The 1,051,591-nt window shown below is 45.3% G+C and overlaps 5 protein-coding genes and 1 long non-coding RNA gene across 13 annotated transcripts in view; 5 read left to right on the top strand and 1 right to left on the bottom strand.

The window, feature by feature from the left end:
• Positions 1-52,262, top strand: part of SHISA6 (shisa family member 6) — a 280,044-nt gene extending 227,782 nt beyond the window's left edge. For both annotated transcript variants that reach the window (XM_060647256.3, XM_060647255.3), the window contains 3 exons: positions 44,621-44,677; positions 48,203-48,355; positions 50,074-52,262. In XM_060647256.3, coding sequence (XP_060503239.2) covers positions 44,621-44,677; positions 48,203-48,355; positions 50,074-50,621 — 758 coding nt within the window. In that variant the 3' untranslated portion in view covers positions 50,622-52,262. The remainder of the gene's footprint in view (positions 1-44,620; positions 44,678-48,202; positions 48,356-50,073) is intronic.
• A 22,154-nt stretch (positions 52,263-74,416) lies between these two features.
• Positions 74,417-403,688, top strand: DNAH9 (dynein axonemal heavy chain 9). The gene is made up of 69 exons (XM_078437738.2): positions 74,417-74,826; positions 83,082-83,278; positions 85,232-85,390; positions 86,440-86,570; positions 91,224-91,435; positions 93,255-93,488; positions 100,933-101,100; positions 102,541-102,657; positions 104,255-104,405; positions 107,837-107,951; positions 113,159-113,227; positions 114,545-114,671; positions 118,091-118,346; positions 119,776-120,017; positions 126,079-126,214; positions 129,942-130,138; positions 130,230-130,654; positions 148,858-149,080; positions 149,730-149,896; positions 158,673-159,543; positions 162,727-162,857; positions 163,224-163,350; positions 168,057-168,209; positions 169,211-169,336; positions 171,539-171,778; positions 172,100-172,260; positions 185,132-185,288; positions 190,883-190,987; positions 200,957-201,114; positions 205,032-205,170; positions 206,896-207,183; positions 217,448-217,658; positions 222,284-222,411; positions 223,952-224,060; positions 225,128-225,275; positions 227,393-227,567; positions 233,758-233,931; positions 234,402-234,609; positions 247,666-247,831; positions 249,475-249,577; positions 250,056-250,295; positions 259,388-259,549; positions 264,135-264,331; positions 273,066-273,228; positions 275,045-275,168; positions 287,521-287,663; positions 288,047-288,208; positions 288,416-288,649; positions 297,914-298,174; positions 307,687-308,112; positions 315,900-316,019; positions 318,724-318,912; positions 322,061-322,296; positions 327,302-327,424; positions 328,401-328,605; positions 329,565-329,729; positions 334,678-334,818; positions 339,091-339,261; positions 341,401-341,523; positions 348,824-349,017; positions 351,028-351,176; positions 364,647-364,774; positions 367,229-367,456; positions 371,136-371,327; positions 372,331-372,522; positions 375,111-375,281; positions 380,576-380,758; positions 396,924-397,313; positions 403,180-403,688. The coding sequence occupies exons 1-69, from the start codon at positions 74,434-74,436 to the stop codon at positions 403,405-403,407; spliced, it is 13,437 nt and encodes a 4,478-aa protein (XP_078293864.2). The 5' UTR covers positions 74,417-74,433; the 3' UTR covers positions 403,408-403,688.
• Positions 403,689-405,460: 1,772 nt separating this feature from the next.
• On the bottom strand, positions 405,461-434,369 carry ZNF18 (zinc finger protein 18). Of its 3 annotated transcripts, none has more exons than XM_060647253.3 (7): positions 434,288-434,369; positions 422,294-422,806; positions 420,328-420,517; positions 419,873-419,952; positions 412,838-412,922; positions 412,137-412,244; positions 405,461-406,750 (listed from the first exon to the last, which is right to left on the bottom strand). In XM_060647253.3, exons 2-7 carry the CDS (start codon positions 422,681-422,683, stop codon positions 405,972-405,974), a joined length of 1,632 nt encoding a protein of 543 aa, XP_060503236.3. In that variant the 5' UTR covers positions 422,684-422,806; positions 434,288-434,369; the 3' UTR covers positions 405,461-405,971. The 3 variants fall into 3 exon arrangements, with proteins under 3 accessions (XP_060503236.3, XP_060503235.3, XP_060503234.3); XM_060647252.3 differs by lacking the exon at positions 434,288-434,369 and adding an exon at positions 422,902-423,890; XM_060647251.3 differs by lacking the exon at positions 434,288-434,369 and having other exon boundaries at positions 422,294-423,890.
• A 23,355-nt stretch (positions 434,370-457,724) lies between these two features.
• MAP2K4 (mitogen-activated protein kinase kinase 4) lies at positions 457,725-588,016 on the top strand. Of its 3 annotated transcripts, XM_060647248.3 has the most exons (12): positions 457,725-457,912; positions 471,332-471,364; positions 496,105-496,207; positions 526,264-526,438; positions 541,341-541,460; positions 549,018-549,137; positions 551,464-551,515; positions 555,204-555,331; positions 572,846-572,923; positions 574,648-574,796; positions 583,631-583,676; positions 585,392-588,016. In XM_060647248.3, exons 1-12 carry the CDS (start codon positions 457,795-457,797, stop codon positions 585,503-585,505), a joined length of 1,236 nt encoding a protein of 411 aa, XP_060503231.1. In that variant the 5' UTR covers positions 457,725-457,794; the 3' UTR covers positions 585,506-588,016. The 3 variants fall into 3 exon arrangements, with proteins under 3 accessions (XP_060503231.1, XP_060503232.1, XP_060503233.1); XM_060647249.3 differs by lacking the exon at positions 471,332-471,364; XM_060647250.2 differs by lacking the exons at positions 457,725-457,912; positions 471,332-471,364 and adding an exon at positions 510,982-511,073.
• Positions 588,017-703,559: 115,543 nt separating this feature from the next.
• On the top strand, positions 703,560-705,823 carry LOC144614245 (uncharacterized). Its single transcript, XR_013551865.1, has 2 exons — positions 703,560-703,724; positions 705,630-705,823. It is a non-coding gene; the product is annotated as an uncharacterized LOC144614245 (long non-coding RNA).
• Positions 705,824-1,025,500: 319,677 nt separating this feature from the next.
• MYOCD (myocardin) overlaps positions 1,025,501-1,051,591 on the top strand; it is a 118,438-nt gene continuing 92,347 nt past the window's right edge. For 2 of the 3 annotated variants that reach the window (XM_060647240.3, XM_060647241.3), the window contains exon 1: positions 1,025,501-1,025,974. In XM_060647240.3, coding sequence (XP_060503223.1) covers positions 1,025,920-1,025,974 — 55 coding nt within the window. In that variant the 5' untranslated portion in view covers positions 1,025,501-1,025,919. The remainder of the gene's footprint in view (positions 1,025,975-1,051,591) is intronic. The other variant, XM_060647243.3, reaches the window with a different exon arrangement.

The following is a 1,051,591-nucleotide window of genomic DNA, read 5'->3' on the forward strand; positions in this document are numbered from 1 at the left end:
TCACACCTTATCAAATATTTGTCCAAAGTCTTTCGCTTGACTCTGAACCTAGCCACAAATTGTCACCAGCCACATTCCCCACAATCTTGAGCCCTCCACCTCATCAAACTTCTCTCCTCTCACAAGATCTTCCCTACAGCCTCTTAATTTTGTATTTCCTTCTTTTCCTGGGGCCTTCCTCCTCACCTTCTTCCCACTTCTGTTCCTCACTACGAACTTCAGACACCTCCTCCCCCCCAGGCCCACGTAGCACTACCTTTGAGCGTTGTTAAAGCCCATTTATCCATTGGGCACACCTGCTCCCAGAATGGATTTCGAGAAACAGGTGTTGGTCTTTATTTCCTTATATGTTAATCCCCAGCTCCCAGGAAATGCTTAATAAACACAATACTTGCAGAAGGAAGGCAAGAAAGGAATGTGGATGACAGGTGGGGTACTCTCACTGATTCTAGCCTAAGAGTTCACTGCTCTCCTCTTCCTGTTTCTCTCCTGCACGGGTAGAATCCACCGGTGGGACGTACCGGGGACACTGGAGCTCTCACACTAAATAGAGCATTGTGTTCTGTGATTAAAGCCCAGCCCAAGGGGTGAGCCTTCCCTGAGCTGGTCCCCCATGTCCTGTCCCCCAACACACCCACACCCCGTTTTTTCTCACCCTCAATTACAGTTAGGGAAGGAGCAGTGTGATAAAGGAAACAAAAAGTAAAAAAGAGGAAAGGGGGAGGGGAGAGGGAACGAGAGGGGACTGGACTGTGGGGCCGGACAGACCTGGGTGGCCTTGGAGGAACTATTTTACCTCTCTGTGCCTGAATCCTCATATTTATGAAAGATCTTTATAGAAAAGATCGTCAGCAAGGTGATGGATCCCAAGTGCTCAGCACAGAGCCCGGCGTAGTCACTCAGGACATGATTGCGGTGTTTTCTCCAATGTCATGATTGTTCTCAAGGGGAGGGGAGGACGGAGGACACAGATGCTGCAGCCACACTGTCCCTCTGTCACGGCCTGTCCTGTGGGGTTCTGTGAGCAGTGGCACATGGGCTGGCTTCCCTGAGGATGCATAATTAGCATGCATCCAATGGAGGCTTCTCTTCTGGAAAGGGCAAGGGTGCAAACCTGGGGTCCAGCCCGGAGTAAGATGTTCATAATACCTAGAATTCATTGCATCCGTGAAGTGGGAGAGACAGTGTAGGACACTGAGAGGAGGCGATGCTGCCTCCATCCTTATGCAGGACTAACAATGCCAGCCCCAGGGAGTGGGCTATGGGGCACCTGTGTCCCCCTTTCAGCACCATGTACCCCCCCCAACACACACACATACACACACACACACCCAAACTTCTGCTTCTCTCCTCCACCAGTTCATACCTGGCTCTACCTTCTCTAGGCAATGACAGACTCTGCTTGGCAAAACAGCTCTCAGCTAGTTAGCACTTTAGAATGGGCTAATTTGTGCTAGAGTGTTAATGTCTACTAGGATGGCATGCAGACTGACTCAGCGCTTTAATAAGGAGCAATGCCTTAAATTAGTCCCTATTAAATAGTGGCTAGGAACATTTGCAGTAAGTGTGTGGGGTCTGAGACCAAGGCGGAGAAGTGGACAGGTTCGCCCAGGCAGCACCGGCTGAGGGAATCTGACCTCTCATGCCGTAGCCGTGCACAGATCATATTCTCAAGTGCAGAAGCCCCTCCCAACTTGCAGATGGTATCAGAAGAGGCAGTTTGGGAAATCAGCCTTGTCAAACCCCAGAATATGGGCTGGTGGCAAGACTGTAAGACTGGACGACTCCAAGGGTCGCCCTCCATGTTGTAGTCTCTGTTGCTTGTCTGCACAACCCTGTATACAGCAGCCTTGGCTGGAAGGGATCTTAGATCAACTACCTGGCTTTATAGGTGAGGGAACTGAGGCACAGAGGTGAACTGACCTGCCCGAGGTTCCATGATGGAGTCAGGTGGAGACCCCCAGCCCTGGACCCATTTTATGCCACACTTTCCCCGGTTGTGGTTTGCTCAAAAGGCCAGCTCCCTTCTCATGCACAGCAGAGATGCATCCATAGGTAGCCACTGGTCCAGATGTGTCCGTATATATTTATGTCCATATATCCAGTGGGTATGTTCAATATGGTAGCTACCAGGCACATGGGACAATTTAAACTGATTTAAATGAAATAAAATTAAAATGTCATTTCCTGAGTGTTGCCAGCTGCATTGTGAGTATTTGGTAGCTACATGTGGCTAGTGGCTACCATATTGGAATTTCCACCCTCTCAGAAAGTTCTACTGGGTGGACACAACTGGACTTATAGATCGTACTCAACACAGTTACACAACTGGCCGTGATCATGTAGCTTGAAAGTGGTGAGCCAAGACTCCACTGGAGTCTGTTTGACTTCTGAGGCCAGGTACTTAATTACTAATCTCTACTGCTTCCAATGAGTGGATGGAAAGGGTATATAGACTAGAGGGCTGCAATAGAGCCAGCCAAACAGAGGCTATTTTCAAGATGGCAGGGACAATTAAAGGGCTCAGAACCAGTGACAGGAATTAATGAGGCTTGTTGGGTACTAGAACAGAAGACCAAGAAGACCAAGGGGTGATTTAATCCTGTCTCTGGGAGCAAGAGAGCCATGCAGGCAATGGCCGCCAAAGGCCAGGGGAGGGTAAAGGCACAGGGCAGAGAGAATGCAGGTGGTCACAGGTGGTGCTTCCTGAGCACTGAGCAATGGAGAAGACACGCATCGAGGGGACAACCTCCATCTAGAGATAGTCCAAGAACAACAGCCCCATGTTACATACCCTTTATAGCCCCAGTGGTGCCCTGCAGACAGGGGACAAGAATGAAAGGGATCGTCTTCCCTCTCCTCGTGGTGGAAAGGGAAGGCAGAGGGAGTCTTCTTGGGATGGGTTTGGGCACAAAGCCAAGTCTCATGGTGTTTAATTCCTGGGTTTCAAGCTCTGGTCTTTGGGAGTGATGGTGGGGTAGGGGTAGATGGGTGTCTGGGAAGCTGGACCACCTTTGTTCAACCAGCTCCTTTTTTGTTTTGCTTCTGCTTCAGAGAAAGGCGTGCTCTTAAAACACACCTGAGTTTCCCTCCATAAGAGCTGCAAGGGGTCTAGAGGTCTCTAGCCAGCACCCTCATATTACACATGAAGAAACTGAGCCCCAGAGAGGTTAGGTGACTTGTCCAAGAGCGCTCAGCTAGTTGATTGCAGGGCCAGGGCTAGAACCTGGGTTGACAGCATGGAGGCTTTTATGGTAGTTCTCAGCACACAGAGGGGACGTCCTTTGCGTAGTACCCAGCGCCAGGAACTTAGTCACCAAACGTCACTTAAACAAAGCAAAAGCAGGCTCCTATATGTTTATTTTCAATCCCTGGATGTTTCCAGTAGAGCTGGAGAGTGGAGGTGGGGCTGGGGCTGAGAGTCTGGACAGAGAAGAGCCTTTGATCTTGATGTCACTGAGATTCTTGACAAATGTGACCCCATTGCCCCCCCCCACCATCTCCCCATTCTTCCCACTTGTCAGCCTGACAGTCAAGTCTCCTGGCCTCATTATCTTTGTGGCCACTGCCTGCTTCTGTCCTCCCCTCAGAGCCCGGCCTCTGAGACCATTCTACAAAACCCTCCAAGGTTCCCTAGACCCTTTCTGCCCTTGGAGATGTAATAAGGCTTTGTATATTGTTGTCGTTGTCAAAAATGTGACACACATGGCTGGATTTTAATTGATGATGTTTATTAACTGACACTTGCTCTCTGTACCCCCTTGCTCTGTTCTGTGTAGGACTCTACACCGATGTAGCCCACCTTTATCTGCCTTCCTGTGTATCTGTGTGCTCGTTAGTCTCTCTGTACCCCTTCTGTATGTACAAGTAGGTTCATGTGTACACTCTATGCAGTCTTCTTTTCTCTGTCTCTCTGTGCATTTAACCTTGTACCAATGCTCACGATGTAATAAAAACAGAACCAAACAAACTCAACGCCTTCTGGCGATTTTTAAACCTAGGGGGAAATGCTCACTTACCTGGGATGGACGCGTGAGTTATTATTACCGAAAGGGAGTGGGTCAGAGAAAATTTCTCAGTGACCTTGGAAGATCCGTGGGCCCCTTGGCCTTTTGCCCAAGGTCGGCAGGTAAGACGGGGAGTGGAGGTGCGTTCCGCGCGAAATCTCAAAGCCTAGAGCAGAAACAAGGTGGCTGTCGGCACGTTGAGTCTCCTGGGAACGGTGGGGGCTCCGTGGCCCCCAGTCTTTGGTAGAACTTTTAAAACATTCTGTAAAATTGCACCTTGAGAAATGCTCTTCCATCGTGAAGAAGAGGCTAGCCATCGCTCCTGTCCTGCCCTCCCTTCCCTGATCATAGAAGCCCGAGGAACTTCGTTCATTTAAGAGAGACTTCTTGTCCCGAGGTTTGGACATGCTCCTGCTGTTGAGTGAAGCCAGCCCCCCCGGCCTTGGTCGACCGGTGGTTGAGGCAGCCCCTACGGGCATCCCTATGTCTACCCTGCCACTCCTCCCCGATCATGTCCCCCGTTAAGCGGAACTCATATGTAGGTGCTACGTGTAAGGTGACAGAAACACTGTCTCTCTTCCTGGCTCTGCATTCTTCTGGCTTCCTTTTTATTCACCCAACAAATACTTACTGAGTTACCTGGTAGGTACCAGGCACTCTTAGCTGTGGTGATACGAGCGGGAACAAGACAAATACGGTCCCTTCCCTCAAGGGGCGTATCCTCCAGTGGGAGGGAGAGCCAATGACGGAGCCCATAAAATACCACAGACGCAAGTTGTGATAAGGTGCCCAAGGCAACAGGATACAAATGGGTGATATGGTGCACACTCTACATAGGGGGTCAGAGAAACCCACCCGCGGAAGGAAACTGTGTGCCTGGAGCTAGATGGAGGGGAACAGTCAGACTTGAGGAAGCCAGGCAGAGGAACGCCATGGACACATGCTTTCTGGTGGGAATGAGAGGAAGGAAGCAGTGGGGTTCAGAGAAGAAGACGAGGCCCAAGGAGACTGGGTGTTGTAAACCAAACTAAAGACTGTGGGTGTTATTCTGAGCACAAGCAGGAGCCATAGGAGAATGCTGGCCCTCCAGAAATGGGCCATTTACACCAACAGCCTATACTTTGAGAAACCGGATGGGAGGTGGGGTAGGAGGAGGAGAAGAATCTAGAATGACTCCCAGGTTTGGGCCAAAACAACTGGATGAAAAATGGAAACCCTTGAGCCCATCCATCCTAATGGATGGGAGAACTGATGTTCTCCCCAGTTCAGAACATCCCCAACATACGCCCCCATGTCTGCTCCATCCATCCCATGGTCCTTACCATCCTCTCCCTGCCCACACCATCCCCCCCACCCCCACCCCCTCCCACCAAGCGTGTGTGGGAGCCTACAGCCCTTCCCCTGCTTCTCCTGCAGCCCCCCGGCTCCTTGCCTCTCTGAGAGAATTTCCTTTCCAGGTGATCAGATCACAGTAAGTCTCCGAGAGGCCCTCATTTGCCAGAGTATCATTGAAAGAGTCCTGAACCCATCGTTCTCATTTGTAGGAGTAATGAGCCCTGGGGGACACGACTTCATACCTGGAGGGGACAATGGTGCCATCTTAAAATCCTTCCCAGGAAGGTCTGACTGCGTAAAGCATTGACTGACCCTCATAAGGCTGGGCGGGCGGGGGTCGGGGGTGGCATTCAGACTCCATGCCTACCCGAGCTCAGACTCTCAGGTCATCCAGATCAAAGTTGTGTGTGGAAAGCCCAGTTCTGTAGCTGGAAGTGTATACAATCCCCGGGCATGGACAGGAGTTGCTTAACAGCTGGATTTTACTCCCCCACCCCCACCCCACCCACACCAAGCCCATTAGCCACCCTGCGTGGGAAACCCAGTCTGAGCAAATTCACTCAAAAGGCGGACCCCCGTCGTCGACTACAGCATCACACGCGGCCACGTACCTGCGCAGGGTTTCGCCGTCTGCAAAGTATTTCGGCCTCTGCCATCTGGTTGGAGGCTCCCCATAACTATGCCGGGGGACAGGGAGGTTCGGAGAGCTTTGGAAGTGCCTGAGGCCACTTCTCAGGGGTGTAAGGAGAACACGTGACCTTCCACATCTGAGGGGCGCCGCTCACTGGCTCCGCAGAGATGTCCTCCCTCCCACCTTGGGGCAGCTGCTGTCTGGCCTGCAAACCCCACCCCTTTAGATCATCCAAGCTGCCCTAAGAGAGACCAGAGCTTGTGCATTGACGCCTGGCCATCCACAGTGAGAAGCTCCAGGCTAGACTTTCCCCCGCAGGAACGGGGTGTGTTGGATGGGGGTGTGCCACTCGGGGGGAGAGGGAGAGGAAGCCAGTGTGGCAGGAGGAGGGTGCACGGACAGCTTCGAAGGATGCTTTGTGTGCGCGTTGCTCCGGGTGGAGGAAAGGGTTGATCACTCACCTCTTGGGGAAGAAAAGGTTTGAAAGCTGGGCTCCGTGAAGGAAGCGGCAGACGTGGGGTAGGACGTGGGAGAGGAGAGGAGGGCAACATATGGGGACACAAAAGCACATAAAGGGGAAACTGATGCTTCCTGTCTGCAGCTTGCACAGAGCAGGAAGCCTTCCCCCCACCCCCACCTCCCCAGGTCCCCAAGGAGGACACTGTAGCGTCACCTGTCCACCCACTAAAGTGAGTGCCTGAGTGGTCAGTGAGCCCTGGGTGGGGTGGGAGGTGGAGAAGAGCATCAGCTTCTACTCTTGATTCGGTTGAAGGCTTTCCTGGATTGGACAAGAAAGCCAGAAACATCCACCCGATCTACCTTGCCAAGCGATGGGTTTGGCCCACAGCCCGTGAGCGTGTAGGTAATTCTTAAGCCACAAATTCTGGGATCCACCGGAGAGGTGAGTACAAATCCTCACTCAGCCAGCCTGGTTGCCGCGCAGAGGTTCAGAATGTGTCCAACGTTGGGCAAGGAGGGGGCTCTGGTTTCCTGTACAGGGCAGGGTAGAAACAGCACAGGCATTTGGAGAGACGTGGATTTCAGTCCAACGTGCCACCGCTGACCAGCTCTCTTGGATTGGGGTGACTAACTTACATCTGTCCCCCAATCAAATGCAGACAGCGGGATCTCACCGGCATGCTAGGATTCACCGAGCGCAGGGCCTGGCCCACGAAAACTGGCTTCCCCACATGGCAGGCATTATCATTCTTGCTATTGCGGGGAGTGGGCACCGGGGAGGTAGCTAAGCATCGGGCTCTAGAACATCCTGCCTCTGTTTGTGCCCCCGCTCTGCCATCTTCTAAACGTGTCACCTCAGACAAGTTAATTTCCTGCTTTGTGCCTCAGTGTTCTCATCTGTTAAGTGGAGGGAGAAAGAGTCTCCTCCCCCCATCTCCTAGGGCCGCGACTTTGAAAGGAGATGCACAGTGCTTAGAAATGAACCTGGTACTGGGGCGCCTGGGGGGGCTCAGTCGGTTGAGTATCCGACTTGGGCTCGGGCCACGATCTCAACCGTTTGTGGGTTCGAGCTCCGCATCGGGCTCTGCGCTGACAGCTCAGAGCCTGGACCCTGCTTCGGATCCTGTGTCTCCCTCTCTCCGTCCCTCCCCCACTTGTGCTCTGTCTCTGTCTCTCTCTCAAAAACTAAGTAAACGTTTAAAAAATTAAAAAAAAAAAAAAAGAAGAAATGAACCTGGAGCTTAGCCAGGGTTTCATAAATGATCAGTTAGTGCTGTCATAATTGTTATCATTAACCCTTAATATTACCTACACTTTCAAAGCTATGTAAAATTATACAAAAATTATAAAACTTATTTAAAAATATAAAAAAGTTATCCAACGGGAAAACCATCTTAATTTACAGTCCTGTGCCTGATCCCCTCAGCGACTGTAAATCCGTAAGCCCGCCTCAAGCGTCTTCTGCGTGCAAAGGGCTATGCAGGTGATACGGGGGACAGACGAGACTCCTGACTTCCAGACCCTGATCTGGACAGCCAGTCCAGTCCTGAATGCACAGATAAGCCAGAGGCACGAGGGATGGAGACTTTGGGGTGTGGTTAAAAAGACCACGACGCCAGGAATCAAGAGACACGAATTCTAGCCCCATTTCTCTGACTCACCGAGCGAATACCCTCACCGCTCTGACCCTTGGTTTCTTCATCTGGAAATGATTGATCCCTGAGATTGTTTCTGTCCGATTTGAACGCTCGGTGATTTCAGAGGACAATTTAGTGTCACACCCTCTGTTTTTACAGAAAGTTCTATTGAAAACGCCTCTCCTTGAGCAAGATTGTGACAATCTGTGTGATAAGGAATAACTACCTGCGTGATCTATCTAGTGGCCTCAGGACCTATATATCCTGTGTCATTTTCATGCCTGGGGGAACGTGGCCCTCAGATCAGTTTGCCTTCCTTCTCAGGCAAATAAAAACAGTCTTGCTGTTCCGGTACTTGCCTGTGCTCCCAGGACGCTCACAGATAAACGCAGCACCCCTTGACAATAACCACACGCTACCCGCCTGCAACAGCTCATTCCTTCAGGCCTTGGACCAATTCTTTCCCAGTCTTACCTGTTGAACTTTGTAGCTGTGCGTCCATGCCTCAAACTTCCAATCAAGTCCCTTTAGAAACTGGCAAAATTTAAGTTCCCTTAATGGTTTAAATATAAATAACTGTTTGCTGTTGAAACAATATAAGTAGATTGACTTAGTCGGGGGGGGGGGGGGGCACCGGGGTGGTCCAGTTGGTTGAGCATCTGACTGTTGATTTCAGCTCAGGTCATGATCCCAGGGTCATGGGATCGAGCCCCACTCGGTGTGGAGCCTGCTTGGGATTCTCTCTCTCCCTACTTCTGCTCATGCTCTCTCTGTCTAAACTAAAAATAAGAAAAGAAACCATGCCTTAGTCAAAAAAGAAAAAAAATGCTAATAATCCTATCAGTCAAAGGTAACCTTTTATTATATATCCTTCGGGACTGTTCTCTACATGCAAATTATTCATATAATTAAAAGAGAGAATCATAGTTTATTATATTGTTTCCAATCTGCTTTTTTGTTTCACTTAACATATAGAAGTTTGTTAATTATCTATATTATGAGTCGTAAAGGCCACATGGCATTTCTTTGCTTAGAGTTCTCTATCTTATTCAACTGATCTGTTCTTCTTGGACATTAAGGTTGTTTCCAAGTTTTTGCTATTACCAACAATTTTGCAGTGAGTTGGCTTGACTATTTTCTTAGTCTCCGTTCCTATTAAGGAAATGGCTGGGCAAAAGGGTCTATATATCTTTTTTAGATTTTTAAGGCATATTACTGGGTTTATTTCCAGGAGTTTTGTAGTAATTATAAAAGTACCTGTTTCCTTTCCTTTCCCAAGAAATATGTGCTATTTTATTCATGCTCTATGTGTTCTCTTACCTTTTTTAATCTAAGAGTACCTGGAAAAGTCAATCTCATTGATGTTTTCAGAGATATTTCTCTGATCACTGAGGCTGGGTATTTTTTGTTCATACATTCATTGGCCAATTATATTTTGTTTATTCAACAAGTATTTATCAATCACCTTTAATGGGCCAAACATGTTTCTAGTATTTCTTCCGTGAGGTCCCTGTTAATGTAAAAACATCTAACTTTTAAGTGAGCTATTGCTTATTAAATTCTTCATTTTCAGGGTGCCTGGGTGGCTGTTGAGCGTCTGACTCGTGATTTCGGCTCAGGTCACGATCTCACGGTTTGTGGGATCGAGCCCCGTGCTGGGTTCTGTGCTGACAGTCCGGGGCCTGCTTGGGGTTCTCTCTCTCCCTCTCTCTCTGCCCCTCCCTGCTTGCAATTTCTCTCTCTCTCTCAAAATAAATAAATACACATTTTAAAAAAATTCCTCATTTTAACCAAGACCACATGTCTGGGTAACAGATCCTGTAAGCTGTCTTACGTAAATTCTCTTGCATCTTCCATGGAGGCAATATGCCTGCTCCCTCAGCCTGCTCTTCTCCTGCCCTTCCCCAGATAAGTACAGAAATTTGGAGGCAGGTCCCTATGAGGATGCCTTCAGCTGACTCCCAGGGCTCTCCCGGATGCTGGTAAATTCACTCCTGTCTGGAGTCAAGAATCCATTTTCCACATCCAGAAGCTCTGTCCCATGAATGCCCCAGAGCTGATCCCCAACGAGCTCACCTAACAGTAACCAAACTCACAAGAGACCTGGGCGTATTCGCCCGAGAGCCAGCTTCTCTACGTGCGACGAGAAATATAACTGTCAGGCAAAGCAGACAACTGCGGGACTCTCCAGCACGGTTTCTCCCTCAGGCCAGCTAGAGAAGTAGCTGGAGCTCTCAGAAGCAGAGCCTGAACAAGGAAGGACAGTAGGTGACAGGATGTGAAAATCTGCTGGCTTCCAACTCCGATGCACCTGTCTCCCCTCCCCCTCCCCCACCCCCCGGCTGGCGCCCGGGTGGGTGCAGCCCGTTTGGACTTCATGCTGGTGGCTAACGTGACCCTGACTTCTTCACGGTCACCTCTGTCCATGTCCAGCCATGTCCAGCACAGCTTGCTGTCCTGTCCGCCGTTCATCTTGTTGAAGCGATCTGACCCGTGCCTCACGCCCTGGTGGAAAGTTTCACATGTTGGTTTGTGTTATTGCCCCCGTGTCCAGTACATGCATATTGACAAATTACCCCGTTTCAGGCATCAGACGCAAAAATGTGGGCTTCTGCCGGTGTCTGAGAGAACACAGTAGTGAGGCAAGGGCAAGTGAGTCACCAGGTCTAATGATGTCCTCCTTTTTGGAATTTTTTAAGAAGCTTTGAAATGAGGAGGTGGGTGCCCGGGGCAGACCTCTCTGCTACCTTGGCTGCTCTCGCCTTTTCAGCCTCAGCTCAGGGGACGGTTCCACTTGACCTTGGACTCCCTTACAAGGACAGCATCCATTGTATACACATCTTCGGGCTTTACTTAAGTCCTTAGCTGATGTGGCAGAAGCCCAGAAACACAAAAGAGTTAACATGCCCGGGGTTAACTGTCAGCCAGCGAGGGTGGGAGCCGGCACATGAGCCCTCCCCCCCACTGGGTGGTGCCAGGAGGCACCCACACATCTCTCGGGAGCCCCCTGCATGGAGCACGCGTCCTACAGCACAGAGCAGCAGCCTCGGTCACACATCCTTAAATACAAGGCTTGTTTTCTTTCCTTGGCTCAATTCCAGAGGCCGTCCCCCGAAATGAACAGTGTGCACCCACATCCTTGCCTCTCCCTGTGCTTTTGAATGGGCGATGTAGAGGCCAAGGAGGGCCAGTCCCTTGGGTAGTTCAGGGAGCTGCAAAGATGCCACACGGAGCTCTGTGGACCTCCTTTAGAGACCACAGCAGGGGCTGACGTCCCTGCCAGGGACTGGGAAGTCTCAGTAGAAAGATCCAGAATTCCCCTAAATCCTTCTACAGGCGCGTCAAGGGGAAGCGAGAGCGGTATTGCCAGGAAAACCCTTAGAAGACGCCCCAAATAGCCACCATGACTTTGTGTGTTTCTTGGATGCCACAATAGAAGAATTTCCCACCTAAGGTTGGGTCCCTTAGAAGCTGGGGCTGGGGCGGCGGAGTTCTTGGGCAAGAGCCGTATCGAGAGGCTTTTCTCAGGAAACGGAAGTGAAGGAAGGAGGGCGGAGCGGGGGAAGGAAGCCAGGCAATGATGTGGGCCCGGCTGGAGATGGGCTTCTGCCCCATGGAGAACCCTGGAGCACAAAGTGCAGAGTGTTGATCACACCTTGAGACCAAAGGACTGGCCTCGCGCACCCCCCTGTCAGTCAGACATTGGCTGAAGGCTGCCCCCACCTTGGCACTTCCTAACACGGGGGCCTGGATCCTCACCAGGAAAATCATCCCAGGAAAATCATCCCGGGGGGGGGGTGGCGGGGATCGATGCCCCAGCTCGGCAAAGGGGTCCCAGGTGATGGGACACCTGCAACATGCATTGCATCTCCCTTAGTCCGGACCTCCCGATCCTCAAGGAAGACCATTTTTCCCTTCAACTTCTTCATGGTGCAGAGACTTCTGCTCTGGCCGTGTGCTTTGAAACTCCCCTTATCCAGAGCTGTCTGTTAATCTTTAATCTCTCCAACTGAGAGAGCTCAGGGGAGTGCCAGGGATTCTCTCCAAAGACCGATCGTTAAATGTTATGACATCATCCTAGACATTAGCATGAAAATGCTTGTAAGTCCCCATCATTCCCTCCAGGGTTGCACGCTGATAATTAGGAATCTTTTTATAAGCTGAACACCAGAGCGTTTTCCTCAAGCATCACGTTGCCTCAGAAGTGAAGCCCCAACCTTCACCGTAAGGATCTCTGACAGAAAATTCTGGAGGTACCTGCCCTGCCAGCCCAGGCATCGGCGGCAGATGCCTGCCAGGACGCCTCGTGGAGTACCTCAGGGTCTAACTCCACACCATCTTCAGTTTAAGATGCTAGGTTCCAATTCTGGTCCTGCTACTCACCAGCCAAATGACCTTGACAATACAGTTAACCTCCTGGGAGCTCATTCAGGGGGACGGAATAAGGATTAGGTTCCAAATGGATGTTAACAGCGCCTTATCACAACCAGGCATTCGGTAACGTGCTGGGAAACCAGCCCGGGGTGAGGGGCAACTTGGAGAGGGAACCCTGATTTACGTTTGCTGATTTCCATGGTGTAGACCTTCCCATTATGACTAATTTGGAACTGCCCATGGGTTAACTAACAGCCAGCTTGCAAAATTGCTGAATGTTTGAAAATCTGTTCAAGGGAGCCGGTGGGAGTCTATCTTACCGCTAAGCCCATCAAAATGGTGGCTACCTGTACTTGTCCATGCTTGTTGGATAAATGGCTTAGGAAAGGCACCACTGGGATTATTCCCAGCCAAGGGATTGGCTCTGCAAGGATGTCTCACAGGATCTTGGTCGGATGCTCATTCTAAACCTTCATACTGTTGATAAAAATCTCCCATTCCCTACTCCCGCTACAGCCAAGACCAGCCCAAACTCAATACCTTCTGGTGAAGACATTGTGCTCAAAGGGAGTGCAGAGATTTGCCCGGTCTTTGGGGCTGGGAATCTGCTCCCGCTAACAGGAACCTAGAAGCCAGAAAGAGAAAGTGGCATGGAGGTTTGGGGAGGTAATTCTGCATTTAACGAGCCTACCTGTGCAAGTAGCCATGAGGCCATTGACAACGTAGCCTGCGCCCCAGGGATCAAACCCAAACAAAACTGCCTTTCCCTGTGGCCTGCGCCCCGCTCCTTGAGTCTTGGCATGGACCACAGCCCCCGGTCACGTTCCCCTGAAATAATCCACTAACACCAGTGGCATGAGTGGCAGGGGGCGTCATATTGGGTGGGAGCGTGCAGAGTAAGGTTGCAAAGTCCGTCTCAGACACACTTATGTGCCGACTCACCCTACTGGTCACCCACCTGGTCCAGCAGCACCCCAGTCCGCCCTCCATTGATGGCCACTCCCATGAGCCCTGTGGGATCTCCTCCTCGCCAGAGCGTTCCTCCAAGTATTTCTTCCGACCCCGTGACATGTCTCCCCACAACGGCACTCTCGTTGATTCTGTTTTTCTCTGTTTCGTGCCCTGGGAAGGGTGCGGCTGGAGGTGCCTCGTTTAGGATTTGCACCCAGTGGTGCCGTCCAGGCACCAATTCCAAGCCTAGATTTTCCTGGTCTCATTTCCCACCATGGTCGCACAGTCACCTGTGTGAATACCGGCCGCCCGATTTTACCTCTGCGCCTCATTCACTTCTTCGTAAAACAGAGATGTTGATGTTGCGAGGACCAGAGGGATTAGTAGACGTTAAGATGCTTAGAACAGCGTTTGGCACATGTTGGCTTTAGCTCGTACTGTCATTGGTAGAGTCGACGATGAGGAATAGACGGGCTCTTTAAGGAGTACTTTTCAAAGGGAAAAAGGCTCAAGACAGAGGTTTGCAGGGCTTTAATATGTGGAGCTAGGAAACATACACACACATCGTAATCTGTACAGGCTCATTTCCACTTGAAATTTATGAGCACGCATCGCAAACCGGGGTCCGACGGCCCCAGCGATCCTATTATCTTTCTCTAACAAGCTGGCTTTGCCAGTCTGAGACTGCCATTCTCCCCTCCCCGGGTGGCACATTAGAATCATCTGGGGAGTTTAAACTATAACTAACTGCAAGGTTAGTTATACTCACCGTAAAGTAAACCGTAGTGGAAAACAATGTCGTTTTCAAGCTAAACTCCAGTTAAAGCTGCAGACTCTCAGGACCCACCTGAGACCAGTGACCTCGCAGCCCCCGTGCAGGGGAGGGAGCAGGGCATGGAGAAATGTTCCTTTAAGGGGATCATTTCCTAGCTCCTCTCCCTCCCCTCAACTTCCCACACCGTCCCTTCTTCTCGGCTCTCAGCTGACAAATTTGCTTCAGACTTCAGGGAGAACACTGAAGCCGTTTGAAGGAGGCTGCCTTAGCTCTCCCCTGTCAACGCGGCTAAAGGGGTTGCACCTGAGGTCAAGCCTCGTGCCTTCTTTCTCTCCAACAGAGGAAGGTCCAGCCACGTCCTCCTTCTCCCACCTGCTCTTGCAACGTCCTTTCTGCACAGCATTGCCTCTGCTTCCCCCCAGAATCACCCCGGTAGCATGCAGACACGCTCTGGTTTCTCTCAGCTTGGAGAACAACAACAACGACCACAGCAAAAGCAAGCCGTCTCTTGCCTGCATGACCCCTCCCCCGGTCCCCAACTCCCAGCCCCATTGACCCACTCAAGAGGTGTCTGTCCGCACCATGCGCACGGAACGCGATTCGCAGCAGCCAAGAGTGGACGGAACCCAAGTGTTCATCCGTAGAAAACCACAAAGTGTGGTCTATACGTTCGGTGTGTCGGAAGGCATTTGACAGGTGCTTCCACACGGGTGAGCCTCGAGGACGTGATGCCGAGTGCACTTAGCCAGAACTTAGCCAAAACTCACCCGAGGACTGATACCGTGGGATCCGCCCCCCCCCCCCCCCCCCCGCTTCTAAAATTCATAGGGACAGAAAGTAGAAAGATGGTTGCCTGGGTCCGGGGCAGAGGAAGGAATGGAAGGTTATTTGCTTGGTACAGAATTCCAGTTTGGGAAAATGTAAAGAGCCCCGGGAGTGGATGGGGGTGACGGTCGCACAACACAGCGAATGTGCGTGATGTCGCAGAACTGTGCGCTTCAGAGTGGTTATGATGGTCAATCATATTGTCAAGCGCATTTAGCACAGTTTAAAACAGTAATAGTGATAGCTGTATACACCTGCTGTCTCCACCGCAACCCGCCGTGTGTGTGCCTCAACTCACAACCACCCTGGGTCTGCTTCCTTGGTTCCACCAAACCTGTTCCAGCCAAGGTCACCTTGACATGCACGATGACACATCCAGTTCTCAGGGAGCGAGCGAAGCGCTCCTGTGAGGCTAAGCTCGCTCCCGGACGTGCCCTGCCTCCCTGGTTTTCCATGACACCACACTCTCCTGTGTCCTCCTCCTGATGGCCCGTCGCACTGTCGGGCTCCGGGGTTCAGGGTGAAGGGTAAGGCTTCCCGGTTCTCTCCTGGACCTTCTGTCTCCCCACTGTGTATGCACACCTTTCTCCAGGGACACTCGCCTCCTCTGTTCTATGTGCCGTCCACGTGTGCACGATCTCAGAATCCCCATCCATCGCCAGCCCCAGATTCTCCTCTCAACTCCAGACTTGTCAACCCCAGTGCCTGCTTGGCCTCGCCATTGCAGTGTTTCGCGGGCACCTCGCACTCACTGAGCTCGGAGTGCAGCTTTCCTCTGTGCGTCCACCATTCATTCCCATCTCAGCAAAGGTTGAGCTGCTCCCCTTTGAGGGGTATATCTACCTTCTCTCACTTCCTCTTCCCCCCTGTCTAATGCATTAGCAGATCCTAATCCCCCCCCTTCAGACTTGCATCTTGGATCTGTCCACTTCTCTCCACGCCCACTATCCCTGGAGTACCAGTCACTGTCTTTTCTCAGCCAGGCTGTTGCAGAAGCCTTCTTACTGCTCCGAAGTCCCGACTGATTCTTCTCAACCCTCATCTCAGGTCTCTCCGCCCCTTGCCCTCAGCCTCTGTATTCTGGCCACCACCAGTCATTTTAGCTTCTCATCTGTGTTTGTGCTCGGTTTAGCTTAACTCTTTCCTACCCCAGGGCCTTTGCACATGCGGGCACACACACATGCTTCCTTCTGCTTTCCTCCTCCTCACTGCATGTCCCTGTCCGTGGCTGGCCCTTCTCATCCGTAAGATCTCTGCATAAACGTCATCCCTTCACAGTGGCACACCTTCCTTGATCATCCAAACTAAATAAGCACTGCTTTCTGTTGTCATCTATCCCTTATGTCTCGTGGTTATCTTCTTAGACTCTGTCACCACTAGCAATTATTCCCGTTTGTTAACTCATTCTCGTCTGTCTCTGTCAATAGATCCCAAACCCCATGAGTACAGACTGTGTCTACTTGATTCGCCACCGTATTCCCAAGACCCTCTGGTAGCATTCCCCTGGGACACGCGTGATACACTTGATAAATCCTTGGATGACAGATTGGGGCGCAGGGTCCTCATGGGACACGATGCTTTGGCTGTACAGCTTGGGTTTAGATGAAGATTTTTCTGGTCTCCCTCTGGAAGTTTGCAGTCCCGAATTCTCCTCCATTTTTATTTACTCACAAAATTGAATTCTTTATTAACACTGGTCTGCTGAGCTCAGACAACATAAACCGGTGGGCTATGTGACCCTTCAAAGCAAGTTTTTGAGGGTCATGATTAAGTATACATTTTGCACTTAAAGGAAGCTTCCGATAACATCGAGTATTTATTTGGTTATCTCCGTTTTACAAATCCCTAACATCACCGTATCCTCATTCTTAGTTTAGGCAAAATCTCGTTGGGATTTGAGGCTTAAATCAGCCTGACTTCAAAAGTATTTGCAGCTGATATTTCAGAGTTGCTGGCTACAAACTTTTAGAGATTCTTTCTTGTAATGGCTGCTTTTGAAAAAGTAATTGCGGGGGCACCTGGGGGGGCTCAGCCGGTTAAGCATCTGACTTTGGCTCAGGTCATGATCTCATGGTTCCTGGGTTCGAGCCCCACATCGGGCTCTGTGCTGACAGCTCGGAGCCTGGAGCCTGCTTTGGATTCTGTGTCTCCCTCTCTGTCTGCCCCTTGCCTGCTTGCGCTCTGTCTCTCAAAAAAATAAACATTACAAAAAAATTTTAATAATAAAAATGAATAAATAAAAAGTAGTTACAAAGAAAGCAAGCAGACTTTACCTCTTCTCTCCTTGGCTATCTTTTGTCTCTTTGAAAAGACAGCAGAGGAGGAATGAAGAGGGAGAGAGACAGATGTAGTTTTTACACTGAGTAAGTTTTTTTAAAAGCCCAGGATCAGAACTGGCATCTGTCTCATTAGTAGATGGCATATTTCATATTATTCAGACTGTGCTTTTGTTCTTTCATCCCTGTGAAGTGTTTTCAGCGAGAACATCTTTATACTGAGTTGCATGCCACAATACTTTGCACAGAGGCTTCCAGAAGCTTCTTTGCCTTATCAAGTTCCCAGGCATGACTTGAGATCACAGATTGCCTCACGTTCCCTGTTTTCAGAGCCATTTTCCAAAACAAGTTGTATCCTTTGCTTGAATAGAATTTCTTTTCTTTTTTTTTTTTTTTTTTGTAAAGAATATTCCTACCAACGTTTAAACACAGTCTCTCAGCAGATGTTTAAACTGGTTTCATCCCGGATACTGACGCCGAAGGCTCTCTGAGCCTCTAAAAAACTTGGGTGGTAAGTTTTCTGGGCACCACCGACCCGGCCTGAGCAAGCCCAGACGATGTAGACGGGCACGTTCTAGAGCTGAGTAGGGAAGTTTTGAGAGATGAAAGAGAAAAAGAAGAGAGAGAGAAAAGGGAGGAAAGCATTCTGTTTGCTCTGGTTGGATTTGCTGTCTTTGCACTAGGGTTCTGCTGCTTTGCTGCGTTCGTTTCTGGCAATATATTCCTCCCGTCGCCTGTGAGAGGATTAGAGTCTGCAAGGGGAGTCTGACAAAACACCCGAAAGCATAGCTGAATAAAAATGCCTAAAGATCACTGCAGAAGCAGGCGGAGGCCTCTCTTTGCAAGCCAGGCAGGTGGATGTGCCTTAGTGACGGGAGGCCAGCGTTTGCTAAGACCTTGAGCAAGACGTCAACATTGTAGCCACCAGCTAAGCGTCCTTTGAAAGCGGGATGCTTCGAGGTATAAACTGTTCGTGCTTATCTGCTTGTTCTCCATACAGTTGTTTACTGGGTGGGGTTACAAGGAAACAGCCCCACAGTCTTGAGCCCTTGGAAAACAACGTGCGGACCTTCTAGCTTGAGCCACATGATGGGGCCAGACTTGTGCCGTGTGGCTCACAGGGCCCCAAAACTCCTGAGAACGAGACTGGCCCCTGTCTCTTCAATTATAAAATGGCAACACCTAAAATCATCAGACAGGGGCGCCTGGGTGGCGCAGTCGGTTAAGCGTCCGACTTCAGCCAGGTCACGATCTCGCGGTCCGTGAGTTCGAGCCCCGCGTCAGGCTCTGGGCTGATGACTCGGAGCCTGGAGCCTGTTTCCGATTCTGTGTCTCCCTCTCTCTCTGCCCCTCCCCCGTTCATGCTCTGTCTCTCTCTGCCCCAAAAATAAATAAAAAAAAAAAAAGTTGAAAAAAAAAAAAAAATTTAAAATCATCAGACAGTAGCTTCTGGCAAAGTGGGCGGAACAAGAAGTTTCTAGAAAGATGAGTTGCTGGGTTGGGTTTGGTTTTTTTTTTCCTTCTATAGACTGATACGGTCCAGAATTAGAAAAGAAAGTGTCCTGAAAGAGGCAGGCAGATATGGATAACAGACGACTGACATGTTGTAAGAAGCAAGATAATTCTCTGAGGAGTGGGCTTCTACCTAGTTTTTTTTAAAATTATTATTATGTTTTACTTGTTCTTGTGTAATTGTTGAATGTTTTGCAATATTACTTCTATGATGTGAATTTTTTTTAATGTCCCTTTTTATTTATTTATTTTTTTTAATTTTTTTAACGTTTATTTTATTTTTGAGACAGAGAGAGACAGAGCATGAACGAGGGAGGGTCAGAGAGAGAGGGAGACACAGAATCTGAAACAGGCTCCAGGCTCTGAGCAGTCAGCACAGAGCCCGATGCGGGGCTCGAACTCACGGACCGCGAGATTGTGACCTGAGCCGAAGTCGGACGCTTAACCGACTGAGCCACTCAGGTACCCCAATCTCCCTTTTTAAAATAAAAGAGGTTATGGGGCTCCCGGGTGGCTCAGTCGGTTAAGCATCTGACTTCGGCTCAGGTCATGATCTTGCAGTCTGTGAGTTCAAGCCCCGCATCGGGCTCTGTGCTGACAGCTCGGAGCCTGGAGCCTGCTTCGGATTCTGTGTCTTCCTCTCTCTCTCTCTCTCTCTGCCCCTCCCCTGCTCATGCTCTGCCTCCCTCTGTCTCTCAAAAATAAATAAACGTTAAAAAAAAAAAGCGTTTAAAAGAAAAGAAGTTAGAGATGGTTTAGCTCTCATTGCTTTTCGATCACCTTGTTGCAAAGGAACTCCTTACACGTTCCAAAGCCCTGGAACGAGGTGTGGAAGGTTCTCTCGCGTCTAACACGTGGAAACCGAGCAGGCTTGTGTCGTCGCTGTCCCCTTCATTTTTGTGGTTCACCTATTTTTCCCCTTGTCTCAGAAGGAATCAGGAGTTTTGCAAAAGCAGAAAAGGACTCGAAGGTCAGAGGCAGTAAGACACGAGCAAGGGACAAGAGGCAGGAATGAAGCAAAACCATACAGCTCCTTTGTTTACTCACCTGCTGGTTTGATCTGGCCACTCCAGCAGCCAGCCAGAGAGGCAGAATCTTCTGGGGTACACAATTTATGATGTCCCTAAGAAGGAGTTATGTCCCTCAGCCAAGAGAGGTATGCTTCTTGGTGTCAAGATTGAGCTCCTTTCTCCCCGCGGTTTCCTCGAAGGGGCTATTGCCATGTAATGAATGAGGTTATCTTAAATGATGAGCTTCACGGGGTTGATCCACAGAACAACCTTCTGTAGACGGAGGGCATCAGAGCCAGGGTCGGTCGCCCTAAGTCAGGTGCTGTCAGCTCCCCGCTCTCTGCTGATTCGGTTGGCCCAGGTGTGGTTTCGAATACCGAGATGAGTCGATGGCTTGTATATTTTACCTACAGCCTCATGTTTACAACAGACCTGAGTCCAAGATGTGCCCACAGACTGTCCCCGTAGACACCGTTGGTTTCCACCTGCTTCACATGGGTACGGGCGGGCGGCCAGTGTCATGCCTGTGTCCCACATAGCAGGGACAAAACCATTTTAGCCTGCAGGGTTTTTGAAACATGTTTGGCCATGTCCCCACCCCAGCAAAAGTAAAACTCTCAACACAGACTTTCTGGTTTGAACACCGCCCTGTCCTGCTTCCTTTTCGGGAATCAAGCAATTTGCAAAATGAATAAACTAACTTGCATGAGGTTTTAGGTAAACCGGGTAAGAATTAGGGACTACCTACGAAAAATTATGACTTGAGAAGGTGACTTATGTCAGGGGTTAGCAAACGTTTTTTTTTGAAGGGCCAAAGAGGTAATATTTCGGTTTTGCAGGCTTATGTACGGTGTCTCACGCAATTTTTCAAGCTTATCATTCCAGTATGAAAGAGTGCTACACGATACGTAAATGATAATGTAGCTTATTCCAATAAAACTTCATTTCTGAAAGAGGCACACTTCAGATTTGGCCCCCAGGCCATCATTCGCCAGCTCTGGGTCCAAGTCATTCTTTCTGGCAATAATTACCTATGAAAGACCAATTTTCCCATCAGGCAATTCCTAATTTAATAATCTAATAAAGTAAGCAATATAAAAAAATGCATTCAGTTATAGAGAGAAGGATCACTCCTCTCCTCTCTGTATGAGTGAAAATGCAGGTAGACAAGTTATCCAGTTGTGGACGCAGAGCAGTAACAAACAAGACAACATTTAAACCAACTCGTTCAGCTGGAAGTTTTTACGAAGTCCGATAGAAATAGTGCATTATGGTTTTTGTATTTCCATCCGCACCAAGAATACATGTGAAACGCCAAAGCCTGATCCTTAACTGATTAACTGTCCATAAATCCCCATGTAGTCTATTAGTTTTCTTCATGGATTTCCTCACAGAACAAAAAGATGTACTCCAGACGTCGAGATGGACTGGCCATGAGTAGTATCCCCATCCTTCGTATGAACTGTTGGTCTAGGGAAACCCAAATCTACAGTTGATCAAGTGAGAAGCCGGCTTATCCTTTGGGTAAAGCGTCCAGGAAAGGAGTAGGTATATAACATGGGGCGGGTAAAGACCTGCTCTTTTAGGAAGGTGGGATTCACTTTCTGCCTGGTCCAGGCAGGTGGGATCTCATCTGGAGGTCAAGCAGCTAGTGAGGGGCGGGAGTCCATGCGGCAGAATGGTCCTTACACAGCCCTGGAAGCAGACACCTAGGTTTGTTTGTTAACTGTGTGTTTGCTGGTTATCATCATTGCTTTGTTCTTAAGGTGAAGAACTTTAAAATTAACTTTAGGGGTGCCTGGCTGGCTCAGTCGGTAGAATGGGTGACTTTTGATCTCAGGAGTCATGCATTCGAGCCCCACGTTGGGTGTGGAGATTACTTAAAAATAAAATCTTGGGGCGCCTGGGTGGCTCAGTCGGTTGAGCATCTGACTTCGGCTCAGGTCATGATCTCGTGGTTTGTGAGTTCGAGCCCCACATCGGGCTCTGTGCTGACAGCTCAGAGCCTGGAGCCTGCTTCGGATCTGTGTCTCCCTCTCTCTGGGCCCCTCCCCCTGATCTGTCTCTCCCTCTTTCAAAAATAAATAAACATTAAAAATAAATAAAAATAAATAAATAAAATCTAAAGGGGCACCAGGGTGGCTCAGTCGGTTGAGCGTTTGACTCGTGGTTTTGGCTCAGGTCACGATATCATGGTTTGTGAGTTCGAGCTCCGCCTTTGGCTCTGTGCTGAGAGTGCAGAGTCTGTTTGGAATTCTCTCCCTCTCTCTTTGCTCCTCCCCCACTCGCTCTCTCTGGCTCTCTCTCCAAATACACAAATAAGCTTAAAAAGTTTTTTAAAAATCTGCAAGAAGCAAAACAAAACTTTAAACATCGTAAAGTCCCAAGGAATTACTTCCACGTTTTTGGGGGGTAAGTTATAACACTCCCTAAATTATTTTCAGCTACTTGATAGTATTTACCAAACCAGGCACTTACATCCACTGTAAAAGAAAAAAAAAGAAATCATTGTAAATAAATGTTATTATACAAAAATGCACAAGATCTAAGAAAGACAACAAATATTTAGTAAGGCATGTAATAAAGGATTTAAATAAATGGGACATATAGACCGTGTCCCTGAATGGGAAGATTTTCAATTACCCCCCCAAATTAACCTATAAGTATAATAATGTAATTCTAAGCCAAAATCTAAATTTGTTCATCTCACACAACAGTAGCAAAAAGCCTCTGGAACCATAAATGTGTGAAACTTAATGTGCACATGCACACGTGTGTGAAAATACACATGGGCGTTTGCACTATTATATCTTAAGATGTTTAAAGGCAAAATAAAAATGCCATGATTCAGACAGTGTGAGCGGTACCAGAAAGACAGAATAAACAGTGTGGAATCGTGCAGGTGGTGAATCGGGGGCGACAGGGAAGGCACTGAGACACGGATATTTGTTGGGAAGAAACACGCTGTACTTAGGTGCACAGCTCGGGGACCCGGGGACCGCAGCAGGGACTTTCAGAAGCGCCCGGCTGGGGTCCAAGTCCAAAGAGATGCCCTCGGGCCACAGATCCCGGTGCCAGCAGCCCCCCGGGAGGCTGACTTCACCCCATCTGGCTTAGCTGTCCTTTTTCTTTCCTATGCAACTGCTGCTTAATATTTTATAGGATAGATTCCCAGTCAAAGCCTTGGTCTCCCCCCAGTTAACTCCTCTACTGTCAAAACACTCGGAACTACGGAGTCATTTCTGGATGTGAGTTCATCCTGGCCGGGCAACCCTCCCTCCCTATCCTTAATCTAAAGAGCCTATGCACTACACGAGGCGGCTTCCTCCACAGGCAGTTATTCGGGATAGGATTAAGATGAATTTGCATCAAAGTGAGAAAAGCTTGCCTGGACTTTAAAAGAAATGAAATTCTTATCTCATGATGTAACAATAAATTCCATGTATATGGAAGATTAAAATTGCCAAGAGGGAAACCGGAAAAGAACAGGAGAAACGCTGTTCGTGCCCCCTGGGAACGGAAAGCCTCTTTTTGAGCACACCCCAGCACTAGGGCCAGAGTCTCTGCTCAGCAGTTGCTTGCTGAATTGCAAGTTAATAATTTGCCAGACGAAACAGAGCAAAATACAGATGAAGTGTGACCACATGAGAATTTAGGATAGGCGCAAGTCAAGAAAAAATGAAGCGAGAAGACAAATACTTTTTAAAAATGGGAAGATGTTAAGGGGGCTGGATGGGGGATTGATATCCTTTATGGATGGAATTCTTAAAAACTGAATAAGAGGGCAAGAATAAGTTAATCATCCCAAAGGGGAAGAAATGAGCCCAAGAAACTATCATACATACATCAAACGCACTTCCCCTGTCGGACATAAGGGAATTTAAATTGATTTAAAAAATGATTAATCTTGGGGCGCCTGGGTGGCTCAGTCGGTTGAGCGTCCGACTTCGGCTCAGGTCATGATCGCCTGGTTGGTGAGTTCAAGCCTCGCGTCGCGCTCTGTGCTGGCAGCTCGGAGCCTGGAGCCTGCTTCGGATTCTGTGTCTCCCTCTCTCCCTCTGCCCCTCCTCCACTAGTGCTCTGCCTCATTCTCCCTCTCTCTCTTTCAAAAACAAATAAACCTTAAACAATTTGTTTAATGATTAATCTCTCTAGTAATCAATGAAATGTAACCTTTCGATTTGGCAAAAACCACTCACTCCCCCCCCCCCCCCCCCCCGCCAAAAGAAAAGGCCCTACCCAGGGGTACTCAGCGCGAGGGGACATGAACACTACCACTCTCATTCAGCACTGAAAGAAGTATCAATCAGCACACGATTTCCAGGAAGACATTAAACCGAAATTTTAAACACTGCATGCTCCCTCTCATGTAGGAATTCTGAGTCTAGAAATTTTCCCTGGGAAAGCAATCAAAGTCATGCACGGGAGTTCTGCCTGCAGAGATCGAAAGTACCATTTATAACACCACTGAAATGGAATCCACTTGAATACGATCGGAGGGAAATGGTTTAAAAAAGACCCCAAAACTACCAGCAACGATAAGGGTGCGTCCCTATGGCTGACCGCTGAGCCACCGTCTACAAACGTCACAGGATCCTTCGTGATTGACTTTGACAAAGAGTCACGGTATCGTATCAGTGAAAAATCATGGTGCGGCAATGTCTTGTTTTTCTGAGGGATAAAAACACATGTCTTTCTTTAGTTCGTTTTCATTTTCTAGGCTTTCGACGATCGCAGGCGTCAATTACATAGTTTTTAAATAATCCAAGGCGGTAAAGACGGGAGGCGTTTTCAGAGGGGAGACTGAGATCCTCCCGGGGACCTGGGGAGACGACTAAGTGAGCGCACAAAGGCAGTGCCCCCTTTAGGGTCCCCTGATGCCCTCTGCTTTATCACACTTGACGGGATGTCTCAGCACGCCATGGTACCAGATGCTGGCATGTCTATTGTCAAGGCTAGTCATTTATTTAAGATGTTCTTTGCGGAAGGCCTTCCCTGCTCAAGAGGAAGAGAAGTGGTGTGTGAATTTCTCATCAACAAAGCAAGGATACGATTCGTAGCAAGGGAGTTCAACTCTGATGGCGGTAGACGGTTCTCGACCCAACAAGAACACCCGCTTCATGACGGAATTGGACGGGGCAAATGGCGAAGTTACTGATTGTCCTTTCTTCCCCATTGGGGATATCAGCTGATGGCTGTTCTTTTACTGCAGTGTTCTTACGGTCAGGATTCCCAGGAGGCCAATAAAGCCTTCCCCGTTGTCTTAGGAACTGATTTGAGCAGTTGTGACCATGACAAGATCAACTGTGAAGTTTCGGTGAACAGTTGAGCAGCTCAGGTCTGGTTAATGAGGGTTAACGTGGTGGCTGTGCAGCTGAACGTGTGGGACCTGAGAGCTTGTCTGAGTGTGGATGGCAGCCTCAGGCTGTGGTTACCATCACAGTAGAGCTCTGCCTTGTCTGCTCCCAACAAGTGCTCAAGCCAACCAGCAGCAGGTGGGAGGCCCCCAGCGAAGAAATGGAATCAAGCATTTATCACCACCTCTCCTTACATCTTCTACGTGGCCCTTTGCTCGTTAAACAGGGGGACCACCTCAGTCCGGAAGGAATCTCAGAGTTGATTCAGCTTCCCTAACCTCCCGCCTGCAATCCACAGTAGCCTCCTGTCTTAGTCCCCCTGCTGTAACAAACTGTCATCGACTGAGTGGCTTATAGGCAACAGAGATTTGTTTCTCGCAGTTCTGGAGGCTGGGGGTCCAAGACCAGGGACAGCATGGTTGAGTTCTGGTATGAGCCCCTTCCAAGGTGCAGAGGGCCAACTCCTCTTGTATCATCACCTGGCAGAAAGGGGGCTAGGGGCTCCCTGGGGTCTCTTTTGTAAGTCACCAATCCCATTCATGAGGGCTCCACCATCATGACCTACTTACCTTCCTAAGGTCCTTCCTCTTCACACCATCTCCCTGGGGGTTAGGGTTCCAACAAGGGGATGTTGAAGGGACACAAATATTTAGCAACAAACACGTCTGGACGGATTTTCCTTCCTCCTTCTAGTCTTTCCCACTGATCCATCCTTAGGAAACGAGGCTTTGGGCATATTGCCTTCCTATGTGGGAATCAACAGCTTTTCAGGATAAAGTCAGAGAGCTTTTCATCTGTCATTAAAAACAGCCGTGACCTAACCTCATTCCACCCCCCCCACCCCCCACCCCCGGTATCTCTGCCTTCTCTGGCTCTCACCTTCCACCTAATCTGAACCATCTGGTCTGCTAGCTCCTCCCCCACTCCTTGGCCTTGGACTTCCTTTACATGCAGGAAGTGCCCTCTTCCGATTTCCCATCCCCCCAGCCCAAAAAGGACGTCTCTTTTATAGCCTCGTTCAAGATTGACCTTCTTTATGAAGCCCTCCCTAATTATACTCTACGAAAATCTTCAAGATAATTGATGTGCCCTCTGCAGTCATATATACATGTATTTATTATTTCACTCAAAAGCATTTATTGGACACCTACTGTGCGCAACAAAGATTGTGTCAGATCTACCTTTGTATCTTCCCATGTGCCCAGCATAGTGGACTCATGTATTCATCCGATTGATGGTTATTGAGCACAAGTGCTGTCTTGCTCGACTTGGGAAATGCAAAGGTGAATGGTCTATCACTTGCCATCACAAAGACCCACTGTGTTAGAAGAGACAACAAGGCATGTACCTATGTCATGATAACAAAACGTAGAAAGCAGTACATGCCTCCCCCTCCCCCCAAGAAATTACAGAGAATAAGAGAGCTCACTGGGTGGATAGATCGCTGGCAGCCGAGGGGGGTGGCAAGGTCATCTTTCAGCCTTGAAGGGTGGATAAGAACGGAGCAAATGGCCAACAGGGAGAAAGGATCAGAGTGTAAGGAAGGGAAATGGTGCAATGGACGTCAGCAGAAAGGCCAGCACGAGGCTGTGTGCCGGGACTGTTCTAAGAAGGTCATGGGCAGGAAAGCAGGCATGAGACAGCGGAGGACCCCCAGCCCGTTCACTGCTCACTAGAGGATCATGCCTCATTAATGGAAGCAGTGCTCTGCATGACGGTCCCCAGAAAGAGAGCACTCCCTGCCTGAACTCCCCATCTCCTGGGTCCCCAGCGGTGTGGCTGGCTTCTGCTGAGCGGTATGTGCCGATGGGATGGTGGCCTTTTGGTGGATGACAGAAGAGTTGCATTGGGAAGCCAGAAGATGGCCATCGATGGGGAAGGGCTGCATTACTCTGGGCTGAGTCGGGGACAGCCTTCCTAGAGGTGCATGGGGTGGGTGGAAGAAAGGGCCCTATAGATCAGGAATCGTATGAGATTTTCTCCCAGGTATTAGCCAATTGTGACCAGTTTGTAAACCCAAAGAACTGAGATCCCCCTTGGAGCTCAGTCCTGCAGAAGGGTCCATATTTGTAAGTTGCAAATGGCAGTATAGTGCAGAGCTCAAGGCCACTGTGTTTGGAGTCCCCACGTGTGAATTTGAATCCAAGTTGAGCCACTTACTTGCTGTGTGATCTTGGGCCACTCGGTATCATCTATAAAATATGAATGACTGGGGAGCCTGGGTGGCTCAGTCGGTTAAGCGTCCAGCTTCAGCTCAGGTCATGATCTCACCGCTCATGAGTTCGAGCCCCACGTCGGAATCTGTGCTGACAGCTCAGAGTCTGGAGCCTGCTTCGGATTCTGTGTCTCCCTGTCTCTCTACCCCTCCCCCTACTCATGCTCTGTCTCTCTCTCTCTCTCTCCTTCTCTCTCTCAAAAATAAATAAACACAAAAAAGTGATTAAAATGTGAATGACCTCGTAGAATTTCTGTGAGGTTTCAGTGACATGATGCTTGTAAATTACTTAGCACAGTAAGTGTATGACAGAACACATGGTAACTGACAGGGGAAAAGTGACTGTCCTTGCCCAGACACAGAAAAATTCCATTTATGCTGGGGGTAGCAATGCACATGGTTACTCAGGCCAGACGCCAAGTTCAGAGTGTCCTCAATTGGTATTGTAATGTAAAGAACAAATGCGAAAGTTACAAATGGACCCAGATCACACACACACACACACACACACACACACACACACACAGACAAATTCACTTCTCAAAGAAAAATGTGATACTATGTCAGATACACTCATAGCTCATAGTAGTTACGGGATGGACACGGATCCTCTGGTAACCTACTTTATTCATTTGGGATATTTTGGGGTTTCCCAAAAGACTGCATGCCCTCCAAATATCAATCGTCTTTCCGTTCTGCTTATTCTAACTGGAGTCGCCTTTTGCGATATTGAGCTACTGTGTGTCACCCGGGAGATGTGTTGGGTGCCCAGATCAAGCTCTATTGTAGGGCAATTGTAGGATGGGGTGCCTGTGGGTGGGGGTGAGGAGAGTCTGGAATTTGCCATAGACTTTCACCCCCCCCCCTTTGCTGAGGGAACCTCAAAGGTCCCCCCGACGTGCCAGCTTGGCCAAAGCCATCCCACCATCTTCCACATCCACTTCATTTTACACCTGACACTCCTACCCCATACTGCTCCCAGGGCATTCCAAGGTTGATTTTCCATGGGTATGATTTTTTTTTAATGTGTATTCATTTATTTTGGGAGGACGGGGAGGAGCAGAGAGAGAGGGAGAGAGAGGATTCCCAAGCAGGCTCCACGCTGTCAGCGCAGAGCCTGACGCAGGGCTAGATCCCACGAACCGCGAGATCATGACCTGAGCCCACATCAAGAGTCCAAGAGGAGGACGCTTAACTGACTGAGCCACCCAGGCGCCCCTCCAGGCATTTGATTTAAATAGCTCTCAGGGATTTGCTTGGGTCCTTACTGCCAGGAGGATGATTAGTCCCCTGGAAGGAACAGAAGCGCTGGTAAATCCTCCTTTTGTGGTGATTGCAATAACCCTCTAGCAGAACAAACACAGCCCTGGTGCCTCAGGGCTCACGGGAGAGCCCCAGCTGTCCTGAAAAAGTGGATCACAGCAGGTGGCAGGCAGCTCTCCCAGGGAAACCTCAAGTTTGTCTTTTTAAGTGAATCTGGCAGAGGACACGTTGTTTTCCTGTGTAGGCATGACAACCCAGGGCAGACTGGAAAATTAAAGTCCTTGCCAGGAGTGGGGAAACAGAGCAGACCCACTGGGGAGGCACTTACACAAAGCCAGACTCCCAGGGGTATGACCCAGGGGACCTTGACTCTAAGCCTCTAACGTAAGAGAAGACCGAGTCATAGAGAAGGAGGGGGAAATGGACTGGAGCACAGAATGGAGGACCTCACAATGTCACGGGCGCGAACCAGCCACCTTGGGAGGAGTCGGCCTCCTAACGCCAGGAATCACAGATTTCTTCATTCCACCAAGACTGAAAGGGTGGTGTCACAGTAGAAGGTCAACGAATCCTCAAGACGCAGTGAAAGCGTGGGCTGGATCGGAGGTGGGGAAGGAGGGGGGCCTTACTTCTCCACACACACTTACACTCAGACACATCTAAAATATTACAACCCACAAGCCTGGCTACGGGCCCAGAAAATCTGCCACTCTGGGCACGAAGAGGGTGAAGAATAAGAAACTAGAAAGTGGGACAGGCAATCAAGTATCATCACCATGGCCTCTTGCCCATTTCTTCTGCCTCGAGACTTGATTCATTTACTCATTCATTCATCATTCAAAAACTTGTCCCCGCGCCTCCAAGGAGCCCAGCCCGGGGAGTATTTCTTCAAGGTAAACACGAAAGAAGTGTGATTGATCTCCACCTCCAGAAACGTTCCATGTATTCGTTAAATAGTTGGGGAGAAGTGCCTCACAGGCAAAAGTTTTGAATCATCTCCGAAAGAGCGAAGGAAAGAGAGAGACAGAGGCAAAAAGGCAAGACTATGTGTGATTAGGCACCGAAGGCAAAGGGTGGTGGTAAATAAATGATCAGTTATCAGAAGGGCAAGGACATCCCTGTGCACTGGAGGGCCTGGGAATGACTTTATGAAGACGAAGCTGGGAGTTTTCTCTTCAAGGACTGGAAGGGTTTGAGGGGGAAGTAAGGAGGAGAGCAATCCAGGTGGAAGATGTTCCTGAGCAAAGCACTGAGGTGGTGATGGGCGTTGGGGGCGGCAGAGGGGAGCCAGTCCATACAAGGTGCTGGCGTTTTGGGTGAGACGAAGGAATCCTAGACCACGCGCAGTTCTGAAAATGCAGTGACATTGACAGAGGATGGTCTTGATTCCGGCTGCAGAAGTATTGTCCAGGATGCTTTTGAAGCGTTGATTCCTGGAGCTGGTCTCTCAGATCCCCTAAATCATAACTCAGGGGCTGGGGGAAGGTCCCAGAAGTTTTTAATGAGTTCCTCAGGTGATTGTTCAGTCCGCTCGTTCAGAAATCTTTGGCCTTAGGCATCTAAGTTTTAAACCTATCGGTAATTTGTAGTATTTGCAAGCTAATGGCTAGGATGAAATTAGAATTTAAGAAGGACCAATCTGAAGGTCCCTGGGGGACTCAGTTGGTTGGGTGCCTGCCTCTTGATTTCGGCTCAGGTCATGGTCTCATGGTTCATGAGATTGGGCCCTGCATTGGGTTCTGCACTGACAGAATGGAGCCTGCTTGGGATTCTCTCTCTCTCTCTCTCTCTCTCTCTCTCTCTCTCTCTCCCTGTCTCTCAAAATAAATAAACATTTTTTTTTAACTAAAAAAAAAAGAGAGAGAGAGTAATGTGGCTGGAGTGTCCAAGAGCAGAGACTGGAGGCAGGGAGGAACTCAGGAGGTTATCATGGCAATTCCAGAATGTGGTGATGGCACCTAAGACTTGAGAATCTAGAACCCATATGCATATTACCCCTTTGTTCTGTCTCATGCTCCCCATTGATGGAGGCATCGTTTATGTCTTCGGGTATTGTCTCCCACAACCTTCCTGGGACTCACTGTGACAGAAATTGCTTGTGCTGTATCTGTCACCAGGGATGTGCAATACCTCATCACTCTTCCCTTTCACCCGCTCCCCTTCCAGACACACACACGAGCAAACACACAGGCACCTAAGGGCATGTGCACACATACCTGCCCGCAGCTCATTGGCCCACAGAGATGAATGGCCTATTCCCCTGTCGCAGCTAAACCAGACCACAGTGTGAGGACACTCACTGTCAGCTCTGGCACCTTCACGGCTGCAGAGGTGAAGGTGAGCGTTCCGATTCTAAGACACCTGTTAACTGCTGGTGATCCACATGCTCTCAGTGGGCAGAGGTCCCCACCCTGCTTTTCTGCTTCCTTCAAGCAGCCTTGGCGCTCAAATGGAAATTGTTTCGTCACTCTATAGCTGTGTCAGTGCATTGATCGATGAGTCCCGAGCGCTAATTAATTGTTATGTTATCCAGCTCAATCCATCAGGAGGTTGGACTCTGCCAAGGCCCAGGGCTCCTTGAAGGGAGAGGGGGAGGGGGAGACAGGTAATTGAGGGAGTAGAGATGCGCTCCGTTGATAAGTCTGGGGAGAGACAGGATGCCAGGTCCAGCCGACTGTATGCGTGTCACCGTGGAGAGGAGCTCCAGGCAAAATCTGGGGACCATTAGCCTTCCTAGTCTTTGTACATCACAACTTCTGCCTTTCTCCCTTCCTCGTCCACACCTACCTGCCCAAGCATCCCAAGACTCCATCCATTACCTAGAACACCATCTGCCCAAACTCCCATAGACCACCTTCGGAATGAACCACAGTTAGCATTTGTCAGAGTGAGATAACAAGTCTGCACAGGACAGTTTTTCCGTTTGACCCTCCGCTCGACTCCCCACCCTACTCAGTCTCCTGGGTGCGCTAACCTTTGCGGATTGCTCCATGGATGATAGTTGGCTCTGGTAAATGGGGAATCCTGGAAAGAGAAAGGAATGGGATGCCTATTTCCTAGGCTACCTCGTGGTACACTCACAGGAGCCTGGCTGTAGCCTTCCACCAAAGAGCAGGGAGCCCTGTCCACACAGCTCCCTCCCCTCTTGGGTTCCAGAAGCCACTTCCTTCTTTCAACATCCAGGCCCAGTTTGAATAAAGCTGCCCCACTCTCACTAGTCCCTGGGCACCGCACTGTTCCTTATGGGCTCCCTACATTCTGCTCACACCTTTGAAAATAGTCCCTTTATTAAAGTCCCCCTAACGTACCCAGTTGGATGTGTGTCTGTTTCCTGACTGCACCCTAACTGTGTTAGGAGAAAAAAAAATTCTCCATGTCAGTTAACTTGACTTCTCATCCCCCTTTCACATGCCTGGTGAATATCCAAGAGGAAAGAAAGATACAGTATGTAGACCCCCAAGGGTTCTTTGATCCAGAGTCACTCTCCACTCTCTCCCCACCTCCAGAATTCAGAGTAAGCATTTCAGGGAAGCCAGATATACACTGAAGGCTAAGTGCAGCTAGTGTAGACAGGAGCAGAGGCACCAGAAAATGCACAGCTCCTTGGACCCCCCCCCCCCCGAAAACACAAGAGACTTTGTAAATAACACACAAGCTTTCAGATAATGATGTGCCATGAAAAAACACAGCCTAAGACCTAGTCCCTTCTCTGCCACCAACTTCGTGATGTTGGGCAGGTCACTTCGCTTTGCTGGGCCTCTTTTTCGCACCTGTAAAATGAAGGAGCGATCGGTCGATTTTAAACATATAAACACGGGAAACTGTTTCCTCAAGTGAAATCTTAGGTAGAAGGCCAATATGGAAAACAGATGGGAACCAAGTTGCTCTGGGTGAGGCATGGTGGGTTGGGGGGAGGGGAGGGGGAGGGGGTGAGCAGTGTTAAAACACCACCCGCTAGACTCTATTCTTAAACAGCGGCCTTGAGGTACCTCCAAAGAGTCCGTAAGATTTCCTGGAGCCGGTTTCGGAAACACTGTTCTAGAGGTATACCCTTGAGTGCCTGCTTTGATGTGAACACAAGGTGGTCTTTACAGACAATCATTGTTGCCCCCTCCCTGCCCAGAGGATGTAGAGGGAGCCTTTGAGCTGGCACTTAAGGCAAAGCTGGCAAAAAGCCCCATGTGGAACCTTTCTCTTTGTTTCTGAAAATATGTCCATTTATAGCAGCAAGTAATTCCCTTTGTCTCAGGGTAAAGAAATTTTGGAGCCTATTAGGTGATCCTAGGAAGTGTCTTCTATTCCAAATGACTTTTCCCAGCCGATACTCTGTTAACATGTGCGAGTGAGTATGAAATCTGAACACAGATCTCATTCTCCCTGGATGCAAAATGTTTGGCCCAAAATGCATCGGGAATTTACTGATACCAAAAGGCTTGAAAACACCTTTAAGCTCCCCCGAGACTAAGGACCCAGCCAGACACCCTTTCTTCCTGATCTCCCCCCAGCATCTCTTTGACTGTCACTAAGATCTCCAGGCTACCTGGGGAGACTCCCCCAGCCTGGTGGAGAAACAGGGAACTGGAGAGGGTACCTGGGTGAAGCTGGCCAGGGTCCAGTGAGAAGGTTAGCAAATCTGGTCCCCATAAAGTAACTGCAAAGCTGGACAAAATTGATCAAAATAGTCACTTCGGTATTCTGGACAATTCATCAAAAAGCTTGCAACATCTGAGAAGCATTTTGGCTTGAAATGTCCATCAACTGATGAATGGATAAAGAAATTGTGGTTTATATACACAATGGAATACTACTTGGCAATGAGAAAGAATGAAATATGGCCTTTTGTAGCAACGTGGATGGAACTGGAAAGTGTGATGCTAAGTGAAATAAGCCATACAGAGAAAGACAGATGCCATATGGTTTCACTCTTATGTGGATCCTGAGAAATTTAACAGAAGTCCATGGGGGAGGGGAAGAAAAAAAAAGAGGTTAGAGAGGGAGGGAGCCAAAACATAAGAGACTCTTAAAAACTGAGAACAAACTGAGGGCTGATGGGGGGTGGGAGGGAGGGGAGGGTGGGTGATGGCCATTGAGGAGGGCACCTGTTGGGATGAGCACTGGGTGCTGTATGGAAACCAATTTGACAATAAATTTCTTATTAAAAAAAAAAAAAAGAAAGCTGCTGCATTTAAAGTCGGAGTGGAGAATTGATGACATGCTTGGGGCTTCTCCTAGCCTCCCCCCAGATCAGTCAGCATAGAGGTTCTGCCCCGATGGGGCAGGCTGTCAGCATTGATAGCTGTGCTACTGTGTCAGATGACAAGCCTGCCCTCTCAGCACATACAGAGGAAAACCAATGCGATGGATGTGTCACTTCTCATCTGGGGCAATGCAAACCGGTCATGGTCAGGAAGACCCATTCAAAGTGCTAAAGACACCTGTCAGCCAAGAATTCTGTAATAGCAAAATTAACCTTCTTTTTTTTTTCAAGTTTATTTGTTTATTTTGAGAGAGACAAAGACAGTGCAAAAATAGGGGAAGGTCAGAGAGAGAGGGAGAGAGAGAGTCCAAGCAGGCTCCACCCCATCAGCACAGAGCCCAATGCGGGGCTCAAACCCACGAGGCCGCGAGATCATGACCTGAGCTGAAACCAAGAGTCAGACGCTTAACCCACTGAGCCACCCAGGTGCCCCAGCAAAATTAACCTTCGGTTTAGTAAATGTGCAATAAAGACATTCTCAGGTAAACAGAGACTGATAGCAGTCCAGACTGACAAGAAAAACTAAAGAAACTTCATAGGCTGAAAACAGAAAAATGTACACCAGACACTAATTCAAATTCACAGGAAGAAATGAAAACACCAGAAATGATAAATACGTGATTAATTTGAGAAATTCTGTATTTTTTCTCGCGTCCTCTCTAACTTTTTAAAAAGACATAAAATTTTATGCATCAATAATTTTAATGCTGATCATGGCATATGATGTATGTATATATACATAAGGAAGAATGTCAGAAACTCTCACTGTCCCTACCTATCGGCAGTTTCTTAAGCATGAGTACTTACAAGGTTCTTGTATGCTTTTTGGTCAATTTTCAGACCACTGAATAGATAGATAGATAGATAGATAGATGATAGATAAATGGATAGATGAATAAATACATAGATAGGTGGATAGATAGATAAATGTATGGATAGATAGATGATAGATAGATAGATAGATAGATAGATAGATAGATAAATGGACAGTTGGATGAATAGATACATAGATAGAATGGATAGATAGATAAATGGATAGATGAATAGATAGATAGATAGATAGATATATAGATAGGTGGATAGATAGATAAATGTATGGATAGATAGATGATAGATAGATAAATGGACAGATAGATGAATAGATAGATAAATGGATGGATGGATAGATGATAGATAGATAGATAGATAGATATAATATATATGACAACAACAGTATAATGGAGGGAGGTTCATTGGAACAATATTGGGGCAAAGTTTCCATATGCTACCGAAGTAAGTTAGTTCTGAAGATTGTAATAAATGAAGGTGCATATTGTAATCCCCAGAGCAATCCCTAAGAAAATAACTTTTAAAATATAGTAAAGTTGTCAAAGGAATTTAAATAGACATGCCATGTTCATGGATTGAAAGACGCAATAGAGTAAGCATAGGAGTTCTCCCAAAATAATATACAGACTTAACAAAACTCCTATCAACATCCTCACAAGAGTCTTTGTAGGTATAGCCTATATTATTATAAAATTTGTATGGGAAGGTAAAGGAACTAGAGTAGCGAAGATAATTTTTAAAAGGAAAAATAAACTGGGAGGGATCAGTCTACTCCATTTCAAGAAATAGATAGCTACATTGATCAAGACCGTTGGTAGGGGCGCCTGGGTGGTTCAGTCGGTGAAGCGTCCGACTTCAGCTCAGGTCATGATCTAGAGGTTCATGAGTTCAAGCCCTGAATCAGGCTCTGTGCTGATGGCTCAGAGCCTGGAGCTTGCTTCAGATTCTGTGTCTCCCTTTTTCTCTGCCCCCCCAAACTCGCGCTCTGTCTTTTTCTCTCTCTCTCAGAAATAAACATTAAATTTTTTTTTTTAAAAAGACTGTATTCATAGGGAATATAGTCAATGGTATTGTAGTAGTGTTATGTGGTGAGAGATGACAGCTACACTTACAGTGAGCACAGAACAGTATATAGTAATGTCAAATTACTATGTCGTACACCTGAAATTAATGTAACATTATGTTCAACTATGCTTCAATAAAAAAAAAAAAAAGACTGGGGTGCCTGGGTGGCTCAGTCGGTTGAGTGCCCATCTTCGGCTCAGGTCATGATCTCACGGTCCGTGAGTTCAAGCCCCGCATCGGGCTCTGTGCTGACAGCTCGGAGCCTGGAGCCTGCTTCAGATTCTGTGTCTCCCTCTCTCTCTGACCCTCCCCGGTTCATGCTCTATCTCTCTCTGTCTCAAAAATAAATAAACATTAAAAAAAAAAAAAAAAAAAGACTGTTCCCGAAAAAAATTTTTTTTAGTATTGGCAGAGAAAGGACATGTAGATCAATGGAACAGAAGAGAAACCTCAGAAATAGCTTCAAACAAATATATCTAACTGGTTTGTTTTTTTTTTTACAAATACATAAAATCATTTTAATAGAGGAAAGAAAGACTTTTCAAGAAATGATGCTAAAGTAACTGGACATGAGTAAGCAGAAAAGAAAGAAAAAAATAAAGAAAGAGAGACAGAAAGGAAAGAAGAAAAAGAAAACAAAAATCCTCAACTTAAACCTAAGTCTCATACTTTGTATAAAAATTATCTTAAAATGGACTACGGACTTAAATATAAGACATAAAACATCTAAGGGGAAAAAGAAGAAAATTGAAAATCTTCAGGACCTAGGGCTTGGAAAAGAGTTTTAGATTTGACACCAAAAGCACAATCTATAAAATAAAAAATTGAAGGGCACCCGGGTGGTTCAGTTGGTTGAGTATCTGACTTCAGCTCAGGTCGTGATCTTGTGGTTCGTGAGTTCAAGCCCAACATCACGCTCTCTGCTGTCAGCCTGTCAGCTCAGAGCCTGCTTTAGATCCTCTGTCCCCCTCTCTGATCCTCTCCCCCGCTTGTGCTCTCCCCAAAATAAGTAAATATTTAAAAGAAAAGAAAAAAATTGATAAATTGGGCTTCACCAAAATTAAGAATTTTGTTCCGCAAAAGACTCTGTTAAAAGGATGAGAAGGCAAGCTACAGTCTGGGAGGAAATATTTAGAAACCATATATCTTACAAGTAACTATTATCTAGGCTATAAAAAGAACTCTCGACATTTAATAGGAAAAATGCAAACAATCTGATTCGGAAGTGGGCAAAAGTAATCAAGAGACATTTCACTGAAGAAGATATACAGATGAAAAATAAGTACATGAAAAGATGTTTAACATCATTAGCCATTAGGGAAATGCAAATTATAGCCACAGTGAGATATTACTACATAACTACCAGAGCTAACTAAAAATGTCTAAAATAAAAAATAATGACAACACCAAATGCTCACGAAGATGTGGAGAAACTGGATGACTCATTCATTGCTGGTGGGAATGTAAAATGGTACAGCCACTCCGGAAGACAGTTTGGCAGACTCCTTAAAAGATTAAACATATAACAATCACATAATCCAATGCTTAGGAGCAAAATCCTAAGCATTTATCATAGAAAATGAAGACACGTTGACACACAAAAACCTGCACATGAATGTTTATAGCAGCTGTAAATCAGAATATCACAAAACTAAGAACAGTCCAGCTGTCCTTCCAAAAAATGAATAGATTGTGTTACACTTAGATCATGGAATATTTACTACTCGGCAATAAAAAGTAATTAACTATTGATACATGCAACAACCTGGTGCATCTCCAGTGAATTATGCTTGATGAAAGAATCCAATCCAAAGAGGTTACATACTGTATGATTCCACTTGCATAACATTCTTGAAATCATAAAAGTATAGAAATGATGGACAGGCTAATGGTGGCCAGAGGTTAATGAGGGAGTGGGTGCAGGAAGGAAATGGGTGTGGCTATAAAAGGGGCACAGGAAGAATCCAACTAGCAGTGGATATGTTCTATACCTTGACTGCATTAATGTCAATATTCTGGTGATGATATAGTCTGTAGTTTTGTAAAGTGTTACCTAACTGGGGGAGCTGGCTAAAGGGTACACAAGATAACTATATTCTTTCTTTGAGTTGCACGTGACCCTACAATGAAAAAAAATTTTTTTTCATCGTGGAAAATAATACAATAAAGGCAACATTCATTTTGCTTATAAATCTGCTATCGGGGCAGGGCTCCGTGGGTACAGCTTGTCTCTGCTCTGCCTGTTTCAGCTTGGGCAGCTGGAAGTCTGGGGGGCTGGGATCATCTGAAGTCTTCCTCACTCACATGTCTGCCAGTTGATGTTGGTTGTTGACAGATATCTTAGCTGGAGCTGCCAGCCCTTACCTGTAGCCTTATAGCCTTTGCAGGTGGCCTGGACTTCCTTACAGCATGGCGGCTGGGATCCAAGGTTGAGTGTGCTTCAAGAGAGCCAGCTGAAAGCCATATGAACGTCTGCAACCTAGCAAATGTGGAAGTTATACAGTATTCTTTCTGTTGGCAAAATGTTCACTGAGGCAGTCAAAAGTCCCTCCAGTTTCAAGGAGATGGAGAAGATATTCCCTGTAATGTTTTGGGAGAGCATGCGGGACTAGAACTATAAGTATGGTTGTTTTTGTAAACTATAATGTGCCACAGTCTCTAAAGGCTGACTCCCTTCCAAATCTACAAGACTGCCCGTAGCGACATAGTTTACATGCCATGGGCCCAACCATGCAGAGAGACCAAACCTCTCTTATAATGATTCCTAATTTCTGGAAAAGGAGCTCTACTGGGCCCAGGCTGAGTCAGGTATTCACACCCGGTCAAATCAACCATGACCTAGAGTCTGGGCTGAGTGAAGGAAAGTAGGATCATGTCACATACAACTAGAGCCAGGAGGTGGGGAGGGGGGGCGCACAATAGAAGGGAGCACAGCTTTCTGAGTGGGAAGACTTGCTTCTAGCGATCGAGGCAACCCAGAAAAGGCCAGAGCACAGAAGGTAGATTTTCTTTTTTAAAAACCATGCTCTCTGTCAAGAGACAGAGCATAAAACAACATGACACAGAAAGGTTAGATGTAAAAGGATAGGCAAAGTTTATCAGGCAAATGCAAACAAAAGGAAAGCTGGGTTGGCAGTATAAATACCAGATCAAGAGGACTTAAAGACAAAAAAAAGCATTAAATAGGACAGAAGGGGTTATTTGGTGTTGATTAAGAGGACGGCTGCAAAGAAGACATGAGCACCATGTCTTTTTGTGCTGAATAATGTGGCTATGAAATACAGAAAGCCAATTCTATAACAAATACCAAGAGAAAATGACAGGAACAAATTAGTGGGAGACCTTAATACACGTCCCTCAGTCCTTGACAGAATAAATAGGCAGTGAAGGAACTTGGATAGGACAGAACTGAATAATGTATTTCATGGGTCTGATTTAATAGATCTATGTCAATTTTGTACTCTCCAAAAAGAAAATATACCTCTTCTCTAAGTACTCATGAAACATTTATCAAAATCAATCCTGTAGTAGCCCACAAAGGAAATCTCAATAAATTCCCCAAAGCAGAAAGTGTACAGGCCATGTTCTCTGATCACAATACAGTAAGACAGAAAATTAACAGCCAAAGCGCAAACCAACACACCTGAACACTTTGAAATGTAACAACTCTACTAAACCCTACTCTACTAAAGAATTCTTGGGGCGCCTGGGTGGCTCAGTTGGTTAAGCGTCCGACTTCGGCTCAGGTCATGATCTTGTGGTTGTGGGCTCGAGCCCCGCGTTAGGCTCTATGCAGCTCAGAGCCTGGTGCCTGCTTCGGATTCTGTGTCTCCCTCTCTCTCTGCCCTTCCCCCACTCACACTCTGTCTCTCTCTCAAAAATAAATAAACAGGGGCGCCTGGGTGGCTCAGTTGGTTAAGCGTCCAACTTCGGCTCAGGTCACAATCTCACGGTCCGTGGGTTCGAGCCCCTTGTCGGGCTCTGGGCTGATGGCTCAGAGCTTGTAGCCTGCTTCCGATTCTGTGTCTCCGCTCTCTCTGCCCCTCCCCCATTCATGCTCTGTCTCTCCCTGTCTCAAAAATAAATTAAAAAAAAAAAAACGTTAAAAAAAATAAAAATAAATAAATAAACATAAAAAAAAAAAGAATTATTGGGTCAGAGGGAAAACCAGGGTTGCAATTACGGATCATTTAGGATGTTGCAACCGTAAGAACACTGGTATTGACACTCACAAGAAGGTGCCAGAGACTAAATAGGTGCGAAAGACCTCAGATTATTAGCAGAAAAGAGGAAATGTAAATGGACTAAAGATTTGAGGCCAGAAATGAGAAAGCAAAAGCAAAACCAAACCAAACCAAAGAAAATTAGGAGGCAGAGACGAACAAATCCAAAAGCATAAAATAATGATTTGAAGACAAAAAAAAAAAAAAAAGAATTGATATGTATAAGGGGTAGTTATTGGAAAGAGAAGAAGAAGAAGAAGAAGAAGAAGAAGAAGAAGAAGAAGAAGAAGAAATGGCTGATCTAGAAAACATTAGCACAGAAAATTAAGAGTAAGAAGAGGGTTGGGATTTCATATATAGATGGGTGATTTTTTTTTGAGGAATGGTATAGTGTTAAGCTAATAGAGTTAAAAATGTCTAATGGGTATGTTTAAGAAAAATAGGAATGACAAGTTAAATTTAGAGTTAGAAAACTGAACTAATACGTAAGGAAAATGTTGCCGACTGTGAGAAGCAGCGTGCATAATGGTTAACATGCCAACTCACCTGGGCATGTTACATCCCAGACTTCACCTGTTAAGCCAGTTATTCAACCTCTCCAAACCTCAGTTTCCCTAATTCTAAGCTGGTGATTATAACAACGTCCATCTACCAAATTTGTTGTTGTGCAGTCAACGACATGGTGAGTCAACCTCGTACTATGGTCGTAACAGAAAAGCTCCCCAAAGACACCGGAAATTTCTATTACTGCATTCCTTCAAACTTCCTAAGAAGAGGTAGCTCATGTGCTATATTAATAGTTTCAGGGCACACAGAAAAGTGAGATGCTATTCATCCAGCTTTTACAAAATCATTTATCTTGATGAACACACTTGATATATTAGCACAAAAAAAGATAGACTCTCTTTGTGAATATATAGGAATTGAATAAAACATATGCCAGTGGAATCCAGTGTTGTAATGGAAGAATACCGCCAAAATCAAATAAGGAAATTCCCAGGAAGAGACAAATGGCTCCGTATGAGGAAATCTATCAGTCCACTTTATCACGTGGCCAGGCAGTTGGCAGTATGTTGACCTAGAAAGACTGCTTTTTATTATTCGCCTAAGGAAATAAGACATGATTGAAGACCAGTGTTCGACGTTGCTTGCTGGAACGTTATTGAACTTTTAAACAATCTAAATATACAATAACAGGGGAATGCTTAACCATACCTGTTAAATGAACATATTAAACAAACTATAGACATACATATACTGTATTCTATAGAATTACTATTGGGAAACCATATGAAATCTTTTGAGGAATATTTCAAAACATGAAAATATATTCAAGGGGCACCTGGCTGGCTCAGTTGGTGGAGCCTGCGACTTTTGATCTTGGGGTTGGGAATTCGAGCACCATGTTGTGTGTAGAGATTACTTAAACACAAAACCTTAAGGGGTGGTTGGGTGGCTTAGTTGGTTAAGCATCCAACTTCAGCTCAGGTCATGATCTCATGGTTTGTGAGTTCAAGCCCTGCGTCAGGCTCTGTGCTGACAGTTTGGAGCCCTGATTCAGATTCTGTGTCTCCCTGTCTCTCCGCCCCTCCCCTGTTCGCGTTCTGTCTCTCTCTCAAAAATAAATAAACATTAAAAAATAAAATTAAAAAATAAAGTAAAAAAATCTTAAAAAAAGAAAATATATTCAAGCATGTTGTCCATTAAGTATCAAGGAAACAGGTTAAAAGTAGTGTGTATAGCAAGCTAACGTATGTGGAAACTATCCATATTTATCTGTATGTGTCTAAGTACATATGCATATGAGCAGTTAGGTTTCTTCCTTTTCTTTGCTACTATAAAGATGCCACAATGAATAACCTCACACATTTGTTGTTTTGCACAAATGTGAGGATCAAATCATTGTATTTTTCTCCATTTTAAAAGTTGAAATCCTATTCTCCCCAAAGTGAAAAATGCACAAGGTAATTCATTATAATATTTGTGTGTGTGTGTGTGTGTGTGTGTGTGTGTGTGTAAACACACACATAGTAATTTAAAGGGGGCAGAGAAACAAAAGGAAATATAACAAAGTGTCATGATGGTTACTTTAAGACAGTTTTAATTTTCGTCTTCATACTTTAAATGTCTTTTCTTGATGCCAATGTAGGAAAAAACTGAATGTCAGCAAAACATTTGAAGTGAGATTCAAACAAAAGGAAACACGTTGATCTTGTAAACAAAATATCTAAATTCAAGACATTTATCCTGCTTGCAAACTCATCTGTAAAGAAACACAGGGACTGCTTCGAATGAGATATTTAAGGAGTTTTTGACAGAGTCTGGAAATTGGTAGGCCAATAATATATATTCCAATCAAAATCATTATGAAGATTAGTATTTTAAGAATATATGCGACCATCTTTATGGGGCGCCTGGGTGGCTCAGTCGGTTGAGCGTCTGACTTCGGCTCAGGTCACGATCTCGCGGTCCGTGAGTTCGAGCCCCGCGTCGGGCTCTGGGCTGATGGCTCAGAGCCTGGAGCCTGCTTCTGATTCTGTGTCTCCCTCTCTCTCTGCCCCCCCCCCCATTCATGCTCTGTCTCTCTCTGTCCCAAAAATAAATAAACGTTAAAAAAAAAAAAGAATATATGCGACCATCTTTAGCACAGAGTGCAGAGCACTATTGGCGACCAGGAATTGTTAACTGAACCTGAATTGATCCCCCTTTCCTCAGTGCTACCTAAGCTCTGAGATGTAAGATTAAGAGTGTTTCTCTGTAACTGCCACTGTCTACCATTCTACCTGGGTTCTTCCATTTTTTTGTAGCTGTCTCTTTGAGGTTGCCATACTGCCTAAAAGCAAATATACCAAAAAAAAAAAAACCCAAAAAACCCATAAAGCAATGAAACTTTTTTTTTTGCTTGCCTCTGGAGGACAAGCAAAAAAAAAGAAAAAAAAAAATCTATACATTATCTCCCTTCCTGGATTCTCTCCTCTTGCTTAAATCCACATCCAGTGCAAAATTGATTCAACCTTTTGCAAATGTTTTCTTTCCCCTGGATATAACTTAATATTCTGTCTTGGGAGGGAAGAATATCTTTATGTGAGAAAGTCTGGCTTGTTGCCCAAACCCACACCCCCACTGGATAGTTGTCCATGACTATTTAAAGAGTCTGGACTGAACCAAAGGAAAAATGTCATGATTCCATTCATATGGGAAATTTTGTCTAGTAGGAGTCCCCAGGATGATGTGTCTTGGAAATGGCCAGAGACTAGAGCTAAGAGAAATCTGGACAAAAAGATATATTATAGGCCTGGATTTACGGGGTGACTGTAAGAACAGGATTTGGGGAACTCACTGGTTATGGAGGATGAAGGGAGGGAAATGGTGGACCATGACTGGAGCTTTACATTCAAGCCCATGGAACATTAGTGTCATGGACAGACAGAAGCTTGACCATGGGAGGATAAAGCAATGAGATGATGAGCTAACTTTGGGACATCATGGTTTGGGCTAAGGGCAGGAATTTCAAGGCCATGTCCACAACCCTCCACACCAGACAGACCTCGAATGAGAGGTGTAAATTTGAGAACTATCAGTCTGGGTAAGAAGGTAGAGCCTTCATGAAACACTAGTATGTTGAGAATACAAGAGGAAAAGCTATCTGGTGAGAATGCTTTATAGTGAGCAACCAAAGACTACGGCCAACAGTAGAAAAGATGGCTCCAATAGCAAGACAGAAGGAAACAGACACAGATCTTCTAGCCCCAAGAGGATGGCGTGGCTGTAATCCATGGTTTAGATAAACTAGAGCAAAGGCTACGTGCCCCCTTTTCCCCTCGCTTTAGTTAAAATTAGATGCAAAAATACAATGTTGACTTGAAGCAATAACACAGGGATGAAGTGTGTTTTCATGGCAAAACCACACTGTTATTGGGTCTAAGAAGATCTTAGATTGCCTTGAACTCTGTGCTTTGGCAACTGTGACTCCATTAACTTTGTGACTTGTTCAATCGATGTGGACTTTTGAAATGTTGGGCTGTGTCATTTCTAGGCAGGACAGAGCCTAGAACGCAGGGTTCCTGATCCCAAGCTGACGGTTCCCGTCAGCTTGCCCCATCTCAGGATGCACCCAGGCACCTGTGTATAAAGACTCAAGACAAATCAAAGCCCCATAAAGGTGCAACCACCTTAAGTTAGGGCATCCCCTTCCTGGCTAACGATGCCCTACAATCCCCCTCCCCCCAAAAAGGTCTAGTTCCCCTGGCCAGTCCCCCACCCCATATATGTATACTTGTCAAGTGCCCCTTAGTCTCTATCCTTCTCTTCCACCCACCTCCACCCCAACAAACCTCTGTTGCGGTCAGCCAGATCCACAGATGTGGGCGGGTCTCCATGGTGACAGAGGAAGCCCTGATGCAGGAGGAGAGGGACACAAACAGCAGAGGAAGGCTCTTTGCACCAAATACACTGCCTTCTGCCCTTCATATTTCCAGGGCATTAGAGGGCCCAGGCCCATAAGGGGGGTTTCCTTTGGCTCAGAGAGGCACATTAGACGTCAAGAGAGGCGCCGCTATGTGGAAGAGACAATGGAATGCCTGAACTCTTCTTTAAAAATCTCTTTTCTATGATTTCCAGGTGATCGCCAGTATAACCATCCGATTTTAAGCAGTGCTACCCAGACCCCTACACATGGTGAGAGATGGCTGTGAGCATTCCGTGTTCCGTCCCCATCCCCAGGGGCTCCATCTTGACTCCTGATTCCCGTCAGGCATCAGACATATGGTCACGACTCACTGGAGCTCAGGAGGTGTAAGGAGCCCACAGTGGCTCAGTCCCACTCTTAGACCATTGTCTCCCAGCGTTCTGTCTCAGAAACCAGAGTGATCTTCTGCCACGGAAGGGAAGGAGGGAGACCCTTTCCTAACCCATTCTCGTGTGCACGCTAGATCACTTCTTGGAGTCATAAATTCCGTATGTCCAGAGCAAAGAGCAAGCACGCTCCTTTGCCCAAGTCTACATGTGGTACCATTGACTAATGACATGCGACTTGGCATAAACTCCATCAGTCCTCCCCAAACCACTTAAGATTTGATAACACACTCAAAACCAACCCGGGTGATCCGAGCGTTAGCCTCCTGACAGGGGAAGAAGGTGAAGGTTGGAGAGCACAGGAGGGTGGGCATAGCGCCAGAGGTTTACAAAACCCACGTGCCCTTCTTATAACATCCTCCTGATCAAAACTTAACACCTAGCACTGCAGAGTAAAACTATTTTTGGTACCCGCTCCAAACTTGGTAGAACATAAGACAGCCATGGAAATTATGAACCATCAGTCACTTTGCTGCCTTTGCTCTGAAGGAGTGAAAACATCATTAAAGTTTAGTGAGAGAGAAACTCAAAACAAAGATAAATTATGTGGCTCGCTTGGCAGAGAGACTGACAACCCTCTTGTGAGACTGTGCTCTGCTTCTGCATTGAGGTGTTGAGCATTATAATTAGGAAGACAGAAGTGGACTATTTTGATGTCCCCCTCTAGTGCTGGGCTCCTAGTGGAAATATGTGATGAAAGCTAGTTTAATAAGATGTTTAAGGTTGCAGGGACCAGGGGAAACCAGAACTGAAAGAAATTGGAGAGATCAGTGAGGAAGCGGCAGCTACCAGTGGTGATGTGGACGGTGGGAAAAGAAAGAAGGGCTCAGATATAAAATATTTTGGAGAAAGGATCGAGAAAACTTAGTGACGGGGCGAGTATGGTTGACGAGAGTCAACAGTGAGTAAAATGGTGAGCCGTGATCATTGAGAAGGATGGGGGTTCTTAGCAAGGCAATCTAAGGAGTCAGGAAAGCAAGCCAGCGTGCGGAGGAGAGGAAGCTGTTGATGGTGAATTTGGATCTGGACATCTAAAGCTAGGGACCAGAGGAGACTCAAGAAAAAGGATTCAGCAGGCAGCTAGAAATGCAGACATGAAGCCCGGAGGGAGGTTACAGCTGAAGATGTAAGTAAGTGACGCTTTGGAGGCAGGAACCGATGCCCTGCGAGTGGGGGCAATCTGTGCAGGAAGGCTGAAAGAGAAAAGCAGAAGGCAGAAGCAGAGAGCCTGGGGGGGGGATGCCCACGGTGATGAGGCAGCAGCAGGAAGAGGAGCCCGAAAAGGCGAGCGAGGAGTGCTCTGCTCACTCCTGAACATTCTGAAAGGCTTGTTCTCCAGAAGGAGCTAACACCTCCTGGGTGCAGAAGGAGCCATTCATCCCTCCTCTTCCTCTCTTCTTTTTCCACCTGCTGCAGGGGCATGAGGGTAGGCGAGACCCGGTCTCTGCCCCGTGAGCCGCTCACAGCCTGGGGGAGGCAAGGTTTCCTCCGCGTCTCTTCATTGGGGGCTACGCTTTCCCCAGGAGCTGGCGGCGAGACTATTAAGAGGGAAGGTGGACTGTGTCGACTTGATTAACCAGAGAGCATTAACTGGGTCCTTATTTTGGGCCAAGCACGGTGAAGTCATCGGCCAAATGGGAAAGCAAGGTGTCTACTGTTAAGGATATTCCAGTCTTTGGAGATCCCCCAGAGCAGATCAAGTCAAATGATTAGAGACCACATAGACACGGAAATGCGTGGCATTGTCTAGGAAAGCGGCAACAGGGGCTTGAGGACCAGATGCCACAGGGGGCTGAAAAGACGTGACGTGGCTGGAGCGGAGAGTCTTGAGCGAAGAGCCAATCTGGGCACAGGACGAGTAAGGAAGGACATTGCAATAGGAGAGAGAGGCTGAGCAAGGGGGCAGGGGTGATCATGGTGGAGGCCGAGGGCGAGGAAGAGCTGGCCTTGGCTCAGCAGCATGAATTGGAGGACAGAGCGGGGTGGGTAGGAGCACCCAGAAATGTTGCATTTGGAGGTGGGTGAGCTGAGCAATGCCCTCGGTGGCAGGATGATGCCAACGGGCAGAGGGAAGCTCCTTCTTTCTCCAGCATCACTGAAAGTGAAGCAGTAGGAGCAAAGGACTGGTGGCTGTCACCCAGCTCCGGAGAGCAGTGCTCCCAGCTTCCTGCCCACCCCGCTTCCTGGCGTCTGTCCCGATCCATGCCAGGGAGGCTCTTTCTGTACAGCATGTTCTGATCTCTCGGGGACGTAGAGCGTCCCTCACCCCCTCACATATGTACCGAGCTGGCATGAATGCCAGCTCATTGGCTGGGCTCCCTTGGCTCCACCCCCAGCGTTTAGGGGTACCAGTGAAGGCAGGAAGGATAGAGAAGCTGGGAGTTCCCTGTAGTGAGGCTGCCCTTGGACCAAGCCTGGCAGTTCTTCTCTTTGTCCCCCGGTTCATAGAATTCCTGACTTCCGGAGTTCGGCACTCTCTCTGCCAAGAGGCGTGGGGAGCCACAGCCTGGCCCTTCTCTGGGTGCCCCAAACCAAAGAGTATGGAGGGACAATGAGAGAGCCACCTGCCCACCTCATTTCGGGGAATGGCACCACTGTTTCCACTGTTGATTTCTTGCTAAGGCTCAGAAAGTCAGTCAAGCACCAAGACATGCCTGCCTGCTTCCTTCCTGCCCAACCACCCCCCTCCCCCACACCCGCACCTTCTGTCCCCCTCCAACCCCTGTGCTCTTCCTAACGTGGCCCCCAGAACTTTTGGGGAAGGAACTGGAGGAGGAGGGAGTGGCTTCGTAGGTGGCCTGTCAGGGGCGGGGTTTGGGGAGGCTCGAGGCGGAAGGGGGGACCTGAGGGCTGGCATTGAGGGACGGAATAACGTCATGGGCAGCGTGGGATGGAGTCTCGGTGAACCTGGGTCCTGGACCCCGTCCTGTGAGTACGTGGACGAGACCACCGTCACCCCACCTATTTCCAACGGAGATTTTTTTCTCCCTGGGCCTGAGAGCTGTTAGGGACAGGACAGAACTTTCACACACTTTTAGGACCGCCCTCAGCTCCAACAGGCTTACGTTGTCCTCAGAAAGCACAGCGGCGCGCAGGGAGAAGGAGTCTGTCATTCAAAGAGGGATAGGCCGCCAGCACGGCCAGCGGCGGCTAAAACAGCACTTGTCCCTAGCCTTGGAGGCAACTGGAACTGAGCATGGGGGAAACCAAGTCACCAGCACCACCCACGTTCTAGTACAGGGGGGCCAGGAAAGCAGGATAGGGAGTGAGAGCTAGAACTCGGATCCTCCCCTCCTGCCGGCCCATCCTCCTCGCCAACGCGACGCACCCCACCCCCTTCTTTTGCAGAAAAGCCACGGATGAACAACATCCTGACGTCGGCCACGGAGCCCTATGACCTCTCCTTCTCCCGCTCCTTCCAGAACTTGGCCCACCTGCCCCCCTCCTATGAGTCTGCGGTGAAGACCCACCCCAGCAGGTACTCATCCCTGAAGCGGCTAAGTAAGTACCATTACCTCGCGTTTGGGGTCTGCTCCGGGGCCTTTGCGACACCTTCCTGCGCTTCCCTCTCTTGCCCTACACCGGAGGGGACGGGTGTGGAGTTTCGAGAATAAAGAGTAAGGTGTAGCCTGGGAAGAGCGGACGGGAAGCCCCTTGTGTCTGTTCGCTATGGCCTGGATCCGTGTCCCCGTAGATAGAGTGGAGGCCACGGAATCATCAGAGCCACGTTCCCGTGGGAGGCAGCGCCACGGACGAGTTTAACCGCAAGAGAAAGCCTTCCCCCAGCCTCACCCAGCACCCGCCATCTTCAAACCACATTCCTCATGCTCTACCTTACCTTAGAGTGGAGGCTACCAGTGCCACAGCCTTGTGCGAGACCCTTCCCAGAGACCCGGCTTCGGAAGGGCCCAGAAACCAGCTCCCTCTCTAACCCGGCCAACGCTGTCTTGAGAACCCGAGCCTCCCCTCTCCCATGCACACACCCCGTTTCCTCGCGGAGCGCCGTTCCTCCGGTGGTCCCAGCTCTGCCATTTGAGTCTGGGGGGGGATCTGAACACGGATGGGCTTAAGACCCATGAAGACCCATTACAATGTCAACAAGGCACATGGAGAGGTCAACAAGAAGAGGAGAGGTCTTCTTTCCTAGCTTTCTGACCCTTGGACCTCCTGCCTCCATGCCCTCATGGGTCTGTTTTCATAACCACCCAGCTGTGGGGCCGAGTCTTTACTTGACGCTCTGGGGTAATCTGCCCTGACGGAGTCCATCCCGTGGGTCCACATCAGCCACCTCCGCGGTGAGCTTCTACGGCTAGAAGCGGGGGTCCCTGATGATCCGAGGGCTCGATGAACGGCGGGGAAGAGGGAGGCAGGACCTACCCATCCGTGACTCTCTGGGAAAACCGGGGAGCAGTCAGAATTGCCACATTCTGCAGAGATTTAGAAAACCGCAGGACGCCTCATTCCTGAAATTCGGGCCAAAGCAGGCTCGCGTGTGTCCCAGGTACATTCAAGGGTGTAGCAGTCAGTGTGAGCGTGGGAGGGCCTCCCGGATGGGGACAACGGGTGGAGCGTTGAGCGAAGTCCAAATATAGGACTGCCTTGGCCATGTTGTGGGCACAGGCGACGTGGGTGTAGGCTTGATTCTGGGCGTGTGTGGGACTGGGGGCGGGTGCTGGTTTCCTGTGGGCTGGCTGTCACCGCAGGGGGGGGTGTTACTATGTTCCTAAGTTACCAGCTAAGCATTTTCACGAGTGCCTCTTGGTCGGAGCGTCTCGACTTCACTGTAGCGGGAGTCTGGTTCCGCAACCCGGCTTCCCTGGAGAGAGGCTCTGAACTTCCTCAGAAGGCCGCCAACTGCCTCCCGGGGGTTTCCGCAAGACCCGGTCTCTCTCAGGACCACGGTGTGGTCGAAGCGGGATTTCAGGGGCTTGGCTGTGCCATCAACTGTGCCTTGAGCCCCCTGGGGACCTCGAGGGAGCCCGTCCACCCTTGGAGACTCAAGGTGGTCCTAGACCAGAGGCATCGGCATTGCCTGGGAGCCGGGTGGAGACGCAGACTCTCAGGTCTGGCCCAGGCCAGGAGGTCTGAACCAGAACCTGCGTCTAACAAGACCCTGGGGACTGGTTTGCACTCCTCCACCCGTCTGGGCTGTGCTGTCACACTGTCACCCCAGCTGACTCTTTCTCTCTCTCTCTCTCTCTGTCTGTCTCTCTCCCCAGCTGACAAAGAGGCTGACGAATATTACATGAGGCGGCGGCATCTGCCTGACCTGGCCGCCCGCGGCACCCTCCCCCTCAATGTCATCCAGATGTCCCAGAAGCCCTTACCGCGGGAGCGGCCCCGCCGGCCCATCCGGGCCATGTCACAGGACAGGGTTCTGTCCCCAGAGCGGGGCCTGCCCGACGACTTCGGCCTGCCCTATGACCGCATCCTGTCCGACGAGCAGCTGCTCTCCACGGAGCGCCTGCACTCCCAGGACCCGCTGCTGTCCCCGGAGCGGACGGCCTTCCCCGAGCAGTCCCTGTCGCGGGCCCTCTCGCACACGGACGTCTTTGTGTCCACGCCCGTGCTGGACCGCTACCGCATGACCAAGATGCACTCCCATCCCAGTGCCTCCAATAACTCCTACGCCACCCTGGGCCAGAGCCAGACGGCCGCCAGGCGCCAGGCCTTCGCCTCCCGCAGACACAACACGGTGGAGCAGTTGCACTACATCCCGGGCCACCACACCTGCTACACGGCCAGCAAGACGGAAGTGACCGTGTGACTGGCCGGGCGGGGCGGGGCGGGGCGGGGCCGGGAGCGGAGCCCCTAGCCGCGTGTGGCCGCCCTGCCTTGTCCCGTCTGCAGGAGGTGGGGGCGGGCCGCCTCTGCCCAGAAAGCCATACGCCGGGAGACACGGCCCCGGTGGCCTGGCCGGGCACACTCACACCTGGGATCTAGAGCGATCTCTCTCACTCTTCCAGAAGCATCCAGGGGAGTGAGGGGAGGGGCTAGGCCCCAGCCCCGCCTCCCCCGCCCCGCCCCACCACCACTAACTCCCTTCAGCCCCATGTCCCTCCCCCCCTGCAGGTTCTGTCGGCCGAGAGACCCTGGCCTGACCTTGGTCCCAAGCCCCCCATCCCCTGGGTTTGGACTGGCCAGCAGGTGCAGTCAACGGGCTGACCAAATAGGCTACTTGGTCTCATTCATTTCCCTTCGACCGCATCACAGAAATCTTCTAGTGCCTACAAACTGTCTGCTTGCTCTCTCAGAGCCAGGGAGCTGCTGTGTCCATAAGCACAATAACGTTCTCTTCTGCCTGCTGGAACTCTCTGGTCCCCACCGAGTGGCCCTTCCGCCTGTCCTGCGCCCCTCCCCCAAGCCCCAGGATAGGGAGGGGTTCCCTTTCTTCAGCTGCCTCCCCCGTTGTGGGGAACCCCCCCCAACCCAGTTCTAGCTGGTTGCCCCACCTGCAGCCCCCGCCCCCCCACCGACCCCCTCCTCGGGCTCTAGGCGTGTGGCCCCCGAGCTCTCTGGGGCTTTGCTGGAGCCCACCCAGAGGAAAGTCACAATGGGGTACAGGGACTTTGGGGGTATCCTCCCCATCAACCTATGTCCACCCTTCCTCCAGGCCTCTAGGTCTGAACTATGGCCGACACTCAGGCCTGCCTTCCCCTCCTTTGCTCTGCTCCCCAGAGGCCTCTCTGCCCGTGGCCAGAGAGCAGAAGGTGGGGAGAGCCACTGTGATGCCCCGGGGCCTCAGGGGCTCGCCATCCCCATCGCCCCGGGCTCTGCCTGTCTCCCAAGGCGCAGGCTGAGGCAGAGGCCTCTAGGGAGGGTGGCTTGGCCCCCAGTGTTGGAGGACCCCAGGCAGTGGCCTTGAACCGTGCCCACCCCTCTCTCCCCACCGCTGCCCACCCGCTTGGCCCCTTCTCTGTTCAGTGCTCCTTCTCCCTGCCCCCTCCCCACTCCCCCTGCCCCCTCCCCACTCCCCCTCCCCTTCCATTTCTCTCTCCTGGCTGTTGCTGCTTCAGACCAGTGCCTCTTCTGGATCAAAGCAACAGAGACCCATTGGCAAATGCAGACAATGCTACTCCAGGGCTCTGGGTCTGGGGGTTAACTGGGCAGCTCCCCACCCTTCCCCTGCAGGGGGTACTCGGGCACCGGGCGGACCCAGGCCTTCAGCTCTATTGGGGGACTGGCCCCTGCCAGCCCATCTCAGCCCCTTCTCTGCCTCCAACGTGGGCAGTGGGCAGGGTGTAACAGCCTCCTGGAGAGTGAACCGTGAACTAAGCAGCATCCAACTCCCGAAGACCAGAGCCTGGGGGGAGAGAAGGTCTCCCCCATTCTCAGGGCCAGGGCACTTCCTTGGGCTGGGGCGCGGGGAATCAGCCCCAGACTGGCAGGTAAAGGTATGATACAAAAATATACGACTGTCGCCACACTCAGACTCCAAAAGCAATGACCTTAAACTGGGGTTTTAGGTTCCCCCAGTTCTGCATACAACATGTATGGTCCTTTAACACGGGGGTCGGGCAGGAAGAACCCCCCCCCCCCCCCCCGCCAGCGTCAGCCCTTGGAATTTTTAATCTCACCACGTCTACGATCCACCGAAAACTCAATCGACTGAGTCCTTTTACTTATTTCAAGAATTCCAAAGCTCTTGTCTCCCCCTCAAGGCTCATCATGAGGGGATTAAGGCTGGAGGTGGTGAACACAGCTCTCAGCTTCCCCACTGGGGGAGCATCACTGAGACTGTGAGGCTGTGAGGACAGGGATCACTCTCTGCTTTCCTCCCCTACAAACACATAAACCTTCTCAAGGGGCTGGTCCCCAAGGTTTTATGAGCGTTTGTTCTGGAAGGCAAGGCTAAGAGGGCTGGGGGGAGGAAGCCAATCTAAATGGAGCAGTAGGGCACTCCCAGAGACGAAAGTGTACCTCTCACAGCTGGTCCCCCTAAACCCACTGTCCTCTAATCCAGCCTCCCCTCTAAGGCTGCCTGCTGGTGCGGAGGGGAAAGGGTGAACATCCCCTCCCCAGGTGTCTGCACACATACACACGCCGAACCAGAAACCTGATCTCATCCCGGGTCAGAAGCATCTTGGCACTGAGTTCTGCAGCCGTCAGCATGATGCTTCTCCCATGCCCTGTCTGTCTGCCTGTCTGTCTGTCTCAGGGGTTGTTTGATAGGTTGATTCCAAAGCATTTCTCATCCCAGCCTTATTGCTGTCTGGTTCAAAACCTCTGCTGTCGGTCAGATCAGAAAATCCTACCTAATGTTTACTTTATTTAAATTATTCTTCTGCTTCTCACTTGGGTCAGGAAGGAAGGGAGGAAGGAAAGAAAGAAAGAAGGAAGGAGTGGAGGGAGGAAGGAAGAAAGGAAAGGAGGGAGGGAGGGCAGGAGGAAGGAAGGAAGGAAGGAAGGAAGGAAGAGAAAAGGAGGAAGGGAGGGAGGGAAGGAGGAAGGAAGGAAGGAAGGAAGGAAGGAAAGAAGGAGAAAGAGAGAAGTCTACAAACTTGCTCCAATTCAGTCCCCCATTTAAAAATCCATAAAATTATGTCTTCACTGGGATACAGAAACATCTCATTTATTCAACTGCCCATCCACGTTTGCAGAACAAGCAAAGCCACATGACCAGGCAAGCTCACATAACAGGTAAGAGAAGGTTCTGGGCTGGAACCCAGATACCCTGACTGCCAGCCCCACCAGGCTGGTGGCCACTAGCACCACTAGGCATAGAAGGGCCATCCGTCCCCGTGGTGAAAGCCCTCCTTTCCCAGCAAGGGCAGCTCAGAGCCCTCAACTTCCTTCTGCTTGTTGTGGTCTCTGTGTGTGTCTCCATTGCTCCGGTGGGAATGGATGGGGCTCTGCATAGGCTCTCTCCTGCCCTGAAGGATCTCACAGGTCCCCTTGGTCTTTGATGGCAGTGAAGCTCTCGCCATCCTTCATGCCCTTCCGCCTTTCCCGTCTTGCTTCTTCCAGTTAACTCTTGGCTCCATAAGTTCGTAGGTTACAAAGGATTTCCCAAGAATTCCTGGATCCCCCAGACTGGAGTCGTACCCTCGGGACTCCCCAGTGCCTTGGGTGAAAGTTCCAGACTTTCCCCTTAGCTCAAATTTCTCCCCTCTTTCCACTCTCACACCCAGAAACTCCTATTTTAACCTCAGTCTTCTATGCCATTTCCAGTTTTTCCCTCCTCTCAACTCCCTGGCCCTGCCCTCTTCCTCCATTTGTCTCCCTCCATCCCTAATTTGTTTACCTCCATCCTGCTGTCCTCTAAGTTCTAAAACTTAGAGCCCTCGGTGAAAACAAGCAAGGAATGACACATTCTTCAAGACTTCTGTTGGCCTCATTGGTTTATCCTTCACCTCCTGCCCCCACAAGATGATTCTCCAGGCCATGCAGCCAAGGGCTCTACCTCTCTGATCTTTGGGAGGTTAGGGAGAGAAGCTGGCCTGTCGGAGACATCATGGTTTGAAGGTCAGCTTTGGTTTCTGCAGCTGGAAATTCCCTGAAGCTCCTGCCCAGCCTGCCACGAGCCCAGAGGCTCCTGTTCTGGCCAAAGATTCATATCCTTGGTGGCTCTCGGCCACTCTGCCACCTTGCTTACATCTGTCCTGCTCGTATGTGTCACGGATTTTCCCCCTTTCTCTCAAAAGACGTGAGAGCCTCATGACTCTCCAGGCGTGGAGAAATCTCCATTACCAGTAGCCCTGCCACCAAAAAATCCATTTTTCTTCAGAGATGCTTGGCCACCAGCCTTCCTTCCATCCTCAGATTCCATCCACACAAGTGTGGACTTGACCCGAGGTCGTCTGAAGGGGCTGCTGGTGACCTGGACCCTAGACATCACCACCTGCTCTGAGAAGAGTTGACATGTCACCTCCCACAGACATTCCTTCCACTGTCCTCCCTGAACCTGGGACATTTTGCTCTGGAGTATTTTCAAGGAAGCTTGTTGTGTTTTAATGAAGTATTTTTCAGGGTTTTCAAATGTTATTTTTTATAAATGCAGCATTTTAATGACAGACTCAATATGAAAGATAGGTCTTCCTGGGCTCTATATTTAATTTCACAAGGCAGCATGCCACAGGAGGGAAAAGCACAGGGCTAAGGCTCTTGGGGACATGGCTTTGTCTCCATCTTGCTGTGTGACCAAGGACGAGTCATGTTCCCTCTCAGTGCCTCAGTTTCCCATCTGTAGAACGAGGGGCTTTGACTAGGTGAGCTTTGAAGTTTCATCCAGCTCTTACGTCCTAGGGCCTTCATTCCCCATTGGCACCCCCTCCTTTCTTCACGTTCCTCCCCACCTCAAATGAGCTGCACACATAACGCCTGCCCCATGATGACATCCTCAGATGCCCTGGGTGGCCACTAGCCCCCTCGCTAGAGTCTTGAGGTGAGCTCCATGGTCTCGGCCACCCAGAGATGCTCATACCTGCAGGGGTAAGGCCCTACCCGTTCAACAGGTTACCAACAGCGTTCACAAAAGCCCTCTCGTATGGACACATCTAAATTATCCCGGGTGTCTGTGTCACTGAGGCATTCCGAATTTGAAGTGTTCATTGTGATGTGGTCCTTGAAGCTGGAGGGAGGCGGTTCTGACTTCAGAGAGAGGCCAGGCTGGAGGAGACAGGCCCAGAGGGTGCCCCACAGGGGTGTCAGGTTTGTATTTGAGGACAGCTTGGAAATGCATTTCAAGCCACAGAGGAGAACACACGGCAAAAGGTCCGTGTTGAAATGGATGTTCTGACTCCAGAACCGGGTCCTGAAGACCGAGTCTGGACACTGGGCTCCATTCCCACTGGAAGAGGGGGAGGCATCATGCCCTGGGCGGCTAGGAGGTGGGCACTCACCCCAGGCTAGTGCTTTTCCAGCCCCTCCTGGTGACACTACCGTCCTCCTGGTGAAAGCTTGCGAAGCAAGAGCTGATGGTGCAAGTCTGCAACATCAAACCCATCTTGTAAATCGGCCAACCCATCAACCTCCCATCCGTAAGAGAAATGGCGTCGTATGTTTCCTTAACACCTTCCCTCCCGAGGGAGGGGAAGAACCCCCCCCCCCAACTTTGCTGCCCACTCCTGCTGTGCCCCGGAATACCACTCCACGAGAGGACTTGTTCATTTGCTTCGTAGTGGCAAATATTCCTCTAGTTCTGTAACTCAACTAGACATTTTGTAGTAAAGAATTCTTGAAATTCTCTAATAAAAAGCAATTCTTACTGTAATATTTTTAGTTTGGGGACACAATTTCCTAAGGTGTGTGGGGGGATTAATGAACATTTATACGCATTAGCCCAATTTATGGATTCCGTGTTTATTATATGGTAGTACTGATGAAAAATACCTTTCTATCTGTACCTTTACACAGTTTCTCCGTTCCTTGTAAGGAAGCTTCACGATGAGCAGTGCTCATGCACCTGCTGTTTCTGTACAGATCTTAGCATTCACTTACTTGTCAAAGCACATTCTATATGTACTGTAAACAGGTATCCCTTTAGTAAGATTTAGTCTTAAGGATTTTTCCACTTTTGTCAGTAACAGATATTTATGGATTAAAAGAAATAATAAAGCCGTTTCAACATAACCTGTGTCTCTTAAAATGGCCAACGTGCTTGTTTTTACAAACATAGAGCCGTAACGGAAGATAATTAAAAGACCACAAAGGAGGGGCACCTGGGTGACTCAGGCGGTTAAACGGCCGACTCTTGATTTCGGCTCAGGTCATGATCTCACAGTTTGTGAACTCGAGCCCCGCATCGGGCTCTGCCCTCACTGCTCAGAGCCTGCTTTGGATCCTCTGTCGCCCTCTTTCTGGCCCTCTCCCACTCGCACTCTCTCTCTCAAAAATAAATTAACGTTAGAAATGTTTTTATTAATCACAAAGGAACACAGATCACTGGATACGGGGGCAGAAGCAAGAGTTGACTGCATAGAGAGTGAGGGAAGCATCTTAGGGCGATGCCACCAACTGTATAAATGTACTAGAAATCATCCAACTGTATCATTACCAGGGGCGGATTGTATGATGTTCAAATTTGGCCTTAAGAATGCTTTTAAAGACAGTGAGCCAAAGGAATGCAGGGAGGAAGGCTTAGGACGATGTCAGCGGACAAGGTATGCTAATTCAAAGCAGAATTAGAAGCGATCACTTTGTAGCCATGTGCATCGACTCTGGTGCTATTGTTTTTAGCCATGAGGTCCTAGTTTGCTTTTACCGTGAGTTCTTGTAGGTAGCATAGGTGGTTAGAGTATCCGTGGTTTAATATCCATGCCGACCAAACCAGACAATCAAGCGGCACCATGAAAATTGATTTCGATTTGGAGTCTTGCTCAAGACCCTTTTTCTCCGGACCCGTTTTTTAATATTATTTTCTTTGGCACATATTCACTGCTGCTGCTAAGGTCATCTGTTGTTCTGTGTGTCTGAGTTTTTCACCATAACCTAGATACTGGTGGGCTCAGGTTCAGCAAGCAAAGTTGTGCCAAACAGGACATGGTCTTTGGCCAACTTCGGCAACGCCATGCTTCCTAGAATCTACAGTGAATTATACTCTCTTACCAACTGCCTGACTCCTCCGCAACTAAAACTCTTCTCATTGGGTGTTTTGAGCTTATATTTAAAAATCCCTTTAAGGGCACCTGGGTGGCTCAGTCAGTTAAGCCTCTGACTTCTGCTCGGGTCATGATCTCACGGTCCGTGAGTTCGAGCCCCACATTGGGCTCTGTGCTGGCAGCTCGGAGCCTGGAGCCTGCTTCCGATTCTGTGTCTCCCTCTCTCTCTGCCCCTCCCCTGCTTGCTCACTCTCTCTCCCTCTCAAAAATAAATAAATCTTAAAAAAAGAAATATCAATAGCTATACTATTTAAAAAATTCCCTTTATTATCTCCTGCCAATGGCATTCCTCACTTAAAATGGAGTTACAAACCTGTTTACTATTCTAATATTTAATAACACATAACCACACATATTCTGAAATGTATTTTGCTCACTATAACAACTGTTACTACAATGCATTGCTCCTAAGTCACAATGTCTCTATGATGACCATAGCAAATGCATGCACACACATATAGAAAAGCTTCACTAATCTATACTCGATATTGAAAGGAAACCTAAGGGAAAACAAAATTCTGAATTCCAGAATGTTTTTAGAGAAGTATAATTTAATAACAACACTTACATACATGTATAATGACTAAATTAGACCGAAAACGTGTTCCCTAATAGAAAAATCTCAGGAGAGTTTTTTTTAATTATTGAACAGGTAAGACTAATGTGTAATTAATTTAAAAATTGTCAAGAGGTATGGGTCAGAGAGCCCTAGATACGCTTTAAATGGTATTTGGAAAATATTTTGAAAGAATCTTCCCTTAAATAGGTTAAATAGCCCTCCTTAAATATCATTAACACTAGGGGGCGCCTGCGTGGCTCGATGGGTTGAGCGTCGGACTCGATTTTGGCTCAGGTCATGATCTCGCGGTTTGTGGGATCAAGCCCCATGTTGGGCTCAACACTCAGTGCGGAGTCTGCTTGGGATTCTCTCTCTCTTCAAATAAACACAAATTAGAAATAAATAGATAAAATATCATTAACTTGAATAATTTATTTGACATTTTCTCTTTGATTCTCCAAGGTAAACCTCAACTTAGCCCATCCCGGTTGTCACTAATTTTGAATAAATGAGGTCATACTATGCTGTCATCAATAAGCCAAGCCAGGGGAGACTCACGTTGGGAGCACAGGAATGCCAGGAGCCTCCCACAGCTTTTCACCTCCGATGTCACTTTAGACACTGATCCTTCTCCTCTCTGACTGAGCATGAGAGGGAAGCTCGGGACCCTTAGGAAGGAGTAAGAAGGATTTTCCTTCAAGATTCTACCAAGAAAATTAAGGACACTCACTAGGCTCCAGTGTGTCAGGAGTCGACAAATCTGAAAGAGCAGAGGTTAGGAATGAGTGCCTTGAAAGCTCCAGAAGGAGGGATTGGTAACTTGTGTACCAAGGATTCGTCTGGGCCTTGGGACCCTCATCCTAATTGGGGATATTAGACTCAGAGGTCCTTGCCATATCTGAAAGACGTGATCACTGAATTATTACAAAACAACACTCAACTTCTATCAGGACCTCTAGGTCCTAAATGAACTTGGCAATAGCCCATCCTGCTGTCTTCCTCGATCCTGTCCGTCCCGTGAGAAATAGGACGTAGTCTGAGAGCGCTGGACTGGGAGTCAGGAAACCTTGCTCATTGTCCTGGCTATGCCAGCATTTTGCTGTGTGGCCTTGACTTATTTCCGCCCGTCAAATCTCAACGTTCTCTTCTAGAACAGAGTGAGTGGGCCATGCCACTCTGAATCCCTAAAAGCATTCTCAGCGGTTTTAGTATCTGCTTCTGTAGCTTTGTCAAGGTTTTGCAGGGACTCGGTGAGCTCGGCGGGCACTAGTCCTGGCATAAGGGTGGGGTGATGGCAGGAATGCAGATCCTTGGCTGGAGCCACTGCATACCAGATAGCATCTTTCCGGTCACCCGCATATCTACCCTGCGTCAACAAGATAGCTAGAAAGGAAAGGTATTAAGCTAGAGGAAGTATAAGGTCCCTTCCCTTTAACTTAACTTTTTGTGACTTCCCCAAATCAAAAACTTGGTTGTTTAAAAAAAAAAGAAAAGAAAAGAAAAATCCCGAAGAACGCACTGTCACAGAAAGTTCTCAACGGCGCATTCTTCTGACGTGTTTGCCCATAGAAACAGAGCTCGAAAGTGTGTTTCAGGACCAGGGATCTCCCCGCAAAGAGGCAAGAAGTTGTTTTGTCTCCAGCCTAATTCCCAACCCCAAGTCTGAGCTCTGGAGATAGGTGTCGAGGGTAGAAGACGAGGACCACTGCCCTCATTCCCAACTCTGTGTACCTTAGGGATTCCTTCTTGGATCATTTATAAGAGCTGCACCCACTGGTTCATCGCGGCAACCAAAGAGGAGAGGATCTCCTCTGCTATTTAAGGGACAACCGTCCCTACATCAGTTTTCAGACTTGGAGAAAATGAAAAGCTGTTGGCTAATCCAGCTGTCGGCTAATCCAGCGGCAATGTTGGTACCCGCTGGGAGCTCGCTGTACTGCAGATTATTGATTCCCACCCTAGACCTAACTGAATCAGAATCTCTGGGGACGGGGCCCCAGAATTTGCCTTTTAGCAAGATCCCTAGGTGATTCTATGCATGTTAGAGAAGCATATCATTCTGCCTGCCCCCCCCCCCCATTTTGAAATCCTATAACTCTATGTTTAGAGGAAAAACTTGGAATTCAAGGGCTCAGAGTAGCCTTGGTCTGTGAAAACAAACAATTTAGGCAACCAGCTTCAGTGAAGAGGTTAAAACAAAAACGGATTAGGTATTTAGGAAACGATGAGAAAACTTGAGGCAGGGTGTATAATCCATAGGAAAGGTTAGTAGAAGGGAAAATATGTGACTATTGGAAGGCACTATAGGGTTGAATGAGAATCTTTAAAGACTGCACAAACTTGAGGGTGTGAAAATATGAAGAGAAAGGAGAATCGGGTCAGGACATGGTCGCAGAACAAGATTCATCCCCTTCGGCATAGGAGGAGCACAGGAGGAGGAAACTCTTGACTTCTTCTGAAGGTTTTGGCGGGGGGGGGGGGGGGGGGGGTCAAGATGGCGGCTGTGGTGAGATAAGGAGAAGGAACCTGCTAAGGGAGCTTTTCCTGGAGAATCTCAATCTTTTTAGTAATTATGACACAGAGTCATTGAATCAGGCAGGTTAGGCTGGATTATGCTAGCATGATAAACAACTCCCACCCGAATCTCCCTCCCACATGAAAGGGTTATTTTTTCAATCCCACTCTCTGTGGATCAGGTCATGATCTCATGGTTCATGGGTTCGAGGCCCACATTGGGTTCTGGGCTGATGGCGTGGAGCCTTCTTAGGATTCTGTCTCTCCTTCCGTCTGCTCCTATATATCTCTATCTCTATCTCTATCTCTATCTCTATCTCTATCTCTATCTCTATCTCTATCTCTCTCTGAGAAAGCCCCAACTGCGATCACCACCATGGGGTGGGTGGGTTAATACGGACTGGAGAAGGAGGAAGGTGGACACAGGCAACAGAATCCTCACTGCATATCTAAGGTCTGGCTGATAAATTTTAAATCTGGTACACCCACATCTTGAGATCCAACATCTCTGAGTTATGGCTATAAGTTTAAAAAAATTTTTTTAACGTTTTATTTTATTTTTGAGAGAGAGAGACAGAGACAGAGACAGAGTACGAGCAGGGGAAGGGCAGAGAGCTAAGAGACACAGAGTCCGAAGAAGGCTCTAGGCTGTGAGCTGTCAGCACAGAGCCCGACGCGGGGCTTGAACTCATGGTGAAATCATGACCTGAGCTGAAGTCAGACATTGAACCGACTGAGCCACCCAGGAGCCCCAGCTATAAGTTTTAAAGCTGATACACCCATATCTTGAGCCCCAACATCTTTCAAGAGAAGTTCACAAGCCTTTAGTCTCAGGATCTCTTTACACTTTTAAAAATTATTGAAGACCCCAGAGAGCTTTTGCTTGGATGGGACATATCTATATACATTTATTATATTAGAAATTTAAACAGGGACCTTTAAAAAATGTATCTATTAAATTATTTAATAAACAACAAACCTGTGATGTGTTAATAATAACACATATTTATGAGATATAGCTGTATTTTCTTTTTAAAAATAATTTATTGTCCAATTGGTTTCCATACAACACCCAGTGCTCATCCCAACAGGTGCTCTCTCAATGCCCATCACCCACTTTCCCCTCTCCCCCACCCCCCATCAACCCTCAGTTTGTTCTCAGTATTTAAGAGACTCTTATGGTTTGCCTCCTTCCCTCTCTGTAACGTTTTCCACCCCTTCTCCTCCCCCATGGTCTTCAAGTTTCTCAGGATCCACATATGAGTAAAAACATATGGTATCTGACTTTCTCTGTATGACTTATTTCACTTAGCATAACACTCTCCAGTTCCATTCACATTGCTACAAAAGGCCAGATTTCATTCTTTCTCATTGCCATGTAATATTCCATTGTGTATATAAACCATCCATTCATCAATTGATGGACATTTAGGCTCTTTCCATAATTTGGCTATTGTTGAGAGCTGCTATAAACATTGGGGTACAAGTGCCCCGTTGCGTCAGCATCTGTATCCCGTGGGTAAATTCCTAGCAGTGCTATTGCTGGGTCATAGGGTAGGTCTATTTTTAATTTTTTGAGGAACCTCCTCCACCCTGTTTTCCACAGTGGCTGCACCAGTTTGCATTCCCACCAACAGTGCAAGAGGGTTCCCGTTTCTCCACATCCTCGCCAGCATCTATAGTCTCCTGATTTGTTCATTTTGGCCACTCTGACTGGCATGAGGTGATAGCTGAGTGTGGTTTTGATTTGTATTTCCCTGATAAAGAGTGACGTTGAGCATCTTTTCATGTGCCTGTTGGCCATCTGGATGTCTTCTTTAGAAAAGTGTCTATTCATGTCTTCTGCCCATTTCCTCACTGGATTATTTGTTTTTCGGGTGTGGATTTTGGTGAGTTCTTTATAGATTTTGGATATTAGCCCTTTGTCTGATATGTCATTTGCAAATATCTTTTCCCATTCCGTTGGTTGCCTTTCAGTTTTTTAAAAAATTTTTTTTAATGTTTATTTATTTTTGAGACAGAGAGACAGAGCATGAACAGGGGAGGGTCAGATAGAGAGGGAGACACAGAATCCGAAGCAGGCTCCAGGCTCTGAGCTGTCAGCGCAGAGCCCGACGCGGGGCTTGAACTCACGGACCGTGAGATCATGACCTGAGCCGAAGTCGGACGCTTAACCGACTGAGCCACCCAGGCGCCCCGGTTGCCTTTCAGTTTTGTTGATTGTTTCCTTTGCAGTGCAGAAGGTTTTTATCTTGATGAGGTCCCAATAGTTCATTTTTGCTTTTAATTCCCTTGCCTTTGGAGATGTGTCAAGTAAGAAATTGCTGTGGCTGAGGTCAGAGAGGTTTTTTCCTGCTTTCTCCTCTAGGATTTTGATCATTTCCTGTCTCACATTCAGGTCCTTCATCCATTTTGAGTTTATTTTTGTGTACGGTGTAAGAAAGTGGTCTAGTTTCATTCTTCTGCATGTTGCTGTCCAGTTCTCACAGCACCATTTGTTAAAGAGACTGTCTTTTTTCCATTGGATGTTCTTTCCTGCTTTGTCAAAGATTAGTTGGCCATACTTTTGTGGGTCCAATTCTGGGGTCTCTATTCTATTCCATTGGCCTCTGTGTCTGTTTTTGTGCCAATACCATGCTGTCTTGATGGTTACAGCTTTGTAGTAGATACTAAAGTCTGGGATTGTGATGCCTCCCGCTTTGGTCTTCTTCTTCAATATTACTTTGGCTATTCGGGGTCTTTTGTGGTTCCATACAAATTTTAGGATTGCTTGTTCCCACTTTGAGAAGAATGCTGGTGGAATTTTGATTGGGATTGCATTGAATGTGTAGATAGCTTTGGGTAGTATTGACATTTTAACAATATTTATTCTTCCAATCCATGAGCATGGAATGTTTTTCCAGAGAAATAGCTGTATTTTCAAAACATAGTGAGAAGAGTGGAATTATACATATAGATGTATACAATATGTATTTGTGTGTGTGTGTGTGTGTGTGTGTGTGTGTGTGTGCAGCAAAATGAGTGGAAGAAAGTTACCCTAAATTATTATTTTTTTTTATCTTTATTTTTGAGAGACAGAGACAGAGCACAAGCTGGGGAGAGGCAGAGAGAGAGGGAGACACAGAATAATCCAAAGCAGGCTCCAGGCTCTGAGCTGTCAGCACAGAGCCCGATGCAGGGCTCGAATTCACCAACTGTGAGATCATGACCCGAGCCAAAGTTTGATGCTTAACTGAGCCACCCAGGCACCCCTGCCCTAAATTATGAACAACAGTGGTGGTAAGTCTAGGCAAGTTTTCAAATGCCTTTCACTTTTATGCACTTTCCACATTTTCTTTAATGAACATGCATTGCGTTTTTAATGGGAAAAATAGAATTTAATGTTTTAATTTTTAAAAGAAGTAGGGCTGGAGGGCTCTTTTTTAAAAAAAATGTTTTTTGGGGGCACCTGGGTGGCTCAGTCGGTTGAGCGTCTGACTTCAGCTCAGGTCACGATCTCGCAGTCCGCGAGTTCGAGCCCCGCGTCGGGCTCTGGGCTGATGGCTCAGAGCCTGGAGCCTGCTTCCGATTCTGTGTCTCCCTCTCTCTCTGCCCCTCCCCCGTTCATGCTGTGTCTCTCTCTGTCTCAAAAATAAATAAACGTTTAAAAAAAATTTTTTTTAAATGTTTTGTTAATTAATGAATTTATTTGAAGTAGGCTCCGTGCCCAATGTGGGATTTGAACTCATGACCCTGAGATCAAGAGTCACATGCTCTACTGACTGAGCCAGCCAGGCACCCCTGGAGGGCTCATTCTGAACAAAGTTGATGTGCATCGCCCCGAACGAAGCAGCAGGTGCTGTGGCCGCGGTCCAGCACAGCCTCGTCCATGAAGGAGCCCCGTCATCATACAGAGGTTTGCTTAAATTACGTAGACTCAGGCCTTAACGGGGGGAATATCGCTGGGCACTCCGCTTACGGGGAAGTCTACGATCAGCCTGCTCTGACTTTTGCCTTCTTTCTTTCTTCTCCGGGACAGTGTTTTCACCACTTTTTAACACACAGAGCATGGGCGCCTGGGTAGCTCAGTCGGTTAAGTGACTCTTGATTTCCGCTCAGGTCACGATCTCACGGGGTCGTGGGTTCAAGCCCCGCATCGGGCTCCGCACTGGGGGCACACGGAGCCTGCCTGGAATTCTCTCTCTCCTCTCTCTCTGCCCCTGCCTCCGCTCATGCTCACATGTGCACGCACGCTCTCTCTCTTTCTCTCTCTCAAAAACAAATACATAAGTAATTTTTAAAATATGCGGAGAACGTATTAGTTCCATTTGTAATGAGGGAATTGGTAAATTGGGGGTTGCAGCAGGAGCCGGGCAGGCTGAGTAGTAGTTATTCCCCGCTGGAGCGCAGGCCCTCTCTGGTCTGTCCCGTCCCCATCACTCCCTGCCGTCTCCCTTACGAGACAAATTACTCCTGCCTTGGAGGAGACACAATTTCTAGGTTATCTTTACTCTTAGCCTAACGTTATGTGGGTTCATTTAATTAGCAGGTAATGGGGGATAGCGAGGGCTGTGTCGAATCAGAGAGCGTAAGCTTCGCCCAAAGGGCCCACGCCTCTCACCTCCAGCCAGTCATTACAGTGTGGAAACGTCAGCCCAGATTGGCCCGTCTTTTACAACTTTAAAGGATGCCAATGCACTGGTTTTGAAACGATGGCAAATAATTCACTTAGAAAGGAAACGCTCTCTGGGCCAATGATTGCTGGCTGAACACCGTAGATCTGTGAGCCCCGGTCCGGTTGGTCGGCTAAAAATACGTAACCTCCGAGTCCAGTTGTCAGAGCGAAGGTTCCTCACTCTCCCACATCTGTGGCAGCTCTCAATGCCCGGGACTGCATCGTAGGGATGGAACCTATAATTCTGAAAGCCAGTCTTGGCACCAGTGAGTGAGGAATCCCTTGAAACGTGGAGAATGGCCAGAGCTCTTCAAGAACCCACCAGATCATGGGCAAGAACTGCATATAAACATCAACCTTGGATATTGAAAACTGAGGAGGTAATCTCACTTTGTGATAAGTCACAGGATGTAGAGTTTTATAATAAAAAGTGTGGCTACATAAGAGGTTATTGAAAGGCATCAGCACAGGGGCGCCTGGGTGGCTCAGTCGGTTCAGCGTCCGACTTCGGCTCAGGTCACTGTCTCGCGGTTCGTGGGTTCGACCCCCGCGTCGGGCTCTGTGCTGACGGCTCGGAGCCTGGAGCCTGCTTCGGACTCTGTGTCTCCCTCTCTCTCTCTCTGCCCCTCCCCCACTCACACTCTGTCTCTCTGTCACTCTCAAAAATAAAAAAACCTTAAAAAATTTTTTGAAAAGCATAAGCAGAGCACGATCTCTACACATCTCTGACGAAGTCTACTTCCCAGCGCCAGCCTCGAGTTATCATTGTGCTTGTTCTCACGATGCCCTTCTCGCAGGTCAGTAAAGCTCTCGGTGATTCAGCCCCACGTTGGGCTCTGTGCTGACGGCTCAGAGCCTGGACCCTGCTTCCGATGCTGTGTCTCCCTCTCTCTCTCTGCCCCTCCCCTGCTCTCACTCGGTCTCTCTCTGTCTCTCAAAAATGAATAAACATTTAAAAAACTTTTTAATAAAATAAAAAAAAATAAAAAATAGCTTCATCAACCCTTCATAGCATATGTTTGTAGGACAGGTATGTGTAAGAAGCAAGGGAGGGTTGCTATTGTTCAGCTCATTTAAGTATTTCTCTCATCCTTCTGGGAATTAAATGCTGAATCGTGAATAAACACGGGGAAACGTGCCCAGGTTAATTTCGGGTTTGCTGCCTTCATTCAAAAATGTGGAAAATCAAGAGCTAAGTCTGTGATATGGAATCGTTATGTGATAAACAAAGTGGTTGAAGGTTGACCCTTCACATCTCCTACAGACAGTGCTCCCAGAAGGATCCACGTTGACGTTTCCTCTCTCAACTGTCTCCTTGAGGATTCCTTCCCCTTTGCCAAGAAACAGCTTCTTCTCTCCTCTTCTTTGAGGAAATTTTGTCCTTACCTGCCACTTGTATCGATTGTGATTCTTGTTTAAGAGGGACAGAAAACACAGCTATGACTGGCTTACTGGGAAGGGGACGTCTCTGCTCACGTACATGAGAAGTCCAGTGTGTAGGCTGTAGCTCAAACAATGTCGTTTCTCTTTCCCGTCTCTCAGCTCTGCCTGCACTGTGTTGGCTCCATTTTTTTTTCACGCCCAGCCTGGAGTCCAACGTAGGGCTTGAACTCAGGACCCCGAGATCAAGACCTGAGCTGAGATCAAGAGTCAGATGCTTAACTGACTGAGCCACCCAGATGCCCCGTTGGTCCATTTTCAGATAGCCCTTCCCCTCATGGTGTCAAGGTGGCCACATCAGCACTGCCCTAAATCCCTCTAAGTTCAAGTCCAAGAGGAAACAGAAAGCGCTCACTTAACCCAAGAGTGAAACCAAAGCCTTGGGTCTGATTCTACTGTTTTGATGGGATCACACGCCCTCTGCCACACTGATGGCTAATGGGGGGTGCGGGGACAGGAATGGTCCAGTTAGCTCAGTCATACATTTCAGTCAGAGCTGGGGACTGAGCCCTATCAGAAGTGCCCGGATTGGGGGCAGGGAGTAGAGGTATTTTCCCAAAGGAAAAGTGGTAAATGGTTATTAGAACAAGGGTAAATATCCATTTATCCAAGGGTAAAAACACGAAAGAAGCCAATGTTCGTCAAACCACGTTTCTGCTGACTTTTGAACAACAGGGAGAATGTGGTGTGGAAATCGACTAGACTCAGTGTAGACAGCTCCTAGCATTCCTCTTTGGGATTGTCACTAAGTGGCTCCCTTCTCTGAAGGCAAGACGATATCCCATCCACCACTGCATCCCCAAGGCAAAGAGAATAAATGATGGGCGAATGCCTTCCTGCTCTCAGAAGTGTGAGACCTACTTTCACAGCCCACAGGAACAGGTTGGGTCATGGGGAAAAAAGAAGGCAGTCGGTACCCTTAAGAACCATTAATGAGGGGCGCCTGGGTGGCTCAGTCGGTTAAGCGTCCGACTTCGCTCAGGTCACGATCTCACAGTCCGTGGGTTCGAGCCCCGCGTCGGGCTCTGGGCTGATGGCTCAGAGCCTGGAGCCTGCTTCCGATTCTGTGTCTCCCTCTCTCTCTGCCCCTCCCCCGTTCATGCTCTGTCTCTCTCTGTCTCAAAAATAAATAAACGTTAAAAAAAAAAAAAAAAAAAGTCTTAAAAAAAAAAAAAAAAAAAAAAAAAAAAAAGAACCATTAATGAGAAAGCACATTATGGATTTGTTGTTCAAAATGATATCCTGGGGCGCCTGGCTGGCTCTGTCGGTTAAGCCTCCAACTTCAGCCCAGGTCATGATCTCACGGTTCGTGGGTTCAAGCCCCACAGTGGGCTCTGTGCTGACAGCTCAGAGCCTGGAGCCTGCTTCGGATTCTGTGTCTCCCTCTCTCTCTGTCCCTCCCCCACTGGCACTCTGTCTCTTTCTCTCTCTCAAAATAAATAAACATTTAAAAAAGTCATATCCAGCTAGGGACACTTCCTGTAACCTCTCCCAACTTCTCACTAGAATAACTAAGAAAACACAGAAAAAGAATGTTCCTCACTTTCACAGCTGTGACTGAAGGGTCACCTGATTCCACAACCTGCAAAGGTTGACCTTTGACTCTAAAGCATATGGAAACCACCAAACCCATTCTGAACTTGACTTCATGAGACTAAGACTACTTTATGCCTCCTCCATTGAGTTCTTACCAACCAAAAGACTTCATAGTATCTAATCTAAACTCGAGGCTGGCCAACTTGTTCCTCTACAGAGGCAAATATTTTAGGTTTTAGAGCCATCCTGTCTCTGTCGACTTGCAACAATTCAACTCCGCCCTTGTAGTGTGGAAAAAAGCCGTAGGCTCTCCACGATTCATAAAAAAAAATTAATAAATGAATATATACATAAACAAATAGGCCTGGCTGTGTTCCACCTGGATTTTATTTACAAAAGTAGGCAGATAAAGGAGGGTTGGATTCGGTCCACAGACTATAGTTTACTGACTTACGATGTTAACCATGTGAAGTGACCAATAATATTTTACCCCCCTCGTAGCCTCCCCCTTAATTTTACCCTAGACTCTCTATTCTTATCATCTTTCTACCACCAGAAACAGAAACTCTCATTTAAAATATGGCCCCGAATGGGATTGGATTCTGGGAGGTGTGTACTAGAAGGCAGAAAAATAGTATTTAAATGGAATAAAGGTACATCCTCCATGGTCACGAAATTATGACTCTTTCTCTGAACCTCCAGCTACAATCTTCAGACCTCCCCGCTTCACTTCCCTGCTCTTCCCATGCTCATGTAAGGTCTGATTTCTATATGAAACTCCTTATTTATATAATACTTGGAGTGGCTTTGACCAAGCCCAGACTGATCCACCCCTCTACCCAGTCAGCGGTAGAAAACACAGTCTTGCCAGTTCAAGGTAATCCAATCACCTGATGTCTGTATTTCAGGATTCTTTCCTTTTACTCTCTTCTCTGGGGGGTTGTAAGTTCCTGGGGAGCTTATATATCTTTTGGCCATCAGGGGAGGGTCTACATCTGTCCTATGTCCTCATTGAGATATACACCATCTTGTAGAGTCAGTCCTTGTAACCATGCCCTCTTGTCCACCAAGCCTCTAGGTGATACAGGTACCTAGACTGTGCCCTTCTCACAGTCCTTCTCAGCCTGAACCCAAGCTGACTCTCCGAGCATTTCTGCCCTCCTTCTCCTAACCATCCTACAAAGATCTTGGGAAATGTCAACACATTGGGAAATGTCAGCCCATGTCCCTGAACATAAGTCAAGGCAGTATTGAAAGGCTGCTTTCTGTTTACTCTCCTTAGACCCTGCTCTCATTCATTGCCACTGTAACACCAAGTGCTTCCCTGGGCAGCCGGGCTCAAGCATCCCCTTCCCTAGTATTGGGTATTCCCAAGAAATACCCAAGTATTCCTGGAGTAGCTGTCATGTTGTCCTCGGACTCTCTCGAAAGGGTCAATAGTTGTACCGCATGTCTAAGCGGTCCTCTACTTGGCTTCTGCAGCACTCCTTCCCAGCTTATCGCTCCTTTTAAGAAATGTGCTTCTCCACCTACAGGTTAGTATACACATCCTAACCTCTCAGTCTCCAGGCTGTGCCTTGTGTCCTCAAAGCCACGCTCCTGCAATGAAAACAAACTAGCAGTGCAACATAAACCCTTTCTCCCTCTTAAGTGCTTAGCTCTTACAATAAAAGAAAAGAAACAGAATGGCTTTCATGACCATTGTGTTTGAAAACCATTCCGAAATTCAATAGACCCTTTGAAGCTATATCCATACTCCCCTGAGGCATTAAATGTCACTAACTCACTAAGTAGAGAGCCACAGGACAATATCAAAACACATAGGGATCAAAAAAAAAAAAAAAAAAAAAAAAAAAAAAGCCAAAAAAACAAACCTCAATTAGTATTTCAAAATGTATCCCTTACTTGTAATTTTAGGCACACTCGATCGATCAGTTTACGTTACCAGAAAACCAGATCAGAAAGTGCAAGTAAAAAATAGGTAATAATTCAAGGTTCTATAGAACGATCTCTCTTGCTGTGTAGAAACCCATCATTATAAGAACCAAACATGCCCTCATAATTTCAGGCAAAAATCAATTCAATGGGACTTTAGCTATATCCTAAAACATTTTTTTTTTTTATCACCGGAATGAAAAGCGGGGAAAAAACTGCTTTAAACAATCCTGTCGTTTCAAAATGTTGCCTACAAAGGAATAAAAATCAGGCGAGCTTCAGACTTCTCTCCCACATTCAGCGTCAAAAAGCAATTTCTACAGAGGTTTGAGGGAAAACAGGCATTACCCAACGATGTATACTTTTATAGGTCTAATGGGGTATTAGTAGCATTTAAGTGAATAACAATACATTTATTCCCAGTAACTGAAATGAATTGCCCCACAACATTCAGAGTTCAAGAAATGGCACATCCCTTTTTAAAAGTAAAAAAAAATTTAATGTTTATTCATTTTTGAGAGAGAAAGACACAGAGCACGAGCAGGGGAGGGGCAGGGAGAAAAAGACACACAGAATCTGAAGCAGGCTCCAGGCTCCGAGCTGCCAGCACAGAACCCAGCGCAGGGCTCGAACTCACGAATTGTGAGATCATGACCTGAGCCAAAGTCGGAAGCTTAACCGAGTGAGCCACCCAGGCGCCCTGTGAAATTTCTTTAATTGTGAAGTATTTCATATGTACACAAGAGAGTATATAATACACACGTGTGGGTTAAGAAGAGTGAGTGGTAAAATGAACACCCATAAGCAAGGTTAAGAATAAACCATTACTAGGGGCACCCGTGTGACTCAGTTGGTTGAGTGTTGGACTCTTGGTTTTGACCCAGGTCGTGATCCCAGGGTTGTGGTATTGAGCCCTGCGTTGGGCTCCACACTGAGCATGGAACCTGCTTGGGATTTTCTTTCTTTCTCCCTCTGCCCCTCTCCCCCCACCCCCCCCCCCATCTCTCCATCTCTAAAATATGAATAAACAAATAAACAAACAAACCATTACCAGGGATGTGAAAGACCCCTGTGTGTCCCTCCCCATTCCACGCCTCTTTTCCCCTCCACCTCTGAGACGTGATCAAAATCTGAATTTTGTGATAATCGTTCTCTGACTTTTCTCTAGATTTCTTCATATGTCTGTCTGTCTACAAAAATAGTGTTGATTTGGTTTGGCTTAAAACTAGTAATAAATATTATACTAAATGCATTAATGTGCAACTTCCCCTTTTTTGTTTAGCACTACACTTTTGAGATTTGCCCGTGTTGTCCCCTCCTGTTCACTGCCGGATAGTATTTTATTTTATGAATGACATACACTACAATTTGTCTACTCATTCTGTCATTGGTAAACACTCAGTCTATTTCCCATGATTATGCTCTTACGAACAGTTAATATTCTTATACGTGCCTCCTGGATGGAGTCCCAGGTAGCCTGGATTCTCCTTTGCCACATGTATCCAAAGCACCTCCCCATGTGCGTCCAATGTCTTTATTCAGTGGCATCTAAGACGGCTGGAAGGAAAGTACTGTAACAACGCATGCATGCTCTTTGAATTAAGACGTTATCATTATTTTAAATATTTGATAGGAAAAGGTTGATTCAGATTCAATAGCCATTAGCAGCATCATGAGAAATTTCAACATAATGTTTGTCAGTGAAGAAAAGAACTGTCAGATTCTGGAAATATAATGTCAACTCTTCACTTTTGAATGAGTCTAAAGGCTTTACATTTTGCATTACTTGCTTGTGTGAACACATTTTCTTGCCCATGATGACTGCCCAGAATTTAAAGAGATCATTACTAAAAAGCATTGAACAAGAGTTGTGCAAAGCAAAAAATCTGATATAAAAAACATTATGCTCAGAGAAGCAAAGTCACGTTTCCAACATAAAAAATGGGAATCATTTCCTCTGAATAATGACACAAATTCAATATCTTTCTGAACGCTTTTTGGAGTAGCCAGCCTCTTAGGTAACACCCAGTGAGTCTTGCCCCAAGGTATTCACATCCTGGAATATTTCCTTTTCACCATGAATGGGGTGAATCTTTGTAACTAACAGGGCTATTACAGAAATGGCAGTGTGTGGCTTCCAAGGCTAGGTCGTGAGAGACTTTGTGGCCTCTGTCCTGCTCTCTCTTAGATCACTTGGTCTAGGGGAAGACAGCCATAGTGTTATCAAACACCCAGTGGACAGCTCCACGTGCTGAGAAACCGAAGCCTCCAGCATTGACTCACCAGCCATGGGAGCAAGATATCTTGAAGAGGCTCCCCCAGACCCAGTCAAGCCTCTAGATGATGTGGCCCCTGAAAACATCTTGTCTGAAACATGATGAGAGATCCTGAGCCGGAACTGCCCAGATAAACTGCCCCAATTCCTGAGCCAGCATAAATTATGTTAGATAATGTTATGAAGCTGCTAACTTTTCATGGAATTCGTTACACGGTAACAGATTGCTAACATGTTTGTTATTTTATTTCCCTTACTGTAATTATACAGTATAAACTTGATGTCAGTTGCTTTTAATAAATCGCATTTAATGTCCCACCCCCCCACACCCCCAGCCGATCTCCTTCTAAAATGAAGATTAAGGTGTATTTTTAAAGGAAAAAAGCCTGGGTTGACAGTGTTCAGGAGACTTTACTGTCAGATATCTTCAGATCACCTCCACAGGCTTCTGGGTTTCTATTTTTATGTATATTGGGGCAAAGGGACAATGAGGATGGAGGTCAACATAGGCCACGACTGGGGTGGTAGGAACTTTATTTGAAGGGTTTACAGGAAGTTAATGGCTCTGAAGTCACTCTCTCTATAAAACATGACCGGGATTTACACATTTGGAGGCCCTAAGCATTAAAACAATAATCATGCCTTCCTCTGTGCAAAATAAAAACTCTAAAAAACAATGCTATGTGTAAGAAGCCCCCAACACTTCCATTTTCCCCTGATGCTTTCTTTTGCAATGTCAATCACCAAATTCATCTTAAAATCATTTTAGGGCCCCTGCTTTGTCGCTTTCCTCACAGTTGGTCTGCCTACTGTTTAATCCGGCAATGATAAAACACTCTTTACACACATAAAGATTCATTTTCTATTGTGAACATTTTTCATCATAGTGCCTCCTGTGCCCCAGTTATTATGAAATCAATCATTTTACCTTTTAGCTACCAACTTTTCCTGAGGGGTTCTTGTTAGCTGAGTTGCCTTTGATAAGTGCTTATTCTGTTAATGTTTCTTTGAAGCCATTATGAACATTCTTTTTTACCAGAGATTGTGCAGTCTCTGGTTGATGACAAAAATCAGGGTGGTAGGGCGGGGGGTGGGAGGGGGGGGGGCTCATTTCAGACCTGCAGGCTTCACGCTTCCAGGCTGTCCCTTTCCTTGTCCCTACACCCCTTACAAGCATGCAAAGAGCCAAGCTATTTATATCTCCATAATGAAGAGGGAGTCAGGTGACAAACGCTAATTTCTGAGGTCAGTAAAGCTGCTTCACGGTATCCCTTTTGGAAGACAAGATCCACATAATCCTGTATGTTTAAAAGCACCTTTCTGAACTTCAGAAGAGCTGATTGGGGCCATCTCAGAGTTTGAGTCCCCATTTGTCAGATTAAGCACACACTTAAGGCATGAACAGAGCAGGGCCCTAAAAAAAAAATCTTTTTTAAAAAAATTGACATTGAAATTCTGAAGCTGATCTAAAATTATTATTTCATTATTATTTCATTATTGTTTAATATTAAATTAAAAATTCAGTTCCTCAGTCGCACCAGCACCTTTCAAATGCTCAGTGGCCACATAAACACCGTTCTAAAGTATGTAAGTTATCACGGAAAAGAAATTTTAAAAATTCACTGAGTTCGCTTACATCTATTTTAGGATTTGACATCGTTTTTTCAAGTTTGAATTGCACATTTGGGGAGTAGACGGGAGAACCAGCATATTTTCAGTGTCTGGAGTCCTCTAAAGAATTTAATCTGACCTTAGCCAGCAAGACCCTTAACAGCATTTGTATCCTTGCCCTCCCCCTCCACGCACCCCGTCAATAAACCGGGGCTCTGGACGGTCACCCCTGAGCACCTGCAATCCGAGAGAGCAGGCACTAACCAGGAGCGGCGGCTGGTTTCCTAGCAACAGCGACGCGAGCCCGCCCCTTGCCGTCCGCGTCCCTCGCCTACCTCTCTAGCCTGGAAGGAGGCGTGGTCAGCAGTCTCCGGCCCAATAGGAGGGCAGCGGAGGCGGGAGCCCCGGCCGCGTCCGCGTCGCCCGGGAAACCGCTGGGGCCTGCCGGAGCGCGCGATGCCGGGAGCGGAGGAAGCGGACCCGGAGCCCGGCGCCGACCCGCGCCTGCGACTCCTGGGGGCCTACGTGGCCCGGAGCCTGCGGCCGGCCGCCGGCGCCTGGGAGCGCTGCGCGGGCACGGCCGAGGCGGAGCGGCTGCTGCACGCCTTCCTGGGCCGCGAGGATGCGGGGAGCCCGCAGCCGCTGCTGGTGGTGCGGCCCGGGCCGGGGGGCCTGGCGCTGCGACCCGGGCTGGACGCGGGGCCCGAGGCCGGCCCGCCTCGCGCCAAGGGGCTTTTCTTCCTGCGCACCGGGCCGGAGCCGCCGGGGCCCCGCAGCCTCCGCGGCGCCGTGCTGTGCGGGGACGTGCCCGCCGCCCCTCTGAAGCATCTGGCCGCCCTGTTCTCTCAGGTGAGGGTGGGCAGGTTGCGGGGCGCCGGCAGCCACTGGGAGGGGGAGGCGGAGGGGAGGCGGAGCCGGAGGGCGGGGCAGGGGGCGGGGCCAGAGGGGAGGGGCCCCAAGCCCAGAGCCCACGTGCGACCTGGGGGCGAGCTGGGGCCACCTGGGAAGGGGCCAGGTCAGAGTGAGAAGCTGAATGGGCTCCGATTTCCTCCAGTCCCGGTCTGGGACCAAGCCAACGTCGAGGGGAGGCTGGAGGCAGGAGGGCCTGGTGGGTCCTGACCATTTCTTAATCCCTCTGTAAACAGGCACAGGGAAAGACAAACAGTGGTGACCAAGGGGTCATCTCTATGGGGTCAGGGAGGTAACGGAAGTGAAAGGCTCTATATACACAGTGCTTACCTACGAGGGGAGTTAAAGGGGGAGGTGGTTTGGTTTTGATTTCACCTCATCCGTGAATACCCAGTGTCAGCCACGTGCCAAGATAAGAAGTTGGGGCATCCATTTGGAAATGTCCAACAGGTGCCCACAGGTGTTTGGAGGGGGGAGGGGTCTGCCCTGAGCTCAGGGAGGAAGATGTCCAGAGTCGTGGATTATAGAGTACTTGTGTGAGGCCACAGGCAAAGCGGGGACAGTGCAGATTTCAGAGAGGGTGCCCAAGGTGAGATTCTTGGGACATTTAGACCTTTCTGGAACGGGAGTAATTTTCCCTGTAAGTTGTGTGTGTGTGTTTGGGGAGGCTGTTTTGTGTGATAGAGGCCATAGGGAATACCAGAAAAACAGAAGACACAATCCTACCCATGAAATTGATCCTCTATTTCAAATACAGTAAAACCTTGGATTGCGAGTAACTTGTTCTGCGAGTGTTCCGCAAGAGGAGCGAACATTTCTAATACATTTTAACTTGATAAACGAGCAATGTCTTGCAACATAAGTAGTACGCGACGCGGGTTGTCACATGATCACAAAGAGCCAATGGTTCTTCTTTCTCTCTCTATCTCGTTCTCTCTTTCGCTCACTGTGGGATTGTGGGTGATTGTCAACGCAATGTCACAATTCCCCGACATCCTCAAAAGGAGGCAATAGCAAGTGTCGTTGGATAGGTTCCTTGTTACGGTTGCACAAAAAGAAAAAGATTCCACCGAGCCAATAGATAGCCCTGATTCTGTTAGTGATAGTGAACGTCGTCCTACACAATAACCCTCCTCTCTCTTGTCTCCTTCACACCAACCATGAAGGTGTTCAAAGGTAAGTGCAGGTGAATTTGTTTCTTTTTCTTTGTATTATGTATTTTCTTTATTATTTTGTGTTATATTTACAGTATTGCGATTTTTATATGAATATTTTTGGGTTGTGGAACAAATCATCTGAGTTCCCACTCTTTCTTATGGGGAAATTTGCTTTGATATACTCGTGCTTTGGATTACGAGCATGTTTCTGGAACGAATTATGCTCTGCTCGCAAACCAAGGTTTTGCTGTATTGAAAACTCGTACGCCTGGGGTGGAGGTAGAATTTACCTAGAGTTGGCCCCAGTGCTGGAGCCGGGTCCTGGAGGCTCCCTGCTAGGCCAGATGTTAGCCTTTTAGTTGCTTTACCAGGAAGCTCTGGGAAGGGGTTATGGCAGGGAAGGAGCACGGGGGACAGAGTCACCCTCGGGAAGCCCAGAGAAGCTAGGTTTCTCAGTAGATCAGGATGCACTTCAGTCTTTTAACAACCAGCATGGCTTTACTGCTGTGCATTGTCTGAACACCCTCACTACAGAGATCTAAGCTTGGATCAAGTCCCCTTGTGAATGATGATGACAGAAGGAAGTGCCACTGTGATCAGAGGAGAGAGGTATGCATGTGGTCTGAGAGCCACGCTTAGCCTCAGGTGTCGAACTGGCTCCTGAACAGGAAGGAAGGTTAGGGTAAATGGATGTCAAGGTAAGTTTCAAGGGACTGGGAGCAGACTGAGCCAAGGTTCAGACATGGCGCTACACTTAGTACGTGTGGAGGGCAGCGGGTCAATCTCAGAGCAGGATCAGGCCCGAGGAAATGTATCCAGCGGGCAAACATAATTGTAAAATAATCCAAGCCCTCAAACATTCCAGAATTTTCATTGGTGCATTGAACGAGATTGGAAACAAACTGAATGTTTATCGACAGGGGACCGGGCAAATGAAGGAAGGTCCGGCTATAATTAAACGGAAGAGTTGGTAGGGCGCCTGGGTGGCTCAGTTGGTTAAGTGTTGGACTTGGGCTCAGGTCATGATGTCACAGTTCATGAGTTTGAGCCCCGCGTCGGGCTCTGTGGTAGCAGGGAAGAGCCGACTTGGGATTCTCGCTCTCTCCTCTCTCTCTCTGCCCTTCCCCCGCTCGTGCTTTCTCTCTCCCTCTCAAAACAAACACATAAACTTTGAAAAAATAAATAGATAAAAGGAATAATTGCTAGGGAACAGTCCTTAAGGTAATTTATATTTATTGTGGGGAAAAAAAAAACCACACAAGATAAAATTCACTCTCTCAATAATTTCCAAGTGTACAGGCTGACACCTGTGAACTCCCCACACACTGTTGTGCCGCAAATCCCCGGGAACCCCCACCATCCTGCATGACTGAAAGCCGGTACGCGCTAAACAAACCCCCAGGTCCACCTTTCCATGGGCCCTGGCATTCCCCCCCCCCCCACCCCATTCTACTTTCTGTTCCCATGACCTTGATCACTCTGGGTACCTCATGTGAATGGAGTCGTGCAGCATTTAGCTTCTTGTCACTGGCTTACTTCATTTAGCATAATGTCCTCGTGGTTCATCCATGGTTGTAGCAGGTGTCAGAACCATCTTCCTTTTTAAGGCTGAGTACTATCCCATTTTATGTATACATCGCCTTTTGTGTATCCATTCACCCATGGAGGGAAGTTCTTTCCCCTCTTGGCTAGTGTGAAGAGTGCTGCGATTTAAGATAATTTTTTAAGGTGCAGAATTATAGTATAGTATGCTACCATTTCTGCTAAAAAGAAGAAAGAGGGAGGGAGGAGAGAAGGGGGAAGGAAGCAAGGAGGAGGGAAAGCGGGAGGGAGGGAGGACGGAGGGAAAAAAGGAGGGAAGGAAGGAAGGGAAGGAAGGAAGGAAGGAAGCAGGGAAGGAGGGAGGGAATGAAGGAAGGAAAGGAAGAAAGGAGGGAAGGAAGGAGGGAAGGAGGAAGGGAAGGAAGGAAAGGAAGGAAGGAGGGAAAGAGGAAGGGAAGGAAGGAGGGAAGGAAGGAAGGAACGGAAGAAAGGAAGAAAAGAACGAAGGAGGGAAGGAGGAAGGGAGAGGGAGGAAGGAAGAAAAGAAGGAGGGAAGGAAGGAGGGTAGTAAGGAAGGAAAGAGGGAAAAAAGGAGGGAATGAAAGAGGGAACAGAGGAAAAGAGGGAAGGAGGGAGGGAGAGAGGGATGAAGGATGGACAGATTCACTAACAGAGGAATCCACAGGCCCGAGAAACTAGGTGACTGAGCTGTAGGGGCAGATAGAATGCTTGCTTCGCACTGGGAAGCTTTTGCACTTTCAGATTTTGCACGAGGTAAATGTATTATGTTTTTAAAATCCAAATAAAATATTTACTTTTAGATTACCTTCAGGCCTTAGCATTTCTCGAAGCCGCTAACAGCCATCCATAGGCCATTCAACCACTGTTCCCTCACATACTTCTTTTACTCGCCCTGCTGATCGAGGGCAGTTACAGCCTCCAGCTCACCTCCTGTCCCCTAAGCCCCTCCTTCCCTCCCAGCGCTCCTGCCCCCTCTCCTCTCCCCCTGTGGGCCAGCTTCACTCCTGGTGGCATACTCCCCTCATCCTCCCACACCCGACTCAGCTCACTCAAGCCAAAGGAGCCCTTGTGGCTGAGAGAAGCCCTCTTGTGTTAGGGCGTGGGTGTGGGGTACGATTCCTCCCAACGAGGGAGGAAGCTATACATTTTAACATTATTTTGTTACACTAGTACAGGGTTTAAAAAAAAATGCATCCAAGGTACGCCTGGGTGGCTCAGTCGGTTGAATGTCCAACTCTCGATTTTGGCTCAGGTCGTGATCCCTGGGTCGTGAGATCGAGCCTGGTGTCAGACTCTGCACTGGGCATGAAGCCTGCTTGGGATTCTCTCTCTCTCTCTCTCTCTCTCTCTCTCTCTCTCTCTCTCTCTCTCTGCCCCTTCTCTCCTGCTTGAATGTGTGTGCACTCTCTCTCTCTCTCAAAATACATACATGATAGATAGATAATAGATTGATAGATAGATAGATAGATAGATAGATAGATTAAATAAAGTAATTAAAAAAGGCATCCAAGCAATGTTTCTTGGAATTGACAGAATTTAGTAACGAGTTTCCTGCTAGTTTTCTTCCTCCTCCCGGCCACTTCACTCACTGCTGCCAGGTTATTTTCCCCGAGGTCCGAGACTTGGGTGCCATTTTGAAGTTCTGTGTCTGGGGGAGGGAGCGTGGGATATGGAATCTGATGGGCCTGTGTTCGAATCCCGGTTCTGGGCAATGCATCATTGTCATGTGACCTCTGCGGCCAGGGTCAAACGATCATGCAGGACGGTCATGGAATTTAGAAACAGTACATGAGGACACCCGGAATGGTGTGCTGTGTTGTAGGTTTGCCCTACAGGACAAGAATTATTGTCCCTCGATACCCCACTGAAAAGCGTCCTCACTCCTCTGACCCCTCCTTGTCACCTGGCCCTAACCCATCCCCGCTGTCCCTGGAGGACTCAGCTGTGTGTCTGTCCCCACAGCCTCTCCATCTCTGAGCCTTCGCTCCTCCTTGCTGCTTCTAGACTCGTGGAGAAAAACCTCCGCTTGGATCTTACGCCATCAGACAAAACCCGCCCTCTCCCGTCTCACTGCTGCGTCATGTACTGACGGCCCTGCCCCCGGCTCACTGCGCCTCTTTCCAACATCACTCCTACCTTACCACCTGGCTGCTTCATCAGATGTTGGAAGGATCCTTCCAATAAGCCGGCCTCCGGGGTCCTTGAAACTTCCTCCTCTAACGATGTTGCCTACCTCTCTACTGTGGCTGTTCCCAGACCTCCCATTCCAAACCACCCCCTCAGGATCCCACATCAGGGACCTCTTTCTCCTGTTGCTACAGAAGGACCGTGTGCCGTCCCCTGGTGGCAACCCCAAGACTAAAAGCTCCACCTTTGCTCCGAATCCCGTCCATTCTCGTTTCCTTGAAGAGGTCACGCCAACGATTCTCCCCTCTCTCCTACATTCTTGGTTTTTCCTTCCCCACCAGGTAACTCCCGTCAGACAGAATCCTCATTCTTCCTGGCAGCTCTCGTCCTTTTTTCTGTGGTCCCCTCGACGGCAGAATGCCTGGGATTCGTGTCTGTTCTCGCTGGGCCCCATCTTCTTCCTGTTTTAGCCTGCGGTCACCCCCACGTCGCATGGAAGACAAAGTGAAGAGCTCGTCGGCGTTACCAGGACGCCGGATGCTTCAGCAGTCCTCTTCTGGTTGGACCTGTGAGCGGCCTTTGGCTTTCAGGACACCAGTCTTCTGACGTCGCGATGGCCACTCCTTTCCATCAATGGCACCTGCCAGCTTCCTAACACTGGAGAGCCCTTGGGCTCACTGCTTGGACACCCCCTCCTCTCTATCTGTCCTCAGATTCTCGGGAGCAGTCATTCACACCTCCCCACCCCAGAGTTTCACAAACCACCTGATTCTGATATTGCTGTCCCCAGCCTTTGCTTCTCTGAAATCCCAACTGCCATAGCCAGCTACCTTCTGTCTATAATATACGTCCCCCAAGGATCTGCACAGCTCTCTCCCTGTCCTCCCCAGTTTTTGCTTAAATGTGACCTTCTCAATCAAGCCTGCACCAATCAGTCCATCTGTCACTGTAAACTCTCTTGATCGTCCTCCCCTGCTTTGTTGTTATCCTTTCTTGCAGAACGTTCCGTTGATGGACTGTCTCTCCCCTGAACTTCATGAGCTCAGGAATTCTTGTCTGTTTTGTTCATTGACATACCTTCCCAGCACCTAGAACACGATTAGCATATAGATGGTTAATAAATATTTATTGAATAAATGAAGGAGTAGCTTTTCGTTTCATTGAAAGTTCACGTTCATTATTTTTCTCTCACTCAGAGCCCTCAAAAATCCGGTGCAAGCTCACTTACCAGTTTTTCTTCAGACCGTGTACGTTCAATTATTCTGTGAACCTCTATGGAGTGCTTCCTCTATGCCAGGCCTTATGGAGGACTGTGGGTATAAAAAGACCAGATGAGATACAGTCCCTGCCTCTGAGATCCTAAGAATATTTCTCTTCATTCTCTCTTTCCTCTTGGGCCTTCTGCCCTGGGTCCAAAAGGGTCCTTTCTTTTCTTCCTTTTTTCCTTCCTTCCTTCCTCCCTTCCTTCCTTCCTTCCTTTCTTTCTTTCTTTCTTTCTTTCTTTTTAATAAATGTCTGTTTATTTTGGGGAGAGAGTGTGTGCGAGTGGGGGAGGGGCAGAGAGAGAGGGGGACAGAGGATCTGAAGCGGGTTCTGCATGGATAGCAGAGAGCCCCATGCAGGGCACAGACTCACAAACTGTGAGGCCATGACCTGAGCTGAAGTTGGATCCTCAACCAACTGAGCCGCCAAGGCACCCCGCTCCCCACCCCACCCCGAGCATCCTTTCTCAACATGAATGAGTGGGACTTGATTTGTGACATCTTCTCTGTTGGCACTCCCTGTCCACCTGCTGTTATAAATTCTCAGTTCAGTGATTGTTTCCAGACAGGCCAGGCAAGGCTCACCCTCTTCGATTTCACCTGCCAGGTCTAGGTGTCCCATTTCGTAGCCACATGGACTCTGGTCATTCATAGAACCCAACCAGCCATATGAGTTTCTATTGTCATTATTTCCTTGGTTCTTCCTTATCCCATTTCCCGATCATCTGGGTTTCTCTCTCTCTCTCTCTCTCTCTCTCATCCCTTTCCTTCAGCTGTGAGATGTTCCTAGTAGGTTCTATCAACTACAACTTTTTAAGTTGCTAGTGATCAAAACCTCCACGTGAAGTAGCTAAGAAAATTCTGGAGCGGCTTGATTCAGGAGCTCTAATGATGTCAGAGGACATGGGCTTTTCTCCATCTATAAAGTGTCTTTTCTGCATATTGACCCTATTCTTTTTTTTTAAATTTTTTTAATGTTTATTTATTTTAGAGACAGAGCACAAGCAGGGGAGGGGCAGAGAGAGACAGAGAGACAGAATTTGAAGCAGGCTGCAGGCTCTGAGCTGTCAGCACAGAGCCCGATATGGGGCACAAACTCACAGACCGTGAGATCGTGACCTGAGCCGAAGTCGGACGCTCGACCAACTGAGTCACCCAGGCACCCCCATATTGGCCTTATTCTAAGGCTCCATATGTTGGCAAGGTGGCCACAATCGTTCTGGACTCCTAGAAAAGAGAAAACTCTCTTCGTCAAAAAGTTCAGATGCGAGACTTTGGCCTGACTCGCATTGGCTCAGATTTGTTCACATCCCGCCTCTGGACCTAGAAATGAGTACCAAAAAAAGAGGAACCCTACTGGGTGGCCCAAACCAACTAATGTTCACCCTACAGGTAGATTTAAGATCCTCAACTTGGCTTGCTTTTTTAACACGCCCTGGTCATAACACCTGTAGACAGATGGGCTTCCTTACCCACATTCGTCCTATATTTTGACATTTTCAATCGCCTCCTATTCACCCTGCTCATGACGGAGGGGCTCCTGCCCAAGAGTTCTGGGGATGGCCAAGCACACGACATTGGATAGATGATCCTGATGGCGGCTTATCAGTTACCTAGACTCACAGCCCAGAGGAGGAGGTGGGAGAGGACACTGTGTCCCTTGGGAGTTGGGCTTGGGACCACAATGAACAACCACGGGGCTATGGGAGGCAAGCTTGGGGTGGGGGGATCCAGATGGTGGGGTGCCCACCAGCCCCGGTGGGAGGATAGGACTGGCTTGTTTGAGGAAGTCCACTGGCTGGCAGGGGGTCGAAGCCCGCTACTCAGAATTAAGCGGCAACCGCGCCCATCCCCTTGACGAAGACGGCTGTCTGGCCAAGGGGACTCACCTGCAGGTGGGCTCTTCGAGACCCTCCCAGTTTTACCAGACGTCAAGGCAATACACACTGTTGGCTCTTAATAGTAGGCCCTACGGCACGGGGGGCTGCAAAAGGTTGCGGGTGGCCTTCTGGGCCATTCTAAGATAGTCTTTCCTGAAGGCGTCAGAAAAATTCCCACCTTCCCTTCCCGCGTGCTTCCGTTCCAGGTGGTCGTCCCCGTCCTGGCCAATGAGAAGAATCACCGAGGCTGGCCCCACGTGGTATGTCAAGATGTCCAGCGGCACGCCCACGGCCTGCAGGGCGACCTCCTGGTTATCCTGGAGCAGGTGAACGGGAAGACTGTGCTGCCTCTTCCGGCAGGCGCCGACGAAGTGGGGTTTGTGGATTCTGACAGCGACAGTGCGTAAGTACCGCCAGCCTGGCCGTAGGGGCCTCCGAGATAGGGGAGATGCCGGTTTATCTGAGTGTTTTCTTTACGACTTCTCCGTTCCCGGCTCCGCACACCTCCTGGTTCTGCGCACAAGCCCACCGTCAGCCGTTTGCCAACATCCGCGGACTGCGTGTTTTCCGCGGATTGCCGCCCGTGCCTCTCGCTCCCTGTGCCCGAAGTCCCTGAAGGCCATCACAGCAGCATGGCCCTTTTCTCCCCCACTCAGAATTAGTTCAGGGCCGGGAGCAGCCACACTGATTTGCAGTATTTTGCTCATCAGGACAGCGTCTCATCCTTGGCAAAGACCCAGGTCCGGTCTGGGCAACAGCCGCGCGCATTTACGCGGCACGTAATGTCACAGAACCAGCCTCAGTGGCTCTTGTTACAGTTCGCACCCTCCTCCCCCTGGCAGCTGGAGACTTTTGTCAGATCTGGGATTTTTTTCTTTTCCCCCAAACGGACACAAATCTGGCTTTGTTTGAAGTCTACGCCTCTTCGCGTCTGGGTGGGCAGGAAACCCCCAGCCTCTTCTCCTTGGAGGGGGAATGGCTTTCTTTCTGTCCCACGGGGATTGTCTTTTTCCTTTTTCTTTTCAGCCAGCCTGGGTTTCTAAATGATACCTTTTTTATCTTCTATCCAGCACTTCTGTGTGTTTCTGGGAACAGGCCACCTTCCGGTGTGAGTGCCGTCTGCCATATTGCCAGCAGTTTGCAAATGTATTACTGTCAACAGTTGTACGTTCAAGGGCCCGTGATTTGATCTGGAGACTAAGTGTCGCGTGCAATGCCAATGTCCTTTATAATGGGTTTTTGCTATTGGGAAGTAATTTGCTACATATATAATCTGAAGCAATTTCCCAGTTAACTAGAAAACCTAATGTGGCTTAATAAAAATATTCAATTTTTGAAATAAATAAACTCAAATGACGCTTTCCCTGTTCCTTTTTATATGTTAACATAATAACATTCAGTGTGTGTGTGTGTGTGTGTGTGTGTGTGTAATCATTGCTGGGTTTGTCTCGCTTTGTTCAAATTTGATAATTTCCCGAAAGGCTGGATCACATTTCAGGGAGGTGAGTATCTTTTCCTTTCAATACCTTCTGTAATCACTTGCGACATATCGTTGCTCAGCAAATATGAATTTAATTAAAATAAGCGAAGGTGGGTTTCTGGCGTGAAACACCCAGGCGGTAGATTCTCTTTCTGTGTCGCTTATGTCCTGGGTTCTTGGCATGAACAGCTGTCTATGAAAGCTTTGTCGAAAGGCCACCAAAATATGTTCTGGACATTTACATCTCTTCCGAAACACCTCTAGCTTTCCTCACTGAAGGATTTTCGAAAAGGTGTAGGAGGGGGAGTGGGGGCCCAGAATGAAATTGCCCGTGGCCTTCAGATGGCTGATTCCCTGCCTCGTGGAGGAGGACGGAGCCTACCTCCTCTTGCTGCAGAAGTCAGAGCCAAGACCAACTGTGGAAATTGGCAGAGAGGTAGATGTGGTTCCGGGTTCAGTGTAGAGACCGACCCTCTCCCAGGACGGGCCGGCCTACCAAGGATCGCACTGCTTTGTCAAGTAGGGAGCTTGCTGACATTGGGGGTACTCAGGCAAGGGGTGGACATTCACCCGAATAGCTTCTGTCCAGTGTATTCCTGCACGGACAGAAAGGCTCGGTGGGATTCAGAGTTCTCAAACCCGTCTTCAGGATGCCGGGGAAGCCCCCAACCTTGAATAATTGCGTACGCGTGCACACGTAAGCGTTTTGTCTGTACTTTTTATTGACTGCGGATCCGAGTCTGTCATCCAACGGAAGTGAACAAAGCCTGGATTCAGTGGAATTTCCCACCTATCTTTGAAAGACTTGGAATTCTGTTTTGGGGACACCTGGAGTTACTTCCAGTAGACCCGGGAGATTTGTCGTGTCTTCCACAGCTTGGATTGCACAGAGAAGTCAGTCATCTATGCCATTGAGTCCGCTGTAATCCAGTGGAGCCGCCGGGTCCAGGGGGTGCTCAAGAGAGAGTCTTCCCAGCCCCTCCTACAAGGGGAGAACCCCACCCCTAGGACGGAGTTGGAGTTCTGGAAGAGCAGGTAGGCGCATGCTCAAATCCTGGGGCGTAGATGTCTTACCGGGGATGATGGTGGCCTGGGGGGAAGGGGCAGCCACTGAGTCTGGTCCCACCCCCGGGGACTTTTCACCACTGGTTGGGTCAACACAGGTGTCCCAAGCGCGGGAAAATGCTTAGCTGTCTTTCCTTTCTTGAGCTATGATCTGTCTACCGGCTGACATTTCTTCAAAGGTGCTTTCAACCAAATATAAAACTAATGAACCCTCTGTCACGTTTTGTCTTCTACTCCTCTATCCCCTCCTCCGTGGACAGTCGAAGCCATATGCACACTTCTTGTTAAAGATCTGGGGTTCTGGCCATTGGCTGCCTGCAAAACGGCCTTTCCTAGGGCCCAGTCAGTCATCCGGAGGGCTGGAAATCCCATCCTCCAGGGCGTCCCAGCCCCTGAGGGATTCTGGAAAGACCTGACTAGTGCTCCCACTCCTTCCCCCTCCGGCTCTCCTGTTTCCCTGCTTCTGTTTATTGCCGTGCCGAGTACTCCTTCACTGAAAAGGAGACAGAAAGATGTTTGAGGCAGACGCCCCTGTTCTCGCCTTGAACGAGAGTGTCCCTGTCACGTGGCCAGGCGTACCGGTAGGGCTCCGGCCCTCTGTGTGCCCCAGCGCTGAGACGCCCCATCCTCTTGCCTCGTCACTGACCGTTCCTCTGACCTGCTGACGGGCCCTTCTCCGGCAGCTGTGTTCCGACGACACCCCCCGCGCCCCGCCTTCCAGACCTTACTGCAAGAGCTAATGACCTCCAGCTGCCGAGATGAGCCGCCAGATGGTCACAGCAGTGTTCGCTGCCGTTACCTCCCGGAGCTGCCCCTTTGAACCCGCGTCCCCGACCCAGGCTTTTGCCCTCACTGTTCCAGGAACAGATGCCCCGCTCTGTGGGGCTGGCTCCGGCCTGTGTGCAAGCACCCGGAGGCAGGGCCCCTCTGTGTCCGGGGGGGGGGGGGGGGGGGTCATCACAGTGTGACTTGCATTTCGCGATGTCCGCCCGGACTCACCCCTCTCCACGGTGTTGTAGGGCTGAAGATCTGGAACACGTTTACAACCAACTGAGAGCGATAAAGGTGAGGGGCATGGCCAGGCTCCTGGACAGAGTCCACAGCAGCTACTTCCCAGCTTTCCAAGCCATGTGCAGAGATGTCGTAGCAGGTGAGGACGCGCGAGTATTTTCGTCAACCCGCTGGCGTCGCATTTCTTGTTTAGTGCTGAATTGTCTTCTCCCTCTGCGATTTTCCAGTCTCTGAAGCCCTCCCACCCTACACGGTCTAGCTTGGTGATGAGAGTGCCAAATCTAGAAGCAGGAAAGCAGACACCTTGTGGTCTGTTTGCGTTGCCAAGGCTCTGTGACCCCGGCAAAGTCACCTAACCTCTCTGAGCTTTAGTGCGGAGCGCGGTTGTGGCCCCCGCACTCCCCGCGGAGGCTTCCCTGGGCCGCTGGGGGATGACACAGTGGAAGTGCTCTCTGACCATGTTGTACTGTGCACGTGCATGTTGTGACCTCTCACCTCTGGATTCCAAGTCCCTCCGCCCCTAGCTCCTTGGAAGAAGTCTCTGTTCCTTTTCGAGCTCCGTTCTGCTTTTTTCTGTTCCTGCTGTCGGATGGGACTGGCCATCGGAGCCCCAGACAAGATCGGCCCCTGTCAAAATTGCAGTTAGCAAAGTCTATGATTAGAAGTAGGTAAATTTTTCTCGGGGCTCCCTCTCCCGCCGTCTGTACCCTTTGCTTCTTTCCTCCCTCCTATCAAACCTCCTCCCGCTAGCTCTTCAGCATGGTAGGTCAGAATGTGCTTTTGAAAGCGTCCGTAATTTCATGTGATTCAAGCTTAATTCAAGTGGTGGTTTTTCAAACGTTTTTTTCCTCGATCAGAACTCTTTCTTCAAGTACAATCTACGGAAGTCCACAATGTAAAACTAACCAAGCTACATTTGCTCTGTTAAAGAGGGGACCGTCCTGTGTCCAGACCCCACTGGTCTACCCCTGCCCCACCATCTCAGCCCCACGGCGTGGGGTTTGGAAACCACTCAGCTCAAGGAATAAAGGTCCCAGTGGTGGGGGTTCCGATATGTGCTAACTAACAGAGGAGAGTGGCCGTAAGTGACTAGTCTTTGAGGTCCTTTTGGGCCCTAAAATATTATCACAGACATCACTCTGCCAACACATAAAGCTGGCTTGGAACAAGATCCCTCGTGGGGGCCCCCGATTATTGCTTCTCAGAGAGGTTTTGTGTCCCAGAGGAACCAGCCATTGTTCCCAAGTTATACTGTAGTTCAGATGGGACAGGTGTCCCCAAAAGTGGATGCGTGCCACCACCACTGTGATTGTGGGAGACGTATGGACAGGTATGTTTGAAAGCGTGTTAAACGGTTGGGGCCGCTGGGTGGCTCAGTCGGTGAAGCGTCCGACTTCCGCTCAGGTCATGATCTCACGGTCCGTGAGTTCGAGCCCCACGTCAGGCTCTGAACTGACATCTTAGAGCCTGGATCCTGCTTTGGATTCTGTGTCTCCCTCTCTCTCTGTTCCTCCCTTGCTCATGCTCTGTCTCTCTCTCTCTCCTTCAAAAATAAAAACATGAAAAAAAAATTTTTTTTTTAATTTTTTTTTAACGTTTATTTATTTTTGAGACAGAGAGAGACAGAGCATGAATGGGGGAGGGGCAGAGAGAGAGGGAGACACAGAATCGGAAGCAGGCTCCAGGCTCTGAGCCATCAGCCCAGAGCCCGACGCGGGGCTCGAACTCACGGACCGTGAGATCGTGACCTGAGCTGAAGTCGGACGCTTCACCGACTGCGCCACCCAGGCGCCCCGAAAAAAAATTTAAGTGTGTCAAAGGGCAACTGCTTTTGGCAAGTGATGCCAGTTTTCTGTTTGTGGTAGTGATTCAAAGTTTTCATCTAATATCTTATTCAGGTTAAAATGTGCATCAACTTTGAGAAAAGCACTCAGTAAGGAATATTACAGGTCGTATGCAGGCACGACAGCTACCATAAAGGAGACCTGCAAATGACTGACGTTCGGGGCCCTGAAATAAAATGACACGCGCTAAAAGTATATTTACGAGTCCGTTATTTAGAGCCCCAAATATATTTTGCACATTAATAGATTAATAGACTATAATCATTCTGCTTGATTAATAGTTATAAAAGATTTGGTTTCCCGGGTGGGCTTCAGAAAGCTCTTTGCAGTCGAGTAAATGCTGGCAATGAGAAGAAAGGAGAAAAAAACAATACCGTCATCATGATCACGGATAAACACGACAGCAAAATTAGAAATCCTTGAAACATATGTAACTCAATTCTGATGATGCAAGAAAAGGAATTTTGATTATAGGAGTTAGGCAAAGACTTGGTCAGAAATTTTGATGGGGTCTTCTGAGAATAAAAAGATTTTAGAGGGGCGCCTGGCTGGCCCCGTCGGTAGAGCACATGACTAGATCTGGGGGTCGTGAGCTCCAGCCTCACATTGGGTGTAGAGGTTACTTAAAAATAAAATCATTAAAAAATTTTTTAAAAGATTTTGGAGGCTGGCAATTAGTTTTCCCATTTCCGATTTAATTTCAGAGCATCTTTCTTTTTTTTTAATTTTTAAGATGTTTTTATTTATTTTTGAGAGAGAGACAGAGCGAGTGGGAGAGGGGCAGAGAGAGAGAGAGGGAGAGGGAGACACAGAATCCGAAGCAGGCTCCAGGCTCTGAGCTGTCAGCACAGAGCCCGACACGGGGCTCGAACTCACAGACCGCGAGATCACGGCCTGAGCTGAAGTTGGACGCTTAACTGACTGAGCCACCCAGGCACCCCAAAGAGCATCTGTCTTTCTTGAACCTAAAGAGACCCACTATGAATGTTAGTCGTCTTAGTCATGAGCAGGGTAGTTCTTGGGCTCACTGATGGACTGAAGAGAAGGAGAGGAAAAGAAACATTCCTGGATCAGTGGGCGCAAATTGGAAAATGATGCAAAGTAAAGAGGGGAGTTAAAGGGGTGGAGAAACAGTGTGGAACAAGACTGTCAGCGGTGGAAGGAAACCTTGGGAAAAAAGGAAGCCAACAGGTCCCTGCAGGAGCATTCTAGTCTCCGGCCACCAGGGGCAGGATTGGCGTAGTACGTTTGCTTTTTTGGGGGGGGGGGGGGGTGGGGGGAAGGTATCGTAAAGAGAAAGTTCTCTGGCCCGATGTCCTCAGCCTCCTTCCTCCCCATGTGTCTGAACGCTAGGGCATGTGCCCATTAGCATGGCTGCTGGAGCTGCGTCTCCCCCACCCCCACACGGCGGTTTTGATGTTCTCACCAACCCCTCCCATCAACTTACTGTGATATTTGACTTTCAACCATTCGACACACACACGACTTCCCGTTGGAGATATAAAGTGCAAATGTACACGCATTGCAAACTCCTGGCGGGGTGAGCCCCGCGGCCATCAAGCCAGGGTTCAGCCCCACAAACCTGGGGTGATCTTGCTTTTGTTCCGCTATAACCGTGGGAAGAAGACCCTAGGCATGGTGGGCAGGTCTTAATTTCTTCACTCGTGATGGGAGAGTAACGAAGCTCCTGCCCGGGGTCTGCTATGAGATGGGATACGTCTAGTGAATGAGTCAGTGCCTGGCACACGGAGCCTTCACTAAACAGGTACATTTTGGGTTTCCTTTAGGATGAATGAGTGCGGAGCCTGTAAGATAACAAAGGCCATGATCACGCATCACAGCGCCTGATTATCTGCCCAGGAAAGAACTTTATAAATGGCCCTTCCCGGGATACTTTGCTCAGTGGGCTTCTTCACTGCCTCTGTGGTGATATGCAGAGTTAGTCCCCCACCCACTGGGTTTCCTACTTTCCCTTCTCTCCATCACCACAAGGTGACTAGTGAAAGGCACCTATCTTTCCTTGGCTGTGGTCAAAGGAAGTGGTGGGGAGATTTTCCTGGCTTTGAGATCCAGCAGAACCCCGCCATCATCAGTCTGTGCTATTTCTCTGTCCCCACCTGCCTCCCCCTCGGTACGGGCTCAGTGAGATACTTGATTAGCAAAATGTTTATCAGGGACGTGACCTTTCCTGGGACACTCCCCTTGTGCTGCCTACAGACCTTCGCAAGAATTCTTTAAATTAGCTCCTGTTCCGCCTCTTTCTGAGGTTAGAGCGACTCGCCGTGCCCAAGGTCACACATCAGGGAAGCGTCTGGGTTGGCATTTGGAGGTAGATCTTTCTGACTCTAAAACTTGTCCTTCCAATCATCTACTTTGTATGGCGTTGGCCAGCAGCAAAGTATCTTCTCCACACAGGGCACCGGACTGGAGCCAGCAGAGCCAGGGAGGTATCCAGATACGGGACTTTTGTAAGACAGACTCCTCAGACCATTATTTCAGCTGTCCAGAGCTCTCCAGGTCTCAGTGTTTCCTCAAAAGAGCTGGAAAGTTTGGGACGCCTGGGTGGCTCAAGTCAGTTAAGGATCCGACTCTTGATTTCGGCTCAGGTCATGATCTTATGGTTCGTGAGATCGAGCCCCGTGTCGGGCTCTGCGCTGACAGCACGGAGCCTGCTTGGGATTCTCTGTCTCTGTCTCCCCGCCCCACCCCCGCCATCTCTCTGCCCCTCCTCCACTTGTGCTCTATCCCTCTCTCAAAATAAATTAAAAAATAAAAATTAAAAAAAAAGAGCTAGAAAGTTCTCGGGGACCAGCTTCCTCTGCTCTCCTCCTAGTTTAAGCAGAAATGGCAGCCACCGCTCCCCGGAAGCTTCCGTCCCAGGCACCAGGGCTCCACTCGGTAGGCATGAGCCCCAAGCGGGGAAGGTGACCATCTCCAATCCCTTCCAGCTCTGACAGAGGCGCAGGACATCCGGACACACCTGATGCCACTCTCCCGCCACCTGGAGATTCTCGAGAGCCTGGAGTTTCCGGAGGTGAAACCACGGCTGCGGCCTCTGCTCCACGTGGTGTGTCTGATCTGGGCCACGTGCGGGTCCTACCGCTCCCCAGGGCGGCTCACAGTGCTGCTCCAGGAAATCTGCAATCTCCTCATCCAGCAGGTTAGCCGTCGGGGCTCCTGACAACCTCCCCCCCTCCCCCCCCCGCCAGGGGCTGGCTGGCACCGGGTCACAGGGAAGAGGAGAGGGTGCGTTTCCTTCAGGGCAGGGAAATCATTCAAGTCCGGAGGAGTCTCACACTTAAATTGTGTTACTGTCACCGCCAGTAACTCCCAAAGGTGTTCTCAGTAGTGCTAGAATCCTTGGGAGGACCGGTCTTCCTTTCCCCTCTGCCCAAGTCCCGGGGTCAGGCACAGGGTGGGTGTGGTGAGTCTTGACCTCCTTAGTGATCAGTGCCCAGGGTCAACAGGGAAGCCCAACACTTAAGAATGCTGCCCCGAGAGCCAGGCGTCCTTGTGCCTAATTCCGAGTCACCACTGGTTAGCCGTGTGTGCCTGGGCAAGTGACGTATCTGCTCTGTGCCTCACATTCCCCACTGTGCAATGGGAAAAAGCAGAGGACCTGTCTCAAAGGGCGGCCAGATGGCCACATCCCACATGCTCATGCCCTGCACGTGCTATGAACTCAGGGCCTGTGAGCTACAGGGAAACAGCTTCTTGGACCACATAGTCCATACTCCTCCTCGGGGCCTCTTGGAACACCAGCCAGCACAGCATAAACCTCAGGAGTCTGTGTGTCAACAGAACAAGGGGCCTTAATGAGGCTTCGGGGATCTGTCTCCCAAATTGGCTTCTTTTACCTCTAATGAACATATATAAAGAGTAACTCGTAACAACTAACATCTACGGAGAATGTTGCAGCCTACCAGTGCTGTGACATCCAAGACCTCAGCCATTTTTGGATGGACCCTGTGAGATGGGCAAGGAGAGCCTTATTAATTTCTTATTAATATTTAGAGATGTGAGCTAAGGCTCGAGGAGGTCAACTGAGTCGCCAAAGGTCCCCCAATCCAGGACCAGAAGTCAGTTGTTTGGCTCCCAGGTCAGCACCCTTCCGTCACGGCATTTTTGTAAGACTTTTCCGGTTGAAAGTATAAGAAAGCCCAATCCACGCCTGGGTGGCGTAGTCGGTTAAGCTTCCGACTTCAGCCAGGTCACGATCTCGCGGTCCGTGAGTTCGAGCCCCGCATCGGGCTCCGGGCTGACAGCTCGGAGCCTGGAGCCTGTTTCCGATTCTGTGTCTGCCTCTCTCTCTGCCCCTCCCCCGTTCATGCTCTGTCTCTCTCTGTCCCAAAAATAAATAAAAAACGTTGAAAAAAAAATTAAAAAAAGAAAAAAAAAAAAGAAAGCCCAATCCAAACCAGCCTCAACAAAACAACTAGCATGACTTACTGGTTTGTGTACTTCAAAGGCCCAAGATAAGGCTGGCTCCAGCCCTGGCCGACAGGAAGGCTAAGATAACATCACCAGGACGAGGGTACCTTTGACACGCCCTGTGGTGGCGAAGGCGGCTGTCATACAGCTTAAGCATCACAGCTGTACAGGATCGAGGCTCTTAGAGACAGGGGAATACTTATGGTTCAAAGAATTCTTGCTTTTGAATTACCTTACTATAGAAAGCCAACTAGTCATGAGAGAATCCCCCAGGAAAGAGCACCTTTCCCAGCCCAAGCTGGCCCAACAGAAGTTTGCCATGGCTCCTTTACGCACCCGTCTGTCCCTGAGCCAATCGTGGACGGTCTGGCTTGAGCCCGGGCCCCAGTCCACTGGTAGAACGCAGGATGGGGTCAGAGGCTTCCTACAGCATGCTTCTGGAAAGTATGGCGGGCGGTTATTGAGATCCGAGTTGGGACATGGACGAAAACCGTAGGGTGTCCTGCACCGTGTTCAGGCTCCGCGACAACCGTCTGTTTGCGTTCCAGGCTTCTAATTATCTCAACCCAGAAGGCCTCCTGAGAAGCGAGGTGGAAGAAAGTCAGAGAAAACTGCAAGTGGTCATGGAGACCTTGAACTTCTTCAAGCAGACGTTTCAGGACAGAAGAGAGAATCTCCATACTTACTTCAAAGAGAACCAGGAAGTCAAGGAGTGGGATTTCCAGTCTTCCTTGGTCTTCGTGCGACTGGATGGCTTCCTGGGGAGACTGCTCCTGGTGCAGGTGAGTGTCCTCGTTCACATCAGGCTCCCAGCTCCGTACAGGGGTGAGCCATCCAGGGATCCGAAATCAGAGTAGGAAAAGGACCAAAGCAGCACGGTGGCCAGTCCTCCATTGGTTGGAAGAACCCATAATAAGAGTCAATAAATATCTGGTTTGACATTTTCATGTGATGGTGGTTCTGGTCGCAGTGTAGGCAACTCTGATCATAGGCTCGTTTGGGGGAAAGGCCAGCCAACTGAGTTGGTTTTCAAATTACCCATAATCTTCAAACTTTGTTTCAAATAAATTCTTGCTAGAAATTCCACGGGCGAAATGCAACTGAACCGATCTAGATGCAGTTAGCCATGCTCAACAAATCCACTCCTTTGAACTTCTCCTTTTCCATGCTCCCACCCTCAAGGTGGCTCCCAGAATCATAAGACTAGCGAATCCCTGTGCAAAAGACGTAGGACTTTTGGCTCAAAGTTGTGGCTCCACCCCCTCCCTCCCCCCACGCCCCCCTCCCCCAGCAGTGATGTAAAAGTTCATGTGAATGTTAGTTTAAGGGCCAGGGTGAGAAAACAGGAGACTTTTGCTTTTGATGGTTTTCATTCCTCAGAATTTAATGTGGTTAGCAGGTGTTTTCACACTTGATGGCTCGATATTTGCTGACTGAACTTTGCAATGGACGTCATCAAATGAAATACGGACTTATTGGAGAAATTCAGGGTCAGGATTCGGACAATGACCAAGGGGACCGAGAGGGAGTCAGAATCACGTTTCCATCTATGATCCGCACAGATCTGAGAATGCAGAGGTGGGGTGGGGTGGGGGGGAACAGTTGGGAAGAGGTGCGTCGTACAGTTTGTAGGATAATGAGGACAAGACAGTACGGGATTGAATCCATGCATTCCAATTCAAGAAGCATTGTCCCAGCCCCGCCATGCACCAGGCACCGAGCTGCGAACTGGGGATACCATGGTGACCGGAAGATGGCTTTGTCTACAAGAAGCCTGTGGACCAGTAGCCATAGCTCAGGAGAAGGTAGACACACTGATGGATGAGATCCAGGGACAGAAAGACAACAGAATCTGGGAATGTCGTTGAGGTGTATTAAATGCCACGACAGAAGCGACATCGGGGTGTTCCTGGGAGCAGGAAAGAAGGGCTCCCTAACCCAGAGGGGGCTCTGAGAAAGCGGGCAGCACACGAGGAAATACATTTTGAAACTGGAGTGGGAATTCTCCAGGGAAAGAAGGGGAAGGCCACAGAGACAGAGAAAACGTACACGTGAGAAAACCAGAAGCCAGATCTCGCGAAAGGCGCACCCTAAATGCTTCACCCGATCGCGGAGACTGCAAGTAATCGACATTAGCTTTATCCCAAATGCCTCCTCCTCCGGCAGCCTCTGGAGCTCTCCCTCTAGTCTCTAACCCCTTCCCTGCTTGAGCCCAGGTGACAGACAGTCACCAACCTGCCTCTGCAGTCAGAGCGACTGCGGGGCGGGGCCTCGGCCCTGTGCACACATGCTCATGATGTGACTTTGCATACAGACAGCTATTCTAACATGAGGGCGGCTAATCTGCGGGGTGTATTCAGTAAATACAAGCACTGATGGCCACCCATCTCCCCGGAGTCATTACCCTCACGAGAGTGCTCACAGCTGCTCTTTCCCTCCGAATCAAGGGCACGGAGGCATAAAAAGCAGTTGCCCCAATTTAATTAGGGGATGGCTTGAATGTCACCGTTCTCGGCCTTTCTGTGGCTCCCTCTCTCGAGTTTCCTGTCCTTCGAGATGGTTTACTTCTCAGCCCTTACCTCAGACCCCAGCATTTCTTTTCTCTGCTGCCTTGCCTCTTCCTCCCCTTTCTACCTGTCCCCTTCCCCTCCTCTTTTGTCATCTTTCTTTCTCTCTTTCCCTTCCTTCTTTTTTCTCTTTCTCATTCCCTTCCTTCTTTTTTCTTTCTTTCTTTCTCTTTCCCTTCCTTTCTTCTTTCTCTCTTTCCCATCCTTCCCTCTTTTTCTTTTCTTTCTCTTTCCCTTCTTCCTTCCTCTTTCTTTCTCTTTCCCTTTCTCTTTTCCTTCTTTCCTCTGTCTTCTTTCTTTCTCTTTCCCATCCTTCCTTCCTTTTCTCTTTCTTGCTCTTTCTCTCTCTCTTTCTCCCTCCCTTTTCTGTTTTCCTCACCTCATTGTTCGCCCTCCATTTCCGTGATCTTCCCAATCCTGTGGCTGCCCCCCCTTCCCCCAGACCAGTGTTTGCTCCCCTCCTCCCGGTTTCATCTCCCAAATGTTGGCTCTCACTCATCCCTGTGCCCTCCGGCTCCCCTGTCGCCCCCCTACCCGTCTCAGCACAGAGGACACGGAGTTATTGATCTTCCGGGAGCATATTTCATGTGGCCCTTTAGTTAACATTCCGTGTATCTCTGTGATCAATGCCTGTTTGAAATGGGATTAATCTGCTTCTCTCCAGCAAGAATCAGCATGAACCTCGCCTTATTCATCTTGCCGTTCTAATAATGCAGCTGCCGAGATGTGGGTGTCTGCCATTAATAAACGCACGCAGCCAAGTTAAAAAAATGACACCAATACCTTTACTCTCTGGCACGCTCACGTCCAGGGTTATGTTGTAAAAGGGCCTGTTTTTCACCTCCGTCGTTGCCTTGGATTTCTTTTCCCCTCTGATTTGTATGGCTTTCCCTCCCTCGCCTTTTGCACAAGAAAGTCTCCTTGTACAGATGGACTCTTCCCTCTGGGCTCCTGCTGGAGCAAAAAATGGGGGCAGGGCGAGGAGGGGGCTGCCGGGCAGGAGCCTGTGTGTGCCGTGTGCCGAGCACCGCTCAGCAGGCAGAGTGATTGGGTTCGTAGGGCACCGCGCCCTCCCCCGCCTCCCCATCACAGCCAGGATACAGCTCATCTCGGATAGAGCCGAGCCTGGGGGAACGAAAGGAAGAAGAGGAAAATGAAGAACAAACCTGTTTCTAGAGCCTGAATCCTGCTCTGGCCCGCAGCCTACATTCAGCAGGAGCCTAGGTGCGTTGAGGGCAACGCACAAATTCGCTTGCCCAGGGTTCACACGGCTCCGGGAGGTTTGGCTGCAATTTGTAGCCAGGGGCGTCTTGTCTTTCCACCAAAGTTGTGAATCTCCTGGGGGGAGATCTCAAGGTCCTGTCCCTCTGTCCTGCCCCCCTATTCCCCAGGGTTTTGTGTTTTCCTTCTGCCCTCAGACACCCGACTCTGCCTTTTTAGACCCTATTTCTACCACCTGGTTCCTAGCCCTTTTTTTTTTTTTCCAAAATAAGTCATTTGGGTAAAATTATATCCCTCCCCCCCGTCCACGAGGGGGCCTTATTTATTTGACTTTATGACTCGCTAAGGAACTCCCAAAAGTACATAAAATCTTTGCAACTCCAACAGTCAAAAGTCAAAGGGAAGAAGAGGGGTTCGGCTGCCTCCTGATCCCCTCACCCTGCCTTACTATTGCCTTACCAGTGCGCACGCGCGTGCCCCCCACCACGTGAATGCACGCTGCACACACCCACGCCACGTGCACACACACACACACACACACACACACACACACACACACACCCCACACTGAGCTCATTTTTGTGCCCTAGTCAGTAGATGCTGCAGACCACCCCCCCCCCCCCCACCCGCCACCTTCCGTTCCGTTTCTGCCTGCAGCCTCTTCCCTACAAACAATGCCCTGAGCAGCTTGGAGAGAACCCTCATTTCTTTCATTATAAAATTGCTGCAAAGCTGGGATTCACTTGGAGACAAAATGATTTCCTGCTGAGGCTTTCTGCGAGGTGATTAGCGGGGAGAGAGGTAATCAGCTGACCTAATATGCACTGCATTCCCTTCCCTCCTTCCCCCATCGGTGGCCGGGCTGCTGCCTCCTTCACTGGGGCCTAATTGGGGCGGCTTCCCTCTCAGCCTGGCCTGGGCATGTGGCCACGCAGGAGACCATTAGCCGCGTAACGTCGGCCACCGTTCGAAAGGTAAAGAAAACAGTCTTTTTCCCCACGACCTTCTCCGAACGCCTGCTTTGTGCTCTCTCTTAATGAATTCTGAAGACATTTCCTTGCAGATGGGTGGTGTCCCCTCTCGGTGGAGGACAGGCTTGTGTGCGTGGGGATAGCCACGATCCCCGACTTTGTCGCCACGCCTCGCGGGGCCAGGGCACAAACGGAGCTCTCCCCCGGCACCCCATTAGAGGTTGCCCCGTTGCTCCAAAGAATAGGACCCAATCTGCCAGTCGGTTGCCGGGGACCCCATGGTCTTTTTGGGATCCGGCTGGGAGGGAGCAGCGGTCCATCCGCCGTTAGACATCTCTTACCCACCAACCCGATCTAATGACATCAGCGAGATGGTAATTAACGACAGCGGCTCCTGTGGATGGAAGTCACTCCAAAGCACTTCCCGTGGAACACTCGGTAACCCCACGGCAAATCAGGTGTTAGCCAACCCTTTTGCAGGTTAGGAGAGTGAGGTTTAATTAGGGTCTTGCTTTAAGCCGCGTGGGTAGGGAGTGGCAGCCCAGGGTTGTGTGGACCCAGGGACTTGGGGTCCTGGATCCTCAGCTCTTTCCATGATGCCTGTGCTCCTGAGGTCAACGTTTTCAGCCAGTACAGAGCAGAGTGAATTTCCTGTGTGTACTGGTGGGATGAATAAAAATGGATATGCTGAAAATATTATTTATGCCTCATTTTGGTTTTAACTGCCTTTTATCTGTTTCATGAGGACTTCTCAATAACGAAAAGGACTTGCATTCAAATATTTTGAGAATCAACGACGTGGAAACCATCGTTAGGATGAATCAGTTTCCACAGTTGGGAGACGATTTTCCACCCGATTCAGGAATCGTCTCTACAGTGCCCCTGATCTCAAACCTCTACTAAAATCCATGCCGTGATGGGGAGCTCACTATCTCTCTTGGCATTCCATTCTATAGTCGGGCATTTCTGGGTATTAGACGGTTCTGTTTTATGAAGTGGAACCATGTGGAATTGCCAAAATGGCCAAGTGCAAGTCATTTTATAAGTTCAGCCCACGAGTTGAGACCAAAACTACTACTTTTGCCCTGTTCACTCATCTGCCTTATTTCTGCCCTCACAGTAGGACCAGGCTAGGTTCTGCCTCGTATTTGACCAAGGCCCTTTTAAATGCACATTTAAAGGCACGAACGGTTAAAGGCACATTTCTGCCTTGAATTCCTTCAGCGTCTAGGACCCTTCCAGGGGCTGAAGGTACAGTGGTACCTCTGGGACCCAAGACCATGCTTCAAGTATTCTTGAGAACAAAACAGTACAACTAAATGACCATCTGGTTTTCCGATGTAACCAAACATACCCAGATCCGTCTGTCTTTTAACATGGATCCAGAGCATCTTCCCAAAACTTGAAACTGACTTCCACGGGATTGCGAAAGATGGGTACCCAGGTGACATTCCACAGCACACGTACGTTTTCCCCCACTTGACTGATCACAGCTAAGCACAACTTGTTGAATGGACATGAATTGCGATCTAAGTCGATTTCATTTAAATCAGATTCTTTTCTGTTCTCCTGCGGATATATGAAATTGAAACGTGTTTTTAAGTAAAGACTGCCCCATTTCCCACCAGCAGAGGCAAGACCCCCTGGTCTGGGTGACGTCTTCCTTTCCTCAGCTGGTTCTTTCCTCTTCTCTCCTCCCGGACTTGAGCTGCTCGCCAACAGCCATGCCTGAGCATAGCAAGAAAAACGGGGGTGGAGGGGGGGGTGGTTAGATGGGCTGCCCCAGGCTGCCAGGTGCCCTCCTGGCAACGTGGGGCAAACCAGTCCCGTCTCACCACTTCCCGGTGGCTCTGTCACTGCCGTTGGACATGGCGTCCCAGGAAGGGAAGGGAGTCGAGCAGCCTCTCGCCAGCCTGATGGCTCAACCCGTCGCAGTGGCCATTGGCAGCGGGGATTTCCCGGAGTGGACTCAGGACCCACTGGGTTTTCTGCGTTGTGACACGGTGTTCCCTCTACCTGCCCTCCAATCTCCCTTAGGGTGGAGGACCCCCTCCCAGCGTTTGCCAGAAGCACCCAAAGGTCAGAGTGACCCTCCTCTTTCCTGTTGGAAGAGGTCTGCGCCTAGATTGGAAGAAAGGCTGGGTTTGCAGGTTCTGTGACTTCAGATGAGCGTGTGCGAGGGAAAAACACAATCTGTCACAGTAGTGTCTTCTGAAGGCTCCCGTCCGATGAAGCGGCTTCTGTGGACTTGGGAGGGGCTCCTCCCCGAGGCTGTGCGCTGTCCACCTGTCACTTAATTCTGAGCACAGCTGGGGCACTGCCGTATCAACGACAACAGTGACAGCAAGACGCCCGTACTGTGTACTTGCCGTGTGCCAAGCACTGGCCTAAACCCTAAGCCAACCCGGACTGCTTTCACTCCCGCCATTATTATCCTGTTGCAGATGAAGAAACCCAACAGAGACGCCCAGTAACTTGCTCACTGTCGCCCAGCCAACCACATGGCAGATTCCTTCTCTCGCAGGAGTGGTTGCTGAGAATATCGGTGTCTCCCTCTTGGCTTGTCCTTGAGACCTTTTGAAGGATCTGTTTTCTGTCAATATCCCTTAAGATAGCTGTGCTTCTGGAGCCAGATAACGTGTTTCCCTTGAAATGGATTTATTTTTATTTTTTTGAAGTTTGTTTATTTATTGAGAGAGAGCGAGAGAGAGAGAGAGAGAGAGAGAGAGAGAGAGGTGGGCAGGAGCAGAGGGAGAGAGAGAATCCCAAGCCGGCTCTGCCCTGTCAGCAGAGCCGGATATGAGGCTCGAACTCATGAACCGCGAGATCACGCCCTGAGCTGAAACCAGAAGCCAGACGCTCAGCTGGCAGAGCCACCCAGGCACCCCGACATGGATTTTTTAAAAAAAATCAGGGGCGCCTGGGTGGCTCAGTCAGTTAAGCGTCCGACTTCGGCTCAGGTCATGATCTCACAGTTTGTGAGTTCGAGCCCCGCATCGGGGCCCTGTGCTGACAGCTCGGAGCCTGGAGCCTGCTTTGGATTCCGTGTCTCCCTCTCTCTCTGCCCCTCCCCTGCTCACGCTCTGTCTCTCTCTGTCTCAAAAATAAACAAAACACTAAAAAAAAAAATTAAAAAAAAAAAACAGAAGTAAACCCACCAGTCACGTAAATAATGTTGTTATAGTTTGTTATCTATTAGAGAACCCGGAAAGAGGCTGAAATATACATGTGGTTTTTTTCTTGTCTGTGTGAATTCTATTTACCTGTGCTTCCTCTTTGCTTTGTGAGTTTAGCCAAGTTATTTATACCAAGCCAATCTAATAATAAGGCTACGATACTCATCAGCCTTCCTATTTTCCTAAGCAACCACCCACGCTCCCCATGATTTCTAGCCCTTCCCATACTCATCTGAGTGTTATCTCCTCCTGCTCTTAGTATTTTAACTATTTTGTGAACTGGCCCTATAGGATCTTCTGAAGACAACCCTGGATTTCCACACGCTGGGAAAGCTTGAGTTTAGTGGCATCAGAGGGAGTGCCCTGAGTCGGCAGGTCCAGCAAATGTACGACGAATTTCAAGAGATGTACAGGGTCTTTACAGAGGCCCCCTATGACTGCTTGGACCCCCAGAGCACGGTAAGGCTTGGAAAGGCTAACTCACAAGCTTTTTCTCTTTCTCAGATGCCTCGAGGCCGTAGGGTCTGGGTGTTTACTTGCATTTTCCTTGTGTATTTCCTTTGGTTCCCGGGGCTCCGGTGGTTGTATTAAGAGACCACTCCCAGTTATTCTCTTTGTGAGGAGAAAGTTCAGGAAAGGCCTTTTCTAACGGCTGACTGCTCCAGACTGATGATACCCAGGGTTCCAGAGATGCTGAGACGTGTACGGGTTGATGGTGGGGGGCCGTGTGCAAAGCTTTCAGCTTCGAGCTCCGCGGAGGCCAGGCGCACCCGGGCAGAATTTCATTAGTGGCTTGGGGAGGGGGAAGTGAAACAGAGGCTGAGTTGTTCTGAGCTGACCCTGGTCCCCCAGGGAGTCTTCAGGCAGAGGAAAGGGCCAGAGTTGCAGTTTCCAGGATCCCACATGTCACCTGTAGCCCAGGATTCTGGACCCGTGGGTCCAAGCCTGCAGCAGGAAAAACAAAACAAAACAAAACAAAAAAGCAGAAGGGTCAGGACGGAAGCAGGGAATGGCATGCCTGTTAGGAGGGGCTGAATTAAGGGAGAAGGAATCACAAGAATATACCAGGGGAAGTGGAGAAAGAAATTGAGCAGAAATCTACTCTGAGCACCTCCAGACCTTGGGTGATTAGCTGGCCAAACCCAGAAGGGATCACTTTCTAAAAATTCCATGAGTCTCAGGTGGAAAAAAAAAAGGGGGGGGGGGCGGTGGCATATGAGAAAACAGGATATATACTGTGTGTTTGCTACAGAGTGATAATCTGAAAACACACCAAATCCTACCCACAAGGAAACATACTAGTATTAATGTGCTTGGGTTTGGGAAGTAGAAAAACACTATGCTGTTCTGGTTTTGTCTTTTTTGTAAGGCGATGCATCAGTGTTGGAAAGCGATAATAACAGGTAATAATGATTCCACAAATAAAAGTTTCTTTGACAATGGCTACGCTCTAAGAAAGAGAACACACTTGGGGCCGTCTGACAAAACACAGTATTTGGGAGGATTTTGACTTGGGGCAGGAAGGAAAGTAGGAGGTAATGATACAATAGCCTTACTGCCGGGGCTGTTGGCGCTGAGGTGGCTTCTGGGGTGACATGAGCTAGCACTGGGGGTGAGATAAGGGACTTCAGAAGGTGGGAGAGGGGCCCCGAAAGGGGGTGACAAGGAGCCAAGCTCACACCGGACTCAATTTACCAGGAAAGTGGCATCCAGGAAAACAATACTGCAGTAATAGGGTCACTGCATGGATAGAAACAAAGCCATGCCAGGGTGAATTTTAGAAACTTAAAGTAAGTCCTGGGTGTAGCCAATTCAAGCACATAGGTGGTAGTGAAGAGCATAGTGGGATTGGCCTTGAGGAGCTCACGTTCGTCCTACGTCCACGTGATGTCTCTATAGGAATTCGAAAATGACGTGTCCGAATTTCGCCAGAGAGTAGAAGATCTTGACCGAGGGCTGGGGACCATCTTCATTCAAGCCTTCGATGATGCCCCCGGTTTGGAGCATGCCTTTAAGGTTTGTGCAGCGGGGGGGGTGGACAGGTGGGAGCCACCGCTGTGCTCAATTCTGTCCCCACCGTCAGCTGAGGGGGACAAGGCCCCTCTTCCAATGGTTTTGTCCCCACAGATGTCAATTGTTCCTGTGGGTCTTCTAGAATGGTGTCGTGGGAGAACTAGGCAAAGGGACTGGGCAGAACTAGGGCTCTCAGGTTGATCATTAATGCTTTTCTAGAAACACGACGATGTGAAAATACTTTCCAAAAGAGTTTATTCTAGAATGTTCTCTCTGGGCCTTATCCCGAGTGTGCCCATTAGGAGTGAAGAAGTCTACTTGCGGTCGCCCCCCTGAAAACCTGGGCTATTAACCAGTGCCGCGGGGCTGATTCAAGCCGGAGCAAACCCCCCCATAAGTGGTTGCAGGGTTCAGCTACCAGCTGCTGAAGTCCATCAGGGGCCAGCTGGAGCAGGAATAGGGAGGAGAAGGCACCGGACAAGTGGACAGTGGGTGCACACTGAGACTTCTGAGTCGTGAGGCACGATGCCTTCACGGCACGTGACCGATCTTCTCTAAACTGCAAAGGAACTTCAACTCTGTAAAGACTTGAAGATTAGAACAAGGACTGACCAGTGGCAGTTATAAGGAGGCCAATTTGGGCTCCGTGGAGGAGAGAGATTTCTGTGAAAGGTGGAATGGACTTCTCCAAGAAGTCGACGAGTGTCCAGGCGCTGAAAATGTCCTTGGGTAGCCTCGATGACCAGTGAGACAGTTGTCGAAGAGGCTCAAGCCCTGGGTGGGTGAGTCCGGGCCATTCTGGGATAGTGGGTGATCCAGCATGCCAGCCTTCGTTAGCCATCGAGCATAGAGACACATGACCTTTCATAAACAGTGCGGCCCCATAACTCATGGGGAAACACTTGTAGGGATTCCTCTCTCCAAGCCTTTGAGCTCATTCCGGAAATCAGTTCCAGAATTAGTTCTCTCTGAAACTTGTTTCTTGCTCGCCACCCTCAAATTTGAGCCTTCCACGTTCTCCCCAACACCTGGCCCACGTAGGGTTTTTTTTTTTTTTTAGTTTATTTATTTATTTTGGGAGAGAGAGGGAGCAGGGGAGGGGCAGAGAGCAAGGGACAGAGAGACTCCCAAGCAGGCTCTGTGCCGTCGGCACACAGCCGGATGCAGGGCTCGAACTCATGAACTGTGAGATCGTGACCTGAGCCGAAATCAAGAGTCAGATGCTTAGCCAACTGAGCCACCCAAGCACCCCTAGCTCAGTTAGCTTCTTTACCTCATCTCTATTTCTGTTTTAGTTCTCTTTTTTTAATGAAGATCAGCTCTCTGACATCTTTAGCTTTCTCTTTGTTTAATCCTTTACTCAGGGTCTCTCGACACATGAGAGTCTGGCGGGTAATTCAGCAGACAGGTCTCCTTCTCCTTTAGAAGCAAAGGAGGGAGGGGCGACTATGAATAGCCACCTATTTATAATCATTGACTCAACAGTTTTCGACCCTCTGCCGCCAGCAGACATCTGAAAGAAATAGCCAGGAAACAAGCTGTAACCTTAGAAAGGTTGGATCTGTGACTTTTTCTTCTTCTCTCTCTGCCTCCTCCGCAGCTGCTAGACCTAGCAGGGAACCTTCTGGAAAGACCGCTGATAGCGCAGGATGCATCTGAAAAGTACCTGCTGTTCGTCCGAATGTTCCACAAAGACCTGGATACCGTGAGGGTGATCTACAGTCAGCGCGTCCAGGAGGAGGCGGAACTTGGTAGGTTTGTGGCGAGCGGATTTGAATGGGGGAGTTCTGTTACCAGCAAGGGTGCAGCTCAACCCTCTTGTGCCCGTTAAATGGCCACGGTGGGTCCATGACATCCTCCCAGAAAAGAGAGCACAGTCTTCCTGCTTGAAATCTCAGGCCGCCTTGGGTAATTGTAGAATTCACTGACCCGCGCATTTCCCTGTGTCTGGGGCTGCGACTGGCAGCCGACCCAGAGCACTGAAGTCCCGACTGCTTCTGGCTGAGACCTTAGCACCATGCGTGAGTTGACCCTTGATCAGTGTTGCCACACTGATCAATCTCCAGCGTACCTTAGTTCCACAAAGGATTTCTACATGCCTGGGGAAAGTTTCTGCTCCCTTCTGACACCATAGCAAACCCTGCTTCTGGAGGGGGGACCCTGCAGGAGGCTGACAAAGCGCGGGTCCGTGCCGAGGTGTGATGCCTCCATTCTTGAAAAAAAATTTTTTTCTAACCTTTATTTATTTTTGAGAGAAAGAGAGAGAGAAAGAGCATGAGCAGGGGAGGGGCAGAAAGAGAGGGAGGCACAGATTCCGAAGCAGGCTCCAGGCTCCGAGCTGTCAGCACAGAGCCCGACGTGGGGCTCAAACCCACGGACTGGAGATCATGACCCGAGCCGAACTCGGACGCTTAACCGACTGAGCCTCCCAGGCGCCCCATGACGTCTCCATTTTTGCCGCAATTCTTAGATGCCCTGTCTTACCTGCTCTGAAGTCAAACACAAGTTCAGTTCTGCTCTACAAGCATTTCTTGAATCCTCACTATATGCAGGGCACCTCTGTGGGCACTGTATACAGAGGCAGGCCTGGGTAAGGGATAAAGTAATTAATACTAAAGGGTTGTTCTTCAAGGAACACATCAGACATGAACAGGCTTAACAGTAATGCAGAGCAGAGAACACAGGCGATGTTCAACTTGAGTCGCAGCGAACGGTAACGAAACAAGACAGCTTATGGCCGGGAGGTCTGAGGGGAGTGTGTGGGGTAGGTGGCCTTGAGCTGAGCCCTGCAAGGTCGGGGGATAGACAGCCAGGGAGAAATGGCAAAGGCCTCTGAAGCAGAGACAGGAGAGGAAGGTGATGGGTGGCACCTGCTTCAGCCAAACGAGGTTACATGGGGAGATTATGTTAGTCACAGAGTTTGGGGCAACATTATCACCTTCTTTGAGTGCCATATTTAGGAATTTGGAGTTCATTCTTTGGGTAACGGGAAATTTTCCAGGGTTTTTAAGCAACAGAGTAGTAGGACCACTGTATAAAGAGGTTTGCAAATTCCCAGGGAGGTCATGAAGAACTGCTTCTTAGGGGCGCCTGGGTGGCTCAGTTGATTGAGTGTCCGACTCTTGGTTTCTGCTCAGGTCATGATCTCATGGTTCATAAATTTGAGGCCCACGTTGGGCTCTACACTGACAGCATGGAGCCTCCTTGGGATTTTTTCTCTCCTTCTCTCTCTCTGTCTCTTTGCCCCTCCCCTGCTTGTGTGCTTTCCCTTTCTCTCTCTCTCTCAAAATAAATAAACTTTAGAAACAAACGTTTCTAAAGTTCTGTAGGTCGGAGCCCAGCATGATGTGCCTTGATCTCCACTGAGAGTGGCCCAGGGCTGAAATCACAGCGTTGACCAGGGCCAAGTTCTCATCAGGAGGTCCCGGGGAGTAGGGGGAATACGCTTTCGAGCTCATTTCATTGGGAGAATCCAGTGCCTTGTGACTGTAGCCCCGAGGTCTGCAATTCCTCGTTGGCTGTTGGTGGGGGGGGGGGGGGGGCCACTTAGTGACTTGCTGGCACGCCCATGCCTCCATCTTCAGGCCAGGTATGGCTTCCTGAATCCCTGACTTCTCCTTCCAGCCACCAGAGAAAACGTTCTGCTTTAAAAGGACTCACCTGATTAAGTCAGGCCCACCCAGGATCATCTCTCTTTTGCTATCTAACATAGCGTCATCACTGGAGTGATTTCTCGATCGTATCTGGTTCCCCACCCCCTCCACACACACACTGAAGAGGAGAGGATTATGCAAGGGTTAGGGTCATTGGTGTCATCTTAGCATTTTGCCCTGCTGTGGAGGCCGGGCAGAATGTGACTGTAACAGATCAGGGCTGAGGGTACGACATCAGGGAGCAGTGGGGTCTGTGGTAAAATAAGGAAGAGACCACTATTCAGCTACACTTGCTAGTTAGAAGTGGTGGCTGGTTCTTGCCAACTCTTCCAACTGAGATTTTTTTCAAGAAATGGAATCCAGGGGCACCTGGGTGGCTCAGTCGGTTAAGTGTCCAACTCTTGGTTTCAGCTCAGGTCATGACCTCACATCCGTGAGTCTGAGCCCCACGTCGGTCTCTGCACTGACAGTGCGGAACCTGCTTGGGATTCTCTCTGTCCCTCTCTCTCTCTGCTCCTCTCCCCACTCTCTCTTTCTCAAATTAAATAAACTGAAAAAATAAGTTTTAAAAATTTGTCTTAAAAAATGAAATCTAATCACTGTTGAATCCTGACAAGTAATTGTGAGCAAAGAAACCCACTGTTTGGACTAAAGTAAGAGGATCCAGGCTGTGCTGACGCTGGGCAAGTGATTCACAACCCACACGGCCTGTCTCATTCATCATCTTAGTGAATTTTCACAGAAACCCTGGAAATGAAGCAGAGAAGATAGTATTCCCATTTTATAGATGAAAAAACTGAGGCCCAAAGAGATTCTATTGTCTGTTTAAGGCAGTGTTTTCAACCCTGAATGTGCAATTGAAATCATCTCCAGAGCTTTTAAAAATACAGATGACTGGGCGCCACCCAGACCAATTAAGTCAGAATGGCTGAGTCAGGGTCCAAGCATTAGTAATTTTTTTAAGTTTGTTTGTTTATTTATTTATTTATTTAAGAGAGAGAGAGAGAGAGAGAGAGAGAGAGAGAGAGAGAGAAAGCAGGAGGGGGGGGCAAAGAGGGGGAGGTGGAGAGAGAGAATCCCAAGCAGGCTCCACACTGTCAGCCCAGAGCCCCAAGCAGGGCTGGATCCCATGATCTGTGAGATCATGACCTGAGCTGAAATCAAGAGTCAGATGTTTAACCCACTGAGCCACCCAGGTGCCCCGGGATTTTTTTAAGAGCCCCCAGGTGATGCTGATGTGCAGGCAGGTGGAAAGTCCCAGGTGTGGAGTCAGAAAGCCAGTGAGGGGCAGCACTGGGCTGGGCACCCCTGTCCTCGGACCCCATTTGGTGTTCTCCCCCAGGCCCCTCCTCCTCACTCCTTAGCCTACAGGCCGATCTCCCGGGACCCACCCCCATCTCAGTGTGGGCACAGGGTGACTTTAGCAGGTGGAGGTACTGAGGCAAAAAGTAGGGGCGGGGGGCGGGTATTCCTGGGCAGAGTGGGGCTGGGGGCGGGCCTCCTTCAGTCTGCCTGTGCCGTGTCCCCAGGGTTCGCCGCCGTGCACAAGAACATGCCCACCGTGGCCGGGGGTCTCCGCTGGGCACAGGAGCTGCGGCAGCGTATCCAGGGCCCCTTCGCCAGCTTCAGACGCATCGCACATCCGTGAGTAACCGACTCCCCAAAGGCGGGTGCGTTTTAGGCTTCAGCTCCCGCTCTGGATTTTTGCAGAAATGCAGCTCACTTCCCTAAGGCATGAAAATCACCTTCATTTCTTTCCCTTTTCAGCAGTAGACCAGCATCTTAAGTCCGTTTGGGCTGTTGTACAGAATGCCACAGACCTGGTGGCCTATAAACACCAGAGGCACTTCTCACACCTCTGGAGGCTGGCAAGTCCAAGATCACGGTGCCGGCAGATTGGTGTGTGGTGAGGCACACCCTGGTTCACAGATGGCTGTCCCCTCACTGTGTCCACATGGCAGGTGGGACAAGGGACCTCCATGGAGCCTCTTTTTAATAGGACACTAATTCCTTAATGAGGCTCCACCCCTTCACGAGGCCCCACCCCCGCCATGAGGCTCCACCCCTTCACGGGGCTCCACCCCTTCACGAGGCTCCACCCCTTCACGAGGCTCCACCCCTTCACGAGTCTCCACCGCCTTCACGAGGCCCCACCGCCTACATGAGGCTCCACCCCTTCACGGGGCTCCCCCCCTTCATGAGGCTACACTGCCTACATGAGGCTCCACCCCCTTCATGAGGCTCCACCCTTTCACGGGGCTCCACCCCCTACACGAGGCTACACTGCCTACATGAGGCTCCACCCCTTCACGAGGCTCCACCCCCTTCACAAGGCCCCACCCCTTAGCGAGGCTCCACCCCTCCATGAGGCTCCACCCTCATGGCCTAATCACTCCCGAAAGGCCCTGCCTCCTAATGCCATCACATGGAGGGTAGGATTTCAACATGTGAATTTTGGTGTGGGAGGGAACACAAACATGCAGTAACGAGATTGATACATTTGGACTCATTAGGGGACAGTTGGTGCAAAATGAGGCTTCCTGGATGACAGGCGGCCTCTTTTTTGCTCCATCAGATTGATTTCTTTTCTTTAATGTTTATTTTTGAGAGAGACAGAGAGCGACAGAGGGGCAGAGAGAGACAGGGAGACACAGACCCTGAAGCAGGTTCCGGACTCTGAGCTGTCAGCCCAGAGCCCCACACGCCAACTCACCGTGGGATCACGACCTGAGCCGGACGCTTAACCTACTGAGCCACCCACGTGCCCCGAGGGTCCTTTCTAGAGGCAAAGGAGTCCGGGTTTTCCAGCTCTTTGGGGCTTTCCCACCAGTCTCCTCTAACACAGCGTCTCCTGGCTACTGAGGCTGCTGGAAAATAGAGAAGCCCAGTGTCTGCTAAAGCGTGCTGTAAAGTCTTCGCCTGTTAGATACCTGGGGCTCTTGTTACATGCAGCTTCCCAGGCCTCACCTCCCACTACTGAATCCGAATCGCGAAGCGGGATGGGGCCTATGAATTGCTTCCTTAGCAAGCTCCCCCCGCCCCATGATTCTGATGGTTGACCAGGTTTGGAAACCACCGGTTTCCACAATCTGGAAGCTGGGCTACCTAGAGGCATCTCAGCTGCAAGAAGCGAGAGAACTGTTTTGCGGTATCACGTTCAGGATGCTTCGGGAAAGGGCGGTCTTTCTCTGACCCCTCTTTCTGAAGAGTCTCCTTTGAGGGCACTCAGCTTTGGCAAACAAAACGGCAACCAAGCGTTGAGACCCTGGCCTCCCAGGTGTTTTTGGCATCGGGTAGGACGCCGGCGACCCTCTGGTGCAGGTGGCAGGACTGAACGCTTTCAGGGGCCGGGGAAGAAAAACGGAAGACCGGCCAGGCTGGGGTCCCACAAGGGGGTCACCAGCACCCCATCCAGCACTGCCCAGTGGAAAAGCGGACTCCGTAAGAGCGCTCCCCCCACGCAGACAAGAGCTGAAAATCGCGGCGTGTCTGTAAAACGCCCAACTTCAGAGTTACCACCTGCTCTCAAACTCCACACCCATCCGATAAACAGGGGGTCAGGTCTGCCCTGCAGGCGATCCGTTGGCAACATCTGATCTGGTCTGAGCTAGCCGAGCTCTTTGTTTTGCAGATGAAGAAAGGGAGGAAAACGGAAATGAGGTGACAGGCTCACCACAGTCCCAGGGAGAGATCCCAGAAAGAACTGGAACAGTCTGGGGTCTTGAGACCCTGGCCCAGCACTCTTCCCGGGAAGCCCCCAGCCACAGGCAGCGTGGCCCAGGGTACCGCTGAGCCCCATCTTCTCAAAAGTGCACGTGGATGTGGCCTGTCGGAGGGGAGGGGCATGACCTTGGGCGAGGGGCTCTCTGGCCGCAGCTGTTCCCCCAAGAGGCAGGCAGCTGTGTTTCATCAGCAGCCAATGTGTCTAGCCCAGGGGGGATGGGAGGGTGGTAAGAGGGCCTGGGCCTGGAGAGGGGATCTGAACAGCACCCAAGGTGTCCTCTGTGGTCCCCCCTGAAAATTCCCCTTTGTTTAAAAATGAATTCACATTTGCAGCACCTTGCTCTGTAATATACAGCTGACCTTTGAACAACGTGGGTTTGAACTGGGCGGCTCCATTTACATGCAGGTTTTTTTTTTTCCTTTTTCTTTTCTTTTACTACAAGAAGTTTTATTGTTTCCATTTGGTCCGGGGTGGTTAAAAGCTGCCTAGAGTCTGCAGGGAAAAGTAAGTTCAGGCTGAAACCTCAACGTGAGCAGGCTGCGCAGAAAGGAGGTGCAGGGTCCCCTTCTTGTGCTTGACAAGGGGAGGAGCTACCCACCTAGCCCAGCCTGGGGGCAGCCAGGCCAGTCTGCGGAGGTGGGCCAGCTGGTTACCCTCTTCTTGAGGAGTTTCACCTGCCCCTCTGGAACGTGGTTCTCGGGATTCCCAGAGGTGGGGTCTGTGCTCGTGGGACCCAGGGCAAGCGGATCCAGAAGGACCCGGTTCAGCTTCTCATCCAGAAGCGTGGAAGCTTCCGTGGTGTGGCAGGCTTCACCTCTCCCATCTCGGGATGGCTTCTGCGCCTTCTGGAACAGGCGCATCAGCTCCGCTGGGTTTGTGACTTCGAGAGACACTGGACACCCTCACGCTTCTCTGCCAACTGGGAGGAGAAGTGGTCCAGCCCTCCGGAGCCGCATCAGTGCATCCAGGTAGAAGCCCGGAGAGACAGGTGTAGGAGGCGTGCAGGTGCAGGTTGATCAGGCAGTTGACGGTGGCCTCCACAGCGGTGGAATGATTCTGACGAATCTGGGAGCTCGTGGTTGGTCAGCAACAAGGAGCTAAGCCCAGTAGATGCTGTTGGCTGGTCCCGGAGGCAGGGCATGGCTGACAGGATGATTCCAAAGATTGCAACGGGGAAAGAGGTAGGAGGGTGCCGGGAGACCCGGAAGAAGGGTTGGCACTGGGTCTGTTCCTTGCACAAGGTGTTGAGGCCAGAGACAGACCCAGGGGCTACTGGGCGCACTGCCCAGACCGAGTTTGTATGGTGTTCTTCCTTGTGATTTTCTTACCATCTTCTCTCTAGTTTCCTTTATTGCCAGAATACAACGTATAACGTATGTAACGTAAAACGTACGTGTTCATGGACAGTTTGGGGTATCTGTAAGGCTTCCAGGCAAGAGTAGCTGTTAATAGTTAAGTTTTTAGGGAGTCCAAAGTTATATGCGGATTTTTGCCTGCGTGGGGGTTGGCGTCCCTCACTCCCACGTTGTTTGGGGGTCAACTACCTGTATGAATTGGCTAGAAAGAACATTTTCCATTCCTCACCACGAAGGGAAGGAGAACCCACAGGGAGTTTGCAATTATTCCTGTGGCTCCTGAAACTTCCAGGCGACTGGCTCGGGCCCCCAGTGTGAGAAACCCTTCTCCCCTCTGGCCTCACTCTTCTCCAGAAACAAAACTGGGATCCGGCGTCTTGAGGCTTCCAGAAATCCCACGGCTCGGGAGGCGAGAGCTGGGGGGAGCCAGCCCACCTGGTCCAAAGCCCTTCTCTCGCCTCCTTGCTGCCTCCCCAGCCACACCTGCTCCTTCACCGGGAACGGGGACTAAGGACTGGGAATAAAACGCCAGGAAATCCAATGCTTTCTCTGCAGGCACGAGGGCTTATCCTGAGAGCTCAGGCTATCTGGTGGAGAACCCTTGTGTTGGGTTAAGGAGCAAATGGGTTTTTAAAAATCTTTGCAATCAGCCGGGAGAACGAACAAAAACAGACGTTCCCACACAGTCAGCGTGAAGGTATCTGAAAATTACAGACACTTCGCCGATGTTCCCAGAGGCTGGACTCTCATTTCGTGTTGCAAAGGAACGTCACAACCGGGCGACAGTGTGGGTAACGGTGCCTCCAGCCGGACCCTGCTTACATGCCATGTGGCCCCCAGCATCCCTGCGGAAGCCTCTGTGTCCACGTGTGCGTTCACGTAGGGGGTGCATAAGAGGTGGGAGGGGAAACTTGCATCAACGTGTCAGTGAGTAATGGGTAGGAGGTTTTGTCGTCACATGTCCTAGCAGGATTTCAGAGGAGACATATACACGTGTGTTACATATACACATGTGTTACATATACACATGTGTGTTACATGTATACATATGTACATGTATACATGTATACATATATATATACACACACACACCAGATGTCACTGTATACAAATATATACAAAATATTGTTTTGGGGGTGCCTAGGTGGCTCCGTCAGTTAAGCATCTGATGTCAGCTCAGGTCATGATCTCAAGGTCTGTGAGTTCGAGCCCCACGTCAGGCTCTGTGCTGACAGCTCAGAGCCTGGAGCTGGCTTCTGATTCTGTCTCCTGCTCTCTCTCTCTCTCTCTACCCCTCCCTCGCTCATGCTCTCTCTCTCTCTCTCTCTCTCAAAATTAAACAAACATTTAAAAAGTTTTCAATATTGTTTTTATATTTGATGTTGTGTAGTTTTATTATGTTATAATGCGTAACATTATGTAGTTTTTTTCCTTAAATACAGAAAACTGTAGCACCTAGAATGTTCCTTTCGTCTCAATTTCCGTTTTAATTCAGATTTTGGAAGGACTTCACTTGCCCATGCATGACTGGCTGGGCTAGGAGAGGGGGTTGGTGAAGCCCAGCGTGGGGGGGGGGGGGTGGGGTTCAGGTGCTGTGTTCACTGTCCCTGTCACCTGGGGGTCGGCCTGCATTTCAGGAAGTGCAGATGCCCTCTAGTGGCCGGTGGACGACACTGGCGAGAAGGACGCGGGGAACAGGTGCAGTTTGTTACTTCGATTATTATTTTGACCTCTAAATCGATGCCATTTCCCCCCCTCTTTTGTGTGGATAGTTGCCTGGAATCTGCCGAAGGAAAGCAAATGACACAAAAATATGAAGATATGCTCTCACTGCTCGACAAGTAAGCGGCTTCTGGCATCGTATTGTTCTGCAAATGGCATAGCCACCCCCGGCCCCCCTCCCCGCCCCCGTGATGCCTTCTGTGGTTACTGGTTTCACGTAGATTCCTCAGTGGCTGTGCAATGTCACTGCTGTAGGATGTAAACCACGGTGTCTGTGAGTCCAGCGCTTCTGGGTCTCTGGGGAATGCGGCTCTGTTCTAGGAACAGACGCTTTCCAGGGTAGTTGGGTTGGGAGCGTGAACTTGGCGGAGCCGGAGGAAGTAGGGCGCTCCTCGGGACACCTGGAGATCGGTGTCCCGGGAAGTCACAGCAGCCGCTCGCGAAGCAGAAAGCAACGGTTTGTGCTACGCAAAGAGAAAATAAGTTTTAAAAGTACTTCCTGCGTCCTCTTACGGAGAAAACAGAAGAATGACAATTCACACGGACTCTTAGTTCCTGCTCTAAAGCTGCGGTTAAGTCTTGTGGTTCAGGCTGTGATGCCCGCAGTCTCAGCCAATCCGGTGATGTCACCGCATGCCCGGGCTGGGGAGCCCTCCAGCGCCTCCCACTGGCTCTTGTCACTTTCACGTGACCCGAAAAGCCCTCGCTGTGGCCTTTGCCTCCCTCTCCAGCCTCGTCCCTTCCCCCCTCCGGCCTCAGCCCTTCCAAGATCACGCTCCATGTGTCTCTTCTCTGCCCTGTGGTGGTGCTGATGCTTCTGCTGGGGGACATCCATTTCCCTTTCACTCTCCTACCTGTACTCATCCTTTGAGACTCCGTCAAGCCTCGCCTCAGCCCCTCTTCCGTGCAGCCTTCCTGGCATTCTCCTTGTCACACTCTCATCCCCGCCACTAGATGCCCGGTACATCTCTCCAGGATTGTTCTTTTATATTTTCCGTGTTTACCCGTGGTCCAGGGCCTTCGCTCCATTTACCGTGGGGTGTTTATTCATCACGTTTTCAGTCATCGGGTAACGGCTGAGTGACGGATGTCTGAGCTGCATGATTACTGTGAGAGCAAATCTTGCCCAATAACTTCTTCCCGTGGTTAATGAGACTAATCACAACTCCCTTTATCTCCTCTAAAGATTGCATGGAGCCTCTCGACCGGGTTCTCATTTCAGCTGTGTTACCTTTTGAAAGCCGAGTCAATGACTTTGACCTAAGAACGTAGCCAGGCATTTTTCTGATGGTACCTTCAGTTTTTGTTACAGACGTGCACAGTACCTATGTAGATATCTAGGTCATACACACATTAATAGATCTCTGTCTTCAGCGGGTCATTGCCAGGCGCTGGGAGGGTGCTTCAGAGGTGACTGTTGTCTCTGGTCCTCGCAGGTACGAGACGAGACTTTATGAAGACTGGTGTCAGACCGTGTCAGAGAAGTCACAGTACAATCTTTCCCAGCCACTTCTGAAACGTGACCCAGAGACGAAGCAGATTGCCGTCAACTTTAACCCACAGGTAAGGCAGCAGGAATTTCCTTGTGGGTTCCTGAAGAGACTCCTTTAACTCTGCTGATTTCAAAGGCAACAGAGGCGTTTTATAAGAAATTGCAGAAGCTGCCCGAGAGAATTTCCACCCCGGATCTCCCTTTCGGGATGAATCCCGCGGTGCGTTGTTTCCTTACGTTGTCCAGTGTCCTCATTTTTCTCCGTGGTTGGTCAATACGTTTGTGTCAATTTTGCACAACAGAAAATACAGCAGAATATGTTTTAAACTTTCATAGTTGGGTGATAACAGCTTTGTTATGAACTCGACTCCACATTCAAAGTTAGAACGGCAATTGCGTCCAAGATAAATTCATCCAGAAGTTTACATATCCTATTCTAGGTATGCACCATCTGGAATTCAAGAAAGTATTTAAATAGGTAACAGGTATTGCTACGCCTGCCCTCAAGGAACCCACCAGCTAGTTGGGAGCTAGGACCTCAACATGCAAAAGTCTACCTTTATTAGATTATATGTGATAAATCTCCTTGGAGTAGCTTTGGAAATAAGACTCTGGATTACTGGTTCTCACCTGGGGCAATTTAGTCCCCTTGGAGATATTTTGGTTGTCCGTCATGAACTGGGTGCCAATGGTGTAGGGTGAGCAGATTCTTAAGGATGCAGCTAAACTTCCCACGACACTCAGGACGGCACCCCACAAGCAGGAGTTTTGTCTGAAAGTGTCAGGGGTGCTGAGATTGAGAGGCCCTGCTCTAGGTGATCAGAAGAGTTGAAGACCACTGTGGGCTGTAGCAATGTGGAAAACTTCATGCCAGAGAACGTGATAACCAAAAGCCAGCCCATATCAGGAAGTATATTGGAAAAAAAAAAAAACAAACTTAAAAGTATAGGCCACGCTGAGCTAAACGCAGTCACCGACTTCTGTATCAATGGCGTGTTCTCAAGGTAGAGAGAGCCGGAAACTAAGCTGATAGCATGTGATTGTCTTTTGAGAAAATTACAGTTTAAGTAGAGCATCGACTCCGACGACGATCAGAGTCAACAAAGGGGGTTGGAGGGTCCATTTCTTCACTTTGGTAGCACATAAGCCTGTCGTTTGACTCATTTAGCTCCTTGGCATAATTTTATCAGCATTCACCGTGAGCAATGTTGATTGTTAAATGCCCAAACAGAGGAGGGTCTGGGTTACCCACAAAGCCACAGTCCAGAGGTTATAATTGTAGGAATGAAGCCCTCAGGAGGAGACAGTTTTGAGTATACGAGACCGTATACTCCTCCTCTGTATACTCCAGAGCAAGGACTCTTTCTCTCTCCCAATGTGCAGCACATAGTAGGCACTTTCGAAGTGTTCGTAGGTGGTAGAAGGAAAGAGGGGAGAGTGAAAGAAGAAAGGGGGAGAGGGAATACCTGAATTATAAAGTGAGTTAAGGGGAGACGACCAAACACAAGTCAAAGAGGAGCTGTATGTGTCCCTGTTTCCAGCTTCGAGCAACATGACAGTGGCCGTGCTAGTAAGAATGAACAGTAACACATGTATCATTCTAGAGGGACATGATCAGATCTGCCCCTCTGGGGCCAGAAAAAAAATTCTTTTGCAAATTATTTAAAGTGTTTTAAATGCCCTATTATTGGATATTGAAATTATTTTCTCGTTTTATCAATCTGTATTTCACTGATCGAAAGATGCACTTTTTCTTTTTTTGTTACATCTTCGCATCTCTGAAAATGGCACGTGTTTATAGTTTAACCACATTTTTCTTCCCTGGTTGGAAATGAAATAATAGAGAATCTTAACGTTGAAGCATGTTGGAAAGAAATAAAATACAGTATAAATAAAGCTACAGGAAACATCCTTAGTTATTGTTGTGTCCGTCCTCGATGATTTATGTGGGATAAAGGCCTGGAAATGGGGTAAAGGGTGTTCACATTGTGAGGATTCACATCTACATCATCAATTGGTTCTTCAGGAAGATGGAACTCGGTCATATCTCTTCGAGGAAGATATCCATTTCTTCAAATCACCCCCAGCCTGTCGAACTAAAAAAAAAAAAAAAAAAAAAAAAAAATATATATATATATATATAGTATCTCAACATTGTTTTAATTTGTATTTATTTTTTTTGTGTGTGTGTGTATATATATATATATATAGTATTGTGTGTGTGTGTGTGTGTATATATATCTATATATCTATATATATATATATAGATATATAGATATATATATAGTATCTCAACGTTGTTTTAATTTGTATTTGGCCACTAGTAAAGTAGAACCTTCTCATCTGTTCATTGGCCGGTCATAGTTCTTCTACAAATCACTTGTTCATGTCTCTTGCCCACTTCGGAGTGGAAGTGCCGTCTTTTCCTGTGAATTTGTTAGAATATTTGGGAAATATTTGTCGCATATTAAGAAATCCATTGCATGTGTTTCAGACCTGTTGAAATGTGCCGTTTTATTATGTGAACGATATTTAATGCCTGCAACCTTTTATATTTTATTTTCCGGTTGTATGTTTGGAAGGGCCTTCTCCACCTCAGTATTATATAAGTAGCCCTGATGTTTTAATTTTCTGTTTTCAGTTTTTACACTGAAATTTTTAATATCCGTCTTGAGCTTATTTCAAACAAAGTAGGACACTGAAGCCATTTCCCCACCAGATGGTTAGCATTTGCCTTCATCCTGAGTAGGGTTGGCTGGGCCGCAGCGGAGCACTGACCCAGAGCCACTGCGAGGAGAGCTGGGAGCCCAGGTGTCTCCATGCAAAGGGGAGGGGAGTGGGAGGCGGGTGGGAAGTATCTCTGGGGTGTTTTGTTGCCCACACTAATACACATCTGTCCTCGTGGGTTCAGAGGTAAACGCAATAAACAGCGAAGACCCCAATACCTGGCAACCCAGCCAGAGGTCTCTTTTTCCATTGGCCCACGTCTGCTTCGCCTCTCACCGTTCAGTTCCACTGAACTCCGTGCCCACAGACATTCAGAGAGGCCTGAGTGACACAAAGGCGTGCCGGCACAGGCTCACAGAAACGAAGGGCTGTTTCCAACAGTTCCATTTAACAATTAAACTCGTACAATAGCATCTCCTCTCAGTTCTGTCCGTGTCTGTGTGTGCGTGACCTCATTGGGGTGAGCCCGTCACTGCATCAGCCATGTGCCGGAAAGCATCAGGGTAATCTGTCCAGCGTTGTTTTTGTTACTCTTTGGGATTGACGGACTTGACGGACTTGGTAAGCCTTGCTGCGTCTGCTTTCTCAATTTCAAAACTCGGTTCCCCTTCTCTAGATGGAAGGAGCAGGTAGGAGCAAACATTACGAGGGGACCCGTTACGAAGGTCTTTGGGCCCCTGGGGTTTTCTAGTCCTTGACTGATGATTGCCACCCTTTACTGCCATGGGGCTGTAACCACTTTAATGCCGATTTGCTTCTCCAGCTGACTTCAGTGCTGAAGGAAATGAGTTATCTTGAATCGAGGCAGATGCGACATGTTCCTGAGACAGCAGCAGCCATGTTCTCCTCCAGGGAATTCTATCGGCAGCTCGTGGCGAAGTTGGAAGTGATGGCGAATTGGTACAACAGGATTATGAAAACTCTCGTAGACGTGGAATTGCCGTTACTGGAGAAAGAGCTGGGGAATATCGATCTCTGCCTGAAAGCTGCAGAAGAGACTCTGAACTGGAAAACGGAAGGTAGCAGGGCACTGCCTGGAATCTGGGGAGGGGGTTGGGGGTCAGGATCCTGATAAAGTTGGTAGAACTCTAATGACTCCCCCAGTAACCGGATTTGTGCTTGAAACTCAAGCCTAGCCTCTGAGACATGTATCCAAAGCAGAGAAGGCCAGAAGGGCTAGTATTCCTTGTCTTCCTTCTCTTCGGATAGGATTGGTAGACTGAGAAGATGTTGCCGCCACACGTTTGGGGAGGCTCAGGGTTTGCGTGACATACCCTGAGGTCTCCAACATATATTGGGCACTCCGTGAACGAGGGCTTTTCTTATATCATCACTGTCACTTAATTTTTCCCACTGAAATATAGACACCTTTTTTTAAAACTTTTTTTTATTTATTAAGTAATCTTTACCCCCAACATGGGCTCAAACTCATGACCTTGAGATCAAGAGTCCCATGTCCCACCGACTGAGCCAGCCAAGCACCCCTAGATTGTAGACATCTTAAGTGAGGGTACCATGATTTATTTCTTGTGTTTCTTCCAATTCAGTACTTTCACTGATGGATTAACTTTTGCAGGGTACTATGTAAGGGACCTCAACGGCACTTGGAATATGAGGTGTATGGGACGTGGCTCCTACCCTCAAAGAACTCACGTTTAGTGGCGCCAACAGACATATGTACAACCATAAATCACCCAAGACAGGCTATGATAAAAAGCCTTCACAGAGTTAAAAATAAAGTGTGCCAAATCACAGGGGAGGGAGACTAATTCTCATTAGAGTCCTCGAAAGAGTTCATGTTTGCAAAGGAGGTCACCATCAACTCACAGAAGTCTTGGAATGCCATATTAAACGAATTAGAACTTTATTTTATATGCAAGAGGGAGCAATGTTTTCAACGTTTTTTTTTTAATTTTTTTTTTTAATGTTTATTTTTGAGACAGAGAGAGACAGAGCATGAATGGGGGAGGGTCAGAGACAGAGGGAGACACAGAATCGGAAGCAGGCTCCAGGCTCTGAGCTGTCAGCACAGAGCCCGACACGGGGCTCGAACTCACAGACCATGAGATCATGACCTGAGCCGAAGTCGGACGCTTAACCGACTGAGCCACCCGGGCGCCCCTGTTTTCAACATTTAATGAGGCGAAAGTGCTTTTCAGAAGGTCCATAACCCAAATACAATCATGATGGTGCACTGGTGTGCCCCAGCAACTATGACGATTTCTGTGCACTTGGTTGGTAAGCATTACCTCCTCGTTTCTTTTCCTCCGTAAGCAGGGTGATGGTAAGCACTGGCTTTTCAACACAGCCAGGAAGAAAAAGACTCTGGTGCTAACAAAATAGCTTGTGCAAGAAAGCCTTTTGAAACCTACAGATATTAAATCCGTACCTTCCGTAGCGACTAGACCTTTAACTCTTTCAATTAAATGTATTTCTTTTGGGGAGCAGGCATTTGGGATTATGTCATTCAAATCACCAACAGCGTTCATGATCTCGAACAAAGGATTCAGAAAGCCCAAGACAATGTGGAAGAGATTCAAAACATCATGAAAACATGGGTGTCTCCGATATTTAAGAGAAAAGATGGAAAAAAGGAATGTCTCCTTTCCATGGATGACCAGCGCAACCGGATGGAAAGATACTACGATCTCATCAAAGAATCTGGACTTAAGATTCATGCCCTCGTTCAGGTAATAACGAGGTGTAGCCTGTCGGATGCACCTACCACTCGCAGAGGGAAAGCGTCAGGAAGTGTTTGGATGCAGTAAGTGATTTGAAAATTAGAACGCTCAACAGATCCCGTGACTTCTGCATTCAGGGTAGAAGTTTATAGTGCGAGCGAGAGAACTAAAGCTAACAGATCGGTAGAGAGAAAAGTCACATTCTGGTACCAGTGTGTCAAAATTAATACTGTCGTAACGGTGTCACCGCATGACCTAAGTCCCACGCCAAACCCCGAGGACATAGAAGGAGATGCCAAGTACAGAACCCTAGAGTCCATAATGGATCACAGTTGCTATTTTTGATTAGCTGTGGTTTGAATCACAGTAACATGCTGTACTTTGACTCTGTTAATTTTGTTTATCTGTTTTCTAATTCATTAATTTGTTTTTAAGTTTTACTTTATTTTGAGAGAGCGAGAGAGACAGCACGATCAGGGGAGGGGTAGAGAGGGGGTGGAGAGGGGATCCTAAGCAGGCTCTGCACTGTCAGCTCGGAGCCCGACTCGGGGCTCGAACTCACAAACTGCGAGATCGTGACCTGAGCCAAAATCAATAGTTGGACGCTTAACCAACTGAGCCACTGAGGCGCCCTTCTAGTTCATTAATTTCTGTTCTTTGTGCTTTATCCCTTCTTTCCTTAATTTGAGGTTGTTCTCCCCTTTTCATTCTCCCCCTACCCGCCAAGGGCAGAAACTTAGGGTATTGATTCTAAGCCTTTCTTCTTTTCTGATACAAGCATTTGATGTAATTTTCTCTCTTAGCTGTATTTTAGTTGCATTCCACAAATATCATGTGCCTCATTTGCATTGTCGTTCACTCTTAAATTTTTCTGCTCGTGACTCATTGTTTAATGGTCATTTGGAAGCACACTGTTTCATTTCCATATGTTCAGGGCTTCTCTGGATAGCTTAGTGAAATCGACCTTGAGTTCAGTCCAATTGTGGCCAGAGAAAGTACTCTGTAAGATCCAAATCATTTGGAATTCGCCAAAACTTGTTCCATGACCTAGAATACTGTCCCATCTTACTGCACATTGCTTGTACACTTGACAATGCCTTCATTCTTCCGTTGTTGGGTGTAGTGCTCTATGAATCTCCGTTAAAGTTCAAAGTGGTTGATACTGTTGTTCAGATCCTCTGTATGGTTTCAGGATTTCTTGTCTGTGTGTTCTACCAATTACCGAAAGGGCCGTGTTAACATCTCCGCCTGTGACTTTAGGTGATTTGTGTAACCCTTTAGTGCGGTCCGAGTTTTCATCAAGTTTGTGATGCTCTTTTAATATAGACACATTTATAATATCACGACTTTCTGATTCCTTCTCTTATAGACGGTATAGTAGAAACTTACTTTCCTAACAACTCTGCCTATTAACTGGGATGTTTAGACTATTACGGTTAGTGTAATTATGGGTGTGCTTGGATTTAGCCCTACCATCTTGCTATTTCCTGTTTGCTTCATCTCTGTTGTGTTGTTCTGCTCCTCTGTTCCTTCCTTCTTGTTATTCGCTATTTTTTTTTTTACTTAACGTTTATTTATTATTAAGAGATAGAGACAGAGCATGAGCATGGGAGGGGCAGAGAGAGGAGGAGACACAGAATCCGAAGCAGGCTCCAGGCTCTGAGCTGTTAGCACAGAGCCCGACGTGGGGCTCGAACTCACCGCGAGATCATGACCTGAGCTGAGGTCAGACACTCAGCTGACTGAGCCATCCAGGTGCCCCTGTTATTCTCTATTTTTAAAAATATCCTATTCTGATTTCTCAATGGGTATCCCATCTTTTACTTTAATGATGCTGTCATTGCATTACATTTGCAATGGTTGTTGTGGGTTATAGGTCTCTAATTACAATCAGTGATTGTTTTCCCATGAAATATAGGAACGTAGCCACAGTATGGTTCAATTCAAACACCCCCGTTCATCTTTGGCACTGTTGGGGTGTGTGTGTGTGTGTGTGTGTGTGTGTGTGTAACAAATCCCACACTAAATCCCAGACCTTGTAGAGTATTCTATATTTTTGCCTTAAAAACTCAAGAAAAGGGACTCCTGGGTGGCTCAGTCGGTGAAGCGTCCGACTTCGGCTCAGGTCACGATCTCACGGTGCGTGGGTTCGAGCCCCGCGTCGGGCTCTGTGCTGACGGCTCAGAGCCTGGAGCCTGTTTCCGATTCTGTGTCTCCCTCTCTCTCTGCCCTTCCCCCACTCATACTCTGTCTGTCTCCCATCTCTCAAAAATGAATAAACGTTAAAAAAAAAAAAACTCAAGAAAAAAATACTTCTGGTATTTTAGATCCACCCACAGACTCGCCATTTCCAGACTTATTTTTTTCCCCTTTTCTGTAAAAACTGACTTGCCACCTGGAGTCATTTCTCTGCAGCCTGAAGAACTCCGTTCAGTTTTTCTTGCACTTCCAGTCTGCTAACGACCCATTCTCTCAGTTTTTTGTTTATCTGAGATGTCCTTGTGTCACTTCTGGTTTTGACGGATAGTTTCATTAGATCTAGAATTCTGCGTAGACGGTTTTATTTTCCCTCCACAAGTTATTTCCTTGTCTCCTCCCCTCCGATGTTTCTGATGCGAAGCCAGCTGCAATTGGTATCTTTGCTCCTGGATATGCAGTGTATTGTTTCTCCCAGGCTTCTTTTAATAGATTCTTTTTTATTTTTATTTATTTATTTATTTAAAAAAAAAAATTTTTTTTTAACGTTTTATTTATTTTTGAGACAGAAAGAGACAGAGCATGAACGGGGGAGGGGCAGAGACAGAGGGAGACACAGAATCAGAAGCAGGCTCCAGGCTCTGAGCCATCAGCCCAGAGCCCGACACGGGGCTCGAACTCACGGACCTCGAGATCGTGACCTGAGCTGAAGTCGGACGCTTAACCGACTGAGCCACCCAGGCGCCCCTAGATTCTTTTTTAAAAAATCCTTGGATTTCTTTTTTCTGCCTCACTACAATGTGCCTAAATAGGTTTACTTTCTGTTCACCCAGCTTGGAGTATGTGGCTTATTGAACCTGTTTTTCATTAAATTGGAGGAGTTTCTTTTTTCTCTTTTTAATTAAGAAAAAATTTTTTAAATTTTTTATTTATTTTTGACAGAGAGAGACATGGAGCATGAGCGGGGAGGGGCAGAGAGAGAGGGAGACGCAGAATCTGAAGCAGGCTCCAGGCTCCGAGCCATCAGCACAGAGCCCGAGGCAGGGCTCGAACTCATGAACCGTGAGATCGTGACCGGAGCCAAACAAAGTCGGCCGCTTAACCCACTGAGCCACCCAAGTGCCCCAAATTTGAGTTTCTAATCAAATTATGCCATGCTTGTCTCCTGATTCCAACATCCGTTTTATTTTCTGCGTCTGTTTTTGTTTTTAATGTGACAGAAGTTCCTTTTTGTCTCCATGAAACAAGTCTTAGGAACAGGCATCCCCGGATTGGTATGGTGGCTATTTGCTGAGTATGTTGTTGGTGATTATTTCCTCTCTCGGTTAAATGTCACACTCTCCTGCTGCTTGGCGTGTCTAGTGATGTTTTCTTATTATATCTTAGTCATGTCGGATGCCACTTTAGGATCTGAGTGTCAGTCCCCTTAAAGGGTTCGTGTTTTGCCTTGGCAGGCAGTTAACTTACCGGTGGGTCAGCTGGTCCTGCCGAGGCTCGGTTTTAAGCTTTGTGAGGGTGGGTCCGAGGGGGCTTGACTCTAGGACAAAGCAGCTCTAACCCCCAAGCACGGCGTTGCTGGGGGCCCAGCAGAATGTGCCTGGGCTATCTGTAAGATGTCCTCATTTATGTCCGAAGGCACACAGATATTTTCCAGATATATTACCAGATATTCCCACATACATTACCGCAGGCCCACACAGTCTCCATGCAGCTTCACGGCACCCTGGCAACTGTTCTCCCCCAGGCCTCGCAGAGTCTGGCCCTAAGGATGTGCAGCTTACCACCCAGAGACTCCAGAAGATTCAGCAATCTCAGGAGCCCCAGACCCCAACTGCTGGGTGGTCTTCTGCCCATCAGGAAGGACGCTGTCACTGCGGTCTACTTCTCCATGCCATGGTTGGGAAAGTGCCTCTAGGTCGGGAGCCAGGTGGTTTGTGAAACTTACCGTGTGTGTGTGTGTGTGTGTGTGTGTGTGTGTGTGTGTGTGTATTTCCCTTCTCCCGAGGAGCACAGCCCCATGTTCCTGTTATCTAATTGCCCCCCAAGAATGGTTTCTTGTGCTGCATCTGCCATAGCTGCATCTGTGTCGCGGACGGACAGGTCTGATCTCACCCCTCTGTCTTGGCCAGAAAATCGGAAACTGGAGCCGTTTCTTCTTGGTTCACAGAAATCCCAACAGTTTTGCCCCTCCTCCCCACCCCCTGACCATAGTAGATTTGAGGTAAAGAGTCGAAAGGTACGGAGAGCTATACTGAGAGCATGACGTTGAGATAAAACCGTACAAAGCAGTCAGAACTGAATGTTTTACACAATAAAGAAGCAAACAGACATACAGGCTTACTAATACCCGAGAACAACTCTATATTGTCACTGTGTTGTGATTTGTGTGATGTTGGGCTTTAAATCATTCAGAAACTCTTCTACCTGTGTAGGAAGGAAAGGGGTATGTTAATGCATTTTGGAAATTTTAGAGTTTTATCATGTAAAGACAGGATCGTGAGACTTTTTTTTCTTTTCAATATTTTATTTAACTTCTAGTTAGTTAACACACAGTGCAACATTGGTTTCAGGAGTAGAATTCGGTGATGCATCACTTACATACAACAGCCAGGGCTCATCCCAACAGATGCCCTCCTTAATGCCCATCTAGCCCATCCCCCACCCACGTCTCTCCATCAATCCTCAGTTTGTTCTCTGCATTTAAGAATCTATGAGGGGCGCCTGGGTGGCTCAGTTGGTTAAGCGTCTGACGGCTCAGGTCATGATCTTGCGGTACACGGGTTTGAGCCCCGCGTCGGGCTCTGTGCTGGCAGCTTGGAGCCTGGAGCCTGCTTTGGATTCTGTGTCTCCCTGTCTCTCTCTGCCTCTCCCCTTCTCTTTCTCTCTCAAAACTTAACGTTAAAAAAAATTTTAATAAAGAATGAGATTTTTTAAATTTATTTTTGGGAGAGAGCACGAGCAGAGGAGGGGCGGAGAAAGAGTGAGAGGGGATCTCAAGCAGGCTCCACACTTGCAGTGCAGAGCCGGGTATGGGGTCCGATCTCATCAACGGTGAGATCGTGAACCTGAGCAGAGATCAAGAGTCAGAGGCTTAACCCACTGAGCCACCCAGGCGCTGCTATGAGATTTTTTTTTAATTCAGGGGGGTTTATACGTGGAAATGTTTGTAAAGGGGCGTGAGTCGCCTAAAAAACGTACCTCTTCAGAGTAGTTACCACTTTCTTTAAAGATGTGCAATAAATAGAAAGTCGATGTCACAAGGCTTAATGATGAAAATGATGGCGGTAGGTGGGATGTGTGTGCCCCACGCCACCAGATCAGGGAGGAGGGAGAGAGCACGCATGCATTCCTTGATGTGTGTACGTTTTCTAAATCACTCAGCCGGCTGCTTTTAATACCAACTGCCCTGAGCAAACCCCTCCAGCTCATTTCTGAGGACTCGCCAGGAAATGCTTTACTTGCTTGAACCCCAAAGTTCTTACACGCCTTGAATCACCAAGCCCTCTCTCCATAGCGTCCCTTTTTCTCTCTGCCCTGACTCCCGTCTTGATATTGCTTCTCCACGGTGTACCCGTCAGCACTTATAAATCAACACCCTACGTCCCATCTTTCCTGGGAAAGTGGCCGGGCCCCCTCCTCCTTCCTCAGGGACAGGATGAGACCCCATCTGCCCTTCACGGATTAACTTTGTGATCCTTTCGATCAACGATTAAACCCATTAGACAGTATGGATTCAACATCCGTGTGATAGCAAACTTTTCACGAGAATGCTTTTCTCCCCCCTCTAGGTTGTTTTCATTCCCATTAATGAGAACTAGACCAGTCCTTCCATATTATTCAACATGGTTTCAATCCGTTCTTCTTTATTTTGTAGGAAAACCTTGGTCTGTTTGCCGCGGACCCAACCTCTAATATCTGGAAGGCTTATGTTAAGTACATAGATGATATGTTGCTGGATGGATTTTTTCTTGCCATTGAGTGCTCCCTCAAGTACCTTCTGGAAAACACCGGTATGTACTGGCTTATGGATGTGTGTTATTGCCGCAAAGATAACAGTGGCACCTGTTGAACAAAAGTGAAGTGTGATCGAGTGCTTTGTGACTTTTCCCAAAATGTTGTGGATGTTTTGTGAGCTACACACAGGAGAATCGCAAAGGTATTGAGTTTCTGAATTGTTCCCAGAGAAAAGATTTCTCTCTCTTTAAAACTCAGGTGATAAACCAGGCTCTCAGGTAGTGAAGCCCTTAGCAAAAGCAAAACCATAAATGCCAATTCAATCCAAATAAAGCTTCAGGGGGTGCCTGGCTGGCTTAGTCGGGAAAGTGTGTGACTCTTGATCTCAGGGTTGTGGGTTCGAGTCTGGGCTTGCCTCATGGTATTGGGAGGGGGACATTTTGTGCCTTCGAGCTTAATGTACTCTCTTTCTGTGGCCTTTCGAGAACACAGGCTGCAGCCAGGTTAAGTGGAAGAAACAGAAGTGTTTCTATGTGAAAAGAGTCAGACCAGCTGGGGATGAGGTCGCTTTCAGGAGGAAAAGGAATGTTAAGAAGGGTAATGGGCATCGTCTGAAGTGGTTAAAAATTGCTTTGAATTTCTGATGGATAAAACTGAGTTAAGGTGCACAGTGTCGAGGATATAGTCAGGGCCAACATTGGCTAGGAAGTCATGGGATGGAAAGAGCGGAAGGGTTCAGGAAGAAGCTAAATTAAACCTTCACATTCTGGGACGCCTGGGTGGCTCAGTCATTTGGGTGTCCAACTCTCGATCTCAGCTCAGGTCACGATCTTGAGGTGGTGAGTTCAGGGCCCGCATTGGGCTCTACGCTGGGCATGAAGCCTACTTACAAAAACAAGACCAACCCTTCATATCCTGATAGCTTCTGAGCAGCTTAGCAAGGATCACCCTGAAGAATTAATCAAAAGGGAAAGACCGAGGGGAATAGGTTGAAGCCAGAAGATAAAGGTGAGATGAGAGTTTAAGATATTAAGTCCAACCCAAGGAGAGAATCCAGAGGTCAAATGGATAGGTCAAGGTCAGTGTCCAGATACCCAGTCCAAAGAAGACGGCAGGTGCAGGCCCCTGGGCTGAGAATACAGAGGGAAGCGAGGCTCGGTGCTGGGTGTAGCTCAGACAGGCAAACCCCATGTGGTCTTGGTAAGTAGAGTGACTGAGGTCAGCGGCACAGTCTTTGTTTGCAGGGTTGCAGGAAGCTCCAAATCAAGGAGATCAGGCAGCAGGAAACAGCCTCCAGTATAGTCAGCAAGATTGGGATGGCGGGGTGGGGGGATCCCGGGGGCGAGTAGCCAGTGGGGCACAGAGCGCAGGCACTGAGACCAGAGAACTGGCTTCTGGGGAGCAGCGCTGACAGTGCTCACCATAGAGAACCAACCACATGTCCTCTAGAAGGTCCGGGAAGATGCCCCAACACCCTTGCCATAGGCACTGCATAAGAAATGGTCCCTAAACATAGTGACTCCACACTTGACCCGTGCCCGTCTAGCTCTCCCGACCTGGGCTGTCTCCCCTGCTTCCTTTATCATTTCCACCTTTTTGTGCTTGGTGAGACCAGGACCATTCCCAGGGCTTGGGCTGGACTCCCTGTCGCCTCTCAGAATGCAAACCCTGCCCAGGTTAGATGCTACCCACCCTACTGAGAAATGCTCTTCCCCCTCCTGAGTCCCAAAGTGACTGACCTGTACTGAGACAATCTGGTTTTTTTTTTTTTTTAATGTTTATTTTTATTTTTGAGACAGAGAGAGACAGAGCATGAACGGGGGAGGGTCAGAGAGAGAGGGAGACAAAGAATCTGAAACAGGCTCCAGGCTCCGAGCTGTCAGCACAGAGCCCGACGCGGGGCTCGAACCCACATACCGCGAGATCGTGACCTGAGCTGAAGTCAGACGCTTAACCGACTGAGCCACCCAGGCGCCCCGACAATCTGGTTTTTACGGTCACGATGTTGTCATTCCGTCTCATGTAGGGATTCGGTTCTCATGAGAGCGCCTGGGACAGAAATCTCACAGTCAAAACAGTCTCGTGAGTCTTCTACCTCCTGTAAACCCTACGCAACCTGGTCTGTGAAGTTTTCAGTATCTCATACAGAGAGTAATGCAGAATATGTCCTGAGCACGTAATGCAAAGTGTGATGTTATAGGTGTTTTTAAAAACGATTCCATGATGGCATGATTACCGTGTATTCCCTTAAGTTAAATTTGCATTTGATGGGACCCTCCTGAATCCAGTCATGCAAATTTATCATCCCTGCAATTTTTTTTAATGTTTATTTACTTTTGAGAGAGAGAGAGAGAGAGAGAGAGCGCACAAGTGGAGGAGGGGCAGAGAGAGAGGGAGACACAGAATCTGACACAGGCTCCAGGTTCCGAGCTGTCAGCACAGAGCCCGACACAGGGCTCGAAGTCACGAACTGTGTGAGATCATGACCTGAGCCGAAGTCGGACGCTCAACCGACTGAGCCACCCAGGCACCCCCTATCGTCCCTACAGTTTTCAAAGCAAGGCCCTAGTCCTACTTATCTTTGAGGATCCCCCAGTTACTTTAGTTGGGGTGAGTGGCTAAGCTATGGTAACGAAAACTCCATCAATAACGTGGCTTAAAGGACAAAAAGGTCTATCCCCCAAGTTCTAGACTCAGGTGAGCGTTCAGGTTAGCGGGTGGGTTCCTGCCATGCTGTGGTTCCCCCACGTTCGTGTTCCTGCCTTGTCTTTATTTCTGTGATGGAGCTGGGTCGCTGCCACATCCAGGCTCTAGTCCATGAGCGGAGAAAAGAGCGAGCACAGCGATGACTCCCCTGCTGTCTCAAGGGCTGCAGCCCAGAGGCGGCAGCCCTCGCTTTTCCCCACATCCCACTGGGGAGGGAATCGTGCCCACCCTGACCTCTGCTTCTAGGGAGGAAGGGGATGAGGATTCCGATGAGTCTCCACCACCCGCAGCATGCTGTGCAGAACAGTCTCCCGAATATTTCCAGTTAAGACAACCTGGGAATATAAGTGGTTATTAATAAAAGTTGAAGCGCTAATCTCGTACTTGGAACGTCTTGCTCCGTGTTATATTTTGATTTAAATTTAGCAGGGCAAGTTAGTCTAGCAAGTAATCAGGGATCCATTAATTATGTATACTGTTTTTAAATTTTTTATCACCGTAGGACTACAGAATTAAAGTCAGTTCTGTTTTCATGGAACAGGATGAACGGCCAGGGTTGTGAGTTGTCTTTCATTTATTTGCTTACGCGACCATTGATAAGAACGCCTCGGTTCACCTAGTGACAACCGATGCGGTCGCGTGGCTGGTGCCGAGGAAGAAGTCAGCCGCTTCCTAGAAATGAGCTGTGCAAAATCATCCTGTTCTCCACCGCCCCCGCCTCGCTCCCCCGACCCAGGCACCTGGGAACGTGGAAGGGGACTGGCTTGGGTTGATCAGTCACTGGGACGTGCTCTCCGAGGACGGGAGGGTAAATGTCCTACAATGCCCAGGACGGCCCTGTGCAAGAATTGGCCTATTTGAAATGTCAGTGGCTCCCCTGTCGGTAAACACTGCAAGACCGTCCCCCCTCACCTTTTCCGGGGGGTTAGCAAATTTTACATTTCCATTTTTCCTATACCCAAACAGCTTGTGTTAAGGGAAAAAATGTTCCGAGTGCTTTGAGAACGGGTATGGCGCTTTGCCCGTCTTGACATCCTTCTTTGTTTTGTGTGTGTGTGTGTTTTCCTTGTGTTTCAGAAAGTAAAGCTGGAGTCACCCCGATATTTGAGGCACAGCTGTGCTTAGTGATACCAGAATTAGTTTTCTCTCCATCCCTGGAGTCTGGAGTGAAGGGTGGCTTCTACGACACCATCGAGGGTCTGGTGGCCAACATTTTTGGAATATCGTCTTTGGTGCCACGGCTTTCCCCACAGGACGGCTCTCTCCACTACCAGGTACCAAATCCGCAACCGTCCCGCTTTCCCCCGCAACCTCGTGCAAAGTGTTGGTGTAACCCGCCTGCTGTGGTCTTGCCCCCCACCCCAGGTTGACATGGAGGGCATGGCCCACTTGGCCAGCTTGAGGAGCACGCTCCTGGACAGGGTTCAGAGCATGATGGCCCTCTGCAGTGGCTATCGGAACACTTTCAGCCAATACTCCTACCTCTACGTGGAGGACCGGAAGGAGGTTCTGAGTCAGTTTCTGTTGTATGGACGTGTCCTCACACCCGAGGAAATGGAAGCCCACATAGACGATGGCCTTCCAGAGAACCCCCCTCTCCTCCATCAGTTCAAGGCACAGATCGACTCCTACGAAAAGCTCTACGAAGAAGTGTGCGGGCTGGAGCCCGTCAAGGTGTTTGACGGCTGGATGAAAATCGACGTGCGACCCCTTAAAGCATCTCTGCTGAACCTCATTAAGAGGTGGAGCCTCATGTTCAAGCAGCATCTCGTTGACCACGTCACTAACAGGTAAGACCGTCGTTCTAGCTTTCTTCCGGCATCCCGAGCCATTGGGGCCGCCATGTTTTTTCATCTTCTTCATCGTTTTTCCCAGTGGGTTCATTGGCTCAGTGAAAAATTGAAACGGCTCATTGAGGTTCCAGGCCCTCGGACACTGGTGGTAACGTTAGTCCTGCGCTTTCCTTGGTTCACCAGGCGTGGCCTCTTTTGGTTTTATTTTCCATCCGGGGCCCAGTGCATGAAAGGCACTTGGTGAGTGGTAAACCACGTTCCGCGTGATGATGGCAGATCCAGGCTCCCTTTGCAGCCCTGTGAAATTTCTTCAAGACTGGGAAACGGAGGGCATCTAATGGGCCTCTTAGATTTTATTTCTACCACTCCCTCCTTGTCTCGGATCACCCCGCTTGGCAACGTAGAAGTCACTAAATCCCCACACCCCTGATGCCCATGTGTGTGCCATTCTAGGCACGGGACAGACAGGACCTGACATTGTTCCCCGGGGGAACCTTGACTACCCAGCACCAGGCTCTGCCACCCAGAGCATCGGCCTCCGGGTGAACAGGTCTGTGCTCAGTCTCCTGGTCACTTCACCTTGGTCTGCTCCCCACAGATCTGCCACAGTCAGAACCTCAACTAGCACCCCCCACCCTGAGTCCTTCGGGGCAGTCACGGTCCCTCTGTGCAGCCATCAGCCTGTGGTGTATCAGCTGCGCCTACAGGGGAGCCGACCCGCCCCCTCCCTTGATTCTGGGGGTGGTCTCGCTCAATGCTCCCGCCGCCCCGCCCGGTGATCTAGCACCGTGAGCAGAAAGGAAATGACCCCGCGGAGGACGTGTCTGTTTGCAAATAAATTCCAAGAGACCCTACCGGGGTGAGGGTCCTCCGCTCTAGAAAACTCCAGGAGATCAGGGTGGGATGTTGGAAGTGGGTTTGCCTGGTGCTCTTAAGAAGAGGCCAGTTGTCCACATTCATGGAGATGTCTCTGAATGTCTCTGCTCCGCGGTCCCTCTCCATTGGTAGGTCTGGGGATCCAAGGACATGGAGGCGTGTCTCAAAACACAGGCCTTATTATCATTCACGTGCGGTGGGGCCACCCGAGAGACCCCGTAGGCAATGACTGCCCCCGAGAAGAGAGTTGGTTCTACAACTGGATTCTCAGGACAGGACGCACCATGCCGCCCGTGCAGGGCTGCAAGGGGGAGGCACCGGGGTCCGTCAGGCAGAGGGAACAATGGGAAGATGTGGGCAAGAGCCTTTATTGTGGTTTCCCTGGAACAGAGCTGTCGAGACAGGGCCAGCGGGTGGACAGTTGGCTGTCTTGAATGAGTTGCGCAGGCTCTGGGGCCAGAGGGACTGACGGTGTCTAGGTTTTCGGTCCCTGGCCCTGGGGTGGTTAGAGCAGGTGGATAGAGGTCTGGAGTGTGAGAACCAGATAGAGGAGGTGGTTGGAGGCGTGGGCTCCGGGTGGATTGGTTTGCGTGTGGAAGGCAGGCTCAGAGGCAAGTCACTTAGTGCCTCAGAGTACGTGGTTGATACAGGATGCAGTGAAAGCACCTGCTGGGCGCCTCTCCGCCAGGTGCGACTTTGCAGGGTTTGGTAGTTGGTGTGACAGGATAAACACGCGGAGTTCTTGTCCTTTGACCACTATTTCCTTAAGCCCGAAAGGAGGCGATGACCCGATTCCTCTGAGGTGCCTCGTCGTATCTTACCGTGGTAAATATTTTGCATTGCCCTGCTTCTGAATAAAGTGGCTCATCTTTTTATGTTGGTTTTTTTTTTTTTTTTGGTGAGTTTGTGGGTTTCTCCTTCTGTGCCCATACAGAGCGCTTACCCATTTTTTTCTTAAGTTTATTTATTTATTTTGAGAGAGAGAGAGAGAGAGAGAGAGAGAGAGGGAGGGAATAGGGAAGGGGCAGAGAAAGAGGGAGACAGAGAATCCTAAGCAGGCTCCATGCCGTCAGCGCAGAGCCTGGTGTGGGGCTCGAACTCATGAACCATAAGATCACGACCCGAACGGAAGCCAAGAGTCGGACGCTTCACTGACTGAGCCACCCAGGTGCCCCTTGCCCACTTTTGGTCGGACTTTATTTTTGCCTTTATGATATTTACAAGATTTTCCTTTCGCTCTTTGGTATATACTCTCTCTAATCCTGTACGAGTTGTATGTATCGCAAACCCAGTCTCCCATTTTGTGACCTGTCTTTCCACTGCATTTATGGTATGTTTCCATGAACAGTTCATCGTAACGTAGCCACACGTGTTCGTTCATCTTTTCCCTTCTGTTGCCATTGGTCTCGTTAAACAAATCCTTTTTCGCCCTAAGATCCTAATGGTGCTCTCCCATACCCTCTCCATAAAAGCTTTGTAGTTTCATCTTTCACATTAAGTAGCCCCTTATCTGCTGCTGCGCATTATATGACAAGATCCAAATTCCCATGGTTTTGTCATAAATCTTGGTATCTTGCCGGGCAAGTCCCCACCTTGTCCATTTTCATTAAGAATTCTCCACAATTCTTGGCCCTTACTGTTCTACATAAATGTAAAATTCTGTTTGTAGAACTAAAAAAAAACCTGTTGGGATTTTGATTCTGTTTGCAGTGACGATAGGTCAATTTGAGGACAGTAGTCATCCATACACGCTGAGTGTCCCTGCTCAAGAATGTGTCATCTTTCCGTTAACCTATGCCTTAAATGTCTCTCGACGAAATTTTGTAATCATTACCTTTAAGGTAATTCTCGTGTCTTTAAGATTTATTCCTAGGTATTTTAATTTTGGACTCCTGGCATAAACGATATTTTAAAATTATATGTTCTGTGGAAATGGAATTGATTTCTATTTATTGATGTTATATCAAGCATCTCTGCTGAATTAACTTATTAATTGCAAAAATTTATCTGTGCTCTCCTTTGGATTTGCTATGTACATGGTCATCATCTACAAATTTATAATAGTTTTATTTCTTCCTTCTCTGTGTTTTTTTTTTTTTCTAATGCATTTTATTGCTGTTTTTTTCTTGCCGCACTGGCTAGGACTCGCAGTTTGATGTTGAATAAGGTGGTAATGACAGGTACCCTTATCTTGTCTGATCTTTTTAAAAAAAGAATTTTTTTTTAATGTTATTTTTGAGAGACAGTGCGAACAGGGGAGGGGCAGAGAGAGAGGGAGACACAGAATCCAAAGCAGGCTCCAGGCTCTGAGCTGTCAGCACAGATCCCGACGCGGGGCTCGAACCCACAAACCGCGAGATCATGACCTGAGCCGAAGTCAGACACCCGACTGACTAAGCCACCCAGGCACCCCATCTTGTCCGATCTTAAAGGCGATACTATAACATTTCACCACTAAACATAATATTTGCTGTGAGTTTTTGTGGATTCTATTTAAGCAGTTAAAGAAGTTCCCTTCTTTTTTTTTTTAAGTTTATTTAATAATTTTTTTAGTAATCTCTATACCCAGTGTGGGACTCGAACTCACAACCCCGAGATCAAGAGTCACATGCTCTTACAGCTGAGCCAGAGAAACCCCTAAAGAAATTCCATTCTATTCCTAATTGGTTAAGGGGATTTGACATAATGGCTGTAACATTTTGTGAACTGCTTTTTCTAACCCTGTTAAAGATGATTCTATCTCTTTCCATTGAAATGTTAAAGCGGTGAATATATTAGTTGCTAATGTTAAGCCAGCCTAGTATTACTGAGAAAAGCCCAACACAGGGTATTATCTTTTCCAATATATCCACTGCTTAATTTTGTTTGAACACATATTGGTTATTGTTGATGTGTCTCTGTGATTGACATTGGCCTTCAGTTTTCCTTTCTCACGTTTTTGCTGACCATGCTCTGTGGTTTGGCTAGTTTCATAAAATGGCTTAGGAAGTAATCCTTCCTGTTCATCCTCTGGAAGAGTTAGTATAAGATTGGAATTCTCTGATCCTTGAAGATTTGATTTAAATCTCCCTTGAACATCTGGGCTCAGTGTTTTCTTTGTGACGAGTTTTGTACCTATGATTTTTCTAGTGGTAAGAGGGATGTTAAAGTTTTCCATTCCTTAGTAAGTCATAGTTGTCTGGGTACGTATCCGCTTCATGTAAATTCTTTAAATTATTGTCCTAAAATTCATAATCTTCTCTTGTCTGTTTACTCTCTGCAGAATCTATGATTATGTCCCCCTTGTCATTTCTATTCATTTCCATTTGTGCTTTCTGAATACTTTGATTAATCTTGCCAGAGATTTACAAAGAAGTATCTTATAAACTCCTGATCCTCTCTATCACAATTTAATTTCTATTTCAGTGACTTATTCTTTTATGTTTATTATGTCCTTCTATTTCCTTGGATTTATTTTTTCTCCTAGGCTAAGTTAAGATTGATGCTTGGCTTATTCACTTTGAGCTGTCTTTGTTAATGTAATATTTAAAGCAATGTAAAATATTTAAATGTAATTAATATAAATATTAAATGATATAATTAATTTACGAATTCCCTTCTTGGTACAATTTTATCTACATCTCACAGGTCTTCGTATGTAATATTTTCATTATAATTTAGTTCTAAGTCTTTAAAAACTTTTTTTTAATGTTTATTTTTGAGAGACAGAGACAGAGTGTGAGTGGGGTGGGGCAGAGAGAGAGAGAAAGACACAGAATCTGAAGAGGATCCAGGCTCTGAGCTGTCAGCACAGAGCCCGACGCGGGGCTCAAACTCACAAGCCGTGAGATCATGACCTGAGCCGAAGTCGGACGCTTAACCGACTGAGCCACCCAGGTGCCCCTAGTTCTAAGTATTTTTAATACCCGTTATGATGTGTTTATATATATATATTTAATATTTTCACACATACGGTTCTTCCAGGTATATAGTTTTTTTAAGTTTTTCATTTTAACCCCAGGATGGTCCATACACAGTGTGATATTAGATTCAGATGTCCAATATAGTGATTCAACGCTTCGTATAGTACTCAGGGCTGATCATGGTAAATGCACGCTTAGTCCCCATCACTCGTTTCACCTATCACCCCTCCCACCTCCACTCTGGTGACCATCGGTCTGTTCTCTACAGTTAAGAGTCTGCTTTGTGGTTTGTGTCCTTTTCCTTTAGTTTGTTTCGTTTCTTAAATTTCACATACAAGCAAAGTTATATGGTATTTGTCATTCTCTGACCTGTTTCGCTTAGCCTTATACTCTCTAGCTTCCTCTGTGTTGTTGCAAATGGCAAGATTTCATTCTTTTCATAGCTGAATAATATTCCAGTGTGTGTGTGTGTGTGTGTGTGTGTGTGTGTGTGTGTATCTATCTCACCTCTTCTTTATCCATTCATCAGTTGATGGACACTTGGGCTGCTTCCATAGTTTGGCTCTTATAAATAGTGCTGCTGTAAACATACAGCTGCATATATCCTTTCTACATTTTTTTTTTTTTTTTTTTTTGGGACAGAGAGAGACAGAGCATGAACGGGGGAGGGGCAGAGAGAGAGGGAGACACAGAATCAGAAACAGGCTCCAGGCTCTGAGCCATCAGCCCAGAGCCTGACGCGGGGCTCGAACTCACAGACCGTGAGATCGTGACCTGGCTGAAGTCGGACGCTTAACCAACTGCGCCACCCAGGCGCCCCTGCATATATCCTTTCTAATTAGTATTTTGTATTTGGGGGGTAAATACCCAGTAGTGTGATTACTGGATCATAGGGCAGTTCTCTTTTTAACTTAAAAAATTTTTTAAATGTTTATTTATTTTTGAGAGAGAGAGAGAGAGAGACAGAATGTGAGCAGGGGAGGGGCAGAGAGAGAGGGAGACACGAATCCGAAGCAGGCTCCAGGCTCTGAGCCGTCAGCACAGAGCCTGACATGGGGCTGAAACTCATGAACTGTGAGATCATGACCTGAGCCGAAGTCAGATGTTTAACTGACTGAGCCACCCAAAAGCCCCTATTTTTAACTTTTTTAAAAAAAAATGTTAATTTAGTTTTGAAAGAAAGAAAGCGTGCAAGCAGGGGAGGGACAGAAGAAGAGGGAGAGACAGAATCTGAAGCAGGCTCCATGCTGAGCAAGGAGCCCATCGTGGGGGCTTGATCTCATGACCATGAGATCATGACCTGGGCCAAAATAAAGACTCGGATGCTTAACCAACTGAGCCACCCAGGTGCCCCTATTTTTAACTTTTTCAGGAACCTCCATACTGTTTTCCAGAGTGGCTGCACCAATTTGCATTCCCACCAACAGTGCAGGAAGGTTCCCCTTTCCCCATATTCTCACCAACACCTGTTGTATCCTGTGTTGTTGACTTTAGCCTTTCTGACTGTTATGAGGTGATACGTCATTGTGGTTTTGATTTGCATTTCCCTGATGATGAGTGATGTTGAGCATCTTTTCATGTGTCTGTTGGCCATCTGTAGGTCGTCTTTGGAGATCTGTTCATGGCATCTGCCCATTTTTACTTGGATTATTGTTTTTTTGGGTGTTGAATTGTACAAATTCATATAGTTTGGATACTAACCCTCTGTTGGATATGTTCTTTGCAAATATCTTTTCCCATTCAGTATATTGTCTTTTAGTTTCATTGATTGTTTCCTATGCTGTGCAGAAGCTTTGTTTGTGTTTTGATGTAGTCCAATAGTTTATTTTTGCTTTTGTTTCCTTTGCCTCAGGAGACTTATCTAGAAAGATGTGATTAGGCCACTGTCAGAAAAATCACTGCCTGTGTTCTCTTCTAGGATTTTTATGATTTCAGGTCTCACGTTTAGTGTTGAATTTATTTTGAGTTTATTTTTGTGTATGGTGTAAGAAAGTGGTCCAGTTTCATTCTTTTGCATGTAGCTGTCCAGGTTTCCCAGCACCATTTGTTGAAGAGACTTTTTTCTCGCTGCGTATTCTTGCCTCTTTTGTTGAACATTGATTGACCATATAATCGTGGGTTTGTTTCTGGGCTTTCTACCCTGTTCCGTTGATCTATGTGTCTGTTTTTGTGCCAGTACCATACTGTTTTGATTACTGGAGCTTTGTAGTATAACTTGAAATCCAGAATTGTGATGCCTCCAGCTTTGTTTTTCTTTTTCTTTTTTTTTTTTTTCTTTTTTTTAATATATGAAATTTATTGTCAAATTGGTTTCCTTGTTTTTCTTTTTAAAGATTGTTTTGGCTGTTTGGATTCTTTCAGGGTTCCTTACAAATTTTAAGATTATTTGTTGTAGTTCTGTGAAAAATGCTGTAGTATTTTGGTAGGGATTGCATTAAGTCTGTAGATTGCTTTGGGTGGTATGGGCATTTTATTTTTTATTAAAAAATTTTTTTTCAACATTTATTTATTTTTGAGAGACAGAAACAGAGAATGAGCAGGGGAGGGGCAGAGAGAGAGGGAGACACAGAATCCGAAGCAGGCTCCAGGCTCCGAGCCATCAGCACAGAGCCCAATGCGGGGCTCAAACCCACAATCCGTGAGATTGTGACCTGAGCCGAAGTCGGTGGCTTCACTGACTGAGCCACCCAGGCACCCTAGGGTAGTATGGGCATTTTAACAATATTTGTTCTTCCAGTTCATGACCACGTGATACCTTTCCATTTGTCCGTGTCATCTTCAGTTTCTTTCATCCACATTTTATAGTTTATAGGACACAGATCTTTCACCTCCTTGATTAAGTTTATTCCTAGGTATTTTATTATTTTTGGTACAATTGTAAATGGGATTGTTTTCTTAATTTCTCTTTCTGTTGCTTCACTATTGATGTATAGAAATGCAATGGGTTCGTGTATGTTGATCTTGTGTCCTGTGACCTTATTGAATTCATTTATCAATTCTAGTAGTTTTCTGGTGGCATCTTTGGGATTTCCCATATATAGTGTCATGTCATCTGAAGTGAAAGTTTCACTACTTCCCTACTAATCTGGATACCTTTTATTCATTTTTCTTGTTCATTTGCTGTGGCTAGAACTTTCAGTACTATGTTGAATAAAAGTGGTGAGTGGACATCCTTGTCTTGTTCCTGATCTTGGGGTGAAAGCTCTTGGGTTTTCACCATAGAGTATGATGTTAGCTGTGAGGTTTTCATATATGGCCTTTATTATGTTGAGGTATATTCCCTCTAAGCCTGGTTTGTTGAGGGTTTTGATCGTGAATGGACGTCATACTTTATTAAATGCTTTTTCTGCCTCTTTTGAAATGATCATATGGTTCTTATTTCTCATAATGTGATGTGTCACGTTGATTGATTTGTAATTATTGAACCACCGTTGCATCCTGGGAATCCACTCGATCGTGGAAAATGACTTTTTTAATGTATTGCTGGATTTGGTTTGCTAATATTTTGTTGAGGATTTTTGCATCTGTGTTAATCATACATATTGGCCTATAGCGTGGGTGTGGGTGTGTGTGGGTGTGGGTGTGTGGGTGGTATCTTTTCTGGTTTGGATATCAGGTAATGCAGATCTTGTAGAATGAATTTGGAAGTTTTCCTTCTATTTTTTTGGAATAATTTGAGAAGAATAAGTATTCATCCTTCTTTAAATATTTGGGAGAATTCACCTGTGAAGCCATCTGGTCCTGGACTTTTGTTTTTCTGGGAGTTTTTTGATTACTGATTCAATTTCATTGCCGGTAATTGGTTTGTTTAAATTTTCTGTTTCTTCCTTGTTTAGTTTTGTGAGGTTATATGTTTCCAGGAATTTATGCATTTCTTCTAGGTTGTCCAATTTGTTGGTATATCATTTTTCATAATCTATAATCTTTTGTATTTCTGTGATATCAATTATTTCTCCTGTTTGATCTGATTTTGTTTGAGTTCTCTCTCTCTCTCTCTCTCTCTTGCTCTCTCTCTCTCTCTCTCTTTTGGTGAGTCTGGCTTAAAGGTTTGTCAAGTGTGTTGATCTTTTCAACGAACCAGCTCCTGGTTTCATTGAGGTGTTCTATGGCTTTTTTAGTTGTTATTTCATTTATTCCTTCTCTAATCTTTGTTGTTGCCTTCCTTCTACTGTTTTTGGGTTTTGTGGGTTCTTATTCTAGCTCCTTAGGTGTAAGGTTATTTATTTGAAATTTTTCTTGCTTCTTAAGTTTGGCCTGTATTACTATAAACTTCCCTCTTAGAACCACTTTTGCTGCGTGCCAAAGATTTTGGACCATTCTGTTTTCATTTTCATTTGTCTCCATGGATTTTTGGATTTCCTTTTTGATATCTTGGTTGACCCATTCATTGTTTAGTAGCATGTCCTTTAATCTCCATGAATTTGTGTTCTTTCCAGATTTTTTTCTTAGGATTGATTTCTAGTTTCATAGCATTGTGGTCAGAAAAGATGCACGGAATAACTTCAGTCTCCTTGAATTTGTTGACATGTGTTTTGTGGCCTAATATGTACTCTATCCTGAAGAATGTTCCATGTGCACTTGAAAAGAATGCATATTCTGCTGTTTTAGGATGGAATGTTGTGAATGTATCTATTTAATGCATCTGGTCCCATGTGTCCTTCAAAGCCACTGTTTGCTCATTCATACTCTGTTGGGATGGTCTGTCCATTGATATAAGTGGGGTGTTAAAGGTCTCTACTATTATTGTATTACTATCGATTATTTCCTTTGTTTGCTATTAACTGTTTTAAGTATTTTGGTGCCTCCATGTTGGGTGCATAAATATTTACAACTGTTACATCTCATTGGATTGTCCCATCAGTGATTACATAGTGTCTTCTTTGTCTCTTGTTATCATCTTTGTTTTAATATCTATTTTGTCTAATACAGTAATTGCTAACCTGGCTTTCTTTCCACATTCATTTGTATGATAAATGTTTCTCCATCCCCTCACTTTCAGTCTTTAGGTGTCTTTAGGTCTGAAATGAGTCTCCTGTAGGCAGCATATAGGTGGGTCTTGTTTTCTTTTCGGTCACCCTGTGTCTTTTGATTGGCATTTAGCCCGTGGACATTCAAAGCAATTATTGATAGGTATGTATTTATTGCCATTTTGTTACTTGTTTTATGGTTGTTTTTGTAGTTCTTCTCTGTTTCTTCTCTTGCTCTCTTCTCTCATTGTAAGTTGGCTTTATCTTTACTGATATATATGAAGTCCTTTCTCTTCATTTTTTTTTTTTTGCATATCTATTACCGGTTTTTGATTTGTGGTTACCGTTAGACTTCTATGTAACATCTTCTGCATATAACAGACTATGGTAAGTTGATGGTTGCTTAATTTTGAACCCAATCTTCACTCCTCTCCCCTCCTTGTTTTAGGTATATAGTGTCATGTTTTAATCCTTTTATTTTGTGAGTCCTGGACTGATTTTTACAGATATACTTACTTTTACTGTGTTGTGCTTCCTACTTTCCTTAGTCTTGCTTATGGTCTTTCCTTTCCACTCAGAGTCCCCTTTAACATTTCTTGTAGGGCTGGTTTGTGGTCATGAATTCCTTTAAACTTTGTTGGTTTGAGAAACTCTTTATTTCTCCTTCTATTCTGAATGACTGCCTTGCTGGATAGAACATTCTTGGCTGCAGGTTTTTTCCTTTCAACACTTTGAATATATCATTCTACTCCCTTCTGACTTGCAAAGTTTCTGCTGAAAAATCTGCTCATAGCCTTATGGGGTTTCCCTTGTATGTAACTGCTCTCTTTTTTGCTTTAAAAATTCTCTCTTTAGTGCTACTTTTTGCCATCTTAATTACTACATGTCTTAGTGTGGGCCTCCTTGCACTGATTTTGTTGGAGGATCTCTGTGCCTTCTGGATCTGGGTTTCTGTTTCCTTCCCCGGATTTGGGAAAATTTCAGCTATTATGTCTACAAATAAATGTTCTGTCACCCTTTTCTTTCTCTTCTCCTTCTAGGATGACTATAATGCACATGAAATTATGCTTGATGGTATCACTGAGGTCTCTAAGTCTATTCTTATTTTGCATAATTGTTTTTCACTCACCTGCTCAACTTGAAGACTTTCCATTATTCTGTCTTCCAGGTCATTGATTTATTCTTCTACCTCATCTTGTCTGCTGTTTACTCTGTTTAGCACATTTTTATTTCATTTATCATGTACTTCATCTCTGATTAGTTCCTTTTTGTCGCACTGTTAAGGATCTCACTGATATCCTCCGCTCTTTTCTCAAATCCAGTGAGTATCTTTATGACTATTACTTTAAATTCTCTATCAGACATATTACTTATGTCAGTTTTGCTTGGGTCTCTTGCTGTGGTTTGGTCCTGTTCTTTCATTTGGGACATAGTCCTCTGTCTCCTCATTTTATCTAACTCTGTGTCTGTTTCTCTGTGTTAGGACAGACAGCTGTTTACTGCACTTGAAAGTAGCGCAGTGAAGAAGGAGGACCCTCTTCTTATGAAGAAGAGGTTCTCTAGTTCCTGGTAGTGCAGTGTCCCCTGTTCACCAGAACCTGGTGCTTCAGGGATGTGTCCTATGTGTGACGTGTGTGCCCATCTGTTGTGGCTGAGTCGCTTCTTCCTTCAGTCCAGTCATCTGCAGTGATTCTCCTTGCTTACTCTGGGCAGGGTTTGGTTCCTGTGGTGTTAGTGGGCCAGTCTTAGGATGCCTTGGACTTGACTTGAGTCGGACCAGGCGTTTGCCAGAGATGCAGTAGCACCAAACTGCACGGCACCTTCCCTGTGTTGTCCCCTGAGAATCTTTCATTGGTGGGCGGGGCCTGCGGTCAGACCAGATGCCCGTCTCCAGCCCACTGCCGGGGCCACAGGCCGACTGCTGTGGGTGGCTATCTTTCCCCCTCCAGGGAAGAAGTCCCTTCGGGGTGGTGCTGGCCACCATACGGACTGCTTGCACACTCCCAGGCCTGTGGCATTGCCTTGTGTGGGCTCTGGCCGAGAGCGTATTGGGGAGCATGGTAGCCAAACACAACATGATGGGAACAGAATGGCAGGGCAGCTGCGCAAGCAAGTTGGGTAGCAAGTTCCACACGTGGCTGTGAGTTTATGCTGGGGGGTGGGGGAAGGAACTGGCACCTGCCAGTTTCTTGGTTCCTGGAGGAGTTCCCCAGCTATTTCTGTGTCTCTGGGACAGGCTGTAACATTAGTAAGTAACTCTGCCTCCTATATCCCCCAGGCACCTTTCAAAGTGCTGCTTCTCTGCTGCATCTCCTTGGGCTTTTTGTTGTGCTGTCTCTTTAAGGCTAGGTACTCAGTTTCCCCTTGGCCTCCCCGCCCTCCCAGAGCCAAGCCCACTGACTTTGTAAAAGTCCAGGTTTCAAGTTCCACTAGTTGTAAGAACTCACAAAATTTAAGCCCTCTGGTTTTCAAAGCCTAATGTTACAAGGATTAATCGTCTCCATGTGGGCTCTCTGGTGGGGGGTGGAGTGTGTGTTTCTCTCCCTTCACTGTGCCCTCAGTTTCCTCCCTCCTGTGGACAGTCTGGAAAGTCCATGTAGTTCTGACCATGTCTCTGCCCTTCCTACCCTCTTGGATGTGGCCTCTTCTATTTAGTTATATTCCACTTTGATGGCAGATTGTCAATTTCGCCTTGGAATTCTGTCACTTTTTGCTTCATATATTTTAAGGCTGTGTTATATGAGCATACACAGCTTGACTTTTTATATCTTTCCAGCAAATTGGAACTTTCAGCCACACATTAAAATCGTCTTTATTACTAACTATATTTCTCATATTAAAGCCTGTTTTGTCTTATATTACTATAACTAAACCAATTTCCTCTGTGTGATATGAGCTTGGCATCGCTCATTGTATCCTTTGACTTTTAATCTTTCTGTGCCTTTATATTAGAGATTACTTTTTAATGATCGGCATAGAACTGAATGTTTTATTCACCTTAATATATATCTTTTAGCTGGGGGGGGGTTGTTCATTAATATCTATTCTGCTACCATTTTATTATATACTTTCTATTCTTTTTCTTGCCTCCTTTGAGGTTGAATTTTACATTTTTTTTTAAATTGTCTTTTTTTCCTTGTGCTAATTTGGATGTTATATGATCGAGGTCTACTGTTCTTATGGTTACCATAGCTATTTTAATAAGCATCCTTAAAAGGAATAAATGTGTCAGTACTGGTACTCTCCTCACAGTCAATAGGAAGTCTTTAGAATAGTTTGATCTCGACTATTGATTCATCAAATTATATTCTCCTTCCCAGCGATTTCAGTTATACTCTATTATTTATTTAACCACCACAATTCTGCTTCATTTTCATACACTCAATGTTTATTTAAATCTGCCTACATATTTACCAATACCTTTTGCTCGTTGCATCTTTCTACACTACAGACCACTTTCCTGAGTTATGGTCATTGAGTCTATCGGTGAAATTCTCATTCTTCCTTTGCCTGAAAATGCATGTATTTCCTGCTTTTACTTGGGGGCAAAAATGGCTTTGTAGAAAAGGGATTTCTAGGATAAAAGCTCTTTCCTGTGAGTTTATTGAAAACAGCATTCCACCGTGTTCCAGATGCCATTTTTACTTCTGAGTACTCAGCCATCTGCGTTTTGGGGGGATTTTTGCTTTTTGGTTTGGTTTGGTTTGGTAGAAGTCAGTCTTTGCTCTACAGCTAATTGGCTAATTTTAAGATCTGCATTTCCTTTTTGGTAAAGGTATCAGTAGGAAGGACCTTGAGGGTTTCTTGCTAGGCCACCCGGAATTTGGTGGGTTTTCTCGAACTTACATTGTCTTTCAGCGATTCAAGAAAATTCTCAGCCAAGATCTCAGAGCTTGCTTCTTGCTCATTATCTCTCTCTTGCTTTCTTCTGAGCTCTTACTAAACTTACGTGAGGGTTTTTTTTGTTGTCACCATCGTCCGTGTGTTTTAATGAATTTCATAATTTACAGCTTTCTGTCTCCACTGCAGTTTGGATAACGTCTCCACTTTTATCACCCAGTGGTCTCATTCTCTCAGCTTTGTTTAAATCTCCCGTTGAATCCATTCATTGAGCTTTAAATTTTAATTATACGTTCCAGTTTTAGACCTTCTGTTTCATTTTTATAAAATTTTGCTTACTCATTTTTGTATTTTCTTGTTCTTTGCTCAAATATCAAGGGTTCTCTTTCATTCAATTTTTTCCGTTTTTTAAAAAATTTTTAAGAAATGTTTATTTTTGAGAGAGAGACAGATTGTCAGTGGGAGAGAAGCAGAGAGAAAGGGAGACAGAATCAGGCCTGAAGCAGGCTTCAGGCTCCAAGCCGTCAGCCCAGAGCCCGATGCAGGGCTGGAACCCACGAACTGCGAGATCATGACCTGAGCTGAAGTCAGATGCTGAACTGACTGAGCCACCCAGGTGCCCCTCAATTTTTTTCAGTTTTAGAGTACGTTCATTAGAAGATGATCTTAAGACAACTTCTGCTTTGACAGTTTAAAACTGTTTTGTTTCTCTCTGCCATAGATTAAGGGTAACATAAAGACCTACCAACAATTATTAGCTTCTTTCTCCTGGAATTGGCTGTCGGCGTAGCACAGTATGATCATTTTTGAATTGCTAAAACACATATTAAAGGCTTTGTCTATGCTTCTCTTCACCAAGTAATGCCATCACAGCCTATAATTTTCAGTAAGTTTTGTCACTTCTCAGAAGGCAAAGGTCCATGCACGATCACAGAGTCTGGATATATTTGGAGAGCCTCTGAAATCGCCTCTCTTCCTGCCAGTTCAGGCAATGCTGAATTTATATTAGAACTTAAAATACGAGGTCAGGGGCAGGAACTGTGACCTATGGAGACTAGGTGCTTATTTAGGCTTCTGAAGGGTGATTCCTGACAGCGAACATTTCTGTCTCTTTTTTTAAGTTTTGTTTATTTAAGTGATCTCTACACCCAACATGGGGCTCGAACTCCCAACCCTGAGATCAAGAGTCGCACGCTCTTCCGACCAAGCCACGTAGGCGCCTCGAGAGCATTTCCGTCTTAACTGATACATTGTGCTCAGAAGGATGAAGGTATTTTTTCTGAGTCTTGAATTGGTGTCTGAGAAACTACGAGGAAGGCACTTTTTCCTGCTACATGGGTCAAAGACAATTAAGCAAGACACTTCAACGGGAACTTCTTATTGTTTTTAAATATGTTAAAGATTGCGATTTTATAGTTGGACTTCCAGTATTTGAAGTCTTTGCAGGTTGGATCCCACTGCTTCTGCTGGCTCCAACTCTTGGTGACTCTTTTCCTTGTGCATTTTATGACTTTTGATTGTAAGCGTCACGTTCCTTGGGATTTTATTTGCGGGCATCCTTTGAGGATTGGAATCTGGTTGCATTCCTCCAGGAAAGATCTGTATCTGTTTCTGCCAGTCTTCGAGGGGCTCTTCCAACCCCAGACCACTTATACTTCAACTTGCAGGGGTGTACTTAGTGCCCAGGAGAAAGCAGGAAACTTCCATCCTTGCCCTTTCTGTGTTTCGTTTCTCATACGCCCTTACGGTGTCGCGATTTCACATGTGGCTTCCTACCAGCCTCCTCACCTCGTGGGGGCCCCAGGCTGAATCACCAGGTCCCCACATCCCACAAAGCAATCAGAATAGCAGCTCAAGGTCTCCAGTGTTGAGTAGAAACCATCACAGGAAAGACCGCTGGGAGCCTTACTTAGTGCTTGCTTTCACTACACCTTCAGCCTCCAGAGATTCCTTGATTTCTTGCCACTTTAGTGACGCATTTTCATGGTTTGGGCGGAGGGGTTATTTATCCATATTATCGCACGCATCGTACAGTTGTCTCCAACTTCCTCTCCCGCTTACTCGGCAGTCAGGGCTTTCCTGGACCGCTCCACCGAAACCACTCTTGTCAAGATCACCAGTGACGGCCATATGGCCGAATCCTGTGGCGACGACCACCTTCATCTGACTCGTACCCATCAGCAGGGTTTGGCCTAGCTGATTATTCTGTCTTTCCCAAAGAGCTTCTTCGTGCGGCTTTCGGGATACCTCACTTTTATTATTTTTCTTCGGTCTCACTGGCCGTGCCCTCTTGGTCTCTTTGGCTGGGCTCATCTCCTCTTCCAGGCATCAAGATGTTAGCATTTCCGGAATCTCAATCCTGAACTCTATCTACATTCTTATTCCAGATGATACCTAACTCGTCCCTGTAAGTGCACCTGTGTGCCGATAACTACCCAATTTATATTTTCAGCCTCAGCTTCTCCGGAACTCAAGACTTCCAGGCAACTGACCCACAGATATCCCCCCTAGGTGTCCAGTGTCTGTGAGGCATCTCACACACAATACGTTTAAGACTTATTCCTCCTCCACCTTCTCCGTCCGAAAAAAACCCAGTCTTCGCCAGTTCTTCCCCAAATCTATACATGTCATCACCATTGACCCCATCTCCAGGAGTTGTTACTGATTTCTCTCATCCCCTCGTGTCTCCCCTCCAATCCATCAGTGGAGATGGCATCTCCGTGTGAAATTACCTTGAACCTGACCACCGCTCCAGTCCACCTTCCAGGCCAAAGTCAACATCATCATCATCTTCTGTCACAACCATTAGAGCCCCAAAATGCCCTCCTGGCTTCCATTCCTGTCTCTCCAAATCCAATGCCACCATCACCACCTCCGGCTACAACTTGTTCTCCTCCAGCTACAGGTCTTTTGAAAATCTACTTCTCCGGGGCCTGGGTGGCTCAGTTGGTTGAGCGTCTGACTTCGGCTCAGGTCATGAATGATATCACGGTTCGTGGGTTCGAGCTCTGCGTTGGGCTCTGTGCTGACAGCTCGGAGCCTGGAGCCTGGAGCCTTCTTCGGATTCTGTGTCTCCCTCTCTCTCTCTGCCCCTCCCCTGCTCATGCTCTGTCTCTCCTTGTCTCAAAAATAAAACATTAAAAAAATTTTTTTTTTGAAAACATACTTCTCCAACTCAGATTTCTCGTGCTTATGATGAAATCTGGACTCCCTGCCCTGGCGAACAAGGCCCTGCAGCGTCTGACCCCTGTTGATTCCCTCACGCCTCCTCCCTGATTCCCCGATTCCTCTTCTGTTTCTGCCCGCTGACCTTTCTCCTTTCCTTCAGATATGTCAGACTGAATCCAGCCTCGGTGCCTTGACTCATGCTGTTCCCTGTACTCAAAAGCTCTTCCTCCGTTTCTTTCTGTGGCTTACTCCTTCACACAATTTCCATTTCTGCTCAAATAGCACCGCTGTAGAAAGGCCTTCACTGACCACTCCACAGAAAATTGGACTCTCCTTAGTCTCTGTCCCCTTTATAGTTCTCAAAGCCATGTGAAACTATACAATTTATTTCATTGATTTGTTTCCTATTTTTCCCATGAGAATGTACGCTTTATAAAGTCAGAGCCTTCGTTTCCCTTATGTATCATTCTTTTTTTTTTAATTTTTTTTTTTAACATTTATTCACCTTTGAGAGACCGAGCACAAGTGGAGGAGGGGCAGAGAGAGGAAGACACAGAATCCGAAGCAGGCTCCAGGCTCCGAGCTGTCAGCATAGAGCCCCATGCAGGGCTCAAACCCGTGAACCGTGAGATCATGACCTGAGCTGAAGTCAGCTGCTTAACCGACTGAGCCACCCAGGCGCCCCTCTCTCATTTATCATTCTGTCCCCAGAAACTGGAGCCATGGTTGGGCTCAAATATTTGATGCATTGATCTATCTCATTCTATGTAATAGATGCTCAATAAATATTTTTGAAATAAAGACTGAATCTCACTTAACTCCCACCATAACCAGTGAGTTTTTCCAATCATATAGGTGAGGAAACTGAGGCCCAGAGATGGCAAATGACTTGGCCGTGGTTACACATCTAGTGAGTGTCCAAATCAAACCCAAGTGTGGTATGACTTTCGAGGCCATGATATTTTTTTTCCCAGTGTTTTGAAATTTTTTTTCCTAAATTTCACCTTGAAATAATGTCAGACTTAAAAAAAAAAAAAAAAAAAAGTTGCCAAAACCGTACAGAGCTCACGTGTACCTTCCCTGAGCTTTCTCAAATGATGCCATCTTCTCTAATCATAATGTAGTTATCAAAGCCAGAAAGTTGATGTTGGTGTAGAACTAGTTTCTGATGTACAGGCCGCCTTCCCATTTCACCAGTCGCCCCACTAACGTGTCCTCTCTCCTCCGGCGCGGAGGTCCCGGTCTCTGTCTTTCACGGCTGTGAAAACACGACCGTGACCCTTCCGAAGAGGACCGCATTGTCACCGTCAGGGTCTAGTGTATGCACAGTGCTAGGCACATGGAAAGTGTTTGGCAATGATGGCTGTTCCTGTCGGGGAAATAAATCAACCTTCCTTTTGAGGCGTGGGAGGGGAAGGCTTCTTCACGTTCTGTTTGCTTTGCTTAGCTTGGCCGACCTGGAAGTGTTTATAAGAAATACCGAGAGCGGCATGCTCAAGAAAGTTGAAAAAGGAGATTTCAGAGGATTGGTGGAGATTATGGGGCACCTTATGGCTCTGAAAGAGCGGCAGAACAGCACTGATGAGATGTTCGAGCCCTTGAAGCACACTATTGAGCTGCTAAAGACCTATGAACAAGAATTGCCAGAAACGGTGTTTAAGCAGCTGGAGGTCAGTGCACAGTTTGTTTCCTGAATAAAAGAAACAGAGGGAAAGCTTCTGGACCGCAGAGTGGGGTGAGGTTGGGGCGAGGTGAATGAGAAACGGGGCTGGGTGAGGACCCAAGGCTCGCGATCTGGAGCCGTCCGTGTAATGGCTGCGCACTCTCTAGTGCCTTCCGGAAACTCCGTAAACACGAAACGGCACAATGTCGGCGATAGATGGGACAGTTGGTGTGGGTGAAGGGCTTTGGTGGTTTCGTTTTGTTTTGTGACTTCTTTTTTAGGGATGACTGAAAGTTTTGATTCGGAGAAAGGAAAGCAAGTCTGAGAAGTGTTAAGATGACCTTAAGGGGATGTGGGGCCTGAAAGAAAACAGTCAAGCAGTACTCTGAGGCAATACAGAAAAAGGGCACAGGTTCCTGGGTCAGAGGCTGAGGGCAGGAAGGATATGCCAGAGTAAGAAGGAGATGACAGCCAGGCAAACAGGCGACCACGGAGATGGGTCAGAACTGTAGGGGACGGGCACGCCGTGCCGTGACATCACAGTGTGGCATCCTAGCGTTGATGAAGACGTCTGGGCACCTGTCCAGCTTCAGGCCTGCAGGCGATGGGGGGGGGGGCAGAGCGTGGGTCTGACCGGACTGCGGTCGTCTTCGCAGGAGCTGCCTGAGCAGTGGGACAATGTCAAGAAGCTAGCCATCGCTGTGAGGCAGCAGGTGGCCCCACTGCAGGCGAACGAGGTGGCCGCCCTCCGTCAGAGGTGCTCAGCCTTTGACGTTGAACAGCAGCAGTTCTGGGAGCGATTCCGCAAGGAAGCTCCCTTCAGGTATGGACCCCCACCCCCACCCCACGTCAGCACAGCCTCCTTTCTGTTAAACATGGCGATCTTTGGGTTTCCGAGGGTCTTTCGGTTGAGTTCTTGGATCTTCTGGCGTCTAGCAGGGGAAGACTTGTTTCCAGTCTTCCCTCCCACTTAGATCGGCTGGTTAGAACCTGGTGCTGATGTGAGCAGAGCCCTGTATGAGATGACCAAATGTTGTACAAACACCGTGCCTTAAAAACAGAAGCCTAGAGGCGCCCTGGGGGCTCAGTCGGTCGAGCATCTGACTCTTGATTTCGGCTCAGGTCATGATATCACGGTTTATGAGATCGAGCCCTGTGTCGGGTTCTGTGCCAACAGCTCAGAGCCTCCTTGGGATTCTCCCTCTGTCTCCCTCCCTCTCAAATAGATAAACTTAAAAAAAAAAAAAGTCTCAAAGTTCTGTGTCCCCGAACTGTATGTGATAAAAATCACAAGGTATTTTACAAAGCCACCACTAGTATTCTAAATACCCACAGACTCGTGTTCTTTTGGTTTAAGAAAGTGGCTGGTAGCATTTTGAAATAATTTTGGAAGGCACTTTGGAAGACGGAAGGAAGGATTTGAGGGGCGCCTGGGTGGCTCAGTCAGTTAAGCATCTGACTGTGGCTCAGGTCACGATCTCATGGTGAGTTCGAGCCCCGTGTTGGGCTTTGTGCTGACGGCTCAAAGCCTGGAACCTGCTTCAGATTCTGTGTCTCCCTCTCTCTCTGCACCCCCCCACTCGCACTCTGTCTCTTTCAAAAATAAATATTAAAAAAAAAAAGGCAGGATTATGGTGAAGGATTTCTTTCTGTCTTTGCTTAGTAATGCTCAGACCCCTCCCCACTCATGATAAGGGGTCTTTACTTAAAACAACTATAGGACGAATGACCCCATTCACACGTGCTCACATTGTGCACACGCGAGTTTCGCACGACTCCTACCTTGGTGGAGAAGTGTACCAGGGGTCTGTGCCTGGTCCTCTGCTCAGCGTCGGTGGCTCCAACCAGGAGAACAAGCTGGTTCTCAGTGTCCCGTGTCTGCTGATGCACCAGCTGAGATGGGTCCCCTCCCTTACTCCAGTTCCATGACTCACTTTCTGGTTCCCTCGCTGAGATCCCTGCCGGGTTTCCTCTACGGTTTTGGACGGACGAGCTTAGACGTCTCCACGCTGGAAAACGCCATGCTGGTGAAGAGTGACAAACCTTTTAACTGTCAAGGGCACTTACCCAGAAAAAACAACATCACACAGGGAGACAACACGCTAAAGCAACAAATGAAGCCAAAAAAAACAAAAACAAAAACAAAAAACCAACCATCACAACGTTAGCAGAAGGAAATACGGCGTAATGATTAAGCATGTGGACTCTGGATTCAGGCCGCCTTGCGTCTACTCACAAGTCTATGACTTACTGTGTGTCAGGAAGCTCACCAGCTCTGAGCTTTAGTTCCCTTGCCTGTAAAATGGGGTTCATGATAGTATCCGTCTCATAAGGTTGTTGACAGAATTAAGAAGTAATCTTTGTGGGGCGCCTGGGTGGCTCAGTCAGTTAAGCGTCCGACTCTTGGTTTTGGCTGAGGTCATGATCTCGTGGTTAATGAGTTCGAGCCCTGCGTCGGGCTCTGTGCTGACAGCATGGAACCTGGCTGGGATCCTCTCTCTCTGCCCCTCCCCGGCTTACGCTCTCTCAGAATAAACAAACTATTTTTTAAAATATTTTTACGTTTATTTTGAGAGACTGCACAAATGGAGAAGGAACAGAGAGAAAGAGAAAGGCAGAGAATCCCAAGAGGGAGAGAATCCACGCAGGGCTTGATGTCACGAACTTGTGAGATCGTGACCTGAGCCCAGATCAAGAGTCGGATGATTAACCGACTGAGCCACCCAGGTGCCCCAATAAATAAATGAGCTTAAAAGAAAAAGAAGTAATCTTTGCAAGTATTTAGCGTAGTATCTGGCACTAAGATGACCAACCATCCTGGTTTTCCCTCGGCTGTTCTGGTTTTAGCGCTGGAAGTCTCACATCCAGAGAAGATTCCCTGTTCCAGGCAGATCAGAACTGTCGGTCGCCCAGCATGGCGCACGGGCACGGCCTACCTGTTCCTATTCGCCACTCCCCAAACGTACACCGAGTGGCTCCTATCTCCCAATTACCGTACCTGGGGCTAGAGAGAACGAGACGAGTGTTTCACGAGGCAGGGAACAGATGGGTAAACTCTGCATAGGACGGACATGTGAAGAACAGACCCTACAGCCGTGTGCCGCCATATTGGCTGTACTTTAAAATCACCCAGGGAGCTTCTAAAATTTCCAGTGTCCAGTCTATCTCGCAGAGCAACCTGGGGACAAGACCTCCAGTACTTTGTAAAGGTCCTCAGGTGCTTCCACTGCGCAGCCAAGTTTGAGCCTTGCTGCCCTATGGGGAAGTAACTGGTTCCCTTTGAAGCAATCGTGCCAGGGCGTAAAATTCCAGTAGAGTCCACATCCCTTTAGCATAATTGTCTTTGGAGCCGTGCCTTTGCTCCAAGGAAACATCTGTTGCACCACACATTGGTGAAACTCTTTGGGGACCGTTCTTTCAGAGTCTGAGACATATTCTCTTGACTCTCCTTTGGACATGCAATTGGATATTTGAATTTTAACACCGATCACGCAGAGCCAAAGCTGGCGAGGCAGTTGGGTTATGGAGCTGTGTGATACTTGCTTAGCGTTAACAATCACACCCACGGCAACAGCCGTAAGAAAGAGAGGAAAAGACACTAATATCTTTGCCTCCACTGTCCCTTACAAATTTTTCCAAGAGAAGGGTCCCAAAGATACGTGGTGAAATGTTTTCCCAAATGGAACTCCGGATAACTGCTCGAGAGGACACGACGTCCATTTGCTGGTGTGATTTTGCGTACCCGTTGAAAACGCGGTATCCCTCCTTCGTAGTTAGGTCGCGTACGTGTGTTGATCGACTGGTGGCGTTTTTGTAACGTGATGGCTGCGATTGAGTTTGTTTTCTTTCTTAGCACCCGTATCTGCCGGCTGGGTGGATATTGCTTCTCTGAGCTGGGTTTTCCAAATCCGCATCTGTTAATTTGACATGCAGATGAGGCCTTGCAAGAGAACACTTTGAAAAGAGCTGCTCACAGCAGCATGGAAAGCCAAACATTACTTCAATTGTGATGCGTTCTTCTTCTCCGCAAGAAAACATCAGGACTGGAGCAGAATCGTGGATTTATGGCTGAAGGGAATCTTAGTGGGAATCAACTCAAGGCTTGTTGTCTTTCTGGGCTCGGTGTATGCAAATCTGTGTGTCTGACATTTTAAGGCTGTGTGTATGGCAAAGGGTTTTAATTCTGGTGCCTTCACTTTTAGATCATTTAAGAGTTTCTAAAATGCAGACCCTGGCACATTCCTCTGCGAGTGCAAGTTTCTGTTGCTGATTATGTTGCAGGTTAAGCTCACACTGATCTTGTCTTTGAGGAGGAGAAAGAAAGTATCTCATTAGGCTCCTGAAGCCTGTCAGGTGCCGGTTGATGTCTGGTTGCTTGGGTTGAGTTTCTTCGTGTTCAAGTCTTACTTCTTCCTGTAGTTGTTAACTCTGAGCTGTATCAGCATATTCCGAGCTGAGCTCCCTGACTTCGTAGTAATTGGCTAACTCCTCATATTCGGATTCAAGGACTTTTCACAGCTCTTAAAGTCCGGAGGCAGACTGTCCCCTCGGAGCAAAAGGAATGTCTCCATGCTCCAGTGGCCTTCTCTGGCTCAGTGTCCTAACCTTGAGCGCAGTCTTCCTGACCTTAAGGAATGATGCCATGGCACATAACCGGTTGTCTTTCCCACATCGAGACCAAGGTTATCTACCCACGGCTTTCTTAGCCAAAGCACTTGATCTCGGTGAGCTACAGCTCAGCGGAGACCATTAGTGTTTTCAGTCGGCTGGCAGCCGGATTCCGTGAACGATCGAGAGAGCCTTCTTGAAGGTACACTCCCTTTGGGTACTGTCGTGCGCAACAACTAGAGAAAGCAAAGCTTTCCAGATAGCCCAGTGCAGCAGGCGTGAGGAAAGAGGGTCCTCGGTCTTGCTTGCACGGTGTCTGTTGTCTCTTCAGTAGCTGGAGAAAAGAAGTGCTCATCATTAGCGCTCCCACAAACATGTCGCAGTCCTGAGACAAGTTCAGCTTCACCCTGTTCTTCCAGTTCATCTGATTCATTCACACGATTCAGGCTTCCGCAGAGCAGCAGAGGTCGTGGTCTCAACAACGGGGTCACCAAAAAAGGATATTGTGCTGGGATTTTAAGATAATACACGCTCAAAAAAAAAAAAAACCAAAAAAAAAAAAACAAAAAACCCATACTTTCTGACCTCAGAGACAATTTCAAAAATGAGTGCTTAGACACATTCATTGGAGGGGCGCCTGGGTGGCTCAGTTGATTGAGCATCTGACTCTTTTTTTTTTTTTAATGTTTTTAATGTTTACTTTTGAGACAGAGAGCATGAGTGGGGGAGTGGCAAAGAGGGAGACACAGAATCCAAAGCAGGCTCCAGGCTCTGAGCTGCCAGCACAGAGCCCGACGCAGGGCTCGAACCCACAGACTGTGAGATCATGACCTGAGCCAAAGTTGGACGCTCAACTGACAGAGCCACCCAGGCACCCCCCCATCTGACTCTTGATTTCAGCTCAGGTCATGGTCCCAGCATTGTGGGATAGAGCCCTGCGTTGGTCTCCATGCTAAGCATAGAGCCTGCTTAAGATTCCCTCTCTCTCCCTCTGCCCCTCACCCCAGAACTCTCTCTTTCTCAAAAAAACAAAAACAGGGGTGCCTGGGTGGTTCAGTCAGTTAAGCCTCCAACTTCGGCTCAGGTCATGATCTCACGGTTTGTGAGTTCGAGCCCCGTGTCAGGCTCTGTGCTGACAGCTCAGAGCACAGAGCCTGCTTCAGACTCTGTCTCCCGCTCTCTCTGCTCTTCCCCCACTCATGCTCTGTCTCTCTCTCTCCTTCAAAAATAAATAAAAACGTTAAAAAAATTTTTAAATAAAAACAGAAAAAATAAAGCAAAAGACACGTTCATTGGGTGGCCAACTTTAACCTCCCCCAAGGAGGGAGTTCACACCCCCTGTTGGAGATGGTGCTTGAGCCAGTGGGAAAGGGAGGATTAGCCATTGGGAAAAGAAGTTGGAGGTGAGGTTATTCCAGGCATAGGAAGCAGAACACTCAAAGGCACCAAAGGGTGAAAACGTGAGGAACAGTTGGATGGCCCCATGTGTGCATGGCTGGGATGCTGGAAATGGGGGTGAGAACAGAGCGGTTCACGGAACCAGATTCTGACCATGATCAACCGCTGAGGAGCCTAAGCATGAGGACAACGTGGTGTGAACACCACTGGCCTGTGGCTGCGGAGCACGGGGTGGAGCGAGACCCACTCAGGGCCGAGTGCTCGGTGGGAGGGTGATGGCGGCAGCCCAGGAGAGAAGCAGTCGCCATGGACTGATGCGATGGCATTGACAATGGAGAGGGGACAGATTGGAGAGATCTGGGAGGGGAATAGGTGTGTTGATTGGGTACGAGAGGTGAGCAGGGAGGAGAGACTGGTACAGTTCTCTGTCTTCTATCCTAGACCACTAAGTGCAAGGCACTCTTTCACTGCTCACCAAGGTGGGGGCCACCGATGGGGAAGAACTGAAAGACCCCAGGCTCGGTTCGGCTGAGTTGAGTCTTAAGATTCCCGTCAGGTACCAAGCAGGGGTGTGTTTGGTTTTGAACACGCAGGTGTGGTTCTGAGGTTAAACATTTACCACCCACTGGCTTCCCCAGAATTAATTTAAATCACTCATTCCTCCCCCTCCCTCCACACACACCTACGTCTGGGCCGGGCCCGAGTCGATCATTCTTCTGAGATCGTACGCACAAGCGCCGAATTTCCATTTCTCTCCATTATAATTTTATTCATCCAGACATGGCAGGCATTTCTCTCCTTAGATTAAAATCCTTTTGCATTATTGTTTCAATTTCAAAGACTTACTGCACCGCGTTCCCTCCAATTGCTTTCTTGTTCTCCTACTGTATCGCTCCCCTAGGATTCGGAGAACTGCTTCCAGCTTATTAGGCACATTAATCAGGGCTGTGAACATCCTGACGGTGTGCACCAGAGTTTTGAAATGGGAAGAGGGTTACCTGCCCTCGTGTCTTGGGATTCTTTTCACCACTTAGGCCAAATTAACTTTTATGTGTGCTCAGCTGCAGGAAACGACTGTCCACAAATTTAAACCATAAACAAAAATTACACCACGCAGTAGACGACCTCAGGAGTAGGTCTGACAAGTAATCGCCTCTGACAGACATCTGGGGTGCTGCTGTTGATTTCAGGGTGTTCGCATGTGCTAAGGAAAGAATGGTTAGAAAGACCATTCATTTTCTCCTGTGTGTGCCCCGAACACCCTGAGAGCTCACGACTTCCCTCGTAAGTTATTCCTGAATTATATACGCCATTCGTAGATTGAACAGAATGTGGGCTTTTAGACGTTGGCCCACAAGGATCTCGTACCAACAGCAAGAAGCTAAATTCGCTTTCCAAGTCGCTCCAGTCAAGATAAAAAGTAGAACCTACACACTCCAACAATCAGTCTTTGGAAATGAAGAATAAAGAGAAAAAAACCAGCCGTGCACTTGATCTTTCCTGCCGGACCACTTGCCATGAGGACATTACATTTCTTTCCTTCTGGTTCTTTTTCCACTCCTCTCCTGGGGGGGGTGGGGTGGGGGAGGAAGCTCCTTGCCTAGACAGACAAAGGTCCCCCTTCAGCTCTGAGAACTTCAACCTCCAGTCCTGTTCCGGAACCCTGGGGGGGACGGAGACCAGCGAAGACACGCCATGATGTTCGGCCTCATCCTCTGAAGACAAGTCCACAACCGTAGCACAGAAGCCAAAAACCATTTAGATGGAACCAGCAGAATCAAACGTAGCAAGCATCAAAGTTAATCTGACACTGATTTAATGGGATGCATAACTGTTATTGTGTTGCATGGTAATTAGGCTTAAGTGGCGAGCAGTTCAGGTAAATGGCTTTAATTAGGATTACTTTCCATCCGTCAAGTCAGATATTTCCAAAGACAACTGAGAGGAGAGGCAGTTCAAGAAAAAGACGTCGTATGCCGTCCTCCCCTCCACACTCCACCACCCAACTAACATACACGAGCATACGTACGTACGTGTGCGTGGGCACGCACACACATGCTAGACTGGAGGAAACGACCGGTTCTTTAAATCCCTCATTTGCCCTCAACTTTCCCCTTGATGATGAAGCCCATGATACCTTATTTTGATTTTAGAGGAACGTGGTATTCCCCCTTAAGTCGCTGTGCCCCCAAATTGGCCCTCCAGGCGCACAGAGAGAAGAAACCAGAGTTGGTGATGGGGAGGAAAACGAGAGGCTCCTTACACACTTGGGTTCCACATGCTCCTGACCAAAGAAACGTTATCTGCCCACATGGGTTCCTTTGCACGTCAGGTTCGTTCGTTCGTTCTTTTCTTCCTTCCTTCCTTCCTTCCTTTCAAGATTTTAAGTCCTCTCCACACCCAACATGGGGCTCAAACTTACAACCCCAAGATCAAGAGTTGCGTGCTCCATGGACTGAGCCAGCCAGATGCCCCTGCATGTGGGGTGCTGATGTTGGAGGAGAGAGGCCAGGCCGGGAACGCAGTTCTGGAAAGGTAGGGCCGTGAAGCAGGCGAGCACTGGGGAGGCTCAGAGGGGGCGGTGGATGCCTGCCGTGAGCACAAGAGAGAAAAGAGGGTGGGGGCCTATGAAGAAAAACCGTAAAGCTGGGCACAGCGCAGAGATAGAAGTCGGGTGAAGAACCAGAGGCACCCAGGATTCAGGAGAGAGCAGGCCAGAGTGGTCTAAGGCTCGAGATCAAGGACAACTTGGAGGGAGGACTTAAGAAGAGGAGTCTGACTTGAGGCCCCTAGCAAAGGAGCAGCACGATGACTGCACAGGGCCCTGGTGAGGTCTCTGTGCTCGGTCTTCAAGGTCCTCTATCCGTGGTTCCCAAACGTGGCAGTGCCATTGCCTGGAGGCGTCACAGGCCACCCACGTGAGCTTCCCCACAGTCAAGGACGCCAACCTGGCACGCTGGAACCACCCGGCAAGCTGCGCCTGGGTCTCACCCCTAAAGAGCCTGACTTCACTGGACTGGGGAGCAGCCTGGGCACGGAGAGCATTCAAAACTTCCGGCAAATTCTAACATGTCACCCAGACTGAGAGCCAGTGCCCCAGAGGGAGTGTAGGGTAGGACTTCTAGATGCCAGCCCTCTCACCTAAAGACCGCCTACCACGCATAGTCCTGGCGGGAGCTCTGGCTTTACAGCACCTACGGGAACGTGACCGTGTTCCTCTGTGTCAGGTGCTCTGGGAGCCAGTGCGCAAAAGCACAGTCCAAAGGGAGCTTGAACAAAGGGATGGTCCCCTTCATCCCTGGATGGGGGACCGGGGAGCAGCAGAAAAGGAGACTAGTTTTCCCTTCTCAGGTGTGAAGAGAAGATTCAAGCCTCCTGTTCCCCTTGAACTGTCTTTTCTCCAGCTGTGCGCGCTTACCCCACCCCCCCAACCCACCCCGAGTGCCTTTTTCTTCCCGGGCTTCGGTGCCAGTTACCATTCGTGGCTAGAATACTAGGCGTTTAAAGATTTGAGCTGGCGTGACCCTGGCGATTCCGGGACACGAGCCCCTGTGCGCCCTACTCACCGGAAGGAACATGTTTTTGTTTCGTAGGTTCAACAGCGTCGCCCCTCACCGAGAGCTGGACGCCAGGCACACGGAGATCCGACAGATGGAGCTGACCCTGGCCTCCATCTCGGAGTCTGCTGCCTTGTTTGAGGTCAGCATTCCCAACTACAAGCAGCTGAACCAGTGCAGGCGGGAAGTCTGCCTGCTGAAGGAGCTCTGGGACACGATAGGGATGGTCACCTCCAGCATCCATGCCTGGGAGACGGCCCCGTGGAGGGAGGTCAACGTGGAGGCCATGGACCGGGAGTGTAAACAGTTCGCCAGGTGCATCCGGAACCTGGACAAGGAGGTCAGGGCCTGGGACGCGTTCGCGGGCCTGGAGAGCACCGTGTCGGACGCTCTGAGCTCGCTGCGGGCGGTGGCCGAGCTGCAGAGTCCGGCCATCCGGGAGCGGCACTGGAGGCAGCTGGTGCAGGCCACGGGCGTGAGCTTCACCGTGGACGAGGGCACCACCCTGGCAGACCTCCTGCGGGTCCAGCTGCACCATTTTGAGGACGAGGTGCGGAGCATCGCGGACAAGGCCGTGAAAGAGATGGGCACGGAGGAGACCTTGACGGAGCTGTGCGCCACCTGGGCCGGCCTGGAATTCCGGTACGAGCCCCACCCGCGGACCGGCGTCCCCCAGCTGCGGTCGGACGAGGACCTCCTCGAGCTCCTGGAGGACAACCAAGTCCAGCTGCAGAACCTGATGACGTCCAAGCACGTTGCCTTCTTCCTGGAGGAGGTGTCCGGCTGGCAGAAGAGGCTGTCCACGGCCGACGCCGTCATCTCCACCTGGTTCGACGTGCAGCGCACGTGGTCTCACCTGGAAAGTATATTCATGGGATCCGAAGACATCCGGGCTCAGCTGCCCCAGGTACCTGCTAAGGAAATCCCGCTCGTTCTGCTCCCTTACCCGAGTCGAGGGAGGCGCTCCCTGTCTGCGCGGTCCTCTAGACCCTGTCCTCCTCTGCCTGGTCTTGCCTCCACTCGAAGGCACCTGCAACGAACATCGGCCTCCCAAGCCGCCACAAGTCAGGCAGAGGGAAAGAGAGAAGGGGAAATGCACACCCATCAGTGTGTCCCTGGATGGCTGGGAAAAAGAAAGGAGGGTCGATTGGTGTTGTTCTAACGTGTATTTAAGAAAGGAAATGGAGGGGCGCCTGGGTGGCTCGGTCGGTTAAGCGTCCGACTTCGGCTCAGGTCGTGATCTCGCGGTCCGTGAGTTCGAGCCCCGTGTCGGGCTCTGTGCTGACAGCTCAGAGCCTGGAGCCTGTTTCGGATTCTGTGTCTCCCTCCCTCTCTGCCCCTCCCCTGCTCATGCTCTGTCTCTCTCTGTCTCAAAAATAAACGTTGAAAAAAAGAAAGAAAGGAAATGGAGGCTATCAGCTCCTGAAGTTTGGGATGAGCCAGTCACGAGCCGCTACACAATTACAGTGCAGTTGTCAACTGGGAGTGAGCATTTGTTTCTGGGCAAATTCAAGTTCCTTCTTGAGCCGTGAGGCACACTGCAGACCTCTGGCCTGTACCGCCTGCGAAACACCAGTCTGCAGCTAAATCCTCAGCAGCGAACTTCTCTGAACTATACATTCTTCTCATTACTACCTTCCCTGTGGTTGATTGCCCCTTCTAATTTGTCTTAATTAATGTGCCATTAACTTACCCACCTCTCAGTGGATTCATATTCATTGGATTTTTTTTTTTTGCAGAGTTCTCTGTTTCTCTGTACCCCCTCAGCACAGAAAGCTCTTTGCCTACAAATCAGTTTGTTTCCAAAACGTCACGCATTGTGCAGACCTCCCTTAAAAGTTGAAGCGCCCCCCCCGTCAAAACTTTGTATTTTTCCAGCTCGCCCCTCAAAAAGCATATCTAATGTCCGACTGCAGATGGAAGGTTGTACATGCAGAACGAAAGACAGCAGAAAACTGGGGCGCCTGGGTGGCTCAGTCGGCTCAGGGCACGATCTCGCGGTTCATGAGTTCGAGCCCCGCGTCGGGCTCTGTGCCGACAGCTCGGAGCCTGGAGCCCGCTTCGGATTCTGTGTCTCCCTCTGTCTCTGCCCCTAACCCACTCACGTTCTGTCTGTCTCTCTCAAAAATAAATAAATAAACAACAAAAAATTTTTTTTTTAGAATAAAAAACCAGAAAACAATTCTGATAGGTTGTCATCAGGCCACATGGAATAAGCCAGATTTTCTTTCTTTGCAGTGCTAGTGACTGGAGAAGAGCAGGTTTAATTGGGGGTGGGGTGCATGGAAATCAGTGGAGACTTTGGTAGAGACTCTGAGGAGGCATCTGAGAACTCCCAACTATGCACCAGAAAGAATTGGTGTCATTAACTTCTCAGTGGCAAGGGTTTGTGTGTGAAGTATGCGAACACATTTAATTTTTTTTTTTTTTGTATTAACAGTGCAATAACAGAGACAATTTGAAAACATGATAAAACCGGTCATAATCTTACACCCTAACTAGTAACTATTTTCATTCATTAGAAACATTTCCCAACTTGGCTTGACACACACAGGCATTTCTGTACGGTTGCCCTCTGCAGGATATCAATTTTCTTTCCAGCTCTTTCCATGGGAGCACTCGTGCTCCGTACTTCATACTTCTGACGAAACCTCGAGACTTCCACACCTCTCACGGGAACAAGATACCTCACTGAGCAAACATATTGTCCCCAGCCCCCCTGTTTCTAAATCTTCTTGGAGAGGGGTGTGGATTGAAGATGTTCGGAGCAGACCCAGGTGGGCGGGGCAGGCTGAGTTTCAGCTCTGTCTCTTGGAGCTGTGGGACCTTGGGCAAGTTGCTTAACCTCCCTGTGCCCTGGTTTCCTCCCGCGAACCGGGACAAATACCAGAACCTACTTCAGGGATGTAACTGAACAGTGCACACAGCATATACTGTTGTGATCGTTGCCGTGTACTAAAAATACCACAAGCTCTCGCCAGGTGCCAGGTGTTGAGCTAAACTCTGCACATATTATTGTCTCGACCATGTCAGTGATGTTGTTCCTCACTGTGTGTGTTTGAAGGACACGGTAGTAACTGATTCGTTTGACCTCACGTTTGCCGAAGAACATCTTGCTTTGGTTACGTAAACTTTAGCACGGACCCAGGGAAGGCAGCGGACCCGCCCGCCGTCCACCTGATGTAGGAAGTGTGTGTTTTATGCCGACGGTTCTCAAAGTATGGTCCAGGGACCCTGACCCTTGTAGGAGATCCTCAGGGTCAAAGCTGTCTTAAGAATAGCGCTAAGATGCTGTTTTCCGCTCAGATTTTCCCCGGGCGCACACGGGAGTTCCCCAGAGGCTCTATGATACGTGACATCACGACAGATCGAATGCAGAGCAGGAAAGAAAACCTGGTCACGTTCCAAGTCAGACATTAACTTTGGGGAGGAAAAAACAAAAAAACAATGTCACCTCCTCTCTAAGTTATTTTGTTTTGGAAAATACAATTATGTTAGAAGTATATCATCAGGTTACCGTCGTGGGCTTAATATCATTACTCTTCAAATGAATTAACAAAATATTTTTTCAATATGTCAACGTCAGCTTCCAACGGAGAAAATGCACTGAGGGCTATATTAGCCACGTACGCAAAAAGCTCTTTGCACTCCTCGCCGATTTTTGCAAAACACAGAGGGAGGGATTTTGTGGCCCAAATGTGCAGGAACTTCTGTTTCAAGCCAAGAGTATTTCCTTGTTGAAGTTTTTAGGGCCTCCCCCAAGGACCGGTTTCTGCTTCTGAATTGCTGCAGATGAGGGGACCTTCTTCGAGTCCGAGAAAGCGGTGGTGAATTTCCCCCCACGTTTTTTAAAAAAAAATTTTTTTTAACGTTTATTTATTTTTGAGACAGAGAGAGACAGAGCATGAATGGGGGAGGGTCAGAGTGAGGGAGACACAGAATCTGAAACAGGCTCCAGGCTCTGAGCTGTCAGCACAGAGCCCGACGCGGGGCTCGAACCCACGGACCGCGAGATCATGACCTGAGCCAAAGTCGGCGGCTTAACCAACTGAGCCACCCAAGCGCCCCTCCCCCCACGTTTCAATTTCAGGATTCTGAAAGATTTGAAGGCATTGATGTGGACTTTAAAGAGCTGGCTTACGATGCCCAGAAAACTCCAAATGTCGTGGAGGCCACCAATAAACCAGGTCTTTACGAAAAACTGGAAGGTCTTCAGAGCAGGTGATGGTCTGCTTGCTTCCCCCCCGTCCCCCGCCTTTATACCGGGGAAGGTGATGGTGCCTTTTCCCCATTCTCTGAGACCCTTACTGTCTTCAGCTATCCAAGCAAGTGTGTGTGTGTGTGTGTGTGTGTGCGCGCGCGCACGTGCGCTTCGATTTTCCGGTATGTTAGGTAACGTGGGGTATTATGAGAGGCGCTTGTTTGGGTGGAAATGCACCAGTGTGTATATTTGCAAATACCCTCAGTGTTTCTGGCACTGATTTCCATACGCGTTCCGTGTCCTGCCTCTGTCTGCCTTTGGGTCGTGTCTACGTACCTATGCGCCTAAGCAAACTTAATTACAAAATCCTATGTCTGTGCCCTCAGATTGCACGTGTGTGAGAAGGCCCTGGCAGAGTACCTGGATACGAAAAGGCTTGCCTTCCCTAGGTTTTACTTTCTGTCCTCTTCTGACCTGTTAGACATCCTTTCCAACGGCACAGCTCCTCAAGAGGTAAGCGGAGGGAGCGCTCGTGGAAGCATCCAGAAAGTCTGAGGGGGCTCCCAAGTGGGAAGGTGTCAGATTCCCCATTATGCCTCCTCTCTCTGGTAGGGTGCGTATTTCAGACCCACGTTTCCCCCCCGCCCCCCACCTCACCCCCCGGCATCTTCCACGTTTATAGTTAGGCTTCTCGGGGAGCCCCCGGCCCATCAGTGGCTCTAACCCCCGAAAGGGGAAGCTTCGAGGATGGGGAAGGTGGAGGGGTCTAAGCCTTCACAGGAGTGTGCCTTTGATCGGATTCTGAAGAGAGATCCAGGTAGGTGCTAGCAAAAGTTACAGCAAACATTTCCAGGGGAGAGAAGACTGAAGGTTGTATTAACATGGCATTTTGTGATTTTTGTGTGTGCGGAAAGAGTATACACAAGGAGCTCAAAATTTGGAGTTCTGGCCCCTAGTTCTAGCCACTTGTTGGCCGTGTGGTCTTGGGAGTCCCTTCTCTTTGGCGAAATTTCCTCATCTGTAAGATAGGAGAAGGCTACTGTGGTACAGCCTTTTTCCCCCCTCTCTCTCTCTTAATATGAAAGTCCCACTGGTTGTGTTTGGAGCTGTAGACAGCGCTTCTCAAACATGAGCGTCACCTGGGGGCTCAGGTGCATCAGAGTTACCTGGAACGCTTGTTAAAATGCAGATTCCTGGGCCCCAGGGTTTCAGATGAGCCTGTAGGTCCAGGTGGGGCTGGAGAGGTTGCATTTCTAAGGATTCCCCAAGTGATGCTGGTGGTCTCGGGACCACCCTTCGAGAAGGACTGTCCTAGACCCTAGGTCTGCGTCTCCAAGTGACAGGTAGGATGGGGGGATGGTGTCTCCACCAGGTGTCACCCCGAGAAGACGCCAAGATCTGTGTGTATGTAGTTCTCCACTTTTCCTTTGACGGAGGATATCCGGTCAGAGTACCGTGTTCAGAAGTTACTTGGATGAGTTCTGTCCCGCCCTTCAGTGTGATTTTTGTACTTCACCTGAAGTACGGTTGGGCTCAGGTATTTCTCTTGGCTTTTAGTTTTTGTTTCTGTTTTTGTTTTTGTTTTTTTTCTTCCCATCCCTGTGGATTGGATTGTTTGAATACGTAGAATTCTAAAAGTCAAGATGTGCAAAAAGGTACGTTGGAAACGCCCCTCCTGTACTTCCCCTCCACTCCCTGTAGGTCACCGACCCCACTAGTTTCTGGCTTTCCTTTGCAAGAAACAAGCAAATGTTCGTTTATATCTGCCCATGTGGTTTTCTAATTTACCCTCCTTTCTCACATAAAAGGGAGCCTGCTATGTATACTTGAAAGCAGTTTTTTATGTTGTTACATATCCTGGAAATCACTCCATATCAATTTAAAGGCATGGCCCTCGTTTGTTTTTTTTTTAATGTTTATTTATTTATTTTTTTAATTTTTTTTAACCTTTATTTATTTTTGAGACAGAGAGAGACAGAGCATGAATGGAGGAGGGGCAGAGAGAGAGGGAGACACAGAATCGGAAGCAGGCTCCAGGCTCTGAGCCATCAGCCCAGAGCCTGACGTGGGGCCTGAACCCACAGACCGCGAGATCGTGACCTGAGCTGAAGTCGGACGCTCAACCAACTGAGCCACCCAGGCGCCCCTAATGTTTATTTATTTTTAAGAGAGAGCGTGTGCCAAGCAGAGGAAGGGCAGAGAGAGAGAGGGAGACGCAGAATCCGAAGCACGCTCCGGGCTCTGAGCTGTCAGCACAGAGCCCGACGTGGGGCTCGGACTCACGAGCTGTGAGATCATGACCTGACCCGAAGTCAGACGCTTAGCCGACTGAGCCACCCAGGCGCCCCCCCCCCCTCATTTTTTTTTTAATACACCTGCATCCTAACTCCCTGGACGATGCCACAGTTTGGCCAAAGGTTGTTGATACAATTTTTCAATTACAAATCCTGTGCCAGCGGATAACTTTGGGTTTTGTATTGTTGGGGGTCTGCCTTCCAGGCAAATGCCTAGAAGTGGGATTTTTCTGGGTCAGAGGGTAAATGCTATGCGGTCGGGTTTAGAGGTGGCCCTCTTTCCCTCCGTGGGGAAACAGCCTGTTGCGTCACCACCAGCAACGGAGGAGAGCGGCTCTCATGGAGCCTAAAGATGACAGCCGTGCGTTAGTTTCCCATCTTCGCCATTAACTTTCCACCTCCCTGAAATTATATTTTTGGTTTGTTGGTGAGAAGCATGTACCAAACACAGATCATCCCTAGAGTTAAAACCCACCTTTCTTTTGTTCCCCTATATAGTTTTCCGAAAAAGTTCCAGAGTAGCTCACGCATAGCGGAGTTGAGATATTTATCACACCGGCATTCTGTTTTGTAGCTATACGTTCATTAATTCCATGCGTAGGGAAAGTCAAAGATCGTTGCCAGACCTTTTGTACGTGATGTGCTCATTCTTAAATACTTATATATTTTTTTTAACGTTTACTTATTTTTGAGAGAGAGAGAGAGACAGAGCACAAGCAGGGGAGGGGCACAGAGAGAGGGAGACACAGAATCCGAAGCAGGCTCCAGGCTCCAAGGCGTCAGCACAGAGCCCGACGCGGGGCTTGAACCCACGGATCGCGAGATCATGACCTGAGCTAAAGTCGGACGCTTAATCGACTGAGCCACCCAGGCGCCCCCTCAATACTTATTTTTATTTGTCTTGCTTGGTGTGAGTAAATCTGTAAGTAGCTCTTTCCTCCCCACCATCCTGAGAGATGAAGGTTAGTAGACTAATCCCCAGATCCTTCTCTGTCTGCGACTCTGTGGTAGCTTTTACAGGTGAGTGATTGAACGGTCGAGTTTGGAACTCCTGTGTGTCACAGCACTTTCTTCTCAAATCCCCCCAGATGTAGCTCTGAGACATCATCTGAGGTCCACCTGCTTTTTTTTCCCTCCCCAGATCTTTCTAGGTAACCTCATTTGTTTCTATTTGGATCTCCGTAGAGATCAAAATTTAAAGTTTAATTTTAGAAAGTTTGTATACGTTTATATACTTGGCTTTGTTAATTTTTCCAACATTTGACGAGTTTTTTCTTTCCTATCTGAAAACCAGGGTCATTATCTTGAAAAGGTTTTCTTTCTATGTGCTTTAAATTTTTTTAGCGATTGTTTAATTTTGAGAGAGAGAGAGCACGCACAAGTGGAGGACAGGCAGAGAGAGGGAGACAGAATCCAAAATAGGCTCCAGGCTCTGAGTTGTCACCACAGAGCCCGACATGGGACTCAAACCCATGAACCACGAGATCATGACCTGAGCCAAAGTTGGATGATTAACTGACTGAGCCACCCAGGCGCCCCTATTCCTATATGCTTTAAAATAATATTTATATTCCATTATCTGGATTTTTCTCCCTTTAAGTTCATCAGATTTCCATAAGCTAGGATTCTATTTTCTCTGTACAATATAACATTACCTTCATATATTCATACATATTTAAAAAAATTTTTTTTGAGTTTATTTTTGAAAGAGACAAAGCATGAGCAGGGGAGGGGCAGAGAGGGAGAGAGAGAGAGGATCTCAAGCAGGCTGCTTGCTGTCAGTGCAGAGCCCAACACAGGGCTCGATCCCATAACCCTGGGATCACGATCTGAGCCGAGATCAAGACTCAGGTCCTCAACCGACTGAGCCACCCAGGCGCCCCACATTTTCATCTGTTACCCCTCTTCCTTGGTGTCTTTCCATGGCTTCTCAAGCCCATCCACCATATTTCCTTCATCTGTGTTGATTTGGTTCTTAAGTATTTGTTGTCCCCTTACATCATTTTCCTACCACTACCCGTTCATCTCTATCTCCTATTTCATCGCGTTCGTGTTTCTTTCATTTAATTGAAAACAAGGTGGCCTTTTTCATAATCACTTCTGTTTCCTTTATTAAAGCTTCTCTCTCTCTCTCTCCCGCCTCCTCTCCCCCTCCCCTCTGCGCCCCTCCCCCCTTCTCTCTGACAAAGAAGGTTCCCTCCCATCAAGATACTCATCCCAAGTCACCATGGGTGGGATCCCCTCTGGTGCCCTCACAGTGTATTTACTCCTCTCCTGTCATTAGCTGGGGAGCTGGTTACGGTAAATTTAGGATTACAACTCCGGGTCCCCGTACCCTGGACGCCCTGTATCTCAGAAAGCTCTACCAGAGAGCTTTCTGCTTATTTTTTTCCTCTCAGCCTGCCATTTCCCTCATGTCAGGACCACGGCGTGGCTCTCTGGGAACCCTCCTAGAACAGTCACCCAGGGCGTTACTGGAAAGGGGCCTCTGTGTCATGAGACGACGTGGCGAGGGAGAACCAGGTATAGGTCTCCTGCGCCTAAGTGGTTTCAACAGCCGGGTGACTTCTTCCACAGGCCACCACCGCCACCATCGCCCTTCTGCCGCAGGGTAGCATTTTCTGAGGAGGAGGGTTTAGGAATTAACCGTCATTTTTTCCCTCCAGTCTGTTCCCATTTAGTTCAAGCAGACATTCGTGAAACTTTCGCGGCCACGATTCCCACTAATTCCACGTTCCCTTGACCACTTCTACCCAATTCATTTGGTTCCGACCTCATACCACCCCACCACTATTCCACAAGCTTCCCTGTAAATGTTTGGTAACCGTCTCTCTAATGGCTGGCACGCAGTAGACCTCTGCACAGTCCCGTTGAGCATCTGCCCGGACACGTTGTCCAATCCTGTGGCGTGGTTTCCCATCTTAGGTTCAACGCCATCTTTCCAAACTCTTTGACAACATGGCCAAAATGGAATTCCAGCTGGACGCCAGTGAGAAAGCGACCAAGATAAGTCTGGGCATGTACAGCAAGGAAGGAGAGTACGTGGCCTTCAGCGAGCCCTGTGACTGCAGTGGCCAGGTAGAGTAGAAGTCCTTTGCCCTCCTCATCCCGTTCTCTCGCAAGTTATCGGGCAACCTCAACCTTCAGGATGGCCATTTCAACCTTGGGCCGGAACTGCTGTCTGGGCCCTGGGACTGCCAGCTCCTCTCTAACCGACATTGGAGGAGCTCCTGGTGCCTGCCCTCCCCTCTCTGGGAAGGACACACGTCAATATTCATATATGTTTCTTAACCAAAGACCTGTGCAGAGAGGAATGAAATGCGCATAAACAACTACCCAAGTCGAGGAGAAAAGAATTTTTAAATGATTAGCAGCACCAGGAGACTTTAACGTGACAACCCCTGGGGCACCCCATTGGGGAATCTGGCACGCTGACATCTTCCCCTGGAGAAGACGTTCTTTGAGATCAGCTGTTTTCCTGGGATGTCATTTCTCTGTACAAATATAGCTCAGAGTCACTTCCTCCCACAGTCCTACCCCTGGGAGAGCCAAATACCATTGTGCTCCAAGAACTACTACTTCTAAATGTCCCATGTACAATTCCAGAAACACAAAATATGGGGCAACTCTCCCCTAAAACTTCCTTCCTAGCCTCCCCATCACCACTAGAGTATAAGCTATGTGTCTGTTTTTTGACCAGAAAGCATTCAGTTGGAAAATATAATTCTGGTTTACATCTCCATACTGAGTGTGGACAGGTTATGAAAACCCACTGACTCACTGAGCGAGGTTGACCTTGCTTAGCCCAGACTAACACTTCCTTGTCTGAATGCCAGATGGCAGCTCCCCTCCCCTTGACCTGCTACTGTGTCCTGTGTGTTCCAAAGGGGCCTGTCCACCTGTTGTTAATTGAGCCTGGTTCTCACCGACCACCGTCCTGGGCCACAGAAACAAGATGGCTCCCTGTGCCTTCTGGCGGCCATTGGGCCGATGGCTGGGCTCCATTTTCTTGTCTCCCTCTGGGTGAGCGATCGTATCCTTTCCGGAATCCAGCATCTAACTTGGAGTTCTTCTTTCAGGTGGAAATATGGTTGAACCATGTGCTCGCGCATATGAAGGCCACAGTGAGGCATGGGATGACAGAAGGTGTAGTTGCTTATGAAGAAAAGCCAAGGGAACAGTGGCTCTTTGACTATCCAGCTCAGGTATTCTAACCAGGAGCTTTGTGGGCCCCCATCCTTGCCAGGTCCCCTCCCTCAGGGAAGTCCTTCGGCCTTGAGGGGATACCAGACCTCAAACTCACTATGTGCTTCACAGTCCAGAAGGCCTGGTCTCCGAATTGTCAACTAAGACTTAGTCCAGCCATTACCCTGGAGAACCTGGGATTGTCCGTTTTTACCCTCTCTGGCCACCGTAGGGAGAAAATGTAAACCGTTCAACTCACTGAGCCAGCCTGCTTTGTATATGCCGAGATCTTTGCTGAGCACAGGGGACCCCAACAGGGAACGAGACCTCATAACCCTGCCTTGCCGGAGTTTACAGACTTGGCAGGGAAGCCAACTTGCTTACAAATGAGCACATAGCTAGCTGGTGGGGTCTGGGGAGCCCCCCCCCCCACCTCTGCCGAGGATATGATATGTAAGCTGAGATTTGAAGTAGGAGCTAACAAGTTAAAGATGGAGGGAAAGAGCAACCAGTATGGGGAGGACCTTGAGCTCAGAGGCAAGGAAGAGCATCCTGTGGTTGAAGAACTGAGTGTGGTTTGCAGCAAGAAGGGAAAGAAGGAGCCTGAGCCAGCTGATGGTTCCTACAGAGGAAACTTGAAGCCAGTTCTTACCCACCCCGTTAGGGAGTCTGACTTGCTTCTAAAATGTGTCCGAATCCTTTCCAGGCTTCCCAGGAGGGCGAGGAGGGAAAGGGGCAAATTAATGAGAAATGGCTGCGGTAGACCCTCCCCCCACCCTCCCACCCCCCGTTAGGGGCACAGTGCCCGAGCTGGCGTGTTTGAGGGTTGCAGGCACTTACCAGGAATTGAAGCCACAGGAGTAGAGAAGACTGGTCTTGGAAAAGACGCAGACCCGAGATGAGGGTGCAGAAGAGTCCCTTGGGCATCATGTAAAGACTGGGTAGCCAAGGAGGAGCCAGTAAAGCAGATTGAGAAACGGTGCCTTTTCAGGTAGAAGGTACACCAGGGATGGTCGCAATGGAAACCAAAAGCCGGCCAGAGGTCAGCCATGCCACACGCTTGTAAGAGATCAAGGAAAATAAAGAGGCTGGGGAGTGTCTGTGAGCTTGGTGTGGCCATGTCCGTGGAGTGCAAGGTGGTGGCGCATTGCAGGGGGCAGAGAAGGGAGAAGAAGGTGGGGAAATGTTGGCAGCGAGTGTAGACTAACAGAAACGAGAAATAAGTCAGGACTACTGCAAGGATTCTTTTGACTATGCAATGGGTGCATCGCGTTCAAAGCATCCCAGCAAGATCTCTAGCAAAACCCCACGCGCCTGATCCCAAAGGCGAGAATGGTCCTTTTTACTACGACAGGATTCTCTGTTTGACAAAGGGAATAATCCCCATCAGGATTCTTTATTTACCTGAATCAGACTTCTGAGGCAAGAAAATGTGTCGCCTCCTGCTCTTGTGACAGGTCTCATCTAGAGCAGTGTCTCCCCAACCACAGGATGCTACAGACGATCGGTGTATCTAAATTCTCCACCGTGAATAATTCGAATTACGCATTTTCCGTATCAGGTTGCTCAGCAAATGGAAGTCGTGTTTGTTCAAATCCCTTCTTCCATTCCTTTATTTTGACTCTCTGAAAAACACAAATCCCGCTGACCACGTTGAATTTTGCTGCAATTCACCTTGGTCTCCAGGAGTAGGCTTTTCAAGGTTATAGGGTCCGAGAAATAAAAACCATACACAGCCAAAGCGTTATGGGCAAGCAAAAATATGCCACAAATGATCATCAGAGGCTCATTAAGCTAGAACACTCAGACCGCGGGAAGTTTAAGAAGAACAGAACAAAGACCAAGTGTTGTTGAGATGTTCAATCAACATATTGTTAACCTCCCAAGCCCAGGAACGATGCTTTGCCTGGGGAGTAAAGATGGAAAGATCAGAGTAGCAATTTCTAAAAGCCACTGACATTGACCAGGGGGACTCTTTGGTTGTTTTCAACCAAACGATACATTTTTTTTCCAGCGCAGAAAGTGCTTTCCCCACTTGGAACCACTTCACATCTCCAAGGAGACAGAGGCCAGTGGCTCACTTTGTCAGTGCTGGTAGAAGAGGGAGGGAAGGGGCTGAGGTCACCCACACAATTGCATGCTGACTCGCGCTGTGTGATGAGTGGGCTGGCTTTGGAGACAGTCCTGGTAATGGCTTTACTAAGCAGCTCCTGGTGCCACAGGTGGCCCTGACCTGCACTCAGATCTGGTGGACCACGGAGGTGGGCATTGCATTTGCCAGGCTGGAGGAAGGCTACGAGAACGCCCTGAAGGACTATTACAGGAAGCAAGTGGTGCAGCTCAAAACCCTCATCACCATGTTACTCGGCCAGCTCTCCGAAGGGGACCGGCAGAAGATTATGACCATATGCACCGTTGATGTGCACGCCCGGGATGTGGTGGCCAAGATGATCGCTCAGAAGGTGAGTCCCAAACATCCGGGAGTGTCCCTCTTTGTCGCCAGCTACACCGTGAACGGTGGGATAAGGGAGAAGCTCGCATACAGCCCACACGTGGGGGTCCCAGACTCTGCCCCGGCCAGAGAGCTGGGGGAGGGTCATGGTGGCTGCTCCCAGCGAACGTGCGTAATGAGAGCAGCTAATGCTCTCTGTGCTGTGGTGGGCGCAGCATGGACTCCTGACCGGTAGGCAAAACCCAGCTCATCCAGAGCCCCGCGTGGCCTGTGGCCAAGGGGCCACCGGTGGAACGGCGATTGAGCCCCCTCCTCTGCGCTCTCTCTTCAGGTGGACAATGCTCAGGCCTTCCTCTGGCTGTCCCAGCTGCGGCATCGTTGGGACGACGAGGCCAAACACTGCTTTGCCAACATCTGTGATGCGCAGTTTCTATATTCCTACGAGTACCTGGGAAATACGCCTCGCCTGGTGATCACGCCTCTGACAGACCGGTGAGCGCTGGCATCAGCCACTCACGGAGAACCCGATTGGTGTCCGGCTCGGGCCGTCTTAACGGGCCGCTGCCCCTTGCTAGTTGCCCACAGAGCTGTAGGGAGGGAGCGCCTGCCCACACAACACACGTAAAAATAAAACTTCAAGGAGGAAGGGCAGAACCCTTCTCAGGGCAAATCCGTGAGCTGTGATTTTTTTTTTTTTTTGAGGAATTTACTAGGGGAGAATCCCATACCCCTGGGTTCTCACACCAGCTCTAACACATACTGGCTACTTGACCTTGAAAAACTTGACCTAATGCTTGTTTTTCTCATCTATGAAATGGAGGCGGTTACTTGTTAAACTGGTCTGGGATCCCCAGAAGGGAAAACAAAACCAAAAAAAAACTACTGATAAGCATTCTGGAAAGTGGAATTTTGTGTATAGAAGGCTGGACATGGGGAAAACCCAAGATGTGTTCCTGGAAGAAGGGGAGACGCTTGACTTGGGGGGCGATGTGGTTGGCCATAAGCCTGGTAAGGTGGGTCCGAGTCAGGCTATAAATATGCAGCATACATTTTTTTAGCCAGTAAGTAGCGATAAACTATTGAAAATTTTTCATCAGCCAAATAAAACGATGGAAACTGTATTTCATGGAGACTTATCTGAGAGCACAGCGTGGGCAAAGGAGAGCGAGGACAGGATATTTTAATTCTGTTGAGATTTCCGTAAATTCTGCTATGATCTGGTGCCCTTTTCCCATATAATTTCATTGAGCACTAAATCTCTTCTCCAAAGAGCTGCATGTCTGAATGGCTGGCTTACTCCAAATAAGTGACTTGTAGACGGTGAAAAGACTGTTATCAGTGGTGAAGGCTAGAGTGGCCACGTAGAATCTGTGTCATCTCTTACTGAATTTCCCCCCTGCCTGTTTTTAAGTGTTTCCACCTGTATTCTGGCCAAATCCTCAGATGTATTTCCAAGGAACGTTGAGTGGAGTTGTAATCGCGGCATTCGCGGCATGACCTGGGATGTGGGAAAATCCCAACATCATCCGTAGAGCAGGACCTCATGGTTGATCTCTTCCCCCCGCCCCCATGCTGTTCCTTTCCTTAATTCGTTTTCCTGCCCAGCCTGGAAGGATCTTCCACCCAGAGTCCATTCCACGTTTGCTCTTGTCTTTCTCTCCTTTTCATTTTTTGTGGGAGCCCGCAGAGGTCGCGTCGCTGTCTCTGGTCACTCTCCCTGCATTTAGGAATGGAAACTCTTTGCAGTCAGGGAGCTTTGTCTGTCTTATTTGTTGCTATGTCACCAGCCACCTGCTAGATGTTGGAATTGATACCTGTCGAAGGAATGAATGGTGCTTGAATATTGAAGACCTCTGTGGTAAGAATAGACAGAATTAAGAATAGGAGGTTGACTCAGGAGGGGGATCCACACAGCACTCTCTGCCTTGGCTCCCAAAGAAGGAGGAACAGCTACTCTGTCCTCTGCCCTGATGCGGGGCCCGATACTCCTCCCTGCCCCAGCTTCGGACGAAAGGCAGATAACACCCGTTCAGAGGGAGATGCGGGTTTCTCTGCGGCTGGGACAGTATCGGCAACAGCAGCTCAGAGGGTTCGGGCACCTTAGGGTTGCACTTGGCCTTCACTTGGTATTAGTCCATTAGAGGCGCTCATTCAGTGCGGGCCAAAGGGAAAAGTGTTCCCGCGTCAGGCTTCATTCAGAGCGGACCCTCTCCTGTGTTGTGGTTATTCTCAGCAAGACACGCACCCTAAACAGGAAGGAAATGGGGTCCAGGATTCTCTCTTGCAGTGAGTTTTCCTGCCAGCCTTGGAATATAAGCTAATAGTTTGGGAATTCCTAACGCTCGCAACGAATCACAAAGCTGTTCTGTATCTGAGCAGTTCGACGAATGTCCGTCTCTGACTCTAGACTGTATGCTCCGTGGTAATGTTGACTTCGATGTACTCACTGTTCTACCCCAAGGGACCCGGCGCTGTGATAGGCATTCAAGTTCACTCCTTGACCGAATTCAGTGGAACGATTTCTGACACAATGCGCCCCCACTTCTCCATCCCCAGTCAGAATATCTCCTTCCTTTCCGTGGACATAGCAGACATGATCATTCCAAGTGATAAAAAGTCTAAGACTTTTTTCTTTTCCCTGGGTCGTCACGCCCGCCCCAGCGTTGAAGATAATTACCTCTTTTGGATTTACAAGTCTCTAGTACACGAATGCTGAAGGCCTCTGGAAAGGGAGAGGGTAAAGCTCTGGCAAGGAATTCTCTCCAAAACAGGATTTTATCACCCCTCCTATGAAACGATGCAAAAAAAATAAGAACTAGAAAGGAAGACTTAACACAAATAATGGTGAATACTGTATAGACCTTGACCTCGTTTGGCTCTTTAGATGCTTTTCTGACAAAGTGGTATGTAGTGAATATTTATATGTAAAATTCCATTTTCTCATTGACTTCCGTTATTATCTCAAGAAATGTTTTGCCCGGGAAAAAAAAAAAAAAGGCCTTAACACAGAAAATCACATTTTAAAGAGCATTCAGCCTTGTCCGGTGTGTAGCTTAAGTACATTTAATTCTCTCCTGCCAGAGGAATTAATCAAATGGACAATTGATCCATAAAACCTTTGCACATTCATTAAAAGCATAGCTGCATTACAGTACCTCCGACTGATTATGCCTATTTCTTTGGAATTTCCCACTGCCCGGATGGGACCTGAATTTATAAGTAGCTACGATATATTCGCAGGACTCTGGCGTAGCACTAAGCTGAAGAACTAAATGGAAATGCCTTTTCAGCCTGAACAAAAGCAATTCGCATAAGTTGTTTCTCAACCTTTGGATGACCTCCTCTTCCCTCAACTCACCTTCACACACAGACGCCCCTTTCAGCCCCGTGCTGCTGCGTTAAGTACTAATCAACTGCTTATCAAGTTTGAGTACCTCTTAATATCTCAGGAACTGCTGCGAGTAGGTGAGATTTAATTGACCCAAGAGTGTTGGAAGGGGGTTTGCCGGACAAGGACGCAGCACAAGTCCTACACTCCCTAAGTCTTCATCTGCAGTTTTTTATCAGAAAAACTTTGTACTCTGTAAGCAAAGACGATAAAGTCGCCCAGAGGTAACCATTGTTAATATCTAGTCCGTTTCCTTCTGCGTGTAGATGTTGACAAAATGAAATTGCAATCCTGTGCTGTATATAAAATACCATAGATTTTTTTTTTTACATAACATTATAAATTTTTTTTAACGTTTATTCATTTTTGAGATAGAGAGAGACAGAGCATGAACGGGGGAAGGTCAGAGAGCGAGGGAGACACAGAATCTGAAACAGGCTCCAGGCTCTGAGCTGTCAGCACAGAGCCCGACGCGGGGCTTGAACTCACGGACTGCGAGATCATGACCTGAGCCGAAGTCGGACGCCCAACCAACTGAGCCACCCAGGCGCCCCTTACATAACATTATATCATGGGCATATTCTCACAACATTCTTCTGAAACACTCTAAGAGCCGGCTTACCTTCTCCTTCCAAGTCTCCCATAATTTATGTAACAGACCCATGTTATAAAATGTTTCAGTCACCCCTAAGCTTTTACTCTTGAAAATAAATCTGCCATGAACTTGCTTATAAATAACTTTGTGCTGCGTTTCCTAATATTTCCCCAGGAGACAGTCCAAGAGGCAGGGTAATTAGGTGACACATACTTTAAAATTATTCTTGAAACCGGGGCGCCTGGGTGGCTCAGTCGGTTAAGCGTCCGACTTCAGCTCAAGTCACAGTCTCTCGGTCTGTGAGCCTGGAGACTGTTTCGGATTCTGTGTCTCCCTCTCTCTCTCTGCCCCTCCCCCATTCATGCTCTGTCTCTCTCTGTCTCAAAAATAAATAAACATTAAAAAAAAATAAAAAAAAAAATTATTCTTGAAACCAATATTGTTCCCACTCTCACCAGCAGTTTATGAGAATGTTTACCTCGCAACATCCTCACCAATATTAAGTATCGTGGTCAGAAATATTATTTTATAAGTCAGAATGGGATCTCATTTGGATTTGGATGTCCTTAATTACTCACAGACTTTAGCATTTTTATGTGCTCATTGGCTAGTAGATTTTCCTGTCCTGTGAATTATTTATGACTGTTCCTGCCCATTTTATTACTTTTATGTTTAGAAAGTCCCTGCTCATTTCAAGATCAGCTCCATTTCACCTGTATTTTACCACAGCTTCTTTTGTTTTATTTTTGCCTTTCTCTTTTAAAATTCTTGGGTAAACTTTTGGGCTTTTGAGTAGAGGGAGTGTTTTTACCGCAACATTTTTGGTTACGAGTGCTAGAAGCCAAACCCTAACTAAGGTAAACAGAGGGAGGAATTGTTACCTCATGTGCCTAGGAAATGAGTCTAGCTCCGGGGCCTGGATGGGGAGAGATCGGTGATGGAACTCTCTCCTCTCACGGCTCTGTTTCCTTCTGAATATTAACTTCTCTCTCGCACGGGTTTTCATTGTATGGCTGCAAGGGCGGTCTCCATGCCCACGACTTCATGAATCTTCCAGGAGGAAGAGACACCCTCCCCCCGCTTCTCAGCTCCGTAGATCTGATTCCTTCAAGGGACTCTGGTGAGCCCTGTTTGGATCCTGTGCCAATCTGAGTCCCTCACTGGAGCCACCGAGCTTGATTATTTTGCCCAGCCCGAGTCTTGTGCCCACCCCTGGGAGGGTGGGAGATACTTTGGTTGATGGCTGTGCAGCCAGAGGGCTTACCATAAGTGTGGACTCCTGAGCAAGGAAAACCCACAGAAACTACTACGGCAGGGAATATTTGATTTCTTTGGCTGCCAAGTAACCAGTGGACATGACGTGTTTTAGTGAGCCATGCGCCCTTTCCCTCACTGGTCTGTGATGTTTGCTCCACCACATTCAAAATTCTGAGTTCTCAGACTACCTCAAAGCGTCTATCCTGTTTCATCATTATGTCCATCAACACGCCATATTATTTAAGGATTGTAGCTTTGTCGTGAGCTCTCCTATTTGTGTAGTAAATGTCCACATCATCTTTTATATATATATATATTATATATAAGTATATAATATATTATATATAATATGCATCATATATAATGTATATAATATATATAATATACATCATATATAAGTATATAATATATATAATATACATCATATATAAGTATATAATATATATAATATAGATTATATATAAGTATATAATATATATAATATAGATTATATATAAGTATATAATATATATAATATACATTATATATATAAGTATATAATATATATGTAATATATATTATATATTTATCTCTTCTCTTTTCAAATGAACTTGAATCATTTTGTCAGGTTCCAAAATATAAATGGTTAGGGTTTTTGATGGGTGAGTCTTAATACCTTCAAGTTAATTTGGAAAGAATAGCCATCTTTATGATACGCGATACTTTTCTGTATATTCATATCTTGAATTATGTTTATATATCTTTCAGTTTCGGTTTTATATATTTCAGCTCAGAAAAGTGTCTAAGTATCGTCATAAAGGTTTTGAATATTTTTTATTATCACTAGGTGCTTTTAAGAATTTTGTTGCTAGGGGCGCCTGGGTGGCTCAGTTGGTTAAGTGTCCGACTTCAGCTCAGGTCATGATCTCACAGTTTGTGAGTTCGAGCCCCGCATTGGGTTCTGTGCTGTCAGCACGGAGCCTGGAGCCTGCTTCGGATTCTGTGTCTCCCTCTCTCTCTGCCCCTCCCCTGCTTGTGCTCTCTTTCTCTCTGTCTCTCAAAAATAAATAAACATTAAAAAATTTTTTTAAATAAAAATTTTGTTGCTATACAAGGTTTTTCATTATATATATGTTTTAAAACAATTTGAGGTTTCTTTTATGTATCAAAAATTTGTACCCATTCCAAATGTACCGCTTAATGATTTCCAGTAACTTGACCATGTGGTATAACCATCATCATAAATCAGTTATACAACATTTTTAACCTCCTCAATGAGATCCCTCACGTCCATTTATATACCCATTCCCACCCCCAGCCCCAGCCAACCACTGAGCTACTTTCTGTGTCTCTAAATTTGGCTTATTCCAGCCACTTCTTGTAAATGGAGCCATACAACTTGTCCCTAGTGTCTGGCTTTTTCATTTTACACAGAGTGGGGGGGTTTGTCCATGATAGAGCACGTGGCAGTAGTCCATTGCTTTTTCTTACTGACTAATATCCCATGTCATAGACAGGACACATTTTATCTATCCAGTCACCTATTGATGGACACTTAGGTTATTTCCAGTTTGGGGCTGTCACAAACAATGTCGCTGTGAGCCTTTGCGTGCAAGTCCTTGTGTAGACGTTAAGTTTTCATTTCTCTTGGGCCGATACTCAGGAGGGGAGTTGCTTGGTGGTACGAGATCTTTATGTTGAACTTTCTGGAAAACGGGCAAACTGTTTTCCAAAGTGGCTGAATCATTTTACATCCCACCCCACCCTCCCCCCACAGTAGACAGGGGTTCTCATCTCTCCACAGCCTTGACAACTTTATTATTGTCTGTCTTGTGTATTACAGCCGTCCAAGGGGGTGTGAAGTAGGATCTCATCTGAGTTTTAATTGCGATTTCCCTAATAATGCTGTTGAGCGTCTTTTCTTGTGCTCATTAGCCATTTGTCGATCTCCTTGGTGTCATCCCGTTCATGTCCTTTGCCTCCCGTTTGATCCGTTTGTCATCTCGCTGAGTTGTGAGAAGCCTTTGTATATTCTGGTTTTATGGGACATGTGTTTGCAAGTATTGTATCCCCATCTGCCGCTTCCCTTTTTACTTTCCGAACGGTGTCTTTTGAGGCGCAAAAGTGTTTAATTTGTGTGAGGTCCAATCTGTCAAGCTTTTCTTTTTGGACCATGCTTTAGGTGTCGTAGCTAAGAAATCTTTGCTTAATTCCACTGTGTCTCTGCCTTTTCACTTGTGTATAGAACGAAACTCACCTTTATGAAGTTATCTCTTGTTCTGCCCATCGACTGCCCGATATTAGAAAAATTCTGAGAACTTTAGTCTTGATTCTCTTGACTTTTCTAAGTCACTACTAGAATTTCCAAACATATCTGAGACATAAATATGAAGCATAATTAGACCTACTCAGGCTTCGTTACTAAGCACGCTGTTATTTTTGTTCCAGAGATCATGTGTCAGTCATTGCTCTGTGTTCTGTCATATTTTGAGAAAGACATTTACCAAGTCGTAGGGGCAAAGAGAAAGATGAGCACTGGGTGAGCGACGATCTCATAACCAAATGGCATAAGTAATAGATCTTAGAATCGGGGCCATGTATGCTGAAGACAACATTCATATTTAAACATTAAAATGTTATGGGGTACCTGGGTGGCTCAGCCAGTTAAGCGTCCGGCTTCAGCTCAGGTCACGATCTCACGGTTTGTGAGTTCGAGCCCCGTGTCAGGCTGTGTGCTGACAGCTCGGAGCCTGGAACCTGCTCCAGATTCTGTGTCTCCCTTGAAAGTGCTTGGAAGGTTAACTTGCATTTATCCTTCCTAAATTTTACCCTGTTGGATCTACCCCTATCATTTTCAACTGTTAGGATTATTTTGAATTCAGTCTATGTTGTGTGTAATCGATTATTTCTTAATCCAAGTTACTGATAAAAATATTGACTATCATGGACCCAAGTCCTGCTGGTCACGCTAGAGGGACCCCCTGCCGGGGAGATATTGTTGCAATCCGTGTTCATTCTTATGAATAATCATCATCCATGTTATGATTATTGAACCGTGTGGTAGGTAGAATTCTAAGGATGATCCCCATGATCTTTTCCCCTGTATGATCTCCTCCCCTTTGAGTATGGGTGAAAACTATACATACATATGATCATGTCATTCCCATGATAATGCTTTGCTTTACAGCAAGAGGGAAATAATTCAAGTGGACCCAATGTCATCGTGTGAGACCTTGAAAGTAGAGTTCTCTCCTGGCCGAAGACAGAAGGGGGAATCAGAGAGATCTGAACGTGAGACAAACTTGACACACTGTTGTTGATTTTGAAGGTAGAGGGAGCCATATGCAAAGACGATAGAAAGGCCCAGAGGAGCTGAGCTACCCCCTGGCCAACAGTAACCAATGAGGACCTCAGTCTTCCAACTGGTAGGAACTTAATTCAACCAAGAACTCGAGTGAACTAGGAAGCAGATTCTTCCCCAGAGTGTCCAGATAAGAGTGCAGCCAACAGTTACCTTGATTTTGGTCTTTGAGACCCTCCAGAGAGGATCCACCTGGACTTCTGACCTAAAAGAGTAAGAGAATAAGCGAGTGTTGTTTTAAGCTACTTCGTTTATGGTAATTTCTTACACGGCAGGAGAAAAACGAATACAAAACAACTATAAAGATTTCACCAACTCTAAGATGACTCAGACCACATTTCCAGGATAGCTACAGGCCACTTATAGCTGCAGTCGAGATGCAGGGTCTTTGATAGTTTCTTTAATCTGCCAATTGAATAACTGTATCGAAACAGAAAAGCTATATTGCATATATTTTTCACCTTAAAAAAATAATACCTTAAACATGGATCGGCCTTCTTTTCAAGGCACCTTCCTATCTCTTGTCTCCTCTTGTCCTCACGGAAGCCTCCTGAGGGGCGAGAAGACCAAAGCCTATGGGAGTCATTTGCGCAAAGAGAACAAGACTGACTTCAGCTTGATATTCGGGAAGCCTTTCAAGCAATTGCAACGGGCACACTGTGGAAGGAGCTGCCTTCCGAAATCATAAACCCTGCCTCGCTGGAGGAAAAGGCTGATGTAGCCCTCCTGGAAGGATTTAATTAATGGGAAAGAGCCTGGCTTGGTTAAAAGGCCAAACCTCTGAGGTCCGTCCCGGAACAAAAGGGTCTGTCTTCCCAGGAACAACCAGACTAAATGGATCCGTATCCGTGTTGGGGCCAGCTGGCCAGGCAAGAGCGCCTCTTGGAGGAGTCCTTGCCATTCTCACAATTGCTATTGGCTCGACACAGCGAGCTTACCGAATTCCTTGGTGCAAAGCCCAAGACCGTGGGATGGATTCCAGTGACCGCTTCTGTTAAGGCACCAAGGTTTCCTTCCCTGGCTGAGTTGCGCAAACACTTTGTACCAGAGGCAACGTAGGAACCCTATCTGACTCCAGAGCCCTCGCCTGAGACCTCGATAGCCTGATCCGCCCACCTCAGTGGAAAACAGCTGCAGACTGAAGCGGCTGGCTTGATGTTGACAGAGATGGACAGGCTGACAAGACCCCACATTGAACTTTAGAGCAGGAGCGGGTATCCCTAAGGCCTAGGACGGCCGGATGGCCCATGACCCAAGCAAAATGGCGACCCTCATGTGGAAGAGGGAGGCACTGTTTTCCTTTTGGTTTACTCATGGCCCAAGCCTAAGCCCCACTGCCCCTGCCTTAGTTATTATTAGCCTTAGCCCAGCCTCCCTTCCCGAAGCTCAGTCTTCCCATCTGTAAAATAGGGATTGGATTAGTTGATCTCAGAAACGCGTTCGAGCTCTAGAGTTCTGTTACTATGGGGAGAAAAATATTTTGGGGGGAGGGAGGGCCCTCCCCCTCCCCCCTACCCCCAAGTACTTCTTCTGGAGATCATCAGAAGCTCAGCAGTAGATACTCCGGGAGAGATTGACACCCGGCTCCAAGGGTTTCTTCCCAGAGATTCTTGAGTTTTCTGTGCGAATTCTATTTCTGCAAACCCTTGTGTTTCTGGACTCCTGGACTCCTCGAGAGCCCTGCAGCGCTATGGAGAAGAGGCCTGGGTCCCCCTCTGGCCGGCAGAGGAGGCTGCCGTGGACAGATCAGGGGTGGGAGAGAGTGGGGAGGTGAGTTGGCCGGAGGCCAGGGAGTCTGCCAGTCCGGGCAGCTGCCTTTCCTCCTGGGAGGTTCAGGGCTGCAACAGCCTCTGGAAAGTTCTAGAAGAAGCCGAGGCTCGGGTGGGTAGAAGGCACCGGGGCCAATCTGGAGTCAGAACTCAGCCCCTGAGAGCAGGTATGGCTTCTGTTAGGACCCAGCTAGGAGTGTCTGAGAGAGGAGAGAAGCACCCTGGGGGAGCTCAGCTCACCAGCCCTGAAATGCAGCCCATCAGTTGAGCCAACACCTGCCCTCACACGGGAAAACTGCCAGTGGAATAGAAGGTCCCCACACCTGTCCTGTCCACCTGGGGATCTGCCTTCCTGAGTGTCACGAGCAAAGGCTGAAATATATCTGGGAATTTTGCACTCAATTAAAGGAGAATTCAGGGGGCAGCTGGGTGGCTCAGTCGGTCAAGGATCCGATTTTGGCTCAGGTCATGATCCCACAGTTCCGTGAGTTCGAGCCCCGCGTCGGGCTCTGCACTGACAGCGCGGAGCCTGCTTGGGATTCCCTCTCTCTCCCTCTCTCTCTCTCTGCACGCCCCCCATCACACTTTCTCTGTCTCTCTCAAAATACATAAACTTAGAGAATTCGGGAACTCCCTTCGTCTTTCCAAAGCCATTTTGGTTTCGGTGGAGACGCAGTCGCCATCTGGCCACAAGAGTATTCACCTGGAACTACCGGTGAACTCTAGACGTCAGATTCCAAAACAGAATTCATCTTGGAGGCCCCCTTGGGTGGCCCCTTCTGGTCCAACCTGCAGGTGGAGAGCCTATGTTATTAATTTTCTAAGTATCAAGAAGTGAGGCCAGTGGCACGTTTTTTAATGGCTTTATTGAGGTATAATTTACATGCGTTACAGTTCGCCCATTACAAGGGTACAATTCAATGATGGTTAGTGCTTTGTAGGGTTGTGCAACCATTACCATCATCCAGTTTCAGTCTTTGCCATCACCGTGTTTATGATAATACCCTCTAGTTCGATCCACGTTGTTGCAAATGGCAAGATTTCATTCTTTTTTTTCACCACCACGTCATATTCCATTGTGTTTGTGTATGTGTGTATATATATGTATATATATGCCACATCTTCTTTATCTATTCATAAGTTGGGGAACACTTGGGTTCTTTCCATAATTTGGCTATTGTTGATGGCGCTGCTATAAACATTGGGTTACACGTGTCCTTCAAATCAGCATTTTTGTATCCTTTGAATAAATACGTAGTACGATTCCTGGGTCGTAGGGTAGTTCCATTTTTAATTTTTTGAGGAACCTCCGTACTGTTTTCCAGAGTGGCTATACCAGTTTGCATTCCCACCAATAGTGAAAGAGGGTTTCCCTTTCTCCGCATCCTTGCCAACATCTGTTGTTGCCTGAGTTGTTAACGTGAGCCGTTCTGACAGGTGTGAGGGGTGTCTCATTGTGTTTGGTTTGTATTTCCCTGATGATGAGTGACGTTGAGCATTTTCTCATGTGTCTGTTGACCATCTGGATATTTTCTTTGGAAAAGTGTCTGTTCACGTCTTCTTCCCATTTCTTCACTGGATTGTTTGTCTTTTGGGTGCGGAGTTTGGTAAGTTCTTGATAGATTTTGGATACCAACCCTTTATCCAATATGTCATTTGCACATATTTTCTCCCATTCTATTGGTTGCCTTTCGTTTTGATGATTGTTTCCTTTGCCGTGCAGAAGCTTTTTATCTTGATGAGGTCCCAATAGTTCATTTTTGCCTTTATTTCCCTTGCCTCTGGAGACATGTCAAATAAGTTGCTGTAATGTAAGTCTGTTTTAGAAAGTACCAGAAGCAAGCCTAATGCTTGTTTTTATTTTATTATCATTAGGAAAGATAGTCAAAGGAGGATTAAACAGAATGGAATGACTGATGGCTTCATTCATGAATTTGTTTCATAAATAATTATTTAGGGTCTCTATGTGGCCAGAGCCGTTTCTGGAGATGAAACCACGAGTAGGACATGGCCCCACCTTCACGTGTCTTTTGAAGGTTGTATGAACAACATGTGTGGTATATGTTGGACGCTGACATGCAGGACAGTGGGGGAGGACCTCAGCTGAGGGACATGTACTCGCTCCCCCCAGTGCTGAGGGGTCTGGGGATACTTAGCCGGGGAGCTAATGTCAAATATGAGCCCCAAGGGATGAGTGGCCACCACTAGGCTACTAACGACGATGTTGAGGAAGGACACGACTCAGGTAGACTGGAAGGGCGGGGGGCTGGGTGGGGGAAGGAGAGAGGGACGAGCACAGTCCTCGTGTGTCTGAGTGTCCTCATCCATTTGAGCTGCTATAACAAAATACAATACACCGGGGGGCTTATAAACAACAGAAATTCATTCCTCACAGTTCCGGAAGCCGGCAGGTCCCAGGTCAAGGCACCGGCATGGTCACGTTCTTGTCTGGGGCCCTTTTCTGGCTCCTAGCAGGTATCTCGTCACTGTGGGCTCACCTGGTGGCGGAAGGGACGAGGGATCCCTCTGAAGCCTCTTTTATAAGGCTGCTAATCTCATTCCTGAGGCTCCTCCTTCACGAGCTAATCGCCTTCTGAAGGCCCCACCTCCCAATACCGTAGTCTTGGGGGGTTAGGATTTTAGCGTAGGAGCTGGGGAGGTGGGGCACACAAACCTCCGAGACAGAGCACGAGCAAGTGAGAACAGCTGTACGTGAAGGCACCTTAGAGTGTTGGGGCTGAAGGAGACACGAGAAATGGGCAATGAGCTAGAAAACGGAGCAGGGGCGAGCTCAGGGAGGGAGAATCACCATCAGAGGATTCCTCAGAGAGTGCTCCCCACAGTGCTGTGGGGAGCAGATGGCGGTGGAGGCTCTGGCTTTCCTTTTATGGAAGCTGTCGGCCGCTATGTTCCAGAGCCTCAGCTCTAGCTCCCTAGGACCCAGCAGGGCGCAAGCCGTGGGCCGGGCCACCTGGGGCCCTGAGAATGACCGACACGCTCCCATGTTTTGACAGATGCTACATCACCCTCACTCAGTCTCTGCACCTGACCATGAGCGGAGCTCCGGCAGGACCCGCGGGCACAGGCAAGACGGAGACCACCAAGGACCTGGGCCGAGCACTGGGCGTCATGGTGTACGTGTTCAACTGCTCAGAACAGATGGACTACAAGGTAAGGCCCGGCTGGGCGGGGGTGCCTGGGGACCGGGGGGGGGGGGGGGGGGGGTGGGCGGGCCACACCGGGGACCAGGCTCATCCATGCCACCCTGGCCCGGCTCAGAGGCCCGGCCCTGGAGGGTTCCGCTGGCTGCATCCCGGGAGACCTGAGGATCTCTGACCCCTGGAGCTCGTTGACCTCTCCAGAAGCCGATCGGCTTCCACCGATGAACTTTGCAGCCGTAGGTGGGTGATTTCACGTGGGGCTCTTCATTTGGTGACCCGTACGATGGAGAAGCTGAACATATATCTGAAGACTTAAGTTCACTGTTTGACCTAGAACCACAGAAAGGCTCACAAGGGGCTACCGTAAAATCTTCACATAAAAGTCCTACTTGTGCTTTTGTGGAAAGGTGGACATTTCCTCAGAATTTCTACAAGGGCAGGTGGGACTTCTTTTTTTTTTTTTTTCATTTTATTTTATTTTTATGTTTTTATTTGATTTTTGAAAGAGAGAGAGAGAGAGTGTGTGAGTGCAAGCAGGGGAGGGGCAGAGAGAGAGGAAGACACAGAATCCGAAGCAGGTTCCAGGCTCTGAGCCATCAGCACAGAGCCCGATGCGGGCCTCGAAGCCACGGACCGGGAGATCATGACCTGAGCCGAAGTCGGACACTTAACTGACTGAGCCCCCCGGGTGCCCCGGGCAGGTGTGACTTCTGAAGTCAGACTCGATTAACCTCCACTCCTAATCAACAATTTGATGCTCACAACGGACAAATGCAAGGGTAATGGTCTTCACTCAGGCGCTCAGCATCATCTTCTCAAATATATTCCAAGTCTTGTGTCATAGAGAAAAGCAAGAGAAAACGACAGGCTTATAGGTCACTTCTTAGGTAGAAGTATTCTGCTTACAACCAGATTTCCTATAGATGCTCTTTATAAAAAAAAAATGGAATAAGATTCTCACTTTTTCATTATTTTTATTTTGTTTTCCTGTATTATTTTTGTAAACTGTCTTACGTCCCTTTTGCAACAGGATGGCACGTAAATAAATTTATAGCGGGGGAAAAAATAAAACAATTGCATTAAGTAGATTAAATATTTATACATAGAAATCACGGTATGATGGGTACAAAGTAAATTTAATTTAAAAATAATTTTAGAGACTTCAAGGGAACATATAGAACTCCAAACAAGATTCATCAGCTGTAACTTTAATAATTTCTCTCGTACATAAAATTTTGCTGTGCAAAGAGTTGCAGCAGCCAAAAAGCACCATGTTTTTTTTTCCCCGGGAAGCAAACAAAATGAGGATTCAGACCCCAAAACAGCTGTCTTCCCCATATTTTACTGGGTCTAAATTTTAGCATGATTGCTCTTACTGCTGGACACATTACAGTGATAGCTCTCTTTAAGCCAGGCTGAAAGAAGAAAGGTTTTCTATTTCTTTTTTTAAATTGTTTTTTCTAACGTTTATTTTTGAGAGAGAGACAGAGTGTGAGTGGGAGAGGGGCAGAGAGAGAGGGAGACACAGAATCCGAAGCGGGGCTCCAGGCTCCGAGCTGTCAGCACAGAGCTCGACGCGGGGCTCGAACCCACGAACCGTGAGATTGTGACCTGAGCCGAAGTCAGACGCTTAAGCCAACTGAGCCACCAGGCGCCCCCCAAAGTTTTTTTTTTCTATTTAAACAAACAAACTCAACCTTTAAGAATTATTTTAGTTTCTAGATTGTTCTCTAGTTGAGCAAAGGGAGCATTGCCACCCAAGAGGATATTTCATTTAGATGTGGAAGACCTGGTGAATTTTGATTGAAGAAAATCAAAATATTTTCAAAGTTATGCCTGACATGTCAAGCAGGAATAGAGGAGTTCGCCCCATCGGCCAGGGGTCACCGAGGCCATCTTACCCAATTCTTCCAACACTTATTACCGAACTCTGACCCCAGCAATTCCCCTGAGAGTACAGGATGAGAGGAGGGGTCTATCCGTCGTTTGTCTGGACTGTGCAAAGCTCTGGTCAAGTCTAGCCTAGATCGGAGGAAGCACCGATTGGAAGAAGAACGATGGGTATGGCCGTAGTGAAACACCCTAGAAGGATAGCGGTCCCTTCCTAGGCACCAAATGTCCTTTGTAACCAACGGCGTCACTGCACTGTTGGCAAACCTCCTCTTCCCTTTGTTGTCCAGTCCTTGAGAATTATTTTCATCACAAAGCACCTCTCCAGCAATCAATTTATTGAGTATCGCCATTGCTCAGCAAGCATCATGAGAATATGGATGGATGGATGGACACATAGATGATATAAATAGACATAGGTGAGAGATGAGAAAGAGAGAGAGATGAGAGCATGAGGGATAGGTGATAGATAAATGATGGATAGATACAGAGACAGACAGACAAAGTATAACCCAGTCTGCCTGGAAAGACAAGAAACATACGTAAAATAATTAGGGGAGATACCAAAGAGCACGTAGAATGTGTGTTTTAAGAACTCTAATCCCTGGACGACTTCAGAGACAGGGAAGAGTACAGGGCACGCTGGTCGGGAACATCCTGGAGGATGTGAGACCGAAGGCTGTGTAAGGTTTGGGTGTTGCCAAACAGGGCATGTGCCATTTTAACACCGCCTAGCCTATGAAAACATCAAGTGTAAAGACATGACCAAGTTCTCTGTGCATCCCGTTCTTCCCCCACTCCTTGCTCTGACGTCTCCCCTGACCTGTCCTCACAGGGCATGGCTCGGATGATGGAGAAGATGGAACGGGGGTCAGGAAGAGCCTTCTGGCCCTTCCCCAGATGTCATTCCAAAGGGTCATTCATGAAACTCACAACAACTCCGTATCTCCAGAGAAAAGCTAGCAATAAATACGGAGTAGCAGCCGAGTGCCTGAGAGGGAACAGAAAATAGGAGAGAGGGGTTCAACAAGAAGCCGGGGGGGGGGGGGGGGGGACATAAAGCCAAAGAGAGAACATGACCCTGAAGTGGTGGCCATCAGGAAGACCCTGCAGGCTTCAGAAATCAAGGTGGGGCATGATGAAAATGGATGGCATCTGAGGATGACTCCTGGGTAGCAGGACAAGTGGAGGCAGGACGGGACTGGAAGGAGGAAAATTTTTTGCTGAGAAACTTGCAGTTGTTGAAACCAGGGATGGTCAGCAGTCAGACATCAGGGTGGCATAAGTGGAAAAGAAAAAAGGAGAGACTTCAAAGAATGGAATGATACCTAGTGAACGTGGGGAGGGGTGGGTGGTGAAACGGGGTGGGGTTGGGGTAAAGAGGAGAGATGGGCTGTAGTCGGGGACCCCCACAATTCCCCTTGCCTTCTCAATGCCACACAGAGGCATTGGGTCATAGGGCAGACGCAACAACAGTGTGGAAAAGGCAAAGTTACTGCTCCCCTCTCTTTAGTTCTGGTTGAAAAACCCATAAGCCTGGCCACGTTTTCTGGAAAACATCACGGCATTAATGCTAAGACATTCTTTATTTTCTGGCCACGGTACTTTCCCCCTTGATCTCAATTCAAAGATGCTATTGCTGAAGCAGCAAATGTAGTTTTTAAAAAAAATTTTTAATGTTTCTTTATTTTTGAGAGAGAGAGAGAGAGCACAAGCAGGGGAGGAGCAGAGAGAGAGGGAGACACAGAATCCGAAGCAGGCTCCAGGCTCTGGGCCATCAGCACAGAGCCCGATGCAGGGCTCAAACCCATGAACCATGAGATCATGACCTGAGCTGAAGTCGGACGCTTAACCGACTGAGCCACCCAGGCTCCCCTTCTTCCCTCCTTTTCGAAGGCTGCCTCACATCCAGCCTAGCTTATGTGATATTAGGCTGGTTCTCCTAAAACGTTGATTTAACCATGCTTTGCTCCAAAATTCCACGGCCCCTTAGAATAATTAAAGGCTTTCCCTAACCATGGCCTCCTTTTGTGATTCAACTTTCTTTTTTTTTTTTTTAAGTCTATTTGAGAGAGAGCGCATGGGAGGGGCAGAGAGAGAGGGAGAGAGCGAGAACCCTAAGCAGGCTCCACACTGCTCGTGCAGAGCCCGATGCAGGCCTCGAACTCGCAAACCGTGAGATCGTGACCAAAGCGGAAACCAAGAGTCAGATGGGACACCCACCTGACAGAGCTACCCAGGCTCCCTTGTAATTCAATTTCCCAGCCAAGATGGCACCTTTATTTTTCTCTAGACATATCATGATTTTGGTCATCCTTTGACCATAATAATTACTTCTAGAAAGCGCTTGGCCCTTCCTTACTTTACCCTCTTCCATTCTGCCTATACGGATGCTAATAAGAGCATTCCCAGGGTATGAAGATCCCATATAGGCTCTGTGAGATACCAACACTTCAGGTCTCCTGACTTCCCTTCTTCTCTTTTGTCCACCACACTCCATGTTTCCCAGCATGCATCCCGAGAAAACCAGGGTTTCCCATGAGGAAAACAAAAAATCCTGCTCATAAAACAGACACTGACCGAATTTCGTTGTGCAGGACTTCTCAGTGCTCCCCTTAAAATCCTAACATCTGTTGTAAATTGGCAACAGAGGGTTACAGAATGTGGCATTTCCTAAACTTGATCGACCCAAATGCCTTGGCTTCAGGGAGCATTCTCCCAGATGCGGACATTCCATGAAATAAACTTGGGCGAAAGAGGTCGTGATGCCGTCTGAAATTTACCTCTTTTGGCCAAACGGATCTCTGGAGAGTGCGCTGACCCGCTCCTCTGAACAACGAAACGTCTGTGTCTTCTGTCCATCGGAACCACTGCTCACATGGCAATTTACCTGCTTTGGCTGTATGATTTCTGTCCACAACCTAACTGGAAGTCCTTAGAGGGACTGAGCCCTTCAGTGACTAGTGTGCAAGCTGTACTCAGAGCTGACGGTCAGCGAGTGCTGGCTATGGGGGAAGCGAGGGGGACTTGGCCACTGTTTGCATTTTCCCAGGGCTTCGGTGATGTCTCCTTGACAGTGGCCTTGAGAGTGTCTCCCTGTAACCTCCCCCTTTGTGTTGCTTCCTGGTTTACTGGTTCACACTGAACGCCCAGGAGGTTTTTATTTTCAGGACAGATGATAGGCCATCTTCCCTTTGAAATTCTTTTCTTGCTGTCATTTGAAAAGATTTACCTGCCACTCAATTTTCTATAGATCTTATCACGTCCCCCATCTGTCCCCAGCTTCCTATCACTCTGGGAAGCCTGGATGTTTGGGCACAGATCTCAAGATACAGATAGAAACTTTTTTTATCAGTGTGTGCCAAAGGCGGAGTGGAAGGCTTTTTTTGTCTGTATGGTGCAAAAAAAAAATAATATTTTATTCATTTCCTGGGATTTTGAAAGCTCCAGAATCAACAGTAACACAAGCCTGATGACATTTTGAAGGGATTTGGGTCCAAGTGTCTTGAAAAGGTTCTATTTGATCCCGTGACTTAACGTTGGCACCCATAGCCGTCAAAAACGTAATTGCCCTTGAAACTTTAATATGAGTTTCAAACCAGCGGTCATTAGGGGACTGGAAGTATCTATAACAAAAAGGATGGAAACTGACTTAGATGTGTAATGATGAACCCAGCACTGATAGTGATTTAATCTTTGTACATTTCATTGCAGTCTTGTGGCAACATCTACAAAGGCCTCGCTCAGACCGGTGCCTGGGGCTGTTTTGATGAGTTTAATCGAATCTCTGTGGAGGTCTTATCAGTGGTGGCGGTGCAGGTATGGGGGTCAGAAGTAGGTGGGAGGCCATGGGCTTGTTGCCAGCACTGTGAAAGTCGACATCTTCTTGCTTTCAACCCTGCTTGTCCACTTCCGTGTCCCCTTCCCCCCTTGCATTTCACGTCCCTTCCTTCCTCTGCCCTCTAAGACAGACGCTGGTGCAGGATATGGGCGTCCTGTGGGTCCCTACCAAGGTGAGTCCATTTATTGGCCATGGGACTCCATTTCCTTCTCTGTAACATGTCCCCTCTGCTTCACGGGGGTGAGGAGAGGAGCAAACAAGATGGCGGAGCCCAGCTCTTTGGAAAGGCCATGGACTTTGGGAATGTCTTCCATTTTGTCACTGAGTCTGAGCAAGCTGCTCCAGCTCCCTTGGTCCAATTCACCTCATTGTATCTAAAGCAAGGATCACAGGATGAATGTTGTTGACGGAAGGAAGTCACGTTTGGGGCAGATTTATGTAAGCTGCCACTTGTCTTTCGAATTATCCAGAAAACACTTATTCAACACCTATGGCATAGTAAGTGCTTCGCTCAAAACTAGGGTGAAGGGTCCCTGGTTGAGTAGGACGCGATCCCTAACTTTAAAACGACTTTAGTTCTTGAGGGGGACATGAGCATTCTTCAGTGTTCTAGAAGTGATTTAACTCCTGACTCACAATATGGGGCAAGACTGCTAGGCCCTTCCTCTCTCCCTACCTCCCTCCATTCCTTCCTTTCTATCTCCCTTCCTTCCCTTCTTCCATGTTTGTTTATTTACTTTGAGAGAGGGAAATAGAGAGTGAGCAGGGATAGGGCAGAGAGCGAGGGACAAAGAGAGTGAATCCCAAGCAGGCCTTGCACTGTCAGTGCAGAGCCTGATGCAGGGCTTGAACTCCTGAACCATGAGATCATGACCTGAGCCGAAACCAAGAGTTAGACGCTCAACTAACTGAGCCACCCAGGCACGCCCAGACACATTATTTTTAAGCCAGGCCTTAAAAAAGGTGGAGATGATGTGGATGAGAGAAAGGGTCTTCTAAGCAGAGGAAGTGAGCAGACAGAGGGGGAGAGGGAGGGGGGAAATGAGCAAACTGATGTTGAAAGTCTGTCCTGTACCAGGTACTTTTCACATATCCTCACATCTGTACAAGGTGTACAAGGATGTGTACACACACACACACACGGGGTAGGGAGAGAAACCAAAGATCAGCAGAGAAAAGTAACTGGTCCCAGGGCACACTCTTGGCAGGTGGCGAGGTTAGGACTTGAACCCAGCACCCCCACCCACACTGCCCACGTGCAGGTCTAGACACAGATATCTGTCAGACACAAGGGATAAAATGCTAGAGAAGAAAATGAGGCTTGAGAGGCAGGTTCGAACCAGACAGAGGACGGGCTTAATTAAATGCCATGATGTGTACTGTCTTCAGCAGGCAACGGGGAGCCCCTGGAGGTTTCTGAAAAAGAAATTGCCCTCTGCCTGGCAGTGGTTTTAAGGAGGGGCTGAGCAGGAGGAAGATCAGCGGCTGTGAAGTCAGTGGTCTCTCCTGGGGGTCCCGATTGGAGCTGGGGCCTCAGTGGGAGCCCCCCGGCCTTCCCCATGGCCTCCCGGTCACCCCAGCAAAGCATAGCCTTTGCTGACACCTGCTCTGGGCTCCTTCCTGTAAGCCGGGTGCCCCTGTTTCCTGCTGGGGATGCTTGTGGTTTCATAGCCCACCCCCTCCCCCCACCTCTATTGCCTCCGCCAGGCAAGGCCAGCGTAAGGGTGCTGCGTGGTGGAGAATGTTGGGTGGTGATGGCACTAGGGGCTGGCAGGACGGGTGCTCCCAGCTTGTGCCTGGAGTCCATACGGTCCAACCATTTAACTTTCCCCCTACCGGTGGCTTTTATTTCCAGAGTGGCGTGTATACAGTACAGGGAAAGAGAAACAGAGCTCTGAAGGACTCTCTTTCCTTCGGGTCCAAACAAAGGGACAAGAAAGAAGTGTAGCTTGACTGCCAGTTTTCCGAGGACAGGGGCAGCGGAAGGGAGGCGGGAGGCGCTGCAGACAGAGGGTGGTCCTCGCAGGGGAAGCTGCCTGAACCAGCATCCTGACTCCCTACTCCGCGTGCCCCGGCAGGAGCCAGCCTCTGCCCCCGTCACCCCCTCCTCCAGCATGCTGACCCCACACAACGTGCTGTCCCCATCCAAGCAGGCTGGACTCGGAGCTGGGGGCAGGATCGCAGCCACCACGAGGCGGAACAGCAGTGGAGCTCACACCGCCAGCTGATTCCAAGCCCCCCCCCACCCCGCCCCGGCCCACTTCATCTCCGGTTGCCGCTGGGAGCCATAAGTGGTCAGGGGGCTCCGCAGGGTCCCTTCACTTCCCCCACGCCTCCCAAGGTCATCCGGTCTTCCAGCCCTTGATTTTGACAGCCAGTTTGGTGCTCCCATTCATGGGCTCCTGCAAGTTGCAAAACCGAGGGCTCTTCTTCCGTTCCCGGTGCTGATCCCTTTCCTTAGGACCGTTGGATTCCGTAGGAGTTAGTAGGAGCAATGAGTCGAGTGGCTGGCCAGAGCACTCTCTTGGCCTGAAAGCCCTTGACTAGCTTGGGTCGCGGGAGCCGATGGTGTGTGTTTCCAGGCTGCTGCCCCGGTGGCTTGAGGTCAGCTGTGGCACCTGGCGAGTGCCACAGACCAGGGGCATTTGGTTTTCCTGGCGAGCTGCTGCTTCAACACTTACCAGCACGCCTCTGCTCGGGAAGAATGCACGTCAGGGCCGCCAGATTTTTTTTTTAATTTTAAAGAGCAGCTGAAAGTCCAGATTTTTATGTAAAAACATCTCTAGATTTCTTGGGGCGCCCGGGTGGCTCAGTCGGTTCAGCGTCCGACTTCGGCTCAGGTCACGATCTTGCGGTCTGTGGGTTCGAGCCCCGCGTCGGGCTGTGCGCTGACAGCTCGGAGCCTGGAGCCTGCTTCGGATTTGTGTCTCCCTCTCTCTCTCTCTCTCTGCCCCTCCCCCACTCATGCTCTGTCTCTCAAAAATGAATAATGTTAAAAAACATTTTTTTTAAACATCTCCAGGCTTCTCAAAGTTGTCAACTCACTCAATTGAAAAACAAAACAAAACAAAAAACCAAACACAGAAACACCAAAACCCGAGCCGGACCAAGAAAGCACGGTGCCGGCTGCATTCACCTTGCCGACTTAGAGCCAAGTTTATGCCCCTTCGCGGCCTGTGTGAATTTCAGGATAGAAGATAGAGTGACACGAATAAAATCAAGCTTTCTCAGAGTACTAAATCTCGGCCCGCAGTGGGTTCTGAGAATTGGGACGGAAGTCTAAGCTGTTCCCTGCCCTGGTGGCCGTTGGGATGGAGGACTGTCATTATAATGTGTGCCTGGGGCTTTTCTCCTTAAGCTGCCTACTGCAGATAACGGGCAGCTCGCGTATCACCGGGGTTTTTATCTCCTTGCCCGCCATCCTCTGTTCATTCTACCTGGGTGGTGCCCACCTCCCTCCTCTCTGCTTGTCTGACTCCCTGTACCCTCTCTCCTGGCTGCTGGCCCCAGACCTCAGAGGGCCTCTCTCGTGCTCTCCAGCCCGGCTGCCTGACTGTGACTGCCCTCACTTGAGTAGTTACACCCGTGGTGTCCCAGCTCAGCACTGGGGGGCTTCCAGAGGGCCATCTCGCCGTGTCCCTCCGAGAAGCCCAGGGGAAGAGCCAACAGGAAGGCAGTGAGAGCCAGACCGGGGTCAGCCCAGAGCTCATCTCGCGTTCCAGAGATGCTGTGAGCAGCCCCGCGTGCAGCTGGGATTTGAAAAGAAACAGGTTCTTGTGGGGTGGGGTGACCCGGGCAAGGGGCGGGGAAGTGGTTGTGAACGTGGGTCACGTTTGAAACCGCACAGCTGGTATTCAGCCCCGGTTCTGCCACTTAACTAAGCTGTGTGCTTTGGGGCAAGTCCACGTCTCAAGCTCTCCGTCTGTAAAGAGGGTTAATAACAGTACCTGCCAGATGCAGTTGTGATAATTATTAAATGAGTTAATATGTGTAAGAGCCCTTGAAGCCCTACGGATAGGAGGCGTGCGACAAATGTCAGTCACAGTGATGGTGCTGATTATGGTGGTGGCCATGATGTTGGTGATCACTATCGTCGTTGCCTGAACATGGCCGGAAACGGGTTGAAGGGAAGCAGAAGGCAGGGGGATACAGAGCAGGGAAAGAGGGTCCATGCCCAGGTCTATCCAGTCTCCCGGACACCCTTCGCTCCTTCTCGGCTGGCCCAGCCTCAGGCTCTCTTCCCAAACTTAGCGTCCCAACTGGTGAGGCAAAACCCAAGAGCCGTGGTCCCCAGGGCGCAATGGATGAACACTGCGAATTCACCTGATCCTGAAACTGCCCGACAGGATGTCCTAGGAGGTTCACCAAGATCAGTTCCTTTTTGTTTCTGGAATTAAATGAAATGAGTTCCACCCGGAATTCCCGGGTGCTTTCACACTGCAGTCTAGGAACACACCCCGTGGGAGAGAGGGTTCTCAAGAAAGTGGCCTGGCAACAGCCTGGGCAGAATTGGAGGCTGTACCACTTAAAATCATACACCCGTCCAAGGGGAAAATTGCACTTAATTATTGACACTGTCATCTAGGCTGGCATATTGGTTCAGAAGCCGCACCAGCTGGGACAGTCCTCCTCCACCCTCCCCGCCCCTCCCCTCGGCTCCTTGCCTGCCTGTCTGTGCTCTTCTAGTAACTTCCACAAAAGCGCGTGTGCGTCAGTGTTCTCGTAGGTGGGTATTTTCCTGTTTCTGTCCGATGGGTCAAGCAGAATTACATACCCAACGGGGAAAGAGTGTGGCATTTCCAAGAGCAATTACTCTGCTGTTTTAAAAAACATAGAAAATACTACTTTTTTTTTTTCCTTCGGAATTTTGCTAATGCTGTTGTGGTCAGCTCACCGGGCCTCGGGTTATCCGGGCCCAGGGACAAGTGTCACCAGGGCGCACTCCACTGCCCTCTCCCTCCAGCCTCCTGTCCCCTCGGTGCCCCCTGGCCAGGCATTTCCACCATGCCCCTTCCTTCCCTGGGGTACAGGAGTGCTGAGCCGAGGCAGGAAGCGGCTAGAAGCAGCAGATCGGTTGGCAAGGTCTTGGGAGGTCACCAGAGCAGTGCTCCACGGACTCAGGGCGCCAAACAAATGCTAGAGTCTCAGAACCAAGGGAGCCCCCCACCTGCCACCTTTGATAGAGGAGCTTAAGGTCTAAGGTGCAAACGCAGAAATATTTTTTTAAAAAAAACGTGAAACCTGGTGAGTGGGTTGCACTTGCCGAAGGCAGCACCCTCCAATCCGCCTTTGCAGAGGGAAGCATGGAGTGAGCCGGGCAGGATTTTAATAACGCATGGCATTTGGGGGCAAAGTGTGGACTGCAGAATGGACCACTTCCCTAGAATGTGAGGGGCAAAGGAGAAAGAGCTGGCAGGTTTTATGTAGCTTAGGGCTAGCCCGTGACCTCCTTAAAACATATCACCTGCGGGGAAGGTGGCCTGACTTTTCTACTTCATGAGTGTGTCTGATACAAGGCCCCAGCGGGAGGATGTAGGGGCAGAACCCTCCGTGATTACCAGCTTCCAGTCTTGGAAGGGAAAGACCTCATTTTTAAGGTGTCCCGTCAGGCAAACACACGTGGCTTGTACAGAATACAGGATTCCTCATCTGCAGTCAGGGCCACCACGACCTAGAGGGGTAGAGTGTACCCACACATCTGAAGCATAAGTCGGTTGGGGTGCCTGGATGGCTCAATCAGTTGAGCGTCTGACTTCGGCTCAGGTCGTGATCTCACGGTTCGTGGGTTTGAGCCCTGCGTCGGGCTCTGTGCTGACAGCTTGGAACCTGGAGCCTGCTTTGGATTCTGTGTCTCCCTCTCTCTCTGCCCCTCCCCTGCTCACGTTCCGTCTCTCTCTGTCTCTCAAAAATAAATGTTCAAAAAAAGCATAAGGCAGAAAGCAAGCTCCAGGAGAGAGGGATGATTAAAGGCTGTAGAGGCTGGAAGACAAAGTGAGCTCATCTGGTTGAGGGCCAGTGGGGACTCTTGAAATTGGTAGGGGGCAGTTGGGGCCAGTGACAGGGACACTTAATTGGCCAGCAGCATCTGTTTCTCTTGGGAACTTACTAGAAACGCAGACTCAGACACACCGTTGACCTGCTGTAACATAATCTGCATTTCCACGAGATCTCCAGGGGTTCGTACCCACCATAACCTTGGAGATCTGCTTCTCTGACTCCGTATCCTGTACCCTGGCTACACCGTAGAACTGCCTGGGCAATTCTGAAAAATAGGAATGTGCAAATGCATAGTCTCTGTGCCCAAAGATTCTGGTTTCATTGGTCTGGGGCAAGACCTAAGCATCACCTAAGCATCGAGTCTTTTTTTGGGAACTTTCTGTGTGGTTCTTCTGTCCAGCAAACTTCGAGAACCGGAGTGGAGAGGGAGATGGGCAGGCGAGGGGAACGTCTTGAGGGCTGTGGAGCGTGGGTGCATCTCAGGACCCACAGGTCCGAGCTCCACTGGCCCAGGTTAGCAGGCTGCAGGGACACGTCCTCCCCACGGCAGGAGGGAGTGAGGAGCAGGTACACTGAGGGGGGAGGGGCAGCTCTGACAGGGACACCTGGGCAGTGGCAGGGATGAGCCGAAACCCAAGATTTGCCTGGACTGCTGTGGTTCTCGAATTTGAGCATATATCCAGATCACCTGGAGGCCTTATTCATCAGCTGGACCCCACCCCAGCATTTCTGATTGGCTCAAACTGGGGTGGGGCCAAGAATTTGCATGGGAATTTGGTAGGCCCCAGGGACACGAGCTGTGGCATGGTGGACAAGTCACTTACACCTCCTTGCCCTCAGTTTCCTCACTGGTAAAATGTTTGATTTTGCAGATCATGGTTTTCCCAACTTTGGCAAATGTCAAAGGCCTCCATGTCTTGAGGCCAGATAATTCTAGCAACCCCCCCCCCCCCCCCCCCCCGCCCAGCTCCCTAGTTGTGACAACAAAAAAGTCTCCAGCCATGGCCAGATGTCCCCTGGGGAGGGTGGGGGGCACAGGTGCAAAATCATTCCCCCCCACCCCCATTTGAGACCACTCATTTCGACATAGCTCTCCATGTTTGTTTTCTTTGGTGAGTGACAAATACAGCTTTTCTTACTCGGTGGAAACGTGTGTCGGAATTATTATTTCCAGAACAGAACAAAATTCCTCTGAAAGCTATGTATTTGATGAGGAGCCGTATGTGGCTGGCATGGTGTCCTTCTAGTAAGAGGCTGTTTGAGAAAGTGGCTATTAAGTGTATGTGCTTTGTCACCAAATTGCCTGGTTGGTAACTTGGGGTGCCCTGAGGTGCCCCACTTACCAACTGTTAGACACCTGGCAAGTTTCTTTTTTTTTTTCCTTGTGAAGTTTTATTTTTTAACCAATTTTAGACTCCTAGAAAAGTTGCAGAAATCGTGTAGAGGCCCCACGTATCCCTCCCCCACCTCCCGAAACTCGGCATCTTGCGTATCTGTAGTACAGGTTCTTAACTGCTTCTGGCTGTTTCCTCATCTATAAACGAGGATCTGCCCCCATCTCGTGCAGCCACGACGAGGACTTAACGGGATAACTCGCGTAAAATACTCAGAAAAGCGCCCAGTGCCTTCCAAGCACTCAGAAAACGTCAGTTATTATTTTGTGGTTATTCTGCGTGGCTTTAAAATCTTTGAAAGCGGTTAAGTTTTTAGTGGAGAAACAGACCCCCCGTGAGTGAGGAGTGTACCTGACCTACAGGTGCACAGTCTGTGCCTGCCTGTGTGTGCACCCCCACCTGGCTGGGCCCGGGGTTTAATCCATACGATCCCAGCCCATCTGCTTGCCCCTGCCCGCTCCCCCCCTCCCCCGACATCCTGAAGGACCTCTGGACTCTATCGGGGCCTCCTGGACCCTGACCACTGCATTCCAAGGCTCATCCCGCGGACCTTGGTTGTTCCTAAGAAGATGAGAAAGTGCCAGGCAGTCAGTCTCCCGTCCTGTCCAGCGTGAGCCCAGACAACAGAGCCTGCCACCAGCACTGATGCCCCAGCGTTAACTGCAGCCTTGAATCAGCTCGCCGCTTAGGATGGTGACTGTTCAGTGTATTCTATGGGGAGGACCGGGGCCAGAGAGAGCCCAGCCTTCACCACCCACGTAAGCCGCAGGGTGGCCAGGAGGCCGGAGGTCGTGTGCAAGGCTGTGGAGACCACTTCTGCCGCAAAGGCATCGACATTCCCTTCGCAGAAGAGAAGTTTCGGTCCCAAACTAATTGCCGTGGGCTCAAATGTGTGTGGCCTTCCGGGCCTCGCTTTGGGGAAGGAGCTGAATCCTAATTACGGAACTGTCACACGTTCCGGTGAGTGCCCGTTCTTCCAGACACTGGAGAGAGCCTTGTTCCGCCATACACGGTCCGGTGGTTTCGTGTCTTTCCCCTTATTTAGGCTCCAGCTGTCTCTTTCGTAAATGCTCGAGCTCGCTCTCACTGTCTCTCTCTCTCTCTCCCGGACACACACACATACCTGCAGCCCAGTCTCCACAGAACCCTTGGCTATTCCAAACACCCCGAACGCGGCTGACAGGACGGGAGTTCATTCAAAACCTTGCACTGGTCCCCCCGGCTTTTGGGTTTTGCTTTCGGGAGCCCCGACAAGCTGGAACTACCCAAGAGACATTCCGAGGGGCCCGCCTGAACAAGTGCGCCCCTCCTGCCTTCCCGCCTTCCGTCACTGATCATCTTTGCAAGTGCTCTTTCCAAGGCACCGGGTGTGAAAATGGTGATCTCCTTTCTGTCTCTCCTCCCGGTGCTGTAAGACTGATCTAGAATACAGAGCCAGCCAGCTCAAGCTTTAGCTTATATCCCCACCATTTAAGGAAAAGTCTCCTCTTTTTAGAAAGGCACGAATAGCCCCAGGGATGTAGCTCCAGCCTTGCTTTGGTTCTGGGGCTCCTTCCACTCGTCAGCATCTGCAGGGCACTCCGTCCCTGAAGGGGTGAGCTGTGTTCATGCCATCGGTTCTAGAGATGCAGTCTGAGGAGGTAAACCAGGCTGAGGACCACGACTGCGGTGACGATGGTCACCTTAACAGTTTCCGTGTTAGCTGCTAGACTTTTAAAAAAGAAAAAAAACTTTTATAAGTTTGAGAGAGACAGAGAGAGAGCAGGGGAGGGGAAGCCAGAGAGGGAGAGGAGAATCCCAATCGGGCTCCACGCTGTCAGTGCAGAGCCCGACGCGGGGCTTGAGCCCACAGACCGTGAGATCATGACCCGAGCGGAAACCCAGGGTCAGATGCTCAACCGACAGAGCCACACAGGCGCCCCGTTGACTGCTGCTTTTAAGCGTTTTCTGGATGCCACTCTCTTCAGGGGCTTTATTTCATTTAAATAAAGAACAAGTCCAGCCGGTAGGTACCAGCGTCCTCTCGATCACGCAGCGGCCACGAGCCCAGGCTCCAGAATCCACTCGCCTGGCTTCAGTCCGGGTGCCACCGCCTTGGAGCCATGTCAGCTTGGGCAGACAGTTCCACTGCTCAGTGCTTGTGTTTCATCATCGAGAGACGGGGCTGGTGGCAGTAAAGTGCCCCCGCTCCCCGCCGGCAGAGGATCGTGGTGAAAAGCAAATGAATGAATACGGAAGTGCTCAGAACAACGCCTGGCCAGAGATCAGTGCTAGTGCATTGCCAGGGTAACTACAGGGAGGGTTAAACACCTGCTTGCTGTTCACTCTCAGCCGCTGTGTTGTAAATACAGAAACAGGCGGCCAGATTTCCTTTAGACAGGCACCCCGCGCCCACCAGCGGAGGGTCCAGGGTGCCGTCGCTTTGCCTGTCCTTCCACGAAGGGGGCCAGGGAGCAGGTGTCCGTGGTGGGTATGGCCATGCTTCCCAGCCCTAGCTACCACTCCGCCCCTGGGACACACGGCGGAGGGACCTTTTTCCGTTGACTCGTTCCCCAGGTAAAAAGCATCCAGGACGCGATCCGAGACAAGAAACAGCGGTTCAGCTTCCTCGGGGAGGAGATCAGCCTGAATCCCTCCGTGGGGATCTTCATCACCATGAACCCGGGCTACGCCGGCCGCACGGAGCTGCCGGAGAATCTCAAGGCTCTGTTCAGGTGAGCGTCCGCTCTGCCCCCCACGAGGGCCCCCGGAGAGAAGGGTCTCCTGGTTTTTTCCACTGAAAATGTAGGGCGTGTATATTAGAAGACATTTGGAACATCTAAAAAAGCTTATAAAACTACCTTTAGGGGTGCCTGCATGGCTCAATTGGTTAAGCATCTGACTCTTTGTTTCGGCTCAGGTGGTTCTGTGGGTTCAAACCCCACGTTGGGCTCTGCGTTGACAGTGTGGAGCCTGCTTGGGATTCTCTCTCCCTCTCTCTCCCTTTGTCTCTGCCCCTCCTGCATGCGTGTCCACATTCTCTCTCTCTCTCTCTCTCTCTCTCTCTCTCTCTCTCTCTCTCTCAAAATAAATAAACTTTTAAAAAAATGAAAAAAAAACACCTTTAATGCTACCATCAGTAAAATTATTTTTTGCTTAGTTGTATTTAAAATATGTGTATTTAGGGGCGCCTGGGTGGCTCAGTAGGCTAAGCATCCGACTTCAGCTCAGGTCACGATCTCGCAGTCTGTGAGTTCAAGCCCCGCGTCGGGCTCTGGGCTGATGGCTCAGAGCCTGGAGCCTGCTTCCGATTCTGTGTCTCCCTCTCTCTCTGCCTCTCCCCCATTCATGCTCTGTCTCTCTCTGTCTCAAAAATAAATAAACGTTAAAAAAAAATTTTTTTTTTAAATAAAATATGTGTATTTAGGGGCGCCTGGGTGGCTTGGTCGGTTAAGCGTCCGACTTCGGCTCAGGTCATGATCTCACAGTCCGTGAGTTCAAGCCCCTCATCAGGCTCTGTGCTGATGGCTCAGAGCCTGGAGCCTGTTTCAGATTCTGTGTCTCCCTCTCGTTCTGCCCCTCCCCTGTTCATGCTCTGTCTCTCTCTGTCTCAAAAATAAATAAACATTAATAAATAAAAATAAAATATGTGTATTTAAAAATTTTTTTAACGTTTATTTTCGAGACAAGGGGAGACAGAGCACAAGCAGGGGAAGGGCAGAGAGCGAGGGAAACATAGAGTCTGAAGCAGGCTCCAGGCTCCGAGCCATCAGCACAGAGCCCGATGCGGGAGTCGAACTCACCCACTGTGAGATCATGACTTGGGCCGAAGTCAGACGCTCAACCAACTGAACCACCCAGGCGCCCCAAAATATGCATATTTTAAAGTCATGGACTTGTGGTCCACACACGGTTTCTTTTTATAAGTTTAATTTTTTTTTCATGTTTTATTTTATTTTTGAGAGCCAGGGAGCAGGGGAGGGACAGAGAGAGGAGACACAGAATCTGAAGCAGGCTCCAGGCTCTGAGCTGTCAGCACAGAGCCCCACATGGGGCTCAAACTCACGAACCGTGAGATCATGACCTGAGCTGAAGTCTGACGCTTAACTGACTGAGCCACCCAGGCGCCCCCCCCCCCCCACCACAGTTTCATACTGTTTTGTTTTTTCGTTTCATACTCGATCGTAATCCTATCACAAATAACCTCTTCTGTTAGATGGTCTTAAGAAATCTTTCGTGACTACACGTTATTCTATCAAGTGTGTGGTCCACAGCGTAATTAAGTAACCCTCCATATTTAAACATTAGGACTGTGTCTAGCACTTAAGACAAATTTATGCATAATGCTGTGATGTCCACCTATGTACCTCAGTCTTTTTTTCTGTATGCGTGATGATTTTCTTTGGCTAAGCTTCCCAGAAGTAGAATCACAGAGCTAACTGGGGAGGCACGTTTTTAAGGCTCCTGATGCACACTGACAAATGGCCTTCTAGAAAGAGCAGTGCCGAATTACATTCCTGGTAGCGATGTGTGAGAACACGTGTCTTTTCCTTCGCCTTGGCCACCGCAGGTGGATATTGTCATGCGTTTAAATCTTCTTTATTGTGATAAGAAAACGCAAATGCATTTTCTAGAAGGAGCTGGGGTCTCCATTCTTTTTCTCGGGAAAGCAAAGTCAGCCCAACAAAATAAAGAGGCCTCCCGGCTTCTGATTTTCTGCCTACTGGACTGTTCCTAATGGAACATCACCAGGCCTGAACGGATGGCACAGAATAGGTTTGTTGTTTGTTTGCAGCAAGTTATGTGTTAAATGCACTTGGGTTGCAAACAGTAATGGAGGTGGGTTGCCACCCTGGTCAGGACTACTCTACGTTTCTTTTTCCCTGAGTGTAAAGGCAACATTTATCTATAGAAGAAAATTGGGGGTTGCGGGGGGCGGAGAAAATATTTATAGAAACAATAAATACAGGGACACCTGGGTGGCTCAGTCGGTTGAACATCCTGCTCTTGGTTTTGGCTCAGGTCATGATCTCACGGTGCGTGAGTTCGAGCCCCACGTTGGGCTCTGTGCTGATGGTGTGGAGCCTGCTTGGGATTCCCTCTCTTCTTATCTCTCTGCCCCTCCCCTGTTCTCTCTTTCTCTCTCTCAAATTAAATAAATAAAAACATTAAAAAAAAGCGATAAATAGAAACATCTGCTTTTACCCCTCGTTTTCAAAAAGCCCTGTGAGGAAGACACTATTCGTGCCCCCCTTGTTCAGGGAGAAAACAGAGTCCGCAAAGGCCCAGGGTAGTAATCATGATCACCAGGGTTAGCCAGTAGCCCAAGGAGCAAGCCACAGAACTGGGGTTCTAACCCAGTCGGTCTGATTCCAGAACCTCGGCCCTCCCCATCTGAATGCTTTCATCCAGAGATTGTGTGACCCTTTGGCATTCCTCCTTCTGACCTTGAGTGGGCAGAGTATATTCCTTTTTTGAACTTGGGATAAGACCCTGTACAAGTTGGTATCCTGCCTTCGTTAATTAATATTTTCCTGTGTCAGGGACGCCTGGGTGGCTTAGTCGGTTAAGCATCAGACTTCAGCTCAGGCATAATCTTCTGGTTCGTGGGTTCGAGCCCCACTTCGGGCTCTGTGCTGACAGCTCAGAGCCTGGAGCCTGCTTCGGATTCTGTGTCTCCCTCTCTTTCTGCCCTTCCCCCACTCACGCTCTGTCTGTCTCTCTCAAAAATAAATAAACATTAAAAAAATTTTTTCCCTTACCATTAAATAGTTTTCCTTCTATAGCATTATTTTCCACGGCCGTGTTGCATGCTATTATATGGATGCATGTTTAACCTTATTTCAGGTTGCAAAATATTTCAGGTTGAGAATCTGAATGCCATGAAAAATAATTTAAAGGAAAAATTTTCTTGAGCTATATGTTAGTGAAAGTCTTATATTTGCATGGGGAAAATGCGATTAAAGAACTGTAAATGACCTTAGGCTCCTGGTATATACCTAATAAATTAACTTGAAAAATAAGTGATTTTGCAATCAAATGTTTCTAGAGCCAGGCAGGAAAAAAAAATCAAAGTAAATCCTTACAGAAAGACAAAAAATTCCCCTATATACCGTTTTGTGGCAAGATGGGGTTAATGGGTATTTACTTGAGACCTTGGCAATAGATACTTACATTTGTACGCACATAAGTACAGAATAGGCCTCGAGCGTCTAGGCTTGGAGGAGACGCACGTCTTGAAAATGAGATATAGATTCTCGTAGACCCCAGGAGAGACCCGATTCTTCAACCGGAGTCCCTAATCTATTATAGGAAAAACTAATCTAATAAATTACTAATTACCAAAGCTTTACTAATCTGTGCCTGTGGAAGGCTCACTGGACCCAGGTTACAACATGAGCTGTAGCCCCGATCCTGTCCCCACCTGCTACTATCACCCATCACCTTGGACAAGACAACTCACGTCCCATATCCTTCATCACTTCATCCCTAAGTTGGAAGTCTTAGACGAAACCATTGCTAAGGGCCAAGTGTTTGTCCTCACAGATGCCTCTGTCCGTGATCGCAGCCAGTGTCTGTTGTCTTACCAACACCGCCCCCCTTCAGCCATGGTTAGGAAAACTATCTTGGCCCTCTGCCCCCTTGTTCACAGGCCTTGCGCGATGGTGGTTCCAGACTTCGAGTTGATCTGTGAGATCATGCTGGTGGCAGAAGGATTCATTGAAGCACGGGCGTTAGCCAGAAAGTTCATCACCCTTTATCGGTTGTGCAAAGAGCTGCTCTCTAAACAGGTACTCTCTCTAGTGACGCTGGACCACCAGTCACGTGTGATCGCCCCACCTCTGGACGGGGCTCGGGGCCGATGTCATAGGGAAACATTAGAGCCTTCTGTCAATGCGCCCATAAGCATAGTACGAGTCCTGCACACTTCCACAACAAAGATTCGTATTCATTTTCTTAGCGTTAAAAAAAAATCTTATTCGGCCCCCAAACTTATTTTTTTTCACAGACTACTTAGCACCTCATCGACCACCCGTGTCCCGTGGGAAACACCTCAGTGGCCAACGAAACTCCCTTGGAGGGAACGGTCTCTACCCAGAGGGACACGAGATGGGGGAGAGGGTTGGGGAGATAGTGAGTCATCGAATCCCATGTACCTCATCACTTGTCCTTAAATGTGGCTGCTGCCTAGGGCAGGCCCCCAGACAGGAATAGCACCTTAAAACATGCCGAAGGGGGCGCCTGGGTGGCTCATTTGGTTAAGTCTCTGGCTCTTGGTTTCTGCTCAGGTCATGATCTCCCAGTTTTGTGGGTTTGAGCCCCATGTCAGGCTCTGTGCTGACCGCTCAGAGCCTGGAGACTGCTTGGCATTCTCTCTCTCCCTCTCTCCCTGCCCCTCCCCTGCTCGTGCTGTCTCTATCTCAAAATAAATAAACTTAAAAAAAAAAATGCCGAAGGGGGCACCCGAGTGGTTCAGTCAGTTAAGTGTCCAACTCTTGATCTCAGCTTGGGTCTTGATCTCAGGGTCGTGAGTTCAGGTTCATGTTGGGCTCTGCACGGGATGTGACGGAGAATCTCTTGGTGGCCGGGACAGCCAGTCAGGCTTCCTTGGGCTGTTCCCACTGAGTGTCTCCTCCGTCCGGGGCTCACAGGGACCATTTTTGCTGCCACAGCACGGGGAACACCCGGCCCTGTGAAATCTGTCCAAGGTGGATTTCTTTAAAAACCTCTCCTGTTGCCTCATGCTTCCCAGCCCCCTTGGTGATTGCATTCTTTCCGTAGATTCCCCACCACCACTAACGTCCAGGCCAGCGGCCGACATTCACAACTCCACCCTGAGCCTCTCTTGTGACCTCCAAACCCTCATATTCACTGGTTTCTGCCACAGGTCCCCACCCCACCCCAGCCCGCTTCTCCCACATTCCTTGCTTCACTACGTCACTTGCTTGCTGATTCTGGAACCCTGGGAGTCCTCCTCGGCATTTTCGTCTTCCACAGCCCTGCACCTCACCACGGACGAGCTGTTGTTCGTTGCCCGCTCTGGCCCTCTCTCAAATTCATCTCGTTTTCTTTCTACCACCTTCAATCCAAGCCCCCCGTCTCTTGCTTAAACTCTTGGAATTTCCTTTCTACTGGTTGCTACCAGTGACTGTTTTCAGTTGCTTTCCTCAGAGAGTTTGGAGGCCTCCAAGGTGTAGAGCTTGTGAGCTCAGCCTCCGCCATATCTAAGCCAACATGGCTGCCTCCCGGATACCCTTCAGCTCTCTGAATGTACAAGGAGAAGCCAGGTGGGTCGGGAAGTGGTTCTGTTTGGTTTCTCTGACCCCCAGCCCCCGGGATGCTCTGGGTCTGCTTTGTCATCACCCGTGACCCTGATGTTCCGTGTCATTGGTCTTGCCCTGTGCCTCTGCCTTGGCCTCGGAAGTGACCCGCTGGTAATTGTGTGGACGCCAGCACGGGCACGTGGCGCTCAGCATCCCAGCGACTCTGGCCTGACCTGTGCCGCCTTCCCTCAGGACCACTATGACTGGGGCCTGCGGGCCATCAAGTCGGTGCTGGTGGTGGCGGGATCCCTGAAGCGAGGAGACCCTGACCGCCCCGAGGACCAGGTCCTGATGCGCTCCCTCAGAGACTTCAACATCCCCAAGATCGTGACCGATGATGTGCCAGTGTTCATGGGCCTGATTGGGGACCTCTTTCCTGCCCTGGATGTCCCTCGGAGGAGAGACCTCAACTTCGAAGCCTTGGTTCGGAAGGCCGTGGTGGAGCTGAAGCTCCAGGCCGAGGACAACTTTGTTCTCAAGGTACATGGGGTTTCTCCCTCCCAAGTTCTTCTTGTCGCTCAACGCTTTTCTTGGATGATGGGTCGTCCTCAATCCAAAGGGTTGCCTTAGATGTACAAATATGTATCTACCTAGTAGGAATGCGTTTCAAGAGCTCTTTACTGGGGCACCCACCGTGCAGAATGTGTGGTGGGGAACGCGAGGGAAGGACGGGGCCCTGCCATCAGAAGGCTCACGATCCGGCAGAGGAACACGAGCCGTTCCGCTGCTGCTGCGCGTGTTGTTTTCCCGTGAACTACTTCAGACGTGATTTCAGAGCAATGATGAAATTGGAAGTCATGCTGGTTCTTAGGCAGTTTTCCGGGCTTGTGAATGTTCTGAAGTGGTCAGGGGCAAGCTTTCTCACAATTAAAGGAAGAAACACAAACAAACCCTGAGGGTGGCAGGCAGGATAATGTCTGCAGCCCAGTCCCCAGGATGTACGTTATGTTACATGGCAAGGGGAGATGAGGGCTGCAGGTGGAATGAAGCCTGCTAACGGGCTGACCTTAAGACGGGAGGATGATCATGGGTTACCTAGGTGGCCCTATATAATCGTGGTGGTCTTTAAGATTTAAGTTTATTTATTTTGAGAGAGAGAGAGAGAGAGAGAGAGAGATATGGCACCAGTGGGGGAGGGGCAGAAACAGAGAATCCCAAGTAGGTTCCACACTGTAGGCATACAACCCGATGCAGAGCTAGAACTCACCAACCATGAGATTGTGATCTGAGCTGAAACCAAGAGTCAGACACTTGACCAACTGGACCACCCAAGTGCCCCATGACGGTGGTCGTTGTAAGTGAAACAGGGACACTGGAGGACGTGTGTCCAGGTAACTCCATAGTTAAAATTCCACCAGCCATTACTGACTTTGAAGGTGGAGGAGGGGGCCACGCACCAGGAAATGCGGGAGGCGTCTAGATGCTGGAAAAGGCAAGGAATGGATGCTCCCATAGAAGGCCCCAGAAGGGACGAGCCCTGTCAACACCTTGTTGCCCCACTTTGTGAGACCCACTTTGGACTTCTGACCACCTAAGCTGTGAGATAATGACTTTGGGTTGTTTCAAGCCAATACTTTTGTGGTAATTTGTTAGAGCAGCAACAGAAAATGAGTCTGCTTACCAGTACGTATAGAGTTTCAGGGAAAAAAAATCTGAAACTTCAGGGAAAGTATAATAGGTTTCGAGGCCTTTGGAGCCATGGTGGTTTCTACTATTTTCTGGAGGATGCTCAGGACAGGTGAAGACATTTCTCTCCTTGCATTAAAACAGTGGATTAAAGAGAAAGGCTCTGTCTAGAACAGATCTTTAATCATGATTAAAATGGTCTTTATTAGAAGTGAGTGCGCCCATGACCTACCTCTTGGAAAAGGAAGCACACAGGTACCCCAGTTGGGGCACCCGGCTGGCCTAGTCTGTGGAGCCTGGAACTCCTGATCACAGGGTTGCAAGTTCGAGCCCCACACTGGGCATAGAGATTACTTTTTAAAAATCCTATGAAAAAAAATAGGGGCACCTGGCTGGCTCAGTCAGAGGAGCATGTGACTCTTGATCTTGAGGTCGGGAGTTCGAGCCTCATGTTGGGTGTAGAAATTACTAAGGAAAGTTGCACAATAAACTGTAAACCGTGGTTTATAAATAAAATATATAAATAATATAAAAACATTGAGAAAGATAGCGTGCAAGAGAGAGAAAAGATTGGCCAACATGAGGCAAGGAGCAAACGCTCTAGCGATTTAACTGTGCTAACATTTTTACTAGGATTAGGATGCATTGTCAAAATTTTTCGGGCTTTGGATACAAAGTTCTGCACTTTTTAAAAAAATGTTTTAACATTTATTTACTTTTGAGAGACAGAGACAGAGTACAAGCAGGGGAGGGGCAGAGAGAGAGAGGGAGACACAGAATCCGAAGCAGGCTCCAGGCTCTGAGCCATCAGCACAGAGCCCGACGTGGGGCTCAGACTCACAAACCATGAGATCATGACCTGAGCCGAAGTCGAATGCCCGCCCGACTGAGCCGCCCAGGCTCCCCTCTAAGTTCTGTCCCTTTTGACTGGTCCGCCCCAATCCCGTTTTTCCGTAAGTCTGTTATTTTTACTGAGCACCTTTGCAGACAGTCACGTTTTCAGGAGGCGTGACTGTTGTTTCAGTAGATGTATCTGCCCACAAGTACCTTGAATAATACCTTGAAGCAGGGTGTGACAGGTGCCACAAGAGAGGGTCCCAGGATACAGGAGCATGGCTGGATTGTTTTCCTATGCAGTGATATCTTTAGGAATTCTGTGAACGCTGCTTGAGAGCTCACAGGTGTCTTACTTTATGTATCACATCTGACCCTTCCCTGTCCCCCCTCCAACCACCGAGGCCGACGGAGCAGGTGAGATACTTTACAGATGAGGAAGCTGGACGGCCATTACTTCTGCAGGATCTGCCACTGAGGGTTTCATGAGCGAGAACGTGCTCCCCCTTGAGGACGTTAATGGACTAGGGGGACTTGTTCCTTCTATGCCCTAGGGCACCGTAAAAGCCTCCAGGAGGCTTTTCTAGCATGGAATACAATACAATTGGTTGAGATTAAGCCCCGGAGGCTGTATATAAATAGAATTGCAAATTGGTGTCTGCTCGCATCTCTGAGATTACATTTCACAGAGGAAAGCAAAACTTTACCTGGTCCTTCACAGCTGTGACTGTGTTTTGCCTGTCTGTCCCCACACCCAACCTCCCTCCTCCCAAGTGTGGCGGATAGACTTTTTCAAGGTAGAGGTGGGCTTGAAGGCCTTCCAGGTAGAAGAAAAGTGTCGGTGAAGGGCTAGACGGGGAAACACAGAGATGGTGTGAGCACTGGCAAGAAGTCCAGTGTCACTAGGAAAAAGGTAGCGGGGCCCGGGAGGGAGCCGTAGGACTCGAAGGGTCATATGGCAGCATGATATGGGGGGCCTTGAATGCCAGACCAAGGGGTTTCCTCGTAAGGGCTCCGATCCTCAGAGGGGAGGTAAATCCGACGAGGCGGCTGCTATGTAGGGCTCTGGGGCTCATGTCCCAGCATCAGAACTGTCCACAACTTCCTGGACGCTCTGCGAGTCTGCCGAGGCAACATGACCCTACTTTGCCACTTGCTACATTTTTTCCTACTCAGCTGGCCCCCGTTCTGCCCCTTCTTTCTCTCTCCTTTTTCATGATTGCTTTCTGCTCCTCTGATAAGACAGATTCTCCCTGTTAAAACATGCTGTCTCCCACCCACTTTTCGTCTGCGCCTTCCACCTGAACTCCTGAAAGTCAGTTCATCAGAGATACCTCGGGAGGCTCTGGATTGAGATGTCATCCTGAGATCCCCTGAAAAGCGATAGTATACGTTCTTTTTTTTTTTTTTTTTTTTTAAGAAAAAGGAATAAGGAGTGTGGAAACTAGAAGGAGATGGTTCCATCAGTTCCTGGAAACAGGATGAAAGCAGGTGGACAGATCACACAGGGCAGGAGGGGCTACAGGCCAGAATCCACCCCGAGGGGGCCAGTCCACCCAAGCGGACCCCGGAGGGAAGCTCTGGGCTTGGAGTTGGTCGTGAAGGAGGGCAGGGGTGAGAAGAAGAACCAGCAACAGCCGAAGGGGGACCATTAAGTCTGTTTCCCTTATAATTTTGCCACCTGGTTCCCCACACTCTTCTCCCAGCTCTGCCTTCTAGTTCCAAATTCCCAAGAAGGCAGACCACACACAGCCAGGCATTTAACCCGCAGCCAGAAGGAAAAGTCTAAAGTAATCTAATTCTAGAGTAATCTAAATAAATCTAAAGTCTAAAGTAATCTAATAAACTCTTGGAGGGGGCGGCTATATCTGCTCTTGGGGTGTTGGTGCCCCAGTTTATGGCCTGTCTATTCCACTCGGGGCCCCTCAGCCTGAAGGCCAGTCACCTGCTTACTCACCTGCAAGGTCTATGGTCCACGTGTGCATACGTCCGCGAGCTCCCATCTCGGGAAGGCACCCCGAGCATATCCACCTGCCCAGCCTCCTTGAAAACGCAGGGCAGCGATCTTCATTTAAACTTGAGGCTCACCGGATGCTGGAGAAAGCCAACAGCACGAGAGACAAAGGCAAGCTGACAGACACCCCCCCCACACACGCACATGCTCATACCACACACACACACACACACACACACACACACAGCAGCTGACTCCAGTGCAAGTAAGGAGGAGAACATTTTGAAAGTTCTAATTAGTATCCTTGAAGGAAACTAGGAAAATGATACCCATAAAAATGGAATGAGATGCTGTAAAAATAAATAAGTAAAAGAACCATCAAAGAATTGTAAAGAGCTCTTTGAAATGCGTAATTGTATCATTGATAACACAAAATGCAGTAAGGGGATTGGAAGGGGAAGTCAAGGAAATACCCCAGGAGGAAATTACGTATGGATGTGTGTAATTTTAAAAATGCATTTTTATATACATTTGTTTTTATTCAATATATGTTTTAATTTTTTAAAAAATGGTTATTTATTTTTGAAGGAGAGAGAGACAGAGCATGAGCAGGGGAGGGGCAGAGAGAGGGGAAGACACAGAATCTGAAGCAGGCTCCAGGTTCCGAGCTGTCAGCACAGAGCCCGACGCGAAGCTCAAACTCACAGCCGTGAGATCATGACCTGAGCCGAAGTCAGATGCTTAACTGACTGAGCCACCCAGGCACCCCTCAATATATGTGTTTTATAAGGATAAGAGATACTTATGTCTTTATTTATGTAGATATAATGTGTGTATAACAATACAATAGATATGATGTACAAAGAGACCGAAAATGCAAGAGTCCGGATAACAGAGAAGATTGATCTAGGTTATGCAACGTGTGACCAATGGGAATTTTAGAAAGAACTTTCTAGAGCTGGAGAAACAGATGTTTGGTTTTGTTTGTATTTAAATTCCAGTTGAGGGGCACCTGGGTGGCTCAGTCAGGTGAGCATCCAACTTTGGCTCAGGTCATGATCTCACGGTGCGTGGGTTAGAGCCCCGTGTCGGGCTCTGTGCTGACAGCTCGGAGCCTGGAGCCTGCTTCAGATTCTGTGCCTCCCTCTCTTTCTGCCCCTCCCCTGCTCATGCTCTGTCTCTGTCTCTCCAAAATAAATGTTAAAAAAATTGTTTTTAATTCCAGTTGACATACAGTGTAATATTAGTCTCAGGTATACGACAATATATTGATTCAGCACTTCCCATACATCACCCGATGCTCATCACTAACGTGCCCCCCTTAACCCCCATCCCTGACTTCACCCATCCCCCCGGCCACCTCCCCGCTGGTAGCCATCAGTATGTTCTCTATAGCTAAGAGTCTGTTTCTTGATTTGTCTCCTTTTATTCCCTTTACTCATTTGTGTCTCAAATTCCACGTTTGAGTGAGATCATACGGTATTTGTCTTCCTCTGACTGACTTATTTCGCTTAGTGTTATGTTCTCTAGCTCCGTCCACATCACTGCAAATGGCAAGATTTCATTCTTTTTTATGGCTGAGTAACATCCCAATGTATGTGTATACCACATCTTTATCCATTTCCTCCGTCAGTGGACATTCGGGTTGCTTCCATATCTTGGCCATTGTAAATAATGCTGCTATAGACATCGGGGTTATGCACCCTTTTGAATGGTACTTGAAGACATACTATGGAAAACTGAGGGTGAAAAATAATAACGCCATGGGTTTCAAAACATCAAGAATCAGAAAAAGAAACCTTAGCATTATAGCTGTCAGCAGACCTAGAAAGCAATCCATCCAAATCAGGGCAGGAAGTTCACAGTCTCCAACAAAAGACCTCAAAATGGATACGCTCAAGCAAGAATAGATCATCATGATGAAAGTTTATGCAATTTTATTAAACTTCTAAGGCAAATGTCTTTTATTTTAACAAAGAAAAAGGAAAGCAATTAGAACACCAAGAGAAAAAAGTCATGGTCTGAAACTTTTCTGAATATTTACTTATTTATTTTGAGAGACAGAGAAGAGGTGGGGAGAGAATTCTAAGCAGGTCCCATGCTGTCAGCACAGAGCCCAACACGGGGTCAAACCAGGAGATCATGACCTGAGCCGAAATCAAGAGTTGGATGCTTGAGTGACTGAGCCACCCAGGCATCCCCCAATTAAAAAAAATTTTTTTTAATGTTTTATTTTATTTTTGACAGAGATGGCATGTGTGGGGGAGGAGCAGAGAGAGAGAGGGAGACAGAGAATCCAAAGCAGCCTCCAGGCTCTGAGATGTCAACACAGAGCCCAACATGGGGTTCAAACCCAGAAACTGTGAGATCATGACCTGAGCCAAAGTCAGACGCCCAGACGCCTAACTGACTGAGCCACCCAGGCGCCCCCCAATTTTTTTTAAGTAAACAGAGCCTGATATTGATCAACATATGGAGTGTAAGAAAAGAGTATCCATGGATTAATGCTGAGAACATCATGTGTCAGGTCATGACACCAGGCTCATAGAGAACACAACGCATTCCAGGCAACTACTTTCTTCTGCAATGAAAAATCTCTATGGCCATAAAAACACAAGTCATGATTGGTCTTCAACCCTTACAATCCCAGAAAATAGAGAAGGTCTAGATATATGGATAGAATGACATATAACTATTATCAAACATAGCAATGTAAGGGTATAATGCGTCTGGCTGAAGATAGGAGAGAAAGGGAAGGACAGGGATACTGTCAAAAGCTGATAGATTCATAATAGTTGGAGAATAGAAATGACCCATCCATCGGTTGATACACAGGTAATCAAATTGTGACCCACCTACACAGCGGAATTTGATTCAACCATAAAGGAAGGAAGGGCTGGTATGCACCACGGCACAGATGAGCCTTGGAAACGTCATGAGTAAAAGAGGCCATCCACAAAATACCACATATTGTTCTAGATCTGTTTGTATGAAGTGCCCAGAATAGTCTATAGAGGCAGAATGTATATCAAGGGCTGCCGGAGCTGAGGTAGGAGTCAGAGGTAAGGAGGGGCTACTCATGGTAAGGTTTTTCCTTTTGGAGTGAAGAAAATGTCTTAATGGTGGTGACAGTTGTACAGTCCCGTGAATATGCTCGAAAGCATCGAATGGTACACTTTAAAAGGGTGAGTTTTATGGTACTTGAATTCTATCTCAATAACACTGTAGAAGTGAATAAAAAGAAGTCAATTGAACTAGAGAGTGATTGTAAGTCTTTCAGGATCAGGGAAGCAGTCAGAAGTTGTTCATGGGAAAAAGAAATGATGTAGGAATAGAATACAGTCTCAGTTCGATAACCAGGGCTCCGTTTTCCCCTCCTTCATTTTTTTAATGCAATGCCCTCGGGCCAGTTTCATGCTTAAATCCTCCAAATGCTTTCTGTTGTACTTAGAATAAAATTCTGGGACGCCTGGGTGGCTTAGTTAAGTGTCCAACTTCGGCTCAGTTCACGATCTCACGGTTCATGGGTTCGAGCCCTGTATGAGGCTCTGTGCTGACAGCTCGGAGCCGGGAGCCTGCTTCGGACTCTGTGTCTCCCTGTTTTTCTGCCCCTCCCCCTCTCATTCTCTCCCTCTGTCTCTCTCTCTCTCTCTCAAAAAAAACCTAAGCAAACAAAAAAAGAATAAAATTCCAAGTCCCCGTTCCTGCACATCTGACCTCTGCTTACCACTCTTACACTCTCCCCCACCCCACCTTTCTTTCCTGTTCCTTGAGCCCTCCAGGCTCACAGCTGAAACCTGAGGGTTTTGTACTCACTGTCCCCCTACCTGGAACATCGCCCAGAGATCTTCACGTGGCCGACTCTCTTGCCTGCATATATTAGCTTTAGATGGCAGCTCCCACAGGCCCTTCCCAACACTCTCCTTATCTGGAAAGATCCTGCGTTAAGTCCCTGAAGGACGCGAACGAGAGCCAGCATTGAGAATCCCCTTTTGGGTGCTTTTGGACCCTGACTCAGAGTTCTAGCAACAGCTGGGGACAGAGGAGAGAAAAATAAGGATTCCATGGAGAGCAAAACTCAGTATCTCAGTAAATCAGTCTGCCACAGTGGAAGCTAATCATCTTGCTCCCCAAACAGCCACTCATCCGCTACCTTTATAGTGAGCTCAGTAGTGCCACTCTCCTCCTGATCCCCCAGAACTCATTTTAACACCTGTATCACTTAATTGGTTTAAAATAGACAAATTATGGGCTCCTGGGTGGCTCAGTCCATTAAGCATCTGACTCTCGATTTCGGCTCAGGTCATGATCCCAGGGTTGTGGGACTGAGCCCTGCGTCAGGCTCTGCACTGAGTGTAGAGGCTGCTTGAGATTCTCCCTCCCTCCTTCCCTGTCTCTCTCTTTTCCTTCTCCCTCCCTCTTCTTCTGTCTTCCTCTCTCCCTCTTCCTGTCTCCTTCTGCACCTCTCCCCTGCTTGTGCTCTCTCTGTCTCTCTCAAATTAAAAAAAAAAAAAATTAGAGCAATTACTTTTTATCATTTTTGAAAAACGGGAAATAAAACGTATGGGGAAAAATCTTTGTATTGTTCAACTGTTGTGTCAATATCCAGTACATTACCTCTTCGGTTCACTTAACTCAGCCATTAAGGATCTTACAGTGCAAAATATAGTTGATCTAGAGGTGCCTGGGTGGCTCAGTCAGTTGAGTGTCCGACTTCAGTTCAGGTCATGATCTCACAGTTCATGAGATCAAGCCCCACATCAGGCTCCATGCTGACGGTGCAGAGCCTGCCTAGGATTCTCTCTCTCCCTCTTTCCCTGTCTCTCCCCTGCTCAATGTTCTCTCTGCCCCGCCCCCCTCTCAAAAATAAATACACTTAAAAAAAATTTTTTAATAAAATACGCTTGATCTATATTAAAGTTTGAACATCTTAGCCCAAGATGTATAAGACCTTTCACAATAGGGGCTGCCCGGCCCTTCCAACCATCCTTCCCATTTTCAGCAAATACTTGTTCAATGCTTGGTGTTTGCCAGATTCTCTGCTAGACACTGGAAGTAAAAAGATAAATTCATGGGGTGCCTGGGTGGCTCAGTCGGTTAAGCATCTAACTTCGGCTTAGGTCATGATCTCATGGTTTGTGAGTTCAAGCCCCGCGTCGGGCTCTGTGCTGACAGCTCAGAGCCTGGAGCCTGCTTCGGATTCTGGGTCTCCCTCTCTCTGTGCCCCTCCCTGCTCGCTCTCTCTCTCCCTCCCTCTTTCTCTCAAAAATAAACATTAAAAACTTTTTTTAAAAAAGATGAGAAATCCCTCCTAGCCTGCCTTCAATGGGCTTAGAATCTCATAGGGAGAGGAGTAACCCCTGCAGCACTGATGAGTACCAGAATGTAGGTACCTACAGGCTGGGGGACGTCCAGGTCTGGGCAGAAGCAGCAGGAGAAGGTCTGAATCAAAAGTACCCTTGTCTTGAAAGGTGCAGACTCGGGAAAGAACATCGTTAAAGAATCCCAGTTGTCTCCTTGGAATGTGCGTGCTGGGGGGAGGGGAGATGGGCCGGAAGCTGACTTGGGCCCGTCTGCAAAAGGACCTCGTCAGCCAGTCTGAGGATTTGGGGTTTCCTCACCAAAGCTCTGGAGAGCCACTAAAGGGACAGAGTGATGGCAGTGACGTGATCAGATTTTCATTCCAGGGGATGTACCCCCACAACGGTGTGGAAAGGCCAGGCTGGAGGCAAGCCAGAACAAGAGCCGTAAGGGCTCCAGTGCCACCGTTGTCCCCAAGGGACTCCTTGACTCCAGGCTCATCAAAACATCTGGCCACCCACATCGTGCTCTGTCACACCACAAGCCTTTGTCTGTACCCTTACCTCTGCTTGGAATATTCCCCCCACCCCCACTATTCATCTTCTTGGCAAACCCACCCCTGGAGCCCAGTTCAAATCCCCCCTCCTCTGTGAAGCCTTTCTTGTTCCCTCTATCTGTACAAAATCAACTGTTTCTTCCTATCTGTTCCCATGGCACTTCACAAATCCCTCGATCACGGCAAACCATTATGCTTCCCCATTAGCCTAGAAGCTCACGGAGGAGGCCAGGGACGTCCTCTCTGAACCTCCCTCCGCCTGCCCCACTCTCCAGCACTTAGTTGGTGACTAATAATTATACGACTGAATGACGAGCAAGTATGTTGCCCCCACACTTAGGACCCCTCGCTCGGATCCCTTCCTCTGTTGACATCGGGTCTCACCTTGGGGACCAGCCTGGCCCCACGGATGAGCGCTTGGGATGCAAGTGCAGAGGTTGGTCCCTTTGGCTGATAACGTCGTGTCTCCCCAGGTGGCCCAGCTGGAGGAGCTCCTGGCAGTGCGGCACTCGGTGTTCGTGGTGGGCAATGCTGGGTCCGGCAAGTCTCAGGTGCTCAAATCCTTGCACAAGACCCATCAGATCATGAAGCGTCGCCCCGTCTGGGTGGACCTCAACCCCAAAGCAGTCACAAACGATGAGCTCTTTGGTGTCATCAATCCAGCTACCAGAGAATGGAAGGATGGTAAGACCATGGGCAGGCTTGAGTCTACAGCCAGGGGCAAACTTCAGAGGGAAGGACGCTGGCCCGCTCTGTACGGAGTGGGAGAAGGAGGTGAAAAGAATCAGAGAAAGGAAGGCACTGATGTGGGCTCGGAGGGGAACCTCAGCCCTTGGGATAGTCTCTTTCCTTGGGGACCCTTCCAGCTGCTCCGTGAGAGAGGGCATCGAAAGAGGAGAGACGAGGCAGGCATTCTCAGCCAGGGTTCTGAGACTTTAGAGCACAAGTCGGAGTCCGCTCATTGCTTGGCAGGTGGAATGAATACGCGGGAGGGATGGGGAGGCCCGCAGCTCATTCCCCAAAATGCTGTAGCGTCTCACAGTGAACACCTGTTCCTATCGGCACAGCCCCAGGAGTGATGGGGAGACATCACTACAGAAGACGCCATTCATCACCACCGCGGGCGGGACCCAGAACCACGATCCCGTCTCTAGGGATTCGAAGGGTCCCAAATCCCAGTTCGCTTAGTACTAAGCCCGGGGTCGCCTTCTAAGATTTAAGAATCACTGGTAGATGCCAGAAGGAGGCACTGTCACTGGGAGAGAGCTGAAAAGAAAACTCTGAGCCCATAGGACCTCTTTGTAAAACCCACGTGGCTTCCAGAATGAGGACCTCTCAGCTCCCTCCTCCTGTCTCAATGTCTGACTGCATCATGGTCTGGCTGCCTGGATTCCTCTCGTTTAGGGCCCTCAGTCAGGGGCCTAGAACAAGGGGGTTTGATGGGCAACCTGTCCGATTTTTATTTCACTGACCCTTAATGAGGCTTAGCATTTTTTCCTCCTTACCGGCCTTAGTAACGGACTCTTGTGATTTTCTTTCCACTTACGATTTTCTTCTCTGCTTGTACGCATTCTTTATACGTCAGAGATATTACCCCTGTGTCTGTTGGGTGCATTGCTAATGGTTTCTACCATTTGTCTACAGGCACTTCATGACATATTTACCATCCACTTTTTAAAAGACAGAATTTTGTCTGCCCATTCTTTTTAGCACCTGGGATTCCTGTTTGGTTTATTACGCTCTCTCATGCTCAGCAGTAGATACAGTATCATAAATGTGGTCCTAAACATTATTTTTACATGAACCTTTTTTTTTTATCCATCTGGAATTTATTTTGGAGCTTGGTGTGAGGTAAGATAGAGAATCAACTTTATTTTCTTCCAAATGGATAATTGAAAGTGGCAGGACCGCTCATTAAGCAAACCATCCTTTCTTCCTGAATGTAAATACCAGCCTGTTTTATACGCCGGGATCCGATTCTGAGTTTTCTATTCTGTCCACTCGTTATTTATCTAATCCTATACAAATTATGATTCTACTCCGTTCACAGTCATTTTAATGTTTGTTTGTTTATTTTGAGAAACAGCGGGGGAGGGGCAGAGAAAGAAAGAGAATTTCAAGCAGGCTCGGTGCTGTCATCACAGAGCCCTATGTGGGGCTCAAACTCACAAACTGTGAGATCATGCCCTGAGCTGAAACCAAGAGTCGGACGCTTAACTGACTGAGCCACCCAGGCACCCTTGTTCATAATCATTTTATAACATTTTAATGTCTGATGACATAAGTCTCCTCAATATTCTCTTGTAATTTTCTTGGCTGGTCCCAGGCACTTAGTATTCCGTATTAAATTTAAGCTCGCATAATATAATTCAGACTTTAAGCTCTGTGGGAATTTTAATTAAAATTTTATTAAACATACAGTATTCATCAAATCTGGAGACGTTGGCAAGGAAGATTTATAATAATCATAAATCTGTATTCATGAAAAAGGAACGTCCATGTAGATGGAAGGCAACATTTTAACATTTTCTAGGGAAGCTTGATAAAAATAGAAATGTGATAGATAACATTACTTTCTCTTGTTCAAAACTAGATAGATCCTGTAACAGAAAAATAAGCATACTCTGAGAGAAATTGAAAAAAATACATCATCAAACTCAATATAACACCTAGTTTTAGAACATAGGCATCTTGTAAGTAGAAAATATTCTGTTCTTGGTCGGTTCATGGGACATTTACAAAAATTTGAAGTTTAATTGGGTCCAGAAGAAACTGCAGTGAATTGAAAAGTATCTGTTTCCAAGCCACATTGTCTGATAATAATGCAATAGAAGTAGAAACAGACAACAAGAAAGTGGCCAAAAATAATTGTGCTGCTTACACATCAGGAGATGCTCACTTAACCCCTAGATGAAAGAAAAAAAAAAAAAATACACGGCATCCCTTCTCAGAAGCAGTAAAAAGAACATACAGAAAACAACAGGGTCATGTCTGAAACCAACAGACAGGAGCTCTAGACTTTTATTTTTGAAGGTGGTCTAGAAATGAAGGAAGTCAGTGTCTATCATAAGAAATTATTCAGACTGATAGACTGAAGCTGAAGAGAACGGGGAAGAAGAAACTTAATAAAGATACAATCTGAAATTAATGGGAAGGAACAAAGAAATTATAGGATAAATAAAACGTGCTTATGGATTCTTTGTAAAGACCAGAAGCCCGCTGTGAGCATGATTGATGGGAGGAAAAAGAGTAAAATGTAGCTGATTAAGAATTAGTAGCTGTAAGAGCAAATAAAGATTAAAATGGAAGAGATCACTTAATTATATGATACATGTTAGGAAAACTAGGAGAAAAATGATCCTTTAGCAAATTATAATATGAAGGAAGTTTACTCAACAGGAAACAGAAAACGAGTAAATGGGTGAAAAGGAAAATTTAAAAAGAACGGGGAAAAAAAATTCCAAAATGATAAAAAAGGACACCTCTCAGTTCATTTTATAAAACCAGAATAACCTTGATATCAACTTTATGTAGAACCAAAAACAGCCCAATTTCACTTACTAATATAGATTCAGGGGGCACCTGGGTGGCTTAGTTGGTTGAGCGTCCAACTCTTGATTTTGGCTGAGGTCATGATCCTAGCAGGGTTGTGGGATTGAGCCCTGTGTTGGGCTCCATGCTGAGCACGGAGCCTGCTTAAGATATTCTCTCTCTCTCTCTCTCTCTCTCTCTCTCTGCCCTGTCCCAACTCGCTCACTCGCTCTCTCTATCAAAGTAAACAGGCGCTAAAAATTCAGTAGCTGTTCCTAATTTTTTTAAATTTTTTTTTAACGTTTATTTATTTTTGAGACAGAGAGAGACAGAGCATGAACGGGGGAGGGTCAGAGAGAGGGAGACACAGAATCTGAAACAGGCTCCAGGCTCTGAGCTGTCAGCACAGAGCCCGATGCGGGGCTCGAACTCACGGACTGCAAGAACATGATCTGAGCCGAAGTCGGCCGCTTAACTGACTTAGCCACCCAGGCGCCCCCCTAATTTAAGAATTCTAAGTAAAATAGGAATAGAAGGAAATCCCTTAAATATAATAAATCTAAATCTTTATCAATAAATCTTTAAAGCCAAAAGAGGGGACAAAGGCATTCTGAATGATGAGGAACTAAAGCCATTTCCATTAAAATCAGGGATAATACAGGGAGAACGATTACCAACCTTATTATTCAGCATGGCTTGGTGTGGGATTGTAGACAATGCAGTAAGACAAGAAAATGGAATAGATAGTATAAGTTAGAGGAAAGGAAAAAAATAATTATCTTGCTGATTATACAACTTTGTACCTAGAAAATTCAGGAGACATTTTGAAAAAAAAGAATCACTAAAATTAATATGAAAATTTACTAAAGGGGTGCCTGGGTGGCTCAGTCAGTTAAGCATCTGACTTCGGCTCAGGTCATGATCTCACAGTCTGTGGGTTTGAGCCCAGCATCGGGCTCTGTGCTGATGGCTCAGAGCCTGGTGCCTGCTTTGGATTCTGTGTCTCCCTCTCTCTCTGCCCCTCCTCTGCATGTGCTCTGTCTGTCTGTCTGTCTCTCTCTCTCTCTTTCAAAAAATAAAAAAAAAATTAAAAAATTTACTGAAGGTAACTAAGCATACAATAAATACATAGAATTCGATAGCTTTTCTCTGTGCTGGCTGAAAAGGGCAATACAGAAAAAAAAAATTCCATTCACAATAGCAATAAAACTATGAATTATTTAGGAATACATTTAGCCAAAGAGGTGCATCGAATGAAAATACTGTAAAACTTTATGAAGGAACACGAAGAAACGTTGGAAGAAATGAAAAACACATACCACGTTATTGATTAGGAAAGCTTAATATCACGAAAATAGATTCTTTACAAATTAAGAGATAAATTTTGTGTGATGCCAGTTAGATTCACATTGGCCCTTCTCTCAAAGCCTGGGCTGTAATCAGAAAAGATGAAACCTTACCTAAAAAGCTTTAAGGTAATTCTGTCATGTCCCAGTTGCCTATTGAAATGATTCTTAGGGCCCCTCGTCACCCAAGCCAGACCATCAGATTTTGTTTTCATTTTGCCCTTGTTCTTAAAAGTCAGACAGAAGCACAGAGAAAGGAGCATCTTAGCACTCACTATCAGATTTTCCATAGATCAAAATCCAAATCCAGTCCTGACCTGTCTCTTCCATTTACACCTTCTTCTGGGTGTCGTAGCCAAGAGGGAAAGGCTGTCTGACGAGAAATAGGACTGATGATGAGGTGGATGGTAAGCTGTCCGTACTTCCTTTCAGGACTCTTCTCTTCCATCATGCGGGAGCTTGCCAACATCACCCACGATGGGCCCAAGTGGATCTTACTGGATGGCGACATAGATCCAATGTGGATTGAGTCTCTGAACACCGTCATGGATGATAACAAGGTATCACGGGCGTAGGGAAATGCCCAGGCCATCCGTAATCATCCAGGAAACCAGTCCCCCCAGGCCCATTTGGAAATCTCGATCCCCCACAAGGGCTGGCACCGAGTAAGGAATTGCTACAGGGGTTGTTTTTTTTTTTTCTTTAATTTCCCCCAGGTTTACTGAGATCTAATCAACATAGAACATTGTGTAAGTTTAAAGCGTGCAAGGTGCTGATTTGAAATATGTGTATATTGTAAAAATGATGGCCACCATAAGGTAGTCAACGGCTTTATCACATAACTACCAAATGTATGCGTACTCACATGCTCACTGCATTTTTAGCATTGTTGTAACCGTCTTCACGATCTTCTGCATGTAGGTTAATTTAAAACTCAGAGCTGGAAGGAATCTGAAGTCATCTATTCAAATCTTCTTTCTTAAGTTTTTTTCTCTCTTGTAAATAAGGACACTGAAGGTCAGAAACATTCCGAGCCTGTCGGGCGTCCTCCATGGTGGCAAACCTTGATCCGTGGAGAGTATGTTTTATTTTTCGTAAACCAGGAAATCTCGTACCAATAAAGTGGTGGCTCCTGAATTTGTTCAGAAGGTACATTAGGGTTGGAAGCGTTGGGATGGTTTCGACATTTATAGAACCATTAAAATAAACGTGCGCTTGCCCGGAAGGACTACTTTACTTATTTTTTATTGTAGTGCAGTTGACACACGATGTTACGTGAGTTTCAGGTGCACGACATGGTGGCTGGACAGCCCTCTCCGTTAGCGACAACACTACCACCATACAATGCTATCACAGTGGCATTAGCTATATTCCCTGCGCTGTGCCTCTCATCCTGTGACTTACCTGTTCCATAGCTGAAAGCCTGTATCTCTCTCCCCTTCACCCCCTTTGCCCACCCTTCACCCCCCTTCGCTAGAGGGACTACTTTAAAAGAAATGGCAATTTCAATGAAGCCTAAGCTCTTCTCTTTTCTTTTCATTTTTTAAAATTTTATTTATATATTTTGAGAAAGACAGAGACCACATGATCTGGGGAGGGGCAGAGAGAGAGAGAGAGAGAGAGAGAGAGAGAGAGAGAATCCCAAGCAGGCTCCACGCTCTCAGCTCAGAGCCCGATTTGGGGCTCAAACCCACAAAACTGTGAGATCATAACCTGAGCTGAAACCAAGAGTGAGACGCTCAACCAACTGAGCCACCCAGGAGCCCCTGAACTCTTTTTTTTTAATAACTTTGTTATTCCATATGGTCTAGCTCATTCAAATCATTGGCATCCATTTAAACTTTTTATAGAGTTGATTTTTTTTTTGGATGCATTTACACACACAAGGATGGAGGTCACAGGGGGGCAATAGGAAAGGGGATAGAGGATTCTTGTAGAAAATTTAGAAAATACTTATCATAAAGAGGAAAATAATCGTCCTTAATCCCTACCAGGAATAATCAGCCAAATCCAGAGACCCCCACCCCACCCCGCGACCCCAGCTGATCACGTGTCCTCACTCCTTCCTTCCTACCTTGGCGTATCCCTCCCTGTTGCCAGGTGCTGACCCTGGCAAGCAACGAGAGGATCCCCCTGAGTCCCACGATGAGGCTGCTGTTTGAGATCAGCCACCTGCGCACGGCCACCCCAGCAACGGTCTCCAGAGCAGGTATCCCCCGGGAAACGAGAAAATCCGCAGAGCCGCGCCCTTGAACACAGGCGCCTCTGGCATCACGTGTGATGTGGCTGTCTCCCAAGGAAGGTCCGAACGGGAGCCGCCCGTGCATCATGGGAAACTCTGACCTGATTCCCAGCCCGAGTCTGTGTCCACGAGGGTGGCCAGGCACTCCCAGGCCAGGGCCATGGGATTTTCTTCATTCAGAGATGGGAAGGAAAGGGTCCCTGAGCTGGACAACTGTCCTGTGCACAGAAGTGCCTGGAACGAGGCTCCTTGTAGGCCAGTTCTAGCCTCCACGGCAGTGGTGACAACCCAGCATCGAAGTTCTCACTACCTCCTGGTGAGAAATGACAACTTCATACCTTAACTTAACCTCTGGCTCCACGGCCAAACTGATGGGCACAGACTGGGGCACAGGAGAGCAGATTTGATGTCTCCCCTAACACCAGAGTTCCTTCCAGGAACGCATGCTGAGGCTGTGAACGCGGGCAGGAGAATAGTCTCTCTCTGTATATATTCATGTCTTAGGGCCGCTGTTATAAGTCACCGTGAACTCGATGGCTTCTAAGACAACAGACGTTGATTCCCTCCCTAGGGGAGAACCTGCCTTTGCTTCTTCCCGCTCAGGCTGGCGGCCCCATGACTCCAACCCCCACCTCCATATCCACGCGTCCTTCTCCTCTGTGTGTGTCTTGTCTCTTCTGTCTCTTATAGGGACGCTTATAAATGTCCCACGCACATAATCTAAGATGATCCCGTCAGGAGATCCCTAATCACATGTGCAAAGGAAGGCCCTTTTGCTGAATAAGGTCACGTCCACAGGCTCCGGTTTCCTCCTGAGCCTAGACTTGGCCCTACGATCCTTGGCAACGCTGCTTTCTCTCAGCTCTTCTCAGGCCATCGGGTAGCAACCCTACTTACCCTCTCAGACCTCGGCCAGGCCTCTGTTTCTTTGAAGTCCAGTCCTCTGTACGTTTTCTACACAGAGAAAGTAACTCCGTGGGCTGAGGAATATAGTGGCATTTATGGAAACGTAACCAAATTCTTGACGTTCCCAGGAATCCTGTACATCAATCCCACGGACCTGGGCTGGAACCCTCCCGTGAGTAGCTGGATTGACAGGAGGGAAGTCCAGACAGAGAGAGCCAACCTCACCATCCTGTTTGACAAGTACCTCCCGACCTGCTTAGACACACTCAGAACCAGGTAGGCCGGGAAACACGGAAGGTGACTATTTATTTATTTTTAATGTTTGTTTAATGTTTGTTCTTGCCTCCAGCGAGAATATTACACGTGTCCACAGAGTGGGGGGGCGGTCCGAGGTTTGCAACCCGCTTTCTTGCCAGTGGACGCGTCCTTCTGGGTGTCAGGCGCCTGGCCTCGTAGTTGAGCCCAGCCCAGCCATCCGAGGTCGGTGCCGGGGAGGCGACATGACTCAGGGACCCGTCGTTCCCAAACATTCAACAAGTCAACAAATGCCAGGACTGCGTTTCCGGGAAATTGAGGCCGCTGCTCAGAACGACCCCTGACTCTGTGGTTCACTGGCCTGTGGCGCCCCGGGGTGGAGCAGAGCTGGCTGGCGTGGGGGCCGAGGTGGAAGGGACCCCCGCGCCCCCTGTCCTGCCGCATGCCCCGCCCCTTGCCCGATACAACCTGTCTCTAAGAGTTAGGCCATTTCCCTCTCTGGACAATTAGAAGAAGAGATGCTAAACTCTGTGTGTGTGTGTGTGTGTGTGTGTGTGTGTGTGCGTGCGCGCGCGTCTGTGTGTACATGAGTGTGTGCAAGCATACGAGCATGTGTACAAGCCTCTTCACCAAGCTGTGAGGATGCTGAGTGTATTCTGTGCATCCAGAGGCCGCTCACCCGATCTCCTCTAACTCTGTGGCCATCGAGGAAGAAACGCGGCCACGGCTTGGGTGCTAATTAACGTTGGCCCCGATACCACCAGGCTGTGGGGCGTGTGCACGATAGTCTTCACGTTGAACAAGCGGGCCGCACAAGGGATGATGGTACAGCAGCTTTTGTGTCCCGCTGAGCCTTCAGAGCTGTTTTGTGCAGCTGGTTCTGCTCCCGCCCCGCCCCCAACCCGGAGGGAATCTGGGGCCACATTCGTGACTTTTCTGGTCATTCTGCAAGAAGGCGTGTTGTTGCTTCCGGTCACGAACATGTGAAAACTTTAAAAACCAAACTCCATTTACGAGGAAGGCTTCTCCTGCCCCCACCTCCACCCCCACCCCGCTCAGGCCCGCTTCCTGCCGTCCACCTGCAGTGGCGAGGGTGGGGGAGTCCCCGACAGCTTCTCTCCTTACTCCTCTGGTCCCCGCCCCCCACCCATCACCAGCTGTAGCTTCTGACCCCTCAGATCGAAAGGGGACAGAGGAGAGCAAGGGCAGGAAGGGTCTTAACGGCTGGTACTGGCATGGCCTCGTTACCCTAAGCGTGGCAGGTTTGAAATCAGACTCTTGGGGCGCCTGCGTGGCTCAGTCGGTTGAGCGGCTGGCTTCGGGGTTTGTGAGTTCGAGCCCCACGTCGGGCTCTCTACAGTCAGCCCGGAGCCTGCTTCGAATCCACTGTCCCCAGCTCTCTGCCTCTCCCCTGCTTGTTCTCTCTCTCTCTCTCTCTCTCTCTCTCTCTCACACACACACACACACACACACACACACACACACACACACTCACACTCACATAATAAATCTACAAACTTGAATCAGTAAAACAAAAACAAAACAAATTTTTAAGTACAAAAACTAGGCCACGGAAGAGTGAGGCGTATTTTCAGAAGACGAGCTCCGTCAAGTAAGTCATGATTGTATCTATAATAAGCAGCTGTCCGGGCCCACTCTGCCTCCCCGCCCGTAAGACTCGGGTTCCCGAGGAAACGTCTTCAGTGTGTGTGTTTGATTTGAGGGAACTTCTTTGAGCCAAAGGCAGGGAAGGACCAGCCTCAGCACTGCGCTGACTCTGGGAGGGCTTTTGACACTCGGGGAAACCGGAATGGTTCCTTGTTCCGTCGCAGTGGCCTGTACTCCCTGAGGACTGAGGGGGGCGGTCACTGTTCAGAGAAGGGAAGAGCAGCGGGGGAGGGTATCGGAGGGAAGGGTGATGAGAAGGGACCTTCTCGGAGCACCACGGGCCCCTTCTTGGTCGGGAGAGCTGACCCAAAAGTAGGCGGTGAGAACAAAGGCTTCGGTAGCACCTCGTAATCCCAGGGATCCTGACAGGTCACGAGTGCCCCCAAAACAAGTGGGTGCCGAGACTGTCCAGCAAGCCTCTAGGAGAGAAGCCCGTATGTCAAAGAGCATCTCTGGGTCTGTCCCTGCAGATTCAAGAAGACGATTCCAATCCCAGAGCAGAGCATGGTTCAGATGCTGTGCTACCTTCTCGAGTGTCTCCTGACCGCAGAGGACATCCCTGCAGACTGCCCCAAGGAAACCTACGAGCTCTATTTCGTGTTTGCCGCCATCTGGGCTTTCGGCGGAGCAATGGCCCAAGATCAGGTAAGAGGAGATGCCGGGCTTGACGCCCACGTGCAAGTCCGCCGTGGCCAAAACCAGCGTTCCAGCAAAGATGCGGAAAACAGGACCGCGGAATGTCAGAATCAATCTGAAGGCATCGGGCTGTTTTGTTATCTATCCGTCGCTCTGCCAGAGACGTCGGTCCCCACAGAAGGGCCCTTTGGAGCGAGACCGATGAGATCGGGCTAGGTTTTGAGCTCTTGCCTTTTGGGTTGGTGGTGCATCCGATGTCGTGGAAAGCCACGGTGTTTTGGAACAACTGGCGGTATAAGTACGCTACTTTGCAAGGGGATGTGTTTTATAGACGGAACGATGCTGTGCTGTAGAGGCTTGAGAGGGAGGAATCCCTTTAGCGTTCCAGAACAAGCACGTACAACTCCGTCCCCGGCCAGAGTGTTAGCCAGCACTGTCCACAGAAGCTTGGACCAAAGGTTAATTGACATCTAGGGGTAGGAAACCAAATCAGTATTTATCTCATGGTTCTGGCTCCCTGTAGCCTCATGTTTAGGGGGAGGGATGTTGGCTTGGGGTATCTTGGCATCCTATTCTTTTTAAAAAGAGAAATTAAGTGTTTTTTTTATTTTTGAGAGACAGAGTGCAAGCAGGGAAGGGGCAGAAAGACAGGAAGACACAGAATCCCAAGCAGGCTCCAGGCTCTGAGCTGTCAGCACAGAGCCTGACGCGGGGCTCGAACCCACAAACTGTGACACCATGACCTGAGCCGAAGTCAGTTGCTTAACCGACTGAGCCACCCAGGCGCCCCAGTGGCGTCCTACTCTTTAACCCTTCCTATATTCCCAGACGTTCTGTTGGCTTAGTTTCTTCCAAATGAAAAGTTCTCTATCTAGAAACCTCACTTCCAAGGTTGGGCAACCCAGTCCTTTACAGCCGACTCTAGCAATCAGGCAGGGTCATTATAGGGGCTTCAGACATGGACTCTGCTTTCGAATTGTAACTTTGCCACTTGATACTGGGGGGCTTTGGACAAATGGCTTCACCTCTCTCTACCTTGCTGCTCACGTGTGTACAGAGGCAGGGGTGAGGACAGCAATGCACAGCATCTAGGGTGGTCATGAGGAGTCAAGGAAAGGATACTGTTCTGATCGTCCGACACAGATATGTGCAGAGCTCTTTGGGTTAAATCGTGCTGGCACACGTTATGTGCTTATTATTCATATTCTCGCACCGTGAATATTCAGTTTCATAGCAAGTGTCTGGTGCCCCCCTCACAGCAAGGGGTCAAACAGACCCACGGTGGGTGGAGAGTTATGATTTACTCTTTCCAGTCTGGGTTGATGTGGGGCTCTTCCGAGGAGAGAGGTAAAAAGCGTCAGTCTCCCAGGGCAAAGCCATGTTCTAGAATCCAAAATGGCGGTGAGCTGGGAGAATTTGCAATGAATTTATTTTTTAAATGTTTATTTATTTATTTCGAAGGGAGGAGAGGCAGAAAGAGAGAGAGAGAGAAAGAATCCCAAGCAGGCTCGATGCTGTCAGCACAGAGCCCGACGTGGGGCTTGATCTCACGAACCATGAGATCATGACCTGAGCCGAAACCAGGAGTCGGACGCTTAACCGACTGAACCACCCAGGCGCCCCAACAATTAATTTAGAACTAATAACTAGTTTCTCTTTCGTTTTCACAGACCCTGGCTGCTAGCATCCACCCTACCTCCCTCCGCTCCCTAGCATGCTCTTTTGTGGTCCACATTCAGAAAGCAGCTCTCCCAAGCTCCTGGGACGTGTGCCTTTCTCCCTCTCCCTGTCCCTCCCCTCTCCAGATCCTGGTGGGAAAGGGGGAATTCCCCAGGGCAGGACAATGCCTGAAACTGGGAATTGGGCGTCTGAGAATCTCACACTGCCTCCTGCAGTCCTCGGTGCTTCTCCATGGACTGCTTCTTGGAGGCAAGGACTCCGGCAGGGTGGACGAGACCTCACCAAGTCCAGAGATCCAGAAGGCATAGGTCACTTCTTTCCATCAAATGCACACCCTGACCTTTCAGCTGCTGAAATGTCAGACAGCAACCACTGTCGGGCTTCTCCCCCGTTTCAGTGCTTAGTAGGCAGTGGCGGGGTGGGGGCAGTCAGGATGAAGACTCTTAGTCAATTTTTCTGTGTCCGAATACATTTTAAATCCACTCAACTCTTTTTAAAAAGCCCAGGAGAAAGCGTCCTCCCAGGTGTCCCGGAGCACTTGAAACTGTAGGTGGCCATGCTCGCACATGGGGAAAGGACACGGGAGAAAGCTTTTAGCAGCAGGGAATGCCCAAGACCCCTACCCAACCTGCATTCAAGCCAAACACCAAAAATAGCGCTGTAAATAGCAAGATAGGAAGTTGGCCAAAGAATTCACGTCAGGAACACCAGTGGTGCTTAATGTTTGAAAAGCTGTCATTAAAGCAAAGCACGAATTCAGCATGCAGCCCGTACCTGAGTGCCAGCTGCAAAAGCAAAAGAACTTGGTGCTGGAGGAGGTTCTCCCTAAAGGACTTTGCAGGGGATCATGGGTAGTGGCCTCTCAGAAGCAAGTGACCTCTCGGAGAGCACGTGCTCTGGAGACTGGAAGCCTGGGTTCCGCACCCAGCTCTGCCATGTGCTTTGGAAGTGGAGCCTTCTGAGTTGTGGTCTTTTCATATATAAAATAGGAGTCATTTGCCCTCGCCAGGCTTCCTGGGAGCCGGGGAGGATCAGATGAGGTGATGTTACAGCCCAAGGTCTTCTATGGTGTACGGGTGCACCTTAGTGTCGTCAAGTTCAGAGGACAGTAAAGGGAGGGGGGACCGCAGGACTGTCTAGATCCAAAGGCAATGGGGATTTCTGAAGGTCACCTCTTCCTTAAGGTCACTGCTGAAGAGACACCCAGAGAGCTGAACTGAGAAAGAGCTGTTGGATGACTCAGCAGAGGTGACCTTGTGTTTAGCGTCCAATTATGGTGGAGGTGAGGCCAAGTGCTGGGTTACAGGGATGAGGCGATGTTGGTGTGTCCCAGCCCATGGCGTGGCCGTTAACTGGCCACAGAGCTCCAAGTGGCCTTGGCGGCGGAAGGAGAAGATGCACCCAACCTGTTTTCTTTTTTTTTTTTCTTATTAGAGTGAATTTTATTTTATTTTATTTTATTTTATTTTATTTTATTTTATTTTATTTTATTTTATTTTATTTCAGATTATTTATTTATTTATTTATTTTTGAATATATGAAATTTATTGTCAAATTGGTTTCCATACAACACCCAGTGCTCATCCCAAAAGGTGCCCTCCTCAATACCCATCCCCCACCCCCCATCAACCCTCAGTTTGTTCTCAGTTTTTAACAGTCTCTTATGCTTTGGCTCTCTCCCACTCTAACCTCTTTTTTTTTTCCTTCCCCTCCCCCATGGGTTTCTGTTAAGTTTCTCAGGATCCACATAAGACCGAACACATATGGTATCTGTCTTTCTCTGTATGGCTTATTTCACTTAGCATCACACTCTCCAGTTCCATCCACGTTGCTACAAAGGGCCATATTTCGTTCTTTCTCATTGCCACGTAGTACTCCATTGTGTATATAAACCACAATTTCTTTATCCATTCGTCAGTTGATGGACATTTAGGCTCTTTCCATAATTTGGCTATTGTTGAGAGCACTGCTATAAACATTGGGGTACAAGTGCCCCTATGCATCAGTACTCCTGTATCCTGTGGGTAAATTCCTAGCAGTGCTATTGCTGGGTCATAGGGTAGGTCTATTTTTAATTTTTTGAGGAACCTCCACCCTGTTTTCCAGAGCGGCTGCACCAGTTTGCATTCCCACCAACAGTGCAAGAGGGTTCCCGTTTCTCCACATCCTCGCCAGCATCTATAGTCTCCTGATTTGTTCATTTTGGCCACTCTGACTGGCGTGAGGTGATATCTGAGTGTGGTTTTGATTTGTATTTCCCTGATGAGGAGCGATGTTGAGCATCTGCTCATGTGCCTGTTGGCCATCTGGATGTCTTCTTTAGAGAAGTGTCTATTCATGTCTTCTGCCCATTTATTCACTGGATTATTTGTTTTTCGGGTGTGAAGCTTGGTGAGCTCTTTATAGATTTTGGATACTAGCCCTTTGTCCGATATGTCATTTGCAAATACCTTTTCCCATTCCGTTGGTTGCCTTTTAGTTTTGTTGATTGTTTCCTTTGCAGTGCAGAAGCTTTTTATCTTCATGAGGTCCCAACAGTTCATTTTTGCCTTTAATTCCCTTGCCTTTGGGGATGTGTCAAGTAAGAAATTGCTGCGGCTGAGGTCATAGAGGTTTTTTCCTGCTTTCTCCTCTAGGGTTTTGATGGTTTCCTGTCTCACATTCAGGTCCTTTATCCATTTTCAGTTTATTTTTGTGAATGGTGTGAGAAAGTGGTCTAGTTTCAACCTTCTGCATGTTGCTGTCCGGTTCTGCCAGCACCATTTGTTAAAGAGACTTTTTTCCATTGGATATTCTTTACTGCTTTGTCAAAGATTAGTCGGCAACCTGTTTTCTTTTCTAAAGGTGACCTTCGCCTTGGTTTTTCCACGTAAATCTACAATCCGGTTTTTAAGGGACGTTGAAAATCTTGAAGGATTGTATCCATGAGTCAAAAATGGGTTTTTTCCTCCAAGGCTTCTGGTCGCAGAGCACACGACTGAGAAGATCCCGCACCCCCTTCATCTGAATTCATGTCAGAATAAGAACACACAGATCTGTCCATCTGTATCGGGACTTGTTTCCGTTCTCATTCCAAAGCAAGAAAATTCAGTCGTACTTACCCAGTAGGCAACAAAGTGAGCTGCCCCACTGGCCGCAAGCCCAGATTCACTGCCCACACGCCCAGCTTCCTCATCTGTCCCACCCTCCGGGAACATTTCCCTAAAATGTCCAGTCTGGGTCTCTTTTTAGGTTTCCTTTTTGGGGATTTTTCCTAGGTCTGTATGCTCAAAGAATGGGCTTATTGACAGTAGTTGCGGGTATGTTATGGGGTGCGTGCATGGGCGCGTGCATCCATGTGCCCGTGTCTGGCATGTTTTGGCTTGGACATAGTAAGATAATTAAAAAAAAAAAATTTTAATGTTTACTTATTTTTGAGACAGAGAGAGACAGAGTATGAGCAGGGCAGGGTCAGAGAGAGAGGGAGACACAGACTTGGAAGCAGGCTCCAGGCTCTGAGCTGTCAGCATGGAGCCCAACGCGGGGCTCGAACCCATCAACCGCAAGATCATGACCTGAGCCGAAGTCGGACGCTCAACCGACTGAGCCACCCAGGCGCCCCTATAGTAAGATAATTGGAGTATACCGGGCGCGCAGCCCTGAGGGGCTCGTGATCTAACACGCGTGTATGTGAATCACGTATCTCTACCTATTCCTTCCGTCAGAAAGACCAGTTTAGCTTTGTCTCTGCTGCTCTTATGTTTTAGAAATTTTAGCTCTTAGGGCACCTGGGTGGCTCAGTCAGTTAAGCGTCCGACTCTTGATTTCGACTCAGGTCACGATCTCGTGGTTTCGTGAGTTCAAGCCCCGCATCAGGCTCTGCACTGGCTAGCGGATCCTGCTTGGGATTCTGTTTCTGTCTGTCTGTCTGTCTGTCTGTCTGTCTCTGTCTGCCCCTCCCCCACTTGCACTGTCCCTGTCTCTCTCAAAATAAATAAACTTAAAAAAAAAATTTTAGCTCTTGAAGGAAGACCTTCAGAGTCCTTGGAAGTTCTCTTTTCTGGGGTGCTCATTTCACAGCTGACACTGAGGCACAGAAGGAGGTGAGGCTCTTCTCACGCCACCACCCTGCACCCCCCAGGTGCCAGCAGCCTCCATTTTTATCCGTTCCGTCCCTAACCGCCACCCTGGAGTTGCTGGGTCTCTGAGGTCTGGGAGGAAGGGGGTCAATCTGTCTTTTCATCTTGCGGTCATGGGACCCCACTCTTTTCGGTGTTCTCACACCCCGTGAAGAGTCTCAGATGCACAGTGCCAGGGGGACTCAGCCCCACGGTCAAGCGGTGGCACTCGTGCCCCCGCACTGATGCGCCTCATCAGGGCTGGTCCCCAGGGAAGCAGCATCCTTCCTGGAGAAGCCACTCCATCAGGCAGGTCCGCAAAGCCTTTCGTGGCCCCGACCTTCTGCCCAACGGCCGGGTAGTCTGTCCAGGCTTCGCAAGCTCCGGAGAGCCTCGCCTCCTGACCCGCTTTGTTCTGGCAGCTTGCAGACCACCGGGAAGAGTTCAGCAAGTGGTGGCTCGCGCATTTCAAGACAGTCAAGTTTCCCTCCCAGGGAACCGTCTTTGACTACTACATAGACCCGGAGACCAAGAAATTCGAGCCCTGGTCCAAGCTCATCCCCCAGTTTGAATTCGACCCCGAGATGCCTCTGCAGGTGAGTGTGGCCGAGTGACCAAGGATGTCTGCTTGTGCCAAGGATCCGTAGCGGTCCTAGTCACAGCCCGTTATTGGCACTCAAGTGTTTTAACCTTGCTGGCAACCAGTCATGCCCAGCGACGTGCTTTTCGAGAGGAGACTCTCGGTGCAGGGAAGCCACAGAAACCCCGTAAAGACTAGCTAACTTGATTCGCAGACTCCAGCGGCATCCTGGGGGCAGAAGGTTCTAAAGCGCATTAGAGAGGCCACAGGGAGGCAGACGGAGCTGGCCGAGGAGGGAGGGGATCTCTCCACCCCGAGAATGAACTCCCGGAGTGGTGTTAGCGTGCATGCGAAGGAAGGCGCCCCTGCCCCAGGTAGTGAGCCAGCGCCCCCTCGCCAGGGGGAGTTCCTCTTCTGAAATGTTCCGGAACGTTCCGCCCCGCATCTGTTTCTCCCACGAGCCTGCCCATCGTGTCCTCCCCGCAGGCTTGCCTGGTGCCCACGGGCGAGACCGTCCGAGTGTGCTACTTCCTGGAGCGGCTCCTGGAGCGGCGGCGGCCGGTCATGCTGGTGGGGACCGCGGGGGTCGGCAAGTCGGTCCTGGTGGGAACCAAGCTGGCCAGCCTCGACGCCGAGGAGTACCTGGTGCAAAACGTGCCGTTCAACTACTATACCACGTCGGCGATGCTGCAAGGTGAGGGCCGGAGCGCATGGAGGGTGGTCCGGGGGCGTCTGAGTGGCCACGTGCCCCCGACATGGAGCCGGGGTAAAGCATCAGGCACCTGTTGGGGTTCCCCCGTGCCCCCCTCCCATCTCCTACATTCCTCCCGGGCCAGGAGTCGAACACAGAGAGGTTCAGCACCTTAACGCCAAAGAAAGTGGGCACGCGCAGAAGCGTTTCCATAGGCTTGTAGACTCCTGGCACGGGAAGTGTCTCTAGAGAGCATTTCCTTCCCGTCTCGCCTCCCCGTATCTCCTAGATGGGGAAACTGAGGCTCGGGTAGAAGCGCACGATTGCCCAAGGTCCCCGTTAAGCAGCAAGGCTGGCATAGCACATCCGGGCTTCTGAGCACGTAGAACGTGCTTCTCACCGGGAGCTGACACACCGGGCTGCCAAGTGGGCACGGGTCCTCCAGGTGTGGCTTCAGGGTCAGAGGCTCGCTGCAGGAACGTCCCCCTCGCCAGAGGCACTTTCTCCTTGACCCTCACTTACAACAGGGTCTCCTCGTATAGAGAAACACTCATCACATGAACCCTGGAAGAAGCTTCCTTTTGACGAAGCGCCCGAGCCACGCTCCTGACCGGAGGAGGGCGGTGGCAAGGCTGGGGAGAACGCAGCTCTTCCCCCTGATGCCGTAACTGGGCCGTGCTTCCCACGTGAGACCCCGGTGCACGCCCGCACGTGGAATGCCACGCACCCGCCTGTTTGCACACTGGCCAGTTGCAGGCCGTCACTCAGTACACAAGGACGAGCCCAGCACTCTCCCTGTCCGACATCCAGGCCAGCAGACTTGCAAACCAGGCTTTACTCTGACCACCTCTTGCCCAGCCTGGACCCGTTTCACTCACCCAGTGCTTCCGTGGCCCCTCCCAGCGGGATCCCCAGAGTCAGCCAGTGTGGTCTTGGTGGGGTTCCGCGTCCACAGCTCCCACGGGGAGAACAGCTCGCCTCCCTCCTTCCTCCTGACCATCCCGCCGGGTCTTCCGAGGCCCGGGACCCAGCCAGCTCCGCGTGCTGTCGGGGGCACCAGGGTCTGCTCCCTGCCTCTCAGAGCAGTTAGGCACCCGCACGCCTGCACCTGTCACCCCTCGGTGACAGGCCCTCCTCCGCCTCTTTGTCAAGCGAGCCTCGGGGCTCCACCCCCTGCTGGGCTCATGAATGCTGCCAGGGTCCGTCGCGACCCTAGTGCCCACGTGAACCTGAACAAGTAAGACAACACGAAATGAGGAAGGCTCGTGGCACAGATTCACTAGTGGGTTGGTGACGTGAGCGTCTGTGAACAGCCAAAGAACACTTGCGTTTTCTTTGTTGCTCTTGCCCCTGTAAATGGCTATGGGCATGATGTGCTTTGAAGTTTCATCTGCACGATGAACGCTTTTTTCTCCGGCACCTTGTGAAAACTGCACAAGCACCCAGACAAACCTATCCGTTTCTGTGGTGGAAATACTTCCACCTTTGTGGTGGTCACCCTCCACGGTATTTCCACTTCCCAGGCAGAGTGGGTAAAAATCATTCAGATATGATGAGTTTTGAATATCCTTACCTTTTTTTTTTTTTTTTTGTAATATAATGTAATTAGTTGTAAGCTTATCTATTTTTTAATTTATTATTATTTTTTTTTTGAGACACAGAGACAGAGAAACAGAGTGTGAGTTGAGGAGGGACAGAGAGGGGAGGGAGACACAGAATAATCCAAAGCAGGGTCCAGGCTCCGAGCTGTCATCACAGAGCCCCATGCAGGGCTCGAACTCACAGACCGGACTGTGAGATCATGGCCTGAGCTGAAGTCGGACGCTCAACTGACTGAGCCACCCAGGCACCCCTAATTTATATTTTATTTTTTTTATTAGAGAGTGTGTGCACACGAACAGGGGAGAGGGTCAGAGGGAGGGGGAGAGAGAGAGAGAGAGAGAGAGAGAGAGAGAGAGAGAATCTCAAGCAGGCTTTGTGCTCAGCATGGAGCCCAACACAGGGCTCAATCCCATGACCCTGGGATCATGATCTGAGCCAAAATCGAGTCAGACGCTCAACTGACTGAGCCACCCAGGTGCCTCATTATCTAATTTATTGTTTAAATAACGGCTGTGCTTAGTAATGCAGCTTGCAGAATTCCCTCAGTGTTAACAATGGTCTCTCACTCGTTTCATCTCTCTTCCATGAGACCTTGGCCACAATCATGGTATGCTGTGTCGTGACCTTGCATCGTGGCCTGACATTGCCACGTTAATGCCCGGCGGTGGTCGTAAGCGGATGTCACGTGCCTGTCTGGCTCACTTGTTGACCCTGTTTGTTCCTGGGAGAATATACCTGCCCTTATTTGCAAGCCTGGAGTCCGGTGACCGACCAGATTATGAGCTCTGCCCATTTTCTCCGATTCTTAAATCTATGATCAATAGACTAATATCAACAAGTGGCATTTATCAAACATTCATCAAGTATGTGTCAGGTGCCAACCTGAGAATGGAAGTTGACCTGTTTTTATTTAGTTATTTTGCATAATTTTTTTAAAAGTTGATTTATTTTTGAGAGAGAGAGCGTGCATGCAAGCAGGGGAGGGGCAGAGAGAGAGCGAAAGAGGGAGAATCCCAAGCAGGCTCCACACTGTCTGCGTGGAGCCTGACGCGGGGCTCGAACTCACGAGCCGTGAGATCGTGACCTGAGCCGAAACCGACAGCCAGGCAGTTAACCGACTGAGCCACCCAGGTGCCCCGGAAGTTGACATGTTTTTAAATCATTTCATCATTTACAGCCCCATAAAGTAAGTCCTTGTATCGTCCCTGTGTTGTAGATGAGAAAGTCAAGGCAGAGGAGTTAAATAAGCTCTCCGAGGCCATGCCGAGAGTAACGATGGAGCCAGGATTTGAACCCAGACAGAGTCTGTGCTCTTTTGTTGTTGTTGTTTATTTATTTTTGAGACAGAGAAGGCGCCCGGGAGAGGCAGAGAGAGAGGGAGAGAGACAATCCCAAGCAGGCTCCATGCTGTGATTGAGGACCCCGACACGGAGCTCTAACTCATGAACCGCGAGATCATGACCTGACTCAAAGTCAAAACTTCAACCAACCTAGCCACCCAGGCGCCCCCGGAGCCTTGCCCTTAACAACAAGGTTACATTGCCTCCCTGGTAGGAAACTACCACAAAAACTGTAATAAATATTTGCTGTTATTACTATTACCATTCGTGGTAACATTCGAGTATTCTGGAGGACTTGTTCTCTAGAATCCTATTGTCAGGTTTCTGCATGTAAGCAAACACTTTAAATAGTAAAAATTCATAACCAAGGAAAGGGAGACAAGCTGCTTGCTCTTCTCCCGGGTCCTCTCGCCCGGACCTCTCCGTCTTCTCCTGGGTCCCCAACCTGGAGGATTTTCTCCTCCTGTCCTGGTGAAACACAGAATTATTCAGAAGAGTCAGCCTGCTGTCAGATGGGGCCAGGATAACACCGGCCGTCACTGCAGCTGGACGCAACACTCCTGCGTCCCGTTAGCTCCCTAGTGGCCTCTTGGTCCCTTCCATCCTCCACACTAGAGGTGGGTGAAGCTTCTGCTGTCCAGAAGCAGCCAGGAACTTGGGACTAACCCAGAGCCCAAGAGGAGCAGCATAAAGGCCACAAAGCCCACGCAACAGAGCTCATACCCGTGACTCTGGAAAAAAAAGAAAATGCTGAATTCCCTTACGTGGAGCCTCATGCCTCTTTCTGTTGGTCACAGTCCAAACAACTTTGTTTATTTGGCCTCTCAGCCTAAAACGTTTTAGAAGCAACAAAATGGCAGGAGAAAGGATGCTGATGACGCTTAGGAAAAGGGGAGCCAGGAACCTGGTATCCCAGAGGGCAGAGAACATTTCAGAAAGGAGATTCTCAAAGGGCAGCTACCCCAGTCTCGGACAAGAGGCAGGTTCTCCCACGCACATCCTGAGCCCAACGTTCTTTCTGCAGCCGAGTGCCTCCGTCGCCTTTTGTGCCTAAGAGCCTGCGTAATTACGAACAGATCCAGTGTGCTGTGGTATATGGTCTGCTTCCCGGGGCAGGTAGTACACCCAGACAGGTGTGCAAGATGTGTGTGGGGCCACTTCAGACCCGTTATAAACACACATCAAGCCCCACATCGGGCTCTGCACTCATAATGCAAAGCCTGCTTGGGATTTTCTCTCTCTCTCTGCCCCTCCTGTACTCACACTGTCTCCGTCTCCCTCAAAATAAATAAACCGGGGTGCCTGGTGGCTCAGTCGGTTGGGCGTCCGACTTCAGCTCAGGTCATGGTCTCAAGGTTGGTGAGTTCGAGCCCCGCATCAGGCTCTGTGCTCACAGCTCAGAGCCTGGAACCTGCTTCGGATTCTGTGTCTTCTCCTCTCTCCGCCCCTCCCTTGCTCATGCTCTGTCTCTGTCTCTCTCTCAATAATGAATAAATGTTAAAAAAATTAAAAATTAATATAAAAAATTTTTTAATTAAAAAGATATAAAAGTATATATACACTCACATACCTATGCTTATATACACTTAGAATATTTCAAGAAGTACACACAACTGATAACAGCAGGTGCCCCTGGCAAGGAGAAGAACTAGACACTAAGAAGGAGCGATGGAGAATTACTTAAACTTTTTAGAAATTATGAAATATCTCAAGCCTGCAGGGAAGTACAGAAAATAATGTAACAGATGCCCATGTACCCACCACCCAGATTTCACAGATGTTAAAATTTTGTCGTTTTGCTACAAATCGTAGCAGTAAGTACAGCCAGCACACCACCCCCACCCTCCTTCCTGCCCCTCATCGACCAAGTACTAAAGTTGATGTGTATCACTCTGAATCTACACCTTCTCTTAGGTTTTTAAGTTTCAGCCAACACGCAGTGTAATAATAATTCCAAGCATCCGATAGGGTGATTCCAGTCTTCCATACAACACCCGGTGCTCCATACAAGTGCACTCCTTAATCCCCATCTCCTCTTCCCCCCCATCCCCCACCTCCTCCCGCCTGGTGACCCTCGGTTTGTTCTCTGCGGTTACGAGTCTGTTTCTTGGTTTGTGTCTCCTTTCCCCCTTGGCTCCCTTGCTTTGTTTCTTAAATTCCACCGGTGCGTGAAACCAGATGGTGTTTGTCCTTCTCCGGCTTACTTCGTGTAGCATCAGGCTACCTGGATCCATCCACGTTGTTGCAAGTGGCAACATTTCACTCTTTTTTTATGGCTGAGTGATAGTCCATTGTGTATATATACCGCCTCTGTATCCTCTGTATCCATTCAACCGCCTCTGTATCCATTCATTGGTGGATGGACACTTGGGCTGTTTCCACAGTGTAGCTACTGTAGATAGTGTTGCTATAAACATTGGGCTGCATGTATCCCTTTGAATTAGTACTTTTTATATTCTTCAGATAAATACCTAGTAGTGCGGTTGCTAGATCGTAGGATATTTCTGCCTTTAACTTTCCGAGGCCCCTCCATACCGTTTTCCAGGGTGGCTGCACCCTTTTGCATTCGCACCAACAGTGCAAGAGGGTTCCCTGTGCCCGCATCCCATAAGCACCTGTTGTTTCTTGTGTTGTTGATGTTAGCCCTTCTGACAGGTGTGAGGCGATACTGTGGTTTTGGTTTGTGTTTCCCTGGTGACCCGTGATGTTCCGCAAAATGGATTAAAGACCCAAGTGTGAGACCCGAAACCATCAAAATCCTGGGGGAGAACACAGACAGTAACCTCTTTGACGTCGGCCATAGCAAATTCTTTCTAGATGCGTCTCCTGAGGCAAGGGAAACAAAAGTAAAAATAGCCTATTGGGACTTCATCAAAGTGAAAAGCTTCTGCACAGCAAAGGAAACAATCAACAAAACTCAAAGGCAGCCTACTGAATTGGAGAAGGTATTTGCAAAGGACATATCCGATAAAGGGTTGGGGTCCCAGGTCATGAGCTCACGGTCCGTGGGTTCAAGCCCTGCATCGGGCTCTGCGCTGACAACACAGAGCCTGCTTGGGATTCTGTCTCCCTCTCTCTGTCCCTCTCGTGCTCGCACACTCTCTCTCTCTCCCTCAAAAACAGACATTTAAAAATAATACTAAAGTATACAATGTGAGAAGTTTTGAAATACTTACACACCCCCGACACCATCACTATGGTTGAAATAATGAGCATATCCATCACCTCTGGAAGTTTCTGGCGTTCTTGGGCAATCCCTCCCTCCCTCCCTTTCCACCCTGCCCATGCCTAGGCAACCACTGACCGGTTTCTGTCGCAGTCGGTTAGTTCGTATTTTCTAGAATTGCCTGTGATGGAATCACACAATACATGCTTTTTTTTCCCTTTCTTTTTTTTTTTTTTTTGTTTCTTTTTTGGTTGGTTTTTTTTTTTTTTTTTTTTTTGGTCTGGCTTTATTCACTCGGCATGATTTTGAGTTTTGTCCCTGTTGTTGAGTGTTTCAATAGTTCATTCTTTTCATTTTTGAATAGCAAGATAAAATATGTAAAAAACTCACAATGAGTCCTACCATAAAGTAAATGCTTAGTAAGTGGAAGCTGTTACTATAATAATATTAAAACCCTTCCTGAATTTAAGAGTCTATAACTATTATGCGATCATTTCTAAAACCCCTCACTGCCAAAACATAAGGAACCCAGGTAAACCCCTTTTGCTTGGAAAGGGGGTTTAACTTCAACTATACTAAAACAAAAATAATGTTGGGGCACCTGGGTGGCTCAGTCGGTTGGGAGTCCGACTTCGGCTCAGGTCATGATCTTGCGGTCCGTGAGTTCGAGCCCCGCGTCAGGCTCTGTGCCGACAGCTCAGAGCCTGGAGCCTGTTTCGGATCCTGTGTCTCCCTCTCTGCCCCTCCCCTACTCATGCTCGCTCTCTCTCTCGCTCTCTCAAAAATAAATAAAAACATTAAAAAGTTTTTAAAACAAAAACAACGTTTTGGTAAGAAAGGTTCTGACGTTCAAATGGGAAGTAACCCCACCCTGCAGGTCAATTCATGGAGGTCTGCGGGGGGATATTTTACAGTTGACGGATCCGCTAGCCCATCAAACGCCCTGTTTCTCAAAATCAGGTGTTCTTTTATAGGGGACGCAGCTGCTTGATAAACCCTGTGCCTCTTGTGTCTCATCTCTTCCAGCTCTGGGGTCTCCACCAACCATGGTTCTCAGTGCAGGCCCAGTACTCTCAAGTACAAATGGGGTTGTGTTTCAAGGCATTCCCATGGCTCACCCGTGGAGGCAACACGTGCTTTATGTGCTGTTTGTACTGTGCCAAACACTGGGCTCAGGGTCCCGCCCCTTTAGTGCATTTAACCCTCCCCATCCAGTGAGACACCATGTCAGCCATGCCTTTGCCACGCAGCAGAAAATCTGACGGCAGTGACGTGGACAGAATTTGTTTTTCACGCAGCAAGAAGTCTTGAGGTAGGCAGTTACTAATGCGAAATCCGTGGCTCGATGATATCGATGCTATAATATCTATTCTCTTAGCGGCTTCCTCAGGTTGGCAGAATGGCTGCTGCTCCTGCCATCACATCTGCGTTCCCAATGGAACAAAGGAAAAGATAAAGGAGAGAGTTAGGGCCCATGTCAGGGAACGAGAGCTCTCCAGGAACCCCGGTGACCTATACATGTGTCTTCCCGTTCAGAACTGTGTCACAGGGCCACCCTCGCTGGAAAGTGACTCAGAGAGGAGGATTTTGGAAACGGTGTCCATCACAGATCTGACCGTCTCTGTTTTTGCAAGATGAGAAAAATGAGGCTTAGAGGTGTTAAGGGACTTCCCTGAAAGTCCCACAAGGAGTTAAGAGCCAAACAGTCTTATTTGATCGGCTTTGATGAGATTCTGGGTCAGGCTTCTTGCTTTTCACGCCCAAATGCCAACTTTGCTTCCGTTCATCTGATATCTAGAGCACATGGATAGTTTTCCCTTTGAGAGTAAATCAAATCGGCCCTTCGGGTAGTCATTGAAAGACTCAGATTCCAACTGACTTCTCTCCAGCAGCTGCCCAGAGCACAGATCAAGAACACTGAACCCTCGTGTTGAGGGAGGCAGGGACCCGCCCTCCTCCTATCCTTCTAAACCCACAGACCCACTGCAATGCTTTCCTTTCCTTTACTGAGTTACAATTTAATGATCCACCCTTGGGCTTCGCTGAGGCTCAGGAGGATGAAAGATAACTTTAAGTTACTGTTACATCTCCTGTAAAACGCCCATTGGCGACCTTGCTCATCCTGCAGCCTGATATTCCTTTAGTAAGTATCCGGGATACATGCCCGCTAGAATTTAGCACCTGGAAATTTTTTTTTCGTAGAAAATTAGAAGTGGATGTGTACCAGTAATCCAGGATGTCGTGGTTGCTGTAACTAAACACAGGTTTAGTTCTGAGATTTCAGGTAGGCGTGAGATACATTTTTATTTGGTTACAGTAACCCTGTTACCTGGATCATGGGTCCAGTCACGTTTCTTTTCCTATATGGCTTTGGAATCCTTGGTTAGTCTCCTTTAATTGGTCTGTTTTATGTCTGCAAATACTTGAAGCCTCTCTTGTTTTTTTTTTTTTTAGAAAATATGAGTAATTTGGGGTGCTTGGGCGGCTCAGTTGGTTAAGCGTCTGACTTCTGATCTCACAGTTCATGGGTTCAAGCCCCACGTCGGGCTCTGTGCTGACAGCTCGGAGCCTGGAGCCTGCTTCAGATTCTGTGTCTCCCTCTCTCTCTGCCCCTCGTGCACTCGCTCTCTCTCTCTCTCTCTCTCAAAAGTATTTAAAAATTAAAAGAAAATATAAGTAATTTTTAAGACTAAAAGAATTTGCAATGACCCATAGACAAGACAGTCTAGAAAGCGAAAAGGAGAAGCAAAAAAACGGACCAGGCATCGAGGGACTTATATCAGCAACGTAAAGAGAGGAGGCTGAAGATGATGCACTTCACGATTCTGAATTCTCTTACCATCCACCTGCAATTTAAATGATTCGTTTAACAAATATTTGAGCCCTTAATTACACTCATTAGATAGGCGCTCAGGAGTCTGAATCTCTGTGCGATGTGAATCTCTGTAACTCACTCATTAACAGGTTGAGGTTAGACAGGACCCGAAAAGATCCAGTCGAACCCTCAACCCGGGGAGCCTCACTCTTCCATCATTACAGATAGCTCGTCCGCCTGTCTTTCAAAAAGGAGATGACAGGAAATTAAATCATGAAAAGATCTGTCACCTCGTGGGCCAGACACACAGCTCAGGATAAGCGGAGGTGGCTTCAGAGTATAGGAAAAAAATGGAATACAGCATAGATTTGAGACGACAGAGAAACCACTCCATAAATTTTGGTACCTCCAAATTATGGGACACGGTGCAGCAATTAAAATCATGTTTTAGGAGGCTATATTATCATATAATGTTTATGTGGATGGACAAAGTGTATCTGTTTGTACATATATACACACACACAAGCAGAATATGCAAAACTGACTTTGTAAAGGAAAAACCAAACAGACCAAAGAGTCTGGAATGAAATTCACCAAGATATTGAAAACAGTGGCTCCCGCGAGGTGATCGAATTACAGGTAATTTTCGTTTTCATCATTATGATTTTCTCTGTTTTTTAATCTTTATGGAATGAATATGTATTACTTTTACAATCACGCAGAGCATGATTATATTTGGAAGGAATAAACTCAAAGTCTGTACAGTATAATGGAAATGTCTTAACACATGAAAAACTAGATGGTGTAGAAAGGAAATAGCTCGAAGCAAAGGAAAAGCGGTACAAAATGAGACGTGATTAATTACTCATCATCTCTGTCAAAAAGTGTGGCCAGGCGGTGGGTTCACGAAACCGGGGATTTCTGCAGCGCAGAAGTCACCTCGTGACAACATTTAAGTGATTTGCAACCCGAGGTAACCCAGGTTAGCATCCTGGCTGGGCCACTCGGTGGCTGTGGGACCTGGGACAGAGTCCTTTATTCTCTGTAAGCCTCTTGCTTCTCTAGAGCAAGTGAGGGAGAGGCAGAGAGGGAGGGAGAGAGAGAGAGAGAGAGAGAGAGAGCGAGAATCCCAAGTAGGTTCTGCACTATCAGCATGGAGCCTGAGGTGGGGCTCAAACCCTCGAACCCGCTCATTTGTTAAAAGATTTTTAACACATGATAGGGCTGCTCTGAGGGGTCAGTGATGACAGGCGTGTAATGGGCTCCATATAGAGCCTTTAGCGATGCTTTGCGGAAGAACAGACATCCTACTCTGAGCTCAGAGACCGTAAGAATCTGTGGGACAGGGGTGGCCAGGGGCACACATAAACGGGGGCTGGGGGTCAGGGCTTGCCTGCGAGGGCTCTCTGTCGGGGTGATATGCAAGGTGCATCAGCCTCAGTATCTACAGACCTGGATCCTCACTCGGCAAGGCATGCAAACAGCCTCAGCCTCTGTGTTCTTAATTACGACATTGATATAACGTATCTTTCTTTGCTATTCCTGGGGCTTATCATTCGCTCCTTCCTTAATTTTATGGATGTCTTTCGGACACCCTACTGTGTGCGAGATAAAAAAAAGCAGAGAAAGATTTCCTGTCCTCGTGGAGTTTATAGTGCGGAGGGGGTTAAGGTGACACCCACACGATACATAAGTTGAATGTATGGCATTTTAAGTGGTGATGCGTGTCACAGAGAATAACGAAGCCGGCACAGAGAACTGGGGTGAGGGGTGAATTTTGGCTAGAGGGCAGGCAAGGGCTCACCGAGAGATGGCATTGGAGCGGGTTAATGTCTGATGGAAGCGAGGGAGCAAGCTCTGTTGGCATTTGGGAGATAGGATTAACGGCAGGGAGGACAACAGCCAGCGCAAAGGCCCTGTGGCAGCGAACGTGTCAGAACAGGATGGCTGTAGCAGAGAGAGTGAACAGAGCAGCCTCGAGAGAGAAGAACCGAGATGCGAGGTTTGTGGACGGAACCACACTTGCTCTTAGACCGCACGATGGTGGTGTGATCTCGCAGAAGGAACTGTGTGAAGAGCAGAGAGCAGCAGGTGCCACACGCGGCCACAGGCGGGACACCAGCCCGTCCGAGGGGAGACGTTCGGTGAGCTGATGAACTCGGGGGGGTCCAGGTATGGGCTTGACCATCAGGACTTGTCTGCGATCATGCAGGACCCTGAAATGTGAGGGACGATCACATGTCCTTGTGCGTCTCGCGCATGGGATGCCTTCGCCATCAACTTAAGTCCACCTGCTTCTCTGGTTCTGCCTGGAAACTGTCACTTCCCGCCCTGCGTCCGGGAGGGGAGTTTCAACAGCGTCTGGCCCCGTAGGGAGCAAAAACACGGCTGCCTTTCCTGAGGGAGTCCTCCCTCCCTGGGGGACTCGGCAGCATCCTGCTGGGATGGTCCAAGGCGTTCCCAGCCCGCTTCTTGCAAACTGATGCGGTTTCCTCCTCAATAATCCTTCAGAAGCACGTAGAGCTGGACGGACCCAAATTAGAGGGGTCTGGTCCATTCCAGGGGTTGATTTGAATATCCCTCCTTTGCGGGGAGGAGAAAACAAGTCTTCCTAAGAAGAGAAGTTACGAGAAGGCCTGTTCTCAAAAACGTGTCCTTGGCAGCCCATTAATTATATTTCCTTTTGACAGATCTCGTATATGGTTGTTATATCTTTAGGGGGAGAAAGGTGTTGGGTGATTAATTGGTTGATGGTGTATGTTAATTGGATGCTAATTAAATTGAAATCTAATTCGTATTTGAAACCCTTAATTTAACTCAGGACCAGACAATTAAGAATCTTCAGGCTTCTCGAAGGGACTTGTCTTCCTCTTTGTCACCTCCAAATGTCTGTTGACACCTTCTCCTTGTTTACAAACTTGTTTTTCAAGGGAAGACTCATGCTTCTTCGAGCTTCCAGCTATAATAAGACATGTCGGTTCTTGCGATACATATTTAATTGCTTTATTGGGGGAAAAAATGCACGTATCTCCACTCTATTACTTAAGTTTGTTCTAAGCAAGTCCCGTCACGCTGGACTACGGTGCCGTTTGAAGAAACACTTCCTAGAAGAGAGTCATTCTGTACTGAAGTCTCGGGAAAAGCACGGAGATGCTCTGATAGGGTCCTGGTGACCTGAAAGCAGTGGAGGAGCCCTTGGCATTGCTGGAAGCTTCCGGGCAATTCTCTGCTCCTGTTCCCACTCGGGGAAGACCCCACCCCCACCTGGGAGATGAATACTCTGAGAATATGCTCACAAAATATCCACCAGCTCCTGGTTTTTGTTTTTAATGTTTTTATTTATTTATTTTTGAGAGAGAGCAGGGGAGGGGCAGAGAGAGAGGGAGAGAGAGGATCCCAAGTAGGTCAGCACGGAGCCCGGCGCGGGGCTCGAACCCACGACCCGTGAGCCGAAGCCACCTGCTTAACCGACCGAGCCACTCAGGCACCCCCAGCAGCTCCCGTTTTGTACCCCAGGCTTCTAGAAGCCTCTAGAAAAGAAACTCAGGTGGGTGGGGCCTCCACCCATGCCGATAAGGGAGCCCCGGCCTCCGCGCTCCTGTGCTGTCTCAGCCAGAGCGGGCAGGTCTCTCCACAATCCGATTATCTGGAGATTTCCTCCAGGGTAGAGTGCCACGCCTTGAGACCGGGAAGGTATCTTCTGTTTCGACTCTCTAAGCAAAGGAAACTGGGGACCCCAGGTACGATCGTAGGAGCCTGGGCTCTGAAAGTTAACCGTCCCAGACTTGTACCCTGACCTCCCCTTAGAAGAGTTTCTTTGCTCTTCCGAGCCTCGGTTTCCTCCTCTGTGAAATGGGATGCTAAGATGAATCCGGCACCGACGTTGCAAGAATTAAATGAGATGGTGCGCTTTTGTAGAAACCCGAGAGGGTCCATGCGTAGTGAGGTGTTCAGTGCCTGGTCTACGCAGTCACCCTTAGTGCCAGGCGGGCTCCCGCTTCACCTCTGGTCCCGTAGAACGCCAGGACTTAGGCAGGTGCATGCTGCGCCACGGCTTGTCCTTGGCACTGGTTCTGTCTCCGCACTGGCCTCTGAGATTCGAACCTCCTTCCCTCACCCACTGGCTCTCCCCTCAGCTGTCCTGGAGAAGCCTCTAGAAAAGAAGGCCGGCAGAAACTATGGCCCCCCAGGCAACAAGAAGCTGATCTATTTCATTGATGACATGAACTTGCCTGAGGTGGATGCCTACGGGACCGTGCAGCCCCACACCATCATCAGGCAGCATCTGGACTATGGCCACTGGTAAGCACACATGTGCAAAGGGCCTGGGGCCCGCGGGCTGGGGGGGCTGAGGGGGGAGGCCTAAGGCAGGGCTGAAGGCCGTTCCCCTGGAGCCCCAAACTGCACTTTAGTGCTGGTGCTGGATGAGAATCCCCATAGCAAACCACAGTCCCCACAGGACTGTGTCTCCTGGGGTGCACTTTCAGACCCAGGAATCAGTACCGACATGGGAAATTTGGTCAGGGGACATACTGAGCTGTTATCTAAGGGGGGGGGGGAAACCTACCTTTTTCTTCAACATTCATCTCAAAAGTTGCCTTCTCCAAACCCCAGAGCAGAATGAACCTCTCCTGTCCCCTGCTGTGGTCCCAAGTCCCTGAGCAGGTACTTGAGCGATAACCGCTAACACCCTGTGTGGTGCACATATGTCCGCGGGTCTGAACAGCCTTTGTCCCTTTCGGGGAAATTCGCAGACTTTGTTATTGTCTCCGGCCACAGCGTAATTGTTGACGGCAAAAGGTCTGAACTTGCCAGAAAAAAAAAAAAAAAAGTCTGTGATTGGAGACAATTGGCTCGCCTTCCTACCCCACGTCGAATTAGCTGCTGAGAATTCGGGGAATTCAGAGAGAAGCGTGGTTGTGATGGTGACCTGAGTCGCCTTGCAGCCATCGCTAACACCTTTTGCGGGATGCCTGCCGTGTACATCCCCCCACAGCGTGCACACCAGCATCTGGGCGGCTTGGCTGTACAGGAACAGATCGATCTGGCACACGAGTTTTACTTTAGGTTCGTGGCCACAAGCCCAAAGTGGGCAGTAGGAGCTCTCTGGAAATCCCGCCCTGCTGCCTCAGCATGTTTGCATTTCCGCTCGCAGCGATGGCTGCGTCAGACCTTCTGTCTGTCCTCGGACTTCCCGCCCCACCTCCGCTGGTGACCATGGGTATACCATGTTTCTTTCCTGCCTCCGTAGCTGTACGAGAGCCTCCTTTCCTCCCTCCTCCTGACCCACCTTCCCTGAGGCCGAGCCGTCACCAGCCTCTGGTTCTTCTCTCCCCCCACCTCCTTCGGCAACTGCCTCTTACCTCCTGATCGGCTCCTTCTCATCGAAATTGAGACTCACCTAGATTTCTTCTGTTGCATTCAAAAACATGATTTTCTAACTGATGACCTGTTCTCTCTTCCCACATAGCCAAATATCTCTATTTCCACTTCCCCACTTTCCCCACCACCGCTCACTCCACTCCCTGGTTTTTGTTTCCTCCACTTTACTGAATTTTTCCTGCTCAACTACTAACTGTATCTTTATGTGAGACCTGACAGACCCGTTGGGTCAACTGTCTTTCAGATTCTCTTTGACTGCTCTCTCCTCTTGGAAGGAACCAACTTCCTTTGGCTTCTGGGCTGCCGTACCCCTCTAATGCCCCCCCACCTCTTAGACCTTTATGGCTTCTTTTTTCTGTGATCTTTCCATAGATGTTGGATCCCTCAGGATTTGGGCCCAGCCTCTTATCCTTTTCTGATCTCTACCAATGGATCTAGGCTTTTTTTTTTTTTTTTCACCACCCAAGCATATAAATGATAGGATACATCCCACCTCACCCTAACAAGGCACTCACCTGCCTGGGTCATCACCCAGCTCTCCCTGTGGTTTCTGACTGTTCCAGGTATGACCGGAACAAGCTGTCCCTGAAGGAGATCAGGAATGTGCAATATGTCTCCTGTATGAACCCCACGGCAGGCAGCTTCACCATCAACCCACGGCTTCAGGTATGGGAGGGAGCTGTGGTACCTGAGTCCTAAATAAATACTAGCTCACCAGGGCCCACATCCCTCAATGCCAAGTAGTAACTGGTCCTTCCCCCGTCCAGCCTCTCAAAGTGGCGAATCATACGGGATGCCGATTTGCGTTTCCGGGGAGACAAAGAAACTCCTAGACCCAGAGCCATGAAGCTTTTAGAGCTGGAAGGGGCCATAGAGTTCTTATGATTTAGCTCATTCTTTGGAGCGGGAAAACATCAGAGAGATGAAATGACTCTCCCAAGGTCGTGGGGATATCCAGTGTCAAATCCTGGTTTGGGCTCAGACGCTCTGAGTTCAAGTTCTGTTCTAAGTTCGGGTTCAGTGTGAGAAGTGTGATCGGAATATAGAATCCAAAGTCCTCATAAGAATTCCTCGTTGCTCTACCCAGAGCCCCAAGAGGCGATCTTGACTCTGACCCCTGGCCCCTGCCTGTTCTCTCGTACAGCGCCACTTTAGCGTGCTTGTCCTCTCCTTCCCTGGGGCAGACGCCCTGGCCTCCATCTACGGCACCATCCTGACTCAGCACCTTAAGCTTGGAAACTTCCCAGAGTCTCTGCAGAAATCCAGCCCCCAGCTCATCAATCTGGCCCTCACCTTCCACCGGAAGATCACCACCACATTCCTACCCACAGCGATCAAATTCCACTACGTTTTCAATCTCCGAGACCTCGCCAACATTTTCCAGGTGAGTCCATCTGTACGGAGACACCCTTGAAAGGCTCGCTGATAATCTGGGCCCTTCCGTTCTTGGTAAAATAACAGCACCAAACTCTTACGCAAAGGCGCCGTTCGTACAGAATCATGAACACAATCAGGTAGATGGGGCCACGGGCTCCATGAGGAGGGACGTCAACCAGGTAGAGTGCTGTTTGACAAAGACATGGTTTCCCAGGACACATTTCTGAGTTGGCTCCTTTGGGTTGGAGAAGGCTCAGCATCTTGAAGAAAATGCTACATACTGATTCCAGCATGCCAAGGAAGGAACGAAAAGAAAGAAAGAGGTAACTACTTTGCAGGCCCTGGTGGTATAGCATTGTTCTTGGGAACAAAAAGAATGTCCCCCGAAATCAGGCGGGATAGATCCGTTTCCTGAAAAAGCCACATCATAGTATTCCTAAGATAGTAACTGCCAGCCTCCAGGAGGCCTCTGTTGTCAAACTCCAGCTTCCTCTCCAGGCCACAGCCATTGCAGATTCTTCTAACTCTTTGTCCTCTGCATTGAGATGGCCTGTCTCTGCCCATTGCCTTCAGTTGCTTGACCCTTCACTGTCAAAACCTCCAGAGGGCAACGCAACAAAGCCTGGTCCCCTCTTCCTCACAGGATGGAGTCTGCAACTTTCCCATCTTGGGCAAGAACCTGTGGAGACCACTTTTTGGACACGGTCCTCCCCAAGTTGGCAGGAAGGATGCCTTTTACACCAAGCAGAGGCCACACCTGTAGGGGGCTGTCAATGCAATCGGGGAGTGAGACGTGACCCTCTGTGGTCAGCACATGTACTTGGAATTAATTACCCAGGACACTACCTGTCCAGATCCTGAGAACATAGGGCCTGCGTGGTCCAGCCAGGACCTTTGGTTGTAAAAAGCAGAAATCTTCTGACCATTAGTTCAGAGGTCTAAGAACTGTGTCTGGAGTGGCTTCACCTAGAGAGACACTGAGCCTCCCCGCATAAGGACCAGTCACTGAGTACACACTTAAGCTACCTCAGGACAGCACTGTGGGCCACATACCTCCTAAACACTAACTCTGCTAAAAAATGAGGAAGCAGAGACCCCCAGAGATTCTGTAGATTTTCCTAGGAGCACACAGCCAGCCAGGGAAGGGACTAGAACAAGAAGCCGGGTCTTTGGGTTCCTGGCTAGGACCTCTTTCCTGCACACCATTCTGTCCTCTTCATCCGCACTTCTGGAGAGGGGAACAAGCATAAGGTAGTTCAGGCAGCAAGAAAGACCCCACTCCAAGCCCGTAAAGCTTTCAGGTCTGTGGCTCTGAGGCTAGGACGATGGCAAAATTTGTACATGCCCACTATTCTCTCTCCTCTACTGAGTATTAATTAAGAAAGACCTCTTTTATCACAAAGTACCTCTCTTAAATCTCACCGCAGCAGCACGAGGTGAGAATGTCCCCGTCTGTACTTTCAAAGGCAAGAAAGGAGTTAATTGGGTCAAATTCACATTGCTCATAGGGCAGAGCTGAAGGGAGAAGGGCATTAGATCTGGTTGACCAGAAGCATCCAGCTCCTGCCTGGGCAGACGCCTTGTCACCCGTACGCTCTGAAATGCACACTCATGACAACCCACATTATCGGGACCCACATTATCATCCCAATTTAACGGAGGCTCAGGGAAGTTACCAGCCAGGTGACAGCACGAATGGTCACAAAGGCAGAAAAGCATAGACAACATCAGTGGAATGCGTAACAGGCGTCGGGCCGTGGGGGATGGAAAGTGAGGGGAAGGAGGTGGTCATGGAGAGACAGAATTGGAAAGATCATTTGAGGCCAGAGTGGGCCCTCATAAAAAGTCTGACATTGGCCTGTAGCAATTATGGAGCACGGTCCTGGGCCTTTTACATCTATTAGCGAATAATTGAATCCTTGCAACCATCTTGCGAGGCAAAACGCGATTATTTCCAATTTGAAAGGGACACACTGAGCCACAGACAAATCAAATGCCTTGAGCATGATCCCATCACTGGAAGGCAGTGTCACCGACATCCAAAACTAGAACATTCAATTACAAAACGCTCACCTCCATATTCCAGCCTTGTTTCAGTGGCGGCCAGCGTAATGTCAAGGAAGCACCAAGGAGGGGGGGTATTGGCCTGGGGGCAACGTCTCCTGTTCCCCCTGGCCTGTTTCGTTGGCTGGCTCAGGCAGGCTGAGTGGCAACCCCCGGGGCCCTGTTTGCCTGCCTGTCGGCAGCCTGCCAGCTATCAGCCACCTGCCACCACGGTGGGAAAATACATCCCCCACTGGAGCACCTGCCTCCCTGCAACCACCCAGCCCCCGCCCTCCTCCTCCAGGGGGGAGTTTCAGGCTCCCAGCTTGACCACAGCGTCCCCTGCCTACTTGTCTAATGGCCTGATGGAAGCACCTAGGGGGTGGCTGGATGCCTGGTAGGAGCCAGGCATCACCTCCTTCTAGTGTGACCTGCAACTCAGGAATTCAGACCCTCTCTACACTTCCCTCACTCTGTCCTGACCAGGACACCATCTGAGAAAGTTCCAAATGGCAGAAATCATCAACTGCTCCCATCTCAATGCCACACGTAACTAAGGTGGGGCAGAATTTGTGCTTGACGTGCTCATGTGGGTGAGTAGCATACCTCACTGTTAGGGACAGTCCAGGAAGTCGGGGTGCCTGGTGGATACTTCTCCCTGCCCTCTGCATCTCATACGGCTCATACCGAGGAGAGCAAAGAAGAAGAGAGGTCAAGATGTGTGTGGGGGTGGGGCCCAAGGGACCTAACGGAATTTCTTCCATTTTTAAAAATACACTTTTATCAGAGTACAACATATAAGTAGGAAAGCCCACAAGTCATAGGCACACAGCTTGGTTAGTTATTACAAAGCCATCACACCTCTGTAACCACAAGAAATGGATCAAGATCTTCAGATCAAGAAATAGAACATTCCCTTGGGGCACCTGGGTGGCTCAGTCAGTTAAGCGTCTGACTTTAGCTCGGGCCATGATCTCGCAGTTTGTGGGTTCAAGCTCCACATCAGGCTCTGTGCTGACAGCTCGGAGCCTGGAGCTGCTTTGGATTCTGTGTCTCCCTCTCTCTCTGTCCCTCCCTTGCTCATGCTCTGTCTCTCTCTGTTTCTCAATAATAAACATTAAAAAAAAAAAAGAAATAGAACATTCCCGGCATCCCTGAAACTCCTTCTCCTTTGTCCCTTCCATTTGGTTTTTCCTCCCCTCCCGGGGGTAAATACTGTTTGGATTTATAACACCGTAAGTTCTTCTGGCCTGTTTTTGGACTTTATGAAAACAGAATCATAGGGCAAATATTAATTTGTATCTTTGTTCAATAATGCATTTATACTTATATATACAATCATGTTATTGGTAAAAAAAAAAAAATACTAGTAATAATAATTTCTTTCTTTCCAGTCCTTAAATCTTACAGTTTCTTTTTCTTGTCCTATTGTGCTGGCTACAACTGCCAGTATGATGTTGAAGAGAAGTTGAGAGAGCTGCCTCTTGTTGCATTCCTAATTTTAGGGAGAAGAGCTTTTAATAGTGTGTGATGCTTACTTTAGGTTTTTGTGGATGCTCTTTGCCAGATAGAGAAACTTTCTTCCTGTGTATAGTCTAAGAGTTTTAACCATGAATGTATATTGAAACTTAAGTGGTTTTTCTGTAACTTTTGTAATAATTATATTAATTTCTTTCTCATTGTTTCTGGAAATGTGATAAATTACATTGATTATTTTTTATTTTTTTTAACATTTATTTATTTTTGAGACAGGGAGAGACAGAGCATGAACAGGGGAGGGTCAGAGAGAGGGAGACACAGAATCTGAAACAGGCTCCAGGCTCTAAGCTGTCAGCACAGCGCCCGACGCGGGGCTCGAACTCACGGACCGCGAGATCATGACCTGAGCCGAAGTCGGCCGCTTAACCGACTGAGCCACCCAGGCGCCCCTACATTGATTATTTTTGAATCTTAGCTCACCCTTGCATTCCTATGATGAACCCAACTTAATTCCTGCATGTTGAGCCTTTTATATTTTGCTGGGTTCCATTCTCTATTTTTTTTAATGTTTATCTTGAGGGGGGGTGGGTAGGGAGAGAGAAAGAGAGAGAGGTAATGGCAGAAAGGAAGGAGAGAGAGAATTTCAAACAGGCTTCACGCTGTCAGTGCAGAGCCCAAGGTGGGGCTTGATCTCATGAACCATGAGCTCTTGATCTGAGCCAAAATCAAGAGTCAGAGACTTAACCCACTGAGCCACCCAGTCACCCTCCATTTGCTATTTTTTAACATACTTTTTGCACCTCTGTTAATAAGATTGTCCTGTAATTTTCCTTTCTTCCAAATCCAAAGGTTATAAAGTCCTCATAAAGTGCATTGGGAAGTGGTCTCTCCTTTCCTACTCTCTGGAAGATTTTGTAAAACACTGTAGCGAGCCTTCTTCCTTAAATGTCAGAAGAAGTTACTGATGAAACCATCTGGAGATTTTTTATGGCCAGTCTTATGCTCTGAGTTCAACTTTTTTCGTACATATTAGACAATTCAGATTTTCTATTCATGTGTCAGTTGTGGTAAGATGTCAATGTCATCAATTTCTACCTTATTAGCATACAGTCATTTATAATGTCCTGTGATTATCTTTTAGATATCTGTTGTATCTGACATTATGTCCTCTTTCTTAAAACTGATACTATTTGTGCCTTTTCTCGTTTTCTCTTTTTCTCTTTTATCGGGCTTATTAAGGAGTTATCAATTCTGCTAATCTTTTCAAAGAAACTGAAAAGTATATCAATTTTTTTTACCTTGTTTGCTGTGTCTATTTGATATCTGCTTTTATCTTATAAATACTGTATAATCTCTTTCTTTAGGTTTGTGATTAGTCTTCCTTTTTCTAACTTCTTGATGTGTCTAGTTAGATCATCAATTTTTAGCCTTTCAGCTCTTCTAAAATGTTCATTTTAAGGCTATGAATTTATCACTATTTATTCCATGTATCATGCAAACTTTTATATGTTGTATTTTTATTATCATTCACTTCATAATATTTCTTAATTTCCCCTGTGATTTCTCCTTTAGCTTATGGGATATTTGGAAGTGTATTGCTTTGTTTTTCAAAATTGAGAGATTCTCTAGTTATCTTGCTTTGTTTTTCAAAATTGAGAGATTTTCTAGTTACCTTTCTCTTGTTGAAGCTCAGCTTAATTTCACCATTTCAGAAAATATACTCAATTATTTTATTCATTTGAAATGTGAAGTGTGTTGAGACTGGTTTTATGTCCCAAGATATGACCAATGGGCACTTTTTAAATGGTGCATTCTTCAGATGCCGAGTGTAGTTAAATCAGTATGTCAACTAGGTCAAGCTTGTAAATCATGTCATTGAAATATCTTATATCCTTACTGATTTTTTTTTTTTTTTACTATGTGCTCTGTCCATTTCTAAGAAAAGTATGCTAAAATCTCCCACTGTTGTTGTGGACATGTCCATTTCTCCTTTTATTTCTGTCACATTTGCTTTATATGTTTTGAAGTGGTGTTATTAGGTGCACATACATTTAGAATTAGTATATCTACCTAATGGACTGCCCTTTTACTTATTATTAAATATCCTGATTTATTTTCAATTTCTTATTCCAGGCTTTTTTTCTTATATTTAATGTATATCTCTTATAGGCAACATATAGTTGGATTTTTAAAATGTAGTCTAATAATCATAGTCTTTTAATGAAAATATCATGTTCATTCATATTTGATTTTATATAATAATGAATTTAGGATTAAATCTACTTATACTGTTTGTTTTCAGTATGTTCTAGCTGTTCTGTGTTTTCTTTCCCCTCACTTTTTGTATTCTATCAAACTAATTACTTTTTGTTTTTTATTTTCTCCCCTCTTAGCATGCAGTACATCTTTTTACTCTTCATCTAATGATTATCAAATGCATCCTTTTATTCTTTTGTAAATGAGTACTTTATCAATTGCAAGGGTCTTAGAGCAATTTACATCCCTCCAATTTGATTCTATTCTTATTTTTAAAATTCAGTGTGTATTGAAAACCCACAACGCATGAATACTTTTGTCTTTGTCAACATTTACTTAGGTTTACTCACATATTATCTTCCCACTTCCCCTATCCCTGGTGCATTTCTGTTCTTCCATTTGGAGTCATTTTCATTCTACCTGAAGCTCTCCTTTAGATTTTAGTGGTGTTTATATCTGCTAGAAAATAATCTCTCTGTTTTTATTTAACTGGATATGTATTTATTTCTTATTTTTTAAAAGAATTGGGGGGGGGTGCGCCTTGAGTGGATCAGTCAGTTAAGTATCTGATTCTTGATCTCAGCTCACATCTTGATCTCAAGGTTGTGAGTCCACACCCAATGTGGAGCCCAACTTAAAAAACAAAAACAAAAAACAAAAAAACAATTCTGGGAGGGGGTTTAGAAGTCTAGGTTGGCAGCTATGTTTTTTCAGCTTTTCAAAGGTATTATTCAACTGTCCTCTGGCTTTCATTGTTTCTACTGAGGAAGTCTTAAGTCTTACTTTTCCTATACAGTACACATAGTTTTTTTTCACTTGCCTGCTTTTGAGATTTTCTGTTTGTCTTTGATTTTCAAAATTTTCACTATTCCCAAGATTTCTAAGTGGTATTTTCTGTATTTATCCTGCTTAGTGTTTGCAGCACTTTTGAATCTTGATGTCTTTTCTTTTCAGGTTTTTTTTTTTCAGTTTTAGAGAAGTCACAATCAGTATCTTTTCAAATGTTACTTCTGCTTTTTTTTTTCTAGTATTCTAATGCAAGTATATGAGACCTTGTCACTGGGTCTCATATGTCCCTTATGCTCTTTCTTTTTTCTCTTAGTGATTCAATCTGAATGTTTTCTACTACTCTCTCTTCCTGTTCACTCATTTTCTTTTCAATTCTGTCTATTCTGCTGTCAACTCCATTGATTAAGTTCTTAATTTCAGTAACACTAATTTGGGGTAATTTTTAATTCGACAATTTCCATTCGATTCATTTTTAAGTTTATTTATTTATTTTGAGAGAGTGTGTGTGAGAGAGAGAGAGAGAGAGAGCACGCACGCATGTGTGTGTGTGAGTGAGCAAGGGAGGCACAGAGAGAGAGGTAGAGAATCCCAAGCATTTTCTGTGCTGAGAAGACCTCACAACCATGAGATCACAACCTAAGCACCCCTGATTCATTTTTAAAGGCTCCACTCCTTTGATGAAATTCTTTACCGATGTCCCCTAATTTCTTGGTCATTTTAATCATAGTTTTGTTAAAGCTCTTGTGTCTGATAATTCCAATACCTAGATCTTCTGTGGGCTGTGTTTTTTCTCTCTGATTTGGTCATGTCTCCTGGTATTTCCAGTAATTTTTGTTTGATGGCCAGACATTAGGAGTTTTAAAATCTGCAGGAGTGCCTGGGTGGCTCTGTCAGTTAAGTATTCAACTCTTGGTTTCGGTTCAGGTCATGTTCTACCAGGTTCATGAGTTCAAGCCCTGAGTCAGGCTCCACACTGTCAGGGCAGAGCTATTCAGATAATTTGAGGGTTTATATGATGATATTTTCCTTCAGAGATTACACACTTCTGCTTCTGGCCAGTAGGTATCAGGGATTGAGGAGTTGAAATTGCGCTCGTTTCTGTGAGGACTGAATGATTGTGACTCACTCATACTCCTGATGTATCACCATTTGAGACGCTCCCCTGAGGTCTTTAGCCATGAACCCCTTCTTGCTAATCCCTGAACTTCAACTTTCACCCTTCCTACCACTTGAGATGAGGTAACTTTGCTCAGCATCTTAACCTTTCACTTGTCTGTCTCTCTTTGGTTTCTGAACCTATGAGCCATTACTTGTGAATTGGAAAATGCCTGAAGGAAAAAAAAATAGTACCAAATTCTGGGTTCATCTTTCTTCCTTCTCTTCCCTAGTATCGTAGCCCCTTGAGCCCTCACTGCCTTGGTGACTCCCTAATGCCTCTAAAACGATGAAGCTCTGAAGATAAGTTCCCTATCTTTTGTAGTTGACTTCAGCAGATTGGTTTGTGATCAGGTATTCTGCCACGACTAAAAGCAGAAATCTCGACGTAGGGCACATCAGAGAAAGTGCTGTTGGACAGGAAAGGAGGTGCCATGGAACACTTCAAGAAAGAGATCACACTTGAACTGGATCTTGAAATATGAGCATAGCTAGAAAAGCAAAAGGCACGAAGGCACAGAAAGTATGCAGCGCCAGAAAACAACTTGACTTTGGTGAAACCGAGATCTAGATTTTATGGGAAGTGGTGATCATGAGGAACTAGACTGGTAGTCCTATTACAACCAGAACTTTCTGCCGTGCTCATCCTGTTGGTGATGAGGGATAATTACATGACCCCTTTTCCTCATGATAAAAAAAAAAGTAATTGGGGGGAAACACAGGTACAGATGAGTTTCAAATTACAGGACTTGTTGAGGTCATTCAGAGACTCTGATCTTGGTTGTCTCCAGTTTTCAATGAAAAATGAGGCTGAGACGTTAGCTAATCGTAGCAGAGAGGTGAGGTGACAGAGAAACTTGAAAAGGATAGTAAATGTTTGGGATGATCCCTGTGGTATACGGAAGGAGAACCCTCTAAAGATGAGTAAAATGGATTACTGACCTGCCAAGGCGAGCTAGAGTCACCCTTTGTCATCGTTCCGATTTTACATAAACAGTTGTCACCTAGACTGGTTCTCAAACCGGTACTCAGGGAGTTGAAACACGGCAAAGAGGCCACCTGTCTCCTCACTGTGGCTGTTGGGAATGCGGTGATCAAAATTCCAGGTCCTTAAGGTTTTGAAACCTTGCTGAGACCACATGCTATGTATATGCCATTAGGTATGCTTCCTGTCTTTCTGAATCCCAGTCTCCACATTATACCAAATGGATGTAGTAAAAGTTATATTTTTGTAGAAATTGTTTATCACGGTGGTCACATGAGTTTTACCTGGCGAAACTTGTGGTCCAGTACCTGGCACGTACCTGGCTTAATAAGTTGTAGCTGTTGTAGTTTTAAATTGTTATTCACATTATTTTTGGTCTACTCTCTATAAAGGGCATTCTCTTCTCCTCTGTGGAATGTGTGAAATCCACACAGGACCTCGTAAAGCTCTATCTACATGAATCAAGTCGGGTTTATCGGGACAAGCTGGTGGAAGAAAAGGACTTTGATCTTTTTGACAAAGTCCAGACAGAAGTGGTCAAGAAAATTTTCGATGTGAGTATTGCCCTGAAAAAAAAAATTGCTATATATTTGAAAAATAAATATTTCTGCAGACGATCACCCAAATGATAAAATCTAGCTCAGAAATAGGGTGAGGTGGGGGGCGGGAATCAGAGATTAGATAGGGAAAGAAAATCTATCATTATTTTGCTGAGGTGAAAATGGCAGGACAAGAAAAGACATAAATTACCATGGAATTTCAGTGTTGGGAGGGTCTGTGGATTTCATGTGATCCAATTCCTTGTCCCATGCTCGCTCATGTCAGTAGCATTTCTCAGATTGGTCATCCCAGTGGATGCATCCTTGAAAATGCATAATCTCATCTTTCCCTGGGGAGCCATTCTGGAGCCACTAATGACTAGAAATTTGAAGCGATTTATTTTATTTATTTTAAGTTTATTTTTTTATTTTGAGAGAGAGAGAGAGAGAGGCAGAGAAGGGGAGAAAGAATCCTAAGCAGGCTCTGTCAGCATGTGGGGCTTGAACTCACAAACCATAAGATCATGACCTGAACCAAAATCAAGAGTCCGATGTTTGACCGACTGAGCCACCCAGGTGCCCCTGGAAATTTGGAACAATTTTTATTTTTTTTATTTTTAATTTTTTTTAATGTTTATTTATTTTTGACAGAGAGAGAGAGACAGAGCATGAGTGGGGGAGGGGGAAAGAGAGAGGGAGACCCAGAATCTGAAGCAGGCTCCAGGCTCTGAGCTGTCAGCACAGAGCCCGACGTGGGGCTTGAACTCATGGAACGTGAGATCATGACCTGAACCAAAGTTGGATGCTCAACCAACTAAGCCACCCAGGCGCCCCTGGAACAATTTTTAAATTCGGAAGCTTTGGAACAATTTTAAAGTCTGGAATTTTTTTCTTTTTCTTTCTTTCTTTCTTTTTTTTTTTTTTTTCTTCATTTTCGCTTATTTGAGGAGAGAGAGTGTGTGTGTATGAGCAGGGGAAAGGGGCAGAGAGAGAGGGAGGGAGCATGCCAAGCAGGTTCCACACTCAACACAGAGCCCAATGGGGGGACTCGATCCCATGATCCTGGAATCATGACCCGAGCCAAAAACCAAGAGTCAGTCGCTCAACCGACTGAGCCACCCATGCACCCCAGCTGGAAATTTTTTCTAATGATGATTTAAAATTTATTTCCCTGTCCACTCATATTAAGTCTACATGAAACACTTTCAAATATTTCAAATAGTATGTCTTGTCCTTCCTGGGTCTTCTTTCCTCCAGACCAAATAGCCTCTGTTCTTTTAGCCACTTCTGACATGGCTTGTTTTCAAACCCAGAGCAATTTGCCATCATCTTGATTACTTTTCCATCAGTTCCCCCTTCTGAGATCGTGATGTCTGATTTTTCGTCTCACAACCCAACTGGGGTCTGGCCCAAAGCAAGATCATCATTCCCTCTTCTTACATACTATAATTTTGTTACCATTTCCCAAAATTGTCCTCCTAAACTGTTGAACTACAATATACCTTAGAAAGAAGGTATCCATGATAAAAATAAGTTGAGAAAGTACTTCATATTCTATCCCTCTCTTGGAAATACATCGTGCTTTCAGCACATTAAAGCCCCCAAAATCTTGAATAACCCTGATTCATTTGTCATTTCCCACATGTATGAGACCCTCAAACCCTTTTCCATTCATGAAACTTACTAATAATTTGCAGAACGAATATTCCACAGAATATGCCTTGGAAAGCACTGATCCACGAACGCAGCCTACGATCATGTTACACTTCTTTGTGTCACAGTTACCCCACAGCTAACACTGAGCATTCTGGTGTTTCCCTAGTTTCCAAACTCCCTAGTTTCCACTCAAACCACTTGTCCCTAGTTTCCACTCAAACTCCCTAGTTTCCACTCAAACCACTTGTCCTCTCTCGAACTTAGGAATAACCAGAACTTGTATTGAAATGTACCGTGTTTCCCTGCTCGCCTTGTTGGGTCTAGCACCATATTTTGTCCTGACACCAACCTGGGTCTACCTCTGAAGATACTTAGAGTGCATCCCAACCTACATGGCAGCCTTCTGGATCTTGGACAGCATTTTTAAGGAATTTATCTCAGCCTGCTCTTTACTAATATGAACACCCTGAAATGCCTCCCCTTACCATTTTTCTGTGCCCCGCTCTCACATCTTAGATGCCCTTCTGACCATTGTAGCATTTGCCAATTTATGTGTTCATGGTTGGCTCTGCAAACACACCTTGACTATTTTCTCCAGCCGGTCTGAGCTGGCACTTTAGACGGACAACTCTCAGCCTTTGAAATCGAGGTTCCTCTGTGGGTCTGTATCCTAAGGACGCATTCTTTTTTTTTTTTTTTAATTTTTTTTTTAACATTTATTTATTTTTGAGACAGAGAGAGACAGAGCATGAATGGGGGAGGGGCAGAGAGAGAGAGGGAAACACAGAATCGGAAGCAGGCTCCAGGCTCTGAGCTGTCAGCCCAGAGCCCGACGCGGGGCTCGAACTCACGGACCGCGAGATCGTGACCTGAGCCGAAGTCGGAAGCTCAACCGACTGAGCCACCCAGGCGCCCCAAGGACGCATTCTTTTGATCATAGACCCAGATATAATTAATACCATTATCCTTCTCCAACAACCTCTGAAATGCCAGCCAGAATCACCTCCGGCCGCATGAAATCTTGGTATCGGTGTTAATGAAAGGTTGCCGGATTTCCACCAAGGAAGTGACACGGTCCTGTTTCCACCATTAAAATCTTAACGTTCTCTGAGAAGTGGCCCTTGTGTGATGTGGCGTCACTATGAAGAAGTCTTTGATGCACCGGGTGCTTGGTTTTCCTCTCCCTCCTGCACCGCCTGGCTCTGATCAGAAAATCTGAGACACATTGTTTTGTTCATCAAAGAGTCTTTGTAGAGTGGGCTTTTCAGAACTGCACTTCAGTCCTTCCTCTGCTAGATCATTCATGTAAATTGACTTCTATCAGGACCAATTCCCAGTATATTAGCCCATGTTCAAACTGGGTAAATGTATTCCCACATCACTTCCCCCACGTGCTTCCTGCAGCTAGCGAGAATGGCTCGCCTGCATTTCATTAAATCTTACCCGAGTGTCTGGGCATTTACTGCTCATGTGTGGCAAAGGCAGAATGGTTTAAAGGCTTTCCAGGGCCCTGAAATCGCCTTCAAAATACAATAGCTCTTTGATATTTAACTCTTGCCATTTCATTCTTCTTATAAACCAGTCCTGGTTTCTCTGTCCATGTGACTGTCAAACTCACTTCCCCTCCGTTAAGTTTGATGCATCTTGCCCATGGGCTTACAAAGCCAACCCTAAGGGACTCATCCCCTGGGTAGTGTCCTTGCTGATAAACAGCATGTGTGTTACCTCTTTGGCAGGTGGTTCTCCCAGTCAGAACGTTGGGAGAAAAACACAATGGCAGTGGGGATAGTTGCTTATAATGGTATAGCACTAGGAAACCTGTGTTTTCTCAACTTCCTTCTGCCACCTTTCTTCCTTTCGAAGTCTCTAGCATTCAGGTTTCGGTAAGTAAGTATACAATGGAATACTACTCAGCAATGAGAAAGAATGAAATCATGCCATTTGCCACAACGTGGATGGAACTGGAAGGTATTATGCTGAGTGAAATAAGTCAGAGAAGGACAGATATATGTTTTCACTCATATGTGGAACTTGAGAAACTTAACAGAAGACCATGGGGGAAGGGAAGGGGAAAAAAAACGGTTACAAACAGAGAGGGAGGGAGGCAAACCATAAGAGACTCTTAAATACAGGTAACAAACTGAGGGTGGATGGGGGTGTGCAAAAAAATAAGGAAAAGATTAGCTGCCTCTTTGATGCTTGGAGGGCACCTTGGTGGTAAGGAGACATAGATACCATATCTTTTTAATTAATTGAATTGTACTAGGTATTCATTAAACATGGTTAGGTCTGCCCTGTGGGCAAGAATTAACACACAATAGGCTCATATCTTTAGGAAAATTGTGTACCATGTACACACAGGGGGCTCTCCTGTGAATGAACCAATCACCTAAGGATGGCTCATGGCACATTTTTCAGAAACCAAGTTCTCTGGGCTGAGCCTGTGAAGCTGGGGCTGGTAGCCAACAATGGGGTGTCTCACAGGAAACAGGAAAGGATATTTTAGGACACTACTGTGGATTGGGAAGCAGGACTTGTTGAAATGGGTGCGGGGGAGATGAGGCCACTGGTGCATGGACCCCTTCACCCGGCACTGGTCGAAGAGCCACTGCTTAGCGTAATCTGTCCCTGTGTCCCCATCCATTCCTCTGCCCAGACATGGGCTCTACCTGTGTATGTGGGAAGGGTCCCTACCACCTTCCGGTTTCCACTCTCAGCCCACAAGGAATAACAAACATCACTCATGACTTCATGGAACTAGTAAATGAATGTTAAACATCCAGTTCATAGAAGCTTCTCAAGAAAAAGAAAGTGTTGGAAGCAGGACTGATACTTAATTTGCAGGGTGTGTTCAGAGAGAAAAAGCACATGAGGGGTCTTCAATCTGTATGGAACCAGAATTGAGTCTGTAAGGAGGGTCCTTACGCCTGTGTCCCATCACCAGGGTATCGATGAGGCGGCGGAGCAGACCCGAAGCCTAAACATATATTGCCATTTTGCAAATGGCATTGGTGAACCCAAGTACATGCCTGTACAATCGTGGGAACTTTTGACCCAGACTCTGGTGGAAGCCCTGGAGAACCACAATGAAGTCAACACAGTGATGGACCTGGTTCTCTTTGAGGACGCCATGCGCCATGTGTAAGTGTGCTTCCGTTCTTGCCTTTCCTCAGTTGCCTCGTCTTCCCAATGTCAGAGGTCTCATGTGGGCATTTGAGGACACCTCCCTAAAACCAGGAAAAAGCAGCTATGCGTCTGCCCTGAAGGTCAAGATGGCGGCCGGTAGAGCAACGGCTGCAGTGTCTGCCACTGGCCCTAGGGGGCAGCAGGATGCTGAACTCAGGCAGCACTGGATGTATTTCCTTGTGTGTCATTTACAAGCCCTGGGCATGACCACAGTGACACCAAGGGAAAATTTAAGGTCATAAAAGACGCACCAGAACAGCTCAGGACCCATATCCCCACCCCATACCGGTGGAAGGGCCAACTTTAGAATAATGAGATTGAAGATTTTTGTTTAAGTGCTCACAGATTTCAAAAATTGAATGCGCTTCTTAAATGTTATTGCCATCAAATGAATCACTGAGAGTAGTCACCAAGCCTCCCAGACGATTTATACTCACACCAGTGCTGTCCCTGTATTGCTGTACATTCCCCGGTTCAATCACACCTACCATCCGTCCCTGCCTTCCAGAATCTTTCCACCCTGCCCCCTGGTACCCGTGCACTTCAGCAAAACCCACCTCATCTTTACCTTCTCTGAACCTCCCCTCATTGATGATTCCGAGTGAAACCTCACTGACCCCTGAGTGGAGGAAAGCTCTTTTGGCTTCCCTGTTCTGTGTCCCCCCAGGACCTAGCGAGAACTAAGTACCCTCCTTCTCCCCCACCTCATTTCAGTGGCACATTTAAACCATGTCTCTCTTTATCCTTTACAAACCCCACTTCTTCTAAAGCACTGGCAACCGGACATTCGTACTCATCACCTCGCCTGTCATCTGCCAACATCCAGTTCCCCCCCAACACTTACCGGCTGCCTGGGTGCTTGGACCGTCTTCTCAACTACATCTTTCTCCATGGCTGGCATGGGTCTTGTTAATTCCTGTGGTTGTTTCTTCCATCCCCCACCTCAGCCACTCGCTCTCATGTTCCTACCCTCGCACTTCCATCATCGGTGATGATCCCATCTCCACCACTGCCATTTCGAACATCCCTCTCTCTGACTCGTACCTCTTACCCTTCCACTCACCTGCTCTACTTCCCATTCCAGGTATCCTTTCTTTACCCAGTTTTATTGAGATATAACTGACATATAGCATGGTATAAGTTCAAGGCGTACAACGTCATGACTTGATATACGTGTATAACACAAAATGGTCATGACAATAAGATTGGGGCACCTGGGTGGCTCAGGTGGCGAAGCGTCCAACTCTTGTTTGGCTCTGGTCACGATCTCACATTTACGGCATCAATCCATGCATCGGACTGTGCACTGAGCATGGGGCCTACTTCGGATGCCCCCTCTCCCTCTCTCTTTGCCCCTCCCCCTTCTCAAAATAAGTAAATAAACTTAAAAAAAAAGATTAGTTAACAGTCATCACTTCTCCTAGGTACCATTTTTTTTCCCTTGTGATAAGAGCTTTTAAGATCTGTTCTCTTAGCAACTTTCAAATACACCATACAGCGCTGTTAACAGGAGTCGTCGTATTATATGTTACACCCCAGAACTTATTTATCTTCTATCTGGGATTTTGTACCTTTTGACCACCTTTACCTGATTCCTCACCCCCATCCCTCCAGTCTCTGGCAACCACAAATCTGATTTCTGTGTGTGTGCGTGTGTATGTGTTAGATTCCACGTATAAGTAAGATCATATGGTATGTGTCTTTCTCTGACTTACTTCAGGTGGTGTAATACCTTCAAGGTCCTTCTGTGTTGTCCCAGATACAAATATTCCATTTACTCTTAAACTTCATCAAGACTTCATTCCATGGAGCCAACCACTTTTGCAGACTCCTTTGTCCCTCTGCCTACCATGCCTTTTCTGTCCTCAGCCATCATAGACTCCCATCATCCTGGTACAGGCTCCCCTAACTTTCCTGGCATAGCATCCATGTGACAAAACCCCATTCTAGTCAAACCCCACTGTCGTCTTATTCCACACCTGCCCCCTAAGCATCTGAAGATCGTGGAAGAAAAACCACAAAAGTTTTGGCTTGGTTTGCTTCATATTTTCAGCCACACCTACCAAATGGGCCCCTAACGTTGTGGAAACTCCACCTCCCCTACCCTGGGCAGTTTGCTCTCTTGCCCTGCCTGTGGTAATTGCATCATGTAGTTTTCTGTTCTCAAGCTTCCAGCATCCTTCTCCTCTCTCTGTTCCCAGTTAATGAGCACATGTCTTACTTCACTGCGATAGTGAAAGCAACCAGGAGAGAATCGTCTCCTCTCCCCATCATCAAATCTAACAGCCTATCTTCATACCTCCTGCATCCCACCCACAGATTGTGCCTTCTCTACTGTCTCAGCAAATGAACCATCCCTGTTCCTACCTGAGGCCAATCCCTCCATGTGCATTCTGGATCCTGACTCTTACCACCTTCTAAGTGACTTTCTTTCTTCTGAAATTCAATTATTCTTTCTCCCTCCTTCCTTCCCCCCCTCCTCCTCCCCCACCACCTCCTCCTTTCTCCCTCTCTCGCTCTTTCTCTTCCCTCCCCTCTTTGCTCTTGTCTCCCCTTACCCCATCTTCATTGATTCAGTAATTGCTTCATCATATGCATCTACATACAAACATGCCAGATCATCCTTATCAAAAACAATAAACTATCCCTTCACTTTTACATCTCTTTCCATCTCCTACCCCCATTATTTTTTTGCTCCTGTTCATAACAGCAGTCATCAAAGTGGTTGTCTGTGCTTGTCATACTTTCTCACTTCTCATTCTCTCCTTGACCCATTTCTTATCAATTGAACAAATAAGTTCTTATCAAAGTCACCATGAAGCCACCTCTTGCGAAAGTCAGTTGTCACTGCTGGGTCCTCACCTTGTGTAACTTGACTTCCCTACTGCATTTGTCATGAGTAATCACTCTAGTTGTTTGCATCCATCCATCCCTCCATCTATCTAACCATCCATCCCTCCATCTATCCAACCATCCATCCATCCAACATGTATCTATTGAGTAGGCATAGTATGAGTGCAGGAATCTTTGTTTTATTCACTGCTAGATCTCTAATACCCAGGACAGTGTCTAGAACATAGCAGATCAACAAAAATTCTTAGCATGTCATATGGCATAGGTGATGTAGAGAAAACAGGGAAGAGGGGACAGAGAGTGCTGGGGGCAGGGGGCTGATTGCGGTCTGAAATAGGATGGTCTGGAGGACCTCTCTGGGGAGGCAGCATTGATGTGACACGTAGGAGCCACCCTGAACACAGAACTCATGTGGGCCTAGTGCATGGATCTTCGCATAAGTCATTTCATGTAGTCTCCACAAAAACCCTGAAGAAAGTAAGGTCTGTCATCCCTCCATTACAAATGAGGAAGCTGCAACCCAGAGAGATAAGAGAGTTGCCTAATGCCACACTCCCCAGAAACAAGTAAGCCAAAGCTTACACTAGGGCCCTGTGGCTCCGGCGTGTGTGATCTGGGCTTTCACACTGTGGTACTTGTTCATCTACTTTTCTGTCTCTCCCGGGCCAATGTGAGCTCCTTGTGTGCGGAGTCAGTCTTGCTCACGGCTGAATCCCCAGTACCTTGGACAGCGCCCGGTGCCTAGTAGGCGGCCAGTAACCAGGGTTTTAGGATATCTGTTCAGTAACCCTGGGCACCTTCAGTGGACACGTCCCCTCCTCAGTAACAGCTCTCAGAGCCTGGGTCATCGTCTTGGAATTGAGACAGATCTTTGTCCTTTCAGGGTAAATTTCATTTGAGAGAAGAGCAAGTGAATTCCGTCAATGCAGTTTCCAACATGGGTGATCAAACTGACTAATTCTGTTTATAGGAAAAAATAAGGCTATGAAAACTGGCTTTTCTCCTGAGACCCCTTAACAGGCTCCAAAGATGGTTTCCAAAGAGAATCTGGAGCTGCATTAGCAATGGCAAAATAACTGGAACAATGAACTGCCTTGAGGGAGGCAGTTCTCAAGATTAAAGTTTATTTGGATGTATAATTTCACATACATTTGTTTAAAAATATCAGTGTCTCACAACTTCATCTTTGCACTGCCCTCCCCTCCCCTCCTCGGGCTCCTCACTCCCCTCTGCTGCCCCTACCAGCCAGATAGAGCAGAGGCATCCCCTCATGCCAGAAAATGGAATCAACAGCGAGAAACACGGACAACCTAAGAGTGACAAGATTTGTGGCCTCACATCACACCGCATGGTGCCCGGGACAGAGGGGTTTGGATTCCCTCCGGGAAGGTCCTGACTTCTGATACCTAGGGTGCGAACAGGGTGAGGCAGAGCAGGACGGAGGCTATGGCACTCCCTGGGAACCCACAGGGCTGACGGGTGGAGCCAAGGTAAGGGCGTAGGTTCCTAGGTGCAATGAGGCTTATGCTCATTTTGATTCTATCATCCGGCTCTTGGTTCTCACCAAGAGCATCCTGTCCATTCTCTAGGGCGTGAGTGTGCGTGTGGGTATGTGCGTGCATGTGCCTGAGTGTGTGCGTGTGTCGGCTTCGGTGAGCCCGCTTCCTCCAGCTGTGCTGTGGTACATCTTTGGCTTTTGTCTTTAATCTCACAGAAATTCAGTAATGGGCTTAACTTAGACTCCGCTGGTTTGCTTGCCCAGGAGTCCTTCGGAATATTGATCTTCTTTTTTAAATTTTGTAATTTGAATGCAGAGTCCTTTGCCCTCGTCAGAGGTTGTTAATGAATCCCCAGCTGGAGTCTAATGCTGACAGTTGCAGATGCAACCATTCTTCCCCGGAAACTTCAGCACTAATGATGCATTTCCCATTTAGATATTGAATAGCAGGGACCATGCAAAGCTGAGGTCAGGCCTTCCAGCCTAGAGGGGGTGTTGGGCGGCCCAGAGAACCCAGGTGAACTTCTTCTCCAAATAGAGGGCCTGGATATGCTTCTCCTTTCATCATTGCAGCCAGGCGCCCTCTAATATAGTCACAAAGCAGGTGAGTCCTTGCACCTCACATCCCCCCAGATGTGATGCTGACTGGAAGGTATTTGTTGTGCTGTTTGAGTTTAACTAAAATTTATTAAATGCCTTCAATGTGCTAGCATTATAGAGGATACAAGACGAGTTATACATGCACATTCTTCCAGGGCCTCGAAACTAGGATTTAGTAAGGGAGCCAGAGAAGTGAAAAGCCATCTGACACAAGGGAGAGTATAAGTATCACAATTAAAGAATTCTAAAGGGGAAAAGAAAAATCATAAAAGAACTAAGGATAGGTCAGTAAATAATTCCTAAATTCTTGGAATTAATTTTAACTATAAAACTCAGTGACTTATAATTTTAAGACCAGAAAGCTAGCATTTTCTACACATCAAAAAATACATTAAGACCAAAAGGTAAAAGTGACAAATTGGAGGGATATTTCAGAACATACATACCTAAGGGAGTCTTACAAATCTAGAACACTTCAATTAAGAAGTGGGAACTTGGGGTACTTGGCTGGCTCAGTCGGAGGAGTGTGCAACACTTGATCTCAGGGTTGTGAGTTTGAGCCCCGTGTTGAGGGTAGAGATTAAACAAAAAGAAAAAAAAGGGGGGGGGGCAATGGACATGAAAAGGAAATTTGTAAAAGAAAAAAATATATAATGATAAGAAAGATGTTCAGTTCCCTAAATAATGAAGAAATAAAAATTAATATTTTCAACCACGCAACTGGCAAAGATTTAAAAATATGTATATAAGACCCCGTGTCCACAAGAATGGGGGCCAGACTCTCCTATCGGCTGATAGGTGGGCATTGTTGGCTGACCTGCAGCCCTGCTAGGGTTTCCTTCTCAGTAGCAAACGCATCCCACAGGAGACAGGAGGCAATGAACACCCAGAGACATTTAGGTTATCGACGCTGATTATGACCCAGTCATCAGTATGTGCCAGAAATTTTGCAATAGTAAGAAAATCAAGCCACAGAAGGTTTAACCGCATATATGCTCATAGTTTGTTGACACGTCAAGCCCCAGAACTCTCCCCGTGTCCCAGCCTTTTTTCCAAATGGAGCTTAGCTACCCTTGGGCCTCTCCACCCCTGATTACCATTACTTAATGTGAATATGGTATTTGTCACTGTAATATCATGAACACAAGGTAGAGACACAGGCTTATAGCCTGTGCTGTTCAATCTCAGATGTCCACTCTGCTGTGTTTGGTCAGACTCCACCTGAGGTCTTGTTCTGTGTACCCCTTCAGTTCCGAGGTCCCCAATACCTGTTGTCTCATCCTCCTTATTTTACCCGTTTCTCCACCGTGCCTTGGTCACTGTGTTACGTTTTCCCCAAATTTTTAACATATTCTAATTCAACTCACATGATCTAACAGATGCTCACCTTTTGAAATAAGAGATCCACATTTAGATCCATCGGTCGTACCCAAGTCGACCGCAAACTGTTGCCCCCATTCTGGGGCGGGCAGTTTTTCACTACGTATCAAAGGTCGTGAAAATCGCCTTACTGTTTGACTTGGCAGTGTTACCTTTTTTTAAGCTTATTTATTTATTTTTGAAAAACAGAGAGAGTGAGCAGAAGAGGGGCAGAGAGAGAGAGGGAGAGAGAGAATTCCAAGCAGGCTCCACACTGTCAGCACAGTGCCTGATAATGGGGCTCGAGCCCACAAAGGGTGAGATCATGACCTGAGCTAAAACCAAGAGTCGGACACTTAACTGACTGAGCCACCCAGGTGCCCCTTGGCAGCTTTACTTTTAGGAGCCCGTCCTGTGGGCGTGACAAGAGGTAGAAACTAAAAATAACTTAAATAGCATTATTTATGGCTGGAAAAAGTTGGAAACAATCTAAATATCCAGTAGTAGTCTATTGCAGACAAGGAATTTATTCTATGCATTGGAATATTGTTCTACCATTAAAAGCATGGCTTAGCGGGGTGCCTGGGTGGCTCAGTCTGTTAAATGTCCAACTCTTGGTTTCGGCTCAGGTCATGATCTGGCTGCACAAAGCCTGCTTGGGATTCTCTCTCTTTCCCTCTCTCTCTGCCCCTCCCCGACTTGTGCTGTCTCTGTTTCCCTCGAAATAAATAAGTAAACTTAAAAAAAAAAAAGCACGGTTTAATGATTACTCAGCAGCATAGGGAAATAATCACAGAACATCTAAATGGAAACAACTAAACAACTAAATGGAACAACTAAATGGAAAAGTGGTCTCAAAACAGTGTTTAGTGTATGACGTGAGCCCAGTTTTGAAAACAGGATAGATACATATATTGAACTTCCACCAGTAATGGGTGTATATATGCATAAATATATGCTTACAAACATACCCTAGAAAAATGTCCAGAAGGGCATACAGTTAATGTCAATAGCGTTTATTACTATCTAGTAAGTTGTAGCTTTTTTCTGTATTTTATGCATTTTTTCACAATGAATAGTTATTGTTTTTAAGGTGAGGAAAGCAAGGGGGGCAACTGGATGGCTCCGTCGGTTATGCGTCCTACTCTTGGTCTCAGCTCAGGGCATGCCCTCCCCGTTCGTGAGTTCGAGCCCCGTGTCGGGCTCTGGGCAGATGGTGCGGACCCTGCTTGAGCTTCTCTCTCTCCTTCTCTCTCTGCCCCTCCCTTGCTTGTGTCCACGCTGTCACTCGCTCTCGCTCTCTCAAAAAATAAATACATACATACAAAGACAAGGAAAGGAAGGGAATGGGAACTATTGTTACAAAGGGTGTCGGTCCCTTACATGAGGTAAGTACACAGTGCTGAGGGGAACAGAGAATGCGGAAGAGGGTCTGTGGATGGCCTGAAGGAAGGAGAGCATTTGAGGAAGGCTTGTGGGGCAGGCAGAGGAGGGTCCTCTGCAGAACGTAGTCTGAGCCCAGGGCCTGGGAATGTTTCGCCATTGCTGGGTGGGAATACGGTTACTGAGAGAGGTGAGTGTCGCTGCAAGGGGAAGAATCCAGAAGCCAAGGAAGTGGGTGTCTTGCGCCCCAAGAATCTCCAAGCACTCATTGCAAGAGCATCCATGCCTAGGGCTCCCCGTCATTCTGCCGACTTCAATTTTGCTCCTCCTTTTTAACAAATTTCTTTATTTTGTAATGTCTATTTATTTTTGAGAGAGAGAGTACAAGTGGGGTGGGGACAGAGAGAGAGAGACACTGAATCCAAAGCAGACTCCAGGCTCCAAGCTGTCAGCACAGAGCCTGACGCGGGGCTCGAACCCACAACCCGTGAGATCATGACCTGAGCAGAAGTCGGATGCTGAACCGACTGAGCCGCCCGGGCACCCCGTTGCTCCTTCTTTCTTAAGAGGAGCAAACAATTCTGTTCCCGCTTGTCCTCTAGCCTCCCCTGAATGTTTTTTCTTCTTTTCTCTTTTCCCTGCCCCCTCCTCCTGCCTGAAAGCACAAGCAGATGAGGCAAAGTGCCATTGGAGGTGTGGCAGTCAGGCCGGGCTGGGGAGGGGATGGAGCGTGAGTTGGGGTCCCCTCCCATCCTGCCTGGCTGCCGTGAGCTCTTCCTCCACTGCCACCTGGTCACAGAGGGTTTGGCTTAAAGCAAAGCCGTTGACAACCTCCATCCATCCAGGCAAGAAGGTGAGACCTGATGCGGGGACCGTGTAACTCAAGCTTCGTGCAGCTCCGCTCACAGTGTGCCTCCTAGGAAGGTTCCAGCATGGTGCGTGCTCTTCACGGGAGGGGTCTGATCAGAGCCGTGGACCTCTGCTCCTTCTCCGCAGCTGCCACATCAGCCGCATCCTGGAGTCCCCGCGGGGAAACGCTCTGCTGGTCGGCGTGGGTGGGAGCGGCAAGCAGTGTCTGACCAGGCTCGCGGCTTTCATCAGCTCCATGGACGTATTCCAGATCACGCCGTGGAGAGGCTACCAGATCGCGGACTTCAAGGTGAGTGACAGCCCCCCTGCAGCCACCCACAGCTTCCTGTCACCCTTCCTAGCTCTTCACGCGCCTCGCTTAGACCCTCCCCGTAAGGTTCTGGGCCATTCGCTTCTTGGGTTCAGGGCTAGGGACGTGAGGGGCTCTTTTCTCATTGGGCTCAGGTCTGCAGACCTCAGCTGCTTCAGCTCGGTCCCTGGAACCTCAGTTCTCACCGGAGCAGGGGCACATCTATGTGACATTTAGCGCACGGCTCGCTAGCCCCTGTGGCAGGCTTCGAAGGAATTCCGACAGTCTGCCCAAGTTCTGTAAGACATCCATATTTTAAAGAAAGTTCCTATAACCACCAGCTACCAGGAGCTTCAGTGACATTTCCTGGTCCCGACATTAAGCACTTAGCAGCCACAATGCAAGCTCTGGAAAGTGGGGAAAGGCATTTATCCAGCCTTCAGAGGTCACTTTGCCCATCCCCCTCCCTTTTGTGCATGGTTACAGTAGAGGCGGGATTGGGAGTCCTGATGTAATTTCCCCCAGGATGCTGCCCTTACTGTCCCTGGGAGAATTCCCGCCAGCGTGGGGCCAGACCTACCCACCTGCCTTCATATCTCTCCGCCAGTGGCACCCACTGCTGACTCCAGAGCCTCAGTTCAGCCTCTCCATGACTGGCTGGATCTGAGGTCATAGACCATGGTCACGTGAGACCAGTCTTCAGCGGTTCCCCCCCAAAAAGTAAATAAGTTAGTGCATATGAGAAACACATGTTCACGGAATGATCTAAGACAGCGGTTCTCTACCTTGACTACATCCTGGAATCCCCTTCAAATCATGCTGGTACCTGCACCCCACCCTCCAGAAATTTCCGCTTAACTAGTCCAGGGAATGGCCTGAGAGTCAAGACTTCTGAAAGCCTCCCCCAGATGGCTCCAGTGAGAGTTGAGAAGCCTTGTCTTAGCTAATTCCGTCAATGCACAAGGTTGAGAGCAGTTGATACTCAAGGAAGTTCACTAACTTTAAAGGGGGATTATATATAGGACACAAAGGTGCTCTGCTGTAAAGAAATGCACGAGGCTCTTAGAAAAGGAGCTTTGAGTGGGGCAAGGGAGAAGAGCAAGATCAGAGACTGGCACCGAGCTTTGCGAGAGGGATACAGAGAAGGAACCGAGATTGACTAAGCTGGAAAAATTCAGGGCTTGGCATCCTAGCCCAAAACTTCATCTACCTGTAGTTTTGATTGGATGTAATTTCCTACAAGATGATTGTGTGTGTGTGTGTGTGTGTGTGTGTGTGTGTGTGGTCCCCAGTATATTTTATTCCAACCTAAGGCTTTTGCTGGAGCGAGTCATGAGGACACAAGACACTGCTGGCATAAGATGTATTCATCACCCAGGTCGGTATCCCCAAGAACATGACTCCTCAGTCAAGGCCAAGAGCAGTTGCTTGCCTCCTGGGGAAGGTCATTCACTTGCATGATGATATGAGTAACACAGGTGAACAGGAACCATCTCTGTCCCTTTGGAAAGCTGTTAGCTCTTTGCACAAAGCAGGAGCCCCAGAGGCCAGTATAGGAGCCACAATGGTTGTAGAATTGAAGATCATCGCTATTTAATTTTACTTGTCCATCTCTATTGGGATTGAGGCAGGGAATGAGGCGTACTTTCCTTACTTTTCAGGACAAGATGGCACTCCTTCCTACTTTCCATTGCTGCTTCACTTTATTTCCCATTAAAGTAGATAAGGAAATGGTCTCATTCCTAACGAGTGGCTTGGAGACCTCTTTCAGTAAGGCCGTCTTCCCAGAGATCTCTACTATTGATTGTTTCCACAGATGGACCTGGCCAGTTTGTGCCTGAAAGCTGGGGTGAAGGGTCTCAGCACGGTGTTTCTCATGACCGATGCCCAAGTGGCTGACGAGAAGTTCCTTGTGCTCATCAATGATCTCTTGGCATCTGGTAAGAAACCCTCTTCTCTTGAGTGTCTCTGCTAAATTCCCCCTGGTGTCAGAGTCACCCCGAGGTGGCCCAAGGTCCGGAGAGCTAGGTCATAGAAATAAGGAAGAAGCTAGTAGAGGACTGGTTCATTAAGGTCCTTAGCGCTAGTGCTGTGCCTGGTATCCTGGCTCCTTCCATTGCAAAACAGGCAATAATCTTGGGGCTTTTATGGGAACTAGATCTGATTATTGGGAAAAGAACATGTTAAGGGTCTGCCGATCTCCTGAGCCCAGCGGGAAGGTGCTATTCTCTTCCCGTATTCAAGAGAGAAACTAGATAGAATGTGTGCAATATTTCAAGTAGGTTAGGCATTGGCCAGAAGAGACACAGAATTTGCATATGCAAAACTTACGCAATAGGGAAAGATTCGTTTGCCAGTTTCATTGAGGATTCAGAACCTTAGGCAAAGTAGAAGCAACAATAGATGTAGGATATCTCTAAAATGGGGGCACCTGGGTGGCTCAGTCAGTTAAGTGTCAGACTCTTGGCTTAAGCCCTGGTCATGATCTCACAGTTTTGTGAGTTCGAGCCCCCATCAGGCTCTGTGCCAGCAGCACAGAGCCTGCTTGGGATTCTCTCCTTCTCTCTCTCTCTGCCCCGTCCCCACTCATACTGTCTCTGTCTCTGTCTCTCTCAAAATAAATAAATTAACTTAAAAAAACAGAATTTCCTTTAAAAAAAGGGGGGGGGATATCTCTAAGCTGGTTTCCTTGGTTTCCCAAAAACTTGACAGAGGCTGTCCACTGTCCTGTGACACCATCAGTGCAAGATAGAACTTCAGTGGAAAGTTCGATTCTGATACTTTACTGTCCTTATTTACTCAGGAATTCAGGAATTATGTGAACCATTCTGGGTTAAAAAAAAAATTATACACACACACATGCATGTATATAAACATAACACAAGATATATATAAATGTATACACCCAAGAATGTAAGACAATATATTACTTAAATTATGCATTTACAGAAATTGGAGGTATATATTTTTGCATTTATATTAATTAAACATAGAATATGCTTTCCTGGCTCTTAAGCCAAATTCAGCATCTGCAAAACTACCTCTTCATCTGGGTTAAGAAAACAAAGTCAATGCACAGATGTTCCAGAACAAAATTACTGCCTCTGGCTTTTCAGCATTTCAGAAAGCCCATGTATCCACAGTCCAACCCCTGGCTCTCTGACTAAATACTCTTTAGTTTATGAAATCCAAGAACCACGATCACAGCATATTTCTCCATAGTCTATCCCATGTCATATGTAATTTATTTCAAGGTGTCTTCTGCTATGCAGTCCCTAGGAACTTCACTGCTTCAGGATCATTGTCCGCTTCAAATTTTGTATGCTTCTATCCCACGCCATTTTGCCGTCACCCCTGAAGAGCCACTGGTCCCTGGTCCCCATCATGCTCTAGCAGACTCTGTGAGCAACCTTTGGATTGTTTCTGATGAGGAACGGAGTCCCAGGTTCCTTACTGTGCCAGCTCTAAGCCTCACACAGATTTCTACCATAAAGTTACCTTCATATGCAGGAGTTTGCCTTGCTTACTCCTTTTCTCCTCCCATCCGCTCTCCCCATTCTTAGAGCCACCGTCTTCTACAACAGTATTCCACCTACAACATTGCCTCACCTTTTATTATTTTACTAAATAACGAGAGTGTGTCCAGTGGCTCTCCCACCCTGCACCCTGAAGTCTAATTTCAAAGAAGGTGAAATTGTGCTTCCAAAAACTTACAGCTCTGGAGATACCAGGCGCGTTGCCAGCCTCACCCTGTATCGCAGTTGGCCCCATCCAGCCAGGTCACCTTCTCCTAAAATAATGTCTGAGACACAGAAATTCATATGCTTTTACCAGTTGAAATTTTGTTTCTCAATTAAGTATTTTTAATTTTTCATTTGGAAGGCAACTGTTTCTTTTCCAAGTTGAAATGAATTTCTGAAGCCCTGCCCAGTGAAAGCATAATGCAATCAGCTTGCTCCAAAGCCATGAAGTTTCAAGCTCACATTTCTCTTTTAAGGCTTCTGTATAAAAATAAGACTTACATACACATGTTAAAAAGAGATGCAATTAAAAGTAATGCTTTTCTAATATTCCTCCCTTTCTTCTTAACCACTTTGACAGGGAGAACAAGAGGCTATCTCAGTTCTAATTTTCCCTGTCAACTAAATAATTGCTAGAAATTAATTGACTGCAGTCCACAGAGGGCTTCGGGAATTCCTCAGAACCTCCCCATCCCCTTCATGTTTGAATTTTGTGGGGTTGTGCAATCACTCCACTCTTGGATAACACAGTGCAAACTATAACACTATGTCAGGCTACCTTGCCATGAACTCCTCCCTCCATAGTTATCCACAAGTCCTGTTAGTTTAGAGATATAAAGGTACAGTGGAATGTATTACACTGATTCAACCCTCCCCAAAAACACCTTTCTCAATGACCTACTAATCTCACGCCATAGGCTATCTGGCTTCTTCCCACATTTTTTTTTTTTGAGAGAGAGAGAGAGAGAGAGAGCACACATGAGCTGGAGAGAGAGGCAGAGATAGAGGGAGAGAGATGATCTTGAGCGTGCTCCATGCTCAGCATGGAGCCCAATGTGGGGCTCAATCTACGACCGTGAGATCTTGACCTGAGCTAAAATCAAGAGTCAGACACTAACCAGCTGAGCCATCCAGGCGCCCCTCTTCCCACACTACTTTAGCTCATTGTTTGACCCCTTGATTTTCTGATGCCATTTCCAGAATCAAACCATAATAGTAATTCAGTTCTTGCATCCCACTCCTGACACCAACCAACCATTTCAGAACCTATCATTATCCCAGCTGTGTCTCAGTTGGGTTACAGATTGACAGGAAGAAATCCTGCACACAAAGTTTAAAAATTAAATATAGTTCCTAGTTTAGTTAGCAAAAGGTACATAATTGTATAAAAAAAAAAACATGGTGGCCGTATATATCAGGAGTAAAGGAGGAGTACCTTTGAGTCATTTCCCTTGGCTGCCAGGGTCCTTCCTGGGCATCACGCAGCTGCTGGCATCATGAAACTACACATGAAACATTGATCCTTGCTGAATCTGGAAAGCCCAAGTTTTGCTATGTCCTTACTGCCCTGTTATAATAATTCCTAAAGAGTAGACACTGGTCATCAAACCCAGGTATTTAAGAAATTCTTACAAAATGTGTACTGTCTTGGTTCTTGGACAAAACTCAGAACCAGCAAGGCCTCATCCTAACCTAGAGGGGGGAAATAGAATCATTTCCTGGCTTTCTGGTATAACACATCTTCCTCCAACTTCCCTGTATTCTAGAAAGTGCATTTTATCGCAGTCCCAGCTAAGAGGACATAGTCTACTCTGGGTGTGGTGTCTCTGCCTTTCTTAACTCTGCCAGGTTTCATACTTTATTTTACATTGGGATCTCGTGTTGGGATTTTCCTCCTGCTTTTCAAAAGGCCTAATTGTTCACTCCACATTTAGGATTTCTCTTCCCCAGTCCAGACTAGTTCACTTTCCATGTACTCATATTCAGAACCACTTATTAAGCTCACATGTTCCAGTCAGTAGGCACTGTGCCTAAACGTGAGCATCATACACTCGCTGTGGCCTATTGAAATAGTTTATGAAATTGGGTCCCCCTTGTTATAAAGTCCTGTGCCTCTCCATCTCTGAACCAGACTGTCCTTTCAAATTAGGGCCACAGCTCCTGTTCATATATAGAACATGAAAAGATCACCTCGCCTTCCAGGATCTCAATGATTAGATCCAGGATTGGTATATTAATGGTCTCCACCCATCACATAAGAATCTGGAGTCTAGGGGCGCCTGGGTGGCTCAGTTGGTGAAGCATCTGACTTTAGTTCACGTCATGATCTCACGGTTCATGAATTCAAGCCCCACATTGGGCTCCATGCTGACAGGGCAGAACCTGCCTGGGATTCTCTCTCTCCCTCTCTCTCTGCTCCACACCCCCCCAATATGCACTGTGTCGCTCGCTCTCTCTCAAAATAAGTAAACTTAAAAAAAAAAAAGAATCTGGAGTCTGGAAATATTTGTAACAGACTTGGCATTAGATTATGCTTCTCCCAGAACTAGGTTTCCTGGTGGGCCATCTCTGCTTTACATATGCAGAGATCTGGCCCAATTTCCCTGGAAGGAGAAGAGACAAAGTGGGAGGCAAAGGAGGCTCCCTTGAGCATGCATCAGATATTCTGAGTGTACTTTGTGGTCTCTGTGGCTTTATCTACAAGTTGTGTCCTCAAACCAGCACCTGGTTGGCTCTCCAGCTGCCAAGCAGAAATGCCAAAGGGTGATGCAAAAACATGCTTGAGTTGTCAGTCTTTCCTTTCCTTCACGTGGTGCTAAATTTCTATGCAAGTTGTTAAGACGATGTCCGCGCATTTGCCTACATTGCTGACTTCTCCCTCATCTCCTCTATCTAAAAGATAATCAGCCACCACCAATTTTATCCCCGAACCATTTCTGAATCTAAATCTTCTCTATCATAGCTACCACCGGTCTTTTCATCGGTTGATTCAACACATACAGACACTTCTTAACTCATCCCCTTATCCTAGGCAATACCCCCCCTCATCCATCCTCCTCACTGCTTCTAAAGGGTCTTTATAAAATAGAATTTCTTCACTGGTTTTTCTAACTGAATGCAGGAGAAGACCCAAGCCCCTTTTTCTACAGATTAAAAAAGAAAAAAAAAAGAAGACCCTGCCTTTGACCTACTCTGTGATCTACTTCCTAACTCCCTGAGATAATACACTGCACTGTTGTTCCCTGATATCATTACTCATCGTATTCCTCTTGAACTCCATGCCCTCCTCCTCCTTTGTCTGGAGTCCCTTCTACCCACGTTACGAGACTTGAGTGTTCTCTCTCTCTAGGAAATTGTCACTGATCCACTATCACCCTTGGCAGTGAGAAATACCCTCCACGTCTCTGTAGCTTTCCATGGCTGCATACCCCACCACTGTGCTGAAACAGCATTGCAGATTCGTGAAAGGCAGAGCCTAGGTTGTCTCTTGTCAGTTAATGTTTTTGTTGTTAGGAAATAATGTAAGGATATGAAAGGAAAAGGCTTAAGGACCTACCGTCCAGTTTAGGAAATAAAACAATACGAATATAATTCTAACCCTCTGTAGAGACTCTTACTTCCATCATTTATACTGTCAGCTATTAACCCATCTCTGGTCCCATAGTTATTATTCAACAGGTGTTGAACTAAGGTGCGTGATGTCACGAGAATGATGTGCTGTCTTACGTATTAGATCTCACTGTTGCACACATGCTTTGAGATGGTTTTCAGGCATGCAGAGAGAGGTGCAGAAGGCTCCTGAGACAGCCACCAACGTCCCCTGCTTTTCCTCCCTTGAGACCAGAGAAAAGTTTGGGGGAAAATGGTGGGCCTGGATGAGGCCAGGTCTCCTAAGCCAGTGCGACACTAACGCGTTCACGGAGGACCCAGTCCATAGCTTCATCCATTTTATCATCAAGCCCCAACTAACAGAACCATCTCACACCATCAGGATCTCCTCCCCCAAAAGCAGTTTTCGCCTCTGAAGGTCCCACATGAGCACAGAGAAGAATGATGATTAGTCTGGGCTTCAAAGTATTAGGAGGCGCTAATGATGGCACAGAGCACTTGAAAGCAGAAATAGTGTTTCCCGAGTGTAGGTCTCAGGAGGGAACTTTTCAAATATTTAAATAGCCTCTGCCTCTGTTCGCATCACAAAATCCCCTCTGGCAGTTCAGTCCCTTGCTTGAAAGCATGACTACCTACATCACATAGTAACTGACGGGTATGATGCCAGGAGAAATTGGAGGAATAAACCTCAAGATGCAAACTTTGCTCCCAACTCAGAGGCTCAATTCCATCTGGTGACCTTCTTCTTAAGGAGCTCTTGGGACCTTGTGACAGATACTAGCATCTTTAGAGCATGGAGAAAGTCTCCAAATGGCCTGGTACTTTCAACAGCACAGCCCTAAGTGTATCACATAAGCCAAGGTCAGCCAACTTTTTTTTCTATAAAGGATCAGAAAGTAAATATTTTCAGTTTTGCAGACCATACAGTCTGTCACAGCTACTCAGCTCTGTCGTTGTACTGGGAAAAATAGCCATAGACCATACCTAAATGAATGATTGCAGCCATGGCCAATAAACCTTTATTTATGGACAATAAAATTTGAATGTCCTATAATTTTCATGAGTCATTAAGTATTATTATTTTATTTTTTTTCAACCATTACAAATTGTAAGAACCACTCGTAGCTGGCAGGCCAAGCAAACAGGCAGCATGCCGGATTTAGCCTGTAGACCATAGTTTGGTTCCTCCCTATCGAGAATGTTCTACATAAAACACCAAAAGTAAGTCCTCCATATTTCAAATAATAGAAGGGCGAAGAATGCAGGCTGTGTTGTTACACATGCTCTAAGACCAAAGGGAATGGAGTCCTTGCTGGGGGGCTCTAACATGACAATGGGGAAGGGAATGCAGATTATCAGAGACACAAAGGAGAAAGGAATACAGACCACCGTAGGCAGTCAGCTCCTGAAGCTGGGGGAGTATGGCTCATGTCAATTCCATTTGACTATTGCTTTTTTTAAAACTTGGGGCATCTGGGTGGCTCAGTCGGCTAAGCAGCCAACTTCAGCTCAGGTCATGATCTCATGGTTCGTGAGTTCGAGCCCCATGTCGGGCTCTGACAGCTCAGAGCCTGGAGCCTGTTTTGGACTCTGTGTCTCCCTCTCTCTCTGCCCCTCCCCTGCTCATGCTCTGTCTCTGTCTCTCAAAAATGAATAAACATTTAAAACAATTAAAAAGAAAAAACAACACTTCCCTGAGCTCTTTAATTCCCAACACATGCTGAATATCATTGCATTTCCTTAGCAGTTTCCGTGGACCTCTGCTTTTATCAAATGAGAAAGGGGTTATTCCCTTCCTAAGACCTTGGTTTGGACAAGTTATAGCTCAGGGTGTTTTATATGCGTCCTACGGAATACCTTGATGGACGGAAGTTAAATTTGTCCAATTAAGGGAAGGAAGTAAACGATCAATTTCATGATAATCCATTTTTTTTTCCATTTTGACCTTTTAAAACGATTAAGTCTAATTAGTATAAAATTCTTAACTGAACTCCCGGCTGGGTTAATGTGGTCAGACTATGAAAGCCAGAAATGTGTTGGCAGTTGGCAATGCGTTCCTTCAGCTGTGGTAGTGCACGGATGTGTAGCAACTTCACTGACAGGCAAAGTCAGAATTCCCATCGCTCGGATTAACTAACGCGGATTCATGAATGGTGAGATCATGACCTGAAGCCAAAGTTGGACCCTTAACCGGCTGAGCCGCCCAGGTGCCCCTCCTGCATTTTGTTTTAATTTTTACTGTTTTACTTTTCATATTTATGTCTTTAATCCACCTAAAATGTATTCGTCTATAGTGTGCTCATTTTAATTTTTTATCTTAATACTGAATTACCTACCATCACTTGTTGATTAAGGCCATTTGCCAAACCACCCATCTTTGAGGACCTCATCCAAGCCCGCAAGGAGGTAACACGGGTAGGGTGGCCCCCGTGGCTCCTTCCACGTCCAGCATTTCTATGATGCTCACATTTCTGTGTTGGTTGTGGAGGAAGGAAGAAGCGTGTGGGTGTGGATTCCTGTGATTCCGGGTCCAGATGGCCTCAGTACCCGTCTAAAGCCTTGTTCTGGAAATGGGGAAGAGCTTTCCCAGGGCCCATGGAATATCCTGGCCATGAGCCACGCCTACTTTACATCATAGCCAGTGTTTTCAAGAGCTTTTCCACTGCTTCCCTCCCCCACCCACTGTCCTCTCTCATTGACAAGACCTGACTCTTCAGGATGAGACTCACAACTTTCCTCATACCGCACAGCCCGTCTCCACATCTCTGTGGGTTTCTCCTGTCCTCCAAGGTGACCATGCCTCCTCCCCAAGGCCAAATCCTCCATCTGAGCCAGGAGCCCACCCCCTGGCCCCTGATTCACAACTCTGCTCTGCCCGGCTGTCTCTCCCCAATTTCTGACTCTTCCTTCACAGTCTTTATGCTCTCACCACCCCCGTTGACTTTCTTCCCTTTATGTGTTTCTGTATTTCTTTACGAACTCTTCTGGATGTGCGGAAAGCAATAAAACTCCCATGCGATCATGACATTGCGACATAGACACTTGCAATGGGCACGTACAAGAGTTTCTTTCCAATCGGTGCCCAAAATGTAGATTACTAAATTGTCTGGGATGGATATTTCAACTTTATAAAAAGTGCCACACTGCTCTCCAGAGTAGTTGTGCAAATTTGCTCTCTGCCCAGTCACGCATGAATACCTGCTTCCTCCTAACCTCATGAGTGCTTGGTTGATCTCACACATTAGTTTTTGCCAATGGGCATGAAATGAAACCTCATCGTTTTCTTTCCCTTTTTACTTGTGACCTTGAGCATCTTTTGGAGGGTTTATTGGCTGTTCCTCTCCTGTGAGTTGCCTATTTATGCAGTTTGACCATTTGCTCTTGGCTTTCTTGTTTTTTTCTTACAGATTTGTAAGAGTTCCTTATATATTCTGGATACTAACACTTTGTTCATTATATGGGGTGTAAATCTCTTTTGAAGTCTGCATCTGACTTTTGTCATGCTGATTTAGTTTAAATGCTGTAAAACTTAACAGTTTTTTTTAATGCTCCAGACTGTTCAGAACTTTTGTTCTATTCGACATGATAAAAATTATCTCCTGCATTTTATTTTTTTAAAAATTAATGTTCATTTATTTTTGAGTGAGAGAGAGAATGAGCGTGAGCACACAGTAGGGGAGGTGCAGGCAGACAGGGAGACACAGAATCCGAAGTGGGCTCCGGGCTCTGAGCCATCAGCACAGAGCCCAACGCGGGGCTCAAACTCACGAACTACGAGATCATGACCTGAGCCAAAGTTGGACGCTTAACTCACAGGGCCCCCGGGCGCCCCTCCTGCATTTTATTTTTAAATTTTTAGTGTTTTACTTTTCATAGTTATGTCTTTAATCCACCTGAAATTTATTTGTATATAGTGTTCTAATTTTAATTTTTACTCATAATGCTGAATTACCTAACATCACTTGTTGATTAATCCATCAATCAGTGACTGCACACTGATTTTTAATAGCAATTTCCTGTTTATAATTAGGTCTGTTTCTAGGTGTTGCCTTCAGTATTCTATATATTTGGCCCATGCCAATTTTGCATTGTTTTAATTAACATAGGTTTGGGTTTTTGGTTTGTTTTTTTGTTTTAAGAGAGAGAGAGCACAAGGAAGGGGAGGGGTGGAGAGAGAATCTCAAGCTGAGTGTGGAGCCCGATGTGGGGCTCTATCCCATGACCCTGGGATCATAATCTGGGCCAAAATCAAGAGTCAGATGTTCAACCAGCTGAGCCACCCAGGTGCCCCAAATTAACTTCGTTTTATTAGGAGACTTGATTTCTGGTAGGGAAAATCCTTCCCACTGGTTCTTCTTCAGAAATGTCATGGCTGTTCTTTAGCCTTTACTCTTCCCTGGCCACTTCAGTCAGCAGAGCATGGGACTCTTGATCTCGGAGTTGTGAGTTTGAGCCCCACGTTGGGTGTAGAGATTGCTTCAAAAACAATAAAATCTTTTCTTAAAAAAATAAAAAAGAATAAAGTAACATTTTGGGGGGCTTGAGTATAGAGATGCCATTTTATTTTCAATATTGATTTATGTCCAGAAAGCTTGTTGTTAAATGTGCTTGTGAGTCCTGATGGTTTACGTGTATATTCTCTTAGATATTCTATGCAGAAAATTAGATTTTGAACAATAATAATTTTAAGATTGTCTTAACTCTTGTTTTACATTTTCCTTTTCTTGATTTTTTGCATGGTCTAGGACTTCCTATATACCATTGACTAGGAAACATAATAGCAATCATGCTTGTCTTGGTCCCGATTTGAAAGGGAATATTCTAGCATTTCACTCTTAGGTATAATGTTTGCAATGAGTCTGCAATAGACATCTATGATAGAGTAAGAGAAATCTTATTTATTCCTAGTTTGCCACCAGTATTTTAGAAATGTTATGTGTCTTTGTAATGGTAATATTGTAATTATCTACTTTAATCTATTAACATAGTGGATTATTTTCATAGATTTCTCTAATACCTAACCATCATTGCATTTCTAGGACAAACCCTACTTGGTAATCATACATGTATTTTTATGTATTTAGTTAGGATTTTTTAAAAGATTTATTCATCGTATATTGTGTAAGACAGGATTTTATTGAACTTTCAGAACTTTGCCAGTCTTGCAAAATTAATATTGAGGCATTGTTTTAAACTACATTTCTATTACTATGAGTGGGCTAAAGCATTTGTTCATATATTTAAGAAGTATTTGTATTTCCTGTACTGTGAGCTCTCTTCTGTATCCACGTCCTACAGTTGAATTATTGGTTTTTTCCTTTATTTGTGGAGACTTTATTTACATATTTACATATAATGTTATTATATGTAACATTACAATATTTACATATTAAGGAGATTAACTATTTAACTATAATCGGAGTTAAACACCTATTTTCTTTTTAAAACTCGAGGAATGAGAACATTTAAGTTCCAGCTCTTAGCAAATTTCAATGATATAGTACAGTGTTATCAAATATAACCACTATGTTATACATTAGATCCTAAAGCCTCATTCATCTTATAACTGAAAGTTTGTACCCTTCTACCAGACTCTCCATATTTCCTCCACCCCCCAGCTCCTGGCAACCACTTTCTACTCTATTTCTAGGAGTTTGACTGGGTTTTTTGTTTGTTTGTTTTAGATTCTACATGTAAGTGACGTCATGCAATATTTTTCTTTTTCTGTGGCTTATTAGCATAATGCCCTCCAGGTTCATCATGTTATTGCAAATGACAGGATTTCCTTTTTTTAAAGCCTGGATAATATTCCTATATATGTCACATTTGTTTGATCCATTCATCCACTGATGCATACCTAGGTTGTTTCCAGATCTTGGCTACTGTGAATAATGCTGCAATGAACAGAGGAGTATGGATATTTCTGAGATCTGTTTTTTTTTTTTTTCTTTTGAACATATATCCAGAGGTGGGATTCCTGGATCCCATGGTACTTATTCTATTTTTAATTTCTTTAGGAGCTTCCATACCGTTTTCCATAGTGGCTGTACCAGTTTACATTCCCAACAGTGCACAGGGGCTCCCTTTCCTCCACATCCTCATCAGCACTTATTATCTCTTGTCTTGTTGATAATAGCCATCCTAACAGGTGTGAGGGGGGTATCTCATTGTGATCTTCATTTGCATTTCCCTGATAACTAATTGTGTTGAGCACCTTTCCATGAACCTGCTGGCCATTTGTCTGTCTGCTTTGAGAAACCTATTTTCATTGGTTCTTTGGTTTTGATCTTATTATACTTTGCCTATGTTTTCACCATGCTGTTTTGTTTCTGTTTTTTATACCAAACGTATACTTTTACATAAAATATATCAACTTAAATATATCAAATTTATCTTTCTTTTAAAACATGCTGATTTTGAGTTACAATGAGGAAGTCCTTCCCCACTCAGAGGTCATATAATATTTCCCTCATTTCTTCTGCCATTTTTATGGTTTTCTTTTCTATGGTGAAGTCATTGACTCATTTGGAATCTATCCTAGCATACAGTGGAATATAAGGATCCAACCATAGTTTGTTTGTTTGTTTGTTTCAGATTCCAGTTTTCTTAATACTGTGTATTGAATGTTCATTTTTTTCCCCATTGATTTTAAGATGTCATACTTACCATATGCTAAGTTCCCTGACGCCATTCCCGCTCTCTCCCTTTCTGCTCTAACAGAAAGGGGTAGTTCATTTTTCATCAATATACAGATTTGTCTGTATATTACCCCCCCCCCTTTCACTTGTGGTCTTATAAGTATTTTACATCTCTTTTATTCTTCCTACCAAATCTTAAGCTCCTTGGGAACAAACTTTTTATTAACAATAATTAGTAAATAAATTCCTTAAGTAAAAGACATAGACAGTTGAAAGCTCTCATGCCACGAACTCCTGGCCCAGGACAAAAGGGTGCCATGTAGCTTGTTCCATTCTTTCAAGTATCATCTCTCTGCCCTGGGTTTGGAGTAGATACGGTGTCTGTTTAATTTCACCAGCAGGAATGGTGGGGCATGGCCACAAAAATCACGGGCCTTGTGTCCCCAAGTTGGATAACCTCTCATGTCCAATTGCATTGTGCAGAGAGATGCGAAATCTGCCCATCTGTGTCCCATTTCTCCCAGGAGAGATCCCAGACCTCTACTCCGATGATGAAGTTGAAAACATCATAAACAACATGAGGAATGAAGTCAAGAGTCAAGGTCTGGTAGACAACAGAGGGAACTGCTGGAAATTCTTTATAGATCGGGTCCGACGACAACTGAAGGTATAGAAGGATTTACTGCGCCGGGTAGGCAGACCAGAGATCATTCACGAGAACCTCTATTGATAATTTGGACATAGCTGTCCTTCTTGATTGTACCGGGAGTGGGCAGTGTGGGTGGAGTGACTTTCTCAGCCTGAGCAATTTTGCAAGGCTTCCCTTCTCATCTGATTCAAGGGCAGTAGCCTCCCTCTTGCCTCATGCAGTCCCAGCTTTCTTAATTTCTTGGTGAGAAGCCTGGGTGGTATTGACAGATTTTTTTTTTTTTTTACTCCATTGGATGTGTTTCCCAACTTTCCGGGAAATAAAGAACCTAAAGCCATAGCTATCTCCCTGTGAGAACTTCTGATACCTTCTTGGTTCTCCCCACCCTTATGACTTCTCAGGTGACTCTCTGTTTCTCCCCTGTGGGGAACAAGCTGAGGGTCCGCAGCAGGAAGTTTCCAGCCATTGTGAACTGCACAGCCATCGACTGGTTCCACGAGTGGCCTCGGCAGGCATTGGAGTCTGTCAGCCTTCGCTTCTTGCAGAACACAGAAGGCATTGAGGTAAGAGGGCAAAGGAGACACTCGTCAAGATCCTCTCCACCTCAGGTAGAAGGAATTCCATGTCCAGAGTTTCAGGATTCAAGTTCAAGCTTGGATAGAGTCATCGGAGCAAAACCTTCCATGTAGCGAGGCAATGAGCAGGGTGGGCCGCCACCGCCAGTCTTCACGTCCAGACAGTAACTCTGATTTCCTGCTCTTCACCTTCAGCCCACAGTCAAGCAGTCGATTAGCAAGTTCATGGCCTTTGTCCACACAAGCGTCAACCAGATGTCCCAGGCTTATCTGAGCAACGAGCAACGCTACAACTACACAACCCCTAAGTCATTCCTGGAGTTCATCAGACTCTACCAGAGCTTGCTGCGCAGACATGGAAAAGAGCTCAGGTCCAAAATGGAGCGTCTCGAGAACGGACTGCTGAAGCTTCACAGCACCTCCGCCCAGGTGGGTAGTGTTCTTTCATGGCTTGTGCATGCGGGGCACTGAGAGGGAGCGGGAGCACCCCATTCCGGGGAACTGGAGAGATCACAGTCCAGGCCTGAAAATCACTTATGGTTCCCCAGAGGCCTCAGAGTCACCAGAAACCATTCCAGAAGTTAAGGCTGAGCTCTCCCTGCAGAAGGGCACGCTGTCCCCTTCAGGTCTGGTCTGCTGCCACCTACTGATGCTGGAATCCTCTGGAGCACCTCTTCTCTCTTGCTTGCTACCCCTCTCCTCCTCTTCCGCCACCTTCCTTTCTTCTCCAGTCCACTTCCCCTCCATCTCCAAAACCAAAAAGACATGGTTGCCGAACTGTACCGATTCTCTTTGGTTTCTTTGTGTCTTACTCTGTCATCTGTCAAAGCACCATTGGGACCTAATTTCTTAATTTTTTTTTTTTCAACGTTTTTTATTTATTTTTGGGACAGAGAGAGACAGAGCCTGAACGGGGGAGGGGCAGAGAGAGAGGGAGACACAGAATCGGAAACAGGCTCCAGGCTCCGAGCCATCAGCCCAGAGCCTGACGCGGGGCTCGAACTCACGGACCGCGAGATCGTGACCTGGCTGAAGTCGGACGCTTAACCGACTGCGCCACCCAGGCGCCCCGGGACCTAATTTCTTAAATCCTGTCTCATTTCTTGCATTTCCTCATGTGTCCCTAAGTGGTTGGCCATCGAAAGAAGGCCCCTGTTGTCCTGTCCTGGTAAGATTTTTCTACTTCCTCTTCCAAAGGGAACGAGTTTGTTTCAATTTCCTGTTCTTCCCTTGAGAATTGGGGACAATTCTGGCACCTTCTCTGCCCCTGCTTATGCCCATCAAGCACTGCCAGTCCCTTGATGGCCCTTTTTTTGTGTGCTCTGTTTGCCAGAAGCAGAGGCAGTCTCTCATTCAGGTGGTGTCATTTTCATGCATTTGCACCATTAAACTAAAATTGTGATTAGTTTGATCCATGGGCGTCACGTGTTCCTACGGATACCTAAGCCTTTCACTTATTGTCATTGTTTCAGAGCTTTGCCTTTGGACTAGCTATTCAACTTGCTTCTTCTGAGTTGTCCTCTCTCCCCACTTCTGTTTCTTGAACGGTAGATGTAACAGGTCTAGAGGATTTCAGTGCATTTCGTGGGATGCAGTGAGCCCTTGCCATCTGTTCACATAGAATGTCTTCTGCTCAGAAAAAGCGGTCTTCTGTTATCTGATGTTGTTCATCTGGCCTGGCCTCTCCTCCAGGAGCAATGATTTGCCGGATGGCTTCTCTGTGTCCCGCATCTATTGTGATCTCACTCACTGATCTCATTCTTTTGGCTTTTTTTTTCCCCTCTGTGTTCTAAGAGAGCCTTTCAAGTTGATCCCGGACAATTCTAGTTTCGTACTGTGTAATATTGCTTCTGCTTCTTAGGCTTACAGGGAAGGGTTTAATTATGCTACTACATTTTTAATATCCTACAGCCCTTCCCCATCTCATCCTTTTCCCTGTCCAATGCATCCTGTTGCTTTTTTATTTCAGCCTGTTTTCCTGCAACGGTGTCACAGAAACCATCCTACCGACGATGGTGGACCGCTTTCTCCAGGTTTTCCCTAGATCTGGGAGCACGTCATTTGCAGAACTGTGTTCTTCTTAGCCTCCTACATGGTTTTCCCATCCTTGTCCTATATTTCTAGAAAGACCCTTTTATCTTTTTCTTTCTGTGCCTTCAGGCATGGTGAGCTTGGTCCAAACTCAATGTTTGTCCACCGATGACACGTGCCAGTTGTCCATGATGCTTCCCATTTATGCCATGACCACACCCCCTTCCCAGAGCTACAGTGCAGGGCAGGTCGAGGGACACAGACCCAAGCCAAAGGCCTAGCAGTTTACCCGGCATATGTACTGTGGTTGTGGAAATGTCACATCTTCTCTCCCAACACTGTCCAGTGTTTCCAGTACCCTCAATCTCTGAACTTCTAGAACTCAGCATAAGATAGAATCCCGGAATGCAGATTCTTAACATCTGTCACTTCTTCCTCTTCCTGTCTCCTCCCCCACCCCTGACGTATGGTGCCCTCTGAATACTGTCATCTTAGCAGCCCCTGTTCTCCCTCCCCTCCCTGTCCCCTGGAAATTCCAACCGTCCCAGGAGAAGACTGGTTATACCTTCGGTGAACCCAGTTCTACCTGCGTGTGGAGAGTGGAGAATTCTTTTCAGTCCTGGCATCAATTTCCATTTCTTCTCCTTCAAAGTTCTCTACTTCGATGAGTGATACTTTCATCTACCCAGTTCCCTAGAAAGCGGGGAGTTACCTTCGATTCCTCCCCTTCCCTCATTTCCCATTTAAGAATTAACAACTTCTGTACATTTCCTAAACGTGTCTCAAGTGTACCCTCTTGTTGTATCCCCGTTTTCTATGTCTTGATTCAGACACTTCTTACCTAGGTCATTTCAATACATGGAACTCCCAGTGTCTCCCTGGTCCCGAACCTGCTTCACCTGCAACCTCTCGCATCACTCATCAGGCCAAAATCCTTGGGGTCATCCTTGACCCTTCTCAATTCTCTCTGTCACACACACACACCCTGTGCCCAAGCATCAGAAAATCGCCATTGGCCCTAACTTCAGACGAGCCCCGAACCCCCCCACTGTGCACCTCCCATGCTGCTACTCCCCCGACCCAGGCCACTGATCCTACCCGGGTAACCACAGTACCTTTCCAACTCACTTGTCTGCTTCTCCTTCTGTTCCTCTTGGGTCCGTCATCATTGGAGCAGCCAGAGTGATCCGTTCAAAACAGGAATCAGAGCATGTTACTTTTCTGCTCAAAACCCTGAGATGGCCCCTATTTCCCTCGCTAAAGTGGCGCCCCAGTCTCCTCTCCCACCCTGCCCTGCAGACTGTCAGACCTCATCTTCCGCTGCCCCGTGCCCGCAACATTCCTCTCCGGCCATGCCGCCGCCTTGGCTCTTCCCTCAGACACGCCAGGCCTTTGCACTGGCTGTTTCCTCTCCCTGCGTGTTCTTCCTTCTCTCACCCCCACGACTCACTCCCTCATCTCGACTTCTTTGTTCACATGTCACCTTCTCAGTGAATCCCATTCTGATGGCCCCATTTTAAATTGCAACCCCACCCCATTCCCAGGTCCCTTACGGGGCTTGACTTCGCCTCTTTCCCGTACTGGTTGTGTTTACTTTTTGTTGTCGATCCCCATCTGTCAGACAACCTCTGCGTGGACAGGGATCCTTATCTGTTCTGTTTGCTGATGTGTCCCACATGCCTAAAACACTACCTGGACAGAGGGGGCATGCATGAAATGTTGAATGAATGAATGGCATTTTGTTTAGCCTCTCCCAACATTCTGGACCCACCGTCCAAGAGAAATATCTTGCAAGTCATAAATGCAAATTTCAGTTTCCTATTAACTGCATCAAAAGAAGTAAAAGGAAACTTGTGGCTTCCATTCTAACATTAGATCTTAAATTTACCTAATTTTATCATATATTTTAAGAATACATTTTATTTAACCTAATACATCCATGATATTATCATTTTAACAGGTAAGCAATGTATAAAGAAGTTATTGGTGAAATATTTTTTTTTTCCTACAAGGCTGCAAAGACTAGTGTGTGTGCGGTTATAATTACGGCACGTCTCAGATGGGACAAGCCACATTTCAGGTGCTCATTCCCCAAACTAGACAGCACAGCTCTGGACCAGCCCCTGTCCGGCTATCAGACTGATCTTCGCTCAAAACATTGAGTTTTCTCTAACGTGGACCCTAATGTTTTAGACATTACATTTCAGACTCTCTGAACTTTTCTAGAACTTTCAAACTATCCCCTTGCCTCTTTCGCCATCCTTTCTTCCTCCCTTCGACCCCATTGTACCCTGGCATTCAGCAATACTGACTGGTTGGAGTCGCCCCAAATCTCCACAGCTAGTTCACATCTCTGTGTCTTTATGTGTGCCCCTGACTTGCCAGCTTGTGACTGTCAAGACGTAAACGGTTTGCTCCCTCCACTCGCAGAAGCCCCTTCTAAGTTGTGAGAAGATTTTCATTCCATTCTCTGTGGTTCCATCCCAACATTATGTTTCTTCTCTTGTATATGTCCTGCCACACTATCATGGCAGCATGATACGCAAGGGCAGACACCAGGATTCATTGGCACGTAGTAGGTGTTCTCTAAGTGTGTGGATAAATGGGTAGATGACAGATGGCTAGGCAACCAAGCAAACGAGTCACCTACAAGCTTAGAGTGGGGATGGAGGGTGGGCCCCCCAATACTGTTTACATGGTGTATATTTCATACTTATGGATGGTTATGAGGATAATTCTTCTTGTAAAAATGCTATCTTGGCTTCTGATGTAAAGCCTTCATCTGAAATTGTTCCTTTGTAGAAAAAAGCCTTAAGTATATCCCCATAATCTTGGTACAAGGGTAATGACTTGAATTATATTGTATAAGTATCCTACTACCCACTTATGACAGATTTTGGTATTCATAATCCAGCGGGAGTGGGCTACATGAATCTCACCACTCTGGCTCAGATGGACTCCAGATTTATTTAACAACGATCACAATATTAGGAGCAGTGATGATAATGATCATAATGACAAGAATTAATAATTATATGGTCATCTAAAGTTTATAAACTTCAGACACAGTTTCAAGCTTAGACTCACCTGGTCAGAAACACCACTTTATTTTTCTATACCGAGATTTGACTTAGCTCCAGATCTGTCTTTTTTGTTTAAGAGTAGGAAATTCTCGGGGCGTCTGATGGCTCAGTTGGTTAAAACGTCCGACTTCAGCTCAGGTCACGATCTCGTGGTTCCCGAGTTCGAGCCCCACATCAGGCTCTGTGCTGACAGCTCAGAGCCTGCTTCAGACTCTCTGTCTCCCTCTCTCTCTGCCCCTCCCCCACGCTCGCCCGCTCTCTCCTGCTTTCTCTCAAAAATGAATAAACATTAAAAAATTTTTTTTGTTTAAGAATAGGAAGCTCTTGGGGCACCTGGGTGGCTCAGTCGGTTGAGCGTCCGACTTCGGCTCAGGTCATGATCTCGCGGTCTGTGAGTTCAAGCCCCGCATCAGGCTCGTGCTGACAGCTCAGAGCCTGGAGCCTGTTTCAGATTCTGTGTCTCCCTATCTCTCTCTGACCCTCCCCCGTTCATGCTGTCTCTCCCTGTCTCAAAAATAAATAAACGTTAAAAAAAATTAAAAAAAAAAAAAAAAAAGAATAGGAAGCTCTTAATCTTACATTTCTGGTCGACTTGGTCACTTCAGGTTAAAAAAGTCTCTGGAGGGCAGTCAGTTCAGAGTGTAGTTCTACCTTGGGGCTGTTTCCGTGTGAAGGATCTTTTGCCCCTTTGCATCTTGGTGGTGGTGGTTTCAGGAGGCAGCCGGTGAAGCTTCATGTGTGGTCTTCCAGCTCTCACTGGCTCTGCTGAGGGTGGCTGGTTCCGCTGGGTCTTTGGGTGGCATCTTCTGTCTTTGCTGCTGCCTCAGATGAGGGTGGTGTTACTTCTGTTCCTTCTCTTAGCACCATCAGAACCCTCACCCCTGACCTGGGTCTCACGCCATCTCCTGGCATCTTCAGGACACACTGTCACCCTCACTTCTATACCTAGCTCAAGTGTACTCATGAGGGAGAAGGGCTGTTGGACTGAAGAAATGTTCATAAGAGGCCTACAGTTCATTACCAGTTCCTCCATCTAAGATTTACTCCCCAAGTCTGTTCGTCTGGAGACTCTTAAATTCAGTCTTTCTTGGGCTTTCAAAGAATCTCAGGCCACCGAATTTACCTGAAGTTGACAGTTCAGTAATTTACCATGACGTAGGCATCAGGACTCTTTTGGTACAAGTGAAAAAAAAAATGAGTTCAAATTCACTTAGCAAAAAAAGAGGAAAAAAGAAGAAAAGGAAAAGGCAGGAGGGGAGGGGAGGGGGGGGTAATGAGATTACATGATATATTTATCAGATCTTTTTGATGGCAACTGACCTGTGCTCGCTTCGGCAGCACATATACTAAAATTGATGGCAACTGACCAAAATCCGGCTGAAGTTGGTCTAGGCAAAACAACGACAAAAATAAAACAAGCTGTTTCATATAAGTGAAAATTCAGAGATAGAGCTTAATATTGACAGGGCTGGAGCCAGATTCTCACTAAATGTCCCTGTCCAGGCAGGCAACCCCATGGCCCCGCCAACCTCAGACTTCTATTCTGCCTGCTTTGCAACTTCACCATAAGGAGGAGTTCATCTTTCCCAGGATTTAATAGCAAGTTCCTGGGGTAAATGATCAGTAGCTCTGATTGGCCTCTTCATATCATTGGTTTGCCCATACGTGAACCATTCTCTGTGACTTCGACACTCTCCTTGGCCAAGTGAGGATCAAAGGACCACCTTTGGAGTCAGCCCCACCCAAACCACGAGGACTAGGGAAGGGAATATTTCCCAAGGGAAATTCAAACTGTATTTCCAATACAGGGATGAGAAGTTTTATTAGGTAGACAAATATAACAGATGTCTACTGCAGATGGGAAACCACTACGTCTAAGAAGAGAAGCCTACGTGAAGTGTGAATTCATGGGAGAACGTGGTGGGTGACCAGAAGGACCCGGGGGGTAAGAAGGCAAAGACCTCTGGGCCTCTAACGCTCTGCGCACTAGGGATTGCTATTGATGATCCCGGGTTTTCTCTCTTCCTTCTGTGGCTCTGAGGAGAAGGTCCCAGGAAGCTTGGCCTTCCTCTTTGGCATCATGTTCCTGGTCCTTGGAGAGAGGACGGTCTCTCACCACCAGCCTCTTGGCACTCCACTCAGTTGACATTCCCCTCCCACTTATATTCATGGAGCTGGAAAGACTGAAGAGAGGGTCTCTTCCTTGTTTTTGTCCCTCTCCCCCTTGACCCTCCTATCTGGGGGCGGGAGTGGGTGTCTAAAGAGGAAGAGATCCAAGGAGGGGCTTGAATGCTTTGAATAAAGGCGAAGAGAAGAGGAAATTTTAACTTGACCTCTTTCAACTTCCTTTTCTGACCTACTGCAACTTCCTGTTCTAACCTACTTAAACTTCCTGTTCTGTTGCCAAAGAGCCATGAAACGAGCCTGACTTACGCCCTCTCTTCAGCTTTGTGGGGAGCAGCCTAGTTCTGACTGGCGGGACCCTTGTGTCACTTCTCGTCACAGCTCGAGAGCTACAAAGCTCCCATCCACAGTGCTGGTGTTTGCTTACCTTGGGCCTGAGGTCGTACACCCTATCTATAAGCCACAAAACAAACAGACAAACAACAACAACAGAATTAAAAAAAAAAAACCCACTCCAATTTTCTCAAATCTCCCCAGATTTAAAAAGGAACAAAAAGTTACTGGTGTGCTTGCTGACTGCAGTGATTATGTGGTTCAATCATTTTGATTTACAATTGCATCTTTGTCCTTGTAGAAATAACTCCCTGCAGCTGAACTGTGGGATTTAGAAATGGATTAACCTTCCAGCACGGGAATATAAGACTTGTTCTCGGGAGCAGGCCTTCATTTGAGGTTAACAAAAAGTCTCCAGTTTCCATGAATACACAAAATTAAAGAGCATTCTTTCTCCCCCCCCCCACCCCCCGCTTTCCTTTTCTTTTCTTTTGATCTGCCATGAAAAGGGAATTATCAGCAGCATCTAAGCCTCTGTTTTATTTTTCCCCTTATGCATTTTGTATCATAAAGCATTTGAATCTGTTTGACGTATTCCAGGAGCTCTGAAGTAATCTTGGGTTGTTGCATGAAATAGACTGCAGAAAAATGAGAGGCGGGAGGGCATTTTGCGATGTAAAGTTTATGGGCCCTATTGCAAATACAAATGGCTTTTTTTTTTTTTTTTACTTCCCAGAAATAAACAGATCTGAGTCTTCTTTCTGCAGATGAAAGGGCCATAAAACCAGGCCATTGGGTCTCAAACCTAGGTGGGCACCAGATTCACCCAGAGGGCCTGTTAAAACACAGATCGCCAGGCCCGCCTCCAGAATTTCTGACTCAGTAGGTCTGGAGTGGGCCTGTGAGTTTACCTTTCTGGCAAGTACCCAGGGGATGCTGTTGTCAGTGGTGGTCCAGGGAACCACACTCCGAGAACCACCACACTCTCCGGAACAGACTGTACATAGAAAACCATGCCTCCTTCTCCAGGGGGTCAGAGAAATGAACGGTTTCCTCCGTGGTGAGCTTCTTTACTTCCTCCAAACGCATATGAATTCAGAGGCCCGATGGAGAGAGCCCATTGGGTTCTGGTCTGGGCCACTGGGTCCGTGTCAACCTGGTCATCTGTTTCCTGAAAGGACTGCGGAACTAGACTAAGACCAAACCAATGAGACCAAGTGAACGCTCTCTACGCAGAGCTGGCTCCAGTGGGCACCTGGTTTTTGGCAGAGATTCAAAGGCAGCCCACGGGGTGGGAGGGCTTCTTGGTGGGCAGAAAGGAAAGGTGTCGGATGTGTCCCGATGGAGGCTGGTGGCCTGCAGAGCTGGAGGGGGGCTCCCTAGAAGTGGGCATCCTGTGTGATCAGTGGGGGGAGCGTGTTTGACTTTCTCTGGCTGCTCCTAAGTGGGAAGCAGGGGCAAAAATTAAGGAAGTCGTCCGTTGTTAACCAAGTGCTGGCCATCCGGGGCCGATTGCTGCAGAGGCTGCTGTCTCTTTGTCTCCCTGGATTGTGACGTATTCGGGAGTCTGGCTTCCTGAGCTGGTTATTGTAGATAACAGGTTGGTCTCCTGGTCGCCAGGAGATTGCAGTTGTGGGCCAGCGTTCTACTCTGATACAAGGCCTGGCCGCTGTGTGTTCGTACATTCAGTCTTTCAGGATGCACGGGATGTACTCACTTTTTGTAACTTGCTAAATTCTTGGTGTACTTCACGGTGGCCAGTTCCAATTAGACAACGACTGCTTTTTACGACAGGCCCGCTCTGCACCAAGTAGTATCCGAGGCAGGCGGAGTTTTATGAGACGCAGGCACCAATGGCCGTGGGAAGCAGCCTAAGTCACGTGGGCACGAGGGAGAATCTTGCTTAGAATCTTCCATCCGCCACATTTACCATAGAGGGAGGAAGAAGAGAGAGTCCAGTGCCCCTTTCCGCCCGCGGGGTCAGGGCGCTTGGTCCCAGGTGAGAGCTCAGCTTAGGCGCCTTCGCTTCGGCAGTTGGCCGTTTTCCTCTATAGGGTCGGACCCCCAGGGCCGTGTCCCAACTCCCTCTGCTCCCAGTAAGCCCAGCGCTTCTCTGCCGCAGGTAGATGATCTGAAAGCCAAGCTGGCCACCCAGGAAGTGGAGGTGAGACACAAGAACGAGGACGCAGACAAGCTGATCCGGGTGGTGGGCATAGAGACGGACAAGGTGAGCAGAGAGAAAGCCATCGCGGACGAGGAGGAGCGGAAGGTGGCCCTCATCATGCAGGAGGTAAAGCAGAAACAGAAGGACTGTGAAGACGACCTGGCCAAAGCGGAACCGGCGCTCACAGCAGCCCAGGCAGCCCTCAACACCCTCAACAAGGTAGGACGATCATCCGTCCCGTCTGCTCGCCCCTCGCGGGGCCAGGGGGAGGCCCCTCCGACCCAAAGACAGCGCGGTACCCTGGTGTCCCAAAGAGGTACAAGAGCAAAGCTGAAAGGCTCAGGGTGGGATCCAGCTGTCACGGGTTTATTCATTACGCCACCATTTATTGAAACCGCCTGTGTGTCCGGCTCCGCAGAGGACCAATGAAATCCCAGAGGCGTGAGTCTTAGAACCAATCAGAACGGGAGATGCCAGCTAGTTCCCCCCCCCCCCAACTTCACAGATGACAAAGCCAGGGCCCCGAGAGGAGCACCGACTTGTCCAGCGTCACAAGCCTCATTAGAGCCAGACTGGAGCTCACACCCTCAGGATCCAAGTGCAGAGATCGTCCAGCTAAGTAGCCCGTGGTCGTCTTACCCATTTCGTACCACCGGCCGCACGAGCCTCAGGAGGCCCTATGGAGATGTTTAGGACAGGAGACGGAAACCCATGTTGGCTCCAAAATGGGGGGGGGGGGAACCCTACAAAATCAAAATTCACAAATATTCCACCGTTCACGGCACCCGTGTATCAATTAAAGTCAAGCCCTATCCATAACCATTTGGTAGGACAGGCATGGCTTTTGAGACGTATTCACAAGGTGCTTTTGATTGGATTCCTGTGAAATGTATCCCAGGTATGTGTGCGTTGGACAGGTGAGAATTAGCTCCTTCTTCCTTTTATTGCCTTTTTGCGATTACGCTTCTTTCCCGTTCCGATAACTGTGACTGAGGGGCCAAGGGGAGAAAGGGAGAAAAGGGGGCCGACAGACTCAGGTCATGAGGAGCAGGTGGCAGAGAAGGACCGAAAAGCTGACCCTCTCTCTGTTGGATGGAGACCCTCCCCCAGTCATTGGGACCTCTGCCCTGCAGGGTGCTTTCTCCTCCTCTCCCGAGTCTGGCAATTCACATGCCCTTCCACGTGGGCCACTTGGCCAAGGTCTGAGACATCCTGTGCCATCTGTGCTGTGCAGGCAGCTCACCTCAGCTCCACGGGGGACACCTGTGCCTCCTTTCCCCAAATGCACTGAGAATGTCAGCCACCCATGCAATACGCTCTCCCTTGTTCTGTTGTTGGGGGGGGGGGTGGTAGGAGGGCTAGCCAGCTGTTATCACACATTCTAGATTTCTGGGGTACGCATTAGACCCCAATCCACTGTGTCATGCGGACTACACCCCACACCCTCCTTTAAAGGCAGAGTGGGTGGGACTCACCAGCAGGTCTCACGGAAAATTCTCTCTTAGTCCCCAACTTGCTGACTCTGACACCCTCAGTGCAGGTGAGGCATTTGACGCAAAGCACTGGCCTTCTGGAACCTCCATCTGACGCCTCACTTTGGAATGTAGCATCTAGTGGTTTAGGGCCTCATCAAATCCAAAGCTAAACTAGGAACACTGTAGAATCCTGTGACATATAGCTACGTATACATTGGAAGTTGAGCTACGAGGGCATTCTAGTATATCTAAGGATGGGGGGTGGGGGGGGGGGGTGGGGGCTGGATTCCCTAAAGATTAAGGCAGCTAGGTCCAAAAAGGCCATAAACAGGCCTCTACCTACCTCAGGAGAGAACTCAAGGTTCTCCTTAGGAACTTGGGTACCATCCGGTGGAGTAGGAGTTGGCCCCATTACACCACCACATCTCAGCCTGAACCTTATAGCACAGCCAAGCCAGGCTGCCCCTCAGAGCGTCATCCACTGGCCGGCCTCCAGGCCTTTGATTAGCCTGGACCCCTCCCCACCATCATTGTTTAGGGCTCGCTCTCCTATCGCTTCCTCCCGTCTAAATCCTACCTGTATTCTAAAATCAGACTTAACCTTCTGGATCAATCTCACCCTTTTCTGATTTCCCGAGCACGAAACACGAGACCACTTTTAACATGAGCCGCGTCCAAATACTGGGTTGGCTCTGGGTGTGATTTTCTCTTTGCTTGGCCTCTGTTTCCTCATCTGAGCAATGGAGGCGACAGTGACACAGTCCCATGAGGTTGTCATCGGGACGAAATGAGATCATGCCTGAAACGTAGCTAACAGATGGGAGCCGCCAAGTCGATGCTGGCTCTTGTCGATGTCACCATCACCCTCATCATCACTTCTGTTTCCGCAAAACTGGAAACAAAGTGAACGCCCGTAAATACTTCCGGGTTAATTAGTTGGCCGGTTAGTAAGCGGATTGGTCGTTGGTGGAAATAAACATATAGCAGCGGACCTCATGGAAGCGATGAGATACGATACTGGAAATAGCGGTGGATTTGAAAGTCTCAACACTTCCGCCACAAAGGACAGGAAACTCATTTTTAATGAGTGCCTACTGTGTGCCAGGCAAGATGATAGGTGCTTTCCTCCAGCCGGCTGCAGAGCCTGGCACACATCGCTGAGGTTCTTGACTCCTCGCTCTCTCTTCTCTGTTACATAGAAAGGGGCCGGTGCGAATCAATGAGCGCCTTATGTCACGCTCCCCTAACCAGTCAGCAAATTCTGTCAATTCTGCCTTCAAATATATCCTGAATTCAAATGCTTCCTGTCCTCTCTGCCGCTACCCGTCTGGTCCAAGCCACTGTCCCCTATTACCTGGACTGTTGCAGTAGCCTGTCAGTTGGCCTCCCTGCTTGCACCCTTGCCCCAGTTCTGTCTTTGCCCATTACAGCCACCTGAATAATCTTTTTTAAAACAGCAGTTTGACCACATCATCCCTCTGTTCAGAATCTTCCATTGGCTTCCCATCATATTCAGAATAAAATCCAAAGTGGCCCGGGAGACCTTACAATTTTGCCCAGTTCCTTCTTCTGCGATGCCAGTTACTAGCCTTCCTCTTGTCCCTCTGACCCCCCACACTGGTCCTGCTGTGTCTCAGACACTCCCAGCACAATCCCACCCCAGGGCCTTTGAACAAGCAACCACCTCTGTGTGCAGTGCGCTTCCTACACAAACCCCCATGCCTCCCTCTTTCAGGTATTTGCCCAAAAGTTACCTTCGCAGGAAACAAATAATAAAAGCGCTCATTAATTTCAGAAAAAAAAAATTCAGCATATACAAGATACATAATATAACCCAAGGTGAACAGTATTTATGATCATAATCATGTCATAATCGCACTGAACATTAACTGAACTAAAAAGTTGATATAACCATAATAAGTACGAGCAAAAGGGAGGGCAGTATAATAGCTAAAATATTCCCACTCCGAGGAGGAGGCCACTTGCTAACTTCTAAAATGAAAAAAAACAAAACATGTTCCATATCAATAAGGAGCGAAAGCCGGAAGAAACGAGGGAAGAAATTGCCAGCCATGGCTTCTGGAGAGCTGGGGTCGGAGATAACCAGAGCCAAAATTAAGAGCCAGGCATTTAACGGACTGAGCCACCCAGGCGCGGGAGACAACGTTTTTTTTTTTAATTGAGGTATAATTGACATAGAAGGATCTTCGTTTCAGGTGCACAACATCATAATTCAATGTTTGCATGTATTGCAAAATGGTCACCACAGTAAATCCAGTGAATATCCATCACCACGCATAGGCTTGTGTGTGTGCGTGATGAGACCTTTCGTGATTTCCTCTCTTTTCAAATACATGGCACAGTATCGTCACTACAGTCTCCGTGCTGTAAATGACATCCCCAGGACTTACTTCCCTTGTAACTGGAAGTTGTACCTTTTGACCCCCTTTGTCGATCTCGCCTCCCCGCCCCCCGCCTGGTGGAATAGGATGAATAGATCAGCCTGTACGCCATGTGATGGAGGCATTATTGCTTCGTGAACCCCAGGATCCCTGGGGTGCCCTCAAACCCTCTGCATTCCCAGGACTCCCGGTATTTAATGACCACCTCCCTGTCTTCTCATCTTTTTCAAAGTTAACATTAAATCTTTAGTTAATACATAAAGAACACCTGTAAGTCAGAGCCCGGTGTTAAGTCTCTGCTTTGGCAGTTTTATTTCACTTTTATCGCTAAACTGAAATAAATCCAGTGTAACTTTTCCTTCCTCAGTTGAGGAATGGTTTTGCTTTGCAATTTCATGGTCTTTCCGCCCCCCTCCCCCTCACAAAGCTACTTAGAATTTTCCGTGTGTTTCCTATATGTTTTTTACAGTGAACTTATTTCCTGTAGTCTATAAATAACCTATAATGTCTTTTCCATTATTAAAAATTGTCCAAATAGCATAGAATATATAGGGGAGAATATAACGTCACCTTCTTTTTCACCCCAACCCTGCTTCTTTCCCAAGAGAACTCCTGTAATAATCTGGCATATCCATTCCAGCCATTTTTCTATGCGTTTATATTTGTACAAATGCACATGTAAAATATGTCGTATTTTTTTTAAATTTTTAATGTTTGTTTATTTTTTGAGAGATGGAGACAGAGCACGAGCAGGGGAGGGGCAGAGAGAGAGGGAGACACAGAATCCAAAGCAGGCTCCAGGCTCCGAGCTGTCAGCACAGAGCCTGATGTGGGGCTCAAACCCGTGAACCGCGAGATCATGACCTGAGCCGAAGATGTTTAACTGACTGAGCCACCCAGATGCCCCTAAAATATGTCATATTTTAAATATAAACGGATAACACTAACTTGCTTTGCCTCATGAAGTAAGACCACTTCATGCCGGTACATACGTTGAAACTTGAATTCTTCATAGGATTCCATGCTCTAATTATACCCCCCCCCTTTTTTTTTGGCTATTTTTCCATTGTTGAGTGTTTAATTTTGGTTTTTTTCCTATGCAAATATCCCCATGCATAAATATTTATTGCATATGCAACTATTTCTCTGGGCCAAGAAGACGATAGTTTGATACAACAACTTGGCAGGATTAAGTAATGCCTCTTCCACCCCAAAGATACTCACATCCTGATCTCTGGAACCTGTGAATTTTGCCTCATATGGCAAGTGTGACTTTTTATAGGTATGATTGAGTCAAGGGTCTTGAGGCGGGGAGGGTATCCAGGTGGGCCCCAAGTGCAATGTGATGGCAGAAACAAGGTAGGGGAAAAGCGGATGTGATATGGGGACACGAGCCAAGGGATGAGGCCAACCTTCTAGAAGCCAGAAGAGGCACACGACAGAGTCTCCCCAGCAGCCTCCAGAGGGAACAGGCCCTACCACCCCCTGCCAACACCTTGACCTGAGGATTTCTCACCCCCACAGCTGTGAGCTAAGACCTCCATTGCGTGTTGCATCGCATAAAGTCTCTAACTTTGCGTTAATTTGTTGCAGAAGCGATAGGAAGCTGATACCAAGAATATGCTCTTTTTTTGTATATAAATAATGACCAGTAACTGTCTAAAATGGTTGTTCTTGTCTATATTTGTGAATACTGCTTTTCCTACATCCTTGCTTAGGCAAATCTTAGACATTTCCAATCACTTTCACTTTTTTTCGTAAGAGAGCAAACATTTTATTTTTCATTTTTTAAAAAAACTATAGATGTTTTCATTCTGATGAGACTTGGACATCTTTTCAAATATTTAGATTTCTTCTTTTGTCCATTACTTGTTTCGACTGTGGTTGTTGTTCATTTTCTTGTAAGAGAGCTTCCCTTTTTATTTCTAAAATTACAGGTTTTTTAAAATGTTTTATTTATTTATTTTTGAGAGAGAGAGAGAGAGAGAGAGAGAGAGAGAGTGTGTGTGTGCAAGCAGGGAAGGGGCAGAGAGAGAGAGACAGAGAGACAGAGAATCTGAAGCAGGCTTCAGGCTCTGAGCTGTCAGCACAGAGCCAGACGTGGGGCTTGAACTCAGGAACTGTGAGATCGTGACCTGAACCGAGATCAAGAGTTGGATGCTTAATTGGCTGAGCCACCCAGGCTCCCCTACTATATACATACATACATACATATATATATATATATATATATATATATATATATATATATCCCTTGGTATAGCGAGAACAGCAGCCTGATGGCAGGAGGGGGGGTGGAGAAAGCCAGAGCGCACCGCGCCTAATGTTTGCTGCTTCAAACCTTGCCTGCCTTCTGAGAAATGTTTCTTTCCACCCTGTGTTCCTTTTAGTGGACCCCTCTCTTCCTGCTTGGCTGTAGGAGCCCTGCCTAACTAAACAAGATCGTTCCCCAGGACATTTTGAGAGGAAAAAGTCCCTTTCCCTTCTGGTTGCGATGTGATGGCTGTGACCTTGAAGCTGCTGACACCCATTCGTCCCCTGAGGGCGTTCGACCCACATGTTGATGAACACCTACTGGGTTCCGGTTTCTGTTCCAGACACCGGAGCTACAATGATGAGGTTTTGGGGTGATGGTGGGGTGGTCCAGAGCCAATGGCCAAGAAAATAATCTTGAAAAAGATGTCTTTGGTGCAAAAAAGTGATTTTATTAAAGTCCGGGGACAGGACCCGTGGGCAGGAAGAGCTGCCCTGGGGTTGTGAGGAGAGACTGGTTACATACCCTCAGGTTGGGAGGGGGTCAGGGCTAGAGTAAGTCTCTAGGGAATTTTGGAAGCAAGGTTTCCAGGACCTTGAGGGGCTAGCTGTTGCTAAGGAAACACCATTTATTACCATCTAATAAAACCCCAGTCATGAGACCCTTCAGATGCATATCAGGGGGCCATAAGCTTAGAGTACGATTGCCAGCATATATCTTGGGGCAGCTGAGATAAAGGAAATTGACTTGCAGAATCCTCGAGGTTGGGATAATATTAAGCTCAGGTTCTCTCTTTGCCCCCAGCAAAGTGTCGTCATCGAGGCAGCTGAGCTCCTGGAGGACGGTCACTCTGCCCGTTTCAAGGACTTGTCAGTGGGCGGCAGGCAATAAGGGAATTGAATTTTTCATTTACCTTAGTTTCCCACATCACCACGGCCAGCACTTAAACCCCGTTCCTTTGTTCTCAGGTAGGCAGGAGTGTCCCAGGAATATCACACAGATCCCGCCTGGAGGGAGGGGGTGCTGTTAGCCTGTCCTCTGCCCTCAGCTTGCCCCACGCTCCCTCATTAGTTAACAAGACAGATGGGGTCCCTCTTCTCTGGAAGGAGAGGAATATGGAGATCCAATAAGGAAAAAGGGGTGATTGTGTCTGATTGCCCCGTTCTCTGCAGCTCATCAAGGAGCCCATAAGAAATGATGAGCAGCGGAAGCTGATGGGAGAGTCTTTGTGAGTGGGCAGTGTCTGCACTGAGATCCTTCTGGATGAGAAGGGACGAGCCAGGCAAATAGCTTAGGAAGAAGTGTTTCGGGCAGGGCTCCTGAGGGAAGGATGAGCTTGGCCATCAGGGCACTAGAAGGAGGTGACTGGGGGCAGAGGTTAGTGACAGATGGGGGTGACGAGGCAAGTGGAGGGCAGTGAGGTGGGTCGCACGCCTTGCGACACGAAGAAACTGGTTTCTGCTGTGCAAAACAGAAGCGTGCACGGGGAGAAGTAGAAACCAGAAGGTCCAGAGAGTCCGTGAACCCAGTTCTCCTCGTCCTCACAGCCACCTCCAAACTCATCCTTCCGACCAAATACATGAGCCAGAAAGTCCCCTTTATACTTCAGTGGGGTCTTCTGTCACTACCATCAAAAAGGCTGTGATGGATCGGTCGAGACACACGAATATAAAAACGACTGGAAAGGGGTGCTGGTCGGTTGAGCGTCCGACTTCGGCTCAGGTCATGATCTCGCAGTCCGTGAGTTCGAGCCCCACATCAGGCTCTGTGCCGACAGCTCAGAGCCTGGAACCTGCTTCAGATTCTGTGTCTCCCTCTCTCTCTCTCTGCCCCTCCCTCCCCCATTCACACTCTCTTTCAAAAATGAGTAAATGTTAAAAATAAAATTAAAAAGATTGGAAGGAATTACAGTAAAAAACCTTGGTCTGTGAGCAAGCATAATTCGTTCCAGAAACATGCTTGGGATCCAAAGCACTCATACATCAAAGTGAATTTCAAGAACCATTGGCTCAGGTGTGATCATGTGACTTTCGGCATCCCATACTACTCCTATCACAAGACATCGCTCCTTTATCAAGTTAAACTGTATTAGAAATGTTCGCTCATCTCGCGGAACACTCAGAACAAGTTACTCACAATCTAAGGTTTTATTGTACATTGAAATATTACCAGCGATATATCTGGGTGATAGGAAGTCAACTTCATCTGCCATGCATTTTTGTATTTTCTTAATTCAGTACGTTGACCGTGCTGAACTTACAGAATTTTTACGTTTGCAGGATTCTGCTTCCGATTATATTTTCTGACTCTGGCCCCTTTCCCCCCAGCAGAGGTCACCAGGACAGGAGTGCCAGCACAACACTCACACAGGTGCTGTCCTTCATCCCTGCCCCTGACAGGTTTTCAAGACCAAATGTGAAAACAGCTGCAAAAGCTGGGGCGCCTGGGTGGCTCAGTCGACTGAGTGTCCGACTTCGGCCCAGGTCATGATCTCGCAGTTCGTGGGTTCGAGCCCCGCGTCGGGCTCACGGCTGACAGCTCGGAGCCTGGAGCCTGCTTCCGATTCTGTGTCTCCTTCTCTCTCTGCCCCTCTCCTGCTCATGCTCTTTCTCTCAAAAATAAATAAATGTTAAAAAACAATTTTTTAAGGTCAGCAAATGGAGCATCTTCCCAGAGGCTTCCATCAGGAAGGTTCTAGAAATAATCCCCCTTCGTTTGTAGATTCCCAGGCCCAAGAGCACCCCCAAATGAATTTGGCACAGGGGACCTAATCTTCACGATCAAGATTTTTTTCCCCCACTTACAAAATCAGCTCCCACAACGAGCACTTGTGAGGTCACAGGCTTCCCACCGATGGTCATGCAGACCTTAAGTCAACGTCACCTGTGTTCATGACAGTTTCACTTACAGATTAGCAGGTCTGTCTGCTCCCAATTTGCAGATGGAAACACAGAGGCCTGGAGAGCTGAAGTGACAGCTTGGGAAGGCCAACCCTTTCGGGCCACATCTTCCCAGGGCAAGTGACAGTTGGGGCCGAGGACAAACCCACGTGTGGGCAGAGGCAGTGACGGCTCAGGCTGTGCCCAGCCTTCGGCCCGAATTATTTCTTGGCAGAAAATGTCACTTTGCTATCAGGACAGTCAAGTGCAGTAGAACGAGCTGATGGAAGAAAGGAGTTTAATTAAAGGGGAAAAAATTGGTTGGGTTAACAGTGCCGTTCTTTTCCATCCAGGATGGAAATTAATTTATAATAACCTTATCTTTTATTCATGGCAGGCTGCCCGTTTCAGGGTGCGTTGGCATCCCTCTCTTTTTCTGTTGAATGTGAAATAATCGTGCGTCTCTAATGGGCCGCGAGTCTGTTAAAGAGCCGAACACACAGAGCTGAGCCTCAGCTAGCCGTTCGGGAAGTCTGGAGCCACCGGAGACCAGCTTTGGTGCCTTTTTGATGAGTCATGACATTTCAAATTCAGAGGGCTCGGCAGGCTTCAAAGCAGCCTGTTCAGAGTGATCGCTCTGGAGCCCCGCTCCCATTAGCGGCCCAGGACATAGGAAGCCCATCGGTTGTTCGCCCCTCACAACCTCCTCCTCTCTCCTCAGACCAACCTGACGGAGCTGAAGTCCTTTGGCACCCCGCCACTGGCAGTCAGCAATGTCACGGCCGCGGTGATGACCCTCATCGCCCCCGGGGGCAAGGTCCCCAAGGACCGGAGCTGGAAGGCCGCGAAGGTCAGCATGGCCAAAGTGGACAGTTTCCTGGACTCCCTCGTCAACTTCGACAAAGAGAACATTCACGAGAACTGCCTCAAGGCCATCAGGCCGTATCTGCAGGACCCAGAGTTCAACCCCGAGTTCGTGGCCACCAAGTCTCACGCGGCTGCGGGCCTCTGCTCCTGGGTGATCAACATCGTGAAGTTCTACGAGGTGTTCTGCGACGTCGAGCCCAAGCGCCAGGCGTTGAGCAGAGCCACCTCGGACCTCACCGCCGCCCAGGAGAAGCTGGCAGCCATAAAAGCCAAAATCACTGTAAGTGAGGCCAGAGTGCCCCCAGCCCTTCTGGGCAGGCTCCCCCACTTCCCAGCACCTGTGCGTCCCGAATTTTTTGTTGTTGTTGGATGTTTGTTTCTTTTTGACAGAGAGCGCAGGGGAGGGACAGAGGGAGAGGGAGACACAGAATCTGAAGCAGGCTCCATGCTGTCAGCCGTGAGCCCGACGTGGGGCTCGAACTCACGGACCAAGAGATTATGACCTGAGTCAAAGTCGGATGCTTAACCGACTGAGCCGCCCAGGTGCCCCCTGAGTGTCCTGATTTTTAGAGAGAGAGGCAGGAAAACCACAGTGTGATGCAAAAGCTCCTGATTTCTCAGTAGAGGTGAATTTTTTTCTTTCTCAGCTACTGTATAGTCCACACGAGACAAATCCACCAGACCGTTGGTTTTAGGTCACCTGCACCATTCTCTGGAAGCTTTTAAAAGCGGATAGTGTAATGTCATTTGGGCGGGTGGTCCCTTGACCATAAATTTGAAACTGTGAGGGTTTTTAGCTTTTATTAACCTCTTGTGGATGTTTTGATTGCATCTGCCACGCTCAGGATTGGGGGATGGGGTAATCTTGGATTGACACCTGTTTGAGAGAGATTCCCCTTGAACTTCACCTTTGCCCTTAAAACGGAAACCATCAAAGCAAAGGTAGAAATCGGAGTCCCACAGGATGGCAGAGCTGTTGACCATCCAGTCCAGGCTGTGCCCTTTACGGATGTGTGACCTTTAGAAAGGCCTTCAAAATGCCCAAACTTAATGAGTGCCTGGGTGACTCAGTTGGTTAAGCATCCAACTCTTCGTTTCAGTTCAGGTCATGATCTCAGGGTTCGTGGATTCAAGCCCCACATTGGGCTCTGCATTGACAGCCTGGAGCCTGCTTGGGATTCTCTCTCTCTCTCTCTCTGTCTCTCTCTCTCTCTCTCTCTCTGTCTCTCTCTCTGTCTCTCTCTCTCTCTCTCTGTCCCTCCCCTGCTTGTGCGCACTCTCTCAAAATAATTAAGTAAAAAAATTGAGTGCCCAAACTTAAGTTTCCTGAAGTAAAATGGACACAGTAACATCCCACTTCACGAGATCACAGTGAGGACCAAAGGACAGCGTGCGCGCAGAGCCCATGGGACCACGCCCAGGGGCTCAGGCCGCCGCGCTGCCCTGGTCACGACAACTATCGGTGCACCACCTCTCCTGTCCTTCCTCCTCCTGTGTTCGCTCACAGGCGTGCCCAGGTGCTGGGGATCAGTCATTCCCGTGACCAAGTTCAATCCAAAACACTTCCTGGGTCCTTCACGTCTCCACGTGCGTTCCAGGCACATAAGATTCTTACAACAAGTGCATGACGATGATAAGAAAGGGTTTTACAGACCATGAGACGCAAGATGGCGGACTAGATCAAATTCTACGGCTCAGGGAGCCAGTTCAAAGATCCTTGCGACCAGTCTCTCTCTAAAGATGCTTTAAAGCAAAGCAGCTAATCTCTGTATGTTTGCCTTATGAATCCACGTGTTGTGGGCCCGTCTACTCAAAGCAGGTGATAATCACCACAACGATGGCCCTTCTTCAAAGAACACGAGGTGCGTAACACCCTGACGTCCGCAGGACTGATGGCTAAGGGGGAAAGCGTCCTGACGGTTTTCATACTCTGCAGACTCTCCCAGAAAAGTGTTAAGAACTGCATTTTGAAGGATTCTTTACTCAAGTTATTTTAACTAAAGGAACATTTGGTGCAGAGGGAATGTTTGCAAAATGTTTATACCTATTCAGTAGCCAACATTCGCATGATGGGCCCACTCAACGTGTGAAAGCAACGAGCAGAGCTTTCAAATACTTGGCTACCTTAGGAAGGCACCGCTCTTCTGCCAAAGTGTTTTTTGGGGGAAAAAAAATGTATTTTTGCTTTTAACAACCTTCTCCCCATCCTTTGCTTATCCACACTCCTGTCAGCGTCCCAAGAGTTTGAAAACTCCCCCACTAATGACAGAGGTGAGGAGCTGACATCCACCCCTAATGTGAAGGGCCACCCCGGGCAAGGAAATTCTTCCTATGTGCCACGGTGGCCATGGGCAGACTTCTCCAGTCCCCAAGCCTTATTTTTAGGATTTTAGGATAATTCCAAGTAAAGAATGTTCTATCCAAGATACAGTTTAAAAAAATTTTTTCCAAACAGATTATAAAATACATAAAAACACAAATAGTTGTAGTTATACCTGGGGGTGTATATTTTTTAAAGTTTTTTTTTATGTTTATTTGTTTTTGAGAAAGCATGAGCAGGGGAGTGCCAGGGAGGGAGGGAGACACAGGGTCCAAAGATCCAAAGCAGGCTCCAGACTCTAAGCTGTCAGAGCAGATCCCGACGCGGGGCTCAAATTCATAAACCACGAGATCGTGACCTGAGCCGAAGTCAGATGCTTAACCGACTGAATCACCCAGGCTCCCTTGGGGAGATATATTTTGAATAAGTTTTGCTTATGGCATTTTCTTTCTTTCTATAATGAGCATATACTAATGTTACAGTTTATAAAAATAATAGTAATAAGGGGCACCTGGGTGGCTCAGTCAGTTAAGCATCTACTTCGGCTCAGGTCATGACCTCGCAGTTCATGAGTTTGAGTCCCGTGTCGGGCTCTGTGCTGACAGCCGGGAGCCTGGAGACTGCTTCAGATTCTGTGTCTCCCTCTCTCTCTCTCTCTGGCACTCCCCAGCTCACACTCTGTCTCTGTCTCTCTCAAAAATAAATCAAGGTTAATAAATAAATAAATAAATAAATAAATAAATAAATAATCTACAGGAGATCATTGTAAAAATCTGATTTCCGGCCAGTCTTAAAGTAATCAGAAGATTCTAAAATATCATGAACTGACCTGGAGTTGAGTAGCACCTTGCCATCCAATCCAGTTTGGTCGTAGTCCCCACCAGTGCCTTCCCCAAACCCCCCCAGTGCTAGACTCATCTGACCAGCTTACATCATCTTCCTGACCTCTGCTCATCTGAACTTCTGACTTCCACCTGTGTGCTGGGCTGACGTCCTGTTTCTTTTTTTTTTTTTTTATGAAATTTATTGTCTCATTGGTTTTCATACAACACCCAGTGCTCATCCCAACAGGTGCCCTCCTCAATGCCCATTGCCCACTTTCCCGTCTCCCCCCCACCCCCCGTCAACCCTCAGTTTGTTCTCTGTATTTAAGAGTCTCTTATGGTTTCCCTCCTTCCCTCTCTGTGATTTTTCCCCCCTTCCCATTCCCCATGGTCTTCTGTTAAGTTTCTCAGGATCCACATATGAGTGAAAACATATGGTATCTGTCTTTCTCTGCCTGACTTACTTCACTTAGCATAACACTCTCCAGTTCCATCCACGTTGCTACAAATGGCCAAATTTCATTCTTTCTCATTGCCAAGTAGTATTCCGTGGTATATATAAACCACATCTTTATCCGTTCGTCAGTTGAGACATCCTGTTACTTGATGGACCTTATGCAGGCAGTTGACTTTCTGCTAGATGAGGCCCTAAGGTGTTCATCCCCACGTCTCCCCAATGATACCATCACGACAACTTCTTTCGGTTGACGTGACCTTTGTTTCTTGCCCTCTCACACAGAAGCAGCTTCGTAGGAACCCTCAGTTTTCAAGAAAGGATGATTACCCTTTCTGTCAGCTCTTCCCCCGACCTCCTCCCTCCCAGCTTCTGTTATCATTACTGATTGTTAACTTTTGCTTTTGAGTCACCAAGACTTCATTCTGTTCTGCAACCAAAAATTAAGGGCCCCATGCTCTGTTCCCTGATCGGAAAAGTTGAAAAATCAGTAAATTCCAATTATATTCTATGAACCTACCTATATTGTTCATAGCAGATCTAACTGATACATTAGAATTACATGTCCTTTTTTCAGTAGAAATTTTCATTTGTTATTTCTTGGTAACAACCACAAAATGCTATGTGAGCTAATGAACAAATTCTGAAAACATGAAGGATATACCATGAACACACAAAAATCGCCATTTCTATACATAAGCGTTGAATGATCCAAAAAGATTAATAAAACAATTCTGTTTGGGGCACCTGGGTGGCTCAGTTGGTTAAGCCTCCGACTTCAGCTCAGGTCATGATCTCACTGTCCATGGGTTCGAGCCCCGTGTGGGGCTCTGTGCTAACAGCTCAGAGCCTGGAGCTGCTTCGGATTCTGTGTCTCTGACTCTCTCTCTCTCTCTGTCCCTGCTCCCCTCATGCACTCTGTCTCTCTCTCAAAGTAAATAGACACTTTAAAAAAAAGAAAAAAGAAAACAACTTTTTTGAGGATAGTTGACCCACAGTGTTACATTCACTTTCGAGTGGACAGCATAGTGATTAGACAAGTTTGTATGTTCTGCTATGCTCAGCACAAGCGTCGTTATGACTTGTCACCATACAAAGCTATTACAGTATCATCAACTGTATTTTCCATGCTGTGCCTTCTGTTCTCGTGACTTACCCATTCCATAACTGGGAGCCTGTATCTCCCGCTCCCCTTCACCCATTTTGCCCATCCCCCTACCTCCTCCCCTCTGGCAACCACCACTTTGTTCTCGGTATTTATAGGTCTGATTATGCTTCTTATTTAAAACAATTTCTATTTTTAATACGTTTCCTTTTTAATACGATCTTTTCCCCTCCCCCTGGAGTTTCTACTTGCCTTTATTTTTTTTCTCTGCCATTAATTCCTTTTGTATAGCCTCAATTACTCTTTTATTAAAGTTTACTTTTTATTTTGAGAGAGAGAACGCAAGCAAGGAAGGGGTGTGGGAGGGGGGGAGGTCGAAGAAAGAATCTCAAGCAGGATCTGCACTTTGCACAGAGCCTGACAGAAGGCTTGATCTCACGACTGCAACATTATGACGTGAACCAAAATCAAGAGACAGAAACAACCGACTGAGCCACCCAGGCACCCCTAGCCTCAATTAAAATCTCCATGCAATCCAATATTCTGTCAAGTCCGTTTTTACTCCCGAGACCTTTCTCTCTTGTCCCCATCTCCAAACCCCAATCAGTGTTGGAGATTAAACACATTCACTGCTTTCTTGGGTTGGTTCCAAGGACTTCTAGAGCCTCTGCCTTCTCCTTCCTTGATTTCTTGTTTGCTGTAGCTCCTTCTTAAGTAACTTTCTCAGACATGTTAACTAAGAGGTAAATTTTATGAAGGGTCCCAGTCTGGAAATGCCTTTAATTGACTTTTAAACTGACCCAATTGGGGTGCTTGGGTGGCTCAATCGGTTAAGCATCCGACTTGGGCTCGGGTCATAATCTCATGGCTTGTGAGTTCAAGCCCCACATCGAGCTCTGTGCTGACAGCTCAGAGCCTGGAGCCTGCTTCAGATTCTGTGTCCTCTCTCACTCTGTCCCTCCCCCACTCACATCCTGTCTCTTCTCTCTCTCTCTCTCTCTCTCTCTCTCTCTCTCAAGAGTAAATAGACATTTAAAAAAATGTTTAAACTGATGTGACAATTTTGTAGAGTATTGAATTCTGATGCTAATTTTCTCCTCTTTACAACCCTGAATGCTTTATCCCTTTCTTTGGTGAGAAGTCTGGTGAACAGTCAGGGTCCCATTCCTTTGCCAGTGCACTGTGTTTCCACCTTTCTGGAAGTGTTTCCATCTTTCTCTTTATTCTTGGTGTCTGAAACTCTGTATGGATGTGCTTAGCTGCCGTGCTTTTTCAATTCATTGTGTTTGGCTCAGGGAGATTTATTTTCCTTCACTCCAGAAAATTACTTTGTCTTTTTTCTTTAGGACTCTCCCTTCTGTTTCCTTTTTGATCGTATTTTCTAGAACGCATATTTGTTGGAAGTTGGACCTTCTGATGAGTCCTATGTTTTTTCTCAGAGTCACTTTGTTTTCTTATTCTTTCTAAATTTCCTCAAATTCATCTTTTAACTCTTCCCTTGAATTAAAAAAATTTTTTTTAATGTTTGTTTATTTTTGAGAGGCAGAGTGTGAGCAGGAGAGGGGCAGAGAGAGAGAGGGAGGGAGATGCAGAATCCGAAGCAGGCTCCAGGTTCTGAGCTGTCAGCACAGAGCCCTATGCAGGGCTCGAACCCACAAACTGTAAGATCATGACTTGAGCCAAAGTTGCACACTCAACCGACTGAGCCCACGGGGCCCCTTCCCTTGAATTTATTATTTTTTTTACATCAACGATAATAATAATTTCCACAATCGCTTTTGTGTTCCCTGTTCCTTTTACTAGCATCCTCTTCTTGTTTTATGGATGAGACATCTCGAATCTTCCTAAGAAACTCATCGTGAAGGATTTTAGGCTTTCTTGTGCTCTTTGTGGCTGACGTTACCTCTTGTCTCAGGTTGTTGCTTTTATTGCCCTCTTGTTTACCTTAATCCAGGCTTCATCAAATGCCTTTTTGTCTTTTGTGTTTTATAAGAACTCAAAATCTGGTGAGAGCTCTGTAGGCAAGGGCAGAGCTGGCTCACTGGAAGAACTCGTTTTGGGGATCAGTTGAGTTCTGTTGGCTACATCCCATATGCCACAATGTGGCGTCTTCTCTCTGCCACTGTTGAGTGTCCTGCTGGTGACACGGATGCCTGGTGGCATTGGACACTGAGCATGAGAGTGGAGATGGGGGTAGAGGATCAGTAAGCTTCCAATAAACCCTTTTGCTTTCAGCATCCCACCCCATCACACCTGACATTTCCAAATCCCCAGTGCCTATCCCCTTTGGCGAACTGAGGCCCACTCTGTACTGCAGCTTCCTGTGCCCTGCTCTGGAACTTTCCACTCCTCTACGAGTCCAGTCTGCCATAAATCTATTGGAATCCCTCCCCCTCCAATGACCCTCAACAATTGCTTAGTGTTAAGGATTTGACATTTTCAATTGTTGCATAATTATTTTAGAGCAAGCCTCAGGGAGAGGAGGAAGTAAGTGAGTGTGGCCAGTCTGCCATCATTAATCGGACAGCTCACCACGTGCTTTTCCAACTGCTTGGCTGTATAAACTTGGCCCGTGAGTGGTTTCTCTTGTGACTTGGTAATGGCCAAAAAGGCAGCCCGACTCCATTATCGTGGTGACCTGAGACATACTTCGAGGGCTATGCCCCATGTCCCTGTGTCTTTGTGAATGCAAATGTGTATTCCAGGGGTAACAGAAGCTATGCACGTCGATTCTAAATTCTTGATCAATTTAGAAAACCTTAAAACCATGTCTTTTTATAAAACGTTCCTCGACTTCAGGATCATTGGAGAGAATCAATGAGGTTAAGCAAAAGTGAGCCGTACTCCTAAGACTTTAAAGCAAGGGGAGGGCTTAGATTGCAGACAGCCCAATCCCAAACCACAGACCTGCTGCCCCAGGCACAGTGTGCTTCCCTCCAGGACCCCCGGGATCCTCCTGAACATTTTCAGGCCACCCCAGCCTTTGGTGCACTTTTGCTTTGAACAGCAGCCCTTGCCTTCGTTGATAGGCTCCTGCAACCCATTTTCCCCCACTACAAGGAGAGAGAGAATTTATGCACCCCCCTCTATGTCTGTCACCACCCCCCCACCTTGGCTCTGCACTGAGGTGGGAAACTCAGCCCTCTCACTTGGGTCAGGACCGATCTAGACGTCCACCCGGACTCTCCCCCAAGATCACCCCTGATTTCCCTTCCTTTCCTTCTCTGCCCAGCCTTCCTCAGCCCCTTATACCTTCCCCCCGGGGGCCTTCCTTAAAAATCACCGACACATGCATCTGTCTCAGCAGCACTAGAGGTGACTCAGGCTGGAATTACTGATCGACCTCATGCTCCTTCCTCAACAGCACCTTAATGAAAACCTGGCCAAACTCACAGCCAAGTTTGAGAAAGCCACGGCAGACAAGCTCAGATGTCAGCAAGAAGCCGAAGCGACCGCAGGCATCATCTCCCTTGCAAATCGCCTGGTGAGTGTGAGCCCCAGTAGCCTGAGCCTTGATCATATTATCCGAGCTTGTCAGGTGCCACAGAGGTGCAAAATAGAGCACAGCTTAGCGATGCTCTGACTTGGGGGGCGGGGGGGGATATTTAAATGTGCTGGGATGCGGGGACCAGATCCTGAGAAGTGTGAACGCACACCCTGGTGTGCTCAAAAGAGTTTTCTGGGGCTCCCAGGTGGCTCAATAGGTTGAACGTCCAACGTTTTCTGGGGCACCTGGGTGGCTCAATAGGTTGAACATCCAGCTCTTGACTTCAGCTCAGGCCATGATCTCATGGTTCGTGGGCTCAAGTCCCATGTCAGGACTCGTCACAGCTTGAGATTCTCTGTCTCTCTCTCTCTCCCTCTGCATCTTTTCCCCACATGCTTTCTCTCTCTCTCTCTCTCTAAAATAATTTTTTTAATTAAAAAAAAAAAGTTTTCCTACAGAGACGGATCAGTAGGGAAGGTGGGAGCCCTTGACCTATCAGGCAGCCGGTGACACGTGACATGCTGATGTGCCTATACGCGCCATCAGCCAGAGGAAGGGGTCCAGGACGAAGGTAGCTGCGTGACAGGTGAGCTCCGAAGCTCTTACCCATCTAACATCTGATGATGAGGGTGTGACCAGGATGAGGAGCTGAGAGAGAAGCAGGAGAGAAGAAGAATTCTCAACCCTGAGCATTTCTGAGCGTGACCTTGCCTATACGTACATGTGCACAAACACCCGCACGCGGGCTCCAGCCTCCCTGCAAAACTAAATCCGAGGGTCACAGCAGGGTGCCTGTCTCATGGGTGTCTAACAGACTGCCCCCCCCAAAACTTAGCGGTTTAGCACAACAACCATTTCATTGCCTCTCACGGGTTTGCGGGCCGGGAATCTGGGTAGGTTTCAACCTGCGGGTCCTCTGCCCTGTGTGGCGCCTCCTGGGGCCACTCAGCACTCTTCAGCCAGCGGCTGGCTGGTTTGCCACATGCACCTTGGCAGGAGCCCCTGGAAGGTCTCTCCAGCAGGGTACTTAGACATCTTACATGGAGACCCAGGGCTCCCAGAGACAGAAAGCAGAAGGTCCCGGTCTCTTAACAAGGCCTGGGACCAAAACCCAACACAACATCACTTCCGCTGCATTCTGTTGGTTGCGGGTTCAGGGAGGGGGCACATAGACACCAACTCTTTTTTTTTTTTTTTTTTATCTTTATTCACTTTTGAGAGACAGAGACAGAGCGCGAGCAGGGGAGGGGCAGAGAGAGAGGGGGACACAGAATCTGAAGCAGGCTCCAGGCTCTGAGCCATCAGCACAGAGCCTGATGCGGGGCTCGAACCCACGAACCGTGAGATCATGACCTGAGCTGGAGTTGGACGCTCAACTGACTGAGCCACCCAGGCGCCCCTGTAGACACCAACTCTTGATGAAAAGAGTGTCAGTATTCATTGCCTTTTTTAATCCCCTGCGGCTTATATGTTTCCTCATAAACCAGCTAAGATCCTGGAAGGCACTGTCCACGGGGTATGATTTCTCTTCAATGGAGAGCCTTCACAACACCTTTCTCTCCAATGGTAGAACTGATACCTTTTTTATGTTTATTCCAGCCACCGTTTGTTTATAAAACAGAGCCAGGTTTTCTCGTTTAGGGAGAAGTGAGTCACAACCATGACTGAAATGAGCCATGGCTTCTGGGAAGAAAGGCGTGCATCTGTGCAGTTGTCTGTTTCACCTGCTGTTGAGTAGCTTTGGGACGATGGTTTTAACGGAACAATTCAGTGTAGAGACAGCTCTTCTGCAAGAGGTAGTCCAGACCTCCCAGCTGGCCTCCCATTCCGCTTTCTGTTTGGCTTCCAGAACTTAGCACGGCCTTCTCTGCCTGGCCCGGGAGTTTTCTGAATTGAACCTCTTGGGAGGCAGGCAGGGTGTACACGCTCTGAAACCAACCCTGTCTCTACCGACCTAGAGGTTCTGGAGAGACTTACTGGTCTTTATCCGTGTCACCTAAAAACTGGGCATGGGAATGGTTGGGCTGGCACATCCTTAACGTTTCTTCCAGCTGTGATGTTCTCTGATGCCATCTCTCAAGGAAGGAAAAAGGGTCAGTCACAACACAGACTCAGCTCTACCAGATGCCTACTGTAGAAAGGAGGCCCCTCCTCCCCAGAGAGGGGCTCCCCCTGGGAGAGGAGCGCCATACCAAAGCGGGGCGGGCAGAGTCAGGACGTGTTCCGCCATCTTGTGCCTCACGCACGGCCATGTTTCAGTACTTCTGACTCTGGGCCTTCATTACCATGTCTGTCTCCCCGCCCACTGTGAATTATTTATAGCACATGGGATTGATTTTATTTCTTTTCCTCTCCCCAGCATTTGGAGAGGAGAGGGGGAGGTGCATGAGCTTCTAGTATGTTTGCATCCCAGGCACTGTGCTAAGTGATTAACCGACACGGTCGTATTTAATTTTCTCCAAGCCCGCGTTCACACCCTGTAATCCATCCACAGCCCCAATAACACATAGCACAGAACAGAACAGGGTCTCGTTCCCCAAAAATGTGCGACTCCCCGTGGATCCACAGGGCCACCTGAACGACGTCCCGAGACTGCTGCCAGCAGACGAGCACCGTGCATCCCGTGTGACTCAATCCCGGGGTCTGTATGCAGCCTGTGGGATGATGCGTCGCCTGTCCCCTCTGCTCTCTGAAACCACAGGTGAGGGGACTGGCCTCAGAGAACGTGAGGTGGGCAGAGGCCGTGCAGAACTTGAGACAGCAGGAGAGCAAACTCTGCGGAGACGTGCTTCTGACCACAGCTTTCGTTTCGTACCTCGGCTTCTTCACGAAGGGATATCGGCAGAGCCTCATGGACGGCACCTGGCGACCCTACCTAAGCCAGCTAAAGGTGTGTACAGCCTGGATTTCTCCTACAGCTCTACAGCCAGGGAGCTCTCCTGGCAATAAAGTCTTCTAGCTCTTTCTTGCGTGCTTCCACCACTAGCACCTGAGCGTCCCCTAGTGATCTTGGGGTCTGGGAGGGAGACCTGTGCAGCCGTGTTCCCATACAGTGCCCTGCCTTGCCATCCACTGCCCTCTGGGCCACCTGAGGACAGTGCCTCTCCCCTGTAAAAAAGTTTTTTTTAACGTTTATTCATTTTTTGAGAGACAGAGCAGAGCATGAGCGGGGGAGGGGCAGAGAGAGAGGGAGTCACAGATTCCAAATTGGGCTCCAGGCTCCGAGCTGTCAGCACAGAGCCCGACGCGGGGCTCGAACCCATGACCCGCGAGATCATGACCTGAGCCGAAGTCGGACGCTTAACCGACTGAGCCACCCAGGCGCCCTGCATCTCTCCCCTTTAATTGGGCTCTCCGTGGCCACTCTGGTCCACTGTCCAGCAGGCTGTCTCAAAACTGTGAATCCCAAGAGTCCCCAAAAGCACCCTGAGTTGCCTCCACTGCCCCTGCTCTTGAGCCAAATGGCAGTGTCGCAGTGGGGCCCAAGGCTCCCTTCCCAGATCTGCAACGCACCTTGTCACCGGATCCCAGGGCTGCGCATTCTGTGCCCGTGGCTCACGGACCCCCTTGTGCAAACCCTTCTGCCTCCTTCTGTCATGTGTAGTTGGCCCGTCCTCCTAGCTCCCAGCCCTTCCCCCTCTCCTGAGATGGCCAAGTGGGGAAATGCTGGTTCCTGATCGAAAGGGGTTCTAGAGCCGGCAGTCAGAATAATTCCTAATCCTGTCCACTTTCCCATGACTCGTAGTCCTCAATCCACAAATGTTCACCGAGGCGTCAGCCTGTGTGTCCTCCCTAAAGGCCAGGATGGCCGCAGGAAGGTCCCAGTCCGGACGGTGGAGGAGACTAGGTTCACGAAAATTGGCTGCAGTAAGAGTCAGCCGGACAGTTCACCATGTACAGGAAGAGTTGAATTCCAGAATGCATCTGTAGGTAGAGACCCAGAACATAAAACCCATATTGTCTAGTGGTGGTTGGTTGCAGAGATCAGCTCACAAAGGCTCATTCACTTGATGATTTGTGGTTTAAAAACTGTTACGGAAATACATACACACGTACGTACTATTATGGTACTAGAAAATAAAAACGAAGCTGTCGTTGATCTCGAACACCATGGGAAAGGAAATTGTTTGTTTTTTTTTTTAGTTTATTTATTTTGTGTGAGAGAGAAACAGAGTGAGCAGGGGAGGGGCAGGGAGAGAGAGGAAGACCGAATCCCAAGCAGGCTCCTTGCTCCCGGGGCAGAGCCCGACCTGGGGTTCAATCCCATGAACCGTGAGATCATGACCTGAGCCAAAGCCAAGAGTCGGATGCTTAACCATTTGAGCCCCCCAGGCGCCCCGAGAAAGGAAATTATTAAAAGGGCAGTCATCAACTGAGTGAATAAAGATGGGGAGCTCAGTGGCAGCTTAACGGGGATTTTTCTGGCTTGGTTTGGCGTTTGTAGGCACTTTTGTGCTGTAGCCCCTTTGGCGGTCGGGAACGGGGTGGGGGGGACCTATGGGTTTCTTCTCACGAGAATGTTTTTCATGCACAAAATGGTCTTGAAATACGTTTCTGATCCCCAGGGTAAGGATGCTTTAGTACTGGCCATCTGCAGCCCTCGTGAGTGAGATTAAAGGAAAGGGGAGGGATCGGACAGGGGTTCCTCAGGTAACTGGGAAGACAGACCACAGAGGACAGAGGCACAGAGGGGTTAAAGGGGCATGTGTGCGTGAACCTCACAAACATCCCACTAAATGAAAGCAGACACGAAAGGTCACCTGTCCTAGGACTCCATTTATGTGAAGTATCCAGAGTAGGTAAATGCATAGAAAGTGGATTTGTGGTTGTTGGGAACCAGGGGGCAGAGGGGAGCAAGGGAGTGACGGGGCTTCCTTTTGGCATGAAGAAAAATGTTTTGGAACCAGATAGAGTTGATGGCCACACAACATTGTGAAGGTACCAAATGCCATTGAATCGTGCACTCTAACATGGTTCCTTTAAGGGGCACCTGGGTAGTTCAGTTGATTAAGCATCTGACTTCAGCTCAGGTCACAATCTCACGGTTCATGGGTTCAAGCCTCACGTCGGGCTCTGGGTTGACAGCTCAGAGTCTGGAGCCTGCTTCAGATTGTGTCTCCCTCTCTCTCTGCCCCTCTCCCGCTTTCACTCTATGTCTCTCTCTCAAAAAGAAAGATTAAAAAAATTTTTATTTTAAAATTTTTTTTTAATGTTTATTTCTGAGACAGAGACAGAGCATGAGCGGGGGAGGGGCAAAGAGAGAGGGAGACACAGAATCCGAAGCAGGCTCCGGGCTCTGAGCCATCAGCATAGAGCCTGAGGCAGGGCTCGAACCCACGGACCGTGAGATCATGACCTGAGCCGAAGTCGGTCGCTCAACCGACTGACCCACCCAGGCGACCGCCCCAAAATTTTTTTTAATAAAATAAAAAAATAAATGAAATGGTTCATTTAAGTTACGTGAATTTTACCCCAATTAACAAAAATGCGCGCGTGCCCCCAGTGGAAAATAGGACTAGCAGCAGAATTGAGCTGAGAGAGGTCAACAGAAAAAGGAAAGGAGGAGCCCTATAATCCACCCTGGAAGTGGAATGTTCTGGGCAGGGAGAAAAGTAGGCACTTCCGGTTGTGTGCAAGACGGGCCTTCGTCAGCAGGGGGTGACATACGGGACAGCAAGGGTGGCGTGGGCTGGCAGCGACAGGGGAACGCCCACGAGGCCAGGGGCCCGCGTGAGAACGAGAGAGCAGCAGGAAAGTGACCCTGTTAACACGGGTGAGGGCAGACAGGAGGCTGTTGCTAACGTATAAATCATCGATGCTAGAAATTTGATTTGGGTGAATGCGCTAATGAACAAAGGGTCACCGAGCCTGGCTGCTGCTGTTCACCCACCGAGAGAAAAAAGGCCCTCAGGACGTTCAGAAAACCCGCTTCCAGAAATAATCGCGCAGCCAGGAAAGCCCTTTTCAGGGGCATTTGGATCTGGCTGAGAAGGCTTGCCTCTCCGTTCTGAGCGCGTGCCTCATTTCTCCCTCGTCAGGTGCCCATCCCGGTCACCCCCACCCTGGATCCCCTGAGGATGCTGACGGATGAGGCCGACGTGGCAGCCTGGCAGAACCAGGGCCTCCCCGCAGACCGCATGTCCGTGGAGAACGCCACCATCGTGGTCACCTGTGAGCGCTGGCCGCTCGTGGTTGACCCGCAGCTACAAGGCATGAAATGGATCAAGAACAAATACGGCGAGAACCTCCGGGTCACCCGGATTGGTCAGAAGGGGTAGGTGGCTGAGCACATCACTTCTGACTTTCGCCACCTGTGCAGAGAGAAGACAGATGGGGTGAGCGGATCGTAAGACAACCCCAGCGGGTTGTCTCTACCCTCCCGGTCCCTCCGCGAGCCTTCCTGTGTTTCTCTTCCCATTTTAGGACACCTCTCCATGGAAGATGCCTGGGTAGTTGTGTTCGTCATTAGGAATCGTGCGTGACCGCCTCCTGACCCATCAGGGGCCCTTTCTCCCCGCCTTCCCACCCTCCCCCCCATCGTGTTCACACTCACACCTCTCCTTGGACATGACCTCCCCATCACGCTCCACCATCAGGCAGTTCTGTGTTTTATAAAGTCTCCCTCACATTGAGCCAAAAAGTGCCTGTCTTAGCGCATCCTGGAGCCCACTTGTCTACCCGTTGTTTCTACCTCCGGCCCAGCGCCCCCCCCAGAACAAACCCAAACACGGTGTCTCCCGAAGAATGACCGGATATAGCAGTTGGCAGCAAGTATAGCCAAGTTAGCGGTGAACCCCCGAGAGCCCTTTCGCCTGCCTCGTACAGCTTCACACATTCCCGATGGGGCCGTTACTACACGAAGGGACATGAGTGTCTCTGAGAATTCCTATCAGCACCCACCACACTTCACGACCCCAGACCTTGGCGTCTCCCACCCCATGGCTTCATTAACTGGGTTAGAACTTAGCTTTGTAGTCTCTGCTCCGGATTCTTGTCCGTGACGTTAGGATACGTGAGCGGGATAGGAGGGCGCCATGGGGAAGAGGAGGAGCGACAGAGATCATTTATTGCCAGTCCTGGTGTTAGGGACCTCATCTCAAATGCTTTCCTTAATCCGCACAACTGATAAGACGAGCACGACTGGTAGGTACCATTTCACATCTGAGGAAACTGAGGTTCACGGAAGCAAATCAATGTCCGCCAGAATATACCATTTTGAAAGCAGTGGGCGTTTGTATGCCCATGTTCATAGCACGGTGCGCGATATTCAAAATGTAGAAGCGACCTTGGGGCGCTTGGATGGCTCAGTTGGCCGAGCATCCCACTTTGGCTCAGGTCATGATGTCATGGTCTGTGAGTTCGAGCTCTGTGCTGACAGCTCAGAGCCTGGAGCACGCTTCGGATTCTGTGTCTCCCCCTCTCTCTCTGCTCCTCCCCCGCTCACGCTCTGTCTCTCAAAAATAAAAATAAACATTAAAAAAAAATGTAGAAGCCACCCAAGTATCCGTCGACACACGAACGGATGAACAAAACGTGTTGTATCCATGCAGTGAAATATTAGCTTTAAAAAGGAAGGCGGTTCTGACACGAACCTTGAGGACATTATGCTGAGTGAAAAAAAGCCAGACACAAAAGGACCCAAAAGATCTATGTTGTAGACCTGTCGGGTGCTTTTCTAGATACCGTATGGTTCTACTGGTAGGAGGTCCCTCAAGTTATCAAATTCGCAAGAGGCAGAAAGCAGGATGGTGTTACCAAGGGCTGAAGGGAAGGGTGTGGGGAGTTGCTGGTTAAAGGGTACAGAGTTTCGGTTTTGCAAGGTGGAGAACTTCTGGAGACGGAAGGTGGTGACGGTAGCATGGTAATGTGAACGTACTTGATGTGCCAAGCTGGGAAATGGAAATGGAAACATCCATAACTGCTTTCTCTTTTCCCCTGGCTAACTTAGAACTCAATCAAAATAGGATTGTTGCAGTGATGTTACATGAAAGGATTCCTGTGCATAAAAACACACTTTACTTTGGCAGAGCTTTGCTTGAAAACTTAATCAGAATTTAAAAGCGGCTGAGATGGGAGAGTTTGTGTTCCGTATATTTTAAGCACAATTTTAAAATAATTAAATTTAAGAAAAAAAAAAAACTGACGGAGGCAGCATTTGCTTCTCCGCTAGAAACCCAGCCCACAGCCACCAAGGTGAGGTTTGGTGGTCTGGTCACACGTCCCAGACGCGGTTGCCCAGAGGTCCAGATCAGCCGGCGTTGTTTAAATCAAACACGCAATGTTACAAAAATAGTTCAAGCAAATATTGGCTGCCAGACGGATCCTTTCTTCTAGAGAGGATAAGAGGAGAAATGAATCCCAAGGTACCCCCGGGTATATTTTAACCTGTGCCATCGATCAGACTAATGTCATCCTGGCCTTCTCCCCGCACTTTGATCAAAATACTCCTTTCTAGGGGTGCCTGGGCGGCTCAGCTGGTTCAGTGCCCGACTCCTGCTTTTGGCTCGGCTCATGATCTCACAGTTTCATGAGTTCGAGCCCCGAGTCAGGCTCTGTACTGACAGTGCAGTGCCTGCTTGGGATTCTCTGTCTCTCCCTCTCTCTCTGCCTCTCCCGTATACGCACTCTCTCACTAAATAAAAACATAAATAAACATCAGAAAAATCCCTTTCTAATTGGCCAACAACTGCCTTTTAGATACAAGCGTTCTTCTTCTTTGCTCGTCCTATATCCCTAAGTACCAAAAACAGTGCCTAACACATAGTAGGGCTTCGGTAAACACGTGTGCAGTTAATTCTCTGTTTTCTGTCCATCCACTTTTCTGTTGGGTGCTTTTCTAGATCTGTTGTATATTATCTGAATGTAAATATTATATTACAATGTGTATGAAGACTATTGGGTATGGTCTCCCTTCATCACATGAGTGGATATTTGCTCTGGTGGGTCATTTGTCTTTTAGTCTTATTTATGGGGTTTGACAGATGACAGCTGTGGGGTTTTTTATTTTGAGGGCTTTTTTTTTTCAAGTTCATTTATTTCTTGAGAGCAAGAGAGAGAGAGAGAGAGTGAGCAGGGGAGGGGCAGAGAGAGAGAGGGAGAACTGAGAATCCCAAGCAGGCTCCACACTGTCAGCGCAGAGCCCGATGTGAGGCTCGAACTCACAAACTGTGAGATCGTGACCCGAGCCGAAACCAGCAGTCAGACGCTTAGCCGGCTGAGCCACCCACGTGCCCCTGAGGGCCTCCTTTGTGTCCAGATATGTCATCCATTTATTCTATATGTCATGATTAGAAAAGCCTTTTTCTCTCCAGAAATTATATAAATATTCACCTAGATTTTTTTAGGGCTTTTGTAGGTGTTTTCTTTTAACATTGAAATCCAATAACCTGAAATATATTTTAGGGTGCTATATAAGATACAGACCTAATTTTCACTTTCAGGTGGTTAGCCATTGTTCTAATACCATTTATTAAATTCTCCATCCTTTCCTTGATTAATTAGAGATGACATTTTACTCTGTATTAAATTATTTTATTACACAGTCTTTATTCTTTTCCATTTATATAATATACCAGCTTTTAATTACTCAGCTTTGTATTTAGCAACATTTATAGTGGCAACTCGCATTACAAAAGTCATGTATCATCACAGTAAAAAGGGGGGGGTGATGTTACAAAATAAAAGAAATTAAATACCCTATAATTCATCATTCAGGGGAAAACTCTAACTTTGGGGGATATGATACCCTTTCAGATTCTTCCTATATATCCAGTTTGTTCGAGTTATAGAAAATATTTTAGAATTTGCTTCTTCCTCTATATCTATATTGTTAAAGTTACATAAAATATTTTATTTTTTTAAATTTATTTTTGAGAGATAGAGAGAGGGAGGGAGGGAAGGAGAATATGAGTGGAGGAGGGGCAGTGAGAAAGGAGGTCAGAGGATCTGAAGCAGGCTCTGTGCTAAGAGCAGAAAACCCGATGTGGGGCTTGAACTCATGAACCATGAGATCATGACCTGAAGTCAGATGCTTAACTGACTGAGCCACCCAGATGCCCCTAAAATATTTTAGTATTAGCTAATATGAATACCTCCTCTTTTTCTTGGTAGCTTTTATATTTTTAATCATCCTTATTGTTTTCTTTTAGGTTACCTTTAAGATTTATTTATGATCAATCTCTATAGTTTTATTGTTATCTATTGTTTGAATTGGAATTACATCAAACTTATCCATATATTTAGACAAGATCAACCTTTTAACATGTTTATTAAACTCTACATAACACTGACACTTTTGAAACAACCTAGTTTTGACAATTGTTAAATAAATTAAGGTATATAAGTACAGCCTGACAGCCAGTCATAGAAAATTATTTTAGAAGAATATTTAAGGGGTGCCTGCATGGCTCAGCCAGTTGGATGTCTGACTCTTGATTTCGGTTCAGGTCAAGATCTCACTGTTGATGGGATCAAGCCCCACATCGGGCTCTGTGCTGGCAACACAGAGACTACTTGGGATTCTCTCTCTCCTTCTCTCTCTGTCTCTCCCCTGCTCGTGCATGCTCTTTCTCTGAAAATAAATAAACATTTTTTTACATAATAATACAATTTTTAGGGTCACCTGGGTGGCTCATTGATGAAGCGTCCGACTTCAGCTCAGGTCATGATCTCACAATTCATGAGTTCGAGCCCCGTGCCGGGCTCTGTGCTGACAGCTGAGATCCTGGAGCCTGCTTCCGATTCTGTGTCTCCCTGTCTCTCTGCCCCTCGCCTGCTCGCACTCTCTCTCTCAAATAAACGTTAAGAAAAACATTAACATAATAATAAAATTTTTCAAATATATATTTAATGAGATGGGGAAATGTTTCTGATACATTTTACGTACAGGAACCAAATGATAAATGTGCTGCGTGACATCCAATAACAAAGAGAGGTGCAAATGTAAGTTAAATTATAAACGAATAATATATAACAAAATACAAATAATAAACCCGAGAATATAATATCTCCAAACATACGTGTTAAACACCAAGATGTAAATGACCGATGGAAGGGTTACATTCATTTCCGTATTCTTTTTTGTGTTTTACAACGTTTCCTTCTTTCTAAAACTTTGTGAGATCGCCTAAGTATCACTTTAAACAGAGAAGCACGTGACCGCCGAAGTCATCCCAGGTAGCTGCACCTCCACGTTTGCCACTGAGGCCACGGTCGTCCTGTTACGTTTCCTGTGGATCCGCACCTTGCCCCCAGCTCACACTGCCCGACTTTCTCCCCAGGTATCTCCAAACCATAGAGCGTGCCCTGGAAGCTGGAGATGTGGTGCTAATCGAAAACCTGGAAGAATCCGTTGATCCTGTCCTGGGTCCCCTGCTCGGGAGAGAAGTCATCAAGAAAGGACGGTACGACTTAGCCATGTTGTTGATCCTGTGTGAGGAACTGGATGGTCGCCCCAGGTAGAACCGTGAGCAGATCTGCTCTGCCCAGAACACGTTCTCCGTAACTCCCGTCAGGTGGCTCCGACGGGACCCAAGGGGAACACTCAGCTGCCCTTGACTCGTAGAGACAGTTTTCTGGAGTCACTTAGCTCCTGTCCGGTCACGTCCTCCTCGACTTCCCCCTACATGTTAGCGGCGCACTGTTTTGGAAGAACTTTAGAAGGAAAGTGGTCAAAACGCAGACTGACTCGTAAGCATGAGTCATTTTTACCCAAGCCAGACTTCTGGGTTCTGAGAACTCGGTTCTCTGTCCATCTGTTGAGTCCCGGTGGCTTTGGGGGCTGGTAAGTGGTCAGGGGCTCAGCAAGCGTCTGGCAGAAGGAGGGACACGAGAGAGGAAGGAGAAGAGGTACTTATGATGATGGGTTGCTTCATTCCAGAGCCTCACCCACTGCCCAGGCCATAAATACCCTTTCCCTGTCCTTAGTATGTGCTCACTTACCGAATTAACCACCTTAGCAGTTACTCTCCATCAGCCATGAAAGAAAAGGGGCCCCATCGCTGCTAGCCCAGAAGGCACGTTTCTGCAAACTTAGGGTGCCCTTTCCTGCAAACGCTTTACTGCCATCTGCTGGGCACGTTTCATAACGTACTCACCTCCCTGGGCAACTCCCTGGATGCCTCTCCCTGTAGTGGCATGTGCAAAATCCAACATGGTGGCCGTGGGAGAAAGTCTCCCACCCTCCACCCCCCTTCCCCACATTAGGGCAAATAAGAATCCTAGCGTTCAGGCTAGACCTGCTTGAGAGGAATCCGAATGTGGCTATATTGTTTGCTATGATCTTGCAAAAAACAAACAAACAAAAACTATCTGGAATTCTGTCCCAAACCAAATCTCACAGGAAGGCACCCCACCTTCACATGACCCTTCGTGTTCCAGATTCGTCAAAATCGGAGACAAAGAATGTGAATACAACCCCAGCTTCCGGCTCCTCCTTCACACCAAGCTGGCCAATCCTCACTACCAGCCCGAGCTGCAGGCTCAGGCCACCCTGATCAACTTTACGGTGACCAGGGATGGCCTGGAGGACCAGCTGTTGGCCGCCGTGGTCAGCATGGAGAGGCCAGACCTGGAGCAGCTGAAGGTTCGTGGGGGATCCACCAAGGAAGGGAGGAAGAAAATGCTCTGTGACTGCTGCGGTGATCTAACAGCACAGAGCCTGCTTGGGATTCTCTCTCTCTCTCGCTCTCTCTCTCTCTCTCTCTCTGCCTGCACTTACTCTCTCAAAATAAATAAACTTAAAAAGAAAAGAAACAGAAGATGACCAGAGTAGCTGCGGCTGGGGCCCCCAACAGGAAGATTGTTCTTTCCAGGGCTCGAAAAGCAATAAGCCCATGCAGTACAAGGGCAAAGAAACGACAGCTGCCTGAACTCACGTGTTCCCCCCCCCCCCAGTAGCATCATAGTGCTTTAGGGTATGGAATCTAATGATCAGGAAGGGAAGACGAGGGGAGGTCAGCTTGGACCCCGGAGCCCCACTCCGACTTTGAAGAAGGCTCCAGCGATGAGCTTTTCTAAACTTGTCAGTTTCTGTTGATTTTTTTTTCCAAGTAAAGAGCATCTACAGGAGAGCCATTCATTTGGGGCAGTAAAGAGGTAATAGAGGTGACCTTCCAGAGAATGAGAACTTGACCCTACCCTCTGACTAGTCACACAAATAGTTTCTGCTGAGGGAACACGCTATGTGCCAGCACTGTGTTTTCTCCTCTGAGAAGGGGCTGGGGCTAGCCAGCCAAGGTTATGGACACATTAAGAAGGTACCTCAGGGGCCCCTGGGTGGCTCGGCCAGTTGAGCGTCTGACTTCGGCTTGGATCATGACCTCGAGGTTTGTGAGTTCGAGCCCCGCATCGTGCTCGCTGCTGTTGGTGCAGAGCCTGCTTCAGATCCTCTGTTGCCCTCTCTCTCTCTGCCCCTCCCCTGCCTGTAAAACAAGTAAAAACATTAAAAAAGAAGACCCCGTAGCGTTTATCTGTTCAGACCTACGCCAAGCATAGGGTGCGCTGGGCTCCTGCACCTGACTCCCCCTTGCTCTGTGTTTGCAGTCAGATCTCACCAAGCAACAGAACGGGTTCAAAATCACCCTGAAAACACTAGAAGACAACCTGCTTTCTCGCCTCTCTTCAGCATCTGGGAACTTCCTGGGGGACACAGCCTTAGTGGAGAACCTGGAGACCACCAAGCAGACGGCCGCGGAAGTCGAGAAGAAGGTAAAACTGCCTGGCAGCGTTCCCAGGTAGCGTTGGTAGGTTCCCACATTCCTTCCAGAAAGTCAAGGCGGGCAGGATTCCTGAGATCACCACCTCACGCCGTGCATCAGGGAGTTCCCGCCTTCTGGGCAAGGAGTTTGACCCCTCGGCTCCACAGACATTTGGCGAGCGTGAACTCTGTGCCTGCTGAGAGTTTGCACACTTGCCCTGAGGCTAAGGAATCGCACCCCTGTGTGCCGTGAGCACTGGCTGGCTCACGGTTGCTCCCTGAGAAAGCCCGCCAGCCGGCAAAAGTCTCGAAAGTCTGATTGCAATGCAAGCAGCTTCGGTGGCTGCTCAGGAAGGCCAGCTCTCAAAAACGGCTATCATCCCGGGAAACTCTGCGGTCTCTAGCTTCCTTCCTTTACCTCACATTATCTGGAAGGCTTTTATTCCCCACTGTGGGAGACGGAAGGACAGGATTTGAGGGCATCCGAGCCCCTCACCCTTTGCGGGGAGGCTGCTGAAACTATACAGGCTCTTTTTCATCCACAGCCCTGCTGTTGGATCAGAGGAGCAATGAAGATACTGGTTCTGAGCAGGATAAATGAGTCTGTAACAGGACACCTCTGAGGGAAGGCACTGTTGGTCAGATTATTGGGATTTCTCCACATATCAAAGCCGTTGTTGTGGGTCGGGACAGGGTAGGAAAAATGAGAGGTGATGACGGGTGGTGTAGGTAGACCAGCTCATGCCCACACTGGGGTAACAGACAAATGGAGTTGGAATGGGAGCCTGAGAGCAGGAAGGTCCAGGTTCACATTGTCTCTGTGGCCACGGTGTGGCCACCAGGTTCCACTCCTGGTTCTCTGTGGCCTCCATATCTCTAGAAAAGGGAGTGCAGAGTTTGTATAGTAATTGTGTACAAGTCCCCCTGTCTTAGGTAGGAGAGATGGGGCCTGGGGGGACAGAACCCAGCTCACACATGGTGATATATGGGTAAAGTTTTAGCCCAGGAAACATCTCAGATTCCAGGAATAAACACCTAGGTAGGCATTGATGCCAATAACTGAAAGATGAGAGCAGAAATGGATCTGGGGATGAGAAGACATTATTAGTTTCGTTTGTGTTGCGTTGAGTTTGGAACGCCTTTGGGCCATTCACATAGGTCCCTTCCTTGAGTTTCCAGATAAATGACCTTGGTTGGTGCTAAGAGTCATCAACAAGTAGTTGATCATTGAAACTGAGAGCAGAGGAAGTCATGGGGGAGATGTGTGTGCAGTGAGGAGACTGAAGAATAGAGCATTGAGAAGAATCCTCAGACGTTTTAGGAGAAATACAGAACATGTCGACTGTGGAATAGAGCAGACAGATGGGAAGAAAAGCAGGAAAATAAGGGATTGTAAAAGAAAGCATCTCAAGAGGGTGTGCCGGTGATGTTGAATGATGCTGAGGACTCAAGGTATGGCTGGGATGTGGCCACTGAACTTTGCAGAAAGGAGTCATCAGTGATCTTGCAGAGAATGGTTTCAGTGGTGTCATGCAAGCAGAAGCCAGACTGAATTAGAATGAGAGCAAATGGGATCAGAAAAAGGGAAAGAGAATATAAGCTACCCTTGAAAGAAGCCAAACTGAAATGGCAGAGAGAGAAAGGATTGAGACTTAAAGGAGACATGGGTCCCGTGAGACGGGAAAGATTGGGTGCGGTAAGATCTTCACCGGAGGTGGGAGGATGCCTGGTTTGTAAAGTAAAAGCCGCAGTTGATAAGAGAAGGTGAATTTACAGGAAAAAGAAGGAACAATTAATGTAGCGGGGTACATGAGAAAGTCAGAGGAAATCTAATTCAGGTCACAGATGATGAACTTGTCTTTGGAAAGATGGAGAGCTAGTTCCAAAGTGATAGGGGTTGGGGGCAAGCATGAGTCTAGAAATGAGATCCATGGTCCATGGATTCTCCAGGCAACTGAGGTAAGGAGACAGAAACTTCAAGGAATCAGAGGAGAGGCAGAAATTAAGGAAATTCCTTCCTGATGGTCTCTCTATAGACGGTGAAAGCATGAGTCACATTCACCTGCAGAGAGTGAAGGAGTGGTAGTAAGGCAGGCGGTTTGGGGAGAGGAGTGAAGGTTTACTGAAATAAGAGTAAAAGTTAATTCAGGAAATATAATTAGTGGACAGCATTAGGAACCCAGGTGAGCTTGAAAAGCATGGATCTGTGATAACACCATTCTGAGTAGCTGTTTTTGTTCAGTCCACCCCCTTCCGAAAAGCTTTGTCTTTAGCTACTGAATTTAACCAATTTACATTTATTAACATTATCGGTAGAGTGAATTTCTTTCTACTGCCTTCATTTGTGTTTTCTATTAACCACGCTTATTTGTTTTTTTCTCCCGTCTTGATTTTTCATCATTCTCATCTTTATCCTCTCCTGATTTTAAAGTTAATTTACTTTGGGGATACCTGGGTGGTTCAGTCACTTCAGTAGAGATCTGACTCTTGATCTCAGCTCAGGTCATGATCTCACATTTCATGAGATTGAGCCCCATGTGGGGCTCTGCACTGTCCATATGGAGCCTGCTTGGGATTCTCTCTCACTATCTGACACCCCCCCCCCCACTCATGTGCACACACTCTCTCTTTCTCTCTCTCAAAATAAACTTAAAAAAAAGTTAATTTACTTTATTTTATTGATTAACCTTGTTTCGTTTACATATGAAAATTGTATTTCATTTTATATGACTTAACAATATATATACTGATTTAACAAAGTCTAATATAAAGGGATATATGGCCTCTCCCAAGACAATATAAGGACTTTAGAATACTTTGATCATCCTTTTCCATCTTCTGTTACTGTTTTATAATATTTTAGTTCCACCTTCTACTTCCTTTTCCTATGGTGGTCATTTTTTTTAAACATTTATTTATTTTCTTTTTTTTTTTTTAACATTTATTTATTTTCAAGAGACAGAGAGAGACACAGTGTGAGTGGGGGAGGGACAGAGAGAGAGAGGGAGACACAGAATCTGAAGCAGGCTCTAGGCTCCAAGCCATCAGTGCAGAGCCCCATGTGGGGCTCGAACCCATGAACCACGAGATCATGACCTAAGCCGTAGTCGGATGCTCAACTGACAGAGCCCCCCAGGCGCCCCTATGGTGGTCATTTTTTATAGCCCTTGTTATTTAGATTAACCACATATTTAAGAAATTCTCAGATCTCATTTCCCCCTTTTGATGTGATCTTCTAATTGAGGCAAATAATTATTTCTTCAAGGGTCTGTGGATAGTAAACTTTCTTTGACATTGACTGCTTCTTCTAAAAGCTCTGGTCTTTCACCGGATCGGAAAATTCTCAACCGTTACGCCTCCAAGTGTTGCTTCTCCCTCGTTCTCTCTGTCCTGTATCTCTGTTAAATGTATTCTGAATCTTCTCTTTCTGTCTGCCAAGTCTCACAACCTCATACATATTTTTCATCTTTTTCTTTTCTCTCTGAGCTACCTTTGTTCCAATTTCCTCAGATCTGTCTTCTAGTTTTCATCTTCTCCTTCCAGCACTGGTCCATTATTTAACCTGTGCACTGGGTTTTTCATTTAAATAACTGAATTTCTTAAAAAGTCCTAGTGAGTTCATTTTTTTTTCTAGGTAATAGCTGCTCCTCTTTCTAATGTCCCGATTTTATGTTTTTCTTCAGCTCTACTGCTTTTAAACCGAAATAGTTAATGGTGAGTTATAGATTGTTCAGGGATCTTCAGCTCTTGGGATGCTAATCCTCCTGGGAATTTTGGGGGAGTAGATTCTCCTTTTCCCCCTTGGTAACACTTCCTTCTGAAGTTCCTAATTGTTTATGGCAAGCTGATCTTTGAAAAGGATCGTTGTGGTTTGTTTTTTTTTTTCCTGTGAGAGTCTCAGAAATTATCATTAGTTTCACTCGTCTGGAGCATAAGGCAGGTCATACTGAGGCTTGTATTTAGTGGCCTCTTCTTTCAGACTCCCTCTCTGACGCTTGGGTCTCTTTCCTCATTTTTACCTGTGATAAGAAATTTTCTGATAATAAACTATTCCATTGAAAGAGATCCTCTTTCAACCTAGATGGATCTAGAGACTTGAATGCTAAGGGAAATGATCAGAGACAGATAAATACCCTATGATCGCGCTCATATGTGGCGTTTTAAAAAATGAAACAAAAAAAGAGAGACAAGCCAAGAAACAGCCTCTTGACTGTAGGGAACAGACTGACGGTCACCAGAGGGGAGGTGGGGGTGGGGGGGCAGTAGGTGATGGGGCCAACAGCACACTTATCTTGATGGGCGCCGGGTGATGTATGGAAGGGTTCAGTCACTGTATTGTACATCTGAAACTAATATCATGCTCTGTGTTAACTATACGGGAATTAAGGCTTTTTTTTTACTAAAAGGAGAGATCCTCTTTGTGAATTTACATATGAACTCTTTCATAAAAATTAAAACAAAATTCAATTTATGCTGTTTTCACTGGACTTTCACTGCCTGTAATACTGGTTTATTTTCAAGTAATATATGCATGTGTGTGTGTCTGTGTGTGTATTCTCATGCTTGTGAAAGATCACCTCCTTTCTCACTGATGCTCTATTAAAAAATAAAACACACAGCAGGGGCGCCTGGGTGGCTCAGTCAGTTGAGCATCCAACTTTGGCTCAGGTCATGATCTCATGCATGGTTCATGGGTTCAAACCCCGCCTCAGGCTCTACGTGGACAGCTCAGAGCCTGGAGCCTGCTTCAGATTCTGTGTCTCCCTCTCTCTCTGCCCACCCCCACTTCAAAAATGAATAAACATTAAAAAAAAAAAACCACAGCAGCTTCCTAATCTTCTAGCTGCTATCCCCACCCAGACCCACCTGCCCCACACACAGACACGGTGTGTGTGGACACAGAGAAGCCAGGCTGACGGGTTGGTGTGAACAACGGACCGCTATTTCTTTCCCTACCAGGTCCAGGAGGCCAGGGTGACGGAAGTGAAAATCAACGAGGCCCGCGAACACTACCGGCCCGCAGCCGCCCGGGCCTCCCTGCTCTACTTCATCATGAATGACCTCAGCAAGATCCATCCGATGTACCAGTTTTCTCTCAAGGTGACCTACACCTGTGGGGTTTTGCATAAACCTGGTCATACAGCCACCCAGCTGTCCGGGAGGGCTTACCCGTGGGCTCCGTGGGCTACGGCAGGTCTATCAGATCAAATCCGGGGGACCTGTGACGGTACCTTCAGACCCACCTTACAGTCCTCATCTCTTTAACTGGGTCACTCAGGACTCACGGGTTATTCCCACAGGAGCAGGAGCTGTCCCAGCCTCACTCAGGCGACACAGTGGGTGCTAAGCTTACTGAAGGCAAGGAAGAGAACCAAGAAATATCAGAAGTGGCCCCCCACTGCCCCCCAAAAGAGCTTAAAATACGATAGGGACGATCACAGGTGTGCGTGTCTTTCATAGGGGTTAAGACCAAGGAATGGCATCAGTCCAGCCTTCAATTAGTTTCCTCGCTACCCTAAGTTCCTCCAGGCGACTGCTTTATGGTTGCCGAAATATTTCTAACACCAAAGGTGTTAGCACATTGTAAGTGCTGACTGCTCTTAACTTACTCATGAAAAAATAAAGCCCTATAAATTTTAAGTGAATCGATGAAAGTCTGTCTTTCTCCCGTAGGGTATGCGCAGTTGAAGACGCATTAGGGATAGTGCAGCATTTCTGAACAACCTCTGTGGTTCGACCTAACAGAGGATGGACACACACACACACACACACACACACAGTCAGAGCTTACACCTCATTCTGCGAAGGGGAACACTTGATGGAGGTCAAGGTGTGGGGTCGGAGGTGAGCAGGTAAGACATCAGGAGGTCTCCAGTCCCTGGGGCTCATTCAATGGCGGATGGCATTTTACCATTTCCGGGTCCCCTTCCCTCAACTCAGAGTCTCTGCAGACGAAAGGAATTGTGTTTATATTTGATGCACTTAAAAGCAATCTAATGCTTGGCCTCGTATTCAGGTCAAAGCAAACGATGAAAGAATCACGAGATGTTTCAAGACAGCGTAAGAGTTAGCATGATAAGCAGAATAGCTGTAAGAGGGCTCCCCAGTTCTGAGAGTGGCTGAAAAGAAATCAAATGAAACCCAAGAAAAGATGTGTTCAGAAACATGGGGAAAGTTGTTTTGCAGCAATAACACCCTGATCGAGGCTTGTGTTGTCATAGAAGCACTGTTTTTTTTGGGGGGGAGGCATTTGGCCCCCATACTGTTATTAAGACTTGCCAACCAGCTTGATCATCGAGAGCAGATTTAAATGCTTAATGATAAGAAGGTCTTCAGAGGGACCGAAACAACAGTATACTTAGAAACCTTGTGCGATGGGAAGAAAAACCAATCCCTGGGGTCTCCACGATCTTGGCTTTTGTCTGAGGTTGGGTTTTACGGTCGCTGCTCCAGCCACAGATCCCTGTTTCCCAAATGGCTCTGAGCAGGAATATGTCCAAATGTGTCTCTTGGCTTTTACACAACCAGACACTCTTCAAGAGCCAGTTTTGAAAAAGCTGGGAAGCTCGTACCAAGGTTAAGATGGAACGGGGGTGCGTTGTCATTTTTCTCCAGAACTCAGCCAAAGGCTAAGAGAGGGTTAATGAGGCTTCACTGGCCGAGGGCCAGGGGGTCCTGAGAAAGATAAGACCACCGGCTGGAAGGCCTATGTCCGTCTGTTTCGTGTCTTCTGTGCAGGGAGGAGGGACCTTGCTCAGAGAGGTGGGGAAGGGAAGAATCAGACAGAAGCAAAGAGCACAGAGCTCTGATCTCAAACCGAAGGCCTGTTGACCTATTTTCAGAGGGCTTTTCACCCTCCTTGGTGGTGAAGATCCAGGAGTCAGGACAACCACTAATCCAGATGCCTGGCTTCCCGTGAAAGTGTGTTGGATTCCAGTACTGAGCCCCCATTCCTTCCACACAGTAGAAGTTGGCTGGAGCTAAGGGGATGGATGGCTCCTCCAGGATCAGCTTCTGCCTCCCTCTGGCCACGTTCCTTCCCCTCGTCCCCGTTTGGTCTCACACACCTGGCCCCTGGGGCATCTGAGTTTGAGACCCTCGGTCTGGAGCATCTCTCATGCTTTGCCCAAGCTCTTTAGGGCACTAGTGGGACACAGTCATTCATTAACAGATCTTTTGAATGCCTATCATACGTGAAGAGCTGGGCTGGATTCTGGGTTGCTAAGGACTGACTTCCGTCCTCAGTGTGCCCACAATCTGGTAGAAAGGACTAGGTGAAACATATATTTTTTAATTTTTAAATGTTTTTATTTACTTTTGAGAGAGAGAGAGAGCGAAAGCGAGCAAGCGGGGGAGGGGCAGAGACAGGGAGACGCAGAATCGAAAGCAGTCTCCAGGCTCCGAGCTGTCAGCAAAATCCCAACATGGGGCTCAAACTCACAAACCATGAGATCATGACCTGAGCCGAAGTCAGATGCTTAACTGACTGAGCCACCCAGGCGCCCCCAAGGTGAAACCTATCTAAGGCGCAAGGCCATGGACAGGGGCCCTAGAAGAGTGACAGGGTGGTTACAGCCAGCCATGAGACCGTGTGCACAACAGATGACCTCCAGGAGGGGGTCGTACAAGCAGAGGTCAGCCCAGCGCTGGCTTCCTCCTGGAAGTCAGGAGGATGGGAGTCCCCTTTAGGATGGAACGGAAAAGGGAGCCCAAATTAGCTGAATGTAAAGAAAATGCTAAACGTACCTAAGTCTTTGCATTTTCTTTAGGTCTTTTTTCTGACTCGTGAACCACCTTGTCTAAACTTAGTAGCTGGAGATTCTTTACTGATCACTATCATTTCAATAAAGATAGATTTAGGGAAAAGAAGGCACAGTAACGCCCTGGGGAAAGCTATACACTCAGTCTCTGCAGACTCACTCGCCAGTATAAGTTGTCCAGATGTGTCTGTGTGGACCTGGGGGACATGACCCACCTCCACTGAGCTAATCTCCAGCCTACCAGGTGTGGGCACACATCACCGTGGATTGGGTTGAAGGCAGTCAGAAGATTTTGCTAGGATCATCAAAACTGAATGAAGAAGGGAGTCTGCAAGGGTTTCCTTAACAAGAAACACCATGGAACTTTGAAAAATAGGAGGTCCTATTTTCCCCCCCATTTTGCAACTGAGGAAATCTCGAGATGCAAATTTTATATGGTTTCCACTGAGGTTTAAATACCTGGTGTTGGAAAGACCCAAGACTCCTTTTTTTTCTTCTTCTTCTTTTTTGAAGCCACCAAAGGGCAATAGAGTAAAGACTGGAAATCTGCATAGCCACGAATTGGAAAGGCCTGATTATATCTTGATTTTTATTTTCTTTAATGACTCATTCTATGCATATCACAAAGTGCAGCATTCCTAATATTGGTTTGTATAAATGCTGTATACGTGTAAACCATGAAAAATTGATTCATATCATTTGTATTTCTTAAGAGACCCTTGATGTTCAGAAGACGTAGCCAAAGCAGGCCTCGCACCCTGCTCTCTGATTCAGGAAGGGTCTATGAAGAAATAAAGGGTGTGTAAAAGGATTCTCCAAATGACTGCAGACTTAATAGGAAGAAAAACAGCACATGAGATTCTGATCATTACCAAAAGGAAAAATAATTAATTTTAAAATATTCTGAGTACCTATTATGTACAAGAGTCTCTTTAAGACAACAGATTTGTCCAACCCATTTTGGTTCTACCATCAGGAATTCTGGAATTTACTGGATAGTGTCACTAATCCCAGCTGGTTATTGTTGACCGTGCTTACCCATTTGTGGGGGTGGTTATCCAACAGAACTTACTGGATCTAATTTAATTATTTTGGTTCCTGGATAGTCACTTTTCACCGGTCAGAACTGTAGGCTCTTGTGTGTATGCCTCATAGCTTTGCCCACATCATGGCAATGTAACAATTCATACGAGCAAACTAAGAAAAGAGCTAATAGAATGTTGTCTTGTTGCCACGGTCCCTTCTTTTAAAAAAAAAAATTTTTTTTTTAATGTTTATTTATTTTTGAGACAGAGAGAGACAGAGCATGAACGGGGGAGGGTCAGAGAGAGAGGGAGACACAGAATCCGAAACAGGCTCCAGGCTCTGAGCCGTCAGCACGGAGCCCGACATGGGGCTCGAACTCACGGACCGCGAGATCGTGACCTGAGCCGAAGTTGGACGCTTAACTGACTGAGCCACCCAGGCGCCCCAACCACAGTCCCTTCTTGGCAGGATATGCTGGGAAAACATTTCTGAGGCTGGCAAATTACAGTATTCTTCACAGGTGAGTCTACTAGTTACGTATACAGAGAGCTATGTAAATTACCAGTGTCCAACCTCCTGCCCCCAGGCCTTCAGCATCGTCTTCCAGAAGGCAGTGGAGAAGGCCGCTCCGGATGAGAGCCTCAAGGCGCGTGTGACCAATCTGATAGACAGCATCACCTTCTCCGTATACCAGTACACCACACGTGGGCTCTTCGAGTGTGATAAGCTGACCTACCTTGCCCAGCTTACCTTTCAGGTAAAAGTAGAATCAAGAAGTTTCCAGAAAACACGTCATTTTCCAGTACCCAACCAGCAGGTGTAAAGAAAGTTTGCTCTTTTCACTTCGCTTCCCATAGAAGGTGAAGACTGTTAGGCTCTACGCAGAGGCATCGGACAAGAAGGTCCAATATGGCGCGTGCATGCTGCCTCACCATTGTCACACTCATGGCAAACATGCCTAATCAACCGTTGTACTCGTTTACCTTGGATGACCTAGGATCCTCCCCAACATTGTCCTCCAGCCGGCCACTAGCCATCAACCCAAGCTGGCACTAAAAATGGAACTCAACGGCCATACCAAAAACTAGATACTTTTTGAGATGCTAGAAGAAATGTAGAGTGTCCCTCATTATTTATTTACCTCTAGGGATGTGACTTTCATGCCCCAACCTTCCCTCAGAATAAGAAATTGCAAATGTCGGGGCGCCTGGGTGGCTCGATTGGTTAAGCGTCGACTTCGGCTCAGGTCATGATCTCACAGTTTGTGAGTTCAAGCCCCGCATCGGGCTCTGTGCTGATGGCTCAGAGCCTGGAGCCTGCTTCACATTCTGTGTCTCCCACTCTCTCTCTGCCCCTTCCCTGCTCGTGCTCTGTCTCTCTCTGTCTCAAAAATAAATAAACGTTAAAAAAAAATTTTTTTTAAGAAATTGCAAATGTCTTTCCATAGCCATAGCAGATTTGGCCTTGAAAAGGTCCTTAAGAACTCTGATTCTCAAGGGCTTGGGGGGCATCAGGGACTTCCAGTGTTAATAAGAAAACCTTGTCTTCCTCTTACTCTCAACATCAAAAAGCCACGAGAATTTATTTCCTCGCACTTATCCCTCTAATCATTTAGGTTTGGGAATTTTTTCCGTAAGTTAACTGGGAACACGCTTAGATTATCTCGAAGGCCTCTTCCAATTCTAAACACCAGATATGCTATGATGACTTCTGGGCTGACTCTGTTTGCATGTTCCAAAGCCTGAATCCACGGGGGAGTGTTAGTGTGGCTGGTCCCTGTCACCCTCTGTATTCCCTCTCCAGCCCAGAAGCATGTGGTGTCATCAGAAGAACTTGGGGCACCTGGCTGGCTCAGTCAGTGGAACGTGTGACTCTTGGTCTTGGGGTCATGAGTTTGAGCCCCCCATTGGGTGTAGAGATTACTTCAAAAAATGAAAGGGGCACCTGGGTGGCTCAGTCAGTTGAGTGTCCAACTCTTGATTTCGGCTCAGGTCATGATCTCACGGTCATAAGATCAAGACCTGCGTCGGGCTCTGTGCTGACAGCATGGAGCCTGCTCGGGATTCTCTCTCTTCCTCTCTCTCTGCCTCTCCCCTGCTCACATTCGCTCTCTTGCTCTCTCTCTCTCCCAAAAAAAAAAAAAAAAAAAAAAAAAAAAAAAAAAAAAAAAAAAAAAACAAAGGAGGAGGAGAAAGAAGAATAAAAAGGTTTCATCAAATTAATCCCACTGCCCTGCTTGCTGGTCACTCCCCTATTCTGGAACCCCTTTATTTAGCATTATTGATTCATTCGTGCATTTCTCTCTTGCATGTGTCCGTATGTGACTTTGACATCCTCCTCAGGCATGTCACTTATATGTGTCATCTTCCCAGATCGCAGAGATGTGCTCCGTGGCATTTAGGACTGATAGACAGAACGCTTGCTAATCAAGGTACCTGGTCACTCACTGTGTGCATTTATGTCACCCTGATGTTGGTGGGTGAATATACACATACCCAGAAGTGATTTGCGCAGATACCCCACTTTCTTTCACTCCACCCTCTTGAACGTTTATTTTTGTTTATTTTGAGAGAGCGAGCAGGGGAGGGATAGAAAGACAGGGAGCGAGAGAATCCCCAGCAGGCTTCACGCTGCCCGCACAGAGCCCCATGCGAGACTCGACCCCACAAACCGTGAGATCATGACCTGAGCCAAGTTAGAGAGTCAGACGCTTAACCGACTGACCCCCCCCCACCCCAGGTGCCCAGCACTCCACCTTCTTTAAAACAACCAACACTGATGAGCACGCTCTAGGGTTCAAAGCAGCGATGATTACACCGAGTGCAAACCCCCAGATCTCCAGCACCCTGTGACCAGCACCCCTAAAGCATCGTGGTATCGTTCTTCCGCCTTGCAGATCCTCCTCATGAGCGGGGAAGTAAGTGTGGCCACGCTGGATTTCCTGCTTCGATCTCCGGGGCAGACGGGCGTCACCAGTCCCGTGGGCTTCCTCTCCCATCAGGCCTGGGGTGGCATAAAGGTCAGTAGAAAAGGCCCCTTGAAAAAAGTCAAGTTCTCAGCTCTTGGAGTTTCTCCCCTGACACTTGTCCCCGTGAAGTCGGCGCGGCGCTCCTTGGGGGTTAAACATGGGTGCGTGCCTTCACCTGGCCCCCCACAGCAGAGCTCACCCTTCCCGGGCCTGCTGGGAAGGCTGTCAGTGGAACAGGTGCACACTGGTTCAGGGCTCTGCCCTCAGGATGCGGGGCGACAGGAAGATCCGGGAGCTTCCCTGCCTCAGCCGAGCTGCCTTTCACCTGCCAGCACTGAGGGCTGGACCGCGGGCTCCTCTGTGGGGCCCTCAGGCCGTGTGGGGGTGCTCCAACAGGGCTCCCAGGAACCAGACACCTGCCAGGGCTCTGTTCAGGCACATCCATGCGGGTCCTAACTCAGTGGGGGATGCATCCCAGGCTGGGATTCCTACCGGTTCATAATAGCTCACCTTTATTGAGCACCTGAGAAACGCATTTTATTCTCACGTTCACCCGGGACATCGATGTTCTTTATTCGCATTTAACGCAAAGCATGTTTTCTTTCCATGTTACGCAGCTGAGTGTGGTTGGGATTCTATGAACGTTATTCCACGAAAAGATCACAAAGTATGAGCTCCTTGCTGTAGGGACCATGCCTGCATTGATGTGACACGATGGGTGTGTGATATGATGCTGAGCAGTGACATTGACTGAGCAGTTCCCCCCTGCAGGGTCCGGGCCACCATCCACGTAGGCAGCCGTCGGGTCCACACCTGGATGCTTACACACAGCAGGTGCTGGTGCTTTGGGGACACTGGCATCTACACTAAATTAATCCTCTTTGTGATTATCCATGTTTGTTGCATGTTGTACACAGTTCATAGAACAAAGGACTCTCAAGTGACGGGAGTGGTTCTCTTGCTCTTTACATTTTTTATTAAGTTTTTTAAAATGTTGACATGATACGAATTCACATGCAATTATAAGAAATAATAGAAATATCCTTCATACCCTGCATCCCTCCGTGGTAACATCTTGCATTCCTATCTTGGAACATACACCCAGGAAATTTCCATTGATACAATCCACTAATCTGAGTCTGATCTCACTAATTTTTTATGCCTTTGTGTGTGTGTGTGTGTGTGTGTGTGTGTGTGTGTGTGTGTATGTTTCACATGTGAAGATTCACCCCGGTCAAGGTACAGAACCCCGGTCAAGGTACCACCAAGGTACCACCACCCCGGTCAAGGTACAGAAAATTCCATCACTGTAGGGACCCCTATGCCCTTTATGACCACAACAACCTGATCCCTCCCCTACTGCCTCACGCATGGCAACCACTAATCTGTTCTCCGCTTGTACAATTTTGTCCTCCCAAGGACGTTATGTAAATGGAATCCTATAGCATGTAACGTTGGCGGACTGGCTTGTTCACGGAGCATAATTCCCCTAAGAGCCATCCAAGTGGATTCATTTTATAACAGCAGCCCAGAAGGTAATATTTATACACACACTCTCCTCTTCGAAGGAACCATCTTAGGAAATTCGAGGCTAATTTCACTCATGCTGCCTTTGCCCAAAAAATTTTTCTAACTTCTTTTTCAGAGTCCACAGGTATTCTTTGAATCATCTTGAGGGCTGTATCTAAATCAGGATTCATCAAACTTTTTCTGTACAGGGTCACACAGTAAATATTTATGGTTTGAGGGCCAGACTCAGTCACAACTACTCAGCTCTGCCAAAGTCACACGCGATGTGTAAATAAGCGGAAATGGCTGAGTGCCAATAAAACTTTATTTACAAAGACAGGCGGTGGGCCAGATTGGGTCTGCAAGCTATAGTCTGCTGATCCCTGACCTAAACAGCAAAGGTGTGAGTGATTTTCATTTATTAACTGCATTTGTCATTCTGGACCCTGTCTGGCAGATAAGAAGAGGAATAATATACTGGAAAAGAAGTAATGAAGAACTCCATTCACAACAATAACCAAAATAACAAAGTTCCAAGATTTCTAAGAAAAATCATAATAAATGCAGAGATTTGTGGAGAAAAACCTAGGGTAGCCAAAATACCATTTGCATAGGTAGTTGTTATAAAAACTATTCATGAAATATTTTTTGTTTTTCTATCAAGTCATTGAATTCTGGTGTGTAGTTTTTACACATACAGCTCATTCTTTTTTTTTTTTTTAATCTTTATTTTTGAGAGAGAGAAAGAGAGAAAAAAAAGAGCATGAGCAGGGGAGGGACAGACAGAGAGGGAGACACAGAATTTGAAGTGGGCTCCAGGCTCTGAGCTGTCAGCACAGAGCATGATGCAGGGCTCGAACTCACGGACCGCAAGATCATGACCTGAGCCAAAGTTGGACACTTAACCGACTGAGCCACTCAGGAGCCCCACGTACAACTCATTTCAATTCAGATGTTAACTTTTCATCACAAGCACTGGATATGTATTTAGAGTTCATAAAACTTAGATTTACGATATTGACCTAAGTTGTTCAGAACGTACTTAAAAGTTTTCCAAATTACTAAAGCCAAGTTCCAGCTTCTAAACTTAAATTTAAAAATAATTAAAATTGGGGCAACTAGAATAGCTCAGCAGGAAAAGCATGAGACTTTTGATCTCAGGGTCATGAGTTCGAGCCCTACATTGGGTGTAAAGTTTACTTAAGTAAATAAACTTAAAAAAAAAAAAAATAATCAAAATTAAGTGCGATTAAAAAATGCAATTCCTCAATCACATGAGCCACATTTCATTGGCTCATTGACTACCTTGATGGACAGTGTGGCCCCAGGGCTGAGAATACCGACTCATAGTCTGCTGCCCTTATGGAGGGAATAGATTCTGGAAATCAGTTCTGAATGAGCCCATTTGCAGAACCGGAGTAATGATGGACTGGTTAACACAGGCTCTGGAGCCAGACATTCCTGGGTTCAAGTTCTAGTTTGAGTGTGTGTGGCCTCTGGCATATGATCTCATTCCTCTGAACCTTTCTTTCCTTATCTGCAAAATGGCTATTATAATACCCACCTCCTAGGGCTCCGTTGAACAGATAGTAAATGGTCAGTAAATGGAAAGTACTTGTGATTATAGTTATGGTTATGGCCATGGCATTAATTTCCTAGAGCTGCTATCACAAAGTACTACAGCCTGGGTCCTCTCGCAGTTCTGGAATCTGGAAGTCTGGAATTAAAATGTCAGCGGCGTCATGGTCCCTCCAGAGTCTCTAGGAGAGGATCCTTCTTTGCCTTTTCCAGCTTCCAGTGGCTCCGGGTATTCCTTGGCTTGTGGCGGCCTCAGTCCATCCCCACGGCCTTCACATGTCATCTTCCCTCTGTGTGTCTTGACCTCTTCTGTCCTAAGAACACCAGTCGTACTGGGTTCGGGCCCACCCTGGTGACCTCATCTCATTTTGATCACACCTGCAAAGACCCTACCTCCAACTATAAGGTCACACACAAGTCTGGGAAGTTAGCCCTTCGGCCCGTCTTTCTGGGGAACACAGCTCACCCCATAATAGTTATGATTATTAATTACCCGGCTGTGGGGTGTATATATTGCTGTGGTTGATGGGCATCGTGCCTGATGGAACTTGTCCACTGAAGGTGAAACCTTGAGGAACTGTGAGTCTGGAATTCCAGTCCAGCTTGCCTTTCCCTGTGCTACGCCACAGAGCCCTCCGCAGCACAAGTCATAAAGAATAAATGACTCGAAAGCACACCCTACCACTTTCACTTGACGTTACTCAACTCGAAAGCTCCTGCGCCACCCAGTTCCGTTTCTCTTTCCACAAGACGGATTGTTTGCTCCGCTTCGCTTCTCCGTTTGGTTGTGTGGGCTAAGCTCGTCTGGCTGGTCGAAGCCTTTTACAAATGAGCGCTTAGCTTTCTCTCTCGTTCTCTGAGTTGCGTTAGGTAGGGCAGCAAAAGGCCACCCCCGTCCCGCTCAAGCACGGGGCAGGATGTCAGCAGGTGGAACAAAATATGATGCGTAGTACACATCACCAAAGCCTTTGATCAGCGCTCCTTTTAAGTGTTGGGTTGAATGTTAGCCTGAAGACATAAATACAACTGCATAGGATATGACTTACCAAACAAAAGTTTTTAGTTCTATCTGATGAGGAAGGTTGCTTGCCTTGTTTCCCCAGAAGAACTAATAATCAGGTAATGAGCGAACTCTTTGAGATAAAAGACTCCTTTTATGGTTATCCTTTGTGAGGATGTTTTAAGTCTCACCAAATGCTGAGCCGGAAGGTAATGGCACGTCCCTTTCTCCATTATAAAATCTCTTCGATGATGCACGCCTTTGTCAGAGTCTGAAAGGACCTCTCCCTTCCACTCTGGACGCCAATTTGCACAGTTGTATTTTGCTGCACAGCCCAATGTAATTAGGTTAATTAGTCATTTCCATTTAGCTTATTAAGAAGGCTAGAAATCCCTTTGCCTCATTTGGAAGATTAAATGTTGCAATTGTGCTCAACCCAGAGCCTCAAGAAAGCGTGTTTCAGACCCAGTCATGGCAGCTGGGAACGCTGATCAGGGCATAATGTGCTCAGTTTTGTGGTATCGCCCGAGGGGGTAACGGGCCCGCAGAAGGGTTAATGGTGATGCCAGCTGGGAGCAGGGGTGAAGCTGTAAGAAGATGGGAGTCGGTTCCTCAGCCCAGAGAGAAGTAATTACAGTAGCAGCAGCTTTTCGCAGCCTGTCAAGAGCCCTCCTGCTGGCGGCCCAGATGTCAAACTTTATTAATTGAGCACTTGCTAAGCGCCAGGCAGCCTGCTAGTTCCAAGGCTTTCAGAGACGCCTAAGAAAGTCCTTGCCCGCAGGGAACTCACAGTCTTGCGGGAGTGACAGGCAAGTAAGCCAGGTGGGGGGATTCAGTAACTGCAGGAACCCCAAGGAAGCAGCAGGGAGGGCGTTACTGTCTTCAAAGCACTCGTTTCTACATTAGAATGTGAGCAACGGTATTGCATGGCCTCATTATCCAAGTGGGAAAATCAAAGCCCACAGTCTCTGAGTCGCAAGAGGCTTGTGGGGCGGTGGTGCTGGGACCAGAGCCTTCCACTCCTGGCTCCCCCTTCCCCGTGCTACACACCACTCCCCCTGGCCCCCACCTCTCAATAGAGTGACATGCACCCCCTGCTTAGTGGCCAAGGTCAAGTGGGGCAGGGGGTGGGGGGGGGACACAGAGCCCGTGTGAAAGGGCACGTGAAGACAGGACCTGTGTTCATCCACATGGGAAATGGGACTTGGCAAGCCCAGACTAAGGGTCTATGTCCTTCTCTAGCTTTACCTGCCCCGGGTCACCCGTAAGACCCCTCTGCTGCTGACACACTGCTTTCTGACAGGCCCCCCCTCCCCTTTCCAGACTTTGACTCTCCTTGACCCCACCCCATTAAATGCCCTTCCCTTTTCTCTCCCTCCATCTCTGCCCAACAGAATTTTACTTACATCCGAAGGCCTCCCTCATCTGTCCTTTCTCCTTAACTTAGGACTGCAAGTTCCTTGAAGGCGTGTGTCCTTTTTTTTTTTTTTTTACCTTTGTACCCCCAAGTGCCTGGCATGAAGCATTCAATAAATGTTGACTGGATGGATGGATGGACAAACAGATGAATTCAAATAGCAAGAAGGTATTGGGATACTTAAAATTCATGGCATTGTGGTAGATGCTTTGGACATACTCTACCTTTTAATCTCATGGAAGAGACCAAATGTATAAGCAGAGTCAAGTAATAATGGAAAGAATTGCAGAAAAGTGTCCAAGTGACTAATAGTTTATGTGGGCATTCTCAAGGAATGGGATGGGATGAACCACCACCCAAAATTTGGTTTTGACATCAAGACTTATGATGCCACGCACATACCAAGAGAGTATTAAAAAATGTATTACTCACATGGCATCTGGGTGGCTCAGTCGGTTAAGCATCCAACTTCGGCTGAGGTCATGATCTTATGGTCTGTGGGTTCGAGCCCCACGTCGGGCTCTGTGCTGACAGCTCAGAGCCCGGAGCCTGCTTCGGATTCTGTGTCTCCCTCTCACTCTGCTCCTCCCCCGCTCACGCACTTGCTCTCTCTCTGTCTCTCTCTCAAAAATGAATAAACATTAAAAACCAAATTTGAAAATGGCTTGAGAGAGCCAAGGAAGGAGACCACTTTGGTTTTTGGTTTTTTTGTTTTGTTTATTATTATTATTTTTTTTTTTTAGTAGTTTAAGGTTGAGGCAGGGGTGAGTATTTCTGTATGTGAGCAGGGGTTTACAGGGTTCGGCTTCCCTCCAGCACCCGAGGAGGGAGTACCAAGACTTACTTATCAGCTTGCCTGGATGTGGAGGAGAAGAAGAAGGTGTGGGGTGGTGGCAGGGGAGTGGATAAGGCTTTAAAGCTGTCAGCTACCAAACATCTGAACCTTGAATCAGACCCTTTGTTAAAGATTTCAACACTGTGAGTAGTTCAAGTAACCCACGCAAGAAGAATGGGAAGGCTCTGTGTTTCTCTGTGAGAGAGGAGGTACCTGAGAGAGGTTGCTGATTATGAACAGGACTGTAACAACATGTAGGATCTTACCACATGCTAATCGTGACCAGCACAAGAAAAGGAAGGAGTGGAATTTGGGGGAGGAGAGATCAAGGATCTCTCGCATGATGAAAGTAGTGTAGACAAAGAGTTGAGTTGGAAATGAGTCCGGCACAGTTCCAGGGTTGGGCACTGATACTCTTGGACAGAGTAGGAGGGAAGAAGGACACCCGGTTCCCTGGATGGATCGGAAGGAAACGCTAGATGAAAACGTTTGATTACTAAGTTGCGTATTTGGACTTAGTCCTTATTGGAAGCAGGCAACTCATGGAAATTTCAGTGTTGGCATTCACACAAAGTCAGTATCTAGAGGCACCTTGAGGGAGAACTTGAGTTGCCAGCAGAATGAGTATTGAGATAAAAGGAAGGAGTCAGAGACTTGAAATGTCTGGGCTCCATGAACAGAAAAGTCCTGGTATCTTTTCTTGTCCCTCTTCCCAATCAATACCCTGCAGGAAGGTGCAGTTCAATGTGCTACTGATAATAATCCACTTTATTTGCTAACCCTTGCACACTATTAGTACAGTTTGCTGAGGCGACTTGATCAAAACACCTCCTTTTCCTTGAGCTTACCTGGGGGGAAGATCCAAGATTCCAGACGCGAGTATGAACGAGACAGAATTATGTCTATACTCGTATCTCGTTCCTTGACACCTTCCCCCTGCCCTCAACGCATTGAAAACTATAGCTTTCTGGAGAAACTGTATTTCACAACAAGATTCTCCAAAATGTCACAGGCACTTTCATCAATGGAAGAATTCTGTAATCTGGATCGAGACATTGAGGGATCCGCCAAGAGTTGGAAGAAGTTTGTGGAATCGGAATGTCCTGAGAAGGAGAAGTTTCCCCAGGAGTGGAAGGACAAGACAGCCCTACAGCGCCTCTGTATGATGAGAGTCATGCGGCCTGACCGGATGACCTACGCCATACGGTACGGGACAGGGGACAGTGGGGAGCCCCAGGCTGGGCGTGGGGCAGTCTTGATGTGGCCAGATTGACAGAGCTGAGCACAAAGGTCATGTGTTTCTGTCACAGGGGTCTTGGTACCAACATCCAAACTCCAGTAAGGCCTGTTGCCCTGTGTCTGCCATGTATTTTCTTAATAGCTAAGTGGACAACTTGGAAAGAGGTGAGCCCATCCATATCAGCATTGAGAAGGCTGCTGGTCACATCTGTTGTGCTGGGAGATGATGGTACCCAGAGAAGAGCTGGCAGGATCACCCATAGCAGGAAGAACGTCTCTCCGACCGCAAAGAAGGGAGACAGCGATATTTGTGCCTTTAGATGAGGTGGTAGGATGATGGTGGAAAATTGAGAACCGTGTCTAATGACGTCTGTGTTCATCAGTTGAGTCTGTGCGTGAGAGGAGGTGGCAGGGTTAGAGACTTGAGAAGGGCGCAGAGTTTGAAATAGAATCTGTGACAAGTGGGAGAGAAGACCCACCAGGGAAACCCAAAGAATTCTGAGCAGCATTGAGAGCCCACCTAGTTAAGATCATGTATTTACAATGGCACCTGTCTTCATCAATGGTTCCCTGTGGCAACGTCCAACCACCCAGGTGTAGATTCAGAGTTAAGTTAGTCTGGAGCACAGCCTGGGGCTGGGTGGTGGGAACAAGAATTCTTGAGGTGGGCAGTAATGGTATTGGCATGATGAAAGTGTTCTAATTCTGGATTATGGTGAAGGCTGTACAATTCAGTAAACTTATTAACAATTATTGAATACTACACTTAAAATCGACAAATGTTATGCTATCAATTATACCCCAAGACGTTTTTTAGTTTTTTTCAAGGTTATAGGCCATGGAGTCTACACTGGATAGGAAAGAGGAGAAGAGCGTAAGGAGACGGTTAAGAAACAAAACAGAGAAGCCACAGTGCTGAAAATCCTCCATTTGTGGTGGCACCAACACAGGGAAGGAACAGGTGGAATAAGGGTCAGTTGCTAAATCGCTGACGGAAGGTTTTTGGCAGAGAGTGGAATGTTTCCATTGAAGGTTTCAGATGTAGACAAAGTCCTTCAGTAATGACAGGATAAAATGTGGCCACAAAACCAGGTGGCTGAATTGAGGAAAAAATGAAGACAGAGGAACTGGAAGATTATCCATGTGGATGTTGATGTCACTCAGGCTGGTGGAGAGAAGGTCCGTGAGCCAAGCGTTCAGGGTAGAGCGACAAGTGGAACAGTAGATGACGTCAATGTGCAGGGGATGTGGTGATGCAGCATGGGGAATGGAGAGTCCACGGAGCCTCGAGAATGGAGAAGTCATGGTTTGCAAAGAGTAATCATCAGTGAGGAGAACCATGATCCCACCTCACCGTCCTGAGATATAGGTCAGAGGTAGGAGAATGAACCCCACTGTGGAGACTACAAGGAAGCAGTGTCCTTGGGGAAGAGTTAAGGCCAAGAGTTGGGCCAGATGGTCAACCAAGTGGTTGCAGGTGAAAGGTTTGTTCGGCGGAAGACAGGGCAGTGGGGAAAGGAACATTGACGAGTGGAGTAGGATGAAAGGAAATAGACATTGATAGAGTATGACAGCACAGGAAAGCAGAGGCCTTGCATCTTGAGCTGAGATAGAGGACAGAGACAGAAGACCACAGGGATATGGAGGGTGGAGGGTCCAGCTGCCTGCAAGCTTTCTGAAAGCATTGATCTTGGTGGCGTTCCAATGGATGGTGGTGATGTCACGGGACATCCAAGCTTCACAGAGAAGGTGACAGTGGCCTGGATGTATGAGGATTCAGAAAGAGCCCTGATCTAGGACAGCGGGCCAGCCATGGTTGTGCATGTTGACTTAACAATGAGGCACCTGGAAGTTGGTCTCACCTCTGTGACTACCACGCCCATGACCTTGAGTGCATCCTTCCATGTCTATGCGCCTCCATTTCTCAAGTGTTTGCTATTTTGTGACTGACATACACATGCACTTCTTTTCTGGCAGAGATTTTGTTGAAGAGAAGTTGGGAAGCAAGTATGTGGCGGGAAGAACGCCAGACTTTGCGGCCTCATTTGAGGAATCAGGACCAGCCACACCCATGTTTTTTATCCTGTCTCCAGGCGTGGACCCCCTGAAAGATGTGGAAAATCAAGGTGAGAAAAACTCATCTTAGGGGTGCCTGGGTGGCTCAGTCACTTAAGTGTCCAACTTCAGCTCAGGTCATGATCTTGTGGTTCATACGTTTAATCCCCGCATCAGGCTCTGTGCTAACAGCTCAGAACCTGGAGCCTGCTTCAGATCCTGTGTCTCCCTCTCTCTCTGCCCCTCCCCCACTCACGCTCTGTCTCTCTCTACCTCTCAAAAATAAACAAAGATTGAAAAAAAGAAGAAGAAAAAGACAAACTCATCTTGGAGCCAAGGCCGCACCTGCCCCGTGAACTTCCACTCTTTGCATCCGGCAGTCTCTCTTCTCTAGACCCCAAGTTCACGAGGCAGTACTCAGTATTTGCTAACATACAGAAATCAGGGTCCTTGGAAACCAACACCAGGGGATTATCACCAGAGAAGGGACCATCCAGGGTGGGACACGGTAGAGTCCTGAGGACACTGGCAGGGTCCTGAGGAGACCTTGCCCTGCCACCCACCCATCTCTCACCGCACCCCCACCCCGCCCCACCCCACCTTACTTGGGCCGGAGCAATCTTTCTGAAACACAGGTCTCACCCTGCTCTTCACGGCCTCTGATTGCCCTGAGAAGAAAGTCCAAACTCCTTAATGTGTCTCACAGGGAACTTCCTCCTCCCGTCCCTCGCTATTTCTCCAGCTTGCTTCCCAGCATTAGTTTCCTGTCGCTGCTGTAATGAAATACTACAAACCTGGAGGCTTGAAACAACACTAATTTATTATTTTACAGTTCTGGAGATCAGAAATCATAAATGGGTCTTACCGCCTCCCTCTTTTCCTTATAAGAACTCCTATGATTATATTGAGCCCACTTGGATAATCCAGGATAACCTCCCCATCTTGAGGGCCTTAATTTACTCACATTGTAGAGTCCCCTCTGCTGAGGATTAGGACGTGGACATCCTTGGGGGTCCATCATTCTGTCCACATTTCCCTACTCGCCTCTTTTGCATTCTACATGGCAGCCATTTCATTCTCCCAAGCCTGCCATTTCCCTTCCTGGATCCCCTTCACCAGGCTAGCCTCTATTCATCCTTCAGACACCAATTTCAATGTCACCATCTCCAGGAAGACCTACTTGGCTTTCAAGGTCCTTGGTTCCCCCTCCCATGTGCTCCTAGAGTGCCCTTCTTTACGTACATCACCTTGTACTTGTCTAGTGACTGCTGTGTCTTCGTGAGAGGGTGAGAGCTCCTTGGGAACAGGTGTCCTTTTCGCCGGAGTGTCCCCACTTCCTAGGACGGTGAGGGGTACTAAAGAAACATGTACGTTCGATGAAAGAATGAGCAAATGAACGACTAATCAAAACCATCACACTGGCCAAACGACACCATTCTGCAAAGTTAAATAAAGACCCGACAGGTTGGAACCAGCTCCAAGAGCAGTCCACTCGTTTACACAGTGAGAGAACTCTACAGCATGCCTAGTGTTGGGGGGTGGTTGAGGAGAAGCTAACTGGGGTCCTAAAGAATGGATAGGGTCTACAGCAGGGAAAGAATTGTCTTATTCACTAATTTTATGTGTATGTGTGTTTCTGTAGTCTCCTGATAATTTCAAGTGACACTTGCACATTTTTAAAATACACTAAAACCTTGGGCTGCAAGTAACTTGCTCTGCGAGGGTTCCCCAAGACAAGCAAACATTTCTAATAATTTTTAACTTGATGAAAGAGCCATGTCTTGTAATGCAAGTAGCACATGACGTCGAACGTCACATGATCACAACTGAGCCAATGGGTTTTGAAATTCGCTTTGATACACGAGTGCTGTGGATTACAAGTATGTTTCCAGAACAAATCATGCTCGCAAAGGTTTTACTGTATAGATAATATAGACTTCAAAATGAAAACCAACATTTCCCGGCTCCAGTCCTTCCCATACCCCGTCTCCCTTTTCAGACACATTTTGTTTTGTTTTGTTTTGCTTTATTATTTTATCTTATTTTAATTTAATTTATTTTATTTTACTTTATCTTATCTTATTTTTGCCTATTTCTAAATTTAGTTCTGGGAACCGCTTCTCTATTTCCTACTAATCTTCTGCCCATTTCTTCACTGGATTATTTGGTTTTGGGGTGTTGAGTTTGATAAGTTCTTTACAGATTTTGGACACTAACCCTTTATCCAATATGTCATTTGCAAATATCTTCTCCCATTCTGTCAGTTGCCTTTTAGTTTTGCTGATTGTTTCCTTCGCTGTTCAGAAGCTTTTTATTTTGATGAGGTCCCAATAGTTTATTTTTGTTTTTGTTTCCCTTGCCTCTGGAGACGTATTGAGGAAGAAGTTGCTGCAGCTGAGGTCAAAGAGGTTTTTTCCTGCTTTCTCCTCTAGGGTTTTGATCGTTTCCTGTCTCACATTCAGGTCCTTCATCCATTTTGGGTTTATTTTTGTGTTTGGTGTAGGAAAGTGGTCCAGGTTCATTCTTCTGCATGTCGCTGTCGAGTTTTCCCAGGACCATTTGCTGAAGAGACAGTCTTTATTCCATTGGATATTCTTTCCTCCTTTGTCAAAGATTAGTTGGCCATACGTTTGTGGGTCCATGTCTGGGTTCTCTATTCTGTTCCATCGATCTGAGTGTCTGTTTTTGTGCCAGTATCCTACTAATCTATCACTAGTTTTAAATTGATCAATTCTAGATATCTATTTATTCCCTGATATAAAAAATAAGAATTTGGCTCCCACTGATGCCCACTAGGACTCTCTACTTTCTACCACATTTTTAACAGCTTTACTGAGATATAATTCACACGCTATATTCACCCACTTCAAGTATACAATTCAAAGTTTGCTTATATTTTCACAAGGCCATGTGACCATCACCACACTCTAATTTTAGCAAATTTGTGTCTCTCTGCACCCCCCCCCCCAAAATTCTAGATCTCTTAGTGAGCACTTCTGTTCCATCTTATGTCCTCCCGAGTCCACCACCAATTTACTTTCTGGCTCTAAAAATGTGCCTGTTTTGAACATCTCCTAGAAATAAAATCATATACTATAGGGTCTTTTGTTGCTGGTTTGTTTTACTTAGCATAATATTTTCAAGGCCCATCCATGTTTTTGCCGTAGCATGTATCACTCCTTTTCTGTGGCTGGATAATAGTTCATGTAGATCAATCTAGAAAGTATTAACAATATTAAGTCTTTTGAGCCATCAACGTAGAATGTCTTGCCATTTGTTAAGGTCTTCTTTAATTTCTTTGATTAATATTTTGTAGTTTGGGGTGTAAAGTCTTGCATTTTTTTAATTGAATAATAGTTAACCTGCAGGGTTATATTCGTTTCAGGTGTATAACATGTATATTTTTGTATATTGATCTTCTATCCTGCAACCTTGCTGAACTTGTTTATTAGTTCCAATAATGTTTGTGAATTCCTTGGGTTTGTTTGTTTTTGTTTTTGTTTTTGTTTTTAGATACAAGTTTATGTGATCTACGAATAGAGGTAGTTTTACTTCTTCCTTTCCAATCTGGATGGCTTTTTATTTCTTCGTCTTGCCTAACTGACCTGGCTAAAATTTCCAGCACAATATTAAGTCGAAATGGCAAGTTTGGACATCCTTGGCTTGTTCTAGATCTTAGGGAAAATTCATTCAATCTCCACCAGTAAGTATGATGTCAACCGTGGGGTTTTTACAGATACCCTTCATCAGATTGAGCAAGTTGCCTTCTAGTTTGTTGAATTTTTTTTCCTTTATCATGAAAAGGTGTTGGGTTTTATCAGATGTTTTTTCTGTATCCATTGAGATGATATCGTTTTGTTGTTTATTCTATTGAGATACTACGTGAATTGATTTTTGGAAGTTAAACTAACCTTGCATTCTTGAGATCTCACCTGATCCTGGGTTATAATCCTTTATATATATTGCTAGATTCAATTTGCTAATACGTCTTTGAGGATTTTTACATATATATTCGTAAGAGATGCTGACCTGTTGTTTTCTTTCCTTGTGAGGTCTTTGTTTTGGGTATGAGGATATAACTAGTGACCTATATACCAACTGATTTGGGAAGTGTTCCTTCCTCTTCTATTTTTTTGGAAGATTTTTATGAAAGACTGATGTTACTTCTTCATGTTTGATAGAATTTAGTGGTGAAGTCACCTGGGCCTGAGCTTTTCTTAATGGGAAGTTTTTGAATCACTAGCTTAATGGACGGTGGGAGGGAGGGGAGCGTGGGTGATGGGTATTGAAGGGGGCATCTTTTGGGATGAGCACTGGGTGTTGTATGGAAACCAATTTGACAATAAATTTCATATATTGAAAAAATAAATAAATAAATAATAAAAATTAAAAAACAAAACAAAACAAAACAAAAAAGACACCAGAGAATTCTTCTTTGACAGGCATAGTCTAAGACAAAAGGAGTTATGTGATTGCTAGCCATATATTCAGAAGAGTTTAGACAATACAGTGTTTTGTTATATTTCATGAGTTCATAGGACCCAAAGAAGCTAATACAGTAGAACAATAGCTGACGTATCAGGTTTTTCAGTCAGACTATCAGTTGCTGACAGGTTGCCAAACTGCCTTTGGCCTGGCTCTGAATCCACATCAGGCAAAGTATTAAAATGATCATTTCCATTTAACTTCGAAAGTCCCGGCTTATCTGAAAGATAAATCAAAATCAAATGTGGCCTGTGCATCTGATGGCAGAATTACTGAGCTGGCTCTGTGACTGAGGTATCTAGACAGTGGGGAGGACATTTAACAAGAGGAGAGGGGAACGCTCTATGAAATTTATTTGAATTATTCTATGTCAGCCCATAGTTGGTATCTTAGTTTCCTAGGACTGCCACAAATTACCAAAGACTGAGTAAGTTAAAACGATAGCTGTTTGTGCTTTCATGGTTCTGGAGGCTTAGAAGTCCAAAATCAAGGTGCCAGCAAGGTTCTGGAGGCCTGAGAGCGAGCCTGTGCCATGCTTCTCCCCTAGCTCCTGAAAGTTATCAGCCATCTCTGATATTTCTTGCCTTGTGGCTACCTCATTCCCATCTTTGCTTCCATTGTCATGTGGCCGCCTTCTCCCTGCACATCCTGTCTTTACGTGGCATTCTTCTCTGTGTGTGTCTGTGTCCAGATTTCTGTCACCTTATGAAAATACCAGTCAGGTTAGGATCTACCCTAGTGACTTCAACTTAACTTGATTACATCTGCAAAGACCCTATTTCCAAATAAGGTGACATTCACAGGCCCCGAGGGCTAAATTAGCATTTCACTATATCTTTTGGGAAGACACTGGAAGTTGCTAATTGCTGAAGAGAATTTAGTGTCGATCAGGTTCTGCCCTGCATCTGAGCATTTTCATTCCTTAGATGAGGAGGGCAAACATGTTTAACCTTTGGATCTCGGTCCTTAAAATAAAAAACCCGCAATAACACGTCCCAGCCCCTTCTTTCTGTATCTTAAAAGCAGACAGGAAGTTTGGTTTGAGGCTATTAGCTTCCAGAGTTACAAATGGAAGCTAGAAGGTAAATGACAGTGACACACAGGTAAAATGGTTCCTCCTACCCCCCATCCTTTAGGGAAAAAAAGCAATTAGAATTTAAAAATTGCTCATGGAGAGTATAAGATGTATTTATCTGTTTGTTCATTTCTATCATGGATCAGCAGTGGTGGTCCACATGTCATATCTGATTGCTGCCTGTTTTGTCAATGAAGTTTTACTGGAACACACACACGCACACACAAAAGAATCACTAGCTTAATGTCTTTGCTTATTATATATCTATTCCAATTTTCTGCTTCTCCTTGAGTCAGTTTTGGTATTTGTTTTTAGGAATGGGTCCATTTTATCCAATTATCTAATTGGTTTGCAAACTCCCAAATACTGATAGCTATATTAAAATGTTGACTTCCTCTATGGGCTATGTTCACTTTAACAGCGTTAGTGAAACTTAATTTTTTATTCCGTGATTTCTAGATACTTTCTCTTGACTTCCCTCTGTGTAAGCTGAGATTTCAGTTTTCCAGCTCGCTTCAGCTGCACCTTAAGTTTTTCGTAGACAAGGATGAATATATGTTCATTCTAATGTTACCATCATTCATGTTGTTCATGCCTAGTCTACAAGTTAACTGTAATATTTGAAAACTGATACATGGGGCGCCTGGGTGGCTCAGTCGGTTAAGCGGCCGACTTCGGCTCAGGTCATGATCTTGCGGTCCGTGAGTTCGAGCCCCGCGTCGGGCTCTGTGCTGACAGCTCAGAGCCTGGAGCCTGTTTCGGATTCTGTGTCTCCCTCTCTCTGACCCTCCCCCGTTCATGCTTTGTCTCTCTCTGTCTCAAAAATAAATAAACGTTAAAAAAAAAATTAAAAAAAAAAACAAAACTGATACATAGGGTTTATGTCATAGTTAATAAATACATATTCTTCACTGAAGAGGCACGTAAATATGCTAGGATTACATATCCTTCTTCATGGATCCAATGTCCTAATCTCTAGGGGTCTCTCAAAGAATGTTCTCAGCAAGGAGTTTCAAAGTCATATCAAATTTCAGTTTGCTTCCTACTTAGATGAAGATTTTCTCGAAGAGCTTTTAGTTTTTCATGGAGTTTCTGAATGTCTTTTCCTTGTTCTTGGAAGAAGAAATAAATGCCCCCTCTGCCATTATCACTAATATCTCACACTTCTTATTTATTGTATGAATTGAATAGAATCCCCGTTATCTATATAGAATCTAATAGAATCCAGTGTTATTTTTCTTGAAAATGCTCTACCTAGGGCCCACTTCTGTTCTAAAAGAGATAAGTTACACTGTGGCTTTCTAGGCAAGTCCCACCCTGGGACTTATTTTCTTTATATTGTAGTTTAGTTCTATAATTTTTGTATCCTGTGTCTTTCATTTTCAGTTTTCACCCCAGTTTTGCTAGCATATGCCATCAGAAAAGAGACGTGGGAAGTAAAATTTCATAATCCTTGGCTGTCTAAAAAGGCTTTAATTTTGCCCCTATACTTGTTTGGTAGTTTTGCTAAGTGCAAAATCATTTGTACTCAGAATGTGTCCACTTCGCTCGACTGTCTTCAGGAAGTCGGTTATGTTTGGTTGAGATCATATGCCAGTAGGGTGCTGTTCTCTTCTTTGTTGGTTACCTGTGTCTATTCCTTGGAAACTTTAGGATTATCTCTCTACCTCCTGTTCTGAAATTCCAGGAGCTGCGTTTGGTGTGGGTTTTTTCCATTCATCTGCTCAGCGTTCGCCGTGCCATTTCAAGTGGAAAAGTCCTAGTGTTCTCTATCTCTGGAAATTTTGCTCTGTCGTTGTCAGTAAGTACCGCTACCATTCACCAAGTTGGCCATGCCAGAAATGTTGGAATTGGTCACAGCAACACTCCCTCTGCCGCCCACCACGTTAATCCTATGGATTCTGCCTCCTAAATCCATGTAAGACTGGTCTCAGTGTTTCTGTCCTCATTGTTGCCTCCCTGGTCTGAGTCACCGTCGTCTCACTTGGACTGTCCCAGGGGCCCCCTAACCCATTTTCTGTTCTTCACCCCCTGCCTGCAATCTTTTGCCAATCTCTGCAGCCAAAGGCATCTTGCTAAATCTCACATCCGACTGTGTCAGTCTTCTCCTTAAAACTCTCTGGTGGCTTCCCATTGTTCTTAAGGTGAAGTCCAGTACCACTGACATGGTCCGTGGGGCCTGCATGGACTGGCCTTCGTGCCAAGCCTTGGATCTCACCTTCCCCCAAGCTCACTCTACTCCAGACCCACAGCCCTTGTAGATCGTGAGCCTTCCTGAGCTAGGGCAGTGTTACAAGAGGTTTCTTTTATCTGAACTCTTTCTCCCCAGCAATTCAAGAGCCCGGTGCCTACTCACCCTGCAGGTATCAGCCTCTCCTGACCTCCCTGCAAGGCCGTCGGTCCAATGCCATACATATCTTTGCCTCGGAGCATGCCTACCTGCGTGTCACCAAGATCCTTCAGGTCAAGGACCAGGACCTGTTGCTTACCGTTTTGGAACCAGCACCTAAAAGCATAACTAGCAGAGAAAAGGTGCTCCGTAAATACTTGTTGAATGAATCAACAAATAAATGAGTAAACATCATAAGAACTGTTGTCACAGCTAAGTTATTCCCGAGTTTCACCCTTTTATAGAGTCCTGCATTCCTTCTGGCTTCCGGAGGCTTTATTCCTTTCATATTGACAGATCTAGTTTCCTCGTTTTCACTCAATCTTTCCCTTTTTGGAAGCTTTTATATACCCTGCAAATGAGCAATTTCCTACTGTTCTTTGCCAATTGACCTCTGTCTGTTGCATCATGTGCTTTGAAGCTTTCTGTCATTTCAGGGAAGCTGACCCCGCCCTGGTCCATATTGGTGATTTGTTTCTGAATACATTATCTCAGCTCTGCCCTTGGCTTCATCTTCACACCTTTCCTTACTAGGAGCAATATTGCCGTTCATCACCTCGAGATTACTTACGCACCTGTGCCTCCTCTCTCTCTCTCCCTTCCTTCTTGCCTCATTGATGGCTTGATTTATTTCCTAATTCGCCAATTTAGAACACATACTCTGGCGACAGCCATGCTTTCTGCATCTTGGATGGAATCAGACTGCCTGACGGGCTCCTGTTCTCAAGTTTGCAGTCTACATGACTGACTCACACTTTCCTTTCTCTCCCCAGCCCCAACTTATTAAGTAAACTTGCTGCCTCTATGCTTGGGCAGAGTCCGTGTACCAGACAGTTCACTGTTTTACTCCACTTAGGCTCTTACAGAGCTTGGCATCCTTCCCCATTTTCGAGTTTGTGATTTATGTGCTTAACCCCTTCATTTCTCTATCCCTTTGTTTCAACATGACAGTTCTTTTTTTTTTTTTAAATGTTTATTTCTTTGGGGGGTGGGGAGGGGCAGAGAGGGAAGGAGAGAATCCCAAGCAGGTTCCGCACCATCAGCACAGAGCCCGATGCGGGGGTCCATCTCACGAGCCATGAGATCATGACCTGAGCCAAAATCAAGAGTTGGGCGCTTCGCTGACTGAGCCACCCAGGCGCCCCTCAGTATGGCAGCTCTTAGTACTGGAGAGGGTTTTAAAAGTTCAGAGTCAACCGGAAGATTTGTTGCCTCAGCCCCCTTCCACCACAGCCCCTCATCCCCGCCCCAGGCGCGTAGACCCACAGACAAAGTTCTGCGTAGAGTTTAGGAGCTCTCCAGCCCCTAAAGCTCATCCACTGACCCTTGACCAGAAATCTGTGCTCTTCTGGCACCTTTGTGGCTCTTAGTCTCCTCTAGGATTTTCCTTCCTCAATAATTTTGAAGGAGGAGCGGGGGGGGAGTCAATTCACTTTTCTTGGCCTCCGTTTCAACACAAAAGCCAGGACCATCCACCCCCACTGTTTTTCTTCTTGCCTTGTCAGATGAATCCTTGAAAGTGCTTTGATGTAACACTCTTTCTCTTCTCTTTCCTCATCACCTCCTTCCTGAATGAGCCATACTTCTCGATTTGCACATGAGCTCATGCCTTTGCTTCTTTTAAAAGCAATCCGCCATTTTTTTTTTCCAATCACCCGTTTTACCTGCCTCCTAGGGCCGCTGTAGGATGAAAATGAAACCTAAGACGTGTAAAGACTTTACAATGTCAAGATGACGGTAGCATTGTAAGGCATTATAACGGAGATGATAATCCATCTGTCCTTTGAGGCACCTCGGTTGGCTCCTTCCTGTATGGCCTTTGGAAGCACAGCTTTGTCCTTGGTCCTTCCAACCCAAGACTCCCCTTCACTCCCAACTCAGGACTCCCAACCCAGGACTCCCCTTTCCACCCTAACACACAGGCATCTTCTCTGGTCTTTCACTTGACTCTAGCACGATCTTGCTCTGTCTGTGTGCTCTTTTGTTCAGTCACATGGCTTTACCAAATATTTCGGTTATTTCCGTGTTGTGGTCAGGAAGAAGACGTATCTACCACCTCTGCCTCCCGCTGCTTCCTGTTTCTCTTTCCAACATGCTGGTCAGAACGGTGAGCTTGCTTAGATTTGTTCAAGCCTGCTCCCCAGTGTGTTCAAAGAAACGGTTTCCAGTTTGGTGTTTCTGTCGCCAGATTATCCGCACGTAGCATGCAACCTCTCCCTCTCATTGTTCCTGGCCCTGTCCTCGTTTCTTTAACAGTCCACTGGGACTCGGGCAGGTTGAAGCAAGTACAGTTTTAGCAAACAGCCTCAAGATTGGCAAAATATTCACTTTGGGGTTGAGAGAGACTCTTTTGCTCGTGTTCCAGGGAGCAGGGGCGTGAGTAGGCAGACAAAGGTTGATGATCTAAGAAGAGATGGGATTTAGGGAGCAGAAGAAGGCACCTCTCCCACGGAGATGGGAGCGTGCAGGGATGCGGCTAAAATGGCAGGAAATTGAAGGAGTCCCTGACACATGGCATGTGTTTTCCCTGGAAAGCAGAGAGTGACGCAAACTAAGTAGAGTGGAGCCTCCTAGGAATTTTAAAGGAAGTAGGGAATGGGCAACGCAGCCAATTCCTGGGCGCGTGGCAAGATTGCCAAACAGCAGCGGGGGTGAGAGTCACGAAGTTGGGGTGCCCCTCGTTCACCAAATGTATTCCCTTTCCCTCTGGTTAATTCATCCGGGATTGAGAATTTGGCAAAAGTTGGGTGACACAGGAAGTAGAAGGGGAAGCAGAGTTGAGGATTTTGTAAGGTCTTCATTCCAAGTAAGGATTATTGAGTCCATATTAAAATAAGAGGGAGCATGGGGTGCCGGGGTGGCTCAGTCAGTTAAGCGTCCGACTTCGGCTCAGGTCGTGATCTCACGACTCGTGGGTTCGAGCCCCACGTCGGGCTCTGTGCTGACAGCTCGGAGCCCGGAGCCCGCTTCGGATTCTGTGTCTCCCTCTTTCTCCCTGCCCCTCTCCCCCTCAAAAATGAATAAACATTAAAAAAAAAAATAAGGAAGTAATTGTGAAGATTAGGAAGAAAAGAAGAGGAGCCAATGGACTGGACATTTCGCTGAAGTAGAGTAAAAGGTGACAAGGGAGTAACAGTGAACAGCCAAGAAAGTAGGAAGTGATGGGAGTAGACGTGAGTGAAGAATGTTTCAGACGCGGGACAGTTTTCTGGGACAGTGACGTCCTGGGTGCAGCCACGGGGGGTGTGTAACAGAACCGGAATGGAGTCAGGTTCTTTGAAGATGAGGAAGCATGAGGCTGGATGTTGGCTCAGTCATCTGTAGCGACACCGAGGTTTACTGGGATGGTGATGAGATGGGACTTGTGGAGGATTCTGGACTGAGTTCCAAAGCCCCCGATAAAGGCGAATCTCACTGGGAAGTTGGCGGAGGGCAGAGAACATAGGAGTTAGTAGACAATATAGGCAGATGGCATATGCTTTAAAAGGAAAAGGAGTTTTTTAACTTTTTTTTTTAACATTTATTCATTTTGGGGAGTGAGAGAGACAGAGCATGAGCAGGAGAGGGGCAGAGAGAGGGGGAGACACGGAACCCAAAGCAGGCTGCAGGCTCCGAGCCGTCAGCACAGAGCCCGACGCGGGGCTCGAAGTCACTGAATGCGAGATCATGACCTGAGCCGAAGTCGGATGCTCAACCGACTGAGCCCCCAGGCGCCCCAGAAAAGGGGTTTTTAATATGAGGATGGGAAGAAATAGCCTGCCAGGAACAAGAGTGGGCTAGAAAAACATTCCCCTTCCTCCCAGCCCCACAGATCTGGGGAGCCCAAGAGAGGGCCACGGTCCTCAGGGACGGGAGGTCAAAGAAGCACCCCGCAAAGATGGGACACCATTCTGGGTGACACTGCCCCACGGAGAATAGGAAGGGATATCAGAAAAGAAGAGTTAAAGGTAGCGGGGGGCTGGGGCGGGGGAGCCTCGGCGCAAAACAGTGTGAAGGTGGAAACCCCAGAGAACGTGACTGTGGAAGGAGAGGGGGGCTTGCTGATGCCCCGGGAGGGTGTTTGGAGAGCCCCACGGTCGCAGATGGAGGGACCCTGCAAGGTTGCCCCAGCGTCTCACAGCACCGGCCGGTGCCGCAGTCATCCTGGCTGCGAGCGTTCAATCCTCGTAAATCCCGTCGGCGTCTCCCCATCAGCCTCGCCGTCCAGCCCGGATTCATGCGAGCTGATCCGGGCCGGACCACGCAGGACTTTGCCCGCGACAGCCTGTGCGGCCCGTGAAGCGCCCCTCTTCCCCTACCTCTCGCTAACAAAGAAAAGAAACAGCCTCCTTTGTGAGACGGGATGTCTCGGAGGCGATCTAATAATCCCAGCGCCTTGTAGCCCGGTATTTTCTCTGGAATAAGTTGTTTATATTGCCGGTTCGAAAGCTGACATCGGTTCTCTCGCCAGCCAGGATTTATAGCGTTTAATAAGGGTGTTTCTTGGGTCCATCTCGACTGAATCTATCATAACTGGTCCTCACTGCAAAAAAAAAAAAAAAAAAAAAAAGGTCAACCTCCTGCTTTTTCTTACACAGTTTTTTTTAGTATGTTAAAGAAATAGCCAGCGCTGACCGTTTTCTTTAAGTGTTCTTGCACACGTAGCGGAATGCATCTTCGATTTCAGTTGCCCTGAAACGAAATGTTTAAGGACGTATGGTTATCCTTTCCCTCTTTTAAATTCCTTCTCTTTTGTCTCACGTGCTTTATCTTCCTAGAAAGAAATTCCTTCACTCTTAGGACCCTTTGTCTGAAGAATCTTAGGTAATTGCTCTAAACGTCGTTGGTGTTGGGCTAACGGCGGACAGCCAGGCAGAATCGGGCCGGCCTCCCTACCGAGGTTAATGTCTTTGTGTGAGGGTTTTCCTGGACTCACAGCCAGGGAGGTGATTGTGACATTTACGTTGGTACATGGCAGGTCCCTTGCCCCACTCCCGATACCGGCCGCCCTTCTCCGGGCGCAGAACATTTCCACCTGCAGAGTCAAGCCCTTGCCTTGTGCTTCTCTGCTCTCAGACGTGCAGAATGATGAGATCAAACATGTCTACGTGCTGGGAAAAACGGGAGGAAGCTATTATGGGGTAAAGTACAGGAAGCCCGAACTACCTGGGTCATGCCCCTACTGGCCACGCCTCCCAGTAGATTTCGGGGGAGAATATATTCAGAGGTCCAAGCAAGTCAGAAGGGGCCACACCCACCTGCTGGCTGGCCTGGGAGCCCGTTCACCCTCTAGGGTAGCGGACCAATGCCTGGTCTCCAGATGAAAGCTGCTAGGAAGATCAACAACATTGCTGTCCATCCTGGGGGGGCTGTGTGATGGGGGAGCATTGAAGTCTAGCTGGGTGCTTCCTTCTGTTTGGGGACGGAAAGCTGGCAGATGTACCCTCCGTCCCTGAACGGAGAGTAGGAAGAGGGTTAGCATAGGAGGCTCGAGGCTCAAACACGCCTGTGTTGGGGGAGTGACCGGGAGACAGGCGAATGTTCCTTGTGGACCTATGACAACACAGATCCCGGGCCCAAGAGATTCTAAGGACAGCTCTATACCCCTTCCAGGTAAAAAGCTCGGCTACACCTTCAACAACCGGAACTTTCACAACGTGTCTTTGGGGCAAGGACAGGAGGTAGTGGCTGAGGCTGCTCTGGACCTGGCTGCCAAGAAAGGTCACTGGGTTATTTTGCAGGTACGACCCCTCTGCCCCGATGGGGGTCATTCTTGACCCCATAGCTGCCTGGACCTGACAGTCTCTGGGCTCCTCTGACCTTGCCGCCCCTCTCCCCTGCCTTTCCTTCCACACCCTTGCCTGTCTCACTGCCCGATCTTATCTCCTTCCCTCTTCTGTGGTCCTGCTCTCCCCACCCCTCTCCATAACTCCTTGTCCCTCGCCCCTCAAACCCCCTGCCACTCTCTCTAGTTTAATGTTTTTTAATGTTTGTTTATTTTTGAGAGAGAGAGAGAAAGAGAGAAATAGAGCACAAGCAGGGGAGGTGCAGAGAGAGGGGGAGATACAGAATCCGAAGCAGGCTCCAGGCTCCAAACCATCAGCACAGAGCCGGATGCGGGGCTCAAACCCACGAACCGTGAGATCATGACCTGAACCGAAGTCGGACTCTTAACCGACTGAGCCACCCAGGCGCCCCTACTCTCTCTAGTTTAAACAGTTCCACCCACATCCTGTTCGGTGCCTGCTCAGGGAGTAGGTATCCAGTTGAGTCCATGGAAGCTGGATCGTGTTCACCCCGTGATCCCTTCCCACGCGTATCAGGAAGACGCGAAACGGCCCCTCTCCTGTGGCCCCCTGTCCCCTTACCCCTGTTTTATGCAACTTGCAGGGGGAGCTGGGGCCGGGGCAGAACAAGTGGCTCAGTTCCCTTTTCTCCCGAACGGACTACAGCCGCTTCTGCTAGAGTGCCGTGGCTGTGGCACAGGCACTTATGTCACGACCGCGTCCTTCACCACATTCCCTTTAGGAGAGATCCCCTCCTCCATCACCTTTCTGCACCCAGCACACCCCCGCGAACATAGTAGACACCCAGCAAAAGCCCGTTGGGCGGGAGAATCAACGAAGAAATCAATGCAAGGAAAAATAAAACAAGAAAGGTTTCCCGCCCCCCCCCCGGCCCCCACCCTGCCTGGCCAACGGAGCCCCGGCTTTCCAGGCGGCCCGCTGAAGTCTTAGCTCCGACAGGGTGATTATAAATGAATTCTCTAACAAATTTTCACTTCACCAGCCCTTTCAAATCCGTTGCCTTTGCCTTCAGTTATTTGCAGCCACTCTGTGAAATAAGGATGGCCGATGTTACTTCCCCCTTTTATAGAAGAGAAAGCGGCACTCAGAGGCCAGATTGCTGCGGCCGAGTCCTGCGCTCCGTGCTAATCTGTGTATTTAAGGCTCTGCGAGCAGGCTTCCTCAAATATTTACCGAGGCGCCTTTATCTGTCCATCACAATGAAACATATTGCAACAAAGCCAAGCGGCTATCCTTTCCGGAGTGAAAGGTGCATTCTGCAGAGTAGCCCTAAGAAGTAACTGTGGGCTTAGACCAGACAGACAGATGGCAATCACATGGGGGGGGGGGTGGGGGGGGGTGGAGAAGGCCTCCAAGACCAGACACAGGAGCTTGCTCTTGGAGCAGGAAGCCTTCCCAGTATGTGAGCCGAAATGCCCCCGTGTGTTTTAGGAAGATAAGTTGGGCCACACTGAGCAGAATGGTTTGCAGAGAGGGCGAGGGGACTCCAGAAAGCTAGCCACGAGAAGTTGACATCAGTGCTTTTCAAATTGTAACACGCTCACAAGTCACCGCAGGATCGTGTTAAAATGCGCCGATTCAGGAAGTCTGGGTGGGGCCGAAGAGTCTGCGTTCCCACCTAGCCCCCAGGTAACGCCAACTCTGCTGGTCCACGGGCCCCGCTTTTGTGTAGCAAGGGTTCAAGTAAGGCAGGTGTCAGATGTGGTGATCTGGATTTGGAGCGTGTGGACCGTGTGTGTGACTCTTCAAGCGTGGCCCGGGGACCAACATCTTCAGCATCACCCGGAACTTGTTAGAAGTGCAAATTCTCAGGCCCCACCCTAGACCCCCTGAATCAGATACTCGGGGCTGGAGCCCAAGAATCTTCGTTTTAAGAAGTCCTCCGGGGGGCGCCTGGGTGGCTCAGTCGGTTAAGCGGCCGACTTCAGCTCAGGTCACTATCTCGCGGTCCGTGAGTTCGAGCCCCGCGTCGGGCTCTGTGCTGACAGCTCAGAGCCTGGAGCCTGTTTCAGATTCTGTGTCTCCCTCTCTCTGACCCTCCCCTGTTCATGCTCTGTCTCTCCCTGTCTCAAAAATAAATAAAACGTTAAAAAAAAAATGAAAAAAGAAAAAAGAAGCCCTCTGGGAAGATGGGGGTGGGGGACAGATTCCTATGCATAGTCCGGTTTGACAACAATGTGCCAAGGAGACTTGGGATATCAAGAGATAGGGTTCAGCTGCAAGATACTGGCAGGTCTCATTGCTGGGAACCCCAAGATTCCTGCTGCAGTGAGCTGTATTTGATGGCCAGGTCCCTCCTCTAGCTGCCTTCCAGAAACTGTTTGCTGCTGACAAAACTAAGCAGATGCCTGCATGGGGGGGGTGGTTGGGATCTTTCCTTCCCACTAGAACATCCACCTGGTGGCCAAGTGGCTGAGCACCCTGGAGAAGAAGCTGGAGGAACACAGTGAGAACAGCCACCCAGAGTTCAGGGTCTTCATCAGTGCGGAGCCAGCACCCTCCCCTGAGGGCCACATCATCCCCCAGGGCATCCTGGAAAACGCCATCAAGATCACCAACGAGCCTCCCACAGGCATGCACACCAAACTACACAAGGCCCTGGACAATTTCACTCAGGTACAGCCCCCGGGAGGGAGGGGAGAAGAGCGCCCCCCCCCCCAAAGAGCTGATTCAACTGGGTTAGAAGAACATGCACCTGTCGGGGCGGGGGGGGGGGGGCGTGGCGAGGGGGTGACTGGGCTCAGAGCAGTGCCATGTGGGCGAAACGTATTCCCTTTGTGACCGGCCTCCTCCCAGCGCCCACCGAGTGCAACCCAATTCTCAGTTCCCAGATACGCCTGGGGGAGCTGAGCTTAGGGTGGGCTTTCTTCGGCGAGAGGCACGGGGGAGCTCTCTGCAAGCCTCCGTGCTACCTAAATATCCCAAGGTGGAGAGAGGCCACGTTGCTAGAAATCTGATGTCACACACCGGTCGCACGCTGTCTTCAAGCAGGGGGTTGACACTCGTGTTCACGTGGTGACAGTTGACATCTACGTGCATCTCGAATGTCGAGGGTCCAGAGAATCCAGGTGTCAGATGTGGGGATCGTAATCATATGTTAGGCTCTTAACGCGTGGCCCCCAGGGCAGCAGAAGCACCCGGGAACTTGGTAGAAATGCCAGTTCTCAGGTCCTACCCTAGACCTGCTGAATCAGAAACTCTGGGGTGGGGCCCAGGAATGTGTGTTCTAACAAGCCCTCCAGAAGATCCCAATGTACAGGCCACTCTGGGGACACTGTGCTACAATGGAACTGGGAACAGCAGGGCATCGGGCTCAGATGTAGGTACTGGAAGGTCCATTACTGGGAATCCAAGACTCGCGTTGTGGGGCGTGTATTGAAAGCCAACAATAGGGTGGTGGGTAACTAACTCCATGTGTGAAGTCCCACTTGCAAAGTCTAGCTCAGGCTTTTTGCATCTTCTCCGGAAGGCAGGCTGTCTGGTAGCTTCTTCCTCAGGGATTTGTGCCATCCTGGGGAGGGGAACACACGAAGGTGTGAAGGGCGGGAGGTTGGGGGCACCTTAAAGTCCATCTGCCACGCTGGGCCTCGGTGGAGTCCAAGGGGAGGGTTCTAGGATCTGGCCTCTCCGATGATCCTCTTTGTATCTCTGGCTTCGCAGAGCCCCTGCTCTAACTCGACACAAGTCCCCGATGGGTCATCTAGGAACCCTGAAACGGGCCGTCCCACGGGACACCTGTTGTCACTAACCCAACATGACCCACCAGGACTAAGGGCCCTTTGGGGCCTGGTTTCGCTTAGACTAACATGAAGGGGTTTTGGCTTTATTTTTCTCTTTTAAATTTTTATTCATTTGTTAATTTTGAGAGTCGGGTGAGAAGAGGCAGGGAGAGAGAGAGTCCAAGGAGGCTCTGCACCGTCAGCACAGAGCCCGACACGAGGCTCGAACTCACAAACTGCGAGATCATGACCTGAGCTGAAGTCGGACACTCAAGTGACTGAGCCACCCAGGGTCCCTAACGTGAAGGGTTTTTTGTTTGTTTTTTTTTTTTTTACTGAGTGCATGATACCCCTTGTAGTGTGGGGACCAAGCAGTCCCACTTGGAGAGGAAAGAAAGCTCCCACTTGGAGAGGAAGCTCCAGTTCCACTTGGAGAGGAAAGAGAAGGAGAAGCAAAACTTGTCCAGCCCTCTTTTTCACTCCCTTCCCATCCGCACCCCCAGACCCACTCATAATCCAGAACCGGGAATGGGGAAACACGGCCAGGAGATTCAGGCTGTTTTCGTTAAGAAACACCTGCCCGGGGGCGCCTGGGTGGCTCAGTCGGTTAAGCGTCCGACTTCGGCTCAGGTCATGATCTCGCGGTCCGTGAGTTCAAGCCCCGCGTCGGGCTCCGTGCTGACAGCTCAGAGTCTGGAGCCTGTTTCAGATTCTGTGTCTCCCTCTCTCTCTGACCCTCCCCCGTTCATGCTCTGTCTCTCTCTGTCTCAAAAATAAATAAACGTTAAAAAAAAAAATTAAAAAAAAAAAAGAAACACCTGCCCGTTGCAACATGAAGCAGAAAGTAGGGTGCTCTCTTTTCCAGGGGCATTTTCATTCCTTTCTTTTTAAATTTTAAAATAAAGTAAAATGTTAAAGAAAAATAAAATAATAAAATAAAGTAAAATGATAAAATAAAATAAAGTAAAATAAAATAATATAAAATAAAGTAAAAAATAAAATAATAAAATAAAATAATACATTTTCTTCCTAAATAGGCCTTGACTAATCCCCTAGGTACTCTGTACCAGAGGTCAGAACTTCTAAATTTTCTACATCTTATATTCCACATAGGGGAAATCTACATTCTCGACTTTGAAATCGATAGCCTTCTTTCCCCGGAAGGCAGTAGCTCGTTCCAAGCAAAAACACTTCTGCCCAGAAGAGGCACTGGGTGGCCCAACAGGGTGAACATACGCAATGCCACGGAGCTATGTTCGCTTCAAAATGGTGCAGATGACAGATTCTATGGTGTGGATTCCACCAGGAATTTTTTTTTTTTTTTTAATTAACAATTGAAAAGAAAAAGGCATTGGGATGCGGTTAGTTAGCAAGCTCCGTCTAAGGGCACAGTCACAGACTACTCTCAGCAATTTTGCCTTGAGGGTCTTGGGCAGATCCGGGGAGAAGGGCCATAGTTGCCTCAGATACCGAATCTCCTAATGATTAATTATACAAGAGTATCCCCTACCCACGTCCTTGTCCTTGGCTCTCTCTCCCTGCCAAACCCCTGTCCAGCCTTGGTTATGAGGCCGCTGGGAAATAAGTCCCAAGGGTGCTGGCTTTCCCTGGCTATTCTGTCCCCACCACCGTTGGGTCTTTGGCCATTGAGAGCGATCTTCGGTGACTCATTCTGAGAAACAGAGACAGACTTATGGGTATATCCATTGCTCGCAAGGGTTTTAATTGTTCCATTCTGCTTTTATGGGTGCCCTGGAACCAAGGCCCCCATGAACACCCCCTATAATTCAGAGCCCTGTCTTAACCATTTAAGGGACAGACTGCAGGACGGAGCTCTTTTTACCGCTGCTAGCCGTGCTGATCGGGGACGGTTATTTTATTCTGATGTTGTCAGGTTTATGGTGAAGGGCGCAGCACTCCTCTGTTTCTCTCAGGTCCCGTCCCTCCCTCAGCAGCAACCTCAGCCACACAAGCAGCGATTACACCTACGACAGTCCCACGACGGGCAAGCAAGGCGTGGCAAGCGGGGCACCTGGCCGGCTCAGTCGGTAGAGCCTGCGACTCGAGATCTCGGGGTCATGAGTTCAAGCCCCATGTTGGGTACAGACATTAAATAAATAAAACCTTAAAAAAAAAAAAATAAAAAGGAAAGAAAAGCATAGCAGGAAGGGGAGAAATCAGAGATGATGCTGTAGGAGTCCCCACCCACACCCCAGCACAAAGTGATACTCCTAAGACCAACACAACTCTCAGGACCCACTACCCTGTTTCCCGTTAGCTGTGCTTGGCATGTCCACGGGGGCCAACATTAACTGTAAAGCAAACCCTGTCATCACCTGAATCTAAATCTTAACTCAAATTCTAATCTAGAACCCAGCCCCTCTGCAAGGTCCCCTCAAACCCTGAGCCCACGCTGACCCACAGCGCGACCTGCATTCCTACTGTGGCTCAAAAACCTAACCAGGACGTGCGGTGACCTCGTCCAGCGTGACTTCCGGCCGCCATAACCCACACCCTGCTCTGTGCTGCACAACGGCAGGTCTTTGCTCACACTGGAGGCAACGCTTTCCTTTCAGGACACGCTGGAGATGTGCTCCCGGGAGACGGAGTTTAAGAGCATCCTCTTTGCTCTTTGTTACTTTCACGGGGTGGTGGCGGAGAGACGAAAGTTTGGGCCGCAGGGGTGGAACTGCCCTTACCCCTTCAACACTGGGGACCTCACCATCTCTGTGAACGTGCTGTACAACTTCCTGGAGGCCAACGCAAAGGTAAAGTTCCCGGCCAGCACGGGGGGAGGCGGGGAGGGCCATCTCTCAGAAGGATGATGTCGCATCGGCACAGGGTAAAGGGGGCACACGCTGGGGACCATCTAGACCCTCTCCAAGTAGAGGGAGGAAGGACCAGCCCGGGGCCAGCGGGAGGCCAAAAAGAACACCATGGGATGTCAGGGCCAGGAAAGCTCAGGAGACCAAACTGGTGACTCACGCCTGGTGTGATTCTTTGTCCCAGGGCCCACCAGACCACCCCTGTGCCCCTGCGGCATTGTGGGGTGCTGTGGATTGGCAGAAGAGACCCCATGCTCACCTGATTCAAGTTCCCAGTTTAATCAGCCAAGAACACCATTTAAGGGAATGTGTAGACCATGAAGGCTCTTCTAGTTAGCAGACCAAACATAGTATCAGCAAAGGCCACCTCCCCTTCCTGGTGGGGCACATGAATCAGGCCCAGAAGCCCTAAGCTACTCCTCTGCCCCCAGCTCCACGGCCCTTGCCCCCATAGCACCGTCTCTTCATTTCCTGCATTGAGACATGGCTTTCCCCAAATGGTTTCCCGCCTGACTCCAATATCGTGACTTTCGTGCTCTATTTCATTCACTTTGAACTTTGGAAGGAGACCATAAATTAATACGCTAAGTAATGGCAGGAAATTAGACCGACAAGCATCCTGGTCCTTCCTTTATTCCATTTGACATTTGCTTATTTAAAGGACTTGTAGGTAAAGCCTGACTTGATTGCCACAGTTAATGACCGTGGAAGAGGGGAGGCATATAGGCAAGGGGGTTGGCACCTTGCCTCTCCTCACCCTTGGCTGTAACTTCTCAAGCATTTCGTGAGCTCCCAGGCGTGCCCGACTCTTCGGGGCACTAGGGGTATACAGGTGAAGAAAGCGTTGCTTCTAATTTGAGAGGCATCCCATCTTGCGGCTGATACTCTGTCACGCGTCAGGGCAGCCCCGATGTCTATGCGGAGGTCTTTCTTCCCTGTGTCTCAGGTCCCCTATGATGATCTGCGCTACCTCTTTGGAGAGATCATGTATGGAGGCCACATCACAGACGACTGGGACCGGAGGCTCTGCAGGACCTATCTGGAGGAATTCATCAGACCGGAAATGCTAGAAGGAGAGCTGTGCCTGGCACCCGGGTTCCCACTCCCGGGCAACCTGGACTACACTGGTTACCATCAGGTAAGGCTCTGCTCATACGGGACCTGGGCCTTCCTTCCATCCTGTTCTGCAGGACCAGGATGCACACACAGGGCCAGGGAGGAATGGTCTAAAGAACAGAGCTCAGGGGCCCCCGGGTGGCTCAGTCGGTTGAGCATCCAACTTCAGCTCAGGTCATGATCTCGAGGTTCGTGGGTTCGAGCCCCCCGTCGGGCTCCGTGCTGACAGCTCAGAGCCCAGAGCCTGCTTCGGATTCTGTGTCTCCCTCTCTGTCTGCCCCCTACCCCTGCTCACGCTCTGTCTCTCTATCCTTCAAAAAAATAAACAAACATGGGAAAAAATGTTTTTTTTTAATACAAAAATAAAGAACAGAGCTCATATGGAGTTCGGTTCTCAGCCCCAGGTTTGCCCTGTTCGGTTTGAGAGCTGTTGGGTGCCTCGCCTCAAATTAGTGATAACAATTGAGCTTTTGGAGATCTTTCTATTCTTGATGCTTGGTTCAATAATTCTATTTGTTGATCTTTTTCTACAAATAACATCTGGGGCTTTCATTAGATTGCTTTCATCCAAGATATTGACAAAGCCATTAGGAAGAAAATTCCAGGTTCAGAATTTAGCCAACTTTGGGTAAAGTTTATATTAGTGATTCTAGATATCTTCAGAGGGACAGGAGCTTGTGGGCAGATCACTTAGCCCTCCTGTTGTCTGAGGGCTGCTGTGAACACAGACACACACACCCATGTGCACACACACATTCCCAGAGAGATCTTCTGACTTCTCACTTCACTGTGGCCACAGCTATTTTTAAAGTGCCCATCTTTGCCCATTTAGGCTGCTACGGGAGATAGATTAGAAGATAATTTTTTTTTTAAATCTTTTTTGCCGCTTGACTTTGAACATGCCTAAAATAACTTTGAATACCAAACTTAAAGGAAATACCGGTCATCAAGACATTAACGACAAACTTAAAAAAAAAATTTTTTTTTTTTTAATTCATAAAATTTAAAAAGATAAGATGTCAAAGTCATTCAATGCAGAAAACCTTGGACCTATGAAAAGAAATTTAAAATGGTAAGGCTATTTAAAGAAAATAAGAGGAATGTGGGGTGGTGGGGGGATGGGTTAAATGGGGGATGGGATTAGGGAGGGCACTTGTCGGGGTGAACACTGAGCTTCATAGGTAAGAGATGAATCACTGGGTTCTACTCCTGAAGCCAAGACTACACTGTATGTTAACTAAGTTGAATTTAAATTTTTTAAAAAAGAAGATGATTTTTAAACTACTTTACCAAAAGGCTTCAGGGCTTTATCCAAGAAATTTGTGCAAGAGCACCCCCTAGTGTCCACGGGGCAGTCCAACAAGAGGCTGGAGCCAGAAATGGGCAAAAACCGTGTGGTTTGCACACTTCAAAACAAGTGGGGATTTTTTTTACACCTGTCGTTTTTTTAATGTTTATCTTTTTTTGAGAGAGAGAGTATGTGTGAGTGGGGGAGGGTCAGAGAGAGAGGGAGACACAGAATCCAAAGCAGGCTCCAGGCTCTGAGCCATCAGCACAGAGCCCAATGTGGGGCTCGAACTCACGAACCGCTAGATCATGACCTGAGCTGAAGTCAGACACTCAACCAACTGAGCCACCCAGGCGCCCCTTTACATCTCTCTTTAATCCGCCAGTTAATAGGTGGTTACAGGGCACCTACCAAGAGTTCAGGAGGGTGCTGGGGGCCGGAAGAAATACAAAAATAAATACACAAGTTTGCCTTTGAGGGATGAGCAATCTTTCACTTAGACTCGAGGATGCTCACACCAAGAAATCATCAAAATCAAATTAGGAACCAACCTTGAGGGGCACTTTCTCACTGTGTGGTGGAAAGAACTAGAAAGGGCACTCAGAACATTCGGAGAGGAAAGGGAGCCTTCAAAGCTGGGGACCCAGCCTAACCAACCGTAGGGGTGCATTGCCTGGATGGCACGATTAAAAAAATGTTTCTAATTCAAGTAATTTTTGCCAGGGGCCCAATTCCCCGGTTATCAGCGAACCTCGCCTTGTGCCACAAGCTCTCTTTTGCATCTGTGGTCCCATATTTGCATTTAGCTTTGTTATCTCTGATTTAGATAAATGGGGGGGGGGGGGGGGAGAAAAGGAATTTAAGGGCAAGGGGGCCGGGACCCTGGGAGAGCTTGAGTGACATACCAGGAAGGGATCCGTATTTCTTAAGGACCCTGAGAAGTCCCTCCGTGTGTGGAGGGACAGGTGTAGACCAGGGAGCGGCAGGAGCAGGGCAGACTGGAGAGGGATCAAGTCCTCCAAGCTTCTGCAAAAGGAGCATGGCCCCGTGGGCATGGAATTTCCGGAAAAGCGGCCTGGCGCACAAAACCAGACGGTGTGGAGGCGAGGCTGGCGGAAAGGATGTACACCAGGAGGCGGAGAACGTGTCCACGTCTCAGCAGGTGTTGGTGAACGGCGTCCGCCTGGAGGGCCAGAGGGACGCGGGTGCCTCACGCCTGCTGTGACCCACCGCCGTCCCTCAGAGGACGACCCGGAGCGGGAGATGGCAGACGGGAGACACGTCTCGGTCTGTGTTTGAGCGAGCTTGCCCTCGACTTCCAGTACATTGATGCCGAGCTGCCGGCAGAGTCGCCCTACCTCTACGGCCTGCACCCCAACGCCGAGATCGGCTTCCTGACCCAGACCTCGGAGAAGCTCTTTCGCACGGTCCTGGAGCTGCAGCCGCGGGACGGCCACGCCGGAGAGGGAGCAGGGGCCACGCGGGAAGAAAAGGTATGTGGACGGACCACTCGAGATCCTTCCGGGGAGCCGAGGATGGCACAGCGAGACGCCCCTTCCCGCTGGCCGCGTTGGCAGGGCGCGTGCAGACCACACTGTGCACAGCCGCCCCTCGCACACGGCTGGTGCGGCCTTGACCCACCAGGCTGGTCCTCTGTTTAAATCACAGGAAGCCCCTGCCGTTGCGTTTCGTGGTTTGCTTGCTTGCTTGCTTGCTTTCATTCTTCCTTCCTCCTTCCTTCCTTCCTTCTTTTTCTCTTTCTTTCTTTCTTTCTTTCTTTCTTTCTTTCTTTCATCCTTCCTTCCTTTTTCTTTCTTTCTTTCTTTCTTTCTTTCTTTCTTTCTTTCTTTCTTTCTTTCATTCTTTCTTTCATTCTTCCTTCCTCCTTCCTTCTTTCCTTCCTTTCTTCTTTCTTTCTTCTTTCTTTCCTCTTTCTCCCTCCCTCTTTCTTTCTTTCTTTCTTTCCTTTCTTTCATTCTTCCTTCCTTCCTCCTTCCTTCCTTTTCTTTTTCTTTCTTTCTTTCTTTCTTTCTTTCTTTCTTTCTTTCTTCCTTTCATCTTTCCTTCCTTCCTCCCTTCCTTCCTTCTTCCTTCCTTCTTCTTCTTTCTTTCTTTTTCTTTCTTTCTTTTTCTTTCCTTCCTTCCTTCCTCTTTCCCTTTCTTTCTTTCTTTCTTTCTTTCTTTCCTTCCTTCCTCTCTTTCCCTTTTCTTTCTTTCTTTCTTTTCTTCTCTTTCTTTCCTTCCTTCTTCTTTCTTTCTTTTTTTCCTTCCTTTTTCTTCTTTCCTTTCTTTCCTTCCTTCCTCTTTCTTTCTTTCTTTTCTTTCTTCCTTTCATCTTTCCTTCCTTCCTCCCTTCCTTCCTTCTTCCTTCCTTCCTTCCTCCCTTCCTTCTTCTTCTCTTTTTTTTTCTTTCTTTCTTTCTCTTTCTTTCTTTCTTTCCTTCCCTCCTCTTTCCCTTTCTTTCTTTCTTTCCTTCCTTCCTCTCTTTCCCTTTCTTTCTTTTTCTTTCTTTCTTTCTTTCTTTCTTTCTTTCTTTCTTCTTTGTCTTTCTTTCCTTCCTTCTTCTTTCTTTCTTTCCTTCCTTTTTCTTTCCTTCTTTCCTTTCTTTCCTTCCTTCCTCTTTCTTTCTTTCTTTTCTTTCTTTCATTCTTCCTTCCTTCCTCTTTCTTTCTTTCTTTCTTTCTTTTCTTTCTTTCCTTCCTTCCTTCCTTCCTCCCTCTCTTTCTTTCCTTCCTTCCTTCCTTCCTTCCTTCATTCCTTTCTTTCTTTCCTTCCTTCCTTCCTTCCTTCCTCCCTTCTTTCAGTTTATTTATTTTTGAGAGAAAGAGTGTGTGCATGCTGGGAAGGGGCAGAGAGAGAGAGGGAGAGAGAATCCCAAGCAGGCTCCACTCTACCAGTGCAGAGCCCGATACGGGGCTCAAACTCACAAACCGTGAGATCGTGACCTGAGCCGAAGTTGGATGCTGAACCGACTGAGCCACCCAGACTCCCCTCTTTAATTTTTTAATGTTTATTTTTGAGAGGGCGGGGACAGAGAGAGAGGGAGACAGAAGTCGAAGCAGACTCCTCACTGACGACAGAGAGCCCGATGTAGGGCTTAAACCCACGAACTGTGAGATCATGACCTGAGCCAAAGTCGGACGCTTCACCAACTGAGCCACCCAGATGCCCCAGTGGTTTGCTTTTCTAGTTCGCCCAAAGAGTATTTCTTTTTCTTTTCTTTTTTTTTTTTTTTTTAATGTTTGTTTATTTTTGAGAGAGAGAGACAGAGCATGAACAGGAGAGAGGCAGAGAGAGGGAGACACAGAATCCAAAGCAGGCTCCAGGCTCTGAGCTGTCAGCACAGAGCCCAATGTGGGGCTCAAACCCACCAACCGTGGAATCATGACCTGAGCCGAAGACGGACGCTCAACCAGCTAAGCCACCCAAGTGCCGCTCAATAGTCTCATTTTAACTCAGTCACCTCTTTAAAGGCCCTGTCTCTAAACACAGTCACATTGTGGAGGGGAGGATGTCCACAGATGAGTTTTAGGGGGACACAACCCAGCCCATCACGCTGGCTCCAGCGGCCCCCCTTGGACATACACCCTTTCCTGTTTCCCCCATTTGCCCTTGACTGCTGGATTTTGCTGGTGTCGAACAACTGACTAGTCATCTGGAGAAAAGCGAAGCAGGTTTCCTCCCTCCTTATATCACAGATGGCTGCATTTAAATATGTTTCAATGAAAACATAAAAAGTACTAAAAGAAAACTTGGGTGAATGCTTTTGTGATCTTACAAAGAGGAGGGCATTATCAAACCTTCTTTTAAAAAAAGCAGCTCAGAATCTATAAAGATTGACACATTTGGTGACTGGAAAAAATTTAAAACCAGATCCGCAAAGCAAACAAACCTCGTGAATGAAGTCAGAGACCAGCTAGGAGAACCTCTCTGCAGCACAGACACTGGTAAGTGGGCAGATCTCACTAACACATGAAAAGTTCTTACATGTGGAGGACGAGAGAAGGACAGAAGATGGGGACAAGACGGACACAAAAGAAATTCACACAGTTATTCGAAGGGCCGATAAAAATAGCACAGGATTGTCAATGTCCCTCCCGACTAAATGAAGGTATGTGAGATATCATTTTCCACCTAATGGCAAAGAGTTTTAAAAGTGACAGTGTATCAAGGGGTGGCTCAGTGGGTTGAGAGTCTCTTGATTTCGACTCAGGTCATGATCCCGGGGTTATGGGATCAAACCCTGCATCAGGCTCTGCACTGAGCACGGAGCCTGCTGAAGATTCTCTTTCCCCCTGCTCCCCCCGTCCCCACTTGTGCACACTCGCTCTCTCTCAAACGAAAATAGTTTAAAAATTAATTAGGAGCGCCTGGGTGGCTCAGTCGGTTGAGCGTCTGACTTCGGCTCAGGTCATGATCTCGCGGTCCGTGAGTTCGAGCCCCGCGTCGGGCTCTGTGCTGACAGCTCGGAGCCTGGAGCCTGCTTCTGATTCTGTGTCTCCCTCTCTCTCTGCCCCTCCCCAGCTGGTACTCTGTCTCTCTCTCTCTCTCTCTCTCTCAAACATAAATAAAACACTAAAAATTTAGTAAAATAAATAAAAAATTAAAAGTGACAGTATGCAGCAGTGAGGGCACAAGAAAACAGACATTCTCTCTGTTGGTGGACCCTTACCTTCCAGAACAACAGCTGCTAAAATTTAAAATGTTCACATTTTTTTTTACCCAGAATTCTGTGTCTAGGCATTCAACCAGTGGAAAGACTCCAAAGTACACAGATTTCATGGTATGTTTGTTTATTACAGGATTGACCGCAGTCGTACAAATGATAAGCAGCCCAGATATCCATCCCAAACAGCAAAATAATATCTACTATATACTATTTATTATATATGTAACAGTATATATACAGCTACAAAAAATAAGGCAAGTCCATATATAGTAACAAGATAGCGTGTGCATGATTTATTATAAGACGAAAAGCAAGTATGACAGGACTCCCTTGGTGATAGATGGAAAGAAAGGAGGGAGCGAGGAGTGAAGACAGGACAGACAGACAAAACTGATGCGTGGGGGGATAATGGATGGATGGTTATATGCATCAAGGACATCTGCAGGAATCATAAAGTAACAGTTAACAGTGATCCCCCCCCCCCTTGAGGGAAGAATTGTGAGAGGGTTTTGTTTGTAATGAATATCTGTAATGCTTAGATTTTTATGGGAAACAGATTGCTCAAAAAGGACAACAAAAAGGCAGAGACGTTCCCTTTGGAAACAATCAGACCCCATCCCTTGCAACCCTCTCCTCCCATGGAGGGGCCCGCGGGCTTCTCCGTGTCTGTGCACCTGCTCCCTTCCCTAGCAATCCTGCTCGTCCTCAGGCCTGGCCTCCAGATCCTGCTCGGACGGATCAGGACACGGGAGAAGTCTCTTTCTCTGTGTCCGGTGTATTTTGGGGACAGCGCCTCCAGCCTATCTTTTCATCTCTTTGTGCGTGATGTCCGATATAGGGCTGTTTCTTCAAGTTCAGCCCCGGCGATAGAAATAGGATATAATTTTAGCCATTTGTCTTCTACCCCTGGCAACAGCTCTCAGGTACCGGTAAAATTCCGTTCTGATTTTTGCTGTGACAGCACCAGAGACCCCTTTGTGACAGGGAGATAAAGTTTTACTTTCCCTTTTCAGACATCAGCTCTTTTCCTAGAGAATGTATTGTGTGCTAACAATACAAGGCAGAGTGAATATTAATAACCCTTTCTGTAGGTCTGTATAGCTTTCAGATGCTGCCACATGCATCAGTTCACTCAATTTGATCTCTGCATCAGCCCCTGGGAGTTGGGGGGGGGGGGGCGGGGGGGAGGTGGAGAAAGACGCTCTTGGAAATTTTTATAGATAAAAAGATGGAGACCTAGATGGCTTGCTTGCACTCGCGTGGGTAATGCGTAACGGAACGGTATTAACTCAGCCGAGGCTCTTTGCTTGTAAGCAACAGAGACTAATTTTGCTGAAATGGGCAAGAAATAGCCCACTCTGTCAAAAGGAACTGACCGAAGGAAGGACAGATATCCCAGTGGCTCTGGGGTCCTTACAGGGCACTTCTGTCAGTAGTTCCAGCCACTTTCTGCCCCTGAATCTTGGGCCAGAGATTCAAATTTTTGTGCTCCTGGGAGTGATAATCTGGTTGGCCTACTTAGATCATGGGAGGATCGGGCTCTGTGACTGTACCCCAAAACAGTGGGGAGGAGGGGATTTCCCAGGTGGAGATGGGGACCTGTTACAGAAGAGGGGGGGACAATGGGCAGAACAGTGTGCCAGGAGCCCGGCTCTCTGGCCCCCTCCCTCCCTCTCCGCTGGCCACATGTTCTATTATGTCTGTACTTGTTCCGTTTTTCTTTCTCTGCTGACAGACCTCCTGGGCTTATTCATTTACTTCAAAATGGCAGACTCAGCCTCCCAGCGCTTGCCCCCAGACAACCCAGGATCTGAGCGCTTCATTTCCAACTTTCCGGGAGAGACACCCTGGCTCCCGTGGTCTAATTAGCTGATGGCTTGTGTGGCCAAGGGAAGCGTGGGGCTGGGGAGGAGGTTCACGTGTTGCATGGGGATGCTTCTTCCAGGACCCAAGGACAGAAACATGCAGGGCGGCCTCATGGAAACTCTGAAGGGAGTAGACAGTGCGAGAGTAGGGCGGGGGGTGGCTGACGGGCGTCCTGACCGCCGTATCGCAGGGGAATGGAGTCCTGGAGAGTTGGAGCCCCTTCTTCACCCTGTGTTTCCTGTTACGGGCCAGGTCAAGGTCCTCCTGGAAGAAATACTGGAGCGAGTGACAGACGAGTTCAACATGCCAGAGCTGATGGCCAGAGTGGAGGAGCACAGCCCCTACATCGTCGTGGCCTTCCAGGAGTGTGAGCGGATGAACATCCTCACCGGAGAGATCCAGCGCTCGCTGAGGGAGCTGGACCTCGGCTTGAAGGTACGGTGGGTGAGGTCTTGGTGGGAAGGGGCACCGCCGGAGGACACGGCCGGACCCCCCGGGGGAGAGGGGGCTCCCGCGGACTGGGGCGCTGGAGAGCCATCCTAGAGCGATCTGAGTGCCCGGGGAGGTGTGGCTTCCAGACGCCAGGGTCTGGCTGGGCTGCAGGGAGGTCAAGACGCAAGGCTCCGAAAGCATGAAGCTGCGAGGGTGGAATGAGCCGGGCTGGCTCGGAGCCCCCCCGGGAGACCACACTCCGAGGAGCAAGAAGAGGGTCTCCCCAGCCCGGTGCCTTCTACTGACGTAGGATAAGTTGCTTCCATGGGGGTCAAAGTAGCGCTGGATAGAAGTACAGGTTCTGGGGGCGCCTGGGCAGCTCTGTTGGCTGAGCGTCCAACTCCTGACCTCAGCTCAGTGTGTGAGTTCGAGCCCCGCGTCAGGCCCTGCTTGGATTCTCTCTCTCTAAATAAATCAATGTAAAAAAAAAAAAAAAAAAAACAGGTTCTAGAACTAGACTGTCCTGGGGTCGCCTCCCAGCCCCTGTGCTTCTTTGCCGTGTGGCCCTAGCGAAGTGACTTACATCTCACTGTGTCTCAGCTTCTTCGCCCGTAGAACAGGCGTAATGGTCCTGCTTCATAAGGCTTTGGGGAAGGACTAAGTAAGCTGATCCACATAGAATGTTTAGAACCATCCCTGGCGTGTACTAAGTCCCCCCAGAGTATCAGCTGATGACTATTATGGCCCCATCGGGGGAAAGGGGAGAATTTTCACCTTTGACAACGTCAAGGTTGGATTGAGAGATCCTTCCTACCTCTTGAGCAACGAAAGAGTCTACTGTTTCTGCCCCCAGTGACTCAAACAAGTTTACGTACCAGCAGAGAACTGTTCAGGGGCCTGGCGTGGACCCCGACGGACCGTGCACCTCGATGACAGCTGAATGGGAGGGCAGGCTGCCGTTCAGGAGCTGAGGAAGGGGACTGCGGTCCGTTTACACTGGCACTTTCAGACGGAAGAGAAGCTGGCAGCGAATGCTCGGCCGGGCCCGGAGGTCCACAGTGTGACCCGTGGCCTGGGGCGCAGCTCTTGGAGCCACACAGCCACGGTTACAACAGCCGTGCATCCTGTCACAAAGAGTCACATAGAAACTATGAGACAGCCTGCAAAATCTACGTTAGTGGGTTTTTTTTTTTTTATCTGTTCATTTCCTTCTCCCCACCCCTGCCTGCCGGTTTAGATGGAGGGAAACAAGGAGAAAGGACAGAAAGGCGTGTCGAAGACCGTATTTGGTCACGTTTCCAAATTACGTGCCAGCTTGTGATCAAATGAAACACAGAGTTTCATAGAACGGTCTCGAATGTGAGCAAGGCCTTTGCCTGTCACATTACGCAGGCCCGTGACTGTGGTACACAGGTCTCTCTTGGTAATTACCTCCAGGAGCTTTGCTGTAGCCTTAGCTTATCAAATCTGTGCAATTTGTGCAGTGCACTTACCCATCCATCTTCCAATTCATTCAGTCGTGTTTCTTCCAAGAGCCGTGACTGGGGTTGGGTGAATCCCCGAGTGCGCCTGCGGGCAGAGGAAGGGGTGGGTGAAGACGTTTCTGCTTGCCTTCCCCAGTCTGGTTCAAGCACAGCTGACCAATGAGCGCCCTGGACAGGTCTCAGCACTCCATGCCGGTGGGTGTAGGGAGACGGAAAGGGGGGCCTTCCTCTCCACAAGGAGCACACAGGCAGATCCCAACACAAGATGCACAGAGAGCCGTGGGAGGAGGGAAGGCCCCAGAGGAGAAGTGGCTGGAGGGGGCAGGGGAGAAACCGGTGGGGACAAGGAGAAGAATCTTCCACCGGTTCCAAAAGAGGAACCCTAGCCCTGCTCTAGGAGCTACCTGCTTTGGCCGGAGCAGAGGGTCCACACAGGCGAGTAAGTGGGGCATGGTGACTTTCAGAAGGCGGTGACAGAACACTGACCCACAAGCAGTCAGGACAGCTGTGCATTTGTGGCCTTTTCCTCCTGGTCCCTCTGTGAGCTGGAGAACACTTTTTTTTATTTTTTTAAGTTTATTTATTTTGAGAGAGAGAACGGGAGAAGGGCAGAGAGAAAGAGGGAGAGAGAGAATCCCAAGCAGGCTCCACACGGTCAGTGCAGAGCCCTGTGCGGGGCTCGAACCCACGAACCATGAGATCACAACCTGAGCCAAAGTCAAGAGTCAGACACTCAACCGACTGAGCCACCCAGGCGCCCGAGAGCAGACCCTCTAAAACGCTGTCCTCTAAACCCAGTCTCATTAGGACAGGCCCCCAGACTGGCCTGGTCGCCTGTATCTTCAAGCAGCAGCCAGGTGATCCTTGGGATGAGCCGCCTGTGAAGCACAGTGTTAAGACAAGTAGGTAGAGGGGCGCCTGGGTGGCGCAGTCGGTTAAGCGTCCGACTTCAGCCAGGTCACGATCTCGCGGTCCGTGAGTTTGAGCCCCGCGTCAGGCTCTGGGCTGATGGCTCGGAGCCTGGAGCCTGTTTCCGATTCTGTGTCTCCCTCTCTCTCTGCCCCTCCCCCGTTCATGCTCTGTCTCTCTCTGTCCCAAAAATAAATAAAAAACGTTGAAAAAAAAAAAAAATTTAAAAAAAAAATAAAAAAAAAAAAAAGACAAGTAGGTAGAAGAAGAAGGTGGTGAGATCAGGGGGCGAGGGGATGGCGACAGAGTTCAGAAAGGGGAGCGACCTGATGGCCCAGGGGAGGGGCTGGCCAGGGAGGGGCAGGGGAGGGCCTCACCACACAGTGTGCATCTGCTCAGCTCCTGGCTTCCCACCAGGACGCTGCTGGGACAGCAAGACGGGCTCTGTAGACCGGCTCACCTGGCAGGAGATTCTGAGGTTCCCCTTCTTGCCGTCCCCTTCTCTGGGACACAGTCACTTTAAAGTCCTGGGAGTGGTTCAGGAGGACAGAGGGCCACTCACGCTACCCAGCACACCCGACAGGCTCAGACTGGGCCCCAAAGTTAGGAGAGGTGTAACGTTTTAAATCATTAAGTCAATACTCATAGCATTTATGGTAGAGAAACTTGTAATCGTTCACAACTGGCTGGATGGGAAGCCGGAAGGCTACCCAAAAAGTATCAGCTGAACTGAGAGGCACAGTACGCTAAGCCCGAGGAGCGGAGGGGCTCAAAGCGCAGAAGAGGTGGAGGAAGGTAGGGGAGCCGCCTACGGGACGTCAGTTTGCCACAGCCACGTTCCCAGAGAGAGGAACTGTCTTGGGGAGTCACCACAGTAAGACATCTGGCTCCTTGGGGCGCCTGGGAGGCTCACAGTTCGTGAGCTCGAGCCCAGCATCAAGCTCCATGCTGCTTGGGATTCTCTCTCTTTCTTTCCCTCTGTCCCTGCTCCTCGCTCTCAAAACAAATGAACTTGGAGGGAGAAAAAAGACCTCTGCCTTGTAGCCATAACACAATGAAGAATTAGGTCCTGCGAGTACTCCAAGCTGATTGGTCAAAGGTACCGACTCCCACTAACCGAACGCACAAAAGTCTGATGTACAAAACTCCCAAAGGCCAGTTTCTTTCTTTACAGTAACAGCTAGGTATAGCTTTCAAAGAGCCATGTACGGATGGCAGTGGGCCCAGGAAATCCTCTGCCTGGGTAGAAAAATTACATGAGAAGCTAAATTCCTAGATCTGTACTGTCTACAGTAGCAAGCAATGACAGGGTAGCACTTAAAATGTGACTGGTCCAAATTGAGATGTTCTGTTAAGCAGAAATGAAACACCGTATTTAGGAAAGAGGCTGGGAAGCTTGCCTCACCCACAGATACAACTAGGTGACACTCACATGTGTGTAAATAACCCAGAAAATGGCCCGAAGACTGGCAGAACAACCTCTACAGCTGAAAGTAAAGAGGCCACATCAAAGAGGGTGGGAAGGGGGAGAAACAGACTGTCACACTGGGGAGCACTCACAGCGGGGACAAACCCCCGCAACATCTGGCTTTGAAAACCGGAGGGGCCAACTTACATGAGTTCTTACAACCGCAAAAGTGGTTCTAGGAGGGAAGTTTAAAGCAATACAGGCCTATCTGAAGAAGCAAGAACAATCTCAACCTAACCTTCCACCTAAAGGAGCTAGAAAAAGAAGAACAAACTATAGAAGCAAGGAAATAATAAAGATTAGAGCAGAAATAAACAAAATAGAAACTTTAAAAAAATAACAATAGAACAGTTCAGTGAAAACAGGAGCTGGTTCTTTGAAAAGATCAACAAAATTGATAACATTTTAGCCAGACTCATTTAAAAAAGAGAGAGAAAGCTAGAGGACGAAAACGAGATCATAAAGAGGAGAGGGCCTCCTGGGTGGCTCAGTCAGTTAAGCATCTGACTCTTGATCTCAGCTCAGGTCTTGACCTCAGGGTTGTGAGTTCAAGCCCTATGTTGGGCTCCATGGTGGGTGTGTAGCCTACTTCAAAAATGCAAAAGGAGAAATAAAAACTGACAGCTCAGAAATAAAAAGGATTATTAGAGAGTATTATGAAAAACTATATGCCAACAAATTGGACAACCTAGAAGTAATGGATAAATTCCTAAGAGCATATAACCTCCCAAAACTGAATCAGGAAGAAATAGAAAATTTAAACAGACCGATTATCAGCAATGAAATTGAATCAGCAATCAAAAACCTCCCAGAAAAACAAAAGCCCAGGACCAGATGGCTTCACAGGTGAATCTACCAAACATTAAAAGAAGAGTTAATATCTATTCTTCTCAAACTATTTCAAAAAATAGAAGAGGGAGGAAGATTTCCAAATTCACTCTATGAGGCCAGCATTCCCCTGATACCAAAACCAGATAAAGACATCACATAAAGAGAACTATCAGCCAATATCTTTGAGGAACAGAGATGTGCAAAACTTAACAAAATATTAGAAAACTCAATCCAACAATATATTAAATACATCATTCACTGCAATCAAGTGGAATTTAATCCTGAAATGCAGGAGTGGTTCAATATTCACAAATCAATGAACATGACACTTCACATAAATAAGAGAAAGGATAAAAACCACATAATCCTTTCAATAGATGCAGAAAAAGCACCTGATAAAGTACAACCTCCATTCATGACTGAAAAAACAAAAAACAAAAAACAAAAAACCTCCACAAAGTAGGGTTACAGGAAACCTACTTCAACATAATAAAGGCCATGTATGAAAACATCATAGCTAACATCATCCTCAATGCTGAGAATTTGACAGCTTTCCCCCTAGAGTCAGGAACAAGAGAAAAATGGTCACTGTTCCCACTTTTATTGAATATAGTACTGAAAGTCCTAGCCACAGCAATCAGACAAGAAAAAAATTTTAAGGCATCCAGACTGATAAAGAAGAAGTAAAATTTTATTTTTTTTTTTATTTTTTTTTTTAACGTTTATTTATTTTTGAGACAGAGACAAAGCATGAACAGGGGAGGGTCAGAGAGAGGGAGACACAGAATCTGAAACAGGCTCCAGGCTCTGAGCTGTCAGCACAGCCTGACGCGGGGCTTGAACTCACAGACCGAGAGATCATGACCTGAGCCGAAGTCGGCCGCTTAACTGACTGAGCCACCCAGGCGCCCCAGTAAAATTTTCAATATTTGCAGATAATATGATACTATAGATAGAAAACACTAAAGGGGCACCTGGATGGCTCAGTTGGTAGAGCGTGCAACTCTTGACCTCAAGATCATGAGTTCAAGCCCCATGTTGGGTGTGGAGCTTACTTAAAGATTAAAAAAAAAAAAAACAGGGGTGCTTGGGTAGCTCAGACAGTTCAGCGTCTGATTCTTGGTTTTGGGTCAGGTCATGATCTCACGGTTGGTGAGTTCAAGCCCTGCATCAGGCTCTGTGCCAAGCCTGCTTAGGATTTTGTCTCCCTCTCTCTGCCCCTCCCTTGCTTGCTATCTACCTCTCTCGCTCAAAAATAAATAAACAAGCATTTGAAAAACAAAAATCCAAAAAAAAAAAAAAGAAAGAAAGAAAGAAAACCTTAAAGACTTCACCAAAAAATTACTAGAACTGATAAATGATTTCAGTAAAGTTGCAGGATACAAAACCAATGCACAGAAATCTGTTGCATTTCTGTACACTAATAATGAAGCAACAGAAAGAGAAATTGAGAAAACAATCCCATTTACAAGTGCATCAAAAATAACAAGATACCTAGGAATAAACTTAGCCAAAGAGGTGAAAGACCGGTCATCTACAAACTATACAACATTTATGGAAGAAATCGAAGATGACACAAATGAAAAGACATTTCACGCTCACTGACTGGAAGAACAAACATTGTTAATGTGTCCGTCCTATCCAAAGCAATCTACAGATTTAATGCAATCTCTATCAAAATACAACAGCATTTTTCACAGAACTAGAACAAACAATCCTAAAGTTTGTATGGAACCACAAGAAAATGGGAAACAAAGCTGGGGGTATCACAATTCCAGACTTCAAGTTATATTACAAAACTGTAGAAATCAAAACAGTACTGGCACAAACACAGACACATACAGTAATAGAACAGAATAAAGCCCAGACATAAACCCATGATTATACAGTCAACTAATCTTCAACAAAAGAGGCAAGAATATGCAATGGGGAAAAAAAATCTCTTCAACAAATGGTGATGGGAAAACTGGACAGTTACAAAAGAATGAAACTAGACACTTTCTAATGCCATACACGAAAATAAACTCAAAATGGATTAAGGACTTAAATGTGAGACCTGAAACCATAAAAATCCCAGAAGAGAACACAGGCAGGAACTTCTCTGACATCAGCCATAACAACAGCTTTCTGGATAAGTCTCAGAGGTGAGGGAAACACAAGTAAAAATAAACTATTGCAACTTCATGAAAAAAAGCTTCTGCACAGCGGAGGAAACAATCAACAAAACTAAAAGACATCCCACTGAAAGGAAGAAGATATTTGCAAATGACATATCTGATAAAGGGTTAGTGTCCAAAATATATAAAGAACTTTTACAATCAACACTTAATCCAAATTAAAAATGGGCAGGTGCCTGGGTGGCTCAGTCAGTTAAGGTTAAATACCCAACTCAATTTCGGCTCAGGTCATGATCTTGCAGTTTATGGGGTAGAGCCCCATGTTGGGCTCTGTACTGTCAGCATGAAACCTACTTGGGATTCTCTCTCTCCCTCCTCCAATCACACGTGCACATTCTCTCTCTCGTTCTCTCTCTCAAATATAAATAAAACCTCAAAAAAATTGGCCAGAAGACATAAACAGACATTTCTCCACAAAAGACACACAGATGGCCAAAAGACATATGAAAAGATGCTCAACATCACTTACCATCAGAGAAATGCAAATCAAACCACAATGAGATATCACCTCCTATCTACCAGAATGGCTAAAATTCAAAACACAAGAAACAAGTGTTGGCGAGGACATGGAGAAAAAGGAACCCTTGCGTACTGCTGGCGGGAATGCAAATTGGTGCAGCCACTGTGGAAAGCAGTGTGGGGGTTCCTCAAGAAGTTCAAACCAGAATTACCCTATGACCCAGTCATCTCACTACTCGGTATTTAGCCAAAGAATATGAGAGCACTCATTTGAAAAGATATGTGCTCCCCTATGTTTATTGCAGCACTATTTACAACAGCCAATTGATGGACCAACCCAAGTGTCCATTGACAGACGAGTGGATAAAGAGGATGTAGTGTGTGTGTGTGTGTGTGTGTGTGTGTGTGTACATACATATATACACAATGGAATATTGCTCAGCCATAAAAAAGAATAAAATCTTGCCGTTTGCAACAACATGGATGATCTAGGGAGTATAATGCTAAGTGAAATAAATCAGAGAAAGACAAATACCATATGATTTCACTCATATGTGATATTTAAGGAACAAAGAAAAAAGAAACCAACGAAAGGAAAGACCCTTAACTATAGAGAACACACTGATGGTCACCAGAGGGAAGGGGGTGGGGGGATGGGGTCACTCTAAAGTGATGGGGATAAGAGAACATTTATCAAGATGAGCACTGAGTAATGTACAGAATTGTTGAGTCACTATGTTGGACACCAGAGACTAACATAACACTGTGCATTAACTACACTGGAATGAAAATAAAAGGAAAAATTTTCCATGAAAAAGTAAAAATAAATAAATACCATATTTCAACGATATAAGACAAAAAGCATATAAAATATCCTATTAATCTGTATATTAACTACATATTAAAATATTTGACATTTTACATATATTGAGTTAAATGAACTATATTATGAAAATTGAGTTCATCTGAGTCTTTTTAACTTTTTTTGTGTGGCTGTGAGAAAATTTAAAATTACACCGCCCACATTTGCGGCTTGCGTGATACTGCGTTTGGGCGGTGCCCTCTCTGGTGGGGCCGTGACCAGCCTAGACGCTGGGTAGGGCTAGGAATTGTTTCTGATTATTCAAATGTTTTTTTAAACATAGATTTTTTTTAAGTTAATTTATTTATTGTGTGAGAGAGCAAGCAGGGGAAGGGCAGAGAGAGAGAGAAGCCCAAACAGGCTCCGCACTGTCAGCGCACAGAGCCCGATGCGGGGCTCGAACTCACCAACTGTGAGATCACGACCTGAACCGAAATCAAGAGTCAGAAGCTCAACCGACTGAGCCACCCAGGCGTCCCTGATTATTCAAATGTGTGAGGACGTCAGACTTTTTTCCCTAGGCTTTCGGTGACTAATGGACAAGACCTGTTTCTAAATACGTGAACGATGCTCACACTGAAGTCCACCTTGCTGACTTGGACAGCTACTCGGTTCTTTGTGCCACTGTGTGCTGACTGCGTGTGCAGGTCTGACGGGGGGCCTTGCTTTGGCCCTTCAACGACTTCCGGTCACCACTCACCGGGCAGCCGATGTGGCCCGCGTGCCTCCGGTCTTCCATCAGAAGGCCCAGCTAGACGGGCTGCTGTCTCCCTCAGTCGGGAAGCCAGATGGGAAGGGACGCAGGCCCATATCGCTCCTGCTTCCCACCCCCCGCCCCCCGCCCATCTCCTCACCTCCTGTGTTTCATACAAATGAAAGCTGGTTGCAGAGACCACTTTCCTAGGGAAGGAAAAGCAGACAGGAACGGGCCACCAGGACAGGGTGCATCCTGTAGCCCCTCGAGAAGGAGTCCGTGTTTTCTCTGTAAGCTGTCTTCTTATTGACTCTTGACCTGTTAGCAAGTGAGTACAGATATCAATCAGGGTCACACAGGGTGCAGGCGGGAGGAACTTGAGGAAATTGGGCTTGAACAAATGTAAAAAAAGGTTTCCGTATGACAGTATAGCTTGAGTCCTTAAGAAGGGCCCACTTACCCAGAGCTTGACCACAGAAATTCGCTGTCTGACTCACCCCAGCCTCCACCAAGCTGTCAACACCTTAGGAAACTGATGTTTTCTTTTTCTTTTAAAAAAATTGTGTTTAATGTCTATTTATTTTTGAGAGAGAGAGGTCACAGGGGAAGGGCAGAGTGGAAGACACAGAATCCAAAGCAGGCTCCAGGCTCCGAGCTGTCAGCACACAGCCTGACGTGGGGCTCAAACTCACAAACCATAACATCATAACCTGAGCCGAAATCAGACACTTAACCGGCTGAGCCACCCAGGTGCCCTGGAAACTGATGTTTTCTCAACAGCTTTCCAGACATGCTATCCTAGATTATATATTTCCTCTTCTCCTAAGAAAAGGACACAAGTTACATTGAGTGAATTTGGGGCGAGGTTCTCCCTTTACTTCTCAGCTCCTGCTATGAACATGAGTCATATCTACTTCAGCTCAAGGTCGTGGGAATACTGACTTCAGAAACCTAACTGCAAGGTGGATGGTTTCCTCTTTTCCTAAACTGTTCTTCGCTCTCAAACTGGCACCACCTCAGAGACAGTACGTTCTCTAAGGCTCTGTCACTTGCACATTCAATTAGCAAATGCAAAACCATCGTCAGAATGAATTAACACCATATTACAAGCAGATGTGAGAAACTTTTAAGAAAGCCAAGTTACGCATTTTATGTTCCTCTATCAAAACGATTCCAGATTTCCAAATGGTGTTAAAAATTAAGTATTGCATTTTTTTTATTATAAGAGTTTATTTTTTTAGAGCAGTTTTAGGTTCACAGAAGAATTAAGAGGAAGGTACAGAGCTTTCCCACATACCCCCTGCCCCCGCACGCAGCCTGCCCTGCTAGCCGCATCTCCCACCAGAGTCGTCCATTTGTCACAACTGAGGAGCCCACACTGACTCATCACAATCACCCACAGCCTGTAGTGTAGTCTACACTGGGGCTCACTGTTGGTGCTGTACATCCCAGGCGTTTGGACAAACGCATAATGACATAACTGTGATATGAGACAGAAAGGGAAGAAGAAATGCAGTCCCTTCATTGTGCAAGCTTACGACGGGCACGCAGTTTCTGGGCTACAGTTCAGGAAAGAACTCTGCAGTTGTGCTGCACTGAGACATGCAGAGCAGAGCTTGTGGAGGCCACAGTGGTGGAGTCTGCAGGCCAGAGTGCCTATGGCAGGGAGCTGCCCAAAGAGTCTCAGACATCTGCAGAGAGATCCCCCGACACTCTGCTGGCTGATGCTCTCTCTGCACATGAGTGAGAAAACTCTACCCAAGCTGGGAAGGAACCATGACAAAGGAGCAGAAAGAATTCTTAGAGCTCATGCAGAGCTGGGAATAGTTTGTGTTCCCACCAGCTGGAGCAGAAAGAAAGACAAAAACAGGAGGCATCAGGGAGGATTCTCAGAAGGGTAGGAACTCAGCAGTGGGCTGAACTGGACCCAGACTAAGACTGAAAGCTGGTCTGCACTCCCCCTGCAACAAAGCTGAAATGCAAGCCTCCAACAGATCCACTGATTTCAAGTAAATTAACTGCAGGCCACAAAAAATGATTTCCAGTACTATTTAAAGGAATACAGTGAAATCCAGCACTCAAAACTGTAAAATTCATAGTGTCTGACATAAACTAATTACAGGCATGTAAAGAAGCAGGAATATCTGATCCATATCCAGGAGAAAAGCGGATCAGTTGAAATGGAGCCAGAAATGGCAGGGATGATGGAATTCACAGGCAAGGAGGTTAAGAGCCAATTGTAAGTTTGCTCCGTATGCTGAAGAAGACAGAGGAAAGTAAGAGCATGATGAAGTACAAATGGAAGATAAAAAATGAAATTGACAGAAATGTAAAATACAGCAGCTGAATGAAACATGCACTTTGGAAGATTGGCAACTGATGAAAACATAGCAAAAGAAACTATCCGAAGTGAAGGAAAAAGAAAAAATATGTTAAAAAAGTAAACAGCACAACAGTGACCTGTGGTCTCATGGTCTAACATACAATAATTGGGGTCTCAGAGGACAGAGGTGGTAAAGGGGAGAATCAGACAAAAAAAAAAATACTTGAAGAAATGAGAGCCACAGTTTTGCAAATTTGGTGAAAACTGCAAACCCACAGGCACAAGAAACTCAACAAGCCCCATGAAGAATATACCCAATGAAAACTCTGTAAAGGTAACTCATAATGAAGTTGAGGAAACCCAAGGGTAAAGCAGGCGGGCTGAGGGGCAGGAGCGGGGGTGAAGTATATGCAAAGGAGCAAAGAGAAAAATGACAGCAGACTTCTCATAGGGAGCTATGCAAGCCAGAGACAGTGGGGAGAGATCCTTAAAGGACTAGAGAAAAAGAAAATGATAAACCCAGAACTCTTTGACCAGCCAAAAACAAAGCAAAAATTCTTCACAAAAGAAAGCTAAATACAGGCATACTTCATTTTGTTGCATTTCACTCTACCGAGCCTTGCAGGTAATGCATTTTTTACAAATAGAGGTTTTGTGGCAGCCTTGCATTGAGCAAGTCTGTAGGTGTCATTTTAACAACATTTGCTCACTTCATTTCTCTGTGTCACATTTTGGTCATTCTCACAATATTTCAAACTTTTTCAGTATTATATTTGTTATGGTGATCAGTGATTTTTGATATTATGAATGTAATTGCTCTGGAGTGCACAGACCATGCCCATTTAAAACAGCAAACTTGGGATGCCTGCGTGGCTCAGTCGGTTAAGTGTCCAACTTTGGCTCAGGTCATGATCTTGTGGTTCGTGGGTTCACGTCCCACGTTGGGCTCTGTGCTGACAGTTCAGAGCCTGGAGGCTGCTTCGGATTCTGTGCTCCCTGCTTCTCTCTCTGCTCCTCCCCGATCGCTCTCTGTCTCTCTCAAAAATAAACATTGAAAGAAATTATTTTAAAAAATAAAACAATAAAACAGCAAACTCAATTGATCATTGTTTATGTGTTCTGACTGCTCCACTGCCTGGCCATTCCTCTGTCTCTCTCCCTCTCCATTGGCCCCCTATTCCCTGAGACACAACAATATTGAAATTAGGCCAGTTAATAACCCTACAATGGCTTCTAAGTGTTCAAGTGAAGGGAAGAGTCACACGTCTCTCACTTGAAACCAAAAGCTGCGGGTGATTAAGCTTACCAAGGAAGGCATGTCAAAAGACAAGACAAGACATAAAGCTAGGCCTCTTGCACCAAATGGTTAGCTAAGTTGTGAATGCAAAGGAAAAGTTCTGGAAGGAAATGCAAAGGGCCACTCCGGGGAACACACAAATGATAATAAAGTACAACAGTCTTATTGCTGATGTGGAGAACGTTTTAGTGGTCTAGATAGATGCCCAAACTAGCCACGACATTCCCCTAAGCAAAACCCTCATCTAGAGCAAGACCCTAACTCCCTTCAGTTCCACGAGGGCTGGGAGAGGTGAGGAAGCTGCAGAAAAGTCTGAAGTTAGCAGGGGTTTGTTCTGGAGGTTTAAGGAAAGAAGCCGTGTCTGTAACGTTAAAGTGCCAGATGAAGCCGCAAGTACTGATATAGAATCTGCAGCAAGTTATCCAGAAGATCGAGCCGAGATAATTCATGAAGGTGGCCACACTAAGCAACAGGCTTTCAGTGCAGACAAACAATTTTCTATTGGAAGGGGACGCCATCTAGGACTTCCATAGCTAGAGAGAAGTCAAAGCCTGGCTTCAAAGCTTCAAAGGACAGGCTGACTCTCTTAGGTGCTACTGCAGCTGGTGATTTAAGTTGAAGCCAGTGCTCATTCACCACTCCCAGAATCCTAGGGCCCTTCAGAATGATGCTAACTCTACTCCACCTGGGCTCTGCCCGTGTGGAACAACAGAGCCTGGATGACAGCACATCTGTTTACGACACGGTTTACAGAATATTTTAATAAATAAGAAAGCAGAGTGGGAACACTTCCCAACAAATTTTATGAGGCCATAAGGTACTATGAGAAAAACCAAAGATCCCATGAGAAAAGAAAATGAGCCTGGGTGGCTCAGTCGGTTGAGCATCCGACTTTGGCTCAGGTCATGATCTCACAGTCCGTGCGTTCGAGCCGGCATTGGGCTCTGTGCCGACAGCTCGGAGCCTGGAGCCTACTTGGGATACTGTGTCTCCCTCTCTCTCTGACCCTCCCCCTCCTCGCACTCTGTCTCAAAAATAAATAAACATTAAAAAATTTAAAAAAAAAGAAAAAAGAAAATGGGGAACAAATACTACTCATAAACCCAAATACAAAAATCCTTCGCAAGATGTTGGTAAATGAAATCATACAACATAAGAAGAGGACAACACATTGTGGACACATGGGGTTCATCCCAGGACTGCAAGGCTGGCTTTAACGCTGAAAACTCAATCAATGGAGTTCACCGTATAAACGTACTACATAAGAAAACCACGCAATCATCTTCATAAAGGAAAAAAAAAGCATCTGACAAAATTTAACAGTGAATCTTGATTTAAAATATCAGAAGACTAAGAAAAGAGACTTTCCTCAACAGAATAAAGGACATCTAAGGAAAACTTACCGCTCTTAATGTTGGAAGATGATTTTTTTTCCCTTTGGAAGGAAGCAAGGATGTCTGCCCTTATCACTTTTATTCTCATTGGAATGAAGGTCTTAGATAGTATGATAAGGCAAGAAAAAGTTGCACAGATGGGGTCTCATAAAAGAGAGGGTTTGATCATTTACTTTTTCCCTTTGCACTAAATTTACTTTTGACACTTAATGCTATTTTATTAAATAATCAGCTGCTTTTTGGCAAACCTTACTAATGCCCAAATTACCAACTACGTATAACAATGAATTTTCACAGAATTGAGGGCATGAGGAAGACACTCTGTCTCAGAACCTTGAATTTGGCTCAAATGTACGAGGAGTATTTCGTAGCCTCTTTTCAGAAGTGTCCTCTGAAGTAAAGAGTCCAGGAAAAAGAACAATGTTTTTTTGTTTCAACTTCTGTTCGTGTCAGAAGACCCTTGGGGAAATCTACCAGAAGGAACTTTTGTTCTCCTGATTTGGGTGTGTTTAGAAGCGATAAACCTGGAGGGTAGACATGGGATGCTCATACCTCCCGTCGGACCCGGGGGGGTGGCCTCAGAACCCTCGACCACAGTCTTCTCTGGTGAGCCACCCCCGTGCAGCTGAGCAGATACCTGGAAGGAAATCTGTTTTCTGTCGCTGGAATATGATCTGTTTACCTGAGGGAAAAGCATCCATGATTTGGGCTGTACTCATTCGGGCTCGCCTACCTGGCACTGGGCTGATCGGGATGTTTAGTTCTTGTATAAAATATGAAGGTATTTATATCTGAAAATAGCCCAGCCACTCGACTCCAGGGCAGAGAGAGTAACGGCTACAGTCTCTCTGTTAAGTTCATGAAGAAGTTCGGGGGTCAGAGGGCTGAGTGACAGAGTTTCTAGCTGTCACTTAGGACCCGAAATATGTTCACCTTTAAGGGAGGCATATTTAACTTGTCTTTTTTAACAGTTCCAGGAGTTAAATGGTCATAGAGTTACATGGTCCAGTCTCCCATCCCACAGGCAAGGGGACTCGGGGCGCAGGGAGGCCTGCATGACATTTTAACAGTCTGCACTTAGGGTGAGCCAAGCTGTCTCAGTCCACACAGACTTCTATAATTGAATTACCAGACTGGGTGGCTTATAAACAACAGAAATCGACTTCTCCCAGTTCTAGAGGCACCAGCAGATCTGGTGTCTAGGGAGGGGCCGACTTCCTGGTTCACAGCCAGCCATCTTTTTTCTGTCCTCACAAGACATAAGGGGCGAGGGGGCTCTTTGGGGTCTTATAATAAGGGCACTGATCCCATTCATGAGGGCCCCACCTCATGACCCAGGCGCCTTCCAGAGGCCCCACCTCCTAATACCATCACACTGGGGGTTAGCATTTCAACAAGGAAATTTGGGTGTCGGTGGGGAGGGCACAAACATTCAGCCCATAACGCGAGCCTTGTCGTGTACCCTAACCCCTGTGCGGAAACCACTACAATAGAGATGGGGTCTTCAAGAAATTTGGAGGGGCGCCTGGGTGGCTCAGTCAGCTAAGCATCTGACTCTCGATTTCGGCTCAGATCATGATCTCGTGGTTCGTGAGTTTGAGCCCCGCATCAGGCTCTGTGCTGACAATGTGGAGCCTGCTTGGGATTCTGTCTCCTGTCTCCTGTCTCCTGTCTCCTGTCTCCTGTCTCCTTCTCCCTCTCTCTCTCTCTCTCTCTCTCTGCCCCTCCCCTGCTCGCTCACTCTCTCTCAAAATAAATAAATAAGTAAACATTTTAAAAAAAAAAAAAAAAAAGGAAAGAAATTGCTGGAGATCCGTGTCATAACCAAAGTTACAAAATCGAACCTAATGATGGTTTTCGACGTAACCTTTCATCTAGCAGTTGGAGGTGGGTTCCTTCAAGTTGACTGTGTATCTCCTACCTTGATTCTGGGGGAGATCCTTGATTTGGGGGGGGACACAGATCGTCCAGCCTCGGGCCTCTCGTGCTTCTGAGCTGCGGGGCCCGCTGCAAAGGCGGAAGGAGAGCCAGCACCCAGGCTTTAGGGTAGGGAACCCACAGGTGGTCTGAGGTCCGCAGTGGACGTCAACCACTGTCAGTACGTAGGTGTGGACTCACACACCTTCAAACCAAGTATTAGGGACAGTCATGGCCACCACTGTTGGACTCATCTGTCTGCCTGTAGGCCATGAGCCAGCGGTCCCTATGGCCGGTTGTCTCCAGGGACTTCCTGCCCCCTCACTCTGTCCCCTCCTGCCCCTCGTCTACAGGGGGAGCTGACCATGACCAGCGACATGGAGAACTTACAGAACGCCCTGTACCTAGACACGGTGCCAGAGCCCTGGGCCAGGCGAGCCTACCCCTCCACGGCAGGCCTGGGAGCCTGGTTTGTGGACCTCCTCGACCGAATCAAAGAGTTGGAGGCCTGGATCGGAGACTTCACCATGCCTGCCACGGTGTGGCTGACAGGCTTCTTCAACCCCCAGTCCTTCCTGACCGCCATCATGCAGTCCACGGCCCGCAAGAACGAGTGGCCACTGGACCAGATGACCCTGCAGTGTGACGTGACAAAGAAGAACAGGGAGGACTTCAGGAGCGCCCCTCGGGAGGGGGCCTACATCCATGGCCTCTTTGTGGAAGGCGCTCGCTGGGACGTACAGGTAAATCTTGGGGTGGGACACCCTCTGTGGGCTGATTAAATTACACATTGCCTCCATAGAGTGTGATTGTGCAAAGGGGATGCCCCGGACCTTCTGACCTGGGTGGCCTTTCCTTGAGGCTCTCAAGGCACTCTCATGCAGCCAGGGACGGTGCGGAGAGCACAGGCTTTGCGCCGATTAAAAGCAAGGGCTCTGGAACCAAACTGGCTGGATCTGAATCCCAGCACTACCATCCGTTAACTCTGGGACCTTGGGACGTGGGTCTACCTCTCCAAATCTCAGTTTCCTCAAGTGTGAAAGGGGAAAATAAGAGTTGCTGCAAAGATGGGTTCATATGCGGGGACACCTGGAATTGTGCCCGGCACACAGAGAATGCTCCAGAAGTGTGAGAGTCACTAACTCTCCGAGCTATCCCTGATGCTGGCTGCCCACCCTGGGGATGTCATTTCACCTTCCAGGGCCACTTTCCTCATCCACGAGCTCTAGAAGGACAGGAATCCCTTCTGCCTTTTACACTGCCCCCATCTCCGAAGGGAGCCCAGGAGATGCTATTTCAACGTGACATTCTGAAAGGGTTCCTCACTGGAGCCTAATAAAGATTTGAGTCACCCTAAGATTGGCTGGGATAAATGACATGGGCAAGGATGGATACCTCCAGAACAAGTTCACGTTTGTGATAACACATGATCTGGAAGAAGTACTTAGTCACATATCCCGCTTGGCAAGTGCCACTTAACTATTCCTAGCTGTTAGTACAGAGTTAATGGGGAAAAACTGTCAGGTGATCTAAACTATAGGGACGCCTGGGTGGCTCAGTCGGTTGAGTGTCCGACTTCAGCTCAGGTCACGATCTCACAGCTCGTGAGTTTGAGCTCCATGTTGGGCTCTGTGCTGACAGCTCAGAGCCTGGAGCCTGGAGCCTGCTTTGGATTCTGTGTCTCCCTCTCTCTCTCTGCCCCTCCCCCACTTGTGTGCTCCCTCCCCCCCCCCCCCAAAAATAAACATGAGGGAAAGAAAGATCTAAGATATCATAGAAGGCCACGTAGGCCATGTAAATATACATACAGAGCCGTACTGGATTAAACAGTGTCTACCAAAATTCGTGTCCACCTAGAACCTCAGAATGTGCCCCTATCTAGACATAGGCTCTTTGCAGATATATGCAGTTGAGGTGAGGTTATACTAGAGCAGAGAAGGCCCTAAATCCAAGGATTGGTATCCTTATAAGAAGGCCATGTTGGAAACACAGAAGAGAATGCCCTGTGAGGACAGAGGCAGAGATTGGAGTGATGTATCTATAAGCCAAGGAATTCCAAGGAAGCCCCCAGAAGCCAGGAGAGATACATGGGATAGTTTCTGCCTCAGGGCCTCCAGAAGGAACAGACCCTACCTACACCTTGATTTAAGACTCTGGCCTTCAGGAGTGCCTGGGTGGCTCAGTTGGTTAAGCAACCGGCTCTTGGTTTCGACTCAGGTCATGTTCCCCAGGTTTGTGAATTTGAACCCCACTTCAGGCTCTGCACTGGCAGTGTGGAGCCTGCCTGGAATTCTCTCTCCTCCTCTCTCTACCCTACCCCTGCTATGCATATGTGCTCTCTCTCTCAAAATAAAGTTAAAAAAAAAAAAGTAAAGAAAATAAGAAAAATTAGCAAAAAAAAAGTCTGGCCTTCAGAACTGTGAAAGAATCATTGCTGTTGTTTTAAGCCACCAAATTTGTAGTAATTTGTCACAGGAGCTCTATGGAACCAATCAAGGGCCAACAGAGAGGAGAGCAAAGTGGGACAGTGTTCAAACAGCCTGAACCTTGAGAAGGAAGCTGACTTCCCCTTCTCCACCTGAACATTTGTCCAAGATTCTGTGAGCAGGGGGGTCACACCTGGATGCTATTAGGTGTAGGGTGTAGGGTGGCCAGAGCTAGAATATCAAAAAAAAACCCAAAGTGAGCAAGTGGGGAAGAAGTTCAGAAGAATGCCAGCACTGTGGGGGAGGGGGAAAAGACACTGATTCCAATCATCTAACTCCAGTATTTTATGACCTTGTTTCTATATAATAATAACTTCCCAGGACACCTGGGTGGCTCAGTCGGTTGAGCATCTGGCTTTGGCTCAGGTCATGATCTTGTGGTTCATAAGTTTGAGCCCCGCATTGGGCTCTGGGCTGACAGCTTAGAGCCCAGAGCTGCTTCGGATCCTGTGTCTCCCTCTCTCTCTGCCCCCACCCCTCACCCTCTCTCTCAAAAATAAATAAACATTAAAAAAAATTTTTTTTATAAATAATACTAATAACAACTTCCCAAAAAGCAATACCCGCCCACCAAGAACTCTTAGTCTCAGTTTCTACCCCCAAAAAGATGTCAGCAAAAACATAAGAGTAAGAATGTCCAAATATCCTCTCCTCCATAAAATAACACTGGCCCCACATTATCAGAGCTTAACTTTTGCACAGGACTCTAGAAATCAACTAAAGGCTTTCAGCAACCCAAGGAGTATTTAGTGAAGAAAAATGTCCAAAGCTCAGTAAGAGAATAAGCTTTGTGGCCTTTTAACTTGCCCTTTTCCCATCCCCATCCCCACCAACTCTGTGGTGGCCTCGAAAACCAATGCGCTCTAGTCACAGTGAACACAGCAGCCTCCCAGCCACTGGAGGGGGCAAAACAGAGTTGGAGTACTTTCAAAGACCCATTCCCAGAAAACGGTCATTATTTTCCCTATGTGGTGGTTTCCAGGAAGACCCCACTTACAAGTCTGCTTTACTTGACCAGAGTTGGAGCTCACCCAGGGCAACAGCCTTTCCCCCCTGAAGGCATGTACTGAAAACAAAGACAACTAACCTCCAGCTTGCCTGAGGTAGTAGATAACAGTGGAGCAGGGGCGCCTGGGTGGCTCAGTCGGTTGAGCGTCCGACTTCTGCTCAGGTTCATGATCTCGCGGTTCGTGAGTTCGAGCCCCGCATCAGGCTCTGTGCTGACAGCTCAGAGCCTGGAGCCTATTTCAGATTCTGTGTCTCCCTCTCTCTCTGCCCCTCCCCTACTCGTGCTCTGTCTCTTTCTCAGAAATAAACATTAAAAAAAAATTAAAAAAATAAACAGGGGAACAAATACTAGGCTAACTACAAATACTAGGCTAACTAGGCTACCACTTAAAAGGAAAAGCTGGAGAATGAGATGACCTCCAACTCATCCTTGGAAACCTAGAGGGCCATGCCCATGGGCAGGGCTGTGCACAGGCTCAAGAAAGCCCTGAGAAGTCTGTAAGCTCACTTCTGGCTGACCCTGAGGCTCTGTGCAAGCAGGAAGTGAAGGCTAAGGCAGAGTTTTCAACTGCCTGGCTGAGCCCTGCAGGCATGCGCAACACATGCACAGAGCCCTGGGGCAGAACCTGTGAGACTCACTGGATCCAGGGGTCTAAGAAACCTCTGTCCATCTATGTGCTAACCACCAAGCTAACTAAGGCTACTTCAGGAGCCTTAGGTGTCAAAGACAGACGATACAGAGTCAGTTCAGAAAAGTCATTCAATAAACAACAACAAACTCTATGGAGGGAGCCTGACTTTTGGAGTTGCCACAATGTATTATTTAAAATATTCAAGTTTTCGGGTCGCCTGGGTGGCTCCGTTGGTTAAGTGTCCGGCTTCGGCTCGGGTCATGATCTCACAGTTCGTGGGTTCGAACCCCACGTGGGGCTCTGTGCTGACAGCTCGGAGCCTGGAGCCTGCTTTGGATTCTGTGTCTCCCTCTCTCTCTCTCCCCTCTCCCACTTGTACTTTCTCTCTCAAAAATAAATAAACATTAAAAAATAAATTAAAAATTAAATAAAAAAATTAAAATTAAATAGAGGAATTCAACAGAAGATTTGAGTAGACAAGAATCGCCAAACTTGGAAATGTATCACTTGAGATTATCCAAGCTGAGAAGCAGAAAAAAAGAACAAAATAAATGAACAGTTTAGAAACCTGAGGAATACTCAAGCATACAAACATCTACATAGTAGCAGTCCCAAAAGGAGAAGAGAGAGAGAAATAGCCAGAAAGAATATTTGAAGCAATAATGGCCACTTTCCAGATTTGATTAAAAAAAAAAAAAAGATTAATCTACACATCCAGGAATCTCAACAAAATCTAAATAGGATAAACTTAGAAATCCATACGCAGACATGTTATAAGGTAAAGAGAGAACCTTGAAAGCAATCCATCACTTCCAAGGGGTCCTCCATTGGATGAACAGATGATTTCTCTTAAGAAACCATGAAGTCAGAAGACAGTAGAATGGAAGTCATAGTGCTGACAGAAAGACTGTCAGCCAAAAATTCCATATCCAGTAACACTATCTTTCAAAAATGAAGGAGAAATTAAGACATTCCCAAGTTTAAAGAGAGAGAGAGAGAATTCACCACTAGCAGACCAGACCTATAAGAAATACTTAAGGGGGGGGAGAAGGGGTGATGAAAATGTTCTGGAATTACAAAGTGATGATTGTACATTAAAAAACACTGACTTGTACATTTTAAAAGGGTTGGTTCTGAGGTACGTGTGGAAAAAAGAAAGGTTCTACCCCTTCTCCCACTCCCTGCCATAAACACTCAGTTGTTGACGTTAAGGGAGTGCCTACTGTTTCCCTAAGATCTATTACTCATCGTGCCTCATACCAGCCTCTAACAGAACTGAAAAGGCACATCCTCCCCTTTAAATGCATTTCATGGAGGGGCACCTGGGTGGCTCAGTCGGTTAAGCATCCAACTTCAGCTCAGGTCATGATCTCAAGGTCTGTGAGTTCGAGCCCTGCATCAGGCTCTGTGCTAATGGCTCAGAGCCTGGAGCCTGCTTCAGACTCTGTGTCTCCCTCTCTCTCTGCCCCTCCCCTGCTTGCTCTCTGTCTCTCTCTCTGTCTGACTCTCTCTCTCAAAAATAGTAAACATTTAAAAAAAATTAAAAATAAATACATTTCATGGAAAATGAGCCAAGCTCTATCCATAGTAGAAGGGGATCAAAGTCACCAGGGCAACTGCAAGATATCTGTGAATCGCTCTGTATCAACATTTCCCACAGTAAGTTCCATAAAACACTAGTGCCATAGGAAATAAATAGATTGAAAAGAAAAGAGTCCTGTGGTCAAATAAGTTTGGGAAGCACCAGGTTAAATAAAATTCACCTCTTTTCTTTACTGCTAGGACTTCCTGTCTTCAGTGTATGGTAAGCACCTTTTCCCAAGCTTATTTGATACAGGAATGCTTTTGGTCCTCAGAACATTTCTCAGGACTAGGAAAAAAAAAAAATAATAGTAAATAAAAATAAACAGCCCCACATCACTCTATTGATTCATCTCAGAAAACCACAGAGGCCCCAACTAGAAAGCCCCAGAAGTTAGGTCCCTATCATATGAGTAAAGATAGAACACAGCTCCGCTCAAGAAGTCAAAATGCTCTAGAGGGTGAAGGAGGTCCCATATGAAGCTGAAAAAGACATAACCAAACCCTTAAAATCTAAAGCATTTGCTGGCACGAACTGTGTCTTCCTCGTCTTTCAAAGCCCTAGCACCTTCCATAATGACCATCTTGCAAATAGTTGCATTCGATATGCTTATGAAGTGAATGGACGAGGAAATAAAAATAGAGGCTCAAGTCACAAAGGGGTTAATCTGTATATGATACATAACAACTTCTAGAACTCTCCTTCAGAAAGTGATTTAGGCTGGAAAACAGCAGAAATCGGTTTCCCACATCTCAGCTGCCGTCCCATCGTGGGTTAACGGTTCATAAGGCAGCCAGGCCTTCCCAGTGTCTCAGCTGCTGGGCCTTCTGACAGGAGGCTGGCTGGCTGGCTGCACTCTGTGTCTGATCTAAGGTGGCTCCTTTCATGTTCTTGTCCCCAGGCAGGGGTCATTACGGAGGCGAAGCTAAAGGACCTGACACCCCCCATGCCCGTGATGTTCATCAAGGCCATTCCTGCAGATAAACAGGACAGCCGCAGCGTCTATCCTTGTCCCGTGTACAAGACTTCCCAGCGGGGACCCACCTATGTGTGGACTTTCAACCTGAAGACCAAGGAGAAGGCATCTAAGTGGGTTCTCGCTGGAGTCGCTCTGCTTCTCCAGATTTAGCCACTGAGACACAAGGCTGGGCTGGAGGCTGCCCAGAGGGACAAGGTGGGGAGGGGTGACACAGATGCATAGATAAGAAATCGCATGTACTTGGGGCACCTGGCTGGCTCAGTCGGTTAAGCATCTGACTTCAGCTCAGGTCATGATCTCACGGTTTGTGAGTTCGAGCCCTGCTGACAGTTCAAAGCCCGGAGCCTGCTTCGGAGTCTGTGTCTCCCTCTCTCTGCTCCTCCCCTGCTCATCCTGTCTCTCTCTCTCTCTCTCTCAAAGATAAACAAACATTAAAAAAAAAAAAAAATCACATGTACTCACAATTCTGTAGAATTATTGTAGGGAACCCGGAGAGATGTGCCTACAATTGCGGCGACAGCTGGACGAATTCGGCTCCAGGAACGAGCGGGGGAAGCATTTCACAACACTGCACCGTTCCTAATAAAGTGATTTATTCTTCGACTGTGTCTGGTCTCAGCTTTGTGAGCAGGCAGAGTCATAAATGATCCTGGAGAGACCAAGAGAAACGAACCACAAACACCTGAGCCCTGATGTAGTTACACGGCACGGTACCCAGTGCTCCGCTCCCAGCTACTCCATAGACCAGTGGCTGTCAGCATCGCCCGGGGGTCAGAGGCTGCATTGTGACCAGTTACTCTGGATCAGGGATCGCCAAATTTTTTCTGGAAAGGGCCACTCGGTAAATGGTCTATGCTTTGCAGGGCATTTTTCTCTGCTGCGATGACTCAACCCAGAACATAAATAAATGGGTGTGGCTGGGCTCCAATAAAACCATATTTACAAAAACAGATGATGGGCCACATTTTGCCGATCAGTGATCTAAAGGACAGAGGAAGTATACATAGGACATGTATCCCTTATTAACTCACACATGCATTCAGTAAGTTAAACACTTAACCGTGTGCTGAGAACACAACCGTGAATGAGGTTGTTTCCCAGTATCTCTATCATCCTTCAGATTTCAGAGGGACCCATGGAGAAACCCTGTGCCTGCAGCTTTTTAGCCTAAAAGTTTTCTAGATTTTTCTCTAATACATGTTCGCTGGAATCCCAAAGAGCTCCACTGTTTTAAAGAGCTCTTATAGGAAGGTCTGTTTGCTAAGAAGAGTCCAGGAGGGCCCAGTATTCCTTCTGGAATCATTACCGCCCCCCCCCCCCCATATCCTTGATGAATTAGGATTTACAACAGGGGCCCTTAAACTTGAGCTGGCATCCGAGTTCCCCTGGAGGGCTGGTTAATCTCTCTCAAAAATAAACATTAAAAAAAAAACCTGAAACATAAAATCCCACCACCCTACAAATCTCTGCTGTACCGAATACAAAATCGAACGCTGGTTCCTCCATGATTTTCCTGCTTTCTGCCCTGTGGTTCCTGCACTTCCTAATGAGGGGCCTTCCCCCTCACCTTCATGCTACAGGGGGGTTAAAAATCCCTCTGGAATCCAAGAAATCCAACTTGAGTTTCAATCTGCCGGTTCGTGCCTACAGATCACCGCCCTCCTCCCTGGTCCTCACCAGCAGCAGTAAACTTGGAGCAGGCAAGAGGAGGACGAAGAAGGAAGGAAGGTGAAACTCCCACACGATGAGAGCAGGACACTGGCGGGGGGGGGGGGGGGGGGCGTGTGACTTCGAAGAGGGGACACAAGTGGGCAGGTTAGATGTATGTGTCACACCCCTAGACAGAACGGACATTACATCACTACTAATGACTTCTTCCTAATATCTACTGACAAAATGGGGTAATAAAGGTAATTTTAAAGCACAGGACACTCTGGAAAAGTAAAATTGATAGCCAGGAGAAAGAGCGGCAGGTTGAGGCAGGTGAGCAAGCGGGAGATGAGCTCAGAAGAGACAAAGAATGCCCAGCGCTAACCCAGCTCTCACACTGGGGCACCAGGTTAGCGATTTCCTGTCGCTCTTCCGCTGGTCAGTCTGTACGGGATGGTCAGGTGCTCAACTACCGTTCAGGGTTGTTCCATGAGAAAATGCACCTTGAGTTACGCTTAGAACACAGGCGACACTTCAGACACAAAGAAAGATACGGGGTAACTCTAAGAAGTTTATTTAGAACGAGAGACACTTGAGGTTTATTTTGCACCCGTGTGGCAAGGAACACACGTGAGCTCACTGGCCCTCTCTGCTGCCCTTCCTGTGACAGAAGGCCTGCTCCCGAACCCCCCTCCTAAACCGCTGATCCCAGGCCCTTCCCCTGAGCCGCCATGAGCTGCCATGCAGCCAATCCAGTTGAGCTCTCCCCGGACGGCACTTGTAGAACAGGACCTCCAACTGAACCTTTCTCCCCGAGGGATCCACCGCAAGAGACGAGCTGACCACTCTTTCTCCTGACGCAGAGGCAAGAAATGAAACCCACACGAAACCCAACCCAGAGGCCAACGTGTCCTCCAAGTCCAAAGCCGTGCCCTGGTGACTCTCCTCTCGAATCCATAAAATAACAGAGAGAACAGGGCTGGCCTTTAAGAGATGCGATGTCTCCAGATGGAAGGAAGTATTTTTAAATGGCCCAGAGACAGAAATGGGCTCAGGGAGCTTGGCTACTGAAAGGGCTTCTTTCCTAAGTGGGATCTTTGATGTTTATCAAGGCTCGAGCTCCAGCTGAAACTTTTCCCGCAGCGGGGACACTTGTACGGTTTCTCTCCTGTGTGCACTCTCTGATGCCTGTTAAAGTTTGACCTCTGAATAAAACTCTTCTCGCAGATGGGACATTTGTAGGGCTTCTCTCCCGTGTGGATCTTCTCGTGGTGACGCAGTCCCGAGAAGTCGCTGAAGCCTTTGCCACAGTGGCCACATTTACAGGGCTTCTCCCCCGTGTGGATTCTCTGGTGCTTCACAAAGTCTGAACTCCGCAGAAAGGCTTTTTTGCAGGTGGGGCACTGGAAGTACGTCTCTCCAGTGTGAGTTCTCTGGTGAAAAACAAGCTGAGAATTCCTGTAAAAGCTTTTCCCACACTCCCTGCAGGTGGGGAGTTTTTGGGCCATGGGGGCCCTCGGCTGCCCCTTCGGGGAGGCGTCTCTCTTCTCCTCCAGCCACAGCAGGGACAGTTCTTCTGGATGAGGACTGGCCACGTGCTGTTTCCCAGAATTCCTCTCTTGAGGAGAGAGCTGGCCCACCGGCCCCTCACCCTGCAGGTCTCCCGGGGCCTCGGGGCGACTGTCCACTTCTCCAAAGCATCTCGGTGCATCCTCACCGAAGAGGCCACTCAAGGAGGCCTGGGAAGGCGCCTCCCCTGAGGCGTGGCAGGAGACGTCGGAAGGCTCCTGGCCCCTGCAATTTTCCAAATTCAGGTTCTCTTTGTCATTCTCTTGCCTGTCTCCTGGAAGAAGAAAGAAGATTTAAAATCGTTCCATCAATGCTGTGCCCTGTTTTCTAACCCCTACGTCAAGAAAAAGGTCCTCGGAAAACATGAATTCTCTATCTCTTCTCTATCAAGAAGGCGTCAGTGAATGAGGAAGGAAGACACCATCCGGCCTGGGCGACCGGACACTCACTGCACTCGTGCTGGGGTCCGGGCTCAGTGTCCAGCTCCAGAGCCGAGAACGTCACAGGGCAGACGGAGCGCACAGAGGGCTCTGCTGACCGCCGCTGCCCCCCATAAACGAGCAGCGTGCATTTCTTAAGGCCCAGGAAAAACAAGTGTATTACGTAAGGGCGTTACTTTGCAAAACGATTTGTTTTTATCTGATTACATCTAAAGCACTAAAAGCAATTTGGAGAGAAAAACATAAAGAAGAAAAGCAAATCGACCTCAATCACACCATCCAGAGGTAGCAACCATGATTATGTATTTCCTTCTGGTCTTTGTTTAATCTTTACCTGTATGTATGTATGTATGTATGTATGTATGTGTGCTTTTTTGGGGGGTGGGGTGGGGAGGACTCACGGTTTGTGAGTTCGAGCCCCGTGTCGGGCTCTGTGCTGACAGCTTGGAGCCTGGAGCCTGTTCCGGATTCTGTCTCCCTTTCTCTCTGCCCCGCCCCTGCTCACACTCTGTCTCTGTCTCTCTCAAAAATAAACATTAAAAAAAAAAATTAAAAAATTTTTCTTTTGCTCATACCTTAAGTTTTTGGTTGCTACCACTAAATGATACGTATAGTAAAGATTTTTATTCTGGTGGTAGAATATGTTTTCCAACTTTTATACGTTATTTCTGAAGACCTAAGGAAGCTATTCACCTTTCTCTTTCCTGCATCAGTGCCTTCAAATTATCTGCTAGAGCCCCAGGAATCTGCTAAAGAGTTAGATCTGACTTAATTCACAAAGTCTTAGGACACACCCCTCTCAAATGACAAAGGTACTTTCTCTTGTCTTTAAAGGAGCCGTTATGAATATCATTTGAAAGCTGAATAATGATCTATTGTAGAGACATCACCATGAACACATAATAGCAAACACATGATTTACTGAAGGATTTTCCTACTCTGGACACCAAAGCTATTTGTTGTGGGTTTGCTACTATAAATAACGCTGTGCTTTTTCTTCATACATCTTTGCCCACATTTCTGACCATTTTGGGTTCCCTGCAGGGTTATTACCATGTCAGTAGGCGCGAACATTGATACTGAGGCTCCTGACACTGGCTGGCGAATCAATCTCTAGGACTGTGCCACCCCCCAGTATGACCAGCCGGGCTAAGCAAAGGACAGTGTTCGGGCCTTAAGTACTGAGTATTTCTAAAATATTGGCCTTCTCTGAGGGGCGCCTGGGTGGCTCAGTTCGTTAAGCATCCGACTTTGGCTCAGGTCACGATCCCATGGTTTATGGGTTCGAGCCCCGTGTCAAGCTCTGTGCTGACAGCTCGGAGCCTGAAGCCTGCTTTGGATTCTGTCTCCCTCTCTCTCTGCCCTTCCCCTGCTCACTGTCTGTCCGTCTCTCAGAAATAAATGTTTAAAAAAAAATTTTTTTTTTTTTAAATATTGGCCTTTGAAACCAGTGAAAACATAGTTTCTCACTGTTATAAATTTTAACACCTTTGTTATTAAAGGATGAATTTTTTCACATTTAAGACCTACATTTCATAAAGACTGCTGCCCATTCTTTCATTGAGAAAGTCATTTTTTTTTTTTTTTCTTATTATCCTGCATTAACTCTCACCATGTTAAGAAAAATAATCATTGAGGGGTGCCTGGGTGGCTCAGTCTATTGAGCGTCTGACTTCAGCTCGGATCACAATCTCCCAGTTTGTGAGCTGGAGCCCGCATAGGACTCTCTACTGTCAGCATGGAGTCCGACTCAGATCCCCTGTCCCCTGACTCTCTCTGCCCCTCCCCTACTTGCGCTCTCTCTCTCTCAAAAATATACAGAAAGAAAGAAAGAAAGAAAGAAAGAAAGAAAGAAAGAAAGAAAGAGGAAAAAAAGAAAAAAAGGAAGAAAAAGAGAAAGAAAGGAAAGAAAGATAATCATTTATCTGTCATTTTCATGAACAATGTTTTTCACCAATACCTGAATTTTGTTTGTGGCCATTTACGTATATGTGTAAGTTGTGGGGGTTTTCTTAATTTTAAGTATACTCAAGTCTATTTTTTTTTTCTAACGTTTATTTATTTTTGAGAGAGAGCACAAGTACAACCGGGGCAGAGAGAGAGGGAGGCACAGAATCTGAAGCAGGCTCCGGGCTCCGAGCTGTCACAGCACAGAGCCCGACGCGGGCTTGAACCCATGAACCGTGAGATCATGACCCGAGGTGAAGTCGGACACTCAACCGACTGAGCCACCCAGGGGCCCCAGTGTACTCAAGTCTATTCATCTTTTCCCTAATGGTTTTCCTCCGTGGCTTTTATACTGATAAAACCTTCCCCGCCCAGACAGTGAGTCAAACAGTCACCCGTTTCCTTCCGTATTATTATGTTCCTATTTTATCTTTTTCATCTATTTCCAACTTATTTTGGTGTATGACCTTCATCACATTTAAACCGATGCCTCTTCCCAAAGAATGCTGTTCACGGAAGAACACTTCATCCACAGACCCGCGTGGCCTCTTCCTCTGTCTCACATCAAATTCTTGCCCAGGGGCGCCTGGGTGGCTCAGTCGGTTGAGTGTCCGACTTCGGCTCAGGTCATGATCTCGCGGTCTGTGAGTTCGAGCCCCGCGTTGGGCTCTGTGCTGACGGCTCAGAGCCTGGAGCCTGCTTTGGATTCTGTGTCTCCCTCTCTCTCTGCCCCTCCCCTGCTCATGCTCTGTCTCTGTCAAAAATAAACATTAAAAAAAAATTTAAAAAAAAAATTCTTGCCTGATGAGCCTCTCTTCCAAGGCTCCCTTTTCTGTTCTGCTGGCCTGTGTGTCTACTTCTATATCCATATCCCATCATTTTATTGATTTTACCTTTCTAAAATGACAGACTTTTTTTTTTTAAATAGGCTCCATGCCCCACATGGGGCTCGAACTCATGACCCTGAGATCAGGTTGCGTGCTTGACCAACTGGGCCAGCCAGACTAAAACAACAGACTCGTAATGTTTACAGATATAATGTCAATGAACAATTCTTCTTTCAAGACTCTTTAGTAACTTTGCAGTATTCTTACAGATAACTAGTTAAGAATCCTTTTCCCAAACAATTTTTTTTTTAAACCCCTTGGGGTTTTGATCAGAGATGAGGACGTGGCTTTTTGAGGTGTATTCCCCTGCTGGCCTGCTTTAACCACGCGCTATTCTTCCGTATGGTCAAACACACAGCATGCATGCTCTCTTGAGACTGCCCATTGGTGTGAGCCCAGATCTGGCAAACTGGCTGCTTTTGGGTCTTTGAGTCCTTTCTGATCCTGTTAATTGTTTCCACACTAGACCAGGGCTCGCCCCTGGACAGCTGGGCTCCTGCATCGACTTTCCACGGGGTTCCCCCTGCTCCCAGCATGCCCTTTCAGTCTGCCCTGCCCATGGCCACTTCCCTGGTCTCTCTCCCCACATTTCTTCTCTGTCAAGAGCAGACATTGCCAAGTCTTAGCCCTACGAGGGCCAGCTGGCTGTGTAGACTCCCCATAGTCTCATTCAAGGTAAGAGCTAATGCAACCATGTCACCAGGCGGAATGAAGGAGGAAAAAAAAAAAAAAAAAAGAATGAGTGGAGATAGGTGAACCATGTATCACAAATAAAATCCCACTACAAGGACGCATATGGGAAATCCCTTGTACCTTACACTCAACTTTGCTGTGAATCTGAAAGTGCTCTAAAAAATATCTATTAAGGGGCGCCTGGGTGGCTCAGTCGGTTAAGGGGCCGACTTCGGCTCAGGTCATGATCTCGCGGTCCGTGAGTTCGAGCCCCGCATCGGGCTCTGTGCTGACAGCTCAGAGCCTGAAGCCTGTTTCAATTCTGTGTCTCCCTCTCTCTGACCCTCCCCCGTTCATGCTCTATCTCTCTCTGTCTCAAAAATAAATAATAAAACATTTCAAAAAATTTAAAAAAAAGAAATATGTTTATATTGGGGTGCCTGGGTGGCTCAGTCAGTTAAGCATCCAACTTCGGATCAGGTCATGAGTCACAGTTTGTGGGTTCGAGCCCCACACCGGGCTCTGTACTGACAGCTCGGAGCCTGGAGCCTGTTTCTGAGTCTGTGTCTCCCTCTCTCTCTGCCCCTCCCCAACTTGTGCTCTGTCTCTCTCTCTCTCTCTCCCTCTCAAAAATAAACAAACATTAACAAGGATTTTTAAATTAAAAAAAGAAGTATGTTTATATTGAAATATGGAACATACACACATACTTAGAGCAAAAATTTCCTAAAATATTACCCACCCTGATATTTTCTGATATTCTCCATTCAATCTTATCACTGCATTTTTTTTAAATGCTGGATACAACCCACAACATGATTTCACACTACACTGATTGGTCAGGAAATGCAGTTTGAGAAACCCTGCTCCAAAGGGATCCTTGTGAGAACAGTATTAGGATAAACATATTGGTTAAAATTAAAATCGTACATTTCACATGAAGCTTGCTGTCTCTTAGTGTGTTAGTTAGCAAAGGGAAATAGTTGGATCCCACTGGAAAGGATCACTTTCCATACACTACTCATCCCTGGTCCTTTTCTTCCTCCACAGTTCTGGGATCTTCTGTACATGGCGAAGTGTATGTTGGGGGGGGGCCGGGGGTGCGGGTACGTGCGGACGCGAGGCGTTACATCCGAAACGCTTTAAACAGAGTGCAGGAAACAAAGGGTGATGGCTGCATGACCACAGAAGAAGTTCACATATTTCCCCGCCTCCTGTCTTAGAATACATGATTTACAGGAAGTGTTTGTTGTTGCTGCTGTTTTGGAGAAGTCAGGTGCCTAGAGATTAGTTAAATGTGTTTTTCTGTCAGTTTGTCTTATTCAGTCTTCACTTCACTGCAACAATTACGAAAACCAAAAGAGTCAGCAAGAGTGATTGGCTACTGCTGTTCCATAACCTTTCTAGAAAGGAATTCTACTGTCTGTGTTGGTATCAGTCTGTACTAACCTTAACTTGCTCTGAGGTAGCAAGCAGTCACGGCAGACAAGCCCGAAGGCAGCGGGTCCGATGTGTGGTCTCTGTTCCACGATTATGTATGTATGTTCCAACAGCCCGTGCACCAGAGACGAGGAGACCCAACCTCAGGACTCACACTGGACTGACCAGATCGTGGCTAGTTACAGACAATGTCACAGACCTCAGGTCCTTGTACCCCCCCCAGTTTAATGACAGGAGGTCAGGAGGGGCTCGGCCCCAGTGAACGACCACTCACCTAGGCAGGTGGGCCTTGGGATCTTCTCACTAAGGTGAGGGTGCCGCCCGGCAGGCTCTTCTCCATACTCCGTTGAACCAGTCGGATCAGGCTTGGAACTGGAAATGCCTGGTACACAGAGGGACGACATCAAGCCCAGGTGAATGGGGAGAACTAGGGACCAGTCTGGGTCTGCCAAAGGCACAACCTGAGTGTGAAGAGGAAATAGGAAGGATCTGGGGACCACTTAAAAAACCTTCTCTTAGAAGGCTACTGGGAGCTTCTCAGACACCAGTACTCATGACATGACCAGGATGTATGGTGAGGGTCACAAGGTGACCGGAAGGGCCTGCCTGCACACCAAGGCTCGCGTTTGGGCGAGCCACTGCTTCTTGGCACAGTGGGGCTTAGTGGCACAGAGCAGGGACTCAGACACACCGAGTTCCATCGTTAACTCGGCACTTACGAGGAACGTGACAGGAGCTGATGCTCACTCTCGTCATCCTTCACACAGGAACACCATCCCCGACCTCATACATTTAAGGAGTAACCACGTATAATGCAGCCGTAACAGTTCCGGGCACACAGACCCTGCTATCCCCAGTTCCCAGCCACGTCCCCGGTGCCCCCTTCCCCCGAAGAACTTCCATGGAAGCAGCTCTCTCTAACGGACACAGAAAATGTTTAACGTCTGCTCCCACCGGACTGGCCCACACCCTCACCTCCGGAGACCATCTTCCCGTAGGTCTCCAGCATGAGATCCCAGTACTGCTCCTTCTGGACGGACTCCAGGTGCCTCCACGTCTCCTAGAAAACATGCGATGACATGACTCCAACGCAGGTTTCTGAACCCAGCCTTCCCTCCCCTGTAGGAAAGTGGAGGAAAACAGGCCTATGCCCTCGCCACCTGGCCATCAGATGATCTAAGGAATCACAGGAGGTAGTTCAAGAGAAGAGGCCAAGGGGAAAACGACAGTCTCCATGTCAGTATTTCTTGCCCTGGTTAGAATACATCTAGATTTTAAGTGCTGGCTTTTTAGTTGCACATACTTAAGAGTCAAGAACACAGAGAGAAGGCAAAAGCTTCTTCTACCCTGTCCTTTTTTCTTTCTTTCTTTTTTTAAATATTTATTTTGAGAGAGAGAGAGAGAGAGAGAGAGAGAGAACACACAGGAGAAGCAGAGGGAGAGGGAGAGAGAGAATCCCAAACAGACTCTACACTGTCAGCGTGGAGCCCGATGAGGGGCTTGATCTCACCAACTGTGAGATCACGACCTGAGCTGAGATCACGAGTTGGATGCTGGGGGAGCCTGGGTGGCTGAGTCAGTTAAGAAACTGACTTCAGCTCAGGTCATGGTCTTACAGTTCGTGAGTTCGAGCCCCGCATCGGGCTCTCTGCTGTCAGTGTGGAGGCCACTTTGGATCCTCTGTCTCCCTCTCTTTGTCCCTCTGCTGTTCACTCTCTCTCTCTGTCAAAAATAAAGATTAAAAAAAAAAAGTTGGATGCTTCACCCACTGAGCCCTCAAGCACCCCTTATTTTTTTAACCCAATGCTTATAATAGAGGTCTTTGAACAGTCGGAATCTGATGCTCCCAATATTTCATTAAAATCTGGAAATTCATGGGGCACCTTGGGGGCTCAGTCGGTTAAGCATCTGAGTTTGGCTCAGGTCACGATCTCGCGTTTCGTGGGTTCGAGCCCCGCGTCGGGCTCTGTGCTGACAGCTTGGGGCCTGGAGCCTGCCTCGGATTCTGTGTCTCTTTCTCTCTGCCCCATCCCTGTTCTCACTCTGTCCCTCTCTCTTTCTCTCTCAAAAATAAACATTAAAAATTTTTTTTAAAACTCTGGAAATTCAAGAGGGAAAAGAAATTAAAAGGGAATTTGTTAGAAAACCACACGCGAGTCAGCAAAAAGGTGGGAAGCGCCCACAAGGAAGTCGGATGCATCCTAGTCTCTCTGAAACAGATCAGTGGATTCAGACCAGAGACAGAGGGCTGGCTCCGTGCACACGTGGAGCCTCCCCGACAGTTCTGAGTTTACAGCCTAACGTTAGACCGGTTTTCCTCCCACTCAGTGGAAAATCGATGGGTTCTCTGTTGCAAGGTGTGCCTCAATTATCCCCCAAAACATGCCCTTCTTCTCCTATGAAACTGGAGGCTAGAGCCTCAAACCTGGGAACGCTGCCCAGCTGGAGTCCACGTCTGTGGATTCAAATCCCCATCTCCCCGCCGAGGAGCGGAGCGCTGGAGACCCAGTCTGGACGGCGGAGTGATCAACAGCACAGTCCCGGCTGTAAACTCTACCTGTGTGACTCAACCGGGCCGGGTTTTTGAGTCCCGGCCCTGCCACTTCTACCTGTGTGACCCTCAGCAAGAGACACCACCTTTCTGAGCCCCCGTTCTCACTTGGTGGTGGGATAACACTCACACCCTGATTGACAGAAATAACGCAGGCATCGCCTGTCTTCACAGCACGCTCTAGTTTTCAGTCCTGGCATTCACCGGCACGCACACAGGTGTTTGGCTAAGAGCTGCCCCCGTTAGCACATGAGCTCCAGTGTGTACTTTGTCAGGCCCCGAGACGATGCCCAGGACAGAGCAGGCTCTCGGTGCATGCTGTCTGGGGGAAATGAAGCCCTCGGCAAATAACTCCTCGGAAATCACGCCTGTAGTAGTGTTATTTTATGTGCGGCCTACGGGACACCCGGTCTCCCACGCTCACCAGGGTTTGCAGAGAAAATGAAGGGATTCTGTACTCTTTCAGGAACCCCGAAGTTGATAACCACCCACTATTATGAATAGCCAGGCTACAGGGAGCAAACATGAGGAGGGCGAATAAGAAAATGAGATGTTCTCAGGGCACGAGGCATGCTCAGGGAAGCCATTCTCAGTCCTAGGTCAAGTCTGCCTAACAGCATATCAAAGGGAAGCAGAAAGGTCTGAAAAAGCATGATTTACCCAAAAGTCTGCAATTAGCAGATACTAAGCAAAAATTTTAAAAAGAAAACACGGGGTTGGATTTTTTTTAGGATAAAAATGCAAAAAGTGACTTAAATGTATTTCACGATATACTTAAGCATCAACTATAACCACATTTTTTATCTTAATTTTAATTTAAAATTTTCTACTTTGGGGGCGCCTGGGTGGCTCAGTCAGTTGAGCATCCAACTCCTGATTTCGGCTCAGGTCAGGCTCTCATGGTTCGCCAGATCGAGCCCCACATCAGACTCCATGCTGACAGAGCAGAGCCTGCTTGGGGTTCTCTCTCTCTCCCTCTATGTCCGTCCCCCGTGCGCTCTCTCTCTCTCTCAAAATAAATAAATAACCTTTAAAAGATAAAATAAAATGTTCAGTTTTGAAAGGAGCTCGTAGAACTGAGTTTATTGTCTTAATCTGTGAATGAAGCTACCTTCACAACCTCCGGAGAAGAACAGGTTTGAGCAAACACTGCTGAATAGGGGACCCCTCAGGCTTCACGTTCAGGAGACACAGACCCTTGCTTGGGCGCTGGCGGAGGGAAGGGCACAGCAGTCACTGCTCTGGAAGGACAGAACGATGGAATCTGATGCAAAACTACCCTTGATTTTGTGTGGAGACAGCGCCACCTTGTGGGTTTGTGAGACGCTGCCACAGCTGACCCGGACACAGGTCCCCCTGCACTGTGTTCCTCTCCCGAAATCTGAAGACGCAGGAATGTGAGTAAAAGCATCCCCGGGTCTGCGTGAGGCTCTAACTCACTCCTGGTTTCTAATGATGAAACTGCGTGGGGATGCTACCTCATTATTCTGGCATAATTCACGAGGCTCCTAACCTATAAAGGAGATTTGAGGGAGTGATTACATCTATTGCAAGATCCCCTGCAGGTAACAAAGCATCCACTAAATATCAAGCCCCTTCTGGAAGTGCACATGGCCCTTGTTATGGTTGGGAACAGGGATGCTGGAACCGGTTAAGAATGACTTTTGTTTGTCTGGATCGAGGGGCTGTTGATCAGTTATCTGCTAAATACAGGGAAATGCACACAGACACAGACATGGCTCATGCCAGTGAACATGTTTTTTAGCCATTTGATTCGAGCTATCCAGAACAAGTCACGGTCAATGTTGCTACGTAATGTTTCGTTAATGCTTAATTCTACCAGCTAAAAGATGTTCATAAATTGTCCAGACCTCTCATAGGAACACTCTGTACTTACTACAGAAGCAACAGTAATCCTCACGTCTGCTTGAAATATTTCACAGAATACCCAAATCTTTTGCACTACAAAACCTCCTAACAATTTGGTTTCTAGGTACCTTGAAAGTGGGAAGACAGGTACTCCTGAGTCACTAAAAAGGTCTGTCCCTCTCCTGCCCTCTCCCATCCCTCTCCCAGGGTGAACTGTGAAGTTCGTATTCTGGTTTCTACATCCCTGAGCCTGGAAATCTGAAGCTCCCACCGGGCTTGGGCAGCACATCACCACCACCTACTGGCTTCCCTGCCCTTACCTTCTCTAGAGAACCGCAGAGTTCCCTGAAGGTTTGAAACAACGCTTCGATCAAGGAGTATGGGTTCCAGAAAAACTTTATTTTTTAAATAATTTTGTAGTGTTTTAATTTTTTTAAATCTTTATTTAAAATTTGAGAGAGAGAGAGAGAGACAGACAGTGTGATTAGGGGAGGGGCGGTTAGAGATGGGGACAGAATCCAAAGCAGGCTCCAGGCTCCGAGCTGTCAGCACAGAGGGCTCCAGGCACAGCACCCGTGAAACCGAGAGATCATGACCTGAGCCGAAGTCAGACACTTAACCGACTGAGCCACCAAGGTGCCCCCAGAAAAACTTTATTTTTATCAAATGCAACTTTTCAGAGTTGTTAACTACATACTCAAAATAAACCTGTTCCCCAAGTTGTTTCGGACAGAGTAACAGAGACCAGATTTACTTTCCCTCCTGAAACAACTGGAAAAGGAGACAAAATATAGGAAACAACGGTTTGGGGACACCTGGCAGGCGGAGCAGAGCAGAGCTCCCTGAGAGAGAGGAGACGAATCAGGTGAGCCCTGCACTGGCCGAACGCACCACCTGGAGACAACAGCCCGGAAGCACAGGCAGGGGGGCCAGGCTGAGTCAGGCGGCCCCCTCCCCCTAGAGTTGGCGGAAGTTGCTCAGAGTCTGGGAAGGCGAAGGCAGCCAGAGTCAGCAGGGCAGCAGACCAGAGTGGGGAGCTGAACGGAGATAAGGCTCCGGAGATCTCCAGGGGGTCCCCCTCGGGTCTGGGAAGGAGCCTCCAGGAGAAGCGGAGCAAACAGAGCTAGCGGTAGGTACTTTCTTCCAGCCAGAGTGGAAAACCTCATACATCAAGCAGCATCAGGTACGATACACAGAAGGGTCTTGCCTCAGTGGTGGGAGAAATGAGCCCAGACTAAAGACTTCTCTGGTGCCATAAAACTACGTCCAAGCAGTGACTGATCACATCCCAGAGCAAAGCTCTAGAACATTTACAGGGGGGCGGGCACCTGGGTGCTTCAGTTGGTTAAGCATCCAACTCTTGACTCGGCTCAGGTCATGATCTCACGGTTCGTGGGTTCGAGCCCCGAGTCAAGCTCCACGCTGATGGTACAGAGCCTGTTTGGGATTCTGTCTCCCTCTGCCCCTCTTCTCTGCTCATGCACTCTCTCTCTTCCAAAATAAATAAACGGGGCGCCTGGGTGACTCAGTCAGTTAAGTGTCCAACTCTTGATTTGGCTCAGGTCATGATCTTACAGTTCATGAGTTCGAGGCCCAAGTCTGGATCTGTGCTGATGGCGTGGAGCCTGCTTGGGACTCTCTCTCCCGCTCTCTCTGCCCCTCCCTCACTCGGGCACATGCTTGCTCTCTCTTGCTCTCAAAAATCAATCAATAAATATTTTAAAAAATAAAAAGGGGTGCCTGGATGGTTCAGTTGGTTGAGGGTCCAACTTTGACCCAGGTCATGATCTCACAGTTTGTGGGTTTGAGCCCACATCAGGCTCTGTGTTGACAGCTTACAGCCTGGAGCCTGCTTCAGATTCTGTGTCTCCCTTTCGCTCTGCCCCTTCCCTGCTCACACTCTGTCTGTCTCTCTCAAAAATAAACATTAAAAATTTTTTTAGTAAAAATAAAATAAACAAACATAAAAAAAAAAAGAACTTTTATAGGAATGCCAAAATACTCGGCATCCAACAAAGTAAAATTCACGTCTGACATCCTATCAAAGGTTGCTGGGCATGGTAAGTAGCAGGAAAACACTTCATAATGAGATCAATCAATCCATCAAAACTAACTCAGAAATGACACAGGTGATAGATTAGCAGACAAGGACATTAAAATAGACATTATAGGGGCACCTGGGTGGCTCAGTCGGTTGAGCCTCTGACTTTGGCTCAGGTCATGATCTCACAGTTTGTGGGTTCGAGCCCCGCGTCAGGCTCTGTGCCTGGAGCCTGCTTCAGATTCTGTGACTCCCTCTCTCTCTGCCCCTCCCCTACTCACACTCTGTCTCTGTCTCTCTCAAAAATAAATAAAACGTTAAAAAAAATTTTTAAACAGACATTATAGCCATATTCCGTACAGTCAAGAAAATGTAGGAACAACAGAACATGTTAAGTACAGACGTGAAAAACATAATGAAGCCCCAATTCAAACTTCTAGAGATGAAAAAGACATTTGAGATGAAAAATACACTGGATGGGATTAACAACGGATCAGACAAAGCAGAAGAGAAGATTAGTGAACTTGAAGACACATGAACAGGGAGTATCCAAAATGAAACAGAGATTTTTTTTTTTATAGAGACAGAAAGCATCAGTAAAGCTCTGGGACAACCTGGAGAGCTGTAATGAACGTACACATGTTATCCTCACACAGAGTCCATGTGGGGGTTATTCTCAAAATCCACAAAGAAGCAGAGAAGGAAGGGAGACAGAAGATGGTGGAAGAGATACTGGTCAAGATTTTCCAAATTTGATGAAAACTATAAACCCACAGATCCAAGAACCCCACACGAAGAAAATGAGTCCTAGGCCATCCATGGTAGTCAAACCGTTGAAAACCACTGAGAAAATATCAAAAGGAGCAAGAAAAATATTACATGCAGAAGAACAAAGTTAAGAGGACAGATGACATGACTCCATTTCACACCCAATTCTAGAAAATGCAAGCTAATGTATGGTGACAGAAAGCAGCTCAGTGGTAGCCTTGGGATCTCAGCACTGGGGGCGGTGGGGGGCAGGCGGGAGGGGTCACAAAGGGGCAAAAGGAAACCTTGGGCGTAACAGGTATGTTTATCAACCTGATTGTGAACATGGTTTCACACGTGTGTATACGTGTCAAGAAACTTACCAAATCGTATGCTTGAAATATGTGCGGTTTACTGTTTGTCCACTACACCTCCCTAAAGCTGGGGGAGGTCGCCTGGCCCACGTGACCCGTAACCATTCAAACTCTCAAACTGACTCCCGTGGGGGAGGCCGAGACCAGGAAATAGAGTCTTTTCTCCGCACGACCCCAAGAGCAAGAGCAGGACAAACAAGAGGGAAGCTTCACAGCCACTTCCTCCAGGAAGAATGGATCCAGATTCCGTTATCAAGGTGACGATCACCCAGCCTTCTGCCTCAAGAGAAATCCTGGGACTCGGGCTTCATTCCACGTGCGTGTTGCTGCCCTCGCTAGCTGTCCTCTCTACTTCTGACAGCACGTCCCCTTTCCACGCTCCCGCTGGAGCCCCGGCGGGGGTAAGACAAGCAAGGAAGCCGGCTCACCTGAGGTGCTGCTTGGAGCACGGAGGCCGTGAAGTCCTGGTCTCCGACGAGCCTTTCGTCCAGGGCGGCAGTGGCCAGCGCTGAAGCGAGGAACAGAAAGTTGGAAGGCTCTAGGTGTCGTGGCAAACCACTCCCCAGAGGGCACCGATGCAATCGGTACACGTCAGAAGTGATGCCCGTCCCTCCCTCGCCAACCAGCTCCAGCTCGCTCCAACAGTTTCCTCCTCCTCCCTCAGAACCAAAATTCACATGGTCTGGCCCAGCCATAGAGGAGATTCACGGACCAGAGCTCCCCCTCAGAGGGATTCAGTTAAGTCCACTCCGTTTCCAGACTTTCCAGAGATACCCTGATCTGAGCAGAATATCATTTTCCACTCGGTCGTAGGCCCACTAACCACGGCCCCCAGATTTCCCCGAGAACTCACCACATGCCACCGCGAGGAAGCGCCCCTCACCTAATTCTTGCTCCATGTCAGACTCCTCTTTCACAGCACGGCTCGGCGGCTCCCCAGGCCTGGAGGGGGAGGCCCGAGGTCCCAGCTCCTGAGACGCCATTTCAAGATGGCGCCCCGCTCCCCCCACGCGGCAGCTTGCGGAGTCCGTCTTCTCCGATAAGATTTCTTGTCCCAGAACTTGGATGCTGATCTAGAGACCACACAGAATTAGTTACTGAAGGATCCAGAATGAGGGGTTCTGAAAGAAACACAGCTAACGCTCCATAACAGACCACAGGGCGGTCCTCGGGGACATGGAACAGGGAAAGAGGCACACTAGCTTTTCCGTCTAGACCAGCAGGAAGCTGTGAGGAAAACGACCTGAGGGGAGGCCGAAAGCCGACGCCTGAATCAGGTGTGGGAGGTCTTCAAGGCACGCCATGGAGGGGCGCCTGGGTGGCTCAGTCGGTTAGGCGTCCGACTGCGGCTCAGGTCGTGATCTCGCAGTCTGTGAGTTCAGCCCCCCATCGGGCTCTGTGCTGATGCCTCGGAGCCTGGAGCCTGCTTCGGATTCTGTGTCTCCCTGTTTCTCTGCTCCTCCCCTGCTTGCACTCTGTCTCTCTCTCTCTCTCTCTCAAAAATAAATAAACATTAAAAAAAATTAAGAAAAAATAAAGGGAAAGTTCATCGACAATGTGTTTCTACTGGATAGTCTCCACCAGTGAAAAACTCAGGTATCCTTTGTACAACTTCCCGGACACTTGAGTCTAAAGATGGACAGAGACAAGAGGCTTTGGCCTCTGTTTGTAATGGTCAGAGTCCCAGGGAGCCTTAGAATTAGGGGAGACACGGGGACACACTGGGGCGATGTAATAAGAAACATGGATTTCGTCTCTGTCCCAGGTTCCTGGCACAGAGTTGCTAAAACCCTTGGAATTGCCCTAAAGGAAGGGAGTGACAGAGCAATTCTGTTATTCATGATGAGCCCCTTTCCATCACGCCTGAGTTGAGGCTAAGCAGGGGACGCTTGGTGGGCCCCCAGAGAGCTTCAAGACGGAGGCTGGTCATCAGAGGTGCCCACCGGGTGATCAGAGGATTGACCTGACAGCCCCAACCCTCAACCTCTGAGGAAGGGAGAGGGGCTCGAGATTTTCGGTCACCAATGGCCAATGACTAATCTTTCATGCCTAAGTAACGAAGCCTCCATCAAGCTCCCCAAATGATGGGGTCTGGGGAGCCTCTAAGCTGGTGAACACACAGAAGTACCGGGCGCACGGCATGCCGGGAGAGGCCACGGAAGCCCCACACCATCCCCATGGCCTCCTGCTGCTGCTCCTGAATCACGCTCCTTATCATAAACCATCAAGTGTAAGTCGTGCTTTCACGAGTTCCATGAGTCATTCCCTGTCCAACCCGGGGAGGGCATTGTGGGAACCAGCAAATGTACAGCCAGTCGGTCTTAAGGACAGTTGGCCTGTGTGACCTGTGACTGGTGTCCAAAATAAGAGCATTCTCATCAGACTGACCCTTATCCCCCTGGGTCTGCCAACCCCAGAATGTTAGTGTCGGGTCTGAACTGACTTGTAAGACACCGGGCTGGTATCAGAAAGTTGGAGAATAGGGGTGCCTGGGTGGCTCAGTCGGTTAAGCATCCGACTTCGGCTCAGGCCATGATCTCACAGCTCGTGGGTTCCAGCCCCGCGTCAGGCTCTGTGCTGACAGCTCAGAGCCTGGAACCTGCTTCGGACTCTGTGTCTCCCTTTCTCTCTGCCCCTCCCCTGCTCACACTCTGTCTCTCTGTCTCTCTCTCTCTCAAAAATAAATAAAACATTAAAGAAAAGAGAAGAGAAGAAAAGAAAAGAAAGTTGGAGAACTGGTCGTTAGTGTGGAAAAGCACACATGCTGAGAGTCAGAAAAAAAGACAAGACGCCTCGTGAGACCCCAAGGGAGCCCTGTGCCTCGCTGGCGGATTACCCCCTCTGCTTACCCACCGCCACAGTCTCTGGGGGTCTCCCTTCAAGCTCTCCACGAGGGTCACCGCCTCCTCGCCACTGCCCGGACACTGGGTCCGCACCCACGTCTGGATCTCCCCGGGCAGGATGGTCAGGAACTGCTCCAGCATGAGGATCTCCAGGATCTGCTCCTTCGTGTGAACCTCTGGCTGCAGCCACTGGAAACAGAGCTTCCGAAGCTGTCGCAGGGTCTCGTGGGGCCCAGACGTCACCTGGTAACGAAACTGCCTGAAGAGCTGGCGGGCGGTCTCGGGGTTAGAGAGCTCCCCTCGAGGGGCAGCGTCCGGTCCGCAGAACGGGGAGTCCTCGGCCTTCGCCAGCCGCGGCAGCAGGGCCAGGGCCTGCCCCAGGTCGACAGGCATCATCTGGCTCGGCGGGTCCCTTTGGGTGAAGGGTTTCCCGGATGGGGCTGTCTCGGGGGGGTGGGGGGGGACCAAGTCTTCACCGAGGCTCCCACAGGGACACTAGAGAGGGAGAGAGAGCCGGTGCTGGACAGAGAAGGACACAGTATCAGTGAGAACGAATTCACAGGCCCTACCTGAGAAGCGACGGCTCCACTACTCTCCTCTGAGAGATTACAAACCTGAAGCCGCCAAGCAAGTCGCTTAATACGGTATCTAAACTGGCATCTTCACCCAGACCGTCTTACGACATTCTCTCTTGGGCTTCAAAGGGCCAGACCCAGTAGAAGGATGAAACGCATCGCGTGAAGCATTTTCACCCCGGTTTTCCACGTGAACGGCTCTTCCACACGACACTGGCTTAACTGCACCCGCGAGCGTGCAGACGAAACGGTGAAGCTGAACAAAGACGTCATCGACACCCTAGAAGGGGTGATGCTGAAACGACCTGGAATAAGGAATAAGGGGTGAAAGAGGACAAATTAATTCTTCCCCAACAGGTGCAACGAAATTTCCAGGTGACCTCTTCTGAGGGCAGTGTGGAAAATGAGACTGTGTGGCAATCGATGAAAAACCTGTCCCAAATGAAATGTTCAACTCCGGGGTTAGAGAAGGCTTAGGACCAACAGTGACTACCCCCAAAAACATTCCTCTGGCCTTGAACTAAGTGAGCACTATTTTATGGCAACCGGCCTAAAAATCTGGAAGACAGTGGCTAGGCTGGTGGAAAAAGGAATGTTAAATGACAAAGGTAGTATTTAGAAATGCTTAAAGGATCAGTTTATTTAACTATTTCTAGTTAACTGTCTTGCATAGGATCCTAATATTGGATTATTGGGCCAATCCTTAAATGTTATAAAAGCGTTGCAGGCCATCATTCCTCCAAAACACTAATTGGAACCATAAAAGCAAACAGACACACCCAATCAGTTAATCTGTCTGGCTTAATTAGAGATAGGTAGAATACTCCAGCTTTTCATAGCTGCCTTTTTCTTGTGGTACAAGAAGGAATGTCTTCATGCCTAGCACTTCGAACAACTCATCCTGTATCAGAAAATCATTTAAAAACTATAAATAAACAAAAAATAAAGTAAAATAAAAAATAAAACGTTTCAAGCAAAAAAAGGAAAGGGTGAGGGGCACCGGGTGGCTCAGTTAAGTGCCCCGCTCTTTTTTTTTTTTTAATTTTTTTTTTCAACGTTTTTTTTTTGTTTGTTTTTGTTTTTTTATTTTTGGGACAGAGAGAGACAGAGCATGAACGGGGGAGGGGCAGAGAGAGAGGGAGACACAGAATCGGAAACAGGCTCCAGGCTCCGAGCCATCAGCCCAGAGCCCGACGCAGGGCTCGAACTCACGGACCACGAGATCGTGACCTGGCTGAAGTCGGACGCCTAACCGACTGCGCCACCCAGGCGCCCCAAGTGTCCCGCTCTTGATTTCGGCTCAGGTCACGATCTCATGGCTTGTGCGTATGAGCCCCACGTTGGGCGCTGCACTGACAGTGGGGAACCTGCTCGGGATTCTGTCTCCCTCCCTCTTTGCCCCTCCCCACTCATGTTCTCGCTCTCTCTCTCAAAAAGAAACATTAAAAAAAAAAGGGGGGGGGGGAGAAGTAAAAAGGATTAAAGGATTAATCCAGGGGCAACTGGGTGGCTCAGTCAGTTAGGCATCCAACTTCAGCTCAGGTCATGATCTCATGGCTCGTGAGTTCAAGCCCACATCGGGCTCTGTGCTGACAGCTTGGAGCTTGGAACCCGCTTCAGATTCTGTGTCTCCCTCTCTCTCTGCCCCTCCCCTGCTCATGCTCTGTCTCTCTCTTTCTCTCTCAAAAACAAATAAAAATTTTTTTAAAAATTTAATAAAGGATTAACCCAATATTACAGGTTTCATATGTGGACCTCATTGCACTTATTTTTTGGTTCAACAAGAAACCCACAAATTTCGTTCATTTATTCAAACAGAAGCCAGGGTGCCATGCTGATGATGTGCTCAGTACAGACGTGTTTGAGCAATTCTGTTTCTGGCCATAGCAGAGTACCTGGTAGTAAGACCAGCCCACCCACTGTCAACAACTACAGAACTACAGAAAACATTTAGGGCAATTGTTTTCCTGCACTAGACAACTGGCAGACAAGAATGAGGTCCCCGAGAGAAGAAAACCTCATGGGGAAGAGGCCCAGGATCATCCTGGCTGTCTGCATGGCGACAATTTCCCAACAATGGTGCAGGAAGCTGGAGCTCAAGCGGAGTTCGGTGGTTTCAACAAACTGAGGAAGGAGAGATCAGAACTTGGAGCTGCTTTAGTATCTGGAATCTGAACAACAGAGCAGTGGAAAGAATGGAGCTATGGCAGGGAGGGGGGTGGTCATGAAGAAGTCTGTGTGGGGTTTTCCTGTGAGCCCTTGGCCAAGGGTTGGACTGCACAGGGGCAGGGTGAAGTTATGCAAAGTTTAACAGACAGCAGATGCTACAGGGTTAAGAGCAAAAGAGATACAAAATAAATGCCAATCAGGAATGAGAGATATTTGAGTTTGTGACCATTAAGAATGGAGAGACCTCGTTAATACCCGTTAATACCCAAAGCATCCTGAGATACCAGAAAGGCCTCGTGTTAGGATAGTTAGGAGTAAATACAATGCCCTAGAGTAAGATCTACTCTAAACTGGCCCTAAAAGAGCCTAAAGCCAAGCATCAACAAGATCCACAGAGGAAATGCAGCCTCCTGGTCTGGCCTAATCAAGTTAGAACGCCTCAGGATACACTCTGGCCTTTCCAGAGAGATCTGTCCTAACAAGGCATAAAACCAAGCTAACACAAGTCAAAGGTGATCAATGAGTAACTCAACTGCCTGCCAGAACAAAACTCAATACTCCTCAGAGGAAGATCACAGAATCCTACAATGTGCCACCCGCAATATTCGAGATGTAACCCCAAATTATTAGACATTTAAAAACATGATAATGTGACTCAAAGTCATGGAAAAAAAAAACAGGAGAAACCAACCCAAAGATGGCCCAAGGACTGCAAGAAAAATATAGCCATAATGAAAGTAGACATAGGGACGTTCCACAGAGAAATTGAAATTATAACAAAGAACCAAATCCAAATTCTAGGAAAAGAATTATCAACCCAGATTTCCACTCCAGTAAAAACATCTTTCAAAAATAAGAATAGAAAGATATCTGCTTTTGGAATGTGTTCAAATTCAAGCAACCATCAACTAAACAGAGACTGTTATAAATGTGATATACAAGCCCAATAGTTAACACAAATCAAAAACCTATAATAGGTACACAAAAAATAAAGAGAAAGGAATCCAAACATAACACTAAAGAAACCCATCAAACCACAAGGGAAGAGAGCAAGAGAAGACAGCAACAGAGAACTACAAAGATAACAAGAAAACAGTTAAAACAGCGATAAATATGTAATCATAACAATTACTTTAAATGGTCTAAGTGCTCCAAATCAAGATACAGAGTAACTGAATGAATAAAAACAAAAAAAAAACAAAAAAACCAACACTCATCTATCTGCTGCCTGTAATAGACTCACTTCAGACCTAAAGACTCGTACAGATTGAAAGTGAAGGGATGGAAAAACATATACCATGCAAATAGAAGTGGAGGGGGACAAAAAAGCCAGAGTAGCAATACTATATCAGACAAAACAGACTTTAAAACAAAGACTATAAACAAGAGACAAAGAAGGACACCATATAATACGGGGATCAATCTAACAAGAAGATATAACAATTACAAATATTTATGCAACCAACATAAAGGCACCTAAATACATAAAGCAAATATTAAAAGACATAAAGGAAGAAACTGGCGGTCATACCATAATAATAGGGGAACTTAACACCCTACTTGCATCAACGGATAGATCATCCAGACATAAAATCAACAAAGAAACTGGCTTTAAACCACACAGTAGGCCAGATGGAACTAAGACATATATACAGAACATTCCATTCAAAACCAGCAGGATACATTATTTCCAAGTGCACTTGGAACATTCTCCAAGGCATCACATGTTAGGCCACAAAACAAGTCTCAGTAAATTTAAAAAGACTAAAGTCATATCCTGCATCCTCTCTAACCACAACTAGAAATCAATCTGGAGAGAACACAAACACATGGAGGCTAAACAACATGTTATCTAACAATGAAGAGGTCAACCAAGACGTCAAAGAGGAAATCGAAAAATACGTGGAGACAAATGAAAACAACCTAAAATCTTTGGGATGCAACAAAAGCAGTTCTAAGAGGGAAGTTATAGCCATATCGGCCTGCCTTCAGAAGGAAAATCTTAAACAACCTAAACTTACACCTAAAGGAGCTAGAAAAAGAAGAACAAACAAAACCCAAAACGAGTAGAAGGGAGGAAACACATTAAACCTTGGTTTGCGAGCATAATTCATTCTGGAAACATGCTTGTAACCCAAAGCACTTGTATATCAAAGTGAATTTCAAGAACCACCAGCTCACTTGTGATCATGTGACATTGAGCATCACATACTACTCATATTGCAAGACATCGCTCGTTTATCAAGTAAGATTTTTAGAAATGTTTGCTCGTCTTGAGGAACACTCACAAAACAAGTTACTTGCGATCCAAGGTCTTACTGTAATAAAGAGTAGAGCAGAAATAAAAATAGAAACTAAAAAGCATAGAAAAAGATCAATGAAACCAGGAGCTGGTCCTTTGAAAAGATCAACAAAATGGATAAATCTTTAGCCAGACTCATCAAAAAAGGAAGAGAGAGGTGATTCAAATAAATAAAATCAGAAATGAAAGGGGCGCCTGGGTGGCTCAGTTGGTTGAGCATCCGACTTCAGCTCAGGTTATGATCTCACAGTTCATGGGTTCAAGCCCCACGTTGGGCTCTGTGCGGACAGCTCAGAGCCTGGAGCCTGCTTCGGATTCTGTGTCTCCCTGTCTCTCTCTGCCCCTCCCCAGCTTGCACTCTGTCTCTCCTTCTCTCAAAAATAAATAAACATTTTAAAAAATTTTTTAAAAAATGAAAGAAAAATAACCACAGAAATACAAAGGATTATAAAAGAGTATGATGAAAAATTATATACCACCAAATTAAACAATCTAGAAAAAAATGGATAAGTTCCTAGAAGCATGCAATCTTCCAAAACTGAATTAGGAATGGAAAATTTGAATGAAACAACTGCTAGTAACAAAACTGAATAACCAATACTTTTAACAAACAAAAGTCCAGGACCAAATGGCTTCACAGGTGAACTCGACCAAATATTTAAAGAAGGGTTGATATCTATTCTTCTCAAACTATTCCAAAACAGAAGAGGAAGGAAAACTTTCAAATTCATTCTACAAGACGAGCATTATCCTAACACCAAAATCAGACAGAGACACTACAAAAAAAAGAAAACTACAGGCCAATATCTCTGGTGAACATAGATGCAAAAAATCTCAACAAAATATTTGCAAACCAAGTTCAACAATACATTGAAAAAAAAAACCTCGATCAATTGGTTTAATATTCGCAAATCAATGTAATACATCACATTAACAAGAAAAAGAATTAAAACTATATGATCATTTCAACAAATGCCAAAAAAGCATTTGACAAAATACATCCATTCATGATAAAAACTCTCAACAAAGTGGATTTAGAGAGAACATACCTTAAAATAAAAAGGCCATACATGAAAAACCTGCAGCTAACATCGTACTCAGTCGTGAAAACCTGAAAGCTTTTGCTTTATGATCAGAAACAAAACAAGGATGTCCACTCACCACTTTTATTCAACATAGTATTGGAAGTCTGAGCTGCAGCAATCAGACAAGAAAAAGGAATAAAAGACATCCAAACTGGTAAGGAAGAAGTCACTATTTGCAAATAACATAGTATATATAGAAAACCCTAAAGCCTGCATGAAAAAACTATTAGAACTGAAAAATGAATTCAGTAAAGCTACAGGATCCAAAATTAGCATACAGAAATCTGTTGTGTTCCTATGCACTAATAATGAAGTAGCAGGAAGAGAAATTAAGGAAACAATCCCATTTATAACTTCACGTAAAGGAATAGAATACTGGGGCACCCGGGTGGCTCAGTCAGTTAAGCGTCCATCTGTCTTTGGCCCAGGTCATGATCTCACGGTTCGTGAGTTGGGCTCTGTGCTGACGGCTTGGAGCCTGGAGCCTGCTTCGGATTCTGTGTCCCCCTCTCTCTCTGCTCCTCCCCCACGCTCAGTCATGTGTGTGCGCACGCTCTCTCTCTCTCTCTCTCAAAAATAAGTAAACATTTTCTTAAATTTTTTAAAAAAGGATACCTAGGAATAAATTTAACAAAGGAAGTGAAAGACTTGTACTCTGAAAACTATAAGAAGTTGTCGAAAGAACCGCAGATGACACAAACAAATAGAAAGATAGATCATGCTCATGAGCTGAAAGAATATCGTTAAAAAGCCCATGACACCCAACTCAATGTACAGATTCAGCGCAATCCCTATCAAAGTACCAACAGCATTTTCCACAGAACTAAAACACATAATCCTAAAACGTGTATGGAACCACAAAAGACAACAAACAGTCAAATCATTCTTGAGAAGAACAAAGCTAGAGGGGTCTCTTCTCCCAGGATTTCAAGATATATCACAAAGCTAGAAGAATCAAAACAGCATGGTACTGGCACAATAACAGACACACAGACCAATGGAACAGGATAGAGTCTAGAAATAAACCTGCATCCATGGGCTCTAATCTACAACAAAAGAGGCAAGAATATACAATGGGAAACAGACAATCTTCTCAATAAATGGTGCTGAGAAAACAGAACAGCTACATGCAAAAGAACTGGACCACTTTCTTATGCCATACGCAAGAATTAACTGAAAATAGATTAAAGACCTAAATGTGAGACCTGAAACCATAAAACTCCTAAGGAAAATGCAGTAATCTCTCGGATATTGCCCTTAGCGACATATTTTTAGATATGTCTCCTCAGGCAAGGGAAACAAAAGCAAAAATAAACCATTGGGATGACACCAAAATAAAAAGCTGTTACATAGTAAAGGAAACCATCAACAAAAAATTATATAACCAATAAGGGGTTAATAAAAGTGTATAAATAACTTCTACAACTCAACACACACACACACACACACACACACACACACCCCAATTAAAAAAATACTCATGGGACCTGAACAGACGTTTTCCCAAAGACACAGAGAAAGCCAACAGAAACATGAAGAGATGCTCAATATCACTAACCACCAAGAAAATACAAATGAAAAACACAATGAGGTATCACCTCACACCAGTCAGAAAGGCCAATATTAAAAAGACAAGAAATAACAAGTGTTGGCAAGGATGTGGCAAAAAAGGAGAGCCCTGTTGGTGGGAATGTAAATTGGTGCAACCATTATGTTGAAATTAAAAAGCAGATGGGGCGCCTGGGTGGCTCAGTTGGTTAAGCGTCCGACTTCGGCTCGGGTCATGATCTCACGGTCTGTGGGTTCGAGCCCCGCATCGGGCTCTGTGCTGATGGCTCGGAGCCTGGAGCCTGCTTCGGATTCTGTGTCTCCCTCTCTCTCTGACCCTCCCCCGTTCATGCTCTGCCTCTCTCTGTCTCAAAAATAAATAAACATTAAAAAAAAAAAAAAAAAAAAAAAAAAAGAAATTAAAAAGCAGAAACACCACATGATCCAGTAATTCTATTATTGGTATTTACACAAAGAAAACAAAACCACTAATTCAAAAAGATATACGCACCCCTATGTTTACTGCAGCATTTACAATGGCCAAGATATGGAAGCAAACCCAAGCGTCCATTGACAGATGAATGAATAAAGATGTGGTGTGTATATATATATACACACACACACACACACACACAATGGAATACTACTCAGCCATAAAAAAGAATAAGATCTTGCCATTTGCAACAACACTGATAGGCCTGGAGGGCACTACGCTAAATGAAGTAAGTCTGACAGAGAGAGAAAGATACCATATAATTTCACTTATTTGTAGAATATGAAAAAACAAAACAAATGCACAAACAACAGAAACCAGACTCTTGAATACAGAGAACTGTTCTTTGCCAAAAGGGAAGTAAGAAGGGGTTATGAGCAAAACAGATAAAAGGGATTAAGAGCTACAAACTTCTGGGGCACCTGGGTGGCTCAGTCGGTTGATTTTGGCTCAAGTCATGATCCCAGGGTGGTGGGATTGAGCCCCGCATTGGGGTCTGCACAGAGCATGGAGCCTGTTTACCATTCCCTCTCTTTCCCTCTGCTCCTCTTCCCTGCTTGTGCCATCTCTCTCTCAAAATAAATAAACTAAAAAAAAAAAAGATACAAAGTTCCAGTTATAAAACAAATGACTGAGATGAAAAATACAGCATACAGAGTAGATATGAGCACTGAGTAATGTATAGAATTGTCAAATCAATATGCTATACACCTGAAACCAACATAACATTGTATGCTGATTATACTTCAATAAAAATAAATAAATAAGCTAGGAAAATTTTTCTCCAGTGATTTATATGTAAGAAATGATAAAGGACACCTTTCCAATTGCAGAGAAACTCAGATCTACAGAAAGGAATGAAGATCTCTAAAAATGGTAAACATACACTGAATATAGAAATACTATGCTTTTACTTCTAACCTCCTTAAAAGGCAACTATTAAATACAAAAATAATAACAGTGTAAACAGAACATAAGTAGAAGTAAATGACATAAATATAGCACAAAGGAGTGGGCATAAGGAATTAATCTGTTGTGAGGTTATTACATTTATGAACTGATAAAAAAGAATACGAAATGGGAAGTGAGTGGTGCTAAGGTGACAAACAGGAAATGCAAAGGTGTTAAATGAGAGGCAGGAAATAAATGTAAATTGTGACATAAAGTGGTACAAATATTAAAGTAGATTCCAATAAGTTAAAGTAAACTTTGATCATTTAAAGACGCTACTGCTATGTGTAAAAATATTATATAAAGAACTATAGCTTAAAAACCAATAAAGGAATCCCCCAAAACATTCACTATCCCAAAATGTGATAAGAAAACTTCAAGAGAAGAATAAAAACCAGAAGGATCAAATGGGGAAAAAAGACAACTGGTAGACCAACACCCAACCATATCAGTAATTACATTAAATGTAAGTGGACTAAACATTTTAATTATAAGTAAAGACTGTCAGATTTAGAAAAGCAACATCCAATCATACAGTGTCTACAAGAGACATTTTATACATAAAGATACAGATGGTTTGGAAATAAAATAATGGGGAAAAGAAATCCTATGCAAACAAAAAGCATACAAAAAGTGGTACAGTTATATTATATCTGACCAAGAGACTTCAAGACCAAAAAATAAATAGGGAAACATTTCATTATAAATGAGTCAAGTCATTTACAACACAAAACTGTAAATGTATATGCACTTAATACCAGGTCTAAAATGGCAGATCCTCATAGTTGATCGAAGGAGTAGACAAAAAAAAATCAGTAAGGATACAGAAAACCTGAACACTGTAAACCAACTTACCAACTTGATCTGACGTTCAGATTCAACAACTATAGAATACACATTCATTTCAAGTGCATATGAATCATTCACCAAAGCAGACCACAGGCATGATTACTTTTCAAAAGATTACAATCTCAAAGTATATATGCTCTGACCATAATACAGGAAATTAGAACTCGGTAACAATATCTAGAAAATGTCAATATATAGAAATTATTAAAAAACAAAACTCTTAACCTATGGCCAAAGAAAAAGGACAATGGAAATTAAAATGTTTTCATATTGAATGGCAGTGAAAACACAACATATCTAAACTTATAGGAGACCACTTATAGAAAACTAGAGGAAAAATGTGCAGTTTTAAATAAACATGTCACAAAATTGAATAAATATACAAGCACCCTTCATAATCTAAATCTGTTTGGCTCCTGAGTTTTAAATAACAAGTAAAAAGATTTCAAAGATCAAGAGACTGATGCGTACATTTATTCAGATTTATTTCCTTCCTGAATTAAGAGTGCATAGATTATATTTCGGGAAAGTGACATTTAGGGAAAACTGTAAATCTTGTATTTAAACTTGATTGTAGTAATTATACCCTAACAAAATGCTAAGTAAAATGTCTCAATTATTCCAAATTAAATTATTATATAAAGGGTGTAGTTTATAACCCAATGAGTTCATGAGAACCTAAAAACACTTCAAGTTATCCCAAATGCATAGTTCTTATTAAAACTCTAACAAATGAGAATGAACTTAAAATATACTCTTAGGGGGACACCTGGGTGGCTCAGTGTATATATATATATTTATATATATATGTATATATATATATACACTTTTAGGTAAGCACGCTTACTATGCATGTGCATACAAGTAGCCCTTTGTTGTGTACCTACTATTGACAAAGACTCTCTCCTTAAGCAAAATCTAGTCAAGCTCCTGAGTCCTCTTTGTGACTTGGTCTGGCCTTTCAGCTCTGCCCTTGACCCTTTGAGTCCCGTTTCAGCAAGAATCTTGCTGAGTCCAGTTCAGGGAAAAACCCTCATCTTTGAGAGCTGGTTAAATGCTACATCCTAACGTTGTATATCTGACCACCCCTGATACCTGATCAAAGTCCTTAGCGCGCGGGCCTGCCTTCGGCTAAACTCCTGTCAAGTCGGTTCAGCCCGTTCCCTTTACCCCACGTTTCCTTAGTAATTTTCCATCCACTGATCCTCCCCACGGAGCTCACTCGTCCTTGCTGTATTCGGAACACAGCCCAATTTCTCTCTGCGCCTGCAAAACCCCGTTGCGGTCGGGCCCCTAAATAAAAAGCCTGCCTTACCGTCCACAAGGAGCCTTAGGAGTAATTTTTACTCCAACAGCTACGCATCAGCTCCTTATTAGGCCCTGTTCCTGCCATTTCTAATCCTGGCGGATTAGGAACCTCTGAGGTTCACAAGGGGCGGCCGAATTGGAACCCAGGAAGCTCCAAGCAAGGCCTGTGCTCCGGGGAAGAGGGGCCCCCAACGTCGGGAGATTTCGGGAGGCGGGGGGAGGGAGCGGGTTTCGAGGCTAGTTCAAACTGCAGGGGAGTTAGGGGAGTGCCGCTGGCATTCTGCGTCCTGGAGGCCGGGGCGGCGCTCCCCACCCAGGTGTTCTCCACGCCGGGCCCCCCAGCACCCTTGGCACCCCGGGGAGGGAGGCTCCGGGCTTCAGCCCACGCGGGGCCCCTGCCTTCCAGCCTCTGGGGGAAGGCACAGGGAGCGGCCCGGTTTAGCTGCCAGTCTAGGGGCGCGGCCCGGGAGTCCGGCGGGGTACGCAGGCTCCGGGGCACAGAGCCAGCGCCGGGCAGCGGCGTCCCCACCACCCCTGAGCCCGCTCGGCCCCGCCTCCCTGCCCCTGCCGCGGCCCCGCGCCCTCCGAGACGTCCGGGCGCGCGTCCGCCGGCCCCGCCGTCGCCCCTGGGGGCCCAGCTGAGCCCCGCGCGGACGCGGGAGACGCCACGCCCGACCCCGGGTGGCCGCGGCCGGGCCCGCCCAGCCCGCGCGCGCTCACCTCGGCCCGCGACGCCGGCTCCGGGCGCACTTCCGGGAGGCGGGCGGCTGCGCGCGCCGCCGGCGCCGGCGCCGGGACGGAGGGGCGGGGCCGGAGCTGGGCCGCGGGCTCCGATTGGCCGCCCGCGTCGCCCCGCCCCGCTCGCGTCGCCCAGGCGCAGTGGCCGCTCGCGGTTGCCCGCAGGGGGCGGCTGGGTCATTCATTCCAGCTTGGAGCGTTCGTCCCTTCTCTTGTCGCCGACAGGCTGGGCCGAGCGCTGCGAGGGTCTATCAAGATAATTCCCGTGTGTGTCGCATACCCCGTGCCCAGTCCCACACCTTTGCGACTCTGCCCGTGTCCTAGGTGCTCAGCCGAAGCCTCCCCGCTGCATTGGATTTGCTCCCCGACGTCCTCGATGCTCCAACTCACACTAGCTCTGCACTTCCTGGGCTCTCTCTTTCCACTTCCCCGTGTTGGCATTCCATGCGTTGCTAACCTGTCTCCCGGCCTTCGCGTCCCGTGTGTCCTTCTGTCTCCCTCCCTCTGCCTCCCCCAAACTCACTCTGCTTCAGCAGGGATGCCATCCTCCCTCCCCCCGCTTCTCCTTCCCTTTCCCGCAGGCCAGAAGCTGCGAAGTGCTACTGTTTTGCCTCATCGCCCAGACACCTTGCCCTCTGTCCACCTGTTTCTTCCACACCCATCCTGCGCTCAGCCACAACAGTCGTTTTGTGATACTAAATTGCGCTGATAGAAGCATCCAAATCTGGAAATCTGGATTCCTACGTGTATCCTATGTGTGTTCAGTCTTGGGCAGTTGGCAACACTGGGGAGCGTTCGGAAACAGAGTTGCAGTGTGGCGAGTTGCCCTGTGGCACGTTTAGCGGAATTGGACACATCTCTGGAGAAAAAGGCTTTGGAAGAGGGGGGAGGTGTGAATCCTGGTATCTTCACATATCTGAAAAACTAACCAAAGGGGAAAAAAAGAGATTTAACATGTTCTTCCTGGTCCCAGGGCCAGAACAAGACCCAGTGTGTGAAAACCATTTCAGCTTAACCCAAGTGGAAATTTCTAAAGTCGACTTGTGTAACAGTGCTACTCTATGAGTTCCTGAGCAGCAGGGTAGCAATTAATTGGGGGCATTTTAAAGGGATGCCTGCAGTGGCTGTTTCTTCTGACACCGAGGGCTTTGCTTCTAAGAAAGTGAAGAGACAAGCTGGTTTGGAAAGGAAGGTGATGAGTTTTTATCTTCAACATAGTAGCTCTTAGCTGATCAATACACAAAGAAGATAATAATAATCCAAACCCTTTAATTGGTCCATAGATACTTTGTGAATCTGATGAAAGCTATACTTCTTTTCCCAAGGGAAATGCACACATACGTCTACATACAACGTTTTCCACACAAGTTTAGGGAGTTCGCAGAGCTCTGAAGCCCATCCTCAGAACCCGTGAGAACTCTAACCCCGATAGATGATTCCTGACATAGAAATGACACTTGGTAGTTTAATAATGTCTTTATAAACTGGCACCTTGAGGTGAAGCATGAAATCTCCCTTCTTTCTGAACAGACTGAACCACTAAAAAATATGTCTTAAAATTGGGAGATCTATACCTCAGTTTAGGAAATAAGGGAAAGTTATCATCTCTTTCCATTCATTCACTCACTCATTCAATAAATATTTATCAGATGCCTCCTACAGAGGCATTGTTCTGACAGCTGGCTATGCAACAGTGAACTGAACAGATAGAGTTCCTGCCCTCAGAGGGCTTCTATTTTATGAAGGAGCTGAACAATAGATACACAAGTAGTAATAAGTATGTTGGGTAATGATAAGAAAATTAAGTCAAGGTGAGAGGGGATGGACAGTGTTAAGGATGGAGTATAAGTTAAATGTCTTTTTTTTTATGTTTATTTTTGAGAGAAAGAGATACAGGGCATGAGCAGGGGAGGGGCAGAGAGAGGGGGAGACACAGAATCTGAAGCAGGCTCCAGGCTCTGAGCTGTCAGCACAGAGCCCAACGCGGGATTCAAACTCTAGAACCATGAGATCATGACCCGAGCCAAAGTTGAACTCTTAACCAACCAAGCCACCCAGGTGTCCCTAATGTTTATTTTTGAGAGAGAGAGAGAGAGAGAGAGAGAGAGAGAGAGAGAATGGGGGAGGGACAGAGAAAGGGAGACACAATCTGAAGTAGGCTCCAGGTTCTGGCTGTCAGCACAGAGCCCAACATGGGGCTTGAACCCATGAACAGTAAGATCATGACCTACGCCAAAGTGGGACGCTCAACCCAGGCACCACAGGATGGAGTGTAATTTAATCAGACAGTCAGGGAAGAGCTAACTGATAAAATGACCCAGAATTCAGACCTTAAGTGAAGGAGCAGAGCTTATGGATATCTGCAGGAGCTTCCCTTCCCGGGTAATAACAAATGCCCAAATCCTGAGACAATGAGTGAAAGGAAAAGAAGATTGTGGGGAGTGAGCCCTGGGATACACCCAACATATTAGGGTCAAGGAGATAAGGAGGATCCATCGAAGGAGAAAGAGATCAAGGCTCATTGAGGTAGGAGGCAAACAAAGAGAGAGTGGTGTCCTGGAGCCCAACTGTACAAAATGCTCAAAAAGGAGGCAGTAATCAACTGGGTCAAAAACTAATGATCAAAAGTATGACAAGGATTGAGAATTGACCATGAGTTTTAGCAACAGTGGAGTCATTGGTGACCTTAACAAGAGTAGCTGAGAGTGGAGAAAGCCTGAATAGAGCACTTCAATAGAGAAAAATTGGAGCGACAAATATAGACAAGTCATTCCAGAAGTTTTGCTATAAAGGGAAATATCAAAATGAAAGAAATGAGGAGGGAGGTACAGCGTGTTTATATGCTGAGAGCAATGATCCAGCAGAGAGGACAAATTTGCAATGCATGAAAGGGAAGAGGCAATAATTGCTGAACACTATCCTTGAGCAGAGGAGAGGTTGATCTTTGAGTAACAAAACTCCAGGGTACTCCCATCGGGGCCATGTGGGGCACCCAAGAAAACATTCTTCCCTGAGGAGAAGCTTAAAAGCAAAAACTATAAACTGCAGCAAAAACAATGCATCAAAAGAGACAGCTACCAGTTTTTTTTTTTAATGAAATTGTACCCCCCAAATTAGAGATAATAGAGCAATCTGAAAGAGATTTTTAAAGGAAATATTCTGGGTTGTTCCAAGAGTGAAAGAAATAGAAACCATGAAAGAGACATTATGGAGAGAAAAGAAAGAGGGAGAACTAGAAACCATAAAACAGAGGACATTATGGAAAGAAAAGAAAGAGGGAGAGAAGGAAGGATAAAACAAAATAAAACCGCAGGGCCAATTATGTTCTTTACAAACTAAAAGGTGCTCACTTGGAAAAGAAAAAGTCCAATCCTCATAACAGCAGACACAGCAAAATCCTTGCTCCTGAAACCACTATAGAAATGTAAAGACGGATGGAAACAAAGATAGATACATTGGTGCCACCTCGATGCTGGACTTTAAACTAAACACATTTTTCTCTTCCTCATTCTTGAAGCCTCCCCCTCTCCCCACCCCCATCCCCACCCCCACCCCCAACCCCCTGCCTCGGCCACCTTCTCTTGTTTTTCTGTGGAAACCTTTGTTCCAAGAATTCAGTATCGATATTGACATCTCGCTGACCTCAATGTATACTTAGTAACAGAGACTCCGATCGATCGCTGGTGGCAATGCTAGTCATGAGACCACCTTGAAGATGTGACAAACACGGCCGGTAGCATGTTCCAGATTCCTTGGAAACCGTCCAGATCCTGTATTTTCCTGTAAAACCCCTCAGCCTTTTACCCTTGGCCATCCTGTAGTTCTGGAGGCATTAGCCTGCCACAGCCTCCTGTGCCCGGCAAAGTAATAGACCACCTTCCTTCTTTACCCCCAAATTCTGTCTTCACGTTACATATTTCAGCTCCGGAGCACAGAGGTTGGTTTTTTCGACCGCACGCCCACTGTGAAAATAAGGAAACAGATCCAGAGGGGTAGGCGCCTAACTCAGAGCCACAGAGACGTTCGGTTGCTGACTCTAAACTCTTTGCTGACTCCAAATTTCACGTTCTTGCCTCTCTCTGCTGCATGATGCTCCAGGATACAGCTGGGCAGCCAGGACTTGCTGCTCAACGGGATTGTGTAAGGTGCGGGAGAATGAAAGGAGACCTCTTAGGAGAAAAATTTACCATTACTATGAGGATGAAGTTAAATTGCATGGCATTGCAGTAGACCAGATGAGTTACCTCATTAAGTCATTCTCTACAACCTAGGAACAGAACTTTGAAAGAGATGCCTAGGGGGCGCCTGAGTGGCTCAGTGGGTTGAGCATCCGACTTCGGCTCAGGTCATGGTCTCACGGTTTGAGGGTTCAAGCCCCGTGTCGGGCTCTGTGCTGACAGCTTGGAGCCTGCTTCGGATTCTGCGTCTCCCTCTGTCTCTCTGCCCCTCCCCCGCTCTCTCTCTCTCTCTCTCTCTCTCTCTCTCTCTCTCTGTGTCTCTCTCTCAAAAATAAATAAACGTTAAAAAAGTTTTTTTAAAGAAAAAAAAGAAAAGAGATGTTGACTTGAGGGGGAGATTCAGGTTGACTCAAGGCTCAGGAAGTGAAGGATACCAGTGGAAGCTGTATGGAAACACTGACCCTATGGGCTAAGCAAGGAAGGGAGACTGGAAACCAGTCTCAATACGCTCATCAAGATCTGGTTTGTATCCTGTCGACTTCTTTGAAGCAAACAGTGATTCAACTCATGGCAAACGGAAGCCGTGTTGTCTTCTAAGGGCTGTTTAGAGAGTAGAGGAGTTTTAAGAATACAGCTTTTTCCTGGTGAGGAGAAGTCCCAATGTATCACTTGTGTTATTGGGAATGTCCTGAAGGAGGTCTTTAAGATGTTGAAGAAGGTTCAGGTGGGACTGCGAGAAGACGTCCTGTGTGCTTACAAACGACACAAGGGACCACGGACCTGGCTGGAGACATCTGAGTCCTAGAATTTATACCTTTAAAGAAAACCTGTAGATGAATCCTGATGACCAAATCAAGTTCCTGAGGACATTAAATGTCTTTAGACAAGGGGTTCTTTCCCAGTCTGAGGTTTCGGGATTCCAGTGACCAAGGCCCTTCTGCAGGTTGTTGGGAAGTTTTCCGGAGACTTCCTCAAATAGACCTATGATTTTTTTTTTGGATATTTATTTATTCCTGGGAGACAGAGAGACAGAGACAGAGACAGAGTGCAAGCGGGGGAGAGGCAGAGAGAGAGAGAGAATGAGAGAGAGACTCCGAAGCAGGCTCTAGGCTCCAAGCCATCAGCACAGAGCCCGACGCGGGGCTCCAACCCACGAAGCGTAGGATCATGACCCGGGCTGAAGTCAGAGGTTTAACCTACTGAGCCACCCAGGCACCCTATGGTTTTTTGTTTTTTTTTTTTTTTTTTTTTTAATATAAAAAGTCATTGCATCCTTAGGCAGATGCCTTTAAACATCTAAATCCACAGACCTGGAGGGGTGCCTGGGTGGCTCAATTGGTTAAGCTTCCAACTCTTGGGTTCGGCTCAGGTCATGATCTCACTGTTTTGTGGGTTCAAACCCCACATCAGGCTCTAGACTGGCAGTGCGGAGCCTGCTTGGGATTCTCTCTCTCTCCCTCTCTCTCTCTGCCTCATGCTGTCTCTGTCTCAAAAATAAATAAACTTTAAAAAAAATTAAAAAAATAATAAATAATAAGTCCATGGACCTGGAGAAATGAGAAAAAAATTCGGCCCCACCAGTATTGACTAAAATGGACTGGCATGTCCCCTCACTTGTCATGCTGAGCAGACTTGAGTCACAGAAGGGGGGCGCCATGAGGGAAGAGGAGAAGGTCCATGCCATGGGGCAGTTAACAGTAGGGTCCTGCATCTTCCTTTGCTTTCTAATTATTGAAATATAATAAGCAAGATATGCTGAGATTGACATGTGCTGTATTCAGTGGAATTATGGATGACATTACCTAGTTTTAACTGAATGAATCCTAACAAAATGAACACATCATTTTTAAAGTTCCTGCAGAGTAATCTCAGTTTGAAGGGCACACTAATAATGCAGGTACAGGGGTGCCTGGGTGGTTCATTCGGTTATAAGCGTCCGACTCCTGGTGTCAGCTCAGGCCATGATCTCACTGTTCCATGAGTTCGAGCCCCGTCTCAGGTTCCGTACTGAGAGTGCAAAGCCTGCTTAGGATTCTCTGTCTCCCTCTCTCTCTCTCTGCCCCTTCCCCTACTCTTGCCAGTCTCTGTCTCTCTGAAAAATAATTACATACACTTAAAAAAATTGATGCAGGTACAGTTAACCAACAGGAAAATGATAGAACCACACTTGTAGCATATGAGCTCTTTTTCAGATACGTTGGGAAATTGTGCCAACCTGATCAGACCTGACCAAGACTCAAGCAAAGTAATTTCGAATATTAAGGAGTCTACTAGAGGGGTGCCTGGGTGGCTCAGTCAGTTGAGCGTCCGACTTCGGCTCAGGTCACGATCTTGCGGTTCGTGGGTTTGAGCCCCGTGTCGTGTCAGCTGTGCTGACAGCTCAGAGCCAGGAGCCTGCTTCAGATTCTGTGTCTCCCTCTTTCTCTGTTCCTCCCACACTCACACTCTGTCTCTATCCCTCAAAAATAAAGATTTTTAAAAAATTAAGAAGTCTATTAGAAATGTATGATTGTATCCACTATTACATAGTTAAGGTGACTATTATGTTATCCTAACTATATATGTATGTATATTTATATATAGTATATATACTTATATATACAAAAATATGTCTACTTATATATTCTATATGTAAGTATACATATGCATGTATATATATGTATAATTACACAGGAAAATATAAGTATATACTCTGTATGTAAACATGTATGTATATGTGACAGTGTATATATACAGATTATTAACCATATACAAATTACAAATGCATAAAGATTATATAACACAGATTCTATATATTTAGAGAGAGAGAGAGATTATATACATACAGATTATATATTTAATCTATCCAGAAAAAATATATATCCAGAACATGAAGATAATTTTTCAGCAATGTTTAAGGTCGTATAATATCCTGTCAAGTACTTTATGAACTTTCATTAAATCTAATGAAAAATGCTTGATATCCTCTTTTGAGGTCCTAATGAATAAAAATCCATCCATGTAAAAAAAAAAAAGTTTTAGTGCTTCTCATTCTAAGTCTGCAGGTTAGCATTGTTAAAATGCAACGTGCCTTCCAATTAGTTTGCAAGAGGTACTGACTTACATCAGGGACTGTGGAAAGTGGTAGCACCATTTCATCAAAAACTTTTGCTTAATTAGCAGATGGTACTGAAAAATGAATGTGTACTGCCTATGATGTACTTTTTCCATTTGGAGGGTTGTGTGTGTGTGTGTGTGTGTGTGTGTGTGTGTGTGTGTATGTGTGTGTGTCAATTTTCGCTTATGGCAACCATTAACGCTAAGTGTCAAAAATAAACTTAGAACAAGACCTGAAAAATCTTGGCATAACAGAGCGTGAAACCAAGACTCCATCGGGGGCGCCTGGGTGGCTCAGTAGGTTAAGCATCTTGATTTCCGCTTGGGTCGTGATCTCACAGTTCAGGAGATGGAGCCCCCTGCTGGGCTCTGAGCTGAGTGTGGAGCCTGCTTGGGATTCTCTCTTTCCCCTCTCTCTGCCCCCTCCCCCACCCCACCCCCTGCATACACACACACACACACACACACACACACACTCTCTCTTTCTCAAAATAAATACACTTTTAAAAAAAAGAGAAAAGAGAGCTTGATTAGAAAAGAGTAGAGCCGGGGCGCCTGGGTGGCGCAGTCGGTTAAGCGTCCGACTTCAGCCAGGTCACGATCTCGCGGTCTGTGAGTTCGAGCCCCGCGAGGATCTCGCGGTCCGTGAGTTCGAGCCCCGCGTCAGGCTCTGGGCTGATGGCTCGGAGCCTGGAGCCTGTTTCCGATTCTGTGTCTCCCTCTCTCTCTGCCCCTCCCCCGTTCATGCTCTGTCTCTCTCTGTCCCAAAAATAAATAAAAAACGTTGAAAAAAAAAAAATTAAAAAAAAAAAAAAAAAGAAAAGAGTAGAGCCCGCTGCTCTACATCAGGCTTCTCAAATCTGGCTGAAAATCCATGGCCCAGAAGGCACGTTAAACCCAGATTTCTTGCCTTTGCCCTTAATACGATTCTCTGCGAGGTAGGACCTGGATATAGGATTTTTAAACAAATTTCCAGCGTGATGCTTTTAGCACTGATCTGAGGAGAAGCATTCCAGCACACGGTATCGATGATGGTCTATTAACTCAAACTTCAAGAGACAAATAGATCTAGCGGGTTTCCAAAACTTACTTGAGCACAGCGCAGGGAGTAACACAGTTGGCTGGTAATTAGGATGCTTTTTTTTTTTTTTTTTTTTTTTTTTAATTTTTTTTTTTTCCAACGTTTTTTATTTATTTTTGGGACAGAGAGAGACAGAGCATGAATGGGGGAGGGGCAGAGAGAGAGGGAGACACAGAATCGGAAACAGGCTCCGGGCTCCGAGCCATCAGCCCAGAGCCTGACGCGGGGCTCGAACTCACAGGGCCGCGAGATCGTGACCTGGCTGAAGTCGGACGCTTAACCGACTGCGCCACCCAGGCGCCCCTAGGATGCTTTTGACAGAAGCTAAAACGGAACAAGTTTTCAGTGCTGACTTTTATCCATAGAAACCTCTTTAGGGGACACCTGGGTGGCTCAGTCAGTTAAGCATCCAACTTCATCTCAGATCATGATCCCCTGGTTCCTGGGTTTGAGCCCCGCATCAGGCTCTTTGCTTTGGATCCTCTGTCTGCCTCTCTCTCTGCCCCTCACTAGGTCCCTCTCCCTCTCAAAATAAATAAACATTTTTTAAAAAGAAAGAAAGAAAGAAAGAAGGAAAGAAAGAAAGAAGCCTCTTTATGATCATAGTGTAGCCACCTTTGGGCACCTCAAGTTTTCTCATTGATAAAATGAGAGATATAATACCACCTACTTCGAAAAATTTTTTTTTGAGTTTATTTATTTATTTTGAGAGAGACAGAGACAGTGAAGGTGGGGGAGGGGTAGAGAGAGAAGGAGAGAGAGAATCCCAAGCAGGCTCCACACTGCCAGCACAGAGCCTGACATGGGGCTCAAACTCGTGAAGCTGTGAGATCATGACCTGAGCCAAACCCAAGAGTCAGGCACTTAACTGACTGAGCCACCCAGGTGCCCCATAATACCACTTACTTCTTAGGATTGTTAAGAGAATTAACTGAGATGATGTATATAAAATGCCTGCAATGAGGGGCACCTGGGTGGCTCAGTTGGTAAGCGTCCGACTTCGGCTCAGGTCATGATCTCGAGATTCAGGAGTTCAAGCCCCGCATCGGGCTCTGTGCTGACAGCTCGGAGCCTGGGGCCTGATAGCTTGGAGCCTGGAGACTGGTTCAGATTCTGTGTCTCTCTCTCTCTGCTCCTCCCCCACTCACACTCTGTCTGTCTCTCAAAAATAAACATTGGGGCACCTGGGTGGCTCAGTCGGTTGAGCGTCCGACTTCGGCTCAGGTCATGATCTCACAGTTTGTGAATTCGAGCCCCACGTCAAGCTCTGTGCTGACAGCTCGGAGCCTGGAGCCTGCTTTGGATTCTATGTCTCCCTCTCTCTCTGCCCCTCCACCGCTCATGCTCTGTCTCTGTCTCTGTCAAAAATAAATAAACAATAAAAAAATAAAATAAAATAAACATTTAAAAAATTAAAATGCCTGCGATGAGCCTGGCACGTAATAAAATCTCCCTGTTACCAGTATCCTGATTTTTATATACCATCCATTTTAGAATACATTCATGAAAAGAATTACCATAAAAAAATTATTATATCTGAGCATAAGCATTTTTGCCACAGTGTTTCAACATGATGCCCAAATATCAGAGAAGGAAAACAAAACACTTTGTAATGATTAGAAATGTGGTCTCAACTAAATGAATTTAGTAACCTAAACTGTGATACAGTCTGCAATAGTGTAATAAATACATTTCATCTACTTCTTCAAGACTGCAAGTAATCCCAGAAGAAAATTGTGGATGCCATCTCAATCTGCAGTTTATTTTATCTCTCTTTGTTCCGAGCTTAATCTCTGTCCTTGTACAGACCAAGACTCCAGTTTCCCTCACGAAGGAGAGTGTTAGGCCTAAAATTCACTGAATGCTGGGATCAAACCTGGTCAAGACTCTCTATACACGTTGATCCCCCTTTTGAATTTCAGTTTGTGCCAGAAAAAGAGCTCCAGCTTCTTTTTCTGGAAAAATGCTGATCTGGAAAGCATCTGACTCTAGAGGTGATTCTTCATCTCATTAACTGACCAGGGCCCCTTTAAAACTTGGGGAGTTCTATTCAGGTAACATTCTTAGAGGATTGAGTAAGAGGAGCCAGACCCCCTGAAACCTTCCACCACCCAGGATTCTCCTTCTCTGGCCCCCGTATAAGTGCCTCATCTTGACCCCTTGTTACCTGACTCCTGTTTTTTGCACGGTCACTTCTTGGCACTCATGAGCCCCCTTTGGTTTAAGCTGCGTGACCTTTTGCTGAGCGGACAGATGACTAGACTTTGCCCCTGCTATGTCTGTGACATTTACCTCTTCTTGATGGCCTTGACTCCAGTAAATCCCATCAGCAGTGAACAGTGGGGAGCCCCATCTGTGCCTGCTGTCTGATGCTAGGAATGGCTGGACATCTGCCCATGTTGAGTTTCTGTCAGCACTGGCTTTTGCAGATTGAACTTTCCTCTCTCTGACAGAAGCTTCCAGGAGTATGTGGTGACTCCTGAAGGTCTCCTAGATCAATAGGAGAAGCAAGCTTTTTCTTCCCTTGGGGAGATAGCAAGACAGGTGACTCATCTGCCACAGCTAATTAGCAGAAGGGGTCTGAACATTGGAGAACATACAGACACAAAAGCATTGGGATTAACCAGACACCACGGTTTGTTTGTTTGTTTGTTTGTTTGTTTAATGTTTTTCCAGAATGTAACCTATTCATTATGTAGTGTTAGGAGAAGGGGAAAAAAAGGAAGTCGATCAACAGTGGTAGCCCGTCTTAGAAAGTCTTGAAGAGGGTCACCGCAGGGAGGCTTGGGTTGCCCGTGGAAACGTGCAGAAAAAACAGCACGTCCCAAAGGCACAAAGCAAGCCCGTGTTGGAAGGAGCCGGTCACCAAGCATTAGGCACGGCACATATACTTTAAAGCAAACAGAGTTCTATCCAAGACCCCTTCTCTCCGATGCCACTGTGGACCCTCCAAACCAGGAGCTGCAAACTGGCGGCCAGTATTTTGTGTGACACACACAATTTTAACACTTTCTTTGAATGGGAATGCCTTTTATGGTGCATGTTCTCTGTTCATCCTAAGTCTGACCATCCCTTTAAATCAGGTCTCTTTATATGTTCATAGCACTTTACTACCTGGCCTCTGAAGGCATTTGCATCAGATTGCCCAGGAATATTATCTAGAACACAGGAGATGAGATGTTAATGATGCCCAACTTGGATTCCGGGGTTTAGAGCCCATTGGGGCTCTGGCCTCTGAAGGCATTTGCATCAGATTGCCCAGGAATATTATCTAGAACACAGGAGATGAGATGTTAATGATGCCCAACTTGGATTCCGGGGTTTAGAGCCCATTGGGGATGTCTAAGAGCTTTGGCGGCCAGAGGGTGTAGGGGTACTCGGTGCAGAAAGACACGGCTGACTGCTGCAGACGGGGCTGGGCATCGTCTTTGTCAGAGCCGTATTCCTTGGTAATACCCTCGCACGTTCACAGCTTGCTCATCTGGCTGAGGCACGAGGCATCTAGGAACTTTGCTTCTCCAATTTCCCCATTTTTGCAGGGGAACTTCCAAGAGGGAAATAGTAAGGAATTGGCCAAGGTCAACAGACAAGAGTTCAGCCTGGGTGTACTGTACCTGTATTTCCAGAACCAGAATTGAGCTCTCATGGTTCATAATTGGGAACATAGTATTTGCAATTGTGACTGCCCTGGAAAAATTCATGATATATGAGAACTAGAGTTATATAGATCTCAGCCAGTGTGCACTGGGGACAAAAAAAAAAAAAAAAAAAAAAGGAAAGAAGGAGTTAGAATCTCAAGTCCCATCTCGGAGAGGGAAACAAGAACAGTAAAACCTTGGTTTGCTAGCGTAATTCATTCTGGAAACATGCTTGTAATCCAAAGCACTTGTATATCAAAGCAAATCTCCTGATAAGAAATAATAGAAACTTAGATGATTCACTCCACAACCCAAAAATATTTGTATAAAAATGATCACAATGCTGTAATATCATACAAAATAATAAAGAAAATACAAAATATGAAGAAAAAGAAACAAATTCACCTGCACTTACCTTTGAACACCTTTATGATGGTGTGACGGAGATAAGAGAGAGGAGGGTTATTGCGTAGGAAGACGTTCACTATCGCTAACAGAATCATGGCTATCTATTGGCTCAGTGGAATCTTCTTCTTTTCGTACAACTTTAACAAGGAGCCTATCCAATGACACTTGCTTTGCCTCCTTTTGAGGATTTCAAGGAAATGTGACATTGCATTGAACGATCACCCACAATCCCTCAGCAAGAGAGAGAAGAACCATTGTGATCACTCAGTTGTGATTGTGTGATGTTCAGCATCGTGTGATGCATATGGCAAGACATCGATCATTTATTAAGTTAAAATTTATTAGAAATGTTTGCTGGTCTTGTAGAACACTTGCAGAACAAGTTACTCGCGATCCAAAGTTTTGCTGTATTTGGGGTTGTCCTCACTTATAAAGTGGGATCTGTACTTCTTCCTCAGTGAAGAATACACTAAATGATCTTGGATTTCCTCCATGTACCTGAAAACATATACAGTGGGCCTTTGGACCACATGGGTTTGAACAGTGTGGGTTTTCTTATACATGAAGTTTTTTTTTTTTCTCAAAAAATAAAGTGCAGTATTGTAAATGTACATTCTTTTTCTTGTGATTTTCTTAGTACTGTTTTCTTTGCTCTAGCTTACTTTATTGTAAGAATACAATGTATAATACATATGATATGCGAAATACAACTTAATTGACTATTTGTGTTATTGGTAAGGCTTCCAGTCAACAATAGGTTTTATCGGCTAAGTTTTTAGGGAGCCAAAAGTTATACACAGATTCTCCACTGGGGGTGTGGGTGGGTCAGCACCCCCAACAGTCACATTGTTCCAGGATATGTTCAAAGAGACACGGACTGGTGTAGACAACCTTGTTTGTGAGCCTATGTGTCCCACAGAGCTACTCTGAGAACCACTCACACCACCCAAGTTTGCAGATTAAAAGAACCCATGAAGATTTTTTTTTTTAATATTTATTCATTTTTGAGAGAGAGAGACCTTAAGCTATAGAGGGGAGGCGGCGGGGGGGGGGGGGGGAGGGGGAGGACAGAGGATCCAAGGCGGGCTCTGTGCTGACAACAGTGAGCCTGATGTGGGGCTCGAACTCATGAGCCATGAGTCATGACCTGAGCCAAAGTCAGACACTTTGACTGAGCCACCCAGGACCTCCGCCAAAGAAGACTTCTAAGTAAAAAAGTACTATCGATGAATTTTGCTGTATTAATCCAGTAATAAATGTCTACTGAATTCTTACAGGATTCATCATCTACGTATCTTATAATTCTTTGGTATTCAAGCAGAATTGTAGCCAAGAATAAAAACTCAGTACATTTCCGATTTAATAAAAAGAAAAATGGAAACATTTTCTGGAAGTCAAATAGAATCTATATGTATAAGAAAAAGACCTTTTTATAAAATACTTCAAAAATAATTTATGTTTTTTGGGAGCACCTGGGTGGCTCAGTCGGTTGAGCGGCCAACTTCGGCTCAGGTCATGATCTCGGGGTCCGTGAGTTCGAGCCCCACATCGGGCTCTGTGCTGACGGCTCAGAGCCTGGAGCCTGTTTCAGATTCTGTGTCTCCCTCTCTCTGACCCTCCCCTGTTCATGCTCTGTCTCTCCCTGTCTCAAAAATAAATAAAACGTTAAGAAAAAAATAATGTATGTTTTTGAGTCATTTTAAAAGGTAACTGTTTAATCGCTTCTTGGCCTTTTGGCTAAGATCAAGTGTAAAATGTAACTGTTTAGGGGTACCTGGGGGGCTCAGTGGGTTAAGTGTCCGACTTCGGCTCAGGTCATGATCTCACCGTCTGTGAGTTCAAGCCCCACGTTGGGCTCTGTGCTGACAGCCCAGAGCCTGGAGCCTGCTTCAGATTCTGCGTCTCCCTCTCTCTCTCTCTCTGCCCCTCCCCCACTCATGCTTTGTCTCTCTCTCTCTCTCTCTCTCTCTCTGTCTCACAAAAATGAATACACGTTAAAAAAAAGTTTAAAAATAAGTGTATCTGCAGGAATAAACTCCTAGAACTATATAATCTTTGGGTTAAAGGGAAAATGCATTTGTAATTTTGATAGATATTGCTACATTGCCCTTCAGTGATTGTGCAAATATGTATTCCCATCAGCAATGTATAGAATGTCCATTTTCCACACTCGTATCAACATATTGTGTAAATTTTGCTTGTTAGATAATTGAAAAAAAATGGTAACTTGGTGTGGTTTTAATTTGCACTCTGTTTTCTTTGAGTGATGTGAAACATCCTTGCCTTTTTTTTTTTTTTTTTTTTTTTTTTTTTAAAGTAGGCTTCACATAGTGTTGGGCGTGAGCTCATGACCCTGAGATCAAGACCTGAGCTGAGATCAGGAGTCCGATGCTTAACCAACTGAGCCACCCAGGCAACCTAGTCTTTGCATTTTTAAAACTTTTTTTACGTTTTATTTATTTTTGAAAGCAAGAGGGACAGAGCATGAGTGGGGGAGGGGCAGAGAGAGGGACACACAGAATCTGAAGCAGGCTGCAGGCTCTGAGCTGTCAGCACAGAGCCGGACATGGGGCTCCAACTCACGAACCCCGAGATCATGACCTGAGCCAAAGTCAGACGCTCAACCAACTGAGCCACCCAGGTGCCCCAAGAATTTATTTTTAAGTAATCTCTACGTCCAACATGGGGCTCGAACTCACAACCCTGAGATGGAGAATCACATGGTCTACGAACTGAGGCAGTCAGGCGCCCCCAAATCTTATTTCCTTATAACAAATTCTGAGGTCACATCAACGGGAAAGTCTTAACAACTCTGAACTGGTATGAGAATGCACCTATGTTTTGTGAGCTATCAGGGGCCGTGTGCCAGTTTCTGTTTGAGAACTGAGATAAGATCAGGGGGAGACCGCCTTTAAATGGATGAAGTGACTTTAGTTAACAAAAACCTTTCTTCAAACTAATGGCAACTTGTACCTGAAATAGTTCATTTGTTAGAAAGGTCAACAGAAGGGGTGCCTGGCTGGCTCAGTCAGCAGAGCATGTGACTCTTGATCTCAGGGTCATGAGGTTTGAGCCCTATGTTGGGTGTCGAGATTACATAAATAAATAATTTTTTTTTTTTTTTTTTAAGTTCAACAGGGCACCTGGGTGGCTCAGTCAGTTAAGTGTCCAACTTCGGCTCAGGTCAAGATCTCACAGTTCGTGAGTTCAAGCCCCACGACAGGCTCTGTGCTGACAGCTCGGAGCCTGGAGCCTGCTTCGGATTCTGTGTCTCTCTCTGCCCCTCCCCTGCTCATGCTCTGTCTCTCTCTCTCTCAAAAATAAGTAATAAACATTAAAATATATTTAAAAAACTAAAAAAAGTCAACAGGAAAATATATTACTTAATTACATTTGTCTATTTTCTAAGGAAGTGTATATTATTATTGGAAAAAAAATTTTTAATGTTTATTCATTTTTGAAAGAGAGAGAGAGCACAAGCAGGGGTGGTGTGGAGAGAGAGGGGACACAGAATCTGAAGCAGGCTCCAGGCTCTGAGCTGTCAGCACAGAGCCCAACGCGGGGCTTGAACTCATGAACCATGAGATCATGACCTGAGCTGAAGCTGGACGCTTAACCTACTGAATCACCCAGGCGCCCCAAGTGTGTTTTATTATTTTAATGCATATTACCATAATTATGAATGAGACTTGGAATCACTGTTTCATAAGCCATTTGTATTTATCTTTTACTCTTCTTTTTCTATTTCAGTGTTGATGTTCGTTTATTGGTTTATGTACTTTTTAGCTATTAAAATAAATAAAAGTTGGGGTGCCTGGCTGGCTCAGTCATTAGAGCATGTGACTCTTCATCTCAGGGTCATGAGTTTGAGCCCTTTGTTGCGTGTAGAGATTACATAAATAAATAAAAAACATTTTTTTAATAAAAATTTTTTAAAAAGGTCAACAGGGCACCTGGGTGGCTCAGTTAGTGTGTCCAACTTCGACTCAGGTCAAGATCTCAGGGTCTTTGGGTTCGAGCCCCACATCAGGCTCTGTGCTGACAGCTCAGAGCCTGGAGCCTGCTTCAGATTCTGTGTCTCCCTCTCTCTCTATTCCTTCCCCACTGGCACTCTGTCTCTCTCTCAAAAATAAATAATAAGCATTAAAATATATTTTAAAAAATAAAAAAGGTCAACAGGAAAATATATTATCTAATCATATTTGTCGATTTTCTAAGGAAGTGTATATTATTATTTTAATGCATATTACTATAATTATGGATGAGACTTGGAATCACTTGTTTATAAGTTATTTGCATTTATCTTTTACTCATTTTTTTCTATTTCATTGTTAATGTTCATTTGCTGGTTTATGTGCTTTTTAGGTATTAAAATAAATAAAAGTTGGGGTGCCTGGCTGGTTCAGTACATAGAGCATGTGACCCTTGATCTCAGGGTCGTGAGTTTTTTTTTTAAATTTTTTTAGTATTTATTTATTTTTGAGACAGAGAAAGACAGAGCATGAGTGGGGGAGGGGCAGAGAAAGAGGGAGACACAGAATCTGAAGCAGGCTCCAGGCTCAGAGTTGTCAGCACAGAGCCCGACGCGGGGCTCAAACTTGTCAACTGCGAGATCATGACCTGAGCCGAAGTTGGACGCTCAACCGACAGAGCCACTGAGGCGCCCCTCAGGGTCGTGAGTTTGAGCACCACAATGGGCATAGACATTACCTAAAAATAATAATAAAATTAAAACTTCAATAAAATTTGTCTGGCATTTATGTACCACAAACAAACAAACATATGAAGTGTTCCTGGGGTTCAATGGGGTAGTTTTCATAGATGTATTATTTAGTGTTAACAAAACTTGTAGCATCTGGCTAATGTAAGGCTAAGTTTCATTTTCCCAAAGACTCTATCTGCTTTGTCTTTTTATAAAACCTAATTCTGACTTTTTGTTCTTGTGACATCTTCTCTCCTGCTCATTAACATTTTTTTTTTTTTTTTTTAAAGAGAGAAAGAGAGCAAGCAGGAAGGGGGCAGAGAGAAAGAGGACACAGAATCTGAAGTAGGCTCTAGGCTCCAAGCAGCCAGCACAGGGCCTGACGTGGGGCTCGAACTCACGAACCGTGAGCTCATGACCTGAGCCGAAGTCGGGCGCTCAACCGACTGAGCCACCCAGGCGCCCCTCATTAACATTTTTATGCCATGTATAGTGTATGAGTTCATTATTAATTCTGAATATTGGGTAATTCGATCTTTTCAACATTCCAAAAATAGAGAATTCCTACGTGTCTAGCAATAATTTGTCAGTTAATCTACATGGCTGATAAAGTACTTTATCAACTATTAATTAAGTTTGGCTACTGATTTCTGATGGTTAGAGTAAGCTAACAGCTCTGTGTATATCTCTGGGGAAAAGGCACAGCTTTCTTGAGCTCTGATTGGTATAGTTAATGTAGTCTGATTATACCCAAAGTGACTGATCTATGGTCACAAGAGTTTGTGCTGTGATGGCTCTTCTTTTTTTTTTTTTTTAATTTTTTTTAATGTTTATTTATTTTTGAGACAGAGAGAGACAGAGCATGAGCCGGGGAGGGGCAGACAGAGAGGGAGACGCAGAATCCGAAGCAGGCTCCAGGTGCCGAGCTGTCAGCACAGAGTCTGACACCGGGCTCGAACTCATGGAGCGTGAGATCATGACCTGAGCCAAAGTCAGACGCTTACCCGACTGAGCCACCCAGGTGCCCCAGATGGCTCTTCTTGAAATGAACGCCTGATTTTATTTTTATTTTAGTTTATAAAATATACAATGTCTGCCATTGTGCATTTCAGTGGTCACTGCAGGTGTATACAATGTTAAATACAATGTCGAATACAATGTTACCCTCAAGGGTAGCTATAATCAGGCTGAACTGTATACTTCAAATGGGTGAATTATATGGTATGTGAATTACAGCTCAAAGCTGTTACAAAAAAAAAAAACAACAACAACAATGAAACAAAACAATGTTATTAAATTCAAACCAGATATTGTTACTTAATCTGGAAAACAAAAACCACAATGTCCTCCTTTAAGTAATTATTAAATCCTAAGATCTTGACTTAGCTAGAGGTGCCCGAATGGTCTAACGTAAGTCCACAGCAACATATATCTTTGCACATGAGGACCCTACACAGCTGTACCCTAGGTGATTCCTTTCCTTTAGGTAAGAAGTTTTAATAATTTCTGATTTTTGTAAGAAACCTACTCAATTAAATTAGACAAATTTATACTCAGTCATTAGAAGTTATATTACTTGGTTTGTAATTTTGGGCAAGGAGGCAATATAATTTAGCAATATGTTTAATGTACGTGTGATTTTTTGTTTTATTGGGTTTTTCATTTCCCCCTAATATTTTATTATGAAAATTTCATGCAATTGAAAAAAATCGTTCACACCAGTCTACTCACTACCTGGATTTTGCACATATGTATCCATTTATCCATCCCACTATCCTTTCATTCGCCATCTTGTTTTTGATACATTTCAAAGTCAATTGCAGATATCAGTATATGTTTTCCTGAAGACTTTTTCATGCTTTTAGCTAGAACTTGATATTTCTAGATTTTTTTTCTTTTTATGTATACTTTACCCACATTGAAATGCACAAATCTATATCATATATTTGCAGCATTTTAATGAGTGCATACACTTGTGTAACCCAACCCCTGTCAAAGTACAGAACATGACCATTGCCTTAGGGAAAGTTCCCTTCTGCCCCTTTCCAATCATGCTTCACTCCTTCCTTCCCCCCAGAATGCCCACTGTTGTTGTATTTTTGTTTGTTTGTTTCATTTTGTGTTTTTGTTTTGTTTTTGTTTTTCTAATAGTGAAGATAGATCAACAGAATATAGAATATGAAGACAGCCTGTGGGTATGTTCTGGCCCATGAGCATATATCCTTCTAGTACATATTTGTATCGGGTCAGACTATGGCTAATACTTCAATGTCACTGTTCACATAGTGGTAAGTGACTTAGAGTGAGGTATTTCCATTTTTCTACTCTTTAAACAAATTTTTAATGTTTATTTAGTTTTGAGAGAGACAGAGCATGAGCAGGGGAGGGGCAGAGAGAGAGGGAGACACAGAATCTGAAGCAGGCTCCAGGCTCTGAGCTGTCAGCACGGAGCCCGATGCGGGGCTCGAACTCATGAGCTGTGAGATCATGACCTGAGCCGAAGTTCGAGACTCAACCTACTGAGCCGCCCAGGTGCCCCTTACCTATAAATTTGTATATGCATGCATGATTTTTAATAGTCAAAATCAATTAATGCTTTTTATATTCAATTATTTTGAGAGAGAGCAAGTGGGGTGGGGCGTGTGCATAGAGAGAGAAGGAGAGGGAGAGACTCCCAAGCAGGCTCTGTCAGCGCAGTGTCTGACACAGGGGCTCAAACTCATGACCTGAGCCGAAACCAACAGTCAGACGCTTAACCAACCAAGCCACCCAGGTGTCCCTAATTAATGCCTTCTTTTAGCAGAACTCGACAGAATTTTGGTTCTTTTGAGGGCAGTTAAAAGCTTCTCACATGTGCTTTATTTCCAGTTAAATGCAATACTCAACCAATACCCAGAAACCCGCACAGCTTGCAGCCCTCTGCCTGGGGAGGCAAAAATCAGTCATTGGATGATCTGGTCTTGAGCCCTCAGTGATGGGGGGGGTGGACAGGAGATGGTTTTGCTCAAAGCCAAGCTGCTGAGCCTTTATAGGGGCTATGATAATGGTGATTGGCCCAGCCAAATAGTGGTGTTTGGCCCTTCTTGCTGTCTCAGAGGCTGACATTGGGGTCCTAAAGTGAAATCTAGTTAAATACTATTACTTTATTTGGAATGTGAAGTGAAACATGTCTTTGGAATCTAACCATTGAGACATAGGTATCAAAAAGAACCAGCCAGGGATCCCTGGGTGGCTCAGTCGGTTGAATCTCCAACTCTTGATTTTGGCTCAGGTCACGATCCCGGGGTCATAAGATCGAGTCCCATGTCTGGCTTGGCTCTGAGCATGGATTCTGCTTAAGACTCTCTCTCTCTCTCTCTCTCTCTCTCTCTCTCTCTGTCTCTCTCTCTCCCTCTGCCCCTCCCTGCCCCTCCTGTGCTCTCTCTCTCTCAGAAAAACAAACAAACAAACAAAAAACAGCAAGCTAGATTTCTAAACAAAGATGATCCCAGCCGCAGATATGCACACTTCTCTGCACCCTCTTTTGGGACAACGTACTCTGATATTGACATACATTGCTCACAGCAATGGTCTTTTTAAAAAAAATTTTTTTAAAGTTATTTTTGAGAAAGAGAGAGACAGAGAGCGAGTGGGGGTGGGAGACACAGAATCTGAGGCAGGCTCCAGGCTCTGAGCTGTCAGCACAGAACCTGACACAGGGCTTGAACTCTAAGAACAGAGAGATCATGACCTGAGTGAAGTCAGCCACTTAACCTACTGAGCCACCCAGGTGCTCCCATGGCAGTGGTCTTAATCTGCTGTTCCCATCCTTTTTAGAAGGAAAGAAATATTACATGGCAGAGCTGAGAGCTTCAAGCTCATTTGGGGATTTTCTCAAGGAGCTCTTCCAAATGTGAATTTTTAAAAAGATTGATTGATTGATTGATTGATTTATAATTTCTGTACCCAACATGGGGCTTAAACTCAAGACACTGAGATCAAGAGTTGCATGCTCTTCTGACCGAGTCAGCCAAGTGCCCATGAATTTCTTGATTATTGACACTTAATCACTTAAAGGCTTTCCCACTCCCAAAAGGTTATGCCAGCTACTCTTATTATTACTAAAAGACCTATCCTTTTAAGCAATTCATTTTCTGAACCATGTATGAGTTGGCGAAGGCTGCCATAACTAAGTATCACAGACCAGGTGGCTTAAACAACAGGTATTTATTTTCTCAGAGTCCCGGAGGCTCATAGCGTGAGGTCAAGGTGTTTGCAGGGTTGATGTCTTCTGAGGTCTCCTTGCTTGGTTTGTAGATGGTCACCTCTTCCCTTGGGTCTTCACACAGTTTTCCCTCAGTGTGTGTCTGTGCCTTATTCTCTTTAGAAGGACACCAGGCAGGGCGCCTGGGTGGCTCTGTCGGTTAAGCGTCCGACTCTTGGTTTCGGCTCAGGTCACGGATCTCACTGAGTCACACCTCCTCCTTTTCTTGGTCATTTGTTCTCTTTCCAGGAGCACCACGCGGAAGCCATAGATGGGATATTTAGCCTGTCCTCTGGACTGAACAGCCTGGACGGGAAACTTTTCTTTCTGGTTCTCATAAGATTCCCCCAACGACCCCACATACAGGATTCCCCAGGACCAACAAGAACCAGGTGGACTCCTGATGCTTAGATGGCGATTCGGCAACGTTTATAAGGAGCTAGACTTGAAGACAGTCAGCCAAACCTTCTGAGGGCAGGCCTTTCCGAGGCAGACTCAGTGAAAGGCTCTCCCCTTAAGTACATCTTCCTGTTTTCATCTTCAATACGCCTTGGTTGCCTCCCCGACTTACTTTTCCTAAGCCCCATCTGCAGCCCCTGTTAGCTTCTGAGCAATCATGAGGAGGCTGAGGTTGGGTTCACAGCAAGAAGGCAGAGGGCCCTTGTGACGGAGGACACACTTTTCCAACATGGTATGAGGAAGTTCCAGCACAGATAAGGTCTGTGTGGAAGGAGGTTTGAGAACGAGGCCCTTGTATACATTGTGCAATGCTTCCAAAGGGCAGGGATCGTCCAGCTCCACAGTTTAGATTAATTGTGATAGTGCACAGTTGGTCATTCATTTAGATTAATTGTGATAGTGCACAGTTCAGTTGGCCATTCAATTATAGGCAAGACATACCCCTGCCTGGAGACCCGGGTCTCACCATACCAATTACATTTCCATTGGCCCAGAAACTCTTAGCCTCACAGAGGACTATTTTTTTCTGCTTTTAGCTGCTGCGTTCCTAGAATCAAAGTCTCTGTGCAAAGCACTGGAGGAACCCTGAGTTTGGGGGGGAGGTTTTCATTTTATATAGTTGGTAATAATGACCATGGCTGGTGTTCTACGGTGTAGAGCAGGTGGGCAAAGGAACCCAGTGTGTGTTGAGGGGGGAGTTGGGGATGTAAGTAGTGTATTTTGGGAGGCCAGGGAATGTTGGGGGCTTAAGATACGTTTTTCACATTTAAGGTTCATACAAATTACTTAGAGATACTATTATTATTTAAAAAAAATTTTTAACGTTTATTTATTTTTGAGAGACAGAGAGAGAGAGAGAGCACAAGCAGGGGAGGAGCAGAGAGAAAAGGAGACACAGAATCCAAAGCAGGCTCCAGGCTCTGAGCTGTCTGCACAGAGCCCAACCCGGGGCTCGAACTCATGAGCTGTGAGATCATGACCTGAGCCGAAGTCTGACGCTTAACTGAGCGCCCCTCCCGGGGATATTATTTAGAATGCAGATTCTGATTCACAGTTTGGAGAGGAGTCCGGAGTCGTCGCTTCGAGTAGCACCCCGTAGCAGCCCCCAGGTCAGCGTGGAGGGTTGGGGTGTCGGGCGGAGCTTAACAGGGGCTCCTGATGGGACCACAGCTAGAGCCAGAGTGCCCTCTGGAAGTGCCCTGCCAGAGGCTGGACAGGAAGCACGACCCCGGGGGTCCTGTTCAGCTCGACCGGTCTGATTTCGGCTTCTGTGGTTTCCAACGAGGGGGCTCGTAAACTTCTTGGGGTCGCAGGCCTCTGCGGGAGCGACGAAAGCTCTGCGTCCCCTAACCTCCCCGGCGCACCCGCGCTCGTAACGCTGCTGCAAAGCGCCCTAGGCCCCGCGAGCCGGCCCGCAGCGCCGGGGCAGCCCGGCCGCCTTCCTCCCGGGCCGGGCACCCGCGCCCTGGGCGGTTCTGCGGCTCCGCAGGGGCGAGGCTCGGCGTCGGGCTCCGGAGCGCGCGCGCGCGCGCGCGCGCGGCGGGAGGCGTGTCCGGGGGGCGTGTCGGGGGCGGGCCGGGGGGCGTGGCCAAGGCGGGCGCTGGCCGCGCCCCTCGGCCGTGCGAGAGGCCGAGCTTGCTGCATTGCAGCCGCCGCGGCGCCGCTCGGCTCCTCACTCCCAACAATGGCGGCTCCGAGCCCGAGCGGCGGCGGCGGCGGCTCCGGGGGCGGCAGCGGCAGCGGCACCCCGGGCCCCGTGGGGCCCCCGGCGCCGGGCCACCCGGCCGTCAGCAGCATGCAGGGTAAGGAACGCGCCAGCGCCGCGACCCCCGCCCCCCCGGCGCGGCCGTCGGCGTCGTCGCGGCCTGTCCCCCGCGGCCCGCGGACGCCCCCGGACCCGGCCGAGGAAGCCACCGGGGCGGCCCGCGCCCCCGCCCGCCGCGCGCCCGGCCCTGCCCCGGCCCCGCGCGCAGGCCCCGGCCCGCGGCCTCCGCGCACCCCCCCCCCCCCACCCCGCCCCGCTCGGCCCCCGCCGGGCCCGCGGGAGGCCCACCTGGCCCGGGCCCGCCCCCGCGGCCGCCCCCGCCGCCGCCGCTCACCTGGCGCCGCCCCGCCCGCGTTTCCGGGCCCGCGCCGGGCTGGCCTCCCGCGGGCCGGGCCGCGCCGCGCAGGTAGGCGGCGGCGCTGCGTCCCCGGCGCCCCGGCCTGGCGCCCCCCCCCCTCCCCCCTGCGCCCCGCCGCCGCAGCCCTGGGGCCCCGCGCAGGGCCATCTTGGCTCCCCGCGGGGCGCCGCCGGAGCCGGGCCCGCCCGCCGACTGGGCGCCCCCCGCGGGGACCCCCCCCCCCCCCCCGCGCCTGCAAACTTTCCCGGGGGGCGGGGGAGGGGGGAGGGGAAGGGGAAGGGGGAGGGGGAGGGACGGGGGTGGGGTGGGGGAGGGGCTGCTCCGGCCTGTGCCACCTGTAAGGTTAGTAGTTCGGACGGCCGTCGGGCCCGGGGTGACCGCGTTGGCGTGGCACAGGCTGGAAATATCCGTAAATACGCGAGAGCCCTGGATTCGGTTTCAGTGGGGGAGACGCAGGAGACAGAAAGGCAGGGGGTCCCGGTGGTACTGGGTCGTGTCTGGACGTCCGAGGCCGCCTCCTCCTTAATGAATTAATGCTTCTCCCCCGCTGGGAAGGCGAATTCCAATCCGCGTGGCTCCTGACCGAGGGGGTGTTGTGAAAACACCAGCCCCCCCACCCCCACCCCCACCCCCACCCCTCCCCAGCCCATCAGGGGCCATTCCCTGAAGTTTTCGGGGGGGATTTCGGGGGAGTCCTGTTATTTTTAAAACCGGGAATCTCAGCGACCTCTTGGACGACTTCAGCTAACCGCTTATGTTACAATATCAGCAGAATGGGTCGCGATACCCTCGGCGGTCAGTGTCACCATGGTGACATTTTTACTCTCTGATTAGAACCTTCCCGACAGGGCTCCTTGCTGTGTCTTGAGCCGCGTGCCCGGGTCTGTCTCAACCGCCTTGGGGTCTTCGTGTCGATGAGAGGGTGCGTGATTCAGGAAAGCAGAGACAGGATGCCCTCAAGTTTTCCCTCCCGGCTGGTTGCGCTCCCTGGGAGATCATTTCAGTACACGTAAAGAATGGTGATGTACAGACGGGATGATGTCAGAGCTCCGAGGACACTTTCTGTGCAGGCCCTCATGATTAATTCAGACCGAAGTAGTTGTTGGCCGCTGCTGTGTTGCACAGCCCAATGTGTATATGTGTGTATGCAGACGACGTAAAAGATGGGTTTTCTGACAAGGACCGCTCTCCAGTCCAGTCGTTGCTGGAAATGAGGCGGAAAAACGACAGTTTAGGATTGTATGGCTTTTGCAAAATGGGTGACTTCTAAAGCTTATAAAAATAGTGTGTGTGTGTGTGTGTGTGTGTGTGTGTGTGTGTGGTGGGGAGTTTATTTTGGTGGGGGTAGGGATGCTGATAGTTTGAAAAAGCTGTATACATTTATTATTAATTATTATTATTATTATTATTTTGGTTAAAAAATGTTGAGCTTCCCAGTGCTGGGCATAGACTCTAGTGCTGGGCATACAGCAGAGAGTTAGTTGGGCATTCTCCTCCCTCCTGATGAGACGGGGCAGGAAAGACAGTCCGCAGGTACATAAGAAAACTTACTCATGGAGAAGAGTGTTAGGAAGGTAAGAAGCGGGGTTTTGCGATGGAAGATAAGAGGAGTGTGTGGTGTGCTTCGATAAGAGGGGTGGAGAAGACCTGTCTGGAAAGATGACTGTCGTGCTCCGGGCAGAGGGGACACTGTGTGTGTGTCAAGCTTCCGGAATGGGGAGGAGCTTGCGGTGGTGCCCTTGTGGTTGGGCAATATTCTGAGGCTCTCCATTCTTCTCCGCCACCTCTGTGTTTCTGATGTCTAGTAACCTTTCCAACAAGCGGAACCTAGTTTTAAAAGGGAGAAGGCGGACATAGACTTCTCTTTGGATTATTGATGAATTTTCTTTTACCAGCACCATGTCTAGCCTTGATTGGCTGAGGAACCTGCTAGTTAGAAGTGTCTTGTTCTTGAACCTTTTTTTGCTGACTCAGAACGAAGAGAAGCACCTGAAAGTCGCCGGATGTTGTCTAGTGCAATCCAGGTTATAATCCATGAGCTTAAAGAGCAGTTGAGGACCTTTTTTGTTTACTTTGTATGCTTAGAGCCCAACCTTTCATGCTTCCTCTGCTAGAGACCTTTGGTTTTAGATCGGGCTTCAGACCCTTAGAAGATGTTTGGTATATACCACCCCCTTCCTCCAATCTGTTTCTACTTGCTGCCCTGTAAAACATTGCCTTCCTGGGACGTGTTAATGACCCTCCTCTTTCAAACAGCTAGTTGCAGGACTTATGGAACACATTTCATCTAACAGACATGTGAGGTCCTTCTGTGTGATAAGCTCTGTGCTGAGCACTGGATAACCCTGTACACTGTTTTCATGGCTTGACATTTGTGACCCAAGAGTGTGGTCCACATTGGGAAGTATTGTTTTCCTAATGCCATAACATTTAAGAGCTCTGGAGTCCTGGATTTGAATCCCCTCGTCAGGATTTAAGATTTTTGTGACCTAGGGCAAGATACTCAACCTCTCTAACCCTCAGGTTTTCAGTTGGAAAGTAGGAATAATGCTCACTTTACAGGTGCTTGGTGAATGCATGTATGGCATGGGTCTGACATAGTGAGGGTGTGATACATGTCAGCCATCATCATTGTTTTAATGTTTTTTTTTTTTTTCTTTAATGTTTATTTGGGGGTGGGGGAGGGAGGGAGACACAGAATCTAAAGCAGACTCCAGGCTCCGAGCTGTCAGCACAGCCCGACGCGGGGCTCGAACTCACGAACCGTGAGATCATGACCTGAGCCGAAGCAGGACACTTGACCCACTGAGCCACCCAGGCGCCTCCCTCCATCATCATTGTTAATAGCAACAATGCGTTGTTTGTAATATGGTGTCATTAATAGTCTCTTTCACTATTAGTAGATGAGTCCCTAACCCCTCATGATCTACTACACATTTTCTTTAGCTTCATTATTACTGGGTCCCACCCTTCTCACTAATCTGCTGATTTCTGCTTTTCATTATTGAGCCTTTCCTTTAAGAATATCCCTGATGGGTCTTTATTCTACCTGGATTCAGGAAACTGCTCACTCCTCTGCAGGCGCTGTGACTTGGGGCATTTACTCACCTTTTCTGAACTCTGAGTTTCTCATCTGCTAAAATAGGAATAATACCCATATGGCCGGGCTGTTGTGAGGGTCACGTTATTAGAGTAATGCACATGGAAATGTTTGGAAAATTATAAACTATCAGAAAAAAGGATTATTATTAGACATGATTATTTACCTCCTTGAGTTACTATTCGCTTAAAATGTATAGATTTGAAAGCTCTCATAAACACAAGAAGTTTATTCTAGAAGACTTAAAGCAGGGGAATATATAAAACTTCCTTAAACTTTACTCTGGTAGTTTAAATGTGGTTAGAATAGTTAGAACCTGCAATTGTTCTGAAGGATCAGTTCTGGAGGCATTTGTAAAGTACTTGTTACAGGAAATAGTCCTAAAGTATACATTGTAGTATACAAAGTATACAAGGTATACATTGTATACAAAGTTTACAAAGTATACATTGTATACAATGTAAAGTATACATTGTAGGTACCTCTCATAATGAGCTGTTCTAGGCAGGCAGTTTTTCCTTTTTTCTTCTTGGGTCTTAAATGCAGATGTGTAACAAAACTTATGGACCAGTCCAGTCCTTACCTACTTAGCTTCACCTGAACAGTTAATAAATATCAATTTTTTAAAAATGTGTATTATTTTTGAGGTGGGGGGGCAGAGAATCCCAAGCAGCCTCTACGCTGCCAGTGCAGAGCCTGACACGAGGCTCAGTCCTACGGCTGTGAGGTCGTGACCCGAACCGAAATCAAGAGTCAGATGCTTAACTGACTGAGCCACCAGGGCACCCATATAAATAAATACCATTTTAAATGAAAAGATGATAGCTTGATTGTTCTTAAACACACACAAAATAATGTACGGCCTGGCAGCTATGATTAATAATGCCATATTGCATATTTGAGAGCTGCTAACAGTAAATCTTAAAAGTTCTCATCACAAGAATAAAAGTTGTTTGTGTATGCGATGGATGTTAACAAGACTTACTATGGTGACCATTTTGGGAGATATACACGTATCGACTCATTAAGTTGTACACCTGAAACTAATGTAATGTCAGCTATACCTCAATAAAAAAAAAATGCAAAAATAAACACACAAAACTTTCAAGTGTAATGACGCATATCTGTTAAGAAAAAAATGAAGATTTAAAATCAATGCACTTTTTTTTTCTCCCAGTAATATTGAAATACATAAAAGATGTGGGAAACACCCTATCTGTGATTATATTTGACTATTTGTTTTACCAGTTAGTCTGTGGTTTTCAAGAACTACGGGGAGATTCCTTTATCTGGATTTTAAAGAACCGAACTGTGCAGACAGTGGATATAGTTCCAAACCCTAGCATTTCTTGCCTTTTCTTCCCAGTGTGCTGAGTACTATTTCTCTACCATTTATTTGACATAACCTAAAACAAGCACAGCTTAGCAAATTGGTCCCCCCGCAAAGCACACTGCATTTCTGTGTTCTCTTGAAAATCAAGCAATCCTGATCTTCAAAGACAAAAAGTAGAAAAACCATGCTTTCAGCACACTTTCTCACCTTTCACTGTCACGTGCTTTCTAGTGAATGTGTCCTGAAACTTGTTTTGAGATGGGATATTAGCTAACACTGTGTTTTGAGTCCTGTTGTCGTCTTTCCGAAATGTCTCTGTTTTCCTTCCGCTTTGTTTACCTAATCAGAGAGGCTGGATGGATTTGGGCGCATAGAGTTTCCCTGATTTCTAGGGGTCAGGAGATTACAGCTCCTTCATACGTAATCCAGGTCAGTCTCCTCTGCGACCTCCATGTCTCAGAGGTAGAGATACGGCCCAAATTACACAACCTGGGAAACTGTAATTTAGGTTTAAACTTAAGAAGGGAAACTGATAGTTAACACAGGTCTTTTCCATGGTCTCTACCTAATTTGATGCTCACCAGCACCCTCGAAGGGGGAGGTGGGCACAGTCCCCTTTCGTAGATTAGGGAACTGACCACTTCAGGTAATTCGCCCCAGTGGAGGCAGGTTTTAACCCAGCCTTTCTTCTTCCTGGTCAATAACACAGTTTCACACAGGTTCTCCGAGCTCTAAGTCATTTCAGCCATCAGGTCTGAGGGAAGAATGTTTGCCAGCAGAGATGCAGATTCAGGAATAGAAAGGGGAGATTATTTTAAGTTGCAGTCAGGGGGTGGGAGCTCTAAGCCGCCAGCCATGTTTGGGTTGTTTCTGGAGCCTTGTCCTTCCTGATGCTCCTTTTTATGTCACAGTTCTAAACTTGCTGGAGGGTCGACAGCAGCATTTTGAATTAGGGGGCGTTTTTCTTTCTTTTTCTTTTTAAAAAAATTTTTTTAAAATTTATTTTTGAGAGAGACACAGAGTGAGTGGGAGAGGGGCAGAGAGAGGGAGAGAGAGGGAGACACAATCCGAAGCAGGCTCCAGGCTCTGAGCTGTCAGCACAGAGCCCCACATGGGGCTCGAACCCACGAACCATGAGATCATAACCCGAGCTGAAGTCGGATGCTTAACCGACTGAGCCACCCAGGTGCCCTAAAAAAAATTTTTTTTTAATGTTTACTTTTGAGAGAGAGAGAGACAGACAGACAGAGTGCAAGCAGGGGAGGGTCAGAGAGAGAGGGAGACACAGAATCTGAAGCAGGCTCCAGGCTCTGAGCTGTCGGCACAGAGCCCTATGTGGGGCTCGAACCCACGAACTGTGAGATCATGACTTGAGCCGAAGTCAGACACTTAACCCACTGAGCCACCCAGGCGCCCCTGGAACATTTTAATTACGCATTGGCCCGGGGGGGGGGGTGCAGTATAGGTTTGAAAGGTAGTGGAACTCTTTCAACACTACACATGCCATGGCAAAGGAACCCAGTTAGCAAGAGTTCATAATTGATGTCAGCATCCTGACTACATCTGTCATCTGGGGCAAATTACTGTCTCTGCTTTGTTTCTACCCTTATCCCCCCAGCTCCGGAAGAGGAGACACAGCCTTCATGTGTCTCCTCACACTCCTGGCCAAGTTGAGAAGTAACGTGTACTTCTAGAAATGATTCGAGGGCCAGGGGTGACAAGATCTGCCTAATTTGGGGCTACACAGTCAAAGGGAGCATCGGTTAGTAGTTAACGCAAGATGGGCCCCTGGAAAGACGATGTCGTTGCTACAGCTGGATTCCTGAACAGCACATCATTCTGCACGACGTGGAAAGATGATCGAGGTGGACACCACAGCAGCTTTTTCAGGGCCTACCTTGCTTCCGCTTACCAAAGATCGCTCTGACAAAATTTTTAAAAGGGGGGAAACCAGAAAGGCGTTGCCAGACATATTTGGTATTGCGTTCGTTGTCTGACTTTGCTGAAAAAACTAAGTGACACTAAGCGGCTCCCCCTGATGGATGCCGGTATCCCTGAGATCTGGGTTGGGATCCTGCCAGGGAAACTATCCCCCTTCGTGGACACCAGGACACCAGGCTGTGTCTAGGAAGGGCTGTGGCAGAATGTAGAGCCCAGGGTGGGGATCCCCGTGCTGTCTGGAGTCCCTCCCTGTTTCCTCCCTTAGGGTGACAGGAAGTAAAAGGAGGGGGACTGGTTTTGTGTAGGCGGAGCTGGTCCCGGTGGGGAAGGTGCCACAGCCATTGCTCGCCTGAGGGAGGGACCAGGAGTAATTACTGTGGTCGTAATAACCTCTAGTCCAGGTGCAGTGCTGGACATATAGATGTGCTAATCATCACAAAGCACTTTTGGGTAGTACTCTTGTGTTCTACAGATGAGACAATGGAGGCTCACGGAGGTTCGATACTTGCCGCAGTCACAGTCATAAATTGCCCCGCCCAGGTACACGGGGGCTTCAGTGAACAGGTTGGAGATGATAATATAGCCTTTAGTTACATAGCCAAAGAGTCAATGGGGTAGTTTATTGGCCACAGGCAGAAAAAAGAAATGGCTTAGGAGCACTGACAAGATCCCGAGTTAAAAACAACTTTGGAGAGGATTTGATCGGTATTTTAAAAAATTGTTTATTTATTTTTGAGAGAGAAAGAACATGAGCGGGAGAGGGGCAGAATCTGAGGCAGGCTCCAAGCTGTCAGTACAGAGCCCGACGCGGGGCTCGAACCCACAAACCATGAGATCCTGACCTGAGCTGAAGTCAGCTGAGCTCTGCAGGCACCCCGGATTTGATCAGTATTTATGAAATCACGAATGGTTCTGGATGATGCAGGCAAGCTGGAATTAGTGAATTAGGGCGGCTCCCCTTTTCAGTTAGTGAATGGTGAAGCAAGGGGAGGCAGGAAGCAGCACAGCAGGAAGCAAATCTTGCGGAAACCACTCTTGAGCACAACGAAAACACAAATTTTGGACAAGCTGAGATCAAGCCTTAGATGTTAGAGCCCTAATGATGTACTCTGAATAACTCCGCAGTTGGGGCCACATGCCACAATTTTGAGGTTGATTTTGGAAGGCAGCACACACGAGGCTCTTCCTGCTCCTGTTGGAAGCAAGACTGGGTAGCTTGCTCTGTGGGCGTGACCCAGTAAGGGGGTTCTGATTTCCTTCCTTCCTTCCTCCCTCCCTCCCTCCCTCCCTCCCTCCCTCCCTTCCTTCCTTCCTTCCTTCCCTCCCTCCCTTTTTCTCTTTCTTTCTCTCTCTCTCTCTAAGTTTATGTATTTTGAGAGAGACAGAGAGTGGGAGAGTCCCCAGCAGGTTCTGCACTGTCAACGCAGACCCCATCCAGGGCTCGAACTCACAAAACCACGAGGTCATGACCAGAGCTGAAATCAAGAGCCAGACGCCCAGCCGACCGGGCCACCCAGACGCGCCAGGCTCTGATTTTCTTTACACTAGTGTGGATGTATACTGCGGCCCATAGTCCGTTTTCAGCAGTACCAGACTCGGGTGTGAGGGAGCTGGAAGGAACTGCCGGGGGAGCTGGAAACCACCGATGCCCCTGTCCCACACCCTCGCTGGGTTATACCATCAACCCGGAGAAGGGGACCCGGGATAATGCAAAGCCCCACGGGGCCGTTTCACAGGCATAGCAGGTGTCGACACACTGTTCCCAAATTCTAAGATAAGATTACCTGATTACTATTCTTGTTTGTTTTTAATTTTTAAAAATTTATTTATTTTTTAAATTTACATCCAAGTTAGCATATAGTGCTGATTTCACAGTGATTTCAGGGGTAGATTCCTTAGTGCCCCTCCCCCATTTAGCCCATCCCCCCTCCCACAACCCCTCCAGGAACCCTCTGTTCTTCATATTTAAGAGTCTCTTATGTTTTGTCCCCCTCCCTGTTTTTTTTTTTTTTTTTTTTTTTTTTTTTTTTTTTAATGTTTATTCATCTTTGAGAGACAGAGCGTGAGCAGGGGAGGAGCAGAGAGAGAGAGGGAGACACAGAATCCAAAGCAGGCTCCAGGCTCCGAGCTGTCAGCACAGAGCCTGACTCGGGGCTCGAACCCACGAATCGCGAGATCATGACCTGAGCCAAAGCTGGATGCTCAACTGACTGAGTCACTGAGGCTCCCCTCCTCCCTATTTTTCTATTAATTTTGCTTTCCTTCCTTTATGTTCATCTGTCTTGTATCTTAAAGTCCTCATATGAGTGAAGTCATATTTGTCTCTCTCTGACTAATTTCACTTAGCATAATATCCTCTAGTTCCATCCAGGTAGTTGCAAATGGCAAGATTTCATTCTTTTTGATTGCTGAGTAATACTCCATCGTGTGTATGTACATATATATATATATATATATATGTATGTATATGTATGTATATGTATGTATATGTATATATATACACACACACAAACACACACACACACCACACATCTTTATCCATTCATCCATCGATGGACATTTGGGCTCTTTCCATACTTTGGCTATTGTCAATAGTGCTGCTATAAACATGGGGGTGCACGTGTCCCTTCGAAACAGCACACTTGTATCCCGTGGATAAATGCCTAGTAGTGCAATTGCCGGGTCGTAGGGTAGTTCTATTTTTAGGTTTTTGAGGAACCTCCATACTGTTTTCCAGAGTGGACGCACCAGCTTGCATTCCCACCAACAATGCAAAAGAGATCCTTTTTCTCTGCATCCTCGCCAACATCTGTTGTTGCCTGAACTGTTAATGTTAGCCATTCTGACAGGTGTGAGGTGCTATCTCATTGTGGTTTTGATTCGTATTTGGATGTCTTCTTTGGAGAAGTGTCTGTTCATGTCTTTTGCCCATTTCCTCACTGGATTATTTGTTTTTTTGGGGTGTTGAGTTTGATCAGTTCTTTATAGATTTTGGATACTAACCCTTTATCTGATAGGTCATTTGCAGATATCTTCTCCCATTCTGTCAGTTGCCTTTTAGTTTTGCTGATAGTTTCCTTCGCTGTGCAGAAGCTTTTTATTTTGATGAGGTTCCAATAGCTCATTTTTGCTTTGGTTAATTTTTTTTAATGTTTATTTTTAACAGAGAGACAGAGTGTGAGCCACCGAAAGGCAGAGGGAGGGAGGGAGGGAGGGAGGGAGAGAGAGAGAGAGAGAGAGAGAGAGAGAGAATTAAGTAGGCTCCAGAGCCTGATGTAGGGCTCGAACTTATGAACTGCAAGATCATGACCTGAACTGAAGTGGGATGCTTAACTGACTGGACCACTCAGACACCCCCCTCATTATTATTCTTAATTTTATAGTTAAAGGAGGAAACAGAGGTTCAGGTGAAATGACTTGACTTTCACAGTTGGAACTAGGACCCTGGATTAACATTTTTTGTTTCGTGTTCTACTTTCTCAAATACACTCTGCCTTTTGTTTTTGTATACACTTGCTCACCTCCTAAATGGCCTTCTAAACTAATGCAGACAAGCTCACTTTGTCTGGCAGATACCATAATGGTAGGTTTCCAGTCCTGGCCAGTGAAGGGCTCTCACAATTGGGGTAAGAGCGTGAGGTTGAGGAGGAGTGTGGGAAAGAGGGCGGCCCAGTGAGAAAGGGGAGGAGAAAGCCCCACAGAGCTCCAACACATTGTCATATGTATACATCTTCCTAACACATTGTCATATGTATACATCTGGGTATTTAGTCTTGGTTGGGGGGGGGGGGCGGGGGAGGGTTAAGATTTAATGCAAATAAACTTACCTGGGACCAGATAAAATGAAAAGATTCAAAGTGGACGATCATGTAAAATTTAGTCCCAGCCTACAGATACCAGGATAAAAAAGTGGGAGGAGGCCCCTGAGATTTTCAAAATTACCTGGTTACCAGCAACAGATTGAACTGGTACCTCGTGCTCCTGGAGTCGTAGTACATGAAGCGAGTGCGTGGAAAGACAGAATTGAGATACGGGTGACCTCAAAAATTGAACATTTGTGAATGAATAGTGATGGACTAATTATAGCCTAGCCACAAACTGGCTTTTTATAAAGCTGAGAATATTGGAAGTTTTCCTCATCATTTCTTTCCTCCAACCTTTCTGTTCTCAGACGAGGTTGCTGGTGGTCCCCTTGGCCCCTCCCTGCCCTTTGAGTTTAATGAGCTAGGGGAGCTCTAGAAAGATTTAGCTAATAGCCTTTTGTCTGGTTTAATTGATAGGATTAAGTGGGATTCCAAGGTGAGCCATTATGTTTGAGTTAGTTTAACCCTCCTTGCCTGTGAACTCCGCGTCTGGTAGCAAGCCTTTTTTAATTTTATTTTTAAAAATTTTTATTTTTGAGAGAGAGGGAGACAGAGAATCTGAAGCACACCCGCACTGTCCGCACAAAGCCCAACACGGGGCTCGAACTCATGAACTGTGAGATCATGACCTGAGCTGAACCTCAGCTCAACCCACTGAGCCACCGCAAGTCTTTTCTGAGGGAGAAATAATGCAGAGATGGACAGATCTGTTCACCTGGTCGCTGTATCCATAACTAGATAAAAAGAACAAGTCTGTACTTAGGTGGTGAGCATTTCAGCCTCCTCCCTTTTTATCTACCTGCGTTGATTCCTGTATCTAAGGTGTATTTAACCTCCCATGTGGTTAGAGCAGTAATTGGTGACATTGTAACATTATCAGTTACATATGCATTTAAGCATTTTTTTTTCTGTTTCTTAAAATTACCCTGTAACTTATTTTTAGCAGTTGTGCAAACAGCCCCAACTCCTTTTTCTTGTATCTTTCACGTTTATTTTTCTTGCTCCTTTCTCCATTCATATTGTTATTTTGTTTTCCTCTCCTGCTTCCCTTTAATTTTGCTAACTAGTAGCGAACACTAACTATATTTAGAGCTGAAAAGAGAAGAGTGACTATTGCCTTCAACTTGTTTCAGTCTTTCATCAGTTTCCCCTCCAGCTGTCAGGTGGGTTTTGCCTTCAGCTCAGCGAGGAGAGCTGGAGACCCGCCTTCTGAACTGAGGCTGGGGTTCCTCTGTGCTCTCTATGCCACTGCTGCTAACAGAGAACCAGTTTCCTCTCCTTCCGACCTGTGTTCACCTCATTGGGCCCGTGGGAGAGTGGCTGGGCTGGCTTTTAGTTGCTTAGGCTTACAAGGGCCACGGATCTCTGACTTTTTTCTTTCTGAAGTCTGTTCCTGCCACACATCTGCTGGGGCCGCAAGTCGAACTTGAGGGGTAGCTGCCTCCAGGTTTGCCCTGGGTCCTCCAGCCCGGAGCTCCCCGGTGCCCACTCCCCCTGTGTTGGCATTTGTGTGGTTAGCCAGTAAGCAGTGGGTTACTCTTGGGCAAAGTAGCTACGTTGGGATTTTTCCGGTATTGTACCTGATAGGTGATATCTTTATCTTAGAATCCTAAGCATTCTGATAATTGGATGGGAGAGAGTACTTAAACACATCCTTCTTTTAGTCCTGGCTCTTTTCCTAGAAGTTTTGGTTGAATTCCCATAAATACAGAATGAGTAGTGATACTCATTCTGAATTTCCCATGTTGTTTCTGAAGGCATTAATAAATGCACTCATAGGCGGACTATTGAGAAAATCAGGCATTCACCCCCTAAACCAAGGGGGTGAAAGAATATTTTAAGAATATTGAAATATTTTATTTAAGAACCTTAAATAATTTGTTGTCAACAGCTTATTTTACTGGGTGCATTTTACAAAAAATTAACATCTATATAAATGAATACATAAGGCGTAATCAGGTCCAGCTCGATTTGGGAAATGTGCTCACGTTCCTAAGGAGATTTCACAGGTTTTCTTCCTGTAACTTGTAAAGTCCCACCCTGCATATCATTCCTAGGGACACCACCCCCTCTCAGGCCTCCTAGAAGAAGTTGAGTACCTCCTCATTAGTTCATGATTTTACCAGTGAGGTTAGCAAATTGACTAGAAAATGTTGCTTTGGTTTAGATTTCGTAATTTATGAACTGCTTTTGAAGCTTTTGAATCAGGGGTAGTAGTTAATCACAGATAGTGTTAAGTCAGCAATTAGGGTTAATAAAAGTCACTTGTAACATGTTCTGAATTTGTAGATTGAAAGCATTGATAAGATTACCTTAAAAGTTACTCTTGGGGCGCCTGGGTGGCGCAGTTGGTTAAGCGTCCGACTTCAGCCAGGTCACGATCTCGCGGTCCGTGAGTTCGAGCCCCGCGTCGGGCTCTGGGCTGATGGCTCGGAGCCTGGAGCCTGTTTCCGATTCTGTGTCTCCCTCTCTCTCTGCCCCTTCCCCCGTTCATGCTTTGTCTCTCTCTGTCCCAAAAATAAATAAACGTTGGAAAAAAAAAAAAAAAAAGTTACTCTTGACTTCCAAGGGCTAATGGCTATTCTGTTCATCGAATAGATGTGAAACATTAAGGTAATTGCATAATTTAGAATTTCAATCTAATTTCAGCTTCATTTAATAAAGTACTGCCCCAGAGAGAGCTGACTTTTTAAAAGAAAGCCCACGTGTTAGAGTTTTCACTTTGCTAGTGGGGGGTATGTGATTCGAACTGTTCCTGAATCGGTTTTATTCAAATGTGATATAAGAATGCAATGTCATGTTCTAATTTTGGTTTGTTTGATTTACAGTCAATGAACTGGAACTTATCTCTTTTACTTTAGGCTTTCAGATAAACTTCCGTGAAAAGGCACAAAGTAAGCTACAAACTTTATGATCCTATGCTACTTATTTTTTTTTTTCATATCCATCTTGGTATTGAGAATGTGTCCACAATTGGTTCAACTAACCAACCATGGCGATTTTACACTCAAAGAGCTTCCATTTCTCATTCTTTTTCCAAATACAATAATAATAATAATAATAATAATAATAATAATAATAATAATAGTTCTATTCTTGATTGTAAATTGTTTTTGCTCAAAATTGAAATAGATACATACAGGTATTCAAATGCTTGTAGGTATAGAAAGTTGTATATAGATGTGCAGATAATTTATAGATATTCAGATGTATATATGTATAGAAATCATAGTAGATTTGGAAAGATGTACACAGGTATGGAAAGGTATATTTATGTGTATGAGTTATGAAAAGATATGCATAGGTATTTGGATTTCACCATAATGCAAACTACAAGCTGAGGAAAGTTCTCTTTTAAGATTGTGGTGCAGAGTATTTAATGGTACTCAGAGATTTCATGATTTAAGGTTGATTTTTTGGAACCATACACATAGAGTGTTTTCATTTTTTTCTTTGAAACAAAGCTTGTTTCTTCCTCCTGCCTCCCCCTACCTCAATGTGGACTAGTGTTCTCTATTAGGACACCAGTCTTAAAAGAATGCAGAGTAAGTTTTCTATTCAATAACAAGCAAAACTTATAAAGCTAAAACAAATGCATTAAAGACATTTTAAAATTTATTTATATGTTTTGAGAGGAGGGAGAGGCAGAGAGAGAGGCGAGGAGAGAGAATCCCAAGCAGTCTCCACACTCAGTGTGGAACCTGATGTGGGGCTCGATCCCATGACCATGAGATCATGACTTGAGCTGAAATAAGGAGCCAGCCAGCCACTTAACCAACTGAGCCACCTAGATGCCCCCAACAAATGCGTCTTATTTATTTATTTGTTTGTTTAAAAAAAATTTTTTTAACATTTACTCATTTGTGAGAGAGAGAGAGAAAGAGACAGAGCGCAAGTGGGGGAGGAGCAGAGAGAGAGGGAGACACAGAATCTGAAACAGGCTCCAGGCTCCGAGCCGTCAGCACAGAGCCCGACGCGGGGCTCGAACTCATGGACCGTGAGATCATGACCTGAGCTGAAGTCGGCCGCTCAACCGACTGAGCCACCCAGGCGCCCCAGCAAGCGCATTTTAAACTTAAATATCATTTGTATAAATGCAGTTAAGAACTCCCCACTCCAGGAGACTATTCTTCAGTTAACATAAAAAAAAAAATCCCCAAATACAATGTGACTAGTTTCATGTTATTTATTCACAGAGTGAGGAAGAATGGTGGCCACTTTTTGATACACGTCCTTCTTCTCCCCCAGCTTTACTGCGATGTAATTGACTTGTAATCATGTAAGCTTAAGGTGTACAATGTGTGACTTGAATGTTGCAAAACGATGATCGCTGTAGGGTTACTTAACACCTCCCTCACCTTGCATAATTAATACTCTTTTTTTCGTGCTGAGAACATTTAAGATGTACTGTTTTAACAATTTCTTAAAATATTTTTTGATGTTTACTTTTTTATATTAGAGAGAGAGTGAGTGAGAGAGAGAGCGTGAGCAAGCGAGGGAGGGGCAGAGAGAGACAGAGGGAGAGAGAGAATCCCAAGCAGGCTCTGCACTGTCCGTGCAGAGCCCGACGCAGGGCTCGAACCACAAACTGTGAGATCATGACCTGAGCTGAAATCAAGAGTCAGAGGCTTAACCCACTGAGCCACCCAGGCACCCCTAACGTTTTCTGATGGAATCAAAATGTTTATAATTTCCATTGATTGAACCTTGTGACTTCCTTTGAAGTGTAGTCAGCAAACAATGTATTTCTTGAGTGGCTCACTCATGACACAGAGTAGGGCAGCCAGACCCTAGGATCACAATTTTTTAATCGGTTATTATCCTTCTCTTACCTTAAACTAAAGATAGTATACAATTGCCTGCCCATATTTGATATATATCTGTGTATAATGAAGTTACAACTTCTATTTTATGCTATTTTAAATACACTTACTATGATAATTTTTTGCTTTCGCTTATGTTTTAACAAAATGTTTCTCTTTAATTATTATAATTTTTAGTTTTTCTATATTGGCAACATTTAATCTAAGAAAAATGCTGACATTTAAAAAATGTAAAGCTGCATTCACATTGTTGCCCTTTTTTCTAACTTAGTCCAGCTGTGGACGTAAAACCAGAGAAATGTACTGATTTTGTTAAGCTTAAAGTTGTGTATGCAGTGTCCATAAAAAGCTCTGTAGCTAGATTAAAAGTGCCTTTGGACTGTCTAAATGGTTCTGTCCCTTCTCCGTTGTTACAGAAACGGCAGATTTGTGGTGCTGCCTGCCTGGAACCCGGAAGAATCGAACAAGGAAGCATGCATATATATAATACTCCCGCTTTGATTCTCACTTCTGGGTTGTCTTCACTGCCTCTTCTCACATCTCCTTTTTTATCTCCCCCTCTCACTTTGGGACATCCTCCTCTTTGTTTTCCAGCTTTTGGGATTCAACACCGTTTGATACGTTCATTCACGAAGCACCTGTTGCACGCCTCGGTACCAGAAAGTGGGGGAGCCGATGGGTCCGGAAATGAATAGGTCCCTGCCCTTGCTGACTCTTAGTGTAGTGGACCTGAGTTGATCTGGGTTTGATTCTGAGTGTTCAGCTGCTGATGCTACACATTGATTAGCAGCTGAACACAGGGTGAGGTGGTGCAGGAGGCAGGGGTACAGGGCACGTCTGCCCTGCTGTTGTGAGAGAGAGCGGCATGGGGCTGGGTGGGGGTGGGGGTGCCATGGGTCTCCTGAGAGCTGCTTTCCTGATTGGAGAACGGGGCTCAAAGATCCAGCGATGGGCCTGCCCTACTTTGGAGTTAAGCAGAGCTCTCTGCTGGCTGGGACCTCAGCGGAAGACTCAAGTAAAGGGAGGGTTGGAGCAGGGATGTTGGTAGGGATGGCCAGCTCTAAGTTGACGGTATTTATTTTTGTACTAAACGCTTAACTTTCCAGTTGCTTACGTACATTAACTTTTTTCCAAGATTGGTCCTGTCCTAAAGATTAAAGTACAACTTTGTAATGTTTGCAGACAACCAGGCTTACGTTTGGGATATAGACATTCACTTTATATGTTAAAGGCGGTCACTGGCTCTTTAAAACTAAAGGGCTTGAAATCGCGCAGGTAGTGTTTTCTCATCGAATAGGACCTCCTATAGGGCCAGAATCTCCCATCTTATTCTCAGGATGTTTCAGAATTCTCAGAAGGACTTAGATTTAGTTCATTAAAAACACTTCTGTGTCTTACGGTAGTTGTAGGAGGGGACGGAGCGCAAAGAGCACACAATTATCGTGAAGAACCCAGTGAGTGCGTGCAGTGGCCTCACATGCTTGATTGATTCTCCGTCATAAGTCAGAAAGACTTATTGTAAGATGATTCTGATGACTAATGGAAGCTCCGAAGGATTCACTTTTTCCCATTGTTTGACTTTCACATAGTTTTTGTTTTTCATACTGTGTTATCACTATTCCAATGAGTGTATCACAATCGCCTGTCACAAGTTAGTGGAGCTTTATTGGAAATGTGTGGGGGGTGTTTTCGCACACAGTGTGAGATCACATTTAATTTTGGAACCGGATTTTTACAGATCGTCAATAAAAATCCACTTTGCATCTCATGGCCTTCTTTTGATCAATTGTAGTTTGCATTTACTTGCTTTTTGGTTTTTTCTATATGAAGTTAGTATGTATTTAAGGTAATAAGTAAACAAATGAAGTTACAATTATTTAAGACAATGGTGTTATGTTTCTCTTAACCCTGTTGGATTGTCCAATTATTCTGAAGTCTAAACGAAAGACTACTTCAGGGAAAGATACTCTTTCTGATTGATAGTGCTTATGTTTAGAAGGTTGATTAATTCATCATTCATCATTTGGAGAGCATGATTCTGTACTTGTAAAGGTGTTTATGTGACTTATGACCAAGTTTTGAATGATCATATCTTGATGGCTTTAATCAGAGAACTTGTAAACATGGTTCTTTAGAACATGATTTGCTTTGGTTTATAAAACCAGTGTTTTTGTTTTTGTTTTTTGTGTTTTTTTTTTTGTTTGTTGGTGGGGGAAGATTTACCTAGAAACACTTTTTGAGAAGTGCTTTCATAGATGTCAAATTTACCCTAGTGTGTTAGCATTCTGATTTTCTTATTTGGATGAGAAGACTCATTAAGGATCCCATGGCTGTAGAGGTCTTGGCTGAAGACACATTTGGGTGGTATTGAGTTTTGTACCTTTTATACTTTTGGTAGCTTTAAAAACTTTTTTAGTAGCTTTTAAAAATTGTTTTACTTGGGGATGTTTGCATAAGCAACAGGATGTTTCTTTCTTTCTTCGTTTCTTTCTTTCTTCGTTTCTTTCTTTCTTTTGATTTATTTAGACAGAGAGAGCATGGGGGAGGAGCAGAGAGTGGGGGGGAATCCCAAGCAGGCTCTGAGTTGTCAGCACAGAGCCCGATGTGGGGCTTGAGCTCATGAATCCTGAAATCGTGACCAGAGCCTAAATCACAGGGCAGACACAACCTACTGAGCCATCCAGGCGCCCCAACAGGAGTTTTATGTAGAAAGTTATGTGCTCCAGAGCTGACTTTTATTCTTGAAGTCACTAATAGAAATTAGATTACAGGTAGTGATTGCTTTTGGTAACACTGCACATCAGAATATTTTTGGAGAAAAAAGTGGAGGTATTCTAACCACAGATTCTCATTTAATTGTGAAACTACTCTTTTACAATAAGGATCCCTAATTGGTTTTAAGTTGGTAATAGTAAAAAGGAAACAATAAAGAGGAGGAAGGATGTTTCGTGAATGCAGAAATTTGAGGAAGTCATTAATAAGTTTAGTGACCTGATAAGAAGTGTCTGTAAAAGATGATGTGTTGCTCAAGAGAGTATCTGATTGTATTGGAAGTAGGCTGTGTAGTAAACCAGGCGAAGGAAGACGTGGAGGGGGAGTCAAGCCATTCTACCTTTACACTAAGAGCTTAGGAAATTCACCTCATTAAATTTCTTTTTTTTTTTTAATGTTTTATTTATTTATTTTTTTTTATTTTTTTTATTTTTTTTTTTTTACATTTATTTATTTTTGAGACAGAGAGAGAGAGAGCATGAATAGGGGAGGGTCAGAGAAAGAGGGAGACACAGAATCCGAAACAGGCTCCAGGCTCTGAGCTGTCAGCCCAGAGCCCGACGCGGGGCTCGAACCCACGGACCGTGAGATCATGACCTGAGCGAAGTCGGACGCTTAACCGACTGAGCCACCCAGGCGCCCCTTATTTATTTTTGAGAGTGCAAGCGGGGGAAGTGCAGACAGGGAGGGGGGCAGGAGAGAATCAGAAGTGGGCACCCCACTGACAGTGGTGAGCCCAACGCAGGGCTCGAATCCACGAACTGCAAGATCATGACCTGAGTCAAAGTCGGACGCCCAACCAACTGAGCCACCCAGGCGCCCCACACCTGATTAAATTTCTAATTTTCCATTTTATGTAGCAAAAAATCTGTACACAGTGACTAAAATTTTATCATTTGGAATTTATTAAGCTCAGCTATGTTTTTCAGCAATCATAAGAAACAACGCTGCTATTGGAGATTAACAAGTTTTATTTAAATTTCTATAGAATTACTTATATTTTATTATTTGATTTGATTTTTTTTTAATGTTTGAGATGGAGAGAGAGAGAGAGAGAGCACACACAGGGGAGGTGCAGAGACAGAGGGAGACAGTGGATCTAAAGCAGGCTCCATGCTGACAACAGAGAGCCAGATGTGGAGCCCGAACCCACAAACCTGTGAGGTCATGACATGAGCTGAAGTCAGATGTCCAACTGACTGAGCCACCCAGGCACCTCTATTTATTTATATTTTAAGTTTATATGCTGAATTTAGTTGAAAAATGAGATCTTGTAGGATTTGCCATAAGCCCAACTAGCATCCAGGAGATTCATCACTGTCTTCACGGACCTCATGCTAAAACTGCCAATGGAAAATCCATCTGCTTGAAAACAGCTTTTTACAAATTAAAGCCCAAGAATTGTAGTAATGGTGTAGGCAGAGGCGACATTCACATATTCCCTTTGTACTTCCTCCCATTCCAAGGGGAATGTTGCCTGATTATCTTTGATCTGGAAAGTAATGGGAACATTCATTTCTCCTGAAACATGGTTTTCATTGCTAGAAGAAAGAAGGTTTTGAGTAGCCATTGCACCTTAATAATCATTTAGAGAAACTTAATGTGTGATATTTTTGCATGAGAAAAAAATGAGTGATTCTCCCACAGTGCAGAAAGTTTCCCATGTGCCAGTCGAACTTCGCTATTAGCAGTGCAGGGCTGTTTGACAAAACTTTTGTGGCTGGACAGATACGGGGCAGAAGTGATGTGGAAACTTTCCAGAAGGTGTTACCAACCAGATCTCCAATTCATCAAAGTGGTTTTCTTTTCTTTTCTTTTTAAAAAATTTTTTTAAAATGTTTATTTTTTTGAGAGACAGAGCATGAGTGGGGGGGTAGGGGGCAGAGAGACAGGGAGACACAGAATGGGAAGCAGGCTCCAGGCTCTGAGCTGTCAGCATAGAGCCCGACGCGGGGCTCGAACTCACAGACCGGGAGAGCATGACCTGAGCAGAAGTGGGATGCTCAACTGACTGAGCCATCCAGGCGCCCCATCAAAGTGGTTTTCTTTCTTTTTTTAATGTTTATTTATTTTTGAGACAGAGACAGAGCATGAACGGGGGAGGGTCAGAGAGAGAGGGAGACACAGAATCTGAAACAGGTTCCAGGCTCCGAGCTGTCAGCACAGAGCCTGACGCGGGGCTCGAACTCACTGACCGCGAGATCATGACCTGAGCCGAAGTCGGATGCTTAACCGACTGAGCCACCCAGGTGCCCCATCAAAGTGGTTTTCAATTTAGCTTATAAATTGAGGGTGATGGTTTTCAAATAAGGTATAGTAAATACTTGAAATTCTCACGACATGATTTTACGAGTGCTTTCAAAATCGAGACACAAGTGTCTACATGAAAAGATGTACTAGAAGAAACTTAAAACACCTGGGTTGCTGTTCATCTGATCATTAGGTAGAATTAGGTGAACATTAACCAGAAATGAAAATCAAGTGTATGTAAGCATACTCGCTCCCCTTTAGAGCACCTCTTCCAAGATTAAATAAATGGGCACAAATGAAACACTTAACAGACACATATACTGCTAATGATAAGGGGCCCTGGGGTCTTTCAAGAAGAGTTAGATGTAGAGCCTACTCTGAAGAAGCTTATGTTCTTTGAGAGAGTGAACTTGTAGAGTCAGTCTGTGTGGCAGAAATAATCATAATAGCTCATTCACTGTGTGCCAAACCCTGTTCTAAGCACATTCTGTTAACTCCTTTAATCCTTACAACCTTGTGAGGTTGGTATAGTAACTAGTATGGGTGAGGAAACTGAGGCACAGAAAGGTTAATAAGGAAATTTTTCAAAGTCATCCGGCTAGCGAGTGACCCTGGTCTGGTCAAGTTTATATGCTATAAACAATAGTGTCTTATTCTTGAAAGAGAGCAGTGAGTACTCATAGGAATGATTTTCTTTCTTTTTTTATTAAAAAAATCTTTTAACGTTCATTCATTTTGGAGAGAGAGTGCAAGCAGGGGAGGGGCAGAGAGAGGGGGACAGAGGATCCCAAGCAGGAACTGTGCCGACAGCAGCAAGCCCGATGCGGGGCTCGAACTCATGAACCGTGAGATCGTGACCTGAGCTGAAGTCCAGCGCTCAACCGACTGAGCCACCCAGGCGCCCCAACATATGGCCAATCTTATTTCTTGTGTTCCTCCTCCCTACACCTATCTCTACTGAAATATCTTCAAGCAAGTTCAGAGATTATCATTATTTCATTTTTTTTCTGGCCACATCTATGTCAGTCACATGCCTTGTCGATGATAATGACTCTTAAATGCAGAGCCTCAGGCGGTTATCACACTGTTAAAGAAACAAAACAATATTATCAGATAGCCCCTCAGATCTCCTCAAATGCCATATAGATGCATGTTTACAGTTGATTTGTTCAAGTTGAGATCTCAGCAAGGTCCACACATTCTGCATTTGATTGCTGTTTCTCTATAGTAGTTCCCCCATTTTTCTCTTTGCCATTTATTCACTGAAAAAATTGGGTCATGCGTTTTGTAGCGTTTTGCACGTTTCACATTTGGCTGATTACATCCTTTTAGTCACTAGTGTTTCATGGGTGTCTCCTTGCCCTGTAGTTTCTGTTAATTGGTGGTTAAGCAGAGAGGCTTGATCACATAGAGATATGCATTTTTGGCAAGAATGCTTTATAGGTGGTGCTGGGTATTTCTTGTTGCCTTGCATCAGGGGGCACATGATGTTTAAAATTTTTTTTTTCAAATGTTTATTTATTTTTGAGAGAGACTGAGTGTGAGCAGGGGAGGGGCAGAGAGAGAGAGAGAGAGAGAGAGAGAGAGAGAGAGAGAGAGAGAGAGAGAAAGACACAGAATCCAAAGCAGGTTCCAGACTCTGATCTGTCAGCACAGAACCCATGCGGGGCTCAAACTCACAAACCGCGAGATCATGACCTGTGCCGAAGTCGGATGCTCAACCGACTGAGCCCCCAGGTGCCCTATGAGGGCGTATGATTTGTGACTGTAGCTCTTGTTAAGATTAATGGCTGGGTTTTAGGTGCTGTCCATGTGATTCCTATAGGAGAAAGTTCCCCATCGGCTTTTCACCTGTTGTTTTTGGCCATCGTTGATGATTTCTGTCTAAATTATTTTGTTAGGTACTGGTTAACTCGTACTGCCAAACATCTGTGGGCTCTTCAAATAGTAGCTATGATCAGCCAAAACCCAACATTTGTGTTTGGGGCATACCAACGAATGCAAACTAAATGAAGCATTAATCCTCTCTGACTTAGCTGTACCGGTGTCGAAGGATACGAACGTATGTGTATGTGGGCACGCACGTATACACAGACGTTTATTGTGCTTTTCTGTACTTGGAGAGAATTAAAACTGGAAATCTGTCTCTTCTTCATACCCTGGAATATGAGCCGGCCTCTTCATTACCAGGGTTTTTTAGCTTTTTAAAATTTCTTAATCTCTGAAGATGATTAAAGAACATGCCAAATAATTCTTGACATTTTTTGGTGAGGAGGAATCCGTGGGTTATGGGAAAGCAGTTCTGCCAAACTAAGATCAGTTCCAAACTGGAGTCCAGCCTTGCTTAAAATTCATTTGTGTTCAGTGCTTAGATGGCTCAGGTCCTGTAGGGCTTCGCCTTCCCATTACTTGGGAACCAGAATTAGTCCTCAAAAGGCAGTTTGGTGAGAATAGAAGTAAGTATGAGTTCTCAACCAGGGCATAAAAAAGCTTGGTGAGCTCCTGTGTTCCAGTGAGCACTTAACCTTTTCAGTGACTGTGTGTTCTTGTCCAACAGGTGTCATTTTTCACCCTTCTGTAATAGCAGTTTCTTAACCAGCTCTTCTTTCTTACTATTCCTGTTTAGTTACCCATCTTGTAACTAAATTATTGCAGTCTCCCCTTTATGATGTTCTGAAACTGATTTGGTCTCGCACAGTTTGTCAGTAACTGATTAGAGAACTTGCCATCAAAATACTCTCCTGTGCCATATATTCCGGAAGCAGAAGGGATACAACATACCCTCTTTGCCATTTACTCTCTTGATTAATCTTACTTTAATTCTAACCTTTCAAAAACTTCAATTTATAGCAGGCATGTAACATGGTGTACTATTCATGTGTCATGCAATTCTGTCAGGAGCATTTCTCTAGCTAAAGCTTCTGGTTAACTTTTTCGGAGAACTTAATTTCTAGTTACAGGTATTTTGATCAATGAGGGGGGAAATGAAGCAAAACCTGACCTTGGATTATCCATTTATTCAGGAAATATTTGTGTTGCTGAGATACGGCAGGTGCTGTTAGGAAAAATACTGAGTCCTTGGAGTGCCGGATCTCATTATCATGGTCAGAAGTCATCCGGATGAACATTTAGGTTCCGCATGGGGAGATGCTGGTGTTCAAATACTGACTGTTCCTGAAGAAAGAAACATAAATGGTGGCTATGTGGTAAATGATGACTATTTAAAAATGGTATAGTGTGATTTTCCCCCCTCCTATGCAGTTATTAAATGATTGCTGAACCACCGCTGGTGTTTTAGAATTGGGGGAGTTATCTTTGAAATAAGGCTTTCCTTCTGCATTAGGTAGTGGAAGGTACCGGAAAAAGGCTTGTATTCCCCTTCTTTACAGCAGTGAGCAGCTCACTTTTGAGGGCAGGTTGTCTCTGCATCAACACAAAGGGTCAGTAAAAGCCTTCTTGTCATTGTCATTCACGAGTGCCGTTTAGTGGTAACAGATTACCGGAAGGCTCTCCAAATTACCTTAATTGAATGAAAATATATGCAGAATTGTATATATGAAAGAAATTGATTCCTGCCGTTGCCTTTCTGGATTCCTAGTGACATATGATGATAACAAGGATTATTACAGGTGAAATCGCATATGGTGGTGTGAACTTTTGCTTTGGGATAAGCTAGTGGGGCAGTACGGCACGGGAGTTTAGTGTTCTCCCTTCCCAGAGTGAAGTCAGCTTGGAATAAAAGGTAAACTGTGATCCTTAAGCAGCCACATAGAAAGGAGAAATAGATAAGACCCTCTATCTGATTTTCCTGAGCTAGCCTAACGTGGTCATGTATGTTCATTCTTTGCTCTAAGAAGACCTTTCTTAAATCAACGTCACAGGTGGATAATATGTCCATTCAGTTTATAAATTGACCACTGACACATGATAGAGAAAATATATTCATAAACCACATTTTCTCACTTTATCTCTAATTGAATTGGGGTATTTTCCTCCTGTTTTTGGCTTGCTTATAGATTTGGATAGCATAGAACAATCAACGACAAGTGTTCATGGAAATAAGAAAAGATTTATTCCTTGAAACTGACCTCATATTCTTCACCTTTCAGTGTTTCAGATTTTAACACTGCAGTGTTTTCTCACCCCCAAGCATTCTCCAGTTCTCTGACATCAGCTGGGGGTCCAACAATTCAGTTGCTGGACACTATCTAGCTGGAGTTGGAATCAGATCCCGACGTTAAAGGGGTCAGCCCCCCAAATGGCCCCACTTCAGATCCAGCTGCCAGTGGGGTACTTAGGCACCCACACTTCTGCTTGGCCAATCATGAATTAGATAGGGCTCCCCTGACTCGACCCCCAGGTTGCGTTATTTGTTAGGGCAGCTCACGGAACTCAGGAAAACACTGTACTTACGTTTATCAGTTTAGTGTAAAAGAGACAACTCGGGAACAGCCAAATGGAAGAGCTCTGTAGGGCTAGGTATGGAGAGAGCGGGCAGAGAGCTTCCATACCTTCTCTGGGCTTGTCATCCTTCTAGTACTTTGATGTGTTCACCAACCTGGAAACTCCTGGAACTCCTTCTTGGGGGAGAGTTTATGGGAGTTTCATTACATAGGCACAGTTGATCAAATCATTGGCCATTGGGTGATGGAACTCAGTTTCCAGCCCTTCTCCCCTCCACGGAAGCTAGGGGGTGGAGCTAAAAGTTGTAGCCCTCCTCTTTGCCAGGTTTGTTTCTCTGGAGACCAGCATCCTGTCCTGAAATTATGTGTGTGTAGTACCTGTGGGAGAGGCCCTCTCCTCTGTCCCTTCATTAGCATAATCTCTAGTTTGGTTGAAAGGGGCTTGTTATGAATAACAAAAGAGTCTTCTATCACTGGGGGGGGGAGGTACTAGAAGGGTCATAGGAGGTCTGTGCCAGGTACTTGGGACAAGTACCAGATACATTTTTTATTACAACACAGACACTACAGCAAAACTACCTTGCACACAGTAGACCCAGAGCTTTGGATCTGTAAGCTTTCTAGGAGGGCTAATCTATACTTACCTGGAAAGAAGAATGGGTACCGTATCATTTTGGTAACGGATGGTTGATTTTGTGTTGTGAAAAAGATTCCTATGCTGTATCTCCCAGGACCAAACGGGTACCTTCACTGTGATGCTAAATTGCCCGTATCTTACAGTTTTCTTTATCCTAACCTACTCGTTAGTGAAATTCATATAGGATTGGGTCTGGAAGAGTTATTTATGGCTGGTGGGAATCCTTATTGGCATTGTAGGAAGATGAGGGAAGACATTAATGTTTGACAAAAAAATTAAGAAACTAATATCTGCTTTGTGGCTAATAACATTCCTCTAAGTAAACTCTTCGAGGAGAAGTCTGATATGACTGTTTTCCTAGCTCCTCAACCTGGGCGCCGCTAAGTTACCTGTCAGCTGAAACACAGAATGCCTTGGCCTGCGGCCTGGGGCCACTCGCTGCAGCTCAGGTCAGTGGCCTTTAGCCAAGAGCAGGCTTGTGTTTCCTTCATTGGGTTGTACATGTGCTCTTTCCTTCACTTGGTGGCACATACGAAAAAGGTTTGAAGCACTGATTGAAACAATACTGATGGCATCATTAGACAATATGGTTAGTGTCCTTATTTCATTTATGGGTGGCGGGAAGTTAAAATGGTATTGTTAGGATCTTGTGGGGTTGACCAAGCAGGAAAAATAAATGTGACCTAAGACCGGTGGGCACTTTGGTTCCTTGTTAGAGTTCGAGCGAGCCGTTCTGAGAATATCTGCTGTGCGATGCGTTGCCTCTGCCTGGACAGTGAGGTGGGCTGGAGGCCACTTGTGTGGGCTCTGGGATGTTGATGAAAACCAGAGCAAGCCTTGTGGCTTTTCTTGACCCAGTTTTCACAAGTTTGTGTAGTAGGTGCCCTGTCCCACTAGAAGGATGCTACCAAAAAGTAGGAGTTCGTTATGTGGGTGATTTTTCAGAAATCCTAATATCTCGCTACTGGTGCGTGGTAACATAGTAACTTGAAACTTTGGGGAGCTGATGAGGAACTTAAGTAGAGTGTGGAGGGGTCTGACTGGGAGGCAGAGGTTGCCACATGGCCTACCCATCGGAGAAGAAAGGCTCACTGACCATTCTGAATGGCAAGTTTTGTTGGATTTGATCAACACAGCATTTGTGTCTCACTTGTCTCTGTGGGACCCCTTGTTGATGTGTTGGAAGATTTAAGGCTTAACATAAACGCCCTGTGGATTTGGGTGAGTTTTAGGCATGACGTGAATTTAAAGTGTCTGAGCACCTGGACGGGATGCTGAGTACCTAGAGTAGCTAGAAAAATTTGATGGTTTTGTTTTTTTTTTTTGATTCTATGCGTACTCTCTCTTTGTGAATTACCTGTTCCTAGTCTGTGTTTATTTTCTAATTGGGGTATTTGCTCTCAAATCCATCAGGAAGTCCCTTATGTCTATGGACTGACCTGCTGCTGTGCTGTAAACCTTCCCCCTTCCTGGCCAGAACTCTCAGCGCCCTAAGAGCAGTAATGCTGTGTGAGTGGAATTAGTGCAGGCGCCTAGCAGGTTAGACCTTTCTTGTTAAGAATTGTGATGGGCGATGGTATAAAAGAGAGCTCCGAACAAGCTGGGGACAAATGACAAGCTCAGCATTATTACACATTCTTCCCCTTCTCCCCTAAACTGGGGTGGAGGTGTGCTGGCAGGGATGGGTGTCCACTTGGAACCTTCTCGACATGGGTGTGTAACTGGAATTTCTACCCTTAGATTCCCATGGAGGCTGTGCTTCCCAAATCTGTGGAGTGACTTTTGGGGCGAGGGGGCTGTGTTGAATAAGCTTTTCCTGTTTTGGGGGGGGATTAAAATATTATTGAACTTAGCTGGTACATACACCTTAAAAAAATCTCAAAAGATATCATGTGTGAAATATTACAAGATTTTCGGGGTATGGAAATGTTCAAGGTGGATTAGCAGATATATATATGAAAGTGCCTAGATTTGTGTTTTTAAGGACATTTTACTTGTTCTCTAGGCCTCAGTAAATTTGGGTTTAGAGAACAGATTGGTCTCTTTTAGAAAGCTCGGGTGTGAGTAGCAAGGAGATTATAATTGAAAGAGAAACAACAAATACTTAGTGTAGAAAAATGGAAACACAGCAAAGTAGAAAAAAATGACCCATAATTCTAGCACCTGGAAGTAATCACCAGTCATACTTTTGGAGAAAGACCTGTGTGTGTATTATAAATTGATCATATGCACATATGCTTTACTGAAATAATTTATTAGACACATTACTTATTGCTTGATTAAAAAAAATCTCTTACTATTACTAACATTTACTAATGTCAGTAGTCTTTTATGGTGTGGGTTTTTTTGTTTTGTTTTTGTTTCTGGGTTGTTTTTTGTTTTTTGGGTTTTTTTTTGGTGGTGGTGTAGTATTCCTGTTACGGATGTGTCGTAATTTTTCTATCTAGTCTAGCATAAATATCACGATGCTGAATACTTTTCTTTGCATAATCTTTAACTTCCTAGAGAATGAATTCTTAGGAATGGACTTACTACATTAATCATCAAGGACATTTGGAGATGTTTGCAAGATCTTGCCCTCTAGAAACTGGACCAGTTTATATTCACAGCAGTAATTGCTTCATTTATTTGTCTCTGTCCATCTGTCTACTGAACAGATGTTAAGGATCTGTGCATCAGGTGCAGTTCTAGGCAGGGAGGCAGGTGGGAAATAGGATTTCTGTGCTCCTGGAGCTTAAGGTATCATGGGGATGGTGGACATCACATAACCACAGACCGATGTGAAAGTACAGCTGTGAAAAATTCTGAAAAGACTGCCCACTTCTGCATACTCTTATTAACGTTAACATTGGGATTCCTGGAACGCCTGGGTGGCTCAGTCGGTTAAGTGTCCGACTTCGGCTCAGGTCACAGTCTCACAGTTCGTGGGTTTGAGCCCCATGTCGGGCTCTGTGCTGACAGCTCAGAGCCTGGAGCCCGCTTCGGATTCTGTCTCCCTCTCTCTCCCCCCGCTCCCACTCATACGCTGTCTCTCTGTTTCTCAAAAATAAATAAACATTAAAAAAATTAACATAAGGATTCCTCTTATTTACATGTGGTATTAGAGGCAAAAATTGAATTTTAATTTTGTGGATAGCTAGAAGAATTTGATGGTTCTTTGGATTCTGTGTGTATTCTCCCTTTTGTTAATTACCTGTTCATATTCTTTGTTTATTTTCGAACTGGGATATTTGCTCTCAAATCCATCAGTCAGTCCCTTATATCTACCAACCCTCCCAGCCCCCACAGTGGGTCATTTCAGCTGGGGCTCTGTAGTTTAGACAAAAGTACAAAGGTACAAAGTTGTTTTCTTTATCTCCTTAATGAACCTGCAGACCTCACAGGAGCACTCGGGACCATGGGAATCCAGAGCAAGTTCTGCTGGACAGTCTGTTGATTCTACCTGCATGAGTATCTGAAGTCCTGTTTATTTCAATAAAGCCTTGACATTTGTGCTGCATTGGTCATCCTGAATGAGCTGTCTCTCTGGTATTTTTAAAGAGTTTGGACTAATCAGGACTTGGTCAGTTTAGCCTGAGGAATTGTATTTGTTTGTTGGTAGGAGACATCCGGCTCAGAGTCTGATCAAAGCAGGTGTTGTTGGCTTAAATGCTAGCTCAAAGGTGTGGCTGCATATAGAAACTCATAATAGTGACATTGTGCATAATTGAGACAAAATTACTGGTGACCATAGAGCGGCTCATGTCATCAATGTCAGAGTTAATGGTTAGTGGGATCAAGGGACGAAGAATCATCACGAGTCTCTCTAATGTTAAGTTTGGAAGGATGTTAGGGCAGATTGTCTGTTTCATTCCAGGAAACTTGATGAACTCCCCATTTTACTGTGATAGAAAGTGAGCTAAAAACATTTTTTTTTTTAATTGTTGGTTGATCAGCTTTGGGAGCAAGTTGGGGGCTTTTCAGCCTTTACACTCTCCCTGAAGACTTTTGTTAACCAAATAAGGTCTCATAGTAAAATGTAGTCTACAGAAACTAAAACGCTTCTTTTGCCTTTGCCTGGAGTCCATAGAATCTGCTAGAAATTGTTATGCCATTGTGTCAGAGCAGTACCCCTCTAGGCACCGATAGAGAAATAGCAGAGTTCTCGATATTACAGGTTTAAAAAAAAATCTGTCTACCCCAGGAGAGGTCTGTGAATCATCTGCCAGAGGTTGGCAAGGTAGAGAGTGAATCGTTTCGGTTCTTTCTTTGGCAACAGAGCCTCTGAGGCCCGAGCTTATCAGATGAGGGAGATGCTTAATGTTTAGGAAGCACTGGTGTTAGTGGCCTCCCACCCACCCTGGTTCAGGACGTTGCCACTGTAAACCTACACACAGCGGATGATACAATGATACAGTGGGAAACAGTGATGGCTGGCTGACCCTGACCTACACAGTAACTCCTTTCCTCCTGCCAGCCCCCCTCTGAGGAAGGTAATATCAATCCCATTTGGCAGGAATGGGCCTGTGGCAGAGAGATGACGCCACCTGCCTGAGAGTGCATAGCCACTAAGTAGAAGAGCCGAACTCCAAGGCTAGGTAGACGGGCTTTACCACTGGTTTTCCTAGTTTCCGGTTGAGCACCACTGGGATGCTGGCTGTGGGTAAGAACAGGGACTTTTATTGACACAGTAGTTAAAAGGAATCTACAGAGCCCGTTGCGTTTCTTTCTTGTTGCTCACACATTTTTTTGGTTTAAAAGGTATCAGACAAGGGGTGCCTGGGTGGCTCAGTCATTTAAGTGTCCGACTTCGGCTCGGGTCATGATCTCACAGTTCAGGAGTTTGAGCCCCGCGTCGGGCTCTGTGCTGACAGCTTGGAGCCTGGAGCCTGCTTCGGATTCTGTGTCTCCCTCTCTCTGCCCCTCCCCTGCTCATGCTCTGTCTCTCTCTGTCAAATAAACATTAAGGAAAAAATTTTTAAAAGGTATCAATTTTTCCCAGTTTTTTCTTTTTTAGAGAATTTAATAATTTAATTAACTTTTCAATTGGGTTTCAGTACTTCTGACTAATCTCACAGTTAGTTGCCATTTTTTCATTACTCTTTATTATTTTTTCATTACTCTTTATTATTTTTTCATTACTCTTCATTATTTTTTCGTTACTCTTTACCAGCCATTGTATTTTTAAGGTATATGAATCCTCCCTGCAGCATCACCAGAGCAGTGAAAACAGTAAGGGACTGTTTTTGTCTTGATTTTACAGATGTGTAAATTGCTTGACCGCAGAAATAGCCCTGTGTCATCTTTATCAGTATTTCAGTGATAATCATTTAGCGTCTCGCAGAAGTAATTTTCTCCCCTAGTCTGCCATTTAGCCCCCTCCCACCACATTCCTTTTTAATTTTGCTAAGGTGAGAAACAAAGCAGTCTTTGTGGGTAGGTCAGCCAGCTGCCTTATCGGTCTTTTTGTCTATACTACCTGGCACAATAGCTTGTGTATAACCGTGATATTTCTCTACCTATGGCCATGTGAATTACTACGTTGGACTTCCCCCAAATCCATCTTCCACACAAAAGTGTTGAACTGTGCCAGAAGGGCCTGTTGGCATATATTTGTTTATCTCTTCTACCCAGAACAAGCCACCTTCCAAACTGCTTAGCTGTATGGATGAATAACCGTGTTTTGTGATATCTATGGGAGTTCAGAGTTCTAAGTGAGATTTTATAAATTTTTGGAACTCGTTCACTCTTACGTACCCAGGGCTGGAGGAGGAGAGGCGCGGCACGGTATTAGCCGACAGTGACTCATTCAATGCTCAGATTGCTGGAGATTGCAAGACTGGGACATAACGGACAGTTCCGAGTCTAACATCCTTCGTGTCCTGCCCTTCTCTTGAGCTTATCAAAGAAGTTAGGGCCCTCATCACTGTAGTAATTTAGGTAGAAAAGGAAATGAGAGTAAGTCCTTGTTTACCATTTTATTTTCTCGTTTCTGAAATTACTCGGATATAAAGTTGTGTAGTTGGAACTGTGTGTTCCTCATTTTATAGCCAGTGATTACAGAGAATTGAACGAGTTACTCCGAATACTCCATTTGGAAATGAGGTATGAAGAGTTAGAGCCAAAGGAGAAATGAGAATTTCAGGCGGTCCTCACCCCTCCGTCCCCTGGCGGGATGCTCTGGGTACTTGTAGGTCAATCGCTCATGTTTTTGAAGGTGTTCTGTGAGTGATTTGTACATCGTAGTTTCAGTTCTCGCTTTTTCCTCTGCTAGGTTCTGGGAAATCCCTAGTGGTGCAGTGGGGGTTCTTAAGATCTCAAGAGAGACTGATTCTTACTGGTTTTTTGATTATTCCTACCTAGCTCCTTTGGCTTCTGAGTAGTGGCTTTAAAGAGTAACTGACGTTTTCGTGATTCTGTTTGGTAGTCGGGGGGTGGTCCTGCTGGTTTAACCTGAGCTCTGCTATGTGTCTGTATTCAGCTAGTAGGTCTGTGGGTGGAGACTAAGCTCAGTGGGGATGACTGGGACCTCTGGACCTTGTGCATGTGGATTTCCATCATCAAGGACGCTACTTGGGCTGCTTCACGTTTAGACTTGGTCACTTTCCAAGAGGGTGAAAGTGGACGCTGTGGGGCCTCCTAAAGGCTTAGCTTTGGAAGTCCTACAACAACCCTTTCTGCTGTGTTCTTGGGGTCCCAGCTCGAGTCTGAAATCCAGCCTGATTAGAGAGGCAGGGAATAGTCACATTCTAAAGAGGTGATTCACTGGTGGCTATTTTGATAACAATCTACCACATAACCTGAAGTGATGCATTAATATTACAGCAAAAAAGCTAACTTCTAAATGCATCGCTGGATCCTTCAGTGATCTTTATTGCCACCAACAATGGGAAGTTTTGCTGTTACTATTTCAAATTTGGTGAAATCACGTGTCGAAGGTACGTAGATTGACTGCAGTATTTTAGAGATGGTCTCCATTCTTACAGGTTGGGTGGGAAGATTCTGAATCAGAGGAACAGAATCTTGCTTTCCTATGATCGAATAAAAGAAAATAAGCCCACTAGGTTGTATGAGAGGTTAGTGCCATGTTGATAAAAAAATTAATAATTTGAATTCAACAAATATTTGTTGCACTGTTATTTTGTTGTAGTTACCTATTACAGGTGATTTGTAGAATTCAAAGATAAATTAAGCTAGTTAAACATTTAGGACAAAATTGCTCACAATTTGATCATGGGAACAGGCTTGAGAAGGATGGGAGGGAGCGACAGGGTGGACCCCATGTAGACATAGTGTCTCTCTGAGGACAGGCTGGTTCTGATGTTTTGGAAATAGAAATAGTGCTTAGGAAATGCTTTTTCCTCATCTGTGGAAGGTCGGGGAAAGAGGTTTTGGTGACCTAGATTGCAAAGACTGGTCATCTTGCATGGTTGACTGGTAGACTCTTGGCTGCTCTCGGATAGAATTTTTGACCAAGGTTAAACTCAACTACTGGGCCAGCTTAGCCGATTGTGGGAAGTGATGTTAAGGGTTTGTATCATTTGAGAAGTTGGTGGAGTACAATATTCAGGGATGGCTCCTTTGTCTTCTTGCTTAAGGCCAAGTAAAGTTGAAAGATATCTTCCTTCCACCTTCAAAATTCTGTGAGTTGCTCTGTGGTCAGAATACAAGCCAAACACTTTCCTAGGCCTTACTGAGTATGGATATCAGTGGACAAATCCTTGTTCTTCAGAATCATAGATCGGAATGTTCTTGAAGATCCCATCCTTGGGACTGTGTCTTTCATGAGAAGTGTGAGGAAGAATTTGGAGGTCGATGTGGAGAGGTTGTTTGAGGCAGAGCTTTGAAACCAGACCTTCAAAGGGTGGTGCAGAGAGGTCGATCCCCAGTCCTTGGCGAGCCTGAGTGGGACATGAGGCTGTGAGCCACCTGGGTCGGCCTGTGGGCTGGCGGAGATTCTGGTCTTCCCGGTGTGCCAAGCAGGTGTCCTCATTTCCTGTATGAGCCGGCATGAGAAGAGTTGGGCAGTATTACCCTGAGGGGTAGAGCAGTGCCTTGGAAGTATGATGATGGGACGAGGGCACACACTGTTGTCCTTAACAGTCAGGGTTCTTGGTTACAGATGGCAAGAATTTATTGTAGCCAATTTGACCCACATCGGGGTTGTCCGGGGCAATCCGTGTGAAATTTGTTCTCAGACCGATCTAATACGCATTTGAGAGCATTTTCTGTTATCAGCTTCACTGAACTTAGTTTTTAGGTACACAAAGACTGTCTTCGCTCACAGGAGACTCCTTCCCTATGAATACTTTAAGATGTTTGATCAATGGCTGTTTTCTCTTCTGCTGTAGATAAAGGGGAGGCTCTGTTTATCTCTGTTGACTGGTTAGGGATGGGGATTATTTGGTGACAGTCTCCCCAAAGGGAGAATTATAATCACAAGTTTATAATCTTTTTTGATCAACTAGCTTAAAGCCTGCTGTACAAATAACTTAATCTCTGTTAGCTTCTAAAAATCTCCACAGGCCATTTGTAGGAAAACTTCCTTCCTTACTCCCTTTACTCCCTGTAGAAGTTGCAGGCTTTTGAAAAAAAAAAAAAAAAAAAAAAAATCCCTGTTGCTCTAATGTCGTATTTGTGTGTAGTTTTGTCACTAAAAATAACTGGCATAGTGACGGGTTGCCTTTAGGATTTAGGTTTTTGGGGTGAGAAAGAGAAGATAAGGACCAGTCATAATAAAGGTTCTTAGTTAGAGAAAGTGAATGGGGGGGAAAAAAGAAAGGCTGGGGGAAATAATGTTCATGTCCACAGAGATAGCCTCTCTGAAGTCTCGTAAAAACTGCTCTGCTCCTTTCTGCCTCTCCCCACATCTCGTCTTTGACTGACTTTCTGGGACTGTCCTTCTCCTCCTCAAAACTGCCCTGTGAGTTCATCTCCAAATGGTCAGCCTTTGGAGAATGGGAGCCCTGCAGGACCAGCCCATGCAACTCGATCTTCCCCTACACCCCCTGGCACTGGTTCTAGGCCCTGAGTCATCACCTCCACTTAGAGAGGCTGTGAACTTTTATAGAATTATTTAGCGTATTTTGTTGGTGGACGATCAGAACATGTGCTTGGACAGCGTTCAAGACAGTTGTAGATGTGTTGAAGATGGCATGTGTTCAGACCTAACCTGTGTAAGTCACATTGTGTGATGTTTGTGTGCTTGTTCATTTCTGCGGGAAATGGCCTTCAAGACCCCAATTTATTTTTGTTCAAGTGTGAAAGCAGTGTTGAGGAAGGATGTGTGTGTGTGTGTGTGTGTGTGTGTGTGTAAATATTTATTTTCAAGAAAACAGTTTGTTTTAATTGTAGTAATATATTTTGTCTGCCTGCAAAGGTTAGCTGCTGTCCCCTCAAACTGAGCTTTGGAAGAAAGGGCCAGTTTTGGTGTTTTCCTCGGGATGGTTTTCACAATGATTCTTTGTTCTGTTATTGTCCTGAATTTGATCTTAGTGTGTTTTCGGTTTTTCACCCTATAGGGTGGTTCCAGACACAACCACATGACAGGTGGTGTTCAGCTTTTGATTTGGGGGGTTGGTAGGCATTGAGCTCATTCAGAACTTCATTTCTTTTATTTTTTTAAAGTTTATTTACTTTGCGATCTGGGGAAGGGCAGAGAGTGAAGGAGAGAGAGAGAGAATCCCAAGCAGGCTCTGCACTGCCAGTGTGGATCCCGACGTGGGGCTCGAACTCACAAACAGTGAGATCATGACCTGAGCTTAACTGACTGAGCCACCCAGGTGCCCCCAGAGCTTAATTTAAATTCCTGAAACTTTGTTCTATAAAGTAACATTCATAGGTTCCAGGGATTGATTAGGACCTTGTGTCTTTTTGTTTGTTTGTTTTTTAATTCTTCTTTCAGTGTTTATTTTTGAGAGAGAGAGAGAGAGAGAGAGAGAGAGGTGGGGAGGGGCAGAGAGAGAGAGGGAGACACAGAATCAGGAACGGGCTCCAGGCTCTGAGCTGTCAGCACAAAGCCCGACGCGGGGTTTGAACCCATGAACCGCGAAATCATGACCTGAGCTGAAGTCGGATGATTAACCGACTGAGTCCCCCAGGCATCCCATGGACCTGATATCTTTGAAGGCCTCCATTTTCACTGCAGTCCACCTGTGGCCCCCAAATATTTACATCTTCTCCGTGTGTGGACGATACTCTTGGTGCTCCGGCTTCCCCCAGAGCCTGAGGTCACAGCATCAGCTCGAATCCAGATCTTATCTAGACACCACCAGTTCATCAACCCCCAGTCTCATCAGAATCATCCAAATCAGGTATGGGTGAGACAGAGTGTGATCCATTGTGGCACAAGATTCCTCTCCATCCACGAACCCAGAAGCAAGAAGACAAGTGACCTTGTCAGGCACTGGATCGCATTTCTGGAGATACCCATTCAAAATGGGAGAACACTGAAGGAAAAAAGGAAACAGCAGTCCCAAGCAGTTTCAAAATCCAGCAGAGCAAATTCCGTTAGGTTTCAAGGCCCGGGGATAGCCCTCTGCCTTTAGATAATTCCTAAAGACAGATTTCCAAGAAGTAAAAGAGCCTGTTCATTAAAGACTTTTTCTCGCATGTTGCTGAACATTTCATCAGAAACAATCCTATCAATTTGCTTTTTTTACCAGCAGTGTGTGATATTAGTGATTCGTGTACCTGGTCACGTTAACCCATTATCGTCGGGGGAAAAATAGGTGTATATATAAATGAGACCTAAGTTTTGTCAGTTTCACATGAACAGAATTTTTAACTGGTTTTGGTGTTAGTGAGTGCCTTTCCTAATTTGTTCTCAGTTTTGCTTTACTGAGCAAAACTTTACTTTTTCATACCCTTGCCAATTTTTCTATTTTCCTTGACTTGTGTGATGTCTTTATGTATATTTAGAGTTTCCTGTTTTGTATTGCAAGGATTTTCCCCAGATTTCCCTTAAAATTTTTTAAGTTTTTTTTTTGTAATATACGGAATTTGCTTTTTAAGACAGCCAAACCTGCCGATTTTCATAGAGAACCTTTTGCAATTATAGAGAACCTCTTCTCTACTGGCTTTCAAATGAAACAGAATTTAAAATAAATATTTGGCACCTGAATGGGCAAGTTACATGGAAAATTCATGTTGTACCATGCTTACTTCTTTTTTTTTTTAATGTTTTATTTATTTTTGACAGAGAGAGAGAGAGAGAGAGAGAGAGAGAGACAGAGCATGAGTGGGGGAGGGTCAGAGAGAGAGGGAGACACAGAATCCAAAGCAGGCTCCAGGCTCTGAGCTATCAGCACAGAGCCCGATGCGGGGTTCGAACTCACAGACTGAGTTCATGACCTGAGCCGTAGTCGGACGCTCAACTGACTGAGCCACCCAGGCGCCCCCCATGCTTACTTCTGAACATGATATGTCTGGGCTTCTTGGGAATTCACATTATCCTGTAGTAAAGCCCGTCTCCCAGAGCTGATCCAGGAGCCACGGCCAGGAGCTCTCTGCTCTTGTCCTGCAGTCCTGTCCGGCTAGTGTGGCACCCTGAAACTTACAACTGTCATCAGAAACACCAGGCTGAGTAGATGGAGCCCCTTCATACATCTTCTGAACCCATACATCTTCTGAAGGGGTGGAAAAGGGTTTGGATTGTAGACGTGTTGTTTGAGAAGGTAGATATATGCATAACAAACCAGGAGGTGTGTATGCTGGAAAAAAGTATCCTTAGTATCTACGGGAAGCTAAGATGTGTTGCAAATGCTTAACAAACCTGACTTTGTTACAGAGTTTCCATTCGGTAGAATCCCAGAGAAATGATCTTGTAAGCTTTATTGACATAGAGAGGAATATGGTCAGTGAGTATAGCATGTTACAAAACATATTGTGGTCTGGTTTTAATGGTAGAGAAAAAAATGGGTGTCTATGTACAGAAAATAGTTTCCAAGAGACAATGATTATTTGGGGATAATTGGACTTATATATAATATATGTTAAAAAAAAACCCATATATTCTGTAGGTGTGTACATAATATTATGTATATTTTTCTTTATCTTTTCTGACTTATGTATAATATATATTTTTAAAAACTCATATATTCTGTAGGTATATAAATAATACTCTGTGTATTTTTCTCTTCTTTATCTTTCTGAAATTTTTGGCTTTTCTATACTGGACATGTTTTGTTGGCATAATGTAAAACATTGGTACCTTACCTCCCCTTTCCCTAACCCCAAAGAAATGGCTCAAGATAAATAATTATTTGAAATACCAGTGTATTGAACTTGAAGTTGACCGTGCCATGATGTTTTTTTTAGCTTGTAATGGTTGCAGAATGCTTGAGATTCTGCGCTCGGTCATTTATGCTATGTTTGAGGGAAAACCATTAAACTATGGCATCGAAGTGTAACCCTGGAAAGGTGGTAATACTTTAGTATCTTTCAATATATTTGCTGAGGTAAATGATTTTTGTAGTGGTATTTTCATTTGCAAAAGTGTTAGTGTCTCTGAACAATATAAACTTGAAACACTGAACGTTGTTTTCTATTGTATTGAAGCATAACGGATGATTTGTAGTTAGTAACAACTTTAGGTCATTTTTATTTACTGTTTCTTAATTCTGAGAAATTCTTTGTTGCCTTTCAAAATATTATATTAACTGTATGTTAAAACACATTTTTCTGCTTTTTGGTATGAATTTCTTATGCCCTCAGAGTGGTGTCTCTTTTGTAGTGCTTGAAACTTTTACTTTTTATTTGTTATTTCTTAGGTAAACGCAAAGCACTGAAGTTGAATTTTGCAAATCCACCTTTCAAATCTACAGCAAGGTTTACTCTGAATCCCAATCCTACAGGAGTTCAAAACCCACACATGTGAGTATTCCTGGTAATCAACTAAAAGGCTCAGCTCAAGCAAAGGTTTTAACGTTACTGTATTTTATGAATTTTCCCAAGTTGAGGGGTTGGTATTTTCATTATTTTATGGGCCATTTGAAATACTACTATTTGAACTTAAGTAGAAAATTATTGATTCTGTAGTCTGAAGTAGATAAGCATAATTTTCCTTGTTAAAGTTTAAACTTGAAGGGAAAAAAGAGCTGAAGATCCAGATACCTTGAGATCCTCAACATTTTTCTCTTTCTGAACTGAGACTATCGTTTAGACCTTTCCCTCTGGATTTCCATTTAAATTGTAAGTGGTACTTAGGAAACATAACTCTCGCCTCTAGATCTGTACAAATCGTCCCTGCTTACTGGGTGACAAAATAGAGTCCCATTCTATTTTATTATGATGAGCTAAATTCCTGTAAGATTTTCATGTCACAGTAAATTGAAAGAATGTGTGCCCGTCAGTGTACAGGTGTCAGTGAATATTTTTAAAATTTATTCCCTACATATATATTTTTCCCTAAATATTTTTATTAAAATGTAAAAATGATATTTTAGCATCACTGAAAGTCACTGAGTGTATTAGAAACATCTGTTAATTTAAAATACCTCCAGAATAATATTTACAGACACCTTTGAAGTGAAGTGATGTATTAAATAATGATGCCTCCCCCTTTTACCCCCCAAGACCTATCATGAGTATGAAGGGTCAAAGCCAGTGGCTTCACATTCATACTCACGTTCATAAAATTAATTTTTCCTAGTTCCGGGATTGAGAACGAAAAAGCAAGCAAATGGCAGAAGGTATGGTTTAAAAAGCAGTCAGAATATAGTATCTGCAGTTTTTAATCATTCCTTAACAATTTTTATTCAAACCTTGTTAGACTACAAATTGATTCATACTTCCCAAAAACGCACATTTATGGCTACTTTCTTTCCTTTTGATGTCTGGCAGGCGTCGTATTTGCAAACAGTAACGAACTGGCAGGAGGTAGAGTGTCTTGAAATAGGAATGCTAAAAACTATTTTGTTATTTTTAAACCATCAGAGTATAGAAGGGGGCTGTGTGTGTGTGTGTGTTCGTTCTTAGGTTTTCACCTGTGACTTTAAACCAATGAAAACTAGAGTGACAGCAGTTCATTTGACTGGGAATAGGACTGCTAATTTTATTAGACTGGTGTTCCTAATGAGATTTCTTGTCAGAGCTCAGTTCAGCGTCCCAGCCTTTTTACCTCCTCGAAAACATCAAGTGGGGGTTATATTGAGGAAGGAAACTCTTAGTACCTCTTAATTAGTCAGAACTCTGGCAGCAAGGAAACATTTTTAAAAGAACCTCCTTCCTCATTTCCTAGAATTTCTGGTGAAAGCTAGTACAAAACTAATTCTTGAACATGGTCCATTTCTATTACCTTGGTTGCTAGCTGAACTACGTAGTTGAAGTCTGCGAAAGAGGATATATAGTAATCGCCCAACTTAACAGATCCTCTCCCTCCCCCTCTTTTTTTTTCAAAGCCCCCTTGGACACACAGAAAAACACCCTGACTTACATTTAGAACTGCAAAAACATTTACATACTTGTACTCTCATCCTTTGAGAGTTTCATGTATTTGGGAATTCATGGACAAAATCTTGTGTGTGTGTGTGTGTGTGTGTGTGAACGGTAAACAGGGTGAAAAAAAAGCTTTCTTCCAAAATTTGGGTCCATCATTTTTTTTTTTTTAATTTAAACCTACCACTTTATAATATCCTTATAACCAGCTAGGTTTCTTATCCCTTGTCTCGTCCCAGCAGGTGTTAAAAGTTTGAGAGGGCATGGTAATAAGCATTCTTATTCTATAAATAAGAAGTGTTTATTCTATTTTACGATAGAATCTTAAGATTTTGGTTCTGGGGTGTAAACATTTCAGACCCAGACCTCGTTTTAATTTTCTTACTGTGCTGGTCTGTTATTATGTGGATGAGGAACAGGTGAAACTACTAACATTGGTATTGGTCAAGGACCGTCGTTTCAACCTTTTATTTATTGTTTTGCAAAAGAGAGAGAGAAAGTGAGCAGAGGAGGGGCACAGAGAGAGGGACGCATGGGATCCGAAGCAGGCTCCAGGCTCCGAGCTGTCAGCACAGAGCCGGTTGCGGGGCTCGAACTCACGCGAGATCACGCGAGATCACGCGAGATCACGACCTGAGCCGAAGTCGGTTGCTTAACCGACGGAGCCCCCCAGGCGCCCCTTAAGACCATTGTTTCAGTATGTAGGGCAGCTTACGTCTTCTGACTCCCTACACCCTTCCATCAGGGGATCCTTCTGTGCTCTTTCTCTGGGTTGTGCACCATCGGGCACTAAAGAACCACTGTTGGTTACTTGCAGCGTGGGGATTTGAAAAAGCTACCTCTGTGCCATTTATATGTGTTGCCTCCTTCTAAAATTTGCTTGAACTCTTTTTTTTCCCCCTTTAACTTTAGTTACAGATATAAATAGAAAACTTGCCCTTGAATTTAGGAAAAGATAAGGTGAAGTATAAGCAACTAATGAAGTTGAGAGATGTAGCTCCCAGGAGCTACTCTCCCATCCATCTGGCATGTAAGATTTAAAATATTAAAACTGTGTCCTTATTTTCTGGGAACCAACAGTTCAAATAAAATTCTAAGAAATAACAGTTGGCTGTAGAGATTCAAGAAATGAGGCATAAAGTAACACAGATTGAATGTCAAATGAATGGTGCAGGAGGGGATAAGATCACTTTCGGATAAACAACTTGGTGAAACCTTTCACAAAGAAGCAAGATGTGAATTGGGTTTTGAAAGATGGGCAGAGAAGGGAGAATGACATTCTGGTGAGTGTAAGTACAGATAAGTTTTGGGGACTGTGTGTAGTCTGTTTAATTATAGCACAGATGTTACTTGTAGATTACCTAGTTCTATCACTGGAAACTTTTAGCATTTTTTTCCTTTATTCTTGCTGTTCTATAGTTATATGAAGATCTATCTAGGTCTGGATCATCTTTCTGTGCATGGAGGAACCATTTTATTTAGTTCAGGTATCTGTTTCTGAGAAAATTTCTGCTTTTGTTGTGATCAATTTCTTCATGTATTTCCTAGTCTCCTGTTGTTTGGATGTTGGACCTTTTGAATTTCCTGGGTCTTTGATTTTTCTTTCATGTGTTTTTTATCTTTTTGTTTTCTTTTTCTATATCCTAGATTTCCCTTATTTACTGATCCTTCTATGAAATTTTCTATTTTGGCATTTGATTTTAATTTCCATGAGTGAATTGTGGCTTCTTCTTAGTATCTTACTCTTTTTTTTTTAATGTTTTATTTATTTTTGAGAGAGAGAGAGAGAACATGAATGGGGGACGGTCAGAGAGAGGGAGACACAGAATCTGAAGCAGGCTTCAGGTTCTGAGCTGTCAGCACAGAGCCCGATGCGGGGCTTGATCCCACGAACCGTGAGATCATGACCTAAGCCGAAGTTGGATGCTTAAACGACTGAGCCACCTTTAGTATCTTATTCTTAATTTATCTGGAATTAAAAAAAATTTTTTTTTTTAACATTTATTTATTGAGAGACAGAGAGAGATAGAGCATGAGCATGGGAGGGGCAGAGAGAGGAGGAGACACAGAATCTGAAGCAGGCTTCAGGCTTGGAACTGTTGGCACAGAGCCTGACGTGGGGCTCGAACCCACAAACCGCGAGATCATGACCTGAGTCGAAGTCGGATGCTTAACCGACTGAGCCACCCAGGCACACCTACTTTATCTGGAATTTTAAGGTTATTTTCTATCCTCGTGGCAATCCATTTCTTCAGGGTGTCAGTTTTATTTTCCTTTGTCTTCTTTGTGTTAGTTTATTTACATGTGTCTTGTAATTCTTGGTTGTCCATTGATAGTTGAGAGTGAGGAAATTAGAAGGCTGATGGGTAGCTCTGATACAGGTGAGTATTCTGTGAATGGTCTGAGAACTGGCTGTCAGGCCAGGAATATTCAGATGCCAGAGTGAGTAGAGCCAACATTCACCATTAGAGGCCTCTTTCTCCTCAGATAGCATGTTTATTTTCTTTAAAGACATGCTGTCTTCCCATTTGGGGGGGTGGGGGGAGGTAGAGAGAAAAGGAGGAACCAACTGGACCTTTCTTACAGAAAGAATTTTAATGAACTTTTCTGCTTCTAGGCATTCGTACCTTCCAACTTTGGATCCTCTCTATGAGTCTTTTGGGACTATTGTTTATTTCTCCTCTCTGCTGAGTGTTTCCCTCCCAATGTGTTACAGGTGGTAGTTTTCTCTATTACTGTTCCTCCCCCACAAGGAAAGTCGTCGTCGTCGTCGTCTTCTTCTTCTTCTTCTTCTTCTTCTTCTTTTAAGATTTTACTTTTCAGTAATCTGAAACATGGGGCTCAAACTCACAGCCCTGAGATCAAGGGTTGCACACTCTACTGACTGAGCCAGCCAGGTGCCCCTATTACTGTTTTTTTTTAACCCCTTATTATGGAAAGTTACAAGCATATCCAGAAGTAGAGAGTTATAGATGAATCTGTATGTATTTATCTGCATGACAAATACATAGAAGTTTTAGTGGTTAATGTGACCAATACTGTTTTTATCTATTTCTCCACCTTCCTTATTTTTAACCAAACCTCAGATGTTATTCTATCTATAAGTATTTCAAGATGTACTTCTTTTTTTAAAAATTCTTTTGGAATGTTTTTAATTATTTTTGAGAGAGAGCACAAGTGGGAAAGGGACAGAGAGAGAGGGAGACACAGAATCCAAAGCAGGCTCCAGGCTCCAGGCTCCGAGCTGTCAGCACAGAGCCCGACACGGGGCTCGAACTCACAGACCGGGAGATCATGACCTGAGCCAAAGTCGGACGCTCAACCAACGGAGCCACCCAGGTGCCCTAAAGGACTCCTTTATAAAAACACAGTCACAATACCATTATTACATCCAGTAGAATAAATCTTTAATATCATCATGTAAGTGAATTACTTCACCATTTTTTTTTAAAAATACTTTGAAGCAGGATCTAAACAAGGTCCTGTACTACAATTGACTGATGTCTTTGAAACTAGAGTCCCTTCTTTTAGAGGTGATTAGTTTTGCTTTGTCTACACATTTGTGTCTGCTTTCAGACCTTCAGAAATTTGCTGGAATCTCTCAGTTTCTTCATCGTTATTTCCTTTTTTTTTAATTGTACTTTTCTTGTGCGTCCTTCGAGAGTGAGGAGAAACCTGAACAGGAAGTGTAGGTTTTTCCCCCTCTGATACCCTACGGTGTTCTTATAAATGTGGCAGTCTTGTGCTACAGTCATGTTCTGTATATAAATCGGACACGAACAACAGTAGATATTCTCCTGTGAGGTCTCTGCTTCCATCGCACTGAGTAATGTGTGAGTGCTCGTGGAGCACAGAACCACTGAGAATGCACCAAATACAATTGTTTTCCTGAAAGAACAGCCCTTTTATCCTCACAACATATCCGAATTGTACAAGAAGAAACACTAGCTCAAAAGAATACATATTAGAAATAATGCCGAGTACAGATATATTTGGGGGCTTGAGCTAAGCGGTTCGAAACCATATATTCCACGTTTAAAATAATCTCTTTGTTGAGACCAAGAAGGTCTCTGGGGTCTCATTTATTTTTATGACAGTTGAATGTTAAAAGGCTCAGTTTGTGCTACGGGACACTAGGAGTCGTTTGAAAGAAGTTTTAAATCTAGTTAATAGCTAGTGGTGTTCGTCATTTCATGGTAAGCCTACTCAGTAGAGCTTTACAGTAAAGCATAGAATAGCAATTAGAAATTACGTAGCCGTGGGGGTACTTGGGTGGCTAAGTCAGTTGAGCGTCCAGCTTCAGCTCAGGTCATGATCTTGCCGTTCATGAGTTTGAGCCCCATACTGGGCTCACTGCTGTCAGCCTGTCAGCGCAGAGCCCTCTCTGGATCCTTGGTCTCCCTCTCTCTACCCGTCCCCTGCTTACGCTCTCCGCAAAATAAATAATAAAAAATAAATCGTCTAGCCACTGTTGCTGGTTAAATTGTGGAAACTTTGTCTTTTAAACTTTATTATTTTGGATTAACCATTTTAGTTAATGTTGGAAGACCTGGTTTCTGTCCTTACATCATCATTATCCCTGTGACCTTGAATGTGTCATGTGGCACTCTGATCGCAATTCAGGTGTTGAATTCGCATAGCGACTTCCATTCTTTTACATGGTAAATTGGGGCAGGGAGGGAAAGAATTCAGCCAGGTGTGTGCTTTCTTCAAATCAGAGGTTATGGAAAAGCCCGGGGGGCTAACTGTGTGTGAGTTGGGAGAGGTCTCTGTAGTCTTGCCCGTCCTTTCTCCAAAATAGTCCCTGGGACATCTCTGCTCAGCTCCTAAGTGTGAAAACCATGGGTCTACACGAGCTGCAAAGTTTTCCCCCATCTCTGACATTTTTTGATGCAGGCCTAGTGACTTCTGTGCTGGAGTACTTTCACAAAATGGCAGTCGTGGTAGAAATATTTATAGCTACAAACTAGTACTCCAAAATTTAAAACGCCAAGTGTATTAAATAAATATGATGGGATCTTTTAATTTTTGGCTGGTTTAGATTTACTGCTGGAAACTTTTTCTTTCTGATTCCCCGTGCCAAATACACATAACATGCAATTTAGCATCGTAACCATTTTCAAATGTGCAGCTCAGGGGCATTAAGTATATTCACATTTTTGTGCAGGCATCACTGCCATCCATCTCCAGGACTCGATTTCATCTTCTCAACTGAAACTGTGTTCATTAAACGCTAACTCCACGTTTCTCCTCCTGCCCGCCTTGGTTCCACTTTGTCTCTAAATTTGGTCACTCTAGGTACCTCATATAAGTAGAGTTATGATACAATATTCATTCTTTTGTGTCTGGCTTATTTCACTCAACATAATGTCTTCACACTCTATCCATGTTATGTGTGTCAGAATCCCTCCCCCCTCCCCTGCCCCTTTTTAAAGTTTTATTTATTTTGAGAGAGAAAGAGAACATGAGGGGGAAGGAGCAGAGAGAGAGAGAGAGAGAGAGAGAGAGATAGAGAGAGAGAGAATTCCAAGCAGGCTCTGAGCCATCAGCACAGAGCCCAATGCGGGGCTCGAACTCATGAACCGTGAGTTCATGACCTGAGCCAAAACCAAGAGTCACACGCTTAACCAACTGAGCCACCCAGGCGCCCCAGAATTTCCTTTTCAAGGCTGAATAGTGTTGTATCTATATACGGCATTTTGTTTGTTCGTTCATACAGATGGACATTCAGGCATTCTACCTTTTGACTATAGTAAATAATCCTGTCGTGTGAGATTGTCTTCTAGAACTTGCATTATTGTACTTCTTAAAGTTCAGAGGCATGCAATCTATTCCTCAGTCCCACATCCTACCTTGGTGCACCTGATGGTTGTGGCACATTTCCTAAAGTTAGTGTTTCACGGGAGATGTGATTTTCAACTGAGCATAGTGGTAATAGCTGTGGTTGAACTGATTCTCTGTGTGTCGTTCCCCCCGCCCCCCTCCCCCCCCCCCCCCTGGAGATTCACTAGTATAATTTTCCTCAAGCTGGATGTGTATAGCTGAGATATTGAAGTTAGTTCTGGAATATTCATTTAAAGAAATTAATAGTAAATGTGCTGACTTGCTTGTTTACTAAAGATGAATTTAGTTTTGGCATTTTCAAGCATCTTTTTTATTGAATCAGAGACTTAGGCACACATTGAAAGGTGTCCCTGATTTTTTTTAACCTATAGAGCTGTAGAACTGTGTTCTTTAAAGAAATGCCTAGGTTTTTTGTTTTTTGTGTTTTGTGTTTTTTGTCTTGCTTTGTTTTTTGTTTTGTTTTTCCTGAGCTTTCCAACTGTTTCTGATAAGGCAGCAAGACTGGGTTCCGATTCAGTTCAGAGTGTTATAGAGGTCCTTTGCCTTCGTGTTACGGGCATGTTTCTGGAAACTTACCTATGAATAAGGAATTAAGCTGTTTAAAGGAAACATCCTATCTTTTCAGAGTGTTCTTTTTTATTATTATTTACCACTAAGTGTGATTACATTACTGATCTTGAGCAGATTTGTTTTCCTCAGAATTAATAATTGCCTCATTTAATGGCTCACCGTGAATCTCCTCTCAACGTGAAAGAGTAGATGATCACTCAGTGTTTTTCTTTTTTCTTTTTTTTTTCTTTTTAAGAGTTGTCTATCATCCCTAATCTTGCTGTAATCTGGAGTGGTTGCATGTTAGGCCTGCTTCATGGCTGTTGGCAGTGGTTTGTGAATGCCTGTATTACTCTCCTGATCAAAATCTCCTGATTTTGATTCCCTGTCTTTGGGAGTCATGTACTCCCTCCCTCCCCCCTCCCTATCTCTCTCTCTCTCTCTCTCTCTCTCTCTCTCTCTCTTTCTTTCAGAGGTGTATTTTTTTTAGTGTTTGTTTATTTATTTTGAGAGAGAGAGAGAGAGAGAGAGAGAGAGCGAGCAGGGGAGGGGCAGAGAGACAGGGAGACAGAGAGTCCCAAGTGGGCTCTGTGCTGTCAGCTCAGAGCCCGATGTAGGGCACAGTCCAACAAGCCTGGGATCATGACCTGAGCCCAAATTAAGAGTCAGATGCTCAGCCAGCTGAGCCACCCAGCTGCCCCTCTTTCCCTTCCCTTCCCTTCCCTTCCCTTCCCTCTCTTCTCTTTTTCTCTTTCCTTTTCCTTTTCATTCTCTTTCTCTTTCTTTCATTGTGATTTAGTTTCCCTCCATTTTGAGGGAGTATATCTTCCAACAGCTTCCTGAGATAAGTGTTCTTTCCTAGTAAGTAGGGTTTTGGGGTCTTTGCATGTCTGAAAATGCCTTTATCTCACCCTCTTGCTAGATTAATAGCTTTGTCGGTCTTAGGATTCTGGGGTAGAAATTGTTCTTCAGAGTTGGAAAGCGCTGCTCCAGGCTTCCGGACTTGCAGGGTTACTGTTAGGAACGTATGTGCCATGACGGTTCTGAGCTTCGGAATGTGACCTGGTTTTTCCTTTGTGGGTGACCACAGAGTGGGCTTTTTCCCCCAGTGTCTCAGATCTCACTTTTCTGCTTTGGTTTTATTTTTCTTTTTTCTTCTTCCTTCCTTCTTCCCTTCCACTGAGCTCTTGGTGTGGTCTCTCTGTTTTTTTTTTTTTTTTTTTTAAGTATTTATTTTGAGAGAGAGAGTGAGAGCCAGAGAGAGCGACAGGGGTGGAGCCTAGGTTTACCGAAAGGATACGGACGAACAGCCAGATGAAGAGATACCCAGGGAGAGGTCTGGAAGGGTCGCAGGCACCAGAGTTCCTGAGGAGCTGGTGTACCTCTCCTCTCCTTCCTGGGGTGCACGTGTTCACCGGCCCGAAAGCCCTTGGAACCCCTTCCTGTTGGGATTTTGTGGGGACTTTGTCACACAGGTGCGATGAATCAGGGACTCTGTTTCCAGCCCGTCTCTGCTCTCTGGAGGATGGGCGCTGGGCCTGAGAATTCTAAACTTCTAATCCCGGCTTGGGATTTCTGGTGACCAGTGCCTCCCAGGAGCCATGCAATGTCCTCTTTAGGACAAGAGATTGCTGCTAGTGTTCATATCATTTAGGAGATGACAAGGGTTTTAAAACTTTTTTTTTTTTTAATGTTTTCATTTTTGAGAGACAGAGACAGACAGCACGAGTGGGGGAAGGGAACAGAGAGAGAAGGAGGCATAGAATTCGAAGCAGGCTCCAGGCTCCCAGCTGTCAGCACGGAGCCTGACGTGGGGCTTGAACCCACAAACCGCGAGATCATGACCGGAGCCAAACTCAGACGCTTAAATGACTGAGCCAGCCAGGTGCCCCTGAAATTACAAGCATTTGAGAAGCTTTGTGCCAGGAGCTGGGAGTGGAGACCAAGATATATTTCTTTTGTTATCTTACGTTATTACATACCCACCAGAATGGATACAATTTGAAAGGCCACACAGTATATTAACAAGTACGTATGACCAGAATTCTCATATGTTATGGGGGAAGTAGGAAATGGCACAAGCACCTCAGAAAAATCTTGGATAGTCACTTAAGGGCACATCTACCCCGTAACTCAGCAAATTCTATTTCTTGTTATTTACTTAAGATAAGAGTGTCCCCAGAAAGACTTGCATGTGAAGGTTCATGAAAACTCAATTTATAATGGCCCTCCAACTGGAAACCACCCAGGTATCCCGTGATGGAAGAATGGATAATATGTGGCATGTTAATCAGTGAAATACTTTTCAACAACCAAAAGGAACAAAGTACTGAGGCTCGCAGCCTGCTTGATGAATCTTCAGAAATGCTGAGCAGAAGTCAGGCATAAGGGAACACTGTTTCATTTTATCTGTATCAAATTCTAGACAAAGTGATGGAAATCAGAACAGTGTCTGTGGAGGGGCCGGACAGGAATGGCGCATTCCTGGTGTGGGATCTTCTCCGTCTTCTTCAGGTGTGAGATACACGGGTGTGTGTGTTTGGTAACTCGGCCAACTGTATCCTTACGATTTCTGCATTTCATTTGGAAACCACACTTCAATTAAAAAAAAAAAAAGATGGCAGAAGACTAACAGTAAAAATGCTAAGTCTATTATTTAATCTCATTGAATGGTACCTGTGTTTTTCTGTCTTTGTTTTCAAAGCCCGTATGTGTTTCAACAATCACTTGGTAAGTGTACGAACACTGTTTTTATTGAATTCAACTCTTAGGCCCGTGGAACGGTATGGTGACGGATTTTATTCCTGCCCACGTGGTTTCCCGTGTCATGATGTTTGAGACAAACCTAGATGGAAATTTTTAATGTAATTTGAAGATTAATCTATAGCATCTGTGGAGTCACAGCGGGTGTAGCGTACCCCTGAATAGCGGGAGTCCCCTAGAAAAAAGTGTGGGGACAGGTTGTCTATATTGGGCTCTAGAGCGGTGCCTGGCTGGTGCAGTCTGTAGAGTGTGCAACTCTTGATCCTGGGGTTGTCAGTATGAGTTCCACGTTGGGTGTAGAGATTACTTAAAAAAAGTAAATCTCGGGGCACCCGGATGGCTCAGTCGGTTGAGCATCCGCCTCTTGATTTCAGCTCAGATCATTATCCCAGGGTCGTGGGATCGAGCCCCTTTCAGGCTCTGAGCTGAGTGTGGAGCCTGCTTAGAATTCTCTCCCTTTCCCTCTCTGTCCCTCCCCTGCTCATGCTCTCTTTCTCTCAAAATAAATAAATTAAAAAAAAGACCATTTACTAGTCTGTCTCCTTCCTTTCTTCCATCCTTCCTTTCAGAAAAGTTTAAAGAAGAAAATCAAAATGGCTCATAATGTTACCATCCAGAAAGTTCATGTTACCATTTAAAAAATGAGTGGTATATGCTTCTGGTGAAAGAATTCATTTCGTACATAGTTTTCTCTAAAGATAAAACCCTTTTAAGTGTAGTATGTCCTTATAGAAAAACTTGTTCAAATACCAAAATATATAATAATTTATGTAATTCTTGAAAATATTTATTCAAAAAGCCATTTAGTACCCTACTTTGTGGCTTGATTTTTCACTTAGTACATCTTGAAAATGTATTTCTAAATTAGCACATTCATTTTCAGAAATCAATTTTATCTTTCATTACATTTGAATTGATGTATTATGTAATTATATACCAATTATGTAATTATGTAATTAGTTCCTTACTGATAACCATTTAGATTATTTTCATTTTTTTAAGTTTATTTATTTTTGACAGAGAGAGAGAGAGAGAGAGAGAGAGAGTGTGTGTGAGCATGAGCGGGAGAGGGGCAGAGAGAGGAGACACAGAATCTGAAGCAGGTTCCAGGCTCCGAGCCGTCAGCACAGTGCCCCATGTGGGGCTCGAACTCACAAACCGTGAGATCATGACCTGGGCTGAAGTAGGATGCTTAACCAACTGAGCCACCCAGGTGCCCCTTCATTTTTTAATTAAAAATAATGCTTTAAAAAACAACTTTGTGGTGGTAAAATGTTATATATAGAAATATTTTTTAAAGATTTTATTTGTTTAAAATTTTTAAAAATTGTTTTAGGGGCGCCTGGGTGGCTCAGTCGGTTAAGCGTCCGACTTCAGCTCAGGTCACGATCTCGCGGTCCGTGAGTTCGAGCCCCGTGTCGGGCTCTGGGCTGATGGCCCAGAGCCTGGAGCCTGCTTCCGGTTCTGTGTCTCCCTCTCTCTCTGCCCCTCCCCCGTTCATGCTCTGTCTCTCTCTGTCTCAAAAATAAATAAACGTTAAAAAAAATTAAAAAAAAAATTGTTTTAATGTTTTGTTTTTGAGAGAGAGAGAGAGAGAGTGGGGGAGGAGCAGAGAGAGAGGAGGACACAGAATCTGAAGCAGGCTCCAGGCTCTGTCAGCACAGAGCCTGATACAGGACTTGAACCTAGGAACTGTGAGATCATGACCTGAGCCAAAGTCAGATGCTTAACTCACTGAGCCACCCAGGCACCCCTAAATTTTTTTTTTAATGTTTCTTTTGAGAGAGAGAAAGTAGGGGAGGGGCAGAAAGAGAGAATCCCAAGCAGGCTCCACACTGTCGGCACAGAGCCTGATGTGGGGCTTGAACCATGAGATCATGACCAGAGCCAAAGTCGAGAGTCAGACACTTAACTGACTGAGCCACCCCGGTGCCCCTCCTAAGCTTTTAAGTAATCTCTACACTCAACATGTGGCTCAAACTCACAACCCTGAGATCAAGAGTCACACACTCCACCGACTGAGCCAGACAGGTGCCCAGATTGACAGTTTTGGGCCCTACTCCTATCTTCCAAGACTGTGGGAGTAGCTGTATCTTCTCCACCTTGGTGCTATTGACGTTTTAGACGGGATAGTTCTTGGTCTAGGAGGCAGGAGGCTGGGCTGCGCACTGTAGGATGCTTCCCAGTAACTCTGGCTTCCCCCCACCAGATGCCAGCAGCACTCCCCTCCCCCCCAGTAGGAACAACCACCTAGTTGTTTCAAGTGCAGGGAATTCCAAGTGCAGGGAATCTCCAGATGTGGCCATGTGACCCTTGAGGTACAAGTGCAACATTGCCTGTGGTTGGGGACCATCGACCAGAGAAGCATTGTAGGTTCACCCGGACGGTTACCGTCGCCTCTGTCCTGACCTAGGAGCTGCCGAAGTCAGATGTCAGTGGTGTGTTCCTCCATATCTTGGGGTTTGAGTGGGTGTAAAATGAGGGGGAGCGTAGGTTACAGAGTCCAGGGAGTGCCTCGGAGCTTTATGAGCAGCTGACTTGGTAGCTGTCAGAGACCAACCCCACGCACGTTCTATTAGACTTTCATCAGCTGTTTGTTGAATGCCACCATCTGCCAGACACTACGGTGGACACTGGGTATTTCATGTTGAAAAAAAGGAGATTCTGCTGCTACTTAATGAAGCTTAAGGTGTTGGGATGACACATTCAACGTGTGTGTGTGTGTGTGTGTGTGTGTAATTATAGGTAGTATTCATGCTGTTCCAGGAAAAGGGCCAGCTGAGAGCATATGAGGGGCTTGATTCCGCATGGAGATGAACAAGTTGTCACTGAAGGCTTCTGAGCCCGGGCAGGTTCTTACTAGATTTGGGGAAGGGGGCTGCTGAGGGCATTCTAAGTGCAGGGAATTGCAAGTATTTGAAGAGGCAACGTATCAAGGTGGAAAAGATTCAGCTTTTCAGGGAAACAAAGAGATGCCAATTTGATCAGAAAACGAGAAGGAAAAGTGCATTTAAGGGTGGAGAGAGAGTCACGGGCCTGATCACATGTGGCCTTGTAGGTAACCACTTGGGATGGCATTCGCGAGTTGGTGCGGGCGCCTGGGTGATGCAGTCATTCAAGTGACAGACTCTTGATTTCGGCTCAGGTCATGATCTTGTGGCTCGTGAGATCGAGCCCCACCATGGGCTCCACACTGATAGTGTAAGGAGCCTGCTTCTGGTTCTCTCGCTTCCTCTCTCTCTGCTCCTCCCCTTCGCGTACTAGCTCTCTCTCTCAAAATAAATAAACTTAAAAATAAAAGAAAAACCCAGAGGGAGTGGGAAGCTAACAAAGGGTTATGAGCAGGCGAGTGGCACCATCTGATTTACACCCCAGTGCGATCACCCTGGCTGCTGCGTGCAGTATGTATTGTGGAGAGGCAAGAAAGGAATTCAGGAGTCCTCATGAGGCGGTGGTAGTGTGGCTGTGGCATGATGGGTGATGATATTAGTTGATGACAGGGACATAGAGGGAAATGGAGCTTGCAAAGGAATTTTAAAGGAAGCATTAACAAAAACGAGTAAGAATTTGACTGTGGGTGGCAAAAATGGGAAAGTGTCCCTGGTCACTTCCAGAATTGTGGGTTGAATGATGGGTTCAGCTGCCATTGCTGAAATGGGCCCACCGGCCGTGGAGTGTCTGTGGGGGAGGGCACAAAAGAACAGGAGTTCAGCTTGAGGTATGTCAGATTTGAGATGCCCCTGAAATATCCTGCGAGATCAAGGGGTAAATACAGAACCCACTGTGGTGTTGAAAATGGAAGTCTGGTACCTAGAGAAGACGGGGTAGCTTGGAAATTAAAGGTTGCGAGCTGTCAGCATGTAGATGCTGATGTTGTCCGGGGAGAGAGTGTATCTCGATGAGAGAATCGGATCCAGGGCTGAGCCCCGAGGAAATCTAACATGTCGAGGTTGGATAGCAGAGAAGCGACAGGCAGAGAAAACAAAGACGCTTGAGAGGTAGGCAGCAGATCATTACATGTGATGTCACAGAAAAATGACATGCATTTTTTCCAGGGGCAGGTGGGAGCGATTGTGGTCAGCTGTGCCTAATATTCTGAGCGTCCTGGTAAGGTGGCTGTCTCGATGCCTGCTCCTGACATCTGCATGTAAGGACCCTGATTTCTTCCATACTAGTGGGGAAAAGGTGTTAGGTAGCCGCCCGTAGAGATGGGGTTCCAGACAGGGAGAGGATCTTAGGAAAACTTGTAACCTGTTGGTTTAGCTAAGTCAGCTTTCTTAACTTTTGTCTGTAAGAAACACAGCCCAGAGAAACTGTGCTAATGGTAAACGCTGAGTACAGCTGACATACCATCAGCTCGTAGGGAATATGCTGCCTGTAGCCACAGGATGCAACCGTGGATGCTTGTCTTATACTCTAATCTTACTCTTTTCCTTAGTGGTGGGAAATTGCTTTCTCCTCCCTAAGTCAGTGCTGCTCAAGGCACTGCAGATCTGTGTCATTAGTATCTTCTCCTCACTGCATATGGATATCAGAATTTGAAAATTTATATTTGGAGTGTTTGAGCAATTCTTTTGGACATCTTTCCTTCCTTCCTTCCTTCCTTCCTTCCTTCCTTCCTTCCTTTCTTCCTTCCTTTCCAATTCTTCCCTTTGCCTCATCTTAGGTCTTAGCAAACATACTCATTTTGTTAGTAGTGGCAGGAAGCAGACAGTTTCCATGGCAACTGACAGACCGGGTTTACTGTGGAAATTTCCGGAATTAACAGAGCTGCATTGCAGAAGGATGCATAAAGCAGTACTCATCTAGAGTACGGACACAGAACGGTTGCAGTGGTGTGCAGGGTATGTGTTCTATTTATTTTCCTGTCTTAGGAGGAATGCTAATTATATATATGTATATGTGCCAAGGAGAGCAATAAAGCAGCTTGAGGCATTTTAGAGTATGTCGGCTTGATAAAATCAAGGCTGCTTACAGGGCAAAAGGAGGAATAAGTAATTTGGAGAGAAAGACATGTTTGATAACGTTGGGAGGAAATCAAGAGTAAGATAAATGAAGGGGAAGGATGTGATCATGAAAGAAGAGGAGAAAACATGCTTCAAGCCTTCAGACATGCCTAATTAGATAATAGAAGGTTCTGGGCACCAGGAGATGTTTATTTATCAAAGGAAAATCTGTAGGCACTGGCAGGGTTGGGGGATCAAGTTCTTATGCCCAGGAGGAAGAGATGTGTTCAGGTAATTAGCTGTCATTTTCTGAAGGATACGTAGATAGGAAGGATACGTAGATAGGAAGGATGCCCAAGGCATGGAGGTCTGCTGCCTCTTTAGTGTACTTATTTACGTGTGTGGCAAGAGAATCAGGGATGGGTTACAGACCCCTAATTCCACTGCCTGTTGATTTGCGTGTGTGTGTGTGTGTGTGTGTGTGTGTGTGTTTGTGTGTTTGTGTGTGTGTTTGTGTGTGTGTGTGTGTGTGTGTTTGTGTGTGTGTGTGTGTGTGTGTGTGTGTAGGGGGGAGGAGGGGCCGTGAGGGTTAAGAAAGAGCCTGAAATGTATCTTGAGCTTAAATTTTGAAAATAAAACTATAAGATTTGGGTGCGTTACTGGAGTTTCTTCTCTTCCAGAGAATAATTATAAAGTTGAAAGAGGAAGGATATGAAAAATGAATAGATGTGATAGAGATCGTCTGAACGATAGGTCTCATTTAGACCCCGTAGTACTCAAACTACAGCTCAGGAGCCAAATGCGGCCCTGCTGCTAGTTTTTATAAATAAAGTTTTATTGGAACATAGCCACACCCATTTGGTCGCATAGTTGCTACAGAGAGGGGCTGGCAATGCCTAAAATGTTCATCTGTTTCTTTACAGAAGAAGTTTGTTGACTCGTGGTTTAGATGGTGTATTGGATTCCTACAGCTGCTGTAACAAATTACCACAGTCTTGGTAGACTAAAACGACAGAAATTTATTCTCTCGCAGTTTCGGAGGCCAGAAATCCGAAATCAGGGTGTTGGCAAGGTGATGCTTCTTCTACAGGCTTTGGAGGGGATCCTTCCTTCCCTCTTCCAGCCCTGGTACCTCCTGGCATTCCTGGGGTGGAGGTGGCAGGACCCCAGTCGCCTCTGTCCTTGCTTGGATTTCCTCCCTGTGTCTCCCTGCGTCTCTGTCTTCCTGTCTGTCTCTTATAAGGACACTTGCCATTATATTTAGGGCCCACCCAAGTCCAGGATGACCTTTCCTCAAGATCTTTATCTTAATTGTATCTGTAAAGATAAGGCCACCTTCTGAGGTGGATAAATCTGTTGTTGGGGGACCCCAGTTGAGCCCAGTGCATGTGGTATTGGAGAAATGGGTTTTGGCTTCTCAGACCACGTTTTGTGATAAGAGTAGCTAGCTCCTTAGGGCGCCTGGCTGGCTCATTCGGAAGAACACGCGACTCGTAGTAATCTTGGGGTCGTGAGTTCGAGCCCCACATTGGGTGTAGAGATTACCTAAGTAAAAAAATGACTAACTAGCTCCTGGCAAGTGTCCTCTGGAAACCCGTGGAGCATATGCTCTGTGATAGACGTGACCTGCTGGAGAGGACGTTACGTTCACTTTTCAAGAACGGAGTGGTGGAGACGTAGTTGAAATCGGAGCAGACAGCCTCTGTGATGCAAATGGAAGTTGCCGGGCGGAGATAGTCCTAGAATATCTGGGAGAAAAAGTACCCACACATTTGCGGGAAGCTGACGAAGGGCAGGGCCTAGTGCCTCCTATCAGTCTCTCCTTGGCTCCCGCCCCCGAGAAACAACACAGTGGATTTGGCATTTTGGTCCCAAAAGAATCAGAGCTTTGGGGAATTAGAGTCCTGTCCAGATCACGGCAGTGGGGAGTACGTGTGTGTGCTTGAAGATAAGTAGACTTGATTAGCGAGCGGAGGAGCCGAGGCGTGGAGTGGGTACGCCGGTGGACAGAGCTCTGAACTGGAGACCGGACTCTGGGTGGGCGGTGTGTGTCGTTGTGGGAGAACGGGAGCTGTTGGCCTGGGCAGGAGAGGTCTGCAGTGTCCCCCTCCTATCAGTAAGCCACGGTGTCCTTGCTCGGTGGGATGTTTCCTGAGGCAGATTGGGGAGTACTTGGGAACGTTTAAGAAGTGATACACGCCCATGGTGAAGAATCAGGTTGTAGACAGGAGATTCCAGCCCGGGTGCCCGAGCTGCGGACAGAAGCCTCCTTGTTCTGCGACTTGAGGGACCCTGGCCTGTTGCCTGTATCCTCCCCTGTGCCCCTTCAAAGGAGACCTCTGAGTTTGACTCGATAGAAGGAATTATCAGAAGAATTAAGCACAAACGGTTAGATGTGGACCCACAATAGGGCTCACTAAGAAGAAGTACCAAACTAGCCTAATCTACTTGAAAGAAAACGTTGCTGGGACTGCAGATCAGGAATTTGCCATGGACTGGGTATTTCTTTTTTTTTCTTTTTTCTTCTTTTAATTAAAAATTTTTTAAATGTTTGTTTATTTTTGAGAGAGACAGAGTGTGAGCAGGGGAGGCACAGAGAGAGAGGGAGATAGAATCTGAAGCAGACTCTAGGCTCTGAGCTGTCAGCACAGAGCCCGATGCGGGGCTCAAACTCACAGACTGTGAGATCATGACCTGAGCTGAAGTCGGACGCTAAACCGACTCAGCCACCCAGGCCTCCCAATTTTTTTTCTTAATGTTTAGTTTTGGGGAGGAAGGGGCAGAGAGAGGGAGACCTAGAATCCAAAGCAAGCTCCTGTCAGCACACAGCCGGATGTGGGGCTGAAACTCCTAAATCGCGAGATCATGACCTGAGCCGAGGTCAGAAGCTTAACCGACTGAGACACCCAGGGGCCCCGGACTGGGTGTTTCCTGATTTTTAGCATATGTGGGTGCTGAGGAGGAGCACTGGACCCAGTCCAGGACCTCCAGGCAGGGTTTTCTGAAGGACAAGCCTGGACGATTCTGTTAGTCTGTTAGTCTGTGACTGTGTGCATCTGAAACCCAAACGGAGATGTCCGGAAGCTGGGGGCATGAAGAATGTTTTCTTCTTTTCTCCTTTCACAGGCTATTTTGTGCATTAACTAGCACACATGTTGAGTTGTGTGCTTTGGCTTCTCTTCACAGAAAGATCCAGATTCAACTGTAATTAGATATTTACCTTTTTATTTTTCTGTAGGCACCTAGAGTATACATAGGAAGTAGAGTGAGTTAAGGTCTACAGCCTAGACTGGTATTAAATTAAGCTGGTTTGATCACAATTCACACAAGCTAAAATGTAAGCACTGTAAGAGGTTCAAAAATACCCTCTGTTTCAAGTAGGTATATTATATAAAATAGCCTGTGTTCCTAAGTGTGTCTGTTGATAAATCTTTAGATTGTGTCTGTAGATAAATCTATAAAATCTTTTTTTTTTTTCTCATTGACTAGTTTGGGTAAATGCCCGCCCTGCCCCAGAATAATAAAGGTCAGCTTGAGAATGTTCCATAGTTTACAAGACAGTTCACATAGCTAGCTACAGGTTATGAATGAAAAGGAATTAAGATTCTTGCTCCTTCGTTACTTGCTTCAGGAACTAATGTTCTGACTTTGTAAAAACAATTTCAGATTTGTAGGGCAAAATGATATAGGAGAAGCAGAATCCTGCTAAACTATTTATTAAGAAACAAGGATGGATATATGAAACACAGAAAATTAAGACAATCCCATGTGGAGTCCCTATAGGAATCAAGAAGAGATTTACCGAGGATTTCTCTTAGGGCATTCCTGCAGACCGCAGGAGAAAATGTGGCCTCTTCTGAACCATTAGTTTAAGAGACAGAGTGCCTCCCCCACCCCAAGGCCTCCCCCCTGACTAGCAAGTACCAGAAAATAACTGGGGAGGGAGACCAGATGGATGTAGGTACATTTCATCCGGGCAGCGTGGACGCAGAGAAGGGTCGTGGTAGCAAAATAGACTGAGGATTATATTCTTAGATTTGCTGCTGTCCGTTGAAGAGTATGGAATTCGAGGACAAGGGCATCAAGAGAGAATTTTCCTCTGGAGCAGTGTGTGCTCTGATTGGGAACACCCTGAGCCCTGGGGCCTTGAACTACAGACAGGGTTTGAACGTATGGACACGGGATGGACAAATCCCTTTCCCACAAGGAGAGTGAGGCTCAAAGACAGTCTCTTTCTCTCTTTCCCATCAATCTTACTTAGGTATAGTTGACATATAATGAACTGTACGTAGTGAAAGCATACAGTTTGGGAAGTTTTGACGTGTGTATACCCTGTGAAAGCACCACTCCAGGCAGGTCAGTGAACATATCTACCACCCCCAAAGTTTCCTCCTGACCTGTTCTAGCTTTTCTGTCTAGACGTTTGGTTTCGTTGCTTTTTGTATATCCCACATCTGTCCAATGTATTCGTCTCCCCTTCAGTTTCTCAAATACACACCATAGAGTCGTAAACACGGTTTCATTGTCTTTGCTAATTCTGGCATCTTCGCCATTTCTGACTCAGAATTGGTTGATCTTTCTCTTCATTTTGGGCCATCTTATTTTGCTTCTCTGCATCCTTGCTGAGTTTTAGATTGCAGGCCGGACTTTGGGTGCCAGGTGTTTTTGCGTTCCTACGAATCTTTGGTTAAGTTACTTGGAAACAGCTGGATCCTGTTGACTCTTGCTTTTCAGCTTTGGTGGGTGTTCCGAGTACCGCTCCAGCCTGGGCATTGTTCCCTCTAATCCTTTTGGGGGGTTCTTTCCCCAGGCGAGTGTAGGGTCTTTGTAAGAGCATGCTGACCAAGGAGGGCTCCGTGCCTATCTGTGGGGTTCTCTTTCTGTGCAGCGCTCTCTTATCCCGGAACTCTGCTTCTTAGACTCTGGCTACCTTGGTCTCCTCAGACACCCAGATCTGTCTGCTCAACACCAGGATACTGCCAGGAGGTGCCTCGATCCCCCTGGTCCCCCATCCCCTCGCAGTCTGTGGACCCCTCCAGACCGGAAGCTGGGGACAGCCGTAGGCTCACCGTGTGTATTTCTTGCCTCTCGGTGTTCGCTGCCCTTTGATGCCTGACGTCCAGTGTCTTCAAGACCATCTCAGATTTTGTCTGTTTTTTTACTTGTTTCAAGTGTGAGAGTAAGTCTGTGTCCCTGATGCTCCACAGTGGCCCAAGCGTGAGTGCCACACGTATCCTCCCTGTGAGATGGGAGCAGGCATTCTGGAACTAGGAAGCAATATCTTCTTGACTTTGAGAAAGCATCTCTGAACGCGGCACTTTACGGCATTCTTAATACAGTAGAAGACATCATGATGTTTATAAAAAAGGATCAGCAAATTTTTTTTTTTTTAACATTTTATTTATTTTTGAGACAGGGAGAGACAGAGCATGAACGGGGGAGGGTCAGAGAGAGAGGGAGACACAGAATCTGAAACAGGCTCCAGTCTCTGAGCTGTCAGCACAGAGCCCGATGCGGGGCTCAAACTCACGGACCGTGAGATCATGACCTGAGCTGAAGTCGGCTGCTTAACCGACTGAGCCACCCAGGCGCCCCAGCAAATTTTTTTTTTTTAAGTTTATTTTTGAGAGAGAGAAAAAGTGAGAGTGGGGAGAGACAGAAAACAAGAGAATCCCAAGCAGGCGCCGCACTGTCAGCACAGAGCCCGACGCGGGGCTCAAACCCACGAACTGTGAGATCATGACCTGAGCCGAGGTTGGACGCTTAACCATCTGAGCCACCCCGGCGCCCCCAGCAAATCTCGAGGGGAGAGCAAATTTGGATAAATAGGGAACAGGATTATTGATTAGGTGATAGGTGAGAAAATAAGGCATTGGCAGGAAGCTGGAAAGGCAATGGTGGAAGGAAGTCCATTTCTCACGCGGAGGTGAACTTGAATGATACTGCGTGGCAGAGTGAAATGGCACGATCGACTTGAGAGCATGCACATTTCCGAATGTTTTACAGGTATAAATTCATAAATAGAATGGGAAGGTAAACACGCTCTGGAGAAAGATTTACAGCACAGGACCAAGAGTCAGTCGATAAGTTAATAACATATACTAATAACTCTTAGCAGAAGCAGCAGCAGGAAAACAAAGCCTTGGCAGGAGGGCTCAGGGGTGTTCTCCCAGGGACTTAACCAAGGAAGAGACACTTGCTCGCCAAGTGGCAAAAAAAAAAGTCCAACTCTAAGAGTAAGAAACCAAACTGCAGCTTAAAAGAGTGATCTCACCCCTGATCACCTTTTAGGTGGGTGTGAGGGAAAAGGGCGCTGTGGACGGGGCTCTGTGGGCACTCGCTTAACAGTTTAGCCTATACCCTTTATATCTGTCCGAGTACTTATCCTGCTGCTGAATTAGCACAGAAGGGTGCCCTCTGGATTTAGCAGAGGGTAGGGGTGGAAGATGAGCTAGAGACATCCCAGGTAGCCGTGGCCGTGCTGGCTATATTTCTCCAAAGAACAAGTCCGCCCACCTATGTGCAAAGCCGGGCAGCTTTATTGGACACTTTAGATAGAAATAAAGCTTTTCCCAGGGTCTAGTCTCAGGAATGCTCTGGAACATCATGTCACAGGTTTTTATTTTTTTGGGGGGGGAGGGGAATCTGTAGGATTTTAGAAACTTGTACACATCAGTCCAAATCAGTGAAAGGACGGCAGTGAAAACGCAGTAGTGATGATTCAGTGTTCAGTAAGTAGTGAAAAGACAAAGTAGTCATTTCTGTCCAGAGGGTCGGTGATCAAAGAGGGCACACTAAAGGACTTCATTGCAAACATGTGGGCTCAGAAATGACAGCTTTCAGATTTTCATGTAACAAGATGTCCCCTTATTTCAAAAAATAATTTTCTTATATCGCATTTGTGTCTTAATAAGGTCTGTATTGCGTGGATTCATTCTACCCATCATTTTGGATGTTTTGTAAAAGAAAACACACATATTCTACTTATTTGTGATGCCCACAGTATCTGTGTCGGTTTCTCTCTCTCTCTCTCTCTCTCTCTCTCTGTGTGTGTGTGTGTGTGTGTGTGTGTGTGTATGTGTATGTATATGTCTGTCTGTCTGTGCATGTTTGCCCTAGAGGTTGGAACGGCTAGTCGCTGGGAACAGGGATGATTAGGGCTGGCTGTAAGAAATGAGGGATGCCAGAGTTAAGGACTTTATTCAGGGAAGTGTTCTTGGCCTGTTTGTAACTGGTCTGTGGATTTGAAACCATTTTAGCATCATTGACCCTCAGCCACTAAGTGCTCATAGCACTTCCCAGTCATTGTCATGACCAGACTTCCACCTGTTCCCTCCCTCTTCACCACTGCCAGATGCTAGGGACCTCCTCCCGTGACAATCACTGGGAAATAAGATATCCTTGGGGGCTGCATTAACCGGAAATGAGTTTGCATATCAACAGCATCAGCGGTGAGGACAGATAGCGGCTTCAGTAAGACAGTTTATTTCTCTTTCTGGAGATGTTGTCTGGAGATAGGTAGGCGTAGGGTTGGTGAAATGGCTTCATGGTCATCAGAGTCTAGAGAGCCGTAATTTTCTTCTCCCTCATTCTCAGTACATGGTTTCCATTCTCAAGGGCCTTGAGGGTGATTGGAACTCCAGTCCTCACCAGTATTCCAGGCAACAAGAACCAGAAGGGGGAGAAAGAGAAGAAAAAACCCATGACCTTCCTTCTGGCTGAGTCACCTCCTTTTATCTATTTATTTTTGGGACACAGAGAGAGAGAGAGAGAGAGAGCACAGCAGGGGAGGGGCAGAGAGAGAGAGAGAGAGAGAGAGAGACAGAATCTGAAACATGCTCCAGGCTCTGAGCTGTCAGCACGGAGCCTGACGCGGGGCTCGAACTCATGAACCGCGAGATCATGACCTGAGGCGACTGAGCCCCCAGGCGCCCGAGCTCAGCTCCTTTTAAATACTGCATTCATACTACTGCCTCTAACCACAAGGAAGTTTGCCTTCTCCATCTGCTCGGGCCATCATAACAAAATACTACAGCTTGGGTGGCTCCAACAACAGAAGTCTATTGCTGGCAGTTCTGGAGGCCGGGAAGATCAAGGTGCCGACCAGGTAGGTTTCGTCCTGAGGATTCTTCCCTTGGCTCGTTGGTGGCCGCCGTCTTGCTCTGTGATCTCTGCTTTGTGCAAGCGTGAGGGTGGGGGAGAGCCTGTCTCCGCCGGGGGTCCTTCTAAGAAGGACACTGGTCCTATCCGATCAGGGCTCCACCCTTATGACCTCGTTTAAACATAATTATCTCCTTGTAGGCCCTGTCTCCAATACGGTCACGCTGGGGGTTAGGGCTTTGACATGAATTTTGGCGGGAAAGGGGGGAGGGGGGTGCAGGTGATTCCATAGCAGTTGGGAAGTGTAGCGTTTTAGCTGCGTGTAGTGTTTCCCCGAATAAAGACGACCTTATCGAGAAGAGGAGGACAGGTGTTGGCTGGCAGCTGGCGGTAATTGCCACAGCGGGGGCTGTGGCTCAGTTCCCCGGATGGATCATCAGGTGCTTGAAGGCGGAATCCTATGGAGGATTCACTGAAAGCAGCTAAGGATACTCTGTGTAAAATCATCCACAGAGAAGTGGGAGAATGAGAGAGATTTGGAAGTCATTGCTGATAAAACACAGTCCCTTAGTCTCAAGAAAGTGGTATCCCAGGAAAAGTCAGGAAACCTTTCTTCCCCTTAGGAGTGTAGCTTAGGAGTCAGGAAACCTTTTCTCGCCATGAGTGTGTTTTCTGCTATTCATATATATATATATATATACATATATATATATGTATATATATATATATTTATTATTATTTTCTTCTCTAGGCCTGCTATTTAGTTAGGACAGAAATTATATCTTTAAAGAAATTTTTTTAAAACGTTTAAAATTTTAAAAGTTTTATTTTTTATTTTTTTTTTAAGAAAAATTTTTTTTAAACATTTATTTATTTTTGAGGCAGAGAGAGAGACAGAGCATGAACAGGGGAGGGGCAGAGAGAGAGGGAGACACAGAATCTGAAACAGGCTCCAGGCTCTGAGCTGTCAGCACAGAGCCTGACGCGGGGCTCAAACTCACGGACCGTGAGATCATGACCTGAGTCGAAGTCAGACACTTGACCGACCGAGCCACCCAGGCGCCCCTAAAATTTTTATTTTTTAGAGAGAGAGTGAGCGCAAGCTGGGGAGGAGGGCAGAGGGAGAGAGAGAGAGGGAGAGAGAGAGAGAGACTCTCCAGCAGGCTCCATGTTCACTGTGGAGCCTGGTGCGGGGTTTGTTGCCTCGACCCTGGGATCCTGACCTGAGCTGAAATCGAGAGTCAGATGCTCAACCAACTGAGCCACCCCGGTGTCCCCAGAAATTGTATCTTAGGACGGAAGTTGCGTTCGACAGACTGCACGTGATCTCCTTGTTGCCCTTGAGACTCTGGGTAAGCTTTTTCTAGAAGTGGAATAAACTGGGACTTTGAAGCTACAGCTATGACTCAGGTCACCAAAAGTATTTGTCCTTTGTCTTTCTGAGCACTTGTACAAGGGGGCCAAAGGGAATTGACTTTAGTTTATAGGGTTAGCTGCAAAGCGGTGAAATTCTTGGCGTCTGGAGGCTCTGAGGTCACATTGAAATTGTTATATTTTCTTTGAACCCTAGCAATTGCACGATCGCATTTCGCTTTATTACTAATACTTTGTGAAAATGTTTGAAAATCTTGGTTTTTGGTTCTCTAGAAGTCTAGTTAAAAAATGGAAAAGGCTTCATTCCCTTTGTATTGGGCACCAATTGAGAGAGATGGTAAGATTTGTCTTATCCTTGATAAATGCTTGTTTCTTTATTTTGAGAGAGAGAGGGAGAGAGACACTCTCCAGCAGGCCCCGTACTGTCAGCACGGAGCCCGGCATGGGGCTTGATCTCACGAACTGTGAGATCATGACCTGAGCAGAAATCAAGAGCCAGGCGCTAAACTGACTGAGCCACCCAGGAGCCCCTACCCCTGTCTTATTCTTGACAAAATGGGAAATGTAGCTCTGCATTTGAGACCTGAATAGTTTGCTAACTCCTCCTTGTGGCCTCATGTAATTAGACTTCCCCATCCTGTGAGTGGCAGCCTCTCGTAATGCATGACAGAGGGACACCCAGAGCATCCGTACCCTCCGCGTAGGAAGGCTTGTTTCAAAAGAGAGGACTTGACCTGAGTGTGTTCAGTTTCTTTGTTCGTGTTCTCTGGTCAGCCCGTAAGGGCTCATGTGAGACACCAGATCCCTCTCCGTGGAAAGATGAAGCCTGGGGGGCAGGGGAATGAGGGTTCCCTGAAAGAGTAGAAGAGGGAAGGCCTAGAACCTCTGATTTTTTTCAGTCATTCATACGGCATCCCTTTACAAGGCCAAGGAGCATAGTCTTTGGAACATGACGATATAACCACAGGGGACACGGACCCAGTCCATTCACGTTAATTAGCGAATCTGGTGGTAAGATGCACTGTGTCCACGAACCGATTTTTTTCAAGTTTGATTCAAGTTGGTTAATAAAATGGATCCATTTTTTTTTCTTTTTAGGTTTTAATCCTTCGTGTTGGTGTCTGTAGATATCACCAAGGTTTATTATTGCCACTCAACTCCTACTTCCCTTTATATAAGAGAAAATATTTTATGGTGACATCAGTCTGTATCTAAACAGCTTCCCTGGTGTTGAGATCTATCCCCAAGTACATCCTGTTGGAAATACTGTATTCAAGAGGGGTACTCTTTAAATCTGATTTGTGATCTGTAGGCCTTAAATATGTAAGTGTATAGCTCACTTTTTAACTGGAGTGTGTATCACTTGATTGTCTAATTACAGGTCTTCTTACAACAAAAACTATTAAAATTTGTTTCCATGTTGAAGACCTCTAGATCCAGAGGAGAACGTTACCAATTTTCTTAGGGACTTTTCTGCGTAGGTGGTTAGATATGGGGCTGGGGTTGTGTTTCTGTATGAGATTTGGGTTAATTTGAGACTTGGAACCTCCATCGCTTGCTTGTTTCTTGAATACAGCCCAACAGAGGGAATGGGTAAGATGTCTGGGTTAAGAATTGCTCATGTGGACCACAGTTACCATGCATTTTAGAAGGCTGAATATAAGAGTAAAGAAAAGGTCATAGGCTGAACTTAGTTACTGATGAGGCAGAGAAAGGCATTGGGGATCGCTTACGGATTTGTGGAGTTGAGCTGAACTAATTTTCAGGTAAGAAATTAATAATGAAATGACTGGGAATTTCTGATATGCCTAATAGAAGTAACACTTAAATCTTGATTGACACATTTGCCTCCATAGAAAACCACAACTAAGGTTTCGGGCACTCGGTACAGTTGCTTCACTGGTTGACTGCTATAGTGTGAGGGTAAAGGGTCAGGTCAGGCTTCCAGGTGTGGTCACTACAGCGCTGTATCTCTATCCAGTCCTTCTTTGGAAGCCACTAACTCTTAAAACAATAGCTGTGAAATTGATTCAGTTTCGCTGGAAAGGTTGCCAGCCTGGTAGAGCAAAGACTCCATGAACACACCTTCATGATGGCATAACCGTAGCATGTTTTTTTTGTGGTTTCCACAACTTTTTTCCAGTCTAAATGAGAAAATGGACTGTGGGTGGTGACCACATTCTGCCCTCCATCTTCTGTCTTCGCAGCTTTATTGAGATATAATTCACATCCCATAGAATTCACCCCTTATACTGTACAATTCAGTTGCCTTTCCTGTATTCAGAGTTGTGTACTCAGTTTTTGAACATTTACATTAGTCCAAGAAGATAACCTGTACCCTGTAGGTGTCAATCTGTTCCCTTTAAAAAAAAAAAAGAGACCTTCTCCAGAAACTACACAGCAGGCTACAGTAAGCGAAATTATTAGAAGAGCTACTCCATAATTCTGAAATTTGATCTTTAAATAGGTAATATTATAACTTGCTATTCTGTGATTTAGGTAGTAATGAAACACTCCTTTCATTTCTCAGGAATGCTGTATGACACAATGTATTCATGGGAATGATGTCTTTTGCCCCATTCTCTTGGTTAGAAGCAGGTCATAGGTCCCGTCCACACTCAGAGAGAGGAGCCCACACAACGATGTGAACCCCAGGGATGTACAGATCGCGGAGATCACCTTTGAACCTGTCTACCATGTCCCATAAATTAGCGAATAATTTAAAACACATTGCTTCCAATTTACATGTAATTTTAACTATTTTTCAGCTACTCTCAGCGGTTGCCCACTGCTGGACATTTCACCAGTGATTACACTGAGCCATAGAGGTGGTGTTTACTTGCCAGTGATCGGAGAACAATGATCTTTACAAATGAACCTTCTTTTTCTTTCTTTGTTTCTTTCTTTCTTTCCTTGTTTCTTTCTTCCTTCTTCTTTCTGTTTTAGTGCTTATTGCTTTATTTTGAGAGAGAGGAGAGTGTGTGCACGCAGGGAAGGGTCAGAGAGAGAGGGAGAAAGAGAATCCCAAGCAGGCTCTGTACCATCAGCACAGAGCCCGATGTGGGGCTCAGTCTCGCGGACTGTGAGATCATGACCTGAGCCGAAATCAAGAGTTGGACGCTTCACTGACTGAGCCACCCAGGCGCCCCAAAAACGAATCTTCTTTACGTTAGGATACTTCTGCATCATGAAAAAGATTACTAAGACAGTTCGTCACTAGGTTTGGTTGGTGAAAATATGTCCTAAACAAGACAAGAATTTGCGTGAATAAAAGCTGGTAGTATGACTTATTATGATCCTGGAATCTGGCATTGGGAATGTGGGTTCCCTAAGTGGTTACTTAGACAAAGTGTATTAGTCTTTAAACTACAGTCTTGAAACATGGTAATTATGAATATTAGTATATGTGGTAATTCTGGGGAAGTGATTTTAAAATTCTGAATATTTTGAGAACCTTAAAAGTAGCTACAAAAATCAGTTCTAGTAACCTGAGAAAACATTTCTGTATTTTGGAAGAAGTAAAAGAAATAAGCATGTCAACTTTTCTTGCTTGTATTACCTGATCAGATTTTAAAGAGATTCTGACCATTTCATATGAAATTGAAGAAAAATATCAATGATATTCAAGAATCTTTTTCTGGCATGTTGCCCTCCCTGGCTTGATAGAGTTCATTACTGTATTGATCTGTGGGGGCAGGGGAGAAAGAGACACAAATGAGGTGGTTTTCCCATTTTTCATTTTGGATTTGCTTTTTTTGTTGTTGTTAATTTTTTTAATCTTTATTTTTGAGAGAGTGAGAGAGAGAGACAGAGTGAGAGCAGGGGAGGAACAGAGAGGGAGGGAGACACAGAATCCAAAGCAGGCTCCAGGTTCCAAGCTGTCAGCACAGAGCCCAACGTGGGGCTCGAACCCATGAACCATGAGATCATGACCTGAGCCGAAGTCGGACGCTTAACCGACTGAGCCACCCAGGCGCCCCGGATTTGCTTTTTTACAAAGCATGGTTACAAGTTCATCCTTTGATCTCCAGGTTGGAATTTTGGAGATGGTTTTAGAATGTAATGAAAATCTGTAAGGAGTGGGTCCTTTTGTCCATGAATCATTTGTTTTCACCTCGTTGCTATATCTGTGAACAAAGACTGAGAGGTTCAAGTTTGAATAATACATGACAGTTTTTCTGTTAGTGCCTGCTGGCTATCTATGTAACTGATCCCCTACCCCAGCATGGCATAAACAGGGACAGGGCAGTATGGTAAGGTGTTAGTTCCCAAACTCTGCTGGAGTCACCTGGGATCTTTAAAAATACTGGATCTTTTGGACTCCTGCCCCCAGATACTCTGATTTAATTGCTATGAGATGGTAACCTGGGCATCCAGATTTTAAGAATCTCGCCAGGAAATTCTAATGTGCACCAAAGTTTGGGAGTGCCTGTGCCACAGGTTGAGGGCCTGGAGTATTAATGTTGGGTAAGGTTGGATAAGAACTTTCTGGAAATGAGGTCTGTCACTCCTGGGCGTCTGCATTTAACAATGCAGTTTTGCAAAGGTTTGAGAAAGCTCTCGTATTTGGAAATGAAAACGAGTCTATAGAATTACTTTCTTCAGTCAATGGAACCTTGGTTTTCTGAATCCTCTTAAAGCTATGATCATTGACTCCCTAAATTTAGGCCTTCCTTAAGTCAGTGTGTCAAAAAAAGAAGACGATGCAAAAAAAAAAAACAAAAAAAACCAAAAACAACCCACTAAAAACAACAACAAAAACAAAACAAACAAAACAAAGCCAAAAAAAAAAAAACCCTCCAAAACCCTGGAGGTCAGACCGTGTTTTTTTCCCACGCGTTCATCGGTGCTAGCTATCAGAAAAAAAGTCCAAACCTGTTTAAAATGTGGCACAATTGCTTCCCGGTATTTTAACAGAGAGAGGCTGAGAACACACAGCATCGAATCGTCGGGAAAACTGAAGATCTCTCCTGAGCAGCACTGGGATTTCACCGCGGAGGACTTGAAGGACCTTGGAGAAATCGGACGAGGAGCTTACGGTTCCGTCAACAAAATGGTCCACAAACCAAGTGGGCAGATAATGGCAGTTAAAGTAGGTGACGCCCGTCCTTCTTTTTCCGGTGCTTTCAGCCATTAGGTGCAACTTCCTGGTGCAGTCACTCCACTGTTGTTCTGTCCTCTCCCGGCTTGTGTGGCGAACGTGGGTGTTTGTAAAACCGTTTCTCCAAATCCTTCGAGGGTGTGAATCGTCCCGAGGCTGTCTGGCCGGTGGCATGTGTTTCCCTCCCCTCCGGAAGCGCCGAGGGTGTGAAGTGCGCATGTTCGCTGCGCTCTTGGCATGACGCGCTAACGTGTTTTCAACTCCAGGCCCTTCCGCTGCCAAGGTGAGTTCAGGCTGGGCGGCCGCACCCCTGGGAGCAGGGCAGTGCTGCACCGAGCCAGGCGGGGAGCTGGACGAAGAGGCAGCACACTGGGTTGGGCAAGGTGCGGGGCTAGGGCTAACAGCAGTCTCACTGAAGGTTTCCCGGAAACCACGCACATGCTGTTGCCACTAACCTCAACCTTACTCGGCCCTGACCGGCTCGGCTTCTGTTTGTTTTCTCATCTCCACCCAGTACTGCCCTGTTCCCCGGTTCGAAAGCTGGACTTGAAATGCGTACCTCGTGATAATGCCGTCACATTCCGTCCTTGCTGTGAGTGTCTGCCACCTGATACGTTCATGTGAAGAAGACGGCAGAGTGGCCCGGAGTGGAGATCGGCCCCACAGGCTGTCCTTGGCGGGCTGACGTCGGTGCCTGTTACGCATCGCTGCCGTCCATCCGACTCCTGTGGGGCCCGCGTAGTTGTAACGTGGCCGTTTGTTTGTTTAGATGTCGAGCAGATGTTCGCTGTGTCTCAGATGTTACTGGAAAATGGACAGTGTTGGGGGTGGCGGTTTAAAAAGAAAAAGGCAAAAGGGGATCCGAGTTACAATTCTTACGGAAGCAGTCAATGCCTCAGTTTACACAATGGAGAATGGGTTTGCAGACAGTGTCGGCTAATCATCTTCCTGTTGAAACGCCTGTTTGGAGACTTTTTCAACGTGGCTTGATTGACTAGGCGCCTCAGTGTCGTAATTGACTTTTGGGAGGGGATTTGCATCACACTGATAGAAGATGCTCTCTGTGTTAAAGTTTACTGTGAGCAAAATGTTACTCTAACTGTTTTTGCCTCCTTCACTGTTGAGCATTTCTCTTTGTGGGGTCATACAAACCGATGAGAAATTCATGATGGGGAAAACTTGTATGGTTCTTCACCTCGTTTTTGGTCATTGTTCTTTTGCATTGTGATGACGACTGTGGGCCTTTTTCTTAGGATGCTGCATACGTCTGCAAAATCTTGCACGTGAACTGTAGACCTCTAAAGACGCATAGGCTACGCCCTCTGCTTTGGATTATCTCTGGAAATAAACTGGTAGTCTTCTTGGAACGTGAAATGATTCCTCTATGTTTATTTTGTGCCACTGCAATGGAAGTGGGAAGTCATTTTATTGAGATTTTTCTGGATGAGTGTTGCACTGCTCTTCTGTATGCTGTCCGTGCATGACACTTGCTTTTACTTGGCTGGGTCTTAAGGGAGAGCTATCCTATGTAACTAAAGCTTCTAAACTTTCTTCCAGGTACTAGGGAAAGACCTTTTAAATAATTATGTCCTGCGATTTTCAGCCTGCACTCCATGCGTTTTACTATGTCGACCGTTATCATAATCTGTTTTAGTAATCTGTGTTGACTTCGGCCACAGTCAGTAGGTTTTCAAGGGAAATAAAGAAGGTACTTGCTTCATTGTGACTTGAAGGAAGCTTTTTTTAATTTGAGAACTTTTGAAACTGTGTAGTGCTCACTCAAGTTTTGAAGGCATTTAAAGAGTGAAAATAGGAAGTTGTTGTCCGCTGTTTGTAATTTGACCTTATTTTGAGAGCCCCTGTTGGAGTGGCTTTGAAAATCCCAGCTCTTAAGAAATACTTGGAGGGGGTCATGGGACCTCCAGATGGGTAACTCTCACATCAATACCTATCAGTTGGTACTGTCTCTGTTTGTTTATCACCTTGAGTTCTTTTTAATTTTTTAATGTTTCTTTATTTTTGAGAGAGAGACAGACAGACAGAATGTGAGTGGGGGAGAGGCAGAGAGAGAGGGAGACACGGACCGCGACATCATGACCTGAGCCGAAGTGGACGCCCAACCGACTGAGCCACTCAGGTGCCCCGTGTTTATCAACTTGAATTCTTTTTTTTTTTTTTTTTCAATTTTTTAAATGTTTTTATTATTTTTGAGAGAGAGAGAGAGAGAGCGCAGGGAAGGGGCAGACAGAGAGGGAGACACAGAATCCAAAGCAGGCTCCAGGCTCCGAGCTGTCAGCACAGTGCCCCAACTCAGGGCTCAACCTCACAAACTGTGAGATCATGACCTGAGCTGAAGTCTGACACTGAACCGACTGAGCCACCCAAGCTCCCCATCACCTTGAATTCTTGAGCAAGCGGGTCCGTTTAGTGTGGGGAAGGTGGTGATGTGACATTATCAACCGACCTATCAGTGGGGCGTACCATTGGATTCCATGACGTCATATGATACTGGAAGAGGGTTTTTCCATTCACATACATGACAGTTTGATACCAATTTGCAGACTGGTGTTTGCCTCCCACTGCAGTTTAAAAAAAAAAATTTTTTTTTTTTAACGTTTATTTATTTTTGAGACAGAGACAGAGCATGAATGGGGGAGGGGCAGAGAGAGGGAGACACAGAATCGGAAGCAGGCTCCAGGCTCTGAGCCATCACCCCAGAGCCCAACGCGGGGCTCGAACTCACAGACTGCGAGATCGTGACCTGAGCTGAAGTTGGACGCCCAACCGACTGAGCCACCCAGGCGCCCCAGCCACTGCAGTTTTTAAATGTGTATCTTGTGGGTCTCTCTGAAAAAGCTTAGCCTTTCAACACACCTGAGCGAGTGTATTCCTTATCACGTAGGCACGTGGACAGATGGACAAGAGCAAACACCCAGGGGCAGTATGTGATCAAGACATTAGGTCTGACGTAGACAGCCTGATTACTAAGCGCCCTCTGTGTTTAGCCTTGAGATAGGACTACAGAAATTTAAAAGAGTGGGAGACAGTGGTTCGCACTCCTGTGAGTTTTCCCTGGTTGTTGGTAAAATGAGAAACGCACTATACTAGTGTTTTACTATGCACTGGGGAATATGGAGGGGTTAACCTAGTAGATACTAAGCTTATGTTGGAAATAAGTCATCCTTAAGACCTATTTGCAGTTCTGTACAAAAGTGGACTGTGGTATTAGCCTGGTTTTATTATCATTATTCCTCATTTTTAGTTTTGGTTTTTTAAATTATTTTAAGCCCAATGTGGGGCTTGAACTCACGACCCCAAGATCAAGGGTCACATGTTCTTCTAACTGAGCCAACCAGGGGCGCCCCTGAGGTTTAGTTTTGAGGGAGCCCTTCCCCAAGTTTATTTTGCCACCTGTAAGAAATGTCTGAAAAGACCTGTTAGTAGAAATGGTCATCTCCAAGACGTAATCTAAAAATCAGCTAAGATATAATAAATCAAACTCAGCGAGGTAGCATACAGCATGTGTAAGAGTTGTACATACAACAATTTCTCTTTTTCTTTTGAGAGAGAGAGAAAGAGAGAGGGAAAGAGAGAGGGCACGTGTGCGTGTGTGTGGGGTGGGAGGCACAGAAGGAGTGGGAGAGAGCTTCCCAAGCAGCCTCCGTGCTGGGCGTGGGGCTCGATCTCATGACAGGGAGATCGTAACCTGAGTCGAAATCAAGACTTGGATGCTTATCCTACTGAGCCACCCAGGCACGCCAACAATTTCTTGACCTTTGGCCCGAGGACAGTTCCTGAAGCTGCCAGTGAGGTTCAGCATTAGGACCTAAGATGTGGAAAATCTTGACCCTTCAGTTTTAATCGCACACTCATGGGAAAAAGGTCTTCCTCTTCTGTGACGGGGAGTGATACAGCTGGTTTGTCTTGTCGCCTGAATGACTGAGTCACGGGGCTGCCCAGGGCAAAGCCATTGTCCTGGCCACTAGGTCTCCTAAAGCTCAGGAGGGACCACCTTCGGCTCTGGTAGGGTACTTCAGGCTTCAATCAGCATCTTCGGCAAATAACATTTATTTAATACCCCATTTCGCATGATGTTGGAATAACCACTAAATGAAAAAAATGAGACCCACACAGACCCTGTCCTCTAAGAGTAAAGTAGGTGTCTGGTTAGCTCCCTTCCGGGGCTAATTGTAATGGGGAAAGGCCCGACATTCAGATCAAATGTTTGAGGAAGGCATTGGCATCGGCATTAGGTTTCTGGGCTGGGGTTAGAGAAACTCACATCTGGGAGAAACACCCAGCAGAGTCAGGCCCTCAGATGATCCGAATCAGCATGTCTGAGCAAATCTGGGGACACAGGAGTGAAGAGTTAGAAAGAGTTCAGGCCCGTGGGCTGGAATGGAGTGGTATGACAGCCTCAGGTTGTCAAGGGATTGAAAGGGATCGATGCCCCTGCAGACGGAGGGCAGTGGAGTTGTTTGTTAGAGGCTTGACCGTTGAGCGAGGCTGACCTCTCGTGGGAGGATGAAACCGATGGCAGGCAGGTAGGTGGGGATGGGAACGTGTCCGGTCAAGGTTGTCAGGGATGATACTACGAAGAGCATTCAGTCTTCAACCTGAGAACTCATCTGCGCAACTCAGAAAGACGGACTGGCTGTCTCAGATTAGGTGCTTAGGCCACACTGAGTTAGCAACGTGACCTTGGACTGAAGGGTTTCAGGCGTTTCCCCTTTCTCGAGGATGGGCCTCGCTCCTCTTGTTCTTTCAACCCTCCCTCAGAGTTTTTCCTCTACTGTTCCAACTCTTCTGGTGTATCCGTTTCAGTCGTCCCGGTCCATCCTAGGCTGGTAACCTGATCTCGATTCCTGCTTCTCCTTGGTATTTGGATCTCGCCTTCAGTGTCCTTGATGTACAGTTGAGACCTAGGTTAACCCTCATGCCTGGTGGGAAGGACCAGAGGACCCCCCCCTCCCCCAGCCTTGGGGCTGGATGGTGCTTGCATCTGCTCCCTAGGTAGGCCTCCCCCACGCAGACAGTGCTGGAAGTATGGCAACGTGGGGGTCGGCCCCTGTGGACACCTTGCCACTTCTACCAGAAGTTCCCTTACTGAATAATTTTGGCGGGAACTGTGAGGCTCACTGGAGGAGATTCATTGTAGTCCTTAAACATTGGTCTCGCACACTGTTCCGAAACCGCTGGAATGATAGTTGACGGGAGCGGCCTTACATTTGCAAAGCTCCTTTCCGACGGTGTAGGGTGCTTTGTTAGGCAATTCTACCGCGTGTTGGAAGGCCAGCGTGCGTGCTAGCGTTTGATTTTCCAGATCACGTGTGGAATGCAGAAGTCATGGCTGCCTGGTTTTGAATTGGGACTGGATTCCAGGGCCTTCCACTCCTCTTTGATCGGCTACATCCTGTGGCTTAATTAAGCAATCCGTAGCTGCTGGAGCCGTGTTACGGTATGTTCCTAGCGTTGCTTGAATGTCACGGTGTTCCAGGTGAAAAGTGCTAACAGAGGTGGGCAGATCCAAAGGCTGTGGCAGGACTGCCCTCCGATCAGCTTGGTTTTTGTTTTTGTTTTTTAATTTTTTAACGTTTATTTATTTTTGAGACAGAGAGAGACAGAGCACGAACAGGGGAGGGGCAGAGAGAGAGGGAGACAGAGAATCGGAAACAGGCTCCAGGCTCCAAGCTGTCAGCACAGAGCCCGACGCGGGGCTCGAACTCACGGACCATGAGACCATGACCTGAGCCAAAGTCGGACGCTCAACCGACGGAGCCACCCAGGCGCCCCCCCGGTCAGCTTGGTTTTGAACTCGCCTTGTGTAGCTTGGAACCCCTCACATAGACGTGTTCCTTTTGTTCCTAGCGGTTTTCCTCCATGGGTTCTTTCTGTTGATAGCATCGTATGTAGACTCCAATCAATAATATAGACTAAATAGCACTGTTTTGGCTGATGTAAGGGATAGGGGATGGCAACCCTGTGCCTGCCAATATTGGAAGGATGCTCTGGGCTCGTGAGCTCTGAGGAAACCTTTGGAATCTGTAGCTCAGCCTGTGTCGCAGTTTGGAGAAGAACCTGTCTTCCACCCCTTAGTCTAAATGAGGACCATCTGACCCCCTATTTGATATGCCTCCTGCAAGCGTTCTGTCATTTTTGTTGCTTTTGTCTTACGGTCATGCCCCGGATGTTGGTGGTACGTCATTTCCACTTGCGTCGCACTTCGGTGTCATGGGTATGGAAGTAATGACCTGTCACTTGTCACCGATGATCTTTTGGCCCTTGTAAAATGTTAGCGCTACGGCTGTGCTCTTTATATGTGGATGATGTCATTAGTAAAGAGGAAGTCGGTGATCAAGACACGTCCAGCTTGTCCCATTAACCTTGCCCTCGGGGCAGCCCTGCCCATGACGTAATAAATACTCCATATATTTTTGGAACCGATCTCCCCAGTTCTCTGGTGACACATCAGAGAGGATATGTACAAGGAATTGCTTGGGCCTCAGTCTCCTCAGTGAGGAGAATAGGAGGTACTACTATTAGCTAATTAATTTGATCAAGAGACAATTGAGAGTTCATTAAATTGCTTCTAAAGGCTTGGATGATTTGGCAATTAAGAATTAGTATTCTTTCTTCCTGCCCTGGTAGAAACACGTCTTCCTAATTTAAAACAATTGATTTAACAGGCACACTTATTATCTGTTACTCTTTGACGTGAAAACCAATTTTGCATCTGTGATCGGCATTCCAAATACTTGCCTTTTTTAACTTGTTTCGGCTAATGTTGCTGTCTGCCTTCATGCCGTTAGTGATGGCATTGTGAGAGTGACACAGTGGGCATTTTTGTATGTGATCGATTCAGAAGATTCTAGCAGCCAAGGATGAACCTGGGTAGCAGGGAGGAGCCTTGCTGCAGCTGTGGAACATGGAATCTTTGTTTTGGACTTAAGAAAACGAAAATGTGGCCCAAAGGGGATAATAAATAGCACGTTGACGTGCTGCCGTGGTTTCTGGGGTTTTCCACCCTTTGTATTGGAACTGAATTCTGGACATTTCTGTTGGGAAAGCAGCATGTTTGTAAGGATCCACTGGGGCACTTGGGGGATCTGAGTGCGATCCTATCTCCCATCCCCTGCGTCACTGATTTAGGTTGCTGACTGCAGTGGACCCCCCTTCATATTTTACCCACAGACGCTAATCATAGGAGGGTTCTTTGCAAGGAACGCTTAACAAATGGAATGCATTTATGGCGTAGCAGTATTGGCATTTGTGATTCCAGGAACGGGACACATTTTCAAAATATCACAGCTATATCAATTAAGATAATCCTTGTTCTTTTCGTCCTTTGATTTTATTAAAAAACTTTTTTTATATTTTATTTATTTTTGAGAGAGAGAGAAACAGAGTGCAAGCGGGGGAGGGGCAGAGAGAGAGGGGGAGACACAGAATCTGAAGCAGGCTCCAGGCTCCGAGCTTTCAGCACAGAGCCTGATGCGGAGCTCGAACTCATGGACTGTGAGATTGTGACCTGAGCCAAAGTCGGATGCTTAACTGACTCAGCCACCCAGGTGCCCCACCTCCTTTGATTTCAAATGGAATAGTTCCTGTGGAGAGGAGTCTCACCTAAGATCCCACGTGATCTGTTTGCTCGTGGATCAGTTCTAAGATTTCTGTGTGGCTGATATTTATCAATGTCCACTTGGTACAGACGGTCAACACAAGGAGCTTTGGGTTTCGTTTTTGTCCTGGAAGTGGTTGGTCTAGCTATCATATCACTCTGGCAAGACATTTGGTAGTTGTTGTTGTTTTTGTTGTTGTTTGGCAGTTTCTTGAAATACAGAATGCTCATGCTTTTGGTAACATTGGTTGGTGATCAGTGATTACGTGTAGGAGTGAGCCACAGTCACAGTCATTGGAGTTTCAGCTTTTTGCCAGTGATCACAGACCCTGCATGGCTTTGCTGAAGAGTATATACCTTCTGGTGCTCTAGTTTGGATTGGTGACAAATTGAAAGTGACACTTTGTCAGATTGTCTTTAAAAAAAATTTTTTTTTTAATGTTTAATTTATTTTTGAGAGAGAGACAGACAGACAGAGCATGAGTGGGGGAGGGGCAGAGAGGGAGACACAGAATCTGAAGCAGGCTCCAGGCTCCCAGCTGTCAGCACAGAGCCCGATGCGGGGCTTGAACCCACGAACTGTGAGATCATGACCTCAGCCGAAGTCGGACGCTTGACCGACTGAGCCACCCAGGTGCCCATCGTGTCAGATTGTCTTAATCAACACCCAGATCGTCTTTGAAGCTATCCACTCATTTCTCTTACAGTGATGGAGCCCATCTCCTTGCGGAGTCTCATTGTATCCGTGCCCTAATTTCTCATCGGGGAACTCACTTCTCTCACTTTTAAATACTCGTACTTTATTCCAACTTCTAGGTAGTTGGAGATGAACATGTGCAGCAGGGGTATGAGTCACTGACCTTACCCTTAATGACCTTGTTATACTGCCCTCGGGACCCTCACCCGAGCCCTACAAAAACCTGACAAGATTTTGTTTGAGAATTTGGGAGGCCTTATCTGTTGGGGCCTAGCGGTCATGCCTTGCCACATTAATTACCCCATTTCTTCTGTGTCCCCTCATCTCATTCCCCCCATACACATTTTCTCTATTTCAAAACAAAAACAAGAAAAGAATATCGGTTAGAATTGGTAGATATTTGGCAAGTTTATTTGACTATGTTGCTATTTTTAAGTCTGTCTTTGTAAAAGTTCATTCCTGGACTCCTCAGTTCTCGACTCCTGGTTGCTTTGCAGATGACTTTTATCTTTTTTGTCTGGAATGATCCAATCCTAGGAACGAACATCTGTCCCACACATTGGGGAGCTGCTGTTTTTAATCAAGAGCATATATGACTTGAAATCAATCTCACTTTATTCTGTGTCTTTCGAGAATATGATGAGCTGTTTTCCCCTTCTCTGAGCAGGACTGGGATCCGGTAACCCAGAGGGCCTTCCCTCGCCATACACACAGACTGTCCAAGAGGTGGAGCTTGTCATCTGTCTGTAGCCTTTTCTGCTAGCTTGAGTTGGCAGGAAGAACCCATGTCACCGGAACACAGGCAGATGCAGACTGGGCCATTTTGAGGCAAACCTCTGCGCAGTCCCCAGTGGTGTATGTCCAGCCTCTCTGGCAACTGAGATGGCTTTGAGAAGTCTGACATGGGGCTGTAAGGGTTCGCTCTGAGTCAGAATGAGTGTAAGCATCACTTCCAGCTGGGTATTTAGTCAGCACCCAGGCACAGTGCTCCTTGGTGACCTTCTGAGGACCGACCCTGTGGGCCTTTCTTCCTTCGCTTCTTCTGTGGCTCGTCCCTTGGCCTTTGTGTTGCTAACCTTTTTCCCTTTTCTTTTTGCCACAGTTGAGCCGTCCTAGCCGCATCCCCTAACAGCGACTGGGCCGCCGTCACACCCTTTCCTCCTACCCCTTCTCCTTGTTCCTGAGAATAAATGTAGGACAGGAAGAGAAACAAGCAGAAACGACACGTCTTCATATCTCTAAGGGGTGAAAGCACTTTCTCTGAGAGTGTTTTCCTCTATCTTCTTTGCTTCTCGGCCCCCACCCCCCCCCCACCCCTGCTCCTTGAGTGAACATAGGTTTTTAATAGTTCCCACAATCCCTTTGCATTATAACAACCGGTCTTAATCTACTGGAAAGTTCTTCCCACTTACTGCTGTTAGTTTCATCCCTAGTCATTTACCCCTGAGGAGAAGCAGCACACTGCGAGGGGGAAGTGGGGCTGGCAGGGTTTGGAGTTAACGGGCGAGAATCGTGTCCGTGTGAAGGTCCCGGTGTATTTAGAGGCCATCTGGAAGGACGCCACATTGAAATAGCTGTTCGCTATCAGTAGAGGAGTATTTATGCCTTAAATTTAAATGGTCGCACATCGAGGCATTCCAAACGAAGGACACGTATAAGCTGTCAACATTTAGATTTACCAATGACTTCCAGACATCACGTTGCACAGGCACAAGGAAAGCGACCTTTCAGCAACTTCTAGATGTTTCTGTTGCCGTGGATCGGCACTGTCCTCAGAGTGGACACTGTTGTGTTTTATGCACGAGGTAGGAGAGGGCAGGAGGATGATTTTGAGCTGAAACTTTTAGCTTGTGCTTTGGAACCTGTTAACTATCACTACAGCATCATTCACAGGCCCCCGCCAGTGGCATGAGTTGGATTGGAGGTTTTAGGACAGTGAAGCTCTGTGGACTTTTTTCTTTTTAATTGGATAAGAACCACGTACAACCCTAACAGTCGTAACAATGGAGAACTGGTCAGTCAGCGCATCCCTTTTCTGGGTCACCGAAAGACTTTTCGCTGGGGTCATTTGGGCATTGCCGCTCTGTGGCTACGTGCTGTTTTTATTGGCATCTGCCTCCTCTTGTGTGGAGTGTAAAACAACCTTGAATACAAATTTAGACAACAATTTTTAAAATATTTTTTTTAGGGGCGCCTGGGTGGCTCAGTCAGTCGAGCGTCCGACTTTGGCTCAGGTCATGATCTCACGGCCGGTGAGTTCGAGCCCCACACTGAGCTCTGTGCTGATGGCTCAGAGCCTGGAACCTGCTTCCGATTCTGTGTCTTCCCCCCTCTCTCTCTGCCCCTTCCCCGCACAGTCTCTCTCTCTCAAAAATAAATAAACATGAAAAAATTTTTTTTAATTTTTTTTTAGCTTCAAGTATGTAAATTTCTTCACTGTGGAAAATGGCTTTTTCACGTAGGGTAGTCATTCTTGTTTGGATTTTAAGTGTCTTCTCTACATTTTGTTCCAAATAAGGTAAAACTTGCAATGATTTGAAAATACCTCATTATTGGAAAAGCAGTGTGGCTCAGTTTTCAAAAAGTACAGTTGCATTTGTCCTGAGAGCATGTAATAACTTAAGTTAGGTTAAGAAAATAGTGACAAGTAAAAGAGCTCAATAATGAAGGCAGGAGTGATTTTAATGAATTCTGATATTTGGTTGAAAATGAAACTTTAAAAAAAAAATGTTAAGGTTCTTGAGATGATTTTCTTAAATGTTTTGTGGTTTTGTGTGAGCTTTTCCACTCTATTTTTTATGAGAGGGAAAAAAAGTTTTTCCGAACTCAAGTAAACTCTAGTCTTCTCTAACTTTTTTTTTTTTGAAGCTTATTTATTTCTTATGAGAGAGAGAGAGAGAGCACACACGAACAGAGGAGGGCCAGAGAGAGGCAGAGAGAGAATCCCAAGCAGGCTTTCACGCTGTCAGCACAGAGCCTGACGTGGGGCTCGAACCCACGAACCGTGAGGTCATGACCCGAGCCGAAATCAAGCTGGATGCTCAACCATCTGAGCCACCCAGGCGCCCCAGTCTTATCTAACTTTTAAATTTATGGCATGAATGAAAATTTTCTGTGACTGAAGACATTTATCAATACATTTGATTTCTGAACATTCTAATTAGGGGAGATTTTTACGGATACATTGGCAACGCCTTTGTACTTTTATTTTCCATCCCCCTCCATTAAGAAAAGCTTTTTTTTTCTGTCTTTAATTTGAAGATCTAATTGGCTTTATGAAGCAATCCATGAATCAGGCAGCATCCCGTGTGGCAATGAGAGGGGAGCTCCCAAGGACAGTTTCCTGAAGGGAAGGGGGGTTCGTTCATGTCTTCAGTTTTCTGTGATTTTCTGCCTGAATATTTGAGAATCTTGGCTGTACTTACCTCCAGTGGTAGAACTCTTACCCGTACACATTGTTTTGTTCTATTAGAAAGGCTGTCTTTGGTCGTGACTCTTATTAACTGTTCTCTCATTGGCTATTGTTAGTCATTGATCGCTGTTAAGTATTCTCCAATGTGAACATTTATTGAGTTATTGAGTTAAAATCATTGATTTGAAGCGACCACTATTGTAGGTGTGTGAGTGGTTAATCCCCCTTTTTGAGTCCTTTAGGACTTTTGGATGAGTTTATTTTATTAAGTATTCCCATATAACAAATGTTGCAGTAGAATCCTGAAACTTACGTATAATTAAGAGTTAGCTCCTGCTTACTCAGTCCCAAACAGTCCCGACGTGTTATCATCAGCTACTCTTGTACCTACTGCCTGCCCCATGGGCCAGATGTTCAGAGAGCGTGAAGAGGTGTTCACCCGCTGACAAGCATCCAGGAGCGGAATCTATTTCCTGGGGGGCCGGCAGGCCACACACAGCAGCCCCGTGTTCTATTTTGTACCAGTGGTGGCATTAAAGAACAGCTTTCAGACGAGTCGTCTTACTGCCATGCCAATGAGCTCAAACGTTAGAGCGGGGCCAGGAACTCTCTCCATTCCGGCTCACGGGAATCCTGTCCAGGACCGAGAAGGAGATACCAGTCCGATGGTGGGGCTTCCGTGAGGCCTCCAGGCGTCCTTGCTGTAGCTACAGCAGTATTTTTAGAAATTGGTCCTCAAGAGCCAGTCAGAGTAACTCTCGAGGTTTTGGCTGTAATGTGATTTCCCATAGTCGAAATGCAAACAGCTGTACAAATTGGAAACTTAGAAAACTGTATAACCAACTCAGGAAAAGAATCTAGCAAAGAGGGCATCTTTTACAATAGTGTCTTGTGAGTGTGAGTGTGTTTATACTTGTCCGTATATCCATACAGGCAAAAACAGAAAAAAGTTTTTAAACCTTTAAAACCTTTTTAAACCTTAAAGGGAGAATCCTTGAGTTGATGGACATCTCCCCCAGAGTATCATCTCCTTTTTCGTCCCCCATTTGTCTCTGATCACCAGCTCTTTTTCTTTTAAAAAATGTTAAAAATGTTAAAAAATTGCCTTCCCCAAACGAGTATTTTCACAGCTATTCTTTTAACGTTCTTTCTTTCTTTCTTTTTTTTTTTTTTTTTAAGTAAACTCTACACCCAATGTGGGGCTTGAACTCACAACCCCAAGATCAAGAGCTGCACACTCCCCCGACTGAGCCGCCTTAAGTTACTTTTTTTAAAAAACAGGAATAAAGTGTAACTTAAATGTTTACCAGAATTATCCATGTCATGGTTTTCAACTGATAACAAATGATATCTCTGGGCTGTTTTGACTTTTTACAAACATACTTTGTGAGCAAACGTTATCCTGATGTTGATTAAAAAAAAAAAATAATTTATCCCCAAACTCTGATCATCTAATAGTCCATAAAATATAGAAATGAGAGAAAGAAGGAAACTTTTCTTAATTTTACAAGTATCAGCCTTATTTTGTCATTGTTTTTCATTTTTCATATTTATTTCTTGTTTATCTGGCCAGTTAATATCCAATGTAAAAATTTTAAGTAAATCCGTATATATGAGATGTATGGGAGTCAGTAAATTCTATTTGCTATCAAGTACCGTAGCTAACGGGCTATAGATTTTACGTAGCACAATGAAATTTGTTTGTGTGGGGAGTATATGGAATGTCTCATTTAGTGGGGAGAGAGGAAAATGAAAGAAGCTGCTTCTATTCCTTCTACAACCGCTTATTGTCATGTTACATGGAATACGTCTTTTGTACCTCTCTGTGCCTCTGGCTTCTCTTCTGTAAAATGGGCTCAAGGATTTAATTGTCTGCCTTCATCCCTTTCAAGAACATTGAGGACAGATACCTTGAAGTCTTTGGAAGACAAAATGCCACGTTGTGTATTTTTGATATACTAACTTGCCTTGTAAGTATGTACTGTACGTTGTACAGAGCGGTTCGTTGTGACCTTGTGAACTTCTTGATGAGAAAAACGTTTGCATGCCTCGATGTTGAACTATAACCTCATTATTCATGTTTTACGCTTTCTGAACTTGATTCTTTCCTGTCTCGCTAGTGGGGAACGGTCCCTCCGGACGTGTCCATGTACAATACCATTATGTGGTGGGAGGTGGGGGCGCTAAGTTTTCGAGGCAGTCTTTTAGAATTTGGCACAGAAGTCCTACAGGTGGATTAGGGATATACCCCAGGTCTGCCGTGTATGAGAAGAGGGCCTCATCAGTTTAGGGTTAGACAAAGAGCCCTCGTCTTTTCATTTTTAGATTTTTCTTCCATATGTTATTACTACCCTACATTCTGACTCCTGGGGTAGAGAGTCAGGTAGAACTTTTTGTTCTTTTTTTTTTTTTTTTTTTTTTTTAAATGTTTATTTATTTCTGAGAGAGAGAGAGCATATGCAAGTGGACAAGGGGCGGAGAGAGAGGGAGACACAGAATCTGAAACAGACTCCAGGCTCTGAGCTGTCAGCACAGAGCCCGACACGGGGCTCGAGCCCACGAACCGCAAGGTCATGACCTGAGCCGGAGTCGGACGCTTAACCGACTGAGCCACCCAGGCACCCCAAAACTTTTTGTTCTTAATGCACCAGGAAGTGTGGCAAAGGGGGACTATTGCAGTCTAGGATTTGGGGCTGGACTCTTTTTCCAGCTCTCATGAATGAGGATGTGAAGCTCACGATTGTTCACACGAGAACTGCTTAAAGTCTCGCTCATTGTGGTTTTCTTTATATTTGCATGTGAGGGTTAATTTTCACTGCTAGGAACTTTGTTATGTAACTTCCAACGTCATTAGTGGATGCTTGTGGTTAAAAAGTCCTGTGTCCTTTAAAGAAATTCTTAAGTGCTGTTTTGCTTCAAAAAAAAAAAAAAAAAAAAAAAAAAAAACCCAAAAAACATAAATACGTAAAACAAAATCTCCTAAGTGCTATTTTGTTTTTCTGTGATAAAAATTGTTCTTGTAAAGTCTAAGGAAGATGATCATTTTTTATGTCTGGTTAGCATTTATGACATTTGCTTATAAATTTTCAGTCTTGTGGTAGCCTTTGTTCTCAGGTTTCTAAAGTTGTTTTATGTGTTTATGAAATCTTTTGTCATTCTTTTCCAGAGAATTCGGTCAACAGTGGATGAAAAAGAACAAAAACAACTTCTTATGGATTTGGATGTAGTAATGCGCAGTAGTGACTGCCCGTACATTGTTCAGTTTTATGGTGCACTCTTCAGAGAGGTAGGAGCAAACACTTTGGGGTTTTAGCCGACGAATAAATATCGAATTGGAATAGATAAGAGGATGACAGGCTTAGGTTCTGATCTTCAGTTAATTGCCATACATTAGCAGTAAGCTAATTGCTCAATGTTTAACGTATAACCGTGAGAGTCTGCGTATTAATTTCCAGCACTCACCATTCCTCAGTTAAGGGGCGAATCTCGTACTTTTTATATACGTATATATATTTATGGCTGTTGTATGTGAATCCCATATTTCCTTTCTTAGAGTTTCTGTTCTTTAAGAACCTGGCAAATCAGCCGACTTCTGAATATTAACCCTCTACCGTGGGTTAAGTTCTTCCTCTTGTTGACTCTGAACTCCCTTGGTGTTCCCCCCGCCACCGTCCCCCTTTTGAAACTTTATTTCTGTCATCAGATGTATCTGCATTTAATATAAGCATTTACTCGTCCTCCTCCAGAACCCCCAGTACAACCCAGGTGGAAATAAACAGGTATAATAGAAATTCTTTCTTTTATCGAATCTCGTTATCCAGAGTTGTTTGTAGAAACTGCACGGTCTCGGATGGTCTTGGGATCACGTGTCTTCTTTCGGCCTCTGGGTATCTTGCGTCGTGCTGAAGGTTGTCACTTCTGTCATTTCCAGTCCTTCCACTGCCTGACGTAGGGCAGGGAGTTAGGGCAGTGGGCGGTACTGGAGCTGGGCTTGGATCAGATACTTTCTGGGGTCTGGGACAGTCCTCACGCACTTGTGGTATTTAGTTAGGTGAGTAGGACTTCAACTTAATGAACCTTTAAGCACTTTTTGTTTTTTAATGTTTCTTTTTGAGAGACAGAGAGACAGAGCACAAGCGGGGAAGGGGGCAGAGAGAGAGGGAGACACAGATCAGAAGCAGGCTCCAGGCTCTGAGCCGTCAGCATAGAGCCTGATGTGGGGCTCGAACCCATGAACTGTGAGATTATGACCTGAGCCGAAGTTGGATGCTTAACCGACTGAGCCACCCAGGTGCCCTGAACCTTTACGCACTTCTAATACTCTATAAAATACCAATCTAATTTCTTTTTAAAGTTTATTTATTTATTTGAGAGAGAGAGGGAGTGTGAGAGAGCGCACACGAGCTGGCGAGGGGCAGAGAGAGAGAAAGGAGAGAGAGGATCCCAAGCAGGTTCTGTGCTGTGAGCACAGAGTCCGGTGCAGGGTTTGAGATCATGAGATCTCTCATGAGACCATGAGGTCATGACCTGAGCTGAAATCAAGGGTCGGACACTGACCTGACGGAGCCACCCAGGCGCCCCAGTACGATTCTCATTTTGAAAATGTTAGGCTGAGTTTGTGCTGGTGGGGTCGTTACGAGCTGGGGAGGAGCCCCCTGCCCCTTCTTTTTGGGACTGGATCACAAAGCGTGTATGTAGCCTTGGGGGTTTTGTTGTGGCTCCTGCCTTAAAAAATACTGTTGTGAGACAGCACTGACTGTAGCCCTGACTAGAAATGTATCAGATCTTGTCACGCAGAGGTTAGTCAATTGATTCCCCCACTCGATCCCTACATTTGCATTTACTTGCTTCCCTGTGCTTTTGATGGGTGACTCTGTCAATGGAATCCTGCTTCACGATCGCGCCCGCTGCTTTGTTGAATCCGTAATTCATGACTGTTAAGTCTAGTTTCATGCAGTTTCTTTCTACTCCTGTCCCTCAGATATTCGTTTTTGTGGCCAGACACACCGAATCTGTTGACTTACTTCACCAAAGCACGTCGGTTGTGTGTCGCGACAGTGTGCAGTTCTGTGTTTGGGAACGTACCTAAGTATTACATGATATTGTGCCGTTTGTAAGATCACATCTGGAACTTTCTTCATGTCGCCCAAGGCTCTTGCCATCTCCTCCTCCCTTCTTCCCCCAGACCATGGATTTATTCTTCATAATCACTAAATCCTCTGGCCATTTTACTCTTCAGATCATATGCAGGATGGGAGTTGTTGAGGGACTCGACTAGAGGTTCTGTCCTAACCGCGTTCCACGTCCGCTTTCCCAGGGCTGTATTCACTGCTGCTCTGGACTCCTGCCGGCTCAGTCTTAGCCCAGAGTGCTGGCACATGCCAGCCTGTTTCCTGTGGCCACTGTTTCTTGTAATGTTTTTGGCTTTTGAATCAGCATATCGGTTTGTATCTGTGTATCTGAGCTAGCCTTATAAAATGAGCTAGAAAGTAGTCCCTGTCTGCAGTTCTCTGGAAGAATTTGTAGAGAATTGGTATTTCTTCTGGAAATGTTTGGTAGAATCCACCCCTGAAGCCATGTGAATGTAGAATTTTCCTTGTGGGAAGATTTTTAACTACAAATACAATTTCTTTCAAAGATAGAGGTCTATTCAAGTTATCCATTTCTTCTTGAGTGCCATTTGGTAGTTTTGTTTCTCTGAAGAAATTTGTCCCTTTCATCAGAATTATCAAATTAATTGGCAATTTAATAGATAATTTGCATCTTCTCTATTTTTTCCTGATGACTCTGGCTAGAGATTTATCAGTTTTATTAGTCTTTCAGGGAGCCAGCTTTCAGTTGCATTAATTTTCTGTCATTAGAATTTTCTGTATTTTTCTATTTTCTTTTTTTTTTTTTATGTTTATTTTGGAGAGAGGAGAGAGACAGAGTGTGAGTGGGTAAAGGGCAGAGAGAGAGGGAGACACAGAATCCGAAGCAGGCTCCAGGCTCTGAGCCATCAGCACAGAGCCTGACGCGGGGCTCGAACTCACAAACTGCGAGATCATGACCTGAACCAAAGTCGGACACTTAACCAATGAGCCACCCAGGTGTCGCTGGTTTTCTATTTTCTATGTAAAAATTTTTTTATTATGATCTCTCTTCCTTCCTATTTTTTGCATGTTTTGGTTTAATATGCTCATCTTTGTCTAGTCTCTTAAGGTAATTCTTGCTTTTTTTAAACTATGAAATATTTCAAACATACTGAAAAATTACAAAGGAATTATAGTGTACCCAACACTGCAGATTAGCACTTGTGCATATTTACTCTTTATTTGTCTTAAAAAAATTTTTTTTAACATTTATTTATTTTTGAGACAGAGAGAGCATGAATGGGGGAGGGTCAGAGAGAGAGGGAGACACAGAATCTGAAACAGGCTCCAGGCTCTGAGCTGTCAGTGCAGAGCCCAACGCGGGGCTCAAACTCACGGACTGTGAGATCATGACCTGAGCTGAAGTTGGACACAACCAACTGAGCCACCAGGCACCCCGCTCTTTATTTGTTTTTAAAGTATAGCTATGGTTGAGGGTCTCATCCTAATCTCCTTCTCACTTTACAGTTTTAAACACTGTGTTGAGTTAATATTTCTTTCAACTTCTTTATTTAGGCTTTCCAATATGTATTTTCCCCTAAATAACGTGTAGTATTGATGTATGTATTTTTAAAGTTTACATAAATGAAATTTCCTGTATGTATCCCTCATAGCATTTTTTATTTACCATAGTTTTCAAGATTCATCCATATAGATAAATATAGATCTTTAATATATAGATTTGGGTCATTAATTACTTTATATTATTTATTTATATTTTAGTAGGCTCTATGCCCAATGTGGGGCTTGAACTCACAACCCCTAGAACAAGAGTTTCATGTTCTACCAACTGAGCCAGCTAGGCACCCCTGATTTGGTTAATTTATCTTAACTGCTATGTAGTATTCTAATGATTAAATATACCATTTTTTACATTTCTTCAATAATCCCCAACAAAGGTTGTTTCTAATTTTTTGCAGTTATAAAACAGTGTAAAAATGAACATCTTTTTGCATTTCTCCTTGACAACTTAGACTACAGATTCCATATAGCACACACCTAGAAATATAATTGCTAGGTTAAATCATATGAACTATTCCCACCTTAGTGGCTATTGTGACATTTCTCTTTACAGTGGTTGTTCTAACTTGTGTTCCTACTAGTAAGAATGAGATTTCCTTGTCAGGAATTGTATACAGGTGTCAGTACTGGAAACTGTTAGTGGCTTACTGAGTTTGTGGTTTACATTGTTAAGATTGTCCTATGGTTCAAGTTGGCTTGTAGAGTTCAACTGTGATGTCCATACAAAGGAAGAGAAGAGGGGAGAACCAAAAAGACCATTCTGGAATCATCAGCCAACTGTTTTTGTGGATATCTTGTTGGCTGCCCTTCTCTGTGTAGAAGACAGAGAAATGTAGTTTCACCTGGGCACATTGTATGTAACAAAGAGGGGGTAGTTGTTGGGGAAGACATTTATTGTCACAGACATTTATTGTCACAGACCTCATTGCTAACGTTTTGTATTACTAAATGTTTTGTTTTTGGCAATTGGGTGAGTTTGAATTGGTATCTTTTTTTTTTTTTAATGCTTATTTATATATTTTTGAGGGAGAGAGAGAGAGAGAGAGAGAGAAAGAGCAAGCGAGCGAGCAGGGGAGGGGCAGAGAGAGAGGGAGAGAGAAAATCCCAGGCAGGCTCTGCACTGTCAGCACAGAGCCTGATGTGGGGCTTGATCTCATAAACTGTGAGATTATGACCTGAGCCGAAATCAAGAGTGGGACACTTAACCGACTGAGTCACCCAGGCGCCCCTCTTCTGGACAGGTTTTAGGGGCACCTGGGTGGCTCAGTCGGTTAAGCATCCAGCTTTGGCTCATGTCATGATCTCGAGTTTCTTGAGTTTGAGCCCTGCATCTGTCAGGGTGAGTCTGCTTGGGATTCTCTCTCTTTCTCTCTGCCCCTCCCCCTCTTGCAAGTGTGTGCGTGCTCTCTCTCTCTCTCTCTCTCTCTCTAAGTAAATAAATAAATAAACTTTAAAAAAAAAGTTTAAACCTTTGCTTTCTAAAAAATCCATTTGGGATTTTTATATCTTTATTTGTGAGTGATCTGAGATAATGATCTAATTTAACTCTTTTCCATCTGGAAGGCCACTGGTTCCAGCAACATTCATTGAATATTCCATGCTTTTGCCACTCTTTGCTTTGCTACATCTATCATACTTCATATTTCCATGTGTTGCATGGGCTTTTGAATCTGTTGTATTGGTCTGTTTACTTTTCCCCCTGCATCAGTACCACTGTCTTTTATTTTGACAGCTTCACAGCTTTATAAAAAGTCTTTGTCTAGTAGACCAGGCTCCACTTTGCGTCTCTCTTTGGTCAGTTGTTATATAAGTCCCTTAGTCAAATTTTATACGCGTTTTCGTCAATGTTTTGCTTCTTTTGTTAGATACATTACTAGGTGCTTTATAGTTTTTGTATTGTGAGTGGTGTCTTTAAAAAATTTTTTTTAATGTTTATTTTTGAGAAGAGAGAGAGAGAGAGAGAGAGAGCGCGCGCGTGAGCAGGGGAGGGGCAGAGAGAGAGGGAGACACAGAATCCGAAACAGGCTCCAGGCTCCAAGCTGTCAGCCCAGAGCCCAATGTGGGACTCGAACTCACAAACCATGAGATCACGACCTGAGCCGAAGACGGATGGACGCTTAACTGACTGAGCCACCCAGGCGCCCCTTGAGTGGTGTCTTTTTAAACAATTTATTTTCTGAGTGGGTACTGTAGGCATATAAGCATGTCATTGGTTTTATCTGGTTCTCGTCCCTAGGAACACTTATCTCGATCTCAGTGGTTCAGGTTTTCATCATCCTTCACTTTTCTTTTTCATAAATCCATATTTAGTAATTTCTACTTTCACATTTCAGTCATGTGAGTGTCCCGTCTCGTGCTTGACCATGAAAGTAATGTTGCTGTTGCTGCTTTTGGGGGCACCTCAGACCATCCCCCCCGCCCCTCACCTTTTTAAAAATTTTTAAATGCAGCTCACCGCTGCCCCTCCCTATTCTCAGTTATGGTCAAAAGGAACTGCCTGAAGAGATAAGTTTACATTAGGTTATGTGGCTTAGCAAGCGCAAGATCTCTCTGTGTCTGGAGCTGATTGCTACCCCCACCCCCATTTCTAGTTTCCTTCCTACCTTTATTTCCCCTGTTCTGTGTCTCTGTTTCTCTCTTGGTTGCCTTCCTCTTTTTCCCTGCTTCTTCCTCCTCCTCTCATTTCTTTAACTGTCATTTTTTGGCACCTGCCAGGACACTTTATTTTGTACTTCACCTATGTGAACTCATTTGATTATATCCTAGTCCATTGAGGATGGCGGGGCAGCCCTATTTCCTAGATGAGGAACGGAGAGGGGGGCCCAAGCTTGCACAAGTGGGGGAGTCTGGATAAGAAGTCAGGCCTTTCAGTGATCTTTCCACTTTGCTGTACTGCTGAAGTTAGGTTCCTTCCTTGTAAGTAGATGAGTTCAGTGTGCTATCTCTCTCTCTAATAAAAAAAGTTTTTTAATGTATCTATTGAGATGGTGTCTTTAGATTAAAATAAATTTGAGCGTTTGTTTCGGGGAAAGGGTGCTACTCAGCCCTTTGTGAACAGCAGTCTGTAAGAACACCCAAAAGAAAAAAAAGCCACAGAGAGAGAAGAAAGAAAGTATAGGTTGAGGGGCTCCGTCGGTTGAGCGTCCGACTTAGGCTCAGGTCATGCATGATCTCACAGTCCGTGGGTTTGAGCCCCACGTCAGGCTCTGTGCTCACGGCTCGGAGCCTGCAGCCTGCTTTGGATTCTGTTGTCTCCCTCTCTCTCTGCCCCTCCTCCACTCACGCTCTGTCTTTCTCTGTCTCTCAAAAATAAATAAACATTAAAAAAAATGTTTTTAAGAAAATGTAAGTGGAAATTCGCTGTGTCAAATATGTTTTACAAGTAAGAATGCCGTGAAGCCAGGTAAGTTCTGGCAGGTGGTGCTTCCTGTCGTGAGGGCACCGTTATGTGTCTCAGTCTCCATCACAGCGTAGGCATGCTTCCCGTGTGTACGTGAAGGGTCCTTGCTTTTAGGTGTTGAGGGGAGCCAGGAGTTAAGTAAACGGGGTCCTGTTCCTGGCTCCGTCACTGATGGGCGTTGTTATTCTGGGCAAGCCGTTTTGCTTTCTCGGGCATTAATCTCCTACGTAACCAATCCAGGTAGGAGCTGAGTGGTCGCAAATCTGCCAGGATGCAGCTGGTCCACAAATTCCTAACAACACGCAGAATCGTCATCATCCCAGTAGCTGTTCTCATTCTCGCAAGGTCCTCCGTAGTCCGCGTTCATATGTAACGTCCTCTTAGAGCGCTATCCTTGTGGTGTCTGCCTACGTCTTGTGTGTTCTCATGGAGACCTCCCACGAACCCTAGAGCCTCCAGATTACTGTCATCGATTTTCTTTGTTAGCGACAACGAGCAGTTTCCCACATATTTCCCATACCTGTATTTAATTATGGGAAAATTGGAACTCTTCGTGAAAGCACAGAAGTTTCCCTGTAAGACCATCCCCGTCTTTATAATTAAGAGCGGGGACATTGGGCAAATAGGTTTGGGTTTACAGAGGAGGGGACTCTTCTGCCCAGGGCTTTAAGGAGGAAGCAGAAATGACTGCTAGTTGCTTTTTCTCTCATTGTATTTCTATTTTAAGTAAAGGAAACATGGTACTTAATCCTGAGATGTAAAGGAATAACAGATATTTGTTATTTTATAGGGTGACTGTTGGATCTGTATGGAACTCATGTCTACCTCGTTTGATAAGTTTTACAAATATGTATATAGTGTATTAGATGATGTTATTCCAGAAGAAATTTTAGGCAAAATCACTTTAGCAGTAAGTACCTGGTTTTCAAATTGTTCATTCCGTCTAATACTTCTGTAAAGATGCTGTCGGGGTTTTGAATGTCCATATCTGAATGTCCTTCACAGAATGGTTTTGACCTTCCTGGAAAATCATTTGTAATAGGAAAAGAGACACAGTCACTTCTGTGGGGTAACTAATACAAGTCCTAAGAAACAATTTTCAAAATCTATTCTATGTAAAAACTGTAATACTCTGTTCATTAAAATCACAATGAACCATAATACATTGTGCTGTAAATAAGACCAGAAGAAATTTTCTGCTCCTTTTTAGCCCTGTTGCTTTTCCTACTTTTAAATCGGTTATATTCTCACCATTGTCTCTGAATTAATCAGAATTACAGCAGTTCCCTTGAAGTCCCTTACACTGAAACTCTTAAACAAAGCATATTTCCTGTGGTTTACGTTTTGAGCTGCCCACTCTAAACTATTTAAATTTTTGCCTAGCAATTTCAGTAACCTGCATTGCTACTAATTGGGTCAGTTCACTTTCACGAGACTACCAAAAAGAGGCCAGGTGCTTTTTTACATATGTGTTTGTCGTTTTGAAAGTGAATTCCTCACCATTTTCTTTCTTGCTCTGAATCTTTCAGTTGACCAAAGTTGTCCATGAAATCCTTTTCAGTAGGGTAAAATTAGTAAGACTCTCAGAAACCCATAAGAATCTCAGCTAACGACACAACTTAGGTTAGTGAATGTGCAAAATAAGTTTTCTAGGGATTTGTAAGGTAGATATTCCAGTCGCGAGTAATTTCCCGCCTCTTCCTTTCCTGCATCCTCTATTTTCAGTATAGTCTACCTGCTAACTGCCAACTCATCCCGTTTTATCCTTAAGGGTTAATGTAAAAATATATGGGCAGTTTCTGATCTGTATTTTCGTCATGAAAGGTGTGTGTGTATAATTGGAATTTTAAAAATCAGATTAAACGCTAATCATCGAAACCTTGAGATCCATGGGTCTCGTTAATATTTTAATTTATTTAGCTAAATTGATTCATAAATTTAAATATTTTATGAGCTAAAGGTTAAGTTATACACCCTTTCATATGGTTTTATAAAAAGAAGCTGAATTACACTAGAAACTTATTTTTGGGAAGATAAATGAAATTTTGTCATCTCTCCAGTATACCAAACCCAGTATTCATAGCAGTTATAATGCAACAGTAGTAGAATAATGATAATAGCTAATTGTTATTGAATGTTTGTTTTGTGTCAGGCCAAGATCTTTCGACATTTTCTCTTCGTAGTAATTCTCTGTGGTAAATAGTGTAGCCCCCTTTTTACACATGACAGATCTGGAGCCTGTAGACGTTAAGTAGTTAATTTGCTCTGAATCTCATACAGTTGTAGATGGTGAATGATTTAAGGCCCAGGCAGCCCCATCCCAGAATCCTGCTCTTGACCGCCATGTACCAGGGTGGCCGTGAAGTTGGGAAACAGAGACAAAATTGTTTTATTGTATAATGCAGTATATGTAATATAGAAACACTAGTAAATCATTTATTACATGTTTGCCTATGTTTCCAGACTTGGTGATCATCCTTCCTCTTAAGCACAACATTTAAAATCACTTGGTGTTAAATCTCTCCTTGCTCATTAACAACCGAATGAACACAAGAGGCTTAGCTGCTTCAAACATTGCAAGTTCTGTGTTCCTGACACCCAGCAGCTTGATGGGGCAGAGACTTGACCTTTTGATAGCAAATGGTTGGCCTGTCCTTTAGGCCTCTTTTAGTTGGAGACTGTGGAAATTTTAACTCAAGTCCCTGTTCCCTATATCCCTGAAGAAATGACTGATTTTCTGAGCAGTGATCAAACAATATTGTCAATTCTGAATAAATTGCAGTAGAGGTTGAGCAGAGATACTTTGGCTCTGCGAAAATGACTTTGAAGGCTTTGCACCGAGTGAAGGGGAATGAGTAATTAGTAGACACCGAGGAAATTTGGAAAAACTTAATTTAAATTAGAGGTCATAACGGAACCAGACTATATGGACTCTCTTGTATGGAATATTTCCATTCTTAAAAGTTTGAAGGTACGAGAAATGTGCAACTTTGTAATGACTAACTGAAAAATTATAAGTTATTGGGTTCTTTTCATTATTGGGGACCAGCATGTAAAAGCAAGTAAGTTTTCAGATCTAAAATGATCATGTAGCATTTTCACTTAACACAAGAAGTGGACAGAATATTGAAATAATGGAGCCTAAAAGAATATAAAGGGCTTCCGGGGCTGTGATAAACTGCATGCTTTTTGATTAAAAGGATATTACTTCTCTCATCTTTGCTTTTTCTCCCCAGACTGTGAAAGCACTAAACCACTTAAAAGAAAACTTGAAAATCATTCACAGAGGTGGGTAGGAATTATTTTTTATAGATTAGAAATTAATCTATAAAATTTCCTTAATAGGAAAACATTATTGAAAATTACAGTGTCACTGTCTAAGCTTTCCTGAAATACTTGTGTTTTTAGCAAAACGTATGTATCCTAACACTATTGTTATTTTTTCCCTAAAACTTTATTAATTTAAGGTATTTTTTCCTTTGGGATTCTATAAATTTCAGCTTAGCTTATTCATATATTGAGTTTAGAAATTGAAATAGATTTTGCTGCAAGTTCTTAGTACTCTTATTTGAAAAACAGTTATTCATTTGCTTGATAGATAATGTTTCTCTGTGTATACAAATGGGCAGGAAGATGGCCCTGGGGACATTCAAATGATTTGGAGGATGGTACCTTGAGCATTTTATTTTTACATATGTATGTATGTATTTATGTTTATTTTTGAGAGAGAGAGAGAGAGACAGAGAGGGAGCATGAGCAGGGGAGGGGCAGAGAGAGGAAGACACAGAGCCCGACGTGGGGCTTGAACCCACAAGCTGTGAGATCATGACCTGAACTGAAGCTGGATGCTCAACTGACTGAACCACCCAGGTGCCCCCCTTGAGCATTAAAAAAAAAGGTTTTTTTTTAATGTTTATTTTTGAGCAAGAGAGAAAGAGAGCGCAAGACGGGGAGAGGCAGAGAGAGAGGGAGACACAGGATCTGAAGCAGGCTCCAGGCTCTGAGCTGTCAGCATAGAACCTGACGTGGGGCTCAAACCCACGAACTGCGAGATTATGACCTGAGCCGAAGTCAGACGCTAAACCGACTGAGCAACTCAGGCCCCTCGACCCTCTGGAGCATTTTAAAGTCATGTTACTGTCCCTTTCAGGTGTTTCTTCTTTACTTTAGAAGATTTTTTTGAAAATAGAGAGAGATGCTTTGATTGTTACTGTACATTGAAATTCACCTGAAGCATTTGTATTTGCATGAACAGTGATCTTGGCCTTGTTAGACACAGGTCCAAATGTAAACATTTGATGTAGATTTATTGGAAGTCGGGGGGAATCACGAAATTAATTCAGCAAACAGATTTCACAGTTGCTCTATTTATTACTATGCTAGACTCAGGGCCGTGTGGTGGTGGCTTTGAAGAAGTAGCCAAGGTCACTCTCCTCACGAAACTTGTCACGGACAAATCCAGGACAGTACATGGCACTGTGTGGTTCAGCCGAACAGTAAATAGGGCACAAAGTAGAAGGTCGTATTCAGAAGAGTGGAAAACCTTGCACTCTAGGAAACATGGTGTCTAGTGCTTAAAGAAATTAACAATTGGGGCATTTGTTTAAGTCACTTTCATTTGGCGTTGACTCAGGACCGCTGCAATTAGTTAACCTTGAACATCAGCATATGTCGTATTATCAGGAATAATTTTGCGTGGCTTAATGTTTGTTAAAAAATAATAGGAGGTAGGCTTCTTATTTCCTCTTTTGGCCTAAAATCATGTAGGGTTAGATCGCTAACCAAAATTATTTTGTTCTTGTTCATCTCATTCTCGTTTTGGGATTTTTTTTTTTTTGGCTGTATTTTGCGCCTATGAGAGTATCCCCTTTAGGGCATTTAACAGTTACCTCGAGGATACTCGCCAATCACAGTGAAGCACTAAGACAGTGCCAGAGGAGTAGCTGAACGAGAGGAGTAGCTGAATGAATGGGAAAAGCTTCAAAAATAACTTCGGTTTTCCTATTAATAAATGAAATGATGAGTTTATAGCAGTCTCTTTTTTCTTTGATTTTTTTTTTTTTAAATTTTACTTTTGAGAGAGAAAGACACACACAGAGCATGAGTGGGGAAGGGGCAGAGAGAGGGAGACTCAGAATCTGAAGCAGGCTCCAGGCTCTGAGCTGTCAGCACAGGGCCTGACGCAGGGCTCGAACCCACAGGTTGCGAGATCATGACCTGAGCTGAAGTCGGACGCTCAACCGACCGAGCCACCCAGGCTCCAAGTCCCAGCCCCAAGTCTCTTTTTTTCTTATCCATTATGATCAGTTAGCTTTTTTGCTGTAGTTAAGAGTGCTTTTGGTTACGAGTAACAGAAAATCCTGATAACTGCCTTAAACTTCAAGCAAATTCACCATCTGTCCTGACAAGTCGAAGGGTAGGGTGGCTCCAAGCCCAGTATGTTTAGGGTTCAAGTTCCCTTCTTTTGACTCCACCCTTCTTAACATGTTGGCTGCGTCCTCAGGGTGCTAACTGCCACAGCAAGTCCCCAGCGTCATATGTGGATGTGACAGCCTCTTGGAGAAGCTCTTTCTCTTCCCGTTTGGCTATTTTAGGAGCTGGGAAATCTTCCTTCTCTCTCTCCAGTGTTTTCTCTCGTCTCATTCACCAGAATTGGCCATGCCCTTGCCTCAACTGGTTACTGGCGAGGAACGACCCTGATAAGTTTGGACCAGTCAGGCCCCAGTTTGGGAGGTGTGGTTAGAGCTACACAGAGGAGGATAGATGCCTCAATAAAATCAAATGTAGATTCCGTTAGAAGGGGTGGGCTGGTTAGGATGGACGTTTGATAGGCGTCAGCCTTGTCAGTGCTGGTAAGAGACCTTTCCTGGACTTTTCTGTAGCTCTCCTTCTGAGTTATAGACAGATATTTTTTGTATCTCATCTTTTTTATCCTTGCTTTTTATTCATTGAGATTTGATAGTGATAATGCAATGGATAGAAGCATTGAGACAGGGATAGAGAATTAGTGAGCAAAGGGGGAGAATTGGCCAGACAGTGGGTCTAGCACATTCCGGCAGTGAGTTCATTGTCCGTGAGGAAGGGGTGAAAATCCAGGGGCCAGTTTGGCAAGACCATAAAGCTCAGAGAACCAAATGGAAGGGATTTGGCTTTCTCAAATTTACAGGACAGCAGACACACACCTTGGAAGGGGTGAAAATGAAAATGAATCTGGTTTCTCAAGGATGACTCAAAGGATTAGTCGGGGGGAAACTTGATGAAGTCAGCTAAGGTCAGAAAAATCTCTCAAGGAGGAATAATTACTAAGTGGATACGTATCATTTATTGAGTACAAATAAAGTTCAGGTACTGCATCTGGTGTTTTCATGTCCAGAGCCCTGCGAATTAATGATTATTTTCGTTTGGTAGATGAGGAAGTTGTAGCTGCTGAGAGAGCCGACTAGCTTGCCCCAGGTCACATTGTGAATTTTGGACCCAGATTTTGAGTCTTTGCTTCTTTGGTCCAAAAGCTGTGGTTTTGAGGTGGACTGGATTGGATACTTTTCTAAGTTAGATGAAGCTTGACCTTATAACTAAATTGTGGCTGTGTAATTTGCATAGTTTGCATGTGGGTGGATAGTCTTTGCCATCCTGTAAGGTAGCTTGATTTGTTCTTGTAGGTTAAATTCATTCTTTGTATTTTGACCAGTAAGTAATGAATTTGAAACAGGTAAATGAATGTAAGTCTTTTGATATAAACAAAGAAAGCATTATAGAATGCCTACATTTACTGTGACACATTTCTGAGCCTGCATTTGTAAGCATTGGCATTCAGAGTATTCTTTCCTCATTTTCCTCCTTTTAAATACCTGAATTTTAAGGACTTGATCACTTGCATTGTCTAAAGTTTTTCAGTAATTTTGCTTAATGTGCTTTAGAATATAGCTCATTTGACCGTTCACTTGTATGCGGAATGACCTCTCTCTCTCCCTTGCAGATATCAAACCTTCCAATATTCTTCTGGACAGGAGTGGGAATATTAAGCTCTGTGACTTTGGCATCAGTGGACAGCTGGTGGACTCCATTGCCAAGACAAGAGATGCCGGGTGTAGGCCATACATGGCAGTAAGTGTGAAGGCCAGATCTTCCTGCTTGGTGGTCTTTGCCCCGAGATCCCCTGCCCTTTGGTGCTCTCCTTCTCAGGGGTCTGACACTGGTCAGCAGTTTTACCATACTAGAATATTTTCCTCTTCCCTAAGAGCCAAATTCAGGTTCTAGCTTCTCCATGGAACTATGAAATTGCCCCAGTGAATTCCTGTTTCCTTGTCTTCCTCTATTCCACTAACCCCCAGGTGGTTCTCAGAAGGCCTCTCTGTTTCCAGCACCCCCTATGCTCTCTTGACTGTCGTAGATAACATTGTAGGGTCAGGGATACTATGGATCTTGTGTCCACATCATCCGTTAACACATGGAGAAAGTGTCCTGGGCCACTCAGTGATGCTTTTCTTCCAGTTGGAGAAAAACGGGGGACTGGAGTTCCCAGAGTTCCTAACAGAGCTCACAGTGTCTGGAAGAATCTGAGGCTGTGTTCTGAATATTGTTGGTCCCTTCTTTGGAGGTGGATGAAGCACGCTGACAAATTCAAGGGTAGAGGTCTTGGGCATTTGCCAACTTAGATCCTGTTTGTCCTCGGAGCCGGACTTACACTGGCCAGACTTACCACATGGTTCACACTCACCTTACCCCTGTATGTATGCATATACTGTTCCTACAGGCTGGATTTTCATCTGTATTTGATTGGAAATTTAGTGTCTATGTTTGAAGCGCTTCCCCTAGGTGTTGGTGTCTTCTTTAACATGGCCGTGGTTCTTTGGGGACCAGCATGCTGCTCGTAAGTGGTGGCATGTGGGTGTGCAGAGTATTGACTCATTCCATTTAGCAGCTTTGGCCGCAGTCTTTACGGACTTGTGTGTGTGTGTGTGTGTGTGTGTGTGTGTGCAAAAAGAGATCTTCATTTGCAGTTTGGGCTTTGTAGATGTTGGCTGGCAGGCAGATTATTGGGAACATTTGGAAGATCTTGCATTCATCATGATAATTAGAGATAAATGGAACAATTTCAAAAGTAAGAAATAAAACATATTAATCACTGAGCATTTGCGAATTCATATAATTTACACATTTCGTAATGATGCCCTGAGAATTAACTAGAAACTGCCACCTTCATTTTTCGGGCTTGTCACAGCACTAAGGTTGACTGAGTACCTTTGCTGTGTAACACTGATGAAAAAAAATTTTTTTTTAAAGATAGTTAAAAATTTCTTTAATGTTTATTTTTGAGAGAGAGAGAGAAGGGGAGGGAGGGAGGGAGGGAGGGAGAGAGAGAGAGAGAGAGAGAGAGAGAGAATGAGTGGGGGAGGGTCAGAGAGAGAGGGAGACACAGAATCCAAAGCAGGCTCCAGGCTCCGAGCTGTCAGCACAGAGCCTGATGTGGGGCTTGAACTCTGAATGGCAAGATCATGACCTAAGTTGAAGTCAGACGCTTAACTGGCTGAGCCACCCAGGAGCCCTTGTTTAATTTATGCAGGTTTTAAAAAGGTAATTGCAGCGCAGCTGAAGCTGAATGTTTGTACTCAGGTGACTTTTTTTTTTTTTTTGATGTTTATTTATTTTTGAGAGAGAGACAGAGCGTGAGCCGGGGAGGGGCAGAGAGACAGGGAGACACAGAATCCAAAGCAGGCTCCAGGCTCTGAGCCATCAGCACAGAGCCTGACGCGGGGCCCAAACCCACAAGCTGTGAGATCATGACCTGAGCTGAAGTCGGAGGCTCAACCTACTGAGCCATCCAGGCGCCCCTGTACTTAGGTGACTTTTAAGAAAGAAGGAGACTTTGAGTCTTTGTGTGGAAATAGGGCTCACAGGCCCAGGAACTGCACTGCTTTTCATTTCCTGCTAAGCTTCTTCAGCTCTGGAGTCAGGAGGCAGATCATAAACTTCTCCGCCTTTAATCCTTCCTGGACTAAATGAAATGCTTCTGTCCACTTGAGTCTTGTGAGGCCTGTAGATGGGCAGGAGTGTGGTCCACATTAACTTTATTACAAGCCTTAAGGTGGCTTGACTCTTCCTTGATGCATCTTTACATCAAGTATCAGAAAGGTATCTTGTCTTTTTTTGTTGTTTTTTAATGTTTATTTTTGAGAGACAGATAGAGATAGAGGGTGAACAGGGGAGGAACAGACAGCAAGAGGGAGACACAGAATCCGAAGCAGGCTCCAGGCTCCAGGCTCCAGGCTCCGAGCTGTCAGCCCCACACGGGACTTGAACTCATGAATTGCAAGATCATGACCTGAGCCAAAGTCAGATGCTCAAACCGACAGAGCCACCCAGGCACCCCATAGCTTGTCTTTTTATTTAAGATTTATTATTTTATCTTTGATCTATAGGAATTGTGATTGCTTTTTAGATTATTTATTTATTTTTTAAATAATTATTTATTTTGGGGAAGGAGCAGAGAGAGGGGGGTAGAGGATCCCAAGCAGGCTGTGCTGACAGGCTGATGGGAGCAAGCCCAAAGTGGGGCTCGAGCCCACAAACTTCAAGATTATGACCTGAGCTGAAGTCAGACGCTCAATCGAGCCCCATCTTTCTAGATTATTCAATATCATCAAAAGTGTATAAAATGTAGAGTTGAAGCACAAACGTTTCCATAAACCAACAGTTAACATTTTGCAGCCTCCCCGTCTCCTCATCTAGATGTGCATAAACATAGATACAGATACACATGTATGTATGTGCTCTGGAGCATTTGAAAGTATGCGGCTGATGAATCTCATTCTAAACACTTCTGCGCGAATCTCCCCAAAAAAGTGCACTTTTCTTCATAACCACAATGTCATCACCACACCCAAAACACAAACCTTAAACAATTAGCAAGTATTTCATATTATCATCTAATACGTACTTCATGCACACATTTCCCAGGAATGTCCCACATTCTGGATTTGTCTGATTATCGGTTCCTTGTGGTTAGTTTCAGGCATTTTCTTTGCATGCTTTGTATTTTTGTGTATGTGAAAAACTGGACATTTTGAATGTTATAACATGGTGATTCTGGAACCCAGATTCTTCCCCTCTCCTCATGGTTTGTTTTGTTCCTTGCTATGAGACATAGCTGTTTCTTTAGTGATTTTTTTTTTTTTTCTCTAAAGTTTTAACATCTGTGTAATGGGGCTGCCTGGGTGGCTCAGTCGGTTAAGCGTCTGACTTCGGCTCAGGTCATGATCTTGTGGTTTGTGAGTTCGAGCCCCGCGTCGGGCTCTGTGCTGACAGCTTGGAGCCTGGAGCCTGCTTCGGATTCTGTGTGTCCCTCTCTCTCTGCCCCTCCCCTGCTCACATTGTCTGTCTGTCTGTCTCTCTCAAAAATAAATAAATATTAAAAAAATTAAAAAGAAAAAGTCCGTATAATAAATCCTGTGGTCTCTGATGTTTCTTTTCCTAGCTTGTGTTCAGCTAATGTTTTGACAGTTTCGTTTTTTGTTTTCCTTAGTTTTTTGTTTTGCTTGTTTCCTTTCGGATACCAGTATCCAAAAAGAAAAGAAAAAACAATCCATAAAGAAAACAAAGGGAAGGAAACCCACACAACTACTGGAGCCCTTGCAGATGGCTTTTGTGCTAGGGCCTCCCCTCCGATGCTCAGCCCCTCCATTCACATATCTGCTTTCCCTTTCACTTCCTACCTGCCCTTGGCCTGTAGAGCAGCCAGAGGTTACAGCTTAAGTCCTCTGGTCTTTCTGAGTGCGGGTCCCCCACTGGGCATTCACCTGGCTTTCTAAACTTCCCAGCATGCACAGGGCAGTGTGAATGGCTTCATTTTCCAAAGAAACTCTGCCATCTACTTTTCCTGCCACATTTCTGGGGGTCTCATGTATGTCTCAGTCCTTATCTTCTGCACTGGCCATCCGCAGGTCATGCGTTTGCCTTACAGTGTTTTTGAGGCACGTCCTCTGACATTATGCCGTGAGTGAGTCCCCAGCCGGGCAGGACAAAGGCAGGCCCCACGGCCCATTCTCCATTGCTCCTCGGACAGGTTGGAACAGACCAACTCACTTCTTTTTGATTAAGGTCTGCTCTGCTTCCTCTTCCCTCTGGACCCAGAGTCTAGGGTCCGATACCGGGGATCTGCCGTCTGTAAGACAGCTTTTGAGCTGGAGCAAGGACTGGGACAAGGTCAAGTAGCAATGCTGCAGAGGTTTCTCATCATTTTCGAGTTGGATTTTCTTGATTCATTGTTTGCTTGGTTGCTATAAACTTTTTAAAAATATGTTTATTCATTTATTTTTGAGAAAGAGAGAGCATAAGTTGGGGAGGGGCAGAGAGAGAGAGAGAGAGAGAGAGAGAGCATGAGCGGGGGTGGGGAGCAGAGAGAGAGGGAGACCCAGAATCTGAAGCAGAGAGAGAGAGAGAGAGAGAGAGAGAGAGAGAGCATGAGCGGGGGTGGGGGGCAGAGAGAGAGGGAGACCCAGAATCTGAAGCAGGCTCCAGGCTCTGAGCTGTCAGCATGGAGCCCGATGTGGGCCTCGGACTCACGAACTGTGAGATCATACCTGAGCTGAAGTTGGATGCTTACCTGACTGGGCCACCCGGGCACCCCTGGTTCCTATAAACTTTTGATTCTTTAACCCCAGAATTCTGACAAGGTTGGTTATTTTTTTGCTTTATTTTTTCATGTTTCTTTGGAAGGATGCTCCCTTGGAGTTGCCTGCTCTGCCGTTTTCGCTGTTGTCAGTCTGTGTATCACTTTCAATGAAGGCCATGTTCTGAACACTCATCTTGTTCAGAAAACTGGGAGACTGTGTAGAGTGGCTTTTTAAAAATTTTGCATCTGGATGACATGGGTAGTTTGTCAAAAAAGCGTTCTGGGACCCAATGACTGGGAATCACTGTATGCTATTTTAAGGGTTTAGATACATCATGTATGTTAGCACACTAATTAAAAATGCTGAGAAAAATCTCAATGAAGAAACAGCTTTTCTAAACTTAGCATTCCCCTGATATCTGTCAGTGGAACCCACTTTATTTTGTGGCTTGCCTGTTAATAACTGGAAAGCAGTTTATTCAGGAGTGTTGTTAGGGATGTAATGGTCTCGGTTAGGCTTTTCAGTCGGGAAAAAAATAAATGTTCTTCGGGGTCGTTAGCTGTTGCTTTGACGGCTTATCAATCCGTCACATTCCAGTTCTTCCTGGTTTAAAAATTGAAGACTTCAAACCACGGTGAGGCCCCGCCCCACACATCCACTAGGGTGGCCAGAATCCCCAAGTCAGATACTAATAAGTGTTAATGAAGGTGTGGAGAACTTGGAGCCGTCATGCGCTGTTGGTGGCAGAGGAAGATGATAGGGCCACTTTGGAAGAAGATCCTGGCAGGTCCTCAAACATTTCAGTGCAGAAGTTACAGTAAACTGGACTCCCAGGTATATCCCTGACAGCAACGAAAGCCCACGTCCACAAAACTCGCACATGAATGTTTGCAGCACATAACGACATGAATGTGTAATACCCAAAAGGCAGAAGTAACCCACGTGTGCCCCAGTGGGTGAATGGGCACACAAAACGTGGTCTGGGTGGACTAGTGGACTCGTGCCCCGTCTCAAACCAAAATGAAATACTGACACGTGCTACGATATGGAAAAGCCTTGAAGACATTACGCCAAGGGGCAGAAGCCAGTTATAAAAGATTACGTGCTGTATGGTTCCATTTATACGTAAGTGCAGAAAAAGGAAACCTGTAGGGACAGAAAGTAGATCAGTAGGTCTGGCGTGGGGGGTAGTTGTGGTACCGTGAGGTGGCGATGGCCAGAAGTGCGGGGCGGGGGGGAAGGTTCTACAAGTGACCTCGGTCATGGTCGAGCAGCTCTGGGAATACATGAGCAACCCGTGAATCGAGTGCTTCAAGTGGGTGGGTCGGATGGTGTATGGATTCCATCTCAGGAAAGCTGTTTCAAAACCAATGGAAGGCCGCCGTTGTTTGAGTCAGTACTGAGACTGCGGCTGGTGCACCCAGTCCTGGAGAATTGTGACTTCACAGAAATCAAGCTTAGGAAACAACTGTCCATGGGCTACCCTGCTGTCACCTTTGAACATGGGGATTTGTGGTTGAGCAACCAGTGCTCTTTCTGTAGCAGTTTGAAGGCTTATTTCTGAATGTTAGGTAACAACTCCTCCCTCCCCCCCATCCTCCCCCTGCCCCTGCGTAATCTTGGGTGTTAAGTCCATGATGGTTTTCTTCTAAGAAGAGCTTTTTACTCTAATTTTAAATATAGTTAAGATTCCCCCCCCCCCCCGCCCCCATTCAAGGTTACAGTGTAACCTTGACTTTAGGAGTAGAACCCAGTGATTCATCACTTACATATAACACCCAGTGCTCATCCCAGCAAGTGCCCTCCTTAATGTCCATCACCCATTTAGCCCATTCTCCCCCCCAACACCCACCAGGAACCCTCAGTTTGTTCTCTGCATTTGAGTCTCATGGTTTGCCTTCCTCTCTGTTTTTATCTTATGTTTCCTTCCCTTCCCCTATGTTCATGTTTCTCAAATTCCACATATAAGTGAAATCCTACAATATCTGTCTCTCTCTGACTTATTTTGCTTAGCATAACACCCTCCACTTCCATCCACATTATTGCAAATGGCAAGATTTCATTCTTTTTCATCACCGAGTAGTGTTCCATTGTGTGTGTGTGTGTGTGTGTGTGTGTGTGTACAAACACATACCATATCTTCTTTATCCCTTCATCAGTTGATGGACATTCAGGCCCTTTGCATAATTTGCCTATTTTTGGTAGCACTGCTATAAACATTGGGGTGCATGTGCCCCTTCAAATCAGCATTTTTGTATCCTTTGGATAAATTCCTAGTACTGCATTTGCTGGGTCGTAGGGTAGCTCTATTTTTAATTTTTTTGAGAACCTTCCATACTGTTTTCCAGAGTGGCTGCACTAGTTTGCATTCCCACCAACAGCGCAAGAGGGTTCCCTGTTCTCCGCATCCTCGCCAACATCTGTTGTTTCCTGAGTTGTTCATTTTAGCCATTGTGACAGGTGTGAGGTGGTATCTCATAGTTGTTTTAATTTGTACTTCCCTGATGATGAGTGATATTGAGCATCTTTTCATGTGTCTGTTACCCATCTGGATGTTTTCTTTGGAAAAGTGTCTATTCATGTCTTCTGCCCATTTCTTCAGTTCAAATTATGTTTTTAGGTGTTAAGTTTGGCAAGTTCTTTATAAATTTTGGATACTAACCCTTTATCCGATATATCACTTGCAAATATCTTCTCCCATTCTGTCAGTTGCCTAATATTTTTTGCCTAGCGAAACATTTTGGAATATTCAGGAAAAGATTCCAGATCTGATTTTTTTTCTCCCTTGATGTATGTGTGTATATGTGAGTGTGTGTGTGTGTGTGTGTGTGTATGTATATGTATGTGTGTACATACATATATTTATGTACATATTATATATATGGTGGATGTATATGTGTGTGTGGACACACACACACACACACACACTCCCAAAGGAGGCATATATGTCACTTTTTCTGTTTGTACACATAACTTTGAGACACACAGCTTATCCCCAGTGGCTTGATATTTCACTTCCTGGTGACTTTGAAATCCCATTGTATTATGCCTGTTTTTTTAAATGTTCAGTGAAATAACTCCACGTTTGAAGAACTCTACTATTGATAGTGTTGTAAATGTGTTTCTTATTGGAAGATTATGTCCTTGTTTGATATGTTAAAAATAAAGTACAGACTAGGAAAGTGGAGAATTAATTACCCATCGTTCATTCATAAGGGGAAAAAATTGTTCTGTGAGTATATATCCCGCTACATTTTTATGTAAATGAAATCCTATGGCACTTCTGCTTTTCATCTGCTCCGTAGGCACTTGCAGGCGTGTTTCCAGGTCGATGCACCTTCATGTATAATGAATTTAGCCACTAGACATTAGCTGACTTTCTATTTTTGCCTGCTTGTGATTTTTTAGTTTTTTGTTATTCCCTTTTTCTAATTTTTAAAAAATGTTTATTTTTGAGAGAGACAGAGATAGAGCATGAATGGGGGAGGGGCAGAGAGAGGGAGACACAGAATCTGAAACAGGCTTCAGGCTCTGTGCTTTCAGCAGGGTTTGAACTCTCAGCCTTGCGAGATCATGACCTGAGCCGAAGTCGGACGCTGAACTGAGCCACTCAGGCGCCCCTGGTTCTTTGTTATTCTAAATACTGCTGCAGAAATTTTTAAGCTGTGTCTTCGCACAACTCTTTCGTATCTTTCCTTGGCTATATATAAAAAGGTCACACTTCTCAAGACCTTTGGGGAAACAATATATGATTAAAATGGTGTGTTTTTTCAGTAGGTGTCATTCTGCATTAGAGTGTTACAGTTTTATCTTTGTTGAGTTGGTAGGCCAGGATGGGATTTGTTAAAAAACTTCAAGGGTTTTTTCTTACATATTTCAAAATTATTGAGAAAGTTATATACTTTTGTATTTTTTCTTATATTTGGCCACTTTTCTGTATTATCCTTTGCCAGATTTTCTATTAGGATGCCAGTCTTTTGTACTGATGTATAATATAATGACGACTTCTGTCTTTTCTTGTTAGGTTTTGTATGTTTTCCCAGAAATTGTCATTTGTCTTTAAATTCTACAAATTTTTGATTGAATTACAGAAATAGAAAATTTCAATGTGGTTAGCTTATCAGGGTTACCGTTACGGTTTCTGGCTGTTAGCATATCTTGAAAGGTTTTCCTGGTGCCGAGATCAGAAATGGTTGTAGACTCACATTTGAGTACCTAAGTTTGGGCTTTTGTTTTTTTACTTTTCAGGTAAAAAAAAAAAAAATTTTTTTTTAACTTTTTTTTTTCAAGTAATCTCTACACCCAAATGGGGCTTGAAATCACATCCCCAAGAGTCACATGCCCCTCCCAGTAAGCCAGGTGCCCCTAACATTTCAGGTTTTTAATCCTGATGTAATCAGGATTAGTGAATTATCAGGGGAAAGAGTGTGACTTTTCTCCCCACAAATGATTAGTCATGAATTTTTAAAACTTTTTATTTATTTTTTTCAATTCAAGATAATTAGCATTCAGTGGTGTTGGTCTCATTGCACGATGTAATGTACAGTATGATGACTCAGCAGTTCTATGCATTACTCACCGCTCATTGTGACAAGTGCATTGTTAATCAAACCCCCTCACCCATAAAATAAAAATTATATTTTTAATTATCTGATTATTCAAATTCCATTGTTCAGAATCAGTACTCTTGTACTAAATCCTTGGATTTGGGACTGTTTCTGGACTGTGTTGTATCCTCTTTCTGTATGTTTCATTTGAATAGTGTATCATTATTAAAAATAGCAGGAATTGTATTGGCATTTCATTAGAGTCTTAAATGCCTTTGGTTACTGCATTTTTATATTATTTAGTCCTCCCAGCGAAGAATACTTTGTTTCTCTCTATTTGGTCAAGTTATCTTACTGTCTGTTAATTTTTCCTTCTTAACTGGCTACACACATTTCTTAATAAATTCTTTAAAATATTGTTGTCCATTCTGGGAACGCGTGGGTGGCTCAGTCGGTTAAGCATCTGACTTAGGCTCAGGTCATGATCTCACGGTGCATGAGTTCAAGCCCCGCCTTGGGCTCTCTGCTGTCAGCACAGAGCCTGCTTCGGATGCTCTCTTTCTGTCTCTATTTCAAAAATAAATAAACTTAAAAAAATTTTTATTGTTGTCCATTCTGAATACTTGTCTATACCCACTGTCTGTCCTTTTTCTCCTTTTATTCTTTCTGTCCCCATTCTTATGGGTTCTTTTACCCCCATCACTGAATGACATCACTGCTGTCATTAGAGCAATCACCATCTTTTTGTTGCTGAAGCCCATGGTCAGTTTGGAGCCATGACCTTCCTTAATTTTCCTGGGATATTTAAAATACTATGTTCTTGAAGACTTTTGTCTCTTGGTTTCCATGACATTTATGTGCTCTTGGCTACCTTCCTGACTGGCCCCTCTCTCCTGGGTCTCTAGGGCCTTCTCATCTTCCTGATCTCTTTTATTTTGGTATGCCCCAGGGCTGAGTATTCAGTCTCTTTTTTTCCCTGAACTACCCAGATTCTTCTAGTGAATCTATCATCCAGTCTTAGGGAGTAATACTTTCTTTCTGTCTCTGTTCCATGATGTACAGCTTCTGTCACTTAGTAGATGCTCGGGGATGATGAGTGCCCATACATTTCTTACTGTCCACACCTCAGTTGTAAACTCCAAAATTATATGTCTGGTTTCCTACTTTCTCTTACTTCTTAGATCCCACAGAAGTTGCACATATAATAAGTTTATTCCCAAGCTCTTGACCTCATCATATCACTCCTCTGCTCCCTACAAAATCTGGGAGCTGCCTCCCCTTCCCCAGTTTCTCTATATTTCAGTAAATTCTTACCCCTCTTTCCAGTTGCTCAAGGAGCAGACTTTAGAGTTTCATTTCCTTCCTCTTCATACTCTACATCCTGTCCATAAGCAAATGCTGTCTGCTTTACTTTCAAGGCATAGAACCCGCTCTCTTTTGAAAACAACTAGTGTTCCTTTAAAGAAAAAAGGGGGATGGTGTCCCTGGGTGGCTCAGTCTGTTAAGCGTCCGACTTCGGCTCAGGTCATGATCTCACGGTTCCGTGAGTTCGAGCCCCGTGTCGGGCTCTGTGCTGACAACTCAGAGCCTGGAGCCTACTTCGGATTCTGTGTCTCCCTCTCTTTCTGCCCCTGTCCCGCTCACAATCTGTCTCTATCTCTTAAAAATAAATAATAAAACATTAAAAAAAAAATGTTTAAACCACCAGTGTTTCTTGGTCCGGCCACTGGCATGTCTCGTCTGCCTGATTGCTCTAGTCTCTAGAATGGTCTTCTGCTTAACCTTGCTCTAGTAGTCTGTGCTTCATGTAACAGCTGGTTACCCTCTCTGAGCATTGTTAAATTATGCCACCTCTCTGCTTAAAACTCATCCCCAAATCCTCATAATGGGCCTAGAAGGCTCTATATGATCTGGCCCTCAACTGTCTTTCAGAATTGTCCACACGTTACCTTCTGCCTTGCTTGCCACACTCTGGCCACCACACCGACCTCTGTGTTCCACGTGCATCTGGAGGATGTTCCTACCTGGGGGTCTTTTCCTTTCTCCCTTGAACTCTCTCCTCTGTGAATATTTTTAACGTTGGCAGTCTTTCACTTTAGTTAGGTCTTGGAGCAGATGCCATGTGCTTGGCTAGTCCTTCCTGGACCACCACATCTGACCTGTTCCTCTCATCTCCTTGACCCCGCTTTGCTTCATAACCCTCATCACCACCTGATTCTTTGTTTTTGTATGTGTCTTTTGTTTTGTATGTGTTTTGTATTTTGTATGTGTATATGTGTCTCCTGACTAGATTGTGAGCCCTTTGAGACCCCCATCTTTGCTTTTTTTTTTTAATTTATTTATTTAAAAAAAAATTTTTTTTTTAACATTTATTTATTTTTGAGACAGAGAGAGACAGAGCATGAACGGGGGAGGGCCAGAGAGAGAGGGAGACACAGAATCCGAAACAGGCTCCAGGCTCCAGGCTCCGAGCTGTCAGCACAGAGCCCAACGCAGGGCTCGAACTCACGGACCGCGAGATCATGACCTGAGCCGAAGTCGGACGCCCAACCGACTGAGCCACCCAGGCGACCCTAGAATTTATTTTTAAGCAACCTGGAGCCAACATAGGGCTCGAACTCACAACCCTGAGATCAAAAATAGCGTGTTCTACTGACTGAACCAGCCAGGCGCCCCAAGACCCCAGTCTTTATTTAGTTGGCTCCCTGCTATATTCTTGGGTGTTAAGACAGTTTTTTGTTGCTATTTTAAATGTCACATAATGTGTTTTCCTAGCATTGCTGATATACAGGGAAGCTATTTAGATGACTGTTAATTTTATAACCAGCTAAAGTACTAATCTGCCTCATTTTTGAATTTGAATTGATCTCAGATGGTACTCAAGGTACCATTCTGCAAATAATTTTTGCCTTGGCTCTCCTTCTATTGATTGATATATATACATTTGTATGTATTTACTTTGCTCATACTTCTAGATCAGTACTGAATGACAATATTGATTGTACGATTCTCATGTTTTTTCTCCCTTGAAACCAAATACTTTTTTTCTGATTTAAGTCTGTGCATTTCTATGTGTGTACGTGTGTGTGTGTGTGTGTGTGAGAGAGAGAGAGAGAGAGAGAGAGAAGATGAGCATGAATTAGGAACAGCTATTAAAAATTTTATTAAATGCCTTTTTGGTATCAATCATGCCATGAGGAAATGTTTCTCCCTGTGTAGCTACTGGTATGACAAATCATAGTAACATGTTTTCTGCGGTTGAACCATTCCGGCCTTCCAGAAGTGATCCCTACATGGCTCATAGTTTATATGTTTAATGTATTTTTACATGTGGTATGGTAATATAATTTCTGCATAAAAGTGTTTAAATGAGATTGGTTCATACTTTATATTATGAAGGTTTTCTATAGGCTATGCTAGCTTTAAAAATCGAATTGGGAAATTTTCCATCTTTAGTTTATTCATATAGTAAAAAGTTACTGATCATCTTGTGAATGAAACATATCTTTGATCTCCTTGAGCTCAAAAAAGTTTCCCCAGACTTCAGAACATTTGTGGTGGTATAATTTTCCATTCTTTGAGACTGGAATCCTTCTGAGCCAGAAGTCTTTGGGGAAAGGTAGATGATTCTTCAAAATCTGTGAGGTTTTACTATTTCCTCAGCATCCGATGCATGTGGGCGTGTGTGAACGTGTACATGTATTCACATACGTATTTTTGTTTTCTTAGTTGGTTTTATTTATTTATTTATTTAGAGGGTACAAGCTAGGAAGAGGGGCAGAAGGAGAGACAGAGAGACTCTTAAGGAGGCTCTATGCTGAGTGCAGAGCCCAATGCGGGGCTCGATCTCACGACTGTGAGATCATGACCTGAGCCACCATCAAGAGTTGGACACTTACCTGACTGAGCCATCCAGGTGCCCCCTTAGGTTTTTAAATATTAGTTGTAAGAACTGCTTATTGGAATGTTTTTTAGTAGCCAGGTGTGTGGTAGTTTAAAACGATGTCCACAATTTCCTTAATACACCTCCCTTTATAAGGTGGAGACGAAGTACTGCCTGATGTACGGGCCGAACTTAGTGAGTCTCTCCTAGTGAGAGCATATGGAAGAAAGGACAGGGTGTCCTTTCTGAGAGCAGGCCGTATAAAAACACTGTAGCTCCTTCTTTCTTTCTTGGATTGCTCACTTTGGGGGAAGCCAGCTGCCATGTCGTGAAGACGCTTGGGTAGCTTTATGAAGAGACTCGTGTGGTGAGGAACTAAGCCTTCCTGCCAGGAACCTGGTGAATGAGCTTAGTGCCAAATCTTCCAGGACCCAGAAAAGCCTTAAGTCTTAGTTGCCATCTTGACCTCAGTCATGAGATAACCCGAGTCAGAACCACCCATCAAAGCTATTCCCTGAATCCTGACTCACAGAAACTGTGAGATAATATTTGTTGTTTTAAGCTATTTCAGTTTTGGGATAATTTGTTATACATCATAGCTAACCAGTACAAAGGGTTTCATTGATTTCTTTTTAATTTCCTGACTTATTTCTTATCAAAGCTTTTTGGCCCATATATTTCTGCCTTTTGAGACATATTAAGATTCTTTTTAGCATGATAAATGATCAATCAAATGTGAAATATTGGAAAAGACCTGTATTATTAATTACATATGCGTAACACTTCTTTTTTGCCTCTTTAATACAAACAAGTTGAGAAGGATTAGTTCAAAATGTGTAACATTCAATTGTCAGTTTCTTCTTATTTCTCGGTTTTTATTTTATATGTTTCCATACAAAGTAACTTGTGTATTTATTGTTATATATGTTTTTGGATATAAAATTATTTTATCTTTTTTTTTTTTGCTATTTTTGTTAATGTGACATATCCTCTAAGTTGATGTTTTCCTTTATACTTTTAGCAAGCTTTTTGTTTTTCAAACCTTTGTTTCGATTTTAGATTCAGGATGCTGGGTCTTTAACTTCTTGAATCTTAAATATCCACTCCTCTCAATGAATAACTTTTAGATGTTAAAAATAGTACACTTGGAAGTAAAGAAAGAACATGTCAAAATGTATTTAACTCATTGGTAAGAGCACTGGGCGGGTAGGATGCTGAAACTAGCATAAACTAGCATTTGTGTCATTTAGTATTTACAGTCACTGAGGAAAGAACGAGATGGCCCATCCAAATAAAATACTGCTAATTATCTCCAGGTCAATGAAGAAGTAATGTTGGGGGTTACGGGACAGAAATCATTTGCATCCCTCATGGACAAAAATATACACGTAATCCTGTAACTGAAGCGGCCCTAATGAATAATAAATATCAAGCAAACTGAAAAGGGCAGTTAAAAAATCCTTGGGTTGGCCCCAGTGTGAGTGAAAGGAAATGGAATCCTTTTTTGACATATTTACAGGAGTTGGGGAAGTTTTCACGACGCACACATGCTAGAAACATAGAGCAGTTTCAGAATGACCTGCCCCCCAAGACCACAAATGGTACCCATTTTAAGTGCACACTTTGAATTTTGACAAATGACTGCTCATCAGTCAGGAGAGGAAGATGTCTGTTACCGAAAAAAGATCCTCGGTCCTGTTTTCTGTCCATGCAATTGGATTTTCTCATCCCGGAGATTCATCCAAATGCAATCTCACGCCATGTTCTTGTCTGGCCGCTGCCTTTCTCTAGCGCGATGTGCTGAAGAGGTAGCCGTCCTATGGGGTATGTTAGCTCATTCTTGTTATTGCTGAGAAGTTTCCATTGTGTTGATGGACCACGATCTGTTGTCCACTCACTGGTGCATATGTTGGCCTTAGCAAGTGCTTCAGTTCAGTACCTGCAGTGCCTCCATTTATTGAGGGCGTTTTGCTGCCAGCCATGTTTTGTGGTTTTCAGTGTAGGAACCCTTGAGCGCCTTTAACGTTTATTCCTAACCGATTCATGGTCCTTGATGCTACTCTTGTAAGTGGAATTTTAAAACCTATCTTCCAGCATGTTTCTGTTGTCATAGATAAATACAGATTTGCGTATTTTGACATCACGCCCTGTATCCCTGCTCGTGTTGCTGTTAACTTTAGTAGGGATGGTCTGTGTAAACAGTTATAGAAGTTCAAGTGTCTCTGAGTAAAGGCAGTGGTGTGGCGTTTGGTTTTTTTTCTTCCCTCCTTAGCTTTCTAGACTGGCTAGGACCTCCAGTATAATGCTGAACAGAAGTCCTATCTTGTTCCAGTGTTAATTAGGAAAAGAGTGTTCCAGATTTCATGTGTAAAAAGTATGACATTTGCTCTTGGTGGTTTTTGGATGCTCTTTATGACATGACATTTCCTTCTTTTCTCATAGTGTGCTGAGAGTTGAATTGTGAATCTTCTCAGGTGTCAATCCTACATTTATTGAGAAGATGGTATAATATTCCTCCATTTTTCTGTAAATACGGGGCATCACATTGCTTTTCAGGTTTTAAGCCAGTATTTGTATTCCTGAGATAAACACCATTTGGTCATGATTATTATGTGGTTCACATGTTGCTAGATTAGATTTGTCCCTATTTTTGTTAATAGTTTTTGAGTTTGTGTTTATGAGGATTACGAATTGTATCATAATGTCTTTATTATGTTTTACAAGTGAATAAATTGACCTCATAAAATGTTTTCGAAAGAAATTCATGTAAGACTGGTCTTATCTCTCCCTTGCATGGTCGAAAGAGTTCACCAGAACATCTGGGTTCGACTTTACTTCACGGGAAAGTTTTTCATAACAAATTCATTGAAAAAATAGCTTTACGGCTATTCAGATTTCTATTATTATTTTTGATAGGTTTCATTTTCAAAAACTGTGTCCATTTTGCCTGTTTCTGGAAGAACGGCAATGTCCCCCCTTTCGTTCTGATTTCAGTAATTTGGTTATGTCTCCTTTTCTCTCATTGTAGCCAGAAGTTTATCCGTTTTGTTGATCTTTCTGAAGAGTCGGTGTGCATTCTGTTGTCATTTTTGTTGTTTTTGTCTATTTCACATACTTTCCACTCTTCCTTTGATTATTTTTTTTTCTGAGTGGTTTGGCCTTGGTTTGTTCCATTTCAAACTCCTTAAAGCTGTGAGGTTAGGTTTTGATTGCTGGCTGTGTCTTGTCTTCTAGTATTTGTATTTATTCAGTACTATGAATTTCCCCCCTGAATACTACTTTCGCTGCATTTCCTGAAGCTTCATGAGTTCTCTTTCGTTTTCACTCAGTTCAGGGTATTATTTTACTTTATCTTGAGGCCTCCTCTGTGATCTGCGGGTTGTTTAGAAGTATGTTGTTTCACCTCCAAATATTTGGGGATTGCCCAAGTATCTTTCTGTTACTGGTTTCTAATTGAGCGACTTCGCGATCTGAGAACACGCTTTTCATGATTTCTTTTCTACAAAATAAGGTGTGTTTTATGGCCCAGAACATAGTTTATGTCAGTAAATGCTCCACGTCAGCCTGAGAAAAGTGTGTGCCCTGGCTCTTTTGGGCACAGTATGTGCCTCTCTTGGTTGGCGGTCCGGGATTTTTATGTAATGTGTATCTTCTCAGGTAAATACACATGTCCGCAACTAAAAACTAAGTAGCCTCCAGTGAGTACTTATACAGCCTCAGTACTCCTGTTCAAAGCAAAAATATGTAAAATAGATCTGCAAACTAGTTGTTGCTGACGGGCAGAGATTATAACAGTCAACTATCAGACTTCTGGACGTTTCTTTCAATAGTACTCACTCTAAGTCTTACCTAGGGACTATCAGCTCTGTGCTACTGGTTCTCTTCTCCATCCCTGACACGTATGGAACTAATGGTCCCTTATTTCAAGGACATGTAAAGAATACTCCCTTCATGGGAATTACTAAAGATGATTTCCGCTGTTTGCATGATAGGATAATATATTTTGCCAGTGCCTTCATTTGGTTAAAAATGACTAATAGGTATCTTTAAAGCTCTGCATAGTGTTAAATTTAGCTTTATGATGAAGAGTGGGTAGAATAATTATAACGAATTTATTGAGTTTATATTTGCTCTTGTATTTCAGATATATTGTGGAGTGGCTTCATTCCCTGAAACAGAGAAGATCTAGTCTTTTTTTTTTTTTCTTCTTCTGTTTACCACTACTTGCTTACTAATCTGACCCCATAATTATTATTTTTTTTTCACTTCTCCAGTTTTCTTCCTTTTTTCTTTGTTCTTAGCTTCCGGTTTGCACATGCTTTGGAGTCGTTGGGGGGGTGGAAATGAGAAGAGTCACTTTGTTTTCCCTTTATGGAGGTGGCCATTAGGTTGGGTTTTGTGGATTGTTCTTGCTTGTTTTCAATACAATGATGGCTTCCTGTTGCTCCAAGTCTGACCCCACATGTGGATTCTTCTAGAAGTATGCTGGCATTTCAGCCACCTACCAGCGGTTGCTTCCACCCTGAACCTTGAGGGTTTGCATGATTAATGACTGTGACTTCTCTTTGTGTTCCAGCCTGAAAGAATAGACCCAAGTGCATCTCGACAAGGATATGATGTCCGCTCTGATGTCTGGAGTTTGGGGATCACATTGGTACGTTCGTCATGGTAGACTTAGCATCGAAAGAAAATGTTATCACTCTTCCACCCCTCATAAGAACTGCCTTTCTCCCTCTCCGTCTCTCTCTCTCTCTCTCTCTCTCTCTCTCTCTCCTAGTCTTTGACTTTATTTACCTGTTTTTTTCCTCCATGGTCATAATCACAGGGACTATATCTTCTAGTTGTTGAAAAAAAGTATGTGTTTGACTTTAAAAATCAAACCAGAGTTGACAGTTTCCCTCAAGGTTTAGGAAGTGCCTTGGGCTCTTTGGTGTCGCGCTGGGTCCCTTGGCCACATATACGAGGTGTCGGCAACCGCACTAGGAACAGGAACGGGGGAGGGTGGTGCCCCCACGGTCAGCGCAGTGGTGAAGGCACCTGTCTCCTGCCACCTCCAGCGGGAATAGCATGTACTCTGTACAGCATGTGTATTAGGTGTATGTGTTTACACGGACGAGCAGAGTTTCTACTTGGAATCTTCTACTCACCGAACAGAAAAGTCACACGTGAATGAGCTACACGTAATTCAGTTCTTGTGGAACCAGAACAACCGAGGTAACAAACCTAATGAAAGTTCTACCTTCAAACACTGAGAAAGAATAGTAAGAAAGCTACTTAACTTGCAGCTAAGCACAATTAAGCAAATTCTTCTTTCTCACCTGTACCTGTACTGAAAATTTCCTTCTATCTTAAAAGTTATCTGTATTTGCTCATCACTTATCTTTGTTACCAAATGTTGTTTTGAAATCTTAGATTTGTTTTCTTGTGCTTGCTGCTTTATCACGGCTTGGTGGTGTTTTTCTGACCTTGGACAGCTTCTTCTACATGGGCTGTGAATTTCTCATCACTAGATGGAGCTGTGTCCTGTTTGGTAGGCAGCCCCAAACTTTCCCGTTCATTTCCTCCCCTTTGTAATGAGGTCCCACGGCCCTCAGCTGAAGAAGCTCTGAGACGCTGTCTTCAGTGCTGCCTCTCAGGTGCCTTCTTCTCTCATGAGCTTGGGGTCACACCCTCACATAGCAGTCACCTACCAGCATACCTAAAACGGGGCTCATTTAGGCCATGCTGCAGACTTAGACCTATTTTTTCGGAAAAAGCACAATTTCTGGGTTTTCATTATCCTCAGAACAGAGCAAGAGAAAGGGGAGAATTGACCTTTGACCAATTGGGACATAACGTCCGTAAGATCCTTCGGATCTGGTTTGGCATGGTTTAGAGATGCTGTCCTGAGCACCCCGCCATTGGGGTTTTGATCCAGACTTGATTTCTTCTGTTGTGGTAATATCTGGCTGTGGTCAAAACTGTAGTAACCACAGGATGGCTGGAGAACAGAATCGCACATTGCTTCCTTTGAGCTCAGGTTGGGCTGTTGTTGATTGAACCTCTTCCCTTAAAAATGAATATGACCACTGTTCTGGACGTGGCCTTCCATTCAGATAACTATCGACTGTGCAGACTTTGTACCAAGAAAGTTCTAAAACCAACCTTCCAGGATCCTTCACACAAAGGAATCAGAATTGAGGGCTATCCCAGCTCTTATGTGGTGGGGACACGGTCCGGGCTTAAGTTTGGGGTTTCCTTTAGTCCCAGTCCTTGAACTCAGTTGATACGGAATTCTCTGTATTACCTTGATTTCTAAACACCCCTTCCACTTAGCCTTACTAATTGGGAAAATTATATATCTTGTATATCTTGCTTTTCCCTCTGTGTTCTCTTTAGTACGAGTTAGCCACAGGCCGATTTCCTTACCCAAAGTGGAATAGTGTATTCGATCAACTAACACAAGTCGTGAAAGGAGACCCTCCACAGCTGAGTAACTCGGAGGAAAGGGAGTTCTCCCCCAGTTTCATCAACTTTGTCAACTTGTGGTGAGTACGTGATGTCCAAATGCACAACAAACACGTGGTCAGAACAGCCAGTGTTCCTGGCTCCCCGCAGCACTGGGCCTCCATGCCCTAGAGGGGGTGGCCTTCTTCCTGTCGCTCTGCCTCTGTGCCGGAACTCTGGGCCACTTTGGCCACACGGAAGCTTCCAGCGGGCCCGGAGAGCATCGCTCTTGTGTTCTGCTAGTTGGATACTGATTTCTAGTACCCGGTACAAGAAATCCAGCCTCTGCGAGACTGATCATCTTATTCAGATGCGGCTCTAACAGTGCAGTTGTGCTAGGATTGCGGGGAAGCTTTTACGAAGTCAAGAACCTACCAGGTCAGACTGGCATTTCAGGGCTGGCCCTCTGCTCTGACACAGCCTGTGACATAGTCACAGCCTGTGACATTGGGAGAGACCACCCAAAGCTCGGTGGGTCGGCTGAATCCAGGCTCTCTGAAAGCCGCTTCTGGGGAAGGTGTGAACCCGACACCTGGTGTTGTTTGTCCACCTTTTAACAGGTGTGTGTGCATGTGCACACCTGCGTGTGCATAGAACGTAAAAATAAGAACGTGCAGATACGGCAGGAACACAGTCGTGCTTTGTACTGTTTCAGTCTGTATTTTAATGTTTTATTTATTTTTGAGAGGGAGAGAGACAGAGAGAGACAGAATGTGAAGGGCTAGGGACAGAGAGAGAGGGAGACACAGAATTTGAAGCGGGCTCCAGGCTCTGAGGTGTCAGCACAGAACCCAACACGGGGCTCGAACTCACGAACTGTGAGATCATGACCTGAGCTGAAGTCGGGTGCTTAACTGACTGAGCTGCCCAGGTGCCCCTGTTTCAGTCTGTGTTTTAAATGACACCTGTTTTGTTATCATTTGAATATTTTTGATAATTATTCTGTTTATCCAACATGATTTAAAATTAATGTGTTTCTGGGCAAAAAGCATTCTTGAAAATGCTTTCCTTTTTCTGTGCATTTTTTTCTTGCCAAGAACTCTATCTCCCTCCTCTTTCTAGGCCCTGTAAGACTTACATTTCATGGTCCAGCATTGCCCTCTTTTTGAACAATTAGAAAATATTTGTTAGACTCTAGTTTTTAAGTCCCTTTCATCTTTTATAATGAAATTCTCCTTTTGCAATGGTTTCCCAGGGGGTGACGGATACCTCAGGGTTTTTCTAGGTGGAAGAGGACCATTAGCATGACTCAAATTGGCTGCTTTTTCCTTTTTTATTTTTTTTAAGCTTATATATTTATTTTGAGAGAGAGAGAGAGAGTGAGTTTGTGCAAGTGGGGGAGAGGGGAGAGACAGAGAAAGAGAGAGAATCCCAAGCAGGCTCTGCACGGTTAGCACAGAGCCCAACATGGGGCTCGATCCCACGAACCTGTAAGATCATGACCTGAGCTGAAATCAAGAGTCAGATGCTTAACCAGATGAACCACCCGGGTGCCCCTGCTTCTTCCATTTTTACCAGTTTGCAAACACCTATAGAGTTTATATAATTGCATGTGATAATTTTATATATTCCATTTTAATGAAGTAATTTGGTTAAAGTAATCTGTGTGAGTCAAAGAGCATAATTTCTAAAATAATTAAGAGTTGTTTAATCCCTTGATCTCTTTGTTTTATTTTTTAAATTATTTTTTAAATTTTAATTTTTTTTAATGTTTATCTTTGAGACAGAGAGAGACAGAGCATGAACAGGGGAGGGGCAGAGAGAGAGGGAGACACAGAATCTGAAACAGGCTCCAGGCTCTGAGCTGTCAGCACAGAGCCCGATGCGGGGCTCGAACCCACGGACTGTGAGATCATGACCTGAGCCGAAGTCGGACGCTTAACCAACTGAGCCACCCAGGCGCCCCCTTTATTTTTAAAAATTTTTAATGTTTATGCATTTTTGAGAGAGAGAGAGAGAGAGAGAGAGAGAGGGAGGGGCAGAGAGAGGGAGACAGAATTCGAAGCAGGCTCCAGGCTCCGAGCTGTCAGCACAGAGCCTGACGTGGGGCTCAAACTCACAAACTGTGAGATCATGACTTGAGCCGAAGTTGGACACTCAACCGACAGAGCCACTCAGGAGCCCCTGGTCTGGTCTTTTTTTAAGTATTTATTTATTTATTTTGAGAGCGAAAGTGTGTGTGTGTGCAGGGGAAGGGCAGAGAGAGGGAGAGAGAGAGAATCCCAAGCAGGCTCCACCCTATCAGCTCAGAGTTTGATGTGGAGCTTGATCCTACGACCCTGGGATCATGACCTGAGCTGAAATCAAGAGTCAGACGCTCAACTGATAGAGCCACCCAGGCGCCTAGTCCCTTGATCTCTTGACTGGTTTTGTTGCATCTATGTGTAGTACTTGTATATTTTTTTAAATTTCTGTGTCTCTCGTTGCCAGTTCTCCCCTGTAGATAATGGTTATAGACATCAGTGTCCCATTGTTTTCCCTGAGTAGGTCCATGGTTCCATCTCATTCCAGATCATCAGGGGCCATAGTTGAAGTACACCTGTTTTTATGACCTGCTCCTATCAGCTCTCTGCATTTGTGCGTCCTTCCTTCCACTGTTCCTGGGCATTTTCTGTCCTCGCTAACCTGGATCATTCAGGTTTCTGATTGGTTTCCTCGTAATCCGGTGCCGTTTTGTGCCAAACCATTCTCCTTTTTGTCAGAGTTGTATTTTTATTGCTGTACATCTGATCATGTTACTTTTTGTTTAAAACTGCCTAGAGCATGCATTTTTAACAGCGTGCTATCACCCCTAAGGGGGCAGAAATTTATTCTGGAGAGGAAAACCTCTTGGATAGCGTAATGGTCTGCACCCCTCCAAAGGGCTGCTACAGAATGTCTGCAGATTGGCGGAATTGAAATTTCACAGGAAGGTAGGGCAGTAATGAATAAAAGATTAGAGAGTACTGGTCTAGAGGCTTACCCTGGCCCTTAAAATAAAGACTAAATTAACACGGCTTTCAAAACACATTATTATTTAAAAAAAACTTTTTGTTGTTGTTGTTTATTTATTTTGAGGGAAGGAGAGAGAGAGAGAGAGAGAGAGAGAGAGAGAGAGAGAGAGAGAGAGAGAGAGAGAGAGGCAAGCGAGAGCATGAGTTGGGGAGGGGCAGAGAGAGGGGGAGGGAAGGAGAGAATTCCAAGTAGGGTTCGAGCTGTCAGCACAGAGCCTGATGAGGGGCCCATACTCACGAACCGTGAGATCATGATCTGAGCCAAGATCAAGAGTTGGACGCTTAACTGACTGAGCCACCCAGGGGCCCCTCAAAACCCATTATGACCTGGACCTGGTTTATGGCCCTGGCCACATTTCTCAGTACTCCCCTAGAACTGTTTTTCTGCCAAACTGATTATAGTAGAGAGAGAATTAAAATAAAAATTATCTTTACTTGAAGAAAACCTTGAGTCCTTAAATTAAAGTACCAGACCAAATTAACTCGGAAGGGTGGGGGAAAAAAATCCATCTAGGGATGTTGTAAGATTTTGTTGTTGTTTTTTGCATTCAGAGAGAAAACTTGACAAGCTTTTGTTGAAAACACAGGCACACATTAATGTTCACACCAGTGTAGAAAGACATAGAGCAGTACCTGACGAGAGTTATGATGGATGAGACCACTTTAGATTATTAGGGTACATTCGATCCAGGACAGGAATTGCACCAAAACTACTAAAATACTGGTTAAACGTTTCCTGGTATCTTTTAAAATGTAGCAGCATTAGAACAACGCCATGGAGTCCACAGAGTTCTAAAACTACGTGGAATCAGAAATTACGGGAGGTAAGATCTCCAGTAAGGCGTTAATATCCAAAATATGTAAAGAACTCGTACAACTCAACACCAAAAAACTGTAAATAATACCATTAAAAAATGGGCAGAGGACCTGCATAGACATGTTTCCAAAGAAGACATCCAGATGGCTAACAGACACATGAAAAGAAGTCCAGTGTCACTCACTGTCAGGGAAATGCAAATTAAAACCACGATGAGGTATCACCTCATACCTGTCAGAATGGCTAGAATTAAAAAGACTAGAAATATCAAGTGTTGGCAAGGGGGTGGAGAGAAAGGAACCCTCACGCAGTGTTGGTGGGAATGCAAATTGGTGCAGCCATGTGGAAAACAGTATAGATGGTCTTCAAAAAATTAAAAGTAGAAACATCATACAATCCAGTGGTTCTATTACTGGATATTTAGCCAAAGAAAATGAAAACACGAATTCAGAAATAATGTATGCACCACTGTGTTTACTGCAGCATTTTTTTAATAATAGCCAAGATACGGAAACAGCCTGTGTCCATCCATGGTTGAACAGATAAAGATGTGGGGTAGGGTGGGTGTGCGCATGCCTGAGTGTAATGAAATATTACTCAGCCATAAAAAAAGAAAATCTTGTCATTTGTTACCACATGGATGGAGCTAGAGGATATTATACTAAACGAAAGGAATCAGAGAAAGATGCCATGATTTCACTTATGCGTGGGATGCAAAAAAACTAAACAAATGAATAAACAAACAGCAGAAACAGACCTGGGAAAACTGAGAATTGATGGTCGTCAGAGGGGAGGAGGGTAGGGGAGGAGTGAAAGGGGTGGAGGGGGGAAGGAGGGCCAGGCTTCCAGTTGTGCGATGAGTAAGTCATGAGGATAAAAGGCACAGCGTGGGGAACGTGGTCAGTGACGTTGCAATGGCGTCGCATGGTGACCAGCGGGAGCACAGCCTGACGCACAGACTTGTTGAATCACTGTGTCGTACGCCTGGAACTAACGTAACAGTGTGTGTCAACTGTACTTTAGGTGAAGAAAAAGTGACTTCAATAAATTATCGGAGGTAAGGATTCCAAGAGGCTACTGATCAGAAAGACTGGTTGTTCGGCAGAAGCAAGACCAGATCCTTCAAGCCAGGGCCCCAGAATTCCCCAGGAAAAAGTCGAATGCAGTGTGAGTTCAGAAGAAATTCCAACACTCACTCCCAAGCACAAGGAACGAGAATTAGTAGAAACAACTGATAGCAGGGATAGATCCGACGACTTCAGATATTAGGACAATTAGAAGAAGTCTTTTCATACATTTAAAGAAAAATGAAGAAGCTCGGAAATAAAAGCAAGGAACACGAATCTATGAAGAACAAAAGGGAACGTCCAGAGATAAAAAGCATACATTACAAATTCAGTGGCTGGAATAAACAGATTAGGTGTGATTGAAGAGAGATGAGTAAACTGAAAAGTGGGTCTGAAGCTGTCAGCAGAACTTTTGAAATGATGGGAAAGTTTTGTAACCTGCCCTGTCCACTGTGGTGGCCATAGCACTCCAAGTGTGGCTAAGGAGGTAAATTTTAAAATTTTATTTCATTGATGTTAATTTGACAAGTGACTAAACCTTATTGGATGCGTGGGGTTTAACTAGCTGGGTTTCACGTGATAAGTGGGACCAAACTAATGGCAGTAGTAATTCTGAAACAGAAGATCGTCAGTGTTAGTAAGAATTTGGTTAAACATTTCTACTCAAATGGCATCATGCGTTTATACGTTGGTGCAGCTTTTTGCTACAGTAGTTGACATCGAAAAATCAAAAACCTAAGATTGTGGCAGCTTTACGAAGTAAACATCTGTGTGGATGACCGATGTGATGGAAATGCTCTGGAGATCTGAAGCCTTGGCCTTGCTCTGCCCAGGACATCACTTCCTGCACGATCAGAGGTCGACAAGTGCTCTTTTCTGGACAGGGATCCACAGGAATTGGGCTCTGCCTAGAAATCAGGATCTGGGGAGTGAAAACATGCCCATGTCAGTCACTGCCTGGGCCACCGCGTGCTGCAGGGACACAGAATGGCAAGGGCATAGATACTGTTTGTGTAACCAGAGGACTGGATCTATAATAATCCTAATATCAGCAGGGGGCTGGAACTTCGAAGAGCCGTTAGGGGACCTTGTTCTGTAGCCGTGGACCCAAAAAGGAACAGTAGTGGTGAAATGGCTCTATCTAGCTCTAGCTCCTGCTTCGGTTTGTAGTACCGGCTAGGCACCCTGAGATTTGCGAAACAAATGCATGCATAAGCGTGCGCACCGTGCAAGCCAGAATTCCAAAATACATGGAGTCTGATGCTAAAAAAAAAAAAAAAAAAAATCAACTAATAAAACAAAACATGAATTTACTTTAAATCAAGCTGAGCTTATGGACTAGTCCAAAATACAGTTCAAAATAAAACAAGTATATTTAGGCTGTCCGAGGAAATGAGGGTGTAAGTTCGATGAAAACTGAGAAAGAAGTGGGGCTCCTGAGGGGCTCAGTCAGTTAAGCGTCCGCCTTTGGCTCAGGTCATGATCTTGCGGTTCCTGAGTTCGAGCCCCGCGTCGGGCTCTGTGCTGACGGCTTGGAGCCTGGAGCCCACTTCGGATTCTGTGTCTCCCCCTCTCTCTGCCCCTCCCCTGCTTGCGCTCTGCGTCTCTCTCACTCTCTCTCTCTCTCTCTCTCAAAAATAAATAAGCCTTAAAAAAATATTTTAGAAAGCTGAGAAAGAAGTGAAACAGAAATGATAAACCGTTGGCTATGAAAACTGATGCAGAGATTCAGAAATGAAAAAAACTTAGCCGTCGATACAAAAGACCGCAGAGTTGATGTACTCTAGGCCGGAAACAACTGGGGATAGAGTTGGGGAAGTTGGCAGATAGGCCACAGGGATTTCCCAACACGACACAGATTCAACTGCGTGAAAGAGTGGTTGAGCACCAGGGGGAACAGAAGGGGAACTGGTAAGATAGATGTAGCGAACATGACAGAACATAATTCTGGAAGTTGGAGAAGCAGTATTGGAGATCATGTGGCGAAGCATTTGAGAGTTGATGTTCTCAGCTTGGAGTCAGAGTCTCTGTGCCGTGTGGGATACACAAAGGTATCTCAGTGTGTGTCTAAATGCCCTGAAGGACGAGTGGAGAACAGTAATGTAGAAGTTAGCAGGAATGTAGACTGTCTGGGAAGGTGTAATCAATTAGACTGACAGCGAACTTGCGATGAGCCACAGTAATTGCCAGGAAACGAGCCATAGCTCCTTCTTTCCACGGAGGAAAAAGAATTGTTAGCCTTGTCCTAAAGCTTTATACGTCGGCACTCCATTATAATTCAAAATAAGGAGGAAATACAGATTTTTCCAGGAATGGAAAGAGTTAAGAGTTTACCATTCATAGATTGCTTGAAAAGATATACTTGGCCCAGAAGGAGAGTGAACCCAGGAGAAGGGTGTTGCAGGTTGGTTCCCTGGAAGGCAGGCTTTTCTCTCTCTCTCTTTTTTTTTTAAGTTTATTTATTTTGAAAGTGAGAAAAAGTGTGACTTGGGGAGGAGTAGAGAGAGACGGAGAGAGAGGATCCCAAGCAGTTCTCTGCACTGTCCTCCAGAGCCCGATGTGGGGCTCAAACCCACGAACTGTGAGATCGTGACCTGAGCCGAGGTCAGATGCTTAACCAACTGAGACCACCCAGGAGTCCCAGAAGCCAGGCTTTTGAGGCAGAGATCAGTGTGTGGGAAGCAGATGAGATGGCAGTGACCTTGCCATCAAAAGCTAGAGGAGCAGAGGGAAGTTGGCCTGCAGTGCGATCTTAACAAAGACCTCCACAGGCAAGGCGTACCACTGGGATGACCCTCCAGGGTTGGCCTCACGTGCATGAGGGTCTTGATTTCCCTGCCCCTCTGTGCAGCAGTCATGAGCTCAGGCTGCCCCAGGGAGGCTAAGGTGGGTCTCTTCAGCCAAGGTCATCCTGAAGAGGCTGGCCACTGAGGGTTGTCTGCCAGGAGAATCCCTTCATACTAGAACTCGGTGTAGGTATAGTCGCCATAGCACAGCACCACATCCCGCCCAGAAGGTATGGAATATAGAAAACAGCACTGAGTTTGGAAACAGGTGAGGGGGCTCAGTCGGTTAAAGGCCTGACTCTTAGTTTCAGCTCAGGTTATGATCTCACGGTTCATGGGTTCAAAGCCCACGTCAGCCTCCATGCTCATGGTGCGGAGCCTGCTTGGGATTCCCTCTCTAGCCCCTCCCTTGCTCTCTGTCTCTTTCTCAAAATAAATAAAAATCAATTAATTAGAAAAAAGAAATAGATGAACTATGTTGTCAGTGTTAATTAACTTTTGCGAGTTAAAAAAAAAAAAGAATTTAATTGAGATTGGAGGAGAGGGGTGATTAAGATACATCGTCCCAGACCAATATGGTAAATATTAACAACATGAAAATACTTCTGGCCACATTAATTAGACAAGGTAGGATTCAAGGCAAAAATATCAGGGCAGAGTGTTTTATTATATCAATATAGTCCTTAGTAAGGTGGTGGTGCTCTCCACGTTTGGACCAAAGGACACAGGATTGAAATACAGAGCGCAAAAATTAAAAAAAAAAAAAAAAATCTAAGGATAAATTGGTAAAATTTATATATAGTTTACTTCCCAGACTTCTGGTTTCTCTTAGGTGGTGTCAGTATAAATACTCGTGTATGTATTTAGAAAACACGTGCATACACACGATTTTATACACACATTCGTACTTTTATTCGTAGTATTCGCAGCTGTGCTGTAATCAGTAGTTAACTTGCTTCTTGTTTTCCACTAATGCTTCTACACTGAATATCCTGAGGACAAATCCTTAGATTATAAATTGTTTCAGTGTGTGTGTGTGTGTGTGTGTGTGTGTGTGTGTGTGTGTGTATGTACATCTGGCAGGTTGTTCTCTTTGTTCCTTTTGTATCTGAAGGAAAAAAACTGATTTTTTGTGATACTTCACTTGTGAAAAGAAAAGCCCTTGGGTAACTGTGTTTCCGTTTTAATAATGGTATTTTTCTGTTATTTTAGCCTTACGAAGGATGAATCCAAAAGGCCAAAGTATAAAGAACTTCTGGTAAGTATGAGACCTTGGGAATTTTAGTTATTTGTATGAGACCTTGGGAATTTTAGTTATTTCCTTGCCCAAATGCTCTTAGCATGCTCATTCTCTAAGCAAGTAATGGTCTCCTGTGTTCTCAACAAATAGCCTGACCTAATTGAGTATTTTATTATTATGTTTTTAATAATTTTATTTTTTCTAATGTTTATTTTTGAGAGAGAGTATAAGCAGGGGAGGGGCAGACAGAGGGAGAGAGAGGGAGAGAGAGACAGAGAGAGAGACAGAGAGAGAGAGTGAGAATCCTAAGCAGGCTCCCCATTGTCAGCATGGAGCCTGACGCCGGGCTCGAACTCACAAATGCCAGATCATGACCTGAGCCAAAATCAGGAGTCGGATGCGTAACCAATTCCACTACCCAGGTACCCCCACCGCCACCCCCCACCCCACCATTGAGTGTTTTTTTTTTTTTTAATAATGTTTGAAACCAGTATTTGGAAAGAGAAAATTTGAAGTTACATTTTCCTCCTAATTTTTGGCTAGATTCTCATGGAAAATTTTGGCCTTGACATGTCATAAAAATTACCCCCCAGAATTTTAACATTCATTTCAGGAGCCACCTTCCACTGCGTGGCCTGTGTGTGTGTATAACAAAGTTACTATTTTTTTTTAAGTAATTTAAAAAAAATTTTTTAATGTTTTATTTATTTTTGAGACAGAGAGAGACAGAACGTGAGCAGGGGAGGGGCAGAGAGAGGGAGACACAGAATCCGAAGCAGGCTCCAGACTCAGCTGTCAGCACAGAGCCCAACGCGGGGCTCGAACCCACAAACCATGAGCTCATGACCTGAGCCGAAGTCGGACGCTTAACCGACCGAGCCACCAAGCTGCCCCTACAAAATTATTCAAAATTATTCTGTATCAAACTCTCTCAATGCAAATTTACATCATCCAGCAAATTCCCATTTCTTCAAAAGCTCACCCATCCCTGGGACTTGGTTGTTTTAAGCAGCGCTGGAATGGCTCCGGTCCTGGCAGTGAACAAAATGCTGTGACCTAATCAATAATGTGGTGATAGCTGAAGCAAGGACCCCCTTGCCTAGCTGTCCAGGGTGTTAGGTCAAACTTCTGGTTGGTGCCAGCAGGGGCTCCGAAGATATCCAGCCCACATACTTAGAGAAGCCGTGAAAGAAAAACACTGGTAGAGATGATGTGTGAAGGGGTGGGCTTGTGACGCAGATACGGGGCTGGTGGCTTCGGAGGGGACGGGGGCAGAAGTTCACAGGATGGGATTCTGTCGAGCCTCTTTCAGAGCAGGGTCTGGAGCACTGAGACAGCCTCTTCTCTAAGATCCTTCTGCACATGGGGGATATGGGAGGTTGAAGCTTATGCGTGTGTCCCACGGGGAATGGCAACCCATACTCATGTGGCTCTTCCTGGCTCTCAGACGGTGGCAGGGTCTCCAGCTGTGTTTGGGGCTGAGGAACAGCTCTCCTGCTGTCTGCCTAGCAAATCCTCCCCGGTGTGCAGAGAAGCCTCCTGACCTCACTGCCAGGATGGCTCTTCCAGATCGGGCTCGCCCACACCCACTAACCCGTCTCTCGGAACGGGCGTGACCGTATTTCACAGCCATTATGTGGTGGGAGCCTTCCGTCCCGTGCTGTATCGAAATTGGGAAAAGCTCAGTGTGGGCTGCCCTACGAACTCTGATCATCTTTTGTTTTTTCTTGCAGAAACATCCCTTTATTTTGATGTATGAAGAACGTACTGTAGAGGTCGCATGCTACGTTTGTAAAATCCTGGATCAAATGCCAGCCACTCCCAGCTCCCCCATGTACGTCGACTGATCTCGCTGCTGCGTCAGACTCTAGGAAAAAGGGCTGAGAGGAGGCAAGACGTAAAGAATTTTCATCCCGTATCACAGTGTTTTTATTGCTTGCCCAGACACCACGTGCAGTGAGATTGGTGTTCGTTTCCATCCTGTCTGTATGCTCCTGTCACCTAGACATGCATCCCCGTGATACCCGATTGATCACACAGTGTTCGTGCTGGTCAGAGAGACCTCACCCTGCTCTTTTGTGACGGACGTGTCCGTGACATGTGGAAGTCCGTACGATCAATTTATTGACTGTGATCAGATCACATCTTAACTTCATTTCTAGACTCAAAACCTGGAGACGCAGCTACTGGAATGGTGTTTTGTCAGACTTCCAGAAACTGGGAGCGCACGGTGATGGATGTACGACGTCTGAACACAGAGACTCGGGCTTGAGCGAGAAGGGTTTGCACAGCCAACGAGACGCATTGCCTTCTGGAGCTGGGAGACAAAGGAGGAATTTTAATTTTCTCTCTTCACCAAGTGCAATAGATTTACTGATTTGATACTCTGTTGCTTCACCGTCACGGTCGATGTTCGGGGATCGATGTGCTCAGCCAAATTTCCTGTTTGAAATATCACGTTAAATTAGAACGAGTTTCTCTTTACCAAAAACCGTGTTGCGTTCAAAGAGGTGAACCCTGAAATACGGAGACAGGACAGAACGTGTTCTTTTCTCCTTGACTAGTCCTTCTCTTCATCGGGAAGACTCAGGAGTCTGCCACTTGTCACAGAAGGTGCTGCCCCTAAGAATTTTCTTTCTCAAAGTTTGGTGTCCTGCCAACTTGATGTTCCGTCTGCCACAAACCACCAGGACTGAAAGAAGAAAAACGTGCTGAGGGCCAAGTTTACGGGTGTTTCCAATTCTAGCATCCGATCTGGAACAACTTACAGCACCCTGTATTTCCCCTGGGTCCCAAGCCTGATACTTTAGCCATCATAACTCACTCACAGGGAGAAGTAGCTATAGAAGCGATGTGCCTTGACTGATGACGTAGAGATTGCTTATAGGCAGCACGAGACCAAACCTCAGTCGTCTGCCCGCACTGGCCCACATCTTCGGTTTCTGGATCCCTCCCCCTGCCCATGTGGTCTGTTGCCGCTAACTGACTTTTGCTCAGTCCAATATTTTGCCTTTTACCCCCCACCCCTCCATATCAAAACCATTTTTAATCATCCGGGATATTTAGCCCCAAATCCCTCCTGCACTCTAACGTGTAAAAGGCTGAGGAGCGTGGGGCCCCACTGATGTGGTAGGTGATGAGGAAGCATCTTCTAGAGACACATTTGACCAGATGAGGGTCTGTAATGGCAGTCTTTAGAGAAGCTCGTCACTCATGAGAGTCTCTGGCACAGGTCACTGTCGTTTCTTGGAATTGGAATTCTACAAAAAAAAAAAAAAAAAAAAAAAGACAACAACAACAACAACCAAAAACCCACAAAACCCCAAAGCCCAAAACCACCCCTAGAATCTGCTCTCTTTTGCTATGCTGCCTCACTTACCCCTTAGCCGGGTCTTCCCTAGGCTTCGCTCAGGCCTCCCCGGCACCGAGCGTTGGGTTCCGTGTAACAGTTAAGCAGCCCTTGGGACTGGCTCAGGCACACTGGGTAGGAAACGGCCATGGGCCGAGAGGCACACAGTGCCATCCAGGAACCAGGCGGTGGCAGGTGTCGACATGTCTCCTCCCAGGGTGGCCGTCGCAAACGATATAGAATGATAGAGGGGAGACGGTGCTGTTTAAGGTTACGTCCCTGTCCATTTTCAGAATTCAGAAATGATTTCTCACTTTGGTCCGCCTGCCCAGTCTCCTTGTTTTTCTCCCCCCGCCCTGGCTCCCCAAACCTTAGACTTCCCAGTGTTCTGAACGGAGACGTCGTTGCACGTCTTCCTTCGACCGCACCAAGCCATCATCCTCCGTTGCCCCCGGCGACTCAAGAGGAATCTGTTTCTCTGCTGTCAACTTCCCGTCTGGCTCAGCGTAGGGTCACTTTGCCATTAGACACATGGAGATCAAAGCAATTCTGACTGTCCAGGAGCTAATCTGACCGTTCTGTTGTGTGGACAACCACATAAAAAGGCAATTTTAGTGTATTAATCATAGATTATTATAAACTATAAACTTAAGGGCAAGGAGTTTATTACAATGTATCTTTATTAAAACAAAAGGGTGTATAGTGTTCACAAACTGTGAAAATAGTGTAAGGACTGTACATTGTGAGCTCTGGTTATTTTTCTCTTGTACCATAGAAAAAAATGTATAAAAATTATCAAAAAGCTAATGTGCAGGGATATTGCCTTATTTGTCTGTAAAAATGGAGCTCAGTAACATAATTGCTTCTTGGAGCTTTGGAATATTTTATCCTGTATTCTTGTTTGAATTCCTCCTCTATTTAAGATATATACATGGAATCGAAGTGTTTATGTAATAGTTCTACCCTTTGCCTGCAGGTCAGTTGTAATAAATCTAGGCTGTGATGATGACTTTGTAATTTGATTTTCTGAAGTCAGACCCTGAGAGGGGAAAAATCAAGTAAATTCCATTAAATTATCTGTGCATTTCACATTGGGACAAATTCCCTTCTTCTGGAAGTGTTTATGGCTCCTTTTTTTTTTCCCCTCCTCCCTTCTTGTGGTTGCTCTCTCTCTCTCTCTCTCTCTCTCTCTCTGCTCACTCTTCTTGAAACCACAGAGGTATTCGTGAAGCACCTGTTGAGTGGGTGTGATGCAGTCTCTTTTTCCAGTTTGCTCCTTTGTTGGTTGCCCTCACCTGCCCTGGCTTTCTCGATGCTAAAGGAAAAGGGTACCGTTCTTCAACCTGTGTCACGGTGGAGGTACACAGCTCGTAAGAACCCAGCCTGCCTCACACTGGTGCCGTCGCTGCTGGGTGAGCACCGGATACCAGCTCAGATTGCGGTCACCGCTACTTTAGAGAGAAGGGTGGGGAGGAGGTTTGTGGGCCAAAGGCCTGTGGAGGTCAGACCTGAGAGGTTTATGGGCGGGAGGATAGATGTTGCTGAGCAGAAAGCCGTGGGAGCCTGGAAAGTGGGGGAGGGAAGAACTTCAAAGCTCCAGCGCTGAATGTATCTGTTACATTAGCAACTCTCGGCTATTGGCCAAATCCTGACTCATTGATCATATGCAGATTCAGCGCCTCACTCTTCCCCTGTGCCTGTTTCCTAACCTGATCTGAGCTGCAGGAGGTATCGTTCTGGAACCAGCTGTAGTAGGTGAGTATCAAACGTTCTCCAGGCAATGGCCGTAGATAGCCTCCCCAGCTACGCCTTTGCTGCCAGGGGAAAAGATACCCCGCGGAGCTTCCAGACCCTAGCCGTGCAAGACAATGTCATGGGAAATAGACTGTGAGCAACCTGCCTCTCCTGTATGTGTTCATCTCCTTTGATCCTGACTGTAGCCTTCCAAAGTCAGTTTGTAGTGTCTCGTCTTAGATAGAAGAGAGGAAAACGAAAGCAAAAACAAGGCTGAGAGAAGTAAACTTGTGGCTCCGGTAGCAGCAGGGAGGGGAGCTGAGACTCAAATCCACGTCTGTGACATGTACTGTAGGAAATGCTACCTTAATTAAGAAAACAAAAAACTGTCACCCAAGAAGCAGGCCGGAGTTGAGAGGGAGAGGGAACTCCAGCTGGGGTAACTCTGTTCATAAACTTGACCAAGGCCAGCTTCTTTGTCTTGGGGATGAGTTGACCTCAGAGGTTCTGGAGGGGGGTGCCCAGTGGGGCTTAGTGGCCAATACAAAGGCAGCGTCAGGTGTAGCACCCCCGGGATTCAGGACAGAGGCCTTCATATCCCTATCAGCATGATGACATCGTGTGGCAGTCGCTGGTAATGGGGACTTGGCAGGAGAGGAAATTGTGATGGCTTTTAGTTAGTATTAAAGTGCCTTTTCGCTTACTGGTTCCCTCCATGTGTCTTAGCTGCGGGAGGATAGAAACGGGACCCAGAAGGGCTTGGAAGCGTCCTGGAACACTGGCCGCCTTGTCTCGGAGGTCCAGAGGTGACTTCGGTCTCCAGGTCTCGACCAGGGCTGGGTGCACCAGGCACATGCATGGCATCTGTACCTATTACTCGGGGTGTGAGGGATGGAGAACCTAAGAACTGTTGATCTTGAACTTGTCAACTCCTTAAAATACCTCATGAAGTCGACCGAGGGAAAATCCAATAGCACGAGCGACTCACTTCTTAGGGTGCACTCTTAAGACACGCGCATGTGATGGAAAGCTGGTGTGAGAGTGCGCGCGTAAGGAATACCGTTAGTCTGAACCACCAGCCTCCATGTACCTTCTGGGAATTTGCTACGGACTAAATTGATGTATTTCTTTCAGATAAACGAGTATCCAGGAAATCTTTCCGATAAACGAATATCCAAGAATTCTCGTCTCAAACCTTGAAATCATTACAAGGTAACGCAACGTCTGCGTTAGCGTTTTTATTTTTGTTTTGTTCTTTTCCTGAGGATCTGCCAAAGTGTATTCTACTTCTTAGATGTAAAATGTGACTCTGCCATCTGAAATTATCAATCTGTAGAGCATAGTGTGAAGTCACAACTGAGTAAGGATGATGTATAAGGAATCAGATTTCTATCAGCCTTTGATTTGCTGAAGCACTGGAAAACAGGACTTCTGGTTTTTCCTAGCTTTTCTGCACAGATTCAATGCGAATGCAAGTCTGTGAGGTAGATAGTCCCACACGCCGGGTACCAGTCTTCAAGAACTTGGTAGCTTTTGTAAGGCAGTGCCTGGGCAGAGGCAGACCATCTCTGTCTCTTGATGCTTTGTTGAGAGTCTTCTGGAGAAACCATGTGTTTCCTATTCAACAACGTAACAGATAAGAAGGTGTGTGCATAAGATGGCTAAAAAAATGTTTTAAGCCAGGATTTGTTACATGCACATAATTGCTTCCTATCTTACGAACTCTACGTTGACTCCAGTCCGTGGAGCCATGGATGAAAACATTTTTTATTTCTTTGGAAAAAATGCCTTCAGCGTGTGGTTAGAAGCATCACGCTTCCTGCTCGCTTTTGATCCCAGGTGGTATTTCGCAGCTTCAGTTCTTTGTTTGCAAGACTGGGTCCCAACACATCTGCCCGTTTCTGTAAGGTCAACCCAAGTCCAAAGCGTGGAGAGTTGTTTCAACCGAGGGCAGAGAAAGCATAAGCACTGGCTAGAATCAGCTTCTGTTCCTGAATATGTCAAGGCCTTTCTGTGAGACTTGCCTTCTGGGGACCTCTTTCTCTTCACCTTCTTCTTCTGGGTAGGAGCCAGGTGCTTTTGGTTGGATCCCGTAATTTTCTCTAGTTTCTTTTGTTTCTCTCTACTCTGATTGACAATGTGACACATTCATTTCTCACTGTGGGTTTCTGCCTCCTAGTCGGTCTTCCTCACCTCTGGGCTTGTTCCCCTTCAATCTATCCCCATGACTGCCCTTCACCTCTCTTTTTTTTTCCTTTTCTTTTTTAAATGTTTATTTATATTTGAGAGAGAGCAAGAGCCGGGGAGGGGCAGAGAGAGGGAGACACAGAATCTGAAGCTGGCTCCGGGCTCTGAGCTGTCAGCACAGATCACGACACATGGCTCGAACTCACGAACTGCGAGATCATGACCTGAGCCGAAGTCGGAGGCTTAACTGACTAGGCCCCCCAGGTGCCCCAGCCTTTGTAAAGTGCTGATTGAATTGTGTCATTCTTCTGTTTAAAATTCTTTAATAAGTCCTGGGGATATGCAGGATGAAGGCCGGGCTTATGTGTGTTTCCATGTATAGCTTTATTTAATCCTCAACACGTGGGTAGAAACTATTATCTCCGTGTTAAAGATTAAGAAACGGACTCACTGTGACTAGTAATCTGCCCACTATCTCAGAGCCAGTGAGGAGTCTGGAAAAGTCAGGAGAAGGGCACCAGTGTGAAAAGATGGGCAGGGTCATAATCGTACATGAAATTGCACATGCCAAGGATGAACTTTTTCTCTTACATGCTGGAGAACCATAGGGGATTTTAGGCAAGGTCGTGATCTCACGGTTCATGAGTTCGAGCCCCACGTCAGGCTCTGTGCTGACAGCTCAGAGCTTGGAGCCTGCTTTGGCTTCTGTCTCCATCTCTCAGACTGTGCTTTTGGAAAATCATTTCAGTGACTATGTAGGCTGGAAATGGGGAGGTTTGAAGGCCAATTAAGAAACAATATTCTAGGCAAAAGTTGGGGAAGGTAAAATAGTGGAATTGGAGGTGGAGAGGATTTAAGAGATAATGTAGGGGGTGGAATTAGCTCCATGGGCTCCTCATCAGATGTGTGCGGTAAAGGAGGAGGTAGGGGAGGGGGCCTGGACGAACGTTGTTTTCTGGCTTGGGTGACAGATTGCCTTAGAGATCTGTTGTGCCATTCACAAACTTTCATGGTTCACCAAACCTCCTGTGCTTTTCAGTACTTTCTTGTTGTCTAAGCTGGTTCCTTCTGTCCAGAACTCTTTTTTTTTTCCTGCTTTTGAAAGCACCTACCTACTCTGAATTAAAGACCTGAGTTAAATCATACACCCTCTCAGAAGCCTTCCCAATTCTGTCCTCTGAGCTTCACTTCTCTCTCTCTCTCTCTCTCTCTCTCTCTCTCTCTCGTGATATCTCTGTGTAGCATTAATCATGTTCAGTTATGGTTATCTCTTTCCTTCCTTGGTTGTGAGTTATCTGAAGTCAGTCTAGTCATCCTTATGGCCCAGTGAGAAGAGTCCTCGTACCTGTCCTACAGCGTCTGTACTCTTCTGTTAAAAAAGCCTTTCAATTCCAGTTTTTTCACACTTGTGGAACATAGCGTTTCATTCTCTCTTGCCTTGATGATGTTTTCCCAGAGCCATGCGAAAAATTGGGTTTATATATCTGTGGCATATTTCTGCTAAAAACAGAGAAGCCAACATAGATTCAGTTGACCGCACAGCCACTGGTGAGTATCCAAAGTTTAGGCACTGTGTAGACAGAAGCAGGCAGGTACTATCACTAAGAAAGTACCCATGGCTTCTGTCTCTGAGAGGATGTTGCAGTAGACACGCTTAGCAATCCTCCTCATTAATCTTTTCACGTGGGGATTGTGCTTACGTTTCCCTAATATTCAGCCATCCTGTAAACCATTCATTAGTTACTAGGTTAAACACAGCTTGGTGGTGTTTAAGATTCTTAGATCCATAATCCTGAGTGATATGATCCTATAATTTTCCTTTCTTGTAAGACTTATTTTTTCTTTTTCTTTTTTTTTTTTATATCAGGTTACATTTGCCTTATAGAATGAATTGGAGTTTCTTTTCTCTTGTCTGGAAGAGATCGCCCCAATTTTTATTCCTTTGAAAGCTTTTCAGATCTTTGCCGGTAAACCTGTCTTGGCTTGATGTTTTCTTTGTGAGAAGATTTTTAATCACGGTGTCAGTTTCTTTAGAGGATGATTTATATACTTGGAAGAATTCTTTTTTGTGTCATTTCCTGGAAGTTGTTTTTCCTATGTTATCTATATTGCTACATTGGTTGGCATCTGATTACTAACACTGTCCTTTCCCTTTTTAACCTCTGCTTTATTGACTCCCTCTTTGCCTTCATGATGCTCTTCTCGTCTTTTTTTTTTTTTTTTGATAAGTCTTTCCAGAGGTTTGTCTGCTGAGTTAATTATTTTGTTTTGTTTAAAAAATTTTTTTAATGTTTATTTATTTTTGAGAGAGAGAGACAGAGCGTGAGCAGGGGAGGGGCAGAGAGAGAGGGAGACACAGAATCCCTAGCAGGCTCCAGGCTCCGAGCCGTCAGCACAGAGCCCGATGCGGGGCTCAAACTCACAAACCGCGAGATCATGACCTGAGCTGAAGCCAGACGCTTAACCGACTGAGCCACCAGGTGCCCCACTGAGTTAATTATTTTGAAAATCGCTTTTTGGCTTTCTTTGCTATTTGTTTCTGCTCTTATTTTGGTTACCTCTTACCTTGTACTTCTAGGTTTATAATGTTATTTCTCTCACTTTTCCACATGGATGTCAGACTCAAGAATTTTGAGACTTTATTCTTTTTAATGTAAGCATGTTAGGCTATGCACTTCCCTCTAAGAACCACCGCTGATGAGTCCCATACATTTTAGTACAGAGAGGTTTCATTATTACTCTGTTTTAGGTTTTCTTTACAATTTTTATGATGATTTCTTATTTTGCTCAAAGAATTCTTTTACATCATATTTTAAAAATTTCCAAATATCTTTTCGTTATTAACTTGTCATTCATTGACACTGCAGTTAGAGATGGTAACATATGTAGCATTTATTTGAAATTGGATATTTTTTTAGAGCCAGTAAGTGGTTTGCATTTTAATGTCACACTTTTCTCTCCCTCTCTCTCCCTCTCCCTCTATGTGTATATATATATATGTGTGTGTATATATACATATATATGTATGTGTATATATATATATATATATAGTATACATCTATTTTCTGTATCGAATGTGGAATTCTCTAGATGTATCAGATCAAGATTGCTCACTTTATTGTTCAGATCTTTTATATTTATGCTGACTTTTGTTTGCTTAACGCAGAGTAAATCCAAGGAAAACAGAATTAGGAGCAGAAACGAATGTGCGAGGACCCAAAGACAGAATGTGGTAGAGAGGATCAGGAAAGACAAAATTTATGTCTTCGAAAAGGGCAATGAAGGGGTAAGTCCTTGGCAAGATTACCGTATAAAGAAGGAAAAGGTGGAAATTACATTAGGACTGAGTAGGAAGCTTTGGCTGTACCTGGACCAGTCATTTGTGGTGTATCCATTAAAGTCAGTGAAACACAGTTTGAAAATCCTTAAAACCACACCGTACTGGATGCCTGGTTTTAGCGGTGGTTTCCCCAAACATTTATGGAACAGAGAATTCAAAACCGTGCCATATCTTCCAGAGAATAGAGTAAGAGGGGGTCATTCTGCATATCATTTCTTGACGAACTGACTAGAGACCCCACTCATGCATATACCTAAAATTTGACTTTCACAGTCTGGGCAATCCCTGGGGAGAGCGGTGACATTGTGGCTCTAGGGCAATAGGTCTTTAAGATGAAAAAGAAAAAGTGAAATGAGAGCCCTAATTTTACATTTGTACACAAACATCAGTTCTAGATGGATCTAGAATATCAACAGACTGTAGAATTTTAAGGCTTTCGAAAACCATGAAAGATAGTATCTTCATGACTCGGGGCATCCACAGTGTATAAAAAAGTCCCATGATTCAATCAGAAAAATAGAACCGACCCGATAAAAAAATGGGGAAAGACATCAGCAGGTGTTTTAACAGGAGACTGTCAACATACGAAAAGAAGCTTGACCTTCTTGGTGTTGGGGCATGGTAGATTAAAACCACAGTGAGACAACGTTTTCACACTCAGTAGGCTTAGAAGCTTTGAAAAAGAGGGACAAAACCAAGCGTTGGTGGGTATGAAGTCCTCTGAGAATTCGCATACACTATTTTTGGGAGTACAAATGGATGTAAATATGGGGGGGGGGGGGGGGAATCGCCATAATCTAATCATTCGAGTGTGATGTTAACTTGCAATCTAGCCGTGCCCCCCTAAGCTTGCATTCCAGAGAAGCATTCCAGCGTGCAGCAGGAAAAACATGTAAGAATGTCTATATTGCCTGTAGTTACAGAACCCAGAAACACTCAAATGCCCACCAGTAGCCGACGTATAACTAGGCATCCATAGATACAGATTGCTACAGCTGTGTGTAATCTTTTACCATACATCTGTGTATGATAAAAGAGTTATTATAAAGACTTGAAAGTGAGGATGTTGATAAAGTGTAACTTTAACTCTATGAAGCAGATCACAGAAGGTCATATCAGCTGTGAATCCATTTATATAAAGCTCAAAACCAGACAAAACGGAGGAAACCCTATTTTAAGAATACATCCAGAGGCGGGAGACCTCTTAGGCAAACCAAAAGAATGATCGATTCAAAACACAGGATACTGATTTTCTCTGGGCGAAGAGGTTGGGAGACACCGTCAGAGACGGGCCAATACCTCTCAGATGATATGAACGATCAGTTCCTCAAGCTGGGTTATGGTGGGGTCGTTGGCGTTTGCTCTGTTCTTTCAACCGCACATGTATCTTTTATATGTGCTTGTCTGTGTAAAATATTTCACAACAAATTTGAAAAAAGATACGAGAGAACAGGAACACAGAAGGAGTAGGGGGAGCGCCTTGGCGGTTCTGCTTAGGCTAGACTAGCAGTTCGGGTGCCCTGCGTTCAGACAGCAGCAGAGGTGACCGCGGCCCCGCCTTCCACTGTCTCCCACGGTTTCTTGGATCGGGCAAGATCAACGCAACCCTAGGCTAGCCCACAACAGGGCCTGGTATAAAACGATGAGCGGACCCATCATTTGTTCTTTCCCAGGACTGTGGGCAGGGAGACACTGAGATGAGGAAGCAGGTGGCAGTGGGGTTCACCCAATGCTTGGCTGAACGGAACACAGGAATGAGCGTCCCCGAGTTAGCAAAAGCATGCTGTGCACGTCATGGGCAAGTCAAAGTCCAAGGGGCGGGACCTTCGAGGTGGAGAATGTCCACACGGAAACCCAGTGCTCCTCTTACAACGGGAAGAGAAATCTGTGGCCTAGAGGCCGGGGGTGTAGAGTGAAATTCACCTGGCACCCCGTCCTGAAGGCCCCAGAGCTGCCACAGCCCCACGCAACCTGCAGGGCCAGCGTCTGAGCCCGTCCTTGGGGGCCCTGCCAGGATCAATACGCTACCTGCTTTGGGGCCGGGGGCGGGGGGCACCATCTCGCCTCCTTATACCCTAAGCCCAGCTAACGAGCAAATCGGTCGTTCTTTTCAAAATATCGCCACCACCTGGAAGGCTACTGGCCAAGGTGCAGGGCTCATTCTCCAGCTCATCCCCTCTCCCTCCGACGACAGCCAAGACTCCAGACAACACGAGAGGCAGCTAGCTCCCTGTGGACTCTCGAGAGCAGGCGCATCGGGGAAAGGAGTTGAAATTTGGAAGGCACGACTGTGCCTTGTCAAAACTCAGAGAAGTGTGCATCCACAGGAGTGAATTTTACTAAAATAAAGAAACCGATCTTTAAACAACTGTATGTGAGAGAAGACAAAGAATGGGATGTGGGTCCAGAAGACCTGGGTTTCCCCAGGCCCAGCCACTTTCTGGTTGCTCGATCTCGGTCACTTAATTGAACCTCAAATCAAAAGCATGTTCCGGAACCACCCAGAAGCAAGCAAACCAGAGTAAGGTAATTTCAATGCACTTTCTAATACTCTTTCCAGTTCTGCTGGATACAAGAGGCCTGTGTTAGGTGGCTGATAACGTGAGGGCGAGGCTCTGGGTTCCACAGGGGCCTCCGCCGGCTGCTGAAATCCTTTCTGACCCGAGGTGGGGAGCCGGGGTGGGCGGGTTCTTCAACTTTTTCCACATGCAGGTGCACGGACATTCATAACCTCTCCCAGTGACGTGCCAACACTGAGAAAGCTCTTCCGGTCTTGGCTGTTCATCCATTCTTACCCCTGGACAGTGACGTATCCCAATGGGTACAATGGTCGGGAGTTAGACTGCACACTTAAGACTGCCCGGGTGTGAACCCTGCATCGACACTTTCTGCTGCAGTCTTGAACCCGGTGTCCCAGTTTCCTCCTCTGTGACATGGGGATAAACACAGTAATTGCCTCGTAATGTTCTGGTGAGGATTTAATGAGATAATGCATCTAAAATGGTATCCATGCTGTCCGACCCGTAGGTGAATGATCAGTACACGCGTAGGCTCAGTAATCGCGACCTGACCTGCGAGCTGCGTTCACCCCATTGACCACTTGGGGGAGCCATATAGCCAAAAACCAAAACAGTTCTCAGGAACGGTTAGGATTTTTGTTTCTGACAGAGAGGGGGAGTTAAAGTGCATCTGGTTCACTCCCTCCTTTTTGCATTTGTGCAGAAGCTCTGAGAGAAGGAATAATTTGCTCACAGTCATGCAAATAGCAGGCAATCTGAAGACTGCAGTCTTATTCTTTTTTAAATTTTTTGAATATTTATTATTGAGAGACAGAGAGAGACAGAGCATGAGCATGGGGGGGGGGGGCGGTGCAGAGAGCGGGGAGACACAGAATTGGAAGCAGGCTCCAGGCTCTGAGCTGTCAGCACAGAGCCCGACGCAGGGCTCGAACTCACAAACCGTGAGATCATGACCTGAGCGGCAGTCGGACGCTTCACCGGCTGAGCCCCCCAGGCGCCCCTCATCCACCTGACTTCTTATACAACATTTCCACTTGGAAGCCTGTGAGGTATCTCCTGTCATTTAAACCTGAGCTTCTTATCTCCTCCCATACGTGTTTCTCCAGCAGACTTTCTTATTTTGGTGAAGCATGGCTCCGTGTCTCAGTTTATTCAGCTAAAACTTTGAGTTGCCCTTCATCCCTCTCTTTCTCTCCTGGTCCACATGCATCAACAAAGACGCTGGCCCTGCCTTCCAGCCAGACCCCGAATCCCATCACTTCTTACCACCTCCGCTGCTCCCATGATGATGTCAGCCACCATCAGCTTGTCTGTGGTCATTGCCAACCATCAGCTTGTCTGTGGTCATTGCCAAGCCTCCTGCCAGCCTCCCGCTCGTGCCCGCCCACAGCTTACTCTCTGCAGGGCATGTCCCCCACTCCTTGGCTCCAAGACCTCCAGTGTGTCCCCTCTCACTCAGGCCCTGATGGCTGCCCTTCCCAGGGGTGTCTGCAGAGGTCTCCAACCATCCCTCCTTTCCCACCTGTCACACGGACCTCCTGGCTGTTCACGAGCAGTCCTGGAGTGCTCTCCCCTTCCCTCCTGCGTCACCTGCCTGCCCTGGTGTGATCCCCATGCCTGCAGAGCCACCCACTCCCTGTCTTCCTCCCCGTCTACACCCTTGTCACCTTCACCCCACTTCTCTTTAAAAGACTGCAGCACCTTCCCCCCCCCCCCCACCCCCGCATTGCCTCCCCGCTTCCCTAGCACTTACCAGCCAACATTCTGTGGCTCTATTTACTCATTTTGTTGAACGACTGCCTCCCCCTTCTAGAATGAAAAACAGGTCCGCGTGGTTGCCCAGGGGAGTTGGGGGGGATGGGTGAAGCAGTTGTAAAGGGGCTTAGAGCTACAGACTTCCGGTTGTGAACTGAAGAGGTTATGCAGGCGAATAGCGTAAGGAATAGGGGTCAGTTGGATCGTAATATGGTTGTTTGGTGATAGATGTTCGGGGCACTTATCCTGAGGAGCACTGCACAACATATGGGATTGTTGAATCATTATGCTGTACACCTGAAACTCACCTAACGCCGTGTCTTAATTATAGTTAAAAACACAGCTAGTGAACGCGAGGCAAGGCGTGCTAGGAGTAAAATGGTTTTGGCTTACTTATCCCTGTTTGATTTGGGGCAATTACAGGATCCCTCTTGGGAGCAAGCAATCACCTAGCCCCATTCCTGATATTACAGAGAAGGATGCAAGGGTGTCTCTGCTCTAAAAGGTTGACGTCACGTGCTCAGACCCTGCACACAAAGGAAGTGTTGCACTCAGATCCTGCAAGTTTGAAAGTCAGTATGAGGCAGGAGGCGGTACCTACGGGCTTGGATAGTCACGGGCCCAGAGACGGGGTCCGATGTCACAAGGCAGACAGCAGTCGGCATGCAGGAAGTGTGTGGGGGTGGGTGGAGGGCAGGCCAGACAGTAACAGAAGGGTTCTTGGGGGGGGGTGTGATGGGAAACACATCTAAGAAGATAGGTTGAGGGCATGTTTGCAAAGACTTGTCCCTTTCACGGGTGAGGTACAAACAATTTTGAGCAGGAAAGGATCCAAATAAGTGCTTAGGAAGATTACTTTATGCAGGATGCCACAGAGGAAGTGGAGTCTGGGGCCGGGGGCCAGTTAGGAGGCTGTGAGAGATTTTCATTCCGAGGATGATAAGGACCTGGACCAAGATGGTGCCAGTAAGGCTAGAATTGGGAGAACAGATTTGAGAGATGTTGTGATGGGAAACACAGTAAGTCCTGGAACTAGACAGTTGCAGGAGAAGGAAAGGCAGAAGAGAAAATGCACTGAGGTATACAGACCAGTAACAGAAGGAAGAACGGGAGAGGCAGGGAAAAGCTAGTTGTGGAGGAGGGGAGAGGTTCATGGACTGTCTTGGTCAGGGTGGGCCACTTTAACAAAAACATCCTAGACGGGGGGGCTTAAACAACTCTATTTCTCATAGTTCTGGAGGCTGGAAGGTTCCAGATCAAGGTGCAGGTAGATCTGGTTCCTGGTGAGAGCCCACTTCCTGGCTTGTAGGCAGCTGCCTTCTTGCTGTGTTGGCACAAGGCAGAGAGAGAGATTGTGTCTCTTCCACTAATCCCACCATGAAGGCCCAAGCCTCATGGCCTGATCTAACCCTAGTTACCTCCCGAAGGCCTGTCTCCAACTGCCAGCATATTGGGGATTAGGATTTCAACATATGAATTTTGGGTGGAGGCAACCAGTCCATACTATGGACTGTTGGTATTTCATTGGACAGGAGACTCAGGGTTGAGGTCTCATTTTGGGTATTCCCAAGCAAAGCACCAGAGTTCAAGAGAACATTCTTTCCTACATGGGAAGATCTGTTGTTGTTTGAAGGCAAGAGGGAAGGAACCTGGATGGTCAGGAGAAGATCAAATATGATAGGTAAGGGACAAGATCAGTGAGGTTGTGCTCTATGGGGAGAGAGGTCTCCCATTCATGGAGCCTGGAGGAAATGTGGGCAGACTAGAGAGAGAAAACATTCGCAGGCAGACGAGGGAAAAGTAAAGGGGTTTATTGCTATGGAATACTTTCCAGTGAGCAGGAGGCAAAGGTATCTGGCAGGAGTGGTTGATAAGACACAGATGTGGGATCGGGGATTACTACAGAGGGGAGATATGGGGCACAGAATGGTTTTCCACGACCAGCAAGTTTGAAATAGCCCCACCTCCCTGCCATGACTATGCCCTTACCCTGCTTTATTTACTTGGTTGCATTCATCACTGTGTGACATCATCTTCTTTATTTGAATACTCGTCTATATCTTTCTCTTTAGAATGGAAATAAGGGGAATCTACTGTATGAATGATGGCAACAGTGAGATCATGGGTGGGAGCAAAGCCTGGGGGCCAGCACCTTGACCCCATGGGACCCTCAGTCCATTGATCTTACCATCTTTTTTCCATCCCTTGCTCCCCTCGTGGTCTTGCTTCCTTTATGTTCTCCTTCATATCCATGGTCGATCATTTAAATCATTTCTCCTGGGGAGACAGGATCAGTCACCCCAGCCAGGAGAGTAACTCCGTCCCTACCTGTTGATTCAGAGGCACGAGGATCTCAAAGTGACCAAGGGGTAGTCTTAACTTCCTGGTCAATGGAACCACTGTTGTATTTCCTGGTGGAAGCATTCCTTCCTTTGGAACTAAGACCTCTAGCTCAGGGGAACAGGAAATAAAACTTTTGCTAGCATATAAGTAGGGGTAAGTGTGAGTGCCCCCACGTCCATTTCCGCCTCTTGATTCCTGGACCCATGGATCTTGGCTACGAGAGAAACAGCACCCTGTATTAGACGTGGATTTGGGGCATATACAGACTCCTGAGAACCTTGCCTCAGCCCTGCAAAAGATTACCACCTAACTAGTGTCATAACTGAGTCTTCAAAAGGCGAATCCTCCATTGTGTCAAGCCAGCAGCTTCAGGACAAAGAGTAGTTTGGAAAGATCAGTAAATTCCATGAGCATGAGCCCATCGTTGCACTTCGTTTGCTGTGAAATGAGTTCCTTGATCAGAAGCAATGCTGTGCAGAATGGCGTGATGGTGGGTAAGGCCTCCTGTAAGTCCACAGATGGTGGGTTTGACAGAAGCATTGTGTGAAGGCATGTGTATATCCCATAGTTAAGTGTCTATTACAGTGAGCAAAATGCTTCCCCTTCCACGATGGAAGTGGTCCAGTGTAATCAACCTGCTGAATGAATCACCCCAGGGAAAGATGCAGTATCAGGGAGTCAGGTTTGGTCTCTGCTACTGGCAGATTGGGCACCCAGCAATGACGGGAGCCATGTTGGCCTTGGTGAATAGAAGTCCCTTTTGCTGAGCACATGCGTTACCTCCATTTCTGTCACTACGGCCACTTTGCTAATGAGTCCATTGGGCAATAAGGAAAGTAGCTGAAGAAAGAGAGTAACTGGTATCCATGGAACAGATCACGTTATCCACCCGGTTATCAAAATCCTTTTGCCAAAGCCGCTTCTTGGTGAGCAGTCACGTTAGATACAGTTTATGCATGCATGTATTTATTTACTTACTTATCTACTTATTTACCCATTTAGAAAAGTCTATCTACAGACCTCTTCCTCAGATATCCTTATCACCAAATTTCTAATCATGTTTCCTTCCAAGTCCCTAGCCATCCAGCCGAACCATTGGTCACAGCTTGTGATTCCGTATAGACTTCTACCTGTGGCCATTTCTCCTTCCAAGAAAAATGAACAACCTGATACATTGCCTGGAGTTCTGACCACTGGGAGGACTTACCTTTGCCACCATTTTTCAGGGATGTCCCGGAAAGCGGTGCTCCAGATGTCTACTTTTGAATGGTGCCTGTATATCATGGAAAACTATCTGTAACCCATGCCAGAGTTTTCTATTTCTTAGTCAACTGATCATAGGGATCTGCCCTCCCCCACCTGCCAATAAGGCTATAGGTACTCTCTAGAGAAGGTCGTGTAGTGGGAATGGGGACCGTGGCCATTGGGCCACATCTTCATTTAGCTTATTCACACCGCTTCTATTTGATGATGGACTGTGCTGCCATGCACACGCAGCTTTATGGCTTGGGGATCAGACAACGCCCAGCTCATGATGGGCATTTCAGGTTGCATGGTAACTTAGTGGCCTGTGGTTAGCATTCGGTCTTTACCAAGGCCCAGCAGCAGGCCACAAGCTGTGTCTAAAGAGGATAATAGTTAGCCACGGAGGGTGGCAGGGCTTTTCTTCAAAATCCTAAGGGCCCATGCCATGATTCACCTCCAAGCAGCAACCCTATTTTTGCCATTGCTACTTGAAGCACCATTCAGCCTGCTGGATCATATGGCCCAGCAGGCATACCCACTTGCACAGACGCCTAGACCTGTCGCAGAGCCTTCTCTTATTCTGGGCCCCTCTCAAAAGTATCAGCTTTTTGGGTCATTTGGGAAACAGGATGGAGTAGATCCTCAAATGAAGAACATGTTGCCTTCAAAACCCAGAGCCCCAGGTAGGCACTGTGCTTCCTTTTTGGTTGTGGGAGAGGCCAGATGTAACAACTCATCCTTCACCTTAGAAAGGATAACTCAACGTGCCCTACACCGTTGGGCCTCTAGATGTTTCACCAAGGTAGCAACTTCCTGACTTTCTGTTGGATTTGTTTCCCACCCTCTGACACACGAATATCTTACAAGTAAGTTGAAAGTAGTTGCTAATTCTGCTCACTGGGTCAAATCAGCACATGAACATCAAGGTAATGAACCAATGTGTTCTCTCGTAGGAGGGAAAGGTGATTACCATCTCTGAAAACTACATCAGGACATAAGGCCAGAGAGTCGATATATCCCTGAACCTATCAGCGAAGGACAGTGAATGTATGCTGCTGAAAGGAAGCCACTTTGGGTGATTCTTAGTGACAGACGTGGGGAAAAAAAGCATTTGTGAGATCAGTGGCTGCATGCCAGGGACCAGGAGATATGTTGATTTGCTCCAGCAATGAAGCCACATTGCTAAGAGCAGGTGTGATTAGTCACCATGTGCTAAAGTTTACAGTAATCTGCTGCCATTTTCTAAGATCTGTCTCTTTTCTGTACAGACCAAATAAATCAGTCAGGGATGGGGTGGGGATTTCTGGCTTTACCTTCCAGAACTGGGTGAAACAACCCCAGGATGGGTTCAGAGAGGCACCGCACCCACCGTTAGCTGTACCTGAGTGAAAACTCCATTGATCACCTGACTTCCATAAGCCTACTCTGACTGGTGAATTACAGTGACATTTTGCATCTCTTGGAATCAATGTCATTCAGAACCAGTGCCCAGTAATATCCCCAGAGCCTTATTTCCCTGCCCTCAGTGCACAGTCGCCCTGATAAAAGGCTGTAGGCACCTTTGGGCAGGGGGGAAGGCTAGGAGAAAGATTAACTCTATAAATTTTTGGCAGTGTGCCAGGGTCCTTCCTTCCTCAAAGGAATGTGACCTTCCCTTCATTCAAGGGGTTCTGGTTCTGTAAACTGGCTTAACCCCGGGAACTGATTAAGAAGCCATGATTCTTTGTTCTGATGATTCAAGTTAGACTTCTGTTCATTTGACCTAGAACGTGTCTGCTTATCCAGATCAAGTAAGAATTTAGTAGACTACCCATCTGTTTCTCTTCTAGGGACACCAGGATCCACTCGCCAGTACCATAGATCTCTGTGAATCAGACTATTCTGATTCCATATTTGACTCCACTGTCCACGATGTTGATTACACCCATCTTGTCTTTGGCAGTTCAGGGCCATCCTTTGGCCCCTGCCAATCCAAGATCCCATTATCCCTCTTGTAATTAAGGATCTCTGTGCAGGAACAGCAGATCCCACTGTCATTTCTCACTTGCAGAGAAGAACTATTCAAGGATTCTGGGGCTTTCCTCTGTTTTTTTTTAATAGTTACGGTGAAAGGGGTGTCCTCGGGGCCATCTTCAGGTAGGTGAGCAGGTCTTATGTGACAAATCTATTCTCATACTCCAGACCTTTTGGTCCCTTTCTCTGCAGTATAACAGAAGAGCTCTGACATCTCACCTTCATGTTTTAGCCAACCAGCCAACCCACCCACCCACCCACCAAACTGTGAAAACGATTTCCAACCCCTCGAGCCACAACCCTGAGTCCACAGTCTTTGCTTCTCGGGCCCCATATCAGTAAATTCAGCCTACTCCAACTTTATGTTCATTCTATTATTCCTGAGCTTTCCTAAACTTTCCTCTGCTGGCGTTTTGGTTACTGATTCAATCCTTTATTTGTATAGCCTTATTGATATGTACCATTTCTTCTTGTGTCAGTGTTCATTGCTTATATCTTTCTAAGAATTTGCCTGTTTCATTCAAATTATCTAATTTGTTCGCATATGGCTGTTCACGGTATTCACTTAGAATCTTTCTTATTTTGGTAATGTCATTAATGATCTTGCTCCTTTTATTTCTGACTTAAGTAAGTCAAGTCTTTTCTCCTTTCTGCTTAGTCAGTTTAGCTAACAATGTGTCAATTTTACTGAACTTTCTGAGGACCAAATTTTGGTTTCATTGATTTATTTCCTCGATTGCTTTTCTACGCTCTTCTATTTATTTCTGTTCTAACACTTACTGTGTCCTTCTTTCTGCTTGCTTCAGGTTTAGTTTGATCTTCCTTTTCTGTTTCTTTCTCTTTGTTTAAAAATTTTTTAATGTTTATTTTTCAGAGAGAGGAAGAGAGAGAGAGAGAGAGAGGGCATGTGAGTAGGGAAGAGGCAGAGAAAGAGAGAGATACAGAATCCGAAGCAGGCTCTAGGCTCTGAGCTGTCAGCACAGAGCCCGATGCGGGGCTTGGATCCACAAACCGTGAGATCATGACCTGAGCCAAAGTCAGATGCTCAACCCACTGAGCCACTCAGATGCCCCATAGACATCTCTTTTCAAATTTCTATTCCTAGGTTGTAGGGAATGATATAATGAGGTAACTCATCTGTTCTACTGCAATGCCATGCAATTTAACTTCATCCTCATAGTAAGTTTGTAATTTTATTTATTTATTTATTTATTTATTTATTTATTTGTTAATGGTATTTTTAAAATTTATTTGAGAGAACGAGTGTGAGTGGGGCAACGGGGGGTGGGTGGGCGGAGACACAGAATATGAAGCAGGCTCCAGGCTCCGAGCTGACAGCACAGAACCCGATGCAGGGCTCGAACTCACAAACCACGAGATCATGACCTGAGCCGAAGTCGGACGTTTAACCGACTGAGCCACCCAGGCGCCCCCCACATCTTAAAGTATTTTCTAATTTTCCTTATGATGTTTTCTTTGACCCGTTAGTTATTTAAGAGTGTGTTATTTTCCAAGTGTTTCTGAATTTTTGGAGTTTCCTTCTGTTGTTACTCATTTCTAATTTCATCCCATTATAGTCAGAGAATATGCTTTATGTGCTTTCAGTTTTTTTAAGTTTAATGAAGCTTCTTTTATGGCATACCAGATGGTCTGTCCTGGAGAATGTTCCACGTGCATTCAAGAATATAATCTGCTTGCTGAATACCTCTCTATAGATGTCTGTTAGGTTCATTTAGTTTATAATGTTGTTTAAATCTTCTGTTTCCTTATAGATCTTCTATTCCTTTTTTCTTCCCTTTGTCAAAAGAAGGATATCAAAGTATCCAACAGTTACTGCTGAATTGTCTGTTTTTCCTTTTCATTTTGTCATTTTTTGCTTCATTTATTCTGAGACTTTGCGAAGTGCATTATATGTTTATAATGGTGACCTCTTCCTCTTGCTTGACCTTTTTATTATTATAATATGTCCCATTTTTTTCCTAGTAACATTCATTGTCGTTTTAAAGTCGATTTTGTCTGTTTGTGATGCTGTTGTTTAGCTTCCTTGCTGGTTTGTTTAGTGATGTGATCAGACTAGTTTAGCGAAGTCTGTTTCCCCATCGAGTGTGAAACCTTTGGCGTTGTTCCTCAGCATGCTGTTAGATATTTTCACCCCAGAGATGACAGTGGTTTTAGCCCTGTTCTCTGCCTTTCTCTACTATCTCTGAAGCTCCTGACTGGTGTGTCTCTGTTGGGGGGTAACACACAGCTGTTATACCACTAATTGCTAGCTGATTGTGTCGTTGTTCTCAACCATGCTTTTGGACATATGTCGCTCTGCCGTTTGATCCAATCAAAGTCAAGTTCTTTGCAGAGGTGAGTTTCTGAGGCCAGCCTTTGAGGCTTGTTTCAGTCCCATGATAGCTCTTACTTAGCCCTCTGCCTTTCTTCCCTGGTTCTCTTTACTAAACTTCTAGCTGACCCACCATTTGCATATTATTATCCTGGACCTACTAGTCTTCTCTGATTAATTGCTTTCCAACAAAATCTTTGCTATTTTTGAAAATGCCTTTTGGCTTGAACTTCCCCACCCTTCCTCGCAGATAAAGTCAGTCTTTTGGGGGAGATATATGGAGCTTGCCTCCCCCACTGGGCAGAGCCTCTGCACTACTTGTCTGGGGTTGGGGCTGCAGACAAGGGTCTACTTCCCTTGGGGTGGTGTCCCTGCTCCATGAGCACAGATCTGGGTAGGGGTGGTAATCTCTGGTTTTCTTGGTTTGCCTCTCCAACTACTGAGCCTCCAGCCTGCAGTGAGCCAGGGTGAGGGTGATGTGGGCCAAGTATTCTTGGCCTGCTATGTCCGGGGTAGAGTTTCCACCCTATGAGTATGGGCTGCATGGAGTAAGTTTCTTCCTCCTGCAATGGAGCTTCTGAGACAAGGAGCTATGGGGAGGGATGGGAATTGCTTCCACCTGTTCCTCCCATGGGGAATCTGAACCCTCAGAATGAGAGCTGGGGAGGCGGGAGCCCTGTCTTCTTGGCCACATCTGCCCAGAGTGGAACTTCTTTCACACTGAGCTGGAGGGGTTGGCCATGTAAGGAGTGGGTTGTGGCTCAAATACACAGGCTCTCACTGTCTTACTGACATTGAGATTTTCTCGAATTAGTGTTTCTCCATTTTCCCAGTGCCTTTAGGACAATTTTCAGAGACTTCAGGTGGTTGTTTTTATAATTTTTGCCAGTTATGGTTATTTCACTGGGGAGAGTGCTCTGGTTTGAATGCGTTCCTCCCCTCGCCCAAGTCCATATGTTGAATCCTAACTTCCAAAGGTGCTGAGATTAGGAAATGGGGCCTTTGGATGGGGCCTTTGTGATTAGGTGGAGCCCTCATGGTTAGGATTGGTGCCTCCAGAACCGTGAGCAATAAACTTTTGTTCAAAAACTACCCAGTCAGTAGTCTCTTGTTAGAGCAGCCCGAACAGACTAAGACAGAGAGGTTATGTATGTGGAGCTTCTCAAATTGCCATTCCAGAAGTGTTTTTTCTTCTTCTTCTTTTTTTTTTTTTAACGTTTATTTGTTTTTGAGAGAGAGAGAGGGAGAGAGAGCAAGCGAGCACGGGGGAGAGGCAGAGAGAAGAAGACAGAGGATCCCAAGTGGCTCCCTGCTGACAGCTCAGTGCCTGATGTGGGATTCAAACACATGAGCCATGAGATCATGACCTGAGCCGAAATCAGACACTTAACTGACTGAGCCACCCAGGCGCCCCCAGAAGCGTTTCTTGAATGTTGTTGTGTTGATGTGTTGATCTTGTGTCTGGGAATCCTGCTGAACCATCACATTCATTCATTCATTCATTTACTCATCCGTTCAATAAACATTTATTAGTTTAATTACTTTGACCTTTCTACGTAAACGAGCATAGCCTCTTCAAAAATAGCAACTCCTTCTACTTTTTTCAATCTTCTGCTTCTTTTTTATCTTACTGAGTTAGACAAAATCTTTCAAACCATGGCAACAGTAGTTTTTTCTCTACCTTCTAAAGAGTCTCCATTATGTATTTTGTTTGCTATAGGTTTTTGAGAGGTAAACTACCAATTTGAGAGTCTCTCGATATCCCTGTTTTCTGAAAGCTTTTAATGAGAATGTGTGACACATATGAACTGCTTTTCCATTATCTGTTAAGATAATCATCTGAGGGGCGCCTTGGTGGCTTAATCAGTTGGGCGTCTGACTTTGGCTTGGGTCATGATCTCACAGCTTGTGGGTTTGAGCCCCATGTCAGGCTCTGTGCTGACAGCTCAGAGCCTGGAGCCTGCTTCGGATTCTGTGTCTTCCTCTCTCTCTCTGCCCCTCCCCCCCCCACTCTCTCTCTCTCTCAAAAAATAAATAAACATTAAAAAAATTAAAAAAAAAAGATAATCATCTGAGTTTCCTGTGTTAATTTTTGTGAATTAGATTGATAGATGTAATGCTGAATCATCCTTCAATAACTGGGATAAATTGATTATGATGAATTATTTTAAAATACATGTTGGGAAGCACCTGGGTGGTTCAGTTGGTGAAGCATCTGACTCTTGGTTTCAGCTCAGGTCCTGATCTCACAGTTTGTGAGTTTGAGCCCCATGTCAGCCCCAAGTGGAGCCTGCTTGGGATTCTCTCTCTCTCTCTTTCTCTCTCTCTCTCTTGAGCATTATTGGTCTAAATAAATTTTCCAGTCTTTCATATTAAAATGTATGCATTTTGTGCTTTTTAAACAATTCATCAATTGCTTTTGAGCTTTGAAATTTGTTAGTGTCTGTTCATAATATTATTTTAAAGTTATTAGAACATCTTCTATGTCTTAGTTATTTCTCTTTTTTTTTCTTTTGTGTTTATTTGCACTTTCTCTTCTATTTTCCCCTTAAACACTCTTTCTAAAATTCTCTTATTAGCCTTTCTGTGAACCAACTTTTGTTAACCATTGATAATTTTTTGGTCCTTCTTTGTTGACCCTTGTCTCTATGATTTCTCTTCTTATTTCTGTAAGTTTTTCCTCCATGATCCATCATCAACACCAATGAGTCCATTAGAGTCTTTTGTCGTGTGTGGACAGCTTTTAAGATATGCTCCCTGTGGAAGAGAACCATAGATGTTCTAGAACATTGACTTGTAAGAATACTTAGAGATCACATATTTCACTGAAGGCAAATATTCGATGGGCTTCTTTTGAATGCGTTTTTTTTTTTTTAAACCACATTCACCTTTCCTGAATTAAGGCTGGATACATCCTCAGAACTCTAGCAGGGTTCTGTGGGCAGCCTTTACCAGTGGAATATGAGCATAATTAGAGATAGTCCTACAGGTGAGGACTTCTGACCATCATGATTTCTCTTCGTACTCAAAGTGAGCTTCATGCATCAACAGCATTGAAATTACCCGTGACTATGTTGGAAAAGCAGAATCTTGGACCCCACTACAGGATTCTGATGCCAAATCAGAATTTGTGTTTTGTCAACGACCTCAGAGGAATAATTTGCACATTCAAGTTTGAGGAGCAGTGGACCTTATACCTTCATTCTGCAGGTGAGAAAATGAAGGTCTTAGAGGTAAAGTAATGTATCCCAGTCTGTGCCCAAGAAATGTTTTTAATGTTTATTTTTGAGAGAGAGAGAGCGAGCGAGCATGTGTGCACACAAGTAAGGGAGGGGCAGAGAGAGAGGGAGACACAGAATCCAAAGCAGGCTCCAGGCTCTGAACTGTCAGCACAGAGCCCAATGCAGAGCTCAAACTCGCAAACCGTGAGATCATGACCTGAGCCGAAGTCAGATTCTTAACTGACTCAGCCACCCAGGCACCCCAAAGAAAGGGGTTTTTATAGGAAAATGGGGAGAGAGAGAGTATGAGAGACAGAAAGCCAGTTAGGAAAAGTGGACAAGGAGAAACAGAGGGGAACCAATCTTCATTCATACATAGTCCATCTAAGGCCAACCTCTGGGCATGCTGAGTGGCTGGGAGACATTTTATTTGCAACAGCACAAAAGTTGTCCCAGTGTTCTTGGTATCAGACTTGAATCACTGTCAGAAAGCACACCCAGATTTCAACAAACCTCAAGTGCTTCTTCTGGCAGTGACTGGAGCAGTAAAAAAAAAAAAAAAAAAAAAAAAAATCCAGAAAATGGAAACCTCTGTTATGTGGCTCTCCAGGTGCCCAGATGTCCCCGCCATGGGACCAGCTGTCCTCATGTAGCTTTTCCGCCGGACCTCCCACTATCTACAGGCTCTGGCCCTCACCTTGTAGAGCCTGCGGACTCAAAGACACACTCATAAATCTGCAGTGACCCTACCTTGTCTGCGCACAGAGCTCCTTTCCAGGAACATCAGGGATTATTTATTGTAGCCCATAGAATTCTCTGTAAGGTTTCACCCCTAGATGCGGGAGATGCATGTTCTATTTCTGTTTGACATCCCATGTCAGGAGCGAGCTGTGGAAGAGGCGTAAGTAATTCAGCATTATATACAGAGGGTGAAGTTATGTGGTTATATATCAACAGCAGGCACTGGAAGTCCTTGGAGATCAGGAGAGTATAATTTTAGAATGAACGTAATGAAAATGTTACAGGGAGATCCGCTTTTCCCCTCTCCCTCTAGGATGTGCTAAGAAAGAATTGGTAGAATTCTCCACGTGGGGATGGGGGCCTTAGGCTGAAGGTACCCCCTTGAGGAGGACCCAGAGTGGGGAGAGAAGAGCTCATCTCACAGCCGTGACCTCTCTGCCCTTCTGAGGCCCCAGATTTCCAGCTGCTTCTCACACATCCTCCCAAGAATGTCTTGCCTCAGTAGCCCCTCAAATTCACCACGTCTGAAAACGAGCTCCTCATTTTCCTTCCCCATTCCCCCTCCTCCGCTATTTCATATCTAGGTTACTGGCACCAGAGATCAGGTTCTGGGAAGTGGCTATCCTTGCCTTCCATTCCTCACTCCTCCCATCCAGAGGGAGCTTGGTTCCTGTCAGTTGTGTCCCCTGAGAAGTTCTCAAATCCATACTTGCACTCTGACCACAATGGTCCTAATTCAGGCCTTCATCTTTCATTTGGGCTATTGTAATGAGCCCCAAAGTGCCTCTAATCTCGTCCATACTGTCCCCAGATACATCTTCTAGAAAGTACCTCTGCCTTATCGGAGAACTCCCCTCTCTCTTTCAGGATAAAGGCCATGCTTCAGAGCGCGGAAAACAGTCTCCCCTGCGCCCCACCTACCCATTTCACTTCCTTTGCTTTGGCCACCCCAGCCCGCCTGCTGTTTTTCAAACTCTCACATTTGAGTACCTCTGGGCCTCCGATTCCCAAGGTCTAGAATGCCCTTCCTTTCCCTATATATTAAAAAAAAACCCGACTACTTTAACAATTCTCTTCTTTCCCCCTCAGCTCCCTGGGGATATGGGCTCCTCTGCACTTAGGTGAAATCCTGGGTGGCCAACAGAGCCAGCCAGCTCATTCTTAAGAATTAAAAAGTCCTCTGGTCGTTTTTAGCTTCAAAAGCATTTTTATTTTAGTGATTAGTTTATCTAACCCAATGCAATGTTGGAGGAAAAAAGGACCTCCAGATTTGTTCAAGGTTAAAGTGTCTGTCCCCTCTCCCATCCCAGCCATGCCAATGATGGAAAAGGTGTGTGTGTGTGTGTGTGTGTGTGTGTGTGTGTGTGTGTCTGCATTGGGTAGGGACTGAGAGGAAAACTCTTTTCTTCCTCCTGTCCTGCCCCAGAATACTGGCTGCAGTTTCTGACCCTCCAGGTCTGAATGGGGGAGGGAGGGAAGATGGCAGCCAGAAAGGTCTGGTGTGACTGGTGGTGTGTAATCGCATGTTGATACTTCTGACCGTAGCAAGTTAGTAGATGAGCAAAGCTGACTCATTGTCTTGGAGCTCATTTGTGGGTTCCTTGGGGTCTGTACGGGGAATATTCAACTATGCTTCTTGTAGCATATGTGATATGTTCACTTCCAGTAGCCACTTACGTTTCCTCCCTCTGCTCTTAGGAATTCAGGCTTAACCATCCATCTCTGGTCAAGGTCTTCTTGCCTTTGTAGGCAGGTCTCTTGGACGGTATTTAGGTGCTCCTATGAAAGTCCTGTCTCTCCTATGGCCCATGTCTGATCTGTATGACACAACCATGCATCTCTGCCCCTGACATGGGTGGAAATGTCTGCCTCTTTGGAGTTGAGTAACAGCTGCCTTATAGAAGACTTAGGTTAGCCACAGTCCCTACTCCTCCCTCGTAATGCTCTTCAACCTGCATTAGTCATGTATGCTACCTCTCTGTCTCAGTAGAGGTGTTCTTTGGGGGATCTTGCTCTGAACCAGTCATTTCCAAACTGTTTTTAGCAACAAGTTTTTGTTCTTAAAAAGAAACAATGAAATCTTGTACAAACTTGAATATATAAAACACTGAAAAGCAGAGTTGCTTTGGTTGAGGGCCAGAAAGAGTAGTCGGGAGCCCCTTATCCGCTCATGTCCACTGAGGGGAGCCATGAAGCTCTGCAGGATGTAGTTTGAAAAGCCCTATCCCAGACGGTGAGAGTCTGTCGAAACTCTGACCCCCCCCCCACCACCTGCTGGCTCTGGCCTGACAGTCCGCAACCACATGTACAGCCAGCTAGACCTTCGGGTCTGCCCATGTCCCTTCCCGTACCCTCCGCCCTGTCCAACACACAATGCTCTCTTTCCTCTGCCGGGTGGATAAATTACCCCGTGTTCCTGGTCTGTGTGGCCTTGTAGCTGATGTGGTCGGCGAAGGACCTGCAGGGAGATGTTTTCGCAGAATGCTCCACTGCTGTTTGTGTTTCCTCTAGCATTTTACAGAACTATTGGATTTCATTGCAACATCAGTCCTGCCTTATGAATTCAAACAAATGAGGCAAATATGAATTAAATAGTCATAGGAAGTGGAAACAGTTCAGGAGGAGGGCCCTTGGTCTGTGTATACAATAGTCCCCATCTTCTTGTTTCCTAAATATTTGTAATTCTGGAGGCCAGAGGGGGAGCACGTGAATGAAGAATGCAAGCTTGTCTTTAAGATGTTTTGAGACCAGGCCAACGTGAGGCCCTGCCTTTGGTTTGGGCTCAGGCAGTGAGTATTTGTTCTGTACTTTAGTTCTGCCTCTGTCTTCCCGAGGTCCTATCTTGGGAATAAAGATGGCTCTTCTGTTTGGTCTGACATCAGATGTTCACCTGCTTAGAGGGCTGGAGGCTAGCTCAATGGTCCTTCTTATCCTGATCTTCCCCCCAGTTTGGCTTAGAGGCGGTGGGAATGCCAAATTGTTTTCCACTTTGGAAAGCAGGTTAACGGTGTCTCATGAACATTCACCTACCCGATGAACAGGCATTCACCCAGGTGAAAAGAGTACATCTATTCAAGAACCTGTACTCAAATGTTTACAGTAGCTGCATTCATAATAGCCAAAAAATTTTACAAATACTCCAAGTGTTCACATGTGAACGGATTAATAAATTGTGTTATATCCACACCATGGAGTACCAGTCAGCAGTAAAAACGAACAAACGTGAGGAATATGCAAGAACGTGGATGAATCTCAAAACCATTATGGCTAAGCAAAGAAGCCAGACAAAGGAGACTAAACTAACTGTTGTGTGATTCTACTTTACACGCGTTTGTAAAAAGAGGCAAAACCGTAGTGACAGAGCAAGCAGATGATTGGTTGTCAAGGATACGGGAGGGGGTGGGAGGAGAGGGTCGGCTGCAAAGGGGCATGATGGATTATTTTAGGATGAAGTTTTGTAATTTCAGCTTTTACACTTAGGTCTGTGGTGCATTGCGAGTTAAATTTTGTGTATGGTGTGAGGAAAGGATTGATGTCGGTTTTTGTTTTTTGTTTTCAGCATATGTATGTATCCAGTTTTTCCAGCACCATTTGTTGAAAAAATTCTTACTTCCCCATCAAATTCCTTTTGCACCTTTATCAAAAATCAATCGGCCATATAAATATGTTCGTGAGTTGTCATTATTTTTTGTTTTTTAATTTTTTTAATGTTTATTTATTTTTGAGAGAGAGAGACAGAGCATGAGCAGGGGAGGGGCAGAGAGAGAGGGAGACACAGAATCTGAAGCAGGCTCCAGGCTCTGAGCTGTCAGTGCAAAGCCTGACACTGGGCTCCAACCCACGAACTGTGAGTTCATGACCTGAGCGGAAGTCAGACACTTATCCGACTGAGCCACTTGGGTGCCCTAGTTGTAATTATTTTTAAAATCACAGATTTTAAGTTTGTAATTTTATTTATTTATTTATTTATTTATTTATTCATTTATTTATGGTATTTTTAAAATTTATTTGAGATAGAGAGTGAGAGTGAGTGGGACAAGGGCAGAGAGAGAGAGAGAGGAAGAGGGAGACACAGAATATGAAGCAGGCTCCAGGCTCTGAACTGTCAGCACGGAGCCTGATGTGGGGCTCAAACTCACAAACCGTGAGATCATGACCTGAGCCAAAGTCTGACGCTTAACCGACTGAGCCACCCAGGCACCCCTTAAGTTTGTAATTTTAAAAATCTGAGTTTTCTCTCTAGTTGTAGACTCTGCCCTTTACATCACAGATTCCAACTAGTGATAACAGTGATTCTAGCATTTATTGAGCAATTAACCATTGGAGCTGGCACCATGCTGAAAGTTTTACGTATAGCAACTAATTTAATCCTCATAGCTATCCCGTGAAGTATATTTTATTGTCTCCCTTTTACAGAGGAGGAAACTGAAACTCTTTAACATTAAAGAAGTTGCCCAAGTCCCGGAGCTAAAGTAGCAGAGCAGGGATTTGACCTCTAGGTGGTCAGGCTCTCATACAGTGCTTAAATTCTGTACTATAACCCCTCTCTATCTCTTACCAGCTTCTGGCATATACCACGTGCTCAACAAATATTCGTCGAATTAATATAATTATAACACTGCATTTGGATTGTTTACCTGTTTATCATTCCCACCTGATGGTATGCTTTTTTTTTTTAAGGGAAGGAAATGTGACATTTATTAATTCTAAAACATTCAGCGACGCTTACTATTATGCTAAACAGTGTGCCAAATGGGAAGAAGATGATTATTAACAAATGGGCAGTGAGGAAGGAATGAACCAGTACATTGGTTTTAACTGATAGATTTTGTTCCCCAAAGGGCTGACTTAACATGCAAAAACTATCCATGTGATTCAGATCCTGAGTGGGAATCCCACCGCTTGATGCATCTTTAGCCTCCTGACCTTTCGTCTGATCACCCATAGGGGTGATCACCCAATGGGGCCAATAAAACCTGCCCTGTGTACCCGTTAGGCTTGCTGTGAAATCACAGTAACGCCACCATCAAAAGAACATCTGACCTGGAAAATGATCAACCGATTCTGCGCCGGCCACCGGGACTGTGATGGCCCTTCGACACACCCCATTTTGTGGCCTGAATATAATTCCTTCCCACAAGTTGAAGTACTAGATGGAGATATGTGTTTGCATAGGTGTGCATGGCACTGCCATGGACAGTGCTGGGCAGAGAAAAGTCTCCAGAGGAGACTGGTTGAGAGAACTCTGGACAGAGGCTTTAAAGTCCTTTGGTTTAGGGAATGAGCATTAACTCTGTCAATACAGTAGGCTGTTGACTTATCTCTGGATTAGAAAAATGTAAAAAAAAAAAAAATCCATTGAAAGCCAAGAACCCTCAGTGGGGAAAGGATAGTCTCTTCGACTTCCCAAATGGTGTTGGGAAAACTGGACAGCAGCATGCATCAGAGTGAAATTAGGCTTGCATCGTACATCACTCAGAAAAGTTAACTCAAAATGGATTAAAGACTTAAACATAAGACCTGATACCATAAAAACTCCTAGAAGAAAACAACTCCTTGACATTGATCTTGGCAGTAATTGCCAAGTTTTGGATGTGGTGTCAAAAACAGGCAACAACTAAAAAGCTTCTGCAATAGCAAAAGAAAACAATGGACAGGATGAAAAGGCAATCTACAGAACGGTAGAAAATATTTGCAAACCACATATTGGGGAAGGGGTTAAAATCCAAAACATATAAAGAACTCATTTAACTCAACAAGAAGAAAGTGGGGGCACCTGGGTGGCTCAGTCAGTTAAGTGTCCAACTCTTGGTTCCGGCTCAGGTTGTGATCTTGAGGTTTCATGAGTTCAAGCCCCATATTAGGCTCAGTACTGGCAGCACAGAGCCTGCTTGGGGTTCTCTCTCTCCCCCTCTTTCTTCCCTTCCCCTACTCCCGCTGTCTCTGTCTCTGTTTGTCTCAAAATAAAAAAAATAAACTTAAAAAAATAAAAAAGAAGAAAGCAAATAATTAAAAATGGCAGAGGAACTGAATGGACATTTTCCCAAAGAACACAGCCAAAGGACCAACATGTACGTGGACATATGCTCAATATCACTCATCATCAGGGAGATGCAAATCCAAACCACTGTGAGATATCACCTCATACCTGACAGAATGGCTAGGATCAAAGAGACAAAAATTTTGGTGAGGATGTGGAGAAAAGGGAACGCTGTGTACTGTTGGGAGGAATGTAAATTGGTGTAGCCCCTATGGAAAACAGTATGGGGATGGCTCAAAAAATTAAAACCATACCTACTATATGACCCAGAAATCCCACTTTTATTTCCAAAGGAAATAAAAATAGGATTGTGGGAAGGTATGTGCACTCCCATGTTTATTGCGGCATTATTTACAATAGCCCATACATGGAAGCCGCCTGTGTGTGTCCGTGGATGAATGGATAAAGGAGAGGGAATGGAATGGAATGGAATGGAATGGAATGGAATGGAATGGAATGGAATGGAATGGAACAGAATAGAATAGTATTCAGCCAGAGAAAGGAGATCCTGCCATTTGTAGCAACAGGGGTGACCTTGAAGGTGTCCTACCAAGTGAGATAAATCACACCAAGGCGGGCAAATGCAAATGTGGAATATAAAAAAAGCTGAGCTCCTTGAAACAGAGAGCAGAATATGGCTAGCAGGTGGGCGGCGGTGGGGGGGTTTGGGAGGTGTTGTCAGAGGTACAAACTTGCAGGTAGAAGATGGGTAAATTCTGGGAATCTAATGCCCAGCATGGTGATTATAGTCACCACCAGTATTGTGTCATATACCTCAAAAAGTTGCCAAGAGACTACATTGGACATTCTCACCACATAAACATTAAAAAAAAAAAATTAAAAAAAAAACGGGGGGCGCCTGGGTGGCTCAGCCGATTAAGTGTCCGACTTCGGCTCAGGTCGTGATCTCACAGTTTGTGGGTTCGAGCCCCGTGTCAGATTCTGTGCTGACAGCTCAGAGCCTGGAGCCTGTTTCAGACCCTGTGTCTCCCGCTTCTCTCTCTCTCTCTCTCTCTCTCTCTCTCTCTCTGCCCCTCCCTCGCTCATGCTCTGTCTCTTTCGCCCTCTCAAAAATAAATAAACATTAAAAAAGATTTCTTTTAAATGTTCTCACCACAAAAAAAGAAGTGATAGTTACGTGTTGTGATACAGGTGTTAGCGTTCACTCTGGAGGTCATCGCGTTGCACCACATACATAAATGTATCAAATCAATCCATCGTACCCCTTAATCTTCCACAATGCTAGATGCCAATTATATCACAAGTAGAAATACCCATGTTAATACAGTTCAATTCCCTTGATGCATATTGAGCACTCGCGATGTGCCTGCAGGGACCGTAAAGATGGACAAGCCCCCAATCCTATCTCCATGGAACAGGTGTGCCCCCCGCTTAGCAGAGGCACAAAGCAACAGACTTCTAAAAACGTGTAACCCATTGAAGTTTGTCCTCTGTGTCTCCATGGGCTCCCTTGGCTTTGGTCTCATCTTGATCTTGATTGAAGCCTCTTACTCTTCCTTGGTTTCCACAAGAAAACTATGTGCTGCCTACGAGCCTATTTGGTGCTTTACTGAGGGTTTGTGAGGTCCTGCTGGAGGGTTTATGTTCCTCAGCTCTTAGAATTTCCCTTAAGCCTTCCTGTTCGACAGGTTCCTCCCTAATCTCTCTGTTGGGAGACCCGCCCATCCTCTCCTTTCTTTTCCTCTTGGAGGGATGCCTTTCCTTTCACAGAAACCCCGCGCTCCCTCCCACAGTCCAGGGAGGCTCTGTTCAGTCCATCGATCCCAAGTGCCTTCTTTACCAACAAGGAACTCAGAAAGAAGCACTTTTCCAAATGCTGCACATGTATAGGATTTGTGGGTTAGTTTCTTAGTGGGGTAAAATGCACAGAACATGAACTTCACCCCCGTAACCAAAGGGTACAACGCTGTGGCTTTTAGCGTCTTCATAGTGTCATGAAACCACCACCATGGCATAATTGCGAACGTTTTCATCACCTCTCCCCGCCCCCCAAAAGACACCCTGTACACATTAAGCAGTAATTCCCCGTTTCCCTTCCCCACGTTCTCCTCTGCAACTTGCTCTTCTCATTTGACAAGACATCAGGAAAGTCCTTCCAGGTCTAAGGACCCATTCTTTTTTTTTTAAATTTTTTTAATGTTTATTCATTTTTGAGAGACAGAGACAGCGTGTGAGCAGGGGAGGGGCAGAGAGAGGGAGACACAGAATCCCAAGCAGGCTCCAGGCTCCGAGCTGTCAGCACGGAGCCCGACGTGGGGCTCGAGCTCACCAACCGTGAGATCGTGACCTGAGCCAAGGTTGGGCGCTCAGCCCGCTGAGCCACCCAGGTGCCCCTACACACTTTTAGGACTTTGTGTGCAAAATCTTCTCTTTCACCTGTCTCTGCAGGCCTTGTCTGGGGATCAGAGTGGGCACGGAGGACTGGCGAGTTCTGCCTGGGAGAATTCGAGAAGACTCCTCGGAGAATGTCGTGGTGAGCTGGGCTTTCAGGGCAGAGATGGGCGGAAGCATCCAGGCAGAAGTGACTGTGTGAGGGAAGCCAGGCGGGGTGGGGGGCGGAACGTGTTGGGGGTCAGCCCAGCAGGGGACCCATGCGGGCGGTGGGGAAGCTGCGTTGTGCAGGGCACACAGACAAGGCTATTTTAGAAAGGGCTCTCATCCGCGAGGATGTCTTCCTTATATCTTTTTCAGACGTGGCAAAGGAAATGGTGTATCAGGGGGAGCAGAGAGAGACCCTCCTCAGCACTGCCCGAGTCTAGTGTTTTGTGGGACAGACTTCCAACCCAGCTGCCCCGCTCTCTGGTCTTGCCCTTTCTCAGGAAATGACAACTCATGTCTGCTTCCCTTGCTCCTATTGAAGCGTGGACCGTGGCCTTTACGGGGTTAATAAGGGACATCGCTTTTCAACTCTATTAGAGATTACTTTACAAAGTCATAAAAATGCACAGTTCCACCAACATTATATTACAGTTGCTAAAAATATCCCACGGCCATTGGTTAGCTCAGAGCAGTAGATGTCCCACAGACTAATTTAACCATTGGCAGGAGGCCATGCAGTCTCCAGACAGGATCAGAATCAAACTGGGGGCTGCTAAATATAGAAGTATAAATTTGGGTTTGTTTAGAATCATCTGAAAACTGAAAGAACACATAAGCCGGTATGCGAGCGTGGTAGAATATTCCGAAGGTTTCCCTTCATCACCTGGCACCTGGGTCGGCCCTGCGCACCTCCCCCCTACCCCCAACCTTGCTGTCGGCTTTGCAGTGGGAATCTCAGACAGGTGTCCCATGTTGGAAAGTCACTGCAGGCTTTTGAAGCCAGTCTGGGTGGGAAGAAGGGTTCTCTTGTAGGGGGAATACCACTCTCACAGGTTTACCGTAACGCCCCCCGTGGAGCAGATCAGTTGCAGGTATGACAGCAACAATTCTTATAACCCTCATGCTCTTTGCTTCTTTTGCATCCAGCTGTGAGAACGAGTGTCTATGGCGTCTCCTTGAATTTCATCCAAGGCCAGGGGAACCACGAGTCCCCTGGGGCACGGTTGCACGGGAAAAGGGGGTAAAGAAAAGTCTTTCTTTGCCCTACGTGTCCCTCTCGTTCGATGTTCATTGCGAGTAGGTGCCTCAAAATACAGATATACTTACCCCAAGGAGCTTTGGGTAGGTAGGGATTCAAGCAAAGGGTGGATAGGTATGAAAGGAGAGCGGAGAGGCTCACTCATGGTGGTGTTTGGGACATCCCCCTCACAAATCCCCCCCGGAAATCAGCACGGTTGAATCAAAGGGCTCTTGGGCGCACGTCAGGACAACTGGCCAGTTTAACCAGTCCAAAGGGCTGGTCAAGTGGCTGCAAAGACCCGACTCATCTAGCCTCTGGCTACCATGCTCACGTGGCTCTTGACCACTCTCCTCTTGCCACGATGCTACCATCACACCAGCCCTTTTGCTGTCCTTCGGACAGCGCAGATCCTTCCAACTCGAGGCCTTTGCCTTCTCTCTCCCTGCCTGGGACGCTCTTCCCTCGGGGGATTTCATGGACTTCCTCTCCCTTCTTTTAGAGATCCGTTCAAATATCACCCCCTGAGAAGCCTCGTCTAAAGTGGATCTTTTACGATTCTCTCCCCTCTGCCTACTTTACCTTCTGTGATATGACTTGTTATGCCTGTTATATATCCCGCCCTATCCTATCCTATCCTATCCTATCCTATCCTATCCTATCCGCCTTTGGTTATCATCTGTCTCCCCCACTCGAATGCGCACTGCATAAAGAGACTCAAACCTTCATGCTGGCTGAACACACAGTCACAGTTGTGTTCATTCCTTATACCCAGATACAGCTGTCTTGAATCATGTATTTGCACGCAGATTCAGGCGGGAATTCAGACTCTTTCTTTCAGTGCCTTATTTATTCCTCTTCTGTGGCACTGTAACCAAACTTTTTTTTTTATAAAATTTTTTTAAGTTTATTTATTTATTTGGAGAGCAAGCAAGCAAGCAGGGGAGGGGCAGAGAGAGAGAGAGAGGGAGGGAGAGAGAATCTCAAGCAGGCTCTATGCTGTCAGCACAGAGCCAGACGCGGGTCTCAAACTCCAGCTCGAACCGTGAGATCACGACCTGAGCCGAAATCAAGAGTCAGACGCTTCAACGACTGAGCCACCCAGGTGTCCCGTGACCCCACTTGTAGATGTGTGATCACAGACTGAGACACAAGGTCTGAAGCAGGGCGATGTAGACCATGAGAGGAAGGGGGCTGGAGAGAGAAACCCTCAAGCTGGGGATGGAGATCAGGAGGGGTTGGCCGAGTGAAGGGTAGAGAGGGAACACTCAGGAAAAACGACGTGTACCCCGCAGTTTCCAATTGCTGTGACACACACACTCCCATTTCTGAATTTGGGCCAAGTCTGGGTATGGAGGGCATCTCACGATCACTTCTGGTCTGGTGCCAGTCCTGACATAGTGTCGTTGCCTGCCCACATGAGAATCCCCTTGTCGCTTATGATGACACGGCTGGACAGTTTAAGAGCCATGTTGAGAAAGGAATAGAAGTCTTTTTTTGTTTTTCAATAATCTTTAAACCTTGGAGGATGGAGATTTTGTGCAAGAAGCTGGACACCAGGCGTCAGGGCTGCAAAGAGATCCCAAATACGAGTCTCCATGTGATAAGACTTCAGAAATACCGCCCTCAGTTAATTTAGCTTCTATTTTCCTTTTCACACAGGTACGAGAGCAATAAACACTTGGGTCCTCTATCTAAGTAAGCCTTAACAGAACTCTTTTGAGAAGTATAATCCAGCAGTTCTGAGTAGTAAGAGAACGTAGTGTCAACGTTTCACGGGCAGGGTTTTTTGGTTTAAAAATAAATTTTTTTTTAACATGTATTTGTGTTTGACAGACAGAGTGTGAGCAGAAGAGGGACAGAGAGAGGGGGAGACACAGAATCCGAAGCAGTCTCCAGGCTCTGAGCCATCAGCACAGAGCCCGACGCGGGGGGTCGTGACCTGAAACGAAGTCGGACTCTTAATAGACTGAGCCACCCAGGTGCCCCTCATGGGCGGGGGTTTTATTTCTTGGAGTCATTTGCGGTAACGGTGCATCCGAGAACGAGTGAGATCCTGGATTCGGTACAGTGGGAACAGTGAGCGGGGAACAGCAGGTGACAAGGACAAGTGGTGAGGGTCACCGGGTGCGGTGGGAGGTGGGGGGGGCTCCAGCAGGGGCGCAAGGCACTCTGGGAAGGGATGGTGTCCCCGAGGTGGGTCCTCTGCTGCACCGGGGTGCTGTCCTCTTAACAGTCCTCTGTGCAAGTTAAGTGTAAGAATTTCTTTGCTACTGGGGCGCCTGGGTGGCTCAGTCGGTTGAGCCTCCGACTTCGGCTCAGGTCACGATCTCGCGGTCCGTGAGTTCGAGCCCCGCGTCGGGCTCTGTGCTGACAGCGCAGAGCCTGGAGCCTGTTTCGGATTCTGTGTCTCCCTCTCTCTCTGCCCCTCCCCCATTCGCACTCTGTCTCTCTCTCCCTCAAAATAAACATTAAAAAAAAAAAGAATTCCTTTGCTACTGACATTGAGGAGAAACACACAGTGCGTAGACACAATACTCACCCTCCAAATTACCCCAAATAAATAAATAGAAGGTTCTAGGCACCCCCAGGGATCCATTGGGAAGAAGAAAAGGCAAGGCTGAGCTAACACGTGTGGGCCGGGGCGAGGAGAGGAGCCGTCTGTGCAGATGCCGTTCGGCCCTCGTTCCAGGTCATTCAGGATTTGCAGGCAGTAAATGAAATTGCCCAAATTTGTTTTCTCATGAAAATGTCAGCTTTGGGGCTTAGCAGGAGTAATTCTTTTCTTAGGGGCTGGAAAAAAAAAAAAAAAAGCAGCATCCCTTTTTATTTTGTTGCCCTCGGGACAAAAGAGGCTTTTTGTTCTCCATCCACGTCTCCAGCTTGCTGGTGTTCGGATTTGCTTCCACGGAGGGCCGAGGTGAATGTCCAGGTGCAAGAAACCAGACGCCGACACGTTGGCTGGGTCTGAGCCAGGGACGGGGCTCTTGGCTTTGCCTTGGCCTGTTCCCAGGTGAGACCGGCCGCCCTCAAACGCCGCTTTCCTCGCGAGACGTTTTAATGGGATGGGGCCAAAAGGGGGTATGGCTACACAATTCTTGTTAATAAATGTCTTGTTTAGTTACCTCATGTTAATTGTTCACCAGGCAAAGGCGGCTGTCACACTTTGTTTGGGCTCAAGCCTGAAAATAACTTGTAGCTCTTGTCTGAGTGCTTCGTTTGATGCTCCTTGCTCCCTCCCCTCCCTCCTCCTCCTCTCCCTCCTCCCCTGCCCTCCTCCCTCTCCCCTTCCCTTCCCTCCTCCCCCTCCCTCCTCCCCTCCTTGTCCTTCTCCTCCTTTCTTCCCTCTCCTCTCCCTTCTCCCCCTCCCTCCTCTTCCCCTCCCCCTCCTCTCCCTCCTCCCCTGCCTTCCTCCCTCTCCCTTTCCCTTCCCTCCTCCTCCTCTCCCTCCTCCCCTCTCCTTTCTTCTTCTCCTTTCTTCCCTTGCCTCTCCCTCTTCTCCCTCCATCTTCCCCTCCCTCCTCCCTCCTCCACCCCTCCCTCCTCCCCTGCCCTCCTCCCTCTCCCCTTCCCTTCCCTCCTTTCCGTCCTCTTCCCTCCTCCCCTCCTTCTCCTTTCTTCTCCTCCTCTCTTCCCTTGCCTCTCCCTCCTCCCCCTCCCCCTCCCTCTTCCCTTCCCCCCTCCTCCCCTCCCCTTCCTCTGCCTCCTCCTCCCCCTCCTTCTCTGGGTCCTCTCCCTCCCACTTCCTCCTACCCTTCCTCCTCTCCCTCCTCCCCCATCTCCCTTCCTCCTCTCCTCTCTCCTCTTCCTCCCTCTCCCTCCTCTCCATACTCCTCCTCCCCATTACTCCTGCTTCCTCCCCTCCTCTCCTCCTCCCTCTTTCTCCTCTCCTTCCCCCTTCCTCTTCCTCCTACCCCTCCTCCCTCTATCTCCCCCTCCTCTTTCCTCCTCTCCTTCCTCATCCTCCTCTTCCTCTCCTTCCCCCTTCTTCACCTCCCCTCCTTCCCACCTCCTCCTTTCTTCTTCTCCTCCTCCCCCTCCTCCCTTCCTCCTCCCCTCCCCCTCCCCCCTTCCCCGTCTTCCTCTTCTCCCCCCTTCCCTTCCTCCTCTTTTTCCAAAGACTACAGCAGAGACCAATATTTAGTAGTCTGGCTCCTGAGGGAATCATCAGCTATTACAGCCGGAAAGACTGTATTCAGACTGCTCTGAGGAGTCAGAGGGGTTGTCGGGGCCAGTCTATGGGAAGGGACAGAAAGGCCTGGCTTTTGCCCCACCCCCTCTGACTCAGCTACTGGTGGCTGATTTTCTTTTCCATTCTGTGTGTGCCGTGTCTGTCTCCGAGTTCGTGAGGAGAAAAAGACTTGAGTCTTGGGAAGGTCTGAAAACTGCCGATGCAAATCCAGCCTCTTTACGGAGGAGTTCAGAGAGGTAGAGCGATTTGCCCGGGGTTGCCCAGCTTCTTAGTACGGGAGTCTGGACCGGGAGCCTCGCCCTTTCCCTGCTGCCTGGCACTGGGTAGAGAGGCAGGGAGGCCCTGAGAAGCAGGGAGAAAGCAGTAGGTGCCTCGGGCTCTTTGGTGTGCAAAGCAAGTGTCTCGACATACCTCTTGGGCCACAGAAAATGGTGTCTCCCTTTGGTCACCAAGAACAACGATGCAAACGTGACCTGGTCCTGTGGTCCCTCTTCTAATTGGATGAGAACACGTCTCTGCTGTAGGGTTTCAGAGTCGGGCGTGGGACCGCAGCCACTTCTCAGTTTCCCTGTAAATGAAGTTTTTTTCTCTCCCTTTTTCTTGTTTATTATCATTTTTAGGGTGGGCTTCAGGAGAGTGGATTTATGGAAGTATACCCCAAGTCCGCCGTATCTCCAAGCAGTGGGAATTTCATATTCAGGTTGGAGTCTTACTTACATCTATTGACCTAGAGGAAGTTTTAAAATGAATCATTAGATACATCAATAAAAATGTTCTGCATGTCTATTTTTTAAAGCGTTGCCTTTGGGGCTGTAATTAAAACACTACAGGTTTTTCAAGAGAGAATGTAGGATAGTATTGTGATAAGAGGCTGGAAACCCACCTCTGCTCTGTGCCAGCTGTGTGACACCGGGCAAGTTACTTACCCTCTCTGTGCCTCGGATTTCCTCCTCTGTGATATGGTGATGATAACGGTGCCTGCAATCTAGGATTGCTGTGCGGATTCAACGTATTGGCATATAGTGCCTTTACAGCAGGGCCCAGCGTGGGATTCGCTGTGATTCATGAATCTGAGCACTGGTATTGTGGGCAGCTCTAGAAAATTCTTGGTCTGTATTGCTTTAAGTAGTATCTCTTCCCCATTCTCTCGGACCTTCCCAGGACCTGTGGCCTGTCTTTTATGTTTCCACTTGCCTCTGGAGGGTCTTCTGGATAATTTCTTTGGTTCTACCCTTCAGTTTACGGAGACTCCGATGCGCTCTGTCCCGATGCTTTGTAATCTACTTGCGAAGGAGACGATTGGCTGTACTCAGTGGGTCACTCTCCTTCTGGGTTAATAGGGCTGTACTTGGACGCATGGCTCTTTGGCTGTGTGGCGTTTCCCGTTCTGTGGTTGGATGTGGCCCAGGGACTAAGTCTTCAAGGTGTGAGTGGAGGTGTGCGTCTTCCATACCTTTCCTCCCTCTGGGGTGCTGGGGTAATGTCGCTCAAAGAGCTGCCTGTGGAACACAGCAGGGCCGTCACCCGTCACTGGTTTGCGGCGGGATTGGTTAAAAAATAGAAAAGCATTTAGGTATGTATAGCAATTCAGTCCTGTCACAATCCCTGAGCATTCTGGTAACGATAATTATACTAATGATACTGATAATTCTCTTCTTCCTCTCCTTCCTCCTCCCCCCTCCTCCTCTCCCTTCTCTTCCCCCCTGCTTCTTCCCCTCCTCCTTCTCCTTCCTCCCCCTCCTCGTCCTCCCCCTCCTCCTCCCCCTCCTCTTTCTTCTCCTTCTTCTCCTCCTCCCCCTCCCCCCTTCCACTCTCTCCTCCTCCTCTTCCTCCTCTTCCTCTGTATTTTACAAAAGTAATGCTTCAAAAAGGATTGAGGGGGATAAAACCTGTCCCATCACCTGTGCCTGTGGCCAGATAGGGTTAATGCCCTTGGGGATTGGCTGAGCAACAATACGGAAGGAACCTGTGTTCCCACGTGACCGCCGACCCTGAGTGCTCACCGCAGCCCGACACACAAAAGGGAAATACACACCACCTTTTTTAACCCCCTGGATTATCGTCAGCTCTCTTCCGGTGACATTCAAGCCTTGCCCCGTTGCCCGTCCGTCCCATTTTTAATCCCAATCATTATACATTTACTTCTAGAAATCCTATTTGGTTCTTTTTCACATCTCTTTGGTGGTTTTTGTTTTTTTTTTTTTAAATAGATTCTCATTCCTTGATCATATTTGCCAGTCTCTGTTGTTTTTAAATCTTACGGCATTTGTTCAAATAAAGTCTTGTTTAAGCACCAAGATAGAACAGATAGAAACTTTCAAACAGAGGTGACAGATCACCACATGCAGATTTTCATCAGGAATTTCTGAGAACTTGGGCTGCAGCTTTAGATTCTTTGAATTGCTTGGAGCATATGAAAGGATTAAGAGAGCAGATGAGAGAAAAGATTTTAGGGAGAAAGACTCCTTTAGGGAAACTGACATTGAGAGCCCCATCTTTTCTCCCCGTGGAAGTGGGTCCGGCATCGCAGTTGAGTGGGGGTTGGGGGGGGGCACAGCAAAGCAAGCATCCAAGAGAGAGAGGACAGCAGCTGTCTGGGTAGATTTGGGCCAATTCACTTAAAGACTGGTTGAACACGTCTTGATTTGTTTCTCTCTCCTTTAGTTGGCTGAGACGCAGAATCTTTTTTTTTTTTTAATTTTTTTTTTAACGTTTATTTACTTTTGAGACAGAGAGAGAGCATGAATGGGGGGAGGGTCAGAGAGAGAGGGAGACACAGAATCTGAAGCAGGCTCCAGGCTCTGAGCTGTCAGCACAGAGCCCGACGCGGGGCTCGAACTCGTGAACCACGAGATCATGACCTGAGCCGAAGTCGGACACTTAACCGACTGAGCCACCCAGGTGCCCCGAGACGCAGAATCTTAGAAGTGGCATGCGTTCGTTTTTCAAGGCTTAAGTAACAGTACTACAAGCCAGTGCCTCGAAACGACAGAAACGTATTGTGTCACAGCCCTGGAAGGGGGTGGGGGTCCAAATTCAAGGTGGCGGCAGGGCCGTGCTCCCTCTGAAGGCTCAAGTGAAGGATGTTCCTTGTCGCTGCCAGCTTCTGGTGGCCCCAGAATTGCCTGGACGAGGGGCAGTATCATTCCACGTTCTGCCTATGTCTTCACGTGGCTGTCTTCCCTCTGTGTCTGCGTTTTCATTTTTTAAAAATGTTTATTTATTTATTTTTGAGAGAGAGAGAGAGAGAGAGAGAGAGAGAGCAAGCACGAGTGGGAGAGGGGCAGAGAAAGAGGGGGTTAGAGGATCCGAAGCGGGCTCCGCACCGACAGCAGAGAGCCCGATGTGGGGCTCGACCTCACCGTGAGATCATGACCTGAGCCGAAATCAGACACTTAACCAACGGGGCCACCCAGGCGCCCCTGTGTCTGTGTCTACCTCTGTTGTCCTCCGTGGGAGTCTGTGTCCCACCGCCCCTCTTCTTCTAAGGACCCGTCCTACTGGATGGAGGGCCCCGGCTACTCCAGAAGGACTCCACCTCTACCGGTTGTACCTGGAACAACGCTTTTTCCAGATAAGGTCACCGGCGGTGGGACTGGGGGTCAAGACTCCAAAATCTCTTTTGTGGGGAGTGGGCACAATTCAACCCATAACAAAGGGAGACGAGGCAGAGGACGCGGGGAGTCACAACACGGGTGAGAAATTCATCTTCTCAGCCTCTGCTTCCTGTAACCCCCGTTTCTGTTCCCCTCGGTTGGCTGAGGTCCTTACTGTCCCAACACAGTTGGGGTGTAAACGTCCTCCTCCGAAGAATCTTGATCCTCAACCCCCCTGCCTTATTCTGTGCCCCATCACTGAAGACTTCCCCCCCACCCCGTCTCCCCCACGGCACACCCCTGGTCTCCAGGAGCACTCCGGCTCACCTCCCCTCCCAGCCCCACACCTTGGCCGGACACACAGACACAGTCACAGCCCTGACCTTCCTCCCACTCCCGACAGGATCCGTATCCTGCTTCTCTGGCTTCCTTCCCAGCACACAGTGAGCCCCAACACATCCAGAAGGCTTGCCCTCCAGTCCCCTTCCCCCTCCCCCCCCCCCGCCCCCGCCCCCGACCTCCCTGATCAAACCACCTGCTGGACGCCGGGCCCCGGCCATCTGCTTGAGGCCCACTTCTGTGTCTCAGAACTTGTGACCTCAGAGGACCCCGGAGGGGTGAGAAAGTTCTCACTGCAGATCTCGCGACCCCCGGTGATTTTCCGTCAGGGCTAGTATGGCAATAATACGCATCCAGCAAAGCATCGGGACCAGTGCTCGTAGAGGGGAAAGGTGGGATTGTTGGAGGAACACTGAATGTCAGAACTGGGGAAGGGGTTTCCTTGATTCAACTGAGGACCACAGTTCAGACTTCCTGCCGGATTGATCCTTTGTGTTTCTACAGTCACTGGTAAAATGTGTGCCCAGTGCATTAGAGAAAAAAAAATATGTCGAGCTTTTAGTTCAGGTTAACCCAGGAGCACGGGTTTACTTACTTAACATGATATTTGCCAGAGAAAATGCCTTCCAGAGGAACAAAGGCGTATATTAGGACGGCAAGAGCTTTGGGCTAAGTGTGAGGGAGCCACACTTCCTTCCTGTTTCCTCACCTGCAATATGAAAAGCCGAGCCCGTTCACAAAGTCCTTTTAGCCCCAACATTCTAATTATATGTAAAAAAAAATGGGGCGCCTGGGTGGCTCAGTCGGTTGAGCGTCTGACTTCAGCTCAGGTCAGCTCAGAACCTGATCTCAGGTTCGTGGGTTCCAGCCCCACATCGGGCTCACTGCTGTCGGCACTGAGCCCTCTTCAGATTCTCTGTCCCCCACTTCACTCATGGTCTCTCTCTCTAAAATAAATAAGTAAAAATAAATGTTTTTTAAAAAGATTAAAAAATTAAAAAAAATCAAAATCCTTTAGAGTATATTACATCAAACCTTTTAAATATCTTGTACCTCGAGTCAATATTTATACACTTTTGTTGCCAGAGAAAACTCCAGTGACTTTTTATTTCTGTAATAATACTCCAAAATCCAGGAGAGAAACAAATCTACGAATTAGTTATGGAAAATTAAAAAACAAAACTACGAATCTGGAAAACTTAAAACCCTCAAACTTCATAAAATTCACATTTTTGTTCCCCCTTCCTCCCAACACATGAGCGGTCTAAAAATTGTTTCATCCGAGCCCATCGTCCAGATATATCTCGACCCATCCCTGCCGTGGAGTAATGCGGCCAAAATTTCTTCCCCCCTGTAAAGCAGTTCTAAATCAAAACCAACTCTGCTTAATGCTTCCAAGTTGAAAGAAGCCTTTTTGAATGATGCAAAAAGCCATTCAGACACGAGACTGCTCCTCTCCTTTGCCTTAATGCACTTAGGGTTCACATTGGGGAAGAGTTCTTTGAAGATTGTGCACAACTGTAGGTATACACGGATGGGGCCATTCAAGTAGTCTTTGTAAAATACCACTTTCAGTGCATTTGGAGGCCTCTCAAAATCGATTCATCGCTTTTTAAAAAAAGTTACAATCTACGTGTGCATAGACTAGTAATTTGGCCGGGAGCTTGCCCAGCTAATTTGGGCCCCAGGGGTACACTGGGAGTTGGGAGAGACAGGTGGGGTTGGCTGGTGTCTGTGGGGGTTCACCGGTTGTGCATTTGGCCTCCGTTTCTCTTCCCCTCCCTTCCAGTCTGAGCACGATGTTCCCTGCATTTGTTTGGCGCTCCAGGGCTAGGCCCTCCATGGGGTTAGCGCTCCTCGAGGAAGCCCCGCCTCCTCACTCACCCGTCGGCCACAGGGCTGAGTTCAGAGCGCTCAGGTGGTACAAACACCTGTCCTTCCGTGGGGCGTGGCTTTCCGTGGATGCGAATGAGGAAGCACGAAGCCCCCCTTTCCGCGGCTGGCAGCCACTTTGGCATCCTGAGGGAAGCACACCTGAGGATAAACGTGGACAAAAATGAAAAAGCGTGAATGATCGTGTTGGAATCTGGTGGCGAGAATAGAAGCAGGGAGGGTCAGCGAGGTAAATGAGATCAGCCTGCAAGGAAATTAAGCAGGGTCACGCGATGGGCGTGAAGAGGGGGTGGGGAACCCTTGGATGGGCCCGGCGGGGCGGAGTGTGGGCACTAATCAGGAGGGAGCTCACCCGGATGCGGAGCTTTCCCATTTCTCTTTGCAGCCGATGAGCAGCGGCCCCCAGGACCTCCACGCAGCCTCTTGTGTCGTGACCCCACGCACCTGATCTCCTCGCAGCCTTCCAGGCCTCAGGTAGCACAGCCCCTGCGCCACGGCTCCTTCGCTTCCAGGGGCCAAGACTTCCGGCTTCGGCAGTTTACCACGGGGAGGGGGGCATAGACACGGGAAATAAACGCCTGACTCAGCCTTGGTCTGCGTCTGCCTGGAAGGAGAGGGAGAGACACGTCCACCTTACAGCTTCCCGGCCTCGCAGGCCTGCCAAGGAATGTGGCCTGGGTGGGAGGGACGTCCACAGCTGTGCCCAGGGCGGTGCCCTCCAGGACCAGGCCTCCACCCGGTGGAGTGAGCCCATGTGGACGGTTTGGCCTTGGCCAGCAGGTCAAGGAAACTTAGGGAAAAAAAAAAAATAATGCAACGGATGGAGGCAAGGAGGGTGGGCAAAAAATATGACAAGAATTGGGGCTATTTGTCCTTGAAGAGAGGAGTCTAAAAGCAGACGACTCATAGGGCAGCTTGGTTTGGAGGAAGGCCTTCTGTCTTTCCGGGCCTGCGCTGGCTCATCTGGGAAATGGGGCAGATGAATTGTATGATCCACACACGGCTGCCTCGAGCCCTAAACTCTGTGACCCCAGGCATAACTTTTAGATGTGTGAAACATTTGTTATGCACGAGGAGGTAGGGGCTGCTTGTCAAATCCATTGCAGCAAAAGAAGGAAATATGAGGTCTGAGGTGACGTTTCTTGACCTTGAGAGCTGCATTGAGCAAGGGCGGGGGGGGGGGGGGCGCACAGCAGAGATCATAAAATCCCAGTTTCTGGTCATATGTGAGGAAATAACACACGGTTATTTTTCTGGGAGGGAGTACTTTCCAGAAGCCACTTCCTAAAAAGATGAGTTTGAATTACACGGCGATTAATATGTTGAAATGTTACTCTTGTGTCCTAAGTGCTTAAAAAGGGCCCCTTCACATTAACGGGGTGCTCTGGGGTGACTTCTGACTTGGTGGCTGTGCACTTTCAGCCCCATGAAATTTTCTTTGCCCCATGGGCAAAGAGCAAAATTTGGGAGAATTGGGGCTTTTTTTAAATTAATTAAAACAACGCCCTAAGGGTAATAAATTTTTTTACTGTTTATTCTTTTTTTTTGAGAGGGAGAAAGAGAGAGAGCGTGCGTGGGGGAGGGGCAGAGAGAGAGAGGGAGACACGGAATCCGAAGCAGGCTCCAGGCTCCGAGCCGTCAGCCCAGAGCCCGACGCGGGGCTCGAACTCACGAACCGCGAGATCGTGACCTGAGCTGAAGTTGGACGCTTAACCGACTGAGCCCCCCCAGGCGCCCCCATGAGTGCTCTGAGTTTAAAGTGGGTGACAGGAACGTGTCCAGGAACGTGTGAATATGTTACTTCCCAGGCTAAAGAGAGTTCGTAGCTGTGATTAAATGACAGATTTTGAGCTCTTTCTTTTGGATTACTCAGCTCTCTGCCTGATGTAATCGCAAGGGTCCTTGAAGAAGAGGGAGGCAGGAGGGCCAGAAAACGGGATGTGATGACAGAAACAGAGGTTGGGGTGTTATAATTGCTGGAAGGGGCATTAGCCAAGGACTTCAGAACCCTCTAGAACCTGGAGCAGGCAAGGAAACAGGTTCTCCCTTCGGGCCCCGGAGGCAGCTTGGCCCCGCTGACACTTTTATTTTGCTCCAGGGAAATAAACCCATTTTGGACTTCTGACTTCTGCAGCCGTAAGATGGCACATTTTGGTTGTTTTTTTTTTTTTTTTTTTGAGCCTCTGAGCTTGCAGGAATTTGTTACAGCAGCAACAGGAAACTCATACAAAGAGAGAAGCCAGGACAGATGATGCAGCAAAAAAAAAAAAAATCTCTTTGGAAGAGGAGCTGGAGAGAGTCAAGATCCAGGGGCAACAGGAAACACAGAGCTGGGCTTGTAAAGGGGACCCGCGTGTCTGTGGAAGCTGCGAACTGGGATGCTGATCTCCCAGAAGCCTGATGGCTGTGGGTGTAGCGGGTGCCAGGAAAGGCAGGAGGTGACGTGGGAGGGCGGCCGGCCAGAACTTTTCCTTCCTAGTATCTCAGCCTGCGGTGCCCTGGAGGCAGAGCCCGGGGCCCAAGGCTTGTGTGCGAGTAATTAGTCTGACGCTCAGGGATGGGGAGGGAGGGAGGTGGCCACCGTCCCGGTCCCTGACCAGCCCGGCCAGGGGCCCATGCTTGTGGCACAGTGACCACGCACCGTCCTGCTCATCAGATTCATTCGTGGTCACCAGCTGCCCCTTCGATATGCAACTCACATTCGGTCTTTTTAATAGTTTCTCTGCTGCTTGTCTCAGCATCAAACAGAACAGAGAACTTACCCGTAGCCTGGGCCTCTGGAGCCCAGAGCAACGGGTCACATTCGGCCAGCACCGGAGGGAGTAGGGGAGGCAGAATCCACTGGCAGGTGCGTGACATAGTGCCCGATTGGATTTGGGCTCCCACGATCAAGGAGCTGTGCGAGAGGGGCCTCCTCACTCTCACTTTCCACCTGGGCTTGTGCTCAGGCGGTCGGCTCTCCGCCCCACGGGGACAGCGTCCTTCCTGTCCCTCTCCGATGCCTGTGGTTGTTATCATTTGTTGCGATGGCTCTTTCTTTCCTTTATTTCACTTCCGCTCGTGGGCCCGTCCTCCCGGGGTTTCCCTCCGTGCTGCACAGCACACACATCCCTCCGGACAGCCCCAGTCACCACTTGCCTGTCTCTTTGTCATGTTTTGATGGTGCGGGGCTGCTCTTTGCTTTCCCAAATGGCAGCTAGATGATCTGCTTCCTCACCTCATTTACTGTGGGCGCTTATGTGAGCGGCTGATTTTGACTGGGGATGAATATAATCCCAATCCGGCCTCATTTCTTCCTGCCACAGTGGATCAGTGGGTAAGACTACATGCCATGGCACTTCCCCCGCAGAGATAGATGTTAAGTACCCTCGTGCCCCCCAGCAGGTTCAGTGCTGGCTGCAGAGTAGAATCACCAGAGAGACTTAAGTACAAGTTCACAGGCTCCATGCCAGTACAAATAAATCAATTTTCCTCCCTCCCTTCCTTCCTTCCTTCCTTCTTTCCCTCTCTCCCTCCCTCTCTCCTTCCTTCCTTCCTTCCTTCCTTCCTTCCTTCCTTCCCTCCCTCCCTTCCTCCCTCCCTCCCTCCCTCTCTCTTTCCTTTCCTCCTTTATTTTTATTTCTTTATGTCTTTTTGGAGCTGGGTATTTGTGTTCAGTTACTCGGTCACTAAACAGCATTGAATTAACCATTACTTCTGGGGCATCCTAATGCCACACAGCATTCAAGGGGCTGGGCATGTGTTGCTGGAAAGACAGACCGATCCTTCTTCCAACGACAGTTACCTCCTAGTTGAGGGGTGAGGACAGACAGTCCATAAGCAGTGAGATAAATTACCAGGGTAACTGCAGATCAGTGAATCATGGCATGGATGAAAGTAGGGGATGTGATGGAGAGGGACTGAGGGTGTTTTGCTACCTTGAAATAGATGCTTCTGGAAGGCTCGCAGAGGAGGCCACAATGGAGCTGATCCTCAGGGGACTGGAGGTAATCGTCCCAAACTATCTGGAGCAGAGTGTTCAAGGCCGAGGGAACCGCAAGACCACTTGTCCCTCAGCAGCAATTTATCTGGCAGATTCCAGAAACAGAAAACAAGGCCACTGTGGCTGGAGGGATAACCCAGGTGCACAGAACCCAACTGGGGAAATAATAATAATAAATAAATGGATAGAAATGGAGTGATACCTGGCAGCGATCTGCTAACCTGTAAAGCAGGCAGGCTGCCCGCCCTCTGTGCAGGAAGCCACGGGGCCTATAGGCTGGTTCCTCTCTCGTTCCCGCCACCAACTCCTCCTGTTTCCAGGGTTCACCGGGCAGGTGGGACGTGTATTGTTCTCCATGCTGCTTTTCCCAGCACCTGGGGGAGCCTGTCTCTTGTGTGCCCTGCAGAAGGAGCTTGGATTGCGGATGGCGGGGGTGGGATCCTGCTTCAGACCTCCTGTGCACCCTCTAGGAGGATGTCAGAGGACGCCACGGGGATGTGCTGGCACGCCACAGGCATGTGACAGACCAGGCATGCCCGGCGAAGGTTAGTTTCCAGCCCTCCCCATAAGGGGAGGGCACAGACAAGACACTGCTCCATCCCTACTGGGTTGTGTTTAAAACAACTTTTTTAATGTTTATTTCAGAGAGAGAGAGAGAGACAGACAGACAGACATAGTGTGAGCAGGGGAGGGGCAGAGAGAGAGGGAGACACAGAATCCGAAGCAGGCTCCAGGCTCCGAGCTGTCAGCACAGAGCCCGACGCGGGGCTCGAACCCACGAACCATGAGATTGTGACCTGAGCCGAAGTGGGACGCTTAATCTACTGAGCCACACAGGCACGCCCCCCCTCCCCCCCGCTGGGGTTTTGAATGAAAGTAACAGAATACTAAGTCTAGATGAAATAAATGGAACAGAGCAGTAAGCGATGGGTAGCTATGATGACTTTGAAACCTGGGGCCTGGCTTCTGCTCGCACTGAGAAAATGGAAAATCCGGTCCTTATCAGACTCCCAGAATAGCTCAGCTCTCAGAGCTAATCTCAGCCCCCAAGGTGGGCCTCCTCCTTCCGGGGGCTTCCTCATCAGGGGGAAAGCATTGCCCTGCTCTGCCGGCCACCCTCAGCCGCTCCTCCTCTAAGCCGGGGGACGCACTCCTAACCCGGGAGACCCTACCGGGGAGGGCGCCCTGGGTGGGCATCGCTATTTAACACACAAGTGGGTCGGTGCTGGATTCTGCATTCTGCTCCCTGGGATGAATGATGCTTCCCAGCACACCCTCCTTTCCCGGCCGACACCGTGGGGCCTGAACAATCGAGTGTTTTCCTGCCCCTAGTTGGATTGCAAGACGTCAAAATTATCTGGGGGGAAAGCAACTTTGCCCAGAGCCAGTGTGGTTCTGACAGCTCGCGCTGCCCCATTGCGGTTCTTATAAATCACCTACAGGTCGCCTCCTTTCTGGCTCAGCTGAGGTGCACCCGGGTACCCCCAGTGTGTTCTCACTACTCCTATCTTTTTTTGAGAGAGAGAGAGAGAACGGGGGGAGGGGCAGAGGGAGACGGAGAGAGAGAGAATCTGAAGCAGGCTCTACGCTCAGCACAGAGCCCCATGCGGGACTCGATCCCACAACCCTGGGCTCACGACCTGGGCAGAAATCAAGAGTCAGATGCTCCACCCCATTACTACCCCATTTTGAAGGCTTCTTGTGTGCCTGGTCATTTGCCTGTACGGATGCTGGCCACCACGTGCGGTCACGTATTCAAGGCGTGACATGTCCTGGACGGGAGGTAACAGGAATGAGGCGGGGAGGGTTCAGCCCTGGATGTGGAACCTAAACACCCGGTTGGGCCCTGTGCCACTGTCTACCCACCTTTCTCCCCCGATCTTGGAAGTGGGCAGAGGGCCCGGCCAACCTCACAACTGAATCAAGGCCGTGGTGAACAGCACGATCTGAGTTGTGCTCTCTGGACACGAGGTGTTGCGGGCCGCTGAGGCGTCGGTGAGAGAGTGTTCTAGCAGGCTCTGAGGAGCCAGAAGGAGAGCAGGGGAGACGGAAAGAGCCAGGGGCCGGGGCTGGGGAACGGGGGAGGGGAGCAGACGACAGATGTGGAAACTCTCCGGGTGTTTCTAGCAAAAGAGCACCTGCGGTGTGGCCTGGCCCCGTGGCCGACCCGGCGCCTCTCTCGCTGCTCTTTTCGTGGGAAATTGCAGCTTTTTTCTTTCCCCGGGGCAGCCTCCAAAGCCTCCCCCTTCCCCGTTCATCCATCCTTTCCTTTTCAGGTGGAAAGTCGTTTGCACCGAAGCAGAATTTAGATTGTCTCTGCCGTGGCTTTCCGTGTCCGCGTTTTGGGGACAGGCTTCTACTAAACATGCATTCACCCTTTATCCGAAATCCGAATCGAGGTGGGCCTGGTGTATTTTGCATTTGCTGAATCCGGCCACCTTCCAAGAGAAGAAACTCACTGAATATTTATTTCTATTTATCACACTGAATTATGGGCCCCGGGGGCCCCCAGCAAGAGGCAGAGTCTGATTACTTTCTGGGGGTTCTTAGGAGGACTGTAACTATGTCGGCTGCAGCCCCAGATCTCGATAAGAAACCAGAACAATGCAATCGCCCCCTGACCGTCGGGATGTTTGAGGCGGGTAGACAAAATATCGAGACGTTTGGCAACAGCGTGCGTGCGTGCTCGGGAAGTCTGGCATCCTGCGTCCGTAGCTTTCCAGTTCGCCCTGTGCCGGGACAGCATTGACAGCCCGGTCCTCTGATCTACGATGACCCTGCGTCCTCCCCTCTCCTCCCTCCTCTTCCAATGGGGCCCCGGACACGCTACCAGAATTTTCAAGGATTCAGCAGAAGCCTGGACGTGCTTTACATTCTGTTCATTCTTTGGCCCGGGGCTCGCATGTACGTGGAGCTGTTTAAGTTCACTGTGCTGATAACGCCCGCACTCCTGCGGACTCGGTCCTTGTAGTTTCTGTTACGCAGGAAGCCCAGCGAGAAACATTTTTTTGGTTCTCCCCGCTGGAGCACAGTGAACTGACATAAATCCTGGGCGCACGTAATAACGTCGTGACCCCATGAAGAAGATGGATGGAGAAAAGTGACTTCAAACGGCACTGGGAGCCCCGAGCAGCCTCGGGCTTCTTCTGGGAAAAGGCCCATCTGTTGATTCAAGCATGCGCGCATGCATTCATTCGTTCGTTCGTTCATTGAGTGCACCAGCTTTACGGACCCCTCTGCCATATAGGAGAGCGGTGCTGGGACCTCTGGGGTCCCTTGGCCCGGGCTGTGTTCTCAGTTCTACGGCTCATTGGTTGTGCAGCCTTGGGAGGTCACTGTTTCTCTTCGTTACCATTTCTTCCTCTGTAAGACGGGATTAATAGTGGCACTGACCGCACAGGGTTGTTCCAAGGACCACATGCGAATGTAACCGCTTAGGAGCAATATCTGGCATGTGGTCAGTGCTTAACGAGCGTTTGCTGTCTTGCCGGATGCCGAGCCGTGGAGATAATCCCATTGCGGAAGGGGCAGGCTCCTGTCCCTAGAGGTAAAGCTCAGAGTTCTTGTTTGACCAAACTGATTCCGAGTCGTGGCTGCGGGAGCTTTGTCCTGGGTCTCACGACTACCCGTGATCTTGGCTAGCGGCTGGTCTAGGAATGGCCCCGACCCAGAGTTCTGGCTAATAAGGTACAACTGGGTATATTGTTGTATATTTATGTATACGTTCATACTTATATAATAACAAACAGCTTCTTGCTGAGACTTCTGGAAAATCTTTGGCTTGCCTGATTAAAAAGAGGGGGGGGGTCATGTGGGTGTCTCAGTTGGTTAAGCAACTGACTTCAACTCAGGTCGTGATCTCACGGTTTGTGGGTTCAAGCCCCGTGTCGGGCTCTGTGCTGATGGCTCAGAGCCTGGAGCCTGCTTCGGATTCTGTGTCTCCCTCTTCCTGCCCTTCCCCTGCTCACACTCTGTCTCTCTCTCAAAAATAAATAAAAACATTAAAATCTCTTAAAAAAGAGAGAGAGAGAGAAAGAGGGCTTTTGGCCTGGAACACAGTTACGGTGGTTGGAGGTACAGCAGCCATTAGGTGATCCTGAGGTCACAGCATGGACAAGATGCTATGGCTGATAAAAAAAGAAAGGTAGAAAGAACCCAGGTCTCTGGAAGGGTACATTCGAGTAACCCTACCAGGTCACCACCTCCAGACTTCTTATGTGAGGAGCATTAACGTCTAATTAATTCTCAAACCACTGCAATCACCTTTTCATTAATTTTGTCTTTCATTAATGGGGCCAAGTAAGCAAAAATGGAGTCTGTTTCTTCACAGAATCCTAGCCAGATGAAGGAAAAAACACAGCATGTCCCAGCATAATAAGATTTCCGAGCAAAGTAACCAAAGCGCTTGGTGCACAGAGAGAAGGAGCATTTCGCGGGTGATGGGGTATCTCACTGGATTGTAAAGACAGAGTCCTGCCCCCTCTGAAGTAGACTCTTGACCCCAAGGCACAGACCTGCCATCTATCACCTGTTTCTCAACCAGAACGCATCCCATGGAAAGGAGGAGAGTTCCCCACCTTAATGAGCGATGACGGTCACATGATCTGTGCTCCCAGGCTCGGTGCTGAAACGGCTGACGTTTCCCTCTTGGCCCCGGGCTCCCGGGTTGTTGATCCTCACTGTGTGGCCTGGATCCAGCTGCTTCCCTCTTTTGCCACTTACACTGAAGTCTGCTTCAACTGCTGACCCTCTGTGACATAATGAGAAATATATTTTTGGTCTCTGCCCCCAGACACGGAGCTCCTACAACCCTTGGAAGTTTCCTGAGCGATGGGGGTGCTGGGAGCTTCTTTTGTTATAAAACAGGGACTTTGACCCTGGTTCCTGACACAGAGCTTCTAAACCCCTTGGAATGTCCTGGGAGGGTCTTTTGTTCTAATGCGGTGACTCCTGGTGGGCTCCTGGATGCCTTCAGAATGGGGGCTGGTCGCCAGAAACACCAAGCCATGATTCGGAGCTTGGAACTTCCATCCACACCCCCGTCATCCGGGGAGGGAAGGGGGGCTGGAGTTTGAGTTCATAAGTGATCATGCCTATGGGATGAAGCCTCCATTTAAAAAAAAAAAAATCCATAGGGGCACCTGGGTGGCTCAGTCAGTTAAGCGTCTGACTTAGGCTCAGGTCATGATCTCATGGTCATGAGATCAAGCCCCGCATCAGGCTCCCTGTTGATAGCACAGAGCCTTCTTGGGATTCTCTTTCTACCTCTATCTCTGCCCCTCCCCGGCTCATTCTCTCTCTCTCTCTCCAAATAAATAAACTTAAAAAAAACATAGAAGACAAAGGATTGGTAGAGACGAAGGTGGGGGGCTGGGACCTGAGGATAGCATAGCAAGCATCCTAGAGGCAGGTGGTTGGTGAGACGGGCTGAGCAGAGAGGGGTGACAGGCACCTAGAGAGGTGCGGAGAGGTTGATGGGGGGACAGACTTAGTCTGGGAACAGCTGTGACCCAGAGTGCCAGCAGGGAGTTCAGCCACAGTGTCCCTGGCTCCAGGGCGCCCCTTGAGGTCCTGAAATGAGAATATGGTGTTTCTGGCAGATGGGGGAAGGCAAGTTGGAAATGTGTAGTACTGATTAAAAAACCAAGGGAAACAAAGATTTGCAGTTATTAAACACAAGAAGAATCTTCCCCCAAAGTGTCAGAGGCATAATTGGCCACTTCAAGGTAGATGTGGACGCTGGGCGCCTAGGTGAGTCACTTTGGGGCTCTGTTTGGACGTCCTCGACATAAGCTCTGCTGACAGAATTCACCAATAAGTGTTGGCTGAAGACAGCTGGTTGAAAAGCGTAAGCTTCAGTCAGGAGGTGTCGTAGCTACACAATTTATTTTTTCACTCAACCGGGAAGCATTTCCTGCATCTTAGAGACAGTCTGTGGGGAGACTTCCCCTTGCTGCGTTGGCCTGTCTACTAAGAGAAAATCAACTCAAATGGGAAAGTTGGAGGTATTGTACCGTATGGCAGTTCCCTATGGGAATGTTTAATCTTTCATTAAAGAGTTAGCTGTGTGTCCAGCCCTCGTTTAGAGCTTTCCATACATCAACTCATTCAAATACCCGAGAACTGTGTGAGGTTGGTCCTACGCTTAGCCCCATTCTACGGATGAGGGGACTGAGGCTCAGGGAGGTGCGAGGTCACAGGTTAGGTGAGTGTCCTTGGCTATTAAATGACGAGGCAGCATTTGAATCCATGCCGCCCAATCTGCCCCACCATGCTGCCTCTGATTTTTTAAGTGAAAGGCCCAGAGATCACGGCCAAGTCCCGAGGGTGAACGGCAGCTACTTCAGAGTCTGAATGTTGCCCAGAGAGTCGGTGAAGCACCAAATGGAAAAATCTCTGTGCTCTGCATCCTGTTATTACCGGTGCAGTGCTGGACTGCAACTTATAATTCAAGGGCAGTGTGAGCCCCAATGATGAGAAGTGACCTGGGAGCCTGCTGGGGTGGCCACATCCCAGTGTGAGTGATTGCCGTTTGGGCAGCTGACGGAGCCTGGAAAGAACTGTACATGTTTCCTTAAACAAACAGTTGCAGGGTGGGGGGGGGGGGTGGGGAAGAAGACCCAAATCCAAAAGGGACATCACATGGAACGTCTGAGGGTGTTCTAAAATAGGAAAAAGTCATGTTAAGATCCAATGGACCCCTTAGGGGTGCCTGGTTGGCTCAGTCGATCAAGTGTCCGACTTTGGCTCAGGTCATGATCTCACGGTTCGTGAGTTCAAGCCCTGCGTCGGGCTCTGTGCTGACAGCTTGGAGCCTGGAGCCTGCTTCAGATTTGTGTCTCCCTCTCTCTCTGCCCGTTCCCTGCTCCTGCTGTGTGTGTCTCTCTCAAAAATAAATAAACATTAAAAAAAAGAATTAAAAAAAAAAAGATCTGATGGACCCTAGAGCTTTGTGCATGTGAATGTGCTGTGTCTCAAAAAGCACTATCAGAAATATCTACGTCGCCATTCTAATAGTCTTTGGCCCTTCTAGTCAGCAGGGCACTGCATTATGAGAGCTAAGGAAACGGACTGTAGCCATGAAAGGGAAGGGGCGATGCTTTCCATCACCTGGTGATGCAGAAGTATTGCGATATACTGTGCTGAGACAATGCACAGGGATCACATGTTTGATCCGGAATTATCTCTTTCAGGTAGATACGTGCAAAGCAGCAGAGAAGAGCTTGAAGAAGAAACAAGTTTAGGCCAGGTGAGCCCTCTGTAATTCCCGTGGGGCTAAATATCAAACCACGCGCCTGCCGTGAGGGGCGTGATGTTTCACGCTTCGGTTCAAGGTCCTTGTTCATCACGCCATGAGCCTGTGGTAAGTGACAAGCCAGTAAGAGCACCAGATCAGTGCAGATTTCCTAATAGAGGCTGGAGTGCTGGTTGCTCTCTGTAGGGCAATACTCAAGTGCGTTTTTAGCGGCCAAACGTCATTTGTGTGACTACGGTCAAGGATCATTTGCTGTACTTACAGAATGGTAAGACAGCTCAGTGACCATGAACGGTGCAGATTCTTGTGGAATCAGAGAACCCGGAACGGGTCACTCAGTGTTTGACTGAAAGGGCGCTCGCAAAATCAAAGTTCTTTCACAGTATTTCCTGACAGTTGAATGCACGGGCTGAATCAGGATGCGGGTTTCAGGCAGAAATCGAGCGACTGTCTTCTGAGCGGTTGAAGATTTGGTGAAAAATGAGTTGGCTGTGATGAGTGGGATCGCATGGCTAGCGGGAGAGGAGAAAGTGTACATCGTGTTAAAGACGGCGGAAGAAAAGGAAAAAAGAAACCACTTATTCAAAGCAGATAGGTGTTAGGTTCCTAAACTGGGACGGAGTTTGGTCTGAAGTTCCTAAGTTTTTGTTCTTTAATAGGGGAAGCCCCAATGGTGTTTTTTTATCCTTGTCACTCTCACTAGGTGTTTAGAGCCACTTACCTCCGTGAGCAGATCTCAAGAACACCTGAACCACAGCCTGTTAAAAAAAAAAAAATTCTTGCCCTGAATTTCCCCTGTGTCCATGGATATAAGCATCACCATTTCCCCCTTTAACCTTTTCTTTACACTTTTAATTTGGGAACTCTTTTCTTTTCTTTTCTTTTTTCTGTTTTCTTTTCTTATTATTTTTAAGGAGGCTCCACACGCAACACCAACACAGGGCTTGAACTCACGACCCTGAGATCAAGACCTGAGCTGAGATCAAGAGTCCCAATGCTTAGCTGACTGAGCCACCCAGGCGTCCCATAATTTTGGAACAATTACGGATTCACAGAGCAGTTGTAAAAATGCAGAGAGTTCCCATATGCCTCTTACCCAGTTTCTTGCATTACCATGGTGAATTTGTCAAAATTAAGAAACCTTACCGTTAACTACATTTCAGCTGTTATTTGGATTTCCAATCTTTTTCCATTAATGTTCTAACTTTCTCTTTCAGGATCTCTTTCTAATCCATGGTAGCATACCGCAGTGAGTTTTCATGTCTCCCATGAAAACTGTGGTCTGTGATAATTCTGTGATAAGTTTTTAAAAATGTTTATTTACTTTTGAGAGAGTGCAAGTGAGAGAGGGGCGAGGGGCGGGGGGGGGGGGGGGCGCAGAGGATTCAAAGTGGGCTCTGAGCTGTCAGCCCAGAGCCTGATGTAGGGCTCGAACTTACTAACTGTGAGATCATGACCTGAGTTGAAGTCAGACACGCAACCGATCCAGCCACCCAGGTGCCCCTGTGATAAATTTCTCAGTCATTTCTTGTTTTTAATGACCTTGAGAGTTTTGAAGAGTACCAGCTGAGTATCCTGCAATTTCCTCCAGTCAGGGTACAAGACGCCCCTGGGAGTGTAAACCCTTGTCAGTTGGGACCTTCCTGTTTTCCCTTTCTCTTCTCTAGTCTCTGGAATTAAATCACTAAGTGATTTGTAATTCCTACTTCCTTTCTCTAGAATGGTTTAGACAATTCTTTTTTCTCCCCCCCCCCCCCAGAAAGTTCTAAAGAATCCACTCAAAGAACCCCATCTGGGCCTAAAGTCTTTTTGGAGATAATTTTTTTAAAATGTTATTTATTTAAGTAATCTCTACAGCCAACGTGGGCTTGAACTCACGACCCTGAGATCAAGAGCTGTGTGTTCCACCAACTGAGCCAGCCAGGGCCCCTGGAGATAAATTTTTAAGAACCTTTTCCAAAAATGTTTCTGGTTAGTTGTTTATAATGGTCTTCTACATCTTCTATTGTTAGCATTTGGGGGTAATGCAAAAAAGTTAAAGGATCCATTTCATCGTGGTTTTGAAATCTGTTAGCTTTTTGCCTAACATTTTCTATTCTTGTATGTTTGGTACCTTTTCTCCCCCTGATTTCTGACACGGATGTGCATTTTCTTTTTTCTTTTTTTTAGTATTTACTTTTGAGAGAGAGAGAGAACATGAGCAGGGGAGGAGCAGAAGGAGAGAGAGAGAGAGAGAGAGAGAGAGAGAGAGAGAATCCCAAGCAGGCTCTGCACTGTCAGCATAGAGCCCAATGTGGGGCTTGAACCCACGAACTGTGAGATCATGACTTGAGCTGAAATGAAGAGTCGGATGTTTAACCGACTGAGCCACCCAAACGCCCCGGATTTTCTTTGCATGAGTAGCATGCTTATTTCTGTTTCATCGGTGGAGGACGTGGGTAGGGCACCCCAGATTGGTGAAGCTTAATGCGGGAAAGCCCAGAGATGCAAATCAGTGGGAATATCCCTGGAAACAGTGAGCTAGAGGCTTTCCTGCAGCAAAGAACACCGGAGCCCAGGGGCAGATCCTTGGCTCGAGCAGGTCTAGATGATGGTAAGCTGCTAACACTTAAGACTGAGTTTATCCTCACTTCCCTCAGAGGCTCTTTTTGACAGGTGCTCTAGTTTGAGAGTGGAGAGGCAACACAGTACCCAGGAAGAATGTGCTTCCCACTGCCTAGCTCCTAAATGATTTTCTGCTAACCATCGTCACACAGGGTCTGGTGATGCCACCCCCAGTGGATTACCCGCCAGCTCGAGGATTCATGCCATTTGGCACTGCACTTTGCAATCTGTTGGGAGTGTGTATTCTTGGATCTTTGGGGGGCAGGAAAGACTATTGGACGTCACATCCGTGGGGGACCTCTGGTTCAGGACCATGTCCCTCTCCCCTTGTTTTAAGGATACGAAACCTGAGTTTAAGCAAGACAAAACAGACTTTCCAAGCGCGCAGAAAATCTAAACTTGTTTATTCTTGGCGTAGTGCTCTTTCCGTATGCCACACTGCCCTTCCTTTTGACAAAGCAGAACTAGAGGCCATACAGATGGTCAGAGAAAAGTTTAATCATGCTAACTGCAGGGAGATTTCCCCTAGCCTGGGTGTCTCTGCGCTCTTTATGGTAGATATATATGGCTGCCACGGGACCTGTCTTGGCCACACTGCTCATAAAGGGATTGACCTGAGAATCTTCCTCTACTGCACTTCACAAATCCCCACGGAAAAACAAAGGCATATTTGGAAGAGTTGCTTTATCTTTCCCATCTACTTCTGAAGTAATCCTGAACTTTTCGTTCGAGGCCAAGGGCTGGGATGCTTGCCAGTCCATATACACGCTGTCCATCTGTAGGGGATATACCAGGATGTAGGCTCAATGGCGATTCTCTCTTTTGGCTGCTGTGTGCTGTGTCCGACTGTGTATCTTGAAGCAGGATCCACATTCTTGGCAGGTCAGCTGTGAAACGTGTTTGACGTTGGTGGAAAAGAGCCGTTCTTGGATCCAGGGGCCTGACCGCTGTGTCTGTCTGCACTCATGAGGAGCAGGCCTGATTAGGGCCCTTTTGCAGAAGCCAAGTGTTGGAGAGTCTGTTCGACTCTATTTTGGCCACTGATGGACTGGACCAGGCCGACTCCTGGCTCGGAAAGGTCCCTTTCCTCTACTTTGTGCACAACACATACAGACCTGCCTGTGACTCAAACGGGTATGTTCACCGGCCGTTTGAATTCACTCTTCGTAAGAAGGCTTATGGGAAACACGAAAACCAATCGAGATGATGCTGTCCAGATGGGATAAAAAGTTAATGAGGGGAAGACTATTTGCCCTCTTCTCGACCTCTAAGACCCAGGGGCGTCTTGATTTGTTTTTTACCACATGCCTTCTGTCTGTGCAATCACACTGTAGCGTAACAGATTTCAGACCCCAAATTCCGGGCTCCCAACATGAAGCCCAAGCTAGATATGGGCTCTCCCTCCAGCACCATGTGCTTGAATGATTTCAGATGGCCCGTCTGGGGTCATCTTAAAGTTCTGCTCACAAGGTAAATAAACTCTTCAAGTGGAAGCATCTGGTTAGTACCTACGCAGACCCAGAGTAAACAAGCCGAGGTAAAAAAGACGTAGCACTCTGAGAACGTGCTCTATGCTTTGTAATGATGCCTCACATCCTGCAGCCCTTGCTGAGACAGATCAACTGACGGGGGGTGCTGCTGCGCCCCAGATATTCAAGACACGTGCAGAGGCTGCACTGCATAAAGAAAAATCCAGGTGCTCTAGCAAAATACGTGTCACCTCTAATGAGGAACGTGAAAGGCTCATTTAAGCACACGCCTCTCTCGACAGCCAGTGTAATTCAGACTAGCTGGACCAAACACATGGGCTCTAAATGCCAACCTCCTCCTATACCCAGCAGCTATGTGTGCAAGATAAGATAATCTAGCTTGTGTGGATTCCAGAAGAAATAGGGTGAGGGCGGGCCAGGGTGAATAGAGAACACAGGGAAAATGCAGAGAACGGAGCGTCTTTCCCAGGCCTATATTCGGCCAAGCTCTGTGGATATTTTCAGCTGCTAATAAACATATAGCAAACTTCCCCTGCTCAGGGAACTTACGTAGCAGCTTACTTACTCAACCAATATTTAAACAGAAGAAACATTTCAGCAAGGTTTGAAGTCTTTTCTCCCCTACCCTAATAACCTCTTGTCTATGGTCGTATATTTTTGTGCTCCTCAGTCTGTGAGTTCAAATCTGCACAGTGATGTATATTTTCATGCTCTTGTCTTTGAGTCTCTTTGGATCTCGTTATGACTTCATACGTAAAACTCAAACACGTATAAAATCTTTCAAATTAGAGGTGAGTGAGATCCTTAGCCCGTGTTCAAAATTCTGTCACACCTGCCATCCCAATGGAAAAATGCAACTATGAGACAGACTTCAGGGAAAAGCATTAAAGTACCTTTTAAAAAAAAATGAAAGCAAAGGTTACTTAATATTAACTTTGGAATGTTTAGGAAACACAAGAGGGAAGTTAAAAAATGAAGTCACCGTGTCACCACCTTGACTTTAACATTTCGGTGTATACAATTCCAGGAGGATAGGTAGGTGATGGAATCATTTAAGAAGTCATTTTTAGAAGTCATTTTTACATACCTTATTATACACTTCTTCGATTCTTATTTTTTTCTGCCATAGTAGCTTAATGGGTAAACATTATTCCATTATATAGATAAACCATAACCTGTCGAATCGATGCCCTATTGTCAGAAATTTAGGTTGTTTCCAGGAACTCACCATTATTACCAGTGCCATGATGCCATCATGGCAGTCATTGTAGCTATATATTTGGACCACTGTCATGATTATTTCCTTACGATAAATTCCTGGAAGTGGGGTTGCTGGATCAAAAGGTATGCGAAATTCTAAAACACACAAAATGTTGCCTAATTGCCTGCAGTCTGTTGTAGCTATATCTTCCCACCGCCGATCTGTGAGTAGGCTGATTTCCCTCTGTCGTTGGCAATAACTGGTGAATTATTTAATTTTTTGCTAATTTGCTGAGTAATAAACACTATATAGTTTTAGTAAGCGCTTACTTAATAAGCAATGGTGTTACATTTTTTATGTTTACTGTCAATTTAACTTACTAGGTTTTACCTTTCCATCTTTTCCAATTTTTTGTTTTTTAAACCACGTTGTTAATAGCTAACTTACTGAATCATCTTATTAGCTGAATCATTCTTTAGCTGTTGCTTTTAGATTTTCTGGGAAGACAATTATGGAATCTTCGAATTATGGTAATTTCTGTTCTTTTCAAGTATTTATCCTTTTTTTCCTTTGTACTAGAGCTTCTCTTTGTCCTTTCCTTTAAATCCTGGAAGGATTTCTTAAGCTGGTTTTAATTCCCTGATTAGTTTTCTTTAGCATGTACCATGTTGCTTATAATCTGCATTGTGTTTTAAAATTTGATGTTTATATCTTTTATCATTAGGCATTTTTCCTGAGTTGAGATTTTTTTTTCTGTTTCTCCTCTAGTTTAAAATTTTTTTTAAATGTTTATTTATTTTTGACAGGGAGAGAGAGACAGAGCGTGAGTGTGGGAGGGGCAGAGAGATAGGGAGACAGAATCAGAAGCAGGCTCCAGGTTCCGAGCTGTCAGCACAGAGACTGATGTGGGGCTCGAACTCATGAACCGTGAGATCATGACCTGAGCCGAAGTCGGATGCTTAACCAGCTGAGCCACCCAGGTGTCCCATTCCTCTAGTTTTGTACGTGCAGTGTGCTCTTGAATCTCACTGAGATGACACATTAGAGGCTTCCCTGAAATTTCCTCTTATTTCCTGAAATAACACATGCTCTTATCCATTCTCTTCTTTTGAATTGCTAGATATTTTCATTATAGGTAGTGATTTTTCTCTGTTCATTCTTATCCTGAGCACTTTATGCCTGTCCAAAATGAAAAGTGAAGATGGTCTTTGCCCAACATAGAGCGGGTGTTTGCTCAAACACTCAACACATTCGTTCAGAGGTTGGAAGCTGCCTGCCTTCATTACAGGCCCTTCGTGTTCACTGGAAGTTGTGAAGCCAACATGTTTCCAAGGCTTGCTCATTTTATCAGAGAAGCTGATTAACACTGACCTGTCATTGACTGCCTCATGGCTTGCCCACCCTCTTAGTTGCTGTAACTCAGACTTGGGGGCCATTTGTAATGATTCTTCTGCTTCTAGCGGCTCTTTTTTGGTCTGTCTCTTATACGTCAATGCTCTACGGACTTTACCTTTATCCTCCTTTTTCCTCACTCCCCACCCTCTCCATTGTCTCTGTTGCTCCCACATTCAGCTTCGACTATCTCCTGTATGCTCACGAGGACCCAAATCAATGTCTCCAGCCCAGACATCTCTCCTGAATATAAAACTCGACATCTCGTGGGTGTTCCCCCAGGTGACTCAAACAGAACACGCACAAAAATGATTTAACTACAGGAGATTCCTGGGATCCACAAATACTCCTCACCCTCTCTGGAAGCCACAGTGACAGCAGCAGCACAGTGACAGCACCAGAAGGCTGGTGAGCTAAGTTACCACCCGCACACTTCTGCTCCTATCAGAAAGTCAATCATTTATTCTCCCACTTGGTTATGTCACCGGTACTTATCACGCGAAATAATGAAACATGAACAAGAAAGGTGGTTGATGTTATGAAAACCATACTGAGAAGCTTTGACAAAGAATTTGATAAAGTTGATTCACTGAAAAGTGCTGGTGACTTAGATATGGCTTGGTTAGCCATAAATCCAGGGACTTTGGCTTTGACCATGATGGAGTAATGAGTGCCAGGTTTACCCTCCCACAGCAACAACGGAAATTCAAAGCAAAATATAGAAAGCAATGGTTTTCACATATGGGAAATCAGGTAGCAGAGGACAGGGATCATGAGGGGAGAAATAAAGGAGGTGAGCTTGTGACTGTCCAGCAGTGGGTGTCTCTGAGTCTCAGGTGGGGGGCTCAGCAGCTCAGGTATGTGAAGCAACAACCCCAGAGCTGGAGAAGGAACCACCCAGAAGGATTGGAGGAAACGATGCCTTTATTTTGCCTCTGAGGGCACTGTTGGAGATACTAAGGTTGAAGGAGAGAGACCAGGGGCCTGGAGAGTCAACAGGACATGGGTGAGGAAGTGAGTCGTTGGAGGGCTCGTGCTTGGGCAGAGTGGATATTCTGGGTGTCCCGTGTTTTGTGGGTTTTTGTTTGTTTGTTGTTGTTTTTTTTTTTTTTTTTACATTTATTTACTTATTTTTGAGAGACAGAAAGAGACAGAGCACAAGCGGGATATGGGAAGAGAGAGAAGGAGACACAGAATCCAAAGCAGGCTCCAGGCTCTGAGCTGTCAGCACAGAGCCTGACGTGGGGCTCTAACTCACAAACCAAGAGATCATGACCTGAGCCGAAGTCAGACGCTCAACCGACTGAGCCACCCAGGCACCCATTTTGTTTTGTTTTAAAGCCTGGGTGGCTCAGTTGGTTAAGCATCTGACTCTTGATCTCGGCTCAGGTCACGATTTCATGGTTCATGAGTTCGAGCCCTGCGTCAGGCTCTATACTGACAGCACGGAGCCTGCTTGGTATTCTCTCACTCCCTCTCTCTCTGCCTCTCCCCTGCTTGTGTGCTCTCTCTCTCTCTCTCTTTCAAAATAAAGAAATAAACTTCAAAAAATAGATATTTAAATGGAAAAAATACACATAAAAATGCATACAAATCATGTGTTCGCTGAGTTTTCACTAACACACTGTGTAAATCAGATCGAGGAATAGAGGGGCGCCTGGGTGGCTCAGTCAGCTAAGCATCTGACTTCGGCTCAGGTCATGATCTCGGGGTTTGTGGGTTCAAGCCCTATGTCGGTCTCTGTGATGACAGCTCAGAGCCTGGAGCCTGCTTTGGATTCTGTGTCTCCCTCTCTCTGCCCCTCTCCCGCTCGCTCATGCTCTGTCTCTCTCAAAAATAAATAAACATTTCTTAAAAAAGGATTGGGTAATAAATATGTTAAAAACAAACAAAGAAAGAAGCAGCAGCACTAGAAAACTCCCAGAAGCTCCTTTCCTGCCACCCCCGGTCGTGAAACCCCTCCCAGCTCCCTCTGCCCAGTACCCCCATTTCCCTCAGCTGGGCCCATCTACAGTGCTCTCTAAGCGACTGCTGCTGTTTCTCTGGTTGACGCTAGCCAGCCAGTTACGAGTTCTGTGTGGTGCAGCAGATGTCCAGACGCTGGCTGTCTTGGGGGTGTTGCTTGAAGTCTTTGGAACGTCCTGTGGGGCCTCCCCTACTGCCGCTTCCCTGACACAGGCGTTCTGGCTCTGGACTGATGTCCATTTTTCGTCAGCTCCATTATTAAAGTTGGCTCGCCTGGCAGGCAGCCTTCTTGGTGGGGTACCAGAAAGATGGCCCAAACCCAGCTGCATTTCAATGTCCTCTGGACCCATGGGAAACATGCGTCTTGGCCATGCCCAGTGGTGGGCTAAGTCCTGCTCAGTGATCTCTCTCCTCCGTTTGCCCCCAGGTCAGTTTTCTCCTATCCAGACGGATACACGCGCCGCTTGGCAAGTCTGTTAAGGATGGGGATCCCCAGGGGCACCTGGGTGGCCCGGTCACTTAAGCGTCTGACGTCGGCTCAGGTCATGATCTCGCGGTTCATGGGTTTGAGCCCTGCATCAAGTTCTGTGCTGACAGCTCGGAGCCTGGAGCCTGTTTCGGATTCTGTGTCTCCCTCTGTCTCTGCCCCTCGCCTGCTCACGCTCTGTCTCTCTCTCTCTCTCTCTCAAAAATAAACATTGAAAAAATTAAAAAAAAAAAAAAAAAAGAATGGGGATCCCCAGTTGGAGAATGGAATGGCCGATCAGCGTCCTGTGGGTCCCTGTCATTACTATAGGACATGGTCCTGGGTTGTCTCCCCTTCCTTGTTTCTCATGAGGCTGATGTCACTTATACCTATAATCTTTCCTTTTCTTTTTAAAGGGGGCTGGGGGTGGGGAGTCTCTGGGGAGCAAGGCTGGTGTTTTAAGGGTACCCAAGATTTGTTTTCATCAGGCGTGGTGAGGCATGTAGACCCCGAAATGACTGTCATGAAGTAAGACAATTGTTATACTCACAGATTCCCTGGAAACAGGAGACATGGCATACGGGGCCACATGGGGAGCCAGGCTGGAGTCGGCACCGGAGGTGGGGGCCCCGGGGCGGGGGTGCGGGCGGGGGAGCTGCGGCCACTAGCCTTTGTTGTGGCTTCTGCAGGAAGGAATAGGTGAAGGAAGGAATAGGTGAGGCGGGGTGGGCAGGCTCAGGATTAGCCGTTTGAATAGTTTCAGCTGCCTCTGGGGCACAGAGGCCATCCTGGTTGTCTGGTGCCTGGCCCTGGGGTGATCAAGGCAAGGTGAGAAAGAAAATAAAAGTTCGATGCAGCCAGTTTGCCCCACAACAAGCTCTGAGGGAGGTTTCTGCTTGTTTTTGGTTCTTTTTAGAATGTATGATATTTCTTACCTCTTTGACTCCAGTTTTGGGTCCTGGCTGTTAATTCTGAGACAACAGGAAATATCCCATCTGACATCCTGTTACATAATCATCAGTGAAAGACACGTAGTATTTCGTGTTACCTAATGTTCACATTGGAACTGAAGGAATTAGAAAGTAAAGTAGCATATGCTGAAAGGGACTTAAAAAAATTTTTTTTAATGTTTATTCATTTTTGAGAGAGACAGCAAGAGAGACAGTGCTAGTTGGGAGGGACAGAGAGAGAGGGAGACACAGAATCCAAAGCAGGCTCCAGGCTCTGAGCCATCAGCACAGAGCCTGAGGCAGGGCTGGAACCCATGGACGGTGAGATCGTGACCTAAGCCGAAGTCGGACGCTTAACCCACTGAGCCAGCTCCAACTGAAAGGGGCTGGGGCTCTGTGTCTGAGTTCTTGGGTCACCCCAGCAGCCGATTTAAACAGACAAAGATAACCTGTTGATTGGGTGTGGAGTAGCTCGGGGAGGAGAGGGTCCTGCCAGGCTTGTGAAAGTGCAGAGGGCCACCGCTGGTGTAGACTTGTTCCAGCGTCTTCAATATCTGGGAATCCTTGCCCGGAGGTTAGGGTTGGGGGTAGGGGGAGATTTTGATTGACATTCGTACCAAGACTGCATCACGAGGGGGAAGGAATGACTCCCCAGAGGAAAACGAGGTTCAGTTCTGCACTAAGAGAAGAAGGCCTAGGGGCACCTGGGCGGCTCAGTCGGTTGGGCGTCCGGCTCTTGATTTCTGCTCAGGTTGTGATCTCACAGTTTGTGAGTTCGAGCCCGGGGTCGGACTCTGCACCTACAGCGTGGAGCCTGCTTGGGATCTTCTCTGTCTTCCTCTCTCTCTCTCTGCCCCGCCCCCCAAATAAATAAATAAACTTAAAAAAAAAAGAAAAAGGCATGACGTCTGGGTGGGCCAGAGCGAGAGAGGTTCGCTACAGGTAGACAACATCAGGAGCACCGATCTGGCTTCAGAAAAGCCACATTTGCATTCCGTCCCTGCCACGTATCACTTCGATCACCATCTCTAGGGGCTCCTGTTTTCTCACCTGCAAGGGAGGGAAGCAGTGGCTACCTTGCCATACTGTTAAACGGGTGACTGGAAGTCATGTAAAAAGACATCACCCACCGGGCGATTCGCGGGGCCCTGGAACGGGCTACTGAGTCTGTCTGCTTCTGGGTCGCCATTATCCTACAGACTGGGGCGTGTCACTGTGTCTTGAGGCCCCCTCCCCGTGAACACACACACTGATGTGACACCAAAGCATAACGTCTTTCCAAGGCCCACATAAGGAATGCCAGCGGGTTCTAATCCGGTAAGTGTTTGGACCCCGAATCCCCACACGGACTGGATGTTGAGAAACAGTTGTCACTTTCCACACCGCTAACTCTAAGCGACTGCCCCAGACCTGGTTTTCCCAGATCCCCTATGTATCTTGAAATGGACAGGAATTGAATTAAGAGGACTCCGTGCTTCTCCGCAGGCAGAATGCATGCCAGACAGATCTTATCTGACCTGTGGCCGCCCCCGTGCACAGCCCTGAGCGGCTCCAGAATCTGTGTTGACAATATTCCAACGTGTTCCGCTGATGTGCCAAAACCTATTGAAAATCCTCGGCCTGGATTGTGCTCACAGCACCCTTTAAAGTCCTTGAAATCCAGGCCCGTCTTGCGGGGAAAAGAGGTCTAAGAGGCGCCTCGTTTTTCTTACAAGAGACGCGGCGGGGAGACGGTGCCTCCCTGGATCCAGAGAAAGCCTTGGGCATCGTGAGGACGTCTCCCGATTCGCCAGTGGACAGAAGAGGGTTTCAGCTTAACCCCGAGCCCTGTGATCTGCTGTCTTGCAGGCCACACCCGTCCGAGCCTTTGTGTGAGAGTCTGAGGAGCCTCTGGTGAGAAAGAAAACTGATCCCGAAGGAATCCAGGGGTCAGGCACACTCTTAGTTGCCTGGACCCTTGGTATTGGAGGAATGGGGTAATTCTGAGAACGGGGTTTCCTAGCCCACTCTCCCCACGGATGGGGGTGATGGGGGGGGCAAAGTGTGAGTTTCTGATGAGGGTTGGTTGTGAAATACACCTTGGCTACCTAAAGTACAGTCTTAGGTCAGGACACAACATTGCTTTGCTGTCGGTGTGGCACAGAGCGAAGGAGCAGGGAGAGAGAAGGTGGTTTGATCATCGGTGGCCACCCGACAGTCTACTCCAAACGTAGTGGCTTCACACGATCACCATTCAGTTCGTTCTCAGGGTTTATGTGGGTCTCCTGGACCGCCTGAGGATGTTGATCTGACGCTCTGGTCCAAGATGGCGTCATTCACATCCCTGGCATGTTGGCAGGGGACGGCTGGATGGTTTGGGTCAGCCAAGCCTGCCTCTTTCTCCGTATGGTCTCTGCAGCCGGGTGGTCATGCTTCAACATGGCGGCTCAGGGCCCCAAGGAAAGCGTGACAGAAACCGCTAGTCCTGTTACAGGCCGCAATGACATCACGTTCACGTATTCTCTTGGGCCAAGTAGTCACAGTCCAGCTGACATTCAAGGGGAGAGGAGGCAGACCCACCCCCGGTCAGGAGGAGGGTCAAAGGATGTAGAGTCCTATTTAACCTGCCATTAGAGGCAGTCTGCCCTCTTCTGCAGGGGATTTGGGGCAGTTCCTGCACCGTGTGGGCTCTGGGGAAAGCACTGGCCACTTGTTTACCCCGTGTGACCAGTGTCCTGATGAGGAAGCTTGCCTGGGCGTGATACAGCAGGTGGAGATGGGGTCCCCCATCCCCTGCTGGGAGGGGAAGAAGACCCAGCAGGTATCAGCTGACTGGACTTGGGCACATCACTTGGTGACCTCCGGATGTACTTACTAGGGTGGTGGTGGTGGGAGGGTGATGGACAAAAGCCTTGCACCCACACTCTGCAGGGATGTTGAGCTGCAAAAGTAGATAAGGGCAGCAGAATCTGGGATTTTACTATAAATGACCGACCCCATCCATACATCGTCACCACCTTCCACCTTGCGTGCAAAGCCATGGGCAGACATAGTTTCTAGAAAGGTCCATTATGTGTGTCAAGCACTCACCCCAGCCTGGTGGCTTCTTCAGTGCCTACAACTCAGAGGGCAGCAAAGCTGTAGGTGTGGCCAACCACACCCCTGTCCACCTGCACAATGACGTCATTTAAATGTAATGAAGCCCCAGTAAACCCCATGCCCCTCTGTGGAGGGGCTCACCAGTATCTCCTGTGGCAGCTTTCCTGTTCAGTCCTTACAGCTCCGTGAGCCACCACATTCGTGCCCTCGGTTTAACAGATGGGGAAACCGAGGCAGAGAGCTCACACAGCTCAGGCAGCTTATCTGACTCCCAACAGCCGTCTCTCCCCGGAAGTCCATCCAGGGACCGGCTCATGAGCCCCCTGAGAGGCGGGCACCCATCTTTCCTCCCCCACCAGGGTGCCTTCAGCCGAGTTCACGGAGCCCAGTTTTCTTTAGCAAAGGATTCTGTGTAGCTCTTGCAGGAAGTTGATGCAGGACAAAGGTGGGGTGCTTCCCAAGCTGGATGGGCCCTGCTGGGTTTCAGTGGGTCTCACAGGAGATGGGAGGAGCTTCCTCTGGTTTCAAGACTTTTCTGTTACCTAAAACAACCTGTCCCTGGCTGCCCCAGTGCTGGACTCCCAGGAAACACTGTTGACTTTTCTGGCTGGTGACGGAGTCTCTGATTGCAGGCATTGGGGTGCGTGGGAATCCTGGGGCGAGGGAGCAGATGTACCAGGTACCGTCTGGTGCCTTTGCCCGACAGAGACTCAAGCCTCACTGTGTCGGGCCTCCAGCCTCTATCGAGGGAGAACACCCTGTTTGTCTGTGACGGGTGTCTGCCGGGAAGCAAATGCATTTGCAGATACTGTCAACGAGAACGATGTTTTTCTGCAATTAAAAAAAAAAAAAGATTTCAGCCCTACGATGCCATATCCATTGCTATTTTTGCAATGCTGGTTCCTGAAGCCAGTCTTCAAATCCCTTTAAAGAAGCAGTTCAAAATATGCTATACGTGTGTTCAGCGTTCGGCATCTTGCAGAAATCGATTCTGAGGCGCCCAACCGGGGGCAGCTTTGAGCTCAAACGATTGCCGGGCTCTGTGGAACCAATGGCTAATGGATGTTAACCGGTGACCTCAAACTCCTCTCCTTCCTTCCTTCCCTCTGGGCCTTCCTCTCTTCCTAGTTTTCCTTTCCCGGATCCCCACGCATCTCACAGCACCCAGAAAACTAAGACCCTGTGAAAGTTTGGGGTCCTAGTGTGGAAATAGAATGTGTTCCTCTTTCGTGTTCCCTATGCAGACAGACATGAACCCGTCTCTCTGTCCAACTGTTAGCAGATGATTCTTGCTGACGTACAGCCACGAGGGTTTATCTCATCCCTCTTCCTCAAAGTCTTCCCGATTGCATATGGTGGATGATTCGTGCTTCTCAACGTGCGTTCAGTGCCCTCCACCTGCCCGCTCCAGCTTCCCTTTCCAGGTTCCCCTTCTCCGCAAATACTTTCTACTTCTGTGTCTCACTGGTATTAATTCTTCTGTCTACGGTACCCTTCACTGCCCCTTCTGGTTTTCAAAAGATTACTCGTTTCTCAAAGCCATGCACAAATTTCTGTCTTCTTGGGGAATCCTTTGAATTTCACGGCTCGAATCAATCTTACCTTTCTCTGTTCTCACAGCATCTTGTAAGTACTTATCTTATAGCCCTCATATAGTAGGAGCTTGGCAATGTTTGTTGACTAGTGAGTCAGTTATTTGTGTACATGTCTAATTACTGAAGTTCAGGGACTATGGTCTTGCTTGTCTTCGGGACCTTTCTTTTAAACCCAACAGATGCTCAGTAATTGTGTGGATTATTACCAAATGATGGTCATTACCACACATATTTCTTTCTTTCTGAAATTGCTTTATAGTATCTTGAAAAAATGTTGATAATCTTAAACTATTTTGATAAAGACTCATATTTTTGCTATTCAAAAGTAGACAGCCTTGGCTCATATACTGTATTTGTTGAATAGGTGGCCCATGAATCCCAGGCACAGATTAGGTGGATTTTTAATGTGAGCATGGCATTGACCACCACTTGGTGGCACTGTACCCCAGTTACGAGACCTTGCCAAAGAGAACACCGGACCCTGATAAGTGCTAAAATTACAAACCAGAAGTCAAGGAGTGACAGTTACAGCCCATATCTAGATTCTATTTTGGTGACAGAGATTCTAGGACAGTACCATGTACTTAAATACTTTCTAAAGCCAACCTCTTTGGGTATGTCACTATTCCCCTGATGAACACGTATTCATTTTCCTTTACTTATGGATGAAGAGTAGAGATATGAGGATCTTGTGAAGAAAAGGCAGAAAGTTAACCACTAGCAGCAGCAACACCACCACCCCACTTTCCATTAACGGGTTCTTTTCATTAGAAAAATTAAGTTTTATTAAGTATGTTTAAATGTTAAAATAAGGTGTTTATATATGGGTAGGCAGGGTTAACCCCTCAATGTGATTTTTTTTCAAAGTTTATGTATTTTGGGAGAGAGAACATGCACATGTGTAGAGCAGGGGAGGGGCAGAGAGAGAGAGAGAGAGAGAGAGAGAGAGAATCCCAAGCAGGTTCTGCACTATGAGCGCAGAGCCTGATGTGGGGCTCGATCTCATGGACTGTGAGATCATGACCCCAGCTGAAATCAAGAGTCAGATGCTTAAGTAACTGACTAGCCACGCAGGCACCCCTTCCCCCCCATGTGGTTTTTAAAATCTGGGGGCACCTGGGTGGCTCAGGGGGTTGAGGGTCTGACTTAGGTTCAGGTCATGATCTCACGGTTCGTGGTTCGAGCCCTGCCTCGGGCTCTGTGCTGACAGCTGGGAGCCTGGTTCACATTCTGTGTCCCCCTCTCTCCCTGCCCCTCCCCCACTCATGCTCTGTCTCTCTCTGTCTCTCAAAAATGAATAAATGTTAAACAAAAAAATTTTTTTTGAATCTGTGCATCAGGAAAAGTTCTATGTAAAGTTTTATATTCATCCAGAAAGCAATTCAAATGCAATTCTTTTTTTTTTTTTTTTTTTTTTTTTTTAATTTTTTTTTCAACGTTTTTTATTTATTTTTGGGACAGAGAGAGACAGAGCATGAATTGGGGAGGGGCAGAGAGAGAGGGAGACACAGAATCGGAAACAGGCTCCAGGCTCCGAGCCATCAGCCCAGAGCCCGACGCGGGGCTCGAACTCACAGACCGCGAGATCGTGACCTGGCTGAAGTCGGACACTTAACCGACTGCGCCACCCAGGCGCCCCTCAAATGCAATTCTGAAAGCAACAAGGGACTCTTTTATCTCTGAGAAAATCTAAACCCACAAGTCCGGGAAACATCAGCTGGGAGTGTCACCTGCAGGGGCACTGGGATAGGATCGGGGAGGAAGAGGGGGTGGCTTTGGAATCTGGTCACATTATCTGAACACATGTGTTTGGTGCTGTACGTGCTCCTTTAATCACGTAACAAAGCTTGTGACCAGAAAAGATGAAGCTGTGTTTTGCATTTGAAGGGAGAGTTAGGGATACCAATGGAGCTGCAGGAGCAGACCAGGGACCTGGCCAATCAAGCAGACTGGGCCACTGGGCAGAGTGCATGTCCTGACTGCCCCCTTTCATGGGAGACCCTTGCTCCTACAGGTGTGGGCAGACAGTGCTGCTTAATAGCACCTTTATTTATAAACCCAACTTCTGAGCCAGGGTTAATGGGAGCTCAGAAGGCAGTGGGGACACTGGGGGTAGAGGTGACTTAATTTCTGCAAGGTTACCAAGGACCTTGCCTCTTTGCTTAATAGGAAGAGAATGCGACTGTATGTTTGGTATGTGGAGGACCCTGGTTGCAGGAAACACTCTGGATGGCTTCACTGATAAGTAAGATTTATTTATTTATAGTTTTATTTATTATTAGAATTTTAATAAATGCATAATCTATTTTGTAATTTTATTTTATTCATTATTTAATTATAATTAAGAGGGTAGCTTTGGGTTGAGAAAGATGGGCTCTTACAAGGATAACTTTTCCTAAGGTCAGGATGGACAGTTTACAAGACCTGTTTTGAGTTGAACATCATTTAGTTAGAATCCTTCTGGCTAATAGATCTTGCATCAAAAGGTACAATAACAGGGGTGCCTGGGTGGCTCAGTTGGTTGGGCATCTGACTCTTGATTTTGGCTCAGGTCATGATCCCAGGGTCATGGGACCAAACCCTTCGTCAGGCTCTGTGTTGAGTGTGGAGCCTGGTTGAGATTCTCTGTCTCTTTCTCTGTCCCTCTCCCCCAACTCATGCTCTCTCTGTCTCTCTAAAATAAAAACTAAAAAAAAAAAATTTTTTTTTAAGTGGAAATAACAACAAAAATTTCGACTCATATGGAATTACTAATGCTATTACCAGACTCTTATGAGTCGTATTACATAGTCATTTCACTTAATCCTTCCATTACTTATATGTGACAATTATGATTATCTCTCTTGTAAAGATTAATAATTCAAGGCCCAGGGAAGTTAAAGAACTAGGTGAAGTTTAGACAGTCCGTTGTGGGGCTGGGACCCAAAACCTAGTTTCTGGTCTGTCTTGATTTCCCCAAGGCAATCAGCCTTTGGGGACAAATGGGCCACAGAAGAAGGTGAGCGAAGATTTGTCCAGCAGATGTGGTCCACGTAGATGACTACAGGGCATGCTCTATTCTAAGAATGGTGCCCCTGGCGTTGTGCAGAACTGTGGGGCTGTTTGACCGCCTTCTCATGTAATAGAGATAATCCAACTGGTTTCCCGTTTTGAGATGTTATAAGTTATATCACCAGAACCTAGTAAATAATGAGGCCCACTTCTCTGGAGTACTGAGGTGTTTCGGTGACCAGAGTCTTGATTTAATCTACCTGCTGAGTCCTGGAAGCTTGCCTGTTTGAGCTTCTCTTGGCCAGAGTCTACGGTGCCATTCCTCGTATGTGCAGGCCCCACTAAGAGTAAAGTTAACGATATTAACATGTAATCATCGTTCAACATATGCCAAGCACTTTCCATATATTGTCACGTTCGATCATTACCATGAATTTTTATTTAAATCTTCATTTTATGGATGAGGGAATGGGATCCCTGAGAGACAAACAGGGTACTCAGTGACGGAGCCAGGGCTTGAACCCAGGACACATGATTCCACAGCCATCTTTAATCAGTCATTTCTACTGTGTTGGTTAGCAGTACAACCTTATATAAGGAGATGGTCATGATATTGTTGGAAAGGTCTTACTAGCTCTAGGGAAACTGTCCTTCTGGCTTAGAAAGTCTAGCTCAGAAAAATTTTCAAGCATACTAAACTGGCTAAAAATCCATTCCTTACCAGGTGTATGATCTTGGGCAAATTATTTAACTTTCCTATTTTCTCATCTATAAAGTAGGGCTAATAATAGCAGCTAACCTCTTAATATTATTATGGGGTGTAAATGAGGCAATATATGTAAAACACTTAGAATCGTGGCTTATAGTAAGTGGTCAATAAACGCTCGCTATCATCATCAGCTACATCATCATCATCATCATCATCATCATCAGGTGAACACTATTCTCATTTCAGCTACTGCCCTCAAGAAGAAGCAAGAAGAAAAGCAAGAAAAGCCAATAAACCTAAAGCACAATAGCAATGCCTTTAAGATTTGATAGGTAAACAGTGAGGCTCTTCATGTATGCAACTCTGGACTTCAAGCCACAAGGACCCCTTAACTGTTCTCTCCAGAGGACAGGCTGCCCTTCCCCCTGTAGACTGGAGCATGGATAACCATGCTCTCTACCAAAAAGATATCTGCCATTTATGCTTTCCTTTTGGTTGTCTAAGCAGGGCCACATTTAGCCTTTGCTAGACCTTGGAGTTCTTGGAAGGGATCACCTGGGACAATTCGGAAAAGTCTGCATAGTAGGGCCAGGCAGGAGGGAAATCAGGGGACCAAGAGAATTCATATTCTCTCTTAAACCAAATGGAGGCATTACTCCTTCGATAGATGTGAGAGCTCATGTAGGGAGCCCCTGGATGCCTTGGAGGTTTGGAAGGGAATCTAGTTCAGAGGGGAAACTTCCAACTTCTACTATGAAAAGTCTTCCACACTCTTGCTTTGGTGCTTGAGATGCCAAAATGTAAGCTCTTTCATAGATTCATGGTATCTTTTCTGCGCTTCCTGATCTGAACTGATTGTTGTTTTTTTCCTAAACCCAACTTAAAAAAATTGTTTTTAACTGTGACAAAATACATCTAATATAAAATTTACCATTGTTACTATTTATTTATTTATTTATTTATTTATTTTAATGTTTATTTATTTTTGAGAGAGACACAGAGACAGATCATGAGTGGGGGAGGGGCAGGGAGAGAGGGAGACACAGAATCTGACACAGGCTCCGGGCTCCCAGCTGTCAGCACAGAGCCTGACGCGGGGCTCAAACTCACAATCCGCAAGATCATGACCTGAGCTGAAGTCAGACACTTAACCGACTGAGCCACCCAGACACCCCACATTCTACATTCTTTTTGTGCAGCCATTACTGCCATCTACCTCCAGAGATCTTTTCATCCTGCAAAACTGAAACTCTGTCCCCATTAGACAATAACTCCCCCTTCCCCTCTGCCCCCATACGAAGCGCTTGGAACCACCATTCAATCTTCTGTCTCTATGAATGTGACTATTTTAGATAGAGTCCTCCTCATATGAATGGAATCAAGCAATGTTTGTCCTTTTGTGACTTTGGGTGAATGCCTTATTTTTACTCAGCATAATGTCTTCAAGGTTCATCTATGTTGGAGCAGGTGTCAGGATTTCCTCCCCCCCCTTTTTAAAAAAATTTTTAATGTTTAGTTTTGAGAGGGAGGGAGAGAGAGAGAGAGAGCACAAGTGGGGGGAGATGCAGGGAGAAAAGGGAACAGAGGATCCAAAGTGAGCTCTGCACTGAGCCCAATGTGGGATTTGAACCCATGAACCATGTATCATGACCTCAGTCAGACACTCAACTGACTGAGCCACCCAGGTGCCTCAGGATTTCCTTCCTTTTTAAAGCAGGTACTGTTCTGTTGTGTGTATATAGCACATTTTTCTTATCCATTAATCTCTTGATGGACATTTGAGTTGCTTCCACTTTTTGGTTATTATAAATAATGCTACTATTGAATGCAATTTTTTATTGCCTTGTTTGGTAGTTGTGTTTCCTCCTAAAGAGAACATTAATCAGCCAGAAAGATAGGATTGAAGCTTAAGGCATGAAGAGAGAGGGAAATTTAGTCTTCAGGGCTAGGGACTGGTTTTCTTCTTCTAGAAACCACCACACTCCCTCCAGGAGTCCAGGTGCCCCAGAATGTTCTTATTCCTCAGCCATGGTCGTTCTTACATCTGGGCAGCTTGACTTAGCTGTGTCCCGTTGTGTTGATTTCTCATCCAGGAAAAGAAAAGAAAACTGGTAAACATATGACTCACCAAGTAGCTGCTGGTACAACAGGGGTATGGTAGTTGACATTCATTGTGGTGACTTTAAAGTTTGAGACTCTTTTTTTAAGATTTTATTTTTTTAAAAGTAATCTCCACCCCTCAACGTGGGGGCTCGAACTCACAACCCTACGATCAATAGTCTCATGCTCTTCTGACTGAACCAGCCAGGTGTCCCGAAAGTTTGACACTCTCTGAGTCCTTTTAGGTTTAGGATTTGATTTTCCCAGAGATTTTGGATGGTATGAACCAAGTTGCAAACTTGCAGTACAGTTGAGAAGAAACAGTTATGGGAAAAGACTGGCAATCTTTCTGTTTTTCTTCATCAAGTTTATATCAGAGTATTTCTTTTTACCAGATTCTCATCTTTGAATCTTAATCCAGTAATCTTATGGGGATTTAAGAAACTAAGGGGCTGGAGAATTTGCAGGCAAAGCTAAACTTTTATGAAGAGGGGAGAAGCACTGAGAAAAACACTTTAAACACACACAATATGCATGGGGAGAGTAGCAGTTTGGTTGGGGGAGTGGCCAGTTAAAGATTTAAGAGCAATGACAAGGAAGTTCATTGAGATTAATTGGCTCACGAATGCCCTGGGACATAATGTAGAATAAAAAATAAGAGAATTCTCAGGTCTCATTCTCTTTCATATGATAAGGAAATGATTGGTCTAGTCTGGAAGGAAAGATAATTGAAGCATGACTGCTGGGGCGGGGGAAGAATCCTCAGGTTAATTATTAAGGACTTTAGAAAAAGATTGAGTCTGGGGTGGATATGAAGTGTAAGACAGAATGTGTGTCTGTCTCCAAACACATTTCCTTTGTCTTATTCACAGTGAAGTCACAGTGCTTGGCTGAGCTCCTCATAGAGACAGCTAAAGTTTGATTAAGGAACTTATTCATTCCCTTATTTATTCATTCAACAAATATTTATTGAGCATGTCCTAGCAGTAGGCAATTTTTGAGGCTCTGGGAACATAGCCGGCAACTTTTGAAGCTCTGCGAATATCTGTATCTATATCTATATCTATATCTATATCTATATCTATATCTATATCTATATCTATATCTATATCTATATCTTTATCTCAGAGAATATAGTTCTTCCTGTCTTCTATAAGGAAATAGTTCTTGATGAAGGCAGTCAATAAACACATATAATACAATACAGATCAGATGGTTGTGTGGTCTAGAGAAAGAAGGAAATCTGGGGTGATTGCATTAGTTTCCTTTGGACTGCTGTAACAAAGGACCACAGACTAAGTGGCTTGAACAACAGAAATCTATTGTCACAGTTCTGGAGGCCAGAAGTCCAAGATCAAGGGGTTGACAGTGCCTCTGTTGCTTTAACAGTGCTAGGGAAGGATCTGTTTCTCCCAGTGTCTGTTCTTTCCAAGACTTGTGGCAGTGTAATTCCAATCTCTATGTGGTGCCCTCCCTGTGTCTCTGAATTCAAATTTTCTTTCTTTCTTTCTTTCTTTCTTTCTTTCTTTCTTTCTTTCTCTCCTTTTTTCCATTCTATAGTATCTTTTTTTTAAATGTTCATTTAGTTTTGAGAGAGACAGAGAGAGACAGTGTGAGTGGGGGTGGGGGGCAGAGAGAGAGGGAGACACAGAATCTGAAGCAGGCTCTAGGCTCTGAGCTGTTAGCACAGAGCCTGATGCGGGGCTCGAACTTGCAAACTGCAAGATCATGACCTTAGCTAAAGTCGGACGCTCAACCGACTGAGCCACCCAGGTGCCCCAAATTTCCCCTCTTTCTAAGGACATCAGTCATATTGCATATTGGATTAGCGCCCACCCCAGTGACCTCGTCTTACCTCTATCATCTGCCAAGACCCTATTTCCAAACAAGGTCACATTCACTGGGGGTTAGGACTTAACCTATTTTGGGGAGACACCATTCAACCCATAACAAGGGCTATGGGTTTGCTGCTGCTTTATATGGGCGGTCAGGTGAGGCCTGATAAAGTGACATTTGACTGTGGGCATGAAGAAATTGAGGCAGTGAGCCATGCACATATATCCACTTTCCGGGCAGAGTCCAGAAAGGGAGAATGCTGCTCATGTTCCAGGAACAACAGGAGGTCCAAGTGATGGAAGCCAGCTGAGAGAGTGAGAGACAGAGAGACAAAAATGGGATCCAAGAAATTGTGGGGTTTTCCCTGTAAGGAAACTAGAGAGCCATTGAAAGGATTCTTCCAACAGCTCTGTTGCACTGTAGACAGAGGAGGTGAGGTTGGAAATGGGGGTGGAGGGGTGGGGGTGGCAACATTGCTCAGGGAATAAATGGCAGCCTGGACCAGAGCTGGAGTGATACAAGGGGAAGGGAGAGATGGTCAGATTCAGGACATGTCTTCAAGGAAGAGTGAATGGGATTGTAGAGGTAGTAGGATATGGGCCGAAAGAGCAAGAAGAGGTTGAAGGATGATGTTTAGGCTTTTGGCTTCTGTAGCTGACAGGATAGATTTGCCATTTGTTGAAATGGGGAGAAAAAGTTATTGTTGGGATAGAAATAAGAATTTGATTTAAGATGTGTTGAGTTTGAGATGATTTGGGGGCATCCTAGTAGAGATAGCGAGTAGATGTTCAGAGAGATGAATCTAGAGTTCAGGAAGTTGTCAAACATGATGGTATATAAAGCCCTGTGTGGGATTAAATCATCTAGTGAACAAACAGAGCTGGAGAAGAGAAAGGTTCTAAGACAGACCCTTGGGTCCTCCAGCATTTAGGCTGGGGAGAAGCAGCAGTACAAGTGAAGGAGATGAAACATGCATGGCAGAAGGGTAGGAGGAGAACCAGGGAGAGTGGATTCCATGAAGTTAAGTGAAGAGAGTGTTTGGGGATGGGGTTGGGGAATCTGTGGCCAGCACGGCAGCCACTGGGAACTGGCCATGATGGTTGGTAATGTGGGCCCATAGTGACTGTCATATGGGCGTTTTGGGGAGTAAATGGAAAGAAAGCCAGGTTATAGCAGGGGGAATAGGGCCTGGGTGAAGGATTGCCCTTACTCAGTATCTCTGATTCCTTCAAGAATTTACCTTTATGGGTGGGGTGCCTGGGTGACTCAGTCAGTTGAGCATCTGACTCTTGATTTTGGCTCAGGTCATGGTCTCACGGTTCATGAAATCAAGCCCTGCAACAGGCTCTGAGCTGACAGTGAGGAACCTGCTTGGGATTGTCTTTCTCCTTCTCTCTCTGCCCCTCCCCTATTCTCTCTTGTACTCACCCATATTCTCTCTCTCTCTCTCTCTCTCTCTCTCTCTCTCTCTCTCATAAATAAACTTAAAAAGAATTTACCTTTATGGAAAGCATAAGTGTTGGTGATGGTGAATGTAGGGTCAAGGGAGGGATTCTTTATTTTTTTAATGGAAGATAATATAGCATTTTATATTCTAATGGAGGCAATGCAGTAGAGAGGGAAAATTAATGATAGGGAGAGATGGCAGAATTGTTGAAGTTACAGCTTTGAGTAGGTGAGAAGTTGTGGGATCCAGTATCAAGATTGGATATATTCAGGAGTACAGACAATTAGTCCGTAATGAATAGGAAGTAGGCGAGGGAAGGAGGTTTAAATGGGTACAGATATAAGTAGCTTGGTAAATGGGGTGGTAAGAGTGTACAGAAGGATTTTTTTATTTGGTTGTTTCTTTTGTCAGACAAATTAGAAGCAAGGGGACTAGCAGAGAATGGAGGGAGATGTTTAGGATTTGAAGACAGAAGTGATGATGTGAAAGAGTCCCTGGGGCGCATGGGAGCATGACTGGTTTAGGGAAGTATGGTGGATGGCTAAACAACACCAAGCACCCACTTGAAACAGGTGACCATTAATTGAAGGTGACTCTGGTCATCATGATGGGATGTTTTCCTCCAGCCATGTTCAAATGCACAGGTTAACACTCAGAGAAGAAGAGGGCAATTAGCAAAGAGAAAAGAAGAAAAGGACTTGAGGGAATATGCAAGTATGTGATTGTAATGGTGGACTGTAGGATCTAAGCCAGGTAAAAGGGGAAGTAAGGGCACGAGTAGCGTGAGGGACAGAAGAGAGTTCACTGGATGAATGGACTGAGGTCCTGGTGGAGTCTCAGGATTCTTGGATTTGGGGAAAATTCCAAAAAATGAACTGAGAAGTAGATGGCAGTCATGAGGGAGTCATCAGGTAGAAGCACTTAGGATTGTGGAGGGTGGGGGCAGTTATAGGTAATAACCAGGTATATAGCCACAAAGTGGGTGGCTGAGAAAAGGCAGAGGACAATACAAGTGGAGGCAAGGAGAATAAGGGTATGAGAGATGAGGGTTTTGGAAGGACCACCCACCTAGATGGTGCAATAACCAGGAGTTTTAGAAGTCTGTGGAAGACTGAGGCATGACGACTTTCCCAGTGGTAAAATCTGTAGGCATGAGCTTTTCAGTTGGGGTGTTAGGGAGGAGAGAGGGAAAATGGCTTGAGAAAAGCCTGGGAGAGCAGGAAGGACATAACCCCACCTTCAGGTCCAGTGGCATGAACCGTGTGAAGGAGACTGTGCTTAATTAACACTTTGGAGGGCCACAAGGAAGGCTGTGTCCTTGGGGGTGAGCCAGGTTTTAGTTACAGCAAGAAGGGGATGGGAATGTTCAGAAGGTTCAGAATGTAGAGAATTTGCTAGAGTTGGGTGAGTGTAAGAAGGTGGGGAAGTATGAGAGATGGGGTTGGGCTCAAGGATGTCCAGAGTGGAGATGCAATGAGGGATGAAGAAGCCCTGGAGAGCCTTGGACTTCCTGCAGTTATCAGCTTAAATGGGGAGGCAGACCAGAACGCACTCTAGGGCAGATTGTGGTAGTGAGGCCGCTGGAGTGGAATGGGGTCGTGTTGGGTGGGAGCTTGATTCTGCTCCTCGTGTTTGCAGCCTGGAGGGCCTTAAGTTACAGCTTTGAACTCTGGGACCCTCCTTCATGGCTGCTGCTGGCTGCATTAGGGCCACAGAGGGAGGTTGCCCACACCCCCAAACTTCTGCAGAGATGACAGAGCCTCCTTTTTGGAGGTTTGTTTTTAAAAAAGATGGTTTTGTTGAAAAGTAATTATTGGCTGGCTCGGGAGGTAAGCTCATAGGTATGTATCAGGTCTCATGTTTAGTTACTGCCATTTGTAAATGGACTTTGAGATTTTACCCCATTACCTAAGTCAATGCCAATTATCCAAATATTTACAATTTTTTTTATGATTTGAATATAAAAGATCATTTGCCCCCTAATGATCCTCAAGAAGAAAGTTTTTTCAGCTGGATAAAAGATTAAACTATTCTTCATTGTGTTTTGTCTTCAAAGCTCTGATAGAAGAAACTTTGGTTCTTACCATTTATAGCTATGTAAAAAAAGGTAGAGTTTTGGGTAAGTACAGTTTATGGAAGAAATTTCAACACGTGTTACTTGAATAGAAAAAGCAAAAAGGTCTGTTCTACAGAAGGGCTAAAATATCTTTTCTAGGCTTTTCTTCTTCTTTTTCTAATGACTTCAGAAGAGAGAATCACTATGATTTCTAGATTAACGAAAGGAAGGGATTAGGAGGAGATAAATTTTGAAATGGGACTTAAAAATTTTTTTAATGTTTATTTATTTTTGAGAGAGAGAGAGAGAGGGGGGGAGAGAGAGAGAGAGAGAGAGAGAGAGAGAATAAGCCAAGAAGGGGCAGAGGAGAGAGGGAGACACAGAATCTGAAGCAGGCTCCAGGCTCTGATGTGTCAGCACAGAGCCTGACGTGGGGCTCGAACCCACAAACTGTGAGATCATGACCTGAGCCAAAGTCTGGCACTCAACCAACTGAGCCACCCAAGCGCCACTTTTCAGGGTGAGAAGCATTTAGGATAGTGTCTGGGAATTACTTGGGGGGAAGATAGGGTAGTAGAATTTTAATAGATAGAAATAGAAAGTGGGTTTTATTAAGTTTATTTATTTTTGAGAAAGAGAGAGAGCGCGAGGGCAGGGGTGGGGCAGAGACAGAGGGAGAGGAATAGAGAATCCCAAGCAGGCTCTGAGCTGTCAGCGCAGAGCCTGATGTGGGGCTCGATTCCATGAACCACAAGATCATGACCTGAGCTGAAATCAAGGGTCGGATGCTTAACTGACTGAGCCACCCAGGTGCCCCAAAGTGTCTTATCAAGCCTCCTACAAACAAGTTTTAGATGTATTATTATTCTTTTCCTAATAGAAAAGCAGTGCGTGGAAGGTGTTGCCAACAAATTGGTAGATCTACCTGACTTGGACAAGGGATCCCTTTTGTGTCACAAATGCATAAAAATTCTGCATGCATTATTATAAAAGATATTTTGTAAGCCCTAATCAAGTTAGAAGAAAGAGGAGGAAGTCACAAGATGACAGAAATGAAGAGATAGATCTAGGCCAGAACATTAGGCAGAAGTGGCGAGGCACTGTGAGCCCCACATACAGTACCGACCCCCCATGCAGGGACAGGAGGGATGGGTGGGACCCGCTGAAGGGCAGCTGGAGTAGATCTTCCTGTGGAGAGCCTGGAGCCTCTAGGGGCCCCTCCTTTATAAAAACCTCTCTGGCTGCTCTCTGGGGAAGCAGCAAGGCAGTTGCACCTGGAGGTCAAACCCCAAGCTTGTACCACCATGTAAATGTAAGCGATAGAAGATTACTTGGTGTGAGAAGAATAAGCCAAGAAATTAACAGAAAAACTCTTCTAGAAGGAATGGAACCTCCAGGGCTACAGCATAAGCACACCCAGTACTGCTGCATCAGGTTGGTTTCACACAATTAGTGGCACTGTGTCCACAGGGGGGTGATGAAGAATGGTACACTATGAGGGAGCATCTATATATACTTAAGAAAATGATAAATCCCACCCACTGTGTAGGTGATATCATACAGTATTATTTAAATACTCCCGTTATGTGCTGACTTCCACATTTAGGTCACCAGCTTGAACCTCTCTCTCCTCTTAACTCCAGATGGTCCTCAAGTCCAGATGACCTTCAAGAGAGCTGCCCTGAGGCATCAGAGAAGAACTTTGAGTGTGATGTGTGTGGCACCTAGCCCCCAGGATGGCCCAGAAGATCTGGGCTCCTGGCATTTGTAACCTGAGCAGCCCCTCCCATGCCACACTGGGGGCTAGTTAGTGGGATCAATGGAGGATGGCAGGAGAGACATTATTGCACTTTTGGTTGTAAAAACACCGTGGCTTTTCTTTGGGTTCCTCTTGCTTCTTGCTGTCCCACACTCTCTCTTGGGTCTCTTGCTCTGGAGGAAGCCACCTGCCAGGTGTTGACACTCAGGTAGCTCATGTAGTGAGGCACTGAGGCCTCATGAACAACAGCCAGCACGAACATCACAGGCATGTGAACCAGCCCCAGTCATGTGTCCAGCCCTGGTCGAAGCTTAATGCAATTTGGTGAGCCATCTCAAGGCAGAACCAGCCATGTAAGCTGAGGTCATATTCCCTACCCTCAGACCCTGAGACATAATAAGGGTTTGTTGTTCCTGCTGCTAAATTTGGGGCCAACTTTTTATGCTGCAATGGATAATGAATACAGTGCATCCAAAACAAACTCCCTATCTTCCCCCAAACCTTGTCCTCTTAGAGGCTTTCCTGCCTCTGTAATTGGTAACTCCGTCCTTTCAACATCTCAGGCCAAAACCTTGGAGTCATCTTTGAATGATTGATTAATAGGTAGAGAATCATGCCTGTGTTTCTCACAACCCACATCTGATTTTTCAGCAAATCTCTGTTGGCTCTTTTTTCTTTTTCTTTATTTGAGAAAGAGAGAGACAGACAGCATGAGTGCAAGTGGAGGAGAGGGGCAGAGGGAGAGAGAGAATCTCAAGCAGGCTCCACCTCAACATGGAGCCCAATGTGGGACTCGATCCCATGACCCTGGGATCATGACCTGAGCTGAAACCAAGAGTTGGATGTTTATTTATTTCTGAGAAAGAGAGACAGAGCATGAGAGAAGGAGGGGCAGAGAGAGAGAGAGAGAGAGAGGGAGACACAGAATCGGAAGCAGGCTCCAGGCTCTGAGCTGTCAGCACAGAGCCTGACACGGGGCTTGAACTCACAAACCACCAGATCATGACCAGAACTGAAGTCAGATGCTTAACCAACTGAGCCACCCAGGTGCCCCTATCTTTAAAATGTATGTATAATATGACTCCTTCTTACTCCCCATAGACGCTATCCTGGTCTGAGCCATGATCATTTCTCAACCGGATTAGTGCAGTAACTCCTATTGGTCTTCCTGATTCTGACCTGTTTCAGTCTATCCACAACAAAACAGCCAGAGTTATCATTTAACATTACAGATCAGATTATGTCACTCCTCTGACCAAATCCCTCACATGGCTTCCAGTATCACATAAGTTAAAAGCCAAGGTCTTTCCAGGGACTCTGATGTCAGGTTTGGCCTTTCTCACCTTCTACTGTCCATCTGGCTCCCTATCCTCCAGCAACACTGGTATCATAATTTTTACTCCAACAGGCAAGGAATAGTCTTGTCTTAGGGCTTTTACACTCATAGTCCCCTCTTCCAGGAGTATCCTCTCTGACAACTGTAGGGCTTGTTTTCTTGTTCCCCTCCTTATCCAGTTCTCATCCATGAGAGCCCCATTTAAATTATAGCCTCCATTCCTGTCCCCACCTTCCCTGCTTTATTTTCTCCTTCACTTTATCATCATCTCACATACTCTATATTTCACATAGCTTATATATTGCCTCTCTTTCACTAGACTGTGAGTCTGATGAAGACAGGACATTTTGTTGGTTCTGTTCGCTGATGCATTTCAAGTCCTAAGAACAATGCCTGAAACCTAGCAGGCATTCAAATATTTTTTTGAGGAAGCAAATACAGAAACAGGAGACATAATATGACAGTATTTGGAAAAGATAGGAAAAGTTGAAAGAGACTATAAAATAAATATGTTTAAAATTATTAAAAGGAAAGGAGTGAATATAAAGCAAACGAAGGCATTCTTCAAATCAGTCAGATTTGAAAAACAACTGATTCACTTTAGGAAGTGAAGAACAGGGGCACCTGGGTGGCTCAGTTGGTTAAGCATCCGACTTCAGCTCAGGTCATGATCTCACAGTCTATGAGTTCGAGTCCCGCATTGGGCTCTGTGCCAACAGCTCAGAGCCTGGAGTCTGCTTTGGATTCTGTGTGTCTCTCTCTGTGACTTTCCCCATTCATGCTCTGTCTCTCTCTGTCTCAAAAATAAATAAACATTAAAAAAAAAAAAGAAGTGAAGAATATAGTGACTTAAAAAAAACCCAAAACATAATGGATCAGTTAGATTTAGAAGACAGGGGTGCCTGGGTGGCTCAGTCAGTTAAACGTCCGACTTCGGCTCAGGTCAAGGTCTCATAGTTCATGGGTTTGAGCCCCACATTGGGTCCTGTGCTGACAGCTCAGAGCCTGGAGCCTGCTTTGGGTTATGTGTCTCCCTTTCTCTCTGCCCCTCCCCACTAGCACTCTATCTCTCTTTCTCAAAAATAAATAAACATTAAAAAAAATTTTAGAAGACCAATCTGAGGTCTCAATGGGGCACAGAGATAGGATGAGATAAAAATTATAAAAAATAAGTTAACACTTGGAATGAGATGGCCTGGCATGTGTTTAATAGGTGTTCCAAAGGGAAAAAAAGTAGTGGAGAGGAGAGGTGGTATTTAAAACAAACAAACAACAAACAAAAACAATGGCAGAGACTTTCCCAGATTTGAAAAACAAAACAAAACATAAATCTTCAGATTAAAATAATATATAGAGTCCCAAGCAGGATTAAAAAGTAATTTATATGTAGATACATTGGGGTAAAACTGTAAAACACTGGGAAGGGAAAAATTCTAAATATAGTCAGAGAATGAAAGAATATTCTCAAGGGAACAACTATGACACTGACAGCAGACTTTTCATAAGTAACAATATATGTCAGAATGCAGCGTAATTTTACCTACAGTCCACTAATGGAAAGAACCACCATCGTAGAATTCTATACCCAGCTAAAAGTATCATTCAAGAGTGAGGGCCAGGGGCACCGGGGTGGCTCAGTTGGTTAAGTGTCCGACTTTGGCTCAAGTCATGATCTTGTGGTTTGTGAGTTTGAGCCCCATGTCAGGTTCTGTGCTGACAGCTTGAAGCCTGGAGCCCACTTGAGATTCTGTGTCTCCCTATCTCTCTGCTCCTCCCCTGTTCATACTCTGCCTCTCTCTCTCTCTCTCTCTCAAAAATAAACATTAAAAAATAAAAAAAAATTTTTAAAAAGAGTGAGGGCCAAATGAAACATTTTCAAAAGAACCCTTATTGACCATTGCCTGAAATAACCACTAAAATGTGTTTATCAGTAAGGAGAAAATTGAACACAGAAGATTGGAGAGGGATTGGAGTTACAATGGAATGAAAGAAATCGGTGAACATTTTTATTACTCCAGATAAACATTCATTTATAAACGAGAGACTAATTTGGAAGAGAGGGTTAAAAACAAAGAGAAATTAAAATACTAAACAATAAGATGGCAGATGGGAGGAGGGAGATCAGAATTGAACTGTTTCATGACCTGGAAGGTACAGATTTTGACTGCCTTTTTAATGTCAAGTATGTGTTTTAAGTATCTAAAAGAATGAAATATAAGGTGTAATTTTCAAGCTACTAAAGGGGAAAAGGAAAATGAAAAATGCTTAATCCATTTAATAGAAGTCAGGAGAGGAGAAAAGAGATTGAAGATTAAGAGGAGAAAAAAACAGGTACCAGTACAACACTGAACAAAAGGAAATGTGGTTAGTGATATTCTTAGACAAAATTAATTGTAAGGCAAAATGCGTTGATGCAGATAAAGAAGAGTATACTGAATAATATGTGAAAACATCCACAAGATACAGCAATCCTAGTCTGATGATCTAGACTCAAATATATAAGGGAAAAAAAATGACGAAACTACAAAGAAAAAGTAACAAGTTCACAATTATAGTAAAAGATGTTAAATATCTGTATCAGACACTAATGAAAAAGAAGACAAAATATTAGGAAGGCTATACCAGATATGAAAAACATGATGAACAAAGATGACTTAATGTTTAAGTCATGATTAACAAAGATGACTTCATGTCAAAATACATATTCCTGGACACAACCTTCCCCATTTTTTTAAAAGTGCACAGGACCCTTATGTTTACTGACTACACACACCACATAATTGATAACATACAGAGTATATCCCTCGACCACAGCGCACAATTTTGAAAAATTAAAAATAAAAATCCCTTGTTCTTTGGAAACTAAATAAATACATTTACAAGGAGTGGTTAAAGTGCATTGGAAATTCTGAAATAATTAGAATCACATAATAATCATTGCAATATGTGCCAAAACATATGAGATTCAGATTTACATAAAAGGAAAAGCACAAAAGATTGAGAAATGAATGAATTCATCATTCAACTCGGAAAGTTAGCAAAAGAGAAAACCAAAAGAAAGAAGAAATTATATATAGAAGAAATACATTGGAAAAAAAAAGAAATAATAAAGGAACACAAAAGCAATGCATATTCAGTAAAATAGGTCGATACAAAGAGGAAAAATTTTTTAATATGAAATTTATTGTCAAATTGGTTTCCATACAACACCCAGTGCTCATCCCAACAGGTGCCCTCCTCAATGCCCATCACCCACTTTCCCCTCCCTCCCACCCCCCTACAAAGAGGAAAACTAAAATCACCCACACCTCTCATTATGCCCAAACACTTCCTATGAGTATTTTGGGGCAAAGCCCTTACATTAGAGACATAGAACCAGAGCAATAGCAGGAGAAGGATGGTAGGAGACTTGCCATGCCTTTCCATAAAATATTTGGAATTTTGAAACAGGAAAAGTACTTTGAAGTTGACAAGGGGATAAAGGAAGATTCCTAGCCTATTTTTTTTTTTTTTTTTTTGGTCTTGAAAAAGATTTTTTTTGGTCTTTGAAATATCAATATAGTCTTGGTGGAGACCAAGGTTTCAACTGGGTGGGTAAGAGACAAGGGCTTTCAGAGAAGAGATTGAGGACACAGGAGAGTTTTTGACTAGAAATCGGGAGTTCTAAAGATAACGTTAAGAGGGTTGGTGGATTGGATGAGACTGGAGAAAATACCAAAATATAGGGGGAAGCTCCAGGGATAATGGGTCCTTTGGCTTAGATACGTGGAGGGGACCGTGACCCGTAGGGAGGTGGGCATGATGTGATTGTTCCTCGTGGGTGAGAACAAGTGAAAAATCAGGGTTAGCTATGGTCTCAACACTTGAATAAGACAGTGAGGACATTTGTGGGGAAGGGGCCATGGGGAATAGGAGGCTGGGTGCACCTCTGTTGCTGCCTAAGTCTTGTCTCTCCCTTCCAGTATTTTCTACTAACTTCTGGCCTCCTGAGGTCTTGTATTTCAGTACAATCTTGAATTATCTTATTTTCTTCTGCTTATTCCAGGATTAGGGGGCAGGAGGAAAAGGTTGCACCATCTGGATCTGGACATAGAGCTTCAGTTTTGACCCTATTTTTTGCTGACTGTGGGGGTCAAGTTCTCTCTGCTTAGCTACTTCAAAAAAACAGGTATTCACAGGGTTCACAGTTACTGATTAGAGCTTTCTAAATGAACAAGGCAGGCCATAATATAAGCAAAAAAAACTCCAGTGAAGGGACTTCAGTTACATTACATCTGTCCTATCAATTACGTTTCCTCTGTCTTCCCACCCCTAACATGTCCTCTGTTAGGATCTTCACAGGGACCCGGGGCAGGGGACAGGCTTACTTTCCCTCAACACCACAGTCACCGTGGCTTCATTGGGAGTCCTTACGCTTACTACCCCATCTCTGTTCCCAAGTTTATTCTTATGACTCCAATGACTCAGGCAGGACACGCGTGTGCAGGTTTACAGGTGACAGTTTTCCCAAATGCTCCCAAACTCGATGTTTTACAAGTGTATCTGCTCCTCACAGACTTTTGGCTGCACTATAAGCCTTGGGCTGAGAAAGAATAGTCGAGTCTGGTTATCAAAGCTTTGTGTAAATAAACTGGGACGTCACTATATCTCTCTTGGCTATAGAGCTAGGTATATGGACAATCCCTCTTGGATGGTCTCCAAAGTGTGGTTAGTTATTGAAGTGTAAAAAAAGACCTCCTTATAAGGAAGTTTTACCTAGAAGGAAGAGCCCCCAGCACTGGCTTAGCAAATAGTATTATAGTGTAGCTGTGAGGCACGGGGAGCCAAATATGATTCTCCCTGCCCTCCACCGAAGGCCCAGCCTCGTTTTTATAGGCCAGACATAAATCTGGGAAAGTGTTTATAAAATAGACTGGGTCTATCTGGAAGGTTTAAAAAACAACTTTTATAGGTTAATTCTTAGGAAATCGATTTGAGGCTATTTAGAGATGTGGTTTTTGCGGGGAATGGGATCCGTCTCACCTTATCTTGCCCTGTCCACTTGGAGGGTGTGGTTCATTCAACAAAACAGCACAATTAATTTTAGAGAGGCCTGCTTTATTGTGCCAGTATGAAAAGGCAGGGGCAATCCTTATGAAATATTTATTAGTGGACCTCAAATCTCAATGCTTTTTTTTTTTTCCTACCTTGTTACGCCATTTCATATCTGCATTCCCACTTGGGATCCAGCTCCCAATTGTGGCAGGGATGGCTGGAGTAGATCTTAAAACTCTTGTCCTGGTAGCGACTTTAAAACATATTTCACGAAACCTGCCAATCTTGCAAACGAGGAGGACGATGCTCCGAAGGGACTCTTTTCTTTCAACGAACACCCACTGTGTGCAAAGCACAAGGCGTGGCCCTTGGTGGGATACAAAAACACAAGTGCCAATGTTCTTGTTCCTGGGAGCGTTCTCTACGATAAGGGAGTTAAAAAAAAGAAAACAAGTTGTGCTTGCTTCTGCAGCACATATACTAAAAAAAAACCAAGTTACAAATAACTGTGATATGGGATATGATAAGAGCTGTAAATGAGGGAAAATACCAAATGCAGTGTGCTGGAGTTTGTGGGTGTTAGCTCTTCTTGGGGGAGAGTGCAAACTGATAGTGATCATCAAGTTCTTGGCATTTAAGGGCGATCCGGGTGAACTGGTAGGACTTTTGCCCAGTGCCGATGGGAGTTAACTGTAAGCCTACTGTGATAGGAGCTCCCCAGGCATGGAAAGGAAGCAGTAGGAGTCCAGTTTAGACAGAGAGTAAACCACAGCAGGGAAAGACTAATTAGTAAGGTAGGAGACATGGGCTGGGGCAAGATGACAGAGACCCTTGAAGGTTGGGGCAAACAGTGTGTGATTTCCTGGGTAGGCAGTGCTGGCCATCAGGGGCTCTCCCCGGAAGTGGGATGGATGGGATAGCAGGGAAACAGCAAGCACAGAAACAGAATAACAACAAGAGGAATTTCAGGAGAATGTCCCGTCCCAGAAGCAAGGAAGAAAAGAGGTTCGAAGGGTAGACGGTGGTTCAAAGGGTTTATTGTTTCCAAGAGGTAAAGAGAATGGCAGAGACGTATTTGGCGCAGGAGTCCGATTTCGGGGGGACGGGTTCGGCAGTGAGCGCTTGAAGGGAATGTGGACAGACTCTGGGAAGTTCTTATGGGTAGTTTGCTAGTAGGGGAAAAATAAAGTTATGAAGATAGTTTGTGTGTATGTGTTGGGGGCAGGGAGGAATAAGGTCTCAGGGAATGATTATAGGGAAAAAAAAATAATTGCAATGAAAGCCCAGATTTTCAGGTGTCTGGAACCCTGATGAGAATGGGTGCTAAGATTCTTGATGTGTTTTCTTTTTCTTTCTTTTGTCCATGGTATTGATATGGACCATTTCCTAAAATCGAAAAGCTGTGTCACCTTCCTATGTCATCACTAATGACCTTGGATTTGGAAATCTGGACTCTATCTGACCCTGACAGCGCTGAGAGTTGGGTTGATGAGAAGAGTAGGGCACCACGTAGCAGGGTGGGCTCACAGCATGCATCGTCGGGGACCCCAAGGTTGTACCTCATGATGGCAGCCGTTCCCAAGAATCTGCAAAATACAGCGACTAGCCATTTGGATTATCCCGACTCTGCAGACCAGATCAAAGGAGATTAAATTGACGCGTTACCCCCTTTACTCAAGCATTTGGCAAATGTCTCATTCTTTTAGAGATGATTTTGAGTTTTGTAGAATTAAGACCTTTTTTTTTTTCTTCTCTCCCCAAGCATATTTCTCTCAGTTTTCAAAAGGTTGGGTACTTGTGGGAAATTTAATCCACATGTTTATGATTCATTTTGACTCCACTCCTTTCAAATTTATCTTTGGAGCATGAGTTGGTACTTGAGAAGCCTTTTAAAGTTCAGGACTTTTAGAACCAGATAGTTATTTTGCTAGCTGTGTCTTGAAAACACATATCAAAAGTTTTCGTTAAGATCAAAACTCAGAGTTTGGAGGGTCGGTTGAATGTAGCAAACTCCCAGGTCACGGGCAGTATATTTCCCACAGCAAATCTGCGGACAAAAGACGAGGAAGATACACAAGGAGCCACTTCCCTGAGTGGTGAAGAAAGGGTATCTGTGTTTAGAGGAATGTCATCCGGGTTGCTTCAAATATTCCCAGAGACGGCAGTTCTGGGAAGCATCATGGCATCTGTGTCCTCCCTGGTAGGCCCTGCTTCTTTTTATAGATTCTTCTTCATAGATCTTTGAGGTACTGGAACATTCTGGGACCCCCTAACTGCTCGTTCAAACCCCTCACTTGAAAGATGAGATTGAAGCTCAGAAAGGTTCAATGTCTTACCCAAGATCTCACATACTTTAGTTTAAGACTGTCTACAAGCTTCTGCTATAGCCATCTCACCCCAGAGAGAGGAGTATTTGATGAAAATCAGGGTCACACTGGAGGTACTTGGGATTGGGTCTAGGCAGGGTGGCAGTGCCATTTTTTGGAGCATGAGAAAGAGTTTGAACCCTACTTGTACATGGAGTACGCGCTTTGAGTTTGTCTCCTTCGGATTTTCCTTTTGGGGTTCTGCCTCCTCTTTGGAAGAGGGGAGTGAGAAAGAACTCTGAAGGAAAGGACTTTCAAAGCCCGAAAGCAGTAAAGCATCACATGGAATACTCTGATGTGAAGCCCTATTTCTACAGCATTATTTAACAAAGATTCTTAGGGCACGCTGATTACTCTGTAAACAGATGCCTTCCATGCTCAAATGGATACATATTTCCTGTTCCAGAACACTAATGCTTACTGGATGAGTCAGTGGGTGACCATTCTAAGTATGTTGGATCCACTCAGTCACAGCAGGGGAAATCTATTGACCTTGGATACAAACTTTGGCCCAGAACAACTACACTCGGTTATTTCGTTGTAAAAAAATGTGGGAAATAGATGCATATCAGCAAAGGTCTTGGTCTTTGCTCAGCAAGGAAACTAGTGGTGAAATTTATGAAGGTTTTTATCACAGTGAGGTCAACAGAATATATTCACACACATGCCATTTAAAATAGCGTTTATTTGTTTTACAAATGATTATAAAAGTACTATATGTTCGTGGTGGAAAACTCAAAAAATGCCAAAAGTGTAAAGAAGAAAAAATAAATTATAATTCCATTACCAATGTTAGAGATAACCAATGTTAACATTAATTTTTGAGAGTTTCCTGTCTTTTTAGTGAGCGTATAGATTCTTTTATTTTTTGTGCAAAGGTACTCTTTTCCTATGTTGTAAACTGTTTTTTTTTTTATAACTGTAAAGATCAAAAGAAAGATGTCTCATAAGCGTCTAAGAACAATAGCCACGATTGTATTGGGTCTCAGGTCTGGTATGACATCCAAAGCATCTATAGGATCTGAAGCAGCTCAAGTTCATGAATCTTTAGTCTCTACGTGTTGTTTCTTTTTCTCTCTGTCTGCTTTTCTTCCCACCACTGATAACCAACGTCAATTTTTCTCTACCTGCTAGCTTCTTCTCACACAAGGTTTCTCATTTCTTATAGCTTTGGCTTGCTGTGACTCACACACGGGCCCCCTTCTACCTCGGGGCCATTCTTTCTAAATACCATTTGTGTGACATTTTCCAGTTCCGACTATTCAGAGAGAGAATCTGATTTAGTCACCTAATAACTCTTATCTCAATTTAAGCACGGCTTGGCGCACAGGCTCTCCCCTGAATTGTTGGCCAGCTGGTCAGTCACTTCTCTGATCTATTCAGGTGTGGGCAGATGAGGACGAGATTCAGGTAACATTTAGACACTAATGTTGGAGGCAATTTGAATCACCCCAAACCCAGCTATTCAGTCACAAATGCTGTTTATGTTTTTATGATTTTTCCTTTCATTTTTTACATGATAGGCGCACATATGTGTGTGTGTGTATTTGCATGTGCGGGTATGTATTTTATTTTATTTATTTTTTTTTTTCAACGTTTTTTTATTTATTTGTGGGACAGAGAGAGACAGAGCATGAACGGGGGAGGGACAGAGAGAGAGGGAGACACAGAATCGGAAACAGGCTCCAGGCTCCGAGCCATCAGCCCAGAGCCTGACGCGGGGCTCGAACTCACGGACCGTGAGATCGTGACCTGGCTGAAGTCGGACGCTTAACCGACTGCGCCACCCAGGCGCCCCAACGGGTATGTATTTTAAAAATTTGATCACATCCCACATTTTTAGCCAAACATGGTATTCTGAACATTTTCTTAGGCATTTAGGAGTTTACAAAACCTGATTTGGAGGGGTGTGCAATAGTTTACTTTATGGGCATACCAATAGCTGATTTCACAATCCCAGCATTACTGGGCGCTATCTGGTGTCTGCAGAGGAAAGAGGGACTCTGTTCCCGTGTCACCTAGTGACAGTTTCTTATCATTGGGGGGCGTGGTCAGTTGCTAGGAGGCTAAAAATTGGCTCATATCTACTCCAGGCTCTTCAGGTAGATAATTCAGTTTCATGAGAATAAGGATACTTGCATTCTGTTTGTCTTATTTCCTCTCTCTCTTTTTTTTTGCAAAATTTTTTAGACTATATAGAATTTATTTTGATGTATGGCATAAGGAAAGACTTTAACCGTTACATTTTTTTTTCTTAAAAATTTATTGTCCCCGGGCGCCTGGGTGACTCAGTCGGTTAAGCGTCTGACTTCAGCTCAGGTCATGATCTCACAGCTTGTGGGTTCGAGCCCCTCGTTGGGCTCTGTGCTGACAGCTCAGAGCCTGGAGCCTGCTTCGGATTTGTGTCTCCCTCTCTCTCTGCCCCTCCCCCACTTGTGTGCCCATGCTCTCTCTCTCTCTCTCAAAAATAAACATTTAAAAAAAAATTTAAAAATTATTGTCCCAGAACAATTTGCTGTCCTCACTTTCTCAGCTGATTTGGAATATCATGTAATTTATTTCCTTGATTCTCAGATGAAGTGGACTGTGAGAGTCACCTCTCATTTAAAAACAGAGCGATTGAAAATTCTTGAGTCACATCCTGATATCAGAAATATTACAGTCAAGAAATACGGTACCAAACTGTCCGATCTACCTAGCTGTTTCTAGACTTTCTATTCTTTGGCACTGACCTATTTTGGAGGTTATTTTCATAGTTGTGAGTTAGAATGTGTTTTGGCATCTAGCATGTTTATAATTTGTAATATTTTAATTCAATTAAATACAATTACAATTATGTTGTGTTTTGCCCAAATCTTGTCCATTTGTGATTCTTTATGATCTTCAAAATGAATTCTCTCTAATACTATTCTTCAAAGAATTAACATTGAATTTGCAGTTAACGTTGCCATAAATTTGAAAGAACTTACATGTTGATGCTATCCATACTTTGATAACTGGATTTTTTATACTACTTATTATTAATTCTAATAGATTTTCAGCTGGTTCTCTTTAGTTTTCCATGTGTGTGCCGATTTGATATTGAATATCTTATTAATGTTGTGTCTGATTTTAATGGAAATCCTTCTGGTGTTTAACCATTCTGTATGATATTGTCTATTGGTCCAAGGTCTATCAAGGACACACTCTATATTCTCTTTTTATCTTACTGGATTTTAAACATTTAGCCATACTTTCTTTCTTTTTTTTTTTTAATGTTTATTTATTCTTGAGACAGAGACAGAACGTGAACAGGAGAGGGGCAGAGAGAGAGAGAGACACAGAATCCGAAAGAGGCTCCAGGCTCTGAGCTGTCAGCACAGAACCTAACGCAGAGCTTGAACTCACGAACTGTGAGATCATGACCTGAGCCGAAGTCAGATACCCAACCGACTGAGCCACCCAGGTGCCCCAGCCATACTTTCTATACAAACTCTACTTTGCCTCTGTGTATGTATTATATTTGTCAGTGTTTCCCATTCTGCCGCCATATTCATAAGGGAGATTCAGTCTATAGTTTTCTCAGTTTTTTCCTTTTCCTTTTTCCTTTCTTTGTCCTTTTGGATGATCCCTGGTATAGAGGGTTGAATTATTCAGATGTCTTACTTTTGGTCTGTGGCAGATGTCACCATGTATTTATTTACTTGTCTACCTGTTTATTCCCGTTTATCCCCATCCCCCTACTCTCCTGCGCCTCCTGTCTCCCTCCCCCACAAACAAGTATTGTAACATTTTACAAGTGCTTTTATTTGCCTGGGTCCTTTGAAAACGTGCATTGCCTCCATGATGGATGTATTGTTAATTTATTTTGTTATAGATCTCATGCTCTTTTTTTTTACTTTTTGCACTAAGCCCTCTGTGTTAAGGACCCACCCACATTGCTGCAGAGCACTTTGGGTGTGTCATTCAATGAACTTCTTTAATTGAGGATTTTGTGACATGGTTATTCCAGCTCCATTAAGTAAATGTCGATGCACGCCATGTTTTATTTTTTAATATTTTGGAACAGAATACTTGTTCCTTGAACATTTACAAAGTTTGAAAGTTCACTTCATCCGTAAAACTATTTGCACCTGATGCCTCTTGGGGATGAGTTGTTAAACACATGCACACCCTCTTCCATCATTATTGGTATGTTTAAGTTTTTTGGCCTCTTGCTGGGAAATTTTTAATAGTAATTTTTTTTCTGAGAAAATTATTACTTTTCAAATTTAGTAGCATAAAGATATTAGTATCTTTATAACTTCTAAATAATCTTTTTCACAGTGTGGTTACATTGATTTTTATGTTCCTCATGCTTCATATTTGTGTGTTTGCTCTTGCTTTTTAAAAAATTAAACTTCTACTCATTATTCCTGATACAGAAGTAATATACGCATATTTAATAAGTGGACTTTAATGATTTTCTTTTTGTGCAGTTAAGCTTGTCCAGCACTGGTTCTATTCTACCATTTTAAAAAAAGAAACAAGTTTCTTTTTTTTTTTGGTTTGTTTTTTGGGGTGTTGAGTTTGGTAAGTTCTTTATAGATTTTGGATACTAACCCTTTATCTGTAATATCATTTGCAAATATCTTCTCCCATTCCATTGGTTGCTTTTAGTTTTGTTGATTGTTTCCTTCTCTGTGCAGAAGCTTTTTATCTTGATGAGGTCCCAGTAGCTCATTTTTGCTTTTATTTTCCTTATTTCCTTATTTTATTTTAATTTCCTTATTTCCTCTGCATTAAAATGCAGAGACATTTTAAGTAAGAAGTTGTTGTGGCAGAGGTCCAAAAGGTTGCTGCCTGTTTTCTCCTGTAGGGTTTTGATGGTTTCCTGTCTCACGTTTAGGTCTTTCATCCATTTCGAATTCATTTTTGTCAGGACTACACTGTATGTTACCTAACTTGAATTGAAATTAAAAAATAAATAAAATAAAATAAAAAAGAAACAAGGTTTTTTTATTGATAAGTTTAAATGCTTCTTAGTTTTCTAAATAAATTTTTAAAAATAACTTTGTATTTGTCTCTCTCTTCCACCTACATTTTTTAGATTTACTTTCTTGGGCTTTTTCAGCTTATTGAATTGAATACTTAGTTCACATACTTTCAGTCTTTCCTGCTTAATAATAAAATCTCATTGCTACTAATTTTCCTTACTATATCTTTGGTCACAGCTCCTATATTTTACATATTCTATTCTTATAAGTTTTAAGAAAATTTTTAAATGTTTTTATTTATTTTTGAGAGAGAGAGAGAGAGAGAGAGAGAGAGAGAGAGAGAGAGAACGTGAGCAGGGGAGGGCCAGAGAGAGAGAGAGGAAGACACAGAATCCGAAGCAGACTCCAGGCTCTGAGCTGTCAGCACAGAGCCCAACATGGGGCTTGAACTCACAAACTGGGAGATCATAACCTGAGCCAAAGTCGGATGCTTAACCGACTGAGCCACCCAGGTGCCCCTGTTGTAATGTTTAAAATAGTCTATACTTGCAGTTTTGATCTCTACTTTGTCTTGAGAGTTATTTAAAAGAGTCGAACATTTCTACTGTTCTTCTGTTATGAATTTCTGAGTTTATTACCCTGTGGTTAGAGAAGATGAGAACACGGTCAGCATTGTTTCTGCTTATTGAAAACTGTCAGGATTTTCTGTGTGGCCTAATACATAATCCATTTTTGTTGATGTTACAAGGCTTTTGAAAGGAATATGTATTTTCTGAATCTGTTTGAAGCTTGCTGTACATCTATTAAATCAATCATATGAAAACATCTTTTTTTAAAGTTTTTATTTATATTTCAGTTAGTTAATATACAGTGCAATATTAGTTTCAGGTGTAGAAAACATCTTTTTTACTTTGTTTTTCCTCATATGTGTCTATGTGTGTTGGGTCTACCTGAGCAGATGAAGCCTGGAGATGTTATATTAATGACTCCCCTTGTAACTGTGGTTTTGTCACTTTCTCCTTGTGGTTCCAACCGTCTTTTGTTCTATTTCATCAGTGGGATCAATGAAATATCTTCCAACATTTCTTTAGCTGTGTTCTCTAAGATACTGCAAGGGACAGGTATGTTCCAGAGCAAAGCATGGCTTAATTTTACTAAGTCTGCTTTGATTGGTGTTAGGTTAGGGGAAATTCAGACCATATTCTTTTTTTTTTTTTAAGTTTATTTATTTATTTTGTAAGAGAGAGAGCGAGTGAGAGAGAGACAGAGAGAGAGAGCACATGAGCAGGGAGAGGCAAAGAGACGGGGAGAGAGAATCCCAAGCAGGCTCCATGCTGTCAGCACTGAGCCCAACGTGGGGCTCGATCTTGTGAACCACAAGATCATGATCTGAGCTGAAATCAAGAGTCAGACACTTAATGGACTGAGCCACCCAGGTGCCCCTGACCATATTCTAACACTAGTTCAATCTTGATGATTGTTATTATGTGAGTTTTTACATTTTTCTTCTTCCTTCCTTCCTTCCTTCCTTTATTTTTTTATTTTATTTATTTATTTAAAAAAAAATTTTTTTTTAACGTTTATTTATCTTTGAGACAGAGAGAGACAGAGCGTGAACAGGGGAGGGGCAGAGAGAGAGGGAGACACAGAATCCGAAACAGGCTCCAGGCTCTGAGCTGTCAGCACAGAGCCTGACGCGGGGCTCGAACTCACAGGCCGTGAGATCATGACCTGAGCCGAAGTCGGACGCTTAACCGACTGAGCCACCCAGGCGCCCCTTCCTTTATTTTTTTTTAAAAATTTTTAATGTTTTTATTTATTTTTGAGACAGAGAGAGACAGAGCATGAGCAGGGGAGGGGCAGAGAGAGGGAAAGACACAGAATCTGAAGCAGGCTCCGGGCTCTGAGCTGTCAGCACAGAGCCAGATGCAGGGCTCGAACTCACGGAGTGTGAGATCATGACCTGAGCTGAAGTCAGATGCTTAACCGACTGAGCCACCCAGGCACCCCCCTTTATTTAATTACTCAGGGTATATCCACTGAAGATGCCTTCCATAGGTCTCCATTGAACACCTAATATGTATTTATTGAAAATCATTTAAAATTATGCGTGCCCCTTCCTGCGAGAGGATTATTCTTTCCCACCCCAAAGAGGTCCATCAGTGCCACTTGACTTGCTATGGCTAATGGCATGTGACCACCAGTGATACATGCTATATCTGAGTGCCATGCTTTGAACGTTGTTGCTTAATCCACATTGTTTCCTTCTCTACTATAAAAGAAAAGCTCATCCAAATAGGGGCCACTTCTTTGTCCGAGTCCCTGAACAAAGTCAGCGTGGCATACCACAAACTGTCAAGAACATGTCATGTGTGTGGGAAACAAAGCTTTGTTGTGGCCTCTGAGATTTTGGCATTGTTTGTTAAGAATGCATAACTTAGGAACAGCTGATGAATATGTACATGTGCTGTTTTATCCATTAAGGGTCTAATTAAGACCCCAAACAGACACGGCCCCTTCTCTTGTGACACTTACGGGAAGGGGGAAGTGTCTGTAGGAAGGGTTGTAAAGCCACCGTTTACATAGATTTTGGTAATATCTACTAGTTTTCTTCATATAGAATCTTGTTGGGCTTTTACAAAATATTTTGCATTTTTTTGTTATTGGGAATATAAACCTTTTCATTATGTTATGTAAGTACATGTGGCTAGTATATGGGAAATCTACAGATTTTTGTATCCATGTGTATTATCTGGGCACTTTATTAAGCTTTCACATTTTAACAGCTAAGTAGTTATTTGTTGTATTTCCTAAGTATATAATCATATTTCTAATAAGAACTTTGCATCTTTGCAATGGTTATAATCAATTTCCATCTTGTATCTCATATAATTGGCCAGATTTCCATAAAATAAATAATAATGTGAGAGCAAACATTCCTGCCTTTCTTCTGATTCTGATAGGAAAGTGTCCAGTGTTCGACTCTTAAGTTCTGACTTACTGAAGAGAAATTATCTTTGCCATGTTGAGGAGATCATTTCTTGTCTGTACTTTTCTCTGAGTTTTTATTCCGAATATGTGCTGCATTTTCATAGGTGTTTCTTTACTTTCTGCTCAAATGATTACACGTCTATCTTTGATGTATTTTGTTCATTGGATTCCTACTATTAAAACTCTCCTGCATTCCTTGATAACCCTAGTTGATTATGATGGATGACCTTTTAATATATGATTCAGTTCAATTGGCTGCTCCTTTATTTGGTGTCTTGAGATCTGTGTTCATAATGGGTTTGGTTTATAGTTCTTTTTTTGTAGGGGCTATCTTTGTGAGCATTTCATATCAAGATGACCCTTACTTGCAGTGAACATTTAAATTTTTATTATTTATTTATTTTTTTACTATTCAGGAACAGTTTATATGCAGGGGGATTATCTGGTCCTTGAAAGTTTCAACCGACTTGATAATAAAACTGTCTGGGTGAACATCTCTTCAGGAGGTGATGCATTAGTAACTTCCTCAGTTGCTTTGATGGGTTTATTTTCCACGTCAGGTTTTGTATGTCTTGAGGCAGTTTTTCAGTGGTTCCTCCAAGACCCGGATTTGGTTTGGATCTGAGTCCATCCTTGATGGAAGATTCCATCACCTGATCAGACAAGGTCTTTAGCTGAATTCTGCTTCTAGAATCATAATATTTGCCTTGAGTCCCAGAGGGCGGGGAGTTCACTCAGTAGTCTATTGGTACTTTTGCTCCTTCATACATGTTTTCATGTGTGCTAGGATTTGAGTTGAGACTTTTGCTTTCACTGTAACATATATCAGGAAATGGGGGTGGGAGGCAGACCTGGAGCCTCACAGGCTCCTAGCCATTACATCTTGCTGGTATTCACCAAGAAGAACTTGGAAATTGTACAGTAGCCAGATTGGCTCAGGTTGTATGCTCTCAGAATTCCTCTTGCTGTATGTGGATGACATTGGAGGAGGGGTACTTTTTGCCTCAGAAAGGTGTTCCTCACACAACAAAGAGAGCCGCCATTATCACGAGCCTTGAGTACCTGAGTGTATTTGTTTCCTTGGGTTGTCATCCAAAGTACCACAGACTGGGTGGCTTGAACAACAGATATTTATGGTCTCACGGTTCTGGAGACCAGAAGTCAAGGTGTGGGTAGGGTTGGCCTCTTCCAAGGGCTGCAGGGGAGGCTCTGTTCCAGGCCTCTCTCTCAGCTTTTGGTAGATTTGCCAGCAACCTTTGGCTAGGAGCTACATCACTTCATTACTTAGTCTTCACATGACATTCCCCTGTCTCTTCACTTTGTCTTCCTTGTTCTGCATGTCTGCCTGTATCCAAATTTCTCCTTTTATATGGACACCAGTCATATTGGATGAGAGCCCATCCTAATGACTTCATGTGAATTTGATTACCTCTGTAAAGACTCTGTTTCCAAGTAAGGTCACATTCTGAGGTACCCGGGGGTTGAGACTTCAATGTGTTCTTTTTTGGGGTTGAGGGACACAATTCAACCCCTCCTCCAAGTAAGACTACCAATAGAAGGAAGGTCAGAAGGACTTCAATAGAAGGAAGGTCAGAAGGACTTCCTCGCCACCCTTTGGACTGATGGCATTCATTGTGTGTCATGCAGCAAACGTGAATGGGTACATCACCAGCTGTCTGTCCGAATCCACTCCATCAGCCTTCTTAGTAGATAGCTTTTTCAGATTCTACTGACAGACTGTTCCAATCTTCCCATTATTAAGTCTTGGGGGGATAAGGGGGGCTTTGGCAATTCTTTGTTTCTGTGACAGTATTTTTTTTCTGGGACGAGGAGAAAGGAGAGGGGCTATTTCAGGACCTGCTAACTAGAAGCCAAGGATTGTAAGCCAGAAGTTGGTCTGGGTCTAGGCTCCATTTTTCTTTCTTTACTTCTTCCCTGTGTGCAGTACGGCAGATTGCCCTCCCAGACCACACCTGTGACAGCATCCCTGCCTTGGGGGCTGGAGGAGCAAAGAACAAGTCTAGGATGCAGGGCATCCTTTATGCAGACTGCCAAGGGAAGGATTTCTGTGGGGTTAGAGCTTCTCCGCATACCTCTGGTGTCATACCGATGGTCTCTGTGTATCCTCTGCAGGGATTCCTGGCTGTCTTGGTTGCTCACAACTCTATTATCTTCTGCAGGCTCACAGCTTATAAAATAGCTGTTTGCGCCAAAGCTGTAAAATAAAGAATCATATTTGACTCTCAGGTTTTGCCTCCTCTCTCGCTAGCTAAGTGATGTGACATTTCGAATTTGGAATTTTCAAGTTTAGCTTACACTTCTGGCTTTTACTCATTTTATCAAGGTCTTACTGGGATGCTTGTCAGTTTCCAAAGCGCTCTGATATGATCTCATCTTATTCTCGCCATGGGTTGCTTTTCTGCTCATTTTTCATGGCGATAACTCACAGAAGTTAACTGGAGGCACAGGGGCGAGTTGGCCAAAGCCACACAGATAGTGGTAGAGCCAGGACTGTGATTCTCAGCCCGGCTCCTTTCCATGAGGTCATTCTGCTCCCCTGCTACCTCACGGGCAGGCCAAGTCTCGGCTCTCACTCAAGAGCTCAAAATACCACCGCATCCTTCCCGGAGCCCTCTTGGGTTAAACAGATGGGAATAACTGACAGCTTTCTTCTGGCTCCCATGGCCTGCTTTCTCTAGTCTCAGAATAGTTTTTACATGAACAAATTTTTTTTTTAATGTTTATTTATTTTTGAGAGAAAGAGGGAGACAAATCGCGAGAGGCAGAAGGGTAGAGAGAGAAGGAGACACAGAATCTGAAGCAGGCTCCAGCCTCCGAGCTGTCAGCACAGAGCCCAAAGCAGAGCCCGAACCCACGAACTGCGAGATCATGACCTGAGCTGAAGTCAGACGCTTAACAAACTGAGCCACCCAGGTGCCCCAGTTTTTACATTTTTTTTTAAGAAAATGGAGAAGAGGAAGGAGATGTGACAGAGACCCACGTGTGGCCCACACAGTCTTTTTTCTTGACTGCCTGCTGGCTCCTGGTCTAGATGGCTGTGTCTCCTTTGATCCACTTTTAAAATTCACTTACGCTCTATCTGTATTTATGACGTCAGTTTTGGTCGGCGATTTATTTATTTGTTGCTTTTGAACAGTCAAACTCCTGCTCGATGTTCCTGTTATATTTCTCCCCCTTTTCTATCAGGGGCTGAGGAACAGATGCAATGTGGAAGGAACCACTTCTTACAATTCATTTGCAAAGAGCGTGAGGGTCTTGGCATCAAAGATGTTAGTTCATACTATAGACCTCGTGGACAGTACATCCAGTAAGTACTCTTAAAGTTCAAGAGGGGGGAATTCTCGAGGATGGGATAGTGAGCCCATGGGGATGTGTTGCAGTTTGCTGCTGTCCCCAGCCTCAATTAACTGAGGAAGTTTTGGGGTAGGAAATGGAAACTTTGCTGAGTTTCAAAAAAGGGGTTAAGGACTGAATAATAAACAAATCGGAATGGAGATTGTACTTCAAGCAGGTAGACCGATAATAATAAGAAATAGCCTGGTGTGAGTCTTCTTCATAGCATTTATTATCAGTGAAATGAGTGAGCAGTTGATAATCTTGATTTTTCAATTTTTAAATAATTTTTAAGGACTCCTGGGTGGCTCAGTCGGTTGAGCATCCAACTCTCAATTTTGGCTCAGGTCATGATCTCATGGTTTGTGGGATTGAGCCCCACGTTGGGCTCTGCGCACTGAGAGTGCAGAGCCTGCTTGGGAATCTCTCTCTCCCTCTCTCTCTGCCCCTACCCCAATTGTGCGTGTGCTCTCTCTATCTCTCTCTCAAAATAAATAAATAAACTTAAAAATAAGTAAATAAATTTTAAATAATTTTTAGAGGAGTTTCAGGTTCACAGCAAAACTGAGCAGAAAGTCCAGAGATTTCTCATATACCCTCAAGGCCCCACACATGTGTCCCCTCCCGTTACCAACATCATGCCCCATCAGATGGGTATATTTCTTCCACCCGCTGAACTACATTGACACATCACCATCCGGAGTCCATAGTTTATATCAGGGTTCACTCTTGGCCTTGTACATTCTGCGGGTTTAGACAAACGTTTCCACCATTATAGTATCATACAAGGTGTGTTTAATATTTGATCCAGCAAGAAACAGTAAGCCCCTGAGGATAGGGGCTTCCCCACCGAGTACAGGGACTGTGACTTGTTCTCGGCACATCCCCACTGCTTAGCACAGTGCCCGCAATGGAACAGGGGCTTGAGCACTATTTGTTGAAAAGAATGGTGGTCTGTAAGACTATGAAAGCTGATTAGGATATGAGAGTGGGTGGTCTTCGGTGCCAAGCTAAGTGCCTGGACATTTATCCCATCTATAGTTCAAGGATCCACAGACCATAGCCTGCAGGCCAAAGCCACATATTGTCTCTAGCTGCAGAGTAGGGCAGCAATTAGAGATGGTGAAGTCCATCCCCTGTATGATTTGCCCATGATGGTGGTGGAGAAAGGCATGGGGAAACCTACTGCTTCTGTAAAGGCGGTACTACGTTTCCAGGAGCTGGGAGGTCTGGCACAACGAATCCATCAAAGCCCCAAGTCCAAGTGCCCTCCCCCACCCCCTAGCCCAGGGACTCCCCTGGGCACCCCCATCTTGGCCAAGAATTCTCATGGTCACAGTCAGAGAAGCATTCCATTCTCAGGAAAACATCCCGAGCTTTGGGCGCCTGGATGGCTCAGTCGGTTAAGCCTCTGACTCTTGGTTTTGGCTCAGGTTATGATCTCACAGTTTGTGAGTTTGAGTCCTTCATCGGGCTCTGTGCTGACAGTGAGGAACCTGCTTGGGATGCTCTCTCTCTCTTTCTCTCTGCCCCTCCTCTGCTTGTGTTCTGTCTCTCTTTCTCTCAAAATAAATCAATAAACATTAAAAAAGACAACAACATTGTGAGCTTTGCTTACGTCTACACAACTCCCTCTCATCTTGTGCCTTGGCTACGTTTACAATTTTCGGAGAGGTGCCTAGCAAATGGCTTCCTCGGGGATTCCCCAGGCTTCTTTATTGCTCATAATTCTCTTATCTGAAGGTTAACAGTTTATAAAATAGATACTTTGGCCAAGGTTGCACAACAAAGAATTACATTTGCTTCTCGGTCTTGTTTCCTTCTCCTCTTGGTGGTTGAGGAGTATGGCGTTTGGGATTTTGAATCTTGTGGTTAGGTACATTTTTGGCTTTTCCCAATTTAATCAGCGAATGATCATGCAGGCAGCTTCTCAGGGACTTTGCTGGTTATTCGTTAACGCACTGTTTAAACTCTGAGAATTTTAGGCCATAAGGTTCAAAAGATGCTCCAAAGAGTAGAGTTTCCAGAGAAAGTAGGTTAGATCCAGAGAAAGTGATCTTTACAGGCTGGTGTGTGATGTTTTGTATGACTCTCCCTGCTCAGCTGTGCCTGATACTCTAGAAATATTCCTTATTTATGTTCTTCTTACTTTATTTTCATTATATGGTGTTCTTCTTTAGACATATTAATAACTCTTGGGACTCCAATATTGCCCAGTTTTAACTTTGTTAAGTGTTTATGTTCCAGTGTAATTTAAGATGATTTCAGGGCCTTCGGTGAACAATAGGGTCATAAGATTTGGGGTAAAAGGCACAAGTGTGTGAATTACTCAATAGACCAAGTGTTTGAGCCTGCAATTTCATGGGGCAACATCTATGATCTCACGAAGGTGTATAAACCACATGAAAGCTTGCTCTTTGTACTGATAATACATAAAATTTTTACAGCTAGAGCCTTGTTTTCCCTCATTTTGCCCACCCCACTTCACTAGGTCTCTACAGATTATGTAAGAATCTTCCCCAAATATGGGCCTTCTAAAAGTGGAATATTTACTTCGCAGGACTTCTTCATTTGCTTGAGGATTCTGATTTGAGTGGAGATGGGTAAATGGGTATTTTAGCTGGCTGGGAACTAGGATGTAGACATCCCTGGGGAGGGAAGTCATCTCCTTTTATTCGTCTTCCAGGCTCCCCATCATCCTTCTGATCCCAACCAAGCTGGGAGTGGGGTCACCTTGACTCATCTGCAGAAGGCTTGGGGATTCTCTCTGGGAATTTAGAAAGACACTAATCCCACTGAAAGACATTTGGCAGACTGAAGAGGGCCCAGAACAAGCCAAAACTGCAGGGGGGAAAACAATCCACCTGAGCCTCTGAAAGGGAACTAACCCTAAGGCAATGGGGGTCTAAGTGGAGACTTAGCAGCAAGAGGATATTGCCAGTTCTGGAAAAATCTACAACTGAGGCTACATACTCCCCTCCTTGGCCATCCTGATACTAGCAAAGTGAAATCAATTACAAAGTATAGTTAGGTTATTTTATTTATGGGTTTTTTTTTTTGTTTGTGTTTGTTTTTGTTTTTGTTTTGCACCTGTGACTAGTACTGTGCGTGCTTTGACCAGGCCATACTTTTCTTTTAATGTAATATCCTGTATCATTCTATTTTATGTTAAAGATGGAAAATGAAGGTGTGTTATTGGGATTTAGAAAAACACATCTCTATTGGGTCTTTGTCCCAATCCCTGCCACAGAGCTCCTAAAATCCTTGGAATTTCCCAAGTGATGAATGATAAAGGTGTCTTTTGTTATGTTAATGAGATGACTTTTGGACAGTCCCCAGGTCACCTAAGGATGGGGGCTGGTTGTCAGGGGAACCAGTGTTGAGAAAGTCAGAACTTTCAACCCCTGGCCAATGATTTAATCAGTCATGCCCATGTAATGAAGTCTCTTGAATAAACCCAAAAGGATGGGGGATGGAAAATTTCCAGGCTGGTGAACACATGGAGATCTGGGGACACTGGCACAGTCAAGAGAGAGCATGGAAGTTCCTCACCTTTTCCCTATACCTTTCCCCTGCCTCTCTTCCATCTGGGTATTCCTTTCATCATAAACTGGTGATCTAGTGAGTTAATGGGTTTCCTGGGTTCTGTGAGCCATTCTAGCACATCAATCGAATCCAAGAAGGAAGCTGTGAGCTGTGGGAACCTCCAATTTAAGCCAATCAGGCAATATTCGGGGAGGCTGCCTCACCACAAAGATGGGGTTCCCTGCCAGCCACACAGCTGCGGGACACAAGCACTGTGATTTAGGCAAGTAAATAACATGAGACCTCAGTTCTCACAAATTGATGAGGTCGGGGATGTTTCAGAGGCACAAGGGTTTTGAGTCAGGAAACAGGGGAACAAATGAGCAGGCAGAGTAAAGGTGTAAAGGCACTGCAGGGTGAAGGAAGATGAGTCAGGATAGGGGTGGGGCTCTGAACCAGGCCCGTAGGGGCAAGAGGGGACGGCTAAGGGTAAAACAGAGTGTAAGCCCAGCCAAGGGGGTGTTCCAAAGGGCACTGACATGACAATATGGATAGAACTCATAATCCTATAAAGTGAATAAACAAGCATTAAGTGAAGTATCTTCTTTTTCAAGCAACTGGCACGTTTTGCATCTCTGGGACACAGTAGAGCACTGATGTTTGAAAACAGTGACACGTCCATAAAATAAAGTCCTATTAGCATGGCCCATTATCTATGTGACTTTCTCGCTGCATCTTTAACATAAAATAGAATGACGTAGGTTGATTGCCTGAAAATAAAAAGCTGGGTCAGAGTGTACAGGACTCTGTTCAGATGTATGACAAAAACAATCTAAATTTCATTATACTTTGTAACGGATCTCATTTTTCTGGTCCCTTTTCTTCTTCAGTGGCTGGAAAAGAATTTTTTTTTTTTTGCTTTTACTTTTTTGCACCCTCTTGCCTTTGTTAGCCTCTCACAACGAAGTAATCTATATTAACAAATTAATGCATACATGTCATATTTTCTCTGTACACATATAATTCAAAACAGATTATACACACACACACACACACACACACACACACAAATAAACACATACGTATATTAGGGGGTTGGATTTTAAAAAATTGGTGGGGTGCCTGGGTGGTTCAGTCGGTTGAGCATCTGACTCCAGCTCAGGTCATGATCTCACAGTTTGTGGGTTTGAGCCCCACGTCAGGCTCTGTGCTGACAGCTCGGAGCCTGGAGCCTGCTTCAGATTCTGTGTCTCCCTCTCTCTCTCTCTGTCCCTTCCCCACTCTCACTTTGTCTCACTCTGTCTCTCAAAAATAAATACATGTAACTAAATAAATAAATAAAATAAAAAATTGGTATACCAGTATACACACTTTTCTGCATCTTGATTTTCTTTCTTTAAATAATATATTTTTAAATTTTATTTATTTTTGAGACAGAGAGAGACAGAGCATGAACGGGGGAGGGGCAGAGAGAGAGGGAGACACAGAATCGGAAACAGGCTCCAGGCTCTGAGCTGTCAGCACAGAGGCAATGTGGGGCTCAAACTCATGAACCACGAGATCATGACTGAGCCAAAGTCAGAGGCTTAACCGGCTGAGCCACCCAGGAGCCCCAGGTGTCTTGATTTTCTTTCACTCAGTTATGCCTTATGGAAGTCCCTCCAAGTCAAAGGGATCACTCTAGTTTCTTATTTTCATTGGTTGTGTATTTTTATCTACTGTGTAGATGTAATATGGTATATACATTCTTCTATTGAGCTGTATTCACTTTGTTTCTAGTGTTTTCCCTCGAACATGGTTACAGTAAACATACTGTGTACATCATCTTATGCACTAATGAATCACAGTCATTTCATGCTTGGGGTGGGGGAAGGGGTCGGGACAGATATGGATTCTGACGAAACTCTATGAATATCACTTAATTTGGTTGAATGAAGCTGATAGTAAACTGATAAAAATAACCCAGAATTTAAGGTTTCCCAATTCCTTTTTTAAATTAAATTAAATTAAATTTTTTTATTTTTTTAACATTTATTTATTTTTGAGACAGAGAGAGACAGAGCATGAACAGGGGAGGGTCAGAGAGAGGGAGACACAGAATCCGAAACAGGCTCCAGGCTCTGAGCTGTCAGCACAGAGCCCGATGCGGGGCTCGAACTCATGGACCGCGAGATCGTGACCTGAGCCAAAGTCGGACACTTAACCAACCGAGCCACCCAGGTGCCCCATCCCAATTCCATTTTTTTAAAAAATTAAAGTTTATTTATTTATTTTGAGAGAGAGAGAGAGAACGCAAGCAGGTGAGGGGCAGAGAGAAGGAGAGACAGAATCCCAAGCAGGCTCTGTGCCATCAGCACAGAGCCCAAGGCAGAGCTCGAACCCACGAACTGTGATATCATGACCTGAGCCAAGATCAAGGGTTGGACACTTAACTGACTGAGCCACTCAGATGCCCCAAGGGTTCCCCATTCCTGTGTCAATCCATTTCCACTGGCTGAGTGATACTCATGATCAAGAAACTGCTATTTCCTTTCTTCCTTTATTCTTTCACCAATCTATCCATCCACTCACCCGTTTATCCCTCCATCCCTCTGCCATCCAAGCATTAGCTGTGAACATGTACTATGCACCCAACACCATTTTAGGAACAATAGACAATACAAAACATATATACGTGAAGGGGCTATACTACAGGGTAGGGTATATAATATGTGTAGGAATAGTCACTCAATAGTAGTGGCTGGGAAAAGACAGTACTGAGGGGCAGGACCCTAACCAGGGTGCTTGCTCTGTTCTTGCTTGCTTCCTGCTCATTCTGGAACTGCAAGATCCATCCATCTCTCCAGACCCCAGTTTTCTCATCTGCAAAATGGCAGGGTGGATGTGGGTTATAACTAAAACATCAGAGACCCGGAGGCCGACTCCAGCCCATAGCCATCTTGTCTGTTTCTTCCCAGTAAAACAAAAAACAAAACAAAACAAAACAAAAAACAGAAAAACAAAAAACTCAGCATTTAAAATCCAGCACATTTCCCCTAAAAATACAAAATGTTGGCTTCTCTCCAAAAACAATGGGAAAGTCTGTTAATGCACCATCGACATGCAAGTCCCACCAAGCAAAACCTGGCTAATGAGGGATGGCGGTTGCCCACTTCAGACAAGAAACTCACTATGGTTCAGCCCAGTCTCCACCATTCCCTAATGTCACCCTCCCAGCCGAGCTGTCCGTGCCCAATTATATATTATGCCAGCGTGGTTGATTTCCTTTTTTCTTTCGGTGCAGAAATACACTGCTTGCATCTGTGTTAAAACTGGGAATGCCTAAGGTGGCCTGAGAGGGCTGCATGTTTCTAGAAAACGGCAGGGGTTATACAGAGCCTGAGAGTCCTTGGTGTTTCCTACACAAACAGAAGCTCTCTGCTGAGAAGCGTACCTGGGCCCCATACTTCCAGGCTGCTGTGGTGTAGCAGTCCAGCCCCCCCTCCCCACTTATGTGACCCTTGTCATTGCCAGTTAGGCACAGCAACACCAAGTTGCACCAGAGGAGAACAAGGTAGGAGCCAGCTCTAAGGAAGGGGGAGGGGGGCAACGCAGAGAGAGAGTAGGCACTGCTATTCAGAGAAACTTCTGTGCTCCTGCAAAGTCAGTGTTTTGGAGGGCTCGTGGTCTCTGATTTCTATATGGTTTTTGGCACAACGTTTTAATCAAAAGAAGAAAAGGAAACAGTGCAAAGCCTTCAAACCCCAAACACAATGAGCTGGCAAGGACGCTGTTAAGTCATTCCTATAATATGCCAGGCTCAGAATAACAACATCTGTTCCTCGGGGCAGTTAGCAGAGGATTAAAAACAAGAAAGAAACCTCAGATTTTAATGCGAATTGATTTACTCACTGTCCACTCGGCTTGGTCGTTACCATCAGCATGGCTGTGCCCAATTGCAGGCTTGCACAGGGCTGGGCACCGTGGTGGGTGAGTTGGAGAGAAATGCCCCCCCCCCCACCCCAGCCTCCATGATTTATAATCCCTGCACAGAAACACTCTAGTGCGTTAAAGAGTGCCATGGGCTTTCTTGGCAGGAAGTCATTGAACCCTGAAAGATACCCTCTGAACACCTTATGGTCTCACTGAGTTTTCTCTGGGCATCAGCACAGCAGACAGGTCTAAAGGTACGTCCTTTCCTGATGCTCCTTCGCTGGACTTCTAAGTCCATGGAGAGAGGGAGCCTCAACTGAGTATTAATCATAAACACCTAATTTCCCTCAACCCCTAGGGCAGGCTCTTTTTGTTCCTAAGAAATGTAGGCTTGCAGAAATGGCACATAAGTATGAGATCTTTCCACGACCAGGTCCCCAACCCACCCTCTCCAGCCCCATAGCTTACACTTTCTAGATTTGAACCCAGGGCGTGTCAGTTTCTGGGCCAGTCTGTATTATGGCCATCATCTTCTTCCCACATCCTGTAGTATGTTTCATTCACGGGCCCTCCCCCCTCACCTGTTGACCCCTGCACATTCTTCAAGGATTACTCAAGGATCATCTCTCCCACGATCCTTGCCCCACTCAGGCTCAGGGGGAGTGTCCGTCCTATGTCCTTCTACTTGCTGGGTGTTTAGACCTGTCAATGCATTTAATACACTGCCGTGTAGGTGGGAAATTCTGGCATCACCTGACTGTGGTAGATGCCACTTACCTTTCGATTGAATGCATGCAATCATTTCTTCTGGATTTCTTCGTTTGTTTTCTTTTCTCGTAGTTGTCCCATGCGGCACATAATGAACAACTAGTCTTCGTCTCTATCCTCAGTGGACAGGGGAGAAAAGTGTGTCCCCCAATCATCACGCCGTGACAGGCATTCAATTGCCAGAGGCAGTTGGAAACAAAACATGTTGAAAATACACTCATTTACCTGGTTGGTCCTGAAGCTTTGCCAGTTTCTTCTGCATCGTTGGTATTTCCCTCCCATTTCTCCAGCTTCCTGTAAAATGGGAGACCTTTAAACTCCCAAAGTCTGCATTTCTTTTTTTTTTTAATCCCTTTAAAATTTTACTTGAGAGAGACAGAGACAGTGCCAAGGGTGGGGGGGGGGAGGGCAGAGAGAGAGGGGAGAGAGAGAATCCCAAGCAGGCTCTATGCCACTAGCATGGAGCCCGAGGCAGGGCTCAAGCCCATGAAACCCTGAGATCCTGACCTGAGCCAGAACCAAGAGTCAAACGCTTAACTGAGCCATCCAGGTTCCCTCCAAAGTCTGCATTTCTGAATCACCCTTTCAATTGCCCTCAACCTCTCATACCTGAGATACTGGAGATTTCTGCACATTTTTCTACTTAGGGTGGAAAAATGCGTTTCCTCTGTAGATGAGGTGGTCAAGGATCTAAATCCAAGCTGCTCGGTTTTAGACGCAAAAATGCCTTTCTTGCCTTGAATCGTGTCAAGCATGCCTAGATTTGAATCATGGCTCTAGTTCCAGTTGATTAGGTGACCTTGGGGGTTGTTACTTACTCTCCATGCCTCAGTTTCCTCAGTTGTAAAACGGAGATAAACCCACACAGTTCACAGTTCAGGGTTGTTGCAGTTATTAAATAAGATACAGTAGATGGGTTGCGTAATACTTACCATGTGGGGAGCATTTAATGGATGATAGCTTTTTAATGACTATTTTGTCCTTTCATCCAGCCATTCCGTCTAAGCAGTGGCTTTATTATTAGTATTATTGGACTAAAATACTTTTGCATGAGTATTGTGACATGTCAGAGCAAATTATTGCTATTCAACCGCCCTCAGGGTGGCTAATCAGCTGGTGAAGGCTTTGAGTCAGAATCAATAGTAGGTTTGTCTAGATGACACAAAGCATCGTTGGATGTCATTTTATTATTTTTTATTTTTATTTATTTATTTATTTATTTATTTAAAAATTTTTTTAAATGTTTTCATTTATTTTTGAGACAGAGAGAGACAGAGCATGAGCAGCAGAGGGGCAGAGAGAGAGGGAGACACAGAATCTGAAGCAGGCTCCAGGCTCCGAGCTGTCAGCACAGAACCCGACACAGGGCTCGAACCCATGAACTGTGAGATCATGACCTGAGCTGAAGTCGGACGCTTAACTGACTGAGCCACCCAGGCGCCCCCTTTTTTTATTACTTAAAAAAATTGTTTTTAATGTTTATTTATTTTCGAAGGAGAGAGAGACAGAGTGTGATCAGGGGAGGGACAGAGAGAGAGGGAGACACAGAATCCAAAGCAGGCTCCAGGCTCTGAGCTGTCAGCACAAAGCCCGACGCGGGGCTTGAACCCACGAACTGTGAGATCATGACCTGAGCTGAAGTCGGACGCTTAACCGACTGAGCCACCCAGGCGCCCCAAAACTTTATTTATTTTGAGAGAGACAGAGACAGCACAAATGGGGGGAGGGGCAGAGAGAGAGAGGGGGGGAGAGAGAGAATCCCAAGCAGGGGCCTGCACTGTCAGCACAGAGCCTGATGCAGGGCTCGAACTCACAAACCGTGAGATCATGACCTGAGCGGAGATCCAGAGTCAGGTGCTTAACGGACTGAGCCACCCAGGCGCCCCCGGACATCGTTTCAGATTGCTGAAGTTAGTAGCACTTCAGTTCTATGATTAATGAGAAGGGGTGTAACAGTCTGCGAACCTTGCACAAGCGAGGTGGAAGGAAGGAACCAACCAGCCGTGAAGTTTGTGTTGACTGGGTGGCACTTAAAGCCTGTACTCACCAGCCCCGCCTCTCCACTTCAGAGTGGGGCTTCCTGCTTCCTCTGTCTGCAGGACCTGTCGGGAGCATGCTTCTGGAATTCTCCGACTCAGAACTGGTAGGGAGGTGGTAAGGAATGGGAAATTCATCGCACCTGTCCTCACCCACCAGACCTGATAACAGGGATCCAACTTCGCCTGGATGCCGGACCAGCTTAGGATGGTCTTGTCTACCAGTATCTCCCATGCCTTGCCCACGTGTGCGTTGTCCAAAGCTCTTCCCTGTTGACACAACCCTCCTCCTTCCTACCGACCTCCCCTACCCCAAGCAAGGCTTCCTGAAGCCACCTGGCCTGGAAACCAATATTGCAAACATTGACGGTGTCTGGTCCTCATTTTTGTAACAGTGCGGTTTCCCTTGGTGGCTGACCACTGCGGGGCAGGGGGAGGGGGGGCAGTGTGGGAGAAAGGGAGGCACAAAGATGGATAGTTCAGGATATTCTCTTCCTAAGCACATCGGCTCACGGAATCCTCCTAACCACACAACAGGGGCGGGGCACCATTCAGTATCATCCACATTTCAGAGCTGGGGACCCTGCGGTCCAGAGAAGCCGATGTCCTGCCAGAGATCACAGCACCAACAACGACTTGTACTCCAAATGTCCCCAGTACGGATTGCACGGTAGCCACCCAGCCCTCTGGGGACTGCAGGGCAAGTGTGGCCCTCCGTCTGCTCTCTGAACTGCATACTCCCCCAGTCTACCTCTCGGAAGCAATGATACAGAGAAGGACGCGTTGCGGAATAAATATTTTCATCAGGGGCTAGGATCTCTGACATCCCAGGGCACGTGTGTGCCATAAAGAATGGGAAAGTATCCATATTAAACATAGAAACACCTGATGCAGTAAGTCACTTGAAAGGTCAAGGTATCCAGCCTTCGGCCAGTTCATTTCAAGTGGACCCTGGCAAGCTAGGGGCAGTAAGGCTCCAGGAGGCGAATTTTCTCTCGGACGCTCTTTATGTCCTGCCTGCTCCTCCAATTTCTACTGCTAACTCTCCATGTCCAGACATTCCTTTTCTCTCTCTCTCTCCTTATGTTTCCAAAGCCTGGGACTGATGGAGCATCGTTGCCTTTGGGAGCTGACGAGTTGGGAATTTTGTTTTCCAAGGGTCTAGTATTTTTTCATCTTCATCACAGATTCTTCCAGGGCTCTTAATACCATGTTTTAAAATAGCCTCCAGGATTCCTGGGGGTTATTAACTTACAGTGTGACGGTTCATTTACCCTGCAACCCCCATGCCTACATTTTTTTTTTTGTCAAAGTTCTATTTTCAAACATTAAATAACTATGTGATGAGCATCTTTCCTATAGTATCCTTTTCCACAGGGAGGCTGTAGACATGTTTGTCTTTTGGGCAAGTCGGGGGTGGGGTAACTGCGTTTAAAATGAGAAAATGAGTTTGATGCCTTTTTTCTTTTTTGTGACACAAAAATAAATAACAAAAGTTACCATTTTTACCACTTTTAAGGGTATAGTTCAGTGGCATTAAATTCACTTACACTGCTGTGCGACCATCACGACACTTTCTCCAGTGTTTCAAAATGGCCTGGCCCCTCTGGACAGTTACGTGGTGAAATTAGTGAAAATGTTTGTATTTGTGAGCTCAGGGTGCCTTAACACAATACCACAGACAGGGTGGATTCAACAACAGAAATCTGTTTCTCATACTTCTGGAGCCTGAGAAGAGGAAGGTGCTGGCAAGGTAGGTTTCGTTCTGAAAATTCTCTTGGCCGGTAGGCACCTGCCTTCTTCCTATGTGATCACGTGACCTCTTGTCACATGACCTTTTGTCTTGTGTCCTTTTGTGGGGGAAACAGGGAGCATTTTTTTAACGTTTATTCATTTTTCAGAGAGAGAGAGAGAGAGAGAGAGAGAGAGAGAGAGAGAGTGGGGGAGGGGCAGAGAGAGAGGGAGACACAGAATCCGAAGCAGGCTCCAGGCTCCGAGCTGTCAGCACAGAGCCTGATGTGGGGCTCGAACTCACAGACCACAAGATCATGACCTGAGCCCAAGTGGGATGCTTAACTGACTGAGCCACCCAGGTCTCCCTGGGGTCTCTTCTTATAAGGACACTACTCCTGTTGTGCGGGCCCCACCCTCATGACCTCATCTAACCCTAACTACCTCCCCCAAAGCCCCATCTCCTGATACGATGACATTGGGGTATGGTTTCGCCGTGTGAATTTTGGGGGAGACACATTCAGTCCATAAGAGCGATTTATCTGATGATTATTAAGGACTCACTAGAAATAGACAGAGTCCTAATGACGTTGCTAAAAACTTATTAGAGAGCTAGGGAAGGGGCTGGTCTACGGGGAAGAAGGTAATCCAGCAGGTTTTGGAAATAGTGGAGGAGCCCAGGTGGCTCCCAAGTCTACTCTGGTCATTTTGAGACACAGGGGAAAAATAAAGAGCCCGGGACGCTGAGCTCTACTGGAGCCCCATGGTGACAATGAAGTGGCCTTGTGTGGGCTATGACTGCACTTCGTCACATGGATCCTGAAAATACATTGACCTAAGGAAGATCAGAGAATCAACCCAAACACGTGGCTAGGAGTTGAACGGGAATTTTGCAAGCACGAATTTAAGAAGAAACACAGAACGCTTTCTATACTTGTAGACTTACGTTCCCTCTTCTTTATAGTTTTAAAACTTGCTATTATTTAGTATAATAGTACACTCGGATGTAACACTAGTTGGGGCATATACACCCAGCCATTTCTATTTGTTTATGTGTTTGGTAATAAGTCTCATGCATTATTTTATATTTAATACATATCATGGAAAATAATTCCAAAGGTATAAAAGGATATGTAGCAGAATATGTCTCCTTCCCACCCTGATTTCCCAGACACCCAGAGACTAGCTTCTGTGTGTTTGTGTGTCCTGTGTGTGTGTGTGTGTGTGTGTGTGTATGGAGAATTTTGTGTGTGTGTGTTGTGTTTTTTTTTTTTTTTTTTTTTTTTACAAAAACAGCAATTATTAGGCATATGCTTTTACATCTTGTTTGTTTTCCTTGCTCTATCTTTTATATCAATACATACAGTGCTGCCTCACTTTCACTTTTTTAAATGTTTTTTATTCATTTTTGAGAGAGAGACAGAGAGACAGAGTGCAAGCAGGGCAGAAGCAGAAAGAGAGGGAAACACAGAATCCAAAGCAGGCTCCAGGCTCTGAGCTATCAGCACAGAGTCCGACGCGGGGCTCAAACTCATGGACTGTGAGATCATGACCTGAGCTGAAGTTGGCTGCTTAACTGACTGAGACACCCAGGTGCCCCAACTTTCTAAAATAACATTATAGTATACCAAGGTATGTATGAACCAGAATTTATTTTATTGGTCTCTTATTTTTTAAAATTTTTTTAACACATTCATTTTTGAGAGAGAGAGTGAGAGAGAAAGTGTGAGCAGGGGAGGGGAAGAGAGAGAGGGAGACACAGGCAGGCTCCAAGGCAGGCTCCAGGCTCTGAGCTGTCAGCACAGAGCCTGACGCAGGGCTTGAACCCGCGGACTGTGAGATCATGACCTGAGCTGAAGTTGGCCGCTTAACCAACTGAGCCACCCAGGCGCCCCTTGGTCTTTTTAATTTTTTTATGGTTTTCCTTTACCCAGAGTTATTTCCTTCCTTCAAGACAAAATTACTTCCTTCCTTGAGTAGAGGAAGGATTTTTTTCCCTGCTTTATCTTCGGCAATAAGAACAGGACTGACACATAGTAGGCTGTTAACAAACATTCATTGAATGGAATGTCGATGTGAATTGACTGCATCATTTCATACGTCATTTCATATATAAGCGAGTTGGATTGCTGGGACACGGGGTACGTGTCGTTGTAATCTTGCTAGATCGTATGTCTTCTGAGTTTGTTTATGGTATTTTTCCATTCAGATTTTCTTTTGTTTTTTAATTCTTTAATGTTTATTCATTTTTGAGAGAGAGCGAGAGAGCGAGCACGAGTGGGGGAGGGACAGAGAGCGAGAGAAGAAGACACAGAATTTGAAGCAGGCTCCAGGCTCTGAGCTGTGAGCACAGCGCCTGATGTGGGGTTTGAACTCATGAACCACGAGATCATGACCTGAGCCGAAGCCAGACGCTCAACCGACTGAGCCACCCAGGCGCCCCACTGTTTTCACTGCTGTTAACATCTGTGATCTGCACTTCCACTTTTGGTGACTCCTAGACCCGAGGGTCAGGTGATAGGACGTATTCTCTAATGAAAAAGTTGCTGCAGATACCACACATCCCATATGAGTTTTCTGTGCTGTGTGATAAATCGCCACAAACTTAGTGACCTAAAGCAACAGGTACTGTTACATCACAGCCTTTGTGGCTCAGGAGTTCAGACCTTGATCCCTGTTGAGGTCTGACAAGGCCACAGTCACCGTGTCAGCTGGCAGAGAGCTCACCTTCTAGACACTTTACAACTTTGCTTTTGCTTCTTCAAGGTCAGCCAGGGACTTCTTTCTGCCCTTGGGATGGGGCAGCTACCCTTTTAAGGATTTTTCACCTTCCTAGAGGCACCTGGGTGGCTCAGTCAAGCGTTCGACTCTTGATTTCGGCTCAGGTAGTGATCTCACAGTTTCCTGCGGTCTGGCTTTGTGCTGCTGGTGTGGACCCTACTTAGGATTCATTCTCTCTCTCTCTCTCTCTCTCTCTCTCTCTGCCCCTCCCCTTGCTTGTGCTCAATCTATCTCTCTCAAAATAAAGAAAGCAACTTAAAAAAAAATGTTCACCTTACTAAGTCAGAGCCACCCAAGATAATGTCGCTTTGGACTAAATCAAAACCAACTAACCTGGGACTTTAATTATACCTGCAACCCCCTTCATCTTTTTTCATAAAACGTAACCTAACCAAACCTCAGCGTGAGAGTGGCTTCCCATCCCCTTGTGGTGTTGTGTTGGTTGGAGTCTACTCGGGTTCCACCAGTACTCGAGGGGAGGGAGTTATACAAAGGCAGGACTCATGGGGAGTCCCCTTCTGCTGTGTCCGGTACGTAGCCCCTCTGCCTCCCTCTGTGTTTACTTGGGGGACAGGTGTGCATATCGGGAGCTTTCCAGCTGGGACGCCGGCCACAGCTTTCCCCTTCTCTGCCTAAAGGAACTTCTCCTTTAGCGGCCCAGGGCATGCAGGACAGCTGGCAATGCCAGAGAGAATATTCTCTGGAGCTGCCTGCAAGTGATGAGGGACAGGAGTCAGTGATAAACACCCAGCTCATCTTCCCTGGATGGGAAACTTCGGAGGTACATTCTTCATGATTTCCTAGAGGGTCCTCAGCAAATCTGAGATCTCCTATTTCCCTCATTTCACATGCTAATTTTGTCTCTCTTTCCCCTCTTCCTTCCTTTTGTCCTGTCTCCCAAATAAGCTATGTGCCTCAGTCTTCCTCTCAGATTCTGCTTTTGGGGAAACCCCGACAAAAACACGTGGCTTGGTAGTATTTTTTTTTTTTTTTAAATTTTTTTTTTTCAACGTTTTTTATTTATTTTTGGGACAGAGAGAGACAGAGCATGAACGGGGGAGGGGCAGAGAGAGAGGGAGACACAGAATCGGAAACAGGCTCCAGGCTCCGAGCCATCAGCCCAGAGCCCGACGCGGGGCTCGAACTCACGGACCGCGAGATCGTGACCTGGCTGAAGTCGGACGCTTAACCGACTGCGCCACCCAGGCGCCCCGTGGCTTGGTAGTATTTTAATTGTGCTAACTTTCCTCTCATTGCACTGAAGTCTGAGGGCCTAAGTACTTCTTCCATACATTTTGGAATTTGATGAGGATTTCAATGTGGGCTATTTTGTGGTCAGTTTTTGCGAGTCTTTCCAAATATCCATTTCCTGTTTCTACATGATGGAATTGGACATTTGGCAATTAGGTCTGTCTTAGCTTTCTATTGTTACCGTTATGTTATCCATATCCTTAGTAATTTTTTTTTTCTTTTTTTTGTCCACTTCATATGTCCCTAACCGAGGGAGGTAAATTAAAATCTTTTACTGAATGCATTTTTCCTTATTCTGAGAGAATAATGGGGGGCGGGGGAGAGCTTGCTTCTCTTTTAAAATCTTTTGCTTTTTGTTTTGTTTTCTATTCTTGCTTTTTAAGTTTTTTTTTTTTTGCATGGGTTTGTGTGTGTTTTCCTTCTGATCATTCGAATCCATTTCTCTGTTGTTTTTCCATCGCTTGTTTTTAGAACCATACTTTTACATTACATATTTAATTCTTTCTTTAGAGAGTAGCTTTTGGCTCCTGTTGAGGACAGCGATCATTCATTGTCACTCATCCCGTCTTTCTCTCCTGTCCTGCGACGCCCCCCGCCCCAAGCACAGTGGATTATACACAAATTCACCCTTATCTGCAGATTCGCTGTCCGCACTTTCCCTTCCGTGGGTTCGGGTCACTGCCAACCGGAAGCCGCGGATCCTCCTTCTGACGAATCTGCAGACGGTCAATAGGGGCCTAAAGCTCCGTCGGGACGCCTGGTCGTTTACCTGACGTCATCTCAGCCCCGAGAGGAGACGAGGGGATGTCATCCTGCGCCGTCACCAGAGGAAGGTGAGTACAGTCCAATGAGGTGTTTTGAGAGAGAGGCCGCATTCACACAACTTTTTTCTTTCTTTTTTTTTTAACAGCCAATTGTTCTAAGGGTTTTGTTTTTTTAAGCCTATTTATTTATTTGAGAGAGAGGGAGCAGAGTGCACCCGCATGCATGCACATGTGGGAAGGGCAGGGAGGGAGAGAGAGAGAGAGAGAGAGAGAGAGAGAGAGAGAGAGAGAGAGAATCCCAAGCAGGCTCCATGCTGGGAGCCCACTGCTGGGGGGGGGGGGGGGGGGCTCGATCTCAGAAACCGCGAGATCATGACCTGAGCCCAGACCCAGAGTCGGTTGCTTAACAGGACTGAGCCACCCAGGCGCCCCAGCGTTCTATTTCATTACCACTGTTGATAATCTCTTACTGCGCCTGATGTGTAAGTTCAAGTTCATCACAGGTATGTCCCGATGGGAAGACACGTAGTACGTGTTGGGTTCGATGCTCTCCGCGGTTTCCGGCGTCCCCTGGGTGGGGAGGGGACTTGGGGAAAGATTCCCCATGGGTCAGTGGGGACTGCTGTATTATTTTTCTTAGTTCTTCCAGTAGTTAACTATGTAATTTAAATAAGATTTTTATACCTTAAATTTTTTTTGTTGTTGTTTTTAATCTTAATTGCAGTTGGTTCAGGGTCGTATTCGTTTCAGGTGTGCACTACAGTGATGCAACCCTTCCATGCATCAGCTGGTGTTATCTAAACCTCTTATACCTTAATCGTTTCCATCTGCTGTACATGGTGGAGCTCCTTGTTGGCTCCTTTACCCCGGTGTTTGGCATTTATGAAGCAGATGCTGGTTGGTAACTTGTATTTCTTCTTCTCAGCTAAAATTCACAGTCGTGGCCTTGCCTGGTTCTTTCCTCGATTATAATACCATATCGTGGGGTGGTTGTTGTTGTTGTTTTCATCTAATGATTTATTACACGCTGGTTTCCTAGTTTCTTATTCATTCTTAATTTTCGCTACACAGAAATTTAAATATTTTCGTAACGCAGTCATGTTTATTCATTTCTTCCAAAGTTTCTTCTTTTAATTTTGCGCCCTGTCATCCTGTGCCTTGTGATCAGATGAACACCCCGCTATTTTTTCTGGTTGTTTGAAGGCTTCCATACGACCCTACTGCCTCCAGAAATTATTGAAGGTTATTCTTTGTCTTTAGAACCCTGATTTTTTTTTTTTTTTTTACTGTGTTTTGTTATTTGAAACATGATTCCCTGGTGATAGCTCTGATGGGAGTGTGGGGTGTGATATCCGTGAAATCTGTTTCACATTTTCCAAAATATCTGACTACATTCAGTGTCTGCACTAATAAACAGAACCACGAGGTTAGGACACAACTGTGTGACAAATTCTATAGAACATCAAACTGGCTTCGTCTGGTGAAATTTTAGAATCTCCGGCGAAAGCTTAAAACACAGGTTCTCCTGGACGTTAACCCCAAAATGATTTTCAACGTTTGCTGTGAGAGAGAATAAAATAAACCAGAGTCCGAATTTTAACTCAGCAACGCTTACAGATGGTTTTAAGCTAATTAAATATTTTTCTTGAAAACTGAAGGAAAGCTAAGAAGGTAATTAGTAATTACAGTCATAGATCTTCCTATTATGGCTTTAATCAGCATTTGGTTTTAGTTATAACACATATGAGATAGACTCAAATGAACGAATAGTTTAACCTAAGGAGCGGTGTTCCATTCAGTCCTGCTGCTCATTGTCATAAAATTGCCAGGGGTTAAAACATCTCTCAAAGTTTTCTTGTAAAATTGTTTTAAGGGCTGTGCCCTCAGCCCTTAGGTTGAGGCAGGATATACGTTCTGGCAACAGCATGAAGAGATGTGGACTGAAGTTTGGGGAATGTTTCCTGGATCTGCCTGATGAATAGACAATTATTTTTTGAATGCTTTTTTATTTTATTTTTGAGAGAGAACGAGAGGGGGAGGGGCAGAGAGAGAGGGAGGCACAGAATCCGAAGCAGAATCCAGGCTCCTGAGTTGTGAGCTCAGAGCCCAGTGCGGGGCTCGAACCCACGAACCTTGAGATCATGACCTGAGCTGAAGTGGGATGCTTAACCGACTGAGCCAGCCAGGTGCCCCCGAATAACAAAATAAGACTCTGCAGTTATATCACTTACAATATTGTGTTCAGCTTCACGTAATCTAAAAATCCACTTAATGGTGTTTAAAGCAAACAGATTCATTTTTTCTCACATGTTAAGAAGTTTCAGGCTTTCAGTTTTTCCATGATGTCAGGACTGGCGTTGGCTGCAAATCTCTCGGTCCTTCTCTCGGTGACGGCTGCCCCAGGGTCACGGGATGGCTGGTGTGTGTCTTCAGGCATCTTTTCTATGTTCAAGGCTGGAGGAAAACCCACGAGCCAGGAGCTGTGCTGGCGTGTTCCTCATTTATCAGGACAACCACCTCTTGCCCTAGTGTCACTGGTTGGAACTTGGTCATTCTGCCATCGCATCTGTAAGAGTTCTGGGAAAGCAAGGGGTAGGCGTGTCACATGTGAATCAGACCCGTCGCGATCCACAGCCTAGGTAGCAACACATTGCCTTCCAAAACCAAGCGGGGGTGCTGGTGACGGGTGAGGTGTGAATGGGGTAGGCCACCAACTGTGTCTGCCACAGGTATGAATGGTGGTGGGTTGGCTACAACGTAAACAATGGCAGCCTCTAGAATATTTGAAGAATGTGCTGCTTTGGTCATATGTGCTTTGGCACATTGTTAAAAAATAACAGTAGTGCCTTTATTCCCTACTTTCCAATTGTCCAGTTAGTATTTTGGTCTTGTCTTTCTTATTAAATTGCCTTTTTCCTTACGATAAGGACGATATTTTTTATGCCACCACGTCCTTAGAATTTCACGTATTTTGTGGACACCAAGGACATGCCTATTTAATGATTTACTGGCCGTCAGTTGAGTTCTGCATTTAAATTAAGTCCCTCCAGGGTATAACATAACTGTGCTTGGGATCTTACACTTTCGTGGATACCTATTCATATGGCATGATTGCTAGGGTAATCATCCCAAATTCTAGGATGTGCCAGGATGTTGTTAGTAATAGAGTTTGGCTTAAAAGGGTCTCAGGGGCGCCTGGGTGGCTCATTCAGTTGAGCATCTGACTCTCAATTTGGGCTCAGGTCATGATCCTAGGGTCGTGAGATGGGGTGGAACCTGCTTCAGGTTCTCTCTCTCTCTCCCTGCCCCTCTCCCCTGCTCACGTGCTCTTTCTCTCCCTAAAATTAAAAAAATAATAATAAAATGAGAGGGTCTCTGGATCAATCATAAAACTGCAATTATAGGAAACCCAGAGATACTCAAAAGCTAACTTTATTAGTTTTTGACCAAATAGATTGATTCAAGAATGCAAAGCGTCACGGTTGGAGCCTTTCAACTTCATCAGAATAAGGTAATATTCAGTGTTCTGTGTTTGGCATAGATTTGCATGGTGTTGTGCTTCAGAGTGTGGGCAACCCAGGGAGTGAAGCAGACATGTGTACAGATGTGTATATTCTTACAGCCAGAAAAATGAAGTTCAAAGTTGGGTAGCGCTGAGCGTGTGTGGGAGAAGTTCCTGAGTTGGGTTAACTACTGAGAAAAGAAACTAGGTGAAGAGAGTAGACTCGGGAGCATGACTTTGTCCCAGAGGCCCTCCCGTGGCAGCAGTGAGGGAGGGGAGAACAGAAGAGGCAGAAGGACCCTGTGCTATAAACGTCCAGAAAACAGGTGGCCGATTCAGGATTCTTTTCTTGCCAACGATAGATAACGCAGCCTACTTTAGCAAAAAACCGAATTCCCCGACTCACGTACCTGGTAAGGCCGGGGTTCAGCTTGAAGCAGGGATGCCAGTGTCGCGAGCAGAAATCAGAGTATCTTCATCTCTCACTCAGTTCTGTTTTCCTTGCTGTCTTCGTTGCCCTTTCGTGGGCACAGGAGGGTTGTCTTAGATCCTGTTATCACATTGAGCTTCATGTCCGGGAGGAGAAGGAAGAGGCCTGTCTCCCGAGGACGGTCAGATGGCCTTTCTCTCCTGTCCGGATCATCTCAGTGTGTCCATTGGTGCACAGTCCTGGGCCGCACGTGGGCCGGCGTGTCTCAGGGTGTGGTCCTAGAATCATCCTCAGCTGTATCACCGGAGAACCTGTAAGGAAGGAAATTCTTGGGTCCCCACCCCAGGCCCCCTAAATCAGGAAATCTGGGGAGGGGACCCTATATATCCTTTCTCCAACCCTCTGGGAATTTCTGGTGCGGATAAAAGTTTGGGAACCGTTTGGCTTAGAGAAACCGTCTCCCAACTTGAGAAAGAGGCCTCGTCTGAGAGTATATTTTCATAGCAATAATGGCAGTTGAGCCAAAGGTCAAGTTAGATGAACTTCTAGAATCTATCAAATGCCAGAAAAAGAGAGAGAAGGAAAATAACTGTAGGAGAGGTTGCTCTGTGCTGTCTGAACATGGCTATTTTGACCCCGAAAATATGCAAATGCATTTTTGTTCCCTTAACACACTCTCTGCAGTCCCGTAATAATGCATTGTAAACAGACCATATTAAAACAAACAGTTCTCTCTAGATCTTTTTTTTTTTTCTCAATATTTTCTCTAAATAGTTATTTGGTAATACACATTTTTCTGTTTTGTAGAGTCCCTAAATAGCAGAGGGCTCTGTTTGGAGGAACCAACTCATGCCTCCCGCTGCCAGAATGTTCCTGGAGCTTTCGTTTTACTAAATAAAGAGTTAGAGCTAATGTCAACCCTATGGTGGTACTGGACCCTTGATCCAGTAGGAAAAACAAGCACCTAACAGTTCCCTTCCCCTCCTCAAACCAGGGCTCCGGTCTCAGACCAAACGGCACCGAAGGGGAGTCACATCTTCTGTGTTACTTTTTCTGTGTCTTTTTTTTTTTTTTTTTTTTTTTTTTTTCCTGTGTCTTTCCTTCTGGGTGTTTAGCTTCAGAATGCCCTCACCGATGCATTTCTGTCACCGGCTTGGACCCGCGCTTCTAAAACCAGGTGACGTCACCTTTGTTCTTGCCACACACCCAACAGAATGCTCTGACGTAAAAAGTTGGTCAGTGTGGGGCGCCTGGGTGGTGCAGTCGGTTAAGCGTCCGACTTCAGCCAGGTCACGGTCTCGCGGTCCGTGAGTTCGAGCCCCGCGTCGGGCTCTGGGCTGATGGCTCGGAGCCTGGAGCCTGTTTCCGATTCTGTGTCTCCCTCTCTCTCTGCCCCTCCCCCGTTCATGCTCTGTCTCTCTCTGTCCCAAAAATAAATGAGAAAAAAAAAAAAAAAAAAAAAAAAAAGTTGGTCAGTGTAACGCTTCACCTGGAAGGGTGAGCCCCGAAGCAAAATGCTCAGGGGTAACAGAAACACACAACTTTCTGATACCGGCTGCGTCGCTTGAAGTCAGAGTGAGAGTGGCAGCTTTGATAATGTGTTCTTCAGCTGCATCCATTACAGAAGCTTCCACAACGTCCCTCTTGACCTCTCAGCTTTCTCTGTCTTGGGAGAGGGACCACAGACTCCCTCATGGCCCCGTGGCTTTTGCTTTCTACGCCTCGCGGATTCGTGGTCTCGGAAATAAAAGGGGCTTTGGCAACTGATCATTTATTTATTTTCTTCTAAGGCAGACTGTGTCTAAATGCCTTAGGGTGTGACACTTAGGGTCCCGGTCGTGGAGGTGGAGAGGGAGACCCTCCCTCGTGCACGGTTCGGAGGGCCCGTATTACCTAATCTTGCCTGCAAGTGCCTCTCGGGGCACATTCTCTGCCATTGGGACCATCCCAACCCCTCTACTCCTGCCAGCCGGAAGCAATACTCTGAGAGAGTTAGTTCAGTATTTAGCACTCGGTCTCAGGAGACAGACCACAGATACTCACGTCTCTGCTCGGTTGCCTGCTGGGCTGTGTTCCTTGGGCAGGTAACTTAACCTCTCTGGTCTCTGTTGTCAAATGAGGATCCCAGTAGCACAAGGGGGTTGTGGTGAGCATGAAAGGAATTAATGGGCATCAACTGCGTAGCCTCCTGCCTGGCACAGGCTTAGCACTCAGTATGAGCAGGAGCTGTTGTCTCTACCTCGGCAATGGTGGTTCTCTCACTGTGCCTCACATCCTGAGTTAGAAATATGATTCGCATTCCCCTGTGGGATGGAAAGGGTCATCTCAGGGTCAGGGGCTGTATCTGCTCATCCCTCGGTATCATCCTTTGGTAGCTAAGCCTCAGTGTAGAGTCTTGAGCTTAATAGGCACTCAGGAAATGTGTTTTGAGTTAAACTGAAGCCACCTTACCCCCACCCTGAGCATATTTGGCAAATTCCAGAAAAAAAAAAAAAAAAAACAAAAAAAAAAACAGGCCTCCCTGCTCCTTTCTTTCACCTAAAAGTAAAGTTCTCCAACTTAATCTGCCGTTAGATCCCTGCCAGGATTCTGATTCTCTAGATTCCTCTTGCAAAATAACTCTTTTCACCACCAAAGCTGCCTGTGGCTCACAGGCCTTCTCCCCTTCTCCCCCGGGCTTCTTGGGGTCCCCCAGTCAAGGCTGCCTGTAGGAATCCCATCCCATTAAAAAATAAAACACCAACCAGTCCCTCATCTGGGTCATCTAATAAGATGTCCCCCTGTGTGTTATACCCCAGGGTCAGGACCCTCTGACCCCATCCATGGTTTGAAACTCACTTTCTCATTCAGGAGCCAAAGAACCACCAGGAGAATGAATCAAATACCTGAAGGCTCCCGGCTCCCGCCGCCCAAGATCTATCAGTTCCCGTGTGATTCTGGTCCAGGTCCCTGACAGTGCTCTTTCCAGTGACCAGGGGCCTGACTGCCTGGGCAGGAGGGCAGGAATGCATTAGAAACAAATGCACTGGGAGCCCCAGGGTGGCTCAGTCGGTTGAGAGTCTGACTTAGGCTCGGGTTATGAGTTCAGGCCCCGCATCAGGCTGTCTGCTGTCAGCAGGAGCCCCCTTGAGATCCTCTGCTCCCCCCTAGTCTCTCTCTGCACCTCCCTGAGTCGTGCTTTCTCTCTCAAAAATAAATAAATAAAAAGAAAGAAACGAACACGGTGTTCTGTGAAAACGCGTGGCGTGAAAACTCAGACATCCACAAGGTTACCGCTTTTCATTTGTGAATGTTCACTCCCTTTCCCTGCTGTTGGTCGTTGGTCTGAATGGCAGAACAGGCCCGAGCCGCAGGGAGGTGCCTTAGTTTCCTAGAGCTGCTTTGAAAAGAGCCACTCACTGGGTGGTTGAAGACAACACAGATCCATTCTCCCGCTGTTCTGGAGGCCGGAAGTTGGAAGTCGAGATGTTGGCAGAGCAGTGATCTCTCCAAGGCTCTAGGGGGAATCCGTTCCATTCTTTCTCTCAGCTTCTGGCGTCTCCAGCAACTGTGTGCATTCCTTGGCTGGTGGACACATCCCTTCCGTCTCTGCCTCCACCACCACCTGGCGTGGTCTCCCTGTGTCTTAGGACACCAGGCGCACTGGACCAGGGGCCCACCCTCCCTCAGCGTGAGTGCATCTCAGCCGATTACATCTACAGCAACCCTATTTCCAACTAATGCCGCATTCTGGAATATTGAGGGTTAGGATCTCAACGCGTCTCTCTTTGGGGAAGCATAATCCTCCCCGTTACACAGGGGGAGATGTTTTGATGTGTTGTCATATTAGTTTGGGTTGGGCTTTAAATATCTAAAAATGAGCCTGTTGTGGAAAAACTGGAAGAGACTACCGGTTCTGCCTGAGTTGCTTATTCAAGGGAAAGGAAGTGAGATACGGGACAGGTTTGGGGGTATATCGGTGAAGAAAACGTTAATTTACTGCAGCCACACTGAATCCAGACCCATCCCAAACTAGACCCATCCCTATCCAGACTTCTGCTTTCAAAGATAAGGACACTGAGGCCCACAGAAGCATAGAACCTTCACGCAGCTGGATTGAAAATCTTCTCTCTGCTAACAGTGGTCTGTGGTTCACTCTGTCCTCACCTTCATGCATGGAGAGAAACCATCTTTCCAGGTTTCCATTTCTAGCAAGAGGTGGCTTCCAGTCAGAGGTCGAGACTTGCGCTCTCAGGCACCTGGGTGGCTCAGTCAGTTAGGCGTCCGACTTTTAGCTTAGGTCATGATCTCGCGGTTCGTGGGTTCGACCCCCGCGTCGGGCCCTGTGCTGACAGCTCAGAGCCTGGGGCCTGCTTCGGATTCTGTGTCTCCCTCTCTCTGCCCCTCCCCTGCTCAACATTCTCTCAAAAATAAATAAACATTAAAAAAAAAAAAAAAAAAAGACTGCTGCAAAGGCCCACAACTTATTTGCAGCTGAAGTCTCATGGGATTGAGAAAGTCAGTGGTGCAGAGAAGTAGAGTGAGGTGTGCCTGCGTGAAGGGTCTCTCTGGTGTCACCGGGGGTGAGCCGTTCTGCGTCCGTTGACCCTGCTCTCCTCTCGTCCAACCTCGTCACCTTCATTTGCAGTCACTACCACCGTCTCCTCTCCAGGGGCGACCAAACCACTGTCCCGACTTCCGTCACCATTGATAGGCTTGGCCTAGCTTTGAAGTTCATATGAACAAAATCGTACCACAAGTACGATTGAATGTCTGCTGCTCCTGCCTCCGTTCTGTTTGTAGGAATCTTCCTTTTTGTTACACGTGGTTGTAGTTCATTTGTTTTTAATGCTGTTTGTCTGTCGTGTGAATAGATTGCAACTCACGGCACATCTCTTTTGCAGTGGACGAACACTTTCAGTTTTTTAACTGTGATTGCCAGAAACTTTTTTATACTTTTTTTTGGGGGGGGGGGGAGGGCACAAAAACACATGTTTATCCTAGGAGGAGAATTGCTAGATTAGAGGAGTTGCACGTTTTCATCGCTAGAAGATAATGCAAAAGAGTGTTCCCACGTGATTTTGGGGATTTATACTTCCGTTTTGTTCTAATGCCAGTCTTTGAAATGTCGCTACTGGGGCACCTGGTGGCTCAGTCGGTTGAACATCCGACTCTTGGTTTCAGCTCAGGTCACGATCTCGTGATTTCACGGGTTCAAGCCCCACGTCGGGCTCTGCGTTAACAGTGCGGAAACTGCTTGAGATTCTCTCTCTCCCCCTCTCTCTGCCCCTCCCCACTAGCACTGTCTCTCTCAAAATAAACTTAATAAAAAAAATTCAAATGTCACTAGTCCAGTAGTATGTTGTGATTGCTTACTGTGATACAATTTGATTTTCCCTGAAGGTGAGTGAATGGAGGGCCTTTTCATATAAACATTGGCCGTTTAAATACCCTGCTTTGCAAAGAACCTATTTAAATCTTTTGGCCATTTTTGGAGGTGGTTTATGTGTTTCTTATTGACTTGAAGGTTTTCAAAAAAATATGTGCTCTGGACAAATGTTTCATGGGATATCTGCCTACAAATACCTTCTCCCATTCTCCAGGTGCCTTTTTACTCTCCTATGGTATTTATCAGTGAGCAGAAATTCTTAACTTTCATGGAATCCCACTTGTCATTGGTTTGCTTTGGAATTAGTGTTTTTGCATCTGGTTTAAGGAATCTAAAGCAGTTATTCTTTTACTCTTTGTATTTAGACCTAAGATCCCTCTTGAATATATTTTTATGCATGGTATGAGATGGAGGTTAATGGTGCATTTTTTCATATTGATATCCAGTTGACCCAGCACCTGTTTAATGAGAAGGTCAGCCTTTCTCCATTGCTATGGAGTGTTACTGTTGTCATAACTGGAGTGTTTCTCTCCTTCTCTTTGTGTGTGTGATATGTATGTTTATGTGTTTCTTTCACCCATTATATTGTTCAGCTTTGCACCAAGACCGTACTCTTTTACGTATTGCACACATTGACATCTGGTGTGAACCCTCTAACCCTGTTCCTTTTCTTCAAGACTGTCCTGGCCTTGGGGTATCTGGGTGGCTCAGTCGGTTAAGCGTCCGACTCTAGATTTCAGCTCAGGTCTTGATCTTGCGGTTAGTGAGTTGGAGCCCTGCATCGGGCTCCACATTTGGCAGTGTGCAGCCTGCTTGGGATTCTCTCTCTCTCTTCATCTCTCTCTCTCTCTGCCCCTCCCCAGCTCACACCCTCTCTCTTTCAAAGTAAATAAATAAACTTAAAAAAAAAAGGCTGTCCTGGCCTTTAACATTAGAATCACCTTGTTCAGTATACACACATACCTGCTGGTATATCGAATATTGACTCTCTAGCTCAGTCTGGACAGAATATACATATTCCGTATAGAATACTGAACATTTAAATCCATGAGCATAGTATATCCCTTTATTTTAGTACTTAGAGTGCCTTTAATTTTTGTAATAATTTGTAATAATAATTTTTTGTAATTTTCTGAGTAGCTTTTTACATTTTCTATTTGGTTCATTTACAGGCATTTGATGTTTTTTGGTGCTGTTATGTTACCATACCATTTAATTTTCTCATTTTCATTGCTAATAAATAGAAATACAGTGTGTTTTGGTATATTGAATTTGTAACTAGTGACTTTGATGATCTAGGTAATCTCAGTTTGCTTACTGGTTTTAATGATATATCTGTAGGTTCTTTTGAATTTCTTATACACATAGTCTTGCTGTCTGTCAATAATATTTATTTTATTTTGTTGTGGTGGCTAGGACCTTTCGTACAATGTTCAATAGAAATGGTGAGAGGGGACATCATTGTTTTGTTCCTAATATGAAGGGAAAAGGTTTTAGTATTTTGTTACTCAGTATTATGTTTGATGTAGATTGTCTTATAGATACCTTTAGGCAGACTGAGAAAATTATGTTCTATTTCTAGTTTATTGGATTTTACATGATTGGATATTGAGACTTATCGCATGGTTTTTCTGTATCTTTTCAGATGATCAAATAATTTGTTGTAAACTCCATGGATTAACTTTGAAATGTTAAACTGGCTCATTTAGGAGTTGGAATGAGTCCAGCTTTGCTGTGATGTGTTATTTTTATATTGCTGATTTTGACTTGCTACCCTTTTGTTTAGAACTTTTGCAACTTTGCTCATGAGAGATCTCCGACTATGATTTCCTTACTTGTAGTTTCCCTGCCAAGTTTTTTGGTAATACTATTACACTGGCCTCATAAAATCAGTTGGGAAGTGTTCCCTTTTTTGTTCTAGTCCCTAGAAGTTTTGTTTAACATAGTTAATTTCTTCCTTAAATGTTCAGTGGATCTTGACAGTGAAGCTCTCTGAGACTGGAGTTTTCTTTGTGGAGATGTTTCAAATTATGGATTCAATTTTTTTTAATAGATACAGGATTATTTAGATTTTCTATTTCTTCTTATGCCAGTTTGTAAATTGCATTTTTATAAGAGTGTAACTTGTCTGATATTTCAAGTGCATATGCACAAAATTGTTGGAAAATATTCTCTTACTGTTCTGTGATTATATGTAGGATCCATAGTGATACCTCCCTTTTGAGGTCCAGTATTACTGTAGACTTTCTTGATTATATTACATTTGTTATATGTTTCATCAGTTTTCCTCTTCTAGTCATATATATATATATATATATTTTTTTTTTTTTTTTCTTTCTACCTTTCTTGGTTTTAATGTGCTTTTTTTGTCCTTTTTTTTTTGGTAGGCTCCATGACCAATATGAGACTTGAATCCATGACCCCAAGATCAAGAGTTGCATGCTGTATTGACTGAGCCAGCTAGGTGCCCGTATCCCTATGTTTTTGAGATGGTTACAGAAGTCAGTGGTTTTTAGCCTTTTTCTCTTCTGATATATGTCTTTACAGCTATGATTCCCAGCAAGGACTATTCTAGCAATAGCCTAAATTCTTGACATGCCATACCCTCACAATCTTGTATTACACATATTTCCTAATTTCCTTTCCTATTTCTTCTTGACTAAATAACATTAGTTATTTATAAGAGTATTGCTTAGTTTCCAAGCATTTGAGGTGTTATTCTGTATCTTGTACAGTGATTTCTAATGTGATTCCACTGAACTCAGCATATTTTGCTTGGCTTCAGATGTTTGGAGTTCATTAGAATTTCCTTTATGGGTTAGCAGATAGCGTGCAGGTTAATTTTATAATGCTCTGGGACAACTTGGAAAAATATGTATCCTGTGGTTGTTGAACTCAGTGTTTTACATATATCAATTGGTCAAGTTTGTTGAAATTCTCCATATTTTAACATTTTTTTAAATCTGTTCTATCAGTTACTGAGAGAAGTGCATTTAAATCTCCCATTTTGATTGTGGATTTGTTGTTTTTCCTTTGTTTTCTTTTTGTGGTCGTATCAGCATTTTGTATTCCATTTTTTCTCCTTTATTAATTGTTAATTATATATACACATGCACACAAATGCACACTCATCCTTCCTTTAGTGTTTCTTCTCAATGACAAAAGTGTCTTTTCTTGATTTATAAGTGTGTAAAGAAATTGGTTCTTTTTGTGCTTTCTTCACAAGGTTCCTCCTCTTTTATGGTATTTTCATGTATTTTAATTTACACATATTTAAAACTCCATAAGGCATTGTTATTGTTGTACTGTACAGAAAATATTCATTTAGATTTACCCACATGCACGCTCTGTTGGCCTTCATTCCTTGCTGTGTTCTGGGCTTTCCTCTGGGATTAGTTCCCTTCCCCTGCCCCCCCCCAAGAACTTCCTTCAGTGTTCCTTTTAAAACAGTCCCATTGATGACAGATTATTTCAATATTCTTTATCTCATCTTTGCATTTTGGGGGAAGAGTATTTTCAGAGGGTGGTCATTTGGGTTGAGAGTTATTTTCTTTCAGCATCCAAAGCTTGATATTTGTCGGGAAAGGCAGTCTTGTGCGTGCATGTATCAGTCCCCACTCAACTGTAAGAGTGGGCCTGGAGCTCGGAACTCTCTCTTACCAAGAGATAAATGGCCCACAGAGCCTGTGCTGGGCTTAGTGCCTTGTGCGGGGCTATTTTTCCCTGTTTTATGCTCGAGGGGTGCTCGTTCACTCTGCTTAAGGCACACATATCTTATGGCACCCAGCCAGCCCCAGTGTGTATATCTCTCCTCCTCAGGGAGGGGACAGAGCTCCATCCACTGTGGCATGAGAGGGACGTGTGTTGGCAAAGTGTCCTGTGTCACCTGCTGGGAAAGACCTGCCGGCCTCGGGGCACTGATGCCTCCTGTTGAAGCTGATCCTACTGTGTGTACTCTGTGGAAACAAAGCACCGTTCCGTCCAGGGCTTGGCAGCATCGAGCTCCTTGGATACTCTGATACCAAGATGCAGGGGGCAGAAACGTTGGGATTTTTCCCCTGGGATTGGTAACTGGGACATGGCATTTTGTTTCCTGGGATTGGTCAACTGCCGTAAGGTAATCTGTGCCACAGTAGTGCGTTGTCTTCTGACTTCTTTCTTTCTGTTGGAAAATCATCTGTAAATCTTATTTTATTTTAAATTTTAAGTTTATTTATTTTGAGAGAGGACGTGCAGGTGGGGGAGGGGCAGAGAGAGAGACTCCCAAGCAGGCTCTGCACTGTTAGCACGGAGCCTGATGTGGGGCTCGAACCTGCAAAACTGCGAGATCGTGACCTGAGCCCAAACCGGGAGTTGGGTGCTCAACCGACTGAGCCACCCGGGAACCCCAGTATTGACAGTTCAAAGACCAGCACTGGAACAAATAGAAGTATAAATTCACACAGTCACTCATGCAGTTAGCCCCACTTCCTTGTGCTAGAAGACCCTGGAGGTTACATATGAAGGTTAGAAGAATACACTTCTTCCCCTGTGTTGTGCAGCTCATTGGCCGTCTCTTAGGAGGTCACAGACATAATTTAAAAAATACTCCTGCTGGACGGGATGCCTGGGTGGCTCAGTTGGTTGAGTGTCTGACTCTTGGTTTCAGCTCAGGCCATGATCTCATGGTTTATGAGTTCGAGGCCCCTGTCGGACTCTGTGCTGACAGCATGGAGCCTGCTTGGGATTCTCTCTCTCTCCCTCTCTCTGTCCCTTCCCTGCTTACACTCTCTTTCTTAAATAAATAAACTTAAAAAAATTTTTTTTAATTAAAAAAAAAATGCTCCTACTGGAAAATTTTCCCAACTTTGTGTCTGTAAGGGATGTGATTTTCAATCTTCCATGATGGTGAAAGAATTATTTATATTTACCAAATTTCTCTGTACTTTAAAATTCTTATATTTACCAAATTTCTCTGTAGTTAAAAGTTTTTATATTATACATGTGCATCTTGTGGGTTTTATTAATAGAGACAAGCGACTACTTTCACAATACTCCGTGAGGTAGGGAATAACAGGTTGATGGAGGAAAAGGTGCGTCACATACGTTTATGTAGAACTGTGGAAAGAGAGAATGTGTTTCTGAAACTGGTCTTTTGACTCTGTCCTATTTAGGTTTGATTTTGAGTCTGGCTTTCTTTGGGCGAATATATCAGATACTGCATTCTTTACATGTCTCTATGCATAAAAATGGATTCTCTTTGTACAGGATGATAATCACTAGCTGGATGGGTTAGAAGCAAAGACAACAGGGGCACCTGGGTGGCTCAGTCAGTTAAGCATCCGACTCTTGATTTCAGCTCAGGCCATGATCTCACAGGTTGTTGAGTTCAAGTCCCACATCAGGCTCTGCACTGACAGCATGGAGCCTCCTTGGGATTCTCTCTCTCTCTCTCTCTCTCTCTGCCCCTCCGCCCCTCCCCTGCTCATACACACACACACACACACACACTCTCTCTCTCTCTCTCTCTCTTTCTGTCTCTCAAATAAAAAAAATGTTAAAAACTAAAACAAGTTAAAGACAACAGCATCTCTAGTGGTGGTTTAGAGCTAACTCTGTGCTCTCTAGCGTTCTGGTGTCTAAAGGAGGCCTGCTTTTGTGCAGGATGAGGGTTAGGGTTTAGTGCCCTCAATAGTGAATAACTTTAGATAGTTAAAGATTATTAGAGCACTGTTTCTTGAAGTGTTTCATAGACCCTACGTTTATGGTTAACACGATTTGTAAGTTACATGTCAAAGGTATGAGTGTGGGGTCCCAGGGCAGGGAAGGGCTCCTGGATTAAACAAAGTTCAAAGGAACTTCACATACTTAAAAAAATAAAGCGTAGGTTTAGTGACGATGCTGGCAGGGGGAGTGTCGAACAAGACAGCCCCCGAAGAGATGATAAATTTCTCCTTTCCATTCCTTATATTCATTTTCACTGTTGTCATATTATCTTGTTTGTATAGGGTTTTTTTTTTTTTTTTTTTGTACTAAATTTAAGCCCTTTGCAGGAAAGTTTCTGTAGAAGTTAAGCAACCAGGCATACAGAATGTTCCAGGTGCCTCCCTTCCCTTGGGAGTTAGGTGCAGGTGATGGAAAGGAGGCAGCCCTGGGAGTAGCTCCTCTGGGACCCTTTGCCTGTTTGTTAGTAGATACCTGTCCTATCTCTCATTCACCTGACAGGTTGGTTTCCCAAGGGGGTGACTGGCAGGTGGAGGGTAGGGTGATCCTGGGATACCCAGAATCCAGACAAACCTTTCTTTAGAGGATGCGTTCCAAAAGAAAATCATACCAAGTCATAACCTCGTGCCCATTCCCTTATTCGAGAGCAGCCATAAGGGGGAAAAGGGTTACAAAGAGTCAAGCTGGGGGCAAGGGAGATAGTGGTTAGTTACTTATGCAATCAGTATCTCTTGTAAAATACTGTTTGATTAAGTTTTCTTTTTCTCATGAGACCACAGCATCTATGAGTTATTAAATGTCTGTCACTGGCGTGTGTGTGTGTGCCTGCACGCGTGTGTGTGTGTGTGTGTGTGTGTGTGTGTGTTGGGATGTTGGGGGAGGTGAGGACCTGTATATACTTGTCCTGGATCCTGCACAGAATAACGGCTCCTTGTGGCTACTGGGAGGGGGAAGAGGTCAGAGGGAATCTCCTATCCATTTTGGCAACAGTAACGTAGCCACTTATTTAAGATACATGGGAAGAAAGAAAAATCTGGAGCCTGGGGAAGAAAAATCACAGCTCATGACAGATACCAAATCCCACTGGACCAGACCACACCCTAGCACTCAAGTCTTCCTTGCCTATCACTGTGAGCAGATCTACTCCAGTTAACTGTGGTGGTGCTGGTGGGGGCGGGGGGCCAGGCTGTTGTTTTCCTTGACTCTTCCAAAGAAATTTCATAAATAGTTTGCTTAGTATGTCAGTCCGTGCATCTGGGAAGCGTAATGTACTCTTGGCACCATGGTGCCCTGTGACGTTTGTCCATTGCCTCTTGGAGAAAGAAGGGGGGGGGGGACGCCATCTATTTAGAGTATTGGATATTCTGGTGTCTGTTATTTAGAAAGTTGTGACTGGGAACTCTCTTCAAGCTGAGATTATTTTTGTCCCCAGATAATCAAAGCCAGGCACCCTTCAGGAGGTTTGCAGGGTGGTGGCTGGTAAACTTGGGTAGACCCAATGGCTGTCGTGCGAGTCACATCACCGCATTAGTGAAGGAAGAGGGGATTTGGACGATGAAACTTGTTCCACAGAGGTTTGGCCTTATGGTTCTGATGACGCATATTCAATACTGGGGATGCAGATACGCTTTCTCTGGGATAAACAACATAAAACTGTGGCTTCTGGGAAAGAGTTGCTGTTTTCTTCATCCAGGACATAGGGAGGGGAGCATCCACTCGTGAAGATCAACTTTGAAGAGCAAAAAAACCCCCAAGACCCTGAATTTCCTCTTCCCTTTGCTGCTTACCATTTTGCTTTTGCTTTCCACCTAGTCATCATCCCCTCGTGAAACGTCTTGCTGACACTGGTATTAACTCCTACACCTTCACTCCGCCATGCATCCCACGTGTGACTGACACCCTGATCTCTCTGAAACAGATCTCTGAACGTGATATCCCCCCAGTCAGACACCTTCACCTGGATGATCAGTTAACTTTGCAGCCCAGCCTTCCTCCGTCGCTCCAACACTCTGCTCCTGTGACGCTGAACTTTCCTTCTTTGCCGTAGGTGCTCAGGGGTTCCTTTTTTCGGCACCTTTGCTTCTGGTATCCCTGTTCTGAGAAGGACTTTTCCTCCTGTTCCGCCTCCGCGATCTAGTTGACCCACGATGTGTTTCACCCAGAGCCATTGTCTTCCTCTTCTGACTTCTGATGACGCTTAACCCATTCCTTCACCGTGTCCCGTCCCATTTTTCTGACAGGATACTCTAAAATATGTACTTTACCTTCTTTTTTTTTTTTTTTTTTTTTTTTAATTTTTTTTTTTTTCAACGTTTATTTATTTTTGGGACAGAGAGAGACAGAGCATGAACGGGGGAGGGGCAGAGAGAGAGGGAGACACAGAATCGGAAGCAGGCTCCAGGCTCTGAGCCGTCAGCCCAGAGCCTGATGCGGGGCTTGAACTCACAGACCGTGAGATCGTGACCTGGCTGAAGTCGGACGCTTAACCGACTGCGCCACCCAGGCGCCCCTTTTACCTTCTTTTTAAAAAAAACTTTTTTTATGTTTATTTATTATTAAGAGACAGACACATGGGGCGCCTGGGTGGCTTGTCGGTTAAGCGGCCGACTTCAGCTCAGGTCATGATCTCACGGTCCGTGAGTTCGAGCCCCGCGTCGGGCTCTGTGCTGACAGCTCAGAGCCTGGAGCCTGTTTCGGATTCTGTGTCTCCCTCTCTCTCTCTGACCCTCCCCTGTTCATGCTCTGTCTCTCTCTGTCTCAAAAATAAATAAACGTTAAAAAAAAATATTAAAAAAAAAAAAAGAGACAGACACAGAGCATGAGCGGGGGAGGGTTAGAGAGAGGGGGGAGACACAGAATCCGAAGCAGGCTCCAGGCTCTGAGCTGTCAGCACAGAGCCCCACGCGGGGCTCGAACTCACAAACTGTGAGATCATGACCTGAGCTGAAGTCGGTCGCCCAACCGACTGACTTTACCCTCTTTACTGAGGCACCCCATGTACTTTACTTTCTTTACTGAGTTAGGACCTTCCTGAGGGCGGGGCCACATGGCTGACCTTGTGGACATGCTGTATCTAGCACGGTGCAGTGGCCAGTGGTGCGTTTTCATCGTGACCTTCTCCCACATCCACTTCCCCAGGGAGAGTTACATTAATTAATTTGTAAAGGCTGTCATATGGCCCTGCACAGTTCTTACAAAAAATATTCTGGGGAGGACAACTTTCCTGCTTGTAGAGGGCGGGCATCCATCAGACCAGCTGCAAGCTGCATCCTTAGGAGCCCCTTAGGTGTGGAGCAGGAGGATGACCATTCTCGTGCCGCCACCAACACGCCCCAGCCCGTCCCTCCGGCCCTCACACGCGTGCTGGGCTTTCTGAAGCGGGTCGGTCATTGCTCCCTGGTCAGATCGTCTTCACTGGGAGGTGGAACCGGCAGTATCATTAGCCCAAGTTTGCCGGATGGTGAGGGGAAAAAAAGGGCCACAGAAAAGCGTAAATGATTCGTATGGAGTTGCGTAGCTTGTTGGGGGTAACCTCCGGGAAGGGTGCAAACATTTCTCAATTCTCGTTCCATGGATCTCTCCTAGACCAGCCAGCGATTTCCAGGCTTCAGTCATTTATGTTTTTCTTTGTGTAGTTTTCTTTTTTCTTTTCTTTTTTTTAAACTGTGTCTGTGTGATACTTTGGTTTACTGATGCCTTCAGCAGGATAAGTTGAACACAGGGAAAAATCCATCAAACCGGGTAGAGTTAATGATGCCTGTCTCCTCTCAGAACGATCAGAACTGCAGAACTCCACCCCTCCTCTACCCGCTCTCCACCCCTCCTCTACCCGCTCTCCACCCCTTCTCCGCCCTGCTCGAATACTGGGAGTTATACAAGCAGCATTAAGGGAAGCAGGAGGGAGACCAGTCACGGCGCTGGTGACAGCAGAGGTATGCATCGTCATAATATTAAGCAGCATTACGCGTCCTGCTCATCATCACCGTGTCAAAAACCACAACATCTAAAGAAATACCCTAGATTTCTTCTAGAGCGGCAGAGTACATGGGAAAGATTGCAGCCGTGAAGCAAGACAGACCTTCGAGCAGATACCAGCTGTTGGAGTTACTCCTTCACCTTTGCTTACGTTCTTGGCTTTAGAATGATAATAATAATGCCTACGTTGCAGGATTTCTAGAAGAAGAAAAAAGAAGCCCATTGCTTTTATAACTTAAACATGTGAATTTCAAAGGACACTTGACTTCACGTTCATAATGGAAGATTGGTATCACTTGCCATAGTAGAAGGTCGCTTTAAAAAAGGCATTGATATGGGGCTCCTGTGTGGCTCAGTCGGTGAAGCGTCCAACTTTGGCTCAGGTCATGATCTCACGGTTCAAGGGTTCGAGCCCCGTGCCGGGCCCTGTGCCGACAGCTCGGGGCCTGGAGCCTGCTTCCGATTCTGCGTTTCCCGCTCTCTCTCCTCTTCCCCCACTCACACTCTGTGTCTCTCTCCCTCTCAAAAAATAAATACACATTAAAAAAAAATTTTTTTTAAGGTATTGATAGGAAGCTGTGCTATTAAATTCTGAGCCACAGGGTAGCAAAGGCCAATGAGCAGCTGTGAGTAAGAGGAAGTGGAAACTGAGCAGGAACTGGGGAATCAGAAGCTATGAGTAAGTGGAAACCAAAACGAATGGGGATGATACATGGTGAGGCGTGTAACTAGGAAGGGAGCCACCCCCTGGCAGGACAGATCTGATGTACAACTAGTCACTAAATCTCTCTGGGTTTGGAAGCCCCTTCCAACGCTCAGATCACCTTTCACTCTCCACGAAGACTGGCCTTAATGAGCTGTCTGGGTTCCTGTGAATTTTTTTTATTTCTTTATTTCTGTTTTTACACTTAACACTAAATAGATTATCGCTTGAGGCAGTTTTGCAGAATTGCTATTCTTTGAAAGTAAATGAGCCTGAGGCAGTCATAAAGATGCGGACCCTTATTCGATTAATTGGTCAAGTTGATGAAATTCCTGTTAAAACAGGAAGGATTTTTTTTTTTTTTTTTTAACCTGACAAAGTGATTTTAAAGTTTGGCAGGGATAACGGAAAACCAGATAATTCGGGAGCCAATGAATGATGGGGCACATACGTACCTTGCCAAACTTCAAAATGATTTACAGGAGTACAATAAAACCCGCATGGAACCTGTACCACAGTGGACAGACGAGAGGAAAAGAATAGTGAGAGCAGAATTTAGAACATAGTAATGGTGGCATTTCACGTCCGTAGGAAGAGATGTCGGGACACTTGCCCAGCCACTGCAGAAAATACAATGTACGGTTGGTCCTTGAACAACATGGGTTTGAACTGCATGGGTTCACTTACACCTGGATTCCTTTCCACAGATACAGTAGTGTACTGTAAGTGTATTTTCTCTTCCTTATGATTTTATTAATAACATTTTCTTTTTTTAATTTTAAGAATATTATCTATTAGATATATAATAACATACAGAACATGTGTTCATCGATTGACTTTATATTATCAGTAAGGCTTCCACTCAACGGTAAGCTAGTAGTAGTTAAGTTTTGGGGGAAGTCAAAAGTTATACATGGATTTTCAACCATGTAGGGGATCAGTGCCCCCAACCCCACACTGTTCAAGGATCAGCTGTCGTCTGTGCTTCAGACCACATACCAGACTCCAGGCAAATGGAAGTATTAGTATAAAATGAAATCACAAAAGATAGAAGTAACAATATAAGAAAATCTGACCTAGAGGAATTGCTTTCCTGTCCTTTACACACTGCCAGAGTTGGTAGGCATATATGATCTGGGTGGGCAGTCATATAGGCGCCACACTTGAATGAACACTCCAGGGCCACCATCTTGAAATTCGTAGTAATTGTTTCACAAGGGTCCTGCATTTTCACTTTGTACTGGGTCCTGCAAATTATGTAGCTGGTCCTGCCTATTTACCAAGCTAAATACCAAGGTAGAATCTAGAAGGCCGAAGATCGATAAATAAAATTAAGTGCTTCCCAAGATCCAAAACATCATGCATGACATTAAAATGTCGTGGTGTAGTTTGGGGAGATGGCTTGGCAATGCCTCTCTTTCCCCGAAGCCCAGCACCCTTCAGGGAACCACTGACTGCAAGCTGCTGTAAGCCTTTTCTTGGATCGAACGGTTGGAAAATTGGGCTCGGTGATTTGTTGGACACATGTTTACATGAAGGGCCTGCACAGTCCTACAGATTTCATGACTCCAAGACGTTAACTGACTTCCAAGTTTTATATATTTGAATGTTTAAAAAATAAATTTGGCTCAGAGATGAAAGGGCTGGAAATAATTTCCATGTCTTCATTTGTGTGCTTCAGATACTATTACTGACATTTTATAAATATTCTAAACCTTTCTTCACCTTCTATATGTCAAGATAAAAAGGGACATTTTAGATAATAGCTGGGTTGTTGGGCAGGGCCTTTTCCTTGACTGGGGACCCACTGATGATACTGAGTGATGGCCACTGGAAACTGTAGACGGTAGTGTTTTCCAAAGCACACGGTGAAGACTCATATGAATCTTTGTTCAGTGGTCATACAGTTCACTGGCGTGAGGACTTTTTTCACTCCAAAATCTTCCTGTGCCATATCCTCCCTTCGCGACCGCCTCCAATCCCGTGATTTACACCCCACCGTTCAGCACAAACTCCCTCTGCTCCCCACTCTGGTTCTGATTCCTTATCCAGCTTAGTATTCCACCCCCCTCCCTCTCTAGGGGCCCTTCTGTTCTTTGCACTTATCATGACCTATGGAAGCACATTGGAGATTTTTAACCTTTTTAGGGATAATAGGTCCCTCTGAAAAATCTCCTAAATTTGTGGACCCTCTGTAGTTTCATGTGAAACTTTAGCACGTTAACACTCTTGAAGCCCATGAACGGATCACAGTTTAGGAGACCCTGCTGTATATGCCATACCTCTTCCACTGGGTTTCTTCCATCCCCAGCCTTGACTGAATTGCTTTTCCTTTGTGACATGTACCATTCCCCATACAATACAGTCCTCTCTTATAGAAACTCTGAATTGAATTGAGTTCCATTTCACTCCTAATTTAATTCCATTGTGGTCAAAGAATATACTCAATCGATGTTAATCCTCTTAAATGTATTGAGGTTTGTTTTATGGGTTATCATATGGTCCGTCCTGGAGAACGTTCCATGTGCTCTTGAGAATATTACGTATATTACTACTGGTGAGTGAAGAGTAATCTGTGCATGTTCGTTAGGTCTCATTGTTTTATTGTGTTCAATTTGTCAGTGTCCCTGTTGATCTTTTGTCTAGTTGTTTCATCGATTATTGTGAGGGGGATATTGAAATCTCCAGCTCTTGTTAAATTGTGTATTTTTCCTCACAATTTTGTTAGTTTTTGCTTTTTGGATTTTTTTGTTCAGTTGTGAGGTGCATATAAACTTACAATTGTATCCTGATGGATTAGCCCTTTTAACATTATAAACTATTCTCTTTTATCTCTGGTAACATTTGTGTGTGTGTGTGTGTGTGTGTGTGTGTGGTTTTAAACCCTATTTTGTTTGATAGTAGTATAGCCACTCTGCCTCTCTCATAGTTCCTGTTTTCTAGTGTGACATTCAAATTTCTTTAATGCTTTTTAATATTGTGAGTTATTTCCTTAATGGTTGCTCTAGGGCTCACAATATACATCTTACCAGAATTAACTTCAGATTTACACTAAGTTAATTTCAATTAGATGGAGAAACTTTACTTCTGTATAGCTTTATTTTCTCCCCTGCCTTTAGTGTTGTTATTGTCTTACTTATCATGTCCATGTTACAAACCCAGTAATACCTCATTATGATTGTTACTGTTTAAAATTTCATGTATGTATTTATATATTTTTACGTTTACTTATTTTTGAGAGAGAGAGAGACAGAGCACAAATGGGGGAAGGGAGTGGTGGGCAGAGAGCGGGAAGACAGAATCCAAAGCAGGCTCCATGCTGTCAGCACAGAGCCTGACATGGGGCTCAAACTCACAAACCGTGAGATCATGACCTGAGCTGAAGTCGGACATTTAACCGACTGAGCCACCCAGGCATCCCAATTTTATGTATTATAAAGACGAGAGAAAAAAGGAGAGCAAGAATGTATGTATTTATAGAGGTTGTTATATTAACCTTATTTATAGTTTCTGGTTTTCTTCATTTTTTTCCTATTAATTCCAGTTACTTATTCCATTCATTCTATTCCATTTGTTCTCTTTGTGGGGCAGAAGAAAATGGTCTTTTTTATTTAAAAAAATTTTTTTTTATGTTTTTATTTTATTTTTGAGACAGAGTGCAAGTGGGGGAAGGGCAGAGAGAGGGGGAGACACAGAATGTGAAGCAGGCTCCAGGCTCTGAGCCGTCAGCACAGAGCCCAACGTGGGGCTCGAACCCACGGACCACGAGATCATGACCTGAGCTGAAGTCAGACATTTAACCGACTGAGCCACCCAGGTACCCCTTTTGCAATTTTTTTTTACGTTTTTATTTTATTTTTGAGAGAGACAGTGCGAGTTGGAGAGAGAAGAAAATGATCTTCTTAAATTTTGTTCCTCATATTAAAAACAAATGCTATACCAAAGCTCCTTAAACTCCTGGCTTCTTTTGAAGTCCTTCCTCCATGCAAATGACTCTTGGCATCCTTGGTGTTGGTCCTCTGAAGTTGGAATCACTTTCCTCACTGAGTTCATACCCCGGCTTCGCCTTCTGTGCTATCTTTCTTGGTCACTTCTAATACATTGGTCATCGTTCCAGGTCTCTGGGCTAGACATTCCTCAACTTCTTCATTTCCCACTCTGTGTACCAACTCTAGAAGCCACACTTTTAATTGTATCATCTCTCAGAGTCCTTCCCTGATAAAAATGTAGGCACTCAACACCACAGCCTGTTCTTCTTCCCCCCTGTTGAAGCCCCACACAGACTGCTCTTGTGGTAATCTTCACTCTTCTCCTTTAGTCTTACCGGGTTGTCTATGTCTGACACACCCTTTCTGGATTGACGTGATTTCTTTCCATGGTAAGCCAACGTGCAGTGCTCTTCCTGTGAGTGCACTGAATCTCTTTCCCTTATTACTCTTTTATTTCTTCTTTACTAATCCCTAAACTTGAGCTTCTACAACTTACTTGTAGAAGCTGCCATGGTGGACATTTGTTGGGCTTTGACGGCCCAGCACTCGTTCAGGGTACTTTTGTTTGCGCAACTCTTGGGCCAATGTGCTGTGGCAGTGGAGTTGACCCCATCTCTACTCTAGGGGCGGACATTACACTCAAATGTAACCACACAGAATCTCGGTCCCCTGGCCATATGGTTGGTCCAGGGATGGGTAACGACGACAGACAATGAATTGCAATGAGAATGGTGCTGGGACTGTGGAGAGAGAGACACGGCTCTTGCTATGGACACCATCAAGACTCTTGACGTGGGGACAGCCTGGGTAGCTCAGTTGGTTGAGTGACTGACTTCAGCTCAGGTCATGATCTCACAGTTTGTGGGTTCGAGCCCCGCGTCGGGCTCTGTGCTGACAGCTCGGAGCCTGGAGCCTGCTTCAGATTCTGTGTCTCCCTCTCTCTCTCTGCCCCTCCCCTGCTCATGGTCTGTGTCTCTCTTTCTCTCTCTCAATAATAAATAAACATTAAAAAAAATTTTTTTTAAAAAGGCTCCTCATGTGGAATCTGCAGAAGGCAGAGCCAACTGGGAGAGAAATATTGGGTCTTACGGAATTGAGACTCTTGATCAACCCACACCTGAAACTAGGAGAGTTCTGGGCATTTCTATTACAGATTCTTTTAGGGTTCTAGACCCTATTCAAGTGTGTTCTTCCCCTCCCCCAATGCCAAGCAGTTCTTAGACACCAGCAGGATGTCCAATAATTCAATTCAGTTCAACTTAATCCTAATCCTGCCTAGCCAGAGACAGCATCAGATTCCACAGGTTCAGGGTTCAATCCTACAAGGCTGCCCCCCATCCATGCCATTCACAAGCCCCACGCTTGTGCTTCTGGCTAAATAGTGAAGTTCTCAATGACTCCCTCCTTAGATTCAATTAATTTGCTAGAGTGGCTCACAGAACTCAGGGCAACAGTTACTTACATTTACCAGCTTATTAAAGGTTATGAATCAACAGCCAGATGAAGAGATACATGGGGTGAGGTCCAGAACAAAGAAGTTTCTGACCTCCTGGAGCTTGGGGCCTGGCTTGGCGGCACGTAGAGGTGTTCTGATTCCCCACGTGTGGAAGTGGTCCAATCAGAGGACCAAAAAGCTGTCCTCTTTGGTTTTTATGGAGGCTCGATTATATAGTCACATTTGACTCAGTCATTGGCCACTGAGCGATTTAAGCAAAGGTCATGGGTGGGACTGAAAGTTCCAACCCTTAAATCACATGGTTGATCTTTCCAGCAACCAGCTCCCACCCTTAGGTGGGATCCAAACACCTTCGTTAATAACAAGACACCCACTTCACCTTTATAGCTTCAAAACATTTTCAGGAACTATGGATGAAGACCAGATATATCTGAGAAATATATTTTTGTCATGTGAATGACCAGATATATGTTTCTTTTAAATTGTTACATCGCAGAGATCAGAAATTCCTTTTTTTTTGTTCTTTTCGTTTTGACAGGTTTGAATTGGATTTCTGATTTTTGCCACCTAAAGAATTGTAATGGAATTGTCCTTCTTTACAGCTGGACATTTTAGGGTACAACAAAAGCATATGATATCTAGATAAATTAAAAGTCTTTTGGTTCTCACAGTAATCTGAAGTCCTCAGATAGCCTTTCTCCCCATCATATTCCAGTAGAAATACCAGGCAGAGGACACAGGCAATTCACAAAAGAACTGGTATAGTACCACACAAGAAAAAAAAAATCTAACTTCATCATTAGTCAAGATGTGCAAATTAAACCAAAATATACTTTATTCTTGCACATGAAATTGACAAAGTCTTGATCAAATAATAGTTCTCAGTGTTTTTGCCAAAACCCATATATTCTTAATAATTTTTAATGGTATTGTATATTACTAGAACCTTCCTGGGGGCAATTTGGCAATATAGATTTTAAAGCCTGGGTGTTCTGAATTTCACTTGTAGAAATCATTAAGGTTGTTCATGAAGATAAAACCACATGCTTATTCTTTGCAGCGCTGTATACAAAAGCAAAATATTTAGAACAAAAATAACCAAATTACAAGAGATTTTGCCTAGTAATTAGGAAGTGATTTTGTGTTGGCATTTAAATTGGTTAAGAGATGTTATTTTGGGGGGGCACCCGGGGGGCTCTGTCAGTTCAGCGGCTGACTTCGGCTCAGGTCATGATCTCATGGTTCACTGCTGTCAGTGTAGAGCCCACTTCAGATCTTTTGTCCCCCTCTCTTTCTCTGCCTTCCCTCCCCCCTCCCTTCTTCTCTCTCTCTTGCTGTCTCTAGAATAAATCAATAAAAAACATTTAAAAAATGCTATCTTTTAATGGACTAAATAGTTCTCTAGGACCAAATTTGTAAATATTTTAATTTAGTTGGACATTTTTTGGAATGCCTATTATATCAGGCCCAAGAACCACAGAATACAGTTCCTATCCTCAAGGAACTGCCAAGCCAGTGGAAGAAAACAACCACTGAAGACATACGTAAAAATGTTCAATGCCATAAAGCTAAATAATAGGCAGAGAATCGCAGGAGAGGAAGAGGTTCCTTCATACAGGTAGAATTCAGGAAGTCTTTATGGAGGAGATGACGTTTGAATTTACCTTTGTAGGATGGCAGGACCCTAAGAGACCGTAAGGCTAGTGGTCTGTACATGCTTGCTAATATTTGACAGTAAAAGCTTAAAAGAGGAGAAAGCATCACAGGAAGCTCCTGACTGTGGCTGAGGCCACCTCCGGACACGGCCATCTTCCCGCTTCCCTGGGAGCCCCCTTCTGTCTAGAGAGCCCTGGCCCCAGCAGCTTGCCTGAGGCCCTAAGTGTGGTTGGCTCTGTGCTGTCATTCCTGGGGGTTCAGCTTATGGTCTGCGTGTGTTTTCCATGAGATTTATCTTTGCTAAGAGGCAGGGACTCGGGAGATAGAATAGAAAACGGGGAAAATTCTCTCTGAATTCCTTCAAATGAAAGCCTGCTGAGATCTCCAGGGAGATAATATGTAAAAATCTTGGCTTTGCCTGCATCTGTACGAGTGCCCTGGACTCTGGTGCCATAGAAAAGGCTGATCGTGGCCACGTGGAAAAACTGGTATCCGTGCACTGCTCCTCTCTGCTGCCTTGCATTTTGGATTCACGACCTTGGTTCTGAGATCATTGGACCATGTAACATATAAGACCAATCATGGGCTTGCAGCGGCCGGGATAAGGGCATAGTGACTCAGCAAAATCTGGACGAGGGAAACAAAATGCTGTGTGACCTCCATCGAGTGCTCAGGAAACCCAGAGGAGCTCGTAGGCATCAGCGTCGCAGCATGTCTGTGTTCTTGGTCCTAGCAGTTTTAGTACAAGAACACTGCAAGAGAAGATCAGATACGGGACACAGTGAGATGTTGGCAGTCTAGCGAACGGCCTTATAAAGCTAAAATTAAGTGAGTAGCACACCGTAGTCTAGAATCTGGCCTCAGGATCCTAATTTTGTCAGTATACTAAATAATCTTTCCTAGGGGCTGAGTCACATTAGTAGAACTTTTTGAGATCAGTAAATAAAACTGGAAGGACACCTGTGGATTTCCGTGAAAGACGGTACACCAAGATCACCCTCACCTCAATACTTGCTGTTTCTTCTGCCTGACACGCTTCCCCACTTTCCCTCCTGCCCAGAAGTCTTTGTGCGGTTGGCTCCTTCTCGAGGTTTGGGTCTCAGCTTCATTGCTCAAGATGTCGTTCCCTCTGCAGAGACTACATCAAAACAGTGTATGATGGCCCAAACACAACAGGAGGTCGTTTTTTTGCACATGTAACAAGTGAGGGACAGAAGTCAATGAAAACACCGGTCCCTGGAGTCATTCAAGAGTCATTCAAGACAACACAGATCCTTCTGGTTTCAGACATGGTTTTCAAGGTCATTGTGAACCTTATCATTCAGCCAGGAATAAATGGGGAAAAGACAAAGGAGCATGCATAAGAGGTTTGTGTGCACAAAGCCTGAAAGGGAGCACATCACTCGCACCCTCGTTGCATTACTTAGAACTCACACCTAATTTCAAAGGAGGCTCGGGAAAGTATCCAAACTATGGGCCAAGGAAGAAGAGGAAACACTGGATTTTGTCAGCAGCGCCTGCCGTTGTAGTTGTGTTCCAAGGAGTACCATTTTTTTAAGTGTATTTATTTTTAAATAATAAATAGAACAAGTGGGGGAGGAGCAGAGAGAGAGGGGGACAGAAGATCTGAAGTAGGCTCCAGGCTCTGAGCTGTCAGCGCAGAGCCCGATGTGGGACTTGAACCCATGAACCATGAGATCGTGACCTGAGCTGAAGTCTGACGCTTAACCGACTGGAGCACCCAGGAGCCCCTCAGAGGGTACCATTTATACATAGACTGTGTTTTTGGTGGTGCCCTTGGAGTTGTGTAACATGGTGGCTCTCTTACTGTATTCCTGGTACATGAACAGTGAGAGGTGCTAGCTGGTCATAGCAGGTGATTACGATAATGTGAACTAGAAAACCTCAAACTGGCGTGGTTAGCATCTGCTCTTTGTGTGCAGGATTTCAGGGGAAGCCAAATTGTATACAGTTACTTGAGATTGTAGTGAAAGCAGGATAAGACGGTGATGATGTTTCCATCCTTGTGATGGAGAAATTCTTGTCTCGAAGTCTGGATAAGTTGAGTCCTTGAGTCAGGGCACCCTTTCAAGCAGATAAGATTGGTTGGGGCGCCTGGGTGGTGCAGTCGGTTAAGCGTCCGACTTCAGCCAGGTCACGATCTCGCGGTCCGTGAGTTCGAGCCCCGCGTCGGGCTCTGGGCTGATGGCTCGGAGCCTGGAGCCTGTTTCTGATTCTGTGTCTCCCTCTCTCTCTGCCCCTCCCCCGTTCATGCTCTGTTTCTCTCTGTCCCAAAAATAAATAAAAAAAAAAAAAAAAAAAAAAAAAAAAGATTGGGATAGGGACTGCCAGAATTTCCCACCATCACCCATATTTTCTGCTCAACTCAACAGCTCCATCCGGTCGTGAGAACTATGCTTTGGGAGACCGCGTGAAACTCCTGACTCTGCGAGTTAGGTGTTTTGATCCAGTGTGCATCAGTTAATTAATTTTTTATCTTAATGGCAAAAATGGGTTTATTTGGGAATAACAGAGACTCGCAATTTGGGACAAGCAAGCTATGGCAGAACCATAGGCAAGTCCTAGGTGTGCATTCATTTATATAGTTGAACTCTTAGTTTGACCCTCGGTGGGCGGCTCACCCAACCCAGTAAGGCCCGTAGTTAGTGACTACGTATGTCATGCTTTACCATTCACAACGCACGTGCTCTTAAAATATGCCATTTGCTGCTCACAACAATGCTGGAAGATAAGACAGCCATCACGGCCCCCGATTTACAAATAAACTCAAGAGGAGGGTGACTGGCCCCAGCTCATGTAAGAAAACAGACACCACTGAGATCCTCATCTCTCACCTGTATCTTCAGCCGTCCTCTCTCCTGGCTCCTTAACCATGACATAAACACATGTTCTAGTCACCCTTGTCTTATTAAAACAACAACAAACAAACTCGCCCCTGGCTCCTGCCCCCTCTTTGATTTCTAACCGCAGCAGGATTTCTTGCCTTCTCTTCACGTCCGAGCTTCTCTAATATGACATCCTTCTCTTATAAAAATGTTAAGAGAATATACATTTACTATATGTGATATAAAGATGCATACACACATGTATATAAATTTAAGAAAAAGAATACTAAACATTCCATTTAAAAACTGTGAACTGAGTGATACTGTGGTTTATAATAATAATAATTATTGTATATATATTATATATATATTTGGTCTTGTCCCCATTTCTGGCACAGAGCTTCTAAAATAATTGGAATTTCCTATTGTTGACCAGTATAAAGGTGTCTTTTGTTATGTTAATAAGGTGTCTTTGGAAAGCACCTAAGGAAGGGGGCTGGTTGCTGCAGGATTAAAGGGCTGATTTTTCAGTCCTACCCTCCAGTTCCCACCCCCATCTCCCCTACTCCAGACTTCCAGGGAGGGGGAGAGGGGCTGGAGGTTGAATTGACTGCTAATGGCCAACGATCTAATCGGTTGTGTTTATGTAATGCAGACACTATAAAAACCTAAGAGAGGGGTTCCGAAAGCTTCTGTGTTGGTGCACATGTGGAGGTTCGGAAAGAGGTGGATCCAGAGAGCATGGAAACTCCCCACCCTTTCCCCATACCTTGCCCTCTGTATCTCTTCCATCTGGCTGCTGTTCCTGCGTTGTACCCTTTTATACTAAATGGGTAATCTAGTAAAGAAAATATTTCTCAGAGTTCTGTGAGCCATTCTTGAAAATTCATCGGACCCAAGGAGAGGGGTTGGGGCAAAATCATTGGAACCTCCAATCTCTACCCAGTTGTTTGGAAGCACAGGTGATAACCGGGTCTTGGTGATTGGTGTCTGAAGTGGGGGGAGGGTGTTGGGGACAGTCTTGTGGGACGGAACCCTTAACCTATGGGACCTATCTCTGGGTAGACAGTGTCAGAATTGACTTGAATTGTGGGACACCCAGTTGGTGTTCGGGAATTGCTTGGTGATGTAGGGACCCACACACGCGCGCGCGCACACACACACACACACACACACACACACACACACACACTGGAATTGGTGCCAGAATCCATTTAAATAGGAAAGATGGTACTCTAATCAGTGTAAGAAACGTATGGTCAGTTAAAAAAAACTCAAAAGACAGAGCTAGAGAAGCAGTATGGGAAGGGACAGCAGTAAGAGAATAAGAAAGAGAAAAGACAGATTTACAATATTATAATAAAGGGGAATAAGCTACAGATGGAGGAAACTAAAATATATTATGCTTACAGTAAAAACATTTTTTTTTTAAATCTTGGTTGTCCAGATTCGAAAGTTAGAATCTACCTGTGTCGACTCAAGTTGAGATCAGAGATAACTGGACTAAGGCCATTAATGACACTTTACATGTGGTCAAAGTTCTGAACCCAAATGTCATTTGGACAAATTCTTTCAAGTGTTGAATAGAAAATTTCCACATGAATGCAGTGGTTTCAAAGCTTATATAAATGGATATCTTCCCAATAATACCAAAATCCTAATAGTAAAACTTGAAAAACAAACACATCATTAACCCATACCCTACCCCTTTGTAAATCCTGTTTTTTAAGCCAAAATCAAATTAGTACGGGGAAAATGTAAAAGACAAAATAAGAATTAAAAAAAAAAAAAGAGGGAAGAAAGAAAAGAGGCTTCAGTATTAGAAAAGAGGAGTCAAAATTGTCATTGCTTTGTAGGTAATTTACAGGAAACCCAAGCAGATAATGGAAAGTGATGACATTTGTGATAAGAATCTAGTAAGCTGGCTAGTCACAAAATGTACAAAAAATTAGCTTTTACACAGGTCAGCAGAAAGTCTTAAATAATCTCGTTCTCAATAGCAAATAAATAAGTAAATAAGCCAACAACAAAAAACTCTAGAATTAAATTTAAGAAAGAAATGTCCAGTCTACACAAAAACTAGGACTGAACATTATCAAATGACATATAAGATTCCACTGCACTGAGAGATCTCACATTTCTGGATGGGAAGGTCTGATATCGATAGTCTACCTTCAATTAGTTGGTATGTTTATTGTAATTCTCAGAAGTCTAATATTTCTAAGAGGTTGACAAAATAGCCAAGAATATTTTGGGGGGGGGGAACCCACAAATCAATGAACCTGCACTATCAGAAATGAAAATATTACAGATGTACAGTAAGTAAAAGTGAGTAAGGAGCTTAGTATGCGATTATGTCATAAACCCTTACAGGTTATCTATGGTGGCAGAGCAGTTATTTAAAAATAATATGATTACGGGGTGCCTGGGTGGCCTAGTCGATTAAGTGGCTGACTTTAGCTCAGGTCATGATCTCACGGTTCGTGGGTTCGAGCCCCACATCAGGCTCTGTGCTGACAGCTTGGAGTCTGGAACCTGCTTCGGATTCATTGTCTCCCTGTCTCTCTGTCCCTACCCCACTTGCATTCTGTCTCTCTCTGTCTCTTAAAAATAAACAAACATTAAACAAAATGAAAATAACGTGATTACCATTTCGTATCACAAAACAAGGAAATTTCACATAGCCTTAAAGTTTCAGTATAAAGAACTCTTAGGATTTATCTCAAAGGGAGAAATCTAAGATGTGGACTGAAATTTATCTGCAAGGCTGATGATCTGTGGGGGCATTTTTTGGAATAGTGAAGAACTACCAGTTAGCTCCAGCATTAATTAGGATGTGGAGTAAGAAATCATAGAAAATCCATGCCATGTATTAATTAAAAATGTGTTAGTTTTTAATATATATTAATGTAAATATATATAATATATAATATAAAATTTATTTTTTAAATTTTGATTCTAATATAGTTAACACAGTGTTATATTAGCTTCAGGTGTACAATATAGTGATTCAACGAGTCTGTACTTTACTCAGTGCTCATCAAGATAAGTGTACTCTTATCCCCATCAGCTGTTTGACCCATTCTCCCCCTCTCCTCCCTGCCCCCCGATGACCATCAGTTTGTTCTCTATGGTTAAGAGTCTGTTTTTTGGCTTGTCTCTTTTTTAAATTTTGTTCATTTGTTTTGTTTCTTAAATTCCACCTATGAGGGAAGTCATGTGGTATTTGTCTTTCTCTGACTAGCTTATTTCACTTAGCATCACACCCTCAGCCTCCATCCATGTTGTTGCAAATGGCAAGATCTCACTCTTTTTTATGGCTGAGTAATATTCCTTTGTGTATCTATCTATATCTTCTCTATCCATTCATCTATCCGTGGACACTTGAGCTGTTTCCACAACTTGGGAATTGTGAATAATACTGCAGTAAACATAAGGGTGCATATATCTTTCTGAATTTGTGTTTTTATATTTGAGCTATATTATATTTATTAATAAGGGGCAATTTACTTTTCTTTGTTAAGTAAAAAAAAAGAAAGCCCACTATGCACACACCTTATGCCATTTAAGAATACATATAAAAATACTAGAAAGACATATACTTAACACTGTTCTCTTCCCTCCTTTCTTCTGCCCCCAAAGATTAGTTCCTGTCCCACCCCCTGCCCCTCCCCCCCCCCAGCTCTGATCCACACTTCCCTCAAGTTCCCCTAGACAACAGAGATGGGAAACCAGTGACCCCTCCAGCATTCAGTTAGTCCTTTTGCATTTTTAAATGGAAGTAATTTTAATGTGCAGATGCAGAATGTAAGTTTTTCACAGGGAGGCTTGTTAGACCTGTGCATCAGAAAAGTGTTCAGCCTCGGTGGAATCAGTCAAGCTGTACTGAGAATTGGCCTTGATTTTTTTTTTTCCTTACTCAAATTAAAGGTGCCCGATAGGAAATGATTTGAAGGGCAGAATTATACAACCAGGTCTTTGTACTGCTTGGACCAGTTCTTCTGACAGGTGGATATACTCACAGATCCCATGGGGGTTTTGTGAAAAGGCAGATTCTGATTCTGGAGGTCGGTGGGAAGGCCTGAGAATCTGCATTTCTAACAGGCTCTCGTGTGATGCCCGGCCCCGTGAGCAGTGTTGGCTTAGGTGATCCTGATCCCTCTTTCCAGCTTGCTCCTAACGGATTTTCATTTTTACCATGATCCTATGAAAAACAATCATCTTTTTGTGTTCATTTCCTTTCTTCTGGGGCCTGACCTGCTCGCTTTGTGTTCCTAGGAATGAATTTTCTACCTGGGCTTTGAGTCAAGCGTGGGGTTAATGCCTCATGCATGCCAAGAGCAAATAGAGAATAAAAAATGCATGGAAAAAAGAATATTTTTTATCCTAGGCAAATACTTCAGTCAGATAAAACAGAAAATATCTTTATGAAACTATTAATAAATCCCCGAGACATCTCAAATTAAACAATGGCAAGAAATGTTATGTTTGTAGAAATACATAAAATTCATTTGAGGTCAGGACGTTTTATGGTGTCGGCCAATAAAGCAGATGGGAGATTCCACTCATTTGAACGGGCCTCGGATAAAGCTGTCAGTCTGTGGAGCCAGGAGGCCGGGACGTTTGGTCTGGCCCAGGTAACGGAGGGGTGACTGTGGCGGTCACCCTTTGTGGCCCTTGGGTCCGGGACATACTGTGGACAAAATGCTGTTGTGTGAGAGGCCCAGGGAGCAAGGAATTATTGGAAGGGGCTCAGAGAGTGGGGCTCTGTAGATCCAAGGCTGAGAGGAGTTGCATTAGATAGTTGCTGGACAGAACCCAGATTGTCCAAAGGCTCAAAGACAGTAGAAATTTATCTTTCACTTGCATGACAGTTACTGGTTGGCGGGCCATGTCTCCGCATGGTGATTCAAGGTCCCAGATACGTCCCATCCTGGCATCTCAATGGAGCCCATGCTATCGAGAGCAGAGAGGAGGCACGCCTTTTTCTTAATTGTTTTAAGACGCGGTCCCACGATCAGCATTCGCTTTGCGTCAGTGAGAACCCAGCCAAGGGACCAGGTTAACTGCAAGAAGGCTTCTGGGAAACGAGGCCAGGCTAGATGCCAGAGGAAGAGGAGGTTGGTTCTTGGTGAACATCTTTGTTAAAACTGAGGCTGGGGCACCTGGGTGGCTCAGTCGGTTGAGCTTCCGACTTTGGCTCAGGTCACAATCTCACGGTTCGTGAGTTCGAGCCCCACATCGGCCCCTCTGCTGTCAGCCTGTCACCGCAGAGCCTGGTTCGAATTCTCTGTCCCCCTCTCTCTACCCCTCCCCCGTTTGCACGCTCCCCAAAATAAATAAATATTAAAAAAAAACAAAACAAAACCTGATGCTAATTTGGGCATGAACCAGTGATGGCCTGAGCCCCCCAACACAAAAACTCAGGCTGAAATAGAAAGCCACAAGTAGAAGCGGCCTCATGTTCTGCTTGGTAAAAATGTTCTGTTCAACCAATTGGTTGGTTGGGGTGGGGCGGGTGGAAATTACTAGAATAATGCTGGGGCAGATACGATTTTAGATTTGGTTTCATGATAATTTATTTCCTCTGAGAGATTTTGTCTGCAGTTAGGAGAAGCCCCCGTTGAGTGGTGATGCGGCCCCAGGCACCCAGATATTGTAACTTGTTTCCTTAAGGAGGAACCGCTACAAAAATTAAAAGCAGAGACGTGAAAGCCCACCATATTTTAGGGCTTTCCAGACAGTTAACTTGGCATACTGGGGTCCAGAAAGAGGTGACAAGAGACTTGTCAGGACACTTAGCTCCTGGAGTGACTGGTACAGCTTCAGGTCCTGGGCTGGTTGCCTTTGTGTGGATTCCATTTCATCTAACCCAGTGTCGTGGTTTTCGTATCCCCTGTTTTTGCCTCAACATGAAAGCATTTGGGAAGCGTTTCTATGTGTGAAGGTATATGTAGCGTTCTCCAAAAACCTCACGCGGTCCTAATCTCACGATGAGGGAACGCTTCCCTGTTTTTTCCTGCCGTGGGTCCTCAATAAAATATGACATCACCTATTTTATTCTCAAGCTTCAACCTCTCTTTCATTCAACAGTTACCGACTCTATGCACACTGGATGCTGTTCTTGGCACGGACTCTGATTTGGACCTTCAAGGTCATGCTTGGACCTTCAAGGTCATGAAGGTTTTACACTGTTTTGATTTTATCCTTAAAGCTGCCTGTATATGGTTTGTTTTTCTCCCTTAACTGTGGATGCTTTTTTTCCCATTCGACTGATAAAGGTTAAGTCAGAGTAGATATTAATTGTCCCTTAATTATGCTCCTGTGTTCCCTGAGATGGCCTGCATATTTTCTCCGAGGTGCCCAAATAGGACACATGACATTTAGGGAGATGTGTCTCTATCCTGGGGGAAAAAAAAATGAACCTCACTGACAGTGTTTTTCTAATGAGAAGAGAGGAATTTTCCAACCAAAACAAAGGGAAAACCTTTGTCTCTCGGCAGGTAGATACTAAGTAAAATGAACACACAGCTGCCAGGTTTTTACATTAAACACTTAGTTTCTGTTTAATGTTTTCTTTATTGAGATTCTCATACTTCATCGGACACGCTCAGCTGTAGTCCAGAAGTTCCTCAGAACTGAGGGACCCGGGCCTCGCCTCTCTTCCAGGACCGAAGATGTTTAAACAACATTTAAACAAAACAAAACAAAACAGAAAACTTAACAAGGGTTTTTTAAACAGAGATTTATAGTGGTTTCATCACGGGCTCGTTCTTACAGAACTCTGCCCCGGGTGGCCAGCCTGTGTGGCTTTGCTCGGAGGCCTGGCCCCTCTGCGGACAACAGCCAGCCCGTCTAAGGATGCTGTGGCACGTGCCACCCAGAGCCCTCTTTGGTACCAACCCCGTACTGAAGATGCCAGAACAATATTTGGAGCGTTAATACCAGGGTCAAGATACAGTGGCTGCTGTTTACAGTCTTCGCAGATACTTGTAGGAGGAAACAGCTCCAGGGAAACCCCAAGTTGCAGTATCTTAAGCTCCATGAGCCAAGCATCTCCTCCAAAGACAGTGAAGTTTGCTAGTCACGAGGCCAAAAGAGACTGTACTAAGTCAGAGGAGGTCTGGGAGGTGCAGACTCACCCCAGGGTATTGTTACTTGACCTCCTTCAGGGTAGCCTGAGGCCTCAGTGTGGACCAGCCCGCTCGCTTCCTTTCCTGCCGAGCTGAGGGTGGCTTAGAGCTTTCTTTCTGGACCACAAATCTGCATCCTCTTCCAGGTTCCATCCGTCTCTCTGGGGTAGTCTAAATATTGATATAATGCTTCTCTCCCTCTTGACGAGGCCTTCTTTATCAAGCCTCTCTCTTTCCAGGCCCTTGCTCGCAGGCTGGGCAAAATCTCCTCTACGTCTGCTCCACTTCCCGGTGTTTGCTGGTTGACCTCCCAGTGGTCGGCGAATGCTGCGCGTCGTAGCGTCCTGCAGCCCTCTGAAGTCGCTGCATTATCACAGGGCCCCGTTTTCTTTGATTTGTAATGTTCGCTCTTAAGGTTTCACCACAGTCCTTGACAAATAGTCTTTAGCCATCTGACTGTTGCTTTTCTTGAAGGGGAAAGAAAGGACATATTTGCTTATAGCTTCTCTCTAAATCCAGAGCAAAGAGCAGTGTAGTAGATTTGAAGTGGGCTTAACTAAGGACCTAGTTCAGTTTCTCATTTGGCAATAAACTGTGTGCAAGATTGGCAAAACCCAGCAAACTCAAGACTGTTCAATGTTCAAGGTTTATTTCTCTCTGTTTCCCTATTCGGTGATGCCTTCGGGAGATGTATGCACGGGACTGGTACTGAATGAAGACTGATGCTGAGCTCCACAGTACTGGGATCTTTGGAACCTGTGCTCTTTGTGCCTTGAGGCAGGATGCCTTCACCCGGCGTCGGCTGTGGTGGGCAGGCTGGGGTGACTTCCTGAGAAAGCTGGACCTCAGTGGGACTGCTTTAGATGGGCAGAATAGAGTGAGTAAGCCGCTTTGAAGAGGGGAGCTGAGCATTGGAGATCAAAGCAGAGCACAGATAGAGCCATGGGAGAAACCTGGTTGGATGGATGATAGAGTCAGGTGGGGCTTGGGGTTTGTGGGAGATACAGGCAGATGGGTAAGAGAGAGCCAGATGCAGGAGGGTCCTAATTAGCAAGAAGAGCTACCTGTTTGAGGGTCTGGAATTCTGAACAATTTTAGGATGTTCCTTAGCTTTAAGGAGGAACAGCTAACAGGAGGGGAAAAAAATCCACTTCCCGGCAGTTCTGCTTAGTGAAGTGTCAGCAATGTGTCATCATCTTGATCAGTGTTTTATCTTTATCTGGTTTCCCAAGGGGTTCCTTTTTATGTCTCTCTCTCTCTCCCTCTCTCTCTCTCTTTTGCTTATATTTTCTTCGGTGGCATATTTTTTTCAAATGGTTCCTCCTTCCCTCTACTCTTCATATCAGGGAGTGCTTGGATTTAGTTTTACATGGATGTCTCTTAACTGCAAGCAACGTTGGTTACGTTGAAAATCCTATTCCCTTGTATCCCTTGTATCCCTGTTATCTTTTGCTGGGGAACTCTTGAGATGGTTTTTCTTTTTAAAAAAATTTTTTTTTAATGTTTATTTTTGAGAGGGAGACAGAGTGCGAGCTGGGGAGGGGCAGAGACAGAGAGAAGGAGACACAGAATCCGAGGCAGGCTCTAGGCTCCAGGCTGTCAGCACAGAGGTCATGAGATCATGACCTGAGCTGAAGTCAGACGCTTAACCGACTGAGCCACTCAGGCGCCCCGAGATGGCTTTTCAATGAAGAAAATTCATGGAAGAGTCCCTAAAAGGACAATTCATATAAGTAATCTTCCCTGCAAATGAGGTGTATTCACCTACTAGCTTTGGGAACATGAAGGATGCAGAGGACTGCCTCCTGCCCCCTTTTTAATGCCAAAGCCCTATGTTGTGTGGTGTTTTGTAAAAACTCCAATCACATTGCTTCACGAATGCTTAGAGACAGAGTTTGAGGAGGTTAGTGACACGAGGCTTGGGAGCTTTCCCAGTAGGGACGTGTCTCACGCTGCCTTCCCTAATTCTTCCCCTCCACCATGGTATGTAAAGAACTACCAGAGAAACCTTTTGAAGACAGAATTCTCAGTGTGTCCTGTAACGCTCCTCTCCCAGAGACTCTGCCATGATTTTCTTTTCACCTTTTATGAGATCAGACTCCTCTCGGGTTCCTATCTGAATCTTAGCCATCCATCTTTCAGAGTCCAGTCGGATCTGTCTTCTCTTGACCTGCTGCCCTCACATCATTCTGGCTGCCCTGCATCTTACTGTACCCAGAGTAGCCCCAACTGAGGGTGTGTGTGTGTGTGTGTGTGTGTGATTTTTTTCTTTATTTGCTTCTTACAGATTCCTCTGCCCACATCAACTCCCCCCTTTCCAACTATGTATATGCTCTATGCCCCTCAAGTGTAGGACCTCTGCTTTTGTAGCATTCCCAAGAATCTGAGCAAAACATGAGGCACCTCTTAGCCTTTCAGCAAATACGCAGTGATTGACTGATGAAGCTACATATTAATGGGGTCAGTAAATAGACCCCATTCTGGGCCATTTAAGTTCCACAGTTATCCGTCTGCTGGGTCAGGACTTCTATACATGTGGGTGATTCTATTTCAGCAAACAGTCTTTTTAACAGCCACATCAAGACAAGGAAACGTTCTGCAGAAGAGAAGGTTCCAGGCCTGGGCTCTGAGGACCACCCACTGAGGCTTCACTGGAAAGGGGCATAGACCCTGGAGAAGGATGAAACAGGTCTGAGGATGAAGAGTCTGGACAGATGGACAGAGGACCACAAGGTGACCCAACCGGGAGCAAGAGACAAGAGAACAGGCTGCTGTAGGTCTTGGGCAGCAAGAAGTTTACATGGATCAGTTTATACTTTTGGATTAATATTGTTTGGCTGGAAAAAATAGTGTAAATAAGATGAATATAAGCCATCTGGTTGGTATATTGGTGCAAAATGAACAATAAGGAATGGGGAGACTTGTCAGAAACAATAAGAGATGCACTTTAGCTTTTTAAGAATTACTATAACTTTGTTATTTAAGATTTGGGGAAACTTACCAGACTGGTACCCGTAGTGATAATCGCGCCAAGAGTGATTAAGTGCATTTGGACCCATCATGCCGCCCTGACCAATGTTCTCTGAAGATCCTCAGAGATGGGAGCGGATGGTAATGCTTCAGGAACAGCCGATCATGATGACTGAGCCCAAGCCAACAGTTTTGTGTTGCAATTAATTAAAATTTACAGCACAGTTAATCTGGCAACATCCACATATTTAACAATATGGATAATTGTTATTGTGCTGGAATGCTTTTACGAATGAATGGTGACCAGATCACATAAGTGCCTGTAATTTGTGTGTCTTTACACAATGAAGCTGAGCCTTTACAGATTTTTTTCCTTTGTTAAGGCTCCAATAACTCAGAAACAAAGCCAATGTTAACAATTTTCTATGACACTGACTTAATCCTAACACACGCGCGCGCACACACACACGCACTCCTTGGAAGACAAAGGTCTTGGTTTGATTTCTTGACAATGGATTCTCCATTCCTCAGATGGATGCCACACATGCCCAGAAAAATCTCTACCTGCCAGTCCCATGAGAGAGGCTGTTTAGCAATTGCTGGGGGGTTTTAATCCCATCTAGGAGCTTGAGGGAGCCTAAGCTCTGAGCCCCGTCTAGCTATGGAGTGACAACACAAGGACCACTTGGGAGAGGTTGAGGAAAAGGGAGCTCAAGAGAGAGACCTGGCTGGGCACAGCTGGCAGGTGAGCAGGAAGGTTCCCTGCCTCTAGGAGTCATGGGGAAGAGTAGAGCAGAAGGTTAAGCTTTAACTCTTTAAAATGGCTTTCTTTTTGGGGTGCTTGGGTGACTCGGTTGAGCATCTGACTTCGGCTCAGGTCATGATCTCACGGTTTGTGGGTTCGAGCCCCGTGTCGGGCTCTGTGCTGACAGCTCAGAGCCCGAAGCCTGCTTCAGATTCTGTGTCTCCCTCTCTCTCTGCCTCTTCCCTGCTTGTGCTGTTTCTCTCTCTCTCTCATAAATAAGTAAACATCAAAAAATTAAAAATAAAAAAATAAATGCTTTGGTTTTCTTGGGGCACCTGGATGGCTCAGCTGGTTAAGCGTCTGACTCTTGATTTCGGCTCAGGTTATGATCCCAAGGTGATGGGATCAAGCCCCACATTCAGGCTCTGTGCTAAGCTTGGAGCCTGCTTGGGATTCTCTCTCTCCCTCTCTCTCTCTCTCTCTCTCTCTCTCTCTCCCCCCCCCTCTCTCTCTCTCTCTCTCTCTCTCTCCCCAACTTGCACACACATTCTCTCTTTCAAATAAAATTTAAAAAATAAATATAAAATGCTTTGTTTTTCTTAATTTATTTCCCCAGTACTACAAATGCATAGTTATTGTGAAAAGATATATGACATACTTTTATAGCTGCAGGCGATAACCATATATAATTTTCACTTGCCTGTGCGTCTGTGTGCACACTTGGGTAGTTCCCCCAAATGTGATCAGAGTGTTTTATCACCTACTTTTTCTCTATGTCGTGAACATCTCAACAACTTACTTCATATACATTCAAGGCCTGGTTTTAATAAGTACATAGCCATACTCATTAGTTGTATTGTGTGCTTGCTATGTATCAGAAGACTTCTAAGAATTTGCTTTTTAGGAAAGCTAAAATTGGCACCACGAAAGTGACACGTAAGAGAAGTGAAGCACAAGTTTTAGAAATCTGTATGCACTGTAGGAGGAAAAAGGGATATTTTGAAAATCTGAGAAAATGAACATTTCAGGGACAGACAACTTCTGTTTACGGCTTCTAGTGGTCATGAAGAATTTCCCGTATTTTGTATTTCTTAGGTCTTTGTAGAGGGATATGGAATGGGAGTGCCAGGTATGTGTCCCCCATCCTTTATTTTTATTTTTTGATTTTTGTTTTAATTTTTATTATTTTTTTTAATATTTAGAGAGAGACAGAGTGTGAGCAGGGGAGGGGCAAAGAGAGAGGGAGACACAGAATCCGAAGCAGGCTCCAGGCTCCAGGCTCCGAGCTGTCAGCACAGAGTCCGATGAGGAGCTCGAACCCACGAACCACGAGATCGTGACCTGAGCTGAAGTCAGATGCTTAACCAACCGAGCCACCCAGGTGCCCCTTGAATTTGTTTTTAAATCACAAGCTTATTCCTTTGACGTGTCAATTTCTAATATCCAGATCATCCTTTGAGGGAGATATATTATACCACCAATTAGTGTCTTCGATGTTTTCACCCCATGCATAATGTTCTTCCTACTATTTTATAAAGCAAGTAATTGTCAGGTTGCCACTTTCCTTCTGTACAATAGGGGATTGCTGAGAGGTCTGTGCCACCAAAGCAGGACTTAACTGCCCTCCCCAACTGAGGTAGAATGTGGGACTCGTAGCCGAGGGTAGAGAAAACAAAAGATGGTCTGGGATCAAAGAAACCATGTGTATATCAGTCAGCTCTTGCCTTGTAACAAACAACCTCAGTATTCAGTGGCTTAAAACAACCACCACTGATTCTGACTCACATAGTGGTGGATGAGTTGGAGTTGGCTGATTGAAGCTATATCTAGAAGGGTCCCCCTGGGCTTGGTTTCTTCCTGTTGGTTGTGCTTAGGTCTGTTTTGCACATGTTCATTCTGGAAGGAGCAGCAGCTGCTCCGGAAAAGGATGCTCTTCTTATAGTAATGGCAGAGGGGCGGGGTCTCACAATATCACCACCCATGCATATCTCAAACAGTGCTTGTGTGTCATTTCTGCCATGATTTAATTGTCAAAGCAAGTTACATGGCCAAGCTTGAAGGTAACAAAAGGTAGGAAAGTCTTTTATTCTAACTAGCCCATCTGGGTTTGCCACAGGCTTTCCTGGTCTTAGGTATTGAAAGCTACATCCTGGGAAGTGTCTCAGTCCTGGGAAAACCAGGATGGGTTGGTCAGCCTAAGCGAAATATCTTGTGACTTCATTTGGAGGAACTGCAAAGTTATATGGTGAAGGAAATGGATGCAGGAAGGCGTAAGAGATTGGAGTGAATAATTCAGTCTACCACAGGGTGGAAGATACGAATCCAGGGCTAGGCGTCCTACACCCATGTGCTGGGAATGGCTTTGGGCTGGCGGGTGAGTGGTCTACATACGTAACGTTTGTACAGTGCTTCAGAGCACGTTTGTGCTCTCACTTGATCCCTCCAACAAGGCTGTGAGACAGGTAAAGAGAGGCTTTTTAGGTGATCTGAATTGACTGTATTGAGGAAAACTGTCAGGAGCTTGTGTGCCTTTACCAAGTTGGAGTAAGCTTACTGAGAGCCTTGGTTAGTAAAGAGTAGACATCAAGCTCAGGTCTTTCAGCTTTCAGCCTCCCTCCCTCCCTCCCTCCCTCCCTCCCTCCCTCCCTCTCTCCCTCTCTTTCTCTCTTTTCAATTTTTTAATGTTTATTTATTTTTGAGAGAGAGAGAGAGTGTGTGAGTGGGGGAGAGGCAGAGAGAGTGGGAGACACGGAATCTGAAGCAGACTGCAGGCTCCGAGCTGTCAGCACAGAGCCTGATGCGGGGCTCGAACCCACAAACTATGAGGTCATGACCTGAGCCGAAGTCAGACACTTAACCGACGGAGCCACCCAGGTGCCCCTCAGCCTCCTTTCTTTACATTTGAGCTAAAAAATAATTCTTTCTGATAAAGCGTGGGCATCATCAGATGATCAGATTAAGCCAGAAAGCCCTATGCTGCCCTCTTAAACCCTCCAATCCTAGCACTTGCTTTGCAGATACAGTTACTCTTCCTCACAAGCAGGTGGCAGAGAGGAGGGGCATTCTTACTGCTCTGTGTGGGACACATGACACTGTCACCTGAGTGACTGGCAGTGGGAAAACTCTGCCTCTTACATTCGGAGGCTCCTGAGAGCAGCCTGTAAGGACTCCATACATGAAGGGCTCTGATCATGGGACAGGAGGTTCTTCACTCAGGCCGCATGACCCCAGGAACATGGTCCACCCTGCTTTCGTCTTTGCTCCCCAGGGCATAGCGACGCTATCTGAAGTGGTCCATTATCTGTGCAGTGTGGTGCCGCCCATCTCCTGGGCAGGCTCTGTGGGCTTGTCTGGCATCAAGAGAGTGAAAGGTTGCAGACCGGTACCCTTGTGGGCATCCAGCATCTGAGTCAACATTTCGAGGAAGTCAAATGTAGCAGTTGGTGGTTATTTATAAGGCAATGATGTAAGTTGCTGCTAACAAATCATTTATTACTAGTTAACTGAAAGCAATGAGCTCATGCTGGGGGAAAAAAAAAAGGAAGAAAAGAAAAGAAAAAAAAGAAAAGAAAAGGACTTAATGAAATGATGGGGAGGGCTTCTCTCAGAGCCAGTTTGTTCTGGATGGAGGAGGGAGGGAGGAAAGGAGGAGAGTCTCTCATTACCCTTCCAACAAATCTACCATAATCTTACAAAATAGGGGGTTTTAGCCACACTTTCCAGTAAGCTCAGTGACTTCATTTACATGGCAGAGATTTACAAAGCAAGTTCACTACCATAGATGTCTATGACATTGAGTCTCTTTGACCTTGCAAGTACTCTCCCTTTGCTGGAGATCGTTTTCTGAGTTTGCACTCTGGATTTTGAAAGAATGGTCCTATTTAAGGAGGAATCATGTCTAAGAAGTTTGAGTATGATGTGAAGTGAATTTCATGTGGCCCAAGCTCAAATATTCACAGTCCCTGACAAGTATCCGAGGCCCACAAATAATTCTGACATGTTTTAAATCAAGACAATGGCCTGTTTCAGTTTTCCTGACTAAACTCCACAACTGACATAACCTGCTTGTAGATTAAAAAAAAAAAAAGCCAAGCTCTGAGATGTTTACTATGGCATGCTTCTACAATCGAGCTTTCCTGAAACACACACACACACACACATACTCACTACACTCTTGCCCAGCGGGAGAAAAAAAAGGCAATGTAGTTTCTCATTAGAGCAAAACAAAACCAAACAAAAAACCAAAGTGATAAAAGATTTTTAAAGGTTAGCTAGGGAATCAAGAGCTTTTATTGATTGATTGATTGATTTTAACTTTTATTTATTTTTGAGAGAGAAAAAACAGAGCGAGGGCAGGGGAGGGCAGAGAAGGAGACACAGAATCCGAAGCAGGCTCCAGGCCCTGAGCTGTCAGCACAGAGCTCAACGTGGGTCTCGAACTCACAAACTGTGAGATCATGACCTGAGTCAAAGTCAGATGCTTGCTTAACCAACTGAGCCACCGAGGCACCCTGGGAATCAAGAGCTTTTAAAAAAGAAATATTATAGGTAGTAGTTACTTCCATAATCCAATTCAATATTATATACAAACAAGAGAGACAAGATCAATCAGGACACGTTGGCAACTAGGAAGACCAGTTTGTGGAAAGGGGGACAGTGAGCAGACCTTCTGGGAACAGAAGCAGACAAGCTGGAGGGGGTCAGGGTGATGAAGGCCCCATTCAGTCCCTGCATCCCACTTGACCCATCCTGATGTCTACTCTGCTAAAAACCCATCCCTACAACCCCCTCGGTTCCTCGAAACTCTCACAGCCCAGCCTTGACTTCTGACCACTTACGTTGGAGCCTGTCCACGATCCACAAATCACATTCAATACAATTCCCTCATATAAAGCATATAATTGAATGGCTTTGAGGATATTTCCAGAATTGTGCAGTCATTACCACAGTCAAGAACACGTTCCTCACCCCAAAAAGCAGGCTTGTTTGACGTTAAAAAAACAAAAACAAAACCCAAAAAACCCATCCCAAAGCAGTCCTTTTGTACCGGTTCTGGAGTCTTCTACAATGGCTGATTCAAATTGTTTTTGGCATACCTTTTTTACTGATAAAACGGTAATAGAAAATTCTAAATCAAGAAAATGATCTGCTTCTGAAATGGAAAAAAAAATGACCGCTCCTCTCCACACATCATGGAGAAACACACCTGTTTTTTAGGTAACGTTTGTTCTATGAAATGCTGCATATCTGTAAAAAATTGCCTCAGAACCTTCCGTGTGCTTCTATGTGCATTTCCACTGGTGACTCATCTTTTTCATCATCTGCATTCATCTTTGTTCAAACTCCTGGCATTTTTGGTGTTTATTTCCCATCTTTAAAGGGAAATTTATAGACGTATAGACCAGACTTCCTTATATTTAATGCTATTACTGAGTTTTAACGCAACTCTTCCATTTTTTTTTTTTTTTCTTACCCAAACCCTACATTTTACTAAGGTTCTTCTCTTGGAACTTGAAAATCCTTCACAAAGGATCTTTTTTTGGGGATAGCCTATAAAAACAGGATATTGAATTTTATTGCAAAGTTGTCTACATTTCACAATGCCAACTCTCTGAGAAAGGGCCCCGCCCCCTTTTTTTGTACAATAGGGTAATTTTTTAAAGTTCCTGAGACATTCACACAGTAAGTGTCCAAATTCATATTTCATTTACGTACCTGTAGGCAAAAGTTGGTTTTAATGGGGGACAAGGAATGCCCATGGATTAACCCTGTGGGTTAATGCTCTCCTTTGGACTGTGATAAGTTTTCTAGAATTAAAGCTGAGGTCAGTCTAGAGGCTGGAGGCTCTTTCTACTTAATTTAAATTGCCCTGAGAATTGTTTATAAAAGCTCCTAGAAGTGGAAAAACCAACAACAACAAAGGGATAGACAGAGTGCGCCACATTTTATTTTTCTAAGCCAGTTATATATATTTCCAAAGGGTTCAGTACTAGAAAAATCCGAGGAAACTATGTGTAATACAGTCACTAAGAGCCAAGTGACTTTTATTTACCTAAAAAAGGGTCTATTTGGGAATGTAGTTTCCAATATAGTTTCTATTCTTGTGGTCCAACATTTTTTAACATTCTAAAATTAGCAAGGCAAACCTGATCACTTGATCCTAAGAAGAATTTTATCATCTCCTCCTCTGTGCCCAGAGCATAGATGGAGTTGGAGGGTTGAAATCAAGCTGCAGCTTTAGAAATCTTCCCCAAACCTGGTAGACCCCTTGAGAGCCTGGAAAGTTCTCAGAACGTGAAGGTGGATGTTCTTCTGCTATCCATCGGTGCCTCCAGCCTTAGTAAAAATGCAGTTAGGACCTGTAGAAGTTCACCTGCCACCCTGGCTATTGGGTCTGAAAGAATGGGCCTCCCCCTGTCCTCCTCTCCTACCTCCCCTCCTACCTCCCCTGCATGGTCACTGCTCATTATAGCTACCCAGAGCTGACATATCCTACTTTTCACTTATCTACTAGATAGAACCCCTTTGAGGGAAGGAAAATCAAAATTGCTATTTCCAATGTCTAGAACTCAGCAAATATTCATTGAGAGAGAGAGAGAGAGAGAGAGAGAGAGAGAGAGAGAGTGTGTGTGTGTGTGTGTGTGTGTGTGTTTTGTGTGTGTGAAAGAGACACCTAGAGACAGAATATATTTTCAGTTAAACATCGTCCAAGCTTTGGTTTGAAAAAGGGGTCTTAGGGACTGGAGCAGACGTGGAAAACACTTGAGAAGTCCTCCAGGCGGGTGCAGTTGAGAAAGCTTAGGTGGGAGAGGGTACCGGTGAGGGCGGCAAAGAGAAGGGGCTTGGGTTTGGGGAGACATGTAGGGTGTAAGGTCAGGAGGACTTGGTGCTGGGTTGGCTGTGGGGCCCAAGTCGGGGGGAAACTGTAGCCTTTCCCCAGAGCCTAGACTGCTCATTCTTCCTCCCCTTACCCCCTGCCCTTCCCACCCCTCCCCACTGCTGGCCTTGACCTCAGCCATTAAATATAGACTGTTAATTGCTCATCTTGCTTGTAGGTTCTGTGTTTCGCTTCCATTCTCCTTTCAGATGAGTATCCCTAAGATGTAACACAGTACGTCTCACCTTCCAAGAGAAATTCCAGGGGCTCGCTGTGCCCATCCGGGAAAGAACGGTTTCAGAACTGTCCCATTCCTGCTGGGGAAGGCATTCCTCTTTGCTCTGTAAATGTCTTAAATCTGACCTCTCCCCCATCCCTGACCAGTGCAGCCTTGCTGAGCCTCTCTCCTCTGAAACCCTGTGCCGTGACTGCCTGGGCCATCCAGTCACTCTCTATTCAGCATTCGGTTCACCTGAGCAAACACTTTATTGGGTACCCAACACAAAGGCAGAGGATTTTACTGAGGAACGTGAGGGTAGTAGTCCTTATGTGGCATTTTGCAATTTGTCATATTGAGGAAGTATCCTTTCATTTCTCGTTTTTTCCCTCTTCTTATTAGTGACAGGTGTTAAGGTTAACGGCGGTCTAACCACTGCCGAAAAAAAGTGCGTGATGCGTTTAATTAGATTACCTACTTGGATTTCTTCCTTTTAAATTTTTTTAAATTTACATCCAAATTAGTTAGCATATAGCGCAACAATGATTTCAGGAGTAGATTCCTTAGTACCCCTTATCCACTTAGCCCATCCCCCCTCCCACAACCCCTCCAGTAACCCTCAGTTTGTTCTCCATATTTATGAGTCTCTTCTGTTTTGTTCCCCTCCCTGTTTTTATATTATTTTTGTTTCCCTTCCCTTATGTTCATCTGTTTTGTCTCTTAAAGTCCTCATATGAGTGAAGTCATATGATATTTGTTTTTCTCTAATTTCGCTTAGCATAATACCCTCCAGTTCCATCCATGTAGTTGCAAATGGCAAGATTTCATTCTTTTTGACTGCCGAGTACTACTCCATTGTATACATATACCACATTTTCTTTATCCATTCATCCATCGATGGACATTTGGGCTCTTTCGATACTTTGGCTATTGTCGATAGTGCTGCTATAAACATGGGGGTGCATGTGTCCCTTCGAAACAGCACAGCTGTATCCCATGGAGAAGTGCCTGGTAGTGCAATTGGTGGGTCGTAGGGTAATTCTATTTTTAGTTTTTTGAGGAACCTCCATACTGTTTTCCAGAGTGGCTGCACCAGCTTGCATTCCCATAGTTGGATTTCTTCTTATCAAATCATTTTGCATCCTTTAGCTAAATCCTACTTAAGTTGAAAGAAGGGTATTTTTTTTAATATTCCTAGGAATTGTTTTTCTGAGTACTTTATTGGGTGTTTTTTTTTCTTGGTTTTGTTTGTTTTCCTTTATATGTTATGTTGGCATATATATATATATATATATATATATATATATATATATATAATTTTTTTTTTCAAACAGTGGATTAGAACTTTGAAGAGTTTATGCATTCTAAGTTTTCAGTCTTTATACCTTGACTCCTCTTACCTTGATACATTTTTAGCCCTGGACCTTGTTAGATGGTAAATTCTTTGAAGACATTTTCAATTCCCTTCAGCCTGAGAAGTTTTCAGGGTTTGTTGTTGTTGTTGTTGTTGTTTGTTTTGTTTTGTTTTGTGTTTTGTTTTGCTCGGGGAGGGGAGGCAGATTCCTTTCAGTAATTTTATTTTTTCCATATTGTAAATTTCATCGGTTTTAGACATCTCATGATTGATTACTTATACTCTTTGTATTTACTTCTGTGTGCCTTGTGTTCTGTTTCTTTTTTTTTTATTAAAAACTTTTGTTTTTTAATGTTTATTCATTTTGAGAGAGCACAAGTCAGGGAGGGGCAGAGAGAGAGGGGGAGACACAGACTCCATATTAGTTCCAAGCTCTGAGCTGTCAGCACAGAGCCTGACACGGAGATCGAACCCATGAACCCTGAGATCATGACCTGAGCCAAAGTCAGACACTCAACTGACTGAGCCACCCAGGCACCCCCATTGTGTTCATTTCTTGATGCTGATTTCACTTTTGTTAGTCTGTTTTCCTTTTTCCTGATTAGGGTTGTCAGAATTTTGCCTCTTTTATTGTTTATATTCCCCTCCACCCCCAAGATTAAACTTGTTGATTTATTTATGACCTTTCTATTTCTATTTTAAAATGAATTAACTCTAATTTTTATCTGCAGTAATAAAAGCATTTGGGGCTATTCATTTTCCTTTGAGGATAGCTCCCACTGCTATACATATGTTGATGATGGGTTCTTTGCTTTTTTTTTTAAATCTAACTCGCTTATAATTTCAATTTTGGTTTCCTATTTCTTTGATCCAAGAGTTATTTAGAAGAGTGTTTCTTCATTTCCAAGTAGTAAAGGTTTTTCAGCACTTTTTATCTGTACTTTTCCTGGGTTATGATTAGAGAAAATGACGTGAAACCCCTCTGCCTCTTTGAATTTGTGAAGCGTTTTTGGTGTGTGTGATTGATTTCTGTAAAGGGTCCATGGATGTGAGGGGAAAAAAATATACATATATATCTTCAGGTATTATTTAATTATTTTGTGTCCAAAAACCTTATTTTTCTGTATCCTGGAACTGTTTGATTTTGGAAGAGACACATTTAAAATTTAGAGGATTTTATTTTAAATCAAAGATTCTTTAGGTCTCTGATAGTTAATGTTACATACTTAGGTGCTATGTTTTTATGGAATGTTCAGGTTTATGATCGTTGTTTCTTCTTTGTAAGTTGCCCTTTGATTATTATACAACATTCCAACTTACTCTGTTCAGTGCTTTTAACCCTGAGTCCCACCCTGTCCAATATTAATATTGTCATTCTTGCTTTTTGTTTTTTGTTTGTATTTGCTTGACATCTCTTTGCTCATCCCCTTATTTTAAACAGTTTTTTTTTTCCCCCATTTTTAGGAGTGTTCTCTTTAAACAGCATATACCTGGGTTTTGCTTTTTAGCTCAGGGTGACAGGCTCATTTGATGGGATATGCATCCTGTTCCCATTCAGTTTAACATAATGATACTTAAATTTATTATGCTCATCTTTATATTCACTATTTAATTTACTTTGTGATTCCCCTTTATTTATTTTGATTTTTTAAGCTGATTTTATGTACCATTCATTCTCCTCTTTTCTTATCCATTTAAAAGTTCTGTATTTTTTCATCCTGCTAGTGATTAACTTTCATTTTCGACTATCATAATCAAACATACACTTTTCACTATATATGGAAGTAAGAAGTCCCTAGTTTTTCCTGTGTGGATGTGCAGTGGACTGAATATGTTCCCCCCCAAATTTCATACATTGAAATCCTAACCCCAATGTGATGGTAATTGGAGGTGGGGCCTTAGGGAGGTGATGAGGTCATGAGGGTGGGGCCCTCATGAATGGGGTTAGTGCCCTTATAAAGAGGACCCTGTAGAGAGCTGTGTTGCCTTCCTTTTACCATGTGTAAGGATAAAATGAGAAGCTGGCCATGTATGAATCAGGAAGCAGGTTCCCAACAGACACCAAATATGCTGGTGCCTTGATGTTGGACTCACCAGCTTCCAGAACTGCCAGAAATAAATGTTGTTGTCCAAGCCACCCAGTGTGGTCCTTTGTTATAGCAGCTGAACTGAGACAGAAAATTGTGCTACTGTGAAAAAATACCTACAGATATGGAGGTAGCTTTGGAAGTGGGTGGTTGGTACAGGCGGAAGGCTTTGAAGGTCATGCTGAGAAAAGTTTACACTGCAGCGGACAGACCGTTGACGGCAATTGTGGCGTGAACTTAGAGAAGAGAGCTGGAGGGAAAGAGTCCATCTTCCTGAAGAATGCAAATAGTCACGAACAGAACGTTGGTAGGAGTACGAATGATAAAGACCACTTCTGTTGAGGGTCAGATGGAAATGAGGAACATGTGAGTGGACCACTGGAGAGAAGGCAGTCCTTGTTGTAGAATGGCAAAGAACTTGGCTGACCTGTGTTCGTGTTCCAGTGTTTTGTGGACGGTAGAATTTGTGAGCATGACGTTGGGTATTTAGCTGAAGAGAGATCTTTTTCTCTTTTTTCTTGAAAACCTTTGTGAATTTCCTTTTTTTTTTTTTTTTTAGTTTTAATTTTAATTCCATTTAGTTAACATACAGAGTTACCTCATGCCCCAGTGCAGCTCCCTTCTGGTTGTTTGTTCTCTGTTGTTAAGAGGCTGTTTCTTTGTCTCTCTCCCTCTCTTTTTTTCCCCTTTTGTTTGTTTGTTTTGTTTCTTAAATTCCACAGATGAGTGAAATCATATGGTATTTGTCTTTCTCTGATTATTTCACTTAGCATTATACTCTCCAGATCCATCCATGTTGTTGCAAATGGCAATTCACTCTTTTTTTATGGCTGAGTAATACTTTATTGGATATATATATACTATCTCTCCTTTATCCATTAATCTATTTTTGCAATGTTTGTTTATTTTTGAGAGAGAGAGAAGGAGGGGCGGGGGGGGGGGGGGCGGGGGGACAGAGAATCTGAAGTAGGCTCCACGCTGTCAGCGCAAAGCCCAGTGTGGGGCTCAAACCCATGAACTGTGGGATTGATGAGGGAGCATGAGGCAGGCTGAGGGGCAAAGCACAAGCTAGCATACCCCCACCCCACCACCCCCAGGTGGGAACTGTATGATACTCCCTGGACCCTCCCAGCTACCACAAAATGAAAAAGGACAAAAAAAAAAAAAAAAAGGTAAAACTCATAAGAGTCTCCACCAGTTTACCAGAAAAGGCAATCCCATCATAGCCTAGGAACTCCCTACTGTCTTAATGTTAATACCTTGCTGGAGGGGAAAAACAACTTTAGCCTAACAATAGCTAGCCCTCCAGTAAATCTTTAGCATGTGAAAGTCTCTTTGGAAACTCTCTCTTGATCCCCTGAGTCCATAAAACACTGCCCCCCTACCCCCCACTTAACAGCGTAGCTCTTCCTGCCCATGGGTCCTGTCCCCATGCTTTAATAAAATCCTGTTTTTGCACCAAAGACATCTTCAAAAGTTCTTTCTTGGCTATAAGCTCTGGGCCACCCCCGACCCCCATCACCTCAAAACTTCATCAAGATCATGATCTGAGCTGAAGTCAGAAACTTAGCCAACTGAGCCACCAGGCGCCCCTCCATTCATTTACTGATGGTCACTTGGGCTACTTCCATAATTTGGATATTATAAATAATGCTTCAGTAAACATTGGGGGGTGTGTATACCTTTGAATTAGTGTCTTGTGTTCTTTGGGTAAATACACAGTAGTGCGATTGCTGGATCGTAGAGTAGTTCTATTTTTAATTTCTTGAGGAACCTCCATACTGTTTTCCAGAGTGTCTGCACCATTTTGCATTCCCACCAATAGTACAGGAGGGTTCCTTTTTCTCCACATCTTCTCCAACACCGGTTGTGTCTTGTGTTGTTGATTTTAGCCATCTGACAGGTGTGAGATGAAATCTCATTGTAGTTTTGATTTGCATTTCCCCAGTGAGTTATGGTGAGCATCTTTTAATGTGTCTGTTGGCCATCTAGATGTCTTCTTTGGAAAAATATCTGTTCATATCTTTTGCCCATGTTTAATTGGATTATTATTTTTTAAATGTTAATTTTTGAGAGAGAGCGCGTGTGCTAGTGTGGGAGGGGCAGAGAGAGAGGGAGACAAAGGATCCGAAGTAGGCTCTGCATTGATAGCAGAGATCCTGATGCAGGGCTTGAACTCAGGAACCACTAGACTATTACCTGAGCCAGAGTCGGATGCTTAACCAACTGAGCCACTCAGGTGCTCCTGGATTATTTTTTTTTTTTGGGGGGGGGGGTGGGTGTTGAGTTTATAAATTCTTTATATATTTGGATACTAGCACTTTATCGTGTATGTCATTTGCAAATATTTTCTCCTATTCTGTCGGTTGTCTTTTAGTTTTGTTGATTGTTTCCTTCACTGGGCAGAAGCTTTTTATTTCAACGTAGTCAAAATAGTTCATTTTTGCTTTAGTTTTCCTTGCTTTAGGAGACATATATAAAAAAATGTTGCTATGGCCGGTGTTAGAGAAACTACTGCCTGTGTTCTCTTCTAGGATTTTTATGGTTTCAGGTCTCACATTTAGGTCTTTCATCTATTTTGAATTTATTTTTGTGTAAGGTGTAAGAAAGTGGTCCAGTGTCATTCTTTCGCGTGTTGCTGTCCAGTTCTTCCCACACTATTTGTTGAAGAGACTGGCTGAAGAGATTTCTAAGTTAAGTGTTGAAAGTGCAGCTCGGCCCATGCTGACTGGGAGAAGATAAATGCCTTGAAGACGGAATTGTTCAGCAAAAAGAAAGCAAAGCTTAACGATTTGGGAAATTCTTAGCCTGTCCATATTACAAAAAAATGAGAAAGTATGTTTGGAAGAGAACACTTCAGGATGTGGCCAACTGACCATTTGATAAAGAGATCAGTGTGGGTGTGACCCATTGACTCAATCAGCCGTCTCCAGAAGAAGCCAGGAATAGAGATGCTATTATACCAGGAGAACAGGAGCAGCTGGGACTACAGGAAACAGAGAAAACAGGAGCAATGAAGGAAGACTATTGAATTCTTGGATCCTGCACACCCAAGTCATAGAACCGTTTGCCGTGAATGCATGCAATTCTTCGAGACAAGGGAGGAAGGGCGGGAAAGGCAATTCAGAGATCCACAGAGCTACTGCCAGCACAGGCCCGGAGTATGGACCCCGGGCTGGAGATATATCCAACACCTCAGTTTCAAATCCTCTGATGAGCCCTGGGGCAGGGCCACCTGGTGGAGCCTGAGGGACAGAACCCTCACCCTGACAGAGAGCACAGCAGGGCTAGGGCCACCAGCAAGAGCCTCGGTGGCGTGGGTGGGGCTGCTGTAGAGAGCTATGGTGGGGGGAGCACCCACTGAGCTCTCTGGATGATGTTTCTATCCTAGTTGGTCTAGAAGGCAGAATATCAAGCCAAAGTGGCTGGTTTTGCTTGGAACCTGTCACCTCTTTCTTTCCTATTTCTCCTTTTTGGAATGGGGACATCTATCTTTTTTTTTTTTTTTTAAGTTTATTTATTTATTTTGAGAGAGAGACAGCACAAGTGGGGAGGAGCAGAGAGAGGCGGAGAGAGAGAGAATCCCAAGCAGGCTCTGTACTGTCAGTGCAGAGCCCAATGTGGGGCTGAAACTCACAAACCATGAGATCATGACCTGAGCCAAACCTAAGAGTTGGACACTTAACCAACTGAGCCACCAAGGTGTCCCTGTCTTTGTTGTTTAGAGAGACAGCTAGAGGGCAAACAAGTGAGGGAGGGGCAGAGAGAGATAGGGAGAGAGAGAATCTCAAGCAGGCTCCACATTCAGTGAAGAGCCCGACACGGGGCTCGATCTCACAACCCTGGGATCATGACCTGAGCCAAAATCAAGAGTCAGATGCTCACTCACTGAGCCACTCAGGCACCTTATGCCTGTCTGACCATTATATTTTGGAAGCACATAATGTTTTTGGCTTCACAGGCTCCTACTTGGAGAGGAATTTCGTCTCCAAATGAGTTGAGACACACATGCTAATCAACTTCGGTTGGTTTTCCTTTTTTTAATCTGTCTTTTGTTAGTCCAGTTTCTAGGGCCATAGCTGGAAAACTCAGGAGGGTAGTAGGAAGAAACATGTTTTTCCTTTACTACATCATCCATGTCCAGTATCCCTGATGGTTAAAAACAACGTGGTCTGCTAATTCGGTTTCAAATTGTCCAAAACTGGGTAGTGTCCTCAGGTGCATGAGAGAGACACAATTCTTCTTTCATCCCTGCCTCAAAGAAGTTCCACAAATAATTTTCTAAGGAGAATGAGCATTTACAGTAATACTAAGCACACAAGAAAATAACACACCACGATAAGGAAGCAGCAGAAACAGCTGGCGGCATAGACTCATAATTGTCTAGATACTGGAATTACCAGGTGCCAATCATAGAACCAATTCTCTCTACTATGTTCTAAGAAAAAAGGCAAGGTGAGAATCATTCTCTGGGTATAAGAAAGTCTGAAATCCTGACCTAGCAGCTTCAAGAAAGAGCCAAATAGAACTTCTGGCGATTAAAAAGTAAAATGAATGAAATTAGAAGTTCAATCACTGAGTTTAATAGCAAATTAGACATGACTGAAGAGTCTGTGAATTAGGTCATAAATCAGATCTTAGAATAGTGCAGTCACAGTGATACTATCAAATCAAACTAGAGAATGAAGGGTGTGCTAGGGGGTAGAGAGGAGGAAAAGAGAAAGAAAAGGAAGGAAAAGAGAAAAAGGAAAAACAATTCTAATCCCCCCCTCCCATAGAAACACCAGAAGAGTTTGTTTTTGTAGGCTAAGCGGCAGTGAAATGTCCAGAATTCACTGAGATATCCAAAATTCAGTGGCTTAGGCACAGAAGTTTTTGTTTTTGTTTTTGTTTTTGTTTTTGCTCATATAACAACGCTACCTAGATATTCCTGGTCAGGCGATAGCTCTTCTCCAGGTGGTAATCAGGCTTCTCTCTTAGGGCTTGGCATCCTCTAGGATGTCACAATTGTTCGTATCCAGCTGCTGAAAGGGAAATTAGTGTGGTGGGAGCATACCTGTCTTGTTTCTTCAAAGCCTTGGACCAGAAGAGGTGCCCATCCCTTTAGTTATCGGTGAAAACCAGCCAATGTCAGTAAAAGCTACAAGGGAAGCTGGGAAAACATAGTCTGTAGCTGGCAGGCTCTGTCTGTATATCAAAGAGGGGGAATATGGTTTGGTACTGCTAACCATCATTGATTCACCAGGAGATACAAACATGCAGGAAACCTGATCTCAAAAAGTGCCCGCAGACGTAGTAGAAAATAATTTTGAAAGGGACAGGACTGATGTGGTGGTTTTCTGATAAACATTTTTATTATGGTATACGTACATTCAGAAAAGCCTACAGATCCTCGTGTACAGCCTCATGAATTATCACAAAATAAAAATATCCATCTAAATGCCACCTGTATCAAGAAATAGAATATCACCAGCACCTGAAGAGCCTGACTTGCAAGCCCTTCCAGTCGCCATCTTGAACCTTCTTCTGAATGATAACCCCTGCCCTGACTTAAAACACCTCAGATTAATCTTGTCTGATTTTGAAGCTTACATCAACGTTCTCCTGTCCATCTTCCCTTGTGTAGCATTTGCTTGTGAAATTCACCCCTAGTTACATATGTAGGTTTTTCATTCACTCCTTCATTTTCATTGAGGCATAATATTCCATTGAGTAAACATTCCGTAATTCACTTAGCCATTCTGTCTCCAGTAGACATTCGAGTTGGTTTTGGGCTTTGGATATTACAATTATTGCAATGGGAAGATCTCTTTGCTGTGCTTACCATCATGCCCAGTGCAACCTCGGTTCCATTTTATTGTTATTATGTCTTAGCATGTCTCTTCCCTATCTCCTTTTCTCTTTTCCTTCCACATAACTGCCTATAATAAAGAAGAGAATTATTATCAAGGTTTTAAGAAAATTTTTTGAACAGCTGTGGTTCCTGTTCTTGACTCGAAAGTATAGGTTTGACCCTGTTTTTCTTTCTTTTCTTTCTTTCTTTCTTTCTTTCTTTCTTTCTTTCTTTCTTTTTTTTAAGATTTTATATGTGAGTGATACCATGTAGTATCTGTCTTTCTCTGTCTGGCTTATCTCAGTGTAATGCCCTCCAAGTCCATTGGTGTCATTGCAAATGGCAGGATCTCCCTCTTTCTCATGGCTGAATAATACAAGATTGTATGGACACATTACATCTTCTTTATCTAATGTATAACATGGTGACTGTAGTTGATAACACTACATATAACTGAAATTTGCTAAGACAGTAGAACTTAAATGGGCTTACCAGAAATAAATACATACATGCATATATACATGCATGCATACATATATACATACATACATACATACCAACAAACAAAACAAAACCCAGGTAAATATGTGAGGTGATAGATGTGCTCATTAACTCGATGGGGGAGGAATCCCTCCACATTACAGGCATATATCAAACCATCAGGATATACACTTTTTTTTTTTTCATTTTTAAAGAGTTTTGTATGCACTTCTGAAGTTTTTTTTTTTTTTTTTTTTTAATGTTTATTTATTCTTGAGAGGGAGAGAGAGACAGAGCATGATCAGGGGAGGGGCAGAGGGCGAGGGAGACACAGAATCCAAAACAGAGGCTTCAGACTCTGAGTTGTCAGCACAAAGCCCAACCCAGGACTCAAACCCACAAACCATACGATCATGACCTGAGCCAAAGTCGGACACTTAACTGACTGAGCCACCCAGGCACCCCAGGACGTACACTTTAAATATCTTATAATTTTATTTGTCAGTGATACCTCCATAAAGCTAAAAATATAAAATTATGTGCATAAGTTATTTTTTAAATCTAATAAAAGTTAAAAAAATTCACGATGGAGATCAAGCTTCCACACATTTCCTAGCTATACAAATATTTTTGTACTTCTCTTCAGTACATACTTCCTTTTATAGTCTGACCTCTTATTGAGGGTAGAAATGGGTCTCAAAAGTTTGGGTATCTTTTTCTGCTACTAGTATAATAAAAATTTTTGAACAAAAGCACGTAAGAATAAACACAGTGTTTTAGCCATAAGAGAGAAGCACGTCTGTTGGAGTAAAGAGGGAACACTGAGAAAATGTGCTCGGTCATGGTAATATCTGTATTTGCTTCCTGCCTTATCCTGCTGTGTGGATGCTGGATATGCTTCTTTAGCTATTCTGCCTCTATGTGAAGTGCTTGGGTGTTTTTGTGAGTGTGAGTGCAGATGTGTGTCTGTGCATGTGTGCTCGAGTGTGCGTGTATGAGGGCATGCAAACCCACGTTTACATTTAGTCTCTTTCTTTCTCATTGATACACACAGATATTTATATACTTGGAGGTGATGAAAGGTCTGAGTTTTCCAGATGTCGGAAACGGAGTTGTTGTGACATGCAGTCACGAACGGTGGTGTTGAGTTCATGGTGGATTCTATCCCCAGTGGGCCCAGAGAGTTCAATTAGACAATCATTGTGCATAAGTCAGCGCTCCCATGGAACAACACTGACTCAAGTGGGGAAGCCTTGAAGCGATCCATCATCAGTCATGACGTTGCTTCCTAGCTTTCGAATACTGTGTAGACTTCAAACCAGAAGGATTCAGAACTGTTGTCAATATATTCTTTTTATGGAAAGCCAACTTTCCCCCTGTAATTTTCCCAGTCAAACTTAAGAACAAAAACCATGAAGCATACCAGTAGAACTCCAGTGTGGGGGGCGGCGGAAATCAATTTAAAAAAGTGTAATGTGGCCAGTTTGTGGTCTTTTATTACCCAAAGATTTATCACATTCACTGTATAATTACATCTCCACATCTGTGGGACACAAATGTTTTATGTTTCCAACATTTATGGTTTGACATCGGAAACATCTGTGCAGGCCCAGTATGCAACATCTGGAAGACATTTCTGAGCTTTTATGACATGCAGAGTGATCTTTGTTTTGGAATAAGTGTGTGGTTTCCTCCAGTAGCTCTTCCTGCTGGTAATGTCCTTCTAATTGGCATTTCACTGGGGGATTGAAAGAAGCCTGGCTTCCTGACCTCTGCTGGGTGTAAGGAGATGCTTCAGAGGAATCTTCACAGAGTCAAGACTCAGGGGTAGGGGAGAAGATGCCAAGTCATGGGTTTAACTCCCTTAAAACACGATTCAGTGATCCAGGGGAGCAGGTTGAGAGGAGGGAAGGGAACTTGCATTATTGGGCTGGAACTTTCTTAGGTGCTTTCTTCAAACGATGAAGCATTTATGGCAAAGGAAACATCATTGTCCTCATTTACCAATGAGGAAACTGAGTCTCAGAGAAGTTAATTTGCTCAAGATCACCCAGCAATAAGTGGAAGTGGTAGATCTGAGGTTTAAATAAATGTCTGTCTAGCATCTTGTTAGAAGATGGTGTTCTTGTTCTTAAAGAATGGGCAAGAGAGCTTAACATACAACGAGCGTTTTTGGAGAGCCTACTATGTGCTAGGAAGTATTCTAGGTGCTAAGGATAGATCAGTGGACAAAACAGACAAACTTTGCTGTCTTCATTGATCTTATATTCTGTTGCAATAGAGTGACAAGAAACAACAAATGCTTAAGGTACATGGTAGGTAGGAAATTGAAGAGTGAAATGGGAACAAAATTAGTGCTAAGCATGGGGTTCGGGAATGTAGTGGAAGGATTTATTTTAGTTTGGGCTCTCCCCCAGCAAAGCCTGAAACCAGAACTTGGAAGTGGATAGTTTATTTGGGAGGTGATCCCAGCAAACACAATTAGGGAGTGGAGAAAGTGACCCAGTGTAGGAAGACAGGCCAATAAACGACACCTTAAAGAGCTCATTACCCCAAATGGGGCTCAGCTGCCCCTGGGAGTCCTCTGAGGAACCATGTAGAACACACCCAGAATTGTCCTCTGGCCAACTGGGGGACTTGCGGCTCTTATCCTTCCTTGGTTGAGGGGTGCTTTGGGAACGTTTTAACTCCTCTAAATTTTCAGGTTGTGCCTGAATAGAAAGAAAGATCTTCTGTGGCTCCAAAGTAGCAACAGAGAGAGGTACAGGTGCACATACTTGGCATGGGGTGCCGGAAATGTTTCCGAAGTATGCTGGATCCAAGTGGGCTGCAGCCATTGGTGTGGACACACGAAGTGTCCACTGCAGGTCTGCCATTTAAAGTGAGGAGGTCCTTGTAGCCCTCACTAGGTAAGTGACATTCAAATGAAGACTTGACAGAGGTTGAGGGTAGGGCTAGTGGCTGTCTGGAAAGAAAAGAAGAGCTAGTTCTGAGGCCCTGCTAGGAGAGTCTGTCTGGCATGGTCAGAGAACATTGAGGAAGTCTACTTGGGTGGCTGGGCTGGAGTGGGCATGGGAAAGGGCAGTAAGAGATGAAGTTGAGGGAAGCAGGGACTGGATCACATGGGCCTTGTGGATTACCATAAGCAGTTCCGGCTTTGCCACGAGACAGAATGGAAGTCATCAGAGGGTTTGAGCAGAGGAGTAGTTTAACAGCTTACATGTAGACACATCATTCTGGCTGCGTAGTTGAGAATCAACTGTAAGATGGATGGTGAGGCTGGCTGGGACCAAGGTGGAAACAGTGGATGTGATGAGAAGCAGACAGATGGGGATATGCTTTGAAGGTAGAGCCCACAGGACCTTCTGGCAGAATGGATGTGAATATGAGAGCAGGAGACGTGTGCAGCACGCGTCAGCAACTAGAATGAGAGAGTTGCTGTCAGGTGAGGTGGGGAAGTCAGTAGAAGGGAGAGATTTGATGAGGATGATCAGGCGTCCAGTTTGGGACATTTATAGTTTGAAGTGAATATTGCACATAAGATAAGAGATGCCAAGTAGGATGTTGGACCTATGCCTGGAGTTTAGGGGTGAGACCTGGCTTGGAGACACAATTGTGGGAATCTTCAGTATACTGCTTTGCATCAGAGCCATGAGACCAAATGAGGTCACCAGTGGAGGGATGGAGAGGGAGAAGAGAGGTGCTCCAAGGGCTGAGCTCTGGCCTTCCAGCGTTTATAAGTCGGGAGGAGAGGAGGCCAACAGGGGGCTGGAGAAAATGTAGCCAGAGAAAAAGGAGGAAAGCCAAGACAAAGTTGTGTATATGAAGTCAGATGAGATCAAGTTTAGGAGGGAATTGGAGGAGTGTAATTGGAGACAAGGAGTAGAAACAACTGCTTTGAGTCATTTTGCTGCAAAGAAGAATTGACAAATGGAATAACAGAACACGGAGTCAGGAGAGAGCCTTTTCTTTCATTGTGAGAAATCATAGCAATTTGTCTGCTGATGGGAATGATCCACTAGGGAATAGAAAGGGAGGAGTTGGAGGAGAATTGCTGCATGGATAGCCTACCTACTGTAGCTAAGAAGCAAAGGGTCTGAATCCCCAGTGACAGTCAGCCTTGGATGAGAACAAGCACAGTTCATCATTTTAACAAAAATGATTCTAGAAGATGTGGAGATGTTTGGGTGGGAATTTCTGAAAGCTTTTTCGGATTGCTTCACTTTTCTTAGTGTAGAAGGACCCAAGGTCATGGCGTTGGATGTTGAGAAGACAGAGACATAGAAAATACTTATCTGTGAGGATGAGGAAGACCATGAACTGGTGGAATATTGTATGACTGTCAGGAAACAGAAGGAAGGGTCCATTTGGGGTTCATGCTCATCATTTTTGTTTTAGTGAGGTAAGAGCACAAATCCACCATTAAGGAATGACAGTGAAGAGTGGGTTTGATGTTGCTCGTAGGTTAGGATTCCCTACTATATGCTCCAAGGAAATATTTATATCCAGACTTTATAAGAGAACAGGGAAAGGGGTATTCTTTTACATGAATTCATGACAATGAGAATTGATAGAACCTTCTGGGTGAGCCATTAGATAACAAAAATTTAAAAAAAAATTTTAATGTTTATTTAGTTTTGAGAACTAGAGAGAGACAGAGCGTGAGCAGGGAAGGGGCAGAGACAGAGGGAGACACAGAATCCAAAGCAGGCTCTAGGCTCTGAGCTGTCAGCACACAGCCAACATGGGGCTCGAACTCGTGAACTGTGAGATCATGACTGAAGCCAAAGTTGGACGCTTAACTGACTGAGCCACCCAGGCACCCCAACAGCAAGATTTTTAAATATCATCATCCCTCCAGCCCATAATGTTGTGGTGGACAACTCAGATCCCCATCCCCAGAACGCAGTACCTCTGCAGGACTCAGGCAGAGTCCTCTATGGTCTCCAGCCGTGGCTGTTGGACACTGTGCTGGCTCTCAGCTGAGTCATTCTTTGGGAACTGCTCTCTGCCAAAGAGAGCCACCCCAGTTGAGAGCAGCCTGCATCCACTGACTGGTTAATGTGGGCCCACCATCCTTGCCTCAAGATGAGGTAATTCTGAAGGGCCATTGTAGGTCCAGAGCTCTCTATGAGATATGATGAGGTTTTTTTCATGACTGCGTCAGAGCTGAACAACTCCCTGTCTCCAGCTCTGTTTCCTTCTTTCCTGAACACCTAACAGGTGTTGATTTTGAGGGTATCCAAACAATCTGACTACACTCAAATGGTACTCAGCCTGTTTCCCAGGGAGCCCTACCAAAGAGAGCTCTGATGCAGAAATTCCACAGTTAGGATTTATCAAGAGGAAATAAATAAGGGTGCAAAGATTTTGATGATATACTGTTTATAATAATGTAAAATTGAAATGACATCAACAGAACAGATTGCTTAAATTATGCATGGTACACACCTATGATAGAGGCATCGGTGTGCTCTTGATACACATTTAAGGACATGGAAGGGTTTTTGCAATATTTTGCTGATACGCTGACCATAATTTGTTATTGTAAGATAAAGCAGACAATTATTTTATGAAGGAAAATGTATTAAGACACCTCTACCTCCCAGAACGAGTACGTGAAGCTTTGCCACATGCACAATTAGAATGAGCCTAGATTCTAGCCCTCATCAGCAACATTTCTTGAGCTTCATGCATCTACATTTTCAAAATTCTGGGGACACAGTCTTTTAAGGATGTGTATTTTGTTTCGTCCATCTGTCTCAGAACTGTGGTTTAGGTGCTAAAATGTGTAAAGTGTAAGGACACTTCAGTAATAATATGGGGACAGTCCACAGAATACTTGAAATCAAGACATTTAAATTTTTTTAATGTTTATTTATTATTGAAAGACAGAGAGAGACAGAGCATGAGCATGGGAGGGACAGGGAGAGGAGGAGACACAGAATCTGAAGCAGGCTCCAGGCTCTGAGCTGTCGACACAGAGTCCAATGCGGGGCTTGAACCCATAAACCTTGCGATCATGACCTGAGCCAAAGTCAGACACTTAACCAACTGAGCCACCCAGGTGCCCCTAAATCAAGACATTTTTAAAAAGTTGCCTATATAATCACCATAAATATAGGTATTTCCATTTGTATATCAGCTGAAGAGACTATTTGAAAAATGCCATTATACTGCAACTTTTGACCAAATAGAGTGGTTCTCTATTCACATTCCATTCACATTCCACCTTCATGATTTCTTTCATCTGTGCCGTCTATAAGATTACTTAATCTTTTTCCTTAAGTAGACCCTGTAGAAACAAGAACTTTCTTAGCTTGATTCTAAGTAGTGATATTAAAGATCAAATTAGCTTAATGTACTAGTAATAATTTTTAGATACATATTAAAGTAAGTATATAACTATTGAAATAGAGAACATCTGCCCGTGTACCTCTGAAAAAAAAAAAAAATCATCTCCTGCATTTGCACCATGCTTCCTGAACCCACTGCACTAGGTTGTCAGGATCTAAAAGATCGGACATTTCTGGGACATCCGGCCATCCTGCGGAGTGGAAGGAGAAGGAAGGCACTCTGAAGCGTTTGGTCTGGCCTCTTCTCAGTACTGACTTCTGCCAAAAACTTACGTGTGTCAGTCATGTGGAACACTCACATATTCTATGTCAACCAGGCCTTTCTGAGCTAGTGGGAGGAGGTGATCACCACACAGAAAAGTCTACATTTTTATGGAGTGTTCTCTCTGAGGCTGTTGGGTGCCATCACTGATACACCCTGGCCAAAGATATTTTGGCCAAGGATAATTTACCAGTATCTGGCACCAAGTTGGTGGTCCTAAATGTTTCTTGAATTTAATTGACTTAAGCCTTTTAAAAATGTTCCTTTAGTATCCTGGAAATTTCAGAAAGTGAGTGATTCTCATTTGAAAATGAAATGAATTTGGAAGCCACAATGGGACAGGGAACAGAAAGGGAGAGAGAAAACATCTGTGTAAGTGACCAGGACCATTGGCTAGGGCTTTACCATGCGGTGCAGGCAGGGGCTGCTGAGAGGATATTTGTTGGGGGACCATTGCTTCAGCCCAAAGAAAAGGTTGTGGTAGTTCCATAGATACCCAAAGTACACCAAGCAATCAAACTCTTGATGTGAGATGCAGGGCCCAGTATCAGGGATACTTCTCATGGATTCTCATCCCCTGGTCCAAACTCTGTCACTTGGCATCTGTTCAAAAATGTCCTCTGTGAAAAGACTTAATTTCATTGTCTAAACCAGTTCTGGGTGGCCTTCTTTGTTATTGGAACTTGAAAAATACAAACAAAAGAAGCTAACTTATTATCATTTCTACAGACTTCATCCTAATCCAATACACCAACGTCAACACTCACAATCTAGGAATGTAATAATCATGATGGTGCAAATTCGTGTGTCATATACAAATACTTTTATACCTGTTTGGCCATATTATTCTTCTTTAATGCTTGGGGGAAAGGCAGGGCAGATGTTATTATCTCCAGACCATGAAGAAATTAACATTGTGGGAATACCACTGTAGTCCAAAAATTGTGCTGTTTTCCAAGATTTTAAATCACTTACTAGTATATCTAAGATAGGCATCATTATTTTCATTTACAAGAAAAAAGTGAAGCTCAGAAGAGTTAAATGATCTGTCCCCAGTGATGTGGTTAGTGTGATATAGATTTACAATCTGGGGGTAGAGTCTGCATACAGATCATATGGATGCGAGTGGAATCCTCTGTCTGATGCATTTAAGAATACTCAAACAGCCATCCATACTTCTGAATTGGAAGAAATGCTTTGGGGGCTCTTACCTAGACTCCGTTAATCTAGTGTAATTAATTATCAAGTTGGAGGAGATTGAAACCTGTCATTCCCAGAAATTTAGCCAAGAGAGGAATATTGATCCATTCGTTTCAAAGTGTAGATATGCTTATCTGTTTTAAGGATTTGAGATCCTCATGTGGAAACTGTCTTATGTTTTCTTGTAAGGATTTTCTGGTTTCACGTTTCACATCTAGGTCTTTAATCCATCTTGAGCTTATTTTTGTGTGTGATGTAAAAAGGTGGTCCAGTTTTCCCAGCACCATTTGTTGAAAAGACTGTCTTTTTCCCATATGTATATTCTTCCTTCGTCAAATATTAATTGACTATGTAATCATGGGTTTATTTCTGGGCTTTATATTGTGTTCTGTTGATCCATGTGTCTGTGTGCCAATACTATACTGTTTTGATTACTACAGCTTTGTAATATATCTTGAAATGCAGGATTGTGATACCACCATCTGTGTTCTTTTTTCTCAAGACTGCTGTGGCCATTCAGGGTCTTTTGTGGTTGTGTACAAATTTTAGGATTATTTGTTGTAGTTCTGTGAAAAATGTTGTTGGTATCCTGATAGAAATTGCATTAAATGGGGGCGCCTGGGTGGCGCAGTCGGTTAAGCGTCCGACTTCAGCCAGGTCACGATCTCGCGGTCCGTGAGTTCGAGCCCCGCGTCAGGCTCTGGGCTGATGGCTCGGAGCCTGGAGCCTGTTTCCGATTCTGTGTCTCCCTCTCTCTCTGCCCCTCCCCCATTCATGCTCTGTCTCTCTCTGTCCCAAAAATAAATAAAAAACGTTGAAAAAAAAAATTAAAAAAAAAAAAAAAAAAAAAAGAAATTGCATTAAATGTGTAGATTGCTTTGAGCAGAGTGGACATTGTAACGATATTTGTTCTTCCAATCCATGAGTGTGGAATATTTTTCTCTTTGTCATCTTTAGTTTCCTTCACCAATAATTTATAGTCTTCAGAGTAAAAATCTTTTACCTCCTTGGTTAAGTTTATTTCTAGGTATTTTGTTATTCTTGAGCAATTGTAAAAAGTATTGTTTTCTCTTTTTTTTTTTTTTTTTTTTTTTTTTTTTTTTCAGAGAGAGAGTGCACATGCATGAGCCAGGGTGGGGGGGAGAAAAAGAGAGAGAGAGAATATGAATGTTAGTCAGGGTCCCCACTCAGCATGGAGCCTGACACGGGGCTCAATCCCACAACCCTGGCATCGTGACCTGAGCCAAAATCAAGAGTCAGATGCTCAACTGACTGAGCCACCCAGGCACCCCAAGGATTGTTTTCTTAATTTCTCTTTCTGCTACTTCATTATTAGTGTATATAAATGCAACAGATATATATATATATAGATATATATAGATATATAGATATCTATATATATATATAGTTTTTTTGGTGGAATCTTTAGGGTTTTCTATACACAGTATCATGCCATGTACAAATAGTCAAAATTTTACTTCTTCTTTACCAACTTGGATGTCTTTTTTTCTTTCTCTTGTCTGATTGCTGTGGCTACAGCTTCCAATATTATGTTGAATAAAAGTGTTGAGAGTGAACATCCTTGTCTTTTTGAACATCCTGATCTTAGAGGAAAGGCTCTCGGTTTTTCACCATTGTGTATGATGCTGGCTATTGGTTTTTAATGTGTGGTCTTTATTATGTTGAGGTATGTTCCCTTTAAACCTACTTTCCTGAGAGTTTTTTTTTTTTTTTATCATGAATTGATGTTGTACTTTATCAAATGCTTTTTCTTCATTTATTGGTATTATCATATGTTTTTTTTTTATTATTTCTCTTTTTAATTTGATGTATCACATTGGTTGATTTGTGGATATCAAACCACTTTTGGATCCCTGGAATAAATCCCACGTGATCATGGTGAATGACTTTTTAAATGTGTTGTTGGATTTGATTTGCTAGTATTTTGTGGAGTATTTTTGCATCTGTGTTCATCGGAGATATTGGCCTGTAGTTTTCCTTTTCTGTAGTGTCTTTATCTGGTTTTTCCTTTTCTGTAGTGTCTTTATCTTTGTCTACAAGCCCAGAATTTGGAAGCTTTCCTTCCTCTTCTGGTTTTTGGAATAGTTGGAGAAGAAAGGGTATTAACTCTTCTTTAAATGTTTGGTGGAATTCATCTGTGAAGCCATGTGGTCCTGGACTTTTGTTTGTTGGGAATTTTATTATTATTATTACCGATTCCATTTTGTTGCTGATAATCAATCTGTTCACATTCTCTATTTCTTCCTGAGTCAGTTTTAGAAGGCTATGTTTAGGTCTTTTAATTGTGTGTCCAGGATCATCCTTAACCCATACGACTTTAATTGGAGTGCGGAGATAGGACTTGAGACTGGAATTGAGTAGTTGATAACAACGTAGGGTGAGGAGGAGTGAAATGCTAAAGCAGAAATGAACCTCTGGGATAATTCTAGCCGTTTCATCTTCTATGCTCGCCCAATTTCCCTGTCACTCTTATGCATCTCAAATCCTTGCTTGTATGGTTGTTAGTTTGTTTTTTTTTTTTCTTTTTGAATGTTTATTTATTATTAAGAGACAGAGCACGAGCATGGGAGGGGCAGAGAGAGGAGGAGACACAGAATGCGAAGCAGGCTCTAGGCTCTGAGCTGTCAACACAGAGCCTGACGTGGGGCTCGAACCCACAAACCACGAGATCATGACCCGAGCCGAAGTCGGACGCTTAACCGGCTGAGCCACCCAGGCACTCCCGTACGGGGTTGTTAGTTGTAAAAATTACCTCCCTCTCATTGTTACATTTATCCACATCATCTCCTTCAAGGGTCCAGCCCAGAACTCACTTTTTTCCTCCCTACTCTTTTCTCACATTGAGTCTCTGGAATTTCAGCCATTTTTCTCTGTGTCTTATCAATATCTTCACTTCATATCAATGTACTCACACAGAGATTGATTCTGGATCCTCCACAGGTTTACCTGACTTGAGCCAAAGTGCCACTATGGGAGACATTGAGATGGGAAAGAGGGACAGTACGGTTCCCTTAAGTCTTGGAACCAAAGGAGATCAAAGAAGCAGGGGGGTACGGAGCAGGGGTTCAAAGACAGGTGTCTTGGATGCATGTCATTCTGGGACTTCCATGAATCCATCTTTTCAGAAAGTATCATGTCTTAGGAGTTCAGAATGGATTATTCTCTCGTGCCAATAAAGACAGTTGATAGACCGTGCAGTTCCTTCCCAACGCACCAAAAGAACAAAGAGAAGTTTAAGTCCCAAGAATTGAAGTTCTATGAAAGGTGCCTCTAATCATATGCAGCCTGTGAAAAAAGTATCTTCTTCCTCAGTTATATATATATTATCACTTATGCTAGTTTTCCTAATACAGTAATTTAATACAAGGTGACACTGGGATTGCATTTTAAGGAAACTGAATCATGTGTGTATTTCTTCATTCATACAGAAAAAAATGGTCTGAGCAACTGTGCTAAATGTCTTAGGTTTGGTTCTCTGGAAGACCGGAGTCAAGGATTCTGTGCAAGTGTTTTATTAAGAAAATGCTCCCAGGATAAACTGAAAAGGAGATGGCGGGGGGGGGGGGGGGGGGGGGTTGCGGGCGGGCTCTGGAATTCCCTGAGCCTAGAAGTTTCCTCTGTGTTGTGAAGAGGCAGGGGAAAAAACCTGACACAGTCCAGAGACTTCTGTTAAAGCTCTAGTTCTGGCCGTAACTGGTGGCCTTAGATTAGTTTTTTTTCCAACGCTCTCCTGAGAGCTTTTGAAGTAATTAAATAGTGTGACTTGTAAATTTAACAAATGTCCAGTGAGAGCCTTCTTCAGGGAGATGAAGTTGCAGAACCGGAGGATCTTGCCTTTGGGAGATTCTCAGCTCTGAGAGCGAGCTGGGTTCCTGGGTCAGCATAGCAGCCACACCCACTCAGTAGGGGTGTCTCCCAACACTGGATGGAGTAAAGTGAAAATGTGGCTGCTGGTTAGTTTAGGTCTCTACAAGTGATTTGTTTTGTTTTTTTACATAATGGGAATGTATGCCTTTAGGGCTAACGAAGACAGCACTCCTTAACTGTAACCGAAATAAAGAAGTCACCCCTCTCTGATCCAGCCCCTGCCTCTGCTTAAAATAGGGGTCTAGCTGAGGATTCGGGTTTGAAAGCAGGGCATCTTTTTCTTTTTCTTCCCCCCCCCCCCCCCAGCTTTAATCAGAGGAAATTGACAAGTAAGAATTGTGTTTATTTAAGGCGTACAACATGATTTTTTATACGCATATACACTGTGAACTGGTCCCCACGATAAAGCTAATTAACATAACCATCACCCCACACGGTTACCATTTGCTTTCTTTCTTTTCTTTTTCTGGTGAGAACAGTTAAGGTCTGCCTTCTTAGCACATTTCAAGCGTGTAATACAGTATTGTTAACTGTAGTTATCAGGCCGTATTCTAGATCTCCAGAATATGTTCATCTTGCATAAATACAGCTTTGTCTTTTGGTCAGCATCTCCCCATTTCCCCCTCCATCCCATCCCTGGTAACCACCATTCTACTCCCTGTGAAGGCACGGCATCTTATTGGTTGACTGGAACCAAATTATTGACCTGTCCAAAGAACCTGCATGTTTGGACCTGCCCTATGTGAGAAACTCTCCACTGGGGATAGCAAAAATGGGCTCAAATGCATAACAGCGAGATGTTCTAGGACATTTGAAAGTTGAATTATGATGGAAGAACATTTGCACATTATCCATCACTCATTTGTTTATTCAACAAATATTTACTGAGCCCCCTGCTAGATACCAGGCATTGTTCTCAGCCATAGGGATTTAGCAATGAGTAGAACAAACATAGTCCCTCTCCTCGTGGAACTTCAATTCTAGCAGAAGAGACACAGACATAAAAACAATAAAGAAGTAACTGTAGGGTTACCTGGGTGGCTTAGTCGGTTAAGCATCCGACTTGGGCTCAGGTCATGATCTCACAGTTCATGAGTTTGAATCTCCCACTGGGCTCTATGCTGACAGCTCAGAGCCTGGAGCCTGCTTTGGATTCTGTGTCTCCCTCTCTCTGCCCCTCCCCTGCTCACACTCTCTCTCTCTACCTCTCAAAAATAAATAAATATTTTAAAAAATTAAAGAAGCAAATGTAATAGTGTTTTAGGTGGTAATAGCATAATGGAGAAAAATAAACCAGGGTAGGAAGTGGGGTTGCTGTGTTATATGGGGTGGTGAAGAAAGGTCTGAGTTAAGATGTCATTTGAGAAGCGCTCTGAAGGATAGTGTGTGTGTGTGTGTGTGTGTGTGTGTGTGTGTGTGTATTGTGTTAAGAGGATTCAAAGAATAGGCCAGTGTGGCTGCAGGCAAACCATTGAGGAAGAGAGGAGGAGGTCATAATATTGAAAGGCACCAATTATGTAGGACAATTGTTCTCAAACTTTTCTGCACATTAAAACTACCTGCAGAGCTTTTCAAAATCCCCATGATCTCCAGACTCTCTGAAGTTGCGACCCAGTGATCAGTGGTTGTTAAAGCCCTCTAGGTGATTCTAATGTGCAGCCAGGGCTAATAACCAGCCATGAGGAGCCATTGTTAGGAGAAGTCATGGTTAATCGTGTCTGTCAACTTGGCTGGGCCACAGGGCCCAGATGTGTTATCAGCCATTACTCTTGATGTTTTCTTGAGGGTGTTTTTGGATGAGGTTTACGTTTTAATTGTTGGACATTGAGTGAAGCAGATTGTACTTCATAATGTGGGTGGGTGGGCCTCATCCAATCAGTTGAAGGCTTGGATAGAACAAAAGACTATTTTGCCAGCAGATGGCTTTTGGACTTGCAACACTGGCTCTCCCTGAGTCTCTAACCTGCTGGCCCACCCTGCAGATTTTGGGTTTGTCAGCCTCTACAATCATATGAGCCAATTGCTTAAAGTAAGTCTCTATGAATGCACATATCCTGTTGGTTCTATTTCTCTGAAGAACCCTAAGGAGGGTTATAAGCAGAGAAGGGATAGGATCTGATTGACTTTTTAAATAAATCTCTGATTGCTGAGCTGAGGTCAGACCATGGAGGACCCAAGGGCAGAAGCAGGGAAACGACTTAGGAAGACGCTGTAATAATCTGAGCGATAGTTAATGGTGACCCCAGTAGTAGCAGGAAGGTGATGTGAAATTGTAAGATTCTGCGTTGTCTCTGAAGGTGAAGCAAGCAGTATTTGCTGTTGGATACATGGCAGTTTTGCTACAGTTTATTTTGGTGACCTAGGGCCTCCACCAATCATAGCTTAGATTAGTCACTTACTTTATTTGATGCAGATCATTGGAGGCCAAGCAGAAAAGGGCCGTTAAGTATTAACAGACACATGCAGTAAAGTGAAAGCCTGATCCTTAGAGAATTCTGGCCTCGACCAAACAATTCAAACATTTTCAAACATGTTGGAATAAGCAAGAAACAAAACACACTTTGACAGATAATTTATTTCCAAACTATATGTATCTTAAGTGTAACTGACTCCAGCTGTTTTTCCTCCTTTGCTCTTTTCCTCTCCCATCATTTTGACAAGGCAATGACAGCTTTAGAACACGTCCAGCATAGTGTTCGCACAGTGGGACAAAACATTTTGTTATTCACAGGGACTCTGACCTCAGGAGGGCTGAGCTTCATTCTATAAATCATCATCCAGACAGACATTCAAGTGCTGCTATATTTGGCAGGGACCCTCTACCCAACCCAAGTCTGGTGTGCACCAGGAAAAGCTGAGTCAAGGTTCCAGAGCAGCTCCTTCTGTCCTTGTCCTCTGTGTCTTCCCCACTGCAGCTCTACCCAACAGCTCTCAGGTCCAGGAACCTGCCTGCTCTCTTTTGCCCCCGGGGTCTTCATACAGGTGTTTCCTTTACCTGGTGGCCATTTCTCCCACCTGCTTTGCTTAGGTCAAGGCTTCAGTCTTTTCCAGAGAGCCTCTGACCAGGTGGGGCAGATTGTGTCTCCTTCAACTTCTGTTTAATGGCGTCTTCCACACTGAAGCCTTCCTTGAGCCTGTCCAAACGGGGCCACCTCCCCCCGTTAGTGGACTCTACAGGAACCTTGGGATCCAGCACATCTATATGCAGCCTAATAATAGCTATTTCTATTCTCTTAAGCTCCAAAAGTCCATGAATATAGACCTAAGCCTGCCTGGTTAACTTCTATATGCCCAGCCACCCACCTAGTACCTTATACCCTTGACCATTCCATTAATAATTTCGGGAAAACTGTGCTAGGCCCTGAGTATACATTGGTGTCCATAAGGATTTGTTGGGTTGGGAACAAGATGGCGGAGTAGGAACACCCTGTGTTCACCTTCTCCCACGGACACACCAAAACCACAACTACATATGGAACATCTCTCTCCGAAAATGACCTGAAGGCCAGCAGAACAGCTCTTCCGCCAGGGGCACCAGTCCAGTGCCAGTCCAGGCTAAGACTGCCCACCAGGTGTGGCGGGATAGGAGTTTTTTTGGAGAGGTGCCTGCTGGGGCAGGTGAGTTGAGCAGAGCAGGTCCACAGGGAAACACCAGGGCAGGGTGAGCAGTGCTAGTAAAGTAGATGGAGCATGTCAGAAGTGACCCCCACCAGTGTCAGGCCAGGTAGGTACATATAGAGTAAGAAAAATGGTGCCCACCAGTGTGTCCATTACTGGAGAAAGTTGCCACAGTGCCCTGCCTCTGTGGGCACACGACCTAAAATTAGTCAATCAATCTTCACATCGGCCCACTTCTCCATCCGCTGCTTCTATGTTGGGTCTCAGATCAAGTGAGTTTGTGCTATCAACACTTTAAAAAAAAGTCTCATATAGTCTGCCAACTCTCCTGTACTGCTTTTAGAATGTGTTCAAACTTAAGTGACCATTAACTTAAAGTAGACTGCCATACACATAGGGTGTTGTATATGAACCTCATGGTCACCACAAATCAAAAACCTATAATAGATACACAAAAAATACAAAGAAATGACTCCAAACATAACCCTAAAGAAACTCATCAAATCCCAAGCAGAGAGAGCAAAGTTTTCTAGTTCTTTTATGTCTTATGCTCTTTAGGAGTTCTAGAAAAAGAACAAAGCCCCAAAGTTAGTAGAAAGAAGGAAACAATAAAGATCAGAGTGGAAATTAAATAGAAACTAAAACAAAACAAAACTAGAAAAGATCAGTGAAGCTAAGAGCTGGTTTTTTGAAAAGATAAAATAACCTTTAGCAAGATACATAAGAAAAAAAAGGAGGGCCCAAATAAAGTCAGAACTGAGAGATGAGAAGTTACAGCTGACAACAAAGAAATACGAAGATAAAACACTGCTACAAACAATTATATGCTAATAATAATGGACAACCTAGAAGAAGTGGATAAGTTTCTAGAAACCTGCAGTCTTCCAAGACTGAATCAAGAAGAAATAAAAAATCTGAACAGACTGATTACTAGTAATTAAATTGAATCAGTATTTCAAAAACTACCAAGATGGGCATCTGGGTAGCTCAGTTGGTTGAGTATCTGACTTCAGCTCAGGTAATGATTTCATGGTTCATGAGTTCAAGCCCTGTATCGGGCTCACTGCTGTTAGTGTGGAACCTGCTTTGAACCCTCTGTCCCCTTCTCTCTGCCCCTTCCCCCCTCATGCGCGCGCTCTCTCTCTCTCTCTCTCAAAAATAAACAAAACATTAACAAAAAATAAATGCTAAAAAAATAAATAAAAACTACCAAGAAACAAAAGTCCAGGACTAGACTTTTTTTTTTTAGTTTATTTTGAGAGAGAGAGAGAGAAAGCACATGCAAGCAGGGGAGGGGTAGAGAGGGAGGGAGAGGGAGAGAATCCCAAGCAGGCCACACCCTGTCAGCGTGCAGACCCCAACATGGGGCTTAAACTCACAAACCATGAGATCATGACCTGAGCTGAAATCATGAGTTGGACTCTTAACCGACTGAGCCACCCAGGCACCCCTAAGACTATACTTTCTAAGCGAATTCTACCAAACATTTAAAGAAGAGTTCATACTTATCCTTCTCAAACTATTCCAAAAGATTGAAGAGGAAGAAATGCTTCCAAATTCATTCTACAGGCTGAGCATTTCCCTGATACCAAAACCAGACAAAGACATTACAAAAAAAGAAAATTTCAAGCCAATATCCCTGAGGAACACAGATGCAAAAATCCTCAATGGAATATTAGCAAACCAAATTCAACAATACATTAAAAGGATCAAACACCACAATCAAATGGGATTTATTGTAGGGATGAAAAGATGGTCAATATCTACAAATCAGTCAATGCAATGTATACCACATTAACAAAATGAAGGATAAAAACTGTATGATCGTCTTAATAGATACCAAAAAAGCATTTGAAAAATTCAACACCCATTTACAATAAAAACTCAATTAAGTGCATATAGAGTAAACATGCAACATAATAAAAGCCATAAATGACAAACCCACAGGTAACATCATACTCAGTGGTGAAAGACTGAAAGCTTTTCCTCTAAGATCAGGAAAAGACAAAGATGCCCACTCTTGCCACTTTTGTTCAACATCGTACTGGAAGTCCTAGCCACAGCAATCAGATACGAAAAAGAAATAGAAGGCACCCAAATTGGTAAGAAAGAAGTCACACTGTCACTATTTGCATATGGCATGACGCTGTATGTAGAAAACCCTAAGGACTCTACCAAAAAACATTAGAACTAAATAAATGAATTCAGTAAAGTTGTGAGATGTAAAATTACTAAACAGAAATCTGTAGCGTTTCTATATGCTAATAATTCACTATCAGAAAGAGAGACTAAGAAAACATTTCCATTTATAATTGCATCAGAAGGAATCACATACCTAGGTATAAACATGCCAAGGATGTGAAAGACCTGTACTCTGAATACTATAAGGCACCGAAGAAAGAAATTGAAGATGACAAAAATAAGTAGAAAGATATTTCACATTCATGGATCAGAAGAATGAACATTGTTAAAATGTCCATTCTACGGAAAGCAATCTGTAGATTCAATGCAATTCCTATCAAAACACCAACGACAGTTTGCACAGAACCAGAACAAATAATCCTAAAATTTGTATGGATCCACAAAAGGCCCTGAATAGCCAAAGCAATCTTAAAAAACAAGAAAAAAGCTGGAAGTATCCTTCCTGATTTCAAACTATACTACAAAGCTATAGTAACCCAAATAGTGTGGTACTGGAGCAAAAACAGACACAGAGATCAATGGAACAGGATAGAAAGCCCGGAAACAAACATGTGTTTATGTGGTCAGTTAATCTGTGACAAGGAAGGCAAGAATTACAATGAAGAAAAGACAGTCTCTTCAACAAATGGTGTTGTGAAAACTGGACCACTTTCTTACGCTGTATAAGAAATTAACTCAAAATGGATTAAATACCTAAATGTGAGACCTGAAACCATAAAACTAAAAGAAAACAGGCTCTAGAGTCTTGGACTTGGCAATATTTTCTTGGGAGGGATTTGCTTCTTCAGACAAAGGCCAAAAAAGAAAAAAAAAAAAAAAAAGAAAGAAAGAAAACCAAATTAGATTACATCATACTTAAAAGCTTTTGCACAGTGAAGGAAACCATTAGCAAAAACAAAAAGGCAACCTACTGAGTGGGAGAAGATATTTGCAAATGATATCTGATAAGGGGTTAATATTGAAAATATATAAAGAGCTCATACAGTTGAGTAAAGAAACAAAAACAAAACACACAAAAAAACCCCGAGCAATCCAATTAAAAAGTAGGCAGAGGACCTAAATAGATATTTTTCCAAAGAAGACATACAGATGCCTACACATGAAAAGATGATCAACATGACTAATCCCCAGGGAAATGCAAAGCAAAACCACAATGAGATATCACCTCACACCAGACAGAATGGCTAGTATAAAAAAAAGACAAGAAATCATAAATATTGGAGAGGATGTGGAGAAATGGGAACCCTCATGCACAGTTGGTGGGAATGTAAATTGGTGCAGCCACTCTGGAAAATAGTATGGGGGTTCCTCAAAAATTAAAAATTTGAGGTTCCTCAAAAAGTTAAAATAGAACTGCCATACAATCCAGCAATTTCATTTATGGGTATTTATTTGAAAAAACAAAACTACTAATTTAAAAAGATATATGCACCCCTGCGTTTATTGCAACATTATCTATAATAGCCAAGATATGGAAGCCACCTAAGTGCCCATTGATAGACAAATGGGTAAAAAATATATGGTGTATACTTACAATGGATATCAGTCATCCATTAAAAAAGAATGAAATCTTGGGGTGCCTGGGTGGCCCAGTCAGTTGAGTGTCCAACTTCAGCCCAGGTCATGATCTCGCAGCTCGTGAGTTCGAGCCCCACGTCGGACTCTGTGCTGACAGCTCGGAGCCTGGAGCCTGTTTCCGATTCTATGTCTCCCTCTCTCTCTGCCCCTCCCCTACTCACACTCTGTCTTTCCATCTCTCAAAAATGAATAAATGTTAAAAAAAATTTTTTTCAAATGAAATCTTGCCATTTGTGACAACATGGATGGACCTAGAGGGTATTATACTAAGTGAAATAAGTCAGAGACTGACAAATACCATATGTTTTCACTTATACGTGGAATCTAAAAAAACAAAACAAATGAACAAACAAAACAAAACAGAAACAGATTCATAAATACAGAGAACAAACTGGTGGTTGCCAGAGTGGGGGGATGTAGGGGGCTGGATGAAATAGGGAAAGGGGATTAAGAGGTACCAACTTCCAATTACAAAAGAAATAAGTCACAGGCATGTACAATACAGCATAGGGAATATATAGTCAGTAATATTGTAATAGTTTTGTATGGTGACAGACGGTAACAGCTTATCATGGCAATCATTTCATAATGTATATAAATGTCAGATCACTATGTTTTACACATGAAACTAATATAATACTGTTTTTCTAAAAAGATTTCTTGACTGAATGGTGTAACTCAAATTTTAATGTATCTAAATTCTTGATTATTTTTCTAAAATCAGGTCCATTCTGGGGCACCTGAGTGGCTCAGTCAGTTAAGTGTCTGATTTCAGCTCAGGTCATGATGTCACAGTTTGTGGGTTCTGGCCCCACGTTGGGCTGTGTGCTGACAGCTCAGAGCCTGGAGCCTGCTTGGGATTCTGGGACTCCCTCTCTCTCTCTCTCTCTGCCCCTCCCCCACTCATGCTCTGTTTCACTCTGTCTCAAAAATAAACAAACATAAAAAAAAATTTTTTTAAACCATAAAATCAGGTCCATTCCCAAATTTTTAGTATCAGCAAAAGGCATCACGAGTATCTCTCTCAATCTGCAAGCTAGAAATGCTGCTTTCTTCATTTCTTGTGTGAAGTACCATCAAGTCCTACAAGTTATTTCTTTCAAATAGTCCTTACATTTGCATCTTCTTTATTCCTGCTGATACTGATTAGTGGTCCTTGTCAGGCCTGAATTACTAAAACAGCTATTCTCTTTCTTCCTTCTTCTTCAGAGACAAATATTACCAGGAATTAGGTACGTGTCCAGTCCACAATTCTATACTTATGCACACACACATACACATACCACACAGTATGTATATAATATGTATATATAAGTGTACAAGCATATACATATAAACATGTTTACCATACTATGTGAAGGTGAAAAGCAGAACCAAAGACAAATGATTTCAACAGCAAAGGAGGATGGTAGGGTAAATCTGTATCTATGGGGTGGGAAGGGAGGGGCGGGGCAGGACAAAATTCTAGTCTAGTAGGACTAGTAGACTAGTAGAAAGTCTAGTAGGAGACCTTTCACTATAGTGTCACATCCTTACAGGGAGGGTGACAGAAGTGAACCTATGACCAGTCTCCACCCCCAGGGACTGCAAGGAAAGTCACCTTGGCTCTGGGAGGCAGCACCGAACCACAAGCCGGCACTCCTGTGGATTTACCATTCAAATTCACATCACTTGGTGATTCAAAAAACTCAAGCTGTGAAATTTTGTTTCACAAGTGTTCCTGGACGGGCAGATAACCAGAGGGCCTGGCGGAAATAAGCAAAAAATGGAAGCGATTATTAACTTGAGGAATAACCAAAATTTGTACAAGATCTGTTTAATGGTCAACAGCATTTCTATAGTTCTAATAATAAAAACACTAGACATGGATTTAACAAAAAATTGAAATGTAACTATATTGGGAGAATGAAGAAAAGGGAAAAGAGGGTGTAAGTGAGCGATATAATAGGGAACCAGCAGTTAGTGTCTGAAATTGATAAAAGAATTTCTAGTACTCAGAAGTTTAGATTAAATAACAATGGCCATTAAGGCTGGAACCCTTTGAAAGAGTTGCTTCTGGGGACTTAAAGGAGTAAGAGAGAGGTTGAGTAAAAAAAAAAAAAAAAACTAAGCCCTTTAGCACTCTTCGCCTCTGAAAATTATTGGAATAGAGTAATTTGTTTAAAATAAAACTGTAAGCATAAAGGCAGTGATAAAACAAATTATGTAAATACAAGCCAAGTAAAAACACTGTGATATTAACATAAAAGTGGAATTTAAGGCAAAAAATACCTCAGACAAATATTTTTGTTATTGATGATGATAGTCCACAAGAAAAATATTTTACATCGTGGATATTTGGGCCTCCGATACATTAAAATAGATGAATCAAAAAACTGTTTCAAGTTTGCAGGAACAATTGCCATACATAGCTACTTGTGAGTCATTAGCATATCTCTTGTAGTCATCATTAAATCAAAGGGGGAAAAGGATATGGAGAGAATTTAAATACTACCAATAAAGTGGTTTTAATATGCTATGCTATGTGATAAGGTGACAACATGCTGTCTATTAAACAGAAATTGTGTGAACCCTGCATTCTTATTACAAATCTATAAAACTAGAAATAAGTAACCAAAATGTAATAATAAAATAATCCCTGTCATCTGGAAATGTTAGTTCACTGACCTCAGTAGTTCTTGGAAGAAAGGAAACATTAATCCTTCAATTAAACTGTATTTAGAAAGCAGTGATAATGTGAACAGTACAAAGTAAAACTTATAGGAAGTGGCTAACAGAACGTTATTCAAAAAAATCGTAATGCTATACCTTCATTTGTAGACAAAGCAAAATGAAAAAAAAAGAGTCAAGAAATGGGAAAAGGAAAAATAATAAAAGAAAATGAGAAAAAAATAAGAGTAGGATAGGAAAAATGAAACAGTAAAAATGAAATATTTATAAATAGCCTAAAAACAGAAATTAATGGAATGGGATTTATAAATAATACAATAATAAATAGTTAAAAAAAGCTCAGCTTGTCTGATTAAAGAAACCGAGATCATTCAAAAACATAACTTTAGGTATTAGAAGAGATGTATAATCACAGATATCAAATAGATAAAATATTATGAAAATGTTTACAAAGCCCAAAGCTAGTAAGTTTGCAAACTTTAGAAAAATATAAATTAGAAAAGTTTACTGAAGTAGAAAATCTCAAGTAAATATTTAATCAAGAGACAAATTGAAAAAAGTCAACATCTTACCAGTAATAAATGTGTCAATTCTAGACGCTTTTATGGGCAAATTCTTTTCAAACTTACAAGGGATTGATGACCCCTCTAGTATAAAAACTGCCCCACATTCTGTCACTTTCTAATAGTATATTGGAAAACCACCCAATCTCTCTGAACCTCAGTGTCTTAACTAATACATTAATAATAATAAATCTACCTGACTACCAAAATGTAAGGAATCATTTTTTAAGACTTTTTAAGACATTTTAAGACACACTTAAAAAATTTGAGACTTGACAAGAAACCACAGTAATGTGGACAGTTATAACATCTCAACACCATGGGGTGCCTGGGTGGCTCAGTTGGTTGAGTGTCCGACTTTGGCTCAGGTCATGATCTCATGGTTCGGTTCATGAGTTTGAGCCCCGCATTGGGCTCTGCTGACAGCTCAGAGTCTGGAGCCTGTTTCGGGTTCTGTGTCTCCCTCTCTCTCTCTGCCCCTTCCTCTCTGTCTCTAAACATTAAAACATTTTTTTAAATCTCAACACCATTATAATAAAGCGATCACATTAGGAAAACGTCACAGGGAAAAGGTCCCATTTACTCGAGTAATCAGACATCCAAAAAATCACAACGAGAATGGAACCAGGCATGCCAGTTTGCCGAGGGTCACAAAGAACACTTGAATAGAGAGACATAGATTTAGGATTTCAGTAGGGCTGACACGATTTGACTGTGGAAAATATAAAGGATGTGGGCAGCCCGATGCTGAATTTATCATTTTGCTGTGGAATCGACTTTTGCATTTTGACTGATTTTCATGAGCATCCTGGCCAGACTATTTTCCGTGATTCTCAACAAAGCAGAGTACCTACTGTCATGCAGTTCTCTGGCTTATGTTTACTTTCCTACTGAACACTAAGGAACAAATACATGTTCTATGATTAATTTGGATTCTTAGTGGGTTTGCTTCTATATTCTGAAGAGATGTCTTCTTTTGCCCAAATGGTGACTCATGTAAGTGAAATACACGAGGGTTCTAGTGCTTAGGTCACCAAGGAGGCATGAGGGACCTCCCAAGAGGCCAGAGCAAACAACCATCTCCTCCACTGGTCTGGCATTTGGGGCAGCAGGAGGACTTGCAATTAGACATAACACATCTCCGAGAAAGCCTAGGGGGCGTATCAATTCCCAGGGCTCTGTGGTTCCAAAAGCTCTCATGACCTAAGCCATTGCCAGACTGCAGCTGCTTCCTGGGAGTCCCCAATAGTGGCTGTTTTATAATCCAGCAGGAATTGGAAACAGTCTTCTACCCCCAGAATCTGGTGTTAGTAATGGGGTTCCCAAGCGAGTTAGCACAGCAGAGGTCTGGAATTTTAACTACAACTCCCCTCGGGCCAGGACAGCACCGGGCCAATCAGTCCCTGCGAGTGTGGGCTCAGAGGGTGTGCAGGTTCTTCAGAACAGGCTACGATGAACTTCACACACACACAGCCACCACTTAGCACATCCTCATTCATTGTTCTCTTGATCTGTGAAATATTTTTTCCATGGTCAGCAATGGAGAGCCTGGAAGAGGAGTTCAGGGCCCAAGGCGAGGGAGGGCAGCCTTTCCAGAGGGGTTGGGGGCTCTGTGCTGAACCACAGGGTCACAAGAGAAGAGGGAGAAAGGCCGCACGCAGGCTGAGGCTTTTAAATCTCCACAAACCTCCCTACCAGCAGCCCAGGGCCCCCATCTCGGAGCCCTGCCTTGTTCCCACCTCCTTCATCAACGAAGGCTGTAGACAGAAGAGAAAACTCCCTGGGAGTATCTCTCCTCTCTCCCCAAATAGGATCATATAATATGGGCTTCAGGTTACATAAGATGAATGGTCTTATCCTGGGCACCTGACCAGGGTAAGTTGAGGAGTCTGCTGAGGGTCACAAAGAATACTTGAATAAAGAGACACAGATTTAGGATTTCAGTGGGGCTGGCAGGATTTGATTGTGTCCAAGTAGAGGGCTGTACTTTGGCATAGATTTGTGGCAGGTGCAGGGTGAGGGAGGGTTTGGCTCAGTCCTCACCCCTCAGGTGCAGAGTTTGGGAGGTTTGCCCAGCCGCTAAGAAGGCAGCACACCAGTTCCCAGTTGGTTTAAATGGCAGGCACCCAAACCTGTTGCCAAACCTCAGCACCCCTATTTGCCCCCTCCTCCACTCTCTCATTAGCCCCCAGTGACCATTCGCACCACCCAGAATACCTTTAGCATCAATGGCTTCACGGTTCACTTAGCCAGCAGCTCATCTCACTTTACCTTGAAATTGTTTTTAAGTCATAATTATCCACTAACTAGGCTGGAGATAGGACTCTGGCCCTGCCACTTTACAGTTCTCTCACCTGTTAACTTGGACAGGGAGGTGGGAGGGCAGTTATAAAACCTCACCCAACTCAACATCACTAATCACTAGGGAGATGCAAATAAAAACCACAACGAGCTATCACCTCATGCCTATTGGAATTATTATTTTCCAAAAAAATGATACCCAAAACACTGGAACAGCTTAAGTGTCCTTTGATGGAAGAATGGATAAAGAAGTCATGATATATATCTATATATATGTACATATATACATATATGTAGTGGAATATTATTCAGCCATTAAAAATGAGGAAATCTTGCCATTTGTGACAATATATATATATAGACACAACATGTAAGTATATATATATATATACATACAGTGAAATATTATTCAGCCATCAAAAATGAGGAAATCTTGCCATTTGTGACTATATATATATATATATATATATAGACACAACATGTAAGTATATATACATACATATGATGAAATATTATTCAGCCATCAAAAATGAGGAAATCTTGCCATTTGTGACAATACGGATGAACCTTGAGAGCATTATACTTATATAAGTCAGACAAAGAGAGACAAATACTCTATGGTCTCACTTATATGTGGAATATCAAAGAAAAAATAAACAGATGCCTACAAAGAGATCAGATTGGTGGTTACCAGAGGCAGGGGTGGGGAACAGGTTGGGTAAAGGTGGCCTAAGGTGCAAACTTCTAGTTATAAAGAGAAAAAGAGGGGGGGAAACCCCTCACAAAACTTCACCCAAGTTGGGAGCTGGTTCATCCCATGCCAAGACAAATTCAAGATAGATCTTGAAGGTGGAGCAGAAATTCTAGGATTCAGGGGCGCCTGCGTGTCTCGGTTGAGTGTCTGACTCTTGATTTGAGCTCAGGTCATGATCTTGTGGTTTGTGAGTTTGAGCCCCATGTGGGGCTCTGTGTTGGGATTCTCTGTCTCCCTCTCTCTCTCTCTGCCCCTCCCCTGCTCATGTTTCTCTCTCTCTCTCTCTCTCTCTCTCTCTCTCTCAAAATAAATAAACTTAAAAAAACAGTTCTCAGATTCACATTGGCCAGGAGGAAACTAGTCTATAATTGGGAATAACGTGAGCACTCTGTTGCAGAAGGGAAATCGGGCAGCTCGCTCAGAAAGCATCGAGAAGCGCATTTTGTTGGAGAGAGTGGAAAGGCAAACCTTGTGTGTCCAGCTGAGGAGACGCCCCCAAGCCAATGCCCACTCATGTATTGAATCATCCCCTGACCCTGCAGTGCTCTCTTTGATTTGCTACTCAAAGTGTGGCCTGTGGAGCGGTAGCATAGCATCACCTGGAAGTTTGTAAAAAGGCAGCGTCTCAGGCCCCACCGTAGACATCTTGAAACAGAATCTGTATTTTCACAAGATCCCAGGTCACTTATGTGCACATGAAATCTTGACAGGCTCTGTTCTATTGCACAGATTGTTAAGAGTCCAAGCCTCCCTCGAAGCCTTAAACAGGAACAGATGGCTCTGAAATGTAGCTGACAACTGGCTTTCCAGTCATTGCCTTGAACCCTTACTTCTCCAGCTCTTCGCATCGTCCGTGGAGCTGGTTCATCAGAAGCTCTCAAGCCTCGATCGGCGCCATCGGCCAGACACGGGCCAGGGGTTTTGATGTTGGTTGTCCCGAGACTAGAACATGAGGAGCTTTGGGCTGGAAGGACCGTTTTTCCTTGTCAAGTACAAGATTCTGGAAAGATTGGGGAACTCAAAAATATTAATATTTCCTGTGTAAAAAGTTTTGGATTTGTTGTATTGGTCTTTAACTTGCCCCAACCCTGCTTTAACTAGACATTTATCATAGTTAAAGTATAAATAATACCATTAGCCTTCCAAGCAATGATAAAATTAGCAGTGTAAACAAAGCCAGTAAGTGACCTTAGTCAGACCCCTAGCTGACTCTGACCCAACACCTACTAAGACGATTAGTCAGGGCAAATTTGAACAGGGCAAAGGGTCCCTGGGGAGGAGAAAGAGTCTCTCCCCGTTGATTTCCTGAGAACCATCCAGTGCACAGGACCGGTTCCTAAAACGCCTGCAGATGATTAGGGCTCTGGATGTGTAGAGCTTCAGCCTAGCCCTGTGCCAAACTCTGTCATGGTTAGTTTTCCCCAGGAGAAGAGTTCCTTCCAACTTAAAATTTTCTTGCTGCTAATACATCGGGGCTCCCTGAGAAGGGAGTGGTCTCTCCCAGAGCTCCAGTGAGATCCGATGAAGGGTGGGCAGCCAGCCATGGTGGCTGTTTCCTTTTTTGGTGAAGGTGAGGTCCTAACAGGGTGAATGAACACTGTGTGTCGGTTTGAGCCACACACCAATGTAAACCTGCCCTCTTCCAGAGGCCTTCTCGACAAGTCAAGCCTCAAGTGAGCTCTCCTTTCTCTAAAGCATGTGGTTTAGAGACTGGGACCCCCTTTGTTGGGCTCCCTTTTGGGGGATTGTTTTCTCTCTTGATTGTTAATTTCTTGACACCAGAGGCCCCACGTGCCACTTCTTTTTGTCTTCCGTGTTGAAAAAGCCCAGGATCTGAGTCAGAGGATCTGACTTGGTGTCCTAATTTTAATGGGTGAAGGAAGGAAATGCCCCTTCCATGCTCTTTTCTATCTCCTCCGAGAAGAAGACAATTGAACCTAGCTATGTCAGGTTGCAGGTGTTAGGGGCCATTTCCACCAGAGGCCCATGTGTGAAAAGGCCCAGTGTGCAGGTGAGAGCATAACCACACACGTGTGTATGTGTATGCATGTGTGTGTGTGTGCACATCTCTGTGTACGTGTGCCTGTGCATGCATGTGGGTGTGTATGTGTGCATGTTTGTGTATGTGTGTGCACATGTGTATGTGTGCATGTGCATGTATACGTATGCATGTTTGTGTGTGTGTGTGTGTGTGTGTGTGTGTGCACATGTGTGAGCTGAGGCCTATCGTAGCAGAGCCCTCAGCATTAGAAGTTAAGCTCACAAGCCCGTTTTCCATTTCTCCCCACACTGACTCTCCTCGTGGTGAAAGAGCTGAGGAAGGGTGTTTCTGGAAAGACCTCCTAATGCAGTTCCCTCCATTCACACCTGGATCCCAGCTACTATGTCCCAGCCCCGTGCCTTCCTGAAAATCACGTAAACTCCAAATTACAGGTTTCTCCTCTGTAAAACGGAGACCATGGTATTAATGACCGCGCCCACAGAGATTTAAAGGAAATGACATTGGCACGTGCTTTGCATAAATTGTAGGAGCCTATTCCAAAGGAGATTTCTTACCGTCTTTCCCCTCAGGCTTGGTGTGGTTTCTTGACGAAAGAGACAGTGAATCTTTATAGGACACTTGATTGAACAGACAAGACTTATTTCTTACCTATACTTGCTAATTTAATGTGTGTTGACCGAGAAGTGACTTTATATTTTTGCAGTGGGGTATAATGGAGTATCAATACTCTGCTGGGGAGGGAGGGTGTATTTATCAATCAGAAGTTGGCTACAAGGACGAATATAAGACTCTTTCTTCTAAGAAGTCAATCTGTTGGAGCTGGTGTTCTGGAAGGCAGCTCCCTTAATTCCACCAGTATGGTTTTGCCAAAACATCCTCATTGTTGTAAACGAATTGATTTTTTTTTTTTTTTTTTTTTTTTTTGCTGGATGATGTGATTACTAAGAGCTTGACCTCTATAAACATATTCTTGACACAGAAAAAAAAAAAATGGATAAAGACACTGATGTACCCTTCCCATGGCAGAGGAAAATCAGGCTCTTCTGTCTAATCTGTGGAGGCTTCTGCGCCCAAGACTGTAGGAAACCAGACACTGAAGGACAACCTTTGATAAAAGTTCTCAAGGAGCCATGTTGGGCCCTGTGCAGTGTCAGTGCCCTGCGTCTGGGCCAGTTGATTGCAATCTCCACTCACAAAGGTGTCTGCGGCCAGAGGCTGGAGTCGTGCATCGTCTCACTGCGAGCCCTGACATCCACTTGCATGCTGTTAGAAATCGAAGCTGGTTGAACTTCCTCGGGAGTCCGGGCCAACCTCTTACAGCTCTTTCTCTCTCTCTATCCCGGTTTCTTCTCTTCTGCCTACAAGCAAATTTATATCCCTTGTCTGCTAAGACAAAAACAAGTCTAACAAAACAAAATAACTTTTCTCTTATCCTACTATCTTACTGCTTTTCTTGCTTTCTTTCAGTGTTATATATACACGCAGAGTACTCTAAGCATCCAATACTTTTTATTTTTTAAGTTTATTTATTTTGAGAGAGAGAGAGAGTGTGTGTGTGCGAGCTGGGGAGGGGCAGAGAGAGGGAGACACAGAATCTGAAGCAGGCTCCAGGCTCCGAGCTGTCAGCACAGAGCCTGACACAGGGCTTGAACTCACGAACCGTGAGATCATGACCTGAGACGAGGTCGGATGCTCAACCGACTGAGCCACCCAGGCGCCCTCTGCCCCTGATACTATTTCTCAGCCACCAACTTTCTTCTTTATCCCTTCTGCCTTGAGCACTGTGTCCACACCGCTTCCTAAAAGTGCTCACAGTGGCCACTCAGCCGGAAAATCTGACACCTGGTTTTAGGATCCAACTTCCTCGACCTCTTTGCAACATTTGACTCTGTCATATGGTGTCTCAAGTTGTATTACCGTGTCCCTTTCTTTTCTCCTTTTTGACGCTTTGACATCTTGGGGCTTTGCTGACCCCGGAGAGACCCCTCCCCTGCTTCAGGGCTAGCCAATTCCTAGAGATGGTAAACAACTTGCCCTCAAGTGCACCTTCCAAATGCAAACCCCTAGCCACCCCTTGAATGGGAAGGGGGGCTCTTGCCTTCAAGGCCACTGTTCCCTCATGCCATCCCCTGTGCTCCAGAGTCGGCCGAAATGAGTCAAACTAGCCATCGTAAGCCAGATCACACTGCTTCACACACTCTTTCCCACAGAAGCCACCATATGGGCTCTTAACCCTTCCCCTCTTTCTCTTTGTCTGCTGACTGATGTGGTCCTGCGTGCTGGGCCTCCCGTTTCTAGGGATCTGTGACTACAAAAAATTCTTCATTTCCATGTCTGTGTCTCACCTTAACCAATGAAAATCCCAGGTCCCCTTAAAACATACATTCTCTTTTTGGAAAGTGACCCCGTCCTTTGCCTTTGGAAAGCTCTCTGGTCCCCTGTCTCCTTCTCCTTTGTCTTTTTGCATTGTTCTGTTTATGTTTCTGATTTGCTTAGAGAAGCTTTGGAATCAGGGCCATTCCTACAAGCTAAAGGATTTCTAACTGTGAGATGAGGTGGAAGGTGAGCCACAAATGATTTTTGTGTTTGTTTTCTTTTTTTCTTTTTTAATGTTTTATTTATTTTTGAGACAGAGAGAGAGGGACAGAGGATCCCACGCAGGCTCTGCGCCGACAGCAGAGAGCCCGACGCGGGGCTCGAACTCAGGAAGTATGAGACCATGACGGAGCCGAAGTTGGACGATTAACTGACTGAGCCACCCAGGCACCCCCTTGTCTTTGTTTTTCTTAAAGGGAGGACGGGTAAAAGGTTCAGGGAGGATGGGGGTTAGAATAAACTTGTACATTGAACGTGACCAATCAGTGAAGTGAAATCAAAGAGCATCTTTATTTTATCTCTGATGATCCCTTCAAAATTGCCCTTGCCTTTGGAGGAGAATAGCAAGACCCAAGGTTGGGCACTATAGCTCCCATGCCAGTCTGAGTTCAGTTATTAAAATGCCCGTGCAGTAATCAAGACTCCAAACCTGACTTGGTGTTGTATCTTTCCCAAACTTGCTCTCCCAAATCAGATGGGCTAACTGACACCAAGGGGGGAGGTATCGTCAGCCATTTTTCTTTATTCGTGGTTCACCTCAACCGCCCTCTAACCAACACTAGTTTATGTACCTTGCCAGACAGGAAGAGGGGAAGAGAAAATGAATACTCACACATCTGACTTGACTGATCCTGTCACAGGACGGCTTTGCTGTCTTTGTACCTGACAGGGATTAAAGCTGGTGCTTTTCTGAGCCCTCCCCGGACTTTGCTGCTGCTTGGCCCCCTGGGCGTCTCGTTCGGCTGGGACTCCACACTCAGCCCTTAGACTTCTGGTTGTTCATTCCACGGAACTTGCTCTGTTGGGTTCACTGCATTTTCAAGGGGTCCTCTCGGATAGGATTTGGAATGAGTCTAGGACAACATTCCCATTTAGGACCGACATCTGATTCCCTTCCATTGGGGAAGAGGACAGTCACTTCCCGGACACGCAGGCTGTTTTACCTTTTCCATGTTGGTCTTCCCAACTGCGGGAAGCACGAGTCAGTGTTCCAAGGGGCCTGCCTTCAGCCCCTCACCAGACCCAGTGGGCGGGGGTCTCTTTTCCAAGCCATCTCTCTCCTTCTCTTTGGGACAGAGCTTGGAAATGCTCTCCCTTGAACTTCCCTTTGCACCCCCTGTTCCTCCAAGTCTCAAAGTCAAGACTTTCTCATATCATAACCTATTTCTAAGAGTGAAAGAAAAGGGAAATGTGTTCTTAACTTATATCTAGGGGCGCCTGGGTGGCTCAGTCGGTTAAGCATCTGACTTTGGCTCAGGTCATGATCTCATAGTTCATGTGTTTGAACGCCACATCGGGCTCTCTACTTGGGATCCTCTGTCTCTCTCTTTCTCTGCCCCTCCCCTGCTGGCGCACACGTGTGGGGGCTCTCTCCCTCTCTCTCAAAAATAAATAAACATTAAAAATAATTTTAAAAAATCTTTAACTGATATCTAAATATGCCTGCATTAAAAAAAATTTTGGGGGGGCGGTGGCGCTTGGGTGGCTCAGTCGGTTAAGCATCCAACTTCGGCTCAGGTCATGATCTTGCGGTTTGTGAGTTCGAACCCTGCGTCAGGCTCTGTGCTGACAGCTCAGAGCCTGGAGCCTACTTCGGATTCTGTGTCTGCCTCTCTCTCTGCCCTTCCCCTGCTCACAGTCTGTTTCTCTCTGTCTCTCAATAATAAATAAATGTTAAACATTTTTTTAAAATAAAATAAAAAAATTTTTTTTAAGTTTATTTATTTTGAGAGAGACAAAGAGTGAGCAGGGGAGGGGCAGAGAGAGAGGGAGACAGAGAATCCCAAGCAGGCTCCACACTGTCGGTGCAGAGCCCAACGTGGGGCACGAACTCACGAACCATGAGATTATGACCTGAGCTGAAACTAAGAGTTGAATGCTCAACCAACCGACTGAGCCACCCAGGTGCCCCGTGCCTACATTAAAAATGTACATTAAAAAACTATCTTCCTTTAACGTATGTCATCGTATATATTTAGAATCACATCTGCAAGGTCAGTGCGTATTCTGTTTCTTCAGGCAAATGTGTGGAGAAGAAGAGTCAGGCTATCCTTTATAACATTTGGTTTACTATCCCTATGCAGAGGCTCCCTGTTTGATTCTCAAACCTGGCAGTGTATCCACATAAGCAGAGAGACTCATTTAGAATTCCCTCATTCGGATCTAGTCCAGACCTATGAAATCAGCGTCTCCAGGCCATCGGTATCTGTATCCAGCTTCCCCTGTGATTCTCTTGCTTCACTCAGGTCAGAGGTCTTCCGGTGGTAGCTAGTCCGACATACCAGTCCCACCTTGAGGGAAAGGAAGCAGTCTGTGATGGGCAAGTCTTATAAAACTTTAGTCTCCCTTGTAGTTCCTTTGGGAGTACATTCCAGCAAAGTCGTGTCTTTATTTATTTGTCACGAGAGCTTCTCTTTGATTCGCTTTTTCTGCTCTGGAAGAGTGAGCCACGTCCAGGTTTATCAGTTAGCTTCTTGTTGAATTTGAACCCGTCATTAAGGAATGTCCCTGTTTAACGGGGTTGCTAGGAAAGCCTGAGTCATAACCTTCAACCCCACAGTTTTTATGTTCCCGTGCTAAGTCCCTTATTAACCAGTTTATCTACTTGTTCTTTACGAGGCTTGACTACTCGGACCTTCGCTGCCAATTCTCTTGTTTTGTGTCTTGGTAGCCTTGGGGATTTTAAACATTTCACCCCTTTCTCTTTCTCCTTAATCAGAGAATTGGAGTTCTCCATGGTTCTCATCTGTAACCCCTGGGTATGAAAAATTATACCAAAAGTTCATGACCATTCAAATGTTTTCTCGATCTGCTATTTCGATTTTGTCTTCAACCAATGATAAAGAGCTCCGTTCTAATTCCCAGTCTTGGCTTTGATGCTGAGGGTTATTTGGGGATCTCCTAAGAGGTAGGTGGTGATGACTAAGGCAGAACACATAGCTGGAGGTGAGGGTCTTGGGTGCCAGATAGAATGTATACCTCTCTCCTTCGTCATCTCTGGTGTCTAAACAGTTTTTAAACAATCTAACTCTTCCCTGTGCTTCTGATCTTCCCCAGCCCTCACCTCCCTTTACTTCTCTATTCATGTAGTTACTAGGGTTATTCTTGTCAATTGCAGATCTCTCCAGCCTAATTTTCCCCCCAGCCCACCCCAGCTCTCCTTTATAGCTGGCTGTTATTCACAGACGGAAATCCAGAATGGCAAGTCACTCAGTTTCTCTACAACTTGGTGCCAAAGTGCATTTTCAGGTCTGACTTCCATTTGTCCCCACTGGGCTCCTAACATTTTCCCATTTTGTCCCGATACTCTGAATATTCCGTGCCCTTTCATGGGAATGCTTTTCCCCATGCGGTTCCCACCCCTGTGGCTGGAACTGGGGAGGGGAAAGGAAACTCATTAGTTGAGCTGCTACTGTGTCCCAGGCACTCTGCTAAATAAATGGACCAGAAACAGACCATAAGACCACTTTGGATTTTATTCTAAAAGCAATGCAAAACCTTTGGAGGATTTTCAGAATGCCTTTAAGGAGGTATAATTAATATGCAACAAATTGAACATGTGTTAAGTGTACAATCTGATAAATTTCGACATGTATGCACCTAGGAAATTATCATCATGCTGAAGATGATCATCTTGATAAGAGATTTTATCCCTCACAATTGTGTATGGTCCTTTATAATCTCCCATTCAGAAACTTCTCTCATTGCAACCACTGACTTCCTTTCTGTTACTATAGATTAGTTTGCATTTTCTAGTAATTTATGTAAATAGGATTATTTGCATCTCTACAGTATGTACATGTGTGGCTTGTAGGTTTTTTATAAATGTTTTTTATCCGGTTAAGAAAGTTCCCTTCTAGTCTTATTTTACTGAGAGTTTTTATAAGGAATAGCTGCTGTCTTTTGTCAAATGTTTCCTCTTGGTCTTTTTAAATGATCGTTTGTTTTTTGATTTTTTTTTTTAGTCTGTTAATTGATTGTTTTGAATGTTAAGCCAAAATTACATTCCTGGAGTAATCCCTACCTGATCATGATTTATTATCCTTTTTATATATCGTTAGATTAAATTTGCTAAGATTTTGTTTAGAAAATTTGTACCTACATAGTTTTCTTGTAACATCTTCTTCTAGATTTGGTATCAGAGTAATGCTGACCTAATAGAATGGTTTGAGAAACATTCCCTCTCTTCAGTTTTCTTTAAGAGTTTGCTCAAGGGGCGCCTGGGTGGCTCAGTCGGTTAAGCGGCCGACTTCGGCTCAGGTCATGATCTCACGGTCCGTGAGTTTGAGCCCCGCGTCGGGCTCTGTGCTGACAGCTCGGAGCCTGGAGCCTGTTTCCGATTCTGTGTCTCCCTCTCTCTGACCCTCCCCTGTTCATGCTCTGTCTCTCCCTGTCTCAAAAATAAATAAAACGTTAAAAAAAAAAAATTAAAAAAAAAAAAAAAAGAGTTTGCTCAAATGAGTGTTCCTTCTTCCGAATATTTGGTAGAATTTACTAGTGAAGCCACCTGTACCTGAAGTTTCCTTCATTAGAAGGTTTTAACTACAAAATCAATTTTTAAAAAATACAGAGTTATGTGGTCAGGTTACCTATTTCCTTTTGAGCAAGTGTTGTTGGTCTCACATCTTTTAAGGAATTTGTCCATTTCTTCTAAGTTTCAAGTTTATTGACATGAAGTTGTTCATAAGAAACAATGTTTTTAACATCTGTAGAATCTGTAGTGATGTCACAACTCTTATTTTTGATATTGCCAATGTGCACATCTCTACCAATGCTTCCCCCACCCACGACCCCCATGGGTCAGGCCAGAAGGTTTATCACATTTATTGACCTTCACAAATAACCTTCACAAATAGCTGTTGATCTCATTTGTATTCTCTGTTGTATTTTCTGTTTCATATTTAATTGACTTTTGTTCTTGTCTTTATTATTTTGAGTTTAACTTGTTTTTTCTAGGGCTTTGTTTCTCTCAGAGGGGGTTTTGTGTGTTTGTTTTCAAGGAGGAAGCTATAGACAAGGTATGAGACCCATCTTCAGGCTTTTACTCTGGTGGATGGAAGAGAAATTATTCTTGTGTGACTTCTGAGGTATTTTTCTCTCGAATCTTTTCAAGTGTTTCTCCCCTTGCCTCAGTTAGTTTTCTCACAGGTATGCACTGAGCAGCTCACAGCTCAAGACACAGGTAGGATGCTCTGCTTCTCTCTGGAGTTCCCTCTCCTTTCCAGTACTCCTCCCTGAGCCCTGGCTTCCTTGGCCTCCTGGGTGCCTAGTAATGTCTCCTCAACTCAGCAAGACTACCAAGCTTTCGCCTTCCCTGTCCCAGTGCCATGGCCTGGAAATTCTCTGCAGACATTAAGCCGGGGCAATCAAATGGCTTTACCTTGTTTCTTGTCTCAGCCGTCACTATCCTTCATTGCCTCATGCCTAGTGTTTTGAAAATAACTGTCGCACATATTTTGTATCATACTTTAGTTATTTCATACTGGAGAGTAAATCTAGTCCCTGTCAGCTATCTCTGTCAGAAGTGGAAGTCCCATCCCTCTGAAGGATTTTAAGTAGGGGAGTTACACCAGTTGGGGTTTAAAAAGAGCATACAGACTTCAGTGAGGAAAACAGATGGGAAGTGGGAAAGTGGGTAGACTGTTGTAGGAATGCAGGCAAGATACAATGAGTATTGAAGGTAGATTTTTGCAGTGGACACAGAGACAGTGGACAGATTCAGATGCCTTCGGAGATGGAATCAGTGGGGCTTGGGCGTGGCGTGGGGAAGAAAAGGAAGAGTCAAGGCTGCCTCCTGGGCTTTTTGTAGACCAACTGGGCAGATGGTGAAAGCGGGGGAGTGGGGAGGGGAGGGCATTGTGGGAAGGCAGAGGTCAAGAGTGACTGTGCATAAGCTTGAGATGCCTCTTTAATCATTCAGGTGGAGCTGGTCAAATAGGCAGAAGGCCATAAGAATGTGGAGCTCTGGGGAGAGGTTAGGACTGGGGACAGAAAAGTAGTCATCAACATGTAAGTGTTCAAAGCTCTGGGACTGAGCTGTAGATAGAGGAGTGTTAGGGGGGAGATGTCCAGGGGAAGACTGCAGGTAGAGGAGAAGAGAGGACCCAGTGCAGAATTCAAAGGATCTTCAGCACCAGAGGGTCAGAGGAAAAGGAAGAGCTTAGATGGAGACCAAGAAGCACCTGTCTTCCTGCAATACTTAGTTCCTTTACTTAACCATATATCATTCTGTGTTATAATTACCTGTTTTTCCACCTGTCACTCAACTAGCCCGAAAGCCCTTGAGGTCAGGGGCACCATCTTACTTTGTTTCACTCATGTCTAACACAGTACTTGGCACACACTGAGTGCTTCCAGTGAATGAGGGAAGGAAAGAAGGAAGGGAGGGAGGAAGGAAAGGAAGGAAGGAAGGAAGGAAGGAAGGAAGGAAGGAAGGAAGGAAGGAAGTTAAGAGATGATTGGTATCAGGTCAAAAGGACACAGGCTTTTTGTAGTCCAAAAGGCTCCAGAAGACAATTCTGGGAAAAATTAAGCAGGCTCAAGAAAAAAAAAAAAAGGTCCAGAAACATTCCCATGAGCCTCTGATCTGCACACTACAGAAGTGATCTCTGAAGTTACTTCTGTGGATATGGTGAACGTGGACGGGAACTCTCTGTCTGGTTTCCTGCTACAGAACTCACAAGGAGACAAAACAATGTGTTCAAGTCAGGCTTCCTTGGTGGATATTTCTATTCTTTTGGTCTTTTGTCTGTTTTCTAGCAGATCAAAGCATGTCTTGTGAAATGTTTTGGCCCTGGATTAGAATTTAAGATGCACCAAGGTCAAGAGTGGACATTAATAAAAAAATCACTTTGACCCTTTTGGACTAGAAGGCCACCATGGGGGTCGAAAAAGGCCAGGTGTATCCCTGCCAGCACCCCCCCCCCCCCCCCCCCCCCACATCCCAGAAACATAAAGATGTCTTCCCTGAGGAGTAAGGCTAAGGGTTACTGACAGTTCCCCGTCTACCCCCTGCCATGCTGGAGAGCCAAACCTCCCTCTCTTGACTTACGGGACTGGCAGACACAGTGACAGACGCCTGGCCGAGGAGCCTGGCTGAAATCCTGGCCAGAGTAAAATCCAAGCAGAGGGCAGCAGAGAAAGGCAACCTTTCAGAGGTTAACCACGACATTTACAGTTTCATAACTTCTGCGGAGAGCCATGGTCTCGTGTCTGACATTCAGCACACTGAACGGACCCTTAAAGGTTTCACCGTCCAGTTGAAACTATAATAAAGTTTATTTTCGTTAAGACCTGAAATGAGTCTCAGTTTGGATTTTTCAGCCCGGTGGCTTTGTGTAAACAGTTTACTTTACATCGTTTTTGGCTCTTTTTCAATAAACCACCATGATAATCCCATTCACAGACAAAACAGATCACAGATTAGCAGACAGGCCGCTGTAAAACAGCACATTACCTGTTCTTTGTGTGAAATGTAGAGGTCTGTTTTTAAGAAAGGACTCGTCCATCTCTGCTCTCCTGGTTGAAAACATAGCTTCTTTGGACTTCTACGGAAGAGAAGAAACATTACATTGTTTAGCTCCTTTTTATACCACAAAAATAGATTTTAATTAAGCACATAAAGTGAGCCGGGCTAGGAGCTGTTATTTTCCAGAGAAGGCATGCTGGCTTTATTCAAATTGGAAGAGACCCCAGGAGAATGCCAAAATCACCTATTGCTTACATTTCATTTTAATGTGCTCAAGTTCAATAAAAGTTTATCATCTCCATTAAACCAGTACCTATTGGAACTGATTTAATCTCGTTAGCACAAAGAACCACATGAAAGAAAATCAAGTCCTCAGGACAAGATTGTGCATAGCATGGTGTGGGGGGTTTAAATTGCATAAAAGAAATGGAAGTGTCTACAGAAGACAAAGTGCCTCTCACCTGCCCTCGTGTGCACGCACGCGTGCGTGCGTGACGCATACGTGGGCAGCCATAGAGCCACGCGCTCTGCTCTGGGAGCCCTGTCTGCTTGCCACGGTACAGCATGCCCCAGAGGCTGCCAAGCTTGGGAGTCCTCAGCTGCTCAGTGTCCCGGCACTGCTGTGCTCCCACAAGGACCAGGAATTGTGTGACATTCGAACAAACAAATGTCACGCTTAGGGGTGCTAGTCAGACGTTTACTGGCAGCAGCACAGTGAAGACGTGTATCCTGATTCTGGCCCCAGAGGCTCTTGCACACACACAGACACACGTGCCTTCCTCACAGGGAAAAGGGCCATTTTCAGCATGCTCTTTTCCATATACCAGAAAGCCCCCCCGTATGTAGCTCAAGGCTAGACGTGAACAGAGCCCCAGAACCCAGGGATGTTGGGCCTTTTATTCTACATGGAGCTTGGCACCAGGGACTTGGGACACAAATGGCAAATTGGTGTGGGGGTAACTCGCTTCCCACAGATGTTTGCTCACCTGAAACACATCTGGGTAGATGTGGTCTGGGGTCTGAGTTCAATGGAGACAAACAAGGATGCAGGCAGGTGCTGAAGGGCCCCAGTGAGCCCTAAGGCACAAATAGAACTTCTTAGGATCCCAGGTGAGAAAGGCATGACCAGAGCATGTGTTTCTCCCCAGTTGTATCCCATGAATCAGTGGAGGCTACAGGGATCTCAGCCTCGTGTTGGCACTCGGTGTTTTGTAGCTTTGGGAACAGAGGGGGGACTATCATCCTCAGCACGAACTTCAGTGTCTTGGCTACGGGGACAGTGGTGTGGCACAGCTTTGAAAGCTACTTGGCAAGGGAGGGAGTCTGGCGTAGAAGAATGTGTGATGACATTCTTCTGGATCGCTGTGATTCTCCCTGGGGAGCTCTTGAAAATATCTGGTTAGGCGTTGAGTGGAGGATTATAGGTCCTTCTTACACGGGGTGGGGCATGAGTCATGGAGGACTGAGGGGGCATGGGTTACAATCCTCTGACTCCATTTACTCACTGATTGCAGAGATACTTATAGACAATATTGGTCAGCTTGGACTGCCATAATATATTACCATGGTTGGGTGGCTTGGACAACAGAAATTTGTCTCTTACGCCCTTAGAGGCTGGGAAGTCCAAGATCCAGGAGGCAGCGATGCATATTTCATCCTGAGACCTCTTCTCCTGGAGTGTGGGCAGCTGCCATCTTACTCTGTGCTCACATGACCTCTTGTGCACGTGTGGGGGGAGAGAGAGTGCACGAGCTCTCTGGTGTCTCTTCGTATGAGGGCACTGATGTCATCAGACTAGGGCCCCACCTGCATGACCTCATCTAACCCGATTTCCCTCCCAAAGATCCATCTCCAAATTCCATCATATTGGGGGTTGGAGCTTCATGTATGGTTTTTGGAGCACAAGCATTCAGTCCATAACAAGACTCTGTGGAGGGGGTCATGGTCCCTCAAGACCTTTACAAAATAGAGAGGACCCACACAGCACCCTGGGGAGGGGACCTGGTAGAGCCTCCTTTGCTCAGTGAGTGGAGACATTGCTTGTGTCTGTCTCTCGAACGTGTCCAGTTCACCCACTCTTCCCTCCCCTGTAATCACTTTGCACACCTCAAAACACACTGGCTGTCTCAGGCATCAGCCTATGGTCACCTCCTCACAGCGGTCTCTCTCCCCACCTTCCTATGGGAAGTCCTCTTCAGGGGGACCCTCAACCACTGTCAATTATTTAACCTGGTGGGGTTTTCCATTAACACTGAAAACCAGTTAGAAGTATTTTGAGTATTTGTTTCCTTGTTTTTCATCTGCATACCCCCCAGCAATGTGTGGGCTCCATGACAGCAGGAACCTAGTCTTTCAGAACTATTTCTGCATCCTCAGAAAACCAGGGCAGTACCCAGGCATGGGAGGTGTCAACAAACAAGTGTTGATGAATCCCGAGTACCAGAAAGGCATGTGGAGTATACGCAAAGGTTGGGGGGGGGGGGGGAGAATAATATTCTATGGGCATCTGAGATGGGCCTTGTAGGATGGGCCCATGGACACATGGATACATGGGATGAGGAAGGAAGTAATCCATCTTTTTGGCTCTGGAAAGACCACATTCAGGTTTTCAGATTAAACTTTTTCTTTTGTTTTTTTTTTTTTTAACACACAAACTCACAACCTTTTCTGAAGAGGGCCCTTGATGGTCTTACTCTAGGATATCACAACTGTGGCTATCAGGGTGTTCTTCTTGATGTCTGACATCAAAGCTGAACTTCTTCCTTTACCAATTTCAGCCCACGTTTGTCTGCCTTTTAATAGAAACACTATAAAGTCTACTCATCATCCACTCAATAGGAACACAATACACTCTTAAAATGCATCAACCTTTATTTACATTGGGGAAAAGACCATGCAACTGAAGACCAGTCATACTCCTCTATTTCCAGTGTCCTCTTTTAATTTAAAAAATGCTAACTAACACCAGGGCGAGGGCAGGGAGCAGAATTGTATTTCACGTTCATGGATGGCTCTCGGTTTGGCCTTGCATGAGAGAAGCTTCGTAGGTTCTCATTTGAGTGGGAAACAGTAGAAAAAGCAGAGCAAAGGGGTTCTGGGAAACACCCATTACTCTTGATGCTGTGTTTTATTTATTCTTTTTATTTAATGCAACTTATTGTTAAATTGGCTTCCATACAACACCCAGTGCTCATCCCAACAAGTGCCCTCCTCAATGCCCATCTCCCACTTTCCCCTCTCTCCCACCCCCCATCAACCTTCAAGTTTGTTCTCCGTATTTAAGAGTCTCTGATGGTTTGCCTCCCTCCCTCTCTGTAACTTTTTGTCTTTTTTCCCCTCGATGCTGTGTTTTAAAGCTTCACAACCTAAATCCTAAAGGGCACAAGCGTTGTTCTGAAAGCCTTGCTTGCAGACATTCATTCAGCAGACGTTTAGTGGCATTGCCCAGGGGCCAGATGTTGTGCTTGGTGCCCACTCATCCACAAAGGCGAATGACACACGGTCCCACTGTGGGGCAGGGGAAGTAAGATGCAGGTCCTGCTGCTGGGACTTACAGCATAGAGTGGCACATGGCACAGGTGGAACAAGAAGACGTGGAAGGCCAAGTGAAGTCCTCTGCGCAGCACTTTTCTAGAATGTTCTGGACCGCAGGCCTCAGCTTTAGCCTGGTGCATATCAAGGCCTGGGCCAAGGTCTTCCAGAGCTCATGAGGACTCGGTGGCCGGAGACAGCCCGGCACTTCTCTTTCCCTCGAGCAGTGCTCCTGAGGTCCTCTCGGTGGCTTAGCTTTGGCATATTCTCCAGTATACAGCAAACATCAATTAAGGTTCAAAAGCAGGACAGCAGCTAAGAAGAGAGCTGGCTTTGAAGCTTAGAGCCTTAGGTTGAAGGGAATTCTCTTGGCTGAGTCACAAAGGGAATAAAATGCCATCAGAAGGAGAGTAGCTTTAGATTTCCACTTTATCTTCAAAATAAAAGATTAGGGACACACTTCTGGTTTGAGATGGTTAAGCGATGCCTGTATAATTGAATTTCATGCTCATTACCTCCCTCTGAAGTAGTGTGCACAAGCAGTCACTGGAAAGCAGGTTTAACAAATACACTGGCCAGGGCCTTGCTGAACTTTACACCTTCCCAACACGTTCCAAGTTCTCTCGGCCTCCACGGCTGCTGTGCAGCACGGACGAGGCAGCACGGAGCCAGCCAGGGAACCGGCCGGGTTCGAGAGGAACTTCTCCTCCATCAGTCGACTTGTCATAGGATCTGAATGTCTTATTTTCTGTGCAAGATTAGACATGGCCCGGGGGTTCCTTTATGCTGCATTGGGCGGGGCAGTTTGCTTGTGGCTTTGACGTCTCGTAACCGAGCTGTGTCAGAGTCTGAAGTAAGAATACGCCAAAGCTCTGGGGTGCTATCGTGTGCCGGGGGCGGGGGGGGGAGGGGTCCTCGAGAAATCTCTGCTTGTTGCTTAACTTTGCTGTGGACCTACAATTCTTCTAAAAAATACTTTGTTTTTTTTTAAGAATATACCAGGGTCGCTGTTATGTGATGGCCCCCGTCTGAGCCCTGTTTCCTCTTTGTGACTCTGCTTTTTTAATTTTTTTTTTCTTTTCTTTTTTTCCCCATATTTAGCTTCTGATTTTAAATGTTTATTTATTTTGAGGAGAGAGAGAGAGAGAGAGAGCAAGCGAGCATGGGCAAGGGGCAGAGAGAGAGAGGGAGAGAGAATCCCAAGCAGGCTCCACCCTGTCAGTGCAGAGCCCGATGTGGCCTTGATCTCACCAACCAGGAGATCATGAGCCGAAATCAAGAGTTGGGTGACAGCCACCCAGGTGCCCCTCAGCTTCTTATTTATTTTTTCTAAAAAGGCCTAAAGGAGATTGTTCAATGCAAATGAATGAACTGCCTCCACTAAAAATTCAGGAATTGGTCGGGAAAAATTCTCCGCTCTTTGGAAATGGCCACATTATTATTATTATTATTATTATTATTATTATGTGTCAAATGAAATTGAAGCTTGATTTGACACTAATTACGTCTGTAGATCCCATGGAGAGGCCTCCTCCTAGATGGGGAGATGGTGGAGTTTCTTATTTGGACCCTACTGTGTTCACCATGAGGGTGGGGACGAGGATTCACATGCACATCTTTCCTCCCAACCAAAGGCTTCTAATGCAGTGTTCTAGCAAGGCGCATCCTTGCATTTTCTGTTGGAGCAAGGTCAGAGCTCACAGGTCTCAAGTGTTGACTGCAAGGTCCTGTGAGTCTTCTCTGGGACAGAGGAAGGGAGCTCCCACGATATGCCAGGCACTGTGGCAATGCTTCCCGTACACTATCCAAGAAGTACAGATTTCGTCGCCCTTACCCGTGCTTCTCAAACTTTCTTTGGGTAGAGACGAGGGCTTGTTGGGTTTTGGGAAGCTTTTTGAATGTTCCTTTTCTTTCCCCATGTTTCTGCAGACCTGTATTTTTGGTCCATATCCTGTCCAATGACATGAGCCCAAGGATCAGGTGCATAGGTGTTACAGCAATAGCCAAGTTGCTAAAAATCGTTGTAAAGCACTCTATTTTTGTACTTATCTCATCAAGAGATGTAGTTGTGTACCAACACCAGTCTGTGCAGCACACTTTTTTGAGCAGCAAGAGGTGCCCGATCATCAGAGAAAGGAAGCACCCTGCCTCTCGTCAGGCAGCCTGTCAGCCGTAGGATCTGCAAGTCTAGTCCAGGTCAGGATAATTCCAGCACCTCGACTTTACATATAAAAACCACGAAGAAGGCTGGGGAGGTACAGCTGACCTTTGAACAACCTGGGTTTGAACTGCACACGTCCATTTATACGTGGATTTTTCTTTTTGATAAATACAGTAGTATTGTAAATGTATTTTCCTTATAATTTTTTTTTAATTTGAGAGGGAGGGGCAAGTGGGGGAGAGGGGCAGAGGGAGAGAATGAGAGAATCACAAGCAGGCTCCATACTCCAGGCAGAGCCTGACTCTGGGCTCAATCCCATGACCCTGGGATCATGTCCTGAGCCGAAATCAAGAGTTGGATGCCCAGGGGCACCTGGGTGGCTCAGTTGGTTAAGTGTCCCGCTCTTGATTTTGGCTCAGGTCATGATCTCATGGTTTGTAGAATTGAGCCCCACGTTGGGCTCTGTGCTGACAACACAGAGTCTGCTTGGGATTCTCTTTCTCTCTACCCTTCCCCCACTCACATGTGCATTCTCTCTCTCTCTCTCTCTCTCTCATTCTCTCTCTCTCTCTCTCAAAAAAAAGTTGGATGCCCAAACAACTGAGGCACCCAGGCACCCCTCTTCCTTAAGATTTTCTTAATAACACTGTCTTTTCTCTAGCTTCCTTTATTGTGAGAATATAGTACGTGATGCATACAATATACAAAATGTGTGTTCATCAATTGTGTTATTGGCAAGGCTTCTGGTCAACAGCAGGCTATTCGTAGTGAAGTTTTAGGGGAGTCAAAAGTTATATGTGGATTTCTGACTTCCCCCGGGGCCAGAGGTCAGCACTCCTAACCCCTGCGGTGTTCAGGGTCTGCTGTAATTATGCCAGAGTTACTAGATTTCCAGTGAATTATCAGTGGAAAGAAAATGGAAGAAAGGAGAACCTCTCCCATCTCTAAATTCTGCTCTTCTGATTCTAACACCAGTCAGGTGTTTCCCTCCAGGAAAGCCCAAGAGTCTTGGTGGCCGTTCTCAGATTTTCTTACCAACCTCTTCCCTGCTGCAGCCACTCCTTACCCCTTCCCAACAGTCCCTTGGCGTGGAGCATGGGGTTCAAGGAGGTGGAGTGGGGGTAGGGGGGAGAATCAGCCTCAGAAGAGTGAAATAAATTAAAGTGTCCAAGAGCCCTCAGGAATCCAAACATAGCAAAATTATTATGTTTAATGTAAAAAATTGAACTTAAAATAATTCTGCTCTGTGTTTAATAACAGGTATGGCTCAGCGAAGCCAAGTCAGCTAGGTCCCCTCGGCCAGGCAGCCTGACTTCTCTTAGCGAAAAGATAAAGCAAATGAGCGCTCTTGAAGGTTCATAAAATCTATCACCTGCGAAAGAATGCAAACTGTGTAAATATCCAGGTTTTAAAATAAAATCCCCCAAAGCCAGCACTGCAGAATGAGGTCAGCTTGGTCTGGCGGGGCCTCAGGTGCCGTGGGGTGGCGCGTCTTACGACCAGAACATCCGTGACATGTAGACACAGGCTTTGCCTCGAGATTGTATATTGAAACCATGAAAGCAGAGCTCCTATGGCTCAAGTTTATAGAAATAGGTGACAGTGTTTGAAGTAGCTTAGTTGAGACTAAAACAGTCTGACATCACAGGCTTGGGGAAGATGATGGAAATTTCTTAATTTCTGTGGAAAATCGAAAAAACAATTTTTTTTATCAGGTGTTCAGGCCTGACCACCCAAGTGCTGCTGCCGTTCTGTTTCTGGTTTTGGAAAATTACATGGAAATATAGAGACCCTGCTCAGGATATTAGCCACATTTCTCATTCCACGTATCAGACCGTGCTGGTTATTTTCTATTTGCCCACTCTGCCCCAGTTCCTTCTCCCATCTGTCTGTGCTTTGCTTGGTGCTCAGGAAACCAATCCCAGTGGGTCAAGTGACCTGGGCTCCCCTCCTCTCTGACTTCAGCTGGTTTTGGCCAATGGGAGCCACCAGCAGGAGGAGGGAGAGGGCAGGTACCATTCCCCAGAGGGCTCTTCTTCCCTGCCTCCAGCTCCCTGTAGGCGCTCCCACACAATTCCTGCCCCGTTGTCCCTTTTCAGCCAAGGTAAAAGGTAAATTTTCCACTGGGTGACTCGATACAGACCCATACTATTTCCTGTAGGACCTGTTTCTTTTTTCTTTTAATTCCCAACTCCTAGGTCTCTTTTCCCAGACAGAAATCTGGAGGTGTGAGAATTGGCAGTTTTGTTAATGTTTGTTTATTTTTGAGAGGGAGAGAAAGAGAGAGAGACAATGTGAGGGGCTAGGGGCAGAGGGAGAGGGAGACACAGAACTTGAAGCGGGCTCCAGGCTCTGAGTTATCAGCACAGAGCCCGACGTGGGGCTCGAACTCACAGACTGTGAGATCGTGACCTGAGCCGAAGTCGGACGCTTAACTGACTGAGCCACCCAGGAGCCCCGGACCTACTTATTTTCTATAAGGACCCAGGGTGATAGGCACACTTGCCTCTTAGCCTTAAGCTCCTGGTCAAGGGTTTCTGTGTCCTTGTCTTAATTTGGGTATAATAATACCATATTGATTGTGCAGAGGATGATGGAGGTTAAGCTTGTATTGATTAGAACAACAAGAGAAACAGATCATTTCTTTCCATCTTTCAAGCATTTTTTTCTGCATATTCCTTCCCATCATTTGTTGATGGTAAAAGGAAACAGTGTTTTATTTTTATTATTTTCTTTTTTCTATTTCCGGACTAAATTCATCATCATCATCATCATACCCGCTTTTCATAGCAAGGTCAAGCATTTCTAATCAGTATTGCATATGGTCAAATTCATGTTGTCTGGGCGTATCTGTAACTGCTTCTTGGGTTCCTATTGCCACTGATAGTGTTGGGGTCATTTGGGAAGCCTCTTTTAGCTTAAAGCGGAGGCTGCCTTGGGGGGAATGCCAGTCTTTCAGGGATTCTCTGCCCAGTTCCTTAGAATCATCCTTATTCCTCTCCTCTGATCAGGTTTGTATATCAGGATAATGGGAGGTATATGCATCATCATGACAGTGCCTCAAGAGGCCTTGGGTCCATGACTGTCTCTGGGTCTGCCCTGGTTCTGCCCTGGGTGGACTGATGTGGTCTGGTCCCTGGGCACCCACATATCAGTGGCCACTCACGTAGGTCCAGTCCCATCTGGCCTTGTGGAGCATCATGCTGTACTTATTGTTATTCTGGTCCTGGCCTTTGGTCATAAAGTTTCTGCATTCTGTTCTGACCCCTCTGCTGACGTACTGAAACTTTCATCCCCTCTGTACCCGCCATCAGAACGTAAAGGACCTCTAATACCTTCTACACCCTATACCGAGTATGGACAAGCCAGAGTCTACCTGAAGCCCATTTGTGTAAATGCTCTGCTCGTGGGCTCCATTTTGGTCTGGCACCCAGTTAAACCTGAAGCATTGTGCTTAAAATGGTCCCCACTTTGTGGCCAGCGAAGTGAGGAGCAAGCTGCCTTGCAATGGGATAACCCCGACTTTTTTTTTTCTTTTACTCTATTAATGCTCTGACAAGGATTGTGAACTCAAAGGGGTGGTCAGGACTCATGCTATGACTTCTTGTTCCTTCTCCTCGTCTTTCCTGTACAGCTCTTCCTCCTGCATAGAGATGTATCCTCTACTCCCTCCTGAGGCATTCGGGGGCTGCTTGCTTGGGGTATTGGGTTTTATCTGCTTGGAAATTACAGTAAAACTTGATATCTGAATTTCCAAAGTCTGCTTTTAATGGGTCAGCGGAACTTTGGCAGTTGGTAATCTTTTTCATTTCTCATTTCATTTCTTGAAAGACTAGCTTTCAAGATGATCATTTCTGTAGGAAGAGCTTAGAATTGGAGGAAGTCTTGTGGTCTTAGTTCTCCCTACCCCCCTCCCTCCCTCCCGTTTTTCTTCCCTTCTTTCTCCCTCACTCCCTTTCCTTCCTGACTTCCTTCCTTCCTCCTACATTCCTCCCTCCCTCCTACATTCCTCCCTCCCTCCTATCCTTCCTCTCCCTCCCTCTTTCTTTTTTTCTTTCTTTCTCTCTCTCTCTCTTTCTCTCTCTCTCGACCAATATTGATTGAGGGCCCACTATGTTCACTCAATGCCTATTTCACTTGCAGTACAAAATAGTGTCCACTGTTGTGTTTTGAAAGTGGCCTTACGCACATACTGGGTGTGTTCCATCAAGGAGAATGGGACCCAAATCAAAATTACTGTCAGACATTTTGGTAGGATTTGTTTTTTTCCTCATAAGAGCCAGATCCCATGTGTAACTTTAATTGGAGCCTGGAAATGTTTTCATTACATTATAGACACACAGATTTTTATAAACATGTGTTTAGGTCCAAGAGAGGAGAGAAGAGGCAATCATTGGAATCTTCTGGGCAGGGGGAGGGGTGGACAGTGTAATTACAGAATGTGATGATAGTAAAGCGGTGCGTCATCTTCTTAGAGAAATAACCGCACTAAGGGATGTTTTGATGGTGAATCCATAGCATCCATGCCTGTCTTCTTCTTGTGGTCACTTCTGGAGTTCAGACCCTCAGCCCCTTCCTTGCCCCATAACATCAGCCTCCCTGCTTTTCCCGCTCCCAGCTGCCCATGATTCCCCACTGATCTGGGTTCTGTTGTGCAACCAGAATCATCTGGGGAAGAGGGTGGACCTAATTTTAGAATTTAGTTTGGCCCTTATAAGCAGAAAATTTTAAAATTCCAACCACATTTTTTGAAGCCGGGGGGCTGCTATTAAGAGCCGGGTGACTCAGGAATGGGCCATTTCTTATTCCCTACAAGTGTAGAAGGGAGTGAGGAAAAGGATGGCCAAGGGCTTTGCAGCCATGGAAAAGCTGGATACAGCCTTGAAAAAGTGAGGAGCAGGTAGGAAAGTACCTCTCTGCCACCTTCAGAGCTGACTAGTGCTGGAAATCTCAGCCGCTCCCAGGGGCCAGGCAGGTGAAGTGTATGAGTGTTGCAGGAAATGACCCACACTGGTGGACCAGGGAAAGCCTGACTCATCCAAAGGGACTGCCATCACTCAGCTCCAGCCGATGGAAATCTTTCAGTTGTTTTTTTTTTTTTTTTCCAAAGAAGCTGGAAATACGGGGTTTTTATGTGAAATTTTATCATTTTTGCATACCAAACTCTGTGCTCTGGATTTGGCCCCATCTGGGACTTCCAATGTGTCATTTCTGGTATAGACTACTGTATCTGAGACGTGGTGGCGGTGATGTGTGTGTGTGTGTGTGTGTGTGTGTGTGTGTGTGTGTGTGATTAAACAGTTATGTTCTAGAGAATTAGAGGGTTAAAATCTGTAAGTCACCTTGGAGATGAAAGGCCTGGAAATGCTCCCTCCTTCTCAAAATGCTCTTCCTGAAGTTCCCTTCATCCCTGCCCATTCCCCTCCCCCACACAGAGGCACACCAGGGACAGACTATTCTGTGGGACAGGGAGCGCCAAGGCTGTGGAATTTTCCTGCTCCCACCCCCTTTGATCACTATCTAGCTTATGTAACTCAGACTTGGGGAGATGTACCACTGAAGGAAAGGCCGTGACTTCTGGGACATCACCAACCCAGCTGGACATGGGGCGGTATTTCTAGAAAGCTGGATATAAAGTCTCACAGTGGAGATTAGACTAGGAGTTATTTTTTTAAGTTTATTTATTTTGAGAGAGAGAGAGAGACACAGCATGCGAGCAGAGGAGGGGCAGAAAGAGAGAGGGAGACACAGAATCCGAAGCAGGCTCCGGGCTCCGAGCTGTCAGCACAGAGCCTGATGTGCTCAAACTGATGAACCATGAGATCACGATTGAGTGGAAATCAACAGTGGGCACCAACTGAGCCACCCAGTCTTCCCATAGAATAAGGAGTTATTTTTGCAGAGAAAGGTCAACATAAGAATTGAGTAGCAAGGGGAGGAAGTGGGACCTCTCAGAGCTCCTCACTTGGGTTAGAAGAAAAGTCACATTAAACATACGTGTGTGAGTTTCTCCCCACGTGATGGTTTCAGTCTAATGGAGGAGACCAGTATTCATTCTCCCTAATTAATGAGGTAAGTGCAGAACGAGGTCCTAAGATTGTGTATGGACAAAAGAGACTGACCTAGCCTAGGGTGGGGAGAGTGGGCATCAGAGAAAACCTCCCCAGGAAATGGAGGGAGATGGGGTGGGGGGAGAACGGAGGGGTTAGCCCTGAGGCAGGGGAGTGGGGGAGGGAGCAGGGAGGTATTACAGATGGAGGAACCACCATGTGCAAAGCATGTGCTGGGAAGGAATGTGGGTATTTCAAGAACTGACAGGAGATTAGAGTGGGCAGTGGGTCAGGAGCAAAGTGGAGCATAGTGGGGCATGACCGGGAGAGAAAACAGGGCTTCCCTGGGCAGGGACTTTCAACCCCGGAGCACAGGGCGGGGAGTCCAGCAAAGGTTTTTTTAAGTAAGGTAGGCACGCACTCAAGACTGCTATTGGAACGGATCATCCTGGCTTCAGTGTGAAAAACATTAGATCAGAAGGCAGAGCGAATGAATGCGGGAGCCCTTAGAAAAGTTCTTTAGGCTAATGCGTTTTGGAATCTTATCATGTGCCAGATGCTGTTCTAAAAAGCAACATTAACATATTAAATCCCCACACGGCCATATGAGGTAGGTATTATACCCATTTAGCAGGTGAGGAAACAAAGGCACAGAGAGGCTAGCTCTCCCAAGGTCAACCAGCAGGTGCAGTGCTTGGACTAGGGCAGTATCAACAGAGCCGATGTGAAGGGGACAGAGCTGAGAGAGAGCAGCTACTCAAGGGCTAAGCTCTGCAGGCGATGATGGGTGGAAATGGAGTGTGTGGGCTAAGCATTGCCAGTGGAGATTTCCAGCTACCTGGCTTATGCTGGAGGATGGATGGAAGAAACACTCCTTAAAATTGAGTAACTGAAGAGCTGCCAGTCCCACAGCTAATAAGAGAAAGAGGCAGAATCCAATCTGGGCATTCTGGCTCCGGGGGCTAGAATCTGTTCAACTGAGTAACATAAAAGATCAAATTGGCTTTATTGAAGGAGTCAGGAGTCGGGCAGATCCCATCTAGCAAATAGAAAGGAGCTCCATTGAACAGCAGAAAAAGGAAAGGTTTTTTAAAGGCAGAGAGGGAGTGGAAAAAAAGAAAGGATTGGCAAAGAATGCATTGTTTTAGGCAAAACTTGCCCTCCTAAGAGGAATGGAAGGGAGTCTATCAGTAAATTTCCTGGTGGTGACCACAAATCCCAGGTTGACAGGCTAAGGTTACATTCCTGGGGGAGGTTGACACTGTAGTTAGGTTAGATTCTAAGTTTTGGTTTGCTGCCATGAGGCCCTTAACGTACGTGACTCCATTTTGGACCTGTGGTTTCTTTTTAACAGCTCTTAACCAGCGCGATATGCCACATCTTTTTCTAAATATGTTGTGGGAAATGCAAGAGACATAGCACATTCCAAGGCAAAGAGCATAGTTAAAACCCTCATTAGAAAATTTTCTTTCCTCCCGAAGTCTTCTTGGACCACCCACTGCCAGTCACGTTTCCCTGTGTGACAGTGTAAGACCTTATTAATAATAAGGCTCCTAGAAAGGGTAACATAATCCAAAGTTTATTTGGTCCTTTGATGTATGATTTGGGTACCTAACTCCTTCCTGTACCTTAGTTTCCTCGTTTCTCTATTATTTTACTTTCTCGTGGGATTTTTGTTTACAAGGATTAAATGAATCTATCATCTATCTATCTATCTATCTATCTATCTATCTATTTATCTATCTATCTACCTATTTACCTACCTACCTATGTATCTATCATATCTATCTGTGTGTGTATCATCTATCTACCTATCATCTATCTATCTTCCTACCTACCTATCTATCCATCCATCTATATCAATCAGTCAGTCATGTATCTATATCTTAGAATAGGATCTGGTATATAGTAAGCAGTATGTAAGTGCTTGCTACTATTATTTCTGTTGCTGTTGTTATTAACAGTATTAGAATTTGTTTTTACTCTGGTTGTGCCGGCTGCTTTAACACACCCTCCCCTTCCCTTGCTTTGCTTTCCAAGAATTCTGTTAACTTTCATTCCTTGTACTCCCCTGCCCTGCCCAACTCTGGATATTATATCAGGACTCCTCATTTTGTGGAGATTGTTTGTAAACTTCTGTGTGGTGATCATCGACAGTCTAAATGCCCCGAGGGAGGTCTGACATTGTGGCTGCACTCCCCATCTAAACTGTCCAGCTATTTCAAGTGCCTTGAATCTCTCTTCACTTAGAATCCAGGGCAATGGTCATTTCTCCTCGGTTTTGGAATTAATGGAAATGTGGGGGCATCAGATCAGTTTTCTCCATTAAGCCCTGGATAAATGCCTCCGCTTTTGTTCTGTGTAATCCTAAATCCATTAATTTATTGACTCAATGGGTGAAATCAAAGAGCATCTTTTACACGTAAGCACAAGGCTTTGCGGTGGGCAGGGTAGAGAGTGAAGACGGGAGCTTAAAATCTGGCTGACCCAGTTACACTGTGCACACGTGAGCAAATACTTCAGGATGAAAGAACAGAGATACCACAATTTACAACATTTGTCTCTTCCTTCTGATTTTTCAAAGACATGATCATGACGAAAATAAGAGTTATCTGACATCTGTTGGGCTGTGTGTGTCAGGAACTGTTAAGCTCTCGGCCTTTATTATCTTTATTACTTGACTCTGGAAAAGGGGCTATCATGTGCGTGTTTTTGTCATCCCACTCAACAGAAGAGGAAACTGAGGCTGAGAGACATTAAGGGACTTTCCCAACACAGTGTCGGAATATTTGCGGTAGTAGTTTGAATATCATCTTTGAGGCCAGCAAATCTTCCTTATTGTCATTTTGCTTTGTGTATTACTGTTCTTCTCCATCAACAGTTCACTGATGGTTACTTTCTTTGACAGCTTCTCTTGTAGCTTTTCTCCATGTGTCCTTGATCTCTCAGAGTACTTCCTTCCCTGTGAAGCTGTTTCTTCACCCTTCACTGATTTAGCATACATTCATTACATATTTACTCTGAGTGAATTAATTCCTAAGAGTTTCTCTATTTATAGGAAACGATCTAAATAGATAGGTCAGGGGCACCTGGGTGGCTCAGTGGGTTAAGCGGCCGACTTCGGCTCAGGTCATGATCTCGCGGTCTGTGAGTTCAAGCCCCGCATCGGGCTCTGTGCTGACAGCTCAGAGCCTGGACCCTGTTTCAGATTCTGTGTCTCCCTCTCTCTGACCCTCCCCTGTTCATGCTCTATCTCTCTCTGTCTCAAAAATAAATAAAATGTTTAAAAAAAAAATTTAAATAGGTGAGAGTTCTTTGAGTGGCTTCATGTAAATGAATCTGGCAACCACTAGGAGGAAGTGCCCACTTAGGGACAATGTTTGCAAACTTTGGTCCACCAATCCAACTAAAAGAGCAAAATGTAAGTTTTTGAAAATAACGAAAATAAAAAAGATAAAAGAGAGGAGAGAGAAAGAAGGAGAAGGAAGGAAAGTGAAAGGAAAAAAAGGAAAGAAAAAAAGGAAAGAGAAGAAGGAAGGAAGGAAGGGAGAGAATACACTAGTAGTATTCAAATCAAAGAGTGAATATATCGTCTCACATCCATAATCTTGGAGCATCATCTAGAAACCGAGGAATGGACCACTGTAGGAATCAACACATAATATCAGCACCTTAAGCACAACAGAAACTATATGGAGGGAAGGAGATGTTAGAAAAACCCCACTGTTATGCCCCAAACCAAGGGAAGTAGCTTAAGGAGAGTGAAGAGGCAATCAACCAACCAACCAACATGAAACAACATAAACAGCAATCTCTTTGGAATGGATGTTCTTCCCAGTTACCATGGCTTAACTGTGAACCAAGAGGGGCTGGAAAAAGAAAACGACTCTGACTTACTGAGCGGTTTCTACCTGGATGGGAGAAGAGAAGCACATTTGCCGGCACTAATTATCTCTAACAATAAAGTGAGGTACATCAGGAAGAAAAGACGAAAGAGAAAAGAAAGAATCCCAGAGCCGGGGAAAGAGTGGGTATGCACGGACGAGATGCACACAGTCCCCTGTATGTTAAATTGCTCACTAACGGTACATGCACCCACTGGACATACACGTGGCTGGTAGGGAGTAGGAGTGGCTTTGGTTTACAGAAGAAGCAGTGACTTGGGAGAGGATATGTTTACGACTTTCTCCATTAGAAGCAAAGACATGATGGCAATTTTTACATTGGGATAAAATTCCCAGACATACTAGGGCACAGACCTGGGGTATTTCCATAGCTAGGTAGGGGAAATATTAGCATAGGAAATTTTACAACTTTTTTTTTTTTGAGAGAGAGAGAGAAGGAGGGAGGGAGGGAGCACGCGGGGAGGGGCAGAGAGAGAGAGAATCTCAAGCAGACTCTGTGCTGTCAGTGCAGAGCCCTACGCGGGTCTTGAACTCATGAACCACGAGATCATGACCTGAGCTAAAACCAAGAGTCGTACACTTAATGGACTGAGCCACCCAGGCGCCCCTACAACTTTATAATGCAGAGTAGCAGAGACAGAATTCACCTGTTATAAATGTGGATGGCATCAGATAATCCTCCCCCTGTTCCTCTCCACCACCATGGAAGGAACGATAAAGCACATCCTTACAGAACATCCACCCAGAGCTTCCTACCAGGAAGATGAAAGGCATGAATAGAAACCACAATGGCAGCCATGCACAAATATAGTGAGCTCCCCCACCCCTTAAACTCATGTAAGAAATGTAGCATGTGGGGCACCTGGGTGGCTCCGTTGGTTGGGCGTCCTACTTCGGCTCAGGTCATGATCTCACGGTTTGTGGGTTCAAGCCCCGCGTCAGGCTCTGTGCTGATAGCTCAGAGCTTGGAGCCTGCTTCAGATTCTCTGTCTCCCTCTCTCTCTGCCCCTCCTCTGCTCACACTCTCTCTCTTCTTTCTCATCTCTCTGTCTCTCAAAAATAAATAAACATCAAAAAAAATGTAGCATGCAAAAGGTTGATTAAAAATCCATTCCTATTTTTAAGTCCTGCTAAGTGGTCATTCAGATGTAAAAGGCAGCACTCTGGTGCATTCACATAATCGAGGACTCAGAGAATACAGGTCACACAAGCAAAGGTTTTTAGGTTTATAAAATACAGGATTTCCAGTTACATGTGAATTTCAGATAAACAATGAATAATAGCTTAAGATAAGCGTGTCCTGCATATTGGATGCTATATACTTACACACAAAAAAAATCATTCATTGTTTATCTAAAATTCGTACTCCAACGGGAGCTTTGTAATTTTATTTGGTGTATCTGGCAACTTCAATGCAACTTCATTTTGAACTGTCTATTTTATGAGAAAATTTAGGTATTTAAGTGCTAAATTGACAGGAGAAAAAAAGAAAATCAAGAGGATGGGGGCACCTGGGTGGCTCAGTTGTTGAGTGTCCGACTTGAGCTCAGGTCAAGATCTCGAGGTCCGTGAGTTCGAGCTGGACCATCGGGCTCTGTGCTGACAGCTTGGAGCCTGGAGCCTGCTTCAGGTTCTGTGTCTCCCTCTCTCTCTCTGCCCCTCCCCTGCTCACACTCTGTCTCTCTCTGTCTCTCAAAATGAATAAATGTTAAAAAAATTTTTTTAATTAAAAAAAAAAAAAGGAAAATCAAGAGGACAAAGCTGGACTCTATGTGTAGATCCAGGGGGAAAGGAGTGAAAATTATCATTTCAGAGAAAGGTAGAAGTCTCACTAACCTTGAAAGAAAACATACAATATTAGTACCCACAGGTAAACGTGTGTGTGTGTGTGTGTGTGTGTGTATGTGTATATATATATATATATATATACATACATATACGTATATGTATGTATATATAAAGATTCTCAGCTATCTTGACACAAATTGGAGAAGGGATGAGCTGTGGAGTTAGTAAGTGAACCAATTTTCTGAACTTACGTAGCGAGAAGCTATCAGATGCTGCTGTAGGTTAAAGCTGATTAAGGAAGTGTGAGTCAGAGGGCTGTCACAGGCTATATGACTTACTTGGGTTCCCAGGTCAGGGAAAGTATAAACCATGATCTGAAGGTGCATTTGGCTGCAGAACATCAAGGCAGGTTCAATCTGACTTTAGTAAATGAGATGTGTTGATTCACATAACAGCAAGGCCACCCTTTGTGAGCACAGTCATGGCTGGTTTGACTCCAGCTCAAGTATGGTCTCAGGGATCAGTGTCTTTTCCTTGTTTGCCTTTCCTTCCTTGACATCAACTTGGGTGGGGGCCTTCCAGGGATTGTTGCAAACTGCCTGCCGACAGCATCTGGGAGAATAGGCTTCCTCACCCAAATCTAGGGATCCCTAGAGAACATCATTGCTTTTAGGTCTTTCAGAAAGAGTGAGGAACTGTTTCTTTTGTTCTGTCTTGCTTTTCCCCAGAAGCTCTCAGAACCCACCACTACGTGTATCTTACTGGCATAAATTGGGTCACAGGTGCCATGCAATGCTGGCCAGTGTGGGTGTGAGTCTCATGCCGTACTCTTGGAACTAAGGGTGGAGACCACTCTCCCCACAGCTGGGCTGTACTGGTGAGCAGGGTGTTCACAGATGAAAAGCTAGGGTCATCACCAAGATAATGGCAAATGGAGTTGGAGGAAACATCCACATGTCCACTGCAATCACCTTAATCACAATTGCTTTGAAAATCTATGTGGAAGGCGCGTCTCTGACAATCTGTTGTCTTTCTTTAGGCTCATCTCCACAGTTTCTCACCTGCCTGAAAATACAGCTTTTTCTTTCTTAATCCCCAGAGAGGGTTTGTTTGCCATGTTATAGAAAGAATGAATATCCAGAGATACTAGCCCCAAATCTAGCATGAGGGAACAGCAGATTGTCCCCTCCTATGACATGCACTTGGGGCGTATGATCACTGAATGGAAGAGGAACGATCTTCACTATTTAAATAATTCTTGATCTTCCTCTCTTTGAAGAGCTTATCTAATAGAGTACATTTAGAGGAAGTATGCTGAAAATATGTTTACTGTCTAAAGTTATAACCCCCATAGGAACTAGAAAAAGAGTATAAACCTTATGAGTTATCAGAAAGAAAGAATTTGGGGTTTGGGGGTTTTGTTTTGTTTTTACAAAAGAAGAAACAGAGACCAGAAAGCAAAAGATATCAAATTAAAAAAAAAAAAAGATACCAAAAAAACTTTTTTTTTTTTAAAAAGCAAGGACACATTAAAAGCAAAGTAGAAAGTAAGAAAGGTCAAAAACAAAAACAAAAACAAAACCAGAAAGCATGGTACTTTATAATGGTGACTGTCACAAATCTAAATGCCATAGGATTGATAACACATAAATTTAGCAAAACCACCGAATAAAGAGAGGAAGCACTAGACAGAAACACACAGTAACATGCAACTTTCCCTCATGCCTTTCAACATGACATTGCTTTAAACAGAGAGGAGTAAGCATATAGTGAATCTGACTAGTGTAACAAGGATAATATAATAAATGTATAACAAACTCCAGATCCCGATGAAACAGAAAATAGGCATTTTTTCCAAGTGCCACAATGATATATGAGGACATTAAAAAAAAAAAACCAATAAATTCGAATAAGTAGAAATAATACAGACCTCATTCTCTTAACTACATTTTAATAAAGCATAAAATAGCAAAATAGAGCCAAGCAAACAAAAATCCCAAGCACTTGGTAGTAAAAAAGAAAAAAGAAAAGTCTTCAGCTACTTTTGGGTCAATGAGAAAATTGAAAGCAGAATTGCACATTTTCTTAAATAAAGTAACCATAAAAAATTGGGAAGAGAATACTATTGTGGGAAAAAGGAGCATTCGTGGTCTTAAATACATCATAAAATCTAGATTGAGAATTTGGCATTCAAATCATGGGGAAGAGAAAAAACTGGGAGTAATAAAACCAGTATGTGACAGGCAGTTAAAAAAAATCAGCAGATAAATCTATATTAATTAAGGAAAAATGGAGAAAGGAAATTTAGAAATAAGGCAAGTGAAACAAATACAGATAATGACATTGTTAACGAAACATAGGATACATTTCAAAAACATTTTTTTTAATGTTTATTCTTGAGAGAGAGAAAGAGAGAGAGAGAGAGAATGAGCAGGGGAGAGGCAGAGAGAGAGAGGGAGACAGAATCAGAAGTGGGCTCCAGGCTCTGAGCTGTCAGCACAGAGCCCAATGCAAGGCTAGAACTCATGGACTGCAAGGTCATGACCTGAGCCAAAGTCAGACCTGTAACTGAGTGAGCCACCCAGGCGCCCCAAGTGGATACATTTTTAAACTCCAGGGGAAATTCAAACCCTGATACAAATAATGATTCCTCACTGCCCCCCTCACCCCTAGGGAAATTAGAAACAACCAAAATTGACCCCGGAAGAGAGAGAAAACCTAAATAGAACCACTAATCATGGACAAAATTGAAAAAGTTTTTAAAGATCTACCTTCACAAGAAGCATCAACTCCAGCTAGTTTCACAAGGGAATTCTCTGTAACTTTCAATTAACAGAAAGACCCGACACTATTACTGTTTCAGAATATGGAGAATAGAACACAGAGAATGGGGAAAAGATTAGTTTTCAAGTTTTCTTTCAAAGTCACTATATAAGCGCGCACACACACACACACACACACACACACACACACACACACACCAGCAACTCCAGAGAACAGTATCAATTACATCCAGGCAAAAATTCTAGTAGTATGTTAACAAATATAATTTACCAATAAAGTCATAGAATGCCCCTTGCAATCAACTCCCATTTCCTTCTAGGAAAATAAGGTTGTGTACTAGAGATTTGTTGCCATCGAATTAGCATTTTAACTGGTCAGAGGGGGAAAGCATATTACCAGAATGCTTAACGGCGAAAATGTTTTTAAGATTAGTGTGCATTTTTAATGAAAACTATTTGGTAAAATAGTAGTAGAGGGATACTCCTTTACTATTTTATATCTACTCCCTTCCTCTGTTCAAATCCAGCCAAATGCTTACTGGAGAAATTGTAGGAGTATGTCCATTTTCACGGAGATTAAGGTGAAGACCAGAAATGAAATCCTCCATTTTGCTCCAGAAAGTCGAGGCAAAGCAATTAAACAGGAAAATGGAATGATGAGGAGACACTTTAGCAAAACTGCTCTTTGAACATTGGGCACCTGAAAAATGCAAGAGGATAAACATGAAACCTATTAGAAGTAGATAATGTGGATATATCCAGATCAAAGGCTTTTTCCTTCATGTATATGATGATAGCTTCTCAGAAGGTATACAGATGTTAATAAAAATGACAATAACACTAATGTTTATGAAGTGCTTCCTGTGTGCAAAAACTCCTTTAGGAGCTTTAAATAGATGAATCCACTTAATGCTGGAAATCCATTTAATCCTTACAAATGAAAGAAAAAAATTGCCTTTGGAATAGCAGGAAGAGAAACTGCCTTATGTTGTGGTTGGGAGTGGTTAAGAGCCAGCTACCCAGGTATGATCTCCAGCAAGCTACTCCACCTGTCATGCCTTGGTTTCCATATTTGTAAACTGGACATGTCAATACTAAGCATCTCATAAGGTTGCTGTGAAATTAAATAAGTTAATACATGTAAGGTGTTGACAACGGTATCTAAGTGTTAGCTATCATTGTTATTAACAGTAAACCTAGCAAGAAATGTGTATGGCTGAGATGATGAAAACTTTAAAATTCTTACCAACGGATATAAAAGTTTTTCTTCATTTATTTAGTACAATGTAATGTCCACAGATTGTTGTGACATTAACTGAGCATTTAATGAACATTAATAGCAAATCACCCAGAACACTAGTTCAAGTGATTTGCAATGACTCTGAGCCCTGTCCTTGAGGAAATAAGGAAGCCTCACATAATGAGTCAAGGGCCTTGTGATGAACACACATTTTCATGACCAAGGAAATGTAATTAAGTGGAAGAATAAAGCTTCCCTGGCAGTCTGATTGCTACTTAACCAATTCACAGTTAAATCAAGAAGAAACCGAATTTTAGGGACTAGTCTGCTAAGTTCAAGCAGACTTTTAAGACTGCCACTTCTGTTTTTCACTTCTGTGAGATTTCTTTGTTAGCTTAAAGTGTGAAAGACTATTTTCCATGCATAAAGTTCAGTATTACAACCTTGAACTTCTGAACTTTTTCAAGATTGTTCCAAGTCCATTGCAGCATGGTATTTTAAGTATAGGCTTTTTTTTTTCTTAAAAAATATTTCAGGGGTGCCTGGGTGGCTCAGTTGGTTAAGCATCCAACTTCAGCTCTGGTCATGATCTCACAATTCGTGGGTTTGAGTCCTGGGTTGGGCTCTGTGCTGACAGCTCAGAGCCTGGAGCCTGCTTTGGATTCTGTGTCTCCCTCTCTCTCTGCCCCTCCCCAACTCATGCTCTATCTCTCTCTCCCTCAAAACTAAATAAACATTAAAAAAGATTAAAAAAATATTTCAGAATGCACTTTTTGCCACCCCCCCCCCACACATTTCAGTATTACAAAATTTGATTAATTACTTAGATTTGATGCATCAGAGATTCAATATTTAATTCTAAAATGCAATGAAAGTGTACCATTTTTAAAGAACTCATTGAACATCTATTGAATGTAAAGTGTTGAAAACGTTTAGATCTAGACCCCCAGACACAGACTCAAGAAGCGTTGGGGGAAGCAGCAATAAACTATGCAGCTACACTCTACCTCCATAACGTTGTTGAAAAAAGCTACATGCTCACCTTGCCATTATTTCCTATCGACATTTGTCCTAGGAGATTTCTTCTAAATAATAGATTTTTTAAATATATGTTTTTAATGTTTATTTATTTTGAAGAAGAGAGAGACAGAGTGCAAGCAGGGGAGGGGCAGAGAGAGAGGGAGACAGAATCAGAAGGAGGCTCCAGGCTCCGAGCTGTCAACACGGAGCCCGATGTGGGGCTCAAACTCAAGAACTGCGAGATCATGACCTGAGCTGAAGTTGGAGGCTTAACCGACTGAGCCACCCAGGTGCCCCAGAATAATAGATTTTTTAAAAGACATTTTTAGGTTGAAAGCAAAATTGAGTGGAAAGTACAGAGATTTCCCATATATCCCCCGTACCACCTGCCCACACATATAGTCTTCCCCACCATCAGTATTTTCCATCAGAAAGGTACATTTATTACTATAAATAAACCTGTCTTGACACATCATTATCACCCAAAGCCCATAGTTTACATTAGGGTTCACTCTTGGTATTATACATTCTATGGGTTTTGACAAATGTAAAATGCCACGTATCTATCATTACAGTATTCAGAATAGTTTCATTGCCTTATAAGTCCTCTGTACTCTGCTGATTCATCCCTCCCAACCCCCCATCCCCTGGAAACCCACTGATCTTTTTATTGTCTCCATAGTTTTGCCATTTTCAGTGGAATCGTACAATATCATACAATATTTTTCTGACTGGATTTTTCACCTAATATACATTTCAGTTTCTTCTATGTCTTTTTGTGGCTTAACAGCTCATTTCCTTTTTTAATTTTGAATAATATTCCATTGTCTGGATGTACCATAGGTTATATATTCATTCATCTACCAAAGGAAATTTCTTTTACTTCCAAGTTTTGGAAATTATGAATAAAGCTGCTAAAAATATCCATGTGCAGCGTTTTGTGTTGACTTAAGTTTTCAGCTCATTTGGATAAATATCAAGGAGTGTAATTGCTGGATTGGTAAGAGTATGTTTAGTTTTATGAGAAACTGCCAACATGGCTTCCAGAATGGCTGTACCATTTTCCATTCCCACTAGCAATGAATGAGAGTTCCTTTTTTTTTTTTTTTTTTAACATCTTCACCACCAGTAGGTGTTGTAAGTGGTTCAGATTTTGGGCACTCAAATAGAGGTGCGGTGGTATCTCATTATTGTCTTAATTTGTGATTTCCTAATGACTTATGGTGTTGAGCACCTGAATATGCCTATTTATTTTCCATCTGTAGATCTTTTTTTGGTAAGGTGTCTGTTAAGTTTTTTGACTCACATTTTAATCATGTTGTTTATTTTCTTATTGTTCAGTTCTAACAGTTCTTTGTATACTTTGGATAGCAGTCCTTTTTCAGATATGTCTTTTGCAAATATTTTCTCCCAGTCCATGGCTTGCCTTCTCATTCTTTTAACAATGTTTTTCACAGAGCAGAAAATTGTAAATGAAGTCCAGTTACTTAAGTTTTTCTTTTGCAGCAGATACTTCATTCCTATGGTGTTGTATCTAAAAAGTCATCACCAAACCTAGGGTCTTCTAGATTTCTGTCCCGTGTTATCTTCTAGGAGTTTTATAGTTTTGTGTTTTACAGCTAGGTCTGTGACCCATTTTTATTTTCGTGAAAAGTGTAAGGTCTGTGTCTAGTCTCATTTTATTTGCATGTGGATGTCCACGTGTGTTCTAGCACCATTTGTCGAAAAGACTACCTTTGCTTCATTGTCAAAGAGTGGTTGACTGTATTTATGTGGGTCTATTTTTGGGCTTCCTATTCTGTTTCATTGTTCTGTTTGTCTCTACTGTTGCCAATACTACATCAGTACTGATTCCTATAGCTCTGTAGTAAGTCTTATAGTCAGATAGTGTCATTCCTTTTTGTTCTTCTCCTCCCATACTGTGTTTGTTGTTCTGGATCTTTTATCTCTTCACATGAACTTTAGAATCAGTTTGTTGATACCCATCAAATAATTTGCCGGCGTTTTTTATTGGGATTGTGTTGAATCTACAGATCAAGTTGTGAAGAACTGACGTATTAATGATATTGAAGCTTCCTATCCATGAACATGGAATATTTGTCCATTTAGTTAGTTCTTCTTTGATTTTTTTTTCATCTGTTTTGTAGTTTTCCTCATCTATCTTATAGATATAATGTTAGATTGATACCTAAACATTTCCTTTTGGGAGATGCTAATGTAAATGGTATTGTGTTTTTAATTTCAAATATTATGTGTTCGTTGGTGGCATATAGGAAAGTGTCTTTTGTATTTTTTTTTAAATTTTTTCAATGTTTATTTATTTTTGAGAGAGAGAGACAGAGTGTGAGCAGGGGAGGGGCAGAGAGAGAGGGGAACACAGAATCCGAAGGAGGCTCCAGGCTCTGAGCTGTCGGCACAGAGCCTGATGCGGGGCTCGAACCCACGAACCGTGAGATCATGACCTGAGCTGAAGTCGAACACTTAACTGACTGAGCCACCCAGGCGCCCTATGTGTCTTTTGTATTTAAAGATTTTTTTTTAAAAACATTTATTTATTTTTGAGACGATGCAAGAGACAGAGTGCAAGCAGCGGAGGGACAGACAGAGGGAGACACAGAATCCGAAGCGGGCTCCAGGCTCTGAGCTGTCAGCACAGAGCCCGATGCAGGGCTAGAACTCACCAACCATTAGATCATGACCTGAGCCGAAGTCAGATGCTTAACTGACTGAGCCACCCAGGCACCCCTCTTTTGTATTTAAACTTGATCCCACAACCTTGCTACCATTACCTGTTAGTTCCAGAAGTGCTTTTGTCATTCTCTTTCATTTTCTAAACAGATGATTATGTCATCACTAAACAAAGACAATTTTATTTCTTCCTTCCCAATCCATATACATCTTTCCACACTACTTTGTGACTTACTTTAGTTTTAAATTCTTTTTTAGTAAAACTTGTATTTTTAATTCATGGAAAAAACTACCCTTTGGATTTCAATGAGTCATACTTTTGCATTTCCCTATACAAAATTTATATATTTTTTTACAAGCACTGGATCTTTGTAATTTTCAAAAAATAATTTTTTCTAATGCTTATTTATTTTTGAGAGAGAAGGACACAGAGTGTGAGCGGGAGAGGGTCAGAGAGAGGAGGAGACACAGAATCTGAAATGGGCTCTAGGCTCTAAGCTATCAGCACAGAGTCAGATGCGGGGCTCAAACTCACAAACGGTGAGATCAGAACTGAGCCAAGTTGGACGCTCAACTGGCTGAGCCACCCAGGTGCCCCAACCTTTGTAATTTTTTTTTTTAATTTTTTTTTAAATGTTTATTTATTTTTGAGAGAGACAGAGACAGAATGCGAGTGGGTTGGGGGAGAGAGAGAGATGGAGACACAGAATCTGAAGCAGGCCCCAGGCTCTGAGCTGTCAGCACAGAGCCTGATGCGGGGCTAGAACTCACGAGCTGCGAGATCATGACCTGAGCCAAAGTCAGACACTCAACCGACTGAGCCACCCAGGCACCCCTGTAATTTTTAATATACTCTCACATTTTGCTTTCAGTAAGATGCATCTGTATGACATGAATTTTGTAGTCATTTTTTTTTTTTGCTTTTAATTTTCATCATGGATCATTACATCCTTTCTTTTACTTAACTTGAATAATCTTATAATGAATTCTATTTCCATTTACTCTTTTATGAAGATGGAAATATTATCAAATTCCAATTATTCCTTCATGGAGATTTGGCAAATATTACTTGTGTTATAGGATCTGAAATACACACCAGTCCTTAGAATTAACAGGCTCTCTCATCCCACGCTGTCCCTCAGAATTACCATCAACTAATTTCTTGGATTGCTCACATTTTTCAGAACTCAGTAAGTCACAGAAAATTTATTCCATTGTTGGGGAATCTCTACTTACTAGAAAATTCTTTATCAAACTGAGCCAAGATCTGCCACTCTGAAAATTTTGCCTCTCGGAATTTTGCTGTCCAGATTCATAAAGAACCAGCTCCATGTATCTCCTACCTGTTAAGCTTTTTGTACATTTGTAAACCACCGTCATTGCTTTTCCTTCACTTTCTCTTTTTTTTCCAAGTTAAACATGCCTGTACCTTGAAATTACTCCTTAGAAGAGATGACTTCCAAGTCTCTTTACCATTTTGGTTCCTCCACTCTAGAAACCATTTTTTAACTTATAAAACATAAAAACCGTAGTGTGTGATTCCTCAAGACAACCTGTCTCATCCTGATTAGGTTACTTTAGTGTTAGAAGTGCCTGTTTAAGAGTTGATTGATAGTAAGTGGTGCCCACCAAGGGAGTGAACTTTGAGAAACAGGTAGGTGAGGCATTATTATCTCTTATTTTACAGATGACTTACTTGGAGACGATCATGTGCCAAGGGTTGGAGGTAGAATTCAGAAAGTTTTCCAGACTGCACCTGCACTTAGATAATGTTTTAGACAATAAAGCCTCAACAATGGTTTGTATATGCTCTTGGTAGCATATTGCAATGGTACAAGGGAACTCTGAGATTAGGAGTGGGTTTATACTCAAGACTTGGTATGCCACGTACTTCCTTACAAGAACCAGAATGACTAGAACTTGGCAAAGGAGATGCTCATTTGGGAGCCTGACTTATGAAAGTCTTCCTCCTCTGATGTGTGCAGTAATCCCACTACACAGTGTTTGTTGATAAATTTAATGCAAGTTTTGTTCTCTTTTCATATGTGGCTGTTATTATTACCACTCACAGTGTGATTGATAACATAATTTCTCCAAAGAGCTACAGAATGTGGGAAGAAATCTTAGTGCTTCAACCCCTTAATTTTTTTTATAAATAATAAAATAGGACCTTTGGGGGATAAAGGTGACTTGGCTCAGAGTTTCTTAACCTTCTATCTTCTACCTTCAGTACGCTCAGAGAATTACATTCCCTCTAAATAGCCCTGATGTGGAGCAGAGTGATGGAGGGATCAGAAACCAGCAGAGAGGGGGAAAAAAGCATCAGCAGAGAGTAAGCAAGGAGCTGGAGAATTCGCAGAGTTTTATAAACTTTAAATTCCCAACTGCTACGCTATAATTCTGTCTTGGGAGTCCATTATAAAGAAGTCATTTTGGTGAGTTGGATGAGGTCCATGGAAGATGTGCCTTGACATCTAATTTGTGTGTTATAGTGAGATGCCATTAAGATTCTCACAGCCTCTTTGGAATGTGGGGAGGGAGGATGTGTTTATTTTATAATTCCACAGTTCATGTTTCTGGTGTCTAGAAGCTTCTACTCATTCATTCACTCATTCACTCAAACACATTTGATGAATGCCTATATCCATTTTGTACAACACGTTGTGTTAGATGTTTTGCAGTTAACATTGAATAATTCAAGTCTTGAATTAAACCATTAAGGTAAAGAAATCAGTTCTTCCCTGCAAATTAAGAAGGCTTGCTTTTTAAACTGGCTTGTTTTACGGTTGAGTCAGAACACGAGCGAGCTGAAAAAAATACCTGTTTTGCTTAGAAATTCAGTGCCCACATAGAGTCATCAAGAGAGAACTCTAACATAGCAATTCTTCTTCTGGTATTATCCTAAAGATATACTTGCACATGTCCAAAAAGATGTAATGTACAAGATTATTTTTATATCTTTTTTTTTTAGTGGAAAAAAAAAAGTTCAAGTCAACTAAATATTCAGTAATGGGAAACTGGTTAAACAATGGATATACGATGGAAAAAATATGCATATGTGTAACAGAACTAGTATATGTATGTATGATAGAGAATTATCTCCAGAAGATGTAGATATTATCTACCTGTCCATCCATCCATCCATCCATCCATCCATCCATCAATCCCCCCAACTTTACATTTTGAAATATTTCAAATATACAGAAAAGTTTTAGGAATTTTAAGGTAAATAGATCATATAATTTTCATATAGAGTCACTAATTGTTAATTATAGACCCTTTTTCTGTGAAACTGTTTGAAAATAAGTTGTGCACATCGTGACATTTATCCCTAAATGCAAAGCCATACCACTTAGGTGTGTGAACACTTAAGAAATTTAACATTGAAACTGCGGTATCATCTAATATATTGTTTAAATTTTCTTGGTTATCACAGAATTATCCTTTATGGCTTTTCTGGGGAGACCCCAGGGCTTAATTTTCATAGAGCCTGTTGTTTTGCAGAAATTTTTATAATCTGAAATTGTCTGTTTCCTCATAATTAGACTTAAGTGAAACATTTTCTTAAGAATGCTACAGAGATGCTCTCAGTGATGCTGAGTTTGCTCATTTCGATAAGATTGTGGCTGCCAGCCGGCTCCACTGTAATTCCTTTTGTATTTAAGAACACATCTGTTTTGGGGCGCCTGGGTGGTTCAGTTGGTTAAGCGTCCGACTTCAGCTTAGGTCATGATCTCACAGTTTGTGGATTCAAGCTATGCCGACAGCTCAGAGCCTGGAGCCTGCTTCGAATTCTGTGTCTCCCTCTCTCTCTGCCCCTCCCCTGCTCGTTCTCTATCTCTCTCTGTCTCTCAAAAATAAACGTGTAAAAAAAAAAAAGAACACATCTGTTTTGGGATGAATTGTGTTTCCCCAAAATTCCTGTGTTGAAGCCCTAACCACCAGTGCCTTAAGATGTGAGCACATTCACAGATAGGGTTGTAAAATAGGTAATTAAAGTTAAATGAGGGGGTGCCTGGTGGCTCATTCGGTTCAGCCTCTGACTCTTGATTTTGGCTCCGGTCATGATCTCATCATGGTCATGAGATCAAGCCCCATGTTGGCCCCTGCAGTGAGTGTGGAACCTGCTTAAGATTCTCTCTCCTCTCTCTGTCCCTCTCCCCTGTGCATGTGTGTGCATGCAGGCATGCACTCTGTCTCTCTCTCTCTCTCTCAAAAAAAAAAGTATTACAAAAGTTAAATGAGGTCATCTGGGTAGGCAGTCCTCTAGTCTGACTGGTATCTTATAAGAGGAGATTAGGTCACAGAGAGACACCAGGGGCCATGCGTGCACAGAGAGGACCGTGTGAAAAGATAGCTAGAAGGCGGCCATCTGCAAGGCAAGGAGAGAAGCCTTGGGAGAAAAACCACCTTTGCCAGCAGCTTGATCTTGGACTTCTAGCCTCCAAAACTGTGAGAAACTAAATTTCTGTTCCTTGAGCATCCCAGTCTGTGGACTGTTAAGGCAGCCCTAGCAAGCTCATCCAACATGGAGGACCGTGTGAATACGCTCGCAACATTTCACTCAGTGGAGTCTGATTACTCCTTCATGGAGCCTTGTCAAAACTCACTTATTTGAATTACAAAGTCTTAGATTTGCTCCAGCTCTTAGACTTGACTGGCTCCAGTCTCTGTTGATTCTGGCCCGAATCAATTAGTACATTGGAGGTGGCAAAGTAATTGTTTTCTAAATCTACCAGTCCTTCTAAGTTTATTATGCGGTGTTCTTCCAAAAGAAGAGTTTCACCTTCCCCCTTATTTGGACTACGGTATATATTAACTGGTTTTTAAAATTCAGGTTGCTAGCAGCCATTATCATTATTTTCTGATGCTCTCATGACTCCAGATGTGACCACTGGCAGCCCCTTCAAGCTGGCTCCCGTGTACCTCCGGTCTCCATCATTCATTGAGCCCTTCCTTATTTTCCAACACAATAATAAAATGTTCCGGGACCATTTTGTACTTTCTTTGTCTTTGGCCTAGAAAGAGCCGTTTTCCCAAGATTCCCTGAGTCCTTTGAGTGGGGAATAGAATTCAGAAACTAAGATATCTAGGCACTCACAAGGTGTGCTCATTGCTTGCAGGGTGATCACGATTTTAGACCTTTTTAGTGGATGAATCTAGTTGGTGCTAATACTCCTCATCTGCCCCAGTCTGCTCAGGCCGCCATAACAGAATACCACTGACTGTTGGCTGGAACAACAGACATCTATTTCTCACGGTTCTGGAGGCTGGGAAGTCCCAGATCAAGGAGCTGGGTAATTCAAGACCCTCATGAGGACTTTCTTCCTGGTCTGCAGATGGCCATCTCACTGTGTCTTCCCCTGGTGGAGAGAGAGCAAGCAAGCTCTGGTCTTTCCTCTTCTCACAAAGATACTAATCCATCAGAAGGATCCTATTCTCACCTCATTTAATTTTTTTTCTCAATATATGAAGTTTATTGCCAAATTGTTTTCCATACGACACCCAGTGCTTATCCCAAAAGGTGCCCTCCTCAATACCCATCACCCACCCTCGCCTCCCTCCCACCCGCCATCAACCCTCAGTTTGTTCTCAGTTTTTAAGAGTCTCTTATGCTTTGGCTGTCTCCCTCTCTAACCTCTTTTTTTTTTCTTCCCCTCCCGCATGGACTTCTGTTAAGTTTCTCAGGATCCACATAAGAGTGAAACCATATGGTATCTGTCTTTCTTTGTATGGCTTATTTCACTTAGCATCACACTCTCCAGTTCCATCCATATTGCTACAAAGGGCCATATTTCATTCTTTCTCATTGCCACGTAGTACTCCATTGTGTATATGAATCACAATTTCTTTATCCATTCATCAGTTGATGGACATTTAGGCTCTTTCCATAATTTGGCTATTGTTGAGAGTGCTGCTATAAACATTGGGGTACAAGTGCCCCTATGCATCAGTACTCCTGTATCCCTTGGATAAATTCCTAGCAGTGCTATTGCTGGGTCATAGGGTAGGTCTATTTTTAATTTTTTGAGGAACCTCCACACTGCTTTCCAGAGCGGCTGCAGCAATTTGCATTCCCACCAACAGTGCAAGAGGGTTCCCGTTTGTCCACATCCTCTCCAGCATCTATAGTCTCCTGATTTGTTCATTTTGGCCACTCTGACTGGCGTGAGGTGATATCTGAGTGTGGTTTTGATTTGTATTTCCCTGATGAGGAGCGACATTGAGCATCTTTTCATGTGCCTGTTGGCCATCCGGATGTCTTCTTTAGAGAAGTGTCTATTCATGTTTTCTGCCCATTTCTTCACTGGGTTATTTGTTTTTCGGGTGTGGAGTTTGGTGAGCTCTTTATAGATTTTGGATACTAGCCCTTTGTCCGATATGTCATTTGCAAATATCTTTTCCCATTCCGTCGGTTGCCTTTTAGTTTTGTTGGTTGTTTCCTTTGCTGTGCAGAAGCCTTTTATCTTCATAAGGTCCCAGTAGTTCATTTTTGCTTTTAATTCCCTTGCCTTTGGGGATGTGTCAAGTAAGAAATTGCTGTGGCTGAGGTCAGAGAGGTCTTTTCCTGCTTTCTCCTCTAGGGTTTTGATCACCTCATTTAAATTTAATTAGCTCCTAAAAGCCTGACCTTCCAATACCGTCACCTTGGGGGGATAGGGTATTAACATATGAATGTGGGGCTGCAGAGGACACAGACATTCTGCCCTTAGCATACTTTTAATCCAACAGCACAGGGTTCTTTTGTCATATTTTTACTTCCTTTCTCACAGGAGAACCCTAGATTCCCAACTATAATTTGTTTAGGTATTTTTTTTCTATTCTACAACACCCTCGAAATAGCTTCACGGTAACTCCCCTTTGTACCGCGACCAAACATCAAACAGACTAAGTGACATTCAGATTTCTTCACAGTTCTTTCTGTCCTTAAAATGCAAAAGGTGTGGTGTTTGAACATGCTGGGTTCGAAAGTTACTGAAATTCCTTTTTTCCCCCTCTCTCTGTAGTTACTTGATAGCAGTTTGAGATAAAGTTATTTCATTGGCTTTTCAAAATTCTTGCATCGTTAACTGCATGACCCGTTGAAAAGAAATGAAAAGTTTGGAGGGAAATGTTTGTTTCTGCCATCCACCCACCATACGTACCATTGCACAGATACCTTGATGCCTTGATGTAAGCATAGCTTATAGGATTCCATCTGATCCCAAGAAACACCCAATTAGGGTTTCCTTGACTTCCCACTGTCTCCTAAACTGGTGAATCATTCAAGCCAAGAGGCTGCATTTTCCAAGCCGTTTGAATCACTTCCCCGGGATGTTTCCATGAGCCATCAGAACGCATACTTGAGCAGTGTCTAGATGTACTTGTTAAGTTTCTTAGGAATTTTTTTTAATGATTCAGTGCATTCTCTCTCTGAGCTGCATATGGTCACTTTCAACATTCAACAGATGTATTTGGCTCATGTGCAGCCTTTGATTCTCACAGATGAGGAATTTTTCATTCTCTCTGTTCTGCCTGGTACTGGAGGCGTTTTCGGTGAAGTGCTCTCTGTCATTTTTCATTTCTCTATTCTTCTGGGGTCTCAGCTGAACCCCAGATGCCACCATCATCTCTTCGGAACCTCAACAGCTCTGGGAGCCCGATGCCATTGCCAAAGTGGAGCGAAGTCCAAAATAGTAACGGTCTGTGGACTTGGACGTCATGCTTGCAGCTTCTTCCTTGGTCACAGGATTTTAGTCCACGTTATGTAGATTATTATTTCCTTTAACTGCCCTGTGTGGTTGCTGCTGTCATTATAAGTTAATAGTTTTTTGTGTGTGTCTATAAGTGTATGTGTATCTGCTTATGTTTTATGCCAAGGAAGATTGCTTACTATTTGTCATTCTAGAATCCAGGAATCCAAGTTATTTTACAAACACCAGAGAAGTAAAGGCCAGAAACCTTCCTGAGGGAAGAGATACTTGCTAGTAGCTGGGTGGGAGCTGGGTGGTACTATGATGTAAACAGAAAGAACCTTATATCAAGAATCAGGTCACCAGGTGGGGATGGGGGACACCTGAGTGGCTCAGTTGGTTATGCATCTGACTCTTAATTTCAGCTCAGGTCACGATCTCACAGTTCCTGAGTTCGAGCCCCGCAATCGTGCTCTGTGCTGATAATGTGGAGCCTGCTTGAGATTCTCTGGCTCCCCCTCTCTCTGCCCCTCCTCAATTTGCACACGTGCTCGCTCGCTGTCTCTCTCTCTCTCTCTCAAAAATAAATAAGTAAACATTAAAAAAAGAATCCGGTCACCAGCTTTCCTTAATTTCCTTTTCACTAATTCACACCTGCCTTCACTCATTTGTTCAGAAAATATGTGCAAAGTACTCTTTTGCATGACCTTAACCAAGCCACTTAACCTCTAAGACACATTCATTTTTAAAAATAGATTTGATTTTTTTAGAGCGCATTTAGTTTCACAGCAAAATTGAGTGGGAGGTACAGAGATTTTCCATCAATCTCCTGTCCCCACACATGCACAGACTCCTCCATTACCAGCTTCCCCATCAGAGTGGCATATCTGTTACAGTTGATGAACCTACTTTGTTGGCACATAATTATCATCCAAGTCCATAGTTTACTTTAGGGTTCTCTCTTGGTGATGTATATTCTGTGGGTTTAGAAAATTTTACAACAGCATGTATAGGGCACAGTAGATTCACTGCCCTCAACTTCCTCTGTGCTTCCCCTCTTTACCCTTCTCTCCCCCTGGCAACAACTAATCTTTTTGCTATCTCCATAATTTTGCCTTTCCCAGAATGTCATATAGTTGGAGATCACACAATGTGAAACTTTCTGTACTGTCTTCTTTCACTTAGTAATATGCATTCAAGTTTCCTCTGTGTCTTTTTATGGCTTGATAGCTCATTCCCTCTTAGCACTGAATGCTGAATAGGATTCCATCACTGGGGTGGACCACAGTTTATTTATCCATTCACCTACTGAAGGACATCCTGGTTGTTTCCAAGTTTTGGAAATTGTGATTAAAGCTTCTGCAAACATCTGTGTACGGATTTTTGCGTTGACATCCGTTTTCAAATTTGGGTGAGCACCAAGGAATGTGATTGCTGGATTGTACGATAAGAGTATGTTTAGTTTTATAAGAAGCTGCACAACTGTGTTCCATTTTGCGTTCCTGTCAGCTGTGAGTGAGAGTTCCTGTAGCTCCGCATCCTTGTCAGCATTTGCTAGTTTCAGTGTTTTGAATTTCGGCCATCCTAATGGACGCAGTGGTATCTCGTTGTTTTAATTTGCAGTTTCCTGGGGCTCCTGGGTGGCTCAGTTGGTTAAGCATCCAACTTTAGCTCAGGTCATGATCTCATGGTTCATGGGTTCGAGCCCTGCGTCGGGCTCCGTGCTGACAGCTCGGAGCCTGGAGCCTGCTTCATGGATTCTGTGTCCCTCTTTGCCCCTCCCTGCTCGTTCTCTCTCTCTCTCTCTCGCTCTCTCTCAAAAAAAATTAATTTGTAGTTTCCTAATGACATGGTGTTAAGCACCTTTTTGTATACTTCTTTGCCATCTTCTTGGTGAGGTATCTGCCTATGAAGGTCTGTGACCCATTTTTTAACCGTGAGGTTGATTTTCTTATTGTTGAGTTTTAACATTTCTTGGTATGTTTTGGATAGCACTACTTTTCCAGGTGTGCCTCTTGCAAATATTTTCTCCTAGTCCGTGGCTAGTCTTTTGACAGTGTCTTTTGTGGAGCAGAAATGTTAAATTTTAATGAAGTCCAGTTTACGAATTCTTTCTTTCACAGACGTGTATTCATTTTTACAATGAGGCTCATATCACCTGATTTGCATATCTTACAGGTGTGTGATAGGTGTAGTATGACAGTGGGGGGGGGGTGGTGCTTCTTTGAGACATATGATGGTGGTGCATGTATCCTCCCAGCTTCTAGCATGATTCTATGCCTTATTTTAGTCATGGAGCTACAACGTGTTGTTTTCCATGTGTAAGATGTAGGACCAACACGAATTTCTCGTTTCTTTCTTTCACAGATACCAGAAGTGTTCTATAGAGTAGCTGTCGCATCCCTATGGGGCTCAGAGTGAGGAAGATCTTGGAACAGAGCCCCTGGGTAGCCCGTCTGCAGTGGATACATAGCACAGAGTGAGGAACAAACTTCTGGGAATTTCAGGATTCTTTGTTTCCTCCGTATCACCTGACTTATCCAGTCTGCTACAAAGGATCCGAAAGTTACGATAAGTTCATTAAAGCATATTGGAGAGTGTGAAATGAGGGGAGTGACGTTGGGCTCACATGTTCTAGACAACAAGGAAGGACCTTCTGCAGCATTTCTCACTCTTGCCACAGGATGAGGAGCAGAAGGGAAAAGAATGGACCTGGGGTCATGTGGGGCACTGACTCCGGATGGCGGTGCTGACAGGTCAGGTCATCTCTGTGTGCAGATCGTGCTGGTTGCCAAGGGTGGTTTACAGCCTAATTCTTTAGGGCCTGACGGAGCATGGAAATCGACTAGAAGCAAGAGGAAGAGTTAGTGCTTTCTTCCATCCTTAGAAACGGGATGCTTTTCATCTCAGGCCTGATTAGTAGCAACGAAGAACCATGGCCTGAAACTACCTTACTGGAGGGCAGGTGTTCTTCTGAGTAAAGAAGATGGGAGAAGAGAATATATTAGTGAAGCACATGCGTGCCAGGAGTCACACAGGCTTTTTATCAAGACGTTAGCTTTGAATCTCAATACTGACATTCCGATACCTAGGAAAATGAGACTCAAAGCAGCTAAACACTTATCAAAAGTCTGATCCAGGAAGTGCTCAAGCAGGATCCAAAGCCAAGTCTGGGCGACTCTGATGCCTGAGCTTTTTGCACGATCCGATTCTTTCTCCCACAAGACTTGTTTGGTTGGGTCTAAAAAGTGAGGAGAGGGGAGCCTGAGTGGCTCAGTCAGCTGAGCATCCGACTTCAGCTCGGGTCATGATCTCACAGTCTGTGAGCTCGATCCCCACATCAGGCTCTCTGCTGTCAGCACAGAGCCCGCTTCAGATCCTCTGTCCCCACCCTCTCTCTACCCCGCTCCTGTTTGCACTGTTTCAAAAATTAAAAAAAAAAAAAAAAAAAAAAAAAAAGTAAGGAGACAGAAATGGAAAATTAGGTCATCAGGGAGGCCCGAAGAAAGTAATTCCTCAACATTTAAATAATTCGCATGCCACTCTCCAGGACGTTGTTTTAATTCTGACCCTCGAGGGTTAGAATTTGCCTCCCCGGAACTGAAGGCCGAACATGGACGGCAGCACTGGAACAGGTCTCCAGATGTTGCAGAAAAACTACCGAAAACTACCGGCAAATGGAAATGTGTTCAGGAGGATGACGAACATGGCCGTGACTTTTCAGAGGCTCAGCTGCAGTATGTGAAATGATCTTCTAGGACTTCTGTGGCCCATGACGGCTGACGAACCCTCGACCAAAGGTAAGACCCATGTTCCTCCTTACCAGGGGACTATGTGTGGCGGTGTTATTCAACAAAGAAGGGAGCAGACTAAACTGTGCTCACCCATAAAGATAATCATACACTCTTCTGCTAGAACTGCCTGGACACTGTGCCAGGAAACATTCTTCAAGGTCAGGTTTGTTCAACAAAGTTGTGGCCTGATTTAAAAATAATAATACAATTGACGGGGAGGGGAAGGGCCTGCTTGATTGTAAGTCCGTCTGTTAGGCCAATCAAGTCCCTAAAAGAAAGTGACAACAACAACAACAACAACTGGGCAGATTTGTAGGTTTGGAGCCTCTGAGTGGCTTCTCACTTCTCAGTAATTGTTTACGCGCTCATCCGTTAAGTTGAGGGCTGAGAGAGAGATACCGACAGCCACAAACAGAAACCTTTTGGAAGAGTCTAAAGATCTAGCAATGGCACGTCTCCAATTTTCCATCTCTTATTTAACTCCTTTGAACTCCCACTAATTTCCAGGCAACACTTTGCAATTGCATTTTTAGCTGCGCCTTTTGAATTATTATTTTTTTCCCCTTGGCTTACAAATCTGTTATGGAGATGGCCTCCCTTTATCGTTAACATTTTTTTTTCTTCATTATTGAATAATGTACATTGCCAGAACGATTTAAAAATACAGACCACTGTGAAGAAGGAAATGAAAGTGAGTTGTGTAGCCCCAGCATTCAGAGACCATCACTATTAAGGTTTTGGCGTGTTTCTGGCCAGGATTTTTTCTTTTAAAAAAAAAAAAAATTTTTTTTAATGTTTATTTCTGAGACAGAGACACACAGCATGAGCGGGGGAGGGGCAGAGAGAGGGGGAGAAACAGAATCCGAAGCAGGCTCCAGGCTCCGAGCTGTCAGCACAGAGCCCTACGCAGGGCTCGAACCCACGAACTGAGAGATCATGACTTGAGCAGAAGTCAGACGCTCAACCCACTGAGCCACCCAGGTGCCCCCAGGATTTTTTCTTAATGTGAACATACTTTTTGTTGTTGTTGTTGTTGTTTCTGTTTTTGTTTTTTAACTTGGCTGAGAGCACGCAACTCAGAGAGCCTCTTGGGGTAGGTGGGAGGCAGTCAGGAGCAGAGATTTACATCAGATGGACCCACATTCAAGACCTGGCTGTCACATGGTGATGTGCGGGGCACAGAGCAAATCAGCAGTAAGATTCTGTTTCTTCAATAGCAGGAATGTTTGGGGATAATATTGGTACTGGCTGCTTCTAGGTTTGTTGAAGGGTAACTGATACAATAGATCTAAAGCCTTTAGGTAAGTGGCTGGTACTTATTCAATACTGAGTAAATATGACCTATTAGTGATATTTTGCTTTTTGCCCTTAATGTCCTATCAGAAACACTTACCCATGCTATTAAAATATTTTTTCTTCACCGTGATGATTTTTAAGAGCTTCATGAAATTATATTTTATGGATATACTGGAAATGAATTATTCCTCTCTTATTGAATATATATTCAGTTTCTCTGAGTTCTGTCCATGATGGTGCAATGGAAATCTTAATAGACCGATCGTTCCTTGGTGGTACTATTTATTCTCTTTGGGTTGTTTCCAAAGACAGTTGTTGGGATAACGAGGTGGGAAGCATTGAACCATTTCAAGTTTCTTAATACATATTGAAGAGTTGCACCTGTTTGCGCTCTCACATGACTGTTAGTGAGATGCCTCACTGCCAAGTTCGATCTTGAGTATGATTATACAACTTTACTAATATTTCTTACTTTAAAACCCAACCTATATATTAAATTATCTTTACATTTTATGTTTTGAGAAGTCTAGAGGAGGTTGTATTTTTTTTATTATTAAAAAAATTTTTTTAATGTTTTTATTTATTTTTGGCACAGAGAGAGACAGAGCATGAGCAGGGGAGGGGCAGAGAGAGAGGGAGACACAGAACCTGAAGCAGGCTCCAGGCTCTGAGCTGTCAGCACAGAGCCTGATGCAGGGCTCAAACTCACAGACTATGAGATCATGACCTGAACTGAAGTCGGACGCTTAACCGACTGAGCCACCCAGGTGTCCCCTTTTTTTATTACTTAAAAAAAATTTTTTTAATGTTTATTTATTTTTGAAGGAGAGAGAGACAGAGTGTGAGCAGGGGAGGGACAGAGAGAGAGGGAGACACAGAATCCAAAGCAGGCTCCAGGGTCTGAGCTGTCAGCACAGAGCCTGACGTGGGGCTCGAACCCACGAACTGTGAGATCATGACCTGAACCGAAGTTGGACACTTAACCAACTGAGCCACCCAGGTGCCCCGAGGAGGTGGTATTTAAAATGCAATCATGTTTATTTGGATGGATCTTTGTACATAATTGTTTTTGGTGCCCACCATCCAGTCTTTTGTCTTCTGATTTTACAAGTTGGGCTCTTTAATTTTCTATGTCTTCACATTTTTTTTTTTCAAGAAGGTTTTATAGCTGGCATGATTTCTTAAGCATTTTGTTGTTTCCACACATAAAAGAAAACGTGACTGGTCACAAAATTCTTGGGTTAAAACCCAAACCAAAAATGATTTGTCTCCAAGATGGTGAATCATCTGGTAGAAATAGAAAATGTATATAAAAAAACACAACAAAAAACAGTTGTTTCTTTTCAAGAGCTACCAGAATCCATGACAGTAGAACGTGGCTCCTCAATAGAACTTTCTCCATTGGTGGAAATGTTCTATATCTGTGTGGCTGTTGGCTACCAGCCTCTTACTGCTACTGAGCACTTCAAATACAGCTGGTGCAACTGAGGAGCTGAATTTGAATTTTTAAAAATTTATTCAGTGTAAATGTGAATGCACATGGCTAGTGACTTCCATCTTGGACGGCGTAAATCTAGAAATATGAATGGAAAGGAACCTTAGAGGCTCACATCACTTTTGCTGACCTGACTCACATCAGGGTCTCAGTTTCCCCATCTACGAACTGATATGGCTTTCTCAGGACTGCATGATAAGTTAATGTTAAAGCTTAGACCAGACTCTTTAAAAATTTTTTTTAACATTTATTATTGAGACACACACACAAACACACACACACAGAACATGAACAGGGGAGGGGCAGAGAGAGGGGGAGACACAGAATCGGAAGCAGGCTCCAGGCTCTAAGCTGTCAGCACAGAGCCCGACGCAGGTCTTGAACTCAAGAGCCGCGAGATCATGACCTGAGCTGAAGTTGGTCGCTCAACTGACTGAGACACCCAGGCACCCCAACCAGACTCTTTAATAACTCTCAGGTCAGGATTGTTTCCTTTATGTCATGGTACAATTGAATAGCTTAAACTTTGGGCTGTGATTGCCAAAGATAGCAAATTAGATGATTCTCCTTTCTGTTTCCCATGCTGTTTAAGCTCATAACTCTGGTTTATCTTAACCACCCTACCTAAAATGGCATTCCTAGATGTATCTTGCTTAATTTTTCTTTCCTTATCACTACCTGAAATCCTGTTGAGCATTTATGTAATCATACATTTATCTATCCCCCTCCACCCCACTAGGAGGTCAGCTCCATGGAGGAAGGGACCTTGCTCATTGCCATATTGTCATTGTCTTGAAAGGGCTTGATGCATGGTAGTTACCCGTGACCTCTTCGTTGAATGAGTGGATCAATGAAAAGCCATTAATCACGTTCGTTTGGTGGGAGCTCCCAGTCAGGTGGAATGGGTGCTGGATGGAGCTGCTTTTAACAGTGAGCAGTTAAAGGTTAACTGCTTTTTCAGTTAACAGCTTAGTTTCAGTTTGAGATTTTATCTTTTTGAGCTTTGTCCTGACAGGTAGGTAGTCATGCAGTCATAGAGGCATTTTTTCCCCACTTAAATGATGGGTCCCAAAGGACAGCTGTACTTTTATTGGGGTTCTTTTTTATTTTCTTTGTGTTTTTTCCCCTCTACTTTTATTGTTTCTATCGCTTCCCCCTACACTTGGGTCAACCCGTAGAGAAGGTTGATGTGTTCATCAGAGGGGTTGGCCTGGCCTGGCCTGGGAAGAACTTTCATTCCCTGGAATCATTCTCAGCTAAAAGGGAAGCTGTAAAATGGGCAACTGCTACCCTCACCATGGTACTGATGGGAGGAGATCAATGGGATAACACAGGAGAAGCATCCAGTACAATGCCAGTGAAAATGCACCGCGTTCTCTTTGACCCTAAAGGTTATACTCAAGTAAGTGGAAGAACAGTGCTCCAAATTCAGATTTGTCCATCTCAGTACTTTGTTCTTTTGATCTTACCACGCTTGGTCCCCAGCCTGTCTGCCTGACCACTACTCAACATAACCAAGTTGGGGGTGGGAACTGATGACATTGCTGTTCACGGACTATCCCCGGCCACGTCTTCCAAACCTGGTCCAGTTTGCCTGGACGTGCATAGGCAGAGCTATCCTGAACAGGCAGGCTGTGGTCAGCCTGACCCGGCACCCTGCTTCATCTAGCTGCACATCTACTCTGAGAGTCTATAAATGCCGAGGAGCCCTTACAATGAAACCCTTCACAATGGAGTGCCTGGATTTTATTGAGAAAAGCCAATCCCCTCCCATCTGTCATTTGGCACTTAGCACTGTAGTTATTCTAGATGAGTGAACACTTGTGTTATATTTTCCAATAGCAAAACTGGGGTCACCAGGGTGCCTGCTGTTTCAGCCAAATCCAGATGGGGTTTTCCTATAAACAAGTGCACACGGAATATTTATGCCGCCCGTGGTACCTGACGCCTTAATACTTAGGACTTCTATGTAGTAGCCATTCTTCCTATAAGTCACTTTAGCACACAAAGTAAATATTTTAATATAGCCATGTCACTGTTTATTATAGAATGGCTTGGGCCCAGATCTTGCCTAATGCTTGGGTAAAAAGTCAGTTTATACCATCCTTTAAAGGGAATCAAAGAATGCATAAACGCCACTCTTTTGTTACTCAGAACTCTGTTTACTTTACTTTTCTGTAAACCTTGTGAAACGCTTGCTTACAAAAAGCTGACAGATGCCAGATTGGCTCATTAGCTGGAGGTGTTTTCCAGCTCGGGAAGGTGAGGTGTGGGTGTGGGAGGTGGGATTTCTTCTCTCAGGCCACCTCCCGACGCCCACCGCCCAGGGGGCCCACTGTCTTGCCAGGCGATCGTGACCGCCGGCTACCAACCGGTGAATGGGATTGAGAAGCACCCAGTGCGGTCATGTCTCCTGTATCAAGCCTGTCCTCTGCCTTGGAACAATAAAGTCCACTTGGACAGCCTGAGACGCGCAAAGACTTTAAAAATCAAGAGTCTAACCCTGTGGCTTCTGTGATGATATTAATTGTATGAAAACTTTGCGATATTTACCAATTCCTAGCGGCATTTAATTTCTAAGCCTCATCCTGAAGACTGGGACGTTTCCTACAGGCATGGCAATTGACATTTTGACATGTGCCTTCGGGTCCTGGAGATATTTAATGCTTATGTTCTTGATTAACTAAAAAGATGTGTAATAGATCAATCAGTGCGTGATATAGAGTCAGTTACAATTTTTATATTAAAAGGTCAGTGTCCGAGGAAATAACATTTGAATCAGTTAATCACTTCGTCTAAGAAATAAACAGATGCAATCTATAGCAGGGTTTAAAGGAATAGACTTCTTTAAGAAAAAAGTAGTGACTCTGTAGTGTGTGGTCAATCATTTTCTTGAGAATCATTTCCTTGAGACCAAATCTACCCCAGGCAATATTTACAAAAGGTCCCATGAGGCTGCTCTGAGCTAAGGGGAGATTAGCTACATGCTGGTAATTTCCACTGGATTCTTGATTTTTTTTTTTCCCCAGCACAAGATGCCAGTTTTGATTGGGTAAACTCTCTTCGTGAGCACTTAAAGTACATCTCCATCAGAGTTCTATTTACAAGGAAATAATATTGATTCCTTTTCACCATTTGTGGTAGTCAGAATAATTATGCATTATTTGGATGGGCCCAGTGGAATCACAGAGGTTCTTAAACATGGAAGAGGGAGACAGAAGTTAGAGGTCAAGGTGATACGATGTTAGGAGGACTCAATCCAGTGTTGTCGGCTTTGAAGGTGGAGGAGGGGGCCACGAGCCAAGGAATGTGGGTGACTTCTAGAAGCTGGAAAAGTTAAGAAAACAGATTCTGCCCTGGAGCCTCCAGAAAGGGATATGTCCTTACCAACACCTTGCTTTTACCAATCTCCATCCCAGACACCTGTAAGATAATAACTTTGGGTTAAGTTGCTAAATTTGTGGTGATTTGTTACAACAGCTCATCACTTAGAGGAATAGACATGCAAGGAAAAATTTTAGAAAATAGCAAAATGTATGCAAAATAAAATCAACATCGCCATATATGACCACACACGGAGAGTCATATTAACATACTTCCAATTTTTTGTTAATTTGCACACATTGTTTTGAAGATCATAGAATCATATTGTGACATCTGCTTTTACCACCTAGCATTATCTTATGAGCATTTCTCCACATCTCTAAAGGGTATATAAAACATGTATTTCATTTTATAGATGTCCCACGGTTTACCTAATCAATCTCCTAAATTTTGTTTTTGTGAAAAGTACATCTGTATATCTCCGATGATTTTTTTAAAAATGTTTATTTCTGAGAGACAGAGAGGCAGAGTTGGGGAGGAGCAGAGAGAGAGGGAGACACGTAATCCAAAGCAGGCTCCAGGCTCTGAGCTGTCAGCACAGCCTGACACGGGGCTCAAACTCACAAACAGCGAGATCAAGACCTAAGCCGAAGTCAGATGCTTAACCGACTGAGCCACCTAGGTGCCCCTCTGATGATTTTCTTAGTAAAAATCCCTAGAATTAAAATTAACTGAGTCAAAAATGTATAAGTATTGTTCCTTTTAAAAACACACGTTAACATATTGTTTGTTATCCAGAAAGATTCCATTTTAGGCAACATAGACTATATCTGTTTTTGTTCATCATTGACAAACACTGACTGGACTATCAGTTTTTAAAATTGCCAAGTGAAAGGTAAAAAAGAGTATCTAATTGATTTGATCTGTATTTTTTTTAATTTTTTTAATGTTTATTTATTTTTGAGACAATGCGAGAGACAGAGCACAAGCGGGGAGGGGCAGAGAGAGAGGGAGACACAGAATCTGAAGCAGGCTCCAGGCTCTGAACCGTCTGCACAGAGCCCGACGCAGGGCTCGAACTCACGAACCGTGACATCGTGACCTGAGCTGAAGTCAGATGCTTAACCAACTGAGCCACTCAGGTGTCCCTGATCTGTATTTTTTTTTAATGTTTATTTTTTTTTGAGAGAGAGAGAGAGAGCAAGCACAAGCAGGGGAGGGGCAGAAAGGGGGAGACACAGAATCCAAAGCAGGCTCCAGGGTCTTAGCTGTCAGCACAGAGCCTGAAGCGGGGCTTGAACTCGCCAACTCAAGGTCATGACCTGAGCTGAAGTTGGATGCTTAACCTACTGAGCATCCGGCCTGAGCCACCCAGGCACTCCTGATCTGTATTTTTTGATGAAAGATGAAGCTGAACTTTTTTTCTGTAAATACTAATTAGCTATTTATTTTTCTTGTTTTAAGAATAGCCTGCTTATGTCTTTTTGTTTTGAGGTGTTGTGATTTCATATTGATTTGTGTTTTCATATTGATTGATTGAGAACTATTTACATACTAAGGATAATGACCCATTGCGTATACTACGGAGTGGCAATAATTTTTCCTGACAGTTATTTGCTTTTTATTCACTTATGTTACTTGATCATGTATGTTTGATCTTTGTGTATGTGCACACATACCTAAATATATACACACATTATATACATACACACTTTCACAAAAATATTGCTGGAAATGCCATACCATAATCCTAGAGAAAACCACTGTTACATTTTTTGTATCTGTTGATAGATTTGTTTCACCTGACAAAACAGTGTCTGTATATATTTATATAAAATAGAATCACATTATGCATACTCCTCAGTGATTTGTTTTTAACACTTTACACCAGATTAATTTTTCTGTAAATGTATTTTTTTTTAAGTTTAATTATTTTTGAAAGAGAAAGAACGAAGTGGGGGAAGGGCAGAGAGAGAGGGAGACACAGAATCCGAAGAGGGCTCCCATCTCCGAGCTGTCAGCACAGAGCCTGATGCAGGGCTCAAACCCACAAACCGTGAGATCATGACTTGAGCCAAAGTCGGACGCTTAACCGACTGAGCCACCCAGGCGCCCCCATGTAAATACATCTTGATCATTACTTCTGACAATTGTATGGTATTCTAGCTTAGGAACGTACCTCAGTTAGCATTTTAACAAATCGTCCATGAATAAACATTTAGTCTACCTTTGATTTTACAATATTATTAACAGCAAATAATAAAAATATTATTAACAGCAAAAATAATTACAATATTATTAACACTGAGGTGGTCAGAGAAGAGAGGTGGCAAATAGTAAGTACTAATGTTAGACGCCAGGTGCTAATTTATAAACATTAACCCATTTAATTCTCTACAGACCCCATTCTGTTAGTTTGATGGGATCCTACACTCATCTTCCTCCTCAAATGAGTAAATAAGGACAGACAGCTAAAGTAACTTGCCCAGGATTTATCTGGGTAGTAAGTGACAGTACCACTGTCTCTATTCTCCTGTTATTCAAGTCTGGATGTCTGTGCTCCTAGCCATGAACCTGAACTGCCCTGTAAGAAGTGCCCTAGGACTGTGGACTTTGGATAGCCATCAAGAACTATCCATCTGATGATCAGAGGTAGGGTGTTTCCTGCTCTGTGCTTAAGGTACCTTCAAATAGCGTCACACGTTCACGGCATGTAATTCCCGCAACAGTTTCCTATGACTTGTGCTTGGGGAAAAGGGAGAGAGAGAGCTATTCCCTTCTGAGGAAGAATCAGCAGAAGTTCTTAGCACAATGCAGAAAGGTGGCTGGGGGGTGGGATGGGGACCCTCCTGGATGATCAAGGAAGAAGCTTGTGGGTAACACAGCTACTCCAGCATATCTTGGTATTTTAAACCAGAGTGGACAATAGAGAATACAGGAAGAAGGTATTGAGAGAGTTGTTGCAGCGGGACATGTGGAGTTTTACTCCTGGTGACGTTTAAAACTTACATAAATGAGACATACTACCTTGACACGCTGGCTTCTTTGGTGCCTGTAGGCAACGCGATCGTAATCAAATCACCTTAGATGCTCATCACCCTCAGGTGATCAGGGCCTCAACTGAAAATAGGAGGACGCTCGTTGAAGTCTTCGATTTTAGTTCTGTCTTCTTGAATTTTGTCCTTTTTTCCTCTCCTTTGTAGATCAGCCCCTCTTTAGCTTTCTGCATATAATTTTTCATCTCTTGTTTTTATATTTTCATTTCACCCCACTGTCTCCTTCTGGTTGTCGATCTTACAGGTCTGTTTGTTCTCTTTTTTTTTTTTTAATTTTAATGTTTATTTATTTTTGAGAGAGAGAGAGAGAGAGAGAGAGAGAGAGAGAGAGAGAATCCAAAGCAGGCTCCAGGCTCTGCACTGTCAGCCCAGAGCGTGATGCGGGGCTTGAACTCACAAACCGTGAGATCATGACCTGAGCCGAAGTTGGACGCTCAACCGACTGAGCCACCCAAGCACCCCTTATTTATTTTTTTTAGAGAGAGAGGGCACAAGTGAGAGGGGGCTAGAGAGAGGAAGAGAGAAGGAGAGAGAGAAGCAGGGCTCACCCAAAACGGGGCTTGTGTTCATCCTATATGGGGCTCGAGCTCACCCTATATGGGACTTGGACTCACAAACTGTGAGATCGTGACCAGAGCTAAGGTCAGATGCTTCACCAACTGAGCCCCCCAGGTGCCCTGAAAAACCAGACTGAACCTGTGAAGCATAAGCCCCAAGGCCCTCACTTCCTCCAGTCCCTTCCATGGTGCTAGACAGAACCCTAGAAGAATGTTCCCGTTCCCATGTGTTTTTGTAAAATTTGCATGAGTGCAGTACTTTGACTGCAGTTGGTTAAGACTCCCTATTTCTGGCCACATATGTCTCATCTCTCATACTCTTCCTCTGGGGTGACAGTAGCATGGCCACAGAGATTTGGAGATCTGGCAGGGGGGACCTCATTTAGTTTGAACTTAATGGCTTCTATTGGCGTGTGTTTTGCAGTCCCTTCCGTGAGTTGAGTTACTGTTAGCTGTCCTGGTGCAGGACTGGCTTCTAAAGAAACTCCTGTTAACTCACCCTCAACAGAGACAGTGGGGTTGAGGGTCAGAGGTTATCTCCTATCACATGACTGTGGCCCACGTCACCTAGAACCTGAAGATTGAAATGTAAGGAACCAGAGTTTCTCATATATATATATAAGAAATTTACAAGAATCCTAAAAATGTACCTAATATTACCAATGTTCCTGGAAAGCTAAACGAAACTTTTAATTGCCATTATTTTAAAAAGTTTATTAGGGGCTCCTGGGTGGTTCAGTTGGTTAAATGTCCCGCTCCTGGTCACAGCTCAGGTCATGATCTCAAAGTTGGTGAGATCGAGCCCCATGTTGGTCTCTGCACTGAGCAGGGAGCCTGCTTAAGAGTCTATCTCTCTCTCTCCCTCTGCCCCTGTCCCCTGCTTGCACCCTTTCTCTCTCTCTCTAAAATAAAATATAAAAAAAAAAAGTTTTAATAAATAAATTAATCAATAAATTAAATAAAAAGCTTTATCATAGAGTGGACAGACAAGAAATGTAGGGGAAATACTATGAAATCATGTTTAGAAGTTGATGATTAAAAATATTATGCAAAATTTTGGATTTTAAGATGTTTATTCCTCAGTTTTTTTAGTTTGTAATTTGTTGTGATTTGTTTTTTTACTCTAAATGAAATCTTATCTGTATCTGATATTGTATTCTTTTATCTAAAGAAGATCCGGGGCATCTGGGTGGCTCATTTGGGTAGGTCTCTGACTTCGGCTCAGGTTATGATCTCATGTGGGTCTGTGGGTTCATGCCCCACGTCAGGCTCTGTGCTGACAGCTCAGAGCCTGGAGCTTGCTTCGGATTCTGTGTCTCCCTCTCTCTGCCTCTCCCCAGCTTGTGTTCTATCTCTCTCTCTCAATAATAAATAAACTTAAAAAATATTATTAAAGAAGACCTGAAAATTAGGTGAGTTCCAGCCCCAAGACAATCCAGATCTGCCCCTGTCCAGCTGATCCCCTGCTCAGCAGGTCCCCAGTCCAGTGGGTCCCCTATCCAATGGGTCCCCCCATCTATCAGGTCCCCTGTCCAGTGGGTCCCCCCATCCATCAGGTCCCCTGTCTAGTGGGTCCCCTGTCTAGCAAGTTCCCCATCCATTGGGTCCCCCATCCATTGGGTCTCCTGTCCATCATGTCCCCTGTCCAATGGGCTGGCTCCCTGTGTAGCTGGTTGAGCTATTCGATCTCTGAATCAGGGGACCACATTTGGTGGGACCTCTAAAAACCCTATTATCCTTTTTTTTGCAGTAGGCTCAGTTACATAAAGTGAAGTTAAGCTACATCTTATAATAAACCTTATTCTCCCATATCTTGGCATTAAACTCTTTTCGTTTTATTCACCAACATTACTGTGTAGTTTTTTTTTCTTGTTTGAGTCTTGTTGCAATGATAGCAAGAAGTTGAGAAATGCTGCATAGGGGCCTTTACTTAGATATCCTTTGAAAACAGAAGTAAGTGAACTTTTAAGTCTTAGTTGGCCTAGGCCTAGGCATCCTCTAAAACCACGTCTTGTATCTGTAACTGTTTCCTAGGAAGGCATTTGTTCTGATTGTCCAGATTAGTTCTCTTACTTGAACTCTGGTATCCTTTTCATATATGTGGTGGCTTCCTTTCTTGCCAAACCGGTAAAGACTGGGAGCTAGGAGGGAACATAAGCTTATCCCATAGTGGACTTTAAAATGGATTCTTTCACAGAGCTGATGTGCATTCTGGTTAAATAGTTCTGGTCCAGACGGAAGAAGAAAGGAAAGGCTTAGGTTTATGGCACTTGGGGTTTAGGTTTATGATAGTTTTGACCTTACAAATAAGTGCAGAGATCAAGAAACCTTTAAGGGGTGGGGGCTGGGGGGGAATGAAGATTGTCAAAGCCTAAGGAGGCTTCTCAGGAAACCTTACCTCTTTCCCAGAAGTTGCTTTTTTGTGTTTGTTGCGGAGGTTAGAAGTTACCTGGAATGGAGACCCTGATTTCTGGGATCCTGACAGTGCAGTGATCTGTGTGTGTGTGTGTGTGTGTGTGTGTGTGTGTGTGTGTGTGTGTCTGTCTGTCTGTCTGGCATGTCTGCCAGGGTTAAGAGTAAGGAGAGATAAGTAGCATAAAGAGCTTCCCATTCAAGGTCACCTCCAGTGCCAAGGAGTCAGCGGTATTTCCCAAATGTGTCCCTTGGCTGTCCTCCAGTGACCCTCTGCCTTCAGCACCCTCCCTCCAAATTATGAAACTTCCAGTACTTTTGCTCTGGTCTCACCTTTTATTTCATAAATGCAGCCAGAGTTTTCATCAGATTGGCTTTTGTTTCAATATAGACTCACTCTTTTTAAAAAATATATATTTATTTACTTTTGAGAGAGAGAGCACAAGCAGGGGAGAGGAAGACAACGAATCAGAGGCAGGCTCAGGCTCTGAGCTGTCAGCACAGAGCCCGACGTGGGGTTTGAACTTGGGAACCGTGAGATCATGACCTGAGCTGAAGTCGGATGCTTAACCGACTGAGGCACCCAGGCACCCCTCCATAACCTTAATAGCAGTTCCTCAAAGTTCCTGGTGCATACTGCAATTTCCTTTGTTTCCAGTGCTTGTTCACTGAGTCATTCATTCATTCATTCATTCATTCACTCGGAGAGTTTTTATTGAGCACCTACGATGTGCCAGCCTCTGTTTTAGGTGTTCCATCTAAAACAGGTGCATTGGAGGGAGAAAATAAGCCCTTGTCCCCACGGAGCATACATGCTAGTGAAGGAAGGAGACAACAACCCAATAATCGGTGGAGGCTGTATTTGATTCATTCCAAGATATTTTCGTATCGGAACATCTCAGAAATTGGGATGTATTTCACATATAGCTGTTGACAGACGGACAGTGGTCACCATGCAGCTTTCACTGCCTGCGTGTCAAACTTGGCCCAAACTGCTCTATTGTCATCAGTTCAGTTCTGTTTTCATTTGCTGGGGCTACATATGTTACATTTAATTACCCTGTAAACATCTTCAAAGAGATTCCATGACCATTTGGCTTTGAAACAGAAAGTTACTGTGTAGATGCAGCGACCCAGCAGGGGGCACAAATGTGGCCAATAGAGAAACAAATATTCATTCTTGGATGAATGGCTATGATTCCATCTTTTCTTGTAAAGCAACGATAAGGCTTTATGGGACTTAAGGAAAGAACATGTCCATCCATAGACACTCCAAGATGCCAAACAGTAGGATTAAGCCAAACAAGGCACCCAGATGCAGAAGGAGTTGCTAAATATTGGCAAAAAAAAAAAAAAAATGTCCAAGTAATATGAGCCTGGTGTAATGGATAATGACATCCCTCATGACTCCCATTGAGATATGCCGTCATTTCACTGGCGTTGGGTTTTTTACCACTGATAAATAAAAATGAAATTTTTTTTACCACTGGGGCGCCTGAGTGGCTCAGTCGGTTAAGCATCTGACTTCGACTCAGGTCATGATCTCGTGGTTCATGAGTTTGAGCCCCGCATCAGGCTCTGTGCTGACAGCTCGGAGCCTGGAGCCTGCTTCGGATTCTGTGTCTCCCTCTCTCTCTGCCCCTGCTCTCTGCTTGCTCTCTGTCTCTCTCTGTCTCTCTTTCTCAAAAATAAAATAGAACATTTTAAAAATTTAAAAATTTTTTTTACCACTAATAAAAGTAAGGTTTTATTAGCGGTATGTAAATTAATGATGCCTTACGTTTGCTGATATTACAGCTCTGACAAAATTCCGTAATAAGACCTCAGGCAGCGACAGCTGTTCCAAAGAAATTAAAGTAAACATCTTCTTTTGGATGGGGCAGCAAAGGAATCCTCTTGGAGGTGCGAACAGAGATCAGCATCTCTGCTGATCTCCTCATTTTCGGGAGGCAGTCACGGTCCGACCTCAGAAAAAGGGATTCCAGGGGGAGGGTGCTACAATACAAGACTGAAGTAAGAACACATTGCAAACGTTGGAGGAACAGCAGAAAGATACGGGAATGACCTGGTGATGATTCAGAGAGGATATTGGGCAAGGCGCAGATCACACGGGGACCTGAAGGAGGCTCTGGATTTTGTTCTGTTGTGGGAAGCCACTTGAGAATTTTGAGCAAGAGGGTGACACTGATTTTTAGATACATGTTCTCAAGGATGGGCTTGGCTGCCATTGAAAAATGAGTGTTGGGGGGCGCCTGGGTGGCTCAGCCGGTTAAGCGTCCGACTTCGCTCAGGTCGTGATCTCACGGTCCGTGGGTTCGAGCCCTGCGTGGGGCTCAGTGCTGACAGCTCAAAGCCTGGAGCCTGCTTCGGATTCTGTGTCTCCCTCTCTCTCTGACCCTCCCCTGTTCATGCTCTGTCTCTCTCTGTCTCAAAAATAAATAAACATTAAAAAAAAATTAAAAAAAAAGAAAAAAAAAAGAAAAATGAGTGTTGGAAGTCAGAGTGGAGGCGGGCTCACGAGGTAGAAGGGGGCGGGAATGTGAGGTGAGGACGTGAGGCAGGTTTTGGGTACGAAAGTCGGGAATGAGTTTGAGCAGAGGTGGAGTAGCAGGGCATGGAAACTAGGGTGGGTTTGGGTTTTCTTTCTCAGGCCACTCTTTCAAGATGGTGGACATTTGGGTGAACATACATGATGACAGCTATGAAGCCTCCCGGAGAAAGAAACTGAGGTTGGGGGGAGGGGTAGCTGCAGCTTGGGGTCCCCCTCCCCCTCTGCTACCTTGTGCTCTTTTCACTTGTTTTTTTTTTTTTTAAATTTTTTTTCACGTTTATTTACTTTTGAGACAGAGAGAGAGACAGAGCATGAACTGGGGAGGGTCAGAGAGAGAGAGGGAGACACAGAATCTGAAGCAGGCTCCAGGCTCTGAGCTGTCAGCACAGAGCCCGACGCGGGGCTCGAACTCATGGACCGCGAGATCATGACCTGAGCCGAAGTCGGCCGCTTAACCCACTGAGCCACCCAGGTGCCCCTCTTTTCACTTGTAATACATGCAAGACGTAGGGAAGGCACTTGTGGTCCCCTTGTTCTCGGACCTCAGACTCTACTTCTGTTTTCGGGATGCAAGAATCTCAAGCAGCAGGCTCTCTCGTGCCCTGGTTCCTTCCCCGGTTTTCTGCACGGTCTACAAGATGGTGCACTGTGCAATGAAGCGCCCTGTGGCAGTCTCCACCTTTACCTTCAGCTCTGTAGCCTTGCCCTGAATGTTTCATTCATGTGGAAAGCGAGTTCTAAAGAAACAGAAGTGTATAGTTCAGTGAGTGGCAAAGAGTCACATTTTTGTTAGACTTTTTTTTTTTTTTTTTTTTTTTAGCTGCCTTTTGTGTAGGACTGTGGTCCCTGGGCTTCTCAGAAATGCCTAACGCTTCCCCCTTCCAGATAGTCCGAATCTGTTAAAGCAGTCAGAACAGTTATTTCATAACGTGCACGGTGGTTTCCTGACAGATCTTCTCTGAGGACGACGACGTTGTGGTATAACTTTTATCTTCAGATCTTCTGCTGAGGTCAGAGTGGGGTTCCCAAATGTAACTGAGCTGTGGAATGTTCAACCTGGCTGTCTTCTCCTCATCAGCCCCATTGCATCTCTCCCCTTTTTCTCTTCCTTCCTGATTCTCCCCTTCCTGGCTTTCTGTCTTTTTCCAGAAACTGAAAGCTCGTTGGGAGGGAGCACATCTATGAAATGTGCAGGGAAGGAAGCACAGGTACCCACCTCATATAAGAATACCTGTGGGGGGGTGGGGTGCCTGGGTGGCTCAGTTGCCTAAGCGTCGACTCTTGATTTCGGCTCAGGTCATGATCTCGCGGTTCGTTGGATCGAGCCCTGTATCCGGCTGTGTGCTGACTGAGCAGAGCCTGGTTGGGATTCTCTGTCTCCCTCTCTCTCTTCCCCTCCCATGTGCTTTCTCTCTCTCTCTCTGTCAAAAATAAATAAACATTTAAAAAAAGAATAAGAACAAATGTAGGGGTCCCTGGGCAATTCAGTCAGTTAAGCATCCAACTCTTGGTTTTGGCTCAGGTCATGATCTCACGGTTTGTGAGTTCAAGCCCCATGTTGGGCTCTGTGCTGATAACACGGAGCCTGCTTGGAATTCTCTCTGTCCCTCTCTCTCCACCCCTCCCCTGCTCTCTCTCTCGCTCTCAAAATAAATAAACTTAAAAAAAGGAACAAATGGTTATATACATTTACTACTTAATAGAGAATATTAAATATTTATATTATATGTTATGTAATATAAATATGTGATTTATAAATTATAAATGTATTATTAAAATCTCATTCAGGTAAAAGTGTATATACATTCTCATTATATATAATGAGAATACATACATACATTCTCATACACCCATGTATTCTGTATACACACATGTATATGTAAATAGAGAACATACGTAGAGGGAACACAGATAATATATACATACACACACACACACACATATATAGATAATATATATATTCTCATTGTGTGTAATATGAATGTACATTTTTCCTCTGAGTGAGGTGCTTTTTGTTTTTTGTTTTTAAAGATCTTACTAAAAAATTTTTTTTTAAATGTTTATTTATTTTTGAGAGAGAGAAAGACGGAGTGCAAGCAAGCGAGGGGCAGAGAGAGAGGGAGACACAGAATCCGAAGCAGGCTCCAGTCTCTGAGCTGTCAGCACAGAGCCCGACAAGGGGCTCAAACTCACAGACTGTGAGATCATGACCAGAGCCGGTCAGATGCTTAACCGACTGAGCCACCCAGGCACCCCTTAAAGATTTTATTTTTAACTAATCTCTATACCCAACCTGGCGCTTGAACTCACAACCCTGAGATCAAGAGTCACACCCTCTGCCGACTGAGCCAGCCAGGCGCCCCCGAGGGAGGTTTTAATACCACTTTGACTCCATCACAATTTTGGCTGCGAACCCAGGGCTCGTATTTCCTTGAGGGAGTGAGTGGTATAAAGAAAAGTGGGGCGGGTTATCTCAGACCCGGTTGCCCGGCTCACTTTATAACTCGTAAACTGCCCTCTATGCCCCACTTCCCTTGCAACGCCTTAATCCACAGCAGAAGGTTTGCTGGGAAGACGTGCACGGCCCCACTCGCCGCTCGCCTCGAGCACTAATTGTACTAATGAATCCCTCTAAGCCAAGAGAATGTGCTACTTGGCATAAAACAGATGCCTCCTTCCAGCGAAACGGTGCTCGAAACGTGCTGTCCAGTAAGATCACCGTGTTCTCTAATCACCATTTCAGACCCCAAGGGGAGTGCGAGCCCAGTCCTTGTGGGGATTGAGCGCTGACTCCCAGGGGCTCATTCCGGGTTAGGGACCGCTGGAGGAGCCTGGGTTCAGAGGTCAGAGTCACCTGCTTCTCCCTTCTGCCCTCTTCCCAGCCTCCCTTCCACTCTCCTCCAGACCCTGGGGGGTCCCTTCTCCTCCTGCGCCCTTCCCCACCTCTCGGCACACTCCTCTCTACTTGGAAGACCTCGACGGTCTTAAAGGAGCCCTTCCCACCCTGCCATACCGCTCCCCTGTCCCCATTTCAGCTTCTCTGTCCCATGTCCCATCCCTTCAGATACACGATCTTCCTTAAAAGACATGTGTTCTGGGGGCGCCTGGGTGGCTCGGTTGGTTAAGCCTCTAACTTCGGTTCAGGTCATGATCTCACACGTTGTGGGTTCGAGCCCTGCGTCGGGCTCTGTGCTGACAGCACGGAGCCTGGAGCCTGCTTTGGATTCGGCTTCTGTGTCTCCCTCTCTCTCCCTGCCCTCTCCTGCTCGTGCTGTCTCTCTCTGTCTCTCTCTCAAAAATAAAAATAAATGTTAAAAAAAAATTAAAAAAAAGAAAGACGCGTTCTGGGCTGATTTGACAATAGCTGTTAACACATTCAATGTGTTACCCTCCTGGGCAAGATAATTACATTTTAATGGGGGCTCCCTCTAACAAACCAACCCCTTTTTTTCTATTGCAATTCCCCTGAGCAGTAGAGCACACAAACCTCTCTAGTTGAATAGTGGTTACAAGCCCAGCCGGGGTTGGGGGAAGCAGGCGGAGGGGGGGACCCGGTCATGTGGGTTGGTTGGACCTCCCCACCTCTTAGCAGCTCTGGGATCCTGAACAGCTTCATTCATTCCTGGGTTCATGTCACTCCACAAAGAATCTCTGAGCACGGCCCGTGTGTGAGTCTCGGTCGTAGCCACGGGGGGTACAGAGGTTGGCAGAAACAAAGTCCCTGCTCTTGTGGACCTTACATTCTATAGGAGGGGTAGGCAATGAAACAGAAACGAATATGTGAAAACTGCATGCTTTTGCCTCTGCTTGGGTTAAATGTGACTAATAATGTTTCCCGCCTCGAGCTGTTGTAGGTATCGAGTAGAGTAACGTTCAGCAAATACGGTTCTTTCAGCTATGAGTCTTTAGTTCTTGTGACCTGGGAGAAGGGGTACATCTCCCTGCAGGAGCCTTCCAGGACCTGGGACTATTGCTTTGTGCATCCAGGAAGCTCTCTCTTCTCTCTTCTTCCAGCAGCCTATCTCCACCTTTGCCACGGGTCCTGCTCCAGCATCCCACCCTTTTGGCAACCGTGTTTGGCTAAAGAGGTGAGCTCGTGACTCAAACACAGCAATTTGAGTTCTTCTCCTAGACCAGCTCCACGGAGACTGTGAGAGGTCTTTCTCTTTGGGCAGCTCTCCACTGGAGCAACTTAGGACTCTGCCACGTGCAGAAGGCTGTCTGCAGGAGAGAAGGGAGGCAATCTGCAAAAAAAAAAAAAAAAAGAAAAAAAACGGAGGTGGGAGGGGCAGAGACAGAGGGACAGAGAATCCCAAGCAGGCTCTGCACCAGCGGTGGGGCTCGATCCCACAAACCGTGAGATCATGACCTGAGCCGAAATCAGGAGTTGGACACTTAACTGAGTGAGCCACCCAGGCACCCCTGCCTTCCCTCCAGGCACAGACAGGTTAAATAACTGCTGAGATCACACAGTTAATAAGTCACAGGACTAGGACCCAAACCAGGTACTCTGGCTCCAGAATCTCTACCTTTGACCAGTTATCTCTCTCTTCTCTGGGTGTTTAGAGTCTAGGGTTGCTTGCAATAGCTCATTCCTGGTTCCTTTAGCCCTTCCTCTGATACTAACAAGTAACAACAAAACCCTCCCTACGTATGTGACATTGTCTGTATCTATACTTGTATCATCTACTTCCTCATCTGTATCTCTTGTGATCTACACTTATTTTTGATTCCTGAGGTTTGTTTGAGTCGAGATTCTGTTACCTGCCACTGAGACAGTCGGCCACCTGAAAACGTTATCCAAACCTGCTGAAATGTGTGTATCATTTGGAAGAAATCCCCCAGGCCAGTTCTGTGATGCCCTCCCATTGCACTACTCCGCCAATCTCTGTTTGAGGTTTACCGCCTGACTGTAATTTTATTTCTATAAGCGGCCTTTTCCTAACACACTCAGTGCTTAGAGGCAAGTGTGGGTAATTGAAATTCACTTAGAACTATCTTCTGAGTTCACTTTGACTTTGACCCTCATGGTGTCATGACCTTGGACTCTCTGGCTGAGCTCCTCACCTAGAGACTATCCTGGAGCTGAAAACCACTGAACAGTTTTATTATATTGATGATTACTTACCATTAATGTTACTTGCAGAACAGTGCTTAAAAGCCGTACCAGGGCGCCTGGCTGGCTCAGTCTGTTGAGCATTCGACTCTTGATTTCGGCTCAGGTCGTGACCCCAGGGTTGTGGGATCAAGCCCCACATCCGACTCTAGGCTGAGTGTGGAGCCTGCTTGAGGTTCTCTCTCTGTCTCCCTCTGCTCCCTTTCCCCCACTTGTGCTCTCTTTCTCTCTAAAATAAAATAAAGTAAAACAAAATAAAATAGCTGTATCAATATAGCATTTTCTGTACAAATTGTCACCTGTGTGATTAATTCATCAGCTTGATCCAGACAGACAGTTGCATGTTAATCTTAAGAACTCAACGTCCATTCATGAGAACCCCTTATGAAGCTTCTAGCCACACATTTTCACTGTCTGAGAACCTCAGTCCAAAGGATTAACTTCTGCTTCCAAATAAGAAGCGTAGAGAATACTGGAACGTTTTGACTGCTGTGGTCTGTTGTTTCTTTTTATTCTTTTATTTGGACATTGCAAACTGGTTTTGCATCATTTGCATAATTCTGCATAATTTAACGGTCATTGTCCTCTTTTGAATGACGATTTGCTGGCTTATATCCCTGTACCAGTTGAGATGGTTTTTCCAAGTGTGAGTCCCCAGGGTCATGGTTGCTTTGAATTTATTGTGTATAATCCCGTTCTTCGTTCCCAGTGCACTGATGTCATTGCCCTGCTGGCTGGTTCCAAAGAAGCTTCGTGCCAGAGCAGAATCAGGCATCTTTGGTCATCAGTGGGACTCTCAGTGTCCTTTACTGCCAAGGAGCCTCTGAACTTAGGGCTGCATACTGAACTTAGGGCTACCTACTGAACTTAGGGCTAGCAGAAGGGGGGACTTAAAAATCCTTGTAGAGATTCCCATTTTCTGGGGAAATGTACACATTCACCGTGTCACTGAAGCTTGACATTGATTAGATCCCACTTATTGGTATGAAATTGCCTGGAGTAAAGGACATTCATGCAAAGACACTGACGTAAAAGAGTTGAGACGCCCTGAAATGGACTTCCATATCTTTGAAGCGACACAGGACATGAAGGGCTTTCCCTGCGCTCCGTAGGCCCAGGACCTAGAGGAGGGTCCTCCCATCACGTTCTCTACGGACCCCCTACAGAAGGAGGGAAAGTTGCCCAGTGCCCAGGGGCGGAGTTGTACAGGCTCAATGCTGCCTACAGAGACAGAGCTGTGTACAGACTATCTGGGCAGAAGGAGAAGGGGTCTGTATCTCTTGGTCAGCAAGAAGTGATGAAGAACATTGCCCGCGTAGACTCCCCAGTGCCTCAGGTGCAGCTGCAGAACCAGGTGTGAACAATTGCATGTCCCATCTACAAGGCGTCTACGAGGCGTTCCTGGCTATGAGGATCTTCCCGGGCAGGAAAACGGAAGCTCCTCTGTGCCATGCGATATTTCCAATAGAGGGAAGCGAGCTGCTGCCGAACTACTTCAGTATTTAGAAAAGATGTAAAGCGGTCTTATTAACAGAACAGGGATCCCTGCCAACACTCGCGGTGATTTGCAAAAGCCTGTCCACAGAGCATTTTCTAAGATGCACAAAATCGCTCAAGCTTGGGCTTTCTGTACAGAAAAAAGAAACGCTCAGATAAAAATGGAGTCGGTTTCTTAGGGCATCAGCAGTGCAAAGGTTCTATTCGGGACATTGCACATGAGGATAAATAGGAGAATCAGTTGAGGGGAGTAACTGTGGTCTCGGATATCTACAGTCAAATGCTCTACCCCCAGGTCTCAGATATCTGGGTATTCCAATGCAAACAGTGTGGAAAAAGGCAATCGATTCTAGCAGATTCCCATATCATGGGAGGGGCACTTGGGTGGCTCAGTTGGTTAAGTGTTTGACTCTCGATTTCAACTCAGGTCATGATCTCCCAGTTTATGAGTTTGAGCCCTGAGTTGAGGTCTGTGCTGATGGTACAGAGCCTGCTTGGGATTCATTGTCTCTGTCTCTCTCGCCCTCCCTCCCTCCCTCCCTCTGCCCCTCCTCTGCTTGCGTTCTCTATCTCAAAATAAATAAAAATAAAACTTAAAAAAAAAAGAAATGTATCACAGGCCTACATTTGCGGTCTAAAAGTCATTTTCTAATACTTGATGAGACTCCTTTCATATAAAACCGTAATGCTTTTTATAAGAATCAGATCAGCTAGAAGGGAAAAGTGGGTTGCCTTCTATGGTTTTTAAAGGCATGCCCTTTAAAAAAAATACTAAGCTTGTTTTAAAAAAAAATACTAAGCAACAACCAAGCTCCACTCACTATAGCAAAGATTGATGCTTGAACAGTGGGTCTTATCTCCAAACAATTTGAAATCCAGTGGAAGAGGTCCACACAAGTAGAAAATTATAATGGGAAGTCACATGCCAGAGGAATAAAGAAAGAAGTAAAACCATTGCTGAAATACACCGTGACTTGCAGGGCAGTGCAGACACAATTTGGCAAAATTGTCGTGTGGAGACAGTCCTCTGTGCACCTGAAGAATATCCCATGTAGTCAAAAAAAGATGAATACCTAATACATTTTTCTCATTTTGTTTACGGTGGTAAAATACACTTAACGTAAAAGTTACCATTAAAAAGATTTCTTAAGGTTTATTTTTTTGAGAGAGAAAGAGACAGAGCGTGAGCAGGGGAGGGGCAGGGAGAGAGGGAGACACAGAATCGGAAGCAGGCTCCAGGCTTCGAGCTGTCAGCACAGAGCCCGATGTGGGGCTTGAACCCACGAACTGCTAGATTATGACCCGAGCTGAAGTTGGATGCTGAGCCACCCAGGTGCCCCTAAAAGTTACCATTTTTAAATATACTGTTGAGGTATTAAATACATTCATATAGGGGCGCCTGGGTGGCTCAGTCGGTAAAGCGTCCGACTTCAGCTCAGGTCACGATCTCAAGTTCCGTGAGTTCGAGCCCCGCGTCGGGCTCTGGGCTGATGGCTCAGAGCCTGGAGCCTGCTTCCGATTCTGTGTCTCCCTCTCTCTCTGCCCCTCCCCCGTTCATGCTCTCTCTCTGTCCCAAAAATAAATAAACGTTAAAAAAAAAAAAAAAAAACTTAAAAAAAAAAAAAAAATACATTCATATAGTTGTGTGACCATCACCACTCTCCATCTCCGGAACGCTTCATCTTGAAAAACTGCACTTCTGTCCCCATGAAACAGTAACTTCAAATTCCCTCCTCCCCTAAGGGCCCGGCAACCACCTATTTCTACTTTCTGTCTCTGAATTTGACTAGTCTGAGAACCTTATCCAAGTGTAATCATACAGTATTTGTCTTTATGTGACTGGCTTGTTTCCCTCAGCATCATGTCCTCAAAGGTTCACCCATGTTGGAGCAGGTGCCAGAATTTCTCTCCTTTTTAAGGCTGGAGAATATTCCATTGCAGTTATATACCACATTCTGTTTATCCGTTCATCCCTCAGGACATACTTGGGCTATTCCCGCCTCCTGGCTTTTGTGAATAATGCTTAGACCACAGGTGCACGAATAGATCCTGCCTTCAGTTCTTTTGAGTTTATACCTAGAGGTAGAATTTTTGGATTCCATGATAAATCTATTTTTATGTTTTTGGTGAACCACCCTGGTGTTTCCCACAGCAGCTGTACCATTTTATGTTTCCACGGACAGTGCCATAAAGGCTTCATCCAGCCCAATACATTTTTGAGTTACGTTGTTGACCATAAGGATGTGACATTTGTGAAAAGTAACTCATTTTATAAATATTTTTCAAACAGTGCTATGTTTAGGGTTCCATCTGAAGCAAAACCTAGCATACCATAACCCAATTTTTAATAAGGGAAAAGTAATTATCAATATGAAAGTCATAGATAACTTAGAAAACAGATACCACTTTGGACCCCCACTTCCTAATATTGTACAAAACGATATATTTCTTCATTTATGATGCATTTTAGGGAGCACTCATTTCAAACATTGAGGGAAAAATGGACAGGATTCATTGCTGGGTACACAGGGCCAAGAAAATCTCTCACAATCATTTAATTTTGTTTATAGTTCACCTTGCTCTAGAAAGATTTTGAGAAAATTTACAAGAATATGCTTACCGAAATGTAAACTAGACAGCAGAATAGGAGATTAGAACAGTGAAAACAAGGGCACACAAATGCCCAACAGAAACTAACCATGTGTTACAGTTACACTTCGAATTTTCCGTCTTCTTTTCTCTGGTGAAAAGGAAGACACAATTCGTTACCTAATTCCTATTCTCAGATATCAGAGGAACACTGAATTCTAAAACTTTTTTGCTCAAAATGTGGTCCTTAAGGGCACCTGAGAGGCTCAATCGGTTAAGTGTCCCTCTCTTGATTTCCGCTCAGGTCATGATCTCACAGCTCTTCATGGGTTCGAGTCCCGTGTGGGGCTCTGCTTTGACAGCACGAAGCCTGCTTGGGATTCTCTCCCTCTGTCTTTCTCTGCCCCCATCCCTCTCCCCGACCCACCCCCCTGCCCCAGCCGCTTGCACTCTCTCTGTCTCTCTCAAAATAAGTAGATTGACTTAAAAAAAAAAAAAAAAAAAAAAAAAGTGGTCCTTGGGTCAGCAGCAGCAGCAGCAGGATCAATGGGGGAAGTTTGTTAGAAATAGAAAATATCAAGTAGACCCAGACCTGCTGAGATAGACTCTGCATTTTAACAAGATCCCAGGTGATTTATCCATACACTAAAATTTGAGAAGCACTGTTTGAAAAGACATCCTTCACCTGGGGTTTCATAAACACGAGCTTCTGAGTGATGTAACAGGAAATATATTCATAGGATTTTGGTGTGTTTTTTTTTTCCCCAACAAAGGCGGTAAATAACTGAATATGTTGGTTTCTTATGGCCATTTTTGAGATAGAAGAAGATATACTAATAAAGCCAGACGTAAGGCAAAGAGTTCGTAGACGCGACACGAAAAGCATCGTTCGTAAATGCTCGACACATAGTTGCTTTGTGGCGGGGGAGAGGCTCTATATCCTGATGATAATAGGTGTTGCCAAGATGTACAGGAGACAGCGTAACTGAAGGGCTCCATACAAATCTGCTACTCGCTCCCGTCTCTGCTTCTCTGCTTGCTAGACCTGCACCCTCACCGTATACACGCCTCAGAATGCAAACAGTGGCCTTGTAAGGGACACGGAGTTAATGATTTGTTTACAGTACGTAACATCGAAGGAAGGACCAGGTGAGAACGACCAGACGTCATACGCGTATCCCAGACCACCAGCACGAGATATCTCAATGCCAGGACCCCCTGGTTCCCGGGAATCAGACCCAGGCTCTCGTCTCTGTTCTAACCGGTTCAGCGATGCCTGAGAGGATGTGTACACCAGACCAGATTTTTAGTAAAACCCCCGAGACGTCACGCAGAGATGAGCTCTCTCTTTTTCTTTCTGAGTCTCCTACACACTCTGTACCTTCCACCTGCCACTCTCGCCTCTTGCTGGCTCACGTTTGATTTTTTTTGTTGTTGTTTATTTTTGAGAGAGAAAGAGAGAGAGAAAGGGGGTAGGAGCAGAGAGAGAGGGAGAGAGAGAATCCCAAGCAGTCCCCATGCTGTCAGTGCAGAGCCCAGCATGGGGTTTGAACCTACAAACCCTGAGATCATGACCTGAGCCAAAGTCGGATGCTTAACCGACAGAGCCCCCTCAGGCTCACATTTGATTTACATTCCGCGTGCAGCCAGAGGCCCTCTTGGCTGCTCCTTTGGAACCCTCCTCCCCCCCGCCCCGGGGCCTCAGACCCCGGTCTGCTGGCATCACACACATGGGATCACATTTCATAGAAATGCACACACACGCACGCACACACGCGTGCACGTAAGAACTAGCGGTAACAGAATAAGATCTATGAGCTCGTTACCAGCATCGTGCCAAAGTCAGTTTTCTGGTTTCAACATATAACCACAGTGCCGTAAGATGTCACCATTGTGGGAAACTGGGTCCGTAATAGTTGAGCAATTTCCTATGGTTCTCTAATGGTTTAAAATTAAATTTTAAAAAATGAAGCATAAAGATATACCAGAGTGATCATGAAACCTGCAACCAGATTATCTTAAGTCTCTAATTCAGTTATTCACTTGTCCCTAAAAACAGCATTAGCAACAAAATTTGTCACTGGGAACTCTAGCAGAGAAGTGCAGGAATTTGCAAAAATTTAGTGCTGAACCAAACAGGATAGAAAAGTTCCGACGACCCAACAACAGATCTAAGAGTTGGAAAATATATTCAGTATCCAGAGGTAAGAAGTGATTGGAGACAAGTCCAGAGTGGGGTCAGCTGAGACAGCATGACCATCTTTCTAGCTGGCATTTAATGGCCCTATTCTCTGGGGGATAGCTCTTTCCCTGGGGGCATCTCAATGACGCTGTATGGCCTACTGAGTTTAGGAAGAAGGGAATAAAAATGGTTCTTTGACATATCTGTGGATTCAACCTTCAGAAAATGCTTACCTCACACGAAAAATATTATAATGTAACGGAAAAAACACACCAGACTGATAAGCAGGCTAAGTTCAGCCATGCTATTCGGAAATGGTATCATGGAATAAGGATATATCACATTAGACATTTACGATTATAATGCAGTCATTAACACATTGCTGGTAGGAATGTAATGTGATATGACCACTCTGGAAAAAGAGTCTGGCGTTTCTAAAAATCTAACATGACTTACTCTGCTATCCAGCAATAGTACCCTTGGGTGATTCCATGAAAAATAATGGAGAAGAGATTACATCGAAGGAAAATGAGAAGAAAACAAAGCAAGATGCATTTCTAATGCTGTTCTAACTGTATTGCGTTTAAAGCTGTCCCCAGTCAGATCTGATCGGTTAGGCAGTTAAGTTGTCCCTATTGAGGATACCTTGAAGTACAGCAGGAAATAAATGCTTCGAAAAAACAGTTTCAGTTCTGAGCAGAGCACTTGTACGTCTTTGTCTGTGTGGGTTCAGACTATCTGAGTGTTTCTTCTCACTGACACAGCACACATGCCTACAACGTGAGAGTTGTTTCTATAATGGCTTCCTTTGTAAGTAAACCTATGACTCCGTGTCCGAGAACTTGAAATTACCTTGCTCTTTTTATAACCCCATGATTAGAGATAAAGCACCATCATAAATTCATTAATTCGATTTCACAGCATTTTCAGATGGATAAGCAGGGCTGACTAATTCACAGTTTACTTCATTTTCACCTTAAAACTTGAGAAGTTATGAAATATTAATGACACTTCCCACACTTCCCATGTGGGTGGCAACATGTAGCTTCCTTTTAATAAACATCCCTCTAATACAGAATACACAGAATTTATGTGAAAATTTACGTATGCCGATGGTGAGGGGGTGCCTGGCTCGGGGCCCTCTCCTAAAGCCCTGTTCTGATGGCTGTTTGCCTCGTGTTCTATTGTCCAGAGTCCCTGTTTATTGGAAACTGGTCTCTGGACCTACTCACTTGGATGCCACCACTGGCCTGGCAGATTTTACCAGGTGGGAGTGAATGGATTTTCCATAATGTAAGACCTTGTCACAGCATTCCAGCTCAGGAATGTCATTGTTTAACCAATACCTGAAGTCAGAACCTTCTAGAAGATAAATATTTAATCTTTTGGCTCTCTATCACAAACTATCAAGGGTTCCTCGGCAAACTCCACTGGTCTTTTTAAAGTAGATGCAATGTATATCGGCAAAACCGAGCACATAGCAAATAATGAGTGAGCTTTTCACATCTGTACTTTAAATATCTGAAAAAGACCAGGTCATGTAACTGGGAACTTCAGTGAAGGTTCGAGACTTTTCTCTTTGGCTGGGTTTTAGAAGCAGTGTAGTTCAGGGGACATTTTGAGCTTACTTCTCAGAGTATGTGAATCCCAGTGATGAGCCCTGTTCCATCATATCATCATAGTTAGGTATGGAAGTTCCTTGTTGCTCAGTCATCATTAAGAGAGATATGATTTTACTCAAATGATAATATCTGCTTAACTTTAACCAAATTGAAGTGAAAACGTGCTGATATATGTCATCTATTAGACGACACATCTAGTTTGAAAAGGACAGTTTATTGTACCTGTTTGCAATTCTGTTGGTGATATACCTAGAACTTGCTGGGTCATGTGGTAAATTCATTGTTTAACTTTGTGAAGAGCTGTCAAGCTCTTGGCCACAACGGCTGCACCATTTTGTATTCCCACCAATAACACACAAGTGTTCCGATTTCCCCACATCTCACCAATTATTGCCATCCTAGCATGTGTGACATGGTACCTCATTGAGGTTTTGATTTGAATTTCCCAAATGGCTAGACATGTTGAACATCTTTTCATGTACTAGCTGGCCATTTGTATATTTTTGGAGAAATGTCCAAGTCCTTTGCCCATTGGGTTATTTTATGTTTCATATTGTTGGCAATGTGACAGTTCTTGATATATTCTAGATACTAGATCCTTATCAGACGGGTGATTTGCAAATATTTTCTCCCATTCTGCGAGTTATCTTTTCATTTTCTCAGTAACATCCTTTGATAAATAAGTTTGTAATTTTGGTGAATTCCATCTTGTTTCCTATTTTTGGTGTCATATGTAAGAATCTATTGCCAAAGGCAAGGTCGTGAAGATTTATCCTTACGTTTTCTTCCAAGAGTTGTATGGTTTTGATTCTTCTATTAGTTCATGATCCATTTTGAGTTAATTTTTATGTATGGTATGAGGTATAGGTCCAGCTTCATTCTTCTGCTTGTGTATATATCCACAGGCCAGCACTAATTGTTGAAGAGACTCTTCTTCCCTCATCAAATGGCCATGGCATCCTCGTGGGATATCACTAGCAAAAAATGCATGGGTTTATTTGGGGACTTCAGTTCTATCTAGTTGGTCCATATGTCTATCCTTATACCACCACCACACTGTTTTCATTACTGTCATTTTTTTTTTAATGTTTACTTATTTTTGAGAGAGAGGAAGAGATAGAGAGTGAGCAGGGGAGGGGCAGAGAGAGAGGGAGACACAGAATCCAAAGCAGGCTCCAGGCTCTGAGCTGTCAGTGCAGATTGCAATTCCACAGGAATTTGAGGATTAGTTTCTCCATGCTGGAAAACAAAAGTCCATTTACATTTTGATAGTGACTACATTGAATCTGTGGATCTCTTTGGGTAATATCGCCCTTTTAGCAATATTAAGTCTCCCAGTCCATGAACATGGGATGTCTTTCCATTTATTTGTCTTCTTTAATTTCTTTCAGCAATGTTTTGTAGTTTTACACATTTTTCACCACTTTGGTTAAGTTCATTCCCAGATTTTTTATTCTTTTTGATGTTATATTAAGTGAGGTTGATTTTTATAATTTCCTTTTTGGATTGTTCTTTGCTGCTATGTAGAAATCTAGCTGATTTTGATTGATCATACCCTGTAACTTTGCTGAATTTGTTTAGTAGTTAGTAGCTCTAATAGGGGTTTTCGTGTATGTGTGTGTGTGTGTGTGTGTGTGTGTGTGTGTGTGTGTGTGTGTTCTTTGGGACTTTCTATATATAGGATCATATCATCTCTGAATAGCAATAGTTTAATTTATTCCTTTGCACAGTGGATGCCTTTTTTCTTTTTCTTGCCTAAGAAATACAATGTTGAAAAGAAGTATGATGTTGAAAAGCAGTGATGATAATTGACACATTTGTCTTGTTTCTGACTTGAGAGGAAAAGCTTTGGATATTTCTCATTGAGTGTGGATTTAACTGTGGATTTTTCACAAATGCCTTTCTCATGCTGAGGAAATTTTCTCTTCTTTCTGGTTCTGAGTGTTTCTGTCATGAAGGGGTGTTGCTGCCCAAGATGAAAGCTTTAACATCTTCTTTAACATATCTTTTTTGAGCATGTTTCTTACCCTGGACATAAGCATGGCTTTCTGTATTCCCCATAAACATAAGTGCTTTTGATCATTCTTAATTTCCCAAGGAAATTCTCTCCCTGGCTTTTCCTCCCAGGCATTAAGTGGTCTATTTTATGTCTCAATTATAATAATTTGCATCAGGCATTTGCACGTTGTCTACCTCACAATATTTATAAGCGATACCCACCACTTTTCCAGCCTGGATGAGCCCCAAATTAGACAAGACAGAAAGAAATATCAGTCCTTTGGGTAGCCTCCAGACATATTAGAAAATACCTACACAATAATTTTTGGAAAAAAAATTTTTTGCACCCCTCCCCCACCCCCCCCATCTCATAAGCAGGGGCCAGGGTCCCACACTGGGAACACAGGCTGCTATATTCAAGATGGCTGCTGACATGGGTGGAGTATAGCTCAAGAACAAGTTTAAAAAAGAATTCCACCAAACCTTCCTACCATTGTAAAAGTTAACTTCTTCTCGATTCAATGTTCACTTGGTTGCAATAAAACTCCCTATTCTTCATGTGTTTTTAAAGAGATGGAACCATGCTGATCGTCTCATTTTGAAGCATCATTTTATCATTCAAGTTTATCATTACCTATAAATATAGCTCGTTAGGTTTAAGTGCTCTGTGTAGAGCCAGTTTCTTCACATCCTTGCCGATGTTTGATATCACTTGACTTCTAAATGTTTATAAGTCTGAAGGATGTCACATGATCTCTCATTTTGTTTTAACTAGGATTGTGCAAATAGTAGCCTTGAAGTTTTTATTTGTAGTTGTTTAGTGACCATCTGGATATTCTCTTCTGGGAATTATCAGATCATATTTTTCATATGAATATGATAGGAAATTGAGAACCTGCTTCTTTTTTCTATCTTTACCTTCAAATTATTTGTGTCTTTGTCTTCGGTATGTATATTTATTTATATATTTATTTAAAAAATGTTTTCACATTTATTTATTTTTGAGAGGTAGAGAGACAAAGCATAAGGCAGGGAGGGGCAGAGAGAGAGGGAGACACAGAATCTGAAGCAGGCACCAGGCTTCCGAGCTGTCAGCACAGAGCCCGACGCGGGGCTCAAACCCACAAACTGTGAGATCATGACCTGAGCCGAAGTTGGATGCTTAACTAACTGAACCGCCCAGGTGCCCCTGGTATGTATTTTTTAAAGCAAACATATACATTTTATTTTGATATTTTTAGCTCAGTTTTTAAAATCCTTTAATAGGGGACTTGTCAGTCACATTTATTGTGACTATTGATATGCCTGGGTTGCTTTCCAACATTCTATTGTTTTATTTACTGCTCTATCCTACATTTCGTTCCTTCTTTTTCTACTTTTGAAGAATTGAGTGAATTTTCTTCATTTTAGTTGTCCTTTCATTGTTCAATGTGCTTTTTAGTGTGAGATTTGTAAACATGACATGTTGAGAATTACCATCTTCTAACACTCTCTAGAGTTGATTGGTACCTGAGTACTTGAGATCAGTAGAACACAGTACTTGAAGAGCATCAACTCCAGAACCAGACACACTGGGTTCAGACTTTGGCTTTGATATTGACTGTGCCACCTTGACCATGTTACTCAATATTTCTGTTCCTCAGTTCCCATACACATAAGATAAAGAAAAATAAAATGATATGAAGAGTGAGTGAATACATGTAAAAGGGTAAGGACAATGTTTGGTGCATAAAAAACATTCAGTAAGTTTTAGCTGTAGTTAATTTTCCCCTAACTAGGGCAGAGACAATTTTGTTCATCATTGTTCCCTACCATATGCTTTGGTTTTCTTCTAAGAAGCTGTTAAATTTTCTTCTTTCTTAAAAAAAAAATTTTTTTTTAATGTTTACTTATTTTTGACAGAGAGAGAGACAGGGCATGAGCAGGGGAAGGGCAGAGAGAGAGGGAGATACAGAACCTGAAGCAGGCTCCAAGCTCTGAGACCCTGATGTGAGGCTCAAACTCACAAACTACCAGATCATGACCTGAGCCGAAGTCGGACGTTCAACCGACTGAGCCACCCAGGCGCCCCTTAAATTTTCTTTTTTGACAATTAACACAAACCAACTGATCAGTAAGGTGTATTGGTTTCTTGACTGTCTACTTAGGATGTTTTGTTTTGTTTTGTTTCTCTTATATTTGGTTTTCTTCTTATTAGAATCAATAAGCAAGACCTTCAGACTAGACCTACAAGTGATAGGAGGTTTTATACACCTAAAAATGTCTTTGTCTTCACATTTCATATAATAATTCAGCTTGGTATAGAATACTAACTTCAAAACTATCTTTTCTCAGAATGTAAAATATGTTATTCTTGCGTTCATGGATTTTTATTTTATTTTTTAATCGAATCCAATTTTATTATTACTATTTTTTTTTTTAACTTACATCCAAGTTAGTTAGCATATAGTGCAACAATGATTTCAGGCATTGATTCCTTAATGCCCCTCCCCCATTTAGCCCGTTCCCCCTCCCACAACCCTTTCAACAACCTTCTGTTTGTTCTTCATATTTAAGAGTCTCTTATGTTTTGTCCCCCTCCCTGTTTTTATATTATTTTTGTTTCCCTTCCCTTATGTTCATCTGTTTTGTCTCTTAAAGTCCTCATATGAGTGAGGTCATATGATACTTGTCTTTCTCTTGACGAATTTCGCTTACATAATACCCTCTAGTTCCATCCACGTATTTGCAAATGGCAAGATCTCATTCTTTTTGATTGTTGAGTAATACTTCATTGTGTGTATATATAATATATACGTATATATATATATACACATACATATATATACATATACATATATATGTATACACACACACACACACACACACACCACATCTTCTTTATCCATTCATCCATCAATAAACATTTGGGCTCTGTCCATACTTTGGCTATTGTTGATAGTGCTGCTATAAACATTGGGTTGCATGTGCCCCCTCGGCATTATGGATTTTAATGAGAAGTCTAACCTTGATCTGATTTTTATACTTTTATAAATAACTTATTTTTCTCAAAAATTTTAAGATCTTTTCTTTCACTTTATTGTATTGAAATTTTACTACTCCGTTCCAGGTATAAGTCAATTTTTATTTATTTGTTTGGGACTTGGTAGGATCTTCAAGGCAGAGACTTGTATTTTCCTTATTGGAATTTTTTTCCTACTTTTTGCTTTTTATTTCACACTATATTCCCCCTCCCTTCATTTTCTCCTTCTAACAAACACCACTTACTATGTTCCAGGCCTTGTTTTCAGTGAGTTCCATGTATTAGCTGATTTAACTTTCACAGCACCTCCTTTGGGTGGAGCATTATCATAATCACCACTTTCTAGATGAGCCAACTGAGGTGGAAGAGGTTTGATAAATTGCCCAAGGTCATACATAACTGGGATTCCACCTGGAAGGTCAGACTCCAAGCTTACATTTTAGACCACTTGATCCCCTACATCTATCTCTTTCTCTTCATTCTTTTCATTTCTTTTTCTCTTGTGCTACATTTGGAAGAATTTCTTGGCTTATTCTTCCAGCTTGCCTTCAGCTGTATCCATCCAGCCTCTCTTTTGAGTTTTAGCTTTAAATAATGAACATTTAAATTTTGGAAAAATTTTTTATATGCTATCTTAAACAAATGAAATGTCTCTTTGCCTCTCACTTGATGGTATTAAAGATAATCATTTTAAAGTCCTATTGTGCCTCTCTTTCTCTCCCTCTCTCTCTGCCCCTCCCCTGCACGCTCGCGCGCGCGCGCGCGCTCTCTCTCTCTCTCTCTCTCTCTGTCAAGATAAATATACTTTAAAAAATAAGGGGCTCCTGGGTGGCTCAGTTGATTAAGCATCTGAATCTTAGTTTCGGCTTGGGTCATGATCTCACGATTCGCGAGTTCGAGCACCACATCAGGCTCTGTGCTGACAGTATGGAGCCTGCTTGAGATTTTCTCTCTCTCTCTCTTTCTCTGTCCCTCCCCTGCTCACTTGCTCGCTCTCTCTCTCTCTCTCTCTCTTTCTCTCTCTCTCAAAAATAAATAAACTTTTAAGAAAATAAAGTCCTGATGTGTTTGATTTACTAGCTCTTTTCTCATCCATTTGCTGGATTTGGTACCACCTTTTCATGGAACTGGTGATTCCTGGCTCCTGTTAGTGTATTTGTGACTATCGTTGTCTGTTACCCACTGCCAACCTTGAGGGTTTGACTGGAAGGAAACATTACTGCCAGGCTGGCACACTACAGCGTGTCCTCAATAACTGGATGATGAACTGCAAGGGAGGTGAGTCAATGGCTAGTTTCCCAAGAGTGAGGGCTCTGCATCCCCCTCCCACTGCTTTTAACCCATGTGCCCACATTATCTCCTCCTGTATGGTGAGCAGTTGGTGATGACGGGTAGAACAGCCAACCTACTCAGTGCCCTGAAAACCATAATCCAAACCAACACACCCTATTGTCCCAGAGCCCCTCCTGCTCGGAGTGCTTACCGTCCCCTAAGATGAGGAGCCGCTCTGTCTCTTGGCAGCTACCATCCCCTGTTTATATTTGCTTCAGATTTCCCTCTTCAATCTGCAATGCATCTTCTAAGGATTTCTCCAGGTGTTTGACCATTAGCCTTTTGTTTTTTCCTTTAATGAACTATTTGTGAATATGATTTCTGCCATTTCTAGGGGTTTGGTGGAGAAGTAGGTTTGGGAATGTTCTCAACCCACCTTGAGAGTTCCTGCTAGCTTTCTCTCCCTCTGCTTTCTCACTTGGCCATATTTCCTGGTAACACCAATAACATCTTTGGCTCTTTCCACGGAGATTGTTTTTATACATATTCTCCTCAAATTTGTCCAAATGTTACTCTCCTCTCTTTCTTCACCTGGGTTGGGCCATGTCTAATGGAATATTTTTAATACCCCTCTTTACTTCTTTCTTGATAGGACTCCTTCTTGATCAGAGCTACAAATGTGACTTAAATTAACAGTTTGCAAATGTGCTCTCAAAGTGAGGAGGCAGAAAAGCAGAGGTGCTGGTATGTTTTAGAAATGAGACTGTTTCCTAACATACTTACGGGCCTTATCATAATTAACAATGACAGACCTTTCCTGGCTGCAGCAATGTTGAAATTTCCATTGGTTCTTAAAAAGTTTTGTATTAAAACTCTTCCTATTCCTACACTCCCCCACCTGAGTGAACTTTGATATTTTCTGGCTATCGTATAGCTCACTTCCAACTTAGTTTATGGTGCACTTCGTACGTCTGTATCCTCATAATGTTCTTGTGTTTATGTAAATATAAATATAGAAACCTGGAAACAAAACCCGTGTTGAGTGTGGCTTTTATCAGTCACATTCTTCTGAGGAAAAGCCTTGGAAACACAAGCAGAGCACAGTCAACCTGAAGATTTTGATAAGACTAAATTAAATGATGTCTTTGCTCATTATCTGCTATCATCTGAAGTTTTAGAGTAGACCGATAGCATTCATGGTTTCTTTTCAAAAAACACAAAATAGTTTTTTTTTTAAATTTTGCACCGTTGATTGAACATGAGAGCTTGAGAATTCAGACTTCAGATAAAACATGACCCAAATGCAAGAACAAATTCTATCACCCTTCATAAGTACTATTCTTCCAGTACCATAAGAGTGAAGAAAAAACTATCATGTAAGTCCGATCTTGTTACTGTTGATGTAATGGATTAGCTCTCACCTTCTAGTTTTTAACCAGTCAACAGGAGTGGTTGTGAGAAAAAAGTCTGAGGCAATCCCAAGTTTACAGTGTGTCACCCCCTTGATGACAGTGCATCCTCTTGGTGAGACCAGGTTTCCCCAGTTCACTCCAAGCTAATGAAAATTCGTTTAGCTTCTTTGAGTCTCCAGTTTCTCGTTTCTAAAACAAGTCTACAATTTAGGTGGACTTCAAAAATTCTAAATGTTTCTGCACCCAAATACATTACTTTAAACAAAGATGCAGGGGCACCTGAGTGGCTGAGTCAGTTAAGCATCCAACTCTTGATTTTGGCTCAGGTCATGATCTCATGGTTCATGAGATTGAGCCCCACATCGGGCTCTGCACTGATAGCATGGAGCCTGCTTGGGATTCTCTGTCTCTCTCTCTCTCTGTCTCTGTCTCTGTCTCTGTCTCTCTCTATTCCCCCTGTCCTTCCTCTGCCAGACACTCTCAAAAAATAAGTAAGTAGATAAAAATCAATCAATAAATAAAAATAAAAGATACAAAACTTGACAAATCTAGAAGAGGCAATAGAATGCCCCACTACTGTAGTTCAAGATTTTAATATTCTTGTCTCAGTAATTATTAGAAGAACAACAGAATAAGAATAAATATCAATATATAAGAATATAGAAGATTGGAAGAAGTGTGTCAACCAAATAAACTTGACATCTGTGGAACTGTGCCTCAACAACCACAAAACATGCCTTCTTTTAAGTGTATGATGGACCATTTCCCAGGATACACCATCTGCTGGGCTGTAAAGCAAGTACCAATACATTGAGAAAGAGTATACTCTCTGACCACAATGGAATTACTTTAGACATCAGTAAAGGAAAGATACCTGGAAATATCTGGGATTTAATTAAGCACTTCTAAATAATCCATGGGAAAATCACAAGAGAAATCAGAAAATATTTTTGAGTGAATGATAATGATAGTGCAATATATTTATGGGATTTCTCCAAGTTACTACATGTGGAGAAAACCATGACTTTAAATAATGGTCTGTATTAGAAAAGAAGATTTAAAATCAGTGATCTAGGCTTTCTCCTTGAAAAACCAGAAAAGGAAAACCAAATTAAGCAAGTAGTAGTAAAAACAAGTAAAAGGAAGAAAATAATAAAGCTAAAAGAATAAATTGATGAAACAGAAAATTAAAAATAGAGAAAATCAGGGGGTGGCTGAGTGACTCATTCTGTTAAACCTCTGACTCTTGATTTCGGCTCAGGTCATGATCTCTCGGGTCATGAGTTCAAGCCCTGCATCAGGCTTTGGGCTGATAGTACAGAGCTTGCTTGGGATTCTCTCTCTTTCCCCTCTCTCTCTGCTCCTCCCCTGCTTATGCTGTCTCTCTCTCAATATAAATAAATAAACTTAAAAAAATAGAGAAAACCAGTAAAGACAAGTTTGAGTCTTTAAAAAGATTAATTAAATTGATGACCTCCTGGAAAGACTAATCAAGAAAAAAAGAATAACTAGACCCAGGAAAAACCTGCAGCTAAAGTTATATCTAATGGTGAAGTACTACTTTTCCTTTATGATTGATAGCACAAGGAGAATATCCACTTCCACTCAACTTTCGTGCAATAGCATAAGACAAGAACCAGAAGGCATAAATATTGGAAAGGAATATGTAAAACTGTCTTTATTTTCAGATAACATAATTATATAGAGAGTAAATCCAAAAGAATCTACAAAAAATGTAAGAGCAATTAAATCACTTCAATAAGTTTGCAGGATACATGTTCAGGGTATAAAAAAATCAGCTGTCTACAAACCAGTAATGAACAAATAGTAAATGAAATTAAAAAGAATATCTTTCCCAATAGCATCAAAAGTGATGAATTTATGTGGCAATAAATTTAACGAAAGTATGTAAAATATATATACTGAAAACCTCAAAACATCATTGAAAATATTTACCATCTTCGTGGTATGGAAAACTGGCTATTGTTAAAATTTCAGTTATTCCCAACTTGATCTAGGAATCCAACAATCTCCCAGTTAACATCCTAACAGTCCTCTCTTTTTTTTTTTTTTTTATTCCAATATAGCTGACATACAGTCTTATAAATTAATTTCGGGTGTGCAATATAGTGATTCAGCAATTCTGTACATCAGTCACCCAGTGCTCATCATGATAAGTGTGCTCTTAATCCCCATCACCTATTTCCCCCACCCCCCACCTACCTCCCCTCTGGTGACCATGAGTTCTCTATAGTTAAGAGTCTGTTTTTTGGTTTGTCTTTTTTTTTCTTACCTTGTTTCTTTGTTTTATTTCTTAAATTCCACATATGAGTGAAATAATGTGGTGTTTTTCCTTTCTCTGACTTGTTTCACCTAACATTATTCCCTCCAGATCCATCCATGTTGTTGCAAATGGCAAGATTTCCTTCTTTTTTATAGATGAAGAATATTCCATTTTGTATGTATACCACTTCTTCATCCATTCATCTGTCCATTGATACTTGGGCTGCTTCCATAATTTGGCTATTGTAAGTAGTGCCACAATAAACATAGGGGCACATGTATCTTTTCAAATTAGTGTTTTCATATTCTTTAGATAAATACCTAGTAGTGGAATTACTAGATCATATGGTAATTCTATTTTTAATTTTTTGAGGAACCTCTATTCTGTTTTCCACACTGGCTGTACCAGTTTGCATTCCCACCAACAGTGCATGAGGGTTCCTTTCTATCCACACCCTCGCCAACATTTGTTGGTTTTAGTGTTTTTTTATTTTAGCTGTTCTGACAGGTGTGAAGTGATATCTCATTGTAGTTTTTTTGTTTTATTTTGTTTTTAAGTTTTTATTTTCATTCCAGTTAGTTACCATATAGTGTAATACTAGACTCTGGTGTACAATATAGTGATTTAACGCTTCTGTACAACACTTGGTGCTTATCACAAGTGCACGCCTTAATCCCCATCATCTATTTAACCCATGCCCCACCCACCTCCCCTCCAATAACCATCAGTGTGTTCTCTCTCACTGTAGTTTTTCTTTGCATTTCCCTGATGATGAGTGATGTTGAGCATGTTTTCTTGTGTCTGTTGGCTATCTGTATATCTTCTTTGCAGAAATAGCTATTTGTGTTTTCTGCCGTTTTTTAATTGGATTATTTGGGGTGTTTTGGTGTCGAGTTGTAGAAGTTCTTTTCTTTAAAAATTTTTAATGTTTATTTATTTTTTGAGAGAGAGAGAGAGACAGAGTGAAAGGGGGGAGGAGCAGAGAGCGAGGGAGACACAGAATCCAAAGCAGGCTCCCAGGCTTGGGCTGTCAGCATAGAGCCCAATGTGGGGGCTCGAACTCGAACTGTGAGGTCATGACTTGAGCTGGAGTCAGACGCTTAACCAACTGAGCCACCCAGGTGCTCTGAGTTGTCTAAATTCTTTATATGTTTTGAATACTAATCCTTTATCAGATATGCCATTTGCAAATATCTTCTCCCATTCAGTAGGTTGTCTTTTAGTTTTGTTGATTGTTTCCTTTGCTGTGCAGAAGCTTTTTATTTTGATGTAGTCCCAATAGTTTATTTTTACTTTTATTTCCCTTGCTTCAAGAGACATACCTAGAAAAACGTTACTACGGCCACTGTCAGAGAAACTACTGCTTGAGTTCTCTTCTAGGATTTTTATGGTTTCAGGTCTCATATTTAGAGTCTTTTTTTTTTCTTTAATAAAAATTGATAAGCTGATTTTAAAATGCAAATGACTTTGTATAGCCAAAAGCAATTTTGAAGAAGAATAGTGTCAGAAGACTTATTCTACCTAATGTTAATGTTTACTATAAAGCTTTAACAATCAAGAGATATAGTGGTGTTAACATGAGCATAGAAAATCAGTGGAACAAGACAGAGTGCAGCAACAGACACACTTATACAGTCACCTGATTTCTTTTAACGTCGTTAAATTATAATCAGCAAACAGATTTTTAAGGTATTTAAACTATACAGTGCGATGGTTTGATATATGTGTGTATTATGGAAGGATTCTTCCCATATAGTTCATTAACATGTTCATAACCTGACATACTTAATTTTTTTTTTTTTTTTTTTTTTTTGGTGAGCACACTTAAGTTCTACTCCCTTAGCCTATTTTAATTATATAATTCAGTGTTATCAACTATAGGCATCGTGTTATACATTAGAGCCTCAGAACTTATGCATCTTACAATCATCAGTAGACCCCTAAGTTGTTTCCATACCTTGGTTATGGTGGTGAATAATTCTGTAACAAACAGAAGAGTACAGGTATGTCTTTGAGATACCAATTTCCTTTTAATATATGCACAGAAGTAGGGTTCCTCAATCATTTGGTTCACCTTTTTTTTTTTTTTTTAACTTTTAAAGGAAACTTCAGGGGTACCTGGGTGGCTCAGTCAGCTAAGCTTCCAACTTTAGCTCTGTTCACGATCTCACGGTTTGTGGATTCCGGCCCCACATCGGGCTCTGTGCTAACAGCTCAGAGCCTGGAGCCTGCTTTGAATTCTGTGTCTCCCCCCTTCTCTCTCTGCTCTTTCCCTGCTTGCATTCTCTCTCTCTCTCAGAAATGAATACACATTTAAAAAAATTGAAACAAATAAAGGAAACTTCATGCTTTTTTCCATAGTGGATATACCAGTTTACTTTCCCACCAACAGATAAAAGAATTCTCTTTTTTTGACATTCTGATCAGCATTTATTATCTCTTACATTTTTGATAATGGCCAGCCTAACAAGTATGAGGTCGTATCTCATTGTGATTTGAGTGCATTTCCCAAATGATTAGAGATACTGAGCATTTTTTTCTTGTGCCTGTTGTCCATTCATATGTCTTCTTTGAAGCAATGTCTATTTAAGTCTTTTGCCCATTTTTTATTGAGTTTTTTTGTTTGGTTTTTGGTTTTTTGCTTTTTTTTTTTTTTTTTTTTTTAACGTTTAGTTTTGAGAGAGAGAGACAGAGTGCGAGTGGGGAGGGGCACGGAGAGAAGGAGTCATAGAATCCAAAGCAGGTTCCAGGCTCCATGATGTCAGCACAGAGCCCGACGCAGGGCTCTAACCCACAAACTGCGATATCATGGCCTGAGCCTAAGTCGGACGCTTAACTGACTGAGCCACCCAGGCACCCCTGGATTTTTGCTTTTGAATTGTATGAGTTTCTTGTATATTTTGGATATTAACTTCCTGTAGGATATGTGGTTTGCAAATATCTTCTTTCATTCTGTCGGCTGTCATTCGTCTTTGGATGGTTTCATTTGCTGTGCAAAAGCTTTTTAGTTTGAATCATGGCAGAGGTGCCAGGAATATATGATGACGAAAGGTTAGTCTCTTCAATAAATGGTGTTGGGAAAACTGGACAACTGTATCCAAAGAATGAAACCAGACCCCTATCTGATACCATCCACAAAAATCAACTCAAAATGGATCAGATTTGAATTTAAGACCTGAAACAGTAAAACTTCCAGAAGAAAACATAAGGAGTAATCCCCTTGACATTGGTCCTGGCAATAATTTTTTGCATTTGACACCAAAAAGAAGGCAACACAAGAAAAAATAAACTAGTGGTACTACATTGAACTATAGTCAATTAGTTTGGACAAAGGAGCCAAAGCAATGAAACGAGGAAAGAAAAATATTTTCAACAAATGATGCCTGAACAACTAAATATTTACAGAGAACAATGAATTGGTAAGGAGAAAATGTAGTTAATAAGTTAGAATATAGAAAATTGGTAAACTCAATAAGTAAATCAAATAACTATGTCTTTTTAAAAAAATATGGTAAAAATGACACATATATAGGGAACCCCCCCAAATATACTTTATTGGTTCTCTGAAAATTAATGTGGATACCTAGGTGTAACAGATAATTTTCTAGCAAAATATAAATCCATCTAACTCAGAAGACGTAGGAAATCTAATAGATAATTGCTAGTATTAAAAAAAAAATGTTTTAATGTTTATTTGTTTTTGAGAGGAGACAGAGCATGAGTTGGAGAGGGGCAAAGAGAGGGAGACACAGAACAGGAAGCAGGCTCCAAGCTCTGAGCTGTCAGCCCAGAGCCTGATGCAGGGCTTGAACTCATGAGGGTGAGATCGTGACCTGAGCCGAAGTTGGATGGTTAACCGACTGCACCACCCAGGCACCCCACCAATTGGTAGTCTTAAAAAAAAAACACTAACCAGACGATATTGCAGATGTGTTCTATTAAATCTTTAAGGAGCAGATAAAATGAATTGTAACTTTCAGAGCATATATATAGAAGGCACTATTTATTAGATTACTACTTTTAAGAATTTATTATGAAATCCTTCATTACGTTAATTCTAAAACCTGAAAAATAGAACTCAAAAAGAGAGGAGCAATCACAAATGAATATTGACATAAAAATCTAAAATTAAATAGTAGAAATTAGATTGCAGCCCTCTAACCAACTGATACTCATGATAGGAATAAGAGGGCTGTATTAGAAACGTAATTAAAAATGTGGATAGTAGGACATCCACTGATATCATTAGGGCAAAGGAAAAGGTGATTAATGAGACAGGTGCCAACAATGTCTTTGATAAGTTTTGACATTCAGTCTTATTAAATCAAGAATGGGTGCCATTTCTTTAAATGCAGAAAATTAACATCTGAGAATCAAATCAGCATGATGCTGACAGGTAACAAATTAGAAGCAGGAATCAAGTCAGGAATAAAACAAACGCTTCATTCTCCTCGTTAGTTAATGTCATTCTGGCTGCATTAGCCAGTGAATGGAGATAAAAGAAAGAAATAGGAAGAATAAAATTTAAAAAGAAGAGGCAAAATTATATGCTTTTTATAGACCATTTTACCTTTGGAAAGCTCAAGAGAATCAACTGAAAAATTACTCAGTATCGAAAAATTCAAAAAATTGTGACCAGCTCTTAAGTTAACATTAAAAAATCAAAAGTAGCCCTCATAAATAATCATGTGGAAAACAGAATGGGAAAAATATCTATTGGGGCACCTGGGTGGCTCAGTCAGTTAAGCGTCCGACTTCGGCTCAGGTCATGATCTCGCGCTCCGTGAGTTTGAGCCCTGCGTCGGGCTCTGTGCTGACAGCTCAGAGCCCGAAGCCTGCTTCAGATTCTGTGTCTCCCTCTCTCTCTTCCCTCCCCTGCTTGTTCTTTCTTTCTCCCCCCCTCTCTCCCCCCTCCTCTGTCTCTCTCAAAGAATAAATAAACATTTAAAAAATTTTAAATATCTATTTAGAAAGAGCAGGAATCTACTGACCTACGTGATCGGTATAAAGGATACTTCCAAACTCTACCAAAAGTCCTAAAAAACATCTCAATAAACAAAAATGCGTCCTATTCTTAGAAAACAAAATCTCAGTATGGAAAAAAATATATATATACATTTTCAGGAGATTCAGTCATTCATTTATTCAACAAATTATTATTGATTACCTCCTATGTTTTAGGTAGTAGAATTCTGCTCTCTAGGTAGGCTCTTGGGTATGCCAGAGAACAAAAATGACGTAGTGCCCACTCTCTCTGCAGACTGAAGTTAGAAATTTCTGAGACTAGTGTGCACGTATGCATTAGGAGTTTTCACATAACAAGAAAAGATTTAGGATTTGTCATGCACAGTGAACAAAGCATTTATTTAAAGGAAATGCACCCGCGTATTTATCAGATGCAAGCGTGGAGGTAGAAATTGATAGCAGTTGGACGTGAAAAAGGAGGCATTAAGTCACATCCAGGTTTTGACGTTTTAAAACTTGCTCCAAACCAATTTAACAGGTGTGGCCGGTAAGCACAGGGAACAACGAAAAGGCATTTATGGCTGGAGGGAGTGCAAAGTGGTGCAAACATTTTGGAGCTCTGTTTGGCAGTTTCCTATAAAGTTAAATACACAGTCATCATATGACTCGGTGCTTCCACTCCTAGGCATTTACCCAAAGGAAATGAAAAAGTTCGTTAAAGAGACAACTTGGACCCAGAGGTACTAGGCTAAGTGAAGTAAGTCAGTCAGCAAAAGACAAATACCATATGATTTCACTCATAGGTGGGATTTGAGAAACAAAGGAACAAACAAAGGAAAAAGAGACAGACCAGGAAACACTCTTAATTACAGAGAACAAACTGGTGGTTACACTGGGAAGGGGGGAGGGGGGAGGGAGGAGGGGGTGAAATAGACAAAGGTGATTAACAGTACGCTAGCCTTAATGAGCACTGAGAAAGGTATACAGTGTCTGAACCATTATGTTGGACCCCTGAATCTACTGTAACACTGTATGTTAATTATACTTCAATGAGTAAATAGAATGTCCTATAAATTGTGAAAAAACAAAACAGCTTGTACACAAATATGATTAGCAGCTTTATTCGTAATAGTCCCAAACTGGAAACAATCCCAACGTCCATCCATAGATGAAAGAATAATCAAATTATGCTATATTCATCCTATGGAATAATACTTACCCATACAAAGAAACTACTGATATATATATACTTTTTTAAATGAAAGGTGATTCTCAAAAACAGTTATGTTCAGTGAAATGAGCAGGACTCAAAAGGTATACAATGCAGGATCCCCTTTGTAGGACACTCTAGAAAAGATAGAGCCACTCCCTACTGACAACAGAGACCACCGGTTGCTTGCAAACAGATAGAGGGAACTTTCTGGAAGTGATGGAAATGTTCCATATCTTGATTTCATGGCTAATAGTTTCATGGGTATACACTTGTCAAAACTCATCAAACTGTAAGCTAAAAATGGGTACATTTTCTTGTATGTAAATGATACCTTGGTAGGCTTGATTTAAAAAGAAGAACATTAAGGGGCACCTGGGTGGCTCAGTTGGTTAAGCGTCCAACTCTTGGTTTCAGCTCAGGTCATGATCTTACAGTTTCATGGGTTCGAGCCCCATGTCGGGCTCTGCACTGGCAGTGCAGAGCCTGCTTGGGATTCTCTCTCTCTCTCTCTCTCTCTCTCTCTCTCTCTCTCCCTCCCTCCCTCCCTCCCTCTCTCTCTCTGGCACTCCCCCGCTGGTGCTGTCTATGTCTCTCTCAAAATAAATAACCTTAAAAAAAAAAAAAAAAAGAAAGAAAAACATTAAGTAGGATAAAAGATACCATATAAGAGTCTCTGTTTGGGAGGAGATAATTAAAACTACTCACAGTCCTGGCCTCCTCTCAAGAAAAGGAAGTACAAAGTTCGAGTGGTAAAATTGGAAATAACCAGGAAATAAAATACATTACATTCAAATGGCCCAACTCTCCACCAGTAACCGAGGAGCTGGCACCGCATGAAGGATGAATTCCTCCATGGCCACGACTGGCTCTGCTTCTGGTCCCAAAGTGGAGGATGTTGGTTTTTCTGAGGTCCCATGCACTTGTGGAAGCTCACTACCTACTTACACACAGAACCTCACACATACTGACAGGACACAAAGGGACCCGAGACACAAAACCGTCTGATGTGACTGTATGCGGAGGAAGAGACTGGGGGCCTGATTTATGTCTCCATCTGCTCTGGGCTGGCAAGAGCCTTAGTGAGAGATGTGCTCAGCGGCCCAACTGTGCTTATGATTTGTAAATAAAACGAAGTCAGGCAACTGCAGTCAAACAGTGTGTGGCGTGTTTTCTGCCCAGATTCAACAGTAGAATCCGTGAAGGCCGGGTGTGTTGGGAAAGCGATTGTCTCCGAGGTCAGCATAGGCTTGTAGTTTAGAAATCAAGGACCCTGGTATTCCCTTTGAAAATGAAACTGCTCAGCGTGCAGAATAGGACTTAATATAAATAATGTGGCAGCCTTCTCCAATGCTGGTGGTCTCTAAACAGTCACTGTCTGGCATTTCACGTTGTGTTTCAAACCCAGAATCATCAGAAGCCACATAAATCTGTCACTTCGGTTGAATTTGTACATCGTCAACTCCCCGACTAATTTTTCAAAGATGACCGCCTGCCCAAACGACGTCTAGGCTCTCAGATCCAGTGGACTTTCCTGGGTTGTCATATCACCGATGTCCTAGCTTGTATTTTTATTATGTGAATGAAACTTCTCCAGAAATGTTGGACAGAGGTCAGCATTACAGATACTCCATAGAATATTTAGACAATCAAATTATATTGGAGATTGCTGTAGAACTTCTTCCTTGCAACAACATGGGCAGAAAATCATGTTTCTTCCATATTGGTTGCCACTGTTATCCTAGTTAAAATTGAGGCACAATCTTACTTTGTACTTCCATTTTAGGGGGCATCTCTCCATTCTTTTCCTTGGAGACTCAGATTCTCCTTACTTCCCTCGGGTGATGTAAAAATCTCCTCGGATCCATCCTTCTGATTTCCCCACTTCCCTCCAGTTAAAAATCCCAGTTTCCTGGATTCTATTACCAGCTACTTGGTTTTTTTAATTAATTAAATTATTTAAGTGATCTTTTAAAAGCATTGCACACTAAGGAAGAATTTAATGTTTACTTTTTACTTTTTTTGGTTTTTCTTAATTTTATTTATTTTGAGAGAGAGAGAGAGCATGTGAGCTGGGGAGGGGCCGAGAGAGAGAGAGAGAGAGAGAGAGAGAGAGAGAGAGAGAATCCCCAGCAGTCTCCACACTATCAGTACAGGGCCCAATGTGGGGCTCAAACCCATGAAACGTGAGATCACGACCTGAGCAGAAATCAAGAGTTGGACACTTAACTGACTGAACCGCCCTGGCGCCCCCAGAAGAATTTAATTTTTAAAGGAAAGGAGGAAATTTTCCAGTGCTCCATGATTAGTCTCTTGGCTTTTACGTTCTTCTCCTCCAGTCACCTCACTACAAGTAAAGAACGTTCTTTAACTCACCTTCACCCTTTCTTCCTGCCATCTTCTTACCCACATAGACTTCAGGCCCCAGAAAATCTACAAGTATGCTGCCTCCAGTGGTGTCTCTCACATGTTTTCATAAATAAGTCAACTGTCTTGTTAAATCCCACATGGAGCTTGCGTCTCCTCCCTATTCTCCTTTCTGGCCCCATCTCTATGCCTGCCCTTGGGACAAGACACATCTAAGAAGATGGGCACTGTCTTCTGCCCATCTGCTGAATGTCACTAGTTCTGTTAGGCACAGCTTCAGTACCGGCTGGGCTATCATGCAGAAGCATCTCTGGCCGAGCTCTACTTTCTGCCTCTTCAAGGTGCTGCACTGCCCACGGTATGTATGGAAGGGGACGGAAGGTCTGTCTCTCCTATGTATTGTACTCTGTTGGAAGGCACTTGGTCTAATACCATCCGTGCCTCATTCTCTTAAAAAGTTTTATTGGACTGGCTCGTTTGGGTTTCATGTATTATCCTCTCTTCAACAAAGGACTCACACACAGGCCTGATGGCTTAATTGGCTTGGCTGAGTGACAGAGGTTCTACTAAACTCACAATGGCCCTACCTGCTGTCATGACTTGGACATTTACAGAAACTTGCACACAGGAGCCTATTTCCCTGGTTTCTTTTTATCTTTAAAAAACACCCTCACTCAGAGCACCTGGGTGGCTCAGTGGGTTAAAGCATCTGACTTTGGCTCAGGTCATGATCTCACGGTTCATGAGTTCGAGCCCCACGTCAGGCTCTGTGCTGACAGCTCAGAGCCCGGAGTCTGCTTCGGATTCTGTGTCTCCCTCTCTCTCTGCCCCACCCCTGCTCACATTCTGTCTGTCTGTCTGTCTGTCTGTCTCTCAAAAATAAACGTTAGGAAAAGAAGAAAGAAAGAAAGGACCCTCACTCAAAGGGTTTTCCTCAGCCAAACTGACATCTAGTTAACCTGCAATAGAATTCTGACCCCATGAGCTCTGGGAGTCAGTACAGCTTAGGCTTAAAAACATGAGGTAGCCATGATCCCTCTGACCAATGAAATTTTAAAAATGTGTGAGTTTTTACTCAAACACATGAAATTATCTTGACCCAAAGGTGGGTGATATTCTGTTTTCCAACTGCGTTTAGCCATTTTTAAGCGTTTGAGTATTAAGACTCATTCTAGGGGTGCCTGGGTGGCTCAGTCAGTTAAGTGTCTGACTCAGCTCAGGTCATGATCTCACAGTTCATGAGTTCAAGCCCCGCATTAGGCTCTGTGATGACCGCTTGGAGCCTGGAGCCTGCTTCGGACTCTGTCTCCGTCTCTCTCCGCACCCCCACCCTGCTTGCGCTCTGTCTCTCTCTCAAAAATCAACATTAAAAAATTTTACAAAAAGACTCATTCCAGAACTTTAGTCCAAATTTGATAATTTTAGTGGGAGAAATCTCAGGATCTCTTTTTGTTCTAGAAGTGATGGGAAGTCTGAAATTCTGAAGGCATGGGGTTGATGATATCAGATAGATGGTCTCTCATGGTCTCTCTGGCTGCCTCTGTGGCGATCTGATCGGAGAGGAGATAGGCAGAGGAGGGAGACCAGTCAGACGGTGTTTGCAGTGATCCAGGAGTGATGATGGTAGATTTGGCAACAGTGATAGCAGTGGAAGTGGAGAAAAGATCCAAGAAATTTAAGAGATATTTTAGAGATGTGAAATAGACTTCCTGTGTGTTAAGTATCTTAGCTCAGCTGCAAGAGAGAGTCCCATAGAGTAGGGGGCTGAAAAACAGACATTTCTGTTCTCACGGTCCCGGAAACTGGAAATCCAAGATCAGAGTGCCAGCCAGCATGGTCAGGTTCTGGTGAGAGCCATCTCCTTGCTTGCAGATGATCACTTCCTCACAGTGTCCTTATATGTCAGAGAGAGAGAGAGAGAGAACTCTCGTTTCTACTTATAATCTAATAATTCTAATCTCATCATGACTCTATACCCATATGGCTTCATCTAGACCTGATTATGTCTTAAAGACTTGATCTCCAGATCCCATCACACTGAGAATTAGGGCTTCCACATACAAACTTGGGGTAGACACAATTCAGTGCATGGCAGCACACATCCACACAATGTGTGTGTGCACACGTGTGTATATATAGAGTCCAGACCTGGAGTCATGGTAACCTGAGGAACCACAGACTCTTTACTCATGTAGACTCAGGAGAACTTGTCGTTCAGGTTTGAAAATCATCGTGATGGACTGTGGTGGTGGTGGTGGCTGTAGATTCACACATAATTAGCAAGTAAAGGTACCTCTCTTTCAGGTTTCCCATCAGCGGAGTGAGATTCATAAAATGACCTTAAAGAACTTTAGAAGTTGGAAATACAGTCTACTGAGGGCCTGGTTGAGAGCCTGATATATTGTAAGATATAAATGGATGTCATATTATAGAGCTGACGTTCTGCATGTCGTCCAGAAGATGGGAGAGTCAGAGTGTAAGAATTTATTAGTGTTTACCCAGCATTCTCTGCAATTCACTAGACATGAGTCATTAAAAATGTACTCTGCATTTATACCTGCATAGTGTCAATAGCTTCAGTTTTAAAAACAGCCAAAGCTATGAATTTAGTCATGAGCCATATATATTAATAGCCAGCTCTGTGCCAGACAGGGCACTGAGGACTGGGGACCACTAGTATTGAACAAAAACACGTGGTCTCAGCCTCCATGGAGCTTCCAGTGCACTTGTGAACCTAGAGTTTGACTGTAGCTGTTGCATGTAAGAGAAGTGGTATGAAAAAGAGGTGGGTGGGAGCTCATAATTCAGGGTCAGGTAAGTCATCTTTGAACAGCAGCCACTGGGCTGAGACTTGAAGAGTGAACAGGGGAGATTCCAGGGAGAAAAAAGAACATTTCTTAAATATTTGGAGACAGGACAGTATGTGTCCTTAGAGGAGGTCATAGAAAAACAGTGTGACTAGAGAGTGGGAAAGAGAGAGTGGTCCAGGATGAGGCTGGGGAATTGGATACAGAAGAGAACAACCGAGGGTCTTGTCAACGAATGTTGAACATTTCTGAGGGCAATGAAGAGCCGCAAGCCTGGGATGTCACACGCAGGTGGCTGATTCACAGTCAAAGAAGGGTAGTGACAAGAAGTAGGATAGGGTAAAAACACCTGAGGGTGTCACGGAGAGTGGTGACTGCCTTGGGCCCTGGGTTCTGTAGGGTTGGGACAGGGTCTCCTTTTTTAAAGCATATTGCTAGGCAGTGACCTGAAGAGGCAGCTACCAAGAGAGATCAATAGGAAGAAGAGGGAAGAAATTCTGTCCAGATGTAAAGTTTTTAGGACTACAAATAAATAAGATTGACACAAAATCCTGTGAGACTTTTCATAAGCTACATGGAACAGGAATATTTCTATCGGTTAGAGATCTCTATGTTGACGATAACAGAAAACCCAGTACTCTAACTGGCTTAAGAATAATCAAATTAATGGGCTCAAGTAATTGCAAGTTGCAGAAATAAGGCAGTGTCCAAGGTTAGCTGAATCTGTGGATTCTGTCTCTATTTCTCTGCGTGTGTCTTCATTGTACCTTTCTCTGTGCTGGCTACATTTCCTCCTGGCTTTCCTTCTGGTGACAAAATGGCTACAGCACCACACATCCTCCAGGAGAAGAGAGAGTGTCTCTTCCAGTGGGTGTCGATTAAAAGTAGAGAAATTTATTTCCAAAAAAAAAAACAGAGCGGTCTTTTCCTCGTATGATTCCAATTGGATTCCATACGTGTTTCTTGAAACATTCCCTGTGGTTGGGAGATTTCATGTACTGGTGGTCTTAGACCTGGGCTCTTGCTCTAATTATTCTGGCAAGCTTGATGGGACTGTGTTGGGACAGTCAGAGATAGAGGAGGGTGAGCATCCCTTGGAACACCTGGACTGTAGGGGGGAGGGGTGGGAACACAGGCAAATGAACATCCCGTTGGGAAAGAGAAAGAGAGGAATGGTTTCTGGGTAGAAACCAGTGATCACCAGCACCAGGTGTTGGCCAACTTACTCTGTAAAGGGACAGATAATAAATACTTCAGGCTTTGTGGGCCACATGATCTCAGTCACAACTCCAATCTGCCACTGGAGTAAGAAAGCAGCCACAGGTGGGGCGCCTGGGTGGCGCAGTCGGTTAAGCGTCCGACTTCAGCCAGGTCACGATCTCGCGGTCTGTGAGTTCAAGCCCCGCGTCAGGCTCTGGGCTGATGGCTCGGAGCCTGGAGCCTGTTTCCGATTCTGTGTCTCCCTCTCTCTCTGCCCCTCCCCCGTTCATGCTCTGTCTCTCTCTGTCCCAAAAATAAATTAAAAAAAAAAAAAAAAACGTTGAAAAAAAAAAAAAGAAAGCAGCCACAGGTGATTTGTAAATGAATGGGAGTAGCTATGTTTCAATAAAACTTTATTTACAAAAATAGGCCAGGTTTGACCCTGGACCCATAGTTTGTTGACCCCTGACCCACAATATTCATATTAATCACTACATTTTGGTCCTCTGTAGATTACTTTCCATCTGAAAATTTTCCTTGTTGTTAATTTTTTTAAGCTTATTTATTTTTGAGAGAGAAAGTGCAAGCGGGGGAGGGGCAGAGAGAGAAGGGGAGAGAGAGAATCCCAGACTCCACACTGTCAACGCAGAGCCCAGTGTGGGGCTTGAACTCATGAACTGAGATCGTGACCTGAACCCAAATCAGGAGTCAGACACTCAACCAGTTGAGCCACCCAGGTGCTCCCTAACCTTATTTGATTTATATATAAAAATGCTGGATGTACGCATGTGTGCCGTGGGTAGAAGAGATTAGAATATAGTAAGATAAACAGTGTGTTTTTCCCTTAGGTCCTGTACCCCACGGGTAGGTTCCCTCCCATAGGGATGGCTGCCTTGTCATGCTATGACATTTTCAGATGGTGTTATTTGAAAAGCTTTAAACCTAATCCAAATAAAGAATGTAGACCTCATTTCATATTCATTGCCTTACACACTAACAAAGCTTTAGAAAATGTGCTAACTGTGGAATTGGACATGAGTCAATAATTTTTACTAGTGGAGTCATAGCTAAATTAGAAAGACAAGACACAAAGACATTAAAGGGACATTAAAGGTGATAAATATGATATGTTGCTGAGGCTGAATGTCCAACATTTCTATATTCTTCCTGATCTTTTTCTATTTTGGAATAGAGATTGGGGAATTAAATTCCAAGAGAAGGAGAGGGATTTACTCTCAAGTTGCAAGAAGGGAAGAAAGGGTAAATGCCTTCCCCCTGAGTACAAAACAGCTCGTTTTCTGGCACTGTGTTTGACAAGAAGTGATTTCTGACTCACTTGCTTATTTCCTTCAGATTTCAACTGAAAAATCTTGGAGAAAGTCAAGATTTGCAAAATGGGTGTTCAGGATCGAAACAGCAACTAAACCAGGGGGCCAAGGTAAAAAAGAAAACTTAAGGCAGAAAACCGACTTAAGGTATTAGGTGTTATAAGGTATTAGGAAAACAGTGTTACACATAAAAATGTTACATAGAAAATAAGTTTCCTATACTGATCAGTCATTAGACATCCTCATGGGCTGGAACAAATTAGGGTGACTATTTGAATCTGAAATGTAGCAGTAAAGACTGGAGGGGGAAAATCATATTTGCAATCATATCTATGTTTTCTCAACCAATTGACAAATTTAGGCTGGAAAAAAATTACTCTTCAGATATTGCCTTTTATCAGATAACATGGAGGTGCTCTCAATCCAAATTGCATTGATGGAGTCTTTGCTTATACCTGGAGGGCAAAGTGTTTCTGTGTGTGTGTGTGTGTGTGTGTGTGTGTGTGTGTGTGTGTCCTTTTAATAAATAGTACAAAGAATTGGAAGTGAGTTATGAGTCCCCAGAAAGCTTTCTTTGTGCCCCTGTCACATTCAGATTTTTACTAAACTGTGTCACAAATAGAAAATGACGAAAGGCTAGCAATCTCCTCTGAATACCTGGATTAGGGTAATAATTCACAATAACACTGAAAATTAAAATCCACAGGATGAAAACTTGCCACAATCTGGTATCCACTGACCTAATTATTAAGCAAATGGAGCCCGACTGAGTAAAAACCCTCCCTTGCTTTCAGCTTTTATGGCAAACCCAAGCTTATGAAATGCAGTGTTATCTTTACCAAAAAAGTAAAACGATGCTTTTATATACTTCTCCCCTCCCGCTATCTGTCTTTTGTCTCAGGGATCTATGGCCTAACCAAACGTGAAAACAGAATAAGCATCTTTCTGACACCTTTAAGTGTGTTTAAGGGGGCAAGAAAATTATTCTTCCCAGTTTCACCCACACCATTCCATGTCCTTGTAAATATATATTTTTTAATCTAGGAAAGTGCTGGGCTGCACAGAGAGGCCTGGGAGTGGCCTTCTATTACCAGGGACACCATCTTTAAGAGTATAGTGACCAAAGGGGCACCTGGGAGGTATCCGTCGGTTAAGTGTCCAATTTCGGCTCAGGTCATGATCTCGTGGTTCATGAGTTTGAGCCCCGCATTGGGCTCTGTGCTGACAGCTCGGAGCCTGGAGCCTGCAGCCTGCTTCGGATTCTGTGTCTCCCTCTCTCTCTGCCCCTCCCTCACTCGCACTCTGTCTCTCTCAAAAATAAATGTTAAAAAAAAAAAAAAAGAGTATAGTGACCAAAGAGGAGATGAAACCAAGAAGACTGTGCATTGGGGGGATTTTTGGTTTGCAAGTTTTGCATCAGTTCAAAAACCCAGCAGGAATGGAAAAAAATTCCCCCACTGAAAAACTGAAAAAAATGTGTGAAACTCACCCCCCCCCCCCCCAAGAACCAGGAATGAGATTGGAACATTAAAATACTCTCCAAGCTCCAGAGCTTGGAAGTGGATTCATCACCACCCATTGTAAAGATAACAGGACCCAGATCCACACAGTCATCTAATCTTCAGATGAGAATGGAGTCTGGACAGGTTTCCTCCTATTCAAAGATGTGGAGAGAACTCTCCAAGAGTTTGAAAATGAGATGTATTGAAAAGATACTCTAAGACGATACACAGGGATAGCATTTAGATGGCTAAGGGGAAGCAGTCTGAAGATTATCTAATGTAGAATCCACGTGAAAAATTCGGACAATTGTTTAGTGTTCTCAACTTGGTTAATGATGCCGTAATCTCTGCATTGCATCATAAAGAGACTATAGGCTGGGATAAAAGGGGACTTGAGTTTGGGCAATGAAATTCAAGAAAGAGAAGAAGACGGGATTGCTTTCAAGATGTGGAAGCTGGAATATGGAAGGTCTGCAAGAAATTAAAGACGTGGCAGTAGAATTAAAATTAGCCTCAAAGGCAGTAAAGGGCAAAGTAAAACAATGTCATGGCAGCCAGATTTGCAAATTTCCCAGAAAGGGCATGATCTGACTTGTCCCTCCTTCATTAGCCCTACTTTTTAGCACTCACCCCTAGCAGCCTAGTTTTCGGTCACGGGTTTTGTTTTCTTTCTTCAAATTCACCAACCTCTTTTCCTTCTTTCTGACCAGAAAGCATTCCTCCCTACTCCTCACTTACCAGGGTTCAAATCCCAGCTCGGGCAGTTTACTTGGTTGACCTTTTGGATAGTCAGTCTCCTCTCCTGTAAAACCAAACAATAACAGAATCTTCTTCACTCTGTGGTCATGAGAATTAAGTGAGACAGTAAATATAGGGAGCTTAACCTGAACCTGGTGTGTGGTAAGTGTTCGACACATGATAGGTGTTAGTAACACCAGCAGTGGTGTGGTAGAAATTTACACTTCTAATGACTGCCTTGTTCGGTAGACTAAAACTTGGCTTCAAGAACACAAAGACTTTGACTTTTTTGTTCGTCTTTATGTATTCTGTAGCTAAAAGACTGTGTCTTACAATGCCATAAATGTTATAATGGTATGCTAGCTATAATAGAAGGACATTTCTTGAGCCCAAGAATAAAGCTCACCGTGTTCCACTCATAGTCACACTGAGACGAAGTCTAGGAAGCTCTTCAACTACATAGATGAAGAAAATTTATCAAGCTTCTGTATAAGGAAATAATAAGAGAAAAGTAACTCACGAATAAATAGGAATTCGGCTGGTGATAAACTTGTTTAGAGCAACCCTAAAAGCCAGAAGACAATGGGGGACCTCAAAGAAATTTTGAGAGGAAAAGGTGGTGATCCAAGAATTTTATACCTTGTATGCCGGTCTTTCGTATATGAAGGCAACAAAAACGGATCCTCAAATGAAAGCACTCAGAAAATACTAGGCATGTAGGCTTCGTGGAAAGTTTCTTGAAGAAGTATTACAACCAACATAAAATCAAAATTAAATGTTTGAAGCTGGAAAAATCGTCATAAAATATTGGAATGTGCACTGAAACAAAATTAAGAGAGATCCAAATAAGTGTAAACCTGTCGTAAAATTGTCGTGAATGAAAATTGATCTCACACACAAAAAACCAGATAAAATATTTTAATGCAAAATGAATATGAATCTAGAATAATCTAGATCTATAAAACCACATTACTTTAACAAAACCATCATGTGAATGGCAAAAGAAAAATGTAAAAACGTGTTAATGATTTTGCTTACATGAGAGTGCCTGAAAAGACAGAAGTCTTTAACTCTAATAATTGTCTAACTATAGACTAAATAATATATTTGAAAAACTCAGAGAAAAGTAAAAATAAAAACAACAACAACAAAAAAAAAACCCAGGCTGGTCTGATTAGGAGGAAAAGACAATAACAGAAGAGCTCAAGAAGCAAGAACAGAGAAAAAGGAAAGAAAACGTGGACCAAATATAATACTTCTAAGAGTAACTCTAAATGAGATAAACTTGCTTATTCAGAAAGAGGTCCTCAAATTGGTATGTAATAAAACCAAATCCAGTTATCTTCTGTTGACTAAAGACATACCTAAAGCAAATCCCTATAAAAACGTCTATCAGGCAAATGCAAGCAAAAGGAAAAGATGAGTTATTAATAGCAGACTATATAGAGGTTCAGACTGAGAGCAACGCATGAGACCATGAGTCGGAGGCCACCATTTTATATTGTAAAAACTAAGAGGATAAAGCACCATTAACCTTTATGTGCCAAAACCAGTTGATAAAACATATAGGGCAAGCTAATATTCTTAAAAAACACAAGGAGAAATTCATAGACGTGTACTTATCTCAAAGGATTTAAAGAGTAAGCAATGATGTAGAAAAAATATTAATAAAATGAATAAACTATATTTAAAGAGTACATTTTCAACTATATATCTTACAGAAATTATACACTTTTCCAGGGAACATGGAACTTTTTTTTTAAGTGTTATAAAGCCACAAATCAAATCTCAAGTTTCAACACAGAAATAAAATAAATATGGGGAGTGGGGGGACAATAGCTTTCCCTATTTACTACCAAGAAGCATCTACAAAATATAGTGGAAAAAGATCCTTATCACTAAAACAATCCACAAATATAAACTGGCTGGGAATAAGCTTCAAAATAAAAGTGCAGATGAAGAAAAACCAAAAAAGTTTACTGAAAAGCTGAGAACAAGATAGAAATTCATGGAGAAGTACATTCTCTTTGGGGGGAAGTGGGACCTAATAGTGATGAGATCTCCGATTTCCCTTCAATAACCTACAAATTTAATGCAATTTCAAAAAAAAAAAAAATAGGAACACTATTCAAGGGGAACCTGTTTTTCCTTTGGGAAGAAAATTTGAAAATAGCCAAGAAATTTATGAAATGAAAGGGTAGTTAGAAAGGCACAATGAGAATGAGCAACATCTGAGGAAAAGTGAACAAGGATTTCCTGAGTGGAAATCAAAGCGAAGATCACAAAGGTGTGGAGAGAAAGGAGTGGGTCTTCAAGAAACATCGCCAGGGCAGCGGTTGTCTCAGTGTGGTCCCAGGTCTCTCTCTGTATATAGAAATTGTTCATTGTGAAGTTCTTATGACACGTTGGAAATTAAGAGAGTGAAGATGTTCTAGATGACATACTGAAAAGGAGAGAAGAGTAAGGTGAAATCTCATAGAAGAGCAGACTAAAAAGTCTAGGGCTGAAAAGATACTCAGCAGGAACCCCAGTTCTGGGTTCTTATCCTGTTACAACAATGACCTTGGGCTAGTCTCTTCATGCCCCATCTCACAGAATCCCAGATTCCTTAGATTCCTTATCTTTGTGATGCTGGAGTGGAATCTGGTGACATGTGATGTCCCTTCCATCCTGAAGTGCTTCTGAATCTAAGATAAAATCGTACATCCATGAAACTCAACTGGACACGTATAAAATAGACAACCTTATTTTTTTTCTCTAAATTGAGATTCGTTTCTATCATACTATCCCGTCTCTCCTGCTGGCAAAACAAAACAAAACAGAAAATGTAGTTCTCAGAAAATACATTTCAGTGTGAATCACTCAATTCTGGATTTCACACCCTACTACATGATCCAGCAATTCTACTTCTGGGTATATATCCAAAGGAAATGAAAATAGGATATCAAAGAGATACACACACTCCTCTGTTGTTGTAGCATTATTCATTATGTCAGGTGCCCGTCACTTAACAACTTAAGTGCCCATCAACAGATGAATGGATAAAGAAGATGTAGTGTGTGTGTGTGTGTGTGTGTGTGTGTGTGTGTGTGTATGTATATATATATATATATACATATACACACACACATATATATACATATACACATATATATACACACACACACACAATGGAATATTATTCAACCCTGAGAAAAAAGGCAGTTCTTTCATTTGTGACAACAAGAATGGACCTTGAAGACATTATGCTAAGTGAGAAGTCAGATAGAAAAAAGACAGATACTGTATGATATCACTTCTATGTGGAGTCGAAAACAGCCAAACTCTTAGAAACAGTAAAATGGTGGTTACCAGGGGCTGGGGGGGGGGGGGGGGTAGGGAAATATGAGAGCTGTCATTTAATGGTAGAAACACGCAACTGGTAGATAAATAAGTTCTGGAGATCGAATGCACAGTATAGTGAATACAGACAACAATATCGTATTCAAAACATCAAAGTTGCTAAGGGACCAGATCTTAATTGTTTCCACAACAAAAAAGAAATGATAACTGTGTGGTGTGATAGAGATGCTACAATGGCAATCATATCGCAGTGTAAAAACGAATCAAGTCAACGTGTGGTACACCTTAAACTTACACAATGTTATATATCACATGTATTTCAATTTTAAAAAGTTTAAATTAAACTGCCATGCTACTGTGTGCTTTCTGTTTGTTCTATTCTGTTGTTTTCTCTCTTCGTGCCTTTTTATTGTTCCATTTTAATCTTTCTCTTGGAGATAAGAGTTGGTGCTTATTGGGGTGCTTGTTGGTTGGTTCAGTTGTTTGAGCATCCGACTCTTGATTTCAGCTCAGGTCATGATATCAGGGTCATGTTGGACTCCATGCTGAGTGTGGAGCCTGCTTGAGATTCTGTTTCTCCCCCTGCCACTCTTCCCCACTCGTGTGTGCTCTCTCTCTCTCTCAAATTAAAAAAGTTAATGCTTATCTTAGAGACTGCACCATGTATTTGTAATGTATCAGTGTCTAATATTAATTTGTGTTTTCAACTTTTTCCTAGACAAGGCAAAAAACCTAGAACCCTTTAACTACTTTTATCATCTGACTTATAATCCGTTGTTGCTTTTCCTAATGTTGGTTCCATTCCATTTTCTTCCTATATTTTATTTTATTATTTTTTTAAATGTTTGTTCATTTTTGAGAGAGAGAGAGAGCGGGGGAGAGGCAGAGAGATGGGGGAGACAGAGAATCCAAAGCGGGCTCTGCACTGACAATAGCAAGCCCAGTGCGGAGCTCGAACTCCCAAACCATGAGACAGACCCAAGCCGAAGTTGGACGCTCAGCCAACTGAGCCACCCAGCGCCCTTTCTTTCTATATTTTAAAACCCACCAAGATGTTATTACTGGCTATAGAGTCAATATTCATATAAATTTATCTATGTATTTCTATACATTTTATCTTTAAAAATTTTCCATATTTATATTAACATCTATAGATCCTAGTGATTTGTTTCTTATATAGGTAAATGGGTAAAGTGTGACTTTGAAATCTTTAACAGTGTTTCATAATCCCTTTGGCTTTGCAGCCTAGAATGACTTGACATTATAGTGGCATTTCTTGAGCAAAAATTCAAAAGCCCAGCCTGACACATGGTGTGAAAATGGGCCACCAAAGTAGTAATTAGAATGACTCAGAAAACCAAGCACAGAGGATGGCTTCATCTGGAATGATTTGATTTTGTTTTTAACATGATCCTATCCTCCACCACTTCATACATCCGAATGAAATGTCTAAATTAAAATCATTTCATTTTAGGATTCCACAGCATTTCTTTGAAATGCCTGGGGGCATCTTGAATAGGACAGATTCAAAGGAAAGCGTCACAGACGAGATAAGCCAGTCGGCTCAAATATCTGAGTGAAACGCAGTTTTCTGCAGGGGCTCTGAGGGCCATAACCCGCTCGAATTCAGCAGAGGGTTGGCTTGATAATGAAGAAGGTATTGAGGGTGGAAGGTGGCGCATCTGTGAGGACGAGGCAGTATTTCTTCTGCAAATGATGTGAGCTGATGCATTCCAGCAACCGGGGCCCGGGAGCCCAGGGCTGAAGTTCGCTACGAGATAAATGTCAGTGAACGGAACACCTGCATCTGCTCTTTCCGCCGGCACTCGGAAAAGCTGTGTGAGGGCCCTTGAGCTCCGTGCTGTTGTGCCCTTCGGCACAGAGCAGGTTGCTTCTCTGCCTCCACTCTGACTTGCCAGAGATGTTCTCCCCGCCTTCCTCGTTTCAACCTCAGACCAGGAAAAGGTGTTGGGGCATGAAAAACCCAAGTTAAGTACGGAGGTCATGGTATCTTGTCCAACGTGGTATTTTCACTGCAGAGAGAATCCTTTGGCCATTCCAGAGCCACTGGCCATTGTGGCGAGAGGAGCATGGTACTTTCCAGGATTCGTGAATTTCTTCTCCTCTTTGTTTTAGCAGAGGGTCTGTGGGAAGGGGCGCCCGGGCGGCTCAGGCAGTGAAGCGTCCGTCTCTTGATCTCAGCTCGGGTCTTGATCTCAGGGTTGTGAGTTGAAGCCCCACTTGGGCTCCACACTGGGCGTAGAGCCTACTGGAAGGAAAGGAAGGAAGGGAGGAAGGAAGGAAGGAAGGAGAGAAAGAAGGGAGGGAGGAAGGAAGGAAGGAAGGAAGACAGACAAAGAAAGAAAAGGTTCTGTGGCAGTTTACGAGTAACGTGGGTTTGATCCGCCAAGTCCTACAGTCTGGCTGCTGCCAGAAATTCATTCCTGTAGGAAGACTTGTCTGCACATGATAGCCTGTGGCCTGACAGGAAAGTCATACATGCAAAGGTAGACCTTTCCTGCTCCCCGTGTTCGCTTTCATCTCTGAACTGCCCAGCAGTTGGGCAGAGCTCCGAGAGTGTCCAGAAGAAAGCAGTACAAAGGCAAGATACGCATTGTTTATTTACCAAAGAAAGTAGACCGTTCTGTGCACATCTGTCTTTGTAGAAGTGGGCTGGGTCCTTCCAAGAGAAGGGATTTTTCTCCTCTCAGATTTTTCTATAGTCCTTGCTTCTTAGGGTTGCCAGAGTTAGCGAATAAAAACACAGGGCACCTTCTTTTTGCGTGGAACGTAATTATACTAAACAATTGTTTGTCGTTTACCTGAAATTCAAATTTAACTGGGCTCCCTGTGTTTTATTGGGTGACCATGCCCCACCCCCTAGAGTCTATTTTGGTGTCGTATTGCACTGTTTTTTCTATTGCTCACTGTTGTGTGTTATGTTTTGCTTTACGAGCCTGCAAACTCTTGGGAATTACTCTAGTTCCTGATAGCACCTGACTCAGAGCTGAACCTGTGGTATGACTGAACTAATATGAGTTTAATTTGGTTTGACGTGGACTCCTTTATATCACTCTAGACAACAGTGGAAGTTGTCGAGAGTATTAGAGGACCCAGCTTGTAGGATCTAAAGATGACTAGAGGCACCCAAGTCCAGAAATGCTGCTGTAAGCAATGACTGTCCTTTTGAGCAGTGTGGTTTAGATCAGTGCGGTCCAACAGAAATGTAATGTGAGCCTCACATATAATTTAAAATTTTCTATTTCCCAGATTTAAAAGTAAAAAAATAAAAATAAAATAGATGGAATCAACTTTAATTATGTATTTTCTTTCACTCAACTTACCCAAAATATTGTCATTTCAGCATGGAGATAATATAAAGAATCTTTGACAAAATGTTTTATGTGTCTTTAATACTAAGCCTTCCAAGTCTGGTGCACATTACACGGTTATCACCTACCTCAATTTGAGTGCGGAATTTCATCAGAAATACTCACTTACCAAGAGAAACTATAAAGTAGCTTCATTCTCTTCTTCATACCCAAGACATATCGGAGTCTTGATGGGTGGGGGGGGGGAAGGCATGTATTCAAAAACGTGTGTTTGTGTTTGCTGATATTTGCAGTTGAAAAAGTAGATTCACACACCCAAGTTATTTCAAATATGCTTAAACATTTCCCAATAAGTGGATTAAGCATTTTTTTACGTTTCAGTTAATTAACATATAAAATAAAGAATTAAATCCCGAATTCTCAACTAGCCACATGTCAGGTACCTCATAGCCATAGCACAGGCCCAGATAGTTTTGGGGGCATCTTCTAAAATCCTGTTAACCCAACTTAAGGCAGATAAACCCGCAACCAATGGTATCTGCCCAGCGTCTGCTTTCAACACTAAGAGCACTAAATGTGCTAAAATTCCGTACAATTCCTAATAATTCACCTTTGCTGCCCCATCTCCTCCGAGTCATTTCCCCTCCCCACGTTGGTGACAAAAATCAGATGATGTGATTTTCCTTGAAGGCCATCGAAGGAGCGCACATCATCCGTTGCTTTGGGGATGATGTTTTAATGAGAGAGCCCGCTTGCAAATCTTCCTGAAGATGTATTATGTTGTCAGCCATCTACAGCGATCTGAAGCAGTCTGAAAATACAAACGCCAAAGCCTGCCCCCGCAGTCCAAACAATTTGCGGACGATGTCTAAATAGTCTGGTGTGCTAACCACAACTGAGGAATTTATTAGAGCATTAAAGGACTGTAACAAAAATGTTGTCATTCAAAGGCTCGGGGGAGGCGAGTGGCATGTTCCTAAGGCCAGACGCTGGGGCTCTGGCAAGACTGCGGGCAGAGAGAGTGTCAGGAACCCCAGGATCAAAAGGTGATTGAGGGGCATTTAATTGAGGAGTGAAGCTCTGATTATTTGCGGTTTCCTTTCCAGCCCTGGAATTTGGTGCAACCCTTTGAACAACCAGCTCTGGGACCCTGCAGGAAGAGGCCCTCCCCCAGGGATTCCTGGAAATTATAATGGGGGTTGGGCTTTTGTCCCAATGTCTCTGGGACCAGACTCATCATTCTTGATTGTCTTTATTCAGTGCGGGACATCCTGACCAGTAGCCAGGATCTCCCAGTGCAATTAAATTTATGTCTAAGACTCTGGAAGATGCTTGCATATTAAAAACAAAAATAAAAAGAAGTGTGCACATGGAAAGAGATCTGCAAGGTAAATGCGATCGATACAAATGTTAGAGTATCACCCAAATCGTTACATGTGCTACTTGTGTTTCTGGTCGTTCCACTTGATGCCTCATGCAAATGTTTCTCGCCAAGCACCTCCCTGCACTGGATTCATTTCCCAGAGTATTTATAGGTGTTCCCTCTTTATTTGGTAGGTCTTCACATTATGCATGGAGGTGGCAAGGGAGTTGAGAGAAAGAGAAGATAGAAAGTAGCTTCATTCTCTCCTTCAAACCCAAGGCAATTTGGAGTCTTGATGAGGACAAAACCCGTATTTGATCATATAACCCACTTTCATTGAACACTTAGGATGTCGGGACACTGGGGCTCACAAAAATATGGGGGGTGATTTATCCCTACTACAGCTTCACCACCTTGTCTCAATTTAGGACAATTATTTACATTTTTTGAAGGCTCAGTTTCATCAGTTTAAAAATGGGGATAAGAAGGGACACCTGGGTGGCTCAGTCGGTTGAAAAGTCCAACTTCGGCTCAATTCATGATCTCACAGTTCGTGGGTTCGAGCACCGCCTCAGGCTCTGGGCTGACAGCTCTGTTTCTGTCTACCTCTCTCTCTGTCCCTCCCCCATTCACACTCTCTCTCTCTCTCAAAAATAAATAAACATAAAAAAATAGGGATAAGAAGAAGAAATGTGTAAAGGAGAAGACACATAGAGTATCCAATAAATGGTGTCTTATAATAATTATTATTAAAAGTGGTTTAATAATAACTAAATTAAAACATCACCCCCTCAACACTCAGTTGAGTTGTCTTGTTGCGTTTTGCCAATTTTGCTTGCCAAAACAATGGATGTTTCCATGCCCACACCACAGGTCGTAGTCATTTAGATTGGAAAGGACTGTTCATAGAGTAACTCACATGCTTGCCCTTTTTAACGTTAAATTGTCTGAATTTCTTGGCTTAACTCCAAAGCCACTCTTACAGGAAGAAAGATACCTTTATATATACAAGGGAAGAAGATAGTATAACCCAGGAAAACCTTTCTTGTGGGAAAATAACCATTCTTGTATAATCTCTGTAGAAATCCAGCCACAGAAGCCTGACAATAGATGATTTGGAAGTAGATGACTTCAAATTAACCTGCTAGGCAATTGGGGATCACTTCCGGTTTCTTGCCAATCTGATTCTTCAGGTCCCTGTGAAAGACAACTATGCTTAGTTTTCTTGGAAGTGTTCTCACTGCATTGAGGCATTGTATCTTCATGTGGTTTTCTTTTATAAAAATTTTTTTCTGTTTTTATTTTTGAGAGAGAGAGAGAGACAGAGTGTGAGTGGGGGAGGAACAGCGAGAGAAGGAGACACAGAATCCGAAGCAGGCTCCAGGCTCCGAGCTGTCAGCACAGAGCCCGTCATGGGGCTCGAACCCACGAACTGTGAGATCATGACCTGAGCCGATCTGAGCTACCCAGGCCCCCCCGTTTGATTTTTTTTAATTGTCATCTTTCCCTTCAGACTACAAATGCAATATGTGTTTACTCAGAACACCAGACTCCACAGAGATGCACAACGAAAAGGCTGATTATCGTCCTCCAGATGCTCGTCCCTCCCAACTACAGGTTCACATCCAGTCCCCTTACCCAATTCTCTTATGACCTCCAAACTAGTCTTATATTTTCCCCGTGTATAATTATGCCATCTGCAAATAACGATGACTCTGCCTTTTCATTTTCAATATGTGCTCTGTCATCATGGCTTTCCTATCCTAGCCCATTAAATAGAAAACTCTAAAACCTCCTGTAACTACTGCTTATTCCTGATTTTCATTGGGATAGTTTTATGCATAATGATTTTATATTGTGTATAGTGCTGGCCTCAGGTCAATAGTCATTATCAACTTGAACAGCTTTTGGTTACTACTTTCCTTTAGCGGTCTTATTAGAAATGGGACTTGACAGGAATTATCAATGTTATTGGCTCTGCAACACCAGCTTTGGGTTTCATTTTGAATGTCCAAGGAGTTTTTCCACAGATCACTAATTTTGTCTTTATTAATTTTCCTCTCCAACTTTCTTTAGGTTATTTTTTTTTTTGTTTTTTAAGTTTTTTTTTTAAGTTTATTTATTTATTTATTATGTGAGACAGACCTTAAGCATGGGAGGGGCAAAGAGAAAGGGAGAGAGAGATTCCCCCCGACACGGGGGCTCAATCCCACGACCACGAGATCACAACCTGAGGCAAAATCAAGAGTCGGACGCTTAACTGACTGAGCCACCTGGGCACCCCAGTGTTCTTTTTTTATGATAGTTTTATTGTGACATAATTCACAAACCATAGAATTCATCCATTTCATGTGTATAATTGTGTTTTTTAGTATATTCACGGATATGCACACAGTTGTGATAGTCCAATTTAGAACATTTTCATCCTGTTAAAAAGATACCCCTCATGCTTTAGCTAAAACTTCCAAACCCCTATGTCCCACTGAAAGAACCACTAACCTGATTTCTCTATTGATTTACCTATTCTGTACATTTAATATAGTTGGAATCATAACACGTGGTCTTTTGTGACTGGCTTCTTTCACTGTGCATGTTTTCAGGGTCGGTTGGTTTCTGCTATAGCACGTGTCAGCACTTGATTCCTTATATGGCCAAATCATATCCTTCTTGTGTGGTGTTTGCAACTCACCCAGTTGAATTTTGTGGGGTTTTTAAAGATCTCACTGGATTTATTCAACAACCCATGAATTGGCCAGCATCCTATCTAGCAAATAAAAAGGAGCTCTGAAGAACTGAAAAATGGAAGGCTTTTGTAGGCAGAAGGGGGCAGAACAAGGAAGTTACTAGCAAAGAGTGGATTGCTTCAGGTGAGAACGTCTTCTTTTGGGAGACATCCAGGGTTTATCAGACAGATTACTTCACTAGTGCTAACCAGGAAATTCCGGACTGGCTAGGTAAGATTACGTTGCTGGACTGCAGTTAGGTTAGATGTTAAGTCTTGGTTTAGTAATGTGGGCTTAGCACAAGTGACTCCATTTGGGGCCTGTTGTCTCTTTTTTTAACAATGGATATACAGTATTTGTTTATCCATTCATCAGTTAATGAACATTGGATTGTGGTCACCTTTTGGCTATGATGCTATAAGTTTTCATGTGGACATACATTGTCAGTTCTCTGGGATAAATACAAGCAGTAGCATTGTTAAGTCATGTCTTTAACCATTTGAGGGACTGCCAGACTGTCTTCCAAAGTGGCTGCACCATTTCCCAGTCCCACCGGCAGTGACTAAGGTTCAGATTTCTCCATTATCTCTCCAACACTTATTGTTGTATGACTTTCTGATTCTAGCTGTCTTAATGGACGTGGAATACATCTTGTTGTGGTTTCGATTTGTGTTTCCATGATAACTAATGATGTTGAGCATATTTTCATGTACTTGTTAACCATTTCTAAATCTTTTTCTTTTTATTTTTTGGAAAAACTGTATATTCATTTATTTGTAAGAATTCTTTGTCTATTCTAGGTACAAATTCCTTATCAGATATATAATTGCAAATATTCTCTCTCATTCTGTAGCTTGCCTTTTCATTTTCTTGATAGTGGTTTTTGATGAACAGATTTGTTCCGTGTTAATGAAATGCAGTATATCCATGTTTTCTTTTGCTTTTCATGCTTTTGATGTTATTTCTAAGAATCCATTACCAAATTCAAGGTCATGAAGATTTACTGTGTCTTCCTCTAGGAGTTTTATAATTTTAAATCTGACATGGGGGTCTTTGAACCATTTTGAGTTTGTTTTTGTATACAGTATGATGAAGGGTACAAATTCATTCTTTCATATGTGACTCTTCAGTTGTCCTGGAAGCATTTGTTGAGGGGACTGTTCCTTCCCCATGGAATGGTCTTGGCATCCTTGGGGAATATCTGTTGGCAATAGATGTATGGGTTTATTACCAGACACTCAATTCTATTTTCCTGTTCTGTAAGTCTTTCCTTATGCCAGCACCACACTGTTAGATGACTGTAGCTCTGTAGTAAGTTTGAAGTCCAAATGTAGGAGCCCTACAACATTGTTTGTTTGTTTTTTCAAGTTTGTTTTGCCTATTCAGGGTCCCTTGCATTTCATATGAATTTTAGAGTTCATTTTGATTTTCTTTTACTTTTTTCCTTACTGTGTCATGCCAGTTCATTTAATTTCAGTTTATAAATAATGGAATCTTTATAAGACTTTGAATTTTTTCCCAAAAAAATGTTAGCTGTAAGCCATAGGTAAAAATACAGCATGTTTTCTTTTTATTAAAAATTTTTTTTATAATTTTAGAAAGAGAGAGTGTGAGCAGGAAAGAGGGGGACAGAGAGGGAGAGAGAGAGAGAGAGGGAGAGAGAGAGAGAGAGGAGAGAGAGAATCTTAGCAGGTTCCACACTCAGCACAGAGCCCAGTGCAGGGCTCGATCCCAACAACCCTGAGATCATGACCTGAGCTGAAATCAAGAGTCAGATTACTGAACTGACCGAGCCACCCAGATGCCCCAAGGTGTTTTCTTTTTATCAGTTTATATATTGTTGACCTTATTTTTTCTCTAATACAGGAATTATTTGAATTGCATTCCTTAATATCCATGCTCTCTCTCTTTTTTCGATGGTGTCACCATTTTATGTTAATTACTTCAGGTTTTCTTGTATTATGAATTTTGACTTATCAAACTCTACACTTTGGAATGTGTTAAGGGTTTGTTAGAAACCAAGCACATGATCAAAATGTATGTGTTTATGGGCATATGAAAACCATGTATTATTCTCCATTTGTACATAACAAAGTATTATACTATCAAGCTGGGTGATTGGTTTTTCAAATATTCTAGATATATATATCTTTACTTTTTGTCTACCATCATATTTTAAAAAGTCATATGGACTTATATAATTATATGGAGTCTCATATCTTGCACAGCATAGTTTTTTTACTTTTTAGGATTTATTTATATTGTGTGCAACTCTAGTTTATACACCTTCATTGCCAATTCATATTCCTTAATGACAATAATCTATACCGTTTTTAACCATTTTCCTATAGATAGACATTTGGGTTACACCCATTTTGTTTGTACTGATAAGACATTCTTCTTCACATCTCCTGAAGCATAAGAACCTCTCCTGTGTATGTAACTATGAGTGAAAATATTAAGTTAAAGCATTGGTGGTCACAGAATGTAGACTTTTTTTTTTTCTGAGTCTTTGACATTTTTTTTCTTTTTTTTTCTTTTTTTAATATGAAATTTATTGTCAAATTGGTTTCCATACAACATCCAGTGCTCATCCCAACAGGTGCCCCCCTCAATGCCCATTTTTTAAAAAAATTGATTTATGGCCTAGTATATGGTCCATTTATGAAAATAAACCATAGGTGCTTACAGAGAATGTACATTTTCTGGTTGTTGGATGCTAAGTTGTATGTGTGTCTGTTAGTTCAAACGTGTAATTTGTGTTGTTCAAATCTGAAATATAGTTATTGATTTTTTTTAATCTATTTGATTTGTCAATAATTGAGGGAAATATGTGGCTATTTAGGATTTTTCTTACTCTGAAACTTGATTTTTTTTTTTGTTTAACCTCTCAGTTTCTGTGTTTTAGATGAGTTTAGTCCACTTATGGTTTTTGTGATTGTTAATATATTTGAACTACTTTCTATCATCTTTTTAATTTCTATCTGTCCCAAATTTTTACTAACTTTATTTTAATTTTTATTGTGAAATTTTTGCATATAAAGATTGCACAAAACAAAATAAAATCTATAGCCCAATGATTTAATCTCAAAGTAAACATTTGTAGAACTGTCACAAAAATCAAGGAAAAGAAAAAAAAAAAGAATATTCCAGAAACCTCAGTCATGCCTCCTATCAAATATTGGTTCCTTCCTTCTCTATGAATACACCACTGTTCTTACTTCTAATGTATTGATTAGTTTTTAGTTTGAACTAATGGACATGAATTCCTTCTCAGATGACTGACTCCAAGTTCAAAGTCAGCAATGGTACATGGAGTTCTTCTCATGCCTCAGTTCCCTCTGACTTCTTCTCATGGCTTTGTATTTTTTAATATTTTCATCAGTTTCACTGTGCTGTATCTGCAATTGAATTTCTTTTAATTTTGATCCTTGTCATGTGTAGATGGCTTTTTGAACATCTGACTTATCAATTTTGGAAAAATCTCACCCACTCTCTCTTTAAATATTGTTTTTGCCTTCTTCCCTATCTTTCCTCTCCTCAGATGCCAACACTGTAAATAACAGATTTTATTTTATTCCATTCCCTATAGTATATTCTGTATTTTCCTCTTTTTTTTTTTTTTTTAATGTTACATTCTGGCTTTTTTTTTTTTTCAAGAAACAGACTCTTTTTCAAAAAAATTTTTACTATTTATCTTTGAGAGAGAGACACAGACAGAGCATGATTGGGGGAGGAGGAGGGGCAGAGAGAGAAGGAGACACAGAATCTGAAGCAGGCTCCAGGCTCTGACCTGTCAGCACAGAGCGCGATGTGGGGCTCAAACTTGCAGACTGCAAGATCATGACCTGAGCCTAAGTCTGTGACTTAACTGACTGAGCCACCCAGGTGCCCCCTGGCTATTTTTTTTTTTTAACTTCCTATTCACTGATTTCAGCTAAATCTAATTTATCATTAAACTCATCTACACACTCTTAATTTTGATTTCTGTATTTTTCATTTCAACCATTTCCATTTATTTTTCTATTGTTTTTGTTCTCTGATTAAGTTCTTAATCTCATCCTTTATTTCTTTGGTCATATTAAGGATAAGTGTGTTAAAATCTGTATCTAATTATTCATTATCTGGATCCCTATATATATCTGTCTTTATTGTTTGCTATTTGTGGTTGTTTTGGTTTTCCAAACTCCCCCCACCCATGGTCTCCATGGAACCACGGACTCCATTTTTGTCTTTCTATTCACAAGAAGATGCCAAAAATCATGCCAAGGCCTTCAGTTCCTCATCCACCATTTCTAAATGGTTAGAAAACTTCTCAGTGAAAAAGTAGTCACTTCTCAGTTCCTTCTTATCCTAGGCTTTTGCCCTAGAATTTCCTGCTCCTTAACTCTGAAAACTTTGAGATTTTCTTTATTTTGTTCATATTTTCTGGTTATTCTCAGTGTAAAGACTGATGGGAACTGAGTGAACTGAGTCCACTATTACTTTGTCTTACTTTGTGTGTGCTATTTTTTATGACTTTCTTACTTTTTAAAAAATTGATTGAAGGGTTTCTTATTTTTTCCTGTAGATTTGTCTTTCAGTTTGTACTCTACTGGCTTATAATGTTGCATATTTTTGAATTTTCTTTTATTCATGACCCTTGAAATTGTGTTACATACATTTAGCTTAGCAAAGTCTAAAATTAAAATATATCATAATCCTCTCCTGAAAACACAAGGAATAGAAACAATTTTAATTTGATCATCCCTTCCCAACATGCATGCTAGTTTTTATTTCATAATTTAGTTCTCTTCTTTTAAGTCCTTAAACATATTGTTATAAAAATATTACTATTTCTCTAAACATAAGTACTTGGATTATGTATTTTCTGTTTTATCTGCTTTTTCTTTGTGCATTTTAGAACGTGTTTCTGACATCATTTTCCTGCTCTTACAGTAGCTCCTCTATAACTTCTTTAAGTGCATATCTTTTGGTTGTAAATTCTACTTTTCCCTATAAATATTTTTATAGCCACCTGCATTCTTGAAGGTAATTTTTTCTTAGCAACCAATTCTACGTTCATAGTTACTGTTTTTCTCATCACTTAAAAAAATGCTATCCTATTGTCTTCTGGCTTCCATTGTTGCTGTGAGAAGGTGGTTGTCAATCTTACTGCTACACCCTTTTGTGCCGGAGACCTTTCTTGCTGGCTTTTAACTGTCTTCTGTTGTTGCTGTTGCTGTTTTTGTTTCACCCCAGATATGTATAGACATTCTTTCCTTTTAATTTACCCCTTAGTGGGAAATATTTTGTGTTTGCTAGATTTCTGGGTTTACTAGTTTTTTATAATGTCTAAAAAAATTCACAGCGATTAACTCTTCAAACAATGCCTGGCCTTTATTTTCTAATCCCTTCCTTTGGGTACCCAATAAGATGCATGCTAGTTTTTCTTATTCTGTATTCATATCCCTGAACATCTATTACATATTTTCCATCTCTCTATTTCTGTGTTGCAATCTATGTAGTTTCTGTGGAAATATTTTTCACTTCACACTTTCCTTTTTCAGTAATTTCTTATCTGCTATGTAATCCAACTTTGATTTTTTTTTATTTCGACTTTTTTTTTTTCATTTCTAAAAATTCCTTTCTTGGGGGTGGTGCCTGGCTGGCTCAGTCAGTGGAGCACGTGACTCTTGATCTCAGGGTTGTGAGTTTGAGCCCCACGTTGGGCATAGAGCTTACTGTAAAAAACTAAAAAAATTTTTTTTTATTCCTTTTTTGGGGACACCTGGGTGGCTCAGTTAGTTGAGCATCTGACTCTTGATTTTGGCTCAGGTCATGATCCTAGGGTCGTGGGATCGAGCCCTCTGTCGGGCTGCACAATGAGCGTGGAGACTGCTTAAGATATCCTCTCTCTCTCTCTCTCTCTCTCTCTCTCCGTCTGCCCTTCTGCCCAACTCATGCTCTCTCTCTCTCTCTCTCTCTCTCTCTGAAATAAAAAAACAAAAGTCCTCTTTTTCCTCCAAATCTTCAAGTTCATTTTTATATGTGATTTATAATTGTGTACTGCTTAAAAATATATGGCACTGTTCCCAGTGGTCTCTTTTTGCATCCTTTTCCTTTCTGTAATGGCATCTTTCATTTTTTTAATATTTAAGGTATTTATTTTTTATGTTTTGTTATTTGACAGTTCCATTTTTTGTAGTACTTGGGAATCTTCATCTATCGTTTCTGTTGAATGTCATTCATTGTACTTGTAGTGTTTGATGATCATGGTCTTGCTGGTGAGTTTTTAGCTTAATTTTGATTTCTGGGAGTTTTTTGGGCCTCAGTTAGGGTAGCTCTTATCCAGAGAGTTTACTTCCACTTCTTCTGGTAGCAAGATTTGAATAATCTTGGTCAGCTTTAGCTCCTCGGACAGTCTTTGTCCAGAAGTGTGTCTGCCTTGCTGATGGTTAAGGATTTCGAGTACCAGAGGAAATGCTGCTATAGGCAATTGTGTTCAAACAACCACATTCTTCCAGATATTTAATGCTTTGGTCCCAGCTTTCTAGCATTTGGAAACCAATTTAGTTAGGTTTTTTTTTTTTTTAGCTCCCTTTCCTCTTGATGACATAACCAATACCTCAAAAAATTGTTTCCATTTATGTTACTGTTTTTTGTGAAGTGTGTGTGTGTGTGTGTGTGTGTGTGTGTGTGTGTGTGTAGGAGGGGGGAATGTCCCTCAAAGCATCTAATCAAGTTAATCATAACGTCCAAAGTTGAAATTTTTTATATTTTTAATCATGACTCTTATTATATCTGATCTATATATATCATCTCTTCCAGAATTTTTATTATCTGCATATTAGATATGTCATATCTGTCCCCTAAGCTTATCTTCTCGGGTGTGTGGTTTTGTTGTGTGGGGTTTTTTGTTTTGTTTGTATTTTGGTGTTCTTTGCAAGATCTTTCTTTACTTGAACTTCCAGGCCATTAATACAACTTCTCAGGAATAATGATTCATTTGTTGCTTTGCATTTTAAATTAACAACTATTTTGGGGGGGCCCTGGGTGGCTCAGATGGTTGCACGTCCGACTTCGGCTCAGGTTATGATCTTGCAGTCCGTGCATTCGAGCTCTACGTTGGATTCTGTGCTGACAGCGCAGAGCCTGGAGTCTGCTTCCAATTCTGTGTCTCCCTCTCCCTCTGCCCCTCCCCCACTCATTCTCTCTCCCTCTCTCTCTCTCTCTCTCTCTCTCAAATACATAAACATTAAAATTTTTGAGAAAAAATGAACAATTGTTTTTAGATGCAGATGTATTTTGTACTCTCTTTTCATCTTGAAAATTCTCACTACGATGTTCTTTTACTGCTTAGCCTTGGACCATTGTGCCTTTAACAGTGGATATGGTGATCAGTTTTCTCCTTGACTGAAAATGCCTGCTATTGGGTTATTATCTGCTGTTGCAGATTAGAAAATAAAGCCTCTGTGCTTCCTTGCTGGGGGAAGCTGCGGTAATTTGAGCAAACTGTGAACCATGTACTTCAACCTTTTGACTCCACCTCAAGATTTAGCTGATAGGACCAGCGTGTATATGGACCCAAGGGATGACAATCTAAAGTGTAACCACCAGGTGGGAGGGAGGGCAGGGTGGGTGATGGGTATTGAGGAGGGCACCTTTTGGGATGAGCACTGGGTGTTGTATGGAAACCAATTTGACAGTAAATTTCATATGTTAAAAGATAAAAAAGAAAAAAAAATAAAATAAATAAAGTGTAACCACCACCCTGTGATGTATACTGTCTTGTTACTTAAAAAAAAAAAAAGCTAGACAATAGACTGTCTCAGGAAATACAACAAAAATCATTAAAAGACTTTGCCTCTTATCAGAAGAGGCTGAAATAAGGAGGTTATGAGATACAGCTGATGCTGTAGGGAGAGTAATAAACTAAAGCAATGAGCAAAATAAAGCTTGAGTCAGCAGAAAAGCGACCACGTATGATTCCAGGTAGATCCCAGTAATACAACCCCCCCCCCCTTTTTTTAAAGTTTATTTACCTTTGAGAGAGGGCGAGACAGAGCCCGAGCAGGGAAGGGGCAGAGTGGGAGGGAGATACAGAATCTAAAGCAGGCTCCAGGCTCTGAGCTGTCAGCACAGAGCCCGACGTGGGGTTTGAACTCACAAACCATGAGATCTGAGCCACCCAGGTGCCCCAGTAATCCCCCTTTTAGTCAATCCTGTGGAGTCTTTCTTGGGTTCAAACATACCTCACAAAGTTATTTTCTCCTCCTACTGAGTAGCTGGCACAAGATCATTACCGTAACGTTCGATGTATTAGTCAGCCTGGCATAGATCTCTGATAGCCACAGTTTCAGACGGGTAGGGTTACTAGATAAACACCAGTTATGATCTTGGATTATAAAAACGGGGAAAAGGGGAAGTTTTCCGATTGTTTCTGATCACCATATACCCTTCCCTTAAATTCAGGCCAAGTCCCTGCGGCTCTGAAAAAAATATATAAATGCTGCTTGTGATGGACAGACCATAAGGGAGCTGTCTGATCCCTGCACCTTGGTGTCCTTGCCCTAGTATAACCCTCTCCCCTTGAGTGCAGGCAAAACTTGTGACTTGCTTCTAACCAATGCAACAAGAATATTGGGGTGTCATTGTCGCAATTGGGTTGTATTATATGGCAAAAGTGATACATCATGTCCATGATTATACTACTCTATACAGGGCTTCTCCTTCACAGCCTGAAAATAAAGCCTCTCCTTGAGGACTTAATGAAGTAAGCGGCGAGTCGGAGATGGCTGATTGGCAAGAAATTGTGGCTGGGCTGTAGGAAACTGCATTCAGCTTCTAAAATCTAAGAGCGGCCTCCAGCCAGCAGCCACCAAAACTGCTGTGGCTCTGTCATGCGGCCACAGGACGTGAAATCTGCCAACATCAGGAATGGGCTTGAAAGCAGATTCTTCCCTAGTGGAGCCTAGTTGAGAACACAGATCAACACCTTCATCACAACCTTGTGACCCTGAACAAAGCACCCAGATAGACTGTGCCCTGATTCCTGCCCCACAGAAACCAGAAAATAACTGTATGCTGTTTTAAGCCACTAAGCTCGTGGTTGTTGGTTATGCAGTGATAGTAAACGCGTGCACTGGTAAAGGAGCCCAGTAAGAAAGTGCAACACGGAGACATTAACTCCACCCCCGCCATCTCCCTTGCAGTGCGACACAGCATCAGCAGAGCGATGCCCCATACAGTTTTCCACTTAGGTTAGTACACTATTTTATGACCCATCCCTCCTTAAGCCTTTGTAAGATTCAAGTGTCTCCCTAGGAAATTTTATCGGGCTAAATTGAAAGTGTTTATTCACCAAGGTAAACTGGTGGTGGAATTTGTTGAATTATACTTGAGTAGAACTTCTACTAGTTTTCATGTGTGTTTACACACATTATCTCAGCTGATACTCATAATCCTGGGAGATGTGTAAGCAAGCGTTTCTTCCATTGAAAATGTGAGATTAAATGGCTTGTCCAAGTATCTTCGTCCATTCAGGCTGCTGTAACAAAACACCACAGACTGAGTGGCTTATAAACAACAGAAGCTTCTCACAGTTCTGGGGGCTGGAAGGCTGAGATTGGGGTGCTTGGGTGAGGGCCTGCCTCCAGGTTGCAGGCTTCTTGCTTGATCTGTGCATGGAAGAAGGGGCTAGGGAGCTCTCCTGAGCCTCTTTTAGAACATTAATCCCATTCATGAGGGCCCCGCTCTCATGACACAATCACTTCCCAAAGGCCCCACCTTCTAATACCTGTGGCATTGGGATTTCAACATAGGAACCTGTTGGGGAGGCAGTGTGTGTGTTGGGCAGGGCTGGGGGGGGGGGGGGGTAATGACACCAAGTTTACCAGCTAGTAAGTAGAAGAACCAGAAGTGAATGTAAGTCTTCTAAAACCAAAGCCAGTGTTTTCCCTCTACATGAGAACCACCTCCTGTAGAGGTGTCTCCTGTAGAGAAGACACTACCTGAGTCCCAACAATTATATTTAATCATGGCAATATATTCCCAGGGTTTTTTGTTTTCAAAAATGGAATAAAATTAGAAGCTGGAGATCAGCACTCCCTCTAAAATCATGGAGGTCATCTGGTATACAGTTAGGCTTATGAAGGGCATCAGATGCACTGTATATGATGGAAATTTTGTCATCATTAAAGCACACTAACAGGAATGCTCATGCATGTATCCTTGTGTTAGATTCATACTGACCAAGACATTTTAAGAACACTTCGGATACGGAAGTCCCTTGTGTTCAGAGGTTGGAGGTCAAGCTGACTAGGTCAAAAATCCTCTGTAGGTTCAGCACAGAATGATGAAGTTTTGCTTCTCGCTGAAGGAAGAGAATGCTTCCTTTGACATTCCAAAAAAAAGTCCTGTGTCATGGAAAGCCTCAGAAGCTTGGTACGAAAATGAATATGGCCAAGAAAAATGTTTTGTTACTTGAAAAGTATATTGTCAGATGAAAAAAAAAAATGGTAAGAAAGAGAAGGAAGAAACTCACTCTCACTTCCAACCCAGTCCAAGGTTTTCAAGGTGGATGAAACTTTTCCTTTTGGAGTAAATTCTAGCTTATGTGGTAAGATAAACGTGTGATTTCGAACCCAGAGGACATCTCACACTAGATTTGTGTCATTGCATTTTGTGACTACCCATGTGCTCTGTGTTTGGTCGGAAATGCCATGATCTTGACCCATTTTCCAGTGTAATATATGTGATGACAATAAAACATACACGCAAAACACATGGATACCCAACGATTTCTTAATGTTGACACAATCCTTATTGTTAGAGCTTTCCAGCAAGTAGGTCTGCCTTCCGTCTCTTCCGTAATTACTCGCCCTCATCACTTCCACTAATCACCTTCCTAAAATAATAAATTTACTCATGTTACCATCTCCTGCTTGAAAATTTCTGACAGGTGTTCCCTCCATCTGGGAGAAAGTAGACACGCAAGCCCAGGCACGACCAACTTCCCATTCTCCTTTCTGTACCTCATCCGCCGCTGTTTCACACCCTACGTCATTCGTGCCAAGTTCAAAATCTCCCGTCGGTAGATATACACTCAGGAAAATATGAGAGCTCATTATTAATGAACTTTTTCTGTAAAGACTACTTCACCAAAAAGCACACCCTCTTTCTGTGGCAAATGGAATGGCTCAAATACAAAATCAAATTAGTAAACTTGTTAGGGCAAACTTTAGCATAACAAGAAGAATAGAAGAGGAAGTCAAGGGTTATGAATATTGAATTGGGTTGTTGAAAGCAAAATAAATACTTTGAATTGTTTTAGCGTTTTTATTTTTGAGAGAGAGGCAGAGTACTAGTGAGGGAGGGGCAGAGAGAGAGGGAGACACAGAATCTGAAGCAGGCTCCAGGCTCTGAGCTGTCAGCACAGAGCCCGACGTGGGGCTCAAACTCACGAACTGTGAGATTATGACCGGAGCTGAAGTTGGATGCTTAACCGACTGAGCCACCCAGGCGCCCCCAAAATAAATACTTTGGATTATATATCTCTCAGTCTGAACTTCCATATACAAAATTATTTTCTTGCTAACGACAATGTGGGAGAAGTCAATGAGGGATGTGCACATTTCTTTGTGCGCAAACATGTCTAAATAATTAAAATCGTGATTGAGGGGTGGCTCGGTTGGTTGAGTGTGTGGACTCTTGATTTTGGCTCAGGTCACGATCCCAGTGTCATGGGATCAAGTCCCGAATCAGGCTCCGTGCTCAGCATGGAGATTCTCTCTCCCCTGCTCCTCTGCTCCTCTCCCCTGCTTGCTCTCTCTAAAAATAAAAATTAAAAAAAATTTTTTTTTTAATTTAAAATTGTGATTGAGGGGGAGCAAGTCCTGCTGCACTTTCAAGTTGCCAGAGTAGGGCCACCTGGGTGGCTCAGTCAGTTAAGTGGCCGACTCTTGATTTCAGCTCAGGTCACCATCTCACTGTTGATGACTTTGAGACCCTGTCGGGCTCTGTGCTGACAGCTCTGAGCCTCTTGGGATTCTCTCTTTCTTCCTCTCTCTCTGCCTCTCTCTCTCTCAAAATAAATAAATAAACTTAAAAAATTAAAAATAAAGTTGCCAGAGTGTGATGGGACAGGTTGAAAAATATGCAATGAAATAAAAATCCACAGCACAACATCACTGTGCCTTGCTTTCTGCTTTACTCGGGCAATCCAAGCTTCAAACGCAGAGACGTTAACATGTATAATCTCTTGCTGAATTTCTTTTTCATGCAATTTTTGTATTCATTTGAGAAAGTAAATGCATACCTATTTCCATCTACTTCTATAAATATATATGGTAAACGTATACTTATATATACTTATATAAATATATGGTAAAGGATTCTCTAAAGCAAGGAACCATCAATGGAAAAAACCACAGGTAAGAAAAGATAAGGATTAAAAATGAAACCAGAAAATTCAAAAATCAAAAGTAGCTGGACACAAAATGCCATATATTGTATGATTCTGTGTACGTGAAATTTCTAAAGTAGGCAGGTGCATGGAAATGGAAAGTATGTTAGTGCTTGCCAGTGGCTAAGGGAAGGGGGAGTAGAATACATCTGCTATTGGTAGAGTTTTCTCTGGATGTGTTCTGGAACCACACAGTGGTGGTGATGGCACCACTCTATGGACATACTAGAAAACACTTACTGGGCACTTTAAAATGGTGAATTTTATGGTATGTGAGGTATATCTCAATAACAATAATAAAGGTAGGGAAGTCTTCATAGTCATAAGATGCAGAAGGAAACTGCTGAGTAATCATGACGTACTGCCCCAGAAATGACAGAGGTTACCAAGAGAAGAGAGGCTAGAGGCAATACCAAAAAATAAAAAATTTACAAAAATAAAGAAGGCGCCAGTGGAGAGAGAGCAGAGAACACAATGAGTTGGTTTTTTTTTTTTTTTTTTTTTTTTTTTTAACGTTTATTTATTTTTGAGACAGAGACAGAGCATGAACGGGGGAGGGGCAGAGAGAGAGGGAGACACAGAATCGGAAGCAGGCTCCAGGCTCTGAGCCATCAGCCCAGAGCCCGACACGGGGCTCGAAGTCACAGACCTCGAGATCGTGACCTGAGCTGAAGTCGGATGCTCAACCGACTGAGCCACCCAGGCGCCCCGGTTTTTTTTTTTTTAAATAGTTTCTTGAACTGGGGCAACTGGGTGGGTCAGTCGGCTAAGTGTCTGACTTCGGCCCAGGTCACGATCTCATGATTCATGAGTTCGAGCCCCGCGTCGGGCTCTGTGCTGACATCTCGGAGCCCGGAGCCTCCTTTGCATTCTCTCTCTCTCTCTTTCTCTCTCCGCCCCTCCCACTCATGCTCTGTCTTACTTCCTCTCTCTCTGTCTCTCTCTCTCTCCAAAGTAAAAATAAACATAAAAAGAATTAAAATAATTTCCTGAGGGACTCACACTTGACGAAAGACCATATAAAGTTATGGACTCATATGAGGGCAGCAATAAATAGCTAGCAGAAAAACGATTAAAATGTGGGACTCGTGGCAAAGCTTCCTCACAAGCCCCATTGGGTTAGGCCAATGAAGTGATTGAGGCTTATAATAGTATACAGGGGGTGACCCCCGTCCACACCCCAGCTTTCCCACCTATTTCCTGTGTCTATTCGAGATAGTTCATCTCTCTGGTTTTCAATTTCCTCTTGTGTAAAATGGAAGAATGGTAGTACCTACCTCATAGAGTCATTTGTAGAGATTAAATGGGGGGCGATATCTCGAGCCATCCGGAAATCAATTTGAGCTCAGTGCCTGATATATTATGAACATTTAATCCATTGCAGTAGTGATTAGGAAGGATGATGATGGTGGTGGTGGTCGTTGTGGTCGCTAATGCTTTTCTATATTACAAATCTCACTGTTACCAGGTTACGGGGTCTGTTCCAGCCAAATCCGTCAACTCACCAAATCAGTGTCTGTACTACATCTGGTTTGTTTTTTATTGCTTGATTCTTACTTCCTCGGTTCGAGTCATTTCTTCTTCTTGAAATGCCGCTTTGAAACGGTACTTCTCTTCCAAGATTCCTCTCCACTGTTGACATTGACCTCATCAGCCCGTTCTTACCCATCGCACCTCTCCCTGAACTCCTGCTTCCATATTTCCAGTCCTCAACCATATGAATTTTGGCTCGTGTGTACAGGGATGTTGGGTCACATCTGCTGCGGATAATGTAAGAGAAAAGAAAAGAAGAGGAGTCAGGGAAGAGGGAGGGGTGGCGAAGAAAATGGCAAAGCCGGATTGCACTTGTAGCTGAGGCAGGGGAAATAGATACAGAAAAACAAAATAGGATCTCTGAAACGACACAAACAGCCACACAACTGTAAGTGTCTGTCACATAGGTTAGCATCAGTAATTTTGGAATCAGGTGCACCTGGGTGGCTCAGTCAGTTAAGCGTCTGACTCTTGGTCTCAGCTCAGGTCATGATCTCACGGTTTGTGGGATCTAGCCCTTGTGTCAGGCTCTGTGCTGACAGTGCCTGCTTGGGATTCTCTCTCTGCCCCTCCTACACTTGTAGTCTCGCTCTCTCTCAAAATAAATAAATAAACTTTAAAAATAATAATGATTTTGGAATTAAATCATTTGAGCATTTACTCACTTATTCACAAGGCTGCAAATGGTTTGACATGTCCTAAAACCATTAGGATAAAACTATCCTAACCACATCTAAGACCATATAGCCTGGATGCGGCGCTGGAGGTAGAACATGGCAAGGGAAGGAACTTTTTGAAACATACTTATTCATCTCTGACACCCTGACGTGCTTATATAAAGTTTACCTAAAATTTTTGCTATTGTACAAAAATGGGATTCAGAATGAGGAGGGGGTCATTAATGAATCATAAAGCCACAAAGACACTGGCTGGGTTAGTCAGTAGAACATGCAACTGTTTGTCTCAGGGTTGTGAGTTTGAGCCCCACGTTGGCGGTAGAGATTACTTAAAAATAAAATCTTTAATGGGCGCCTGCGTGGCCCAGTCAGTTAAGCATCCGACTTCTGCTCAGGTCATGATCTCATGGTTTGTGAGTTCAAGGCCTGCCTTGGGCTCTGTACTGACAGCCCAGAGCCTAGAGCCTGCTTCAGATTCTGTGTCTCCCTCTCTCTCTCTCTACCCCTCCCCTGCTCGTGCTCTATCTCTCTCTCAAAAATAAATCAATGTTAAAATAAATTTTTAAAAAAGAATAAATAAAATCTTTTAAAAAATCCAGAAAGATACTGAACATTTAGATAGATGTTTAGAAATAAAGAATAACATTCCTCTTAGTATGTCTGTTACCAAAAACAGAGGAGAAAAATAATTTGTAAGTTCTTTTTTTTTTTAATTTTTTAACATTTATTTATTTTTGAGAGACAGAGCATGAGCAGGGAAGGGGCAGAGAGAGAGAGGGTAACACAGAATCTGAAGCAGGCTCCAGGCTCTGAGTGGTCAGCACAGAGCCTGATGCAGGGCTTGAACACATGAACCGCGAGATCATGGCCTGCCTGAGCCAAAGTCAGATGCTTAACCGACTGAGCCACCCAGGTGCCCCTAAAAATTCATAAGTTCTTATTAAAATTGTGTGGGTGGAAGGTTTTCTTTTTAAATCTGAAACAAAGGATGAGTTAAGTTCAATTTACAATTCTCATTATCCTTAACTTAATGTATTTTGAAAATTATCAATTTCTTTTAAATTTTCAAAACATATGGGTACAAAATTGTAAATGGTATTCTATTCTAAGTTTCCTGTGTCCTTTGCCTAAATAGAGTGGTGGGAATAGAAGCTAAAAGAAGTTAAAAGCCTCAAAACAAGTTTGGCAATGTAACAGATGTCTCTGGGGGCCCCTGTGTCATTTTCCCTTGATCCTCACCTGATTGTAGCCATGTTCGCAGTGGCTATTTCTGTGTCAGGTCACACTTGCCTCGTGTTTCATTGTGAACAAAGAACTTGAACAGAGAACTGTAAGTAGGCGTAGGGTTTAGCCACGTGGCTATGGAGGTGGGAGGAGCTCTAGGCAGAGGGAAGAGCTAGTCCAAGGTTGTACAGACGTGTGCCAACATCTCTGAGAAACAGCACACATGCTGGTGTGGCTGGGAAGGGGTAAGGGATGGAGAGGGCAGGAGAAGGCGGAATCAGAGAGACAAAGGGGTGCCAGAATATGTGGGGTCTTGAAGGCCATTCTTCAGGCTTTGGCTTTCACTCTGAGTGAAATGGGAAGCCATTTCTGGGATTTGCAGAAGAATGACTTGATGTCAGATTTATTTTTATTTATTTTTTAAATGTTTACTTATTTATTTTGAGGGGCGGGGGCGGGAGGAGAGAGAGAATCCCAAGCAGGCTCCACGCTCTGCATGGAGCCAGACACAGGGCTTGATCTCATGCCTGGTAAATCATGACCTGAGCCAGGATCAAGAGTCAGTTGCTCAACTGACTGAGCCTCCAGGGCACCCCCTGAGATTTATTTTTAAAGAATTCATACTGGATATTGTTTTTAGAATGGATTTGATTGCACGTGAGGGTGCAAGACCAAGGTTGAAGATAAAAACCTGTTAGGAAGCTATTAGGGTATTCCAGGCAAGAGTTGATCATGTTTCAGATAAGGATGACAGGCAGGAATATGGTGGCTCAGATTCTGAACACATTTGGAAAGTAGGGATAGTCTTGGGTTGCCTATAGAGTTTGAGAGAAATGGGAAAGTCAAGGATGACTAGAAGGTTTTTTAGCTTGAGCAACTAGAACAATGGAGTGTATAGGAATTCAGTTTTGAACATATCAAATGTGAGATGTTTATCAGACATTCCCATGGGAGGAAAAAATGGGTGAATGGATAGTTGGATACACAAGGATGGAGTTTTGGAAAGAGATGTGGCTCTGGTTATGGTTGTGATGACCACGTAAGATATCCAAGAAATTGAGTGAGATACAGAAGATAAGGGGACCATGAAGGGAATCCTGGATGTGCTGAAATTAAAAAGTGAGGCAGAAGATGCAAACTGGTATAAAAGACTGAGAAGAAACAATTGGTTGGGTAGAGAGGACACTCAGACTATAATGTCTTAGAAGCCAAGAGAAGAAAATGCATCACAGAAGGAGGGAATGATCCATCACTGAAAATATTGTTGGTATGGCAGAAAAGTGAGCTCTGATTATGAACCATTTGAGTTAGTAATGTGGAGCTCACTGGTGACTTTGGAGTTGACTGGTGACTGGCAACTGGAGTTGACTGGTGACTGGTGACTGGTGACTTTGGAGTTGACTGGTGACTGGTGACTGGAGTTTTCTCTGCAGTGATTGGGGCAAAATCTGATTAGAAAGAGTTGAGACAATGAGAGGAGACACATTGGAGACATGGGGAATGCACAACTTGTTAGAGTTTTTCTGCAAAGAAGAACAAGAAAATTGGGCAATAACCGGTGAGTGAAGTAACATCAAGGGAAGATTTTGGTTTTGTGTTTTTAAGAAATAGTGGCATTCAGTATACTGACAGAAACAATACAAGGCTAAGGATGAATGAGAGAAGCTTGGACTGCTGGAATGAGGCTCCCAGGTTGGGTAATAGGGAATGATATCTAAGTATGAGTGCCTACGTGTAAGCATTGGCTTTAGACGGGAGCATGGATAGCTCTTGTGTAGAACCAGACAGGAAAGCAGAACATGTGAATGCAGACTCTGATAGGTGAGTAGAAACTGGGATGGGAATTGGAGGAGACCCTCTTCCAACTGCTTGGATAATCTCAGTGAAGTGAGGTGAGGTCTGAAGCTGCAAGAATAAGGAGAGGGTCAAGGGAGTCAAAGGTACAAGGGAATATGCACCACAGGGAATAACCGTAATAATCCACCATGGATTTTCAGCTGGGTAAGAAGGAAATAGAACATGAAAGGGGTAAGAGGTCCTCCTGAACTGGATGTCCTGGTGAGGTGGAAAAATGGTGGAGGCCAGGGTGTCAGGTGCCCTGAGTAAGGTCAAAGTAGGATGCAAGAAGTGACAGTAGGGAGGGCTTGTAGTTATTGGTGACCCCCAAGTCTAGGTTGTGGGCAGCTGTGGTATATGAGCTCATACTGATCATTACCTTTCTAAATGCTTTATTATCTTTGCTTTACCTACCTGTTCTCATTGTCATTGTTCCAGTCCTTTCCTTTGAGTTAGTAATCAGGTATTCAAATATTTCAACTTGAGTTATTTCTACTCAATTTTCAAATTCTGTATGTGTGCCATTTTGACAATTTATCTCCTGGAATTCTTTTTCTTCCCCTTTTATTCTTTTTTTTTTTTTTTTACCATATTATCTTTGACATATCATTGAATTTATGTTCTTTTTACATTCTTGTAGTATACTTATAATTTGTGTCCGTTTTTTTTGATGAGGTATAATTAATTTACAGTAAAATGTATATAATTTAAATATATTATGAGAAATGTATACACCTGAGTGATCCTGTTCCCCATCGTGGTGTAGTGTATTTATTTTATACACTACAGAAAAGCCCTGTGTCCCTTCCTGGGCATTCATCCCCAGAAGCAACCACTGGTCTGGCTTTCCACTCAGTACAGTGTCTTTCAGATTTATACAGATTGCCACATACCTCAGTAGTGGTATTCCATTGTATGATGTATTCATTCTTGGACTGATGATGATAAAATATTTTCAGTCTGGGGCTACTATGAATAAAGTTGCTCTGAATAGCTTTGCACAAGACTTTTTGTGGACATATGTTTGCATTTCTGTCAGTAAATACAGCTCTTTCTTCCTTAACTTATGATGGAAGTCGACACCTTGGAAAGTTGAACCATCATTGTAAGTCAAGGACATCTGTACCTACAAATGGGATTTCTGGTTCACAGGCTAGAGATATATTTTTTAAACTTCCAGACAACTTTCAAAGAGATTTTCAATTTTACCGTCCCACCAGGAATGTATGGGAATTCCAGTCAACCCAAATTCTCCCCAGTGCTGGGTGTAGTCAGTTTCCTTTCAGCCATTTGGGAATGGGGGGGTATAGAACAATCTTGTTGTGGTTTCACTTGGCATTCTCCAAATCCCCAACAGTAACAAGAGAGACTTTTCTTGCACTTTTGTCCATTTTTTTCTGTCTTCTTTTGCTCAGTATCTGCTCAAATCTTTTGCTCATTTTTATTAGGTTATATGTCTTTTATTATTGAGTTGTAAAAGTTTTTATATATTGTGGATACAAGCCCTTAATGAACTATGTGTTGGGAATATATTCTTCCAATCTGTAGCTTCTCCATTAATTTTCTTAATGGTTTCTTTGATGAGTCGAAGTTTTAAATTTTTGGTGAAGTCCGATTTATCATTTTTTAATGGTTTAGTGTGTTCTGTGTTCTCTCTAAGAAATCTTTCTATCTCCAGGTCAAGAAGATTCTTCCTCTTATTTTTCGTCTACAGGCTTTATGGTTACAGTTCTTACCTTTACGTCTGTGATCTGTCTCAAATTAATTTGTGATACATTGTGAGATAGGCATTGAGATTCTTTTTAACCATATAAAATTCCAGTTCCAACATTATGTGCTGATGCAACTTTCCTTTTCCCGTTGAATTGCTTTGGCATTTTGGTAAAACATTATTTAATTGTACATTAGGTGGGTCTATCCTGTTCCAGTGATCTGTTTGTCTTTCCCTTTACAGTACCACGGTCCTGATCATAGTCACTTGAGAGTAAATCTTCTTGGGGCACCTGGGTGACTCAGTCGGTTAAGCATCCGACTTCAGCTCAGGTCATGATCTCACAGTCTGTGAGTTCAAGCCCTGCGTCAGGCTGTGTGCTGACAGCTCAGAGCCTGGAGCTTGCTTCAGATTCTGTGTCTCCCTCTCTCTCTCTGCCCCTCCCCTGCTCATGCTCTGTCTCTCTCTGTCTCAAAAATAAATTAAAACTTAAAAAAAAAAAAAGCTTCTGAAGTCAGGTAGAGTAAGTGCCCCAACTCTGTTATGTTTTGTTTTGTTTCTTTTTTCATAATTGTTTTGAGTTACTTGGCCCGTCCATATAAATTTTAGAAATATCTTCTCAATTTCTACCAAAAAACCCAAAGCCTGCTTGGATCTCCAGATCAGGTATGGAAGATCTGCCATGTTAACAGGATTGAGTCTTCTGATCCGTGAACATAGCATATCTTTCTAGTTATTTGGGCAATCTTTAACCTCTCTTGGCAGTATGTTATCGTTTTCCAGGTAGAGATCTAATACATCTTTTGTTAAATTTATCTCTAGGTAGGTATTTCACATTTTGAAGTATTTTGTAAATGATGTTTTAATACATGTTTTATTTTGGATAGTTTTAGATTTATAGAAAAGTTGCAAGACAGTACAGAGAGTTCCCAGATACCCCTCACCCAGTTTTCCTTGCTGTTAACATCTTCTGTTGCCATGGAACGTTTATCATAACCAAGAAACCAACCCTGGTACATTAGTGTGAACTACACTCCAGATTTTATTCAGATCTCACTAGATTTTCCACAAACGTCCTTTTTCTGCTCCAGGATACCACACTACCTTTAGTCATGAAGCCTCCTTAGTCTCCTCTCATCTCTGATCATTTCTTCATTTTTTCTTGTGTTTTATGGCCTTGATAGTTTTAAGGAGTACTGATCAGATATTTTGCAGAATTTTCCTCAGCTTGAGTTTGTGGGTTTTTTCCCCTCACAGTTGGACTGGGGTTGCAGACTTTGAGGAAGGATGCCATAGAAGTGAAGCGCCCTTCATATCTTATCAGCAGTGTATGCTATCAACGTGCCTTAACACTGGTCATGTTAACTTTGATCATCCAGCCAAGGTCATGTTTGCCTGGTCTCTGCTGATAAGTTACATCACTCACCCCTTTGCTTCTGCTCATGCCACTGTTTGGAAGCATACCTCCTGAAGAGGTATCTATAAATCATAGATAATTCTTCTGCAGGGAGGATATGTTTCCTCCTTCCCTCCCCTTCCCTCCTGTTCCTCCCCTTCCCTCCCGTTCCCTCCCCTTCCCTTCCCTCCTTATGTAGATCAGCATGAACTCATGAATATTTATTTGAGGATTATAATGAAATATTAAATTATTTATTTTCTTGCTTAAATTGTTCCAGCTTCACTCTTTGAGTACTTTTTCAGGTTGGCTCCTATATCCCTATGACATGTTCCCATCCTTTTTTTGTTTTTGTTTTTTGTTTTGTTTTCCCTTATTTTCCAGCTCTGTAAGATGCTCCAGAACTAATTCTACAAGATGCCCCAGGATCAACCGTTTCCCAATGAGCTCTGGTTCCTCAATTGGAGAATAATAACAGATCTGGGCACTTGGTGCGCTCAGAGCTGCTAGGGTATCACTGCTTCTAGGCTTTCTCAGTGCACAGACCTAAGAAATCCGTGTATGTGTAGAAACCCATGCATAGACTTTGGGTTGCAGACTTTGAGAAGGATGGCATAGATTACAGATGTGTTTATAACCATAGGGTGATAGATGTGTCTATAATCATTTCTGTATGTATCTGTCTGCATCGATATGGAGCTACACTTGAGTCCATAGCAGCATCTCCAACTCTAATCCAGTACAACCTGCTTCATTTCTGCTTCCCCTTCCCCCTTTCTTATCACCTGCCTCCCCAACAGTGGGAAGACTGGCCCTATTCATCCTCCACCCCTTAATTTATGAGTCCAGCCCAGGATACATAGGACACAGTTTCAGAATTATTAACCACTTCTCCAGTGAGAGACAACATTATCAGCTGCAGTGCAGTGTTTATGTACAGTTGCTTTTGTCTTTAGCCTTCAGGTTTTCAACCAAAATACTGTTTTCCAAGGTGACTTATGTCAACTCCTCCCTTGTCCCCCGCCCCATCCTGATCAGTGAAGTTATGCCATGCATTTGTAATACAGTTAGATTTTTTTTTTTTGTCGTGGTCTGCATTCCATCCCGGGGCTCTCTGGTTCCTGATTGCTGTGTTTTGTCTTTATTATTTTATCTTACCTTGCCTACATTCAAATTCAGTTTCTGTACTGTAAAGTTTAATGGGTTTTGACCAATGCATAGTATCATTTACATCTCTCTCCAGTACCATACATAATGGTTCCACCACCTTAAAAATTCCCCTTAGGGGCACCTGGTGGCTCAGTCGGTTAAGCATCCTCTTGGTTTCGGCTCAGGTCATGATCTCATGGTTCATGAGTTTGAGCCCCACATTGGGCTCTGCACTGACAGCCCAGAGTCTACTTGGGACTCTCTCTTTCTCTCTCCTTCTCTGCCCCTCATCCGCTCATGCTCTCTCTGTTTCTCTGTCAAATAAACTTAAACATTTCTTAATAAAAAATAGATAAATTTGAAAAATCCTCCTCTTTATCCTCTTTGTAATCAGCCACTCTCCCTTCCCCAAGGTGCTGGCAACCATTGGTATAGGGTTTTCCATCCCTTCAGTGTTACCTTTTCCAGAATGTCATATGAGTGGAATCATGCTATAGGTAATCTCTCAGTTTGGCTTATTTCTGTTCACGCACACCAGAGAGGTAGGCATATTTTTGGATAAGCCCCATGTTTATGGATTAGTGATAATATAAAGAATCTTTTGTGGCAGGTAGATAAAGAAAAGGCTTTAAAATATGTCTTGTATTTGGGGACACCTGGATGGCTCAGTTGGTTGAGCATCCAACTCTTGGTTTTGGCTCAGGTCATGATCTCACAGTTTGTGGGATTGAGCCTCGCTACACACTGACAGCACAGGGCCTGTTTAGGATTCTCTGTCTCCCTCTCTCTCTGCCCCTCCCCTGCTCTCTCAAAATAAATAAACATTAAAAAATCTTTCTTATATTTGTAAAATGTTCATAATTTTCAAAGTGCTTATAGTATACCATTTCTTATTTGATTTCCACACCGTCCTGTGGACTGGGGAGCCATTCCTTCAACAAAGAATCTAAGGTTCAAAGAGTGTAGGTGGCTTCTGCAAAGACACAGAGCTGGTGAGAGCCTTCTGGTACTTGAACTTGGCTTTTTAATGCATTGCTTGTATCTGTGCTTCTCTAGAGTGCCTTCAATCACGTGTTGCTGTGAATCCTTTTCAATGAGCCACCAAGTCTTGACCAATGAGTAGAATTCATTGTGAGGACAGTAAAGAGGTACTTGATCTACATGCGTCCCACCAGGGGAGCCCCAGCAGAGGGGGCCGGTGGAGTGGTGTCACGAGGGAAGAGGAGAAAGACCAGATGAGTGTAGCAAGTGAGTTGATGGGCACAGCACTCAGAGAATGCTTGCCAGACAGCAGCATAGGCATGTTGCAGTCTTGAGAATGATTCCAGGGTTTAAAAATGCCAGTGTTTGGCCCAACGTGTCCCATGATTGTAGGTCAACCATGTCATCAGGGGCCCAACAAAAGTGATTGGGGTTGTTGGGCAACTGGCATCGCCAGTCCTTTCTTTAAAAGTTTACTTATTTATTTTGAGATAGAGAGAGAGACAGAGCACACACACAAACAGAGGAGGGGCAGAGAGAGAGGGAGAGATAGAATCCCAAGCAGACTCTGCCTGTGTGAGGCTCAAACTCATGAACCATGAGATCATGATCTGAACTGAAATCGAGAGGTAGACACTTAACCAACTGAGCCACCCAAGCACCCCTGGCATTGCCAGTCTTAAGACTAGAGGGCATATGACTGTTTAACAGGAGGTTGAAGAAACTTTTCAAGGCAGTTTCACCTATCTGGGATTTTTTTCTTACTTGCTGACTTTATGCCCTATACTTGACTGAAAACACAACTCCAGCATTTGCTGGACAGAGAGGACGGGAACACTCCACGTAGAGAACACAGCACTTGCAAAGCAAAGGAGAATCAGGATGTGTATGGACGCTGCCCAGGGACTTCATAAGGCGGCCCCTTTGATTAAAGCCACTTATGGATATGGCACATGCAGTCCTTGGGCTGACAGGTGCGAGGCAGCTAATGACAGCAGAGAAAACATCGGGATGCTTGGGGTGGGGGGCGGGGGTGCTATGCAGATTGTAGGCAAAGTGCTACCATTTGCTCTGTTATCTTTGCTCTCTCTCTCCCATTTCGTGTACTCCTGTTAAAGAATCAGTCTCTTTGGGCAGTGATGTGGTCTGTTTTTCTGGAACATTCTGTCTGGCTTCTTGCTCACTGTTTTCTCATTGCTGGGGGAACCTGGCCACAGAGCCAGGAATTCTTTTCCTTTTCCTCCCGTTCTGGTCATTTCTCATGGGTTTTGCCGACCCACCGTTCTACCTCATGGGGTTCTCCACCCAGGACCCGGCTGGGCCCCTGTTGTCTCCACTGACAGCAGGTCCTCCTGTACCCTGCTCTCCTCCCCAGCTGACATCTGTCTGTCTGGTTGAGTCCTGCCAACAGGTGGTGCTGGAGAGAGAATGACTCTGGAGGACAAGAAGGGAGCTTCATGCTGACCTTGTCAGGGTTGCTCTGGCAGAGTCTTTCCAGAACCTTCGTTTGCCTCTTTAGGGACAGCAGCAGCCACTGGGCCCCTTTCTCAGAGGTCTGAGCACCTTTTCCTCAGTGGCTGACATCTCCTTTCTTCTGTCCCATTGGCTCCAAAGCAGTAGCTGTCTCCCCAGGGGTCTTCTGTTCTTTCAGCATTCCACACCCAAGTAATCAGTTTGTGTACTAAACCCTGTCTGTTTGAAGTTGCTAGTGTGGTTTCTGTTTTCCTGACTGGATCCTGACCCAGGAAACCAGTTAGAAGTCTGCTCTTTCTCCCAGATCTTACTTCTTTAGCGGATGTCTCCTTCAGCGCTTCCTAAGACTCTGTATGTTAGGGAAAACCTTCTGTGGATTTCATCACATTTTATCAGTATCAAACACTGAATGCCTACAATGCAGACCCCACACTTTTGCAGAGGGTAGGCATGGCAGGGTAGGATACAAATGGAAGGTGGCTCCGTTATATTTTTATATATGTGTTATGTATGTGTTTCTACTACTTTCCCCCTAAAACAGGGCAGAGTAGAGGAAAATAGACACGATTAACACACGCATACATGTGTACCTACATCATTAATAAGTTCTAGGCTCTATCATTTCTTTTATCCCATCAATTATATATATATTATATATGTATAAATTATATGTTACATATGTACAAATTATATATACACACAAAAAAAAGTAAACAAAAGCAAATTTAAGACTACATTAGCAAAAAAACAAAAGTTTTTGTATTTCTAGCTACTGTATCTCTGTTGTGCTTGGGGAATAGGGCTCAAAGTTACCACCTTTTTATTTTTTTAATGTTTATTTATTTTTGAGAGAGAGAGAGAGAGAGAGAGAGCGCACAAGCAGGGGAGGGGCAGAGAGAGAGAGGGAGACATAAAATCTGAAGCAGGTTCCAGGCTCCGAGCTGTCAGCACAGAGCCCAACATGGGGCTCGAACTCATGAACCATGAGATCATGACCTGAGCTGCAGTCAGACCTTTAACCGACTGAGCCACCCAGGTGCCCCAGTTATCACCCTTTTAAACATGAGTTTTACAAAGCAGGCTCAAAGGGCCCCATGACTTGCCTTGTTTCCCTGGCTAGCGAGCACCAGGTCAGCCTGCTTGACTCTCGGCCACCAGACACACCATTTCTTTATTCCCCGACTTCCCTGGCCCCTGAGGCACGTAGCATCTCTGAAAGAATGTGAGCTTCCCCTGACAGCCTGGAACAGAAAAGTTCAGCCCCTGGCTCAGTAACTCAGGACGCTATGAGTCTTGCTCTCTCCTCTTTGACTTTCCCCTCCCCCGAAGAGGAGAGTTATTTTCAACCCTCCATCTGTTTTGTGTTTAACGTGCAGAAAGGTTGCACATCTTCACGGGCCTTGTTCATGAGCAGTAGATTGTACAACAGTTTATTACACAAGTGGAGGTTTTTATTGCTGGCCTTTGTTGAGTTGCCAACTGGGAGAAAGAACATAACGTGCTCAGCGGTCCCTATCAGGAAAAATGAGAAAGCATTAAATACCAGTCAAATCGTCAAGCCATCGAAAAGCGGGTAATCAAATCCAGAAATCCCTGTAGCATGACTAGTGAGAAGGACTTCTCTCATTAATGGTGTTTTTACGTCCATCATTGTTTCTCAAGTCACTTACATCGCAGGCAGTATCGCGAAGCATTATGTGAGATGCGTGTCAGTAGTGGAGTGCGTGTGTTTGACCTCGAAAGGCTCATCTGTTTCAAAATCTGACCATGGCCAGTACGTGGCATCAAACGTTTAACTACTGGTCTGTCCCCCAGACAGGGGTAGAGAACCTGCACGAAGCATCCTAGGAAATGTTGTATCAGAGTAATACCAACCATAGCATGCCAATCCCAATGGTAATGGCTTACTCTTGCTCCTTGTGTTCCATGTTCCCCAAAGCTCAGAGCATCACGGAGTCAGCCAGGTAAAAGTTGTTGGAGACTCAGAAATGGACCAGTCACATAGTATTCAGTCCAGCTCACATCACGATCACCTGGGGACCCCTGCCCAAGACTTAGGTAAAATCTCCCAGGCTGGGCTAGGACGTTGGTATGCTTTTACGGTTCTCCAGGTGATTCTAACATATAGCCTGGGCTGAGCACCCCAGTTGGAATCCAGCTGCCTCATTTTACTGGTAGAAGAAATGGAACCAGAACAATTCGTGGTCCTCTTCTCTAGCAAGGAATTTTCTACTTTAGGTCCCAAATTTCATAACCGTTTATTTCTCAAAGCAACACATTTAGGGGTCCTGGGTCGGTTAAGCATCTGACTCCTGATTTTGGCTCAGGTCACAATCTCACAGTTTGTGAGTTGAAGCCCCTAATCAGGCTCTGCATTGACAGCCTGGAGCCTGCTTGGTATTCTCTCTCTGTCCTCTCTCCCTGTACCTTTCCTGCTGTCTCTCCCTCTCTCTAAATATAAATAAATTAAAATAAAAAAAAATAGGAGAGTCTGGGTGGCTCAGTTGGTCAAGTGTCCAACTTCAGCTCAGGTCATGATCTCACAGTTCGTGAGTTCAAGCCCTGCATCGGGCTCCATGCTGACAGCTCAGAGCCTAGATCCTGCTTCGGATTCTGTCTCTGTCTCTCTCTCTGCCCCTCCCTCACTCATTCTCTCTCTCTCTCTCTCTCTCTCTCTCTCTCTCAAAAATAAATAAAACATTTTTTTTAATAAAAAAAAAAAAAAAGAGTAGGACAGTTAACCGAATGAGCCACCCAGGTGCCGCAGGAAGCTGCCTTTCAACATGAAGGAGGTACAGTCTTTCCCTCCATTACTCGGCCGTGGTTAGAATCCATGCACATATGAACAAAACCAGTCCTGGTTTATGCCTGAGTCCAGCATGAATTCTGATGGTTTCCCCCCGCACCACCACCATTCCCAAAACGTTCCAAACTGGACATTAAATGTTCTGATCACCTTTCTCTAGATGAGTCCCCCCCAAAGTCTCGTCCACGCTTTCTCCGAAAGACCCACTTCTCTTAGGCTGAGAAGCCCCAGAACCTGCCTTCTAATTGCACCCTTGTTGCGAGTCTGACAAACACATCTGATAGCTCACGCCCCGGGGGGACATTGGTCAGTAGCCTTGGACTTCTCAGCTTAATTGCCCTAGCTTTAATGCCACTTAAATCAGAATGTAAGCACTGAAAGAATTTCAGGAATCCGATGATATAAATTGTATTTTTAGAGCTGAGAATGAGTTGAGCTAGTGACACAGTGCAGCGCCTAAAGATAGATCTCTTTAGTTTTCCCATGATTTATCACAGGCGAGTTCACAGCAGGTTAAAATAATTGAATGTGCTGATAGCATGCATATTGGCACGGTTTTATGAGCAGTCATTCATAACATATTTGTCACGAAGCATAGCTTCCAGGATGGAACCCTGATCCGCAGGCAGTGTTTTAGCCTCCACGACGCAGTGGAATTAACTCCTCTGTGGAGCCTGGCCACGTCGTCACGGTGTCCGGCCCCCAGCTAGAGCTGCGGGGAGAAGGATCAAGGGAATGACTGGTCCGCCAAACAAACCGTGAGTATATCATGACGACAGGCACACTTTCACTGGAGGCTAAGGAGAAAATGTGCTTTCCGGGGACGGCTGTAACTCCGTGCTTATAGACTCAACCTGCACTGACTTCTTTCTTTTCCCTTCGTGGTTCACTTTCCCCTTTTCTCCCAGTGTGATTTTTTTTCCCCTCTGCTTATGGGCTGCGTCCCCTGGGCATGTACTTTTTCCACAATAAAAAAAATGACTCTGCGGGGGTCACTGCAGCAGGTGACAGACAATGCGTGTGTGGTAGGTACACGTGGACCCAAGTTCGGCTGCGTTCCTTATTTTTCTGTGAATCTGCTTAGTTCCTGTGTTGAGCCCCGATTTGGCGTAGTCGTGGAGGCACGTCCTCTGTCAGTCCGGGATGTCCTTACTCAAACACAAGGTCCTGTCTGGGTGCTCCGTGGCTGGTCTGCTTAGGGGACACTGGGCTTCAGGGCAAGTGGGAGGTGCTCGGGGCTCCCTCCCGGGGACCCCACCCTCCATCATATCGGCTTTCTTGGCTTCTGTGACCCTCCATCTCCCCAAATTTGAATAGTCCCCAGGTTTGAATCTACTCTGGAGAAGGAGTTTCTGAGATCTCTGATCTCCCAAATCTTTAGTTTCTGTCTGGAGCCTGGGACTTGGGACTCAAAAGCTAAACCTGTGGCTCCTCTGTTACCTACGTTTTGCTGGTTTTCCCTTCCCTAAAGCACTAAAGACAGACAGCTGCACTGCCTAATGGGGCAAAAACATGGGGGTTACCAGGGAAAACATACAGGCAAATTTCTCCCAGTAATTTCCCACTGCATACAGCAGGCAGTCAACAAAGGTGACTGCTATCTTTACACAAGGTAGTGTAGAGAAGCAATAAAGACCACAGACTTGATAGCCAGGCTCCACAAGTCCAAAATCTGGCTGCATGGTCTCCTGACCGTGTCCTTGGACAAGCCACCTAACCATTCTATGCCTCAGTTTCCCCACATACAACAAGGAGATTATACCAGCACCTCCCTACAAGGTCCTACCTATATAAAGTGCTTGGTGAATTAATTATGCTATTAGTATTACCACTTCTACAAAGCTCTGTCTCTCAGAGCCATTGGTGACCGTAATTGCATTGATGCCACTGGTATACACAGTACATCCCATGCAGAGAAGGTGAAACCACACCTAGTATTTCACAGGGAAAGGAGCTACTGTTCCCAGGTGGGAGGCTGGGCTGAGTCTCCTGGAAATGCAGCCCTCTGGGTAAGATGTGGATAGAAATGATCCTAAGGGCTGGGTTAAGAAGGAATCAGCTGACCTCAGTCAAGGCAGTTCTGAGATTCTTGGTGTGGAGAGACAGATTCTTGAGATTCTGGAAGAGAGTTCCATGCTTCCAGTCCAGAGGATAAGAGAGTGAAGCAGGGAGAGGGGGAGAGGGAACGGAGGCAGGGAGAGGCTGGCTAAGTCGGTGTGAGGAACGTGCCTGGTCGACCACTGCTGGCGGCTGCTGGAGAACAGAACACGCACCGGCCCTCTCCTAAGAGGCAAGTCCTGTGCTGGCTCTTGCTGAGGGAGGTGCCGCTCCTGTGAGCAGAGACAAGAGAGGGAAACGGAGGGGGAGACGATGGTTCACCAGTCCCCACGTTACATAAACGTCATTCTCTAGCCCATCAAACTGATGAGCTTGAGAAAGAGAACGTGGGGGACTCTGGCATTTACACCTGCTCCCCTTTCTATCCCAGAGCTGTTCTGGTCAATGTCCCTATCAGCCCACATGAAGTCAGGATGAGCAAGTCTGCAGGGACAGCAGAAGCAGTGCCATGTCAAGGCTTAGGAGGTCTAGACTCAAGACCCAAGCGTATGACCAACTAGCCTGTGGCCTTGGACATACCTTTCACCTTCCTGGACCGAGGGCCATCCGTGAAGAGGTAGACGCAGATAAAAGCAGCTTCGTTTGGGGAGAGCAACGTAGCATAGTTAAGAATGCGGGTTTCAGAGCCAGAGGGACATCAATATGAGTTGTCTTTGCCATTAACCAGATGTAAATATAGGGCAATTAACTTATTTAATTTCTCTAAGCTCCACTTCCCTCATGTATAAAGATGGAGATAATAACAGCACACTTCTCATGATTATTTTGAAGATTAAATTCAAGAGTGTATGTGGAGTGTTCAGCACAGTACTGCTGAAACACTGTAAGTGCTTGATCGATGGTTGCCAATATCACTATAGCGAGTTTTCGCTGGAACCCAGGGTTCCGTCAGGTCAGGGGGAGATGGAACTCAAGACAGTGGGCCCTCCTTCATTCACATCATCTTTGATTTTCTATCTGCTTTATCTAGTGTAAAAAATAAAAATAAAAATAAATGTCTCACGCTAAAAAATTAACAATAATACTAGATATCACTGGACTAGACCAAGAGTTGGCCTACTTTTTCTGTAAGGGGTCAGGTAGTAAGTATCTTGGGCTCTGTGGGCCACATGCGGTCTCAGTTGAATGTTCTTTTAAATTAGTTAGGGTCAGTCTTGGAGCATAAGAGTGTTTGTTAGGATGGGACCACAGCAATGACACAGGGCCCTCACCCTTGTAAAACGAACATCTCAGTGGCTGCACACAGTTAAGACATACTTCTTACATCACAGTAAAATGTGAACTGAGCACTGGTCTACACCACAAGTCTTTTGGAGACAAAGAATCTTTCCATCTAGTGGCTCTCCGTCCATTTGGAGACCTCTGTTGGATGGCAGGAAAAGAGAGATGGGCCCACAGTCAAGAGCTCTTTAAAAATGTAAAATCCAGGGGCGCCTGGGTGGCGCAGTCGGTTAAGCGTCCGACTTCAGCCAGGTCACGATCTCGCGGTCCGTGAGTTCGAGCCCCGCGTCAGGCTCCGGGCTGATGGCTCGGAGCCTGGAGCCTGTTTCCGATTCTGTGTCTCCCTCTCTCTCTGCCCCTCCCCCGTTCATGCTCTGTCTCTCTCTGTCCCAAAAATAAATAAAAAACGTTGAAAAAAAAAAAAATTAAAAATGTAAAACCCAGGGGCACCTGGGTGGCTCAGTCAGTTAAGCATCCGACTCTTGATCTCGGCTCAGGTCTTGATCTCAAGGTTGTGAGTTCAAGGCTCATGTTGGGCTTTGAGCTACGCATGAAGCCTACTTTAAAAATTATAATTAAAAAAAATTGTTAAAACCTTTCTTTGCTCAGGGCCTATACGGTGATAGGCCACAGGCTGATTTGAGCCTGTAGGCCATTGTTGGCACACTCCTGGATCAGACCATTTCTTAGGTTTCCTTCTGCAGATGAACCAAACTTCTCTGTGATCAGCCTTGTTTTTCCCCATCAAAGCAGACTAGTGACCCACTCTGTAAGATCTCACACCCTCTGTCATGTGATAATCTTTTTCACATTTCTAACAGTTGTCAGATTAAGTGGTTTTGTAATGTTACACAGAGTCCTTTTGTGGGCGGTCTTCGTAGAGATGGTGTATCAGTTCCCTAGGCCTGCCTTTAATAGAGTACTACAAACTGGGTGGCTTAAGACAACAGAAATTTATTCTCTCCTAGTTCTGGAGCCCGGAAGTCCAGAATCAGAGTGCTGGAAGCCTTGATCTGGGGGCTCTGAGGGAGAGTCTGGCCCATGACTTTCTCCTAGCTTCTGGTGATGGTCACCAGTCCTTGACATTCCTTGACTTGTAGACATACAGGGTCAACCTCTGCCTTTATTTTCACATGACATTCTCCCTGTGTCTCTGTATCTTTCCCTTGGCCATCTTCTCATTAGGTTACTCCGTACCCTAATATCCTCATCTTAACTTGACCAAATCAGCAAAGACCCCATCTCCAAATAAGACCATGTTCACAGATAATAGGAGTCAGGGGTTCACTCTATCTTTTGGGGGGACAGAGGTCAGCCCATAACAGGTGGTGAATGGCACATGGTCATGTATTCTTATCTAGCAACTGTGAAAGGATAGAAGTGATGAGGACTCAGAGGGTTATCCCATGTGGCAGCAGAGATGAATGAGACAGACCAGGTGGCGACGAGCTTCATTTTTACCCATCATTGTAAATTGCTGTACTGTTACAGCTGCTACCTTGAAGAATGCAGAATTTTGCTTTTTAAAGTGTGTGTGTGTGTGTGTGTGTGTGTGTGTGTGTGTGTGTGTGTGTTTAATATGGACATGGAACAATGAGCTAGAAAATGTTGCACATTCTGTACCCTCCTTCTATTTTCAACTTATAAATGCTGCATTCAGAATACCGGAACAATGTGGCTTGCTGTTACTAACAAAATTAAAAATAAAAGTAAAAAGCCCCAAAGCATTCGTGTCACCCCGTGAGGGAAGAGGGGCCTGGTGCCCTGGACATAAGGCCTTTCCGGTGAGTTTTTCACCCCTTTCTGCAGAGGTCAGGGTTTGAAAATCACTACCAGCTGGTTGGAATTTGGTCCTATTTTGAAACCAATGATTTAGACTGCTAAACCATCGCTGGGACTAAGATTTATTTTCCCCCACTTGGTCTATGTTACAGAGATCCAATTTGCAGAGTGGAGGAAAGGGGCAGAATATTTTCTTGGTGACTCCGCACTGCCTCTGCCAGTGGAAAACTACCAATATCCCACAGCTAACCCATGCGAATTGGTCCATGCGACACCATGTCTAATAATCCAGGCAGGACTTAATGTTCCCCTCCCAAAGTTCCATGGCCTTGTTGTCTTGTTCCTCATCGGTGGCACTCATTATAGGCTGCCATATTTGCAAGTCATATCTCCCCTCCAGAAGTGCAAGCTCTTTGAAGTCTTCCTCTTGTAAAAGAGAGGGGAACAAACCACAAGAGACTCATTTATTTATGTATGTATGTATGTATGTATGTATGTTTTTATTTATTTTTGAAAGAGAGAGACAGACAGAGCATGAGCAGGGGAGGGGCAGAGAGAGAGGGAGACACAGAATCCGAAGCAGGCTCCAGGCTCTAGGCTCTGAGCCGTCAGCACAGAGCCTGACACAGGGCTTGAACTCATGAACTGCGAGATCATGACCTGAGCCGAAGTCGGATGCTCAACTGACTGAGCCACCCAGGCGCCCCTGTAGTTATTATCTTTTTGAAGGAGAATTTGGTGTTAAAACCTGGCACATTTGTAGCCCAAACATTCCACTTCCATAAATTTTATCCAGGAAAAAAACCATAAATGTGTACAAAATATATCATCAAGATGACTTACAGAGCTGTTGGTTTCATTAATGATGCCATATGCATTAAAGTAAACACGGGGGAGTCTGTTAGAGGGACACATAGACAGAATTTTTTTTTCTTTCTTTCTTTCTTTTAAATTTATTTTTGAGAGAGAGAGAGAGCACGCGTGAGGGTGGGAGGGAAAAGGGGGCAGAGAGAGAGGGAGACACAGAATCCGAAGCAGGCTCCAGGCTCTGAGCTGTCAGCACAGAGCCCGACGCAGGGCTCGAACTCACAAACCGTGAGATCGTGACCTGAGCCGAAGTCGGAGGCTTGGAGGCTCAACCAACTGAGCCACCCAGGCGTCCCAAGAGACTCGTCATAATAGAGTACAAACCAAGGGATGATGGAGGGAGGTAGGTGGGGGATGGGCTAGGTGGGCAGTGGGCATTAAGGAGGGCACTTGTGGGATGAGCCCTGGGTGTTATATGCAAGTGATGAATCACTGAATTCTACTCCTGAAACCAATATTGTACTGTATATCAACTAATTGAAGTATAAATAAATTTTAAAAAAAAGAAAGAAATCTTACCCTTTGGACTCAAGGTGGAGAGGAGGAAGCCAGTAGAGAGGGGGAGACTTGAGATGCTAGAGAGGAAAGAAAAGCTTGGGAGTGAATCCTTCAGGATCCAGGAAGGATAGGGCAAAAGGCCAAGCTGGAATAGTCCCTGCCCTATACAGGAACACCGAGTTGTGGAGAATTTCATTTCAGCTTCCCTGGAAGCCGGCTAACCCCTTCTGTTTGGGGTGCAACATCAGACCTAGAATTCAAGAGACTGTACCTAAGGACAAGCGTGTCAAAGCTAGCAGCCCTAAGCAACTCACTTCACTTCTCTCTGCCTTAGCCTTCTCATCTGTATGATGGGCTACATAATGGAATTTGCATCTTGACATTGTTGCTGGGATCAAATGTGATAATGGGTGAAAAGTACTCAGCCCGTAGCATAGCACAGTGGTCTGTCCCCCAACTTCCCGCATTTACCCCCTAAGAATTTTGAGAGTGCTTGGGTTGGAGCCTGAGAATCTGTAGATGTATCCTGCGCAGAAATTTTTATTTTCCAGGAATTTGGGGACACAAGGCTGTGGCAATACTAATGGCTCAATAAAGAGTAGCTGTATTCATTTTACTATGTTCATCATCATTAACATCATCACCATTGTTGTCATCGTGGGGAATTCTTTTTTTTTATTTTAATAAACAAGTTTATCTTTAGTAAGCCTATATAAAAACATGAATAAATTTAATCTTTAAGAATGGTTTTGAGGGGCACCTGGGTTGGTTGAGCGTCCACCTCTTGATTTTGGCTCAGGTCATGATCCTGGGGTCATGGGATCGAGCCCCGCCTTGGGCTCTGTGCTGAGTGTGGAACCTACTTGAGATTCTCTCTCTCTCCTTCTGCTTCTCTTTCCTGCCCGTGCTCTTGCTCTGTCTCTCCAAAAAGAAAAGAAAAGAAAAAAGAAAAGAATGGTTTTAGATTCGAGAGTACATAAATCATGGATTCTTATTCTGGCCCTACCTGAAACAGCAGTGTGACTTACAAAATAGTTAATATCTATGCCTCAGTTTCTTCATAAAATAGCTTGTCACTGGTAAGGGTTGTGGTAATGATTATCTAAAGTAACTGACACACAGTAGGTCCTTAATCTGTGACAGATTTTCTTTCTTTTAAGCAATGGCTCAAATACTCTTATTATCTAAACTCTGTTTCCCCCATTAGGTCTTATGTAGGGGCCATTATATAAACAGATAAAGACAGAACTCTTTTGGTTCGTGGTTAGATGGGGGTCTTCCCGTCTCCCCACCAAATTCCCCTGTTGGTCCTTAAGTTACCGCCACAGAGCGCTATGTTTAAAAACAAAATCAAACCAAACCAAAACAAAAACCTCTGTCTTTAAATCGCATAAATGTTAACTGATCTTTAACATGATGATTTTCCCAATGTTTAAAGTATCTTTGGAAGAATATAAAGATGTCTCACATAGTATGAAAACTTGGCTGTCAAAAATGGACTTACATCATGGAGAATTCTACCTGAGGATAACGTCAGGGGAAGCATTCAGCAGTAATGGTGGATTCTGTAGCATAATTGAATGTAGTTGCATCCACCATGGTCTGATACGGAGACAGATTCATTGTTTGCAGAACTGGTAGGCTTGTCACCAAATCCAAACGACGCCCAGCTTGGAGCTCGTGGCCATTTTTTCAATGGTACACTTATTTAGGTGGGAAATGGCCTTAACTTACAATAAACCCTTGGATTTCACTCAATAAATCCATTGGCTATAAATCTAACCCATGATTCTTTTCCATCATTTACCTGAAATGAAGAACAAGAAAGAGTCAAGGAGGTGCACGTCACCACATTCTGACTGGGGAACTCCCAAAAAGGGAAGAGTTATGAGATCGTAGCATTACAGGGGCAGTAGGGGGAAAAACTCATCGTCTGATACTTTCACATACAGACTTGTGCCCCCTTTAACTATTAGACCCAGTGTTTGTCCATTGTTCTTAGACATCTAGGGGCAAAGCCTTTTAATAAACTCCTCTCTGTGTTTGCTTGCTTTGATGGTTTTCAAACTCCTTATAATCAGTAACACATGTTTTAATTATTTTGTTTTCTGTCATACAATTTGCTCAGCTTTTCCCAATTCCTGCAATTAACACTTAGGGAGGAGAAACCAAATCACACAATTCATTGTACTTACTTCAGTATCTAGCATAGGAATTTCTTACTAATGCATCAGTGAAAAGATTCATGAACTGATGGTACCCAACTCATTACAGCGTGTCTTAATTCAAAGCCCTTCATTTTGATCATACCTGCCTAATCATTTGACTGTTCTGCTTCTCTATATGCTCATTGTTAGATTAATAATAATAATGATAGTAGATTATAATAGATTAAAGATAGTAATGGATTAACAGTATAATAATAGATTAATAGATCATCATAATAGATTGATAATTGGGACACCTGGGTGGCTCAGTCAGGCGTCCAGCTTCGGCTCAGGTCGTGATCTCACGGTTCGTGGGTTTGAGCCCCGCTTTGGGCTCTGTGCTGACCGCTCGGAGCCTGGAGCCTGCTTCGGATTCTTGTCTCCCTGTCTCTCTGCCCCTCCCCTGCTCATGCTCTGTCTCTCTCTCACTCTCAAAAATAAACAATAAACATCAAAAAAATTAAATAGTAGATTGAAAATAGATACTAGTAATAGATTGATTGTAATAATAACAGATCACTCTAAGGGCACATGAGGCTAGCATCTTGTCTGTGGGCCCTTGAAATAACTAAATGGCAGAGGTGTGTTCTCTTAAGGGAAATGTGCGTGTAGGTTATCAGTAGCAAGGCAAAAGGAAGAAACTATTTTTAACTGGGTCTCTGGCCCCACGTAGCTCCCAGAAGCTGGGCTGGACAAGGTAGAAATCTTCGCCTACCTCCAGCTACCAACCCCTTATCCCCAAAGCACAGTTCCTGGGTCTCAGAACTTACACTGTCGTTAAGCGAAACTTCTATTCTGTAGCACCAAAGTGAAAGGACCCAGAAAGACCGAGAGTTAAGAGTGTCAATTACTTAGGACAGAGTAACTCTAAAACAAGCACCTCTAACATCTTAGCAGCTGAGCACGATTCAGATTTACTTCTCGCGTTGCAGTACAAAGTAAGCTTGTGGGGAGGGGAGCTCTTCTCCACATAGTTTCCCAGGGACCTAGAATCCTTCTATTTAATGCCTCCTTCATCTTTTAGGGCTCTTAAGACCTCCTCTTGATGGAAGGGGAAGAGGTACACGGAACATTTTTTGGTTTGACAATAGGCAAGTCGCTTGGATGTACAGTCAAGAACCCAAACACAGGGCAATCCTTAATTATGAGAGAGCTGTATAGCGGTGTGCCTAGGAAGGAAAGAGAATGGTGAACAGAGCCAGTCTCCATTACAGACAGCAAGTACTTGTCCCCAAAACCTAATGGCTTAGCTGGCCTCAGCCACTTGCTCTGGACAGTCATGGCAAGTGGGAGTTCCCCTGGGAAAATAAAGGGCATTATGTGGGAGAGACTACTTGGTGAAAATCCTGAACTTTTAGTTCCAAGTAAAGATGGCCCGTCGGTGTCCCGGGATCTGAATTATTCACCCTGGATTCCATTCTAGAAGAGCAACAGGCTTTTCTAGAAGAGCAACAGAATTGGGAGGTTGTAAATAGGAGAGGGATAAAATGCTGTCTTCGACTAGCAGCCGATGCTCGATTCCCCTCAAAAACCTGTGCTCTCCTCCTGATTTCTGTCTCCCACTGAAGCACAATCCCTACAAGCAAAAAACTATTGCCCATGGAGTATTTACTGTTGCTAAAAGTATGAGTTTTCAGTACTCATAAAACTCATACTTTGTTATCATGTGTTCCCCCCGCCCCCCCCCCAAAGAGGGACGATGTCTTCCATTCAGATAACTTCTCACCAGTTGTAGGATGATGGTGGTGATCGATGATGCCAGACTTGGATCCTCACCTCGTGTCTAACACCACTCTAAGCACCTTGCAAGTGCTTCCTGCTTAGTTCCTCTAACAGCCTTTGAAATAGGTCTTCAAATTCTGTTCTGCATTTTGCAGCTTTGGAAACCGAAACACCAAGAGGTTAGATAACTTGTCCAAGGTCACACAACCGTAACTGGGGCCAGAATTCCAACAATAACAACAACAAAAAGAACGAGGTCTTAACCACCACATTCAACAGGTTCAGTGCCAAAAGCTGAACATCCCCAAAGTGTATTTAAGTGGGAAACAGATAAGCATGATTTTGCACTCAATTGTTGTTTTTTCTGTCAAAAATAGAATTCATTTAAGTTTATTTAAACAGCAAAGCATAACACCACTGTTACCATGGCATTATATTTTCAAAGATTTAGAGCAAGATATACAAATATAAGTTCCTAGATACGAGTAAGCACCTTCTCCACTAATCTTAACAACAGAACATCTTAACCCTTTCTTCCTGCACTTTCTGTTTATTTATAAAACACTTTCTCGCAGATGGTACCTTTTAAATCCCATCTGCTCTTTTGACTTTGTTATATTGCACGGAAACATAGTGTTACATTTCTGAGAATCTCAGAAAAGTATTTACCTCCTTCATTCCCATCTTCTATCCGTATCCTCTTAAATATGCAATAATTCCTGTCAAATTTTCCTTCCGCAAGAAAAAAAAAAAAATAATCAGAGCTCATTGGGACGTCTTATGTGTTCCACTCAGAAGAGTTTCCTCTAACTAGCCAATTATTGTTACTTTCATTATACCTTTATGTCATTGGAGAGGTAAAGCTTTCTTGTTTTTCATTTGCTATTTGCTATTGCCATGGCTAGGACATACAGTGTGCTATTAAATAGCAGCGCCCAGGGGGCACCTGGGCGGCTCGGTGGTTAAGCATCCAACATCAGCTCAGGTCATGATCTCGCAGTTCGTGGGTTCAAGGCCCGCGTCGGGCTCTGTGCTGACAGCTCAGAGCCTGGAGCCTGCTTCACTCTCTGTCTCTCAAAAATAAATTTAAAAAATTTTTAAATAAATAAATAGCAGTGCCCAGAATGACAGTTGCTTTCCTCCACGTCTTCCAGGGAAAAGCATGAAATGTTTCACCATTAATTGTGTCGTTGTAGGGTTTTTAAAAACATTTTTTAACGTTTCTTCACTTTTGAGAACACATCACAAGCAGGGGAGGGGCAGAGAGAGAGGGAGACACAGAATCCGAAGCAGGCTCCAGGCTCTGAGCTGTCGGCACAGAGCCTGAGGCAGAACTCAAACCCGCAAACTGGGAGATCATGACCTGAGCCGAAGTCGGACGCTCAAATCGACTGAGCCACCCAGGCACCCCTCCCAGAAACAGTTTCAAGATTGCGCTTTGATACTTTGCTCCTGCCATTTCTAGATGAGTCTGGCTCCCTTCACAAGCTTCTCTGGGATTGACACTCGGGCTTAGTTAACTTTGTACCCCCGGTGCCTCCTTCAGCACACTGCAAGGTACTCCTGAAATCACTGAATGAATGACAGCGGGAGAGACAGACGTGAGCTCGTGTGTGCTAACCTCCGAAAGGGAAACTTTTTTTTCTTCTTAGGCACAGAAATGCAAGGGTGTTACCGTTTATTTAATACAGGACAGGGTCAGATCAGTGAACTTCTACAACTCACATCAGACCATATTACTAATCAAATGCAAAAAGCCAAACAGTAAGCCATCTAAGGACCCCATCCCTTAAAATTTATGGTTGCGACCAAAGTCAGCTGCATCTCCTTGGGCTGATCCTAAAATAACTCTTTTCTCAAAAAGTCGCAGTATCCTGGCACTTCACAATAACACAAAAGGGCCCGAGCCCCGGGAAGCTGTTTGTTTTCATAGGAGCGAAAACAACTCTTTTTTAATGAGCACAGAGCTCCCCATAGGTTCGGGGATTTTATTCAGCTGTTTTCTGAATCTCTCAAAGCTCGTCTTACTGAAATTTCAGCGAGACCCCATCCACCTTGGCGGCGGGGGAGGGGGGGAGGAGGCGGTCCCACCTCCTCTGCCTGGACAGCCACCTCAGCCTGCCGCTCACCAACTCTGATGTCAGACACACAGACAGAGGGGCCTTGCTGGCAGGGAGCGGGGCTGCGTCCCTTGCTGTGTATCCCAACAGCAGAGGTATTCTGGACCGTTGCCCGTGTCCCTGTACTGGAGAGTCGTGGAGCACACGACTCTCAAAGGCACAGTCCCTGCCTGATAGGGCTTGGGTTCTGGGGTGGTAGCAGCCGCTGAGGCCACGGAGGGCCCTGCACACCCTTGATCTGTCTGTCAGTTAGCGTGCGTTCCACGAAGGCCAGAAACACAGTTCCTCAGAATGGAGTCTGCAGCTCGAATGGGCTCCCCATGGAAAGCGGAGGCCCACAGCTGCCCCCACCCCGGGGCCCCTTCACTCTGCAGTGGTTCATCCTGGAGCACGGGCAGAAGGGTCTCCTACTGTCTGCCACAAGCCCCCCAGCAGTGCTGGAGGGTAGAGCCCACGGCAGGAACCAGCCCATGGCTCAGTGGGAAATACAGTCAAACCTTGGTTTGCGAGCATAATTCGTTCCGGAAACATGCTTGTCATCCAGAGCACTTGTGTATCAAAGCGAGTTTCCCTGTAAGAAATGATGGAAACTCAGACGAATCGTCCCACAAGCCAAAAATATTCATATAAAAATTATTACAACACTGTAATATAATACAAAATAATAGAGAAAACACAAAATATAAAGAAAAACAAATTCACCTGCACTTACTTTCAAAACCTTCGTGGCTGGTGTGAGGGAGACGAGAGAGAGGAGGGTTACTGCGTAGGATGACTTTCACTATCACTAACGGAAGTTGACTACAGTACGATATTAATAAACTCTTGTCTTATACTGCATTTAGTGTAACTGGCCATAAGGCAGCAGAGGAAAGGGTCTCTATCTGCAGGCAGCCTGACCTAGAATGGAGCACAGCATTCCTAGGCTCACTCTTGGATGGAAAAGCAAAGGACTGTCCATAGTGCCTCGAAGTGACAAAAAATACACTAATGCCAGTTGTGAGCACCTTCCAACGTTCTGGAAAATCCTTGATTCAGGTCAAACACCGTGGCCTGAGACCAAGCATCCAAGCCTGGGAGATGATCACCCACAATCCCAGGGAGAGAAAGAGAGAGAGAAGAACCATTGGCTCAGTTGCGATCACGTGACATTCATCGTCACATACTAGGATTGCAAGACATGGCTCATTTATCGAGTTAACATTTATTAGCCATGTTTGCTTGTCTTGTGGAACACTCGCAGAACAAGTTACTTGCAATCCAAGGTTTTGCTGTATTTATTTATTCATTCAGCACAAGTAATGGAGCACCTGGGCTGGGCTAGGGACTCCACTGAGCTCTGGAACAGGTAGTTGGAGGTTGGAGAGGGGGCGCTGCTCCTGGTAACCCTGACCGTCTTGTCCATCCCCGCACCTTAGTAGTCAGACCTGAAAGTCTGGTTCACACGTGAAGCATGGCTCTCCCTGGGGCTCACGGCAAAGCCATGAGGGTGAAGAACCCTTCCAACAGAAGCAGGAGGGCACGCTGCCATCCGAGGTCAGCACAGAGCTCCCTGTGACCCGCATCCCCACTGCGGGATACTCTGAGGTTCCCCGGGGCTTGCTGACCTGGTTCTTCAAGGACCATTACTCGGCCACCCCTTTAGAAGTGGAACAAAAACTTCACTGAGCTTGTGAGAATATTCAGACATCCACAGATGCAGAAGCAAATGAGGCCCCCAACGAGGCAGGTTCTGAGCACAGCTAGACCAACAGCCAGAGATTAGGTCCCCATTCAGGCCCCGCCCACCAGTTATGACACTAGAGCGAGTCCCCAAACCTCAAAGAGTCTCAGTTTCCTCCTCTGGGAAACAGGGGTGGGGAGAAAGAAGGGGGTAATAATTCCTGTCTCCGGTCGCCAAATAAAATGCAGGGTGCTCAGTTCACCTTGAGCGTCAGATACATTTGAATGATGTTGAAAGAATGCCCACACAGTATCTGTCCCCGGCGGTATCTTTTACCTGCTAACTTCGGCAGCCCTGTGCTGGTTATCAGTTAGGGGGGTAGATGATATGGGGCGATGTCTGTAAGCGGTGGTGTAACCTTGAGGAGGACTTGGGGCTGGTCTTGTCTACTTTGGGGCTCCTGGAGGTGGAGGCTGGACTGCACAGACCCCCCCCCCAATTCTGACACGTGGACACATAGTCGATAAACGGTATGTTGAATGAGGCACAATGATGAAATGATGTTTAGGTGGCATTTCTGATGCCTCATCAGAGCACTGATGAGGAAGGTGGCTGTAAAGACTGTGGAGAACCCACCTCAAGTGCAGCCTGAAGGAGGGGCTCGGGGCTGTTCCCAGCCCGAGACAGAAGCAGCGGGCCAGGACTGCTGGGTTGAAAAGAAGCCAGGAATAAGCAGTAAAATTGAGCCGGCAAGTTTTCAGAGCAGAGCTCTGATGGTGAATTAGTGACTCAGTGACAACGTGACATTGTCCCCAGATTGTGAAAATAATTGATGTCCACTTGAAAATGGAAAACAGAGGCACCTGGATGGCTCAGTCGATTAAGTATCTTGGCTGAGGCATGATCTCATGGATTCGTGGGATCGAGCCCCACATCAGGCTCTGTGCTGACAGCGTGGAGCCTGCTTGGGATTCTGTCTCTCCCTCTCTCTCTCTCTCTGCCCCTCTCCTGCTCACACACTGTCTCCCCCCTCCTCTCTCTCTCTCTCTCTCTCTCTCTCTCTCTCTCTCTCTCTCAAAAATAAATAGCATAAGTGGGGGAGGGGCAGAGAGAGAGGGAGACACAGAATCGGAAGCAGGCTCAGGGCTCCGAGCTGTCAGCACAGAGCCTGACGCGGGGCTCGAACTCACAAACCGTGAGATCATGACCTGAGCCGACGTTCAGACGCTCAACCAACTGAGCCACCCAGGCAACCCTCACATCGCCACTTTTAAATAAAATTGTCCACTGCTTTTCCTGGGTGCTTTCAAAAAATCTTCAGAATCACTCTTTCACGTTACAAATTAGTATTGTTGTGAAACTTATGGGAAATACTTTAAACTTACCTGTTATCTGGAGAGGAATTACATTTATAAAATAATGTCTCTTTCCAGGAATAAAATTTATTTCCCTTTTGTTCCATTCTTTAAGGTATCTTGATAAAGTTTTGTAGTTTTTTTTTTTAACTTTTTTTTAGTTTATTTATTTTCTGAGAGAGAAAGAGTGAGCAGGGGAGGGGCAGAGATAGAGAGAGAGAGAGAGAGAGAAGGAGGGAGAGAGAGAATCCCAAGCAGGCTCTGTGCTATCAGCACAGAGACCAAAATGGGTTTCTGAACCGTGAAATCATGACCTGAGCCAAAATCAAGAGTCAGATGCTTAACTGACTGAGCCACCTGTCAGGTGCCCCTATTTTTTTTTTTTTTACAAAGCCCCTGAATGTTTCTGTTTTAGTGTATTCCTAGCTATATTGTATATTTTTTCATTCACTTGAATAAATTTCTTTCTCGAAAAAAATACGCTATTTGGTTTTTTGAAATGTCCAAAAGAATCTTTGGGGCTTTTGTTGTCCTAGTAGTTGGTGCCTATTTATTTTGTTTTCGCCAACTTTCTGTGTAACTTTTTAGTTTGAATGGCTTTTTAGGAGATTCTCTTGGTTTTCCAAGGATAAACATCATCCATCACCTGAAAATGATGACTTTGTCTCATTGCTACTAGTGACCCCTCTTTTTTCAGTTGTTTGTTTTATGGCTTTGTCTGGAACTTCGAAATATTGTATAAATTGTGGTGACGGCAGGTGCATACACAATTCCACGGAAAACTCTGGCATTTCTTTGATTTGCTAATACTGATATTTGATTTTATCCCATGCATTTTTATGATGAGGCTTAAATGATTTTTTTTTTCTTCTGGGCTATTCATGGAGTATATTTTAATGTCCTAATGTTAACACATGCTTTGATTCTTTAGAAAAAAAATGCAACTCGGCCACAGAGCATGATTTGTTGACGTCATATCAGATTCAAAATTCTAGTCTTTTCTTTCTGGTTGCACAATGGGAAAGCAGTTGGTATTTTTTTTTTTTCCTCTTGTACTGTGGTTGTCAAATTTTAGAACAAGGGTTAGGATAGCTTTATAACACTAATTAGGAAGCTTTGGATCTTCTTCTATCCTTTCAAACAGTTTACAGAGTAGGAGAATTATCTGTTCTTCAAAGTTGGAAAAAATTGTTCATGAAAGCGTTGGAGGCAGCGCCTTTTTTGGAGGTGAGCCTTTGACAGCACTTTCACTTTCTGCCCTAATTATGTTTTCTATCCTGGCTGCCTGCTTCATCCCGAGTCAATTTTGGTCATTTATATTTTCTAAGAAAATTACCCATTTCATTGAGATTTTCAAATTTATTAGCACATGGTATTCTCTTAGAATGCTTTTAAATTCTCTCTTATCTACAGCATCATTCCCTTGTAACTAAATCTTGTACGCTTGTGTTTTCTGTCTTTTATTTTTAGTCAGACTTGTAGCGTTGGTTTATATGATTGATTCATTTGTGATACTAGGAAGATTCCGATATCACACTTCTAAAATGAATTTTATTTTTTTTCTCTTTCGTAATGAATTTTTGCTGCTTTTTTCATTATTTTTTTTTCCTCTCTGCTTTCCTAAAGCGTATTTTTCTATTCTTTTCACATGTGGTAGTTGAGCGCTTAATTATTTTCTACCCATCTCCCTTCTTGATAACAATGAAAGTATTTAAGAGTGTGCAATTGCCATGAGTGTGAAGTGTGACAACATCCCAGAGTTTCTCATAGGCAGCTTTCTTGTTCAGTATTTTCAGAGTAATTCAAAATTAGATTTGCCCCTCGTAACTACAGAAGTTATTTATATAGCATTTTGTCTTAATTTTATGAGATTGGGTTTGTTTTATTCAGACTGGCATTAATGGGGGCACCTGGCTGGCTCCGTCGGTGGAACATGTAACTCTTAATCTCGGGGTCGTGAGTTCAAACCCACATTGGGTATAGAGATTACTTAAATAAACAAACAAACTGGCATTAGTAGTTTATAGTTTTTGTTGTTGTCCTTACAGTATGTTTAAATCATGCTAGTATAAAATTTTTGCTTTGAGGGGGCTCCTGGGTGGCCCAGTCAGTTAAGCGTCCGGCTTCGGCTCAGGTCATGATCTCACGGTGTGTGAGTTCGAGCCCCGCGTGGGGCTCTGTGCTGACAGCTCAGAGCCTGGAGCCTGTTTCAGATTCTGTGTCTCCCTCTCTCTCTGCTCCTCTCCCCCGCCCCTCCGTGCATGCACTCTCCCTCTCAAAAATAAATAACAACAGGGGCGCCTGGGTGGCTCCGTCGGTTAAGCGGCCGACTTCGGCTCAGGTCATGATCTCTCGGTCCGTGAGTTCGAGCCCCGCGTCGGGCTCTGTGCTGACAGCTCAGAGCCTGGAGCCTGTTTCAGATTCTGTGTCTCCCTGTCTCTCTCTGACCCTCCCCTGTTCATGCTCTGTCTCTCCGTGTCTCAAAAATAAATAAAACATTAAAAAAATAAAACATTAAAATGTTTTATTAAACATTAAAAAATTAAAAAAAATTTTTTTAAATAAATAAATAAATAAATAACATTTAAAAAGATAATCTAAAAAATAACAAAGTGAAATAAAATTTCTGCTTCGGGGGCACTCAGGTGGCTCAGTTAGTTAAGCTTCCCACTCTTGATTTCAGCTCAGATCATGATCTCATGGTTCATGGGATTGAGCCCCACATTGGGCTCGGTGCTGACAGCACAGAGCCTGCTTGGGATTCTCTCTTTCCCTCTCTCTCTGCCCCTCCCCTGCTTACTCTCTCTTTCTCTCATAATGAATAATAAACTTTAAAAAAATTCTGCTTTGGACAACATACATCCTAAGGTTGATTTTGTGAGTAAATATATGGTCAGTTTGTATGAATATGTCACGGCATTTTAAAATAAAGTGAATTCCATTTTTTTAGGGCTCAAATTTAATATATGTGTATTATTCTCATTAGCTTGCATACATTAATTTGTTATGATCTTAATTATTTGTGACTTCCTACATTTATGGAAGGACAAGAATGGTATATTGAAGTGTTGTATTTCTGGTCATTTCTTTTTGTATTTTTAGTTGGTGTCTTTTATGGACTTTGATAGAGTATTATTTAGTCATTAAGATTAGTTATATTTTTATGGTAAAGTGCACCTTTTGAAATATAGCATGACATAATATGACCATCTTTCTTCTCTGTAAATTATTGTATCTTTCATTTTACTTCAATGGAAATATTTTCACACATCTCTCTTTGTTTATGGGTAAAACTTTATCAATTTTACTTTTAAATTTTGTGAGTAATTTCAGTTAAGATGTATTGTGTTTAAAAAAAACAGACTAATTGGGCACCTCTGTGGCTCAGTCAGTTGGGCATCCGACTTCGGCTCAGGTCACGATCTCACAGTTCATGAGTTCAAGCCCTGTGTCGGGCTCTGTGCTGACAGCTTGGAGCCTGGAGTCTGCTTGGGATTCTGTCTCCCTCTCTCTCTCTGCCCCACCCCAGTGCTTGCCCCCGTCTCTCTCTCTCTCAAATATAAACATTAAAAAAATAAAAATATTAATATAAATAAATAAGTAAACAAAATAAAAAACAGACTAATAATACCTACTTCTTAGTTGTTTTAAGGATTCAATGAGTTAATACAATTAAAATAATCATTGTAGTTTCTGGCATATGGAAAATGACCATTAAGTACCAAAGAATAATAGTATCAAATAGCATGCATTAAATTTTTTAAACAAAATTATAATTTAAGAATTGTACTTAAGACAGTAGCCTATTTGCTTTTATTGCCAAAGGTCTTATTTTAGGTATTATTTTTGACATTTTGTTTCATATTTTCTATTTTTTATACGCCCGTTGCTTTTTCCTGGTCTGTTCACCACTTTCTCACCAGCGAGTTAGGCTCTGTGCAAAGTGCTGAGATGCTATTGGGAGCAAAGTGTACCTGGTCTGACGTCAGGGGGCTTACATTCTGGAAGGCAGACATGAATCAAACCAACATTCAAATGATATGTGTGATTATAACCACAGTGTTTTGATGGGTGATAAGAAGGTGAAACGGTAACTACCATGTTGGATTCATATAAAGTGTTGGCAAAGCACTTTCCATACCTTATGTCAGATGAGGACCATTATGGTGGTCTAACAGGTGTCCCTCAATAGCATATGATTACAGGGTAAATGGTTAATTCCTTCATAATAAACATTTCTTGCATAAAATGTCACAGCTCACACTGGAATCTCTCATCCTGGGAAGACAGATAAATGTTGCCCTCCAATGGGATTCAACATTTCTGGGAAGAAAATAAACAGAACATTCCTTTCCTTTTTTTTTTTTTAATTAAAAACATTTTTTAATGTTTATTTTTGAGAGACAGAGAGACAACGAACGGGTGTGTGAGTGGGAGAGGGCAGAGAGAGAGGGGGACAGAGGATCAATGCAGGCCTTGAACTCACAAACCCGTGAGATCATGACCTGAGTGAGCCAAAGCAGGATGCTTAACTGACTCAGCCACCCAGGTGCCCCCAGAATGTTCCATCTCTTAGGTAAAATACCCAAGGTCCCAGGCTGCAACTCTACCACATTAGAGGGGGAACGAAACCCTACTGAGTCATTAGGTATTTAATAACATGCACCGTGTGTCTTCTGTGTACTAAATACTATGGTAAGCATACAGGTACATGGTTCCTGCTTCAAGGAATTGCCAGCTGTAGGAGAGGCACCATAAGGAGGAACATGGACAATAGATGACTCAGAAATTTGACATCATGTTGGGGGCAATTATATTCCAAATATGCAGGACAACTACAATTCTTTTTTTTCCAGTCAGAGCAGTCTAACGATGGAATGAATTTCCTCATAAGGAGCCATGTTATTCTCCCACCACGTCTGTGGACTATTCCTTCAGCTTCTTTATCTCAACTTAGTGGCTCCTCCCAGGGTTAGTTAGTTCCTAGAGAGAATAAACAGCAACCGCCCACAAGTGTGTTTTTCACTTACAAACCAGTCAAACCGGAGCCCACACCCCAACTGCCTCCTTTTCGGAGCTCTCACACTCTAGGCTACTATCCACCTGTCCTGATCACTGCAGGGCCAGGTACCAGACAACTAGGGACAGCCCTGTGTCCCAGAGCCCACTGAAGTTATTAAACTCGCCAATCCTAGGGGTGTCTGTGTAGCTCAGTTGGTTAAGCGTCCCACTTGGGCTCAGGTCATGATCTTGCGATTCTCGAGTTCGAGCCCTGCGTCGGGCTCTGTGCTGACAGCTCAGAGCCTGGAGCCTGCTTTGATTCTGCGTCTCCCTCTCTCTCTGCTCCTCCCCCACTCACGCTCTCTTTGTCTCAAAAATAAATGAACATTAAAAAAAAAAATTTTTTAGCCAGTCTTAAATCTGCTTACCTTGCTTTACCTGTTTTTTTTCCTATGGAAACCACAGTAGAGGCTTATGTCCACAGTTCCCTCTTCTGTCTCCTGACTCACCCCAGTGCTTCCCTGTGTGGCCCTCCATACGTGGTATGCCCCCTTCTCTTGAGAACTGTGAGTAATAGACTATCTTTACTATGGCAGTTGTTTCCTGACTAGTTGGCCTTACCGCACCTCAAATTTTCTATTAATGCACTTAATTTTAAAGCAATTGCCAAGTAACTTCTGGTGCAAAATTGCCCCAGATCTTTAACCTCAACTCTGGACGTCTGTGTTTAAAAAAAAAAAAAATGATCTAGGTGAATTTTAAGGTCAACAAGATTGGGGAACTCTAACCTTTAGACTTCGTGCACAAAGATTTGACCCTGGCATTCAAGGCCTCATACAATCTGACCCCATCAAGTGCAAATTCTGCCTTCCCCCCTCCATAACCCTTTGTTGCTCTGGGGCTCTGGTTTTGCAACCTGATTCTTGGCTACATGCTGATCCCTCTTTCCAAACCTTGGTTCCAAATGCAGACTCAGCGTTTCCTAAGGACCTCTCAGACTTCTAATCTCTTACATATTTTTTTAAAATAATAAGTGTTTGTTTATTGGAGGAATTAACTCACCACTTCTTAGATGCATCTGAAGCTGTTAAAACACCCCTCTCTTGCCAAATGTTTGACAAACTCTCCTGCAAATATGAGGCAGTAATTGCAAATTATCTCATAACCACTGTCAAAGTACTTCTCACCGTTTAATTTTCTGTTTCTGTCACTGTTTGATTCCTGCCTCTCTCTCTCTCTCTCTCTCTCTCTCTCTCTCTCTCTCTCAATCTCTCTCTCTCTCTCTCTCTCTCTCTCTCTCTTGAATTAGAGGCTTCACAAGGTCAAAGATGAAGTCTATTTTTGCTTATCGTAATGTCCACATTACTTCACATCGTGTCCAAGAGTAAATGTTTGGTGAATAAATGAGTAATTGATTAATTACTTACCCAATTAATTAATTACTAGGTTGTCTTGTCTTTTCACCTTGATGCTAGGCTTCTGCACATTATCGTTTCCATTGTTTCCTTCTGACCTTACGAATATACTTACATTAAAACAGTACCTATTGAAACAATAAATGACAACTATTATCTGAACTCCATTAGTGTCACCAGTGGTGCTGCACAGAGACCCAGCGACAGATGCCAAGGACTCGTTTGTTTTATTTTTAAAAATGGGCAGCCTCCCTTCGAACAAAAACACAACTGCCTCTGAAAAGAAAAATGATGTTATTTGTGGCAATTATGTCGTCACTTATCCAGGAAGGACAGATTTCATTAAAACCGAATGCCAGTTCCTAAAACCGGAAGGTGCCCTTTACAGATGACAAGTGTCATTGTTCCAGGATGCTTCCAAGCACTGGGGAGAATTAACAGAGCTCACTCTCCGCCATCTTTATTTCAGTTTTGTATACTGAGATGCCCTGCAGCCCGAGGGGGGAAAAATGCTGACTTGGCAGTTCGCTGTGAGAATTCCTACCCTCAGTCCAGGGTCGGGTGGTGTCTCGGGGCTCCTTGTAGTCCCCGCCACCACTCTCAGGGGGCTTCTGAGGGTTAAGGGCAGGTGTCGTCCACAGGTTCGTTCCCCAGAACTTTCTCACCGTGCCTTCCACCACCACGGTCTTAATGCAATTAAGATCTAATCGTTTCCGGGGCGCCTGTGTAGCTCAATCAGTTGAGCATCCAACTTCAGCTCAGGTCATGATCTCACAGTTCGTGAGTTTGAGCCCTGCATCGGGCTTACTGCTGTCAGCACAGAGCCCACTTCGGATCCTCTGTCCCCCTCTCTGCCCCTCTGCTGCTCATACATTTTCTCCCTCTCTCAAAAATAAATAAACATTAAAAAAAAAAAAGATCTAATCATTCCCCCCCAATTTGGGATTTAATTTATATGTAAAGGGCTTGACTCCCCCAAAATAAAAGGCTGCATTTTGGAGAGAGCCTACAGACATGATAGAGTGGGTCAGACCTCCTCTCTCAAAGAATAAATATGAGGCACCCTGACGGCTCTTGAGTGTCCAGGGGATTGTTTTGACCATAGTTTGTGTAATAACTGCCAGCACTGAGATCCAGAGAAAACTCTCTGTTCTTTCTGAGAGGTGGAAACCTTCGAACTTCCTTGAGAAAGTAAATCTGCACTTCAAAATTTATATTCGAAGGTTGGACAACAAAAGCACGCTTGCCATTTCTCAAAACAGGATGGTCATCTTCGAGATGGTTCCAGAGGTGATGGTTATCCCAAGAGCCCAGAGAAAAGCCCAACAGCTTTGCTGTCCCCACTGTCTGTGCCGGGGCAGTTCACTCCAGAGAGTAAGGTTTGTCTCAGGTCCATGAAGGGCTCCTTGCTCTTTCCTACTCTCCCCTGTTTCTTCTTCCACGGCCCCTCCGTCCTCACCTACACCCCCACTGGCTCTTTCCCTTCTCATCCCCTGATACTATCCCATCTCCTTACCTTATGTCCCTGTCTCTCTCCTTTTCTCCCCTTTGCCCCCGCTCTTTTCCGAGCCCTGCCGTGAATCCTTTTCCTGCTTTTCCTCCTTCCTGACTTAGAACTGCCTGCATCCCTGTTTAAGGTTTGAATCTGCCATAGATCCCGATAAAATTAGATGTGCTAAAAATAGACGCACAGAGGCACCTCAGAGCCAAAGTCAGAGGAATCCAAGAACCTTTCTCTGTCCTGATATTTGAGCCTTCGTCAATGTTAACAGTGGCTGCTTAGACACGTGACAATGGATGTACCATGTGTTTTTTTAATATTTATTTATTTTTGAGAGAGAGAGAGTGTAAACAGGGGAGGGGCAGAGAGAGAGGGAAGGGGACAGAGGATCCAAAGTGCTCACAGCAGGGAGCCAAGCACAGGGCGTGAACTCATGGACCATGAGATCATGACCTGAGCCTAAGTCAGACGCTCAACCGACCAAGCCACCTTCCCGGGCTCTGGGAATCCAAGATGGAACCACCCCATCAACCCGCTGGTCTCCCCTGAGCTCATACACACACTGCAACAGGAACTTGTTTCTCCAGAGAACACAGGAGACCAACTGCAAACCTGCAAAGAAATTCTCTAGTAGCCAAGAAAAAATGGCAGCCCAATCACCTGGTTTGGCTTAGGAACTAACGACTTAAATGGAGAAAGAGTGAGCAGAGAGAGCCAGAAGTAGGGGTTCAAGCCCAGGCTTTCCCAGCCAAGAGGAAGTGAGCCACAGCCCCCAGACGCTCCACCGATGAATGGAAGCCCTGCTCTTCCAAGGCTCTCCAGTCCCCACGGCTGCCTCTGCCTGGCCTCTCAGGACCCTGCATCCAGGAACCCAATCTGGTCTTCTCTGCTGCGTGCCTGCCCGCTGGACCAGCTGGTGGCCATAGTCCTGTCCTGTCTTCATCTCTCTAGGGCACAACCCACGTCCTAGAAGCCTGTAGCTGTTCTGAAGAGGACAGGAGTCTCAGCAGCTTCCCTAGCTTTTATCAGCACCCTTCCCTGCTGACCAACCACCAGCTAGAGAGGCAGGGCCTCTGTCTGGTCAAGGCCACTGATGTCTACCATGCAGGGGCAAGGTGGGAATTAACTAACCCTGAAGGCTTTTTAAAATTACAGTTCTGGGTGCCTGGGTGGCTCAGGAGGTTAAGCAGCTGAGTCTTGATTTCCGTTCAGGTCGTGATCTCACAGTTCGTGAGTTTGCACCCCATGTGGGGCTTTGTGCTGACAGTGTAGAGCCTGCTTGGGATTCTGTCTGTCTCCCTTTCTGTCTTCCTCTCCCCTGTTCATGCTCGCTCTCTCTCTATCAAGAATAAACAAACATGAAAAAAAAAATTTTTAATCACAGCTCTAAGTGATGCCACACTCTGTAAAGGATCACTCCACTTTCTCTTTGCTTGCTCCTATTTTCTTTCTTTCTTTTTAAAAATTTTTAAATGTTTATTTATTTTTGAGAGAGAGAGAGAGAGAGAATGAACAGGGGAGGTGCAGGGAGGAAGGGAGACACAGAATCCAAAGCAAGCTCCAGGCTCTGAGCCATCAGCACAGAGCCCGATGCGGGGCTCGAACTCACGGACCGTGAGATCATGACCTGAGCCGAAGTCGGCCACTTAACCGACTGAGCCACCCAGGCGCCTGCTCCTGTTTTATTTTGTGTGCTTCCATAACCCAGTTTATGGGTTAAAGGCATTCCTATGCTTTTGCTGGTGGAAAAATGCTATTGAGACCAGACCCCTTCCAACAGAATCTGATTATTTTTTTCTTTATGGAAATACGAAAAAAAAAAAAAAGATGCGCAGAGATTGTGGTTTGCACGCAATTCAGAATCATTCAGGTCACAGAACGCCGTACTAGGAGACATACGCCTGTTCTTAGGAACACACTTTGTGGCATTTCAAAGATGGTTCACATCCAAATATCAGTTTATGAAAATCTCGTAAATGAACATATGGGTGTGTGTGCGTGCGTGCATGCACATGTGTGTGTGTTTTGATGGCAGATCACTTAATAAAACAGCTTTGAGGTATAATTGAAATTCTGCAATAAAGTCAAAACTGCAAGTGTACAATTGGATAAGTTGTGACGAGTGTATACAATATAAAACTAACATCGCAATGAAGAGGGTGAATATATCCATCCCGCATCAAGTTTTTACTTTTTTTTTTTTGGTTTTTTTGTTTTTGTTTTTTAGAGACTTTATTTTTTAGAGCAAGCAAAATGGAGTGGAAGATATAGAGGGTTCTCAGTACCCTCTATCTTCATACATGCACAGCCTCTCCCATGATCAATATTCCCCACCGGAGTGGTACGTTTGTTACGGTGATTAATCTACACTGACACATCATTATCTCCAAACACCATAGTTTACCTTGGGGTTCACTCTCGGTGTTGTAGATTGAATGGGTTTGCACAAATGTACGATAACATGTGTCCACCGTTATGGTATCATACAGAGTAGTTTCAATGAACTAAAAAATACTCTGTGAGAGGGGCACCTGGGTGGCTCAGTCGGCTGAGCGTCCGACTTCGGCTCAGGTCCTGATCTCATGGTTCGTGGGTTCGGGCCCTGCATCAGGCTTTGCACTGACAGCTCGGAGCCTGGAGCCTGCTTCGGATTCTGTGTCTCCCTCTCTCTCTGCCCCTCCCACACTCATGCTCTGTCTCTCTGTCTCAGAAATAAATAAACATTAAAAAAAAATTTTTTTAATTGTTTCATTTTGATTTGGCAAAGTGAGCACCAGTATCATTGGGTAGAATGTAAAAATTAAAGAAAAAGACAACCTGAATCCAAATCTGTTTTCTTCTGAAGTTCTCTGGTCATTCGGGAGTTCCTCTTTCTCTCTTGCTCTCTTAAGGAAGTTTTTACTTTCTAATGCACAGTTAGAACATAGAGCTTTGTTTTGTTTTACCAGCAGTGCCCTGCATAGTGTGGGAGAAACACCATTAGTTTCAAAGTAATCTATTTTACAGGTGGACACCGTGGTAATTGACAGCATTTGATGTGGCAATATGAGTTCAATGCATTTTCCTTCTTCAAGGTCTGTGCAATTCCTTTTCCTTTAGTCTTGGATGCTTTTCTTCCCCATTCTTTGCCTGGATATTCTTTTCTTATCTTTTAGATATTAAATAAAATATAATGTCCATTTTGCAGCCGGCCCTGACTTAACTGCCTCTCTGTTATCCTGTCTTGTAGCATCGTGTCCTTTCCCTCTAGATTTGTGCTGGCCAATAGGTAGTCACTAGCTGCAGGTGGGTATTTACATTTAAATGAGTTAAATTGAAATAAAATTTAAAATTCAGTCCCTCAGCACATTACCCACCTTTATTTTTATTTATTGATTTTTTTACATCACCCACGTTTAAAGTGCTTAATAACCACATGTAGCCAGTGGCCACTGTGGTGAACACAGTGGGTATAGAACATTCCCATCATCTCAGAAGTTTCTACTTCAGAGTACTACATCTAGATCACTTATAATTTCTTTTTTATCATTTATTATTTATTTTGAGAGAAAGAGAGAACGTGAGTAGGGGAGGGGCAGAGTCAGAGAGAATCCCAAGCAGGCTCTGTGCTGGTAGTGTGGATACGGGGCTCAAACTCACAAGCCATGAAATCGTGACATGAGCCAAAACCAAGCCAGACGCTTAACTGACTGAGCCACCCAGACCCCCCTAGATCACTTATAATTTCTAATTTTATGTTATTTGCACAGAATTTTCCAATTGGTCACTTGATGTTTGTCTCCCTCTGGGCTTATACTTCATGAGTGCAAGAATTACAAAACATGGGCCAGTGCTCTGGCACTAAGTAGAAGCTCAGTATTTTTTGAATGAAAGAACGCAGGAGTCAAAAAGAACTTGCTGGAGCCTGTGAGTGCAGGGCACAGTGTTTGGGCACTGGGAACAGCCTGAAGTCCTGTTTCATGCCAGATTGTCGCACAGGAGCTGGGGCAGAGACATATATTACACAGACGTGTTATCTTTGTGGAAAGCCGGTGGCTTGGATGGCAAGGTGAGAGAGGTAGCAGTCATTATTACATGAAATGAAATACACATTAAATCTCCTCCCTAAGTTATCTCACACACACACACACACACACACACACGTGAAATATACAGTCATTCTTGGTAGAAGAGGGAAAGTGAGCTCGTCGCGGAGGCTCGCTCTACAGTTGAGGGAAAAGTGCTTCGTGCCCTATATAATGTCCTCTTGGACTGCTCATCCAGTGGTTCAGCAAATGTTTGACCCAGAAAAAAAAAAACTGCCCCCGTTTAGAGATACGTAATAATCAGACAAGAGCCAGCCTGAGAGATAAGCATGGAAGGAAGAAACATACCAAACCAAAACCACTAGAGAATTACCTTGCAAAGCAGAACAATAGTACAAATGAGCACCTACCCACAGAGTCAAAGAATTTTTTAATGGTGTTGGTGCAACTCCAAGCTCAAAACAAAAAATACAGGAATCAAGCAAGACGAGACAAGACCACAGAAAGAAAGAATGGGAGCCGGATGACCTCCAGGGAAAACGTGGAAGAGGAAAAAAAAATGATCTCAAAACCTAAAGTGCACTGGAATGAGCAAAAATTAAAATCAATATTGCTGACAGAAAAAGACATGGAGGCTAGTCTTAGGGGAAAAAATGAGCAAAATATGTGAAAAGCAGTAAAAGAGCTACAGGGAAAAGGAGACATGGTGGGTAAACGTGGCGGTGATGGGTGAACCCCCAAGAGGAAACTCACAAATGAAGTAGATACAAGGATTCAAACATACAAGAGAAGAACCATCTAAAAAACAATTTTAATGTTTTATTTATTTTTGAGAGAGACAGAGAGAGACAGAATGCAAGCTGGGTGGGGGCACAGAGAGGGAGACACAGAATCCGAAGCAGACTCCAGGCTCTGAGCCATCAGCACAGAGCCTGAGGCAGGGCTCCAACTCACAAACCGTGAGATCATGACCTGAGCCGAAGTCAGACGCTTAACCGACTGAGCCACCCAGGCGCCCCGAGAAGAACCACTTTATATAACAAAAGTGGGTATTGTCTTATGGAAGGGCACTCCGTGTCCCACAAAAAATTGGCATAGAATGATCAAGCAACACGTACCAATTTGCTGCTTTTCCATGATTACAGATAGTACCCTACAACACCCACCTCTCAACACCTCCCTCATAAAGAAAGAAAACATAGATTTTAAGGATTTTGAAAAAAATTCAAGCTGAGTTCAAAATTCTCTTAAGCAGCACATGTCTACAACCCCTCAGATAAGAAATGAGACTGATTTTTTTTATACCAAAACAGACATGTTCATATATGCAAAAAAAATAAATAAATAAACATAGGCTCCATAAACCCTTCCGGAAAAAAAAACAAAAACCAAGGATTTGATAACCGAACTGAGATTTCCAGGAGATGAATGGGGGATGATGTGACTAAAAAGACAAGAAAGTGTTTCTTAAATCAACTTAAACAAAAACTGGGAAATTTACCATTACAGGAAAATACACACCAATTTTTAGTAATGTTGAAAAAGTAGGAAGTATAATATAATGTTCTGCTTGGAGGGTACCCTGTAAGGTGAATTATTGTGGGGCACCTGGGTGGCTCAGTCGGGTAAGCGTCTGAATTCAGTTCAGGTCATGATTTCGTGGTTCCTGAGTTCGAGCCCCACGCCAGGCTCTGTGCTGACAGCTCAGAGCCTGGAGCCTGCTTCTGATTCTGTGTGTCTCTCTCTCTCTGCCCCCCCGCCCCACTTGCACTCTACCTCTCTCTCTCTCTCTCTCTCAAAAATAAATACACATTAAAAATTTAAAAAAATACAGGCCCAGAAGTAAAAATGCAAATTTGACTTCCAAGTCAAGGATTTATGAATTGTTTGGCTCATATAAGTTACCCAGCCCTTTTTAATGCATTTCCCCTTCTTCTCAGAGGGTTGTTTTGAGGCCGTACGCGGATAATCCATGTCAACTATGACTTTGAAGAGTGCCTAGTACGTGGTGCCCAGACTGTAACTGTCAGGAGGAAATGGTACAAGAAGTGGAAATGGCCTTGGATGTAACAGGGATCACCCGAAACCAAATGACTCAGAAGGACAGCAATGGGAAGGACTGGTGTCGTGAGAGTATAAGAGATGTGGTCTGCAGAGTAAGAGAAATATTCTCCAAGAAGTGATATTTGAGCTGAGACCCCCAAAGGATCATAGGAACCAATCGGGTAAAGGGCAAGGCGGTGAGCGGAAGATTAGAAACCCACTGGTGCCTGTGTGGGGGAGGGGGAAAATAGCAGCAGAAGCAGCAGGTGTGAGCAGACTATAAAACAGAGAAACGTCAAGTAACACAACCGTGGAGAACGGTATCATCTCATTGCTGTGGCAGACGCTTGAGTTAACAGATACTGCAAAAGGAATTTTTGTCATGCGTCCATTCAATTCACTTAACAAATACTGAGCTAAGCTTTTATGTGCCAAGTACTAGGTCAGGTGCAAGGGACAGAGCCTGGATAGGCAGAACCCTTGGCTTCATGGAACTTAGGGTGGGCGGGGGGTGGGGGTAGTTTTGAAAAATTAATCGTCAGTGCACTGGTCTTCCTATTAAAAAAAAATGACGGAACACTGCAGAAGCATATGACTCCCGATTTAATTTGGCATCAAGAAAACTTTCCTAGAGAAAGTGTCTTTTGGAAGATAACTGGAAAGAAAATTGATAGCTCTTTAGGTATGAGGTGGGATGGTCAAGGCGTTCGTGAAGGTATTGAAGTAAAAAAACGTGTTGAATTTGAGTATCCGCAAGAAGTTGAGTGTGTCTGAAACAGAGAAAACCAGAGAGAGGGAGGAGAGAGAGAGAAAGAGAGAGCAAGAAGAGAGAAAATCTGGAGAAGTATGCAAGGCATAGTAACCTATGGTAAGGATTTTACTTCCCAGTTCTACAGAGAATCATTGAAAGAGGGTTGACCAGTACATTTTATGTGTTTTAAAAGATCATTCTGTTTATTGTGTAGAAAATTGTTCAGAGCGGCCAAAAATGAAAGTCAAGGGGACCAAGTGTATTTGTCAGTGCAGTCTAAGTTGTCTTATAGTAACAAACAACCGACCCCAAATCTCAGTGACTTCTTTCACAGTGCACATCGTTCACAGACCGCCCCAGGATTCTGCTCAACATGGCCCTTGTTCAGGAATGCAGACTGACAAAATTTCCACGTTGGGGGATTATTCGCGACTGCAGGGAGAAGTGAACAGGGCAGACCACTCAGCAGCTCTTCCCAGAGTGGAATGTGCCGTGTCATTTCTGCTGACATTGAATTGGCCAAAGGACATACTTAACTCCAAGGGGCTGAGAGGTACAATCCTACCATTTGCCTGGATGAAGGGGAATAAGATAGTTGTACACATCTTATAGGCTATTACACCAGTTAAGAAGATTCGACGGTATTTCTAGGTTAGCAAGTGACACATGAAGAGTTAAGAAGAGATTTTAAGTTTTATTTATTTGGGGAAAGAGAGCATGCTCAGGGGAGGGGGGGGAGAGAGAGAGAATCCCAAGCAGGTCCCATGCTTTCAGTGCAGAGCCTGACGTGGGCTCAAACTCACGAACCTTGAGATCATGACCCAAGCCAAAATCAAGAGTCAGACAGTTGATTGAACCACCAACTGAACTACCCACGCACCCTAAGAAGAGATGATAAAGTTAGAATTACTAAAACTCATCAATTGGTTGGATGTGGGAGGTTGAGGGAGAGGGATCATTGCCCTGTGAGAGATAAAGCAACTGTATGGTTGGTGGTGACATATTCCAAGTTAGTGACCACAGAAGGCACATGTTGCAGTAGGAGGAAACATCTGGAGATGTCGTTAACATCTTGTTGATACCTGAAGCCAGTGGAACAGAGGAGGTTTTCAGAGTAGGGCAAGCAACTTCTCTTCCTTTGGGATTTGCTCAATTTTAGCACTGTTCTATGTGACAGGAGTGTCTTCAGGCCCAGACAGACTGACGGCTGGTCACCCTGAGAGAGAGACTGTGAATATAAGGAACGCCTATGACAGATTCTTGAGGAAGACAGCATGTACTGACTGGGGGGGTAGAGAGAGGAGAGCTGTCCGATGATAATACTAAGAAAAAGAGCCATGAAGGTAGAAGGCAAGTCAGGAGGGGTATGCGTCCAGAAACATGGGAAAGAGGTATTTCAAGAAAGAGAGAACGAGTGGTCAACAGAGACAAACAGTGTCACAAAGTCAGGTAGGACACAGACTGGAAAGTGCCCATTGCTTTGAGGTTGGAAAAGAGCTGAAATCCGAGTCCTTGATATTTATACCTCCAAGCAGAGAACCAAGGAAGAGTGAAGGGCTCATCCAGACACGGGGGGACTGACACATCAGGGAACAGTCTGGACCTGTCCCTGGTGTAGTGACCAGATGGAGAAGAGATTATGGCAACTTCTCACACAGCAGAGAAGATATGGGGCAGATCAGGTGTTCTAGACCTATGCTTCTCTCCACACCTGCTCAGGAATTCAAAGGGATCCATTTAACACACAGGAGGAATCAAAAATGACTCTCCTTAATTGTACAGATGTAAGATACAGATTTGTACTCTTTCATTAAAAGATACATAGACAGAAAACAGCCAGTTTGGGCCTGTGAAGGATTTCTAAACACAAAGATGAACAATAAAGAACATAAAATTTTGGTAAACATCTGATTTTTTTTTTTCTCAATAACATTCAGGAAAACCCTGATTATGTAAACAGATGAAGAAAAAGGAATCTAGAATTTCAATAGCAAGTTCGAAATTTTATTCTGCACTCTTACTGGTCAGTGTAGGCTAGCTACTGAGACATGGGAGAAAACAAGCCTCCAAAATTCAAGTGACTAAACATAACAGAATTTTGATCATGAAACAGCAGAATGCTGTTAACCATGTGACTCATAGGACTGAGGTCTTATCCATCCTGTGGTTTCAAGGGGGGACTTTTCCTTTTTCCCCTCTAAATAATCTGTAATTGTAACACAACACCGATGAAAGCTGCTATCATTTTTGGAACTGAACAAAGTAATTCTAATGCTCATTTCAAAGAAATACAATTTTGCAAATATTATGGTTGCGTATTGGACCTCTAGAAATTACAATAAATTAAAATGATTTTTTCACCTTATTTTTTTCCTATTTGTTATTAAATAATTATAAATTCAATAGAACGTTCAAATAGCACAGAGAGGTCACATGTACCTTGCACCAAATTTTTCTCAATGCCCAAGTTGGAAGCTTGACCTTGTACAATGGTGTGTACCTAGTTCTGTGTCATTTTACGACGTGTGGGTTTGTGTAACCACTGTCGCAATCAAGACACAAAACATTTCATCATTGCAAAGATTCCCCCTTGTGTTACTCCTTTATAACCACATTCACCTTCTCTCCTTTCCCCCATCTCGAATTCCTGGCAACCACACATCACTTCTAGCTTAATACTTTTGTCATTTCAAAAATGTTATAGAAATTGAATTATACACTGCGTAACCTTTGGAGATTGGCATTTTTCACTCAGCATAGTGCCCTTGAAACTCATCCAAGTTGCTGCATGTTAGGATAGTTGGTTACTTTTATTGCTGAGTAATATTCCATGGTGTGGATGTATTGGAGTTTACTTAACTGTGTACCCACTGGAGGAAATTTGGTCATTTCCAGGTTTCGGTAGTTACAAATAAAGCAGCTATGAACAATCATGTATAGGGTGTGTGTGTGTGTGTGTGTGTGTGTGTGTGTGTGTGTAAACATAGGTTTTCATTTCTCTGGGATAAACACCAAAGATGCAATTGCTGGGTAGTATGATAGTCACATGTGTAAATTTTTAAGAAATTGCCAAACTGCCTTCTAGAATGGCTGTACCATTTTTTAAATTCACACCAGCAAGGTATGAGAGATCTAGTTGCCTTACATCCTCTCCAGCATTTGGTATTGTCCCTCTGTTTTACTTTAGCTGTTATAATTGATATATAATGATATCTTGGTCTTAATTTGCAATTCCCTAATGGCTAGTGATGTTGAAAGTACTTTCCTCTTCTTATTTTCCAACCGTATGTTCACTTTGGCAAAATATTTTTTCATGTCTTTGTTCATTTTCTATTCTGATTTTTTTTCTTCTTACTGTTGAGTTGAGAGTTCTTTGTATATTCTAGATACTAATCCTTTGATGGATATGTGGTTTGTAAATATTTTCTCCCAGTCCACAGCTTGTCTTCTTTTCCTCCAAAAAGGTTATTTACAGAGCAAAAGTTTTTAATTTTGATGAATTCCAATGTATTAATTTTTCTTTTTATGGGTTGTGCTTTTGGTGGCATGTCTAAGAACTCTTCACCAGGCCCTGGGACTTCTTTTTATAGGTAGTTAAAGTACAAGTGTAATTATCATCTTGAGACTTTTCCTCTTTTCTAATGTATGCATTCAGCACTCTAATAAGTTTCTCTCTTGGAGCTACTTTCCCTGCATCCCACAGATTTTGATAATTATGTATTTTCATTTTCATTTAGTTAAGTGTGGCTATTTATTTTCCCTGAGACTTCTTCTTAGACCCATGAGTTATTTAGAAGTGTGTTCATTAGTCTGCAAGAGTTTGGAGATTTTCCTGTTATCTTTCTGTTATCGATCTCTGATTTGAATCCACTGTTGTTGGAAAACAGATTCTGGATAAATTTCAATTTTTCACAATTTGCAATATTGTTCAGAGTTGAGTTTATCTTGGTGTATGTTCTGTGGGCCCTGGGAAAGAACATGTATTCCCCTCCTGTTGGGTGGCATATTCCATGAATCTCAATTTGATCCTGGTGGTTGATGGTGCCGTTAAGTTCTTCTGTATCCTTGTTGCTGTTCTGTGTAGTTATTTTTTCAGTTTGGGGGGAGGAAAGGCATTAAAGTCTCCTACTTTACTTGTGGATCTGTTTCTTCTCTTTTCATTTGTTTTTGCCTTGCATATTTTCTCTTTCTGGTGTTTGGTGCCTATACATCTAGGATCCCACTATCTTCTTGGTGGGTTGACCTTTCCTCATTATTCAATGATACTCTGCACCCAGTAATTTTGTTGTTGTTCTGAAGTCCACTTTATGATGTTAACAGAGCCACTGCCACTTTCTTTGGATGCACATTGCACGATAAATCTTTTCCCATCCTTTTTGCAACCCGAACACATCGTCAGATTTGACGTGAGTTTCTTACAGACAGCATAGAATGGGGTCTTGTCATTGTCGTTATTGTTTGGCTTGTTTTTTCTGTTTTAATCTACACTGTCTTTAATTGTGTGTTTAGATCATTTACATTTAACAGTTTTAACTGTTGATACGTTAAGGCTTGAGTCTGCTATTTTATTTTTATGTTTTCTGTTTATCTCTATTCTTTTCCCTGCCTTCCTGAGAGGGACTTGCACATTTTTTTTAGAATTCTACTTCGAGTTGTCTATAGTATTTTTTAATGTATCTTTTTATACAGCTTTTATAATGGTTTCTTTGGGTATATGTTTAACTTATACAGCTTAATGCATTGCCTTTTCCCAATTCTAGTGTTGTATAGAAACCTGACCTCTCTTTACATGGCTTTACTCCCCCCCATTTACAATATAATTGTCTTGACTATTTCCCGTACATACAAGGAAACCCACACTAGACAATGTTACAGCTTTTGGCTTCAACTGTTGAACATAATTTAGAAAAGAGAAGAAGGAAAATGTATTTACCTATATTTCTTTCTCCTGCGTTCTTTTTTTCTTTTTTAAGTTTTTATTTATTTATTTATTTAGAGAGAGAGAGAGAGGAAGCACGAGCAGAGGAGGAACAAAGAGAAAGGGAGAAAGAGAATCCCAAGCAGGCTCTGCTCTGCCAGCCCAGAGCCCGATGTGGGGCTCAAACTCAAAAACCATAAGATTATGACCTGAGCCAATATTTAACCGACTGAGCCGCCCAGGTGCCCACCCCCCTTTCTCTCTTTCTGACGTTCTCAGTGTCCTTTCATGTTTCCCTTTCTGTCTGGACAACTTCCTTGAGCCATCATTTTAGGGTAATCTGCTGGTGACACATTCTCTTAATTCTCCTTTATCTTGGCAATATCTTGATTTTCTCTTTTTCCCTGAAGGATATTTTCTCTGGATATAGGCAGGGTTTTTTGGGTTTTTTTTTTTTCTTTTTCTTTCAACACTTGAAAACTATTCTGCCATGTCCTGTCTGGTTTCTGACGTGAAATTACCATCATCCGAATTGCTTTTTCCCTATAGTTAATGTGTCATTCTCTGGCTGCGTTTAAGAATTTTGCTTTGTCTTTAGTTTTTATGTTTGACTATGATGTGTCTTGCAGTGGGTTTCTTACAACTACACCTTTGTTCTTGTTTCTTTTTTGCCAACTTGGGAAATTTTCAGCCATTATTTCTTCAAATTGTTTTCTAGCCCCACCCCTTTTCACCTTTTCTCCTTTTTTTTTTTTATGTTTACTCATTTATTTTTGAGAGAGAGAGAGAGAAAATGAGCAGGGGAGGGGCAGAGAGAAAGGGAGAGAGTCCCAAGCAGGCTCCCCACTGTGAGCACAGAGCCCGATGGGGTGTTGGATCCCACAGAAGCATGAGGTCATGACCTGAGCTGAAATCAAGAGTTGGAGGCTCAACTAACTGAGCCACCCAGGCACCTCTCCTTTTCTTCTGAGACTTCCATCTGTTGTTATGGTCCCACATGTCCCTGGGGCTGTTTTCTCTTGATTTTTTAACATCTGTTTTCTCTCAATCATTCAGACAGGAAAATTACTGTCCTTCTGTCTTCAAGTTCTCTGATTTTTTTATGTCTGTTTTCTCTCAATCATTCAGACAGGAAAATTACTATCCTTCTGTCTTCAAGTTTCTTCTCTCTTTCCAGTTCTGCTGTCAAACCCATCTGTTCAGTTTTCCATTTTGGTTCTTGTTTCAGTCATAACATTTCCATTTGGTTCTTTTTTATATCTTATATTTCTTTGCTGTAGTGTTCTGTCGTTTTATTGAAACATCCTGTATTCTTGGTATCATGTGTAATTTTTTACCAAAACCAGGACATTTGGGATATCATGCTATAAAATTAAATCCTTCTCTGATACTACTATGGTGAATGAAGGGAGGGAGGGGGATGCCACCTCACTTCTGCCAGGTGGGTGGGCTTGGAAAGTCTAGCTCTTCTACTAGGCTCCATTGACACCTGGAGGTTGGAAGGAAAAGTTCCTTGTCACTGCTGGGTGGGGGTGGGAGTTGAGGTTCCCATTAGGTATTCTTGAACTCTATCTCAGCAAAAATGGAGTAGAACACCATTCCTGCTTCCCATGAGCAGCCAGTGATCTCCACTGACATCACAATGGTTAGGGGAGTGTCTTGTTACCACTAAGTGGCAGTGAACATTCAGACTCTCCACTAGACCTCTTCTGACACCACCTGGCAGGGTTATTAGGGTATCTCGCTATAACCTGGCAGTGATGGAAATCGGGCTTCCCCACCTGTTCTTTACTGCAGGGTTCCAGGTATAGCCACAGCTTTCTGTGTGGTATTTGGCTAGAGTGAGCCACTGTGGTCTGAATGTTTCCTATCTTGCAAGATGGCACCTTTCCTGATCCTTGGTTACGGAGAAGAGGCTTTCGTTGGGGTCTTTTTTTTTTTTTTTTTTTTTTTTTTTTTTTTTTTGTCTGTGCCTAGTGGTGTTTCTGGGTATAGGTCTTTTCAGTTCTAAGTGTGGGATATATGAGGGAAACAGAAACCCAGAAGATTTACCACCATGTTGTTCCTTGGATCTTGTGGTACCAAGCCAATTCATCTTCTCACAACCTTTGAGAGTCTTCTTAGGTTTCTTTTGTATAGAATATCTAGGATTTTTAGTGGTGCTTAACAGGAAGAATAGGAAAATGTATGTCTACTCAATCTTCCTAGAAATGGATACAAGCTCTAATAACTTAAAAGTATAAAATGTGGAAGTGTTCATTGGTATAATAGGAATGGACACAACAGTCAAATAGACAAAAACCGCTTTAAAAAATCAGTAAGAATTCTCAACAAATGTTGAAAATTCCTGGCTAACCAGAGAAAGCAGAATTAGATCACTGTGCATATAATGATCCCAAATAAATTCCGGATAGATTAATTGTATAATTAATTAGTTTTAAAAGTGCAAATACATGACAGAATATAAGTGCATTGTATAATTGGGGTAGGAATAAATTTATAACATTCTCAGCACTAATGATAGCTGTCTTTAATATATGAATAATCCTTGAAAATCATTTACAGAAATAGGAGTACCATAAGTAAAAACTAATTACAGAAAGGCCCAGAGAGGTCATTTGCATAAAAAATACAAGTATTGCTAAGAACTAGTAAACAACTGAAGATCCCAACATTGGTACATCCAGAGAAGAGAATGCCACAGGGCTCTTATAAACCATGTTGTACAAGAATATTTAATGCCATGGAAAACGGCTCATAATTTGTCCTTAAGTACAAAACAAAAAGCAGATTACAAGGAGGTTAAGACACTAATGCTATTTTATTTTAATAGTTTAAGACGTTCAGAGAAGTAGCATATTAAGAAAAGTATTAGGTATTGGGGCTCCTGGGTGGCTTAGTCAGTTGAGTATCTGCCTCTTGATTTCGGCTCAGGTCATGACCTCAGGATTCGTGAATTTGAGTCTCGCATTGGGCTCTGTGCTGATAGCGTGAAGCTTGCTTGGGATTCTCTCTCTCTCTCTCTCTCTCTCTCTCTCTCTCTGCCTTCTCGCCTGCTCATGCACACTCTCTGTCTCTCTCAAAATAAACAAGCAAAAAAGAGAGAGACATTATGTATCAGTACTTGAAAATTAGCCATTGGAACTGTGATTATGTTTTATTTTTCATCCTTGTATTTTCCTATTTTCCGAATACATTTTTAAAAAAGCATACTGTTATACTTAAAGTAAAGCCCTAGATGTATGTTAGGGAATCTCTAGCTGTTGGAGGAGACTTTCACCGCTTAGTGATTCCATCTGCCATCATGCATCGTGACATCCTCGACATGTTGGTTTTCGTTTCTATGCTCGTTGCTTCCTTATTACAAGATGGCTAGTGTGCCTCCGGGAGTTGCACCAACACTCCAGGTGGATACAGGGAGGAAGACAGCCCACCTCCTGCATCATCACCCCCGTCTCATCGGTCCTGTTTTCCAGAAGCCCCTTTCAGCAGACTTCCTTACATCTTGCATGGCCAACCAAGGAGAAGCCAAGGAGTGAGCAGGCAATTTTCCAGACTCCAGCACAGATATGGCAAGAAAGAAGGGGCTAGGAATGGATGCCAAGTGAGCCAACTGTGATTTTCACATAGTATTTTTATGTAGAAAATTAAGAGCATATTTTGTGGAGTGCATCGATCGAACGCAGTGACAACCAAAATATGCAGAAAGTATGTTTTGCGGGGCCCGTAAAAAGCATTTGTGACATCTGACCGTTAAAAGGAGTTAGGGGATGTACTTACAAACTATTCGGGTCCTGATCCCTGCATTGCAGGGGTGAGACACTATAAATTACATGCCTCTACACTGAGAAAAGATGAGAAGGCTGATGTTGGGCGTGCGTATCTCTACCATAAACTCTTTTACAGGCACTTCGTTGTATGCGGCAGGCAAGAGTGCTTTCAAGCTGTGTTTGCTTACATGAAACCTGAGTCAGCCATCCAGCGACTGCAAAAAAAAAAAAAAAAAAAAAAATCATCAAAAAGCAGGATCAGTGGTACGACTGAAGGCAGCAAGCTGTCGGACAAAGAGCAAAGGCAGGGGCGGGGGGGGGGTTGGTCAGGAGATCTGAAGGCTCCATCACCCTCTGCTGCTAAGCAGCTGTGCGCCCTTGGACACATCATTAACATCAACCAACTTCAGTTTCCTAATCTGTGAGATCGGGGGGCAGTGTGCGGATGAGACCACGTAAGCCCTTGGAGCACGAGATGGCCGTATCTGGTATCCCGAGATCCTGGTATCTTCTGAAAATTAGTAACTGCAAAGGTAATGAATCACGCTAACCCTCTCACTGTGGGCCGACAGAAAGGAACACAGAGAGAACTAGAGGAACAGAGATGTGAGAAGGCCTTGGCTCCGTGTCAGCTGCCATGAAGCCCACAGGGGAAATACAGCAGATGTAAACCCTGAGCACCCCGGGAGGCTCATCGACATTGTTTTTATATAATTGGAGAAACGGCTTAGCCATGTACCTGAGCCCACACCCCCCATTCACGACTTAGAGCCCTTGTTGATTTCATTTCACAAACGAGAAAGAATATACCTCGAGGGTGAAATGAATCACAGTGCCCAGGAAGTGGTCACTGGTAGCTACTAAAATCTTTCAGTCCGGGGATCAGAGGCCATGCATGCAACCTTACGTCGGTACCATCGGAGTGTAGCAATAACATTCAAGTTCAGATGTCAGCCACGGCTGTCAGCACAGGCTGTGATGTGGTTGGACCCCTCACTCCACCACTTACCACTGTGTGACATTCACCAAGTTACTTAACCTCTCTGTGCCTCCATTTCTCATCTGCATAATAAGGGACAGTAATTGCCCCCGCTCCTTAGAACTGGGTGAAAAGGAAAAATTTTAGTCCAATGCCTGGTCTCTAGATAGTTGTTAACAAAGAGGTAAGATTTCATTCTTCAAGTAAATCGGTAAACTTGCAACTAAGCTTATAAGCTGTTACATACTTCGTAACTCATCGTGGATTTTTTTTTTTAATTTTTTTTTTTAACGTTTATTTATTTTTGAGACAGAGAGACACAGAGCATGAATGGGGGAGGGGCAGAGAGAGAGGGAGACACAGAATCGGAAGCAGGCTCCAGGCTCTGAGCCGTCAGCCCAGAGCCCGACGCGGGGCTCGAACTCACGGACCGCGAGATCGTGACCTGAGCTGAAGTCGGACACCCAACCGACTGAGCCACCCAAGCGCCCCACGTCGTGGATTTCTTAACGTGGGGAATAGAGTTTCTTTATCCCAGAAAAAGCAAACATAGGGAGTTTACTATAAAGCTTGGCGAAACTTTTAATGATATACATTCCAAAGGATGTGTGCAGTTTTCCAAACAGTTGTTCCCTGGAATCCTGAACCTTGTTCTCTCGTGTAGGTCAGGTGCCTCTACTACTGGGGACAAGGTGTAAAACAAGAGAGATGTAAGGTCTGGGGGACAGACAGGAATGGAAATGTATCTTTGGATTTGACTTGGACTGTGTTTTCCAGAAGAAACTGATAATTGAACTGGAAGTGGTCATGGAAACAGAATGTTCAAAAAAAAAACTATTTTTTTGTGTCTTCTTATTTCTCTTGCTAGAAAGTTCTCCTGGACCCTTAGCAGGTGATCCACTTGTGGTCTGTTAATAATGGGGTGTTAGAATAGAGTTTCAAATCAGTGGGGAAAAGACTGGATTGTTCATTAAATGGTTAGGATAGCTGGCTGACAATTTGGAAACACAAAGTTAGAACCCTATCTCAAACCAAAATAAACCACAAATGGGCTAAATATTTAAAGAAACAAGGAGATGTGCAAGCCTCAGTAGAAAATACAGGTGATTAGCAGCAGAACTGTATTATGGCAAAAGACTTTGTGACTATAACACTCACAGCCAGAAATTCTAATAGGAAACATGATTGCTGATTGCATAAAAAATTTTATTTTTTAAATTTTTTTAACATTTATTTATTTTTGAGAGGTGGGGGCAGGGACAGAGAGAGAAGAAAGGGAAACACAGAATCCGAAGCAGACTCCAGGCTCTGAGCAGTCAGCACAGAGCCCGACACGGTGTTCGAAGCCATGAACTGTGAGATCATGACCTGAGCCGAAGTCGGACGCTTAACTGACTGAGCTGCCCAGGCGCCCCTGCATAAAAAAATTTTTAATGTCCCTTTATAAAAAATACCATAGACAAAATAAGGAGAGCAGTAACTTAAGAAAAATAGCTTCGTTACATCAGGTGAATCCTCAATACAGAAAAAGCTTTTATAAATGAACTAGGGAAAAAATGACCTATTCTGTTCTTTTCTCCCAACCCTAATGTGGTAGTGGCCATAGATGGGACATTTGGAAAAAGAAGAGAGACCTATGGCTAATAGTACATAAAGAAAATACAGCTTTACATGTAAGCAGCTACTTTTCATCTATCAAGTTGTCTAAGATAAAGAGCAAACACGTCCATGTTAGAGGAAGCATTGGTCAAGCCATAGGCAATTGTAGATTGCAAATATAAAAAAAATTTTTTGGAGAGCTAGTGGGCCATGTGGGTGATTTTTTTAGCGAAGAGTCTTTGACAGCCTCCAATATTTTTCCTTAGAAAATTATCACTGACCAACCTGGAGGTTTAGACCAAGGGTGTTCATTCAGTGGATTTGGGAATCTCAATATAGAAAGTTCAGGAGACATCCATCATCTGAGGCTGGCTGATAATCGAGGTTGAGTTTCCACAGTGGAATACTATGAAATTATTTCTTAAAAAAAAAAAAAAAAGGAATGTGTTGAGGCAGAATGACATCGCAATGAAAACAATTATAAAACAGGACTGTAGTATAGGTCATATTTATATCAAAATTCCATACCTTGCTGAGTTTAGCGTGGGAACACACGTACAGGGAAGAATATTAATAAATGGTTAAAAACAGGGTCCCCAGGCCATTAACTCCTCAGAACTGCCACAGTCGTGAAAAACAAGGAATGACTGGGCAACTGTCAGACCAGAGGATTCTGGGGAGGCCATGAAAGCGAAATGCAGTCTATCTATCCTGGATTATTGGATCCTGGAACAGAAAGAATCCATTAATGGAAAACTGATAAAAATCCAAAAACAGACTGCAGTATAGTTAAGAACCACATATCGGTATCAGTTCCTTGGTTTTGACAAACGTACCACAATACTGTAAGGGGTGAACAGTGAGAGCCACTGCATGAGGGCTATATGGGAATGCTCTACACGATCTTTGCGGCTTTTGTGAAAATCCAAAACTATGCCGAAATACAACGTGTATTAACAATATGAAGACATTTTTTTACCTGTTGCATTGGAGTGACTGAAAGACCTGAAGACTTTCAGATCCTGTGTATATAATTTTTTTATGGTGACTTTTCATATTATACAATGGAAGATAAACTGATTTAAAAATAAAATAGTACAAGAGTATATGTGTGACCGTGGAATAATAAGAAAAACCAAATTATAATACAGCATGATCCTACTTAAATGTTTCTTAAGTCGGTGACTTGTGTTTGCTCCCTTTTCTAATTTTAAAAACACAGAGTACTTGTAAGATGAAAATAACTAAAGTTTCAAACATCCCTGAAAGTGGGCACTGGCAGGTGAATTTCTCAAGTCTCCAGTCGTGCATGTCAGAATCAGGAGTTTCCTGGTCATGTTTTGAGGCCACAGAAACTTTGTCTCTTTCTCCTAGTGATAGATTTCAATAAATATTCCTTTACTCTAATTGTGACTCAACATATCTTTTCTCTGCTTAGTTCAGTCCCTTCAAGACAGAAGGATAAAGATGGGAGTCTCAATACAAATAAAAAGACACAGAGAGAGAAGACAGTTTCACACCATGAACTATTTTCCGCTGGGTGGGTTATTTTGAAATACAGTTTTCAGGGACTCCTGGGTGGCTCAGTCGGTTGAATGTCCAACTTTGGCTCAGGTCACGATCTTACGGTTCTGGGTTCGAGCCCTGCATCGGGCTCTGTGCTGACATTTCAGAGCCTGGACCCTGCTTCGGATTCTGTGTCTCCCTCCCTCTCTCTGCCTCTTTCTGGCTCGTGCTCTGTCTCTCTCAAAAATAAACAAACATTTAAAAAAATGGGAAAAAAATGAAACACAATTTTCAGAGAAAACGACAACCAGCTGATGAGAAAAATACAAAAATCACTCAACGTGAGTGCTGCCGTTGGAAAACTGAAGACAGAAAGTAAACAACCATTTTGCCTATTCCACGTGTAACCCATAATCACAGCACTACCATATTTGGAATAAATAGCCCAACATTCAAATGTAGATACGACTGACATTTATCGTAATATTTTGGACATGTGTCCACATAATGCAATCTTTTCATGTGCTTGTCTTACCCAGAAATGAATTCACTGGATGGTGTCCAAGCTGTAGTTTGGGTTTCTAAGAATGTAAATACCACATTATAACTGAGGTTCCCAGTAGCTTTTAAACTCATGGAGATTAGACAATGGGAGTGGCTTCAGAAGCCCTGGGGACATGTCTGCCTACGTCACCTCCCCCGTGGGCCTCCCACTGTTCTGCATCCTATTTCAGAATTCATTTCTGCAAGCCTCAGGGATGTGACGGTTTTCTAGAACCTTCCTTCCTCACAAATGCAGCGGCTTATGCCTGCTGAGAGTTAGCAACTCCAAGAGAGTTACCACGTTAAGGAGGATGGATTTTATCTCAGTGGTCTTAAGGGCTGAATTGTGGTCCTTCCTTCCCAAAATTCATATGTTGAAGTTTGGTTTTTTTTTAATGTTTATTTTTGAGAGACAGAGTGCAAGTAGGGGAGGGGCAGAGAGAGAGGGAGACACAGAATCTGAAGCAGGCTCCAGGCTCCGAGCTGTCAGCACAGAGCCTGACTCAGGGCTCAAACCCACCAACTGTGAGATTATGACATGACCCGAAGTTGGACGCTTAACCAACTGAGCCACCCAGGCGCCCCTCATATGGTGAAGTTTTAATCCCCTGTACCTCAGAATCTGACTGTATTTGGAGACAAGGTACTTAAAGAGGTAATTAAGTTAAAATGAAGTCACGAGGGTGAAGCCTGATCCAATGGGTCTGGTGTCCTTGTAAGAGGAGATTAGGACACACAATGAGAAGACGGCCATCTTCCAGCCAAGGAGAGAGGCCTCCAAAGAAACCAACCCTGTGATCCCAAGAGTTCCAGCCCCCAGGACTATAAGAAAATAAATGTCTGTTGTTCAAGCCCCCTAGTCCGTGGTATGTTGTTATGGTGCCCAAATGGACTCATGCTAAGGGGGCAACAGAGCATTTTGAGTAGCAGGGGGAGGATGGTTAGATTGATCTTCCTGAACCATCTCTCTGGCTGATGGACCAGAGACCTAGGTAAAGGGTCTCAACTGCTGTGGAGGCCTGTGCAGGCTGCGCTTATCACAGACATGAGGGGCACCTTCTAAATAGATGGTAATTCGAATAATGTGCCCACAGGTCATTTATTAATACACACTTTGCACACTCATGAGGGAACCCTGATGACAGAGCGCAGGTAAAGGGATTAGAAAGAAGCGAATAGATTTGAAAGAGATTTAGAAAACAGAGTCAGTGGTTTCTGAAGACTGGTTGGCTGCTACTAATGACTGAGGGAGAAGAAGGCAGGGATAAGGCTGCCTGTGTTGGCTTCGAGTTTGAGGAACCGAATGGAAGTGTCCAAGTGGAGATTTTCAATAGGGACTTGCAGATAGGAAGATAGGGATTTTGATATGCGTCACAATTTAAGGCCCACTATTTTAAATTTTTTTAACGTTTATTTATTTTTGAGAGAGAGAGAGAGCAAGGGAGGGGCAGAGAGAGCGACAAAGACAGAGGACCGGAAGCAGGCTCCGCACTGACAGCAGAGAGCCCGACGCAGGGCTCGAAGCCGCAAACCATGAGATCACGACCCGAGCCGAGGTCGGACACTTATCCGTCTGAGCCGCCCAGGCGCCCGCCCCTAAAGTTCACTATTTTAAACTACAGGAATTGGTAAGAACAGAAGGAATAGTGTATAAAACAGAGAAACAGCATAGAAGAAATAAGAAGTGTTATGTCTGTAATCCAAACTCTGAAGCCGGAGGCTCGTTATGGGGACGTGGCAGCAAAATAAGAAAAATGGTACCTCCCATTTTCTTCCCCTCCTCTGCCCCCCCACTGATTCCAGGCACAGCCAGCTTCTCATATCCAATTCCTTGGGTCTTGGGAGTGCCCTGGATACAGAAATGATGGATTCATGGATTTCCCTGTTCATCCAGCAAATACTAGTACCTGTGCTCTGTCATGTACTGTGCTCAGCTTCTGTTGGCCAGTAAAGCTCCTCACGTTCCCCCCATTCTCAGAACAATGCAGATGCTTGGTCTGTTGCAGCCCCCCTGCCCCCAAACTGCAATTCTACTGGCAGTGCAAAAGAGCAAGGCTAAGTTCTTGCCAAGTGCATGGCTGAAGTTGCTTTGAGAACACAGGTAGATTTGGAAAGAGGACCAAAGCCACTGGTCCTTCCCCTTGATTGTCATACACAGTCAAGAGTTGACCATATCGCAGCTGAGGGTGGTACTTTGTATTTGGCATTAGGTACGCCGAAGTTCAAATAGGTCTGCTTATTACACATTCCCCAGATATATATTTTTTTTAATGCATCAAGTGCCTGAAGGCTTTTGTTTAGTTAGATGGGAAGATGGGTTTAGCAATTAGCTTTGCAACAGGACAAGCCGAGACAGAAGAGGCTTCATGGAGACCACAGCCAACTGCCTAGTTTGTGCATTACCTGGGAGGAACCCTCTTGGGACCACCTGAAAGTAACTGATGAGCGGGAGCAGGGGATTTACTCTTGCTTGGGCTCAAAGTATTATCATTTGGGCACAGATGTAAATGCAACCCCATTACTAGCCCCAGGGTGGTGAGGCCCAGAAACATTTGAGCAACACGAGACAAGTAAACATGTATTCAGATCCTTCTGGGAACCTGGGATAGGATTGTCTTGCTTTTTTAGAAAGAATACTTGTAACGCGAAATAATCATTTATGTTGATATTTGACTTAAATGGCAGTTTGTTCAGCTTAGTAAGTCCGTCAAGAGCAAAAACTTCATATGTAGGAGATTATGGGAAAGCAGAAAGCTTTGGTCTTTTGGCAGAAGGGAAGGGAAATAAAATAGCTTTGACCAAGAAGTCAACAATCCTTAAGCGAGTTGTAAAATCCAGGCTGGAAGCAATGCGGAAATGCACCATCAGCCAATCACGTCCTCACGAAGGGATGGTGACACCACGGGGAAGCTGGACTCTGATGGGAGAAGATATTAGAAGGGATTTCTCCCAACTGCGCTCAGCTTTGATTCTAGAGCATTCCAAGAGGCCATTCCATGTCCTTTTCTTGCTTCATTCTTGTTCAACATAGTTGCAGCCCAAATGAGAAATCATCAGGGCCTAGCAAGTCTTTGGTTACAGAGATGTGAGAGCTCTAACAAAATTCTCTCCAGTCAGTAGGGAGAAGAAATCCACAAGCGGAAATTAATCCTGGGAAACATACTCTACATATAGGTGGATGTGCCCCCCCCCCCCCAATCCAGTGTTCACCTGCCTTTGTCACCTTGACAAGAAGTCGTGCTCCAACAGAGCCAAGCTGTCCCAAAGTAGCCAGAGGACTTTACTGAGTGTACTGAGATGCTACATGCAGTTTCTACAAACCCATTATGGGGAAGGCAAACCTGACTGTCAAAAGCCCGTTAGCGGTGGACATATTCTTCTTTGGCAACTGTTCGAGCAGTGCTTCTCAACTGCAGTGTGCATACAGATAGTCCAGGAGATATTGTTAAAATACAGATTCTGGAGGCACCTGGGTGGATCAGTTGACTGAGTGTCTGACTCTTGATTTTTCGTCTCAGGTCATGATCTCAGGGTCATGGGATCAAGCCCCTCATTGGTCTCCACACTGAGTGTGCGGCCTGCTTAAGATTTTCTCTCTGTCTCCCCTTCTGCCCTTCTCCTCTGCTCACACCCATTCTCTCCCTAAGAATAAAAATAAAAAAAATTTCTTAATTAAAAGAAATACAGATTCTGATTCAGAAGGTCTGAGATGGGGTCTGAAACCTTATACTTCCAAATAGCACCGATGCTATTGGTCCAGATACTGCTAGGAAAAGTTGACTTTTCCAAGAACATTCCCTAGATGGATAAAAATGGCATTGCCTTTTCCACCTAGCACTGCAAGAGAAAACCATCAGCCACAGATGTGTTCAGCCTCAGTTGAATTCTAGGCTGCCTGCACTTAATGAATGAGCCTCACAGATAATCACCAATTCAAAGGAAAGAGAGATTTATGTCAACGCTTGTAAGCTTTGTTATCTGTCACCATTACGAAACATCGTATCATGAAATACTGAATTTACATACAACTCCCCCGATTACTGGCAAACTGTCCACGTGAAACATCTAATTTCAGATCTGCTCAGTTGAAAAGCATCGTCATTGTACTGCATCACTTCATGGAAGAGAGAACCTGCCCAGGGATTTAGAAGACTTGAAATCCTCGCTCTGTCATTCACCTGCTGTGTGATTCTGAGTACTGCCCTCCGCCCCTCTGAAGCTCAGATATGAAATGAGTAAGACTGCATGCCTGTAGAGATCCTTCAGCTGTAAGGTTCTCTCTGCTGCATAACATACTGAAACATCATTTAAGTTCTCACCAATGATTAGGAAGGTGCTGGGTGTGGAGGTGGGAGGCTAGTCATCGGTGTAGACACCCTTGGTTTCACATCAGTGAGAACAGGACTGACAGCACAGTGTTTGGGGCACTGGCTTTAAAGTCAGACAGAGATGGGCTCCAGTCCCGCCTCCCCATGTTACCAGGCTCATGGTATTTCAGAGAGGACTGAGTTCCTCTAAATTTCAGTTAGATCATCTAGGACTCATCCCCTGGAAAGTCTAGTGCTATACTAATCTGCATAGATAATCGGAGAGCAGTCAGTAACCAAATTCTCTTCTTTTTTTCTTTTTTTTTTTTTTTTTTTTTTTTTTTTTTTTCTTTTTGCCCCACCAAATTCTCCTCTTACAGCCACTTCTGCTCTCCAACTTGTTCTGCTTTTGGAGTTTTGCTCCTTTTCCCTTTCTTCCCATTCTCTGTCCACCTGGACCACCCATTCCAATGGGCTCTAGGTTCCAATGAACCAGCCACAAAGATCAGCATTCTGGTTATGGTTCATCAACATCAGTTCCTCACACTCCTTGTCTTTCGTTAGTCTTGGTGTTCCTCTCCATAACTTCTGTGGTTTCCATGTTAAAGCACGTTTCTCTATCCAGTGGAAGCCTCTTCACCTTCATCCCTGATCACGTGTGCCCCTACACCCTGCTGTGTCCAGGGCAGTTTGGGCTTACACTGCTGTCCCAGGTTAGTAGTTAGCCGAACCCACTTTTACTCTAAAAAATGTCCTGGTTTGGAAGATAAACTATGTAATCACACTGTCTAGAGCCAGCCTCCAGCAGGATGAATGAGTCAGCCATGCCAGAGAGAGTGAAACATTCATAAAAATAGTCAACACTCGTTAGGGTTTGAGGAGGAAAGTCACCCAAAGAAATACAGGTAGAAGGCTAAAATCATGTCGAGGAGTATGTGCTCCTGGGCAAGACTTCATTGCTTCAGGGTAGAAGATGCCCCAGAGAATAAACTTGTACTTTATGAGTAAGACGGTGAGTTGTACTTCTTAAGAAAAAGAAAAAAGTAATGTGAAGAGGCTTATTACCAAGCAAGTAGATCATCACCATGAACATCCACACCTCCAGTTTAGTAGAAGCCACTGGAGACAAGGCTCCTTTAATAGAAGGTGGACCAAAGAATGGCCTCATGGAAAGATCTTGGGCAAAGGGATAAATCAGACAGGAATTAGGATATTGACTTTTTTTCTAATGGTGTAACCTTGGGCAAATGGCTTACTGTGTCTGGACCTTCGTTTCATCGCTTATGAAAGGAGAGAGTTCAGTTAGCCATTGGTTTTCAAGCTATGCTCTGCAGAGATCAGGAGCCTTAGAAAACTTGTGAAGCCTTGGAGGACAGGGGCAGCTCAAGATTTCCCACCACTGCTCACATAAGAGTTCTACTTAATCATTTTTATAGCAAGCAATGAGTTGTCTTAAGAGTTCTGAAATTTGATTTTGAGATCTTGACGTGTTTGGAGATTTTGGTGCTGAAATAAAATGTGAACACTTATGGACTAGACCCCTTCTCAACTCTGGTCGATGTGGTTCTGAGGCCTCAGGAAATATCAGCAGTTAGTGAGCCTACAAATGGAGGTAGACAGAAGGTTCCTCTAATGCCCTCGAAGAGCCGTGGTAACTTGATATTAAATGCAGACCACATGTGCAGTTGTGTGTGTGTGTGCACTAGTTTGTTAGGGAGGCTGATGAAGACAGGTGTTTCCAAGGATTGTGTGGTTACAGACATGTGAAGGTGTGGCCAGGAAATGTTTTCCCTGGAGAGGAACTTTCTAGGCCTCTGAAAAGTGTTCCTAGCAGTGTTCTCCGTTACTCCTAAAGACCCAGAGATTCTAAACTAGTCCTAGGCTGATTCTAGATAATTAGGAGAAAGCCTGGCATCTGAATAGTGCCAGTATGTTCAAAATTCTTAATTATTATAATGATAAAGTCTGTTGTGTCCTAGCATCTTAGGGATTGGGCAGCACATCTAAATTTAAAGAGAAAAACATCCTTTCTTTTGCAATGAAAATCAGAAGTCTAAACATGTAGGTAAGATACTTTAACAAGGACAAAGTGGGTCAGGGAACCATGGTCTGTTTCCCACTTGCTGGATATTCCTGGAACCAAGAGGAAAAAAGTAGGTTAATGGTGAAGGTAGGACAGAATTGCTTGCTTTTACTGACCTGAAAGAAAGTTCAGATCTTGAATCATGAGGAAAAGATTGGCCAACACTGGGGGGGCTTGGGTCCTTGCTACTTATGAAGCCAGGTGTACCCTTGAGAACCAAAATGTGAATCTGGGACACTTGTTTGCTTCTCTTCATAAAAGCACCAGATAAGTTGTAGCTTAACATTGAACTTGAATGAAAATCATCTGCTCTCTTTTTTATCATAATCCAAAAAAATGAGATTTCATCCATTTTACATATTATTGGTCTCATATCTGAAACACTTATTTTTTTCTTTCTTTTTTAATGTTTATTTTTGAGAGAGAGAGAGAGAGAGAGAGAGACAGAGACAGAGCGTGAGTGGGGGAGGGGCAGAGATAGACAGAGACATAGAATCTGAAGCAGCTTCCAGGCTCTGAGCTGTCAGCACAGAGCCCGATTCGGGGCTTGAACCCACGAGCCAAGAGATCATGACCTGAACCAGTCAGACCCTTAACCGACTGAGCCACCCAGGTGCACTTCATACCTGAAACACTTTTAAATTTTGGTCTCGATTTGGAATTCATTTGAATCTAGTCTTTTCTATACTCTGTCATTCCAGAATGACTCGCGTGGTTGCTGTTTCTTATTTCATTGAACTTCCGATCTTGCCACAATACTATGTTTCAGATTATCCGATGGATTCTACTCCTTAAGGGATAAAGCCCCAAGTCTTCGTATGCTGGACATTCATTATTGCATACCAGCCTTCCCTTCAGGCTTGTGGCTTGTGTCTTTATGATCCAGAGGCACCAGACTGGTCATTAGTTGCCAGACACAACCTGTACCTTCCATTCATTTACCTTCTTCATGAAGCTTTCCAAACAGTAGAGCCCCAGGCAGGAAGAATCACCTTCCTCCACTCCCAGAATCCTCTGCGCCCGGATTCCTCTGTGCCCATTGTTGGCTCAGAGAGCCATATGTATGACTCTCTTTCTGTGTAGACTGTGAAAAGCATGCCTGTGCCTTTCTGTACCTCAGGCATCTAATATAGAACTTGGTACATGGTAGGTGCTCAAAAAATCTTTGTAGAAAAAATTTTTTTCAATGAATGAATTCTCAGTCGCGTCTAGAAATGAGAGGACTGAGCCATCCTCTAAATGGTGTGTGCTTCTGTGGTCTCTTTTAAATGGGTAAGCCTCTTTTACTGGTTGTAAAATGAAGGGTACTGGAAATCTTTTTAAACTAAACCTTTTCCGCTTAGAATGACTTGTGAAGCACATGTTTTTAATCCCCCTCCCCTTCCAAATGTCTGTAAAATTGCCATTCTCCCATTAAGACAAATTAGCCAAAAGTCTGCATTGGCTTTGAGAAGTTGGAAAGGGCAATATCCACATGAAAACAATTCTGAGGAATTTCTGTTTAACATAGTGCAGCTAGGAGACATCAGATGGAGCCCACCCACAGTTTAAGACACGCATCTCAGCCCCGACCTGTGCAGTGAATGGAAAACGCCCTGGAGATGAGCCGCTCTAAAGTTCTGCGGCTCAGGGCTTTGATGGGACAATCTGTGAAGGGTGTTCAGACATTGCCATAACAAAGGGGAAAGTTGAGGCCACTTAACCACATTGAGAAAATCTTTAAGAGGAGATTCAGATGGGGACACCTGGGTGGCTCAGTCAGTTGAGCCACCCACTCTTGGTTTCAGCTCAGGTCATGATCTCACAGTTCATGGGATCGAGTCGGGTTCCTCACTGACAGCGTGGAGCCTGCTTGGGATTCTCTGTCATCTTCTCTCTCTGCCCCTCCCCTGCACTCCCTCTGTCTTTCTCAAAATAAATACATTTTAAAAAAGACTTTATTTTCTAAAAAATTTTTTCTTAATTTTTTTTTTTAGAGAGAAAGATAGAGCACAAGTAGGAGAGAGGCAGAGAGAGAGAGAGAGAGACAGAATCCGAAGCAGGATCCAAGCTCTGAGCTGTCATCACAGAGCCCGATATGAGGCTTGAACCCCTGAAGTATGAGATCATGACCTGAGCCAAAGTCAGATGCTCAACCAACTGAGCCACCCAGGCACTCCTAAAAAACAAACAGACAGACAAACAAAAAAACTTTAAAAATAGGAGGTTCAGATAAAGTCTACATGAAAAAAAAATTACAAGACAGGGAAAATTGCATACAAACTGGATATTTAATGATTGCAAGTAATTACATTAGATTTTTATTTTTTTAAGATATAGTAAAGGGACATGTAGTTCAGTGATGCTTTTTAGGAAGTTTGTATTTGCCTGTACAGTTGATCCTCATTATTTGTGGATTCCGGATTGGGGAATTTGCCTACTAGCTAAAAGTTGTTGGTATCCCCCAAAACTGATACCCAGGGGGCTTCCACAGGCATTTGAGGACAGAGCACAGCGGTGAAGTATGAGTCACCCAACATCCTCCTTCCTCCTTCCTCCTGAGGTCAACAAGGTGACACTGTGTTCATGTGTCAGCTCTCATAATGTAAACCAGTATCCTTTTCACGGTCTATGCAATGTCATGGTTTTTTGTTTGTTTTGGTTTTTTTTGCATTTTTTGAGCCTTTTGCTCATGAGTTTATTGTTTAAAATGGTCCCCAAGCACAGTGCTGAAGTGCTCTCTGGTGTCCCTAAGCACTGGAAAGCTGTGATATGCCTTACAGAAAAAAAAAAATAACCATTAGATTCAAGCTCCATCCAGGTGTGAGTTATGATGCCATTGGCCATACGTCCAAAGTTAATGAATCAACAATATATATCAAGTAAGGTGTATTTAGACAGACACACACATAAAACAAGGTGTGTATTAATCAGTTGACCAAAATGTTGTGACCAGAGGCTCGCAGGAACGCAACCCTGTGTTTGCTCGAGAGCAATGATTGGGGATTTGCTATTTCAGCATTCGCGAAACTTTAAAGAACCTTAACTACCACAAATAACAAGGATCAGCTGTAAACAGGGATGAATTGGTATGTGTCTGAAATTTGCTCCAAAATAATCTGGAGGACTAGAAGTGGAAATAGAAATGAAATAGTCTTAAGGGGCACCTGAGTGGCTCTGTCGGTGAAGCGTCCGACTTCGGCTCAGGTCATGATCTCGTGGTTTGTGAGTTCGAGCCCCGTGTCGGGCTCTGTGCTGACAGCTCAAAGCCTGGAACCTGCTTCAGGGTCTGTTTCTCCCTCTCTCTCTCTGCTCCTCTCCCACTCATGCTCTGTCTTTCCCTCTCTCAAAAATAAATAAACATGAAAAAAAATGAAATAGGCTGGCCATGCATACATTGTTGGAGATGTGAGACAGGTATATGAGTATTCACTACACCATTGTCTCCACTTTTGTATATATTTGAAATTTCCCATAACAAAAAGGTTTTCTTTTTAAAAGGGAGAGAGAGAATAGCATCGCTGAAACACAAATTTGGCTTTTCTTCAGGCATTAAAAATCATTTAGTATATTATATAAGGAAATCTAATTATTTAGAAGTAGAATGAATTGAATTTCACGTGAAGTATAAATGATCCAGTGGCAGGGAAAGTTAGTATATACAAAACGGCAAACACGAAAGATAGTGCACGAGTGTGGGCTTTATAGATTGTAAGGTGATACCGAAACTTACATGTCGTTTTTGGAAGGAAAAAGGGAAAAGCAAGAGACATGGATATAACAGCCTACCTTCTGCCATTTCACTGGAATAAAGCTCCGTTTCTAATCTTCACTTTTGTTTATCCCGTTAATAAACCTGCTTCAGGCGCCTGGGAGGCTCGGCCCCCTCTGTCCCGGCTCAGAGTCTGAGAGTCCGAAACAGGTCATGTGCAAGGGCAAAAGCCCTACTTTATCCCCACAGGTTTCCACAATGACCTCTTCTTGCTCTCAGGCCCTCTGACACTAATTCAGCAGTGGCTTTCGCCAAGCTAAAGCCTCTATATCATTCTTCGCTTCCTCATCTCCTGCAACATTGTTTCCAAATGTCTTCCAAGTGCTCTTAGAGCTCCAGAGAGATTTCCCTGGGAGCACGGAGGCCGGGGTAAGCCCGAGAGCTGCCCCAGCAGGATCTGGCGACGCCACTTTGATCCGCTCCATAACTTGGGTTTTGCAAAAAGATCTTGCAAGGGCGAAAAGATGATTCTGCTTCTCAGGGGGAAAAAAAACTGCACAAGCCATGCTTCTGGGACACATTTTAGGAGGAGGACGGAGGAGGGCTCGATGTGTGCACAGGGCGGCTGTCCCTGATGAACCTGGCTCACTTCGGGCGGAAGATTCACACTTACTCGGCATGTTTCCTTCTGTTCTCTCAGAGAAACCAGACTCTCCTGCAGCCCAGATCAACACAGCTTCCTCTGGAATCCTTAGCACTGGCCAGGTTTTTTGCACAGAGCCATGTGTCTGGCCTTTGGGTCTTCTGCTTGAGAAAGATTTGGAGAACCCCGAGAGTTTTTTGAGTCATCACCCACATCCTCACTACTATGTCTTGAGAGCCCGTCGGATGCCATGTTGCACCAGTTACTTGGCATTTGTTACTTTATTTCACCCTCTCCGCAAGCTTGCAAAGCAGGCGGTAGCCTCCTCGTGTCTGAGTCACACGCTTTTACAGGCAAGTGACAGACACACACCCTCAGAAGCTCGCCGAAAGCAAGTGAAGGAAAGGCCCAAACCCAGGGCTCCAATTCTGAAAGGACACCCGTCACCTTCTCTCCCCTTGGCTTCCGTGTTCACCTTGGCTTGCGCTCCGCAGAAGTGGTCACTTCACATGCTTTGCACGAAAGCGGGGACCGTGCTTTTTCACTGCAATAGTCCCAGCAGTAGAACAATGCCTTGCACGTGGAAGGCACTCAGAATACATCTCCTGAATGAGTGGATGGGATGAAAACACAGTATGGATTTTTCTAAGTCCCTAACTCTCTGTGCATACCAAAGACACTGTGGCAGTTGCTCATGTACAGTGCCTCACAGTGAGCACTGAGCAAGCAGATTGCCATACACTAGCCTCTCTCCAGCCAGCCTGCAGAATGGCCTCCATTACTAGATCATTACTCCTTCTTTCTCACTTTTAGCTGAGTTATTCCAAATATATTTGTACATGATACATGTGAACCAAGAGGTAAAACAAGACCAGAACGTTCTCTTTCTGTGAAGTATATGGGCATGTGTATACACAAGGCTGCCCTTGACTTTGGGTTGGAGTGAAGTCACTGCCATTTTTTTAGGAGAAATCCCTGTTAGCTATAGTGAACCAAATTATTTCATCACGCTTCTCTAGTTTTGTCTCAGAAAGAAGCACCCTCCCATAGGCTGGGCACTAAAGAGAGTCCTCAACCTCAGATCTCCAAACACAAAATGAAATGTTTGGGCAAAAGGTTCAAGTAATCTGGTTCATTCCAGACTTCCCATTGCTAACCTCACACCCACCCTTGAGCTTAGCAACTGTCAGTATTTGTTCACTGCTTGGGACCAAATGCAATGTGTTTGCCTCTAGCGGGGATCCCAGAAGATGCTGTACGTCTCCTACGTCAGTCTCAGGAAGCAGTCCGATATCGGTACCTAGGAAAATACAACGCCCTTGTATACAAGGAAACAATAAACAAATGATGCAAAGTATTGACGTTGTTTGATACAGAGTTTATTAAAATGTATAATGTAGGTAGTAAAAAGGTGAAGGTGTAAAGCCACACTGCCCAATAGATGCTTTTCATTTCCAGCTGTCACATTAAAAAAAAAAAAGTGGGGGAGGGCACCTGGGTGGCTCAGTTGGTTAAGTGTCCAACTCTTGATTTCGGCTCAGGTGTTGATCTCACAGTTGGTGCGTTTGATCCCCGCATCGGGCTCTCTGCTATCAACATGGAGCCCACTTTGGATCCTCTGTGTCTCTCTGTCTGCCCCTCCCCTGCTCTTGCTCTCTCTCTCTCTCTCTCTCTCAAAAATAAAAATAAACATTTAAAAAAATTCTTGAAAAAGTAAAAAGAACTTGGTGAAATTAATTTTAATATATATTTTGTAAAACCAAATATATCCAAAACATGATCAACATGGAATGAATATAAACATTGTTTGTTTGTTTGTTTGTTTTTCATTTTGAAATTATTTATTCAGGTCAGCCTGAAAATTCCAAATGGCCTTCAGAATACTTCTTAAAGTAGCGTTTCCCCGTGTTTTACGTTTGCTGTTTTTTTTTTTTTTTTTAATGTTTATTTGTTTTTGAGAGAGAGAGCATGCATAAGCAGAGAAGGGCAGAGAGAGAGAGACACCGAATCTGAGGCTGTCAGCACAGGGCCCGACACGGGGCCTGAACCCACAAACTGTGAGATCGTGACCTGAGCCAAAGTCGGGCGTTTAACAGACTGAGCCACCCAGGCATTCTGCTCTTGTAATTTCTCTTTACTGGCCAGAGGGAGATGATTGGCTCAGTCCTGAGACCAGACTGAGAGCCTTAAATTCCTTTTACTTCTTTCTTTAAAAAAAAAAAAAAAAAAAATTTAATGTTTATTCATTTTTGAAAGACAGAGAGAGACAGAGCACAAGTAGGGGTGAGGCGGAGGGAGAGGGGGACACAGCATCGGAAGCAGGCTCCAGGCTCTGAGCTGTCAGCACAGAGCCTGATGTGAGGCTTGAACTCACAAACCTCGAGATCATGACCTGAGCCGAAGTCGGACGCTTAACCGGCTGAGCCACCCAGGTGCCCCTGCATTTACTGTTTCTTTAATTGAAACATAGTTGCTGTACAATATTATATCACTGTCAGGCGTGCAACATAGTGATTTGACATTTATATACATTACAAAAGGACCACCACGTTAGATCTGGTAACCATCTGTCACCGTGCACAGTTATTAAAATATCACTGGCTGTTTCCCCTCTGCTGTGCATCTCTGTGACTTACTGATTTTCTAACTGAAAATTTGTATATCCTCCTCCCCTTCTTCTCGCCCCCTCCCTCCCCTCTGGCAGCCACCAGTGGTTCTCTGTATTTACGAGTCAGGGGGCATCTGGGGGGTTCAGTTGGTGGAGCATCCGACTCTTGATCCCCAGCTCGGGTCTTGCTCTGAGCGTTACGAGTTCGAGCCCTGCCCTTGGGTCCGTGCTGGGCATTCATGTGTTCTTTCAGATTCCACATATTAAGTGAAATCCCATGGCATGTGTCTTTATTAAATATACCTCAAATACTTGAGATAGTTTTCAAGATCGCTTTTTTTTTTTCATACTAAGTCTTCAAAAGTCATTAAGAATTCTCTGGAGTGCAAATGTATGTTACATCCATTTGGAGGCTAAATTTTGAAAGGCTTCACGTCCAATCTATGGTCCCACCAAACAGTACGGTTAGCTACCAGGAAAATCTTTTATACTCCTTCGGTTCTGAAGTTTAAATTCAAGTTACAGGCAGTTAAAAATTCAGTGGCACTAGTCACATCTCAAGTGCTCAATGGCCACGTGTGGCTGTGACCGCCACATTGGGCAACAAAGTCTGAGGCGACTTGGGGCGGGAGGAAGCTGTTTTAGGTCCAGAAATCAGGACGATGTCGTGCGAAGATGACACTGGGCAGAGACACGCGCAGAACGAGAGAGGGAGTCCGCCGAGATGTGAGGGAACAGCATTCCGGGAAGACAGAAACACGAACCGCGTAGGTCCCGGAAGCGGGATCGCCAGTCTCCCAACGCATGTGTGACCTTCAGCGTCTTGACCTGGGGAGTCTCTCCACATGTCCTACAGATGACACATGGTGCGGTGTCTCTCCAGCGCTTAGGGCGCCAAGGTCCCCAGTTATGCCCGGTTTCCTGTTTCCATTGTTCATTAGAACAAAATATGAGGTTCACCTCCACGATTAGAAAGAAGTAAAAGGAGGGGCGCCTGGGTGGCTCAGTCAGTTGAGCGTCCGACTTGGCTCAGGTCATGCTCTCCCGGTCTGTGAGTTCGAGCCCCGCGTCAGGCTCTGTGCTGACAGCTCGGAGCCCAGAGCCTGCTTTGGATTCTGTGTCTCGCTTTCTCTCCGCCCCACCCCTGCTTGTGCTCTCTCTCTGTCTTTCAAAAATGAATAAACATTTAAGAAATTAAAAAAAAAAAAAAAAAAAAAAGAAGTAAAAGGAATTTAGGCTCTCAGTCTGGTCTCAGGACTGAGCCGATCATCTCCCTCTGGCCACTAAAGAGAAATTACAAGAACAGGATGCCTGGGTGGCTCACTCCGTTAAATGCCCGACTTCGGCTCAGGTCACGATCTCACAGTTTGTGGGTTCAGGCCCCGCGTCGGGCCCTGTGCTGACAGTTCAGAGCCTGGAGCCTGCATCAGATTCTGTGTCTCCCCTCTCTCTCTCTCTCTCTCTCTCTCTCTGCCCCCCAGCTCACACTCTTGTCTCTGTCTCAAAAATAAAGAGAGAAACTTTTTTTGTTGTTTTTTTAACAAAAAGAGAAATTGCAAGAATAAAATTTCTGGGTCATATCTGGCAGCAAAGCACTGCGTGCCCTCACCCCACCCTTGTCCTTGAGAAAGGTTCACGGTGGCCATCTGCATTTAGCTAATCTCAGTGTTATTTTCTCTCGGCGGGTTTCTGGACAGCTAACACCTTTGACAACGATATCAGAAGTAGGTTTCCAAACAGCACTATCCAGAGCCCATTCAGAGAAATCTGAACAAATGGATTAAAGCCTTCCTTATCTTTGCTGTTTCTTAGGCAAGTTAGACCGAGGTGTGTAAGTAAGCAGCTGAGTAATCTCAGCCAGGGACAAAAAGTCTAGGGGGGACCAAACAGCCAAGAGCTGAAAGGCCTCCCTGTTCAGGGAGCTCACAGAGCTTAGGAGAGAAATCAGGGAACAGATTCTTTCTATATTCACACTTCTGTATCCCTGTGCAAGAAGCAAAATACTCAAATGTGTGTGCAGTATCCCTGAAGTGAATTAAAAGTGAATTAAAGGTTTAAGATGACAGAAACAGATTTTGTTAGGGTGATTAGTTGAAACGTTTGGGGTTGGTTTTTTTTTTTTTCCTTTTTTTTTCTTTTTTTTTTTTTTCTTTTTTGAGAGACAGACAGAGAATGAGCAGGGGAGGAACAGAGAGAGAGGGAGACATAGAATCCAAAGCAGGCTCCGGGCTCCGAGCTGTCAGCACAGAGCCCGACGCGGGGCTCGAACCCACGAAGCTAGAGATCATGACCTGAGCCGAAATCAGACGCTTCACCGACTGAGCCCCCCAGGCACCCCAAAAGGGTTTTTTGTTTCTTTCATTAAAGTTGTCGTTAATGATTAATAGTCATCAAAAGTTGTAACACAATGAAAAGCTGCCCAACATCACTCATCATCAGGAAATTGCAAATCGAAAGCACAGTGAGACATGACCACACGCGTGGCCGAATGGCTGTCATCAAAATGACAAGCAATTAACACATGTTGGTGAGGATGCAGAGGAAGGGGAGCCCTCGTGAGCTGTTAGCGAGAATGCAAGCTGGTGCGGCCACCGTGGGAAGCAGTATGGAGGGTCCTCAGAAAATGAAAAGTATGAATACTACGTGATCCAACAATCCCCACTCTGGGCATGGATCCAGAGGGGATGAAATCACGATCTCAGAGAGATACCTACACTTGCCTATTCGCAGCAGCAAGACCAACGCTGTGTCATTTCACTTCCACGTGGAATCTGGAAAAGCCGAACTCCTAGAAGTAGAGTGAAGTAAGGGCCAGGGGGTGGGAGAAAGAAGGTACTGGACCAAAGGTACAAACTTCCAGTTGGAAGGTGAATCAGCTCTGGGGATCTCGCGTGCAGCATGGGGATTACGGTTAACAATTCTGTGTTATATCCTTAGCAGTTGCCAAGAGACAGTTGCTTAAATGTCCTCACCGCTAATGCTGTGGCCGTAATAATTTCGTAATATACGTGTCCCAAATCAGTATGCAGTTTACCTTAAACTTGCACAGTGTTTTATTTATATATATATATACACATATATATGTATTTAAATATATAATATATATCTAAAAAATATATAAATATATTTGTGCATATATAAATATATATTTATATACGTATATAAATATGTGTATATACACATATATATTTATATATGTATATAACGTATATTTATTTATATGTATATATAATATAATAATATAATAAATATAATACATATAATATTATATAATAATATATAATATTATATGTATTATAATATTAACATATTATATATATTATATTATTATATATAATATTATATATATATTATATTGACTCCCCACACCTCCCCTGAAACCAAGTCCCTTGAGCATGAGTGCTCCTATCCTGTTCACTAGGTACAACCCCAAAGCCTCATACGGAAGAAATGCTCCGAGAACATTCTTTGAACACGGAAGAGACAACGTCATGTACGAAGTCATTGCCCAGGTTATAGGACAGAAGGAATGCAGAGAACAGGAAGTGTGTGCCTCAGCGGGGGGAAAGGGGGGTGTATGGGGTCTCAGAAACTGTGACCCCAGGTGCGCCTGGGCGGCTCAGTCGGTTAAGCATCCGACTTGTGATTTCAGCTCACGTCATGATGTCGTGGTCTGTGAGTTCGAGCCCCACGTCAGGCTCTGCACTGGCCACATGGAGCCTGCCTGGGATTCTGTCTCCCTCCCTCTCTCTCTGCCCCTCCCCTGCTTGAGCTCTCTCTCTTTCTCTCAAAGTAAATGAACATTTAAAAAAAATTTAAAAAGGAAAAAGAAAATGCGGCCCCAAAAGCATTTCTGGAGTCAGCTGAGGAAGGAGGGTCCAGGAGTGTAAAAAGTACATCACATGGATCTAGGTTTTTATGTCCAGGGACGCAAGAGACTCGGGGTGCGATAGCACCTGCTCTCAGAGGTTCAGGGCTCTTTGATCAGCACGTGTGTCCTCCTGAGGTTTGGAAGGTGCAGTAAAGCAGGTGCAAGACTCAACCCCGTGCCCTTATCGACCATCGAACGCTAGAGGTGAGCCCGTGACCCTTGTCACCCAGACAAGCCACTGTGGTGCTTGTCTCCTCACAGCCTCGCCTCCTCTCTGCCCTCAGGGGAGAGTCCAGAGAAAGGTGGGAAGCAAGTGATTTCTCCTGACCCTCCAGCCCGTCCTCTGGACTCCCGTAATTACATCAGAAGTGCTGTCAGGAAGAAGGAGAGCAGACTTCCCTTGCCCCTTCAGAAGGATGATTGCAACTGAGTCCGAAGGAGAACGTCCAACCGTCAGAGCAAAACATAGGCCGCCTCCCCAAGGGAGGTCGAGGGACCACATTGGTGGCATCATCGAGGGAAATCTCCACTGGAGATTGAGCTTGAACTTGATGACCTACCTCTCTAATAATAGCACACCTCCGTGAGCACAGCCAGCACCCACGGCCAACGCCAGCGGACCCAGAGCAGGTGCTCTCATTACCCCATTCCAACCTCTGAGCTGAGTCAGGACCACAGAGGCAGGTGGCCCTTTTATCCCCTGGAAGCAGGGTGCCCCTACGATCTATCACACAAACTAGGACACTCTTACAAATGAAAGGGGATGGTAATAACGTGGCCTGACAGGGCAGATCGGGAGCTATGGTGCTCTAAGTAGAGGGCGCCATTAACAAAAAGGCATGCACTCTTGGTGGGAGCCATAATACTGAACCACAGTGTTCATTAATGGCCTAACAATCTGCCTGGTGTGGGGCACCTGGGTGGCTCTGTCGGTTGAGCGTCCGACTTCGGCTCAGGTCATGATCTCACAGTTCGTGGGTTCAAGCCCCGCGTCGGGCTCTGTGCTGACAGCTCGGAGCCTGGAGCCTGCTTCCGATTCTGTGTCTCCCCCCCTCTCTGCCCCTCCCCTGCTTGTGCTCTGTCTCTGTCTCTCAAAAATAAGTAAATGTTAAAAAAAATTTGTTTTAAATCTACCCAGTGCTATTAAAGACTGAGAATCTTCAATGAACCTAGCAGCAAATATAGCAATGTGATGTGTCATATAAAGACACTTAGGCTGGTAACTCTGGGGGGGACGGGTTATGATTCAAGGGGACTCCTCAGGTCTGGAGAGAAAAACACTAAGGAAAGGACAGTAGGAGGAGACATGTTTCACGTTGCATTTCCATAGATTTTTTTTTTTCACATTTCTCCTTTTATTTTTATGTATTCATTCATTCATTTATTTATTTACTTATTTATTTAAATTAAAGCCTACAGTGTAGTATGCTTTCAGGAGTAGAACCCATTGATTCATCACTTACAACACCCAGTGCTCATCCCAACAAGTGCCCTCCTTAATGCCCATCTCCCATTTAGCCCATCCCCCACCCACCTCCCCTCCAGCAGCCCTCACTTCGTTCTCTGTATTTTAAGTCTTTTATGGTTTGCCTCCCTCTCTGTTTTTATCTTATTCTTCCTTCCATAGATACTTTTTTTTTTTAACATTTATTTATTTTTGAGAGACAGAGAGAGGCAGAGCATGAGCAGGGGAGGAGGAGGAGAGAGAGAGAGAGAGAGAGAGAGAGAGAGAGATACAGAATCTGAAGCAGGCTCCAGGCTCTTAGCTGTTTGTTAGCACAGAGCCCGACGTGGGGCTCGAACCCACGAACCACTAGACCATGACCCAAGCTGAAGTCGGACGCTCAACCAACTGAGCCACCCAGGCACCCCCCCCATAGATACTTTTAAACACCCTTAAAATAAGACTAAAAAAAGCTTCAACTGCTTATGCCAAATTATATGATTTTTTTCTTTTGTTTGCAGCAATTTGGGGGTGTCTGGAATAGAATTTGGGGGAGCAAAATCTCCCTGCCACATCCAACCCCAGGTCACACCATGCTGGCATTGCCACGTTTTACAACCATGCAAACCTCGGGTCCTCATCCATAAAGCCAGCACAGAGACCTCTGCCCCCGGGACTCCATCCAGCTTGGCCCTCTGAGACTTCACACTCCTGCTGAACTTGGACATCAGGCCAAGCCCCGCAGACCCACCAGGGTGATTCACTTAAAAGGGTTAGCAAATAACCATGACTTAGTAATGCATCAGTGTGCACACCTAGGAGTCATGTCTGTCCAAACAGCTTTATGATCGTCTGCTCTCTTAGTCTTTTCCACCGGCTTCCTATTTTTCTCCCCTCTCCAGGGCTCCTAAAGACTCACACTGGAATAGCTTGCAAATTCCCGTCTTTTCTGATTGGGCCCATTGAATGGGGCCGTCACAGTGTCTTCACAAATGGCATTTCCATTAACATTTTCTATTTCTGTCCACTCGGGGCACCTAAAGATTTCCCACCAAGATTTACATTGACTATTTTAAGAAAGTGCTTTTAAAAAGCCAACGCGTTGGCTAAGTTTAAATCTGACTTTCTCAAGGGATGCTTAAAAGAAATATACTAGGGTTTTTTGTTTTTTTTTTTCAAGAACCTTTGTAAGTTCAAAATAACATTCCAAAAGGAGTCACTAGAAAAACATTCAGGGTAAGAGGGAAAATTTTTTTTTTCTTTTTTTTGCAGACCTGGCTACAGCTTAATGTTTGTTCTCTGTTTGTTTTTTGACACAGAAAAGTCAAATACTATAAGAGTCAGATAATAACTGGGAAACAAAATGGGCTGTGCTTCTCACATCCAGAATATTTACAAAAGAGGGAGGAGTCGATCCTGTCGAGATCCATTATTCAGTAGGCCAGGTAGAAAGAGAAGATTTTTGACAACTGGTGGATCAAAGGCAGAGCTTTGGAGATTCTCTTAGATCTTACAGCAGCAACGTCGCAGCCATATTTGAACTGAGCCATCTGGAACTTTCCATCGGGCTAATGACCCACGACCTTCTGATGCCATTGCCTTGTGGAATGCCTGATATGCTCTGACAGCTGCCAGTCAGGAAGATAAACCATGGATGATTACTTCAACAAAAAACATAGAGCTGAAGGAATTGTCTTCCTAGGCATAGGGACAGATCTCTGCTGGCAGAGGAGGGCGAATGATGTCTCAGTGAGAATCGGGTTTTGCTGCTAAAACTAAAAAAACCCTCATCCTAGTGGCCAGGGGGCCAGGGGGAGGCTTACAGCTGGTGGGGCAGCACCACAATGTCATCAGGGACCTAGACCTTGATGGTTTCCTCTGCCATCTTTGAGCGTATGGCTTCTAGTCTCCAGATTCACCTCATGGTCCTAGAGAGCTGCCAGGCTACCATCTGTTACAACTGCATCCCAAGTAGGAGGAGAGAGAAAGTGGGGGAAGTGTGGTTCTTCTCTTTTGGACGATGTCCCAGGAATCCTAGACGACACTTCCATTCTGTCTCATCGGCCAGAGTGTGGTCATGTGGCAATTATCAGCCACAACAGAGGCTGAGAGTTGGGTGCCCAGGGGTCTCTTTCATATATCGAGCCTACAGTGTGCCTTTTCTTATCTTCCAGCGGCCGCAGCTCGCCTGAAGTCCGCATTGTAGCCTGGAAAAGGCTGGATGAGTGTTTGCTCACCACTGGACATAAAAAATAATCTGCATGTTTGAAAAGGATACGCTGAACTCGTGACCTGTAATAAACGGTTAGTGCTTAGTCTTTAAAATGCAGGTAAGAGTCTTCTCTTGTGCTTTTTCCAGAAACGAATAAGCCAAGAAAGCCCATGGTACAGTCTCAAAATGATGTGGAGTCTTCAAGTGACTTTTTCTTTAAGGTTTTATTTTATTTTTAAGGAATCTCCACACCCAACGTGGGGCTCGAACTCACAACCCGAGATCAAGAGTCACACACTCCACCGACCGAGCCAGCCACGTGCCCCTCTTTCAGTTTTTAATACATGATACTCAAAGGGGTTCTTTCACACCAAAATCTATAATGATGAAAATGAAGGAGTTATTTGGGAATAACTGTGTCCATTATTTATATACTCTGGAAGGAAATGCATGCTGGTCACAAAACCATTGAGTGAAGCCACTGTCAACAACAAACTCTAATAATACGGCCCCGGTAGGGTTTTTTAAGTGTTTTTTTTTTTTTTTTCTCTCCCCCCAGCTTTATCGAGGTATAATTGACGAACAAAATAGTGAGATATTTAATGTATACAATGTGATCATTTGATAGACGTGTATGTTGTGAAAGGGATTCACCCCATCCAGTTAAGTAACACATCCCTCTCATTTATTTATGATTTGTTGGTGAGAACATATAAGTTCTATTCTCTTAGCAATTTTCAGCGGTGCAATACAACATTATCCACATAGTCGTCGTGTTATACATTAAATTCTCCTATCTTATTTATCTTACAACCATCGCTCCCTACTTCCCCCCTCCCCGTCCCTGACCACTTTATAAGCCTCTGTTTCTGAGCTCAACTTTTTTAGGGTTTTGTTTTGAGACCCTTCCTACTTCGCCCTCCCTCCAGTAGGCAGATTCTTTTTTTTAATGTTTATTTTTGAGAGAGAACACAAGCTTTATTTTTGAGAGAAAGAGAGAGCACAAGTGGGGAAGGGGCAGAGAGAGAGAGAGGGAAACAGAATCCGAAGCAGGCTCCCGGCTCTGAGCTGTCAGCACAGAGCCTGACGCAGGGCTCGAACTCATGAACCCTGAGCTGAAGTCAGATGCTTAACCGACTGAGCCACCCAGGCGCCCCTCCAGTAGGCAGATTCTTGATGTCCTGGAAGGAAAGTGTCTTCATCTTGGGTTTTTCCACCTCCCCCTCCTCACCCTTATGCCCAGAGGCACGTAACCTGATGTGCATAAATAGGTTCAGAAACCTCTGGAAACTGCATGTCAAGTTGTGTGTACTTGCATATTTGCAGTGGGAGCAGGACGGTCAGCAGATTCTCAAAAAGGTCTGTGCTCCTTAAAACTGCTGCCCTGGTGGTCTGTACTTCAGCAATGCAGACGCCCACCCCCAGGCCACACACACAGGGTTATCCTGTGCCTCCAAGTCTACCAGGGGACAAGGGGAGAAGGCATCCCGGGTAGAGAGAAGCACCGCGAATCTGGTAAACTCCTGCTTTGCTTCAATATTTCAGCACAAAACCTGTCTTCTCTGTAAAACTGACTCCTCCGAGCAGATGTGGGCTTTCTTTGTTCAGCTTAAGCTGCCTGCACCTTGGTTCATCATACTGCGTTGTCACTGTTTGCCTGTGTTGTGATTGACTTTTCATATACGTATCACCGATGACCACAACTGGCACATGCCAGTGAGTTTCCAGTGGGTGGGCATATGGATGATGGATGGATGGATGGATGGATGGACAGATGGATGGATAGATGGATGAAGGATAGATAGATGGATGATGGATGGATAGATGGGTGGATGGACAGATGGATGGATGGATAGGTGGATGAAGGATGGATGGATGGATGATGGATTGATGGATGGATGGGTGGATGGATAGACGGACAGACTAAAGGATAGATGAACCTTCTCTTCTCATTGCCGCTTCAGCATTAGCCACAGATCCATTCTGTTCCCTATCAGATCAATCATTTCCCTAACTCAGGGCTAATATTAATAGCAATGCCTGAAACTGCTGAAGGTTTAGGCTTTAAAATACACAATCCTGGGGCGCCTGGGTGGCTCAGTAAGTTAAGTGTCCAACGTCAGCTCGGGTCACGATCTCACAGTTTGTGGGTTCGAGCCCTGCGTCAGGCTCTGTGCTGACAGACTTCAGATTCTGTGTCTCCCTCTCTCTCTCTGCCCCTCCCCTGCTGGCACTTTGTCTCACTCTCAAAAATAAATAAAAACAGGGGCGCCTGGGTGGCTCAGTCGGTTAAACGTCCGACTTCGGCTCAGGTCACAATCTCGCGGTCCGTGAGTTCGAGCCCTGCGTCGGGCTCTGGGCTGATGGCTCAGAGCCTGGAGCCTGTTTCTGATTCTGTGTCTCCCTCTCTCTCTGCCCCTCCCCCATTCATGCTCTGTCTCTCTCTGTCTCAAAAATAAATAAAAACGTTAAAAAAAATTTAAAAAAAATAATAAATAAATAAATAAATAAAAACATTAAAAAAAATTTTTTTTAAATACACAATCCTGATTTATTGAACTTCGGTCCACCCGTTTCTGTTTTCTCCGGACGAATCCTAGAGCCGCAGCGATATTCTTTAAATGGGCTCCGTTCCGCTCCTTAACCAATAGTTCTTCCTTTTGACGGGGACTGCTTCATAACTCTGCTTTTTTGCAGAAGGAAAAGGAGCTTCCGGGCTCTGGCGGATCTGAATGTAGCACCATTTTTCACAAGTTGTTTTCGCTTTAGCAACTTTACGTGGCTCTCTGTCAATCGCCAGTCCTTACCCTCGACAGTAACTGGATTTTTTTTAAAAAATGGTCTATTTGGTTCCTTCCTGGGGTTTGACTGAGTTTTAAGTTTGCGGTGCTGAGTGGCATGTTTTAGATGTGCCCCCGGGAGCTGCTGAACTTTGCCTTCCACATCGACAAACCACGAAAGACAGAAGAACCGGGAGAGGCAAGAGTTACTGTCTGGCAAGCCCAGAGTCTGCCTCTGCCTGGAGCGGCGTTTTGGATACAACTCATTATTTGTGGAAATGGTGTGTTCCACAGGCAAAAATAGCTTTTTAAAAAAAGAACCAATCTGTACCCTCCTGAAGTCATGTCAAAATGGATGCAGGGTTTCTCATGGAAAGGAGAACCATTTTTATTATGGCCTGAAGGGTCCTCGTGTACTTGGCCTTGCCACATGAAGCCTAGTCTAGGAGGCTTTAGGGTCCAGAACAAGCGAATAGAGGCTTAATGATGAGGTAATGAGAGCAGAGGTCACGGGTGGGAAACAAGTTTTCTATTTGCAGCCACACAGCCATGGGAAAGTCTCACCCAGAGACCATCAACTAACGAAAAAAAACCATTGAAAACGAAGAAGAATGTGGGAACTTTCCCTTACCTGATCTTAAGCACAGAGGGACACCGGACTTTAAATAATAAAATCAAACCATAGAGGTCAGCTTCATATGAGAATCAGCAAAGGGAAAGACAAAGAGGAGGGAAAAAAGAGGGAAGGGAGTAAACGGAGAAGAGGGAGCTTTTGTAATTGTTTTATTTTTTTTTTTAACATTTATTTATTTTTGAGACAGAGACATAGCGTGAACGAGGGAGGGTCAGAGAGAGGGAGACACAGAATCTGAAACAGGCTCCAGGCTCTGAGCTGTCAGCACAGAGCCTGACGCGGAGCTCGAACTCACGGACTGCGAGATCATGACCTGAGCCGAAGTCGGCCGCTTAACCGACTGAGCCACCCAGGCGCCCCTGTAATTGTTTTAATCACTGGCCTATATTGTTACTTTCCACAAAGACATGAAGCACAGATAAGTTGAGTAACCTGCCTAAAGTCAACACAGCTAGCTGGGAGAGGAGCCGGGATTTGAACCCCAGCAGCCAGGCTCCAGGGTCTGCCATGATGCGGGTGTGAGGGAGGGCTTGGGAAAGCTGAGTGTCCCAGCTCTGACCCCCATACTGCAGACTGACTATTTGTATCCCTTCAGGATTCATGTGTTGACAGCTGACTCCTGATGGGAGGCCGGGCCTTGGGGTGGTCAGGTCACAAGGGCAGAGCCCGCACAAATGGCCTCAGTGCCTGCAGAAAGGAGGGTCCTTCGGCCATGTCGGGACACAGCGAGAAGGCGATTCAGATATGGAATCTTCCAGTGCCTTGATCTGGGACTTCACAGCCTCCAGAACTGTGAGAAATAAGTCTCTGTTGTGTCTAAGCCCCTCAGTCTATACAGTGTTCTGTTTATAGCAGCCAGACGGGCTGAGAGCCCACAGAGTGCCCATTCCGAGTCCCATTCTGAGTCCCCTTCCGAGTCCCAATCCGAGTCCCCTTCCGAGTCGAGCTGCCCACACTCCACTCACACCACTGGCTCTTGGTAGAGCACCTCTGAGTGCCCAGCTCAGCTCATCGCCCCTCACCCAGGGATGAGCCCGGCCTAACCCTCCCAACCTATGTGACCTGGTGTCCTGTCCCCGGGGGGCTGGTGCCCCATGTCCAATAGGAACATCCAGGAGTTCTCTGCCCACACCTGCCGTCAACACACCTGGCCTGGCACTTTGATCAGTTCACGTCCACGTTCCTGTCCTAAGCCAATGGAGTCCCTGGCGGGATACAGCGAGAGGAACACATCCCGACTTGGATCTCAGCACTTAGGGTTCAGCAGAAACCAGCGCTGAGAGAACGTGTTGAAGATCAATGGAAACGCAGCTAGTCCTCAGTGGGGACGTGCACAGTGGGGTCGGAGGCCGATGCTGATCCCCTCGCTGTCGAAACCTAGAAGTTTCGGCCAAGCCGGTAAACCCTGCGGGGCGAACACTCCAGCCTCAGTAGCGGCTGGATGTCTGCAGGTGGAAACAGCACACAGTGACTTCTTGACTAGATGGAGGGATGTTTCCAACCTGAACGTCTGCCTTGAGGAGACTCAACTGTATTGGGAAGATGTTGTTTTGTAGATGATACACTGTAAATCACTTCTCTGCCCGCAAAGTTCTAATCTAATCACAGGCTTTGCTTCTGGTTCGGAAGACGCGGTCAGGGAAAGGCCTGGGTTTGAGTTAAGCTGTGCTGAGGAGTGGAGTGGATACAGTGATGGAACATCCAGACCCCCCCAGCTCCTGGGAGCGTTGGGGGCCGGTGGGATCTCAGCATATCATTCAGGCATTTGCTCCTGGCTGAACAGAATTGCCCATGGTTTCATACGCTCCCAAGGGGCCCGTGTGTTCACTGCCTGCTCCTTGGAGACAGGGGGGATGAAAAAGGCCTCTCAAGGCAGGACAGCTTTGGAGGAGCACCCCCATTCCAGAGCGGGCTGGGGTTCAGGACCAGGAGTAAAGAGAGGAAGCCTTGGTTCGTCTTGGGTACCATATTTAAGGGGGTGCCAAAGATCTCAGGAATCAGGGTGTATGCAGTTTTAATGCGCCGTTTTCCTTACGTAATGCAAAAAACATCCATGATAGTTAGCAAAATTGCAAACCCAGGCTGACCTCAACAGGGCCAGGATTAGGGTGAGGAGACTAAAGTTCAGTCCTATAGATGCACGGTGAAATTCAGACTTCGTTCAAACTTTGTGCATCGTGGATTATTCTTTTTAATATTAGCTTAAAGCTATTTAAATGCTGCCTTAAAACCTTACGTATCTTGCCTGCTGAGTTTTCTGGCACCCCTTACATATCACCCCCAGGCAAGTCTTCGTCACCCTGATCCCCGGCTGGGGTCTACTGGTCCCACGTCAGGGTAACTGCCCCCTGCCCCCATGCTGCCTGCTTTCCTCACTCCCTGTAGGATTTATTCCTAAGCCGCACCCAGTAAGCCTCCTATATCCACACCTCACGATGTCTAGGTCGGTTTCCTGGGGAACCTTACTGAGAATGAGGAGACAGCTCGGTAGCATAGAAAGCTTATATGGTGGGCAAACCCAAGTTGGAGGCTCAGCCCCACAATTCACTGAAAGTGTGGTCCGAGGCAAGGCAAGCTGTTTTCCTCCAGTGCAAAATGAGAACAATGATGCCTGTCCTCCATCTCATCCTGGAGCACTGTAAGGAGTACACGAGCTGATGCAGGCAAGGAATTTCGTTCTGCGTCTGGCAGATAACAGGTGCTTGGGAAACGGGACTCCCCCTCCCTGGTTTCATCCTCACCCGGCCTTAAGCAGGCTGAAGAGATCATCAACATGACCCAGTGCAACAAGACTGGAAACTTCGGCAAAGGGATGACAGCGTCTCACTGTGTGTGTGTGTGTGTGTGTGTGTGTGTGTGTGTGTGTGTGTTTGCCAAATGAGCCTGGGTGCATCCCTCTCCAGCTAAATCAACGCGCTTCATCCTTTTGGCTGCTGGTAATCTGACCCAGTGCTTCCCGGTGAGATCCTAACGTGTGAGGTCTTGCTTCTTAGTCGTCCCGAAATATCTGTGATTAGGGACCATTAGGGACTGGGGTGCCTGCCATTCTCTTTACGGCCGAGGAGGAAGTCCCCATGTGCCACTATCAGGGGCGAGACGGCATCTGTCAGCCGCCACAAATCCGCAGGCTCATTCAGACCCAACGCCAATCTTGCGGACTTTATCTCCGTTCCCCCAAATGCCTCAGACTGTTTGCTTCTCGCTGATAGGGGAATCTGGAATCTCATTTTCTCAATGGCCAGATGATTCCTAAATAGCAAGAAACTGAGATAGGTGTTACGGAGTGTCAAGGAAATCAGGAAAACCAAACAGAGGATACAGCCCCCTCTTTGAAGGAGCTTCCAGCCTTCCAGTAGGGGAGAGAGAGTAAACAGACGTGAGACCAGCAAAATCCATAACCGTCTCCCCACATGCTGCCTGGCAGAACCCTTCAGGGGGCTCCTGTGACGCCTCCGCCCAGCTCTCCTGCACCAGCCCCTCCCTCCACCCCAGACGGAAGTCACTTCTTTCTATTTCTTTAGCCGATTGCAACACTATCACGGTAGCATATTAGCGTATACAAGAACACACGCGTAAAAGCATCTTGAAATGCTATTCCCGTCTCTAGAAGCTTTACTTCAAATGTGATTGGCTACACCCACTCTTGTGCATCTTTTTCTCTCGTCCATGGTATTTGTGCAACATGGGTGCTCAGTAGATGCTGGCAAAGGAATGGTACCTCTAGGAAAGGCCAGAAACCCCGAGTGAAGAAAGGAAGAACCTGTTTCCAGGAGAGGTGAATTTTTTTTTTCTGAGTCGGTTTTTTTTTTTAATGTTTATTTATTTTGAGAGAGAGTGAGCAGAGGAGGGGGAAAGAGAGAGGGGTGGGGGGTAGAGACAGAATCCCAAGCAGGCTCCGCACTGTCAGTGTGCAGCTGGACGTGGGCCTTGAACCCACGGACCGTGAGATCATGACCTGAGCTGAAATCAAGAGTCACGCTTAACCGACTGAGCCACCCAGGCGCCCCTCTGAGACACCAACATGTTCCTCTGGAGTCAGAGTTACAAACCGGAGCTCTAAGGGCCACATTCAGCCTCTGTACACATTTACTGGGCTGGCAGGGCGTTGTGAGGTTTGAAATCTAAATTGCTAGCAGACCCATCCCCCAACATTTGCCATCCTTCCTTGTCTGTCCTCTAGGCCTGGGACAGATACCTGGCTCCCAGGGCCATCTGACTTCTCCTGCTCTGCAATAGCCTGTCCACAGCCGCTTCCCTGTCTGGAGGTAGACCTGTCTGGCCAAAACACCTGGAGCCTTAAGTTAACTTTTCCTTAATTTCTCAGCCCTGTCCCTAAATGTAAGCAGGGTAAACACTCCTCGTTCCGAGCCAAAACCAGAGCTGGGGAGACCAGGGAGATAGCCGTGATGGAATGCAGACCATAAAACAATGCTGGTTTGTTGGTTTGTTTGTTTTTTTCCTGTGAATCCTGACAGCCACCTTGCGATGAGTTCTTTATCCCCATTTTACAGATGAACAAGCTGAGGCTCACAGAGGCTATACACTTGCCCAAAGCTACAAAGCTGGGAAGTAGCAGAGACACGTTTCAGAGCCACATCTGCATGGAGCCCCCACCCCTAATCTTATCCCACTTGGAGCTGCCAGGGAGAGAGGCAGCCCCAGGGCAATGGGGCAGCCTCCATTAACAAGGGCAGAGCTGGGGAGGAGGGCAACGCGTGTTCTGAGCAGCACGGGGCTTTGCATGCAAGTAATTCCTGTTTATCTGCAGTAAGGCAGGCCCGTCATGTGCAGATAATCCAAAAATAGTTTCTAATTTTTCTTGGGATAAATATAAATTTTTTTGGCAACAGACACCCCCTTCAAAGCGTGTTTTGATTAGAGTTACACGAAAAGGGGTTCTTATTCTCTGAGGATTTGCCAACTCACGGGCGAAAGGGAATTGAGAAGCATGCCGGCCGCTTTCTCTCCTGCCCACCAGCAAGTCTGTGGACGAGCCGCACAGCTGTCCAGGAAAGGCCGCCGGGTGGAAGGAAGTCATGGGGGCTGCGGCTGAGTGTCTGCCACTCTTGAACAGGAAACCCAACTCGACCTTCCTCACTTCGCAGACGTTTCTTAGGAAACAAAGATCTGGTTGAGAAGCATCTTGGCCAAGGTCACAAGGCAAGTTCGCACAGAATTGGAACTTAGAATGTAGAGCCCTTGGCTTTTCAGTACTAGCTCTCCTCCCTCATCCTAACGTTGGACTGCTCCAGAGTGAGGAATGACCAGGAATTGGGGTAAAGAGGTGTCTGTCTGCATACGGTTCAAAGTATGGGCCCAAAATAGGAGGGGCAGAAAATGGCGGGTGGGCAATGCTCTGTTCTAGACCCGGAAACCAGACTTCCTTGAATACCCTACTTCTGAAAAGTAATGAGCCACTTGGAGGCAACAGTGAGGCAGTTTCAGTAGTGTGGACGGGGCTGAAACTTGGAGTCCAACAGACCTATCTGATTTGGGGCACATAACCTATCCTGGCTTTCCCTCAACTACAAAATTCAGTTACCATGAGAACTCCCAGGAGTGCCTGGCGGTCTTGAGGGTTCATCTAGCCCCTTGTGGGTGCATCTGGCTTCTGTCAAGTGATTTATTGATTAAATTTAGTCATTTACTGGTAGGTCACTTTTCCTTCATCCAAACATCTCCAGTAGATGAAAGGGAAGTTAATAAATTGTCACACAAAAGAAAAACAACATGTATCCTCTCTGTCCCTCAGACTCAAAACCCATGCTCTTCTGTGCCACCATTAGATGGTGATGGCAGAAGTGGTGACAGAGCTGGACAGGGGACATGGGGAGAGGAAGGAGCAGGAAGTGAAGCCACCCTCAACCATTGTTTTCTGAGTTCACATGCTCTAGTAGACCAACGTTGACCAAAGTCATCCAAGGCAAACAGGAGGACCATTGTAACTGGAAGCGTTAAGCCAATGGGTGCCATGTTTCTGTCTCCACGATGGGATCTGAGAAAGCCAGGAGCTGACCATCAACATAGTCTTAACTCTCAATTACTTGATCTAAGTTGATCCTCAGGAATAACTCAGGAACTGGTCAGAAAGGATTCAGTAATCCCATTTGGCAGATAAGCAAATTGACATTCAAAGAAGTTAAATGATTTCTCCAAGGAAACAGGGCATGTATGATAGAACTGCTGTTCTAACCTGTGGTGGACTGGAAGGGGCTGTTCACTCACCTCATAACTGCTTGAGGACAGTCTGTCTCTCATTTATCTTTGTGTCCTCAGTGCTTAGCGGACAATAGGCAAGCATTTGTTGAGGGAATGGGTTTCCTATATATCATGCTACTATGCGTATATTTGAAGAATCCACTATAACGAATCCCCACGCCTTGTCATCTCAGTAGCGGAAAATCTCTGTGTCTAGAAACTGAGCCAAGGATAAGTCAGTGTGACAAGTCTTTTTTTAGCCATATTAAAGAGGTTGAGTACAAATGTTCTTACCTAATCATAATTCCTCAATCATTTACAAAGTTATTATTTGCCCACTTTCTAAATATAATCAAGAGGCCTGAATTCTCTAATTTCCTATGAGAAATGGAAGTAACATAGCATCACCCAATGACATAATTTCGATGTATTTAGGTACAACAGAATGAGAAGCTGAGTGAACCGGGCATGTCTTTGTAATTAACATTGCCAACTTTGGGGTTTTATCTGGAGCCCTCCAGTTTCGTAGTCCTGTAAAATACCGTATTTTGGAAAAAGGAAGTTCCCTTCAGGGGAGAAAAAAAAAAGTCCTGTGTTTCTTATTTCAAGATAACTCTGCCCTCCAACATCTCTGAACCCATCGCCTCTGGTCTTTGGCTTGCATTCTTGCCTATGTGTGATGCGTCCCCCCTGTCCATTCACTTTCTTGCCAGACTGTCTATGTAGACAAGAACTCTAAAGCCAACTGTAGGAAGACAAGAGGAGGGGAGATGTCAGTAGTTTTGTGCTATGAAGGAGCACTGACCTGACCCCTGAGTCTGAACTCTTTGACATCACCCACTCAACATGGAAGCTGATAAGTAGGAAGCAGCTGTGTGCCATGATTCTGTGCCATTCTGTTAGGTTTTAGAGGTGACATTCCAGTGAGGAAGAAGGCAGGGGGGAATAGGAGATAGTATAGATTATCAGAGGGAGTGTCTGAGTTTGCTGGGGCTGTTACAACAAAATATGACAGGCCAGGGGGCTGAAACAACAGACATTTACTCTCTCACAGTTCTGGACACCAGAAGTCTAAGATTCAGGTGGCCACAGAGTTGGTTTCTTCTGAGGCCTCTCTCCTTGGCTTGTAGGTGGCCACCTTCTCCCTGTGTCTCCACTTGGTCTTCCTTTTGTGCATATATGCCCCTGGTGTCTCTCTGCATGTCCTAATCTCTTCTTTTTATACATACATTTTTTTCTTTAATTTTAGATAGCACACATGCACAAGTAGGGGAGGGGGCAGAAGGAGAGAGAGAGAGAGAGAGAGAGAGAGAGAGAGAGAGAGAGAGAGAGAGAATCTTAAGCAAGCTCCACACTCAGCACAGATCCTGATGGAGGGCTTGATCCCATGACCCTAGGATCATGACCTGAGCCAAAATCAAGAGTCAGACGCTCAACCAACTGAACCACCCAGGTGCCCCCTAACCTTCTCTTGTTTTTTTTTTTTTAATTTTTTAATGTTTATTTTTGAGAGAGACAGACAGACAGAGTCGGGGGAGGGGCAAAGAGAGAGGGAGACACGGAACCCGAAGCAGGCTCCAGGCTCTGAGTGGTCAGCACAGAGCCCAACATAGGGCTCAAAACCACGAACTGTGAGTTCATGACCTGAGCCAAAGTCAGATGCTCAACCTACTGGGCCACCCAGCTGCCCCCTAACCTCCTGTTCTTACAAGGACACCAGCTGGTTGGATTAGGGCCCACTACATCAGCCTTGTTTGATGTAATCACCTTCTCCAAAGACCATCACATTCTGAAGTACTGAGAGTTAGGCTTTAACATATGAATCTTGAGAGAATACAGTTTAGCCCATAACAGGGGGATGTGTACATACACCAAAGTCAGGCTTCATCTTCAATTTTTTCAAGACAGATTTAGACATTGGACCCAGGAAAACGAAAAACAAAATATATTTTCTAAGAGCATTGTACACTGGTAAATGTTTAACAACTGTAGGTCAGGCAAAGGGAAAGCCACGATTTGTAGTGTTTGTCAATTTCTGTGGTGTGACCATCCCCACCTCCATATATTTCAAGTTAGCACTGTGGTGTCACTGAACACAGGGCTGGGAAGCGACTCAAACAGGCAAATCTCACCAACACACCTGTTAATAATGGGAAGGGGAAGTGATGCTGTGTTGTCCTGGCCAGCTTCCTTCTTGCCATAGTTGTGTCATGCTCAAAGTCCTTCCTTACTCCCTATAAGCTACTGGTTCTCTAATTTGGCAAACTGGAGATCTATACATCTAAACATTTCCCGTTTCCCTTCATCTGGACCTGCAACATTTTAGTATCGATACACAAAATCCTTGATAGAACCCATCTCAACTCTCACTACTGGACAAACCATCTCTTAGAATGATCATGGGGGAAAGGTGGCAGATGTAAGAAAATGTTCAACAATCTCCAAAAAGGGAATTGAACTGATAAATCAAAGGAAATGCCCCTCCTTTCAGTAACAGTTACTGAAATAATCATAGGCAGCCTAATCTCTAAGGTGTATTTTCAGTACTCTTTAGAGGATTTTAACATTTATGAGGCTAGTCCTGAAAAGGAAGCAATCTGATGTTAGAAAATACTTACTGGCAATTAAAAAATGATAAATGCATTTTAAAGTAAAATATATGCCGTGCAGAGCAAATTAATGTAATTATAGTACAAGTTCCAAAAGCTTCCCCATAACTTGGAGAATAGGAGAGAAACATGATAAAGTGTTAGAAAGATGACAAGCATGGGAGGAATGACCCAGAAGCTCCAGTATTTCTGTGGAACAAGAATTCCAGAAAGAGAGATCAGAATGTTCAAAAGATTAATACTGAAAAGAAATAAAAGAAAAAAAATTATTCCTGAACTACAAAAAAGACACGAGTCTTTTTACCAAGTTTCACATCTAATGAATGGAGACACACATCAAGACATAACTTCTTTGTATTTTTTTTAATCGAACTAGTGGGGAGAAAATCCCATGAGCACTCAGATACTATTTAAAAACTACCCACAAAAGAAAAAAAGTCAATTCTACATCAAACTTCTCCTTTACAACATCAAAAACTAGAGGTCAAGTTTACAGCTTTTGGATGAGAAAATATAGTGACAGAAATGTTCTTCAACATTCAGGCTTTAAAACTATACCAGTGCACCCATCCCTGCAAAGTAGACCAGAGAAAAACAAATAAATAAAATAGAGATAATGCAAGATTGAAGAAGGCAATATACAAATAAGTGGTGGTAATAAAAACAGTAATATTTAGACTACAGTTTCATAGTTTTTGTTAAAGTGATTTTGAAACCAAGTGCAAATATAAGAACAATTCTTGCCAAAAATACTGTATCATGGAAAAGTAAATAAAGCCTAATTATCTTCTACTGGATTTAATATTCCTGGTCATTTTAACAAAAGCTAGAAGAGGGAGAGTAGCAGAGGCTAATTTATAATCTAGTTTGAATCAGAGAGGGGTTCCCAGGAGCACCATTTATCTAAGTTCTTGCAGAATGTCTAGGTGATAAAAAGGAGAAGATTATTCTTAACATAGGGAACATGGAAGTCCAGGACATTAACAGAGAAATACATGTTCAATTGCTTTTTTAAAGAGAGAAGGTAGTAATAAAAGGCTAAGATATAAAATTTGAAAATCACTATAGGAAAGAAAAACATAAAGAGAAAATTATGGGGCACGTGGGTGGCTCAGTCTGACTTCAGCTAAGGTCGTGATCTCACAGCTCATGAGTTTGAGCCCCACATCGGGATCTGTGCTGACAGCTCAGAGCATAGAACCTGCTTCAGATTCTGTCTCCCTCTCTCTCCCTGCCCCTCCCCTGCTCATTCTCTCTCTCTCTCTCTCTCTCTCTCTCAAAAATAAACATTAAAAAAAATTTTTTAGTTATGAGATGAATGCTTTTTTATTTTATTTTTTTAGATTTTTTAAATTTTATTTTTTTTAATTTACATTCAAGTTATCATATAATGCATACAAAATTTTTTAAAGAGAAAATCATTATGGAGTCATAGAGAAGCAGAAAACATAAAACAAGATGAAAGAAGTAATGTTCACAAATAATTTATCACAATAAATATTAATGGGTTAAACCTCCCCCATTAACAAAGACTCTGAAATGGAATCAGATTGAAAATCCAGATTGTGTATGTTTATTAGATAAGTACCTAAAACACCATGGCATGAAAAGTTAAACTAAAAAGATGTACAAAGTTGTAACTTGCAGGAGAAAACAGAAAACACAGGGATAGTAACACTAACATTAAAGAACTCAAGGCAAGAAGTATTTAATGGCACGAGGTTGTGTATCTATCTGTTGCTGTTTCCTTGGTATAAAATGGGGAAAGTAATAAGAGATAATAAGAAAGTAATGGAGAATATTATAAGTCCCATAAGAATACTAAGTGAGATGTTGCTTAAAAGTATTTAGAACAATTCTGCCTGGCACATAGAAAGAGTTAAATAAATGATGGTGTAGAACTTAAGAGACATCGTTAACCAGTGTCTTCAAAATTCCCTCATCCACACCTTTGCTCTCTCTACAACCCTACTATAGTCTGTCATTATACCTCTGCTGGATTACAGAAATAATCCCCTAACTGCCCTCCCTGTCTCCAGTCCCACACACTTCAGTCCACCCTGCACAGATTAATCCTCTTAGAACACTATTTTTAGTATGTCACTCTTTGGCTCTAAGGTTATACCCAAGAAGAAATCCAAACTTTCCAGCCTGTTATTCCAAGCTCTGTACAATCCTCCGTGATCCTACCTTTATTTACAGGCTTATGTTGTATATTTTCCATATGAACTCTCTGGGAACATTCACCTTTCCAATAGCCCCAAAACATATTTTAATCACTTCTGTCTCTGCGTCTTTCTTTGTTCACACTTGAAAGCTCCTTACATTTATCTCCAGGTTGGCCTTCTCTTCTGCCAGCCAACCTCAGTCCCAGTCTCTCTCTAAAGGGGGAGCCTAGCCTGTTCCACAAAGAAACTTTCCTCTTCCGATGACTCAAGAAATTCGGTCCTATATTCTACCACTTAAATAAATCTTCCCTTCGATCCTTCCTTACCATAGATCATCAAATTTAAGACTGCTGATTATATGATAAATCATTATTGTATGCACAAAAAAGAAAAACAATGTGTCAATTACCATGTGACAGTCCATTGATTTTTAAGAGGCATTACTTCTTTGGTGATAGTGCAAAATGGGAAAATGTGCATCTTAGGCTGAGTAAAATATGGTAGGTGTTTCATTCATTCAATAAATATTTTCTTATTGCCTACCGTATGCTTAGCATTGCACAGATGGTGTCGCCAAACAGTACCTCACAAGGCACGTACGTTCAAGTTTATACTCTTTGCACACGTCTTTTACCACCCCCTGCTCCCCAAAAAGTCCCAGGCCAAGCAAATGAACACAGAGGATTATTACTGTGCGTTATTTGCACTGCTTTATAAAATTACTGACTTCCCAGTTATTTTGAATAACAGATCAGCAGATCCTTGTCTCCTGTTGATTTCAGATTTCTGGATTTTACTGCTTTAGAACCCACCCTGGAATCCATGATGGCCACCAGGCAGGGGGCAGGGGGCGGGGTGGTGGTGGTGAGGGCAGACATCCAAGGATTCTGGAGAGATTGCAGGATATCACTCTGGGAAACTCCTACTCTTGGAGCATATTCCTTGCAGAGCTGAGTGGGGAAGAGGGCCGCCTGGCAGCCGACAATCCTCATTCAATCAATCCGCAAACTTGTAAAGAGATTTATAATGTGTGAGGCTCAGCATGAGACATACATTAGAGCACGTGCAAAGAGGGGTATGTTCTGAAATGAATACAGTGCTCTCTCAAATGAAGCCAGTCCTTTAAGGGACATCTATACTTTCAGTTCTGTCTCATTTTCTTTTTTGATGTTCATTACCACCCAGTGAAATAGCCAGGCCGCATCTCACTAGTCCCATTTTACAGTGATGAAAGTGAGGCCCAGAGAGGTTCAGAGAACTGCCCAAACTCAAGTGGCTGAAAAGGTTTCCCAAATTGTAATTCACAAATGACAGCTCTTGACTGTAAATCTAATGCTCTTTGCCAGATTATACATGTAGAGAGTTAGGGATACCAATGGGGTGAGTGGATTTTCAGATAATTCCACAAGTCCTGATGGTATTCCAGAAACATCACCCCCATCCCCTGCCAACAAACACAAAAATCAAAGAACCATGCCAAAGAGTACCGACTGAATTGAACGTCTGAAGGTCCAAATATGAATGATGCATAGAAGGTCTGTGCAAACCAAATTAGCAATGGAAGGTGACAGGAAAATTTCAAATGTCCCCATGTTCTGTTTAACCCTCTGCTCTTGTCTGTGGCTTGGTCCTGACCGAAGAGCTCCAGATGGAATGGACAGTGTCTGGGGCCAGGCTTTGGGGTGTGCTTTGACGGTAAGTTGGCATCTCGCCAGGCTGGGCCTTGACCATGTCCTCCCCCACCGTGATCCTGGCCCACATTGGCTGGCTGAATTATTTAAATATTGTCCATTACTAGTTAATAGACACAACATATTGAAAGTTTTACAATCAAATATTTATGCTGCTAGAAAACATTTTACATTATCTTTAAACAGCCATGTCATCTATTTATTTTCATTCTGTGATCTTTCTGTTTTGTATCAGAATTGGAGAATTTAGCCTATTTACGCCGAAGTAAATATTATGATGAAAACATTGGATAGCTCAAAAGTAGACTTTAGTAAAGTGCAGAAGTATTTTTTGTTAGGGTCAATTGCGCAACATCTCTTGCATGGAAATACATTAAGAAATTTCCTTGGGATGCTTGAAACATGGAGATTAATATTTCATGGCTAGACATCGCCTCAACCTGCCTTTGGTCTCCCTTGATGGAGCATCCTGACCCTTCTAGCCATTCATCCCTTTTCTGACCTGGAGAGAAATGCTTCTAGGGCACAGAGAGGGCATTTGCATGTGACTCTGGTCAAGGAAGTACATTTCATACCTAATCTTGGGCTGCAAGTAAGCGTTATTACCTCTAAAGTTACCATGGTCTGAAGCCATCTGTTTGGGAATCAAAAGCCACACACCCCTCAGCTTGGCCTCCTCTCTTTCTGCCAGATGCTCCTACCTTCTGAATGCTTCTCCCTAACTCTGTCCTGATTTGCTGCTTTATTAGGCCTCCAAAGCTAGTGACCCATGTTTCAGGGCCAACTTACCTCTGCCCCTAGAGAGGGACCAGACAGTAAATTCTTCCCATCGCTGAGTCAGAAAAAAGACCTTCCTTGAATATCAAGTGGTGTGTGTGTGTGTGTGTGTGTGTGTTTTCCATGTCATTTTCAAAGAACACTCTCAAAGGCACAAGAAAGGTGCCAGACCATCAAAGGGCCAGAAAGCACCAACTTTATGATGAGCCTTGACTCCCCGTGTCTGACTTCTGGCATTCAAGAGCGAATTTCAGCCCCTAAATTGGCCCTTTCGGACCCTACTCCTTGAGTGTCACTTCTTCACCCATATCTGATTTCTCAAGCTCAGGCTGAACTCCCAGTCAGAGTGGTAGCTGTCTCACACCTCACTTTGGAGTCTCAGTTACCTGCAGACTTTCCAGGAGCCTCACCAGACTTGAAGAGGGTGTAGGGAGAATGAGGCCCATGTCAGAATCTATGCCACATTCCCAGAAGCCTTCTAACCTCCTTGAATGTCAGCTCCTTCCCCTAAAGAAAGAAGGAAGCTGTACAGGTCTTAGGATTGCTACATGAGGAATAGATAAGAATTTATATGTCCATGTATGTATTATGTGTAAAGTGCCTCATGCTATGTTTGGTCCAGAGTGCGTACTCATCAATTAAGTAGTGGTAAGTATGACCATTACTGTTTGTGTGCAGATGCCCTGATTTCCTCAAAGACCTCTCAGGTCTTGATTTCCCCTGTTGCTCTCCCATGTGAATATGGTTTTCCCCCAGTCAGTATCTGAACATCAGCTCTCACTCATGCTTCCTAACTACAAGAAGTCATGGGAAATAGGATGTGTCAAAGAACAAGACAATAGAGAAACACAGGGGGAAATGAAGGGTAGAAAATCCATGCTTTAGAGGAAATTACTCATTGTGTTAAGAATACATACATACCCAGCAGGGGTGCCTGGGTGGCTCAGTCAGTTAGCATCAGACTCATGATTTCAGCTCAGGTCATGATCTCACAGTTCATGAGTTCAAGCCCTGCATCAGGCTCTGTGCTGACAGCTTGAAGCCTGCTTGAGATTCTCTCTCTCTCTGTCTCTCTCCCCCCCACCTCTGCTCCTCACACACTCTTGTGTGTGTGCTCTCTCTCTCTCTTAAAAAAAAAAAAATTTTATACCCAGCAAATATACAGTAAAAGAAGAGGAGCGCCTTTCTACAGATAGGATACAAATAAGACAGGAACTCAAGAACTGGTAAGGGCAGACCTGTGCCACAGAAACCCTGTTTCAAGTCCCCATGTGAGGACCCAGAGAAGGTCCATTTCCAGGGATCTCAGCTTCCTTGTCTGTAGAATGAGACATTCCATCCAGATTCATTCAACAAATACTTAGCAACCATTTATGGAGTGTGTTCTAGGCACTGGGGTTCCTCTGGGGGCACAGGAGAGACAAGATTCTTGCTCACATTCCCGTAGTGGAGACCAAAAAAAAAACAAAAAAAGACCACTAAATAAGATCATTTCGGTAAATGGTAAGAGACAAAGAAAACAGAACCGAGAAATTCACAGAGTGTGTTTGGAAGGAGTGGGCTACTTCAAAAGGTCAGAGAAAGCCTTTCTGTGAAACTGATACTCCCGTGAATGGAGCCCAGGCATGCATAGCTCAGGTGGGAGGGGGCTCCAGGCAGTGAAGACAGCCGGTGAGTGTGGGTGGGTGTGGAAAGGAGGGCAGTCCTGTGTAATTGAAGGACAGTCAACTGAGCGAGCCTGGGGTGAGGTTGGGGGGTAGGCAGGTACCAGACTTCGGGGGACCTGAAAGCTAGCCATGTGCAGAAGGCACGTGAAAATCTGGCGAATGAAGAAGACTTCAATCAAAGGCATATTTACAACGATGTGGGTGTGGTAGAGGAACCACAAAGCACAGAAAATACCCGAAGGGAAAGGAATGGCAGGACACTTTGACCACCTCCAGTGCTGGGGGCAGAGTGGGGAGCGGTTCCCAGGACCCAAGGGAGGCAGCTGAATGAAAAACACCTCCTAGAAAGAGCTGTGGCCTTCATTCGATGGATGCTGCTGGGGTCAGGGGGACCCTGGGAAACCAGTACCCTGACCACGCTCTCTCACCTCCCTCCTACCCATACCCAAGCTCCCCATTGGCTGAACATGCCTGCAAGTGGGGGGCAAAGGAGCCTATTAATGCTGGCCATATTGGTGCACCTGCCTCAAAGCCTCCAGAGTCAAGGGTGGGACAGGAAGAAGGTGTTAAGATCCAGAGAGGAGAGAGAAGAAGCCATCAGAAGACATCCAGAATAGCCACAAGAAGGTGTTTGGTTTTATGCTGAGGGCATCAGGAAGCCGCTGGAGAGTTCTGAGCAAGGGAGCACTCTAAATGGATTTATAGTAAAATGATCACCCTGACTTCCGTGTAGAGAGCAGACTTTTAAAGGGGCAAGAGTGGAAGTTGGGGAGACTCTGTAGGAGGTTATTAACACCGTCTAAGCAAGAAATGCGTGTTGGTATGACCACGCATGATGGTTGAAGATAAAGAAAAAGGAATGGATTTATGATAGACATTGGAAAAAACTTTCTAGAACAACAATTTCCATCATTGGCAAGAGCTAAAGGTGATCCTTCTACAAACCTAATGGGCAATAAAAACGTACGTATATTGTCACTGCTCTGGATTCAGCACCAGTGGCAACTAATGTTGCTTTTACAGTGCAAAGTGCATTAAGATCAACTTACCCACCCTCTGCTGTTTTTATATATAAGAAGGAGAGAGAAAATAAGGAATTTTCCAAGCCTGGCATGTAGAAAAAAATGATTTGTCTAGTCGACCCGATAAATAACAAATAGTAAAGTCTTCTAGTTTTATGGTTGACGTTATCATAAAGAACATGCTGTACTTATTATCTGGCTAAAGGGGGTTCATGCTGTATGCTGTTGAAGTGAGTTATAATCTTTAATAAACAAATGTCAGAAATTTTTAAATTCCACAGTCATGAATGCCTTGCAGAATGGTTGTCTTATTTTTCCTGTCTCTCTCTTTGGTGACTCTTCCATCAGACGTTAGAAATGCCTTTGCTGTGTTCCCCGATGTGGTATCGCTTCCAGCTAAAGATCTGAGGGCTATTTCTAACAATCCATGAACATCCCCTCAAGGATCAGGCCACCCCAGTGATGAGCAGCTTAAAGGCTGGTGTCATAATACGAATCCCAAGCCTCTAATTCACTCCTGGGAAGTCCCAGTGTCCCATAAATAAATCTGAGGAGGCTATTAAAATCATATCCTTATGTAAGATAGGCCTAGCATGGAAGGTGATCAGAGACCGAAGAACATTGTGGAAGGTTTGTTTGATCATTCTGCACACATTAGGATTGCTGAGGAAATTGATCATCTTTGCAAAATGTACATATACATATCACAACTCCTAGTATCGTAAAAAAATAAAGATTGTGGAGCTCCTGGGTGACTCAGTTGGTGGAGGGTATGACTTCAGCTCAGGTCATGATCTCGCAGTCCGTGGGTTTGAGCCCCATGTTGGGCTCTGTGCTGACGGCTCAGAGCCTGGAGCCTGCTGTGGATTCTGTGTCTCCCTCTCTCTCTCTGTGTCTCCCCTGCTCATAGTCTGTCTCTCGAAAGAAAGAAAAAGAAAGAAAGAAAGAAAGAAAGAAAGAAAGAAAGAAAGAAAGAAAGAAAGAAAGAAAGAAAGAAAAAACATTTTTTAAAAATTTTAGATAAAAGATGTATATGTGAGTACCTCTGACATGACTGAGGTCAAATAACAGCCCTGTCACTTACCCAGCTGGATGATTTTGGTCGAACTGCTTTACTTCTCTAAGCAAGGCTACCCATCTAGGAGGCACAGGGTCTTTGGGGGAAATATTTTGTGCGTCGGGAGGATCCTGTCAATGTAAATAACTTGAGTCCCTCAACATCAGCATGTCAGCATGATTCTGGCAGCCTATTAACACTTACCAGTCGGGAGAAGTGATCAGCTCACCAGGCTGTCCTGCCAAAATCAGGGCTGGTCACAGGGCCAAGGACAACTCATTAAGCTCCAGTGCTGAAGCTCATTTGGGCATCTGGTCAACCCCACCACGCACTGGAAGGTTAGAGAACACCTCAGGAAGAGAAACAGAGACCAGGAAGGGAGCCCACCCAGTCTGACTTGGGCGCAGAGCTCTTAGCCCAGGTGGCACTGTTGACCTCTATAGCTCCTTGGAACCGCAAGAAGACTTAGAAAATTTCAAGGGAGTTACTCCAAAGCAAAGCACATCCCTGACATGTGGCATCCGGGATAGAGCCCCTCGTCTAAGGATGGCAGTCTTTCTGAATTTCAGTTTCCCTGTCTCTAAAATGGGCATAAAAATGTTACCTACTTCCCAAGGCTATTGTGTGTGTTAAATGAGATAACAAAACCATCCACTTGATGGTAGCTAATGTTGTCACGGACTCGTATGTACATATAAATACACTACATAAATATGCATGTTATAGCCCAGATTCAGCAAACTTTTTCATGATAGGTTATGTCTATCAGCATTTAACACGAGGCTCTGTTTTCTGGCAGGTGCAGTGGTGTGTCTGTCTTCAAAACTGCCAATCAGCAAACCCAAATACAGCAGCAACAGCAAAAAAAAAAGGAGACACAAACCCTTTAGAAACATTCGTTCTAGCTTCTTTCTCAAAGCTCTACTCAAGTAGGTATCAGTCTACAGGGTCTGTTTCTCCTTTTCCAACAGGGCAAAAACAAAACTTGCAAAGTCTAAATACCTTAACACTGAAAACCTCTTGTTTCTATGATTAGAATTAACTCAAGCATGGATCATTCCACACTGATACTGCCAGTGGAATCTTTGGAAGAACTTCGGATGCGAGCCAATGCAAACCTGTGAGTTGGGGTTTGCTCCCCACCTGTAGTACCACATCCAGCCTGGAGGCACTGAGTTCTTTCGAGGAAAGTCTGGTCTCATGTCACTGGGGGCTGTTTCAAGGATGTTGACCCTGCCCCTCCTTTGGAATCGCTCTGGCTATTTCTACGACAGAAAATAATTCTCTCCCAAAGGATCACCATTCACAGATGCTAATAGGTAGCATTGGTAGAGCTCTTTAAAATACATGATGTGCTTCTCGGGGTGCCTGGGTGGCTCAGTCTGTTAAGCGACCGACTTCGGCTCAGGTCATGATCTTGTGGTTCATGAGTTCAAGCCCCACGTCAGGCTCTGTGCTGACAGCTCAGAGCCTGGAACCTGCTTCGGATCCTGTGTCTCCCTCTCTCTCTGCTCCTCCCCCACTCATGCTTTGTCTCTCTCTCTCTCAAAAAAAAAATACATAAATAAAATATATGATGTGCTTCTCTGCACTTTAGCCTTGCCTGGGTTGGTTGATGCCTACGCAACATTGTTATCACCACCACCATTATGGTCACCATCATAGCTCTCCTTTTTTGGGAGCCTCCCATGTGCCGGGCTTTGTCCTGAGAACGTTATATGTATTTATCTGTTGAATCCTCCTCCTAACTTTACAACCTAGGTATCCTCATCTTCCAGACAAGGAAACTGAGACATAAAGAACAGAGCCAAGGTCACACAGGTAGGAAAAGGTAGAGCCAAGGAATGACACTCAGGCATCTGACTCCAGAACCCACGTCCTTTGCCTTAAATAGCCGCCATGCTGCTACTACCCCTGAACACAAGAGGAAGAATTTCACTGCCAATGGCTCCATGTTTCCATAAACTTCTTTCCAAATTCAACCCCTCAGCCGATGTGTAAACTTTATTGAATCTTTTCGGATTCTCCTTTGGTGGCTTTTAACACATTTTCTGCCAAGCACACTAAAAGATACTCCAGCCCCATGTCTGGAAAGCCTGAGACACAGTTACCATTGTTTCGCTTTAGGTGATAATATAACAAAACCCTGGTTTTGTGTATATGCCAGTGAGCGTGAGGTAGTTGTGTTTTTTTTTTAATTTTTTTAACGTTTTTATTTATTTTTGAGAGAGAAAGAGCATGAGCAAGGGAGGGGCAGAGAGAAAGGGAGACACAGAATCCACAGCAAGCTCCAGGCTCTGAGCTGTCAGCACAGAGCCCAACACGGGGCTCAAACTCATGAGCCATGAGATCATGACCTGAGCCGAAGTCGGACGCTTGACCGACTGAGCCACCCAGGCACAAACTACCCCCCCCCCTTTCTTTTTAATGGAATGGATCAGTACCAAGGTCAGTTGGTAATAAAGAATTTTCCAGAAGAAAAACAGGAATTGGCAATGCACTGTAAGAAAATACGGCATGAGCCAGGAAGCAACATAGAGATGTTTACATTTTCCCTGACATGAATACTGACCACCCAGGGGAATTAAAAAAACAAACAAACAAACAAACAAAGAAAAAAACACCTGTCGAAGGCAGGGCATGGTAGACCCAGAGAGAGAAGCAGAAGCAGGTCTCTGAGTCAACTGTCAAAGCAGAGGCGGCATAAGCCCCTGAAAAGAGCAGTCACACCGAAGCCTGGAGCACCCCCCTCCCCCCCCCCCCCCCCGCCAAGTCCTAGTCCTAGCTTCGCCTCTACCTGGAGTGTTAACCTCTGGTGAATCAGGGGTCCCTGTCTTCCAAGTCAGGTCGTCCAGCTGCCACTGTCTTCAACGCCTTACAGGATTGCTATGAGCATCGCAAAGCGAAATACACACCAAGGAGCTTCAAAACAGGTGAGAGTACCTATGAATGGAAGCATGCGAATAGTACAGTTGTAAAACAGAAAAATCTTAGTGGGGAGGGGTGGCAAAGAAGTGGAGCACAGAGGACTTTTAGAGCAGTGAAACTATTGTGTAAGATACTGTAATGGTGGGTCGTGTTGTTATACATTCTTCCAAACCCATGGAATGTGCAACCCCAGAAGTGAATTATAATGGAAACTCTGGGGGCGCCTGGGTGGTTCAGTTGGTTGAGCACTGACTTTGGCTCAGGTCATGATCTCACGGTTCCTGAGTTCAAGCCCCGCATCAGGCTCTGTGCCAACAGCTCAGAGCCTGGTGCCTGCTTTTGATTCTATGTCTCCCTCTCTCTCTCTCTCTCTCTTCCCCCACCTCCCCCACTCCCGCTGTGTCTCTCTTTCAAAACTAAATATTAAAAAAATTTAAAAACAAAAACAAAAAAATAATGTGAACTCTGGATTTTGGGGGATCTTGATGTATCCACATAGGCTCATCAGTTGGACCACTCTGCTGGGGGCAAGAGGTATACTGGATATCTCTGTGCCTTCTTTTCATTGTTGCTGGGAACCCAGAACTGCTCTAAAAAAAGATAGTCTTGATTTAAAAAGAAAAATCTTATGAGAAGAGCCAGACTAAGGTTGCAACCCCTGTCTTAACACCACGTGGGTTTCAGTCTGTGAGATGCCTCTGTCAGTTTCCATAAAATTGACCTATCCATTCAACGTGTGTTTGTTATAGGATTTTTGCTTCCCCCTTGGCTGAATTGAATGATTTTTTTTTTTAATTTCTTTTAACTGAACGCTGGGGTTCATGGGACAAGCCGAGGGTATTGCTGGGTAACAAGGCTCCTGCTCTGAATTTCCTTTACTGTTATCATAGCTGGTTTTAATAGCACTTGGAATTTTCCCTTTTCAGGCGTTCTCACTGGGAAGGCCTAGTTTTAATAGTCAGATGTCAGTGTTAGTTAACCTGTTCTAACTCCCTGCGTGAGCCCTGGTGTTCTCAGAGGGACAATCCAGACAGCGTCCCCTAGAACTCTCCTGCCTCATTCACAGCCCTCGAAACATGGGACGAGGTATAGAAGGGTTTTGGAAAGCTCTGGAGTGATTGCGGCTCAGTGGGGAGTACGGCTGTCCTCCCCACCCCCGCCCTGGGTAATGCTTGACCATTCCTTGGCCATAATAGGCGGCCCAGGTTAAGGAGGCATGTGTGATTTGCCAGGTCATCCGAAGCAGGTCGAGGATTTATGGGGTTTCCATTCTGTTTTCTGGGGAGCGGGGGAGACGGCAGGAGAGCTGAGTAAAGTGAGGAGTTAGGAAAACAGAATGTGATTAGTTGCCAAAAAAAAAAAAAAAAAAAGAGGGGGGTGTTGGAAGAAAAGCAAAGCTCCCAGATCAGACCAAATGAACCCAGACTTGGTTTCGTCATCTCTGGAAAACGTGAATGGAGTGACTCAGAATCAAACAGTCCCGAAACCCCAGGCATCACTTCACCCACCCCTGTTGCAATTACTGCCCGAAAGCCACCAGCTGAGACACCTTGGCAAGTATAAAGAATAATAAGGTGTCACCGAAGCCCTCAAGAAATTTATAAACTCTTTGAAGAAGGGAAGATAAAAAAAAAAAAATAAGAAGAAACACTACTCTCTTCTAGAATCATTCAATCACAAATTATGTCGAAGGGCAGCTAGGGAACTAGCAACATGAAATTGAAACGGAAAATAGATAGTGGGTTTGGACATGAATGAAGACAATACGTCTGTCCCCCAGTGGCCTATAAACTAGTGGAAGGATTTTCGTGTTAAAAAGTAATGGATAATACTCCTCGACAAGTGTAATAACAGGAGCACACACAACATAGGAAATCAGCACTCTGCCTGAGTTTTCAAGGAAGGTTTTCTGAATACGGTCAAGTGGGAGTTGGGTTGTGAGGTATAAGTAGGATGTCTCAACACAGAGAACAGAAGGCGTTCTTGGGGGGAAAAAAGGAACATCGTAGGGAAATAAAAACAGAGAAACGCCTCAGTGTTTGGAAAATTATTTGTCCTTGCTGGTATATACAGGATAATATGGGGAGAAAGGCAGGAAATAAAGCAGAGGTTGATGGGGCCGAATAACATGGAGTTTTCTATGTCATTCTTACGAGTGTGGACAGGGGTTCCTGGGTGGCTCAGTTGGTTGAGCATCTGGTTCTTGATTTTGGCTCAGGTCATGATCCCAGGGTCGTGAGATCAAGCCCTGTGTCGGACTCTGAGTGTAGCACCTGCTTAAGATTCCCTCTCTCTCTCTCTCTCTCTCTCTTTCCACCCCTCCCCGTTCCTCTTCCCCCCACTTATAAAAACTAAAAATAAAAGTATGGACATTCTTTGGCACTAGGCAGCCAAAGAAAGATTCAGGCAGGAAGCAAAGTGATCCTGCTTAGGATTTAGAGACATCACTTTGATGACAACAGGGGAGACACGTTGGAGCTGGGAAGGACTGGGAGCCCAAAGACCACTCGAGAGACACTTGGAATAAACCAGGAGGAATGCAAGGAGAGCTGGAAGTAAGGAAGAGGTGTTGGGAACAAATTAAAGGGGTGGATTCGAGAGGAATTCAGGAGAATGGATGTGGCATGGTGACAGGTTGATGATGGACAGAATGCAGGAGAGGAGACTGCGGGCGCTCTCCCAAGCCGGGGACTAGGTGAATACTTTGCCAATCCGTTTCACAGGAAGTGCAGGAAAAGGGGCAGGTTTGTAGGGACACTTGGTGAGAGGAAGTGGTAAGTGTGGGTGTTGTACCTGTTGGCTTTGAAGAGCTTTTGGGAAAGTCCAGTGGAGAAAGCATTTGGATATAAGAGTCTAGAGCACAAGGGAACAATTTCAGGCAGACATACAGATGTGCCAGGTCACCCTGGTGAGGGGATTTGCTAAGAAGGGAAGAACCAGGCATCCTGAGGCCAACACAAGTGAGCCTCAGGGGGAGTGGAAGAGAGGGGGAGAGAGAGAATCCCAGGCAGGCTCCACACTGTCAGCACAGAGCCCGACACTGGGCTCAAACTCACCAACTGTGAGGTCATGACCGGAGCCAAAGTTGGACGCTTAACCAACTGAGCCACCCCGGAAGGAGTTTTAAAAGAAAGGAAAGGATCAACAGTGCCCAACCCCCAAGAGAATCTAGAAGCACAAAGACGGATAAGTGTCTGTTGGACAAAAAGGTAATTTATTCACCATCTTGTGCCCTCGAAGTACAGAAAAAAAGTGGAAGGGATTGGAAGAATTGGCAACAAGCAAATTCCATCTACCCAATAGTGAAGGGCAACCTTGAGTCCCGCTCTGTCGACATTCCCCCCGGCTCCTGTATTCTCCAGGACAAGCAAGTTACCACGGTCCGGCGGGCCTCTTGGACATACCCTGGACCTCAAGGACACAGTCATTGCCTAAATTCATTGCAAACTCGCTTAAGCAATATGAACACCGTCGGAATGCACATTCCTTATTTCTGATCCGTGCTGCTTCCCCTCCCTCTCAACAGTCCCAGCAGCAAGGAAGGAGCCCAATAAAAGGAAATGCACGGATGCATGACTTTTTAACGCAGTGACCCTGCCCTCTAGTGAATGTGGCCCGACCCGGTGGCTTGAAACCGCAATGATTACATTGCATTCCCTTTCCGCAATTCCTTTCCACCTCCCTGGACGGAGACTTGCAAAGCGAGAGGGAAAGGGTGGGAAGCGTTGCTGGCAGGCAGGGGAAGAGGGAGCTGTGACAGATTCCTTCTTTCTTTCTTTCTTTCTTTCTTTCTTTCTTTCTTTCATTGCAGCATTATTTTTTATATATAACTTATTGCCAAATTGGTTCCCATACAACACCCAGTGCTCATCCCAACAGGTGCCTCCTCAATGCCCATCACCCACTTTCAACCAAGACTACTTTCTTCACGTTGAACTTAACGCCTTTGTTTCAATGAGGCAAAAGTCCTTTCCCATTCGCCTTTGTGAAAGAACCTGGGTTATATTAATAGAGTGGCTCACAGGCGTTCTGAGACTCTCTCTCTCTCTCTCTCTCTCTCATTCTCTCAAAGTAAATAAGCATTAAAAAAAATAAGTCAAAAGTCACCATCACATTTCCAATTTTGCGCTCATTTTTAAAAGCTCTCCATCCCCCAATGTGTAAGGCTCGGGTCCCACCCTGAACCTGACTCTCATTGGCTCATACTGTTTTAAGACTTCGTTTTTTGGTTTTGGGGTTTTTTTGGGTTTTTTTTTTTCGTTTTGGGTTTTGTTTTTTTTTTTGTAACTACTAATAGTCATTCGCACTTTTAGAAACCAAATACATGGGATATTTTACCCCTGGTTTTCAGTTTGTTTGGATATCTGGAGGGAATGGCAGCAAGGGTCTGTCTGGCCACAGTCAAGCAGAGCTGGGTCACAGCTGCCCCGTTTGGACAAGACCTGTGGGTCCAGTCGGCCACAGACACAGCCCTCTCCCCACCTGCCACATTCTCTCTTATCCCGGGTCCTATCGTGTGAGTCTGCAAACCTGTGTTTATGCTGTGTGTGACCAGGGCACCCGCCGAAGCAGCTTGCACAGATCCCTACGCGTGTTCGCAATGAATGAATGGAAGATGAACAGATGCTCCCTGAAGTCACTCGCCAGACACATGAAAGACAAAAAGAGAAAACAGACAAGATGTGATACCAGGAACAAGGCGCTGAGGACATGAAGACGAGGAGGTCCAAGGGGACAGTGGTGACCTTGGGTGGGTGAGGGGATTGCTAAGAAGGGAAGAACCAGGCATCCTGAGGCCAACACAAGGGAGCTGTCCCTTTGCATACCACTGCATGCCCTGTGACCCAGCCCCTGACTCCAAGTAGCCCCATGAGGAGGTCCTTACAGGGTCAGGGTTCAAGCTGACAGTCCTGAGCTATGCTGTGGACTCACGCCTATAGACACAACGACTCCCAATTGGCCAAAGGCCCAGGACCACAGTTGGGAAAGGCACTTGGGAAAAGCTCAAGTGACCCTCAGTGCATTACACCTGGCATAATCTTCTTCCCTCCGCATGGAGGGGCTGGTGGATGTGACAGATGACATTGCCATGGTCACGTTATGTTATATGGCAAAAGCGAAGGGGTTTTGCAGATATCATTAAGGTTCCTGAATGGTAGGACTTGGAGTTTATCAAAAGGGAGATTATCCTGGGTGGGTCTGGCCTCATCAGGGGAGTCCTTGAAAAGGGTCTTTCCTGAAAGAGGGAGAGTCTGCTGCTGGCCTTGACAGAGCAAGCCGTGATGAGTTCCAGAGCTGCAAGGAGCTGAATTCTACCAACAGAATTGGTAGAATTGGGACTGGAGAGGACACAACCCCAGCCAGCACCTTGACCGCAGCCCTGTGAAATCCTGAGCAAAGGGCCGGCTAAGCCATTTCCAGAATCCTGACCCATGGAAATCAAGAGATAAAAAGAAAAAACATGAGTGCTGTTTTAAGCCGCTACACCTGTGCTCATTTGTTACGCAGCCATAGGTAATTCCAGGCAAAGGAAAGGAAAGCCATAGCAAAGGGGTTCAGGATTGCTTGGAATCATCGAGAATGATCAGGAGGGTAAAGAGAGGGACCAGAAATGCCGTGGGGGATTGTTCTGGGCACCCCCAATGTCCTACTTCATTTAAACGTCCCAGCTCTTCTGGAATGAAGTAGTCCCAGCTTCCTCTTACAGAAGAGGCTGACGTCTCAGAGGACTTCAGTAACTCACGCCGGGTCATGGAGGTAGCTCAGAGTCAAATGAAGTCAAACGAAGTCAAACAAAGGTTTGACTTTGCAGTTTGCTCACGTCTCTCCTCCGCCTGACATCACAGGCTCACTCTAGGCCTCAGGAGAGAAGCCAGAGGGTAGCAAGACACGGGACAGGTGCCCCCAAGGTAGTCAAATGGTAGGACAGAGCGGGGTGGGGAGGCATCATTGCTGTGGCAGTCTGTTCTCACAGCCGCCTTGGAGATCTGTTCGCTTTGGGAACCTCCTCTCCAAATTCCACTTTTTTTTTTCCACATGCACAGAAATGCTTGCATGAAGAGGAGGAAGGATGAGCTTCGATACAAGCATATTTATATCCAGAGATATTCCACACCGGAGGGGGCATAAATCTCAGAGGGCAGACGTCAGCAGCTCTGTGCTGTGATGGGAAAATTGAGGGCCTCGGTTACCAGCATTTCCCAAACTCACTCAAAAAAGAAACCATGCTCCCCTCCACACACACACACACACACACACACACACACACACACACAAGTCAGGCCTGCAGAGGGAAAACAATGTACTCTGTCCAACTCCCCTAGGTCATGCAGACCCTTACATCCAATGCTGGCTTCAGCTGTTTTCCTCACAACTTTTGCTGAAAAATAATTCTCTGCCAAGCTGCATGGACCTCTTCTCAGCCCTCCAGCCCTCCGGATAAAAATCTGTTTGGCTTTTTTTTTTTTTTCCTTTTCTTTTTTTCTCTACTGGATTATCTTGCAATATTCCCCATGTTGTTAATCTCTTCCCCGAAGAGCACCTCTCCGCCACGGGCATCTGGAAGTTGCTGGAGTTCTAAGTTTCCAAACCGCACCCCCTTGACTTCTTTCCTTTGGAGACCAGGAGCCTGGGGCTTGACTGAGGGCAGGAACCTGCTGGTAGGGAGAGGGGGTCATTCTGTGTCGAGCAGAATATGCCCTCCTCGCCGCTGTTCACACCTTCATCCCCTAGTGTGACTATTTTAACACTGCCTGGCAAAGGGCAATGACATAAGTAACAGATGGAATTAAGGCTGGCAATAAGCTGACCTTACACTAGGTTTAGCCAGGTGGACCCAAGGGAATCACAAGCGTCCTTCAAATGCGGAAGAGGGAGGCAGAAGAGGGTGGAGGGGCGGAGATCAGAGCCACCCCCCTCACAATCGGAGCTTGCCCCCACCACTGCTGGCTCCGGAGAGGAGAGGAGGGGGCCATGAGCAGAAGAACACGGATGGCCTCTAGAACCCGGAACCGGACTCGGAAACAGTTTCTCCTGGATCCTCCAGAGGGGGATACTGATAATACCTGTTAATACTGGCTTCTAGCCCCTGAGAACCCGTCTCCAGCTTCTGCCCTCCAGCACGGCGAGGTAATAAACTTGGGTCCTCTGGATCCACTAAACTCGAAGTAACTCATTTCTGCAGGCCTAGGAAAGTGACACAGTCAAGATCCCCTTGGGCATCTCCTCGGCCTGCCAACAGCCCTCCGTGGCCGGGACACCTTTCCCAATGGGAACACGAGTGGGATTGCTCTGCGTCCTGACACAGGAATTGAACGGCCTGTCTCAAGAAGACTAATTGACACAAAAGACTGGTCAGATCCAATGATGGCAAGGATCAGAGAATTCCCGCAGAGGTCTGAGTTCAAGGCACTAGAAGGTGTCCCAGGAGCCACCTGTCACCCTCTGACCTTTTAAGGGTTGAGTTCTCCTGAGCCAAAAGCAGTTACGTATGTGATAGAGGAGGCGTGGGGCCCACACGGACGTAAGGCTGCGAATAAATCCAACCCAAGGTTAGGTATATAAACACAGCTTGGTTTTTATTTTCCACGCCACCACCTACTAAGCAAACTTCTTGAGAGCAGGGCTTTCGTGTTACTTCTCGATGAGCCTTCTTTGCTGATTAGGAGCGAATTCAGATCACGTAGAGCATCTAATGCCTGGCGCATTCCGGACTCCGTTTGGGGTCCGGAATGGATTTCCCCGCTAAGGAGGGACTCATTCATAGGAAAAGCCTTGAGCCTTTTCAAGCTAAAGCCGAACCACAGCTCCAGAGACGATCCCTCCTTGAGTCCCGCCCTACTGGGGCCCCAAAGGGTATTCAGCCAACCCTTGTGTCTCCTCCCCTGACCCCCAGACGGAAGGTCTTGAGACCCGGGGCTGGATGTGCGCATCCACCGGATCAGGCTGGCCCCAAAAGCGCATATCCCGGGGAAATTAAAGGCTTTCCACTTTCTCCGTGGACGCTCGTCTTTGCGGCGCAGACAGAACGTGGGAGCGCGATGCGCCCGAGCCTGCTGGGCTCCAGGCGCGCGGGCGCCTCCTTCCCGCCGGGGACTCGCACCCACCCCGCGCGCCCCTGCGCCCCTGCCTCAGCGCGCCACCCCCTTGCGCCTGCGCGCCGCCCACCCGCCGCCGGCCCGGACCCCGTGCGCCCCTGCGCCCTTGCCCCTGCGCGCCGCCCACCCACCGTCTGTTTCGGTTCCTGCCCCCCTGCCTCTGCGCACCACCCCCCTTACCCCTGCGCTCCGCCCACCCGCCGCCTGCCTGGGCCCCTTCGCCCCTGCCCCTGTCCGCCGCCCGTCTGGTCCCCACGCGCCCCTGCCCCTGCGCGCCGTCCACCCGCCGCCTGTCTTGACCCCGCGCGCCCCTGCGTCCCTCCCCCTGTGCGCCGTCCACCCGCCGCCTGCCGGGACCCCGCGTGCCCCTACCCCAGCGCGCCGCCCCCCTTCCATGCGCCGCCCACCCGCCGCCGGCCCGGACCCCGCGCGCCCGCGGCTCCCCCGGCGGCCGCCGGCCCCGCTCGCCGCGCCTGATTGGCTGAGCCGCTGTCAGTAGTAAAAAAGTATCAGATGGCAAACTTGGGCCCTTCATAAAGGCGTGGTGGCGATACTCCGCGATCGCTGTCAGCCTATGACATCAGCGGGGCACGCCTGGGATGCCGCCGCTCCCGGCCGGACTCGGTGGAGGAGGAGGGTCCCGCCGGCTCAGAGGCAGTTAGCCCCGCGCGGCGAGGGGGGAGCCGCCAGCCTTCCGGGGACACCGCTCTCGGCCGCTGGCTGCCACTGTCCTCCTGCCCAGGGGCGCTCCCGGAGAGGTGGATGAATTCTGGGTTGTTAGCTGCGCTCCGCTGGGCTCCGGGAGCCCGTTCCTGGTGGAAAACAGGGGGCGTCTGGCAGAGGGACCAGCGGCTCGTGGACACTCAACATGACGCTCCTGGGGTCTGAGCATTCCTTGCTGATTAGGAGCAAATTCAGATCAGGTAGGGCTAAGGCGTTTAGCGTTCCTTATTGCCTTTCCTCTCCGGCAGCTCCCACGTCTAGACTGCTTTCCATCCAGTGTTTCCAAGCCCGCCGTGGCTACTCTCACTCTGTCCCACCCACCCCAGGCACATTTTTGAAAGTGGAGACTTTTATTTGACTTTGGAGTTTGGGGGTGGGGAGGGGGAACTTTAAGGTCTTCCGTTTTAAATGCTTTGAGTTGTTGGGTGTGATTTTTGTTTGTGAAAAGGCCAATTCTGTGTTTATCTGTTCTGTATCCGTGAGCAGAACCTTTGGAGGGGTCCATCTGAAAGGAACAACTTTGGAAATGAACAAATGAGGGCTCCCAAGCGTGAGCGCCGCATAATATCAGTTGTAATTGCTGAGGAGATGAACCTGATTCTGCGTATTAATAGACACCGGGTCACTGAAAATGTAGCTAATCCAAACAAATGTATTTCCCAAAAAAAGTCACTTGGGGGAAGTAAAAATAGCAAATTTGGAGCACACCAAGTATTTGAGATGACATCACTGTAGGGGGAAAAAAAAAGGTCCAGTGCCACAAATACTTTTTTTTCCCCAAACCATCCGATATTTATAAATGGAGAATTCCGCCCCCCCCCCCTCCAAATTTCCGTGTTAGCGGCGCACAGAGAAACTTTTCAAAGGACGCCGAGTGACGGTGAGTGGAAGGGACAGACGGGTAGTCCTAGCCGCTGGCCTTGAAGGGTTGGTTTGGGTTCCCATGGAAGGTATCGACGTGTGGGTGTCCGCGCAGCACGATGTGGAATCTCGATTTTATACAAGTGGTAATAAACCACCCCACGCAGGGCAGAGTTCCCGCTTAGAAGGTGGATTCCTTAATGAGCCCTCCTAAGCCAACACTCCGGGTAACAGGTGTTAGCATGTTGCTGTAGTTGGCTAAGTTTTCCGCAGCTTTTCCAAATGGGGCCACTCGGTGCTTCACCTGGGATTCATGTTTCCAAGATGAGAAGCAGGGGGTGGGGGAAAGTGAAGGGTCATCTGTGACTCCCTTAGACGCTCCCGGGCCCTTAGAGGCCTGGGGGCCCCACAGGAGGTTTTTGTAAATGGCTGTGTAACTGCCGAAGGGACAGGACCGCTCGAGAGCTTGTGTGGCCACAAGCCTCAGTACCCTGATGCCCCGGGCTCTGGCAGGCACCGGGTCCCTCGGTGGATTAAGGCCCTCGTCTCCTTTCCCTGGCGAGGTGCACTGGTTGGTCTGCTAATCCTCTGGACCTGGCCACTGCTCGGTGATTCGGTCAAAACCGCAAGGCAACACCGCCACCTTTCTGAAAAAGAGAGTATGCAGTTCTGTTTTTGCAAGAAGCTGTTAAGCTCATGATTTCAGATGCCTGCGCCCTTCCCAATTTCGCGTTGCGGTGGGGGGGTGGGCAGGGGAGGGGCTGGTCTGTCTCTAAAAGGAGTTGAAGTGCGTGATGGTAGAATTGCAAAAGGGACTTCGGGAACTCGTCAAGGAACCCTTCCTATGGGTGAAAGTGCAGACGAGAGGGAAGACCATGTTAGCCAGGCTCCTAATTCCTGTTTCAGTGGCTCAGTGGAGTCCTGGCGTTTCCCAGGTAGATCCTGGAGCTTCTGAGGACTCCAGTCCCCACCTCCCTTTCTCTTTTTCCTTCCTTTCTTTTTCTTTTGTTTCCTTTTCTTTTGTTTTAAAGCTTTGGCTTTTGTGTCACCAGAAGGGTAGCTTGAGGAGAACATGACACCAATGCACATATGGGGCATAGCAAACCTGGGGTCTGGAAATGGACAAAGCGGGTTTGGTCCTCGAAGGTGCAAGGGGTTGATAAGCCCATGAAAGACGGAGAAGAAAAACGAGCAGCACGTCAAACTAAGTGAATGAGGTGTTGCAGACCTCGATTATTCTTCCTGGATATAGTGACGGTCGTAGCTCCCCCACTCAGATGTCCGGTAGGCAGGGTGCACTTCCCAAGAGAACTGGGTTTATTTTGTAGCCGGCGATGTACAGGGTGGCCTCTTCTCTGTTTTGATTTCTCTCCTGTGCGTTTTCTCAGTGTGCTTTTTTTTTTTTCTTGTTTCATGAGCTCCTCAGGTTTGCTTGGAGGGTAGACGGTGGTGATACGTATTGAATGAAAACTATTTCAAGGAAGAAATGCAGCTAGATTGTTCTCTGATCACAGCAAGACGCCCTGGGTCGTGGGGCTGGTTTATAAGTAAACATCACTGTTTTTGACTCTGAAACTGACGTGTCTGCAGCCAACCTCGTTGGAGTGACCTCGTTATTAAGTACAAAATCACCCTTACCGGAGCAGGAAACTAGGACGTTTTTACATGTATTAACATATTTAATGATATAAACTCATCGTATTTGAGAGGACAAGGGGTCTCGTGGTTGAGTGTGTGAACCACACACTCACTGACTCCACCAGAGATTGGTCTGGAGCCAAACTAGCTGGGTTTTTAGCAGGCCGTTTCTACTTTCCAACGGTATAGCCTTGACCTTAGGTAAATTGCATAATTCTCTCTGCCTCAATTTGCTTCATCTGAACGATAACGATGATGACAGGGTTGGAGTCAGGATTCAATGTGATGATAGAAGCAGATCATTTTTTAAATGCCTGGTATTTGGTTAAGCCCTCAACAAATACTGTCCTGTTATTACAGAGCGCCATCCTGGGTCCGTGACTTGCCTTGAGTCTCCGTAACTTAATCCGTAAATGTCCAAGTTGGACGAGGTGATCGCACAGACCCTCTCCTCACATTTTAGGGTTCTATGTAAAACACACAAAGACTGGGAACAAGCAAAATTGTGATTGGGCTGTGTAACTGTTGGACACAAATGGTAGACCGTTTCTATAACTCCAGTAGGTAGTAGTACTTTTAGACCGATCACATTTTTACCCTCTAAAACATTCTCCGTGTTGTTTGGTCAACATCTGTAATCAGTATCCCTGTCAATGGTTTTCTTTCACACCGGAGTTTTTGTGTCAACAAAAGCCGAGGACTCCTGCGTATGTGTGTATGCTCACATGCACACATACACACACCACGCACAAAGGATCAAAAGGAGAGAGGTCTGCGTGCCTGGGTGGCTCAGTCGGTTAAGTGGCCGACTTCTCGGCTCAGGTCGTGATCTCGCAGTTCGTGAGTTCAAGCCCCGCGACGGGCTCTGTGCTGACAGCTCAGAGCCTGGAGCCTGCTTCGGATTCTGTGTCTCCCTCTCGCTCTCTCTGCCCCTCCCTTGCTCACGCTCTTTCTCTCTCTCTCTAAAATGAATAAATGTTAAGAAACTAAAAAAAGAGTGGTCCATTTATGGATCCCCCTTCAAAAAGAACTACATTTCTTTTGCTTTTTTTTTCCTCCTCTTCCAACTGAAAACAGTCCATGCCAAGGCAGACTCCAGTATCCACCATGATCTTGCCTCCTTCCCCTACAAATTTAGGGCAGATTTAATAAATAAGAATACAGGATGCCCAGTTAAATTTGAATTTCAGATAAACAATGCTTAGCTTTTTAGCAGATTACAAAACAAGGGGCATACTGTTACCTGAAATGCAGATCGAGCCAGGCATTCTGTATTTCATCTGGCAACCCTGCCTTCAACCTGAGCGGCGTCCAGGCACAGGCATCCCGGGTCTGCAGTCCAAGTCTTGTCATCCTTGGCTGCTGTCCTTCTGGAAAACGCAGTGCACCCCTCACCAGGACACCACAGTCATCCTTTAGATCACCTTAAAGGACAACGGATTCACACTTTTGGCTAGATCCTTCCTATCCCTAGAATCTCTCTCCTATGAATCGAGGAAATTGAATGAAGATGTTGGCCCTGAAGGTGTTTACCATATTGGACACCACTGAAGAAATTGTCGCCATGAGCTCAAGAGACGCTCATCAGGCTCTGGTCCCACCTTCATCATTAATTAGTTTTGTAGCCTAGAAGAAATAATTTAACCTAGGAAAGTGCCTAATTGCATATTATGGTATATATAATTTATATATGTGTATAAATTTGTATATATACATATATAAATATATATACATATATGTATGTATATATATGTATACATATATATGTATATATATAATTGACCTTTATAAACTTCATTTTCGTCATCCACAAAATAGAGGATTTTTGACTGGTTACATCTGCATTAGCTTTCAGCCCTAAGATTTGAGATATATATATATTTTTTTCCCCAAGCCCTGAGTGTTTTTGTAACATTGGAAGCCCATAAGCTTCATAAAAGCATTACCATGATGTTTTTGAGCGGATGTGTTCTCAGGGAACCAGACACACGAGAGATGTTCGACACCTGTTTCTTGAGCTGATAAATAAATAATTCACACCTGTCGTCTTCATGATGAACACAGTCTTCTAAGACCATCATTTCGATCGCTTTGTGTGCTCTGTCTTCCTTTTCAGTATCTCACTGAAGACCATGTTTTTGTGTGCTTACACGAGCACAAATATCTTAACTATTCCTTAATTACATCTTGCTAATTTTTAAAATTTTTTAAAAAATTATTGTGTTTATTATATTTTGAGAGAGACAGAGCGTGAGCAGGGGAGGGGCAGAGAGAGGGGGAGACACAGAATCCGAAGCAGGCTCCGGGCTCCGAGCTGTCAGCACAGAGCCCGATGGTGGGGGGGGGGCCTCAAACTTGTGAACTTCGAGATCATAACCTGAGCCGAATTTGGACGCTTAACCGACTGAGCTACCCAGGCGCCCCCACCCCCCCCACACCCATCGTGCCATTGAAATGACCAATGGATCATTTTTAAAATTTTGGAAAACTTGCTCTGTCAAGATCTTTCAGGAATTTCTACCAGATATAATGAGACGAGGAGGAAGATAAGGGCTAATTCTCATGCTCACGCCAGTGTCCATGCAATCTGTTTCTATCTGAACTTACTGTGTCTTTGCTGACAGCCACTGATTCCTTTCTCAGCAGCAGTGTTTGCCTCCTGTGGCTGTTGAAGCAAATTCCCACAACATTCGTGCCTTAAAACAATGCAGATTTGTTATCTTATAATTATGGAAGTCAGAAGTCAGAGAAGGGTCTCACTGGGCTAACATCCAAGTGTTATTAATAGGGCTCTCTCTAAAGGAGAATCTGTTTCCTTGGCCTTTCTAGATTCTAGAAGCACCTGCACCCCGCAGGTCATGGCCCCTTCTAGAAGCCATCTTTAGAAGCAATAGGCTAGCACCTTCAACCCTCTCTCTGACTTCCTTCTGCCTCTGCCTCCCACATGCCATTCCATTGGGCGCATTCAGGATAATCTCCCTATTTTATGGTCGTCTGATTAGCAACCTAAATTGCATCTACAGCCTTAATATCCCCAGTGTCCTGTGTCTTATTAGCACGGCTGGTATGACAGCAGTGTCGTAGACTGGAGGCTTACACAACAGAAATTCATTTTTTCACGGCTCTGGAGGCTGGAGGTCTGAGGGTGCCATCATGGTCCGTGTCTGGTGAGAGGTCTCCTCTTGGCTTGCCTCCTCATTATGGCCTCACAGGGAAAAGAAAAAGGAAAGAGAACAGAAATGGGGGTGGGTGGATGAACTCTCTGGTTCTTTTGTCACAAGGGCACTAAGCCCATCGTGGAGGGCCCTACCCTCATGACCTCATCTAAACCTAAGTATTTCCCAAAGGAAATACTGACAGTATTTCCCTAAGTATTTCCCAAAGGAAATACCATCACATTGGGGGTTAGGGCTTCAATATATGAATTTGGAGAGGGGTATGGGACACACTATGGCCCATAGGACCATGTAAAGCAACATATTCACAGGTCCCTGGGACTAAGACGTGGACATCTTTGCAGGGGACACATTATTTTGCCTATGACCTCACTTTCCTCAACTTTGCAGTCCCTCTGTCCTGCAGATTTTCTTCTACAGAACTTTCCCCTTAATATGGATTATGTAGCCACAATCCCAGTGTTTTCCCCAGGGTGGTCCACAGAAGACTAGTTCCACAGGACGTTAAACATTTGTGTAGCAGGACATTTTTAGCAAGAGGGAAGCAGAATATCCTGAAAATTAGATTGGATGTTTAACTGCAGGATTTCTTGAAGACTTTACTAGTTCTAATGTATATTATGAACTCATTTTTTTTTAAGTTTATTCATGAATTTTGAGAGAGAGAGAGAGGAAGGGGGAGAACCCAAGGAGATCCCACATGGTCTGTGCAAAGCCCAACATGGGGCTCGATCTCCTGAACTGTGAGATCATGACCCGAGTCGAAATCAAGGGTCGGATGCTTCACCGACTGAGCCACGTAGGCGGGCCTGTATATTATGAACTTTTAAAAGGCAGTGACTCTCAAATGTATTTCACCTTTATCCACACAGTATCCCATGGGGCAGTTTTTGCTGGATAAACACATTGTGGAAAATTCCGCTCTGCACAGAGAAGCTCACGGTTTTCAACAGTGATTTATTTAATGGAGTGAATCTCTGTATGTAGGTTACTGGCAGGCCCTTCCCACCCACCCAGGTGTGCAGTCCGATGGTTTTCCTTCTGGCTGCTTGCTCACATCCTTACCAGTCCTCACATGTCTTGGTTTTTTTACTGGTATCAGTCATCAGTGTCCCTGACCCCAGGGATATCCTCAGTAGGATTATAACCCTGTCCTCCAGGAGCTCACAGGCAGCCTGGAAAATGCTGTGTGTGAGTTCTGTATTTGTTCATTCATTCATTCGACACCTGTTTCTTCTCTGTTTCCCTTGCAATGGAAGGAAGCAAGTTACAGGAAGCCAGGAGCTGGGTATACAGTTGGGGGAGCAGGAAAGAAACATTCCCTGTCTTCACATGGAATATTAGAGCAGCAACAAGTCTACATGAGAACACAGTGAGCTGACCCTTTAAAAACGGGTGCATTTTAGGGATGCCTTGGTTACGGCTCAGGTCAGGATCTCACGGTCCGTGGGTTCGAGCCCCACGTCGGGCTCTGCACTGATAGCTGCGAACCCTGACTGGGATTCTCCGTCTCCCCCTCTCTCTGTCCTCCCCCCACTCACTCACTCTCTCTCTCTCTCTCTCTCTCTCTCTCTCTCTCTCTCTCAAAAACACATTAAAAAAAATAAGGGTGAATTTTAATTCCTGAATGGAAGTTGTTATTTGTCCGCGGAGGCCAGCATTTTTGTTTGTTTTCACTGCTTTATTTGGTGGGGTGAACCGCATAGAGGGCCCCATGAAATATTTGTTACAAAGACATTTTATTCTTCCCCCCAAAGACTATTCGAAAGCAATACAAGTAAGCTATCCATGTTTTGATATATTTGTAGGCACATGTGCGTGTGTTTTAAAACTAGAACAACAAGGCGGGGGTGCCTGGGTGGCTCAGTCGGTTGAGAGGCGGACCCTTGATTTCAGCTCAGGTCGTGGTCTCACCGTTTGTGGGTTTGAGCCCCGCATCAGGCTCTGTGTTGGCAGTGAGGAACCTGCTTGGAGTCTCTCTCTGTCCCTCTCTCCCCGCCCGTCCCTGCCTCTATCTCTCTCTCTCAAAATAAATAAACTTTAGAAAGGCTGGAACAGCAAGGGGATAAGAGCCTGTAAAATACAAAATTCAGAAAAAGTAGTTATCTCTGGAGTGGGCCAGGTGAGGAGATACGGTGTAGCCTAAAGTAAGGAAAAAGTTGCTGGTGGTGTTCTTAGGTGTGGGGGGGGGGGAGGTTTATTATTAAGCAAATTAATTAAACTTGTTCATTCAGGGATGAATGATGACTGTGACAATGTAACATGAATCAAGGGTTGTAACTATTCCAATTCAGTGCACCTGGGGTCCTTTAAAAAAATTAAGTTTTTCAAGACCAGAAAGAATAACCCTCATCTTTCACCTGCTGTAGCATGTGACAGGCACAGCCAGTAAGATTGTGTCAAGTTGGACTGACCCAGATCACATGGATTCTAATCTAGTCGAATTAAATTGGAGTGTACGAGAAGACGTCGAAGTGCTTAACCCCAGGGTTGAAAAGCATTTGATGGACATAAATAGGATCTTAAAAAAAAAAAAAAAACAATAACTATTAGCCAAATAATAGTTTTACAGCCTTACTATTTTAGGACTTAGACTTTCAACTTTATAAGCAGGTAGCGATTGTTTTTAATGAGTGATTTGCACTAAACTCTATTCTGATATAATCCAGGATAACTAGTAAGTCGAACTTTGCTTAACCAGTTTTAGATCTTATTCCTAGATAAAATATGAGGGCCTCTAAATGCTGTTAAAATGTATCATTTATTCCCGGATATTTAAAATAAATAAGGCTGATTCCTGACATATTTGTGTGTGTGTCTGTGTGTGTGTATATATACATATATATATGTATGTGCATATAACAAGTATATATAAATATATGTAAATGTGTAAATATATTTATTAATGTATAAATATTCATATATTTATAGTTATATATTAATATATTAATATTATATTATAAATATATAACTATAAAACATATAAATAATTATATTGATATAAATGTTAATATATTTATATATTTATATTTTGCATATGTATATGTTATATATTATATTATATATTATATATATATTATATATATATAATATATATGTATATCTATAATATATATATATAATATATATGTATATCTATAATATATATGTATATATATGGCTTGTTTGCTTGTGGTTATTTTTGCCTGGCACAGCAAAGTGCCCTCTAGAGCCATTGAAAGAAGAATTATTTTTCTCCTGTTGGTGGAAGGAAGATGAAGCCTTCCATTTCCCCATAGGGCTATGGGAGCACATGCTTCTCTTATTTTAATCACGTCAATTGACGTTTGCTGTATTCAGCCACCTTAGATTAGCCCAAGAAGCAGCAGAATTTTGGTGGTACAAGGACTGACTTTAGCTACTGTAACATTGTAAAGTGTATCTAATGGCTTCCCTCACGTCTAGGAGCTTAGCCACAGCTCGGTCGTACAAGGACTGACTTTAGCTACTGTAACATTCTAAAGTGTATTTAATGGCTTCCCTCATGTCTAGGAGCTTAGCCACAGCTCGGTCTGTATAGCAATAAAGAGTGGATCTACAAGCAGTCAGATAGGTAGTCTGTGTTGTCAGGCACCCAGTTCCATCTGCCATCTGAGTGACTTTTCTGCCCTCAACGTGCATCTCTCTTCTCCACCTCTTAAGTGGTGCAGAGGCATCAGTTCTTAGGAAATGTAGACAGGTAGCCCCAGGGAGCATGTTCCTTTCACAGATAAGGTGAAGGGATTGGAAAGTGCCCTATAGCTTTCTGTCCTTCCTGTTTCCCCAAACACTCTTCCTTCCAGAAGTCATTCAACTTGGTCCTCCTCAAGACTGGTTCGGCTGGTTTCTCTGAGAGGCGTAGAGTTCCACGGGAGAGCTTTGTTGGTACTCAAGCTCCAGACGGGGCAATAAAGCTCCAGAACAGGTCACATCTAGAAGATGCTATTCAACGTTACTTGAACAATGATCTCCTCAGGACTTTAAAAGTTTTTATCGTTTTGTGTTTCCTTCCTGTTCTTGCTGCCATGGGTGAATATTTTTAGAAAGTTACAGTCGAAGTGTATACATAAGTTTATATTCAGCCGTTTTATCAGTCAGCATGATGCCATAAGTCGTTTTCCAAGCTGCTACGTAGCATCACATTCTTGGTTTGGAGACTGTTTTGAAGTCCATCAAGTGAGTATAGAGTAATTTGCTAAGCCTTTTCCACTTGTGTTGGAAAATGAAGCCAGTTATAGTTTTTATGTTATAAATAACACTATGAAAATCTTAATGTACATAGCCTTTTTATTCCCCAGGATTATTTTATAGGATACTCATTGTTTAGAGTAACTATCCAAGTGTAGGAATAATGGTTATGAATCTTTATGATCCACTATGGTACCTGATATTTCTGGAGCACTTACTATGTATGAAGCTTAACCCTAGTCTGATTTCCATTTGGAAATGAATGCTTGCCCCTGTAACAGAACTAGCTCAGAGTTGTCTTGGGTACTTAGTGGCGACTGGTGTTCTATAAGCTTTTCACACCTTCTCGGTCAAGAATAAAAAGGAAAAGGAGCCATAGTTACCAGATACCTTTGGGAACTTCTGTGTGACTGGCTCTTTGGGGACCACCTGTTACCAAATATGACTGATATCTCATCAAAGGACAAGCAAAGAGGACTAGTAGTTAATGAGAACCTGTTATCTGGGGCACTTGTATGATCTCATTTAATCCTTACAGAATGCTATGGGACACGTATGATTATCCATCTCATTTTATAGATGAAGAAGCCAAGTCTCAAAGATATTAAGCAACTTGGTCAGAGTAATGTAACCAGTAAGTGGTGGAGGCCACATCTGATCCCCCTTGGTTCCACTGTGCCAAGATGACCATTGCTATTAGAACCTAGAACTCCCTCCTCCCACCCCCCATTCCCCCACCCCTCCCCCGCTCCAACATACACACCTACTTGGCCAAGTAGATTTAATATGCTTCTTTCTGGACTACAACTCCAGGCATATACCCAGTTACCATTATTGTCCTTGATTTCCTAAACAGTGATTTATCAAGAGACTTGTTTCTAGTATGAGTTAATCCATACATTATACATGCCATCCTCCCAGAATTTTAGGACTTTTTTTTTTTAAGTTTATTTATTTTTGAGAGAGATACAGTGAGAGTAGGGGAGGGGCAGAGAGAGAGAGAGAGAGAGAGGGTGGAGAGAATCCCAAGCAGGCTCCACGCTGTCAGTGCAGAGCCCAATGTGGGGCTTGATCTCACAAAACCATGAGATCATGACCTGAACCGAAACCAAGAGTTGGACGCTTAACCAACTGAGCCACCCAGGTGCCCCAAGAATTTTAGGACTTTTAATGAAAGCTGACTATTTCAATCTCCATTTGAGAACAAAAATGCAAGGAATTTTTGAAAACCAACAACAAGAATAGAGTTGCCCTAAGACCCGAAACAGTTTTAACAACAAAAGAAATCTCTAGTACCAGAGAGTAGTATGGTGTTCAGCAGGTGCTGGAGGGTGGGAGAAATAAAGAGAGGTTGGTAAAAGGATACAGACTTTGGTTATAAGGCGAATAAGGTCTGTGGATCTAATGTATATAACATGGTGACTGTAGTTGGTAACACTGTATGGATAATTGGTTTGCCAAGAGCCTGGAACTTAAGTCTCCTCACCAAAGAAACAAACAAACTAAGGTAAATATGTGAGGTCAGAGCCATGTTAATTAACTCAGTGGTGGGTATCCTTCAAAAGCCTGTATGCATATCAGACCATCATGTTGTGCACTCTTACCTTAGAATTATGTCAATTATACCTCAATAAAGCTGGAAAAAAAAATACCTATGTAGTAATTAGAATTAGAAGTAAAACACATTATCAGTGGATCAGAATTGTGTCTGTTGTACACACACACATAGACATTTATGTGTCTATGAATTTAAACTCTATTAATCTGTGGTAATGGCTGCTCTCAAATCAGCAATACAATAAAGGTTTGTTGGGAAAATTGTCCTTTCAGAAGTAAATGATTTCAGCTATTTTGTAATGAATCTTTTAAACAATTCCATACGGATCAAAGAGCGAAGGAAATCTATAAAATGTTAGAAGAAAACAATAATTTTATAATCTTGGAATAAGATACGCCCTCCCCAGCATGTTGCCGAAGCCTGAGAAGAAATAAAAATTGACGTATTTGGCTACTTAAAAAGTTTCAGAAGCTACATGGGGGAAAAAAACAGCAAAAGAAATTTAAAAATCGAAACAGTAGATTGAAAGAAAACACTTGAAATGTGTGTTCAGACAAACTTATTAAAGGGACTTCTATAAACAATAGGATTAATAGCCCACAACCTAAAGAGAAAGATAATTCAAAGGCGAAAAACAGTCAAAAAGCACATGGAATATACTGAAACCACATTCGAGAATATTCAGATTGAAAGACAGCATTTTTTTAAAAACATCAGATTTGTAAAAATTTAAAATATTGATAGCATCAAGTATTTAGCAAGTATGGAGAAATAGACATCCGAAGGCTAAGCACATCCGAAAGCCTTATGGGATACAATTTGACATTTTCTGGGGCGCCTGGGTGGCTCAGTCGGTTGAGCGTCTGACTTCGACTCAGGTTGTGATCTCGCGGTCTCTGAGTTCGAGCCCCGCGTCGGGCTCTGTGCTGACAGCTCGGAGCCTGGAGCCTGCTTCGCATTCTGTGTCTCCCTCTCTCTCTGCCCCTCTCCTGCTCATTTTCTCTCTCTCTCTCTCTCTCTCTCTCTCAAGTAAAATTTAAAAAAAATTAAAGGAAAACAACAATTTGACATTTTCTGTTACTTTTTAAATGAGCTTACCATCAACCAAGATTAAGGCATGTAATCTAAAGAGATGCTTGCATGTACAGGGATTCTCATCACATCACATTATAGTTTATAATGCCAAAAAGGATGGAAACAGTGTAAACATCCATCAGTTAGTGGCATGGTTAATTTAATTATGGTACACTCATACAATGAAATACAATAAAATACAATGCAAAGAAAAAAAATAAATGATAAAATTCTGTATGAACTGACATGAAAAGATCTCTAAGACCTACAATTAGTTTTTAAAAACAGATTATGAAACAATCAGGCAATATATTTGCATTTTTATTTTATTTTTTTAATGTTTATTTTTGAAAGAGAGAGCATGAGCAGGGAGGGGCAGAGAGAGGGGGAGACAGAAAATCCAAGCAGGCCCTATGCTGTCAACCCAGAGCCCAACGCAGGGCTCGAACCCCCGAACTGTGAGGTCGTGACCTGAACCAAAGTTGGACACTTAACCGACTGAGCCACCCAGGCGCCTCTGCATTTTTATTTTTAAAAATATTTAGATGTAAACACACAGAAGAGAATCTCCAGGAATAGAAGTCACACTGTTCACAGTGATACCCAGGGGTAGGAGGAGAGTAAGACCTTATCTTTTGGGTATACACACACATACCATTTGAATCCTTTAAAATAAGAATGTATTGGTATCTATACATTTTTTAAATAAGCCAAAGTATAAAGAGAAATTGGCCACATTATCATAGTAGTGGAAGAGAACACATTTCTGTAAGCCTAACTGAATAGACAAAAATTCAAATCAGGATTTGTAGGGTTTGAGTACCAAAGTTAAATTGGCTATATATATATATATTTTTTTTTTAATTTTTTTTTTCAACGTTTTTTATTTTATTTTTGGGACAGAGAGAGACAGAGCATGAACGGGGGAGGGTCAGAGAGAGAGGGAGACACAGAATCGGAAACAGGCTCCAGGCTCCGAGCCATCAGCCCAGAGCCTGACGCGGGGCTCGAACTCACAGACCGCGAGATCGTGGCCTGGCTGAAGTCGGACGCTTAACCGACTGCGCCACCCAGGCGCCCCAAATTGGCTATATATTTTAAGCCTCTGACATGATCTAGAATATTAGAAGACAATTTTAAATTTAGTGCCCGACCCCAACACTTGAAATGTCAAGAAGTCTAAGATACCAGGCTCACCTTGACCCATAGGCACTTTAAAAAATATATATTTAAAAGTGGAAATATTTTAAGCTCCATAAGTTAGGAATCCAAACACAGCAAAACAGACTGAAAAGCGTTTAAGGCGTATGCATAGAGAACAAAAGCCTAGAAAAATCCATCACCAAGGTAATTATTTCTGGGTGGTGAGGCTATGAGTAATGTTTAATTTTTATTTTTATATTCCCATATTCTTTATTTTGATTATTCAGTGTGTCTTGTGCCATCTATAATACTCGGGAATGACTCTGGTAATAATCCGCTAAGTGAGTGTTTTTTGTTTAAGTCATGGCATAGTGGAGGTCAGAGAGACCTTCTCTGAGGCACAACTAGATACAGAGGTGGCTGAGAACCTGATGGGGGCGGGGGGGAGGGGGGTGTTCAAGTTCATAATAAATTCCCACCAATAGGGGCGCCTGGGTGGCTCAGTCGGTTAAGCCTCTGACTCTTGATTTCGGCTCAGGTCATGATCTCACAGTCCATGAGATTGAGCCCCACATTGGGCTCTGTGCTGTCAGTACAGAGCCTGCTTGGGAGTCTCTCTCTCCCTCTCTCTCTGCCCCTCCTGTGTGCTCGCTCTCTCTCTCTCTCTCTCTCTCTCAAAATAAATAAACTTAAAAAAAGTAATGAAGATAAGTATTATTATAGAACTTACGCGGTATTCTATAAAGTGCTCTGTATACCTATTATCACGTATTCTCTCCCTTTCCAGAAAATTCTTAGGGAAGGATTTCTTGCTTGTTTCACTCTCCAGAGAGGGGTGATTGTTGTCCAGTTTGGGTCTTTAGGTGTTTCTGAAGAGAGCCCCAGCCTCGTCTGGGACCCTGCAAGGTTACCACTGGTTCTCAGGATTAGCGAAGGCTCTTGACTGTTTTTCAAACACTATTGAGAACCGAAATCCTTTACTCTTAAAATTGAAAATATTGTTCTGTCTAAAAATAAAAGCAAGGCGAAGAGCTCTCTGTAGAGGGAAGAACACTGGGGGATCGAGTAGCTAAGAGAACAGTCTGCTTTATTATACTGGATATATATAGTGCATGTTATATATACATATAATATTTTATGGTTCATTAAACTCTCTCCACCAAAAATAAATCCCATTAGTCCGTATGCTTTTATTTTCCTACCAATTCTGTGAGATCACAAAGGTGCTCGTACAGATGAGACATTAAGACATTAGTCTAGGGGCGCCTCAGGTGGTTAAGCATCCAGCTCTTGGTTTCGGCTCAGGTCATGATCTTGCTGTATGTGGGTTCGAGCCCCACATCGGCTCTGCTGTGACAGTGCAGAGCCTACTTGGGATTTTCTCTCTTTCCCTCTCTCTCTCTGCCCCTTCCCTTCCTGTGCTGTCTCTGTCTCTCTCTAAATAAATAAATAAACTTAAAAGGGAAAGAAGAAATTTGTCTAAGGTCCCCAGTAGATTTAAAACCAGAACGTTAGCTTCTGGGTCCCCAGAACCAAGTTCACCACATGACCCCACTGAGAAATGTGCCAGCAGGGGAAGCAGAAACCGTGCTAAGATCGGCAGGTGCCTGGTGTTGAACCCAGTGGCTCTCTCAACAGAGCGATCCCCCTGCTCAAAGCTCTCTTCAACGCCACCTGCACTGGCTTCAGATCCGAAGAGCTTTTGGTTAGGAGAGGAGGAAATCCGACAAGACGAACCCAGTTTTGGCTGGGAGATGAGAACAGGATGAAGCCGAGGGGTTGCAAAGGAACCTCGGGCTCCATGGAGTGCCAGCCTCTGCAGAAGTTTCCGGTCTTAACACATAGATTAGAAGCTGACACCATGGAATGTCCCAGACACAGAAAATATTCTAAATGTTATGTCTGGTTGTTTCAAAACCTTGTGTCTAACAGCAGGGCTATGATTATTTTCTAACATTAAAAATTTTTTTTTAATATATGTACATTTGCTATTTTTCCAAAGTTGAAGATAACCAGAATCAGTACATTAATGGAAAATGTAGGGCATATATATACATACATATATAACATGCATATACTCACATATACTCCTATATATACTCACATATGTATCATTCTTTTTTTTTTTAACGTTTATTATTGAGAGACAGTCTCAGAGCATGAACAGGGGAGGGGCAGAGAGAGAGAGGGAGACACAGGATCCGAAGCAGGCTCCAGGCTCCGAGCTGTCAGCACAGAGCCCGATGCGGGGCTCGAACTCACAGACTATGAGATCGTGACCTGAGCCAAAGTCAGATGCTTAAGCAACTAAGCCACCCAGGTGCCCCTGTATCACTCTTAATATGTGTCACTATTCTATATATAACAGTGCGAGTGTATAATGTATAGTATTAGACTGTCTATTGTATATATATGTATATATTATATGTATCCTGTGAAAGGTCAGAGATTTATTCTTTGTGGTGTTATATCTGCTGCAGAAAAATTAAAGGGGAATACCTGAAATGTTCAACCAAAGGAGAATGTTTGAAATCACTGAAAATGGGTTAGAGCATGCACGTTAAATATGGTGCTTTCAAAGAATACCTCCATGAGATGGAAAACTTTATTTAAAAAATTTTATTTTAATATTTATTTATTTTTTGAGAGAGAGACAGAGCATGAGCAGGGGAAGGGCAGAGAGAGGGAGACACAGAATCCCAAGCAGGCTCCAGGCTCTGAGCTGTCAGCACAGAGCCCGATGTGGGGCTCGAACTCACGGACCGTGAGATCATGACCTGAGCCAAAGTCAGGTGCTTAACCGACCGAGCCACCCAGGTGCCCCAGAAAGCTATTTATAAAGCAGGAAAGAGGTTTCAGTGTCCCATATGTCAAACAATCCCAGTTCTTGAGAAATCGTAGGGTAGATATTGTATATATACATATATATATGTATATGCATATACTGTGTGTATATATTATATATATTTCATGTATATATGCATGTGTGTATATATTATATATATTTCACGTATATATGCATGTATGTGAATTGGAAGAAAGAAGGCCAAGTGTTGGCAGGTGTTCTATCACAAGTGTTAAAGACGTGAATTACCATGAACTTTGCTCTCCATCCTGGAACCTCTGTACAGTTTCCAAATTTTCTCAACGTTTTTTTTTTTTTTTAATTTTATTTTTGAGACAGAGAGAGACAGAGCATGAACGGGGGAGGGTCAGAGAGAGAGGGAGACACAGAATCGGAAGCAGGCTCCAGGCTCCGAGCCATCAGCCCAGAGCCTGACGCGGGGCTCGAACTCATGGACCGCGAGATCGTGACCTGGCTGAAGTCGGACGCTTAACCGACTGCGCCACCCAGGCGCCCCCAGTTTCCAAATTTTCTATGATGAACATGCCTTTCTTTTCTAATCAGAAAGGTGATACATACCGTAAGTGATGCCAGCACGGGATTCTACCGGCACCGCTCAGGATCTCAAAAGAACTAAAATAGACATTCGAGGACTCCAGCAATGTGGAACGAAACTTCTCCTCTTCACTGGGGGAGAATGCCTCTTCCTTGCCCTCCCTTCTCCAAGCTCCACTTCCCCTTGGTTATCAGTGTTTCTGCAAGTTGGCTCTGGACAGGTACGCTGGCCTTATCAATGGCCTTACGAATGTCCTTATTAAAATCACCTAGCGATTTGTCGCTGCTAAAGGAGTCTCGGTTGGACTGTTGCAAGTGCCTTTACGTGGGGTGTGATGATACCTTCCTTGTAGAGATGGGACAGCCCGGTCCAGAAAGGGTTGATCGCCAGCTCAAATTCACGCCCGTAGAAAGACAACAGCGCAGGACTCGAACCTGGATCCCCTGGCATCGGGTCTGGTGACCTCTCGCAGCGAGTGGGTGGCCACCAGGAGGTGTAAATCAAGAGGCCCTCTTCTCAAGGACCCACCCCCCCGCCCCCACCGCCCCAGCAATAGCTTTCAAGGAAAGCGGGTCAAATGGCAAGTTCTTTCTCCCGCAGGCCGTTCCTGCTGTCCCCGGGGCTGTGCAAGCTGTCTGCCTAATCCACTCGTGGCTCCAGGCCACGAATACATAAACAAGTGGGGAAAGCCTCCGAGAGGAATCTGGATGCCCAAATGGAACAATTTGTCTTCTGAAATTATTGTTTGAAATTGTTTATGTCAGTTGCCGAGTTTCTGTTCTGTGCCTCGGGGACCTGTTGGTGATGGGGGGGAAAGTTCCCTGCAGCTGGGCGATGACCTTGGTGGGGCGGCTCTGGGGACGATGCGGTCTGGTGCTCGCCTGTCCTCCCGCCACAGGCCGGGGCACCCCGAGAATTATCTGGGGCTCACTGCTTGCCGGGCACTACTCGAGGCGTGTCTCATGCTCCCACTTAATCTTAACAAGGATCCTATATGGAGGAGGTGTCACTCCTCCCCCCCCCCATCCGCTCCCTACCCCTAAACGCACAGATAAAGAAATGAAAGCACCTTTGAGGAAATTTCTTAAGATTCCACGACTAGGAAATGGAAAAGGTGGGACATGAACCTGTACCCCCCCGACCCATGTTTTCAGCCGCTCCCCTGTTCTGCTTTCCATAAGCACCAGACCGGCCAGAGCTGGCTTCAGCCATCTGACTCTCTCAGACATCCTCTGAGAGAGCATGGAAAATGTCATTCTGTCCCCTTAGTGACCGAAGTGACAGTGTAACCCCAAGGCATCTCTGCTGCTCCCCTCTGACATCTCGAGCACTTGTAACATAAAAGCCTTAAGCTCACAAACCTGGCAGCCTTGTGAGTGAGAGAAATTGGCCTTTTGAGGCACGACTGAGGTCTTCAAATGTTTTGACAAACTGAGTGCGGTGCTTAGGGAAGGAGTAGCTTCGCGGTGTTTGTGTGAACACACATCTTTCTAAAATGGCTTTAGAGCGAGCCGTGAGGCTTGCTCATTGACCTAACTGCGCGGTAATGCTGAGCTGGGCTCTTTGGATCTGAATATTCTCCTGCTTTTTAACCTCCAGAGGCCTGGTGCTAGAAGCTGGCCTGAATTAACGTCGGTCGATCTCCTTAAAGAAACCAGAGTCAGAACCTCTCTTAGAATTAAGAAAGAACAGAGTGCAGGCCTGGGGCCACTGAGGCCAGTCTGTTACTCACCCCCCACCCCACCCCAGGTTCACCTTCTGCTCCCAGACCAACAAAGCGCCACATCGGTAACCCGGTCATCATCATTACGCCCTCTTCTCTGGATGTTCCCAGAAATGAGTGGGTAGACACTTGGGCCTTTATCATTCTTGGCCACCGCGGCCACATGGCCACACATCATCAGCCTGCAGGGCAGCGTTTGGCCAAGGAACAGTTACTATTGGTACCTTGAGTCAGGAGGCATCAGAGTGTGTTCGGGCATCGAACGACACACAAAAGTCAAGTCCTGGCTGTCTGCCTTATTTGGGAAACACGGCCAGGACAGGGGCAGGAACAGCATAGGTAACCTGACGTCGGAGGGCACGTTCTCCTCCCCAGTTTTACCTCAGGGGCAGCCAGGGTCCTCTTTAGCAGACGGAGCAAGAAGATGCCGGACCCACAAGTGACTGAGACGGCTTATGTGAAGGGTTGCCGTGTCCCAGAGTTGGGTAATGCCAGGGGGAAGGAAGAATTTTGTGGGAGGGCCACCCATTGGGCAAGAAGAGGAGGGTTCCGTCTCTAGTGGAGGTAGTGTATCCCTCAGTGTTGGCTTTCAGCCCTGGAAGGGTCCCGGCATCTCCTCCTCCAGAGGAGTCTTGCTTGGCCAACGGCTCCCCCAATGTCCTTTGCCCGACAAACGCCGCGAAGACAAAAATGTCGAAGTCATGGATTGTACATAAAGATCAATCTGGCTAACGTCAGGATTCAACAAAGTCCAAGGACTAAGTTATGGACGTGTACCATTTACCGCCCTTTCTGAGGGAAGAACCCTCAGCTGGTTGCTGCTGTCTTGTGTCCAGGGCTTGTGCTTTTTACCTGGCCTGGTGCAGAGGGGACACAACGCAAACAGCCACCCGAGATGCTGTACGTGACATGCGTAGCCCAGGTTCCTGGCCAGGAACGTGTCAAGGGCGTGCTCCGGTGGGCATGTTTTGGCCACCTGACGAGCTCCGAGTCTAAACTCCTAGGAATTCTGGCTGGTAACATGGTTGGAAACAGATCTCGACATTTTTCTTGCGTGTGCTGATGGCTCTCTGCCTCCACTGGATTCTCATCCTCAACGCTCATCAACAGGCAACGCCTTTGTCTGCAAACAACACAGAATCCAATGATGGAAATCTTGATCGAGCTGGAGCGAAGAGAAGCAGTTCCTAGAGAGGTACCTGTGTGTCTCCTGGAACTCAGCCACGAGGACGTGGTTGGACCCGCAGGAAAGTCAGCTGGAATTGAGGACTGGCGTGCCTTCGGGACACTCTCCCCGGCTCCTGTCCACGCTCCAGTCTTTCTTCTCTGGCAGCCATTTTCCCAGCTCACATGGTTCACGGTGGTCAACCCCAAAAGCTCCCGAGTTTGCTCGCTCTCAGTCTGATTTCCAAAATCCCAAAGGAAGAGCCCAGCGTGCCTGGGTTGGTGCCCGTCCTCGGAACAAAAGTTGTGGTCACAGGCAGCCCGGTGGGGACATCTTAGCTGGGTAAAAACCACTTTCATAGCAGGATTTTAAAAAGACATTTCTGGGGCGCCTGGGTGGCTCAGTCAGTTAGGCATCTGACTTCAGCTCAGGTCATGATCTCGCGGTCCGTGAGTTCAAGCCCCGCGTCGGGCTCTGGGCTGATGGCTCGGAGCCTGGAGCCTGCTTCCGATTCTGTGTCTCCCTCTCTCTCTGCCCCTCCCCCGTTCATGCTGTGTCTCTCTCTGTCTCAAAAATAAATAAACGTTTTAAAAAAAATAATAAAAAAATAATAAAAATAAAAAGACATTTTTTTGTAAGAAACGAGTGGAAAACCGTTCAGAAGAGAGTAGAAGGCAAGGTGTCACTGGCTTCTGGTTTTTTCTTTTATTCCTCACTGAGCCAGTGACTTCAATGTCAGTATCTCCCTATGTCATGAGGTGCACGGATAGACTTTAGGAAATGAAAATTAGCCGCCCCATTCCCCCCCACACACACACACAGCAAATTAAGGGATATGAACTTAACAACGTTATTTGTTTCAGTGTCTCTGGAGAAAGAACCAGAAAAGCCTTCTCTGGTTCCCAGGTGACATAGAGCTCCCTTTTCATGGCATCCCCATAATTGCCATTATAATTATTTGTTTAACCTCTTTCTCTTTTTCTCTTTCTCTTTCTTTCCCGAGACTGCAAAATTTATATAGACGGAGCTCACAACAGCTTTATTTGCAGCTGGATTCTTTAGCGTCTAAAACAGCACCTGGACGGCATATTAGGTGGTCAGTAAATACTGAATGAATGAAATGCACGAATGAATGATGCCAGTCTGTTTACCTGACTGCCCACTCCCTGGATGAAGGCGTTACCCCAAGGCCTCCTGGTAGACCTACCAGTTCGGCGACCAATAATCCTAGGAACAGTGCTTTAATACCCTGACCCCTCCCTTTCTCTCTCGCTGTCTCCACCTTCTTAATTTATTAGGGCAGAATCCTTCTTCTTTTCCACCTGTTCTTCAAATCCTCCCTTTCTTCTCCACTCCCACCACATGCCAGTGGATTTTCTTGCCTTCCTCATGGATCACAGACAGTCTTCAGACCAGCGCTGTCTCCCCCATCCGTGTTAGCATGAAATCGGTCCCCCCTCAAACTGCAATGTTAGCACATTACTCTGCTGTTCAAAACACGCCCATACTGCCTCTTTCTACAGGATGTCGTTCAAATACTTCATAGCATTTAAGGCCCTCTGTCCATGAATCCCCACCTCCCTTGCCGGTTTCACCTCTTACCAGCCCACGATAGGATCTCTTTTCTTAAATAAAAAAATTTTTTAATGTTTATTCGTTTTTTAAGAGACAGAGGCAGAGCGCGAGAGAGAAAGGGAGACACAGATCCGAAGCAGGCTCCAGGCTCTGAGCTGTCAGCACAGAGCCCCACGTGGAGCTTGAACTCACGAACCATGAGATCATGACCTGAGCTGAAGTCGGATGCTTAACCGACTGAGCCACCCAGGCGCCCCAAGGATCTCTTTTCTTGAGCAAGCCAGTATTCCGGGGGACGCTACAAAAATGGTGGGGCTCAATGCAAAATGACAGTGTGGTGCCCTTGGCTCAAAAATGATGAAAATGTCATATGGCCACAGCACTGGGTTAAACCAAGCACAAGGGCCTGCTGAGCGTGGGACTCTGGCAGTGTGGGTCATGTGCTCACGAAGCTGGCCTTGGTCAGGACGTGCTGTGTTTATCCTACATTCAAGTTTGTATGTGTGTTCTTTCCTTGGCCAGGAATGCCCTGTTTCAACCATCGTACCCACACAATTCTCCCTTGAAAATGTTAAGGATCCGGTTCTTCCACCCCGGGTAGCCTTCTGTGAATATTTATTCTTGAATCACCTGTTGCCCAACGCTTTATTTATCTAACTCTAGTGTGTGTGTGTCTTCTCTTTCCCGACTAGATTATTCATGCCTTTAAATACTTTGTATCATCATCTACAGATGCTTCTGCAGATAGCAAGGAACCGTTACTAATTACGTTGTACATAATACTAAATTACTTTGTTTCATCCTTGTCTACAGATATTTCAGCTGATCGCAAGGAACTGTTAAATTAGTCTTTGAGAGGCTAGCCTGGCAGATAGATGCATGAATGCGTAAATCCCCGGACTGGCCTGGTGATCCTGAAAATTTCTATAACTATTCTAGTTCACATTTCCCTCTACAGGGCCACTTTAGGACCCCCACACTTCTGACTTCTTAGAACCTGTACTCACTTGCTGCCCTTTCCTGCACTTTGAACATAATGCTAAGAACTATTGCAAGAAAGAAATACTGTGATCTCATGGGGGAAACTCTAGAGGTTAAGAAAAAGCTCCGAGGTCTGAACTTGGAGATGTACAAAGACCCTGGTCAAAAATGGAGCCAAGTGTCATGAAATGTTAGCACCTCAAGGAGCCTCTGTGACCATCAGCTCATCTTTCTTGCTTTATGAAGGAAGCAAGCTTGGAGGGTGAAGTGTCTTGACCAAGGTCACGTAGTTATTTGGTGGGAGGACTGGGGCCTGGCTCCCTGAACTCTTATGTGACTTGCAGGGGACATCCCACTGATTTATCACAGCAGACAGAACTTGGAGTGACCTTCTAATCACCCCCCTTAGGTACTTGGCCTGTATGCAAAGCAGAAGTTGAATACAGAGGCAGGTTGTTTTTTAAAATACAGTTCATTTGGGTTTCCTGTGAAATTCTGGACTTTGGTTGTCTGTCATCTGATACGAAAATCATTTAAAGGATTTACGGTTAGGCATGGGGCGTATCATACATGCAGAACGTGAAAAACGTATAGAGCAGCGATCGTGGGGTCTGATAGAAGGATCGTTCCTGTGGTTACCAAGGGGGGCTGGTTGCTAGGCAGGGGACAGAAGATTCGAATCGTAGCCATTGTCAGAAGGTGCTATAGAGCAGCGAGAACCCACTGCCATCTGCTGATGTAAAAGGAGGCTTTCCTCCGCTGCTGTTGCTAAGGGATCTGGCCTTGGTCCTCGCCGGAATCGGAAGCTTTCCTGTGCTTTCCAGCCGTCACTGTCCTGCAGGGAAGCTTCAAAGGACCAAGATGGTTTGGGGGAACAGGGTTCTTTCGGTGCAACGGCCCCATAATCCACCCCTCACTCCTTCCTTCCCAGTAGAATCACTCCATCCTAAGCAATATCTCTTAAAAGGTTTGAACCCCCCCCCCTTTTTTTTTTAGATGGAACTCACAAAAATAAAAATTTAATTTGGAAAGGAGTTAGGGATGATCCAACCCAATGATTTTTCAAACTCTGCTCCCCAGGGCTCTGACATTTTGTGACAGGCTCTGCTTTTATCGTCTGCCCCTGTGCTATTTTTTTTTTTTTTCCCTCCATGTAAGATGTCAGTTTTAAAAAAATGGTTCTGGTGCTTTTTGGGGTTTTTTTTGTTTGTTTCTTAAAATTTGAAAGCACCAAATTTGAATTTAGTCTGTCCTTCCGTTCACGGGTAAGGAGGCTGGAACCCCAAAAGAGGAATTCCTTGGGTTATTAACTTTGAAGTAAGGTGTTAGAAGAAGGCTTTTAGGTTCACTCCGCAAAATCCTGGGGAGTTGCTTTCACCTTCCCGCATCAGGGCAGAGCCATTCCTGGAGGGATGTGGCACCTCGGAAGAAAGAGAGCACGAGGATTCTCTGGATGATGAATTATACGGTTGCAACAGCGAGCACACATCTTTCACTCCCATGCACCATTTTGGGGATAATTTTATAATTATTTCTCCCCTCCAAAACACTTGACTTGCTAAATGTAAAGTAAACATAAGTTATTTTAGGACTTTCATAAATGTTTGAATACAAATTAATTCATGATTTAGAAAAAGACATCAAATACGACCGTGCTTGGAGGCTCGCAGAGGATATAGAGGCCGAGGGGAATTCGCTGAAGAACAAATGGAGGGTCTGGTGGGAACAGACGAACCGTCAGTGGGGTATAGGACAGAAAATCGATCAAATACGGATAATAGGATGGTCTTACGAAGGCAGCGTAACCATGGCAGCGAGGGAGAAGTAACAGGCTAGGATGATGCTCTCAAATGATGATTTATCGAGATGGACCAAATAGAAGGTTAACACGCAGGTCCCGGCAACTCCTTTGTGATCCTTTGGATGATACAGTTTCTTGGGTCCATGGAGTATTCTAGATGGGAGATCATAAACAAGATGTAACAATTGCCCAAGAGTTAAGAAGCGCTAAGATACCTAGTATTGTTGTCTGGGGACAGTAATGTTGCCGGAAGCACTGGAAAGTCTCCTACGCCCAATGGAGGCAAAGGCGGCCATTTTCCACCTTGAGGGAAAAACAGGAGAATCTCCGGGTTTCCGCTGGACCTGCCAGTTTTTGCCAGTGGAGCCCAAGTGGCCGAGTGGGTGGGTAGTGACCCTATTTGCTAGAGGAGGGTACTTGGGTTGATCCAGCCCCCAGTTTTCTGCTTCCACGTGATGGAAACCATTGAGCAAATAGATTCATTCTGAAATTCTTACGGCAAATCTTCCAATTGAAAATAAGTTTAATTTTGTTGCTTTTCTTTTTCTTTCTTTTACTTGCCTTTCTTGTTCATTCCTTCCTTCCCTCCTTCCTTCCTCCCTCCCTCCTTCCTTCCTTGCTTCTTTCCTCCCTCCCTCCCTCCTTCCCTCCCTCTCCTTCCTTCCCTCCCTCCCTCCCTCCTTCCTTCCCTCCCTCCCTCCCTCCCTCCCTCCTTTCCTCCCTCCCTCCCTTCCCTCCCTCTCTCCTTCCTTCCTTCCCTCCCTCCTTCCTTCCCTCCTTCATTCCCTCCTTCTTCCTTCCTTCCTTCCTTCTTCCCTCCTTCCCTCCCTCTCCTTCCTTCCTTCCCTCCCTTCCTCCTTCCTTCCCTCCCTTTTTCCTTCCCTCCCTCCCTCCTTCCCTCCCTCCTTCCTTCCCTCCTTCTCTCCCTCCTTCCTTCCCTCCTTCTCTCCCTCCTTCCTTCCCTCCTTCTCTCCCTCCTTCCTTCCCTCCTTCTCTCCCTCCTTCCTTCCCTCCTTCTCTCCCTCCTTCCTTCCCTCCTTCTCTCCCTCCTTCCTTCCCTCCTTCCCTCCCTCTCCTTCCTTCCTTCCCTCCCTCCTTCCTTACCTCCCTTTTTCCTTTCCTCCCAACCTCCTTCCCTCCCTCTCCTTCCTTCCCTCCCTCCTTCCTTCCCTCCCTCCTTCCTTCCCTCCTTCCTTCCTTCTTTCCTCCCTCCTTTCCTCCCTCCTTTCTTTCCTCCCTCCTTCCCTCCCTCCCTCTCCTTCCTTCCTTCCTTCCCTCCCTTTTTCCTTTCCTCCCAACCTCCTTCCCTCCTTCCCTCCCTCCCCTTCCTTCCCTCCCTCCCTTCTTCCCTCCCTCCCTCCTTCCTTACCCCCCTTTTTCCTTTCCTCCCAACCTCCTTCCCTCCCTCTCCTTCCTTCCCTCCCTCTGCTTCCTTTCCTCCCTCCTTCCTTCCCTCCTTCCTTCCTTCTTTCCCTCCCTCCTTCCCTCCCTCTCCTTCCTTCCTTCCAATCTCTC

Source organism: Panthera onca, chromosome E1 (assembly GCF_046562875.1).
Source record: "Panthera onca isolate mPanOnc1 chromosome E1, mPanOnc1 haplotype 2, whole genome shotgun sequence".
Taxonomy (NCBI): domain Eukaryota; kingdom Metazoa; phylum Chordata; class Mammalia; order Carnivora; family Felidae; genus Panthera; species Panthera onca.

What these genes read in the sequence shown, in the direction of transcription:
- ZNF18 (XM_060647253.3), bottom strand. Translation starts at nt 422,683, where the DNA reads ATGATGCCTGTCGACCTGGGGCAGGCCCTGGCCCTGCTGCCGCGGCTG. An exon ending in CCCAGAGACTGTGGCGGTGG is followed by an intron (nt 420,518 to 422,293) that starts GTAAGCAGAGGG and finishes TGTGGTCTCTAG; the next exon opens with ATCAGCATCCAAGTTCTGGG. An exon ending in CGGGAAGATGGTCTCCGGAG is followed by an intron (nt 412,245 to 412,837) that starts GTGAGGGTGTGG and finishes TCTGTGTACCAG; the next exon opens with GCATTTCCAGTTCCAAGCCT.
- DNAH9 (XM_078437738.2), top strand. Translation starts at nt 74,434, where the DNA reads ATGCCGGGAGCGGAGGAAGCGGACCCGGAGCCCGGCGCCGACCCGCGC. An exon ending in GTTGACCACGTCACTAACAG is followed by an intron (nt 130,655 to 148,857) that starts GTAAGACCGTCG and finishes TGCTTTGCTTAG; the next exon opens with CTTGGCCGACCTGGAAGTGT. An exon ending in CCCTGGACAATTTCACTCAG is followed by an intron (nt 367,457 to 371,135) that starts GTACAGCCCCCG and finishes CTTTCCTTTCAG; the next exon opens with GACACGCTGGAGATGTGCTC.
- MAP2K4 (XM_060647248.3), top strand. Translation starts at nt 457,795, where the DNA reads ATGGCGGCTCCGAGCCCGAGCGGCGGCGGCGGCGGCTCCGGGGGCGGC. An exon ending in GGAGTTCAAAACCCACACAT is followed by an intron (nt 496,208 to 526,263) that starts GTGAGTATTCCT and finishes GTATTTTAACAG; the next exon opens with AGAGAGGCTGAGAACACACA. An exon ending in CTTGAAAATCATTCACAGAG is followed by an intron (nt 551,516 to 555,203) that starts GTGGGTAGGAAT and finishes TCTCCCTTGCAG; the next exon opens with ATATCAAACCTTCCAATATT.